Source organism: Callithrix jacchus, chromosome 16 (genome assembly GCF_049354715.1).
Source record: "Callithrix jacchus isolate 240 chromosome 16, calJac240_pri, whole genome shotgun sequence".
Taxonomy (NCBI): Eukaryota; Metazoa; Chordata; class Mammalia; order Primates; family Cebidae; genus Callithrix; species Callithrix jacchus.
Genome location: NC_133517.1, coordinates 19,358,062 through 20,510,918, shown reverse-complemented (window position 1 = coordinate 20,510,918; position 1,152,857 = coordinate 19,358,062). Strand labels below are relative to the sequence as shown.

The 1,152,857-nt window shown below is 36.7% G+C and overlaps 3 protein-coding genes and 2 long non-coding RNA genes across 7 annotated transcripts; 2 read left to right on the top strand and 3 right to left on the bottom strand.

Annotated features, from left to right (window-relative positions):
- Positions 1 to 5,545: 5,545 nt before the first annotated feature.
- BHLHE22 (basic helix-loop-helix family member e22) lies at positions 5,546 to 8,945 on the bottom strand. The gene has a single exon (XM_003734944.6). The coding sequence runs from the start codon at positions 8,348 to 8,350 to the stop codon at positions 7,244 to 7,246; it is 1,107 nt and encodes a 368-aa protein (XP_003734992.1). The 5' UTR covers positions 8,351 to 8,945; the 3' UTR covers positions 5,546 to 7,243.
- Positions 8,946 to 208,305: 199,360 nt separating this feature from the next.
- LOC103788491 (uncharacterized) lies at positions 208,306 to 217,397 on the bottom strand. Its single transcript, XM_078352470.1, has 3 exons — positions 217,317 to 217,397; positions 214,055 to 215,080; positions 208,306 to 213,523 (listed from the first exon to the last, which is right to left on the bottom strand). Exons 1-2 carry the CDS (start codon positions 217,395 to 217,397, stop codon positions 214,271 to 214,273), a joined length of 891 nt encoding a protein of 296 aa, XP_078208596.1. The 3' UTR covers positions 208,306 to 213,523; positions 214,055 to 214,270.
- Positions 217,398 to 218,244: 847 nt separating this feature from the next.
- Positions 218,245 to 716,814, top strand: LOC144579679 (uncharacterized). The gene is made up of 9 exons (XM_078352469.1): positions 218,245 to 218,363; positions 219,227 to 219,374; positions 220,268 to 220,387; positions 220,505 to 221,017; positions 221,100 to 223,235; positions 428,680 to 428,766; positions 438,316 to 438,376; positions 506,540 to 506,619; positions 713,638 to 716,814. The coding sequence occupies exons 1-5, from the start codon at positions 218,245 to 218,247 to the stop codon at positions 222,294 to 222,296; spliced, it is 2,097 nt and encodes a 698-aa protein (XP_078208595.1). The 3' UTR covers positions 222,297 to 223,235; positions 428,680 to 428,766; positions 438,316 to 438,376; positions 506,540 to 506,619; positions 713,638 to 716,814.
- Positions 716,815 to 753,645: 36,831 nt separating this feature from the next.
- LOC118148528 (uncharacterized) lies at positions 753,646 to 779,478 on the top strand. The gene is made up of 3 exons (XR_004735361.2): positions 753,646 to 753,727; positions 778,491 to 778,581; positions 779,297 to 779,478. It is a non-coding gene; the product is annotated as an uncharacterized LOC118148528 (long non-coding RNA).
- Positions 779,479 to 929,855: 150,377 nt separating this feature from the next.
- Positions 929,856 to 1,053,302, bottom strand: LOC108588634 (uncharacterized). 3 transcript variants are annotated; one of them, XR_013528259.1, is made up of 5 exons: positions 1,053,150 to 1,053,302; positions 1,024,820 to 1,024,938; positions 963,108 to 963,291; positions 937,886 to 937,931; positions 929,856 to 930,328 (listed from the first exon to the last, which is right to left on the bottom strand). It is a non-coding gene; the product is annotated as an uncharacterized LOC108588634 (long non-coding RNA). The 3 variants fall into 3 exon arrangements; XR_013528260.1 differs by lacking the exon at positions 963,108 to 963,291; XR_001907561.4 differs by lacking the exons at positions 963,108 to 963,291; positions 1,024,820 to 1,024,938; positions 1,053,150 to 1,053,302 and adding an exon at positions 970,544 to 970,726.
- Positions 1,053,303 to 1,152,857: the final 99,555 nt, after the last annotated feature.

Here is a 1,152,857-nt window from a genome sequence, read left to right as displayed (position 1 = left end):
TCTTAGGACTTAACCAGTTCAAGATTTTAATTAATCCTTGATCTTTGAGAATAATCATCTACATCAACTACTCCATGGGACAACATGCTGTAAATCATAACCCAGTGGCAGAGATAGTTTGAGTATGTGCACTACCCACATCTTCATAGGCCAGATAATTGTTTTGCTTTCAAGAAGGATAATTTTGTGAACTTTTAAGGGAGCTTACTTTGTTGAATAATTACAGAATTTTACTTAAGTTCACTCTCTTAAGAAATCTATACTTTAAAGAGATGTATGCCTGATGCTTCTCCCAAGGAAATGAAAGAAAGTTCTTTAGATGCAGGTATTAGCTGACCCTGCTTTCTGATACAGCTGGTATTGATAGATATCCTTTGTTCTTTCCCAACTCTTCACATTTCTTTTGTGGAGGCCTGATTAGGAAAACCATTTGCTTTCATCAAAATCTTAGATGGAGAGTAGCAGCTCATGCAGCCTGGCATCTGAATTTTGACCATAGCACTACTGCAGAAATTGATTGCACATGGCAAATGTAGCTGTTCTTACTTGATTAGACAACGCATGATTTATTATTTTGACTAGTTAGGTACAAAAACTGAGTCTCTCTCATAATCAGAGATTGTTTATCTCTTTTCAAAAAGTGGATAAGGATATGTAAAGGGGACATCCTTATACCTGGTTCTTCAGTAATTGCCAGGGCAGGATACATGTATAAAATGAGGTTAGGTCATGAAACATTTTTATGTTTAAATTTAAATTCTTGTCTCTATTAACATAGCAGATTTGAGTTGCAACCATCCTCCTAATAAAAAAATGAAATCTTTAAGATTGAGGAAACATTTGTAAATAACGGATCCTTTAAATATCTCTGAACTTTATTCTAAAACCTATGAGGAGAAATAATGATTGCTTTATATAACCACTGATACCATTTTAGCATTTGATGAAGATGTTAATTTATGGTTGGTTAGCAGTTTATGGCTGTCATTAGTTTTTCAGTTTGGCCCACATTAGAAATCTATTTTTCTTTTTTATTTTAATCTTAGACAATTATATAAAGATATGGTTATGTTTTATCTAAAATGTATCATTCTTCTATAGCATTTCAAATTATTCACAGATCATAGTTCTTATATGTGCATATATGAATTTAAAAATACAGCAATAAAATGCTTGAAACAGACCATAAATTTCCTTCATATTTTATTGCATCTCTGAATCAGGTTGAGGAGACAAGGGCAACTGTGGTCTTTGGGAAAGAATTAACTCTTTCCCAAGCTGGGAAGGAGAATGAACACATTGTGCATAATTAAAGCCAATTCCCCATCAAAGCATGGTGGTGACTTGTGAGCCTTGTCATCATATAGGTAGTGGGGTTGGGGGTGGTGAGGACTGATAACTGTCAAATTCTCTTTTGCTCTGCAGTCTAACCTTCCTAACCCATTCATTTCTCTTTCAGAGCTCTCTAATCTATATTTCTGTGCTGCCTAAATTAGAGAAAAGTGGAGAGGAGAAAGAAGGAAAATTCAGACACACACATTTTAGTATACTTGCTAATTCTGCAATAGTTCAGAAACAGTCTCCTGGATTTGTTAAGGCGAGTAATTTAGAAAAATTGGTAGAATTTAACCCAAATCAAACTTCGGGGAAGGCAGCAGTTTCCCTGTAGCATGAGGAGGAAGTGAGGAGCTCTTTGGAGTTTGAAATCTGGGCGCTTTCGTGGATGCCTCGGGGTTGGTGCGGCTGCGGGGTGTCTTACAAGCCTGGCGGCTACGTGCGAACCCACATGTCTGCTGCCATACAGGGGACTCCAGCCACCCTCGAAGGACAGTTTGAGGCAGAGCCCCTGAAGTTCACTTTTTGTTCAATGGAACTTGGAGGTTGAAGGGCCAGGAGTGGCAGGAAACGCTGGTCCAGGGGAAGCCAGGAGAGCAGGGGTGCTGTGGAGATCCGCAGTCCCTCGGGGAGCACAGCGCAAGCAAAACAACTCAATTGGTGCGAGAGATGCGTGAACGTCATTTGGTTTCGCTGCTGGACCTGCTAGAAGGCGGCCTCCTCCCTCCTCCGGTCCTTCAAAGTCCCCAGCATGAACAACTCTCCTTGGTTGGGAAAACGGGCTCCTGGTTATCCCACGCAGCCCTGTTTACTGGAACCTTGGTTTTAAACACCAAAGGATCAGAAGAGGCAGAGATTTGCTGGGCGAAAAAGACTCTCACCTTGAGAATTGTTTCTACTCTTAAACTGAAGTGACTGGCTCCTTATTTTTCTGTGTCCCTCCTTCCATCCACTGTGTCTAAAGTTTGATTTAAAAGGCCGAGTTTAAATAAACCTGCAGCTCATTGGCTTGGCAAATCCAGAGACTTTCGAGTTGTAAAATGCCAATGCAAAGCGCGCAGGAGACGGGCTCATTTACTTTGCCCACACTACAAAAAATGTTAATTAATGTAAAGTTGCTTGGCACGTGGGTGATTTAGTCTTACCTGCATTTTAATCGAAAGAAAACCTATTTGTGTTTCTGATGTTCAGGTTTTGTAATTTAATTTTGTTTAAAGACACCTTTGCGTAGTTGCCCCCTTTCCCTCCACCTTTCCATCTGAATCACATTTTCTTTAAAGGTTTAACTAAGGAGCCTCACCTGACCAGGATTCATCACCTCCTACATTCCATGAACACACTTTCGGGTTTTCACTAGTATCCTTGCTCCGCCCGGCAGGGCCGTCACGATGTGCTGCGAGCTGGGAAGTGAACTCATGATTATTTTTCAAAGTCTGGGAAGTGTATTATCCTTTTTTCTAGTGGTAATTAGTTACCATAGCATCTAATACGTAAATGTGCCCAGAGCACACCATTAACAGTTAAACGGAGGATTCAATTTAACACATGATTATACCTTTCATAAGTCATTACATTGGAAAAGTCAGTGCCACTCATGCTGTAGCAATCGCAAGGTCGGGGCCGCATAGAAAGGTTCAGTTTCTTAATGTTAGACCAAAAGTGCCAGTTCGTGGAGAAGAGAATTCTGTGAGCCTCGGCCCTCCCTATTGGACTGCCGGCTGTAAGGATGGGTGGTGGGTGCGATAGGAGACAGAGGAATTTCAGCATAACACAGGGACTTGGAGGGGTTGCCCAGCTGCGGGGACTGGTGAGGGTATTGCAGAGCGCAGGCGGGTGCGGGCGCGCGCATACTCGCGCACACACACTAATACACCATGGGGAGAAAGAAGGAGGGGTAACTAGAGAGCTCCTCGAAGATGATCAGTTGCTGGTCCTGCAGTGGTAGACGCAAAGCTGACGCTTCTGCTGGTGCCCAGTGTCGAGCTGGCGATGGGAACCTTAGTGAGAATAAAAAGCCAAGTGGGAATCTGGGTTTTTTGCTTAGCATCATCTGTCCACTCTCAGCTCTGAAAGGAACACGAGCAACGGGATCGGACTGGTGGGAATGGGTGTGCCTGACAGAAGCACCCCAAGGCATGGTTTGTGCCAGAGCAAGCTCTGCACCCTGGCACATGCTGTAGTCTTAGGGACCAGGCTGTCTGCCCTGGCCCAGGGACACTTTTGCAAGACCACACTGATTCCCCTGGCGCTCCATCTCCCATTTCCGACATGTTTGCTCCATGCTGGACAGACAGCTGGGGCCAATGGTGTGTGGGCTAACGTTTCAGACTAGGCCAAAACTCAAGGCTCAAACCCCAGAAAGAAAGTGGCCCCAGGGCTTTATCGGGAGTGGAAAGAGTTTTCCTTCAAATCCCTGGCTTCCTTCTCTTAAAACTGCTGCTGAAAACCCTTTAGAAAGGTTGGAGTTAGGGCAGGGAGAATCACCTAAGTAAACCACAGAAAACTCCTCTCCTGTTTCTTTCAGATGTTCCGTGTTTATTGCAGGCTGGCCAATTCCTAGGTCTGGAAAGAGAGTTGATTTGTTTAAGATTATCAAAATGAAAATAAATGTTAATAAACCTAATACATTAAATAATTATGCCTATTTATCTGACATTTGAATTGATCCTCAATATTTCCTATCCCCACCCCCATCCATTCAGTACTAAGATTGCAGGCTGAGTGATGAAAGAGGAGGATTCTCATTTCTTTATTTTTTCCCCTAAAGTTCAAGATGTGTTATTCTGTACAATTTTTAATAATAGTTAAACAGTTCAAAAGCTGCAGAGGAAGTATTTCAAAAAGGCCCTCAAATAATGAGAAATATTAAGTGGTAAATCTTGCAGCAAATGTGTCCCCTACAATATTAATATGCAAAAGGAAAAAAAAATCTGACTGGTGGTGGCTGTGGTTAATTCCTAATCAGAATGATGGACAGCAGGCCCAGAACAATACAAACTAATGGCTGTGTTGCTGATCACTTTACCCCTTGATTAAAGACACCCAATTATGGCGCAGAACAGTGTCGTAATTATGTTTCTTAATCACATCCAGGAGGTTTAATTGCCTTAACGATGTGTTTCATTAAATGAATTTAGGTATTATAGTCGACAGTTTTCATACACAGTTGTTTTCAAATTAACATAATATTAGACATCGTCATGGAAATTGTTTTAATAATCATAATTAGACGCACCCAGGCTTTGTCTGGTAAATGCTGAGAGATGGGTCAGCTCCTGCCTGGGGGCTGCCCTGGTCTCCTCCCTCCTTCTGCCCCCACTCCCAGTCTGGGAGGGCTCCAGCTTCAAGGCCTTTTGCTGTTATGTTTTCTGAAAAGTTACAAGTTCTGATTAATCTTTTTTGATGGCAAGTGGAGCAGAAAATATCCTCCTTCACCCCCCACTAAGTTTGATGGCATTTAGGGATATCTTTATGAGAGGAAGCTATACAGACAATAATGCATTTAGCATACTGGGTACAGAGGGAACATCTCACTTCTGCACCACCACCACCACTACTATCTCTGCAACCTGCGCCACAGTAAAAAAAATCACACCTTCTAATATTCGAGGGCAATGTAGAGGTCAAAATACAAGTTTAGACAGTCATTCTTTAACAGAATCAATGCAAACATGGAAGCTAAAAGTCCGTCTCATCATTAAGCAACACTACTAAGTTCTGATAATCTCTATGGGCAGTATGCTTATATAATTCAAACTAGTTAATTCTTTTTATCACAGAAATGTAGAAAGCCACAATCAAATCAGCACTCAGAGAATTCAAGTCCATTTTTTTCCCTTGGCCTTCAGGCATTTGGAGGTAGAAATTTTGATGACAAACTCTTTAAGAAACTTTACCCTCTTTGACGGGTCCTGGCATGGTTAACAGCACCACACAAGCGGTAAAAGATTTCCAGGGAGAATGTGGCCTTCAAAGTTCATGCCAGTAGCCAGAAACTTTGAATCTCTTCTGGGTTTCACCATTGACCCATTAATCTCTCCTCCTTATAACAAGTAAACAAGTAAACTAGGGCTACTTCTAATTGGGCATCCCTGCAAAAACTTCAGTTCCACCTTCTCTGAAACTCCTTTCTGTTTTGTTACCTTTCAAGCAAAGAGTAACACAGAAGAGAGGTGATTGCTCCTTTCACAAATCACAGCATAATAAAATATTTGATCAAAATATTTTAATAAAGATTCTTTCTGACATAGATACACATACAAATGGTCGTACATAGCTGTCATAGTCTGATTGACCTATTTAATATATATATCATTCTTTACACATCCGAAACCCGCCAACAGATCCATCACAGCTCCCAACTCACCATCCAACCTGACAAACTGAATTTGTATTATCTGCAAGGAGTGGAAAATAGCAGGACTCCATTTTTAAAAAAGATTTTCTTGATTTTCATAGGACGGAAAGGCAGGCAAACAGCCATGCAAAACTAAAACTGAAGAAAGCTCACTTTGGGTAAATAGCTTCTTGTTCTTCCTTAGTTTTATTTCTTTTTAAATTTTATTTTATTTTTTTTAGAAAAATAACCAAGGATTTCACACCATAGGCAAATCAACCCAGTCTTTTAACTTAAATAATTCTCCACAGTTAAAATAACTTATATATGTACATATATATTAAAAGCAATTAAATTAGACCTTTTAAAAATGCACAGCACAGCCTGGAAAAATATTTGCTTAGCATGTTCTTACGTATAGGATCTATTGCTGTGATGTTTTTCCCTTTTGGAATGCAAAGGAGTCCCCTTTCAAAAAAGAGATCAATTCATTCATCAATTAAGAATACACCTTTCCTGTAATTTTTGGACTGAAGCAATTTATTAAAGCTCAATTTAAATACAGGGATGATGCAACTGAAAATATCCAGGTGACCTTTCATAAACCTAAGCAGCTCAGATACATCAATATTTCTCTTCATACTTATTGGCAAATAAACCTTTAAACACTTGGCACACAGTATAAGTAATCTATAAAACAATTTTAGAGGCATTAAAAAAATCTGCACATAAGACCCATGACCTTAACACATGATAAATACTGTTGACGTGGAAGGGTCATTGAAGAATAACAAATAAATACCATAATTGTTAATACATCATTGCAGAATAGAAAGTAACAAGGTGCACATAAATATTTTTAAATGCAATTCTTTCAGCCACAGTCAGTTTTTCTATATCACTCTCGCCAAAACTTTGAGCATTTTCACAGGATTAAAGTTCAGAGACAATAAAAAATACAAGTCTTTCATAGCATCATGTCTCTCTCGCGCGCGCGCTCTCTCTCTCTCTGGGTTTTTCCCCCCTCACTTGAGTCAACATTTCAAGTTTTTCTCCTGGCTCAGAATCAAAATTTATTTTCAAGTGCCCTTTCTGATTTGTCTGAATGAATATTCCATCTCTCATGCTACCCAACCCCTAACTCCTGCTCTCCCCCTCAGCACTAGCCAAATTCACAATTATTAGTAAGATTAGTATTTTGCCTTTGAAACACTCTCCAGGCTTAATAACCAAGCACTACTTCTCAACTTATTTTTCACCTTTAAGGAAGATTCCACTTCCTCGAGGTCTAGGCTGCCAACAAAGTTGCCACTTTCAGAAAAAAAAAAGACATCCATACTCCATCCCAATTCCACCTCCCTCCTCCCTCCCTCCCCACCCCGAAGACCGAGATTCTGGGGATGTCAAAGCTAAAAGTCCCGTTTTGTCTCTGATACTTCTCAGTTCTTGCCTCTGCTTTGTTTGCTCTGCAAGTATTTCACAACTACGAGAGGACCAAAATAAAGGGGGTGGGGAGCAGCTTTTCGCTTTCCTCTAGCTTTTGGGTCGGTCTTGTGTTTTTCGGGGGTGTGTTTAAGGCTTCTCCGTGCACTGTTTGCAGAGGCTGGAGGAGACGCTGTTGAACAGGGCGCACTTCTCCGGGCAGGAGGCGGCCGGGGGCAGCCCGGCGCTGAATGGGTAGCCGGCCGCCTGCTCGTAGGCGCCGAGCGCCGGGTGCAGGGCAGCTGCAGCTGCCGCTGCAGCCGCCGAGCTGGGCAGGGAGGCAGCCGAGATGGCCTGGCCCTGGTTGAGGTAGGCGACTAGGCGCCGCATCTCCTCCAGGGCCTGCGCCTGCATAAGGATGTAGTTCTTGGCGAGCAGCAGCGTGGCGATCTTGGAGAGCTTTCGCACCGAGGGGCTGTGCGCGTAGGGGATCACCGCGCGCAGCTCGTCCAGCGCGTCGTTCAGGTCGTGCATCCGCCGGCGCTCTCGGGCATTGATGTTGAGCCGAAGCGCCTTTTGCTCTTTGGATTTCTTGCTGCTGCTGCTGCCGCCGCCGCCGCCGCCACCGCTGCCGCTGCTACCCCCGCCGCCGCCGCCGCCTCCCAGGCCCCCCGGGGGGACGCTGGCGCCGCCGTGGAGGTGGGCGTTCGAGCAACCCTCGGCCGCCTTCGCGCCGCCGCCTCCTGCGCCCGGGGAGGCCCGCGGGTCGGCTACTCCGGCCCGCAGCACCAGCTCGCAGCGACCGTCGCTGTCGTCGTCGGGGCTCTGCTCGCCGCCGCTGCTCTCGGCCACCGACCCCCGGCTCGCGCTTTCGCCGTATTTCAGGCAAAGGGCGGCCCCGGCCGGCAGGCTGCTCAGGGTAGGGTCGCCCCCAACGCCGGCTGAGCCTACGAGCAGCCCGGGGACACCGCCGCCGCCGCCACTTCCCGCGCCGCCGCCGCCGCCGCCGCCGCCTCCAGGCGGCGGCAGCAGCAGCCCTGCCCCCTCGGGGTCAGCGGGCTCGAAGCAGCCCAGGGGCGACGAGGAGGAGGACGTCGGGCGTTCCCGAGGCGGCGGCGCCAGGGACAAGTCCATGCCCGGGGGCGTGGAGCGGAAAGCAGCTTCCAAGCGCTTGGCGGTGGAGGCGCTCAGGTTCTTGTGCAGGAAGAGGTCGTCTTCGCCCGCGGCCGCCGCGCCGAGGTGCAGCCCGCGCTCCATGGTCCCGCGCCGGCGCGCAGCCCGGGCCGCCGAGCCCGCCGCCGCCGCCGCCGCCGCCTCGGCTCCGGAGTCAGGCGGCCCCACAGACGCGCGCGAGCCGGGCTCCGGAGCTGGTGCGCGCGTCGGTCCTCGTGCTGCCGGCAGCCCTCTCCCCTTCTTTCTTTTTCTTTTTCGCCTTCCCCCGCGCTCGCCGCCTCCTCTTCTTCTTCTTCTTCGTCTCCAGCCGATGGTGCTGGCTGCTGGGGCTCACCATGGGCCGCGGCCCCGCATGGTGGGAGGGTGGGCGCGGAGGGAGTGGAGCCGCCGCCGCCGCCGCCGCCGCTCTGAGCCCAGCCCTGCGCCTCCTCTCCGCACCGTTTATCTTGCTTGGATTCACCTTCAAGAGATTTCCGGACCCATCAACCAGCCGCCGCCACAGACGGGGGAGTCTTTTACATCATTATCTCTGAGTAGGTTATTATGAAGAAGACTCGCCTGTTGGGACAGCGCTTTCTACCCAATCAGGTTAACGTTTTAATTAATAGGATTAAAACGGTAACAAACAATCGCAGGCGCTATCTGGCCGCGAGTCTGAATAGTTTCATTTCCCAGGTCTGAAGACAGGCAGCAGCTAGAGCTTTATAAAAGGCGCCTGCTCCATTATTCTGCCTGCCATCTGTATACACAGCTTAGCGCATATGTTTGCAAGGCGCTGGGTCCTGTTAGTAACCCAACAACTGCCTTTAGCTTGACATGTGTGGCGACTTTCACTCATCAATGAGCACACTAAAAGCCCTACTTAGAGCCGAGGATGTTCTTTGCTCCTTCAGCAAATTGTAGATCGGCGGCGAAGCCTGGGAGTCCTGTGGAAAGCAGACACCCCCACCCACCGCACCCCACCCCCCACTGCCCTTCCCTCGCCACTGCTGTCTCAGCTTGTGCTGAATTACCCTTCCGGGCGAGAATTATACTCCACCCCTGTTCGTAGGATGACTGGGTCTGGATTTGGAGATGGGACTTTCCGAGAGAAGGTGGTGTCCCAGCTGGCTTGCCCAAAATTCGTTCTAGACTTTCAGCTAGTCAGAGAGCAAAGCAGTCGTCCCCCCGAACACTCTGCCTCATTTCCACACCCCCTACTGCCCATTACCTACCCAGATTGGAAAAGAAAGAGAAAGAAAGAAAGATAGAAAGAAAGAAAGAAATAAGAAAGAAAGAGAAAGAAAGAAAGAAAAAATGAAGAGCAAGTGATCATGCATTCATTTTTTTTTTTTTAAGGTGGGGTGGGAGTGATTTCGCAGTGGTCTCCAAACAACTGTTACAGTGATGGTAATTATCAAGTACACGGTTTCCTAAACAACAGAACAAAACTGGTTTCTCAAACTTTCCTTAAGATGAAAATCTGGTTGTTTCAAAAGGGTCAACTTCACCAGGAGTCAAATCCGCTCCCACACCGAGTGAGGCATTTATGCATATTTATTTACCCGGAAGCCATTTAAGGACATCTGGATCAGCCTCGGTTGTTCTAAGAGGGTTCGGGAAGGGAGAATGTGAAAACAAGCGCTCGTCTCCGGATAGGCAATGGTACACGCGGTCCTCTCGATGCTGAGTTCGGTCTCTGGGTACACATGGTATTTAGCAGCTGTTTTTCATTCTTATGACATAAGTAAACACAATATTTCCCAACACCTTCCAATAACTCTTTCTTATATGGCAGAATTACTGGAGACTATGCAATTTTTGGTTTCTCTGGTTTCATTAAAAACCTTTTAATTGTGGCTTTCAGAGCTGGCCCCAGGTGTTGGACTCTTTTCATTACATTTTGCTCTAATGTGATGAAATTCTAATTCTCTTCTTACCATATGGTTAAATTTCCCCACTGAGAATTAGTTGAAAAAGGAGAAATAATCTATTAATCTCTGTAATAGATTCACAAATGAGGTCCGCCACAGAACCTGTTTTTGAATGGTAATCTCAGAACAGTTGGGCACCTTATTTCATAAAGGAAGGGTGAGGGCGACACAGAAATGTCTGTATTTTCACCTGGAAGGGATGAAAAGGGACCTAGCAGTATCTTTCCATAATAGTTCCCTGAGATCCAATCTTCAGGGGACAGAAATGCTATGTAGACGTCGGTTTCCTAAGCAGCTTTGGATGTCCTGGCACCTAAAGATTGAGGAAGATCAGGCGGGTCTGCGGGAGGCTCTTGTGCCTGGGACCGAGACCGGGGATTCTGCAGGCTTGAGCGGTCACACGTGTCTCGTCGGGGACCCCGAGGCTTGTTTACGTGCAGGGCGGCCCTTCGCTCACCGCACCCCTTCCACCGTCGCTTCCCAGGCTTTCGCAGCTGTTAACCTCTCCCTTCAGAAAGCTAAAGACGCGCTGGTGTTACTGTTTTTTCAGTTATCAGCTTTGTTTTCACTGGGATCATAAACAAAGGTTCTCTCTAAACATAGGTGGGTCATAAATGCATGACACTAACTTATCAAAGTCCTTGGGTCACTTTCGGGAGGACGGAGGCTGACACGGTCTTGGCTGGGCAGGGTGGAGACACATCTCGGGATGTCTGACTTATTTCTCCAGCTAGCTTGCCCTTTTTGTGGACTAGCACCTTTCGACGGGCGCCTGGATTCCTGCCGGCCAGACTTGGACTTTTGAAAGGCAAAGGATCGATCATGCCTGGGATTGGTGGGGGGCGCCATGCGAGGCTGTGAGCCGCAGAGCCAGGTTGGCAGAGTAGGGGCGACACTGAGGGAGGCAAAGGCCCTGCCACCTCAGCTAGACCCAAGATCTTCGCAGGACCTTTGCCTGTCGCCCTCATCAGACAACAAACACTTGAGCTCACCTGGTGACCTTCCCCGTCCCCATCTCCACGACCTATCACCACCCTCCACTCCCTGGCCATCCAAACTTCTGGAACAAACTTTTGCACAACTTTAAGTTATTCGGTAGGAGCCAAAATCCACTTCTTTTTGTAATTCAAGAAAGATTTCCCTAGTCTCCCCGGAGGAGGTGACTGCTTAATACTCGCTGAAAACTTTGCTTCGGAAAATGGCCGAAGAATTTATGGAAGCTCTAAATATGGGCCTTATAACAACCGCTGGGGAATGGTCTTTGAGGTTTACGAACTCGTAAACTTTTGCTGATTGCTTCTGGGAAGTTGTCAGACACTTAACACTGCATTTATCTTACAGGGCAATGAAAATACATCTGCCCGGTGTCTCGTTCCTTGCTTTAATCGTCGCCAGCCCTAAGTCACGGCTTCTGCTCCCTCTACTCCACTGGGTGGGATCCCGCCGCCTGGTTTCGGCCGGGCGGAGGGGTGACGTCAGCAGCGCACACAGTGCCCCCTGGCCGCCGGAGCTCGGGAAATCTGTGCGCTCGAACTTGGCTCCGCCAAGAAGGGGGCAAAGATTTCGGGCTCCTGATGGAACTGGCAAGTTGGAAGAGTGGCAAAAGTGAAGCCATCATGAGCTCTTTCGGCTTGCACGGGCAGAAAGGGTGGGAAATCAGGCCACGGCGAAATCTTCTGACTCACAGATGACCTCTTACAATGAAACTACGGAAGGAAAGTCCTCTGACTGCAGTTTCACAGAGGGTCACTGAGTTACCAAAGCAGTTGGGAAACAGAGGCAGGGGACTGCCCCCGTTCTGCCCGCAGCAGGAGTGCGAGGGGCAGCTCGGGAAACTCCGTGGGCCGAGCGGGCAGTGGGCACCGTCCCCGAGGAACACCCAGCTCAGCGCCCCTGGTTCTGGACTGGTTGGCTCTTCGAGGTCGGTTGGCCAAAGCATTCAGAAAGAGAGCATTCTCGGCTGATTGTTGGATACCAAATTATAAACGCCAGAGCATCTTGATAAAGATGAATACCGTTTTGTTACTGCAGGAGGGAATACACCTACTGCTTTGAAAGGATTTTAAACTATTCAGCAAGCAACACAGCATTGAAATTAGTGCATTGAGCTGCAGCCCAAACTAATTTCTAGGTACTATTTAAATTTCTTTATGATTATCTTAATATTTGCTTGAAATTTGAGATAGGAACTCAAATAAAATCAGAACGGAACACAGTCTAAAGAGCAAAGCCAGAAGTTCCTCTTTGTTATTTTTATAGTCCTGATAAATAGTTTATTACTTCACTAGATTGCAAAGCCAGAAGTCCGGATTTGGGTAGCTATGTGTGTTTTCTGAGAAGGAAAATTGTCTCTCTGTGTGTTTCAATTATCTCTTTCAGAACATTCTAAAAAGTAACAACAAAGTTTGGCAAAAATGATAACTTTTGCTTGAGAACAGCTCTGGAAAAGCGAATCCACTGAGAGCTGTGGGAATTCTCCGCCCGCTTCGCTTCCCCAGCAGAGGAGGAATCCGACCTGGAAGATCGCTTCTGGTCCCCAACGCGGACACTCCAGTTGGACCCTCCCCCCCGAAAACTGCCCAGGGGGTGAGGTCTTAGCGCCCTCCACTGCAGGATTCAAGGCGCAGTCCCGGGGCGCGACCCCAGCGCTCCAAGCCTAGCATTCTTGGCAGCTCTCCAGGCCCCACTCGGAGTGCATTGACCTTGAAGTTGCACTTGCTTCGCTCACCCGGAGCTGCCTGGTGGCGCCTGGGTCAGCTTGAAACCCGCGCAGCTGAGGGGCCTGGGTGTGGGGTTCACCATCCTGCGCCCCCGCAGGATTTGGAGCACCGGATCTATTAGGAGGCAGAGAGATTCCAGCTCATCGAGCCCCGGAGGTCAAGACTTTCGGAGTCGTTTTGTCTTCTGTATTTCTTCATCCTCTTCTCCAAGTCCTACAAAGCTCACTGCAGAGAGACTGGGTCTACTTGTGGGGACTCATATCTTCTCAGACATCTTTGATGAGGTCATTTGAGGAGGGCGGCTAGGGTGCCGACTCTGGGGGACTAGCGCGAGCTGGCGTATTCCTGGCGGTGCGCCAAGGGCCCCCAGTCTTGCTATTCCTCCAAGTTGCTTGGCAGTTCTAAAAACTCGACTGCAGAAAACTTGAAACTTGTTCATATAAAGTTCTTTAGAAAAGATTTTCCTTGTTTGTATCTATTTTACAGAAAAGACGTTGGTCCCCACTACTGTTCGGCGACGAGTTAGCCTAAATATGAACAGACCCTGAAGAGAAACCCTGAGCCCCGAGAGGCAGCTTTTTCAGCGCAAGGTGCACAAACTGGTCCCAGAGCCCACCTCGAGGGGCTCACCTGGCTCCTGCCTGTTCTTTTCTCATCTTGGCTACTTGAAGGCCAGGGGATCATACAGTGAGCCAATAACTTGGTGCCTGCATTATCACTGCTGAAACCCCAGAGAATAATGTAGGATATCCGGGTGGAGAAAAAGCAAAACTAGTTCAAAGAGTTTCTGAGGGTTTCATAACCGCCTCGCCTACTTGGGACAACTCCTGCATTCAATTGTCCTCCCTAGGGGCTGTTATGCTTATTTGTGTCATAAACATCTCTCTCCTGGAATCTTATCATCATAGAATATTAATCATTTGAAAAAATTTTAAAGATTAAACTTGTTCTAGCAAAAAAATGGTAAACACTGTTACGAATTGCCTGGCGTGCACGAATGAAGGAAAGAAAGAAACTGAAAATCAGCTTGGCTTTGGGAATTTAAGCTTTGCTATTTAAAACCCACAGCGCCATCTCCTGGTAATAAGGAGAATACAGCGATGGATGACTACTGAAATGCTGACTATGAAATGCTCAAATCAGAGAAATGCTTCAAAAATTATTTCCGTGATAGATTGATGATGATTACAAAACATTATCTGACATGGACATTTGTTATCATTAAAAGTTATCAGACACAATACTGGAAGCTAATTATTTGTAAATAGAACTTTGTATATTTATACATACATGTATTTTATAGATTCAAATACGCTGTTAATTTACGATAAAAATATGAGTATAGAATTTATCATAAATACGTACTTTTATACAACAGTTCTCTTTGTTACTTTTTGTGGATGACGCTACCATATATGGTAGAAAAAGAATAATAGGATGTGGTGGTGTATGGAAACAAGATCTCCTAGTTCCTCATTGCATTTTACTAGTAAATACTTTATACCCATTTGTCTCAGTAACCGCTCACTTTATCTAAGTCTTCTCATCATGCAGTCTTGTGGAATGTCTTATTGTCTTCATGTTAAGACATCATGACAAGAATGTCCTAACATTATTCAGACATTCTGACCCTGAAATATCATCTGAAGTTAAATTATTTTCCAAAAGTGTAATGCACACAATAGAATCATGAATACCTAATACTGTTGTGATTAAAATGTTTCTGAAGTATTTTTTTCAAGCTTTGATCCCTTTTTAAAATAAGACTGAAACACACTAAAACTTAGCGATGATATCCCTATTAAAAAATTTTTCCTCTATGATTCTATACACAGGCCAGCTGCTTGAAATACAAATAAAAGTAGATATGCTTTTTGTAATGTGCAAAATATTATGAATATCCTTCAAAATTGTAGATCAAACAGACAAATGTGTAAACTTCCGTTGAAAGGTTTGGTTTATTTGATTAATTAAAGTGAAGATCTATTCAGCCAAATATTTGGACTCATTTACTCTGTCAATTTAAGAGTTCCTGTTTGAAAGTTGATTATATATGGGAGGAACTAGATAAACAGATGGTTATCTAGAGAGCTTTTCACAGTTCAATTTTGAAATTTAACATGGATAAGTTTGATATCTTCTCAAACATCTTTGATGAGGTCATTTGATCTATTCTAGCAATGCAGTATTATTGCACATCATTAACTTATGTTTAAGAAACAATTTAACTTGGATTTTTATTTTATTTGGCTGAAAACTGTACTGGTTAAGTTGTCCACAAGGGACACACACACACACGTGTATATATATATATATATATATATACATACCTATATATGAGTGTGCTATATTTATACAGTAATAAGCACATCCTGTGAAAAGGAAATCAACAGCTGCAAGGCATCATGACAAGAGTGTCTTAACATACAAATAACATTTCTCTAATGAAGTGTTTCTTCCAATTACCTGAAGGCAGCTATAATTTGCCTCCAAGGCAGACAAACCAGGTTGCCTGTTTATTACAGTGCAGTGCCCACATGGAGAATGGGCACTATCATGTGCGTGGCATGGAGACATTAAAGTTAATCTTAAAAGCAACCTAAGAGCCTTCTAGATGTTAGGTATTTAGAAAAAAAAAAAAAATCTCCCACTCCCTCCATGGATGACAAGTTGAGATTTTCCCAGAAGGATGGTTTTGCAATACATGTACTTAAACATTCTTACTCCCTTGAGTTGTTCTCATATTTTCAAGAACAATGCTCATGGGGTAAAAAGGCCGGGGAGGGAAGAAAGGGAGGATGAAAAGAAGGCAGGCAGAGGAAAGTAAGTATGTAGACTTGAGGCCAAATAATGTGTTTCTTGTATTTAGTGAATGTGGAAAGTATTTGTCTCATAAAGATACAGTATGCTTTTCTTTTATAAAACTTTTTGAGTTATAATTTGTACATATTTCCAAACCTGATTGCACTTCTCTGTGAATTGCCTTCAATGGCTGGAGAAGGTATAGTAGAAATAAAAGCTCCCCAGCAGAGTATGTAATCTTGGGCAATTTCCTTGATTCTATGTGGCCTTGGGAGGAGAATGAGTCTATTAATCACACCTTTCCTGACTACTTCAGGGTACCTCAGGGTGGGAATCAAATGAGACGATGGGAAAGCATTGTGTAAGCACTGAAATGATACGTGAATTTAACATCAACACTTTATTATTATTATTTTCTTTTTGACTTATTTCATCGAAACCAGTTCAGTCACCTTTCGTTATCATTGTTGGTTTGTCATTTATTTACTTTTTCTATCACAACTTTCAAGTATGGGCAGATTTTAGAACATCTTCCCCTGCTTGGGCCGTGTCTGAGGGTCATGGGCATAAGACCCATAGCTGTTTGACTTTTGTTTCCACATCCACCACTGCCTCTCCCTTCTCCGGCTATGAGTATCCCTATTGCTCTTCCTGTGGAGTGCTTGCTCTGCTAAACTGAATGAATGCATTTGTCTCTAGTCTGTTACACAGTGGTCACCATAAGTGTGTATTGACTGAACTAGCTGTGTGTGTACAGAGAAGTGGTCGTGTGGTTGGCTCCAAGTCAGTTCTTATTTGAATGCCTTACTAGGTTTCTATCCTTCACAGCAATCTTCTCTCACAATGCGTTCAGATGTATAGAGTGCACTTTTTAGTCTAGTGACATTTCTTAAATGAATAATGACTTCACTTATTTTTCTTCCTTCCAGATTATTAATACAAAATCTTTGTGAATGCAGATCTATCTATCCCTGATCTTAGTGTGATATTTGTTTCTTCTTCCCTATGGCTAGTTGCATCAATGCTATTATTATTTTTGTTGTTTACGGTCTATCAGGCAGTTTCCAATTCAGATGACAGTGTTCACCTTGAAGAAGCCAATTTGAATTTATTTTTTACGAAAGATTTATGGAGACACTGTATGTCAAAGGTCTAAATTTATTACACATCTTGTCTTCCCTCACCCACTAATTTAGTTATTTTTTTAATCAAGAAAGGTAATCAGGTTTGTCTGAATTATTTTTTCTTTTTAAACCTCAGCTGTTTATTGCCCTCAGTTTGATTATTCTGCAAGTTCTTGAAGATAATTTCTACTTAAATTTTATTATTTTACTAAAATCAAAGTTTAACCAGTTCTATGTAGATTGAGAAACATATTTTAAGTAATGAAACCATACATTACTATTTTTATAGAGACAATTTTTATAGACTTAGAGTGGAAAGTCTTTCTAAGCAGACAAAACCCACGAGGTCACACAGGAAAAAGATGGCACATTTAAGTACACACAAAACAATTAAAATTTCTGTTCTTTGAAGAAAAATACCACAAACAAAGTTGAAGGACAAATGACCAACTGGGGGAGAATAAACACCCCAAACACACAAAGAGTTTATATAAAACTCTGGTGCAAAAACAGAAAAATAATTTAATCTGGCAATTAGCAGAAAAAAATCTAATTGTCCACACAATGGAATAAAAAGATGTTTTAGATCGTTAATGAAAAGAAAATATGAATTAAGGCAGGTTTTTAACTAGGCCAAATTTTAAAAACACATGCTGAATTATAATGAAAATGGTTGCAGTGATTTGGAGTCCAACATCTAAAAATCCACCCTACAGAATGACATGAGTACATATAGATTTATGGATCAGGATTTTCTTAAATGGCAGTAAATATGAAACAACCTAAATGTTCTTCAGTAAGCAAATGATTAAATAAATTATAATGCCTCCATTCCATAAAAAGTTGTAAAAAGAAAATGTGGTTTATCTATAAATGCACTGACCTGGAAAACCATTCCTGATACACAATTTAGTTGAAAAGCAAGATGTGGAATATAACGTGGTCATATTTGGTGTTTTTTACAAAGAAGTGTGTGTCCATTTCTGATGTTCAGGATGTTAAAAATAGGACTTGGTGAGTTCTCTGGTGCCAAGTTTCTGATTTCCTGGGTCTTTTGGTAGGAGGCGTGATCAACTGTGCACACCACCTGGGGGCCAGAAATCTGTATGTCATCTTTGTAAAGGGGACACTGACGGTGGCTGAGCAGATCTCCCACGCTGCTGGCTGGGGAGCCACGCTGATGGCCAGGGTCAGGGAAGGCAAACCAGAGAGCAGAAAGAATATACCTCCAGCACCAAAACCCCACCAGGAAGGCATAGCAGAGAAGAAACGGCACATTTCTTATTTAGTAGATCGTATTGAGATTATAGTAAATAATAAACGGCAGAGGAATGGTTCTGCCATCCCAGGACCTGTTGTAACACAGACAAACAAACCCACTAAAATTGTTTGCCACACCTTCTCCCTATTTTTACTTTTATGGGTGGATACACGTAGAAAAAAAAAGTTACCGAACAATTATTGATAACTTTAGTTCCCTTGGTAACCGGGATTGGAGGACCAAGAGTGAGGATTTTCATAAATTACCGTAAACACTTCCATAACAAAGCAGAGGGATTATGAGCAGCAGATATGTACTGTCTGTTTTGTATAGGTTTTTGTTTATTTGTTTGCTTGTTTTTACAATTAAAGAAGCTTAAAATAAAATATTAAATAAGTAGAAGTGTTAATATTTTCTCTTGGTCCTTTGCTTCATTATTCATTCTCTATTTTAAAATATTGAAAGTAGTTTTCCTAATTTTATATACTTGAACTACACAATTTTATCCCTCATCCTCCAAATTCCACTGCCTAAAATCATTTTCTTTCATGTTATTTGGGTCAGAAATTTGTTTTAAAGTAATCATGACGTTTATGAGCAATTTGTTTTGTTTGGGCTTAACCACTGATATTAGCCTTTCTTTACTAGTTATTACATTTTTGAAGAAAATTTTTAACATTAAAATGCAAGGTGATCATAGAGCAAAATTAGTAACTTTATTGAATTCCAGTAGAGTAACTCGGTTTTTACCTTGTAAATTAAGCCATTTTATGTTAATATTTTAGCATGATCACAGAACTGCTTTTAAATAGCAGACAAATATAGATTATTGTGGAGCAAGAATTCACAGTTTGAGCTTTGACAAAATGATTTTGGCATTTTATTTGACAAAATGATTTTGGCATTTTATTTTACCCCCTTTATCTCTTTATGTGTGCTTGTGTTTTAATTCGCCCATTCCATCTCCTGATTCAAAAGTGAAAGAACAGTGGTTTTTGCTTTCGAGGTTACTAAAATTCACACTTTAATCTTTCAGGGACTGCTATTTTCCAGTCACACTCAGATGCCTGATTGTCAGCTTTATATCTCAGAAAGCATTCCCCGCAATTCAGGTACAGTAAAGTATCTAGCTTCAGCTAGCCTCTGTGAACTATATAACTTTTATAGTCATTATAAAAAATAATTTATTGAAAAAACTTAAACCTTTTCCAACTCAGGTGACTTTTGATTTAAATGTCTGTGATCTTGGTTATGGTAATCAGTTACGGTGGATTTTTTTTTCTGAATTAAGTTTGCTGTTTATATTACAAAGTTTAGAAAATATGAAAGTAACGGCAACTCAAAAATAGCCAGTTAGAAAAAATGAAGAGTCTGTAGTTCACATTTTACTATTACTTGCTTTAGATTCACACTTAATACAAGGCCTGGAGAAATTTCCTATTCTTTGTGTCATATTTTTCCTCTTCTATATATTTTTACTTTATTTAGACTGTTACATAGTAAAGTCTAAAATATAGTAAGCTTTGCTCTGCTATGATTATTTATTAGAAGCATTTTGTTAGGTGAAATTATGAGAAGCAACTTTAGCTATTAACAGTAACATTAGACATTCAGAATAACAATTAATTATTAAAAGATTTTTAGGAGGTTACTTAGAAGTGATGGCTTGGGTAACAAATCTCTGTGAATGCTTAACTGCTTAACCTCTAAAGACATAAACTCTCGATATATTGTGATCTGAATTTGAAGGAGCTGTGCTGACAGTGTTATTTCCTATGCACACCAACGTAGCTGACAAGATCAATGTGTCCCCTGCAACCCTTAGATGCTCCAGCCAGGAATCGCATTTCTTGCTTGCAAGGTGTGTTTCACTACCTGTGGGTTGCTTTGTTACCTAGACTTTGGGCATTAAAAATGAAATCACTTCTTACTCAAATGCAAATGTAAGTAGCACCAAGCTATTTTTATATTTGCCAACTGAGCTATTCTGACTCGGACTGTGGTCAAAGCAATTAAGTCATCTTTCATCTGTGGGTAGTTTGGTGTGCCAAGACCCAGAAATATCATTCGTGTTGATCATGTTACCATTTAAAAAAAAAAACAATTTGCATACTACTTAAGCTCAGAGCAACTCTTCATTTTTTCTTGAGTCGTTCTTTTGTTTTTGTATCATCAAGCTCCTTATATTTTCTAGTTACCATTGCGGAGGTTACAGCTTTTTTTTTCTTTTAAATGCATGGTCTTATTTTTTAATTTTTGAAAGATAGAACGAAACAGAAATAAACATGTTGAAAACAATCTCAGACTAAAGTGAAGAGGGAAGCTTTTCTCTGTTTAGTAAATATAGGCACTTTCTGTGGAACTTGATGCTAATTAAGATATGATAACATGATTCTTCTATATTGAAGTTTTAAAATCAAACTCTTCTGCCTACTTCTAAGAATAATAAAAATCAAGAGAGCAAAACTTATTCAAGGAGAGACTTGAAGAGATCTGAAAATTGCTAACTTATTTAATCGGATATTTTAGATAACTGTATGGAAAAAAAGAATCTCCCATATTAAAAGAAGCCTCAAAAGAGGAAATGTATCACAGAGGCTAACAGATGACAATGTATCTTAGAAACCATTGATTGTTAGTGAGTGTGACTCATAAAAGAGGTGACAGTTTTGTACCACGGATAGGTTTGGGAAGTACAAGAAAAAGCTGAGTGTTCCAGCAATAATTTCTTCAGTCTATTTTTGAAGCGTAACAGTCCTGCAAGGTGAAACTGCTTCAGACCTCATTGTCAGGAGAAAATGTGATGCATCATTTTTATAAGCATGAACAGGGAGTTGAAAACTCACCTGAAGGAGAAGAGTCAGGAAAACTCCTGCCCCTATGAAGCATGTCAGAGTAATTTTGCCACCTAAATTAAGGCAACTGGTGACAAAACCAATTTAAATATTTCTGCAGTGCACCTATCTGTGCTAACTGAATTCTGTTTAGTGCAGTACAATTTAACTCAGTTTGATGAAGAGCAATGCAGTAAATATTCAAGTCATCCACAGGGCTATCTTCCTTTAAACCATGAGTCTAATCTTATTTTGGAAACAGATATATAATTAATGCTTTATTTGTGAATTCAGTTGTTTTTAAATAACAAAAAAAATTTGAGGGTGATGTATTTATCATTGGGAAGCTCCGGATGCTATGGAATTGTGTAATCCAGCTAAAAGCTATTGAAGGGCCATACTACCCTAGATGGTGTCACTGCCACCTAGTGGTAAGTACCTGAATTTGTAGACGTGGTTATAGCTGTAGGCACACTGACTATGTAGTTAATATCATATGATTTTGGTAGCAACAACCATTATATTGGATATAAAAGAAATTTTCTACTAGTGATTGAATGCAGCAACATTTACTTTTTTTCTGTACTTCAAGGAAAGACACTTCCTTTTATCACAATCTCCCATTCTTCCTCTGTGTACATTTCATTGCCCTTATAATTGCATATAGAGTTTACTTTAGAAAAGAGACAGAAAATAATCATAGACTGCTAAGCTTGCACATTTATCTGGAGTTTACAAAGACACTTATTGCAAAATGGGCCATTAAATAGACAAACAGGTACTTCTTAAAATCTCATTTTATAATATAAAAATAGATTTTTATGGATTTTCCATTTGCTTAAATGCATAACGTGATTTCACCACTTCACATCCTTGTAATTATTTAAGATTTTTATGGCTTTATGGTGAATGCCTTTATATATCCTGGCTTTCTCTATTTCATTGATTGTTATCTTTGTTTTTAACACATCTGTAAACACATTTGAAATTTTATACTCATGTTGAGGTTTCATCTTATTTTTATTGAGAATTTAATTTGTGACTGTGTATAATTACACACTTTGTCTTATGCCTTAAAGAGAGAAAACATACTTAAAGTCATATTCCATGAACCCTATACAGGAACACGGATTGCTCCATTACTTGCCTATTCACATTCCAGAGAAGTAGGTGAAATAAGGGAAACAGATTCAGGTGTGATGCTCCAGGGAAAAATCAGAAATAAAGTGCAAAGCTGGCTACGCCTAGCATTTTCTTGCATTTCTATTAGGAACTTTAAGAATTCATGGAACCTGAATTCTGGTTTCATTTTTCTCAATTAAATTGTATGAACCTTAGACAAGTCTTTTAACTTCTCTGAGCTTCAGTTTCTTTTCTTAATTTTTAAAATTTTATTCTATTTTATTTTACCTTAAATTCCAAGACATATGTTTAGAACGTGCATGTTTGTTATGTAGGTATACATGTGCCATGGTGGTCTGCAGCACCTATCAACCCGTCATTTCTGGTTTTTGTTTTTTTGTTTTTTTTGAGATGGAGTCTTACTCTGTAGCCCAGGCTGGAGTGCAGTGGCACAATCTCGGCTCACTGCAACCTCTACCTCCCAGGTCCTGGTTCAAGCAATTCTCCTACCTTAGCCTCCCAATTAGCTGGGATTACAGGCATGAGCCACCATGCCCAACTAATTTTTGTATTTTTTTTTTTTTTTAGTAGAGAAGGGGTTTCACCACGTTGGCCAGTCTGGTCTTGAACTTCTGACCTCGTGATCCGCCCATCTACACCTCCCAAAGTTCTGGGATTAGAGACGTAAGCCACCAGGCCCTGCTGTCTTATTTGCATTAGCTATTTGCCCTAAATCTCTCCCTCTTCTTGCCCCCCAACCCACAACTCTCCCCAGTGTGTTTTGTTCCCCTCCCTGTATCCATGTGTTCTCATTGTTCAACTCCCACTTATGAATGAAAACATGCAGTGTTTGGTTTTCTGTTCCTATGTTAGTTGGCTGAGAATAATGGTTTCCAGAATCATCCATGTCTCTGCAAAGGACTTGAACTCATCCTTTTTTATGGCTGCATAGTATTCTGTGGTCTATATGTGCCACGTTTTCTTTATCCAGTCTGTCATTGATGGCATTTGGGTTGGTTCTAAGCCTTTGCTATTGTGAACAGTGCTGCAATAAGCATATGTGTGCATGTGTCTTTATAGTAGAATGATTTATAATCCTTTGGGTACATACCCAATAATGGGATTGCTGGGTTAAATGGTATTTCTGGTTATAGACCCTCGAGGAATTGTGAGACTGTTTTCCACAGTGGTTGAACTACTTGACACTCCCACCAACAGTGTAAAAGCTTTCCTATTTCTCTACATCCTCTCCAGCATCTGTCATTTCCTGACTTTTTAATAATCACCATTCTAACTGGCATGAGAGGGTATCTCATTTTGGTTTTGATTTGCATTTCTCTGATGACCAGTGATGATGAGCTTTTTTTCATATGTTTATTGGTCACAAAAATGTCTTCTTTTGAGAATTGTCTATTTATATCCTTTGCCCACTTTGATGGGGTTGTTTTGCTCTTGTAAATTTGTTTAAGTTCTTTGTAGACTCTTAATATCATCCCTTTGTCAGCTAGACATATTGCAAAAATTTTCTCCCATTCTGTAGGTTGCCTGTTCACTCTGATGATAGTTTCTTTTGCCGAAGACTCTTTAGTTTAACTAGATTCCATTTGTCAATTTTGGCTTTGGTTGCCATTGTGTTTGGTGTTTTAGTCATGAAGTCTTTGTCCATGCCTATGTCCTGAATGGTATTGCCTAGGTTTTCTTCTAGGGTTTTTAATGGTAAAACCTAAAAGGTTTTATGTTTAAGTGTTTAACCCATCTTGAGTTAACTTTTGTATAAGGTGTAGGGAAAGGCTCCAGTTTCAGTTTTCTGTCTATGGCTAACCAGTTTTTCCAACATCATTATTAAATAGGGAATCCTTTCCCCATTGCTTATTTTTGTCAGGTTTGTCAAAGATCAGATGGTTGTAGATGTGTGGTGTTAGCTCTGAGGCCTCTGTTCTGCTCCATTGGTCTATATATCTGTTTTGGTGCCAGTATCATGCTGTTTTGGTTACTGTAGCCTTGTAGTATAATTTGAAGTCAGGTAGCATGATGCCTCCAGTTTTGCTCTTTTTGCTTAGGATTATCTTGGAGAACTTCCTCAAACTAGCAAGACAGGCTAACATTCAAATTCAGGAAATATAGAGAACACAACAGTGATACTCCTCAATAAGAGCAACCCTAAGACACATAACTGTCAGATTCACTATGTTTGAAATGAAGAAAAAAATGTTAAGAGTAGCCAGACAGAAAGGTAACCTATGAGGGGAAACCCATCAGACTAGCAGAGGATCTCTCTGCAGAAACCCCATAATCCAGAAGAGAGTAGGGTGGGGGTTGAAAAATATTCAACATTTTTAAAGAAAAGAATTTTCAACCCAGAATTTCATATCCAGCCAAACTAAGCTTCATAAGCAAAGGAGAAATAAAATCCTTTAGAGACAAGCAAATGCTGAGAGAGATTTCATCAGCACTAGGCCTGCCTTACACAAGCTCCTGAAGGAAGCACTAAATATGGAAAGGAAAAACTGGTACCAGCCACTGCAAAAACATACCAAATTGTAAAGATCATTGACATTAGGAAGAAATTTCATCAACTAATGAGCAAAATAACCAGCTAGCATCATAATGAAAGGATCAAATTCACACATAACAATATTACCCTTAAATGTAAATGGTCTAAATGCCCCAATTAAAAGACACAGACTGGCAAATTAGATAAATAGTCAAGACCCATGGGTGTGCTATATTCAGGAGACCCATCTCATGTGCAAAGACACACAAAGACTCAAAATAAAGGGATGGAGGATGATTTACTAAGCAAATGGAAAGAAAAAAATTCAGGAGTTACAATCTTAGTCTTTGATAAAACAGACTTCGAAACAACTAAGTTCAAAAAAGACAAAGAAGGGCATTACATAACGGTAAAGGGATCAATGCAACAACTAGTGCTAACTGTTCTAAATATGTATGCACCCAATACAGGAGCACTCAGAATCATAAAGCAAGTTCTTAGAAACCTACAAAGAGACATAGACTCCCACACAGTAATAGTGGGAGATTTTAACACCCCACTGTCAATATTAGACATAGACACATCAATGAGATGGAAAATTAACAAGGATATTCAGGACTTGAACTCAGCTCCAGACCAAGGAGAACTAATAGACATCTACAGAAGTCTCTGCTCCAAATCAACAGAATATATGTTCTTCTCAGCACCACATCACACTTATTCTAAAATTGACCACGTAATTGGAAGTAAAACACTCCTCAGCAAATGCAAGAGATCGGAAATCATAATGCACTCTCAGACCACAGTGCAAGCAAATTAGAACTCAGGATTAAGAAACTCACTCAAAATTGCAGAACTACATGGAAACTGAACTACTTGCTCGTGAATGACTACTGGGTAAATAACAAAATTAAGGCAGAAATAAATAAATTATTTGAAACCAATGAAAACAAAGACACAACATACCAAAATCTCTGGGATGCAGCTAAAGCAATGTTTAAAGGGATATTTATAGCACTAAATGCCCATAAGAGAAAGTGGGAAATATCTACAATCAACACTGTAACATTACCATTTAAAGAAAGAGAGAAGCAAGAACAAACAAATTAAAAAGCTAATAGAAGATAAGAAATAACTAAAATCAGAGCAGAACTGAAGGAGATAGAGACATGAAAAACCCTTCAAAAACTAATGAATCCAGGAGCTGTTTTTTTGAAAAGATTAACAAAATAGTCTGCTAGCCAGACTAATAAAGAAGAAAAGACAGAAGAATAAAATAGGCCCAATGAAAAATGATAAAGGGGATATCACCACTAATCCCACTGAAATACGAACTACCATCAGAGAATATAAACACCTCTATGCAAATAAGCTAGAAAACCTAGAAGAAATGGAGAAATTCCTGGACACATACACCTTCCCAAGACTAAACCAGGAAGAAGTAAAATCCCTGAACAGACCAATAACAAGTTCTGAAATTGAGGCAGATAGCCTACCAACCAAAAAAGCCCAGGACCAGACAGTTTCACAGCCGAATTGTACCAGAGATAAAATGAGGAGCTGGTACCACTCCTTCTGAAACTATTCCAAACAATACAAAAAGAGGGAATCTCCCTAACTCATTTTATGAGGACAGCATTATTCTGATACCAGAACCTTGCAAAGACAACAAAAAAAGAAAATTTTAGGCCAATATCCATGAGGAACATCAATGCAAAACCTCAATAAAATACTGGCAAACCGAATCCACATCGAAAACCTTATCCACCATGATCAAGTTGGCTTCATCCCTGGGATTCGAGGCTGGTTCAACATAAGCATATCAATAAATGTAATCCATCACATAAACAGAACCAATGACAAAAACCACATGACTTTCTCAATAGGTGCAGAAAAGGCCTTAATAAAATTCAACATCCCTTTATGCTAAAAACTCTCAATAAAGTATGTATGATGGAACGTAACTCAAAATAATAAGAGCTATTTGTGACAAACTCACGGCCAATATCATACTGAATTGGCAAAAACTGGAAGCATCCCCTTTGAAAACTGGCACAAGACAAGGATGCCCTCTCTCACTACTCCTATTCAACATAGTATTGGAAGCTCTGGCCAGGACAATCTGCCAAGAGAAATAAATAAAGAATATTCAAATAGAAAGAGAGGAAGTCAAATTGTCTCTGTTTGCAGATAACATGATTGTATATTTAGAAAACTCCATCATCTCAGCCTAAAATCTCCTTAAGTTGATTAAGGAGATTTTCAGCAAAGTCTCAGGATACAAAATCAATGTACAAAAGTCACAAGCATTCCTATACAAAAATAATAGACAAATCATGAGTGAACTCTCATTCACAATTGCTACAAATACCTAGGAATACAACTTACAAGGGATGTGAAGGACCTCTTCAAGGAGAACTACAAACCACTGCTCAAGGAAGTAAGAGAGTACAGAAACAGATGGAAAAACATTCCATGCTCATGGATAGGAAGAATCAATATCATGAAAATGGCCATACTGCCCAAAATAATTTACAGATACAGTGCTATCCCCAGCAAGCTATGATTGACTTTTCTTTTTGCAGAATTAGAAAAAAATACTTTAAATTTTATTTGGAACCAAAAAAGAGCCCATATAGCCAAGACAATCCTAAGCAAAAGGAGCAAAGACTGGAGGCATCATGTTACCTGACTTCAAACTATACTACAAGGCTACAGTAACCAAAAGAGTTAATTAAACTATAAAATGAGCATAGTATTTTCTTACCTGTGAAATTAATATTATCAACTTGAGGGGAATAACAGAATCATTTTGGGTAGTGTTATTAATGCTGTTATTTCTCCATAGGGTGTATCAGAATTTCTAAATGAATGGGTATTGGAGGGTTGTATTTTATGAAAACTGCCCCCAAATATTCCACCTCTCCTCAAACCTCCATCTTCAGCCTAAATAGTGCTTAATATTCTTTCTTCAACATTCCATATTTCCAATTGTTTCCCCTATGGGCTAAGATAATTTTGAATGGAACATGTTTTACTTAGAACAGTTTTCAAACACATGTTACATAGAAGCTAAGAAAAGACATTTCTCAGCCCAGTGGGCCCTCTTAGGAACCTATGGAAACATTCTAATATCCAGCTCTCAAATCTAAGAACAAGCTCTGTATCAAAACACTTTATGATGTGAAAAGCCATGGGTCCTTTGCCAAGAGAAATGATCATATGAAATATGGAAATAATAAGTCTATGTGAGGTTTTTATCATTCATACATGCCATTTTTTTTTTATCATTCATACATGCTGTTTTATCATTCAAAACAGCCATTTTGATTCTTTAAGTCTCTAGGTGGGTTATGGTGATACTGTTTATGCCTTTCAGTGATATTTGACTCTTAAATATCTCTTACTCTCTTTGTGATATAATCTTTTCAACATTATTCTTTTTGCCATTCTTTACTTGAAGATCAAACTCACCCATCTCAGTTTATTCTAGGCAACCTGCTTCTTTGAATAAGAAAAAAAAACTTTAAAATTATCTGTAAATGTCAGCTTTTCAGAAACTCCAAGATATCCTCTGAATTCTAGACGAGTTATTTTCAAAATTGAAAAAAGTTTTTAAAAGTTATTTTTTTCTTTAAGTAATATGAAACATGACAGTAAAATCAGTATTTAAAAACCATGATTTTTGAGTAGTTTTTATCTAGGCTGCCAGGAGGGAAAGCACTGGATGTAGGACACAGAAGATTTAAGTACATCTTTAGTTAAAATATTGATTAGTACCATTCAAATAATAATAAGAGCACATCAGATTAGATGCTTGGGAGACCGGTGTTTTGTTTTGTTTTTTAATACTTCTGAGTTCATGGTACCTAATCAAAATTGACTTTAAAATGATGTCTAAAGCAGGGATAAGTTCAAAAGCATAAATTATTTTTGTTTAAAAATCACAGCACTTTTTTTTTTTTTTTTTTTTTTTTTTGTAGCTGCGTGGTATCCATTACTTGTATCCTGACTTCTTTTGCTGGAATGCCCAGAATTTCTTTCTTAAAGTCCCAAGTGACACCACTGCAAAATAAAAAACTTAGCACCAAGTAATGGAAATATTACTTGAATGGAAACAAGGTATAAATGTTACACAGAAAAATTCATACATGGAGAAAATAGATGGTCTAATATGAAAAATAATTGGTGTTTCTCAGTTTGACAATACAGCAAATAAAAGAGAAATAATTGAAAGATGCCCATTTTTTAAAAAACCCAGCTTCTTGTAACAAACACAAAATCAAATCTGCAGAGTGGAAGAGCCCACCATGTTCCAGAGAAGGTCAATATAGAACAAGCAATCACAATTCACGTCTTAATTAAGTTATCAAACTTTGCAGATCTAAAGAATGAGTCAAGCTTTTCAGCTAAAATGGGATGTCATTTCTAAGTGGGAAGATCATGCTGGCCTTTGATTTCTTCATAGCAATGTTCAATGCCCAAAGATAATAGCATAAAATAGACTTAATTCTGAGACCATGTTTTCGAAGAATATTAAACTCATCCAAACTCTCCATTAAGTGTAAAAGCAGGAGGCCATCATACCCAAACATGAACAAAATTAGCATTGCTGAGTCTTTCTGGAAAAACTAGTTCATGCTGACATTCAGCCAGCCATGTAATGAGTTAAAATAGAGAACCAGGAATGGAGAGAACCTGGTAAAAGAAATTGAGGTGTGTGCCATTTCATTTCAACATAAAGCTAAGATTAAATGTCTATGGGAATTATTTCCATAGAAGAGAATACAAATGTGGTAAATAATGACAGCCCCCAAATAATAGTTAATTAACAAAAAACGAAATGAAAGGCAGAAGGAAGTCTAAGTATGATAACTTTCTTACCCTTAGATATTATTATCAGTGGTATTTAAAAGTGAAAAGTGGTTCTCAGGATGGTCATAATACTAGCAATCTCTAAATGTTTTTCTTTGTGATGTTTTATTAGTTTTGGTCATAAAGAAACATCTAAAACCAAAGTACCTTGTATTTCACTTTGTTTTGTTGTTAAGTAAAAATAAAATTTTTTTTAATATATAGACTAACCCCTACTTTATGGTCATTTATGTGTTTATTATTTATCTGCATTTGTGCATATAGAGATGTCTAGGCTGATATTCACCTGTAATTAATTAGAATAATTTCTAGCTGGTTGGATTTGAAATCTTTCTTGTTTTGACTTGAATATTATAACATTGACATGTATCATTTTATCAAAGCAGTAAATTAATTTTTGAATCAAAGCATAAAATCTAGTATTTTAACTTTAGCTCGCACCACTCCCTTTTCTTGTAATTTTTGGCTTTGAAGCTTTGTTGATTATAAATCTCAAGTGAAGCATCTTAAATATTTTGTTTTTTGGGGGTAGTGAAAAAGCTGGTGCTACTTGACACTCTGAGTGCATAATACGAAGATAGTATTCAAATTAAATATTATAGCAGATGTACCCATACTGTATGTGTAGTTTGCAAATGTTGCTTGTTGTGCATTATGCATATTATGATTTCCTTTGATACCTAAAACTGTGAACTTTTGTTAGAATATGCTTTATTTTAGTTCCAAACTCTTAACTCTATGTTGTTAAAATTGTATATATTAGTATCTGATTTTTGAAAGGAAGCCTCTTCGAGCTTCTGAAGCGAAGTCTGAAAAAGGGTTAAAGCCAACTTATGTAAAAATCATTTGCAATATGAACATGGAAATGGAATTTTAAAATTCAATATAGGTTTTGTGGAAAGGAAAGTATTTTTGGAATATTGGATCGTGATTATTTGACAATAATAAATTGTTTTGACTTTTTGAGTATACCCACTGAAAAATATTAGGGTCTAGTACAGAGCAGGAATGTGCTATTCTTGTCCACCCTCAGTGACATAAGTTCCATTGTTAGCATCATGTTTATATCACTCAAATATTACCCTTGCCAATTATTATAACACTTTAAGCAATCTAGAATGCTGATTACTTTCCCATCTTAGTTGTTTCTTAAGTTTTCCTTTAAATTTTTTTATCTTTCATTTGTCTTTCTTTGCAATATTTTAATTTTATCCTGCTATGAATATTGAAATAGTCGTAGAGAAATTAAATTTAATGCTACATTCACTGATTGTGCAGCTTCAATAATTTAAGCACTGTGCTATGCATAAGTGATACAAAGGTGATCAAGACCTTGTTCTCAGAAAGTTGACAATATAGGAAGTAAGATGTGGGAATCATGTGTAAATTTTGATTTGTCTCCAAAATGAATGCTCTTTCATTGCTTAAGGCAATGGTAGTTTTGAAGTATAATGAGAACATGCGTTTTTAAGTCAGATAGACATAGGTTTGAATCTTTTTTACTTAATAACTGTCAATTGAACTTCAGTTTACCCAAGTTAAAAAAATGGAAATTATACCTTGTGGAATTGTGAGTGGAATAAATGAGAGAAAATTTGTAAAACTAGCCCACTATTGGGCATGTTGTATTCCCTTGATGATAATTAGTTTTCTTCTTCTTCTTCACTTAGCTAAGAGTATCTGCAAGGAGAGTCTCAAATATATTGCCAATAGCTATGAAAAAGCTATCTCTTTTATCCTATTTTTTTTTGCTACATTTCACATCTGTATTCTATATGATGAACTTATATATCTATATTCTTATAGTTTTTTCTTAACTTGGTTTTGCGTATTTTTAACTTTGATTGGATGGACATTAACTCAATATTATTCCCATTTCTTTCCCTTTTCAATTGAAGAATTATTGCCTAAGTTTTCCAAATTTTTTGCAATTCTCCTAGTAGAAATAGCCATTCCTCCCACAGCTTGCAGCCCTACCTCTTCTTGTCTCTTGTTTGAGAGGAAGTAGTGCCTTTTCTGCCTTTAAGGCTAGGCTCTCAACAAATTCTTTGTATCAGGCTCTCTCATTTTCTCAGGGAACTCTTCGAAGTTTCACATAAGACTTGCTCTGCTGTAGCTTTTCCACCAGCATATAAGTATCCACCAGTCACTCCAATCTTAAAACAAAATATAACAAAACCAGACTGTCCTTCATCCTTTCAGCTTCCTCTAGCTACCATCTTATATCTTTCTTTCCCTTTAAAGACAAATTTATTGAAAAAGTATTTTGCATTTCCTTTATCTACTTCAGTTCCCTTTCTGTCCTCAATCCACGCAGTGTGACTTATTCTCCCAATACTTAATGAAAATTGCTTTCTCTAAAGGAAGTTATGACATTCTTGTTTCCAAATCCAAAGCACTGTAAGGGACCTTATCTGACCTCTCTGCTATATTTAAAAATAGGCCATTGTAAAAAAAAAAAAAGAAAGAAAGAAAAAGAAGAAAAAAAATAGACCATTGTCTGTCTCTTCACTCCAGCCATCCTGACCACCTGGTCATATTTTTCTCTCATTTCTCCACTTTGCATAGTTATTCTTCCAACTAGAGCTTTTGCTTTTCCCATCACTCCTTCATTGTATTCTTTTCATAGTCTATAATACTTGTTCATTCTCATAACTGCATGTTTTGCTCAAAAATTTGATTTCCAAAATAAAAAGACATTACTAGTGATAGTAATATATTACTAGGAATGGTAGGTAATGAATAACTCTGAAATATCAGTGGTTTAGCAAATACAACTCTATTTCTCACTAATGCTTGGCTCACTGTGGATGTTGCTAGCTGGGGAGTGTTAATGGGTTTCTTTCTTCAAGTAGAGGTTCTGGGGTTCAGGAGCTTTTCTTTTCTTTTCAAAGTAATCTTCAGCATGTCTGTTCCAGGGTTACTGTGGGAAGGAAAATGATTACAGTGAATGCACAACTGCTTGAAATTACAAATGTTTCACTTGATGTTTTAATTGTCCACCTGGGTCTGAAAATAGCACACATCATATTTCATCAGTCAGACTAGCCACTGGCCTCTTTTGGATGCAAGGTATCTGGAAAATGTAGTTCCTGGCTGTACAGGTGCATACCAGCAGCAACTTAGACTATAGAAGAGGAGCACAGATCTTCAGTGTTAGCCAGCCACAACTTATTGCATTTTTCAACTTTTATTTGACTTTAACAATTCTCAGTAATGATGACATTTACTCTCCCAAAGGGTAATTAAGTGCCCCTTTGTGTATCAGCAGTGATAGCCATTAACATTAATGTTATTGAGATGTTGATGCATTTAATGTTATAATTAGGTACCAGAGAATGTAGCAGATTGTCTAAGGAGAGACCTTGTCTATATCTTTTCTCAAGTAGAACAGCTTCCTAATGTCTCTCTGCCTCATTGATTCACCGCCTTTTTCCAAATCTCATTTGAAAATATGCCCTTCTCTTTGGACTATGCCTCTTGATTTGTTTCTACCTCTGCTTTCTATTATTTAACTTTGTATTGTTTAATTAAATTGGGTTACATTATTGTGTATGGAAGATGCTAATCAAAGGAAGCTATTACACAATATTTAGCATTTGTATTTCACTCGATGTTTTAAAATCACTTTACAGTATCAATTAGTAAATTATCACAACATTCCAGACAGGTAAATTGATTATATCTTTGTTGTTGTTATTTTTGATAAATAGCCCATCTCAGAGGACAAAGAGGTGTACTTTGCTTCACAGATACATGTGTTCTAAACTCCTTCCTCTTGGTCCAATGCTGATAGAAACAGAAGACTTGAAAATGGCTCTGAGACACACAAAAATGTGCTCTTGCACAGAGATGGCAAGACAGAAGCTGATCTCTTGCGCAGAGAGTATATAACAGTGCTGTTATATACTTAATATAAAAGCAATGCAAATTAAATTTCTCCAATATATGCTTCTTATGCTGCAGATTGACAAAATTCCAAGTTCACTACCTTCTCAATTGATAAGACTGTGAGGAAATAGGCACTCTGTTATATATTGTTATTGAGAATGCAAAATGAAACAACTTCTATAGAGAGGAATTTAGTAACAGGTAGCAAAATTACATGTACACTTACCCTTTGCTTAGCAATTTCATGATCTAGGAATATACCTCAGCATGCATTTAGGAATAATATGGTAAAAATATGAAATAATTTATTCACATGAAATGATTTAAAGGTGTTCACTCAGGTATTATTTGTAATAGCAAAAATATAAGAAACTAATGTCTGCCAAGAGAGGACTAGTTGAATAAATTATTATTCATCTGTACAGCTGAACTACACAGAAATAAAAGGCAAATTTATAGAGACAGAAAATCAATTAGTGGGACTGGGGATGGCAAAAATGGATTAACTGTGAAAGGGAATGAGACATCTTATTGGGTGATGAAAATGCCCTAAAATTGGATTAAGATTGTACAACTTAGTAAATTTACTGAAAATCATCCAATTGTATACTTAAAGTGGGTAAAGTTTATGGTATATAAATTATAACACAATAAAACATAAAAGGCTGAGATAGAATGATCTCTTGCATATATTAAGTGAAAAAAGCAAGTAGTAGGATGGTATATAGAGCATATAGATTTTCATTGTTTTTAGATATTTTTAATGAAGAGGGCAAGGAAATATGTATTTCTGAAAAATAAAAACTATCATGAATTCATATTGGCACTTACCATGTAAATTTAACATTAAAGAATTTGTACTTTTTATTTTACACTTTTTAAATAAGAACGTAACATGAAATCTACCCTCTCAGCAGCTTTTAAAAGTAAACAGCATGGTATCGTTTACTATAAGCCCATTATTGCACAGCAGATCTCTAGAAACGTTTGCCTTCCATAATTGAAACTTTATACTCATTAAACAGCAACTTTCCACTTCCCCTTTCCCCCCAGCCCCTGGCAACCACCATTCTACTTTCTTCTTCATTAAGTTTAATCACTTTAGATGCCTCATATATATGTATTCATGTACCATTTGTCCTTCTTTGATCATCTTATTTCACCTTGATGGACTAAATTCAGCATTTCTTATAAGGTAGGTCTAGTGATAATGATCTCCCTTGCTTTTGCTTTTTCTGGGAAAGTCTTCTTCTCCCTCATTTTTAGAGGGGGGTTCTTTGCCAGATACAGTATTCATGGTTGGCAGCTGCTTTTTTCTTTCAGCACATTGAATATATCTTCTTATTCTCTTCTGGCCTGGAGGTTTCTGCTTAAAAAAAAAAATCCACTGACCATCCTATGAACTCCCCTTGTATGTGATGAGCCTATTTTTGTTGTTGTTGTTGTTGCTTTCAAAATTCTGTCTTTGGACTTTTGACAATTTGATTATAATGTGTCTCAGTGTAGATTTCTTAGTATTTATCTTATTTGGTACCTATTGGGTTTCTTGAATCTGGATGTGTATTTCCTTTCCCAGATTTGGGATGTTTTTGGTCGTTACTTCTTTAAATAAACTTGCTGCCACTTTCTCTCTCTTTTCTTCTAGGCATTCCCATAGTATGAGTATTGATCCTCTTGACAGTATTCCCTAAGTTCCTCAGGCTTTTTTTCACTCTTTTGCAGTGTAATATGCTTCCTTTTCAAGGTCAGTTTTTGGAAATTTATTTTGTTCCTTTTATTGGGCCATTTCTTCATTTCTTCATGTTTATTATAACTTTGTTTTGGCATCCACACATTTTTAAAGACTTTCACCTCTCCCAGCTTTTACAGACTAGCCTTGTGCAAGAGAAGATTTCACCAATCAGCCTGGCTAGAGGTTCTGGGAGACTTGCAAGTCTTTTCTGTGGATACATCTTCCTTGGACTTGTACATTTAGATTCTGAATTCGAGGGTTTACTTTTTGTTTTTTAGATGCTTGTAATCTCTTGCTCCCTCTGGTGTTTGTCTGCTGTACCACAGATTTTCTGGGTCACCAGCACACTGCCTGGAAATTTCTTTGTTCTCAGTCGCCTGCAGGCCCCTAGAGTATTCCAGGTCTCGTGTGTGACCTCTGAGAAGAAGAGATGGAAACCAGTTCCTTGGGCAGCCTTGGAAAAAGTTGGAATGCTGGATTCATGTTCCACTCTTCTCTTTCCTTCTGAGGAAGAAGTGACCAACCTGTAGCAACTTCCACCTGTTGCAGGTCCCATGGAGTGGCAGCATGCTGCCCAGACCTTCTGTGCTCAGTGGTTCTCAGTTGTGTAGAGGATGCTGGGTCCTGTTAGCCTCCAAGAATGGCAAGACAGAAGCTGATTTCTTGCACAGAATATTGCATGTACCATCCAGTCTTCTCCTTGTCTCCCAAAGGAACAGCGGGGAGCTGGGGGTTTTCTCATAAATGTATAGCATTTTGGCCAGAGGGAGCAAGTACCCTGAGAGAGTGCCATAAATTTTCCTACTTGCTTGATGTAGTTGGTTTTGTGCTCACCTGAGGTGCAAGAGTTTCTGAACTGTTTTCTGGATTTCTCATGAAGGGAATTGGTCTGTGTGTTACTGCAGAATTGGTGTTTCTGTAGGATCTGGGGCTTCTTGCTCTACCACTTGGTTGACATCACTCTGTTTTACACTTTTATCTCTTTTATTTTACACTAAAGTTCTTTATTTCTTATATTATGATAATGACCTATTATCCTACAATATATGAGTTTTAAAATTATATCATTGATATTATTGCTATTAGAAAGGAATACATTCTCCCTGTATATATGCAAATATACATAAGCAACATGCTCATAACTATACATATGTTTCTGTTAGCCAAAAGAAACACTGGATTGATGAAACAAAACCAAATTAAAATGGTTTTCTATGAGAAAAGGGAAGAAATAGAGTTAAGGAACAGGGAGGGAAATGAGACTATTTTGAATATCTTTATTTTATACCATATCTTTTAACTATAAATAAGTAGACAGAATATCCTTAATTACATATATATTTAAATAAAAATATTAAAAATTGCCTGGGTGCAGTGGCTCATGCCTGTAATCCCAGAACTTTGGGAGGCCAAGGTGGGCAGATCACCTGAGGTCAGGAGTTCAAGACCAGCCTGGCCAACATAGGGAAACTCTGTCTCTACCAAAAAAAAAGAAATACAAAAATCAGCTGGACATGGTGGCACACACCTGTAGTCCCAGCTACTCAGGAGGCTGAGGCATGAGAACTGTTGAAACCCAGGAGATGGAGGTTGCAGTGAGCTGAGTGCTCCACTCCACTCCATCCTGGGTGACAGTGAGAATCTGTCTTAAAAACAAAATAAAATTAAAAAAAATAATTTTATTTGATCTATTTTTTTCCCTTGGTAATTTGGAGGTTTTACTTATTGGAAAGAGAGTTCTTTCAAGGGAACGTTTTTGTCAAGATCAAGAAAATTATGTATTTTTCTTTGGTAAATTACAATGTACATTGGCACAATAAACACTTGGTAACTAATCTATTTCATTTTAGGACTATTGGAAAAAACGTGTTTTATTCTTACAAATCTAGTTGAACCTTCATTTTGTTTCTAAAGCTATAAGGAAGGTTTAGTCTACCAGTTATAGAAATAAAAACCAGTTAGAATTGTAATATAAACATTATTCATATTAGTTTATAAAATAGATTTGAGCTTAGGAAAATTAATGTTGAACAACTAGAATTTTTATTTCAGTTCATTAGGCATAATGATCCCTTGATTTTTCAAAGCTGACTCTGTCTCCTTGATTAACAATGTCAACTTAGGCCTTACAGAAAAAAAATAAGTATCATTTAATTGCTCTGTTTCCAGCTAGGTAAGTTACTTACTAAAATAAATTAATGTTTATATATACCAATGGTAACTTTAAAAATTAAGGTTCTAACTGTTTTCAAAATTCTTGTTGCCATAATTATGCTACTATACAGTACATTAATTTGTTCTATATATATTTAATTTGTATATTAAAATTTCTATATTAAATATTTGCATTTAAAAATTTGTATATTTGTCATTGGTCTGGAAACATACCTCAGGTATATCAGGCCATAACTGGAGTAGCAAATAAAGTTAGTTGATCTGACATATTAGGAACTAACTGATAAACTCATATAAAAGCTAAAAATCCAATATAATCATCAAAGCAATTAAATGACATATATTAGGAAAATAATTTAAAATCTTTGTTTCTAAAAAGGGCATTTTAAAAATAATTATTTTGTAAATTGCTTTGGAAACGTGTGTTGCATAATCATAAAATAAACCTAATTTAAAAAAATCCATGAAAATGGAAATAAATATGCCAATGTTTATATCAGAGAGAGAAGTATTCTTTCAATTGAGTTTAGAATAAAGTAATTTGATTATGCATATTTGCTGGAATATATTTCAAAGGAAAAAAATTGCCAGAAAACCCTAAATTCCACTTAGCAGTCTAATTATCAGTAATGATAGTGGCATCAAGATTGCTTTTTATACTTTGTAAAATAATACTAATAAGTAATTATGTCTATGATGTTAAGAGTTAAGATTTTTGCTCTAAAAAGTGTAAAATGAAATAATTTAAGTAAAAATTTTATAATGTTAACTTTGCTTTGGAAATATCAGTATGAATTTGCTTTTCTCCAAAAACATGTATTTTGTAGTTGTGTTTACTGAAAAAGCTTAAATGCAATGACAATGCAAAAGCAACAAGGACACCTCTCCAGTTTGTAGTCTTTAAATATGATTCTGTACTTAAAGGAACCAGGATACTTTGAGACATGACTAATTACAAGCCTGGAGCAGGAGAAATACAAGACGGAAGCTCAGGTATTGAAAACTGTCAATACCCAAGAATATCTGAGAAACTGTCATAGCTGAAAGGAATCTAAGAAAACATGATAACTAATGCAATATGGTATTTTGGATAGAATCCCTCAATTTAAGATGGACATTAGGTAAAAGCTAAGGAATTACGAATAAAGTATGGACTTCAGTTACTAACAGCTAACATTGGCTCATTGTGACAAATGTACCATACTCATGTGAGATGGTAATAATGGGAAAAAAATGGGTGTGGGTTATACATGGGAATTATGTATTATCTTTGAAATTTTTCTATAAATATAAAACTTCTGAAACTAACATTTACTTTAAAAACTAAATCAATTCTTTGATCTGTCGTACCGTCATTAAGTGGGACAATCAGATGTTGGTTGATTCAGATATCAGACTATATGGAGCTCACAGTAACACCTATGAAGTGTTCTTGTAAAACATACACACACACACATGCTACACTCAAATATAATTTAGCCTGTAGAGCTAATTTCTATTTATAAGAATTATAAAATGGAGGAATAAGTTAAATGACACCCTAAGGAAGTAGACAGCTACGTCTGAAAAATGGAAACTTTTTTTCCTCTTACTGTATATATATATATTTTTATTTGTAATGGTTTACCTTTTTTATTATTATTATACTTTAGGTTCTGGGGTACATGTGCAGATCATGCAGGATTGTTGCATAAGTACATACATGGCAATGTGGTTTGCTGCCTCTATCCCCCCGTCACCTATATCTGGCATTTCTCCCCATGTTATCCCTTCCAACCTCCCAAACCCCCACTGTCCCTCCCCTAGTCACCCCCAACAGACCCCAGTGTATGATGCTCCCCTCCCTGTGTCCATGTGTTCTCATTGTCTTGAATGGTTTTGCCTAGGTTTTCTTCTAGGGTTTTTATGGTGTTAGGTCTTATGTTTAAGTCTTTAATCCATCTGTAGTTAATTTTGGTGTAAGGTGTCAGGAAGGGGTCCAGTTTCTGCTTTTTGCATGTGGCTAGCCAGTTTTCCCAACACAATTTATTAAACAGGGAATCCTTTCCCCATTGCTTGTTTTTGTCAGGTTTATCAAAGATCAGATGGTTGTAGAGGTGTGGCACTGCCTCCAAGGCCTCTGTTCTGTTCCATTGATCTACATCTCTGTTTTGGTACCAGTACCATGCTGTTTTGATTACTGTAGCCTTGTAACAGAGTTTGAAGTCAGGCAGCGTGATGCCTCCAGCTTTGTTCTTTTTGTTTAGGATTGTCTTGGCTATGTGGGCTGCCTTTTTGTTCCATATGAAGTTGAAGGTTGTTTTTTCTAGTTGTGTGAAGAGGGTCATAGGTAGCTTGATGGGGATAGTGCTGAATCTATACATTGCTTTTGGCAGTATGACCATTTTCACGATATTGATTCTTCCTAACCATGAGCATGGAATGTTTTTCCATCTGTTTGTGTCCTCTCTTATTTGCTTGAGCAGTGGTTTGTAGTTCTTCTTGAAGAGGTCCTTCACATCCTTTGTTAGTTGTATCCCTGGGTATTTTGTTTTCTTTGTAGCAATTGTGAATGGCAGTTTGCTCTTGATTTGGCTCTCAGCTAGTCTGTTATTGGTGAATAGAAATGCTTGTGATTTCTGCACATTGATTTTGTATCCTGAGACTTTGCTGAAGTTGCTTATCTGTTTAAGGAGATTTTGTGCTGAGATGATGGGGTCTTCTAAATGAAAACATTTTTAAAGGATCATCAAGCTGGTCTCTGCCACAATTCAATAGCAAAAAGAAAAATAAAAGAGTATGACTTTCTTAGGTTAAAAGAGATCTAAGACACATGAAATCCAAAGAGCGTGTGGGACTTGCTTAGATACTGATTCAAACGAAAAGCTATAAAAAGACACATTTTTAGTCAACATGGTAAATTTGATTATGGTTAAGATAAATGATACCAAAACTTGTTAATTTTGTTAGCTGTGAAAATGTCATTGTGGATTTGTAAGAAAATTATTTCTAGAGATGAACTGTGAATGATATAGGGATGGTATAATGTCAGAAATTTGCTTCAAAATACCTCAGTAAAGAAAAACTGTTAAAATAGAAGCAGGGATAAATAAAGCAAGAGTGGCCAATGCTTGGTAACTCTGGACCCTGGGATCAGTCTATCTGTTATTCTTTTCATTTTTTTTATGTATACCTGAAATTTTTCATAAGATATTTTTAAAAGTGAATATAACGAATATTTCTATTATTTATGCCAAGTGGGAAGGACTTTCTCAAAATTACACCAAGTATAGAAACCATAAAGGAAAAGTTTAAAGATATAACTATGTAGAAATTAAATATTTTTATACTGGGAAAAAAATCAACATAAGCAAAGATTAAAGGTATCTATATTTGGAGAAACTATTTGCAATGGATAGGTAGAAAAATAATATTCTTGATATAACAAGATTGTTTTAAAATGGGAAAAATAACAAATAGAAAAATGGGCAAACTTATGCTTTACTATGTACAAAAAAGAGTTACCAAATAAAGCTACGAGATATTAATTTTTGCCAATAAGAACGATAATGCTGGAAGGGACTGTTAACATTCTCTGAAGGAAGAGTGTGAAAAATAAATGGCACCTGTATAATGCTGGAAGGAATAAATTGTTATTACTTTTTAAACCTGTACTTAAATTTAAATGGGCACATGTTGACTCAGTAATTCTACACCTAGAAATTAATCTTAAAAATTGAAGATGCATACAAATATATATTTAATAGGATGTTTTTGGCATGCTTTTAAACAAAAGTAACATCTTGAAACATCCTCAGCGTCTGAAAGAATGGCAGTGAACACATAAGTTATACATTCATGAATGCAGTATTATGAAGCTATTAAAATTGATTGTGTAGGTCTATATTTATTGACAGATAGTTGCAACAGAGGTGAATAAGCCAGTCTGCTCTGTGATTCTTCAATATGTATTATTAAATTGCCATTCATGCCTACTTCTTTAAGATAATTTTCAGGAGTGAGAGTCTCGGGAAAAAGGGTAAGAATAATTCTGTCTTTTCATTCATATTCCCACAATTTATGTTTCTCAGAGGGACCATTTTTCTGAATACTTGCCAATCTCTAGAATTTTAGCCTCAAAATAAAATCTTTAGCCCAATTTGATGGATGAATAATAGCATCTCATTATTGTTTTAATGTGCATTTTCTTGATTACTAGTGCTTGCACATTTTTCATATGCTGTCGACTAGTTGATTTTAGCTTTTGTGAAGTGTTTTCTCATTCCATTGGTAATCTTTTCTGCTAGCTTTTTGTTTTTCAAATTTGTTTGTGAGAGAATTTTGGTACCTCAATTCTGTTTCTATCGTAAATTGGAAATATTTTTTCCTAAATGTTCCTTATTGCTTTTATTGACAGTGGATCTTTAATATACATAAGTTCTAAGTTTTATGTGATCAAATTTAATAATGTATTTTTAATGGTTTCTGCTTCTGGCACAATCTTTGTAAAGGCCTTCTCCACACATGGTTACATAAATCAGCACTCCTATTTTCTGTTTATATTTTGTGGTTTTATTTTTTATATTTAAATATGTAATTCATATGAAATTTATTTTGGTGCTGTATAATATATGAACTCCTTTAATTTGTCATACAAAGGATTGTAGTTTATTCCAGCACCATTTAGTGAATAATGTAACATTTTCTCAGTGATTGGAAGTTGCAACTTTATCAGGAAATATTAATTTTTAAAGTAGTATTTGTACTCAATGGTTTATAACTTGTAAATGTATTTTCTCCTTCTCCCCTACCCTTACTTTTAGTCCCATTGTTATTCTTAATATCTAAGCAAATTACTTGAGATTAAAAAAAGGAATATGTATACATTTTCGGATATTGTGTTAAGTCTCCGGAGAAATGTGTTCTTAGTATTATTTTGTTACACATAGGCACACACTGCAGTGTGAAAGAAACACAGCAAAGACATCATTTAACTCCAGGTGGAATTATAGAGTTGCTGAAAAAATTTGGACTTACTTAAATTTGAATGCTACCTTGGGTTCTGGGAATGCTTTCCTTTTGGCTGGATGTAAAGGGATTATTTCTATTATGTTCCTTTGGAGTAACATAGAGGACTCATATTTTCTCTTCTCTAGTTGTGAGACATGTACAGTCAAGCCCTAACCAGAAATATCTATTCTCGAAGAAAGAACATATTTGGACATTGTGAGAAAGGCATATGAATAATATTTGCCAGGCACTAATTGAGCAGTTTGAAGATCCCCCCAAGAAAAAATGATGAATAAAAACTTGGAGGAATACAAAATTATGTAATGATATAATTTATCCCTGGCCTCATAATTTTGCCCTTGGAAGAACTATGCCTTGTCTTGGGAATTTCTGCTTTTAACGACTCCGAGGGCACTTTATTTTTCTGGTATGGGAGGCTGGTTTCCATCACCCAGCTCTTTCACTTAAGCAAGAAAGTTAGCAAGGATGATTCATTCCATGATGCTGATGCCAGGGTTGGCGCTGGAAGACGCTTTCTCAGCTGAAATTAAATGATACTTTATGTGTCTTCCCTAAATAGAGAGATTAGAAAGTTATAAAAAAAAGTAGTAGGGAAGCACATTAAATATGTGATAAAGTAAGTGATTTTGTAACTGATTTTATTACTTATGTTCAAGCACTTTTTTCTTACCAGTCTTTGTCAACTATAAATTAAGATAGAAGAAGTTGGATAAGGGGCAACTCAAGCAGTGCAGAATGCTTCAGGGATCACGTTTTTAAGGGTTATTAAACACAATTTGTTTGTGTCAGATTCCAATTTATCTGTATCTTAGCAAATCCTGGGAATGTGAGTCCTGACATCTTGTACATCCTTATTAATTATTCATGCTTGAGATTCTGTACTTGCTTGACCTTAAGGAATATGTACTGTTTACCCCAGTGAGAATCTGGTAGAATATGCTTCCCATTTTGAATGAATGCAGCTGGCCCCTCCTCCCCTTGTCTGGTTTCAGAAACAAATCTCTAGGACCCACATCTTTTCTGCCACTAATTGCTCCTTTGGAAAGAAATTGATAATATTGTGTGGAAGTGACCTTAGAGAGATAATAGTACTATACAGGGACTTTTTAAAGGTATAAAGATTTTAAAATTCAACGTCACAAACCTCAAAGTGTTTTATTGCCAGAAATAAGCATTCTATACACCTGAGTTCTGCAATGATGCTTTTAAATCCCCATCTATTTTCAAGAGTTCTTCCAATGTGCAGAAAAAAATATAACTTCCTTTATTATCTATAGCTGATGTCATCTGGCACGAGAGCTCTCCTCTCTGATGAAGGAGACGTAAGACAGAGGTCAGTTTCAATTTCCTAGAAAAATCTGAGTGGAAAAAACACAAACTGTTTTTCCTATGTGGTCACACCACAACAATCAACAGAGTCTTCTGTGACCATATTAATAGCCATTTCTCCCCATTATTAAGCAATCAATCAATTCTGCAGTGGACTCAGCTGGGTGTTCTTCAATTCAATTCTGACACCATCTACCTGGAAATAGCATCAGATCCCCTAGGTCGAGGTCTCAGTCCCACAGATTATCAGACTTCTGATTGTGAGGTGACTCTTTGGATATGATTGCAGTCATAAGCCCGAGATTGTTTTACCTGTGGTTCTGACTGACTCACTATCAATCGGTTTTTCCACAATCCCCTTGTTGGGTTTGACTAATTTGCTAGAGTGGCTCGTAGAACTCAGGAAAACACTTTCTTTCATAAACTGGTTTATTAAAAAGGATATTGCAAAAGACACTGATGAAGAGATGCATAGGGCGAGGTATGAGGGAAGAGGTGTGGGACCTCCATGACCTTCCTGTGCATGCAACCCTCCAAGAGCCTCCATGTGTTCAGCTAACCCAGAAGCCCTTGGTAGCCCATCTTCTTGGGCTTTTATGGGGACTTTATTGGGTAGCTGTGATTGACCATCATGTAGAAATGTGATTGGGGTTTGATCCAAGATGGCCCTTTAGGAGCAGCTCAGGATTGTAGCTCCCAGAGAAAGTGCAGAGGCTGAGTGGATGCTGCATGTCCACATGGGCCTTTATTGTCCACAGACCAGGAGATCCCAGGCGGATGAGCCCTACGGGTTGCCAGCATGGCTGTTTTGCAGACGCCGCAGCACAGCAGCTCTCCATACAAAATACACTGGTCTGGTTGCACTTTTAAGCTGGCAATTGGTGCTCCGGGAAGGCAGATTTGCCCATTCACCTGATTAAACAGGTCTGAAACAGGGAGACAGGCCAGGAGATTTCTGGGCAGCGCCGTTGTTTCTGCCGGTGCAGTGGGTCGCCGCATGGGAAATCACACAGATACCGGTGCCCTTTCAGTGGGCGACTGGAACACCCAGGAGAAAGTCAACCGTTCAACTTAAAAAAAAAAGGCTCTGAGGCAGGGAGCCAGGTGATATGGCTTGGCGGGTCCCACCCCCACAAAAACAAACAAAACAGCGATTGGAAGCTGGGGGTTGAGAGTTTCACAGCAAGCACAGCTGAACCCAGGATGGTGCAGCTCGGTGGGGGAGGGGTGTCCACCATTACCAAGGCACTCCACCCCTATGAAGGTAGTCCACCATTGCTGAGGCAGCCTGCCGTTGCCGAGGCAACCCACCATAACAGAGAGAGTCTGCCATTACAGAGGTGGGGCACCATCTCCAAGGCAGTTCTAACCACACCCATATAAACAGGACTACAGGGAAGCTCACAGGGCAGCAGGGCGGAGCCAGCAGCAGGGCAGAGACCAAAGCAGCTCAGCAAGGCCTCTACAGGCACACAGTGACTAGGCTGCCTCCTTCCTGGGCAGGGCAGCTCTGAAAAAAAGAAAAAGAAAAAAAAAAAGCAGCACAATGGATACTCATAAATAAAGCCCTAACTCCCAGGGACAGAGCACTTGGGGAAAAAAAGGCAGTTTATGAGTTTGGCTGCAGCAGACTTAAATGTACCTGCCTGGGAGCTCTGAATGAACAATGGAGCTCAAAGCTCAATACCTGAGCTCCTATAAAGAACAGACTGTCTCCTCAAGCAGCTCCCTGACCCCTGTATATCCAAAGAGTCACCTCACAAAATACTGATCAGACTGACATTTGGTGGGCCACATTCTGGGACAAAGATAGCAGAAGAAAAAACTAGTAGCAACCCTTACTGTTCTGCAGCTGCGGCAGGTGATCCCCAGGCAAGCAGGGCCTGGAGTGGACCTCAGCAGTCCTACAGCACAGGGGCCAGACTGTTAGAAGGAAAACTAAGAAACAGAATAACTTCATCATCAACAATCTGGGCGCACATCAGAGACCAAATCGAAAAGTCAGCAACTACTCAGACGACAGGTGGATAAACCCGCAAAGATGGGAAGAAACCAGCACAAAAGGAGGAAAACACCTGAAACCAAAACACTTCTCCTCCTACAAGGGATCATGACTCCTCACTAGCAAGGGAACAAAGCTGAATGGAGAATGAATGTGATGAAATGACAAAATCAGAATTCAGAAGGTGGGTAATGGGAAACTTCTGTGAGCTAAAAGAACATGTTCTAACTCAATGCAAAGAAACTAAGAACCTAGAAAAAAATTTTGAGAAAATGATAACAAGAATGGACAATTTAGAGAGGAATATGAGTGAATTGATGGAGCTGATAAACATAACACGAGAACTTTGTGAAGCATACACAAGTTTCAACAGCCGAATTGACCAAGCAGAAGAAAGAATATCAGAAGTTGAAGATCAGCTCAATGAAATAAAATGAGAAGGCAAGATTAGAGAAAAAAAGTGCAAAAAGGAATGAACAAAGTCTCCAAGAAATGTGGGACTATGTGAAGAGACCTTATCTACGTTTGATAGGTGTACCTGAATGTGATGGAGAGAATGAATCCAAGCTGGAAAATACTCTTCAGGATATTATCCAGGAAAACTTCCCCAACCTAGCAAGGCAGGCCAATATTCAAGTCCAGGAAATACAGAGAACACCACAAAGATATTCTGCAAGAAGAGCAACCCCAAGGCACATAATCGTCAGATTCACCAGGGTTGAAATGAAGGAGAAAATACTAAGGGCAGCCAGAGAGAAAGGTCGGGTTACCCACAAAGGGAGGCCCATCAGACTCACAGCAGGTCTCTCAGCAGAAACCCTACAAGCCAGAAGAGAGTGGGGACCAATATTCAACATCCTTAAAGAAAATAATTTTCAACCCAGAATTTCATATTCAGCCAAACTAAGCTTCATAAATAAGGAACAATAAAATCCTTTGCAAACAAGCAAGTACTCAGAGATTTTGTCACCACCAGGCCTGCTTTACAAGAGCTCTCTGAAAGAGGCACTACACATAGAAAGGAACAACCAGTACCAGCCACCCCAAAACATACCAAATGGTAAAGAGCATCAACAAAATGAAGAATCTGCATCAACTAACGAGCAAAACAGCCAGCTAGCATCAAAATGGCAGGATCAAATTCACACATAACAATATTAACCCTAAATGTAAATGGGCTAAATGCACCAATCAAAAGACACAGACTGGCAAATTGGATAAAAAGCCAAAACCCATCAGTGTGCTGTATCCAGAAAACCCATCTCACATGCAAGGATACACAAAGGCTCAAAATAAAGGAATGGAGGAAGATTTACCAAGCAAATGGAGAGCAAAAAATAGCAGGAGTTGCAATTCTTGTCTCTGATAAAATAGAGTTTAAAGCAACAAAGATCAAAAGAGACAAAGAAGGACATTACATAATGGTCAAAGGATCGATGCAACAAGAAGTGCTAATGATCCTAAATATATACGGACCCAATACAGGAGCACCCAGATATATAAGTCGAGTCCTTAATGACTTACAAAGAGACTTAGACTCCCACACGATAATACTGGGAGACTTTAACACTCCACTGTCAATATTAGACAGATCAACCAGACAGAAAATCAACAAGTATATCCAGGACTTGAACTCAGACCTGGAACAAGCAAGCCTGATAGACATTTACAGAACTCTCCACCCCAAATCCACAGAATATACATTCTTCTCAGCACCACATCACACCTACTCTAAAACTGACCACATAACTGGAAGTAAAGCACTCCTCAGCAAATGCAAAAGAATTGAAATTATAAGAAACAGTTTCTCAGACCATAGTGCAATCAAGGTAGACCTCAGAATTCAGAAACTAACTCAGAACCGCACAGCTTTATGGAAACTGAACAACTGGCACTTGAATGTTGACTGGATAAACAAGGAAATGAAGGCAGAAATAAAGAAGTTCTTTGAAACCAACAAGAACGAAGACAAAACATACCAGAATCTCTGGGACACATTTAAAGCAGTCTCTAGAAGAAAATATATAGCAATAAGTGCCCATATGAGAAGAGTGGAGAGATCCAAAATTGACACCCTATCATCAAAATTGAAAGAGCTAAAGGAGCAAGATTAAAAAAACCTCAAAACCTAGCAGAGGGCAAGAAATAACTAAGATCAGAGCAGAACTGGAGGAGATAGAGACGTGAAAAACTCTTCAAAAAATCAATAAATCCAGGAGCTGTTTTTTTGAAGATCAACAAAATAGACAGACCTCTAGCCAGATTAATAAAAAAAAAAGATAGAGAATAACCAAATAGATGCAATAAAAAATGATAAAGGGAAAATCACCACAGATTCCACAGAAATTCAAACCATCATCAGAGAATATTACAACCAACTCTAATCACATAAACTAGTAAACCTGGAATAAATGGATAAATTACTGGACACTTGCATTCTCCCAAGCCTAAACCAGGAAGAAGTCGAAACCATGAATAGAACAATAACAAGGTCTGAAGTCAAGGCAGCAATTAAGAGCCTACCACACAAAAAATGCCCAGGTCGAGATGGGTTCACAGCTGAATTCTACAAAACACACAAAGAGGAACTGTTACCATGCCTCCTGAAACTATTCCAAATAATCCAAAAAGAGGAAATCCTTCTCAAATCACTTTATGAGACCAACATCATCCTGATACCAAAACCCGGCAGAGACTCAACAAGAAAAGAAAACTTCAGGCCAATATCCATGATGAACATAGATGCAAAAATCTTCAATAAAATAATGACAAACCGATTGCAACAGCACATCAAAAAACTTATTCATCATGATCAAGTAGGATTCATACCGGGGATGCTGGTTCCACATAAGCAAGTCTATAAATGCAATTCACCACATAAACAAAACCAAAAACAAAAACCACATGATTATCTCAATTGACGCAGAGAAGGCCTTTGACAAAATTCAACAGCACTTTATGCTAAAAACTCTCAATAAACTTGGTACTGATGGAAAGTATCTCAAAATAATAAAAGCTATTTATGACAAACCAACAGCCAATATCATACTGAATGGGCAAAAACTGGATGCATTCCCGTTGAAATCTGGCACTAGGCAAGGATACCCTTTCTCACCACTCCTATTCAATATAGTACTGGAAGTTCTAGCCAGAGCAATCAGGCAAGAAAAAGAAATAAAGGGTATTCAAATAGGAAAGGAGGAAGCCAAATTGTCTCTATTTGCAGATGACATGATAGTATACCTAGAAGACCCCATCGTCTCAGCCCAAAAACTCCTGAAACTGATAAGCAACTTCAGCAAAGTCTCAGGATATAAAATCAATGTGCAAAATTCAGAAGCATTCCTATACACAGTAACAGACTTAAAGAGAGCCAAATCAAAGACAAACTGCCATTCACAATTGCTACAAAGAGATTAAAATACCTGGGAATACAACTAACAAGGAATGTAAAGGACCTCTTCAAGGAGAACTACAAGCCACTGCTCAATGAAATAAGAGAGGACACAAACAGATGAAGAAACATTCCATGTTCATGGTTAGGAAGAATCAATGTCGTGAAGATGGCCATACTGGCCAAAGTAATTTACAGATTCAACACTATCCCCATCAAGCTACCAATGACCTTCTTCACAGAAATGGAAAAAACCACCATGAACTTCATATGGAACCAAAAGAGAGCTCGCATAACCAAGTCAATTCTAAGTAAAAATAACATAGCGGGAGGCATCACACTACCAGACTTCAAACTATACTACAAGGCTACAGTAATCAAAACAGCATGGTAGTGGTACCAAAAAAGAGGTATACACCAATGGAACAGAACAGAGGCATTGGAGGCAACACAACATATCTACAACCATACAATCTTTGATAAACCTGACAAAAACAAGCAATGGGGAAAGGATTCCCTGTTTAATAAATGGTGTTGGGAAAACTGGCTAGCCATGTGCAGAAAGCAGAAACTGGACCCCTTCCTGACACCTTACACTAAAATTAACTCCAGATGGATTAAAGACTTAAACATAAGACCTAACACCATAAAAACCCTAGAAGAAAATCTAGGCAAAACCATTCAGGACACAGGAGTAGGCAAGGACTTCATGACCAAAACACAAAAAGCATTGGCAACAAAAGCCAAAATAGACAAATGGGACCTAATGAAACTCCACAGCTTCTGCACGGCAAAAGAAACAGTCACTAGAGTGAATCAGCAAACAACAGAATGGGAAAAGATTTTTGCAGTTTACCCATCTGACAAAGGGCTGATATCCAGAATCTACAAATAACTCAAACAGATTTACAAGAAAAAAACAAACAAGCCCATTCAAACGTGGGCAAAGGATATGAACTGACACTTTACAAAAGAAGACATACATGAGGCCAACAAACATATGAAGAAATGCTCTTCATCACTGGTCATTAGAGAAATGCAAATCAAAACTACATTGAGATACCATCTCATGCCAGTTAGAATGGCGATCATTAAAAAATATGGAGACAACATATGCTGGAGACGATGTGGTGAAATAGGAACACTTTTACACTGCTGGTGGGAGTGTAAATTATTTCCAACATTGTGGAAGACAGTGTGGTGATTCCTCAAGGACCTAGAAATAGAAATTCCATTTGACCCAGCAATCCCATTACTGGGTATATATCCAAAAGATTATAAATCTTTCTACTATAAGGACACAAGCACACGAATGTTCATTGCAGCACTGTTTACAATAGCAAAGACCTGGAATCAACCTAAATGCCCATCGATGATAGACTGGACAGGGAAAATATGGCACATATACACCATGGAATATTATGCAGCAATCGAAAATGATGAGTTCATGTCCTTTATAGGGTCATGGATGAACCTGCAGAACATCATTCTCAGCAAACTGACACAAGAACAGAAAATGAAACACCACATGTTCTCACTCATAGGTGGGTGTTGAACAATGAGAACACATGGACACAGGGAGGGGAGCACTACACACTGGGGTCTGTTGGGGGGAGCAGGGGATGGACAGTGGGGGGTGGGGAGTTGGGGAGAGATAGCATGGGGAGAAATGCCAGATATAGGTGAAGGGGAGGAAGGCAGCAAATCACACTGCCACGTTTGTACCTATGCAACTATCTTGCATGTTCTACACATGTACCCCAAAATCTAAAATGCAATTAAAAAAAATTCAGGTATTAGGGGAGAAAAATCAAAAACAAAAACCTTGTCTTCTAGGAGAGGGATAGCAGGGGGTGGAGAATAGGGGAGGGAGAGCATTAGGAGAAATACCTAATGTAGAAGACAGGGTGATGGAAGCAGCAAACAACCATGGCACGTGTATACCTATGTAACAAACCTGCACGTTCTTTTCATGTACCCCAGAACTTAAACTATAATAATAAAGAAATAAATTTTAAAAAAAAGAAAGAAATGTGATTGGATAAAAAGGGCATGATCCAATACTAATGAAAACCCAGGAACTCTGTCTGTTCAGTATCTTCTTGGTCCGTCTCTGCAGCATTCTTTCCTCCCAGGTATGGAGCAGACCTTCTAAAATGTAGCTCTTATGACCTACAATCAGACAACGTAGGTCTGAGAATTTCTTTATGGCTAGCTCCAGTACCAAAAGGTGGGAGAAGAGTAGAGTCTTGTTTTCTGGAAGAAAAATGAATAGGTGAAAGGAAGGCAGGAGAAAGTCAGAGAGAGAGAGAGAGAGAGAGAGAGAGAGAGAGAGAGAGAGAGAGAGAGAGAGAGAGAGAAGAGAGAGAGAGAGATAAATTCTGTTTCCTGAGGTTTGCTTCTGAGGCCTAAAGCACCCCAACATTATAACAAGAGACTGTCACAACGGCTATGGAAGTTATGAGTCAGGAGTCGTGGACCAAAACATATATAATGTCACAGAAAATATAGTTCGGTTTCCTCCAGTATTTTTTTTGGTAAATATTTAATCAATTTGCAGATACACTCCCTTAAATGAGTGATTCTTCTTTCTTAAAAATTTCCTCCCTCCTCCACTCCACACTGTCTTCCCAAGTTGGTCTGTATGTGCAGAGAAAAGCACAGGTAACTTTGTTGTGGGATGGGGCCAGGTGGCTCTGGTTAGTGTGTTTTTTTCCAAGCAATGGCCTGTGGGTGTTCAGCACCAGTGTTAATGCTAAGATATGGTCCTGTTCTGGTGGATTGAAGGCTATAGTCCCTGCCATAGCTCAGGTCTCAAGGACGGTTATAGTATAGTCTTGTACAATTTGATATTCTTTACTCCAGGGATCTTCCGGTCCCCTGCTTCTCTGAGAATTCTTCACACCACTACACCCACAATCCTTGCGTAGCACAAGCAGACAGCTCAGAGCCGGGTGCTATGTTTCACTTTCCACCAATATCGTGCTCTCTCACCGTAGCCACATTGCATGTGGAACTGAACTAAATGCTTCTAGGCGAAGCTTTCCACTTACTATGCTGTGCCCAAGGGAATCGGAGTGTTCTTAGGTCTCCTGAAACCCATCTGTTCACTCCGTCTTGAGATTATACCACCCACCACACCTAGTGTCTTATTCCCTCATTCAGTGGGAGTCAGAATTAAGGACACTGACACCTAACTTCCTCCTTTTTTTCTTTCTCTTTGTTTCTTTCCTTAATTTCCCTCCCTCCCTCTGTCCCTCCCTCCCTTCCTTCCTCCCTCTCTCTCTCTTTCTTCATTCCTTCTTCCCTCCCCTTCTTTCCTTCTACCTTCCTCTTCCTTCTTCCTTCCTTCCTCTTTCTTTCTTTCTTTCTTTCTTTCTTTCTTTCTTTCTTTCTTTCTTTCTTTTCCTTCCTTCCTTCTTTCTTCTTTCTTTTCTCTCCCTTCCTCGCTCCCTCTTCTCCCTTCCTTCCTTCCCTTCCTCCCTGCTTCCTTTCTTCCATCCTTCCTTCTTCTCTCTCCTCCCTCCCTCTCCCTTATCTCCTTTCTTTCTCTCCTTCCTTCCTCCTTCCTTCTTTCCTTTCTCTCTCTCTCTTTCTCTCTCTTTTCTCTTTCCTTCAGGTGGGGGAGTCTCACTTTGTTGTCTAGCTGAAGTATAGTGGCGTGATTATGGCTTACTGCAGCCTTGACCTCCTGGACTCAAGAAACCCTTCTACCTCAGCTTCCCCACCCACCCCCAATAGTAGGACTACAGGTGCACGCCACCATGCCCAGGTGATATTAAGACATTTTTTGTAGAGATGGAGGTCTCACCATCTTGCCTAGACTGGTCTTGAACTCCTGGGCTCTAGCAATCCTTCTGTCTTGGCCTCCCAAAGTGCTGTGATTATAGGTGTGAATCACTGTGCTTGGTCCTCCACGCTTCTTTAAATTCTTCCATCTCATTCTTCCAGCACCATTACGGCTTTAAAATGATATGATGATAGCTGCTTATGGCAATATAGATATTACTGTGTATATTAGTTACCATGTTCTATTTATTAACTCATCCAGACCTCACAGTAGCCCTGTGAGGCAAATTCTACTATTAATCTGTTTTTACAGATTAGGAAGGTACAAAGAGTTTATTTGCCCTGGTTTGCACAGCTAGTAAGTGGTGGAGACAGAATTTGAATCCAGGAAGTCTGACTTCAGAGGCTAAGTTTTCATCATATGATTTTGTTTCTCATAACTCCTCCTTCCCATCTGGCCAGATTTTATGGTTTGTCTTCTCCTTCTTCCTAGGATGGACTTTCGGGATTCCTGTGTCAGTTAAGATCTATAAAGCAGAGCCTGAGGCTAAACTAATGTGCCAATATTGGATTGGGGAAATGCAATCCCAAGGAAACACAAGAGACTGAGAGAAAATGTAAGAGAGTATATTACTAAGCTTAATGGCAAGCAAATTCCTTGGCCTTTGGGGATATCTTTATGGAGCATAAATGAAGGGACTGTATATCCAGGACTCGGTCTAGGGGTGAGGAAGAAAGAAGCATCTGTCCACTGACTTCCACAACCCATAGGTCAAAGTTGGATCTGTGGAGTTTTTACATGAGTGCCAAGTGAGTCCTGGTGTCCCCTCAAACCTCAGCACAACAGGGATGTGGGGGCATGGGGTGCATTGAGCCTTTAGGTCTGTAGCCACAGTGAAGGCTGGAGACAATTAGCTCCATGATCTATGGAAGAGGGTGAGTTCTACTGGGGGCTTCGCAGATTAGAAAGCAAAGCAAGCTCAGATCTGGAGTGATGAATAAGCAGAATCTAGTACATGCCTCTTTCCCCTTCCCCGTTGTAATAAATGTCAGAAAGAAAGCAGGAAGAAAACAATGTCACCAAAAAGGAAACTTAGGAACTCTTGAAACTATTACATAAGGAAAATACAACACAGAAAAATTGCACAGGACAGGACTCATGCCAAGAGGGTACTTTGCCTTCACATGGGCGGTAGCAATTCAGGGTCCTGCCGACTTCCTAAAAATGTTCCAGTTTTCTCCAGACCACAGAGTTCTGGCCCAGCTAGCTCCTGGCCAATTTCCAAGCTCATACTTCTCTGTAGAGTCTTTATTTCCTGCTCCAGAATTTATCACCTCCCAGGATTGTTGGCCATCTTTGTTTCAGGGAAAGACTGGCCCTAAAAATCCAGGAAAAAAGTCAAATGATCATCTGCCTTCATCAGCTTTCTGAAGTCTGGGTTCCTTGGTCTTTAAAAGATGTGTGGAGCCGAATCCACATCTTATTAAAGTGCAAATATGTTAATTTTATTACATAGTCCACTAAGAAGTAGCCACTGGTCAAAGAGGGTCTATTAACCCACTACTATTAGGTTAAGAAAGAGAGGGGCAACATGGTTGTTCTGTTCCCCTGGTTTTGTTTCTTTGGAGGTAATAAATAAGATAGCCTTTGTCCCTATAGTTGCCCACCTGGGTTCCCTCATATCCACAGTTGTCCTTAAAGACTGATTATTTCTCCCAAATGGTTAGAAGGTATAAAAACTCTCTGATTTCTGTTTTTCTTGAGACAATTTTTAACCATTTTTAGTCTTGCTATTATTTTACTGTCCTTTATGTTTTTGAGACCTCCAGCCATTAGCAAACTATCGGTTAATAGAGTTAATGATTTTCCCCTAAATAATGTGTATAATGTTAAATAAAATAGGAGGGGTTAGTAGTTCCAAAACAATTGATGACACCCAAAGTACCTAATAAGCTTGCTAAACATTGCTGTGTTTCCTCACTACCATAATGCAGTGTTTTATTCCATCTAAGACACCACTGATTGCAGACTCTCCTGATACATACTGCTAAAGAAAAATGGCTGCCAGTGAAACAATGGCATCATCATTCCTCTCACTCAGAATATTCATTTTAGACTTGTTAAAAGAGTTCCCTTCACCTTGATTAGACCCAGATATATTTTTTCATGTATTACTCCATGTGCACACAAGAAAAGAGAATGGAAACAATAAATTGGTAAAAGTACCCCTAAAGCTTCATCACATTATAGAGTCCAGCTATTCTGAATCACTCAATTAAGACAAAGTCATCAAATGGGTGTTAGTGATGCAGCAGTTTGGGAATTCTGCTGTTGCTACTGGAGTTCTCCTGAAGCCACTGAACTCTGCTCTGCAAGTTTCAGGGAACTGAGAAAGTGGCAGTCAGGTCTTGAGTGCCAACTTAGTTTCTGAGCTCTATGGGAATTGCCTAGGTGCTCCTCTTAAAACCAATATGTCTTTTCAATGAATTCATGTTTTCATATTTCTATGAGCAACTTAGCTCATGTTTTGAAGGTAGAAGAAAGGAAAAAAATGCCCCAAATCTAACAGGGCTGCTGGCATTTTGTGTCCTCTAAATGTAAACATGAATGTAATTGTTGTTAAAAAAAATCCCCAGAAGAAAACCTAGGCAATACCACAGAGAACATGGGCATCGACAAAGACTTTATGACTAAAACACCAAAAGCAATGGCAACAAAATCCAAAATTGACAAATGGGATTTAATTAAACTAAAGAACTTCTGCACAGAAAAAGAAACTATTGTCAGAGTGAACAGACAACCTACAGAATGGGGGAAAAGTTTTTGCAATCTATCCCTCTGACACAGGGCTAATATTCAGAATCTACAAAGAACTTATACAAATTTACAAGAAAAAAGCAAACAACTCCATCAAAAAGTGGACGAAGGATGAGAACAGACATTTCTCAAAAGATACATTTATGTGGCCAACAAACATATGAAAAAAAGCTCATCGTCACTTATCATTAGAGAAATGCATATCAAAACCACAATGAGATACCATCTCATGCCAGTTACAATGGCAATCATTAAAAAGTCAGGAAACAACAGATACTAGAGAGGATGTGGAGAAAGTGGAAGGCTTTTACACTGTTGGTGGGAGTGTCAATTAGCTCAACCACTGTGGAAGACAGTGTGGCGATTCCTCAAGGATCTATAACCAGAAATACCATTTGAGCCAGCAATCCTATTACTGGATATATACCCAAAGGATTATAAATTGTTCTACTATAAAGACACATGCACATGTATGTTTATTGCAGCAGTGTTCACAATAGCAAAGACTTGGAACCACCCCAAATGCCCAACAGTGATAGACTGGATAAAAAAAAAAAAAGTGACACACATGGAATACTATGCAGCCACGAAAAAGGATGAGTTCATGTCCTTTGTAGAGACATGGATGAAGCTGGAAACCATCATTTTTAGCAAACTAACACAAGAACAGAAAAACAAACACCACATGTTCTCACTCATAAGTGGGAGCTGAACAATGAGAATACATGGACACAGGGAGGGAAACATCACATAGTGGGGCCTGTTGGAAGGGTAGGGGGCTAGGGAAGGGATGATATTAGGAGACATACATAATGTAGATGATGGTTTGATGGGTGCAGCAAACTATGGCACATGTGTACGTGTGTAGCACACTTGCATGTTCTGCACATGTATCCCAGAACTTAAAGTATAACAAGAAAGAAATAATAAAAATTAAGAAACAGCCAAGAAAATGTTTGCATACCTCATGCCGCCCTGCTCAAAACCCTCCAGACTCAGTTCTTCTTGCCGGCAGAATAGAGTCCATAAAAAAAAGTAATTGTTGATTCCATGAAATGTTGTACACTAATTTTCTCATATTTGTTATATGATATGTTTTATTAGCTTCCGGTTACTGTAATATATTTGTAACCATTATTTAAAATTTTACTGAAGAGACTGTGAAATGGGACTCAGTTTTTTCAACCACGTGTGTCTAAAAGCATTGATGTCTTTTCCTCATTCTTGGCCTTTGTGTTTCTTACTTTCTGCTTAGGTTAAGCAGCTTATTGTCACAGGCCCTTCATTAGAATTATCTGTAGAGTTTTTAGTCTTTTTTTCCAAATTGGTTGGAAGTTGATCTTCTTTTGTTAGCCTTCCTTTCCAATCTCAGGCATAAATTAACCTTTTTAATCCAGTTGTCTCAGTCAGTAATTAAAATCTTAAATCTATTAGCCAGAAATAAAATATAATCAACCCAACTATTTGTCAATGTACAGCTGAAATAACTGTTGGAGGGGTTACCTGTTTCGATTTTCTGCAATCTGTTTCAGTACCACGTAGATTATGCCAGGCAGTAAATTGGGTGTATGATACTTCTTTCTGTTATCTGTGAGGCCTCATAGTTGCTTCTTTTGCTGGCATAAAAATGATTGTGTTGTCTAGCTCTAGCAACTAGGGTTTGAAATCCTGGGCCAATAAGGACATTTGTTAAAATAAAGACTATTTGATGTTTAAAAGATGATTAAACCATTCTGACTTTATTCATTGGAATAGCAAAACAACATAAACAGGTTCTTTCTAAATATATAATATAAAGCAGTTGGTAACATTCAATTAAGGATTGCTGTGTCAATATGTTCCCTAAAATAGTTTCTTACAGCTCTTTTGAGTCTATAACTGTTCAATATTCAGGCAAAGATGCATTAACCCTTAAGAGTTCAGATTTTTATTTTTTAAGAGAATTTCTTATTGTAGCTTAAATAAACACAGCAAGCTGAAATAGCCATATTGTGAAAGATACTTAGTTATTCAAAAGGCTCATCATTCTAATGGTCAGAGATTTATTTTTTCATGTAGCAGTTTTAGGAGTTTTGACTTCCCTCACATCCAGTGAATCCTGTCTAACCCAGGATAAGGAGTCAAAGAGAGGGATCCCAAGTCATAGAGTCTTGTTTTTAGGAGACCTAACTTGACACTCAAAAAGAATAGAAACAGACAAAAGATGATAGTGGAGAAGTAGCTTCTGGGAATCTTCATTCCCAAAATGTTGGCCAGTGATAACTAATGCGTGAAAAAGTAAAGAAACATTACACAAAACTAAAAAGTAGTGGTGATACTGAGTAAAGTAGCATAATATCTTGAAAATATGAATTAATGTCACCTCCAGCCATTTCTCCTCTTTCTCTTTCTTCGCATTCATTGCCTCAGGGAAGAGATGGGGCACTGTCTCAAGCAGGTGGCCAGCCTACATCTACCCCTGTTCTTGTCCTGGACCCTCTTCAATGCCTAGGGTCTTTTCATCAACTGAAAGGCAGCAAGAAAATGTTGAAGAGCAGGTGGAATGGTCGAGGACTCCATCACGAACCCAACCAGAAAAAGGCACTGGGCTTGGGGAGAAGGGAAGACAAAGGAGAAGCAATGAGAATGTTAATAATATGGGTCCTGGTTAGAAGGGCACTGCTGCAAGACTATGGGAGAAAAACCTTGAGACTGGGTTTCCTAGGAGCAGATCTTCCATGGAAGACTCTTGGATGCATGCTTTATGAAGGAAAGGTTTCTGGGAGAGATCAGTGAGGAACTGAGCAAGGTAGGACAAGAACGGGCAGAAAGCCATGCCAGGATTTGATCTCAGGTGAACACCTGCAGAGTCCCAATCCGGCAGAGGAGGGCTGGAGAGTAGGTTAGGTCTCAGAGTTGTCCCGAGCTGAGCCAGTGAGCTGGCCTCTCTTCCCCTCCTACCTGTTTGCCTTTGGACAAGGGCTTTCCTCCACAGAAGTAAACTTCTGAGGACCCAGAAGCCTCCGTTGCCCCAGTGCAACGTTCAGAAGGGCCACGGGTGCTGGTTGTTGGAAACATAACACCATGTGGTATGGGTGTGAAGAGGTGACATTTGTGCAAAAAAATGGTAAAAACAGGATCCAAGTTGTTCTGGATAGAGCACTGACATCATCTGCTACACCCAGAAAATGAGAATAGAGTATCTTAGTCATAAATGTGTGATCTGTGTGTATGTAGCAGTCTGCTATTTTTCAAGGCCTTTCTTGCTACATTATCTTTTCTGAGCTTTGTTACAGACTTAAAAGATACAGTGGCACAGCTTGTGATATTGGTCTCACATATGTGAAAGGTGCAACAGCATCAAGCAAGTTACTCAAATAATGGAAACCTATGTCTTTAACTTTAAATCCAACAGTCTTTCTCTAGTCTGAAGCCATGATCTAGAGAAAATTTTCTGTAATCTTCTGATCCAGATCCAGAACCTGGGGGTTGATACAGAATAGAGCCTAAGCTGTGCTTCCCACCAAGATTCCTTGACTCCCACCTGAGACCTTCTAAATCAGCATCTCTAAGTGTGAAGCCAAGAGTTTCTGTTTGTATGAGCTCTCAGGGAATGCCTGCATAACTCAGGAAGTGCAGTTGTCCAGTCTGGATTTGGGGAACCACTGGTTCAGAGTACACTTTTGAGTTTTAGGCAGGACAGGGTTTAAGTCTTGGTTCTGCCGTTTGCCATCTGTGTGAGTTTAGGTAAGTCAGTGAAATTCTCTCAGCTCCACTTTTATCATGTGCAAAACTGGGCAATGCTAGTACTTACTCAAAGGGTTGTGTTGAGAATTCAATGAGATGATATTGGTAAAGTGCTAAGCCCAGGGGCCTGGATAAAGTCAATTCTAACTGGTGTTATGTACTATGATTTTACTATTATTAATCCACATGCTTTTCTTCAAATTAATTGAACTCAGGTCATCCTTCCTCTTAAAGGCAGTTTCCCCCTCTATGAAACACTGAATGTCAGTGTGGATCACTTTCCAGGACTTGAAAATGATTCAGCAAAGTGAACCTTTTGGTTAATGTTGTTTACTGGAGTGGGATTTGAGCTGTGGCAATTCACACACATACTGGCAGATGGTGGATGGCCTTGGGAGGTTATACCATTTGCTTAGAATACAGGGTTTGAAGTCTCTTTTCACTTGCTATTTCAAAAATGAGTCTCACTTAGAATTTCACTGAAGCAGATGAAAGAGCCTGTAGTTAAAATCCTAGTGAAATAACCACTAGTTTAGTATTTATTTACAGCCTAGACCCCCACCCTGCAGGTACAATCCCAAGTGTACTTAATCTTAAAGCAAATTCTACAGTTCCTTTAGAGTTCCTGATTTGGAGGCATCTAGAAAAATACATTTGAAAATAAGCTTTTGTCTAGCTCCCAGCCCCATGACAAAAATACAAAATGAAAAAAAGAGTTCTCTCTAGTTTGTAAAGCAAACGAGAGAAACACAAAGAGCAGAGGAAGCCAGCTCTGAAGCGGCACCAAATAGAACCATTTCAATAGCTGGGAGATAAGTATAGCATTAATAGAGCTAGAATAAGGGTATTTTCCAGAAAAAATACTCATGCATGGGATAAAAGCTTGCTGACCTTTTATCCTATGCATAAGGGGAAGGAAGCGGAAGTGGTGACTGAGGGGCAGTGGTGACAGGACTGAGATGACAAATAACAGTTCATCTTTGTGCAGACAGAGTAAGAGTAAAGCCCTTTGAACTTCCATCAAGAGCTGTGGGGTTGGACTGTAGGAGGAACTCAGCCCAGAAACACTGAGGGAGCTGCCTTTGCCCAACCAGTAAGGTGAGTGTGCCCAAGAAGGCACATCTGCACATTGCCACTGGTCCTGTTCTCAATGTGTTAGCCTGTGTGAAGTAACCTGCCGAAAACTCGTTATAAAATGTAAGCACCAGGTACAGATGGACAGAGGGAGGACGTAGCTAAGAAGAATAGATCACACCTTTATTGTACATTTCCTACCTGCTGGGACCTTTACATACATTAGGTCACCTAATCCTATGAAGGGGATACATCTATTTTCCCATTTTACAGTGGAAGATACTAACTTTCCAAAGGTCTAACTAGTAAGGATCAAAGCTTACCTTTTATCCTAAGAATTTTCTCCAGGGCCTGTCATCTGAACGTCTAGCTATACTCCCTTATGACAAAGAAATCCCATTCACTGCAAATAAATTGAGGGCCCCTAATGTTGTGGGTAGCAAAGAACAAAGGACAGTAAGCAAACTTATATGCTTCTCTGGTGGAAGTTGCTTGGTTCCTTTGGGGTGACACCACAAGACACTGAGAAGCAGGGGCTTACCTTGTGTAAGCAAATGCAGAGTGGACAGCATTTATACCGTGGCAGTGGAAAGGGCAGAAACTGGGCCCTGCTGTTCAGGCCTGTTCTGCTTATTTAGCCAAGCCACCCTTGTCAGGTCCCTATTGTGTGCCACATGATGTGGTCAGAGATGGGATCGCCTGAAGCTGAATAAACAGTGGCTTCTTGTCATGTGAATCACACCATGTAAGAGAAAAGGCAGACAAACGGATCACAACGCAGCATATTAGTGTTACAATGGTGGTGTAAACCAAGTGCTTAAAGATCACAAAAGACAAATCAAAAGGAAAAGCTCCTAACTCAGAAAGCTGAATGGAGAGAACTGTGTTCATTAAAGGCAATGGCAGAGGAAAAAAAAATACTTTAGACCTTCACTTGACAAATTTCACAGAAATTTAAGAGCTATTTTTTCACAGAAAACTGGAAAAATAGGTAGACATTTGAAAGATTCTCTGGCGTGTGTGTGTGTGTATATATATATATATATTTCACATATATTTATATATAAAGACTTGGAAATAAAGGCTATGTAAAGAATAATTTAAAATGGGAAAAGCATATATAAAGATGTTCTTATAACATCGTTTATAATGGTAAAATATTAGAAACCACTGACATGTCCTACAAAATGGCAATTATTTAAATAAAATGCTTACAGTGAAATAATGTGCGTGTTTTAGGAGAGACTTCTTTTTTCATACTATTAAGCATTTTTTAAGTGCACTGTGCTAGGGATACAGAACTTAGGCAATGGTTTCAATCCTTAAACATCTTACTTAAATATGTACCTAACTCTCCTTGCATGATTGTTTAGCTTTTTAGAATCAGAAAATGTATTTTATCAGACATTTTTCTTGTGGATTATTTTTAGATCAATAAGTTGTTTTTGTTTATGTAAATATATACACAGTGATAACAATCACCCTAATTCTATTAATCCCCTTTGCAATCTCTTCCTCTCAATCCAAGCAACCACTGATCTGATTCTGCCTCTTTCGTTTTGCCTTTTCCCAAATATCACATAAATGGAATCATGTGGAAAAAGTAGGTAGGTTTTGGTGTTTTTCTCCTTTCATATAGTATAATGTGTTTGAGATTTATTCATATTGTTCCATGTATTTTCCCTTCATTCCTCTTTTATTGCTAAATAGTATTCTATACTATAGATGTTCCACAATTTTTTAATCTATCCATGAAGCGTTGAACATTTGAAGTGTTTGTAAATTATGGATAAAGTTGCCAAAAACATTTGCAGACATGTTTTTTGTGGACATATATTTTCATTTCTCTGTTAAATATCTAGGAGTGTGATTGCTGGCCACATAAGTGTATTTAACTTTATAAGAAACTGCCAAGCTGTTGTGTAAAAGAGCTATATGTATCAGTCTGCATTCCAACCAGTGATGTATAAAAGTTCCAGGTGCTTCAAATTCTGGCCAAATCTTGGTGTGTCAATCGTTTTCATTTTAGCTATTCAAGTTGATGTGTAGCATTATGTCATTGCATTAGCAGTCTCTAATACCACCCTGAGGCTCAATAATTTATGAGAAGGATTTGAAAAACTATTATATTCATGATTGTAGTTTATTACAGTAAAGGGATAAAGACTAAAATCAGCAAAAGGAAAAGGCACATAAAATGAAATACAAGAACAACCAGGCACAAGCTTCCAAGTGTCCCTTTTCAGTAGAGTCACTTGGAGACATAATTCTTCTAGTAATGATGTGTGACAACATGCATGAGAGTTTTCAACAAGGGAAGCTCACTTGAGCCTCTGTGTCCAGAGTTTTATTTGGGGTCAGTAACACAGGCACTCTGACTGACAGCTCCTCTGATTCTCATGCTGCATTTCATCCCTACCTCACCAAAACCAGGTGTTCATCATAAATCACATTGTTAGAATAAACTTACTTGGTCAAACTGGTACAGAATCTCAGAATAGTCTGCCTGAAAAGAAATAAGAATAAGAAAACACTATACCAAAGGAAGAAAGGAATTTCTTTGGAATATGCAGGGTTTGAGCAATACAGGGCTCCTGAGTTAACCCTTTCCTGACCACCCATGGTGGTCTTAATTTGCTTTTTTTCACATCCATTAATGTTGGCCATCTTTGTATGTGATTATCTGTCATTCACATATTTTCTTTAGTGAGGTGTCCAAATCTTTGGTCAGTTTTAGACATTTGGCTATTTATATGCAGAAGATTGAAACTAGACCCATACCTTTCACTATACATAAAAGTTAACACAAAATGGATTAAAGATCTAAACATAAGGTCTGAAACTATACAAATTCCAGAAGAAAACCTAGGAAAAACTCTTCTAGACATTGGCCTAGGCAAATAATTTATGACCAAGTCCTCAAAAGCAATGCAAAAAATAAAATAAAATAAAACAATGAAACTTTAAAACCTTCTGCTTTTGAGTAAACAGACAACCTGCAGAATTGGAAAAAATATTTGCAAACCATGCATCCGACAAGGCTAATATTCAGAATCTACAAGGAACATTTTTCAAAAGAAGACATACATGCAGCCAATAAACATATAAAAATGCTTAAAATCACTAATAATCAGAGAAATACAAGTTAAAACCACAATGAGACACCATTTTACTATTATTAAAATGTCTATAAAAAATAGCTGTTGGTGAGGATGCAGAGAAAAGGGAACAGTTATACACTGTTAGTGAGAATATCAACTAGTACAACCTTTATGGATACTGCATGGAGATTTCACAAAGAAAAATCACGTTAGATCCAGCAATCCCACGACTGAGTATATACCCAAAAGGAAAGAAATCATTCTATCAAAAAGATACACTATACTACTGAGTCATAAAAAGAATGAAGCCATGTCTTTTTCAGTAACATGGATAGAACTGGAGGCCATTGTCTTCAGTAAAATAACTCAGAAACGGAAAATCATATGTATAGCATATTCTCACTTATAACAGGGAGCTAAACAATGGGTACATGCGGACATACACAGTGAGATAATAGACACTGAATGCTACAAAAGGTGAGAAGGTAGGAGGGGGTAAAGGTTGAAAAATGACCTACTGGATACCGTGTTCACTATTTGGATGATGGGTGCACCAGAAGCCCAGACTTCACCATGCTGCAATATATGCATGGAAGATACCTGCATTTGTATCTAAATATATAAAAACAAGAAAATAAATACACACAAAAAAGATTTAGCTATTTTTTTAAAATTGAGTTGTAAGAGTTTTTTGTTTTTATAGATTCTGGATAATTATCAGATGTGTATTTTGCAAATCATTTATCATAGTCTGTGGTTTGCCTCTCTCTCTCTCTCTTCTTACCAGGGCTTTCAAAGATCAAAAGATTTTAATTTTGATATAATCAAATTTATTTTTTTATGTGTTCTCCATTTTATGTATTATTCAAAAAAATCTTTTCTAACCCAGAGTCACAAAGGCTTTCTTTTATATATTTATCTTATTTATCATACACTTTGGTTTGTATCAAAACAGGGTTCTGTGCCCAAATGTATTTTCTTCTCCTTTCACCAGGGCAGATGGTTTTTGATTTTATTCTTCTCTCAGAAGCAATTTATTTGCCTTGTAACCTCAGCTTGCTGATGAACTTAAGAAAATTCATGATTTTGTAGATGTGGATTTTTTTCATTTTTATAGTGGGAGTGATGTTCTCTTGCATCTTTCTATATCCTACATTGAAGTAGAACTCTCAAGAGAAATATTTTGATATCTGGGAAAGGTTTTATGATTTTATGATTAAGAGCCATTTCCCAAACTGGAAAATACTAAATATACAAAACTGTATATAAAGTATAATCTCAATATTTATTAACCTCTTAATATGTGTTAGGCCTTTTAGTAGGTACTGATAAGCAAGATTGATGTTGTCTCTTTCTTTGTGAAGAAACTATAATTAACAATTTCCTGCATCCACACTGAAAACATCTGCATATCAGAAAATAACAAAACCAGAATTAAAAATCCAAAAATGATCTTGGGAAAACATTTTCACTAAGTATGACAAAAGTTAATACTGTTGTATAGAAGAACACTTGTAGTATGGTAAATTATAGCAGAATTATAGCAAACACTGGCAGTGCTTCACTCACATTTCCTTGGATCCTTTTCTATTTTTGTCACTGGCTGCTTGTAAGATTTCCTTTCTGAACACTGCTAGTACCTGCATTTCTTTTTTGGAGACTGCTGTTAGCCAACTGAACATGCTTTTACTAGTATCTATGGAGAGTCAGAAATGCCTGGGAATTGATGCCTCAACCCAATCTTTCCAACCCAGGAACAGTCCTTCACCAGGGACCAAGAGACACAGCTCCCTTGTCTTGGATTAGGGCCATTTAGAGATGTGATCTCTATCATCTTCAGACCTCACCTGGAGGTGATGCCAAAGTTATTTTCCATAGAACTTTAGTGGGTGCCACAAACCTGGTCAGCCCCCTTCACCTTCCTGTCCCATTTCTCCACTCCTCTATTAGTTTTCCCCAGGAATACTTCCTAATAAATCGCTTTTGTTCAAGTTCTTATCTCAGGGTCTTCTTCTAGGAGAGCCAATATCAGGCATAAATCAAAACTAAAATATTAAAAGCACAAAGGAAAGAAAAATGAGCTAAGGACATAGACTAGGAATTCATTCAAGAAGAAAATACATCCTTTTTATAAGTCACTTTATTATTGAGTGTATTTGAGGGAAAGGGAGCTTTCCTCTTCATCTGCTGATCCTTTCGTCTTCAGTAATTTCTACATAATGCTTCCACCTCCCCATTTCTCCTAACTCTATTTTGAGTGCTCTTCAGCTGTGTCTCTACCTCCTGAAACTCTGGACATACATTCCTCTTTCAATTCAGTGCTTTCGCTGCAACACTGGCCTTGGTAGGTGGGTAACACTGGAATGCCACCCTTCCATCTCCTTCCCTTTGTACACATGTAACATGGTATGCTGAGTATTCAGGGATTGGTAAAAAGATTTTTATTGTAGAAAAAAACTTTAAAGACAAAATATGACTGCCTCAAAAACCGAAGGGAATCACCATTGTCATATACTCATTAGTCTTGAGGTGCACCTTACTCCAAGAGAGAGTCTGCCCTTTAATTTTACTGTGCAATCTTTATCCAACTTTAGAAAAACTCCATTCACTGCTCTGGGTTTGGTCATCTCCTGGTTCTATCTCCCTCTCCATATCAGGGTAACCCCTGGGATAAAATTTTCCAAAGTATAATTTATCAATCTAACTGATATTAATAACATTTCGTGGTGTATGAAGACTGATGAGGTGGGGTTGGAATATTTGGCAGAGTAATTCAGATGGGAGCTGGTGCTTTCTGCTTGAGTCTTCTTTTTTGGTCCAGCCACAGTGGTGTGAGAGAGCCAACTGTATGCATCTCTTCTCAATTCTTTCTTCAGAACTGCCTTGTTGGTTGCTTGAAATCAGTCATTGTGTAGTGCTTACACCATGGACATCAACAATTGCTACAAATCAGGGCCTTTTTCTACTCCAGAGAGCCAACTGTGAATCATTTACCCACTTAACACTGTCCAGGATATCTCTGGGGGATTGCACTTGTTCCATTTCTTAGCCCAGGTGGTCCATTTGGGGCTGATCATAATTCCCTGGTTGCAAGAGTAGGCACAGTACCACATCCTTCCTGGACTTTGTGATTGATACTAAAATGGGTAGATATTTCAAGACAGACAAACAAAACCCCTCTCTGGGATTTTTACTGAAATGATTGGGAAAGAAGTATCCTCTTCTTTTGAGATTTTGGACACTAAGTTCTCTGAATGATGGAGCTGGTGAGGGCCATGCAGACTGGTACGTAGAGAAAGCCTGCTTGAGAATGAAGCCAGCACAAAGGAAAATAAAGCCTAAACAAAGAAAGAGAAAATGATAGGGTTTGTGATTATCATTTTAATAACTGAATAGAGCCCCTACATTTCAGTTAATTAAGCCAACAATGACTATTATTGCTTCAGCTATTTTGAGTTCAGTTTCTGTTTACATGTGACCGTGTAAATTTTGATTTATATAATTGTGAAGAGAACACACACACACACACACACACACACACACACACACACACACACACCTTTCCAAAGCAGACAATGCTTTTCAGAAAATAAGGAAAATGAGATTTTTTTCTTACAGGCAATGTGGAGCATTACGTTCTTATGCAGTGCAATGTTAATTATAATTTTCTCATCCTTCTGCTTCCAGATCATGCCCAGGGACTTATTAAACAACAGACTCAGAAACCTTTAGTTACTCCAACATGAGGCAGAAATGTGGAAATTAAAGTTTCTCCCCCTCCCCTCTGTGCCCCACTTAGGCCAGATCGAAATGTCAGGCAGTACTCCTTTCTACTGCCTAGGCTCTGGCAAGACAGAAACAATATAGAAGGTAATACCCTCCTGGTCAGAGCAACCTTTTCAAAAGTGGAGGGGTGTTGTTACATTCAATTCAGAATGGACTCTTTTACATTGAAAGAAAATGTTCAAAAAAGTAAACAAATTTCAATAATGTCACTCCAATGTTCCTCAATCACACTAGCAAGCTTTGATAAAAGTTGATACCCAAAGGTAAAAATGCTTTGGTGAAACAGACACTTCTCACAGAAACAGAAGTAGGGCCAACTGGAGCACAAACCCACCGAGAAAGGGGTTGTAGAAAGCATATAGTTGTAGAAACTCATATAGTTCCATTTCCTTCTATTCGGCAATTCCACCTCTGGAAATATATGCTAAATAAATAATCAGAAAGTCAAATGAAAATATATATGCAATGAGATTCTTTGCAGCCATGTTTAGAATACAGAAACGTTGGGGGAAATCCGAAATGCTTAACAATAAATGAATGGTTAATAAATTAGGGCCATGTGTATAATAAAATACCATTTTAAAACATGACATTTTCAAGAAATGTGAAGTCTGATATAATATTTAAGAAAAAGAGAGTATGGTCTCAGATAAAAGTGTAAACACACCTTACAACTCGTCTTGATACAGGTTGAGAACATTCCAATACCTTTATGTTTTTGCATCTGTTAAGACTTCACCCACTTACCCACCTGGTGAGTTCTTATTTTTCCTTCAAAAATCCAGCTCTTTTATTGAAAAGATGGTGACTAAGAAGAGTAAATTATTCCATTTTGGGGAACAGACCACATTTCACCCTACAAACTTAGAAGTGCCTCCTCTTATAGGTGCATTGCACTCTGCAGCCTCCCATCCATTGGCATTAGTATCTTAAGTAGAGAGCATTGCTGTTCTTCTTCTGTCCTGTCCTGATAGGCCTCTGTGAGAATGGCCAGCAGGGACAATGAGGGTACCCTGGCTCCCTTCAGCGAGAGGGACCATTAGTGTGCTGATCTGAGCAGGACTGTCGTAGATTTTATCATTTCAAAAAGACCTTTCTATCATAACTGTGTGATGTTGATACATGTTACAAAATATGGACTTATGCCACTTTTAATGTGTCAGCTATTGGGTGGATTCCATGAATAAAATCAGCCAAGCTTCAAAAATATATATTATCGTCTCTAGAAACCATAAGGAAACCATGGAAATGACTCTTCTGTTACTAACACAGACTGCAGCAGGGGCCCTGTTGCCTCAGGCAATATGAAACCACAGCATGGTGTGACAAGCAAAGAGAAGGTGAATTCTTACCCTATTCTTAGTTGTCTACTAAACAAATGAGCAATGAGATCAATCCAGTCCCCGCGCTTGCTTTCGACAAGATGCCTTCTGCATCAAGGACCTTTTTCTGCTCAAGCTGCCCCATTTTCAGTTACTATACTATTATTGTTGGTATTAGTATTGCCACTGTTTTCTCGATAATTCGTTGCTAATGGCACCAAAGCTTACTTGTTTATTACCATGCCCTTTTCCTAAAAGACTGGTAGCTTTCAAACAAGCCTACCTCTGCCTTTCTGGCTCAGTGTTCTTGGACATATTACTTTACATTTCTGAGGGCCAGTTGGGAAATTTACACAAAAAGTACTGGGGGCAAGAATGAGTTCTGGTTTTTATTTTACTTTAGTTTGGAGATGGGGTTCTGCTGTATCACCCAGACTGGAGAGCAGTGTGCCTATCATAGCTCACTGGAGCTTCAAACTCCTGGCTCAAGAGATCCTCCTACCTTAGCTTCCCAAGTGGCTTAATATAGATGAGAGCCTCTGCATCTGATGAAACTTGATTTTTTTTTCTTTTATTGAGTCTTGGTCTGTCTCCCAGGCTAGAGTGCAGTGGCATGATCTTGGGCTAACTGCAAGTCCTCTGCCTCCTGGGTTCAAGTGATTCTCCTGCCTCAGCCTTCCAAGTAGCTGGGACTGCAGATGTGTGCCACCATGCCCAGCTAATATTTGTAGTTTTAGTAAAGACGGGGTTTCAGCAACTTTGCCAGGCTCGTCTCGAACTCCTGATCTCAGGCAATCTGTCCACCTTGGCCTCCCAAAGTGCTGGGATTACAGGTATGAGCTATTGCACCCAACAGAGACTTGATCTTTTATACAGTCTGTAAGGCTTACGTGAGATACCACATGTGAAGTTTTACATACATATCCCCTATATAGTAAATGCTCAATATATGCTAGTTATTATTAGAGTTGCTATGGTTATTGTTACTATTGGGTAACTATAAGGAGGGAGTAGTCCTTCTCACCCCATAGTCAAAGTAGGTTCTCACTATTGGAATTAGGAAGACAAGGAAATCTCCTTGGAGTAGCTTTTGTGTGGACAGACTTCTAGGGACTTGATAAGACAGTGTCTGAGCTGATGGCTGGCAATAAACTGGGGTTGTGTCTCCACTACAATTTTGGGGAATTAAACATTATCTGGACAGCACTGGGATGTTTTCTAGGAGCTTCTGATCTTGGCTAGTAAGAATATTTTCTTAATATGTCTACCTCACAGAGACATAAGAATGGTGGTACTTGGCAAAATTTTTTAGTGACAAGTCATCAGATTAAGTGACAAGATTCTGAAATACCATGAAATAAGCCAAAGGAATACTTTTATGGTTTTTGTGTTCTTACAGTCCTTATTCTCTCTTTCAATATTTCTTATCTGTGTCTTTCTCCTTCGTTATTCTAGATGCTCTTGAAGGCAGGCAGAGTCTGTTATTCACTCACTCAGTATATACTCCGTAAGTGATCGCAGTTTCAGTTGCTTAGAAGAGTAGTTGGCGTATAATTAGTTTTAAACAAATGTTTGAGGAATAAATGGAAAAACGTATGTAGTTTTATGCCATGTACAGAAAAGAATTGCTATGACCACAGTGTGAGAGCCAAATTTGTAGAGAAGGAATAGACTTCCTCTAGAATGCAGACAGATAGCAAGTAGTTAAAATTGTCATTTAGCAAGTGAATATTGCTTCATTGAGCAAAGACAGTGATGACAGCAGAAAAGGGAAAAGATAAGAGGAAGGGAAAAACAGAATATAAATAAGCACTACATTTAAGGTGAAGGTTGCTTTTTAAAAAAAATTCTTTATTGCATTTTAGGTTTTGGGGTACATGTGCAGAACATGCAAGACAGTTGCATAGGTACACACATGGCAGTGTGTTTTGCTTCCTTTCTCCCCTTCACCCACATTTGGCATTTCTCCCCAGGCTATCCCTCCCCACCTCCCCCTCCCACTGGCCCTCCCCTTTTTCCCCCAGTAGACCCCAGTGTTTAGTACTCCCCTATCTGTGTCCATGTGTTCTCATTTTTCATCACCTGCCTATGAGTGAGAATATGCGGTGTTTCATTTTCTGTTCTTGTGTCAGTTTGCTGAGAATGATGTTCTCCAGATTCATCCATGTCCCTACAAATGACACAAACTCATCATTTCTGATTGCTGCATAATATTCCATAGTGTATATGTGCCACATTTTCCCAATCCAGTCTATCATTGATGGGCATTTTGGTTGATTCCAGGTCTTTGCTATTGTAAACAGTGCTGCAATGAACATTCGTGTGCATGTGTCCTTATAGTAGAACGATTTATAGTGCTTTGGATATATACCCAGTAATGGGATTGCTGAGTCAAATGGAATTTCTATTTCTAAGGCCTTGAGGAATCGCCACACTGTCTTCCACAATGGTTGAACTAATTTACACTCCCACCAACAGTGTAAAAGTGTTCCTTTTTCTCCATATCCTCTCCAGCATCTGTTGTCTCCAGATTTTTTAATGATCGCCATTCTAACTGGCGTGAGATGGTATCTCAATGTGGTTTTGATTTGCATCTCTCTGATGACCAGTGACGGTGAAGGTAGTTTTTAAGCAAGAGGGAGGACTTGAGTTTTGGGAAGATCAGATAGATTTATTTATATTTATAGCATTTTATTGCTTAAATTGGGTGATGGGTGAATGGATTTTCATTATATTTTTCTCTGTATGTTCACATTTTATTAAAAAATAAAAAGACCATTATTGAGGCTTCATTATATTGAAGAGTTTTAATAATATCATAGAAATGTTATAAAATTATAAAATGAGTCACTAAGTTCAGTCAAGTCAACCTCAGTGAAGTCCCTTCTACTTCAACCCATCTTTCAGGCCTCTGATCATCTCGTCATCTCTTCTCAAGGGCTCAGTGATTGTCCTCTAGCTGCCCTGATCTCTAGGTGTGGCTCTTGCCAAGCCATCCCTTTCTCTCCCCAGAGCTTTCCTAAAATATAGATCGTGCAATTTTTCTGCTTTAAAACAGCTTGTGAGAAAAAGTTTAAACTTGACAATGTGACATTCAAAGAACCTCACAGTTTAGCTTTTTTTTTTTTTTTTTTTTGTTTACCTCTATGTGGTCTTTCTCCCATTGTAGAAATTGTGTTGCTGGGGCAATATCCCCCTTGCATCTTCCCCCTGAACCTACCTTGTTCATCAGAACCTCATCAGTCTTTGCTCTAATTCTGTCCATTAAGCTTGTAAATATGAATGCAAAACCAGAGGACTTGACTTTGCTTGTTCTTCCCAAACTGAAGTGATTGTTATTTGAGAGCCTCAGGTAAGTTAGAGAGAAAAATTAAACATAATGATTAATAAGTAAGTAACAATTTATAGGTAAATAAGTAATAAGTAAGCAAGTGTTAGCTATCCCGGTATCCATAGTGCCAAGAATAGTGTTATTTTCTCTTACAGTTATAGAGTTTCAATACAATACTTGTTCAGTGAAAATGGGATGTATGGCAAGTATTTAGATTATAAGAAGTGCATACAATTTTTAAAAAATCAAACGTGCAAAAGCTGAATACTTGATTTATTGTTTTGTTTTTTTCTTACATGTAGATATGTATGATATTTACTTATTTACTTATGAATTATTACATTTAATTTTTGTCTTTAACTTACCTGAGGCTCTCAGATAACAATAACTTCAGTTTGGGAAATGTGGCCAGTAGGTAGAGTGCCAATATAAAAGATACAACACCTATTTACAAATCTTGATTTTAATTGTAATTTTGAAAATAACTTATTTTTTATTAAGTGCTTAAAGTCTTGGAGTTTTAATGGCCTTTCTATTGATTGGGAATAGTCACCTAGCTTTAACTTCAAAATTGAATCTGACTTTTGTTTGCAGCTTTTTGTCCTATATACCTGAAGCCAAGTAGGAAATCTCTATGCATTACCAGTTGTAGAACAGGTTACCATGAGGGATGATTTTGCCTCTTGTGTTCTGTGAATCCCTTGTAGTTATATGTGTGCAAGGAAATAGTCTTACTTTGTTACAAAGGCTGTTGATTTAACAGTCATGGATTGAGCAAGTAAGATCACAGTGTACTCTATGAGCTAAATTAAACTCATCTTTCACCACGCTGTCTCATCCTTCACCCTGCTGTCTCCTCCTTCACCATGCTGTCTCATCCTTCACCCTGCTGTCTCATCCTTCACCATGCTGTCTCATCCTTCATCCTGCTGTCTCATCCCTCACCATGCTGTCTCATCCTTCACCATGCTCTCTCATCCTTCACCATGCTAACTCATCCTTCACCATGCTGTCTCATCCTTCACCATGCTGTCTCATCCTTCACCATGCTGTCTCATCCTTCACCATGTTGACTCATCCTTCACCATGCTGTCTCATCCTTCATCCTGCTGTCTCATCCCTCACCATGCTGTCTCATCCTTCACCATGCTCTTTCATCCTTCACCATGCTGTCTCATCCTTCACCATGCTGTCTCATCCTTCACCATGCTGACTCATCCTTCACCATGCTGTCTCATCCTTCACTATCCTGTCTCATCCTTCACCATGCTGACTCATCCTTCACCATCCTGTCTCATCCTTCACCATGCTGACTCATCCTTCACCATGCTGTCTCATCCTTCACCATGCTGACTCATCCTTCACCATGCTGACTCATCCTTCACCATGCTGTCTCATCCTTCACCATGCTGTCTCATCCTTCACCATGCTGACTCATCCTTCACCATGCTGACTCATCCTTCACTATACTGTCTCATTTTTCACCATGCTGTCTTTAGTAATATCTACTGCTTTAGTTGAGTCCAAACGATGGTAGATATGTTAAGAGAAGTGACAGTTACCAGCTCTCTTGTTTAGTTTCAGAAAACTGCTAGAGAAGCCACTTTCATTCAACTCCAACCCTGAAGTGCCATTTTTATAATTTTTCTTTATTTTTAATGCTTTTATTAATTCTGTCTGTATTACATTTTTTTTTGCTGGAATTAAAGATCTGAGAAAAAGATCAGAGAGGGGAAATGCAATAAGAAAATGTATAAAATAGAAATGAGAAATATATGTGTTTATAAGCAATAGAAAAGGGCTAACACAATGGTGGTTGAAGCCATTGAAATTTCTTTTTCTCAATTCTACCAAGACTCAACACTTACAGATTATTATTTTGTCAATAAAATCCATGTGTTCTAAATGAGAAGAAATGATAGATACACTGGTAGATATTATGGTATATTAGGTTGTCATTCAACAAATATTTACTTCTTACCTTTCCTATTCTCCTACCTCCATGGGATAATTATACTTTCCTCACACTGTTAGTGTTGGGCTTCGCTATGTGATTTCCTTTATTTTAATAATAAAACCTTATTAAGAGTCTGACACTTTACTCTATTTGCAAGCAAACAAATTACTCTACCACAGTGTTGTGGATGCTTGAAGAAGGCATGAGACTCCTATGTCAGAAATAAAAACCTTTATTACTAACAGCAATAATAGTAGCTAGAATATCAGTATTTTCTTGTGTTGGTTCCCCAAGCTCCAGTTCCTACAGGATAATATGGAAAGGGCCACTTGGTTACTGCACTAACAGTGAGTTGCATTATAAGAGAGAAGCTCTGCACTTAGGGAGCCCGAATATTCTATAATGGAAAGTAAGCATGTCTGCTTTTGATTCTGGAGGAAAACCTTATGTCTATCCTCCGAGGCTGTTTGCCATACATCCGTGAAAGGTTGGTCTGAAACAAAGACAGTCAGTGCCTCTGCTCTCAATAGGTGCAGAAATGTGAGTGACCCATGGAGCTTTATCTCCCAACACAATCCTCTGCCAGGAGAAGAGCATTTCCCACGTATCCGCTATCATGTGCATCCAAACCCCATCACGTTACAGCCTGACATAGAGCCACCACAGCTAAATTGGTCCCTAGTTAGCTGAACAGTAGCCAGCATGAAGATATGTAAATGTGGGAATTAATGTTTATGACCTTAAACCACTAAATTTTGGGTAGCTTTTTAATGAAATATTGTTGTAGCAATAACTGAATGATGTAGGAATTGGTAATGGAAATGAGGTGTTGCCATTCAAAACTCCAAGTACTTTGGCTTTGGCTCTGAGACCATTGAGTAATGAACCTGTCACAGGAGGTAGAGAAAGTGGTGATATAAGTTATAAAATGACAAAATATTTTAAAAAACTGTTGCCTGTAGTAACTCAGAAGACAGAAAAATTTACCTAATTACTTACAGCATTTGAGGTGATATTTTTAAATCATGGACAGATATTTATTAATCACAATTAATAAAACGCTGCAGAAAAAGATGAGCTCAATTTGTAAACTGGTCAGTTTGCAAACAGGATTTAGAGAGACTATAGAGAGCCCAGAAATCTCAGGTATGGAAAATAAAGTAACTTGTTATGAAAACAAGGATGTTAATTACAAAGACCAAGTTAATGATGGCTTTAACATTCTTTGTTAAGACATATGAACAATTAATGATTAAAGGGTAGCTTACAGATCCTCTCAGCTGGATGAAAGGGCTTCTAGAAAATTAAAGGCAAGGCCCCTCAGAAGACTAAAATACCCGAAAAGCCCGTAACTAAGTCTAGATGGAGACATGCCTTGGAGAGAATTTTGGGTGTGGCTCTTGGCATTTGTATTTAACTAGAATTTAAGTGCATATGTAGAAAACAAAGCAAGCTTTTGAGAGACCTATATTGGCAAAAGAGCCAGCAGTCTAGACTACAAGACAATAAAACTATTAGAGATGTAACAAAAACCTCTTGCTCTCCAACTTTATATTGTCAGAAATTGAATTTAAATCTCCTGAGCCACCAAGAAGGGCTTATTTTTAAATGCCCCTTAGATATAGTCAAGGAGGATGATGGCAGAGGAAATACCTTCAAGAGGGTCAACCCAAGATGTTTGGAGAAAAATAGGCTGGGAGCCATTCCAAGAGGGCATAAGTTGGGTCTTATAAAAAACCATGGCCATGATTCTTGTTTGTGGGTTCAATATTAGTGGTGGACAAAGCAAATCACCTTGTCTCAACTTACATGATTGTATAGATGCAGATTCCCATTGAGTATTCTTGTGCAGAAAGACTCATTTCCTCCTACGAGGAGTGCCCAAGTATCACTCAGTATTGCTCTTGTTTCTTCTAGCTACACTACAGGATATATATCTCATTTTGCTCCATCTTTGGGGCAACAGCACTTAGCAAGCAATGATCTTAGTTTTCTATTGTTTGGACACCTGATGCCATTTGCTCTTCAAGGCTCCAAAATTGTTATGAACTAGTAACTGTATGTGTTTTCCATTCCTCAGTCTTTATCACTAGGATTATTTATTGCGGATACACTGCCCAAGTTGTACAGTGGTTTATTGGGTGTGTTGGGGCACCATAACTTGTGTTTAGCTCATAGACCACTGTATCACAAAGATACAGAAACTCATGATCTACATCTGGTCTGTATCTAGACCAGATGTAGATCATGAGATTCTGTATTTCGAGTCTGATGCTGTGATTTTATGAATGCAATGAGGGTGAGTGTATTTTGCATATGAAAAGAGAATATTTGAGAACAAAAAGGGTAGATTGCAGTAAATTTTAAAATTGTTAATTAAATATTTACTTTACCACTCTACTTCAATGTGATATATGTATTATTTCCCTTTGACATTGAGCTTGACTCTGTAACTTATATTAGTCAATGAAATATTAGCAAATGTGCTGTATGCAGAGGCTTGAAAGGCATTTGCTCAGTTCAGATTACTCTCTTGCACTTTGGTCATGGCCATGGGAAGACCTGATGGAACAGCTGCGGGCACTCCAAACAAGGCTCCAGTGTCAGATGCATGAAGCAGAGCTGGCTCTACCCACAGACCTGCAGCCTAAAGCAGATCTGCCTCAGCCAGCTTGCAGATAGAGGCATGAGGAAGTCATACAGCAAATGCTTTTCATGATGCAAATGAGATTCTGTGATTGATTGCTTTGCAGCAAAAGCTGGTTTATATTTAAAGACTTATGACACAGAAATTGTTTGCCTCAAGAAGACAATAATGACAATATTATGGATTTGGGGTGATGGAGCAAGGGCAAGAACTGAATCTCAGGCAAATATAGAGTTTCACACAGACAATGAGTGTGCAAGGAAGTCTGTGGCCTTCTGAAACCCACTGTCTCTCCATTTTATAAAACTAAATGACTTTGGTGAATTTCTACCCTATAACATAAATCTTTGTTTCAGGGTTCTTAAAATTAAATACTAGGCATTTGTTTGCAGTATATCCCTGGGAATAGTGAGCAAGAGCAGAATTTGATCTCACTTGGATTGCATTGACTTAGCAGTTGATCACATTTTGCAGAATTCTATTTGCAAGCTTAGAAAATTACCACACACAGTTCACCATATGGCACAACTGACTTTGCTTAAGGGAACTATTGTATTTGAAAAATCAAAAACACTCACTAACTCTTCAAATCTCTCTTTTTTCCCTACTGTCATGGTTTCCATGACTACATTTCACAGCCCCATGTTACGTTTTAAATGTAAACTCTTTCTACAGAAAAACAATATGAAGATTTTCAGACAAGAAAAAAGGAGATGTTTAATGAGCAAATGGTATGTGCTGATTTCCACAACTCTATCTGGGATTGGGTGCAACACAAGTGAGAAATATATTTTTAAAGCATGATTTCTCAAGTTTTTAAGATGGGTCCTATGATAGGCTATAGTTATTGAAGGTATAAAACTTCAATTAGAAGATAAGGCTTGGTGAGAGCAAACTTGTATGTAGTGAATTAGACTTTCATACCTCCCAACAGCCCTTAAATATTTTACTTCCTTCTCTGTGCTATAATTCTTTTATGTTTTGTTTTAAGGTATGCTCTGAGTGTTATCTTTTTGATCTTCCCAGTGTTGATTATTCAACTTATAGACTTCACTGAAAATCTGGAAAAATTTCCTTCAAAGGAAGAAAGAAGAAACCACATATGTATTTCCCTCATGAATTTCCAAGGATTAAGAAAAAGACAGAAAAAAGTGTCTTTTTTTTTTGTATTAGGAAAAGGAATGTTGAATTTGCTTCTATGCTTACCACTCAAGAACATTCTTTAAAGCTGGCCTTTCCTAGTAAACCTTTCATTTTTTAAAGGCAATATGCTGTTTTCAGTTGTATAAGTATTGTTTAGTCCACAAAGTTATTACTGTTCTCAAAATGAATACTAATGAGATTCTGGCCAGTTGCCTTCAGAGTCAAGGATCTTTACTTGTGTATTTTATAGGCTCCAATAAAGTTGGGCCTTATAAAGTTGTTACCAGAAAACTCCAAATATGCCTAACCTTACAAGTATACAACCTGCATAGAAGCTTTCTACTCTTTGTTGTAGAATAACATAATTCTGCTTCAAGAAAAATAACATGACAGGTAGCTTCGATGCAAATAGGCACTTTATTTTCACTTGTATATTTCAATGTTTAACACCTTTTCTTGTTACCAATTAGCATAACTAAAATTGGCCCAACATTAGCAATGCAATCTATACCTGTGCAAAGGAAACTTTTCTAGGTTTTCAGTGAAGTCTAAAAGTTGGGTGACCTGAAAATGCACAGATCACATTAGAAGCTATTCTAGGTGTCTTAAAGTCCTATATCTTTGTCTTCTATTTCTTACTTAAGTGGGGAGGAGGGTGATATGAAGAGAGCCTTATGGCATTTCTAGTTTTTTTTCTCTTCAACTGTTCAAAGCCAAAGTTTCTGATAAAGGTTGAGGGTGGTAACCTGAGGGGGTAGGATCATTATTCTTGCATAAATTGCTGCATCTGTCACACTGTAGCTCTTGCTTGTTTCTCTCCTGCATAATTATAAGTAAGCCAGTTGGCATGCATGTAAAGAAAGAAATTAATGCTGGAGTTCAGTAGGAATTTTATTGGGTTGTGGGGGGCTGCATTTGGGTGTGTGTCTATGACTATTCAAGGATTTTGCAAATAACATGCCTTGTTGTGTAGTTATTTGTGCAAATCTGCATATATGCGTAGGTATAAATGAAATTTGATAAGTAATATTCAATAACTGAATGAAACCCCAAGGAAAACTCAACATTCCAAATCTGAGCAAAAAGTTTGGTCAAACAGATGAGCAAAAAAGAGTATGGATCAAATTGTGAAATGAAAAAGGATTTCAGTGAATGTGGCAAAGTAAAGACCTCCAAAAATGCCAGATATAGGTGAAGGGGAGGAGGGCAGGAAATCACGCTGCCATGTGTGTACCTATGCAACAATCTTGCATGTTCTTCACATGTACCCCAAAGCTTAAAATGCAATTAAAAAAAGAAAGAGAAAAAAAAGACCTCCAAAAATCTTCTCCTTCATAAACACCATGAAAATACTCACAAAAAAAACTCAAAATTAACTTTTTCAGCAATCTAAAGATTTTTAAAGGCTTGCAGAAATCTGCAGTTTAGTTAAGACAAATAAGCTAATCTCTGTAAAAACTGTGAAATATGTGACATTTTAACTTGCCCTGTTCCCATTTCTTTGCCCAGATCTGCAGAAGCCTTAGAAAGAGCAGCTTGCAGTCATAGCTCATTTAATGTGAACAACCTTTTCTCCAGGGGCATTTATCAAAAAAATGAGAGGCAATTGTTTAACATTTTGCCTGCCTAAGGTGGTAGATGACAGCTGGAGGGCAGATAGGCTAACCAAAGAGCTCAAATTCTGGGTAATAAAATGTCTGTAATGAACTCTGAAAAGCTCTGACATATATCTGGAAATCTTGACATTGATGCTTTTAAAAAAAGAAAAAAAAACTTCAGCCAAATTAATTTTAAAGAAGTTTAATTGGGCAACAAACGATTTGTGAATTAAGCAGCCCCCAGAATCACAGCAGATTTAGATAGACTCTAGGGGTCTTACGGTCAGGACAAATTTATAGACAAAAAAGGGGAAGTGATGTACAGAAATTGGAAGTGAGGTACAGAAACAACTGGACTGGTTACAGCTCTACCTTTGACTTATTTGAACACAGTTTGAACACCCAGCAGTGTAGGAATGGTTAAGTATAGCTGCAGAGACTGACCAAGGCTCAACTATTGTTACAGGTGCATACTCTTAAGTTAGGTTTCCAATCTTGACTGCCTATTAAGTTAGATTGCAATTCATCCACAAAAACTTAAATATAGAAGTACAGAGTCCTTCTCAGGCCCTATTGAGTTTGCTTTAACCATGCACATGTGTAGGGCTGCATGCATGTTCAGGACTATGAGTATGCTCAAGAAAGAACTGAGTTTCAGCTCTGGATAACTTCTAGACTTTGCACAAGCAAGAAGTGAAGGCTAAGGCAGAGTTATAAATTTCCTGGCTGAGTGTTGAAAGCATGCCCAACACACATAGAGTATCTTGACAAAGCCTCTACAGGTTCCTTCACAAAAACTTACTGGTTTTGGGCATTTAAAGAATTCTCTATACAATCATTAGCTGACCACTAGGCTAAATGAGCAGAGACGCCAGGGTCACAAATGAGAAAAAATACAGACTTTATAGAATCAGTTCAGAAAAGTCACTAAAACAACCATTGACAACAAGCAGTAACAAAAACAAACCTTGGAGAGGGAGCAGAACCTGACTTTGTGTTTCCATTCTTAAAAAGGACCAGTTTTTGACAAAAATATAAGACATGAATAAACACTAGAAAAAGCAATCAAAACTGTTACATGAGGAAGCCCAGATGTTGAACTTATTAGACAAAGACTTTAAATCAGTCATTTTAAATATGCTTAAAGAACTAAAGGAAACCATATCTAAAGAACTAATGGAAATTAAGAATTCTGTCTCACCAAAAAGAGAATATCAGTAGAGAGACAGAAATGATAAAACTAGAAATGCTACAGATAAACACAATAACTGAAATAAAAAATTTAGCACAGGTGATCAAGAGCAGATTTGAGCAGGCTAAAATCAGAAATAGAGAATGCTACAGGTCAACAGAGATTTTCTAGTCTGAGGTTCAGAAGGAAAAAAGAATGAGGAAAAATGAACAGAATCTCAGAGACTTGTGGAACACCACCAAATGTACCAACATACATATGATGAGAATTCAAGAAGGAGAGGAGAGATAGAAATGGGTAAAATTAATATTTGAAGAAATAATGGCTGTAAACTTCCAAATTTGATAAGAAGCATGAGTCTACATGAATCCATACTCCTGGGCTTGTCTATAAGAAACTTTGTAAAGCTGTAACATATATCTGGAAATCTTGACATTGATGCACATGTGTAGCATTGTGTGCATGTTCAGAACTGTGAGTCTTTGACACATCTGAGCTCAACAAACTCCAAGTAGAATAAATTCAACAACATTAATATCTAGAACACATCATAATCAAACTGTTGAAAACCAAAGACAGAAGATCACAAAAGTAGCAAGAGAGAAATGATTCCTTAAGTATAAGAGATCTTCAATATGATTAACTGCTAGTTTCTCATCAGAAATCACTGAAGCCAGAAGTCAACAGGATAACATATTCAGAGTGCTTTCAATGGTGGTTTCTATATTCAGCAAAATCATGCTGAAACAATGGTGATATAAAGAAATCTGAGATAAAAGCTAAGAGAATCCATTGCTAGCAAACCTGTCCTACAATAAATACTAAAGGAAGTCCTTCAGGCCAAAATGAAAGAATTCTAGACAATAAATCAAATTGGTATTTAGAAATCAAGAGCATTGGTAAAGGTAATACATAAGTATATACAAAAGAGCGTAAGTATAAAGTGCATTTTCTGCTTGTAATAATTTTTTTAAAAATTTCTGATTAACAGATCACTACATAAAGCAGTCATTATAAATCTGTGTCAATGGACATACAGTGTATCACGTTGTAATTTTTATGACGATAAAACCCCAAAAATATGGAGTGAGTAGCGCCATATAGAACAGGTCTTTGTATACTACTGAAATAAAATTAGTGTTGATCTGAACTACACTAGGTTGTTACAAATTAAGATATTAATTTTAATTTCCAGCACAATCTCTAATAAAATAACAAAAATATATAGTAAAATTGACAAGAGAATTAAAAAGATACACTAAAAATATCTATTAACACAAAAAAAGGCAGTAATGGAGCAATAGAAAAAGATAAAGACATAAGACATGCAGAAAACAAAAAGGAAGAGGTAAAATTTACCTTATCAGTGAGTATATTAAAGGAAGAATATTAACTCTTAAAAGACAGAAACTGGCTGAACGAATTTAAGAAACATGATCTAATTTTATGCTGTCTATGAGGGATAGAATTTGATTCAAATGCAAAAATATATTGAAAATGAAAGGATAAAAATATATGCAAACTATAAAAGAAAGCTGGAGTAGGTATATTAATATCAGACAAAAATTTCATATATTAATGTTATATCCTGCAACTTTGCTGCAGAAGTTTACTAGCTCTGATAGTTTTTCGTGGATGCTTTAGAATATTCTATATTTGTGTCACCTGAAAATAGAGATACATGTATATCTTGCCTTACAAACTGGGTACTTTTTATTTCATTTCCTTGCTAATTGTGCCAACTAGACCATAAAAGGCAATGTTGAATAGAAGAGGCAGGGGCAAGCATCCTTGTTTTGTCTCTAATCTTTAATAGAAGGCTTTCAGTTTTTCATCATTATTTGTGATTTTAGCTGTGTGTTTTTCGTAGATTTATTTTGTTAGATTGGGAAAGTTTCCTTCTATTCTTAATTTATTGAGTGTGTTTATCATGAGAGGATGTTGAATTTGGTGAATAGATGTGCTACTGTATTTGTTGAGTGAAATTTGCTGATTTGTGTTTTCTACTTACTAGGCTACAAGAAAAACATTCAGTATGGCAAAAGTTGCATATGCAGGTGCCAGAGACTGAATTGATTTTGCTCCAATAAAGAGATCACATCTTGAAGAACAGTTGCAGTTGAAATCACAATCTTATTAAATTTATAGTCCATTGCTGTTCTCTAAGATTTGTCTATTTCCACATATGCCAAATAAAAAGATAGGACAAAAAGATAGGGCAAATGATAGGACTCACTAGTTCTGCAGTCTACAGGTCTTTAGTGATGACATTAATAAATAAAACTCACCCATGTGGGATGTGGTATTGATTTTGATTTAGAATTTGAAAAAAAAAAATAGAATATTTAATAAAATTTATATTAGCTATTTCTGTCATGATAGGCCTTATCATTGAGTTAGAAAGCTAATATGGTGATTGTGTTTGTTGCTAGGGATATATATTCCAGATTTGCTATCTGTAATAACTTTTCCACTTAGAAACTGGAAAAATAATCTCAAAATAGATTTGTATTCCACTGGGCCTACTGTGAGATGGATTTGGGTCAAAAGTTTATTACTTGACCTCCATTAACTTTCTGCTCCATCCTGCAGACTTCTATCCATGTCATAGGAATTAGTATACGGGTTTGATCTTCTAAGTAAAAATAAAATAGTCATATATATAACTTACATTGGTGGAAAACCCTGGAAGGCAACCAAATATGGAATGTCAAAACTCAATCTAGACTGTTGTGGTAGGTTTAAAAGCTGGAGTTTAAAAGTATGCCTACTGAGAAGATTTCTCTTTTTCAGTTGTTCTGTAATATTCCACATTTCTAAGAATGCCTCTTCCTTATTGTTAATGTAAAGTTCCAAATTGAGGAAAACAAAATTCCCTGACACTGGAGATACCATTGCAAGAATATTTCTCAAAGTTACTAGTCTTCCCTATCATTCAAGAAGGAATCGGAAGAAAAGCTATGATTCTGTAGCTTATGAACTCAACTGAGAACTCTACTAGACTTTAAGACTTCAGTTGTTACTATTATATAAGATTGAGTAGTACTTATGGAGATGACTATCTTTTTCCAGTGCTGGAGCTCCCACAATTAATTAGCCACCACCACAGTTTCATTTTGCCATTCTCATTAAAGGACAGTTATGCTATGTATTGAGTTAAATAAACTCACCTTATTTCTAATATTTAAGTGCTCCTACTTGTCATGTCCCCCTCAAATACTCCAACTCCCTTTAAGCATTCCATGTGTAGGGGATAGCCATGTGATTCTGCTGCTCTCTGTATGCTGTATATTTTCATGTGAAAGGAATGTTTCCTTCCATCTTTTTGGGATATAGCGAGGGGTCACAGGATAAATCTGAAAATTATTTTTTACAAAATCAACTTATTTGAGGTATAATTATATGCAAATCAGATTCATTTATTTTAAGATCAAGGACTTTTGGTGAAACCAGAATATACAACGTTTCCATCTTCCAAGAAAATTTCTTTGTTCCCCATTGCAATCAATCTTACCACTATCTTCCCCAACCCCAGGAAACCACTGATTTTATTTTTGCCAGCATTGATTAGTTTGGTCAGTTTAAGAGTTTCATATAAATAGAGGACTCATGTAATATGTACTCTTGTGCATGGCTTCCCTTTCCATCATGTTTTTAAGATCCAGCAACTTTAGGGATGTTAATAATTTTTTTATTTTGTTTTGTTTTATACACAGTAGTAATCTGTTATGTAAATATACCATTATTAGTTTATCTATTTACCCATTGATGGCATTTAGGATATTTCCAGTCTGAAACTTTAATAAATAAAGTTGTTATGACTATTTATATACATGTATTTTTATGGATTCTTTTTGTGGTTGTCCCACGGAGGGCTTGATCAACTCTATGTAGATAATTGGTTTTAGTATATATCAAGAAGGCACAAAAACTTTTATTTCTCAAACAATGGGACTTTCTTGTGAGAGAAAGGCAAGCAATCAAGCTGGTCCAGAATAGTTTGAGCAAAGGAGGGGCTGGGGTGTGTGTGTGTGTGTGTGTGTGTGTGTGTGTGTGTGTATGAGAGACAGGGAGAGGGAGAGACAGAGGGAGAGGCAGATGGAGGGAGAGGGGAAGAGGCAGAAGAAGGAGGGGTGGAGAGAAAGGTGGGGGGGGAGAGAGAGAGAGAGAGAGAGAGAGAGAGAGAGAGAGAGAGAGAGAGAGAGAGACTTACTGTGTCGTGTAGGCTGGAGTGCAGTGGTGCAATCTCAGTTCACTGCAGCCTTAACCTCTCCAGATCAAGCAATCCTTCCACCTCAGCCTCACAAATACCTGGAACTGCAGTCATGTCCACCACCATGCTTGACTAATTTTTTAATTTTTATTTTGTAGAGATGGCATCTCCCTATATTGCACAGGCTGGGGACTTTGGTTTTATTGTAGTTAGTAGATGGAGTTAAGGTGGGTGTTATCATGAGCTGAGTTTGCATGGTTTAAACCTCTCTAGTGCCAAAGGAAGGGATGCCCATGCTTTATCATTGTCTTGCACAGATATGGGCAGAAGGGAAGGGGCTGGGCTTTAACATTTTCAGTACTGAACAACAAAAATAGACTCTTTATTACTTATGCTTTCATTTCTTTGGGTGAATACTTAGGATTAGAAATGTTCAGTAATACAGTAAGTATATATCTAGCATTTTAGGAAACTGATAACATTCCCACATGACTGCATCATTTATAATTGTACCAGCCATAAATGAGAGATTGCATTTCTTCACATTCTCCCCCAAATGGGCTGTCCTTAGCCTTTTTAATTTTAGCTATTCAAGTAGGTGTGAAAAGGTGTCTTGTGATTTCTATTTTCATTTTCTTGATGACTAATAAAATTAAGAATTTTCAAGTGGTTTTTGGTTTCTTATATACCTCTTTGGTGAAGTATCTGAATATTTTTAAAAATTTTGAGTTGTTTCTTTTATTATTGAGTTTTAAGACTTCTTTTAAGACTTCTGAAGTTGAGGTAGCAATTATTAGCCTACCAACCAAAAAAAGTCCAGGTCTAGATGGGTTCACAGCCGAATTCTACCAGATGTACAAAGAGGAGTTGGTACCTTTCTTCTGAAACTATTCCAAACAATACAGAAAGAGGGAATCCTCCCTAACTCATTTTATGAGACCAACACCATCTTGATACCAAAACCTGGCAGAGAAAGAACTCAAAAGAACATTTTGGGCCAATATCCAAGATGAATATAGATGCAAAAATCTTCAGTAAAATATTGGCAAACCAAATGCAACAGCACATCAAAAAGCATATCTATCATGATCAAGTAGGCTTCATCCTGGGGATGCAAGGCTGGTTCAACATACATAAATCTATAAACAATCCATCACATAAACAGAACCAAAGATAAAAACCAAATGATTATCCCAATAGATGCAGAGAAGGCCTTTGACAAAATTCAACAGCCCTTTATGCTAAAAACTCTTGATAAACTAGGTATTGATGGAATGTATCTCAAAATAATAAAAGCTATTTACAACAAACCCACAGCCAATATCGTACTGAATGGGCAAAAACTGGAAGCATTCCCTTTGAAAACAGGCACAAAGTGCCCTCTCTCACCACTCCTATTTAATATAGCATGGGAAGTTCTAGTCAGAGCAATCAGGCAAGAAAAAGAAATAAAGCGTATTCAGCTAGGAAAAAGTAAAGTCAAATTGTCTCTATTTGCAGATGACATGATTGTAGAAGACTCCATTGTCTTAGTCCAAAATCTCTTTAAGATGATAAGCAACTTCAGCAAAGTCTTAGGATACAAAATCAATGTGCAAAAATCACAAGCATTCCTACACAGCAATAACAGACAAACAGAGCCAAATTATGAGTGAACTCCCATTCACAACTGTTACAAACAGAATAAAATACCTAGAGATACAACTAACAAAGGATGTGAAGGACCTCTTCAAGGAGAACTACAAACCACTGCTCAAGGAAATAAGAGAGAACACAAACAGTTGGAAAACACTCCATGCTCATGGTTAGGAAGAATTAATATCATGAAAATGGCCATAATGCCCAAAGTAATTTATAGATTCAATGCTGTTCCCATCAAGATACCATTGACCTTCTTCATAGAACTGGAGAAAACCACCTTAAACTTCATATGGAACCAAAAGAGAGCCCACATAGCCAAGTCAATTCTAAGCAAAAAGATCAAAGTGGGAGGCATCACACTTCTGGACTTCAAACTATACTACAAGGCTACAGTAATCAAAACAGCATGGTACTGCTACCAAAACAGAGATATAGACCAATGGAACAGAACAGAGGCCTCGGAGGCAACACAACATATCTACAACCATCTGATCTTTGACAAACTTAACAAAAACAAGCCATAGGGAAAGGACTTTCTGTTTAATAAATGGTGTTGGGAAAACTAGCCATGTGCAGAAAATAGAAACTGAACCCCTTCCTGACATCTTACACTAAAATTAACTCCAGATGGATTAAAGACTTAAACATAAGCCCTAACACCATAAAAATCCTGGAAAAGCCATTCAGGACATAGGCATAGGCAAGGACTTCATGACTAAAACACCAAAAGCAATGGCAACAAAAGCCAAGATTGACAAATGGGATCTAATTAAACTAAAGAGCTTCTGCACAGCAAAAAAAAAAAAAAAGAAAAAAAAATTATTCCAGTGAACTGGTAACCAACAGAATGGTAAAAAAAATTTTGCAATCTACCCATCTGACAAAGGGCTAATATCCAGAATCTACAAAGAGCTAAAACAAATGTACAAGAAAAAAACAAACAACCCCATCAAAAAGTGAGTGAAGGATATGAAAAGACACTTTTCAAAAGACGACCTTTATGTGGCCAACAAACATATGAAAAGATGCTCATCATTGCTGGTCATCAGAGAAATACAAATCAAAACCACATTGAGATACCATCTCATGCCAGTTAGAATGGCGATCATTAAAAAATCTGGAGACAACAGATGCTGGAGAGGATGTGGAGAAATAGGAATGCTTTTACACTGTTAGTGGGAGTGTAAATTAGTTTAATCATCGTGGAAGACAGTGTGGTAATTCCTCAAGGGTCTAGAAATAGAAATACCATTTGACCCAGCAATCCCACTACTGGGTATATACCCAGAGGATTATTAATCATTCCATTATAAAGACACATGCACATGTATATTCGTTCCAGTACTGTTTAGAATATCAAAGACTTGGAACCAACCCTAATCCCACATCAATGATAAATGTGGCACATATACACCATGGAATACTATGCAGCCATAAAAAAGGATGAGTTCATGTCCTTTGCAGGGACATGGATAAATTTGGAAATGATCATTCTCAGCAAACTTACACAAGAACAGAAAACTAAACACCACATGCTCCCACTCATAAGTGGGTGTTGAACAATGAGAACAAATGGACATGGCAGGGGAAACATCACACACTGGGATCTGTTCTGGGGTGGAGGGCTAGAGGAGGGACAGCAGGGGGTGCGGAAATTGGGGAGGGATAACATTAGGAGAAATACCTAATGTAGGTGAGAGGGGGATGGATGCAGCAAACCACCATGGCATGTGTATACCTATGTAACAATTCTGCACAATCTATACATGTACCCCAGAACTTAAAGTATAAAATAATAGTATTCAAAGTTGATAAGGATCCAGTGAAATGGCTATATTTTATATATTTCTATGGTTCCATAAATTATTAATATTTATTGAAAGAAGCTTTGCAATATATTTCTATCAAATATTTTTTGATGTTTCAAAATTTTGCTTCACAGGATATGTTCTAAGGGAATAATTTGAGATACTGATAAAGATTTATACAGAATAAGCTGCATATTATAACATTTTCTATAATAGCTCAAAACAAAAATATCTAAATGTTTAACAATATGGTAGACTATGCTATATTCATTGATGGGATATTACGGAGCCATTAAAAAAAGAATTTGAGAAGCGTTTGAAAGTATACCAAAATGTGAATAGTAATTGTATTTTGTGTGATTAGTGATGTATTTTCTTCAATTTTCCTTAATGTCTTACATTTTTGATACTGAACACATAACATTTTGTACTATAATGTTCATATAAAGATCATGTCTTTAAGATAAATATGTCTTCATAATTTATGAGAGTAATAATTTCATTTTAATTGTATTTAAGGAGCTAAAGTTTAAATTCTAAATTACTTGGGGTACAATAAAAATGTCTTAGAGATCATGTGTATAGATATTAAGTTGCTTATTTTATTTAGCAGTTTCTTTTAGATACGTATTATTTTCATAGTAATCTCAAAGATTCTCTGGAAAAAAAAAAGCTAGGTTAAATGTAAGCCACATCCTTAAGCAAGATGTGGTGAGTTTCGCAGCCTGTGTTTCAGAATTGAACTTTATTTCACTGCTTATCAGTTGGGAATTGGCAAAGGGGTGAGATAAAGAGCTTTGTAATTAAGCCTGGGTGCTTCTTAAAATTTGTCCTTTTTTTTTTTTTTTTTTTTTTTTAAGATGGGGTCTTATTCTGTTGCCTGGAGTCTCATTCTGTAGGCTGGAGTGCAGTGGCACGATCATAGCTCCTAGCAGCCTTGACTTCCTGGGCTCAGTTGATTCTCATGCCTCAGCCTCCTGTGTAGCTGGAACTACACACCATTATGCCCTGCTTTTAATTTTTTTTTTTTTTTTGTAGATATTGTGTCCTGCTATGTTGCTCAGGCTGGTCTTGAAGTCCCGCTTCAAGTGATCTTCCTGCATCAGCCACCCATTGCTCTGGCATTACAGTTAGGAGCCACCATGATCAGCCTGTTTTTAATATTTTTAATGTATCAATGAGGATGGTGGAAGATTAAGAATATAGTCAGTAACTTCAAACAAAAGAAATTTTGTGTTTCATTTTGCAAATTGGGACTTGGAGCAGTCTGTTCCTTTGATCTAGGAAATCTCCCTACAGGGAATTGTTTAACTGCAATTGTACAGAATTGCCAGTAGGAAAGTTTTGTCACTGCTCTAAGTGACAAAACTGCTACTCACTCATGATAATCTAACATTTTTTCATTCAGTAAGAAGAATCATATTTCTTCTGCACCCGAGTCCCTTGAGGAAAATGTTTTGTTTTGTTTCTTCTCTACAGATTTAGGGGAAATTTTCTCCCCCCCTTGATGAAATTTCTGTTGTGTTGGAGTAGCTGCCGACCGCCGACCAGGTGCTGAAGCTGAAGGTGCTGACTTTCTGAGAGAATTGATGAGACACTGTGCAGGACAACGTTTTTCAAGGATCCCTGGACTTACTTTGCTAAGGGGTCAGTTCTTCAGATCAAGACATGGAATCCTGGGAGATCTGACATGGCTGTAGGCAGAAGCTAGGCATGCGCAATGGAGAGCACTCATTAAGATTGCACAGGGTGGATCTGTGTGCCTGGAAACGCAGAAGCTCAGAACTCACGTGGTCTTGAGACAACATACATGGAGACTGTCAGAAGGAGCCCAGGACTTCTTGAGGGTGGCTAAGCACCTACACAAGAAGTTGGAGCTTATACTTTTAGCACTAACTGAAATGGGACCTCAGTGGGATACCCAGGCTGGTGAAATCTAACTCAAGCTAGTTTCTTCCACATGGCACTACATTGTGTGAAGTTAGGAAGAGGAATCTTGGTCTGATTTTAAGATCTGAAAAACAGGAAGCAATATGACACCAAAGATAATGCAGTGGCTTCATAAGTAGAGCAGAAAGAGAATCTCATGAGAATGACCTGTCCTATGTGGTCCCACTTACTGCAGTGCGATGATCAAATGCTCTTTTTGAAGGGGTCGCCCTTTACCGCATATTCTTTGTCTTTGTTGTTGGCCTGGTTTTCTTAAAAGAACATTGGATGTGTCAGTTACTAATCCATTACTTCATGGCAGAAACTCTGTATTTCAAAGAAGCAAGACCTCCTGGAATTAGTTGCGTTGAAATTTCTGCATCTATATATTTTTTCAAGGCCTTTATTTTAAAATAAAGAGGGTTGTTATGAAGTTTACTACACACAGCAGAGTGTTACAGTAAGATTAGTTTCCATACATCTATTATCTAATTGGAAAGATGACAAGTGAAAGGTAATGCTGCCTCTGGTATTGTGACAGTTATGCTTTTAATAATTTACAGTTCTTAAAATTAAGGGTGAGTCAGATCAGTAAAGTAAGTATATACAAATATAAAGTGATATGAATAAAACTGTTGCTGTTACTGCAAGTGAACTCACATGGAGGCCACAGAGGCAATTCCGATGTCACATTTATATTCAGAAGAAGGTTGTGTAATTCTTTATACTGTATCATATTCTGAACTCTGGCATGTTAGTCAATGCAAACATGGTGACATGGTGTTAGCCCTCTTGTGAAAATGAGAGATGGTATCTTAAAACATGTGCTTGGTTTCTGTGACAGAGACTGAAAATGGTAGCTTATTCAAGACAGATTTTTTTCCTATTCATGTAAGAAATTTAGATTCATTATAAACCGAGTAGTTCCAGGTGCCTTGTCATTGGTTGTTCTGCTATCCCTAGGGGATTATCCTTTTAACATGGACTAAGATGATCTACAACATACACTCTACATTCAAGCCCTCAGGAAGCGAAAGAAGGGAAGAGAAAGTGAAAGACACATGGTTTCCCTTTAAGGGAACAGCTCAGAAATTGCACACAGCATTTTCCCTCTTAGGCCATTGGCCAGGACTCAGTCCTAATTCCCAGAAGGGTGTGCGACAATTATCCCTATTTTGGGCAGACATTTGCCCAGCCAAAAATTATTTTACCAGGAGGAGAGGAAAATGGATGTTGGAGGACAAGCAGCAACTTCTGCTACAGGCCCCATCCTGACTAATGTGTTCTTCCAGGGCAGATGTGCCTGTATTGTCTTCGTTTCAAAATGAAATCTTTGCATTATATACTATTACAATTAAAAACTCTTTCAGGCCATTGTGAAAGCTTTAAGACATTCTGAATGTGCATGTCTATGTTTCACTGTATTGGTGCTCAAAAAGTTGTTAAGCTGTTTTCACTCTTAGGATAGTTTATGGTTGTGGCAATGATCTTATATAATGGTGGGAACTTATAATGTACATATTTTAGTATTTTATCTACTATGGCCAGCTGCTTCAATTCTACCTTCTATACTTCCTCAGCTCCTCTTTGTTTCTCACTCTCTCTCTTTTTCACACACACATACACTCACACACTCAGATGCCTTCTTGGTTAATGATATTGACTAATACTTAGCTGGCAAGATAGTTTTTTTTGTTTAAATGGTTTCATTTTTAACTTTTGTGGGTACATATTAGGTATATATATTTATGAATTACATGAGATATTTTGGTACAGCCATGCAATGCATAGTAATCACATCATTGAAATTGTGTATTCATTTCCTCAATTATTTATGTTTTTTGTTACAATCCAATTATACTCTTGGTTTTAAAAAAATGTACCAAGTGAAAGATAATGCTGCCACGATATGCTGACGGTTATGTTTTTGATAGTTTATAGTTCTTAAAATTAAATTATTATTGATTGTAGTCCCCCTGTTGTGCTATCAAATAGTTGGTCTTATTTACTCTTTTATTCTTTTGTATCCATTAATCAACCCAGAAATAAGTGAGAACATGTGAAGTTTGTCTTTCTGTGCCTAGCTTATTTCATTTAACATACTAATTTCTAGTTCCATCCATGTTGTTGCAAATGACAGACTCCCATTCTTCATGATGACTAGTATTCCATTGTATATATGTACCATATTTTCTTTATCCATTCATTTGTTGATGGACCCTTCGGTTACTTCCAAATCTTGGCTATTGTGATAGTGCTGCAACAAACATGAGAGGGCAGATATCTCTTTAGTATACTGATTTTCTCTCTTTTGGGTATATACCCAGTGGTGAGATTGCTGGATTGTACGTTAGCTCTACTGTTAGTTTTTTGAGGAACCTCCAAACTGTTCTTCATAGTAGTTGTACTAATTTACACTCCCATCAACAGTGTATGAAGGTTCCCTCCTCTCCATGTCCTCGCTAGCATTTGCTTGACTTTTGGACTAAAGTCATTTTAACTGAGGTGAGATGACATTTCATTGTACTTCTGATTTTCATTTCTCTGATTATCAATGATGTTGAGAATCTTTCCATATGCCTGGTTGTCAATCGTATGTCTACTTTTGAAAAATGTCTATTCAAATATTTTGCCTACAGTAAAACTGGATTATTAGATTTTGCCTATAGAATTGTTCAAGAGGCTTATATATTCTGGTTACTAATCTCTTGTTAGATGGGTAGTTTGCAAGTAGTTTCTCCCATCCTGTGAATTTTGTCTTCACTTTGTTGACTGTTTCCTTTGCTATGCAGAAATTTTTAAATTGATGTGATCCCATTTGTCCATTTTTGCTTTGGTTGCCTGTACTTATGAGATATTATTCAAGAAATGTTTGCCCAGTCCAATGTCCTGGAGAGCATCGTCAATGTTTTCTTGTAGTAGTTTCACAGTTTGAGGTTTTAGATTTAAGTCTTTAATTTATTTTGACTTGATTTTGGTATATGGTGAGAGATAGGGGTCTTGTTTCATTCTTTTACATATGGATATCCAGTTTTTTCAACATCATTTATTGGACAGATGGACAGAGTGTCTTTTCCCCAACATGTGTTCTTGCCACCTTTGTTGAAAATGAGTTCACTATTGGCGTGTGAATTTGTTTTTGGATTCTCTATTCTTTTCCCACAGATCTGTGGGTTTGTTTTTTATGTCAGTACCATGGTATTTCGGTTACTATAATTCTGTAGTATAATTTGAGTTCTAGTAATGTGATTCCACTAGTTTTGTTCTTTTTGCTCATGATAGCTTTGTCTATTCTGGGTGTTTTGTGATTCCATATAAACTTTAGGACTACCTTTTCTATTTCTATGAGGAATGTCATTGGTATTTTCTTAGAGATCATGTTGAATCTGTAGATTGCTTTGGGTGGTATAAACATTTTAACAGTATCTTCCACTTTTTTGTGTGTATCCTCTTAAATTACTTTCATGATGTTTTATGTTTTTCACTGTAGAGACCTTTCACTTACACTTTGGTTAAGTTAATTCTTAGGTATTTTATTTGTGGCTATTGTAAATGTCATTACTCTTTTGATTTCTTTTTCAGGTTGTTCACTGTTGATATAGAAATGCTACTGATTTTTGGTCAAATGGTATTTCTAGTTCTGGATCCTTGAGGTATCACCACACTGTCTTCCACAATGGTTGAACTAATTTACAATCCCAACAGTGTAAAAGCTTTCCTCCCTCTCCACATCTTCTCCAGCATCAGTTGTTTCCTGATTTTTTAATGATCGCCAGTCTAACTTGCATCAGATGGTATCACAATGTGGTTTTAATTTGCATGGTTCTCAATGTGGTTTGGATTTGATTTCTCTAATTACCAGGGATGATGAGCTTTTTTTCATGTTTGTTGGCCACATATATGTCTTCTTTTGAGAAGTGTCTGTTCATATTCTTTGCCCACTTTTTGATGTGATTGTTTGTTTTTTCTTGTAAATTTGTTTAAGTTCTTTGTAGATTCTGGATATTAGCCCTTTGTCAGATGGATAGATTGCAAAGATTTTCTCCCATTCTGTAGGTTGTCTGTTCACTCTGATGATAGTTTCTTTTGCTGTGCAGAAGCTCTTTGGTTTAAATAGATCACATTTGTCAATCTTGGCTTTTGTTGCCATTGATTTGTGTGTCTTAGTCACGAAATCTTTGCCTATGCCTATGCCCTGAATGGTATTGTGTAAGTTTTCTTCTAGGATTTTTGCAGTTTCAAGTTTTATGTTTAAGTTTTGATTCCATCTTGAGTTAATTTTTGCATAAGGTGTAAGGAAGGGATCCAGTTTCAGCTTTCTGCATATGGCTAGCCAGTTTTCCCAACAAAGATACATGCACATGTATGTTTATTGCAGCACTGTTCACAATAGCAAAGACTTGGAACCAACCAAAATGCCCATCAAAGATCGACTGGATAAAGAAAATGTGGCACTTGTATGCCATGGAATACTATGCAGCCACAACAAAGGATGAGTTCATGTCCTTTGCAGGGGCATGGATGAAGCTGGAAACCATCATTCTCAGCAAACTAACACAAGAACAGAAAACCAAACACTGAATGTTCTCACTCATAAGCAGGAGTTGAACAATGAGAACACATGAACACAGGGAGGGAAACATTACACACTGGGGCCTGTCAGGGGGTGAGGGGTAGGGAAGGGATAGCATTAGGAGAAACACCTAATGTAGATGACAGGCTGATGGGGTGCAGCAAACCACTATGGCATGTGTGTACTTATGTATCAAACCTGCACGTTCTGTACATGTACCCCAGAATGTAAAGTGTAATAAAAAAAGAAAAAGATTTAAAATTTAGCCTCCAGTCAGTTAAAAGTTTCATATAAGAATTGCAAGTTAACAAAATGCCTGTAAAACCTCTTAGGTTATATATTAATTATTTTTCTAAATATGTCATTTTTCAAGGTTTTTAGTTAAAAAAACAGAAATGCTAGCAATTTTGGATGTTGATTTTGTATCCTGTAACTTTACCGAATTTATCAGTTTTAATAGTTTTTTGGTAAATAGGCTTTTCCGAATATGAGGTCATATCATCTCCAAACAAAGATAATTTGACTTCTTATTTTCCGACGTGGATGGCCTTTCTTTCTTTCTTTTTGTCTGATTGCTCCAGTGAAAACTTCCAGTACTGTGTTGCCTAAAGTAATGCAGTGGTGTACATTCCTTCTGTGACATTGCTCCTAATACTTAGGGGAGGAGAGGAGGATATTACTTCCAATATCACAGCAGTTGTACACCACATCCCTGTGACATTGCTCCTAATACTTAGGGGAGGAGAGGAGGATATTACTTCCAATATCACAGCAGTTGTACACCACATCCCTGTGACATTGCTCCTAATACTTAGGGGAGGAGAGGAGGATATTACTTCCAATATCACAGCAGTTGTACACCACATCCCTGTGATATTGCTCCTAATATCCAGGAATAGAGAGAAAAATAATACTCCTAATGTCACAGGGGGTGTACACCCCTTTCGTGATATTGTTTCTAATATCCAGGGAAAGAGTAAATCATATTATTTAAAATACTACAGGGGTGTATACCCACCCTGTGATACTGCTTTCAATATCCAGAGAAGGAGAGAACATTACTTTAAATATCACAAGGGGTTTACACCCCCATTTTATATTGTTCCTAATGTTTAGGGAAGTAGAGTTTGATATTACTCTGAATATCACTGGGGATGTATTCCCCCCCCATGATATTGTTCTTAATATACATAGGGAAATACTTCAAATATTGCGAAGGGTGTACACCCACCCCCGTAATATTGTTTCTAATATCCAAAGGGGGAAAGGATGATATTACTCCCAATATCGCAGGGGTGTACACTGCCCTCCCCCCGTGATATTGTCCCTAATATTCAAAGGGGGTGACAATAATATTACTTCCAATATCACAGAGGGTGTATTGATCCTAATATTCAGGAGAAGAGAGGATAATGTTACTCCCAATATCACAAGGAATGTACACCCACTGTGATTTTTTTTCTAATATCCAGAAGTGAATAAATGACCTTTCTTCTAATATCACAGGGGGTGTACAATGCCCTGTGATATTGTTCCAAATATACAAATTGGATTTTGTGTCTGGGAGTTTTGTCCAATGTTGAAAGTAGGGTGCTGATGTCTCCAGCTATGGTTGTATTGGGGTCTATCTCTCTTTAGCTCTAATAATATTTGCTTTATATACATACATACATGCACTGTTGGTTGCATATATATTTACAATCATTATATATTCTTGCCAAAATGACCCATTTATCATTATATGATGACCTTCTTTTTCTCTTGCTACAGTTTTTGTTTTGAAATCTATTTTGTCTGATATAAGTATAGCTACTCCTGCTTGTTTTTGGTGTCCATTGCATGGAATATCTTTTTCCATCTCTTTGTTTTCAATTTTCAGTCTGTGTGTATCTTTATAGGTGAAGTGGGTTTCTTGTAGGCAACAGGTCATTGTGTCCTGCTGGGTTTTTTTTTTTTTTTTTTTTTGCTTAAGTCTGTTTCTTGAGTGAGGCAACAGTAGGACTGTTGCTTTCTTTTATTTTATTGAATTTTAGGTTTTGGGGTACATGTGCAGATCATGCAAGATAGTTGCACAGGTACACACATGGCAGTGTGTTCTGCTGCCTTCCTCCCCTTCACCCACATTTGGCATTTCTCCCCAGGCTATCCCTCCCCAGCTCCACCCCCCCGCTGTCCCTCCCCTATTCCCCCCAATAGACCCCAGGGTGTAGTACTCCCCTCCCTGTGTCCATGTGTTCTCATTTTTCATCACCTGCCTATGAGCGAGAATATGCAGTATTTCATTTTCTGTTCTTGTATCAGTTTGCTGAGAATGATGTTCTCCAGATTCATCCATGTCCCTACAAAGGACACGAACTCATCATGTTTGATGGCTGCATAATATTCCATGGTGTATATGTGCCACATTTTCCCTGTCCAGTCTATCATCAATGGGCATTTGGGTTGATTCCAGGTCTTTGCTATTGTAAACAGTGCTGCAATGAACATTCGTGTGCACGTGTCCTTATAGTAGAACAATTTATAGTCCTTTGAAAATATACCCAGTAATGGGATTGCTGGGTCAAATGGAATTTCTATTTCTAAGGCCTTGAGGAATCGCCACACTGTCTTCCACAATGGTTGAACTAATTTACACTCCCACCAACAGTGTAAAATTGTTCCTATTTCTCCACATCCTCTCCAGCATCTGTTGTCCCCAGATTTTTTAATGATCACCATTCTAACTGGCGTGAGATGGTATCTCAATGTGGTTTTGATTTGCATCTCTCTAATGACCAGTGATGATGAGCATTTTTTCATATGTTTGTTGGCCTCATGTATGTCTTCTTTTGTAAAGTGTCTGTTCATATCCTTTGCCCGTTTTTGAATGGGCTTGTTTTTTTTTTTTCCTGTAAATCTGTTTGAGTTCTTTGTAGATTCTGGATATCAGCCCTTTGTCAGATGGGAAAACTGCAAATTTTTTTTCCCATTCTGTTGGTTGCTGATTCACTCTAGTGACTGTTTCTTTTGCCATTCAGAAGCTGTGGAGTTTGATTAGGTTCCATTTGTCTATTTTGGCTTTTGCTGCCAATGCTTTTGGCGTTTTGGTCATGAAGTCCTTGCCTACTCCTATGTCCTGAATGGTTCTGCCTAGATTTTCTTCTAGGGTTTTTATGGTGCCAGGTCTTATGTTTAAGTCTTTAATCCATCTGGAGTTAAGTTTAGTGTAAGGTGTCAGGAAGGGGTCTGGTTTCTGCTTTCTGCACATGGCTAGCCAGTTTTCCCAACACCATTTATTAAACAGGGAATTCTTTCCTCATTACTTATTTTTGTCAGGTTTATCAAAGATTGTATGGTTCTACATATGTTGTGTTGCCTCCAATGCCTCCTCTGTTCTGTTCCATTGGTCTATATCTCTGTTTTGGTACCAGTACCATGCTGTTTGGATTACTGTAGCCTTGTAGCATAGTTTGAAGTCTGGTAGTGTGATGCCTCCCGCTGTGTTCTTTTTGCTTAGAATTGACTTGGCTATGCAGGCTCTCTTTTGGTTCCATAGGAAGTTCATGGTGGATTTTTCCAGTTATGTGAAGAAGGTCATTGGTAGCTTGATGGGGATAGCATTGATTCTGTAAATTACTTTGGGCAGTGTAGCCATTTTCACAATATTGACTCTTCCTAACCATGAACATGGAATGTTTCTCCATCTGTTTGTGTCCTCTCTTATTTCATTGAGCAGTGGTTTGTAGTTTTCCTTGAAGAGGTCCCTTACGTTCCTTGTAAGTTGTATTCCTAGGTATTTTATTCTTTTTGTAGCAATTGTGAATGGCAGTTCGTTCTTGATTTGGCTCTCTTTAAGTCTGTTACTGGTGTATAGGAATGCTTGTGATTTTTGTACATTGATTTTATATCCTGAGACTTTGCTGAAGTTGCTTATCAGTTTCAGGGGTTTTTGGGCTGAGATGATCGGGCCCTCTAGGTATACCATCATGTCATCTGCAAATAGAGACAATTTGGCTTCCTCCTTTCCTATTTGAATACCCTTTATTTCTTTTTCTTGCCTGATTGCTCTGGCTAGAACTTCCAGTACTATATTGAATAAGAGTGGTGAGAGAGGGCATCCTTGTCTAGTGCCGGATTTCAAAGGGAATGCTTCCAGTTTTTGCCCATTCAGTATGATATTGGCTGTTGGTTTGTCATAAATAGCTTTTATTACTTTGAGATACGTTCCGTTGATACCGAGTTTCTTGAGGGTTTTTAGCATAAAGGGCTGTTGAATTTTGTCAAATGCCTTCTCTGCGTCAATTGAGATAATCATGTGGTTTTTGTTTTTGGTTCTGTTTATGTGGTGAAATTCGCTTATAGACTTGTGTATGTTGAACCAGCTTTGCATCCCCGGGATGAATCCTACTTGATCATGATGGATAAGTCTTTTGATGTGCTGTTGCAATCGGTTTGTCAGTATTTTATTGAAGATTTTTGCATCCATGTTCATCATGGATATTGGCCTGAAGTTTTCTTTTCTTGTTGGGTCTCTGCCGGGTTTTGGTATCAGGATGATAGTGGTCTCATAAAATGATTTGGGAAGGATTCCCTCTTTTTGGATTATTTGGAATGGTTTCAGAAGGAATAGTACCAGCTCCTCTTTGTGTGTCTTGTAGAATTCAGCTGTGAACCCATCTGGACCTGGGCTTTTTTTGTGTGGTAGACTCTTAATTGCTGCCTTGACTTCAGACCTTGTTATTGGTCTATTCATAGTTTCGGCTTCCTCCTGGTTTAGGCTTGGGAGGACACAGGTGTCCAGGAATTTATCCATTTCTTCCAGGTTTACTAGTTTATGTGCATATAGTTGTTTGTAATATTCTCTGATGATGGTTTGAATTTCTGTGGAATCTGTAGTGGTTTCCCCTTTATCATTTGTTATTGCATCTATTTGGTTGTTCTCTCTTTTCTTTTTTATCAGTCTGGCTAGCGGTCTATTTTGTTGATCTTTTCAAAAAACCAGCTCTTGGATTTATTGATTTTTTGAAGGGTTTTTCGTGTCTCTATCTCCTTCAGTTCTGCTCTGATCTTAGTTATTTCTTGTCTTCTGCTTGGTTTTGAGTTTTTTTGATCTTGCTCCTCTAGCTCTTTCAATTTTGATGATAGGGTGTCAATTTTGGATCTCTCCACTCTTCTTATATGGGCACTTATTGCTATATATTTTCCTCTAGAGACTGCTTGAAATGTGTCCCAGAGATTCTGTTATGTTGTGTCTTCATTCTCATTGGTTTCGAAGAACTTCTTTATTTCTGCCTTCATTTCATTGTTTATCCAGTCAACATTCAAGAGCCAGTTGTTCAGTTTCTATGAAGCTGTGCGGTTCTGAGTTAGTTTCTGAATTCTGAGTTCTAGCTTGATTGCACTTTGGCTTGAGAAACTGTTTGTTATGATTTCAGTTGTTTTGCATTTGCTGAGGAGTGCTTTACTTCCAATTATGTGGTCAATTTTAGAGTAGGTGTGATGTGGCACTGAGCAGAATGTATATTCTGTGGATTTGGCATGGAGAGTTCTGTAAATGTCTATCAGCTTTGCTTGTTCCAGGTCTGAGTTCAAGCCCTGGATATCCTTGTTAATTTTCTGTCTAGTTACTCTGTCTAATATTGACAGTGGAGTGTTAAAGTCTTCCACTATTATTGTGTTGGAGTCTAAGTCTTTTTGTAAGTCATTAAGAACTTGCCTTGTATATCTGGGTGCTCCTGTATTGGTTTCATATATATTTAGGATCGTTAGCTCCTCTTGTTGTATCAATGCTTTTACCATTATGTATTGTCCTTCTTTGTCTCTTTTGATCTTTGTTGCTTTAAGGTCAATTTTATCAGAGATGAGAATTGCAACTCCTGCTTTTTTTTGCTGTCCATTTGCTTGGTAAATCTTCCTCCATCCCTTTATTTTAAGCCTTTGTGTATCCTTGCATGTGAGATGGGTTTCCTGGATACAGCACACTGGTGGGTTTTGGCTTTTTATCCAATTTGCCAGTCTGTGTCTTTTGATTGGTGCCTTTAGCCCATTTACATTTAGGGTTGATATGGTTATGTGTGAATTTGATCCTGCCATTTTGATGCTTGCTGGCTGTTTTACCCATTAGTTGAGGCAGATTCTTCATTTTGTTGATGCTCTTTAGCATTTGGTATGTTTTTGGAATGGCTGGTACTGATTGTTCCTTTCTATGTATAGTGCCTCTTTCAGGAGCTCTTGTAAAGCAGGCCTGGTGGTGACAAAATCTCTGAGTACTTGCTTGTTTGCAAAGGATTTTATTTTTCCTTCACTTATGAAGCTCAGTTTGGCTGGATATGAAATTCTGGGTTGAAAGTTCTTTTCTTTAAGGACGTTGAATATTGGCCCCCACTCTCTTCTGGCTTGTAGGGTTTCTGCCGAGAGATCTGCTGTGAGTCTGATGGGCTTCCCTTTGTGGGTAACCCGACCTTTCTCTCTGGCTGCCCTTAGTAATTTCTCCTTTATTTCAACCCTGGTGAATCTGACGATTATGTGCCTTGGGGTTGCTCTTCTTGCGGAATATCTTTGAGGTGTTCTCTGCATTTCCTGGACTTGACTGTTGGTCTGCCTTGCTAGGTTGGGGAAATTTTCCTGAATAATATCCTGAAGAGTATTTTCCAGCTTGGATTCATTCTCTTGGTCACATTCTGTTACACCTATCAAACCTAGGTTAGGTCTCTTCACATAGTCCCACATTTCTTGGAGACTTTCTTCATTCCTTTTTGTGCTTTTTTCTCTAATCTTGGTTTCTCATTTTATTTCATTGAGTTGATATTCAACTTCTGATATTCTTTCTTCTGCTTGGTCAATTCAGCTGTTGGAACTTGTGCATGCTTCGCAAAGTTCTCGTGTTTTATTTTTCAGCTCTTTTAATTCATTCATATTTCTCTCTAAGTTGTCCATTCTTGTTATCATCTCCTCAAATCTTTTTTCAAGGTTCTTAGTTTCTTTGCATTGATTTAGAACATGTTCTTTTAGCTCACAGAAGTTTCTCATTATCCACCTTCTGAAGTCTGATTCCGTCATTTCATCACAGTCATTCTTCATCCAGCTTTGTTCCCTTGCCCGTGAGGAGTTTTGGTCCTTTGTAGGAGGCGAGTTGTTTTGTTTTCAGGTGTTTTCCTTCTTTTTGTGCTGGTTTCTTCCCATCTTTGCGGGTTTATCCACCTGTCGTCTGAGTAGTTGCTGACTTTTCGATTGGGTCTCTGAGTGGGCACCCAGATTGTTGATGATGAAGTATTTCTGTTACTTAGTTTTCCTTCTAACCGTCCAGCCCCTCTGCTGTATGACTGCTGAGGTCCACTCCAGGTCCTGCTTGTCTGGGGTACTCCTGTAGCAGCTGAGTAACAGTGAGGGGTGCTACCATTTTCTTCTTCTGCTATCTTTGTCCCAGAATGATGCCCACCAAATGTCAGTCTGATCAGTCCTTTTTGAGGTGACTCTTCGGATATACAGGGGTCAGGCAACTGCTTGAGGAGGTGGTTTGTACTTTATAGGAGCTCAAGTGCTAAGCTATGAGTTCTGTTGATCATTCAGGGTTGTTAGGCCAGTACGTTTAAGTCTGCTGCAGCAGAACTCATAAAACCTCTTTTTTTCCTCAGATGCTCTGTCTTGGGGAGTTAGAGCTTTCTTTTTGAGTATCCTTGCACCTTTCTGCCCAGCTAGGAGGCAGTCTAGTCATTATTTGCCTGTCAAGGCTCCGCCTTGCTGCCGCAGGCTCCACCCTGTTGGCAGAGTCTCTCTGTTGTGGCAGGTTGCCTCAGCAATGGCAGGCTGCATCAGCAATGGGAATGTACCTCAGTAGGGGCGGTATGCCTCAGTAATGGTGGACACCCCTCCCCCACTGAGCTCCACCATCCTGGGTTCAGCTGTGCCCACAGTGAAACTCTCAACCCTGAGGGGTTTCGAATCACCATTTTGTTTGTCCCTGTGGGGATGGAACCCACCGGCCTGATCACCTGGCTCCCTGCCTCAGAGCCCTCTTTTTTTTTTTTTTAAGTTTAATGGTAGACTCTCTCCCAGGTGCTTCAGTTGGCTGCTGATATGGCACCAGGATCTGTGTGATTTCCCATGCAGCGACCCACTGCACCAGCTCAAACGTCTCTTCCCGGTAATCTCCTGGTCTGGCTCACTGTCCAAGTCCTGTTTAATTAGATGGATATACTAATCTGCCCTCCCAAATATCAGATTGCCGGTTTAATAGGGCATCCAGACCAGTGCGTTCTCCGCAGAGTGCTGCTGCGCGGCGGCGCCGGCCGAAACAGGCCGCACAAGCCTTAACAGCTGCGCTGGCATCCCGTGTCTCTCCTACACCTGGGAATATCCCCGTTCTGTGGGCAACAAAGATCCGTCTGGAAATGCGGATTGAACTCACCCTCTGCGTCTTCACTGAGAGCTGCAATCCTGATTTGTTCCTACTGTGCCATTTTTGCAGTCCGGACTCCTGCTGTTGTTTTTTAATCCATTCAGCCATTCTACGTCTTTTAATTGGAGCATTTAATCCATTTACATTAAGTGTTATTATTGATAAGCAGAAATTTACTCCTGATACTTTGTTATTTTCTGATTGTTTTGCAGTCTCCTCTTCCTTCCTTCCTTTCCTGTCTTCCTTTCAGTGAAGGCAATTTTCTCTGGTGATGTTCTTTAATTTTGCTTTTAATTTTTTGTGTATCTGTTGTATGCTTTTAAATTTGAGGTGACCATGAGTCTTGCAAATACTATCTTATAACCCATTGTTTTAAATTATTGACAAAATTGATTGCATAAACATTCAAAAAGAAAACTAATAAAAGCTCTACACCTTAATTTCATCCCCTTACCTTTAAACTTTTTGTTGTTTCTCTTTATGTCCTATTGTACTGTCTATATCTTGAAAAGTTGTAGTTATTATTCTTTATTGGTTCATTCTTTAGTCTTTCTACATAAGTCAAAAGATGTTTACACAAAACAATTACAGTGTTATATTAATCTGTGTTTTTCTGTGCACTTACTATTACCAGTGTTTTGTACCTTCAAATGATTTCTTCTTAATCATTACATTCTTTTCTTTCAGATTGAAGAACTTCCTTTACCATTTCTTACAGAACAGGTCTGGTGTTTATGAAATCTCTCAGCTTTTGGTTATCTGGGGTGGTCTTCATTTCTCCTTAATGCAGAAATGATAATGTCATTAGATATACTATTCTAGGATTAAAAAAAATTTCCTTCAACACTTTAAATATGTCATGCCACTTGTTTCTGGCCTGTAAGGTTTCCACTATAAAGTCTGCTGCCAGGGGTACTGCAGCACCCTTGTATGTTATTTGTTTCTTTTATCTTGCTGCTTTTAGGATTTTTTCTTCTTTATACTTGACCTTTGAAAGACTAATTATTAAATGCCTTGAGGTAGTCTTCTTTAGGTTAAATATACTTGGTGTTCTATAACCTCCTTGTACTTGAATGTGAATAGCTTTCTTTAGATTTGGAAAGTTCTCTGATATTTTCCCTTTGAATAAGCTTTCTCCTCCTATCTATTTTTCTACCTACACTTTAGAGCCAATAACTCTTAGATTTGCCCATTTGAGGCTATTTTCTATGTATTGTGGGCATGCCTCATTGTTTTGTATTCTTCTTTCTTTTGTCTCCTCTGACCATGAGTTTTCAAATAGGCTGTCTTCAAGCTCATGGATTCTTACTTCTGCTTGATCAACTCTTCTATTAAGAGACTCTGATGCATTTTTCGGGATGTCAATTGCATTTTTCAACTCTAGAATTTTGCTTAATTCTTTTTAAATATTTTAATTTCTCTTTGCTAAATTTATCTGAAAGAATTATGAATTCCTTCTCTGCATTATCTTGGATTTCTTTGAGTTTTCTCAACACAGCTATTTTGAATTCTCTGTCTGAAAAAGTTACATATCTCTGTTTCTCCAGGATTGAACACTGGTGCCTTGGTTGATTTATTGAGTAATATTTTCCTGGATGGTGTTGGTTCTTGTAGATGTTTGTCACTGCCTAGGCATTGAAGATTTAGGTATTTACTTTAGTTTTCACAGTTGAGCTTCTTTATGCCTGTCTCTTTAGTAAGGCTTTTCACGTATTTGACAAGACTTGGTCCCAAAGCCCAGTATTGATATGTTTTTTTGTAGATTTGTAGAGGTACCACCTTGGTGATCTTGGATAATATTTGGAAGAATTCTGTGGAGTACCAGACAGAGGCTCTTTTTCTTTTCTCTTATTTTCTCTCAAACAAATGGAGTATTTCTCTCTATGCTGAGCCACCTGGAACGGGGGGTATGGTGATACAAGCACCCCCGTGTCTACCACCGTTGGAATTGTGATGGGTCAGATCTGAAACCAGCACAGCACTGAGCCTTGGTCAAGGCCCTTTGCTTCAGTGTGATGAGTGCTCCCAGACCCAGTCATGTCCAGAGATGCTGTCTGGGAGCCGGGGATTGGAGTCAAAAATATCAGCAATTTATATGATGTTCTGCTCCACTGGAGCTATGCTGGCACTCAAACCACAATATAAAGTTCACCCTACTCTTCCCTCTCCTTTCTGACAGCAAAGGAGCCTCTCCTTGTGGCCACCACCACAGTCCATGGGGGGGTTCTGCCAGGCTGCCGCCAATGTTCATGTAAAGCCAAGGATCTTTTCCAACAGCTTGTGATGAATGCTGCCATGCCTGGGACTCATCCTTCAGGGCAAGTGGGCTCTCCTTTTGCCCAGGGAAGTTCTAGAAATGCTGTATAAGAGCTCAGGCCTAGACACTGGGACCCCAAGAGCCTGCTTATTGTTCTTCCCCACTGTGGCCAAGCTGGTACCTAGGGTATAAGACAGAGTCTCCATTACTTTTCTCTCTGTTTTTCTTAAGCAGGAGTCTCTTACTATAGCCATCACAGCTGGGAATGTGCTGGGTCACCCCTGAAGTCAGCACATCTCAAAGCCCAAGGCCCGCAGCACAATCCCTGGGTAATGCTGGTGGTTATTCAAGGGAGCCAAGATGTCTTTAGTCAGCAGCTGATGAATCTTACCGGGACTGGGTCCTTCCCTTCAAGGCAGCAGGTTTCCTTTTGGCCTGCAGTGTGCCTATAAATGTCACCTGTGAGCTATGACCTGGAATGGGAATCTCAGGATTCTGCCCAGTGTCCTGTCCTACTGTGCCTGAGATGGTATCCAAGATGCAAGACAAAGTCCTCTTTACTCTTCATTTCCTCCCCTTAAGCAGGAGGAAGGACTCACATTTGTTCCTGTGAGTTGCACTGCTTGAAGTTGGGGGCAGAATAGTGCGAGTACTCCTTTAGCTGCCCCACCTGGTGTCTCCCTATGTCACATGTCACCCTAGTTCACTGGAGCTAAGCCCAGCCTACCACTGGAAGTTGACTAGGAATTGCAGTCCTTGTGTCCTAGACTGCCTTTCAAGTTTACCTAAGACCCTAGAGCACTTCAGCCCATGGTGGAGAGGCTTGCAGAGAAACTCAAATTCTGACCACTGGGATAGGCAATTCTCCTCCAGCTGGGGCTGTTTAAGTGCTCTCTGTGTGCACAGGTGCTGGCTGAGCCCCACATGGCTTTATTCTATGCTGTGACAGGGCAGTGTTAAATGTGCAGGGCTTTATTCTATGCTGTGACAGGGCAGTGTTAAATTCCCCTAGTCACTGTGTTCTCCCTCCCCAAAGTGTACAGATTTTCTCTCCACGCTGCTCAGCTGTTGCTGGAGGATGGAAAAGGGCTGTTGTTAGAGCTTCAGAACTGTCTCTCCTGACCTGCTCAATATCTCTGTCCAGTATATGATCTTAAAACCAGATGCTGTGATTGCTTCCCTGATTTTTAGTTCTTGTGATGGTGCTTTTCTGTGTGCAGATAATTGTTAAAGTTTGATGTCCAGCAGGGGGAATGAATGGTGTAGGCCTCTGTTCCACCAATTTGTTCCTCACTAGAAATAAATAAAATCGGTTTTGATAGTACTTTTCCCCCTTTCTCTGAACTTTGACATTATTTTCTTTAAAGTGTCACAATTAGACTTTCTCTTTATAACCTCTTAGCTTCTCACTCACAGTTGGTACAGCTAATATCAGCCAATTTCTCTTTTGCCAGATTTCCACTTTTCCTGCCTTGCTCACACCCTGAAAAAAAGAGGGCATCTTCACTTTATCTCTTAGGAGTGGAATAACCTCCCATAATATATTGGAGAGCTACGTATGCTTTTTTTTCAAAATTTGAAAACATTTTTCTCATTTGTAATTTAAAAATTCTCCCACACAGTGAAACTGATCACTAGGATGTTATTGATGATTGTCGGAAAGCAGAGAAGGAGAGAGAATTGAGGGCGAGTGCTGTGTTCCTAAAGGGTGGGAGACGCACTTATCTCTACCTACATCTGTATGATTTCTATGTATATGTTATAAATTTGCTATACTTCTTGATGCTGTGACAGTGATTTTACTTGAAATGCTTCATATACTGGGAAAACAGCTGACTTCTAGTAAGTGGCAGAGCGGGGATTTGAGTCCCAGGCTGCTGGGTTTAGGATGGTGGTCATCAAGGAAAGCCAGGAATGTGGTCTAAAGTGGGTCACAGGCAAAACTTACAAAAAAAAAAAGACTTCTGGAGACCCTGGTTTAGGTTTCTGTACTGGGATTCAAATCAGAATAAAAGACTGTAAATGCTCAGATTTCTGGAGGCTCGTCACCCCTTCCTTTTTTTTGCAGAAATGGTCTGTGGATTTCCACGGAGGCACTGCAGTCTGTACTGCTGCAGAGAGGGCCTTAAGCACCAGAGCAGCTGCAGAGGCAAAGGTCCCCCTTTGATTAGCTGAGAGGGAAGTACCCACCTGCTCCAGGTAAGGCAAGAGCTATGTGGAGTGTAGAAATATAAACGTCCTAACACATCCCAGTTGGCTTTGGTAAAGTAGCAAGGTGAACCTGTTAAGAAAGATTATTGTTTATTCCAAGATGGGAGACCTGGCCTCATAACAAAGCTGTGTGGGAGCCAGAGAATGGAATTTCAGGAAATGAAATTTCTATAAGGCTAAAATCTTGACAAGCTCTACCTTCACATAATGTCTCTCCTTTATCCTATTAATATCTCTTTTTCTTTCTTTTTTTTTTTTAGGATTATTATTCTCATTTTAAGGATGAGGAAACCAAGAGCCAGAGAGTTTAAATGTCTTACCAATCCTGTCAGTAAGTAACAGAGGACATGCTTGGCTCTTTTACTGAATGTATTTCATCTTTGAAATTCAGAACTGATGTTGAATGGAGACTCATATGTAGCACAGATTATAACAACAAAAAAATAGGATGACTCAATTATCTACTCCCAGCCCCTTTCCTTCTTCCTCTAATTTCTCTTTCTGATTCTAAATCACAAGCCATAACCGTGTTGCTCAGCACTTGATGTGGTTTGGCTGTTTTGACCCCCTCCTAATCTCATGTTGAAATGTGTTTCCCAGTGTTGGGGATGAGGCTTACAGAGAGGTGTTAGAGTCATGGGGGGAGATCCCTCATGAATGGCTAGGTGCACATGCTATGGTAATAAGTCTAAAATAACTTAAAACTTGTAACTGGATTGTCTGTAGCTCAAAGGATAAATGCCTGAGGGGATGGATACCCCATTCTCCTTGATGTGCTTATTTCACATTGCATGCCTATATCAAAACATTTTATATACTCCATAAATGTATACACCTACTGTGTACCCATAAAAAATGTTTTTTAAAAGTGAGTTCTGTTAGTTCACTGGAGAGCTGGTTGTTTAAAGGAGCCTGACTCCTGCTCTTCTCTCTCTTGCTTCCTTCCTTGCCATGTGACACTGTCTCCCCTTCACCTTCTGCCATGATTGAAAGCTTCCAGAGATCTTCACCAGAAGCAGGTGCTGCAGCCATGCGTCTTGTATAGCCTGAAGAATTATGAACCAAATAAACCTCTTTCCTTTATAAATTATCCAGTCGTAGGTATTTCTCTGCAGCAATGCAAAAATGAACTAACATACCACTCTTGAAGCTGAGGACACAAAATACTTTCAGTTGGGTTCACAAAGCACCGCCTACTGCTTCAGGCTGAACTGGAATTTTCTACATACTCAGCAACTGGGGTGCACTTCCTGAGGAGCCCCAAATTCTACAATTCTGCAAACTCTACAAAACTGCCTCCTCAGTTTCTCTAAGGGTGATGACTGCAGCCCACGTCATAAGCCCACACAAGGGCCATGGTTCGGCAAAGCTCTTTTGATATTTCATTTTATTTTAGCTTGAGATTCACTTTAGGATATTGGTTATATCCGTGTCTCATTTTGTAGTTTAGAGACTTAGAGCTTAGAGAAGTGACTTGTCCAAGGTCACAGAATTGATCAGCAGCAGGGCCAGGATGCAGACCCAGATCTACTTGTCCCCACAGATGCCACTCTTGGTCACCTTGATAGGTGTCAGCTCCACCACTGAGGGCCTTGAGTCACTTGGATGTGCCTTCCACTTCAGCTGAATGATGAGTATCAACTTCATATAAGAGAATATCATGTATATACTGCACAGGGGATACCCACATACCTTGGATATTACTTCGGTTGCCATTAGAAATCCCTGCCCAAGAAGGGAGATTTCTCCTACTATGATTGCACTTTTGTTTATTATTCAGTGTTAGTTCTCTACATAGATATTTACATTATCTTAATTTCTCAACGTATCCTCCACACATTCCTACTCATAATCCATTCTGTTCTTAACTTTCCCTTACTTCTGCCAAACCCTACTTTTTCACCAAAATTTACAGACATAATGTCTCTCAAAGAGGATGGAATTCCTGGGTGATCTTAACCTCTGTTGTACATTTTACAAATCAATCTTTATAACGTCCTTAAATTAATACAGGACCATGTGGAGATAGTGCTCAAAAGAGTTGCAGAGAAGATGCAGTTGAAGGCAGAACTGTTCTTAAAACAATTGAATAAAAGTTACTGAATTGCGTGAGATAAATATATAATCAAATATATAATCAAATACTAACCAAGATTCTTGATCATGGTGACATGCTGATTACTTTAATTTTCATGATTTCTATTCTCTATTCAGCCTATTTACACTTCTTCTTGTCTGCCACTTATTACGTATTAGGTACACAAAGACTCCTAAATGATAAAGTCATAAGTGGGTAAGGAGAATTTTATTTTTTTTTAATTTTGAGAGGAAGTCTCACTCTGTCGCCCAGGCTGGAGTGCAGTGTGGTGTGATCTCAGCTCACTGCAACATCCACCTCCCGGGTTCAAGCAATTCTCTGCCTCAGCCTCCCATGTAGCTGGGATTATAGGCACTCACCACCATACTGAGATAATTTTTGTATTTTTAGTAAAGACGGGGTTTCATCATCTTGGCTGTGCTGGTCTTGAACTCCTGACCTCGTAATCCACCTGCCTCATCCTCCCAAAGTGCTAGGATTACAAGCATAAATCATCACGCCCAACTAGAGAATTTTTTATTAAAACATTTTTTCTCACATACAAAACCCAAACTTCTTGTTGATTAACTGGTAGAGTCAGTGTGTGTGTGTGTGTGTGTGTGAAAAAGAGAGAGATAAAATTTGTAAATGTATTTTACATACAACCTATATAAAATTATGTAAAATATTTGAAACTACATATAAATGTATACTTGCCTGTAAAATATATGTAAAATCATATGTATATGAAATACATATATCATATGTAAAATGTCAATATATATATAATAGCATATATGAGTATATATTTATCTCATATATATGATTTTTACATATATTTTAACATACATATGATTTAAAACTTTTAAACAAATTCAGGGTACTCTTCTAGTCTGAAAGTCTTGGCGCCTCTTCTAAGGGCACTGTTCATCTCCAGAGGGATAATCTGTGTAATCTGATCTCCCTGACATGCTCAGGGATATTCTCCCACTGCTAAAACTAAAGTGTGTCCAGGAGAGGTTCCATCAGGCTCAGGGTGGTGAGGTCTGAGAACAGCCAACAGGTATTTAATAAGTGTTCTTATTGGCAAGCCAGGGCCAAGTATAAACGATCTGGGAACACTTGCGTTCAGTGGGGGTGGTAATAGTGGTCCTCACTTGTACTGTGTTTCCTGAGCTTGAATGTGCACTACTAGACCAACTGCATGTGATCTTTACAAGGACCTGCTCAGGCAGCGTCAGAGGCATTACTGGCTTTATTTTACAGAATGCAGAATCCGATGTCTCCTTAGGTAAATCATGAAGTGACTTGGTCATAATGTAGTGAATAAATGGGAGAACTAGAACTAGAGCTTGGTTTTTGTTTCCTAGTTTACTGCTTTTCTTATTACATTTTACTTTGGCTCCTCTTCCCATCAATTGTTTAACACACCCCCAGGAGAGAGGAGATACATTAAAAGACAAGCCCATTGATATTGTACTAATTTTTTAGATAATGTCTGTGCTACCTTATTTTGCATACTGTAAGTACGGAGCATAGAAAAATTATTTTTCTCTTACATGTCATGGTTTTAAAGTTCTATCCTGGTTGGCAACCTGCTTTAAGCCTCATGTCATTTTACACAGTTGACGTATGAGCCCATCTCTCCTCCTTGTCCTCCCCCCCAACACTTTAGGTAATTGGGTTTATAATAGAAACACTAACTCAACGTTAACTAAAGTGATACTGTCAAGTGATATGATAAGATGGCTGGGTCATGTTTTATGGTAATGGATTCTCTTTGGGCTTCCTTTCCAAGATCATGAGATGGTCCCTCCCTCCTTAAAGGGCAAACAGAAAGTGTGGAAGCCACAGCAGAAGGACCTGTGCCAAGTTATATCTCCATTGTGTCTTCCCTCCCAGCATGGTAAAACAAACAAACACCAAAACGATCTTTTGTTAAAAGAAACCATGAACAGGATATATTAGAAAAAGAATCTCTAGGTAGTGAGATGAGGCCTATAAAATGAATTGTAATTTACTTCCCTATGGGATTGTTTATAATAGTTAGTTGGTCACACTCATGTGAACCTCCTTATTTTAACCCTTAACACTATAGTGTAATAAATCACTTCCTTGGTTTCTCTTACATGTTCTAAGACAGATAACATTTTCAAAAGAAAACAAACAAACAAAAATCATTGGGAAAAAAGAAAACAGTGGGAAGAAATACAAAGAGTATCAGAATAGCAAACCTTACAGAGATTTCTGCTCCTGTCTTAGTAACTTCTAGTGAGGGAAGACTGATACAGTTTTGCAGGTATCAAAGATGAGGCTTTGATCTTTCTAAATAGGTTCCTTATGCCAGGCACCAACTTAAAACTTGACTGTAGCGCTTATTATCTGTGTCACATGTTGCAAGTTACAAAGTCTCAGCTAATAACTTAAAAAAATGAAAATCGGCCCGGCGTGGTGGCTCAAGCCTGTAATCCCAGCACTTTGGGAGGCCGAGGCGGGGGGGATCACGAGGTCAACAGATCGAGACCACCCTGGTCAACATGGTGAAACCCCGTCTCTACTAAAAATTACAAAAAATTAGCTGGGCACGGTGGTGCGTGCCTGTAATCCCAGCTACTCAGGAGGCTGAGGCAGGAGAATTGCCTGAACCCAGGGGGTGGAGGTTGCGGTGAGCCGAGATTGCGCCATTGCACTCCAGCCTGGGTAACAAGAGCGAAACTCCGTCTCAAAAAAAAAAAAAAAAAAAATGAAAATCATAAGTGCACTTACTCCACTGGATTGTTGGGAGAATCAGATGAGAGTAAAGTATTTAACATATTGCCTGGCATAGAATAAATACAGTCACCCTTTGATATCCATGGGGGATTGGTTCCAGGATACCCCATGGGTACCAAAATCCTCAGATGTTTCAGTCTCTTATATAAAATGGTATAGCATTTACATATAAACTATCCACATGCTCCTGTATATTTTAAATCATCACTAGATTACTTATAATATCTAGTATGGTTTAGGGAATAATGATAAGAAAAAGTCTGTACATGTTCAGTGCAAATGCAACCATTCATTTATTTTCCTAATGTTTTTGATCTGTGGTTGGTTGAATCCATGGATGCAGAGTCTATGGATATGGAGGGTCAACTGTACTCATTAAACATCATCTGTAATTATTACCATATATGTTGATTGACAAAACTGAGGCCCTGAGAATACAGTCATATCCTGAGAAAATGCCAGAAAAGAGAGGATTCTAGATTCTCTACCTCTCTCAGGCTAGCACACTTAGCTTTTGCTTTGGGTCAGAGGGATGAGTTCCTTAATACTTACTCTTATAATGCAATGATTTCATCCATCAGCTAAAGCCTCTCCCTTTTAGATACAGTGGAATGGGGATTTGTCTTGTACATTACACATCTTCCTCCATAATTCCCTAAGAAGTCAAAGGACATAGACTCCTCCACCAGCCAGCAGGCCTTGTTTCTAACACATATAGCAATCCTTTTATGTTTAAAATTATGTATTTTCCAAATATGTAATTGGAAATACATAATTCTATTTTGTATTTTTTTATTGTTTTCTAGTAATCACTTAACAGTTTTGTGCATGACATACAGAAACATTTACAATTCTTGGGAAGATTTTAAGAATAATGTAGGAAGTCTATTGGGTTATTACCTGATGAAGCATTTTGAGGAAGAGAATAACTTTTGTGAGCTTCACTTATAAAGTTATATTTCTGGATTTGTTGGATATTCACTTGAGGAGCCTCGCATATTTTTACAGGCCCAAATGTTGGAGACCAAAAGACACTGGCCAGAAAATAGAGCTACGCGTCTTTATAACTGTGCAGAATTTTAGAAAACCACAAGACTATGACTCACACTGCTGCTATGTAGACGTCCAAGCTGTTGGGGTCACTCACTGTGCTTACGGTGTGTGTTTGTTGGATGAGAGTGCTGCAGAATTATTTTTCTGGCTTAAAGTTTTTGGACATATTGTTGAGTGAGAAGCAGGAAGTATTGCAAATTCCTGCTTTTATCTTTATTTTATCAAAACCCTTGTTTTGGTTATTTTGTGATAAGTGCAGAATAGATGTCCCTGGAGGAGACAGCTATGTTCTGAGCAAAGTGCCCTGAGATTTGGGTAAGTGTAAGTGTAATGGTTATAGAGCCCTTCTTCCAAGGAGCATTCTGTTTGCTCATGATAAATGTGGGAAGTAAAAGTCAAGGGGCTCTGTTAGAAATGGCAGGCAGCTGGGTTTTTCCTACAAGCATATTGCTCGACCTGCACAAGGCTGATTGCCCCACTGCTGGGCTGTCTAGATGCCTCCCAGGTGATCGGGTTACTCCTCCTCCACAGAGGTCAGTGTGCATTTGCACACCATCTTTTCAGTCTGAAAAAGGACATGGATGCTTCCAGTGGATTTGCATCTAATCTTAGGAGAAACGTGATTCTTTAAGTAAAATGCTGCCTATCAGGTGTGTACTTCTTAGTACAGTCCAAATGGTCAAGAATTATCTCCAGGTTTTCAAAGGAAAATGTGAGTTCTAACTGAACCCATCTTTAGATGGATCACATGAGATATCTGTTTCCTTCTTTTTCCCTGCACAGATTCTTTGCAAAGTAAAAAAGTCTCTAATGGATTTTGCCCACCCTCGGAAAGAAGGAACTCAATTCAGGCAGAGGCTTTGTGACCATTTTACCTCATGAACCACTCTAGTCGGAACCACACCCCCGCGGCTTGAGTGTGGAATATTCTCTCCTTAGCTGCTCCTGACAGCCCCTCAGAGGAGCAAGTAGTGCAGCAGGAATTATTGATGGAGAAGGGAAGATGGACTTAAGAATCATGTTGTATAGCTTTGCAGTTATATGCCTTTCACTAAAAGCCCAGCAAGGAGATTTAAGGATGGGACCCCAAAGTTTGAGGTTTGAATATAACAACTTGTCCCAGTATAAAATGAGACTGGGAATCTATCTATGATCTATATGGGACTGCAGCTGAATTAGAATGTCATCGTGGGATGGTGACTTGGAGGTGATAGGATGCAACCGTGAATGAGCCACATGCATCCTTAACCCCTCAGTACTGGAGAAAGGAGTTTGGGGATGAGTGGCCTGGGGACAAGACCCAGGAATTTTGGCACCCATTTGTGTCTTGATGGCACAGATAAGAAATCTTATTGTGGCTAAGGTTGCCTGGCGAGTAATTGCCAGGATGGAGTGCTAAGCAAGCAGCCGCTGTGTCAGAGAATCTGACCTTGGGAAGATAATGAGACAAGGAGAATTCAGAACAGATGAAAGCCAAGAGCATCTACTTTATCTACTGACAGCCAGAGAACACCTTCATGCTCAATCAGTTCCTGCTAATGAGACAAGATGGGGCAAGATGGTAAAACAGCAGTAACAGGCAAACTTCTTTTTCAGCTTAATGATCTATAACTTAGTTAGATAAAATTGTCTTTTAGGTCAGGCAGCAACACAAGTCTGAACATTAAAAAATATATATAGAAAAGCAACAGCTGAATCATGTTTTGTTTACTTTGTAAAGGAAGTGATGAGGATGAAGGAAGCCCCTGCATGCTTTGAACACACCATTTCCTGATGGAGTCTTCTAGGCAGACAGCACTTTAATATGGCTGTGCCACGATCAGTGAATTCCTTAAATCATTCTCTTTTACAAATCCTGTCACTAGCTGTTTTTTAACATGCGCCTGACACTTTTAATTAATCAGTGCTTTAGTCTTTCTCTACTGTACTGCAAGTTATTACATGCTTCCTGGAGATGACACTGCAATTTCAATAAAGATTGGAATACCTATCAGCAGGGAAGTGTTTGGATACCTGCTACTTTTTTTGCAGTTGCAGAAATGATGTTCAGGTCAGGAGAAGGGTGACACTGCTTTAGGTACTAAACATACAGTCTCATTTAATTTTTCTGCACACCCTTTGTGGCACTGCTTACTTAGCTTCCGTTATAGATGAGAAATCTGAGCGCTCACAGGAATTACAAAAGTTCTCCGGAGTCTTATGGCTAGTGTGTCATCATTTATCTTCTTATTGCCCAAGTGTCTGTCCTTTTCACTGCACCCTGATAGCTGATTTTTCAAGATAGTCACATGGGAAGGGGTGAAAGGTATGATTCATAAAAACAAAATCACTGTCTTTAAGACATGAGAAAGCTATTTCTGAATGAACTTTTTTTTTTGGTTAAAATATTCAATGTTTTTTTAAAGAGTGTGGTAAAAGATTAGTGTAATGTCATTGGCAAAATTGTTGGTACCCCATCTGGGTTAGAAATTGTTATTGGGTTCTTGGGCAACTGCGGATGATGTTTTATTGATGCTACTGAAGTCTCCAAGTCTGTTCTCTTGCTTTCTGAAGAGGGAGAAGCCTGTATACCACGGCCTTTATTTGCTCTACCTGCATGCACAGATGCACACACATACACATACATACACAGCAGAGGAATCACAAATGAGCAGAAGGCTGCTTTCAGGAGTAACACATGAAGAAGGAACATAGGTAAGTGTCTGGTTCAGCAGCAGGGTGTTGCAGAGTTTAGTTCTGCTGTACATATTCTTGGTGGCCTTAAGAAGTTTATATTATATTGCACCAGTGACATGATATGATACTGGAACGCACAGTGGGCTGTGCCCTGTGGCAGCTGCACCGATTCCCTCAGCCTCTAAAGATTTTGTACGTCCATTGTTTTCCTCTAACCACCTTACCTTACGTTTACCAAGCTCCTCCTTATGTGGCCAATTAGTTATCCTGGTAAGTTTGACCGAAGAAAACTTAGAAATTTTTACAATTGGAATGAAATCTGTTTCTTCTAGACTGTTCCTGAAAATGTTATTTCTGGGAAACTGATGCTTATGTTGACTATCCTACTGCAGTATTCTTTCTAATACCACAGTAATTCAGTTTGTACCATAGTTTTTCAGGTGGTGCTTTGTCAATACTTTACTAATGGCCTTAAAATGATGCTCTATTGCTCTTCTCCCTGCCCACAAACTCATTGTCTTTTCTTTGTTCCTATCATCTCCCGAGAAAGATGATGCTTTCTAAACCAGCCCTCTCAAGAGGTTGCAATGAAGGGACTGATGGTCTTACCTATTTTAGTTTCCACTAAGTTATCGAATTTGGAAAAGTCTCAAAGAGTGTTATTTTCTAGGGCTATTCTGAAACTCAAAATTCTAGTTTTGTTCCCCTTGTACTTTACAATTGAGGAACTCCACAGGAATAAGAGCCAAGTGGCAGAACCTTTTTTCTGCTGTGTGAGTCTACACACACACACACACACACACACACGCCTTCATTTCACTTGTATAACTGTTTCGATTTTGCATTCTGTGCTCCCTCTTCTACTATATCCCTCCAAGCTTTCCAATTTTCATCATCAGAATATAGAGAAAGTAAAGCTAAGTATGTTTCCCACTTCAATTACTAGACAACAGTTTCGCATTTGAAAAACTGCTATGCGAATTGTCAATGCTTTCATTCATTACAACAGTTTGAAATAACATGATTCCACATGTACCAGCACTGCAGTGTTTAAATTTTGTTCTCTGACCTAGTTGTGGTTATTCTTGGAATTGAAGCGGTCTTAGCATTTAGGTGTGGATTGCTAATGACAAATTGAGAGAGTATACAGAAATCTAGGCTTCCTGGAAACCATGCTAGGTCCTTTTTCACTCTGTGCCTCTTATGAGATATTTTTCACCAATTTTGTACCCCAGAGCTTAAAGTACAATAAAAAAAAAAAAAAGAAATAGAAGAACATTAGGCTTCTCAAACCACGCACAGCTAAAAGATTTAAGAGGAACAATTTTAAAATTCTAAGACATGAACTCCCAATAAAATATTTTGGAATGGTCTTAGCATTAGACTTAATTTCTTCCTAAAAATTCCATTATTACAGAAAATAATAATAATAATAATTAGAAATAGAAAATGTCTCTTAATCTAGCCAAAAACTCACTTTATCCTCTCATCCTATTACCTATGGTAGCATTTAAAAATTGTTACAGTTGTGAATCAGATTATATATTGCTGTCATTTCTTCAGACTATGACTGTTTTGAAGGCAAAGGCTGTATTGTTCCAAACTCTTGACCTATTACAGGCCCTTAGTGAGAGTTTATTGAACCAATAATGGAATAAGGTTTATCCCATTGTGTCTGGGGCATGTAGAAGAAAGAACCCTAGGCTGGTAGGCAGTGGCTTTCAGCTGTGGACCTGGTGCTGCAAGTAACTACTCATCTAATCCTCAATAATTTACTTAACTTGTCTTGTCAGTTTCCTCACTGGTATAACAAAGGAGCTGGTGTAGCTGTTCTCTTCTAGATCAATCCTATGGCATGTGTTTCTTAGCGACATTTAAAGTCATCTCCCAGTCACCTATGATAAATGATTCTTTAACAAAAGAAAAGGGCATATAGGAGGAGGCAGGGCTGAGAAGTGCTTCTGACAAATCTAGGGCTGTGGATAAGATTCCAATCCCTATTCCCTGCTTTTACAATTCAGCAGATGGCTTTTTCTTCTAACCACAGTTTCCTTTTCTAAATGATCAAATAATAAAAATATCTTATTTTTTATTCTTTGAATACCTGTCACTAATGTCAGTGGAAGGTGGCTCAAAGTCATGCAGCATGGCTAGCAGAAGGAAGCTAGGTGGGGATTAAAATGTGACTGCTATTCAGATATTGACGGCTAAGCTTTGATTTCAGTAAAGTGATTTTGGCCACCTGGATAAGAGCTATTTTTTAAAATCTCTCTTTTTAATTGCACCTTCTTATGGGCATGATGGATGGTCAGGGTGACAGGCAACATCTGCCCCTGACGGCATGTTATGTTGTCATGCAGAGAGGCAGTGCGGCCCAGTGGACTTCTTGGGGAGGGGCGAGTCAGGGAGCACACGTTCTAACCCCAGCTCTGTCCTTCAAACTTGTGGGATGACCTTATAGAAGACACTTAACTAATCTGTAACTTTGTTTTTTATCATCCATAAACATGGAGGAAATAACTTTTCAGCCTTTAGTAGAAGACTAGCTAATAAATCATTGGAACGTGCTTGGCAATAAAATGCTCTTCAGAAAAGCGGAGAACTAACACCATGCAAATGTACTAGAAATTGCATTAGTCCAGGAAAAGTAAATTTTGCTTCAACTCATATTAGGAGAAATGAATATATTCTTAATAGAACATTTTTGAAATGATGAACCAAAGTTTTAATCAATCTTCCCAGCTCCCTGAACAGAAGAGTCTAGTTGGGGTAAAGGGCACAGCTGGGCACTCAATACAGCTTGAGTTGAGGAATGTGCTCCCTATGTAGCACTGGTGTCTTATTAAAGTTCTAATTCTGCTGGAAAAAAAGGGAGTCTAAACTGGGATACCAGTCCCAAGAAGTCAATCTCAAGACAGGAGGCAGATAGTTTGGGAAGAAGTATGGGAAAAAAGACCTCTAAAGGAGACAGCTCGAGTTGTGGCGAGAGTTCTGGTGTTTTCATCTCTCTTCTGGTATGTCTATGATTCAGTGGATAAAGCTTGAAGTTTCTCAGGCTAAAAAGACTGCTATCTCGATTGTTTAGTTTTTATTTTTAAATCCAGTTAATTATTCCACCTTGAACTTCAGTTTTTAACTTTTTCTCTGCACCAGTGCTAGCTGGCTTCCTTTTCTGCCCACTTCCCCAGTATAAATCCCATCCATCCTTCAAGCTTCCCTTCTCTAGTAGTTTCTCTCAACTGTGGGTCTTTTACCTTTGATGACTTTGGGCTCCAAAGAACCTTCATATTTGATCTTGGCTCCTCTTGCCAATCTTATTCATTCATTCATTCATTTATTTAGAGTCACTATTTTTTAGTCACTATGTTGCCCGGAATGGAGTGCTGTGGCTATTCACAGGCATGTAAACTCTTGGGCACAAGCAATCTTTCCACCTTAGCCTCCAAAGTTGCTAGGACTGCAGGGGTGCTTCACCACACCCAGCTCCATCTTGCTAATCTTGAGTGCAGCTAGCACATACAGCACCTTTGCAGAAATGTCATAAAGGCTCTCCATCCAGGGGAAGAATAAATGACAGAAAGCATTGCCAGCTCTTCCCCAGCCTCCTTTCTTCCCTTCCTTTTCCTCTTTTCCTTTCCATTCACTCTCCGTTTTTAGTGCACAAGCTGTTTGGTCCTATTGGGCCTACATGCAATATTACGATATTTTCTGGTCCTGTCAATGTGTAGCTTTGCAGTGTTCTCTGGGTGCAGATGCTGAAGAGCATCGTTCTAAGACTCAGCTTCCTAAGCTGCCTGAGCCAGGCGTGAAGAACTCACTCAGTAATTCACAGCTGCAGGGCTAAGCTGGCAATCACACATGTTATTGCCATGACCCCTGTCTGCCTATGTCTGTAATCTCTGCTGGTCTTTCTAGTCTACCTGATTGAACTGTGGTTTGGTTATCGTTTTATTCCTCCTAAACATTTTTTTTGCATTATAAAAACAATGCCTGCTCTTGTAGAAATAATTAAAAAAATAAAGAAAGGCATGAAACAGAAAACATAAATCATGCAGACTCCCAAATTCCACCCTTACCAGTATTAGCCCATTGTGTGTGACTTTCTAGTACCTTTTTTAGTGTTGTACACATATCCACAGACACACACACACATACGCAGGCATACACACTTGTCAAATTTGGGATTATCTACAATGTATATTTTATATGTTCTTTTTTTTTTTTACTTAACATGACATTCTCCGTCAAGAATAAATGATATCTTTTATGCTTGTTATTAAATATGACTGGAAAAAGTGATTTTGAATAGCGACTTTGTGTTCTTTTATATAGATATACTAAAAATTGTCCTTAATGTTAGACATTAACATTGTTTCCAACATTTTCACTCTGGTAGGTGAAATAAACAGAAATGAATCTCCAGCCTCTTTTCTTCTCTCCACCTCCATTGCCACCTCCTGACCCAAGTGACTACTGTCTCTCTGTTGCATGACTGTAATGTAGCCCAGTGGTTCAGCCTGGGCTAGAATCTGTCTCTTAAGAATGTGGCCTGGGGGATGTTACTTGGTTTCTCTTTGCCTCAGTTTTCTCATCTGCAAAATGGAATTATCACTGGTAATAGTACCAACTTAAAGAGGTGTTGAAAAAAACAATGATACACTGTACATAAAGCACTTACAATATTGACTGGCATGTGACAAATTCTCATTAAATTCTGTCTTTTCAACAACTTGCTCAGCACTCTAGCCTTAACGTGCTCCATTCTCCTTGTGGTAGCTCATGTTCCATCAATGCACTTAGCCAGCCAAAGTTTACAAATACATGCATGTACACTGAATACATGCAGTATAGCTTCTACTTAGTTTTAACATGGGAGCTCAAGTGCAAATATGGTTGGAAAGGAGATATTCATCTCTCTATTCTTTCTGACAAAAGTATAAAGTATGATTTGAAGCATTTTGTGACCTGCATGAGGTCTTTAAAATGAGGTAGTAGAAACATGGTTTCTGTATTTTTCTGGATATTATGCTATAGATTGTCATAATTTGCCCCCAGACTCATCCCCCATCTCAAACAGAAGTTATTGACAGGTCATTAAGAGTCTGCAGTAATTCACTGTGAACTTTGTGAGAGAAAGCAACACAGAGTTTATTTTATAAATTCTTCAGAACACTAGCTTAACGTCTTTTTCTCTAAACTGTGCTCTCTTTGGTGGTGATAATTATTGCATATATGAGTGGAACTGAATTTGAATCATTTAAGACCTCAGCATTCACAAATGATGCCTAGTGGTGTTTATTTCTAAGATTAATGTTTAGGCAGTAATTCAAATAATGAAGTCTTGTTGTGTTTTAAAGAAATCAACAACCAAGTAACCAGCTTACTTATTACTGGTATGGTATAGAGATGATTCAGTATGGGGATTTTACAAAAATGAGCATTCTCCTACTCAGCTAAGTGGAGTCATAATTGAAGCATTTTGGGATTTATTAAGGTATGATCTTTTGAAGAAGCATTTGTTTAAGCTAGTAAGGTTATGGGAGAAATTTGAGTGAAACTATAAAATGTGGCAATGATGAGAATGCTGTGAAATGAGTCAAATTCATATATAATCGCTTTTGACCCAAATTTATCCAGTTAATGAAGCCTCTTTATCAGGAGTGATCTTGTCTAACTTTCAGCACATTTCTTTCAAGAACTTTTCTTAATCTCTTGTAGTTATGATATCATTCCTTGGGTTTTGAAGAGTTGACAATTTTCTAAAAACAAATCAGACTGTAAAAAAAGGAGGACAATTATGAAAATTAAACATAGCCTATATTTTACTTTTGTAAGGAGCTGTGTGTTTGTGTCTTTGGGTGGGCATGAGGTGTACACTCCAGGAAATGTGGCACAGAGCTATTTTGATGCAGTGCTGATTAGATCATCTTAGAGCAAGAAGAGATAATTTTTAGATTAATAGAGCCAAGCCTTTCATTTTACAAGTGGAAAAACAGCAACAGAGAATTTAAGAAACTACTCCAAAGCCACACCAATTTGTGACCTTGGGTAAATGGGAAAAAAGGGTAGCTTCTTTAAATTTAGATATTGTTAATCAGTTCTGGGGTTTTTTTATTTTAAAAATTTTTCCAAAAAATGAAGAACCATGGCAAAACTTATTCAGATGAGCTGTTTACAATGGTTTCAGACCCATCAGATGTTATGTTTTCCAAGGCAGAAGTTGCCTCTCTTCAAACCACTGCAGCAGAGACTATGTCTCTAATTTGCCTTGACAAGAAATCATAAGAAAAATGGAGAGGAAGTATTACATAAACAGGTAGCTGGATATGAATATTCAAGCTTATTTTCAAATGGATTTTTTTTCTTCCTTTCTTTGCTATATTAGAGGGACTTGAAGTTTCAATCCCCCTGCCATGAGAAAAAAAAATAGTATTAGGTCTATCAGGGATCATTAAAGGGTCATGAAAATCTACTGGGAAAGGGCAAGGAATGGAGCAGAATAAAAGGAAAAGGGAATTAAGTGCTGTAGGCACACTGCCCTGGGGAAGCACTGAGAAAAGTAAGGTTTTACCTTCACCTCCCAGACTAAAAAGAACATTCCCTGGGTTTGGAAGAAGGGCCATGTTGGAGTTTAGCCTGCAAGTCTGTGGTCCTGGGAGCATCAAGTCCTTGATTCCCAACAGTGCCATTCCAGAGGTGGCAAGTTCCAAGAGAAGGAGGAGCTGCAAGTTACACCCTGGTTAACCAACCCAGAGTCTTGACAAATATCCTTCATGACCCGAGAGTGACACTACTGTGTAGAAGTGCACAGAGCTTTCAATCAAGTTCCCATTGTCTGAACCAAAGACTTTTTTAGTGCTCCCATAATCAGGGTCCAGTGAGAAGTTCCACCCACTAGCATCCAGCAACTTACCAGGAAATGCTGTGTCACTGACTGTGGTCAGGCCCTCTCTCAACACTTAGGGGACCCAAACTAAAGAAAGGTGGGATGCTGGATACCTAGAGGAGTTGAGGTGAGGCCTGTAGGGTAGGAAATCTTTTCCTTTGGATTTGGAGAGGCTGATCTGAATTTGCTTAGATACCCTAAGTTGTAGGAGTAGTTAGTGACCTCCCATTGAAAGCAGAGGAATCCCAACCATGTCGAGTCTCAAAAAGTCTAGGATAGATACTGAATGCCTCCTCAAGTCACCTTGGTATCTCATTTTCACTAACACTCAGCACCTGAAATAGTGGCATTTCTCAAACTATGAATAAAGATGAAAAATCTCAGTATTGTATTGCAGTGAGGCAGGCTTTTCTCCAGAACTCCAGCTCTGACTCTGTCCTTGTGCACATCTCTTTTGAGAATCTGCACAAAAGGTTCTGAGCAATGGAATGGAGACACTGTATAAACAAAATAGACCTTTGTCTGACTTGGAGCTCTATCTGCTTCAGTTCTTAGCTTTCCTTCCACCATCCATCAGCTTGGCGATTGCCTAAGGCTTGCCAAGTGGACAGCTTCTAACCTGTGGGCTTCCACAATAGCTACATTCTGGTGAAATAATTTCTAAGCTTTCTGGACATGGTACTTCTCTTGTCTGCAGCAGAAACAGGGTGTGTGAGGTTATAAAGAAACACCTGAAGAAACACCTAGCTAAGTTTCCCATGGCTTTATCAAGTAACAAAAATGACAAGCCTAGGTTAGTGGATGTCCCTATGAATGATATAGAGGTAAAAATACATTTACAAAATATATTCAGAATTTGGGATATTCTTCATATTCTTCAGGGCAACCAATCTTATCTCTGTAAAAAGGGACTGGCATAAAAAAGGAAAGGGGGCAGTTGTAAACTTTAATTAAGAGACATAAAAAACAAAGGTAATCTGTGGACTTTTTCTGATACTGACTCAAACAAACCAACTGGAAAGAGTTGTAGGACAATTGGGGGAATTTGAATATGGTTGAGTATGAGATAATAAGATAATATTAAAAACTTACTCTTAGTTTTATTAGTTATAATGATGATAGTATGTTTCCATAAGAAAATATTTTTATAAATGCTTATAGAAGTATGTGGTGACATCTGATACTTGCTTTAAGCTACTTCCTCAGGTGTAAATATGGAAAAATGTTAATCATTGTTTAATGTAGATAATGGGTATGTGGAAATTCACTCTACCGTTCTATATTAGTCCATTTTCATACTGCTATGAAGAAATACTCAAGACTGGGTAGGTTATAAAGAAAAAGAGGTTTAGTGGACTCGCAGCTCCATGTAGGTGGGGAGGCCTCACAATCATGGCGGAAGATAAATGAGGAGCAAAGGCACATCTTACATGGTGGCAGACAAGAGAGATTGAGAGCTTGAGGAGGGGAACTGCCCTTTATAAAACCGTCATATCTCATGAGACTTATTCACCACCATGAGAACAGCCAGGGAAAACCTATCCCCACAATTCAGTTGCCTCCTACCAAGTTTCCCCCACAACACATGAGGATTATGGGAACTACAATTCAAAATGAAATTGTGGTGGGGACACAGCCAAACCGTATCCCTCCTGCATATTTTACTTCTGTTTTGTAATTAATTTAAAATTTTTATTACTTTTTAAAACATAATCTCTTTAGTTGTTCTTGCCAAATGAATTAAATAATATAGAAATGTTATTTTATTTGATTCCCTTTAGTGCTGCCAGAATTTATCCAAACTTGAAGTAACCATTATTTATTTGTTCATTTATTCAAACAACCCAAACACTTAGTGCCAACCCCACTCAGGAACAGGAAGCTTTTCCTTTCCCACCTTCAGGCTCTGCGGTATGGTAATATTCTTCCCTCTCTGCTGCTGTCATCATTTCCTCTCCTAGATTTTCTTTAGCCTGCACCAAAAACCACATGGGATTTATTCTTATTTCTTTTGAGTGGGGAAAGAGGTGTGACAAAAAAAAATGGTGAACTTCAGAGGTAGTTCTGAATTCAACTTTGGCACTAATGGTTACTTGCTATATGAGTCTTGGGTTCACAGCTTATCCTCTCAGACCCTCATGATGAAATAGAGGCAACACATGCTTAATGCCTGATGTAGTGGATGCTTCTTTCAGCCAACTTGTATTCCATTTATACTCATGTTCCTGCAAATGACACGTGCCAACAGCTTCTTACTGCAAGTATTTGTGAATTTTCCTTTTCTGGACACAGAGAGAAGGTCAGAATTGCCATGGGCTGTGAGGTTAGAACCCTTGGGACAGCGTTCTGCGAGTAGTGAACAGAATTTGGAGAATAAATATCTAACTTCCTTGGCTATGGGGATGGATAAACACTGAAATATGCTCCATACCATCTCACAGAGGTCCCAGTGGGATCAAACTCTAGTTTCATATCAGTAGCCTGCCCATTAACACATCCAGTATCAGTCCCTTTTCTTTCTCTCTCTCACTTCCTACTCACTTTCTATGCACCTGGAATCACCTCCCAAACCACTCATATGTGCCCACATCCTTGTCTTGGGTCTGCTTCTGGGGAACTCATCTAAGACAACTGCTGGTATAGTTTAAATGTTTGTCCATCCAAACACCATGTTGAAATGGGATCCCCTATGTTCGATGTGGGCCTGGTAGGAGGCGTTTGGGTTATGGAGTCATGGGGGCAGACTCCTCATGAATGGCTTGGTGCCATCCCCATGGTAATGAGTGAGGTCTCACTCTATTAGTTCACACAAGAGCTGGTTGTTTAATATCTCTCTCTTTCTTCCTCTCTCATCCCATGACATGCTGGCTCCCACCTTGCCATCCACCATGAATTTAAGCTTCTTAAGACCTCACTAGAAGCTGAGCAGATGCTGATGTCATGTTTGTGCAGCCTGAAGAACTGCACAAGCCAATAAACCACTTTTCTTTATAAATCTCAGGTATAAATACCTGAGGCTTCTTCTCAGTCTCAGATATTTCTTATTAGCAACACAAAACAGACTAATACAAGTGCCATATAGCAGTAACCCAATAAGTGGTAGCCATGAGTACTGCCACTGAAGAAAAACATGCCAACCTTTAATTTGATGATCTGGTGACCCAGCTATAAGAAATAACACTTCATTTACAGTAACACCACAAGAGTGAAGATGAAGCTAAAGCAGATTCTGGTAGGAGATAGACACACACACACGCGCACACACACACACACACACCACCTGAGAGGATCAAGTACTAAAAAAACAAGGAAATGCACTGGCTCTGAAGAAGTAGAAAAGGGGTCAGGTAGAGATATTGGATGTCGATTTTTAAGCCAGACCATAGTTAGGACCTGCACTCTCCATGGGAGGGGATGAATATAATGGTGAGAAATCCAACAGGCAGTTTGTACTCAGGAATTAGATGAATGGGTGGGAAATTTGTCCGTACAACAGGACCAGGTTCAAGGCTGCCAGGCTGGAGTATGGGAAAGACTCTTCTTATGGATAATGACTAGTACTTCCTTCCAAATATCTACAGAATATCAAAATGAATATCTATTTGTATTAGTCTGTTTTCATGCTGCTGATAAAGACATACCTGAAACTGGGCAATTTTCAAAGGAAAGTGGTTTAATGAACTTACAGTTTTACACGGTTGGGAGACCTCACAATCATGGTGGAAAACAAGGAGGAGCAAGTCATGCCTTAAATAGATGGCAACAAGCAAAGAGAGAGCTTGTGCAGGTAAACTCCCACTTTTAAAGACATCAGCTCTCATGAGTTGTATTCACTTATTATGAGAACAGCATGGGAAAGACCCACCCTCATGATTCAATTATCTCCACTGGGTCCTTCATACAACATATAAAAATCATACGAGCTACAAGATGAGATTTAGGTGGGGACACAGAGCCAAACCATATCACTACTGTTTTATTTGCCTTGAACCCATCCCCTCCTCACCTCTGCCATTTTTTCAGGGAAATGCTCCTCTCAACCAGGCAATTTGGGTGGGAACTCAAGTCTTGTACAGATTCCTACTCTTTGAATGGGCAAGAATATTTTCCTGTATTTTTTCCATTTGAAACTAAGGGAACAATGATAGTATCTCTTGGGTAGTGAAGGTGAGTGAATCTGGAAAAAATAAGCCTGGAAGCTAATGGTGACTATGGTCACTGTTGTGTAAAAGAAAGCAGCTCTTTTATAGGAGGAGAGGGGCAGAGGTGACACCTGGAAAAGCAGAGGTGTGCATGTGCTTGTATGTAAGTAGAGAAGGAGAATCTCCTTGGCACTGGAGTTCCTGTTTCCTGACACTCGAGGTTCATTAGAGCTGTCTTTTTTTTTTCTAGTAAATCCTCCCATTTCAATGATACTTCAAACTGGATTCCTGTCTCTTGCAACGTAAAGAAACCAAAATAGCATATTAATTTATCTAAGGATAAATACCTGGTACAGTTAATCTCCTTTAATCCACTTTAGTAAGAACAACTATCATAAGTAGTACAAAATGAGGGGTTGAAATTTTAGAAAAAGTAACATATTAAGAATGCAGGAGTAGGGTTCTGGGCTATAGAGGAAGAGCTGTGCTCATGGAGCAGCAGAGGTGCCTCGTGCATGGGGTTGAATTTACAGGAAGAGTGTGTTGGGGCAATGCAGGAACCCAGCAGTACAGGATCAAGCTTCTACAAGGCAGGAGGCACAAGCTGCTGAAACTCTTTTTGTCTCAGTCAAAATAGCTTCGCTTAGCCTGCAGTTTTTGGTGGTGATGCGTGGGTGGGGAACTTGTGCTGTGAGTAATTAGGAAAGCAGAGGAAGAAGAAAGGTAGAGGAGGCCAACGATGTTTTTAGAATTTTATTGCTAATTATATTTTTAAAAGCCTCAAGGGATAGGCACTATTCTGAATTATTAAGAGACTGGGCTTGTGTTTGTTCTTCTCAAATAATCTATTACTTTCAAGTTCTGATTCATAGTAGATGCCCAACAAATATTCTTTTAGTATTACCTAAAATTATAAGCAAACTTATTTAACTTAAAGTTAACAGATATATTTATGTCACTTCTAAAACTGTAAAAAATTTTGAATAATTCCAATTACCACTCCCCCCAAATGCTATTTACATGAAGGATTTTGGATACAAGTTGATTTGATATTACCTCAAAATTTAGGTGTTGTTATTTTAAACAGCTTATATTTGTTTAGACTTACCACCTATTTTCTCTTTTATGCACTCACTTTACTTTTACATCATAGATGTTCTTTTAGAATAAGTTTACTTCTTGAAATATCTACTGAAGATGTTCTTTTAGTGAAGTAGTTAACATGCTCAGTTTTTATTCTCTGAGAACAACCCCCTTCTCATATTTTTATGGATAGTTTCACTGGGTATAGAATTATAGGTTGCTAGTTTCATTTTTTTTTTCTTAGTGCTTTAAAGAAATTATTCCACTATCTTCTGACTTTAATTCTGTTGTTACTGAAACGTCATCAAAAAGTCAAATTTTTGATAATTGAGAGGTAGTCCATTTTTTCTCTTGGGCTGCTTTAAGATCTTCTTCTTTCTCTTAGCTGTTTTGCAGTATGACTACCATGTGTTTTTGTGTGGATTGTGTACTATTTACTCTGCTTGAGATTTGATTGCTTTCTGAATCAGAGGAGTGGTAGGTACTCTTTTTAAATCCTGGGGAAAATTTCAACCAATGTCTCTCTTTGCCATACTATTATGATTAATCATAAATTATACTTTTTCATTCTACCCTACATGTTTCTCTACCATTATTTCATATTTTCTATATCTGTCTCTTGTTGTTCCATGTAAGAGAAAATACTAAATAATTATATATTATGAACATTGAAATACACTATGATGATTTTGATATTTGCAATTTTTGCCAGTTTGATCCTATAATTTGCTGTTTGTAGTAACTTTCATTCGTGGGTACTTTCTTCATTCATATACTTACTGATTTCTCTTTGTGATATTGTTCCTTGAAAATTTATCTTTAGGATTTTTTTGAAGCCTGAATTCATAATACATTCCTTCAATGAGATTTTTTAAAATTTGCTTTTATCAAGCTTCTGGAGGAAATATTAAAATGGAACACTTTACATTAACTTTTTAACTTGGTGTTTTGATGATTAAAAAGTATCTAATTTTTGCTTAAACCTTAGTGTATACAATCTAGCAGTTAGAAATTTTCAGGTAAAAGTTTTTCCCTGTTATGTCTTTTTTTTTTGAGACAGAGTCTTACTCTGTTGCCCAGGATGGATGGAGTGCAGTGGCATGATCTCAGTTCACTGCAACCTCTGCCTCATGGGTTCAAGTGATTCTCATGCTTAAGCTTCCTGACTAGCTGGGACTATAGGAATGTGCCACGGTGCCAGTCTAATTTTTGTATTTTTAGTAGAGACGAGGTTGCACTATGATGTCCAGGATGGTCTTGAACTCCTGATCAAGTAATCTGCCTGCCTTGGCCTCCCAAAGTGCTGGGATTACAGGCATGAGCCACTATGTTTGGCCCCCTGTTACATGTTAAACAGGAAATGTGGACACAAATGTGCATTTCATTTCCACTGTCTCTCTGGAGAGGTTTATTTCCCTAATTCATGAGAGGGTCTTTAATATAGCCATTTAGTTGTTAGGTATGTTAATCTGTTCTCACACTGCTAATAAAGACATATTTGAGATTGGGTAATTTATAAAGCAAAAGAGGTTTAATGCACTCACAATTCCACATGGCCCACAATCATTGATGGAAGGCGAATGAGGAGCAAAGTCACATCTCACATGGTGGCAGGCAAGATAGCCTGTGCAGGGGAACTCCCTTTATAAAACCATCAGATCTCATGAGGCTTATTCACTATCACAAGAACAGATGTGAAAGGCCTTCCCGCATAATTCAATTACCTTCCACTTGGTTTCTCCCATGACACGAGGCAATTATGGGAGCTGTAATTCAAGATGAGACTTGGGTGGAGACACAACCAAACCATATAATTAGGCTTTATCTTCCATTTCCCACACACTTGCTTAATGAAGAGTCAACCTTCAGCTGCCAGAAATCAGCAAACATCTCCAGAGCAAGCATCAGTTTTAACCTTTACCTATTCCTATGGATTCTGATTTTATCATCTTTTCTGTTGTCAAAGCAAATGCCTAATTGTCTTGTATATGCACAATGTTATCCAGCATTTCCAGATGTGCTGTGCACACACGTAACTCTTCCTACCTAGTCCCTCATATTGCCCAAAACAAAACATAAATGCCTCCTAAAAATTACAAAATTAGGCTGGCCATGTTGACTCATGCCTGAAATCCCAGAACTTGGAGAGGCCAAGGCAGGAGAATGGCTTGAAACCAGTAGACCAGGTTGGACAAAATAGTGAGATCCCGAATCTACAAAAAGTAAAAATAAATTAGCCAAGTGTAGTCCCAGGCAGTCAGAGGCTGAAGTGGATTCCTTGAGCCAAATAATTTTAGGCTCCAGTGATCTATGATTGCCCTGCTGGACTCCAGCCTGGGTGACAGTGAAACCTTTTCTCTAGAAACAAAAAGCTTCACAAAATAAACAAAGAAAAAAGTATCCTTGGCCTGGAATATGCTTTGGAAGAAAAAAATATATCCTTTACCAAGTCTCCTACCTACTGTAAGAGGTAGTGGCAGATGGAAAAACTTTTCTCTTGCAGAGATCCTGGGGAAGGTAGAGGTGAAAAACAGTGAAATAATTTGCTCTGGAATCCTCATCCCTGAAGAAATTTTCATGGGCCCATAGAGGGCTTAAAAAAAAAAACCTGTAGTTTCAACACTCGTACCATTTCTCATTGTTGCAAAAGGTAGTATTCTTAATCTTTGTTGGATACAAACAGGGCTTTGCTTTGGGAAAAGTACAGCCATGAGCCATTTGGCTGTTAAAAGTAAAACAAGATTTTATTTTGAAATTTGGGACAGTTGGCAGATAAGATCCTCTACATAAATAGGATCTTAATTGTGGTGAGGAGAACTGTTATAAGAGATTATTTACTTGAACTGGTTTCTTTTGGCAAATCCTAGACACAGTTGGTCTTGTCCTGGCATTCAGAGAAGAGAGGTAGGTCCTGAGAAGAGGTCTTAAGATATGAGAAGGATCTCAACTATATAGCAACTGGCTGAGTTTAAGGGCAGGAAAGGACTTTATCTAAAAGGGCATGAACAGTAGGCAATGGAGAAATGATATCTGACACCAAACTTTAGGCTTTCCTTTCTTATGTATCAATTTCCCTTTTGTTGTCTTAAAATACTAAGCCAAGTTGTATTAACTATTTAGGATCTGAATGTGTGGTTAAGTGAGAAAGTTAGAAGACATCAGGAAAGAAAATACAGCCACAGTCCAGAGCACAGGGTGATAACTGACAATTAGTATGTGAAATGAACTATCCTTAAGAATTCTTGTAAGTATCTCACAGAAGAGTCTGAATTTCCTGCAGTTATATAAACACAGTTAGGATTATTTTCCTTTGGATTTCGGTGAATCATTGACAGCCCAAGCATGTTTAGGGATACTGATTCAACTGTAGAAGGTGGCTGGTGATAAGAATCAGTGTTGCCAACAAATTATGGTGCTTCATGGGTGGGGAAAAATTATAAATCTTTCTTTTCTTATTATTTTTTTTTTTGAGATGGAGTCTCACTCTGTCAGCCAGGCTGGAGTGGAGTGGCACAATCTTGGCTCACTGCAACCTCTGCCTCCTAGGTTCAAGCAATTCTCTTTTCTCAGCCTCCTGAGTAGCTGGAAATACAGGTGCTTGCCATCACGCCCAGCTAATTTTAGTAGAGACGAGGTTTCACTGTCTTGGTCAGGATGGTGTGCACCTCCTGACTTCGTGATCTGCCTGCCTTGGCCTCCCAGAGGGCTGGGACTGTAGGCATAAGCCACTGCACTCAGCCCAGTTATAAGCATTTCTTGAAAGTAGGAACATTCCTTGGGAAAATATCCACATGGCTCTAGGCAGTACCTGCCACTTCTTTTCTCCGGTAAGGAATAATGTTCTTCGTGGTTTAAATTGAAGATAATAATAGCATTTGTCTCATAAGGTGGTTGTAAAAATTAAATGCATTTATATATGCAAATCAGATATAACAATGCTTGGCACACAGTATGTGCAATATAAGTTTTGGCTAGTTACTATTATTATCATCTAGTTTGCTAGGGGATGGGTGTGGGGAAAAGCTGGAAGTTTCTAAGAATCAGATTCTAGTCCCAATGCAGGGACTGATACATTTGTCAGAAACAGAGGCGGAAATCCTAGGGAATACTCTAGACAAAATGGCCAGGTGATATGGTCTGGCTGTGTCCACACCCAGATCTCATCTTGAATTGTAGCTCCCATAATTCCCATGTGTCATGGGAAGGACCCAGCGGGAGGTAATTGAATCATGGGGGTGGGTCTTTCCCATGCTGCACTTGTGATAGTGAATAAGTCTCATGAAATCTCATGGTTTTATAAAAGGGAGTTTGCCTGCAAATGTTGTCTTGCCTGTCACCATGCCATGTAACTTGTGACTTTACTCCTCATTCGCCTTCTGCCATGAGTGTGAGGCTTCCTTAGCCACATGGAACTGTGAGTCAATCAAATATTTCCTTTATAAATTACTCAGTCTCAAGTATATCTTTATAAGTAGCATGAGAAGAGACTAATATACCAGGGTTAGGAAGAAAATCTGTAACACAGAGACCTGTGACTTCACAGCTACATGGCAAATTTTTGGGGGACAGGCACTGTATCTTCCTACTTTATCCTTAGCACCTACTGAAGAGTCTGGTACTTAGTTGGTTATCAGTAACTGTTGACTGAATGACTGAATGAAATGAACATATAGTTTATTAGTCTGTTCTCTCACTGCTATAAAGAAATACACAAGACTGGGTGATTTATAAAGAGGTTAAATTGACTAACAGTTCAGTATGGTTGGGGAGGCCTCAGGAAACTTAATCATGGCAGAAGGTAAAGCAGAAGCAAACACCTTCTTCACAAGGTGACAGGAGACAGAGTGAGTGCCAGCAGGGGAAATGTCAGACGCTTGTAAAACCATCAGATCTAGTGAGAATTCGCTCACTATCACGAGAACAGCATGGGGGAAACTGCACCATGGTCCAACCACTTCCCCCTGGGTACATTTCACAACATGTGGGGATCATGGGGATTACATTCAAGATGAGATTTGGGTGGGAACACAGCCAAACCATAACATATAGGTTGCAAGGTCTTCCTCCAGGCATAATGGATCCTAAAATAACATAGAAAAATATTTCCACTTATCACTCCTGGTATATGTCTACCTTAGTCTCATAAGATTGCTGTGTTAAGGTTAAAGGCATCCATACCTCCAGGTAACAGCATTTGTGGAAGGTGGCGGAAGCATAAACTCCCCCCTTGCTGACTTTCTTATATATCACTCTCTTTTGGATTTTGGAAATCTCTGCTGTGACGCTTTATTTAATTATTAAATTAAATTTATTTGTTTATTTATTTATTTGAGACAGGGTTTCACTCTGTCACCTAGGCTGGCGTGTAGTGGCACAATCATGGTTCACTACAACCTCCATCCCCCAGGCTCAAGTGATCCTACCACCTCAGCCGCCCAAGTAGCTGGAACTACAGGAACATGCCATTATGCCTGCCTAATTTTTAAAACTTTTCTTTTTTGGAGACAGAATCTTGCTATGTTGCCTCAGCTGTTCTCAGACTCCTGGGCTTAAGCATCCTCCTGCCTTAGCCTCCCAAAGTGCTGGGATTACAGGCATAAACAACCACACCTGGCTGAATCTTACTCTAGGAATAAATTTTTCATTTCTTTTATCAGAAATAAGGTAACTGGGCCAGGTGTGGTGGCTCATGCCTGTAATCCCAGCACTTTGGGAGGCCGAGGCAGCAGGATCATGAGGTAAGGAGTTTGAGACCAGCCTGGCCAATATGGTGAAACCCTGTCTCTACTAAAAATACAAAAACAAAAAACAAAAAAACAAAAAAACCCAGCTGGTTATGGAAGCTCATGCCTTTAGTCCCAGGTACTTAGGAGGCTGAGGCAGAAAAATTATTTGAACCCAGGAGGTGGAGGTTGCAGTGAACTGCACTCCAGCCTGGGCAATAGAGGGAGACTCTGTCTCAAAAAAAAAAAAAAAAAAAGTAAAAAAAAGAAAAATAAGGTAACAACCTGTTTTGGATTAGATGTCACACTAATTTGCTCGGAATAGCCTTAGTTTGTTTGTTATTGATTTGGGATGGATTCTGGTACATCCCTAAAATCTCTTTACATATATGGATATCTCCTCTTTTATTATAAATCATCTTCTTTAGTGAAGAGAGTGCATTCGTTTGGACTCCCAAAACTTGACATAGTTTATTCTTTTTCCAGCCCACAATGATTTCATAGCATTGTATCATTTATGCCTCCTGGGAGTAGGCTTGTCAGTCAAAACTAATTGGGCGAGAAGAAGAACCAGGAGGAAGAGGGCTACTCAAAGTTGATCTCCAAGAAATTTGAAACTGGGACTTAGATACACTTATCAACAGTCTCCGAAAGTCACTCAGAAGTAAAGCTATGTAAATATGTAAGCATACCCACACACACACACACACACACACACACTCTCTCTCTCTCTCACACACACACATACACACACACTCACACACACACACACACTCACTGCTTGGGCTTCTTCAGCATTCAAGTTCTTGGTCCCACTCTCTCACATCCTTCAAATAGTACCAGGTTTGTTTTTGTTACTTGCAACTATATAGGATTTGACTAAGGTGCATTCTGCAATGCTAATATTGAGAACACATTTCTTGCTCTTTTTGACGATGCCCTGTCTTCTTCCTGGCAAGCCCTTGTCAACCTTGATCCTTCTGCAGAAGGATGTAGTGCACTTTCCACTCATCCTCTTCCCTCTACCCTACCTCTTGCAAGTCCTTTTCTGTTTTTGATCTGGCTTGTTCTTTTTAAGGACATCTTCAGTGTATATGTTAACAATCAGTTTCCAACCTTTTGACTTCACCTCTTATGCTGAGCTAGTATTAGGATGCTCGGGACACCAGTGGCTGTGGCTGTGACCTAGGAAGCCTCCCTGCCAGCTTGTAATTTATTTCTTCCCTCTACCTCTTCAAGTTTCTTGGCAGACTTCCTTTTTCTGTTTTAATGTGCCTCTGCTTCAGGACATTTGCTTCTAGCCATAACTGAGTGGCTATATTGGTCTAATCTTCCCACTGAAAATAATTATAAAGGCCTGAGAAGATAAATAAAGCAAGTATTTGAAGGTATCTGGGAGTAACCAACACAGACAAGGACGTGGGGCTATGATTCCTGAGAGAAGGGAAGCAACTGAGGTAAGCATTGCATTCACTCCAAGGTTTATTTTTTCCTGAAAGCATTTTCTAGTTTCAGCTGAAAGCAGCAGTTCCATTGGGCTGTGCAACAGAGGTCCCAATTTAGAATTTCTAAAGTAAATAGGACTGAAGGGGCAAAATCTTTGATGGTAGAAAACCATAGAGAATTGAGCCTAAAAAGATTCATGCTCACAATTTCCCCCTTACACCATGAAGGGAGAAATCCCAAGCAACCCAGGGAAACGGCAACTGAAAACCTAAATAATTGCTTAGTAGATATTTCCATAACTGTGTAATGCTAGAGAGCCAGAGGTTGAGTTCCAATTCCTGCCATGGTGGGTTAGCTCTGGCAAACATACCAGGCTTTCATTAGAGATCCCAAAGGGGCCGCGCCATAGAAATAAGGGCAATATTGAAATAGACTAGACCCCAATAAAGCCTAAAACAACACTTGGCAGGATAAAGGTGATTTGCTGATAATTTATAGACCTGCCAAAGAAAACTCAACCCTCTTTGGAAGAACAAGGCATCATTCTGTGCCCCAGCAATCATTCATATAAAATGAAGGCATTTAACAAAAACTGTCACGCAAATAATATATAAAAAAAGACAAACGACAGAAACAGTCCTGTGGGTGATTCAGATATTAGAGTTATCACATGAATGAAAATAACTACAATTAGTATGGCCAAGAAAATAGAAGAGAAGATGGAGAATTAAAACCTATTTTAAAAAGACAGAAGAAACCTGGAATCTATTTTTAAAAGCCAAATTGAAATTCTTGAATTAAACTATGTAATAACTGAAATGAAGAATCCAATAATAAATCTAATTAGACAATTAAATGTAGAAGAACCAAGGATTAAAAAACTGAAAGTTGGGTCATTACAAAGGAAACAAGGATAGAAAACTCAGTAAAAAGCATAAGATACATATGTGATATGGCAAAAAGGCTAATATACACATTATTGCATTTCCAGAAGTAATATTTAAAGAAATACAAAGAAAACCACACCTGATTACATCAAACTGCCAAAAACCTGGAGACAGAAAGTCTTAAAAGCAGCCAGAGGAAAAAAAAATGCATTATTTTCAAAGTAGCAACAAAAAACTTAGAGCTGACTTTTCTATAGAAATGGTAGAAATTAGGAGATAATGAAATACCTACACCAAAAAAAATTTTAATAAATAAAACTGAAATCATGATTTTCAGATAAATAAAAACAAAATCAGTTGCCAGCAGATTCATACCAGAAAAAATATTTAAACAAAATTTTCAAGTGGGAGAACTGTAATTACATATGGAAAAAAAATGTGCACAAAGGAATGAAGAATACTGAAGACGGTAAATGTGTAGACAAATATAAATGAATATTGATTGTTTAAAACAACAGCAATGTCTTGTGGAGTTCCAGATAGATAGATAGATAGATAGATAGATAGATAGATAGATAGATAGATTTTGAGATATAATGTATGACAAAAATAATACAAAAAGTGGAAAAATAAAGTTAAACTGTGGTAAGGTTCTTGTATTTTTCAAAGGGACTGGTGAAAGTATTCATTGAAGTTAGATGCATAAGTCAATAATTCACATTGTAATTTCAAAGATAATGCCTAGAATGATAACACAAATGTCCAACTAATAAACCAATAAAGTTGCTGTTGGGAAGAATGCCCAGGCCACTGCTGAGATTTACTTGAGGTGGCTGCAGTGTCAAGCCTCAATAACGCTCAGTGAGAAAGACATGCTGTGATGTGGAGAGTCCATATCATTGGTTCATTCTAAAATCATTAATATTTGGAATCATGAGTCATATCTTTTCTCACACAAAGTTCTGCTCATTGGGGAACAACTGTAATTTTCAGTAATATATAGAACAAACAGGATGGGCCCAAAATAGAAAGAAAGATCAGTTGGAAGCTTATTGCAGAAGTCCACGGTAAAGATGCTGAGGCTCTTAATTTGAGGAAACTGGGTGCTCTCTGGTGAGAATGGTCTAGTAGCACCTGGGATGTGAGTCTGAAATTCAGGTGAGACCTACCTTTCCTTATGCTTATTCTGATGTATGGGAAATACTTGGTGCTTTTCCCCACTAAACTCTGAAGCTCCTCTCTCCTTGATCTGCCATCAGGGATAGCTCCAGACAGCCACAAAATGCAGACATTCCCAGGTGAGAATCAGGTACCCGCCTCCAGGGGATCTGGATGAGGTGAGCGGATCACTTGATGTCAGGAGTTTGAGACCAGTCTGGCCAACATGGTAAAATCCCGTCTCTACTAAAAATATAAAAAAAATAGCTGAGTGAAGTGGCATGCACCTGCAATTCCAGCTACTCGGGAGACTGAGGCAGGAGAATTGCTTGAACCCAGGAGGCGAAAGTTGCAGTGAGCTGAGATTGCACCACTGGGTGACAGAGCAAGACTCTGTCTGAAAAAAAGAATACACACACACACACACACACACACACACACACACACACACACAATTCCAGTAAGGCATTGTTACTTGGGTCTCTCTCATTCAGACATGTCTGTGCAGTGTGCCAATTATACAAGCATTCCCCTAGATTTTCCTAATTTGATCATCTGCACTAAGGTAAGACAGTGAAAATTAGAAGGCTGCATTATTGTTCTCCATTTGCAAAGTAATTTAAATTTTCTAATTCATTGTTCACATTTACTAGCCTTTATGATCCTCATCATAACCCGATGAGATAGAAAGAGAAATTATGATTGTTTCCTATATTTCAGATTTGGTTAGCACATTTCAGAATACTAAGAAACATGTGCCAGGTCACACAGAGATAGGACTCCCAAGCGGGCCTGCCACCTGTTGGGAATTCCAGCTAAAGACCAAATGGGAGAAGTGGCTTAAACAATCAATTTGGCTGAATCTAATGTGGCATCATCGCAAAGGTCCCACGATTTCTGTTTCCTCAGTGGTCCTCCAAACCCATACTTACTGGGAGTCAGCTGTATTGCCTCTTTTCATATTTGAGCTCAGGACTGCTATGCGTTTGTAGTTTTGTGTTCTACTGATCACTTTCTCCTGTCCATCCACTGTCACGTCCCTTTGGTAGTAGTTCTTCAATTTTAAAGTTCTGCTGTTTTAAGAAAATATAGTTTTATTGGGTATTTTTCCTCTTGGGTATTTATTCCCAAGGATATTCTTCCTGGGTATTTATTTGGTATTTATTCCTCTTGGGTATTTTTCCTCTTTAAAAGCAATTGCCATTCATTATGGCAATTCAACTTATACTCTCACTCCCTAGATATAACCATTGTTAATATTTTAATGTATGTCACTTTAGTCTTTTTTTCTGCCTATATATTACATTATATTTTACACGTATATATTTCTTACAAATTAGACCATTTTTTGCAACCAAATTTTTGTTAAAAATATATGAACACTTTTCTATGTCATTAAATATTCAATATTATTTTCGTGTTTATAATGATAAAGAAAATACATCATCTTATCTATTGTTGGATCCTTTTCCCCCACTTTTTGCTAGTAAATGATCAAGTTGTGAACATCTTTCCATACAGATCCTTAAATTCTTAACTAGATGAATAATTATCTCATCAGGATACATTTATAGAAGTAACTTTCTGAAGAGAGAGGCAATTTAAAAAATTTTTCATGCAATTGCCAAATAAGTCTCCAGAAAAGTAGTAACAATAATCTTATCTGGTTTATTTGTTAAGTTCTTGCTCTGATATTTTTCTCATTGCAAAGCTCTGCAATGATTCTTATTATTTTCTCCATAAAATAATCAGATGAGAAAAGTGAAGCGGCATTAAAAGGGCAAGTAGAAAAACTTATTCTTCGGTCTCCTGCTTTTGGTTGTCTCTGTGAGACACTCTCCCTAGTTGATGCTACAAGCCACCCTTCAACTTTCTAAGGCCAGTTCTTGATGCTTCATTCAGGGTTGTTTTTTTTTTTTATGTGAAGGCTTATATGAACATGAAGAACAATAAGCTCCAAAGATGTGTTTCTACTTCATGTGGTTTTCCACAGGTCAAGAGCTGCAGTTCTCTGCAGTTGCCACTGAGTGTCAGGCAGGGAATAGTCTATCGCACATGTTTTGATTTTTTTTCCAGACTTGTAGCCTTTTTTACATGGAAATGTTCAATAAGATAGCACATTAAATTAATACTCGGTGAACTTTCTGTTACATTTCTCTTTAGAGCTGGAGAAGAAAACAGCCATCTAATGCTTTCCTTTCAAAATTAAAAAAAATCTTTCTATTCACAAAAAATGTCTGTAGTAAGTCTCATTTCTTCTTTTCCAGTTACTTGGTATTTGAACTACTTTTCAATGATGTCTTGATTGTAGTATTTATATTTGCAAGAAAGATACTATAAAAGATCTCTGGATGAATGCAAATCAAAGTCAGAACACTCCAAATTAATAAAGTAAATTTTGTGAAAATAAATACTAATTCAACTCCAACTATAGATGGGAAGGACTAAACAAAAACTACCCTTCCATCTCACTCAAGGATTCCCTATTAGATCATGTCAAAAATATAGCCTTGTCAAGCAGCCCATAAAATACAAGATTTTAACTTAAACAATTATGGCTCAATATAGCATTGTAATCAACAATTTCATAAACAACATTTTCTAGGACACGTGAGAACCCCAAAGTTATTTCCTGCTGCTTAGAAGTATTTTCTACCTAGATCAACTTCTACTTTCAGTTTGGAGAGGTTCATGAGTATGGAAATTGTGGAGTATTTATTCTTTCACAGACATCCAGAGAAATTAAAACATTTTGACCAAAGAATCAACCAGCCTGTAGAGTTAAATGCATTCTGTGATTACTATTTGACTTTGCAACACACACAGACATATTTTAAGGTTTAGTTTTGTTATTGGTTGAACTGTGTTTACCTGAAGCAGATACACTGAAGTCTTAAACCCTAGTAATTTAGTATGTGACCTTATTGGAAACAGAGTTATCATAGGTATAATGAATTAAGATGAGGTTATTATACTGGAGTAGGGTGAACCCCTATCTGGTATGATTGTGTCCTTATAAGAAGATGGCTGGGTGAAAACAGATGCACACAAGGAGAATACCATGTGAAGACGAAGGCAGAGATTGGAGCTGCAAGCTAAGAAACACCACAGATTGCCAGCAAACCACCAGAAGCTAGGAAGAGGCAAGGAAGGGTTTCCCCTACAAGTTCCAGAGGAAGCATGCTTCTGCTAACACTTTGATTTCAGAATTCCAGCCTCTAGACCTATAAGACAGTAAATCTTTATTATTCTAAGCCACTTAATTTGTGGTACTTTGTTATGGCAACTCTAGGAAACTAATTAAGTTTCTTCAGCACCGTGCAAATTCATTAAATCTGCTTAAAAGTATACCCATTTATGAGTTAGGAAACTAGTTCAAGAGCTTGCTGGGATTAATGATTCACCACGTATCATTAACACAAGTAAACATGTAGTCCATATTTTCCAAATAGCAGTAAATTACATTCTTAATTTGTTTTGTGATGACATAACTTTGTTCTCCCATGGATTGCCATCATACGGTGGTGGGAACCAACAGCCCTGGAGAGTGCTCCAGATGGTGGGGTATCTCTTTAGGGCATGTTTAGGTTTGTCTGTCCACATGGTAGCAAATCTCCGAAGGCAACCAAAGCCTTTGGAAGGCCTTATGAGGCCTTGAGGACTGACATATGTGAGAAGAGCCTAGACCAAATGCAGTGCTAGGATCGTGTCACATGCATGAACCAACGTCTCCAGTGGAGACTTCAACTTAGAAGATGCCCCCTAAATATCTGTTGAATACAATTTAAAAAGATGCTAATTAAAGAGATATTTCATGGAGGTAAAACATTTTAATTAATTTATTCACTAAATATGTATTGATTATTATAAATTTTTTGGCAAAAAAAAAGCATGACACCATTTTAGAACCAAAAAATTGGAGAGAGGGAAGGGATTGTACTGGAATAGCTACACTTCATAACTCAACTTCTGTGTCACGAAAGGCCACCTTTAATCAATAAATACTTGATAATTTGCTGTCTAGAATTAGTTGTGATGTATAATTTAACAGTGGGATTTCATCATTATTTTAGATAAATAGAAATTACAGATATTATTGTATCATTTCATAATGTCATTGTAGTCCACGCATTTTCAAAGTGTTGGTGTTAAAAAACAATTTCAATCAAACTCCATTTCCTGAAGCTTACATTGTAAAATCTTAGCCAGAATTAGTGAGTATATCTTCAACTCTATGGAGTAAAGATAAAATTAAACTACTAATTGTTCCCCTAGTGGGAAGGTCGTAGGTGTGAAAGATCTGAATTTTTTTCAAACAAAGGACCCAGATAAATCCAAATTATTATCTTCATCACAAAAGCAACCATTTATGGAGGATTCACAATATGCACGAATGCACAAATGTGCGTGATACCGGTTTATTTTCACCACAGCCTTCCAAGGTGGTCATAAGGTGAACAGCAAACCCTGAGAGGCTAGTAACTCACCAAGGTCTGCCAGCAGGTGCATGTTACAGCAGAGACGTGAGCAGGCATTTTAACTCTAGAGCTGTGAGCATTTATTGTGTACCTACTGTGTACTGAATGTACCACCATGAACAAGACAGGATGCATGGTGTGGGGGTGGGGGTGGGTTGGAGCTTATTAGTCTAGGAAGTCTTACCATTACGGTATAGATTATTTCCTTCTCTTGAATACTTTTTCTTTCTTTCACTTTGTAAGCTCTCTCTTGTTTCCAATGCATCATCAGCAACTTCATACATTTGGATGATTTACGCAGTTAAAATATCAGGTGCTTTGGGAGCATAATTGTTTGTGGGCCTCTGACTGAGGAGTTGATGGCACTAAACCTTGGATCTAATTTGTTCAGACTACATACAGTTCATTCACAAAGCAAGAAGCACCATCTGACTAATGTTTTGCACATATCATTTCACTTCCAAATGTCAAGTACCATTTTTTTAAAACTGTAAAGTAGTTAAAAACACACTAAAAATCCTTCAAATGTGTTACAGTTGAGGTATTCACATGCACATAAGTTGTGGCAGCATCTTACTCACTTTTCACATGTTTGACAAACATGGTTTTACCAGCAAGTTATAGCTCACTAAAACTGACCTTCATTTTGAAAGGCTCACATGCACATTTCTTCACAATGGGTTTTGTCCAATGTACACAGAGTTATAGAGTTGCTTTTTTCACAATGGGCAGGCAAGAATTCTGCTCTCATTTAGGCCATTTTTAACCCTGAACTTGCCTTCCCATTTCCAATGCTGGTTCCTTATTTTTCATTATGAATTCAAATCTACCTGAGTGAGTGAATCTTCAACTCTTAAAAAGCATTTCAAACCATGGCCAGGGGTGGTGGCTCATGCTTGCAATCCCAGCACTTTGGGAGACTGAGGTGGGTGGATTGCTAGAGCCCAGGAGTTTCAGATCAGCATGGACAACATGGCAAAACACCATCTCTACAAAAATATGCCCAAATTAGCCCAGTGTGGTGGAACATGCTTGTAGTCTCAGCTACTTGGGAGGCTGAGGTGAGAGGATTTCTTGAGCCTAGGAGGCAGAGGTTGCAATAAGCCAAGATCATGCCACTACACTCCAGCCTGGGTGACAGAAAAAATCCTATCTAAAAAACAATAAAAAAATAAAAATTAAAAAAGAAAGACATTTCAAGCCAACTGATGCCCACTTTGTTCATGGAAACAACGTCCCTCTCAATAAAAAGGTTTTGGGTTCCAGCCAAGGCATAACTATATTTTTACTGGAATACCAAATATTGCATTACTGTTGTCCTTGAAACTGGATCTGGTACACAGTTTGTCTGCCAGACCCTCTCTGGGGCATTTACTTCACTTGGTCCAGTGTCATTTCTTTCCCTTGGTCTACCGTCTTTCCTTCCCTAGGGTGGCTTTTCAGATGTGGTTCTCTGCATTAGTAACATGATGATTTTGTATGGTCAGTAGGAAAATACCTAAGTAATTACATTTAAATCTATAGAAATATGCCAGAAAACTTGGTGAGTTTTCTGGAAAACCCCAATTGTGAATGATACCATCATCTTTTTCCAGGATCTGCCCTATTCCCATTGGCGTTCAAACCTCCACCGTGCTTATGTACTTGCACTTGAACCTAGCAACACCTGATTCTTAAAATTTTCTCCCAAGTTAGAGTAGAACTAGAAAAGGGAGTAATTTTTTCATTGAAAATCATAAAAAGAGGGTGGTTAATGAAATCCTTTCGCTCTTAGCATCACTAAATTTAGGACTAAGAACAGCCAATTTTCTAACAATTTAGCACATTTCTTCTTTCAAGTCAAAGAGCACATCTGATCTATCTTTAATGCAAAGCTTCTAATGTAGGGCCAAGCGTGCTCTGGCACTCGCTACCTGTGTCTGCCTGACTGACCACTCCACAACTGTTTGACTGAGGTTGCCAAGAAGGTTTGGCATACTGGTCCTCAATTAACAGATTGGATAGTTGCTAATTATCTGGATGAGGGATTTGGCTCCCTGAGCTTGCCTTTTCCAGCAAACAGGAAGAAAATATTCCACCATAGTGTTCGAAATTATTGGAATTTGTCCCCTAAGGCCTACCATGATGTCACACTGACATTTTCTCACAAGTAACTTTCAAGCTAAATTTGGAGTTTAGAGAATTAATCTGGTGGATAAAATAAAATGGCTTAGTGTTGAAGAATCATGCATCTGAATGATCTCATTGGGATGCAGACTTTAGCAATGCATGCTTTGGTAAATGTTATTTTTAAGATATTTATAATCTTCATGGTGAATTACTGACAATTCATTGGAAGACTTTCTACCAGGTCATTATCCATGACAAGTTATTTGTCTAAACTGGCTTCATTTGCATCCCACTGTACTTCTGATGCCTAACTGAGGGCCCACCCTTATCAGTAATACAAACTAATTTCACATTAGTGCAACAACATTGCAGCACAAACTGTAGAATACAATGCACATAAATAAACATTATACAAAAGTTAACTTAAAATCCCATTTGTTAAAAATTTCTATTGCACATTATTTTTAAAAACATTCAATTGATGGTGTTAATAAGTACAGTGATGAACTGTCCTTTGATGACCAAGAATCTGGTTAAGTTTCAGAGACTCCAATGTAAACATTAATTTTCAACATAGCTTACCAAAGTTTTGTGGGAAGATAAATGATTAGACCCAATGTATATCAATTTCAGCCTCTGAAAGTTTTTGTTTCGCAAAACAGGTGAAAAGAAAATAACAAGAACAATGACAAAAACAAAACAAAATGACAAAAACCAACTTGAATATTAATTATTTAGCTTGAGCATGGTCTACATCCTTACCATGTGACCAAGGACAATTACACCTTTTATGCCTCAATATTCTCATCTGTAAAATGGGGATTACAATAATTGTTTCAATCTCATAGATTTTCTATGAGGATTAAATAAAGTGCTTAGGGTAGTGTGTGCTAATATTAATATATGTTAGCTGTTATTAATTAGAGATATTTCAGTCATTTAATTTACTTATCTATTGAAGTTCTAAACATATATGTGTGGCAGGTTGCCCAATGAAGGGTTTTTAGAAGGTTGCTGGCAATTTCTGTTTCTAGAGGTGAAAATATTATATCTACTAATAATATTGATAAATATTATTATTTGATAAATTGTCAAAGATGAATCTCTTAAACAAATAAGGCTTTTTGGAGACACTGAGTAGCTGTGCTCCTGGTCAACATGTGTTCTTCTTACAGGGGTAAATGGTGCACATCATAGTCTGTGGCTTTCAAGGTGGAAGAAAAAACGATTGCCTTAAAATTTTTAAGATTTAGATTAAAATTCTGGTGTTCCATATGACATAAAAATCCTAGGCTTGGAAAATGTATTTGGGACAATTATTTTTGCCTTCTTTAAGCTCTGCAGGCTGCCTGCAGCTGGTGGGTGGGAAGGAGTGATTGCTAGGGAGAGGACTGTGTCAAGTTTTGGAGCAAATAACTGAGGGAGGTCTGGTCCTGAGGTAGGTGCTAAAGTCTCTCTTGACCTAACACCAGGAGAAATCAGTGCCCAGAACAGTTGTTGTGACTTTGCATGGACATTTGTTCCAGATTTCTCTGAGTGTTTGGTTTTAAGGTAACAACTGGCAGCAATAGCAGTGAAGAATGAGATCCTTTGGTGGCCAACTGAACAGCTGACAGCAGAAGTCCGGAGAGATTCAGTGGCTTGCTAAATTCATCCAGGTAACCTGTGATAAAGGTAGGATCAAAGACCTGGTTTCATGACTTCCTGTCAAACGCTCTTTCAATTTCCTCCCAAGTAATTTTAGAAATTTAGAGAGAACTCTAATGTTGCTATAACTCTTGAGAATGATTTAACTAGATGCTGATGTTGCAAACATTGTCTGTGTACTATGTCTCATTCTTCAATGGTGATGTACGTGCCTCTGGGTAGAAGCTACCTGGTAGAGGGTAGTTTCAGATAAATAAATCGAGAACCATGCTTGACAACATGTGGAATATGTAATATGCTTCTGTCAACTCCTGTTCCCTAGTGATACCACTTCTATTTCTGCATACTGACAAAAGCAGAGGACACCAGAGAAACTTGCTACACAATAAGCCAGTCACCAGATACACAGAAGGACAGTTTGAAGCCTGTCTCTCTATAATTAGGGGAGGCAAAGGTATTTCCAACCTTTTTTTTTTTCTGATCATAAAAATGAGTATCTTCAGCTTTCCCCTCCAGCAAAGACTGTCTGTTAATACCCAAACTACTTTCAGATTTATTGTGACAAGTGCTACAGTACCATGTTCAAGGAAGAATTTTGGGATGCGTGCCTTGAAAACTTTTTTTTTTGTTGCCCATCTGTTTTGCTTGTCGCAATTCCTGTTTGTTTAAGATGTACGTGTGCCAGAAATGTGGAAAGAATGTGTGTAGCGACAAGTGCTATCGAGCCATTTTCACACTGGACTTATGGGAAGCATGTGCTGCCCATCTGTGAAGTTCTCATTTTATGCAAATTTAGAAAATATATTCTTATGTCATGTTGCCTTAATGCCCAGGGGTAGATTGGAACATACACAAGGAGGAGAGAGACAGAGAGGAAATAACTTCACACCCAGTGATGGGATGGACTTGTTATGACAAAAGGAAGGTCTGAGAGGCATGTTATTTGTCAAAAGGTGGAAGGAAATTTTTCTCTCCAAAAGTGTTGCCTACAGTAAAACAAAATGTCTGTCAGATCAATTTTTAATCTATGAATGAGATTGTAAGAGTTCTTCTCTAGAAGCTTTGAATGGTAGAGAGAGAGTACATCCTTAGTTGTGGTTCGTTCTCATCTTCTGGAATATTCTATCAATGGCCTCATATGCTCTGAGTTCCAAAGGAGAACATTTTTAAGGACATCAGTATGTTGTGAGGTCAGGAATTATCGCTAAGGGGTTTTCTCAATGGATCTTTAAGACAATATCTAGGGTCTTAATTATCTCCATGTTTTGCCTTCTCAACATGCATGTCAGCCAAACTCCATGGAAGTAAATAGGGAAAGAAACTGCTCTTGGAAAAAAGCCTTGGGGAGATGGTGGGGTTAGAGAATTCTGACTGCTTTGTGGGTTTTCCTGAGACTGAATCAGGTGGAGAATCTGGTATGTTAAGAGGACTGGTTTCATCAGCATCCCTGTACTCAGAGTGTTGAATGGAAACATCTCTCCTTATGCCTTGTCAACATCATTATTATAAGCACTTGAAATTTATCTCAATCTAGTATCAGTTTTCAAGAAAATAACACAACATAAAGCTGAATATAAACAAAATTTTTATATGGCTGTGACAATCAGGATCCTAAGATGATGAATGGGGTCTTACAGAAGGAGCACAAATGATGGGGTGGGGTTAGTAGCATTCTGGCTGCTCAGAGTTGGTGTCCTAAATTTGAAGCTCTCAGCACAGACCAGGGCAGGAATCATGGGTGTGCGACCTGTGCAGTCACACAGCACCCAAAGCTTAGAATGGTCCCGAATTGACCTTATGCTCTTCTGTCATCTTAAAGTTCTCAACAGTCTTTAAACAGGGCACTCAGCATTTTTGTTTTGCACTGGGCCCCAAAAATTATGTAGCTGGTCTTATTGATGGCAAATACAAGAAAATACAAACTCAAGTAGAGCTTGAGGAGAGTTAGGCTGAAAGGTCAAACCTGAAGAACAGAGAGGAGGACCAGGTGTAACCAAGGGTCTGCTTCCCCCTGACTCCCTCAGCAATACTATGCATCCTCTAATACAGAGTGTGACCTGGAAGTTGCAGCTATGACTTTCCTATGTGGGCTTCTTGGGACCCATCCTCACAATTACAAACTCCTCCTAGTTGCTCCGGGCTGGGCCACTGACCATTGCCTATCTAGCTGCTGGTGATTGCCTGGAGCTCCTCAACACAATCCCCTCTGTTAAATGTTGCCTTCAGACATGAGCTCCAGGAGAGAACCCCACATGGAGAAGACCCCATTTTTCCCTGCCTCCAAGGGATACCTCTTGTCACTCTCCTGCTCCTAACTTGTTTCTCTTGGCTATTAGGTTCCCAATCTCTACTTCTTTCGATTTGTCATCAGAATCTCCTCCCAGAAATGGAAAACTCTATCCCCTCTTGTAAGTATTGTTCTCATTCATGATTTATGCCTCATTTCTATTAGTACATTATTTAAGTCTGAGACATTTAGTCCAAAGAAATTATCTGTGGAATTTCAGCAGAACCGTCGCTGATTTCGCCTCAAGTGAAAGTAAAGTTGAAAGTCCAGGGTGATCTGGGGACCTCCCAAGTAAATCTGCTCAGTGGTTTGAATGTCTAGCTAGTGCATTCTTCCAATAGCCCAGTGAGTAGTTGTTTAACCAAATGTATGTACCTATATACCAAGGACAGACACTACTTCTCAAGACAGTATATTCAAAACTCTTAAGAGTTAAACATTCTGACCACTGACCCATAATTTGCAAGGTGCTTCACTTTAAATGGAGTCTTTTTTTTTGTTTTTGCATAATTGTGTGGTATGTGATTATCTTCTTTCATACATTCAAACATTTCCTCTTTTAACCATTCAGACCATTCCCTTTCAGGCCTACCTGAAATAAAAAAGACTCAGTTTGTCTGTTACTCGGTCCATCCACAAACAAATATTTATTTATTTCTATAGATATTGGGAAAAAGTATGAACATGAAAGTATGAACAAGTCAGACAGATTGTTTCCCTCTAGGAACTTAAATTTCTGAGCTGGAAAGAGGTAATAAACATATTTACAGAAAAATATAAAATAAAATGTCAGGTACATTTAAGTGTTTCACAGATTGTAAAATTTGATAATGCTGTAGCAAGTGATTGGGTTGTGGCTTTAGTTCAAGGGGTCAACAATGGCCACCCAGAGAAAGTGGCATTCGAGTGGAGACCTGAAGGCTGAAAAGGATGTACCGTGTGACAGTAAGGAGCAAAACCATTCAATTGCAAGTGCAAAGATCCTGAGCTAGGATTAGGCTTGGTCAGGATGAAAGACAAAAAGATATGTGTAAAGGGATCCCTGCCAGTGAGATGAGGCAGTGAGGGGAAACTGAGGAGGTCAGCAAGGCATTTAGGAGCCACATTATATAGGTCCTGCTGCGTTGTGAGGAAAAGTTAGGTTGTTATTCCATATGCAATGGGAACTAGTCAGAGGTTTGATGTAAGTAGGTGGCATGATCTATTTAAATGCACCTGCCGGGCCGGGCGCAGTGGCTCAAGCCTGTAATCCCAGCACTTTGGGAGGCCGAGGCGGGTGGATCACCAGGTCAACAGATCGAGACCATCCTGGTCAACATGGTGAAACCCCGTCTCTACTAAAAATTACAAAAAATTAGCTGGGCACGGTGGCGCGTGCCTGTAATCCCAGCTAATCAGGAGGCTGAGGCAGGAGAATTGCCTGAACCCAGGGGGCGGAGGTTGCGGTGAGCCGAGATTGCGCCATTGCACTCCAGCCTGGGTAACAAGAGCGAAACTCCGTCTCAAAATAAATAAATAAATGCACCTGCCCTGGCAGCTGTGTGGAGGATAGACCATGGGGTAGGGAAGGCTAAACAAGGGGTGCAATGACCAGCCAGGAAACTGGAGCCAGGTGGTGGAAACTGGGACTGTGGTTGTAGCTGTGGAAATGATAAAAGGTGATCAGATTTGGGAATCCAGTGTGTTTTGGAACTAAATCCAACAGAACTTGTTGGTGAGGTTGAGGTGACAAGGATCATTTCTAGGGTTGTAACTGAGTAACTGTGGATACTGGTGCTCTTGACCCAGCTGGGGTGGTGGAGGGTGACGGATTGTAAGGGTGGGATGGGATGAGGTATGGAAATTCAAGAGTATTCTGTTTAGGTTATTAAGCTTGAGGTACATATTCCTAAGCCCACAAAGGTATAAAATAGTCAGTCGGATATAACCACCTAGAACTCAGAACACATAGAAGTTGATGAGTACAAGGGTCTCAAAATTGAACTTCTTAATATCTACTCCTTTGCTACACAATGACCCAAATATAGCTTAAAAGTTAACCCTCATAAGAACTCAAATTCTTAACCAAGATCCTCTACTACTTGTTTAGGGAAGAAGAAAGGGGTCACTTTACTCTCTCACCTCCACTTATTTCACTTTTATATGATAAAGAGGTCTCTAAGTGACAGCAGCAAGCTGAGGGATGGCTTGAGGTGGAAGTGAATATGAGGACATAGCCATGCCTGGCTGCATGCCTTTAGTTAACATGGCCTGACTCTTCCATCAGCCTCCTGGGTTTGGCTGAGGATGGACTCGCTGCCTGAGACTGGACCAACCCGCTCAGTGCCTGGCACATCTCAAGAGCTCAGGAAACATCTGGTAAATCAATGGTATGCCCTCAAAAACTCTCTTCTAATTGAACATGGGGTAAGTTACCTATTATCACAAAGAACCTAGGAAGCCCTAGTCATATTCAGAATCTCTGTCTCCATATGTGGAGTGCGTTGCTACTGTTTTTCCTGTTATTCATTATTGATTAGCTGGCATGTGATGCATGCTGTAGTCCAGGGCCGGGTAGGGGGTGGAGCACACTGGTGAAAGAGGAGAAACATTTTCGTTTCTGTGCACTTCTCAATAAGACACTTAAAAATGCATCTTTAGTGAATTTCTGGAGAACCTTCACTGCCTCCCCACAAAGGTGCTGGTTAGGTATGCCTCCATTAAACAGAAAATAAAATGGACAGAAAAAATGGCACTTTTTTTTTGTTCACAGAAGAAATAACGTGTTGATAGAACCAAGTTCGGACTTTATGCAACACAAAATTTCCTAAGTCAAACTTCAGTTTTGCTCCATACCTCAAAATGGCACCACATTCTGTCCATTTAAGCCAGTGTCTTTGGAATAATCCTTGATTTTTTCACTTTTCAACATTTAGTTCACCAACAAATCTCAGCATCTCTCAAATATGTTAATTGCCCTCTATTTCTTCCACCCTTTCTCTACGCTGTCAACATCTTTTGCCTGAGCTTTAGAAAAATTCTCCTATCTGATCTCCTTGTATTAACTTGTGTTCACCATCATCGAATCCATTTTCCACACAACAGTCAGAGTAATCATAATCATCTGTGCCTCAGTTTCCTCGTCTGTAAAATGGGAATACTAATAGTATCTATCTTGAAACTTTCTTGAAACGATTACACAGTATAACAAAAGAAAAGCACTTAGAACAGTACCTGCAATGAACAATGTTGGTTGTTCTTGTTACCGTAATTAAACCCTTAAACAGCCTTCTCATTTTCATCTTGCTATGTCTAATTTCCCATTACAAAAAGAAAGAAAAACTTTTTTAGAATTGATATCTTATCCTGTCATTTCATCTTTTAAAAAAATTATTTATTGAAATTTTGTTTTGTAGAGACAGGGTCTCCCTATGTTGCCTAGGCTGGTCTCAAATCCTGGGCTCAAAGGGATCCTTCCACCTCAGGCCCCCAAGTACTTGGGATTACAGATGTGAGCCATCACACTTGGCTTGACCCTGTCCCTTCAAATACTACCCATTATCTTCAGGATAACCTCGAACTTCTTAGCCCGATGTACAGGGACCCTCATGATCTGCCCCTTGCCTACTCACTTTTTTCTTCTCATCACTTTTTTTCTGAGTTCCTCCCACCTGTCCCCATTCCATGCACATGCATGCACGCACGCGCGCACACGTGCACACACACACACACACACACACACACACCTGCACCTCTCCAAACTCTAACCATATGACACTTCAATGCCAGTTCCAAAAAGGTACAGTATTCTCTCTCAGTCTAGGTCTTTGCAAATATTTTTCCATTTTCCTTAAATGCCTTTCCGTGCTCTTTCTTCCCTCTCCACCATCTACACATACACCAGTATCCTCATTCCCATGGATAACGTCTACCCAGCATTTAGGTCTCCACTTAGTAAGTTCCTGGCCACATCCAGCTTTCCCTGAACCTAGCAAGGCCAAGTTGGGTTTGCCTCTAGTGTGTTCCCATAAAATCCTTTGTGTGCATCTATGACATAACTTATAACAGGATGTGAAAATGGAAATCTTAGCTGAGACCAAGGAAAACAGAAATAGCATCTTAAAGGAGATCTAGAACAGAAACAAAATTTATAACAAGGTAGTTGAAAAATTGTTACCTAACTTTTCAACTCTCTCACCTATATCAATGATTTGAGAGTTAAGAATGAGAGATGAGAGAAGAATTGGGTTTTGTAGAGGGTTATACCGTAAATGCAACCTTCTCCACCTAAAGGAGAAAAGGAGGATGGAAGGGAGAATTTCCAACAAAATTGCCTGTGATGAAGAAGGCATGTGAGTAGATTTCAGAATTTGGAGTCCAGCTCTCATTTTATTACTTGCTGTGTGACTTTGAAAATGTCACTAGAGTTTAAAAGAACAAAGTTGACTTAGAGAATTTCAATGGTCTTTTCAAGCTGTAACATCTACAATTCTATAGTGTAGAAAAGGAGGAGAAATTTATGTCAATGGCTACCCTAACCCAGAGGATTAGATGAAACAGAACAGGTCATTGAGCTTTTTTTGAATTTGGAAGACAGCGAGAGTGGGAATTGAGTTTCCTGGAAGAAAGAGAGGCTTTGAGAACTGATTCTTCAATTCTGAATATATGGTTGCCAAATACAAATGTATGCCTTTCATTTCCCTTAGCAAATCTCTGTTCCAGTTACCCTGTGTGGATTTTCTATCATGAGTGTCTCATCCTCAAGCTGTTTTTTTAAACTGCTAGGAACTCCCCCGTAGCGGACTGAATGATGGCCCTATGATGATATATCCACATCAAAATCCCAGAAATTGTAAATATATGTTATTCATAAAAAGGATCTTTGCAGATATAATAAGGAACTCAAGATGAGATCACCTTGGATCATCTAGGGGGACCCTAAAGTGAATGACAAGTGTCATGATAAGAGGAGAAACATGGAGAAGAGGAGAAGGTCATGTGAAGACAGACGCAGAGGTTACGAAGCCACAAGGTAAGTGATGCCGAGAGCTCCCAGAGCTAAAAGCGGCAAGGAAGGATTCTCCCCCAGAGAGAGTCTTTGGAGATAGCACAGCTCTGCCAACACCTTGATTTTGGATTTCTGGCCTCCAGAACTGTGAGAGAATAAGTTTCCATGGTTAAAGCATCTAGTGTGGAACTTTGCAACAGTAGCCCTGGGTAACTTGTGTGCCCTCTGTGGTATGCTTCTGATTAGAGCTTGCATGGTAACTCATATTTCACTTAACCTCATCAAAGCTCAGCTCTCTGGGGGTGGTATTCCTTAAGGACTCAGCTATGCCATCTGATAAACCAAGGTTCATCTGCACGCCTTGATAACTGTGGAACACGTCTACATTTCTCTAGTGAACTTCCTGCCTGAGGAAAATAATATAATATTGTTCTAATACTCTGAATTTCAGAAGCATTTTAGGAAGATTATCTTATTCCTCCAACATGTCCCATTAGATAAGTTAGGAATATTTTTACCCCCATTCTGCAAATGAGGGAACTGAGCAAAAATAGAATAAGTGATGTACCTCAGGACACCCAAACATAAATGGTCCAGAGAACACTGAAAACTAAGTGCCTTAGTCTGTTCCAGCTACTATAATAAAATGTCATCGATTGGGTGGGGTATAAACAACAGGTATATTTTCCCCCACAGTACTGGAGGCTGGGAAGTCCAAGATTAAGGCACCAGCAGATTTGGTTTCTGGTGAGGACTCACTTCCTCCTGGACAGCTATTTTTCCATGTTAATCTCACAGGTTGAAAGAACCATGGGTCTCTCTCAGGCTCCCTTAATAAGGGCACTAAACACTCTCCTGACCTAACTATGTCCGAAAGCCCACTTTCTCATATCACGTTTGGGGTTAGGATTTCTGCATATGAATTTGGGGGAGACACAAACATTCTGACCACAGCACCACATCGTTGCCTCAGAGGATACTAATCTTCTCTTTGTCACAGGATAAGTGGAGAGATACCTTGAACACAGTAACATAAGAGCACTTCTTAAATCACACTCAAAGGTAACTATCTATTCTAGTCATGTGTAAAGCTGCTTATTCCTGAATAACTAACCCCCTACCAATATTATGAAGGTAACTCCCATCCATTTAAGAGGGAAAGCCACATTTTTTTGTGATGGTCTACGAGATCTAGCCCCATCTCTTACTGCACTCTCTCCAGTCTCACCTCCGTTAGTGCCTCCCCCACTCTCCCTCACTCTACGCCTGCCCTTTCGCCCCTACCCAGCCCCATGTGCTTCTGCTTCCACTGACACCTGCCCGTCATCTGCCTGTGGTATTGGTCCTCAGTTATCCTTGTTGCTGCTGCCCCACTTCCTTTTGGCTTTTGCTCACATAACACCTTCCCAGTGAGGGTCACTCAAACCACTCTAATTAAAATAAAAATCCTGTCTCCCACCCCTTATTCTTTTTTGCTTTCCTGCTTTATTTTTCTTCATACTATTTTGTTATTTTACTAATCCCTGAAGGATGATAAGACCACAAAGGATAAAATTGAAAATTGGAAGGAAAGGACAATTTTATCCAAGAAAACATTATGAACAAAGGAATGGGGGATAAAAGTCCAGGGCTGTCCTGGAGCCAACATAAAAGACCAGCTCTGCACTTTCAAGTTTCTAAGTCATAGGACAAGCACTGTCCAGGGCCTGGGCTTTGCTTCCTGCCTATGAGAGAGTCAGGTGGGTGGAGGCCCCTGGGTTCTGCTCTGGTCATCTACAAAACATAGCCTCAGTGGCAGCCTGGAAATATCCTAACAGCACTTCTAGATGTAAAGAAAATAATGACTTGAGAAGGAATTTTTTTTATGTACAAGGGAAGAAAAAAATGTTGCCAGAGTAGACAATCAGATTTTAAATGTCAGTCTTTCTTCCTGATGTCTTCTTTTATCAACAGGAACTTGGTCTCTGAAATTATTGATGTGACAGGCACAACTCCCCACCCTCCTGCGACAGCTCAGTGTAACTCAGGAGCTGCTGTTGTGCCTTACCCATTCGGCAGAACTCACAGCTTACCCTAAGAAGAGAAAATGGAAAAAAATGTTAAGGCATAAAGTATAGATATTGTAAACCAAAGTCAAGTCACAGTCAAAGTGTTTTTTATTTTTTTAGCACATTTGACTATATATATATATGGGGGTGGAGATATATGTCCCAGAAGTTCAAAATTTTGTTTTCAGGACTTTGACATAAAGTTTAAGGCTGAAAGTTAAACTAAAGTGAAAATAGATGAGTTTCTGCCATCTCTGGTAAGGATCTGGAAAGACAGCACTAACTACTTCTTGATCATGTGTTTGGAGAATAACGAATTGAGCTCTTCCCACTGCCTCATTGCTCTCCCAGTGAGGACAAGTACTTGCTCTGGTCCAGCCGAAGGGGTGGAAGGGCACTAGGCGGGAGTCCAGCAAATCAAATGCCTGATTCAGCATCCTGCACTGGCACCTGCAGGACAGGTGAGTTTGGACTAACCTTTAGCTTCCTCCAGCCTCTGTTTCATCCCCAAATATTACCAACCTTACCTACCTCAAAAAATTACAGTAAGAATCTAATTGTATCACACATATGAAAAAGGCTTAGTATTGCATAACAGCTATGTCAGACTCCCTGTGTTCAAATTTCTGTTTCACCTCATGCTAAATGTGCAAACTTCTGCAAGTTTTTTAAAGTTCACACAACTCAGTGATCTCATCTACAAGGTGAGAATAATAATAGTGCCACCTTCAAAGGCTTGTCATAAGGATTTTTTAAAATCTGCGAAGAGCACCTTGGAATGTGAATGAATAAAACCAATACAAGTCATCAATGCTACAGCAATATGTATGTATTTTGGTAATTAAATAATTGTTATGATTATTTAGAATGAGGTTGGGAATGCAGAGGGTATTGAGGAAGTACTAGTGAATAATTTTACAGCTAACCACCTCCAGGCAAAAAAAACTTCTTAGTGAAGTCTCTACCCACATCAAGGTACAAGCTAGACAGTGGCGGGTCAGATGCGATGTGCTGCTCCAGGAATCACATTGAGGGACAAATGTATAGGAGAGGCATGGCATTGATAAAGTTTGGCACTTCTAGGAATGAAAGTCCTAGAGAACCTTACAAATTTTCTAAAAACTGGGGGCTTTAAGAGAGTAACATATAGCTTCCAATCTATAGGCAGCTATTTTGTTTGATCCCCCCAATAGCTCTATAGATGGGTATCGTTGACTCCATTTATATGTGAGGACACTACCTTAGCCTATGAAAGCAAATTGCTCTGGATTCAAGTTCAGGCCTGACCCTAGAACACATATAACTAATTACTTAGCAGGATAAAGCCATGAGCAACAGCAAAGTCCCTGCCTTTAATGAACTTATCAATGTAGCTGTGAAATTGATACATATTTTAATGGTGAAGTTAAGATAAATGCACAATTGTCCAATCTATTAATAGAAGTCTAATTATAAATAGAGGAAGTTCCTTTTCTAAGGATCAAAGGAAAACGGCCACATGTGGATAGGAATCAGAATAGGCTTTACTGAGAGGAAATCCTTTGAGCTGCTCCTAGTGGAGACCTTTAATTTTACTGGGTTGAGCTAAGGGCGGGGGATGGAGGCGGAATGCCACACCAGAAGCCAGAGACACCTGCACTTTCCCAGCTCTGCCACTTGGTGGCGTGATGAATGGTCACATTAACTGTCAGCCCTTCTGTCTCAGGAGCTGTGCAGGTTAAAGACAGCACAGCTCCAGCGCCTCAGTAAATGGTGCTGGTTTCTCCAGGTCATGGAAAGAGTGATAGAAACAGAAAAGAAAAGTATGTGCCCTAGTTAAGGACTTACACAAGGAGAGAAATAAAATAGAAAAAAAAAAAAAAGAAAATAGTTAAAACAAGAAAGTTTGTCCCTACAAATACATATATGTGAGTATGGGAACTTGAACTCAGACACGTAACGAAACCAGAGACATATTTTATCCATGTCTTGGGGGTGGGCGGGGATGGAGACCACTTTCACTTTCAGGAATAAAAATGACAATTGCTTTGCTAACTGCCTTCTTGTTCCATATCTGGAGACCTTCCAGGACACAAAAAAGAAGTTCCTTCTTCTGTCTTGAAATTCTTTAGTCAGACACCAGCCAACTCTCATGAAACGTGGGGTCTGGTCAAGGAGGCTGATCCCAGAAATGTGGCATATTTCTCACGACCACAGGGCTAAAAAAAAGCACTCCAAAACAAGCGGCAACCCAAAAAAACAACATATTGGCATCCTGCAAAAAAATCTAAGTGTGCTGAAAAAACAACACCATATGGCTGGGTGGGGTGTGACCAAGAGGAATATAGTTATCACGTTCTGAACATTCCGTTTACAGGCTTGAGTGAAAAGAATTTTCTAGGACAGAACATGGAGTAGTCCCAAAGCCTGCCTTTTTTTAAAAGCACAATTGGGGACAGAAAAAGCAAAGAAGGGTTTGTTCCAGGTGAGTTACAGCTGAGAACCAGGAATGGAATCTCACCCTTGACCCAAGAATATGCTGAAAAGCACCAAAGCAGACAAAAGCCTGAGATAAGGCCATGCTCACTGCTTTGTAACCAGAGCGCCGTTGAGATTAAAACAGAGAGAGGAATGGAATGTACTTGAACATGCTCATTATCAACACCAAAGCCACAATATACACTGATAATAGCTCTGGGGCGCCATCATTATGTACCTAGAATCTGGGTTTCCTTTGAACAAAACAGAATCAGCTTCAAGTGCGGTGCTCTGCTGGGGATCCGGCTTATATAACTGTTTCATAACTCAAGGTGAAGTCACACAGCAAGGCTGGAAGAGTACTGGGAAATGAGTTTTCAAACTTTAGAACTTTTGTTGCTTATTTAAACCTTGCCTATTTGTCCACTAGTTACACAAACCAAGAAGAACCTGTGACTGAGCCCCTCTCTGTTGACTGGTACCTATGAGAGCTGTTTATTTTTTTTTAGTAGGAAATGATGGAGAATCTCCTCTGTGTCAGGCCTGGAGTTAGAAGGATATATGAGAAAGATCTCTACCCTCATTGAGCTTCCAGTCTAGGAGGGAAAGAGTTATAGGAACTGAAGATTCCTATATTATATAGAATTTGGGGTTCACAACTTAGTAAGTAAAAGGGTACAGAGAACGCCACCCCAAAATATGCTACTTAGGCATCAGGATTATTTTGAGCTGAAGACATTTGAGATTCAGCAAAAGCAGAAAGAGGCTTTCTCTAAACTCCCCTTACTGCCTGTAAGCAGAGCCTACCAAAAGAAGTCAGATTGTATTTTATTACAGGAGAGGACAACTAAAAGACATTGGTACAAGATGGTCATATCTCCCATCTGTTCTCCTAAGGGCCCACTTATTTTTCCAAAAAGTCATTTGTTTTTCCTGAGTACCCATTTTCCCTACCCTTTTACTTACTAAGTTGTGAACCCCAAATTCTAACCACTTTTTTGAGTTACTCATCACTGAGTGCTCCCAAGTGTATGAGTGAGAGACATGTTAATAAACTTCTGTTTGTTTTTCTCCTAATCTGCCTTTTGTCAGTCTAGTTTGCAGAGCCTCAATCAACGAATCTAAAAGGGAGAGGGGAAAAGATTTCCTTCCCTTACAGAAGCGATGATTAAAACTTAGTGTCATAAACGGGTAGCATGATGACAAGTATCCACTACAACTCCAAGGTACAAGGAAAGGAATGTTCTTTATTTTAAAATGGATCTCATCCTGTTCTTGCCTCCTTTCTCCTACCCCCACCCTAGTTTCTGCTTGGTGGTGGAAAAAGGAAGCCAAATTTGTTCACTCAAACTATTTCATGGTTTTTTGATATATTGATCTCTTTAAGTTAAATTCAGCCTATTTTGGATAAATATTAATTCAAGAAAATTAAGTGTAGTTAGTCCTGGATTTCCTGCCTCTACCCTACCTCTTCTCCTGCCTTCTCTGGGAGATTAGTTATTTTGGAGTGGGGGGAGGGACAGGTGTTTGTAAAGGGTAGTAAGTCAAGTCTCATCTTGTTCTACGTGGGAAGGACTATCTCATGCCTACTTGTGATGTCTCTGCAAATGAGTATCCACACAAGGTATCAAGCGATCACTCCTTTGAACATCACAGGCACAGCTACGGCTGAAGTCTGTAATTCATTTTATCTGTGGTTTTCATGTCCCAGTTACAGTCTTGCCCTGGCCTGGGTCACTTAGCATTTTAGCAGGCCCTGTAGGGGTTGTGAGTCTACCCTGAGGCCTTACTCAGTAGATGCCTTCCTCATCATCCTGATCTACCTCCTCTTGTATAGCACTGTCTTTCTCTGAACATAGAAATTCCTAAAAGGCTTAACACTTGCCTAACCTTCTATGTTGTAGATAAAAACTCAAACAGATTTACAGGAAAAAAACAAACAAGCCCATTCAAAAGTGGGCAAAGGATATGAACAGATACTTTACGAAAGAAGACATATATGAGGCCAACAATCATATGAAAAAATGCTCATCGTCACTGGTCATCAGAGAGCTGCAAATCAAAACCACATTGAGATACCATCTCACGCCAGTTAGAATGGCGATCATTAAAAAATCTGGAGACAACAGATGCTGGAGAGGATGTGGAGAAAAAGGAACACTTTTACACTGTTGGTGGGAGTGTAAATTAGTTCAACCATTGTGGAAGACAGTGTGGCGATTCCTCAAGGCCTTAGAAATAGAAATTCCATTTGACCCAGCAATCCCATTGCTGGGTATATATCCAAAAGTCTGTAAATCGTTCTAATATAAGGACACTTGTACACGAATGTTCATTGCAGCACTGTTTACAATAGCAAAGACCTGGAATCAACCCAAATGCCCATTGATAATAGACTGGATTGGAAAAATGTGGCACATATACACCATGGAATATTATGCAGCAATCAGAAATGATGAGTTTGTGTTGTTTGTAGGGACATGGATGAATCTGGAGAACATCATCCTCAGCAAACTGACACAAGAACAGAAAATGAAACACCGCATATTCTCACTCATAGGTGGGTGATGAAAAATGAGAACACATGGACACAGAAAGGGGAGTACTAAACACTGGGGTCTATTGGGGGGAAAAGGGGAGGGCCAGTGGGAGGGGGAGGTGGGGAGGGATAGCCTGGGGAGAAATGCCAAATGTGGGTGAAGGGGAGAAGAAAAGCAAAGCACACTGCCATGTGTGTACCTACGCAACTGTCTTGCATGCTCTGCTCATGTACCCCAAAACCTAAAATCCAATAAAAATTAAAAAAAAAAAAAAACATCTCTGCCCTGAGTTTGTCCCAAACCCTCTGGTTCTACCTTACTACACACCTTGCAGATCAGCACCAAGGCTAGGGACTGCTCACATATGAACAAGTTTTGCCCCCACTTCCTCTCTTGCTCCTCACTCTCACTGGAAAGGCTTTTACCTTCACCTTTCCGGCTGGACAGGGACTGGTCCTCTGCTGTGTCCTTACTCAGGTGGCACTTTCACTCCATTTCCGCTAGGCAGCATGTCGAGATGGCTACACAACATACACACAAACACATACTAAATTTAAAAAGTGGTAAAATAGACCAGGAGGTATGTAAACAATAAGGTCTCTACAACAGTGCTATGAGAAGACAGACTTTCTGAGGCTGTAAATGTTATTTTTTATGCTTGATTTCTTCATCAAACTAGCATTTGGAGATAGCTGGAACTGAAACCATTTACTATTACTATACAACTTTTTTTTAAAGATAATTATAAAGCAGACTGTCATCTCTAGAATCCCAATGCTTTCAGTTACATAAGACCTCTGAGAGCTTGAACATTGTGACTTGTAGTATTTAATGTGAAAATATTTTTTAAATACAGTGATGAAGAAAGAAAATTTTATTCCAGTTATATTAAATTATGACTGTGTCAAGTTGCAATTTCCAAAGATACCCTTTGGCATATATACTCTTCTTTAATGTCCCCTTGCTACTCCCCATGAAGATGTGAAGTGTGATTCCTTCCTTGAATCTGGGCAGGGCTGCAATTGTTTCCATCAATAGAATGAGGTTGAAGGAAAGTGACTTTGTAGGCAAGGTCATAAGAGGCCGTATATCTTGCACCTTGTCTGTGTGATCACTCATATTTCCTGAGTTCTGTGTAGGATATCCAACTATCGAGAAGCTACTGTGCGGTAATAAAGTCAAATTACATGGAGATGTAGGTACAGGTGCTCTGGTCAGCAGTCTTAGTGTGGGAGTCATCCCAGCCCTGGAACCAGGCATTGAGTGAATGTCTTTCAGACGACTCCAGCCCACAGGCATCACCTCAACCCCAGCCTTTGGGTTTTTCTATCTGAGGTCCAAACTATCTATACTCTTCCCAGTCCTAATTCCTGACCTACAGAATCTGTGAGCTTAAAAAAATAGTTGTTTTAAGCAACTAAATCCCTAAACAAGGCTATGCAGCTTTACTGAACTGCAGCAGTGACTTCACACGTATGTTTGCCTATTGCTATGTTTTCAATACTGTCTCAGTCAAGCGATTAAGGCATCAAACACTCTATTGAATCCAATAGTCAAAAATGAGAATGAACCACTGATTAAGTGTCACCTTTTAAGAAAAGCAGGACAAAATTATACTTCCCATAAATCACAGTATAGACCAAAATTTGGTGCATGAATATTTTGGTAAATTTTGGACAATTTGGTTTTAGGATAACTCAAGTAAAATTACTATAACTAAAAGCTGATGATTCAGGGGAGGGGAGAGGGGATGATAAATAGCATGCTTTTTTTGCCTCAAGTAAAAACCAGCAGAAATTAGTAGAACTAAGAACACACTATGAAACTTATAATGAGGAAAATACATTGGGCAGAACAAAATTTCACTCCATCTTTCTGGATCTGGAGCAGTCTGAGTAAACTACTTGAAAGTTTGACTAATGCCTCCATTAAGTTGAGAAGGCTTACCATGTAGTTTTGGGGGGTGAGGGAAGAAAGAAGGGCCTTTCTTTGGCCTGGGTGGAGCATGTCCTCTGACAAGAGCCCCGGAGACTTTGCACTCCGAAACCATCGATGGTGATAGCAGGGAGAGGTAGGCACATAGGCTCTGTTCCTGTGCTTCTTACCTGTGTTTCACTGGGCATTTTTGTAGACATGAACAGATCAGGAATACATACAGTCTAGGGATTAGGATACAGTAGTTGCTCTCTGATAAATACGAGCCCTATAAGATACCTGGGAAACCAGTTCTGAGCTCAACAGAACTGTTCCAAAGATCTAAGCCAGTTCAGTGCTTGATTAACCCATGCTATGTGAGAGGCAATGGCCATAGCACTGAGAACCAGCAATGAATAAGAAATGCTGTAGGCAGTGTAAATGGATAATTACACTAGAAAGTGATTCCTGTGCATATCTTTATGATAACATTTATTATATTGTGTTGAAATTGTCTACATATGTGTCTGTCTCCTTAACTAGGGAAAACATTCTGTCTAACTCATCTTTCTATCCACAGCATCTAGCATAGATTTTGGCTCAGAGAAGGCATTCAATAGATGCCCTATGAAAATAATTGCACTAGAAGTAGAATAATAGACATAGATGCATCGAAATGGCATGGGAATTCTGCGAGTCAGAAACCTGGGAATTGTCCTGTGCCTCCTTCCTTTCTCTCAACTCTCACATCGACCTGACCACTAAGCTCTGATGTTTCCTTCTCCTAAATCTCTCTAGAATCTGTGCCTTTCTCTCTTTCTTCACTGCTACTGCCTTAAGTAACATGCTGACCGTCTTTCTCCCGCGCTGCTATAGCAGTGTCCTGACCCATCTGATCTTTCACCCTGTCTTGCCTGCCTCCTATTAAGTCACCTTCATGAGAGTGATATTTCTAAAAAACGAATCTAAAAAAGATTTTCCCTTTTGCCTACCAGATCAAGTACAAACCTGCTTAAACAGCATTCAAGGTGCTCCATGTCCTGATACAATTAGATCAGCCACTTCACTTCATTTCCCACACACATTCACATTCCTCCTTACACTTGGTTGCAATGATCCCTTTCACCTTCTGCAATGCTCTTGTAAATCTACATGTCTTTGTACATCCTGCTCTTCAGGTTATCAATCTTCTTCTCTTCAACCTCATCATTAATAAGGCTGGCAGAGTTCTGTATATCCTGCAGGTCACCTCAAGTGGAACTGATCACCATCTTCTTTGTACTGTCACTAGACATTTGCATTCTCTACCATAGCAAGATCATAGCTTCGAGTATAAGACTGTGGCCTCTGATCTGAGGCTGCCTGGGTTTATCCTCCTCCCCTGCCACTTATCAGCGAGGTGATCTTGACCTGCTGCTCAATATCTTGGTACCTTAGTTTCTTCATCTGTGAGACAATTTTTCTGTGTCTTGGCAGGCTGACTTTCACGGGCAGGCCCAATGGCTCACCTTGCCTTTCCAGGATGTCCCAAGTAGGAGACTCTGTTGGACATTTGCCGATGCAGGGAACATCTGCTTCAGGTTTCCTTTCCCAAGGCCACAGCTCTGCAGGAGGCCTTCTCCGCATGTTGCAGTGTTTCTCTCCAGGTTCCATTCCCTTCTGCTGCCTTTCTCAGCCTCTTCCCTTTTGGGCCTTTTCCAATTTCCTGTTGGTTTCTCTTACTCTTTGCCCATACCTTTGTAAACAGCCATCAGACTATCTTCAAAATAGCCATTAGACTATCTTCAACTTTTCCACTGGAGTGGGCCAACTGTTTCTTAACAGGACCCTGACTGATACATCTCCTTAGTGAATTGTGAATCTTTAAAGGCTACAACTCAGACATTCAGTGAATTCCTAGTTACTAGCATTGTGCCTGATACAACACAATAGAAGTTAATTTTACATTTCTGAGTGAATTAATGAGCAAACAAGTGATTAACACTTTAAGGGGAGAGGAGACATTCAGACATTCAGGAAAGGCTTCAAAGAGAAGGTGAAGTATTATGGGGGGGAACATTCCTTGCAAAAAAAAAATAGCATGCACAAAAGTACAAGGCATAACAATGTCTGGGGAACTATAGGTAGTAACTTTTATTGGACCACCAATCACACTGGGCTGTCATACAAGCTTTCTTTGATACAAATAATTCTGCTGCTAGTACAGAGTTTGAAGCCACTGTTGTAGGTAACCTCCTCACTTTATAGATAGGGAAAATGATATTTGGGAAAGGATAGTGTCCAAGTTTACCACAAGCCCTTTGGAGCAGTGTGTTCATTTATGACAGGTAAGTTCAGGTCTCTTAACTCCATCTGCTACCCTGAGTATTCTAAGGTCTGGAAAACCAAAGAATTTGAGGCCTGTGGTGTGAAACACTACAGATCTTGAGGCAAGCACATTAATGGGGCCAAGCTTATTGCTTTGTCAGAAACATTGCTTGCCAAATGGGGTTGGCTTTGTAGGCAAGGGTCTGGGGCACCGTCCTTGGGAGGTTAAGGACATTGCATTGCAACAAACAGGCACAATGAGGCCAAAACCCATTCTTCACGGTTCCCTTTGCCAGCAAGCTGGCTTTGGAGACCAGATTTTCAGGGGTGAGCCAGACAGACGACATGTAAGATGAAGTAATATAGTTCAGTTCTATAGCTCGATGTTAGTGAAGTAGAGCCACAGAAACTTTAGAATCCATTGACCAAATGGCCAGAGAACTCCCTGTAAGAAAGCACCCGCTGACCCTACCTATTTGCAATTATTTTCCTCCATGGGCTTGCTAGTAGTGACTTTAAGAGGGGAACAAAAAAGCAAACTGGAGATCACTAGCAATAGGGTACCAGTGACCATATCTGCCACCGTTGACCTTGTGTAAGTAGAATCTAGCGTATGGCATAGTAGGTGCTTTGGAAAGGTTCACTGAATAAATAACGGAATGGATGAATGAATAAATAACTATCACGTAGCTTTTCTTTTTTCTTTTTTTTGAGATGGAGTTTCACTCTTGTTATCCAGGCTGGAGTGCAATGGCGTGATCTCCGCTCACTGCACCCTCCGCCCCCTGGGTTCAGGCAATTCTCCTGCCCCAGCCTCCAGAGTAGCTGGGATTACAGGCACGCGCCACCATGCCCAGCTAATTTTTTGTAATTTTAGTAGAGATGGGGTTTCACCATGTTGACCAGGATGGTCTCGATCTGTTGACCTCGTGATCCACCCATGTCGGCCTCCCAAAGTGCTGGGATTACAGGCTTGAGCCACCGCGCCTGGCCCTCACATAGCTTTTCTTTGAGCTATTTGGATAATTGGCTATAGTTGTGTTATTTTTGTTGCTATCGCTGTTACAAAAGAAATAAAGTAACTTCTGGTTGATAAGAAGGAACATTTAGAATCATTGTAAGACTGAGATTCAAATGGAAAATTCCACTGTGCTTATGGCATTCAAATATTGACTTTAACATTCTATAGGCATTACCATCCAGAGGCTCAAGCTATAATTAAAACTTTTAATAGTGATAATACAAGCCTCTATCGCTTATCCAAAATGTTTGGGATCAGATCTGTTTGAGAATTTAAAGCTTGGGGATTTTAGAAAAATTAAGTGCATACACCATATATTGCATAGCATCCTCGGTGGCCTCTGAGCTATACACACCATAATCAAACATACTCCTATTTCTGTAGCAAAACGTGCTTACTCACATGAAGTACAATAAATAAGACTGATTGCAGAAATTCAATTCTTGGCAAGTTTCAACACCAAATAATTCTGCTAAAAACTTACAAAAGTTTTGAATTTTCAGAATTCTTGGAATTAAAGGGACTTAAAGGGAAGCTTACAGGGATTATGGGCCTGTAGTAATGATAGCTATATTATTCAATGCTTACTGTGTGTCACGGCTGTGCTAAACACATTACATAATTTATTTTATCTTGATAGGAAACAGGCAGTTATAAACAGACCCACTGAAAGTCCTCCTAGAGAGCTTTTGTAATATGCCATTGACCACATAGCAGGTCATCTGTTAGCCACTCTTCCACCCTTCCCGCTGCTGTATAGGCAAAGAGTCAGAGAAGATTGTTCCATTCAGAGGTAGAAGAGATTGAAGAAGAGGCAGAGACAAGAGAGGAAATGTCTTATTTCTAATGTCTGGTTCTAGGCCTTTCCTGAGGTCCTTCTTCTTTGTTGGGTTGTTTTTTAATTTATTTTTAATTTTTAAATTTTTTTGAGACAGAGTCTTGCTCCATCACCCAGGCTGGAGTACAGTGGCATGATCTCGGCTTACTGCAACCTCCACATCCTGGGTTCAAGCGATTCCCCTGCCTCAGACTCCTGGGCAGCTGGGACTACAGGCGCACATGGCCACATCTGGGTAATTTTTTTTAATTTTAGTAGAGACGGGGTCTTTACCATGTTGGCCAAGATGGTCTTGATCTCCTGACCTCGTGATCTGCCCGCCTCAGCCTCCCAAAGTGTTGAGATTACAGGCATGAGCCACCACGCCAGGCCTTTGTTGGGTTTTAATACATCCCTGTTTCCCTAACAAGCTCTTAATTTTTACCAAGTATAGCTTAAGATCACTTCAAGTTGTCTCCTATTACTTGCAAACAAATAGTCCCAACCAACACCATGTAGTGCAGATGTTATTTATCTTATTTTTCTGTATAAGGGCATTGAGACTCAGAAAAATGAGGTGACATTACCAAAAAAAAAAGGCAAAATCAAACAAAAACTATTGATCAGTAATCAAGCTAGTAACACACCAAGCTTTTCTGCATGGTCAGCTCTTTCTACTACACCATGCTGTTTTTTATTATATAAGAACAAAAAATTTCCAGATGATTGCTAAATGTTTTCTTTGGCTGAAGGTTTTGTGGCACAATATTATAAGCTTATAAAGAATGCTTTTAAAGTAGAACCAGTACACTTAGAAGAATGGCACTTAGAAATATTGAAAAGTTTCATCATACATTGAACTGAAAAAAAAAAAAAAAACACCAAGGTGAATGGGTTGTAATTCTCATAGTTTGTATGTGTTGGACAGGGGTGGGAGGGTAAAGAGAACAGCAGGGTGGGGTCCTTTATCAATGTGAATAATACCCTCTGGGTTGGATGTTGTCAAGGCCATTCCATAATGAATAGTGACAATATTGCCTATTGCTCCTGGAGTGACCATAGATATTCCATGGATACTGTAGGTCTTACCTCCTGTTTGCCAGCATAGATGTTTCTTTTATTTATTTAAGCAATCTTGCACAACATATTACCTAATTCATTATGTGAGAGCATACCACTTAATGGGCAAGTCACAAAACGCACACCTCATTACAGCAGCTGTCTTACAGCCAGAAGAGGTGAACTGCAATGCTAAACATCATATTCTGACACAGGTAGGCTCTAGTTTTCAACATCCTTGAAGAGGGGTAAGGGGTTCATGGTCACCCTTAGAATGAAAACTTTTGCAAAGTGTAAACCCACGTTTGGCAGAAAACGTTTTACCAAAGACTTTGGTTCGAATCCACAGATACTATCTTTTTAGGTGAAGTTTGGTTAAACAAAAATGTACTTGCAGTGCAGTAGTATACAAGCAGAAGTATATTTTGCTACAAGGACTCCGATCTAGGCAGGATTCAGAGTTCAGACCAGATGTGTCTACAAATCAACAGTATGACCTTGACAAGGTACTTAAATTATCTAGGACTCTGTTTCTTCATTTGGAAAATGAACAAAATATATTAAATAATTTAAAAAGTGCCTCTTAATTTCCAAGCTTGGAAAATTTAGAGTATTTGAAGCTCTGTAATTATAAAGAATTTAGTAGGGTCAGTAGAAAAAGCAAGAACATAGACTAAACAAATTATTAAACTCTGGGGATGGGGCAAGTCAGTGAACGTCTCTGAGAATCAATTTTCTCAGATGCAAACTTTTGGAATCATAATATCAAGATCAAAAAGTTACTGTGTGAAGTTAATCATATAATAAATGTTAAAGCGCTGAAAATTTTAAAGAGATTTTACTGTTTACTTGAACGATGCCTCACTTTTGACATTGCCATCTAGTGGCCACTGTAGTAATTACATGATTCTGATTGCTTTACTTCGGCTTCTTAAACCCATCACAAATGCATAGAACAAATGAGGTTTAAGAATGTGCTTTTAACCAGTTCCCCACGGAAGTAAATGCCAATTATAAGATAGATTATTTTATTTAAGTGTGAAAAGGAGAATATCTTATTAGAATATTAGAATGTCTAACTAACCAGCCTTCTTTAAGTAATGTTACCAGATTTCCTTCTGGGGAATTACTTTTCCCCTGATGGCTGCTCACTGGGAATGCAATCCAAGTTGGAATTTTAATCTTAAACAGATTCGCCATAAGACTGAGAAAGGTGAAGGGCTCTGGACATGGCTGCCGAAACGGCTCCTGCTGCTTGCACCAAGTTACTGGTTAGTTCTCATTTGTTGAGCCTGACTCCAGTTTTTGCACCAGGTTTTTAAGGGCTCCCACATATTTTAAATAAAATCTCTATTTTATATATATGAGGCAGATTTTTTTTTTGCAGCCTAAGTGCCCAAACTTGTATATTAAGAGCCAGAGTGTACAAGGCTGTCTTGAGCTACCCTGACAAGATTGACAGCAAAACAGTGGTTATTAGAGCTGCCATTTATCACTGACTATAGGCCATGAACTAGGCTAGAGGTGTATAAGATGCTATTTATTTAATCATCACAATTATCCTTTGAGTTATTATCATAAACCCCATTTTACAGATAATAAAGGTAAAGTTGAAATAAGTGAAGTAACTTGCCTAAGGACACGCAGTTAAAAGAGGCAGAGCCAGGCTAAGCTCCCACTGAGTTTGGTGACCAGCAGGGAGAATAGCGAGACTGCTTCTTTCTGTAACGTGTAACTGGAATCTTGCATTTCTTTGGATGCAGCCTGAGAATATTAGTAGCTAGATCACATTGTGAGCTGAAATGAACTTATTAACTCCAAACTCTTAGGTGTCTTTCACTAAAACGGCAATCAAACACTTTCCTGTCCTTTGGCCTTGCACATTTCTTTCTCCTTAAAAGAGGACTCAGATCACCCATGCAATAGAGAGTAGAAAGAAGAGCTTTCCCCTCTGTCTCTGACTTCTGACTTGTCCTTGGAGTCATTCTCATCCATACTGGCCAGGCCAAACCTGGTCTACAGAAGTGAATGAAACCTAACTTAACACTCTTAATTGAAGCAAAAACTTCCCTTTCTTTAGTTTCTCTTATGGCATGTAAAACAGGGTGAAGTCTTTAAGAAGAATTTGATCATCTGCTAATAGCAAAACCAAACAAAGACAAGAAACCCAGAAGAAGAAATACAAGAATCAGAATGCTTATAAAGTAGTTTTTGGACTTGCTAACTCCTTTAAAAGAGATCCTGTTTTACTCTCCATCCTGCCTGAACATCTATGAGGAATACGATGCTTTTTCATTTTGAGGCATTTTCCTCTTTTCTTTTCACCTGGAGCAGAGATCTTGGTCACAAACATCTTTAGGGGAAAACAGGAAATTCATTCATTTATTCATTTAATAAACATAAATTAAGCCATAATAAATTCCTCAATAATAAATAAAGACCTCAAATCATTTTTGGAACTAGCCACTCTGAAACCTCCTTTGCCTCCACAGCCATTCCCCAATCTTCAGTTGAGCAGCACCTGATACCCAGGAAAGACTGCCATGGTGTGATCCTGCGCCAGTGGCTCTGATCACAGGAGCACAAAGTCAGTGGTGCAGACTTTTCTCCATGCAAAGCCAACTGGTTCCTGTAAGTTAAAACATGACTTCAGGCTCATTAGCACAGGTCTGTGAGTAACTGAGCCAACTGGCCTTCCAGCATTCATGTTGCAGTGAGTGAAGCAATTCGCTCTTGGTCTGAAAAACATGACCGTGACCTCCTCAGGGACCCTGTTCACCTTTCAGAGAAGATCTATGAGCTACTGTAGTCATCTAAGAGCTATGGTATTCCCGGAGCTGCAAGCAATATTGTCACCATTCACTTAGAGCCACCAATGAGTGGGTGACATACCTGGAGGCATTTCTTTACAGTGACAAAGTCTCCACAACCTAAAACCCATTAGCTGACTGCACTTTGTTCTCAGCAGCAGCATGCACGTGTCAGTAATGAACTCAGGGAGGGGCCCAGAGAGTTCGTGCCACTCCTTTAGGTATCTAACTTGCCACAGAGCCTGATAAGAAGAGGCATGCTTTTCTTCTCTCCAGTTTTTAGGACAATAAGCATCAAAAAAAAGAGACCCTACTAAATTAGAAAAATACATTTGCGGCGGGGCGTGGTGGCTCAAGCCTGTAATCCCAGCACTTTGGGAGGCCGAGGCGAGTGGACCACGAGGTCAAGAGATCGAGACCATCCTGGTCAACATGGTGAAACCCCGTCTCTACTAAAAATGCAAAAAAAAAAAAAAAATTAGCTGGGCATGGTGGCGTGTGTCTGTAATCCCAGCTACTCAGGAGGCTGAGGCAGGAGAATTGCCTGAACCCAGGAGACGGAGGTTGCGGTGAGCCGAGGTCGTGCCATTGCACTCCAGCCTGGGTAACAAGAGCGAAACTCCGTCTCAAAAAAAAAAAGAAAAGAAAAAAGAAAAGAAAAGAAAAATACATTTGCTTTTGACTTAATAATTTTTTTTCTTCCTCAAAGGCTTGCACACTTCAAACAACTTAACCAGCTCTTCCTGGGCACATTCTACCTAGAGTAGAACAATGGTTAAGAGCTTCAGCTTCGATCAGATCCTTTTTTAATTGCATGATGTAGAGCAGAAATACTTAACTTCCCTGAGGCCAGTTTTCTCATCATTAAATGCAAACACTGATAGCCCGACCTGTAAGGTGGTTGGAAGTATTTTAGAAAGATTTTATATAGACAAAGTATTTAGCATGGGAACTAATGCCTAGTAAATGCTCAATACATTATTACTATCGTGCAATGAACTAATAAATATACATGTGCCTAGTATAGTTTAGGTGATTAACAAATGTTAGGGCAATATTTGTAAAGTATGAGGCTCCACTCAAATGTAAAATCTGAACATGATTAGCATTTTCCTTAGAGATGCAGCTCTCATTTCAGTCATGGTCCAGTAAGAGATGGGTCAGAAGGAAAATTAGGGCATGAAGCAGATGGCTTTCCCGAGTATATGACCTATTCACTAGTGAAAATCAGCCCAGGCCCTGGTTAACTAAAATCCTTGGGTATTTTCCCCTCAAACCGCCAGCCAGTATTTTCTTCTCATGCTGTCCTTGGTAAAAGATCTGATCTTCCTCAAAACATAGACTGCACCAGGGAAAGTACTGGAAGGAGAAAGTTCCGCTCTGGGCTTTGACCCTTTTTCCCTTTCCCTAGAGTCTTTCCCATTCCTGCTGCCTGCATTCCAATCTGATCCATAGGAACGGATTGGAACTCAAATCTAAATTTGGTCAAAATCCCTTTTCCTTAGTTTTCCTTTGGACACCTGAAAGAGGCTGAACTATTGTTCAAGGAGAACCTGACTGCAATCCAATGACTCTTGGATCCATTACAGTGAAATTTCCTTATTTAAGAATGCTTCTTGATTGTTTTTATTTGTTGTTTTAGGATCCTCTAGTCCGATGCTGTATATGTCAGATAATGAGCAGAGCTCCCAGCTGAAGGGTCTGGGAGGCAGCAAAGTGGGCCAGGGTTCACAAGGAGGCATAGCTAGGGTGAGATAAGTAATTAGGTAGTGCAAGCTCATAATATTTTATTCTATTTGGATACAACTTAATAAACTCTTGAAATTATTTTCAAAGATGCAAAAATGTATGGCATATCAGTCTTCTTCTATTCAGCAGTTCTAAAAGCATGGTTTGTGGATATGTGGGGGGTTCTTAAGACTCCGGGGTTCCCTGAGGCCAAAACAGTTATCATAATAATAGCAAGATGCTATGGGACCTATTTCACTGGGTTGACACTTGCACTAATGGTACAAAAGCAGTAGTTGTTAAAAGTGAGTGAACCAAGGGAATAATTCTGGCTGTACTCTTTTTTTTAATTTTATTTTTTGCCAATTTGTTCTTCAATACCACACACTGGTAGTTGTGGTATTGAAAATGTCAGTTTTACTGAAAGATGCCCTTAATGAAGATGTACAAAGTATCAGTTTTATGAAATGTAGACCTTTGAGGACATGGGACAGCATCTTTACTTGAAAGAATAAGACTGACTATGTATATTCAGACTTGGACATTTGACTGACAATTTTTTTAAAAGCTAACAGAATAAACCTTTTGCTATAAGGAAAACAACTCATAGCATTTGTTTCCACTGCTAAAATTTGAACTTTCCAATGAAAATTTAACATTTTGAAAACTAGAATCTACCACTGTGGGCATGACAACTTCCCAATGCATAAAGACTTTTCTGACGAGCTAGGTAGTGATATTAATAAGTATGACTTTTTGATGTTGTATAATTAAATCTGTGAACATTTGTACAATTTGCATAACTCAGTGAACCAATACTTTTCCAAATAACCGAGCATAATGGTAAAAATGGTTTCAGATTTGGCAATGGGACCACCCTTTAGGAGACTACTTTGCAATGAGTTTTGGTATAGTTTCAAAGAAGAATATCAAAATTGCCTAAAAAAGCTATTAAAATACATTTTTTTTTCTAATTACACATTTGTGTAAGGGTGGACTTTCAACCACGACAACATATCACAACAGATCGATGTGGAAGCAGATGTGAGAATCCAGCTGCCTTCTATTAAGTCAGGCATTAAAGACGTTTGCCAAAAATATAGAACAATACCAAAATTATCACTAAATATGGCTATTTTTATTAAAGAGTATTTGTGCTAACATGTAATGTTTTATGATGCATTTTTAATATATCATAACTTCAGTTTCTTATATGTTATATTTTGACAGATATAACTCACAGAAACAAAAGCTCTGTGGAACCCTCAATAATTTTTAAGAGGATACAAGGGTTCCGAGACCAAAACATTTGAGAGTTAGAGCTCCACTTGTCTATCAAAACCTGAAATCTTAAAAAGTTACGAAATCATTCACCCTTCTTTTAGTATATACTGAGTTCTTACTATCTACTAAGTATTTTGCTGGCCTAAGAGGGGAGATACACTAAAATAATGAGAACGCAATAGAGCAAAGAGATGTGATATGGTTTGGATCTGTGTCCCCACCCAAGGCCCTTGATGAAATGCAATCCCCAGTGCTGAAGGTGGGGTCTATTGGGAAGTGACCGGATCATGGGGTCAATTTCTCATGAATGGCTTAGCACCTTCACTCTTGGTTACTACAGTGAGTGAATTCTCATGAGATCTGGTCATTTAAAAGTATGTGGCTTTTATGCTTCCTGTATAGTCTGCAGAACCAACAGCCAACAAAATCTCTTTTCTTCATAAATTACCCAGTCTCAGGTATTTATTTATATCCGTTTAAGAATGAACAAATACAGATGTGTTCTGGTGCAAGAAAAGCTGAGAGAGAAGGTGTTATGGATAAGGAGACATTCAAACAGTGTTCTTTGTATGAGTAGGAGTTAAACAAGAAGATGGGAAAAAAATTCTGAAATAGGATCTTTTTTTTTTTTAGATAGGTCTCGCTTTTTTTTTTTTTTAAGATGTCTCACTCTGTCACCCAGGTTGTAGTGCAGTGGTGCGATCTCAGCTGACTGCAACTTCCACCTCCCTGGTTCAAGTAATCCCCTGCCTTAGCCTCCCAAGTAGCTGGGATTACAGGTGCACACCATCACCCCTGGCTAATATTTTTTTTATCTAGTAGTGACGAAGTTTCACTATGTTGGCCAGACTGGTCTCGAACTTTTGACCTCAGGCAATCCACAGACCTTGGCTTCCCAAAGTGCTGGGATTAAGGTGTGAGCCACCATGCCTGGCCTTGAAATAGAACCTTTAAAAGCAGAGGTGTGGTGGTGGGGACAGGGCACTTTTAATTTCGGGTAACTGCAAGTCGTTAAGGCTAATTGTAGCAAAATACATATGTACAGGAAATGGGGAAATTGCATTCATTTAGAAAAAGTATATTGCAGAAACCTTTAGTGTCCCATGGCACATCCCCTTGGGTGCACTTCCAGTTTCTGCCACAGCTGGAGTGGTCAGCTTTGCTCAAGCTCAGACCCATCCAGGGCTGGCAGCCCCCACCTCAAATGCGTGGTGCATTTCCCTACTCTCCGCTTTCTGCTTCTAGGCCTTCTCTGGCCCCTAGGAGCCTGCTCTGCCTACCCATAAGTTAGAGGCCACGGAGTACAGGAGCACATGTGCTTCAGTCACCTGTTGGTCTCGTAGACCACTTGAGGAGCCATTGTATTGCTCTTCAAAGGTGCTGGTGGAAACAAAGCCCCATCGTCTACACTGGCAACCTTGCTGGTGCACTTTTCTACAGGCTTTTCCTCCTAACTTGCCTCTCCCTCACTCTCACTTCCTGGGATCACCACCAGAATAAACTGCCTACACAAAGTCATTGCCTCAGTCTCAGAGACAACCAAACACTGTAGGTCTTCCATGTGTAGGCACTGTGCAAATGGCTAAGGATGTAACTAAACAAGCCATGTCACACCCAGCAGCGAAATCTCTACCACGCTGGTAATGTGAATCCATTCAGTGATTTTAGGCAGGATAATCATATAATAAAATCCATTTTTAACTTGCAAAGTGTCATCCATTTCAACAAATGTATATACTGTAATTTGTATACATGAAAAAAAAAAAACACTCATGTATCCTCGACCCAAAGAATGAAATAAGACAAGAGCAAGGCCTTAGAAGATGCGTATGTGCCCCTCTGTAGCACAATCAGATTTTAATTGTTAAAAGATCATTGTGGTGGCAGCATGTCTAATGGATTGGAGGAGGATCCCTGGAGACAATAAACACCCACTCGTATTTCAAGCCTCAGCCTTAGCATCTGTCTTCCGTAAGGTCTTTCCTGATGCCCGGGTCGAACTCCCTCCTTGCTGTCACTGATAAACTACTTTTTACCATGACAATTCAAATCCTTTACAGCACTTATCCGGCTTTGCCTTTTCTGAAAAACAGCTTTATTGAGACATAATTCACATACCACACAAGCCGCACATTTAAAGTGTGAGATTCAGTGGTTTCTATCATATTTACAGATAGGTGCAACTTTTACCAGTCAATTTTAGAACACTTTTAAGAGGGGATAGGGGTCCTATGACCAAAAAGTTTCATCGCCTCCAAAAAAAATCACCACCTTCTACCTCCTCCTTCTCTGCCTATACTCTCAGCCCTAATAACCCCTAACAGACTTCTGTTTATTTCCATATTTTGGACTTTCATAAGAATGGAATTGTATAGTATATGAATCTTAGTTATTGGCTTCTTTTACTTAGTATAATGTTTTCAAAGTTTATCCAAGTTATAGCATGTATAAGTACTTCAGTCCTTTTAATGGCTGAATAATATTCCATTGGATAAATATGCTACATTTGTTTAGCCATTTGTCCCTTGATGGCTATTTAGATTATTTCCACCTTTTGGCTGTTATAAATACTCCTGCCATAAAGATTTATATGCAAGTTTTTGTGTGAACATGTGTGTTTAATTCTCATGTGTATATGCCTGGGAGATAAATTATTGGGTCATATGGTAACCCTATATTTAATCATGTGGGGAAGTACAAGGCTCTTTCCAAAATGGTGATGGCATTTCACATTCCGGCCAGCTGTGTATGAAGCTTCTACATTTCCCCATATCCTTGCCAACAATTGTATTGACTTTTTGAGCCTAGACAGCCCAGTGGGTGGGAAGACTGCCCTTTTCAGATACAACAAAAGCTCCAGAAAAACTGGAATCAAATTTTACTCAACGTTACATTTCCAATGATGAACAATGTGCCTGGGGTGTGGTAGGCACTCCCTGTGTTGAGTGATATAGTGAGAACTGCACAGAGGACAGAAGTTGGAGAGAAGAATGGTGGCAATTGTAAGGGAGAAGCAGAGAAGGATTCTGGGGAAAGCAGGAAGCAGTTGGCTTTGGCAACCAGCAGTGTTAGCGGTAAGGGCGAACATGGGTTCCATTTTGCTCCCATTCTCTTCAATGCTGTGACTGGATGAGACTTCTACGCTACTCCAGCACAGATGTGTGCTTCTAACCGGGCATGAAGACTCCCCTCTAATCCGGGAGTGCAAGGCAGTGTAAGGCACTCACCTCTTTGCCTGAGTTCACTCATCTGCACTATTACCTTCACACAGTTGTGGAACACATGTAGGATATTTGTCATACATTGTTCTGTTTTGATTTTTGACACGTATGCAGTCATAAGACAAGAGGATATTTATCCCCATTTCAGAAAAAAAAGAAACTGAAACTCAAAAACCTCACACCTAAGTAGTGGTGGGGTAAAGTTCCACCGAAGTTTCCTGACCTTGAGTCATGTTTTCTCTCCAACGATGCCCCTGGATGGCCTTTAAAGACGGCTTTTTCTAACTGTATGTAAACTCAGGGCCTTGCAGTAGAAATTGGCCAAAAAATATTGCTCTAAAGCTAAGGAAAGTCCCTGTTAAGTATTGATCTCAAATTAAGTAGCATCTTTTTATGCCTATAGTTTTGGCCTTTCTTAAGTAAAAGGCTTCAATCTGTAATTGTATAATTAAGGAGGAGATCTGTTTGTTGGTTAAGCATGTGGCTTTGCAGCAAGGCAAATACAAGATGTATCTTGAAGATGTTCTCAATTGTGGATTCTATACTTTTGAGAGATGGGCATATTTTGGAGATCTTCCAGGCAAAGGTAATCAGAATAGCAAGGCACATGTAAATAACTTTGCAGGAGGACTAGATAAGGGAACTGATAATTGTTACTCTGGTGAAGAAAAGAGAAACATTAACTATTGCAAAATAATAGAAAAAGACATCTTATAAAGGAGAGGGTTCTGTTATGCTCTAAATAAGACAAAGGTGAACAGGTGATAAATGATAGAGAAGTAGGATTTAGTTATAATAAAAACAGTTTATAATAAATGGAATCTTTTAAAATGAAATAATTGGCTTAGTAGTGTACTGAGCTCTTCATCCACTGACATATTTAAGTAATCAATATCTCCCTGTCCCTATTAGGGATGCCATACCACGTCTTCCCTCTGTGGTAATAGAGCTTCATTACTCAGAGATCTCTCCAAGATCTCAGATTCCCTGACTTTAAGTACAACTTGTCCTTTTGATAACGTCGACTGGGTTTGTATTCTATGTTTCTCAGTATAGCATTTCTCTTGCAAGCTAGCTCTCTCTCCTACCTTTCATCTATTTGTTAAGTTTTCACTTTCCAGTCACTGAGGCTTAAAAAATGAGTTGCCTTTAACTCCTCTGCCATATTCTTCTTCTTTACCCAAATCCACGTGGTCACTACATTCTATCAATTCTATCTCTGCAGTATCTGGTTGTTTCTCTCTTCCATTCCTAGTTCAGTCTTGAAGAAATACAATCTCCCTACTGGTCACCCCACTTCAAGGCTCTCCTGTTTGTTCTTCATCATACTTGCCACATGGATATATGTCATTCGTCTGCTAACTTTCCTAAAACACTACGCTAATAAATACTTTCTTATTTACAAATTTTCATTCAAACCACTGAGTATCAAATAAAGTCTTAGTACTTCCACCCTTCAAACCACTTTTTTAGCCCAATATCCCATTGGTACCAACACTTACTCATGTTTCACATAAACTGGTTACTTATCAGTCTACCATATCTATAATTTTTATCATAAAATCACACTTACCTGTCATTTCTCTCCACTGAAACATCATTTATTTTTCAATGCCTAGGTTACATGGCAGCGCTTTAAAATGTTCTTACATTTTTCTGAGCTCCTAACTTGCTGGGATTCCTTTGCTTCTAGAATCCTATAATTCTTATAAATATTTCTATTACCCTTAGCCTTCTATTGATAAAAGTTGTTCTGTCACTAGGAAATGTCTTTCTCCCACTGATAGTTCCTTGAGAATGAAAACTATGATTTCATCATCTTGTGTTAATGGCCTCTGTTCAATAATTGTTTTATAAGTGTTTAAGAAACTAATCACTGACTAAATAAGTAAACAGATACACAAGTGACTTTAATTACTAATGTCCTTCATAAAAGAAAGCAGTGGTAGGGGAGATGCAGTATGATGGGGACACCTTACTTTTCTTGGATGGCTCTGGTCATCATTTAATTGATCGTTTGGAAAAATCTATGGCACATCAGAGAAACAGGGCAAAAATGTAGATGATTGAGGACAAACTCCTCACTATGCCCAGAGAAACAGTTTCGTGTTTTGTTTTACGAGAAAATTGTCCAGAGTATAATATTCTCATTTTAGAGAAAGGTCATCAAAACTTGACAGCGTTCTTTATTGGACTATGTTAATATCTCCTAAATTGCCCTCCTAACAATAACAACAGCAAAAACATCAAAAAGCAATCTAGTGCCTTAAAAGCGAAGCATCAAGAACCTCGAGTTCCCTTGTCATGGGCTAGAGGTTAGTAAGCATCTTAAGCTGAGAGCCCTCTGCAGAAGGTAGACCCTCTAATGAGAACTGTTTTTATTTTATCCTCATTTTTTTGTAGCACTTACTGCTGACCAAGCAGACTGTGCTGATTTGGGATTGACACTAATGCAAAGTAGCAAAATATAAAGGAAAAAATTTCTGAAGATAAATATGTAAATATAGGCTTGTGTTTTCATTCTAAAGACTAGGAGGAAAAGTGTCTCTGAAGAAGAAAGTCATGCATTTTAAAATTTGGAACTTTAACCGTTCTAGCTCCTGATATTGATGGTGAAATGATTTTGAGTTCCAGATAAGACTTGGGTTGCATCTGACCCAACCTGTCAATTTAAAAAATATATAATATTTTACTTTATATAATTTTCTCAGAGGAGTGAGAACTTTTAATAAATTGTCATTATTTTATGTATAATCTTTAATATAAGAAGGATGGTTCCAGAATTTTTGCTTACTCTAAGTTTTATAAATCGGTATTTAATCTCAATGGAAACACTTTTACCTTCGAGTGTATTTTTAAAAATATGCTTGTCATTTAAAAAATGTCTGCCCTTTTATAACTTTCAGATTACAGCTTAAATATTATAGATATCTGATTACGTTTTTGGCTATCATTCTTTGCAATATTAAAGAAAAGATTTTATCAACTTCTAAGTACATTTTCTGAACCCATCTTTGTTTATCAATTGAACTGGTCACTAGATGGCACCAGCAGCTAAGCTGGTGAACAAAAAATCTTTTTGTTAAACTCTGCACTGCCAACATTTGGCAAGAGTTGTCATTATCATGACTAGGGAGTGTTTATTTTCATGAAAAGCCAATAAAGTTAGAAAGATAATTTTGCTCTCTGACTTTGTTGCACTTATAGGCATATATTTTTAAGCAAAATATTGTCCGGTTTTAATATCCATTATATGTACATAGTCTCTATTTCTTTCAGGCAATTAGAAAACTGACCAATAATCTCCAGCTATAAAAGTCCTTATAGACATTGGGAAATTAGTAGATAAAAATTGTCAAAGTAATTCTAGTCTAAAAGCACACTTAGTGTACTGAATTTGTCAGGTAACTCAGTCTTCCCTTTTCTACTGAAGTGGTTCCTCAATCCTGGAGACGATTTGGATTTTACCTTCTCTTCAGTCTTCTGAGTGATGGTGAGAGAAGAGCGTAAATGTGGCAGGCTATGTTGACATTTAGACATCGTGTGCAGCGTGCACACGATGCACCTCTTCTATTTCCATGCTACCTGTTTTTGCTGTGGACAAAAGGGATCTGATTCATGTAAGAAACTAACGCAAGAGCCTTAGGCTAGAATTAATTATTTCTAGAAATCTATATAGGCCCAAACCTTTGTGTATTAATAAGTTACTTTCCATTTCCCTGAGAGTTTTTGTAATGACATCCAAGGTATTCTGCCTTATCTTAGGGAACTATGTCCACAGGTGAGGTTCATCACTTACCCTATTCATACTTAGAAACTACATGTCAGCATGATTTCCCATTAGAGTCCATCTTGAATACTTTAATTCAGTTAGTTAGATATTCTAATAATGCCATGCCCAATCTTTCCTCTTTGCCTTTGCCTAGACACCTTGTCTCTTCTCTCCACCAATACAAACACAGCCATTGCTTTAAGATCCATCTCCTTGAAACTTGTCACAACTCCCTTATCTGGTATTTTATTTTGTCTTCGTTTTCACAGAACTTAGATTTTATATTAAAATACACAACTCAGCACACTGATTAAAACTTCAGCATGTATGTTACAAGCACCTACTATCTCTAGGTGCTGTACTGAGTGATGAGGACAGAGTGGTGGACAAGAGAGAAATAGCTCCTGCCTCACAGAGCTCAGGGTCTCATAAGAAGACAGATCCTAGAGGTGTAATTTACACAAAGGGTATGATGGGGGAGGTTGAGGGTGTTATGGCTAATCTAGCCTGGAAGTTTATAAAATGCCTCTCTGGGAAAGCTATATAGCAAGCAGAGATTTAAAGGAAGAGTAAAAGGTAGTCAGATACATTGAGATAGCAAAGAAAAAAATAAGTTCCAGGAAGAGAAAACAATATGTGGAATGTCTCAGGGAAATACAGACCATGGCATACCAAGCAATAGAAAAGGTATCAGTATGAGTATAGCATATTGGATTTCTCGGGGGTATTGATTGGAAACAAATAGAATAGGGCAAGTTTAGAGTTTCTCCCAAGCATGGTAGGATGCCTTGGGATTGGCATGATTACTGTTTTGAAGGAAACCTCTGTCTCAAAGCACAGTGAATGAATTGCAGGCAAATGAGTGTTAAGAAGACCAAAGGTAGGTTATTGCAGTGGTCCATGCAGAAGGTGATGGTGGTCTGCATTAATATTTGGGCTGTGGAGACGCTAAGGAGTGAGACGCTAAGAGGGAGAAGAAATAGGATATGGTGACTGCTTGAGTGTGATCATGAGGGAAAAGGACTCAAAACTGACCTTAAAATTATGGCTAGTATAGGACTGGATGAATTGTGTTTTCATTTACTTAAATAGAAGCATGGTTAGGGAAGTAGGTTTGAGGGGGAAAGATGATTAGTTTAGGTTTGCTCTTGGTAATTTAAAAATGCCTAAGAAACATCCAGGTGGAGATGACCTAGTAACAAGTTGGATCTACTGAGATAAATCCCAGGGAAGAAGTCTGGAATGAAGGTACATAATTGGGAATTATCAGCATGTAAGACATAACACTGAGTATTTTAGGGTATCTATAGCCCCTCTGAAATTGTATGCAAGTTGCATGAAATTATATGCCTGTGTGTGTCTGTGAAAATGCTTCCCACTGTTCATTAGAAGCTCAAAAGAAGGAGAGAATCTGAAAACTAAGGACAGAGCTTTGAGGAATAGCAGAATTTAAAAATAAGGCCGGGCATGGCAGCTCACACCTGTAATTCCAGTACTTCGGGAGGCCAATGCAGGTGGATCACCTGAGGTTAGGAGTTTGAGACCAGCATGGCCAATATGGCAAAACCCTTTCTTTACTAAAAATACAAAAATTAGCTGGGTGTGGTGGGGGCACCTGTAATCCCAGCTACTCAGAAGACTTAGGCAGGAGAATCACTTGAACCCTGGAGGCAGAGATTGCAGTGAGCCAAAATTGTACCACTGCCCTCCAGCCTGGGCAATGGAGTGAGAGTTCATCTCAAGAAAAAAAAAAAAAAGATAAGTAGAGGAGGCTGATCTAATAGAGAGGATTGAGACAGGGTCATCAGGGAGATGGGAAGGAAACACCAAGGCAATCAGGAAGACGGTGGGGAGGGCACTCAATGGTGTCAAGTCCTGCAGGGAGATTAGGAAAAAAATTAACACTACAAATTTCCAATAGGGCTTTGCAAAATCGTTCTCATCTTTTGCTTCGGTTAAAGATATTTTAGTGGAGTAGCTGTGACAGGTGATAAGACAGAGACAACTTTCTCAAGGCATCTAGATGTGGTGGACGGAAAGGGCAGGAGAAGAAAGGAGAGTGGAACAAGATAGGGTTTATTTGATTTTGTTTTGTTTTCATTTTTGAGACAGAGTATCCCACTGTCATCCATGCTGGAAGACAGTGGTGTATTAATAGCTCTCTGTAGCCTCAAACTCCTGGACACAAGCAATTCTTTCTCCTCAGCCACCTGAGTAACTAGGACTACAGGCCCGAGACACCATGCCTGGCTTATTTATTTATTTATTTATTATTTTTGTAGAAACGGAGTCTTGCTCTGTTGCCCAGGCTGATTTCGAACTCCTGGTTTCAAGTGATCCTCCCTCTTCGGTATCCCAAAGAGCTAGGATTATAAGCATAGGCCACCATGCCTGGCCAGGATAAGGCTTTTTAAAGATCAGAGATACTTGATCAAATATAAACACTTGAGAAAAAGCCAACAGAGAGGGAGAGGTTGGTAGACAGAGGAGAGAGTAGGGTAATTATTGATCAAGGGAGGTCTCTGGGGGGCTGGCACCCAGAATGCAAAAGGAAGATTGCCTTTACCAAAGAGCAAGGATCCCTCTTCCACTAAAAGTGAAAGAAAAAGGATAGAAACAGATGAGTAGCTATAGCAGCATGAGTTTCCACAGCCGATGACTAGGGAGCAGAGATTTGAATGTAGATAGACTTGTTCCAGATGCTGCCCTTGTAATCAGTATCTCGTGCACTTAGTTCTGAGTGTTGCCTGTCAACTCAGCAAACACTTGTTCCCTAAGCCTGGAATGAAAGCTACCACTGTTTCTGTAGTGTAGGTGTTTCTTCTACTCAGCAGTCCCTGAATTTAACTGTGAAATTTCACCCCAATTCTCAGACCAATTCACCATTTAACTGAAGGAAACTGACTTGTCATTCATTCATTCAACAGGTATTCATTGAGAGCCTGCTCTTTCTTACCTCTAGGGATCAAATTGTCATCCTGAACAAATAAATCCCTGCCTTCTTATCATTATGTAACATAGTGAGAGAAGCCAACATCATCATAGCAATCTCTTCAGTCTCACCAATAATTATAAAGGCGCAATGTGATTATTTCTGTGAAAGAAAAGTACATTGTGCTCTCAAAGCCTCCAACGGGAGGACTGGATTCTGTTTCAGCTTCAAAAATCTCTTCCCTGAAAAAATGACTTTGAGTTGACTAGTCACTGATGGGCTAATCAATATTCACTGGTGAAAGGGAGGAGTGGAGAGATATAATACTTGGCAGAGAGAATAATACTGAGAAGAGGCTACAGCTGTGGGAGCAAGAGAAAGCCACTGTGGACACATGAAGAAGGGTATGGTCTCCGGTGAGACTGAACAGGGAGGAGGCAGCTGGGACATCTAGGGTTCTGGGAGTTGGGTCGAAGAACGGAAAGATTATAAGCAGGGAAAAGGGAGGGGCTGATGGTGCATGATTAGATGAACATTGTCAAAGATGACTCTGTTTAAAAAGATGTTTGGAAGTGAGGCAGAGGTTAGCTAGGAGGCTGGAGTAGCAGTCCAGGTTAGATAATGCTATTCTGATCTAAGGAGCTGGAGAGGGAAAGTATGGATTTGACACATGTTTTTGAGTTAGTGGGAGATGTGAAATGACATAAAAAGAAAGGTGTTTTGAACAACGTGAAGAGTTTTGAGGTAACGTTCAGCTTATAACCTGTTAGTTTCTAGCACAAAGCCAGGGAGATTCATATCAGCCATTCCACTCTGATGACAGAAGGCATTCATAGTGGGCATTTGATCCGACAGTTTACAGACACATTATAGAATGCTCTTCCATTGGAATAGAGCCAGACCCCAGCCTTTCCTATGTGGTATAGATTTGTAAGATATAAAACAACAGCAATAATAGCAGCATTTTCAGTTTATGGGTGAGGAAGAAAACCCAGTAAAGATCAAGTTATGAGAATATTGTCAATCGATCCAGAACTTTATGCAATCTGTAGGCTAATTTAGACATCAGCATTTGATCAGTCTTGTGTAACTAGAATGAAAAAAGGACGAATGTGGGGTATAAAAGTGAATGCCTTAAGACAAAGAAAGTCTGAATATAAGGATCCTAGCTCAGTGTTGTCCAATAGAACTTTCTGCAAAGACAAAAACGCACCATATCGTGCTATTCAACACAATTGGTACTAGCCACATGTCATTACGGAGTAATTTAAAGATGGCTAGCGTGAGTGTGAAGCTAAATTTAAAATTCTTATTGTAATAAATTAAGATTTAAATGTAAATAGTTTCTTCCTCTTTCTTTCTCTCTTTCATTCTTTCTCTCCCTCTTTCTTTTTTTTCTTTCTTCTTTTTTTCTCTCTCTCTAAAAAACAATCAGATCTCATGAGATTTATTCACTACCACAAGAACAGGATGGTGGAATGATTCAATTATCTTCCACTTGATTAAAAAAAATTTAAATATATATAATTACTTGGATTTGACTTAATAATTGGATGTTTTATTTAGATATTCCTTGGGTACACTTTTAGTAAGCTGATACTTATGATGCAGTTGAAAGAGCATTTGACAAGGATTTAGAAGATTACTACTTTTTTATTGTTATGTTTAACCTGAGATTATCGATTTAATGTCTCTAGGATTCAGTTTTTTCTCAGAGTAGGGGAAAATATATAACTCCTTTGGCATAAAAATTTATTGTTTTTTGATATTTGCTTTTATTTTTAGCAAATTGCCTTTAGTGAATTGCAAAACATGTAAGCAATATTAATCACCAACTAAAGAAAAAATGCAAATATCTCCATGTTCAAAATTCATGTAATAATTTGTTGGGAAAGAATGTTCTTAGAGAAAGTCTTGTCAGAAAAAAAGTAACACCAAATTTTTGGGGGGAATTTGGCTAACATTTTATTTTAATACTCTTTTCGAGAGATGCATCATGATAGTTGAAATTTCCATAACCTCATAAACTACTAGCCATCACTTAAGTTATTAGAAGCTTGAATCCACAGATGTTTCCAGTGGAACTTTTTCTACTAGGATTGTAATCAGACTGAGAGTTTATAGTAGAAGGCAGAGTTTTAGAAGACTCTATTCTGAGGCTTTTCCTTTCCTCTTTCCCATTTGGAGCTCCCAGTAACCAGTAAGTAAAGGTTGGTGTACAAGATTAAAACAGTATAAGCAGTTTTTATTCCAATCTGACAAAGCATTTGTGCCAAGCATATGATAGCAGCCTACCCTGAAATTTTCAATGTCATCTTTGAATAAACTGTTATATGTTGGTATATTTTACTGCTTATTTATTGCCATACAATAAACACAAATGACTTTTCTACTCTAGAGGGCCTTCCACAAGTAAGCAGAAACATGACAGTTAAAACTAGAATACTTAACATTTTTAATTACTCTCCTCATATATTCAAATAACTACAATACAACACAAATAAACCATTGATAATACCTAGTGAATTCCTAGGAAAGATAGGAATATAATTGAAAGTTATGGTGGCTGAAAATGAAGATATGTCTTATTTTAAATTGAAAGAGTTTTAAAATCATAATTTGATTCCAAAGTTTTGATTCTTTGCAAATGGTCTGAGATTTGAATGGAATTGCATATAATATTCATTGTATGAATGAACATGTTATCAAGATAGTCATTTATATTTTGTTATTGCTTATTCCTTAAGAAGTTTTCTACCATAAATATTTCCAGGACCTGTTTTTTTCCCCCCCCACATAAAATGCACTGAAGCCACTTTTTTTTCTGGGCTAATTATTGCATAATATTATATGGGATAGTCTGAATTCTAGGAAAAAATGTTAATTTTTTATTATATAATATTTTCTTAACATCTTCAGTGCAAAGAGCATTTTGACTAATAGTTGAGGAATCTAGAAATCAAATTGAACTTTAAAGTGTTTGTCTCTTAATGAGCTAATCCTTGACTAGATGTAGCCAGCTTTCTATTTTTCTACAGACATAAGCAATGTGTTTATTTGAACTCCAAATATATTTTTATCTTTCTAAGTATAGGTCTTTCAAAGTTAACACTTGATAATTTCCATGCCAATAAATCACAACTGTAAGATGCAACATTTCTGGATTTCACTCTACATATGGGTAGACCCAAATATAAATGTATTATAATTTAAAATACCTGTGTGGAAATGCATTTCTGAATATTGAAAAGGCAAAGATAAGCATCTTTTTCAAAAAAATAAAAAAATAAAAAACCAAAAACACCTTGCTTTAAATTTTACTTAAAAAATATATATGATCACAGAAAATATTTCTAAGACACTTAAATTTTCTTTCATTTTGAAAATCATTATAGATTAACAGGAGATTGAAAAAAAATTTACAGGAATGTCCCATGTACCCTTCACCCAGTCAAAAATAAATAAATAAATAAATAAATAAATAAATAAATGTAAATAGTTACTATGGCTAACAGGGGTTTATTAAAGAACAAACATCTAGACAAACACCATGGTAAGAAAAGTACACAAGGCTCCCTTGGCTAAAAGTTTCATTGGTAATGCCAGAGCTGCATTTTCATCATTTATTATTTGGAACACTTAATTCTGTTTAAGTTAACTTAATAATTTTATATTGCAAACTTTCATAATCCATTGCCATACCTAACACATTATAATTGTTTGGAAAGTGTTGAACGGAATGAGTTCTAATAAATGAAAAAATGCCATAAAGTACTTGGCCTTGTGATTGCTAAATACAGACAGTTAATAAATATTAGCTATTATTATTATCATTATTTATAATGTCCAAGTAAACTTATAGTCTGTTTTGTGAAGTTGTGAGTTAACTCATGCTTTAAAAAGAAACATCGGAACTGGCCAGACCACCTCAATACGTTCTGTGCCATAGTTCTGTGTCATTTCCCTTAAAGCTCCAGGAAATCCCTTTTTCCCAGAGAGCACAACCCAATTCCCACTTAAATGAGAACAGCTTCACTGAGAGAGGTGTCTCTGGGCATGATCTCTCTTTGTATTCTCGAATTTGAATTAAATGTTCTACGTGTATAAATAGTACCTTACAATTTTATGTACCAAAGGAAAATAAGAATACTAGCAAGATGAAATTAACTGCCAGCTTCTATTCAACCTGTTAGGATAACAGTAGCACCAGGAATATGGTATCTGGTATCTGAGGGAGCACCCTGAACAGTGCTCAGGAGGGACTGACTGCCTCACGTAGCTTTTCTTTTCTGCTCTTCTAATCTTGTCGATTATAAGTCATAAAATAAATCCATAACCTCTTCCCACGGGCTTCCTGTTATGGCAACGGAAAGGATTCTAGGAAAGTATGCCAAGGAAGCAGATGCCATGTTTTTTAATGGGCTGTAAACAGCAGACTGGACTTGCCTTAAATGAGGTCAGTTGGCAAAGGACTGACAAGAGACCATCATTTCCTGAGCATCTGTCCCTGAGCTGGGACTAGGTGCTAAAAGTTTACTACAGCTAGATAAACTGAGGCCTCACCATTCTGAGTTGGGGGAAGAAACAGAAAATAGTAAGGAAAAGAGTGTTTACCTGAGAAAGATGAAGGAGAGAAGCCAAATTGTCCTCTTCCCTTGGTTTGATTTAGAACTCTCCAAGAATGGCCCTGTGGATATTTTGGACTGAATAATGCTTTGTTGCTGGAGAAGAGGGAGTCTGTCCTGTGCACTGTAGGATATTTAGCAGCATCTCTGGCCTCCATTGATGAGATCCAGTAGTATCACCCCTCCCTCAATTCATGACTATCAAAAGTGTTTCCGTACACTACCAAATGTCTTCTGGGGAAGTGAAACAGCTCCTGGTTGACAACCACTGGTTTATTGAAGTAGTACTGGGAATGTACATGACTTGTGGGCCATGTGCTGAGTAACAGAGATAAAGTGGGGACAGCGTTCAAAAGGACACAGTTCTTCTTAGTCCTTATTTTTAATAAAAGAAAAAATCTCAGAGGCATAGTGAAGACTAAGCAGCAGAGCATATCTTGGAGACAGTTTATATCATTAGGAGTTTCTTCTTACATGGAAAGTAGAGAGAGAAAGAGAGAGAGAGAGAGAGAGAGAGAGAGAGAGAGAGAGAGAGAGAGAGAGAGCAGCCTCTCTCTCTACTTTCTCTACTTTCTGCCCTTAGATCAAGGGCAGAACTGGAGTCTAAAAGACAACAGCCTAGCCATTGCTGAGCCCCAGGTGTGTTTGTTGAGTCTACATAGTAGTCTCTCCTTCAAGCTGTGTTCTGGCTAATTCTGTACAGTTTTCACAGAAGCAGTTCTTCCAATTTGTTCTTCTAGGGCACTCTCCAGACCTGAGGTCATGCAGCAACACTTCCCTTTATTGCTCACCACCAATTCAGCTGATGGCTTCACCTCTACTTTAAAAGTTTACCCTCCCAAGAAAAATAAATCCCTAGGTAACTTTATTATATAGTGTCAGTTACTATATAATATTATACCTCATAACTGCAATGGATAACCATCCCAAAGCTGGGGCTATTTAACTCAAGATTGGAAGGACCATAGTCTTTAAATAAAATATCCAATAAAAAGATTTAGAAAATCTTAGGAAGAAATCTTCTATATTTATTTTTAAATGCAGATGTGTGTGTATATACAAAATATTTTATGTGCAGAAAATTTTAAGTTAAAAAGTTAACAGTAGATAAAATGATTATGACTTTTCTTTCCTTTTCTCCATTGTAGATTCAGAAAATCCTCTTTGCCAAATGCCCAACAAGAAATGAGCAGTTATACAGAACTCATGGTAGAAGGAGTGAAACTGAAGACCTTAGACACTTCTGTCTGATGACTAACTGCCACCAGTCAGAGCTTGGAGAGCTGGATACTTCACCACTCAGGCATAGAAGGTGAAGGCCATGTTTTTATCCTATTAATTGTTTTTTTTTTTTTAAAAAAAGAATTGGTGTTTTTGGATAAATTGAAATCAAAATTTCAGGTCAACAGAAGTCTGAAAATAACAGTAAGAAAAAAATGAAAAAGAATCTCCCACAGAGATATGTTATAAAATTTCCTTCCCTGTGAGTCTTTTAACGCAGGGTGGATGAACAGCTCTCTAGCATTAGGTGAATGGGAGCCTGCCTAAAGGAAGGAAAATGGGTTGGAAAATTGGGGGACTTACTCAGCCAATTTAGGAAATTCTCTGTTTTCTCAATGGTGTGGGTTCTTGGAAGAAAATGAAGAGCATAGGGAAGAATCTTCAAGAGATTGCAAGCTCTGATTAAGTGTACACCTAAAGGGAAACATTAAAGACAGTAAATGTTTTACTGTTTCTTTAAAACAGTAAACAACAATGACAACAACAAATAGGCTGGGCGCTGTGGCTCATGCCTGTAATCCCAGCACTTTGGGAGGCCGAGGTGGGTGGATTACCTGAGGCTGGGAGTTCGAGACCAGCCTAACAACATGGAGAAACCCCGTCTTTACTAAAAATACAAAAAATTAGCTGGGCGTGGTGGAGCATGCCTTGCTTCTTGGGAGTAGGAGAATTGCTTGAACCCAGGAGGCAGAGGTTGCAGTAAGCCAAGATTGCACCATTGCACTCCAGCCTGGGCAACAAGAGCAAAACTCAGCCTCAAAAAAAAAAAAAAGTCTATTCTGAAAGTCCATATTAAATTCTTATTTATAGACACTAATAGATGGTAGGACATGGAGCTGGGGCAAATGAAGGTGCTTAGGAAATGTCTGCTTCTATCAGAAAAGGTGTGATTTGAAATACTATAATTTAATTTTTTTATCGCATTTTAGGTTTTGGGGTACATGTGCAGAGCATGCAATACAGTTGCATAGGTACACACATGGCAGTGTGCTTTGTTTGCTTTCTCCCCTTCACCCACATTTGGCATTTTAACTTAATTTCTTTTATTGCAAATATCTTCCACTGCCTTCTCTAAACTCAGAGCTCCCTCGTATAAACAGGTTTCTGTGCTTGTTACAGTAGAGTTACCTCTGGTCTCAAGGTCTCAAGGGCCCAGGGAGGACAACAAAGCCATCACCAAAACAAAGATACAGTAACCCCCAAATTGCTCATTCTGTTAAATCCCTCCCACCTGATTAAGAAGTCATTGAGGAGTCTCCTTTGTCTTCCTGAAAAGCCATGATGCTTTATGCCTGTGTCATATGGAACGTACTATTTTCTCCTTCATTCCTCATATACTCTTCCCTAATCACTGCATTGGGAGGCTTGAGCTCTAATTTTTCTTTCCCAGAGCTTTAAATTTTTTTCTTTGACCCAGAGTTTATTTGAGATTATAATTCCAGATTAAGGGCCATGACTTCAGTAACCAGATTTAGCAAGTAAAATACTGGATCTCAGTTAAATTTAAATTTTAGGTAAACATTGATCTTTTTGGAGGGAGGTGTAGAATTATGTCCCAAATACTGAATGGGACATACTTCACTAAAGAAAATGTTTCTTGTTGATCTGAAATTCAAATGTAACTGGGCGGCCTGTATTTCACATGGCAAGCCGACCCAACACCTCAGCTGCATTCCAAACGGCCTTTGTTTTTGCCTTCAGTGAATATTTTCAACCTGCCTTTCTGGAAGAGCCCACACCCATCAGGTACAACATTAGTGAGTTAGGGCATAGCTTTTACACTCAAATGGCTCACAGGATCTTTGTCCCTGGTGTTTAAAAAACTTTCAGTGTAAGTATACCAGTCATCCTGCATAGAAGCAGAATCTGATGTAACTCCTTTCTGTTTCCTTCTTAGATAGCTGCATCCATGTTTTAAGTCAATGAAACTAATGCTTCAAATCTGGAATTACTACATTTATTACTAAAACTAAATGTAAATTCTAAATAGAATAGTGATATTTTATCTAAAATTAATAACATAGGAGGACTGAAGTCATTATATCAAAATCCTAAGTAGTAGTAGTTACCTAATTCATTGCTTGATATTTTGCTTTCATATTCTCCTTTTGGTTATAATAGTGGCTTAGCAGCATGATGAATATAAAATCCCCAAAATTTTATATCTATAGTAAAAAAGTACATAGGGATAATGTATAATATTATGAAAATTTTTCTATTGACAAATTATCAACTGAAATAAAAGGAGTCCTTTATTTCATAAACTTTTATATATTTGATTAATTTACATGCCGAGTCTTCTATTGTATATAATAAAATAAGAAATGTCTTATAGTGGGAAGTTTGGAGGTCAAGATAACAGGTTGAGCACATGCATCTAATTCTACTCTCTCTAAACGTTTTTAGCAATAAAGTTAGGGGTTTTAAAAAATCAAGCATAAAGCCCCAAAGATGAGGAAAACAGGGAAGAGAGCAAGAACAAAATACTGGAAGCTGGAAAACAGAAAGACAAGTGGTAACTGACTCAGCAGAGCCTAGAAAACTGAGAGTAGAGAAAATGAAAGACCAACGTAATTTATATCAGAGAATTCTCCAAAGCCCCTGTGATGGTTAATTGTATGTGTCAATTAGACTGAGCTAAGGGATGCCCAAATAGCTGGTACAACATTTTTTCTGGGTGTGTCTGGAAGAGACTAGCATTTAAATTAGGGGGCTGAGACAAGAAGATTCCTCTCACAAATGCAGGTGTTCATTACTTCCCCTTGAGGGCCTAGATAGAACAAAAATGGGGGGGGGGAGTGAATTTTCTCTCTCTTTTAAGGCTGGATATCTATCATCTGTCCTCAGACATCCAAGCATCAGGTTCTTAGGCCTTTGTTCTCTGGGCTTGCACCGGCAGACTTTCCATTCAGTTCTCTGGTCTTTGGGCTCAGACTAAATGTTACCATCAGCTTATCTGGGACTCCAGCTTGCAGATGGTGCATCATGGGTTTCTGAGTCTTCATAATCACGTGAACCAATTCCCATAATAAATTTCTTTTTATGTATCTAAATATATACTGTCGGTTCTGTTTCTCTGAAGAATCTTGACTAATACAGTCTCTGAACCTGTCAGTTCTAGGTATCCAGAGATGATGAAAAGAGACTTAATTAAGATTGGGTAAAAGAGCAATTAGTGTCCTGGAGTCTCATACCGACTTCAAGCCACGGAGAAACTGCATGTCTAGGTCAGCATAAGTTTGTAAGTTGGTTCTTTGGAGAAGGTAAAGTGTGGGTGTGGGAAGGTCTCTGTAGGTGGAACTTTAGGGCTGGGTGCCCTACGAAAAATAAAGAAAATGACTATCTGTATGATGAATAAAAATACTGAAGACCTCTCGTCTCAATCTTTCGCTCTAATCAGTTCCCAAAAACACTACCAGCCTTTTATTTATATGAAATATCGGAAAACTCCTCTCTAGTGACCAGCACAAGGAAACTGTCTAAAGCGCTAATATCAGGAGGTTTTCCAAGAGCAGCCTATGCCGATCACAGTGTAGTTAATATCAAAGTTAATACGCCCAGGTGCTCAGGCCTTTCAGTCACCTTTTTAATTTCCCACTTTTGATAGCAAGTAGAACAGCAAGGATGTCCAGACATTTCCGGAAAGTCTCTACATAAAAGAGAATAAGACATATTCACTGAAGAAAACGAAAACAAACTAAAAACAATTGGAAATAAATACATTATTTTAGGGGAAAAATTAAAATTTTATTGTTAACTACATAAATATAAATCTAACCTATAGTGACAGAAAGCAAATCAGTCATTGTCTGAGACCAGGGTATAGGTGGAGAAGTTGACTGGAAGATGATGGAAATGTTCTATATCTTGATTATGATGGTGGTTACACTGTGGTATACATTCATGAAAACTCATTTAATAATATATTTTAAATGAGTGCATTTTATTGTATGTAAATTATACTTCAATAAAGTTTATTTTTAATCCTTTTGTTAATGACTGACATCCTAAAAAGATAAAAGAAGTCATTGAGTCCATAAAACAAGAATAAGATGCCATCTAAAAGGGATGGTTAAGAAAATAAAAAATGCCTTAAAATTAAAAGTCAAAATGAAAAAATAGAAAGTTGATGAAATCTCCCAGAAAGTAAAGCAAGAAAAAATGAAGCAGAAAAAAATAGACAAAGAAACATTTTAGAAATTCTAGTATCCCAATAATAGAAATTCCAGAAAAAGAATATAGAAAATAAAGATGAACAAATCACCAATAAAATAATTCACAAAAATGTCCTGGGCCTGAAAGACATAAATTGACAGTCTGAAAGTGTCTACCAAGTGTCCAACACAATTTGAGAACTTTGAATAAAAACTGAACTACAACTAAGGTCATCATAGTGAAATTTCAGAATTGTGAGAAGAAAGCAAAATTCTGTAAGGAGAGAGAAAAAAAGTATCAAAAACAAAGTATCTGGGATAAAAATTGTGTTTTATTTCTCAATAATAGTGGAAGCAAGAAAACAATGGAACAAAACATTCAAAATTTTGGACACTACTTCTAGGATATTATTTCTAACCCATTCCAACAGTCAGTATGATAGGTGCCTTTAGAGTTTTCAGATATGCAAGATCTGATTAAAAGCTCCTGTCAACAATTTCTCCAGAAACTAATGAAAGGTATGTGCCAATAAATAAGAGGGAAACAAAGCAAAAGGAATACAAAGGACACAGAAAACAGGATACATAACGCAAAACTTAGTGGAAAAATCATTCCTAGGATAATGGAGAAGAGAGATGCCAGAGTCCCAAGGGTACATGGTACATGGAGAACCAGACAGGCTCCGTAGCACCACCACAAAGCACGTTCATACTCTTTCTTCTTCACCTGAGGCCAAGATTCCTCTATCCTGGGCTTTCTTTGACCGTGTGCTTATGAAGTTTCTGCTCTTCCCTCCTTGCCTTGCTGCCCTACATGCTGGACATTCACATCACTGCACAGAAACGTGATTTAAACCTGTCCTAAGAGATAAGCCCTGGTGGGCTTAGAAACAGAAAATACAAAGAAGCTTGTTTTCCCGGACCAGATTCCTTCCCGATGTCTCAAACCTGACCCACACTTGAGCCCTGTCAGATTTCTACTGCAGTAAACCCTGCATTTCTAGCATTCACCTGGGACCTTGCTCACTGCTCACTGACTTCCTCAGAATGGCTTTCTGTAAATTGTCAGAGCAACAGAAACTAGATTCACACTCTCAGGACAGTTTCCTTTTCTTCTTGAAGCTTCCATCTGATATGATAGTGGCCATATTATCTTTTTCTTACACAGCTGGGTTTGAGCTTGCTACTCACTATTTTAAAAACAAACAGTTTAATGCTTATGAATACATATATAAGGGAGTGATTATAAAGCAGTGATTAACGTAAAGTCAGGATGGTGGTTAAGTGTGAAGGGAAGAACATATTGAGGAGGAATATACAGGAGGCATTCGGGTGCCAGTGATATTCTATTAGTTAACCTGCATAGGAAGTACTGAGCAGTTTATGTATGTTTAAATTGTACTTATACATTCACATATATAATGTCTTTCACAAGTAAACAAGTATTCCGTGGCAAATGTGTTATGCTTTAAGAATGGGGATGAAAATATTAAACTCTGCTTCTCATTTTTCTGAATAGCCAGTGGGTTTCTATGGATGTTGAAGCCTTGGCTAGTGGGATCTCTACAAATCAGGTTTCAGACATTTTATCCTCAAATATATTGACTTGCGACATTGCAAGGAATGTATAACTGATTTAAAATAATAAATGCTCAAGAATACCTTTACTTTTTTTTTAGAGGCTTTCAGGCATTTTGTGACTATTAACAAACTATAGAGTAATTTTATTTTAATTGATCAAGCTACTTTTTTTTAAGTTTCAAATGATAAAACCTCCATTTGTAACTCCCAGTCACTTTTTTCCCCAAAACTCTTTATTGGTTGGTTAGTCTTAGAAATATCTCTAATATTTCACTATTCCTACTTTCCCACACAGTGGAAACTGAAAGAAAAGAGACTTTGAGGTCATTGGAGAACCTCAATTAAACTGTTAACAAGTGAAATAGTAGAAACACATAAGACATTATTAAATGATTGGGTTGAATATTGAAAGGTTAATATAGCCTGTAGAATTGTGAGAAAATGGAGTACCACATCCCTGATGAGAAAAATCAGGATTTATTTGCCTGGTTACTGGATTCATTCAAGTTGCATAGTTATTAAATTTTAAAAATATATTTGTTATAGGATTTTAATAATATTCTAAGGCTAGGGACTATAAATATATTTGAAAATTTCTACTTTGATTAAAGTGCTTTACCACTCAACACAAAGAGATAAACCCTTCATGAAAACAGTGTCCGATCACATGTTATCTCTACTTCCCAATCTGAGGCATAGAGAGCTAATGACAATGTAGTATGAGAACAATCTATTCTAATGTAGCTGTTCATTGTGGATTTCTTGCTTAAAAAGACATTGTTAAGAAGATATTAAATAATGAAATTATTTGAAAGCTCATCTCAAGTCCTTCATAGAATTTCTATAGTTACAGCTCATCAAGAAGGTGACAAGTGTTCAACTCTAAATGAATGCTAAAATCTAACATGCCTTAGATTTCTAGCAGAGTGTGAGCTCTTACTCAATGCTGACTTGCACTTAGAAGTACCAAGAGCTAAGCTCCTCCTTGCACCCAAATTAGAAAAATGCTTTTCCCATTAGCCTGGGATCAAAGACTTATTTTGAAAGGAGTATAAAAACAAAACAAAAAGCAAAATAAAACTATGGAGCTAATTTTCTTGCCACTGTACACGCTGGCATTGAGCAGACCAAAATTAGCTCCAGCTAATTTTCAAGCAGAGGAGGAGTGCTTTTATGCTTCTCTAGACAGTTTGGTTTCATACTTCTTTTTGTGAGCTCCTCCCAAATTTTAAGTTGTCGTTATGTCAGAACTTCTAGAGTGAAAGGAATGGCTATCTCAACAATTGCATGCATGTGGCCTACAATTTTCTCACAATACTGTCAAGGACATTTTCTGGACTCAATCACAAACTCAGCTTCTGGTTGAAAATAGTTGAAAACAAAAGGAAGTGGGTTTGTTGCAGTATTTATTCTTTTGTTTTTTTTTTGAGATTTTTTTCCCTCTAAGATATACTGTGCCCATTATGTTTGCTTTAGTAACTAAGATAGTATCTTTGGTTTCTAGTCTCAGTGCTAACAATTGTATTAGCAATTGTGTATTTTACTTTTATAAATGTGTATTTAAAACATCCAAAAGAGTACAAAAATTAATACAATGCACACTGATGTACCTTTCATTTTGCTTAAATAAACAGCATAATTAGTAGAGTGTGTTTGTGCTCTTTCTGGTTTATCTCACGTTCTCTCTTCTCCCCAAGACAACCACCCTCCAGAATTGCTTTCTGCCATACCCATGCACTCAATTATACTTTCTCTACATGTAGTGTATTCATGAACAATATAATATAGTTTCCCAATGTTTCAGCATTCATGTAAATACTGCATGTATTCTTTTGCAACTTGCTTTTTTATGCATTATGTTTTTGAGATTCATGAGTATTGATATGTATACCTACATTTTATTCATCTTTAATATTGTGTAAATATTTCACAATTTATTTGCCCATATTCCTGTTGCTAGACATTTTTTTCCTACTTTTTCTAGCACAATATCATGTGAGCATTCTTGTACATGTTTCCTCAAGCACATGAACGACAGTTGGGTATACACCTAAATCTGTCCATCAACGTGTACGTCTTAATGAACATTGGAAATTGACAAAGCGTTCTCTGCAGTAGTTGTAGAAATTTACATTCCTAAATTGTGAATTGAAAGTTCTTTCTCCATCAACATCCTTGGCAATATTCTAATGTAAGTCATTGTAAAGTTCACCAATCTGATGGGTAGGCAGTGGTATCTCACTGTGCATATAGTGATTTTCAAAAGCAGGGACTGAGTTACATGAGAATTTTCAAGTGATAATAATTTTGGAATATTTGTAATTCACCATACGTGTTCTCCAACACTGAGTTATCAATATTTCTTTGACACAGCTTAAGATTGGTCCCTAGACGAACTAAATGGAATAAGATAACATTTCAATTTTTTCAACTCTGTCTCCCAGCTAAAGTCTCTAACCTTAACCTTTTGAGGAGTGGTGGGAGGTAGGTGTGTAGTCTCCCCAGAACACTGCCAATGATATCAGACACCCAGGCAATGTGTGTCAGGGGCACCGTAAGTGCTGCTCTTGCTTTCTTTCCACTTACACTAGGCAAATCACCTGCCCATTCTTAGCAGGGATCAGAAAGATGCACATGTGTGCTAGCGCTTCAACTCAGATCTTGTCTTTGAAAGACTGAGACTAGATACAAATAGTTTTTTTAAAAATAATTGCTGCAACTATGGCAACTTTAAATGTGAGTGTAACTTTCATTTTAAATGGAATTAGTCATGTAGAAATATCATCTAGTGTGATCATACATTCACTCAATAAGCATTTTAGAGCAACATACATATAAGCTACCGATGGGGTTCCCAACCTCATGGTAGAGACAGACATACAAATGAATAATACAACACCACGGATCTTTACAAGGGTTAAATAATGTGTTTATTAAATATCCCAGAAACACAAAGAAGTGGAAAAGCAAAATATTGACTAGTTCATAAGAGGATTTCAACCCATGCTCAAACGAAAGAAGAAGAAAAGTCGAGAACAAAATATAAGCTGAATTTGTCTATGAGTTATGATATTTTGCATCAATTACATTTCTGAGTTTAAATTTCAGCCCCAACATTTACTAGATGACCCTGGGAAATTAAGTATACTCTCTAAGTTTCAGTTTCCAATAAAATAAGAAAAAAAATAAGAATATATGCTTCTTGAGGCTATTGTTATGAATGCATATAGTAATAGATACAAAGTGCTTAAAGAATTTACTAGAACATAGTAAATATTAAAGTATTATGTATATATTGTGTTATATATATATAGTGTTATATAACATTTTATAGATAGATAGATAGATAGATAGATAGATAGATAGATAGATTGTGTTATATATATGTATAGTTACTCTAGGGTCACTCAGAAACATTAAATGGAGCAGTGTGAAGTTTCCCTTTATCCCTAATGTCAATGTCATGATTTAATTCTATATTTCTTAATGTCTCCCAAATTATCTAGAAACAAATGATCACATACAGAATCATGGGTTTCAGTCACTCTCAGACTTCCTGGATTTCTGCATCTATTTAAGATTTTGACTTCAGCTGCATCTCTGAATCAGATCTCAAGCCACATTAAACGTCTAATTTTGTTCCTTTTATAGAATGTCAGAACATTTGTCCACCGTGCATCATAGAAGCTTTAATCTCTGCTCTACTTTCTGAGTCTTTTATATCTCATTCTGCCTCTAGGAAGGATATTTTCTCTCTTTTTCTTTAGATATTGTTGAAGCTTTGTGTCTAACTGTTCTAAAAATGCAATATCTTCACAATAGCTTCTTTGGTTTTGAATGCCACTATTGGGGGGGATAGAGGAGATAAATATAGAATATTTCTTTTTCGTGTAGAAGTTTTGAGAGCCTCAACCTTGTGGCAGTTGCCAGCAGTTGACTTTTAGCAAAGCATTTTTTGTGCTTTTATGAAACCTGGAACAGGTGAAACAGCCACTGGCAGCACCCCTATGTGAGCTTTCTCTAACCCTCCCTGTCCGCTCCCCTTCCTGGACATACCGTCACCCTACCTGTGGGACATTGCATGACAGAAGGAAAGCAAGAATAATCTAAATTGTAAAATAAGAAGAGAAAGGCCAGGAAAGAAGGAGTTAGAGGAAAAAGGAGAAGTGGGAGTGGAACGAGATATCAACATTCCCTTAAAATGTGCTCTATGCCTGATATTGGGCCAGATGCTTTTCATACACAATCTCATTTCACTCTCAAACACTATAGAGGAGTTCCATTGTCCCCAGTTAACAGGTGATGAAATTGAGAATCAGTGATATCAAGTAAGCTGTTGAAGCTCATTCAGCTAGAAGGTGATGGGACTAGGAAGTAAGCCCAAGTTTTCAATTAAAACACCCCTATTCTTTTATGTTCTACAAAGAGAAAGAGTCCATGGGTGTGTATCATGCGAGATGGGGAGGGGCTTAGTGGTAATGTGAGGACTCTAAGCAAGGACTTAGGGAGTTCTGTCTTTAAGAAGTAAATGAATATTTTGTAGGTGGGGAAGTTAACGCACACTTAGACATTCTGTAAATATTGTTTCCCAGTTGTTGGCAGGAACTCTGGGGCCCAAAGGATTTGTTTTCTCATAATAAATCAATAATAACAAACAGTTATTATTACTTCAGATTTAACCACAAGCAAAAGAGACACAGAATTATACATGCTGATGAATTCATTGTGAGTCTGAGAAAATTCAGTGAGTGTTCATTGAATGCCTACAATATGCATAAAAAAGTGCTAGGCTCTGATGTAAGTACACAAGCTTACCACATGCATAGGTGCCAGAATGCACCTATGTGCATTAAATTAAATTCTGTAATTCTCAAAATAAAGTAAAATGTGCAGTCTTGGAAGTGTAGCATTGAAGAGATAAAATTTAATCAGGGTGTTGATGGAATGGTAGAGTGTAGGGAGGTGAGAAGAAAGGCATTCCAGGTAGACACTGGAAAAGAAAACAATAGCAAAGTCAGTGGCACAGACCTTGTTTATGCTCTGAAGAGAGAGAGAGACAGGCTTGGAATCACACGGAAAGGATGGCTGTGTGTCATAACTTATGTTTAAAAGTATACCAACTCCCAGACATAGCAACTTTCACTATTTATTTTCTGAGTGTGACTCTGTGATGATGAATCTAGCAGATGCAATTTTCAAATGTACTGTGTATGAAAAATGTACTTCTTTGAAGCAAAGGCTAGTTAGTCATAGGTCAAGCTGTGAGTTTCCTGCAAGCAAGATTGATCTGTAGATTATCAAGTATATACCAAAGAATGTGACTATTGGAAAGCAATGATGGAGGTATTTATTTTGCTGCTGTCTGACGACTCCACAATGAAATTAAATGAAAAGACCAAATACTTACTCCCTGCATGTCTCTGAGTCTCCCTTTCACTCCATTTCAATTCTCTCCAACCCTAAACCGATCCGCAAAAGAGATAAGGAAATCTATGCCTATGGCTGAAAGACATTCTATGTTACTCATTAATATTCCTTTGGGAGAAATATTCAGAGAACCTTCTACAACATAATTATGCTCCAAGGCAACTCAGTTATATTTTTGAGTTCTTATGGAGATAACTATTCATAAGAAACATAGCATTCAGTACCTGATCGGAAGTAAGGGTGATACCTTGCCTCACAAACACAAAAGCCAAGATGCATGGACCCATTATGAATACGCTACTCGGTTTGTCTCTTGGCAAGAAGAGGTTGTTGTGAAGCTTGAACTCAAGCCGGCGAAAAGCTCCAAGTTGGCATGGGATGGGAAGAGGAAAGAGCAGTGGATTTTGCATCAGAAGCCATGAGCTCCAGCTCTGACTCTGCCACTATTGTGTCCCAGAGAGCCACTGTTTCTTACTTTGCATAATGAGAGAATAATACTTCACAGCACAGTTGTGGGGCTCATAACCCTCATGTGTGGGAATGCGGTGAAAACTAGGCAATCCTGCACCTGTAGAATTTCTGGCACTTTTCACCTCTCCCTGATGGACAAATTGCTGACAATTGAATATCAAAAACAGCAGGGTTGAAACTGTTCATGGATTTAGTACCTTATAGAGTTTTAAAACTAGGCTTGTTAGAGGACATTGTGTATGGACTATTATATCATTATTAATTGACTATGAAGCATATTATAGTTACCAGACTGAATTACTTTCAGTCTGAGAATTAATGTCATGTTCACATCTACATTGTTTAGATGTGGGGACTAGTCCAAGATAAAGGATCATAAAAGCACCAGTGTAAGCTGTCAGGCAGAAACTCATAAGAATATGTATTTATCAGCCACATGGAAGCTGGCTTCCTAGTTATTAAATTAATTAGCATTTATCATTGAGTTAAACATGTAAATTAATTTGAATCCTTCAGTGTTCTCATATCTTAATGAAAGTGGGAAGGTAAATAGCAGGAAAGATCATTTTAAAAAATAAAATATTATTTGAGTGTGGGTTATTATTGTTTCTATTATATGATGACAAACTCACATATGATAAACCTTAAACAACTTTATTCAGAGGAATCCACAGTTTCTTTTCAGTCCAGATACTGCGGGTTGTGTTAACTAACTCTGAAAAATTGCTAAATATTTGAAATGAAATACACTTATTTCAACAAGAAGTTATTGCATACTAGCCCTCTATAACAAAGGCTGATAGAGTCTTCTCCTGTAGCTAGAATGATATTTTGAAGTTTTGTTTTATATAGATATTTTACTATACATTAAATCATATAGAATTTATACCTTGATTTATAATCAAATGCTATAGAGGGATATATACAATCTAACAAGACCCAGTTAATTTTAAATCTGCTGATTATAGTCTGATTTATTAAGAACATATTCACACTTCATTAAATAAATGCATTGTTAAAGAATGTCTCCCCAGATAGATCAAAAATCATTTATTAAATTTTATGCACATCTATCTAAATAGAGGCTAGTGCACTTGGAATCAGTGCCGGATTTTCTACACTTTCTCGGCCTTTTGCAGGTGGTATGTTTCTGAATGTTCTTGAGTTTTCCTTACTGTTCTTCGGTGTATCTTGGATGCCCTCAAGGTAGCACAGTTATGATGTCCCGAAGTATTATTGGCCTAGCAGCAGCAGACAACCAGTGTATGTCCCAGGGCAATTGGTCAGAGAGAAAAGGGAAGAAGAAAGTCAGAGCTTCTGTGTTTGATGGTGCCCCTGCTTGTTCAGGAAGCACTATGAAGTGTGTCTATGCTATACTTTAGAGATATTATTTATTTATCTATTAATCAAATACATGTAACATATATTTAGTATACATTTCTCCATTTACTAAATATAGAGGCATCTATATTTTTAGGAGTATCTTATGCTTTTTATTCTTCGTTTCTGATACACATTATTCTTTTTCTTATTGATATACATTATCAGTTATCAAATTAGCACATGAAGAGTACAGAAGTACATTGCAGAATCCTGGATCCCTTTCAGGGCTTTCTTTCAACATCCTTCCACCACAGCTAGAGAAAACTGGATCAGATCAAAACTTCGGAGTTTCTCAGTTCTAACGAGCCTCCCTGACTATGCTAAACTCTCTGTATTCTCACAAAACCAGGTTCTTAGTTCAACAGATGCAGTTGCTATAGAAGGACCAGATACCCCTATGAAGAGTTCTTTCAAGAAGTAGAAACTGACTTTACAGAGGAACCATACACTGGATAAGAGTTGTACCTAAAAACATTTAAGACCCTGCCATCTTTGATGCTCTAGTCTCTTATTTGACTGAGATTACTCTGCTGTCTTACCATAGGTTTTCCCTTTGGATGACTGACCAAGACAAGGACGTTTTTTTGGGAGTGGTTCCAGGGAACTGAAGTGAGGGTAAATTGGTGATGTTTTAAGCTTGATCCTGTTGGAACTCTGAGAAGCTGGGCAGAATGTGTCTCAGTATTATCCACTCAAAGGATGAGGTCGAGTACATGTGTCTTAGGCACGCTGGGCACGCTCTCCTAGGCATCCCAAAGAGGCTTTTATCTACAAAATATCATGAATATTTTGAGAGAAATTGATGATCCCCAGAATTCAGTCTTAGAACAATACTCCTACATGTGGAGTGAAAATGAAGCATTTTCCTCAGTGACTTACTCTACATACACTAGATGATGTTGTATTTCTATTGCTATTAATGTTACTTTTATTATCAGAACTAACTGAACTCTGGAATGTATTTTTGGATAGTAAATTCCATCCTTTCAGTATTAAAATGAGAAAGAGGGGCTCAGAAATACAAGAAAAATTCCAAAATCATACAACAATTCAGAGAAAGCCTCTATTTTTATTTTAAAAGATTCATTGACTTTTTGTTTAAGCCCTGTCCTCCATGCTTCACTGCTTTCAAAACAATACACAAAGCGTTAAACCAAGGTTTTATTTTAGTGACACTGGATTTCTGAGTTCCAAGATTCTTAGGGATGATGTAGTCAGCCACAATATACTGGTGACACTGTTAGCAAGGGGTTACATATTATTGGAGATTATGCAATTATGGCATCTATAAATAGTGGAGCCTCACTGTGTTGGACTTCTTGAAATACCAAAACAGAGTCTCCATTCCAATCTGTACAGAGCATGTAGTATGACCAAGACATTGACCTTTGTTATTTTAAACCAGTGAGATTTGGAGGTTGTTCATAGGATACCAGTTGGTCATATCACAGGATAACAGCCCATTACCTCGAATACATTTTGGGAGCAAAGTAATTATTTTATACTTGTCAAATTAAACTCATCTTTTATTGATGATCTTGTTCAGATAAATCAGGATTTTTTTTCATGTGATCGTATCTAAATATCTGTTAAATTTCCCAGCAACTGACGCTGATATTAATAGTGATTTGTCTCTCTGTGGTGGCTGTGAGAACATACCTCACAGATCTGTAAATAGAGGGCATGTAATTAACCAAGGGACTAAACCAGTGCTGTAAAAATCCATCTTAATATTTGTTCAGAGGAAATGTTTCTTATGAGCTACTTCTAACCTATGACTAACTATGGTAGAGATACTAGAGAAGGCACATTCTTAAAGACCTAGGACTCCTGACGGCCAACTCACGGTCAAGAACCTCCTGGTGACCTCGACAAACCTTCCTTAGACTACATGTTAATCTAAGACCCTCACACCACACCTTCCCTGCCTCTCTTATTAGAGATCAGCCTGCATTGCAGTCTCACAAATATCCCAGATTATATTCTGCTGTGCCTCTATTTTTTCTCACATCGGCATTTTTCCTAATAAACTGAATGTATGCTTAACCCTCTCTTGGCATTGACTTCTTTGAGAACATGGACTTGCGCATTCTGTATACCATAACTAAGATTTCTCCAATTCTTCATTTGGTATTCTCCAATACCAATTCTTTCTGGGTCTGCCTACCTATTGATCAGATTCACTATCTTCGAATTATTAATTTTCTTTACTTTAAAGTCAAAATGTTTAGAGCTAGAAAATGCTTAGAAAGCTGATCCAAGTTTCTCCAAATGTATATCAATTGTGTCTGAACCACCTGAAGTGCTTGTATAAATGTATTAAGACCTGCTGAAACTGAACTTTCAAGGATGAGACCTGAAAACCTAAATTTGTAAACTAGCTCCCCAGGTGATTCTTATTGCACATGATGGAGAGTCACTAATTGAGTTCACATAGAACTACAATTCAGTGGAAGAAATAGTAATTCAAATTAGTCAGCTAATTAAAGTCAAAGTTCAGTCTATAAATCTCCAGCATCCAATGTTAGTACATTATTTGTATATTATACCAATTGCATTGCAAAGCTAGAGAAGTCCTCATCCTCAAAGATTTTGATAAGTTAATAATCAAAACTTACAGGAAACATGTTTAATCTATTTGGTACACATACCACCTGTCATTGCCTGAAAAAGTCTGACAGAGACAGACATCTAGCCACTTTCAAAGATTTGGCTAAGAGGTGACCAACAGTTCTGAGCAATAAACAAGGAAGATATTTAAAACCATTTTCCGTAAAGACATAAATCTAGAAACTTCACAGCTAATACAACTGATTTAAAAAGAACTTGAAATCACATCTGTGGGCATATTTTGGTATAGGCTTTTGAGTGTTTAGTTGATTTGATGTTTATTTTAAACATTTGAAATAATGAGGTCATGAAGAAGTTAGTCTAGTTATTAGGACCAGTTTAATAACTAAAGTAGATTTGTTGTGTACAACTAATCAATCCAACAAAATCAATTAATGATTTCATTGATCTAAGTTTGTTAAATTTCAGTTCCTATACAAAAATAAAAGGGTAAACTGAAAAGAATATTGATAATTGGAAAAAAATTACTCATTAAAATAAAAGAAAGTGAACAAACAGCAAAAAAGAAAAAATAGATGGGGACAAAGCTACAGTGTATTAGAATGTATACATGAAGAATAAGAACCAAATGACAGAGTTTGGATCCGCATTTATGTGGCAAAAATTACATTTGAAATCAAAATCTGTGACATAATAAAAATAAATGCTTATAATCAATAAACACAAAATTGAAAGGGCATTCATGGACTTAGAAAATGTTCATTACTGCAGAAACTTATTGCAATAACAACAGCAGAAGTATGGAGAATAGTCTGAATGAACTAGTCATTTTTAATGATTCTTTATTAATAATCCTCTTGTACCAGGCAATTTCACCAAGTAAATTATCTGATAATAGGAAGATAACTACAAAAGAGATAGGTCCAAGCCACAGCTACAGTTAGTTTTATTTTTTTTTACAACCAGGTTTTAAATGTTAACTATAATCTCTAATATAAATATTCCTTTCCATATACATGTATTTATATATACACATACCACACCCCTCATTCCCTCATCCAACTAAACCAACTTCCTGATGCTTAGTGGGCATTTAAGTATCTGTGCTTTCTGAGTTGAAAAGCTAGGTAAAAATAATCCTTTCATAGAATCAAAGCCCCTTTCTTTAAACATACCAGGTTGTAAAAATCACATATCGAAGAATGCATCCTTGGCGTTCTTGTAGCCAATTTCTATTTATCTGATATTATCAAGACAATGAAAAAACATAACTACTATACCCGAATTCTGGGAATCGAGAGAGTGAAATTGGGCCAAGCATGTCCAGGGAAAAAAGAAATTCTTCAATTTGGAAAACTGACGCTACATACCTCTGGGCAAGGTAACACCTTTCTCTATTTAATGTTTTCATAGCAACCTAAACTTTGTAACCTTTAAATTGACCTTGCCTGAGGTATATAGTCCTTATCACTTTAGCCTGGAACTCCCACTCTTCACAGTAACATTGAGTACTGGGAATTCCTGAGAAGCATTGTGACTGAGTTCAAGTTAAGTATCCTGTCTAAGTTAAGTACGTTGTCACTACCAGGTAGAACATTCAAATCAGTAAGAAATACTTTCCTAAGCCTAGTTTCTTTTTCACCTGTTTTTTCTTCAAATTAACAGAAGAAAGATAATTACCCAGCATATGCTATTTTATAGTCATTCTATTATTTAGACAGCAGTCCCCACTTCTCTGCAGAGGATGCATTCTGTGACCCTAGTGGATGCCTGAAACTGCAGATAGCATTGAATCAGAACATGCTTTGGTTCTTGTCTTCCAACTGCAAATTTAGTGCCTTTTGCATTTTACGTAAGCCTTTATGCACCATGACCGTAACTTTTTCAGTTTGAATACAGACAACGAAACTAGGATAAGTTTACTTTTCTTTATAATTTCAGAAATAGATGATCTATTCTTACTCTAGATATTAGCAACCTCAGTATACAATATTTTTCCTTTCCTTATTAATTTGAGAACTTTCACCTATTCTCTTAAAGGATGTACCTACGGCTTCTCTTGGGCATACCTGAATTCCCGACATCACTACTTTTGATCTTTGTGGCCATTTTAAACAAAACAAGTGTTGCTTGAACATAAGTGATACTGTGTGTTATTACTGTATCTACGGTAGATCTGATCATCAAGATGGCTACTAAGGGACTAAGGGGTAGTAGCTACATATAGCTTGGAGATGCTGGACAAAGGATGATTCACATCCTGGGTGCGATGGAGTTGGGCAGTGCGAGATTTTATTATGCCTCTCAAAACAGCATGAAATTTGAAACTTATAAATAGTCTATTTCTGGAATTTTCCATGTAATATTTTCAGACCAAAGATGACTGCGGGTAACTAAAATCACAGAAAGCAAACCGAGGCTAAGGGGAGACAACTTTACCATGTATAAAATTATATTTAATATGCTTTCCTTTTTTTATGTTTAAAAAGAACTTGATCAGCAAGTAGGAAAGGAAAAAAACAATTCTGCCTTGCCAATCCATGAGTGGAATAGTAAATTACTATTTCGCTCATTTGTTTTTCAACCTTTCCCTGTCCTAAATTCATCAAGATCAAAATTAGGACACATGACAACAAAGAATTCCTTAATGTTTTTCTGCATAATCTACAGGAATATTAAAAACAAAATTGAAGTCAAGCTGCTTCTTCGTTCTTTCTATATGTGTCTTAAATATTTAATTTCTTCTCATTTCATTTTGTTTTGCCTTGGTAGCATTCCACATCTGAACTTTTTTACTTTCCTTGAGATTTGTTCATCAGTGTAAATATTTTCCCTGCAGTTTGTAACTACTAACCTTCTATCTAAAAGACAATCAATTCTGATTTATTGACATCACAATTTTATTCCTTCTTAAAGCACCTTATTTTCAATTCCTACTCAGTCATATTTCTACAATTTATTAGTTACTTAGCAGCAGCTGAGAGAAATCGCAATTTCAACTGAGTCTGAATACAAAAAAGATACACATTGTGCTGAAGCCTGTTCTTTCAAATCTGAGGTCCACGATTAGGGCTTTTTTGTGGTCCACAAATATTAAATTCTGTATTAATTTCATCAATACAGTGCACAATTATTATTATGGTTACTCCCTAAAAGCATCAGTAATTAGTTGCTTGTGTTCTATTAGTGCTTTCCCTAAATATACTGTTTAGATAAATATTACTCCTATGGAAGCGAATGTTTCCATAGGTTTTTCCTAGCTGAAAAAAAAATGGGAAGAGTGTTTCAGTTACAATATGTTACCCTGTACAAATATAAAATAAAGAAAGGGTAAAAACCCTTACATGCAAATTTGAATAACACATATTAGAGCAGGCTTTTTACTTTGGGCAGCATCTATTGGACATCTGAGAAGCTCTTTTAGTTGCTTCTCTTCTTTTTATTTTTTCTTTTTTGTCATTTCTCTCTCTTTTTTTTAAAGAATACATCGAATGGTTTTTAAAACAGGAAAAAGTCATGTTCATGTCTTCCACCCACGAATTTAGTGCATTTTTTCATTTTTAATTTATATTTTATTATATATTTTATTTACCTTGAGGTTCTTTTTAACTGATTATGATAACTATAATACTTATAGCAAAATTATGCCACTCTGTTTATTTTCTCCTGGATAAAATATAAACTTATTTAGAAAGAAATTTAAATTAACTATAAGAAAAAATAAGATTTTTAATTTGTAAAAGTATGCTTAAAATAAAAACATAAAAGTTCTACTATTTCTTCACTTATTGTGCCATAAATTTGTAAATGCATTATTTGGAGAAAGACCTTTCAGAAGACAAATGTACCTATATTTATATGGAACTCGACATAGTTGGTCAAATATTTAACCTGATTTAACATTTAATCAATACATGTTTTTTTAATTATAGCAAATTACAAAATCATACAATTTTAAATTTTACCTTAGTTTTCTCAGCAATCTTATAGCTTAATATTCTTATAGGCATTTTCATTTAAAAGTTAAGATTAAAATAAGTGATTTAGACAACTATTTTGTTCTGACATGATAAAATAAACAGAACTTTATTTTTACAAGATTTATTTAACAACTACATAGTTAATGGAAGCATTGTATTACATCAGCATTGATATATAAAACAACAGTCTTCATGGCAAAAGTGTGTGTTTTAAAATATGCTGCAATCTTAAAATTCATAATGTTGAATTACCACAAAAGTACATTTGTTTTAATCTATATAAACCTTATAACATAAAAATTTAAAAGGGTTTGAACCTTAAAAAAAAAATACTTGTATTTCACTTGGTAATCGATTTTCCCTACTGAAAAACTCCTTTTTAATGCAAATAACCTTTCTTATGGGTTTGCCCATGCTGGTACCATATCTGATTTCTACTCAGAGTGAGTTATTTTCTAAAGAAGTATTTGCAAGCTGAGTGTGTATATACATTTATTGCAAAGATTTTAAGGGCAAAAATAGTGTACATATTAATGTGAAGCAAATTTTTCTTTTTTAAAAAAAATTCACTTTCTTATTTCAAAACTTAAAGTCTGAGCAAAATTTGGGTTAATCGTTGAAACAAAACAACAAAACACATATCAAGACAAATTCTTTTTTAATTATCTTTTTAAAATAATGCAACAACATGTGCTTCATGTCTTTATTATTAGAGCTTAGTTATCTGGAGAAATCAGGACGTTTTCTCCACTCACCTGTTTTGCACAAAGGTTTTTCACTCCAATTTGCAATTTCGTATTTCCATATAAAATTCGAGAAAGGATGGAGAAATATACCAACAGAAATGATCTGAAAACTTCAAAACACTGACTTTTCATTATCCTCCAGAATAGAAGATATCGTCCAAGGAGTGCTCAAAATCAAAATCAGGTGGCCCTTTCAAAAGTGGAATATGATGAGAGCTTTTAAATTTCACAGATTAAACGTTTCTAAGAGCTTAATGTTTCCTCTGCTTATTGCCACTGTGCCATCTGGCTTTTGTAATTGGTGTCCTGCCTCTCTGAGACAGCAGAGGGCGCTCTGGCATTGTTGACACCGGATACCTCCCGGTGCACTGCGCTAGCATCTTGTTCCCAGGAAGGAAACATACTATTTCCCTGGAGGGTTGTCGTTGAGTATCTCAACGGGTCAAGCTGTTCCTAAATTATTCCGAGAAGCTTTAATTTCAGACCCAGATGAAAGTTGAGATTGTCAAAGGACTCCCACGGCACGCCGCGCCGAAGTTCTCCCATTGCGAAGCCTGGGTTGTTTTATTGCAAAACTGCATAGGATTTCTTTCATAGCAGGAAAATTTGTAATGGGCATCAAACTGGATGATTATTTTCCAGAGAAATAGAAAGTACATAGTCTTAAAAATCTAGAAACATCACGGATCAATAGCCACTCGATTTCATCTAGGCAACCGAATTACTAAATTGAGTGTTCCCTTTTTAAGTAGTATTTAAACCTCTCTCATATCATGTATTTCACTTCTACTTCGAAAGTAATTTTAAACTGATCAAGATTTCTGAAGGACGAGTTTATATGGTCCTAAACAGGTAGGATTAGGCTGAGGGGATTAGGTTTGCTTCTGCGAGGTAGTATGAATTCTAATGGAATCAGGCGGGACGATTTTGCAGCCCTGGACCATAGGTGCTTTGTGGACTATGCAAGTTGTGGATGCAGGAAAACAGCGCAATTGGATGAATATTAGAAAGAAAGGCCGGCCATGATAACGTGTAATGCTTTAAACTCATTTCCGCTTCCAACAACTGCCTTTAATTGGCACAAGAGGAATACTCACAACCTTTTAATTTTGTCATGCCAGCAGCCCCTATTTTCCAGTGTGCTTTACCTACCCATTCCCAAAATGGATAAAATTAAAGATAAACCAAAGTAATCGATGAATGTGAAAGACCTGACTTGCAGGGTTCTAAAATTCGAAGACAGATAAAATCCGCCCTGAGGCAGGGGGTGAGCAGACAGCTCTCTGAGGATATTGCACTTGGCCGTTCTATTTCTTGAATCTTAGTATACATCTACGTCCCGTGTGAAAAGAGAGAGAGAGAGAGAAAGAGAGAAGAAGAACTTAATGAACACATCTCTTTTAGGTCATTTCAATGCATGGCCCATTTTTGTATCTGGATCAAAATCGGTGTTGCTGCTCTATTGTCCAATCTGTTATTAATTTTAACAGCCTTTACGTTTGTGAATTTATAGGCAAACCTAAGCAAATGCATAGAAATTTCTTTTGAGAAATAGCCAGCCAGGCTGGCTACGAATTAGTTGATTTCCCGTCTCTCTCTCCCTTGCCATTTTGGTTCATTACTTAGGGAATTAAAATTTGTATTGTTTACATTTAATACTCTCAATATCTAAGAACGATGAAATAGGTTGAGAAATGTAAAGATTTTAAAAAATATATCAATACTGGCCCATCCAACCTTCAATTCCTAGGGCGAATTTTCACTGGATAGGATTTAGTAAACCGCCCTGACTCTTTCCGTCGCGGGCTCTATGAGGATGCGGCTGCGGTCGGGTTTTCCGCAGTGCGGGTTTCAGGCCTCCTGGCCCTCCTGGCCCTCCAGTGCCTCCCGCCGGCTGGGATGCGCCGAGCAGGCTACTGCGCACCCGAGCGGTCTGCAGAGCTCAGCCCTCTGGACCCGTCTAACTAAGACTGCCGAGCTATAAACCTGGCTGAAGGTGGCAGGCTGCATGGGCTTCTGCTCTGTCTCACCTGGTGGGTCTCCGGCCACCCCTTTCTGTTTAAGTCTCGAGGCCCACACTTTCGTCCTTTGCACATCCCTTTGGTGACCAAGTCTGTGCTGAGATCCGCGTCTGAGGACCTTACATTTCTGTTTCAAGGAAGACGACTTAAGAAAGAAGAAGAATAATAAAGCCTTCATTCTCCTCAGTTTCCTTATTGCAATTCTGCCCACGGCAGGATTCAGGTCATTTCAATGCATGGCCTAAATAACTGAAAATGATTTCCCCATATACGTAAACTGAATATTTGTGTGCATTTCTAAGTGAAGACCAAAGAATATCAGGCAAGGGTAGCAACAGCTGGAGGGAACGATTTCAGTAAAATATTGTCTTGCTGAATGTGGACTTTCTCTCTTTTAAATTTTATTTTTCAAATTACCTAATATCCTACTCTTTTGAGTAGGGACGGGAGGGTCCTATGGCTTTTCCAGTCTAATTACGGAGAGGAGGGCCACGGTCAGCACCGCGGACAGCGCCCGGCAGGGAGGGCGCGGCCACTTTGGTGCATCCTCTTAGCGCCTCTCCTTTGTTCGCAGCCCCTGCAGGCCAAGGCAGAACAAAGACATCAAGGCTCGCTTTCCCGGCCTGGATGTTTTTCTTCGGCTCCAAAGCCGTGGTGCAGAACTACTACCTCAACATAGTCCACCTCAATGGCTTTCAAATAAATTAATTTACCGAGTCATTTTACAGTTTCTGACCTGGTCCTTCCCCCTTGTCCCACTCCTTTGACCGACTTGGACATTGCGACAATGCCAAAACAAGAGAGTTATCTTGGCGTTTTAAAGTCAGGCAAGGACGCCTCGAGATTGGGAAGAGAAAGGGAAGTCAAAGGAAAATGGGCGCGGCAGGTGTTCTTCAGATCTTTTCAAAGTTTGGACCGTTCATTTGAGGTTTCTTGCGCAATGTGGTCAAGACGCCATTTAATGTTACACCTCTCTCTTCTGTTTTTTTTTTTTCCCAGGTTGGCCTAGGACTGCAATCACACTACCTGCTCTTGAAAGAACCAGTGCTTTCTAATTGGTTTAACTCTCTAGAATATTTGCACAGACGGGAACTACTGCTCTCCTGACAGCTGTCAATGCAGCTTCCCTAAAATCCCCTTCAGATATTTGCCTGCGGATTTCCGCGGCTCTAACGGAAGTGTAGGAGATTTTCACTTTCGAAAATCAGGTTGCTTCTAGAATCAGTGCAGGGTGGGGGTGGGGGGCATTTATGCGGCAAGGGATGGGTTCATCCTACCACCCTCTAAATTCCCTGCAATTGCTTTTTCCCCTTTCTGACCCTGAGACGCTTTGGTGTCCTTCAAGTGCAGCCGTAGGCTCCGCTCTTGGCATTCACCGCGTGCCTTAATTGTATGACATTAAATCAAGGTCCGCTGTGAACACGGAGGGCAGAGCCTCTGATCTTGATCCGGAAAGTATCAGACCCACTGCGACTACCACACTTCTCTCCCTGCCCATCCCCCTCCCTCCGCTCCGAGTCTCTACCCCAGAGTCATAACTCATAAGCCCAGCTCGTGTCTTCGCTCATCTCTGCCACATCTGCCAGAGCCGCTGTTAATTAGTCTGTTCCATGGAAGTGTAGACGATGCGTGTGTCTGCGTATACATATGCATATATCTCCATGCCATTTACAGCACACGCTGAAAAACATACATATGCCTATAAATCTAGTTTTCAAATGACTGCGTGGATCCAAGTTAATTACCCCTCTGGTACAGATCTAATTTTGTAATCGTGTTATTTTACTGAATGCAATTAACCCAGTTGGTTCGCCCTGAATCCCTTCTAAGGCACTTGTAAGGAAGGAATGGTAGGCTTTTAAGAACCACGCCATTGCATGTTCTCCGTCAGAACCATCGCCAATCATTTTCTGCTGTCGGGGACGAAATCTAGCATATAAAGGGGAAAACAAACATGTGTGATAAACACACAGATATGCCTGGTCTCTGTGTCCTCCAATAATGTTACCGCGGGTTTGGATGGGAGATTTTGGGAAAAGAGAGTCCAAGGGCAGGCTGGGTCATCTTTCTTTGTAATGCGGAAAAATTAACTCAACCGCACCTGCCTAGTCCCGAGAGAGCTGGGCGGCCCATCTGGTCTGGCTACGAGTTTGCTGCGGAGAGAAAAGGCTGCTCACTAAGGCTTCCCCACTGCCCCGGAGCAAGGACCTCGGGTCTGGAAGGGGCTTCGGTTCAGGGCAGCGCAGCGGATTCGCACTCCTCAGCCTGCGGCTGGAGTCGGGGGCTGGAAGCGCCTGGGCCGGGCGGAGGGAGGGCGAGCAGGAAAGAGGAAAGGGTGAGGGAAGTTGACCTCTACGGGCGGAGCCCTCTGCGCAGCGGGCAGGAGGTGGCGGGCGCGACGGCTCTTTTCACGGCGTCCCCTACGGTGTGGTCCGCCCGAGGGAAAGGCCCGCTCCCACTCCAGAGTCCGAGGAAGGGAGAGAGAGCTGAGAGATGGTCTTGCGCAGAGACCCCAGAACGCGCCCCTGAAAAACAGAATCAAAGCTCAGTGTTAGGGAGGCGGGAGAGAGGAGGGGGAGGCTGGTGAGCAGGGACGCGAGGCGGGAGGGAGCACGCGAGGGAGACAAGGTGACGGCAGGACAGGACCCCAGTCTGCCGGTCGCGACCTCCGTCCCCAGGCTTCAGTGGGACGCGGAGGGAACCCCGCGCGCACGGAGCGCGCGGCCCGCAACCCGAGGGGAAGAGGGTGGCGCTGTGGCTATGAGTGCAGGTCCGGGCTGCAGAAGTCCCGAGGAGGAGGCCACGCGCTGCGGACACTGCCGCTTCCAGAGAAGCGACTTCAGGAGCTGGAACCGCGAAAACGCGTCCGCAAATGGTCACTCTGTGCATTCCCAGCCGTTCCCGCATTCCGCACCCCTTTCCCCAGCCTCACCCCCTCCCTTAGACCACACGCCAGACCCGCAGTCTCCAATCCCCACCCCTCTTGGTTTAGGACCCTGCAAACTGCAAGACCGGCAAGAAAATCGAAACAATCGATGGGAGAGAGAATTACATACACACATAGCCCTAGAAATCCGGAGGAGAGAGACCTGCTAGCCCTGCTCAAACCTGCAGAGGACCAAAACGTTTTCAATCGCTGCTCAGCGCGTTCGCGGAGGAAAGAGGAGGCTGAGAGGCTTCCGTGGTATAAGGTGCTTTAAGGTGGGAGGTGGGGGTAGGGAAGGGGTGGGTCGGAGCAGTCCGGTCTTTCCCCCTCGCTTGCTGATCCAGAATTAGGGATTAATGGCTCGCTCCAGCCAAACAAATAAGGCATCTGCCTTCAGCACAAGAGGATTACACGGGCTGCTGACGTCACCAGTCAGACAGATGTTGGCTCCCAAAGTCCTGAGCAGCTCTCTGTGTCCTTGAAACCAAAGAGCCGCAGAAAGCGCGCAGCCCCCAATTGCAGAGCCTGGGCACAGCAGAGGGCAAGCGCTCTGCCCTTGCCGACTACCCGTTGGCGCCAACGCAGTGCCTGCAGGCAGCTCCCTAAGACGTCGAACTTCCAGCCTCTCCAAAGGCTCCCCTAGCCGTCTTGCTGTCAAAATACAGGCTCCCTCAAAACAAGCCAAAGTCACCGTTCTCAGTTGCCTCTCCCTAACATGGAGACAAGCGCCCACAAACCAGTCGACACATCTAGATCCCGCATTTAAGCTCTCGGGCTCCTTTTCACTCACACTCGGTTGGCCAAGTAACAGGAAAATAAGCACTTTAGGCCGGACAGAGCCCACGCTCCAGCTGAGGGACCGCCTCTTAATTATGTGCGCAAGCAGCAAAAGCAGAGCTAATCTGCATCTCCTCTTCTCAACCCCGCAGGCTTCCTTCCCCCCAGGCCAAGGTTTAGGTTTATGCTTAATCTTATCACGAATGCCTTCCTGGACCAATACGCCTTTCAAAACAATGACTCTTTGCCAACCTAAATCAGCGTCCCAACCAGAGCCCTGGCCCACCACTTGGTGAACCACGGGGACCTCACCATGGTCCTGATTAGGACAGGGGAAAATGTCATTGCATATTCTTCTCAAGTACTTTGAATACGTTGTCTAAAAATAAAATGTGTGTGTCTTCAAAATATACATAGCATCTAATTCCAGCAACATGCGCATTCAAAGAACTGCAGTTTCATTTTATAGCCGAATCTGACGAATAAAGATCAAAATTTAATCTTTATAAACTCCAAGGTCCTTTTAAATTAATGTAATTTTAACTTAATTTTAATTATAAGCTATTTTAATTCCTCTAACTTGTATATTGTTTTTGCTTTATATGATTTTCCAGGCCTTTACAGGTCACACTAAAGTCAGGTTATGAAATAAGCCAAAAGATACATCAAACTGGAAATTTAAATGAGCAATTTTCAATATTATGTAATCCACAAATGAAATGGTTTTAAATGAATTTTAATTCTGTAAAGAAGTAAAGGCTATTCAAACAATGTACAAAACAAAATAACCTGATCTCCATCATAGAACCACATTGAACCAATCCTGTGCCCCAAATATAATCAGTATATATGAAAAAACCTGTGACTTTCTTGGAAAAAAAAGTGCTTGCCCACATTGCATATTATAGGGTACAATGCCTACCCAGGAGTAAAAGGAATAGCTGGATTATATCTCCATTCATACTATCCCTGTCTATCAAAGTGGCATTTAATTTTCCCAATTTTATGCATTTAGAAATTCAGTCACTGATAAAAATCAATTTAATTTTCTGTAGTGTCATTCAGCCAATGCCAACCTGAAATAGTAAAATTTCCCTATCCCCATACTGTTTCAAGGTCTTATATAAAACATTCTACATCTAAAACTGATAGATTTAAATTTTATATTTACCAGTACCAAAAGGTGGGCGTTATCTTATTTTAATTGGATAAAGAATATATACTTTTTCTCTTTGAGACAGGGTAAAAACTGAACATACGATTATTGTTTCTTTGAAACTTGGTAGACTAACTTTGAAATGCCACATTTTACCAGTTGAATTCCTTTTAAAAATCATAAAGATTGTTTTTGACTTCCAACATGTTTTGAATGTAAACTTCCACTTAGGTCTCAAAATTTTACTAGAGTCCTTTTTGCTCAGTGATTTAATATTAGTTCGCTGTCCATGGTCTTGATCCACATGAAAGGCTACGCTAGTGTTACCTTTTGAAAAATGAAAGTCACAACGCCTCTGCACAAATGTGACTCCCTAACATTTTAAAATGACATCAAAAGGGGGGAAAAGCTATAGGCTTTAAGTTAACTTCCCTATCCCAGTTGTTTTTAGTTTTCTATATTTGCCACCAAAATGAATGCACAGGAAGCACATAGGGGAACTTTGCATTTCATTGTTTTTGAGCTGGCAAAACCACCACATTTGGTGGTTTAAAAATTATTTAAAGATCCAAATAATTGTAGTAATTAGGAAATAATATCTTTCAACCAAAAATAATATCTTTTCAAAGTATCTTTCAATAAGTTCTGGGGGTTTTCAAAAGTGACAGACATTCTTGTATAGGTATCCTTGTCCACTTTTACATATGGTTTAACAAGTGCAGAACAATTGCAAAAATGACAAATTAAGGGGCAAAAGCCAGACAATGTTTTCAATCATCTCCCTCTTCATATTTACATCACTATATAGAGGCACATAGATCTCTCTCTCTCTCTCTCTCTCTCTCACACACACACACACACACACACACACTAAGAGCATTAAACTAAATCCACCTCTAACACCTTACACTTCTTTTCTAGCAAAGCATATGTTCCAGTGACTAAGATGCAGAATAATTCTTCCATCCAAAATAGCATCCCATCTTCAGTTTAGAAAACAAAAGACTGACTGAGCAGAGTAACATTTAATATCTCCTGGGGTTTCCTCGAGGGGGAGAAAGGAGAAAGGAAAAGAACTATTCCCTCTTTCAAAAACGTAATTGTCTTTCATTTTTTATTTTCTCCTTCAGATTATCAGAAACAACTGTTACGTATATGTATGTATATATGCATATATAAATAGACACTTATTTTCCCAAACCCCAAGAGCCGCTGCTGATCTTTGGAGGACACTGATCCGCACACACCGGGCATATCTGTGCTTTGATATAAGTACCCCAACGGTAAGAAAACAGGCCCTTGCTTTTAAACTGAGGTTGGCACCCACGCCAGGCCATGGGGCCTAGCCTCAGCGATTCTCACCTTCCTGGGCACGAGAAGGCTACTTTCTGAAGAAGTATTTCGAACTTAGGAAAATCCTTGTGCCGGAAGAAAATGGCCTAAACACAATAGGACTCGCCATTTTCTCCTTGTGAAGCACAAAGCGCTTGGCGCTGCCCGCCACACAAAGAAAGCCTGGGCCCGCGGAATTCTTGCACATTTTCAAGAGGCCAAAAGACACCTTCTCAGAAACACAATTTCTCCCTCCTGGGTGCCGTGAGACTCATACTCTCTCCCACCCTCATTCAGTCCTTGTCCCAAGAAGATCCCTTATTTGAGATGGAGATAAAAGACCCACCGAAGGCGAGATGCTAGCGTGAGAGCCAAGTGCGGCAAGAATAAATCCTGAAAACCGAGGGGCCCGGCCCGCTGCTGCCTGGGGCTCCATTTTAGGCCCAGGGTGGGGGAACGCGGATCCCCTCCCTCCCCTTCGGATTCCTCCTTCCAATTCCATTCTGTCTCCCAAGCGCGTCTGGGAGACCCTAGAGCTTAGGGATCTCTGTGACCTGATTTCCATCCATTGCCTGGAACCAACCTTACAGCCCAGAGCTGAGCAGGCGGCTCTCAAGGATGCCCGCGACGCGGGAACTCCTCTACTCACTGCCTCCCGCCGCCCCCCGCCTGCTGCCCCAAGTCATCGCATCAAAGTCAACCAGGATCTTGTTCTGCACGCCCACAACGGGCGAAACACTTCTCCAGCTCACGTGCGAAAAGTACAAGCTTCGAAGAAGCCCCTGTGAACCAAAACACCAAAACACAAGCAACAACCCGACTCACAAAGCGAATACTCCCAGCCCAGCCCGAGACGCAGAGCCCGGCTACCGCAGGAAAGGATGGTACTTACAGCCGGCGTGCGCTCGGGTAATCCGCGTCGCAGCCCGTGCGGTGGGTTAGTTGGCTTTTAAAAAATCACTACACACCTCTACGTATTTGATTTTACACAGCTTCCACCGGTAAGAAGGAATGAAAACAAGAATCTTGTAGCCTAGTGGGAATGGGGGAGGGGGATGGAGATTTTCATTGTCTACGCTCGCCACACGCAGCCCAAGGAAAGACACTCACTGCCGTTTGGAGCTCCTTCTACTTTCTGCTTGAAATTCAGAAGCTTCAACGCAGTAAAGCGGGGGTTTGGTCTCCCTCCCTGCCTCCCTCCCTCTGCGTTCTCTCTCTCTCTCTCTCTCTCTCTCTCTCTCTCTCTCTCTCTCTCTCTCTCTCTCTCTCTCTCTCTCTCTGTCATTTCCTTCTCCCTCCTCTCCTCTCCCCTCCCTCTCTCTTCTGAAGCTCGAAGTCTCCCTCTCTCTCTCTCTCTCTCTCTCTCTCTCTCTCTCTCTCGCTCGCTCTCTCTCTCGCTTTTTTTCAAAAGAGGGCAGGTCGCTTCCTGCATCCCAATGAGTTAAATCAGTCACTTACTTCTCATGCATCAGCAGCCTCTTTAACAACCCGAGGGCTGCAGGCACAAAAGAGCATTTAGCTGCCTCCAATTTGTGTAGAAGGCCTGTCCTTAATTTGTTTTTGGAGTATAATTAAATCATGATTTTCACATAATATAAAAATACCGAATTCTCAACTTTAGTGAAAGAAGTGCTAACGGTAACCTTTGAAAAGAAATCCCTCTTCTTGATGTTCTTATCAAGGGCCTAGAACGTCCCAGAATTGCAGAAGCCTAAGGTCTGGGCCCAAAACTACCTGCCCCTCCCCCCTTTCACACGTCAAGGTCACAGTCATATGATCCCCCATTGCTTTAAAATGGAGCCTTTTTTATCAACCCGTCGCCCTGGAAAGGAATTAAGTCTCTTTTATGGGGTGGGAAGATCTGAAGGATTAAATAAATAAATACATCCTTAACCTGAAATACACACGTCAGCAGAATCAAGCCTGATCAGACATTGGGATGGTGGCATGGGGGGACTCACTGGCCATGTGAGAGTGGTGGTTTTCGTCTCCCCCCTTCACCCCTGGCGAATTTTGAGGTCGCGGGGTTTTGCTTAGGTTTCTTCCGGCGGCTGCGTGGGCCTTCTGGAAGGACACGGCCGGCGCCTTTTTAGCTCCCAGACTAACTGAGGGGTTCTGCTCCCGGACACCGCCCAGTGGTCAGGGGGATCCTGTGTATGACTCCCCCTCCTCTAAAGGGGCTGGGGTACAAAGAGCAACTCTGCCTTCCTGCAGTTTCTCTTTCAGAAAGAACTCTAGGCCTGGCCATTGTTTCTTCTCAATGATGGGGGCCGAGAGTGACAACAGAGAGAGCCCTTCTCTTCTCTACACTCACCACCCACCTCCTCTCTCACCCCTCCCAAGGCCACTGCTGGGGAGAAATTTGGGAATATTTTCTTGCTCCGGTGAGATGCTTGTCTGGAAGATCATGGGATGTAATATCATGAATATCTCTGTTATCACTGTATTTTCTTCACTAGGATTCCGTTAAGTCGTCTGTGGGCTCCCTCACCCCCTCCCATTTTCCAATTCTAACAGCGCTTGTTCAGAAACATTGCACTGCGATGCGAGAGAGGTTAGGACCGCAGGAAACTGCATTTAGTTCCACCGAAAGGGAATGTAACAATATAACTTACCACTTTCCGCCTCTGAATATTCGCTGCTCTACCCTAAATCACCCTGGGGTTTTGAGTAAGGCCAAGTTTCACCTTGAGCATTTATCAAACCGTACTTGGCTGTTGCTTCTACTGCGGGAGGACGCACAGGCCGCCAACACCCACTTGACATCTGCTTGAAATATCCAACAATATCTCCAACGGGGTCGTTTGCGAAAAGCAGAAAACCAAAAATGAAAGAAATTTTTAAAATACAGAAAGAATATAAGTGTGTGTATAACATAATCCCATGATGCTGGGTTTGGGGGCTCGAATTACCTAAGACAAAACATCTCTGCGGTTTGAGTCCAGACCTAAGGCCTCACCACAAGGGTGTTTTATTAGCCGCAAGAGATCACGGTTTTTTTGGAGGCACTACAAGGAATGCGCGTCACTCCGCTGCCCTTTATCTCTCATCGATGATTCTCATTCTATCCGTTTCCAGTTTATTGACCTGGGATGCGGGACTGCTAAAGATCCTCAACGACTTGCCGAGCCTGGGGGAAGCAAAGTCACGCGGTGCGCACTCCGGCCCGCCGCTGGGAAGGTGCGGCTCTCTGCTCTGGTTAGCAGCAGAGTCGGCTCTGTGGGGTGACGACTTCAGACCACCCCGGGTGGGCACTTTACCCAGCATCCTCCCCTCTTCCGACTCTGGCAATGCCAGCTTTGCCTCATCTTCCAGGGCCTTGGAATTTCAGCCTTGTTGGTGGGGAGGCCTTGGGAAAGAACCCAAGCGCTAGGCGAGTTTCCCACGAAAGGGCCGCTTTCTCGCCGGCGGTTTATTCTGAGTCGAGGCCTCAAAGTAAAACAAGAGAGAGAACAGAAGCGAGCACCCCAAAATTCATCAGAGACTTTCACCCCACCCCCACCCCAAACAGATGGCTGGGCCGGGACACCTGCACTTCAGCCAAAGCCTCAGCCTCCCCGCAGCTCTCGGGATGGGGACCACAGAAGCGGGTCCAACAAGGTCACCAGCCACCCTGGGCCTAAATCGCTCATCTCCACCCGACCTCACCCCATCTCCAGCCCTAAGAGCCTTTTCGGACACTTTTTACTTTCGATGCCTGCCTGGCGCCCTACGCCTAGGAAAGTGAGAGGCCGATTCCTTTCTGGCGCCAGGTTTCGAGTTTGCCCTACTCTCAAACCTCCTCCTGCCCAGCGCACCTCGTCGCTCAGGCCTGGAACTTATGAAAATGTAACCCAACTCATTGCCAGAAGTTGTTGCTAATTAGTGGATAATAAACTTCTGTAGCCAGGGCACAAAAGTCTTTTAAAAGTGCAAAGGTGTTCTTTGTTATGGCATCAGAAAAGGGATTAGCATATCAATTGGACTGGGGGGACCGGACAATGAGCCCTCCTCCCCCGGAGCTGCCCTCGGTTCGCCTCCTGCCTCCGCCTCCTCCTCTTTGTGTCCTTCCTCCTCCTCTTCTTCCTCTGGCTGCTGGGAGAGCTGTCAAGGCTGGGTCGGGGAGTTTGGGCGGCAGTCTGGGACTGAGCGGGCAGGCGCAGCGCACGCTTCACGCCGCCCACCGGGCTCCGCGGCCTGCGCGGTGTCCGCGTCCTCGCCCTCGCCCTCGCCCTCGCCCTCGCCCCACGCCCTTCTCTGGGGGCTCAGCCTCTCTAGGCGCCCAGGCGTGAGCCTGGAGAAGGTGAAGCGCGGCGGGTCTGGGCGGCCACAAGGGCGTGGACGAGGCCTGCCCGGGAGGGCGGCCTTGCACGGCCCCACGCGGCGCCCCCTCCCTGCACTCGCGACCCGGGCCCCGCAAGCCCTTCGCCTCCCCCGGGAACGCAAATCCCTAACCGACTCGCACTCTTCTGGCCATCGGGCCCCACCCTCCTCCGGCCTCCACGCCAGACTCTCTGACCTGGTGACCCACGCTTTTTTGCGTTGGGAGGAAGCAAAGACCCTTAAGCCCGGGGCGGCTGCTTCCTTGGGAGCTGCGGGTCGGCTCCGGTGGTCCCGAGGCGAGGGCCCAGCCGAGGCGAGGCGGCTGGAGCGGCAGAGGCCCAAGCAGGGCCCCGCCCCCACCGACACCCCCTGCCCCAAGCCGGCCCTGCGGAAGTCGGCTCCTCAGGCCGAGGCAGAAATTAGAAAGCCTGCCCCGGATCAGGTGCAGGAAAGCAAAGCAGAAATCAGTCTTGGGATGCGGCCCTGGCTGGCAGGGCCTTGGCCCCGATTGCCGCCGCGACCCCTCCCGGCTGCCTCCGCCCTGGAGCGCAGGGCAGAGGCGCTAGTGCCTGCGGGACAACCCCCGGCTCTGGGAGCGAAGGAGCTGGGAAAAGCGCGGAGAAGGAAGGTGGAAGGGGGACACAGGCAGCGACGGAGCTCTCCGCCCGCCCGCGGACGAACCGGACCCGCCACTTCCCAGCCAGCCGCCGCTGGGCCGCGAAGCCCGCGCCACCTAGGCTACCCCAGCGAGGAAACGCGTTCTTTCCTTTTTCTTCTCCCCTCCCCCCTTCCCCTTTCTCCCTAGAGGCAGCTTCTGTCCTCTAAATGCATTTCACAAGAAAAAAAAAAAAAAAAAGGAAATCTCTGGGGCTCTCCTTCCTTTTCCACCCGTCTCGCTTCCTTCTAACACTGGTGTTGGTCGAACAAGTGCCAAACTCACACAAGTTTCCCCGAAAACGAACAGCTTTAAATGCCGTGAGGGAAAATGTCGGGGGAAAAAGTGGAGGTCGGTGTTTCCCTAAATGCAAAACATCAGAGAGGAATCTGAAAAGAGCTTTACTTTCCCTGCGAAATCTCCATTGTTGCTCGGCAAACAATGGGAGCCTGGGCGACTGGAGGGCTGTGCGAATGAATAGGCGATCCGCGGGATGTGTGCGGGTCAGTGCCTGGGGTCCCGGGCCTAAAGCCCCTTTCTCAGCTTGCCACAATAAACCAACGCAAGGTTTAGTCCTTACTGGGTCACCGGCCATCCTCTATTATTCAACACTTCACAACAAAAAACACTTATTAATCAGCGCTGACCAGAGGCCCCTTTTGAAACAAGAGAAGAGGGGAGAGAGAGAGGGAGTGAGAGAGAGAGGGGTGAAAAGAAGATTGAGAAGCCCTGGACAGATCTTTCTAAAGCCAGAGCAACCATGGGGTACTTTCCTCCAGTTGCCAAAGTTTATTTGACACAACAAAGTTTCTAATCAGGCCACGGAGACCTGGATTTCTCCTCATTTGGCTCACTCCTGGTCTCTTTCTCTGAAGATGCTGGAGACTTTGTTGCAAGAAAGGATGGCTTTAGGTCATATTGCTGAGGCCTGATCTTAAAGATCTAATTGCTATTGGAAGAGAATCCTGTTTCCCAACTGGGCCTCCCCTCTGGAGATGCAGCAAGGAAGACCGTCCAACTCTGCTCTGGGCACCCTGTTGATGGATGAGGTGTCAGGCCAGTCGTCATGTGAGGACTGGTTTCCAAATGGTATGAGCAGTAGTCAAATGCTGTACTTATTGGTGATACTGAATGCAATCTGTAGATTTTCTACTTCATGTTGTTTTTGGCCGGATATATGAAAAGACTAAACTTGCTTGCTAGAGTGAAGAGGAACTAACTGATCAAGGATTAAGGGGAAAGGATGTGATGAAATTAGTTTGAGAGAAGAAAATGTGCCATACCACTGAAGTCAGTGGGTTCTTTGCTCAACTTTGGTAATTTTTACAGAGCTAATTCTTTGTCTTTTATTTATCTGGTTATATGATAATTACGAACCCATGCTCAGGCATATATGGACACTACTATACATCAAAGTGAAGTGCTACATACGTCAGCTTTATGGATGAGTTTAATCCATTTAGAGCTCAGCTAGACATTTTTGATGGCAAAATTTTGTCGCTTTTTGATTTGGGGTTGGAAGCCAATATTTCTTGGTGGTTCTGTCTGTTTCACATTACTCAGGTTGTAATTTAGCCAAGTGAGCAAAGCTCTTTTGTAATGGCTGATGTTTACAAGTAACGGAGGCAGCAGATATTGAATCTTGGTTGTCAAAAGATATGAAACAATTATTTTCCTAAAGAACTAGAAATGAATATCAAAGTAGTATTCTTTTAAGTTTAAAATTTCGTTTGTGTACACTTTTGGATTTGTGAGTAACATAACTAACCATTTCACTTGTTATGATTCAAAGAAGCCTTTAAACCCAGAAAATATATGGATGGGGGATTGTGAGTTGAGCAAATTAAGCTGTAGAACTAGATGGCTTGGTAATGAAAGCAAGAATGCAGAATTACTTGGTAGTAAACTACACTGATATTTACCAGAGTTTAGGTAGTAAATGCAAAAATGGGTTGTATAGTTTGGGCTTGGGAAGTGTGTTTGTCTTAGATGCCTTCTATTTAAGATTGGCTTTTTTTTTTTTCTAATGTGGAAAATATTGTGTTACTCAGATTTTGCAGAGCTCAAGGGTTCTTGCAAGGGAGTAATCAAGTGTTATCTGAATTATTTAAAGCCTGGGATTAAAGGCCTTGGAATTGACTGCTGACAAACTCTCAAATGTAGGCAGGGGAAAGTTAAGTATTTTTCTCTCTCTATACTTTGAAAATAATTTGGCCAATTGTGGTTAATTATTTTTAAAGTTTATACATAGGAACAATGAATATTTCTTCTATGAATTGTTTCCCAAATGAGCAAGTAAGATTATTCAGAAAACAAGTAGTTATCTATTTAATACATACCAGTGTGTCACCCAAAATGCACTGTTTTCAAGATTATGCTTTAAAGAACATATTTTCTATGGAGAGCTCTACTGTTTCAGAAAATCATTTAGGGTGTGGATACACACAGTACATTAATTCAACAAATTCATTTGTGGGACACGACAATTTTATGTCATGTTTTTCCTTTTGCTATTTTGATTGACTTCCTGATTTGCTTAAAGGAGGCAACATTTTATTTGTATATATATATATGTGTGTTTGTTTGTAAACTAAAGGTACTTACTAAATGGGACTAGTCTTTCACAGACTATCTCTGGGTAAGTTTTATTAAATAAACAAATAGAGAAAAGTTTTAAAAAATAATATTTAATACATTGAATGTGTATATATATCATTGCACAGTACACCATTCCAACACATTTAAATGCTTTCTTTATTTTCCTTCTTCTTCCTCCTTCTCCTCTTGTGCTTCTTTTCTCTTTCTCTGTTCTTTTCTTTTGCTAAGAAACTAAGTAAATAGCATTGTAATAACATTTCCTTAAATATACCAGTGAATTTGTATGGAAATTGGAATACCTTCCACATTTGTCAAAGGAGAAAGAATAATACATATACATTATGTTCAGCAAATGTTTAAAATAGAGAAATGTTATTTCTTGATATTATTTGCCATGGAGGCATTATTTGTTAAATTTGGTATATCTTGATGAAATAATTGTTATTCTCAAGTACGTTTTTTTCTGGGACGATACATACATGCTTGTATTTTTAAAGAAAATACTTACATCTCTAACAAAAACCTAAAAAATTGACCACAGATTTAGCACATCACAGAAATTACTTCATAGGTATGCAAGTCATGTATATTCTGGATTTTTTTAAAACCTTAAAAAAGCCACCTGGAAAGTCTTATTCGTTTTTTTTTTTTTTTTTTTTTGTGAAAGACACATTTTAATTAATCTCCACTACAAAAGGAAACAAATGTCTTGCTAAAACTTGTGCATCTTTATCCAAATGAAGATTAGATTACAAAGCATATGATTACAAAATGAAAAGTACATAAAATCTGGGGAATTTATTTGGAAAAATTTTAGTTTTTTGCATTTATGTTTCTTCTTGGCAGATACATATATTTCAGACCTTTTTTTACTCTTGACAGGATTTGTCAGATTTGGTTTGAATTTATATGAACATGATCTCACAAAATACAGTAGCAATAGGTTATCATGGAGTGTAAATGTAAACTCTGCTGAATGTTGCCTTAATACACACTACTTTCTTATCTAAAAATAAACTAATGTTGTTTTTCATGATGGAGGGAAGGTAAAAAGGAACTGGTAGAAATTCGACTTGCCCCCTATGATTTGCCTGCTGCCAGAGAATTCTGGTTAGTTGTATAGATCTAAGACTTCTGTGGAGCGACTCGGCCTGGTACTTATTTATTTATAAACCTTCAGCTCACTAGAGACTTAAAGTTATATTTAGAAAACTAGAACTTCATATGATATATGTTTATTTGATTCTTCCATTTAAATACTTCATAATTACACCAAAAGTAATTTTTAATCAAAAAATTTCATTAGTTTTAACATGCATTGCAGTTAAACACCCCTAATGTATTTCTGTGTATACCATAATATGACATCTCATTTTTTTTGGAAACAAAAGAAAATCAAACTTCTGAATGAAACTTTTCCTTCAACATTATTTCCTTAGTTCTTCTTAGGTCAATATTGTCTTCAACTAATTGCATTTTGGTACATATGTTTTGAAGTCTATTTTGGCTTAGACATCAGTTTTTAACCCAGAAAGTCTATCTGCTTATATAACCACTGTGACAAAGCAGAATATTCTAGAGAGTTTTACAAAGGTCCAAAGATATGTGTGTGCACGCACACTAAACTATTTAAATCCCAAAGGTTTGTGGATGTATGTTATAAGTTGAAAGGAAGTGTTCAGCATTGTCATTATGGTAGATTTTTTTTAAATGAAGGTTAAGTTTTTGAAATGCCTACACCATAAAATATACACGATAAAACACATCTGTATTTGGATTTTTAATCTTGGTAATTAGTGATTGAGTCTTTTAGGTTAAAGTAAGTTTCTCTTTCAATTAAAGAGGCTGTTTAGAAATACTGTAAGAAATTAGCTGTGTTGAGGTTATGGCAAGGAACTAAGGTATTTTTGTTTATTTTGTTCTTGTGTTTTTATGGATTAAAATGTAGCTCAATGTCCTTGAACTCTTCTAGTGCCCCTTACGTGTATTATTGCTTTTTGGGAAGTGCTAATAGGAGCAGGGGTGTTGGAGAGGAGGGGGTTAGGCAATAGAGTCTATGGATCAAGTAGAGTTTGGGTGGTAATGCTAATAGTATTGAACCAGTCTCCTTGTGCCAGGAAAGGATTCATTTTCCAAGCTTTTTTTTCTTTCTATTATTCTTCTGCCTCTCCACTCAAGGTGCCTAATAGATCCCATGAAAATTAAGCCCTGGTAAAAATCATTTGTTCTGTACCTGATGGAAAAAGTATTAAGAGGCAGGAGAATGATTCTGGTTTCACATCAGTACTGGCACTTTGGAGTTCATGCTAGTCTGCAGCAACATAATGTTATATTTTATGGATGTGCATGATGTTTTATTTCCCAGTAGTTACATGTACGCTGCAGATGCATGAAGACCATATTGAAAATTAAAGACCTAAAAACAGGAACATTCACTTGAACATATTTTGTAAGAAAAAGACATTAGAGGGGAAAAGTCTTAGCTATGGGGAAGGAAAAAAAATACTCAGCCATGAAAATATATAATTACAATAAATTGCAACTAGCTTTAATGAAACTCCAGTTTTCTGAAGACCACAGTTAACTGAAGTTTAAGTAACTTACTCGTAAGTTACTTATAATTTTATTCATAAGTTACTTATAACTCGGGATATTCATGAATACCCCAAGAGTTTTTCTGGATACTCCAGTTTCTTATGAAAGGCAGCTTTTGGAAAACCAGCCATCTGAGACTCCATTCTATCTCAGCTACTTTTTATCCCAAGGCGGTTCAATGATCCTCTGAGACCTAAAGATAAACAGGTTTGTTTGTACATGTACATCAGCACAGAACCTAGCCATAGCAAGTCATTCCAGTGCCATGTGGGAAGAGTTGAGATTGAGGCTGTGGGGCCTGATCAGAAAAGCTGCTGAGCTTGACATGACAGGTTCCTGGGGCCTTTGTGAAGGCCCTTGCCCTCAGAAGCAGAGCCACAGTTTCTCCAGAGTGGTAGAGTAATGCCAATTTCATGCTTTCGTGCAATCCTGGGTTTGCTAGCATCAATCCTAGTAACTCTAGCTGTGAAGAATATAAGTTTCATGATCAATCTTTCCATTTTTCTCCTGTACCTACTCATCTTTCTGTCCTTTCTTCTGTTTTTTCCTTCTCTTCCTTCTCCTTCTCTTTTCTTCCTTCTTTACTTGAACTGCAGTGGCATTGAATCAGCCCAATGAGCAGATATATATTGATTTGCTTGTTTTGTAAGTTATGCTTTAAAACTGGTCAGGTGAGTGCTTGAAGTTCTGTTTTCTTCTGTTTCTTTCTTTTAAATGTTCTACTCTTCAAAGAAGCTAAATATCTTAGATTAGTGTATTTGTCAATACGAGACTCACTTTGGGGAGTTTGATGGTCAGGCCAGAGGCATGGAGGAGGCCACATTGTAGGTGCGATTTTCCTCTAGGGTGGGCTTAGAGTAACCTAAGGGTTAGTGATCTGAGACATATCTCTGGGACTGCCCAGGCACAACAATATTAAAGATTTAGGAGGAGCTCTCCTTATTTTAGAAGTTCTAGATCTGGAAGATAGGGAATGGGGTTGCTTTTTCTGGATAATTTTATGCTGGTTGTGTCCTCATCCCTTTCTAGTGTGTGGCGTGTGTGTGTGTGTGTGTGTGTGCATGTGTGCATGTGTTTGTGTGTGTATAAGTGTGTATGGAGAGAGAGAAAGAGACAGACAGACAGACAGAGACAGAGAGAACAGACAATGGTAAGTATAGTTATTGAGATAACAGAATGGACCTAGTTTAGAGTTGGAAGGCAAACATAACTCTAAAAATGGTTATCAATGACTTTTGAGAACATTAAAATAAGTCAAACCAATTAGGACAAACGATCATGCAATTTTAAAATGCTTCTTGTTTGAAATTTTACATCTACAGATGGATTAGGGGATTAGGGGTAACTAAAAAGTCTGAATGGCCTGGGAGATAGGAGAATTGCTGGGTTGCAAGGAAAGTTCTCTGGTGTGTTCACTGATCTTTAAATAAGACCAAGGGATGGTGGGAAGAAAAAACAACTGGCATTTTGTTGGATGTACTCTATATGAAATGCTCTACCAGGCTCTGTCACAGACACATTATTTCATATATTCTCACCTGAGTCCTTTAAGATAGGTATTAATTTTTTTAAATTTTATTTTACAAGTGACAATGCTGAAGCTTTGGAGGATTATATAACCTGGCCAAGGTCACATAGCTAACAAATTTTGAAATTATGTCTAGAATTCAAATAAGTTTGTCTCCAAAATCTATATTTTTCTTCAACCAGAAATATCTTACATGATTTATTTTTCTCATAATCACTCATGACAGAAGTATTTAATCACTACGTATCTTCCCAGACTCGTTTTTCTCCAGACTCTTCTCTCTGCAGTTATTTTCTACTTCTGTCATTGGGCAGATGCCTTATGCTTTTTCAAACACTCCTATCCAAAAGCTCTCTCTATTCTTTGGCTCAATTTGCCTGCAATTCCTTCACCAGGACATTGACTCATTGACTTGGGTTGCCTTTTATTCACATGGGTATATGAGCTCATGGGCTTGAAGCCAAACATACGTATATATACATGAATTGGAATTTTGCATTACATTAAACTGTGAAACAGAGAAATTGGGCAAAAGCAGTAGCAATTTTGCTTTTCAGAGATTTAATTTTGGGATGTGATGATGCTTTTTTCTTTTTTTCTAGTTATTTAATATGTATTTTAAGGAAGCTTTTTTGCTATCCTGTTTCACTTCCTAACATGCAATCTAGCCAATTAAATCATGAGTCTGAAACTTCGAGGCCTGGAGTAAGTTCTTTACCGAGGGTAAGCATCATTTAGTAGCATAATTAACTCTTTAAAGCTCTGAAATCACTGTATGTTACTTATTAAATGCTTGATAATTAGTGCTAATTCTCAAAGAAAGGAAAAATGAGAGTATGTTAATAACATCTAACATATTCTATGAAGTTTTCTATATATGGGTATACATCTAGTATATTGAATATAATTATGTTTTAGTTTTCTTATGAGAGTAGTAATCCTTACTTCAAGGAAACTTGTACAACTCTATTAATACTGGCAGAAAAAAGAGAATGATAAATAATAAAAAATGGAAAAATCAAAATGCAAATGCCAGATTAGAAAACATTTAAATTCAAAATTATCTTTATTATTTAGTTCTGAACATTAAATGAATGTTTCTATTTTCCTTCTTATAGTTTCCATTGAAATATTTATTTCAAGATTCTTATATTAAAATCTTTAAATGACTATTACTTATATATGACTATTTCTGAAAAAATAGTGACCTTACTGTAGGGATATAAGTATTTCTTTAATTGAGCTAAAACCTCAGAGGTAATCTAGGGTTAAAAAATTGTAACTTAAAAGTACAGTATTTTGGTGATTTAAATAATTTAGTAAATAATGAAAGAGAATATTTAAATTTAATATAGCAGTTTTTGGTTGGGAATTAACATTGGAGAGCACACTAAGTATTTATTTTAAAAATACAAATAACCTTAGAAATTATGTTTTTGGGTATAAGTTACTGTTTGTAGTGCTGTTGCAAATCAGGCATTGGGGGCTGATTTGGAGCAGTGTGATTCACCATGGGGAACAAAAGAAAGGAAACAATAAGGGCATATACTCATTTGAATTCTTTCAGAAGAGTATTGTAATATTAGTGACCAAAATATGAGACCAATAATCTGAGATTTATTAAAAGCCAAACCTCTGGTGAACCAATATAGCTTTTCAACTTTGACTTAATTTCTTAATCCCAAAATGGAGATAAAACTGCTTACTTGCAAAAGGATAGTGAATGCTAATTAATTAATGGGTCTGAGCACTGCTGATACATCCTCTTTTCTTAATTCATGTTTCAAGGCTACAAACACAGACATGCTTACAATATGGAAGTTCTCTGTTAATACATAATGCATCTCAATGTTTGGGTTGTTCAAAGGCATACCTAGCAGACTCAGATGAGTCACACAGATTTCCTGGAGAGCTTAATAGTAGTTTTAAACTACTCAGCTCAGAATGTAACATTTGATAGAAAACACTGAATTCTACTGGTTTCATTTCTGAGGCTTAAGATGTGTGTGTGTGTGTGGGGGGGCTTATATACACAGTCCCTTTTGCATTTTAGGTAGAAATGTAGAGAAATATATGTAGGAAAATAAACTTCTTAATCATCATGAATCCAAACTAATGCTTGTCTCCAGTTTCTGGTTTGTATGCAATGCCTGAAGGCATGGTAACACCTGCCTAGGCAGTAGCAGGCATGACCCACTTAACCTAATTTTAAGGAATTGTTTCAGGTTTTTTGGGAATTAATTTGTCATAATAGTGTAATCTGCACAGAAATGTAAGTTAGATCATGTGTGGCCTTTCAGAGTGGATGGGCCTCACATGCATATGCTATCATGGAAAAGGTGAAGGGCCAGAAGTCAGGAGTCCCTGTTGTTAGGCCTGGCTTTACCTCTGAAAAATTGAATGAGGCAACGAACAGTGCCAGTTTTCTCAACTGTAAGAAGAGTGCACTGGATTAACATTTTGTGTCCCTACTACTATAACTCAAATCTCTACATTTCCAGGCTCATGCTCTCCCTATTGTTTTACCCTACCGTGTTCAAGTGCTTCTGCAGGAGTCAACTCCGGGCAAACTACATGACAGGGAGTATTGCCTGTGCACTATTCAATAAATACATGTTGTGCACATATTCAATAAATATGAATATTGAGAGCTGTGAACATATTCAATAAATACATGTTGCTTGAAATGCTTCATGATTAATTAGCCATCTAGAGAAAGCCTGTGATGAACGTCGATGACTGAACCTTAATAGTAAAATAGTTAAAATTTATTGAGTACCTCTAATGTGACAGACGCTCTATTTGCAGTTTACATATGATATCTCATTTAAGCAATCATCTAGGAAACATGTCTAAATCCTCTTAGAGAGTTTTGACATTGCGGTATTATCGGCCATTCTTCTTAGGAAATGTCTTTTCTGCTGGCCTTGTTTTGAGCCTCCATCATGATGTAACTTGAAGAAAATAAATGTGAATACTTTGCATCGGAAGAAAACAAGGCTGTTTACCCAAACCTCAAGTTAATGCACTGAATGTACAAGTTGTATCTTGAAAAGCTATAGTCAAGTTTATGCTCGTGGGAGAATCTTCTTCCTCATCATCCATGGTTCCTCCCCTTATCTGAATATTTAAATGGGCATGAAGTACTTTTTCTTTTCTCTGTTTCTTTTTGCAATTCTGCCATGCAAATACCTCAATAATGCATCTTGTCCTCCCTGTTCCTGGCCTAATTGTCTGAATTCAGACATTCATCATCTCTCTTGTGGAATGTTGTAGCAGCCCCCTCCTCGATGGTCTTTCTTTTCATCCTTTCCTAATCTATTCTCTTTTCTTGCTGCCTGAGTGAATTTCCAACACTCAAGCTGATTGTGTTTAAAATTCCTCAGTAGGTCCCCTTGACATCCTAATGAAGTACTGCCCCTTTGCCACCTAGTTCCTACACAGAGGGAGCTGCCCCATTCTTCAGGTATCTGTACACTTTGATATGTACCTTTTTTAGTAAATATATTTTATGCATGTTGCTTCTATTGGTTTGTGAGCTTTCCATAATAAAACTTCTTTGAATCATATCAATGATTCCATATTGTTAAGGGTTGTTGAAGGAATAAAGAATTTGTGGAAACTGAGCTATTTCCTGGTTTCAGGAGAGGAAACATAAAGACCCCTTTTTCTTTCTGTGACAGCCATCTTGGCCAACAACAAAAGGTGAAATAGAACTTTTATTTCCAAGCTTTCATTTCTTTTGGCCCAAGAATATTTCTCTGTGAAGAAGGACAAATCCTATATTGTTAAATAAGCTTTGTAGCTCTGTCTTACCCAGAATTCTATTAGCTTGTTACAAAAGTCATTGTGGTAATGGAATTCTGGGTAATGGCATTACTTTTAATGGCAAAACACTGAAATTACCTTCACAGCAACCTAATGGCATCTCAGAGCATTGTGCCTTTGTTAACTTGTAAGCCAGTGCATACCTTTCTCTAGCTGATTTATTGAGAGTAGGATATAACTAACCAGGTTGATAAAAACAGCTTTAGAATCTTAAAGCACGGAGAGTAGAGTCAAGAACATCGAGCTTCTAATGATGGTTTCATTATCTATTAATCGTGTGAATTTGAATGAACATCTTAGCCAGTGTGACCTTAATTTTCTTTTCTATGCAATGGGGATAATTCCCAGGTTATAGAGCTGTTCTGAGCATTCAGTACCGTGACATGTAAAGCACCTCGTGTAGTGCCTGGCATTAAGCACTCTCATAATAGTAGCCATTGCCATCATTATTATCATTATTATTAGCATTTAATGCCTTGCTGCAATGAAGAGCATCACAGTTCACTAAAATTGTTTTTCTAATTCATTTTCTTATTTAATTCTCATAAAACTCCAACCCTATAATTATAATCCATGAAAAGGGCTGGATTTATTGTCTTAGAATTTCTGATAGGCAACTTACTTGGCTAGGTGACAGTGGACCAGGACCCTGACACAACTGTTTCAGGACTACTTCTCAAAGGTCTGATAGGAGAAACTAAAGTCTTAGGACCAAGGATGATACCCCGAGAGCCACAGCTAACCCCCTGCTCCAGAAAGAAAATGCTTCCAGGGCTGAGCATAAGCTGGTACAAGAAGGCTGCAATAAGTAAGGTAGAGAAAACATTCTTAGGATGACCCAAGAGAAGGTAAGTGGAGGAGTGGGAAGAGAAGGAGCTTCCTTGGAGGTCCTGCAGAACCTTCTCCTATCTCCAAAATAATGGCTTAGCCTGAAGAATGCAAAAGATTCACTTGATTCCTCTTTCTCTCTCACCCTCTATTCATCTTTCACCAAACCCTATCAGCTTTACTTTCAAATGATTTGCCAAATCTGATCACCTTTTTCTATTTTCACCACTATTATCTTGGATGGAACCACCATCATTTCTCTCTTAATCTACTGCAATAGTCTTTAAATTGGTCTCCTAGTTTCTACTCTTGACTTTTCTGCTCCTCCTCTACAGACCTGACAGAGTGAGCTATTAAAATGTAAATCAAATCACATCACTCCACTGCTCAAAAATGCACAAAGATTTCTGTCACACTCAGAATAAATTCCAGAGTCCTTGCAATGACACTCAAAGCCTTACATGATCTACCTACCACCTACCTACCTCTTCCAGTTGCTTTCCTTCTCTTCCTTCCCCACTTGTCCTATTTTGCCACTCTGGCTTTCTTGTTCATGGATTTTGCATATTATGAAACTATTGAATTTTCCCTTTTTAAGTTGGTTTCTAATAAGTTTAGAGCTAAATTTATTATCTATCTCTAGTAAACCTATAATAATATACATTTTTTAAAAATTACCATTATTACTTCTGGTTCAGCTTTCCTTTTCTGCTACTACTGTCTCTCTCTTACTTTTCTTAATTAAAAACTAAAATATAAATCTCATTGTCTTTGCATTGTAAAATCAATATACATGTTTATCAACATAAAATCAGAAAACACAGACAATTGAAAAGTAGAACAATATTCTTATCAAATCCCCCACCCCTCACTAAATCTTCCAGCTATTGTAAAGCTATTTAAACATCTTAACATGAGTTTTGAAAATCCTGGTTTCTGCTTATCTCTTGTTTAATTTCTTAACGCTCCCTCTGGCATGGTTACCTCTGTTCATCCTTCACGTCCTCAGTGGAAACATTAGGAGGCCTTCTCAGGTATTTCATCTATGAGACCTGTATCCTCATAGCACAAGGTGACCCCTCTAGTGCAAGGTGATGCCGTTGTCCCTATTGGAGAGCAGGGATAGTGTCTTTCTCATTCTTTACGATAATCCATATCTTTAGTTTCGTATCTGGCCTAGAGAAACCTCTTAATGAATATTGATGAGTGAGTGAATAAATGAATGGATGAGAAGTTCTTGCCGGAGGAGGGCTTTTGAAAGTCTCTGTCCAAGCTTTATGTTCTACCATAAATGTAGTATGAGAGGGGTGCAGGCAGAAGGTGTAAAAACACTCCACACAGGTGCTCCTTAAGGGGTAATTTTATGGAAATCTTTTATCTTGGAGTATACCCAGTAAAACTTAGGATTGCCAAAGCCCTTCTTTCAATAGGGGAGCTCTTCAGGCATCTGCCCCTTAGTGCTACTTATGGGAACTATTGAGTTTGAGTTCTTGAACATAGTAGAATGAAATAAAAAGAGAACCAGAATGTGACCTTTGTCATTATTCTAATTTTATTGATTCACAGTTTCATTTTGTTGATTTACATAATCAATGGTGTTCTCTCTGTGTCCATAGCTGGGGAGCAAGCACTTTGAGCTTGCAGTAGATATGTAGATACCTTTTCAAGCTCAGTCTCTCATCAGGATGGTGGAGATGTGCTGAAAGCAATCTATTATCTGAATTAATGAAATAGCTTTTATTTGACTCTGCTGTCTTTATAGAGTAGTTAAATCGTTGATTTAGGCAGAAGTGATGGCAAGACTGCTATCTGCAGAGACACAGCAATGTGCAGGGATGGGAGATGCAGGTAGTTTCAGAAAACAGTTATTTTAGACTTCCTAATATTTTATAAAATGGTCCTACTAATCTCTTCATAGGCAGATGGCTTTTATAAAAGGGAATAAGAAAGCAGATCACATGTCATTTAATAATATACAAGGCGTTGGATTTAGAAGCCATAATGATGAAAATGACTGTCATTGTCTCTTCAGTTGGATTTGCTATGGCTACTACATACTGAAAGAGCCTATCAAAGAAGTAGAGATTTGCCTTATTTTTCTTTCTTTCTTTTATAACCCAAAATTGCTACCATTTATGACGTGTTTACCATGAGTCATATAATCTCAAGCTTATAGAACAACTCAATGGTTGGATGTGTTTGTTCCAAATTTGCTGAGGAATAAATTAAGATGAAGCAATATTAAATGACCCAAATCATAAAACTGGTGTTCCAGCTGGAATTCTTTGACTCCAAAGTCCCTGCTCCTACCACAAGAACACCTTAGGTAGAATGGTGGAAATGTCAATGTGGGATCTAAAGTATTTTAAAATGTTTTATTTTAAAATAAGCCATGAGATATTTTTTCTCTGACATGCAAATTTACATTATAAATGTGTGAGTGAGGCTATTATGAAGATGAAAAGTTTGCTTGAAGGTGAAGGCAGGTGCTCTGGTGAGAGGATAAGATGCAATAAACTTTTGAAAATTTTATTGACTCAAAGCTGAAAAAGCTTGTAAGAATAATAAAGATGGAAGTGGAAAGGAAAGAAATGAAGGTGTACTGCAGATCCCTTGAGTCCTATGGTTGATTAAGAAAACAGGAGAAACAAAATAGAGCATATTATAGGGGGCAGACCCTGAAACCAGGGTTGGAAACTGGCCCGGGTGAGTGAATAAATGAATGGATGAGAAGGGAACCAGGAAAGAAGACAGAGAGTCAACAAAGTACATAGGTTACTTTGATTGGTAGAGTGTGATTCAAGTCAGAGAATACATGCCAATCAAGATTCTTAAGGAAATATGAAGTGTGATACTTAGAAAGTCGTTATAGATTCTGCTCCATAAGGCATTTTTCTTCAAAGACTCTAGCAGAGAAATGGCAATAAATACTGAAGCTTTATCTAGGACTAGTTAGTAGAAGTCAGGTGCTATTGACAGGTTTTTCAACCTACTGGCAGTGACAACATTTAGTCTCCAAGAAGCCTTGCTGGCCAAATAGCAGACTCCAAGACAAACTGTCTACAATCTGTGTCCTTTTCTCAAAAAGGTCACATTGCGAAGGGAAATAGGGAAGGTAGAGAAAGAGACAGATGTGTAAGCAGATAAATTACAGATAATGTAGTGAATTATAGATAACACATACATATACGTAGGAAGCACTTTGGAATTAAAACAAGGAGTCTTCACTAACTAACTGAATAGAAACACACCAAAACCATATATGAAATTATGTTTTAGTATAACAAATAAAGTGCTATATAACATTAGTGCAGCATAATTAATTCTTTCTGATGGCTTTAAGGAAAACTTTATTGAAGATGGGATATTTGACAGATCTTGAAGGATGAGCTTTGTTCAAGGCAGAGAATAGTACTATTAAGTACCAAGAACAAGAATAAGAATTTTGTATCTTTATCTTTGCAGAAAATTTCTAGGGATAGAACTATACTCTGTTCAACCAGGAAGAAGCACTCAAACTGTACACTCAATCATCTCCTTCAATTATCATCAAAATGATCTGATGTAAGCAATTGCCCAGCTCCTGTGACACTTAAGTTTATCATGATGGGTTTCTTTGTTGTAGAAGTGCATTTTGTTGTGAGTATCTATGTCTACAGACAAAGCATAAAGGAAACTTTTGGAGCTCTAACTTTTGCAGTGATTATTGGAGAGAATTCTGTGTGTCTCTGGTAGATGACAGTGCCAAATATAATGCGTGTGTCTGCACAGGGGGAGTTATAGGAGGTAGACATAGGCCAACTCCAGTATCCTGGGAAGAGGTTGTGACTCCTTCTATCTGCCTTTGGACTTCTTTTGCCATTTCTGTTCAGGTCTCTGTAGGAGCATTGTTGTGTCATGGCTTTTAGCAGATGGTCTTTGCCAGATCCGCCTCACCAAGAAAACACAGCATTGTATGTGAAGATATTCTGGGCCATACATATATGTATATATGACAGTCACTTCCTGAGATGAATCTTTATCCTTCAAATTATCTTCTGTGATCTAAGTGATAATACAGAACATGTCTAGGTGGCTTACCATTGCTTTTTAACAGCTGCCCTATGGTGAAAAAGTCAAGCACAGTAAGTACCCAAAACTATAGAAATGTCAGCATGTGCTATGCTGATATATTAATTCCAATCATAGTAATTCAGAAACACATATTACATACACACCATATGGGCCTTAAATATTTATGAATGCTAAAAGTCATGAAACAGTTCTTTAATGTAAAAGTTAAATGTATATTACTATACTTTTTATGGACTAAATTTTAGGCATTTAATTTTTAACTTACATACTCTTACTGAAGAGACACTTACAACTTTAAAAAGTCAATTCTTATTGGTTACCTACTCTGAAAAAAAATACTATATTAGATGCTATAAAGTAATGAAAAGGATGTCCAAAATTTGTCAGGTTCTTGACTTGTTCTTCCTACCTTCTATTTTTACCACCCACTGAGTGGTAATTCCTCTTTATAGGATGAGAATTGAAGGGAATAACAGGTAAATCTCTAATCAGTTCACTCTTTGCCTTTTCCGGGTGAAATGACTTATGGGGAAAAGCAGAGCTGGCAGGAAAGAGTAAAGCAATGATTGTAAAGAAGGTGTCCTAGAATTGCGAAAATAACCCACAGAGTTTTTTTGTTTGTTTTGGCTTGTCCTTTATGCTTGGCGTGGTGCTAGAGTGATATAGCATAATTTAGTCTAAAAGCGCTAGGCTAGTAACCCAGAAAACTGGCCTCTAGTAACCCAGAAACCTCTAGCTGTGGCTCTGAGACTAATTGGCTGTTTCTTAGTTTCCTAATTTGTAAATGAGAGACTGATTCGTTTATCCTTATATGTAATGTTAGTCTATTGAGAACTGCAGATCTGTATACAATCTTCAGTTTCTTCTCATATATTCCTGGCATATATGTTCAATTAATGAAGGAGTAAGATGATAGGAAAGGGTTGTAGAAGCTGCCTCCATTGTGCTGTGAGAGCCTGGCACACTTATCTTGTGGATCTGGAAAACTGTGGAATACCCTGGGTTTGAATGCCCCATCCCTCTTTCCAGGCTTAATCACGATCTGTGTTTTTTTTTTCCTGATGCCATCAAGTTCTCTTTCTAAAAGAGGCAAAGTCAGTTTTTCTTGCATATGCATTGGGATAGAAAAAGATGTTGCCATGAGATTTGCCTTGTCATATTATTTATATAGAAATCACCATTTTCCTCTATTTTGAATACCTTCTTATCCATTTCACCATTTTTTCTATCCTGCATTATTCATTGACCCAGTTCTGTGACATACTTTTGTCCATCTTGATAATTTCAGCACTTAGCTTATAGTTTGCCTTTCTTCTTTAATGCCTACAAACATATGTAAAAATTTTGGCTTGATTTTTACATTTTTGATTTTTTTTTCTTAACATTCCCATGTCTTCACCTTCATTTTGTCAATATATAATTATTCCTGTGGAATCTCACCCTTATCTAGAATGGTTTATCTTCTATATCTTAGGATGTTGTAATAATAATGCCACCACCACCATCATCGTCGTTATCAACATCATCGTCATCAGTAGTATTATTTTCAGTGCTCTTTTCCTCATCCATTGTTATAAGTTGAACCTTTAACATTCTCTCACACCAAACAAACTGGTATTCAAGTTTTGTTTTTAAAACTCTCTTCTCCCTAGCTCTGTCTATTTACCTTTGAATTCTTTTGAATTCCTGTCTCCTCTGGGCCCTATGATCAGTAATTAAACTCTGACATTTTGATAGTGCAATAATCTTGCATCTTCTGGATCTTGCAGTGGATCTGCTATGCCAGTCCTGGCATTTAATGAAGTCTGATTGTCTGAGTTCCCAGTACTTGTCCTGCTAGTTAGAGGAGGTCATAAAAGCATACTCACTGAGTCCTATAGAAATATATGCAATCTGTCCCCACCCAGACCTTTCCTGTTCCCTGTGACTTTACATCACATTTGGATGCAGCAGTTCCAATTCATTTCCCTACTCCTGTCCTCTGCCTTGCTCTTACTTCTCTTACACTGAACAGGTAAGCTTTCCTGATTTACTGAGAACATCTGTGGCACTAATCATTTCAACTTCTTTCTCTTCAATTTGGGAAAATCTCTTGCACTTCCACTCATTGTCCTCTTCACTGCTATCCCTTTTTGCTATGATTAATTCCAGCAGCTTGTGCCTGATATTATGGCCACCCAATTCCTTCAGGATCTGTTTCTTATGAGTTTACGTTCCCAGACTTACTGCTTGTTTGTTGCTTGATGTTTGAGTAGGTCTTTGAACTTTGAGGCTCTATTTTCTCATCTGTAAAATAGGAAAATATTATTCATCTCATTTGATTTTCAAAGGATCAAATGAGAGTGGATTCTCATGTATCTTTCTAACTGCTTATTTGTGGTGACAGGTCTTAGCAATTTGAAGGAGAATTGTATTTTTCTTCCCAAATCATTAACCTTTGCTCTAACTAAAACTAGATTCACACCAAGCATCATATTCTAAGTACAAAAGGTGTAAACATATTTATGTCTAAAACAATCAGGGTCGAAGGAGAGTTATTCTGCCATCCCACAGGGATTCCCCCCATCCCGCTTGACAACTGCAGAGCCTCACTTGGTAAGAAAGGTGAGAGCAGTACATTTTGAAAATAAAAGTAAATGGCAACTTGAGTATTAACATGACTTTTAAGAACTCATGAATTTGGTTTCCCTACAAAATAATGGGGTTTGACTGGATAATCTCTAAGGTCATTTGCAGCTTCAGGAATCTGTGATTTTCTGGCCCCGAGTCTGAGCTCCTCTTATAGTATGAAATTTATGGACTGAACTCCCATATCTCCTGAAATATAAGGGAGCAACTCAGGGATGGTACTATTTCATCAGACAAAGAAGAATTTCTTGTTGCAAATGATTGTACTATTAGTTTTGAGAGAAAACTCAATGATCTGCTCAGTGTACAAGGAGCGGTATTGAGTGTTTCCTAGCAGATAGATAGCTGGCAGGCTTAAAATGAGTATTGATGTGTTTACGTGGAGATAAGGATACACGTTAGCTTTTCGCAGAATTCCATTTTCAATTACTCTTGAACTAGTTTGAAAATTCATCGTCTTCATGCCAAACATCTTTTAGTGTGCCACGTATGCTGAGTAGCAGACCCTGACATCTCAACAAGGCTCACATAAGTATACTCAGGCAAAAATTAAATGAAATCAGGGGAGTGCAGGTCTCTGGTACTCAATTGATTCTGGTAGTCAGAATCAAGAATTGTTGCCCATTAGTTGATACATCTGCCTTTCTACTCTTTTTTTTTCTTCTCACTTTTTCACTCCTTTCTCCATACTTTTTTCAATTTCTTTTTGCCTTTTTTTCTTTCACGTAGAATCCATTGTCTTTTCTGAAAAGAATGAGTAATGTCAGTGTACAGTTTTCTCTAGGATTAACTGTTTGCTTCTTAAAAGCAGAGAATATCACAGAGACCTAGGAGAGAGGACGGTCATGAAAGGACATTCAGCTCCCTTCTGTAAGTTTAGGCCACATCGTACTCTACGTAGATGATCTTTTTAGATGAGAAAATTCCATCACCTTTTCTTGTCTCTCTTCCAATATTGACCAATGTTCACTGTCACACATGCTGCAGTATTGAACCTGCTGCTAAATTGTCTTCAACGCTGGCAGCAGTGAATGCTTGGACAAGTATGGGGGGAAAGAAAGCAATAGGAGCTATTGAGGCATGGCCCCAGAAAGGTTCAGTGTTTCTAAATATGACGCTTTATAGGATAGCTGTATGTGTATGCAGCCTAGGATCGAACTGATCCTCTCTAAATATAATAAGCCTATAATTCACAGCTACTCCACATCCTGTGTCGGTCCCATATGTGGCCACAGATGTGAGGTCCTCAATGTAGTTATTTAAACTCAAACAGTTTGTCTAAAGATAGACAGTTTATTTAATAATGTTAGTAAAATTTTGGGAGGTACATTTTTACCAGTTGAAATTATACTTATTTCATATAAATTTATGGATTTTCAGATTGGAATGGGACCTCACACCTCTATTAGATGCTTGATTATCTAATGTCTAGATTGATTATCTAAATGTCTAATGACCATCTACCCTCTATCTGGATATCTCTGGGGGTGGTGTGTACTTGTGAAGTATCTTTCATTTGTAAGGCACTCAAATTACTAAAATGTTCAGTCTTATACGAGGAGATTTAGGCATAACTAAGTATCTATCTCTTCAGGTCTTCTTCATTCAGGATTTACAGTTTGCTTAAAATAAATCACTTCCCTCCACCCCAGTAAAGCAAAGCAAAGCAAAAGTCAACCTGAACATAATTTACAAATCTAAATAGATCAATGGGAAACTAGTGCATTTATTTAATTATTTAGGTTTTTGTAAAAAGGTGATTTGTTCAAGCAGCAACACATACAAAACAAGTGTACTTAATTACACTTTTTCCCCCTTTGGGATGTCCAATCTTTTATTGACTGAGATATTGATGAGCTCAGCTGTTACTTTTTTTCTCATAAGGCTTAGGATCAACATTTAGAATTTTATTTTGTCAAAAACATGATCTTAAATATGTATTTTTTTTTTTGCGACGGACTTTCACTCTTGTTACCCAGGCTGGAGTGCAATGGCGCGATCTCGGCTCACCACAACCTCCGCCTCTGGCATTCAGGCAATTCTCCTGCCTCAGCCTCCTGAGTAGCTGGGATTACAGGCACGTGCCACCGTGCCCAGCTAATTTTTTGTATTTTTAGTAGAGACGGGGTTTCACCATGTTGACAGGATGGTCTTGATCTCTTGACTTTGTGATTCACCCTCCTTGGCCTCCCAAAGTGCTGGGATTACAGGCTTGAGCCACCATGCCCGGCCCAATTTATTTTCATTTTATAAAAACAATCTTTTAATAAAATTGTCTTAAAGCAACAGTGCAAAATAAAACATTCTATTAGCTAAAAGCAAAAGTATTAGCTGAACTAAAAAAGGAATCTATATTTTTATAGATTAATACTATATTTTACCATAGTAAAATACCATATTTTAATACTATAAGATTATTCCTTTTTAGTTTGTTTTTGATATGAAAAACAGGCAAGTGGCAGGAAGGAGACATTTAAATTAAATAGATTGTGGGGGATTAGAGTTAAAGCTGTGGGCATGCAGAATTGTGGTATGGTGAAATATACAACTTCTGACCCTTGGTTTTTCCACACACAAACAATGGGTTGGTAATAATACCTAATACAGAGAATTGTTGAAGGGGTTAGAAACCGTACACACAAATACTTATTAATCAGTAGAGAAGTCATTTTTATGACTCATATGCCTAATCCACAGGTTCATAATGAATCTAAAATTGAGAAGCGCCTCAAGAAAGCTTCTAGAGTAAATGTCTAGATTGTTGTGTCATGAGTTTAGGAGGTAGCTATAGTAGAAAGATCAAGGAATTTGGAGTCTGAAAGGCTTGGTTTTGAGTTCTGGTTATACCTCCTACCAGAAGAGTGACTCTAGGCAAATTATTTATCTCTGTGCACTTACATTTTCTTTTTGTATCACATAAATAAGGTATGTGGAAATGACAGTGCTTAATAAGAACTAGTTTTATTTTTTTTCAATAAGACCGATCTATTAGAGACATTCCTGCAGAGTTGAAAGTGGTTATAACCCAGGGGTAATTTTCCAGTTACTTTCAGAGACCCTGGATTCCAGATTGGTAGGCAAGTTGTGAACCTTTGGCATTATAATATGCTAACAAGGCCCATCTTGTTTTTCAAATGCATATTGTTATTGTTTCATGTGGAAAAAATAAGGCATTGCTTCCCATTTTTCATCAGTTGTCTTATGTCCTGATACATAGACACCCTCCAGAAGATTTTTATAATGTCTTCACTTTAATCTATGGTTTTGCCAAATAGTATTTATTCAAAACTCGTATTTTTTTTCCCACCTTCCCTTTTTCTTACACTGTTGTAAAAATTCCAAAATATAGAAAGAGGAACCTGTAATCTAAATACCTAGGTATGATTATTAGCTCTCCTACTTAACAAGCTGTACAAATTTGGGCAAGTCAGATGTCTAATTTTAGCCTCAGTTTTTTAATGTATAAAATGGGAATAATAATAATAGGTTGATTTTTTTCACCAAATTGTTTTGAGGTCCAAATGAGATGTTGAAGTTGCTGGAAACTGATCTGTGCTACATACTTGTGAAGTTTATCATCTTACCACACCTGACTGAGCCAGGGATAGCAACACCATTGGCATCTCCTGTTAGATTTAGATAGACAGAATCACTGTGCTTTTCAGTACTAGAAGCTCCTCGAGGTGTCAACACCTGGGGATCAGCTGAAGCTACTACTACATAGATCTCCTCTGACTTCGCAGGGAGACTGGTTCACACTGTGGATGACACCTTTAACCATGGCCAGCCATAAGGGAGTCTAGACAATGTAAGTGACTCTGATGACAACAGCACTGCCACTAGATACTCATGGACATAAAGGTGGCAGCAGTAGACACTGGAGACTATTAACTAGAGCAGGGAGAGAGAGAGAGACAAGACTGAAAAACTGCCTATTGGCTACTTAGCTCATTACCTGGGTGATGAGGTCATTCAAGCCCCAAATCTCAGCATCACACAATCAAGCCATGAAACAAACCTGTTAACATGTACCCTTGAATCTGAAAAAAAAAAGCTGAAATTATGTAACAAACAAACAAAACAAAACACTGCCACCAGAAAAAGATCTCAAAATGTATGTGTTTCTTTAGGATCCTCATCATAGATGAGAGGAAATTCATTTATAATATCTAATAATTATAATAACAGCATGCACATTAGTGTGCTTTTATATACTACATTGTTTGCTCTGATCTTCATGTAAAATCCCACAAGGTCCATAAGTCAAGTATTACCTTTATTCCCATCTTATAGATGCTTCAAATTAGACAAGTAAATTTCCCAATGTCACCTAGCTAGTTAGAGGTAAAGGTGGGGCTTAAATCCAGATATTCTGATTCCTGATTTATTTTTCTCACCCACATTAACTTCTTAAGGTGTAATTGGTAATGAACCCCAGTACTGGGAAAATGAAAATAAAGCTGCAGTGGGTTTAGATAATTTGAAAGTTAACCTGAGACCACTTTTGTTCAGCCCTGCACACAGATAAGCAGCCAGTGACCCATGAAAAACTAGTTCTTTTTCATTGAGGTGATCAACAGGATCTCACTTCTTTTAAAATGTTCCTTTGATTTTGGATGATTAGAAAAAAGAGAATATGAAAGGCTAAGAGGAAAAATATAAGCAAGTTCAAAAATCAATAAGGTGTTAAGAAGTTGTGAATTCAAAAATTTAAGGATGTATCTGTCGCTATTTATGCATGGTCTGAATGAGTTGATTTAAGAGAATCGACTGTGCTTGAAACTGTCTTCAGGTGTGAGAGTTTAACTTTTAACAGATGTGGCTAGACACATGTGTCAATCTTTTGCCAAGGTACTGGTTGTTTATAAACAGTAATTTTGTAAACTGGAAATTGTTCGTCTGCCTGTAAACTGACACAGGTGTGGGTTAGGATGCAGTAAAATCTCCTTAGCATAGCAAACCTCAGGGCCCCAACATGCCTTTCCAGCTTCTTCTCCAAAGTCGCATCTACTATGAATCCAACAACACAAGATGCCTACCAGTCCTTGGAGGGGTCACGTTAGATGGTGGGTTGATTTTCCCTTCCCAATCACCACTTTTTAATGTTAGGATATTACTTGTTACCGTTATTACTATTGAGATGTCGATGTCAGGTTAAAGCATTTTATAAACTTTCCACAAAGTTTAGGTCCTTTTAAAAATATGACACTGAGGGGAAAATTTTCTTTCTCCCTTTTTATGTTCACTTGAGATTACTTTTTTTCCCCTGCTATATGGACATGACATATCCACTCACTTGTTGGAATAATTTAAGGCACTTCTGTTTAGAGTAGTGTATTTCTGATTTTATTAGACAAACATTATTCTTTCCCCATTTCTATGTTCTCTTTTTCTTTCAAGAAAACATTTTTCAAGCATACCGTCTCATCATTTAAATAACATTCAATATCTGGAGTTTACTTTTATTTCCATATTTGAGTTCAGGGAAGAAATAAACTAGTCTACAGTTTATAAATAAAACACAGTGTTGAGGCAATGTATAATGTCAGTGCTGAAAACAACATTTATATTGGTACATTTATGAATAATCTATGTATCTGGCTAATTTATTAATTGAAGAAACATAAAATAAAGAAGACTACGTTTTAGCATATGTAGTAAAATATTTCATTAGACTAGAGATAGTTTGGGTATTAAAACTGATAGGTGTTAAGTGCTAGATTTAGAAAGGGATATTAATATAGATACAATTTTGTATTTCTGTTCTTCTATTTGTTCCCAATAGATAGTAGAATCCCCCTGGACTAGACAGATGACAGGAGGGTACAGGAGGGTGGGGAAAGGGGTGGAGATCTGCCCCTGGCACTTAGCCTGCTCATGCACTCCAGAGCGAGATCATCCCCTTCATTGTTCCCCTCCCATTTCAGACATTATATGCCTTCATCTTCCACTCCAATTATTCTGCATTTATTATAATTATCATACATCTTCCCTCTAATTTGTGATGAGTTATATTTACAGATTTTAAAAGATATATTCATATTATGTTCCTGGGATCTACTCATGGTCAAGGTATATTATCTTTTTATATATAGTTTTGGTTTGCTTATATTTTATCTGGGATTTTTACATCTGTACTTATGAATAAATGAGCCTATAATTTTGGAATTTATTTTGGGATGCTAGAATCAAGATTTACTTGCTTTGAAGAATGAATTGGGAAGCATTCCCTTTTCCCTTTCATTTTCTAGAAGTGTATATATAGTTGCGATATTTTTTTTCTCTGAAATGTTGGCAAAACTTGCCTATACAATAATTGGGACCTGGAGCAGAGCTTCTAATTTCACAGTCAATCCTATAGATTATAGTATTTTGTTTTGTTTTATTTCTTTACGTTTGTAAAGTAAATACGGCATCTTTTCTTTATAGAAAACAAAGAACGGGATAGAAAACCTCAACAATCACTCATAAATTACCTATTTTTTTTTTAAAGAAATAACCACCTTTTAAGCCTTTCATTGAAGGTTGGGGTGGAGGAGTTAGATCTACTGGCCTCCTCAATTGTCAGCTCAGTAAGACCTACCCTAACAACATATTTATAATCAGATGCTCCAAATTCAGTTCCCCCATACCCTGCCTTATTTTTATTTATAGCATTTATCATATTCTAACATACTAATGTAATTTATTTGTTATGTTTCTTGTTTGCCTTCTCCCAATAGAATGTAAGACCCCAGAAGTTAAAGATTCTCATGTACTTTATTCATTTTGTTCACTGTTACATTCCTAGCACCTAGAATAGTGCCTGGCACAAAGAGGACACTCATACAATATTTGTTTTATAAATAAGCACTTTTTTGGTACAGATTACCTCTGTCTATTTTTATGTAATAAATTTTTTTCTGTTTGGTTGGTTGGTTAATTTAATTCTGTTTTATAAACTTTCCTGTTCTCATTAACATTTCTGTCCTAAGAGATTGTGCTCAAGGCACTGTTACTCCCAATTATATATCTTAAATTATACTTCTTTACACATCACTATGTGTAGGGAAATATGTATGTGTGTGGCATATATCCCACTTTAAAATATCTGTGTAGCATTTCAATCTATGGTTGTAATATGTAAAAGTATGGCTTATCTGGACTACGAGGAGTTTGTGTCTTATGCCCACTACTGAATTTTCTGACTTGCTGAACATCTAAGGAGCCTAACAATTGTTTTTTAATGATTTCCTTGTTTCAGCACTTTAGTTCTTTGGTAGTCAAGGTTTTACCTTCTTAGTCCCGCCTTTACTTCTTGTCCTTTGCTTCCTGAGACATGTACTCCTTTCATGGGTATAAGTGGAAAAGTGCTGATGATGATCAGGTAATGGGGCAGATACCACTCTGGCTGCTGCAAAGCTGGCAGCTATGCAATAGAGACCTGCCAGCACCATTGTCCTGCTTTATAAGCAGAAGCAGGCAGTGGGTTGTGAGGAAGTCATCCTCCTATGCTCTTTCATAGTGGTCCAGCATGGTTTGGTGAGCACATGAGCTTCTTAATATTGCTTATTGGTCTCTGTATTAATGGCCAGACCATTGATTCTACTTTTCAGGATTGCTGTAATTTTTTTTTTTTCTTAATAGAGACAAGGTCTTTCTCCATCACCCAAGCTGAAGTGCAGTGGCACTGCAACCTTGAACTTCTGGGCTCAAGTGATCCTCTTACCTTAGCCCCTCAAGTAGCTGAGAAAACAGGCATGCTCCACCATGTGCAGCTAATTTTTGAGATTTTTGTTAGAAATGGGGTCCTGCTATGTTTCCCAGGCTGGTCTTGAACTCCTGGCCTCAAGTGATCCTCCCACCTTGGCCTCCCAAAGTGACGAGATAACAGACACAAGGCACAACACCTGGCCAGATGTAATTTTTATCTGTTCACTGCATCCAAGGATTTTTCTAACTGCAAAACTGGTCTGCTCTCTGGCTTTTTAAAGTCACTCCATTGCTCTAAGGATTAAAAAAAAAATGATATTTCTCCAGAAGACCTAAGAAGCCTTGCTTTACTTGTTTCCTCCATGCCTAGGCAGACTTATTTCCCTTCATGCACCACTGCACATTCTATAGTCCAGCCAGGCTGAACTTTTCCACTTAAAAGGTTACCTCTATTTCTTAAAATATGCTGACTCCTCCTTTTCTTACCACCTTTGCTTACTCAATTTTTGATCTTTCCGCTTAGATTGGACTGCTTCTAGGAAGCCTCCCACACTGGCTTTGATCTGGGCGAGGTGCCCTTTTGTAGGCCCCAGCACACTTTTCTACTCCTATCATGACACTTTATATGTATCTCAGTCAGCTTATATTTCCCACTAGAATATTAGATCCTTAAAGGTAAAGATCTTATTTGTCTTGTTCTCCATGGTATCTCCAATGTCTAGTACATTGCCTTTCATATTATGGTGGTGAAATAAATATTTGATGACAGACAAAATGATGTTTATTCCTTTTCTGTGTCAGAAAAAAAAAACACAGAAAAGAGACTTGAAGTAAGAGACCTCAAGCATTCATCATTTTAAACCACAAGAAGCCTGCAGAATAGGGAAGGGCATCTTGCAGCGAGAAGGAGCCCGGACTGTGAGCCTTCAGGCCTTTTTTTGAATGCCTACCCCAACGTTTGCCAGCTGTATGATCTTCAGAAAGTTATTTAACTTCTCTGTGCCTCAGTTCCTGCATCTGTTAATTGGAAATAACATTAATAATATATATAATGGTCATAAGGATTAAATAAGTTAATCTTTGTAAAACATTTAAAACTTGCATGGCACATAGTAAACATATCTTGAGTGTTTGCTTAATAAACAAATAAACCCTCCAGTAGCCTTCTGAATTGAAAGAGTTGCAAAAGACCTAATGATTAGTTTCAGCTGATTTTCAGGACTTTTCACACACCTCAAAATATGGCTGCGTGCACTAACTTGCACTATTTGTTTGTATGCTGTGGTGTTTTATTCCATTGGCAAGAAGAAGTAAGAAGCTCATAGGAGTATTTTTATTCATCATAAGCAGCTGTATTATTTATGGAGTATCCTTATGTTTTTCAAAAACTTACTTCTTGAACTAACCCTTTAATATCTGCTAGGCACCATATCATGATAAATTGTTGTTGTAGTTATTATGTTTTCTTAGTATTTCCTTAACTGCAGTCTATGGCTATGACCATAGATTATATTTTATATTGTAATTTGGGATGATTCTCAGTAGGAAAGTAGCCAAGTTGTATTATGTGATGACATCACAGAATGGTTACTTACAGAGGACTTTGTCAAGAAATTGGCCTATATTGTGGGTTGCAAAAATAGCTCCCTCTATTAGATGTACTCATGTCCGCTGGTTTCCACTACAGCATGGGCAAGAGCAGAGATCAAGGGCAATTAGGACCATCAAGATTGTAGACATTCCTTATATTCCCAATGTATTTCAATACTGAAGTTTTTCTAGAGTATATGAGGCCCTAGCACTGCCATGGAACATACATTTAAATTAAGGTATGTTAGGAGGCCCAAGAAGAATGGAGAAGAACCTTCTACAGAAAATCTATAGGTTTGAGATAACAAATAAGATAAGTTGCAGAATCATATTGAATGGTGATTGAAAGTATCTCAAATCTTATTTAAATTGATTAGAAATACTGGGGAAAGATAGCAATTAACATCATAAATGCACTTTAAAAATCCTTTAAATCATTTATTAATATTTGGTGAATGATACTAACAGGTTTAGTTGTGAAGTGTTCTAGGACCTTGCAACCCAGTGTCAATAGCATAGAGGAGGAACCTGAGATTTGGGTTGACACACACGTGAAACTGGCTTAATTTTGATTTTGTATAAATCAAAGGCAGAATTTAACTCTAATGATGAAAAATAAGAAGTCCAAGATATAGGGGGAAAAGGCATTAACAGATTCACATATGCTTCGTGACCTCTCTTCACCAAATTAGCTTTTTTTAATGAAGCAGGAAATGGTGGTTAAAGTGGAGCTCATTCAGGAGTATAACAGGGAAGATGTCCATACTATGAGACCTGCTCCAAGCTTTATCTAGTCTTCTGTTGAAACACATGTATTTTGGGAGGGAAAAGCTTTTTAGCCATGAGGGTTTTTTTGTTTCCCAGTGTTTGTATTAGATACTTAGGAAACCATGTCAAACATGACCTTACCTTGGAAAAGGTAATACCTTTATAAACCTTTAACACTAGTTATGTATGTGGGCTCTGGAATCAGACAGCTTTGCTTCTAATACAGATTTTGAGCCCGTTACTTAACTGTAACTGGAAATAAAAATAGTAACTCCCCATTGGGTCCCAGTGAAGATTAAATTAAATTTACAGTGTTTGTTATGTAATAAGTCTTCGATAATCATTAATCATTATCATTTTATGGAACATGAGAATAATGTTTCAGAAAACATTTGGACTTCAGCATGCCCAAATATGACATGAGATGGCTGCATCTGAATCTTCTTCATGCGACTTATTGTCTTGGGCAAGTAAAACTACCCAGTGACCTTCCTATTTTCATGTATAAAATGGAGATGAAAATATTCAAGTTGTGGGTTATTGTGAGGGTTAAATGAGATGATGCATATAAAGCACGTGGTTTATAACGTTGTTGTTGCTTTTAGTTCAGTTTTCCAAAGACAACGAAACTAGCTGTGAGCATCGAGCATAAATATTAAGGACAAATTGTATCTGTGGATTTCATCTTCTCTGAGATGAAACCTTACTGTGTGGTTCTGATGAGAATTACTTCGACTTGCAGCTTTCTGCTTTGTGGGGCTTTCAGGCAATGAGTTACTCTCTGGGAGTAATAAAAGCGGCAGAGGAATTCAAAGTGGGATTGGAGGAAATAGAGTATTTGTACAATTGGTTGTTTTCCATATCAGTCTGTGGGCAGTAATTTCAGCTCCCAGTCTCTCCTCTAGGATCTGGTAGGCTTGTATACTTGTCTTGGAAAGATGCTTCAGTACATATGGAGGGGTAGAACTTACTTCTACTATGACCAATTTCTGTGTGTATTAATTTTACTGAAATGGGTTAAAGGCATTATCCCTGATTAGCCTCACTCATTGGTTCTAGAGACCTAAAACAGATTTTAAAGACTGTCACTAAGAGGGGTAAGGTCAAAATGGGATATGGAATTTTTAGTTCTAAGGCACTGAAGAAATTTTTGAGGAGTTAGGCATATTCTTTAGGACATCTTGAGAAATAATTGAAGGGCTCATTTCAAGTTCGCTGACTCCTAGTAGAGGCATGGCCATTTTCAGGCTTCTCTGCCTTTATACATCTCCTCTTCTGTTTGGCAAGATAATATTCAGCCTATTCCTAGGCAACTTTTAAAATAAGTTCATATATAATGCACAATATATAATGTATAATTTAGAGTATGTAATTAGCCTGACCATCTACTTGTGGACTTTTTAAAAGATTCGGTATAGATACCCTTACGATGAAAGCTGAAAGATAGAAAAGAAATTTTTAGGTCAAAAGAAACATGATTAAATGTATAGGCATAGCATTAGAAAAACGCAGCATTGGAGAGAATGAAAATGTGATAAAGAGAAGATGGCAAATGCAACAAGTCTCAAGGAAGGAGAGATAGATAAAGATAGAGGATACTGGGGTGAAGAATTAACATATGTTTCCCTGGTATGGGGGCTTTGGTGGAGTGGATGATGAGCATGTAGAGAACTTTTAACTGGAGAGTCTTTATCTTTTTAGTAAAGTGACAATGTCACCAGCCCAGTGTGGTAGTTGTGGATGGAGGCTTGAGACAATTGGAAAGGGTTTAATGGAGCTGAAATGTAATATGAAATAGGGAAGCAAACAACAATTAAAATAATTCCTGTGCAGTGTGGAAGGTTTGGTTGATATTAGATACTCTATTAATGATTTGTAGTAGGTCCAATGGCATGGTTCTGTGGCTTTCTCTTGTAGCATTAAGTAGGTTGGGGGTAGAAACAGAAAATGATAAAATTGAATGCCTTGTCCACTAGAATATCCATCTCTCAGGTTAGAACAATTCCCCCCCGAGAAAAGGGGCTTTCTTTTTTTCCCTTAACCTCACCTGAGTTTGTCATCTACCAATTCAGCAGTATTTCTTTTTGAGCAGATACAAACCATGATGAGACACAAGAATTGATCATGTAATTTTTTTTTGAGATGGAGTCTTGCTCTGTCATCCAGGCTGGAGGGCAGTGGCACAATTTAGGCTCACTGCAACCTCTGCCTCCCAGGTTCAAGTGATTCTTCTGCCTCAGCTCCCTAGTAGCTGGGATTACAGGTGCATGCCATCATGCTCAACTGATTTTTGTTTTTTTTCAGTAGAGATGGGGGTTCACCATGTTGGCCAGGCTGGTCTTAAACTCCTGACCTCAGATGATCTGCCCACCTCGGCCTCCCTAAGTGCTGGGATTACAGAAGTGAGCCACCACGCCTGGCCAAGAATTTCTTAATATAATTCTTTTTTATCAAAATAAATTCACTAATGAGTGTTTAAGTATTAATGGCTGCCTAGATATAGGAGACATTTCTATTCATTTCTTATATCACTATTGTCTTCCCTGATGGCCTTATATATATATATATATTGCTATAATTTTGCAATATGTCATTAAAAATTATTTATCCTTCATAAGACTGATGGATATTGAAAAATAAAGCTCACTTAGACAACATGATATTATAAACTGCATGCAGCTAATCAGGTTTTAAAACTTTGGAATCTATCAAATGATTCCAATCAAATGAATCTGTTCAGTTCTTGGTATCATGCTTAGCTATAGTAGGCAAAACCTCTGTCTGATTCAAACAATTAAATACCCCAAAATCTTAAATGCAGTCATTATGTTTTTCTTCTTGAATAGGCCAAAGAGATTATATCAATATGAGCTTGGCAGTTGACCCAGCAGGAGTTGGTACTAGGTATTGACCTTTCCAATATATAGAGCTCTATTGACTTTTCTCCATTACTTTGTAAATGTTCAACATGTTATCTGCTTGGAAGCAACATCACCAGTCCTGATAAGCCAGTATCCAGCTGACAGAGGCGGATAGTTCTATTAAAATATGTAGGCTTGGAAACTTTTTGGGCAATGAAACTATTTTGCATGATACTGTAATGGTAGACACATGTCATTGTGTATTTGTCAAAACTCGTATAACACAAAGAATGAAATCTAACGTAAACCTATACATTTTCGTTAATAATAATGTAACAATGTTGGCTTATCAATTGCAACAAGTATGCCACACCAGTTCAAGATACTAACAGTGGAATTTTGTGAGTGTGTTAGAGGCCAAGGGCTGAGGTGTGAGGGGATAGTGGGAACTCTCTGCACTTGATCTGTTCAATCTTTATGTAGACCTAAAACTACTTTAAATATAAAGTTTATTAATTAGAACTGTATGTAGGCTTCCAAAGAGGAGATGACTGTTTATGGCTTAAAGGAGCAGTAGACATTATGATGAATGTTAAATCAAGCAATACGGAAGAAACATAACATGTTAATTTAAACGTTTATGTTACAAGTAAATCATTCTAGTTACCCAGTTATACATGCATTTCAAACAATATCTATACGACGTAATTATGCATGTAAAAATAAATTCCTACATACATATGGAGTATTACCTTTTGTATACACACAGGCACGCATAAGCCTGAGTACTGCTGTACTGAGTCAGAGCCCTGTTCCCAGTTACATTTCTGGCAATAACATCAAATAGTTTTGTGAAAAGGTCAACGTCTGAGATTCAAAATTCCCTTAAAGTTTTCTTACTTTCCGTTAACCTGCTATGTAATTAACTACTATCTTATCAGCAATCTTCTCAATCCTATTTATATTTGACACTCCTCCCAATATGTAATATTTCAGATACTTACACTTACTATAATAGCTTTATGACTTAAAACTATCTCTTTAAAATATTCTCAGGGGTAATATCTTTTCTGGTATTCTGCAAAATTATCTTATTCTTACTTTGTTTCAATCCTCCCCAATTAAAAATATAAAACAACGTATCTGTGTCTTAATTTATATTTTCTCCAAGATCACAGCATTCTAGTTCTTTCTCATCTCTTGAAAGAAAGACCTGATAGTACATGTTATTCTAAGAAAGAGTATGAAGCTACCTAAATTATGTGAGCTCAGGAATTCTAACAAGTTTTATTTCTCTCTAGTGCCTTGCCAATTAACTAAGATCTGTCTGAGATTTCACTGTTAAATACTTACTCCGTCAACTTTATTGTTTGACCATTGTTAAATTTGATTCCTCAGGGAGGAGCATACAGAATGAATGGCTTAGGTTCAGAGGTGTCTAGCTAGAAGAACTATAAATTTACGAAGAGTTTCCTTCAGTAGAAGCTAAAGGACAGGAGACCATGATCTATTACTTCCACACTGCAGAAATGTTGGCCTTAACAGCATGTTATCAGTGCTCAGCAAATAGGCTATAGTGACTCCAACCTTTGTTGTGTTGTACTTGGTTACTTGGTGCCCCGAGTGACTTGAAACCCTTTCCTTTGAAGTTGCACTATTTCCCCTAAAATAACGCCATTCTGAGAGGCAGCCTATGATGATGTAAAGAGCATGAACAGGAAAGGAGGTAAATCTGACTTTCCATTTTGGACCTGCCAATAAGATATGTGTGACCTTAAGTGCATTTCTCATTCTCTCTCGAGCCTCAACTCACACATTTGGAAAACGACAAGAAATAGACTCTTAGGAGGTTGCATTTTTTTTTTTTGTAATGAGGCCATAATAAAAAGATTCAAGGTGCAAGTTCAGTGCATGGTACATTGAAGATACCCAGTATATGGTAGGTGCTTTTGCGAGCCCAAATAAAGTTTACCTGCCACTTTACTGTGCTTTTGATATCTTATAATTTATCCTCAGAGAGTAATTGAACATTAGAAAAAACTGAGTTTTCTTAACTAATTCTGAGGCTTCTGAATATAATCTTTCCTTCAGATCATTTGGAATCATGGAGCAATAAAGTTAGAAAGAAGTTGGAGGAAACCTGTCTTCAGAGCTTTATAATGCACACCAAAAAGCCTGACACCAAAGAGTTTGATATGCCTCGCTGAAGCACCTGCTCTGTACTGCTTCCTTCCACACAGTAAAACCAGGCATTACCTTGCTCTTCTTTAATGCAGAAATAGCATGGTAATGCAGCAAACACAGGCATCTAGTTTCTTTTAATACCATTCCTGCAAGATGTCAAATTTTCTTTCTACTTCTTGTCCATATGGCAGGTTTTACAGAGTTGTAGCAATAATATAGGTAGAGCTCTAAATCTGCCTTTTTACTCTTAATCGCCTGCCTATCATTTTTCTCCATATTATTATATAATCTTTTAAATTCTAATTTTAAAGGCTATGCAATATTTAATTGGTTAAAATATGTAAAAACATTTGTCTATAATTAGAATTTTTTAGTCGTTATTTATACTGCAATGAACATACAGGCAAACAGCCTTTTCTTTCTTATTTCATTAGGATACATTCTGAAATTTAGAAATCCTAGGTCAAAGAATAAGAGCATTTAATGATTCTTAATATGTACTGCCAAAAAAATCATCCTAGAAATACTATGCTAATTTACAATACCACCAACGCTGCACATCAGATTTACTGTAGCCACACCAGTACTGAGTATTGTTTGTTAAAAATATTGTTTGCCAGTTTAATAGGTGTGAAATGGTCTCTCATTGTTTTAACTTGTATTGAGTTGATTGTTAGCATAGTGGAACATTTTTCTGTGTTTGTTTACATGTCAGGTTTTTTTTTGTGTGCGAATTTACTGTTTTAGCCTTTGTTCATTTATCTATTAAGATCTTAAAATAGTCACTCTTTAGGAAATGTTTTCTACGATGGTATAAATGATTTTTATGTTTCCATTTTAAAAGAAAACTCACATTTCTGGTAGGGAATTTACCGTTAAGTTCCAAGACTATCATAATCTGTAAATGTTGTCAAATCAACTGTACGTAAAAAGAGACGCTACAGAATTCCTTTACATGTCAAAGTATGCATACGCACTGTATTTAAAGGTCCTCAGTCTGCAGTATATGAAAATTCAGGTAAGGCAAAACTACTTTATATTTGTTATTGGAGACTTCAGTGCCCTATTTGCATGTTATAGTAAACAACATTATAATAGAAGAAAATACAATTCACAGATTTTATAAACCATTTAAGAAGTTATATTTGTACATCAATATTCAAAAATTTGCACGTACATATATTTGTGTTATACATATCTAAGGGATAAAATACTACGTATACAACAGAATACAATTAACCTTTTCTAAAGTTAAAATCTCTCTATCCCCTCATAGATGCACTCCCAACTTTTGTAATTTTGTTTCTAGATAAATTATTTTTATCCTGATATTGGGGAGTTGAGAGTTAATAGATTGAAAAACTCAGGCTTGATTTTCTTAGCAGATTCAAATACTGATCAATGACAAGATTATATTTAGTTGGGTTTCTAAAAGTTTTAATGAATGTAAACACTAAAACAATCACTGCCTTGAAGGTACTATTATTGACCATCTGGTCCACTTTTTCTATCTTTTCTACCACATCCCCTAAAAGTAGTGTTTGAGCCTATGCTTGAACATTACAGTGACAAGGATGGAGTCCCTTCAGAAGCAGCCCAATATTTGGACAATTCTGGATGTCAGAAAATTCTTTGCTACATTGACCTAAAAGCTGTCTTTTGTATAGTTTGGTTATTAGTCTTGGTTCTACTCTGGAGATTTACAGAACAAGTATAATTCTTCTTTCTCATGACAGGCTTTCAAATATTTGAAGCCAGCTCATGAACAACAACAAACTATAATGTAAAGCACAAAAGAAATCCCATAATTGTAACATAGAGATAGCGCTTGAGGAGCTTCAGTGGGTTTTCAAATCAGTTTAGGAAGTCAAGAGAAGGTGACAATTAAGATAGACTTGGTGAATGGATAAAATGAAATGCCGGATATAGCTGAAGGGGGAATAGCGGCAGCAAACCACCTGGTTATGTGTGCACCTATGCAACAACGCTGCATGACCTGCACATGTACCCCAGAACCTAAAGTACAATTTTAAAAAAAATACAAAAATTAAAAAAGAGAAAAATTTAACAGATTGAGAGAGGTGAGTGTTCCAAGTGGTGTGAACTATGAAAGCAAAGACACGAAGGAAAGCATCAAGGTTGTTCTGGAAACAGTTCAGGTTTGCTGGTGCATAGGAGAAATTTGAACACTTAGAAATGAAGATTGAGGAGATATTATGAAAAGTCTTATGTGCAATAAATGATTTGAAAGTTTTAGAATTCGGAAGTGCCATGTTTGGATCAGAGCTTTAGGATAGTTAATTGACAGCAGAACTAATAGGGCTGTTTTAAAATGTAGAGTAACAGGAGGTAAAGCGATCAATTAGTATTCTCTTACAAAAGTGTAGTCAGGGGGCAATGAAGGCCTGAATATGTGACAGAATTTGGAATAGAGAGGAAGAGCTGGATGTGGAGTAGGATGCCTGTAATTTTGAAACTGATCTAATGCAGGAGGGAGGGAAAAAGGAATGGAAAGGTAACTCTGATATTTCCCTTTTTATAGCTTTGGGAGAATGGTGATGAGAGAAACAGAAATAGGCAAAGGAATAACTCATTGTAAAAGAAAGACAATTAATTGCTTTTGAACAAATAACAAGATGTTTGTATGGGCTATGTGCTGCAAGCATTAAAAACCCGGAAATTCAGTCACTTGAGACAGCATAGCTGAACCTAAAGAACATTATGCTCTGTGAAATAATCCAGGCACAGAGACATGGATGCCATACGATCTCCTTTATATGTGGAATCTAAAAGTTTCAACTCACAGAAGTAGAGAGTAGAATCGTGGTTCCCAGAGGATGAGGGTGTGGTAGGTGGGGAGAGGGGAACTGTTAATCAGAGAGTGCAAAGTTTTTAGACAGGAGGAATAAGCTCTGGTGATCTACTGCACAGCATGGTGACTATAGCTAATCACACAATGTCTTGTGCATTTCAAAATAGCTAATGAAGAGGATTCTTGACATTCTCACCACAACAAAATTACAAATACTTGAGGTGATGGATATGTTCCTTAACCTGATTTGATGTTTCCACAATGTATACATGTAACTAAACATCACACTGAGCCCCATAAATATATACAATTATTTGGCAATTAAAAATAAAGTAAAAAATTACAAAAGAAATAAAGAAGAGTCTTCCCTTGTTTTTCTCCTTCTTTCTCTGCCCCCACCATTCTGGCCCATCCAAATTGCACCCCCGTGAGAGGACTAGAACTAGTTTCACTATGGACTTGAATCCTGGTAGGTCTCCCCAGGATACTCTGGACTCTGAAGTCATCTCTCCTGTCATAGACTCTCATTTCCCCATGTCTCTCTGCAACCTCTCATCTGACCTCATTTCTCGCCCTCCTCATTTCTGAAATGCTTCCACTGGAACTCGTAGTTATTAGTGACCTCTTTCCTTCACCTTCTTCCTTTGACTGAACCTCATTTTCCCTGGGAACATGTTTCTTTATGAACCCTCTCAAGCTTTAGTTATTTTTCTCCCATAACCTTTTACCATCAGGGATGGAGATAGGGAGAGCTTTCTCCTTGCTCCAGCAGCCCATTCTCTCTCCCCTTTCTCAGACTCTCCCAGCTTTAAATCTCATGGCATCAAACCACCCACAACTCCTTCTTGCTGCTATCTTCTGCAAACCCTCCAAGCACTCCTCGTTCCCTGAAAAGTTTATTCGCTTTTAAACTCCTGGCTTATTGGCACTGTTTCTAATTCTACTTCTTGCATAATTCTTGGTAATTTCCCTATCCTTGTAATGCTCCTTCTAATGCCCCTTCTAATGTCCTGGATTTTCAGTTCCTTCTCACCAGTGATTTTGTCTTGCTCTCCTTTTGGGCCACTTGTTCACAGGGCTATGCCCTATACGTTCTAATTATCAACATCTAGCAACTCTCCATAATCTCGGTGTCAAGAAGTATACTCAAGTCTCCATTCTTACTTTCTAGCTTACTTCCTTTCATACCCAGCTCCAACAATCTTTTGGTTCACTGGGGACTTATACTCCATTGATCCTTCTATCACTTTTCCCCACAGCACCTCCCTCTGCTCAGCTCCTCACTTTCTTTCTTGCCCATAGCAACTTCCAGTATCAATTACTACAATCATTCCCTTGCAGATACCCTAAGCTCCCTTGCTCCACTTCTGTTTTGTATACTCACCTGATCAAACCTCAGCTCTAGTTAAAGTCTAATATTCACTTATCTCATGTCTGTATCTCCACTGTTAAATGAGCCAAACAAGAATACACAACCAGGATAACTGGCCTCATTTAATAGTCATGACCACTAACATCAAATGTGATACTAGTCCTACTACTTAGCAATCCTGCTACAATTTCTTTCCATGTTTCTTGTGGACAATTTTTTCTTCCCTTTATCCCCATACCACCGAGACATCCTTCATCATTCTCTCTTAGCAGGGAGCTTTCTAATACACTGAGAAAACAGCGTCAAACAGAAGAGAGTATCCACGATAGAAGAGAGTGCCCGCAAGCTCCCACCACCCATTTTGCCACCTACCTGCAGCTGTGCTCATATACTCAGCTTCTCGTTACTATAAATAAACAATCTGTTCCCACTCTTCCACTTGTATACTAGATTCCATCCCATCTTCCTGACTCAGATTTTTGCCCAAATATTACTTTCTCATTGAGTCCTTCTTTAATAACCTCTTTTATATTTCACTTTCCTTGCTATTCTTTATTCTCTTCCAATTATTCATTGTTTTCTCCATATCATTTGTTACCATGTCACAGAGTGAGTATTGTGATTATTTATTGTCTGTATTACTTTCCTTTCCCTCTGTAATGGAAGCTCCATGATCAGGGAATTTTATGTTTTATTCATCAGTGTCTAAAAGGGTTCCTGGAATAGAGTAACTGCTTAACAAATATTATGGAATGGAAGAATAAACCAATGAGTGACTTTGGTTTTGGGAAGTAAGTTAGATGTAACCGTGGCATAAATGTACGGGATTTTCCAACAGAAAATTGAGAGAAAATTTTAGGGCAATTATATATATTTGAAGTTTATGTACAAAATAAGAATAGAAGTCACAAGAATAAATAAGAATGCAAATAAAGATTTGAGAGAGGAGACACATTTGGCAGGATGTTTTCTGTGGAAGTATAAAAACATCTGTATTCAAAATGATAGCTCTGTTTCCATTACAATCCTATACTTAACGGGGTATGGATGCTTTTATTAAATGCCATTTGTATATGAATATGTACACGTGTATGTAATGGTTTACTAAGCCAAGAAGCATGCTGATGACTTTTGGACATTGAATAACAGAAACTAAATAAAATTATAAGACAGAGAGCTATAGTCACTTATGCTCACAAAGATGAGAAAAAGTTTGTGTCTGCACTCCACAGACTGGCTAGTCAGCCTTAAATCCTGCAAGGTCATTTTTTTGTGATGCTTTTTATATTGAAATGGTCATCCAAATCTTGACCTCCTTAATTTTAGAGTATTGCTTCATTAAATTCCATAATATACAACAAATATTTGATTACTAAAGATATTATGAAATATACTTGTGTATGTGTGTATATATATGTGAGTGTATATATATATATGTGTGTGCATCTATTATATCTACCTAAATATAAATTCAGTTGGTAGTATGTGTCTGACATTTTTAGTGACATTATGCTGAAAAGTCTCCACCAACCAGTGTATTTAGTTTGTTGCTTAATATATCACTTATTTTAAAAGGCCACTTGAACATATACATTTTACAGCTAACTTGCCTATGACTCGACCCCCTTGCATATTGTCTGGCGACGGGTGTGGTTATAGTAATGTTATATACGCATGTAAAGAATTCCATAATAACAATCTAGATTATAGTGGGAACAGAGTCAATTCAAAACTAAAATGTATTCTGATTGTATATCTACACCCAGATATAACATGTATGCCAATCTAAAATGTATGTTCTTTTTTTTTTTTTTTTTTTTGAGACGGAGTTTCGCTCTTGTTACCCAGGCTGGAGTGCAATTGCACGATCTCGGCTCACCGCCACCTCTGCCTCCTGGGTTCAGGCAATTCTCCTCCCTCAGCCTCCTGAGTAGCTGGGATTACAGGCACGCACCACCGTGCCCAGCTAATTTTTTTGTATTTTTAGTAGAGACGGGGTTTCACCATGTTGACCAGGATGATCTCGATCTGTTGACCTCGTGATCCACCCGCCTTGGCCTCCAAAAGTTCTGGGATTACAGGAGTGAGCCACCGCGCCCGGCCGTATGCTCATTTTTAAAACGTTACACATTTTTGTTTGGCTAAACTAATACCAAAGTACAAAATAAAAATAGTAACTGAAATTATGTATCAGGTATGGTATTGCTCATGACAGCAATTTACACGTAATAATTTGTATGTTATAACTTCCTTAAAATTACACAGTTTGAAAGTAAGTGGTAGAGCCAGAATTCAAACTACAGATTTTCTTACTTCAAAAATTCATTTTTTAACCATACATTTTTACCATGCATAAAATTATCAACTTTAGTTTGCGCATATTCATAGTAATTTGTGGAAACTGAAATGCACCTTATTCCTAGTGGCTGGTTCAATTCCAGGTTGATTCTAAGCACTCCAAATCTGAGAATACAGCATGTTGGAGCTGGTAGATGAGAAGAAAGCATACTGGGTTTGCAATGAACTGAGATATCAGATTATATTTATCACCAGGTTCTCAAAGTTTTCTAGAAGGTCAGTTTTGCTTCTGCAGCCATTCTGAAGGTTAGGGTTCATTACCAGGTTTCCCAAAGCCTTACTTCATGCCTTTTTATGACCCCACATATTATGCACCACAGTATTCTGTGTCTAATAAGAACTCAGCCTATAAAGGTTTTGGTTGTTGTTGCAGTTTTTTTTTTTTTAGACAGTTTTCCTCTTGTTACCCAGGCTGGAGTGCAATGGCGCGATCTCGGCTCACTGCAACCTCCGCCTCCTGGGTTCAGGTAATTCTCCTGCCTCAGCCTCCTGAGTAGCTGGGATTACAGGCACGCGCCACCGTGCCCAGCTAATTTTTTGTATTTTTAGTAGAGACGGGGTTTCACCATGTTGACCAGGATGGTCTCGATCTCTTGACCTCGTGACCCACCCGCCTTGGCCTCCAAAAGTGCTGGGATTACAGGCTTGAGCCACCGTGCCCGGCTTGTTGCAGTTCTTTAGTCTGCCTTCAGATATTCTTTCTTTAAAAAAATAAATTTTATTGTGCATTTACATGATGTTATAGGATACACATAGATAGCAAAATCCCAAATATAATAATTTTATTAAATTTAGTCCTCATTTTTAACATTGTATCTAGGCTTGTTCTTCCTATGTATCTGCTCCCATGACCTATATCTCCTCATTTACACTCTCCCAAGGTAGACTTTTAAAATGGTTTCCTTATTTGTATTAGGAGAAAGATGGCCTTTCCTTGGTCATTCAGTGCTACAAAATGGGAAAGTAACAGCTAGCTATTTCAGTTTTTATTTCTAGGTATCTGTCAATTCATCCAAGGATTCTAAAATAAAAAACATAGGTATTTCTTCTGTAAATATCTTATTATAAGGCCAAGACGTTCAAGTGATGAGACAGTCATAAAAAGTATGCAATTTGTGGTGTGCTGATTAAAAATAGTTAAGTGATTACGTATTATGGTGAATCACATCTTCAGTGGGAATTATACCCTAGGCAGAACAGGCCAAGTGAGAATTTCCATAGGACTATTTTAGTATGATTTTGTAGCTCATTTTAGATGCAACAAAGCACTATTATTAATGTTTTAGTAGTTTATGATTGTATTTTACAAGGATTAACTACAGTATTTTATAATGAATGGCCAAAAACATTGTTCTAGTCTTTAAAAACAAGCTCTAATATTTTATGCTTACAATTTTTAAGCATAATGTGAAAATGAGCAAAATCAGTATTAAGACCATATCCCTGAGATAGTCACTATTAGTGTTTTGTTATAGTTCCAATTTTTTTCCCAATGATAAAAATGCACATTTTAATAGCTTTACGTTTGATTTTGATTGTAATTTTATTATATATATGGGAATAATTTTTTCTCAGAGAAGAAACATCTCAAGAAATCAATGGGAAAATAAATTTACTTCAATACTTTTTTTTTTTTAACTGGAAAACTAGTATTATGTTGAATAAGAAACGTATGTCTGTGTGTAAACTAATATATATATATGTGTGTGTGTGTGTGTGTGTATAAGTTTTGTAAGATGTGAGCTAAGCTGAAGATATATCTTAATTCTGTCCACTTCTTTCCCTTTCTGCTGATGTTGCTTTAGTCTAAGCTACTATTATCTCTTGTCTGAAATAATTTCCTAACTTCCTTTTTCTCAATCTTCTATCTTTCAATCTTGTGTCTCTAGAATTTCTTCTTTTCACAGTAGCCAGCAATCTTTAAACACTGAAATTAGACTACACCACTCTTCAAACTCTCTCAGTGGCTTTTTACACTGATAATTAAATCCAAACTCCTCATCTTTTTCTATGAAACTGTATATAATTGGATTCATATTTTTTCTTGGACTAAATTTTGTACTACTTTCTCCTTTATTTACGACCTCCATCCATTCAGATTTCCTACATTTTTTGTCCATTGTATAATCTGTACCTTTCAAGAAATTTTCTCATTTCATCTATACTTTTGAATCAACTCGCATAAAATTACTCATAATGTTTTCTTACTCTTTTAATATTTTTAGAATCTGTAGTGTTTCCTGATATCAGTAATTTATGTTTTCTTTTTGGATGGTTTAATTGAGTTTAAGAGTTTTATTTATTTATTTATTTATTTTCAAAGATCCAACTTTGATTTTGTGGCTTTTCTCTATAGTTTGTGTTGCTTACTTCCTTAATTCCCAGCCTTTTTTCTTTAAAGTTTCTTCTTTCTACACACTATCGGTTTAATTTGCTCTTGTCTTTCAACTTTCCAAGGTGGAAATTTAAACTTTCCTTCTTTTTTACTTTCTGCATATCTATTTTATCAGTTACTGAGAGGAAAACATTAGAATCTTTACCTGAAACTGTGGCTATATATCTCTTCAGTTTTCTCAATTTTAGCTTCATGCATTTTTTTTATTGCATTTTAGGTTTCAGGGTACATGTGCAGAACATGCAAGATATTTGCATAGGTACACAAGTGCCAGTGTGATTTGCTGCCTTCCTCCCCTTCACCCACATTTGGCATTTCTCCCCATGCTATCCCTCCCCAGCACCCCCACCCTGCTGTCCCTCCCCTATTCCTCCAATAGACCCCAGTGTGTAGTGCTCCCTTCCTGGTTATATATATGTGTGTATATATAACCAGGAACATGCTCCACATGTTTTCATTGTTCATCACCCGCCTATGAGTGAGAATATGCGGTATTTCATTTTCTGTTCTTGTGTCAATTTGCTGAGAATGATGTTCTCCAGATTCATCCATGTCCCTACAAACGACACGAACCCATCATTTTTGATTGCTGCATAATATTCCATGATGTATATGTGCCACATTTTCTCAGTCCAGTCTATCATCGATGGGCATCTGGGTTGGTTCCAGGTCTTTGTTATTGTAAACAGTGCTGCAATGAACATTCGTGTGCATGTGTCCTTATAGTAGAATGATTTATAGTCCTTTGGATATATACCCAGTAATGGGATTGCTGGGTCAAATGGAATTTCTATTTCTAGGTCCTTGAGGAATTGCCACACTGTCCTTCACAATGGTTGAACTAATTTACACTCCCCCCAGCAGTGCATTTTAAAGATTTGTCATTAGCTACATAGACATGTAGTCTTGTTATGTATTCTTGATGAATTGTTTCTTTTATCATTATGAAACATCCTTCTTTATCTAGAGTAATATCTCTTTTTTTTGAAGTATGATATCAGTCTTTAATAAAGTCATTGCTACTTTGTCACATTTAGAGTTTGCATGGCATATATTTTTTCCAACTTTCAGTTTCAGTCTATCTGTGTCTCTATAAAGTATCTTTATTTTAGTCAGCATATATTTGGATCTTGTTTTTTATACAGTCAATCTACATTTTATTAAATAATGTAATTATTGATATGTTAGTTTTAAGACTGCCATCTTGCCATTTATTTTCTATGTGTTTCATCTGTCATTTGTTTCTTCTTTCTTCTTTTTTTCTATGCTTTGGAATTAGGTGAATAAATTTAGTATTCAATCCTATCTCTATTATTGGCTTATTGTGTCTTTTTTTTTTTTTTTTTTTCTGAAACCAAGTCGTGCTCAGTCACCCAGGCTGGAGTGCAGTGGCATGATTTTGGCTCATTACAGTCTCCACCTCCTGGGTTCAAGCGATTCTCCTGCCTCAGCCTCCCAAGTAGCTGGGATTACAGGCATGTGCCACCACGCCTGGCTACTTTTTGTATTTTTAGTAGAGACAGGGTTTCACCATGTTGCCCAGGCTAGTCTTGAGCTCCTGGCCTCAAGTGATCTGCCTGCTTCAGCCTCCCAAATTGTTGGGATTACAGGCATGAGCTACCTTGCCTGGTTAATCCTCTATTCTTTTAGTGGTTGTTCTATGACTTATAATATGTGCCTTTAATTTGTCATAGTCTATACTCATCTCTTATACCACTTGTATAACACAAGAACTTTACACAAAATACTTCTATTTGCCCCATCTTGACTTTATATATTTTTTATGTACTTTACCTCTACAAATGTTATGAGCCTGAAAATAAATTGTTATGGCTTTAAATAGTCAAATATCTTAATTTTTAAAAGTACACAATACTAAATTTTTGTATATCCACATATTACCCTTCTTTGCACTCTGCTCAATTGTGCAGATACCAATTTCTATTTGTCATTCTTTTCCTTCAACTCAGATAACTTTCTTTGCTATTATTTGTAGTGCAAGCTTTCTGGTTTCATTCTTTCAGCATTTTATTATTATTATTATTATTTTACTTAAGATGCCTTTCTTGGTGTGTATGTGCAAGATAGTTTGGTTGAAGATAAGTTTTATATTTTTTTCTTTTCATGCATTAAGATTTATCTCCATTGTCGTCTTGCTTGCAATATTTTTTGTTAGAAATTGGCAAGTATTTCATTCTTTTTTATGACTACATAGTATTCTATTATGTGTATGTACTACATTTTCTAGAACCAGGTTATCATTGATGGAGATTTAGGTTGACTCCATGTCTTTGCTATTGTCATTAGGAATATGGACGGAGCTGGAGGCAATTATCCTTAGCAAACTAACACAAGAACTGAAAACCAAATACTGCATATTCTCACCTACAAGTGGAAGCTAAATGAGGAGAACTCATGGACACATAGAGGGGAGAAAAACACACTGGGGCCTATCAGAAGGTGAAGGTTGGGAGGAGGGACAGGATCAGAGAACATAATTAATGAATACTAGGATTAATTCCCAGGTGATGAAATAATCTGTGCAACAAACCCTCATGACACAAGTTTACTTGTGTAACAAACCTGCACTTGTATCCCTGAACTTAAAAGTTTAAAAAATGAAATTGGCATGCATTCTTATCTCTGTTTTCATTTATGCAACGTTTGCTCTTCTTCTGCTTGCTTTGAAGATTTTGGCTTCATTAGTAGATTTTCATAATTTAACTATGATGCTGCTACTCCTGGTTCACTCTGTATTTGTTTGATCAGGATTTGATGAGCTCATTGTATTTGCAGATTTAATTTTTCATCAAATTTGGAAAAAATTTAGCAAATTTCTTGAGGTATTTCTGGTTCCCTCTTTCTGTATCTTCAACTGCATGCATTTTAGACACATTGATATTGCTGTATAGATCATCGAGGCTTTTTTTTTCTTATTTCTTACCATTTTATTTCAGTGTGCTTCAGATGGAAAATTTCTAATATTATGTTTTCAGATTCACTGATCTTTTTCTTCTGCAATGTCTAATCTACCAATCTACCGATTTTTTACATCATATATTGTGTTTTTCAGCTCTAGAAGTTGCATTTGTTTTTTTCCTCTCTTCATTATGGTCATATAGTTCTTTAAGATTGTAAGCATATTTCTGATACCTGTTTTGAAGTTCGTCATTGCTCAGTTCATCATTTCTGTCACATTTGGACATGATTCTATTAACCGATATTGCTTCTTTTTTTTAATTTTAGATTTGGGGCTACATGTGCAGAATTGTTATGTGGATATATTGTATAATGGTGAAGTTTGAACTTCTAGTGAAACTGTCATGCAAATAGCGAACATTGTATCTAATAGGTAGTTTTTCAACCCTCACTCCCCTTTCAAGCTCCTCTCCTTTTTTAGTCCCCAGTGTCTATTATTTCCATCTGCATGTCCATGTGTACCCATTACTTAGCTCCCAGTTATATGTGAGAACATGTGGTATTTGATTTCCTGTTTCTGAGTTATTTCACCTAGAATAATGGCCACCAGCTTCATGCATATTACTGCAAAGGAGACGATTTCATTCTTGTTTAAGGCCGCATAGTATTCCATGATGTACATATACTACATTTTCCCTATCCAATCATCCATTGATGGACGATTGATTAGCTTGATTCCATCACTTTACTATTGTAAATTGTGCTTCATAAACATACCAGTGCATTTGTCTTTTTGATGAAATTTCTTTTCCTTTGGGTAGATATTCCGTAGTGGGATTGCTGAGTCAGATGGTAGTTCTATGTTTTGTTCTTTGCAAAATCTCCATACTGTTTTCCATAGCGATTGAACTAATTTGCACTTTCACCAACAGTGTGTAATGCTTTCTTTTTACTGCACCCTTGCCAAATCTGTAAAATTTTTGGCTTTTTAGTAGCTATTCTGACTGGCATGATGTGGTTTCTCATTGTGGCTTAATTTGCATTTCTCTGATGATTGACTATGTTGAGCAATTTTTCACGTTTGTTGGCAGCTCGTACGTCTTTGCCCACTTTTTAATGGGATTTTTGTTTTTTGTGGATTTGTTTGATATCCTTACAGATTCTGGGTATTTGTCCTTTGTAGGATGCCTAGTTTGCAAGTGTTTTCTTCCATCTGTAGGTTGCCTGTGTAACCTGTTGATTACTTCTTTTGCTGTGCAGAAACTCTTTAGTTAATGAAATCCCATTTGCCTATTTTTTTGTATTGTGCTTGTGCTCTTGAGGTCTTATCCATAAATTCTTTGCCTAGGCCAATGTCCAGAAGAGGTTTTCTTTGAGGATTTTCATAGTTTCAGGTCCTACATTTAAGTTTTAGATTCACCTTGAGTTAATTTTTGTGATTGGTATGAAACAAGTGTCTAGTTTTATTCTTCTGCATATGAATAACCAATTTTTTCAACACCATTTATTGAATAGGGTGTCGTTTCTCCATTGCTGATTTTTGGGCATGAGTTTAAGTTTTTAAATTTTTAATGTATTTTAAGTGTCTAGAGTTTGTTATTTTTCTTTAACAATTATCTTGTATTGGCAGGCAGTTAGCTTGCTTGCAGCCAACTTCATCCTTCTGTGGATCTTAAGAGGCATTTACTCTAGAACTGGTTTAGCCCTATTTCTAATGTGGAATCATTCTCTACTGAGCAGTTCTGCAGAATGCCCTAGACATTGAACAAATACTCTTCACTTGGCTTGTAGGAATGCAAATGTCTCCCTGCTCTATGTGAGCTCTGGAAGTTTTTCAGTCTGTTTCTTTTTGTTTGAAATTTTAAAGTTTTACCCTACACATCAGCAGTTTTGTAGTCAAGGAGGCAAGAGACTCTTATTCAGATCTGGAGCTTTTAAAATATATTTCTCTCTCCTCTCTAGTACTCTTTTTTTTTTTTTTTTTTTGAGACAGAGTTTCACTTTTGTTACCCAGGCTGGAGTGCAATGACGCAATCTTGGCTCACCACAACCTCCGCCTCCTGGGTTCAGGCAATTCTCCTTCCTCAGCCTCCTGAGTAGCTGGAATTACAGGCACACACCACCATGCCCAGCTAATTTTTTATATTGTTAGTAAAGACGGGGTTTCACCATGTTGACCAAGATGGTCTTGATCTCTTGACCTCGTGATCCACCCGCCTTGGCCTCCCAAAGTGCTGGGATTACAGGCATGAGCCACTGTGCCCAGCCTCTAGTACTCTTTTATGCCAAGTCCAGCTACCTCAATCTCCTTGTGCTCAGCTCCTGTTCTTCCTTCCTCCAAACATGGTCTGTAACTTCCAGAAGAGAGTGGAGGCAGTGGAATTGCTTCACTCATTTCCCTTCACTTAGGGATTACAGTCTTGCACTGCCTGTTTCAAGTCAGAGAACAGTTCTCTTCATAGTCTTGACCAGTTTTTAGCTGTTCCATGGAAAAGCAGGTAGCTGTGCTGAAAGTACAAATCAGAAGCAGACTTTCTGCAACCGCTCTGGCCTTTCTTTCTTTATTTTTTTGTTCTTACAAAAAAGAAAATCAAATTATTCTTTGCCTTAAAGGCTTTGTACTTGTTCTTCCTGCTTAGAAGAGTCTTCTTGTGACCCTCTACAAACTCCTCCGTCTCATTTTCTGTCTTTTTAAAGAAGCCTTTGTTGATTACACTATTTAAACTATCATATTAGTTCTTTCTTCTTTTCTTTCATAGAGTTTATAACAATCTATGATTATCTTAAAAACATCTTTTTCATGTGTAATTTCCCCCATTTCCTCAAACCGTGTAAGCTCTATAAGGAAAGGAAACTTGTGGATTGTATTTCTTAGCTTCTGGAACAGTACCTGGCCTGAGACAGCGAACCATCAAACATTTCTTGAATGAAAACATGAATAAAGATAGTATCAAGCCATGTGCTTGAAATTATAATGTAGAGAGACACTAAGCATGTTAGTACCAAAGACCATACATTAGAGTAGGTTGTGTTTATGTGTTCATATAGAATCTTCAAGCATAGTAAAGAGAATTGAATCCATTATGTTCATAAGAAAACATGTGACATTAAATTCTAGATATTTAGCTATGTTTGTTATTGCTCTTTACTGCGTAAATACACTATACACTTATTGGTGGCATTATATGGTCTGTGGGAATTCATTTGAAATAGAGATGCTTAAATAATTTTTCAGCATTAACTTGCATTAGCAAAATATATCATTACTGTAGAGAAAATAATATTTTTATAATGGTGTATGTCAACATTATATACCAGTTTTAAATTTGGTTGACATTTAAGGGACTGGTCTGCTTTAGTATGAAATAACTGTGTTCATGTTACCTGATTTAAATTCTGAAGCAGATCAAAAAACAGCTGACCTAAATAGTCACGCTTTACTTTTTAGTTTTACATTCTCTTAGGTGGATGGTTTTTATTAGTCATCTGCTTCACTGAAATGTAGGTCTGCATTTTCTTGCATTTTTTTAAAAGACCATCGCTGTCCAAGATCTTGGGATATGGTGTTCTCTTACCATTAGAGGTCTACATGATGAAGAGCTAATTCTCTCCCCAGTTGAGGATTGACATTTGAGAACATAGAGGACTTAATGGCAGCTTTAGGGTCTATACTCAGTTATCAGTTCTCTTCTCTTGGAATATGTAGAATAGCTTTTTTTTTTTTATTGTCTTTTTTTTTGAGACGGAGTTTCGCTGTTGTTACCTAGACTGGAGTGCAATGGCACGATCTGGGCTCACTGCAACCTCTGCCTTCTGGGTTCAAGCAATTCTCCTGCCTCAGTCTCCTGAGTAGCTGGGACTACAGGCGCACACCACCATGCCCAGCTAATTTTTGTATTTTTAGTAGAGACGGGGTTTCACCTTGTTGACCAGGATGGTCTCGATTTCTTGACCTTGTGATCCACCCGCCTCGGCCTCCCAAAGTGCTGGGATTATAGGTGTGAGCCACCACACCCGGCCTTTTAAATTGTCTTTAGAACTTTGATAGTGGGTTGTTTATAAACTACTCTTGTTTTTTTTGTACATCAAGTATTGGTAGCTTTTAGTATTTCATTTAAAATCATGCATGCATTTTGATACAAAATGCATGGACATTTAATTTTTTAAATTATACTTTATGATAGTAATATCATCTTAATACATAAACATTCATAAATTCATCTGTGCTATATTGTCATAATTGAGTATATAACTGCAAACGTAAACACCAGTATAATTTACACAGGCAAGAAAATCAACAAAATGATATTATAGCATATACGACTTTTAAATATTTGTTCAAAATATGTTGAGAGCATAACTTCCCTGACCAGATGAGAGCAGTTCAGTATAAATATTTAAAGGTTAAGAAAATCTTTGCTATGTAGTTAGAGGCAGGCATTTATATACTTTGTTATAATTTTTCAGATGTGAAATGGAAGAATCAGTTTTATCCCTCAAAATTTCCTAAACATTATCACCTTCAGGCTTTTATATGAATATTGCCAAGGTGGAAATGGATGTGACTAGTAGCTTTTACATGGGAATAGGGTTGGCCTTCCAGGGCACATTCATCAGCAGTCTAGGAATAACTTTTGTCTATGTCTCTAATTTACTTGGCCTCATTTAGCTGTCTTTACCACTGAGAAATTTTGCTCTCAAGCCCATTCTCTCCAGAGTCTCTGATGATAAATTAGAAATCTTATCACCACAAGTAAGTGGTATCTGGAAATAATTTTGTTGCCCTAAATGTGGTGGGTAGTATTTCCAACTTTTTGCTTATTAAAGGCATCATGGATTTCTGTCAATCTTGTCTCCCAGCTTGACTTTCTTAATAGGTTTAGATCTACTATTGCATTATACTTTCCCTTTCATTTGTTTGAGCTAGCCTTTCTTTTTCTGCAAAAGTAAATATAAAGAGATAATACTTAACTTCTTTTTGGGTGACAAAATACAATTTGAAATATTACACAGAAAGAATATACTACAATAGGGATATAACTCCTTTAGCTATTTTCAGTGCAATGTTTCCACTCATCCTCTGTGGATATCTCCTGCCCCTCTGCATAACAGCCTTCCAGAAAGATTTGTTAAACAAATGAGTGGATTAGTGAATAAATCAACCATTTTAAGATACAAGTAAAATTGTTATAGAAATTGGAATATTTTCCCAGATAATCAAAGCCCAAAACTCAGAAGAATTAGATACCAAGTCCATTATTTTATTAGCATATTTACCAGTAAATATATTTTTAAAATAATGGAAACTCCTTTTTATGACTGATAAGTGCACTCAGACTGAACAATCACTGATGCTTTTTTTTTCATCTAAAAGTCATTGTAAAGGGAGTTGGAACGCCTTTGGTGGGAAAGCGTATGTTGTTCTTTAATTTTTTTAACTAAAGGTCAACCTGTTGTTAACATATTGAAAATAGCTTATTTTCATGGAACAGTTTTTATGTTCAAAAGATTTCAGTAAAAATTTGCTGATAATGAGGGAATTGTTTAGAAGCACCACCATACTGCCTGACCTTTTTAAAGATGTCCTACTTCAGGCACCCACTTTCTTGCAAAGTTTCAAATTCTCTATTTGCTTTTTGTACTTTATTACTTTTTTCCCCCATGAGTTTAAGATGCTTTTCTAAGAGGGAAAAGTGTATCAATAAGTTCTTCAGCATTGCTAAAATTATCAGTGAACATCTTGTCAGACAGTGATGTGTGAATCTGTTTTGTATGCCTCTATCCAAGACCAGGTTTGTTGATAAAGGAAACACTTTCTCGTTTTTAAATCCGAATCCCACCCTGTGTGGAACACATGAGTATAATGCAGAGACTGTGGGAGAGGGTAGCATATAATTTGTTTTCTAGCTTTCTTATTTGTCCACATTTCCTTACACATTTGGTTTAAAACAAAGGACTCTACTATTTGCTCCTAATGTTTGTTGGATGCTGTCAGAGACCCTTTATTTGTTTTAGTTCAGACAGAATTATACCCTAATTCTAAGAATCTCTGAATTAGAAGTGGAGCTTTCTTGTTATGTTCTTTAATGTCCTTTGATCCGGGTTCAGCATGTATCAGCTGCTGCAGCTATCCAAGATAATTTACTTATCCACTAATGCCAGCTATGTAAGAGAAAATAAACCAGGTTTGTATAAAAGGTAGGATTCTAATGTGACCACTAACATTAAGTCACTAATGTGAACCTTTCATTAGCTATTACTTTCAATTAGAGTTCTCAAACAATTAGCTTTTGAGCTACATAATCTTATTTATAGCATATACATTCCCTGATGAGGAAGAAATTACTTTTGGGAAAGCTGAGTCTCAAACTTTTAATTTAGGTACTAAATTCAGATACATTACCTCAGTTGGACTTTCTTCTTGTGGAATTACTAAACGCAATTCTCTTGATCACGTGATCCTCTAGACATCAAGCGCCTCTGAAAAACAGAACTGCTGAAATCCATGGGTACTTAGAGCACACAGGGAGATAAATGCAGCAGAGACCTGCTCTTTGCAAAAAGCATTAATATTTTTCAGATTTTCAAAGCATTCTCAGACTCTCACCTCTCATTAATATTATTTAAGGCCATATAGATGTAGATTCATATTCATATATATATATGTATTTATATATTTGTCAGAAGTTTGTGTTACTGCTTCTTTGGCTTGATATTCTACCATGAAAACTGAGATTGGAATCACTTTAAATGTTATACTGATAGACTTTTCAAAATCTATGATAACATTTATTGTATCTGTCATCACATAGTCCTTTTCAGGATGCCGTATCAAATTCTTTCCAAATAAGACTTGGTCTTTGCCTGCAAAGAGCTTACTATATAAATGTAAAGTTATACAATACATATTAAATATATATTTGTAAGCTTTTTCAAGAAATTTGTAGAGGGTACCTAATATTTTATAGACCCTGGAGAGTCAGTGTGTAAGAAAAGACGAAGTTCTGCCCTGAAGTCCTTTTATTTTCTTGGGGACTTCATTTTGTTGGCTTTCACAAGAAATCCAGTAAACAAGATAATTACAGGTTATGGTAAGTGCTATGGAGAAAATAAGCAAGAATATGTGATAGACAGGCAGAGAATATGTTAGAGGAGTGGGCAGGGAAGAACTCTCAGTGAAAGTGACATTTCATCTGAGATCTCAAGCATGGAAAAGCGCTCATGAGGAAAGAGCAATCATGGCAGAGGGAAGAGCTAGTACAATGGCCCAGAGAGAACAAGCTTGATCTTCTGAGGAACAAATGAATGGCTTTGTGATTGGCGCTCAGTCGAAGAATGAGAGAGAGAGAGGAGATGAAGTTGGTTGAAGAAGCAAAAGTCAGATCATGGAGACCAGGTTGGATTTTATTTTAAAGGCAGTTAGAAGTTGTTGAAACACTTTCAGAAGGGTAATGTGTCTTATTAGACTATAAAGAAGACAGCTCTGCCTGCTGTATGGAGATTAGATTATAAAGGCAGGAGGAGAAAGCAGGAAATACGTTAGGATCCAATTTCAGTTATCCACCCAAGAGAGAGTGGATGGCACCAGGACTAGCGATGAAGAACAATGGGTAGATTTAAGATATGTACAATCAACAGAAATTGATTGTATATATCAAATTTGATAATTGATTGGCTGTAGAGGATATAAGAAATGAAGAAGTGAGGATGATTACTTGATTTTTTGCTTGAACAACTGGGTATCATTTGCCAAAACCGTGAGAAGACTGGGAATATGTAAACTGAAGGAGCATAAACAAATGTACAAAAAGCATACTTGGAACAAGTTGTGGGTTAATAGCAATTATTTTTTCTTTGTTTATATGTTTTATGCATCTGTGTTTAGCAATTATATTAATAATTACGTGAAAAGTCCTAAGTGCTGTATGTAAGCCTAGAAGAGATAGAATGTCTTCAATCGGTCAGTCAGTCAACTGCATTTTTGAATGCTGTTGTATTCTAAACACTCTACTTAATCTGTATAGTAGTAATTCCTGCTCTAAGACAGAAAAATCAATATGCCAAAAGCAATTAAAATATGATGTGATGAGTGTTGTAATGAAGTTATACTTTAAAAACTATGGGAACAGAGAGAAGGAGACAGTCATCCCAGAAGACAGAGCAAGGGCACCTGGAAACAGTGATTATTCTAGTGTTCATATATGTGAGGGGCTGAGGGCTTCCAGGGTGACTGGAGATAGCAGAGGGTCCATGACCTTGTCCTGATAGTGTGTTGGAGAGGGAGGCTGATTCAACTTGTGGGAGTCAAGTACCCATGGTACTGCCACTGCCCCAAAAACAACATCTAAGCTGGGCTTTCAAAGTGAGATGGGAACTTTGCCAAGTAGAAATGAGAAAAAGGCTTTCTAGGGAGAAGAGAGAACATGATATTCAGGACAAAAGGGAGACATGACAAGAAGTGAAGTGGACACGTAGGCTAGAAACAGCCTTGCCTGCTGAACTCAAGAATTCCACCCTTAGCAAAAGACCTGGAACCAACACAAATGCCCATCTATGATAGACTGGACAGGGAAAATGTGGCACATATACACCATGGAATATTATGCAGCCATCAAAAACAATGAGTTCGTGTCCTTTGTAGGGACATGGATGAACCTGGAAACCATCATTCTCAGCAAACTGACACAAGAACAGAAAATCAAACACCGCATGTTCTCACTCATAGGCGGGTGTTGAACAATGAGAACACATGGACACAGGGAGGGGAGCATCACACACTGGGGTCTGTTGGGGGGAAATAGGGGAGGGACAGCAGGGGATGGGGAGTTGGGGAGAGATAGCATGGGGAGAAATACCAGATATAGGTGATGGGGAGGAAGGCAGCACATCACACTGCCATATGTGTACCTATGCAACAACCTTGCATGTTCTTCACATGTACCCCAAAACCTAAAATGCCCATCGGAGCCAGGCAGGCCACATAAATGTCTGAAGCAGCTGGGTATAAGAAAATGAGGATTTAACTGCTTGTATTGCAACAAAGCTAAATCTATGTCCTGGTCCTAGTGCATTGACCTCCATGAAGATAGAAAGCTTTTCTATTTTATTTACTGTTGTGTCTCTATCAACAAGGACAAGCCTGAGTACTTAATAGACAGGCAATAAGACTTGGGAAATGATTGAGTACATAAATTACTGCACTGGATTTTCCTCTCATAGCCCCTGGAAAGTATTCCTTTTGCTGTCAGTGACCCTCAGAATTGCAAAATTCAATGCTATATATTCAGACCTTGTTACTTGACTCCTTCCAAGTGTAAATAAAGTCTTTGTGTTACTTCGTGTTTCATATCAGAAAGTTTCCTCCCCTTGACTACCGAATGCCATATCCCCAGTTTTTTTCCTGTCTCTCGGCCACTCCTGTTAGATCTCATTTCTCTACTTGCCCCTGCTATGCTTTTGTGCCTGACGATCTTCTTCTTGCTTTTATTTATCTTTTTGCCTTACTTCATCAATTCCCATAGTTTTAAGTGCTGCCTATTTACCAATTTGTCTTAAATTTGTGCTCTGCCCAGAATTCTCACCGAAATACTGAAACAAAAATTCTAAAAAGAAAAATTGCCTTATAAACATTTCTACATGGATGCTCCACAGATATGCTCATGTTTATCCCAAACTTCTAATCCTACTGCCAGATTCCTTCTGTATTACTGTCACAACCCACCACTCCACATACTTAAAGAGTCCTCATAAATAACTAATTTGGGGTTAAGCAGTATAGATAAAGAGTGACCAAAACAGGCACATATTTTGACAGACAGGCATTGAGTATATACTAATCAAAATGATTTTTAAATTTCCACTGTGGTAAGGGCTATGAAGCTAAAGGTCAAGGTATTATGGGAGGATATCATGGGGATAATCTGTCTGAATCTGCAGGCCAGAGAAAGCCTTCCTGAGTAAGTAATATTTAGGCTGAGAGGGTTGGTGAGAAGGGGTATAGAGAGATTGTTCGAAGAAGAAAGATCAGTATATGTGAAGATCCTGGGCTGCGGAAAAAGCAGGTGTTTTGTAAAAATAGGGATAACACTGAAGTGGAGGCTGGGAAAACAGCAGAAGTTTTACTTGTCATTTTTAGGAATTTAGGATTTAGTCAAATAGCAATATAAGTCATTAAAGAGTTTTCAGTGGAGAAATGACATAATTTTGTGCCCCCAAAGATGGCACCACCATCGACTCGGTTATTCAAACCAACAGAATGGGAGTCCTGCCCTTCCCCCTGATTTCTCATATCTGACTCTCATATCTTCCATCTCTCATATCCACCTGATCTCTCATATCTGTCATATGAACCAACCTGCATTTCTCCAAGTGGTCTGGCCCTTCTCTCCTCCCTGTCTTGCACTTGTGCCCCATTGTGTCTTGCACAAATGCCCTCCCAGTTCTCCATTTGGGGGATTTATATCTGTTCTTTGTGAGTTTGAACATCATCCAAATTGTCTAAAACTCTCTGTCTCCTCTTGTCTCCAGGCCTGTCTCCAAGTCAGATATTCACTTTCCCATAGTTGTCTGTATGTACTCTACCCCAGTGCTTATCGCATTGTACTAAAATTGTAGATTTGCTTTCCTTTCTGCCCCTCTTGACTGTAGATCTTTCTGAGGTGAAGAACCTCCTTCATTTTTGTTTTTCCAGAGACTAGCACAGTACAATAGTAACTACTTGGTAAATAAGTGTTGAATGAACAGATGTATCAATCAGCAAGACTCCTCTATTATTTTGGTTAGTGCTACACATCTATAAGGAATATTCATTTATGTATATTGGATTTAAATATATATATATATTGGATGCACATTGGAATTATGTATGGATATGCACAAAACAGTTTTGTGTAAAAGGTGTAGACTTGGTAATCATGGACACCTGTGATTCCTCTCTTGCTTCTGTTACTCACCTACCATGCTATTTGTGAGAAGGCAGTTTACTTCTCTAAGCATCAGTTTCGTTAACTACCAAATGGAGATTATAAGTGCTAAGATAGTTTTGTGGATTAAATACAATATCTGTGAATTAACATAGTGCCTGACCTATGGTAGGCTTTTAATAAATGGTAATTCTTTCCTGACTCTTTTCACTTTTCTTTCATCTCCTTCATCCATATTTGCATACTCCTTTCATTTCTTCATCCTTGTAGTTAAGCACTCAAAAAAGAAAAAAAAAGACTCAGCCTTATGGCTACTGATGAGTTCTTTTGAGAAAGATCATACAAAGTGAGAGACTGAACAACTCTGATCATGGGGACTAAGCAGGACCCCTAAATCTTTAAGGGTAGGAAATGGTCAGGAAGACTAGTATTTAGTCATTATCTCATCATATCATAATTTACCTTGTTCACCATAAAAACTTATTTATATTAAAGCATTTAATGTAATTTACTTTATCTCTCATGTTATTCTATAATGTTTCAATATATTAGGATATTTGTGTTTAGTAGAGTTCAATATATTATATTAATGCAGAATTTATTGTTAATCATGTTAATCGAAATATATTATAATTACATATAATGCTAATTATATTACATATATATCCATATTACTGAAAGAGAAAATAGCATGTCAAAGGTGTTAAATTAGTTTTAAGTATGTGTACACATATCATCACTTTATATGTATACATTCGTTGAAATGAAATTGTTTTAAATAGAATCTTTTACCATTCCTCAATAACTATTTCTCAGTTTAGGGCCTTTTCATTATTTTGTATTGATTGCAAAAGTACAAAAAAAACCCCACTAAGTAATTAGTGCTTTATTAGAAATAATTAAATAAGGAAAATTAAATAAGTTTAGAAATGAAAAAGATCAAATTTTTGATTAGTTTCTGAATTCTGGAATGCACTCAGCAAACTATCATACCTTGTACTTTATTCTCAATAAGTAGATTACACTGACATCTCTTAAATTTTCTTTCTTTTCTTTTTTTTTATTGCATTTTAGGTTTTGGGGTACATGTGCGGAACATGCAAGACATTTGCATAGGTACACACATGTCATTGTGTTTTGCTGCCTTCCTCCCCTTCAGCCACATTTGGCATTTCTCCCCAGGTTATCCCTCCCCAGCTTCCCCCACCCCTGCTGTCCCTCCCCTCTTCCCCCCAATAGACCCCAGTGTTTGGTACTCCCTTCCCTGTGTCCATGTGTTCTCATTTTTCATCACCCACCTATGAGTGAGAATATGCAGTATTTCATTTTCTGTTTTTTGTGTCAGTTTGCTGAGAATGATGTTCTTCAGATTCATCCATGTCCCTACAAACGACACAAACTCATCATTTTTGATTGCTGCATAATATTCCATGGTGTATATGTGCCACATTTTCCCAGTCCAGTCTATCATCAATGGGCATTTGGGTTGGTTCCAGTTCTTTGCTATTGTAAACAGTGCTGCAATGAACATTCGTGTGCATGTGTTCTTATATTAGAATGATTTATAGTCCTTTGGATATATACCCAGTAATGGGATTGCTGGGTCAAATGGAATTTCTATTTCTAAGGCCTTGAGGAATTGCACACTGTCTTCCACAATGGCTGAACTAGTTTACACTCCCACCAACAGTGTAAAAGTGTTCCTTTTTCTCCACATCCTCTCCAGCATCTGTTGTCTCCAGATTTTTTAATGATCGCCATTCTAACTGGCGTGAGATGGTATCTCAATGTCATTTCGATTTGCATCTCTCTAATGACCAGTGATGATGAGCATTTTTTCATATGTTTGCTGGCCTCATGTATATCTTCTTTTGTAAAGTGTCTGTTCATATCCTTTGCCCATTTTTGAATGGGCTTGTTTGCTTTTTTCCTGTAAATCTGTTTGAGTTCTTTGTAAATTCTGGATATCAGCCCTTTGTCAGATGGGTAGACTGCAAAAATTTTTTCCCATTCTGTTGGTTGCCGATTCACTCTACTGACTGTTTCTTTTGCCGTGCAGAAGCTGTGGAGTTTGATTAGGTCTGATTTATCTATTTTGGCTTTTGTTGCCAATGCTTTTGGTGTTTTGTTCATGAAATACTTGCCTAATCCTATGTCCTGAATGGTTTTGCCTAGGTTTTCTTCTAGGGTTTTTATGGTGCCAGGTCTTATGTTTAAGTCTTCAATCCATCTGGAGTTAATTTTAGTGTAAGGTGTCAGGAAGGGGTCCGGTTTCTGCTTTCTGCACATGGCTAGCCAGTTTTCCCAACACCATTTATTAAACAGGGAATCCTTTCCCCATTGCTTGTTTTTGTCAGGTTTATCAAAGATTGTATGGTTGTAGATATGTTGTGTTGCCTCCGATGCCTCTGTTTTGTTCCATTGGTCAATATCTCTGTTTTGGTACCAGTACCATGCTGTTTTGATTACTGTAGCCTTGTAGCATAGTTTGAAGTCTGGTAGTGTGAGGCTGTGTTCTTTTTGCTTAGAATTGACTTGGCTATGCGGGCTCCCTTTTGGTTCCATATGAAATTTAAGGTGATTTTTTTCCAGTTCCGAGAAGAAAGTCAATGGTAGCTTGATGGGGATAGCATTGAGTCTGTAAATTACTTAGGGCAGTATGGCCATTTTCACGATAGTGATTCTTTCTAACCATGAACATGGAATGTTTCTCTATCTGTTTGTGTCCTCTCTTATTTCGTTGAGCAGTGGTTTGTAGTTCTCCTTGAAGAGGTCCCTTACATTCCTTGCTAGTTGTATTCCTAGGTATTTTATTCTCTTTGTAGCAATTGTGAATGGCAGTTCATTCTTGATTTGGCTCTCTTTCAGTCTGTTATTTGTGTAGAGAAATGCTTGTGATTTTTGCACATTGATTTTATATCCTGAGACTTTGCTGAAGTTGCTTATCAGTTTCAGGAGTTTTGGGGCTGAGAAGATGGGGTCTTCTAATTATACAATCATGTCGTCTGCAAATAGAGACAATTTGGCTTCCTCCTTTCCTATTTGAATACCCTTTATTTCTTTTTCTTGCCTGATTGCCCTGGCTAGAACTTCCACTATTATATTGAATAGGAGTGGTGAGAGAGGGCATCCTTGTCTAGTGCAAGATTTCAAAGGGAATGCTTCCATTTTTTGCCCATTCAGTATGATATTGGCTGTTGGTTTGTTGTAAATAGCTTTTATTATTTTGAGATATGTTTCATCAATACCGAGATTATTGAGGGTTTTTAGCATAAAGGGCTGTTGTATTTTTTCAAATGCCTTCTCTGCGTCAATTGAGATAATCATGTGGTTTTTGTTTTTGGTTCTGTTTATGTGGTGAATTACGTTTATAGACTTGCGTACATTGAACCAGCCTTGCATCCCTGGGATGAATCCAACTTGATCATGATGGATAAGCTTTTTGGTGTGCTGTTGCAATCAGCTTGCCAGTATTTTATTGAAGATTTTTGCATCTATGTTCATCATGGATATTGGCCTGAAGTTTTCTTTTCTTGTTGGGTCTCTGCCAGGTTTTGGTAACAGGATGATGTTGGTCTTATAAAATGATTTGGGAAGGATTCCCTCTTTTTGGATTATTTGGAATAGTTTCAGAAGGAATGGTACCAGCTCCTCTTTGTGTGTCTGGTAGAATTTGGCTGTGAACCCATCTGGACCTGGGCTGTTTTTGTGTGGTAGGCTCTTAATTGCCGCCTCGACTTCAGACCTTGTTATTGGTCTATTCATAGTTTCGGCTTCCTCCTGGTTTAGGCTGGGGAGGACACAGGTGTCCAGGAATTTATCCATTTCTTCCAGGTTTATTACTTTATGTGCATATAGTTGTTTGTAATATTCTCTGATGATGGTTTGAATTTCTGTGGAGTCTGTGGTAGTTTCCCCTTTATCGTTTTTTTATTGCATCTATTTGGTTGTTCTCTCTTTTCTTTTTTATCAATCTGGCTAGTGGCCTGTCTATTTTGTTGATCTTTTCAAAAAACCAGCTCTTGGATTTATTGATTTTTTGAAGGGTTTTTCGTGTCTCTATCTCCTTCAGTTCTGCTCTGATCTTAGTTATTTCTTGTCTTCTGCTAGGTTTTGAGTTTTTTTGATCTTGCTCCTCTAGCTCTTTCAATTTTGATAATACAGTGTCAATTTTAGATTTCTCCACTCTTCTCATATGGACACTTATTGCTATATATTTTCCTCTAGAGACTGCTTTAAATGTGTCCCAGAGATACTGGTATGTTGTGTCTTTGTTCTCCTTGGTTTCAAAGAACTTCTTTATTTCTGTCTTCATTTCATTGTTTATCCAGTCAACATTCAAGAGCCAGTTGTTCAGTTTCCATGAATCGGTGCGATTCTGGGTTGGTTTCCGAATTCTGAGTTCTAACTTGATTGCACTATGGTCTGAGAGACTGTTTGTTATGATTTCCATTGTTCTGCATTTGCTGAGGAGTGCTTTACTTCCAATTATGTGGTCGGTTTTAGAGTAGGTGTGATGTGGTGCTGAGAAGAATGTATATGCTGTAGATTTTGGGTGGAGAGTTCTGTAAATGTCTATCAGGTTTGCTTGTTCCAGGTCTGAGTTCAAGTCCTGGATATCCTTGTTAATTTTCTGTCTAGTTCATCTGTCCAATATTGACAGTGGAGTGTTAAAGTCTCCCACTGTTACTGTGTGGGAGTCTAAGTCTCTTTGAAAGTCATTAAGAACTTGCCTTATATATCTGGGTGCTCCTGTATTGGGTCCATATATATTTAGGATCGTTAGCTCTTCTTGTATCGATCCTTTTACCATTATGTAATAACCTTCTTTGTCTCTTTTGATCATTGTTGCTTTAAAGTCTATTTTATCAGAGATGAAAATTGCAACTCCTGCATTTTTTTTTTTTTTGCTCTCCATTTGCTTGGTAAATCTTCCTCCATCCCTTTATTTTGAGCTTTTGTGTATCCTTGCATGTGAGATGGGTTTCCTGGATACCACACACTGATGGGTTTTGAATTTTTATCCAATTTGCCAGTCTGTGTCTTTTGATTAGTGCATTTAGCCCATTTACATTTAGGGTTAATATTGTTATGTGTGAATTTGATACTGCCATTTTGATGCTAGCTGGCTGTTTTGCCCATTAGTTGATGAAGATTCTTCATTTTGTTGAGGCTCTTTAGCATTTAGTGTGTTTTTGGAATGGCTGGATCTGGTTGTTCCTTTCTATGTGTAGTGCCTCTTTCAGGAGCTCTTGTAAAGCAGGCCTGGTGGTGACAAAATTTCTGAGTACTTGCTTGTTCGCAAAGGATTTTATTTTTCCTTCACTTACGAAGCTCAATTTGGCTGGATATGAAATTCTCGGTTGAAAGTTCTTTTCTTTAAGGATGTTGAAATTGGCCCCCACTCTCTTCTGGCTTGTAGAGTTTCTGCCAAGAGATCTGCTGTGAGTCTGATGGGCTTCCCTTTGTGGGTGACCCGACCTTTCTCTCTGGCTGCCCTTAGTATTTTCTTTTTTATTTCAACCTTGTTGAATCTGACGATTATGTGCCTTGGGGTTGCTCTTCTTGCGGAATATCTTTGTGGTGTTCTCTGTATTTCCTGGATTTGATTGTTGGCCTGCCTTGCTAGGTTCAGGAAATTTTCCTGGATAATATTCTGTAGAGTATTTTCCAGCTTGAATTCATTCTCTTTGTCCCCTTCTGGTACACCTATCAAATGTAGGTTAGGTCTCTTCACATAGTCCCACATTTCTTGGAGACTTTGTTCATTCCTTTTTGCGTTTTCTTCTCTAATCTTGGTTTCTCATTTTATTTCATTGAGTTGATCTTCGACTTCTGATATCCTTTCTTCTGCTTGGTCAATTCGGCTGTTGAAACTTGTGCATGCTTTGCGAAGTTCTCGTGTTGTGTTTTTCAGCTCTTTCAATTCATTCATATTCCTCTGTAAGTTATCCATTCTTGTTATCATTTCCTCGAATCTTTTTCTTTTCTTTTCTTTTTTTTTTTTTTTTGCCAAAATGACAAAACGATTAGGCTAGATAATAGAAGGGTAGCTTTCTGAAAATCTTTAAATAACCTTGGATTATCTAGAAAATGTATCCCTACATTAATTACTGAGGGTCTGTTTATAATAAATATGTACACACATTCATGTATGAATGCTTACTTGGTCATTATTGTATACTTACTAAATAAAAAGTCTGTGAAAAATAGTTTACACATATTAATAAATTTCACATTCACCAGATATCAATTAATTACATATTATTATTTCCACTTTACAGATAAGTAGATGGAGGCCTGAAATGTTATAGTCACACAGCTACCAGAGTCAAGCCAGTATTAAACAGTATCATAAGTTAATATGACATACTCATTGTCTGTTATGTAAAGCTAGGTTAATGTTGGTTGGGTCTTCCAAAATGCTACTCCACGGGCATAACACACATTGTCAAATAATAAATACATTTAGCCCTCACTTTTCTGAACATTCTGATATAATAATAAAATAATTCTCTGAGATCCCTAATTTCATTTTTGGAAGTAATTTTCTTTTTCTTTTTTTTTGAGAGCTCTATCATGCACCCCTGTAGTTCTCCAAGAAGGGAAAGCAACTGAAATGCATTTTCTTTTCTTTTCTTTTTTTTTTTTTTTTTTGTCTTTAGAATCCCTTGGCCCTCCAGGCTAACCATGTGAGGAAGATGCTTTGCACAGAGATTTGGGTTCCCTAGTGTTCTATTAGGCATGTTTTTCAATTTTTTTTTTTTAATGGATTGGAGGTTTCAGTGGAACGTGAGAATCACAAGGAATCAGGTGTTCAGAGGAATGTATTGAGTAGAGGTGAGGAACTAGGATGTTGAAAAGTAAAAATAGGAGAGAAGGAGAGGAAGAAAGGGGAAGTAAAAGAGGGAGAGAGAACAGGAATATTGCTTCATTCTAAAAATGGGTATTAATAATGGCTGATCAATATTTTGTGTATTTAAAATGGAGAACTCTATAAATATTTATTGAGTTTACTTGTTCCGGATCTGAGTTGAAGTCCTGGATATCCTTATTAATTTTCTGTCTCGTTGAGTCTAAATCTCGTTATGGGTCTTATGTATCTGGGTATTAAGATCTCTTATTGTTACATTGATCCTTTTACCACTGTATCTTTGTTTCTTTGAAATCTGTTTTATCAAATGTGAGAATTGCAACTCCTGCTTTTTGTTTATTTATTTATTTTTGCTCTCCATTTGGTTGGTAAATTTTTCTCCAATCCTTTGTTTTGAGTCTTTGTGTATCTTTGTATATACTGTTAGGTTTTGGCTGTATCTTTTGCCTGGGGGATTTAGTCAATTTAAATTTAGGGTTACTGCCATTTGATGTTAACTGATTATTTTGTAGCTGGCCAAGAAAACATCATTCTGACTGTGACAACTGCAAATCTTCATACTCTGGAGAACCCTGAGCCACTGCTCCGCCTCTGGGACGAGGTGATGCAGGCCATGGTGCAACTGGGAGCAGAGCCCTTCCCTTTGCGTCTGCCACAGAGGACTGTTGCTGACGTGCAGATCTCAGTGGGCTGGATGCATGCAGGGTACCCCATCATGTGCCATCTGGAGTCAGTGCAGGAGCTCATCAATGAGAAGCTCATCAGAACCAAGGGGTTGTGGGGCCCTGTCCAAGAGCTGGGCTGCAACCAGCACTGGCAAGAGTGGGAGTTCCCACCACACACCACCGAGGCCACCTGCAACCTGTGGTGCATGTATGTGCATGAGACAGTGTTGGGCATTCCTTGAAGCCGTGCCAATATTGCTCTGTGGACCCCAGTTCGGGAGAAAAGAGTCAGAATCTTTTTTCAAATCTTTTTTCAAGGTTCTTAGTTTCTTTGCATTGATTTAGAACATGTTCTTTTAGCTCACAGAAGTTTCTCATTACCCACCTTCTGAAGTCTGATTCCATCATTTTGTCACAGTCATTCTCCATCCAGCTTTGTTCCCTTGCTGGTGAGGAGTTTTGGTCCTTTGTAGGAGGCGAGGTGTTTTGATTTCGGGTGTTTTCCTCCTTTTTGTGCTGGTTTCTTCCCATGGATTTATTCACCTGTCATGTGAGTAGTTGCTGACTTTTTGATTGGTTCTCTGAGTGGATGCCCAGATTGTTGATGATGAGGTATTTCTGTTACTTGGTTTTCCTTCTACAAGTCTAGCCCCTCTGCTGTACAACTGCTGAGGTCCACTCCAGGCCCTGCTTGTCTCGGGTACACCTGTAGCAGCTGCAGAATGATGAGGGATGCTACCAGTTTCTTCTTCTGCTATCTTTAACCCAAAATGATGCCTGCCTAATGTCAGTCTGATCAGTCCTGTTTGAGGTGACTCTGGATATACAGGGGTCAGGGAGCTGCTTGAGGAGGTGGTCTGTACTTTATAGGAGCTCAAGTGCTGAGCTGTGAGCTCCATTTTTCATTCAGGGCTGTTAAGCAGGTGCGTTTAAGTCTGCTGCAGCAGAACTCTTAAAACCTCTTTTTTTCCTCAGATCTTCTGTCTCGGGGGGTTGGGGCTTTCTTTATGAGTGTCCATTGCACTATCCTGCCCTGCTAGGAGGCAGTCTAGTCACTATTTGCCTCCAGAGGCTCGGCCCTGATGATGTGGTGTCCGCCCTGTTGCTGCGGGGTCTGCCCTGCAGCTGTGGGCTCTGCCGCAGGCTCCTCCCTGCTGCCACCAGCACTACCCTGCAGCGGAGTCTCTCTGTTATGGTGGGTAGCCTCAGCAACAGCAGACTGCATCAGCAATGGGAGTGTACCTCAGTAGGGGCGGATTGCCTCTGTAATGGCGAATGCCCCTCCCCCACCGAGCTGCACCATCCTGGGTTCAGCTGTGCCTGCAGTGAAACTCTCCACCCAGAGTGTTTTGAATTGCCGTTTTGTTTGTGCCTGTGGGGGTAAAACCCACCAAGCCCACTCGCCTGGCTCCCTGCCTCAGAGCGCCTTTCTTTCTTTCTTTCTTTTTTAAGTTGAATGGATGGCTCTCTCCCAGGTGTTTTGGTCGCCCGCTGTTAGAGCATCGGGATCTGTATGATTTCCCGTGCAGCTAGCCACTGCGCTGGCTCAAACGCCACTTCCCAGGAATCTCCTGGTCTGGCTCACTGTCCAAGTCCCATTTAATCAGATGGATATGCTAATCTGCTCTCCCAAATCTCAGATTGCCAGTTTAGCAGGGCACCCAGGCCAGTGTGTTTTGTGCAGATTGTTGCGGAGTGCCGCTGCGCTGCGGCGCTGGCCAAAGCAGCCACAACAGCCAGAAAGGCTGCGCTTGTGTCTCGTGTCTTTCCTACACCTGGGAATTTCCCCATTCTGTGGGCAACAAAGATCCGTCTGGAAATGCGGCTTTGACTCACCCTCTGAGCATTCACTGAGAGCTGCGATCCTGAGTTGTTCTTACTGCACCATCTTGAATCCTCTCCGTCCATCACTTGTCACATCTCTTAAATTTACTGAAGATATGCTCATTTAAAAGGTTCAGTCTGGTATTTTATTCAAATATGTTATGTAACTCTTGGGGGTTGGGTAGTGACTGATTCCCCAATTACACTTTTACTCATTATAGATCAGAGGGAAGAGATACTGAGTTAGGTCTTAGCGGAATAGAAATAGGTATAGGCCTGAGAAAGTATCCAGTCTGATGGAGAGATCTCAGCATCTTAACATCAAAGGGAGAAGCGAATGATCTCTCAACATGTGGTTTTGCTGGAAGTTTCATGAAGGGGAGCAGAGAAGCATAAAAAGGGATATACAGTAATGTCAGCAGGCATTTGACATTAACGAAGTCAGACTGCAGATGAATAACAAGAATGGGAACAAGGTTCCAGGGTGAAAGGAGTATATTGGCAAGAGCAAAAATGGTCCAAATATGGAGTAGTAGCCAGATTTATTTGTCAAGATAAGAACTCAGCTATGGAGAACTAGAACGAACTCTTAGACTAGGCAAATGTATTAGCATTCTCCCGGGAGAGAGAGGCAATAGGGGACACACACACACACACACACACACACACACACACACATATAAGAAATTGCCTCGTGTGAATATGGAGACTAAGTCCCTTTATCCTCAGCTAGTAAACTAGGGAACCAGGAGAGTTGGTGGCATAGGTCCAATCTGAATTCAAAGGCCTGAACCAGGAGAGTTTATGGATAAGTCCCAGTATGAGGGCAGTAGAAGACCAATGTCCTAGTTCAACCAGTCATGCAGAGACAGAGAGAAAGTGAATTCTTGCTTCCTCTGTCTTTTTGTTCTGTTCAAGCCTCAGCAGGTTGGATGAGACTCACCCACATTAGGAAGGACAGTCTGCTTTATTCAGTTGATCAATTCAAATTCCCATATCATCCAGAAACACCCACACAGACATACCCAGAAACAATGTTTCATCAGATATCTGGACACCCTCTGGCCCAGTCAAGCTGAAAACATAAAAGTAACCATCACAGCAAGTGTGAGTCAGAATTCCAGTATCAAACCAGAAACTCAAACATTAGTTCTAGGTCAAAGAAGTTGACCCAAAGAAGGGGCCCAAGTTCTAGGTCAGAGTAGTAACAAAAGTAACTTTCTGTTGAAGCTGAAGATCTGGTTTGATCTCACAGCTAGGGATAGTCTGAATAATGGAACTTGTCCTAGCTGCTTGGGCAAGTGAAAGGCTGCAAGGCCTGATCGACCACAATTAACATAAGGCTCTAAGTGGTTCTGACTTGACAGAATGGGACTTCAGCAGTAACAGGCCTCCCTGTGACTAGGGGAGGAGTTGAATGTAAGTGATATCAGCATTGACTTTCATTATGATTCACATACCCAATGCAGGGTATATTGAAAATGTCCCTCTGCAAAATTTGCATAGAAGAGATTGAGAGTTTCACTCAGTGGGATTAGTCATGGTATTATTTAGGTTTCAGAATGTTAGCATTCTGTTCTATGCAGGACTTCTGTGTGAGGCAGCCTGTGTGGTAGTGATGATTTTACCTGAAGTGGAGCAACTTTGCACTTAAAGTTGGAAGATAATGTGAAGAACAAGGGTAGTTTGAGGAAGGGTTTAGAAGTGAGTGAGGAGACTAAAGGCAAGAGCAGCACAGATGGATAAGGAAATGCTCATATGGGCTGTGAATATCTGGGACATTAGGGAGCTGCAGAAAAGAAGCTGTTGAATATGAAAAGCAGTTGGGCAGCATTTTGGAAAGGAGAGTTGCTTGATTAAAAAAAACAAGGTAGGAAAATATTACTGAGTTGGAATTGGATGACACTGTAATATTAGCCTGAAGCTAAGATTCTACGCGTCCCTGAGGACTTACAAAGAATAGTATTTTTTGAGGATTTGGTATCAACTCATCAGTCAACTGACTTAAAAATGAAACCTGGATGCATAGCTTTTCAAATGCTTCACTTTTATGACAAGCTGCACCAAGCCCAAATGAATGTCTTTTTATCTACTCTTCAATAGCTCTCTGACCTATAGTCAAGACAAAAGCGTAAGAAAATTTCCTACATGAGAGTAGAGTTGTGAATACTGGTTGACTAAAACTTAGAAACCACATTTTCTAATGTGGCTATTTCCCTAATATTGAAATATAAAAGACAAGTTTCTTGTACACACATAAAAATGTATTCTAGAGTTTTTGTGGTTATATTGCATGTATCTATGAATCAATGGGATCAAGCACATCTCTCTATTTATTAAGGCATTATTCAACAAAGTTGTATTTATAACTGCTATACTTGAGAAGGAGCAGCCAGTGAAAACAACCAGGAAAGAAGACACTGAAGATGGAAAGAAAAAACGTTGACTAGAAACTGAGAATGCTGATGAACCCGACAAGTTAGAATTTATGGGGAAAAAGGGAAGGAATTTAACAAGTCTTATGACTTGATATAAATTGTAGAATGTAGAGACAAGAATATAATGAATTACACATAAAGGTTTGAGTAAAGTTGTCATCTGAGAGGCATTGGGAAGAAGGAGGTAAAGTAGGAAACTTTCTTTCTGATCCCTTTGAAGGTGGATTTTATAGGCAAGACTGTATCAGCCTTAAGTCTAGGGAAAATTTTGCCTGACCACTATACTAATACCCTTTTGAGTACTCTACCTGATTCCCCATCAATTACAAGCTCTTCTGAAGAAAATGTTGAATATTTAATATAGCCATTGCAGATTTCTGCTTCTGGTTATGATGGGGTAATAGGGGCTGAATTCACTTTCTTGCTTTAAGTAATTAAACACATAGGGAAATATAATAAATATAATTGCTAGACATTGGACATCAGGTAAGGAAGTTCAGTAATCCCTTCCCTGAGAGAGAGGAGGAAGTAAGGTGAGCCCTCTGATGATTCCAGCTCGCTGTCTGGAGAGTTCCCAGACATAATGCAAGTGGGAGAACCTACATGGAGCTTAGCAAAATCCTAGAGTTGAAAAAAGAAAATTGGAACATTGAGATGGCCAAAGTAAATTGAGTTTGTGGAGTCTTGGAGGAGGGTGGGGGAGAGGGAGGGAGACAGAGAGGGAGTGAGGGTGTGCAAGAAAGAACAAGAGAGAGAGAAAGAGAGAGAGAGAGAAATGGAAGGAGGAAGGGAAGAAGAGAGAGATATGAAGTGCTATGGGTATCTTCAGAATTCCTTCCATTCTTCTGAGCACTGATCACAGCATACACATGAAGAAATTACCCAAGGCTGGGGAAAGACCCACTTAAAATGGGCTAAGGAAAGAATAACTGTCATTTGCCCAGGAGCAGGAAAACTACCTGTTTCAACTTGCCTTAGTGGGAAACTTATAATTGATGGGGCATCAGGTAGAGTAGTCAAAAGTGTGTTAGTATAGTGGTGAGGCACAATTTGCCCTGGTCTAATGGCTGATACAATCCTGTCTATAAAATCAAGCTTCCAAGGGATCAGGTTATTTCCAACTAACTTAACTGTGACTCATAAGCAAGTTCAAGATTATTTATAGGAATCCAAAATTATCCAGCACCCAAGGATATAGAATTATAAAACATATAGTACTCAGCAAGGTAAAATTCACATGGCATGCAATAAAAAATTGCCAGGTATGCAAAAAGGCAGGAAAATATGACACATCATAAAAGTCAGTAGAGACAGGTCCCAAAATGACAGAAAATAGATTCACTAGACGACATTAAGACACTTACAGCTATATTCCATATGTTAAAGAAAGAAGAGAAACAATTGAACATATTAAGTAGAGACATGGACAATGTAAAAAAATGACTCAAATCAAATCTATAGAAATAAAAAATACATTGTTTGAGACGAGAAACATAATGGATGGTGTCAGTAGCAGGATCAAAACTGTTAGAAGAAAAGACTAGCGAACTTGAAAATAAAGCCAAATAAACTTTCCAAGTGATACATGGAAAAACAAAATGACTTAAAGTGAAGTAACCAATTAACAGTGGAACAATGAAAAGCTGAATAATATATATAAAATTGGAATTTCTGAAAGAAGGGTCAGCAAAATATTTGAAGAAATAATAGCTAAAATTTTTCAAAATTGAGGGAAAATATAAATCCAAGCACAAGACACTTGAAGAAAACTTCATCAAGGCAAATCATAATAAAATTCTTTAAAATCAGTGTTAAAGAAAAATATCTTTAAGAGCCCATAGTGAAAGTACACATATGATACAGAAGAAGAATAAAGGTAAAATTGACATCAGACTTCTTGATAGAAACAATGCAAACAAGGGGTCAGGAAAGATCAACCTTTGAGATAGTGAAAGAAGAACTGTCACTTAAAATAGTTTTTAGAATAAATGTGAAATAAAGTCTTTTTCAGAAAAATAAAAGCTGAAAAATATTAATAGGCATACCTTCATGGAAAGAAATGATAAAAGTCCTCAGTCAAAAGGGAGATAATACCAGATGGAAATCTGGATTTATACAAGTAAATCGAGAGTGTCAGAAATGTTAAATATGTGAGTTAATATAAAACGCTTTTATTATCTTTAAAATCATTTTGAGATAACTGAATATTTAAAATAAAAGTAATGACAAAGTAATAAGACGTTTATAAAATCTTTTTGTGATGATTTTATAGACGTCTTATTACTTTGTAATAAAATATGTGTGAAAAACATTTATGAAACAATAACACAATGATTGTGAGGGCAAAGTGCAAGTGAAGGTAGAGACTGGTCAGTTAAAGATGTATACTATAAACCAAACGCAATTGTTAACACAGACACACAGACACATATACAAATGAGTCGTAGCCAGTAAGCCAACAAAGGGAACAAAGCGTAACGAGGAAATACTGTATTAGTCCAAAAGAATGCAAAATAGAGAAAAAAGTAAACAATAAACAGATGAGATCAGTTGAAAACCTATAGCAGGATGATACATTTAAACACAACACATTGGTAATCACATTAAAATTAAATTGTTTGAACACCTCAACTAAAAGGCAGAGAGTCTCAGAATGGATACAAATCAAAGACCCAACTATGTACTATTTTCAAGAAACCCACTTTAAATACATAGACACAAATAGGTTAAAAGTAAAAAGGTGGAAAGAAATATACTATGCTAACACTAATCAAAGGAAAGCTGATGAGAATTTTAGATGAGACAACCACTTTTGAAAACATTTGGCACTTTCTTAAAAGCTAAATATACAACTGCCATATGATCCAGACATTCCACTACTGGGTATTTTTGCAAGAGAATGAAAGCATATGTCTATACAAAGCCTTATACATGAATATTCTTAGCAGCTAGGTTTCTAATAGCCATAAAGTTGAGAAAAAAATATCTATCAAGAGTTTAACAGATAAATAAATTGTTGGTTATTCACAAAATAAAATACTACTCATCAGTAAAAAGGAATGAGCCATTGATATATGGTACAGCATAACTGAATTGCATAATAATTATGTAAAGTGAAAGAAGGCAGGCATAAGAGAGTACAGACTGGACGAGTCTCTTTATATAAAATTTGAAAATGTAAAATAATGTATAATGGCAGATAAGCAGATAATGCTTGCCTGGGGATAGAGGGAATAAGAGGAAAGGAGTAACAAGGGGTACAAGGAAGCCTTTGGGGGTGCTGGGTATGTCTACTATCTTAATTGTAGTTGATGGTTTCACATGTGCTTATTTACATCAAAAGTTACAAAATAGTACACTTTAACCATGTATAGTTTATTATATGTCAATGGTAGCTAATAAAACGTATTGTGGCAAATGGTTAGGAAAGCTCATTAAACAGATGGAACTCTTACCGGGAAGTGTTCAGAACCCAACTGAGGTTGAAAAGTATGAGCTTATTTTTGCACAAATTTTTACAATTGCATGATTTTTCATCAGTGTTAGAAGTTGAGTTATAGTAATAGGGAATATAAGATTTCAAGAGCCCAGATTAGTTATTTTCAAATTACAACTGACTGTCAAAATAGTAACATCTTCTAATGGGTAAGATAATTCAGATTTCTCTGGATGAAAGCAGTTTTATGAGGTTTATTTACTAATGCACAAGAACTGAAGAAATAACTCACTAAAAGTTACCATGAAAGAGTTAATATACTACATCAATTGTCAAATTTTCTACTATTATGTAGGCACTTGAGAGAATCTGACAATGTATTTTCAACTATTATGATAACATGTTGTATTTAATAAATGTTTTCCAATATAATATTTGCTTTACCAGCTCATTTCATATCTCCCTTGTACTTTTTAATAAATTGGTTGTAGACGAGCTTAAAAACACCGAATAACAATGGATGTTATCCATACAATGGATGTTATCCATACAATGGATGGAGCATTGTATATTTAGTACCTTCTTTGATCTACAGCACTGGAACATAAGTTTTCAGATATGGATTGCAAAAACAAAAAATCCATTTAATTGTTCTTAGTCCTGCCATTTGCATTGTTCATGTGTACAGAACCTTGCAATTCTAGTATTTAGTGTTCAGCAAGGGTAGAGGCTTCTGCTTCTCCTGGAAATGTTGTGATTCACTATAACTCAAAAATACCAGATGGCTGACTATACTCAAACAATAATGTAACAGAGAAAGATGAATCCTGATTTTTAAAAATGATGTTAAGCTTTTGCAAACCTATTTGAGGTTAAGCTCAGGTGATTGAGATTATCATATATATCCTAGACATATAAAAATCATAGAGCATAGACATATCATAGAGCTGTGATATGTATCATAGACATATAAACACAGAATATTGTGATATTTGAATTATGGATCCAGATTGGTCAGTATCTACTGTTGTAAGTCTCTCAGGATATGATTTCAAGTCATCCTTGTGATGTGACCATAACTATGTGTGCATAACTGAAAATAAGTTTAACTGTAAATGAATATAGAATTGCAGTGAAAATCTTCCTTAATTCTTTTAATCAGGCAGAGTCAGGCAACAAGGTACAATGCATTTGTTCAATTAATGAATAAATAAAAGTGGAATTATGAGATCTAGTAATTATAGGCATCCACAGTGTTGTCAGTATTAATGGTATTATTAATGATAGGTCTAGTAAATGTGTTAAAGTGCACATTTGTTTGCATAACCAAGACCAGATTTTTAGTTTGTTTCATGTTGAATAGTGTGAAGCAGGTGACACTCTTAAAGACCTATGGAAGTGCATCTGATTAACTGGTTCTACAGCTAAGAGAAGATTGATAACTTGTTTTCTTCGTTGCTCATTTCCTAAGTGAATATAATTAAATTCATTATATTTCAGTCATAGAGATACTATTTATTCAGATAATGTGTCGAAAGATGCAATTGCATTTTTTTCCTCAAAAATAAATAGCTTCCCAATTTTAAAGTTGTTTCCAAGTGGGTAGAGTGTATGGCATCAGGAATATTTTGGTACCAGCCCCTCCTACTCTCCTTCAAACCTCCCAAGGCCCAAGAGTTTGTGTATCTTGCCTCACTGACACATCATTGTTTATCACCTATTTTTCGGCAAAATCATGATTTTTTTTTGGCCCTGTTTTCCTTCTATTGCATTCTTAAGGCAAATAATTCTCCACTCTGAATTAATGTAAGAATCTGCCTTTTTGATATCTACTCCTAAACTGTTTAATGCTGCTGGAGAAAATGAATTAGATACAGTAACATACAAATTTGTTGTCTCCACCTCACCTTCACCTCTGACACTGAGGAGTATTCCCATCTTTCTTCAATCAGTGTTTACTCTCTCCACTAATGTTACTTTGTGTTAGCATTATTAAAAATTTTTAGCCTCACCAATCCTCGTTTTATCCTCTTCCCTGCCATTCTCACCTCAGCAGATGATCACCGGATCCTGTTCCACAGAAAAAATTAGAGGTCTTTGGGCAAGAATGTCCTCATTCTCTTCCCCCAACCCTCGGCTTTTGTTACTATATAAGGTCTCTCTCTTTTCTGAGTTCCCCTTTTCCCTGTTTTTGGGTTTTTCTTACCTAAATAGGAGGATCTCTGTATTATTAATAATCTCTCTTCCATCTTTCTTCTCTACTAGCTTCTTCTGTTAGCATTAATACAGGTTAAAACGTCTCATATATTAAAAATCTTTATGTTCTTTCCAGCTTTCCTTATCATAGCTGAGCATCCTTTAAATGTCATGTACTCCTGTTATTTTGGGACCTTCATCTTCCTTTCACTCTTCAATATGCTGAATTGTTTTCCAGCCTAACTCTGCCATCAGAACTCCTTCAGAAAAGCCAGTAATGCCTTCTTTGTAGAAAAACCCTGTGGATACCATTCGGGATTAATGTTATTGATCTCTGAGTGACGTTTGGAATTGTAGATCACTTCTTTTTTCTTGAAAAACTTTTCTCTTGGCTCCCTGGACAATTCTCTCTTCTGATTTTCCTCTGACCCCTTTGGATTTTTGAATTAGACTCATTTGCTACTTCCATTTTCTCTGCCTTTCCCTTAAGTGTTTTCCTCAGAGGTGAGGCCAAGGCCCTGTCTTTTACTCACTTTATCATGTTCCCTTAATGACCTTATTCACTGTTTAGCCTTGAAGCACTATTTACTTGCCTATAACTCTTTGCCTATATAATTTATATCTATACCTATATCTGAATATAAGTCTATATCTGGATCTCCCTCGGAGTTTCCATTTGTACCCAGCTGTCTTCTGGAGATCCCCATTTGCATTTCTCATATAAACATCAAACTTAATGTATCTTTAGAAAAATAATGATTTCCCCCCACGTCCCAGTGTGTTTCTTTTCCTGGGATTTCTAACAGTGAAGCACAGCACAGTTTCTAGCCTTGTGCATCATTTTGGACTCTTCTTTCACCATTCCCAGGGACGCATTCAGTCAGTCATCCAGTACTCTGGATATTGCCTCTAAATATCTCTCAAATCATTTAGATTATCTCAGCGCACATCATTCCTTTCCTCCTTCACTCAATACGCTCTCTGTCTCACTTGGATGACTAATTAATCCAACCGAGTCACTCACCTCCAGTTTGCCTTCCTCTAATCCCATCTCTACACTGCAGCCAGAGTAATATTTCTCAGTCAAGTTAAAACATTTTAGTGACTCCACATTGCCTTTAGAATAAAGCTCATGCTTTTTAACACAGCTTATGAGTCCTTCACCATTCATCCCTTGCTTATCACTCCAATTTCATCTCTCACCAATTTGAGCTCTTTCTCTAGGCTCCAGTCTTGCAGCCCTACTTCTGAAGCCTCAACATACCAGGTTCCCTCTCATTTCTGGGACTTCACATATGCTTTTTCCTCTGCCTGGAATATTTTACCAATCCCTTGACTTGAGCTTTTAGTTTTCAGGTTAGACGCCATTTGCAAAAAAAGTCTTTCCTAATAAGTTGAGTCAGATTTAGATTCTATTCTTATATGCTTCCATAACATCCTGTTCTTTCGCCCATTGCAGTATCTATCAGAGCTCATCTATATTTCCCCTATACTGCCAGCTTTTATGGAGTGAGCCATCTTTGTTTTGCAGCTGTATTTCTATCTACTAGAATATACTGGGGCTTATTGAAAGTGCAGGGGAGAAAAGATTACTCACCCAATGCAGGGTTTGTGCCTGAGACACTGACAATAAGAGGAAGGTGAATAAGAAAAAAAATACAAATTTATTTAATAGGTTTTACCTGACACAGGAGTCTTCAGAAATGAAGACCCAAAGAAACAGGGAAAACTGTGTGTTTTTATTGACAGTCATGCAGAAGTATAATTAGAAGACAAAGGCTATGATGCAATGATAATAAACTGGGGGAAACTTGGCAAGGCCTGATTGTTAAGATACTTCGCTGTGTCTCTGTTTTAGAGATAAGGCTCTCCTTTCCTCCAGGTACAGGGTGGGCACCTCTGAAATGAAAGTTTTTTGACCAATTGTAGAGGAAGATCAGAGAATCTGTGCCCTGCTTTAGGGGAGAAGGGCATGGAAAAAGGACAGAGAGAACTTTCTGCTTCTGCTGTCTTCTTAAATGCCAAGGAGTCACGTTTTGGGGCAGTAGGTCCTGAACTTCTTCAAAAGTTTACCCAATGAAATGTTTGTTTTAATAATAAATTAAATTCCTCCCTTTCTATTTATATTGACTGACTTTGTTCATTCGTTTATTACGAAATCTGTTTGTCAGCTGTGGTTCCTTATCTTAACATCTATCTAAGATTGGCTTAAACCCATATGTGTGTGCTACTAAAAATTCAAAGCTGAGCTGGAATTTCTATTAAATTTCTGGTAAGTTTTTGCTCTCATGAGTACTTTATCCCCAGTTCTTATGACTATTAGCTCTTTCCTGCATTAAGTAAGCCAAGATAAGAAACTCAGATCCTTTTGCCATTTCAAAGAGCCTTATATATAATAACGGTGAGTGTGGGAAAGTTTACTGAAACATGGGGTAGGAGGGTTCAGTGCGGGAGATGGAGGGTTTTAGGTTCTCGCAGGTCAAACAGCTTCTCATGGAAGCTGCCACCAGCAGGGGTCGCTGGTAGGCCCACGTCAGCTAGTAGCCCAAGTCACCTTCACTGACTTTCCTACGCTCCTTTCCTCTACTTTGCGCTTTCTCCGTTTCTCTTGTAAAAGCCAAGTTTCTCCTCATCTTGGGCCATTCCTACCCTTTTTGCCTTGGCTCTTGCTGTGTAATCCACACATTCAGGTCTCACTTTTACCTCACTTTATTAAGCTATTTTACCAAGTCAATTCCTTTCTTAAAATAATGTCGTTTCCAGCTTACTGCAATGCTCTTACTCACTCCTTTATTCAACAAATATTTGTTAAAGTGTGTGATGGGCTAGGCACTACGCTAGGTGTGGTGAACGAAGAAGTTAAGAGGGTGGGATCCATATCTTGAAGAGTTCCGTCTGGTGAGGGACACAGATGTGTCCTGAAAAGGTGTACTTATGATGCTAGAAGAGCTCAGGGAAGAGGGTGGCTCCACCAGGCTAGGAATGTAGACCAATGCCAGACTGAGAAGCATGAGCAGTGACTGGACTAGAGAAAAGGTAGTATTTTTAAACTTTTTCAAAAAGATTGGTTATAAAAGACTGGAAGTAGTTGTCGTGGTAATTGAATGGGAAGAGGAGACTGTATGAAAGTGCATTCATGCCATAGCCAGCTCAGAGATTCACAGAGAAAGCTGGTGGATAACCAAGGGCACGGGGACTTAATAAGCTCATCTGTGGGGTTAGCCTCGTAGCAGCACTCAGGAGTGTGGTACAATGTAAATGCTGATAGTCTGGATATGCCATTGTAAACTGAGCTCCCCACTAACTAGAAGCACTCAGGAGTGTGGTACAATGTAAATGCTGATAGTCTGGATATGCCCATTGTAAACTGAGCTCCCCACTAACTAGAAGCACTCAGGAGTGTGGTACAATGTAAATGCTGATAGTCTGGATATGCCCATTGTACACTGAGCTCCCCACTAACTAGAAGATAACTTTGAGCAAGCTGGGTAACTTATGTGACTATATTTTTGCTTTTTAAATGAGGAGGAAGGCATTTACTCTTTTGCAATTTATAATGAAGATTAAGTCAGAGAATATATGTTTATGTTGTTTAAAAGAAATATAAATAAAATACATACATGTAAGCCATTCATCAATATTTAATGAATTTCGCTAGGGTAAAACTTAATGTTCAGAGACTAAAATCTGTAAGGTTTATGAACTCAAAGTTTCAAACCTTAAAAAGATTCCATTAATATGGGCACTGTGATTCACAACTAGATAAACAAATGCAAAATCTTTTATAGCCAATTTTATTTTATATTATATTTGCATGTACTTGGCAATATTTCTAAAGAGATGATGTAACAGAAAAATGAGCCACAGTAAACTTGACTCTGATTTTTTCCAACGTGAGCAGATTGAGGATGACGAGTCCAGGATTCTTAATAGTGATTGTAGTTCCAAGTTTTTGTTCATTCAATATGATGGTGCATTTTGCCTGGAAAGAGTCCCCCCTTTGCATGTGTGTTTTAATCATAAAAGAATGCTTTCAAACTGTGAATCAATTTACAAAACAGCAAACTGTAACATCTCTTGAAGGCTACACACACACAGAAATGAAAACCAAGATCTATAGAAACAATTCTAAGCCATTGGCTGGCTCTGCTTTGAAATTGTTTGGGGAAATATTGCCAAGGTACCTTTAAAACAAAATAGGGTATAGGATAAAAAAATTGAAAAATGTACCAGGACTGATGTAAATCAGTATATAATTCTCAAAAAAATTATCAAATAATAGAGTGGGTTCAGATATTATTTGCTAACAAACTTTTCTCAAATGCAGAATGAATTATCTTCAACTTAAACTTTTGTATAATGTAAAAAAGAGAAAAGCACAAAGAAGAAATCTATTACCTCCCATCTTTTGAAAGTTACTTTCCATATGTTTTATTTTAATGAACAAAATTATAGTGAGTAGAATTTAAATACTGCCTTTTTAAAATTAAATGTTTTGTATAGGTCTGTTATATTTACAAACACAATTTGGGAAACAAAGTTACTTAATACTTTGACTTATTTAGAGTGCTTTTGATGTGTTAATTAATCTTCATTTACTTTAAACAAATCATTCGAAGACAAAATTAAATGATTGAATTCATTAATAAACTTGATCCAGTACTTTATTCAGTCTTACACTTAAAAACAGAGTATGAGATTTACTCTACTATTTTAATTCAAAGTTACCAAAAGTCCAAATGCAAACTGTTTGCTAGTTTCCATTTTAAAAACAAGCATTTAATAGAATTACAAAATTATTACAAAAATGATGCAGTAAGTAGCAGCCAGCCTTATCTGTTCAGAAAGTGTTTGGTTGATTAATTTTATGTAATAATATGATTATTATATAAAACTTTATTTGAAATTTTAGTTTCTGATCTTATGTAAATAGAAATTGAAATATGAGCTAATGCATTTTGATCATGTTGAAAAGTAATCATATGTTAGGCCAACTTCATTTAAGATTAGTTGAATTCTGAAATTATGATCTGTGAAAGTAACTAAGGTCTGTTGATCTGCTCTTGACTCAACTAAAATTACATTGACCTATTTATAGAAATTCTCCCTTCTAAAATAATTTTACTTGAAAAATTAAATGTTTTATAATTAAATGTTATATTTTTAACTTTTTGAAAAGAAAGAATACGTTCAACTAAAAATTATACAACAACTCTATAGTAATAAGTATTCACATATAAACACAGTATTCTCAAGAGGGTATGAGAGGAAAGATGTCTTAAAAATTATGGTGATTTAATTTTATTTTGCCCTAGAATGACATTCTCTTGAGCATTTGTGAAAATGAAGATGAATATGCAGGGATACATTCGGTTGATTTTGTGCCAGATGGCCAGTTGCAGAGGCTGAACTAAGCTGAACTGATTGATTCGTTTTTGCCATATTGCATGCTGGCGCTTACCAGAGTTCACATCATTCAAGTACTAGCATATTTGGTAGATTTGTGGGTTTTTCTTTTTCTTTTTTTGTTATCCATCTTTAAAAACTTTCTTGGGATAACCTCTGCTTTAAAATACACTACTTTTGTTGTTGTTATACCAAATGGTCAGTTCTTCCAAAAAGTTTCATAAATTTAGAAAAAAGTAATTTATACTTTCATTACGCTATTTTATGCTCATCAGTTAAATTACTCATATTGAATGATAAACATTCAAAATTCACAAAAAAGTTACCTCTTCAAATGTTGAGTAGAAATTCATAGAGTATAGTAACTGTTGTTCAAATCAGAAGTACCCAATAACTTTCAAGAGAAAGAGAACACAGTGTCTAACTTCAAGGTGCTGTTTATTAGCATGGAGGAGAAGACAAGTGTCGTTTCTACTTAATACTGGTGTCATAAGTACTTATATACACATACTGGACATAATTATCTAGCAATCTGTAAAAAAGCTAAGTGATTGAGTAGTGAAAACATAAATGACCTGGGTCCAGAGTGGGCTATTTCATTCCAACAACAATAACTTAATACCCTCTTGGGATATTTTTGACAAACCCTCATTCATTGTGGTTCTCTGTTTTGTTCATCAACACTCTTCTTAGTTGAAGGGAGAGACAGAGAAAAGTGTGATAAACACACGAGCCAGGGTGCAGGAGTTGATAGGATCACATGTGTACCTATTCTCTTGCCTTTACTTTTCAAGGTTATTTTAAAGATTACCTTTCAAGGTTACTTTACCTTTCTTATAGGTTAATCCCAAGATCTAGTATTACATGTTTTTAATATAAACTGTTTTATAGTAACTGATAATTTAAGATGGAAACAGTAGCAAAAGGAGTTACCAAAACCCTGAAAAAAGAATCATTAAAGACTACTGATCTAGGGTGAGCATTACTACAATGTATATTTCATTTGCAGCTACACTAAAATCAAAGGAGTAGCTACATTTTCAAAATTTTGGTGTCTTTAAATTTTTAAACGTGCATTACATGGATCACTGTGCAATTAACTGTACATTTAACATAAAGTCCTTTAATTTTTTTCAAGAGTAAGATGTTCTTGGTGCCAAGCCCCCAAACACACTTAAAAAATGGAAAAAACCCACCAAATATCATAACCCTAAAAACTCATAATTTTAAATACTTTGTAACAAAAGGTTTTGACTTCTTTATTGGCAGAAAATTTTTACAATTTTAGGAAAGAAATATAACCTGAAAAAAACCTGCAAAAGAAAACCCTACAAATTTATTTCTAGGCATGCATGAGATATCAAGTTTTAAATTTTTGATTATTCATCTGCTACAGAAATGTTAGAGAAAATTGCAGGAAAAAAACAAAAAGGATTATCTCAAGGTGCACAAGGCCAAATTCTAATCTATTTTAGTTCTCATTTATATGTGTATCAAGATTGTGTAATATCTTCTGTGAATAATGGGTGGCCAAAAAAATTTAATAAGAAAACAGATTTTATTGTAAAAAGAAGACTAAAAATGGCATTACCTTGAAATGAAATTTGACCTGTATTATTTAAGTTGAAAGAGAAAAAACTTGTCAAATTGTTCTGAGAAATTAGTTTTTTTTTTCATCTTCTGAAACTTGTTACTGACTGAATATATAAATTTCCTCTATGCCAAAAATTCCCGTGACATCCATGTTACCTATAGTGATTTGGTGAGTCAAGCAGAGCAGTTAACACTGCAGACTATAGGACTGAAAGAGATTAAAGCAGTGAACCCACAGTACTTTATTGACCGAGGTCCCCACATTAACCTGATCTGATCCTGTAATTACTATGAATAGAATAGGGCTTACAGTTCTCCTTAATAACACTGCAGGCTTTTTTATTCTATAAAGAGATTTTCTATTCATGTTCTTTACTCCTTTCCAGATTTACAGATTTGTAGCAAGGAAGAATGTGTGTGGCTTTGCTGACACACCAGGAAAGAAAGATACCTAATGTTCATGGTCAATAAGGGACATGGTTCAAGACATTCAACACAACACAACACATTCTTTCTAACCTAACTTACTTTAAAGTTTTGTCTCATATTTTCAATTTTCCAATTGCCTTCTGCTCTTTAAAAGTACTAAAAATCACTTTACAAACATTGACTATGAGGGAGATTTAACTTTAAACTTAAGGAATTGTTAAAATACCATAATATTACATGATAACTTTTTTTACCGTGACTCTTAGAGTACATACATTTAAACTTACATTGAAAACCAAAAGCTACTTTAACACAGTCAGAATGATAGAAAGGTCATGTATATTTGTGAGATACAATGCTATAATGGATAATCAGTATTTTCTTTCAATTTTGAAGAACAGGTGCAGCTAGCTGATAAGGCATATTATAAGAATAAAGTAAAACCTAGCTATTAATAATGATGATTTGGGATAATCCAAAATAGTGACATAATCATTTAACTTTTAAAAATGGATTAAAGTCTGTAAGTAGTTAAGAATTAGAAGGTAAATACCAGTTAATGTTAGGAGTTGTAAGTTTAGATTATCAGAAAGTCTTTAAAAACATTAAAGTAAGAATTTGACTTTTACATTAATAGCTTTTAATTTTTATTGAGATTCTGCAAAAATTTGAAAGCACACCTTTGCCATTCAGAAATGATAAATATATTTGTGAATGAAGTGAGTGAGTGCGCATGAGAGTAAAAGCAGAAGGGCTGTTACTCTTGCTGAAAGAAGGAATTCCCATATTAGAGAACTAACTTCACAAGTATTACAGTCGACACCTCAAGTAAAATATATATTTTGTAAGATTTCTGTAATGTTATATTTTTCAAAATAATTTCTGAAGTCTCAATATGGGTCATTCTTTTTTCAAAATAATAAATAAAATAAGACTATTAAGAGAATACACTTTGTTAGTTAAATGTTTTGAATAAGTATTTAAAAATATTGAAGAAAAAAGGCAAGCTACAAAAGAGAGTAATACTTTGACAGCTATGGAAGATTGGATGGATGATATAATTTCATTTCTTTTTAAAGTTTCTGTTTAGAGCAATTAGTGCAAGTAGAAAATATCATTTAATATCAGAATTTTGTTTTAAGATCTTTTATCATAATTTTCCCATCTTCCCAAATAGAAGGATTATTATGAGTCAATTTGATTAGTCTGTCAAAAGCCTCTTTCTTTGTGGTATTTTACTGAGTGCCTGATTAATCTGTATCATGCTTTTAAGAAGTAAGAACTTGAAATTAGGCAGGTGAGTAGTTGGCCAAACAAACTCAGTGTGTTGGTGTTCATTATGAAAGCTATATTGCTTTAACAGTGGCACGTGCATAAAATTTGTTTAACTGTGGAATTCTCTGATGCTATTTTGGTACTTGATGTTTTACTTTATTGAGGGAATATTTATAATGTAACTAATAGTATGAAAATATTTCATGTTTAAAACAACTAAGTTAGCAATTAGTTACTTTAAAAAAGCATATGGATATATTCTATACTTTGTAATAATGTGTACTTGGCAAGAGATTCTTAATGAAACCTCATCTTTTTGGTGGCTATTTTTACCATTAGAATAAAACAGCATTTGGAAACAGTAGGATTGCTTTTATCTGTAGAATTAAAAAGAATCTGAACAGAAAATGGATTCATATCATCTTCTTTTTGGGTACTAAACATAGAAAAAATATATAGCAGTTGATTTATTACAAGTGAGTTGAATTTTCTCTCCTGGTGGGCTTTTCAAACCTTTAGTTGCTGTTCTTATCCTTTCTGTGTGAATACCATTTTTATATCACTTTTTGTTAAAAGGAATTTCCATGAAAGCACCACAAAAAGTAGACTGGAATCTGATTATCTGCTTTCCATGAAAAGTTTGATGGGTTTGGGTCAGTATTCACCTCTGTTCAGATGATTTAATTTACACCAGGCTCTGTAATAAGGAAATTTTTCACAAATGAGTGTGGGCATTATAGTCTTTAGGAACAGAGGGGATTTCTTCTGTCAAACACAAAGGGACAAAATATGACAATAATAGAAAACCATGCTATTTCAATAGACTACAAGTTGGTGAATTTTTATGGTCATAGTAGATAATAATGTAAACATTTTTTTCTCTCCATCTTGGAAAAATTGAGTGGAGAAAGAGGTTAGAGGAGAAAAAGTATTTTTAAAAAATCCCTATATGTACTTACTTTAGGATGCTCAGGTTTAAATTTTTTTTTTAAATCACATAAATTATCTCTAGTTCAAGCCTACTTACCTTATTAAGAAAAAAACTAGAATTTGATAAGGCCATTGAGTTGAGCATCAGAATAAATAATTGTATTTTTAAGTGTAATTATTATTGTATTTTAATGCTATTAATGTAGTTTTTAAACAATAAATTTGTATTTTGTATAATCACTCTCACAGAGACCATTTGAATAATGTTTGGTTGGAATATATACTGTGAGTCATAATAATCTTCACTTAGACCTTAAAGTGATATTGACTATAGACAATGATTTTATCATTTGTTTTAGAAAAAACTGGCAGCTTTTAAACACTCGCTTCTTCACAGGTATAAATATTTTGTTTTAGTAATCTAACACATAATACTCTGCATTTTGCCACAAAGTATAGAAACTTTGCTCTATTGTAACTCAGTACTATTTTTAATTGGTTTATGTTTTTCTATTGCAAAAAATTATACTAAAATTATTTAATTTATATAATTGCACTCAGTAGGAAGTTTAGCAGATTTGACATTAAGGATAATAGAGGAGGGCTATCAGCGAAACTATTTTCTTTCCAAATATAAACTAAAGTAGTGAGATTCATAAGTTTACAGTCAGAGAACAGAGCCTTGTTCTTGTAGTGGATTAGCTTTTGATTTTAAAAATTATTTAAAAAGACATACATTTTTGAATTTTTCTATGTAAGAATACTTTGTATTTTAATTTTATTATAAATTTGTATTTCAGAATTGGCTGTAGGGGACGTATGGAAATGGCAGTTAAATACTCACAGAAAGTTTGTTTCATTCAAAAATTGCTGTAATTTTTCCTTCCTTCCTTCCTTCCTTCCTTCCTTCCTTCCTTCCTTCCTTCCTTCCTTCCTACCTTTTCTTCCTTCTTCTGTTCTTCCCTCCTGCCCCCCTCCTCCTTTCCTCCCTTCCTCCCTTCCTTCCTTCTTTCTTCCTTCCCTTCTTCCTTTGAAACATATATTAACTACATAGGCTGCATGAGGTAAGGTTTTCTTACTTTCATACTGCTACTATTTGTATTCATTATAACATAAATCTGTTGAAAAAGGAAAACGTTTAAAAACATTTATTTCCTCTATGGTAAAAAATCTTATGGCTTCTTTTTAAAAGAAAAATATTAAGCCAGATTAGAAGGAAGAAACATAACACCAGCTGACTATTTTGAATGGTGCAGGTAAAACTAAAAATTGAATTAAAAATGAGGATATAGAACAGCAACAACAAAACACATTAACTGAATTCAGGAAGGCCCTACTGACACATTAGTATTGATTGCTGCTTTGCACAACTTACGCAGCATTAACAGTGGCTTTTGCCATGTTCTAGATAATTCCGCTTTTGGGTTTGATATGCATATTAAGAGGATACGTTGTACATGTGATTTTGGGCAAAATTCAGGGCTGTAGGACAGAAGCAGAGCTTTCATTTTCTAGCTTTTCATCCTGTATTTCTTTCATAGGTCATCAAATACAGGCATGTCAGAATTCTGAGAAACAAAGTAAATGGCTATTTTTTTCTTCCTGAGGTCAGTTGCATTCCTTATATTATTGGAGAACTTTAGTTATTGCAAACTTTTCTGTTGATACACAGTATGTATAATTGTGTGCACACATATGTGTCTAAATTAGCCACAGGTTTCTAAGGAGGCTCTTTAAGAAAGGTTACAGTATATATATGCTGCATATCTATTTGAACAAATCTATTATTAGTAGCTTAGCATATGAAATTTAGACTGTAGTCATGATTTTTGAAAGATTACAAATAGTTGCATCTTACTTAGTACCTTCTCTCTGGGTTGTGTACTTTTCATACATTCACTCCTAAATTCTAAAGAGGTACATCTTTATTTTATAAGAGAAATTAAGGCTCAGATAGGTTAAGTGATTTGCCAAAAGTAATGCAACCAATAAATGTGAGATAGAATTTTAAAACTATGTTCATTTGATACACTCAGCCTCTTTATCCCAGCATTTGGATAAAGATTTAAAGTTTACAAATCACCCTGACATAAAAGATTCCATGCTCATGAGTTGTAATAGAACAAAAATTTCTAAAATGCTTAAAAAGCAAATAAATTTAATGGGATTTAGGGTAGCTCCACACTAGATGGGTTGACAAGTGATAAATGTATATTATTTTACATTTCATAGAAAGTCTTTAAACAGGATGCAAAATCCACATATTATATTCAATGTAAGTGGCCTGTTGGGCATAAGTGTTTCAGATGTAGTCTTCTATTTACAAATCAGAACTAAGCACTAGATAATGTATGACAAATGGGATTAGAAAGGAAATATTAAGGATCCTCTCTTGATTGTTTTGTTCTAAAAAAAGACAGAACTCCATGTGCACATATAAATTGCCAGGAGGACTGAGAATAGGTAGATTGTGAATGTTTTTGAGACTTTTTGAAGTTTGCTTATTTTGTGTGAAACACTTCAGTATATTTATTATAGCACAACTGCATCTTCGGAACATCCAGAAAAAAAAAAAGCAGAAAATTAAAATTATCTTTAAAAAAAAAAAAAAGATCTACCAGTCTATTCCAGAGACTGGAAACTAAACAAAATTGTTTGCATTAATTTTTTTTTTAAAAATCTAGAATTTAATAGTAGTATTAAATAAACTTTAATGTTTGGAGAAAAAAATTCGCTGTATTAGCCTTCGAGGACAAAGGTGTTGTGAATCTCCTTAGTTTTTGTCTGGTCGTTCTATCAGCTGTCAGAAGCTGGGTGGGTTGGAGGAAGGAAATTTAATCACAAAGTATTCAGATACCCCAAATTTTCATTATAAGTCACACAAGTGAAATGGCTAAGAGATCCAGGTACAAAGTATAATAAACTAAATTATTTTAAATGAATTGTAAGATTTCATATTTTCAGTGACAGTAGCAAATGACTGTGCTTTCCTAGCAAGTTATTCAAATTATTAATAGAAAAATGAACACTCCAGGGACAGAGGCTGGGCACAGTTCTTTATCAGAAGGTAATCTTTCCTGGCCAGACATTACATTATCTTTTACCTTTGTAGTGCTCTTGCCAAATATGTTTAATCTAAATTTAATTGTTAAAAAAAATTGGAAGAAATTTACATTGTGGGACATTTAAACAGTTGTTATGGGTTCTTCAAAAATTTCAATGCATAGGAGACACATGCTGAGGAACTGTTCTAGATAAAAGGTGAAGAAAAAGACATATAGCTAAATGCAATGTGTGGTACATAACCTTTGATTGGATTCAGAGTCTTTCCTCTAAAATAAGTTATAAAAGACGTTATCAGGAGAACTGGAGAAATTTTACAAATGGACTTTATAATAGAGAATACTATTGCAACTACATTAAATTTATTGTGTGTGATAATGATATTGCAGTTTATGTAGCAGAATGCCCTGGCTCTTTGGAGGCACATGCTAAAGTGCATAGGGGTGAAATGTCATGATGCTTGTAACTTAAGTTCAAATGGTTCCATGTAAGAAAATATGTTTTAGGTTGAAACATGATTTTGTCAATATTCAACAATTTTGGACTGAGAGAGAGAAAACAAATGTGGCAAAAATGTTAACAACTGTTAAATTAAATGAAGGACATGAGAATGTTTGCTATGCTGTTGCAAATTTCCTATAGCTTTGAAGTGTTTTGAATAAGTTGGAAAAAAAGGTTACATTTATTCCTTACATTAGTGAGCTATAAAAATGATTTAGTTGAAATTGGCATACTGTACTCAATGTACACAGCTAATTCCTATTACTCAAGCCAAATAAAACCTCCTCATTCACAGTCACGGGGTTTAGTGCTCAAATTATCCAAATAATTGCTTTATGGATTCATGTCACTTTTACAGAAAATAGCACTTATGGCTTGTTCATCAGAAAACCATTTTGAAGTGTAGCTTGTAGTTCCAACTATAGGAGTATCCTTGGCTGTATTAATGGGGATATATTCTTACAGAACTCAAAAACTCTAATGTTTTGGTTAGTTTAGCAATGGCAAATATAAATGTTATTCTTACTTTAAAATTCTGCAAACTAAAATGTTTGTTGTTAAAGTATCTTCATTATACAAATTGAAATGTAGTATCTTCCAGATTAACATAAAATGTATTGAGAAATAATCAATATTTAAATAATCCAATAGGATTTTACATTTCATATTATCTAAAAGATCTGGTTTTAAATCCTGGTAAGTAAATTTGCATTTACTTGATTGTGAGTTCTCTGCAAGCTGCAATAAATAGGCCCTAAAGTACCAGTCTACAGGATTGCAGAAGATGCCCCTGGTGTAGGTATCAGGTTGGTATTTGTTTTGTGGTGATCACACTTTTGGATTGGAAGATTGCATGACAAGGAACTATTAGAGTAAAGGGTAAAGAATTCAATTCCTTGATGTCACTTTTCTCGGACAGGCTTTAAAAATAGGTCATTTAATGTTATCTCGATTTGTATATTACAGCAGCACCTGCTAATGCTGCTATGTTTAGGGGTCGATTGGAGCTTTCATTTTCAGGGTTTCTAGACAGTATCTTGATGCTCTAAACCTAAATATGTTTTTATTCAAATGGTCATGAACAAGGTCTGCAGCAAATGCGTATTTCTTATATTATACTGCAATTAAAAAATGAATATTTGCTTTAATATATGCTAAAAGGTGAAAGATGAAAACATGAAATTAACGAAATCATCCTAACATTGGCTAACTCAACATTTGGTTCTTTTAAAAAGGATCTGTGAATTGTGCAATTAGATATCTACTTAAAAATCTATTAAAATGGTAATTACAATTTTTCTGAAATTCTTGTGTGTTTTATTTTAATCATGAACATATTAATGTGCTACCTTTTAGCTAATGTTAAATTTCACCTTTTAAATATGTCTAAGTAAGGCTTTTTAGAATGGGCAATTATGTTTTATTATCATGTGCTATTCTACCAATATAAGGATAATGCCACTAATATTGCATGTATATATCTATACAGAGACAGTTTTCGTATACTAGGATTTCATTCAAGAAATATTTTATCTGACATTTCTGCATGTAAGCCTGTAAGTGATATATAATAAAATAGTAAGAATCAGTTTTGACATAAATATTAAAATCAGTTAGCTGATTTAAATACTGGACACCACCTATGTCTTTCTTAACATTTTACAAAGTTCTGTGTTAACACAGCTGTATTTTGGTAATTCATATAAGTACAGAAATAAATTTGATACATGTTTTATTTTGTGGATTCATAATTATTTTAAAAACTCTCAAAACTGCAAATAAGATGATGACCATTCTATATGGTAGAGCAAAAGTACTGCAATGCCACTAGAATCTGATCAAATATAATAAAACCTGCTTCTTTGCTTGCTTGCCAGTGAGTTTTAATCATATAAATTAAAAAGTGGTTATAGTACCCTTAAGTAAAGTAGTAATTTTTAGTGATAATCTTAGCTTTTTATGAAGAAGTATTGTATCTCCAAATAAGAAATTGGAATATTAGAATAAGAAAAGTAAGCAATTATTATTTTGGGGATGTTAAGCCTATATTTGCAAAAAACATGGGCACCTAATGCTACATTGCAAGTGATTCCTAAGCTAATAATATTCTATCTGTGCATTAAGAGATCCTGTCTTTTATGTATGTAATAAATTTATCAGATATTGTGATGGCAAGGATTCTTGCAGTATTTTGACTCACCAGGGTTAGAAAAAAATTAGTTTGAAAAAACGTGTCTGTAATAGTTTTCCTACCACTGTGCTTGAGTTTTCTTCTTAAGGACTTTGATATTGGGATCACATGCTGCAGTATTTAAGCTTGATGGGATGAGTTAAGGATAGGGGCTTAATATGGCTTAACTGTCATTTCTGCTTACATTTTAAAGACTTGGATCACTGTCATCAGAGCCGTCTTTGTGGTCTTGCCTGAAACAAATGAAAATATTAGATGGAATTTTGGGATGAGATCGTACTTTGCATGTTAGGTTAATTTATATTTTGGCTAAGTTGCTTGTTTTATACAAAGGTTTCTATGGGCATTGATTTTTTTTTCATTCTATTGACATTAAATGAGAAAGCAAAAAAAGAAAAAAAAATTTTCCCGAAAGCCAATGGGTTTCTACGTAAATGAGTTCAGACTTAATTTTAATGGAAGTGAAACATAGTCAATAGAGGCAAATTAAAACCATATAATTTTGTAATCTTAGTTTAGCTATAATTGCAGCAATAAAACAGTGGAAAGAATAATTGTGGAACATATGTTTGTGAGTGACATTATCTAGGTGACTTCCCCTTTACGGCAATGTGCTGTCCTATTTGTTTCCCCTCCCTATGTATTGGAATGACAAACCTGCAAGCCTGGAGTTAATGCTGATTGCAGCAGCTGCTTACACATGGAGTCTCCATAGCAACTGTGAAGGTTGCCATGCAACCATATTCTTTTAGGGACAGTGAAAATGCCCAAAGGCTTACTAAAAATACACGAGGAAAAAATCTGAAATTTTCTTACTACTTTTAGTGGTTATAAAGAACTATGATACAAGTTGAAAGCACAGGTCAAGCGAATAAAAACCCAGCCCTGACCTTTCAAAAATTGCTTGCTGTTGCCTGAAATCTCAAGCTTTATTCACAGAGATGACTTTTGATCGATTGTAAAATTGGTAGCTTATGCCAGGCAGCCCTCTAAGATGGGAAGATTCAGTATGGTGCTATTGGTATTCCTTGTGGGGTTAAAGGTCAGTAGAAAGTCATCAATGCAGTATTGATTGGTGGGGCTGAAAAATGCCCATGTTTACACCTTCTCACTGCTTAGGGTTGTGTACCAAACCTTAAGAAGACTCACGCAGCCTCTGAGCGTGCTCTGGAACAAACCATTCCATCAGCAAATGTGACATCACTTCAGTCAGCTCAGCTGTTTCTGCAGCTTTCTATAAATAGCCAGATAAAAAATTGAAGACTACTTGCAAAGAATTTGGCCAACCAATCTGCTTATTCGAATCATTTAAGATAGTCTAAGATTCTGAGTTTTAAACATCTTCAGTTGATACTGATGTTTTTCAATATAAATCATTATTTTAATAGCAGAATCCTTTTTAGCATACATATAAAATGTGCTGATGTACATGTAATTTTATTATGGCGTGACCCTTTTAAAAAAATTGAACAAACATTTTCCGGGATCTAATGGGGTAGGCTATGTCCTAACATCTGATCATACATGTTCACATACATATAGAGTTCTTGGTATCATCTAATTTACAACTTTAGCAACACAAATTTAGTGAATAAATAAGAATATGTCAGACAAGATGGCTATCATCAAATAATAATACTGTAAGATTAAAAAAATCAGCTGAGGTAATAAAGACATTAATATTTGAAAAGAATAAACAAAGAATGTACATGAATTTTCTTTAATCATATTTCACATGTAATAACTCATATTTTAACATTTTGAATGAAATTTTCTCAGATGGTTGCATAGTTATATTTCAAATGAATCTATTCTTTGAAAAATACTCTGAAATTGAAGACTTTATTAGACTAATAATAGTACACTGTTCTATTATTGAGGCATTTCTCAATTTTCCATAGATTTTGTGCAAGTAAAGATGATAGCAAGTTATGCAGGTCATAGTAACAAAGGATTTTAGTACTTCAAATAGTCAAGACAGACTTCTTTGAAAGCTATTATAGACTGTATCTACAATTTAACAAAAATATGTGGTCAGCTCACTTAATCTAGTTAAAGGAGTACATGAATGCCTTGTTTCCAAGACTTCAAATATCCAGAGTAAACTTAGATGTGAATATAATACGTATGCCTGGAAAACAGAACAAACATTCGTCAGTTTGAAGCATCCTTAAGAACAGTATAGAACACCCATCTAGTAGGAGAAGCTCGTACTACGTACCAGTTAATTTCTTACTATCGTCTTGGGTTTTTTTGTTGTTGTTGCCAGTAGCTTGTGTTTTTAAAATACTTTCATCCACTCCATTAGAAAAGATTATGATGAACAACATAAATTTTATCTAAATCTACTCTTTTCTTAAAATAATAAGCCAGATATACTATTAACATGTTTTTTCTGTTTAGTATTCTTCCTTAATTGATAATTCATAAAGATAATTGCAAATGATGTTCTAAATTAGTGACTGAATTGAAAAATATAGATTTGTTTTTAAATAAATATTTACTTTATTATTTAAGCAGACAACACCTAGAACCAGACATGAAAGTAGTCTGTAGTAGAGTGATCTGAAAGTTTTTTGAAAAATTATTATAAAATTTAATATGCAAAATCTAACAAACATTAGATTTGATACCAAGTTGCATGAACACAACTAATACTCTCCAAAATTTAGAAGATCTTAAATTAACATTATTTAAGCAAACTGTAAACGTGTAGATATAAACTATACAATAAGAAGAATGAATAATCTATAGAGCAGGACTCTAGGCTTATATTCCACAAGGTTTCTATTTCTTAAACTTCATATCTTATGAAATAAATGGAAACATGGCTTAGCATTTGAGCATAAAAAAAAATTAGTATTGTTATATCACTGTCTCCCCCCATTCTGGTATTCAGAAAGCAGGAGAGAAAAGTATGCTAGTTCTATGGTGACTTCTTTCTCACAGTTGTTTGATATGTATTAAAACTACATATTCATATCTCATTTTAATTTGGTTTGATTTGAAATTTGAATCTTTGTCAGGGAGTGGTTTTGGATTTGCATTCCATAGTCTGTTAATAAATTTAAGAATATAGGTAGACTGTTTTCACTAGATTTGATAGGCAAGCATCTTTCTGAATATGTGCAGATCTCTAAAATGTTCTGACTTTTTAAGATTATGATAATTAAAAATTTTTTTGAGGAGCCATCCTAAAATAGTGAGAAGAATTTTGTACAGATTTTATTTGAAAACTGAATAGAATAACAGTGTATAACTATGGCTATACTTTATTTAATTCATCTCAAAATACCTCTACATGTTCATCTTTGCTCATATGTGATACCGTGGCTAAAATTACACTTAATTTTTGAGCATCTGTTCTATGTGCTGTCAAGTTTTTAAAAGTAACCACTTAATAGCTTGGAGAGATAAATTACTAATAACAAGATACAATTGTTTATTAAAATGTAATGAAATACATTTTTTTAAAAATTGTGTAATCCTATTTTAGTTTAATATGTCTCAGGGCATTATCAACAATCTAAAAAAGTCAAACTTGAAAAATACCTTTTTAGCTTTTTTTTTTCTTCTTTAGCACAACCAACCATTAAATCTCACGAGTAATGTTGAAAAGATCTGGTTGTGTGCATAGATTGCTCTTTACCCAGGATGCACTTCCGTCTACAAGATTCTGAATAGAGACACACCTGCTAGCTAGCTGATAACACTCTGGGGTCATTTCATTGAAGAAACTGTCAGCCAGGAGGTACTTAAAATAAAGCCACAGACAAAATCATGACCTACACTGTTGAGAGTAAAAAGGTGTAAAAGCAGAAAGGAAATGTAGATAAATGCACATTCCTTTGTACCAAAACAAAACTTTTACATGTAAATTCAACGGAATAGGAAAGAATGGGGAAGAATGTTTCCCTCTACAGTAGAAACAAATTAGATTGTTCAGCTGCACATTTGGCTCTCCGCCAAAGGAGTCGTGTGCCATGCTTGTTTGCCTACCAGTGCTGCTTAGATTGGCAAATGCCCATGCAGTTTGAAGAGGGCAGGCGGATGACTGGATGCCTGCCAGGAAGTGTGTGGGCCTGATGCCACTGCTGGACTCCATAGCCTGGTAGGAATGAGGAGTACAAAGGCATTCAATAATCTGAATGTCCCTTTGCTTCAAGAGAGTGGTGCCAGGCAGCATTTAATGAGAGATTGCTTTGTTACAAAGTCCTCAACATCAAGTGGGCTGGTGAGCTCATTAACCTGACTGCAGCAAATAAAAAAGGCACACTCAGAAGACTCCCATGATAGCCTACTCAATGGTGTAAGAGCCCTTTTGCTTCCTTTATGGTGATCCATTAGCAAGCAGCAGTGTAAACACCATAAAGCAAGCCAGGTTTCTGATTGTTCAACTAAAGTCTGTTTCCCCTTGGGGATTATACCACCAGTTGATATGGGATTTTTCCTCTTAAGGTTTCTATCTACTATAGAATGACCTTCTTTGCAATGAAGAATTTTGGGGGTTGCTCTCAACGGCATAGCTCCAGTTAAGGAAACATGAACTGTTCAGGTGTCTGAAAGAAGGTAATGATGTAGGACATACAGAGAAACAAACTACAAAGTGGAGTGATCCCAAGGGGAATCTTGCCAGTGCACTTCTGAAGCCCAAAGTGGGGAACACATTACATTACTTTTCTATGTTCCCTTTATTTTTAGCTTTCATGGAGCTTTACATTTATACAAGAGGAAGGCCACCTCTGCAGTTAGGAGATAGTTAGTTCACTGAGCATCTGTCTCTGAGTGCTGCTCTCACTCTCTGGGGATTGCATCACTTTGCAAAGGCTCTCCAGCAAGGATTCATTTCTCCTCCATTTGAAACATATTTGATGGTTGATTGTGCAAAACTTCAACTTGCAGCATCTAAACAGGATGCTGTAAGTTTTTTTTTTTTTTTTAACTGTCGAACTGAAAAGGCAAAGGAAGACCAAAAAGAAAAGACAAACCATTTCAACATTACATCTTTAGAAATCTACAGGCCATCTGTTGCTTTGTTTCGTGTCCAATTACTAATCTGGAGATACCAGACTGGGGGAGTATATGATTTTAGGGAATGGGGTGAGGACCAGAAAGTAAAGAGCCTGCTACTTTCAGGTCACCAGTTCAAATCCAGAACTAGTCACTGATGAGTGTCAGTCATTGTCTTTTGATTGATACTTGATGATCAAAATAAAATGTGTTAATCGTCTTGGTCCCATATTTAGTTGACAAACAACTGTAGTCGTCAAAATTACTATCTATACTTGCAACATAATCTGGACATGGAAGTCATTATTTTTGTTTCCCCAATAATCATTTTGGAAAAAGGATCAAGTTTAACTGTGACGGAACCATGTGTGAGACTGTTCTGGCCCTTTGTTAATATTTAAAAAAATAGAATATGTCAATTTGACTTGTACATATTTCTGAGTGAAGGATGATGCTATGACTAGAGAATTGAATGAACAGAGAAGAAATAATAGAAATGCGATACATTTTAATAACATTGAGTCCATTCATTTGATCATACAAAGCAAAAGTAGCTCTTTACTTTTTCATTTTGTATAAAGTATGAATTATTTTTAATAAAGATTATTGTCTTTATATATGAATGCCTTAAAAATTAATTACTTTTAAACTAATTTAAATCAAATACATATATCTACATGTAGAACAAATAGATATCTATGCATATAGATGCATATAAAGATGTCTACATTTTTATATATAGATAAATGGATAGAAAGGTCAAGTTAATAATATGGATGAGTTTATTTTGAACTGGTGTCCTGTTTCAGTTAAAGTGGGAAGCATATAATGAGAAAAATCCCCTTCGCTGGGATAAGGGAAATGGATTTTTGAAGGTCTGGTTAGATCTCTAGAATGTCAGAAAGGCTTACTAAATATTTTAGAAGTAGATTCCTGGATGGGGAGTTTTTGGAGGGGAGCCACCAAAATTTATTTTTGTCTTGTTCATCTTTGTATTCCTCTTGGTATTTCTTGTAGTGATTTACAAAATATATTTAAAAATTTATTTAATTTATTGTGTAGCGATTTCTAAGCAGGAAGATAGAATCACAGAGTAGAAAAAGCAAGAATTTTGAAGCAATGCAACCCAGGGTTATAATTCCATCTTCTCTTCTCATGAGCTATGCACCCTTGCATGGGTTAGTTGATTTCTCTAAGTCTCAGGTTCTTCACATATAAAATAGACAGGAATGCCTGTCTCATAGGAGATTAAAGGGCTCAGCATCTGAAAAGTAATGTGAATGCTGCTGGTACAGAGTAGGTGGTATTGTTACTGTTATTTTCTAACATTGCTATTTTGAGTTCTTGTTCATTCCTCCATCCTGTTTCTGTTGAGTATCTAACATCCTAGGCTCATTTTGTTAAGCCATGTCCAGTGTTTTCCATATGATACCTTATATTAGAATTATAAAAAAATGATGTCCTATCCCCCACAAAAAGTAACCATCAGATTTGATGCAGACAGCTTATTGATCTACCCTCTCTCACCAAAAGTAGATAGCTGAAAATCTAAGAAAAAAGTAAATCTCCTTTTAAGCTCTACAGCATGCCCCATACAGGAACTAGATATCAATATTCTTTTTATTTTAAAAGCAGTTCAAAATTACATCGACTTTTTTTTTTGTTCTGTATACTACAAAAGTAGGCCAAAGGCAAACATTCCACTAGGAGGCAGCACAATGTTGTGAGAAGGTCCAGGACTTTGAGGTCAGACAGACCTGGGTTCAAATCAGTCCGGTCATTGTGTTACTTGAACCAAGCCTTTTTGCTCCCCACAAGGCTCCTTTTCTTGCATCCAGGGAGTGGGAACAAGGTTTTCTTTGAAGAGTTATGGTGAGGATGCATGAAATAGCAGTGAACAATGCCAGGTGCCCGCAAGGCAATTTTATCAGTAATAGTTGCTTGCCACCTTACTGCTAAAGCTGCAGATTAAGTTGGACTGGAGAGGACTTGGAGAGCTGCCCAACAGCTATGAGAGTGTGTCGTGAAAGGGTGGTAGAAAATGTGGCTTGGCAAATGGCTGGGAATATCAGAGGGCAGCACATTGGAATAGCATGGAGTGGGGGGGAAAAAAGCAAGTGTTTCTTCTTGAATGTAAGCTGAGTCAATAAGCAGCTGCTCAGGCTTGGTTGTGCAATGGAACTTCAGTATGGCTTATCGGGGATGGAAAAATAAGCATAGAAATGAGCTAGTCCAAGAAACCATCCTCTCTTGGTTAGGCTGTTGCTGTAATCTCTGTGCTGGACTCCCTTAATCTATTTTTGCCCCTTTTAAATACCTTCTCCACACTGAAACTGGACTTCTTTCCCCAAACACATATTCTTAATACTGCTTTCTTGACTTTCTTATTCTTATTCTCCTGGCCTGGCTCAGACATCTTTGGAGTATGAAGGGTAGGAGGCACTTTCAAAAGGAGAAATGACCACAATTGCTATAGTCTAAGTCAATGAACAAAAGCCACCAGGTAATTAAATGCCATTGTCTTCCTGTCTAGAGTCTGTTCGTTTAGTGAAAATGAACAAGCTAATGCTCAGCATACACAAAAATTAAAGTCCTCATTGAATTCCTCTATATTTATCATTCAAGTCATACCCCTTTTTGCAATTTGCAATCTTACTTTTTGTCCTCCCTTTATTTAAATTATTTATATCACTACCCCAAATGCCCCTCCATGTGAATTTCACAAGACCACACATTACTTTAGCCCCTGTTTATTAGTTATACTATTGCATATGTGTTTGCTCATTATAATGTTTTTGGCTTGAAGAGTAGATCTTATAACAGAAGTTATCGAGAGTGATGCTGTGCATTTCCTTTTAGATGCAATCTTTTCTCAGTTGGGGCTATCATTTTCTGTCACTGCAAAGGATCTTCCTTTTTTGGCTTACCCTACTAATGCTTTAATATATCTTGTGCACCAAGACACATTCTCCTAAATGCACCAAGTCGGTTATTATAGTTCTGCTCACATTACACAAAAATATTGCCAAACATAAAAAAAAAAGATTGTATTATTACAAACTATCTAAATACATAAGCTTAATTTGGTGTCCTTATTTGTTATAAGGCCCACTAACATACTATAATGCTATTTGTCTCCAAATCTTTTTTTTTTCTGAGAATAACCCATATGCATACTTATTTATTATACAACTATATACTGTCTAGATATAGCTTTCCATGCTTTGTGTGCTAACAGAGGCTCTCAGCCAATACGAGCTAGGGTGACAGTTTGTGGTAGACTTACTCTCTCTGCCAGTGAATGTCAGTGTACCATCCTGTAAATGCTTTCAATTTCAGTCTCTCTTTTGTCATTATTGTATGTTCCTGAAAATATTTTTTACTTGGAATGACTGCCAGAAAAATGTAATGAATTTGCCCACCCCCAGAAAACACAAGCAAGGAATATCTTACCAAGCATAAAAATTAATTTTTGCAAGAGGCTGAAGAAACCTAATGCAATGGTAAGAAAATCCAGGTAAAGATGGCAGGGAATTAAGGACTATGGCTTTGGCATTATAAGGGGCATTAAAAACATCAGTACAGCATGGAAGTACTGACCGCCTATATTTACAAAATATAGTTGCAAACACTGAAAGCTGTAGGTATGCCATGATTTCAGAGGATTGGAAGAGTATGACACAGTGACTTCATCCCTCTCTCTAGATGATGCTGAGAGCATACATTTCTGCAGGGGTGGTTAAGTTATTGCTGATTCAGCCCTCTTGCTTATAAAAATGCATTCCCTATGCTAAATGGGATATGCATGTATCTTTTCTATGCCAAGTTCTTAGACTGATAGACTTTTTTGATCCAGGAAAAAGTTTCTTTTTCAGATAAATGCTACCCATCACCTTCAATGATTCCTCAATCCTCTGATGACAGGCTTTAGGCCATGCATAAATTGTTTCCTGTTTACGTCTCCAGATTTAGATCTTAATTTTTATCCTCAGATTGTGCCGTTTTGAATGTGCCATTCCATCATGTTCTTGTCCTCTCACCTTTTTGCCTGGTGAAATATAATCCTCTGGATCTCCGCTTTAGTAGCCCTGCTGAAGAAAGCCTTCCTTGATCTCCCAGAAGAGGGTAGGCCCTCATGCCAGGCCCCCAGGCAATGTGCCCTGACTGTTAACCTCTTCTTCACTGGCCTGTCAGAGGTTACAGTTCTTGTTTATTTATGGCATGTATTATGATACAATTAGATGACAGCAGGAATTATGTGTGCACCTTTACTCATCATAAACCCTAATGTCTAACACAATATGCTTGGCACATTGTAGACACCCCAATATTATCTGTTAAATAACTGAATGGATTCAAACTCACTTTCCAATTTATCTCCCACCAACCTCCCATTTCCTTATCCTCCTTATCTTCCGGTTATCTTAATGACAATATGATACTCCCCAAACACATCATGTACTTTTGTATTTATCTGCCAATGTTTATCATATTCCTTCAGTATGAAATGCATTTTCTGCTCATTGAAATTGTATTCATAACTTCCATGGCTCATTCTCTGGTACTCATTTCCTCATCTCCCCACTTAAATTAGTTGCTTCTTTCATCTCCTCTCTAAAACTTAGTTGTTTTTTTCTCAGCCCTTCTACCATATACAACATTAAATCATATCTTTCTTTAGCAGTCCCTTTTTTTACTTTCACTGCATTGCATGCTCTCCGTGGGCCAAGACTAGGCAAATGTTCTCTGTTCTTCGCTTGTCTTTCCTAACACTTAGCCATGGACCTTGAACACAGATTACGCACTTTGTAATTTTTTAACTTAGATTGAATTGTAGTTAAAAGCTTATTCCCCCCATCTTTAGGAAGCTGGGCCTTGCTGGAGACGTTTCTAACTCTTTTCCTTGTGGCTGCTCTTTGCAGAGGATTGTACTGGCGGAGAGACCATGTGTAGGGCTCATGGCGGAAGAAGAGGAGAGGCACAGCAGTGTGGGGTCTGCATGGAGAGGGTGCGCTTAGTAGACACAGGGTGGTTTCTGCACAGTCCATGTGGGAATCCCTGGGGGTTGAGACTGACGAAGCGCTAAGCATGTTTTGCTCAGCACTGCTCAAAGCTTTCTGTGAACCATTCTTTCCCCTTCTGGAAAATCTGCAATAAAGGTCTAATTATTCTTCATGCATCTGGAATTGAATTTGTGGGGTTTGAGGTATGGTTGATGATAGGCAGGTCTAGGCTTCAAGACAGTTAGCTTTTTGTAGATTACATATAATGTTAAATGCTGAAAAGACGAGGTAAAAAGGTTAGGAAGGCATATAAATCTACATTTTTTTGTAGGCGTCACAGACACAAGGAGAAAAATCCTTTTAACTCTCTTTACTAAACAATTCATATTATCTTTCTTTTTTTGTCATTTCATTTTTCTTCAATGGTCCCCAAATTATTCAGTCATTAAAAAACTTATCATAATGTTTGATGCAGTCACTGATGCGTTAAGGTCACTCATGGTTTATGGGAAATTACATTGTGTGAAGTGACATCAAGTCTAGTGGGCTAAAGAAAAAAATATACTGATTTTGGGTTAAGGATGTACTTAGGACAGTGGCTGTGATGTCAACACTCACGGCTCACGGAACCTTGCAGATTCTTAAAGAATAAGAATAAAGTTAATTGCTGATGTCAGTTGAATAGGGACATGGAAATAAAGGAAGCTGACTGTTTATGTTTTAAACTGCTCATAGCTTAGTCTTGCTGAAACACAGAATGACAGGATTCTAGGGCTGAAGTCTAGAGGAAATAATTTAACTCTTAGCAGCAAATTTAAACCCAGCAAAGTCAGTCCTGGTAACAAAGATCCCGAGGAAAGAAAACATTACAACTTTTCACTGTGACCAGTTTGTAAAATAATCCTTTTTAGTAAAAAATTAATTTTATGTACAAAATGGGTTCATCAGTAGTAACTATTTTGACCTTAACCTGAAAAATTAGTTGGCAAAAATTAGGAGACATTTAAAATTTCTTTCTCCTGTTGACTTCGGCCTGGCAGTCTCAGTATGCAGGAAATTACCTGTTATTTTTCTAAGAAAATACTTACTGGAGAGGAGCAAGACTCTCTTTCCTCTTGCTCTCAGAGGTAACCAACTCAGCTCTATCTCCCACTTACATCTGGGTAAGTGAAAACAGGACAATCAGACAATGTCATACTTTTGGCATGTTGTGGTTATATTGTTGTGTTCATCTTCCTGTCTCTAAAACAAATAGTGGTATTATGGATACAGTAGTCTAAAAAGTTTGTGTAGTTTTCTCATATATATTGTAAGAAGTAGTAAGAATAGAAAAAAAGTCAAACATGTCCTCTGTTTAATAAAGATATGTTAGAACTCATTTATTAAAGTTATCCAAGGCTTTTCTTCTCCAAACTAAGTAGTCTATTACTTCTAAACCCTTTTTATAGGTTTTATATTGTCATGACTTTCTCAAGTAATAATCAGTCATTCACTATAAGACATTCCATGCTTCCCACCCCCTGCCGATATATACTATTGATCACTGTCTATGTGGAAATAGAGCAGTGAACAAACAACCAGGATCCCTGCCTTCTGGAGCCTGCTTTACACTGACCTAAGTCACTGGGGAACCTGAAAAATGTATCAGACACAATTCCTCCATTCTAAGAAATTTCACTCTAGGGAAGGTAAATATAAAATCAATGTTTATTAAACTTAGGTAACAGGGACTGTGAAATGCACTTTCACAAAACTAATGTCATTTAATCTTCAAATATCCCTTGAAGCTATGTGTTATTTTCTCTACTTTTGTAGCAAAGAAAGCTGAAATTAAGTAAAATTAAGAGACTTCCAAAATATAACATGGGAAGGTGGACGCAGCACTGACCACTGTTTTTTTTTTCTTTTCTTTACTCTAACACCCTTTTTCCTGAAATTACGTACGCAACGTAATGTAAGGCACCATTGCCTCACAGGAGTTGTCCTATAGCAGTGCATTTCAAACTAGAGTGTGCATCTAAATCACCTAAGTACATACATATATACACACATATATCCACATATAGGTACATACGCATATATTTACACATATATGCACTTATACACACACAAATATATGTATATATGTATACACACATCTATATTATATTATATATATATATTATATGTATATTTTATTTCCAGAATCTGATTCAGTAAATCTGGGGAGGAACCCAACATCTTGCAATTCTATAAGGCTCCAAGGTGATGTTAACTAGTGTTGCTGGTTCAAAAGTCACACTTTGGGCAGCAGGGGGCTACAGAAATACTGAAGTTAGAAAAGAGTTCAGGAGTGGGGAATGCCCTATAAAAGCAGTGACATTTGGATGGGCCCTTGATTGACAGGAAGATTTTTCACAAGGCACAAATGAGGAGAAGAAGGTAGAGCGAGCACTTCAGGTGGCAGAAAAGCTGGAGTAAGGGCATGCAGGTCAGAGAAATAAATGTAGTGTGTTGTGGAATGGGTAAGAAGTCTACGATAACAAAAATGTCGGTAATATGTAAGTGCATGGTGTGTAATTAGAAACCAGAATGGCAGTGCCAAGCAGATTACAGAGCTCTTCAGAGTAAGGCTAGGGATTATGAAATGAATTATAAATGCAGAAGGAATCTAGTGGAGCCTTTTGAGTGTTACTTCTTATCTACTTATGATTTGGGTATTAAAAAATCTGTCAATGCTGTGTAGGAGGTGAGGAAAGAATAGTGAGTTGGGATATCTTGCGATGATTTCAATATTTAATAATGAAAACCTAAATTTCAGTGATAACAGGGAAAACACAAAGGAACAGACCAATGGAAATATTGACAATACTTTGCAAGTGTATTAATGCGACAAGCAAGAGTATGGAAAAAGTCAGCAATGAATTTGAAATTTGCCGTCTACATTAATAGCAGAGTAATGCTCCCATTGACAAACTGAGGACACAGATGAATGAACTGGTGAAAGGAAAAATAATATGCCCACTATATATATATAATACTATATATATATGTATAATTATATATATATAATTATATATATATAATTATACATATATATATATATATAATATGCCTCTCTCCACTGGGTCCATTCTTACTGAGACTGTCTTTGGTGCCCCTTCCTTGAAGGTAGACATTTGGATTGACTCCAGAGTGAGGGTTTGTGGTAAATGTGGCAAAATGACATTTGGTAATAAAGATATTATAAGGGAGAAGGATGTCTGTGCTAGATTGGAAGAGACGTGAAACTAGAGGTTTTGAGAGATGAGAAACTGGGAACGAAGCAGAGACTGTAAATTTATTTTGTGTCTTAGTGAATTATGAGCAGGTGAAGTGAAAGTAGGGGGTTGAGAAAATGGGAAGATACAGGGCTGTGACCAGAATACAGGATATCAAAGTAACATATTTCAGAAGTGAAACAGGTCCAAGTGATAAAGTCTAAAGGTGCTGTAGAAGTGTATGGCTGAACTGGGATGGCTGAGGAAGGCCATTTGAGTTTAAAAGTTCCCCAAATTTTGATAATAGATTATTGAATGCATTATTTAAAGGAGTAATATCAACTAGGTTAATGTTCAAAGATAGGATATAGAAAATGTGAGCCAATACCAAACTTGAGGATGTGGCTCTATAATTGGTAGATTATGGTGAGAAAGAAAAGTAGCAGGATGGAGTTAGACTTAAAGAGGAGAGACTTGGAATGGGAGTGTTAAAGTAGAAGTCTTAAGATGGCCACGAGATATGGTTTTTGTAATACAACTTTTTGTGTCTTATATATATTTTTTGGTGAGAGTTGAGGTAGAATAAATGACAAAATAGGGGTCAAATTATATAGGAAAGAAATTTGAGGACTAAGTGGGGACTGGGGTGGAGATGGAAAGGGAACCAGGTGTTGCTGAAGGAAGAAGGTCAAAATTATGTATTATAAACAAATATCAGATAAATGGAAGCATATCTTTAAGTTTGGGGCCAAGAAAAGAGGGAATAGTAGTGGGAGGAGCCAGAGGAGTTATTGTCCTACACCCTAGTGCCTTGGATCCTACCACAAATTTAAAGCTTTTAAATTCCCATGTGACAAAAGTTACCACTATATCTCATCTCATTGATTCTCATAACAACCTTAGGTGACAGACACTATATTTCTATCTTGTAAATGAGCAAGAAACATCTCAAGGAAGGTGAGTAAGAATTTTGGAGATAAGTAGGTCAAGGAATTTTTTGAGGCTACAGTGTGAAAGTATCAGCTCCATGAATGCTGAAGTTGATCAGGGTAATGACTAGAATTTGAGCAGAGAGAGCCCAAATGAAGATCCTTCACAGCTAGTAAGTAGCAGAATCTACCAAAAGGTTAATAACCTTGGACTCAGTAAGACATATCACTTCTGTGATACATGAAGGAAGAGAAAAATCTGTAAATCTGAAGTAAAATAGAAGAGGTTTACTTCAAAGCATAATAACAATGTGAATGACGAAGTGCTTCTGTAGAAGCCATTTGTCATTAGAACAATTTGGAAGATTGACCAGTCCAGTTATTCCAAATATAATGTTGATGCCCACACATCATCTAGATTATGGGTAGGCAGAACTTCTAGTTGTATAAATGGCTTTGGAAGACACTCAGTAAGACACAATTTCTTAACTCTGCTCTTTTGGCATGGAAGTAGCCATAGGTAATACCGAAATGAATGAGCATGGCCATGTTTCAATAAAACTTTATGTCTTTACAAAAGCAGGCAGCAAACTGGATTTTGCCTGTACTATGCAGTTTGCCAACCCTTGATCTAGATCTTGATTTCTCCTTCTAAAGGATGAACTTTCCAACATCATTTTGCTATGGACAAGGAGCATTGAGAGAACTAACTACTCATTGATTCCTGAATTCATTATCTTAATCACTCAATTTTAAATTCTCCCATACCATAGATAAAGGTCTGCCAAAATCATTTTACCTATTTACCTATTCCCCATGCTCATCCCTGGTTTTGTGGTACTGAGGTTGACTTTCTCTTTTCACCATTCTTCTTTTGTTTCTGACATCTGTAAGATGTTGAGATTATTTGAAATAATAATGCTGTTTCTTGGGGTATTAAACATTATACCCAACTTGATGCCATGAATTTAATGAACATGTATTTTATTCTCTGGGTCATTGGCCAGAGAACAGTCGAAATATAGGAAATTTAAACTTTTCTGAAAGATATTAGAAAAAAATGTCTATTGATCCAAAAAGATTTATAAAACTCTTACTTAAAGTCTGAGTGAAGAATGGGTGTGGAAATTCCAAATACTTTCATAAAGAGCTCCTCTCCAATAGACTTAATGCATGTTTCTTCACAGTAATGGATCGTGTTGACGTGACACAACATCATGTATTTAAATGGTGCCATTCTCCGGAGAATGTGTAGCTTAATGCAATGACTCAGATAAAAACAAAGGTCTGTAATTTGAAGAAACTTTCTGGATAATCGCATCATATTCCATCTTAACAAGATATGTCTCTATAGCAGTGTTAAATGTCAATCTAGCATTAAATAAAATAGGGCACTAAGGCATGCTCACCAACTGAGAAATAGAGTTATAACAATTATGAATAACTTTTATCAATTGTTTTCAGTTACTTAAAGTGAGTTTTGCACCTTTGTGATGCTCGTAATTTTTCTTTTGCTTTTTACTCCTGTAGTGCCATGCGTATTCAAATTCCCCTTGCTACATAATGTTCATTAGGTGTAACATTTCATTTTAATGTTCCTCTACAATTTTAAATTATATAAATCTAAAATTAGAGCTATCACTTATTTTTCGTTTAGAAAACCTTTTTCTTGTATTGTACATCATAGTTCCGGCACTCATTCTGGTGTTCTTAATGCTCTGTTACCATCTTACTGTCCTCTGTGTCTTTCAGCACAAGACCTTGTCAAGGTGAGAAAGGAAGGGTGAGAGCAGGTAGACAGGAGAATTGAAAATAGTTATTTTTATTAGCAATCACACTAATATCTACCTAACAGGTATAGGCCAGGTCAGATGGAAGCTGATGCCGGGTGGCATAAATAAGTAGAGAATAGACCACATTTATTTATCTTCTTATTTGTTGCTTCATGATATGTTGAAATCTGATGTTTTCTAACTGTGAATAGTATATTTAATTCACTTTAGGTTGATTTGAATTATACACATGTATGATGGAATCTTTGTTCTTTGAAGCATGTCCAAATTTAGGGTAAATTTTGAGTTTCTCTGTAGAACTTATTTACTTGGGGAAATGAAGCTACTTAGTTCAGGCTAATGAGATTAAAGTCCTGGGTCCAATATCCCTGCATGAGTCAGATAGCTTTGCTTTGTTCTGCAGACACCAAGTGCATCTGTCATCCAGCCAAATACATTTCGAAGTCCCATCACTAAGTAAATCAGGTGTTGAGATAGAGACGAGGCTGTACAAGTTTATTTCCACAGGAAAAACAGCAGAACACACATGTTTTACGGACAGTGGGTTATTAAATAGGCCTTGTATACAAAATACCTGAAAGAATAATATATAAAGACAAATTATTTGAGATATAGGTAAGTTTTCTATTCATTTTATTTGTGATTCTAATGAAACTATGATGGCAACAGAGTAGATGTTAAAAACATGTTGAATCAAATCAAGCTTCTGGCTAAATGTTCCTGAATTAGGCCAAATATGCTGATATGTGCATATCTGTTATTCACATACCTTATGGTTATTATTATTCTGGCTATTATTATTTTCTACTAAAGATAAATCCTCTTCCTCATTTTGACCCTGTCTTCACCCTCAGTTTGGCTTCTAGCCCTCATTTTGTTGTTCTGCGTTCCAATTGCAATGCAACCAATACTCACACCATTTCTTTTTCTTCTTCTTACTTTTTTTTGGAAGTATTCTCTTTGCTTTCCCAGTAAATTCAAACTTTTTATCTCATATTCTAGACTTCCATTTCTTGTTTCTTTCTGCCTCTCCCAGGTCTTGGAGTGTGCTTAGGAATATATGCAGTTAGTCTAATGACTTTCCGTCAAGTGTTTTCTGTAAGATCCTTTTAGTGTGCTATGAAAGTAGAATTATATACATCTAGAATTAGAGCTATCATTTATTTTTATTTAAATAATCTTTCTCTTCTATTTAACATTATAGTTCTCATATCATCTCTAGGGTCTTGTGTCACTAGAAAGATGTTCCTAAATCATCATTAGAATATACCCTAGAGATTACAATTTAAAAAAAATTCTGCATAATCACTACAACATTTATTACACTCCTAACACTTATAAGATACTTATCTGGGCTCCAAGACTCAAACTGCTGTGGTGACTGGAAGACTGTATTAACATGGAGCTTCTAATTTTTCCATAAAGTATTTACAAGGACTTACCCAGTGACTTAACTCTGTAAGTCTTACTTTTCTCATCTGCAAATTTGGGAAAATTGGCCAAATTAGAGATTTTTCATATGTTTTTATAACAAAACCCAGTTTATAACTGAAGTCTTATTTTGTACTGCAATGTAGAGAGCAGATGAAAGCATGGCATCCCCTTTTGAAGAGTGAGGAAGCTCACTGGGCATCACCTGCCCTCTAAGCTCTTCAGGTACTGCCTTGGAACACCGGTTGAAGCAAAATGAGCAGATTCTCAAGGTCTTCTCTAAATCTGGATTTCTAAACATCAGCTGTGGTCTACCGCCATGGCCCCTAGAAACAGGAACTGGAGGTGCTGAATTGAAGTAATGGAATTAACTTGAATTAAGGAGCATCATCCGGATCTCCAGTGCTTTTCCTAACCAACTTCTTTAACAATGAGAATATTCTCTATAGTCACCTGGCTTGTGGCAGTTTATGGGGCTGAAAATTTAATTCCTTGTTTAATCTCATTTACATGACATTAGAGGGGCACATATTTGAGTCCCAGATGATAAATGGTTTAGTGTGTATTTGGCCTTATTTAAACAGGTGTTTTAGAATACGTTTTTAAGAAAAGGAAACAAATGTAACTAATAATGAAACAGCGCAAAGATGAACAGATTTAAGCAAAATTGGTCAACAGCTTACTTAGACAATGGATCATTAAATGAGTATTTTAAATTAATGGGTATTAATAATGATGTTTCCACAAAAATAAATTGACGTTTTAGGAATTATAAAATATTTCCAGGGATAAAATTAGTGTGAGATAAAATTAGTGCCTGATAACATTTTTTCCTAGGCCAAATAAGGATTTAGTAGGTTAAAATTTTAGCAATTTATAATAAGTAAAAACCATATTTACTAAATGTGAATGAAAAATAAGTAGAACACTGGTCTTTGGGGGAAAGCATTTCTCTGGGAGAAAAAAATAGTTGTTTTCCCCACTTTATTTTGAAATTATAGGTGTCGGAATTTTAAAAAGATACATATAGACGTTAAAAAGCGTTATTAATTTTTTGAAATTAAAGTGCAAATATCCCCTTCACTCCCCCTCCTTCAATAGGAAGAAATGAATAATCAAAAAGAAATACAACAAACTTTTGTTTAGTCTGGGAATTGGGAATAGGAAAAACACGGGCAATTAAATTTTACAACTAATTACCAAGACTCATTTTAAGGCAAGTAATTTTAACCTCATCCCCAATTGAAATCCAGAGCTAATAAGGAATTGAAAATCTGACTGGGTTTAATTTCATTTCCATTATTTTTCTTGCACACCCTCTGAAGCTGTGCCCAAATAAAATAGAATAATAGGAATGTCTCTGAAAAAAGTGGATAAGAATGCCTAATGAAGAAATGACTCTGTGGGCCAAAAGGAAGATGGCTGAGATTGATTATAGCCTCTTGCTGTTAATTTGACTAGATTGTCTATAAATGAATTCTTGTGGATGTACTTCCCTGATCTCCTCAAAGTATATAATCCTTTTTAGGCCCTTTCTTTCAGAAGAAAATGCCACGTATTAGGTCTGAAGTTAAAGTCCTGAAGCTTCTGGACCTTTCTATTTGTGGAATCCATGTCCAAACATCTATTTTCCTTGAGGCTTGGTTATGATTTTATGTGTCATGGAGGCATTCAGGCGTCACTGTAACTATTAGTGACAGTAATGATTAGTAATTTTTATAGTGATTAGAACAGATGATATTGTTAGGTCATTAGAAAGAGTTTAAATGTACCACTCTTAATATGTAAATATTTATTTTTAATAAAAACATATACTTTGAAATAATGCCACTGTTCCCACATGAACTTGTTTGTTACTTTTGCTAAGTCTTCATGATCTATGTCTTCAGGGTTTAGGAATGTTTGAGATAAAACAATGGCTGGCTTGATTTTACAACCTTGAGTAAGAAGTTTATGATCCAGACCCAAAAGGTCTTGCATTTTAGAATTGATTTTGTTTTGTTTTGTTTTAATATTAGTACATAAATGTGCTAAATAGAGCCAGACTGTAATGAGGAAGTGTTTAAGACTTTGAACATAAGAAAATATTAATTAATCTTTGAAAGTGTCTTTTGAATCTTCCATGGTGTCCCCTGCAGCCCAGCAAAGGGCCGACTTCTTAAAAAGTTTATGACTCATGCCTGTAATCCCAGCACTTTGGGAGGCCGAGGCGGGTGAATCACGAGGTCAAGAGATTGAGACCATCTTGGTCAACATGGTGAAACCCCGTCTCTACTAAAAATACAAAAAAGTACCTGGGCATGGTGGTGCATGCCTGTAATCCCAGCTACTCAGGAGGCTGAGGCAGGAGAATTGCCTGAACCCAGGAGGTGGAGGTTGTGGTGAGCCGAGATCATGCCATTGCACTCCAGCCTGGGTAACAAGAGCGAAACTCCGTCTCAAAAAAAAAAAAAGTTTATTTGAATTTCTGTAGTGGCTCATACATAGACTTCTACCATTTGGAAAGCAATGGGACACCTATGCAAGATGCTTCTCTGAACTAAAGTGCATTTTGGGATCAACAAGCCCAAAAGGACCAGCAGACCCAGTCATGGAATCACGCAGATTGGTCACAGAAGCATTTCACTTTACAAAGTAAGGAGAGATTAACGTGGATGCATATTAGTGTTACTGCATCACTTTCTTTTTCTACATTTCCTACTTTTCAATAATGAAATCACTGCTCTTGTCTACCTCCTCTGAATCTATTAAGGTAATGACACTGAATGGTAGAAGAATATCTGCTATTTTATTATTTCTTTAATAAAATAGACAATCACAAGTTAGGTATTGGTGAGATTGTAGAAGTTGTGTGGAAATATTTACAAGAGAGGATATTAGCAAGATTTTGTTACAATTTAAGTGGCTGAGGATTCACATGTTCAATCCCTCTAGGCTGATATGAGTGAAATTAATATCCTGCAGTATAAGTAGGTAATGGAGGAATGATTCCAGAAATATTCAAGCCCTAGGAAAAAAATTAAGTGTGTGATGTAAACCCTAATTATTGATTAAGTCCTCTTTTCCCTGTTATAATTAAAAATGTGTTCTTAACTCACTTTTTTTTTCCATGTTGAATTCCCAGGTGCCAAATGTATCTGGCAGACAGTATATGTTTTATACATATTGGCTGAACTCTACTTATTTAATCTGTAGCCCTGTTCCAAGTACAAGGGACAAATTTAAATGTACTGATTTCTGGCATTTGGATGAGGACAGACTTTAACCATGAGGCCCTTCCCATCACTTGCTTCCTCAGCAGCAGAGTGAAGGAGGTTGGGCTCTGTGAGGCTTCCACAGACTCCATCACCAGGCTTTTCTGGAGGCTCTATCTCTATCTTGTCTTAGCTGGGTTTTCTGAAGAACCTTGTAAAATTTCAGTTTTACCATAGATTAAATAAACCAAAATCATGGTTTCTTCTAAATTAGAGCTCGTCTTATGTTTAATACTTTAAGCTTTGCCTCAAAGCTAATAATCTATTTCTAGATATAAACAATCACCTATTACCAAGTTCTGTCATGCACTTTTGTTGAAACAATATGATGAAACATAAAATCTAACCATCTCAAACAAGTCTGAGGATATCTTCGTTGGTATTCACATCTAAAATGTAGATAATTGGTACATTTAACTTTGAAACGTTTGAGAACACAGGTTCATCTAATAAGCTGGAGATCTAACATTGAAGTGGGCACCAATTAATTACCTTGGTGAATGCAGTGTACTCAGTGTTGTTTGTCTTTAATGAACTTTATATCTGCACCTTAAGATAGTATAGCTACACTCATATCTTTATTCACTCAATAAACATCAGGTAAGCATTTTCTAGAAGACAGGCAGTGTGCTGGAAGTTGAAGCTGCCACATCCAGTGAAACATACTCTCTGCCCTGCCCTGAGAATATTTCAGCAGGAGTGGAGGAAGGATATTAGAGTAGATGGAATGGGCTAGGATAAAATTAGATATAGAAGGATAATCAAATATGGCATTGGGGGGATACCAGGAGGCCTTCTGAAGGGAGTATGTGTTGATTAGACAAACAACAGGACAAGGAGACCAGCGGAGATTTGAACAAGTATGTCATCTTTGCAAAGGTTTGCAGGTAATGAAGCTAGAAAAATCGGTGGCAGATAGTCCATTTTGAATCTAAGAAGATTAGCTAAGGCATTACTATCCTAATTGATGTGGGAAGCACCTAATGGGTTTTAAGAAAGGAAGCGTCATGATCAGATTTGTAATTCTTAAAAAATCACTTTGAAAAAAGTATATTGTTGAAAGAAAGACTATGGGGAGAAGAACATAGATGTCAGCCATAATTTAAAGAAAAAAGGAGAGACCATTTAGGGGATGAACAACTGAAGCCTGGAATCTGATTGAAGCCAGATTATTGGGAAAAGACAACAGATAACAGAGATACACAATTTCAATTGCTGGGCTTAAAAGACGTTTCCAATGGAGAGGGGTGGTGAGTTAAAGGGAGGAGCTTATGATAAAGCTAAAGTTTCTGGAATACAGGAGAGGAGACAACTATGAATTTGATACATTAAATTTAAGATGCCTGTAGGTCAGGCATAAAGATGGAGAGATCCAGTAGATGGTTAGGTTAAATGTCCATATGAGGTATCTAAGAGTGCTAAGTTGGACATACAGACTTGTGAGTAGTGAATGGTTTTCAAACCAAGAATGTTTAAGTGAATGAGTGCACCGACTGATAAAGGTAGAAGACTAAGAATGAGTTCTTTGGGAGCAGCCACATTTCAGAGAAAAATGGAGCCGATTTGGTGAACAAATATAAGGGAGTTGTTACTGATGGAAGCGGAAACCAGGAAAGGCAGTTGGCATAGAAGTCAAGGGAGCTAAGAGTTTTACAAAGAAGGGTACAGTCAATAATGCACAGTGCTTCTGAGAAGTAGGGTGTTTAAAAATGGTGTCCATAGTATCTGGTGAAATTGAGTAATCACTGGTAATCTCAGAGAAATCATTTCAATGAGATAGTGGCACTGAATCAAAATTATTGTGTGTTGTTGGAAGACTGAAAGGGAAATAAGTAGCAGTATCAACTTACTAGTAGTATGTTATTAGTGCCATTAACTCTTTAGCCAGAAAGAGATAGGAGAGTTCAGGGGAGCAACCATTATGCAGAATTAGTAAGTACAAGTTACAAGAAAAGCAAGGATGTTTTCAGAGGGAAGACTACTTCATTTGAGCCTTGAAATAGACTATGATCTTTATAAAAAGGAGAAGTAGGCTGGGCGCGGTGGCTCAAGCCTGTAATCCCAGCACTTTGGGAGGCCAAGGTGGGTGGATCACTAGGTCAAGAGATCGAGACCATCCTGGTCAACATGGTGAAACCCTGTCTCTACTAAAAAAATACAAAAAATTAGCTGGGCACGGTGGTGCGTGCCTGTAATCCCAGCTACTCAGGAGGCTGAGGCAGGAGAATTGCCTGAACCCAGGAGGTGGAGGTTGCGGTGAGCTGAGATCACGCCATTCCACTCTAGCCTGGGTAGCAAGAGTGAAACTCTGTCTCAAAAATAAAATAAAATAAAATAAAATGGAGAAGTAGAGGGGATATTACAAATAGTAAGAATGACACTAATGTCTGTGATGCTGAAAACATAATCTCAAACGTTGGCATGCATTGAAATCACCTGGTGGGCTTGTTAAAATACATCCAGAGTTTCTGAATTAGTAAATAAAACTTACGAGAAAACCAAGGAGGTTTTCAGAGAGAAGACTACTCGATTTGAGCCTTGAAATAGACTATGTTCATTATAAAAGGAAAAGCAGAGGGAATATTACATGTTGTAACAATGACAGTAACATGTATGTGATGCTGAAAACATCATCTTAAATGTTGGCATGCATTGAAATCACCTGGTGGGCTTGTTAAAACACATCCAGCGTTTCTGAGTCAGCAGGTCTGGGATGGGCTCCCAGAAATTTTCTTGCTAACGAGTGTGTTGCTCTGGAAACCACAGTCTGAGAACCACTGACTTAGGGTAGACTTGGAGTGGAAATGAGTTATGTGTAAAAGATTATTAGGAGAGAAAGCTGGCAAAAGGAATCCAGTGAGAAAAGAGTTTGCAAATGTGACCAAGATAATATTTTTCCCATAGAAAATGAAAATAAGAATGTTTTTGGGTGATATGATTGAAATTTTACTCTCAGATGTCTCATTTGTTAGTTCCAGAAAGGATTCATTCATTTATACATACATAAATTTATCATATATGTATTTATTGAATACCATGGAAATCATAATCCTAGATAGGGAGAACGTTTAAGAGTAGTTTTTTCTAGGTCAATGGCGACATTCAGAAATCATAGTAAAGACAATGTTATTGAAAAAATAAGGACAGGTTCAAGAGGCATTTTAACAGAAGAAGGAATGAGTCAAATACGAACATAAAGTTTTATAACTGATAGAAGTTTCTACTATTAATAGAAATGTCAACATCAAAAAGATGAACTGACTTCTGGAGAGAATTCCTTCTTTGAACTCCTATGTCACATAGAATTTGACTGGGATCCTGCCAAATTTGAAGTACTCATGGGGCATCCAGGTTAATATGGCCCCACGGTAGCAGAACTGAAGGAAGAAATTAAGCCTATTTTATAGTTGAATCCAAAGAAATGGACAGGTTCACCAAAAGCTTAAAGAGCTGGAGGGATTGTGGATCATATAGTTGTATACCAGAACTTAAGATTACAGACATAAAGCAGTTCCAGGTGTTGACGTATCCCAGGATAAGGCCATGGGAGTGAGTGACTGAAACAGAGTAAGGCAAAAGGCACTGAAATTGAGAATGTCAAAGAAAACCACCTAGGTTTTGGGACAATCTACATAGACTCTTAAATTGCCCAGAAAGAGAGCTGAAAAGAAAGGTGGAGCTGGTTGTTAAAGTCTTCAATGAACTCTGAAAAGTGACTAGGAAGACAGCATATGATAATGATAAGGGGGAATACAATGTATTCACAGTCATGTGATCAGCAAGTGAGACTTTTTTTTAATGAAGGAGGTAATGTGGTATGGTTTGGCTCTGTATCCCCACCCTGATCTCACCTTGAAATTAAACAATCCCCACCTGTCGAGAGTGGGACCAAATGGATATAATTGAATCAAGGAGGTGGTTTCCCCCATGCTGTTCTTGTGATAGTGAGTGAGTTCTCGCGAGATCTGATGGTTTTATAAGGCTCTTCCCCTTTGCTGGGCACTCGTTCTCTCTCCTGCTGCCCTGTGAAGAGAGGTCGTCTGCCATGATTGCGAATTTCCCAAGGTCTCCCCAGCCATGCACAACTGTGAGTAAATAAAACCACTTTCTTTGTAAATTACTCAATCTGGGGTATTTCTTCATAGCAGCATGAGAATGGACTAACACAAGGTTTTTTTGGCTAGAGGCAGCAACAAAATTTCTATCATTTCCCGTGCTACCCCTCACCTTTCAAATTCTTTTCAATATGGGGAGCAGGAGAAAGGCAGCCCTTCAGAGGACCATGAGGGGAGTTAGGTTGAGAGTCCACACAGATAACCCCCCAGAAAACCAGTAGAGCTAGAACCAGGAAATTTGGTAAGAAGCTCGTAGTTGGAGGTGTATGGTAGATTTCTTGGGATAGGGCCTCCACTAAAAGAGTGGGCAAGAAGAGAAGGGGGTATGAATTAGGGAGGATAAAGATCGCATTTAAGTAAATGATTAGTAGACAGGGAATGAGTAAAGGGGAATGCATTTCGAGAGGAGGCCTAATATAACTATTCCTGGTACTTCAGACATGGGAATTTGTTCAAACTGATCTGTTCGTATCACTTTTGGGCTAGATCCACTGCAAAATGTGTTTTGTGTTCTTCAAATGATACAAGGTTGCATCATTTTTTAAAAAAACGTATGCATACTTAAATTCTCTTTAAGATTTTGAATTTTATGTAATGCCATTGCAGAATCTGTCATAGTATAGTGGATTCAGAGTGCTTCTTTATAATTCCAGAAATTTGAATGTAATCTTAGAGACATGAAATTCAACTACAGTGCAGAGATTTACATACTTATTTTTCTGTTACTTCTTTAAGCAACTAGAAAGGTGCAGTCAGCTGACTGGCTGTACTAAAAAGTTGATAATAAAATATATAAACAATCTTCTGAGGTTGTTTTACATAATTCTTTGAGATGGTGTACACATTTTTTTATTCCCCCTTAGTTTACCATCAATATATATTTTTAAAATCAGTCTTACCTTGTGTTTTAGTCCCGTCTCCCAGGTCTCTTTTGTAAAATAGTTGGCAACCAAAAGATGGGTTTACAAAACTTCACTGGTTTTAAAGGTCAACATGTAAATGAACTAATTAGGTCAATGCAAATCACTATAGCACTTTCAGTTACAAACCTCACACCTTTTAAATTCTTTCTGAATTAAATAATGAGCCATATTGTTAACAGAACTAGAATAACATAAAAAAGATATTAAATACTTAAGCTTTCTAGATAAACAGAAAACTAATTTGCAGATATTTTACAATGATAAAATAATGAATAAAATTAGAAGTATAAGATTTGCACAGTAAAATATTTACAAAATGGAAATGTAACCTTAGCACTGAGGAGAACAGGAAATTATAAAACGAAATTGAAAGGAATCAAGGAAATGGAACCAACTCTCCATTTGTCTAAAAAGACATTTCTCTTTTGGCTTTCTAAAAATCTGTTTATTAAAACAACACATGAAAAGACAATAAACTAAACGAAAACCCCAAACAAAACAAAAATTTGTATTGTCTGAAGTATCTCAATTAGAAATTTTGTGATTTAATTGCATTTATATCTATTTATCTTAAATAGCTAAATATATCTATATATTAGCCATATCTACATATATGCCCGCATGTCTATATGTAGATATACCTGAGCTATATATTAAAGATAGCTGATATAACAACTCTGTGTCTTTTCTGCCTCCAGTTTGAGTGACTGTTACATTGTTATCCTGTTATATCTAGTCAGGAATCTCTTAATTACTTAGATTTTTAGAATATTTCCAAGGATAAATATCAAATTTATTTGCAATTTATGGGTAGATTAAAAACCATTTTTAACATTTTTTTTTGCAAAGATTTTTTATGTTTACAAGGTAAATGGAATGGAATAAATAGGATACTAATGCTAATTTCTATTTCTGGAATTACTTATAAGCTATTGAACAAATCCATTCTCTGCCTTATATCAAAACTCAAAATAGGAAACCCCTTTTATTCTCTTTCACTGCTTTGAGCATTTCAAAGACACCAGATGCCTCAGTTCTGAAAATAATAAATACTTACATTTTTTATTTTGATATGCAAATGAATTGATCTTTAAAAAATATAATAAAACTGATGTAATTTACTTCATCGTATCTAATAATATGAGTTCCCTGTAGAAGTTTCGTTTCTTTTAAAATCATAAGTATTTTTATTTTTAAAATAGAGTAACATTTTAAAAAGAATAACAAATGAGAGAGTAACTTATAATGTATTAATTCATGCAACAGCAGCTGCCTCTTTTGCTATTAGAGTGTGCTTATGTTCTCAGTTTGGGTGAGAGAGCTCATGTGAGCACACTTCTCTTGTAAAAGAGACAGCTGCTGCTGCATGTATTAATACATATCAAATGGCTCCAGAGTAAACACAATGCTATAAATTACTTGCCCTCTCTGCTGACGTCATAAACCCTGAGACTGCAAGAGAGTTGATGAGATTCTTTTCCTTTGATGTGACATCATTGCAATAGCAGCAATGGGGAGGGAATTTCATCTTGTTTTTCCTAATTGGCCTCAACAGGTCGTCTGTTATACTATTCACATTCTTCTTAGTTGATTCACAGAAAGGGTATGACTGTCTTATTTTAAAAAGTTCAGTTGGTATATTTTAAGCTTTTCTTCTTTTCCTTTGCTGATAATTTCTCTGGTCCTACGTAGGTGCTAATACAAACAGAATTTCCGATGCCCAATCACAGCTGGCTCATCCTCTGAGAAACTGTGATGCAGAAAGCAAAACAGATTTTTTTTTTAAAAGGAAGCAGTAGGTGAAGTAACTGATGACATTGGGTAAATAATTTAGCAAGACCTTCCTATGTAAGGCAAAGTAATGCAGGCAAGCATGTGCTGTAGCTATGTTATTAGCCATATTAATAGTTTACCTTTATATTGTTTACATATATGAAATATGCTGTTTTTGACACCTGTACAACATTATGCAAGTTTATCATAGTGCTTATATTCACAGGTAATTTAAGAAGCATTTAGACCTTGCAAAAGAATGTTTTTTATTTATTCCTTTACATTAAGAACAAACACATCAAAGCTTAGAATGAAGAAACTTTTTCAGACACTTCATTTTCATTCTTCATTTTAATAAAAACCTCTTTTTGAAGTTCTTTCATCATAGGAAATTTAATAAATATGTTTAATAAAATTAGTAATTACTTAATAAGTCATAAAATTTACTAAAAATAAATTCATCACTTTATAAAAGTGAATACATTTGTTAGTTATTCTGAGGTGTTTGTAGAACTAGATAAAGAAGGTTTTTAGTATCTGACCTCTTTCAGTTAATCAGGATTGGGAGTTATAATTGGCTTAGAGGAAATTTTGTATCCCGGTAACCTCAGGACATTCTAGATACACTAAAGCTTATGGTTCAAGGAGAAACTGTTATTAAAGATAAAAGGAGTATCTGATTTGAAATAGTTTCTACACCTATCTATCCTCCAAAAGTTTTTCTTTTCTTTCTCTTTCCTTTTTTCATTGTTTCTCATTTAAAGCAATGAATAAATGAGAAAACATATCTTTGTTCTAACAGCCTAATTCCAAAGACATTCATCCTAGTAGAGTGTAATGACATTGCAATGTCCTGTGTAAAGACATTGCAATGCAGACCTGTAAATCTATATCTCACATAGGTATGAGACTCCACTGCTAGAGATGAGTGTAGACCCATTTTCTTAGTATCCAGGAGAAACCAATGAATCCCTCACCCTAGTTTCCTTTTGGAAATATTATACAGAAGCTTCCTTAGAGCTAAAAACTTATTAATATTTGAACTCATCAAAATTGCCAGTGTCTTTAAGATTTTAGTATTATTCAAGTGTCGTGAAAGACCATTTCAAATGCTATTTTAATTACATTTAGAGACACAATTCCTTATTCATATTAAGTCAAGGTCAAATAGCAGAAGGAATCATTTCTGATGCTTAGGTTGAGACTCATCTCCTAATCAGAAACGGACTTTAGAAATCATTTCACTCAACCACCTACTTCTCATATGAGTAAACTGAGGTCCAGCAGAGTGAAATAATCTGATTAAAAGGTAAAGCTATTCTTATTGAATATTCTCTTTCATTGTAATTTTTCTTATACCCCCAATATTATTTATTGGAATATACATTTATAATATTTGTTTATTATATAAATATTATAAATATTAATAAATATTTAAAATATTTGTTTTTAAAAAATTAAAAACTATGACAAGCTTAGCCTAGTGTGAATTAAAGAAAGAATGGCCATCAATCTGTGTGCTGGTTGGTTATGTTTTTGTTTTTTCATCATTACTATGCAAGACAAGGGGATGTCCCATCTGCGCAGAGAGACCCTACATAAATAAAGAAGCAGCCCTAACCCTAAAGGAGAATGCCTTCTATTATGAAGATATATTTAATGGTGCCCATTTCTTTAAAAAATTTGGTTAGTAAGTGATTAACTAGCAAACCAATAACAAAATATGACTGTAACTTATCAAAAATAAGAATAACTCACAAAATAATGTATTCAAAAAATTTGTGTTAGAAAATGGAAAAAAAAGTATTTTCAACTGAATCTTCATAAAATACTTCAATTTTTTCAATTGATTATCGAATTGAGAATGTTACCCAAGAAAAGTATTTGATCTCTTTTTAAAAAATAAGAGATCAAATTCTAAGTTCCATATTTATCCATCTGGAAATTTTAAGGACAAGTGAAATGGAGAAAGGGACAGTTTGAGAGCAACCTACAGAACATATAGAAAGGCTATCAAAATTTGTCAGGATAGTCCATGGTAATTTGGATCCACAAACCTTAAAATGTTGTTTTTTTTAAACAGGTGAAAGCAGAATCCCTGGCTCCTGTAGGTGCTAATGGTAGGGTAGAAAAGTTCTGTCCCACCAAAGAGGCAGGCATTATAAGAGAGGATTAAAAAGATTTCTGAGAAAAGGAAGATGTGGGGGTGGGGAATGTCACCCTGCATGGAAAGATAAAAGTCAACAAAAGAGAAAAGAGAGCCTGCCAGCTGTCCCGGTCTGTTTCATGGCCATAGTCTCCCCAGCTGTTCCCTGGAGGCTCTAGTGAGAATCCCCAAAGAGACTGCTTTGCTTTCTCTCAAGAACTCTGTTCACCAAATGCCTGCTTCCTCTCAAAAGGGATAACATTTGGAATAAGAAAACTTGGGCAAGAAGATATATTATGTGCTTTAAGTGGGATTTAGGTGGATTCACCAAGATGTTTGGGAGATTAAAATAAACTGATAGTTATGTGAACAGCCAGTGACCCTGGAAACTCTGTATGTCTGGAAAATTATTTGCATCTCAATAAATTCTCATTATTGTGCATAATACTGTTTTACAGGAATATACTGACACAGTATTTAAAACATTTTTATTTGGGAGTGGAACATTGCCCTTCGTAATTCATTTATCTTGTCACTCAGCAGCAATGTCAATTTGTTAGTAGCTGGTTCCAAGTACAACCAAAATTACTCATTCTAGCAATTTGTAGACAAAAGGAACTGGTGAATATATATGTGAGAAAAAGCAGATGGAACAAAAGCTCTCCTCTTCCCATAAAAGGGCTTAGAAGATGATAAAGTTAGTTTCCTAAAGGTAGATACAGATACTTCTCTATACTAAGGGTAGATCTATAATGCTCTTCTGGGACCACCTATACATTAGCAGCCCTTTTGTTAGCTCTGAGATTATTTAATATTGATTCAACTTCTCCAGAAACCAATATTATAAAGTGCTGAGTTCATCAGGAATTGAATAGTACTTACAATTACTTGTTGTACCTATGTTTAAAGTTGCTTCTATTACAGATTTTGAACTTCAAAATTTATACCACTACATGTGATATAAATGTTTTCAGAAACAAAAATTTGATTGGTCAAAGAGATAAGCATATACTTCTGTTGGTTAAAATGTTTATTTTCTTCCTGGTAATTGAACTATATATAATATGTCATTGTTTAAATGACATAAATTATAGGATCAAAGCAACTTAGTCTGAATGAGAAATTAATCATAACACCCTAAAACAGAAATTCCTTATCTTTAAGTTAAATTTTAAAATGCTCCCTTTACAAGATACTTAGGTCATATTAAGGTGGGTTGTTTTGGTGTCTTATATTTATCCTTATGGTTCTTACAGAAATTCATGGGATTTCATATGGCAAAGCTTTCCTGTATTACCTAGTGAAGATTGGAAGGTCCAAGATTTTCATTTGGCAATTCTCATTTCATAGCTGGGAAAACTGCAGTGCCCAAAAGTTAAGTGAGTTCATCCAAGACATTCAATTACTGAACTTTGTATAGGAGGCCAAGTCTTTAACTCTCAGTCACATTCTGTAATCTAGCCTTGACAATCCTTGGGGAATTTTTTTTCTTGCTCTAGGAAGAAGTAGTTACATACCTTTATTGAAGTCACCCAACTGTGATTTCAAGTTGGCTTCGATTTTGGAGAACTGTGGGTGGCCTTAGAAAGTTACTTTGTGTGTTCCCTTACAAATGGATTTGTTGAACAGCAGTATGGGATTGCAGAAAGATCATGGGATTTAGAGTCAGGTATAGCTGGCTTGGTTAGAATACTGGTTTTGCATTGTATACTTGTGTCGTTGAGGGAAAACTACTGAAATCTACCAAGGCTCTTCCTCAACTGTAAAAACAGAGTAGCCATGCCAGACTCATATTATAAAAGGTATATGATTCACCTGCTACGCTGAATACTTAACTGTTGTTTCTTTCCTTCTCTATTGAAGTTTCCACAGTCAATTCTTAGGTTTCCTCTAGGCTGGGAGTCATTTGGAAGCCACAGGTAAATGTAGTTAACCCAAATTCCAGGGAAAAGGCTATACAATGGCTTCATTTTGGATATCTCCCAGCAGCTTAGCTGACGTATCAACTTTTTTTTTTAAAATTTAAGAATTTTTCTATTGGTTGATTGTATTAACATTACTTTATTAGGACACACACATATTTGACTATTTGTGCCATTAGGAGTAATTGATGAACATTGCCTAGATTCCTTAATTCATTAAGGACTGAAAAGTGAAAGGAGGCTGATTCTCTTATTTCTTCTTTATTTATTAGCCTATCAACTCTTAAATCACTTACTGGTGCATTAAGATTTCATATGTGGCAGTTAAAAACACTACCCCAAGTTACCTTTCTGCTTGGGCTATTTTAAGTGTAGCTGCTTACAGTCCTTTAAATAAAGCCGATCAAAATGCAAACAGTGAGCTGATATCAGTTCCTTTACATGAAAGATAGATGGAGAAAATCACCAGAGGATTATGAAGAGAGTTTTGAATGGGCAGAAGCCATAGTAGCTTACTCTGTACAATTAATTGCACATGTTGTTATTAATATATCTTTCAAATATATGAAGAAAGTGGATATAATTAATAAAATTTAACTTAATAATGCTACAAAGCTTATATAGCATTTTGTCTTTATCTCAGCAGATACAAAAAGAAATTTACTGTCATGTGATGTGTGATCCATGATACTGTCATAGTTTTGTTGTTAGTAGTTATTTTTGTTGAAAAAGTGTGAGATCCTTGGTCAACAAAGAGATATTAGGTCTATGATTTAACGGATGACAGTTTTGAGTGCTGACCTAGCCACTTATAAGCCCTGTGACCTTCCTCAACCTTTCTTCTTTCCTTCCTATACTTTTTTTTCTCATTAGGGGGAATAACAAAATAAGTGTTTCATTCTGATTTGTATCATTAGTATGAATAGTATATGAGAATAGCTTGTTGTTTATAAGTAAATAATCAAAATGGTCTTGGCCAAATACTGAGACAAGCTGTATTTGGGACTGAAAAATTAAACTGAACAAGTTAAATGATTTTGAAAAATTACTTGTGCATTACATTTTAACATTTAGGAGACATTTTAATCAAACACAATGAGCTAGGCTGTTAGATTTGAAGGGTAAATTTAAGGGAATTCTAGCATTTGTAACACATAATTACAGAATAATTATTTCAATTCAAATTGATTTTTCATGCCTGAATCAAACTTTCTTCATCCTTGCACAGGGTCCCCCTTGCTATTTTTCATATGAACACACTGTCCATAGATAGGCCAGATTTTGTCAATGACTTATATCTCAACATAAATATCACTTGTTTACATTTGTATATTGCAGCAAATATGACTTTCCAATGTCTCTACTTAAAAAAGTCTTCAGCAGATATTGATAAAAATAATCAATTTATAGAATTTAAAACTTTCATTGTTTTCTTTATGTGGGTCCTACTAGCATATTATATTTAAATATATATATCTATAAAACTTTGAAAGTTATTAGTTAAAATAAAATGTCATAAATTATGGAAAAAAAGTCTTCACGGCTGAGTATAACCATTATGATCTAATAGTTATTATTTAGAATTTATAGTGCTGGGGCAATTGAGAAATTTTGAGGAATTATTACCCCTTTGACATTCAGACACTGGTGCCTCAAACATCTCAAGTGCTCCCAGCACTTCACTTACATTAACTCAATTAGAACTTGTGACAACTCCCATGAGGCAGATACTTCTTATTATCTCCATCTTACAGAGGAGAACACTTTAGCACAGAATGATTAATAACTTGGCCAAGGACAGACAACTTCTAGGTGATTCAGCCAGGGTTTCATTCAGTTTGGTTGCTGAGTCCATACTTTAAACTGCAGTGTTCCTGTATCTTGAATGCTTATAATTGACCAGATCCTAGGGACTCTAGGTTCATTACTAATGAAAGACTCTATCCCCAGAGTGACCCAGTTGATGAATGGAAAAGCCAAGTGTCTAAGCAATTTCTGAATTAAGAAATAACTTGAATTTAGCCCCTCCCCCACTCCGTGTGTGTGTGTGTGTGTGTGTGTTTGTGTTTAATCATAGCTTTGTGGAGATATCATTCACATGCCATGAAATTTACCCTTTACAAATCTTCAATTTGATGGTTTTTAGGATACTCACAGAGTTGTTCAACGCTTATAGTGACCTAACTTTGGAATATTTTCATCACTCCCTAAAGAAACCCTGTACCCATTAGTAGTCATTCCTATTTCCCCTTCCATCCTGCCACTGACCTACTTTCTGCCTGTATGGATTTGCCTACTCTGGATGGACCATATAAATTAAATCATAACATATGTGTTTCTCTCTCTCCCTCTCTCTCTCTCTGTGTGTGTGTGTGTGGCTGGATTTATTTACTTTAGTATAATACATTCAGGGTTCGTCTATATTGTAACATGTATCAGTACTTCATTTATTTTGATTGTTGAATAGTATTTCATAATATAAATATACTAGCTTTTGTTTACACATTCATCAGTTGGTATTTGAGTTGTTTCCACTTTTTAGCTATTCTGAATAATGCTGCTGTAAGCATTTGTGTACACGTTTTTGTTTGGAAATATGTTTGCATTTCTCTTGGGTGTATACCTAGAAGCAGAATTTCTGGGTCACATGATAACTCCATGTTGAAATTTTTGAGGAATTGTCAAAATGTCCACAGCATCTACATTCCAAGCAGCAATGTCTGAGGGTTCCAATTTCTCTACATTCTTATCAGCACTTGTCATTACTCTTCTTTTTGATTAGACTCAAACTAGCAATGTGAAGGGGTATTGCATTGTGATTTTTGTTGTGTATTTTTCTGATGACAAATGATGTTAAGATTGCTTTACTGTGCTTATTGGCCATTCGTGTGTCTTCTCTCTATTCAAAAAGTCTATTTAAATATTTTACCCATGTTTTAACTGGGTTATTTGTTTGTTTGTTTTTAAACATTGAGTCATGTTCTTTACTTATTCTTATTTTGTTTTCATTGTTTTTTTTTTTTTTTTTTTTAATTTTTTATTGGATTATAGGTTTTGGGGTACATGAGCAGAGCATACTTATTCTTATTTTGATTTGTAATAGTGCCTTCGACTTTATAGTTTATATTAACAATTTCTTGATAATAGCCCTTAGACATGCAAAAGTTTTTAATTAGATAAGGTCAAATTTCTTTCTTTCTTGGTGTGTGCTTTTGTTGTTTTATGTAAGAACAGCAAAAGCACAAGCCAAAAAAAGAAATAGATTGATTGTCTTATTCAAGTTCGCTAAGATTTGCTTCAGTGTTTCCTCCTAGGAGTTTTAGAGTTTAGCTGTAACATTTAAAATGTGTGGGTTTTTTTGAAAATAATAAGTTTCTACATTTTTAATAGAAGCACACATCTTTTAGATCACTTCCATTATCAAAAGTCAAGGATTAGGGTATTCTAATAACTACTTTGTTACAGTGACTTCCTAAATTATTTTAATGTAGTCTTGAATGGAGCTTCAAATTTTTGTGATGTGGTAAGTTTTGCTCTATTTTTATTTTCTAGAAGATAAGAAGGCCACAACTAATTGAAATAAGGCCCATACTTTTGACTGGCTTATAACTGTTTCCCATTGTAAGGTTTTCTGGGTTCTGCATCTGCACTTGCTTTTATTTTATTTTATTTTTGAGACGGAGTTTCGCTGTTATTACCCAGACTGGAGTGGAAATGGCACGATCTCGGCCCACCACAACCTCCGCCTTCTGGGTTCAAGCAATTCTCCTGCCTCACCCTCTTGAGTAGCTGGGTGGCACCCGCCACCATGCCCAGCTACTTTTTGTATTTTTAGTAGAGACGGATTTCACCTCGTTGACCAGGATGGTCTCGATCTCTTGACCTCAGGATCCACCTGCCTCGGCCTCCCAAAGTGCTGGGATTATAGGCGTGAGCCACTGTGCCCAGCCTGCATTTGCTTTTAAACTTTGAGTGAGGTAAACATTAGCAGATGTTTTTGTGATGCCTGTTTCTTGCAGTAGGTATACCTCATGATGCTTGGCATATCGAATGCCACTGGAATCTCTGCAGGTATGTTGTAATACCTGTCACTGTGAGTTGAGGCTTATAGAAAGGTCAACAAATTAGAAAACTAACCATTTTCTCGTGTTTAAATTAAATCCCTTCGAACATATTATTTAGAACATATTATTAGCTGTATGGAGGTGTGTATGTTTCAAAAGCTGTTTTTTTAAAGGGTCAAAATGACCATTCTGACTTAGTTTTGCATTCTCAGGCTTAATTTCTCTTTGTCAGCCTATTTTGGTCATTTGTTCAAACGTTATTTGTTATAAGAACTGGGGAAATGGCATAAGAACTGACTGTGTACTTTGAAGACTAGTGCTTAGGTATAACCCTGACTGATTGGTTGTCCTTTGACATGCAAAATTTTCATCTGTAAAATAATAATTCCCTTTCTTTACCCTGATAACATTATATAAAGAATATATAAATTTAGAATGTCATTGTTTCTAATGATATTTCCTAATGACAGCTTCCTTCTTCAAGCAAATATTTATGTTGTAGTATTAATTCATTTTGTACCCATGCTAATTGCTTTGGAATTTTTATAAAATAGAAAGCATTGTTTATTTTCATAGTTTTAAAATGATGTTAACTTTGATTGTGAGTGTTCTAGTCTGGACCTATAAGATATAATATATTTAGGATGTTGAAAATAATATCAATTTTTTTAATATTACAGAATACCTTAAAATATGACAAGAAATAGATGTAACTTTATGTTCTCTCTCCCACAGTATAGCTCAAATATATGTCTTAGAATTTTGTTTAGTTCTGTTTAAAGCACTTTTTAAATAATAGTCATTCTCTTTTCTTAAGGGAGCATTCTGTAGAATAATAGAAGGGAGTATCAGTGAATTATACTTATTAAGCCTGATATAACATTCATAATCTATATTAAAATATACATTTTTGGAAAGTATTTTTATAAATTTAAAATATTAGTTCTGAAAGCCAATGATTATTCTTAATTTCTATAATTATTTCAGAATTCTTTAGCAATAATGACTTTCTTTACTGAAATACAAAAATAATGATATACGCAATATCAAATCAAGAGTAGTTTTCCTCTTCCTCATCATTTCAGAATAAAGATTTCTACTTTTTTTCTTCTAAAGTCAGAAAATTCAAATGAGGTGCATACAACTTGGTTGCCTCATAATTTGCAATGGAAAGCAGGATTATCTCAATATATTTTTAACCAGGGTGGTAGCAGACATATGAATTTCAGTCTAGAAACCTGCTGTATCTTCCACTATATTCCGTCCGGAATGTATAAAAGTAAGCCTTTTTTTAGTAGCCCCCCCAACCCCCACAGGATGGTAATTGCAATGTACATAAAACCTGTCAAAGCTCCAATTTCCAATATTCTAATGAATATCAAAAGAGTCCAATATTTCTGACTTTGACAAATTGCAGATGAGGTTTTATTCATTAAGAGGGGCTGCTAATGTTTATTTAAATGCAATTTACTGTTGCATTATTGATTAGCTACTGCAAAATTATCTTACAAGGAGCACGTGTGGCAAGAAGATTTCAGGTTGAGAGCGGATTTATCTAGGGAAGGCCTGTAGGCTTGATTTAGGCCCCAGGACATGAGAGTTTTAATTTATCTGGAAAGAAAGGCCTGGTGCAAGGTTTGCTTTGTTTGCATTTAGACAGCAGATGAAAGGGGTTTTGATGCTGAGCTGGGAGAAAATGGCTGCCACTCTTGTTATTCACGCAGAGAATTCAGCAAAAGAAAAAAAATCTATTACTCAGGCAAGATAAAACAAGCCTTTTCTTACCCTCAAATCATTTTTCGAATCAAATATGTGGCTCTTGTTATCTTCCAAAGAAGAAATAAAATTTTTTAAATATTGTCTGTTATCTAAAATCTTTAAAATTTTTTTCATGTTGCATTTATTACTAAATATTCATTTTTCTATTGTGGTTCTATATATATTGGTGGGGTCATTGTGTCTCAAGTATCTTAAGATGGGAATGTAACTTAATAAAGGAACCAATGTGAGACAAATGTTTTAGAGAAAAATGAACAAACAAACCTTTTATATGTTCTTTTTGAAAAGTGGTAACAGAATCAGTATTTAGGTAGAAAGTCTGTTAGACACACTAATAATACATTATTGACTCTGTGAGGTAGATACATTTGCCCTAAAAGGTAAAGCTATTTTGTGCTGATTTATTTAAGCTTAATCACTGTGAATATGTTAATAGGTAAGACAAAGCCATAAGGATTTCACTCGTAATCCTCATGTAACTAATAGCAGCATATTTCTGTGCACATATACAGAAGGATCACAACCAAATCAAAATTTTACTTAAAAAGAAGAAAATGTTAGTTAAAACTGAGAAAATTCATGACGTTTTTAGAGGAATATACTCATTGTATATTAAGAAAACAACATAATTATCTTACAATTTTTTGCCCCAGACAACTGATGGGTTATTCCAAGCAAGTAAAGAGATTTTATTTATTCAACTTCCTCTATATCAAGGGTGGAGAACAAGTTTATATAGATAATCTGAGGACTTATGATTTTTTTATTGTGTGAAACTGAGAAGTATATATGGTGAGAAATGATGCTTAAAAACTCATAACTTCAATATAGTGGAGGTCAACTATCAGTTTGGTGTTCCTAAGAATCCCACAATAGTTATTTTGAATGTATGTCAACCAACCATAAGAATTTGGACAATATCTCAATTGATCAGTAACATATGAAATGAATTTCAATATGCAATAATGTGGTACCTAAATCTGAACTCTGAAATGATATCATTCAGAAGACATTTCAGTTGGCTTATTATTCTGCACAAATACATTTCATAGGCAGCATTCTGTGTTGAAAAAGCAGCAGGAAAGAATTTTCCCTCCATGATTTGGGGCCACAAATGAGAGTGAAAGCAACAAGAATTATGTTTTCCTTTGGGGTTTATACCACTGGAAATACAGTGATGATTACTGAGTATTGGTTCTGACAATCTGAAGGTTAATTACTTACCTAATCTTTGGATCTGCCAGGATAGGATACTGCTATGCATTTGTTTATGGAAGTCTGAAGTATTCACTATTTTTTAAACTTCAACTCACAGTAACAGAACACTATTAACTTCACAAGTCTTTTTCTCCACAGTTCTTAGTTTTGATTTCCTTTTTTAGTTAGCTTTCTCCTCTGTCCTTTCTCAAGGAACCTCTTGCTATTTTCCTCTTCATTGTCAGTTCTTGGCAAACAGCATAGCACTCCAACTCAGAAGAAGAGTAATGGGTCACACCCATAATCCCAGCACTTTGGGAGGCTGAGGCAGGTGGATCACAAAGTCAGAAGTTCCAGACCAGCTTGACCAACATGGTGAAACCCTGTCTCTACTAAAATTACAAAAATTAGCCAGGCATGGTGGTATGCACCTGTAATTCCAGCTACTCAGGATTGCTGAGCCAGGAGAATCACTTGAACCCAGGAGGCAGAAGTTGCAGTGAGCCAAGATCTTGTCACTGAACTCCAGCCTGGGTGACAGAGACTCCATCTCAAAAAAAAAAAAAAAAAAAAGTAAAGCTAGATGTTATATTATCTACTCTGGATACATGAATATGTTGCTCCATTAGAAGCATTTGAAAATTGTGATTTGTCCTTCCAAGATGAAACTTGGTGCAGATTTGGCCTACTAAGCAAAACCATTGGGAACAAAATGTTAATCTTTTTTTCTTTTTGAGAAGGAATCTCAGTCTCACTCTGCTGCCCAGGCTGGAGCCCAGTGGTGTGATCTCAGCTCATTGCAACCTCTACTTCCGGGTTCAATCGATTCTCCTGCCTCAGCCTCCTAGTAGCTGTGATTACAGGCACCTGCCACCATACCTGGTTAATTTTTGTATATTTAGTAGAGAAGTGGTTTCACCATGTTGACAAAGCTGGTCTTGAACTCCTGACCTCAGGTGATCCACCTGCCTTAGCCTCCCAAAGTGCTGGGATTACAGGCATAAACTGCTGTACCCTGCCAAGGTTAATCTTTTTGATAAAAGGGTTGCAGAGGTACCCAGAGTGATAAAAATATTTGAATTCCTTGAGATGATATCATTGTGGGTGATTTACTTTTTCCATTATTATCCTCTATTAATTTATTCAATTAATATGATCACACTCTAGTTTGTATCACATAAAACAATGAAAAGAAAGTAAAATAAAGATTTCTTGCAGGTAAGGGTTTAAAAGTTACATATGTATACAGCAGTCATTACTTGGGTGATAGACTATTGGACTAGAAAGAAACTCAAAACCCACCATTATGCAATACGTACATGTAACAAACCTGCATATGTACCCCCTGAATCTAGAATAAAATAAAATTTAAAAAGAAAACATTAAGATACTATTAATAAAATATGATATTATTGAATGGCAGTAGTTTTATTTAAAAAGAATAAATGTAGTGGTGGGCCATGACTGTGTTATCCAGATTGACATTTCACTTTTTTAAGATCTTTGAAATTTTATATATGAAAATGCTTTAAATGAGAAAAAAATGAAAGGGGAACACCAAAACAAGAATTAAGGGAAAAATTTGGCAGCTGTAAGAAGGATTAATTAATGTGCTCATAGCCCAAAATAAATAAAAAGATGCTAATTGAGAACTAGCAGGTGAATTTAAGAAATAAAATCTATTTGCTCATTGATCAACTGATTTATTGATTCATTGATTTACTTAACATATGTCTACCACTGAGCTCCTACCAGGTGTCAAGACTATACTACAAGCAGGCATCTGCAATAATAGAACATTTATTCTAGGTGAGGAGATGGATGGTGAGTGAACGTCAGGGACTGGGCTGTGAATAGATAATTTTTATAAATCCCTTCCAATGCAATGCTGAAACACCTATTATTTCCCTTTTGTTCTCTCTTGTGCTTATTTCAGCAATAGCTAATCCGTATTTGCCATCATTTGCCATTTATCTATATTTGGATTTCATATGTTTAGATTGATTGGTGACTTTTATGTGCCTAGAACTTGGAGAAATGTTTTGCAGTATTTTTGTGTGTGTGATGTAACCCAAGATTTAGGATGAACACTGGTGATTATCAAACAAAAATCTATAGTAGGAGCTTCTGAGTCAAAAATCTATAGTAGGAGCTGGTTACAAGAGGCTGCGTGGTTAGGGAAAAGCAGGTGATGGGGATATGTTGGTCAAAGGATACATAATTACAGTTAGATAGGAATAAATTTAAGAGATCTATCGCACAGTAGTGTGTCTATAGTTGATGACATCGTATTCTTGAAAAATGTGAAAAGAATGGATAAGTGCTCTCATCACAAAATAATAACTATTTGAGGAAACACATTTGTTAATTAGCTATATTTATTCCATAATGCGTACATACACTGAAATACGTTATACATGATAAAAACATAAATGGTATATGTCAATTAAAAAAATAATGTCTATAGTGACAAAGTTACTTTTCCCATAAGGACGGTGGAGATGTTAAATTGAAAGAAATGGTCACCTTTTTTGAACCAAATAGAATTTTTATGACCTCATGATTTTGAAAATTAAAAAAACGGGTGAAATGGAGACTGTATATTTCACATTTCGTGGCTTGAGCTCATGACTCATGTTTTTACCTCTCTAACTGAATGTGAAGAGATTTCAATACAGTATCTAATACACAATCAGAGCTGTATAGCCAAATCCACAGACTTATTTTCATGTGTCATTGCTCAACTATGTCTAATTTCTTAATATTTGATAAAAAGATTTGGAGAGATGCCCATAGAGATGAAAACATTTGTATTTCTTGAGTTTATATCTTTGATAGTGATTTATTCTAGAATTATTTTCTATGATTTCTATATTTTTATTCAATTAATGTGATAACTATGTTGTTTGTGACATACCGAATGATCATAATGAACTTTCTTATAATTCTCCATCGAAGTGTCTCTTTTTACTTTTCACAATCAGGCCTGTTGCTGTCTTTTCAGAGCCTAGGTCAGGGATACAAATGGAGACCTCCATACCATCTAACCTAATATTTGAAATTTGTAAGTCAAGCTAACAAGTCATAAAACTTTCTATTGTACTTTCTTGGCAAATATGCCTTCATAGGAACTGGAAGACTGGGTTTAAATTTAGAATATTAGACTCCCTCACCAAAAGCATGGAAAAGTAGAACTGTCACCTGCCCCTTGGTCTGCACAGCCTGCTTCCTTTGTGTTCTCTCTGCATCTCCTAAGCACATCCATGTCCACCTTGGGACCTTCTAAGCTCTGTCTAAGCCCATCCTCCTGGATTTCACCAGAGTCACTCCTTGATTATTTCTCAGGTTATTAAGCAGCATTATTCACCTTGACTCAGACATGTACAAATGTCAGCACAGGCCATGGAAGCAGTCTTGGGATTTTACAAAATGGCAATTTCCGAGCATATAATGGTAGAACATATTCTGTAGCTTTAACTGCATGGACTTATCACTCTGTAGAGGAAGTTCAGAGTGAGACCTTTCAAAGCCTTGCCCTGATAGAAGGCTGGCTGTGCAGCATCATTTTTAGACTTCTCATTTTTCTTTCTTTTTTTTTAATTGCATTTTAGGAATTGGGGTACATGTGCAGAACATGCAAGATAGTTGCATAGGTACACACGTGTCAGTGTGATTTGCTGTCTTCCTCCCCTTCACTCACATCTGGCATTTCTCCGCATGCTATTCCTCCCCAGCTCCCTCGACCCATAGTCCCTCCCCATTCCCCCCAATAGACTCCAGAGTGTAGTGCTCCCCTCCCTGTGTCCATGTGTTCTCATTATTCATCACCCACCTATGAGTGAGAATATGTGGTATTTTATTTTCTGTTCTTGTGTCAGTTTGCTGAGAATGATGTTCTCCAGACTCATCCATGTCCCTACAAAGGACATGAACTCATCGTTTTTGATGGCTGCAAATATTCCATGGTGTATATGTGCCACATTTTTCCAGTCCAGTCTCATTGATGGGCATTTGGGTTGGTTCCAGGTCTTTGCTACTGTAAACAGTGCTGCAATGAACATTCGTGTGCATGTGTCCTTATAGTAGAACGATTTGTAGTCCTTGGGATATATACCCAGTAATAGGATTGCTGGGTCAAATGGAATTTCTATTTCTAAGGCCTTGAGGAATCGCCACACTGTCTTCCACAATGGCTGAACTAATTTACACTCCCACCAGCAGTGTAAAAGTGTTCCTATATCTCCACATTCTCTGCAGCATCTGTTGTCTCCAGATTTCTTAATGATCGCCATTCTAACTGGCATGAGATGGTATCTCAATGTAGTTTGGATCTGCATTTCTCTGATTAGCATTTTTTCATATGTTTCTTGGCCTCATGTATGTCTTCTTTTGTAAAGTGTCTGTTCATATCACTTGCCCGTTTTTAAATGGGCTTGTTTGTTTTTTTCCTGTAAATCTGTTTGAGTTCTTTGTAAATTCTGGATATCAGCCCTTTGTCAGATGGGTAAACTGAAAAAATTTTTTCCCATTCTGTTGGTTGCCGATTCACTCTAGTGACTGTTTCTTTTGCCACAGCAGAAGCTGTGGAGTTTGATTAGGTCCCCTTTGTCTATTTTGGCTTTTGCTGCCAATGCTTTTGGTGTTTTGGTCATGAAGTCCTTGCCTACTCCTATGTCCTGAATGGTTTTGCCTAGGTTTTCTTCTAGGGTTTTTATGGTGCCAGGTCTTATGTTTAAGTCTTTAATCCATCTGGAGTTAATTTTAGTGTAAGGGGTCAGGAAGGGGTCCAGTTTCTGCTTTCAGCACATGGCTAGCCAGTTTTCCCAACACCATTTATTAAACAGGGAATCCTTTCCCCATTGCTTGTTTTTGTCAGGTTTATCAAAGATTGTATGGTTCTAGGCATGTTGTGTTGCCTCTGATGCCTCTGTTCTGTTCCATTGGTCTATATCTCTGTTTTGGTACCAGTACCATGCTGTTTTGATTACTGTAGCCTTGTAGTATAGTTTGAAGTCCGGTAGTGTGATGCCTCCTGCTATGTTCTTTTTACTTAGAATTGACTTGGCTATGTGGGCTCTCTTTTGGTTCCATATGAAGTTTAAGGTGATTTTTTTCCAGTTCTGTGAAGAAAGTCAATGGTAGCTTGATGGGGATAGCATTGAGTCTGTAAATTACTTAGGGCAGTATGGCCATTTTCACGATAGTGATTCTTCCTAACCATGAACATGGAATGTTTCTCCATCTGTTTGTGTCCTCTCTTATTTCGTTGAGCAGTGGTTTGTAGTTCTCCTTGAAGAGGTCCCTTACATTCCTTGTTAGTTGTATTCCTAGGTATTTTATTCTCTTTGTAGCAATTGTGAATGGCAGTTCATTCTTGATTTGGCTCTCTTTCAGTCTGTTATTTGTGTAGAGAAATGCTTGTGATTTTTGCACATTGATTTTATATCCTGAGACTTTGCTGAAGTTGCTTTTCAGTTTCAGGAGTTTGGGGGCTGAGAAGATGGGGTCTTCTAGTTATACAATCATGTCGTCTGCAAATAGAGACAATTTGGCTTCCTCCTTTCCTATTTGAATACCCTTTATTTCTTTTTCTTGCCTGATTGCTCTGGCTAGAACTTCCACTATTATATTGAATAGGAGTGGTGAGAGAGGGCATCCTTGTCTAGTGCCAGATTTCAAAGGGAATGCTTCCAGTTTTTGCCCATTTAGTATGATATTGGCTGTTGGTTTGTTGTAAATAGCTTTTATTATTTTGAGATATGTTTCATCAATACCGAGATTATTGAGGGTTTTTAGCATAAAGGGCTGTTGAATTTTGTCAAATGCCTTCTCTGCATCAATTGAGATAATCATGTGGTTTTCGTTTTTGGTTCTGTTTATGTGGTGAATTACGTTTATTGACTTGCATAGGTTGAACCAGCCTTGCATCCCCGGGATGAATCCTACTTGATCATGGTGGATAAGCTTTTTGATGTGCTGTTGAAATAGGCTTGCCAGTTTTTCATTGAAGATTTTTGCATCTTTATTCATCATGGATATTGGCCTGAAGTTTTCTTTTCTTGTTGAGTCTCTGCAGGGTTTTGGTATCAGGAAGTTGTTGGTCTCATAAAGTGATTTGGGAAGGATTCCCTCTTTTTGGATTATTTGAAATAGTTTCAGAAGGAATGGTACCAGCTCCTCTTTGTGTGTCTGGTAGAATTCGGCTGTGAACCCATCTGGACCTGGGCTTTTTTTGTGTGTGGTAGGCTCTTAATTGCTGCCTCAACTTCAGACCTTGCTATTGGTCTATTCATAGTTTCAGCTTCCTCCTGGTTTAGGCTTGGAAGGACACAGGTGTCCAGGAACTTATCCATTTCTTCCAGGTTTACTAGTTTATATGCATAGAGTTGTTTGTAATATTCTCTGATGATGGTTTGAATTTCTGTGGAATCTGTGGTGATTTCCCCTTTATCATTTTTTATTGCATCTATTTGGTTTTTCTCTCTTTTCTTTTTAATCAATCTGGCTAGTAGTCTATTTTATTGATCTTTTCAAAAAACCAGCTCTTGGATTTATTGATTTTTTTTGAAGGGTTTTTTGTGTCTCTATCTTCTTCAGTTCTGCTCTTATCTTCGTTATTTCTTGTCTTCTGCTAGGTTTTGAGTTTTTTTTTAAATCTTGCTCCTCTAGCTCTTTCAATTTTGACATTAGGGTGTCAATTTTGGATCTCTCCACTCCTATCATGTGGGCACTTATAGCTATATATTTTCCTCTAGAGACTGCTTTAAATGTGTCCCAGAGATTCTGGTATGTTGTGTCTGTTCTCATTCGTTTTGAAGAACTTCTATATTTCTGCCTTCATTTCATTGTTTATCCAGTCAACATTCAAGAGCCAGTTTTTCATTTTTTGTGAAGCTGTGCAGTTCTGAGTTCATTTCTGAATTCTGAATTCTAACTTGATTGCACTATGGTCTGAGAGACTGTTTGTTATGATTTCAGTTGATTTACATTTGCTGAGGAGTGCTTTACTTCCAATTATGTGGTCAATTTTAAAGTAGGTTTGATGTGGTGCTGAGAAGAATGTATATTCTGTGGATCTGGGGTGGAGAGTTTTGTAAATGTCTATCAGGTTTGCTTGTTCCAGGTTGGAGTTCAAGCCCTGCATATCCTTGTTAATTTTCTGTCTGGTCAATCTGTCTAATATTGACAGTGGAGTGTTAAAGTCTCCCACTATTATTGTGTGGGAGTCTAAGTCTCTTTGTAAGTCATTAAGAACTTTTCTTATATATCCGGGTGCTCCTGCATTGGGTCCATATTTATTTAGGATTGTTAGCTCTTCTGGTTGTATTGATTGTTTTACCATTATGTAATGTTCTTTTTTGTCTTTTTTGATCTTTGTTGCTTTAAAGTCTATTTTATCAGAGATGAGAATTGCAACTCCTGCATTTTTTTTGCTCTCCATTTGCTTGGTAAATATTCCTCCATCCCTTTATTTTGAGGCTTTGTGTATCCTTGCATGTGAGATGGGTTTCCTGGATACAAAGCACACCAATGGGTTTTGACTTTTTATCCAATTTGCCAGTCTGTGTCTTTTGATTGGTGCATTCAGCCCATTTACATTTAGGGATAATATTGTTATGTGTGAATTTGATCCTGCCATTTTGATGCTTGCTGGCTGTTTTGCTCGTTAGTTGTTGTAGATTATCCATTATGTTGATGCTCTTTAGCATTTAGTGTGATTTTGGAATGGCTGGTACTCGTTGTTCCTTTCTATGTGTAGTGCCTCTTTCAGGAGCTCTTATAAAGCAGGCCTGGTGGTGACAAAATCTCTGAGTACTTGCTTGTTCATAACGGATTTTGTTTTTCCTTCACTTATGAAACTCAGTTTGGCTGGATATGAAATTCTGGGTTGAAAGTTCTTTTCTTTAAGGATGTTGAATATTGGCCCCCGCTCTCTTCTGGCTTGTAGAGTTTCTGCCGAGAGGTCTGCTGTGAGTCTGATGGGCTTCCCTTTGTGGGTGACCTGACCTTTCTCTCTGGCTGCCCTGAGCATTTTCTCCTTCATTTCAACCCTGGTGAATCTGACGATTATGTGCCCTGGGGTTGCTCTTCTTGCGGAATATCTTTGTGGTGTTCTCTGTATTTCGTGGACTTGAATATTGGCCTACCTTGCTAGGTTGGGGAAATTTTCCTGGATAACATCCTGAAGAGTAGTTTCCAGCTTGGATTCATTCTCTTCATCACATTCAGGTACACCTGTCAAACGTAGGTTAGGTCTCTTCACATAGTTTCACATTTCTTGGAGACTTTGTTCATTCCTTTTTGCATTTTTTTCTCTAATCTTGGTTTCTCGTTTTATTTCATTGAGTTGATCTTCGACTTCTGATATCCTTTCCTTTGTTTGGTCAATTCGGTTGTTGAGACTTTGCATGCTTCACAAAGTTCTCGTGTTGTGTTTTTCAGCTCCTTCAATTCACTTTTATTCCTCTCTAAGTTGTCAATTCTTGTTATCATTTCCTCAAATCTTTTTTCAAGGTTCTTAGTTTCTTTGCTTTGAGTTAGAACATGTTCTTTTAGCTCATGGAAGTTTCTCATTACCCACCTTCTGAAGTCTGATTCTCTCATTTCATCACACCCATTCTCCGTCCAGCTTTGCTCCCTTGCTGGTGAGGAGTTGTGGTCCGTTTAGGAGGTGAGGTGTTCTGGTTTCAGGAGTTTTCCTCCTTTATGTGCTGTTTTTTTTTTCCCAACTATGTGGATTTATCCTCCTGTCATCTGAGCAGTTGCTGATTTTCCAATTGGGTCTCATCTGCAGTTTCACTGGAAGCTGCAATCCTGAGTTGGTCCTACAGCGCCATCTTATCTCTCTCCTCAAGCTGGGTCCAGGTCACAGCCAAGTCACCTCTGCACCACGTGGGATGCTTGACTTCTCATTTTTCTACTGCTCAATGACATTTCCTCCAATTTTTAGTTATTTGGTATTATAATTTGCATCACAATAAGCATTCTTGAACATTGTCCTGGTGCTAATGGACAAGGGTTTATATCTACAAATAAAATTGCTGAATCTTAAGGTATGAGCATGTTTTTTTTTTTACTTTAATATATAATTATTTTCCAAAGTGAATGTATCAATTTACATTCCTACCATTATGCCACAACCTTGCAAAAATTTGATAAGCTTTAATTTAGTCAAATCAATGGGTGTGAACCAGAACCATATGTGCATTTTCCTAGTTACTAATGAGATTAAGCACATTTTCAGATGTTCATTGGGCATTTTTCTTTTTGTAACGTGCCTGCTCATGTCTTTTGCCCATTTTCTATTAGGTTGTTTGCATTTTTCTTGATTGATAAGAGGTTTGCAGGGGTAGCATACACATATTGTGGACATACAGAATTGGTTATATATTACACAATATGGCAGATCTAAAGACACACCATTCATGTTTGATCAATTACATTAATGTGCAGGCAGGGCCTGGTCCTGAAGTAGTAAGGGAGAGCCAGTCCCTTAAAAATTCCACAGGAGTACACACAGCTACTACAAAAATCATATACATACTTGGGAAAGTAAACACTATGAGAGCATTTACTGAGCTCTGGGCTTCACCTGAAGTCATTTCTATTGCTTCTTTCTCCTACTCCAATTTTTCTGAGGAAGGGGTGCAGAGAATTTATTTGAAAATGATCCCAGGAAGTACTAGCAATGGAGTGGGGAAATGAAATACAAGGGAGAAATATCATACATTGTACATTAATGGATGAATTAATACCATGAACAACTAGGTCTCAGTTTCACTGAGGAGGATCTCAGAAATCATTTAGAATTTGCCTCAGAATTTTCCCTCCATAGGTAGGGAAGTGGAGTATTTATCCATAGTTTTCTGTCTGATATTTCATTAAAGTTTGTCCTTGCAGCAACATTAAATCTTTCACAGCTAGGCAGCCTTGTCATGAACTGCATAAGTTCTTGTAGCACTAGAGGAAGTTCTCAGAGAAGCACAGAAACACAGGCCCTTAAAGTCAGCATGTGTGTGAAATGGGGTAGACATCAATAGTGACTGTGGGCCTTAGAATTTCTACATTCTGCTTTTCTTCAAAAACAAACAAACAAACAAACAAACAACAACAAAAACCCCATATCTTGTTCATACAATTTTTTTGTCCACAGTTGTGCCTACAGTTGTACTAGGCTCAGTGGGCATTTGTTTAAAACTGTTGTCCACATGTTTTCCTCAGAATCAATGTCTTCTTTGGCTCTAATTTTTTTTCACATAGCACTCAGACACTTATTCATCTGGCTTTAAATTACCCTCCCACCACCCCTATCTGTCTACCTACTGTATACAACATCATGCACAACTACTCATAATATTTCTAGTATTCTCAGAACCATGTCCTTATTCATAGCATTCCCTGAGTCTCTAATATGATTCAAAATTCTTATCCTCCAAGATCCAATTCTGTCATGGAAGTCTTCCCCCTGCTGCTCCTGTCAGAATCCACCATTCGGTATATTCCGGTTATGACTCAATCAACTTGCATGCCTCTATTTAGGCCTACTTACACTCTACTATAGTCAGTTTTCATTATTATTTAAAAATTTTTAATGGACAAACAAATATTATATATATATATATATTATATACAAATGAAGTTTTGAAAATATGCATTTAGACATTGAGGAATGGCTAAATCAAGCTGACTAGCATAGGCATTACCTCTCACCCTTATTTTGTTATGATGAGAACACATAAAATTGATTCTCACCAATTTTCAAGTGTATAATACAAATTATTAACTATAGTCAACAAGTTGTGCAATAAATTCTTGAGTTTATTTCTTCTGTGTAACTGAAATTTTGTATCCTTTGACCAACATTTTCTCAATTAACCCCATCCCACCATACCACACCAGCCCCTGGTAACCACCATTCTACTCTCTGTTTCCGAGTTCTATTCTTTTAGATTCCACATGTAGGTGAGATCATGTAATATTTGTATTTTTGTGCCTGGCACATTTAACATAACATACTTCAGGTTTATCCATGTTGTTGTAAAGGGCAGTATTTAAGGCTGAACAGTAATTATTATGTATGCATACCACATTTAAAAACTCTATTCATCTGTTGATGGAAATTTTAGGCTGATTCCATATCTTGGTCATTGTGAATAGTGCTGCCATGAACATGTGAGTGTAGATATCACTTTGACATACTGATCGAATTTCCCTTGGATTTATACCCAGCAGTGAGATTGCTGTATCATTTGGTCATTCTATTTTTAAATTTTTTAGAAGCCTCCATATTGTTTTCTGTAAATACAATTTACATTCCTGCCAACTGTGTACAACGGTTCCCGTTTCTTCACATCCGTGCCAGCAGTTGTTATTTTTTACCTTTTTGATAATAGCCAATCTAACAGGTGTGATACTTCATTTCGGTTTTAATTTGCATTTCTCTAATGATTAGTAATGTTGAACATTTTTTCATATACATATTGGCCATGTGTATGTCTTCTTTTGAAAAATGTCTATTCAAGTCCTTTGCCATTTTTTAATTGGATTTTTTATTGCTATTGAATTGTTTGAGTTCCTTATACATTTTGCATATTAACCCTTCATCAGATGTATAGCTTGCAAGTATTTTATCCCATTTCACAGATCGTTCCTTCATGCTGTTGATTGTTTCCTTTGCTGTGAAGAAGCAGTTTGTTTGGATGGAATCCCATTTGTCTATTTTTGCTTTTGTTGCCAGTGCTTTTTGGGGTCATAGCCAAAAAAAAAACATTGTCTAGATCAATGACATAGAGTTTTTTTTTTTTTATTTTAGTCTAGCAGTTTTACAGTTTCAGATTTTCCAGTTAAATTTTTGATCCATTTGAGTTTTTGTATACTGTCTCCAGTTTTGGAGGCTTGATTTCTACCTCTGCCTACAATGATGACCTCATCTGGGGGTCAAAGAAGGGCATGAAGTGTGTGCATTGCTGGTATGTGTGCCATAGAATCTGGATGAAGGCAAGGGTGTGTATATATGTAATTAAGTGAGAGTGTGGGGATGAAGGAATGTGAAGCCAGAGACATGTCTACTGAGGCATTGGAAGGCTTCCCAATTAGAACTGTTCAAGTTCTACAAAACTATACTAGCAAAAAAAATTAAGTAATTATGCCTTTCCTAATTTGTCCAAAGATGCTATATGGGCTGTTAGTGGTTGGCTAAGATCATGTATGTATTCTCCAAAAGTTAGATACATAAACGATCTTAGCAGGCCACTAGCAGCCCATATAGCACCTTTGGACATCACTTTTTGGAATTTATCACTTTCTTTATGCTGTTTTAAGAACAAAAATTCTCAATTTAAATGAAGTCAAATTATTCAATCATTCCCTTTGTGGCTTGTGTTTTTTCACCTTGGTTAAAAAATTCTCCTTTACAGTGATGTCATAAAGTTATTTTCCTATATTGTTTCTATTAGTTTTATTGCCTTGTTTATTACATTTACATCTTCAGTGTACCTGGAGTTGAATGTAGCTCTCATTTTTGTGTGAGATATAAGTTAATTGTCCATTTCAATAAAAATATCCACCAAATATTGGAAATACAGTTAAATTTATAAATCAATTTAGAATCTTTGGACTAATCTTCCAATAACTGAACGCATTGTTTATCTTTCCAATTATTTGTCTTCCTTAGTGATCGAAAATATTTTTTAACATTCTCAAATAATTTATTATGAATACTTCGTTAGATTTATTTCTTGATATTTTATACTTTTTGATCATAGAGCAATTTATGTATTTTTTAAATTATATTTTCTAGCTATAAGTTTCTGACATATAGAAATTTGTTGTTTTTTTTAAATTTAGAAATCTGCTAATTTTTCCCATTAATTCTAAATAGTTATCTAAACACTCACATCATCCATATGTAACAGCAAAAAAATAGCCCTGGTTCTTCTTTCTAATTCTTATATATTTAATTTACTTTCTTGCCTACTGCACTGTTAATAATTGTCAGTATAATGTTGCATAGATGTGGTAGAGGCTTTAACCTGTTTCTGATTTTTGCTGCTAAAGTTATACTCCCTAGATTTACTGTAAAGGTTTACTGTACTATAGGTTACTATACTATACCATAAGGCTTACTATATAGATATAGGTCTGGGAGCTAGTATTTATCAAGCTAAGGAAGTGTTATTCTATTCCCAATTTTGCAAGTGGTTTCAAGTTTTTTAAATCATGAAACGAATGTTGGATTCCATCAAATCCTTTTTCTGCATCTACTGAGATGATCATATGAATTCTCTCTAGTAATACATTAATATGATTAATTATATCAATTTATATTTTTAGTATTAAACAACTTTGCATTTCTGAAATGAACCCAGCATAGTAATGGTACATTATCTTTTTATATTGCTTGATTTCTGTTTTTTGGTAATTTGTTTTAGACTTTTACATTTATTTTCATGCGTGAGATTGGTTTTTACTTTCTTCTTTCATACCGATCAGTTTTAGGTATCAAAAATATGCTATTCTTACAGGGAGAAGAAAAATATTCCTGCTTTTTCTCATGAGTATAAACATTCAGGTCTTTTTTTTTCTTATGCAGAGACCCTAAACTACTAATTTAATTTCTTAACTGATTAGGGGCTATTTTTTTTTTATTTTTTCTTGAGCAGGTTTAGTAGGCCAACAATTTGTTCGTGTTTTCTAAATTTTAAATTAATTAACATGTTATTTACAATATTTTTTCTTTTTAAAATTCAATTTATTAACTTACTTTTTAAATATGTAATGTAGTCAACTGGTATATGTCTATTCTCATGACTATTTCCTTTTCATACAGTTGCCAAGTTTCGTAATCACTGCTTTTATTTTTTATTATTCTGTAGACTAGTGCTGAGCAATATGTTACCCACTAGAAACAAGTGGCAAAGTAGTTCATTAATAATTTTAATATTAACTGTATGTTGAAATAGATATGCTGCATTAAAAATACAGTATTAAACTACTTTAGAAAGCTTAAAAATTATACATGAAATCTGTATTTGTGTGTCACATGCTATTTCTATTTGACTATAGTGCTTTAGACATGTAAAGCAAAAAAAAAAAAATGGTTTTTGAGACAAGGTGTTGCCTAGGCTGGTGTGCAGTGGTACGATCATGGCTCATTGCAGCCTTAACCTTCTAGGAACAAGTAATCTTCCTACCTGAGCCTCCTGAGTAGCTGGGACTACAAGTGCACATCACCATGTCTGGCTAATTTTTTATTTATTTTTTATGTTTTTGTAGAGAAAACATCTTCCTTTGTTCCCTAGGCTGGTCTCAAACCCCTGACTTGTAGTGATCCTCCTATCTTGGCTTCCCAAAGGGCTCAGATTACAGGTATAAGCCACTGTTCTCAGCCCAGTTTCCTTTTTTATATTAAAACATATCTGGTAGATTGTTTCACATATGTGCAGATATATAATTTATTTATTTTTACAGCTGCATAAATTTTTATTGTGTGAGTGAACATGCAGGTTTTTTCTAATTTAATGGTATCATAAAAATGTTGCCATGAACTGCCTATTATATAAGTGTATTTTATATGTGTAAGTGTATCCAGAAATACATTCTTAAGAGGGAATTTCTTGGTCACAGGTGGGATTGCCTGTTCCTCAGTACCTCCGTCATTTTTGGCATTTTATCTGAGAGAAGAAACATGGTTTCTCATGTACATTTATGATACATTTCCCATAATGAAGGGAGGTTGTGCATATTTTTATGTTTTACAAAATGTTGTTTCTCTTTTTCAAACTCATAATTATTGTACATATTTATGGAGTACAGGTGATATTTTCATACATGCATACAATGTGTAATGATCAAATCTGAGTAAGTGGGATATACATTAACTCAAACATCATTCTAAATCATTATATATCTGCATATATGTGCTATTTTGAAATATACAGTAATAATTCTAGTTTTCCTACTATTCTGTTGAACACTATAATTTATTCCTTGTATCTAACTATATTTTTAAACCCATTAAGTAACTTCTGTTCATCTCCCCTTTCCATTACCCTTCTCTAGTAACTAATGTGCCTTCTACCTCCATGAGACCAACTATTTTAGCTCCCACATGTGAGTGAAAACATGTCATCAATTTATTTCTGTGCCTGGCTTATTTCACTTAATATAATGTCCTCCAGTTTATCCATGTTGCTGTGACAGGATTTTCTTTTTTTATAGCTGAATAATATTCTACTGTTTGTATATACCACATTTTAAAAATCTGTTCATCTGTTGATGGGCACTCAGGTTGTTCTGTATTTTGGCTATTGTGAATGCAATAAACATGGAAGTGCAGATATTTCTTTGACACTACTGATTTCCTTTCTTCTGGATACATACCAGCAGTGGGATTGGATCATATGGTAATTCTATATTTAGTTTTTGAGGAAATTTCATACTGTTTTTCTTATTGTTTGTACTAATTTACATTTCCACCAATAGCATACGAGAATTCTCTTTTCTCCACATCCTCACCAGCATTTATCTTTTGTGTTTTTGATTATAGCCATTTTAACTGGGGTAAAATGATATCTCATTGTGGTTTTAATTTGCATTTTTCTGATTAGTGATGCTGAACATTTATTTTTGCATATTTCTTGGCCATGCTTATGTCTTCTTTTGAGAAATGTCTGTTCAGATCATTTGCCCACTTTGTAATCAGATTATTATATATATTGAGTTCCATATATATACATATATATACATATATATGGAACTCAATTCAATGGTAAGAAAAGATATATATATTTTTTTATTAAAGATATATATATATATTATTAAAGTCTTTATTAAAATGACCTTGCTCACTCTCATTTTATAATATATATTATAATATATATTTTATAATATATATATTTTATATATTATATTATATCTCATTTTATAATATATATATATATATCCTAGTTATTAATCCCTTGTTGGATGGAAAGTTTGCAAATATTTCCTCCCATTCTGTGGGTTATCTCTTCATTCTGCTAATTGTTTCTTTTGCTGTGCAGCGTCTTTTTAACTTGATATAATCTAATTTATTTCTTTTTATTTCTGTTGCCTGTGCTTTTTGAGATCTTATGCAAAACATCTTTGCTAAATATAACGTTCTGAAGGGTTTCTCCATGTCATTTTATTTTGGATCTTTTATTTGAACATATATTCTGTTGGATCATAGATCTTTTCCTTAGTAATACTGAGAAACAATATGTCACCAAAATTCACTTTGATTGAGGCTGAAAATATATTTTCCAGGTAATTTTGGTTGTTTATGTGATTTATAATTTTTCTTGCCAACAAATATTTTGTTTTTCTTGTAGTAGCATCTACACATATTTTTTTAATAGATTCTGGATTTTGAATCTTTATTAAAATGACCTTGCTCACTCTCATTTTATAAAATTGTTTTTCCATGTTTTGCTGTTTAAAAAAATTATAGAACCTTAATCCATTTAAAATTTATCCTCAGTGTATGATATGGGGTATGAATCAAACCTTATTGTATCTGGATGACCACTCAACACAATTAGCTATGTAATTCGTGTTTTCTTCATAAGTTTGAGATATCATTTTAATCTTTGTCTAAGTTCCAAAATGCACTGGAGCTCTGGATTTCCTCATCTGTTCCTTTGATCTGTCTGTCTGTTCGTAGTTGTGGCCACATAGTTATTGAAATACTATAACTAGTTCTCGCTCATTGTTTTAGTTTTTTTCAGAGTTTGAATTTTTTAAATATAAACGTTACAGTCAGCTTGTCTATTAATAAAACTGTTAGTATTTTTAAAGAATCATATAAAAATGAGAGCATTGGCTTATTGAATCTTTGTATCAATAATTTAAGTATTTTTTCATTTCTTCAAGTTTTTGTGTTTAGTTTGGTTCATTTATGCCATATACTTTTCTTATATTCATTTGTAGATATTGTATTTATTTTCTTACATAGTTTTTATCTCTTCAAAATCCATATTTCTTTTTCTTCCTCATTTCCTATTACTATTTGTTTGTATCATCCCCTCATTTGATTAATCTTTCCAGAGTATTGTCTATCTTATTTTCCCAGATAACTTTGTTGATCTTCTCTATTGTAGTATTGCTTTCCATTTTCTTATTTTTACATTTAACATAATTAGTTGCTTTCTTCTGCATTCTTTGGTTTGATTTGGTTTTTCTTTTTCAGATCTAACAGAGAGTCTTTGCTTATTAATTTTTACTTTTTTCTACAAACACTCATGGCTATGGATAGACTTTAAAGTACCACTTTGTCAGTATTGCATAGGTGCTTATAAGAACATTTGCAAGATAATTTAGTTTAAAATACTGTACACTTATTTATTTGATGTATTCACTACCTATAAGGTGTTTCATAATTTCAAAACTTGTTTTTAATTTCAACTTTTTAAAATTATCTTTTGGTTATTTATTTCTTACTCTATTATATGCATTGTGGTCAGAGAATTTGATTTGTATACTAATTTCCTTAAATATATAAAGATTTAGTTTATGGCCCAGCCTGTGACCAGCTTTCATAAATGTGATACATGTGCCTAATCTGTACATTATCTAGTTTTGGAGAAAAACTGCATGGCCATTAAATAAAGCATACCAATTATTTCATTCAGATATTTTGTTTTCTTTTTATTTTAGCCCCTTGATTTATTAGTTACTTAAAAGTTGTGCTAAAATATTCCAATATGATGAAGGTTTTATCTGTTTCTCCTTAAAATTTTGATCATTTTTACTTTATTATTTTGAGTTTCTTTTAGTAGGTGCATATACACTCAGAAATATATCTTCTCATAAAATGAAACTTGTTCTTGGTTTTTGATCTCTTTATCTTGTTCTTTATTTCTGGTAATATTTTCTGATTTTCACACTGTTTTATTGTTGCTAAAATAGCCTTAACAGTTTTCTTTTGATAAACAATTATTTTAGCAATGATTTATTTTTAACCCTTATATATCTTCATGTTTTACACATGTGTCTTGAAAATGACATGTGACTGTATTTTCAATGATAGTCTTAGTGTATTTGTTCATTAGCCATGGTATTTAGTCCATTGTTTTGAATTAATATTATTTGAATTTATTTGTACAATTTTCTACTTTCTATTTGATCTTTCTCTATATCCCCATTTCTCTTATTTTGCCTTATTTTCCTTTCCTTTTTTTTCCCCAATTTTAGATGGAGTCACCTTCTGTCACCCAGGCTGGAGTGTAGTGGCACAAACTTGGCTCACTGCAACCTTTGCCTCTTGGGTTCAAGTGATTCTCCTGCCTTAGCCTTCCAAGCAGCTAGGATTACAGGCAACCACCACCACGTCTGGCTAAGTTTTGTATTTTTAGTACAGACGGGGTTATACCATATTGGCCAGGCTGTTCTTGAACTCCTGACCTCAAGTAATCTGACCACCTTGGCCTCCCAAAGAGTTGAAATTATAGGCGTGAGCCACTACACCTGGCCTATTTTTCTTCTCACCCAAAATTCCTCTCTAGTAAAGTTCTAAGTTATTGAATCTCTCTTTATGTTTTTCTGAGATTCCTTTAGAAATTTTGGATACATTTTAACAAACTCAAATTACAGAGCTAATACTGCACCCTTTACCTGTTATCACCCCTTTTCTGACAGATGTTAATATTATTTTATGTTTTAGTGCTATCATTTTAGAATTCTATTGAAAACTGTTTTGTAGTTAATGTCAGTTTAAATATATTCACAAATTCACCACTTACTTTCTTTTCCATCCCTCTGTGCATCTCACGCCACTGCCTGGGCCCCTCTCCATCTACTCTAAGTATATACTTATTAATTTCTATTAGCAAGGATTTGCTTTTTGAAAAGTTCTTTTCAGGGATGCCTTTTATTGTTTGTTTAAAAATGTCTATTTTGCCTAATTTTTGAAATACATTTTTGCTGAGTAGAGATTTCTAGGCTTATAATCATTTTGTCATAGCACACTGAAATTATTTGTGTTAGTTTTCTATTGCTGTGTAACTAATTACCACAAATATAGCAGTTTAAACAGCTGCCATAGACTAGGTAAAAGTTCTATAGGCCGAAAGTCTGGCATGGTGAAGTTGATTTCTTTGATAATGGTATGTAAAGGCTAAAATCAGACTGTTGACTAGTTTGAGTTTTACTCTGCATGCTCTGGGAAAAAATTCTGCTTTCAAGCTTATTCTTGTTGACAAAATTCAGTACCCTGAAGTTCTATCTGTTTCCCTGAAGGCTGTCACCTAGGGGCTGCTCTCGGTGCTTAGAGGCTGGCCACATCGCTTGCCGTGTAACATCCCTCACCTTTAAACCAGCGTCAGCATGTCAAATCTCATAGTTCAAGTCTCTGACTTCCTCTGTCTCTGACTTCCAGACAAAGATTTAAAGAGTTATATGATTAGGACAGGCATACCTAGTCTTCCTATTTTAAGGCTAATTTGGGGTCTTAATTACATCTGTTAAATCTCTTCACAGTGATGTTGGATTTACTGGTAGAAAAGTACGTATATCTATACACCTAGAATTCTACCTGTCACATCATTTAGAAGACTTACAGCTTTCGTTTCCTTAAGTCAACTTTCAGTCCAATTCTTGTTTCTTCCATTTTACTTTTTTCTGTGACTATTGTTAAGAACTTGTTTTTACTTTGGAATCCTTTTTCTCTAGATATAAGTTTCCTTTTATATGTACTGTTTGGAATTTGTTGTGTTTCTGGGGTCTGTAACTCAGTGTATTTTTAGCTTTGGAAAGCACTTTGTCATTATCTTGTCAAATGTTACTTCTCTCTTATTCTCTTTTCTATCTCTTTCTGAATGCTGTCTATGTGTTTTTAAACTCTGCTCTCCTTACCCTCCCCATCTCTTAACCTCTCTTTTATATTCTTCATCTCAAATCAGAGATGAAAGCCTGAAAACCAAAGTTCAATTTCACTGAATTTTATGAATTCTTGCTTTTGTCTGGAGTTCATTTCTAATTATTTGTTAATTTCTTGCCATCCATCATTGCATTTAGCAGGTTTTAAATATATATTTTATTCAGAAAATTTTTGTTGTTTCTAGTGGTAGGATTAATAAAAAAATGTAACCTATCTTACTGTCAGAAATAAACGTTCTTGAGAGAGAGAGAGAGAGAGAGAGAGAGACAGAAGAGTGAGAGAGAGAAAGTGCTTGCTGTTAAAAAAAACTGAGAATGGAAACATTTATTGAGTGTTTACTGTGTTCTAAAAACTAGAGATACAATGATTTCTAAGCAAAATACATATGGTTCTTATCTTTACAAGTTCACTAACATAAATGTCAGTCCAGTGAGAAAGCCAGATCAATCAAATAATGAAACAAATAGCTAACTGTTTTCTTTCCCTACTTCCATCGATTAATCTGATGAAGCTTCCCTTACTTTTGTGTTATACTTACTTTTTGTTCTCTTGTCATACACACAGTTCTATACATTTTCAGAACTTGGGACAGATAAAATACAAAGTTCCCCTTACCATGTGTGATCTGCCCTACTTTCTTTTCTAAAAGAGGTCAAAAAGAACTTCAAGAGGACTCTGAAAAAGTTAAAGAAATCCGGGAAATAGTTGACTTTTTGGCTGTGGGAGACTGAGTCAAGGAAATGGAGGTCTTTTCATCCAAAGAGCTGTGTTCATTGGCTGATTGCAGGACTAATGCAATACACCGTGGTACTGGTCATTCATTCACAATGGCTCCAGTATTTGGAGTGTCTGTTCTGATTGGTGGTGTCTTAGCTGTTCAGAATTTCAAGTATTTTTTCCTGACTGATTTTGTGAGCCAGAGATCCTTTTTAGTGCTGCTTTATACCACACCTGCTACCCATCCCCAAAGCCCAGTATTAGCAAAAGAGAACTGCTATAGTTTGGTTGTGGTTTGTGCTCATCAGAACTCCCATTGAAACTTAATCCCCAGCATGGCAGTGTTGGGAAATACCTAGAGGGTGGGGTTTGGGTCATGGAGGTGGATTCTTCATGAATAGATTAGTGATATTCTTAGGGAGTGAGTGAGTTGTTGCTCTCTTGGGAAAAGAGCAGTCCCCCAAAAGAGCGGGTTGTTATCAAGCAAGGATGCACATCTGGCCCTTTGCATTTCCCTGTGACCTATTACCACAATATGAAGCAGCAGGGAAGCTCATGCCAGAAGCCAACGTCATGCCCTTGAACTCCCAAGCCTGCAGAATGATGAGACAAATAAACCTTTTTCTTTATAAATTACTCAGCCTCAGGTATTCTGTCATAACAACACTAAATGAACTAAGACAAAAGCATACCTATTTTCTTCTGTCTGAGAGTGGAGCCTGTAGTGTATGTCAGAATTTGAGTTGATCCTAGCAGCTTTCCTCCCTTTTGGTAAAGGACAGGATTAAACAGGTTATATACCCAACAGTCATTTCTCTTGCTTCAGGAAACAGGGCAGAAAGCTTTATTTACGGATTTGTGCATATGTAAAGCCAGCTTACCTTTGGGTGTTTTTGGATTTGACTTAAACTTTGTGTCAGTTTAGTCCTCGCTGTTTTAATTCTTCCTCCTGGGACTGACCCCTGTTTTCTGGGACATACATTTTCAGACCCTTTTGCTTCACTACTCTTCTGTTCTGGCTCTTCATGGTGACAATCCCTTAACCATCCCTTTCTCCAGCTCAGAGGGTCAAAGTAAATGTTTTTAGGGCCCTCTGTTCTGAGTTTCTGGACTCTATCTTTTGAACCTACTGTTTGCCTTGCTCTCCAGCTTTGTTTTAACTTCAGTGCTTTTATTCAGGCATTCCGTTTTCACTAAGTTTCAGATTTAACTGCTGTATTTATTTCTCTCCTTGTTTACATGCCAAATATTGAAGTGGAAAGATCTTGCTAAGTTAAGAATGTATCTTCTTAAGAGTTCAAGTGGACAGAGTATGTTTTATGAGGAAATTTACCTTTTAGCTTCTAGTCCAATGTACAACATTAGGAAAAAGGCTAATTTATCAACCTTCTGGAAGCTTCTAATTATTTAATGAATGTTAGAAACAACTAGAATATTTTTAAAAATCCTTTTCTAGAAGGCAAATTCCTGAGAAAGTCAAGTTTGCAGGTTTTAAATTTATATTTGCTTAATTTTTAAAATTGTTATCAAGCATAATTAAGTTGCTTGATAATAAAATGAAATTTGGGCATGGCAGGTAAAAGTTTTTCAAAATTATATATTTAACAATGTTCCTGTCTCATAGTTGGGTATGTATCTGTATTTCTATGATATTTCATTATTAAGTAGTTTATGAATGCCACCATCATCCCCCTTTTTTGAGATATTAAAGGTCAGTTTGTAGAAGAAAAATCAATTTTAGAAGAATTAAAGAATATTTTATGGAAAACACTTAGAATATGTCCATTTGGGTAGTGAGGAGGGAGACGTAATAAATGGCTAATATACAATGTTTTAGGAAGTGATAGACCTTCAGAGTAGTACCTTCTAATAAAGTCTTCTCATATAGCCCTGTACCTGAACCAGAATTTCCTGTCCTATTGCAGCTTGGTTATGTAGCTACTGACCAAATACTCGCTAAACTTATACTTTGATAATGCAGTGAATTTTTAGACTATTTTCTCCTATATTAAGCAGAATCCACCTCCTTGTAACTAGGCTCTTAACTAATTTTCTTCTTTCTATTATAAAAATTAGTGATACCAACTGTGTACTAGGTTGTATGTTTAGAGGTATGGGTACAAAAATGAATAAAACACAGCCCCTCTTCTGGAAAGTCTCACAGTCTAGGTGGGGAGATGGATGTGTAAACAAATAATTATGGTAGAGGAAGAAGTGCTAATAGAGGTACTCACAATAGCATCATGTGAGTAGAGTTCTTTGAGCTATTCATCATATAATGTAGATTCCAGGGCCTTTATCATCATAATAAAAGACTCTTCAAGTAAAGGTTGAAGAGATCTTACAAATTGCCTACTTACGTGAGGTGACTATTCTGAGGCATTCAGTTATAGTAAGTATGGCAATAATTAGGAGTCTGCTACAAGGTGGTTTTAGATAGAAATAAGTAGTACAAATTCAATCAATTCTGGATTGTCCATGCACAGACAAGAATATGTATTTGAATGTATAAATATAATTTATAAACAGTAATGCAATTCATTGGCTCTCAGAAATAAGGTAGTAATGATGTTTGCCTATTCAATAGAAGAAATTTCCAAATTCTAACCTCTATTAATATTAATTAATGCATTACTCATGCTCTGTGTTTCAGGATTTTAAAAATGTTTCCAGTTTACATTCCTTTTAATTCTAGTTATTTCTTTTCGTGCTTTGATCTGTGATTTCTAGTTCAGAAGCTTACAGGGATTTATATTGTCTGCTTTATTAAATGGATTGGAATAATAGTACACATTCCATTATTTCTTTCATTTTAAGTAGGTGGTGGTGACAATATTTGGGACCTGAATTCAGTGTGGCTTTTAGAATGTTACTTGATTTATGGTTTGGAGTGCCTTATCTTATGAACAAAAGAAACAAAGAAAGGGCTTCCAAATTGTGCAGATGATTCTCTTTTCACAGAGACTTTTGCTTTGTATAATGTTCTTAACATGAGCTTTCTAAAAGCACTTGTAATTTTATGTGAAACCTCGTGTTAATGTGCATAGGATGTGCATTTTTCCTGAAAGACACTCCAGAGGATTGATCAAACCCTCAAGAGAGGCTGGGTTCCTGCATGAGTTTGCCAATTCCTGCAGTATCTCCTTCCTGCTAGGAAGTCATGCAACCATACCAAATGGCAAAGTTCCCAAAGCCATGAGCATGCTTTATGCCTTATATGCTTCATTATGCCCTATCATTCTTGACATACATAGTAGTATATGTTATTTTTAACATGGATTAATAAAGATCATATTATTAGTTCTTTACTTTATAGTTTCAAAACACTTTCAAATATCATCTAATCCTTAAAACATATGAAAAAAATATTATCCCCATTTTACAGAAGAATAAACAGAAGTTCAAATATATTCAGCTCGTAACTTATAGAACTTAACCACAAGTCAGCTCTTCAGAGCTAAATATTCTTTTCCACATCAAATAGTTATAAAAGTTTTCCTCTGATTAATTTCTGTTTCTTATATAAAGAGAGGGTGCTGGACTTGCTCTACAATAAGGGAAACATCAGCACAATGAACTACAAAATCAAGGAACCTCTTGAGACCTTAGTGTTCTCACATGTAAAATGAGGTAATAAACCTAACCTGCACTCAGGTACCTTCCAGCTCCCACATTCCATGTGTCTCTGTCAAACTTTGGCCCAAAACTTCTTCTCAGGAGAGCAGATCCATTTATTACCTCTGCATGCTACGTGAGTTGGCCTGTTCCCCATCCACCACAGTTATGCCCCAGGCTGCAAGTTGTGTGTTCATAATATTTAAAGGGTTTCTTCCTGTTGTAACAAACCCACCTCGGTTAATCTTACAGAAACTGTTTGTCGTAGCTGACTTTCATTTGTTTTCTCTTCACTCACCTCTTGCCTAGAGAATTGTGTTAATCGTGGTTTCAGTGTCATGATGCCGTTTATGTTCTAAGATGCTGTTGTGGTTTTCTTATATTATCATTTGCTATAGAGTATGTAAATCAGGTTTTTCTAGCCCACAACCTGTGGGCCACGTGCAGCCCAGGATGGCTTTGAATGCGGCCCTACACAAATTTGTAAACTGTCTTAAAACATTATAAGAATTTTTGTGATACTTTTTTTTTAAGCTCATCAGCTATAGTTAGCGTGTTTTATGTGTGGCCCAAGACAATTATTCTTCCATGTGACCCACGGAAGCCAAAAGATTGGACACCCCTGATGTAAATCAGTGTGAGGAGTGTGGAGCTTGGGGACCTCAAGCTTCAGAACAAAAAAAAATACTGTGTAACAAACAATATCAGGAATTAACTTGATTAAGGTTCCAGGCCTTTAGAAGCCTTGAGTCTGAGTGCTATTATTCCTAGATCTGTTTCAGACGCTGCATATCTTGGTGGAAGATGATTGAGTTGGGGATCAGCAGACTTGGTTTTCAGCATAGTCGTGTCACTGGACAAGTCACTCAGTATAGTCTTATCTTTGTCACTTACAAATGGGAAGTTGAATTAGGGAATCTCCAAAAGCCACGCCAGTCAGAAATCGACTGCTTTTTGAACACTTTTATTAATAATTCTTACTATACTATTTTCTCCTCACTCTCCTTATATGTTGTAGGATGAGGTAGCTTTCTAATGTCATTTTAACACTTTAAAATAAGGTATAGTTTTCTCTGATAAATACATAATTTGAAATCTGCAATAAGCATTCTCCTCCACTTTGCCCCAACCTAACCTTCCAAAGTTTTTCTCTGAAATTGTTTGGCTTTTTAATCCTATTTCTTTTATTATCAATTAGTTGAATAAATGGAAATTAAAGCCACAGTTAAAGCCCAAAACGCAGTAAGTCAATATCAGTCCTCTTTACCAAAGGAGGACTGTGTATGCAGGCTGGGTAGTTTTCTCGAGCTCAGGATTAAGTGGTTTCTTCATGGAGATCCCATCACAGATTATGCTTAGCACTCTGTACCACCTGGTGCAATATCCACTCCAGAGCTGAAATCACAGGCTGGATTTTTATGATGATGGGATCACTTGCTATTGAAATATGATTTTGCTCTCCCATTTGCAGCCTGCCACCTGATAAATGCTAGATTATGAGTCAGAATAATAAACATGAAGGTGTTGTGGTAGACCAACATTCTTCCCATTGTCTACTGTTGCATCTGTCATTTTAGGTGTATTCTCCAAGGAAAACAAAATTTGAATGTTTGCCTGTACACTAACAGTTTCTGGAAATGGTAAAGCCTATCCATTTTCTTTTTAAATAAAGGCTTTCTGTAAACGGCTCACATAACCAGTTATTTGGCTTGAAATGGCCTCCTCATGAAAATGCCTGCTTTAATGTCAAGGCAGGGAATAGTGAGGCTTTGCTGGAGTCCCAGTGTCTAGCAGATACACTATAAATTTAATTTCATGGCAAAGTGAAGTCTATTACACAAAATCAGAAAGAACTACCTTCTCAGCAAGGCCATCTCTCTTTTTTTATTGAGTCCTTTTTGTGTAGCTTTTTCCAGCTTTGTCTGCACCTGCCAATAAAAAGGGGCTCTTTGTTTGAGGACAATAATAACAAATTAACCAGCAAACATATTTCCAGTGGTGGGTTGGGGCAGAGATTCAGGAGAGGGTCATGGCTACTACCTGTTTTATTATACCTGCAACCAAGGAGCTTGATCTTGTTAACCATTTTGATTCAACTAAATTTGAATAGTCTTGGTTCCCTTGCTGTCTTAATATATTTGTCAGTGAAACTGGGACATTTTTATACATTTTGCTGCTGTAAAGGCATAAGCCAAGAAAGGAGGAAGATGAGGTGGATTTAAGGACCATAGTGCCTTGAAGGAATCCCGAAGGCTCTCAGAGACAAGTAAAAAATCTTCCAAGTCATCCTGAAAACAATTCTTAATTGATGTTTACTGGTTTGTTGCCATGTAATACAGCACATTAATTAAAGATCTACTTGGTACTTTGAAAAAACAGCTGATGACTTTTTAAGTGGTTGACTTTCCCAGGAATCATTATTTTCATAGGGTCAACAGAAAGTTTTTCTTGGGCAGTTAGAGAAGAATTACATTAATATATAATATGAAAGGGATGAGCTGGAGCTGTCACTATTAATATCTCTGGAACTAAGGGTTTTGAGAGTTATTTGGCTTGAAATGGCTTCCTCATGAAAATGCCTTCAGTTTTCTTTTGAAAATTACCATGGAATACAAGCACTCAGCTTTTCTGGTATATGCAGAGGTGAACTAGACAGTATATTAAATATAAAAATAAAGCAACAACCCCATCACCACATTTTTCCTCTAATTAGTGGAATGATTAGGAGTTTTACTAGGTGTTCCTTCATTGAAGTCTGGTGGTTCAGTTTTAACCCCGATCAATTTCTTATGAATCAATTCTCTATCCGTACCTATGAGGCTGCTGGTGCTTTTCTATGTTTTGTGATGTACAGAAATAATAAATATGGCTCCTTTCCTTAAGAAACTAATGAAACATTCAGCAGACCTCCCATCAATATTTTTTAAAGCAGTATAAATAATCATCATAATTGCAAGCAATATTTATTGAATGTTTGCCAAGTGTCAGGCACACACTATGGGTTGTGCTTTTCCTTAGGTGTCACGTATGATTCTTATAACTACATTTACGGAAGATTTTATGATGTCCATTTTATGAATACAAATCTGGTGCTTGAAATGGTTATGTAGCATGCCCGATGTTATATAATTAATATTGGTTCCCATGTCTTTCTGACTCTAATGTCCATGCAGTTAATTACTACTCTCTTCTTCTTCTCCAACACTATTTGAAATGTAATTAATGTATTTATTGGTCAAAAATATGTTGGCATGGCTATGTTTCACATCTACAGCTAGAATGTAGAGCTAAAAATATTGTTTGGTACTATTTGCCAAACTGTTGTGTGGGGGACAGAACCTGGATGACTGAAAGTGCTAGATGGTCCTTTATGAAGTTGTTTCCTCATTGCTGGAGCCCAATTCATATACAATTTGCTATCACCTTGTTAACAAATACAATGAGAGCTTTGGGAGGCCATTGTCCTGGGCAAAATGTGTCTGTCCGTGTGTATGTATGCATTTTTTGGGAGCAAACATTATGGGCATCTGCTTATCTAAGTCTGCTCTCAGAAACTTTCCCATAGAGCAGAGGTGTATCCATGCACATTGTATTCTAGTAACGATGGTAAGAGAGAGAACTGCTGACACAGCTAGCAACTGCCTTTAACTGTAGAACTTTGGAGCTAAGAGGGACTTCAAAATCATTTAGATAAATTCCACCAGCCATGTTTTGTGGAGGTTAATGGGTATTACCTGGAAAATTATGTGATAAATAAAATTTGTTTGTTTTTAGATACAGGGCTTCTCAGTTTCCTGAATTTTAATATGGAATGCAAACTTTATGACCGATTATAGTAAGTCACATTTTCTAAACTTACATGGCCACAAAGCCAGCTTTCTTTGGGAGCATCTTTAGGAATTATTGCTCTAAGGAACACTTTGAGAAACCTAAATCTATTCCAATAGTTATATCCTAACAGGTGCCATGGTATAATTATTTATCACACCTTCTATTACTTAGTTCTATATCTGTCAGTACTTTAAACACATACATTTTTTAATCTAAAATAGGTAGAAATCATTGTTTTTTCTGAAATAAAATTGAACATATTAAACAAATGAATTAAATAAAAAATTCTTATTAGAATTTGACAGTTGGAAATTTGGCCTCAGTGCATAGTTCAATTGGTATCTGGGCTACTTTTTGGCTCATCATTTAACAAAATATCTGAATTTAAAGGAACTTAAACTGTAGGGATGCATAATTCTTCACATATTAAGAAGTGGGCTGTGGGGTGACTTAGTTGCTACATGAAGTCAGTGAGGACTCAGGCTCTGGCCATGCTTCAGGTTTGTTATCCTCAGTGTGACAGTGATGTTGCGATTCATGGTGGTCCAGGTGGCTGCAGCAGCTCCAAGACTGGCATCCTCGAATGCATAGTCATGTCCAAAAGTATGGCATTAAGCCTCTCTCAGAGCTCTGCACTGCAGACTCCAGCCCCCTTACCTAGCAAACTTCCCTGAAGTTCCATGGGGCCAAACTGATTCACATACTCAGGCCCTAGATGCAGGATGCTGAGAAAGTACATCCATCCTGAGTGCCGGCTCTGCCAGGAAGAAGAACGGTTGTGTTCTTCATGTGCTTTTAGTATTTATATTTAACTACTATTTTGCTATGGCAATGTGCTAGCTTGCTATTGCCTAAAATGTCTTTATTCGTACTTTAAAATGAGATTAAATGCTGAAATACTGTAGAGTGACTTTGTAAATATGGATTTATTGAAGAAAAATGACAATTATAAAAGGAAAGATTATCTGAATATACTTGATTCCTTTAATTATAGTTAAAGGTGGTGTGTGTGTGTGTTTAAATTCACTCAGTTTTAAATCAAAGGTTTCACAACATGACCATAAACCTTAATTTCAAAGAAAGCTATTGTTTGTAGAAAAGAAGTATGAATCTGTCAAATGTTGGCTCTTAAATACTCTTTCTTACCTTCCCCAATTCCAGTTCATGTTCTTCATGTCTTTCATGTTTTATATTCCTAGTCAGCCTCTTGGATTCTATTTTACTCATGATATTCCAGAAAGCTATTGCCTTCTTCTCTTTTTCCCAATCATGAGAGATAAGTGGAGACAGGGAGTGCTGATGATAGGTTCCAACACAGATATAACTGGTTTTGCTGTTGTTGTTTGATTGCTTGTTTTTCTTTAGCTCAGCTTGGAAAATGACATAGATAATTTATGGATGTAAAATTTCAGCACTGCAGGATAGAAGACAGCTCCCTGGTTTCCCCTGTTCTCAACTTCATATACTCTTTTTCAGCTACTTGGCAGTTGAGCCAGAATAGAAAAGGCAGTGTAGCAAGAAGAGTGGTTAAGTATAATCTGAATATGATCAGGGTAGTTTGTGAATCTGATAAGAAGTACACACCATGTGTGGGGCATGTGTGAAATTGCCATAGACTGGGTGCCAGGGGAACCTAAGCTATTTGAGGTGTCTTTTGAAAGAGTGTTGATGATCCCTGAAGGCCTGTGATTCATTTTCAAGTATCTTAATGAGGAGATTTGGAAAGGGAGAGGAAGCACATTTGACAGCAAGTTTATGTAGAATAATGTGATACTTTAATGTATGAATGAAATGAAACTTTATTATTTAAAAAAACCGTTTTTTTCAGGCAACATTTCTTGAGTGTATACTTGTGCCAGGCACTGTGCTTCTTAAATTTGAAATAAATCATAGTCTGTACCCTCTGGGTACCCATGGTCTAGTGGAGGATCCAAGTCTGTAAGCACAAAAATTGTAATAGCAAATGACAAAAGTTTTTCATTGAACTAAAAGTTATTGAACACCTTCTGTGTGTCAGGATTAGAACCGAATATTAGCCATTAGACTTTGCATCAGGGAGATTGTGGTGACCCTGATAAGAACTATTTCAGTGGAATGGTAGATAAGAGCATGAGAGTCATTTGTTCAAGAGAAACTAGAAGGTGGGCGATAGAACTGGTGATTAAAAATGACATTTTTAGGACATTTGTTGTGAAGAGGAGCAGATACATAGTGTGGCAGCTGGAAGATCAAGGGTGAGGTTTTTGTTATTTGCTTCTTAAAGACTGAGAATATTCATCATCTAATATTAGGAGTCTAAATAAAATAGTACAGGAAGATTCAAGAGTGATTTTGAAGACAGATTTCAATAAGAATGACCTCTATATGTGGAAAGGAATGAAAAAGGAATTGAAAACTGTGTTCATATTTCTAGTTTGGGAAACATATAAATAGTACCAATTTAAAACTTTTAAATTTGAGAGAAGAATTTTTCTGACTTGTTCTAAATTTTAATGTATGACAGAAATCTCTGAGAGGATATTTGATGGATGTTAAAGACGGTAATAATAACAGGCATTATGGTGATAGTAACATAGTTAACATTTATTGAGTAATTTCATTGTAGCTTCAATCCACTGTTCAACAGTAGCTTATGTACTATTCTTAACGCTATTTTAGTGATGAGCAGACTAAAGCCTAGGAAGAAAAGGCAGCTTACCAAAGGTATCCGAGTTTGTTAATGTTAAATCCAAGTGTACTAATAAGAAAGTCCAGTTTATTCAAGAAATCCTATTGACTCCAGTAAACATTTGAAGTAGCCAGATTTGTACTGAATGCAGAACCAAGCCTGGAACTTGGGCTTTAACATTCACTCCAGTTTTCTCCATCACTTTTACATCTTCATCAGACAAACTGTAATTGCTTAATCAACTGCAACTGATGTTATCCAAATCCATTCTTTTTCTGGTTCTAGTTTTCTTGTTTCATTTCAGCTCTTACCAGGCCTTAACTAGAGATCCGTGGAATACCTTCAAGTCAGTTCAGTCTATTCTGCTAGTGAGGTTATCTGTGTTTCTAACAAGAACAGAAAGATAAGGTACTAATTTGAGCCTGCATTCTAACGTATGCTTGAACATGCTCACACAAGCACTCACACACCCATGCTACTTGAATTCATTATGAACCACTACCAACAAAGTCTTCCAGGGTACTTAGACTCCTAATTCTTTCCATCTTCTCTGAGTGTTTAGGTTTGCCAGTGTCCCACATCCCATTTTCCCCTAATTCTCTCACATAAAATTCTCATTCCAAAAGTAGGTAAACCCAGGTAGCTTGTGGACATTTTTACTACATATTTCCCACCTAGCATGTATCCCTTGGCTCTATTGCTGTCTTCATGTACTGTACACATAATTTGAGAGGCAGATTGAGGGATTGGATAATTAGGTGATTCTTATACTTTTCAAGTATGTTTTACCTATGGATTCATTTCTTTAACCGGATCTTTTAATATTATGGATATGAGGACAAATAGCTTGTGTAAGAACTGACAGTAGTGGTTAATTCCATGACTGTGGGTTTTAATTTTAACTCTACCACTATAGAGTTATGTGCATGGACATATGCACATATGTCTATGTGACCTTGGCCAAGTTATTTAACATGCCATGAGGAGTGGCATATACTTATACTATTATTTTCTTATGCCTAATGAAATACTTCAAAGTTTAAGGATAATATAGTATATTTGATCAATGTGTTATTTTCCCTAATTATTTTTAATGAGTTAATAATATATAAATACATTGTAAACTGATGTCAAATTTTCTATTCCTGTCATTTTAAAATAATCATCTGGGATGGCATCCACACTGGCAGGACTTTTCTGAAGGAGAATAACAGATCTCACTGCAAATCTAGGAGTATTAGTGTTTTGTTAAAATTTAACTCTTAAGACAAATTATATTCTTGATGGACATGTGTTTTTCAACTGCATATAAATATTGGTAAAGAAAAAAATGGAAGACAAAAAGACAGCCAAGCAGGGAGACACATTTGATATATCAGATTTATCATTTCATTTTGGAGGAATGCAATTATATGGAAGGCAAATGAGAAGAAAAGTGTCAGGAGATGCTAAAAGGTGACATTCACATATGTGTTATACTCATACCTAGCCTTAATTGCCCCATATGTATGAAAGAAAATACCACCCCTGCAACCTCATCATCCTTTAAGATGGATTTTCTTTTTGCAATTCTGCAGAGATGTTCATTTTGATAAGATTCTATTTGTATAAAAAAATCGAGACCTTGGAGAAGGGAGAAAAGAAGAGCACAGAGCATGATTTGCTTCATGTGCTACATACTTCTAAGGATGTCTAGGTCCACTGAAAATAATTACCTTTACTTCTGCTGATCCAGCAGAAAAGAAGGCACATGCCAAAACAATGTCCAGTCTTCTTAGAGGCCATAGTGACATAAAACAGTGGTCATGGAGGCCTTTTGGTTTTAATTTTGATCCTTTTGCAGCATTCAGCACTGTTCATCATTCTTCCTTTTGATGTTTATTCCCCTCAGTCATTTCTAGACCATTCCCTCTCTGAGGTCTTCTTGTTCTACTTAACTGTGAATTGCCAATTTTTCCCAAAGGGCTATGTCCTATGACACTCTGACCATTTCATTCATTCTGTTTATTTCATTCACTCTGTTGCCCAGGTTGGAGTGCCCACCTGGAGTGCAGCAGTGCAATTATAGCTCACTGTAGCCTTGAACTCCTGGGCTTAAGAGATCCTCCACCTCAGCCTCGCAAGTAGCTAGGACCACACACCATGTTGGCAAATTTCTTAGGGTTTTTGTAGAGACTGGGGTCTTGCTATATTGCTCAGGCTGGTCTCAAACTCTTGGCCTCAAATGATCCTCCAGTCTTGACCTCTCGAAGTGCTAAGATTACAGATGTAAGTCACTGCACCTGGCCTCTTTGTTATTCTTTATGCTCTCTCTGAGCGACCTGTAGCAGTCTGGGAAGGTGCACTATCTAAATAGTTTGCATCACTTTGTTGAGCTGAGTTCTATTTATCTGCCTGCTTCATATCCAAATATTAAAATTTATTATTCTGTTCCAGAAACCCACTCTTCCTATATACTTTTTAAAAATGAATGTCTTCCTACAAACACCCTTTTACCCAAGCCTGAAAGATAGAAGTCATATTTGACTCTTCTCTCTTCATTATACATAAGTCATGGCATTCTTCAGATTCACCTTCTCAATATCTTCCTTTTTCTCTTCCATACCCCTGCCACTGTCTTAGTTTTAGTTCTGTAGTGTATTTCTTACCTAGGTCATGCCAACATTGTTCTCTGATCTCTTTATATTAATAAAGAAGTGATCTTCCAATATGCAAAACATGACCATGTTACTCTGCTTAAATCCTGTATTCCTTGAACATTCAGGAAAGAAATTAAGACTTCTGGATTAGTATACTAGTTAATGAATGATCTGTCTCCTGTCCACAGTTCTGATCGTATTTCCCTTCACTTTCCCACACCATCTCTTTGTTCAAACCAAGCTATTTAGGGGCTGTTCTCTGAATATATCATGCCACACTCTCTCTGCTAGAAATGCTGACCCTGCATTTTTCTCTCCTTTATTCCAGGTCATTTTAAAAATCTCAGCTTGTGTTATCTCCTCCTGAAAGCTCATAATGGGCAAGAGTTTTTGAGGTTAGATAGCAAATCTAGTGAGAAAAGTAAGCTTGAAGCAGGTTACTGGTAATTCAACAGACACATATTGAACCTATTATGAAGTTTTAAAATTGAATGACATATGCTTTATGCCTTCAATCAATTTATAGGTCAGTGAAGCTGACAGAGAAGGAAATCAGCAAAAGGCAATGTAACCCTATGGGTATGAACAACACATCTTTGAAGACAGAAATACTTAAGATCAATAACTCTCTATACCTGTTCTCACTGTGTATACTTAGAAAAGTCACTTAAGCTCTTAAATTCTTTTAATCTGTTTATGTCAAAATAAAAATATCTACCTGAAAGGGCTATTGGGATTATTAAAGTAAATGATATTGTGCATATGACTCATATTTTATTTTATATATATATACATATATGTATATTTTATTGCACTTTAGGTTCTGGGGTACATGTGCAGAACACGTTGGATTATTGCATAGGTACATACATGGCAATGTGGTTTGCTGCCTCTGTTCCCCCATCACCCATATCTGGCATTTCTCCCCATGTTATCCCTCCCCAACCTCCCTACCTCACGCTGTCCCTCCCTTATTCCCTGCAACAGACTCCAGTGTGATGCTCCCCTCCCTGTGTCCATGTGTTCTCATTGTTCAACACCTGTCTATGAGTGAGAACATGCAGTGTTTGATTTTCTGTTCTTGTGTCAGTTTGCTGAGAATCATGGTTTCCAGATTTATCCATGTCCCTACCAAGGACATAAACTCATTGCTTTTGTATTGCTGTATAGTATTCTGTGGTGTATATGTGCCACATTTTCCTTGTCCAATCTATCATCGATGGGAATTTCAGTTGGTTCCGGATCTTTGCTATTGTAAACAGCGTCACAATGAACATACGTGTGCATGTGTCTTTATAATAGAACAATTTATCATCCTTTGGATATACACCCAGTAATGGGATTGCTGGGTCAAAAGGAATTTCTATTTCTAGGTCCTTGAGAAATCACCACACTGTCTTCCACAATGGTTAAACTAATTTACATTCCCAGCGGCAGTGTAAAAGTGTTCCTATTTCCCAACATCCTTTCCAGCATCTGTTGTCTCCAGATTTTTTAATGATTGCCATTGTAACCTGCATTTCTCTAATGACCAGTGATGATGGACATTCTTTCATATGTTTGTTGGCCTCCTATATGTCTTCTTTTGAAAAGTGTCTGTTCATATCCTTTGCCACTTTTGAATGGGGTTGTTTGGTTTTTTCTTGTAAATCTGTGTTCTTTATATATTCTGGATATTAGCCCTTTGTCAGATGGGTAGATTGTAAAAATTTTTTCCCATTCTGTTGGTTGCTGGTTTACTCTAATGATTGTTTCTTTTCCTGTACAGAAGCTCTTAAGTTTAACTAGATCCCATTTGTCTATTTTGGCTTTTGTTGCAATGTTTTTGGTGTTTTGGTCATGAAGTCCTTGCCCACGCCTATGTCCTGAATGGTTTTGCCTAGGTTTTCTTCTAGGGTTTTTAAGGTGTTAGGTCTTATGTTTAATTCTTTAATCTGCCTGGAGTTAATTTTAGTGTAAGATGTCAGGAAGGGGTCCAATTTCTGCTTTCTGCACAGGACTAGCCAGTTTTCCTAACACCATTTATTAAACAGGGAATCCATTGCTTGTTTTTGTGAGGTTTGTCAAAGATCAGATAGTTGTAGATGTGTGGCGTTGCCTCTGAGTCCTCTGTTCTGTTCCATTGGTCTATATCTTTGTGTTGGTACCAGTACCATGATGTTTTGATTATTATAATCTTTTAGTATAGTTTGAAGTCAGATAGCATGATGCCTCCAGATTTGTTCTTTTTGCTTAGAATTGTCTTGGCTATGCAGGCTCTCTTTTGGTTTCATATAAAGTTAAAGATGGCTTTTTCCAGTTCTGTGAAGAGGGTCATAGGTAGCTTGATGGGGATAGCATTGAATTTATAAATTACTTTGGGTAGTATGACCATTTTCACAATATTGATTTTTCCTAACCATAAGCATGGAATGTTTCTCCATCTGTTTTTGTCCTCTCTTATTTCTTTGAGAAGTGGTTTGTAGTTCTTGAAGAGGTCCTTTACATCCTTTGTTAGTTGTATTCCTCAGCATCTTATTCTCTTTGTAGCAATTGTGAATGGCAGTTCATTCTTGATTTGGCTCTGTTTTAGTCTGTTATTGGTGTATAGAAATGCTTGTGATTTCTGTACATTGATTTTGTATCCTGAGATTTTGCTGAAGCTGTTTATCAATTTAAGGAGATTTTGGGCTGAGACAATGGGGTCTTGTGAATATACAATCATGTTGTCTGCAGATAGAGACAATTTGACTTCCTCCTTTCCTAATTGAATATCCTTTATTTCTTTTTCTTGCCTGATTTCTCTGGCTGGAACTTTCAATACTATATTGAACAGGTGTGGTGAGATAGGTCATCCTTGTCTAGTGCCAGATTTCAAAGGGAATGCTTCCAGATTTTGCCCATTCAGTATGATATTGACTGTGGGTTTGTCGTAAATAGCTTTTATTATTTTGAGATATGTTCTGTCGATACCTAGTTTATTGAGAATTTTTAGCAAAAAGGGCTGTTGAATTTTGTCGAAGGCCTTCTCTGCATCTATTGAGATAATTATGTGTTTTTTTGTCTTTGATTCTGTTTATGTGGTGGATAACATTTATAGACTTGCTTATGTTGAACCAGCTTTGCATCTACAGGATGAAGCCTACTTGATCGTGATGGATAAGCTTTTTGATGTGCTGTTGCAATCGATTTGCCAGTATTTTATTGAAGATTTTTGCATCTGTGTTTATCATGAATATCAGCTTGAAGTTTTCTCTTTCTTGAGTCTCTGCCAGGTTTTGGTATCAGGATGATGTTGGTCTCATAAAATGATTTGGGAAGGATTCCCTCTTTATGAATTGTTTAGGATAGTTTCAGAAGGAGTGGTACCAGTTTCTCTTTGTACATCTGGTAGAATTAGGCTATGAAGCCATCTGGACTTGGGCTTTTTTTGGTTGGTAGGTTGTTAATTGCTGCCTCAACTTCAGTCCCTGTTATTGGTCTATTCAGGGTTTCAACTTCTTCCTGGTTTAGGCTTGGGAGGGTGCATGTGTTCAGGAATTTATCCATTTCTTCTAGGTTTACTGGTTTATGTGCATAAAGTTGTTTGTAGTAATCTCTAATGGTAGTTTGTATTTCTGTGGAATCGTGGTGATACCCTCTTTATTGTTTTTTATTGCATCTGTTTGATTCTTCTTCCTTTTCTTTTTTATTAATCTGGCTAGTGATCTGTCTATTTTGTTGATCTTTTCAAAAAACAGCTTCTGGATTTACTGATTCTTTGAAGGGTGTTTTTGTGTCTCTAGCTCCTTTAGTTCTGCTCTGATCTTAGTTATTTCTTGTCTTCTGCTAGCTTTTGAGTTTTCTTGATCATGCTCCTCTAGCTCTTTCAATTTTGATGATAGGGTGTCAATTTTAGATCTTTCCTCGCTTCTCATGTGGGCATTTATTGCTATAAATTTCCCTCTAGACACTGCTTTAAATGTGTCCCAGAAATTCTGGTACATTGTGTCTTCATTCTTGTTGATATCAAAGAACATCTTTCAGGAAACCCATGTCATGTGCAGAGACACACATAGGCTCAAAATAAAGAGATGGAGGAAGATTTATCAAGGAAATGGGGAGCAAAAAAAAAAAAAAAAGCAGGAGTTGCAATCCTAAGTCTCTGATAAAATGGACTTTAAACCAACAAAGATCAAAAGAGACAAAGAAGGGCATTACATAATGGTAAAAGGATCCAGGCATCAAGAAAAACTAACAATCATAAATATATACGCACCCAATACAGGAGCACCCAGATACATAAGGCAAGTTCTTAACCACCTACAAAGAGATGTAGACTCCCACACAATAATAGTGGGAGATTTTAACACTCCACTGTCAATATTAGACAGATCAATGAGACAGAAAATTAATGAGGGTATCCAGGACTTGAACTCAGATCTGGCCCAAGTGGACCTAATCTACATCTGCAGAAATCTCCACCCCAAATCCACAGAATATATATTCTTCTCAGCACTGGATTGCCCCTATTCTAAAATTGACCACATAATTGAAGTAAATCACTCCTTAGCAAATGCAAAAGAATGGAAATCATAACAAACAGTCTCTCAGACCACAGGGCAATCAAATTAGAACTCAGAATTAAGAAACTGACTCAGAACCACACAGCTTCATGTTAAGAGTTTTTATCCAGAAAAGATGCTGAACTTTGTCCAATGCTTTTTCTACATCAATTGAGATGATTGTGTGGTTTTTAATCTTTCATTCTATTAATGTATTATATCACATTGATTGTCTTGAATGCCAGAAATAAATTTCAGTTGGTCATGACATAGAAGTTTTGTTTGCAAATATTTTATTGATAATTTTTTTCATCAATGTCCATTAGAGATATTGGCCTATAGCTTTCTTTTCTTGTGGTGTCATTATCTGGCTTAGGTACCAAGACAATGCTTGCTTTGTAAAATATGTTTGAAAGTATTCTCTCTAGCTATATTTTTCTGAAGAATTTAAGAAGCATCAGTATAAGTCCTTTTTGAATGTTTTGTGGAATTAATTTGTCAAGCCGTGTTGCCCCTGGCTTTTCTCTATTAGAAAGTTTTTGGTCTATTTGAGCTCTCTATTCTTCCTGATTCAACCTTGATACATTACATTTCTCTAGAAATTAAACACAAAATTTACCCTACAAAATTTTTCTCTATTTTGGAAAGTAGCTTCACTGGTATATAATTCAAATACCAAACAATTCACCCATTTAAAATGCACAATTCAATAATCTTTAATATATTTGCAGACTTGTGAAGCTATCACCAAAATCAATTTTAGAATATTTTTATTATCTCAAAAATAAATTATACCACTTAGGTATCACCCATTTAGGTCTCCATCTCCTCCAACCCTCAGCAACCACTAATCCACTTTTTGTCTCTGTAAATGTGTTTCTATTGAACATTTGATATAAAAGGAATCATATGATATTAGGTCTTTTGTGATTGGCTTCTTTCATTTATTAGTATAATGTTAATGTTAATGAAACATTAGTAGCCTAATGTTTTCAGGTTCATTCATGTTGTAGCATGTATGAGTACTGAATTCCTTTTTATGTCTGAATAATATTCAGTTGTAAAAACTATCACATTTTGTTTGATCATTCATCAGTTGATGGACACTTGAGTTGTGTACACCTTTCATACATTATGCTGCCATCGATATTTGTATACAGAGTTTTGGGTTAACATATGTTTTCATTTCGCTTGGGTACATGCCTATGAGTGAAATTGCCAGATCATATGGTAACTCATGTTTAACTTTTTGAGACATTACAGACTATTTTCCAAAATGGCTATACTGTTTTACTTTCTTACTATCAACATGTGAGAATTCCAATTTCTCCAAATCCTGTCACCTACTGTTTTCTCATTTCAAAAAATTATAGCTATCATAGTATGTGTGAAGTAGTATGACATTGTGGTTTCACATTGCATTTTCCAGATACCTAATACCTATGGTGGTGTTGCGTCATTCTGGGATTATATAATACTAAATTCCCTCTTGAGTTTTGGGCTTCCTTTTTATTTTCTTTTTTTAACTTTTAAGTTCCAAAGTACATATGCAGGTTTGATAAATAGGTAAACTTGTGTCAGGGGGTTTTCTTGTATAGATAGTTTTGTCACCCAGGTATTAATCCTAGTATCCGTTAGTTATTTTTTCTGATCTTCTTCAACCTATCTCTCACAACTAGGTAGGCCCCAGTGTTTGTTTTTCCCCTCTTTGTGTTCACATTTTCTTATCATTTAGCTCTTACTTACAGGTGAGAACTTGTGGTATTTGGTTTTCTGTTCCTGCATTAGTTCACAAAAGATAACAGCCTCTAGCTCCATCAGTGTTTCCACAAATGACATGATCTCATTCTTTTTTATGGCTGTGTGGTATTCCATAGTGTGTGTACACAGACACATACACACACATATATATACATACCACATTTTCTTTGTCTACCATTGGTGGGCATTTAGGTTGATTTCATGTTTTTGCCATTGTGACTAGTGCTGCAATGAATATATAAAAATGTGTCTTTATGACAGAATGGTTTATATTCTGCTGGGAATATACCCAGTATTCGTAGTTCTGTTTTCAGGTCTTCAAGAATTTCCACACAGCTTTCCATAATGGTTGAACCAGTTAACACTCCCACTAAGAGTGTATAGGTTTTCCCTTTTCTCTACGCCTCACCAACATCTGTTATTTTTTGATGTTTTAGTAATACCCATTCTTACTGGTGAGTGGAGGTTTTAATTTGCATTTTTCTAATAATCAGTGATGTTGAGCTTTTTTATTTTTTATATGCTTTTGGCAACATATATGTCTTCTTTTGAAAAGTATTTATTTCTGTCTTTTGCCCACTTTTTAATGGTATGTTGTTTCTTGTGGATTTGTTTAAGTTCCTTATAGATGCTGCATGCATCTTGTCAGATGCATAGTTTGCAAAATCTTTTTCCCATTCTGTAGGCTGTATATTTGTTCTTTTTATACTTTCTTTTGCTGTGCAAAAACTCTTTGGTTTAATTAGACCCCCATTTGTGAGTTTTTGCTTTTGTTGCAATTGCTTTTGGCATCTTTGTCATGAAATTTTTGCCTGATCCTATGTCAAGAGTGATATTGCCTAGGTTGTCTCCCAGGGTTTTCATAGCTTTGGATATAGTCTTAAATCCATCTTGAGTTAATTTTTGTATATAGTGCAAGGAAAAGGTCCAGTTTCAGTCTTCTGCATATGGCTGGCCGATTATCCAGTAACATTTATTGAACAGGAAATCCTTTCTCAATTGCTGGCTGGTTTTTGTCGGCCTTGTCAAAGATCAGATGATTGTAGGTGGACAGCCTTATTTCTGGACTCTCTAGTTTGTTTCATTGGTCTATGTGACTGTTTTGTACAGTACCATTCTGTTTTGGTTACCACATCCCTGTAGTATAGTTTGAAGTCAGGTAGCATGATGCCTCCAGATTTATTGTTTTTGGTTAGGATTGCCTTGGCTATTCAGGTTTCCTTTTTTTTGTTCTATGTGAATTTTAAAAGCATTTTCTAGTTCTGTGAAGAGTTTCATTTGAAGTTTGGAGGATATAAGCATTGAATATGTAAATTTCTTTGGGCAATATGTCCATTTTAACTATATTCATTCTTTCTAGCCGTGAACATGGATTTTTTTTTTCATTTATTTGTGTCATCTCTGATTTTTTGAAGAGTGTTTTGTAGTTCTCATTGTAGAGGTCTTTCACCTACCTGGTTAGCCATATTCTTAGGTATAGCCATATTCTTAGATGCCAAAAGCCGTATTCTTAGTATGTCTTATTTTTTTTTTTTGTGGCATTTGTGAATGGGATTGCATTCCTGATTTGGCTTTCAGCTTGACTGTTGTTGGTGTATAGAAATACCGGCAATTTTTGTACATTAAATTTGTATTCTGAGACTTCACTAAAGTTATTTATTAACGTGAGGAACTTTTGAGTCAAGACTATAGGGTTTTCTAGATAGAGAATTATGTCATCTAGAAATGAATAGCTTGACTTTGTATTTTCCTGTTTGGATGCCTCTATTTCTTTCTTTTGCCTGATTCCTCTGGGCAGGACTTCCAATATTATATTGAATAGGAGTGGTGAGAGAGGGCATACTTGTCTTGGGCTGGTTTTTGAGGAGAATGCTTCCAGCTTTTGCCCATTCAGTATGATGTTGGCTGTAGGTTTGCCCTAGATGACTCCTTATTTGGGGGTATGTTCCTTCAATATCTAGTTTATTGAGAGTTTTTTTTGACATGAAGCAGTGTTAAATTTTATTGAAAACCTTTTCTCTATATATTGAGATAGTCATGTGATTTTTGGCTTTAGTTCTGTTTATGTGATGAGTCACATTTATTGATTTGCAAATGTCGAACCAACCTTGCATCCCAGGGATAAAGGCTACTTGATTGTAGTGGATAAGCTTTCTGATGTGCTGCTGGATTCAGTTTTCCAGTATTTTGTTGAAGATTTTTATATCAATGTTCATTGTGGATATTGGCCTGAAGTTTTCTTTTTTTTTACTGTGTCTCTGCCAGGTTTTGGTATCAAGATGATGCTAGCCTCATAGAATAAGTTAGGGAGGATTCCCTTATCCTCATGTCTTTGGGATAAATTCAGCAGAAATTGTATTAGATATTTTTTGTACATCTGGTAGATGTGAATCTGTGGGGTCCTGAGCTTTTGTTGGTTGGTTGGCTATTTTTTACTGATTCAATGTGGGAACTTGTTATTGGTCTGTTTAGGGATTCCATTTCTTCCTTGTTCAGTCTTTGGAGGGTGTATGTGTCCAGGAATTTCTAGATTTTCTAGTTTTTGTGCATAGAAGTGTATATGTGTCCAAGAATTTCTAGATTTTCTAGTTTTATAATAGTCTCTGATGTTTGTTTTTATTTCTGTTGGGTCAAGGATAATATTCCCCTTTTCATTTCTATGCAGACTTGTTTGTGTGGATGCTTTGTGGTGTCACTGGTCTGTGTACTTAAGTTCCCTTTTGTCGTGGCTAGTAATGGTCTTTTCTATCCAAATTTAGTGCTTTCTTTAGGAGCTCTTATAAGGCAAGTCTGGTGGTAGCAAATTCCCTCAGTATTTATTTGCTTGTCTGAAAAGAATCTTATTTATCCTTCACTTATGAAGCTTAATTTAGCTGGATATAAAATTACTGGTTAAAATTTCTTTTCTTTAAGAATGTTGAGTATTGGGCCCTAGTCTGTTCTGGCTTGTAGGGTTTCTGCTTACAGGTGTCCTGACCTTTCTTTCTAGCCGCCTTTAACACTTGTTCTTTCATTTTGACGTTGGAGAATCTGATGATTATGTGTCCTGGAATGACCTTCTTGTGAAGTATTTTACTGGAGTTCTCTGCATTTCCTGAATTTGAATGTTGATCTCTCCAGCTAGGTTGGGAAAGTACTCATGGATCATATCCTGAAATATGTTTTGCAGGCCGGGTGAAGTGGCTCACACCTGTAATCCTAGCACTTTGGGAGGCTGAGGTGGGTGAAACACCTGAGGTCAGAAGTTCAAGATCAGCCTGGTCAACATAGTAAAACCCCATCTCTACTAAAAATACAAAAATTAGTTGGGTGTGGTGGCACATGCCTTTAATCCCAGCTACTTGGGAGACTGAGGTAGGGCAATCGCCTGAACCCTGGAAGCAGAAGTTGCCGTGAGCCCAGATCATACTAGTACATTCCAGCCTGGGTGACAGAACGAGACTCTGCTTCCAAAAAAAAAAAAAAAGAGAAAAAGAAAAAACTGTGTTTTGGAATGTGCTTCTATTCTCCCTCTATCTTTCAGTGACACCAGTGAGTTATAGATTTGGTCTTCTTACATCATTTTATATGTTTCAGAGGGTTTGTTTGTTTCTTTTCATTCTTTTTTCTCTATTCTTGTCTGACTGTCTTATTTCAGAAAGCCAATCTTCAAGCTCCATGATTCTCTCCTCAGCTTGGTCTATGCTGCTATTAATACTTGCGTTTGCATTATGGGATTCTTGTAGTGTATTTCTTCAGGTTGATTATATTGCTTTCTATACTAGTTATTTTGTCTGTGGTTTCTGTATTATTTTATTTTGATTAACGTCCTTGGATTGGGTTTCAGCATATTCCTGCATCTTGGTGATCTTCATTCCTATTCATATTCTGAATTTTATTTCTGTTATTTCAGGCATCTCATCCTGGTTCAGAAACCTAGCTGGAAAGCTAGTCCAATCAATTGGAGGAAAGAAGACACTCTGGTTTTTGAGATATCAGAATTCTTGCTCTGGTTCTTTCTCATCTTTGTGGGCTGATGTTCCTTCAATCTTTGAAGTTGCTGTGCTTTGTGTGTGTGTGTGTGTGTGTGTGTGTGTGTGTGTGTATGTGTATTTTATTCTATCTGATTACCCTGAGGGTTTGATTGTGGTATAAGGTAGGTTCAGTTGACTGGCTTCATTTCTGGAAGATTTTAGGGGGCCAAGGCTCACCTTCCAACACTTTGACTGAGCTCACTATCTGGGGGAATGGTATTAGGCCCTTCGTTCTCTGGTTTCTCAAGGTTAAGAACCTACTGTGCTGGGGAGGCCAAGGTGATTTCCTCTGGACTGCTGGTCACAACACTGTGATGGGTTGTGCCAGCCAAAGTGTTTTGTAGGGTGGTGGCAGTGGGATTTATCCCCGTTTGCACTTCCCAGCAGCAGTGGCATCAGCAATGCAGTGGGGTGCATGCCTGTTGGCTATGGCAGGGTGCTAGCAGGTGCCAGGCTGCTGGCCTCTGTGTAGGCGTTCACAGCAGTGGTGGAGGAAGCCCAGATGGGAAGTGGGGCCCACTGGTGACTGTGTGTGCTGTCACACTGGCAGTTGTGTTAACACATGGGTGGAGCACTGGCAGGTACAGGACTGTGTGTACCTTTCATGCATATCACACAGGTGTAGGTGGTCACTCAGGCCGGCAGAGGGTCTACTGTTTTCTATACCTAGTTTTACTCCAACAGCAAATGTTGGCTCAGGGGCTGGACACTGACATGGGTAACACTGAGAAGCTCTGTGGTTCCCACTGCAATGGCTTTACAGTGAGAAGGTGAAGATTGTACTCATGCCAGCAGCAGAGTAGGGCAGGGTGCACACACACACACACACACACACACACACACATATGCTAGTGGGGCAGGAAAGGCAAGTTCCACCTATACACACACGTGTCAGCCAAGCTATGTGGGTGGTGGCTATGGGACTGAAGGAAGCCACAGTGGGAGAAGGAAGTGGGTGGGCTGGGGCTTGTTCCTGGAGCCCACTCTGTTGGAACTCTGTACTAGTCAGGCACAGTCCACCAATGTAAGAGTTATGATGTGGGCCCGTAGAGAACCCAAGGCTGCATTGCATGCAGGTGCAGCCTGGCTGGGGCCCCAGGAGAGGCCAGTAGACCAAGGGAAGCTCAGATCAAACCAGTGCCATCTGATAGGCAAGACCGCCCTGCAGAGTTCAACTAACTCTTCCTTTAGAGCAAAAGTTTCCTGGAAGCAAGTCAAACCTGGGGGAATGGTCATCCCTGACTCTGCTCCACTACAGACACTTCTGTAGCAAACCCTCTGGGTTTCACTTCAACTTGATTGCTGCCCCTACTACTTTTCTAAGCAGCTTTCCCTGCCACCTCAAGTGTCTGTGGTGGTTGAGGGGTCTCCTCCTACTAGGATTCCAGAGGACCACAGCAAGAGCACGTTGTTCCTTGCCAGTGCATCTCACCCATTCCTTAAGAGTCATTATGTACCAGGAATGAGCCCCAATGCATGGTATTTCCATACAGCTTTCACAGCTTTGTCCCGCCGCAGCCTAGCTTGTGTCTTGTTTGTTAGCTCTCAGCGCCTTCCCCCTAAAGATTTGTTAGAGGTATGCCAGTTGTTCCATATCCTCAATTGCTGCTGCTTCACCTGGCTGCATTTAGTCAGCCATCTTTTGAAACTTTTCTTTAGATTACTCAATTTATTGGCACAAAGAATTCTGAAATTACACTTCTTATTTATTTTTGAGGTGTATGTTTTAATATTTCCATTTTCATTTTCATTTTATTTGTGCCTTTCTCTTTTTTTCTTAGTCTCACTGTTTGTTGATTTTAATTTTTCAAAGAAACAGTTATTGATATTATTGATATTTTCTATGACTTTTATATTGTCGATTTGATTTATTTTTATTCCAATATTATTTTCTTCTGGCTGCTAAGTTTGGGTTTAGTTTGTTCTTATTTTCTAACTCTGAGGCATAACATTGTGCTATTTATTTGGGATCATTCTTCTTTTGCAACATAAGAATTCATTTCTATCAACTTCCCTCTTAGTAGTGCTTTTGCTGCAGGACACAGGTTTTGGTCTGCTGTATTTCCATTGTCATTTGTCTCAGAATTTTTATCATTATCATTTGATTTCCTGTGTGACCCATTGGTTGTTCAGGAGCATGTTTTTCAATTCCACGTATTTTGAATTTTCCAAAATTTCTCTTGTTATTTACTACTTTTATACCATTAAGGTTGGAAAGATACTAGATATAATTTTATTATTCTTGAATTTGTTAAGATTTGTTTTGTGGTCTAACACTTGGTCTCTTTTGGAGAATGTTCTATGCTCGTTAGAGAATGATGTATAGTCTGCTGCTGTCGAAATGAACATCCTACATGTTAGTCCTATTTGAGCAAAAGTGCAGTTTAATATCAGTATTTCCTTACAGTTGATCTCTCCACTGTTAAAAGTGAAGAATTAAAATCCTCTAGTATTATTATATAGCTGTCTACTTTTTCCTTCATGTCCATTAATATTTGCTTTTAATATTTAGGTGTTCTGCTTATGAGGTACATATACATTTATAATTACTATGTGCTTTTTCTGATGTGACCCCTTTGTCATTAAGTAATGACTTTCTTTGTTTTTCTAAACAGATTTTGATTTGAAATCTATTTTATCTGATGTAAGTATATAGCCACTCCTGCTCTTATTTGGATACTGTTTGCATGGTGCATCTTTTTCATTCACTTTCAGTCTATGTTTGTACATAAAGCTAAAATGAGTCTCTTATAAAAAGCATACAGTTGGATCTGTTTTTTATTCATTTGGACACTATGTTTTTTTTATTGGACAGTTTAATCCATTTACATTCAAGATTATCAGATAAATAATTATTTACTCCTGCCATTTTGTTAATTATTTTCTGGTTGTTTTGTAGATCTTTATTTCTTTCTTCCTCTTTTCTCATCTATCTCTGTGGCTTTGTAATTTTATATAGTGCTAAGCTTTGATTTCTCTCTCTCTCTCTCTTTCTTTCTTCTTTCTTTTCTTTCTCCCTTCCTTCCTACCTTTCTTTTTCTTTCTAGATGGAGTCTCTGTCACCCAAGCTAGAGTGCAGAGGTACAATTTTGCCTCACCGCAACCTCCACCTGCCAGGTTCATGAGATTCTACTGCCTCAGTCTCCCAAGTAGCTGGGATTACAGGTGTGTGCCACCATGCCCAGCTAATTTTTTTATTTTTAATAGAGATGGGGTTTCACTGTGTTAGACAGGATGGACTTGATCTCTGCCTGCCTAGGCCTCCCAAAGTGCTGAGATAACAGGTGTGAGCCATTGCGCCTGGGTCCTTTCTCTTTTTATTTGTCTATCTGCTGTAGTTTCCTTTTTTTTTTTGGCTTTGTGATTACCACGAGGCTTACATAAAAATTCTTATAGTAGTAATAGACTATTTTAAGCTGACAACTTAACTGAAGTCTCTTATGATATTCTAGGCTTTAATCTTCCCCCACAATTCATATTTTTGCTCTGTCAATTTAGATATTTTTGCATTATGTATTCCCTAACAACTTCTTGTTGGTTATTTTTGACCATTTAAATTTTTAACCTTCATAGTAGGGATTTGAAAGATGTATACACCACCATTACAGTAATAAAGTATTCTGAAATTGACTCTGATTTACCTTTACCAGTGAGTTTTATACCTTCATATTTCTTCATATTTATCATTATCCACTCACTTATGGTTGAAGAACTTTTTTAGGCATTTCTTATACGGCAGGTCCAATGGTAGATTTCCTCATCTTTTTTTTTACTTTTCAGGGAAAATCTTGATTTCTCCTTCATTTCTAAAAGATAGTTTTGTTGGGTATCATATTCTTGAATGGCGGGTTTTGGCACTTTGACTATATTATCCTATTCTCTCCTCTTTTGCAAGATTTCTGCTGAGAAATATCCTGATAGTATAATAGTGATTTATTTCTTTGTCAATTGACTTTTTTTATTGTTTTAAAATTCTCTGTGTCTTTCACCTTTGACTTTTTAATTATAATATGCCTAGGTAAGGATCTTTCTGAGCTGAACCTGTTTGGGAACCTTTGATCTTTATGGATCTGAATATCCATAACTCTAGCAAGACTTTGAAAGTTTTCAGCAATTACTTTGTTAAATAGCTTTTTATTATATTTTGAGACTGAGTCTTGCTCCGTAGCCCAGAATGGTGTTCAGTGGCATGATTTTGGCTCACTGCAACCTCTGCCATTCAGGTTCAAACAGTCCTCCTCTTTCAGCCTCCCAAAAATCAGGCTGGGATTACAGATGTGCACCACCATGCCTGACTAATTTTTGTATTTTTAGTAGAGACAAGGTTATGTCTTGTTGGCCAGGCTGGTCTTGAACTCCTAACCTCAAGTGATCTTCATGCTTTGGCTTCTCAAAATGCTGAGATTACAAGCGTGAGTCACTGTACCTGGCCCAGATTGTTAAATAAGCTTTCTGTGATGTTCTCCAATCTTCTTCCTCTGAATTCCCATAATGTAAAACTTATTTACTTAATGATGTTCCATAAGTCATATAGGTTTTTTTTCAGTCTTTTATATTCTTTTGTTATTTCCCCCCCGTGAGTGGGTTATTTAAAAAAAAAACTTCTCTTCAAGTGCAGAGATGATTTCTTCTGCTTGATGTAGTCTGCTATTGAATTTCTCAATTGCATTTTTTAAAAATGTTATTTGTTGAATTCTTCAACTCCAAGATTTTCATTTGGTTCTTATTTTGTGATATATTTCTTTGTTCAATTTATCATTCAGATCATGAATTTTTCCTGATTTCACGTAATTATCTATTTGTACTCTCTTGTATCTGAGTTTATGAATTTTCATTTTAGGAGAGTCAGTTACTAAAGATTTATTGTGGGTTATTTTTGTGGTATAATGTGCCCTTGCTTTTTCATGTGTTTTTGTTTTGGTGTCTGTGAACCTGGTGGAACTGTGATCTCTTCCAATTTTATAGTGTTGGTTTTGCAGGAAAATATTTTCACCTATAGAGGGGTCATAGGGACTAAGGTGGGCAGGATGTGTTGGCTCTGATTCTGAATGGGTGCAGTAGTATAGTCTCTGTTCAGCTTGGGCCCAGGAGGCAGGGATACACCTATGACTCTGATCCCTTGCTTCTGGGTGCAGTATTGACATGACTCCAAGGAAGAAGCTTTCTTTCAAAGACTCAGGCCTCCAGAAGCAGTCACAGCTGCAATTCGTGTCCCAAAGGCAACAGGGTACAATAGAAACTCAGGCACCCAGGAGAGAGGAACTGCATCAGCAGCTCAGACTCCAGAGGACTGTTCGAAATGCAGGGAAGCTGAGCACTGCTGCTGTTTGGCCCAAATGATAGGGTGATACAGATCAGTGAGAACTCTATTTCCCTACAGGGCAGGGCGCCATATCAGTTCAGGTGCATAGGGGTATGTCTGCTCTACTGGATCAGACTCTGGGTCCCTTCAGGGCGGAGTGCTGTGTGGGCTTAGGTGCAGGGTTGTGGCTCTTCTGCCAGGCAGAGGCTCTTATTCCTGGGGGACATGTCACCAAGTTGTTTCAGACACTAAGGGACACAGCTGCTCTGCCAAGTTAGGTGCATCTTCTCTGTTGTCTCAGTATACCTGGACCCAGGTAGCAGGATGCCATGTGGGCTCTGATGCTGTGATTGCAGCTGTTCACCTTGGCCAAACCTTCAGTTCCCTAGGGGCAGGACACTTGATTGGTTTAGGCACTGAGGAGACATGGATGCTTCTCTGCGCCTAGGCTCTGAGTAGCTGGGGGAGGATAAGGGATATGGATTGTTTACTAGGCAGTTTTTTCTCAGAAGGTAGTGAGCTGCAGCAGCTCAGCTGGGAAATATTATGTCCATTTGGAGATGAAAGGATGCAGTGGCTACTGACTCCTGAAACCTGATGCACTCTAACAGTGGCTCTGGTTTCACAATGACACAGTGCAGTAACAGCTTAGGCCATGGGGGATCGGGCATAAATATGGTCTTCTCTGGAGAAGTACAGCCATGGGAACTCGAGGTAGCTCTTTAAGCTGGGCTCAGAACCTGAGAGAACTGCAGGATTTTCCAGTAGTGAAGACTTCAAGTGTCCATGGGAGTGATGGGGGCCACTGGGTACCTTCTGGTTACCTTTTCCATGCAGGAAGAAGCCCCTTCTGTTTCTGAACTGATCTCCACTTGAGGGATGGGGAGGTAGAGAGGCCAAGTGTTTTCTTCTCTTTGTGGCTATCCTAAATTTCTGTGCTTCACAGGGTTTTAACCATTTTCTTGCCATACTCTAGCCCTCTTCTTTAGTCACTCTTGTCAAAATGTAGCTATTTATTTATAGTTTTGGTTCCCTTTTATCAAAGGAATGAGTGTTAGGCACCTTTAGACTGCCATCTTGCTCTGCTGCAGCCTCCTAAGCTATAATATTTTGAATGTGACTGAAACGGGGGGGGGGTAAATTTGAATGCCAAAGTTGGATTGAATTTTCAACATAAAGAATCATCTCTTGAATTATGTATTATATAATGAAGTGCACTCTTGGTGTAATTAAAGTTCCTTAATTCGCAGATATATGTCACTTTTCACGTCATTGAACACTCAAGGGCCTCTAAATGAACTAAAACTGGAAGGTGGTGATTTTTCCTTGCAACTGTATTTTTACTTAGCTTTTATGGGAAAGCTAATCTGACAAGGTATTTGAAGGACTGCTGTAAATACTAAAACCTGCCTATTGTTGATAAAGGAATTTCAGAAATTATACTAAGCATTTCATAGGGTTGGAAAGGGAAAAATCAGTACTAAATCAACACTTAATAAAAATTGTCTGCTAATTCAGTTTATAAAACTCACAACCCTGGTATTATGATATACCATTTTTAATCATGAAAAAGAATTTGATAACGAAAGTTTTAATTATTCATCAATCATGTAAAACAATGACATATTAATTTCACTTTAAAATGTATAATTCAACATCGCAATTTAATGTTTGTTTTTAGTTAGACCATCTATAAATCAGTTTCGTTTATCCTTTTAATTACAGATTGATCTTTCTAATATCAGCAGGATTGATTTTAAAACCACTGTGAATAATGAGGTAGTTTCATGATAAAATTTAAGGTGAAGTATGGAGATAAGAAAAAGTAATTTCTCCCAAACATATAATTAGACTTTGAAGCACAGTAATCCTAAAAGAGTGACCACTGTGGGGTCTGATAAAGATTTGGATCGCTAAAGTTTCAACAGATTCTTATTTAACTCTACACTTTGCCATAATATTGGAAAACCTTCTTGACAAAATTTCTCAATTGTGAAAAAAAATAGCATCATTCATCATTGTCACCTTCAACTGAGTTTATTTCTGTGTGTGTGTATAGAAATATAGAGATGATAAAAGTACACATTTACTTAGCCAAAGCTTTTTTTGAGTTTTCCTCAAAGCATGCGTTGAATTTATTTATTTTTATTTGAATGTATCTTTATATTTACTCAAGATCCAATGAACACCTGCTGTATGCTAGACATTGAGAGGTGCTAAGAACATCAAGGTCCATATGACTGAGTCATTGCCCTCATTGAGTTTTCCATCTAGTGAGGGAGTCAGACAAAAATAACTTCAAAGCAACAGAGGAGACACTAGGGGAGGAGAAACCAACTTTCCATGAAGTAATGAAAGAGCTCAAGAAGTAGCTTTAAGATGCCTTCTACTGAGTTCTTAAGGATATGTAGAAATTAAATTTAATTTAGGCAGTTTGGGCAAAGAAGGATCAAGGAGGGAATAGCATGTTTGATACAGGGCCTGTTAAAATAGGACATTGTGCTTTATAACTAGAAAGGGCTTGGAAGACCAGCAACTTTATGTTCTTCAATATGTAGATGATGAAATTGAGGATGAGAAAGAGGTAAAATGATTTGCTAAATTTTCTGTCTCCTTACCCCTGGACAACTCCTATTCATTCTTCTGGCCTCAATTTACATCCCATTTTGCTACTAAAACATTCTGGACTACCTTTTGGCTAAGTAGCTGTACCTGCTCTGAACTCTGTAACACCTGCATCCTTTCTTCTTCATAGCATATGTGTTCTTCAGTGTAAGTGAATTCTTGATATGTTTGTCTTCCTGCTACTCTGAAACTTCTGTGAGGGCAGAAATTTAGCATACCATGTCACTCTCTGCTTAACAGATATTTGTTAATTAGTCAATTAATGAAAATCACACTGCTGTCAAAACTTACTTGAATGGTTGGAATAAAATGCATCATTTCCATATGATTCTACGTAAGATAACTTTTCTTAACTGAGTGCTAAAAGTAACAAGAAAGTCAAAATTCTAGTAGTTAAAAGGAGATCTGTTTTATAGTAGATTATGCCTGTGGCTTTCTATCTCTAATTCTAGAATTCTATTGCAAACTGAAATTCAATCATTATGAATCATTCCTTTTACAATAACCCGTGTGGGTGGCAAAAAGAGAACAAAGAAATTAAACACAGGATTTCTGCAGTTAATGTAAACTTGAAAACTAATCTAGGACTATTTGGGGACTCTTTACTATATGAAGAAAGGCTTTCTGAAAGATTTTTAAGAAAATTAATAAAATGTTTTATGAAAATAAAAGTAATTGATAGTTTTTTTAAATCTCTTGTAAAAATGCAATGCCAGAAATAGATTTTTAAATAAAATCTAAAGCCTATTCCTAATAATGGTACTGGAACAATTTTATTTTAGCAAAATAGACAAGTTTACCTTCTCTACTTGTCCCTGAAAGATGAATAGTCCTTGATATTCTATCCTTAATCCTTCCTGGTGAAATCTCTCTTTGTTTCTGTAGGGATGATTAACCAAAAGTATATTTAGCTCCAGTCTCTGAATTTTTTATTTTTTCATGATACCCCAGATGCAGCATGTTTAAAACTGAATTAAAACATTTAACACTTTTTCGTTAAATAAATTTTTGTCCTTTTAAAAACAGTTTCTCCTATTTACACTTCTACTTTTGTAAATGGAATAATCATTCTCACAGTTACAAAACTTTGAAACTTTGAACTAATTCCAGAACACTCGGGTCTCCTTTCCTTACCTAACCTTATTATCAAGCTTTGTTACTTCTTCTGTTGAAACAGAAGAAACATCCTAAGGGTTCTTTCATGTCTGAATATTATGGAATATTCACCATTCTCAGTAAACTGACACAAGAACAAAAAATCGAACACCACATGCTGTCACTCATAGGTGGGTGTAGAACAGTGAGAACACATGGACACAGGGAGGGGAGCATCACACACTGGGGTCTGTTAGGGGAGACTAGTGGAGGGACAGCAGTGGGTAGGGAGGTTGGGGAGGGATAACATGGGGAGAAATGCCAGATATTCTGGGGTGACGGGGGGATGGAGGCAGCAAACCATATTGCCATTTATGGACCTATATAACAATCCTGCACAATCTGTACATGTACCCCAGAACCTAAAGTACAATAAAAAATTATTGAATAATATTAAGTATTATTCAAACCTTTTTTTTTTTCTCCGAGACAGAGTTTTGCTCTTGTTACCCAGGCTGGAGTGCAATAGCGATCCAGCTGATCTCGGCTCACTGCAACCTCCGCCTCCTGGGTTCAGGCAATTCTCCTGCCTCAGCCTCCTGAGTAGCTGGGATTACAGGCACGCGCCACCATGCCCAGCTAATTTTTTGTATTTTTAGTAGAGACGGGGTTTCACCATGTTGACCAGGATGGTCTCGATCTCTTGACCTCATGATCCATCTGCCTCGGCCTCCCAAAGTGCTGGGATTACAGGCGTCAGCCACTGCACCTGGCCTATTCAAACCTTTGACTAGGTTGCTTTCCATCCTGTACACAAATGCCAAATCATTTCTTCAAAAGTGGAATTCTGGTCATGTCACTCTTCCTTTTGCTCTGAAACCTACATTTGCTTCTCTTTGCATGGTAGACATAATAAAATCTCCTAAATAGCATCTCCAGGGACTTTATGAACTGACCATAATGAACTTGCAGCAGCATCTACCACTTCCATCTCTTATAGAGCTTAAATACCAGCCACATTAGTTTATCCAATATTCTCAAATATACTGCGACTCTGCTACCAAGCACTTGCTAATTTAGCTCTTTCTACCTCTATCAGAGTCCGACTCTGTTCATGTTGTTTCTCCTGGGATGTCTTTCTTGGTTGCCCTCAGCCCTTGATAATTGTTATTAAACATCAGATGCCTGCAATGCTGAGAAGGCATTCTACAGAATTTTTTAAAAATCTGCACAATAATACTGTGGCATAGATGATATTTTTTTAAATTTCACATTTTATCAATTTGGAAATATGTGAGCAGTCATGATGTGTGTTACCGAGAATAGAAAACCTTTGCATTCATGATACTTGCTCTGAAATAAAACTTAAGAAAGATCGTATAACTTGGCCAAATTGAGTAAGTGACAGAGCTGAAACTACCAAGGTTTGTCTGGATCCAAATTTTGTCCCCATTTCATTACGGATGGAGGAGTTTGGGCTGTACGTGGAAGTGCTTTTTCTAATTACTCAGCATTTCCCTGTCTGCGTGACCTATCTCCATGGTTCTGATACATTTAAAGTTGTGCATGTCACTGGGGTCTGTAGGGGTGTGGGTAGGGAGAGCATCAGGAAGAATAGCTAGTGAATGCTGGGCTTAATACCTTGGTGATGAGTTAATCTGTGCAGCAAACCAGCATGGCACACATTTACCTATGACAAACCTGTACATGTATCCCAGAACTTAAAAACTGAACAAATAAAACTGTGTGTGTGCTTGGCAGGGAGGGGCAAAGGGTGGATGGGGTGGGGGTTGAGAGATAATTGGGGTGATTGGTAGTGATGATGAAAAATCCAAATATATTTAAAGAGGTTTCTTCTGAGCCAATATGAGTGACTTCTGCCCAGGTTACACACTCTCAGGAAGTCCTGAGAAAGTGTGTCCAAGGCCGGCAGGTTACAGATTGGTTTTATGCATTTCAGGGAGACAGGAATTGCAGGTAAAATAATCAATACATAGACGGTATACATTGATTTGGCCCAAAAAGGCAGGACAATTGGAAGGGGCAGGCGGTTACAAGTCAAAGATAGGTTTTAGGGATCTTTAGTTGGCAATTGGTTGAGGCAGTTAAGCTATTGTCTGAAGGCTTGAAGTCAGTAGAAAGGGATGCCTGAGTTAAAAAGGGGGTTGTGGAGTCTAAGGCTTTTTCTTAAATGCAGATGAATCTTCACAGGTGACAGTGCTCAGAGAGAATAGACGATAAATGTCTCTTTTCAGACTTTAAATGTGTCAGACTCTCAGTTATTCTCTTCTAGATCTGGGAATAGCCTATAAGGGGAGAATTCTGGTTACTTTAATGGAGATTCTCTAGGGAGGCAAATTTTTTCCACAATGGACAATTTGCAGGGACATTTCAATCTGTTGGCCCTATGGCGGGCATTTCAAAATATGTAGAAAAAATGTATTTTGGGGTAACATTATATAGAGGTAATAAAGAGCCATCTGATGGAATTTTATGGTTTGTAGGGCATGTCTCCCCAGGCCTTTTAGGCAGAAGTTTGGGCAAGAGAAAAAAAGTCAGAGTTTAGTCCTCAGGAGACTTAAAAAAATCTTCCCAGATGTTTTTAATGTCATATCCCCCTAGTTGACACCCACTATATTAAAAAAATATATAGCAAAGCTCCTGCATTATTCTCTGTGTAATTGGTTTACATATTCAGCACATATTACCCTGATTATAGTTTTTCTTGCTTCTCTAAGGAGGAAGGAAAGTCACACTGATTGACTGAATACTGATATTTTGCTAGGCACTGTATGAACATTATCTCCCCATTCTCATAACAAGCCCATCAGAAAGACATTTTTATCCTGATTTTACACATAAAAAAACAGAGACCCAGCTGGCAGCAGGCAGAGATGGAATTTGAACCCAATCTGTGTGTTTCCAGAGTCCTCTCCTTTCTATCATGTGGCCTCCTTGTCTATGTGAAAATGGAGACTCCTTAAAGGCAGACTGTATTTTCCCTTTTACCTCCTAAAGCATTTAACACAATGCCTTACACAGAATATGCTCTCAGTATATATTTGTCTAAAAAAGGAAGAACCAGAGCAGACTAGGAAACATTTTTTTGTTCAGAGAAATCAAATAAGCATCAATGTACAAAGTCCTTGAAGAGTAAATAAGCCATTTGAAATTATAATGTCAGACACATTATTACATTTCACAGTTTTTCACAATTTGCACGTTCCTATTGATCCATGAAATAATTTAATTACATAGACTATTGCATTGTGATATAGTTTGGTATTGCCATTTTCTCCAGCATGTTGTTGGATGGAGATAAATTCTTTCTCAGAAAAGAAATATATTACAGAAGAGTCAAATAAAGATGAAAGAACTTGCATTCAGCTCTTCCATCCCCAGGATAGTACTGGCTGCTAGTTCCCTCTAGCATCTTTTAATGATTTTGTCCAGAGCACTTTTAAATATTCCAAGTGAAGGAGCTCCAGTCAATTCTCAGGGAATGCAATGGAGAAATTTAGACATTTAATGGAAAACTGTTCCAGCTATATTCTTTCTTTCTTTTTCTTTCTTTCTCTTTTCTCTTTCTTTCTTTCTTCTTTGTTCTTTCTTTCTCATATTCTAACAGTTGTTCTCACTAGAACTCTGAAGAAAATCAGAACCTCAAAAATGCCTTTCTAATGCATTTTATATTTACCTTTTTATAAATCTAAATCATGGAATAAAGTTAAATTTTCTGTTTATTCTAATTCTTTACCATTATCGAACTTCGGTCTCTTTAGACAAATACAGTTGCTATATGTCCTGTTTTGTGTAGTTTCTAATATTTTAAAAAACATTTTAATATTTAATTTTGTCATCCTTTGAGACACATAGGGCTACATGTTGGGCTTTCTGGTTTGAATTCACAGAAATATGATCAGGTTACTTCAGCAAATGAGGGTTGCAAGGACCAATAGGGAAATAATGACAAGGAAACCATCTTAACTTTGCAGGCACAAGTCAGAGATAACTTAGACATCAAAGATTCTGTAGTTGATTTAATGTGCTTTTGAAAGTACATTTAAAGCAGTTTTTTTTCCTTCTTGATTGTTATGATGAGAGGAGGGTAGACATCTATGGATGCTTGTCCCAGAGTGTCTCTGACTCTGGTTTTACTCTTTTCTGCTCTGAACCTTATGGTTCCCTCTGACTCATGATTTCTATAATTTTATGACTTTTTCTCACCAGATTCTGTGTGTGTGTGTGTGTGTGGTGTGTTTTCTTCAGCCTGTCCTGTTGCCTACGTGTTTCTGTGTACATGAGTGTCAGTCCAGCCTATTTGCATTGATTTCATGTCAAGCATGAATCCTTGACACAGATGTTACAGGGGTGTGTGAGTGAGCGTGGGGTCCAGCCATTGCACTGTCAGATATGTCTTCTGCTGCAGTGGGGTGGGCAGCTTCAGGTGCCAACATGGGCACTGGCTGCCTGTGAAGCTGTGGCCAGACAAGGTGCACCACAAGCAGCTTCATGGCTGGCAGCTGGGAATGTGGTGGCACCTGGAAGCTTGGAGATCCCAGGAATCACAGATCCCCAAAGAGGGTGTAACAGCCATGGCTCAGGAATCTACCAGGTCTGGGCTTCCCAAAATGTCACAGCTCTTACCTCCTCTGCCTGCAACATGGTGAGCAAGGGGCATGTTTCAGTCCTTTTTGTGTTAAGGCTCTTTTAACATTGCCGTTTGGTGGGTCCCAAGTTCTTGTCTTATGACCAGGAAGAATGAAGTACTCAGACAAGTAAAGGGTGAACAAGACAAAGAGGAGCTTTACTGGGCATTAGAACAACTCAGAGGAGACCTGGAGGGGACAGCTCCTTTCTGCAGCCAGGATGTCCCAGCAAAAGTTCAGCTCCTAGCAGAGAGGGTACCCCCTCTCTGCAGCTCATCATCTTGTCGTCTGTCCAGGTCTGGCTGAGCCCAGGTCTTTTATGGGCCTTGGAGAGGAGGAAGTGAGGAAGTGCATGACAATTGGTCCATGGGAAACCATGGGTGGTCCTGGAAAAGGCACCATAAATTCTCACTCTAGTCCACAGGACTGGCAGCCCAGCCCCTTTCTGTGGCTTGAAGGTGGGACTTTACCAGTGACTTGCCCCTTTCCACTCAGAAAACTGTCTGTTTCCTGCCAGCGTCCATGGCAACCAGGCTGCATGCATCAAAGGGCACCTGCAGGCCAGCATCAAGCTGCCCTCAGTCCCCCATCAGCTTTCCTGTGATGCTTGCCAATGCTCAAAGTCCAGAGGGGGCCGAGGCAGCATGGGGGTGGCATGTCAGCACTGCCCCAAGCATGTGCACATCCAGCTGGGTGGTGACAGTGCCCAGGCTCAGTCCCAACCCCACTTTGAGATGAGAGCAGGTATGGGAGCAGGGAGAGACCAGCAGCAGGCACAGACACCCTCAAGCCTGTGAGGGCAGCAGGGGGCTTCCTGGGTCCCCAATAGTGCAGAGTGCTGCAGAGATACTTAAGTTTTGTGGCTGGTAGGGCAGGGTTCCTGCCTGCTCCCTGGAGTGTGGCAGCAACCCCAGCCATGCCTCCTCATAGCTGGAGGTGGGGGCTCTAGGTCCTCAATGGGTCCCTCTCTGCCCAGCCCTCTGTGCCCAACCATGCTGCTCCCCCATCCATGAGCAGCTTGGCCCAACCCATTGTGGTGGCCCTAGGGCAGTGGGCTCCAGTGGGCCTCCCACTTGTCTCTACCTCCAGCTTGCTTTGTGGAGCATGACACCACCCCTGGCTCAATTCTACCTCTTCCCTGTGCTATCCCTGCAGCAGCAGTGAGCAAGAGTGTTGACACAGGATGATATTCCAGAGGAGCAGAGGCTCCAGGCCTGGGAGCAGGTCCAGCCTGGCCATATTAGGGTAGGGGTGGTGCAGTCAGCTGACTGCATCCCCTGTGCCTCAGGGATATGGGGCATAGGGGACCCATCACTGCTATTGCTGCTCCTGCCACCACTGCTCACACCTCCCTGCTGCAGCCTGCATGGTGGCAGTGTTCGTTCCAGATGGCCCACAACTGCCATCACAGAGACCCAAGAATAAAGAGATGTTTTTTCCCACTTATTTTGCCAAATGGGGCTATCAAGTACTCAAAGTATTGCACAACTCCTGTCAAGTAGAGTTTCACATCATTTCAATATGACAAGTATGGGCATGAGAGCTCAGAAAACTTGCCTGATTTGTTCATATCCACTCAGTTGCTGGAAGTTAATTTAAATTTAGCACATATTTTTCCTGAAACTTATATAGTCAATGATCATACAAGGACCTCACTTAGCAAAGCTATACTACTGAAACTGTCATTGCATAACTGTAGCGGAGACAGTGAAAGATACCTGACCCAACCAACTCCAACTTGCTTCTAGCCTCAAGCTGTCCTTGTTCATTCCTGAGTGTAGGCTGAACTAGCTTTGGGAGGAACTTAGTTTATAGTTTATGGTTTAGCCCTTTCCCAAAACAAAGCTCCTTCTTGCCTGGGGACTAGACTACCTTTGTAGAACTAACATTAGCCACAAGATTAGAAATTATGGTTTAGGAGTCATGCCAGCTGGAGGCTACAAGATTCTGATTCCCCCTAAACTGCTCCTAAGAGCAGTGCTTGAGATATTTTGGAGACTCTACCCTTGATGGATCAGCTGACAACACCCAGATGAATAAACTGGCTCATCTGATCTTGTGGCCACCACCCAGGAGCTGACTCAGCTCAAGAAGGCAACTTCGACTCCCTAAGATTTTATCCCTGATAATCAGCACTCCTGGCTCACTGACTTCCCCCAACCCACCAAGTAGTCTTTAAAAACTCTGATCCCCAAATGCTCAGGGAGACTGATTTGAGTAATAATAAAACTCTGGTCTCCTGCACAGCTGGCTGTGTGTGAATTACTCTTTTTCTGTTGGAATTCTCCTGTCTTGATAAATCAACTCTGTCTAGGCAGCGGGCAAGTTATACAACTATGCATATATAGCTTGGCTTAGCTTAATATACTTAGCGTTCCTAATAAGTTATTTATCCTTCTGATCTTCAGTTTCTTTATTTATAAAATCAGAGCCTTATGCGATTGTTTGGAGATTAAATGACATGATGCATATAAAGCCATCAACACAGTGCCAACGGGCTAATAACTTATAGCTATTGTGATTTGTCTCTGTGGTATCTGAAGTATTTGTACATTTGTATCTTATAATTTCCTTCTTTGGCAAAATTATCCACCACTTTAATCTTTTTATCTTCTCAATTATTTTTTCTTTAAAAATGTTCTTCCATTTCTAAAACTTCTTTTAGATTATTAACAGTGAGAAGAAGGTTTAAATGGAGGATAATGATGACAACTAAGATTTACTGAGCAATAATTTGCTAAGAACTTTACTTATATTATGTCACTGAATTTTTTTAAACATCAACTTAAAGTGTTTATTATTTTATCCTTATTTACAGATGAGAAAACTGAGGCTCAGAGAGGTGACATCACAAAGCCTTGTAAGACCTAGGTCTGTCTCACTTTAGCTCCAGAGGTTTTAACCAAGACACTTGCTGACATATTTCTTACTTTTCTTTACCATTTTTGATAATATAATCTATTCCTCAGTAGTCATGGGACCCATAATTACCTAATCACTGTTTCTAATCACTTAGCTACAATAGTTGTTTTAAGATGTGTCTACCTAACCACTTAATGATTCTCTTGGGTTTTTTGCTTTTTGTTTGTGTATGTTTTTATTTTTACACAGATCTAGAAGGCAAATTCCTTATCTCTCTGGCTGCTAAGCTTTGAGGATATTGAACTCCAGATTTCTAAATGTTTGTATTTCTAGTTTCATGTATAAGTCAGTCTGACAATCAATTGACAGCAGAGGAAGTAAAGCAAAGTAAGATAGATGAAACCACCTTTGCAAAAATCATAAGTGAGAAAATTATGACAGTAAAAAAGATCTGATCTAACCAACTCCATCTTCCCTTTAACCTCCAAACTATGCTTGGTCATTCCTGGGTGTGGGCCAAGCTAACTTTGGGAGAAATTTATAGTTTAAGTGATAATATCCCTTCCCAAAACTAAACTGCCTTTGTAAAACTAATGAAAGGCCAGGAGATTAGGATGAGAGAGTCCTGGATTCCACTAATATATAGGTGTAGTTAAGTGATTACCAGCCATTATTCTGGAAGTCAGGAGATTTGCAACTCCCCTAATTATTGCTGCAAATAACATTGAAGCAACACATTTTTCCTGATCCCTTTGTGGGTAGGAACTGGAGTGCATGGGTGGTGGCAGGGGTGAACTCCACTCGCTCAAACCTGCTCTGCTTAACCCCTTGAGGGAGGGAGCACTCAAGTGAGTGGGTGCAGGAGCTGGGGAAAGCCCTTTTAGGTGGCCGCAGGAAGGAATTGTTTATAGCAGCATCTAGGGGGGTGCCTGTGGTCCCTGAACCCCAAGAAAGGGGTGTTACAGTAAGTGCTTTTTTAGCTTTACCATCCACAGATGCCTTAAGTGTTACCAGCTCAGTGGAGAGTCAGTGTGACAGCTTCTTGCACCCACACCCAAGTTCCTCTCCAGCATCCAGGAGTAATGAGGTTGCATGAAGGAATTTGAAGGATGGTGAATGTAGGGAATTTTATTTCCAATGAAAGTGGCTCTCAGTGGGAAAGGGAACTGAAAAAGGGGATGGAGCAGGAAGGTAACCTTCCCTTGGAGTCTAGTGGCTGGACTCCTCTCCGAAGCTGTGCCACCAAGCCATCTCTCTGAAGTTAAGCTGCTTCTCTCTGATGTTCAGCTATAGTCTCTGACATCCAAATGCTTCTCCTTTTCTCTGCTGGCAGAACCTGTGGTTTTTATGGTCACTGGATATGGGGTGGGGCAGGCCATGGGTGGTTTTGGAAAAGGCAACATTTGAGCAGGAAAATAGGAATGTATGTTCTCATTGTGGGCTGCAGTTCCAGGCTTGAGGTGGGGGGGCCCTGCTGGGGACCTGCCCTCTTCTGCCCAGAATTTTCCTGCCTTGTGCCTCTATCAATATCACTTATAGAACCTACTATTGGAATTTTAAGACATCTTTTCAGGCTTTTCCATTTCTGACTGCTGAATGGCCCCACCCAGACCAGCAACTCCTCTGTCATCCCCACCTAGAAGCTGACTCAGTGTATGTGGGCTGCTTTGGACACTACTGTGATTGTATCCCCAACCAACCAGCATTTCCCCTTTCCTAGTCCCCAGCTCACCAAACTATCTTTGAAAAATTCTAGTCCCTGAATTGTAAGGGAGGCTGATTTGAGTAATAAAACTCCAGTCTCTCATTTAGCCAGCTCTGCTGTGTGTATTACTTCTCTATTGTAATTCTCCTGTCTTGATAAATTGGCTTTGTCTGGCAGCAGGCAAGAGGAGCCCACTGGTGGTTACAAGGAGAGTCTTGATGGTTTTGGATACTTGGATCTTATTGTTCCTAAGGCAGCAGTGCCCCTACTTTTAAATGCTTTGTATAGAATTAGATTTATTAAGGCACATCATTCCCGTTCTTTCAAAGCTAGTTCAAGTTCTGTAATTTACCAGCAAAACATTTTGACTAATAAAATAGTTGCCTCCTAAACTAAAAAAAAGCAGAGTGTAAGATTAAACCATTTATAAAATTTAAAAATTACAATAAAAAGAAACAAAAAATAAAATTAGAGACACAGAAAATACTTAATGGGGAGTTTTAAAAATTGCAGTGTAAAAAATGATTGATAATGGTATTAAATTAAATTTATCCTCAAGCCACCTTATTACGTATTTTAAGTTTAGACTAATGGTTTCTCCATTCATAGTGAACTGTCACGTAAGATGATGTGCAAATCGACTGTCACCTATTGTTATAAGAAGTCAAGTCTGCCAGTCATAGGTGGACAGTTTTTCAAATTGTGTTTAAGTAAGGCAAACACCAAACAGTAACCAATCCAGTTGTTTCCGACCTCACTTTATTTTCAGTATGTCATTTTCCTTTTTGTTTGTTCGTGTTTTCTGACCCTGTGGCAACCCTGAAGTCACTCTGAACCTACTCTGATTCTGGGAGCTGCCTGGTTTATGAATCCTTCTTTGCTCAATTTGGCTCTGTTAAATTTAATTTATCTAAAGTTATTCTTTTAATATTAGAATGATTTTAGAAATTAAAAATTTATAATTTTGGAATAAACATGCTTAATTTCATAACAAGGATATTGGTTCATTCCATGGAGATTATGATTGGTATTAAACTTAAAATCTTGTTTATTCATTTGTGTTCATTTACTTATTCATTTACCAGGTATTATTTATATGCCATGGTATCTTGGCTTTTCTGTTAACTAGAATGTAAAAATAAATAAGACATAGTCTCTGCTCTCTTGGAACTCACAAGCCAGTTATGGAAACAGGTAATTATGGTACTATCTCTTAGTCCTACAGAAAAGATAGTAAGGGAGCAATAAGGACTAAAGGATTCTAATGAATGTGAAAGCACTATGTCAAGAGAAGACTTTGTAAGCATGACATGAAAAATAAAAATCATAAGTACAAAGAGGGTTAATAAATTTGACTCTATAAAAATAACAAAATATCAAAAGTAAACAATATTCCATTAAAATGTTTACCACACAAATGGCAGTGTACATAATATAAGGAAAACTCTCAGAAATGATGAAAATCTTACAATAGGCTGGGTGCGGTGGCTCACACCTGTAATCCCAGCATTTTGGGAGGCCGAGGCAGGTGGATCACGAGGTCAAGAGATTGAGACCATCCTAGTCAACATGGTGAAACCCCGTCTCTACTAAAAATACAAAAAATTAACTGGGCATGGTGGCATGTGCCTGTAATCCCAGCTACTCAGGAGGCTGAGGCAGGTGAATTGCCTGAACCCAGGAGGTGGAGGTTGCAGTGAGCTGAGATCACGCTATTGCACTCCAGCCTGGGTAACAAGAGGAAAACTTCGTCTTAAAAAAAAAAAAAAAAAAATCTTACAATAAAATGGGCCAAAGGTGTAAATAAGGCTGTTCAAAAGTCCATGTTACACTGTGCAAATACCAATAAACAGAAAATAAAACATGCTATATCATAGAAAAATACAGATTAAGACCAGAATAAATAATTTTTAAATATTAGATTGGCAAATATTAAAAATATTATTATTATTGATTCTCTATTGGTGAAGATATGAATGTAAAACAAAGTTTCACTTACTTTGAGGCATTGACAGGCTTTTTGGAAGGCAGTTTGGAAAAAGTCTTCAAAAGCAGAACTGTAACTCAGCAAATGTTTTATATTTAACCCAGCATATATTTAAATTAAAAGATGATAATTACGATGCTATATAAATGTATTATAATATAATTACAATATTGGGGCCAACTTTATCTACTAACAGAGAACTAATTAATGCTATGTAAAACAGAGTAGGCACACACATATACATGGGAATGCTTGTGTAGATATGGACTACATGCCTAAATACTGTCTGCAGCCACTTGAGAAGTGGTAGAATAGAAAATCTTAATGTTTACTTAGACACAGCTGCCTGTTTTTGTCCATTTTTTTAAAGAAGGGGGTTGATTTAATTATGTACCAAAAATAATTAAAAATTTACATAAAATTATTAAAAAGAGGATGTACAATGTGACTTTCCTCTGAAGATGTTGTCACTTTAGCTTTCCACTCAGCAAAAAATAGTCATTAAATGAAAAGTGGAGGGTATTCTGTAAAGTGGAGAAAATTTATAGAGATCTGAGAGCGTGGATCATAGGACACAAATGTAGCCCAGGAAACACAGGACAAATAGCAAAAAACCAAACGCCTTAGATCTCAGTGCTCTGAAATTTCCCATAATGCTATTGGTGGTTTATGCGTTCATCACTTTCAAAACTCTAGTTGTTTTGACACATATGTAGTTTTTCTAGGATCTTTGCCCTTAAAAGGTAAAGATATGCTTTATTATTTATATCAATAAAAATAGCAATAGCAAGAATTGTTGTCACATTGAAATTCTACTTCAGTTTTCTATACTATGAAACAGAAGCTTTTGGTTGACAGAAAGAACTAGCTTACCAGGTTGTCTAATCATTCCTTCTTTTTTCTTTTATACCACAGTCCCTATCTATTTCTAAATGACTTAAACAATGGAGTTCCTCTTTCTCTTGTGGAGCCAAACTACCAGATGATAGATTTAATTTCCTGAAAGTGTACATGATATCCAGCTAAAATACACCAGTCTCTAGTTATAACCCTGACTCCTTTATACCTTTGTTTATGATGTTTATAGCTTCTCTGACTATGTATTTTTGGCATTATTTACATATTTTTGAATGCATATTTCATTTTTCTTCTGCTATGTCAAAATTTCTTCATTTAACTAATGAAATTTTCCTTGCTAGTAATTTGGGACTGTAGCATTATGTAACCCATAATAAAATTTCTAGAAAAATTAAATGCTAAATAAATTGTAATTATGCCTAACATCATCAGATTTTTTAAAAGTGATTATAAATCTGATTCCTATACCTAGCATTTTCTCTAGTAATACCTTACTTTTGAAATGGGGTAGTCATTGAATGAAAAGTGTTCTCCACATTCTGGCACATGCTTTAAAATTCACGGCCATTTCTCATACCTTAGAAAGCATTTTGTGGGCTGTGTGAGGGAAAAGTGGGGGATGGGAGGCAGTCTCAATAGGTTCTGCATTAGCTCATTAAATACTAAAATACCATTTCTATTTTACATAATTTAACATAGCAAACTATAAAAAAGGTGAAACTGGCAACCCCTAGGCATGCGTTTTAAAACATCCTCATTTAGATGCTAATTTTGATTCTAAGTGTATGACTGGCTTAAAAAAAGTCATTAACAACAGGCCAGATTACTTAAAAGGGATTATTAGGCAAATATGTGAGGGTGTTCTGATACCAAGTGGCCCCTTTTATGACCAAATCCAACCACCTCAAGTAAAAAGGGATGAAGATGTTTGTTTTAAAATGAAAGTGAAATCACACAATAGGTTTTAAAAAAGAGAAAAGTAGATAATAATCCCCCTAAACATAAAATGTGCAGCTAATAAATAAGGTTACCATTTCCTTAGTGCTAGAGGAATATGAGTTACTGTAACAACTATAGCATTTTCATACATGAGGCATGGTTGGTCAGACACAGCCTTGTGTAATGGTAAAGTGAACTAAAAATAAAACAATCATTTAATAATTTCTTATGCTGGCTTTTGTGTTAGTAAAGTCCCCACCAAGACAGAAAAATTGAAACAAGAAAACAGACAAGAAAGGAAAGTATGTTATCTTCAGCTGAGATTGAACCGATGCCTGGCAAAAATGATGCTATAATAATATTAAAATGAGACCTGTCAGACAAAAGAGATATATGTAAATGTACGATACTGTAAAATAAATGAGTGGTAGAGGATGGGCAGATGGTTGTGTAAGTACATCACAGCCAAGCAGTGCTGAACTGGCCTTAAATATGGTTCCCTGCTAAACACATGTACATTTCTCAGTATAAGGACAAAGGACGTCCGACCAGTGGAGTTAAAACATGCAAACCTATAGAAACAATCATTTTCTCTTTGAAATTATTAGACAATTAATCTTTCTCATCTCATCATTGACGTCTCTGTGTCAGTTTCTTATAGCTTAAAGTTCTCCAAGAAGCTGCTAGATGACAGTAATTCTCCCTTATCTGTGGTTTTACTGTCTACAGATTCAGGTTACTTGTGATGAATCAAACTCTGAAAATATTAATATATTTTGAGAGAAAGAGAAAGACCACATTTACTTAACTTTTATTATAGTATATTGTTATAATTACTCTATTGCATTATTACTCTTGTTAATCTCTTACTGTGCTTAATTTATCAATTAAACTTTATTATAGGTGTGTATGTACAAGAAGAAACAGTAGATACAACGGTGGTGCTATGCATGGTTTCAGGAATTCTCCAAGGGATCTGGAAGGTATATCCCTTGTAGATAAGGGGTGCTACTGCAATTTACTTCAATGGCTTTTTTATTGTGTGATTGCTAATTTTTCAATACTTTTATAGCTCTCACAACAACATAGACAATTTTGGAATAGGAAAAAATAATTTTTTCACTACCCTGCATAGTCCTTATTTGGGACCAACTGCTGTATCAAAAGACAGATTAACAAGAGAAAAACAAACACATTTATTAATGTATATACTTCATGTATCTCCACACACAAACAAAGTAAATCTCAAAGAGGTGACTTCTAATTTAAGCTTAAATACCATCATCTACTGATATAAAGAAAGATGGGTGTATGCAGAACCGGGTTACTAGAAGGTGGCCAGGAAAAGCGCCTTAAACAAGGATACAATTTTTAATGCAGATTTAAGTCAGTGCCTTCTCCATTGATAAGAGTCAGTGGATTTGGAGTCATTCTCTTCCAGGTACAGAGACGGAGATACTCTTACAAATGGAGGATTCCTTTATAAACATACATTTCTCTTACCAAAGGGTAACTTTTGTTTTCAGAGCTTCTCCTGTGTCTGCAGTTTCTCAAAATAATCAGCTCAAAATGAGCCTTAGGCCAAAGAGGCATATTTGGGGATGCCATAATTTTAGTCTTCTATACTCAGATTTGGGGTTTAGCATATTTTTGTGAGGGCTATTTCCTACTCATTTTCCTTTGTAGCTTGCACAGTGCCCTGCCTATTGCTGCTTAATAAGTTCTCATTGAATGCATGGATGGATGGATGGATGGATGGATGAACAGTTTGTGATTTTTTTCTCATCACCATTAAATTTTAAAACAATACTCACCATGATACCCAAGGCACCTTTTATCTTTCCAGATTCTTTTTTATTACTTCAGATCACCCAATAGTCTCTATCCAAAATGGCTGGTTGCTGTTTCCTAAATCCACCCCTCCTCTGTCTATTCATCTGTGTGCCTTGGCCCATGCTGTGAACTCCATCTGGAATATCATTTCCACCCTTTTGTATATCTGCCTCTCAAAATCCTATCTACTTTCAAGTTCCATCATAAACATCAGCTTCTCCATTAAACCTTCCTCTTGACTATTCTGTATCTTTTCTTTCAGCTTTCTACTTTCTATCACTTCTTTCAACAATGATGTCTGCAATATTCTGTTTCATTGCAATCTCACCCTCATTTTAAATTCTCAAGTTGCTTAGTTTTCTTTCTTATTATCCCTCCTTATTTTTTTTCATCTCATCTTGGCTGTTTGATAATTGCAACTGTAATAGGTTCACTGCTGATGCACACAGCAAGTCAATACACCAAGATACCTGGTTGTAGCAGAGAAAGGGGATTAATTCTAGGGTTACAAATGAAGAGATGGGAAGGAACCTTAAATCTTTCTCCCTGAGGAGTTTGGCACTAGAGTTTTTAGGGGTTGTGGAGAAGGCCAAAGTGTAGAGATTGCTGATCATCAAAGAGCACAAGGTGAAGTTATGGGACAGAGAGGTGAGGAAGCTGTATTCTCATGCAGATCTCATTACTCTGTGGGGGTTTTCAAACTGGTTGCTAGAATTTGGGATCTGAAAAAGCATCTTAAACAATCCTTAGACAAAAGACTTATGATTCTAACGTTAGCAATCCTGTCTGTAGGTAGACTGAGGATGCTAATCAATTTTTAGGGTCTATGACCCTAATGTCAGAAATCCTACCTGTAGGAACAATGGAGATGCAAATGGTCAGGATCTATTGCTGTGTGACTTTTGGCAACAAGGAGACGGTCCAAAGTGCAACTTGATTAATGCTTAATTGTGACTATATTTCTGTCCGGAATTTGGCATGTATTATAATTTTTGTCAACCCTATAGAGAGGGTTTTATGATAAACTTTTTAAGGGTAGAAAATGAAGTATGATTTCTGTTGATCTCTCTAATATTGTTTTCCAAACTGCACATTTCAACCCATTGATGGTTTCTAAAATGGATATAGTAAGTTGATCATTTTATATAAACTAGATTATAATAATGTTATTAATTAAAATAGGATAGAAAATATCAGAATGCATCACATTTATTAAGGTTAAATATTGTTTCATGAAATCATTTTTGAGTCATATAAATACATTGCTAAGCATACACTGTGTCATAATATAAAATGCATTTCTTACTGTTTTGTGGAGTGAAAATTTTCAAAATTATTGCCCTACAGCATTTAGCTCAGTTACTTGTACATAATAGTCAAATCAATAATAATTTTTAATAAAAGAATGAATTTCTATGAATATCTTTATTTATTTTTAAATGCCTTATGTATAATTAGTAATGCATATAGATGTTACTGTCAAAATAATACTGATAGCCATTACTTCACTTCAGAAATGGTAAGAAAGTTAACATGGAAAATTCAGTCTGAGAACTGCAGAGAGAAATGCTGTTAAAGTGTAAAATATCTTTACTTTTTAGGGGTACTTTAATGCTTAGCTTTTGGGTTTTTTTTTATTTGAATAGTGTGGTCCATTTCTATTCATTCCTAATGCTTTTTGTTTCTTAATTCTAGTCTCATGAAAGGCTCTAAATAAATGTAGATTTCAATTAAGAGAGGCTAGACTGTTATTTATAATTAACCATCCTAATAGTATGAGATTGTTTACTAGCCAAATGAAATAGAAATGGTGGCTTTTACAATAAATTCAGGGTTGGAGCTTGTTGCAGCATATTTGACTTTCTGTTATGCCAACACAGCTGGAGGCAGATGGTGGAAGTGGTTCCGAGCCGCCTGCCCATGAATAATGGTAGGCAAGGGGAGCTCAGCCCTGCGGGAGGGTTCTGGCTCTGCCACTTTTAGGGAGACTCAGAAATACCTCTTTGTGTTGAGAGTATTGTTACCTCTGAACAGGATAGAGACCCCCTGCTAAAGAGCAGGAAATAGTCAGGAAGCAATGCAGTTTGAAATTAAAGTGATTACTTCACACACAAACACCCACACCCCATACCAGCCAGCACAAGGGCTATGGGCTATGGAGTCAACCTTCCCTTGCTGATTGGGAAGCACTGTGCTCCTTTTTCGTTTTATTTTTTTTCTCTTTTACCTTCCTGGGCGTCATAATCTTCTATCCCTGTTGTTAATTTTGACCAACTTCCAGCACTTGCATAATAATGTTGAGGAAATTGAAGTCTTAGAGCTTAATGTTAACAAACTTTCCCAAGTTGTTAAGAGATTTCTACAGATGTTTATGTGTGAAGAAGGTGACAACACTACACACACATTTATGGGGTATGACTGCTATGATCACTGACAGCTTTGTTTTGAACCTTCACCTCTCCCATCTTTATTTATCACTGTATTTTCTCACTTCCTTTCAGCATTTCCTGCTCATTCATATGCTCATGGATTTGGCAGAATATAGTGGTCTGTAGCATGCTGTGGTCATCACCACTTTGGGCATCACTTCTACACCGTTGTCCTAGGCAACATCTTTCCTTTCCTGTGCCTTCAACAAGGCTGGTGTGACAACCTGGTAGGACTGTGCTGGCCTTTAAAAAATGTTTAAAGGAGTTTAAATTATTTAGTTTGAAGGTTATTATTTACCTTCATTAAAGACTTCAAGTCAATAAGAATTATTTTTTGGAAGATAGTATGCTATCCTCCAGAGAAGAGAGAACAAAAACAATTTTGTCAAAATGTTAGCATCATTTTACCTTAGTCCTACTTCAAAGTATTTGGTTTGGATGATTGCAGATTGTTCTTTGGCACCAAACACATCCCTAAATATCAGCAATGTGACCCAAAACTGTGCTATCCAATACAGTAGTCATTAGTCATGTTTTAATTCTAATTTAAATGAACTGAAATAAAATAAATTGTATTGCTTAATTAAACTAGTCATATGTCAACAGATCAATGTCCTCACGTTGCCAGTGTCTACCCTTTTGGAGAGTGCAGACAGAACATTTCCACTGCTGTAGAAACTGCTTTGGGTAACATTGTTCTAGGGCCTTCTAGCCTTAGCCCTATCCTACAGGATTCCAGGATAGCATGCAGAGCCCCTAAGGCTACTTTAAAGAGTTGTATACTAGCCTCAAATTGTTCACTTGACTTTTTTTTGTTTATTTCTTTCTCCTTTTTTTCTTTTTTTAAATTTGTATTCTTTAGAAGTCAGAAGTCTCCAAAGGCATTTTGTTGAAATCATAGGTAGTGGAGTAGAAAATGATATACTTATTCAGTAAATATTTTTGGAGTCTATAGCTGAGGCCATACAATGTGCTAGGTATTGCAGATGACGTAGCTAGGGAGAAAGATATAATCTCTGCCTGCATGGTGGTAACATTGCAATAAGGGGCGCATACAAAAACAAAATGGGTATATCTCTAAGATGTGTATAGAATCCCAGATTCCCCCCGCTTTTTAATGGAGAATGAAAGAGAAGTCCAGAAGTGCTGAAGGTGAAACAAACCATTTGAATTAGGCCACCAATTGTCTGACGATACATTTAGATTCAGAGGTATCTAATATTTTTATATCAAACTGCAGAGTATCTTTACAACCTAAATACATTGTAGCTTCTGGTACAAAAAAGAAAAACAATAGGAAGGAGCAGATGAAGCTGACGGTGGATAAGGTAAGAGAGCAAGGGAAATTTCTGTTTTAGAGTAGACCTTTGGAATGGATCTTACAAGAGGCTTTCAGAATTCTTCCTGTCACAGGAAAGTGTGAACCGTGTGTTCATTCATTTACTTGGTCATTTTTTTCTATTCAGCATTTTCTGTGTTTGGTAATGTGCCCTAAGAATAAAAGAACTTCAGGATCGATTTAATTTTAATCTGTAGTCATGAGACAGCTGAAATATGCTAGAATTGGATCCAAAAGTTAAATGTCCCACTCACATACTTAAAGAGGTGGGTGATTCCTGTTCCAATATATTTTTATGTTGTTCTTAAGCTTGGAAGAGGCCAGGTGCAGAGGCTCATGCCTGAAATCCCAGCACTTTCAGAGACCGAGACAGGCAGATCACTTGAGGTCAGGGGTTTGAGACCACCATGGCCAAAATAGTGAAACCCTGTCAAAAATTAGCCAGGTCTGTGGTGCATTCCTGTAATCCCAGCTACTCAGGAGGCTGAGACAAGAGAATGTCTTGAATCTGGGAGGGGGAGGTTGCAGTGAGCCGATATCTTGCCACTGCATTCCAGTCTGGGCAACAGAGTGAGTGAGACTGCATCTCAAAAAAAAAAAAAAAAAAAAAATTTGGAAGAAGGCATGTGTGCCCCAAAATGAATATGAATTTGTTTTCATCCTGTATTTGTCTGTTGCAAGTAAGTTTGATTAAACATGGACACTTGCTTGACCCACAGGTGGGGGTTGGGGATTGATTTGGGAGAGCATATTGAATATATTCAAGGCTTTGTCTAAATGAACATTTAGATTGTTCGTGATGGGGTTCAGAATATGCTACCCCAAAATATGGCAGTTTGGTATATTGAATGTTTTTAAATGAAAGAATTTGAGAAAGAGGGTAGAAACAGAAAGTTCACTCTAACATTCACCCACCCTTCTACCGTGAAGCAGGTTAGAAGAAACTCATGTGAGAAGGGCTCTCTGTTTTCTAGAGAAAAGAAGCATCTTTGTGTCCAAAGATGAACAAACACAGAGAAGAAACTGAACAAGCTTTCTAAGTTTCTCCCCATCCATTAGATCATACCGTTTGCCCTGTCATGTTTCTCTATAATTGCCTACTCTTCATCAAACCTACTATAAAATACTCAGATTTATCCATTTCGGGTGGTCTTCATTCCCTTATGAAGACTGCTATGTTCAGGTAAAATTCGTATTATATACATTTGCATGCTTTTATTTTGTTAATCTTTGGTTATTGAGGGGGGGGGCCTCAGTCATGAATCTTAAAATAGGTAAAGGAAAAGATATTTTTTATCCCCTACATTAGATTGCTACATTATTTTCCTGATAACTGAGAGATAAATTGATTATTTGTAGTTTGATAAAGTCTGGTGTTAATGGTACTTCTTTTTAGACAATTCCTCCACCAACTTCTAAATAATTTCTTGAGTAATGATGTTTCTATTCTTCTTGCTAAAATATAGCTCATTCTGCTTATCATATGCTTTGCTGATTTTGTTTCTAATCCCATCACATTGTGTGGCATCCTTAACAAAATCAATCTATTTCACTTATTTTTGTGACTGCTACATAAACGCAGGGATCACACTTGAGGTAACAAAGCTCTGAGCCTTATTTCAATACTGTTTAGTGGGTTACCTGTGTAGTCAGTTGAATGTCCAACCCATATGTCTTATGAGAGAAGGAATCATATTTGTTTGGTCCAGAGATGAGATGGTTCCCATCATCAAGCATATGACTCAAACGTAATTTGCCACTACTACATATGTAAACACACACACACACACACACACACACACACACACACAGTCGGAAGATTGAAAATGGATAAGTTAATCAGCATGTAATCTTGATCTTTTCTCCTACAAATAGCTTACTGGAATTTAAGTAGACGTAATTAGAAGAGTACTGTAGTGTTTACTGAATATTGTATAGACTCCATTCTTCCTTGGTGTATTCTCAAAGAGGTTCTCTGTAGTTATTTTGTCTTCTGTCAAAATATAGGGACAGTGCTGGTGCCAGATTCTGGACACTGAAATGGACTAATGGTTTGAGTTACAGCTTGGGGCTCTTTTAGGTGGGTATTCAACTGGGGATATAATTCTTGCTGGAAGAGCAGATTTTCTGAGTTTGAATCCTGGCTCCACTGCTTTCTAGATTTTTTTGGACTTCAGCAAAGTTACTTAACTTCTCTGTGCTTCAGTTTATATTTGCAGAATAAAGATGATCATCATACCTATCTTACATACATTGTAAAATACTTTAATTATTCCTGGCACACTGAGTGCTCATTTAATTTTAGTAGTTGTTATTATTCTTTCCTTTTCCTAAGATTTTTAGCTCATTGCCAAATATAATATTTACTTAATATTGAAATGAACAAATGAATTAGTAAGTACCTCATTCTGCTTAGAAAAGGTATCTGTGAAATTTTTTTTAAAAACTGCTGATAATAGAAGTATATGGAGAAATGATGTTTGTCAATCCAGCTTTCAATACCCTTTACTCAATGGAAGAAGGAGATGAGAGCAACATGAGTAGCCTTTTGCTTCATAAAATTGGTTACGTTACTGCAATTCATTAATTGTTTCCATGCTGCCACATTTATCTATTATTAAATTGTAGAAAATATATTATTTTTACACTTATTGAATGAAGAAAGTGGGAATTTGCCTGCGAGGGGTAGATAGGAGTGGATGCAAATGTTTATTTTATTAAAATAATTAAAACATGTAGAAAAAAATACTAATAATATTAAAGATAATAGCAATAAACATTTATTGAGTGCTGTGCACTAAATTCACATATATATTATCTCATTTAATCTTTATAAGACCTCTATGATGTAGGAGCTAATATTACCACATTATGATGAAACTAATATTTGAGAAAGTTAAGTACCTCAGTCAGTGTCACACATTAAAAGAGGTGTTTGGACCCTGGTAACCTGATTTCATAATATGAAAGTGTAAAATACTGTCATAGTTCGGAGAAAAAAAAAAAGATCAATTAGTAGTGTAGTGTTAAACCAGCTCTCTTGCAGTAGAGAAAAAAGCAAAAGTTCTGAATTGTTACATATGCCGATTTCCAAGTTGGAAATGCTTCCGCCGTGGACTTTGAGATGCCAGTGTGACATCTACTGGCTCCCAGAATTCCTGAACCTTAACAATCAGCTCTGGCCGCTTCAACACAGTACTGATGGAGAGTACCAGCCCATCAATGTGGCTTAGGGGCTTGCCAACGATGTTCAGCAGTGGCAGTAGTATGAATCAGCAAGTTATCATGATGCACAACAGGGACAACATTTCACTGCAGGCACATGAGAGGAAAGAAAAAAAACCTGGACAGTGCAAAAGAATGATTGTGGTTGGGGCGGGAAAAAAATTGAATTTAAGCTCATTTGGCAGAGAAGACCAGGAGCCAGATGCTGAAAATGATTTGAACTTGGTCTAGGAATTTATGGTATTTAAAAACAAACCAAAAACCTTTCTTATTAAGATAGGAATTTGGTGGCAGAAACACTGGTTATTTACCTTAACTGAGAGAGAAAATAGACAAAACTATAGCTACATTTTCTGTTTCTGTGAATTTATAGGAATTTTTCCACAGAAACATGTCTGAGCTTTGCTGGAAGGTGAATTCGACTTTGAAAATAAAAAGAGAAATTCACTGCTCATTTAGCTGCCTTAAATCATTTCTAGGTTAAGATATTATATATGTATATGCATGCATAAAACATACACGTGTATGTAGAGAGACATATATATGCAATACATGTACATACATAATTAATTCATCTATGAGGTATTAGGTGAAGCATCATTTGGTACATTGAAGTATCCAACTTTACATTTCCAAATCTCCACTAGCCCAGTCTTTCTAATGTTCACCTTCTGGAACCATGCAGGTTGCAAAGTGAATGAAAATTACCTGTCTATGGGTGTTCATCAGACACTGAAGAATACAGTTGGGTTGCAGCAGCTGTTATTTTCTGGCAGAAACCAAATCATTTGGAATGCTGCAGAATGAGAAGCTTCCTGTCAACTGGTGGCACTTACCGCAAGGGAGCAGAGGCCTTTTTATGCCTGCTCTTAATCTGCAAGTCTAGGAATTCATTCATTTTTCTTACTCAGCAATGTCTACTTTCCTCATTAACAAGAAAAATCTATGAACAGATTGACTGTGTTGTTCCTGCAGTGTCTGGAGAGACACGTGTTTGCATATAAGGGTGAGATGGGTGGAATTGGCTCCTTTTTAAGATTTTCCTGTAGTCTTCTGTTTAACCTGAAATAAGAACTTGGTAGTAGGAATGTACAGAAAAGATTATTAGTCTATGCTAGAAGGACAAGATTCTATTATTTCAGAGTAAATTAAAGGTAGCCAGAAATGCTGCCAGACTCTGGCATGATGAAAGGTAGGTGAAAGTTAAGGGAAAGACACAATAGTTTCAATTACTTTGGATCTCATAATGTCAAAGTTGTAAGACTCTTTGTTGCTTAACAAGTAGAATTGGTTTTAAGCCCTTTATACTCAAGTTCTTCTTGATGAAACAGAAATATGAAAAATTGCTTCTTCATGGGACACAGAAGGCTTTGTAAGATACAGTGTAGTTTTCTGTAGTTTTACATGAGGTTCTGCTTTCTACTCTTACACAATACCTGTGCTCCACCTTCATACCTTCACCTATGTTAGGACTTCTGAGAAGCTGAAGTACCAAATACAAGAAAGTCTGAAGAATAATATCACTTGGGTTCACATGGGTCAGTTGTCTTTGAATTGCTTTGTATATCTATCTATCTATCTATCTATCTATCTATCTATCATCTATCTATCTATCTATATCTATCTGAATGTCTTTTTTCTTTAATTGGGTGATAGTTGAATTATAATCTTAGTTTAGTCATTAGAGTTCATGAGCTTCCAAAAAAATCAGCATCTCATACTGTCTTTTCAAGAATGTTTGTGAATTGGCTTCTGAATTTATTCTGTTAACTTTATTACATAAACCAGGGAGCTCATACTCTCATATGCCTATTGGATAACCTGAAGGATGCTTGTATTTGATCAAAGTATTGCTGTGTGTTCATTTATTTTTATTTATTCACTCTCTTTGCAGTGACCAAAATGGAGGAAGCAGCAAGATAACTGCCCTGTTTAGAGACTAGAATTTCGTGGTCTAAAACCAGTTATTTCCCAAGAAAATCTATACAATTCTACTCAGTTACTTTTTACTGAGCACCTATACAGTAATAAACCCAATGATAGATACCATCAAATCCCTGAAGTCTAGGGAGTATAACTTTATTAGTCTGTTTGTGCTGTCCTAACAAAATACCTGAAATGGAATAGCTTTAAAGCAACATTAATTTATTTCCCAACATTCTGCAAAGTCCAAGACCAAGGTGCTGGCAGATTCATCCCTTATGAGGACCCAGGTTCTACTTCCAAGGTGGTAGCTGGAGTATTGTCTTCTCACATGGTGGCAGATGGGCAAAAAGGGGACAAATACCATGTTCTGTCATGGCAGAAGTTATGGAAGGAGCCAAACTCACCTCTTAAGTCCTTTTATAAATTACCAATTGTAATCTATGAGAGCCCTTATGGCCTAATAATTTCCTAAACGTTCCATCTCTTAATACTCTTGCACTGGGGACTGGGTTTAAGTATGAATATTAGAGAGGACACAAACATTCAAACTATAGCATTGACAAACTATTTTTCTTTTAATCAGATAATATGCCTTGTTACTACTTAAAAGTATAAATGGACTTCAAAGGAAATTTATCCTCCTTTTACAAAATGGTATAATTTCTCTAGCTACATAAAACACTTCAAACCTCTCTTCATCTGGTTTATCAATGGATTCTTTAACAAATATCGTGTTAGCTACTATTAATAATTTGCAATTTTTAAAACAGTATTTGAGGATAACTTTTTCTGCATTTTCTATTTTGTTTATTAAAATGACTAATGACTTGCAAGAAAATTTAAAGATTCAATGGCCTCATGTACTGTGATATGTAAAAAGAAACAAACAAAAAATGAAAAAATGGATCCAATGTCTCCATACTGTATAAATAAAAACATTGCTGAAAATTTTTATTTGAATTAAGGTATATTACAGGAGGGTTTTTTTTTTTGGATTCAATTACAAAGCTTTATAGTTTGGATAAAGATCTTAACATTTTCCATTTTTCCACATAAATAATAAAGAATTCTATGGACAGACATTACTAATGTATAAAATGCTGTTGCAAATTTAAAAGAATTGGAGAATTAAATTTTAATATAGTCACATAAGGAGCTATTTGAACCTTCTCACTAAAGTTATTTCTTGTCATAACATGAAAGCTAGAGAAGAAAAATGTGTTCACTTGAGTTGATATTCAGATAAACTCAAAAGATTGCATCCTTTGACTGAAATTAAACAAAAGTGAGAAAGGGGCTCAAGATAGTCTCATTTTGTCCAATCAAAAGTCCTCAACAAAGCAGTATGAAGTCTAAAAATAATGGGCCAGGTTTGCGTCCTATGGGATTGAGTGTACATATATATGATTTAGGACATAAATATTATCCTTTTTAAATAAGGCAGCTCTATGAAAAATTCAGATATTGTTGAAAATTTCACCAACTTTTTTTGTTGTTAACTGGCAATGTGTGAGGCTTTAAGTTTAGTTTGAAGTTTGGTTAATATGAAAAATTATCCATGTACTAAAACTTAATTTTGGTGGGTAAAACACCCCATATCACTTACTGTGTTCATAGTTTTAGGTTTTCAGTTTTCCAGAGTATTTTCAAAAGATAAATAGGATTTCATTAACAAAGACTTTAAATTCCAAATTTTGTAGTTTGGAGTGACAATTTATATACATTTAGACATTATTTTTAACATGCATTGCTGTTCTGAGTCACTCAACAGAAAAGTTTATTTTCTATAGAAAATTACATTTTCTTATATTTATATTGGGCTTTCCACATTTGCAAAATGCCTTCACAGCAATATTTTGACCAATGCCTGTTGCACTTGAATGAAAATATGAATGAATTTATTGTCTCATGTTACTCTGACAACTGGCCTTTGAAATCCAGTTTTATTACTCCTGTATTTCAAAAGAAGAAAGTGAAACTCCAGGGCCACAGGCCTTCCACTGGTTCCCTTGCAAGAACTGAAACTAAAAACTAGGATAATCTTATTCTCATCCCTGTTCTATTTGCTCACATTTTTAATTAATTAAATTGCAACACCATTGTTCTTGTTGTTTTCTATTCCAGACACTACTGTATCATGGATCTCACTGTCAAACATGTTTCAAACTTTTAGAAATGCCCATTTAACTAAAATTTTAGTAAACAAAACTTTTGCTAATTCAGCAAACATGTATTGGGTGTCCGCTATGTGCAAGGTATTGAACAAAATGGGCACAGATCTGCCCTCTTGAGGGTTATACAGGAGAGGGCCAGAGAGTCAAACATTGTAAGCAAATCATTATATTAGCAGGTACTCAATAATGTTCAGGAATAGGCAGCAAGGATGTAGAAAGGTTAGATTGCAAACTTAAAGAAGTAGCCAAAGAAGGTTTCTCTTACAACATGTTTTCTGAATAGAGATTTGAAAACAGTGAGGGAGCAGGCCAAGTTGATGTGTGGGGAACAGGTGTTCTAGAGAGAGAGAAGACATGTGAAGCTTTGGTGCAGGGTGCCCTGACCGGTAGGAGAAGCTGGAAGAGATTAAGATAACTGAAGCAGAAGTGGGGATTGTAGGTGATGAGGTCAGAGGAGAAGGCTTGGGGGAGGACAGTGCAGGGTGGTGGAGGTGACTTGAAGGCCAAAAAAACTGTCACTTTTACTTGTAGTGAGATAAATTGTGTTGAGCATTATTTCTGTTTCAACAGGACTGGTTCACTGTTGTGTTGAGAACAGATTCTGGATGCCATGGTGGAAGCAGGAAGACCAATTTCAAAGATATTGGAATAATTCAGGTGAGAAATGATGATAGTATGGATAAGGATGATAGAAGTAACAATGGTAAGAAGTCAATATATTTTTAGTGTCTCCCTTATGAGATTTGCTCTTGAAATAGATGTGGGGTGTAGGAGAAAACAACAAACCAAAGATAAAGTATTTGGCCTTAGCAACTAATGTTATTGGAGTATCATCAATTGTTATAGAAAAGACTGTGGGAAAAGCAGGTTTGGTAATGAAGGGAGTTTACTTTTACCATGTTTGGTTTAAGAAACCAGTTAGCCATCAAAAGGAAATACATAAATTGTTCGGATGTAACAGTCTGGAGTTTAGGGGACTCTGGATTAGATATATAAATTTGGCAGTTCTCAGGATATACAAACGGTATGTAGTCTGGACATTGGATAGGATTACCTATGGTGTGAGTTTATATAAGGAAGAAGAGACATCCATGAATAGTATTAAACAGGTTTGTTCAGTTGTTTCAAAGAGGGAAGAAATATATTTACTTGCTGATGGGAATAAACCAGTACAGAGGGAATGGTTGTTAACATTTGAGAGAGAGGAAGAATTTCTGGAACAATGTCTTGAATAGGCAAAAGAAATAGGATTTAGTGCAAAGTGAGGTGGGTTGTTTGCAGGTAAAGACAGTTTACAGTAACAAGAAAGGAGAAAGAATTACAGGTGGACAAAGTCATGAGAATTCGGAATGCTTGTATTTTCCTGGTGAAATAGGAGGTAAGGACATGCTGAACATGAAAAGGGGTGGAGAGGAAAGTTGCTGAAGATTTCAGAGGAAAATGTAGAAAATCATTATATGGAGTGAATGCACTTGAGAAAGTCAGTGTGATTATTGGCCAAAAGTAAGAACCTATTTAGATTCTCATAGGCATTAATTTAAAATTATGCTAGTTAGCAGAAATTTTGTGTTTTTTTTCTTTCTTGTGTGGATGTAGACATGTAGGAGTAGAAAATTGTGTTTAAACCGGGACTGATATGGGACAAAATGAAAGTTTGTGTGTCGATGCTGCCTCTGGCAATTCTTGTCCAAAATGGGGAAAGTGAGAACTAGAAATAAAATTATAAGCCTCCCAACTTGCTATCCAAATGTCACAAAGAAAAAAAAAAAAGAAAGTCCCAACTGACTGAACAGATCATCTCCTGGCCAAGGAGACCCCAGAGTAACCCTGAAAACTAAGTTCTCAACCACAACAGAATGAGGGATCAGACAAACCTCATTATACCTCTTCCCTTGCGAACCACAACTAGGCTTTCTTCCGTAAGAGGCTACCAGGAACCAGCTTTTTCAAAAGACTCCACTACTGGCATCAACAGACCACCTGATGCTGCCCATTCTTTTTTTTGCCTGATAAGAGACCACCAACCATGGAGTGGTTCCGGTCAGATTACAGAGGATGTACATGAAAGCTTTTGCATCCTTTGCTTGACCTTTTGATGTCAGAGGGCCAAAAACTCCATCCTAGATATATCATGCTAACTCTACCATTTTTTGATCATGGAGCCCATGGAGAGGCAAAAAGCTTAATTGTATACATGCACATCTGCTTTTCATAAATGTTAACAACTCTTCCTATAGGTTATTGAACATGTATATTTGCCCATGCTGCTAAGCATAAACTTCTATTCCCTTTGCCCCTCCTGCAGGGCCTGCTTTGGCTTCCAGCCAGAAACTGTGCTTCCCATCCTGTCAGAATTGTCACCCTGCAGGCTGCAACCCTTTATTAGAAATGAAGCTCTCCTTTCCAAATTTAAAAATAAAAATAAACCAGGTCTGGGACTTTCTCAAGCTAGTGTAATGATGTAAGGGAGGTGCAAGGGAGTAAAGTATATGGAAGGAATAATTTAAAAGTTTAACCATAGAGTGCAAGTGTACTAAAGAAGAAGATGAAGCCATGACAGAAGGGAAGAGTTCGGTATAGGTGTTCTGATTTATGAGATGGAAGTACCTGTGGGACTGAAGGATTGTTGGAGCCAGTGACCTAAAGAGAATGGACTGAGAATATAGGAAGCAGTGGTCATAAAACAGAAAACTTGGAATAGAGGTTATGGAAAGGTTGAAATTATTGAAAAAATAATTATAAAGTTTAGTGAATGACCAAGAAGTGAGTGACTGAAGTAAGGTAGAGAACAAGGTCATCGGAAGAGAGGAGTTCAAGGAACCAAGAGGCCAGAATATTGGAGGGATCATCTTCATATATACTGAAGTTACTAAGAAGCAAGATGGAAATAGCGCCGAAGAGAAGGACCTGATCCAACAGGTGAGATCTTTAGACAAAAGAGGGAGAGTTGGTAGTTGATTGGTATAGTTTGATGACATGAAATTCAAAGCTGATTTTTTCTTTTTTTTTTTTTGCCAATCAGTTTGAGCTTATGAGGTTGCTCAGGTTAGCCTTGAACTGATGACCTCGCCTTCATGAGCACCATGACCTCCAGCGGGAGCCACTTTGGACCCCAATCAAAGCTGATTATTTTGGGAGAGGAAGAATGGTCAGAGTGCATCAAAAAGGAGCAAGGGTACCCAGACAACCTTAAGTTCAGTATCATGATTGACATAGGAGGCAAAATTGCTGCTATTAGGAGCTGGGAGGTAAAAGGAAACTTAAAAAAGAGAAAGAAGCCATGGGGGATTTACTATGGATGAATATGAGCAAGAAGAGGCACAGTGGAAGAGTAGTTGAAAAAAGCAGGATGAAACCTGAAGAATGGATTACAAAGCCTTGCGAAAGCAGAGTTTAGGAGATCCTTATGGTTCAGGTGGTTTAGGATAATTTTCAAAAGAATATTCAGATTGTACAGTGTTTATGATAAAATTTTCTTGTTACATTCCTGTGTTTAGAGTACCAGAATGCATTCGGTTTTTTCCTCCCTTGAAAAACAATTGGGCCAGCACTTTAGGAGGCCAAGGCAGGTGAATTTCTTGAGTCCAGGAGTTCAAGACTAGCTTGGGCAACATGGCAAAACCTCATCTTTAAAAAAAAAAAATTACAAAAATTAGCCAGGTATGCTATATGCCTGTAGTCCCAGTCACTCAGGGAGCTGAAACCAGAAGATTGCTTGAGCCCAGGAGATTGAGACTTCAGTGAGCTGAGATTGTGCCATTGTACTTCTGCCTGGGTGATGAAGAGAGACTGTTTCAAAAAAACAAGGTGCATAATAGATGTACATAGTTTAGGGATACAGAATACATGGGATAATTTAATGCATTCATATAATTGATGAAGATCAAATTAGTGTACTTAAGATATCCATCACCTTAAATATTTGTCTTTTCTTATGCTAGAAACATCTAAATTATTCATTTCCACCTATTTTAAAATGCACAAGAGATTATTGTAAACTATCATCACCCTACTGATCTATCAAACGCTAGCTCTTATTTCTTCCATCAAACCGTATATTTGACCCCATCAATCAACTTCTCTTTATCACCTCTCTCCCTTCCCCTATAATTTCCAGCCTCTGGTAACCACTGATTTACTCTTTATATTCATGAGATACAATTTTTTAGTTCTCCTGTACAAGTGAGAACATGTGATATTTGTCTTTCTGTGCTTGGCTTATTTCACTTAACATAATGACCCTAAGTTCCATCTGTGTTGCTGAAAATGACAAAATTTTATTTACTTTTATGGCTAAATAATATTTGAACGTGTATATATACACCGCATTTTCTTTATTTGTTTATAGGTACTTAGGCTGATTCCATAATTTGGCTATTGGAATAGTGCTGCAGTAAATGTAGAGGTGCAGATATCTCTTTTATATATTAATTTTCTTTCTTTTGGATATATACCCAATAGTAGAATTACTGATCATATGGTATTTCTTGATGGTTTAAGTCTTTTGAGGAACCTACATCCTTTTATCCATTGTGGCTGTACTAATGCATATTCCCGCCAACAGTGTGTATCTCTATATCCTGGCTATCAACTGTTCTTACCTGTCTTTTTGATAAAAATCATTTTAACTTAGGTGAGATGATATCTCATTATAGTTTTGATTTGCATTTTTCTAATGATTAGTGATGTTAGCATTTTTTCATATACTTCTTGGCCATCTATATTTCTTCTTTCAAGAAATATCTATTCAGATCTTTTTTCCCAGTTTTTAATTGTCTTGTTTATAGGCTATTGAGTTGTTCGAGCTCTGCATGTATTGTGGTTATTAATCCCTTATCAGATGGACAGTTTGCCAGTGTTGTCTCCCATTATGTGGGTTTTCTCTTCACTATGTTGATTGTTTATGTTGCTGAGCAGAAGCGTTTAGTCTGATGGGCATCCGTTTGTTTATTTTCGTTTTGGTTGGCTATGCTTTTAAGATCTTATACAATGATCTTTGCCCAGACCAATGTTTCCAATGTCTTGAAGCATTTCTTTAATGTTTCTTTACAGTAATTTTATAGTTTCCGGTCTTACATTTAAGTCTTTAATCAATTTGGGGTTGATTTTTGTACACAGTGAGAGATGAGGGTCTAGTTTCTTTTCTGCATATAGTTATCCAGTTTTCTCAGTACCATTTATTGAAAAGACTGTCTTTTCCCCATTGTGTGTTTTTGGCACTGTTGTCAAAGTTGAGTTCTCTCTAGATGGATGGATTTCTTTTGAGATTCTCTATTCTCTTTCATTGGTCTGTGTGTCTGTTTTTATGCCAATACCATGTTGATTTGGTTAATATAGCTTTGTAGCAAATTATGATGTCAAGTAATATGATGCTTCCAATTTTCTCCTTTTCGCCCAGCACTACGTCAGCTATTTGAGGTTTTTTTGTATGTCCATATAAATTACAGATTTGTTTTTTTAATTCTGTGAAGAATGTCAGTGGCATTTTGATAGGGATTGCATTGAATTTGAATATTGTTTTGGATAGTATTGCCATTGTAATAATATTAAACCATAGCCATTGTATTGTGACTACATATATATATTTGTGCATGTGTATAAACACATTTTATGAGTCACAGGGCCTCCAGTTCCAGAAATTTAACTCTATTAGGTTGGGTTTGTTTTGTTTTTAATGAACCTAGAAAACATTTATGAAATAAAATTTATTTTATAACATAAGAGAAAAGCCGTATGTAAAAGATAAGTAAAGTAGGCATTAAAAAGCAAGATACTATAGTGTTTAAATGTCAGTAATTTTTAATAAAGAATCTTATTTATTCTGCAAATATTCAATAACTCTTTGTGTAATTAATCATGCAACTTTGTGCAAAATGTTTTATGGCTTACAGCCAGAATGCATGCTTTAAATTTCATATGAAAACTGGCTAGGCCCTGTGACTCATGCCCATAATCCTAGCACTTTGGGAGGCTGAGGCGGGTAGATCACTTGAGGTCAGGAGTTCAAGACCAGCCTGACCAACATGTTGAAATCCTGTCTCTAATAAAAATGCCAAAAAAAAAGTTAGCTGAATGTGGTGGTGAGCACCTGTAATCCTAGCTACTCAGGAGGCTGAGGCAGGAGAATCACTTGAAGCCGGAAGGTGGAGGTTGCAGTGAGCTGAGATTGTGCCATTGGACTCCAGCCTGGTTGATAGAGTGAGACTCCCTCTCAAGCAAACAAGCAAGCAAACAAACAAACAAAATAAATAAATTTTATATGAAAACATACAGAAGTAAATATGTTTTCTCAAAATATACAAAAGTGACATCAATTTTCTATGTACTGTGAGATATTCTAAGGGTAGGAAGAGAAAAGAAAAATTGCTCTATCAGGTGGTTTAACGTTTTATTTTGAAACTATAATGCCAAAAATAAAGACTTCTAACATTTAAAAATGCATTGTATCATGCCTTTCAATATAGCACTTGTAGAGAGCACTCAGTGGCTTACAAATTCTGGTATGTAATGCAATTGCAGTGTTTACTCTATCAGTTCCAGCATCTTTTTATGATCCATAATGTAATAATATGAAAAAACTAGATTACCATCTCCCAAAGTGTGTTCCTGGGAGTACACATCAGAAGTGTTATCAGAAAAGGGGGTTCTAACTAAACAATGCTAATTACTGGAGCGTCCAATACATAACAATTATACATAGTAAATTTTCGAGCATATGAAGCAGTTTCTAGCATGCTTAAATTATTTTGCAGTGGAATCTCTATTTTTTAGAAAACATATTTAACAATGCATACTCTAAGAAGGCTGACCTAAAGAGCAAGTTAAATCCACTTCTGAAATATTGGCATTATTTGTCTTTAACTTTTTCTGGAGTTTTCGCTAGCAGCAATGCTTTTACTTAGCATAGCATAGCTGAAGCCATCCTTTCTGCCTCCTAAGGTCACACTGTTATTTCATCTACTACTAATAACACTAGGCAGCACTGAGGCATTGCTGATTCAAAATTGAAGAAATCAGCTGATGATTCACTCTTTAGGTAAGCAGAACCTACCTGTACAAATAGCTTTACTGGATGGTGTGAGGGCTTCATGAAATAGTATCCTGCAGGTGAGTGAGAGAGGAAGAGCAAGCACGCATATAGCTGATGGATGACTAAACCAAGAGTCTAATCGAGAGAAAGAAATTAGGTCTGCTTTTGCTCCTGGGGAGAGAGAGAGGACTAAATCTGTCATGGGGTTTCAAAAACCTTGAGGCAAGCATTATGAAGCAAAAAGCAAAGCAGGTTATGATTTTTCAGCTTTTGATTTTGGATGCTGAATTGCTAATAATACGTAGAACTGAATATATCTTATGCATGTTTTAATTTTTTAAAAAAATTAATGATTTGATAGCTATTGAGGTTCATAAGAAACATTTCTTTCATATTTAAAAAAAAATTTTAGGTACTTCATTAAGCTGATTGATTATCCTCATCTCTTGGAAAAGTTTCTTCAAAGTTATTCCATGTATTGTAAAACATTACAGCTTTATAAGAGACTGAGTTAAAGAGAGTTTTTTGGTACAGAATGATTAGGCAAGTCAGACTTCATGGTGATGATTTCCTGGAACAAATCATTTAGCATCTACTGACCTAATTTTCTTCATTTGTGAATTGGGGATACTGGGGAGGAAAAAGGAGAGGAATAAAACACAAACAAGGAGAGAATCTTAGGTAATTGTTATCCAGACTCTGCTGTGGCAGAGTCAAAGATAAAAATCTTGTGGTTCTTGCCCTCAAGGGGCTTTCAATAAAATAGGTGGAATCAAATGTGACACAAAAGTAAGAATAGCATGCTATGAAAATCCAGAGAGAGAGGAATAGTTGTATACATGGGAGCTACTTGGGAGGGCTTTCTATAAATATGATATAAATGGCAAGAAATTTGAATGATCAAAAGAGAAAAAGTTTGTACTAAACAAGATGTCTTAATCAGTTTGGGTTGCTATAACAAACGCCATAGATTGGGTGGCTCATAAACAACAGAAATTTATTTCTTACAGTTATGGGGACTGAGAAGTCTAAGATCAAGGTGTCTGGTCCGGGCTGCTTCCTGGTTTCTAGGCAGCTGTCTTCTTGCTGTGTTCTCAACAGAGAGGGCAAAGGACCTCTGCTGAGCCTCTTTTATAAGGGCACTAATACCATTCACAAGGGCTGTCCTCATAATCACATCACCTCCCAAAGGCCCCATCTCCTGATTCCATCACCTTGGGGTTTAGGATTTCAACATGTGACTTTTGCGGGACACAAACCGTACCCCAAGCCCATAGTGCAAGACAGTAGCAATGCTATCTTTCTCCTCTTCTAGCTTGAGACCAAAGTAGCCTGTGATTTGACAGCAAATTTCTCCAACTTTTGCCTTCTACCCTGCACTGAAGATATTTATTATTTTCCATCCTAGATGGCTATCCCATCTGTCTCTACAAAGATTTTCTGTTTCTGCTTAACCTGTTCAGACTGACAATATCCGACTAAACTTTTGGTTGACCTATCATCTCATAATGTTGCTTCTTGTATGATATTGCCTGTTTTTCCACTCTGCCTTGCCTCTGCTTCTATACATCTGGGACACTACTGCTTGCCTGGGATGTGTAATTAGACAAGTGGTCATGGGCTTGAGCAACAAAAAAGATACCAAGAAAATAGAGCTGTCTTCAAGGGAGAACTACTGTTGCATTTGGCCCAGAATAATGGTAGGGAAAAGGTACTAGTCATGTGAAATGAGGCCTGGAAGACAGAAGGGAGCCCTCACATGAAATTTTTGAATGTTCATTTAGCTAAAAAGTCACACTATATTTTTTTGTAAGAAATGGGAGCATTTTTAATATATTTCATCAAGGAAGCAATGTGCTCTATATATTTTTTTATCATGAAGGTTAATTTGGTGGCCATGAATAAAGTGGATTGGCAACAGAAAAGGCTCATATGGTAGTTATTAGAAGTTGATCTAGAGTCATAAAATTAGAGATAAGACAATTTTGGAAATAAATCTGTAAGGTATTATGGGAAATTAAAAATGAGTCTGAGGAAGAGGCAGCACTGATGTAATTCCCAATAACTGCTGGATAATAAGAGGAGTATTTGAGACCCAACAGATAAAACTATTAAAGAGATACTGGGAAATTCATGTGAAGGACATGGTTTAATGACCATAAGAGGTGGTATGAAGTGGTGGGAAGCAGACTAAATTTGGAAAGAGAAGCTGAAGTTTGTATCTCACTGGACAAAATGTAAGTGCTGTGAATCTAATTTGTCTCAGATAATACCTCTCTTGCACTCTGGTTAAATGAATAATATAAAACAGTTATGGCAGTTTCTGCTTTACAAAATTTTGCCTGAAGTTGAATCTCTGGGTGGGAAGGGGCCTTTTAACCTGACTTAGCTAGATCAGCCACCCTGTCTATGCTTAAAAATGTTCTCCAGCTTCTGTACCATGGCCATTCTGCTCAAACATGGACTCCTTCAGAGACAGAAAATGTCACACCTTGCTATATAACTCATTTTGCCTACAGTCTTGTATGGGAACAATTTTGTACATGATAGGAAGTGTCTCCATAAAGACAGTTTATGAAGTGTCAGTTCTCAGAGCTTCCTGCATGAGCACTGTTCCAGGAGCTTAAGGTCCCAGTGAGATTTGTGCTGCCTTGGTCTGTGGAACAGCACAGGAATTTGTGTTTTAGAGAGTTTTCTGAGTGATTCTGATGATGAAGTTCTTTGATAAACATGGTCCCAAAACTTCCCCCACATGTCCTATTTGGCCTCTAAATGTTACATAGAATAAACTTATAATGATTCAAGAAAATTGCTAGTCAGTCTCCAATGACTTTTTCTTCCAAGTATAATGTGAAATTATGTATAAAAGTACTTTGGAAAACCAAAAGAAGCACAAAAATTACTTTAAACGTTATAAGGTAGAAGAAAATTTTGGTGAATCTAGCAATTTCTATCATTACAGTTCATATTTATTAATGGTTTTTATATGCCACATATATTATATACCTTATTCTAACATTCATATTTCATTATTTTACCATTATACATTATTTTACCATTATACAGGAAAGATAAAAGTTATCTTTCCTATGGTCACAAAATGGCACCGACAAATTTTGAAAACTGCATTTCATTGCCTTATTTAAAAACTAATGAGATTTTTAAAAATTTTATAGCCATCCTCAAAGAGTTTAATGAATGTGGTACCACAAGCAAAATGTATGTCCACATTGAAAGGTAAGATGAATTACTTCATCTAGTAGTATTTTTCTGTTGATTAAACTTTTGTTTACATTATTATTATCCTCATGTCATTAGGGGTGCATTAAAACAATAATAGTTTTGCTCCAAAAAAAAAAAAACAAAGTCATTTGTGCTCTCTCCTGGAATATTTTCCTGTGACCTTGGTTCTTTGGAGAATGCTTGTGTGGTGAGCCGGTAGTAATGACATTTGAGGTGATGGGAATGGAATATGAAGAGAGGGACGAGCAGGGCACTGAAGATTCACACTCTGTTTGAAAATTTTGCTGCGATCGAGCTGGGACCACATTATCTACACATAAGTTCGCACCAGTTGATCCTGAATTTACCAGGAGTTGTTTTACATACTGCAAGATTTAGAATGATATATATAAATAATTCTTTTTTTTACAAAGTAAAAAAAAAAGTGTCTGCTTTTTAGTGACTTGAATCAATAACAAATTAGAAAAAGTGACCTGATTTATAATTTTTCAATTCTGAAATATTTCTATTGTGATGATTATTTTTGTGGGGTAAGAGGGAACTGAGACCTAGACCTTCTCAATCCTAGATGCAATTTAAAATCATTTGAAGAAATTCAGTAATTATTCATGCTCAGATTTTACTAAAAACCAATTATAATCAGAGTTCTCAGGTGATTCTAGTGTGTAACAGAGTTGAAAACTACAACATGACTCCAGGTTTGGAGTCAAGCACAAAATTGGATCCAAAATTGGATCCTCCACACTTATTTATGAAAAACAAGAACAACGACAAAACAAAACTAAGCTATAAATATGTATAATCATTAATAGAAGTACTGGCTATTGAGGGTAAACTGCTTTATTCGGATTCACAAAAAAAATTCATAAAATTTATGTAATGAGGAAGCTCTTTTTAGGTATAAATGTGAATGGTTCTCAGAGAAAGAAATGGTGCTCAGATAACTCTTGAGACTCTGAGGATAAAACTGTCATTGAAACTTTACCTGGAACAATCAAACTTTTTACTATCTTCCTAATAATGAATTTGAGTTTATTTGAATCCTTACTCTTAAAAAGTTACAATTTTGTTTATTGCTATAATTTTATTGAAGCTCTGTTTCTAAGCAGACCAATTTCTCATTATAAAGTTTGTAAATTTTCTTGAAGAACTAGATTGTGGATATTTTAATCAAGATAAGTTAGCCTTGTTATTACCCTGAGTCACTTTAATGACCAAAATAAGCTGGAAAACTAAAGGAAAAATAGAAAAGTTACATTACGTATTTGATTGATTCTTTCAGTTCACATTTGTGGGGGTTGTTTTTGTTGTTTTGGATTGTGAAGTTCTGGTCACAATGTATTACTTGTTTAGCTTTGCTTAAAATGAGAGTATTTTTGACATGTCAAAATCAAAATTCATTCTTTTACAAATGGTAGACTGCTTGTAGAAATTGTTTTAGAGTCTTAGTTGAACGTTGAAACTTTAAAAAATATCTCACCAAAGTTTGCTTGAATTGAACTTAAGTGTACTAGCTTTTAGGCAACTGCTCATGTTGTGAACACATCTATCTCAACATGCCAGTTGTATATCATAATGGGCACTGTAAAGACACATGGCCTGGAATTATTTTGGTAATGGGGGGGTCCCAAGGAGTACCTGTGATTGACTGCCCCAAAGCTAAGAACCATCTCCACTGCTGAGAGCATTTACTATGATCCACTCTTTAAGTGGTCACAGCAGGATGCTACGAGACTGAAATGGTGTTTAGATATTCTCTTGCCAAGAGGGATTTCCAGTTTCAGTGTCATTATGAAGACCCTTGGTGTTCCCAGTCTTTTCCTCACTTACATACTTTTACCTCATTCATTTTCGAGGAAAATTGATTTGGTATCATTTGATTTCCAAATTGTTACACTTTGTTCCCATTTTAGTCATATATTACCTCCTCCTCTTCCTCACTTTCTCCTTCAATTTTCCTCCTTTTTTTCTTTCTTTCCTTTCTTCCTTTTTTCTCTTCCTCCCTCCAATTGCTGGCCATAATTAGAATGTGACTCAGTCTAGGAGTATCTATTGAATGACTTAAGTCTACAGTACTGACACTTCCCGGTTGTTAGGGGTTGTTTTGAAGGGCATAAATTGAGCTATTAGTTCAGCATGCTTGAGGTTCTTTTCTTTTTTTTCTGGTGCTTTTATCTAGCTTCTGACTTTCAGATCCCTTTGCATCATTTTGCAAGGTTTTCATAAAGTCATCCCTTTGTGAAAATGTACTGCTTTGTTGAGTATTGTGGAATTTTTATTGATTTGTGGTTCCTTCATCTTGGGACAAAGCCTCAGTTCCCTCAGATGATGTATGTTTTGTGTTAGCATTCCTTTTACTGTTTGCTATGTATGTTCTCTTTGACATTTTGATTTCTCATTTTTCAAGCAAAGGTTTTTATCTTGAATTTTCTGTGTAGTTTCCGACACTTTATGTTTGAATACTTTTCACTGTGGTAAAATTTAAAAAAAAATAAAATTATTAATAGCTCTATTGCTTTTTCCTTAATTGGTACTGTTGGGTAGAGTTTACAAAGCTTGTGACAGGTGACTGGTAGATTTTACAAAGCTTGTGACAGGTGGCTGTGTTTTTCTTTATATGGCTAATGATGAGGATTTGTCTTTTTCTTTTTTTTTTTGAGATGGAGTCTTGCTTGGTCACCCAGGCTGTAGTGCAGTGGCTTGTTCTCAGCTCACTGCAACCTCCGCTTTCTTGTGCCTCAGCCTCCCAAATAGCCGGGATTCCAGGTATCTGCCACCATGCCTGGCTAATTTTTGGATTTTCAGTAGAGACGGGTTTTGCCATGTTGGCCAGGCTGGCTTTGAACTTCTGACCTCAAGTGATCCACCTGACTCAGCATCTCAAACTGCTGAGATTATTGACATGAGCCACCATGCCTGGCCTGAATTTGTCCCTTTCTCTGATACTGCATCTTAGCTACTGAGTTGTTATTAAAGTCAAATGACTTTTCTAACCTTTTCACAAGTTCGTTTTGAATCTTAAATGGTACAATGTGTAATAACTCTTGGATAACTCTAAAGCACTGTGCAAAAGTAAAATACTGCTATTAACTGAAGAAAATACACAAAGATTATTTTATAAATCTTAAGTTTAAGCTTTTAAAAATATTAAAAAGCATAGTGAAACTACTGCATTTGGTACATCAAAAAAAGAGAACTAAATGGTAATTTATTATGACTAGTAATTTCCTATTACGTAGGCATTACCTTCTTCTGCTAAACTGTTTGAGCAAGGTGGTGAATGAGGAAAAGGCATCAGTGTAGGCTATCTCATGTTAGCCTGTAAAGAGAGCATATCAGATGTGGTAGAAAAACAGTAACATTAAAATTAAAAAGTTGAGTTTAAAGCCTAGTTTTTTTACTTTAACAATGAGGAACATTGACACAGAGAAGTGTTTCTCAAAGTTTAACGTGCAGGTGAATTGCCTAGAGATCTTGTTAACATGCGGATTTAGATTCAGTAGGCCCAAAAGTCTCCCAGGAGGTGATTGATGCTGCTGCTTTCCCATGGACCACACTCGAACTAGCAAGAGGCCAGAGCCTTTTATTTGTTTGTGTTCTGTCACACAGTTGACAAGAACTAGCACTCAAATTCCGTATTCTTCATATTATAGTCCATGAAATAGGCATTGACCAATCATAAATTTCTTTCTTTTCTCTTGAAGTATGGATTCTCATCGATAGGCAAAAACAAATTCATAAAGCATTGTCCCTTATCATTTATATTCTGCATGTATGTTGAAATTTGATTTATATAGGGTCCATTTAAAATATAATCTAACCATAACACAAAATATATTCCAGACACAAAAAAATTCTACTTTCACCTTTTGTATGCCGGCGGTTCATTTATAAAACCGTTAATTTTGTAGTAGTTTCTCTCTTTTTAAACTTTTTTATTGGGGTAAAATTCACATAACATAAAATATACAATTTTATCCATTTTAAAGTATACAATTCACAAATGGGTCTGCATGATATGCAGGCACCACCTGTAAGTGAACAGCCTCAGTGCTACAACCCCTTTCTTGAACATTCCTAAAGGACAGTGGTGAAGTAAAATCTTCCCAGTGGGCAGAAATTCAAACAGTGCACCTGGTTGTGCACTTTGCGTGGAAGGATAAATGGCTAGATGTGCAATTATACACTGATTCATGGACTGCAGCCAATGGTTTGTCTGGATGGTCAGGGACTTGGAAGAAACGTAATTAGAAAATTAGTGACAAAGATTTGAAGAAGAGGTATGTGAATGGACCTCTCTGAGTGGTCAGAAACTGAAGATATTTGTATTCCATGTGAGTGCTCACCAATAGGTGACCTCAGCAGAGGAGGATTTTAATAATCAAGTGGATAGGATGACCCCTTCTGTGGACACCACTTAGCCTCTTTTCCCAGCCTCCCTTGTCATTACCCAATGGGCCCATGAACAAAGTGGCCATGGTGGCAGGAATGGAGGTTATGCATGGGCTTAGCAACATGGACTTTCACTCACCAAAGCTGACATGGCTACAGCCAGTGCGGAGTGCCCAATTTGCCAGTATGTGTTCAGAAATTTATCTATTTCCTCTAGATTTCTTACTTTGTTCATATGTAATTGTTGATTATAGTGCCTAAGAATCTTTTGTATTTCTGTGGTATCAATTGCATTGTCTCCATTTATATGTTGTTTAATTGGGTCTTCTCTCTTTTTTCCCTGGTCTAGAAAATGGTTTATCTACTTTGTTTCTCTCTACCAAAAGCCAGCTTTTCATTTTGTAGATCCTTTGTATTTTTTAGTCTCTATTTCATTTAGTTCTGCTTTAATCTTTATTATTTATTCCCTTCTATTAATTTGAGGTTTGGTTTGTTCTTGCTTTTCTAGTTCCTTGGGGTACATTATTAGATTGTTTATTTAAAATCTTTCTTTTTTTTATGTAGGCATTTATTGCTATAGACTTTCCTATTAGTACTGCTTTTCTTGTATTACATAGGTTTTGGTACATTGTGTTTTGCCTTTTTTTTAAGATTTAAAAAAAAATTTCTTTTTAATTACCACCTTGACCTAAAGCTCATTCAGGAGCATGTTGTTTTAATTTTCGTGTATTTGTATAGTTTCCAAAATTCTTCTTGGTATTGATTTCTGCTTTTATTTCATTGTGATCTGAGAAGATACTTGATATAATTTTCATAGTTTTTAATTTGTCAGTATATATTTTGTGTCCTAACATATGGTGTATCTTGAAGAATGTTCTGTGGGCTGATGGAAAGAATGTGTATTCTGTAGCTGTTAAATGAAATGTTCTGTAAACATGTTAGGTCTGTTAGGTTTAATATACAGTATAAATCCAATGTTTCTTTGTTAATTTTCTTTTTAGATGATCTTTCTAATGCTGAGAGTAGGGTGTTGCAGGTCTTAACTATTATTGTATTAGGGTCTATCAATCTCTTTAGATCTACCAAAATTTGCTTTATAAATTTGGTTTTCCACTATTATACATGTCCAGAATTGTTATATCTTTTTGCTGAATTAATTCCTTTAGCATTAGGAAATAACTTTCATTGTCTTTTTTTTTTACTGTATTTGACCAAAATCTATTTTATCTGATATAAGAATAGCTATTCCTGCTTTAACAGTTCAACCTATTTAAAAACAATTAATTACGTTCATTCTCATCTCTACCTCCAGCATGTTCTCTCTTTCTTCCTTCCTTCCTTCCTTCCTTCCTTTCTTTCTTTTCTTCCTTCCTTTCTTTCTTTCTTTCTTTCTTTCTTTCTTTCTTTCTTTCTTTCTTTCTTTCCTTCCTTCTTTCTTTTTCTTTCTTTCTTTTGTCTATTTCTGTCTTTTTCTATTTCAGTATTATCTAACATCCCATCACTCAAAGTAAAAACCTACCAATTAGTCACTTAGTGCATCTAATTTTATGTTTTATGAGAAATATTTTTTCAGTGTTTTCTTCCTGTCTTCACCACCTATGTCTCTTTCTCTTATTTAGTCCCTTCTTGTTTATATCTCCTGCACAACACGGCTGGGACAGCTCTTTCACTGGTTTCCATGCTGCCAGTATTTTCAGTTTTCATACATTCCTCTGCAGCTTTCAGAAAGGCTCATCTGAAATATGAATCTGACCCTGTCACTAACCTGTTAGGATTCTCAGTGACTCCCTGTGCCGTGTAATTTAAGGAATTGCTAATCTTTCAGTGTGCTTATAACCACTTTTCCTCAAATTAAAACTTATTCAGAAAGTCAGAAGAAAATTGAAGTGAGATGCTGCTAGTAAGTGTATATGAACACCCTCATCTAGTTTTTAAAAATGGAACAACTTTATATTATGCTTTAACAGAATTAATTTTAAAAAGCTTGATGGTTCTTCACATGTGAATTTGCATCAAATATTATTAAACCTACTGCAAGCTATAGAAAGGGACCACTGTATATTTAATTTTTCCATATACAATTATAACTCATGTATGCAGTACATTTATCTAAACAAACCTAGTTTCCATTTCTGGAAGTTTATTTTGAACAGCATGATCCAAAACTGACTTTCCACAAGAACAAAGTTACATATGGGAATTATGCTTCTGGAGAACAACCAGAAACTGTGCATATCATGAAATAAGGAAAACAGAAGAAGAAACATTAAAAGGAATTTGGACCTGAGTAACATTTATCAAAGATAGTCGTTAGTAATAAGTCTCATAGAAGAACTAGATGTTTACTGAAGACAATACAACAACAACAAAAAAACATGTGATTTGGTCAGTTGAGTCACTAAGGAAGATTTACACTACTATTCTTAATAAGCTGACCACCAGTGTTCATCTTCCACCCTTTCCATCAAGTCTGCTCTTCCTCAGTCTCCTTTATCACAATAAAATACCTCTACTCTCTATTCAATTGCTCAAGCCAAAAACCTATGAATCATCTGTTAGTACCCTTTCCTTTATCCCCAATATCTATTCCATCGGCAACTACTAAGGGCTCTTCTATAAAAAGATCTTAAATCTATCTACTTATTTTTGTCTCTATCATCTCCTTCTAGTCTTTTCTAGATCTAGTTCTTTCTAGATTTCCTTCTAGATTCTTTAAATCCCTTCCAAACTATGCTTGGTTCCTTTGTTTCAGTCCATTTGCCAACTACCCTATATGTAAAGAAAAATATGATATTTTGAAATGAGTGAAATCATATTTTACTCATATCAAGAAAAAGATGACATTTTAAAATGAGTTAAACCATATTATTTAACTCATCTGTTGAAAATTATCTAAGGTCGCCACCACTTCAATGAAATTCAAACTCCTTGTCACGTCCTACACAGTCCTACATGACATGACCTTGCCTCCCATTTATGACATTGTCACCTACCACTCTTCTCCTCACTTATTTTGTTCTAGGCACACTGTATTTCTGAATGAACCACCATGCCTTTGAGGGAGCAATTTCCTGCCTTGAGAGTATTTGAGTACTGCTTGGTCTACTTTCCTTGTAATTATTTACAATACTGGCTTTGCCTCTTCTTTAGTCTTGTAACCACTTTTTATGGGCTGAACTGTGTTCCCGACAATTTCATATGTTGAATTCCCAACCTCTAGTAAGTCAGAATGTGACTGTGTTAGTCTGCTAGAGCTACTATAACAAAATATTACAGACCGGGTGGCTTGAACAACAGAAATGTATTCTCTCATGATTCTGGAGGATTGAAGTCCAAAGTCAAGGATTAGAGCTTCAACATATGACTTTTTTTGGGGGGGGGGCATAATTCAGTTGATAATAGTGACTGTATTTGGAAATGAGGTGCTTACAGAGGTAATTAAGCTAAAATGAATTCATTAGGGTGGACTTTAACTGAGTATAACTGGTGTCCTTATAAGAAGAGGGGATTAGGAAATAGACACTCATAAAAAGATGAAGATGTGAAGTCCCAGGGAGAAGATGGCCATCTGCAAGTCAAAAAGAGAAACCTAAGAAGATACCAACCCTGTTGATACCTCAATCTTGGACTTCTAGCCTCCAGAATTGTGAGAAAATATATTTCTGTTGTTTAAGCCACTCTGGCTGTGGTACTTTAGTATGGCAGCCCTAAGAAGTTCATGTGGCATCACAGCGAGGCCTTCTCTGATCACTCAAACTAAGCAGAGACCCATTGCTCTCTCTATTGCCCCAACATTGGAATGTCGTTCCATGGCAGCAGGGATCTTGTTACACTGTTCTCTGCTTCCAGTGCTCATAGTATTATGCGCTTTTGAATAATCGGGTGAGGGATGGGCTTATTGACTGAATACCTGGGTGGAGGAATCAGACCACAAACCAAGAAGAAATAGCACATGGGCTAGGTAAATTTTAGAAGGAAACCTTATAAAGCTTGGTGTAAGAAAGAATAATGAGATCATGGAGATGTTAGGTTTTATTTCAAAGGGTTAGTAGGGCTTGAAGATCTCAGTAGAATGTGCATGAGAGGAAAAGTGGCAACAGGACAACTGCAATGACTATGACTACAGAGTCGAACAACCACAACTGTAAAGCTGGAAATACAGTATAGTCGTCTTCCCATGAGATTGTAGCAAATAAGAGGTTATTAGCTCAGGAACTTGATAGGAAAGAGAAACAAGACTCTCAAAAAGCTTTCTAAAAATTTTACTCATACATTCTGGCTGTAAGGAGGTCACATCTCTCTTCTAAATGCAGCCCATCTATCTGTCACATTCCAGATGCTGAGGGCCTTTTACTTTGTGCATGAAGCAAGATGGCCCAAAACCTTGTTTAAATCTTACAATTCTCAGCTCAACTTGCCACACAGTCTTTCTTCATATAGCCCACATACCTGTCAGTGTTTGCTATGACTCTTTACATTTCCCCACTTGACTGCGTGGTGTCTAATTCTTGCCTGAGTTGACTCACACAATCTGCTTATCACAGATTTAATAGCAAGGACTAATGTTCCATTAAATTTATAGAGAGATTGATCTATTCCCAAGTCCTATGGATAGGCTAGAAGATTGGAAAACTATGAAGCTACCAACTAGCACAATATCTAAATAAGAGCTGCCCCAGAAATTGATTTTTTTTAATCAAAGCAGTAAAAGCAATTTGAAAAGCACATATTTGATATTGCACAACTATTACACACATAATCTCTATTTGATCCTATGAATTTATGTTAGATAAAATTTCTAATCTAGTGTAATTCATTGTCCACATGAGCAAAATGAGCAAAACAGTGTTAATATGAGCTAAAGATGGAACCAGATGATATAATAGCATTATTAAAACCTGATTGAACCTGTGTAAATATACTATAGCTTTGAAGATCAAGGTTGTAAATTTTAAATATATATATTATTTAGAGATTAGAATAAATCAAAAGAACCAAGTTCAGTTTCAGTGACTATAATGATATATTCATTAATGGAATTAAAGCTTTCATAGCCAACTTTTATTTCTAAAAACCTTCAATAAATCCTATTCTCTGAATAGTGATAGTGAATTTATCAGTTTTAAACATTGCTTTATTAAATTTTTATAACTCTGTGAGGTGGGCACCATTATTATTATTGTTATTATTATTGAGACAAAGTCTTACTCTGTGGCCCAGGCAGAGGGTAATGGCGCAATCTCTACTCCATGCAACGGCGGGATCTCTGCTCACTGCAACTCTACCTCCTGTGTTCAAGCGATTCTTCTGCCTCAGCCTCCCAAGTAGTAGGTGGTGCACACCATCAGCCCCGGTCGTAGGCACCATTATTATCTTAATTTTGCCCATGAGAAAAATATTTAAATTTTGACCTAAATTCAATCCATAAGTAGTGGAGTTAAGAATTAGATAATAGAAGTTTGATTTCAGAGAAAGTTTCCTTTTTTTTTTTTTTGAGACAAAGTTTTGCTCTTGTTGCCCAGGCTGGAGTGCAATGGCACAGTTTCGGCTCACCACAATCTCTACCTCTCAGGTTCAAGGGATTCTCCTGCCTCAGTCTGCTGAGTAGCTAGGATTACAGGCATTCACCACCATGTCTGGCTAATTTTTCAGTTTTAGTAAAGAAGGGTTTCTCTATGTTGGTCAGACTGATCTTGATCTCCTGACCTCAGGTGATTGCCCACCTCGGCCTCCCAAAGTGCTGGGATTCAGGCGTAAGCCACTGTGCCAGGCCAAGTTTCTTTACTCAGTACATTTACTGAATTAGAAGAAAAACTTCTGGTGTCCACGAATCACTTATACAATTCTAAATCAAAGTTTATTTTCTTTACATGTGCAATTTTAATTTTTGAATGCTATCTTACATATATGCATGTATAATCTATATGCTTTGGACAAAAACGTAATGTAGATAATATCTGCAGCATAGGCAAAGAAACACATATTATAGTATCATGTGTGTATAAAACTTTATCGACTGATTAATTTTTGCCCTGTACCTACTTTGGTTTAATAATTCAAACTTTTCCCTGGCTCTTGACAAAGGTAAATTGAGAAACGGTTTAAGTTCCTGCCTTTAATTGCTGCATGTGTAACGAGATGTTATTTGTTTTGTAGAGTTGATATTCAGACGCAGTTCCATTTCTCTTTTGTTCACATTATTCTGCTTTTCAGAGACAGTCCAAGCTTCACAGTCATGTTTTGATTAAGAGAGTAATGCTTTATTAAATTTTGAATAGAGTCTGTTATCAGTGTGGTGTTATTCTTATTGAAATAGCACCATAATATTCTTCAGCTTCTTTGTGAAAGGAGAGCAAAATGTGATTTCTATCCTTACTTTGATTTCCTAGTTGTTTACAGTGGTTTAAATAATTCTTATTGTGAAAGGCTCCCATTTTAGTTGGAGATGACACTGGGCTGTCTCACTGATTCTATTGTCAATACACTGGAGGTGTGGTCCACCTATTCCAACTTTATTACTTCTTGAGAGATGGAGATATATTTACATGCAATACTGATTTCTACTCTGAATTCTGCAGTGGGTCCAAGATACACAGTGTTATTTCTGAGAGTCAAATGATTAAAGTTTTCCCTTTATCTTCTAATTCGTGCAGTGTTACTTGGTCAGTAAGACACCAGATCTGTGAGGACTTTTTACAAAAGATGCATGAAAAAGCTAGAGTTTGAAATTTATTGCAGTCTCAGATATGCACACCACTCTGAAATGATTCATGCTCACGTGTGTAGTCCTCAGTTACAGTCTGTGACAGGAAGGGGTGGGACTAGATAATTTATAATCTTCCTAACACATGATTTTATGCTGAATAATTTTGTAAATTTAGTCTTCTATGTTGTATTGGCCTCTCTATATACATTGACAACATGCTCATATATTACTTTTACATCTAATATGCTATAAATTGTTGATTTGAGCCTTTTAACCACTTTCTGATGGCAAATGCTTTACATGCATGAAATATGTTGATTCATTCAACTAATGTATATTTACTGGCTATTATGTGCAAAGGACTGTGCTAGATGTATACATCTAGGAAGACTAATGGACAGAAAAGATTCAAGTTGTTTCATGATTGATGAGAATTTGAGAGCAGCTTGTGTCCATAGAACCTAGCAACAACAAAAGAGCAAAATAATCTTTAAACTCTTGGTCTGAACTTCATTATCAGTGGGCTACACTTAGCTGAGATGAACATTTGAATCTTGGTTGTATTGATAATTAATATTGTAGAAGGGATTTTTCTAAAAACTTCCTTGCAAATATACATTAAATAAATGCTGATATAAAATTTTGTGGGACATTATAGTTTTCTATTGCTGGTTGCAATAAAATATCTCAAATTTAGTGGCTTAATACAATAGAAAATTATTTCCCAGATCTGAAGGCCGTAAGTCCGTATTACTGTTTTTAAACAAATCGTACTGATTCATGTAACAGTTATGATAACGAGGCCATCAGGGCTCAGACTACTCCTAAGATGACTACTTGGCAACTGTTGGTCAAATGTAGAATATATTCTTAACAGGTCTTCATCTTCCAGATATCAAATGTATTTATGTATATACTTATGATATTTGGAGTTCAAAACCGATGAACAAAAGATTGCTTCTAAGAGAACTTTGAATTTTAACAAAGGAAAACTACTACTAAAGGAATTAGGCTGATTTTGTTTCATAATAAGTATTATTGTTATTGAGTACTTACTGTCAGGACATATTGTAAGTGCTTTTACATGTATTAATTCATGTAGTCCTCAAAACAGCACAGTGAGTTAGATCCTTTTATAATTTCCACTTTAAGATGAGAGCACTGAGGCTCAGAGGTTAAATACTTGTCCCAAATTACACAGCTAGGAAAAGGCAGAGGTAGGATTTGAGCCCAAGCTCACTGCCGCTAGAGTCTGTGCACTTTCTAGGAAGCTCCAAAAAACGTTTTTAGAGCCCAGTGATCTTTGGGAGGATTCAGTGTATTTATTTTCAGTTTATAGTTGGGGAGCTAACGTCACAGAGAACTCAAAACAACTCCCCCTGCTTGTATTCTTAGATGCTCATTTTAAATTTTAAATGATTTCTCTCTGTTATTAAGCTTTTTTTGTGGGATCATTACTGATTTTAGTCTTTTAGTATATGTTGACTAATATTCTAATATTCTAAAAGACAGCTAAGTAAATGAAAACAAGTATTGTGATTTTAATAATTTTGAACTTTCTGGGTCTCTTGTAATCAGACATGGTGCAAAGTGTTTCTACAAGGTCATGTGACTGACTTTTAGAAAACACTATGGAAACAATCTATTAAAATGAGTTCTCTTCCCATTATGGCCTCACAGTTTATTTATTAGGATTGGTTCAGAATACCAGTTATCTATTCAAATTCAATTTACTCTCAAAACAAAATACCATCTACTTACAAAGCTGAAAAACACACACCAGAGGCTCTGAACATAATTTCAGAAGTTATTTTTTTTTGCAGTGATTTGGGAAAAGCAACACTTCCCCAAAACTGTATCTCCTCTCAAAATGACTATTCTGAAGTCATTTTGCAGAGTAGCTGGTATAATGGATAGCATGCTGTCCTAGTTGGTTTCTCTGTCAGGAATGCTCTTACTTGATCTACTCATGATGGATATAACAATTTTGACTATAGTAGTTTATTTATAATCTTACCTGGAGGAATTTTTGTCTCTGGACATTACAGAATAATTAGGTTTGACTGAGTAAATGAAGTTTGAAATTATTATAGTTATTTACATATAGTATGGAATAAGCCATAAATGATATAGGAGGGTTATGATAACATTTTCAATTTTCCCTCATTAGAAATTGGTGAATTTCTAGCTCCTTCGGCAATCCGAGCTAAGAGAAAGATTCCTGTTCTGGTTCAGACTTCTCTTCTCCAATTGTTCACATCCTCTTAAACACATTCTGAGTGAAGGTTTCTAACTATTCTGCTTTGTTCCGGTTCCTTCCTTTCATCATCATTGAGCTGTCCTTGTTTTCTAATTATGGACTTCTTCAAAACTCATCTCAAGTGCAGAATATTATCATACACTGTACCTCTACTGTACTCTTCAAATTACTTGATCCTGTGCCCTTTTTATTGGGAAATGCTTCTGTTTGAATTTTTGTCCTGCAGTTTTAATCTCTCCATCTGTGTTCATTCCTATGTGCTGTGGTCAGCTCCTGAGATGATTATAAAGAAAGTGTTTTTAATCCATTTACTTCACTAGGAAGAATAAGATACTGACATGCAAGCTGACATCTAAGCACACACTTTCTAAACACATAAATGCATGCACACATGTATGAGAGCTTTAATGGCACCAAATTTCTTGTGTAATACAATTAAGCATCCCTCCTGAACATTTCCACTGCTCAGAAATGTTATTCTTTACCCATTTGAGGTCCAGTGTCATCCAGAGTGTGCCTTTTAGAGGGTGTCCTCCCTTTAATTCATTGCCCGTAGATATTGCCTCAGTTCCCTACCACCTTTAAATCCATCTTAAATTGCTTGGCTGAGCTTTTTTGTAAGCCATTGACTTCGGCAGCAACATTTCTTTAGGTATTACAATCTGGAAGCCCCTTAACTAAAGCTGTAGTACAGAAACCCTTGTAAATCCAGCATTAACTAGGAAAATTTGTCAGGAGGTCTGGTTATGCCACTAGCTGGAAGATTCTGCTCTCTTACAGAGTGCCATGGAGGTATTTTCCTCAGGAAAAATGGCTCATCAGCTTTCAAGAGCGAAAATAACCGATATAATATTGTACCTTTAAAGGATATTAAGCAGGTTCTTCCTGTTTCCTTTTTTGCGTGCAGATAATACCAAATGTGATCATAATACTAAAGGATCTGGATTAAGAAACAATAAATTACAAAATCAAAAATACAAACAATTTGTAAGCATGTGTATATGGAAAATGCATAATATCTATAATCTACATATGAATAATTCATTAAACAACAAGTATTTAAGCTTCTAAAATGCTAAACTCTATTAAAACCTAAAAAGAAAATTGAAAAAATATTGATTTTCCAAATATGAACACAAATTTCTAAATTATTTAATATAATTTCTCTTATGAGCACACAGCTTATTTTGTGTTTTACTCAGCCTGAGTCGTTAAATGAGAAATCTCAAATAAAGTTGCCGGACAATGTTCATTAGAATGGACCGCAAATTCTCATCTGCTAACATTTTAAAATACGGCAGCTCATTTATCTTAGATTAAATTTTTGCACTTCTAAAAATGCTAGGCATTTTATACATGTCTAAAATATTTTTAAATTTCAGTTTGAAGGGATTTAAGCATCCATTCTTTACCATCGTATTATTTTAATCATATAAAGTAATTACTAATGTTAGAAATATGCTTATATAAAACAAGAATAAAAATAGAAAGGCATGAGGAATATTATTCTTAGACTTATTTAATGAACCTGTAAAATAATACAAGGTGTGCAGTTAATGCTCATAGCACAAGGGTTGGTCAAGCATCATTTTATAATGTGAAAATATAATAGAATTCCCTTAATGATGCACTCAACTTACATTTTTATTCCCAAAGAAATAGACCAACAGTTTTTTTCCTACATTTTAAATATACTTAATAAATTCTTGTTGGGCAAACTAAACATGTGTTGACTAGACATTAGCCATTTTGAAGAGATCTAACATGCTGTAATAAAAGACTTTAAACACCTATAGCAGCAGTTTTCCCAAAGATCAAGACAATTACTTTGACATTATGTAAAGAAAATGACCAAATCAGTATAGCTGCTTCAGTAGTAAGTTTCCAGATCAAACAGCTGTTTACAAAGGCATCAGAAAACTTCATCAGATATTTTATTTATATTAGAGTTTAAATGAAACATCTGGCCATACCTGATAGCCAAGTTACAAATGAGCATCACCATTAACCTGATTTTGTATTTAAGACAAAGGCTGAAGCTGGAGAGGAGACTTTGAAAGGTAGCATCAGGTAGCTCTAACTATGGGTAAAGAGTTATTTCTTTTCTAAAATCTGTTTTCTAATTTGGCCTATGCTTATGTCAGATTTGGACTATTACAGATATATCACCAATATATCATAACATGTTCAAAGGGTCTTAAACAAATTCATAAATGTGATTCACGATTAGCAATATATTGTGTTTGTTTATATGCTTTCTTCCATCACATCCACATCTTTAAAATGCTACTTGAAAAATTTATTGTCTGATTTAAGAGAATGCCATGAAGAATGCAAAACCAATAATTTAGTAAGACTTAAAAGTTACTAAATATATAGTATATAGGAAGTTTAAATTTTCACAAAAATAATTCATACGAAATCTATGACACAACTCACAATAAAGTTACTAAATGTTTTAAATATCGAAGAACAAAGATGGTATTTTAAGGTCCAGTAGGATCCATTTTAAGATGATTAATATATTTAAGTGTAACCCTGTCAGAGAAGAGCAGAGTCAATAACAAGGTCTTTGGTTGATTTGTGTAACCTGTGATTTTTGTTTTCTTCTTGCCTTTCACATAATGGAAAACTAGATGTTCACTGGTGATTGCAGGAAAAGACAGGAGGAAAAAAAATGAAAGACATTTGTTTTGACAAACACCCAGAGGAATTTCTGAAGAATCTGCAGTCTTCGTAGGCCCTCTCTTCTCCATGTTTCAGGGCACTTTTAACCACTTCCTGATTGACTCATTCTAGGCTCCAGCTTGTTGTAATTCTGGACTAAAGGTAAAAGGAGCTCATAGTCCTGAGGCAGAAGGTGCAGGAAGATAGTGGGGTGTAGTAGTGAGGGTGGGGGCTGGGAATAAAAAAGTCATTTCGTTATGAAAACCATATATTAAAAGAATAATATTCAAATAATCTTGTCAATTCAGATTTTTAAAAAAATGATCATTGTCAGTTCTGAGTTGCCAAGTATTTGTATGAAATATTTTTGTAACCAGAAAGAGCATTGAAGTATAATTTTTGGAATGATTTGGACCTCATTTGATAAATACAGTAATTCCCTTCTTCCCAGTAATACATATTATTAAGCAGTACTATAAATGCATTTTGATAAACTCAACAGTATTTCCTCATCAGGAGTTATAAGTATAGTTTTATTCCCAATCAAGTATTCAGAACCAAACAAATAATAGATTTTACATATGTCAGGAAAGCAACTCTAAAACAACTACAAACATCGATAATAACACAATATAAAAATATGACGCTACTTCTATAAAAAAGCATAAATGTCCAGTGGACATTACTTATAAAATGGACCCTAATGTTCAGTAAAGTATACATATAAAATTTTAAAACCTCTAATACTTAATAATTTGACTCATAACTAATAATCTTGATAAAACAGTACACATATTAATTTTTTTAAAAAAAACAGTATATATATAATGGCCATTTTGCTTATTCTTTTAAAAATGTAGAAGATATTTTAGAAAGTAATTTTGTTAATTCAAGTTTATCTGGATTGAGACAGAATGTTTGAGCAGATTCTTTTTTTTTCCTCTCAAAAATCTTGGAAGATAACAGAAACATTTCAAATTATTTTAAATTTAGAACTGTCTGAAAGAAACATAGAAAGCAAGCTAATTGATTAAGAAATTTTTTCTTCTTAGAATATTGTAATTAGCCAGTGATAACATCAACAATAATGTCGGATACCTTTTATTTTAGCACTTGTGTTGTGGCAGACATGGAACTGCCTGTTTTCTTTTTTACTTCAATTTACTCTTCCATTGTTTTCTATCTCAGCAAACTACTTGTGTCTGAGTAAACAGTCTTAGATAAAATCCAAGAAAATAGGTTATAGCTGTAAAATGCCTAATTTTAAAGAAAATAAATGTTGGGGGGTCATCAGGAAATTCAAACAGAAGTTCTCAAACCTCTCATCTAGTTTCAAAAGCAGGCATTAAATAAGTACCCCAACTCCCCATGTGGCATTGGAAGAGTAGTTAAAGCCTTTTACCAAACAGTGTTAGTTCCCTTGGAAGTGAGCCATGGCATGCTTTAAAGTGCTTCCATTCCCATACTCTCCATGTGTAATAAATAATCTATCAAAACACATAAGTAACATAAGTTTCTTACTTATCTATGATCTACAGTGAGTTTTTTGTTTGCTGTTTTCTTTTTTGTCAGGGTCTTACTCTGTCGCTCAGGATGGAGTACAGTAGCACCATCTCGGCTCACTATAACCACCGCCTCTCTGGTTCGAGTGATTCTCCAGCCTCAACCTACAATTAGCTGGGATTATAGGCACATACAACCACACCTGGCTAATTTTTGTATTCTTAGTAGAGAAGGGGTTTTGCCATGTTGCCCAGGCTGGTCTCAAATTCCTGGATTAAAGTGATCTGCTGGCCTTGGCTTCCCAAAGTGTTGAGATTACAAGCATGAGCCACTCCACCTGCCCCACAGTGAATGATTTATTTAAGCAGAATCAGGCATCCTCACAGAGAAAAGCAATCACCTACCCCTTTCATCATTTCTGCTAATATTGTACTAATTTATATTAATGAATTGAAAAAATTGATTTCCAGTGGAGTTTTATAATTACAGTATTAGAATATGTTTGTATTAATGGTGATTATTGGTACACTTTCTATCTGCCATTAAATAAATGGAAATCTTGAAATAGTCTTACCACTGTCTAGCAGCAGTAACAATGTTGAAGGCAGAGTTTATATACAAATTCTTTCTGCTTGGAGACAAGCTCCTTTTCTTTTTGGGGTCTCAAGAGTGTCTTGACTCTAAGAAGATTTGTTTTTCTATTTCCTCAGATGGAGGCCAGTTGTGAGTTCTAAATATTCAGACTTACAAATTGGTAGGAAATAGAGATGGAAAATTAAGGCTGATATATCTAGTAAGCAAACCATTCTCTGAAAATAAGTTATTTCAGAAAACATGTGTTAGTCACCTCTATTATGCTATATAAATAGTATTTTAAAACAATAGAATGAAATAGGTGTTTTATTTTCATCATGCTTAGCATTATGCTTGTGTAGCTGCAGGTTTTCTAAAGGCAGAAAGCTTTAAAATAAGTTTGAACATATTTTTCTTTGTTTTTCACCCTGAATCCTTCTTCCCACCTTGTTTTAGAAATAAACACACAAAGAAATATCTATCTATATATTTTTAATATATATTTATATGAACTATATACCATATATAGTATATATATTTAGAGACAGTCTTCACAAATATGGCTCATATATAGAAATTGGTATTTGCAAATAAAGTTTTGGCAGAAATAGTTGTGTGCATGTGCGTGTGTGTGTGTGTGTGTATATTTAAGTATAAGGGTACTGTTTAACAGTTTTGTAAATGGCACCAAAATACAATATGCTGAACAGTTAACAAACAGAGTAATGAGGCAATAAAACTTGATAATTTGGCTAAGAAACAAAGATAAACATATACTCTATGGGATATCATACACAATCACTAGATATTACCGATGTAATATTAAACAAAATTTTATTATAAGATTTGTATTTATCTTTTTAATGACTAATTCTACTTTATTTACACAGCTGTCATCCCTTGAAATGAAAACAAGCATGAGGTATTAGTAAGTCAATAAAAATATTTATGCTATATCCAGAGTCATTAAGTCACAAAAAACTTTGCAGACTCAGTTCTCAAGGGACATCTGTATTAGCAGTAACATAATAATGGTATGTACTAGAAACATTAATTGTTATTATTTAAATTACTAACCACTCATGTGGTATGTTAAATACTTTATGCACATCATCTGATTGAATCCCCCAACAAACCTATTATTTTTTATATTATACATGAGGAAAGTAACATAAATAGTTACATCACTTATCCAAGATCGCACTATTAGGATTATATAATTATTTTACATTACATAAGATGATACAGAATACAAAATAGTTTGATTTTTATTTTTGTCTTGAAAAAAATCTTGTGGTATTATTATCCCATTTTTAAATTTGTGAAAATTGAGGTTTGGAAAATTTAAATGATCTGCTCAATGTCAGTCAGTTGAAAAGGCCAGAGTGAGTGAGGGCCAATTTAGGGCACTGTTGGTGAAATGCAGAAAGATTGCCCTTTCACTAGGAAGACACTGCTATTAAATGACAGCCTACAAACCATTTATACATCATCCTATTTGCTCTTCAGAACCATTCTGTGTGATGAGCTGGTTGTTACAGAAATTCCATTTTGTAGGTGAGAAAACTGACATGCAAGAGACGGTGACTTGCAAGTCACACAGACAGGGTCCCATGTATTCTGCTTTCTAATTCAGTGTTTCTCCATTACACAACATGTCTTCTTTTTAGGAATCAGCAACATGGTTGATATGATAATGAATAAACAAATGAAAGATATAATAAAGTGAGCTTTAGTATGAATGTGTTGTGATTATAGTAATTAATACAGAAATTGAGAGTCTAGGGAGATTCATACAGAATTATAATAACCTATAATTTGCTCCTTGCTTACTTGGCTTCCCAAACATGCTAATCTCAGCAGTCTTTCATTTTTTAAAAAATATTTTTCCCAATTTGGTCTCTAATGGATCTTTGGATTAGGGATAATCTGAAGCCAGTTATGGACAGATGGATATTTCACATCTCTCTTTATTTATATTAATAATTGAGCAGTCTACGTGCAAGCACTGAGAATATACAGAGAAACACAGAAGTATCCATCTTCAAAGAGACCACAATCCCAAAGGGAGTAGTTTCAAACACATTGGTAAAATCGAATGTACTGGAAGTGTAAATAAGGTCTATACAGGAATAGTATAAAAACTATGGTTAGCATAGTCCTAGGTCAAATGCTTCACTGAGAAGACCCTTGTGTGAGTTATTTGAATATGAGTAGCAGTTTGCTAGGTGGTCTGGGGAAGGGATTAGTCTATGAAGAGGCAACCATATGCTTTATGAAGCAGCGTGGCAGTTTAGAAGAACTGCAAGTGATTGTCTGTCTAGGTTATTGGCTGTATGCCTATGTTTGGCAGGAAATGACACTAGAAAGACAAGCAGGGACCGTAGAGCTCTCTGTGCCATGCCAGGTACTTTGAAAGTTATCCAGTAGACAGATAGGCATCAAAATGTTTTGAGCTCAGGAGAGAATTTATCCAAATTACCTTTTGGGAAGATCAGCCTAAAAGCACTATGGATAAGTAATCCAAGAGTGGTGAAATAAAAGGAAGATTTTTGGTAGTTTTATTAGTCTGCTAGGGCTGATATAACAGAATACTACAGACTGGGTGCCTTAAACAAAAATTTATTTTTTCAATATTTTGGAGGCTAATCTAAGATCAAGGTGTTGGCAGGTTTGAGTTTCTCCTGAGGCCTCTCTCCTTTGCTTGCTGATGGCCATCTTCTTGCTTGTCCTCATATGATCTTTTCTCTGTGTATGCATTTTGCTGTGTCTTACCCTCTTCTTATAAGGACACCAATCCTATTGGATTAAAACTCCACCTTTATGACCTCATTTAAACTTTATTACCTCCTTAGTGACCCTACCTCAAAATATGTTCCCAATGATGTTAGGACTTCCACTTATGAATTTGGGAAAAACACAATTAATTTCCTAGTATTTGTCCTGCTAGACCTCCAAAATTCATGTCCTCTTTGCATGCAAGATACACTCACTTCACCTTAAAACAGCACCACAGTCTTACTTGTTTCAGCATCAGCTCTAAGTCCAAAGCCTCATCTAAGTATTAATCTAAATCAGATATAGTAAGACTCAAAGGTATAGTTTATCCTGAGGCAAAATTCCTCTCCAATTGTGAATCCATGAAATCAGACAGGTTATGTACTTCTAAAATACAATGGTAGCACAGGCATAGGATCGACATTCTCATTCCAAAAGGGACAAATGGGAAATAACTGAGGTGTGATGGGTTCCTAAGCAAATGAAAAACCTAACAAGAAAAATTCCATTTGATTTTGAGGCTTGAGAATAATCCTCTGACAACAAGCTCTGTCCCTCAGGCTTACTTGTGCAGCAAGCACTGTTGCTTCCACAGCCATGGGCATTGGCCCACCCCCTGCAATGGCTGTGATTGGCAGCATAACTCCTGGGACACTAATGGGCTGAGCCTTGTGCACTGAAAGGAGGAGGAAACAGCCTTTTTTCCCAGGTTTGTGCATTCTGGGCCTATGGTAGCAGGGCAGTCCTGCTGATTTCTGTATTCTCTTTATTGTTCTTGAATAACAAGGCATTTTCACAGCCTGGTGGCTCTGTTTTTCCAGCCTATAAAATTCTCCTTTATGTAATCCCATCTCTGCCTGCTTTAGTTTAAACTGGTAGTGTTTCAGCTGGTATAATCCCATCTCTATTCTTGGGTTCTGCTGAGATGTTTGATTAAATCCATGAGTATTCTCTTCATGGAGGGATTGTTCAGCCATGCCCCTGATGGTCTCTTCAGAGCACACTTTCTCTTTCCTTGCAATATGGATAGGCTGAGGGTTTTCAAATATTCAAGTTTTGGTTCATTTTCATTTAACAAATCCTTTAATTTATCTGTCTGTTTTCTTGCATTTTACTATAAGCAGTTAAGAGTAACTAAGCTGCACCTTTAACACTTTGTTTAGAAATCTCCTCAGCTAAATATTTAAGTTCCTCCACATTTAACTTCAACTTTTCACAAAATGCTATGATATTTACTAAGATAAAATACTATGATAAAATACCAAGGACTCAGTCAAGTTCTTTGCCACTTTTAAACAGGATCACTTTCCTCCAGTTTCCAATGATGTGTTTCTAATTTCTATCTGATACCTAACCAGAATTATTTTTAATGGTCACAGGCTTACCAACCATCCCATCAAGGCAGTCTAGTCCTTTTCTAACATGTGCCTCAAAACTCCTCCAGCCTCTACCAATTATGTACTTCCAAATTCATTTCCACATTTTTTGGCATATGTTATAGTAGGACCCTTCTTCTTGCTACCAAAATCTGTATTGGTCAGGGTTGTCCAGAGAAACAAAACGAATAGAATGTTTATTTCTTTCACATGATTTTGCAAACTGGCAAGTCTAATTTTGCAGTGTAGGCTGGTAGGTTTGAAATCCAGGGGAGTTGATGGCACAAAGTCTGAAGGCAGCCTACTAAAGAATTCCTTGTAGCTCAGGGAGGCCAGTCTTTTTGTGCTATTCAGATCTTCAACTGGTTGGATGGTGTCACCCATATTAGGGATGGCAATCTTCTTTACCCAAAGTTTACTGATTAAAATGTTAATCTTTTTCAAAACACCCTCCTAGTGGGCACAAACGTAACTATCACAGGAATGTATTGATGAATGTATGTGGGAGATGTTTAGAGTTTGAACTATAGCAGTAATGTTAATATAAAGTCAAGGATGACTCTTCATTTTCAGACTACTGTGACTGGGTAGATGGTGCCATTATAACTAAAATTGAAATGTTTGAAGAGGAAAAAGTTTTTTGAAGATTATAAGAAATTCAGTTTTGAACAGTTTGATTAGGAAGTGACTATGAAACACAAAATAGTAGATCTACCCTAGGGAGAAGAAACTATAATAGAAACATGATTCTTAACTGTGGAAAGCAGTATAAGCTATTTGGGCAAGGTCAAAATTTCACTGAAAGTAGAGAGTGATATAAAAGCAAAAGGTAGGCCTTTGGTGAGTTTAGATTCTAAGGTTGCTGGCAACAGAAACCTATTAGAATAAGTTTAAGCAAAAAGAGAGGAATTGGTATAAGAGTACATGAGCTTCTAATGGAAGCCAAGCATTCTAGGTTAAGATTACATTGAAATTAGCTTTATTTATTGTTTTCTTGTTCATTTATTTCATGTTCAAGATGAGAGAAATTTAAGCTTGTTAATATATTGTTAGGAAGGAGCCAGTGAAAAAGAAAGACTAATATATTTATTTTAGAAAATAAATAGTGACAATAGATCATGAAGAGAATGACATTTAGACTTTAATGTGCATAGAAATCACCTGGGAACCTTTTATGAAATTAATCAGGTGAAGGGTGAGATCTGAGATGCTGTACTTCTGTGGGTGCTACGGTATTGGCAATTCTACTGATCCACAGACTACACCTTGAGTCATGACGATCAGGGCACAGTTGGAAGACTTTTTAATAAACTGTGTACATATTTTTATCTAAAACACAAAGAAACTGCCCAAGAAGGAATCTTGCTTAAAATCTTCTCAACTTCATTCTTAATCTCATGGTAGGTAAGTAATCAAAGATAATTTTGTTTGGAAAATAAGTGATTGTCTTTTTAATAGAGACTTTAATATAAAAATGTTCAAACATGTAGATGACACCCAATACATCCATCAACCAATTTTGATAATTATCAACATTTTGCATTCTTATTTCATTATAGCTTGCCTCACTTCACCTTACTACTATAGTGTTTTTAAAGAGAACCCACATATCCATTATTTTTCTCATGAATACCTAAATATATATCTCTAGCGAAAGCAAATTTAAAAAGTAAACATAGTGTCATGATTGCGAGGCCAGAATTGCTACTTGTCTCAAAAATGTTAGTTCACTTGAATCAGTCTCTTACAAGATTCTTGCATTGTTTATTGTTGATTCGCCTCAAGTATGTTTTAATATATGGCAGTTATTCTTCCCCTACTATCTTTCAAAGCACTCATTTCTTCAAAACTGCAGGTTTTTTTAATAGCATTCTCCCCTACTGTGTTTCAAAGCATTCATTTCTTTCGAAACTGGGTTATTTTATTTTTTATAACATTCTCCATATTCTGGACATGCTTGTGGTATCTTTATGATGTCATTTAACATGCTCTGCTATCCCCCCATGTTTCCTGTAAAAATAATAGTCAATGTAGAGACTGGATTCAATATGGTAAATTATTTGTTTTGGCCACAGTAGCTCATGGATAATGCTCTGTGATTCCTTGCATCACATCACAAGGCATGGAATTTCTTAACATCCCAGTTTGGTCATGTTAATATTAATCAGTGAGTTCAGGTTGTCAGCCTCATCCAACCATTAACTTCTCACATAATGAGTTTAACAGCCATTGATGATTGCAACTTACATAAATCATTTGAATAGAGGTTTCAAATTGGTGATTGTTTTCTAATTGTTCCATTTGTTCTGCATTTATTTGGTATAGAAGCAAGTGTTCTATATTCAAATATTTCAGTCTAGAATGGCAAGATATATATATATGCATATGTGTGTGTATATGCAAATATATATACACATATAGATAAAATAGTTTTATTTATTTAATACTTTTTCGTAATAATTATTGTAACCCTAGTAATTTCCAAAAATGACCACACAGATGCAATTAGCAAAATTGAGTCTGTGGGAAAAATCTATAGAATGAAATTATGCAATTTCTTCAAGTAATAAATTGAAAGCAGTAAAAAGAGAAGGTAGAGAAGAGAGAACCTATAGATTAAATGAATGTCAGTCTTATTTTACCTTTATTTTTGAAAATTTATTATAATATTTGAAAATCAATTTAATTTGTGCCCTGATCAGATATTTGATATTAATGAATTATTCATTTTAAGTATGATAATATTGTGGTTCTTTTTAACAGATATATACTGAGATATTTATGAATGGAATTATATGGTATCTGGGATTTTATTTAAAACAACCTGAAAGAAGATAGAGATAAACAAGATTGCCATGAGTTGATAGTTGATGAAGCTGGTGATACATATGTGTGAATCCATTATGCTATTCTGTCTTTTTTGTATATGGATGAAATTTGTCATAGTGATAATTTTGAAAGACTATCTTGCACTGGAAAATGAAAGAAGCAGTCAAATTAAAGTCATAAGATGCATTTTTCTTTTCATTTGAGATCCTTCAATATTTGCATATATTACTCTGATATTTCAAAATAGCTTTTGTTATGTAATCGACTCCATGTGTGTTTAGTTGTTTCCTGATTTAATCATTTAGTAAGAAGAGGAAAACAACTGGTTTTTGTTTTTTCTTTTTCCAGCAACTCGCAAAATTTATGGTATATAAAGGCGTCTCACCAAATGTGTGTTTAATAAATGGCTGACATTTTCAATACTATTCTCATAGGTAATCAGATTTCCAATAGGGTATCTGCCCTGTGAAAGACCACATGCATATGGCCAAAACCCAAAAGCATTTAATCAACAGAGTTAAAGCAAGTTAGACAATATCAAAAATTCTAAAATCAAAATTTACATGAAATTTCTGAAGCTATTATAACTGTCTCATATCCTAACATATGAAGGCACAACAAATTTATATGTTTTAACTATTATCCTTTTCCTTGGAAATTGTTCATTAGGAATTTTTGCATTTATAAACTGATGGAACATGAGTATATTTTATTAAGAAATCACTGGATTCTTGCAATAATCAGAAGTTGAGAATGAGGACTGATCATTAGTTTCTCTAATGCTCAACTTATTTCATGTTTGTTCTGTCTGCAAAACAACTCTCAGGGCAGATTGGAACTCTAATTAGGGGTCTAGCTTCCCTTTGATGTTGACGGCAACTCTTATTAGTATTAATGTATATGGAAGAGAGAATAGATCTTTAAATAATTTAAAAACAGCTTTGTGTATTATGAATACAGACGTATAAAAGATTTAATGATGTGACTTTTACATATTTATACTATGTGCACATAAACACACACTCCATGTATTGTATATAACTACGACTTGGGGACTAAATGAAGCTCATAAAATCTTGCCATTAATTATGTTGACAGAGAGAATATTCTTTTGTGTTTATCCATTCATTCCTAGAAATGGCTGCAGGTTCTTTTAACAATGATCTGCCTGGTTTTCAAGTCTCAGTCTGTTATAAGAATCCACACTCAGATTTCCATAAGTTGAGGAACACGTATTTTGCAGTCATGCAAATTGAAAGAGAGGTAGCTTCAGCTTATGTCTTTATATGTCAGATGTGTGCACGTATACATTTCTTAGTAAAAATGTTTTACAATAGTTGACATTTTCTCTTTGTGCATGTGTGTGTGTGTTTCTTTCATAAATATTGGGAGCTACAGCTGTAATCCTTCTTTGGGCACAAGTGACCTACAGTGCGATTGTACTGTATTGTATTTGTAAGTCATCAGTGGTGCTTGACATGGCTGTAAGAATAGCTTGTCTGTGACTTCCACGGGGAGAGACACTAGGGTTTTGTTGGTCAGAGGGTGTATTTTTCAGTTATTATGGCACAGCTTCTGTATTTGAATGGTCCAGTTATATTTAACACTCTGATCTTTATGTATGGTTTGCTTAACACCAAAATTATATCTTAAAGAAACTTTCAAAAGCAGAAAGGATAAAAAAATGCTAAGTAAGTGTTCATTCAGGGGCCATAGAAAAAAAGGTAAGAACAAAATTCTTCTGGGGCTTATTCTATTGGTTTAGTTTTAAGGCCAGAGCATTTCAAACTTTCTATATGCATAAATAATTTTTCTCTTTAGAAAATCCTGCCCCTGAAAAGCAACCCTGAAATGGTTTCAGTAAAGCCCCTTTTGAAGGACTCTGCACAGGTCAAGGAATAAACAATGCCAAGGGGCAAGGTCTTTGTTATGCATGAAGCCGCTGGCCATTTCAGAGCAGCTCTGGGTGTCAGGGAACCCAGTTGATGACAGATGGTGTGACTGTCCTTGTGAATTTTTCACCTTAAAATGACAGCCTATGTGGAAATACCCTGTAATCACTGGGGAAAGATACTCTAACAGCCCCTTGATAATTACATAAAGGAAAACAGCTTTTATTTCAGGTATACTCTGGAGTCTTTTGATATTTAGGAAAGCTTAGATGCTTGTGGTAAGAAAGGGGAAAGAAAAAAAATGTCTCCATTCAAAGGGTAGTATTCCCCTACACACGAAACAATAAATGGCACACACACACACAAAGATAATCGATATACTTTTGAACTCTGCCTTTTAAGTGCATATATTGTTTGGTTTCCTGCAAATACCAGCAGAAATGCCCAGGGAGTTTTCCCAGGTATATGCCAGGCCAAATGCATAAAATGAAATTAAGCTGTAAATTGAACTGAGCATCTTGCTTCAAAACTCGTTGTCAATGTATAAGTAAAGGATTAAACATATACATTTCCCCTTATTCATTTGTTCTAACTGAATCCACACAAGAACACAAAGATGGGAGAAAATTTTATAACTCTGGCAGCAATTTTGCATTTTCTTATGCATATTTTTAATTTTTAATATGTGTGTTTGTTTAAAATCATTAAGGAAAGATTGCAAAAATTCTGAGCAACAGTGAGGGGTTTCTAGCTTATATATACACTATAGATTTCCAGTGGCAGTCAGTATCATAAAATTAAGACATATTGAAAATGCTTGGTTAATTCTGAATGCAAACATTGTTTTAGGCTGATTTTAATGAGAAAATCGTAGCTGTCATTTCTTCTTCAAGTTCAGCTTCATGTACTATAATTTGCTCATATAATGCACTGTGGTCTCAAAGTATATGTCAAGGAGTGGAATGAATTCACAACAAAAGAATCAATAGTTCATTATTTTTTGATTCAATTATTTGTATGTCCCTTTAGTAACTTCATTAAAATTAGAGAATTGAAGAATTAAAAAATATTGGGATCAATCCAGTGATTTGTTAGTATATGTTCCTAAATGGGATTTTACTCTAAGCTTTGTGTAGGAAGAATATTAATTTTTTCTTTATAAAATGTGAGACAGTAGCAGTTACTAAGATAGGTGCATTGGTGATGGGGATGAGTGTCTTTCTCACTTATTCCAGGTGGGCCAATTTTATAAATCATGCTCTGCCTTTGTTCATTAGTTACTTTCATCATAAATCCCTGTAATAACTAAAGTCTCCTGTGGTTCACTATTATAATTACATTTCTTGAGATATGGATGGAGTTCAGTTGTATTTTGCAAGTTACCATTATTTTAGGGAAGGTACAAATGGTTGGGTCAATAAACTAAATTTGGAGGATTTGCCTTTTATATCGGCAACCATATTATACAAATGTAAGGAAGAACAAGAAAAAAAGGAAGGAAAGAAGGAAGAAGGGTGAGGGGAAGGGTTAAGAGTGAAGGAAAGAAAGATAAATAAAAGGCTTCCTTATAGATATGGCCAATTGTAGTTCAATATATTAACATTCTAAATTAGCTGTTCTCTCACATATTTTTGTGCATGTGGCCACTTGTAATATTAATTTAACACAAAACAAAATACTATATAATTCTATAACTGCCCTCATAAAGTCCAAACATTATTTTCAGGAGTGATTACCTCACCTTTTTATTTCTATATGCAGAACTGTGGTAACACGACAAAAAAACATTGGGAACTCAAATCTCTGCTACAGTGAGCCTTTTCTGTCTGTAACTCATTACTTATTTTATTTGCAATGGTCTCTATCATTTTTCAACCTTCTATGTCTGTAATGTAGCACATTGCTGCATATGTTACTAATCAGTTTCAATATGTTAAAAAGCTTTTCTGAAAGTTGCTTAGATTGAGGTGTGCTATTTAGATGAATACACACAGGTTTCTTGTGTACAGTACTTCTCAGAACCTTTAATGTGTAGAAGTAAATTGTAGTGTCAAAACTGCAGCTATAATGTGCAGAATTTTTCAAACATAACTGACCATTGAGTTTTCCTCCCCCATTCTGTAAACAGCTCATAGCACTCCTGGTCGAAAAGACATTGTAGAGGGGAATTCTGACATGAGTCAGAGTGCGCCGAAGTCACACAACTGAGATTAGTGGAGAAAGGGACCTAGTAGAGTGGTGGAAACAAGCTTTGTTTCAGGCCAGGACTGAAAGCCGAGTATGATTGCACTCTCTACAAGAACACCTTGCACACAGAAGGAACATGTGTTTGTTAGGTATGACAAAGCTCTAAAATAGGCACCCAGGTGGTTAATCTCTCTAGGCCTATATATTCTCAGATATAGAAGTAGCTAACTCTGTCAGGCTTACTTTATAAGGTTATAATGATCAAATTATGTTTGTAAAAGCACCTGGAAAATAGCAAAGCATGCTAGTCATGTAAGAAATTATTATTGTTCAAGGTAGTCATATAGTGAACAAAAGCACAGCGTCTAACTCCACAGGCTTTTGACCCACTTTTGCAATTAAGATGTGGAAAGTTGGGTAAATTGGGTGACCTTCCTGAGCCTCAATTTCATCATCGATAGAATGGGAATAATAATGTCGACTTCCTAAGTTGTTGAGAAAACCAGATAGAATTACATGTTTTAATGCTCAAATTAAGCAAAAATGACATGCACAATTATTATATTAGGGTTTGTCTTGTCCTGACAACCCCTGGGACACATTAAGAAGATGATAAGGGCCCTTGTCCGAAGGCTTCTGATTTTAGTACTACTGCATTTTTCAGAGGTAACTCAAGGAGGTAATAGTCCTGGTAGGAGGAACTAAGATACTAGAATTAGGGAAGTTAAGAAAACGCTATAACTGTTGGTCTTCAAAATAACCTTGACTCTCTATTAATCCACATTGGGAAATGCTTTAAAAATGGCCAAACGGTCCTATCTGGAATGACTTTAGTGTTGTTCTATTGTTTTGAGAGGAACTCTATTTAATGTTTTTTTTTTAAAGTAGCCTGCATTTCTTACATAACTTTCCCAAAGACTAAAGGAGAAAAATAAATGCTCTTCCAATTAATCACTTAGATGTCATAATGCCAATATTATCTATTTTATGCTTTTGTATTTAAGTTGATAGTATTCTTTTTCATAAGCCTGTGGGAAAGAACGAATGGCACCCTTCGTTACAATATTTGTTGCAAATGGGGAGACGCTTCCTTTACTGTACCAGATTCACATCTTCCTCCCCACTTCCATAGACAAGAACCTGGCCCCAAGCCACAGAAATTGCACATAGGAGAGAGAATATTCGATTTGTTAAACATCCCATAGAAGTGGGAATTTTCAGTCTGATTTTTCTCTAAGGCGGTGTTTTATATTTCAGGTTAAAAATGTACACATCCACAAAACTTGATTAAACGTTTTCCAGTGCAACTAAAAAGGGACAACTAACTCATCAGATTTTTCCACCTCAGGGCCCATTTCCTAGTCCCCTCTACCTAAGAGATCTTCCCCCAAGGCTTTCCCCTTCTCATTACTGTGGTCTGGCGTAAATATCACCACTTCAGAGAGGCTTTCCTTGGCCACTCTCCCTAATCAGCTCCAGCCTCCTGTCCTCCTTTAGCCCTTATTTTATTGATTATATGTTCATTTATCTGATTACATGTTTATTGTTCATTTCCCTACTAAGTCCCCTGTTCCCACATGAAGCTTGGCAAGTGTTCTTAAAACTACCAAATAAAAATACGTACAAATTTAGATGAATCAACCTTTTTTGTGTATTATAGTATGATTATTAATAATTATTGAATATCTGCTATGTGTCAGACACTGTTTTTAGCCCTTTGTATGTAATATTTATTTAAGCCTAACAACAACACTATGAAGTAGATACCACCATTATCCCCATTCTAAAGCTAAAAAAACCCAAAAACAAAACAAAACAACAACAAAAAAACAACAACCGAGGGAGAGAGATGGTAAGTTTACCTGGGTAGTTAGCGGTTGAGCTAGGATTTCTATAAGGAGGGCTGACTCCAGAGCCCAAGATTTTTACCATTATGGTCTCTATTCCTTTTATTATGGTATTATGGATTATATATGTGAAGAAAACGTTCCTTTTCAGTTTTTCTCATCTACTGTAAATCCTGGGATAAAATAGGCTGCCAACCTCTGCTAAAATAGTTTAATAGTATTTTTCAGCTCTTGAGGAGTTCTGTTTTCATTAGTCACTTTAATTTAGTAATAGAAATATCTTCATTGCAATCCTCCATATTTCATCATTTTTACCTATCACCTTATTTGTGAACATGCTTTCTTACTTAATTTAACATTTTTGAATGTGTGTGTAGCATTTGTTAAGAGTCTATCCCAAAGTCTAATAGAATTACCCATGTGGAATGTGATGATTTAGAATTTATGGACTCCTGCTAGAGAGAATGCTTTGGGTGGGGTAGATGCAATTCAATGCTTTTAGACATGTGATAAAGGATTCACTGTGTCTTCTCAATTAATATGTAAAAAAATGCCTGAAGACAATGTTGTAAAAACTAACTTCTCAGTGTTGAAAACTGAAGCTCATTCTAAGAATATGTTTTCCCAGAGCTCAGGCTTGAACGGCCTGGCATTTTAGCCAGAACTTACATACCCACATATCATCACTCAGCCATCTGCTTGCCACCACTAGAAATAATCTGGTTTGTATGACATCACACAAAAACCTAAAGAGTACTATTTGAAGAAATGTATTGCTGTCACTCAGGGATCTATTTCCTAATAGTCAACAAGGCTTAATCTAATAAACTTAACTGTAGTTATATTAGTGGTTCAATTATATTGAACTTTGTGAAGAACTATTCCTTTTATAAGAACTTTATTGATTTATAATGCCTGTTCCAAAAAAGCAACTTCGATTATATGAACTTGAGACATAAAGACACTCCAGTTGTGAGACACAGGTAGGAATTTAAATGCTACTCATATCACTTATTTTGAAGTTACTTAGAAATGATAATAACCATGGATTTGCATGTAAGATTTGAAAAAACACCTCCAAGTACATTTTTGTGTTTAATTTTTATAAAAATATTATTGAGTAAAGACTGTCTTTATTCTCAATTTACAGCTGAAAAATCTGAAGCTCCTAGTAGTTAAAAACTATACAAGTTTATACAGTTGTACACTTATACAACTGTTAAGTGACCAGTTGGGAATTGAACCTAGAGATCCATCTTAACACAGGGTTAAGTTTTCCCCTACCTTAGCTATCTCCCAAAGGGCTTAGCGCTGTACTTGAAAAAGATCACTGGCAACAAAAAGAGTTAAATTCTAGACATTCTAATGCTCAAGTCTATGAATTGGTCATGTAGATTCTGGGGTTAGACATGGTGCCATTGAAATCTATTTTCACTTCATTCTACCTTGTTCATTTAAAGACATGCTATCTAACAGCTAGATTCAGTAAGAATAAAAAATTCTAGAGGATCAAAATCATTGTGCAATGATTTTTCCACTCAGTAGTAGTGTTTTCTTGGACAAATCACTCAGTTTTACTGAGTCTCGGTTTCCTTGTCTGTAACCATGTGGGAGATAATAATATCTCCACATGGGCTTTGCTGAAGACTGACCATAAAAACATGCATAGGACTGCATTAGCAGAGTTAAATTGTTCTACAAATAAATGAGTCTATTTTCCTTATGTTTTTAACCTCTACTTTTCAGCCAGTCATGGAAATATGTTCAGTCTCTAGGTAGGAACAGCCCAAGCCTGGTTACAATCCTATTTTTATAAAATCTCACTACTTTTTATTGAATATTAAGTTTTTTATAAAATCTCACTAAATTTTATAGAACAATATGCAAGATTCTCAGGTAAGTGAGATATTTCCAAATATAAAGAACTCCAAGCTCTATGTAAGTCCTGAGTTGCACTTGATGATTCATATAAAAAAGGAGTGTTAAGGAAGGTCCCCAAAGGTGAGAATTTCCTGAGTATAGAATCTCCAACATCTGTGCATGGTAGGTAGCCATGAACTACTGGTAGACAGCACCCATGAAAGTTTCAGCAAAGCCAGGCATCAATGGATGAAAATGAAGCCTTAAAACTTCTTGCCTCTGGCTTGGAATCTTTAAAATAAGCCTTATGTGAGAACATATATTGAAATCATGACTCTAAATTTAGTAGCTGAACTATTTTTTTTAACTCAGATATAAAGTTAAAAGTGTAATTCATTAGAGCTAAGCTGGTAATAAAATTGTATATAGCTAAATATATTTATACATTTGAATATGTGTATATGTATTATGCATATGCATGTATGTATATATATATATGCATACACATATATATTTAGAAAAAGTATATATATATATATATATATATTTAAAATACTTGCCCAGGATCATAATAGTTATGATCCTGGTTTATGACAGACGTGGGATTCTTCTAATACTTATTCTATAACATCCTACCATATTTTGGAGGTTATAACTGTACATACACATAGATAAATAATTACTCTGTTTTTTAAGCATTTACTAGTTGCTGAATGTCTCCTATGAGACTTCTAATTAGTCTATAAATAGGTGTTTTAGGTTCACTTTGCAAAAAAAAAAAGTGATTTCAAAGGATTAGGTAATTTATTCAAGATTATACAGTTAGTAAAATTATAGTCCTGAAGCCAAGCTGTGATTTCTTTTACCCCAGGTCTTACCAGCATTTCTCTTTTCATTATTTCCTTTTCACTACATTGATGCTCCCAGTTTACCAAATATATAGTAAATCTGACTTGAAAACACGCCTTATTTTCATGAAGTCCTTTGTAACATTAAGGAGGTTACATACTAATACTAATCATGCATGTTGTTTTCTTTCTAACCACATAAAAGTGTTTGATTTATTAATGATATGGTAGGAAAATGACAGAAAAAATTAAAAAACAGGTCAGCAGTTTCTATGTAAACTCTACTGTCTCTTCACTATTTGCTACTTTATAGTAAATCAAATCCATTTTATATAATGAAGCTTGTCTTTATTATCCCATTATGGCTGTCTTAGAAAAGAAATAGTGTGTATGCTTCAGTTTTAGGTCATTTGTAATTATAAAAAGATAGGCAGGAAAACCATGTACTTCCTGTATGCTTTAAAATCTTCTCCCTTGGTTGTTCTGCACGTTTTTACTGTTTTATAAAGAAAGTATTAGAAGCTGTGTTTTTATTGCCTTGCTGCCTTTAATAGTACACACTGTGAAACTAAGCTGGAGACCTGATTGATGCCATTCCTACCTGTCTAGGAAGATAATGATCAAACATCCAGGGGGCTGTTCTCCAGGTGATATGTGCATGGAACTCCCATTAATGTTAATGGGAATCCTGCAGCTAAGCACAGTCACTGGAGACAAGAGGCTGAAGGTGTGGTAGGTCCATTAATACTTATTCTTTTTCATAGCAGCTGGTTGGAATTTAAGTGGTTGGCAGTCCTTTTGAAGCTAATAATCAGACATATTTGAAAAGTGCTGCTTGTGCAAGCTATGTAGATATATTGACAATAAATTCTTTGTATAACATTTATATGCTAACTTTTACTGTACAAAAATAGTTCCTTTAAAATGCTTACATATTTGGAAGAATGTTTTCATAATTAAGCTTTCTAAAAGAGTTTGATTAGAAGTCTATAAAGAATTTTTTAAAAATTATAGTTAATCAAAAAATATAGATATTAATTTAAGAACAAAAAAGTAAAAAGGATGATGACATAAACTGACTTAAGTCTAGACAAGAGCAGACCAGTATCCATACACAGAAAAGATAAAATTTTGTGCCTAGACAAAGTCATATATTTAAATAGTGCAGAGATGAGATGCATGGATGCAATCTATATACACAACTGCAGAAATTAATCCACTAACAAAACACTACATATAAATATATATTCCTTAGTTTATCCTGTAATATTTACTGAAGGGTGAGCGTTATTTTGGACACTTGGGACATTGCATTGACAAAGTTGAGCCTGGGCTTCCTGAAAGTTATAATCTAGGAGAGGTTATAAAAGAGAAAAGAAGCTTAGAAAAATAGTCTTATCCAACCCTGATGTTCTGTGGACAGAAACTCAGACTTAAAGGGCTGCATTAACTTGCCCATTGTAACAAAGCTGGCTGATGGCAGCAGAACTTAAATAGGTACCCACGTTTAACAATGTATTGTATACATGTACTCTGCTCCTGTGACTTCTGCACCTAATACAGTGTTGGATTTACAGTAGATACCTACTAGTAATTTGTTTAATAAAAATACGAGAACTGCTATTTAAAAAGTGTTCTTCATAGAAGCTTCTGTACTGCCTACATATTCTAAACACTGTGAAATCAGAAAACAATGTCTCAGTTCTTCTAAATTTTTTTATAATTGTGTGACTTTCAGTAAAATAAAAATATCTCAATTAACAAATGATTTTATAACATTATAGTGTTTTATCACTTAAGAAATATACAAAAAGGTAATCTGTTTCTGATTATGATGGAGTACAAATGCTTCTACCCAAAACAATGAGAACAACTATGAAAATACAAAAAAAAAAAAAAAAAAAAAGAGAGAGAGAAAGAAAGGAAAATAAACCTAGTTTGAACTAGGGATTTGATTTATAGAAAAGAGATCTGGCTGCCATAAATGGCACTTGGGCAAAGAGATACATGTAACAACAGAAGAAAATTGGGCTAAAATAATAAGGTGTTAAGACTTGAGAATTTGGAAATGGCATTATATAGCTAGAAACAGAAACCAGAGGAAAAATATGCAGAAAATAAAAAAAGATTCATGGGTAATCTAGACATTGGCATTATCAAATATGAACCTTTAATAAAAGTATGATTAATGTGTTAAAATAATTCACAAGATGAATTATTTAATCATGAAACTATAATCTGTAAGAAAAAAATAAATTAATATTGTAGAACTGAGAAATAAGATAGCTAAAAATAAAAACACAATAGATAAATTTAAAAGTAGATAGAGGGCATGAGAAAAAGGAAGGTCCAACATATGTTTATTGGATTCTTGGTAGGGGCAAAAAAAGAAAAGGGTGCATAGGTCATATTTGAAAAAGTAGTGTCTAACATTTTTAAAATATATATAATGACATTAAGCCACAAATTAAGAAATCGTTAAGTACCCATGCTGAAATAATTCAGATAAACATAAGTGAGATTTATTACCACAAATTTGCCAACAAACAAAAACAATATTAAAAATGAGAAAGAAAAAAATACAGATTATCTTGTAAAATACAACAAAAAAGACTGTCAACTGACTTTTCAACAAAAACAATGGAAGCTAGAAGGCACTAATTTAAAATATTTAAGCTATAAACAAAAATAACACCCAGCCTAAATTTCCATAAGAGGACTTATTCTTCAAAGGCATAGGTTTTACAAAAATATTTCCAGAAAAGTTAAAACAGAAAATTTCTACTTACACCAGAAACAATAGAAATAATAAAGAGATCTCATTAGGAAAAAGAGAAATAATCCAAGATGCACATCTGCAATGCTGGAGAAAAGAAAGAGCAATAGAAATAATAAATATATGTGCAAATCTCAATTAATATTGATTGCACAGAGCAATAAAAAGCTTGCATAATTTAAAATGTATATATAATTAAAATAATTGGCAAAAATATGTTAAAAGGTAGAAATGGGCAAATGGAGTCAAATGGAGTTTCAAAAATTATGAAGACTGCCACAAAAAGTTCTAATTTATACTAGATTATATTAAGAGAACGAATGGAAAGCACATTGGTTACCCATTAAATAATGTCAAAAATATGCAACTAAAAAGCCAGCATATGATTAATTCAAATAAAGTTTATGGCAATATAAAATAAAAAATATATATTTCTTTTTATCCCTCCTTCCCTACCTTTTTTCCTTCTTCCTCCCTTCCTTCCTTCCTCCCTTCCTTCCTTCCATTTATTTTTTGACAGAGTCTTGCTCTGTCACCCAGACGGTAGTGCAGTAACACAATCATGGCTCACTGCAGCCTCAATCTCTCAGGCTCAAACAATCCTCCTACCTCAGCCTCCTGAGTAGCTGAATCTACAGGTGAATGCTACCATGCCTGACTAATTTTTTATTTTTTGTACAGATGGGGTCTCAATATCTTTTCCAAGCTGGAAAAAAGTCTATTTCTATAAACTAGCTTAAACAATTAAAAATGAAATGAAAATGCTATTTGTAATAGTATAAAAATATAAAGACCAAGGGGTACATTTATCAAAAGATACATAAGGTCTGTACAACTAAAATTATGAAGCATTTTTAAGAAACTAAATTCATAAATAATGGAGAAGCATACTAAGTTCATGAACTGAGAAATTCTATATTATAATATTGATATTTTCTCCAAAATTTGTGATTTCAACAAAACCTGAATATAAACCCAAGTTGTGGAATAGAAATTAACAAATTGATTATAAAATGTATGTGGCAAGTCAGAGACTAAGAATTAGCAATACAATCTGAAAAAAGAAGGACAAAGGTGCAGGATTTATTTTGACTATTTTGAGATTTCACTAAAAATAGAGTTCTTTTTTTTTTTATTTTATTTTATTTATTTTATTTTTTTTGCCAATCAGTTTGAGCTTCTGAGGTTAGCCTTGAACTGATGACCTCGCCTTCACGAGTGCTATGACCTCCGGCGGGAGCCACTTTGGACCCAAAAATAGAGTTCTTGAAACCAAATAGTTTATCTAATTGAATTTCAAAATTACTTGGACTGGTGACTCCTTTTTTTCCCACCTTTTAAATGAAAATGTCTATAATTAACTTCCTATCCCTGGGCTGCTATTGTATTTTGAGAGCTGATAACTTGCTTTCTAGTTTTGCATGTACAGAGATGGAGAGCAGTTTTGTCCCAGGATAGATTCTACCCAGTTTCATCCTTACCTGATTTAAATAACATTTAAGACTTTTGAGCTGATAAGATTTAGATGACATTTTGAACTTTGAGTTGATGCTATAGTTTGAACTTTGAGTTGAACTGTAATAGGTTGAGACTTTTAGGGATATAGGCATGTGGTGAATGTAATTTGGATTGGGACAGACATGAATTTTTAAGAGTCATACGGCAGGTTGTGATAGGTAAAATAATTCCCCTTTCATGCCTTGTCCCTCCTCCCCTAGCCAATGTGCATGTCCTAATTCCTAGAGACAGTGAATGTGCTACTTTACATGGCAAAGGAAATTTGCAAATGTAATTAAGTTAAGGATTTTGAGATGGGAGATTATTCTGGATTATGAAGGTAGACACAATGTAATGTCAAAATTTTATACAGGATGGACACAGGAGTGACAAAGTCAGAGATGTTGTGATGACAGATGATAGGCCAAAATGATTCTATTGCTGGAGGAAGGGCACAAGTCAAGGCATATGGGTAGCACCTTTACAAACTGAAAAATCCAAGGAAACGAATATCCTGTAGAGACTTCAGAGGGAACACAGCCTTGCCAACACGTTAGGTTTAGCCTAGTAGGACCTATTTCAGACTCTGGTCTCCAGAACTGTAAAAAAAAAAATTCTGTTAAGTCACTAGTTTATGATAATTTGTTACAGCAGTAATAGGAAACCAATACATATGAAAATTGAAAAAAATGTGGCATTATCATAAAGACAATTATAGATCTGTAGAAGACTGTAGAGTCCAGAAATACATAAAATATTGAACAGACCATTGATTTTTGACAAAAGTTTCAGCCTAATTCAATAAGAGAAAGGAGTCTTTCTAACAAATGGCACTTTAAAAACTGGAAGTCAGTATAAAAAATAGGCCTCAACCTCTATTTTATAACATATATAGAATTAATTTGAGATAAATTATAGATCTAAATATAATACTGAGAACTACTCTTGAAAAAGCATAGGAGAATATCTTTGCAACCTTAGACTAGGCAAAGCTTTCATAGGTAGTATACAAAAGCATTAATTTAAAAATGATAAATTAAAATTCATTAAAATTTAAAATTGTCAGAAAAATGAATAGTAAGCAGGAGACCAGGAAAAAAATCCATATACATATTATATCCAGAATATATAGAGAACTAAAACTTAATAATCGGGCCAGACATGGTTGCTCATGCCTATAATCCCAGCACTTTGAGAGGCAAAGGCAGGAGGATGGCTTGCACCCAGGAGTTCAAAACCAGCCTGGGCAACATGATTAAACCCCATCTCTACAAAAATTAGCTTGGCATGGTGGTGTGTGCCTATAGACTCAGCTACTTGGGAGGCTGAGGTGGGAGGATCACTTGAGCCCAGGAAGCTGAGGCTGCAGTGAGCTGTAATCATGTCACTGCACTCCAGCCTGAATGACAGTGAGGCTCTGTCAGAAAACAATAACAACAACAAAAAATAACAGAATGACAACAGAATTTCTTAAATGGGCAAAAGATTGAGCAGGCAGAACAAAGGAAGATGCACTAATGACCAGTGAACACAGAAAATTAATAAGGTTTAGTCAACAGGGAAGTGTAAGTTATAATAAGAATGAGATATCCCTTGTATACCCATTAGCATAGATAAATTAAAACCACTGACAACACCAAATGTTAGCAAGGATGTGAGGCAACTAGAACTTAGCGCTGACTGGAGTATAAAAACTAGATCAACAAATTTGGAAAACAGTGTGAAAATAATTTCACTCTTAGGTATTACACAAAAGAAATAGTAACATATGTGCACTAAAATACTTAAACAGGAATATTCATAGCAGCTTTGTTCATAATAGCAAAAAACAATATGAAACAACCCAAATATTCAGCAACAGACAAATGGATGAGTGAATTGTGGTGTTTTCATCCAGTGAAATACTATTAGCAATTAAAACAGAAACTATTGTTATATAATAATATAGATGAATCTCAAAACCATCATACTGAAAGAGTAAAGACAGGGTACATACAACATGATCCTATTTAAATAAAGCCCTAGAAAAATAAAAATTAGTCTGTAGTGAAAAATAATCAAAGCAGTCGTTGCCTCTTCGTGATGGCAGTTAATTGGAAGTAGCGCAATGTAAATATTCTATATATTGATAGCAAGTGTGGGTTATTCAGGTGTATGCATCAAATTGTACCTATATGATTTGTGAATTATAGATGTGAATTATACTCAAATGAATGTAAAGTAGTTCAAAAATCCATTTAAAAATAGTTTAAAAAACCCACCTCTAATTAAAAGAGAAAGTGTAACAATTGTAATATTTGTACTGGGTCTTGAGGAAAGAAAACTTTTCCAGGTGAGGGCATGATTAGAAAAGATTAAACAGCAGAGCGTAATTCAAAAAGACAGTCAGTTGTACTCCCCCCTCCCCACCCCCATGGCCTACTAGACATTCAATAAACATTGATTGCCTAAGTAAAGGGTATCCAAAAATTACTATTTTTATTATGTAAGTACAAATAAAATTTGAAAAATACAGAAATGTTTGAAGGTAGGAAAAAAGTCATCCATAGTCGAATTCCCTTTTCCTTGCTTAAATTTTACTTTTACATGAATGTAATCACAGTATATATTCAGTTTATAAAGCTGTTTTTCTCGTAATATAATGTTGCAAACATTTAAACATTTTTTACATGTTCATGGTAAATGTCATTTTAATGATTGTATAATGTTCTATTTTTTATTTTAATTTTTATATTGTATACTGACCATTTGTAATTGTATATATTAATAGGATGCAATGCAACATTATGATTCATGAATACCATGTGGAATAATTAAATCGAACTAGTTAACTTATTCTTCACTTCAAATGTTTAACATTTTTTTTTGTGAGAACATTTGAACTTTACTTGCTTAGTGATTTTGAAATGTACAATACTCTATTCACCACACTTTACAATATATCTGAAAAACGAAACAAAACAAATTCTCCCATCTAAGTGAGATTTTGCTGTATTGATTAAATCTTTCAAAATGGATGCTTTCTTTTAGATTTCTACACATTCATCACCTTCTTGTCTTTCAGAGGGATTATTCCTGTTAGTTAGTGATCCTCTTTCTTCCTGATAATTTCTTTTGCATTTAAGTCTATTTTGCTTGATATGTGTATGTAAATATATGTGAGCTACTTTTTGGTTTGTAATTGCCAGGGATATTGTTTTCATCTTCACTTCCAACTCTCTTATAATAAAATGTTTCAGATTAATCTCTTTGTAAATAAGGTAAAAGAGATGTTATGAGTTGAATCTGAAAATATTCCTCCTTAATAATTTTATTATATGATGTTTGACAAATTCAGAAAAGTACATAGATGCATTTATAAATTTCTGTAGATTTGTTTTATATCTGTGTATTATACCTTATTTTCCAAGCATAATAATAAAACAAATTACTTTTATGAACTCATCACCAACGTAAGAGTTTAAATATTAGCAATTCAAAAAGTAAAAATAAAAAAGAGCAAGTGGAAAGTCTATAGCCATGGAGGGAATGAGAGAAAGAATGTGTCAGAGATTAAGTCTTAAAAGGTGGTTTCACATTTAACTATGAAAGACATTGGTATAATGTTCTGAAGTATGGCTCAATTTTAAAGGCATGAGGAATTGTCCCGGGTTCCACACAAAGGCAAACATGATCAGGTTAACATGTAATATTTTGATGATTGCATGAGATGGACTGGAGTAAAAAGAAAGTTGGCAAAATCGTCAGTTAGAAAGCATATGTAATATTTGATGTGGAAGATGTTAAGTGAGTAGAAGTATAAATGAAGACAAATGAATTGCAGTTGAGAAATATTTGAAGGCCAATGTATAGGCCCTGGTGACTACTTAAATAGGAGAGTGAATGACATTTGAAAAACAGGTTTAAGAGTGATCAGCATCTAATTAGTTCTCAAAACCCAAAGAATGGGAAAAATATCTCAAGAAAAGTAAAGAGATAGAGTGCTAAAAGCAATTGTTATCAGGCCTACTGAGAAAGAAGAAAGAGCATGTATAAATAAATTAGGATGAATTGATAGCTGTGTTTTAAAAATTATTTCATATGATGAAAATATTCAACTCATTCTGAAACTGAAATAGTACACTTTATTATTGTAGATAAACTATTGTGTTCATGGAAACTTTGAACTTGAATTTAATTTAAATTAAATCTACAGTAAAGATTGTTGATAACCACAGTCTGAGATTAATATTTATTAGACTGAACTTAGAAGTACTTTGAAGAAGCACATGTGGGAATGCAAGTTGATTTTATGATCAACCCAGTTTTATTTCCCTCAGAAGAGATCATGCAATATACTTCTTTCATGTCAGCCACTGAGCCTGGATTGGCACAAGACTTAGTAAATGTAATATATATTCTTTCATTGATTGATTGATTGATTTTTTTATTTATACAGAAGGGATGTACATAGTTTCAGGGTACCTGTGATAATTTAATACACTAATATAATTTGTAAAGATCAAATCAGGAAACTTGGAATGTTCATCACCTTAAATATTTGTCTTTATGATAGAAACATTCAAATTATTATCTTCAGCTATTTTTAAATGTGCAATACATTGTTGTAAACTATGGTCATCCTACTCATCTATCTAATTGTACATCTTATTTCTTCTATCAAACCTTATATCTGTACCCATTAATCAACTTCTCTTCATTCTCTCCTCTTCCCACCCCTTCCTGTCTCTGGTAGCCACCAATCTACTCTCTGTCTCTCTCATAAGAGAAATGTTTATTGCTCTCACATTTGAATGAGAACATGTAATGTTTATCTGTGCTTGGCTTATTTCACTTAACATAATGGCCTCAAGTTCCATCTAAGTTGCTGGAAATGCCAAGATTTCATTCTTTATGCCAGTAAGAGTCTATTGTATATAGAAACCACATGTTATTTATCCATTCATCCATTGATGGGCACTTAGGTTGATTCCGTATTTTCACTATTGTGAATAGTGCTGCAATAAGCATGGGAGTACATATGTCTTCTCAGTTTATTGAGTTCCTTCCTTTTGTAGACATACCAGTAGCGTAATTGTGAAATTGTATGCCATTTCTATTTTTGGTGTTTTGAGGAACCTCCATACTGTTCTCCTTATTGGCTGTACTAATTTATATTCCCATGAACAGTGTACAAGTGTCCCCCTTTCTCCACATCCTTACCAGCTGCTGCTATTGTCTGTCTTTTTGATAAAAGCCATTATAACAAAGGTGAGATATCTCATTGTGATTTTGATTTGCACTTCTCTGATGATTAGTAATGCTGAACACTTCATAAATCTGTTAGCCATTTCTACTTCTTCTTTTCAGAAATGTCTATTCAGATCTTTTGCCCGTTTTTAATTTGTATTACTTGGTTTTGTTGTTATTATTGGGTTGTCTGAGTTTCTTATATATCTTGGTTACTACTCCATTGTCAGATGGGTAGTTTGCAAATATTTTCTCTCCTTCTGTAGGCAGTATTTATATTTTATTGATTACTTTCTTTGCTGTATAGAAGCTTTTTAGTTTGCTATAAACCTACTTGTCTATTTTTATTTTGGCTGCCTGAGCTTTTGAAGTTTTATGCAGAAAGTCTTTGCCCAGATCAATGTCCTGGGGTGTTTCCCCAATGTTCTCTTGTAGTAGTTTCACATTTTCAAGTATTACATTTAAGTTTATAATCCATTTTGATTTTATTTTTGTATATGGTGACAGATAGGAGTCTAGTGTCATTCTGCATATAGATATCCAGTTTCCTAGGGCCATTTATTGAAGAAACTATCTTTTCCCCCAGTGTATATTCTTCGTCAAAGATTAGTTGGCTGTAATTGTGTGGATTTATATCCGGGTTCTATACTATGTTCCACTGCTTTATGTATCCATTTTTATGCCAGTACCATGCTGATTTGGTTATTGTAGCTTTGCAGTAAATTTTGAAGTCAGGTAGTGCAATGACTCCGGTTTTGTTCTTTTTGCTCAGGATTCCTTTAGCTATTTAGGGTCTTTTGTGGCTCCATATAAATGTTATTTTTTTTCTATTTTTATGAAGACTTTATTAAGGAATTTGGTAGGAATTGCATTGGATTTGTAAATTACTCTGGGCAGTATTGTCATTTTAACAATATTATTCTTCAAATTCATGAACATGAAATATTTTTTCATTTTTCGTGTTCTCTTCAATTTCTTTCTTCAGTGTCTATAGTTTTCCTTATATAGATTTTTCACCTCTTTGGTTAAATTGATTCCTTGGTGTTTTCTAGTTTTCTAGCTATTATAAATGGGGTTGCCTTTTTGATTTCTTGTTTAGATTGTTTCCTGTTGGCCTATATAAATGTTACTTCTTTTTAATGTTGATTTTATATCCTGCCATTTTACTGAATTTTTTATCTAACAGTTTTTTTGGTGGCATCTTTAGGTTTACTTAAGTATAAGCTCATATTATCTGTGAATAAAGCTAATTTGCTTTCTTTGTTTCTAATTTTGATTCGCTTTATTTGTTTTGCCTAATTGCTCTGGAAAAAACTTCTAGTGCTATGTTGAATTAAAGTGCTGGAAGTGGGCATCATTGTCTTGTTCATATCTTAGAGGAAATGCCTAAGATTTTTTCCACTTCAGTGTGATGTTAGCTGTGAATTTGTCATAAATGGCCTTTTTTGAGATACGTTCTTTCTATATGTTGTTTCATGAGGGTTTTTGTTTAAATCACAAAGATATGTTAAAATATTGAATACTTTTTCTGCATTTATTGGGCTGATCGTATGGTTTTTGTTCTTCATTCCATTAATGTGATGTAGTAAATTTATTGACTTGCTTATGGTGAATGTTCTTTACAATTTGTTGTTGGATTTGGTTTGCTAGTATTTTCTTGAGGATTTTGGCATCCATGTTAATCAGTGATATTGGCCTGTAGTTTTCCTTTTTGTTGCTTCCTTGTCTGGTTTTGGCATCAGGACAATTTTGGCCTCATGAATTGAGTTTTAAAGTGTTCTCTTCAACTTTTCTGAAGACTTTGAGTAGAATCAGTACATCTTTATGAATTCAGTAAAATCCATCAATAAAGTCTTTAGGTTCTCAGCTTTTCTTTGAGGGAGAATTTGTATTACAGCTGCAGTCTTGTTGTTATTGATTTATTAAGGTTTTCTATTTATTTGTGGTTGAATCTTCATTGGTTATATGTGTCCAGAAATTTATCTGTTTCTTCTGTATTTTCCAAATTATTGACATCAGGACAATTATGAAAGGATGGTTCATAATATTCTTTAATGATTCTTTGTATGTCTGTTATCTCATTTGTTTTGTCTCTTTTTCCATTTCTGCTTGTATTTGTTTGGGTTTCTCTCCTTTTTTTCCTTAGTCTAACTAAAGCCTAATCGATTTTGTTTATCTATTTAAAATCCAGCCTTCAGTTTCATTAATTTTCTATATTGTTTTTATCTCAGTTTCATTTATTTTAGCTCTTGTATTTAGTATTTATTTTCTTCTATTAACTTTGGTTTTATTTTGTTCTTGCTTTTCTAGTTCCTTTAGGTGCATCATTAGGTTGTTTATTTGAAGTCTTTCTCCTTTGTGGATATAGACATTTATTGCTGTAAAATTTCCTCTTATTACTGCTTTTGCTGTATCCTGTAGATTTTCATATGTTATATTTCCATTTTCATTTGTTTAAATAAATTTTTACATTTTTTCTTAATTTTTTTATTTGTCCGTTTTTTGCTCAGGAGCATGCTGTTTAATTTCTATATGTTTGTGAAGTTGCTGAGGTTCATCTTGTCATTGATTTCTAGTTTTATTCCATTGTAGTCTGACAAGACAGTTGATATGATTTCTTTGTTTATGAATATGTTCAGACTCGCTTTGTGGCATAAGACATAATCTATTCTGCAGGACATTTTATGTGTTGATGAAAAAATTGTCTATTCTGCAGCAGTTAAGTAAAATGTTCTATAGACGTCTGTTAATCCTATGAGGTCTAGTGTGTTGTTTAACTCCAATGTTTCTTTGTTGATTTTCTGTCTACATCATCTGTCCATTACTGAGAGTGGGGTGATAAAGTCCGCTAATATTATTGAATTGCAGTCTATCTCTTTCTTTAAATCTATTTATGTTTGCCTTATATAATTTGGAGCTGCCATGTTGGGTACGTAGATGTTATATTCTCTTGCTGAATTAACCACTTTATCATTGTATAGTAACTTTCTTTGTCTCTTTTTACAGTTTTTGATTTGTAGTCTTTTATCTAAGTATAGCTTCTTCTGTTCTGTTTGTTTGTTTCCAGTTACATGAAATGTCTTTATCCCTTCACATTCAGTCCATGTGTGTCTGTATAGGTGAAGTGGGTTTCTTATATGTACCATACAGTTGGGTCTTGTTTCTTTTTTCATTATGCCACTCTATGCTTTTTATTTGGAGAATTGACTTTACATTTGGTGTGATTATTTATAAGTAAGGACTCACTGCTGACATTTTGTTCCTTGTTTTCTGATTGTTTTGGAACTCCTGTCTTCCTTTTTTTTTTTTTTTTTTTTAACTGTCTTTCTTTGTTAGGTGAGTTTCTCTGGTAGTATGTTTTAATTTACTGTGTGTGTGTGTGTGTGTGTGTGTGTGTGTGTGTGTGTGTGTGAGAGAGAGAGAGAGAGAGAGAGAGAGAGAGAGTCCATTGTAGATTTTTGCAATGTGGTTACCATGTGGCTTATAGAAACATCTTATTTTAAAATAAACAAGTTATTTTAAAGAGATGACAGCTCACATTAGATCACAAAGCAGAGTATGATTAGAGAAAAAAAATTTTAAAAATCCATACTTTACCTCTATCTCTCCTACATTTGACTTTTAGCTATTTCAATTTACTTAATTTTATTTTACCTATCTATTTACAGATTTCTGTATCTACTATTGTTATTGACAAATTTGTCTTTGGGCCTTATAGTCAAAACATTAATTATTTTAATTGCACACCACAATTACAGTATTACAGTATTCTGTATTTTCCCATTTCTTTAATTTACCAGTGGGTTTTATACCATTTTTATATAATTTTATTACCATTTATTATGCTTCATTTTTTTTCAGGTTAAAAACTCCCTTTAGCATTTCTTGTAAGACAGGTCTAGTGGTGATTAATTCTCTCAGCCTTTGTTGTCTTGGAAAGACTATCATCTCTCCTTTTCATTTGAAGAATAACTTTGTTGGATACAGTATTCTTGAATGACAGCTTTTTTTTTCTTTTAGCAATTTGAAAATATTATTTTACTCCCTCCAAGCTTGTACAGTCTCTAGTGAGAAGACAAATTGGAGCTCCTTTATATGTCATATGCTTCTTTTCTCTTGCTGCTTTTAGGATCCTTTCTTGTCTGTCACCTTTGAGATTTTGATGATTATATGCCTTGGAGTAGCTTTATTTGAGTCAAATCTGGTTGGTGTTCTCTGATTGTCCTGTACTTAGATATTTATATCTTTCTCAAACTTTGGGGAAAAAATTGTTATTATTTCTTTGAATAAGGTTTCTAATTCTTGCTTTTGCTCACTGTCCTTTGAACACCAGTAACTCTTAGATTTGGTCTCTTGAGGTTATTTCTATATCTTGTAGGCAATCTTTGTTTCTTTTTATTCATTTTACTTTTTTCTTCTATGACTATATATTTTCAAGTAGCTTGTCTTTGAGATCACTGCTTCTTTCCCCTGTTTGATCCATTCTGCTGTTGAGAGCATCTAATATAGATTTTTTTTAATTCTGGAAATAAATTTCTCATTTCCAAGGTTTTGGTTTGATTTTAAAATTATTATCTTAATTTTTTAGCTAAATGCCCCTGATTAATTTCTGAATTGCTTTTCTCTGTTAGCTTGAAGATCTCTGCATTTTCTTAAAGCTGTAGTTTTGAATTATTGGCCAGAACAACTCTCCTATCACCATCTTATTAGGGTCAGGCACTTTTTTTTTTTTTTTGCTGTTTATGGAGATCATGATTTTCTTCTTGCTCTTGTTTTCTATGGATGTATATCTATGTCATTGCATTGAAAGATTAGTTATTTATTCCACTCTTCTTTGTCAGGTTTGTTTTTATTTTTATTGGGTATATTTGCTTAGAGTTTTCTTATCTCTAGGTCAGTGCCTTCTTTTTCACTCTAGATGGTGTCTTAAGTTCAGGTTTGCCATGGATGTAGTGAACAATCATAGTGCCATCCTTTCCAAATGGAGACTTTTTTCTGGCAGTGTGGAAAGGCTGGCTAGGATTTTGTGCCCAGAGTACCTGTACAACATATTTTCTAGAGAGTGGTGCTACAGAATAGCCACTCTGATTTGTCATCTCTTTTGGCCAACTTATAAAGGAGTGTTTCCAGGGCTTGGGATGGGTATTCTAACTCCCCACTTTGTCTCTGCCAGTCTTTGAAGTCCTTGAAGATATTTCTACCTTAATAAACTTGTGATGCTTCCTCTGGGTTAAGGCAGGGACAGGCCTCCTGCTAGGAACCCAAGATAATGGGGAAGCTCATTGTTTACTTCAATTTTACTTTTTCTAGAGTAGAAACTCTAAATTGTGGGAAAATTTGCTATGCACTTGGGGTTGAGCAGAATGGGATGGTGGAAAGTTATGGGTGTTGAAGTTTGATTTTCTTATCATCTGCTAAGAGTATTTTTAATTTCTCTGTGGTGCTGGGAACTGTTTCATCTTCATATTTAATATTTGTAATACTGCTGGTGACAATCTCAGTGTTGTGTGTTTGTTTCTTTTTTGTTTGTTTGTTTGTTTGTTTCTGTTAGGAAGAGTGAAGCCTGCTTGCTTCTGTGCCACCATGTTGAAACCAGAACCTATATTCCAAATCATATTAGATATTTGGAGTACATCAGGCTAATAGATAAGCTGCATATTAACCCAATGGTATAAAAACTTCAACTTTACTTATTTTTATTCAGACATTATGCTATGAAATAATTTTTTAATTCACCTACCCATTTTAAAATATATCAGTCAGAAAGTCTTGCTTCATTACAAGCTAGAAGTTAGGGAGACAGAGTGACATTTTTTACTATCCTGATGAAGAAATAAATTACCAACTCAATCTTTTTCTGGTGATGCAGTTAGCTGCCTGGAGTCTCAGCAGCTTCATTTCATTTAACATGAAGAAGTACAAAACTGACATACAGAAGGTTTCTGGAGAAACCACTCATAATAATTATTTTTTTAAAAACTTAGTAAAGGTTTTAAACTAAATACAAGACTGTTAAAGAACACTGTTATTTTTCTAAAAAACTACCTTATGTATCATTACAGAAGGCCATAAATTAAATTTAGATTTTCTTCTTTAAAAACACTTTTTGCAACTTTAATCAGAATATACACTTATCTTGTCACTATCAAATGTTTTCACATGATTAAAATATTAATAAATTATGGGATTATTTAAATAAATTTTATTGTGCTATAATTCATATACAATAAACTGAATGCTCCCATTTAAAGTGAACAGTTTGGTGAACCTTAACAAATGTTTATGCCCATGTAACCATCATACTAGTTAAGATATGAAACATTTGTTTATGTCCTTTGTGTTTCTTTTTGGACAGTTACTCCAACCTACCCTAGGTACAAGAGGTCTGATTTCTGTCCTTATAGATTAGTAATATCTGTTGCAGAACTTTGTATAAATGAAAACATATGGTGTATACAAAGTAGTACAGCAAAATCTGCAGGTTATTGGTTCTAGGACCCCTATGGATATCCCTTATATAAAATGGCATAGCAGTTGCATATAACCTATGTACATATTCCCATGTATTTAAGTCACTTCTAGATTTCTTACAATACCTACAATGCTATGCTACAGAAATTATCCTGTATTTTTATAATGCTATATAATGTAATGCTATATAAATTGTTATCCTGTATTTTTATTTGTATTATTTCTATTGTTGTGTTTTTATTTGTTATTGTTTTGGATTTTTTTCTGAATATTCTAAAAGGTTATTATAATATCCAAATGCAAAACATGTGAATTCAGAAGGTCAACTGTATCCCCTTAATCTGTGGCTTTCCTCTGTGTGGTTTTACTTACCTGCAGCAAACTGGTCTGAAAAATTCTGAGAGAGAGGCTCCACATTCACATTATATTTATTACGATATATTATTGTAATTCTTCTGTATTATTATTGATTATTGTTAATATATTACTGTGCCAAATTTATAAATTAAACTTTATTATAAATATGTATGGATAGAGTAAACAGTATTTATAGTCCTGTGTAGCTTAACACTAGGCATACATTCTGAGAAATGTGTCAGGTGATTTTGTCCCTGAGTGAACATCACGGAATGTACTTACACAAACCTAGATGGAATAGGCTACTCACACCTGGGGTTCATGGGATAGTCTGTTACTCCTTGGTCGCAACTCTGTACAACATTTCCCACTACTGAATACTGCAGGCAGTTGTTACAAAATGGTAAGTATCTGTGTATCTAAACATATCCAAACATAGAAAAGGTACTGTAAAAATACTGTGTAACAGATAAAAATGGATATACTAGTATAGGGCACCTACAATAAATGGAGCTTGCAGGGCTGAAAGATTCTCTGAGTATGTCAAGAAGTTAATGGTGAGTGAATGTGAAGGCCTAGGACATTATTCCATGCTATTGTAGGCTTTATAAACACTGTATAGTTGGGATAAAATAAATTGATGAACGTTTTCTTTTTATAATAATAAATTGATCTTAGCTTACTATAACCTTTTTATATTAAAATTTTACATTTTTAAGATTTTTTAACATTGTAAGTTTTGTAGCAACACAGCTCAGAAAAACACACTGTTCAGCTGTACAAAAATATTTTCTTTTTTTATATCCTTATTGTATAAGCATTTCTCAATTTAAAATTTTTTTTAATTTTATTTTTTAAATTGTTAACAGTTTTCTTAAAAACTAATACACAAACACACACAATCAACTTGGCGTGCACGTGGCCAGGACCATCATTATTCTGCCTTCCACTTCTACATCTTATCCCACTGGAAGGTCTTCAGGGACAGTAACACCTATGTTGCTGTCATCTCTTATGATAACAAAACCTTCTTCTGGATACCTTCTGAAAGGCCTGTCTGAGGCTTTTTTATGGTTAACTTTTTTTATAGTAAGTAGAAGGAGTACACTTTAAAATAACATTAAAAAGTAAAGCATAGTAAATACATAAACCAGTCACCTATTATCATTATCAAGTATTATGTATTGTACATAATTGTATGTGCTGAACTTTTATAAGACCGGCAGTAGGTTTGTTTACACCAGCATCACAACAGCGGGTGACTAATGCACTGTACTACACTGTTATGATGGTTACATCATTAGGCAACAGAAAATTTTTCACTCTATTGTAACTTATGAGACCACCATTCCAGGGATATCCACTCTTTTGACTTCCGTGAGCCACAATGGAAGAAGATAGATTGTCTTGGGCCACACATAAAATACACTAATACTAATAACAGCTGATGAGCTAAAAATATTGCAAAAAAAAGTCTCATAGTGTTTTCAGGAAGTTTATGAATTTGTGTTGAGATGCATTCAAAGCTATCGTGGGCCACATGCTGGCTGTGCACCACGGGTTGGACAAGCTTGAATATACAATTTGTTGTTTATTAAAATGTCATTATGTGGCGAATGACTGTACTGCAGAGTGTGGTACTATCCACGGTTTCAGGCATTCACTAGGGGTTCTGGAACATATCCCCAACAGATGGGGGGTGGGACAGGTACTGCACTTTTGTGCCCAGCTTCATTCACTTGGGTTACTTTTCAGATTCATTCATGTTATTTGTGTATCGCAGTTTTCTTTCATGCTGCTGACTAGCATCCTTTTTAATAAATACACCACAGTTTAGATATTTGGGTTTCCAATTTGTGGCTATTACTAATAAAGCTACTGTGAACATTCTCGTCTTAGTCATTTTGTGGTTATAGTTTTCTTTCTCTTGGGGAAAGGTATACAGATATAGTTTTGTTGAATCATATCATATGTGCATGTTTAACATAAGAAACTATCAAACTGTTTTTTGAAGAGGTGATAACATTGAAAACTACCATGAGCAAATTTCTTCAGCAGAGAGTTCCAGTTGTTTCACACTATCACCACTGCTTGGTATTGTTAATTTTTTTTTTTTTTTTTTTTTTTTTGAGACGGAGTTTCGCTCTTGTTACCCAGGCTGGAGTGCAATGGCGTGATCTCGGCTCACCGCAACCTCCGCCTCCTGGGTTCAGGCAATTCTCCTGCCTCAGCCTCCTGAGTAGCTGGGATTACAGGCACGCGCCACCATGCCCAGCTAATTTTTTGTATTTTTAGTAGAGACAGGGTTTCACCATGTTGGCCAGGATGGTCTTGATCTGTTGACCTCGTGATCCACCCGCCTCGGCCTCCCAAAGTGCTGGGATTACAGGCTTGAGCCACCGCGCCCGGCCGGTATTGTTAATTTTTAAAAGTTTTAGGCATTCTGATGGTAATGTAGTGGTAATCCCACTGTCGTTTTTCCTTAATAATTATAACTTATTTCCCCCTAATGATTAATGTGTTGAACCTTTTTTCATGGACTTATTAACCATTTGTGTCTCTTGTGAAGTGTCTGTTTAATACTGTTACACATTTTAATTAAATTTTATCCTTTTATTATCCAGTTGTGTTCTATATATATTCTGGGTGCAAGGTATTGGTTAGATTCCGGCCCCAGCTGGGGTCCCAAACAAATGCAGCCATACAAATAGCCATAGCTATTAAAAAACAGAGTAGAGTAATTGGCCACTTAAGTCCAGCAAACTCATAACATCATGAGATATAATAAATTGTTGCTTAAAAAGCTTTTTGCTAGATATATGTTACATGTACATTACATATGTAATATATACTGTTACTATTTTATTTCAATCCATGTTTTGCCTTTATATCTTCTTGAAAGTGTCCTTTGAAGAGCAGAAGTTTTCATTTTACTATTTTTTCTCCTTTATGGTTAGTATTTTATGTGTCTGTGTGTTTGTGTCTGGATATTTGTGTCTGTGGTTTCTGTTGAAGAAATCTTTGTCCCAAGGTTGCAAAGATTTTCTCCTCTTTTTTTTCCTAGAAGATTTAATCCTTCAGTTCTGTATTTAGTTCTATTATTCATTTTCAGTTTCACTGTGTGTATGATGTGAGATAGGGTTTGATTTTATCAGATTTTTCATGACAGTTGTTTCAGTACTATTTGTTGAAAAGGTTAATTCTTTCTCCACTGTATTGCCTTGAGAATTTTGTTGAAAATCAATGGCTATCATATATGTAGGTCTATTTCTGGATTTTCTATTCTATTCCATTGATCTATATGTCTCTACTTATTCCAATTTTACATTGTCTTGATAATTTTCACTTTATGATAAGTATTAAAAGTTCCTAAAATTATTTATTTTTTCTTTTTCAAAATTATTTTAATGATTTTAGACTTTTGTATTTCCATATTAAAAAATTATAGTTAATGTTTCAGCTTTTACCAGCTGGATTTTTTTAACTGAAATTATATGATGTTTATAGATTATTTTGAAGGTGAATTGATGTCTTATTAATTTTGAGTCTTTCAATCCATAAACAAGGCATATGTCTCTATTTTATAGGCTTTCACTAAAAATAAATTTCTATTCATTTATTCATACTTTCAATACTCAATATTTTCTTTAATTTTACTCAAAGTATTTTGCAATTTTCAGTCCATGTTTTGGATCAAATTTGCATATTTTATGCTCTGAATGCAATTATAAGTGGTATTTAAATTTTAAAAATGTATTTATATTGTCCATTTCCATTGGATTTCTAAAACTGATCAGAATTTGTCACTGTTTATTTAAAAAAATTTGAATTCTTTTCTCCATATCCTAAAACTCTAAGGTCTTTTAATGAACTAAAACATTTTGCCCCATGCAATCTGGCTCCTGCTGTCCTACTGACCTCTTTGCCCCTCATTTACTCTGCACCAGACATGCTGGCCTCCTTTCTCTTATTTAAGCATGCCAAGGACTCTTCTGCCCCAGGGACTTGCTCTTGTTTCTTCCTTGAAATGCACTCCTACCTGCATTCAAACAGGATGCTCACTTTCTATGAGACCTTTCCCAATTCCCTTGCATGCTCCAGGAGCTGCCTGTCCCTTTACTCTGGCTTGATTTTGTTCTGCAACATTTTATAGCATCTCACACTCTCTGCATTTACTTGATTATTTTTCCATTTCCTGTCACTCCCACTATAAGCTCATGAGGGAAAAAACTTCATTTTGTTCACCGCTATATATATATATTTTTAATTTTTTATTGCATTTTAGGATTTGGGGTACCTGTGCAGAACATGCAAGACAGTTGCATAGGTACACACATAGCAGTGTGTTTTGCTTCCTTTCTTCCCTTCACCCACATTTGGCATTTCTCCCCAGGCTATCCCTCCACAGCTCCACCACCCATTGGCCCTCCCCTTTTCCCCCAATAGACCCCAGTGTTTAGAACTCCCCTCCCTGGATCCATGTGTTCTTGTTTTTCATCACCCGCCTATGAGTGAGAATATGCGGTATTTCATTTTCTGTTCTTGTGTCAGTTTGCTGAGAATGATGTTCTCCAGATTCATCCATGTCCCTACAAACGACACAAACTCATCATTTCTGATTGCTGCATAAGATTCCATGGTGTATATGTGCCACGTTTTCCCAATCCATTCTATCATCAATGGGCATTTGGGCTGTTTCCAGGTCTTTGCTATTGTAAACAGTGCTGCAAGGAACATTCGTGTGCATGTGTCCTTATAGTAGAATGATTTATAGTCCTTTTGATATATACCCAGTAATGGGATTGCTGGGTCAAATGGAATTTCTATGTCTAAGGCCTTGAGGAATCGCCACACTGTCTTCCACAATGGTTGAACTAATTTACACTCCCACCAACAGTGTAAAAGTGTTCCTTTTTCTCCACATCCTCTCCAGCATCTGTTGTCTCCAGATTTTTTAATGATCGCCATTCTAACTGGCGTGAGATGGTATCTCAATGTGGTTTTGATTTGCATCTCTCTGATGACCAGTGATGATGAGCATTTTTTCATCATATGATTGTTGGCCTCATATATGTCTTCTTTTGTAAAGTGTCTGTTCATATCCTTTGCCCATTTTTGAATGGGCTTGTTTGTTTTTTTTCTGTAAATCTGTTTGAGTTCTTTGTAAATTCTGGATATCAGCCCTTTGTCAGATGGGTAAACTGCAAAAATTTTTTCCCATTCTGTTGGTTGCCGATTCACTCTAGTGACTGTTTCTTTTGCTGTGCAGAAGCTGTGGAGTTTCATTAGGTTCCATTTGTCTATTTTGGCTTTTGTTGCCAATGCTTTTGGTGTTGCGTTCATGAAGTCCTTGCCTACTCCTATGTCCTGAATGGTTTTGCCTAGATTTCCTTCTAGGGTTTTTAATAGTGCCAGGTCTTATGTTTAAGTCTCTAATCCATCTGGAGTTAATTTTAGTGTAAGGTGTCAGGAAGGGGTCCAGTTTCTGCTTTCTGCACATGGCTAGCCAGTTTTCCCAATACCATTTGTTAAACAGGGAATCCTTTCCCCATTTCTTGTTTTTGTCAGGTTTATCAAAGATTGTATGATTGTAGATATGTTGTATTTCCTCCGGGGCCTCTGTTTTGTTCCATTGGTCTATATCTCTGTTTTGGTACCAGTACCATGCTGTTTTGATTACTGTAGCCTTGTAGTATAGTTTGAAATCCGGTAGTGTGATGCCCCCCGCTGTCAGTTCTTTTAGAATTGACTTGGCTATGTGGGCTCTCTTTTGGTTCCATATGAAGTTCATGGTGGTTTTTTCCAGTTCTGTGAAGAAAGTCAATGGTAGCGTGATGGGGATAGCACTGATTCTGTAAATTACTTTGGGCAGTATAGCCATTTTCACGATATTAATTCTTCCTAACCATGAAAATGGAATGTTTCTCCATTTGTTTGTGTCCTCTCTTATTTTGTTGAGCAGTGGTTTGTAGCTTTCCTTGAAGAGGTCCCTTACGTTCCTTGTGAGTTGTATTCCTAGGTATTTTATTCTTTTTGTAGCAATTGCGAATGGCAGTTCGCTCTTGATTTGGCTTTCTTTAAGTCTGTTATTGGTGTAGAGGAAGGCTTGTGATTTTTGTACATTGGTTTTATATCCTGAGACTTTGCTGAAGTTGCTTATCAGTTTCAGGAGTTTTTGGGCTGAGGCAATGGGGTCTTCTATGTATACTATTATGTTGTCTGCAAATAGAGACAATTTGGCTTCCTCCTTTTCTATTTGAATGCCCTTTATTTCTTTTTCTTGCCTGATTGCTCTGGCTAGAACTTCCAGTACTGTATTGAATAGGAGTGGTGAAAAGGGCATTCTTGTCTAGTGCCAAATTTCAAAGGGAATGCTTCCAGTTTTTGCCCATTCAGTATGATATTGGCTGTTGGTTTGTCATAAATAGCTTTTATTACTTTGAGATACGTTCCATCGATACTGAGTTTATTGAGGGTTTTTAGCATAAAGGGCTGTTGAATTTTGTCAAATGCCTTCTCTGTGTCAATTGAGATAATCATGTGGTTTTTGTTTTTGGTTCTGTTTATGTGGTGAATTCCATTTATAGACTTGCATATGTTGAACCAGCCTTGCATCCCCGGGATGAATCTTACTTGATCATGATGGATAAGTTTTTTGATTCTGTTGCAATTGGCTTGCCAAAATTTTATTGAAGATTTTTGCATCTATGTTCATCATGGATATTGGCCTGAAGTTTTCTTTTCTTGTTGGGTCTCTGCTGGGTTTTGGTATCAGGATGATATTGGTCTCATAAAATCATTTGGGAAGGATTTCCTCTTTTTGGATTATTTGGAATAGTTTCAGAAGGATTGGTACCAGCTACTCTTTGTGTGTCTGGTAGAATTCAGCTGTTAACCCATCTGGACGTCGGCTTTTTTTGTGTGGTAGGCTCTTAATTGCTGCCTTGACTTCTGCCCTTGTTATTGGTCTATTCATAGTTTCAGCTTCCTCCTGGTTTAGGCTTGGGAGGATGCAGGAGTCCAGAAATTTATCCATTTCTTCCAGGTTTACTAGTTTATGTGCATAGAGTTGTTTGTAACATTCTCTGATGATGGTTTGAATTTCTGTGGAATCTGTGGTGATTTCCCCTTTATCATTTTTTATTGCATCTATTTGGTTGTTCTCTCTTTTATTTTTAATCAATCTGGCTAGTGGTCTGTCTATTTTGTAGATCTTTTCAAAAAACCAGCTCTTGGATTTGTTAATTTTTTTGAAGGTTTTTTCATGTCTCTATCTCCTTCAGTTCAGCTCTGATCTTAGTTATTTCTTGTCTTCTGCTGGGTTTTGAATTTTTTTGATCTTGCTCCTCTAGCTCTTTCAATTTTGATGATAGGATGTCAATTTTGGATCTCTCCATTATCCTCATATGGGCACTTATTGCTATATATTTTCCTCCAGAGACTGCTTTAAATGTGTCCCAGAGATTCTGGTATGTTGTGTCTTTTTTCTCATTGGTTTCGAAGAACTTCTTTATTTCTGCCTTCATTTCATTGTTTATCCAGTCAACATCCAAGAGCCAGTTGTTCAGTTTCCATGAAGCTGTGCGATTCTGGGTTGATTTCTGAATTCTGAGTTCTAACTTGATTGCACTGTGGTCTGAGAGACTGTTTGTTATGATTTCAGTTGTTTTGCATTTGCTAAGGAGTGCTTTACTTCCAATTATGTGGTCAATTTTAGAGTAGGTGTGATGTGGTGCTGAGAAGAATGTATATTCTGTGGATTTGGGGTGGAGAGTTCTGTAAATGTCTATCAGGCTTGCTTGTTCCAGGTCTGAGTTCAAGCCCTGGATTTCCTTGTTGATTTTCTGTCTGGTTGATCTGTCTAATATTGACAGTGGAGTGTTAAAGTCTCCCACTATTATTGTGTGAAAGTCTAAGTCTCTTTGTAAGTCATTAAGAACTTGCCTTATATATCTGGGTGCTCCTGTATTGGGACCATATATATTTAGAATCGTTAGCTCTTCTTGTTGTATCAATCCTTTTACCATTATGTAATGGCCTTCTTTGTCTCTTTTGATCTTTGTTGCTTTAAAGTCTATTTTATCAGAGATGAGAATGGCAACTCCTGCTTTTTTTTGCTGTCCATTTGCTTGGTAAATATTCCTCCATCCCTTTATTTTGAGCCTTTGTGTATCCTTGCATGTGAGATGGGTTTCCTGGATACAGCCCACTGTTGGGTTTTGGATTTTTATCCAATTTGCCAGTCTGTGTCTTTTGATTGGTGCATTTAGTCCATTTACATTTAGGGTTAATATTGTTATGTGTGAATTTGATACTGCCATTTTGATGCTTGCTGGCTGTTTTGCTCGTTAGTTGTTGTAGATTATCCATTATGTTGATGCTCTTTAGCATTTAGTGTGATTTTGGAATGGCTGGTACTGGTTGTTCCTTTCTATGTGTAGTGCCTCTTTCAGGAGCTCTTATAAAGCAGGCCTGGTGGTGACAAAATCTCTGAGTACTTGCTTGTTCACAAAGGATTTTATTTTTCCTTCACTTCTGAAGCTCAGTTTGGCTGGATATGAAATTCTGGGTTGAAAGTTCTTTTCTTTAAGGATGTTGAATATTGGCCCCCACTCTCTTCTGGCTTGTAGGGTTTCTGCCGAGAGATCTGCTGTGAGTCTGATGGGCTTCCCTTTGTGGGTGACCTGACCTTTCTCTCTGGCTGCCCTTAGTATTTTCTTTTTTATTTCAACCTTGTTGAATCTGACGATTATGTGCCTTGGGGTTGCTCTTCTTGCGGAATGTCTTTGTGGTGTTCTCTGTATTTCCTGCATTTGAGTGTCGGCCTGTCTTGCTAGGTGGTGGAAATTTTTCTGTATAATATCCTGAAGAGTATTTTCCAGCTTGGATTCATTCTCTTCGTCACATTCTGGTACACCTATCAAATGTAGGTTAGGTCTCTTCACATAGTCCCACATTTCTTGGAGACTTTGTTCATTCCTTTTTGTGCTTTTTTCTCTGATCTTGGTTTCTCGTTTTATTTCATTGAGTTGATTTTTGACTTCTGATATTGTTTCTTCTGCTTGGTCAAGTCAGCTGTTGAAACTTGTGCATGCTTTGCGAATTTCTCGTATTGTGTTTTTCAGCTCCTTTAATTCATTCATATTCCTTTCTAAGTTATCCATTCTTGTTGTCGTTTCCTCGAATCTTTTTTCAAATCATTTTTCAAGGTTCTTAGCTTCTTTGCATTGATTTAAATCATGTTCTTTTAGCTCACAAAAGTTTCTCATTATCCACCTTCTGAAGTCTAATTCCGTCATTTTGTCACAGTCATTCTCCGTCCAGCTTTGTTCCCTTGCTGGTGAGGAGTTTTGGTTGTTTCTAGGAGGTGCGGTGTTCTGGTTTTGGGTGTTTTTCTCCATTTTGTGCTGGTTTCTTCCCATCTTTGTGGATTTATCCACCTGTCATCTGTGTACTTGCTGACTTTTATATTGGGTCTCTGAGTGGACGCCCAGATTGTTGATGATGAAATATTTCTGTTACTTGGTTTTTCTTCTACCAGTCCAGCCCCTCTACTGTATGACTGCTGAGGTCCACTCCAGGCCCTGCTTGTCTGGGGTGCGCCTATAGCAGCTGCAGAACAGTGAGGGATGCTACCAGTTTCTTTTTCTGCTATCTTTGTCCCAGAATGATGCCTGCCAAATGTCAGTCTTTTGGATATAGAGGGGTCAGGAAGCTGCTTGAGGAGACAGTCTGTACTTTATAGGAGCTCAAGTGCTGAGCTGTGAGCCCTGCTGTTCATCCCGGGCTGTTAGGCTGCTATGTTTAATTCTGCTATAGCTGAACTCATAAAAAATCTTTTTTTTTTCTCAGATGCTCTGTCTCGGGGAGGGGGCGGTTGGGGCTTTCCTTGTGAGTGTCCGCCGCTCTGTCCTGCCCAGCCAGGAGGCAGTCCAGTCACTATTTGCCTGCCGAGGCTCTGCCCTGCTGGTGTGAGGTTCGCCCCGTTGCTGCAGGCTCTGCCCTTCTGCTGCGGTCTCCGCCCTGCTGCCATGGGCCACACCCTGTGGCGGAGTCTCTCTGTTGTAGCGGGTTGCCTTGGCAATGGCAGGCTGTGTCAGCCATGGGCATGTTCCTCAGTAAGGGCGGATTGCCTCTGTAATGGCGAACGCCCCTCTCCCATGGAGCTGCACCGTCCTGGGTTCAGCTGTTCCCACACCCAGAGCACTTGGAATCGCCGCTTTGTTTGCCCCACTGTGCTACCCCAAAAGCTGTCTCCCTGGAATCTCCTGGGCTGGCTCACTGTCCAAGTCCTGCTCAGTCTCAAGTTCAGCCCTCTCAAGTCTCAGATTGCTGGTTCAACAGGGCACCCAGACCAGTGCACCTTGTGGGGAGTGCTGTGTAGCACCTCTGCGCTACAGTGCCGGCCGCCGGCTGCACCAACCAAAACCTCTGCCTGGTGTCCCATGTCTCTTTTATGCCTGGGAATTTCCCCGTTCTGTGGGCAACAAAGATCCCTCTGGAAATGTGGCCCTGACTCACCCTCTCCGCGCATTCACCGAGAGCTTCAATCCTGGGTTGTTCTCACTGCGCCATCTTGAGTCCCCTCTACTGCTATATTTATAATAATACCTGGTGTGTTGTAGCTGGCTTTCAATAAGTACTAGAATAAATGGGCTTCATGGACCCAGAAAGGGAATGATTTTAGTGATAGATGCAGAAATCAGACTGCCATAGGTTGCAGAATGGCAAGGCAGTAGAGGAAACGATGGCTAGTGAGGAGAACTCTTTAAAGGGGCTTGTTTGATGAGAGTATCTGAATAAAGTGGCAGCCACTTGGTGAGATAATAGAATAGAAAGTTTTTTCTGCTTAATGCTTTAACTATAGAAGAGACTAAACATATTTATTTGGAAGCCCAGCAAGTTCTCTTAATAAACTAAATCAAATTATCCTAAGTGTCCAAATAAATGGGGAATTTTCATGCAAGTTGGACCAATGGTCTGTAGAGTTATGGACTCCATAACTCTAATATCCAATGCTTGTTATTCTTCTTCCCATTAAAGCGTACTCATCTCTGCTGTCCTTGTGTCAAGAATAGAAGGGTCAGTGCTTCCCCCCGCAACCCCCCAGCCCCCGCTCACAATCATTAACTCATTGTCATCAGCTGAGACCAGGATGGCCAGCATAGTAGAGCCATTGTTCTCAAATGTATTTAGGGACAGGGCAAGCTCAGAAGCTTAGAATGAGGACAATCCATGATGGTATCTCCATTCTGTCTCAGACTAGTCATGCTCCTTAATTGTCTGAGCCTGTGCACTATCTCTAAGTGGGGGATAATAAGACCTTCTCCATATAACTATTAAGAAAATTATTGGAAAATACAGGTAAACCATAAAATTTCTAGTGCCTAAAAGAAGAAGTTCTTTAATTGGTATCCACATATATAACATTTATAAGGCAAACACTAAATTCTGATACATAACGTTCTATCCTCACCCCAAGTTTTCTGTGTGTGTCCTGGGGGACCAGCTTTAATATCTCAATCCTGGCTAACTGAAGCTTTGAGATTATCTGTTTTCTAGACTTCAAGTATATAAAATTGAAAGCATAAGTGAGATACCAATAGCGGATAAATTATTGATTAGACACTGAAATCTATTAAAAGATACAGAATTGGTTTTAATAATAGTAATTTTGATAATATAGCTTTTCTTGCAATGACATCAATAGTTTAAAGAGAGTTTCTTTTTATTAGTACATAATAATTATACACATTTGTGGGGGGTACATGTGATGCTTTGATATACAAATAATGTGTAATAACCAAATTTGGGTAATTAGGATGCACATTACCTCAAACATTTATCATTTCTTGTTTAGAGAACTATTCCAAATCTTCTAATTTAGCTATTTTTAATTATAAAATAAATTATTGCTAACTGTAGTCACCCTATATTGGTATCAAACAGTAGAATATAGTCCTTCTAGCTAACTGTATTTTTGTACCCATTAACCAATCAGACTTTATCCTTCCCTTCCCTATATACTTCTCAGCCTCTGATAATCACCATTCTATTCACTACCTCTATGAGATCATTGATCTTTTCTTTTAGGTTTCACAAATGAGTGAGAACATGTGCTATTTGTCTTTCTGGGCCTGGCCTATTTTATTTAATATAATGTCCTCTAGTTCCCTCAATGTTGTTGTAAATGACAGGATCTCCTTCTGTTTTTATGGCTGAATAATATTCCATTGCATGTGGTTATATATGTGTATACACACACACACACACACACACACACATTCATCTGTTAATGGAACTTGGATTGATTCTATACCTTGGCTATGATGAAGAGAGATGCAATATACATGAGATAAAATGCAGATATCTTTCTGATATACCAATTTCCCTTCTTTTGGATATATACCCAGCAGTGGGATTGCTGAATCATATGGTAGTTCTATTTTTAATGTTTTGAGAAATGTCCCTACTATTTTCCATAGTGGGCACACTAATTTACATTTCTACTAACCATGTATAAGAGTTTCCATTTCTCTGCATCCTTGCTAGGATTTGTTATTTTCTATCTTTTTGATAATAGCCATTTTAACTGGGATGATATGATATTTTGCTGGGGTTTTGATTTGCATTTCCCTGATGATTAGTGATGTTGAGCATTTTTTTCATATGCCTGTTGGCTTTTTGTATGTCTTCTGTTGAGAAATGTTTATTCGGATTTTTACCACTTTGTAATCAGATTATTTGTTTCCTCTTGGTTGACTTTTTTGAGTTCCTTATATATTCTGTTTACTAATCCCTTGTCAGATGGGTAGTTTGCAAATATTTTCTACCATTCTGTAGGTTGTCTCTTCATTTTGTTGATTGTTTTCTTTGCTCTCCAGGAGATTTTTAGCTTAATATAATTACATTTTTAAATGTTTTGATTGACTGTGCTTTTGAGGTCTTACACAGAAAATCTTTGCCCAGACCAATGTCCTGAGCATTTCTCTAATGCTTTCTTCTAGTAGTTTTACAGTTTCAAGTATTACATTTAGGTCTTCAATCCATTTTGATTTTATTTTTGTGTATGATGAGAGATCAGGGTCTGGTTGTATTCTTCTACACATGTGTATTCAGTTTTCCTAGTACCATGTATTGAACAGACTGTTCGTTCCTCCAATGTGTGTTGTTTGGCACCTTTGTCAAAAACGGTTTGGCTGCAAATGTGTGGATTTATTTATAGGTTCTATATTCTGTTCCATCAGTTTATACGTCTGCTTTAATACCAGTACCATGCTGTTTTGGTTCCTCTATGTTTGTAATATACTTTCAAGTCAGGTAATATGATGCCTCCAACTTTGTTCTATTTGCTCAGGATGCTTTAAAAAGACTATTTTTGCAAAGTGTATAAAACAGTACTTATCTTTTTTGTATTGAGATACAGAGAGATACATTTTTTTTTCTTTTGCACACTGAATGGTAAAGCTTGCCTTGCATTTTAGTCCTCTTTAAAGAGTATTATGTTTCAAGCAAGATTTATTAATTTTCAGAATAGTAATTTATATTTTGTCCTACAAAGTGGTCAACATGACTCTGCATTTTTAAATATAATTTGGAGCTAAATTATCTCAATCCTAGGTTCATACTAATAAAATCAATCTAATTAGTTTTTCCCCCATATAAACTAGCTAGATTTGCTTTATTTTCTATCCCAAATTTTACTCCAGTGGCCATTTTGATATTGTATAATATTTTTATACAAAGATGTCTCAACAAGTAAATGTGGCTGTATTAGAGAAATCTATAACCTTTACTCCAAATAATAAATGTGCTTTTGATTTACTGTTGATGACTCAGTCATGTCATCTTCAAGTGTTAATTTTTTGTAGTTTACTATCAGCCTTATCTGCTTCTTCCTGTGGTGTCTTTTTGTAGGCACATGATGATGTGAAGCTCATCTAGGTGATTTACAGGCCAGCTGATGACACCTCTGTGTTCTATGTTCTATTTAAAGACACAGTAAAAAAAAAACTGTTGTGAGAGCTTTGTCTCTTGAGAAATGCCATGACCTATTTACTTTACAAAGCACAAGTCCTAAGATTTCTAGTATGTTGGTGGATTTAAAACTTAGAAAAACTCTTTGTTCTGTTATAAATTCCTTAAATTGTACATCTAAATACTATTTTAGAACATAGCAGAATCCCCGTGGAGTCTCCATTCTGCCCCTCCCCTAGTCACGCAGTTGCCCTCCCTTAGAACACCTGTTATTTTATTTTTCATCCATCTAGAGACACATGGACATATACAAGTATTTACAATAAAATATAAATATATAAATATATATATTGCATTTCTATAACATAAAATCTGGTGTATTACACAGTTGTGTGTCTTACTTTTCCCTCTAATAATACATTTTTTATTTATTTCTATATTAACATGCAAAAAATTTCCTCATTTTTGTTTATAGCTGAATTGTATTGCATTTCCTGGGTATAATTTCAGTAATTGGTTCTCAGTTGGTGAGTACTAGGTTGCTTTCTCTTTGCTTTTAGAAAATATTCTCTGACATGAATATACTTGTATGTTATTTGAATGTGATAAAATTTATGTCTTTCGGTTAAATCCTAATAGCTAGTAGTTGCTAGTTCAAAGAATGATGAGATTGACATTTTGATACATATTACCAAATTGCATTTCATCTAGGTTTCAACAATTTTCACTGCAATCATTTGAGTAAAAGAAGATCTCTTTGTTTTCTGTCCACTTGCCAAATCAGTATGTTACCAAATTCTTAATCTTTATTAAATTGGTAAAGTAAAAATGTCATCTCAGTATAGTTTTAATTTGCATTTCTGCAGTTATGAGCAAAATAACATGTTTTCTACTATTGAACCATTTGTCCATTTTGGTTTTTCTTATCACTTTGAAAGATCAATTTATGTATTAGGAAAATTTGTTATTTTTTATAATGTGAATTTTTTTCTCAAGGTGTCATTTGGCTTTATTTTTCTTTAAGCACAGATTGTTGATTTTTGCATGATCAACTTTATAACTATTTTCCTTTATGGTTCAGTCCTGGCTTTTCTCCGTTGGACACAGTATGCCTTATGGCATAAACTGGTCTTACCTCAATCCCAGGTCATATCATAACTGTTTATAGTTGGAAGATTAGATGCTTGTAAATTGCTACCACGAAAGTTCTTAGAAATCTGCTTTATTCTTAAATCCTTTAAGATTTTTCTTTAGCCTTATTTTAACCTTTAAGATTTTTTTCAAAAAGGAAAGTAAGAAAAACTTTAACCTAATTCTGGTATTATTTATGTAAACTTGCATTTAATGAGGATTAAATAATCTTAACACATATTTGTCAAACAAAACTAGCATCCAAAATGTTGACTTTTCTTTCCCTCTGGGTTGTATTTAACTATATGAAGCAAGCTAATTGCTTTTTGGTAGTATTATAAAAAGATAAATCCATCGGGTAAAATTTTGAAAACACTCCATGAAGGAGTCAACAAATATCACTTAAATTTGTGAATTTTCATATTGCATTAGGTTTTTTGTTTGTTTCTGATATTTTATATAAGACGTTATATTAAAATAAGTAATGTTAACTCCCAAAATAGAATGATTTACAATTCACTTTAGTTTATTTATATAAAGGTAAGAACTTTGCTGTAAGTTTTATTCTTTGTGAATGTAAAACAATATCATGAAGCTTATTTTATGACCAGAAGTGAAAGAAGATAGACTTCAGTAGCAGAGTCACTGTCCTGTGACTGAAGATGAGACAAGAACTGATATGTGAAGGGTCCATGAGAAAAGATATGCTGTATCTTGACACTTAAAGGAAGAGCTTTGAAAATGAAACCTGATATTATAATTTGGTTATCTGGATTGAAGTAAAGAATTCTTTATTGCCCATTTGACTTTATTTTTCCTTGCCAACATTTAAAAGGAAAGGAATTTTGCTCTATTTACTCAGGTAGATAAAATTGAAAAAGACAAATGAATAGAATTTTCATTATCTAAGGTTTGTGGGCTTGTGTCTGCAGGCATGTATAGAAAAGTTATTAAATGAACAAGTATTTTTTAACTAAGATACTAGATTAAATACAAATTCTGAATAAACAAGTTCAGTAGGTCTTTGTGGGCCTAGCTGAGAAAAAAATTGACCAAATCAACCTTCTGAATTCTGAATTAACTGTTCTTGAAAAAAACACTTGCATTTAAAACTCTATGCAGTCTTTGAAGCCAGGCCTTACTCCTAACAATGCAGGCAAAGGGAGGTGAGCTTGTCTACTGACTTACTGCCTGACCTTGGCCAAGTCATGCCACTGATTGTAACTCTGGCCACTTGCAGAATTGAAACAAAGAGACACTATATCCATTCTATTTGGAGGAGGATGTTACATAGCCAGCTCTTAAAACTACTGTAAGCTTGATCTTTCTTAGCACAAATTTCTGGCCCTCTGGAATGAACCTGATGACAGAATATATTTATTTTTGTCAATTTTGTGTGAGCGTGTGTGTCTTCTGTTTGTGGAGACAAAATACTTCACTATATTTAAATTCGTTAACTTTTCCTCATATTGATATTCAGGAGACTGTGAATAAAAAACTAATTTCTCCTCCTCCTTAACAAAATGTGAGTGTCAAGACATTTTTAAAAAATCCACTTTGTTAAAAATGATTTTATTTAAATATCATTCATTAACTCTGTGCAATTGATGTACCTTAACACTTTATTTGCTACTCCAGCCACATTTTTTTTCCCAAAGAAGAGTAAAAATGAATGAATATTCACACTTAACTTTTAGCTTCAGGCTAAAATGTATTATGCACTGTATTTTGGTTTTTAAAAATAATCACCTTGTCATAGTTCAATGGCAAAGTGAAGTCAACTCTGTCAATAGCGACAGTTTGAGGGGGAAGAAAACACTCTTCACCCCTTGAGTATCATTTCATTTGAATGCTCCCGATTTTTTACCTGCTACTTTTTTTGGAACGCCCATGGGACAATATAATGAATTCTAAAATACCATGCACTGAAATCTCATCTTTGCTGACAGCACGTAGCTGACAAGTACTGATGTTCTCGTACATTGTCCCTATTTGAACACTGTATCTTATGTACGTAAAATGCATGTCTAGAAGTTTCCTTTTCAATTCTACAAGCACAGAAAAACCTGGATCCCCATATGTCTAACAATATATTGCATGAATATATTAACACCATCACAACACCAACTGCTTTCATTGTTTTGCTGTAAATGGAAGCACAGTCAGTATATACATCACTCAAGATGTATTTTTCAACATACCCCAAAGGAAAGCAAAAGCATTGATTATAAAATGTTAAGGTAAAAAAGTTAAAATAAAACTCATAGACATTATCTATCACAGAAGATCTTGGCAATTGGATACAACTGACATGATTTTGTGGAAAGGTAACGGTTGCAGAGCAAATTTGGTTTCTATTCTTTTAAAATTTTCTCTCAAACAAAGATTAAAAAGTTGCCATAATTTAGTGTTGATATTTTAGAGGCTAAGCACATTTTAATTTTCCTCTGTCGGAAACAGACTGAATAAATTAAGATTATCCTTCATCATGTGAATACAATTAACCTAAGTTTTTCCTTTAATGTTTTATTTTTTGCCCTGGTCCTTGTGCCCTGTGTGAAGCACACAGAGCTCTCAGGGGTTGGGATGGCCATGACCACTGTCGTCCACGAAGCATGCCCAGCCTTTTCCTTCCCACAGAATATTCTGAGGTCATATGAAATTTGCAGAGACTTTGAGGTTTTCAGAAGAAAAGCTCAATGTGAATTCAAGTGGCAGTCACTGCCAAGACTTAAATATACTGCATCTAAGAAAATCTTTGGTTTGATACTCTTCTCTTAAGTTTCAGGAGAAAAAGTTGAGAAAATTCGTATTATGACAGGAGGCCAAAAGCCAACAGTAGTTCAAAATAGTTGATCCAAGAAAGAAATTGTATTGAGCTGTGGTAAATGAGCAAAGTAAGAATAACTCCAGTGAATTTCATAAAGGTCAAAGATAGCTTTGTAGACAAAAGTACCAACTGCCTGTGTTCTGCAACTCCCCATGAATTTTTTTGTTGTAGGATTCTGAATATGTGGGCCTACTTTTCTAGAAGATTGTAATAAAAGCCACCAAAGCAATTCTGGACCACTGCACAAATTAGTAAGTATATGTATATTATACACACACGGCTTTCTGTAAATGCCAAATAAATACAAGGGAGGGACATTATGTAGATTCTGATTACTTTTAAATCCCATTTACAAACTTATACACTTTCTAGACAGAGTGAGAAAGATATATAGATAGTATGATATTGTCAGTGTGAGAGAGATGAATGAATAAAGAATATTTTTGTTCCGGTTTAAGATGGCCATCAGTTATACATTGTTTGACAACATTCAGTTAGGTGGTGAATTGTAGACTGCTCATTTCTTCACACCATATCTTCTTTTTCTTCCAATAGAGTTTATTAGCATAAGAAACTATTTGTCCTATTTGAGAACAAAGGAAGTGAAAATTATATTTCAGAATGTCCTTTGAATACCCATTCCCTTCTACCTCCTCAACTCTCCTTATGAAGCTCTTTGGGCATATCTCTGCCATGGGACCGACAATACTGATTGGAATTGTGTGTTTAGAAATCTTTTTCTTAGAGGACAAAAACTACTTCTAATGTAGTGTTTGGTAATTAAGTAAGTTCTATTGAATTGAACTGAGCGTTGCCCTTATGCTCAAGAAATATCACTAAGAACCCATTCTCAAAAGGAAGATTGTGAAACTTAAGTAGAGGTTTAGGAGAGCAGGCATTCCTTAAACTATTAGATGAGCAGGGTCTGCATTAATAAATGTGTATCATGAAAACATAATAATATAACTACTGGTAAGACCACATTTGGAATAGTGCCTCTATTTCTAAGCAATACATTTTGGAAAATTGTTAGTGTGTAGTGTACTGAAGAAAGAATCCAAGAAGCTAGAAAAGTTCAACCTGCAGAAGGTTTTGTGGAACAGTATCTTTGTTTCTACTTTGTCAGGGTTTTGGCTTTTTCTTGTTACTGTTTTTTCTTTCTGCCTCCCTCCCTCTCCCCGCTTCCTCCCTTCCTCCCTTCCTCCCTTCCTCCCTTCCTCCCTTCCCCCCTTCCCCCCTTCCCTCCTTTCTCCCTTCCTCCCTTCCTCCCTTCCCCCCTTCCCCCCTTTCTCCCTTCCTCCCTTCCTCCCTTCCCCCTTTCTCCCTTCCCCCCTTCCTCCCTTCCTCCCTTCCCCCTTCCCCCTTCCTCCCTTCCTCCCGTCTTCCTTCTTTCTTCTCTTTTCTTTTCTTTTTTTTTTTGACAGTCTTGCTCTATCCCCCAGAGTGGAATATAGTGGCACAACCTCACACAATCTCAGCTCACTTTAGCTGCAACCTCCTCGGCTCAAGCAATCCTTCTACCCCAGCCTCTTGAGCACCCAGGACTACAGGCATGTGCTGCCACAACTGGTTAATTTTTATATTTTTTGTAGACACAAGGTTTTACCATGTTGCCTAGGCTGGTCTCAAACTCCTGGCCTCAAAGCATTTTTCCCACCTGGCCTCCCAGGCACTGAAATAATAGGTGTGAGCCACTGTGACTGGCTTGATCAGGTTTTATAAAGCAAAATTACATTTTTTTATAACTCAAGATTAAAGAATTAAGAGTGGTTATAGTTAAATACAAACACATTGAGCTGTATGTAAGAAATACATTTTTATTTTTCAGTATTCTCAGTGTTTTAAATAAAAATAGATACAGAATTCCATCTTCCATTATCATTTATCAGTGTAACAATGTCTTCACCAAAGACAATAAAATAGACATAATCTCATAAAGGTGTTTCTTTCATTAATAAATTTATAATAAAATCTCAGGATGTCATCTCCATTTTTTTAAATTTATCTAAGGACTGCATTTGGGAGCTCTTTGGCCTAATTATGTTACTTCCTTCTCTCTCTGAGTCTTTAATTCCATGAATTCAACACAAGGGCAAAAGATAACTGATATTAGTGATTTTATAAAACAATTTTTTAAGTTATTTATAGTTTAAAATGATCTTTAACCCCTTATTAATGGCTAAGCATAACATTATTCTAGAACTGGAAGAGAAATGTAGGGTTAAAAAACAGGTATCACTGGCTTAAAGCTCTGGAGCATGCATCAGATATTTCTTCTCTTTTTATTAGGCTCTATGTAGGTGTCAATGCAAATAATTTGGTAAAATGTACTTTGTGCTTTCTCATCTTCTCTTCAGTCTTTCAATGGGCACACTGATTTCACATATCATGAACTGGAATGGTAGGCTGTCATTTATACAGGAGAATTAGTAAACTCTAGATAAATGCTTTAAAGTCTTAAGAATTGAAGAGTGTAGTCAGTATTTTTCGAATATCCAAAAGCCATTTTCAGCCTCAGAAAGAAGCGCAAAGCTACACAGAGTTAATGTTTCCTTCCACTGGAAAGAAGCTACTGTTATACACAACAGTAACTAAAAGAAAATTTATTTAATTTATTATTTCAATTTACAGAAGTGCATCCACAGAGCAGACCTCAGTGTAACACAGAGTATATATTTCATTTCAGTAAAGAAAGATTAAACTGAATCAATATTTGAAGGACCCAGGCACAGTATGAAGGTCAACAGACTCCAGATCATTCCACCTACCCTGCATATTTGTATATTTGTGTGAATGTGTGAGTATGTGTGCAGTACTCATTGACTTGTGTATTTTAAAAGGACAGTTTTAGGGGTGTTATAATCTGACTGCCCAAGCCTGTCTCTGAAATGCCATGTGTAATCAATCCCTAGTTCCCTCCTCTGTCATCCACGTGTAGCGTGCTTGTTGCTTAAAGCAAATACATTAATTTTAGGGCCTTGTTCTTTACTTTATGGACCAAATAATTTTTACATTCAAAACAACTCATTTAATTCTGGGTTGCAGACTAATGTGGTATGTTGAAACATTGTAAATAAGGTTTGATGTTTCTTTAAAACCTTCCTTTAGGAGAGTGCATGTAACACTCCTTTTTTGTGTTTCCATGAAGTTCTAGGAATTTAAATAGCAGCTATATCAATCAATAATCTTGTTTAACCATCCCAAACTCTTGGTTCTATTATGTACTCAGTCTAACCCTGTTTTTATGTGCACAGTAATATATAATTTCTCACTGGGTCATCACAAAAGCAACACAATAAATCCAGCAGAGAAAGATAAACAGTGTTAATAGAAGATCATCCCAAAGCTACCATGATTTGAACTCCTTGCCAAGTTAAGCAGGATATTGCACAAAATGAGTCTTCTTTAAGGAGAGATGTTCTGAGATCCAACTTAGGTTTATTAAATTCAAGATCAGTCCTAGATCATGGTACTCTTTTTTTATGTCTTTACTTTTCTATTTGTTTCTTCCTTCGGTTTTTTTTTTTTTTTCCAAAAACCTACCATATTTTTTTCCCCCCTTAGACTCAGAATCAGAGTTATACCATAGCACTCAGAAGAGCAGTGCCAAGTACCTAATTGCAATTCTGGGACAAGATCAAAGCTGTCTATGTAAAAGTTAGTGAAAAGCATGAGGTATTTTAAAGGCAGCTTTCCAGGACTCTTTCACGGTATGGCACTGGGGTTCCAAGATAGTCATTCAGAATGGGATTAGAAAAATGAAATTGTCTCCAACTGAAGAGTGTGTGTACTTACTGTCATCTTTATCTTAAAATTCACTTTTTCATATTTGCTGAGGTGTAGCCAAGCTGTTGTATGGAAACCAACCAAAATAATGTGTTGGACTCTTACTAACTAAAAAGACCCCAAATACAATGATTTTATTTCAAACTCATTTCTGTACATTTATTTGGAATAAAAAATTCTAATGAAATTGTTTAAAATATGATTTTAAATTGATATTTCTCTGTTGAGAAGATTTTGTAGAAGATCTACGTCATTTTCTCTTAAGTGTAGGGAATTTTCCAAGATTTGAGGCAAGATTTTTTTATAGCAGATGCTAATCCATGTTTTCAAATAAGTATTTCAGAGAGTTTTTCTTTTCTTTTTCATCCTTAGTAATTTTCTTGGTCTTTTGATTCTAGACCCTAAATCAACTTTTATTCAATCAAAGAAACTGAGGCTGTATAAACAAATGGACTATTAGGTCTGCAAAGCTAAAGGCAAATGGAAAATTAACTAAAAACATGAGGGATTCACTTAGCAGATAAGGTGAAAAGGGAATTTAGGCATTATCAGGAGAAGGTGCAAGACAGCTCTGCTTAAGTGTTGAGTAGGAGCACTCTTCTAATACTGCACAAGTAATTTTGCTTCAGTAAACCGAACAAGACTCTATATGGCAGAGTCGCTTCTGAAGCCTTCACTTGTACGTAAAAATTAAAATCCCAAAGACAATTCTCTTATTTCCATTATTTCTAGATTATAATTTTATATGTAGTAAAGTACATTAAAATACAATTATTTTATTAGATATTAACAATTTTAACTGATTTAGCAAATGCCTAACGTCTTCTCTCTTCCAAGGATACTCTCTTCTTAGATGGAAGTATTAAAGTGGATTATAATATTTTATTTTTCCTATAAAATTATTTTCTATTACCCTTTATTTTACCTATATAATTATTACCAGTGGCTGTTCATTTCTTTGAAGTCATGAATTCATTTAGAAGCCCAATCAATGGTTTAGTTCCTGCCCCAGATGCTCATATACGCACACAATTTTGGAAACAATTCAGTGGGCTTTGTTAAATCCTCATTATTTGTGAATATTTAAAATGCCCCATAACTAGAACTAGATAATGTTGTAGGTGGGGCAACAGTTTACCATGACTAAAGGAGGCTTTCTTTGTACTTTGGAAGTAAAAAATAGCCAACAAGGCACTCAATCCTTGCTGTAATCTTTAGAAATGATGTAACTTTTGGATCTGTAATGAGTGTTCAGAGTTTTGGGGTTACAGCAACTTTAAGAGAAACTTCTTCATTGCCACCCTTTGCTGCAATTATCTGAGAAGTAAGAATAATTATCAATGTACATTCCAAAGGAAATCCAAGTTAATTTCTATTAGTGACAGGATGAGCAATATCATATGTAAACAGAAAAAAAGACTACCTAATTAAAAGATTTCTGAAAGAGATTTCAATTTTCTAAATGTTAGTGCTCATACAAAATAATATGTCTCAATTGAGGCAGTGTATATCATTGCCAAGTTTCTGTCATTTGGCAGGTTGCTCCAACATTTAAATTCAAATATTCAACAGAAAGAACTCTACAGAAAAGGACATCTTTTTTGAGTAAATATAGTCTTACCTGACATTCATATATGAAGAAAATTATTGCTCCACCCCAATTATCATTGGATGGCTAGTTAGTCAATAAATATTGATTGAGTATTTACTATGTGCTAGGCATTAAGGTATGGTATATAATCTTTATCTTAAGGGACTGTTCTCTACTGGAATGGAAGCTAGAATTTAATTTGATAATGTAATATTGGGGCAATATGAGACCAAATCTAGTTCCTCACCTAGGCTCAGGCTTTAGGGAAGATTTATTGACACCGTTATGTCTAAATTTAGATATAAGGATGAGTAGGATGTAAGATGAGCAAGGCAAACGTATTTGGGAAAATGAGAATGGGATTGAAAAAGCTGGTCTGGGCTTTAAGAGAAACATATAACAGGTGTAGAGTCCAGAGAGCTAAAAAATTTGATTTCGAGAAAAAATATGAAACTACTACTGAGATTTAGGCAGAAGAATGACATGAGCTATTCTGAAGTTTAGAAACCTCATTCTGGCTGCCATAGAAAAGAGAAAGATGCCATTTCAAAATTGCAGGTGAAAAATACTGATGTCCTGAATAAAGGGTAGTTAATGGACAAAAGTGGAATATTGAAGAAGAATTAATCAAAGTTGTTAGTTGAATGGTTTTGGAGGGAGATCAAAGAGTAAAACACAATTCTCTGATTTCTGTTTTATGTGACTTGATAAATGGTGCAACAATTTACAATGAGTGACATCAAAGAAAAGATGTTGTATGGAAAGATGAGATTAGATTGAAGTATGATGATTTGGAGTGGAATGTGAAAAGTCCACACAGAGATCCCTAGTTAATCATGAAATATATTAATTTGTTGTTGTGGGAAAGATGTGTGTGTGTGTGTGTGTGTGTGTGTGTGTGTGTGTATGCATATATATAGTTATTATAAATATATAGCTAGATAGGCTGGGCATGGTGGCTCATTCCTGTAATCCAAGCACTTTGGGAGGCAGAGGCAGGCAAATCACCTGAGGTCAGGAGTTCAAGACCAGCCTGGCCAATATGGTGAAACCTCTTCTCTACTAAAAATGCTAAAAAATTAGCCCAGCGTAGTGGTGTGTGCCTCTAATCTCAGCTACTCAGGAGGCTGAGGCAAGGGAATTACTTGAACCCAGGAGGCAGAGGTTGCAGTGAGCTGAGATCATGCCATTGCACTCTAGCCTGGGTGACAGAGTGGGACTCTGTTTCTCTCTGTCTCTCTCTCTCTCTCTTTCTCTCTCTCTCACACACACACACATACACACACACATGCACACACACAATACATATATATAGTGTTTGCATATATATACTTACACATATACACACACATACACATATATATATACATACATAGAGATAGATATAGATGTAGACATAGATAATTGAAGTGATAAAAAAGGATGAGATCAACCAGAAAGAGTGGAGGGAAAGAAAGACAGAGGAAGGAGGGGGGAGAAGGGAAGATGTAGCTAAAATCAGATTCAAGGGTGTAAATCTGCAAGTGCCAACTTTTGAACAAATAGGTAAAAGAAAATAAGTTGAAAAGAGAAGGTTTGGGAGAAGCAGCCAGAAGGGTAAAAAAGAGCTTACTTGGTTGTCCAGATGCTAAAAAAACTTAAAATTTTAAGAAGTTAAGAGTAACTAACAGTGTTAATTGTCTTAATCTGTTTTGCTATAACAAAATACCATAAACTGGTAAGTTATAACAACAGAAATTTATTTCTCACAGTTTAGGAGGCTGGCAAGTCCAAGATCAAGGTATCAGCAGATACACTGTTTGGTGAGGATCCACCTTCTGATTCATAGAATGGTGCCTTTTCACTGTGTTCCCAATGGTAGGAATGGAAAGGCAACTCTCTGGAGCCTTTTTTAGAAGGGCACTAATCCCATTTATGGGGGGGCAGGGTCTTACCTCATGACCTAATCCCCTCTCAAAAGGCCCTTCTAATACCATTGCCTGGGGGTTAGGATTACAACATATACATTTTGGCAGGGGTGGGGCGGGGGGATGGGGGGCTGTGGTTTGGAGGTGGTGATGTATATTTAGACCGTGGCAGCTATATCGTACTGAGACGTCATATTCCAGTTCAGGTAAGAATGAACAGGAATCATTAGATTAATATTAAAAAATTATAAATATCCCTGATAAATAAAAGCTTCTAATGAAAGTGAAAGTGGAAGCCAAAATATCATGAGGAGTAAAAAGTGAGGAATTGAAGGCAGTGAATGGAAAGTACTATCTCAAGCAGGCTGATTGCTAAGTAGAGGGAAATCACTAGAAGAAAGTGTTCATTTAAAAAATATATATCTTCTAACTTGCTCAAAAGAGCTGAACTTTTTTATATACACAAAGCAAAATGCTACCAATTGTGTGTTATTACCAAACTTAAGCCATTTGACATAGCTCTGAGACTTGTTAGGCTTCCTATACATTATTTTCTCACCCTTCTTATGAAAACCAGGAAGTCTGCAATCATTGTGCATACAATTTCGCTCTTATTTTCATGTATAATATCAAATTTCGATATGAGAATCAGACAGATAAAAAGAAGAGAAACACAAACACATATTTTTTTTGAATCAGTTGAGGTTCTCTCTGAATGATGAAATAAGGCATATAAAGAAATGAGAGTGCTTGTTCTCTCTTATTTATTATTTGAAACTGGCTTGAAAGCCTGATCAATTGAGCACTAGTCTTCCAGCCAGCAAAAGGCTCAGAGTAATAAAGTGAGTTCGAATAGGACAAAAGCTCCCAGTTCTTTAGGGTCCAGTAAGCAGCACCATGATTGGATAGGGTGCCTCTCCATCCTAAAGGTCAGCACAGTCTTGCTGTCAGTGCTTTGCTGCAATTACAAAGCACAAAGATTCTCATCATCAGTGTTTTAATCTTTGTTAGTAAAATCTTGGGCTGAATTCTGTACCCAGTGTTGACCTGATGCTTGTAATTGTGTAAGATGATGAGCTAAGAAATTTGTCAAGGTATTATTTCTCATCTTTTAGAAATTCTAATACATTGGCCACCTTGTTGAGTGTGCCATACCCTGATTCTACAGCAGAGAGCTATTTAATATAATTAGGCAAACATTCTTTGATCATTTGAGTTAAAATAAGAGAAGTGATCTAACAGGTTTTAAACGCTATTTTCAGTAACATTAATCAAATTAGAATCTAAATTATGTTTTCTTTTGATTTTCATTAGTTAAATCATTTAATATACATTATTATAATGACATTTGATATCTCTATTTTATTTATTATTATTATTTTCTGATACAGGGTATCACTCTGTCACCCAGGCTGGAGCACAGTGGCACCATCATGGCTCATTGCAGCTTTAACCTTTTGAGCTCAGGTGAACCTACCACCTCAGCCTCCTGAGTAGCTGGAACTACAGGCACATGCCATCACATCCGGCTATTTTTTTTTTTTTTGTAGAGATTGGGTTTTGCCATGTTACTTAGTCTGGTTTTGAATTCCTAGGCTCAAGAAATCCTCCTACCTAAGCCTCCCAAAGTGCTGGGATTACAGAGATACCTATATTTTAATAGCTTGCATTTTTTTTTTGCCAATAATATGGAATGAAGCAGTAGCATATAAATTCTGTACATTTTTACCTGTCTCTTTCCCAGTCCCTATTTATATTATTGGTGTCACAATTTGTATATATTTAATATGGTATAAAAATCAACCAAATATTTATCTATAGTTATTATTTTTTTAAAAATGTATATTCAGGGGTGCTATAGTTATTTTAAGTCATTTTGTCTTTTAACCCTTATATTGTCTTTAAAAGTGATCTGTATCCACCATTTCAGTTTAGAGTATTCTGAATTTGACTATATATTTACCTCCACCAGCACATTTTGTACTTTTATATGTTTTCATATTACTAACTAGTGTCCTTTAATTTCAGCTTGAAGAACTGCCTTTACTAGTTCTTGTAAAACAGGTCCTGTGATGCAAAACTCTTTCAACTTCTCTGGGAAGGTCTTTTATTTCTCCTTCATTGTTGAAGACAGCTTGGCTGGATAAAGTATTCTTGATTGGAAATTTTCTTTGATTTTGCTTTCAGATCTTGGAGTATATCATCTCACTCTCTCCTAGGATGCAAGGTTTCTTTGGAGAAATCCACTGATAAATGTATGAATGTTTCCTTGTATGTGGTATGATGTTTTTCTTTTGCTGCTTTCAAAATTCTCTTTGACTTTGTACAATTTGATTAAGTGCCTTGTGAAGTGCCATTTGGATTAAATCTGTGTGAGAACATTTGAGCTTCATGGATCTGAATATTCCAGTCTTTACCAAGATTTGGGAAGTTTAAGCCATTATTTCTTTAAATACGTTTTCTGACTCTCACTCTCTTCTCTTGATTGGATACTCTAAGGCATGTACTGGTTTACTTGATGATACCCTGTAAGTCCTGTAGGCTTTCTTTACTCTTTTTTATCTTTATATTATTTTCTTCTCTTTATAATTCAAGACATCTGTCTTTGAGGTCACAGTTTCTTCTTCTTAGCTATTGATGTATTTTATTGCATTTGTTTTGTATTAGTTATTGTGTTCTTCAGTTTCAACATTTCTGTCTCATTTTTTGATTTCTATGTCTTTGTCAAACTTCTCAGTCTGTTGCTGTTTTGCCTTATTGAGTTCATTTAGTCATCTATCTGTGTTCTTTTCATCTTGCTGAGCCTTCTTAAAATAATTATTTTAAATTATTTCTCAGACAACTCATAGATTTCCATTATTACTTCAAGGACACTAACTGGAAAATTATTTTTTGGGGTAGCATAATGTTTCTTTGCTTTTTGTTTGCTTGTTGCTAATGGCCTTTTATTTATATCTGTGCATTTGAGAGAACAGTAACATCTTGCAGCCTTTTTGAACTAGATTCAGTTGTCAAAGTCTTTCACCAGTGGGTGGCTATGAGAGTATCAGCTGGTGGGATACAGCAGATCTGCCTTGAGGCAGGGTGCAGCAACATGATCTCTGTGCAGCTCCTTCAGCTGAGCTCAGTATCTGTGACGACTGAAGATATCCTTGGCAGGAAAGACTGTAGGTACCTGCAATGGCATTAGTGGGTATGGATGTTGGAGTCCTCGGTGGTGAGGGCTACTGGGATCCTTTTCTCTTTTCACCCTATGTGGAGAAGTTCTAGCCAAGGGGATTCTTTTTGGTATCACATCTGGGGTATATATGCAGATAACCTACAAAGGTAGGGTCTGAGGCCATGGTGGGATAAGATACAGCAGTGGCATGGGCCTGAGGATGACGGAGTGAGCAGAGAGACCTGGTTACTGGGGGAAAGGCTCAGTGGCAGTGTGGTCCTGGTGATCATGGGATGTAACTATAACTCAGCCTCAGGGGGTAAGTTAGATGACCTCCGTGGCAGCATAATCACAGCTGGGACTTAGATCATAGGGCACAGGAGACAGAGAAGCCCTGCATGTAGCATCTGTATATAAAAGTTACCTGGGTCTTTTCTTAGTTATTATATACTCAAAGTGTTCTTATAAAATACTGTTTTCAATGGTTTTTATAGCAGTTGTCTTAAAAGTATTCTGATGTTGTTATGTCATATAAAATTTTGATGATTTGTTTTTGATTTTGGCCTCATTATCTTTAATACCACCTTCAAAATATGATGAAGTGAAATATATGTGTGTGTATATAGTCATATATTGCTTAACAATGGGGATGTATTCTGAGAAATGTGTTCTTAGGTAATTTTGTCACAGTGTAAACACAACAGAATGTACTGACAAACCTAGATGATAGAGCCGACCACACATCTAGGATGTATGATATAACCTATTGTTTCTAGATTACCAACTGGTATAGTATTTCACTGTACTAAATACTGTTGGCAGTGGTAACAAAAAGGTAAGTATTTGTGTATCTAAATATAAAAAAGTACAGTAAAAATATAGTGTAAAAGATGAAAGAAATGATACACCTACATGGAAAACTTAACCATAAATGGAGCTTACAGGACTGGAAACTGCTCTGGGTAAATTAATGAGTAAGTGGTGAGCAAATGTGAAGGCCTAGGACATTACTGTACACTACTATAGCTTTTATAAACACAATACACTTAGCTTACATTAAATTTATAAAAAAAAATTTTCAATAATAAACTAACGTTCACTTACTCTAACTTTTTATTTTATATACTTTTCACTTTTTAAAACTTTTGAATCTTTTATAATAGTAAATTATGCTTAGCTAAAAGCACAAACAACTGTATAAAAATATTTGCTTTCTTTATATCCTTATTCTATAAGCTTTTTAATTTGTAAATTAATTTTTTTAACTTCTAAACTGTTTTGTTCAGAACTATGATACAAACACACACATCAGCTAGGCCTACACAGTGTCAGAATCATCAATATCACTTTCTTCCCCCTCCATATCATGTTTTGTCCCACTGACAGGTCTTCAGGTGTAATAACAAGCATGGAGCTGTCATCTCCTAGGATAACAATGCCTTCTTCTGGATACCTCCTGAAGGACCTGCTTGAGGCTATTTTTCAGTTACTTTTTGTTGTTTCATAAATACAGGGAAAATATTCTAAAATAATGATGAAAAGTATTGTATAGTAAGTATAAAAATCAGTAACATAATCACTTATTATCATTATCAGCTACTATGTATTGTACATGATTTTATGTGCAGAACTTTTTTATACAACTGGAACAGCAGTAGGTTTGTTTACACCAGCACAGCCACAAACACATGAGTAATATGTTGTGCTGGCTATGAATGGCTCTGAGTAATATGTCATGATGGCTATGATGTGACCTGGTGACAGGAATTTTTCAGCTCTATTATAATCTTATGAGACTACTGTCCTGTATGCAGTCCATCATTGATAGAAATATTGTTATGTGGCACATGACTGTAAGTGTGTACAGACACACACATACTTACACATATATGCACACGGATGTAAATACATATGTGGATGTAAACGCATCCCTTACATACCTACACATATATGTGTGTACATATACATGTTATACACATATATGCTATTATAAAATTCATGTGTGGTTATTCCCTTATAGTTTAACAATGGAAATGTATACATTTTTAAATAATGAAATGCAAGGAGAAGTAAAATAACTGACTTAGAGGTAATTGTTATTTTGGACAATAATTTTTTCTTCTTATGACATCTAACATTAAAATACTTCAAATCTGTCTTGAGATGGCACATAGTTTATATATGTGACTAGCATATTATCTGTTCCTCCTGACGGAAGCATAAAGGAATATCTACATAAATGGATATTAACATCATAATGATCTCCATTGAAGAGAAGTGAGAATTGGCAATTCTGAATTTTATTCTTATGACGATATTACTCTTCTAAGCCCCTTATGATTATAGTTTAGTGTTGAATTTTGTAACAATTTTGATCAAAATAGTGGTAATGACTACATATAAAACTATTGTCCAAAATTTTTGACCAGTTTCAATGAAAATTGTTTGTTCAGAGATATACATGTAGACAATCATCAATGGGATTTCAGTAGAGACATGATTTATTCTCTCTCTTTCTCATGTGTGTGTGTGTGTGTGTGTGTCTTTTAATCCATTAGAAGATTTATTCTGGTCTGCCTGACATAAGGGTGATAGGTTTCTATCTCTTAGTCTAATTAACACCTTTAATCTTTTTTAATGGTTGGGCAGTCTCTCTTTGGTTTTGAGGCATGCTCAAGATAAAAGCATAGGAGGGTGGAGGTTAATCCTTCCTGTACATTATTTCTTAATTTCTGCCACAGAGATTCCCTCTCCATGGTGGCTATTTATTCAGGAACCCTGACAATATAATTTGAGTAAAAGACAACAGACAGTGGGCTTAGAACTATCATTCAGTGCTACTCAGATATTAAATTATAGAGGATGTTATTCATTTAACAAGTGTTAAATGAACACATCCCCAGTATCTTATATGTCTTTTTTATCATTATGCCTAAGAAATGAATCAAATTAATGCTTTTAGAATTTATGTTGGACTCAAGTGGCATTATTCCTTGAAGTATTCTAACAAAATGATAATAAAAGAATGGAAAACAGCCCCAGACCTAATCAAGTATGTTACAAGTAGATACTAGTTTATTGATTATGTCTCATTTTAATTATTAATATGAAGACTATTAAATATCCTATGGTGTATAATAAAAAACACAATAACAGAATTAGGATTTTAAATGTGTTAATATGTCTTCTGTGAAACAAAATGTCTTGATCATTTGGTCCCTTGAAATATTTTACAATTTTCTTTTTAGAATTTTGGAAAAAGACTCACAAATAGTTTGTTTGTGCTAATGGGCTGTCCTTTAGAATCATCAATCAGAATTTTAAGCATTAACAATAGGTTTGTAAGTATTTTGTGACTAAATTGAGCCCCTTCAATAGATGTTTATGACTTAGGATTGTAGCTCAGACAAATATATGAGACCATCTTCAACCAATTTTGCTTTAATTGAACCAATATCCTATCTCTTTAGAATTGTAGTTGAAGAGAAAGTTTTCAAAATGAACTTGTTTTCTTTTAAGAATGGAATTAAAATATTAATATTGTCAATTTGAAAATGACTACTAAAATAAAAAAAATCCTGCATTATATACACATGTACAATTCAGAGGTAAAAAATTCAGAGGTCAAAAGAGTGCTAATCAAACTTTTCAAAATGAGACAAATTCCTTGAGGAAAATCCACATATAGGTAAATTATAAAATAAAACATTTTCAGAAACTTTATTTTTTGGAATCTTTGTTAAAATAAATGTTAAATATTTGTTAAAATAAAACATATGGAACACACTTGCAAAGAAAATGTTATAATCAGCTATGCCTTTACTTCCTGTTATAGGCAATGCTAACATTCTGCATGTAAAGCTAAAGTGACTGTATATTAGTTTGAAAGAGATTTATTTTCTTCTCAAAATATACCTTTTGGATATCTGTGAGGAAAACAAAGAACAAGGAATAATATAAGTCTAATGAATGAGACTGACTATCATTTCTTTGATTTTTCATAAACCTATCTTCCTCAGTAATCAATGATTATTTTTCATTTTCATTTTCTTTATATTTTTTCTGACTATGCAAGTTTTTGCTCATTGTAGAAAATATGTTATGTACAAAATACATCTTGTTAGCACTTCCTCCTCTTCTACTACTCTCCTCATTAGCGATTTGCCTTGACCAGTTAGAAGAGCAGCTCAACTCAGTTTCTTTATCTGAGGAATGAAGATGAAACTGCCTGAAATTGTGTGTGTGAAAACAAAATGTAATGTTTGTAAAGTTTCCAGGACACAGATTGAACTGAGAAAGTGTTAGGGTCTCCCCCATTTTAGAGATCTGCTGTGCAATAGGGAGCTTCACATTACATTATTTATCTACTTGTGTTAGTTATATTGACCTAAATATAATAGAACTACTTTTGGAAATCTGAAAACTATGATACTAACAAGTATTATATTACCTCATCCTAGTGAAGACTCTGTCTTTGCCCCTCTCTCTTCTTTCTTTTTTTTATATTTATTTTAAAACTCTGAATTAAATGCTTTATTATCTTTCCAACTACTTTCCCTTTTCTTTTATAATCACTGGCTTATAGAAACTACAGTAAATTCATCTGCAGTAAAAACCAAATCACGTTGTTACAGTTCTACACAGAGATTAGACAGCACCAGTGGGATACATTTAGGGATGTGGTCCAACTCTATCACAAGAACAACCCACACCTCCTTCCCTTGACTCCTTGTTGTCCTGTGAGGAGCCACAAGACCACGCCCCTACCTTGATATTCTTTTAGATGTGTTCTTTTGGGTTGGCTTCATGGGCCTGAGGCCAGCACAGTGACACAAAAAAGGGTGCCACTCTTGGGGTTTAGTTCACTGCCCTGTAATCTCAAAATTTCTCAGGATTTTGTCCTTGAATTTATATTTTGTAAATGACGTTCTATGTAAATGTCACTGACAATGGAGCACAAGTCAGGGGCTTGGAACCTGGCTCACTTGCATTTTTGGAATGGCTTTCCTGGCCAGCCCCCAGCTCCCTGCTTTCTGCTCCCTGGTGCCCCAAGCCCCAGCTGGCATCCTCACTTTTGCCCCTGCCACATGACTGATGACGCCCTCTGTGTGGGGTGGCCATGGGGTTGAGACCTTCATTTCTCCATTCTCCCTTTGACTTCCTCCAGGGCCCAGGCCAGGACACCCACTGGGTTGGAGTCAGTAGCGCATGCCCAGCTGTGTCTCAGGGCAAGGGCCAGTATGGGCATTGCTGCTGCCATTTCCCTGGGTCATGGAACATTCCCAGGGTCCAGGAACCTGTGTGCCCAGGCATGGAGGTTACAGTCTTTGAGGAGGATATCTGCCTACTCTGTACTGGGTGGTCAGCATGACAAAGAGAGATTCCTTTCTCAGCTTCAGCTAGGTCCAGTGCATCTGTCAGGTGGCTGCCAAGAAAGGTTCCTAGCAGTGGTTGGCCGCATGTGTGCCAGGTTGCAGGAGGAGGCCCCGGTGCCTGTGAGTATCTGCACTATTCTGGCAAGTATTGTTGTGCCAAAAGAGTGCCACCTTAAATAGCAAATAACATGTAAAATATACCATGATAGATCAAGTGAAAAACTGCACAAAAAGGAAGTTTTTCTAATTTAGTACCTGTAATGGCACTTTAATCCTGCTTTTTGAACAAGAAGCCCTCTGTTTTGTTACTCAGCCCCCCAAATTATATTAGGTTCTTCCTGGTCCCTTGTTCTATGAATCTCCTGCATTGACTACCTAAGACTGTTCTCACCTTCTCTTGTTTTCCTGTCCTTCAACTCAATTGATTAGTTTGAACCCCATCCAAATGAAGATGGCCTAATAAACATAATGGCTAGCCACATTATCCTGGGATTTCTGGAGTGAGTCCCAGACGTATGTCTTCACATGCCCTTATGATGCTAATATGCTTGCATGTTTGTTTCCTAAGAAGGAATGTTTTGAGTCAAATGGTAAATGCCAATTTTTACAATAATAGTGCAAAGAGATTTATAAAATAATATTCAAAATATTACCACATATTTCTAATATTGGCCCTACCATGTGATTCCTAAAGATTTGAAGTTTATTATTTTACTCATTAACCAATATATACTGATTTTGCACTAAACACCATGCACTGTTGCTAAGTATTGGGAATGCATTCATTCACTCAACAGATATTTATTTAATATTTACTAGATGCTGGATTCTACTTTAGAGCTAAGGATGTGGTGGTAAATAAAATAATCAATTTCTCTACTCTTGTGGAATACTTATATTTTAGTTGGAAGAGGGGAGACAGACAATAAACAAATATTGTCCAATTTTTGTAAAGTTCAGCAATATTTAGAGGTCTCTAAAATTATTTAAAGTTTTAAATCAACTTTATAGAATTAAGATAATTTTAAGTTAATATTAATGACATAAAAGTAATTCTAGTAATACTATTGAATAAAATAAATATGCTTTATAAAATGATGTACACACACATACACACAAAGCATTTTGTCCTTTTAGTTACTAGAAAATTTAGATTGATTCTTCCAGCATAGGGCATTATTTTCTTCTGTGTATCATTATCAATAGCCAATGGAAACTAAATGACAAATATAATCAGCAAGTCCCAAGTACCTAATGTACATAGCTTAGGAAAAAGCAAAGACCTTTCCATCAAATAGTTCAAGGTTTAATTAATAACCCAAAGAAATATATACAAGGGCCAAATTAGGGGTAGAGAAGCTGAACTGCCATTGGATTTCAAACAAAGTGACGTGGTCAGTGGAAGACAGAGTGAGGAACTGGTCTTGGAGATGTGTCCTGAGATGGCTGGGAGTCGACAATTATGACAAACACAGAGGATATCTGGGTAGAAGAATGGCATGAAGAGAATGGGAGGGACTAGCCTAGGTAAAGGGAATGTCAGTAACTCTAAGGGAAACTAACACTAGCACACTTAGGCAGTTAATGAAAAAAACATGAGTACTGGGTGAAGAATTCTAGACATTAGTTTTAGGTCATGTAAGACATTAAAAGTTTTGAGGATACATGATTAGAAATTAGGCTTTCTAAAGATTAACACAGTAGTAGTCTATTTGGTCGTTTTGCTCACAGAGAAATTAAAGGTGAGGAGATCATTTATAGTGCCACTGAAACTACACAGTTGTAAAATGGCAATGTTCGAATTGGGGTAAGGGCATTGGGTTAGACATTAAACATGGATTGACATGATTTGGGATAGATAATATGGGAGATAGAAGGATGAAAAATGACTAAGATTTCCACCCTGTGTGATGATGAGAAGAATGAAAACTTTCACAAGATTGAAAATAGGTGATGAATTGAAAAACAAAAAACTAAAAAGCAGTAAGTCCTTCTTACCCAATACTGTTAAAAGTTGGGGACCATCATTCTCCTCTTCACTAGCTTCACAACTATGTCAACTCAATACTTGACAATAAGGCTGACAGTTCATTTGCCCTAAGAAGCTGAATAGCATCCACTGTCATTGCAAATAACACCATTTCCTCAGTGAAGGTTGAACTAAATTACTTTAACAAGGCTAAATTAAAAATCAAACAAGTTGATGCATTTAATGTGAGGCACAGAGGACACAAAAGATCATCAAAAATGAGTGGCAATATTGATTGTCATAAACAACCCTTCATGGAGTAAAACAGAATCAGAACTGACCCTTGAAATGCAGTTAGCCTATTCCCAGTATATTTACACATAGTTTATGTGATTTAGAAGAATTACACAAGAATTATTTCTTTCTTGCTATATTTTATTTTTAATGCATTAACCTTTTCTTTCTCATCACAATCTACTTTTCTCTTAAATAATGATAATGGCAATAATAATTCCATCCTAAAGTTTGAAATTTTACGAAAGCCTTTCATTCTAATATTTTAAATGTATGAAGTTGACAAAACATATCTAATGATACTTAGACAAAAATCTTATGGATTTTAAACATGTACAGAGAGATAATTTGGATATTGTGAGGCAGCAAAATTTTTATTGATTCTGCTCAACTTTTACTGTATCTCTATCCATTTTCTAAGGAAGAATGTGCCATTCCCATGTTCTTAATATTTCACAAGTTTGAATACTGTAAAATCATCTAGGGTGGGCTTTTAATTTGGTTGTGTTACAAGGTGTTGGAAAAATTCCTGGTAATATCTGAGATTTATTAAAGTAGACTTTTGTAGACTAAATTATTCTAAATTGGAATATTATAAATATCCAAGGCAGCTTGAAATGAGGTAGAAAAATTCTGTCAGACACTGGGCATAGATAACACATTATTGAATATTTGTTGATTTTTTATTCAAATAAAAAGCTATTTTTAATATTTGTTATTTATCTTGATGGATAATTTCAGCAATTCCCAAAATATTACATGAATGTCATAAGGTTCTAAATAGAATAATTTGCTAGGTTCACCTGTAGTCCCAGCACTTTGTGAGGCCAAAGCAGGAAGATCGCTTGAACCCAGGAGTTCAATACCAGCCTGGGAAAAACCCTATCTCTACAAAAACAGAAAAATTAGTCAGGCCTGGTGGTGCATGCCTGCAGTCCCAGCTACTGTGGAGGTTGAGGTAGGAGAGTCCATTGAGCTTGGAAGGTCAGGGCTGCAGTGTGCTCAGATTGCACCCCTGTGCTCCAGCCTGGGTGACAGAGCAAGACCCTGTCTCAAAAAAGGAAAAAAAAAGAAAAATAATTTAATAATGTATTTTTTATTATGTCAAATAAGCTGTGGAATGTATTGTGCGAACAGCTTAAATGTAAATGAGTACAAATTAAGTTTCTACAAATTCATGTTTGATCCAGACATAGCAGAGTATTATAAAAAACTAGAAATACTTTTGAAGTAAATACAAAAATCTTTTATTTGTATAATCAACATTAAACATGGTAATCATACTTTCCTGCCTAATACCTATAATGAGAATTGCAGTACTGGGTGGGACAAGTTATGGCTAGGAAACAGATTAAGAGTTCTTTTTATATAAAGTTCTTCATATATATATTCTATATTTATATATTGTGAATTATACAACATATTGTATATTACATATTATATATGTAATATATGTTATATGTGATACATAATATATTACATATATAATATATTAATTAGATATAATGTTATATAAAGTAAATTATGTATAGTATAATATACATTGTATAGTATATATAGAATATACAGTATGCATGTGTGTGTGTGTATATATATATATATATATATATATATATATATAGATAGATAGATAGATATGCTGTACATTTAGGATGAAATTCAGTCCTGACATAAAACTTTACATGAATTATATTTCTGTTCTTTTTGTTTTTTGAGACAAAATCTTGCCCTGTCACCCAGACTGGAGGGTAGAGGCACGATCTTGACTCATTGCAACCTCTGCCTCCTTGGGTTCAAGCAATTCTCCTGCCTCAGGCTCCCGAATAGTTGGGATTATGGGTACCCACAACAATGCCCAGCTAATTTTTGTATTTTTTTTTAGTAAAGATGAGATTTCATCCTGTTGGTCAGGCTAGTCTTGAACTCCTGACTTCAAGTGATCCACCCACCTCAGCCTCCTAAAGTGCTGGGATTACAGGCGTGAGCCACCATGCCCAGCCTGTATTCCCATTCTTCAATCTAATATTTCAATAAATTTAAATTTTCCATCCAGATATTTCTGCCTATTATACAACAAACACAACCCCTTTTAGCTCATCGATTACTCTACCCAAGGTTTATCTCTAACACTAGGTTTTGTTATGTCCTTCCTATGCTTCAGAGCTATGTTTATAGAATAAAACTCTATAATGTGATAATCCGAGCTCTTCAGAATCTGACTCTAGCAAGCATTTTATTCTCTTAAGAAATAAATATTAAACCCTCTCACATACTAGAACCTCTGTGGCAGCGAGGTTGGGGAGGAAAAGACTTGGTCCCTGCCCTCCCATAGCTCATGTGGAGCAAACAATTGCAACCCAGCGTGGTCAGCATTTTGTATGTGTGTATGTGTAAAGTTCAACTGTGGTTAGAAGAGTCAGGGACGTTTTCCCAGAGAAAGTGGTAAAAATGGAAAATGACTTTCTGGTAAAGGAAAATGACCTATACAAAGTCTCACAGGCATTACTGAATGTGACATGCTGAGAAAGGCAAGTGGTTCCATGCAATCGGCATATAGAGTTCATTGAGAGCCATGGAGGGAGAGGATGTTAGAGCCTATTACAAGTAGCTTTCTGCTCAAAGGCATGGGGTCTTTATCTACCCTAAGAGGAAACATTAAAAGGTTTTTAAGAAGATATCTAAGAGATTACTTACAGGAAAATAACCCAGGGAGAATATACTGAATAAAATGAGAGCAGTACAGAGGAAGGACAAGAAGTTGAGCAGTGGCCAACATGATACAAAACCAGGACAGAGTGGGGAGATATAATAAAAATAGAGTTGCTGTAATTTCATGACGAGTTGCATAGAGGAATAAGGGAAAAGGAGGAATAAAAGATGACTTCTATGTTTCCGGCTTAGGCAAATGGGTCAATGCTGGTATAATAATCCAAGGAAAAAAAATGAAGAATGGGTAGAAAATCTAGATGAAAGTATGGCAGAGAAAAGTGACAGAGGTTGGTTTGGAGTGCAGTGAGTCTAAAGTCCCAGACTGAGTAGGAATGACCAATAGGCAAGTGGATATAGATGTCTGTAGCTCAGGAGACAATTCAGAAGGTGATTATAAATTAATTCTGGGAATCATTGAGATACAGCCGATATTCAAAGTTGCAGTCACCAGGAGAAATGCCAGACATAGTATGCACTTAAAATAAATAAATTTTTTAAAAAGTGGCTCATAATATTTTAAATGTTCACTTCCAATTTTCTTTTTCAGTTAGATCTATAGGTAAATTTGGTGCATCTCCATAGCTGTTCTTAAATTTCTCTTCTCTCTTCTTACAAAATCCACAATTAATTTGCTTATGTTTTCTGTTAGACAAATTCTCTACTCACAAATGCATTATATCTACTACATGATGTGTTAATGGTTTATAGCTTTTATGTTTAAAAATTCATATGCCAAGTATAATAATAATCATAAGTGATTGTATAATTAGTCACCCATCCTATAATTTCACTTGAGTTGCAGTGCTCTTCGAAGTTGTGCTAATTTTACAAAGCTTACTGTAACTTAAAAACATTGCAGCCTTCAATTTTTTTACTACCAAAAGTTTTATTCAGATGCTCTGCCTAAATTGATTTTATGAATCTATTATTGCTATACATTTGTTATTTATTTATTTAGAAATGGAGTTTTGTTCTTCTATCACAGACTGAAGTATAGTGTCATGATCTTGGCACACTGCAACCTCCAACTCCCTGATTCAAGTGATTCTCTTGTCTCAGCTTCCTGAGTAGCTGGGATTACAGGCACCTGCCATCACACCTAGCTAATTTTTGTCTTTTTAGTAGAGATTGGATATCACCATGTTTTCCAGGCTGGTCTTCAACTCCTGACCTCAGGTGATCTACCTGCCTTAGCCTCCCAAAGTGCTGGGATTACAGGCTTGAGCCACCACACCCAGCCATGTTTGTTATTTTTTAAACTCCCCTAATGTTCACTATAATGTATCAATCTCTATTTCAGCCAACTCCACAATTTAGCTATTTAATTATCAAATTCTAGTTCATAATTTAAATTTGATTGGCATTTAAGAGAAGAAAAAGTCAACACTTTTCCAAAGGTAAATAAAATTCTGATAAATATTCTAACATTTTGCAGAAAGAAAATGTCATAAATAATAGCATGATAAAAAATAATATCCAAATGCAAGGAACCAAAAACATAAATAAATAACTGTGGGTAAAGAAAACTATATTTCTTCCTCCACTAAAACTATCTATTAAACCAAGCAAATCAGAAAACATTTCAATGATTTTTATATGGGTCAACATTCTTTGAGCCATGAATCAAAAGTTTTGCTCTAGTGCTAAGCACTTAAAGTAACTGTAGTGGCAAATGATACTTTCACTGAGTTTTAATCCTTCTCTAGAACTTACAGAAAATCTATTGATTTGTGTGGGTATTGCTCTCAAGAATATCTTTGCATCGTAGGGCTTTGTTTTTACTATGCTTCATTTGCCCGTTATAAAAGGCTACAACTCCATGAACTCAGTTAACTATTGACCATAGGCATTAACATAGAATTTAGAAGGAACAGACAAATGATATCAAATAAGTAAAGCCAGAGCTTGAAACTAAACAAGACTGAGAGAGGAACGCCTTCTATAGGACTTTCTTTTTCTCTATGACATGAAACCATCCTGGTATAAAAAATAGGACTAGACTCAGGGAAGTTGGGCTAACATTGTCTGTTTTATTTATATAAATACTATATATTTGTGACAATTATTTTTGTCTTTTATAATTCATTTAAAATTCTTAGAGCAATGAAGCTATTCTGTATGACACTATAATGGTGATGACATATTATTTATTTGTCAAAACTCACAGAATGTATGACACCAAGATTAAACCCTAATGTCAACTATGAACTTTAGTTAATAATAATGTATTGATATTGGCTCATCAATTGTAACAAACATATCACACTAATGTAAGGTATTAATAATAGGGAAAACTGTGTGTGGAAGGAGAGGGATATATTGGAAATCTCTGCACTTTCTGTTCAGTTTTTTGTAATTCCTCTGGCCAGTTTCCAATTCTGGCTTTGCTGTTAAATACATTAAATATTAAATACTTAGGCAGGTTACTTACTTGTGCTGTAATTTCCTTATTTTTAAAACAGGAATTATTATAGTTCTTACCTCATTGGACTGATGAGAGGATAAAATGTAATCATAAATGCAAAAGGCCGAGCTCACTTCCTTGTGCACAATGTACACTCAGTAAATGCTATTTCTCTCCCTCCTCCAACCCCCCATTTGTATTCTTATTCTTAACACAGTTATTTCATGTCAAGGAATATGGAGTGCATGTGTCATCATTATGAAGACTGCCAGTGACATCAATCATTTTTATTAGACCCCTTCTGATGAACAACATTGAGTTTATTTCTATAGAGAGCGTAGATGACTTTTGAAGTATATAGCAGTGACTTTTCTGGTTCTTGAATCTTTATGGATGTATCTGATCAATTTAGTATAAATTCCTATATATAGAATTGCTGGAGTACCAATTACTTTCAGGATATGTTACTTTCCTGGGCTCTATTTGGCTTGTCCTTGCCTGCTTCTCCAGCCTCACCTCTCAGCCACCCCTCCCACTCCGACGCCACAGTCCAATCAGACTGAATGCTTTCAGTTCCTCCAATGCACCATGCCTCCTTTTCTCCTTGTTGCTTACTTTGCCTAGGACATCATCAGCACACTGTCTCTGTCTCTTTGTTATCAATTTCCTAATTTGGATAGATCCTCTGCTAGACTGAGTTCCATGAAAACAAGAAGCGTATCTGTCTTTTGGGGGTACGTGGTCTCACCTTTGAGACTAATTACTATAATGTGTCTGGTGTTCTACACATTGTCAGCACCCCCTCCTCAAAGCAAATTAAGTTCCTGATTTAATTATCTACATAAAGCAAATGTTGTGAAAATTGCAGTGGCTACACTGTGTATCTCTTACTTACCAGTAAAGCTTCCACGGCCCACTGAGACCCTACAAGTAGCATAGAGCCTCCGGTAATATTTTTGACCCAGAGCAGGATCTTAAATTTGGAAAGCCTAATTCTTGGTGGTACATCTTCATTCCACATGATTTTGCATTAATGCTCTACAAGTTTCTCTTTTTATTTATAAATGCCAATTTTTCCTTCTCTTAAAACAGACTAAGCATTAAAAAGACGATGGTGCGGTTGGTCTTCAAAATGTTCTGTCCCCCTTTCTACATGTGTGGGCTCTGAAAAGTCACAATGACTGTGGCTAAGATGAATTTTATTCCTGTGACAAGCTTGTGTTATATGACAAAGTTGACCTTAAGGAAATTGTGTGAGCCTCACCTAATCACATGAACCCTTTAATAGTGGAGAATTTTCTCTTTCTGGTTTCAAAAGAGAAAATCAAAGGTTCAAAGCCTAAGAAATATTTGGAACACAATTGCTGATGTGTAGTGACATCAATGAAGTATCCATGTGGCAAGGAGTTTTGAAAACCTCTAGGAGCTGAGAGACCATAGCACAAAGCCAGCAGTAAGACAGAAATTCAGGCCTATAATTGCAAGTCACTAAATTCTACTAATAACAACTATGTTCTTGGAATTAGATTTTTCTTAAATTCCTCATAATGAAGACCCAGTTTAGCTGACAGCTCTTTTTTTTCGGCCTTGTTCTATCATAAAAAGAGAATGTCATGCTGGACTTCTAACTTACAGAATCGTGCAGTAATCAAGGATGCTATTTTAAGCTACTCATCTTATTACTACAAGATTTACCAATGGTTATGCAGCAGTAGAATACCAGTGCAGTGGGGATAGGGAGTGAGAGTAGAATTGGAGTGTAAAATGCCCAGGTGTATTTATAGTCAGATGATCATCCTTATGTAAGGCATATGCTGACAATTTGTAGATGACCTAAGTACATTCTGAAGAAATATTTGGTCAGAAGTAAAACCACATAGAGGTGTGATCAGTGGGAGAACACATTTTGAGGATGTTAACTATTTAGGGAGGTCTTGTGTTGGCAGTGAGGGAAAGCATGGCATTTTCAGGATGTTAACTATTTAGGGAGGTCTTGTGTTGGCAGTGAGGGAAAGCATGGCATTTTCAGGCAAGTGGAGAAGGATCTTTCAAGACAGGGTTGTGGAAGGAGACTGGTATGACTGGAGCAGAGGAATCTCAGTAAGAAGGATGCACAGATGCATGTTTCCTATCACAGCTGTAACAAACTGCCACAAGCTCACCTTAAAACCACACATTTATTATTTTATACTTCTGGGTGTCAGAAGTCAAAATTGGCTCACCAGGGCTGCATTTCTTCTGAACTTTCTAAGGGACAACCTGTTTATTTGCCTGCCAGCTTGTAGAGGCCACCCACGTTCCTTAGATGATGGCTCCACATCACCCTGACCTTGGCTTTCTACTTCATCTCCCTTCTCTGACTCCAACTCTCCTTCTTCCCTCTTTCTCTCAGTAGAACACCTGTGATTACATTAGACCCAGCTGGATAATCCAGGATAATCTCTCCATCTGAGGAATTTAATGTATTCACATCTACAGTCTCCTCTGCCATGTGAAGTAATGTATTTGAGGGACTGGAGTATTACCATATGAGCATCCTTGAGAAGCTGTTATTCTGCTTGACACAATGGATAAAATGGGTTGGTTTATTATGGGTTTTAAATGATCAAGTGAAGAGATTAGAGACATTGATACTAGGCAACAAAGTGATTTAATAAAAATGGCATTTTAATAAATTAAATTAATATTGCACCAGATGGATCATTGAAACTGGAAACAGTTTCTGTGGTACATTACTTGTAATCTATATGGAGGTAGTAATCTATATCTATGGCATGAAATAGAAGACAGCATTAAAATACATGCTAGCACTAGATACATCAACTTTGACATAAATAAGAAAATGTGATTTTTTATCATATATAAAAACAGATTTTTGGGCCAGACACAGTGACTCACACCTGTAATCCCAGCACTTTGGGAGGCTGAGGCAGGTGAGTCACCTGAGGTCAGGCATTTGAGACCAGCCTGACCAACATGGTGAAACCCTGTCTCTGCTAAAAATACAAAAATTAGCCAGGTATGGTGGTGTGTGCCCGTAATCCTAGCTACTCATGAGGCTGAGGCAGGAGAATCACTTAGACCTGGGAGGTGGAGGTTGCAGTGAGCTGAGGTCATGCACTGCCCTTCAGCCTGGGTGATGGACCAAGATTCTGTCTCAAAAAACAAGCAAACCAACAACAAAAAATGACAACGGTTTTTTTGAGACATAATTTACCCTTTATGTACTCAATTCATTTAATGTGTACAATTCATTTTTTTTTATTTATCACCAAAATTAGTTTCAGAACATTTCATGACCTATAAAATGAACCTCTGTACCTATTAGCAGTAACTCCTCACTAGTCTCTAACCCTCCAGCCCCAGGTAATCACTGATCTCTTTGACGCCATAGATTTGTATATCCTTGGCATTTAGTTGAAAAGAAATCATGCAATATGGGGGTCTTTTGTGACTCACTTCCTTCACTTGCATAATGTTTTCAATGTTCATATATCTTGTGGCCCAGTCAATACATTCTTTACTTTATTGTTGAGTATACCACAATTTATTTACCCCCTTATCAGTTGGTAGATGTTTTGATCATTTTCATTCTTTGCTATCATAAATAATGCTGTTATAAATATTTGTGTATAGTTTTTGTATGAATATAGGTTTTCATTTCCCTTGGTATACACTTCAGAGTTTAATTGCTAGGTGATATTGTAACTGTATATCTAATATTTAAAGCAACTGCCAGCACGTTTTCCAAAGTTGAAAGCATCTTTATCCATTCCAACCAGTACTGTACAAGGGTTCTAATTTTTCTAACCCTTGCTGATGTTTGTTATAATCTATTTGGTTTTAGCCACCTTAGTGAGTATGAATTGCTATCTCATTGTGGTTTTGATCTGTATTTCACTAGTGACCATTATTAGACATATGTTAATATATTCTTGGCCATTTGTATGTCTTCTTTTGAAAACTATCTATTCAAATATTTGGCCTATTTTGAAATTGTATTATTTATCACTTTAATAATGAATTTTAAAAGTTATACATATATATACCTCTCTATATATCTATATCTGTATAGATATATATACCTCTCTATATATCTATATCTATATAGATATATATACCTCTATATATATTTATATATACCTTTATATGTATATATGGATAGAAATTCTTTATTAGATATATGTGTGTAAATATTTCCCCATTCTATGGGCTATAGTTTTACTGTCCTTGAAACACAAAAGTGTTTAATTTTAATGAAACCAAGTTATTTGTTTTTTTCTTTTCTTGCCTTTGCTTTTGGTTTCAAATCTAAGAGGGCTTTGTGTAACACAGGTTCACAAAGATTGCTCTTACATTTTCTTCATGCAGTTTTCTAGTTTCATCTCTTACATTGAGGCTTATGTTCTATTTTGAGTTAAAAGTTGTATATATTGTGAAAAAGTTCTCTAACTTCATTATTATGAATGTTGATATCCAATTGTCCCAATAGCATTTTCCAAAAACATGACTTATTCACAACTGAATTGTCTTTGTAACTTTATCCAGAATTAATTGTTAATGAGAGATTATTTTTAGACTCACAATTCTATTCCATTGATCCTTATGTCTATCGTTATTCTACTACTATATTGTCTTGATAACTACAGCTTTCAATAAGTTTTGAAATTGAGTCATATGAGTGTTTCAACAATTTTTAATCCATTTCAACATTATTTTACCTATTTGGGCACCTTGAAATTTTATATGAATTATAAAATCAACTTGCCAATTTATAAAAAGATTATTGCTTAGATTTTTAGGTGCTCAATCTGTAGATCAATTTAAAGAGTACTGCCATTTTACCAATATTAAGTCTTTCAATTCATGAACTAAAGATGTCACTGAATTTATTTCAGTGTTCTTTGATTTTTTTCAACCACATTTGTAGTTTTCAGAGTACAGGTTTTGTCCTTATTTGTTTATTTATTTTTATTTTTCATTGATACAAATACTTGTGCATTCTTATGGGATCCATGTGATATTTCGTTACATGCATAGACTTTGTAATGGTCAAGTCAGAGTACTTAGGGTAACCATCACCTTAAGTTTTTAACATTTGTATGTGTTAGGAACATTTAAACTCTTCTCTTCTAGCTATTCTGAAATACACAATAAACAGTTATTAACTCAAGTCACCTGACTCTGCCACTGAACATTAGAACTTATATTTCTATCCAACTTTGTTAATTCTCTTCCTGTTTTATTTCTTTTGATGCTATTAGAAGTAGGACTGTTTCTCTTAATTTTCATTTTTAGATTGTTCATTGCCAGTGTATAAAAATACAATTGACTTTTATACATTTGTTCGAAATCTTAAAATATGCTAAACTCATTTATTCATTAAAGTATTTTTAGTTGATTTCATAGGACTTTCTAGTAAGATTGAGTCATCTGTAAAAATAGTTAATCTTACTTCCTCCTGTCCAATTTGGATGCCAATTATTTCATTTCCTTGCTTAATTGTTCTGGACTGAAAACTTCAGTAAAAAGTTGAATAAATGTGGTGAGAGAAGACACACTTCTCTTATTACTGACCTTAGATGAAATGATTCAATCTTTCACCATTAGCTATAATGTTAGTTTTTCGTAAATGTCTTTGATTAGTTTGAGGAAGTTTCCTTCTATTTCTAGAGTGTTGAATGTCTTTATTAGGAATGGATACTGAATTTTGTCGGATGTTTGTTTCTGAACTATTGAGATGGTTATCTGGTTTTTGTCTTTCTTATGTTGATATAGTACATTATTTAATGGATTTTTGGATGTGAAACCAAATTGCATTTTTGAGATAAACTCCACTTGGTAATATTGTGTAATCCTTTCTATATGTTGTGAAAATCCACTTGGTAGCACAGCCAATTTTTATTGTTCATAGTATTTGTATTTGCAAATTCACCTACTTGTTAAAATGTACTTATAATCTCTAAAACAACACTTGCGCTGTGTTTGTGGTAATTCATGGACATACACTTCACTCTCAGCTGAAGCCTGAAAACGCACTGCTCTGCCTTCTTGTTTCGGCACTCATTCTGCAAACAAATTTCCTTTTTATGTTCTATTTACTTCCTATTTTTTTGTGTATTTTGTGCCTTGTTTGGTGATTTTGCTACTAAAAATACCCTCCCCCAAGATGACTTCTGAAGCGCTCTCTAGGCTGTGATGTGCCTTGTGTAAAAAATACAAAGTTAATAAACTTGGTTCAGGTGTGGGTTTTGGCGTGAACCAAGAGTACAATGTTAATGCATCAATGATATATCTGAGTTAGGTGTCTTTAAACAGAATCATATATAAAGCAAGGCTATATATTGTTCAGTTAATACAAATGTAATCCAGGGGCTCATGGGAATTGAATTCTGTATTTCCTCTAGGGCCAATGGTTTGGTACTCACTAATTCAGTGCACTCAGTGACTTTATAAAGCATAACTTCTCTGAATAACAAGAATACATTGATATTTTTAATTTTTCATATATATTTATTTGATAATTAGTTGGTAGTTTTCAGTTCTTGTGATATTTGGAATCAGGGTAATAGTAGTCTTATATAATGAGTTGTGACTTGCTTCCTCTTGTTAATTTTTTTGGAAAAGTTCGATAGCAATGGCTTTGTAAATAAATGTTTGGTAGAGTTCACCAGAAAAAAACACTATCCTGGGCATTGGTATTGCTCTGTGGAAAGTTTTAAAATTTATAATTGTGCAGAAAAAAGTTAACAAAGCCAGCCTTACTAAGACTCTTAGGAAGCCTGGCTCACAGTTGGCTGGTGTCTGAGAACTAGGATTTTGGAAGGATTCCCCCCATTTCAGAATTGATAGGAGTGGCTCACTGTGCTTTAACGTTTGCACAAACAATGTGATTTATGCTGAATACCTGTTTTTCTTCTAGAAGTCTGGAATTTTGGTACAAGCTAGGCAGTGGCTGCCTACATGACTAACACCTAGATGCTGAGTCTTCATGAGCCTGCATAGCTGGCTGCATTTCACACATATTGTCACAACTAATTGCTGGGGATTTAAGCATGCCCTGTGTGACTCCAGTGAGAGATGATGCTTAGAAGTTTGTAAATTTTTTCCCTGGACTTTGCCCCATGCATCTTTTTCTTTGTTGATTCTTTCATTGTAGAAGTCATAGCTGTGAATATAATTACATACTGAATATTGTGAATCCTCCTAACAAATTTCCCATCCTCAGGGTGGTCTTGGGGATTCACAACACATTAATCTCTTTACTTATTTAGCTATCTTATTTTTTCTTGAGTCAATTTCAGTACTTTGTGTCTTTCCAGGAACTTGTTCATCTACTCAAAATTAACCAATTTCTTGGCATGTAATTATTAATAATATTCCCTTCTAATTCTTGTATTTCTGTAAGGCCAGTAATGATGTCCCCTCTTTCATGTCTGGTTTTAGTAATCTGAGTCTTTTATATTTTTTTCTTAGAAATTCCAAATAAGATTTGTCAATTTTGTTGATCTTTTTCAAAGAATAAATTTATGGTTTCACTTATTTTCTTTACTGTTTTTCTATTTTGTATTTTATTAATTTACACTCTAATCTTCATTATGTTTTCTCTTCTGCTTGTTTTAAGTTTGCTTTTTCAATGTTTTAAGGGGAAGAGTTATGCTATCAATTTGAGATCTTTCTTCTTTTAATATAGAAACTTAACTATAAATATTTTCCCTCAGCACTGCTTTCACTGCATCCGATAAGTTTTGGTATACTGTGTCTTTATTTTAATTAACATCAAATTATTTTAAAATTTTGTTTGTGATTTATTCTTTGACTAATTGGCTGCTTAATAGATTGTCACTTAATTTGTACATTGTTGTTTATTTTTCAAATGTATTTTTGATATTGATTTATGGTTTTATTTCCTGTGGCCAGAACACATATTTTGCTTGATTTCAATTACTCTGAATTTACATAGGCCTCTTTCATGACTAGTGCATATTTTATTTTGAAATTCTTCATGTGTTCCTAAGGAAAGTGTGTATTCTGCCTAGTTGTTCCATTCATAATTAAAGAAGGGTATTGATGGCCTCAGCTATTATTGGTAGATTGTCTATTTCTCCTTTCAGTTCTGTTAGCTTTTTTTCATGTGTTTGGGGCTCAATTATTAGGTACATATATATTTATAATAGTTTTATCTTCTCGATAGATTGATACTTTATAAAATATCACACTTCTCAGTAATAATTTTGTTTTAAAGTCTATTTTGTCTAATATTAGCATAGCCACTTCATCTTTCTTATGGTTGCTGTTTGCATAATATATGTTTTGCCATTATTGTTTTTTATTCAACCTGTTTTTACCTTAGAATCTGAAGCATTGTCTCCTGTAGATGGCATATAGTTAGATGTTCCTTTTTTGTTTATGCAGTCTAACAACCTCTGCCTTTTTACTGTATTGTTTAATCCATTCACTTATAATGTTACTATTAATATATTCAGTTTTATGTCTTTTCTGGTTTCCTTTTGCATCCTATATGTTGTTTTTTCTTTATTTTTTGATTCCTCCCTTACTGCTTTCTTTTGCTTTAAGTTAATATTTTTTAGTGTAATATTTTAATTCTGGTAATGACTTTTTAACATTATTTTTTGGAGTTATTGTTTTAGTGGTTGCTCTAGGACTTACCATACACTTCTTAACATATCAAATCTCCTTCAGATTTGTACTAAGTTAATTTCAGGGAGAGATGGAGATGTTACTTCTATATGACTCTGTTCACTCTTCTCCCTTTTTGCTTTTATTGTTATACATATAACATGCATATTTGTTATAAATCCAGCAATACATTTTTTAAATAATTATTTAAAATAATTTTATGAAGGTGCTGAATGATGAAGAGAGAGAACATACACACATATATAGATTATATATAGAGAATATATATATATATATATATATATATATATATATATATATATATATCCATCTATCTGTCTATAAAGAGAGGTTGTCATATTAGGCTTCTTATTTAACATTTCTGTTACCTCCATTTCTTCCTGTGGATTCAAAGTATATTCTGGTGTCATTTCTTACTTCAGTACAGCTTTTCTCTCATTTGCCTCCTCTGTGGCCAAATATACTACATAACTATATGTTATAGGCACAATAATGGACCTACTTACATATTATATTATACAATTGCCCTTAAAATCAACTATGTGAAGAAGGGAGAAGAAATATTCACTTATATATCTTTAATTATTACATAATTAGCTTTCTCACTGCTCTTGGTTTATGTTGGTATGGATTTGAGTTACTATCTGGTATTACTTGCTTTCAGTCTGAAGCATTTTCTTGATCATTTCTTGGAATATGGGTAGGCTAGCAATGAATGATCTGTTTTCGTTGATGTGGACCTGTCTTTATTTCAACTTCATTTTAGAAAAAAGATTATTGGTTGAGCCTTCCAGCACTTTGAATATGTCATCCCACTACTGCCTTCTGGATTTCATTGTTTCTGTTAAACTTACAAGGTTCCTTTGTATGTGATATTTTTTCTTTTGCTGCTTTCAAATGTTTCTTTTGTCTTTTAATACTTTTACTATGATATTTCTGGGTGTAGATACCCTTATGTTTACTCAGATTCTAAGTTCTTTAAGCTTCTTGAATGTAGATAAAATTTTTCATCAAATTTGGGAAGTTTTCAGCAATTGTTTTTGAAAATATCTTCATGCTCCTTTCTATCTCTCTCCTCCCCATCTTATATCCCCATGATATATATGTTGGTATTCATTGTTTAAATCCTTTTTTTCTCTTTTTATGAAATTGCAGAATTTTTATAAATTTATCTTCAAGTTAATTAATTTTTTGCCAATTTAAATCTCCTGGTGTATTCCTCTAAGGAATTTTAAATTTCAGTCATGTTACTTGTCAACTCCAGAATTTATTTTTGGTTCTTTCTGTATTTCTTTCTCTTTATTGATAGTCCTTATTATCTGGGGCATTGTCATCATACTTGACTTCTTTAAGCATGCTTGCTTTTAGTTCTTTGAACATATTTATAACTTATTTGAAGACTTTGTCTTTTAAGTCTGACATCTGGACCCTCTCCCAGGCAATTTTTGTGGTCTTTTGTTTCTGTGTGCAAGTCATACTTTTCTACTTCTTTGCATGTCTTATAATTTTTGTACTATATCATAACAACTCTATCTATGTGCTGTTACTCCCACATCTCCAGGGCTTTTTATTGTTTTTTTCTTGTCTATTTGTTTGTTTACTATCCTGGACTGAAGTCTATTTCCCCCACAGTGGGAAGTCACTGATGTCACTCTTCAGAGAGTGCAGTGGGGTATGCGCAGTATAACCCTGGAATGACAGTTGTTTTATCAGGGCTCTCCTAAACTGCCTATTACTTGTTCACCTCCAGATACTAGGTCACACTAATTGCCAGCTAATTGTTCTATTATTTTTCACAACGATCTGGAGCATAAGCAGCCCCACAATTCAATTCAGTTTGAGCCCCTTTGCAGGAATAGTTTTGAAGCCAATCTTTGAGGTTTATTCTGACCTTAGAAGAGATCCTCAAAGTTTTCTCTTTTTATAGTTCTCTCTGATAAACTAGCTGACTTATGGTTTAGCTTGTTGCTTTCGTTGGACTACTAGCCTCATCTTACTGTTTACCACCAAAATCTCCTTATTTTTAAGTGACCTTTGGCTTGAACTTTAATTCCCCTATGGGAAATCTTTGGTGCTCTGTGTTATGGCCAACCTCTCTTCCTGGGAAAAATCTCTGAGTGACTACCCCAGAACTGAGGGTGGAGACAGTGGTCTCTTCTCTCTGAATGACGTCCCTGCTTTGTTAGTGAGGTGCTGATCTAGGGACGTAGCCTCTTGTGTTTCCCATCTGCTTCTCCCCAGGTATAATCTTCTTCATACAAAGGTAGAATGAATGTGATAAGGACTCCACTATGGTCAGCCTGCTATATTTGGGACATATCTTCTGCCCTACCAGTGAGGGCTACATAAAGAGTCATTGACCTCTCAGATGCAGTCATCTAAAATTTAGCCTCTGCAACATGGAGATGGGGAGAATGAGAAATGCCAGAGTGGCCTGTTCCTCACAGGGAGATACTATAGCCTTTGACTAGGAGCGCAGAAGTGCTGTCTCCTTGGCCATGTCCTCTCACAGTAAAGCTTCTCTCAATTGGGAGCCTGACCTGCAGAAGGGGACAAAGAGTCAGGTCATGGCTTAAGTGCCACAGACTCACTGTGTTTTACCAGTCCACAAATCTACTGTTACTAGCAGATTTTCTTGATTAAACATTTCTTAATTTGTCTTATGTCCTAGGAAAACATCTAGATATTAAAATGTCTTGTATATAATTTTCACCAATTATTGTTGTTTTGCTATAGAATGGGTCTGCAGAACTTCTTTCACCAAAATTCCAGAAGCAGTTATTCCTCAGTGTTACAAAATTTGAGTTGGCATATTTTTAACTGAAGAAGTATAATATAAGAGAGATTAAACAACACCTGAATAACCTGGGGCAAATTACTTGACCTCAGTCTGATCAACTGTAAAATGAAGCTTACAATTTCTATATTATAATGTATTTCATGAATCAGAATGAGATTATGCATTTAAACATTTAGTATAGTACCTGTCATACTGCAAATACTTTAAAATATTGTTGAGCAGCTCAATAAATGTGGAATACAGTATTTGCCTTCCTGTTAATCATTGCTGCTCAAGATCATTTTCTCTTCTTCTCTTACCATCCTCATTTTGTATTTTATATCATTAGATTGTACGGTGTCACTTTTTGTAGTAGTCATCTTTTTACCACAGCATCTTTATTATTCAATCCTTTAAGATTTTAGGTCCTGTATCACTGTCACTCTCTCTAACATTACTTCAAAAATAATTGTTAGTGACTCCAATATTCATACGGATAAAGTTTCCAGTACTTTGACTCCTCAATTTCTTGACTTCTATTCAGTGATTTTGTCCCCTTCCCTACCTCACCTCTCTTCCATACTTAGTCCCTTGACCTTTAAATTTTCAATAGCAACACTACCAGAATCTTATCTTCAAACAAGCATCTTTCCGAATCTGGCCTCCTACCTTCTGGGTCCCAAGCTTTAGCTTTAATATTCTAATTCGAATATTCCTCAACCCCACCTAGACATAGTTAGCATCCACCTTGCCAGCTTCATACTGTCCCTCATCTCCTTATGCCTTTTATTTCCTCTTTATTTACCATGAATTCCATATTCGATTATTATAAACATTCCCTTACACATATCATCAACTCTCATGCTTCTCTCTTGCTTCATCATATTTTTCTAATGAAACTACAACTTTAGTTAAGTAAATCTTTCTGCTATATCACTGCACCTGTACGGTTCAGGTTGTTTGGGAAAATTAAGAAAAACAGCCGTAAAAACTGGTCTTACTTTATTATCAATAGCTTCAAGTGGGTCTATTCATACAATTACAGTATGTCTTCTTAATCCATTTTCTCTTCCACTCTCTTAGATTTCTTAGATTTTTTTAAGCAATTTCTCCTTGAAAAAGTTTTGTGACCACTGTCATTAATTTATCTTACAGTTCTCTCTTATTGCAATCAGGTTTCCCACCCTGCCCCCGACATTCCATTGGAATTACTTTTCTCTAGATCCCAAAGATATCCATATTGCTAATTTTGATGGCCATATCTCATATTGGCTCAATCTGTAACACTGAACATAGCTGATCCCCTACCCGTTTTAGAGTCACTTTTTTTCTCTCGATGTCTATTATTTCTCTGATGTTTCTGGCTACTTTTTCTCGGGCACTTTGTCAGTTCTACCTCATTCCCCTGAACTCTAATTCTTAGACTGTTTTGCTTTCTACTTATATTGAGAAGAATGGTCCCATAGCAAACGAAGAAGGACATATTTTACTCCCATGGTGATACCATACCCCATTGTGGTTTTAAATATAATTTCTATGCTTATGACATCAAACTTTATATTCTGTAACTAGGATCTTCCTCATATCTTCAAAGTGTAATATATCTAACTGTCATATATCCAGCTGTCTGTTCAATGTGCATTTGCCTATCTCCATTGTAAAGGGTCAGCATGTCTTCACTCCAACTTAAAAGTGTTTCACACTCAGCTATTGATGTGCGCTTCACCTGCTCACTTACATGTATTTTTTGATGGTGACTACATTCTTCCACTTAGTTAGGCCAGAAACTTTGATGTCAATCTTGATTTCTTTTTCTCATATCTGGTCCATCAACCATTTTTTTTGTGTCTAGTCTATCTTCAAAATAAACCCAGAATTCAATCCTATGTGTCTTAACTGCAGCTGCCACAATTCTTCCCCGGCTACCATCATCTTTCTCCTGGATTGTGAAAACATTACTTGAATTGGTCTCATAACTTCTACATTTGCCTCTGTAGCCTGTACTCAATAATATATTTAAAATTTTCAGCCTACCCCCAAATTGTGACATACATCTTCCTTGCTTTGTTTTCTCTTTAGCATTCATTTTCCATCATATTAAATGTTTTACTTTTTTATCATGTTTATTGTCTTCCTTGTCCCTTTGATAGCATTTATACTCTATGAGAAGGGAAACTTGACTTTTTTATCACTACCCTGTCTTCAGTGCTCATAATAATGCCTGGTATATAGCTAGGAGCAGGGCCAGTTCTTCTCTCTCTTTTTTTTTTAATGATTCATGGATTCTTGAATAAATTTGGGGGAATCGAACAAGAGACAGAGTAAGAGATAAAATGTCAGGAAATAAGAATTTTTGAGTCATCAGTATAGAGAAGATGATTAAAACACATGAATGTATACATTTCACAAGAGGAGAAGTTAGAGGAAAGCCAGCAGGTAGACAATGAAGAGAATCACTCAGTTGGTGGGTAGAGTGAAAAAGCAGCCCAGTTAGTGAGAGATATAGATAAAAATTGACAGACAATATCATAGAAACTAAAAATGAGAAGACAAGCTATGTTAAGCAGAGTAGAGAATTTGATCAGGGTCACAATAAAGAAACTCAATTCCATTAGGAAAATTATTCAATTGGAGAGTTTCAGAGCATTGATGGGTCCGTAAATTAGATTATAAAGGTTTAAGAAAGTAAGAGAGAGGTGGTGGGAGCAATGGAGTTTAGAAGTTGGTAGCTTGTTTGAGGAGCACAGCTGTAAAATAATGTCAAATGATAGGAGAAGGATTATAATGGAATAGTAATTTCAAAGTGGAAGACTTCAAGATTTGGAAATTCAAACATACCGAAAAGAGACACAAAAGTTTCTAAAAAGTAAAGTATAAAGAATGAGCACTAGTAGGGGGACCAATTTTCTTTAAAAGAATCGATTCCATCCCAAACCAAGGAGGACAAATTTGACTCCGCAAGCAGATGTCTTGTGTGCATGTGACCTAAAGGGAATGATGAGAAGAGAGTGAACACAGCAAACTCGCGACCAGTGCTCTTAAGAAATTTTTCAGAAATTCACTATGGGAAGAGCATAGATTAGGTTTTACATAACTAACATGAAACTAATATTTATGAATTGCGTTTCAAGTTTTGTGAAGCCCTCTCTTAGAAATTTCAAATATCCAACAAATATGCTTGACTCTGCAAGTGTATCATGATTTAACAGCCAAAGCACAACTAATCTGAAGACTCCAAGATTTCTCAGACAATGAATAGATATTAGTCTCAGGCAACTACTCTGGAAGCATCATTAATAAAGTGGTGGTGTTCTCCTTTCAGGCGAGCCACTTTAGGAAAACTTGGCCTCCGACTGCGCCCAAGGGAGGCTTCCAGTCTGAATATATATAACCTGGGGAAGTGGAATCGCTTGAGAAACCTCTGTTTTGCCACTTGTCTTTCTCCGATCCTGCCCCTTTAACTTCTTGATGCCCCAGGTTTTATAATTGGTACCTTAATTTCCTCCTGGCCTATAGTAAGAGTTTAAAGTGTGGGCAATTTTTATGGCATTTAAAATACCTAAAAATTGAGTACTACTGATATTGTGGATTAACAGGGAGGAATCCTCAGTTTATGTAAAACAAAATTTAATATTGATAATAGTGATGTTAAATCCCATGATTTACCTCCAAAAATATATTAATTCATTTGTGAGTAGTAATTTTCATACAAAATTGAATATTATTTCTGGCTGAGTAGAAAAAAACTGCTCATTGAAGAGGTCAAGAGTAATATTTTGTGTTAAGACTGATGATGGTTTGGTGCTATTCATTCATTGTTCTTGCTATTGTCCTGTTATGTAAATAAGACTGACCTTTTCCCTTCAGTGTGGTTATATTGTAGATTTAATTAAATTTGAACTTGGGGGAAGGGCAGGGAAGCTTATCAGTTTTTAAGAAATTAAAAATTAAATCTTACAATTTAGAGTTATACAGCACTGTAATCTGTTTAAAGTTAAGATATTAAAAGAGGCTTTTAAATCAACCACTGTTGTACCAACAGATTCAAACCATTCCATTAAATAGAACTGTATTTCGTATATAAAATTGTCATATGTCAGCATTGCTGCATAGTATGAAACTGATCAATAAAATGATTTTTACTTAATTGAAGAGAAAAATTTCAGATTTCTGAGTAGGATATAGAAATAGTTTTTAGCTATATTATATGGAATGATCTCAAATAACATGTTAATGCCCATTTTTACATTTAAAGATCACTATTAAAGGCATTTTGGGTTGGGCATGGTGGCTCATGCCTGTAATCCCAGCACTTTGGGAGGCCAAGATAGGCAGATCACCTGAGGTCAGGAGTTTGAGACCAGCCTGACTAATATGGTTAAACTCTGTCTCTACTAAAAATACAAAAATTAGTAGAGCATGGTGGCAGGTTCCTGTAATCCCAACTACTTGGGAAACTGAGGCAGGAGAATAGCTGGAACCTGGAGTTTGCAGTGAGCCAAGATCATGCCACTGCACTCCAGCCTAGGCAGCAGAGCGAGACTCTGCCTCAAAAAAATAAAAATAAAAATAAACAAATAAAGGCATTTTGGTTTTAACTAATTAAAGCTCTATTTGTGTGTGTGTGTGTGTGTGTGTGTGGCACTTTTCCTGAGTCTTTTATCTCATTTATCTATATCCACACTAAGAGTTTTCCACCCAGAAAAGTATATAAATGTAGTTTTTTCCACTTAAACATCAGTGTAGAGGCATCTATGTACAGTATTTGGTACTTATATATTAAGTATAGTTTGTTCATTACTATTTGCCTCCTTTTCTAATTAAAGAATATTTGTGCTTAGGGAAAAGTTATTATTTATAATATTTGAACAATTTAGTTAGGGCATTAGTTAAATCTTATCACAATACAGGGAAGTAATTATGGTAGAATAAAGAAATGTTTATTTTAAAATAGAGATCTTTTTGGCAGTTTTTTTATTTAAAGAAAATGGCTTTAAAATAATTTTAGTTTGGATTAATTTGTGCTGTAGTGTACAGCTGAGAAAGGAGCTTCTGGTTGGGATCAAAAAGTGAGGAATCTATAGCCACTAACAGAAATAATGATCCCCAGTTGAATTTGCCTTAATCTGTACTTTTGTCTATTTTTATAAAACTGAAAAGACAGTTGGACTATCAGTTATGATGCAAATAATGATCAGTATCAAGAGGATATAGCCATTAAAATCTATTGTTTTCAGTTAAAATAAGCTAGAAAGTTATAATCCATGTAATTAGTACTACTTTTCTTTCACCAACAGTTCAATGTCTACAACTGATTTTTCTTTTAAAAACAAGCCTATGTTATTTTTTCACCAATTTAAAAAAATCTCATTTAATGTAAAGAAATAAAATCTATAATTAAAAAATAAAACAACTGCCTATCTATCCCATCCCCACACAGTTGTTCAAATTGACAAGCTGGATTCTGTAAGACCTTATTCCAGCAAATGTAGGACTCTGTGCATTTGTGAATGACCACAAAGTCATACTGACATTTTAGTACTATTTTTATATTGCCTTCTTCATAGATAAAATACGGTATTCTCATAAAAAAAAGAGACCTCGCTGAGTCACATGATTGGTTGCTATAGGGCTTTTCTTTTAAAGACTTATCTGACAATGCACGATAGGAGATTGCATAGATGGTAATCATATTTTTCTCCTTTATAATATAAAACTTGTTTAGTAACATACGTTTTTAAAATGGGGATAGTGGGTCTTGAGCAGTACAGTTTTTCAAAAATTGCCAGAGCATGAGTAATTGTGATTCTCTTTTGGAAAAAGCAATAATATGGCTGCCAGAAGGTTTCTGAAAATGTCTGGTATAAATTCCAGCTTCTGACCACATGACTAAGTCTAAAATGAGCAAGGGAAAAATTTCTTCAGTGTTAACGTTATTTTCTGCTTCAAACAAACTCACCTTGCTGGAGTGTCTCATGTATGAGATTTTACAAACAGGGAAGAATTACAGAGTCCATGGCAACTCGGAGATAAAATGTTCAGACTATGATTTCAATATCTTACAGGCACATACACATGCTTTACTTTTCAACATGCATACGAAATGGCTACATGTAGAAAGCTGTATAACCATGGTGATTGCTGGGATAAATGAATACTGAATGTAAGAATTGTCACTGTGACATGTTTTACACTACCTACATGTTAAAAATCCTTTTCTGCCCATAATTTTCATAACATGCTTAGATAAGCATATGTTGTCCCTCAATTTCTTATAAGAAATGACCCAAGTTAATAGTGCAGCAAGAAATGTATTCATATTTCATTATATAGTTAGGGTGAGCTATCAATGATCCCACACTACATAAAAGAAAAAAGAAATAAGGAGCATAGGGACATTTAATCTGACAGTTCAGCAAAGACAATTAGATATATATGTGTGTGTATATATATAGGATTTTTTCAGAATGTATCATAAATGTCTTTCATGTTCTGTTTTTTAAGGAAAACTTTATCCTAGATGTTCAAAATATTGTTTGAATATTTAATGTAACAGCACCCACCTGATGTTTATAGCTGTATGATTTAAATATTAATACTAATTCAAGTAATGATAACTTACCCAGCACAGTTGTTTTCAAATATGCACAAACTAATTGTCAAATCTGAAGGAAAAACAGGCTTTGGAGATCCTGTATAAATTTTTAAGAACTGATAATTTATTAAAATAGGTGATGCAATGGTGACTTCAACCTTGACTCTTGATGATATATATTTTAGTCTTCACCTATTAGCTAGCTACTTTTATTCCAAATAGCATTCTCTAAAAAGTAAGCATGTTATTTTAATGGCCCACTTCGGCATAAAATGTGCTGTGAAAAGAAATAACTTTTGCATGGCAGCACTACTGTGCTGCACTGAAACCATAACACAGTTTATAAAATAACACAGCAGACTTCATATGCTTGCAGAATTCATGTGCAGTAGAACTGCTCCGTATACCTTTTTCTCATATTCACTGTTTAGCCAAATTACACTATAAAAGTGCCATTTATCAACATTAGTTTGAAATTATACACCACTTTATTTGAAGAAGCAGAGAGAACACAAATAAAAGCTTTGATCAGATTCAGTGTCATTACTTAACAAAATGAAATATCATGGGGATGAGAAGGTTGACCTAGATATCTTGCTTTTGCCAGGGGATTTCTATATAACTCACTTAAGAAGTAAGTCATGAAATGCAGTGCGGTGGTTTTGTGTTTTATAATGTTTTGTTATCTGATATTTCAAGCCGGCCTCTTACCTGCAAAGGTTTTGGGTCAGGTAGACTGTTGTGAGGATTAAAATGCCAAAAAATGTTTGTAAAGCACCCAGTTGCTTAAAACACCATGAGTTTCAATAAATGTTAAGCCCTTTTCCCCTTCATCACTGCAGCTTTATTTTGACTCTTCTAATTGCAATGCCTGTAATATTTGGGTTTAATTCAACTGTTCTACATTTTGTATGAATTCTCCACTTATATGAATGAAGCTTCTGACTGTGAACTGAAGCTCCTCAGTGGACTTTCGTTTCCTGAATAAGAGGAGTCACCTGGGTAAAGACAAATAAGTGATCTTGCTTTCTTCCCCTCCACTTTGGAAGTGATCACTTTGGGAGATTAGCGCCCCCCATCTCCCCACCATGTCTCTCTTTGTTCTATCCAGATCTTTTGTATAAGTCAAACTTATCTCTGGGGGCAGGGGGCTAAGAAAAGATTCATGAAGTTGAACCACAGGCTGTGGGGAAGAAAAGATCTTTCTCAATAGCTGTTCTCAAAGAGCTGAGGTGGATATTGCCTGGTTTCAAATGTCTTAGGCTGTGCTCAGTCCCTCTTATGCACCCACGTTAAACCATCAGGTGTCATCCTTGGGAAGCACTAGGTGGTGGTAGTTCTTTGGTGAGGCTGTGGGTAAATCAATGGAAAATACTTCCTTTAGTACCTATCATAGTCTCTAACAGTTTTTTCTTTATTGTAAGAAAGAAAAAAAAAGAGAAGGAAAGATGATTTATAAGATCTGTACTAGTAAACTAATCTTAATTATTTTTCTTCTTTGCCTTAGTAGAGATAGAAAATAACTGCTTGGATTGAAATGGCAATCTACTTAGGATCAACGGTAGTGTGGTAGCCCAAACAGTGGGCTAAGAGCGAGGCTCCTAAATTCTGGCTTCATCACTGCCCAACGAACTTCATTAAAAGCAAGTTGCAGCTGGGCGTGGTGGCTCAAGTGTGTAATCCCAGCACTTTGGGAGGCCGAGGCGGGTGGATCACGAGGTCAATAGATCGAGACAATCCTGGTCAACATGGTGAAACCCCATCTCTACTAAAAATACAAAAATTAGCTGGGCATGGTGGTGCACGCCTGTAGTCCCAGCTACTCAGGAGGCTGAGGCAGGAGAATTGCTTGAACCCAGGAGGCAGAGGTTGCGGTGAGCCGAGATCATGCCATTGCACTCCAGCCTGGGTAACAAGAGCAAAACTCTGTCTCAAAAAAAAAAAAAAGAAAGAAAGAAAGAAAGAAAAAGCAAGTTGCTAGCATTTTCTGAAACTGTTTTTGGCCTACAAAATGAGGGGAAAAGCATTTTTATTGCCGGGAATAGTGCCTATTGAGTAAAATATGTTAAAGTGGAAGATGAGGTATTATATTAACTCAAAACAACAATCTAGGTTCTTTTAACACTCCTATTATAGAAACTCACATACAGTGTATATACGCTGCATGCATACATACACATACCCACATACACGCACTGGGTGAATATTGTAAGACTGCACTGTACCCTGCTTTTGTTGCAGTGACAATGGTATGTATGGCTGTCTTCCCATGCCATTAAACATTATAGCTTTGGTTTGCATTTTAATATAGTATTTTATAAAACCATATACTGTAACTTAATTAGTCACATATAGATGAGCATGTAAACTGTTTTAAAATTTTCACTTTTATAAATAATGCTGCAATATGTTATTGTCATCTTTTTTTCATTTTGATCATTTATTGTTTATGTGATTTTCTCATACAGAATTTGGATGCAGTCAAATTTATCCACTTCTTTGGTTTCCACTTTTCATGACATGGTTAGAAAAGCTTCCCCTAGACTCAGTTGATAAATATTTTAGGCACTGTTACCCATGAGTAAGTTCAGGATTTCACTAATTCAAAAGGAATTGCTACTATTATGCTCTTGTTGTTACTGTCGTTAAGTGTAAGTAATAAGGTAGAGATCCTTTTTCCCAAACAGCTAGCCATATTTTTAATGTCAAATAACCTATTTTTCCAGTTACTGGAATGCTTTCATATATTACTTAGTTTATTTTGAGATTGTCTATTATATTCATTTGGTTGGCAATGTGTGCAGGTATTGTGAATAAAATCATTACTTATCAATTGCTAACACAGGGATTTGAGGATTGAAAAAGAAAACTCCCCTATGAAAGGAGATAGGAATGTCTGGAAAAGGTAGGCAGGAACAATAATAGAGGGAAAAGATGGAGGATGAAGAAAAATACATACAGATGAATGGCATTGCAATCCCAAAGTGGGTCAGAAGCTGTGTGTGTGTGTGTGTGTGTGTGTGTGTGTGCTGATTTATAGTTCCTCATTCACTATTGTGTTGGATTGTTCCAGCACTTGGATTTAAATGGGGAAGTTACAAAAGTACAAACTGGTATGGGCTTGATGGCACCAAGAAGAGGGTAGTTAGAATGATGACCTATAGGTTGAGGTTGGTTGCAGAAGGACATAAAGCCAGGAGAATAGGGATAGATTAAGAAATGAACTAAGGGTGTCAACAAAATGTAGATGGTGATGAAATGTAAGAGGGTATTAAATGTAACTTAGAGAATCAAAGAACTGAGTAGGTGGAGTTGTGGTCAGAGATGAGGATATTGAAGCTAATGTGACTGTGACAAGTATAATAAATCCAATGCTCTTTTCTTTATGCTGCCTAGTTTTTAAAAAAATTGCATTTTAGGTTTTGGGGTACATGTGAAGAACATGCAAGATAGTTGCATGGGTACACACTTGGTAGTGTGATTTGCTGCCTTCCTCCCCCTCATCTATATCTGGCATTTCTCCCCATGCTATCTCTCCCCAACTCCCCACCCCGCACTGTCCCTCCCCTATTGCCCCTAACTGACCCCAGTGTGTAGTGCTCCCCTCCCTGTGTCCATGTGTTCTCATTGTTCAACACCCGCCTATGAGTGAGAACATGTGGTATTTCATTTTCTGTTCTTGTGTGCTGCCTATTCTTATACAAGAAAATAATCAAAGGGTTGATATACAAGTTGGATAAAATGAGGTGATGGATAACTTTATGGACAGAGAAAGTATAAAATTCTACTATGATGAGGGAGGAAAAGGTTTAGAAGAAAGGAGGGCAAATTTTTAAAAAAATACAGTCTTATTAGGATTGGGAGTGTGAGGCAATAAATTTAATAGAAAAAGAAGAAGGGCAAGCGTTTTGGGAAAAGGGCAAGTGAATCTGATCTAAAATGTGGAGCAGAATCGTTGATGATGTGGCAGGAGGAGAAAGAGAAAATGGTATAAATATTTGAAGGGAGTTCTCCAAGTTCAATTAAATGCTTAGGCAGGTCCCCAAATTAAATTACATGCCAAGAAATCATTGGCAAGCAAAGTGTAGTAATTAAGTGCCACAGGGCTAGGAACGAGGCCGAGCGTTGCCCCATTCTGCCACCTCTTCGTGGCCCTGTTCACCATTCTGTAATGGGAAACTTAGTAAATGAAACAAATAGATCACAGTCCAAAATGGCACAAAAAAGATAACTGAAACCAGATGCTGAGGATAAACACGACTGTGGCCAGAGACGTAGATTCCAAGGGCAGCTCAGCATTGGCCAAATGGGAATTTACACTCTTGCATAAGCAACGTGCCAGGCTCCTGGGGTCCAGCATGAATGAAGGAAGATGCAGTGTTCATGGAGAAAGAAAAGCTGGCTGTAAGTTAATAAGCTCTAAGTGCCCATCAAATAAAGATATGCATGAATTTGTAGCCTGAGTAATAGACAGAGTTTCAAGCTTCTAATACGATTTCTAGCATACAGACACTGGCCATAGCACTATGATACCAAGAGTATAGGCTGAATTGGAATCTCAGATTAGAATGGAAAGAACACAATTTTAAAATCAATTTAAAAATATCTAAGAGATCCCAACAAGGTTCCAACATTAATTCAGTGTCTGAAAACTACGTGTGTGAGTGTGTGTGTGTGTGTGTGTGTGTGTGTAGAGACAGAAAGAGAGTTATTTTATAGTTTATGTGTATTTTGACTTGGTTGTTCTAATGGTGTTTAAATTAGTGGAGATAATCCTACTTCCAAATATATTTCAATATTTTGTATGGGCGGCTTTAAATAGTAGAGTGGCCTTTCCGGTGGAAAGTTGAGAGGCCTTCTAAAACACTTAATTGGCAGAGGAAAGTAACTTGGAGTTATGTAATGCATATTTCAAAATAAGTTTCAAATATCTTACCAAAAAAAATTGACAGGTAAGCAAGGTGATAAATATATTAATTAGTTTGATTTAATTATTTCACATTGTTTACATGTATCAAGACATCACATTGTATCCCATAAATGTATATATAATTATGATTTGTCCATTAAACATAATGTTAACTTTAGGAAGTAGAGGTTCAGAAATTATTTTTATTTATTGTTAAAAACTTACAGAGGATCTAAAGGAAGCCCTTTGTGTCATGATTATAAAATAGATAGTATTTTTATTGAATTCATCTTCTTCAGACCAATTTTTACATTTTTTGGCTCAGTATTCATTAGATTAAGTAGCTCCAGGGGTGTAATCCCTAGTTTAGGGATATGCAAGTGAATCCAGAAAGCTTTCGAATGAACCAAAGAAGAACAACTCCTGGCAGAGCTAGGACCAGAGACCTGCTACTGCTTTAAACATCTATCTAACTTGTCTCCATTTTATGCTTTTTAGACTACTAAAGCCAAAATGGTCACCAGAATATAATCCTTCAATTAAGCAGATTGGAATAATACAAAATAGTAATACAGGATTACTCAATATTTTACAAATCTCACTAAATCATCAATAACATACTAAATTTCAGGTTGTAGCCTCAAGTGTCATTAACCGAACTGCAGAAAAGCAAAGAAAGCAGAAAAGTTTTCCATTTTCATAACTGACAGCAGAGAATACAAGAAATAAATTTTGTATAAAAATTACTTTTGAATGGCATTATGTGTTAGAGAATTTTGCCTAAATAAAGAAATTATCTGTGAAATGGGGATAAAGCCTATAACTGCTTTGCTTCACATGAAGTGAGGATTAATGAATAACCCTGACAGACTGCTCTAAACTGATTGGGGAAGACATGAAAGAGGAATACAGCGTATTGTCAATACACCAGGATTAATGGAGAAAGAGATTTTTGTCCAGGAGGAAATGTTAATTCATTTATAAATTAAGTGGTGAATCCATAAGGTACTTACATGTGTTCTCCATTCGAACCACATCCTAAGTTATCAGGGTAAAGCAGTTTTATTTTATCTCCAGAGAAACAAATAAGAGAGAAATTTAAATTTCAGCATTAGAGATTAAGACTAGATATTTTAAAAACTCATTACTTCACAATCTGCTAATTTATAACTTGTAATAGTACAACCATTAATGGAGTGAGCTTTAACATAAACTTGTCTTTTAAAAAAGACTTCTGAATTAGATTAATAAAGTATACAAAATTGCTCTGTTACTCTGGAAGGAAATATTTATCTTGCTTAAACATTCAGGCTGGTTTTAAGTAGCTTAATAGTACCTACTGGCTACAAATAACAATCTTCCAAATGATTTTCCTAATAATCTATGCATATTTTCAGAATGCCTACTTTACAACATTGTATGTACTAATATTTTTGTTACTGTTTATAATTGAAAGTCATTCAATAGCTTTTCAATTTTTTAATGATAAACTTCAAACTTTATAGTGTTCAAACTTGCATTTCTCCCACGAACTAAGTTTCCCCCTAACATGTCTCATAACTGCTCCCTTTTCTTCCAGCCTTTCTTCGTGGCCTTATTCTAGGCCTTCATGATTTATCACCTGGAATATTGCAACTCTTCTATGTCATTGTATTTCTCTGGCAAAGAGAAATGCTCTCTCTCTCTTTCCCAGTCTCCATCAGCACCCATTGTTGCCATAATTGTCTTTGGAAATGGCATCTGGTATTGCTACCTTATTGTTTAAAATCCTTTAATGATGGCCAATTGCCTGTAGAATAGAGTCTGATACCCTAATTACATCTGTTAAAAGAAAAACTTTAGGCCAATTAAATTTAACAAATTCATTTGGGCAAAGAAATATTCATGAACTAAATGGCACTCAGAACCAGGAGAGAGGTTCAGAAAGCTCCACTCAGCAAAGTTGCCAGGCAGTGTTTATACACAGAAAAAGAAAGTACCTAGAGAAACAGCTTGATTGGTTACAGCTGGGTGTTTACCGTGTAGTGATGCGGTTTGATCAGGTGGCAACCTGTGATTGAATGAATCTCAGCTGCTGTGATTGGCTGAGACTTAGCTATTTATTGCAAGAATATACTCTTTATTAGGCTGCGTTAGAGTGCATCCCTCTACATAGAGATTCAAAGTACGAAGGCAGCTTTGGGCCAAATTTTAACTTCACACATTATATATGATTCTTCATGTCTCAACTTAATATCTTTGCACATCTTCTCCTCCTAGCCCTACATTCCACTCATAAAACCTGCACTCAGGTTTGTACGCTTTTCCTGGATCCCTTCCCCTTCATTTTTCATGCCTCTATGTCTTTTTTTGTGCTGGTCATTCTCCCAGAAAATCCTTTTACTGCTTTCCCAGTCCTTCCTATAATAGGTGAACAGCTATTCAAGCTCTACTATTTATATGATAAATTCCTCAACCATTGCTCTGTATGCACACCTACTAAAATCTGTAAACATATTAATAATAATAAAGATGTCAAATGTTTATTCAATACTTTTACTAAACAATCATGGAATATCTATTTTGGAGTCACTGCGGTCATATGAGAATGACACATATTAGCTCCTTTTCCCAATGCATATCCTCAAGGCTTAGAGAGATTAGGTAACATGTTCAAGGTAATTTAGCTAGTAAGAGAAGCAGCTAAAGTCAGATCATACTCTGATATTGAGTTTTCATTTGTTCTAGGTCTATTTTCCCCTTTTACAAAGGAAGCTCTGAGAATAGAAACAATGTCTTTTTATCATCCTTAGCACCCAGTACAGGTTGTTGAAAGAAATATAAGAATAATCAAATAGTGATATGAGCTACTCAAAGAGGTGGCAATATTATTAGTAATGCAATTGTAAGATTTGACATTATGTTCATCCTTTCTATGTTGAAAAATGAAATGTTTTCCTACTGCACCTATACATTTTCATTGTAATAAAATGCCAAGTACATGTACTCCCTGTTTTTTTTTTTTTTTTCAACTTCCTCTTCTTCGTTGGTAAAATAACTCTTGTTTTGGCAAAGATATAAAGGACCACTTCAAAACAGGCCTCAAAAGTGAATATTAATTAGAATAAGCTAATGACAATTATTTTTTCGTTGCTGGTAATTAGTTTATAAATGACATGTGGTGCAATTCTAGCAGGAAGGACAAGTCTTTCACATTCTGGGAAGGGTTTCTCACTCCTAAGAAGAGGTATAAAAGGAGACCTTCTCTCTTCTGGTCATTTGATGTGCACAGTGATATGTTTCCTGATGTCAGGTTCAAGTCCACATTAGGGTCTAGCCCCAGCCGAGGTCCTAGGGAGTGAGTGGATAGCTGAAAGAACACTCAGTGGGACATAGTTAGGTGAAATATGTCTTTATTCAGCAGCTCTCTCAGCAGCAACTCATTCACACTAGGTCACCTTGTCTTGGCTGCTTGAGCTGGCGGCTCCTACACAGATATGCAGCCAGTTCTTTGACTTCAGGGTCAGCAGCTTAACTTTCTCTCTTTGGGCACAAGCTGGTTCCTGGCTCTGCTGCCCACCTGCCAGACGGTCATTCTTCCTTATAGGGGCCAGTAGCTTTTCTCTCTTTGGGCACCAGTGCCTGCACAAGAGCACCTGTACCATGTAAAGTTGTGTTAATCTGAACCCTGTGCACAGCGTCAGTAGGAGTGGCTCAGAGCCAAGCATGACCTTACACAAGCAGGTTATATAACAAGTAGAGATGTGCGCCTGCACGCCAAACTCCCTGAGTCATGCAGGCCTGATGTCTGCCTTGGCCTATCCTTGACCAAAGCACATCCAGGTACCTTACACCTGGAGCTACTATAAGTGTCTTTGACCACAAAGGGAGTGGGCTTTCTGCTAAGTATGGCAAAGAAGAGAGAAGAAAAGAATCTGAGCTCTTGTTACGGCTGAGATGCTGAACTAGTTAATTTTGGAATTGTTTCATCTCCAGACCTGTTATGATATAATTACTGTTCTTTTCTGTATATATTACTTAATATTTTGTAATTGTTGGCTTTCAGAAGTTTTGTTATAATATGCCTTGGTTGGTGCAGTTTTCTTGGTATTTAACCCACCTGGGGTTCATGGGTGGATATATTTGTTGTTGATATCTGAGTTGTAGTGGATGTATTTCACCAACTTTGGCAGATTCTTGGCTGTTATCTCTTCAAATAGCACACTTTCTTTTAGCACACTTTCTGTCTTCTCTCCTTCTGTAACTCCAATTATTTATGTTACACTGTTTACTATTGTCTCAAAGATGTCAGATAATCTGTTCTATTATTTTCTCTTTGAGTTTTAGTTTGCATAATTTCCATTGACTTGTATTCAAGTTCACTGATTTTTTTCTTTCTTTGTCCTGTGTCCTGATAAATCTATCATTTCTGATATTGTTACTTTGTATTCTACTTTTTTATTTGGCTCTTTTTTATTACTATTATTTTCATAATGTTGATGAAGTCACCTCTCTGTTTACTTATGCAGTCCATTTTTTCTACTTTCCTTTAACACATTCATTAAGATATTTTTAAAGTCCCTGCCTGATAATTTCCATCTTTATTTTATTTCTGGGTCTGCTTCTATTGACGATAGGTCATGTTTACTTTCTTTTTTATATGCCTCATAATCTTTTTATTGCATTCAAGATATATGTTTAAAAGAGCAGTATAAACTGGGGTAAATAATAGTAAAACTCAGAAGAGGGTGGGCTCATTTTTCTCTCAGGCCATTGGGGTGAAAGACTGAGCCAATATAATCTAGACATGTGTTAAGGGTGCTATCTCTTTAGTTTGATTCAATTCACCAATGGCTTTACCTGACTTCATGTCAAAATTAGGACCTTCTTTTCAGCTGATCTGGAGATCGGAGCCCTCAGAGCCTGTAGATACCTCTTTGTGCTTTACAGTCCACTACCAGCTTTCAGTCCATAGGAGATCTCATCATACTTTTAGCGGGCTCCTTGCTAGTAGAGTTGCTGGGTACCCTCTGCTTACCAGCACTGCCCTTAGCTTCCTGTGCCTTGGGAGACTTATTTCCACCTGCTGCTACATGTCCAGTGCAGGAGGGCTGAAGTGGTAGACTTGGTGAAGGCCTGGAGAGCCTGTGAAGAGTTTATCTCATTTCTCTGGCCCTGCCTCCAGATTTGGGAAGCCCTGCATGCCTGGGCATCAGAAGATTATTTCTCCCAGCTCTCCTGGCCCTCCAGCCGCCTCGACAGCCCCTGCTTCCTACTGTGTGGGGATTGGAATTTCCTACCCTGCCCTCAGCCCTCACCAGGCCCTCAGCTCTATTCAGATTTCTGTTGGTACTTAATGAACGCCTATGGGACAGAGTTGACGGGTGGCTGCAGTTTCTGTACGTGGCTATTGTCCACTGGATTCTGTCATGCCTTTTTACAGTGGACTTACAAATTTCTAAAAATTTCAGTGATCTTTTTTAACTCCTGTCCTTCACTCCTCTCTATTCAGCCAAGAATAAAAGTGATTGTGAATTTATGTATTTATGTATTCTCTCCCGGGAATAGCTTGTCATTTTCTAGATTCTTGTTATTTAGGTTTCTTTGCTTCCTCAGCTCTGTGGTGGGTTGGAACAAAAACACCACAGCTATGATTAAATAGGCTTATTCGCATTGTTAAGATAGAAGCAACCCTATCCTGACACTGTCTTTATCCTAAGTGGAAGCAGAAGTCTCTTTAATACACTTTTAATGGAGGTTTCTTGTACTTGCAGCTGAATAGATCCTAATCTAATATATACTACATTTAAAATTATTGTTGGGGATGAGCAAACCACAGATTATCTTAATTATTTTTTGCCGATATATAATGTACCTATGTTTTGTTGTAGAAAATATAGTAAATACAAAAAGGTCACCAAAAGGATAATAAAAATTATCCATAATCACTTTCCTTGAAGATAAATATAAACATTAATATCATTTTTAATACATCTTTTCAAATTTTTCTATTATGTATATCTGATCATAAACTTAAAACAAAATATGTAGGTTTATAAACTTCTTTCTATTTATGTAAGATATACACAGTTTCTGTTAGTAAATATTCTAGAAGCATGAACTTTAATGCTGTATACTAGAAGGAGATTTCAAAGAGTTTGTGGAAAAATGGAATTAAAAGATAAAAATACCATCCTGGGCAATATAGTGAGACTTCATCTCTAAAAAAAAATCAAAAAGTTTGCTGGGCAGGGTGGTGTGCACCTGTGGTCCCAGCTATTTGGGAGGCTGAGTCAGGAGGACTACTTGAGCCCAGGAAGGTCAAAGCTGCTGTGAGCTGTGATTGCACGACTGCACTCCAGCCCAGGTGACAGAATAATACCCTGTATCATATTCATATATCTATCTATCTATATATATATATATATATATATATATATATATCCCTATTTCAAGTACTTTAAGTGTGGAATAAATGGCTGGTATTATCACTTACAAAAGTGTCTTGACCTTGACCTTGATGGAGCTTATATTGAGAAATAAAGATTATGTATAATTTTTATTTCTCAATATAAGCTCCATCAAGGTCAAGACACTTTTGTAAGTGATAATACCAGCCATTTATTCCACACTTAAAGAACTAAGCATTCTGGAAATAAATCATGTCAATTAAACCATGTCAACCAAGTCTTTTTTACATTATTAACTGAAGAAAAATGGGTTCCCTTTAAAGACTTTTTAAGACAAGGAAATGGAAGGAAGACATAAGAAGCTAAATCTGGACTTCAAGGTGGAGGCCTAATAATTTCCCATCAAAGCACTCACAAAATTGCCCTTGTTTGATGAGAGGATTGAGCTAGAGCACTGTTGTGGTGGAGAAGGACCCTTAGTAGAACTTTTCTGGGGGATTTTCTGCTGAAGCTTTGGTAATGTTCTCAAAATACTCTCATAATAAGATGTTATTGTTCTTTGACCCTCCAGAAATGTCTTGAACATCAAAAAACAAACAACATTAAAAAACCACTTTTGCCATGACCTTTGCTTTTGACTGGTCCACTTTGGCTTGGGCTGAAACATTTCCAGCGCTTGGTTGCCATTGCTTTGATAGTGCTTTGTCTTCAGCCTCCTGCTGGTAAAGCCAGGTTTCACCTCCTGTGATAATTCATCGAAGCTATGCTCCAGTATCTTGATTCCACTTGTTAAAAATTTCCATTGAAAGTCCTGCTCTTGTCTGCAGCTGATCTGTGTGCAATGGTTTTGGCAGCCATTGAGTGGCAAGTTTGCTCAACTTTAATTTTTCAGTCGGAATTGTGTAAGCTGACCCAATTGAGATGTCTATGGTGTTGGCTATTGGTTCTGCTGTTTATTCCTGCTCCTCTTCAATTAGGGCACAAACAAGATTAATTTTTTTTTCCTGACAAATTGATTTGGATGGTCTGCTACTGCAGGCTTCATCTAAACATCATCTCTTCTTTTCTTAAAATGAGTAATCTATTCGTAAACTGCAGATTACTTTGGGGCATTGTCCCTATACACTTTTTATAAAGCATCAGTGATTTTGCCATTTTTCAACCCAGGCTTCACCATAAATTTGATGTTTGTTCTTGGTTTAATTTTAGCAGAATTCATGATGCTCTGATACAGGCTTTTTCTGAAACTGGTGTCTTACTCTTCGAAGTGCCTCAAACTAGATTCTGTTCAGACATATTATAACAGTGAATGCAAGTTTATTTTGGTGTAAAAAATGTTGAAATTTATGCATAGTTTTTTACAAAATACACATTTTCTATGAACTTTTTGGAAATTCTTAGTATTTTATATTATTCAAAATCATTTAATTGTATATTGTTGGGCATTCTTAGTTTTTCTAATTTCTCACAATGGCACATACTCTTATTATTATATTTGGGAAAAATGAAATTTGCTGAAGGTCAGACAGCTGGTTAGAGGGCAATCCTGCACTACGTGCAAGCTCAATACCATTGTCCTTCACTCAACCACGTGCTACTTGCAGTGGAGCAACAAGAAGATTACAGGTTAAAGGTAAAAGGAAGGTCAGGGTATTTATTGTGACAGAAATCAGGACCCAGGGTGTAAAGTGTGCAGGACTCAGGAAGAGTCCAAGTTGGAGAACTCAAGAGTCATGCAAGAGATCCGGCTAAGCTTTATGATTAGACCTCTTTAAATATTTCCTGACCAAGCATAAAGTGGATCTAAAGGGTAATCTGCTTATACTCACAGTGCGCATTCACTGACATCATCTGCCTCTCTCGTCCAGGCTCACCTTACAATGCCTACTTCCTTAATAGAGTAAAAACTTAATCTCCTTTCTTCATCCCTGCTCTCAATGCCTTAATTTAGGATGTCACCATATCTATTTTTGATTCCTACAAAAGTATCTTTACTGTATTTTCTGCCTTTGGCTTGGTCCTCATCCAATTTATCTTATCATATCATTTCCCCTGATTTTAATCCTGTAACATCTTTATAAATTTTTATAAAAACTCAAACCCTTTAGCTCAATAAACAAGGCTCTACATGATCTTGTTCCTGCCTAACATTTGAGCTACATAATTTCTCTATATCCAACATAGACCCTTTATCCAGTTACAGTGAACTAGCTTTTCAACACACTTATGATTTATTTCTCTATGCACTTGCCCATTCTGTTTTCTACACCTAGAGTGTTCTCTATCTCCTTCGCAAGATGTTATTCTTGCTAATTTCAACTTGTCTTTGAAACACAGCTTCAGTTTCACTCTGATTGGAAATACTTGATTCCATTAAATTAATAAAGATTCTTTATTCTGCCTTCTCATATATTCTCTTTGAATGCTTATTATAGCACAAATTAAGGTATACCATAATTTCTAGTTTTGTTTGTATAAAAAATGTTTTTATTTTGACTTTATAGTCCCAGGATTTTGCACAGAGTCTGGCTCTCAAAAATTTTATTAATTTTGAATTATAACCAAGGCCAACTACATATGGTTGTGCAGGCTATCTTCTGTCAAGGGGGGTATATCCGGATATATGTATCAGATATGTATGTAAAAGTAAGAATGCACACATACATATTTGAAAGTTATTAAATTTATTTTTAAGAGTTATAATAAAATAGAAGTTGAATAAAATATTTCCTGGTAATTAGGACCTTACTTTTCTATTCAATTATTAATTTCATATGCAATATTGACTTGACCTTAAGAAATCTTTAGTTTTAAAATTTTGGGTTAATCATAACAATTAGTCAAAACTAAGAGTAATTAAGCACAAAATTTTTTATGTAATGAAAATATTGAAAAATGGAAACAATGTTTATGTTTTTTTAAGAAATATATGTGAGAAAATCTTAAAAGTAAATGTAAAAATAAAAGAGTCATTCTCTTTCATTGTAAACTGAGCTATTTTATCCAGGAGTTCAAGTCCTGGAGGAAAGAACTGGTTGTACTCTTCTTGGGAAATCCTCCTTAGAATTGAACTGTGGTGGAACAAGGAACACACATTTAGGAGCTCTTGGCAGAGTACCTCTGATGAGGAAGGGACAGAAAAGTTGGAATAAGGTCAAGGGATTATTTCTGTATCCTTTATTTTAAACCTGTAAATTTCCCTTTGATTTGTCATGTTCATTCATCTTGTTGCATTTCTCAGGCAGAACACTGGGGAACAGCAAAGAGAATTTTATTTATATAAATTAATGTGCTAATTAGCTGCAGTATCATGGCTCTTGGAAAATTGCCATTTCATTTTATTGCCCATTAAAGATTGGATGTCCCAACCCTTGTATGCCTTTAGAAATGAAGAAAAAATCCTACTAAAAATTTCTGCCACCCCAAAGAGAAATGTTAAATTCTGTGTGCCTCATGCTCAGTGTGTGAGTGCTTCTTAGTAGCCTATATTTTACTATCTGTGCTTTTAGCCTAGAATATCTGCTTTTTAGAACAATAGTTCTAGTAAATTTTATCTTTTGCATCTTATTATGTCAATTAATAACCATGTTTATATATACATATATATATATTCTGATGTATCTAGAAAGATTAGTATGTCAATAAACAAATGAATCACATAAAAATTCATAAAATGTGAATCCCAGAGGCTGGAATATTTTAAATTTGGAGATGCCAGTCCATAGGGGATATGTTCCAGAAAGTTGTATTATCATCTGAGATCTACAAGTGGTAAGCTGAACAATTTTTTCTAAATTTTGATGATTGCACAATGAGTGAAATTTACCTTTTTCATGTTTCGGAATATATGTATATATGTTGAGACAGAATATGTATATTACTATATTATATAATATATCATTAATAAAAAATATAAATTATATATTAATATAAGTATTATATTGATATATAATATATTATAATATAATATAATGTATTATATTATATTTTGTATTGTTATTTTTATATATATAATAGAGACAGAGTCTTTCTCTGTTGCCCAGACTGGAATGCAGTAATGTGATCACAGCTCACTGCAGCCTCCACCTCCTGGGCTCAAGTGATCCTCCCACCACAGCCTCCTGAGTATCAGAGACCACAGGCATGTGCCACTACACCTGCTAATTTTTCAAATGTTTTGTGGAGGCAGGTCTTGCTTTGTTGCCCAGTGTCAAACTCCTGAGCTCAAGTGATCCTTCTCCCTTGGCCTCCAAATGTGCTAGACTTACAGGCATGATTCAGTGTACCTAAGTAGAATGATATTTTGGAAATAAATAGTGTCCTAGCACTCTTGGAAGAACTCCAAACTTTTGTACATTCAATCATATACATGTGTGAGATATTCACTACCACCATAAAGAAAACAAACTAACAAATGTGTGTGTGTTGGATATTACTCAATGCTACATTGAATACTAAATTGATAAAAACATACTTTTTGTTTCTGTCTATCCTTTTTACTTTTTTATTTGTCTTGTGTATTAGTCCATTATCGTGCTGCTGATAAAGACATACCCAAGACCGGACAATTTACAAAAAAAAAAAAAAAAGAGGTTTAATGGATTTACAGTTCCACATGACCGGGGAGGCCTTACAATTATGGCAGAAGGCAAGGAGGAGCAAGTCACATTTTACGTGAATGGCAGCAGGCAAAAAGAGAGCTTGTGCAGGGAAACTCTCATTTTTAAAACTATCAGATCTTGTGAGATTCATTCACTAATATGAGAACAGCACAGGAAAGACCTGCCCCCATAATTCAATCATCTCCCACTGGGTTCCTCCCATGACACATGGGAATTGCAGGAGTTACAATTCAAGATGAGATATGGGTGTTCACGCAGCCAAACCACATAATTTGTGTGTGTGTGTGTGTGTGTGTGTGTTTCTGTTTTGTTTGTTTTATGTTTTTTGAGACATGGTCTCACTGTGTCACCCGGTCTAAAGTGCAGTGGCATAAACATGGCTCACTGCAGCCTTGACCTCCTGGGCTCAGGGAATCCTCCCACCTCACCCTCCTTCTTACTTTTAAGATGTAGGAGGGTTTGTTTTATTCTACATATCCTCTGACTGGTTTCTACCAAAATGGGCACAGAACACTCATTTTAAAAGATAAAGAGTTAGCCCATTGAAGTGTAATCAGAAAGTAGCACAGCCCTTCTGCAAAGCACTCTACTCCTGATCTCCTACCCATAGGTATATATCCCAGTGACTGCTGTGAAGGATGTCTTCTCTCTTCATTCTATCTCTTAAAACTTGAAGAAATGCTCCTGTTTTAAAATATCTTGGCTCCTTCTTGTGTTTTCCCAGAACATAAAAGAGCTACAAATTTTAACAATCCTTTTCTATCTTCTCTAAAATGGAAAGAGTACAAAAAAAGTTATGAAAAGGATACAAGATGGAAGAAATGACTGGAAAGTAAAATAGATGAGCATTTCTATAGGGAGAGGGAGTTCTGAGTGAAACCATAGAATGTAAAGGGGTAGGTAGACCTCCTAGAGAGCCTTCTTCCACCCTTCTCCTGCAAAAATAACAAAGATTTAGAAAGAAGAGGCAAAAGTATGAGGTAGCATAATAAGCATTTCATTAGATGGTGTATTATGTGGTCTCAGCTTTGGTCTTGGCCATACTGCAAAAGATTAACTTAAATTCAGGCCAGATTGTTTTATTTCACTGGCATGTCTTCTTTGACCTGTACAGTAAGATAGTTCAAAAATTCCTCAAATCAATTCTAGTTCCATAATTCTGTAACTAAATTTTTATTTTTTAGAGAAGCTATAACCTATTAATAAATCTCTATTTTACAGATCAGCAGTTATAAAACATAATGAAAAACAATAGTGAAAAAAGTTACCTGCAATACTGAATTAAGCAGCTTTCTCTAAAAACATTATATAATAAAAGTAGTCAGATAAGCAAGTAGCTCTGTAATTCCTGTAATTTTTGTATTTAAAATATTGTTAAATTGGATTATGGAGTTCTCAGTTGTTTATAGCTATGTGCAGTGAATGGCATTATTTCCTAGAATACTGTCCAGAGATAAAAAAAATTAAGGAGACATTACCAAAGTGATAAGCAGTAAGCAAGCAGTTTTTTGGAAGCTTTTGCATACCATATTCTGTTTTAAGTCTTTTTACTTAGAAGCCAATCAGATGAAGACTATTTGGGAACATCAGCATTAGCTTACTAAACAATGGCATTTGCATCTTGAATTATTCTATTAGATTCTAACCTTGGCACAGTATAACCCTTTTGCTGAAATATTTATAATTGCTTAGTAACATGGGAAATAAACAATTTATTTCTATTATCTGTGTGCATGTTTTGATACAGAAAAAGCAAACTGTGAATGACTGGGTACTAATAAGATCATGGAATGTCCCCAGCTTGTCATAATGGCTAGTAACAAATATTTGCATCAAGCCTTGGTTATCCAAATATTCCTTATGAAAAGTGGTTGAGTGGGTTTGATTTCTCTAACCTTCCAGAATCATTTTATTCTATTGTTCCTGTGATGGATATGTAGGGTAATGTAGTCCAAAGCCTTCAGGCAATGCACGAATTGAATATTTGCTGTTTGTGTAGCATGTTGTTTCTGAAGTGTCTAATTTGGGAGTAATTTAGTAAATACAATCACCATGAAAGTGGCGATGTTTTCCCCTTGGTTTTTGCATAGGGAGACTTGAAACAGAGTATCCCTCCTCCTAATCATTTATAAGAAAATAGGAAAAATATCATAATACTTGTATTTTTAACAAGAGATAAGAAGCAAAATACAGTTTTGGCAGTAAGATCACCAAGCTTGCAGAGAAAAAAATGGATTTAAATAAATGCATGGAATCAAATTGTGAAATAATAAAACCTAAATATTTATATCAATTTTTATATCACCAGCCAGAAAACCTTTCAGATATTAACCAATATTGCAAACCGTAAATAACATTGATTAAGAAGACGTAATCATAGCACCTTGGGAGGCCAAGACAGCTCAGGAATCTTGGCAAAATGCCGTTTCTTAGAGAAACCCCATGTCTACAAAAAAAATAGAAAAAATAGCTCAGTGGTGTGTACCTGTAGACCCAGCTACTTGGAGTCTGAGGTAGGAGAATTGCTTGAGCCAGGGAGACGGAGGCTGCATTGAGCCAAGATGGCATCACTCCACTCTAGCCTGGGTGACAGGAGTGAAACTCTGTCTCAAAAAATATATATATAAAGAATATATAATAAATATGTATTTATATATAAAGAATATATAATAAATATATTTATTATATAATATAATGTTTATATTTCTATTAATTATAATATATATAATAAATATATATAAAGAAGATCTTTTATATATATATATAAAGATCTTCTCAGCAGAATATATGTGTATTGTCATGGACATTATATGAAAACCTGAGTATAACATCAAAAGACAAAGGCCTCATTTTAAGACAGAACTATTTTAATTTAGTGAAGTAATATTTAAAAGATTCACATAATATTTCTTTCAGCAGGAAAACATTCATTAAAATCTATGTTAATGTTAACGGCATAAACATCATTCCAAATAAGGACGAACACAATGAACATCCTGAAATGATCTCTGGTTCCCTTAAAAAAAATTCGCTGCTCAGTTTGCCCCTGTGGCCGCTTGCCACCCCCATGATCACCACCTGTCCCTCCTCAGCGGTGCCATAGTCCAAGAGGGCTGGAGACAAGGTTACTCTCTCTACCACCTCTACTGATCAAGAGGAAACACAGCCTCAGAAAAGTTTTGAATCAGCTCTAGTTACAAGATTTCAAAGCTTGCCCTATTTTAGTCTTGATTCTTTTTTATTCTCTTGAGAAAAATGTATCTCTGTGTGATCAGAAAAATAAAAATAAAAAGCCTAAATGAGGTCCAAATCTGTTCAGATAATCACCGCATTGGATTAGCTAACTACAAATAGGTCAGGAAAAGCAATTATATATAGATATTTCCATCTGTCCATGGAGCCTGGTGGTGCGTCCTAAGACATACTGGTCTGAATAATTCTTCACACTCCACTGATATCAAAGGCTATGCCCTGAGCAAGGAACTTCACATTTTCAGGTCTTGGTTTTCTCATATACAGAATATGGGGTTAAACTAAATTATTGCAAAATTCCTTCTTGTTCTGAAAATAACATATTGGTAAATCATATAACTTTGATAATGTTTGGAGTATAGAAAATCTGAAGGGGTCAAGCTTTGACTGAAATGTTCAGAAAATTTCTGAGCGCTAGATGTAGTAGAAGTGGTTGAAGACATTTTATTGAAGTTCACTTTGAAGCCTTTAGGGGTGCGAAATGAAACAACGTCAGCAAGGTGTGAATTTTCACAGCAACTTTATAAAGGTTATCCCCAAATAAAATTTGTAGACACCTCCATTTAAGTAAAATAAAGCAAGAGGGAATTAAAAATGGGTGTTAAAATGCTCCATGTATTTATCTTTCAGAATATCCAGATCTGCATATAAGAAATTGGTCCAGGTGAATATATTAGTGGATATGATGGTTCCCTGGCCAGTCAGTGACCTACATAATCTATAGACATCTAACTAATTTAAGTAAATCAGTAAAGTGCTCAAAATTATATATTGGTAAAAATATTATAAGTTTTTTAAAAACTCTGCTCCTACAGTTTATTGAGATGTACTAGTTCCTTCATATTTCAAATATTTTCAAAAAAATAACAATTTCTCCCAACAAGACATAATATTTTAACAACCCATTTTCCTATAATTGGAGGTAGAAGGAAGTGAAGTACTATATCTTAAAATGATTTTATGTGACAATTAAAGTTAGTTTAACTGTACTCTTCAATCTAGGTTTTATTCTAATTTGATATTAACCTCTGAGACCATTCATAAAAGGAAAGTCGGGCCGGGCGCGGTGGCTCAAGCCTGTAATCCCAGCATTTTGGGAGGCCAAGGCAGGTGGATCACGAGGTCAAGAGATCGAAACCATCATGGTCAACATGGTGAAACCCCGTCTCTACTAAAAATACAAAAAATTAGCTGGGCATGGTGGCACATGCCTGTAATTCCAGCTACTCGGAGGCTGAGGCAGGAGAATTGCCTGAACCCAGGAGGCGGAGGTTGCAGTGAGCCAAGATCGTGCCATTGCACTCCAGCCTGGGTAACAAGAGCAAAACTCCGTCTCAAAAAAAAAAAGGAAAGTCATCAAGTTGGCTTATAGTCATTACATTTAAAGTTTTATAATAATATGTTTTGCAAAAGTATATATGTAAAAATAAAACTCCTTGAAACATTTTGGGTGTGCACATCAAATATTGTACACTCAGAATGCTGTCACCTTCACATGGTCATCTTGGGACAATGAGTGAGCATTGATGAAATATTACTGTAAGAAACCTTTTGGAATTATTTTCACAACACGTGACATATTCTTCAAACTATAGGCTACCGTCAAAGGTTGAAAACTTTCGAGGATTATTTTGGTTTTAGAAACAATGGGAATGCATTCACAGACAAGTCTAACATACACATTGAGTAATCCAAGCTGGATAATGCAATTTTGGGGATCTAAAATTGTGATGCTAAGGGAGGAAGACTGACTTTCTTACATGACTAACACAAGAAATAACCAAATAAAGTACTTTATAGGCAAAATCCAGTGAATTGGAACCAAGTATGAATACTCTCTACCTAAGAAATGGCAAAATGTGGGAGCAAATAGGTAGCTGACTGGGCCTCAGACACACAATGTTCTGTTGCTCCAGTTTCTAACTGTGCAGCTCATCATTTTTTCCTTTTCTCTTTTAAGATATAAATGTGGTAAAAGACATACAAAGTACTGCCATAGAATATGAGGACACACAAACGTCTTAGTAGTCCCTGCTATCCATAGTTTTGCTTTTCATAGTTTCAGTCACCTGAGGTAGCATACAATACTTTGAGAGAAAGACTGCATCCACATAACTCTTATTACAGCATATTGTTATAATTGCTCTCTTTTATTATTCTTTTTAATTCCTGACTGTGCCTAATTTATAAATTAAACTTTATTGTATGTAAAGGGAAAAAAATTCATAGTATATACAGGGAGTGGTATCATCCAGTTTCTGGCATCCACATGGGGTCTTGGATAAGATAAGACTACTGTATTTAAAATTAGCATCTTAGTATGCATATACACAAATGAGTACTGTCCTTCAAATAAGCTCTCTTAGAGCCCACACATACAGTTCGCCAATACTACTGTCTTTGTTCAAAACTTGTTTTGAAGTTCTTGTTTTAGAACCATCTTCTGAATCTGTTCATGAATCACACATGAACACTAGTCACATTATTTCACCCAACTTCTCATAATCTTTCTTTTCTTCTTTTCCTTCTTTTCTGTACCCTGATCAAGCCACATCACCTACTTCCTCAATATATTGGTACTGAGTGATGTCATAAGCCCTCCCAATATATCATAATGTAATCTCATTGGAGGTTTGTGAACAGGATGCCCACCAAGGTGGTCAGTTTAAAGAGCAGAGTGGTCGCATAAATGGAATGACTACAGACTCTTAAGGAGATGCCTCTGGATGAAGATGACTTGTTGAAAATGTAAATTTAAGTCTGTTTGTTAGAGATCTCATTACTTTATACTCAAATCTCTTATGCTTTATATAATTCTTAAACCCCAAATCGGGAAACAATTATATGGCACATGAATGGGATCTGCCAGTCAAATTGCTTGTCGCATCTTAGAAGGAAGTGACTAAGTTAAAAGGGGTGTTTTAAAGAGATTGAGTATATTTTAATAGATTAAGATATGAATTTTAAATTCATATGAGTTTTCTTAAAAAGACAAAGATTGTGATTTTTTCAAAGAATCAGTCTCATGTGACAACATGAGCATTTCAAAGAGTGGTTATGTGAAATACAAGGGAAAGAAGGAAAATGGAAGTATGTCTTAAAATGTTCTGAATCTAAGAGGTATGAAAGGTAATTAAATTATCCACAAAATAAAATTTAACTTCCTGGTATGAAGTAAATTGGGAAAGAACGATCTCCCTTTACACCCCCAAGGAAAACATGAAAGAACATCTTTAGTTTTCACTTTCCTTCAAATCTAGTAGTGCTCATTCTTCAATCTGATGATTTGCAGGGAAAAAATTGAAAAATTACTTTTTTTATTAAATGAAGAATGAACACTCTTGTTACTTTACAAAATGAGGGATCCAATAAAACAGATACTCAAGATTAGACCTTCCCTTGTATTGGGGCTGGCCACTTTTTCTTAGCTTTGTGTGCCTGGAACTAATATGATATCAAGTATATCCTAATTTTAAATAAACAAATACATAATATTTTTAGCAAGTAGAGATTAGTTTATCTTTTTCATATTAAAACAAAGAGTCAGGACAGCTGAGAGAGCACATCTTTAAACATATTCATTTTTAAAGTGTCATTTAAATCAACCCTACTCTGCTTTGCAAGCAGGTAAAGTACCATATTTCTAAATATGTACTATGCACTTTAAAAGTAAATTCCACTAAAAATGAGTACAATTAATACTACATTTAGATCTTTAACATGCAAATAGCATTATATTTGTCTTTCTAAATTAATGGTACTGGGATTATTTTATAGTTGAAACGTGATAAACATTTGACACTTGGAATCAGAGCATCAGAGATGACTGTGTGTAATTTTAAATATTTCCTGTGTCTGTAATCATTTTACTTCTCCTTAGGCATTAAACTTTCCTACCCATCATTCTCCTCCCTCAGCGCGCACACACACACACACACACACACACACACACACTCTCTCTCTCTCTCTCTCTCTCTCTCTCTCTCTCTCTCTCTCTAAAATATATCCCCCAGCCTAAATACGATGATCAATTTAGCAAAAATAACTGTTCAATTAAATTTAAAAATTAGTCAAACTGCAAAACCTATCATTACATTTATCTCAAGATATTCCATCCTATTTTTAGCATCAGGTCATTTCTGCCAATTAGAATCATCAGTAAAAGAGCAGAAAAAAGTGATCACATGTCAGAAATGTCTATCGAATAAAAATGGGGAATTCTGTCATATTATCAGTAAAATGTCCCTAAACACTTACAAAACCCTACTGATAAAAGTAGGACCATTGCTTCTCCAGGGAAAATTTTTGATACTGAGAAATTAGGCAAAGAAAAGAAATCTTCATGACACCAGCAACATTATTAAGTATTCTATCCTGTTTACATGCCTTCTTGCACATTTTCCTCATTATTTCATTTAGTAGTTCTGTGACTTTGGTTCTCCATACATTTTAAGGTGAGTGTACATATATCACACACACAAACATCATCTCAGCATACAAAACAACAAGGTTATCTGCAAGAAATATGAATTCATCTGTATATGTCCTTTTTAAATGCCATTTGCAAATGGTCACACTGCACATCTATGGTTTGCTCCCGAATAAATGTAAGATTACAGCATTACATTTTAAAACCTGCAGATTCCTCTTGCTGTAAGCTTTGGCTCCAGCAAATCTCAGCTATTCTCATTACAGGCCTTTCTTACATGCCCCCAAGTGAGGAATGATTTGCAAGCTTTTGGCAAGACAGGTTTTGGAAGCTAAGCTATTTATCTGATAACAATTTTCACTAAACTCAGAGTTCATCTTTATCTTTTGTTCTAAATAACTCACAAAATTGTAAACTATTAAAGTAAGGAAAGAAGGAAAAGAATTCAGTGGCAATCATTATCTTGAAAAAAGTATTAATCATAGTATCTTTCAAATAACAAATATCCTGTTTGTTTCCTGAAAAGTGATTTAACTAATATTTTCATAAGATGGAGGATCATATAATCTTTACAGTTTTGTTTGTAAAGAGCATGCGGTGAAATTCTAACACACTTTGGAACCAAAGTGCAGAATACCAAATTATGTACAATTTATATTGTCAATTTCTATAAAATATAAAATCCTAAGAAAAAAAGACTGGAAGGAAATATTCTAAAGTGTTTCTAGTACTTTCCCATGGTTGTTGAGATTGTAGATATTTTATTTTCTTATCACACATTGTTTTCCTATTTTTTGAATGCTTTGCACAATGGATTAAAAAAGCAAAAAAATTAATTATAAAGATATATTTATTTTTAAAAATTCAGTGGAAACTTTTAAAGTGTATCTGGTATAAAACAGGGCAGGCATGAATAATTTTTAAAAATAGATACACATAAACGTTTAAGTAAATTTATTCTTAACAGATTCAGACAATGGTTTAAAGAGAGATTCAATAATTTGATTGTAGAGTCTCTTAAACTTTTAATTATAAGAAAAATTTTATTAACTAAATACTACCTAGAGGTAAACATATTAATATTTCAGAATAATTCTTATTATACAACACTATTATTATTGTCCTATGATTGTTCTGTTTTCTTCATTTGAATTTTTATAGTATTTAATCAAAAAAATTATTTGTGTTAAAAATAAATAGTTTACATAAAGCTAAAGATAATTTTAAAATACCAAAGTCTTTTTTAGATACTTTAAATGGAAATCTTCAGTTTGCCAGCAGAACTCTCTCGTCTTCAAATTATATTCTATAGTCATAATTCTGAAGTATCATCCAACTATTTGGTAAACAGTTTCAGGGATTTGCTGTTTCAAGCAGATTTCTGTTACTACAAAATGTTGATATGATTAGCAACACTTTGATATTATCATTACAGGGAGCCAAATTTTACATTGATTTAATTTTTGACAGGAAAAAAATTCTGTTTTATAGATCATTGTCATACTTGTTTTCTGATTCTTTTCCATAGACTAACATGGAATTTTAAAAACTTATTAAGTATTGATTATTCTGTTTAAAGGCATATATAGTAATTTAAAACCTTCTTGCCATATTCTATGCAGAAAGTAGATAAAATATTGGTGGAGCAAAGGCAAGTAAAAGTTGTTGGGAGTCCAGTTGTGCATGTGTACTCAGCAATTTTAACATACAAATTTTATTCCATTTAATGGTAAGAAACATTTTCTTTCTTTGCCTAAAGGTCATCTATAATTGAGAACAAGTTAGCCAGAGTCTGGAGGCTGAGTGTGGCTTTGATCTGGGTATCCAGCTTTTCTTGGTGCAAATCATTCTGGGGAGAATGGTAGGAGTCACATCGATGAATTGGTTGTCTTACTAAAGGTTATCAAGGCTCTCTCTTTCCTCTTCCCCAGCCTGCTCTCTGCCCCACTCTTTGTGAGCACCTCTGCATGTCTGTATCACTTTGAATTCATCCTGCAGAAATTGTATTCAGGTATAATACTAAGCTTTAAACCTGCTCTCCTTTATGTATACTTGGTTACCCTGATTTTACTCTGAGATACATGGCATGTATTTTCATTCCTGAACATCTTTATCAAATCATTTAAAAATATGTAGCACATGTTATTTGAATTTGGATAAGTAGAATATTCTCATTTTCAAAAACGGATTTGAATATCATGTTCTATAAATCACTTTATACAAAGGTTTTATTCAAGCATTAGGGCAATAACATTGATCCTATGGATTTTCTCTGGAAATAATAATAGCATTAAATTAGAATAAATCCAGGCAATGTTAAACAAATACATATAGAATCTGGGTACATTTATGGAATTAATTAGAAATATTTTTATTGTGTTTTTACTTGTATAAAAATTATTAATAAAACAGAAAAAAGATTAAAATTATTCTAAATAGCCTTTTACAAATTATTTACACTGCTTTGTACAATTTGAAAACTTGGCAATAATTTTATCAAACATCTTATCAATCTCTGTCAGAGAACTGTTAAACAATCATTTTGAATTACACTGTAACCAATTATTTTTAAATAGAATTTGTCACAATTATAAAATACATTAATCTTTTATCCCATTTGGATAAAAATGTCACCTTTTCCAAAAGCAGTGCTTCTTACGAGTATTTTTGTATGACCAATTTTTGTTCATGTAATTTCGCACTTTTTCTATCAAACAGAAGTATTTTTCAGTGAAGCAATAATATACTTATAACTTCAATCCTCATACCATTTAATCAAATCAATATATTTATAAAAACATTTAAAATGTTGCTCTAACCTTAAAGAAGATGGCAATAGCTATACATTTTTTTTCCAAATAATGTTTTGAAGTTATAAAGTAAATTGTGTTGGAGCAGAATAAATTCTTGTTACAAATGTTTACAGATACTTCTATTTCTTTCTTCTATGATTCAATCTTCTTGAGAAATTTAGTGTAGATACACAAAATATTGTATTTAAAATTATGACTGTAGAAATTTTGTGTTATAAAATGAGTCTTTATTATTGCATATAAAAACAAATGTGTATTTTTTCTATTACATACCATTTGTTGTAAAATAATTCCATTTCATTTAACATACTAATTCTGTAGTGTATTTTAATAATAACAAACCTCTCATTGCCCATATGTTTGCATTGTGTAGATGGTTAAGATAAAACATAACTTAGGTATATGTAAAATGAATTGTGTATATATGTACACATTTTTTGCACTATTTATGGACAATTTCAATATTTTTCTATTTCTCATATGCTATAAATTCATTTTTGGTAGCATCATGATACATCAAAATAAGTTTATTACTTTCAATCAGTTATGTAAAAGCATCTTAGGTACATAGGAAATGATTCCATTTATAAATGGCTATTTGTGCATTATTATATAATCATATATATAATTTTTGTTCTTACCATTTTGAATAACAAATCTTTTAACTTTTAAAAATCTGTAAGTATTAAAATAGCGATTTTTTAATTATGGCAGGATTGTTTCTAAAACATTCTATCTTAGAATTAAACAGAATAGTGCTATTAAATAATATTAAATTTAGCAATGAAAATAAACTTTCATTTTTAAAATTCCCTCAGTTTTAGATTCTCTGATACACCGTGATTTCTTTGGCATGGCACAATTATTAATCACCTTTGCTCATATGTCCTGATCACATATTATATCATATAGTATTAACACTTACTTTCCTGAAAGTATCTAATCCTAAAGCTCACAAACAGAAAAAGCTAATTTTCATGTGCTACTTTATCCCCAAGAAACATAACTCTTAGTTTGTTTGAATATCATTTATAAAGCTAACGATGGTTGTTTTTCCAAACATGTGGTCAATGTGTCCATTTTCATATCATCGTTAGTAATAGAGCAATCTCATTTAGGAGCAGGGCCATTTTGATGTTAAGTGTATCGTCATATAAAAAGAAGCTTGTTACACTCCTCCCTAATAGTGAAGGATCCTTTTATGCAGGCGTTTGCACCTAGAGTTTTCCAATTCTGTAATGCAAACACTGAGGGAGAGGTTAAATACAATGTTGGCTCTGCAATATGTATGCAGAAAAGCCGCACACATTTTGTCTAGCGTTCGTTGAATTTAACCCTGAGTCAACAGACATGTTTTAATGTGAACTGGAACATAAATGGTGCCTACCAAAAGAAAGTAAAGGAGTGTGAAATTTTTATAAAATGTCACAGGTGATAAATGTGTAAGATATCAAAGAAGGGAAATAAGGTGGGGGATGGATGTCCCAAAAGCACTTGGTTGAACGTATATTTCATCATTTTAATTTGGTGACTACACCAAATCACAAGTAGCCAAATTGGAGTTACAACTGTCCACTAACATTTTCTTTTCTACATTCCCGATATGTTCTCTCACTTTCCAACTCTTCTATTTCCAGGCAGTTGTACCATATGAAACTGACAGCAATTGTTCTGATTCATGGTTTAGGAGGAGTAGCTGATTAATCCCATGTCAGCAGTCTTGACCCTACGTGGAAAATAGAACCTTAGAAGGCCCACTCAACAATATATCAGGGAGCAGAGCTGTGTGGCTTGCCTTGCTCTTAAATGTAATGAAAGTTTAGGACAATGCTGAACCAGTGATTTGATGCCCCCCTCCCTTTTTAACCTGTTTCAAAAGAACATTCTGGGTTAGGGGACAGGGAATATACTGGGGAGAGGGAGTGAATGATTATGATTATTTTCTAGGACAAAATCTTATGTTCACAAATCATTTATTTTTTTCCTCCATTAAATGCTTTAAAACATTATTTTTTTTTCTTAAGCATAGTTACTGATTTTAAAAGATTGCTTGTATGTGTTTATTTCAAACCTTTATATTTTCAATCTTTCCTGTTTAATAATTATAGAATGCCCATCTGCGTTTAATGCAGAGCTCTAACTTGTACTTATTATAAAATAATTCCAAATAACTCCAAATTCCAAATCATGTTTCATACAACTTGCTCAATTTTAAAGAGAAATGTACATGCTGTAACTTAAATGCACAAAAGACGGTCTTTGAGGAAACCGTTTTAGCCCTGGAGATCACATTTCTCACAAAAGCCCTAAACTGAGCATGTATTTCTACAATGAATTTGAAGAAAACCTTAGTACTCTGTATTATGTTCTCAGAACTTATGATTAAATAAAGGGATAAAGTGGAATCATATCTTTTTCAAAGAGGACCATGTGCATGAAGGCACTAATGTGCAACTTTTATTTACAACTATAAAGCAGATTGAAATGCCAAGGCAACTTAAAAATCTCTCACATAACGTTAAATCTTAAAGCACAGAATGCTATAAATGGTGGTCACTGAGTATACGTTGAATTTCAGTATTGGGAGCTATGCACAACTAGTAAATGAAAAAAAAAACTACCTGGTATAACTAGATAAAGCTGAAATGTGCTGAAATCTTCCCTTGCAAACTGCATAATAGCACTTCCAATGGTCCCTTTCTGTCACCCTCTGTAACCATCAAGCCCTGACTCTGCTACAGTCAGGTGAATGGTCACAGAGCTCTTAAGGTTGGCTGCATAGAATTCTGACGAAAGACATATCTGTACAATTTTTCCTTGGACAATAATACTTTTGGTATATTTAGATTGTTCTTAAATACATTTGAAGGAAATTATGTAAGATTTTCTTATGCATTCTCCTAAAGGTTTTATTTTGACTGACTCCTTCACTGTGAAAGTGCAGCCCTTTGATCAAGCAACATTTGCATTTCTGTATGGGGTAGGGTTTTATGTTCTTTTCATACACGCTGTCTATAACTACGTGTATCGTGTTGGTTTGTGCTAGTCATCATTTGAAACACTAGGTACCAAGTGTTGCTTTGTGAACAGAATCCATGTGTATTAAGCAGAAGACAATAGAATAGTGCAGCTTAAAATGCAAAATTAATAGGTCTTTTTAATGGAACATACTTTTAAGATGGCTATTTTAAATATGATATACTCAGATACAAAATGAAATATTTTGGTTTTCAAATGCAGCGTCTTCAAATTAGCCTTATATTACTCAAAAAAAGAAAGAAAAAGAACAAATGGAAGGCTTCTCTGCGTTTTTCATCAGAGACAAGCACTCTGCACACATTGTGAGATAGCATTAATAAATAATAAGACAAACTCTGGGTTAAATTCTATTGCTTCAAGAATTCTTAAACATGAAGCTATGGTTTTATAAAAATGTGTTTTTTGAAGGATCAGCAAAAATGCAGAATTGTCAATAAAAATTGAAATAATTTGTACGGGGTGTATGTGTGAGAGAGAGAGAGAGAAAGACAGGATATTTCCAGGTTTCAAGCTTTTTTTTTCAAGGTAACATTTTTTTTTCTTTGCTGCATGAAGGAATTTTATTTTTACCTTCACTCAGAAAGCTGGTAGACAACAATTTTCCTTTTTTTTTCTGGTTTTGATGACATATTTTCATCAAGAGATATCTAAATCCTGTTTGTTTCATTTATCTATGTGTCGATATTAAAACTGCCTGGATCTCAAAGGCATACAAACTCTTTGTTAATAAAGTAGTAAATTAAACAATTGGCATTTTTAAAAAGTCTTCCAGTGAATTTTCTCATTAGCAGCCAACTATTTTGGGTGCTTTCAGGCTTAGAGCTTTAACATTTGGTAAAACTTTTATAAGACAAGATTTGAGTTTATTGAGAAGTATCTTATAAATAGACATTGCATGAAGTCATTCATTTTATCATTTTTAAGGAAAAATATTTCAGTTTTGTATAGTTTTTCTTTAAAGAACAACAGCTTTATTTACTAGGTTTCACATTGCATATTCTTTTCAAAAATATGATATGTTTACATTTTAAAGCATTGTGATAGTCCTCATCAAAAATAAAAGCTAAGCAGAATACAAATTCCATATCTCTCAATCAGAGAGAGTTTAGTTTCTAATGTCAAGAATATATTACTGGAGAGGAGACTTTTTGTGTCTTCACTGGTTTTCTGCTTTTCCTCACCTACTGAGCGAGGCAGCATGTAGTATCTAGGAAGAAGCTTGATATTTCTTAGCTAATATGGTTTGGAAGATGCTGTTTGCAAGCTTATTTGCTTCTGTGTTGTGTTCATAAGCAGGAGAATATAATTCATTTCTGCATATCTGCTAGACTGGACAAATCAAGGTGACAATCCGTGGTTAGCCCTGGCGGGCCTTTTGTCCTACTGCTGCTGTGAATGGAAGTACAATGGAAGCAAAGTGAATATATAACAGTCCAGCTGCCTTGTTGTGACAGCCCAGTCCCACCATTGCAGTGTGTCAGCTCATGTTTGTGTACCGGTAGCCAATCCATAAGATGACAATGCAAATTGTGTGAAAAGTCTTCTATAAGATAACAAATCATGCTGGGGGTTGAGGTATGGGGAGGAGAGGAGAAGGGGAGGTTGGACACATGTCTTAGAAAAATAATGACCCGTAAAAGGTTATATTTTTGGTACAGTGATTACATTCAAATGCAGGACCATCATCCCAATTCTGGCATGTGTCTCAAAGACGCAGGTAGGTGCTTACACTTAAATCGATCATACCATTTCTGTGTGCAGGGTTCTGCATTAATGTTACTTGTAGGGCTGTTTATATTTCATTTACGCTTGCAATTAATCATCTTTACTGTGTTGATGCTACTGGCGTCAGCAGTGTGACTTAATTAAATTTGAAATTATAGTACAGTAAATATAGGCTTCCAACTAGCCAGTCCAAATTAAATGCTGTGGTCTATTTCTTACCCATGGTGTTTTCCAATTTAAGTGTTCATTTGAAAGGTTACATTTCTGACTGAAATCAGATTTCCTTTTTTACAACTTAACTGTTGCTAAACTAGAATAGTTCTCTTTCAACCCATACTTTATTCCTATCTATTATCTCTATTCTCAGTAGATAAATCCAAGTAATCCATATTTATTACATTACCTTTAATATGTATCTGATTAGATGCCTATGGTTCTTTAAGGAATGTTTTCATCCCCTTAAAACCTTTCTCATCTCCCTCTCCTATAGCAGCCCTGAGCTGCGTTAAAAAGGTCTCGCCTCCATTTTGTTTCAGGCTGGTAATCAAGCAATTAGCCCACAAAATGGAGGTCCCCCGCTCTGCTCTATATACCAGCTCTTAGATGGGTGGTTTTACCTGTTTGAAGGCTCAGGCAGAACAGCTTACTGCTGATTTTGTGAAATTGGCCTCTGAAGACTGTTCTTATGATGTAAAATAAATGACTCTTGCTTAGGAGAAACCTTAGGAGTTTGAGACCTTTGCGGTGTTGTCACTAGATCATTATCTTATATGCAAAACGTGCACATTTGTCATCTTCTAGCTCAATGGAGTAGGCATTTAAACTGTTTAGTCGAAAATTCCAACGATAAAGTGCCTAGCTTTAAAACATTGCTAACTTCATTTCCCTAAATGTATATTATTTTGTGTATTACAGTCTTCTTCAAACAATTCATAACATGTCAGCAAGGTATATGAGCAGAAGTGCAGTCACACTCCTATCATGTACACCACACAGGGTTTGAATACTAGAAAATTTGTCATCCGTAAAGTGCAGCACAGGACTTGTGTGTAAAAAGCACAAGCTCTTTTCTTTTCTTTTTTAATGCAGTGCTGCCTTGTCTGCACTTTTTGAAATTGCATATTTATCAGTTCATGAATTATTTATGAGATTGAAAAAGTGGAGGGGTGTGCAGAGAGGATGAGGAAGAAGAGCACACAAAAAAATGTATGCTGAAAATACTTGGGATAGGAGATGCTTTTAATATGAATGTTCTGTTCAAGGATAGCTGGGTTTTGATTTTTTTCTCTATGTTAGATCTATTATTGTACAACTTGGCATTTAAAGAATTGTTTTGTTGTGTTGTCTATTTGATTTCTGGGGAAATTAGGAAGGGTGCACTTTGTTTAGAATTAGGTCAAATGGGGACTAAAATGAACTGAGTATTAAAAAAATTGAAAAGTATATTTAATAAATATTAATCTTTGTCAGCCTCTATTGTTGTCAAAAAAGAGCTGACAGATTGAGGATTAATGAAATGTTTCATAAATTAGAAATGAAACTATCAGCAGAGTGTCCAAAGTAGGAATCAAAGATTGCTCAAGCCAGAGCTTTGGGCCAGTGGTAAAGCCCATTGTAAAATCCAATCTTTTTTCAGCCCATGGGGAAAAAATAAACTCCCCATCTCCACTGGGCTGAGAGTGTATATTTACCTTCTTTCATTAAAGAAGTCAGTGTTTTCTACATATAAAAAGCATTTTGAGACAAAAGCAAAAATAAAATAAGAACAAAATTAGAAATAGTTATAAAACCAAGCAACTCAGTATTCAGTTTCATTAATGAATATACACATTTTTAAAAGTAAAATAAATATATAATCTGAGACTGTAAGCCTTCTATTATCTGCGCACTTTATCGGGGTATGTAGGGGTAGCGGGTGTGTGTGGGGGACAAGAGGAGGTCACTATATTTGGAATTATGCTGTAACTTCCTACTATATTCCACAATGTAACAAAGATGAGCGACTAAATCCCCAAAACTGACCTCACTGTTAAAGAAAGATGAATGGGATGGCCTATAATGATCAATTATTTAAATGATATTTTCTTTTTCTTAATCTCCATGGAATTTCCCACCTAAAGTATGTGTCGCAGGAAGCATGTTAGCCTAAAATAAGTAACAGGGACATGTGATGTACTAAACCTTAAAAAAGGTTAATGTACTAACATTAAAAAATGTTATGTGAAAAAGAAAAATATGCTGAAAAGAAAAATATTTTGTGTATGTGTATTGCATGACCAAAATCTCCAGTTTTGATTCCTGAAATCCTGATTTAGGTATTAGCATGTTAAAAATAAAACAAGAGCTCTTTTAATTCTTCCTCTTACTGTTGTATTCATTGGGATTTATTAACTTTTCCGCATGGCTGTTCCAAACACTCACCTGAAGTACCTTTCTTCCTATCTGCCAGAGATATATAATTTGAAAGTGGGCTAGTAGAGTGTATAAAAATGTTTAGCCTAATCACTCCCTAATGACAGCAACTTATGTCCTTAGTGCAGTCGATTTGTTTCCTGGGTTTTAAAAGTAGATTATTTCCATGGTGCAGGCTTAGTGTAAGCTGTTGAGAAACCACAAGCACTGCACTTCAGCCTGAGTTTGGGACGCTCGCCAAGGGTAATCTGATTAAAAGGGCATTTTTTACAACATGGTGCTGCTTTGAAAATTCTGTGCAGCCTGATAGAGTGGGGGCCAAAAAATTGCTTTTTGAAGATGAACTAGTTTTTTTAAGCAAAATTATAAGCCTGATGTTCTCTTCAACCTAACTGCAATGAATAAACAAAATGTCCTTAGTAACACATCTGTTACCTACCACAAGAAATTTCATGATCTATTTAATGCAGCCTTTTTGCTTGTTTCAGTTGCTTTTGGTCACATGAACTTACATTATGGGTAGATCACTCTTGTTCCATGGAGAAGTATAAACCCAATACGTTTCTGGTTCTAATTTTGTTATTCTGTGACCAACATGTATACGCATTTTGCTCTGTTCTGAGAAATAGTCACTTCTGGTCTTCACTAACTAGTAGTAGTTATGGTTGCTTGAGAAGTTTAGCAGCTGTGCGTTATTAAGAGGTAATTTCGTATCTCAAATTGTGGGTGATTTTAAAAGAAGGAGTTAATACTGATTAAATATGTCATGTTTGCACACATCAGGATGCAATCAAAATAACCTTTCTTGTATCTCTTATTTTACTGAAGTATTTTTATATTCCTCCATGGGAGCTAACTAGGCAAGTACAGATAAATTAGTAAATCTGCTCCCCTTTATCTAACATCCTCCGAGTAGGATGAATAGCAAATGTATGTGAGAAATCATCCATTTAAATAGCATAGGGCTCTTTACACCCAAGTGTTTGTATACACAGCCCACAGAAGAATATTTGGTTTCTGTCATTTCTTCAAACTCACTATCCTAGTGGACCTTACAGGCATTTTGTCTTCATTGGAGGGAACTTTAATGGTTTTCTGCCTCTTCCCCAACCCCAACAAATCAAGGCTTCTCAGAATAACTGAAATATTGTAATGTAATACCATGACAGTTCTGCAAAGAAAAATAAAATATATTTTAATTCCATGAACTATTGGTTCAACAAATGGACCAAAATACTGTGCAAAATGCTATCTATGAATCAGTCTCTGCCCACAGCTGTTCACACTCTTGAGAGAGAGAGTAGGCTGCAGAGGAGCAGGCCTTATATTCAAGCCAGAAACCAATTGCTGAGAGACTTGAGAAGAGGGAGCAGTATTCCTTCTTGAAAGAGGATTGGTATTAGTGAACTCAAGTTCTTAAAAAGGCACTTTTCCCAAGATTGGAATGTGTATAATCCCCAAGTTCACCTTGTTACAATAAGAACTGTCAATGAAAAGACATAGACAATTTCACGTGTGTACTGCACACATTAAGATCCCGTTATTGCTTGGGAAAAGCTTAGTGGTATCCTAAAGCATGTTGGATTCTTTTACATTGTGTGTTTCTAAATTCTGTGGTGTACGTTTCCACAGGGAATAAGTCTCTGACTATGTCGTTCTTAGTAAATATAAAAAATGGTGGCATTTCTTAAAATACACTTTCTAACTTGTGGGAATGTGGAGAGAATGTGCTGAAAATACTCAAGACAAAATAGAAACTCAGAGATACCACACATTAAATTGGGCCTTTCTCCATGACAAACATCTATTGCTTTTCTTTATTAAAGATGACAGTTTTTCTCCAGAGCCATCTTTAACTCCTCGGGAACATTGGTTTAGAATAGTTTGGAAACATGTGATATGGTAAACACAGTTTAATGACAAAATATGGTGTTTCCAAAGAAACCCTTTACAGTCATTAGGTCATGTTTCAGAATAGGTGTGCTGTCCCTTTAGAGCAAAATTCCTATCTGTGCCAATGGTGTTGTCCTTATGGATTCAAAGAGCATTTTTGGTCTTTCTTCCCCCTGAAGAATAGAGAGGGTAATTTGATGCAGGCACATTAATATGAATGGTTTGGAGTTCTATGATTGAAGATTTTTTAATGCTTGCTCCATCGTCAGCTTGTAGGGTAGTATCAATGTTCCAGGGGGCCAATGAGCCAAAGTACATATTTCTGTGACCAGAGAGACAAAGAGAAATGATTTTATTCTGGAGAAGTATAGGTAAAAGTAAAGAGGTGTTTTCCTGCTTTCTCTGTGTTAAGCCTGCAATATTAGAAGCCACCCTTTGAAAACCTTCAAGAAAAAAATTTGTTGCGAGAGGCCATTACTCTCCATATCTGCCTGTATAACCTTTTGTAACACCAGAAATGTTTATGGACCAATTTTATCTTTTGAAGTTCAATGTTCGATTTTTTTTCTTTTAATTTAGGTTTTGGATATCTCTTTAAGATTTTTGGATTTTGTGCCACTTAAAATGAGATATTCATGTCAGGAAGATGTCCTGCTGTTCTAGGAGAGGGAGGGGGATACCATTAAAAAAAAACCTTGATAATCAAGGCCACCTGTGATCCTGGGCAGCTTTCTGGAGCACAAAGGCACCGAGGAAAGCTGTTCTCCGAACCAAAGCAAATTTCTGTGATCCACAAGACACTTCAGCCTCTTCCCACTAAGAAAAAAAGAAAATCATGCTACAGGAGGATCAGCTGCTCTCTGTTCCTTCCTTTAAAAAAGTCGAGGTGGTTGCTATTTAACACAAAGCCCCATGACCTTAGTGCTGTGGCTGCTTTGAAACACCGAGCTATTTAATGATGCAAATTACAAACAGAGGGAAAACATCAGAAGAATCTGTTTGGAAATTAGCTTGTTTGACTGAAGATTAGCTAGCTTAATCGAACTTGCAGGACTCAGATTTTCTCTGCAGAAGCCTGGCTTGGCGCTTTGGTCCATTTGCATTATCTCACCACTCAGTAGAACCCTTAGAAACATCGAAAATTAGACAGGAAAATCTATCTTCTATTTACATGGTTGAAATAACCAAATGACCTCTTGGATTTTTAGTGAGGGCCTTCACGGTTTCCAAAGAAATATTATATTAAATGCTTGAGAAAAGTCAACCCAGAAAATTAAATTATTATTGTATTTACCAGTTCCTGAAATGCTGAATTCAATTATTCTTTGATCCTAAAGAGCTAGGATGAATCATATATGTGTTGATATAGAATTTTATTGTGCTTTAGTTTGAGGACATTGTATGGTAGCAACATGACCCAATTCATGCAGAGAGAATTCTTGTAAACATTGAATCTAATCACAGACTTCAAAGACATACTTAAAACATAGGACTACATTTGAGGCTTATGAATAATTTCAAAGGTCAAAAACTTGTGCCGTGTAGCGAGAATGGAGTTGGATCATCAAGATCTACATTAAAACATTAGTTCTTAAATTAAGGGACTTAACTTTAAAGACATATATTTACTTTCTAAGAGCTATAAACAGGAGTGTAATTTATCTGCATAGATTTAGAAATATTTGTACTTTCATATCTTTTAGATGAATAAAATGACTGTATTTGTTTGTAGTTATTATACCAAAGAAGCAAAATACTAAACCATTTGCCAAACAAATGTTCTCTGTTCAGCCAACAAACAGCTCTGATAGCGAAAAATAACAAATATAAAGAATGATGACACCTAGTAGAGTACATTCCTTAAGTTAAAAATTAATCTGTAAGTGGTAAGAGTATAAATAATTATAAAATAGCCTTATATTCTAAAAATAATATAAAGTTTAACTTGAGAAATGTAGTAGTTCAGAATATAGTTGGAAGCAGTATGACAGAACAGATTCAGTGGAGAGAAATTTACTGCTACACTTCGAGTATCATAATAAAATAATATTGATGGCTTTAGGCAGAATTCATCAAAAGGAAATGATAAATATTTTTATCATTTTTCCATTTTGAAAAGTAGAATATGTCATTATTTGTTATTTATATATACTTTAAATTTTAATGAAAAATTCTGGTAATCTTTTCTGAATTTCTGAGAAAGCTTACAGTTCATAAATATGTCTAATTTAGTTATTGGGGACACTGTAATTTCTAACTTTTACAAGAAAGGTAACATATCTATGCAACTATTTTACAGCAACTGAAAGATTGATATAAAAACTTGGCCTTTGTTAATTTTTTACATAGAATGGTTTTTAGTATGAAATTGCCAATAGTCTTTTACAGAATACCAGTATCAACAGACCAAGTGGGCCATTTATTTAACTGTGCTACTCTAGTCCTTCATAGCTAGAATGATGACAATTCTATTTTTAAGCAATTTTCGCAAACTAAACGATAGATATCACTGGTTAGTATGCTGACAAGTGTTGAATGTAATTCATTGGCTATCACTAAATGCTTACAAAATAACATTTTGCAAATAATGTACAAATTTCATTTGCAAAAAAATGACGCTATCAATATCAGCAGTCTCTATTTAAGTAACACTGAGTATTTTGAGTCATTGTTTACCTTTGATTTCTTGTGATGGAGAGGCAAGATGGCAATGGCCCTCAAAGAAAATAGACTGAAACTGTGATATTAAGTTTCTGGATTTCTTTGAAGTTCACAGTCTAATGTTTGTTGATAGCATATATCAGTGGTTTCTGGTTTCATTCTGTTACAACTATGATAAACATCCAATACAAACAAATCATTTAAAAAAGATAATTCATTATGTCACTGTGAAAGCATGTTCCAGAGATAATAAAATGTTTTCTCTGTCATTCGAGGTCAGTTTTCATAGTGCTACTCAAATTTGATGCTTGGTTCTAAACAGCTTTAATTTTGTAATCTGAACAATTTTCTGAAAATGTTTCACCTCTTGAAGGAAATTACCCAGGATTCATTCTCTTCACCTTCCCCACTGCCTGTCCATGGCTCTGCCTCCCCAGTTTTCTGCATAGGTGAATACATTAGCACCTGGCTCATGTTTAAATGTGTTGCTGTTATCTGATGATTTTAATATATCAGTCTTAAATTTGCTCACCCCTGGGGAATCCTCAGGCTAACACAGTGGCTATGCCAACAGAGAAACTCTAAAGCACAAAATCATTATATTTATGAGGTATGATCTGCCCTGTGAAATTCACATTGGTTGTTATACTTTTGTTATTACTCTATTTAGTTGGCTTTGATTCTTTTTCTACATTTAGTGAGGGAAGCACCTTCACCCATTACTTAAGAGTATTGAATATGTAAGATTTGCTTAGTGACTAAGCTAATTCTGAAGCACAGTGTGTTTACACAAAGAACTGGTTGTAATAGGGTATACATAAAATATATATTGCAATATATAAATATATATTTATATACATATGACAGTATGTTATAAAATACAGTAAATATATATGATATATTTGATATATATATATATATATGCATGGATACTTTTATACCACTCTAGGTGGCAAATAAATGTATTAGGTCATGTCATTTGAAAAAATGTCTTCTGTGAATTAAAATTGCAAATGGTCTATGGGCAGGGTATACATTTAACAATGGAGAAGAAAAATCTTCTCTTAAGAGACCATAATGGTGATTAGCGAATCATCCCCAGAAGGTGGAAAGGAAGGGGGGGTCACTACACCCTGCAGGCCTCACTGCTCTGTGCAAGGAAGCTGTCTTGTCTTCCCTTTGCAGGGAGGTGGTGCGGTTGGAGGGAAGCGGCTTCTTTGCAGCAGAAGCACATCCATCCTGATACCAGACTGTGGACAGCTCCTCCGTGGAGGAATAGCTGATGACCACATAGTCCCTTTTTCCCAGCCCCATCCCCCATCGCCTTGCTCCATTCATAGCAATCTGAGCTCTGAAAGTGGGCTGCAATGTCTGACATTCTGCAGCAGGAGTCTGTGGGAAGAAACTACATTGGGTGCATGTGCAGGGTGGGAGGGCTCAGGCAGACGGGAGAGAGTGGGATGGCAGGGGGCAGATAGGCTTATCTCTTCCCAGTCCTACTCCCTAGATCTCAAGGGTGAGAATAGAGCCACCTATTCAAAAAAGTACATTCTGTGTTAACATATTGCCTTCCTAGACCGAATAGGGCTGTGGACTTGTTGTATCATCGGACCTCACTCATTATCACCTTAGGAGGATTTCATAGGCCAGGACCCTTACTGGGGAGAAAAATCCACACACCCCCTTTTTTTCCTTTGGAGAATTGCTCTTTTTAGAAAGCTTCCACACATTTACTTATTCTTTTCCACCAACAGATCATCCGTGCTTCTGCACTGCTGTGGTCATTTCACAAAAGTAAATATTATTAGCAATGAGAGTTGGAATTTGGAGTTACTTTAACCACAATTAAAATGTATTCTTTCCTTTCTGCAGGAATAATGCAAGTTTAAGAGGCTTATATAAAATGTGCTACAGAATTTAAAAACTAAAGCATTAGTCTGACCATCATCTTCTTTATTTTAAAAACTAAGCATTTAAGTAGTAATTGGCAAAGAAAATACTGTATATTCGACATGTTAGTCAAATAAATTGGGCATGTTAGTTAAATAAATTCTGTATATTCTAAACTTCTAACTTTTTATCATGTGATTTCCTGAGTAATAAGTCTCACTTAGCGTTTTCTCATTTTCTCAGTGTAGGCATCACTTAGACTTATTCAGTGGCAGTGAATACATGGAATGTACACTTACACCCTTCATAAAAAGATCTGATGCGAGGCACACAGCCAGAGAGAACTTCAAGGATTTGGCAAAGGCAAGGATATATCTTAACCTATCCCAAATTCTCATTTTGAACATGTAAAATTTCAGTCACTTAAAAAAAATAAATTTAATTATGTGTAGTTCAGTACTTTCTTCACAGAACTGGTACTAGAAATAGTTTAAGAACAAACTGTTCTAGGTTTTATTTTTACTGGATCTGTAGGTAAGACTGCCAAAACTGTCACTTAAAAATGTTGTTTGCAACCAGATTTTGGAGTCCTCATTTCTGGTTCAGAACTTTGAAATTAGCAGCCAAATGTTTGGATACTTGTTCAGTTGTGCAGATTAAAAAAAAAAAAAGCCCAGGTTGGGCCAAAGCATTCCTGTTTCTAAATGGAAGCAAAAATAAAAATAAAAATTAATAAGAGAGAGGATGGGAGGGAGGGAGAAAGACAGAAAGGACGGGGGAAAAGCAACCTAATGGGAAAAGTTATAAACACTGTGTTTTGACCTACTTTGGAAACTTTTCCTTTCTACCAAATTATATTTGCAAAGGCAAAGTCAGCTTCCTCTCAAGTAACATGATTATTCTTTCATGATACCTTAGCAGTCCAGAAGGAAAAGATTTCTGGGGTCACCTTGACGTTTCCTTTCACTGCAGGCTGCATCCAGGTCCTCCTGGCTTGTGCCATGTGATGCATTATGGCAGGTTCAGATGTTAACGTAGCATCTGTGATTAGAAGGGAAAATCATTGCTTTTATAAACTAGGTTTTGTTGATGCCATTTCTACGTTACTCAGACACAGGCACTAGGCCTACTTTCCCCCCTTCTCAGTGCCTTCCCTCTCCAAATAAAAGAAACAGTACTCTGAACACTTTTTGTTGTTCTCTGGGTTGGTCTGGTTGAGCAAAGATCATCATGCTCTAATTTAGTGTTTTCAAATAAGTGTGCCCTCTGCTGCAGCACTCTATTGAGAGACAACACAGCCCAAGCGGGAGAGTTCAGCATGGCCACTAATAAAACACAAGTGAGGCTTTGTCAGGCCACGAGTGATTACTTGAACAAGTGCCAATGAAGAAACCAAACATTAGAGCTCAGCGCTTCAGACCCTCAAGACAAAGGGCCAATTGACTTTCCTCATTAGTTTTTGTGCCAAACATGTAAACACAGTTTCCTCTCTATCTTTGATGCTCAAAACATGCCAGCTTGTTAACATCTTGGGTGGTACTGTGGTTTATGAGGCTATAAAGACTTTTATATTGGGTTGGATATTTCCTTTCTCTTCTTATTGCAGAGAATAGGCTTATCCTATTTAATTTTTTTTTATGAAAGGAGAGTCTTTAGGGCATTTTTCACTTACTAATGGTCCTATTGATTCAAAAAGAAAATTCAAAAATGTAAAAGAGAGAGGGAGAGGAAAAAGGAAAAAGAGAAAGAAGAAAGAAAAAAGAGAAAGGGAAGAAGGAAAGAAGGATAGAAGGAAGAAAGGGAGGGAGGGAGGGGAAGGGAAGGGAAGGAGGGAAGGAGGGAAGAAGGAATGACTATAAATGAAAAGGAAAAAGATACAGCTCTGATCCTCACTCATTTCAGATGAATGTGTAGTGTAAAATGTCTGTTACAAACATGTCTAAAGCAAGACCTGTAAATAAGTAATTGTGAGAATAAGACTAGCATATAAAGGACTGGTGCAGGAGAACCGGTATCGGTAGCAGAGTCACATTGGAGTTCCACCTTGGGGTGGCTGATACTATACCTCCTTACCAAGCTCTCTTGCTGTTAGAGTCTTAGATCACTTTCTCAGTAGATTTCAGCTGCACCTTTTATTTCCTCTCTCTTCCTGTTCTTTTTCCATTTTCGTGATTCTTTTACACCTGTGCTTACCAATACTTCACGCTCTCTTCCCTTTACTCTTGTGTTCTCTTGAGGTAGCTGTCTAAAGATGCATTGTCATTTTCTTGGCTGCACAGAAACACTTTGCCCAAATTTGTTTTTATAACTAGGCTAAGAGGAGAAAAAGAGCATTGGCTCAGTGGTTGCATAGTCATAATTGTGAGTCCTGCCTCCATGAATCAGCTGTATTAACTTCACACTGAATTATTTTCACCTATGGAATCAGCCAACATGAAATGTAATCATGTATGAAAATGTAGAGGGAACATTAGTTATTACAGATTCTGTGGTTGGCTATTTATCTATCAGTATTAAAAAGCATGCATCTTGTGTTTCAGCAATTCGATTTTTAGGGATTTATTATACAAATATACTCACATATACATATAAAGACTGGCTTTAAAAAATACTGTAGCATTGTTCATAACAACAAAATATTAGAGGAAAAGCCCCCTAAATGACCTTCACTAGGGGCTGGTTAGATAAGTTATGGTACATCCATACATTGGAAAATGATACATCTGTCAAAAAGACTATTGCTATTTTGTAAGCACTGAAGCAAAATTATCCTCAATTTATATTTTTGTGTGAATAAACAAAGTGTAGAACAATGTGTCTAATAAACTAATATTTGTATAAAATTATATATCTCTATATAAACATATATAAACCACATCTGCACCAATATGTGAATATATTTACAGAGTATCTGGAAAAATACAGGTAATTGGTAAGAGAGGTTGACCCAGGGGAGGGGAACTGGACATTCAGGATTAGATCAGAGATGGAGACTTATATCTCACAGTATCATTTTCTGTACTTCTGAATGTCTTATGACAATGTATTCCTTAGTATAATAAAATAAAATGCTTAGTTTTAAAGCATGCCACAGAAGTAACACATACATTCTCTATTAGCTATTAATGGCATAATATGAGTTATTTTGCCTTGTGCTAAGAACTGGCTAGTATAAATTCTGTGGGTCTGGGACTGAATATTTATATGTTTTGTCATGAAAGAAGGAGGGCTTAGGGGCCAAAAGAAAAAGCAAAATTCTAAGCAGAGAAGGCAAGTCTTGAGGGCACAGCAGAGTGGAGACCTGAAGGTAACGTGAGCACTCTGGGCCACTGATGAATTAGGTACTAAGACAATGACGAGGGTTGGAGGGAGAATCCCTGAAGGCAGAGTTGAGATCTCTGAAGCCAAAATGACTTCAATTGGATATGGTGCTAGTCTGGGCTAGAAAACCTTTAAAAATGTTGAAATGTTCTATGAAGTAAAAGGGGTGTCAGGATATCTCTAAGCTTTACAGTAAGTTTAGTATCATGGAAGGTGCATTAGCTGTTTTGGCCACTAGGGTATCATTTAGAATAGTGTTCTATCATTGCAGTCAATGGCCTAGAAACAGATTATTTCAAGTAATGACATCCCAGCGGCCTGGAAGAGTTAATGTGCCTCCTAAGTAACTAACTTACCATTAGGGAGTTATTTAGTCTCTGGGGAAGATAGAATTTGTTCTCACAAAAGCAGAGTAGTTTAGTGGATAACATGGAGAAGTAGACACACTAGAGCTTTTGCTCCATTTTGAGTCATTTGCAGATTTGTTCTGTTATCTTGGTCAACCACTTAATATCTCTTTGTTCTAGCATATCTGTGATTATGGGCACTGTCCTTTAGTTAACTCAAGTCTCAGGTATGATATATAGATTTCTAAAACAGTACTACCATAGGACTTGGAGGAGATCACACTTTAATATAGGAATGGCAACCTGTTATAGAAACCAAAGCCATGTACTGAAACTTACATGATCAGATTATAGTCCTAAGAATGTTATTATCTAGTTGACCTCAGATACATTTCTTCATTTCTCTGGGCTGGGGTGTTCTCATTTGTGAAATGAGAAGATAAGACTTGATGACCTCTAACATGTGTTCTAACTCTAACATTCACAAATTGTAGTCAGATATCTGAGAAACAGTCAAATGAGAAAGTTTATAAAATTTAAAATGAAATTTTCCCATTTTTATTTTATCCCAACCTCCACTATAATTACTTGAGCAATAACATGTACTAAGAATGTAAAATTTAGAGAATGTGCTTGGAGAAAGAAGACAACTATGAAAGGAAAAAAAAGATAGTTTGACATTTTTTTCTCTTTTTTGAAAAATGGAGCATATACTCATGAAAAAAAGCAAAAGAGAAGTTAGAGGGAAAACATATTCAACAGCACAAATGCTATAAATAATCCATAGCCATATTAAAAAAATACAATAATTACATGCAATTAAACCAAGAAGACATCTAGAAGATGTAAAAAAGGAGAAAATTTAAGTTAGCAGAGTTAAAAAAAAAAAAAGATATTATACAGGGGTAATAATTAAGATGCAATGGCAAGAATGAAAGAAAAATACATAATATTAGCAGAATACGAAGCAAATTGGCAATATTATAATAAAAATTTTGCATACAAATTAAGATATTAGAATAAGGAAATTAAAATGTTATATAGGCAAAATGTGATTCATAAAAAAACCTTACCCATGATTATTGAGAGAAAACTTGTATGAAAACATGAACAATTTAAGATTCATAAATGTTTGGAACAGAATCATGACATCATGAAAACATAGTCTGAGGAAAATTACTCCAAAATAAAATTGTCAAAGCTGAAAATAAATTCAGGGAGATTGTTAAACATAAATACATATTGATTATTATGATTAATAATATTCAAATATGTCACATTGCTTTTTCTTCTGCCTATCTGTAATATATGAAAAAATAAAGTCACAAAGTATTTTCAATGAAATTAAAAGAGGAGACATTTTATAGTTCCAAATACTCTACGACTTTATAGATTTTAGAATCTAGCCAATTACTAAGTAAGTGGATAATTAGCATTAAAGTCTTTAAAGATAGAGTTTAGAGGAATTCATTCACCATTTTCTCTTCCAATTAAGGATTAGATTAGATTGTTCAAAAAAATCATAAGTTTTTGTGTGTTACATTTTATGTATTGGGATGAGCACCTTTGAAGACATTATTCTCAGATAAGTGATTGTCTGAAACATTTGTTTCGGCTTCTTAGCAAGCCTATTGCAGATGGAAAAACTACAAGTAAATTTGTGAAAACTTATATAAATAATGAAACTTCATATTCACTGTCTTGTTAGTACCTAACTTTGTGGAATACCACAGCGAAGACAGCTTAGACACAATGCTGTAATTTGTAATAGTCCTCTTGCTTCAAAATAATTATTCTATATAAATCTGAATCTTGGGATTTAAATACTGCAAGTCAGGTTTGTTATATAATTGAATGGATTAAATATATACTAATGCACACCCGAACACACAGAGTAGCACAAGTTAGTGAACAAGTGATCTTTGGGAGCCAAAATAGATGTTACAACGTTTATACATAAAGCATATGGATTTTACTTATATTTTGCCCTCCAAGCCTTTGCTCTGATTCTGCTTATTTTGATGATGTACATTATTATAATTAGTCTGTCTATATTGATATATTTCTATCAACTACCAAGAATGATTAGAGTAAAAGTTATCAGGAGAAAGTGTCTGCTATTGGGAGACAGACTTCTGACAGAGGTTCTTGAAGGCTGTCACACAGAGCAGAGGAAAAGACTATAAAATATAGAATTACAGGCACAAGAACTTGAATAGACGCAGGCCAGAACTAAAGAGTAAAGGAGATAACCTCTCTTTAGAATTCACCAGCTCTTTGGGGGATGTAACATGAACCATTATGGCTATATACAACAATTGATGGAAATAATAACAAGCCTGAATCACAAAGAGCAAAATAAATCATGTAAAGTACACATTATTGACAAATAGTTGAAACCAAAAGAATGCTGCATTTATAGGGGTTAAAATTCAGCTATCCAGAAAATTTGGCTGTATGAAAAAGCTTATCCTCTTAAGTTGACAGGGCTTTTTTCCTTTTCTTTCAGAAAGATTGTTCTCTGAAAGCATCATTTGTGATATATGAGCAAAAGCTCTGCAGCTTGAGGTTGGATCTTAGTTTTACTGGGTAATACATGACAAGTTTATGTTTTTAGTTTCAGACTTTCTCAGATGTGACTGGCAAGAGTAATAATCACCTCGAAGGGATAACAGCTAACTAATGACGATTTTTAAAAATCATATTTATGTTCCAGTCTCTGGGCTAAGGCTTTTATATATCAGTACTCACAACCACTCTGTAAAGTAAGGATCTATTAATATCACTCACAGATTGCAGGTGATGAAACAGAAAAAATATATAGAGATCCTGTAGCTTGTCTAAAGTCATACAGGCATACAGTTGTAGAGCCAGGACTCAAATTCAGGTGTTTTGGCACCAATGTTTTTGCTTTTAATCACTAATCTAATATGTAAATAAGAAATACTTATAAAAATCAGAGTCCTGAGCATAAATTAGGTTCCAATTAGATTCTCTAGACCTTCCATTCACTTTCCACTGAAACTTAATACCAAAACCAAGTAAAATAATTGTATTTTTCTAGTAACTGATCATATATTCATATTAGTGGCTCTCTCTCTTGCTATATCTCACAAAGCTATGCTATAGCTCTACATTGACTGCTTCTACCACTCAATATGAATTCAATGCATGATTCCCATGTGCTAGGCACCCAAGATGTAGAGATGACTTATACACTCTGGTCTTTCAATTGCATGAGGACTGAAGATTGGGCAGCACTATTCAGAACTATTCAGTTTCCCAGTCAACACTCTGCCCTCATAGATAGAAAAGGGATTTTGTCCACGGCCTTTTGTGTTATTTTTTCTGATAAAGTGAATACCTGATTAATATGAACATACAGCTCCAGATCTTATTTTGATCATGACTTTCATATATATTCCAGACTTGTTGCTCTATAGATGAACCACATATGAGCTGTGAGAGTGCATTACTGTAGCACAAGGAACTTCCCTGAAAACAATCTTGGGGAAAAACTAATGGAAAAAGATACACACAAACAATTAGCTTTGGGTAGTGCCTTGGAAGGGTAGGAGATAGAATATAGTACAGCAAGAAGAGTCATCAGTAATCTGATTCTGGAAATTGGTATAATTCACTTAGTGTAGTTTTACTAGAGTCCTCGATCATTTCTCATGTTTTCTTTATGAGAAAGCATTTCTAAGGATCATATACCCAAGTGATTGTGAAAGAAGGAAAGGATAAAAAACCAGAGATATACCATTGAGAATCATATATAAAAATTTGTCTCCTCAAATAAAAGCTATCTCTTTAAAATATATTTATATCTAATTTACATAAATATATGTGTGCATGTATTTTCAAAAATAAATATATACATATATGATTATAAAAGAAATTTGAGCATTTCACATAACATTTGGAAAGGAAAGGAGAGAGAAAAGAAGAATAAATCACCTCTAATTTTAACATCTTAATGAACAAACTTTAGCAATTTGTATATATTTTCTTGTAGGCTTTAGTCTAAGTACATATGTTTTACAAAGTTACAGGGATGCTATACATACAATTTTGTGTCCAGCTTTATTAATAGTTTTTATACATTTTAATAATTTCATACTTAAAATATATTTTAACCTTTGTATAATATATTTTATTTATTCATTTATTCCTTTTTAAAAACTGAATGACAAAACATGGTACTATATTAAGAATGCAAAAATGAATAAAACATGGTGCTTGACCTCAGATACTTTATAGCTTTTTGGGGGAAGAAAATAGGCATATACCAAGAAAGTACCATAGAATTTTAGAGATGCTGTCTTGGTCTGGGCTGCTAAAACAAAAATATCGTAGAATGAGTGGCTTATAAACAACAGAAAATTATTTTTCACAGCTCAAGGGGCTGTAAGTCCAAAATCATGGTGCCGGCATGATCCATTTCCTCTGAAGGCTCTCTTCGGGGATGAGGACTGCTGTCGTCTTCTTGTATACACAAATGGTGGAAAGAAGGTTACCTAGGTCCCTTGGGTACCTACGATGAGCAATATAATTCCATTAATGAGGCAATACTGTTATGACCCAATTACCTTCTAGAGGCCCCACATTCTAATACCATCACACCTTGGGTTAGGATTTTAACACAGGACTTTGCAGGCAGGCACCCAAACATTTGGTACATAGCAGGTGCAATGGTAGATTTAGGTAGGGAGTAGTTTGAAAAGCCAAAAAGGAAACGGTCAATCCCTTTTTGGGGAAAGAGTCCTAAAATTCTTCATTAGGGGAGAATATTTTGAAGGAGAGCTACAAGTTCTTGAGGTTGAAATGCCGGGGGAAGCAACAGAAGTTGAAATTTCAGGCAAAAGAAAAGCAGAGACAAGGAGACTGGGCACATGGGATGTGCACAGCACTGCAAACAGCTCCTTCTCACAGAAGAAGTTGACACTCATTTGAAATAGTGTATCTACCCACCCCAAATAAGCCTGCCAGCTTAAAGGAAGATAATAAAATCTACTGTCTATCTTTTTCTGACCTGTCCACCTCCCTGCGTCTCCACACCCACTTTTGTAGTAATGAAACTGGAGCAACCATCCCTCTACTGCTTTTTGAGGTGATCATTGTATTGTTTGTTCTCTTTACCTTTTAGCAATTTTCTTGCCACATCAATTTGGAGACTGTAATTCCTGCAAAATAGGGCAGAGAGTAGTGCGCAGAGGGGTTTTGCATGTTGAGAGGTCTCATCCCAGATCAGTTAGTCACTGGCTGTGGTGTGGCAACAGGAAGAGTCCAGGTGCTAGGGCATTCTAGTAATGGTGATTTTTTAGAGTAAGAGCTCCAGGCAATAAGAACAGGAGAAGGTTATACCTTGGTGCTAGAGAAGCCACAGGACAAATGCTTACTGATGCTGGAAATTGGTCTAGGAGCAGAATATATCAACCTGCCCTCCAGCTAGCATTATGAAAAGGAGATTTAGTAAGCACTCAAATGAATAGACAATGGACCCGGGATAAACACGACATCGGGATGGATCGCTTCACACTTAAAAAAGAATGAACATCAAGCAACAAACAAAAATAATAGAAGCTCTTAAAACAAAACTAAATCTTCAAAACAAGGGAAAGGGCAGGTATCTTAAAGGCCTCCAGACTAACAGACCTCTAGCAGGAGACAGCAATCCAGGTGACAGAAAGGACAAAAGCCAAACAGTGGAGCATGTCTCTTCTCATCTTCTGAAATTCGGACTGGCTGTGTCAGGGTTTGCACTCAGATAACCTTGGACTAATCACTTAACCTTTCTTTCTTCTTCTTTTTTTTTTTTTGAGACAGAGTCTCACTCTGCACTTAAGATCTACATTTTAAAATGGAGAAACCTGACTAGGAATAGCTAAACCGAGTTCAAGTTTTGATATTTTAAATAAATATCACTCAGGCTGGAGTACAATGGTGTGATCTCGGCTCACAGCAAACTCCGCCTTCCAGGTTCAAGTGATTCTCCTGCCTTAGCCTCCCAAGTAGCTGGGACTACAGGCTCCCGCCACCATGCCTGGCTATTTTTTGTTGTTGTATTTTTAGTAGAGATGGAGTTTCACTGTGTTGATCATGCTGGTCTCGAACTTCTGACCTCCTGATCTGCCCACCTTGGCCTCCCAAAGTGCTGGGATTACAGGCATGAGCCACCACACCTGGCCCACTTAACCTTCCTTAATGTTTTTATCTCATTTGTAAAATGGGAATAATAGTATTATTTTTATCATGAGGGATGTGGATATTAAATGAGGTAGTGAGATGGACAGGAGGCAGCAGCAGAAAAAGGCGGGGTCCCTGGTGAAGCCCCACCCTCAAGCCTGGACTCAAAAAGCCCAAAGTAAGGACATGCATCCTTGATTTCCCATTCGAATGTTGCCTTTCCAAAGCCACCTTGGCTCACTACACCCACCATCCTGTACCCATAGAAACCCCAGGCTCCACTGGCAGCAAAGCGGCAGAGAAGGAGAGAAGAGAAGAAGCACGTGAACATGGAGAGGAGAGGCAGCAGCTGGACTTTGCAGACTACAGTCGGAAAGGAGTTCAGCCAGAAATAGTTGGAGAGAAATTTGGCTGGACAGCAGAACTCCAGGGAAAGAGAAAGGTCACCTTCCTGCTCCAACCCCTTCCAAGTCTCCCTTCCCACTGAGAGCCACTTTTTTCATCAATAAAATCCTCTGCGTTCACCACCCTCCGATTTGTTTGTGTAACCTCATTCTTCCTGGACGCTGGACAAGGACCCAGGTGCGGGTGCAAAAGGCTGTTACGCTGACCTTCCACTGAGCTGTTTACCACTTAAGCTGTCCAGAGATGCCAAAGCTAAAAAACCGCACTGTAACACACACCTTCTGGGATTCCGGGATGTCATGGGCAACCCTAGATGCTGCCACCATGGGCCCGCACAGAATTCTGCTTCTTCCAGTTGCCCAGAAGTGCTCATCCTGGTCTTTTCACCTGCTCTCCTTGATGCTCCCCCTTCCAGAAGGGTTTGAGAGCTTTGAGCTGAGTAAGCAAAACCACCACTTTAAAAGTCCCGTGAAAGGGTCAAGAAAACTACTCATTTCAGTAAGAATGGAAGTTCACGGGACTAAACCTAACACATAATAAACACCAAAACATGTCAATCTTTGTCACTACTTTTTTTTACTTCCTGATTTTTTGAACTTTGCAACTATATATATATATATATATATATATATATATATGCATATATACTTACTGAAATGAGTAGTTTTCTTGACCCTTTCACGGGACTTTAAAGTGGTGGTTTTGCTTACTCAGCTCAAAGCTCTCAAACCCTTCTGGAAGGGGAAGCATCACGGAGAGCAGGTGAAAAGATCAGGATGAGCACTGCACTTCTGGGCAACTGGAAGAAGCAGATATATATATATATATATTTTGAGGCAGAGTTTCATGCTTGTTGCTAGTTTGGAGTGCAGTGGCTGATACCAGCTCACTGCAACCTCTACCTCCAAGGTTCAAGTGATTCTCTTGTCTCAGTCTCCCAGGTAGCTGGGATTACAGGCACTTGCCACCATGCCTAGCTAATGTTTTGTATTTTTAGTAGAGATGGAATTTCACTATGTTGTCCAGACTGGTGTCAAATTCCTGACCTCCGGTAATCCACCCACCTCAGTCTCCCAAAGTGTTGGGATTATAGGCCTGAGCCACTGCCCAGCCCGCAGCAATTTTATGAGTATCCTAGAGCTTCTTTAATATATTCCATGACATAATTATTTAATGTAACTATTCAATTCATGTGGGGTTTATTTTGGTATACAGGGTAAAGTCAGGATCTTAGATATCATTGTCCAGTATTCTAATTACTTTTAAAACACTTTATTAAATATTATTTCTTCCATATTAATATGTTAATTTCATTAGATACCTAGTTCTTACAAAACATAGTGACACCTGTGACATTAATTATTCTGAGCTGTTAAAATGTCTACTCATATGTTACAGTGAAATATTTTAATTATAGTAGCTTTTTAATTTGTTTTATTATTTAGTGATACCAATTCCATTCAAAGCCACTCACAAATACAAAGGCCTGGATTCTAGGTTCAATCTAGGGTGTCAGCTGAATGAAATGGAGTAAAGAATGATTAATTCAAGAAGTCTCATCTCGGACAGAGGCTTTAAAAGGAAAAAAAATAGAAAAGGAGAAAACAAGAAACAAAAAACAGAAAATAGAAAAGAAAAAAAGATAGACTATTCAACCTTTTCACCAACTCATAGGGTTGGATGGAGGAAAGCAGGAACACAGGTAAGAAAGAGAGAGAAGCCATGGGCTAAGAATTAGAGATTTATCCAAGAGGAATTACAAAAGCAAAGAGAGTAGCATAGGCTACTTTTTGTAGCTTTTAAAATAGGAGAATGGAAAGTAGTTAAAAGTGCTAACCAGACCTGACATTGATTTTCCACCATGTTGCCTTTTTTCAAGTTTATTTTTACTTATATTTGTTCATTTTTCCAATTGAATATAATCATCCCAGCTTTTCCACTTAATAGCTCAATTGATTTCGCAGTCACTTAACCTCTCTAACTCTGTTCTCATTTGCAAAATAGGGATAGTAAAGTCAGCCTGTAGGGAACCTTAGATATAAAAACACAAAATCTGGCATGTGGTTATTAAAAGAAAAACAACCAACGTCTAACATGATAGTTCACCTTTTCACTGTTATTATTTATTTTTTGTAACTCTATAGATAAATGATATGAATAATATGATTAGTAGAAAGTGAATAAATAGAAATGCCTTTTCTCTCTAAATCCTTTATCTTTGAGATTGTAATTTCCTGTTCTTTCCTATGCCCATTGTTATTGTCAATCTACATTGCAGGTGGCAGTGGCCAAATTCAGGCCCACTCTGCTGCTAGTTGTTGATAGCCCCTCATTGCTTGCTAGCTCTTGGAATGCTCTTCCAAGCCCTCTTTCCAAGGGCTAGCAAGCAATGTTTCACATGCTTGGATTTACTAATGAATTAACTTGGAGGCTTTTTGGTTAAAGATCTTTCAGGAATGCCAAAACAATAAAACTGAACCTAAGAAACAATTAAAGTTGCCTGAGTCAGAAATCCTAGTTTCTAGTCACTTCATCCTTGAGGAATACACTTTTCAAGTTTCCTCTCTTGGTTTTGTTCTATGGGTCAGAGGCCAGGCTACCCATTTCCCTTCAACATGCCAAGAAGATGCACACTCTTAGAACCTAGCTAGTCTAATGTCTATGGCATCCTACTTTTAACAGCATCATTTTGTTTTTAAAATAACCAAAGAATAATTTCAGTCTTGCTTTCTACAAAGCTATAAGAAGAAAAACCTGCCTCCATAATTTATAGGGGAAGAAACAGATCAATGGGGCTGTGAACAGCTGCATGACGCCACAATGTTAGTGTGATGAGCTACTGTATGTGCAGTGCTGGTTAGTCTTTTTGATGATGGCATTGTCATTACTGATTATAACTTGGAAGGCAAGATTTTATTGAAATCTACCATGCTGCTCACAATGAATGAACCCCAAACCTTTGGTGAATTGAACCCTGGCCAGTGGGGAAATTGAACTGCAAAGCACAGATTTGGCTACAGAGTTCATTATTATAACTTCTGGGTCTACTTCTTATCATGTTCTTTTCAGTGAAAGTACAAGTGCTCTGACAGAGGATACATGCCAAACTCCACTCTTCTCTGTTTAGAAAACAATGCTGCGAAGCATATTTTATAAATAGATTAGAATGGCTACCAATATGCAACAAATGCTGCTCTTCATGTGTTCACAATTTTTCTAATACAGGCTTAGAACTGTGCCAGATCAACACACCAAATGCTTTCCCAACTGCTGACGGGAATAATGCTTTCATTCTGGATCACTTAGTGTGGAGTTTTAGGCCTAACTTTATCTATTAAGTATATTTCAGGGGCCCTGAGATTATATTTTCTTATTCAAGAGCCACTGAACATGGGCTGGTGAAACATCTATAAATTAAAAAATAACATGATAATTATTCATTGATATGAACTGACCAAAACTTTATTGCCATTTTTACTTTTGTCTAAGCCTTTCCATGTATAATGTGAAGAATATAATGCCATTCATAAGCTCAATGAAGTGTTTAACTGATAAGCTAGTTTGTTACTGGTGATAAATGAGGAATAATCTTATTGTGGCTGGGCGTGGTGGCTCATGCCTGTAACCCCAACACTCTGGGAGGCCTAGGTGGGTGGATCACCTGAGGTTAGGAGTTCAAGACCAGCCTGGCTAACATGGTGAAACCTTGTCTCTACTAAAAATATAAAAATTAGCGAGGCATGACGGCAGGTGCCTGTAATCCCAGCTACTCCGGAGACAGGCGGAAGAATTACTTGAACCTGGGAGGCAGAAGTTGCAGTGAGCCAAGATTGTGCCATCGCACTCCAGCCTGGGCAACGGAGTAAGACTCCATTTCAAAGAAAAAGAAAAAAGGTAATCTTGAAAAAAAATGACCAACAGTAAAAAACATAGAAAATATATCATCAAAATGGCCTAAATGACTTAAGAAAGAATATGAGATCATTAAGTCATGCTGGGAAATGTATGCATTTTTTGGCAATACATTTTATGCCATCAAACACTGGCATTTTGTTGAAAGCCTACTTTTTTTTCTATGAAGGGTACACTGCAAACTGATGTCTTTCTACAGCAAGGGCTGTTTTTCAATCTTTTGAGCTCTAATAGAAAAAGCATCCAGGGAAAATAATAGTGTATATGGAAATGTTTTGAGATTGTGTGATTTTTAAAATACATGTGCACTTGTGACTGGCAGATACTTCCTTATCACCACTTTATGGAAGATTATTTTAAATCAAACACTGTAATATTTATTGAGTACCTACTATGTGATGCTCAGTGTGCTACATGCTTTTACTTATCTGATTTGATCTGAATGAACAATAGGACATGTTTATAAGTGAAAAGCCATGAACAAATGTGTCTAATTGTGCCTTTTCAAGATGCAATGGGGCAGTAATATATGTGAGTTCTGAACTAATCAATCACCTTAGAACACAAGGAGAATTTTGATTAGTCCCATGTTCAGAAACCTCTTTCACATTTTGCTAGCTTTACCATATATTGGAATTCCAAATATCATGCTGTTTTTTCCTACCTTTGTTCTTCTGCACTGATAGTTTTTAAAATGAAAGGCTTAATCTGTATTATATAGGATCATTAATTTCTGCATTTTACACTTGAGCAACAGCACTCTGATTATCTGCTGCAATGAAAAGTGAGCAGCCCTGCTTTTGCAGACTTAATTACCTACTGCAGGGCCTTTCTTCTCCCGTTACCACAAACAGTCTGAAAATGGGGTCAAAAGCATGATTAGAAACCAAATTAGCCACTGAATCCAGAAAACAAACATGGAAACTGATCCAATAAGTCACTCTGGTACAGAAATCAGTCTCTATCACACCTGGGTTTATCCGGAGTGTGTCTTAAGTCCATGTTCCCTGAAAGAACAAAGCCACACAGCAAAAACTCTCCAGTGATTTATATAACTGAGAAAGTGAAATCAATTTAACAATAGAAGTAAGGGGTCAGTGTTATGGAGGGTGGTCAGAGTCAGTCTAGATAACAGGGTATTTTAAATAATTGACTCGTAGTTTATATAAATGCAAGAAAAATGCTCTCATAGTTTTTAAAAATAAATCTTCAGATATTAGCTTTAAATGGCAGAAAATAAGTAAGTTGCTGGTTTATAAACAATGTTTATAATAATTAAAATATTAGCATTAGTCTGGTTTCTTCTCAGAGCTGTCCTTTATTTCAGAATTTCATAATATACCGTTTTATGGATGCTTTCTGAATCCTTCACAGTTAATATGGCAAATTTCATGTGTTGAGTATTTTTTCTTAATCACACCCAGGTTCTGAGCACAACACTAAAGTGTCAAGATAATTTGGAGGCATTTTCTAGCTACATGTAAAAGAAGATTTCACATAGAGTTAAGTCTTCCTTTTCAAGAACTTTAGTGAACAATAATAGAATTTTATACCATAAATAAAATGTTGATTGATTTATATTAACAGGAATAATAGTGTTTACTTACAATACTGATAAGAACAGTAACATGATGATCTAATTTAAAAGATTGTGGGGCAAGACAACTGCTGTTTAAAAATATGTATAAAAGGCAATAGGGAAACGAAATGATGAAATATTTAAGGAACATACAGGGAAATGAGTCTATAAAACCAGTTATAAGAGATCATTCAGTTCCATTTGGAATTTGCTTACTTGAATATATTGCACATAATTAAATACAACTAGTCACAGTAGCTAAAGCTTGAAATATCAAATTCAATCCACTTTATTTATAGAATGACTGTTCAGAAAAGAGATTGTTGAACAAGATTTACTTTCAGTAAATAGTCTTGACTAAGTCATCTGCCTATATTTAAAAATCACTGTTATATATTTTAGGTGGCTACGTTTCGGTAACATATAATCCCCACAGTCACTTTGGTTCTAGAATAATTATCTGTAAATTTCCATGCTCATTGCAAAAACTGAGGAAGTACATATGTTTCTTTAGGATAGCTATTCCTTCCCTAGATTTCTTTCCATTTTATTCGTATCTTATCTAAACTCTTTAATCCAGTCACAACCAGAGAAGAAAAAGCTTAAACTTCATGATGAACATAACCAGATCTCCATAACTATGGTAAAGGAAGGGTTGGAATAGTTATATAGTGAATATATGTGAAGCATATGGAAGAGACAGGATTAGCTAGATCACAAATCTTTTCCTTTAAGCAAAATTATTTCATTTTGGGGGAGGGAGAAGCAGTGTGTATACGATTAGAGAGAGATTCTTTTTGTCTGAATTGTCCAATAATTTGATGAATGCTTCCATTTTGTGACTGAAGCCTTAACTAAAGTGAAACCGAAAGCTCACTAAATTAGTTTTGAAACAAACTTAGAGATGGCCTACTATTTTCTGACTCTTCAGCGGATATCAGGCAAATACAATGTCCATTTATTATTGAACTGAGGATATATTCAAGGAGAAAATGATCTCATTGTTATCAGCTCATTTTTCTAGAGCTATTTTCTCTCATTAAGGGACCATTGTCCAGTGAGTATAATTTTGGAGCAGAAGAGCCTTGCGGCCTATTCACGTTGAGCACACCTGTTACCTGCCTATTCATATCTTGAGGAATTGTGACACAAAATTCAACCAGTTGATCAATATTTATTGTCTGCTAAGGCAATTTGTGTGTGGAGCATATAAAAGATCTCAAAGACCTCAAAAAGCTTATAGTCCAATTGAAAATACTTTAAAAAATGGCCATACTCATAAAATACATTCAGTAAAAGTAAGTTGTGCTACCTTAGAATATATGCTTTAGAATCTTACCCTTTCATCATATGGGGAGTGAGGCCTTACACAAATGAGACATTTTTGAGACTCAGTCTTCTTACCTATAAAATGAAGACAGAATAATATAACTCAAAGAGATTTTGTGGAGATTAGAAAGACTGCATTTTTAGCACCTGGCATATAATAGGTGCCAAGAACATAGTTGCTAATTGTGATTATAATTCATTCCTCCCAGCAACCCTGTGTATAAGCACATGATGTATAATACACATGCATGTACTCTAGCAACTTTCTATAAGGTGGTTTGGAAGACAAAGATACAGGCAGAAAACAAATAGAAATTGTAGAAACCTAAACAAGTGGTGCTAAGGAAGTGAGGTGATTATTTGAAAACAGAATTGAAAAGCAAGATTTAGCAGTAAATATAAAGAAAGAACTGAAGAGACTCAGTGGCAGATTGGACATAGGTACAAAGAAAATTGAAATACAAAACATGCAGTATACAACTATGTAAAATGTACAATGTTTGACAATCAACCAAAGATAACCAGGCATACAAAGAAAGGAGAAAATATAGCCTATAATGCAGAAGATAACCACCCAATAGAAACTTCCTTGGAACTGACACACTTGTTATAATTAGGAAGTTCTACATATTTTCCAGACTAAAAGATAAATTGCACATCCAAATACAGCAAGAGAGGAAACAAAATTTAAGAAACACTATTATGTAAAGGAGGTTGCAGTGAGCTGAGATTGCACCATTGCACTCCAGCTAGGATGACAAGGCAAGAATCCATCTAAAACAAACAACAACAACAACAACAACAAAAAACAAGCAGTGCCAAAGTGGCTTTTGCCTCCTGTCGTGATTCTGAGGCCTCCCTAGCCATGTGAAACTGTAAGTCCAATTAAACTTCTTTTACTTCACTGTCTTGGGTACATCTTTATTAGCAGAGTGAAAACAGACAAGTACAGACATATATCAAGAGTGACTTAAAAGTACAGTCATTAGATGATTGGATTGTACAAAGGTATCATATACAGCATTGAGAGATAATACAAACACAAAAATAAGAAGGTAGCATATACAGCATTGAGAGATAATACAAACATAAAAATATGAAAGTTTATGTCAAAGATAGCATTGCAACATAGAATAAAAGAATCATTTCAATGATTCTCAGGTTAAATAGATATCCATGTGGATCAAGCATTAATTTTGATCCCTATCTCACATTGTATACAAAAATTAATTTCAGTTAAGCCAAAACTAAATCTTCTTGAATAAAATATTTATCATCATAATCTATTGTATAGAATATTTTTTCTAAAAATATAATATTCATAAAAGAAAAACAGTAAGTTTGAATATATTAGATTAAAAATTATGTTTTCTGAAAGTGAAAAGTAAATCACAAATTAGCAATTTTCACATACATATCACTAATAAGAGGCTCATATCAAATATAGATAAAGAATCTCAGGTTATTAATAAAAGGTCACACAATAGAATAATAGGCTGAAGATTTTAACTGCCATTTCATTAAAAGGATATCCAAATTATCAGTAAGCATATGAAAAGTTTTCAACTAAAATGTCATCAGAAAAATATAAATTAAAATTACAATATCAATGAACAACTACCAAAATACCTAAAATTAGAATGATGACACAAAAAAGTTGGTGAAGATGTACAGTGACTGTTACTGTTATACAATGGGAGTGGGAACCTGAATTGAGACTAAACCTTCAGGAGACTTTTTGAAATTGTATGTTAAACTTTAACATATGCATACTTTAGAACTTGGCAACTCTAGTCTTTGTTATATATGATAACAGAAATGTGTGAGAGTATTTACCAAGAGACATGTTCAGAAATATATTATACCTAGCAGTATAGTTAGTAATAGAAGAAATTTCAGCAATAGAATAGATTAAATAAATTACAGTCTATTTGTACTGTGGAATAAAACAAGGTAATAAAATGAATGAACTGCAGCCATATGCAACAATATGGCTGAATCTCACAAACATAATACTGAGTAAAGGAAGCAAGCCAAAAAAAAAAAAGGTGTAGGACAGATCTTTGTTGCCCACAGAATGGGGAAATTCCCAGGTATAAAAGAGACGCAGGACACCAGGCAGAGGTTTTGGCTGGTGCAGCCGGCAGCCGGTGCAGTTGGCGGCCGGCGCTGTAGTGCAGCCGCGCTGCACAGTGCTCTGCACAAAGCATACTGGTCCAGGTGCCCTGTTGAACTGGCAATCTGAGACTTGAGAGAGCAGTTTGGCATATCTATCTGACTGAACGGGACTTGGACAGTGAGCCAGGCCAAGAGATTCCAGGAAAATGGCGTTTGGGGTAGCGCAGTGGGACAAACAAAACGGCGATTCCAAATGCTCCAGGTGGAGAGTTTTACTGCAGGCACAGCTGAACTCAGGATGGTGCAGATCGGTGGGAGAGGGACGTCTGCCAATACCGAGGCAATCTGCCCCTACTGAGGTACACGCCCATTGCTGACGCAGCCTGCCGTTGCCGAGGCAACCCACCACAACAGAGAGACTTCGCCACAGGGCATAGCCCGTGGCAGCAGGGCAGAGACTGCAGCAGTGGGGCAGAGCCTGCAGCAACAGGGCGAACCTCACACCAGCAGGGCGGAGCCTCAGCAGGCAAATAGTGACTAGACTGACTCCTAGCTGGGCAGGACAGCGCAACGGACCCTCACAAAGAAAGATCCAACACCCTGAGAGAGAGCATCTGAGAAAAAAAGGGTTTTTTTTAATGAGTTCTGCTGCAGCAGAATTAAACGTAGCAGCCAAACAGCCCTGAATGAACAACAGAGCTCACAGCTCAGCACTTGAGCTCCTATAAAGTACAGACTGTCTCCTCAAGCAGCTCCCTGACCCCTCTATATCCAAAAGACTGACATTTGGCAGGCATCATTCCGAGACAAAGATAGCAGAAAAAGAAACTGGTAGCATCCCTCATGGTTCCGCAGCTGCTATAGGTGCACCCCAGACAAGCAGGGACTGGTGTGGACCTCAGCAGTCATAGAGTGGAGGGGCTAGAATGGTAGAAGGAAAACCAAGTAACAGAAATACTTCATCATCAACAATCTGGGCATCCACTCAGAGACCCAACTGAAAAGTCAGCAACTACTCAGACGACAGGTGGATAAATCCACAAAGATGGGAAGAAACCAGCTCAAAAAAGGAGGAAAACACACAAAACCAGAACACCTCGCCTCCTAGAAAGGACCAAAACTCCTCACCAGCAAGAGAACAAAGCTGGACGGAGAATGGCTGTGATGAAATGACGGAATTAGACTTCAGAAGGTGGATAATGAGAAACTTTTGTGAGCTAAAAGAACATGTTTTAAATCAATGCAAAGAAACTAAGAACCTTGGAAGAAGATTTGAAAAAAGATTCGAGAAAATGATAACAAGAATGGATAACTTAGAAAAGAATATGAATGAATTAAAGGAGCTGAAAAACACAATATGAGAAATTCACGAAGCATGCACAAGTTTCAACAGCCGAATTGACCAAGCAGAAGGAAAAATATCAGAAGTCGAAGATCAACTCAATGAAATAAAACGAGAAACCAAGATCAGAGAAAAAAAGTGCAAAAAGGAATGAACAAAGTCTCCAAGAAATGTGGGACTATGTGAAGAGACCTAACCTACGTTTGATAGGTGTACCAGAATGTGAAGAGAATGAATCCAAGCTGGAAAATACTCTTCAGGACATTATCCAGGAAAATTTTCACGACCTAGCAGGACAGGCCAACACTCAAATGCAGGAAATACAGAGAACCCCACAGAGATATTCTGCAAGAAGAGTAACCCCAAGGCACATAATCATCAAATTCACCAGGGTTGAAATAAAGGAGAATATACTAAGGACAGCCAGGGAGAAAGGTCGGGTCACCCACAAAGGGAAGCCCATCAGACTCACAGCAGATCTCTCGGCAGAAACACTACAAGCCAGAAGAGAGTGGGAGCCAATATTCAACATCCCTAAAAAAAAGAACTTTCAACCCAGAATTTCATATCCAGCAAAACTGAGCTTCATAAGTGAAGGAAAAATAAAATCCTTTGCGAACAAACAAGTACTCAGAGAGTTTGTCACCACCAGGCCTGCTTTACAAGAGCTCCTGAAAGAGGCAGTACACATAGAAAGGAACAACCAGGACCAGCCATTTAAAATCACACTAAATACTAAAGAGCATCAACAAAATGAAGAATCTTCATCAACTAATGGGCAAAACAGCTAGCTAGCATCAAAATGGCAGTATCAAATTCACACATAACAATATTAACCCTAAAAGTAAATGGGCTAAATGCACCAATCAAAAGACCCAGACTGGCAAATTGGATAAAAATCCAAAACCCGTCAGTGTGCTGTATCCAGGAAACCCATCTGACATGCAAGGATACACAAAGACTCAAAATAAAGGGATGGAGGAACATTTACCAAGCAAATGGAGAGTTAAAAAAAAAAAAAAAAAAGCAGGAGTTGTAATTCTCATCTCTGATAAAATAGACTTTGAAGCAACAAAGATAAAAAGAGACAAAGAAGGCCATTACATAATGGTAAAAGGATCGATACAACAAGAAGAGCTAACAATCCTAAACATATATGGACCCAATACAGGAGCACCCAGAAACATAAGGCAAGTTCTTAATGACTTACAAAGAGACTTAGACTCCCACACAATAACAGTGGGAGACTTTAACACTCCACTGTCAATATTAGACAGATCAACCAGACAGAAAATCAACAAGGATATCCAGGGCTTGAACTCAGACCTGGAGCAAGCAAACCTGATAGACATTTACAGAACTCTCCACCCCAAATCCACAGAATATACATTCTTCTCAGCACCACATCACACCTACTATAAAATTGACCACATAATTGGAAGTAACGCACTCCTCAGCAAATGCAAAACAACTGAAATCATAACAAACAGCCTCTCAGACCATAGTGCAATCAAGTTAGAACTCAGAATTCAGAAACCAAGCCAGAACCGCACAACTTCATGGAAACTGAACAGCTGGCTCTTGAATGTTGACAGAATAAACAATGAAATGAAGGCAGAAATAAAGAAGTTCTTCGAAACCAATGAGAATGAAGACAAAACATGCCAGAATCTCTGGAATACATTTAAAGCAGTCTCCAGAGAAAAATATATAGCAATAAGTGCCCATATGAGGAGAATGGAGAAATCCAAAATTGACACCCTATCGTCAAAACTGAAAGAGCTAGAGGAACAAGATCAAAAAAACTCAAAACCCAGCAAAAGACAAGAAATAACTAAGATCAGAGCAGAACTGAAGGAGATAGAGACACGAAAAACCCTTCAAAAAATTTATAAATCCAAGAGCTGTTTTTTTGAAAAGATCAACAAAATAGACAGACCACTAGCCAGATTGATTAAAAAGAAAAGTGAGAACAACCAAATAGATGCAATAAAAAATGATAAAGGGGAAATCACCACAGATTCCCCAGAAATTCAAACCATCATCAGAGAATATTACAAACAACTCTGCACATAAACTAGTAAACCTGGAAGAAATGGATAAATTCCTGGACTCCTGTGTCCTCCCAAGCCTAAACCAGGAGGAAGCTGAAACTATGAATAGACCAATAACAAGGTCAGAAGTCGAGGCAGCAATTAAGAGGCTACCACACAAAAAAGTCCTGGTCCAGATGGGTTCACAACCGAATTCTACCAGACACTAAAAGAGGAGCTGGTACCATTCCTTCTGAAACTATTCCAAATAATCCAAAAAGAGGGAATCCTTCCCAAATCATTTTATGAGAACAATATCATCCTGATACCAAAACCCAGCAGAGACCCAACAAGAAAAGGAAACATCAGGCCAATATCCATGATGAACATAGATGCAAAAATCTTCAATAAAATATTGGCAAGCCGATTGCAACAGCACATCAAAAAACTTATTTATCATGATCAAGTAGGATTCATCCCAGGGATGCAAGGCTGGTTCAACATATGCAAGTCTATAAACATAATTCACCACATAAACAGAACCTAAAACAAAAACCACATGATTATCTCAATTGATGCAGAGAAGGCATTCGACAAAATTCCACAGCCCTTTATGCTAAAAACCCTCAATAAACTTGGTATCAATGGAGCATATATCAAAGTAATAAAAGCTATTTACAACAAACAAACAGCCAATATCATACTGAATGGGCAAAAACTGGAAAGCTATCCCCATCAAGCTACCATTGACTTTCTTCACAGAACTGGAAAAAAACTCCATAAACTTCATATGGAACCAAAAGAGAGCCCGCATAGCCAAGTCAATTCTAAGCAAAAAGAACACAGCGGGAGGCATCCCATACCGGACTTCAAACTATACTACAAGGCTACAGTAATCAAAACAGCATGGTACTGGTACCAAAACAGAGATATAGACCAACGGAAAAGAACAGAGGCATCAGAGGCAACACAACATATCTACAACCATACAATCTTTGATAAACCTGACAAAAACAAGCAATGGGGAATGGATTCCTGTTTAATAAATGGTGTTGGGAAAACTGGCTAGCCATGTGCAGAAAGCAGAAACTGGACCCCTTCCTGACACCTTACACTAAAATTAACTCCAGATGGATTAAAGACTTAAACATAAGACCTGGCACCATAAAAACCCTAGAAGAAAATATAGGCAAAACCATCCATGACATAGGAGTAGGCAAGGACTTATGACCAAAACACCAAAAGCATTGGCAACAAAAGCCAAAATAGACAAATGGGACCTAATGAAACTCCACAGCTTCTGCACGGCAAAAGAAACAGTCACTAGAGTGAATTGGCAACCAACAGAATGGGAAAACATTTTTGCAGTTTACCCATCTGACAAAGGGTTGATATCCAGAATTTACAAAGAATTCAAACAGATTTACAGAAAAAAACAAACAAGCTCATTCAAAAATGGGCAAAGGATATGAACAGACACTTTACAAATGAAGACATATATGAGGCCAACAATCATATGAAAAAATGCTCATCATCACTGGTCATCAGAGAGTTGCAAATCAAAACCACATTGAGATACCATCTCACTCCAGTTAGAATAGTGATTATTAAAATGTCTGGAGACAACAGATGCTGCAGAGGATGTGGAGAAACAGGAACACTTTTACAGTGTTGGTGGGAGTGTAAATTAGTTCAACCATTGTGAAAGACAGTGTGGTGATTCCTCAAGGCCTTAGAAATAGAAATTCCATTTGACCCAGCAATTCCATTACTGGGTATATATCCAAAGGACTATAAATCGTTCTACTATAAGGACACATGCACACGTATATTCATTGCAGCAGTGTTTACAATAGCAAAGACCTGGAATCAACCCAAATGCCCATTGATGATAGACTGGATTGGGAAAATGTGGCACATATACACCATGAAATATTATGCAGCAATCAGAAATGATGAGTTCGTGTCGTTTGTAGGGACATGGATGAATCTGGAGAACATCATTCTCAGCAAACTGACACAAGAACAGAAAATGAAACACCACATATTCTCACTCATATGTGGGTGACGAAAAATGAGAACACATGGACACAGGGAGGGGAGTACTAAACACTGGGTCTATTGGGGGGAAAATGGGAGGGCCAGTGGTGGGGGGAGCTGGGGAGGGATAGCCTGGGGAGAAATGCCAAATGTGGGTGAAGGGGAGAAAGGAAGCAAAACATACTGCTATGTGTGTACCTATGCAACTGTCTTGCATGTTCTGCACATGTACCCCAAAACCTAAAAGGCTATAAAAAATTTAAAAAAATGTAATATAACTTCAATTACGTAAGGTCTAAAACAAGAAAAACAAACTATAGTGTTGTAAGTATAAGAAGAAAAAAACTATTATTCAAGGTCAGAAAAAATCTACCTGAAAGCATCAGAAAGAATAGTACCCAAAGCTCACTTAGGGCCGGTAATAGTTCCCATTCACACCCGTGAGAGTGGAAAAACTCATAATTCCCAAGGAATTAGGCAAAATACTCAGAGCAATCTTTCCTCAATAGTGGGGAATAATTTGCTGTAGACTGACCACTGTTCTAGATTTACCTACTGAGGCATAAAAGCAAGACCTGCAAGAATAAAACTATTTCTGCATCCAAGAACAAAACTCAAGAAGATGTATAGATATTCAAAACTTCTGACACCCAACAAAGTAAAATTCATAATGTCTGGCATCCAGTTAAAGATGATCAGACATACAGAAAAGTAAAACAACCAATAATAAAGAGGATTATTAATGAATTGAAGCTGCCTCACAACTAGCACAGATGTTCAAGTTAGCAGACAATTGCATTAAAACTGTCTCCCAGTTATTATATATTATAACTGTCGTCCATATGGTCAAAAGTTATATAGACAGATATATAAAAAAGATAAAAATATGTTTTCCAGAAATGTAAAATACAATATCTGAGACAAAAATGACACTGGGATGATTTAACAGCAGATTAGATATTGCAAAAAAAATGATTGTTAACTTGAATACATAGCAATGAGAAACCATCCAAATGAAGCAGAATGATAAAGAAAAAATATATTTTTAAAGGAAAAAACAGTGAGCTGTGAGACAACTTCAGGGAGACTAATATAGATATAGTTGCAGTTCTTGAAGAAGGGAGGAGGACAGAAAAAAAAAAAAAAACACTTGAAGGAAAAAGAGCCAAAACCTTTTTTTCCCAAATTTAAGGAAAACTGTTAACCTTAAACTTTCACTGATCCTAAAACACAAGAAGCATAAAGGAAACTACATCAAGATACATAATAATCAACTTGCTCAAAACTAATGATAAACAAAAAAATTTGAAAAGCAGCCCGAAGCGATTTAAATGTTACATGAAGATTAACAAAGATAAGAATAATAGCAAATTTATCTTTGAAATTAATATAAGTAAGAAGATACTGACAAAAAATCTTTAAAGTAGTGTAAGAACAAAACTATATGTATATCGGTTCATCTATGTTGTAGCATGAATCAGTGTTCCATTCCTTTGTAAGGCTGAATGATATTCCATTGTATATTCCATTGCATACCACATTTTGTTTGTGCATTTATCAGCTGATGAACATTTGCATGGATTTCACATTCTGACTATCATGAATAATGCTGCTGTAAACATATGTGTACAAGTTTTTGTGTGACAAATGTTTTCAATTCTCTTATACATAAATTCTTTTGGATATAAACCTAATAATGGAACTGCTAGATAAAAAGCTAATTTTAGGGCCAGGTGCAGTGGCTCAAGCCTGTAATCCCAGGACTTTGGGAGGCCAAGGCGGGTGGATCACAAGGTCAAGAGATTTGAGACCATCCTGGTCAACATGGTGAGACCCCGTCTCTACTAAAAATACAAAAAAATTAGCTGGGCATGGTGGCACGTGCCTGCAATCCCAGCCACTCAGGAGGCTGAGGCAGGAGAATTGCCTGAACCCAGGAGGCAGAAGTTGTGGTGAGCCAAAATCGCACCATTGCACTCCAGCCTGGGTAACAAGAGCGAAACTCCGTCTCCAAAAAAAAAAAAAAAATGCTATATTTACCTGCCCAACTATTTTCCACAGCAGGTTCACCATTTACAACTTTATCAGCAATGTATGAGGGTTGCATTTTTTTTCCATATTCTTGCAAACACTTGCTATTTTCCATTTTGTTGATAATGGCCATCTTAGTGTGTTAGAATTTGTATCTCACTGCAGTTTTGATTTGTGTTTCTGTAATGACTAATAATATGTGGCATCTTTTCATGTGCTTATTATCAATTTGGATGTATTCTTTAGAGAAATGTTTATTCATGTCCTTCATCTATTTTTAAGTTGGGTTGTTTGCCCTTGCATTGTGTAGTCATAAATGTTCTTTACATATTTTGGCTACTAGACCTTTCTCACATATATGAGTTACAAACATGTTGTTTCATTCCGTGAGTTGTCTGCTTACTTATCTGATAGTACTTTGAAGATAAAAGTTTTTGATTTTTATAAAGTCAAATTTATCTGTTCTTTTTTTGTTGTTGTTGCTTGTACCTAAAATTCTCTACCCAGTGGAAACAGCCTTTAGAAGCAAAGATAACATAAAAATATTTTCAGACACAGATTGAAAAAATTTATCACAAGTAGACCAACCTTCTAACAATATTAAAGTAAGTCCTTCAGGCAAAAGGAAAATGACATTATACAGAAATATGAATCTACATTAAAAAAATGAAGAAGAGCAGATATTTTGTTTTCATGTATAAACACACAAGATTCTTTCCTGATAATTTAAATTTTATAAAATTAATGGACCATACAAATAATAATAACAACACTGTATTGTGAGGTTAATGATATATGTACAAGTCAATATCTGACAACAATAGTATAAAGACCAATAGGAAAAATAGAATTGTAATATTTATATACGAAATGATACAAAACATTGCTTGAAGGTAGACTCTGCTAAGTTAATGATGTATTTTGCAACTTTAAAGCAACTACTATAATAACAAAACAGGGCTATAGTTGATAAGCAGTAAAAGTTAATAACATAATAAGAAGGAATGTGCAACTAAGAAGACACGAAAAGAAGAAAAGAGAATTAAGAATAGATGAAACAAATAAAAAGACAAATATAAAGATGATATAATTGATCTAGCCACATGAATACTCACATTAAATGTAAATGGTCTAAACATTACATATAAGTCAGAGATAGCTTAAAGAAGCCAGGTGAACCTATGTACAGCTACCTACAAGAAATGCACTTTAATATAAAGAAATTTATAAGCTAAAAGGAGAAGTATATAAAATATGTGCTATGCTAATGGTATTCAAAAGAAAGATTTAGTGACTATATTAATATTTCAGAAAGTAGACTTCAGTGCAAAAGACATTTTCTAGCAGAAAGAAGGTCACATGAATAATGACAAGGGGGTCAAATAATCAAAAGTACATAAAAATCCCAAATGTGCATGCTTCTAATATTATAGCCTCAAAATATATGAAGTAAAAACTGACAGAGTTAAAAATAGAAACAGTCAAATTCACAATTATTGTCAGAGATTTCAAAATCCTCCTCTCAATAATTCATAGAGCAAGTAACAGAAAATCAGTTAGAATATATAAAATTTGAATGACACTATTAACCAATGTACAGTTATAGAATAATTCACAAAATAGGAGAAAACCTATTTTTTTTGAAGTGCACATAGAATATTTAGTAAGATAAGCCATTTTTAAGTCAAAAACAAGTCTCAGTAAATTTAAAAGGACTGAAATAATACAAATTATGTTCTTCAACTACAATGAAATGAAACTGGAAATGAATAGCTGACATTGGGACATTTACAATTATATACAGATTAAATACCGTCATCTTAAATAACACACGGTATGAGAAAAAATAAAAATAGTAACCAGAAACTTTTTTGAAAGGGAAAACACAACATGTCTGAATTATGGAAATTCCAGTAAAGAAGTAATTTGGGAAAAATTTATAGCTCTAAATGCCTATACTACCAAAAAAAGATGACAAAATTAATCACCATGGTTTTAACCTTTAAAAACTAGAAAATGAACCAATTAGTACTAAAATAAAGAGTACAAAAACATTGAGGTCAGAGTAGAAATTGATGAATTAGAAAACAGAAAAACACTAGAGAAAATAAATAAAACCAAAAGTAGTTCTTCGAGAAGATTAATAAAATTGATAATTTGTTAACCAGACCAATCAGAAGAGCAGAAAGAAATAGAAGGAAGTACAAGTTACCAATATCAAGAATGATAGATAAGAGATCAATTGAGATTCTGCAGATATTAGAAGCTTAAAAAGATGTTATAAAGAGCTTTATGCCTATACATTAGACAGCTTACATAAAATGGACCAATCTTTTGAAAAACAAAAACTACTACAGTTTACTAAAAAAAAAATAGATAAACTGAATAGCCTTATATCTATTAAGAAACTCAATTTTTGTCTTAAAACATTTCCACAGAGAAAACTGTAGGCTAGGAGAGCTTTACTAGTGATATTACATAATATTTAAAGAACAAATTATGTACATTCTATACAATCTCTTTTGGAATGTTGAAGAGGAGAAAATACTTCCCAACTTAACTAGGAGGCAAATATTGCCCTGATTTCAAAATAAGAATATATATTACAATTAAACATAACTTTAGACCAATAATCCTCATGAACATATGTGCAAAAAATGAACAAAATTCTATTTAAAAATTTTTCAGATTAAATACAATAGTATATAAAAGGGATAATACATCATGACCAACTGAAGTTTGTCCCTGGGATGCAAGCTTGGATTTACATTTGAAAATCAATTAGTTTAATTTACCATACTACAAATGAAGAAAGAAAAAAAAAAACATGATTCTTTCAATAGATACAGATAAATTATTTGTAAAAACCTAACACTCATTCATAAAAGCCCTCAGCAAAATAGGAATAGAGAAATCTTTCTCAAACTGATAAATACCCTAAAACTAACCTTATACTTAATGGTGGAGAACCAAATAATGTTTTCCTGAGTTGAAGAACAAAATAAAAATGCCTACTTTCACTTTTTCTTTTCATCATTGTACAAATGTTCTTAGCTAGTATAATTAGACAAGAAAAGAACATAAATCATAAATGCATCTCAATTGAAGCAAAAGTATAGTTGCCTGTTTTGGACAGAAAATGGCATTATCTATGCAGAAGATCCCAGAGAAACTACATAAAAGATACAAGACTTAGTAAGTGAGGCAACGTTGCAAGATCAAGATCAATATATAAGATGCAAAATCAATATATAAGAATCAATTGTGCTTTATAAACTAGAAATGATAATTTGGAAATTAAAAATTTTAAAATAGGGGATTTCCAAGATGGTGCGATAGGAACAACTCAGGATTGCAGCTCTCAGTGAAGGCGCAGAGGGTGAGTCCTAGCTGCATTTTCAGACAGATCTTTGTTGCCTACAGAACGGGGAAATTCCCAGGAGTAGGAGAGACACAGGACGCCAGCACAGCCCTCTCAGCTTGTGCCGCCGATTCGGCTGGCACCACAGTGCAGCGGCACCCCGCACAAAATTTGCTGGTCTGGGTGCCCTGTTAAACCAACAATCTGAGATTTGGGAGGGCAGATTAGCATATCCATCTGATTAAACGGGATTTGGACAGAGAGCCAGACCAGGAGATTCCTGGGAAGAGAGATTTGAGCTGGTGCAGTGGGTCACTGCATGGGAAATCGCACACATCCTGGTGCCCTTCAGCAGGTGACTAAAACACCTGGGAGAGAGTCAACCATTCAACTTTTTTAAAAAAAAGAGAGAGAAAGGGCTCTGAGGCAGGGATCCAGGTAATCAGGCTCGGCGGGTCCCACCCCCACAGGGACAAACAAAACGACGATTTGAAACGCTTGGGGTTGAGAGTTTCACCGCGGGCACAGCTGAATCCAGGATGGTGTAGCTTGGTGGGGGAGTGGCGTGCGCTACTACTGAGGCATTCTGCACCTACTGAGGTACACTCCCATTGCTGATGCAGCCTGCTGTTGCCGAGGCGACCCACCATAACAGAGAGACTCTGCCAACAGGGAGGAGTCTACAACAGCAGGGCAGAGCTCATGAGCAACAGGCCAGAGCCCACAGCAACAGGCGAACCCCACGACAGTAGGGTGGACCGCACGGCAGCAGGGCAGAGCCCACAGCAGCAGGGCAAAGCCCACAGTAACAGAGCGAACCCTGCGGTAGAAGGGCGGAGCCTCGGCAGGCAAATAGGGACTAGACTGCCTCCTAGATGGGCAGGAGAGTGCAACAAATACTCATAAAGAAAGCTCTAACTCCCCGAGACAGAGCATCTGAGGAAAAAAAGGGGATTTATAAGTTCTGCTGCAGCAGACATAAATGCACCTGCCTAACAGCCCTGAATGAACAACGGAGCTCACAGCTCAGTACTTTGAGCTCCTATAAAGTACAGTCCATCAACTCAACCAGCTCCCTGACCCCTGTATATCCAAAGAGTCACCTCAAAAAGGACTGATCAGACTGACATTGGGCGGGCATCATTCTGGGACAAAGATAGCAGAAGAAGAAACTGGTAGCATCACTCACTGTTCCACAGCTGCTACAGGTATACCCCAGACAAACAGGGCCTGGAGTAGACCTCAGCAGTTGTACAGCAGAGGGACTAGACTGTTAGAAGAAAAACAAAGCAACAGAAATACTTCATCATCAACAACCTGGGCTTCCACTCAGAGACCCAATCGAAAAGTCAGCAACTACTCAGACGTCAGGTTGATAAATCCACAAAGATGAGAAGAAACCAGCACAAAAAGGAGGAAAACACTGGAAACTAAAACACCTCGCCTCCTACAAAGGACCAAAACTCCTCACCAACGAGGGAACAAAGCTGGAAGGAGAATGAGTATGACGAAATGACAGAATCAGACTTCAGAAGGTGGATAATGAGAAACTTCCGTGAGCTAAAAGAACATGTTCTAAATCAGTGCAAAGACACTAAAAACCTTGAAAAAAGATTTGAGGAAATGATAACAAGAATGGACAACTTAGAGAGGAATATGAATGAACTGAAGGAGCTGAAAAACACAACACGAGAACTTCGCGAAGCATGCACAAGTTTCAAAAGCCAAAGTGACCAAGCAGAAGAAAAGATATCAGAAGCCGAAGATCAACTCAATGAAATAAAATGAGAAACCAAGATTAGAGAAAAAAGCGCAAAAAGGAATGAACAAAGTCTCCAAGAAATGTGGGACTATGTGAAAAGACCTAACCTACATTTGATAGGTGTACCAGAATGTGATGAAGAGAATGATTCCAAGCTGGAAAATACTCTTCAGGATACTATCCGGGAAAATTTCCCCAACCTAGCAAGGCAGGCCAATATTCAAGTCCAGGAAATACAGAGAACCCCACAAAGATATTCCACAAGAAGAGCAACCCCAAAGCACATAATCGCCAGATACACCAGGGTTGAAATGAAGGAGAAAATACTAAGGGCCGCCAGAGAGAAAGGTCGGGTCACCCACAAAAGGAAGCCCATCAGACTCACAGCAGATCTCTTGGCAGAAACCCTACAAGCAAGAAGAGAGTGGGGGCCAATATTCAACATCCTTAAAGAAAAGAACTTTCAACCCAGAATTTCATATCCAGCAAAACTGAGCTTCATAAGTGAAGGAAAAATAAAATCTTTTGCAAACAAGCAAGTACTCAGAGATTTTGTCACCACCAGGCCTGCTTTTCAAGAGCTCCTGAAAGAGGCACTATACATAAAAAGGAACAACCAGGACCAGCCATTCTAAAAACATACCAAATGCTAAAGAGCATCAACAAAATGAAGAATCTTCATCAACTAACAGGCAAAACAGCCAGCTAGCATCAAAATGGCAGTATCAAATACACACATAACAATATTAACCCTAAATGTAAATGGGCTAAATGCACCAATCAAAAGACACAGACTGGCAAATTGGATAAAAATCCAAAACCCATCAGTGTGCTGTATTCAGGAAACCCATCTCACATGCAAGGATACACAAAGGCTCAAAATAAAGGGATGGAGGAAGATTTACCAAGCAAATGAAGAGCAAAAAATAGCAGGAGTTGCAATTCTCATCTTCGATAAAATAGACTTTAAAGCAACAAAGCTCAAAAGAGGCAAAGAAGGTCATTACATAATGCTAAAAGGATTGATACAAGAAGAGCTAATGAACCTAAATATTTATGGACCCAATACAGGAGCACCCAGATATATAAGGCAAGTTCTTAATGGCTAACAAAGAGACTTAGACTCCCACACAATAATAATGGGAGACTTTAACACTCCACTGTCAATATTAGACAGATCAACCAGACAGAAAATTAACAAGGAAATCCAGGGCTTGAACTCAGACCTGGAACAAGCAAACCTGATAGACATTTACAGAACTCTCCACCTCAAATCCACAGAATATACATTCTTCTCAGCACCACATCACACCTACTCCAAAATCGACCACAGAATTGGAAGTAAAGCACTCCTCAGCAAATGCAAAACAACTGAAATCATAACAAATAGTCTCTCAGACCATAGTGCAATCAAGTTAGAACTCAGAATTCAGAAACTAACTCAGAAACACACAGCTTCATGGAAACTGAGCAGCTGGCTCTTGAATGTTGATTGGATAAACAATGAAATGAAGGCAGAAATAAACAAGTTTTTCGAAACCAATGAGAATGAAGACACAACATACCGGAATCTTTGGGACACATTTAAAGCAGTCTCCAGAGGAAAATATATAGCAATAAGTGCCCACATGAGAAGAGCAGAGAGATCCAAAATTGACACCCTATCATCAAAATTGAGAGAGCTAGAGGAGCAAGATCAAAAAAACTCAAACCCTAGCAGAAGACAAGAAATAACTAAGATCAGAGCAGAACTGAAGGAGATAGAGACACGAAAAACCCTTCAAAAAATCAATAAATCCAAGAGCTGGTTTTTTGAAAAGATCAACAAAATTAACAGACCACTAGCCAGACTGATTAAAAACAAAAGAGAGAACAACCAAATAGATGCAATAAAAAATGATAAAGGGGAAATCACCACAGATTCCACAGAAATTCAAACCATTATCAGAGAATATTACAAACAACTCTATGCACATAAACTAGTAAACCTGGAAGAAATGGATAAATTTCTGGACACCTGTGTCCCCCCAAGCCTAAACCAGGAGGAAGCCAAAACTATGAATAGATCAATAACAAGGTCTGAAGTCGAGGCAGCGATTAAGAGGCTACCACACAAAAAAGCCCAGTTCCAGATGGGTTCACAGCCAAATTCTACTAGACATACAAAGAAGAGCTGGAACCATTCCTTATGAAACTATTCCAAATAATCCAAAAAGAGGGAATCCTTTCCAAATCGTTTTATGAGACTAACATCATCCTGATACCAAAACCTGGCAGAGACCCAACAAGAAAAGAAAACTTCAGGCCAACATCCATGATGAACATAGATGCAAAAATCTTCAATAAAATACTGGCAAACCAATTCCAACAGCACATCAAAAAGCTTATCCATTATGATCAAGTGGGATTCATCCCAGGGATGCAAGGCTGGTTCAAAATACGCAAGTCTATAAACGTAATTCAACACATAAATAGAATCAAAAACAAAAACCACATGATTATCTCAATTGATTCAGAGAAGGCCTTTGACAAAATTCCACAGCCCTTTATGCTAAAAACCCTCAATAAGCTCGGTATTGATGGAACGTATCTCAAAGTAATAAAAGCTATTTATGACAAACCAACAGCCAATATCATACTGAATGGGCAAAAACTGGAAGCATTCCCTTTGAAATCTGGCACTAGACAAGGATGCCCTCTCTCACCACTCCTACTCAATATAGTACTGGAAGTTCTAGCCAAAGCAATCACGCAAGAAAAAGAAAAAAAGGGTATTCAAATAGGAAAGGTGGAAGCCAAATTGTCTCTATTTGCAGACGACATCATAGTATACCTAGAAGACCCCATTGCCTCAGCCCAAAAACTCCTGAAACTGATAAGCAACTTCAGCAAAATCTCAGGATATAAAATCAATGTGCAAAAATCACAAGCATTCCTATACACCAATAACAGACTTAAAGAGAGCCAAATCAGGAATGAACTGCCATTCACAATTGCTACAAAAAGAATAAAATACCTAGGAATAGAACTTACAAGGAACACAAAGGACCTCTTCAAGGAGAACTACAAACCACTGCTCAACGAAATAAGAGAGGACACAAACAGATGGAGAAACATTCCATGTTCATGGTAAGGAAGAATCAACATCATGAAAATGGCTATACTGCCCTAAGTAATTTACAGAATCAATGCTATCCCCATCAAGCTACCATTGACTTTCTTCACAGAACTGGAAAAAAACTCCATAAACTTCATATGGAACCAAAAGAGAGTCCGCATAGCCAAGTCAATTCTAAGCAAAAAGAACACAGCGGGAGGCATCACACTACCGGACTTCAAACTATACTACAAGGCTACAGTAATCAAAACAGCATGGTACTGGTACCAAAACAGAGATATAGACCAATGGAACAGAACAGAGGCATCGGAGGCAACACAGCATATCTACAACCACACAATCTTTGATAAACCTGACAAAAACAAGCAATGGGGACTGGATTCCCTGTTTAATAAATGGTGTTGGGAAAACAGGCTAGCCATGTGCAGAAAGCAGAAACTGGACCCCTTCCTGACACTTTACACCAAAATTAACTTCAGATGGATTAAAGACTTAAACATAAGACCTGGCACCATAAAAACCCTAGAAGAAAATCTAGGCAAAACTATCCAGGACATAGGAGTAGGCAAGGACTTCATGACCAAAACACCAAAAGCATTGGCAACAAAAACCAAAATAGACAAATGGGACCTAATGAAACTCCACAGCTTCTGCACGGCAAAAGAAACAGTCACTAGAGTGAATTGGCAACCAACAGAATGGGAAAACATTTTTGCAGTTTACCCATCTGACAAAGGGTTGATATCCAGAATTCACAAAGAACTCAAACAGATTTACAAAAAAAAAAAAAAAAAGTCCATTCAAAAATGGGCAAAGGATATGAACAGACACTTTACAAATGAAGACATACATGAGGCCAACAAACATATGAAAAAATGCTCATCATCACTGGTCATTAGAGAGATTCAAATCAAAACCACATTGAGATACCATCTCACGCCAGTTAGAATGGCGATCATTAAAAAGTCTGGAGACAACAGATGTGCTGGAGAGGATGGGGAGAAATAGGAACACTTTTACACTGCTGGTGGGAGTTTAAATTAGTTCAACCATTGTGAAAGACAGTGTGGTGATTCCTCAAGGCCTTAGAAATAGAAATTCCATTTGACCCAGCAATCCCATTACTGGGTATATATCCAAAGGACTATAAATCGTTCTACTATAAGGACATGATGCACATGAATGTTCATTGCAGCACTGTTTACAATAGCAAAGACCTGGAACCAACCCAAATGCCTATCAATGATAGACTGGACTGGGAAAATGTGGCACATATACACCATGGAATATTATGCAGCCATCAAAAATGATGAGTTTGTCTCCTTTGTAGGGACATGGATGAATCTGGAGAACATCATTCTCAGCAAACTGACACAAGAACAGAAAATGAAATACAGCATATTCTCACTCATAGGCTGGTGAGGAAAAATGAGAACACATGGACATGGGGAAGGCAGTACTACTCACTGGGGTCTATTGGGGGGAATAGGGGAGGGACAATTGTGGGGGAGCTGGGGTGGGATAGCCTGGGGAGGAATGCCAAATGTGGGTGAAGGGGAGGAAGGCAGCAAAACACACTGCCGTGTGTGTACCTATGCAACTATCTTGCACGTTCTGCACATGTACCCCAAAACCTAAAATGCAATTAATAAAATAAAATAAAAAATAAAATTTAAATATTAAAAATCAAAAATAGGAATGCTTAAGAGAATATCTAATAATACTGTTCAAGGTCTGTACACTGAGATTTAAACACATTGCTGACAATATTTAAAGAAGATCTAAAGAAATTGAGAGCTATATCATATTCATTGATCAAAGGCTCAATATTGTTATGTCAATTCTCCTCAAATCAATATTAAAATTCAATGTAATCTCAACAAATATTCCTACAGACTCCTTTGTAGAAAGGAAACTCTGATACTAAAATTTATGCAGCAATACAAGTCACCTGAAGTAAGTGAAGCAACTTTCAAAAATAAGAAACAAATAGTTGGAAGGCTCACACTACCTGATTTCAAACTTATAATGCTGCATTGTGATATTACAATAATACAACAATCATACAATAGTATTAATTTTAAGAAGGGATCTCCAAGGTAATATCTGGTGCAGCACAAAGACAGACAAATAGATTAATAAAATAGAATAAAGTGTGGAGAAATAAAGCCACCCATTTATGTACAAATAATTTTGAGCAAAGGTCAAAGTGAATTCAGTGGGGATGGATCCTTTTAACAAATATTGCTGGATCTATTGGATCTCCACATGCAAAAACAAAACAATACAAAAAAAACGCGATTTGAACCTCCTACTATATATAACACTGAATGCAAAAAGGATCATGAATCTAATGTAAAACTTAAACATATAAGAATTATGGAAGAAAATAGGTAAAACATTTATAATACTGGATTAGGCAAATTTTCTTTGGTAAGACACCAAAAATCACAATCCTTGATATAAGAAACTGATGGATTGAAGTTAATCAAGATAAAAAAGTTCTCTGAAGGATAGTTAAGGGAATACAGCCATAAATTTGCTCATTAGGAGAAGATATTTATAGAGAGATATCTAATAAAGAATTGTATCTAGAATAGTTAACTCTCAAAGCTCAATGATAAGAAAACAATCAATTTAAAGTGAACAAAACTGTTAAATACATACTTTACCAAAAAAGGCATGTCAAAGAAGCACATGAAAAGATGCTCAACATAATTAGTCATTAAGAAAATTCAACACAGTGAGATTCCACTAGACACCTGTCAGATGACTGAAATTAAAATGATCCAACCATGGCAAGTGTTAGTGAGAATGTGAAGGACCTGGAACTCTCAATATGCTGTTGGGAATGTAAGGTTGTACAACTACTGTGAACAGCAGTTTGGCCATTTCTAAACATTAAACATACATCTACCATATGATCCAGCCATTCTGTTTCTACATACTTACAGAATGAAAATTAAAGTATGTATTCATATGAAGATCTGTACATGAATGTTCATAGCAGTTTTCTTTGTAATAGCCAAAACCTGAAAATGGTATGAAAATATACATGGAAAATAGATAAAATATGGAATTATTTATAAATGCTACAATATTCTCTATTCTAAAAATAATTATGCTAAGTGAAAGAGGCCAGATAAAAATGAATACTTACTCTACTAATTAATTTTTACAAAATTCTAGAAAATACTGTCTAATCATTACTGAAAGCAGGTCATGGGTTGCATAAAATAGGTAAGAATGAGAGCCAGGAGGGATTTCAAAGAGTCAGAAGAAGACTTTTGGAGATAGTAGATATGTTTATTTTTTTATTTTTGTTATGGTTTAGCAGATGTATGCATATGTGAAAACTTATCAAATTGCGCATTTTACTAATTGTAGTTTGTTGTATGCAAATGAAATTTTTTCTAATGTATTTCAATAAAACTGTTGAAAAGTTGACTAACAGCCTACAAGTTGGGTTAAAGAAACAGAACAGTGTAAAATATATGAGATAGTTCTAAAAGAAAGTAAGTAAAACATTTGAGTTTTTAAAAAATTATACAATTTTATGTTAAATACATGTAATAATACAATAATCTTTAATTTTAAAAAGGAATCTCAGAGTTAATAACTGGTACAGTTCAGTAAACTAAAGGCATTACTAGAACATGACTTTAAAATATTTAAATACATTATCCAAAATTAAAATATAACTTTCATAAAATTATGTTTGTCAAGCCATTTGGCATTAAATAAATGAAGGAAATGTTGAGAGGCTGAGGTGGGTGGATCATTTGAGGTCAGGAGTTCAAGACCAGCCTGGCCATCATGACAAACCTTGTCTCTGCTAAACATAAAAAATTACATGTTGTATGGTGCACACTTGCAGTCCCAGATACTCTACTGCGGAGGATGAGGCAGAAGAATCACTTGAACCCAGGAGGTGGAGGTTCAGTGAGTTTAGTTTGTGCCACTGTACTCCAGCCTGGGCAACAGAGCGAGACTTCATCTCCTCCACCCACACAAAAAAAGAAATTCAAAGAGAAACTGGATGAAACTGTCCTAGCTCAGGCTGCTATTATAAAATAACAATCACTCTCTAACCAAATTTGGGTGACTTAAACAACAAACATATTTCACAGCTCTGAATGTTGAAAGTCTGAGATCAAGATGTCTTCAGGGTCCAGTTCTTTGGAAGGGCCCTCTTCCTCATTTATAGACAGCTGTCTTCTGGCTATATTCTCACATTGCGGAAGGGGAGATAGCTAGCTCTCTTGCCTCTTCTTAAAAGGGCATGAATTCCATTTGTAAGACTCTGCTTTCATGAACTAACTACTTTTCAAAGGCCTCGCCTCCAAATAATATCACATTAGTAGTTAGAACTTCAGCCTATGAATTTTGAGGGAGACAGAAACATTCATCCCCTTGCTATTAATTATAATAGTGGATTTTTATATATATTTTTCAGTCTGTGGGAGGGTAAATACACTATAGCCATCATGAAATAAGGAATCAAATGTATGTAATTAATGATGTTGATATAATAAACGTGGATCCAATTCTGTAACATGCCAAATAAAAATACACCTTTTATCTAATTGCTTTGAAACTTGACCATATGTTATGCCCAATAAAACCTCAATAAACTCATAATATAGACATAGTATAAGCCATATTTCCAATGACGAATTAACAAAACTAAAAAATATTTTAACAAGTTGGGAAGAAACAAACCACTCAACATTCTCAAATTTTGACATGTTCTTTTTAGAAACTCTTAGTTCAAAAAGGAAATAATAATTACAATCATATATTTTATTATTTATGTATTCCATAAGCTTTCAATTAATTGTCATTTGATTTTAACAAAGATGCCTAGAAAATTCATTGAGAAAAGGATGGTCAAAAATTACTATAGAGATAATTGAATATGCATAGGCAAAAATTAATTTGGAACTTTATTTCATGCAATACATAAAAGTTAACTCAAAACAAACAGTGCATATAAATGTATATGCTAAACTATGATATTTCTAGAGAACACATAAAATAACATTTTGTGACCTTGGGTTAATCAGTTTTTAGATAAGATACCAAAAGCATGATCTATTTAATTAGTATGATAAAATAAATCAAAACTAAAAATTTTAGAATAAAAAGACCTCATTAAGAAAATGAAAAGACAACACAGATTCAGAGAAAGTATATTTAAAATCATACATCTAGTAAAGAACTACTAAGAATTTATCAATAACTATAAAACCCAACAACAAGAAAAGTAACAATCCTTTCAAAAATGGGCAAAAGATACCAACAGGCATTTTACTAAAGAAGATATCCCATGGCCAATAAGCACATGAAATTATGCTAATATCATTAGTCATTAGGAAAATCTATATTAAAACCATAATGAGTTACCATTACACACCTACTGGAAAGGCTATAATAAAGAAGAGAGGCAATAACAAACATTGGAGAGAATATGTGGAAACTAAAACCCTCTTTTATTGCAAGCAAGAATATAAAATAGTACAGTCTATTTGAAAAATAATCTGGGAATTTCTTAATTATTAAACATATAATAAGACTTAGCATTCCACCCAAGAGAAATAAAAACATATTTCCACAAAAATACAAAAACAATCACAAAAGTATAATAGTGAAAAATTGGAAAGAATCAAAATTTTCATCTTTTAAAAGATTTCTGCCACTTCGAGTGTTTAAAAATTTAATAAAATCTACTCATGTGATTTAAAGCAATGATAAGAAGAGAAAACTCACAAGTAGTTATTTTTAACTGTTATTGTTTTGAAGTTCTATGAGTCATCTAAGAATATATTAAAAATTTAGCAAAGTTTACAAAATATGTAAACATAACTTCTGCTTAACAAGAATTATGGAAATACATAAATCCAGTTTTGTCCCCTCTTTAACTTGCCTGGTAACCACACTGACTTCCTACCTGGTTACTCTAAAGTAAAAGTAATCATCTGATAAGCTACACACATACACACACATTTTAGTGTCTCACTTTTAAACATGAATGTGTATCCAAGAATCCCTAGTGACCTGACAAAAGTCTCTAATAGAAAAACAAGGGCTTCAAAAAATAAACAAATAAAGAAATGCAATGGAAATAGGGATGATAATGGGAGAAAAACAAAACTACATTTTCAAGAAGTAGTGACTATATATTCAGAAAATCATGAGTGTGAAAAAAAAAAGACTCACGAAACAAGAAAAACAAGAAAGAGCTTTTGAAAGTATGATGGCTGAGAAAAAGAACAATCAACAGAAGAATTGTCAGATGCAGGAATATCCCAATAAGTTCACCTAAACATCAGAGGTAATTAAAGGATCACTTGAGGAGGATGTGCCATCTGACATAAAACCATGAACAGAGCAAATGAAGGCTGAAAATCAGAAGTAACGCAAGAATTGTTTCCAGAACTCTAGAATATGACTTCTTATTGAAAGGGTACACCAAATGTTCAAAATAAATAAATGAAGTACCTATAGATACACACACAGTCCAAGACATAGCACCATAACCTTTTAGTACAGTTAAAATTTAAAAAATAAGATCTTTTGCCCTTCAAGAGTGGAGGGAATTGGTCTTACAAAGAATGAAGAAACATAATGGGAATGCATTTCATAACTACAACACTGGAAATTAGAAGAGAGTGGAATGAAGTCATCACAACTCTAAAGGAAATTTGTGTTTGATATAATTTTTGATCCAAACAAACTACTAAATGTGAGCAGAGATTAGCAATTTTAGACAGATAATAGTCCAAAATCTATTTCCCAGAATCCCTTAGGAAGCTATGAGAGCATGAGCTAAAACATAAAAGCAAACAAAGAAAAAGAGAGGTAGCAGGTCCAGGAAAGAAAAATTCCCACACGAGAGAAAATGGAAGGGGAATTCTAGAATGAGAGTTGTGCAGAAAAAGCAGCTAATCCCCACTCCCCAAAAAAAGGACAAATAGCTCCACAGGGATGGGATCACAATTGATAAATCAATTTATATTATTATAAGTAGCTATGCTATTTACAAATGATGTCATATCATTTAAAATTATGGAGGTAAATACCAGAAGGCACAGCTAATAGGATTGTGAATGACTGCCTCTAGGGTTTGAGAGTGGGAGCAAGTGGGAGAAAGGACTGCTGTTTTGCATTATAAGAAAATGTATTTTATGATGTTTAAAAACACACACATGTACCTTTATCACCAAAATAAAACACAGTACCTGGGTGACGAAATAATCTGTAAAACAAGCCCCTGTGACACGACTTTACCTATACAGCAAACCTGCATATGTACCCTTGAACCTAAAGCAAACTATTTTTAATAAAAATAAAAAGAAAAAAAATTAATGTAAGAGCCCCCAAATTAATGTAAGAACCAGTGGACATAGGTTCCATTAATTAGAAATAGAATTTCTAATTAATTTGAAATTAATCAAAAGAACCTGTGTTCATTCATAGAATATATGTCAATATAAAATGTAAGTTACAGCACTGCATTCACAACAATTGTGCATATCTGAACCAAGTCTGCGCTGCACCTCAGTTACTATGTATCTGTGCAAATGAGAGTGCACAGTTCTGGTGTGCATGTGTTCCCACTAACATGGTGGCAGGCAAATCAGACTGCCTGTATTAGTTTTAATAAATCACATTTGGAAACCAATTATTTTGTATTATTTTAACTAGTATTCTAGAAGAAAATCAATTCCTTTAAGAATATATAGGTCTGAGAAAATAATATCATTTTAGATTTATTTTGGAAGATAGTTTTATATGATTTCTGCCTTGTCACAAGTACCAAATATCTTTCCTTGAAAAAAGTTCTGCTTTTAGTCTTCAGTGAAAATAGAGCACTTAGAAGTGCACTGGTGTGTGAAAATCAATTAAAAACACAACCAAAGTTTAGGATTTCTTTTAATTTTGTTCTAATTTTAGATGTGGGTTCAGGTCAATTCTTACTTTATTCCTATCAGTTCATCCATCAGAAATTATAATTACCTTTATTCTAGTCCTTAATTACTTTTACCAATAATCTACATAATATTAAAGATTATTTCAATTGTATTATCAAAAGAAAATGTTTAATTCAGTGATTAGTCAGTAAAGTTGATAATACATTGTTTTCCCTACAGAGAAGGGGCACATGTTCAAGATAATGGGTTTTACCACAAGCAAGGAAGTAAATCCATCGTACATAATATTAAAGTGCTAAAAAACTCAAATTTCATTAAATAGGACATATATATATATGACATATTCTGTCTCTCTCTCTCTCTCTATATATATATATGAGAGAGAGAGAATGTGAAAATTTGATATGCTAAATTATTTGAACATTTAAAATTACATTCTAATGTAATATGTTTTGTAAATACACTCATATTTTATAGTTCATTGTTACTTTTTAAATAAACATCAATGAAATATAATTCAAACATATATCTCTGTTAACACCCCCAAAATTGGAATATAGAACATTCTTTACCCTCCAAATTTATATTATGATGACTGACAGTCAACAACATTCTCACCCACCTCAAGCAAGAACTATTCTGCTTTCTGTCACTGTACATTTATATGTCTGATCTAGAATTTCATACAAACAGAATAATAGAGAAGGTACTCTTTCCATTTCTGACTCCATTGTTCAACATTACTGGTGTTGCTGCATATGTCAATAGTTTACCACTTTTTTTTGCTGAGTATTCCATTATCGATGAATATTTGTGTTCTTCTAAATTTTGTAAATCATAAAATTGTAACAAATATCTTTATATAAATTGTTCTGAGAATTAATGTTTTTAATTTTTGTAAATACCTAGGAGTAATATCACCAGATTATATGGTACTTTTCTAAGAAACTGCCAATCTATTTCCAAAGTGTGTGTGCCATTTTACACTCCCACCACATTGTGCTAATTGAAATAAGCAGTCACAGAAAGACAATGCTACATGATCTCATTTATGTTATAATCTAAGAGTTGAAGTCACAGCAGTAGAGAGCATAGAGTGGTGGTCACAGGGCCTGGAGGGGAGAAGGGGAAGCAGCAGAAGGGAATGAGGAGTTTCTGGGCAAAGGGTACAAAGATTCAGATAGACAAGAAGTTTTGGCATATCTTGTACAGCCAGGTGACTATAATCAATAATAAGTACTAGAGATTTCAAAATAAGAGATTTTAGAAAACTAATTTCAGATATCTCACCATAAAGATGGCAGGTAATTAGGTGATGGATATGTTACTTAGCTTGATGTAATTATTTCCCTTTTTGTGTGTGTGTGTGTGTATGTATACAACAAAACATCACATTGTACTCCATAAATGTATACAATTAAGTGAAAAATAAACTTCATACAGATAAATAAAAAGTCGGACATGCAGAAGAGAATGGATGTTAGTGAGGAAAAAGAGAACAGTGTAAGATTTTCCACATATGTATTTATAGCTGCCTGCTTACTCAAAGGATTCTGATGTATTCATCAATTAAAAATTAACCAGCTAATTTAATCTCACACTTGTTTTTATGAGTTTTTCTTACTACAATTTGGCTGTAAGAATCTGAGTATAATTTTTAATATTATGCAGGAATGGTTGAATTTTTTAAGCATCTATTTTCTTTTTTTCTCTTGTGCTTCCTCAATCCACTCTGTTACTGGCCTCTTTGCAAGCGTGCAGATTTTCCAGGCCATAATGGTAGCACAGATTATGTGAGTGATGAAGAATTTCCCAAAGTGTCTTCCAAACATCCATTGTCCCATTCTGCCTAGATGTATGACACATAAAAAATAATACTTAATAGTTATGATGACTAGCATCAGCACAGGACTTACACAGTGAGGCAGTAGTAATAACTACTTTGTATTAAACACGTGTATGGTGGTTGCTTTGCCTCCATTATCTGTGTTGTGAGGTAAGCACTCAGATTTCTTCTGAGTTTTTGACATCAACACTGTTATGCCACATTTGCATGCTAGTACTGGAGAGGCTGAAGCTAGGACTCAAATTCAGATTTATATTACTCTAGTACCCATGGTCTTTGATTGCACCACATTGGCACCTGCTTTACCTGAGCCTTGTGGATATAACTCAACGCTAGGGAGTTTCTCCATGAGAAACTATGAAGAAAGCTATTAAGCATTGACATTTTTCCAAAATTTTTTTTTCAAGACTTGAAGAGAGAGGTCTTGAGATACAGAGGGACTTCTTCATCATATGCAGTGCATGGAAGGAGAAAACGTGGCGCAGCTCCAATTCACACATTCCATTGTATCTGGGACTGTCCCCTCATTCCTCTTAGACCATTAGCTTCTGACTTCCAATTGCATTTATAGTCAGTATTACATGCTCTCAGATATGGATTGAAATTGTCAGGCAATGGATCATGAATACATCACTAAGAGCTTATACTGCTTCACTAAAATATACTTTACTCTTTCTTGTTAGTAGTCCCTGAGATAAAGCGTTACTTTAATGCCATTTCACTATCTTAAAATAGAAGAAATATATTAGAATATCGACAAAAATGTGTTTCCTTTCCAGATGCGCTACTATGACTTTGGACTAGTCACTAAAAATTCTCCTATAGTCTCTACATTTCAAGTATGAAAATAGTAATAATTCTCCTTTTCCAGCTGAATGATGTGTCTAGGTAAATAGTGATATGAAGAACTAGAAATGTCTTTGATAGAATTTTAAAGAAATAAGTGAATATAGAGAAATCTACCCCAGAAAGTGCAGGATCCGGAGTCTTACCTCTACAAACAATTTGGATTTACAAATTGTATTACAAAGCTATTGGACCCATGAGAGGTAATGGAAGGATAATAATGAGACAAGAAGAGAGATTTAGGAAATTTTTTGTCTGAATAGGGCATGTGAAGATTCTTTGAGGTATCTGGACGTCATTGCTCCATGTTCTCTACTTTCATAGACACTATTCCTTGCTAATTTTATATTTCCCATGGGAGACAAAGGTGGAAACATTGTTGTTATTTAAATATCATATTTTTATTGAATTCATTTAGACCTCCTTGTCTCTACAGTTCCCTCATAACATATGTAATGATGCTTTGCTCTAATGAGGGCTCCCAATGACCCTCTCAAATGTTGCCACTGCCCTGCCTTGACAATGACCACTTGCAGGAGAATATGAATGGCAATTTGTTTTATGGCCACTTTAAATTTGCCCTTCAGATTTTTATCATAAAATGTTAGAAAACTTTATCTTCCAACCATGCATTCCCTTGAACTTTTTAGGCTGTAATTACCAAATTCTGAAAAGGGATCTCTTTCAGTGTCCAGGAACCCTTTTTTACTTAACACAAGTGAGGAGACAAGGCTTGACCACTTATCTGTGGTTCAAGCAAGAAGAGAGGTCTTTTCTCAATGAGTGTCCATTCCTGTCCAGCCAGAGGGAGAGCACAATGGCAACACATCAATGGCTATGAGGGGATATCAATTAGGACTGCTTGATATGTGGTGTAGAGCCTGTGGAGGTGTGGACATCTGCTCTGGATGCCAGCAGCCTGGAGGATGGGATAAAGCTCACCCTAGCATCTCCTGGGTGCTGTGTCTAGGAGCCAGCATTGGCCACCACATGGGCATATGAGAGACCTTGCATGAGCCACAGTAACTCACCTCTAATCAACTCAAACCCAGTGGTTGGCTATGGACCTTCAGTGAGTCAGAGTCCTGAACTGGTCTGGTCGATTTCCCACATAGGTATGAGTCAGTCAATACCAACTTGTAAGCATTAGTTTTGAGGTTTAAGTAAATCCTAGGAAAATAATGCAAGGCTGGCAAAAAGATGACCCTACGAGCATGAGTCCAGGGGACTCTCGGGCCATCTGTTCAACCTTACATGCCAGGTAGAGGAGTCAGAGCATGCAGGAAGGGAACAAATGTGGCCATGCCCTAGGTGAGTCTCAGTCAGGGCATAGAGCACAACAGCAAGATGGGGCACCACTAGCTCTGCGAAGAACCAGCCACATAAGGGGGACTTAGAAAATGTCAAGGTAGGCACTTCCAGAGACCAGGATCCACACAGGATGAGGTCCAGGCTCCATCCACACAGTGCTGGCCAGGACATTCTGGTCACTGCAGGAAGAGTTAGAAACTTGGGAGGAAGGCAACTCTAAATGAGGGGGTCCCCACTGCCCAGGCCTAAGGTGGATACTGCAGACCAAGTCCAAAAGTTGTATAGAGCCAGAACCAAATTACATACACCAAGTAAGCAGGCAAATACCCTCTATTACAGGCCATCAGGCAGCATTCTTAACGGTGACTGAGCACCACTGCTTTTTACTTTCTGTCCTCCCCTTGTAATCTTTCTACTACCTTGAGAGATAGAGCATGGGGAATTCATATAGCAATTCATACCAATAAGAGATATTGTCCTTATATGACAAGTAATTGTGCTGACCACCATGAGGCCCTCTAAGAGAACCTTAAAAATGCCAGTCACAGCCACACTAATGGAGTAGTTTTCAAGAATGAGATATTTGATCTAATTTCAATGCTGTTTGACCTGACCTTTACTTTCTCCCTTTATCTTATACTTAATTTAGTCTGAATCAGGCTTTGTAAATAATACTGGCAGCAACAATGGGAGAAATGAGGTGAAATGGCACTGGAAAGCTGATCTTCGGACTTCTTTTTTGTTGTTAGCATTATAAGATAGGTCCCCCTATAATGTGCTTAATGTAACTATACTATAATGAGATTATTCCCTGGAAGGTACCCCTAAATCGCTGCTTTAAAGTCTAAGCTTTAAATGTACCAGCGCAGTTACCTTTAATCCTAGATTTGTAAAAAGAAAATTAGAATTGTTATTGTTTTGTGGAATATTAATTTTCTATGAGCTTATATAAACTATAAAGATGTGCTTCAGAAATAAACAATAAAGGTAGAAATTAAGGACCTTTCTCAACATGATTTTACTTTTGTTGTCAAGACAATATAAAATCAAGTTCTTCGACAGTTATATGTGTTGCAGTTTTCTCCCAGTTTGTGGCTTTTCCTTTCCCTCTCTCTAAGGTTTCTTTGATGAACAAAAAATGTGTACATTTTAATGTAATCAGAATATATCAATCTTTAAATACTGCACTTCTGTATAGTAAGAAATCATTCTTACCCAGAGATTATAAAGAAATTTTGCTACATCTCATATATATTAAGATATATGTAATATATACTTACATATATAGGGGAAATAGGATAATATTTATATTTAGTATAGACATATACATAAATTATCCTAGATCCTCCTCTTCTCTCTCTCTCCATAGGACATAAAGAAATTAGAATATTAATAAATTAATATTATTATTATATTACTACTTATACATAATATATGATTATATATAATTATTAATATCCTCTCTATAGAATATTTTAAAATTAACATTACAAACATACCTATGTTTAATTATAACATTTAAAATTAATTGTTATATTAACATATGTTTATATAATTCAGCATTTGCTAAATAAACATTAAATGTTTACATAATTAAACATATATATGTTTGATTATAACATATATTATAGATAACATATAGGATAGGAGGAGGAGATAGGATATAAAGGAATTATCCTATCTCCTCCTATAAATATGTTTCAAAAATTTGCCTTCTCACATGAAGTCCTTATTCTTTCTGAAATTAAGTTTGTGACTGATGTGAGGGAGGAATTTATTTCAGTTTTTTTAGAAAATATCCTCTATGTAACCAATTTTCTAAATGCGATTTTGTTGACTTGTCCATTGTTTTCCCCACTGACTTACAGCATAAACTGTATCATGTTTAGTCTTGTTTGATATATGGGTCTGCTACTAGGTTTTCTTTTCTATCATGCTGATCTTTTGATCTATCCTGTACCAACATCACAATACCACAATTACCATAACTTTGTAACAAGTCTCAATTCTGGCAGAGCTGGTTCTCTATTCTCTTATTCTAGAAATGTGCTGTGGAGATGTGCTCTGGAGCTGTGTATTAGGGTTTCCCTCTGTCACAGTGTCATTTGAGTAAGTTACTTAGGTTCTCCAAGCCCCAGTTTGGTATATACAAGACAGGATGAGAAAATAATAGAAATTATTGTGTAGGCTTTCTCTGATTTAATAAATTAATCTGTATAACACTCAGACTGGTTCCTGACAGTAAGTAGCACATACTTAATTATTGCTATATCATTACTATTATTATTATTTACAAGCATCTTCACTGTTAATTTTCAGTTTGCTCATCCATGTAAATTTTAGAAGCAGCTTGACAAGTTCTCTGAAAAATCTTGTGATTATTTGGCATTGTATTGAGTCTATAAAATAAATAGAACGGAAATCTTTATGCTTTTGATTCTCTCTATACATGAACATTGTATGTTTCTCCAGTGATTTGGGTAATATCTTCAAAAAATTATTTAATTTCCTAAATAAAGTGTTAACTTCTCTTATGAATTCTATACAGTCTTAATGTTAAAGTTTTGTATCTTTCTATACAAACCTTGAATCTTATATCCATTTATATTTGTGATGTTTTAGTGATGAGTCTGATATATACTTTCAGTTTAATGTTTTGTTTTGTTTTTTATAGATACTCCCTTTTTTTTACAATAAGGAACTTCCATTACACACTAAGTTCTTTTTTTATTATAAATTATATAAAATTTATCAAATTTTTTCTACATAGTAGATCATATATTGAGAAGATCATATGATTTTCTTTTTTCATCTGTAATGCAGTAAATTTTATTAGTAAATGAATTTTTAACAAAGATTTTCTGATATTGAAACAATCTTGGATTCCTAGAATAAATATATCTTGGTAATGATGTATCATATTGTTTATAGATTGTTAATTTTAATACACTGATAATATTACTAGGATATTACATCATTGTTTACTAGTGAAATTGGCTTCTAAGATTTCTGTCTTATGTTTTGTTCTTCTTAGGTTTGGGAGAGAATTTTGTGCTAGTTCTAATAATGAGTTGGGCAGTTTTTTGTATTTGTCTTTGCTCAGAAAGATTTTATTGAGGCTTTTAATTGTTCAGTTTCTTTTCTTTAAATATATGGTATAAATCACATGTAAACCCATCTGGAACTGGTATTATTTTTGTGGAAAGACTTCTAATTACTGATTGAATGTATCAATTGGGATTTCAGTTTCTTCCTGAGAAAGTTTAATTTATTTTCATCTTTCCAGGAAATTTCTCATTTTATCTCAATTTCCAAATCAATGGGCATATGTTGTCTCAGATATCCTCTTATTCTTTTTAATCTCTTTTCAATCTGTTCCTATAGTCCCTTTTTATCCCTAATATTATTTGCTATTTATTGTTACCTTTTGCATCTTTTCTTAATTAATCTTTATAAAGGTTTTGTTTCAAACATCAAATTTTAGCTTTTTTATCCTCTTGGTTATATCTTTCTTTTCAATTTTATTAACTTCTACCATAATCTCATGTTTCTTTCCTTCTAGTTTCCTTAAGCTTATTTTGTTTTCTCTTCATCTACTTCAGATAAATACTATTGTCATTTAATTTCAGTTGTTTTTCATGTCTAATATAAATATTTAATTTTATAACTTTTTCTGTAAGTACTGTTTTAGCTATATCTCAAATTTTGATATGCAATAAGTTATCATCTTGTTACTTTTTAAATGTTTTATATTCACAGATTATTTAGAAGTGTATATAGATAATAAAGTAGGTCACTCAGACAGGACTACACATGACCCAGACCCTTCAGGATTGGACTGTTGTAGTTTGCCATTGATATTAATAACAGGGCATGGTAAACTAAGAGATACCCTGATGGATCTTCTATATTCTCTGCATGCTTTTTCTTACCTCTGTTGTGAAGTAGTAGATGGATTTCATCTTGATAGTCTGGGTCAGTCACCCCAACACTGTAACTGCCTTCTCAGCCTGTTATTTAAAGGTAGGAGGAGCCCAAAGTGTTCAGGTGGCAATCTGAACTTCCAGATTAAGGCACTTGTTGTGTTTCCTGGTGTCAATGTTCTTCCTCCCTCAACAAAGACCCCCTAGGCCAGCAGAACATAATGTCTCAGGAACAGGAAGCAAAAGTTTTGCTAGTGCATCACTAGGAGTGATGGTGAGTGGTGCCATTTCCACTTCCAGCACTTGATTTGTGAACCAGTCAATCCTGGCTATGGGAGAACCTACCATATGTAGGATGCTGATTCAGAGCATACATGGCCTTCTGAAGAACTTTGCCCCAGCCCTGCAGAGTATTGTCACCTAATTGTCATTGTAATTGTGACTTAAAAGGACATTCCACTGTTCTAGCAATCCAACTATTTCAGAATGATGGGAACATGATAAAACCAGTGAATTTCATGAGCATGAGCTCACTGCCACACTTCTTTAGCAGGTAAGTGAGTGCCTTGGTCAGAGGCAATGCTGTGTGGGATACCGTGGCAATGGATAAGGCATTCAGTGAGTCTACGGATGGTAGTCTTGGCAGAATAGGCAAATCTATATCCAGAGTAATCATCTATTCCAGTGAGGTCAAACCTCTACTTTTTCCATTACCCAAGAGCCATGAGGGAGCTCACTGATCACCCCAAAGAATGGCAATATACTGAGGGCTAAGGGTTGGTCTCTGCTGCTGGCAAATTGGGCACTCAGCAGTGGCTATAACAAGATCAGCCTTGGTGAGTGGAAATCCATGTTGCTGAGCCCATGTGTAACCCCTATCCCTGCCACCACGGCCACTTTGTTCATGGGTGCATTGACCGATGACAAGGGAGGCTGGGGAAGAGGCTGAAAGATGCCACAAAACATGTCATCCTATCCACTTGATTATTAAAACACTCCTCTGCTGAGGTCAGATATTGGTGAGCACTCACATGGGCTACAAGTATATTGACAGTTTTTGATCACCCAGAGAGGTCCATTCACATACCTCTTCTTCAAATTTGTTTGTCACCAATTTTTCAATCATGGTTCTACCAAGTCCCTGATCATCTAGCCAAAAACCATTGGCTATAGCCCATGAATCAGTACATAATCGCACAAATAATCATTTTTTCCTTCCATGCAAAGTGCACATCTGGGTGCACAGCTCAAAGTTCTGCCCACTGGGAAGATTTCCCTTTACCACTGACCTTGAGGGATGTCCTAGAAAGGCGTTGTAGTGCTGCACCTGTTGGCTTTTGGGTGGTGCCTGCATATCATGCAGAACCATCTGTGAACCAGGCCCTAGTCTTTTCTTCTATCAACTGATGATAGGGAACTTTCCATAAGGCCATTGGTGCAGGCTGGGGAGAGAAGGCAGAGCAGCAGGAGTAGAGACATCTGAGCCACTTCCTCATGTAACCTGTGCCTTCAGGACCTGCTCAAGTCCAATCACATATATACCACTTACATTTGCCAATGGAATGCTGCTGTGCATGACCTACTTTATGGTTAGATGGGTCAGAAAACATACAGTTCATGGTAGGCAGTTCAGGTTGCATGGTGACTTCATGACTCATAGTCAAAAGTTCAGTTTTACACCAAAGTCCAGTAACAGGCCAAGAGCTGTCTCTCAAAAAGAGAGCAGTTGTCTTCAGAAGATGGCACAGCCTTACCCCAGTATCCTAGAGGCCTCCACTGTGATTCATCTTTGGGGGACTCCCAAAGGCTACAATCAGCATTCCCATCTGCCACTGACACCTCAAGCACCATTGGATCTGCTGGGTCATATGGCTCAAGTGGCAGAGCAGCTTGCACAGCAGCCTTGACATTTTGCAGAGCCATTTCCTGCTCTGGACCCTACTCAAAACTGGCAGCCTTTTGGGTCACTTGATAAGTGGGCTGGGGTAACAGGCCCAAATGATCAATGTGTTTCCTTCAAAATCCAAATAGAATCACTAGATATCATACCTCTTTATTGGTTGCAGGAGGGGCGAAATGCAGCAACTTATCCTTTACCTTAGAAGAAATATCTCAACAGACCTCACACCAGAGGTGTGGGGCAATGACCAGATTATGAGTCTTGGGAGCCACTAGAACCACTGTATTTCATACCTGAGCTAAAACCACATTTATAACCTGACCTCCATAAGCCCCTACTTTAACTGGAGGATCACATGATGTTTTTGATCCCTTGGAATTAACATCAGCTCAGAGCTTATGTCCAGTAGTCCCTGAAATGACTGATAATTTCCCTTTCCCCAGTGCATAGTTACCCTGGTAAAAGGCCAACAGTCTATGTGGGGAAGGATGAGAGAAAGATTAACAGCATAAATATTTGGTAGCATAATCAGGTCCTTCCTCAAGGGTACTGGCCTCCACTTCATTTAAGGGGTTCTGGGTCTGTAAAATGGCTCAAGTTTGAAAATTAATTGAGAGGCTGTGATTCTCTGTTTTTATAATTCTAATTAGTCTTTTGTCCATTCAACCTAGAAGATTTCTGCTTATATAAATTAAGTAGGAATGCAGTAAGTAGTCTTCCTATCATTTTCACTTCTAGAAACACCATGATTAATTATGCCAGAGCACTACACAAGTCAGACTATTCTTATTGCTGCTCTGCCCTGCTGTCCATTACAGTTGCTATGCCCACCTTGCCTTTGATGGTTGAGTGACACCACTTGGCCTCTGCCACCTTGGGATCCAGTTATTCCCATTATATTTAGATTTTGTAGTTGAATGACTGTGGTTCCCACTGTTAGATCTGACATACAAAGAAGAGCAATTACAAAGCTCTTCAAAGATGCAGGGGCTGCCCTCACAAATCTATTTCACAAGGCATTGGTCAAGGATATATCTTCTGAACCCTCCCTTCGGGTCTGAAGTGATTAATCCACTCCACCATCCCAATCTCCCTAAGCCTTTGGATCCCTTCCTCTCCATTAAACCAAGAGAGATCAGGCATTTTTAGCTTGCTCACAGTAGGACATCTTTTAATCCTTATTTCAGCTAACCAAGCACATAAACTATTAGAAATTTTTTTAACTCCCCAAGCTGCAACATTAAATGCAGAGTTTCTACTTAGTGGGCAAAATCAATAAATTCAACCTGATCCAACTCTGTGTTTCTTCCATCATTATCCCACACTTTTAATATCCATTCCCATGCCTGTTCTCCAGATTTCTGTATATATAAGTTAAAAAACTCAAGCAGCTCTTTTCTAGTATGGTGCACCTCCTCATGGAACATACTCTCAACCTCACCTCTAGGTTTCTACTGGAACTTTAGTTACAGGTTCAGAAGCAAACAGGAGTGTTGGGGATGGCTCCTGCAGAGAATCAATGTTATCTTGCCTGGCAACTGCCTCAGGGGAGGCCAACACTGTTGCTTCAGGCAGCACAGAGTTTATCTACTCAGACAAAGGTGGAAATGCTGATGGCAGCATGTGTTGGGGAGGGGATGTTGCCACCACTAGGGATGGGGAAGCTGTTTCTTCTGGCAAAAAAGTTTGATCAGTGTTTACAAAATCAGTGTCCCCAGCCTCATCAGGGCCCTCCCATACATCCCTTTTCCAAAATGCAGGGTTTCATTCCTTTCCAATCAATGGCCTCATTTTAACAGTAGACACATGGCGATGCTGTGCAGGCACTTTGTGTTGCAGGTCAGCCACTTGCATGATAAGAGATTGTGCCTGTTTTTCCACAATTTTAGCTTTGTTTAAAGGAGACAAGACTTGCTCAAAGCAGTCTTAGTATATTTGAGGCTCAGTATTTGCTTCTGAAGCCAGAAGATAGAATCCCCGAGTTCATAATTTTCTTTCATCAATTTGTCCACTGAACTTAGGAGCAACCAACCAGCTTCATTGTGTTTCTTGGTTCTCCACATATGTTCAAACGTATTACATATAGAGTCACTAAACTCCTTGCCTCTCGCAATAAGTGAATCAAGATTGTCAAATGCATTTATTTTGTATAACTCTCTAAATAGTTCATGCCAAAGACAATCAGTCTTCTCTACATTCTTAGAAGTAGAGTTCTTAGCATTTTGGGGTTCAATCATATTAAGTAGCAAACTCTAGAAACCCTAAAACCAATGAAAGAACTCCATTCTTAATATCCTGTTCCTCTAGAACCAGTCCTGACACCAAAATCTATATTAGTTAGGATTCTCTAGAGAGACAGAACTAATAGGATATTAGCCTATTAAGTATTAACTCACATAATCACAAGGTCTCATAATAGGCCATCTGCAAACTGAGGAGCAAGGAGAGGCCAGCCAAGTCCCAAAGCTGAAGAACTTGAAGTCTGATCTTCAAGGGTAGGAAGCATCCAGCATGAGAGAGAGATGTAGACTGGAGGCTAGGCCAGTCTAGTCTTTTCACATTTTTCTGCCTGCTTTATATTGTATCTATGCTGGTAGCTAGCTGATCATGTGGTACCCACCCAGATTAATGGTGGGTCAGCCTGTCTCAGCACAATGACTCAAATGTTATTCTCCTTTGGCAACACTCTCACAGACACATCCAGGATCAATACTTTGCATTCTTCAATCCAGTCATTTTGGTATTAACCATCACACATCATTATTGACATATTTGGACCCATTATTTTATTTTATTTTTTTTTCTGAGATGGTATTTAACTTCATCACCCAGGCTAGAGTGCAGTGGTGTTATCATGGCTTACTGTAGCCACAACCTTCTGGATTCAGGTGATCCTTTCATCTCAGCCTCCTGAATAGCTGGGACTACAGGCATACCCCACAATGCCTAGCTATTTTTTTTTTTTTTTTTTTTTTTTTTTTTTGTAGAGACCAGGTTTCACTATGTTGCCCAGCCTAGTCTTGACCTTCTGGGCTCAAGCTATCCACCTGCCTTAGGCTTCTCAAAGTGCTGGAATTGCAGACGTGAGCCACTGTACCTGGCCTGGACACATTTCTGTCTTCAAATTGTTTGTTTTTAATTTTTTTTCTCATTTTTTAAATCTTTTTATTCTATTTCTTCATTCTTTGGATTAAGTTTGTTTGCTTGTTTGTTCATTTATTTTTCTTCTAATGCTATTTCTTTTCTTTTTACTGAATTGAAAGCTACATATTCTGTTTATACTTTTATATGGCCATCTTCACAATTTCTACATGCACATTTACCTTAACAATATCTAATATTATTAATATTATGGTTTCTCTTTTCAAATGATACTAGGAAAGCTGATTATTTCTCTCCTGATTTATATGCTGGTAATGTCTATGATTTTAGTTACATATTGTTATTTTTTTGTATATAATCAATGCTTTTTTCTTACTTACCCCTCAATTATTCCTTCATCTTAGATATTCTACTCTCATTTTCTTAAATCATTTAGAAGAAGTTTAGTAGTTTTTATGGGTTGAATTGTGTCTCTCAAAAATATATGTGAAAAATTAAACCACTATTATCTCACATGTAATTGTTAATATAAGGCCATAATGCAGTCAGAAAGTTCTTAGTCCAATATGACTGGTTCCTCATGAGAAGAGGAAACATGATACACACACATACACACACAGAGAGAGATACTCTGTGTTGATGGAGATAGAGATGCACATTATGCAGATACAAGCCAAAAAATGGCAAAGACTACTGACAAACCATCAGGAGCAAGGAAGAGGCAAGGTTCTCCCTTCCAGGTATCAGAAAGAGCATAGCCCTGTGAACACCCTGAATTTTGGATTCTATCCTCCAAACCTCTAAGACAGTGAGTTTCATTGTTTAAAGTCACCTGATCTCTGGTACTTCATTAAAGCAGCCCCAGGAAAATAACACAGTAGTCAGCTATCTCAATTATTGCATGTCTGAAAGTTCCTTTATTATACCCTTATTCTCAAAAGATAGTTTTACTGGGTATAGAATTCTATTTCCTGCTATTTTATTCATATTAAATATGTAATCTTCCTGTCTTCTGACTTCCACTATTGATTAGTCTCCCTTTCATCTAGTTATTATTACATTTAAGCAAATCTATATTTATCTTTTGTATCTATTTAAATTTCTTATTCTTGTTGTTCTTAAATGTCACTGTGATGTGACTAGGTTTGAATCTTTTTATTTATTCAGCATAGAATCCATTGAGCTTTCTATATATTAGGGCTAATATCTACATTAATGTTGAAAAAGTCTCACCAAGTATCTCTGCTTTCCTTCTCTATGCTGTATCTTCTTCTGGAATTTCCATGAGACCTATCCCAGACTTGCTCCTCCAGCTTCTGCATCACCTGAGCTCTCTCACATAGTTCCTTCTTCCTTGTCACTTTTGATGCCATTTAAGTAATTTTTTCACCTCTGCTACCAGCCCAGTTTTCTCTTTTTAGCTCTTTCTAAATTCTTTTTTTTTTTTTTTTGAGATTGAGTTTTGCTCTTGTTACCCAGGCAGGAGTGCAATGGCACAATCTCGGCTCACCGCAACCTCTGCCTCCTGGGTTCAAGCAATTCTCCTGCCTCAGCCTCCTGAGTAGCTGGGATTACAGGTACGTGGCACCATGCCCAGCTAATTTTTTGTATTTTTAGTAGAGACGGGGTTTCACCATGTTGACCAGGATGGTCTCAATCTCTTGACCTCGTAATCCACCTGCCTCAGCCTCCCAAAGTGCTGGGATTACAGGCTTGAGCCACCCTGCCTGGCCTCTAGTTTTGATCATACTATTTGGGTTTTTTTCCTGAGTGTGTAATAGGTTTCATTTTCAAATGCCTTGTTAATTTTTTCAATCAAGTTTTTCTTTGTCATATTTTCATGCCATCTGCTATTACTTACATATATTAAACTGATTATTTTCATATTCCATAACTGTATCCTTTTCATAATTGCTATTTAGTATACTGATAAATATATATGGAGCACCTTCCTTGTACCAGGCACTTTTCTAGGCACTTGGAAAACATTAGCAAAGAATACAATATGAAAGTCCTTGTCTTCATGGAGCTAACAAGCCAGTAGAGGGAGGAAAACAATACATAATTTTATATTAACAGATAATAAGTTCTATAACAGAAAGAAAAAAGCAGAGAAAGCAGGATTGAGAGTTCTGGTAGGGCTTGAGCTGGACTGCAATTTTAGATAAGGTTCTGAGAGAAGAAGTCTTACTGGAAGGACATTAGGAGATCTCACAACTGGTATCTGGGACAAGATAGCTCAAGGTGAAGGAATAGCTACTGAAAAGATCCTAAGCCATGTTTGAGAACAGAAGGCCACCATGGGTGAAGTATAGGGAGCAGGCAGGGAGAGTTGTATGAGATAAAGTCAGAAAAGGACCAGGATTCAGGTCATAGACATATTTGCAATTCTTTCTTAAGAATTCTGCTTTTCATTTTGAGTCAAATACGAAGCCGCTGGAGGGTTTTGAACATTGGAAGACATGATCTGATTCATGTTTTAAAAGTATTCATAGTTGATATTTAGATAATCACCCAAAGAGAGGCAGTGATAGAACTAGATACTTTAGGAGCCTTATAATAATTCAAATAAGAAATAGTGATACCTTAGTGTAGCAAGTGGTAAAAAGTATTTGGATCCTGGTATTTTAGGCTAATGGAAGTGGGCTCTTACATACCAAGAGGAATAAAACATAATTCCAAGATTTTTGGTCTGAGCAACTGAAAGTATGGAGATTCTATAAACAAAGATGGAGAGAGTACTGTGGGTGGAGTGTGTAGAGTATGTAGGGAGGTAGATGATTAGGAAGTTATACACAATGGACTTCGGGGACTCGGAAGAATGGGTGAGACGGGGGTGAGAGATAAAAGACTACAAATAAGGTGTAGTGTATACTGCTTCAATGACTGGTGCACTAAAGTCTCACAATTCACCACTAAAGAAATTACTTATGTAATGAAACACCACCAGTTCCTCAATAACCTATGGAAATAAAAAGATAAAAATAAAGTTTCTGGAAGGAAAAAAAAAGTCCATTTTGAGACTGTCATGATTGCAATTTCTACCTGACATACAAATGGAAATGTTGATTAGGTACTGAATAGCTGGATCCAATTGGATGTTTCTGGAGCTCAGAAAAACGTAGGCTGTGGATGTAATCTTGGAAGTCTTTGGCATATAAAAGGCATTAGAGTCATAAGCCTGAATGAGATTACCAAGGGACTGCATGGGAATCCAAAAGTGAAGATCAAGAAGTGCTCATTTGTGCAACATGAAGAAATTGAAGGGCAGAGAAGGAACCAACAGGGCAGCCTAGGAAGAAGTCATTGAGGCAGAAAGGACTATAGGAGAATGTGTTGTCCTCAAGGGCAAATGCAGAGAGCTTATCAAATGAAAGGAGTGACAAATTGTGTCAAATATCATTGTTATAAATGAAATTCGTTCTTCATTGGATTTTATAATGCAGAAGCAGAGAGAGAGAGAGAGAGAGAGAGAAAGAGAGAGAGAGAGAGAGAGAGAGAGAGAGAGAGAGAGAGAGAGAGAGAGAGAGAACCAGAACTGACAACTTGTTAGAGGAGTTTTGGGTCTAAATGGACAGAGAAATAGAGTATACAGTAAAGAAAATGGAATAAAGAGAATTTATATTTTGTCCTGTGTTTGAGATGAAATAAATGAGAGCATGTTTATTGGGCTAAATAGAAACAGAGAAAAAAGAAAGATGTAGGAGTAGGACAGAGAAGAGGGAGGTTGCTGGAGTACCCTGTAAAGGCTGCATGGGAAGAGATTTAGTATTTTACTGCAATAGGAATGATCAGCTTTAGGTTGGAGCAGGATTAGTTCACTTAAAGCAAAAGATGGGCCTGTAGGTGAAGCTGTGTGATTGTGGGCATTTGGAGAAGTTCTCTTTTGGTGGCAATATTTAAAAAAATAATTTATAAAGTCTGATAACAGGAAATTTAGAGCTGAGAGGATTTCAAGGGGAAGGGAAACATGGTTTGGAAGCAGCACTGAGGAGCAAGGAGAATACCCTTATAATCTTAAGGCACAAAGATTATCAAGGAAAACAACAGCAACCACCACCACATGAGATGACAATGGGGAAGGAGTATTCTCAGGGATCCTGTTGGAGCAAAATTTTAAAGACAAAAGGTCAAGGAAAAGTTAATGATGGAGTAGATTTTGTTAAACACAGATTACGCATTCCAAAAAAGTACAGAATTGAGGCAGGATGGGAGAGGGAGGCCTGGCAGGAAATGTACAGAGAATTACAGAGTTTACAGTGGAGACAGGGAACTTGTGAGTCCAGGGATCCTTGAGATGACTGACAGGGGAGGGCTAATGGAGGAATAAGATTAGTTCTGAGGCCATCAAGGTATGTTGTGGTGGTATGTCTCTGATTATGATAGGGGAGACTGGTGCGTTTGGGAGCCTTCCTCTTGTCACCTGGTAATGTGGTCTGTGAAAGACAGGTATTTGTTACTGGAGAGTGCGGCTGCTGGAGGCACAGACTACCGGCACTGCATAGATGCTGAGGACCCCGGGAACCTTTACTTGACCCTTGGTGAAGGGCAAAATTACATTGTTTATGGTGTTTTTATTTCCACATCTGTCTTAGTAATTCTTTAATATGAACTCATGATACTTGGAGTTTTCTTTGCAGGTATTTGTTTGAGGTCTACTGAAAATGCTTTTCTCTAGAGAGGAATTTCTTTTACTTCTACTAGTTACCTGGTTGTACTAACAATCTGAAAGTAGCATTATTAAAAATTGTTTCATGGTTACTGAGATACACAGTCAGTTTTAATTCCATCCACAAACCTTTATGAGTACAAATTTGTGGTTAGAAAACCTCAGAGAATGTTTTGCTTTTCTTCTGCTCTACTTGGCCAAGCCTGGGAGAGGCAGTGATGCATACTTCCACTCTTTTTAGGTTAGTTTTTTCTAGATCAGCCACTGAGTGTAACCCTTCAGGAGTTTTCATTTTATGCAGTGATGGGCAACTCACCCTCTCTTCCCGCTCAGGCAGCAGGTTCTGTCTCCTGCCTCTGTCAGAGGCTTTCTAAATGCAGGCATCTACAGGCACCAAGTGAGCAAACACTGGCTCCAGTGCTCGCTTGCCCTTCTGGGTTCTCCTGTTCTGCGTTTCTGACCTCCAGGAAATTTCTTTCTTCTATACCAGCTCAGCTATAAACTTAATATTTAATGCACAATATTATTTCTTCATTGATTTTACATGTACTACACCTAAAGACATTGCTCTGAACATCTAGTTTGGTCTGTTGCTAGAACTTAAAATTCCATCTTCTTTATTACAATAAATGTTCTAGACATTAAAAACATAATGGTATATTCAAATAGCAAATACTCATGGCCTGGACTGACCATACAGCTTAAGATAAGAATATATTGCAAATACAGATATTCTCTGATTTCATCTTTCTCCATTTCTTTTTCAGAGCTCACTCCCATCCTGAATTCTGTGTGCTTAATTTCTGTGTGTTTGTCTACTTTTACACTATATGTATTTGTCCATAAACAATATATTGCCATAATTAATTCTTCTAAAAGTTATGCAAAATTTATATACGATGCCTTCCACAACTTTGTTTCACTGTTATAATTTTACCATTTGTCTCCCTACTATTTCATTGTAGGTTTTGACTACGATTTTATTTATTCACTCTCCTCTTAAGCACATGTAGGCTGCTTTCAGTTTCTTAATATTACAAGCAGTATCACTACAAAGTTTCTTATATTCACCCTTTGTTGAATTTTTTCATTTTTCTAGTGTATACATAAAGGTAGAATTCTATCTGCACACTCAATATCACTAGATAAATACAAATTTCTCTCTAAACTGATTTGCACAATTTATACTCCCAGTACTTTTTCACTAGTTTTTTTTTTCCTATTCAGGTTTCCTTTGTTGTGAAGTGTTGCTTAAACTTTTTTAAATTTTCTATTTGGTTGGAATTGTGATGTTGCATTTTAATGTGTATTGTCAAAATTCTTGGGAAAGGCATAACAATTTGCATTCTCACTGGTAATGCATGATGAGATTGCTTGGATGCATCCACTTGAGTAATTAATATCATATTAATTCTTCCTAACCTGGTGAGCAAAACGTGATTTCTCATTGTTGCGTTATTTTCATTACTAGAGAGGGTTATCTTTCTCTACTTTTTTCTTTTGTGAATTACCAGTTTTATAGATAATAAACATTTATCTGATTTGTCTAAACACTAATACTCAAATAATACATATCATGTTGTTAGAAAGAGACAGAAAACAGTGTAGGAAAATACACTACAGATATAAATAGGCTAAATCCAAAAATACAATGAACCATACTTAAACTTCCATTTGATCACAACAAATTAATTTTTTGATGTATCATTGGATTTGTTGTTCAGAATACACACACACACACACACATTCGAACATGTATATATATATATATGGCTTCACTTTTTGACTTTCCATCTGAAATCTGCTGAGCCTGATAGTACAGTGTTGGCTATATTATAGGAAATTTTTTATTAAACATAGAACACTATATTCCTTGGAATTTTTTAGTGCAGATAAAAATGACAAAATTAATTTGAACTGAAATAAATCTAATCTGAATGTACATGATCTTTCCATGATATTTAGAAATCTCTGGTTCAATTTATGATTTCTCTTCTAAATTTTGTAACTTCCAAATACATTTTTGAAGAATTGTACAAAGGAATTTCTTTTCTAAATACCTGAATGGGTGAAAAGAATTTATTTGCAGATTTAAGCTAAAAGTGAAAACTATTTTCTGTCATTATTGACTCTTACACATTTGCAACGCCAAGTAATTAGCCCCTGCATATTGCTTAAATCCCTTTTGATTTAAATATCAAATTAAAAAAGGATAAATGTGTTGGTATATAAAGCTATGCCATAGTCAATATTGCACAGTGTATTTCACTATCACTGATCAGAGATTAAAGCTTATTTCTAGAGGTTAATTATAAATTTTACACCTACAGTTAAAGTGTCAAAATCTGCCTTTTTCAGTCTTGAAGAAAACGAGTCTTTTTCCCCACGGGTACATTGGTCAGGTTTGTCACTACAAAGACTGCTTTCCTTTCCACATCCTGTAAGAATGGAAGAAAAAACAAAAATAGAAGATTAAAAATGAACTTGAAGTGTCTGTATTTCTGTATCTCTTATTATTTTAAGGCTGCTTTGTTATGATACTGAAAATGTCAAAACCTCAATTGAAAAATGTGTAGGTACATAGAGAAAATATGTAAGAAACAAAAATCAGTAAAGATGTCTAAATCTCTTATTTACAATTTATGTAATTCTGCCACTTATAGTAAACTGATAGGCAACAATTAAAACAATAGCATGCTCAGTTTTCTGATGTAACATAAAAGCTGTAGAGAAAGGCAATGCATGAACAAAGAATAAAGCACATTCAAGAAAATAAAAAGTTTAAATGGTAATACCAGACATGGAAGGACAAATATTGTATTATCTCACTTATATATAGAATCGAGGTAAGTCGAACTCATAGAAGTAGAGATTAGAACAGTGGTTACCAAGGGCTGGAGTTGAGGTGGGTGAGCAGATCGGGGAGATAGTTACAAAATTTCAATTAAATCATATTATGCATTATAAATATATATATATATATATTCTGACATTTTATTTGTCAGTTTTTAAAAATAAATAATTTTGAAAGGTAATAATAAAGGAGAAGATTTTAAATGTCAGAAAAATGAAATATAAACAGATTGTGAGGAAAAATGACTTATTGTTAATACAGGGACAAAACAGTCACACCACTTAATACTCTTTCAAAGAGTATCTCTTCGGGAACGTATCTTTAAAATTATATCGAAAATTTATTTTGAATACATCTCAAAACATACAACTTTTTTGAAGGTAGAAATTTATTTCTACTTAATTTGTTAATCTTCAGAAACATAATCCTAGAAGAATGTATTTTGTTTCTATTCTTGGTGCCTATTCTTACATTTTATTTTTGAAAGTATGTATTTTCTAAGGAAAACATAAGTTGATGTTTTTCCAAAGTAAATCTATAGTCATGCATTGCTTGGCAATGGAGATACATTCTGAGAAATGTGCCATTAGACAATTTCATCATTGTGCAAACATCATAGAGTGTACTTACAGAAACCTAGATGATACCTAGGCTATATAGTATAGCCTATAGCTCCTAGGCTAGAAACCTGTACAGCTTGTCACTGTATTGACTATTACAAGCAATTGTGCCAAAATAGTAAGTATTAGTATATCTAAATATAGAAAAGTTACAGTAAAAATGTAGTATTATAATCTTATGGGACCACCATTATGTATACAGTCAACTGAATCATCATTATGTAGCACATGACTATATTAATTTATATAATTTTTGTTAAAAACATTGCATATATTTGTTTTATATTTTAAAAAGAAGTTACTAAGTTACATCTCTGTAAATGGCATTGCTGAATATTGGGTTCTATAATATTTCAGTTAGAATTTTAATTAACTGAATGCATTTTTAATAAAAATAAACAGCTGAATATGTATATGAAAAATGTGAAAATGTTTAAAGTAAAAATTTAATATTATAAAAGCATCAATAACATATTTATTAACATTTAGTGTTTATGAAAATAATTTTAGTGTTTATTAAACTACCTGAATCATATTTCATGCCTTTTTTGAAAAGTGTCAGTATAAAGTGGTTAAGAACTTTTAAAATTTTCCCGGTAAGAGTATGGTGATGGGGAGAAAGGCAGCGTATCACACTGCCATGTGTGTGCCTAAGCAACAGTCTTGCATGTTCTTCACATGTACCCCAAAACCTAAAATGCAATTTTTTAAAAAAAGAGTATTTAAAAAGTAAAACTGTGTATCAGCCATAATTGTTAACATTTTATGAGTTGAAAACATTTCAATTAATATCTGCCCCCACCCCTAAAAAAGGAAAAACTATCTTCATTTCAAACAAACAAAAAAAAATTATTGAAATGTGTAGACTTTGCTTTATAAAAAACTTGCTTTCCTGACATTTTTCACATTTTCAGGAGACAATTAAGAACTTTATCAAGAACTAATTTCTGGCCATAGTATGACATTTGGGTTCAAATTTCAGACAGTTTCTGTGGTTTCCATTGTCTTCTTATCCAGCTCCCCACTAATGGAACTTCTTGAGCTATATGTGCTTGAGAAAATCAGGGATAGCTCTCCACCACTGCCTTTACTGGGAAAGTGAAAACTATTTTGAGCTATATGTGCTTGAGAATCTCTGGGAAAGCTCACCACCACTTTACAAGAGCTTGCTCTCCAGTTGTGTCAAAACTACAAGAATTGTTTTCTGTAGCAGAGAATATCCTGGGAAACCACCAAAGGCACAGAGCTGTTAAGTTCCAGAGAGTACAGAGAGGGTTGCTGCAAGTGTCCATGAGCTGGGATGTCACTGCAGAGAGCCCTAAAGTTCAGCCATATGGAGGCTCTGCAGCAGTCAATGTTCTGTGCCTCACTCTGCCCTTTTAGAGAGTAGAGGATCTCCTTCCCCAGCCTTGGACTTACCCCAGGACATTGGTCCCAAAATAGTTCTCTGAATGCTAATGCTGTGTGTGTGTGTGTGTGTGTGTGTGTGTGTGTGTGTGTGTGTGGCAGAGAAAGAGAGAGAGAGAGAGAGAGAGATGATTTGGCTGTGTCCTCGCTGATTCCCAGATGTTGTGGGAGGAATCTGTTGGGAGGTAATTGAATCATGGGGGCAGGTTTTTCCCATGTTGTTCTCATGATTTTAGTAAGTCGCATGAAAAAAAGGGCAGTTTCTCTGCACAAGCTCTTTTCTCTTGTCTGCTGCTATGTGAAATGTGCCTTTCAACTTCTTCCATATTGTGAGCCCTCCCCAGCCATGTGGAGCTTTAAGTCCAATAAATCTTGATTTTGTAAATTGCCCAGTGTTCAGTACATCTTTATCAGCAGCTTGAGAAGGGATTAAATTGGCACCAGTAGAATGAAGTGCTACTGAAAAGATACTTGAAAATCTTTTCCGAAAATATACCTGGAAGTGACTTTGGAACTGGATAAAGGCAAAGGTTGGAACAGGTTGGAGGGTTCAGAAGAAGGCAGGAAAATGTGGGAAAGTTTGGAACTCCTTAAAGACCTTAATGACTTTAACCAAAATGCTGATAGATATGGACAATGAAATCCAGGCTGAGGTCCTCTCAGAAGGAAATGAGGAACTTACTGGGAACTGGAACAAAGGTGACACCTGTTATGCTTTAGCAAAAAGACTGGCAGCATTTTGCCCCTGCCCTAGAGATTTGTGGAACTTTGAACTTGAGAGAGATGATTTAGGGTATCTGGTGGAAGAAATTTCTAAGTGGTAAAGCATTTAAGTAGTAATTTGAGTGCTGTTAAAGGCATTCAGTTTCATAAGGGAAGTAGAGCATAAAAGTTTGGAAAATTTGCAGCCTGACAACGCAACAGAAAATAAAATCCCATTTTCTGAGGAGAAATTCAAGCCTGCTGCAGAAATTTGCATAAGAAAGGAGGAGCTGAATGTTAATCACCAGGGCAGTGGGGAAAATGTCTCCAGGGCATGTCAGAGACCTTTGCAGCATCCCTTCCCATCATAGGCCTGGAGGTTTTAAAAGAAATGGTTTTGTGGGTTTGGCCCAGGGTCCCTGTGCTGTGTGCAGCCTAGGGACTTGCCCTGCATTTCAGCCACTCTGGCTGTAGCTATAAAGGGCCAACAAAGAGCTCAGACCAAGGCTTCAGAGGGTGCAAGTCTCAAGCCTTGGCAGCTTCAATTGGGTATTGAGCATGCAAGTGCACAGAAGTTCAGAATTAAGGACTGACACCCCTGCCTAGATGTCAGAAGATATGTGGAAACACCTGGATGCCCAGGCAGAAGTTTGTCTCGGGGCAGTGCCCTCATAAAGAACCTCTGCTAGGGCAGTGCAAAAGGGAAATTTGGCATCAGAACCCCCACACAGAGTTCCTACTGGGCACTGCCTAGTGAAGTTGTGAGAAGAGGGCAACCATCCTCCAGACCCAGAATGGTAGATCCACTGGCACCTTGCATTGTGTGCCTAGAAAAGCCACTGCCACTCATGTCCACCTATTAAAGCAACTGGGAGGCATGCTATACATAGCAAAACACAGGAGTGGAGCTCCCCAAGGCCATGGGAGCTCACCACTTGCATCAGCATGACCTAGATATGAGACATGGAATCAAAGGAGATAATTCTGGAACTTTAAGATTTGACTGTCCCACTGAATTTTGGACTTGCATGGAACCTGAAGCCCCTTTGTTATGGCCAATTTCTCCCATTTGGAAGGAGTGTATTTACCCAATTCCTGTACCCCCACTGTATTTAGGAAGTAACTAACTTATTTTTGATTTTACAGGCTCATAGGCAGAAGGGACTTGTCTTGTCTTAGATGAGACTTTGGACTGTGAACTTTTGAGTTAATGGTGAAATGAGTTAAGATTTTGGGGGACAGTTGGGAAGGCATGATTGCTTTTGAAATGTGAGGATATGGAATTTGGGAGGAGATTGGTAGATATGGTTTGGTTGTGTCCCAGCCCAAATCTTGTCTTAAATTCCCATGTGTTATTTGTGGGACCTGGTAGGACATAATTGAATCACGTTGGTATGTCTTTCCAGTGCTGTCCTCATGATTGTGAATAAGTCTCTTGAGATCTGATGGTTTTAAAAAGGGAGTTTCCCCGCACAAGCTCTCTTCTCTTGTCTGCCACCATGTGAGACATGCTTTTTACCTTCTGCCATGATTGTGAGGCTTCCCCAGCCATGTGGAAGTGTAAGTCCAATAAACCTCTGTCTTGTAAATTGCCCAGTCTTGAGTATGTCTTTATAAGCAGCATGAAAAGGGACTAATACAGTGTGTAATTCCTTTAGTATTTTCATTTGCAGAATTTCATTCTCTAGGACTTGGATACGAATTCTTACACTCTAGTCCAGAAGACAAATCTGAATAGCAAAGACACTGTTCATCTTGACAACTAAAGCATTGTAATTATATTGAGCAATGATTGTGTGCTCTCTATTATGTGTCCTATTAAAACAAGTTTTTTCTCCAAGTTTCCCTTCAATTAATTCATTGGCACAATCACTTCATCATTCCTCCAGACATGCATATATGTGTTGATGAATGCTAAAAGCTCTGATTAATTATGCATTTTGAGGCAGTTCTCGTGAAGGACAGTTTGTGAATCTTTTCTATATATCATTGCCAATCACAAAACTGCTTCACTGCATTATCGTGAATCTTATAATTTTCCATTGAAAATACTGTGTGTGTGGATAATTCTCAACACTAATACAACATCAAAGATTACTATATAGATCAAAAAGCCACCAAGGTGTAATGGGGCCCTTATGGGAGATAAGTTATCATGAGACCTATTTATAACAAATACCAAAATCTAAACATGTTCTGTTTAAGCAGGGGGCTATTGGAAGACTAAGATGGTTTATCTATGTAAAGGAAACATTTTATATACTGATTTAAGAGAAGAGATGCTATTGTCAGACAACCTAAAGCAGGATTGAAATCCCAGCTCTATCATTTGCTGAGTTGACATTCTAGCTCTATAATTTACTTGTTCTGTAAAACTTTAGCAAATTATGTAGCCTTTCATTTTTTTACCTGTAAAATGGGAATCATAATATTTCCTCCTCTATACCTTTGTTATGAGAATTAAATGGGTTAGTTTGAAGAAGATGCCAGGGCAAAAGAAAAAGAGGAAAAGGAGAAAGAAAACAACACCAACAAAAACAAACCAAAAAAGCAAACAAGCAAAAACCACACACCACATGCTTGGTATGGGACATGAACATTTTGATGCCAAGTTTTCCTGGAACTATCCAGCGAGCTGCCACTGAAATTAGAAATGAGAATCTACTACTATCATATTTACATTTCCCCCTAGGGGAAGAAATAAAAAGTAGGCCAGTTTCAACAAATAAATGCCCTTTGGAGTTTGGTTCTCTTTTTATAAATGTCCTTAATATTTTCTGACTCACTGTTCTTTCAAACTTTTGTGTTTGTCAAGTCAACACTTCTTTCACATATAGTCAACTATTTCAAGATATTACAGGGTATGAAAAAAATCAACATTAATCAGGGATTTTTTATTTATAAAATAGATTGAGCAAATAAAAATATAAATTAATTTTTGGCAAAAAGTAGGGTAATTTCAGTTTTCACTGAGCATTTAGATTTTTAACAGAAAACTCAGGTTGAAAAAAAATGTGGGCAATAGTTAAATCTCTACCAACGTGTCTATTTGTTTCTGATTCAAGTTTACTCTATAAAGCTCTAAGAAGGTTTGTTGACCATGGTAGCATCCCTATTTCCATCCATTTGATACTCTCTAAATAACGTAATATACTATAATCAGCATTACCTTCTTGAAGGCCATTAGGACCTGGCAAGAGACAAAGTGTTATGTTTCTTTAGGATACACACGTGCATTAGAATTCCACTCCTTCAGTCCATCAATGTATCTATAGCCAAGGCCACAGTGTGGCGATTTCCTATTAATATGTCCTCCCAAACAGACCTCACACATTCAATTTTATGACCTGATGCATTTAGACTCTATGTCTTTTCCAACTCCACCAGGTCAAACCATAAGCCACCAGAAGGCGTAGTTCTTCTAAGACCTGATGTACTCTGAAACCTCAGCTTGAGCTCTTATACACACTTATCTATCCTTTTATCTGCTCTTATATTTATATTTTAAAAGGTAGAATTAATTCTGAATGTTAATATTTTGAATCTTAAAATATGTTATTCATCTACATGTTAAATCTACTGCATTTTTGTTAGCCTGTTATCAGCAAAGATAATCTTTCTTAAAAATATTCTATTTCTCTTATGCCATGACTCTCCCATAAATTGAGAAAGTTAACTAACCTTTCAAGTTGCCTAAAAACCTTTATTCCAACATTTTGGTGAGTTGCATCCTAGAAGATAAAGAAAGACATATTTTGACTAAAAGTCCAACTAGAAATTTTAAGTTGCAAATCTCATGGGAAAATAGTTGATTACGTTTCTCACATTAAGGCCACAAACTTCTTATGCATAAAATCTCATGATTCAAGCTTTCAACTTCAGATAATTGGAAATTGATAGTAACAGGGAATTGAAACTTTTCTGTGAGATTCTTAGTTTCTCCTACTGAAGAATGGACAAACTACAATTTTAAAAAGTTTTATCCTTTCTATTTCAATAATTCTGCTCACAGTGGTCTGTGGGAGAAGATACAGGAAGACTATTCTGAAATGCAAAGTGATGACTACCACAGAGTAATGATTTTCATTTTATATCGTCAGCCCTGGCCACCCTCCCATTGATACAGAGTCATGTTGACTTTTTAACTGACAACAGTTTACAATGGAAGGACCAGTGAATATGTTCTTTCCTTCCACTGACTCAACAGATGACCTTCAAGAGAACCTTCCTACCTACCGAGTCTTGAATGGTTTGCTGCCTCTTTTTTCAAAACAAGAAAAGTAGAACTTCCTTAGAAGCCAAATAGGTGTTATTGAGACCTCACTAGTAAAGTGCTTCAAGCCTAAAGATAAAAGACCTCCTGTGAGGGTAAACAATTACCTTTTCCAAACCAAATCACCAAGACTATGAAACCCTCCACATATCAACTCATTCAGATGTATCTAATTTTATGGAGCGTCTGAGGATGCAGGGTTTTCATTTTTCACTTCCTTGATGCTAAGGAAAGAAAGAAAAAGTTTCAGTCCTTTAAGTACATAGCCATTTATTTCAACATAGTTTAAACGGTTCCCATAGGAAATAAAGGAAAGGGTAAAATTTTTAAAATCATAACTGTTTTAAAACAAGATGAGATTTTTCAGGAAAAGTAGCAGAGAAATCTTAAACCCCCTAACCTTGGTGAAAAAATGTGGAGTTGCTCTTATTTCTATTGGCATTTTAGTGAGCAGACTGTCTTCACTTTAAACTGGAGATCATGATTTGTTTTGAATTTGAGCTAGAAATGAGATAACAAATATTGCCTAAGGCTTTATGGGATGCCTTTTATATCTGAATTAAACAGTCAGAAACTATTGCAAATTCTTTATTATTTTGTTTTTAAGCCCCCAAAATCAAAAGCAATGCATATAGGCAAAGTACATTTAAAAGGTTAATATTATACTACAAGGGCTTCATCTGTATATTTTTCTATATTTCTAAATTTATATAGGAAATGATCAAGACTTTCCCTTGACTATTAAACCCTCATTTAACCAAAAACATAGGTTTGTGCTGTCATAGATTGGCATTTTCAGGACAGGTTGGATTGTGGATATAAACCTTAGTGTTATTAAAGAAAAAAAGTTTTATTTTTTCCTCTTCATGGGAAAAATTTGTGTTAATTATTTCTCTGCACCTGCCTAATGGGGCTGAAGTAATTCGATTGTCATATTGTTGTAGATTGTTGCTTTGTGTAATGTATCACCCCTGCTGTTCCATTAAAAAAATTCTATACTCTTCCATTATTCAGCAAGGCCTAATGATTGCTCCAGCATTTGTACATGCTGCACTGTTATTTTGATTTTAATTGACTTCAGTTTTTTAATTAAGCACATTGGTTTTCACACTGTTGTTGACAAGCTTGGTTTTGTCATTATCCATATTTGCTTCCATGAACATTCCATACCTGTTGACATTTTATTTAGATTCACAATAAATGATAAGAGCAATGTATACTGAAGATTATCATCAACTCTAACATAAATTCATGTCACGTATTATTTATATATACTGGTCTGCAGAATATTTTAAAGGGCCGGTTATTCTGTTCAAAATATATTTTAGCTTACAATTATTAAATTTATACTTTGAAAATTAAAAATAGAAGTTTGACTTCTTTTTAAATGTGAAAGAATCTTTTTAAGGGAAAGGACACATGTTTTATAGCATCAGCAATTATAGTCACATGTAACAAATGTACATGGTGATGTAATGTTGTCTGTGATTAGTGAGACATATAAAATTATGGTTTGTCTATATTTAAAAGTTGGTCATTTATGGCAACTTTTATTTTGAAGGAGAACTGTTTTGTTTTAAATATATATTTTAAAATATGTAAATAATTTATCTAAAATAAATTATTTGAAAATATTGATGTATTATAGATGCTATGTGCCTTTTAGAATGGCATAGCACTCTGAAAGAAAATCACAATGTTCTTGTAAAATGCATTGAACTATCTCTTTTTGAAGGATATCTTGGTCATTTATCACAACATAAAATAATGAAGAAAGGGGTATAGACAGAATAATTTGAGTTTTATTTAGCTGAGAAGCTAGACATTGCTGAACTGAAAAGAAATGAAGGGTTAACAAAATAATGGTAAATTTTAAGATGAGTAAATGTCTTTTTAAAAGCTATATTAAAATGTTTTATGCTTTTCACAATTCTCTGAACACAAAATCTGGTCTAAATATGGTTTGTAAAACTCTATAGATGGTACAGACATACCTTATTATGGAGAAGGTTGACATGAGAACTTTTATTTCCCCTTTGCCATTTGTGTTTTGTTAATGAACATTAATGAATGAATGAATGGGAGGGTGAATGAATGGGACCCATGGGATTCGACTGCCATTTGGTCATTTGAGGGACAGAGGACAAAGATTTAGAAGTGGGCCTTTCTGCCCTTGTTTGGTACAGCCTCATTGCCACTGTTGTGATTGTTGATGAGCCTGCTGCCTGGGATTTATGTTTAACCTCTCCTTATGCCTTGGTGTGCCTGACCCAGCCCTATTAGCATAACTTCCGTTTCCAGTGACAACATGAATAAAAGATGCCTGGTGTGACCTCAGAAAGTGCCAAGATAGTATTGATGTAATGAGCCCAATATCCACTGTTTTATGCATTGCCATACAATAGCAATCTTAATAAAAGGTTAAACAACATTATAATGTGTGTTTCTTTGATGTCTCTCTGACTCACTGACTTCACTTTTTCATTCACTGTTGCTCCTTTGAGAATCACCGATAATCAAAGTTTTTATTTGTTTTGTTTCTGCCATATTGTCAGTCCTTTATTTTGGTGAGCTTAAAACAAAATTAGACAAGCAAATAAAAACAGTTTTGCTTTCAGGGTTTTCTCAATTTAAGTAGATGCTTTTTTTCTTTTGCTTGGCATTGGTTTCTCTTTGACAGCAACCAACATTGTTTATAAACAGTAGAAATTACTGCATATCCTCTTTTTTGAACACTCCATTTTAATATTTAGAAGTCTCCAACTACCAGCTTAAATCCTTGGCTCTTCACATTTTTTCTGGTTGTATATATCTAAAATATAATCTTATAACTGAAAGCTCATCAATACTAACCTTGTATTTCATTTCCCGTTTTTAACTTTATGTATTTTAAAGACCTATTATATATGAAATTCTTAAGTGCAGATGCCTTGATCCAAAAAGTCCAATGAAAAGAACTGCAAATACATACAGAAAAAGATCAAGGAATCCTCTCTTTCTGGAGATTTTTGACTAGGAAAAAAAAACATCAGTCAGTTAAAGTTTTCATCACCCTTCTGTGTAAATAGGCTGTGTAATAGGTAGGAAGAAAAAGGAAGATGGGAACATTGCAAGCACATGTCTTAAGTAATATCACACCTTGCCAACAGCATCCTTTATTATATTTTTCTTTAAAAGCAAAGCACAACTAGACTAATATTCATCCTTTTAACAACCAAGAGAAAATGATGTGCATTTTGTACTCCTTTTACATAGCAAATCACAAGGGCTGTTATAATATTATTCTTTGCTTTCTTGCAAGACCTGTTAGTTAGATGATCTGGAAATATGACAATATGTTAACAACTAACACTGTATGTATCTTTGGACTTTATAGGTAGATTTAAAAACTGTTTAAAAACAAGCAATTGCTAAAGCATCCCACTACTTCAAACTTAAGATATACTGCTTGACACATTGGTTGTGTTATTCTGCGTTGTGAAAGGGTAATGGTGAAGCAGCAAACAGGATACAAATTTTCAAATACCTACCAGGTTGCCTTGATAATATCATGTCTTGTTGGGCATTGCATATCTAATATGAGTATGAATTGACATGATATTATGCTGGTAGACACTACTGTCAAAGATGTGAAATGGTAGTTTGGATGATATATCAACATGCAAAGTTAATTAGATCACATTCATTTGTCTTGGAAGAAAGCAACCCATCCCTTATACCTACGGTCTCTCTAAAAGGATACTTGAAGAATCATAGAAGTGTTATACTCATCTACTGAAGACTCATGGAATATATATTTTTTTAAAGAAAATTGTAACAACACTACTTTATTTTCCTCCCTTCAACATGATCATGACTTCAACCAATGAAGGCAAAGTTTCTTGTATGAGGAAAAGGTGCAGAAAAATGCAAATTCTCCTAATAATAATTATGGTTAAGTTTGATGTTAAAAAATAGAGCAGTAGAGAAAAGCCAGGATTCTAAGACACAGTGTGATATAGACTATTACACTACTTAAAGAGGGATACTTAATGAGGATTACATAGATCTGAACACAGCCTGACAAAACTCAACCTTGAGGTTGCCAGAAAAAAAAAGTCATTGGCTGCTCAAAAAATTGAAGCAGATGTCAGATGCAAGCAGCTGTGGCCTAGGAAATTCAACAAAATTCCAATATTCAAATTGCTTCTCTGTATAAAAACTGCTTGATAGCACAATTTCAGATTTGATCTGGACTGCCAGTGAACCATCTGTGTAAAATGAAAGTAATCTGCTGACACTGTCCGTACAGGTAGGCGTCAGCATCATTTGATTGAAAAAAAGAATGCTGCTAAGATGTTTTCTGGAGTCAGGAAAGTTTTACGGTATAATAATTAGCCCCAGTTGCTAGTGTACTGAATGCCAGAATAAAAAGTGATAAAAAGAGTTTTGCCTTGTTTAAGGATGATTTGAAGAAAGACAAAGAAGAAAGAGAGAAAAAAAACCTTTCATTCTAATTTTAGATTTATAATGAAGAATTCGGGATAGGAATTGAGACTGAGTGAAAATATTGAAAAAATTACATTCCCAGCACCACAAAAAAGAATGATAAATCTGTTAAATCTGAACTTGTGGGAATGATAGAAATGAACAGTAGGTTAACAAGCAAATGGTTAGGCAAATTGTGAGCTTTAAAAATGTAGTATCACAGGCAAAGAAATAATGCCCTGGAGGGTCAGAGAAAGCACTTTTTATTTAATCCAGTGATGTATTAGGTAAAATAAATATATGTAGATGCTGAAAGGTTGCTCACAAATAGGTCAGCTTGTGGCGGAAGTCTTTCATAATTCAAGATACATCAGCCTTGGCAGTAGCTGAGAATAAGAGCGAGCAATCAAAAGTGACCCAAACAATGACACCAGAGTTTCCAGATGGTATAGAAAAAAAGTCTATAATTTATGATTGCCGGTGCAGTAAATAAATCTAAAACAATAGGCGTGGATGGGGAAGCAGTCACAGCTGACCAAAGGAGCAGTTGTAATGCAACCCACAGAAAGCTTGGTGCCAGAAGTAATTGACATAGTCGTCAAATCAATTTCCTAGGGTGCAGACACTCAAGCACTCAATCTGATTCTGTATGCTGCACAACATTTGGATTATACAGCTGCCTCTAATTCAGATAGCCTTAGCTCAATGTGAATCCAATTCAAGGAACTGTCTGGAAGTAAACGGTAATTATTCAGGCTTCCTTTCTGCAGGTTTACCGTTTTCTACTTAAATTACCCTCCTTTGGAATCACATACGTTTCACATTAATTGTTTAACATTTAGCTGATTTTTTTCTCCCCAGTCATTAGCTCAACAACATCCATAGAACCCATTATCTTTCTTCACAGGGCACAAGTGAGATAATGTTTCAGGACAAGAAAGGCACCATATGATGTTCTTCACATTGACTGTGGTATTGGCCACTTGATTGAAAATTGTGTCATTCCCATGTGGAGGAGGATCAATTAATTAATAAATTATTTTTCTGTGTTTTAATTCAGTGCAAGTATTCAAAGATAAATTAAATAATCTTCTCCTGCAAATAATTTTATTGGCACTCATTCTTTTATTTATCCAGTGTTAACAGAATGTCTGCAGCCTACCGGATACCTGATTTGATCTTGATGTATTGAGAGAAGGGACAAAGCTTCTGCCTTTAAAGATCTCACAGCTTAGTGATCTGAGACGGCAGGTAAAGAATTGTGTGAGAAGTAGAGAGAAGGTACAAAGGTCAGGGGAATGCACAGAGAAAGCCCCTAACCCAGCTATGGTTGAGGTGTTATTGGCAGAGCAAGAAGGCACAGATTTTAGATGCCAATATCACCATTGAGAATTAAAAGATGAGGCAAACAATGCCAGGTTGAGAGAGGAATGCTGATATTCCAGGAAGGCCAAACACTAAAAAGAACATGACATTTTCAAATAATCACATATTCTTTAGCACAGCTGGAACATAGGAATTAGCGTGAAGAAAGTGAAGAGTGTTGAGGGGAGTAAAAGGAATAGTTATGGATCAGATGCAAAGGACAAGGACTGTGATGTACTTTTGAGTTTACAGGGCACTTTCCATCACTATATTTGACATGATACTCACAGAAGCTTATAATAACATGTCCCTATTCAAAAATGAACAAAGATCAAGGCTGAAAGAGGTTGAGTCATTTATCCAAAGTCAAAAACCTGGGAATTATGCCTGGGTCTGTCTGCTTTAGAGACCATGGGAGGAATACGGCATTTACTGGCTTCTCAGTTGAGGGGTTTCTATGGTACTCGGCTCAGTCACTCATGACAAGTTTCAGACTTTTAGGTGACAGAAAGGTGGGATGATGGGTCTGATGGCAGTGTACAAGAGGGAGAAGGTGAAGGAGAAAGAGTAAGTGAAATAGCAAGTAGGAGAGGAAGAAGTAAAAATAATGTGTGTTAATTTTAAAATACTACAAAGTCAGTACCTTCTCAGGTATTTGGAAAGAAAGGAGTTCCACAGGGGCTGCAGAGTCAACAGAATTTCTATTATTGCAAAAGATGTTTACAAGAGCGGATTCAAAGGTAATAAATCCCATTATGAATGAGCTATTTGTCTGCTATTAATTTAACATTCTATCTTTAGAAATAGGTGAAGACTGAAGGGCCAGGAAAATGAGATAGTAAGTTGATCGTAGTGCAAGCTGGCTCTGCCATCAAGGGCAGAAATAGAAACCAAAAACAAGGCTATCCACAAAAGCTAAAATTATTAGGGTAGCAGTGAAGACACAAAACTTATAGAAGTTAGAACCAAAAGAAAAAACATTCTGAGAAGCTAATGAAAAAAATAAAATTGAAGAAACAGCATAGCTCACGGAGCAAAAGGGTCTAAATAGTGAAAGGAAACAGTTAAACTGAGAAGAATTTGAAAATGAAAATAAAATAACTAAAGAATTAAATACAAATCATTTTTAATAAAATATGTTTTTGAACATATTTATTAAATAATACTGCCAATTGTAGAAAATAGAGAGTAAAAAATAGTAGAAAAAAGAGGAAAATTACTGCTATTTCCCTAAACAACCACAATTTGTATTTTGATGTACTTCATTCCAGTCTTTTTTAAAATATATTTTTATGTAATTGTGATCATGATGTGGGAATTTCTGTTATATTTTTTCTTCTAGTATTTTATAATAAACATTTGCAATGCTACATAATCAATATTTACAAATAATTCCTTTCAAGCATAGTTTAATGTCATTGGAAAATAGCTTACTGTTACTTATCTCTGAAAATAAATATTTTAGTTAGTGTATATTTTCTAAATGTATAAGATTGTCTATTTGTTGTATTGAAAGATTTTTATAAGCAAAGAAACAACTTTACTCTTAAAAGTAAGAGATATTTAAACATAAATAATATGCCAGGAGCAGCGACTCACACCTGTAATCCCAGTACTTTGGGAAGTCAAGGCAGGCAGATCACCTGAGGTCAGGAGTTCAAGACCAGCCTGACCAACATGAGGAAACCCTGTCTCTACTAAAAGTGCAAAATTAGTGTGGAGGCGCATGCCTGTAATCCCAGCTACTGCGGAAGCTGAGGCAGGAGAATCACTTAAGCCAGTGAGGTGTAAGTTGCAGGGAGCCAAGATTTTGCCACTGCACTCCAGACTGAGCAACAAGAGGAAAACTCCATTTCAAAAATAAACACATAAATAAATTAATTAGATAAACATGAATAATATTTTTAAAAATTTATAAATGACATAAACACAAATTGTGTGCTTAGGTATTTTTTGCTTTGTCCAGTAATTCAAAGAAATAAAGGAAATCTGTTTTTGTTTTTTTTTTTACTTTTCTTGATTTTTATGAAGCCAGTTCAGATGTAGCTTGAAATCCACAGTCCACGTCATCCATGTACATGATTTATGCTTGGCATCAAGCCACTTACTGGGAGAAAAGAGCTATGGGAGAAGGTGAAGATTTCAGTTTGTTAATACAGAAATGTAAGGTCATATAAGTAGAGTTAAAAACACTTCACTCTTCTTTCCAGTTAAATATCTGGGTTCACCATAGCCCTTTGGCATATTTCAGTAGGTATCAGATTCATGTGTACTGACAGCTTTGTTGCAGACGAATTTGTTACTTTATGGTAGATGCACTTATCACATTAATTTTGTCTAGTTCTAAAACAAGTTGAATTTATTATAATTACTGTTTAATAAAGATTGCCAAAATTAACTAAATGTTACCTTTCAATTTCTGTATTAGTTAAATTATTATTTTGAATTATGTTTTAACACAATCTATCAGCCTTGTTTATCTAGCATAAATATAATAATATATCAGAAAAAAAAGAATGACGACACCAACATTTTTAAACAGTGAGGATGAGATGATCTTTTGAATTCCCCAAAGGAGAAAATTTATTGGTAAAATAGTAATTCCTTTACAGTGTTTTCATGAAAATATGATATATGGAGTAGGCCTATTCAAATTTCAGTCATATGCATTTGGAGAAACAATTAGTAGAAAGAAATATGGAACAATTTGATCTATTTGTATTACTAGATTCAAGGTTTCAGATGAAAAGGTTTACTTGAGAAAAAAAAATAAAGGATAGCTTTAAAATGTGCCTGCTTCTAAATGGAATTCTATTGACACAAAATGGTCACTATATTAATTCATGTAACAAAATTTGTTCCTGTTACATGTTATCTTCTGAGTAAACAGAAGTGAACAAAATAAACATACTTTCTGCCTTTTGATTAGAACACACTTTTGATTTTTCAATTTTTTTGTGAAAATGACAAAAAATGTAAAATTCATTATTTCATATATTGCTAAGAAACCATGGGTATAAGCTACACTTTTTGGATACAGGAATATGTATAACAACTTGACTGGGTTGGTTGTAAACAGCGGAGAACTACTGATATTTAGCATTTCATGTGAGAATAAGATAATAATGACCAACAAGAACGCTATACCTGATAACATTCTGACCTCTCATATTACATGTTTAATTGCCTTAGCTGTATTGTTTGATATTTTAAAGCACTGGGAAATCTTTGAAGAAAACATTTCTCTTTGATCCATAGCATTTCCTGCAATACTTGGTAGTTATATTTAGGACTCATCTTTCTGAATTTCAATGTATTTATTCAAACCAAAGAACACATTTTTGAACTAATGTGCCAAATAAAATAGATGTTTGAAAACATCAGTTTATTAATTTCAGTTCATATTACTTATTTCTCTCAAATGAATATCTTAAATTCTAAAGTCATAGGAGCCACGAAACATCTATGAAGTAAATAAGATTAAGATAATCAACCTCAGAATTTTCAGCTAAACATGAAAACAAACTGGATCAGTATTAATGATGGAGATTCTAGACCTACTGGCCCTAAGATATCAAACTTTTTTCTCTTAGTGAAGAAATGTATCATTTATATGTATTTTTTCCAGTAGGTGTGTGTGTATTTTTAAGGAAACCACTCTAAGTAGCTTTTCATGAGTGATGATCGTGGTAGTGCTTTTCTCAAAGCTCATGCTGAGAAACAATTTCTTGTAACTTTTTTTCTGTCCAATTGACATTACACATTTATTTATGTGAGGTAGATGACTAGCCTCTAACCCCCACTGTCAGTTTCTGGTTTCAGACAGCATTACTCAACATGGAGTAGTTACTAAACACGTTTATTGATGCAGCTACCAGGTCTAATTGCCGAACCAGTTCATTATCCTCCTGTTGCTAATAGAGTGTGCTACAAAATACGAATGTGAGAAACTTGTTGATTCATCTATCTTACTCCCTGTTCTTAGGGTGGGGTACCTCAGGACGTTACCACCATTCGGTAATTTGATTTCATTAAAAGTAGCATTGATTTGTTTTACCATGGTTCAAATGTACAATTCAAAAAAGGAATAACGTTTGTCTTTTCTATGTGATAACATAGACACGTCAGTGAGTACTTTAAAAACAAATACATTTGTCTACCATGATCATGGAATTAACACATTGCTTAGGAGAAAATGTACTTTATGTAATAACTCAAGTGATTTATTAACAAACATATTAATGTGAAACTTAATTTCTTTGAAATGAGAAGCCTAACATTTATTTTCCAACTTTTGGGGAACAAGAGGTGACACAATGTGTCTAGAAGAAACCAAGTGTTAAGTCAAAATGTCAATTACAGCAGAAAGAATGAAAACTGTTGAAGATTGATGGCTTTATCTCACACACACATTTTTGCTGAATATCTGCCCACAAAGAAGATGTGGTAGGAACTATGCAAGCTGTTAAGGTAACTGTGGAGAAGACGACAGTGACAAAAGTAAAATGAGAAAGACTTCGCTTATTTAAAAGCAAGTTCACCTTATTTGTCTCTTCATAGAGATGGTGCTTCCCTCTGGAACAGAAGGCAGATTTCTTTCCTGCATAGTTTCGTAAAATAATACATTCCTCTGGGGCCAGTGTTGGAAAAGTCTGTTTGATGAAAGATTTGGGTTTCCTAGATCAGAATTCCTTAGCTGTGATGTAAACCCACTGTATGTGCAATATCTATCACCCTGAAAGGACCTGGGGGATGAGAGGCATCAAACATGAAACTCATGCTGCTGCTGTGTGGTGAATAGCCACGTCCTAGTGATAGTGACAGGAGGTAGCCAAATGCCTATGCAGATAGGGAGGGGTCCCTGGTGAAATTCTACCTCCTAGCAAAGACAGTTTAAAGCCTGAAGGCCAAGCTGCAGGTTAAATCCTCAGACTGGATTTAACTTTTCTTCTTGTTTGTTGCACTTTCCTCTGATTGATCCCCACCCTTCACCTATTTCACATTTACCTGTCCTTCCCTAGTTGGTTTTCTACACAGTCATGCACACCTCTGACTGATGTCTTTGCTCTAGCCCTTTTTGCATACTCACAAACCAGTAAGCACATACTTTCCATTTTAAGTCCACAAAAGGCCCTCTATTCAGCCACCTGAGGGTGAGGGCCTTTCTCGTCTACAGGTAAGGGACCACCCCCTGCGTTCCCTCTCTGCTGAGAGCTGTTCCATCATTCAGTAATATTTTCTTCGCTCTCCTCACCCTTCAACGTCCAGCATATCCTCATTCTTCTTGGGCACAGTACAAGAGCTCAGGAACCACTGAATGCAGGTACAAGCAAGCTGGGGCATGCCAGCATGCCCAAGTGAGGCCTAGGCAGGGGTCGCCAGTGCGGGAAGTCCCTGACTTGCAAAGTGACCTAGAAGAAAAATCCTGCATCACTAGGATGCATAAAAGTGGCAGACTAACTGATTAGGTGTAGCTAGGATAAAATCTCAGATCCTTCACAGTCTTGACACTTCATGTGTAATTTTTTGGGGCAGGGGTTGGGGTTTGTGTAAGTATAACTGCCCATTATCCAAACTGAAGCAATTTCCTAATATTTTCCTAGTATTTTGTATTTGGTTCCTCACCCCACCTTTTTATTCTCTTTCTCTTGTGTACTTTACTGTTTTCACATCTGATGATTAGCACGTTCTGTCCCATCACTCTAAGCTCACTGAGGTCTTTGCTGAGAGCTTTTACTTGACACATCTATGTTCCCACCATGTGTTTTCTGCCTGTGCACTCAACACCAGTTGTAAAGAACTCCACTGGGTTACTGTAGTTTCCCCTCATGAATCAAGAGAGAATGGCTCCATGCTGTCTAAACAGGCTCTACTGGTTTTCCATCAAGGGCCCAAGTGGTCCACGCAGGAGGAAGACCTATCTTCAGGTTGGATTTCAAGTGTTCAAATAGGGCACACAAACAGGGTCATTTGCCTTTCACAGTGTTAGAACTATTTTGTTTTCTTTATATGTAATGACTAAAAAGAACCAAATGTTGCATAGAATATGAATACATAGAACCAAATATTTGGAGGAAATGTACTCATGATAGAAAATATCTGTGTCAGCTGCACAGCAGACTGCAGAAGCCACACTTGAGGACTTTGTCTAAAGGACATCAAGATGTCACCCAAAGGTGATTCACATCAAGTGATTCATATAAAAATGTAATTCTGTGATGTCCTAAAACTGACAATAGAAGCACAAAATCTCAACTAAATTTCAGCTCAGAAAAAATGCTGCCCTCTTGTTCTTTAGTACTTTGTATGGAAATCATGGAGGAGTTTCAAACATCATGCGCCAGTGTGGCGTGATATCAAATTTAGTCAATGTGTTAAATCTCTGCAGAAAATAGGTGGGAGGAAGGATGCAATTTTATTTTGCCAAGTAATTCCTCTGAGCCATGGAAATAAACACTAGCCATGAGTCTGAATATAACCAAGATGGTATTAATCAGAACATTTCATAAGTAATTTTTTAAAAATTATTATTTTAAAAATGGAGTTTTGCTCTGTTGCCCAGGCTGGAGTGCAATGGCATGATCTCGGCTCACTACAACCTCCACCTTTCAGGTTCAAGCGATTCTTGTTCCTCAGTCTCCCCAGTAGCTGGAACTAAAGGCATCTGTATTTGTATTTTTAGTAGAGACAGGGTTTCACCAAGTTGATCAGGCTGGTCTCAAACTCCTGATCTGTCCACCTTGGCCTTCCAGAGAAACAGAATGATAGGCATGACCCCATAAGTAATTTTATATGCTTAAGTAATTCTTTCAGTTTTATTTCTGGCTTTATTTTCCAGAGACTCTGCTGGATTTCCCACAGGCACACATTGTCCATCAGAGTCTTATGGAGTTAATAGATGTCTCAGGAAGACAAAAAATAAAGTGGAGAACATAGAAACCCATAATGTTGTCCTTGAAGTCTGAACTGTGAAACTAAAGAGACCTTAGTATGAGGTTATTTGTGTAGCTTCTAAATTCGCATCCTGTTGTTGTTGCATTCCATTCTGGAGCAAAAAATCATCACATTGGTAAGTTCTAAGATGTTTACAAATGGGAGCAGAGTTAGTTTAAAAAAAAAAGAACAAAGAAAATCTTCTACAAGTTCAATACTTTTCTTAAATTTTCTTCAAAGTCAGATTAATCTAGGTACTTTTATGAATTCATCTTCCCTTCATCCAATACAAGGAACCCCCAGGATTCTCCTAGCATAGGTGCAAAGAGACCACAGTACGGAGAATGAAGGGTTCTCTTTTGGTTTAGCCTTGAAGATTCTGAGAACTTACCCACAGCAGAGAATGCCCTTTTGAATTAGATGTACTGTGTGTTGGATCTGATCTTGACAAATTTCACATCTATAATTTCTCCTTCAAAAGCAACAATTATAATCAGGGTCATGACATTTCCTCCCAACAACATGCAATTGATTCCTCACTTCTGCTTTGTTTTGAAAATGCAGAACAGGCATTCAGGGGCTAAATATCAATACAGTAAAAAATGGAAAGACCTCAAGAAGAACCATTTGCAGCCGACCATGTGCCTGCTCTGAGAACCAGTTACACAGCTCAGCAAATACACGGCATGCACTTGTCTAGAGGAAGATGGGCTGCAAATAAATTATTAAGCTTTTCCTACTGACAGATAGGACATTTTCACATAGACTGCAATGCGTGTCATCACATACAACGAAAGGATAAACAGGCACAAACCAGCTTGAGAAAAATTGATAGTGACTGGTACATCCTCATTCATAACCACTTCTTTCCAGATTAAGAAAGCTTCAAACAGCCATTTCTATAATAATTTTACAGAACCCTTTACAGATCCCCAAAATCACCAAAAAATAAAAATAAAAAACAAACCACATAAGCTCCACCACTGATTAGAAACTAAGAATTTTAATGTGTTGGTTCAAGCAGTTGCTGAATAGCCAACCCAGATTGTATATTAAGGGAGGTGAATGTGTTGGAGCATATAGTTGGCAAGAAGGTAAAAGATTAAAATGTGTTTTCTTGTTATTCTATGCTAAGAACATCTGCTCTTCAATTGTATGAACAATTCTGTTTCTCCTGAGTCACAGATGTCTATCTATCTCTGCCTATGTTAATAAAAGGAGATATTTAAGGCAATCGGTGTGGCAACTTTGATTTAGGAAGGGAAAACAAGAAAGGCTAGTGTAGAAATTAAACCTAAATGAACATTTTATTTTTCTATTTAAATAAAAATAAAATAAAATAAAATCAACTTGTCTGAATGTCTTGTGCATATATAGATTCATGCCAGATTTGCTGGCTAACTGTTGTGGGTTAGATACTGATGTGATAGCTGTTAACTAGTAACTAAGTGGTGAAGAGAATAGCCAAAAAAATAAGAAAAGGAAAAAAGGCATTTAGTGTATTTGTGTGAAAAGGGTGTCAGGGATTGGAAATGCTAGATCACAAAGAAAGTATTGAGAGTCGATCCTTTTGATCAACAGTAGAGAAAGCAATTGAGAGCAATTCTGTGGGCAACCCAACCTTCAACCCAGATCAAGACCACTGAGTTGAATTCATGCTCCATCCTCTGCATTCCCTTTGCTGTAAGGGAGTATGTGGTGAGAAAACACTTTCTCTAATTCACATTAGTATCTAACTCACAACAGTTAGCCGGCAAATATTATATGAATCTGTATATGCACAAGACATTGAGATGAATTGATTTTATTTTTTTAATGCTTGCCTGTGGATGGAGACTTGCTTCTGATTTAATAGTGTAGCTACAAAAGTGGCAGCTTCTGTTGAAATTAACATCACAAGGGAGGAGAAGAGTTATGTAGGTATATCCAGAAAAATCTAAATTCTAGCTAAATATCTCAATGTGACTTCACTATGGCCACTTACCAATTGGGCAAATGTATTAAAGTAAGCGACAGGAGATTGTACATAGAGAGCTTTCCACCTTTACTAGCATCTGATTCTGTACTTTCTCTCTAGAGGATGCAAAAAGGACCTGAAATCCTAACAATATCACAAAGAGACAAATCTTGATAGCCTGAAAGGCCTGTTTACTTCCTGCTCAGTAACTCAGTCAAAAGATGGCTAGGCGAATGTGACTTAGCTCAGTGGGAGAAATGCTGATACTAAAGGCTGAGTCACAGAAGCTCTGTGGGCTAGGACTTTCACTGTGTACTCTGCTGCTCTGAAAGCTGGGTCTCTCTCCAGGAACCCTGTTTGTGGTAGAGTCTGACTGGCAATACCTGGCTTCAGCATGCTGTGACCATCAGAGTCAGGTGATCTTGTAGGTTTTTCTGCTTCTCAGTTAATACATTTTTTCTTCTGAAATCCTATAGTATTTCTGAATCTTGTGGTATTGATATTATCTGTGCATGTCTGGCCTCCTTTGGAGAAGCAACTATATGACAAAATTCACAAAAACTGAACTGATAACTTTGTTCCTAGGCTGCTGTCCTAGACATTCAATCCTGGTCCTAGATTCCACTTGACGGTGATCCCTTTTTACAAACAACTCTTCTAGGACTTTAATTCCAGTCAACCTTGCTTTATTGCAGACACAGGCTGTCTCCCTGTGTTTTTTATTCTACTATTTTAATTTAAAAAAAGCACTTTTCTATGTCAGGTATTCTTCTAGGTGGCTTATGAGTGTTAGTTATGCTAGTTCTCATAACAGTTTTATGGAATAAGCAGTATTATTATTCCCATTTTAAAAATAAGGAAAATAGGCCACAGAGTCAGGTACTTTGTCCACACTCACCTCTCCAGAACTGGCAGAGTCCATCTTGGATCCAGGTTGTCTGGCTCCTTGCTTCCTGTCTGTGTTGTCTCCCACTATGTGATGACACTCTCTACACAATCTTTTCTTTTTTATGTACAAAATATTCTGTGAAAGAAAGTCCTTTCATCCCCCAGTTGCCCAGCTTCAGGTTTCTCTCTCTGGAAGTCACTATTACTGTTGCATCAGATTTATTCCATGTAAATAAGAGTAAATGCAACATATATCCCTTTTTTCCTTCTGTTCGTGGAAGTTTCAGTTTACTAAATGCATCATTTAACATTGTGGTTTTTTTCTTCACTTAATTTTGTACCTCTTTTATATTAGTTTATGAAACACGGCTTTATTCTTTTCAAATGCCTGATAACGTTTTCCCATATATGAGTGTAACAAATTTATTTGACCAATCTTCAATTAAATTGTATAATTAAGTTGTTGCAAATCATTGTCCATGCATAATGCATACATGTCAGGTTACACATCAGTGAATGTTTCAGTGTCATGAATTTCTGAAAATGGAATTCTGAGTTTAAAAATCTCTCTATTTTAAGTTTTTACTGCCAAATAGTCCTTTATAGGGGGCTGTGTTAATTTATGTCTCTTCCAACAATGTGTGAGTGTTTCCACATACCCTTGTCCACAAAGAACGTTTTTGGAGTCTGCCAGTGTGCATTTGGGTCTTTGCCAATCTGAGTTGAAAACAGTATCTCATTGTACTTTTTTTTTTTTTTTGAGACAGAGTTTCGCTCTTGTTACCCAGGCTGGAGTGCAATGGCGCGATCTCGGCTCACCACAACCTCCACCCCCTGGGTTCAGGCAATTCTCCCGCCTCAGCCTCCTGAGTAGCTGGGATTACAGGCACGCACCACCGTGTCCAGCTAATTTTTTGTAATTTTTAGTAGAGACGGGGGTTTCACCATGTTGACCAGGATGATCTCGATCTGTTGACCTCGTGATCCACCCGCCTCGGCCTCCCAAATCTCATTGTACTTTTAATCTCAATTTTTATTTAATTAAGCTAAGAAATATTCCTTCTCCATGAAGCCTTTTTAATATATTATGTACCTTTTCCATTCTTTCATCAGACTTCTTAAAGATTTGCAGGAAACTTTTCCTTGTTAAGGAACAAGCCCTTTGGCATTATGTATATTTTAATTATTCTTTCTCTGATTGGCATTTGCCTTTTGACTTTATTTATTTTGAGTCATAAAGGAATTATTTGTATGTAGTCAATTGAATCAATCATTTGTTCTATTGACTTCAGGGCTTTATTTCTTACTTAGGAAAGCCTTTGCTTTCCTGAAGTTAAAACATTTATCCAATATTTTTCCGGTAATTTATGGTTGCATTTTTGTTTTTACATTTACATGCTTCGTACATCTTATAAGCAAAAAATGGAGCTAAAATCCAGTTTCTTTTTTGTTTATTTTCCCAAACAGCGATCCTGTCCTATTGCTTTTCTACTATTTAAAAAATACTATTGCTTTCCTGTTTTGAAATATGAATTGTGTCATAAATTGCTTTATGTATGAGTCCATTGATATGTTTTCTAATCTGATCCTTTGATTTGTATATTCCTGTGCCAGTGCAAAATTCTTTTAATTGTTACCATTTTTACTACATTTGGATATCTTGTAGGGCAAACCAGATCTCATGGCTCTTTGGAGTGTTTTGGTTGTTATTGCTAGTCCCAGGTTTCTATATGAATTTAAGAATTATCTTGTCAAATTTTTAAAAACGCCAATATTTTTGGTGGTTAAATTCACTTTATATATTAACTTAGGCATGACTGATGTCTGTACGTCAATGTATGATTCCCAATACAATGTATGATTGTAAATACTCTAGGAAAAAAAGATACTTTCCATTGGTTTAAGTTTCCTTCTGGATTTTGTAGTAAAATTTTATACATTAAAAAAATCACAAATATTTCTTTTTACAGTTTGTCCTATTTTACACATTGCCACCACTAAAATTGGAGACTATTCATCCACCATATCTTCAAAGTGGCTGTTGGTTTTGTATATGAAGGCTATTGGTTTCTATATTAATTTATTTTTCTTTTACTTCTTTTTTGTCTGCTAGTGATGTTCTCTAATTTATATTCTGCTGATTGCCATTTCTTCCCTGACATTTTATAACTCTCTTTTGTGCTTTCTGTTATAAACATAGTTACCTTATTATGTTTTTAAATTTCTGGGAAAATATCTGGTCACAACTTTTATAAGTACTGTGGCAAGATTTTTTTTTAAATGTTCTTTGTCACTTATTTTTCTTGCTTTGCTTCTGTGTGTGTGTGTGTGTGTGTGTGTGTGTGTGTGAACTTTCTGTAAATTCTATGCTTTCTATAAGTTTTTTTAAAACTGCTAATCATTGAGGTACATACGTTTTTCCTTGCCAGCATTTTAAAGACATTTGTGTTAGACAAGACCAGTGCCATATAGCAGAGAATAATGGTATAATTTTTGATTTGGCCTTAATTCTATCCTATCCCCAAATTTAGCATTATTAAACTGCTCACAATGTAGAGATTTCCCTGCCTGGCCTCACTGACAGACAGTTACCTGCCAATATGGCTTACCTGTGTGATTCTTAACTTCTATTAGGACCAAACCAAGTCTAGATATGCTTACCAGCTCGTATAGGTCATATTTCTTGCCACAGTGCTATTTCTGTTCTTTTACATCTTTTAGAATAAGTATAATATGAAAGCTTTTCTGTGATTTGCTGCAATGGATATTTACATGTTTTTATGCTCTCAAACTACTATTTAATTATTCACTCCATGTTTTTGGAGTCCTTTCTCTGATTTTATGTTTCAAAATTTTAGCAGTCTCCTAGTTTGTTTAAAGTTCAACAGTGCATTTCAGTGTTTTTTGTTTGTTTGTTTGTCATTTTTCAGTATTTTCCATGAAAAGAGAGTAATGTTAAATTTACTCCACCCTATCTAACATCTTCTAATGAACCGGACATTTAGGAGATTTCTAGAAGTAACACAAACCTTGAAACATTACCACATTAATGTTATTGTTTTGATGACTCAATTGATGAATGAATAGCTATACTTTCTGATAAGTAAAAAGTAATACCTTACATAATAGGCAATGTTGATGAATAGTCATGCTTTATATGAGGCAATGTTACTTTTCTTATTAAATATACTATTCAATTTAAATATGTATCACTATTTATATAGTATAGTGATTTCTTTTTAAACACAACTTTTTCAATTCACTCAATAAATAGTAATGGAGTGTCTACCATATTCTAAGGACTAGGAGACACACAGAATAAGCAAAAATTATTAGTATGTCATTGCTTTTCTTAAAGCACTTACAGGTTATTGGGAAGAGAAACAAAACTAATACAGGATTAGAGAAAAGGGCCACTTGAGGCAACCTGAAGATAAAGGTAAGACTTCCTAACATAGATGAAAGCAGAACTGAGTCTTGAAGAATGAATAACAGTTAACCAGGCAAAGAATCAACAGAAACAGTTTTCCATCAAAAGAAGTCTGTGATCAAAGACATAAAAGCAAGATAACAGCATGCTGTGGCAAATAGGTAGTTTCCATAACCATTTGAAAACCCTGGATATTTGCCTTAGAATTACTATATTAAGTGAGCATCTCTCAAACATTTTTCTACTGTTTTAGTTAAAGAAATTCTTATAAAAATGTGTCTCCTTCACTACAGACCAAAATAATAACAACAATAAAAGTTATTACGTGATTTGAATCTGAATTTTGCTTATTTCCAGAAGCGTTTACTGAGAAGTCATTATCTGCCTGACAATGTGCATGATATAGAAAAGATGTAAAAATAAAAAGACTTCGTTGCTACCCTCAAGAGGTTAAAATTTTCATACTTTAAGTAAAAAAAAAAAAATGAGTCTTTTTTGCTGTCACTGCCAAACTCTTTAATTCCTCTATTCCTGCTGTTTATTGTATCATTTTATTGTTGAAGAAATAATTTGTGTAAGTACTCCTTATATTTTTGTATCTTTTATGGTTTATTTCTCACATGGAAAAGTATGTTTGATATGAATATTAATGTGCATTTCTTAATGCTCTCTTATCCATGACCTAATTTGGCTTTGGCATTTTACTTTCTGAACTTGCAAAATTTAAAAAAATACTTCATGTACATTATTTTGATGTTTATTCTGCTTATTCATATACGGAAAACTAAGCAATTCTTTAACTTCAATACTATCAGCTAATGATTTCCTAAATCTCCCATTTATTCTTAACTTTTTCAATCATTATGGAAAATCAAGGTTAATTTTATCGGCCTTAGAAATTTGTTTTATTTGATATAGAAAAATAATACAAAATTATTGTTCATTCTCTACTATTCTTTTCTTACAATCCAAATACATCTTTTGATATATACTTTATTTACAAGAAAGAATTACAATGCAAAGTGAACTGAAGAAAATATATTAGCATTAGGTATCCGACTTCTGAATTTAATCTTACTTCAGGTGACTTTTTGGGAGACTAACGCTAAGAAAACAACCTCACATCCTGACATGTGGATCAGAACAAAGTTGTCTTCCTGTATGTTTGCCAGATTTACATACTGCAATAGTTTGGAGCAAAAATGAGCATGGTAGCTGATACATGAAGTAGCAATTGGGTCTACATTGATCCCAAGTCTCAAATGCAGGATAGTCCTCAAAAATTATTCGAATGAATTAAATAATACAAAGGAGATCTGAAGGGAGGAAATAACAGTTTGACCCAAATATGGGTGTTAGTTGTCTGTAAGTCATCCAAAAATGCTTAGTTTTCCCAAGAGGAGATGAGCTAAGAGTGTTTTCAGTTAGCTGTACATTTCTGAGGATTAAAACTGCTAATTGATGCTGCAGCATTCTTGAACATGCTAACCAGAAATATGAATGTTTAGCAGATTGAATGCCATGCTTTTGAGGAATTAACTGGCTATTCATTTAGTTTTTAAGCAGTGTTGCAACAAGACTTACATTTGAATTTTTAAAATGATTATGAACTGACTAAAGGCTGAGAATAAACCTGCATTTCTCAACCACTGCCATGGGAAAAGGAAAACCTTAATTACAATGCTTGTCTTTGAATAATATTTCGGTTGTAACAGCACATTTTTTCAAATTTTGCATGATAAGTGCATTAATATTTATTCATATTCTATGACCTTTACATAATTCTCCTGGGTGCTATTTTCCAAACTATGATGTTTGCTCTTTTTTTAAAAGTCTTTAATACTTATCATTTATGCATTTCTAGCTATTCCATATTTTATGAGAGTGTTAGGATTATTTCAGAATGAACTAAAATGAGACATTGACTCCGTCTCCTTTTCACCACTTTTAAAACTTCTGGAGAGAACATATGCTTATTATTAATCATTTTAAAATCAAGATGAATTCAATTGTTACCTTTGGCAGACTTGATTTTAAAACAAATGTCTAACACCAAAGACTACATAGTCAATGATTCCATTTACATAAAATCTGTGAAAGAAAAAAATGTAATGATGGAATTTGATCAATTTTCCCTAGAGGTCTGAGGGTGAAAAAAGGGAAGCACTGCACAAAAGCCCTATAGATGTTTTGGGGTATATAAACATTCTATATCATGATTATAGTGCTGAGTACACAATTTTATATACCTGCCAAATAACCAATAGAGTGACATCAGCAAAAACGGCAGAGTGGGGAACAGAAAATGTCTGTCTCTCCATAACAGCAATGAATAAACTAGCAAAAATTATCATAACTATTTTGGAGCTTTGAAGATTAGATAAAAGCTTGCAGCAACCAGGTAAATACTCAAAGAAAAGGGGGAAAAAAAGCTGAATCCTAGTAAGAAAGCTTGGTGGCATTTTAACTTGCCCTGGTTATGTTCCTCATATCACAGCTCAGAGGGGCCCATAGCTGGTAGAGAAGTCAGTACCAGAGGGGAATCTTATTCCCAAAGAACTGTGGTGATTTTTTGAACCTGTCTGATGGCTCTCTGGAGGACTGGTTCAAAGGGCTTGCTTTACCTTATCTATCTCTGAACACTCCCATTGCTGAGATGGGGCATTTCTTGAAAACATTTAAAGACATTTGTTTCTGCTGCCTAAAACAACTGATAATGGTTGGGGTGAACAAAAGACTAATCAAATACCCAAGAAAAAAGACTGAAGGATGAGAAGCTTAGGATGAAAGGGATGTGAAAAACTCTGACATATTCCTAGAATTCTAGACAGTTATTTGTATGTCTCAGCCTAGACACATGCTCAGTAAAGACCTGAGAAGGCCCTAACTCTATGGATACAAAAGAATACATATTGCATACAACATTGAAGCTAAGTTGATATTTATCTCACCTAGATTACTTAAAAAATAAGATATTAATTATAACCCCAGGCAACCACTAATGGAATAACTCAAAAATATATAGTAAAAAGATCACAAAGGAATTGGCATGAAAAGATGGCAGTAAGGGAAGACTAGGGGAACAAAATCAATGTAAGATATAGCAAATGAGTTTTTATAAGGATGCTAATCTCATTTGTGAAAGCTTCTCCCTCATGACCTAATCACTTCCCAAAGTGCCCTTCTCCAAACACTACCACCTTGGGAGACAGGGTTTAAACATATTAATTTTGGGAAATGCAACCATTCAAACTGTAACATGTACCTAACAATAGAGCCCCAAAATGTATGAAACAAAGCTGACAGAGTGAAGAGCATCAATCAATAGTCAACAAAAATTTAGGGAAACCTCAATATTCCACTCTCAATGGATAGAAAACTTGGACAAATCAAGAAAATGTAGTAATTTAAGAACACAATAAACCAACTAGACTTAGCAACACATAGAGAAAACTCTACCCAAAGACAGGAAAATATATATCCTTCTGAAAAGTACATGAAATAGTGTCTAGGGTCTGTTGGGACAAAAAAAAAATCTCAACTTAAAAAGACTGAAATTATGCATCATGACTTTTTTGACCACATGAAACAAAATTAGAAATCAGTAACAAAAGAAAATCTAGAAAATTCACAAATATAAAGAAATTAAATAGGATACTTTTAAATATGCAATGGGTCAAAGAAGAAATTGTGATAGATATTAGTATGTGCTTTGAAAGGAGAAAAATGAATGCATAACATACCAAAACCTATAGGATATAGCATAGCAGTTCTAAGAGGGATATTTATACTTGTAAATGCCTTTATTTAAAAAGAATAAAGATTCTCAAGTTAATAATCTAAGGTTTCACCTTAAGAAAATAGAAGAAGAAGAGCACAAAACACAAAGCAAGCCAATGAAAAATATAATAAATATTAGAGCAGAGATAAATAAAATTGAGAATAAAAAAACAACAAAGATATTCAATGAAACCAAAAGTTGTTTCTTTGAAAGGTTAAAAAATGACAAATATTTGACAAGACTTATCAAGAAAAATAGGGAAACTTGATTTACTAAATTCAGGAATTAAATTGAGGATGTTACTACCAACCTTACAGAAATGAAATACATAAACCAATATATGCATAAACCAAATTAGGTAACTTAAATGAAACTAAAAAAATTTTTTTAGAAACACAAAAGTACCACAACTGACTCAAGAATAAGTAGGAAATCTGAATGGAGCTATAAAAAGTAAATTTATTGAGTCAATAATCAAAAATCCACCATCACCACCATCAACAATATCAAAAGTCTCAGGACTCAGTGCCTTCACTGATGTATTATACCAAACATTTAAAGAATTCAAATAAATCCCTCTCAAACCCTTCTAAAAAATAAAGAAGAGGTAAAAATTTCTAAACTCATTCTATTATGCCAGTATTGCCCTAATGTCAAAGCCGGACAAAAAGATGACTTATAAATGTGAATGTAAAAATTCTTTTAAAAATACTAGCAAACTAAGTCTGTCAGCAGACAACAAAGATTATACCAAATGGGAATTTACCCAAGGAATTCATCCTAACTTCAACATATGAAACCAATCAATATAATATCCCATACTGGCAGAAAAAGGAAAAACTAAACATGATCACCTCAATTGATAGAGAAAATGACAAGATCCAATGTCCTTTTATTATAAAAAGACTCAGAAAACTCAGAGTAGAAGGGAACTTCCTCAGGCTTGACAGGGCATTTGTTAAAAATTATAAAGCTAATATCCTTCTTAATTGTGAAATACTGAAAGCTATCCCCCTAAGATCAAGAGTAAGACAAAGACATGTACTCTCAACATATGTCTTCAATATTATACAGATGTTTCAGCAAGGGCAATTAGATAAGAAAAAGATCTAACTGTCAGCCAGATTGGATAGGAAAAAATAGAACTCTTTATTCACAGGTACCATGACAATATGTATAAAACTAAAACAAACAAACAAACAAAAAACCCTACAAAAAAACTATTAGATTTATACGTACATTCAGCAAAGTTGCCTGATACAACATCCATACAAGTCAGTTATATTTCTATGCAGTATCAATGATTTATCTGAAAATAAAGTTAAGAAAACAGTTCTCTTTATAAAAGCATCAAAAATACTTAAAATGAGTTAAAACAAGGAAATGCAAGACACATACAATGAAAACTAAAATATTTTTGAAAGATATTAGGGAAACTTAAATAAATGGAAAGACATCCTGTATTCATCATTGAAAGACTTAATATTATTTAGATAGCAATTTAGATAGCAATATACTCCAAATTGACCTATGAATTCAATCCAATTATTATCAAAATTCCATTTTGCAAATATGGACAAGCTAATTCTGTAATTTATACTGAATTGCAACTTTTCCCAAATAGTCAAAATTTTTGAAAAAGTAAAACAATGTTAAAGGACTCACACTGCCTGATTTCAAAACTTAAATTAAAGCTACAATAATTAAAACAGTGTGGTACTGATCTGAGGATAAATAAATAGATCAGTGGACTGGAATTGAGAATCCATAAATAGATCCATATATCTATGGTCAATAGATTTTTGACAAGGGTACCAAGATTATTAAATGAAATGCTGAAAAGAACAATCTTTCCAACAAATAATAGTAGAACAACTCTATGTCCATATTTAAAAGAATAAATTTGGACACCTACTTTACATGATCGTACAAAGTTAACTTAAAATGTGTCAAAGATTTTAAATTAAAAGCTAAATATGTAAAACTCTCAGAAGAAAGCATAAATGAAAATTTTCATGGCCCTGGATTAGGAAACAGTTTTTTATGTATTACCCTAAAAGCAACAGCAAAAAAAAAAAAAAAGAGAGAGAGAGAATGAGATAAATTGGACGTCATTAAAATTAAAAAGTTTGTGCATCAAAGAATACTATGAAGAAAGTGAAAAAAGCCCATGCAATGGGAGAAAATATTTGCTTGTCAAATATCTAATAAGGGTCTAGCATACAGAATATATAAAGGACACTTAATTACAAAAATACAAACAACCCAATTTTAAAATGGGCAAAGAATTTGAATAAATCATTATCCAAAAAAGATATAGAAATGGCAAATTGTGTACGCGGTAAGATGTTTAAAACTATTAGTTATTAGGGAAACAAATTAAAACCACAATGAGATACAACTTCATATCCACTAATATGGCTATATTTCTCAAAAAACTCAGAAATAACAAGTGTCGATGAGGATATAAAGAAATTGGAAACCTCATGCATTACTGGTAGTTATGTAAAATGGCACAGCTACTATGAAAAACAGGTCAGTAGTTCTTCGTAATGTTGAGACACAGAATTACCACATGATTCAACAATTCTTTTTCTGCATATATACCCAAGGGAAATGAAAGCAATTGTCCAGACAAAAACTTGTACACGAATGGTCATGCAGCACTATTTATAATAGCCAAACAGTGGAGTTAATTCAGAAGAATCTGAGAATGAAGATTGACTCAGAAGACTTTATAGTTCTGATAGAATCTGGCCATTATAAATATCCAGAAGGAATTAGATGGTAAATTCAGTAAAATTATGGATTTATGGTTTTTTTAAAAAATCACCAAATTTGGTTTTGCAATACTAAATATTAGGAATCAGATTATAAAAACATAAATTAAAAAAAGTAGCGACTGAGACATTTCAATTAGACTAAGTTCAGTAAAAAACTAAAAAGAACATTAACTTTCCTTGATTTTTAGCAATCATTTATTTTTTTCTATTTTTCCTCTTTTATCCTTAATGATTTATCTATGTTTAAAATTCATTAATTTCTCATTATAATTTAAAATGCATAATTTATATAAATACTAGTTATTGAAGACAGGTGCTTAGAATTATGTAGAGTAATATGATTTTCAAAACCAAATCATATTACTCTACATAATCAGCAACATAGAGAGTTCTGAGAAATAATTAAGCAAAGTCTTTAAGAAATTTACTTAAAAACTGCATATAGTAATGGAGATAATGTTTTTCTATATGGAGAAAAAACTTTACTATCTATGGTAGGATTTTGGGTGGGGGTATTGGATTTAGAAAAATTTAGTATCCTATGGAAAGAGAAAAGTCAAATATCCTATCAGTGTTTGTTCTTAATGTAACTTGAGTAGCATAAGAACAGGACCAGTATACCAGAATCTGGAGAGTGCACTGCCAATTGGATTTTTACACTGAACAGTACTGGTATCAGATTGTTTGTCTGGCAAAGTCTTTTTACATCCTTACCCTTTCTTTCTACCTTTGCCTGTCATCTTTTCTCATTTATCAGATGAAAAATTCATTTTAAACTTACTAACAATAGAAACATGCTGAATTTCATTAGAGGAACTAACTAAATTCTTTCACACCAAGGTGATACTGATGAATACACTTCAAAATATATTTCTACTTGAAGGAATTTGCATTTTATCAGGTAGCAGAAGACCTGCAAAGGGTTGGATCTCTGTCAGGGGTATTTTAAACATTTCCTATATATTGCTTTTAGACTTAGGAATATTTATAAGACCTCTAAGATTTTACCATGTGGGTGTACACCTGCTCTGACCAACTGTAAGGTTAACCCTGTGTCTATTTGGTACTCAGATCTCCCCTTACCACCTGGAATCTTCCTTCCAACAAAGCTCTGTGAGTGAAAATATTCCATCCTCTGCTTCTGTTCTCTTTCTCAATGTAATAGGTTGAGAAGGGCACTGGTGAAGGTTGGGGTTGATATGGAATCCCATCTGCTCTCCTGGATTTCTCTTTCCACTCCACAAGGACTTGTGGATGCAGGCAGACATATTGCTGCCTTAGTTCTTACTGCTCTGTGGCAGATGCCGCAGACTCCAACCACTTGGTGCCCAGAATTTGGCAGTGCCGACAGAAGCACACAGCAGGGATAAGCTGCAAGGGCAAAAGTAGCAACTGCCCTTGTCAGAGGTAGGAAGGGCTTTCTCTTCATATAGAGGAAAACAGAGCAAACCAGGTGGTGAGGCTATGTGTGAAAGCTGAAATGTGCTCTTTGAGCAACCAGCTCCAGAGATACTTTGTCCTTCCTATAGGGGCTAGCATGGACATGTTTATATGCTCTCTAGCATAATATTCAAAATAGAATGTTTTCTTAGCCAGTATTAGCTAGGATAGCTCTAGGTGGGTCACCATAAAGGAAAGATAGAAATAATTATGTATTTGAGAACAGAACTATCAAGTGAGGGGGGCGGGTTTCATTTTTAGATGGACAGTGATAGGAAAGTAGATAAAAGTGTAGAAGGAATGAAAGGCAAGAGGAGTGCTTCAGCGGAGGGCAGTAGAGAAACTGGAGCATTAGCATCAAAGGAGAACACATAGTGTGAGGGGTCAACCATTTGGGAAACTGAAGACAGGGAAGATACTTGCCTTAAAATTAGAAAGCCAAAAGGAGCCCTGAGGAAAGGATATTCCAAAACCAAAACAAATTTTTGTTTTAATTTGAATAATGAATTAAGTAAAAAATTTTTCAAAGTACAAATGAAAAACCAGATAATTTAGAAGGGCAGGTGGAGATAAAAAGAGAGGCAGCAGGACTTAAGGAAAGTTGTATTTTACATCTTCTCCTAAGTTGTTTGTAATTTCATTATTTCTAGTTGGGAAATGACTAGAGAATTGTCATTGCTTATAGTTGTAATCAAGTAGTAATTTATTTCATTTCTAGTGCCTACATTTTGAAACAGACAGGTCCACCCAGAGAGATCTTTCCATCAGTATTTGAAGAGGGCAAATGTCTTCTTGTGCAAGAAAATAGAGCTTATCTAATTTTCTTCTGTCCTGGGGGTACTATCTAACATCTTATATTTACTTTGTAGGAAACAAAATTTCTTTTTTGTTTTTAGATTCACTATTCCCAGAGCTGTGGAAAGATACTGGATATTCAGGCAAGTTGGTGCTGGCTAAATAATACCTGATATTTATCTGCATATCAGCAAATCAGCCAGTTATTTCTGTTCTGAATAATTTAGAAAAACAAAGCTGGCCTATTGCTTTGAATAGTAGCATTTCTTTCAAAAACAGTCTCTCTAGATAAGCCCATATCTCAATGCTGTTTTAAAGCCCATATCTCAATGCTGTCTATAATATAATCAAATTAGTATCTAATCTTGCACTTGAACCTGCACAAAAAGGTTTTTGTAGAAAAGAAGAAAAACAATGCTGGAGAAAACCATACTTCCTGAGCTTTTCAAAGTCTTTTAACCACAACACAGCTGAGATGCTGCTTTCTGACTAATGATCCTTTGTTTCAAACAATTACTAAACTTGTTTTAGTGTGAGTTTGATAATAAAATAAATAAGAACCAAAACCAATGTTGAAACAGATTGCTTGCTAATTCTTCTCTTGGCTGCTCCAATTCTTTAAACCTTGCCTTTGCAAGCATAGAGAAGAGCAAAATAGATTAGACACTGAGAATTGCTAAAGAGACTTGAGGTCACGGACACTCACTATCTCCTTTTACCTAGGAGTACATTGAAGCTTAAAGGGTTAGGTGAATAGCTGTAGGTGGAGAGCTGCTGTTACCAGCTCTCAGGATTATTTTTCTCTGGCTTCCTTGTCCTTTTACTCCTGTCTTTGATATCCTTTCAGCGTACATTTCCCCAATCAAAACACTTGGTACATGGTTTTCTAAGTTCTGGTTTAATTGTCTTTCACTCTTACTAGGCTAAAATCTCCACGAAGGTGGGAAGTAAGATTGCAGGTTCTGAAATACACTATATAGTTAACTTTAAAAAGGTTTTCTCTCTCCTCAACTGCAAGCTCTCTGGAGGTAGTCTATCACTTTCATTCCTCTTACATATCCACACTTACGTCCTCCAGCTCCGAGTATAACATCTTATATGTGGCAGACATGAAGATTTATAAATGAAGGAAAAATCACACTCTACAATTCTTATGGAATGCACATTTGTGTCTCACTAAAATTCATACATTGCAACCTTAATCCCCAATGAGATGGTATTTGGAAACAGGGCCTTTGGAAGGTGAGGGTGGAGGCCTTGAGGGTAGAGGCCTCATGATGCGATTAGTGAGCTTATTAAGTAGTCTCTGGGCTGCCTCGTGCTTATGGAATTTTGGAGGAGAATTTTCTCAAGAAGTGTTTAGTTAAACACTAGTTTCTTGAGATGTTCTCAGAAATAAAAGGGTTCTGAGTTCAAACCATTATGAATATACTGCTTTGTATGCCTTCATTTGGAGATCCCCAAATGTACAATAACATTTATTAACATCTCCAAATCCCCAAGAAACCCATTTGTATCAACTCAGTATTTCAAGACCTTCTTAAACAAGAAGGTTTTTAAAAACATAACGCTTCGTAACATCCTGCAATACCACTTTTTGATAGGCAATACAGAAACACAAACAGAAACCATGAACTGTTCCTAGTTAAATTTTTGAAAGAGAAAGAAAGAACATTAGAAAGTAGCACTTAAGGCCCATTACAATGAACAAATACATATTTTTTAATAATAATTTTTAAAACTCTCATCTCAAAAATTCAAGATTGTTGCTCTCAGACTTGAGTTTAATAAATGCATCTACACAACAATGCTGTCATATACGTCCATTTAACCAGAAAGTCTAACTCTTTTAATTTATCTGGATTTTAAAAGCATTTGCTTGACAGATTTTAGATGAGCAGCTAATCTGTCATTTACAGAAGGGATAGTGATGAAAGGGGGCACTGCTTAATTCATTCATATGCTCTTTTATCTGTTGATTTAATTTATTTAGCTGATTCTTTACTAAAAGTATTGACAGATGGGAAAAATATTCAATCACAATCTTGTAGGTTAAAAAAAAAGATGTTGATATCAGGCTCAGGACAGCAGGAGAAAGCTGGGATGTTTCTGATCCCAGGAGGAAAGGAAAATGTGATTGACTGATGGTTATCTGACCTATTTTATTCTGAATTGTCATGGATGCCACAGTAGTGGTGAAGAGCTTCATGCATGTGACAGGTATTCACCAAAGGCTTTTCTGCACTGCCTGTAATCACAAACACGATTTCTCACCCACATTATTTCTGGGTTGAATTTTTGTTAAGGTTGTGATTATTTTGGAATTTTTTGTTAGGGTTGTGATTAAAGCAAATCAGAAGTCAGAACTGTGAAGATATTTTATATATGGAGGGAAGGTCATTGCATGTTCCCTGGCCTTTAAAGGTTTTTTTTTTTTTTAATGTGCTTTTAATTTTAATTTTTAATTTTTTAAACTTAGTTCTCAGAATTATCGCTTATTGGCCATAAAGCTATCCAGAGAGTTAACAATACACTATTTAAACTATAAAAACTGGTTTTCATTTTTACATTGTTGCTTTTGATGGTTATAAAATTAGGGGTGAAAATATTTGGGATAGTAGTAATAGGATTCAATTTTTATTCGTAAAAAAAACAGTGGTTTGCTTTTTAGTAAAACTGGGGAAAGTGACCCATACTAATAAGTTTTTTTGGTGTGTGGTCTGATTAATCTTTGCTGTAACAAACACTGTAGAAGGGGAAATGTAGGCATGCATGGAAATCAGAAAAATGAAGAGATCAATTTAGATATTTCATAGGTGGAGGTAATCTAAGATTTCACAGCTTTTGTGAAGACTGGTTTTAAATTTTGACTTGTTTCTAAATGAAATTCTTGAAATATTATCCTCCAGTGGGGATTTCTCTCTCTGATATACCTATTTATTGATTTCATGGTCACAAGGTCACAGGTAGAGTAGCTTTTGCACAAGTGCCAAGTATCTCAGAAAAGTTGTCCCAAAGACAAAATTTAACAGGCATATATTCATTTAATAAACATATATTGAGCAAACACTGTTAAAATTCTGGGTGTTAAGCAGTGAACAAATGAAACTTGATTTCTGCTCTCTTGGAGCTTACAGAGTAATGATAGAGATAAAATACAAGCCGATTCAACAAACAGTACATATGTAATGTCTAATTGTGATAATAAGTGAAAGAAGAGCATTTTTGAAGACTAACATAAGAGCTCAAAATCAGATGGAGATGAAGTCAGGGATGTTGCTTGAGGAAGTGGTATTTAAGCTGAAATCAGAAAGATGAATAGAAGATTATTAAGGCAAGAGGTGGTTTGGGGGGTGAGGGTAGAGCCAGAGGAGGGATAAATGTATTTTACACAGAAGGAACAGCACCCATAAAAGGTGATGCAGAAAGTGTGTGAAACTTCTAAGGAAGTAAGAGAATGCCAGTATCACTTGATCTAATGTGCAAAAGAGAGGGTAAGTCAAAATGAGTTTGGAGAAAAAAGCAGTGTCAAATCATCAGGTCTTATATGCCAAGTTATTATGTGGGATTTTAGCCCTAATTGAGTGTTCTTAAATAAGGTGGGGGTTAAAGTTGTATCATTTATGTTTTAAAAAATTAGTGTGGCTATGAAATGAAGAACAGATGGCAGAGTGTTTGCAATGGATGTGGCTAGATTGTAAGCAAAGAGAATACTAAGAAAGTATGGCATTATCCTATGTGAAAAATAACTGTCACTTGGACTAGAGTGGTATCAGTGGGGACAAAGATAATTTACATTTGCCATAATTGTAGAAAAATAATGGAAAGAACTTGATGATTCATTGATTTGGGAACATAAGGAGCAGAGATTTGTCTAGAATAATTATGTGTTTATGGCTTATGCAAAGACTGGATAGAGCTGCCGTTTACTGAGATGAGGACGATCAAGGGTCAATTTGGGGAAGTAATAAGTTTGAGATGTCCATGACACTTGAGCAGATATTCAAATGGCCATTTGCAACATAGAAAAGAAATCTGTGTTGAAGATAAAAGTTTCAGAGGTAACATACATATGTACTTAAAGCTACCAGGAAGATGAGATTACTGAGAGAAAGAGAATAACGGGTAAGAAAAGAAGGTCCAGGACTTGGACAAGGGATATTCGGCATTTTGAGTTTAATGAAGGGAGACACCAGTGCTCTGGGTACTACTGCTGTGTAACAAACTATTCCAAATTAGTGGCATTAAATAATAATAATTGCTCACTAGTATTATGGCACATTGTTCTGGGAGTTGATGGACTCAATGGCTGTTTCTTGGTCAGGGTCTCTTTTGTGATTGCCATCGTCACTGATGAGGCCAGAATAATCTCAGAAACTCGTTTTTGCAGATGGTGTTCAAATAGCTAGAGGCTTGGCTTGGTGAGGCTCCACTGGCTTGTCTTCATCTCAAGGTACTTATTCTTGTACAGCAACTACAGCATAGGCAGACTTCTCACTTAGCAGCCCAGGGCTCCAAAAATATATTTATCAAAAAAGAGAGAGCCAAACTTTAATGACAAAACTTGAAAGCTATATAGGTGGTTTCACTTCTCACTCTATTGGATAGAAATGAATTCCTAAGCCCAATCCACATTTAAAGGGTGGGGACTCAAGTTTCATGTGTTGAGAGGACTGCCAAAGAAGTTGTAAACAAGGTGTAAAATCCCACAATAACGTCAAAAGCACAAGCAACCCAAGCAAAAATGGACAACAGTGACTATATCACGCTAAAAAAAAAAAAAAAAAAAAAAAAACAGAAAAGAAAATAATCAACAAAGTGAAGAGACAACCTACAGAATGGGAGAAAATATTTCAAATGACTTATCTGACAAGAGATTAGTAACCAGAATGCATAAGGAGCTCAAACAACTTAATAGCAAAAAGCCAACTCATTTGATTTAAAAATAGACAGAGTCTAATAAACACGTCTCAAAAGAAGTCATACAATGGCCAACAGGTATATGAAAAAATGCTTATATTGGTAATCATCAGAGAAATGCAGATCAAAACCACAATGAGATATAATCTCATTCCAGTTAAAATTGTTTTTATCAAAAAGGCTCACGCCTGTAATCCCAGCACTTTGGGAGGCCGAGGCAGGCGGATCATGAGGTCAAGAAATTGAGACCGTGGTGAAACCCCGTCTCTACAAAAATATACAAAAATTAGCTGGGCATGGTGGTGCACGCCTGTTGTCCCAGCTATTTGGGAGACTGAGGCAAGAGAATTGCTTGAACGCGGGAGGCGGAGTTTGTGGTGAGCCGAGATCGCACCACTGCATTCCAGCCTGGCGCCTGGCACCTGGTGACAGAACAAGACTCTGTCTCAAAAACATAAAAATTAAAATTAAAAGGCAAAAAGTAAATTCTGGGGAGAATGTGGGAAAAAAAGGAACTTTTGTACCTGTTGATGGGAATGTAAGTTAGTACAGCCACTAAGGAAAATAATATGAAAGTTCCTCAAAAAACTAAAAATAGAACTACTATACGATCCAGTAATCCCATTGCTGGGTACATATCCAAAAAAGATAGGCAAGCAGTGTATCAAAGATGTATCTGCACTCTCATGTTTATCGTAGAGCTATTCACAGTAGTCACGATATGAACCAAACTGTGTCCAACAACAGATAATAAAGAAAATATGGTACATACACACAATAAAATATTATTCAGTCATAAGAAAGAATAAAATCTTGCCACTTGCAACAACATGGACGAAACTGGAGGAAATTATAAGTGAAATAACCTGGACACAGAAAGACGAATATCACATGTTCTCACTCATATATGGGAGCTAAAAAAATTGACCTCGTGGAGATAGAGAGGAGAATGATGGCTGCCAGAGGCTTGGAAGGGTAGTGGAGAAGGGGAGATAAAAATGGGTTGGGTAATGAGTACATGAATACAATCAGATAGTAAGACAGGATGTGGTATTTGATGGCACAATGGGGTGATTATAGTTAATAATTTATTACATATTTTTAGATAGCTAGATGAGTGAATTTAGAATGTTCCCAGCATGAAGGAATGATAAATGTTTGAGATGACATATATTCTAATTATCCTGATTTGATCATTACATATTGTATGCTTATATCGAAATATCACATGTACCCCATATATTGTGTACAACTATTATGTACCCATCACATTTAAACATTAAAAAGTTAAAATGAAAATAAACAACCCCTCTACCACAATAACTTAGAAGGAGAGGAGAATATAATTTTCTGGGAAACAAAGAAATAAGTAGTTTGAGATTTTCTTTGTAAGGCTTTTATTTTAGTAACGTACAGTCTTCACCCTCGTCTTTCTGCTCTTCCCTTTTGTAGTTTTATAGAGAAATTGATCTGTAGCAAACAACCTCTGTTACTTACTTTAATTCATGATTGAGTAGTAAAAAGAAAGAGAATAATATGTGTTTTCAAGAAAAGTCAGTGAGAAGCAGGAGTAATTTAATTTATGAATTTAATATTGTAAACTATTGAGCCAGATCAGGGACAGACGACTCTGGTTTAAAGATTGTCCACAAAGGAATCAACTTGGTGGTGTCAATCATTTTTTTCAAAATGTTTTGATGAAAAGGTAAGGGAACCAAAGTAAAACATTTGATTATGTGTCAGGGTGTGAGTGAGTGAGCACAGCAGAGCCAATCTTCAAGAGGTGCTTCACGCACTTGCTAAACCGAACAAACCAGAAAGAATGTTAGCTTCCAGTGGTGGAGGGCCGGAGGCAGTCAACAAACACTTATGAGGCCCACTGTGAGCAGCCTTCGGACAAAGGCGACAGGGAAGTCATCAACCGCTGTCCCAGCCCAATCCTTGACTTGGTCCCTTCTCAAGTTTTGCTTCATCTAACACTCTACCGTGCCCTCTTCCCTTCACCTTACCATCCTCCCACCATCAAATTTTTATTCTTTTAGTTTAAAAACATTCTGGAGTATTATGTGAAGGCTACTGATGTTAAATAACTAGTTAAGAGTCAAGAAAATGTCCACTATTGAGCCTTCTTTCTTCTGTTTGTCCATCAGGTTCACGCTTCATTATTTTCCACCCTGTCTTGTGTCCCGGGAGACTCACTGTCTAGATTTACATCCATGGTGGGTTTTGTTTTGTTTTTCGTTTTTCTCTATGGCTTCAGGAACAGTGCAAGAGCGCTGAGGTAGGGAGGACGGTGACTGTGGGGTATTATTTTTTCCTGTACCTCCACGCTGTGCTGAGGGCTGGCCACATTCATTGACAGAAAAACCCAGATTCTCTCAAGTCCTCTTCACAGAGCCTTCCCTACCTATCTCTGGGTCCAGCAGCCACTTCTTCCTGCTGCCCCTTCAAACCTAGGATTGCGCTGTGGATTCTCACTGTCATTATTTCAGAAGTGCTGCCATATTACTTGGTGATTTCTTTGAATGCCACCCTCATCTTTGCAAATAGTTCCTTGTTAAATTATCTGTATATTACTTAACCTGAGTGTGTCTGAAATGACTTCTGGGTTTATGGTTCAAAAACTAGAAAGATAAAGATGCCATTTACCATGATGAGGAAGATCAGAGGTTGGCTTTGGAATAGACAATATTAAGTTTAAGATGTCCATGACACTTGAGTAGATGTGCAACTCCCAGTTTCAACTTCTCTTCTGGTTTCACCCTCTAACTGAGAAGGTAAAACCAGAAAGGAAATCTGTGCTGAAGATAAATTTTAGAGCCATCACACAGAAGCGCTATGCCAGAACTGACTCTCATACAAGAGGAGGCCAACAGCACACCTGGGTGGCAGGCACAGATGGAAGGACAGCTGATAAGGTGCTGAATGTAGTCAATGCCACCTCTTTGCCAGGCAGCAGAAGGGCCACATTGTTTGTCACTGTGCAGAGGAGAGGAGAGATGCCAGGTCCAGTGACGGCTTGCAGTGAGGGGTGGCTGTGAGCTGTGATTCAGCTCTGGTGTCCTCTAACATTACTAGGTCCACTTTCTCAGTTGTGTCTGAGTTTTCCCCTGTTCATCCTGCCCTCCCACCTACCCCTTGTCTCCCAACCTTCCTTTCTGTAAACCCTCATTCCCTGGTCCATTTTTCTAGTTACCCCCTGAAGTCTCATTGTGGTTTATCCCCTTCTACTTTCCTTTGGAATCTTCTTTTTCTTGCTATTACTTAATAGACTTTGATGGACCATTAAACTCAAAGTACAAATCATTAGCCACTGAAAAACTCACTCTCCTTCCCAAAGCCTCCCTGGGGAGAAAATACTTACATTTCATCCTTTTAGTGCAGCAAAGAAAGAGGAAAAAAGCAGGGACCCTATCCCACTAAATGCCCTAGAGGAAAATGGAGGATATGATCTGAACCCTTGAGGTTTTACAATCTGATGAAGCTGGAAGAGAGTGATTGGTGACATAAAAATATAAAGCTCACAATGAAATTGTAGCATGACTAAGTTCATGTATAAAAGTCTACCTGGGAAAGAAAATGATAGACATTGAATCAGTTAAACTACGAAGGTTTTACAGAGCAAGAAAATTCTGGATGACAATGGAAGAACAGGAAAAATGTGAATCATAAGAAAAGATAGTATTGGATAAAATAAGGAGTGTTTGAATGCACAAAGAGTATTTTGAATACCCAAGCAGGTTTTCATTGCATAACTGGTGACGAGGAACAGCAGAACCAAGAAATGAAGAAAGTTTAAAGCTGAGGATTTCTAACTCGGGCCCAGGATTTCTTGGTATGATCAGTAACTCCTGCGAAAATTTATCAGGATTTTCAACTTTCCTGTCATGAACCATAGACATAGATACTTTGACTTATCTGACTTCTCATCTTAGGTTTGCAGGAAATCTTATGTTGATAAAAGAGCAAAGATAAGAAAACATGGCAGGCCCTGGACAAATCTGGTCTAAGACATTCAGTCAGGTTCACAGCTAGTCCAAGAAGAAAGAGTTCATTCTCACCAGAAAAGTACCAAGTCAAGAACAGATGGAGCTTCGAAGAATACATACAGAGGACACACTTATTACAAAAAGATAAAGATTTGACTTGCTGATATTTAGTCAATGGTGCTCAGGACAATAGAGGTAGCCCCTCTAGATTGGGAGGATTCTCCTACTGGCAACTGTATTAAATGTTGTTTTTTTGTTTGTTTGTTTGTTTTCTGTTTTGTTTTGTTTCATTTTTCATGCAGCTATCAATATGACATCACAATACTTTTTAAAAAATAAACTACCATAATCAAATTTTAATTTTGAAATTCTGTCATGTCTTCATAAAACATAAGTATCTGACAAATCAACAAGAAATTAAGTAAGAAAAGTGTAATTGGACCATCTCTCTGGTTGAGTGAATTAATCTGTGTGTGGGTGATGTGCATAAAGACTGCAGCCCAAGAGAGGGATGAGATGTGGCCTTGTGCTGACCTAGGCTCCTACGATAGCAGGAAAGCACCGTCATCATTTTTATATTGGAATCCTGTTTACTTTTTTCCTTGTAAAGCAGACACTCATTATGTGAGAGTATTATGTTTTCTTTAGCTCAGAAATAAAATGTAGCTTGAAGAAAACATTTTCTGTTGCAAATGTGATACAAGTTAATTTCTGATTTCTCTATTGAACTACAGATATTAGCAAAGAAAACACATAAAGGAGAAGTCTCTCATCTGTTGGTCAGAGAAAAATGGGAAAGTAAGTAGAGAGTTTAATAAAAACATAAAGGAGAAATTATAAATAAATTAAATTTAAACTGCACTGCACTGCAAATGCACTGAGCAAAGAGGGTACCGATCCTTCACTATCAAATTCAAATGTCCAAGGGCTACATGGACTAGAGTGCCTTCCCAGTTGTTCTAGCTATAAATGAAGAACATATTCATAATACTACACAAAGAAAAATTAATAATAAAAATTGTCTACGACCTCCATAACATCTAAACAAAGTGTAATTGATTACTTCATTAAAAAGTAAATAAATAAATAAAAAGCTTGCAGGAAGGTGTGCCAAGTCTCAAGAAAATGAGTTGTAATATTCTTGGTTGATTACTGCACTTTCTAATATCTTTCTAGTACCATGTATTTCCTTTGTACCACTTGTATAAAAAGTATTCTTCAAGAATTTTAAGGATCAATTGAAATGATGTCCCATGTCATTGGAAGTGAGAGGACAAATTGAGAAAAAATAACCTAAAAAAAAAAAAACCCTCAAAAAAACAAGCACCTATTCATCAGAGGATTAGTGCAGATTGTCTTCTGTGTGGATTCTGGCAGTTGCCAGCCTGTTTAAGTTGTGGCTTTGGTGAAGAAGTGATGTGAACTAAAGACCACAAACACCTTGAGACACTGCATCTGAGAATCCATGGTCAAATAATTTAAATCAAATCTAGATTAAACATGCAAGTCAATAATTTTGCTTGCAAAATTTGTAAAATCTGTAATGCAATAATGTACTACGATCTTCATGGATTGGTCTTCTCATATGCAATAGTACGTTATGATGTCTAAGAAGGGACAAGGTCACACAGCATTTTCTGATCATATTTAAAGACAGGATTCTTTTCTAAAAATGAACCTGGTACTACTAAATGAAGTCTCATACTATTTTTGTTTCACAAAATACATTATAATTTTTCATAGAAAATACATTGGGAAGTTAATAGTATGAAAGCACTATGATCATCAGCAAAAAAATGCATTAAATACATCTTAGAATAACCATGCAGTCCTGGAGTTTACTCTGCTCTACACTAGTCAAGGATCTGGTTTAAACATAAAAAACAAACGTGAAGAAAACATTTCTTTCTGCCTTATCATTTTTACTGAGCAAGTAGAGAAGTGAGGACCCAGAAATAAAGATGGGGTTAGAGAAATTGTGGTCAGAGGTAATTCTAGCATCAAATCCTAGCCCAGAAAATAGTGTACCTGTTTAAATGACAGATAATCTACTATGGAAGATGCAACTTCTGCCCCAAGGAGCTAATAATAAATTTGGGGAGACCTATAAGAAATTCAGCAAATATATTCAGTGGGATAATTTGGCTAAACACAAGGTTCTGAGAAAGGGATCGAGAGAAGACATACACTTGTTTTGGAACAGGTGGGGATTGAGAATTTGCTCAAGGAAGACTTTTCAAATAAGTAGTGATAGAAAAAGCTGAATAGTAAAGGGTGAGAGTGAAGCAGTCAAAACTATTTTGGGAGGAAGGATACTTTATACAGAAGGATTTAAATACTCATACATGGACGTATGGGCAACTAAAGAAGGGCCCAAACCTACTGAGAACCTGGTACTCCAATAGGTCGAAAATCATTATCAAATTATGCTGAGTAAATGAAAAAGATCTATCTAAGAATTAGGTGATGTATTTCAGTTCTAATGTACCTATTGAGTGACTGAATCTAAGTTCATGAAAATACTTGAAACTAGTTACCTTGTCGCTTTACTGATGGTTAATTTATACAACTAGATGACCTTGGAAGCTGACTTCAGATATAACAATAATGTAAAATAAAGCAATATTAATAGTTAATGCTTAATAATGTTTACCGGGCCCTGTTGTTAGAACTTTGCATAAGCTAATGAAGAGGAAACTGAGACCCACAGAATTTAAGTGACTTTCTCAAAGCCTTACAATAGCAAAGACAGAACTGGGATTCCAAATGAGGCCGTCTGGTTTCAGAGGCTGCACTCTTAATCACGGATAAATTGTCTACCAATACAGAAAATAAATATAATAAAAACTATCAGATTTCTATTATTTTCTTTAAGCCATAGCAAACAACAAGAAAGAGAAACAACATAAGTAATCTATTTATAACATATTTAATTCAAAACATTTTTTTAAATACTGAAGAATTATAAGGCTTCATAGTACTAAATAAACAGGCAAATAAATACCTGAAATATATTCGAATCGCTTAAGAAAATGATACTGTGTGGCAATCCAGGTCTATTATTTTTGGAGATTCAAGCCAAGATGCCAGCTATGTTCCACATAGCAGTTGTAGAATTAGGCCAGATGCAGTGGCTCAGGCCTGTAATCCCAGCACTTTGGTAGATCGAGGTGGGTGGATCAGTTGAGGTCAGGAGTTTGAGACCAGCCTGGCCAACATGATAAAACCTTGTATCTACTAATAATATAAAAATTAGCTGGGAGTGGCTGAGGCAGGAGAACTGCTTGAACCCAGGAGGTGGAGGTCATAGTGAGCCGAAATTACGCCATTGCACTGTAGCCTGGGTGACAAGGGTGAAACTCTGCCTCAAAAAAAAAAATTGTAGAATTAGTCAGAGTTGATAGATACACTGGAACAAAGACAGAAAGATAAGCAAATTTTAAATTAACTCTGTGATACAAAATGTTAAATACAACCTACCTTGCAGCCTTATTGCTATGATGTCTTTGAGGTTTGTACCAAAAGATATCTTAGGAGAATCCAGTTATCATAGATCCTTTTTGTTCCTTAGTAACCAAGTCTGCACGCCTGAGTTTCAAAACACATATGTGTGTTTATCAAGCGTGTTATAGTCAAATTTCATTATTTCTAAGACAAGCAGGTAAATACCTTAATCCAATTATTTCAAGTATTCCTTTAAATTAACTTTATTGTTGATACAAATTAGTATATAATTATATATAATTTATTTATATAAAAATTACATACATATGTACATATGTATATAATTATATATGTATATAATTTTATATATTTTAATGGCTAAATATATAATCAAAACCACCATACAACTATATAATGAATAATGAGCCTTGTATTACCTGGTCATCTGTGAGAAGCATCTATCTGTAAAAAAGAATATTTTAAAATTTCAAAAATAGAAATATTTCTTTCTTTTCAAAGAAAGGGCATTTCTGGGGAGACCATTTAGGTGCAAAGAACCTGAGTGTTAAAGAAACTGCACCTTTCTCACTTGCATAGGACAAATTATTTAGCTCTGCTGTGCCTCCATTTTCTCATCTGTAAAATGGAAACAATAGTACTTAGTGAGTAGGGGTTGGGAAGAAAGAGAGAATCAGAAAGAAGAGCTAGTGGATGCTGGGCTTAATACCTGGGTGATGGGATGATCTGTGCAGCAAACCACCGTGGCACACATTTACCTTTGTGACAAACTTGCACATCCTGCATATGTACCTCTGAACTTAAAATAAAAGTTGAAAAAAATCAAAACAAAACTATAGGGTGGAAAGAAGGGGGACAGAACATAAAACATACATTAAAAGTCTAATAAATATATGTTGCTGTATAAAGGAAGTAAATCCTGACACACACTGCAACATGAATGAAACTTGAGGACACTATGCTAAGTAAAAAAAAAAAAGTACTTACTTTGCAACAATCGAAAGACTAAATATAAACATTAGTGGTAAGAACACATTAATCCTATAACATACTTTCTGGCACGCAAACATTGTTCAGTTAAAATTATTATATTACCACTGATGTTATTAAAAGGATTATTAGAATTTATGACCAAATCTCAAAGTCACCCATAAGATGTGTATTTTGACTTTCAGTGATTTACATCATCATTTGAAGAATATATTTTTTACATGAAAATTAGAGAGATATTTGAAGCCAATCCCATTATCCACTTCTGTTACCCATTTTTTTAGAGGGGCATACTGATTCAATTCACAAAATTAATGTTGAGTTCCACTGATGGTTAAGAAAAGAGATCTACTTAAAAAACAAAATGAGTAAGGATGTTTATGAGAGCCATTTGAGGATTTTCAGTTCACCATTGACAGTAAATATGCAGTAGCTTCTTTGTTGTAGATGAAATAAAATAGTCCCTGTTGAGTAATGGAACTTAGTTTCTGTCTTGAAGGAATAATTACAGAATAATAATGGGTTCACTAAGAAATTTATGAGAACAAAATACGTGTCTTTACCATAATACCAAGATATGATAAAATAAAGAAAGCCAATGGACCCATCTCAAAGTCACTTGAGTGTTAATGTCTCCCAAATGTCAAAACAACACGATTTAGTTAAAAAATAGTCAAATACCTTGGCTGTGTATTAACAAAACACATAAAATATATGCTTAAAAGACCAAAGTGTTTATTTTTAACCAGTTTCTTTGAAGTTCTACAAAGAATTTCAAGTCATTACCTTTCTATGTTCCTAGTGCCAGGGCCAGCTTTGCGTCATGAGAACAGTAGTCAGGTAGGTCCCTGTCCTAACAAGGGCCCCGTGATTGAGGTTTAATGCTTTGTGGTTGCCATCTTAAAATTTCTTAATTTTATCTTTGACATTATTTGTGTTTGCAATGAAGTCTTATTGGACAATGGAGTATGTATCACAGGACTGGAGCCTTGGCTCACACATAATTTGCCTCCTTCCTGCCTCCCTGATGTGCATTCTAGACTGCCCACTCCCCCATCCCTGGCACTCTGGGCACTACCTAACCTCTTCCTTGATGCCCCTGCCAGGTGCCTGTGTGTAGAAAGAGTTGGAGTTAGATGTATGGGCTCCTGTGTCTTAGGGTGGAGCATGGTGGCAGCTATCCCAATTCATGGCTGGGAGCACTGTGGCGCATTCACAGGTGACTACTAAACCTCTCACCCACACCTGAAGCAGGTACCAAGCATACCCTGAAAGAGAAGCTATAATTTATTGGAGTGGATGGTCCATTGTGAGCTGTAGCAGTTGTCCTGTGGGAAGGGGAGATGCCTAAGAAGTGGAGTATCCCATTGCCTGAGGGAGCATGACACTAAATAGCAAATGAAATAAACTAGGACAGTCCAAGAGAGTGAAAGAAAAGGATTGTATGTGTTAGTATCTTGAATGGCATTTCCCCCTGCTGTTTGAATAAGAAGTTCCACGTTTTCATTTTTCACTGTGACCTACACATTGTATAATCAGCCCTGCCTACTGCCGATTATGCTGCGCATGCAGTGGATACTCAGTACGTACGAATTTAGTGGATGAGAAATACTCTCTTCACTAAAGATATTGCCGTTGTCAATCTTGACAATTTTCACTTATCAGCTAATAAAAAAATACCTTATATTTCATGATGAATTAGAATGCATCCTGTTAGTTACAAAGGAGAAGAGAGTGCTAATGACTAGTGTCACATTTTTGGCTCATTAGAAAACCTCAACAGAGTTATTACTCTGGTCCTTGTATAAGTCACAGAAAAAAAGCCAAAATTCAGGATTATGTTATGTCCAAATTCAGCACCCTTTACTCTTGTTTCATTGTAAGAGAATTAAGGAGACCAAGGTATGGAGCTCACAACATCTTTTTTTTTTTTTTTCAAATAATTTCATTTCTATCCTGATTTTAAGATTGATTTTTGCATGAGATTTTCTTTGGAAAAAAAAATTTGAAAATCACTCTAGAAGTGGAAGTCTGGAGACCTCTAATTATGGGAAGAGGAAGTGGACATGATTTAATTCATTTCTCCTTACTAAATCCAAAATCCCTAGACATTATATGTATTTAAAAAATAATGAGTACATTAAAAGGTAGAGACAGGAAGGGACCGCCCAGGGACCGTAAGATTCTAGAAATGACACTATGGCTAGTTCTCTGCATTTTCCTTTTGCCTCATATACTCCAGACTTGATATGAAAGAAATTGTCAACTCAAAATGCTACCCTTATAGACCAAAAATAAAAGAAAACAAAATTAAAAAGCCCTAAGTAAAGCCTGTTTCCTATACCCGAAAACCAGTAAAGGGACAGTCTACCAAAACAGGACCCTATTGAACAATAATCATTCTACTGTAGCCAAACACAACAGAAAAAAACTGTGGTCCTACCCCCAATGATACCACCTAAGTCTAAGTTGTTTTCTGAAAACAAACAAACAAACAAAACTGTGGTCCCACCCCCAACTATACCACCTAATTTTAGGGAAGCCTAAAATCCACACTCATGAGGCTGCAACAAGATGCCCCGGTTGCTACCTGGCTGTTATCAGAAAAAGCCAAGTAAGTAGCCACAACTTTCATCCATCTGGTAATAAGCAGTCCCTGCCTCCATCCCTTACCCAATGCCATACAAAACAAAGTGGGAATCTTGAACTTCCATCTCCACTTTGAAATGATGAAATGCCCATCCTCTTCATTGCTGGGGTGCTGTCAGAGGAAGCTCAGTGAGGGGTCAGGACCTTCAGTATCAGCAAGCAGTAATGAGGGTACCCCACTATGGTGTCTGTGGACGCCATGTGGGGAGCTGAAAACCCCACCCTTGCCCAGCAGCAATAAGCCCCCTATATTTTTTGTTTATTTTCTCAACTGTTGTCCAGATTAGGTAATTTGTATCATTCCATCTTCTGTTCCATTGATTTCTCCTTTTTTCTGCTGATTTGAGAAGTCAACAGAAGCTGAATGGCACTAGTGAGATAGCCCTTCCTTTCCTCTAACAAAGCAAGATCATAGAAGACCAGTTAAAAATATTCTTTAAATAGGATCCAAAGTCTCATATAATACAAAAATGTATAATAAAAATATTTCAATAGAAAATCACTTCCATACTTAGATATAAGAAGATCTCAAACATGTAAAACATGGCAATCAATAGATCTCAACACTGAGATGGTAGACATTAGAATGATTTGACACAGATTTTTTTAAGTAGCCATGATACATATGTTTTGTTTTGTTTTGTTTTCTTATTGTTTTATTGCATTTTAGGTTTTGGGGTACATGTGCAGAGCATGCAATACAGTTGCATAGGTACACACATGGCAGTGTGTTCTGTTTGCTTTCACCCCTTCACCCACATTTGGCGTTTCTCCCCAGGCTATCCCTCCCCACCTCCCCCTCCCACTGGCCCTCCCCTTTTCCCCCCAATAGACCCCAGTGTTTAGTACTCCCCTCTCTGTGTCCATGTGTTCTCATTTTTCATCACCTGCCTATGAGTGAGAATATGCGGTGTTTCATTTTCTGTTCTTGTGTCAGTTTGCTGAGAATGATGTTCTCCAGATTCATCCATGTCCCTACAAACGACATGAACTCATCATTTCTGATTGCTGCATAATATTCCATGGTGTATATGTGCCACATTTTCCCAATCCAGTCTATCATCAATGGGCATTTGGGTTGATTCCAGGTCTTTGCTATTGTAAACAGTGCTGCAATAAACATTCGTGTGCATGTGTCCTTATAGTAGAATGATTTATAGTCCTTTGGGTCCCCATCAAGCTACCATTGACTTTCTTCACAGAACTGGAAAAAACCACCATGAACTTCATATGGAACCAAAAGAGAGCCCGCATAGCCAAATCAATTCTAAGCAAAAAGAACACAGCAGGGGGCATCACACTATTGGATTTCAAACTATACTACAAGGCTACAGTACTCAAAACAGCATGGTACTGGTACCAAAACAGAGATATAGACCAATGGAACAGAACAGAGGCACCGGAGGAAACACAACATATCTGCAACTATACAATCTTTGATAAACCTGACAAAAACAAGCAATGGGGAAAGGATTCCCTATTTAACAAATGGTGTTGGGAAAACTGGCTAGCCATGTGCAGAAAGCAGAAACTGGACCCCTTCCTGACACCTTACACTAAAATTAACTCCAGATGGATTAAAGACTTAAACATAAGACCTGGCATGAAAAAAACCCTAGAAGGAAATCTAGGCAAAACCATCCAGGGCATAGGAGTAGGCAAGGACTTCATGATACATATGTTTTAAACAGCAATTATAAACATGCTTGAAACACATTTAAAAAAAAAAAAAAAACAGGAAGCCTCAGCAGGGTTATAGAAAGCCTCAGCAAAGGCATAGAAAATATAAAGCAGAACCAAATGGAAATTTGAGAACTGAAAAATACAATAACTGACATAAAATGCTCAATAGATGTGCCGAGAGCAGAATGTGGGAGACAGAGACAGAAAAGAATTGATGAAATCAATGAAACAGAAGATAGAATGGTATAAATTACCTAATCTGGACAACAGTTGAAAAAATAAACAAAAGAATAAATAAACAAATAACTAGAGCCTCAGAAACATGTAGCATATAACAAAATATATAACATTCCTATCATCAGAGTCCCATAGGAGTGAAGAAGAGCAAGACTGAAAAAGTAATTGAAAGAATAGTAATTGCAAAATCCTAAATTTGACAATAGATATATAGCTACAGATTCAAAAAGCTGAATGAACACTAAACATGATAAAATCTTAAGTATTTATTCCAAGACATGGTATATTTACATTTCTGAAAACTAAAAGCAAGGAAAAATTTGAAAGCAGCTGGAGAAGAAATACTTTATATAGAAAAATAGAAAACAATTTGAATGACACAGAGGATTGAGACCAGAATAATACGGCAAAGTATATTTCAAGAAAAAACAGAACTGTCAAGCTAGAGTTATATACCCAGTAAAAATATCCTTCAGCAATAAATGAAAAATTGACACATTCTCAGATGAAGGAAAACTAAGAGAATTTATTATCTGCAGATCTACCTTCAAAGAATGTCTAAAAGAAGTTCTATGAACATAAGGAAAATGATTTTTTAACTAAAGTAACTTTAGAATATCTGAGGAAAGAACATGATAAACAAAAATATCAGTAAACTGAATGACTTTTTTTTAATGAGGTTTCTAAATAATGCTTGAAAGTTGAAGCAAAAATTATTACTTTGTCTACTGTGTTTCTAAGGATACATAAGGATACATATAGAAAATATTTAAGACAATAATATTGTATACAAATCAAGGTAAAGAGACCTAAAGGGAGTTCAGGTTTCTATATTCTACTCAAATCTCTGTAATGATAACAACAATAAACCTGTGCATTTAGTGGTTGCTATATAAAAAGAGACACTCAAAAACATTATCAGTACAGCAAAATGAAATTTTAATAAATGTACAAGCAACCACAGGAATAAATAAAAGACAAAATCATAAAATAAATAGAAGAAAAAAATCAACAGAAAAAGAAAATAGTTGACTTAAATCTGAACTTAATCATATTAAATTTGAATGACCTAAATAAACCAATTAAAAGACAGAGATTAGAAGAATGGCTAAGAAAACATTACCAAATATATGCTATTTATCATAATCTCACCTCAAATTTGATTACATAGGCAGGTCAAATGGAAAAAATATCATGCAAATTTTCATCCAAAAAAAGGAAGGGTGGCTTTATTACTATCAGATGAAGCAGAGCTCCGAAAAAGAAAATTATCAGAGACACAAAGAGGTACAAGATAGTAATAAAATGGCCAATTTACCAAGAAGACATAGCACTTCTAAACATGTATACACCAACAACAGGGTAGCAAAATATGCAAAGAAAAAGTTGATAGGATAGAAAGGGGAAATAGACAAATCCACAAATATGTACAAAGATTTTAACACCTCTCAACAATTGAGAGGACAGCTAGATAGGAAATCAGCAAGGATATAGAAGAACTCATCAGCACCACCAACCTCTAGGATCTAATCAATATTTATAGTACACTCCACCCAACAGAAGCAGAATGCACATTCTTTTCAAGTTTTCTTGGAACTTACATAAAAATAAATATTAAAAGCTCTGAGAAAAATTGAAAAGGAGAATTTCCTCAAACTGATAAAGCATATCTACAAAAAAACTTACAGACAACTTTACATGTAATGGGGAGAAACAATGTTTTCTCAAAAATAGGGGGAAAGCAAGGTTGTTTGCTCTTACCATTCTTATTCCACATAGTGTTGAAAATTTTAGCCAGTGCAATAAGGTAAGAAAAGCAAAGAAAATGCATACAGATAAGAAGGGAAGAAATAAAGCTGGTCTTATTTTCAGATGACATAATTGTCTTTATAAAAAATCCTCAGGAATTTTTAAAAAATTCATTGAACTCAGAAGTAAAGCTCAGCAAGGTGGCAGGAACCAAGAAAAGCAAAACTTAATTTTATTTTTAAATACTAGCAATGACACAATTAAAATTTAAAAATATAGTACAAGTTAAAACTGCTCTAAGTAAATGCAATTATTTAGGCATAAATCTGGCAAAGCACATATGGGACTTATATGTAGAACACCTGGACAAGGTGATTAAATAAATCAAATAAGACTTAAATGGACAGACATGCTGTATTTATGGCTTGGAAAACTTAGCATATAAAGATGACAATTTGCCCTTAAATTAACATACAGTCTTAACACTAGTATTATCAAAATCCCAGAATGATTTTTTGTAGATATGATGGGCAAAGAAACTAAATAGCTAAAGAATTTTATGAAGAAGGACGAAGAGAAAAGAATAAGTCTCTTTGATTTCTTTACAGTCTCTTTGATTTCTTTATCTTTAATAAAGATAGTGTGGTTTAGCAAAAGGAATGACACATAGATGAATGAAAAAGAGATAAACCAAAAATACACCAACCAAATTTGCCCACCTGAGTTTTGACAATGGAACTAAAGTTCGCCATTTTGACAAGGTGCAAGTTCTCCATTTGACAAAGGCTCAAAAGCAATTTAATGCAGGAAGGATATCCTTTTCAGCAAATGGTGCTAAAGCAATTGTCTATTCATCAAAACAAGAGAGAGAAAAAAAGAGAAAAAGAAATTAGAAGAAAAAGAACCTCAACCAAAGTCTCTCAGTTTACGTGAAAATGTCACTCAAAAATAACTCAATTTAAGTGTCCGTCAACAGATGAATGGATAAAGAAAACTTGATGCATATATATATATATATATATATATGTTATGAAAACTTTATATATATATATATAATGGAGTACTATTCAGCCATTATAAAGAATGAGATTTCATCATTTGAAAAACATGAATGAAACTGGATATCCAGGAGTGAAATAAGCCAGGAGCAGAAGGAAAACATTGCATATTCTCACTTATTTGTGGGATCTAAAAATCAAAACAATTGAACTCATGGAAATAGAGAGTGGAAGGATGACTACAAGGGCTAGGAAGTGTAGTTGGGAGTTGTGGGAGCAGTGAAAGGAACGTAGGGATGGTTAATGGGTACAAAAAAATAGCACAAATGAATAAGGTCTAGTATTTGATAGCACAACAGGGTAACTCTAGTCAGTAATTTATATATTAAAAATAACTAAAAGTATAATTCTTTGTAATACAAAGGATAAATGCTTCAGGGGAAGGATACCCCATATGCCATGATGTGATTATTATGTATTGCATACATATACAAAATATCTCATGTACCCTGTAAATATATATACCTACTATGTATCCAAAATAACTAAAAATTAAAAATAAAAAACTCAATATGCATCACAAAGTTACATGTAGGATATACAACTGTACAACTTTTAGGAAAAAAATGAAAAAGTGTTGGGATCTAGGGCTGGGCAAAAAAATTCTCAGATTTGACACAAAGGGCACACAATACATAAAAGGAAAAAAATCATAAGGTAGACTTTATCAAAATTCAAACTTTTACTATGCAAAATACCCTGTTAAAAGGATGAAGAGATAAGCTACATGGTGGAAGAAAACATCTGTGAACCATATATCTAACAAAGAATAGTACCTAGAATATATAAAGAATTCTCAATTTCTTCAATAAAAAAGCAAACAATCCAATTAAAACATGGATGAAAGATATAAAAAGGCATTTCAGTGAAGAAAGTATACAGATACAAAATATATAATTAGTAGATATTACTAGAAATTATGGAGATGCAAATTAAAACTGCAAATAGATACCATTATACTATCAGAATGGCTAAAATTAAAAAATAGCCACAGCACCAAATGATGGTCAAGATGCAGAGGAACTGGATTACTCCTATTTTACTTGTGGCTACTGGTGGGAATATAAAACAATGGAGTCACTTCAGAAAACAGTTTCACTGTTTCTTATAAAATTAAACATGCACCTAACATACGACCCAGCAATTACACTTTTATACCCAAGAAATGAAGACTTGTGTGCACACAAACAGCTGTACACAAATGTTTATTGTGTAGAACTTATTCATAATAGCCCCAAACTGGAAACAACCCAGTTGTCCTTCAGTGGGCAAATAGTAAACAAACTATGCTACATCTACACCAAGGAATACCATTTAGCTATAGAAGGGACTGAACTATTGATGTAGGCATCTGTTTAGAAGAATCTCCACAGTGTGCTTAATGAAAAAGAAATACAATTCCCAAAGATAAAATAGCTTATGATTCAAGTTATCTCACATTCATGAAAGATAAAGTGGCAGAAACAAAGGAGACGTTTCCAAGGCCTAAGGAGGGGTAAGAGGGAAGGGACTGTGGCTGTAAAAGTGCAACAAGAGGGATCCCTGTAGTGAGGAAATGTTCTGTATCTTGATTGTGTCAGTGTCAGTCTTCTGGGTATTATATGCTATAATTTTGCAAAATGTAGTCATTGGGGGAAATGGGATAATGCTTTATGTTGGAAGTCTCTGTATAATTTCTTATAACTGCATGTGAATCTACAATTCTCTACATGAATTGTTTAATTAAAAAACTCTTAAAAATCATAAATTTACCAACATTTAAGAAGGACTCATAGCAACTACATAAAATAGATTATGCTTTTTAAATAATTTGGTTCATGAATATCTCAAGAACTTTGCAAAGGTAAAAGCTTGCCACCTATACTTTTTATAGGTCCTTTCTGTTTTGAAGGGCATCTAGCAGACTAAAGTGAAAAATGGAGTAACATAATTAGAAAAGCTTTAACAGAAAATCGTAGTGATCGTTAGTATTTTCCAACAAAACAATGGAACTGGAAAGCTTTGTTTCAGTTGAAATCATTACAAAATTGCCATATATAGGAATGTACCAAAATTGGAGTGATAGGAAACCTGAAGAGGACTTCATTGAGTTGTGTGCTATAGTCGTGAAAGTGTTAATACACATTTCTAAAAATCCCAGTCCACATCCTTATGTACTTCCCAGGAACCTTTGCGTTCTAGCTTTTTAATATATGCCTTGGGTGTTTATTAATAGGCACTTTGGAAAATCATTTAGGCCACTGGCTTCCTTCCTCTTAGTGTGGGGAAATAGTAATTTACTAAATAGCAACTCATTAATGTGAAAGAGTTAATGGAAAAGACCGTGTTATGCATTTTGATAATCTACTTCAGTAAATATAACTACATAATGATGATTATTTAGAAATATAAGTAGTAATAGTAAATCTAAATAAAGGCATTATTTATAAAGTTAGGGCCAGTCATATTTTCCCCAGTATTGGTAGGATACAAGTGATTTTTTTCTTTTTTTTTAATGCTAGAGTGTTGGTAATTTAGAATAAAGAAGAAAAATAAATCATTTCTGGGGAAGTCCAAAGACAGAAGCTTGTAATAAGGATGATTATGGCAAGTTCTTGATCCTTGAAACTGTTGTCTGTGTTATCAAGTGATCTACTTTCCCCCTCCTTTTACTTCATTTACAAGGCAAAGCCTTTCAGCCAGTTTGATGGTGGCGAGAGTCCCCTGCTCTTCCTGCAGTCATTTCCAATTGAGGAAGAATATGAAAATGATGCACAGGTGAGGGAGGCATACTATGAGACCGCTTCTTACCTTTCGTTTCCTGGAGCCAATCTGAATGAAGACCAGAGAGACGAGAAAGGGAAGAGAAGCTGCCAAAAACAGACAATAGTAGAAAGAAGTGAGCAGATAAAAGGAACGAGCACCAAGAACATTCTGGGATGAAAATGAGGGAGATTGGAGATTTGTCATTGTCACTGTTGTCATTTTCTGGTGTATTTTAAATCACAGAGCTTTTATAGTGGGAGTATATGTGCTGTTTTATAATAGCGTAAAGAAAATTTTTATTGGATTTTTTTAGTCCATTTATTCCTTAGCAATTAAAAAATTCACAGGCAAAAGTCAAACATGCAAACAAACCCCAAACTCTCTACATGTACAATGGTGAATACTAATTATTTTTCAAGTTTTTTCAGTTGTTATGCTTATATGATTGCTGTGTATTTGCATTTATCATTTTATTAAATACATATTCACTAATTGACATGATATATGATCGTTTTATTTAGGTTTCTTTGCTCCTTGTTTGTACTTTGGGCCTGAAGTTTTAGAGGATGATCTAACAAAAGTGTATTTCAATCTGGAAGAAGTGATCATTGGTCAATAAGTATGACTGACGATTGATAATTAACCAAGGATTAGCCAGGGGATGATTTGTCCTAGAGGATAAAGTTTTAGCCCCTATCATTGTCACTCTATCTCATGTGGGGCTTAGAATCTCATCAAATTTTTCTTTGATGCTTCTGGGCTACCCTTATGCATTTGCTCAGAGTGTGTCTGTCCCAGCCCAGTGATGTCTAACCAGCAGCATTACTGGGTCACTGCACATACTTTTGTGATTAATTCATTTGAAAATAGACTGTCCTTGAATTATGCTAATTTGTGTCATCCATTTCCTGAAGAAATCTTGGTTGACATATCTAGTCAATAATTGGGTGTGAGACCAGCCTCTAAAAAGGGACTCTAGTTGGATACTTTGCAAATACTGGATTTCCAGTGTCTGTGCTCCACTGGTCCCTTGGATTAAAGAAAAACTGGTAGAGATACTTTTCAAGGAAAGGAAAAGGGAAATATTTGCTTCCCTGAAGAATCCTTGGGGAAGGCAGATAGATCTGGCAGGCATTGGCAACATTCTGCATAATGCTCTCTGCCTCAGTCTCTAGGAGGGCCTAGCATGTAGTCCATGCCAGTGTATTCTGTATTCTCAGATCCACTTTTCTTCCTTTTACACCTTGCTTTCTGCATATGAAGGCTGCATCTTGTGGACTGCATCAGCTGACTCTGAATAGGCTAATAGTTACATTCAGCCAATGGAGAGGGGCGGCTTGGCAAGAGAAAGAGGAAAAAGGAATTAGGAACATATTCCTCTGGTTTCCTACATAAAGGGTAACCTCAGGCTGACTACGTCCCTTCATGGAAGGCCACTTCTCTCTGGATTCCTCTTGTATGTAACTATTCTGTATTTCAGTAATTTATTCCATCTGTCATCTCTCAAGAGTAGGTGTGAGACTCAAGAGTAGGGGCAATAAAAGCCCACCTGCTGTTAGCCCTCAGTTTCTCAATCATACCTTGTGAATTCCCTATACCCTGCACATACCTCTGTGATTAATTCAGAGGAAAATAAATTCTCCTTGAATTATGCTAATGTGTGAGTGTCATCTGTTTCCTGTTGAAATCCTCATTGATATATCTAGTCAATAATTAATAGTTAATATTAATTGAATGTTTACTATTCTAAAAGATGCATGGGTACTGACTCATTAAAACATCCCAATAGGAAATATCAAGAGATACTATTATTATCCCTGTTTCACAGCTTAGGAGAGATTAAGCCATATCCCTGGGGTACACAACAAAAAGTGTTGAGATGTGATTTGTACCAGAGCATTCTTCTGTCTCCAGAGTCTGGGCTCTACACAAATGCCCATTCAATGAATGAATGTAGACAGAAATGCCTGGGAATTTCAGTTTTACTGTTCTTTCAAAAGTACTGGGTATGATAATTTATATTTTTAGCTACTTAAATCTATAAAAGTTGCCTCATTTTAATTTGCATTTTGTTGATTAAAGATGAATATTTATTTCCGTATGTTTTCCCTAGTTATTTGTCCTCAAAAGGGATTGTGCTTGTGGTATTTGACTGTTTATCTATTGAGATTTTTTTAATGGTTTTTCTATTTAATGAGCTCTTCATATAATAAAATTTTTCTAATTTTATGCATATTAATTTTTGTATTTTTAGAATGACAAAAATGTATATTTTAATAATCTTATTCATTTAGAGAAAGGTTGTTTTAAGTATATAGTCACTGAAGTATGTTTATTAAACACATAGAAAGAAAAAAATAATAAAACTCTTTTAGAATCATGCCAATCGGAGATAGCCATTGTCCCCAGCTTGAGCTATTTTCATATAGTCTTTGTTTGATGTCCGTGAATGACGTTTTACAGTATGAACTGCTTTGAGACTTTTGAATTTAAAGTACTGTGAATATCTTTTCATTTCTTTACAGTTTTGTGTATGTTATCTGATTTTATTTTTCTTTATAAAATTTGTAGTTAAAATAAAGTGCATGTTCATTGGAAAATATTCAACTAATAAAGAAATGCCCCCCATTGTGACAGCCCACACTATACCTGGGAAATGCTCCTAAAGGCTTGTTGTATGAACACTGGATCTCTTTCTTTGTACATACAAACATATCTACATGTATGTATGCTATAGGCATATTGTTGGCTTAACCAGCCCTCTATTTTTTGATATTTATGCTGTTTCCATTGTTTTACTCTGATATTGAAGCCCAAGGCTCTTGGTAGCTCGTACTTAAGGCCAGTATATTTGAGGGAAAAAAATGAACAAAATGCTCAAATTACAACTTTTTTGTGGGCTATTAAATTAGGAATATGTTTTCTCCTAGGAGTGCTAAAAGAGAAAATAATGAAACAATGAGCCACATCTTTCACAACATACTAATAATAAACTAAGCAAACTAATGAATAACAACAGTGAAGTCCTAATAAAAAGTCTCCCATCAAAGAAAAGCTCAGGACCTGATAGTTTCACTGCTGAGTTCTTCAAAATATTTTAAGGATAACTAATATTATTTCTAATAATAAACTTAGAAATTTGCTTCATAGGAAAATTTTCTTTTATAAGTTATATCTCATTATATGAGTGATGTTTATAATAGAAAGTTTGAATATTAAATATAAGAAATCTGAAGGAAACAGAAATTCTCCATAATTCTTATTACCCAGAGATAGTCACAGGTCTCATTTTAGTGTAAATTCATTTGTAATTTTCTCTCCCTGTGAAAAAAATTACACTTATTACTATGGAATATTCACGGTCAGGAAAAAACAGTTGTAGTGATCAGGTGTTGTGCTCAATGAGCTTGTGTCTTTCTGCCTCCTACTGCATGGCAATGTTTCTCAGAAGGCCCTGATCCCTTCCCAGTCACTGCTTGCTCTCGTTGCTTCCTATTGATTGTGATTACCAATTTCCTTCCATTAAATAACAAGGTGGTTTCCATTACTCAATCCCAAGATATTTAAATGGCCCACTGTGAAGTGTCGGTTTCAATATTGTTTTTCCAAATTACTTTGTAGCTCTCAACATCATTTATTGCATAGTCCTTACCTTTGTCCTTTCTCACTCCTAACGTTCTCACTCCTAGACTCTTTCTAGGCCATAGTCTTCCTTTAATCAATCTGAATAATTTTCACTTTTGGAATTTATTTTTTAGGAAAACCTTCATTTGTTCAAAAAATATTTATTGAGCAGCTGCTCTGTGTCAGTCACGACAGTGATTAAAATGGACAAGGATATAAAGACAAAGAGTACAGTGGGATATGCTATTTTTAGAGTGGTCAGAGATTTCTCTCACAAAGTGAGAGTTGAGCCAAAAACTGAATGAAAGAGGGAGGGAGCTATGTGACTATTTCAGGGAAGATCATTTCAATGAGAAGAAAAAACAAATACAAATCCTGAGATTTGAATAAGACTTATGCCTCTAAAGTGCAGAGACCAATACAGCTAAAGCTCAGCGATGGGGCAGAGGAAGCAGGAGAGGAGGCAGGGATGGGAGCTGGGTCCCTAGAAAACCTTTGACTTTTATTCTGAGGGAGATGAGAAAATATGAAAGGGTTTTGAGCAAGAGAATGAAAATCACTGGCATTTCTTCTGTTATCTTGAAAATACATGCCAAGGGTGGGGGGCAGGGCACAGTGGAAACCGGGACGATAATTAGGAGGTCTTTGCAATAATCCAGGTGAGAGCTTTACAATGTGTGTCAAACATGGGGACTGCTAACTCTTGGGCCGGGATGAGAATTAGCTGTGAACCTCTAAGGGACTAGCATCATAGCTGATTAGTCATTCTTTTCCTTGTGTCCTCAGGTATGTGCTTGGCACTATATTCAAGAAATGCTCACTGCATAATGTCTGTTACTGGAAGTTGGAGAATAATATGGCCAACGTCCCAACCTGCTTGACTTTCAGGCCACAGGTCTCAACTCTCTGCTGGTATCTGTCTAAATGTGGACCCTTCTCCTGAAGAAAATGCCCCACAGAGTTGTCTTATTTTCTGTTCTCCTGGACTTTTCATAAACACTGCTTCTGATATGCCTTTCCTATGGACAGCATTCTACCCTTTTAAAACCAGGATAATACAGCACCAGGTACCATCCACTTGTCTATTCAGCAGATTATTGCTGAGCACTTCATATGTACTGGACATTCTTTCAGGCTCTTGTATCAGTAAGTAAAATAGACAACAATGCCTCCTCCAATGGAGATCACATTCTAGTAGGTGAGAGGCAAAAGTAAAATATACAAAATAAGTAAATGGTATAGCATGCTAGAAGTAGAGAAGTAAATTATCGCCCCTGATTTTTGTTTAGTCCTTAAAACCAGTCTTGTATGTTTCTTCTCACTGTTTTTTTTTTTGCAACTTATATTGCTAAGGGTATGCTTATAGTAACTTTCTAGCACAATCAGAAACTTTACTAATTTTGGGAATTATAATAGCATATATTTATATAGTATTTTATAGTTTACAAATTGCATTCATTCTTAAAAAAGATACTCATTAGACCTCATATTATTGCTGTGGGTTAGATATAATTTTCACATTTTAAAAATAGAGATACTAAAAGAAATTCATAAGATTTTATACAGAAATGTAAGTGACAGATGCAGAAATATAGTCTGACTTCCTGAGAAAAAAATATTCTCGAAAATTATATCTTATGGTGATTTTTAATATATATATTTTTAGCTTTGGGTCATCATCCCACAGATGCAATCAGCATACACATGGTGTCAGCAAATTGTGTCGTTAAGTACATATTAACATGAATTAAAATCAAGGAAAGCAATGCTCACAAGGAGTGTATGATTTGTCACCAACTATAAATATAGGATCAGAAATCTCAGGGTTCACTAGGTCCAATTTATAAACTAAGAATTACTATTTTGTTGTGCATGTGCATATAATTTTTCATAATAAGGCTTTCTATTTATTGATTGATTCTGTGTGTGTGTGTGTGTGTGTTTTTAAGAGACAGGTCTCAAGATGTTGCTCAGACTGGCTTCAAACTCCTGGGCTCAAGCCATCTTTCCACTTCAGCCTCATGAGTAGCTAGGATCACACATGTGTGTGCTACCATACCTGGCTGTGATTATTTTAGTAGCATAATAATGAGAAAAAAATTTGAAACAAGGCAAGAGGGAAGAATATTGCATAGATGAGGGATGGGAAGAAAAAAGGCCCCATTTTCATAATTTTCAAGCAATTGTAAGAGTAGAACTTGAAAGGGTCTGGCTTACTTCAGGTTACCTACACAGTTTCAACTTAGACATCCCTAGAAAGTCAGATGGCTTTCTCCTAGGGTAGAAGGCATCACTCTAGGCTATTAAATCAATCACTGTCAGGAAATCCAGTGTTAATCTAAAGCCTACTTTCCCTCTGCAACATTCTCCATATTTTAAGTCTGGTTCTCGGTAAGTCATTTTTATTTCTAATACAAAACCATGTGTCCTAAGCATGCTCAATATGATGGTGTAAGTGGGCCCTTACTTTTAAACGAACATGCTAGGGGATGGTTTTTCACTGGTTTGAACAGCAAAGACTAAATCTCTAACCTCTCACTTCCATTTTTCACAGAAGGATTAAATAACGCTTTTGGGAAAGAATGCTAAATTATCCCAGTCTTCTCACACAGTGGGTGGCACAGGGCCCGTTCCAGTAGAACATCAAGAAGTGACAGTCACAGTGTAACCAACCAAGAGAAAGCAAAGATGGGGGCTCCTACTGACACCACTATGGTCTCCTGCACATTCCATGTCAGTTTTAACGCCAGTAACTCTCTTTCTTCACATTGCCATACTATCCTAATGGGTCATTTATTGGAGTAATTACCCATCTCCTCCTACTGTGATACTATAGGGAAATGCTTAGCTTTCCAACAGTTACATTTTCTATGCCATATCATATCATAATACAAGTTAATACTCCTTTTGGCTACTGATTTTATTTAAAAAGCAAAATCACTACTTTACAAAGCATTATAGGGAATCATTTAAAAAAAATCTAAACATTCTGTACCAATGCCATAGCAAACAGTGTAAAATAGCCCGATTCTCTGATTCATATGTGGCTGTTAGCTCTGCTGATTATCCACAAAAATGTACATATCTGATGTTTTCTATTGAATTGTGTTGCATAGTTTCACACAACAGCAGAGGGAGACGACTTGGAAATCACAGAAAAGTATAAAACTTTAGAACAACAGCTTAAAGTGTTTAATGTACTATAAACAGCTTCTACTGTTTAAATGTCTGTGAGCAGTGCAATGACAAAGAACAGCAAGGAATAGAAAACTGTGTAGTTTATAATTAGAGCTATTAGGAGTGCTAAAGTGAATATAGAAAGCAGCAACTAAAAGCTAGCTGCTCACCAAACCTTATACAAAGCCTGTACTGGAGGGTGCATCTACACTAGCCCTTTCAAAGGAACCACATTAAAGCACATTTATATCTGCTTGGTGTCAGCATGTAGGCAACAAAATTGCATCATACTCAAAGAATGCTTTCTATTATGTGCAATAACATCTGTATTATACGTCACAATGATGGCCATTATTGTGGTGTCACTGCCACAGCTTTCAACATTAGCACAAGGCGGAAAATGGACTCTTTCTGTATACCTTAAGCTAAAAAATGCTCCATGAAAACTAGGATGTTCATCAGTGAATTCATGTCACTCTCAAATAAATTTTATTTGTCAATAATGCGTAAACATGCCCAATGTATGTCTAAGATTTATTCCTTTTACTTTCGTATTTAAAAGATGTCAAATAACTTCATTTATTCCAAATGAGTTTTTTCATGTTTATAGTGAGCAACTTGGTGTTGTTAATTATACTGTTCCTTGGAGTCTAAGGAGAGCCATGTGTGAAAAGGAGAGAGACGCTTTGCCAGAAACATGTCACATTCTTCATAGTGTCCATAATTCATAGTGTCCGTAATCAAACAAAACAAAACAAACAAACAGAAACCACTGCTCTACAAAAATTGGTGCAGTCTTTGTTTATACCCCAGTTATCTCAACTGCCTTGAAATTACTTCTTCATTCTACTGTATTATAGCATAGAGGGTCTGCAAATGGCAGTGGCAAAATTCATCAATAGGGACGAGTTCAAGGGAAGTATGGTGATAATTTGTTTTGATATTAAAATCCTTAATTGAATACAGCTGAGTTTCCTAAGTAAGACCTTTGTATTTGAAAAGGGCAGGCTTGAAAGTCTATGAATCTTGGCTCCCATCTTATTCCATTACGAACAAGCTGGATGGCTTTGTACGTTGACTCAATATCTCTGAATCTTGGGTTCCTCTTCCATATCCTACTGAAGATTATGCTACTAAACTCAAGGTTTTTATTATATTAAGTAGTAGAATGTGCACACACATATACACACATTAGTATTTGGGTCAATAGATTATATTCATCTCCTCAGCCATGTGTCTTAAGGAATAGTGTTTGTTATTGTCTTTATATTTACCTAAGTCACAACATCAGAAAATTTTCTCTCTCTTCTCAGGAAAATACATAAAGTTCTATTAAGAGAGCTTGAGTAAGTGGACTTCTCTAAGCAGATTTTAGGACTACAGAGTGCAGAGACAGGATGGTAAAGAAGAGTATGTATTTTGTTACTGGGTTTACTTTTCTGCCTTGATTTTTCTTCGACTAGTTGGGTTCTTCCATGGTGTGAAGGAACCTGTAGTCCTGTTATTGCAGCTTATTGTAAAGTTATCCACAGTCTCTTTAACTATTCTGGAACTGATGGCTAAGAGCAGAACTTGGATCTTATCATTCTGTAGGCTTCAGAAGCAGCTCAATGTCACCTTGACCTTGTACCTTTTAACTATCAGGCCTTTGGCTTGGTAATACTACTGTTCCCCTAGCTTCTACTTCCTCTACTGCGTAGCTTCTACTTCCTCTCTTGTAGGTAAATTTCCTTAGGTGTTACTTGTAAATAGCCAGTTCCATTGGGTACTTATCTACAAGAGAGGAGGTAGAAGCTAGGACAGTGAAGGTTGGGGAAGATTAGTGTTATAAATTATTATCAAAGCCAGGACACTTTTGAAAGTGAAAAAAAGTGCTAATAATAATTACATTAATACTAGACACATAAACCAGAACTATCCCAAACAAACAGACATGTGGACACTCTGCATAGACACCATGGGCTCTGATGTGTTAACTACACCATTGCTTCAGTACTTTTCATGAGCCACTAGAGGAATGAAAATGGGTGTAAGACAAGATTTGAATCCTTAGAAAAAAATAATGAATATGAAAGAAATAAAACTTGTAAACTGAAATGTGTTATACAGTCTAATGTGTAGACATGGGCAGTTTGGAAGCAGAGAATCTAGTTTTATAAGAGAAGGCAAGAAGAGAGAAGCAGTTCAGCCAGATCTTGAATTGAGATGAATTGGCAGAGGGATGATTTATACAGATGAGAAAACTTCAACAAAGGTGAAGAGAAATTGTCTTAGTCTTTGCTCAGCTTCTTTGGTGACAATTCTAAATCTTTATCCCTTTTCTCATAGGTATTGTTCCCAATCACTGCTGCCATCCCAATATAAGCATTTGTTGGTAATTTAGGAAGAGAAAAAGTGGGGTGTAAGGAGGGAAATGCCATTCTTATCCTCTCCTTACCTACGTAGATATAATCTGTATCCAGTCTCATTTCCTTTTCAGTTTCATAGAAAATGTCTGTCTCTTAGTTCATAACTCATCTCTGGACTTTTACATCCATTTTCTTCTCATATCTTTCCACATTTATCATATTATTTATTTCACTTCTCCACACTATATTTATCTTTTCTCTCTTTACTTGATCTTTCTGGGTCCTTCTCTGCTGTCTACAAGCATGCCTAAGTATCTCCCCTCTTACATACACACACACACACACACACACACACACACACACACACACACACACACACGTACATACATAGCATCCCTCCACTACCCATGCATTTTATCTGATTAATGTCCTATTTATTTTCATAATTACGCTCCTTAAAGAATATTCAGTAGATCTTCATATTTGTTTCCACAAATTACCTCCATGCAACCTGACCCCATTGCCTACCACACCATAAAAACTGCTCTGGAAAACATCTCTAGTATCACTCTAATGTACACCTAATGGCTAAATCCAAGCCACTCTTCATGTGTTCTTAATTTCTGTGTGGTACTCAACACCACCAACAAACCCTTCTTCTTCTGACATTCATCTCAATTATTTTTCCATGGCTCTCAATCTCCCTTGCTTATTTATTTTCCATCTTGGTTACACAATTCCTATGTCTGCTCAAGTCTTAAGGCTCCCTAGAGTTTTGTCTTTACTCTTTTTATATCTTGTTTTATGCATATTCTTAGAACGATTTTATATTCTCCCTAAGCTTCAGCTACCACCTATATTCTGGTAAGTCCAAAACAAGCTATATCTTCACTGAGTACAAAACCTTTATCTACAATTGTCTCCCATTCTCTCCACCTGGATGTCCAGAGGCAATTCAGGTACAGGATGCTGATTCCCCCTGAGCCCCTCTCCTAGTGAATGGCATAAACTTCTAGTGAGGCAGGTTAACTAGATGTAGGTAATCATTGTTAACATTTTTTCCCTTATTTTTCCAAGTCATTTAATACATCCAACAGCTTCTAAATCTCAGGCATTTCAAGTGTCTGCCAACCCCTACCCACTGGTACCCTCAGTTCCATACCAAAGGTTACTCTGTTTAAAATCCCATAATTTACAGTGTGAAGTCATTAAATAAGCGATCTGCCAGCCCTGTTACTCTTGGATCCATTTCTCATGTATCCTCAGAGATCTCCTTATAATTTCCATGCATACAGATCCAGTTGATAGAATACAGTCCACAGTTTCAGCTGTATTTCCTGAGACTGTGCAACAAATTACCACAAACTTGGTGGCTTAAAAGAACGTAAATATATTCTCTCAGCATTCTGGATGCCAGTAGGCTAAAGCCAGGGTGTTGTCAGGACCGAGGTCCCTGCAGTCTTTATGGGAGGACCTCTTTGGCCTCCACCAGTGGTTGGTGGCTTCAGATGTTAGTTGTGTCACTCCAGTCTCTGTGTCTGTGCTCACATAGCCTTCTCCTCTTCTGTCTGTCAAATCTCTTATTTCTGTCCTTTATAAGGACACTTGTCATTGGTTTTGAGGCCCACCTGGATAATCCAGGATGATCTCTCTCTTTTTTTTTTTAATTATATTTTAAGTCCTGGGGTAAATGTCCAGATCCTGCAGGTTTGTTACATAGATATACACGTGCCATGGTGGTTTGCCGCATTCATCACTCCATCATCTACATTATTTCTCCTAATGTTATCCCTCCCCAATTCCCCCACTCCCTGCTATCCCTCTGCTAGTCCCCCACCCCCGGACAGGCCCCGGTGTGTGATGTTTCCCTCCCTGTGTCCATGTGTTCTCATTGTTCAACACCTATTTATGGTGAGAACATGTGGTGTTTGGTTTTCTGTTCTTGTGTCAGTTTGCTAAGAATGATGGTTTTCAGCTTCATCCATGTCCCTGCAAAGGACATAAACTCACCCTTTTTATGGTTGCATAATATTCCATAGTGTATATGTGCTGCATTTGCTTTATCCAGTCTATCATTGATGGGCATTTGGATTGGTTCCAAGTATTTGCTATTGTAAACAATGCCACAATAAACATACATGTGCATATGTCTTTATAATAGATCTCTTTATAAAAATATCCTTGATTTAACTACATCTGCAATGATCCTTTTTTCAGATAATCACCTGCTCTGGAAGTTAGGAGATAGACATAGCACTTTAGGGGTGCCATTCACCCTCTATACCTGCTTAAGAGAAGAAAATTCAAATTATTGTATAGCATCAAATGCCCTTCATCTAAATATGGACTTTACTGTACCACAAAATATCTTGGATATTATGCTTAGCCTTGACAAACTGCTTGTCATTTCCCATATGTCACTTCCTATTTACTCCTATGGAACTTCGCTTACTGATTCATCTGCCCTGCACTCTCTTCACTATTTTTTGCCTGCTAAATGCAGCGCACCCTTTAGAGTTATTTCAAGCATTATTTCCTTAATGAAACGCTTGCTGAGCCCACCATAACTCCTGTTATCACTGGGCTATCCCTCCATTGTGACATTATTGTAATAATATGTCCTCTTAGTACATTAACATTTTGAAGCTTATATGTAAATGTGTCTGCACGCTCTCACTTTCTATCTCCTTCCCTTACCAGCCTATTTTGTTTCATTTTTTAATTTTACATCTCATGGAGTATATATCTCCAGAGTCTAATATGACGCTTGTTACAAAGTAGGCTTTTAATAAAAGATCATTGAATAACATTGACAACCAAGTACCAAATATGTGCTAGTCATCATGCAGGGAATATATATATATTTGTTGTAATCCTCAAAATAGGACTGAAAGTCAAGTATTCCTGGTCCTACTTTAAAAAAGAAGAACTAAGACTTAGAGGAGTAAATAGCTTGTCCAAGGTCTACAGAGAAAATAATTGCCAAACTTATTCTTTCAGCTGAGATCTATCCAACTTTAACTGATGCTATTTTCAGTTAGGAATATTGATTATCTAAAAATTACCATTAGAAATGTGTGTGATGTATTGAAGTTGGCCAAGTAACCTTTTGATACTATAGAAATCTGAATTGCAGACAGAATAATTTTTTATTCAAAACTATTTTATAAGTTACTTACAATGTGCCAGGTATTATTCTAGCACCAGAGATATAGCTATGAACAAATAAGTCTGAGTCCCTGATCTTGAAGAGTTTGCATTTTAGTGAGAAGAAGAGAACAACTGTAGAAACCGCAGGTAGTGATGAGTTCTCAGGAGAAGAAAATGAATCAAATTAAGGGAACATAAAGTGATGCAGTGGTCTTTTGTTAGAGATCGTCAGCAAAAGCCTCTCTGATCAGTTGCCATTCGAGCCAAGATCTGAATAAAATAGTGGAAATGAACAGCCATAGGGCAAGCTGAGGAAAGACTATTCTGGGCAGGAAACAGCTTGTGCAAAGGTGCTGCATTTGGATGAATTCAAGGAAAGCAAAAACCCTAGACTGAATGGAATGGAGCAATCAGTGCAAAGGGTAGATGAGATCCATCCCAGAGTGAGTGAGTCCTGTCAGCTACTGTAAAGACAGTGGCTTTTATTCTGAGGGAGATAGGAAGCTGGTGAAGGTTATTATTATTATTATTTAAATTTATAAGTAACAGAAATGTATTTCACACAGTCTGGAGGCTGCAAAGTCCAAGATCACATCATTGGCACATTTGGTGTCTGGTGAGGACCCACTTCCTGGTTCATAGACGGTGCCTTCTAGTGCAGCCTCACATGGTAGAAGAAGCTAGATAGCTCTCTCGGATCTCTTTATTAGGACACTAATCCTATTCATGAGGGCTCCCTCATGACCTTAACACCTCTTGTACTAGGCAGGGTTCTCCAGAGAGGCAGAACAAATAGAATTGATTTTTTTTTTGGAGCAGGGGTGTGATTACTATCTGACTTAAGTTTTAAAATGTCAATTAACTGCTGTGTGTTGGGGTGTGAGAGGATGAAGGAAGCTTTCAGATAGTTGGGGCCAATGGTGATGGTGGTTTACAGCCATGGGAGGTAGAGGAAGTAGGAGTAGTTAAGATACACCAAAGCTATAGCCAAGAAAATATTCTGTGAACTTGGGATACTGAACAATCGCCCTAAAGTTTGGGAGTCTTTAATCTATACATGTTATCTAAAGTCATGAGAATGAGTGAGGTTGTCTGTGGTCAACACTCAGTCCTGTGAAACTTCTTGATATCCAATAGAAACACAATAAGAGCCAATATGAGCCACAAATATATTCATAAATTTTCTAGAGGCTTCATTAAATCAACTCAACAGGAAAAAAAGAAATTTATTTTGGAACATATTTTGCTTATAGTGGCATACCCAAAATACTATCCTTTCCACATGCAATTAATATACAACTTTTTAGAAAGATATTTAACTCTGTATCACCAATATATTATCATTTCAACATGTAATCAGTGTAAAATGCAGTCCATCTTTATTGCTTATAGACTCCATATTTGTGAATTCTCCTACTAGATTACATTTATTTGTAAACCTAAAATCAATACTTACAGTGTTTTGTGATCATTCTCAGACATGCACTCTATAGCAAAAATTTAAACTACCTGATGTGTGTATTTCCAGCTATCATCAAACAAGGAGGTGCTCTGCCTTCCTGTTCCAGTTCTCATATGGTGAACAAGTATCCTTTTTGTGGTCTGTTTAGTGCCATATATTTTTGCATTTTTTTGTGTTTTTTTCTTGACAATTTTACTTTGTTTTAAATGTCCCCCAAGGATAGTGTTTGAAGTGCTGACTATCGTTCCTAAAAGTGAGACACTATGATGTATCTTCCAAAGAAAATGGGTATAAGATAAGCTCCATTTAAGCCTGAGTTTCACTGCAGTGGGCTGTGAGGTCAATTTTAAGGAATTGACATTTTGCTAAATAGAAATATACGTGACTCAAAGTTATTTATTAAATTATTGATGGCCAGACACTTACAGGAACCTAACCCTCTGTTTCCCTTGAGAACAATAGTTTAGTATTTGCTAATTCAGTGTTTGTGAGACTTCATAGACTGTTTATACTCTGAATAATGAGAATCAACTGTATATTAATGAGATACTTACATTATTTTTCATACTTAGTGTTCAAAATCTGGTGTATAGTTTAAACTTACAACACATTAATTCAAACTAGCCATGTTTCAAGTGCTCAATTTTCACAAAACTAGTAAGATTTAGAACCATAGATTTAGAACTCAGGTAGAGGAGGGAAAAAATGACAAAGAAGATTAAAAAGGAATGACCAGAGAGTAAGAAAAAGAAAACCAGAAAAGTCTGATTGTATAGAAGAAGGCATGAAAAAAAAATTGCACAAAGGGAAAATTTCATTTACGTGAAAAGGTACAAGTAAGGTGTATGCTTTGGCTGCATGGACTTCTTATTTATCTTAGCAAGTGACGTGTGGCTCAAACTGGTGCCTGGGACCATGTGGAGTCATGATTGGGAGTGAAAAAGGGGGTAAGTGGGTAGAAAACCTTTTTGAGAAGCTTAGTTATGAAAAAAATATTTAGGTGGTGGTTGTATACTTGAAAGGATAATGAATAGAAATTATGAGCATGAACACCTCAAAGTATAGGCAATTGCTGTTGTATTTGAGAAACCAACTAAGATATAACCCTACTAGAGCTTTTTCTTTTCTTCTTCTTCTTTTTTTTTTTTTCTACAACAAAAATGTACCAAATGCCCATTTTCTTCCCCTGGGGGATGAATACAGTCATAACACAAAGCAACCCAAACTTGATAGTTGTACAACTTGCAACATGGAAAATGCGATTGAAATAAAGTCAGCTGTGCTGTGGCAGGGCTTCATCGGGAAGAAAAGAACTCTCTTTTTCCCTCACTGGGATTACAAGGTAACAGCTCCATGTAATAGAACTGAACTTATTCTCAACTTTCCAACTTAGAATTCTGTGCAGAGTGATGAGGATCAAGCAGTTTTTTGAAAACGCTGCCTTTTGGTATTGCTGATTTTTCAGTTTGTGTCATGTTTCATGTTGATGCTTATTATCCTCGCATTAGGCCATTGTGGACCCAAACAGGAAAAATATAAGTGTATGTGGCATAGGTGAATGAATTTATTTGGGTGAACCTGATGTCAGCTGTTACCCCGTCCACCCATGGTTGACTCCATGTAGGCCCTCAGTGAACCAGTATTCAAACTAGGTAGATCCTTGTCAAGTTTATATGTGGCATTAAATAACAATTAACAGATTCATATTTTCAGTGATGATTTTGAGTCCTTCCAGGAGGGTATCACATTGTACCCAGAAAAGTCATTCTCTCTCCCCCTTTCCTCCTTCTTACAGGTTCGAAATCATTTCCATTTTGTTAAGAGACAGACACCTGTTCACATATGTGACATCTTCTAAACTCAGTGTTGACCAATGTTGGTGTCTTTTGGTGACTGATCCTTAGCTTTGAAAGCATGAGGCCTGCCAAAGCTGCTGGCTGCTGGAGGGTCCCTGGACCCTGGGAGGGCCCAGGCACACAGTTTCCTTATGTTATAAACTACTTTGTAAACTTCTTTCCCCAACTTGTTTCCAAATGGGAAACCAAAGAGTTGCATTTACCATGCCATCAGCTCAAACAGCTACTTTCTCCATTTGGAGTGTGAATAGCAAGACATTCCAAGAAAGGAACTACTTTCTGCTTGATAAATAAGAACGCTCTACATTCATTATTTGAAGAAAGAATATAAACAGAAGTTCTTATCATGTCTCAGAAGTAGTTACTGCAAAACAAGCCATGAGAAACAGTATAATTTTTTTAATAGGTAATAGACCCCCAAGAATTCTTCTAAAATATCCATGTTGGTGTGTTTATTTGTTTAGCAATAACAATGCTCTTCTCTTATGGTGGGTAGGGAAATTCTTCTGTAAGATATCCCACTCCTGTTCCCAGTCTTCTTTGGGAGAAGTTTTGAAAAATCTACTCTGGGGCAGAAGACAAGACTTCTGTGCCTCTGTGAACAGGTGTCTGTCTTCTAACGAAATGGAAATGATTTTGAACCTGTGAGAAGGAGGAAAGAGAGAGAGAGAGAATGACTTTTCTGAGTACAATGTAATACTTTCCTGGAGGGACCCGAAATCACCAGTGAAAAATATGAAACCGTTGTTATTAAATGCTGTATATGAACTTGACAAGGACCTATGTAGTCTTTAATACTGGTTCAGCAAGGGCTTACACAGAGTCAACCCACAGTGACAGGGTAACAGCTGACATTGGGTTCACCCAAATAAATTTATTCACCTATACTGCACACTTCTGTTTAAGAAAATATTTGGGATACCTTATATTAAGGGTCACAAATAAAATGTAAAATAAACAAGAATGATCAGCTCTAAAAGGGGAAAATTCAGTGATTTTATTATAATCACAATGAGAAGATTTTTTTTGAATTTCATTTGTACTTCAAGAAAGATAAATGTATTTCTAGTTCCAAGAACATTTTCACCAATAAGTAATCAGATAAAACATGATTTTAATGGGAATATTCTTTTTAGCTCATCTATATGAAGTTGAAGGTCAGAAGGAAGTATAACTCGAGAAAGATAAGTCTACAAAGGGAAAATGAATTTGGTCTGTTTATACCTGCTCATCTGATCTGAGCTACTAATAGAACTTCAAAAATCAGTACTAGAGGGTGCATATCTTTGTCTCATCTATTTCTAGGTCTTCTCAATGTTTTGGTTTGGTTTTTCCTTATTTTATGCTTTTTATATACTCAGTAATTGTCTTGAGGCTTCTATTCAAAAGAAAACACAATGAGAATATTGCATGATACAGTAGAAAGAACCAGATTCTAGGTGTCATTGTAGGTCTGGATTTAGCACTTACTGAATGCATGGTCTTGCCAGAGAATTTAGCCCCTCGAAGGTTAAGTTATATCGATTTTCATTTAGGAACAATATAAGTGCCTGGTTTACTTCCCTATTCCATAAATGTTCAATATATGAGTGTTAAGAAATAAACACCAGTCAAAAGATTCCCTTTTGTATCAACTTCCCTTTGTATGGTTAAAGACACTATCAGGATGAGTTTGAGTACATAAGGGGCTAAAGTGAGATTCATAAATATCTTAAAGAAATACTGAATTTGATGAATATCCTGGAAATTCCATTGTGGAATTAAGAATCCCATAGACTCTACATTAAACCAGTCTGAGTAGAAGAAAGAGATAAAGATACTAAACTTTAGACATTAAGACTTTAGGAGAAAACAATGGGAGAGATTAAGAGAAGTTAAATGGTAGTTGCAGTGGGAAAATAAGAATTCCTATAAATAGAGGAATATTTGAGTTTGCTGTCTATTTGTTCATTCTTTCAAACAACACATATTAATTGGGCTTCTGTGTTATAGACTAGTCTTGGTCAGAAAATGTTGTTATGGCAATTCATGTTTATCACTTAGATGTTTCTAAATGTACAGCATATAACTTGTTGTCATATTTGAATAAACGTGAAGGAATCAGTCAATTCCCCTTGGAGAAGCACTGGTGTAAATATTGACCTCTCCCTACCCCAAATTCTTCTGCAGTTGTTTCCTTTGTCATATTAATGACATCAGAAGTAAACCATAACAAAAATTTTTAGGCTCGTATAAACTAGTACATTACCTTAATCTTTTTTCTACCTGCACTGTCTCTTCATTCTGAGTTTATCCAAAATGGTATATAGTGCCAGCATTAGTTTTTCAGTGAACTTGCTTTTTCAGTTATAGAAAAACTATCTGTGACTCCTGATGGACACGATTCCCTAAGCTTGAAATTTTTGCCAATGACACCTTTCTGCAAATGCAGTGTGCCTACACAAAACAGATGGAATCAAATGCAATTCTGGTTCACTTCCTTTGTGACAGACAAAAAAGTAGGATAGGACACCAAGAACTTCCACCAAACTGGCTATATCATTTTAGAATAAAAATCTGGAGCAATTATTAAAGTTTCCAATAGAGCAAGCCCATTTTAGTGCATGCCAGAATAAAGCCTACCAGTATTTTGAGGCTGAAAGAAAATAAATAAATGGAAAATCTATAAAAGATTATTGAGAGCAGATGGGGTGCGGAAGTCAAAGGATAAGAGCATTAGCAACATTTCAAGGCTCACTAGACATAGCTGGAAGTTGATTACATCATACCATATACCTACACAAATATATGTAGTTTATACAAGTTCATCCAGATTCTTAGTATATATTTAAATTTATGACAGTGTATTTTCTCTTTTCATAAGTTCTTAAACTCTTTCAGATCACTGAAGTATAATTTTGTGCACTGAAGACATATTTATTAAACTGCTAAAACTTCTGAACACACCTGCCTTCTTAGAAACAGTTTACATTCTTTCTTAGTGTTTAATGGATCTAAAAAAGCTCTATACCAAATGCCATATAAAGTTATTTTATTTAGGTGCACTAATTTTTGATGAAAGCTACAATTTCAATTTCAGGTGCTGCCGTATGTGAATTAAATGAGTATTATACATGTCACACCACCTTGAAATTTAATGTTCATGCTTTAGTCACAAGTTTACCATCTCCTTTTGACTCAGAATCAGGTCTTCATGCAGAATCAGCTCTTCCATGTGAGCAGTTAAGAGTGCATTGATGCATTTCAGTGGCAGCAAGAAAAACAACTGAATCAAGAAAGAAAAAAATACACCAATTGATTTTCACACATGGTAGTTATAAGATCTTTCTTACTTTGTGTAATTTCTGTGCAAAGTTTATCATCTTTTAACAATAGCTAAAATATTAATCTTAACACATTAATGATGTTTGGGGCATATCTTAAGAAAGTCAATAAAGTGTTATGAAACTGGCTCAGCATTTCTTTAGAAGCCTACAGTTTCCTCTTTAATGCCGCTGCATTCTGGAGGGGCTTTTTGTCTCATTGTTGAATTTCCACTCTTTTTGCCTTTGCTGAATTTAGTCAGTACCAGCCAGACCTCTAATGATATTTTAATGTTGGGGGGAGTGTTGGCTTAATTCAAATATATTTTCATTTTAAAGTTGTAATGACTAAGTACACCTGCTCACTTAAAAATTAGCACCTAGTTAGGCAGTTTTCAATAGCCTAATCATCTTTTGATTGTCTCTACTTGTATCATAGGCAGTTCACCTGCTCTTCATCTAAACTTAAATGTTTCCTGTTTATGCTTCTGAAAACACTGAAAGATGATAATATTTAGAAAACAAAGAAAACTGAAACCTACATTTAAATACATTATTTATATATAATTATCCTATAATTAAAGTAATTATAGTTTGCAAAAAACTATTTTTTTTAATTTCTTTTAGAGAGTTCTCATGGGATAATCTGTGAACATGTAGAAAGCACACACACACACACACACACACACAAGCTATCAATGTTATCTACACAATAAACAAATGTCACCTCCAGATTTAGGGATTTGAAATCTGTTTTATCTTTTCTGAAACAAAAATATCCGGAAAGCCATAGAGTGAGATAATCCTATAGAAGGGATTACCTAGATTGAACTTTGGGAAATCTTTAATCCTCTATAGTTTCAACAGCAACAATAAGAAAAAGTCACAGTTATACCTTGCTGAGCTATACACTGGTGCTACGGATAGGTGGTCATGTCATATAAATAGTGAGTCTCCAGCATTTCCTATAAGACTAAGTCAGTGTCAGATAAGGCCATGAGACATGAGTGTGCTTGAGGGTGTGCAGAGGCAATGCAGAAATTTCAAAAAGGTCCTGACAAGCACTCACAGTTGGATTTTCATTATCTTCAATGAGAAGGCATATCAGTCAGTTTTTTGCTATATAGTGCCATCCACATTACGGCTTTTTATATGATTTCAAAGTGGACAGCACAGTTTGTGTCCAGTTTTTCATTCTAAATATCCTATTCAATAGTTATTCTTCTTTTCTATACCTTTAAACCAATTTTTTTTTTTAACCACAGTGAGATCACATCACACTTTGGGAGCATTAGCTTGAAAGTGAGTTAATAGATCTGGCTTGCAGACCATCTTCAGAGGCTCTTTTAAAGGAATACTTGGAATTGAATCACAAAAGTTTTATTTTCTCTGTTTTTGATCAAGTTTTGTGGGAAGAAGTGAAAAGCACTCAGAATATTTTCATGCAGTTTTCACAGAGAGATTCTATATTCTTGTCTGCACCTCCATAACCCTCTTTAAATACCTGACTTCAGCTCTGCACGTAAAGACTCATGTTGTCACATTTGTTGGTTTTAAGACTAGGCTGTCACTACTGAAATTAAAGGAAATACGAATGATGAAGAAAGCACTACATAAACAATGATGAAGAAAGCTCTTTGAATTATTCATTTTCAGGAAGCACTAGTGAAACATCCTAGCAACCCCCAACTCCTGGAAAAGAAAGTTCATGGGTCGTCCAATACCTGAAGCCACAGCTGCTGCTGTCATCCATTCCTTGATATATCAACTTCAACAGTTTAGAAATACCAAGAACAGGTGAAAAGGAGAGGTGATGCAGTCAACCTTCAATATTTCAAACTTCAACATTTCCTCAGGTCATGACCCTAAGACGTGAAGTCTTTCCCTGGGGATGAACGTTCTTTGTCAGAGTGTCAACCAAGTGATTAGTAAAGAAGCTGGAGCTTGAAGCATCATGGTCTTTTCCCCTCAGAATATTCTATGTCTTGAACCTCTGGAATCCTGCATTCTGGAAGTTATCCACTGCCTAGACCCTCCAGACTTCTTGGACTTCTTTTCAGGTTAAAGTGCTGAACTCACATTATCTGAAAATAGCCTTCAATCAAATTAGAAATACAAAGAGAGTTCAGCTGATTGGATGTTGTTCATGATGATAATGTCTTAGAACTAACAAATGTAGTTATATTTAGTCAATCCAGTGTAGACTCAAGACTAACACCGAAAAAAGGAAAGGCCATAAATTTGGGCGAATATGTGACAGCTTCTAAAACTTCATAGAGGGGAGACATATACTTCCATCTAGAGTAGCAATAGTTCCATTTTGGTGAGCGTTGTAGGACTAGAGAGATCCTAGGAAGAATAAGTTTAGGGAGAAGGCTGAGTTAAAAAGAAAGGCAACACTGCTTGTCAACTTGAATGCATGAATTGGTTCCAGATCTAGTGGATACACTCTGCAGTGTAACAAAAGAGGGAAGTAAATATTGGGCCTTCATCTGGGCTTAGCTTTCTCTCAATACCTCTCTCACCCAAGAGTATTCTTTTCACTTAACCTTCCCTGAGGTCTTCTTTGCATTAAATATGTTTACCTCAGTCTCTGATAGTTGTGGGCTATTAGTTTCCTTGAAGATTAGGAACAAGCAACCACCAAGAAGATTTTTTTTTTCAAGTAAACATTTATTGGGCACTTAATATGTGTCAGACACTGTTGAGTGTTTTTTAAACGTTACCTTCCTTATTCCTTACAATGGGATTATTGTAAGAGATTATTATTCCCATTTAATGGATAAAAGCTGAGTCTCAGAAAAGTTAGGTAAGTTGCTGAAAGTCACAGAGCTGGAAAATAGAAAAAAATAAGGTTCAACCCCAGGCCTACCTAACTCTATAGCCTACATTGTTCATCCACTTCTCTTAGCCTGTCTTCCATGGTAAACTCAGTTCTGCCTTCTAGTTGTTCCAGCAAGGCACGCTGATGCACACTGATTATACTCTAAAGAGTTTTCTCCAAATGTATCATGGGATCAATTTCAGCAAGAAGCAAAAGTAAAATACTGACAAATGACAGAGAAATTTATTCCCTCAAAATTTCAAATTTAGCGTTTGACAAGGGCAAGAGGAGGAAAGATATTTTTTTTCTTCCCTAAGCTATCAAAAACTCCATCTTCCCTGGCCACACTGAGTCTGGAACACACTATCTTTCCACACTTGAAAAGACTTGATTTTATATTAGACTGAGCCAGGCAGCCCCACTTGAAAATAAAAAAACAACCCTAAATAAAGGTCTAAATTTAAATGTCTACTTGCCTGTTCCTGATTGCTTCTGCCTAACAGAAGTCACTGCTGGTAAATTCTTCTTGCTACCTGAAAGTGACGTCTTCATCTCAAGTCACACATATGTGTGTATATTAATTTACCCATTTTTACCATTTTGGGATTGCATCTAGCACATAGAGTCTTGAATCTTTCTTCCTTATGGGTTTGGATGTGATGACAATCCTGAGTGTGAGCCCATTCATCACAGAGCACCCAGCAGTATCAGTTCCATGCAGTATGTAGGTATTTTCTAATTACAATAATTACAATTCCAGCTCAGAAAGAACTAATTAGAGGTGTGCACTAGAACAACGATCATCTTGAAGACAACAAATATTTCACCATTTTTCTTTCAAGGTGTCTTTGGGTAGAAAATTTGCACTGAGTTTTCTTTCTTGATTTTAGACAGCCCAGAATCCCAATTCTACTTCTCCATTCACATGTCCACCAAATACATGTATAAACCCAGGCTCTTCTTTGTCTGTTCTTTGTCCATGACAGCTAAATGTTTCTTATAGTTCTATATTTGGCTGAGCCACTTAGAAGTCTGTCCCACAGTCTATTTAATCAATCTGACAACAATTCGTCAGCAAGTATTCATCAAACACATACTAAACTGTCAATAGCGCTAGGCTCAGCTATGGGGAAAATAAACAGAACCAAAATAAAAGTAAAATACAAAGCTTCTGTCCAAGTTATTGTCAGTAATTTGTGTGCTTGTGTTACAATTACAAAAAAATGTATATAATTGGCAATATGCCTCTGCTTTTTATCTAACCAATGGCAATTTTACATGTTCAAATTAAATGTTCACATATATAATAATTGTAAGTTATTTTCAATATACATAATTTGAGGCTACAATAGAATGAAGCATTAATTTTAGGTACAAAATAAGTTTAAAATAGGAACTGAAAATCACTTTTGAAATTAGAAGTTATATATATATTGAGACAGAGTTTCACTCTTGTTACCCAGACTAGAGTGCAATGGCGCGATCTCGGCTCACCACAACCTCCGCCTCTTGGGTTCAGCCAATTCTCCTGCCTCAGCCTTCTGAGTAGCTGGGATTACAGGCACACACCACCATGCCCAGCTAATTTTTTGTATCTTTAGTAGAGACGGGGTTTCACCATGTTGACCAAGATGGTCTCGATCTCTTGACCTCGTGATCCACACGCCTCGGCCTCCCAAAGTGTTGGGATTACAGGCTTGAGCCACCGCGCCCAGCCTAGAAGTAATATATTTTAAGTAAGTCAGCTTCTATGGTGGACAGTCATTTTAAATGTCAAGTTTTTAGCTGTTATTCTACTTTATTCCATGCTATCTAATGACTCAAACAGAAAAACTAATGAGCTACAAGTCCTGTGCTTGAGAAATTGAACAATAGGGATAAACTGATGAGTCTCTGTATCACCACACAGCCAAGAACATTAAAAGATAGTTTTCTTCTTCTAAGTTCATGTTAAGCTCAGCAAATAGAAATTGTAATTTGAGTGAATTCCACCAGACATTTATCTACAATATCCAAATGGTTGATTTTTACTATAAGTTAAACAATCCTAAATATTTGAGGATAATGAAGAGGCCCAGAATATGCTACAGTGGCATAAAAATATTTTTAGTAGAAAATGTTTAAGTTTCTGAAATTTCTGCTAATAAGCAGTGTCCCAAAAGAACTTAATCGTCATCATAAACCCTCTCCCTGAGAGCAATTCAACTCTCTTTGCTGAAGAGGAGAGGTCTCCACATCACACCTAAACAGACGTTGTCACAAAACGATCATATCTCCCATCTACTCCCGTAACTGGCTCGTTTGCATTTTCTAAAAGTTACTTGTTTTTGATAGGAGTCCTTCACTCCCAACCTTTCCCTATTAAAATGGTATATAAACCCCAATTTTCTAATCAGCAATTTGATTATCTTTTTTTTTCTGTGAACTCCTGTATGTTCCTTTGTGAATAAAAATCTATCTCTTCTCTTGCTAGTCTGACTTTTGTCAGTTTAATTTACAGGCCTCCAACTATTGAACATAAAAGGGTAGAAGAAGTAACAGTAACATCTATTTTAGTTATGAAAAGCCTTCATGACATCTTACTAATAAACAACTTTCTAAATATTTCTCTCCCTTATTTCCTGTTGCTGTTGGGTCACAGTTGCCTGGCCTAAGGCTAACAGATGATTCTACTGGGCTTCCACATTTAAAAGTTGATAGCCCATCTGTTTTCCTGTCCTCTGGAACTATTTGTCTGATTAAACTCATTGTTTAACAAAACAACTCAGTATGGCACCTCAGAACGGCAGTTGTGTCAGATTGCAATTTACACCTTTAGAAAAGGGTTTAGGAGAACAATATTGTTTTGACACATTCCTTTCACTTTCAAGCCTTCATTCTGATTTATGACTCTGCTCCTTTGTTTTAATCTTGACAATCTGGAGGAGTTTTAAACTGAAAATAAATTTACTGTTCATTTTGTTGTTATAAAACATATAATTTCAAGAGTTGGAGAGGCCCTGAGACACTGCCATTTTATAGTAACTGAGGGACAGACTTGTCAGGGCCTTTTCTAAAAGTACATAGCCAGAGGGTGGCAAAGTCAATTCTAGAACTAAGATCCCCAACCCTTGGGCCTAAAATCTTTTTATGTGACTCCATACTGAAGATCTTATCCCAGTGTGAGTTAACATTTTAAGAAACAAATTGCAAGGCTCACAAAATCTGTTACTTTACATTTATAAATTCTTATTTGGTCAAAGAATGTTATTATTGGCATGTAGATGTCTCACAAGAATGCAATACTTTACGATTTTCTCAACAGACTAATGATGCTAGTAAAATATTTAAAATTATGACAAAATTAACTCTTTAGATTGTGTCTTTAATTGTTCCATGCTGAATTACAAGAATATTTGAATGGCATATGTGGAAAGACTTTCCACCACTTTTGCTTTAGCAAAATATGTTCATTTTTTTCTCCACAAGAAAGTTGTGGAGAGTTCTTCCTCCATATGTTATTTAAATAGAGCAAACCTTAGGTACCTTCTGGCCCAAGGGCAGGAAGCTGGAATGGTTGATTTCTGGAAGTGCTATACACCTTTTATTTATAGAACTGTGCTTGTCTCGGTGTAAATCTTACACTGATAACTATTTCTTGGCTCATGGATGATGAATTTCAACTCACTTTGATTTAGTTGATAAGCAGCTACTCTATGTAAAGAGCAGTGTTCAGTGCCAAAGAAACAGGCTTTTCATTAACTTCAATTGTCTGCAGTTCTTTAATGTGCCTATGCTTTTTCAGTTCTGCACCATTGCTCCCTAAACTCATTCTACCATGGAGCCTTGCTCCAGGCAGCTATATGCCAAGATTTTACCCAGTTTTCAAGGTACATCTTTTGGAAGTAACTATTTTCATTGTTTAGCATAATCTTGTCCCTTCCTAAACTAAATTCATCTTTGTCTAAATGCACATTTTTATTGTACTTCCATCATAACATATTACATACTCTTCTGTACTAAAATTATTTGTGTACATAAATCTCTACAACTTGATTTGGAGGGCCTTGAGGAGAAAAAGAATATATATCTTTTGGTTTTAGTTTCCTACAGTCCCTAATACAATGTCTGCATGGAAGATAATTATAATAAGTGCTGGTTACATAAACAAATGTTTATAATTACTCAGTTGAATGATAAGCTCAGAAAATTCTTGTTTTCCACTGAGAATATTCCTCCAGATATTATTTGTTCTCACATATTATCAGATATTGAGACAAGATTTTCTTCTTGGTCACTTTGCAAACTGGGTACCTCCAGCCAGCAATGCCCCTCCTGGACCTCACATGGGCATGCTGCCTGCTGCAGGAGATGCCACACCCATTCAGCCTACCCAGGCCAAGTCTGGCTTGCATACCAATTTCAGAGTTTTTGTCCCATGCCCAGGAAGAATGAGAATGTGCTGACAATTAAAGAATGAGCAATCAGGAAGTTTTATTGAGTGATGAAACAGCTTTCAGCAGAGAGGGGATGTGGGGGTGGTCCCCCTATCCAAAAGCAGAAAAGTCCCTATAATATGGCTGAGTCTGGAGCTTTTATGGGCTCATAATGAGGGAGAGGCAGGCCATAGGTAATATTGGAAAAGGCAACATTTGTTTGGTTAAAAGGCATTATTCAGAAAGAATCAATCAGGAAAAAGAGGGGAAACAGGAAGAGAAGTTCTTACTCTGGGTTACAGGTTTCATCTGGGACCAGCAGTCCAGTCTTTTAGCCTCAGGCTGTTTTTGGATTGAAGGTGGTGTTTCACCAGGTATCCATCTCTATCTGCCTAGGCATTTGGCTGCCTCCTATTACTATCAATATCTGTACAGACAGATAAAACTCCTTGCCATTTTAAATTTTTATTTATGTCATAATATCTTTATTAAAATCAGTACACATTACACTATGAAGGTACAAAAATAATCAAACATCAGAAGAAGACAATTTATTCAGGAATAAATTCATTGATTATAAGTAAGAAATAAATATACATTTTTGAACACTCCAGGAAAAACGAAGTCTCCAGTTAAAAGGTTTTATTCTATGAATGTCTTCAGCTTCAGCAGATGCCATCTCTTAAAAGTGGAAATATTTGATTCACCAATACTTTACTGGAATGATCTCAGTTGTCAAGTATCACCTGTATACAGCAGTGTTACAGTCATTGTAAAATGATTCAGGGAGTGAATTGAAACTCAGAAATTACTTTCCAGAAAAAGTCACAAAATTCTTTCGCACAATTACAACGTCTTTTTTTCTTCCTATATATAGCCGTATAATGTTAAATCTCACCTTAATAGTTCAAAGCTACCTTCCATAAATTCACACATATCTGTCAACTGTATTTATTTATAAATACTTTATAGCAAACACTGAAAAATATTTTTTTTATTTTCTTATTTAAAAAAGAACAGTAGATAATGCAGTTTCAATTCTCAAATTTAGAAATTCACAAAACAAAATATTCAATAATTTTAATTGGCATTGGAATTTGCAATTTATTTAAACTGCTGCCTTTATGAGCTCTGGCAGTATTCCAAATCTACTAAGTGCTTATTTTGAATCAGGCTACTCATTTCATAAGTGCTACTGATGAACCAAAATAATACTGATATTTTTTACCTTGAAAATGCTTACCTTTTCAAGTTGCAAGAATTGCAGGCTTTCTGTTTTGAGATTATTAAAGCTTTTAAAATCTATAGTATGTTGCTTTTACTAGCGGGTAGGGTAGGGTGGTTTCTCAGATGTGTTTAGATGTCCTGCCATAGCTTGAGTCCTGTTTGACTTTCTGGGTTAACTTAAACGTATATTGAAGTCTTTCCTTTTTCTCAAAGGAAAGGCTCTTCATCTGTCTTATTCTCTATGTGTTTGCTGGGCCTAGCAGAAACTCAAATATATTTGAGAGAGAAATGATGGAATGCCTTCTAGAGGCATGTGTTCAGCAGGATGCCACCAGACTGGATGACATTTTTTAAAAGCTATAAAGAAGCACATGATTTACTTTCTTACTAAATAGCTTTCATCTACTGTGTATTTTTTTCTTTGGCACCCCATGAAGGTTACTAAAATCTGAATACTACATATTTGCCCCTAGACTTGAGCAGATGAAGAGACATCCTGTGGATAACCACCTATGGGGCAGCACAGAGAAAACTTTACAACCTATTAAATCTAAAATTACTTTTTGCACAGCCTGATATACAGAGATATTTTAGTCTCTATCATCACTGCTTGAGACAGGCACATTACATGGAAATAAAATAATAATAATAGCATGTGTTGAATTCCTCTTATAAGTTCCACTCACAGTTAATAAATTATGTATTCTGCACAATAATTTTATAAGTTAGATACTATTATTAGCCACATTTAACAGATGAGGAAACTGTAGCATAAGTTAATTGCAGAGAAAAGGACCAGAGAGGAGAAGATGGCACTATAGGAGCAACTCAGGATTGCAGCTCCCAGTGAAAGTGCAGAGGGTGAGTGGACACTGCATTTCCAGTCAGATCTTTATTGCCCACAGACCAGGAGATTCCGAGGTGTAGGAGCCCCATGAGCCACCAGCACAACTATTTGGGCCGGTGCACCTGTTTTGGCCAGTGCCGCAACGCAGCAGCACTCCGTACAAAATACATTGGTCTGGTTGCCCTGTTAAACCGGCAATGTGAGATTTGGGAAGGCAGATTAGCACATTCATCTGATTAAACTGGACTTAAACTGTAAGCCAGGCCAGGAGAGTTCCAGGCAGCAAGGTTGTTTCAGCTGGCGCAGTGGGCCGCCACATAAGAAATCACACAGATACGGGAGACCTTTCAGCAGGCGACTGAAACACCTGGGAGAGAGTCAACCATTCAACTTAAAAAAAAAAGCGCTATGATGGAGAGAGCCAGGTTATCAGGCTTGGCGGGTCCCACCCCAACAAAAACAAACAAAACAGCAACTGGAAACACTCGAGGTTGAGAGTTTCATGGCAAGCACAGCTGAACCCAGGGTGGTGCAGCTTGGTGGGGGAGGGGCATCTGCCAATACCAAGGTACTCCACCCCTAGGGAGGTAGTCTGCCATTACTGACACAGCCTGCCATTGCCAAGGCAACCTGCCATAACAGAGAGAGTCCACCATTACAGAGGTGGGCCCATTGACACAGCAGTTCTAACCACACCCATATAAACAGGACTACAGGGAATTACACAGGACAGCAGGGCAGATCCCACGACAGCAAGGCGGAGCCCACGGCAACAGGGCAGAGCACATGGAAGTAGGGCAGAGCCCAGAGCAGCTCAGCATAGCCTCTGCAAGCAGGCAGTGACTAGACTGCCTCCTTGCTGGGCAGGACAGTGCAACAGATACTCATAAATAAAGCCTGAACTCCCTGGGACAGAGCACCTGAGGAAAAAAGGGGCTTTATGAGTTCTGCTGCAGCAGACTTAAACATACCTGCCTAGCAGCCCTGAATGAACAATGGAGCTCATTGCTCAGCACCTGAGCTCCTATAAAGTACAGACTGTCTCCTCAAGCAGCTCCCTGACCCCCGTATATACAAAAAGTCACCTCACAAAGGACTGATCAGACTGACATTTGGTGGGCATCATTCTGGGACAAAGATAGCATAAGAAGAGTCTGGTAGCATCCCTCACTGTTCTGCAGCTGCTACAAGTGTTCCCCAGGCAAGCAGGGCCTGGAGTGGACCTCAGCAGTCCTACCGCAGAGGGGCTAGACTGTTAGAAGGAAAATTAGGGAACAGAAATACATCATCATCAACAACCTGGACATCCACTCAGAGATCAAATCAGAAAGTCAGCAACTACTCATATGACAGGTGAATAAACTCACAAAGATGGAAAGAAACCAGTGCAAAAAGGAGGAAAACACCCAAAACTGGAACACCTCACCTCCTACAAGGGACCACAACCCATCACCAGCAAGGGAACAAAGCTGGACGGAGAATGAGTGTGATTAAATGACACAATCAGGCTTCAGAAGGTGGGTAATGAGAAACTTCTGTGAGATAAAAGAACACGTTCTAACACAATGCAAAGAAACTAAGAACCTTGAAAAAAGATTTGAGGAAATGATAACAAGAATGGACAACTTAGAGAGGAATATGCGTGAATTGAAGGAGCCGAAAAACACATACAAGAACTTCAAGAAGCATGCACAAGTCTCAAAAGCCGAACTGACCAAGCAAAAGAAAGGATATCAGAGGTTGAAGATCAACTCAATGAAATAAAACGAGAAACCAAGATTAGAGAAAAAAGTGCAAAAAGGAATGAACAAAGCCTCCAAGAAATGTGGGACTATGTGAAGAGACCTAATCTATGTTTGATAGGCGTCAATGTGATTAAGAGAATGAATCCAAGCTGGAAAATACTCTCCAGGATATTATCCAGGAAAATTTCCCCAACCTAGCAAGGCAGGCCAATATTCAAGTCCAGGAAATACAGAGAACACCACAAAGATATTCCACAAGAAGAGCAACCTCAAGGCACATAATAGTCAGATTCACCAGGGTTAAAATGAAGGAGAAAATGCTAAGGGCAGCTAGAGAGAAAGGTCAGGTCACCCACAAAGGGAAGCCCATCAGACTCACAGCAGATCTCTTGGCAGAAACTCTACAAGCCAAAAGAGGGTGGGGGCCAATATTCAACATCCTTAAAGAAAAGAACTTTCAACCCAGATTTTCATATCTAGCCAAATTGAGCTTCATAAGTGAAGGAAAAATAAAATCCTTTGCGAACAAGCAAGTACTCAGAGAGTTTGTCACCACCAGGCCTGCTTTACAAGAGCTCCTGAAAGAGGCACTACACATAGAAAGGAACAACCAGTACCAGCCACTCCAAAAACATACCAAATGCTAAAGTGCATCAACAAAATGAAGAATCCACATCAACTAATGGGCAAAACAGTCAGCTAGCATCAAAATGGCAGTATCAAATTCACACATAACAATATTAACCCTAAATGTAAATGGACTAAATGCACCAATCAAAAGACACAGACTGGCAAATTGGATAAAAAGCCAAAACCCATCTGTGTGCTGTATCCAGGAATCCATATCACATGCAAGGATACACAAAGGCTCAAAATAAAGGGATGGAGGAAGATTTACCAAGCGAATGGAGTGTGAAAGAAACCGGGAGTTGCAATTCTCATCTCTGATAAAATAGACCTTAAAGCAACAAAAATCAAAAGAGACAAAGAAGGGCATTACATAATGGTAAAAGGATCACTACAACAAGAAGAGCTAATGATCCTAAATATATATGGACCCAATACAGGAGCACCCAGATATATAAGGCAAGTTCTTAATGACTTACAAAGAGTCTTAGACTCCCACACAATAATAGTGGGAGACTTTAACACTCCACTGTCAATATTAGACAGATCAACCAGACAGAAAATTAACAAGGATACCCAGGACTTGAATTCAGACCAGGAGCAAGCAAACCTGATAGACATTTACAAAACTCTCCACCCCAAATCTACAGAATATACATTCTTCTTAGCACCACATCACACCTACTTGAAAATTGACCACATTATTGGAAGTTAATCACTTCTCAGCAAATGCAAAAGAACAGAAATCATAACAGTCTCTCAGACCACAGTGCAATCAAGTTAGAACTCAGTATTCAGAAACTAACTCAGAACCGCACAGCTTCATGGAAACTGAACAACTGGCTCTTGAATGTTGACTGGATAAACAATGAAAGGAAGGCAGAAATAAAGATGTTCTTCGAAACCAATGAGAATGAAGACACAACATACCAGAATCTCTGGGACACATTTAAAGCAGTCTCCAGAGGAAAGTATATAGCAATAAGTGCCCACATGAGAAGAGTAGAAAGACCCAAAATTGACACCCTATCATCAAAATTGAAAGAGCTAGAGGAGCAAGATCAAAAATCTCAAAACCTAGCAGAAGACAAGAAATAACTAAGATCAGAGCAGAACTGAAGGAGATAGAGACACGAAAAACCCTTCAAAAAATCAATAAATCCAAGAGCTGGTTTTTTGAAAAGATCAACAAAATAGACAGACCACTAGCCAGATTGATAAAAAAGAAAAGAGAGAACAACCAAATAGATGCAATAAAAAATGATAAAGGGAAATCACCACAGATTCCACAGAAATTCAAACCATCATCAGAGAATATTACAAACAACTCTATGCACATAAACTAGTAAACCTGGAAGAAATGGATGAATTTCTGGACACCTGTGTCCTCCCAAGCCTAAACCAGGAGGAAGCCAAAACTATGAATAGAACAATAACAAGGTCTGAAGTTGAGGCAGCAATTAAGAGCCTACCACACAAAAAAGCCCAGGTCCAGATGGGTTCACAGCCGAATTCTACCAGACACAGAAAGAGGAACTGTTACCATTCCTTCTGAGACTATTCCAAATAATCCAAAAAGAAGGAATCCTTCCCAAATCATTTTATGAGACCAAGATCATCCTGATACCAAAACCTGTCAGAGACTCAACAAGAAAAGAAAACTTCAGGCCAATATCCATGATGAACATAGAAGCAAAAATCTTCAATAAAATATTGGCAAGCCGATTGCAACAGCACATCAAAAAGCTTATCCAGCATGATCAAGTAGGATTCATCCCTGGGATGCAAGGCTGGTTCAACATACGCAAGTCTATAAATGTAATTCACTACTTAAACAGAACCAAAAACAAAAACCCCATGATTATCTCAATTGATGCAGAGAAGGTCTTTGCCAAAATTCAACAGCACTTTATGCTAAAAACCTTCAATAAACTCGGTATTGATGGAATGTATCACAAAATAAGAAAAGCTATTTATGACAAACCAACAGCCAATATTATACTGAATGTGCAAAAACTGGAAGCATTCCCTTTGAAATCTGGCACTAGACAAGGATGACCTCTGTCACCACTCCTATTCAATATAGTACTGGAAGTTCTAGCCAGAGCAATCAGGCAAGACAAAGAAATAAAGGGTAATCAAATAGGAAAGGAGGAAGCCAAATTGTTTCTATTTGCAGATGACATGATAGTATATCTAGAAGACCTCATCATCTCAGCCCAAAAACTCCTGAAACTGGTAAACAACTTCAGCAAAGTCTCAGGATACAAAATCAACGTGCAAAAATCATAAGCATTCCTATACACCAATAGCAGACTGAAAGAGAGCCAAATCAAGAATGAACTCTCATTCACAATTGCTACAAAGAGAATAAAATACCTAGGAATACAACTAACAAGGAATATAAAGGACCTCTTCAAGGAGAACTCAAACCACTGCTCAATGAAATAAGAGAAGACACAAACAGATGGAGAAAAATTCCATGTTCATGGTTAGGAAGAATCAACACCGTGAAAATGGCCATACTGCCCAAAGTTATTTACAGACTCAGTGCTATCCCCATCGAGCTACCAATGACCTTCTTCACAGAAATGGATAAAACCACCTTAAACTTCATATGGAACCAAAAGAGAGCCTGCATAGCCAAGTCAATTCTAAGCAAAAAGAACACAGCGGAAGGCATCACACTACCTGACTTCAAGCTATACTACAAGGCTACAGTAATCAAAACAGCATGGTACTGGTACCAAAACAGAGATATAGACCAATGGAACAGAACAGAGGCATCAGCAGCAACACAACATATCTACTACCATACAATCTTTGATAAACCTGACAAAAACAAGCCATGGGGAAAGGATTCCCTGTTTAATAAATGGTGTTGGGAAAACTGGCTAGCCATGTGCAGAAAGCAGAAACTGGACCCCTTCCTGACACCTTACACTAAAATTAACTCCAGATGGATTAAAGACTTAAACATAGACCTGGCACCATAAAATCCCTAGAAGAAAATCTAGGCAAAACCATTCAGGACATAGGAATAGGCAAGGACTTCATGACCAAAACACCAAAAGCATTAGCAACAAAAGCCAAAATAGACAAATGGGACCTAATTAAACTCCACAGCTTCGGCATGGCAAAAGAAACAGTCACTAGAGTGAATTGGCAACCAACAGAATGGGAAAAAATTTTTGCAGTTTACCCATCTGACAAAGGGCTGATATCCAGAATTTACAAAGAACTAAAACAGATTTACAAGAAAAAAACATAGAGGCCCATTCAAAAATGGGCAAAGGATATGAACAGACACTTTACAAAAGAAGACATACATGAGGCCAACAAACATAAAAAAATGCTCATTATCGTTGGTCATTAGAGAAATGCAAATAAAAACCACATTGAGATACCATCTCATGACAGTTAGAATGGTGATCATTAAAAAATCTGGAGACAACAGATGCTGGAGAGAATGTGGAGAAATAAGAACACTTTTACATTGCTGGTGAGAGTGTAAATTAGTTCAACCATTGTGGAAGACAGTGTGGCAATATCTCAAGGAGCTAGAAATAGAAATTCCATTTGGCCCAGCAATCCCATTACTGGGTATATATCCAAAGGACTATAAATTGTTCTACTATAAGGGCACATGCACATGAATGTTCATTACAGCACTGTTTACAATAGCAAAGACCTGGAACCAACCCAAATGCCCATCAATGAAAGACTGGACTGGGAAAATGTGGCACATATACACCATGGAATATTATGCAGCCATCAAAAACGATGAGTTTGTGTCCTTTGTAGGGACATGAATGAATCTGGAGAACATCATTCTCAGCAAACTGACACAAGAACAGAAAAAAAAACACATGGACACAGGGAGGGGAGCACTATACACTGGGGTCTGTTGGGGGGAATAGGGGAGGGACAGTAGTGGGGGAGTTGAGGAGGGTTAGCATGGGGAGAAATGCCAGATGTGGGTGAAGGGAAGGAAGGCAGCAAATCACACTGCCACGTGTGTACCTATGCAACTATCTTGCATGTTCTACACATGTACCCCCAAACCTAAAATGCAATAAAAAAAAAAAATTACAGAACCACCACTGGTATATGAGGCTGCCATTGACTGAAATGCCACTATGTGGTATGTGACTGCACCTAATTAACTGTATACTTAAAATTTGCTGAAATAGTATATTTATGTTATGTGATTATCTTATTTGTAGGAATTATAAAAGCTACAACAATAAATATTCTTGTTCATATATTTTTTCACAATTGTCCAATTATAATAAATTCTAAGAAGTAGAAAAAAATTGTAGAGAAAATCGTTTACAAAATCTTAATGCAAATATATATATACATACACACATATAGTTTCTGTATAAACATACATCTATAATTTCTGTATATATGATTTCTATAGATATATACACAAAAACTGTATGTGTATATACAAAAATAATATGCATTAATATTACAATTGTGATAAGTACTACCAAGGATAGTATCAAATATAGTGAAAAGGTATAGCAGGAATCTGAGGATTAAAAAAATCTTCAAGGAATGTCAATTAAGAGTTAATTAGGAAAACAATGGGTATGAAAAAGCAAAGGCAAATATGATGCTGTCTCTGTACTCAAGGATCATATAGGTTAGTCAGGGAGATAAAAAGTAAATAGAAAACATGTATGACTTAAGTATTCTATTAGAGTAGGCAGCCAGCCAGACATAAGCAGGAGAGGGGAGGCCCTTAGAAAAAGAAGATCGGGAAAATATCATACCCCAGCGACCACCCAAAATATGCATGCTGGATATGAACAGAGAGGAGGGAAAATACCTATGCAGGAAGGAATGCCCATTAGGATGCCCAGTAATCATTCACTCTGCAGTTATCATGTCAGAATGTAGCTAGATACATGCTGATAAGGAGAGGAGGAAAAATAAGAAATTCCTAAGGGACACCAGGCATAATTTCTGTCCAACACCAGGGCCACACATGCGCACCAACTAGTAGTAAGGGAAGGTCCTACAAGCCTGGAGTGGGAACTGTATGCGGAAAAAGAGGAGACTTAAGGGAGAATTAGGAAAACTAGACAAAGAAAAAAGGCAGAGGCTTAAGACAGAGGCAGGAACTTCAAGAAAGCCCAACATCGTAAAAACCTAACACAGAACTCTCGGGATATATTTGTATCCAGTCCGTTCAGCAGTTTGCCAGGTTTTATCTTCAAAGTGTACTGTCTCTCTACATAAACCCTATGCTCCCTACTTTCCTTCATAAATTTCCTTTTTTGCCTAAATCTGTTACTTGTCAGAATTATTTCTCCAAGTAAGACTAAGAACTGAGAATTCCTGAACTTCTTGATGACAATTCTGAAGCACTAAGAGCAAGCTGTAAATGGAGAGAAGAGGAAACAATAATTTACACAATGCCTCTGGAATTCAGTTATCTTACTGGCAAAATAAATGATCTTAGGATGATTGTTAAAATTTCTTCCATTTGTAGTATTTTTTTTCCTATTCTCTTATGATGATTCTAACCCTCCTATAAAGCAGATAGGGTATGAAAATTCCCGTTTCTCATAGGAATGCAGAGATACAGTGAACACAAATGACCTGCCCCAGACACATAACAAAGTTCCCGGTGGAATTACATAAAAAAAACTCAATGTATATGCCTTCTCATTCTTTTCTCTTTCTAACTATTAAAAAAATTGCCCATTTTAATCAACAATTTATTATTTGAAAACTAGATAACTCAATGTCAGTTTACATAAATTTAATAACATTCTTATAATAAAAGTCAGATCATTAAAATAATCTGATAAAACAAGATTTACTTTATTCGGACACCTCAAACTATTTACCAGTAATAGGAATTGGGCATATTTTCAGTTTAGATACATTTATTTTCCCAGGACCAGAAATTTGCAAAAAGCATACTTGTAAGAGGGGAATAAAATAATCCTCTTAAAATAGTCAAAAAACCCACAGGTTGGTAGATTGTCCCCCCTTCATGGCAAACCCAAACGTTTTCTTTTCTGCTGGCAGGTCTAGTGAGTACCGACTACCCATGTGCAGCTCTTGCTCCAATCAGGGACGTCCAGGGAAGAGAATACAGTCATGGGTTCTTAGTTTCTGTTTCTGGTTGGGCCAGTGAAGCCCTTTCTTCATCCCTCTTTTCTTTTTTTTTTTTTTTTTTTTTAATTTTTTATTGGATTATAGGTTTTGGGGTACATGAGCAGAGCATGCAAGACAGTTGCGTAGGTACACACATGGCAGTGTGCTTTGCTTTTCTTCTCCCCTTCACCCACATTTGGCATTTCTCCCCAGGCTATCCCTCCCCACCTCCCCCTCCCACTGGCCCTCCTCTTTTCCCCCCAGTAGACCCCAGTGTTTAGTACTCCCCTTTCTGTGTCCATGTGTTCTCATTTTTCATCACCCACTCATCCCTCTTTTCTGCTGATCGGTAGAGACATAAACTAAAAATCATGGCTTTAGTCTGCATTTAAAAGCCTAAATGAAACAAAACAAAACAGAACAACAACAAAATAAGGCAGGTTGGACAAAATTGAATGGCATCCCCTCTCCTCAATTGTATGTTTGATAATGTTTCCCACAGCAACCCAAAACATCTGTGGATTACCTGAGAAAGAAAATTTAATCCTACTCCCCTCAAAAACAAACAAACAAAGCAAGGGAAGATGATGTCACCAACTAGAATGAAAGAGAAGCCCAACTATCTGATAACAAGTATTCAGAAGTATTCTCAAAACCACATTGAATTTACCTGGGATCCATTTAATAGAGCTCCTCAAATAAAAAAATCATTTTTAAAAATGATTTTTAAAAATCACTGCTTAACATATTATTCTTCAAGAAGAATGGATATGCTTCCTAGTGTAATCCTTGGTAAAACACTGGAATAGCCTATCTAAAAAAAGAAAAACACTTTAGAAGTTAGCAGGTTTCTATTCACTATGTGCCACAGTAATATGTACCATTGAATTAGTTAAGCTCAAGACTATATGAGACTTGCAGCGATAAAACTTCAAAACACTACCAAAAAGCTGAAAACGTGTTAACAAAGGAAATATATTTTAAGCAGGAAATATGGACAATAATAAAAATGCTAAAGCCTGCAAATATTTCCCATTGAAGACTGTATCTTTTTAAATAGAAAACATAATTGTTGCTACGACATAAGGTTTTATTTGATGAGATGGGTTTGCTAAAAATTATGTTGTTTCTTTATATCTACAATGGCTTGTTTGGAAGGTTTCTATAAAATTGTACCAGCAATTTTATTTTTAAAGCACGTAAAGTTTATGTTATTCTTTGACAAACATATACTTTTAGCTATTACTTTATTTTCTTATTTCTGTAAAAATTGCAAGTGTTAAATCAGAGAGAATAATAATCTAAATATTAAAAAATTTAGTACTACAAAAAGCTTTAACAGTCACATCGATCCTTCATCTTCTAAGTATCTTGTAAAAAAATAACTACATCATAAGCATTTCCACTTTGAGAATCATTTTTTTCTTTATATAAATAATACAGTGGAAAACACATGATTATAATTTACTCTAGTGAAAAAGAAACAGACCAATTTCAAATTAGTTCCAGAAAATTGCAACAATGTATGTTTGTGTGTATGTGTGTTGGGGTGACAGCGGTGAGAGTTGGGAAGAAGCTGTCAAAGACTCAGAGTTTGTACAGCTACCAGGAATGGCAAATGCAGCACAAGTGGGTCTCATGCACGCGGAAAAGGTGTCAGAAACCCAGGCTATACTCTCTTTTACTTAACACCTATGTGAGCCATTCGTTTTGCTTCTATGCATATGTTATTCATGATTTTTTCTCTGTATTTCTCTATTCTTTTATCCTGCTACCAAACACCTTCCTCTGCTTCTTCATTGGTTTACTCATGGTGCAAATTATCTACTCCGTTTTCCAAGGCCAGCTGGCCTTCTATCTCTAGAATATACCACCAACTGACTTGAATTAAAATTTTGCTTCAATTTCAAAATCCCAAGGAAGGCATTCAAGTGGCCTTTATTTCTTTGTTTAAGCTAAGTCTTAGATTTCGACTACATGCCTATCTTTGGTCCAATCAGACATGCTAAAGAAGGGTTTCTCATTTCACAGGCTCTGGCAGGAATGGCTATAACTGTACTCTTCGACCCACCTCCTATAAATAGAGCCATTAAAAATGAAACATGGGACACTGATGGGCTTTAGGAAAACACAGTGTTTATTTAACAGGTTGTAAGAACTCTCTGAACTCTCCTGGAGAAAGCCCATAGCACTCATCAGATTCTCTAAATGTCCTATTTCTCTACCTCCCTGCCCCTTCCACTGACTTTGAAGAAATTAAGAATCATTTCTTCAAAGAAATCTTCAAGTTTATCCCCATGGTTTTTTTCCCCCAATTGTGCTTTAAGTTATTGGTATCAATTATCAAGGGTCATGAAGCAAATTAACAAAATTATCAAGGAACACACAGAAATTGTAGTCATTTTTGTTGTTGCTGTTTTATCTTCCTTTGACCTATTAACTTTCTGAATAACTGCTCGATGTATCCACTTCTGCACTAACAGTATTGTTGGTAGTAAAGATATGAAGTGAAAATCCACCCAAGAGGGCTTCAGTCAAATAATCAATGAACATTTATTGAATACCTATAATATGCTTAGAACGGTGCTAGGAGCTATAGGGCACAACAGGAAAAAATAAAAAGTCCCAGGGAATGCTACTGGAAATCTTATCATCTCATTAGAGAGACAGAGCATCCATACGTGAAATTGCTGCTGAGCCAGACAACATTATGAAAATGTTAAGCTATTTGTATAGAAAAGATTGAACAAGGTTGAGAGCTTGAAGCTCCCCTCAAGTTCCTCCTCATTTTACATATCAGGGACCCAAGGCCCAGAGATATTAAGAGGTTTATGTTAGTAATTGACAAATACAAAGTGTAAACCAGGACTCTCTCTACTATCAAAATAGTTATTTATCATTACACAAGGAGTTAAAGAATCAAGGTATTAATATGGGCAGAAAAATGAAGAAATAAAGGAACTAGACTTTTAGAAATAGACACCACATACAGATGAGCAAAGAGGAGGGAAAAGGAAGTCCAAGGGCAATCATTTTTAGCAATGACTGGAAATACGAGTGAGTATGGGATGCAATAATGAGATGTGTTGAAGACAGAAGAGAAGGAAGACTCAGCACAGAAGCCTGCTCAAAAGGACATGAGATTCATGTTGGGGAAGAGGCAGGGCATAAAATAATTTTTGAATCAAATATCTGGTTGGAGATTTATAACCAAGGCTGTCACCATTATCATCATGCATGCTTTTTGTTTGGCTCTGGTTTTAGTCTGCCTATGTGTGCTCACACATGTGCACATGCACTGACATGGATCCAGTGATATTGTGCAATGTTGTGAAGGGAAATATGTGTGACTTCCCCGATTTCAATGTGATTGTGTGTGAATTTTGCACAACTAATTCAAACGATGCCACCTCATATGAAATTCAGCTGTATTATTTTCCGGTTTTATTTCATGCTAACACTAAAATTTTCTACCACACATTTGGATTTAATTCACTTCTTTGTTTTTAAACACTAAATTAATATTTCATAAAAGAATAGCTAATTCAAAATCATTAAAGTTTGTTTAAGATGTCCTTCTCTTGAACTGAAACTATACAATAAAGTGTTTTCAATGAAGATTGCAGCAGTACCCTTGCCTGGGGGTAAATATTATAATAAAACCAATCAAAGATATTATAGTTATGAAATCTCCATAAAATTACCTATTTCAGCAATGTTGCATAAAAAATAAATTTTAAATATTTTTAAAAATAGACATTTTGCATTATGTTTATGTTTTTGTAAAGATACTGCTCTTTTTATTCTTTCTCTAAAATTATTGGCCCACAGAAAATAAATACGATGGGGAATATACTGGGTGTTTAAAGTAAGAGTTACCTTGACCACTCTCCAATTCCACTGAAATTAGAGACTGTGAATAATAAACTCACCTTCTGTATTTTACTGACTACTTTGTGGAAAAGGAAAAAATAGAATTCCAATATCTAGAATCTTTGATTATCCCTTCACATATACACTTTCTACTATCTCAGAAGTAATTGGCTGAAATATAATTATTATTCATCATCAATGCTGAAAAATTTAAACAGAAGGGGCAAGAGGTTTTGCCCCTACCACCACCTGAAACCCTCCCAGCACAAATTACTGCCTGATTCTAATTACAGCTTTAACCACTGGCTGCGGATTCTTTCATGGGTGGTGAGGTAATCCAATCAGGTGGATTGGGAGCTCACGTTAAACACACCACATACAGAAATTAAAGTATGACTGATGGGTTTAAAAGCCGTTAATCAACATGTAGGGAAAGCTAATTCAATTCTCTTATGTTCCCCCATTCTAAATCACTGCCCAAAGCTTATTGGAAGTTCTCATTCTTGATTAGAAGGAAATATAGGTGTCAAACTCACTTTTATCTCTTTTCCAACTTTTCAGACTGCTAGTCAGCTGAATTAGGTCTACCTAACTTTTTTATTTTTTTAAATCAGAGACTTTAAGGTAATAGTATATTCACTAGGCATTTTCACAGGTCAAGGCATTCCAGGTTTCATTAATGTGCAGGTCTACATGACAGTTAATCTGCATCCATAATATATTCACTGGAAGATACAGTGGGTTTATTTCTTCAAGTACCTTTTTAACTGATACATTTAGAAGCATGCAAATAGCCAATTATCTTTACCTGAAGACCATTAAAAGTCTATCTGCATCAAGGACAGGCAGCAGTGGCTAAACCACAAGTATAAACTGGCAGCTTATCCAGAGTATAAGTGTGAAGGCTGGGATGAGGCACATGGTAATTAAAAACATTCTCAAAGTCTCCCTGTGAGAAATGTTCTTGGTTTTGGATGGTGCTGTGTATGGGCTTTCAGCCACACATTCTCTTGTGATGCATGTGAGCAAGCCATAATTTGGAGACATCTTAAAAGAATTCAGCAGAAACAAATGTGCTTATATCTTTCTGATCGGCACACTCTCATTTTTCTTAGAACCTAAAATTAATGAGGGTTGGGGGAGTGCCACTGGCTTTGTGATATATACTATGTAAGAATAATTTTAGTTTAGAAAGTTATTTGCTTTGAATTGGATTGCTGATGTTTTTAGAGATTTGCAGCGAGAAGGAAACCCTGGAATGAATGAAAAAGCCATTTTGAGCAACATTCTTTCCTTTTAAGATAGGTTTAGAAACAACAGTTACAACCAAATAGGTTTTGGTTTTAGCAAAGAATCTGTTACATTACAGCAATGTCTGATTTAAGAAAACTCCTGAGGTTCCTCATTACCACTTCCAAAAAATGAACATTTTTACAGATTGACATATACAGAGCAAATACAAGTTTGCTATAATTAGTGATTAGTAATTTATGATCAAAATGTATGGCGTCATAAAGTGTTTTATATGCAGTCATTAGCTTACGCTGTTAAGACAAATTTTCAGTCTCCTGGTTTAGTTTCGATCTCTTAATTATTTCCACAATATTGGATTGAAGCATAAGCTTTAATCATTGCATGGATGCTTAGACTCCTCCTTGTTCCACTTTCCTGCCCTGCATGGACGTCCAGGGCCTACTCCTAACCGCATCCTTGACCTGGACTATTTCATGTGCTGATCTGTTTGGCCCTAACCTTCAGTCATGACGTCAACTCCCCCAATTAATATAAAAATTACCTAACTTTGCACTTGTGATTAAGTGTTATACCCACATTCTACCATAGGCCCACCTAGTCTGTCGTTCTCAGAGCTGGCATGGGCACACTTGATGAATTAGTTTATTCCTTTCACAACAATATGAGAGATTATGGTTGCTGTGTCTATGTTTCTTATGAGATATTGAGAAATTATTACTCATAGCTGGGATGTAAGAGAAAATACATGGCAGAAGATTTTAAAATGTATAGCCAATGATGAAGGTAAAAAAGCACTGGTCTAAGACCTAGGTTTGACATTGTTACCAAAAGCCTCAAATTCTTTCTTAGAAAATGAGGGCTATCCAAGCTTATAATGGCTACTATTGTTCAGTGCTTACTGTGAGCCATGGTTTTCTCATTTTGTATTCAAAACAGTTCTGCAAGGTATATGCCATTTTACAGATAAGGAAACTGGAGCTTAGCAAATAAGCAATAGAGCCTAGCTCCAAACACAGGCATCACGTGCATTCTTAGGCAATATTCTAGACTCCTTCTTAATTACTTTCTATCAGAAGGGATTCTATGATAATCTATCCTCCAGAACATATTCTAGCAGAAAAAAGAAAGTAGGAAAAAGGAAAAAAAACAAGATAAGAGCTATCTGTATCTGTATTTTTCCTGTCTTCTTATTTCAGAGCCGGTGTTTTAGAAAGCAAGAACCACATTATATGTATAACTCTAATTTCTCCAGCATGTCTAAGAATCAGGCCTGCTGTTAACAGTGCTGACACTATGGTAGATCATTGTTGGCTGAGTGAGCATTAGGTTGAAAAAATAACATCTAAGTTTAACTGAGGATGAGAGAATATTGTAGACACACACTAAACTATTAAATGGACAGTTAATTCTTTACAGAATAAAGCCCTGGAAGGAAAGAATGTATGTATTACCATACATAAATATGGGAATATTTAAGAAAAGCCATCAATTTGGATGCTCTGATGGTAAACAGGAATTCTGAGTCAAACTGAAGGAAACAATGTAGGGATTTGTTATTATTGTTTTGTTTTTTGGCTCATGGACCTAAAAATCCAGAAATCAGGCTGACTTCAAGAATGGATTGATCAAAAACTTTTCAAGGTCTAAGTTTCTTCCCTCTCTCCACTGTGTTTATTGTATGGGCTTCTTTCTGTCTGGTTCTCTTCATCTCATTAGGTTGCAGCAAGGACATGATTTGGTTTTAAGGCACCGCACAAAGTACTGAGGTTCTCTCAAATGCATGTGCCTGAAATTTCATGCCCACCACCAAAGCAATCACTTCCTCCAGAATATTCTGTTTGGTTTAGCATAGACCACCTGCTCCACCTAAAGCAGGAACAGAGATACCTTTTCTGGAACCACATCGATTACCAAAAAATAAAAAACGAAAAAGAGAAGGGGTGGGTTTTGGGATAAGTAAATGGAGATGCAAACTGGTACTGAGAATGCAGCCAGACAATGTCAATTAAAGAATCTTCCCGACCATTTGAAGGCCAAGTGTCATCTTCAGGGATTTGGGTGGTATTTATTAACCGAGTTCCCTAGGGGTGACACTTCCACTTGTCTGATTTGGTTCAAAGATGAGTCTTGGACTCTGTCTGAATCTCAAGCAGTGTTCTAGTAGTGGTCTTACAAGATGGATAGTGGAGCAGGCCAGTGGCATGGGCCAGATACAGTCGGGGAGACAGATAACCCGTCGATTGGGAGGTCTCCATCCAGAGATCATTTTCAGAATTTGGGAGACCATTTCCCCTGTCTTACAACTATATTCAATCTGAGTCAGTTATGAGGCATTTCTTTTATAAAGGGAGTTAAATGCTTTTGTAACAGTATGCTTGGTTTAAGGTTTATGAAAGTTGTTGGAACTATGCTGAGGTGGCTTTGTCTCCTGGAAATCCCTTGACCAGAGTTGGAAATCCCCAGCCCAGGTTGCATCATACAGCTAAGTGACACATAGTGTCACCTGAGTGAGATGGGAGTAGGCCTAATGGCTATGATTAATCTTGTAATCACAATATGTCTCTTCAAGCAGACTACACTGAAGAGTTTCCTGTGATGATTGTTCAGGACACCAACAGCCCTTGCACAGATGTCATTGTTGCTATCGTGGTAAGTTGATACTTGGCTTATAGGAAAATGTGCTGGTTGGTTGTATTGTCTTTCTCACACACCTGAATCCACTTTATTTACTAACCGCACATTTTTCTGTGTGAAATACTCCAGGATTTATAATTCCTCCAAAACACAAAATACAACAATTGTAATTTAATTATTCCCAAGCCTTAACTTTACTCTTTAAACATCTTTTCATATCATACATGATTTCAAATTTAAATAACCTAAAGAGGAAGAAAATTTCTAATTCATTCTGAGAAAGATTTCTTTTGACCCTTCTTACTTAAAACTAATACACCTTTTTAATGATCTTAACTCACTCACTATATTTTCAAAGAACATATATGAAATAGGAAGTCAAATATTTCTAGCTACTATTCAGATAATCAGTACTTTTTAGAAAAAAAAGTATCCATTTTTTAGAAGATGTATAATCTTGAAGGTCCTGATCTTTAAGGATGGACCTCACAAAGTCCATGAGCAACCAAAAATTGCTTTCAAATATTTTTGTACATGTGTTTTGTATTACTCAGCTAGAGCTTCCATAACAAAGTTTCATATACTGGGGGACTTCACAAAAATTTATTTTCTCACAGTTCTGGAGGATGGAAGTCTAAGATCAAAGTTTTTGTAGGGTTGGTGTTTTCTGAAGCTGCTTATCTTGGCTTGAGGATGACCATCTTCTCACTGTGTTCACTTTTCTCATGGGCTTTTCTCTGTGCATATCCCTAGTGTCTCTTCCTTTTCTTCTAAGGACTTCAGCCCTACTGGATTGGGAACCCACCCTTAGGAACTCATTCATCCTTAATTACCTCTTTAAAAGTCCTATTTCCTAATACAGTAACATGAGACTGAGGGCTTCAACATATACATTTTTGGTGGAACACTAGTCCATAATATGATTAGTCTTTGTGCCCCACTGAAATCTCATCTGAATCATAATCCCCATGTGTCAATGGAGAGACCATGTAGAGGTAATTGAATCATGAGGGTGGTTTCTCCCATGAGGGTCTCATGATAGTGGGTGAGTTCTCACTAGATCTGATAGTTTTATAAGGGTCTCTGAAAGTGGCTTTGCAAAATTATAACTGAGGAAATTATGACAGTTAAGGAAATCAGACCTAACTGACTCCATCTTGCTTCCAGCTTTTAAGCTGTCCTTGTTCATTCCTGGGCACTGGCCAAACTAACTTTAGGAAGGAATCCAGCTTGTGGTTTGACTCTGAAGCAAAACTGATAACAGCTCTTTTCCCCAAAGACACACTTCTTCCCTTGTGACCAACCTGCCTTTGCAGGACTAACAGATTAGCTATAAGATAAGAAATTACAATTTAGTGTTATGCAGCCTCTCACTCCAAGAGTCTGAACCTCCCCAAATTACTCCTGGAGATAGCATTGCTACTGTAAAACTAAAGATTAGTGCTTGAGATATTTTGTAGACCTTGCACTCAATGGATCAGCTGGCACCACCCAGACTTGTAATCTGCCTCAGCCAATTTTGCTATCCTACCCAAAATATAAGATGCCAAGGATAATTCACTCTGACCCCATATGATTCCATCTCCAACCTGACCAATCAGATCTCCACACCTTCCAAGCCCCCACCCTACAAATTATCTTTAAAAACTCTGATACCTGAATGCTCAGGGAGACTGATTTGAGTAATAACTAAACTCTGGTCTCCTGCACAGTTGGCTGTGCATGAATTACTCTTTCTACATTGCAATTCCTTTGTCTTGATAAATCAGGACTGTCTAGGCAGTGGGCAAGGTGAACCCATGGGTCAGTTACAGCTCTTTCCTCTTCACTTGACACTTCTCCTTCCTGCAACCCTGTGAGGAAGTTACCTTGCTTCTTCTTTGCTTTCCTCTATGACTAAGTTTTCAGAGGCCTCCAAAGCCACGCTAAACTGTGAGTCAATTAAACTTTTTCTTACCCAGTCTCAGGAAGTTCTTTATAGCAGTGTGAAAACAGACTAATACAGTAAATTGGTACCACAAAGAGTGGAGTGCTGCTGTAAAGATACTTGAAAATATGTAAGTGAATTTGGAATTAGGTAACAGGCAGATGTTGGAACAGTTTGGAAGGCCCAGAAGAAGATAGAAAGATTCAGGAAAGTTTGGTACTTTCTAGAGACTTGTTGAATGGTGATAGTGATATGGAAAATAAAATCCATACTGCAGGGGTCTCAGGTAGACATGAGGAATTTGTTGGAAACTGGAATAAAAGTGACTCTTGCTATACTTTAGCGAAGAGACTGATGACATTTTGCCTCCATCCTAGAGATCTGTGGAACTTTGAACTTGAGAGAGATGATTTAGAGTATCTGGTGGAAGAAATTTCAAAGCAGCAAAGCATTCAAGAAGTAACTTGGGTGCTCTTAAAAAACATGCTATTTTATGCATTCACAAAGAGGTGGTTTGGAATTGGAACTTACGTTTAAAAGGGAAGCAGAGCATTAAAGTTAGGGAAATTCCCAGTGTGATGATGTGATAGAAAAGAAAAATCAGTTTTTCTGAGGAGAAATTCAGAAAAGCCTGGTGCATAAATTTGCATAAGTAATGAGGAGCCAAATGTTAATGTCCAAGACAATGAAGAAAACATCCCTAGAGTATGTCAGAGGTTTTCACAGTCGCACCTCCTATCACAAACCTGGAGGCCTAAGAGAAAAAAAACTGGTTTCCTGGGCCAGGCCAAGGGCCTTGCTGTTTTGCACAGACTCATGACTTGATACCCTGCATCCCAGCTCTGGCTAAAGTGACCAACATGCAGCTCAGACCATTGCTTCAGAAGATGCAAGCCCCAAGCCTTGGTGGCTTACACATAATGTTGAGCCTGTGGGAACACAGAAGTCAATTCAGGTTTGGGAACCTTTGGTTAGATTTCAGAGGATGTACAGAAATGCCTAGATGTCCAGGCAGAAGTTTGCTACAGGGGTGGAGCCCTCATAGAGAACCTCTGGTAGGGCAGTGCAAAAGGAAAAATGTAGGGTTAAATACCCCACACAGAGTCCACACTGGGGCACAACCAACTGGAGTTGTGAGAAGAAAACCATGAAACTCCAGACACCAGAATGGTAGATCCACTGACAGTTTGCACCCTGTACCTGGAAAAGCCACAGACACTCAACACCAGCCCATAAAAGCAGCCAGAAGTGGGGTGCTGTTTCCTACAAAGCCACATGGGTGGAGCTTCCTAATACCATGGGAACCCACCTCTTGCATCAGTATGAACTGAATATGAGACATGAAGTCAAAGAAGATAATTTCAGAACTTTAAGATTAAACTGCCCCACCAGATTTCAGATTTGCATGGGGCCTATAGCCCCTTTGTTTTGGCTAATTTCTCCCATTTGGAATGGGTGCATTTACACAGTGGCTGTACCTCAGTTGTATCAAGGAAGTAATTGATTTGCTTTAGCTTGTACTGGCTTATAGGCAGAAGGAACTTGCCTTGTCTCACATGAGACTTTGGATTGGACTTTTGAGTTAATGCTGAAATGAATTAAGGCTTTGGAAGACTATTGGGAAGGCATGACTGGTTTTGAAATGTGAAAGGGACATGAGATTTGGGAGGGGCTAGGGGTGGAATAATAAAGTTAAACTTTGTGTCCCCACCCAACTCTCATCTTGAATTATGTAATTCCCATAATGCCCACGTGTGAAGGAAAAGACCAGGTAGACTCATGAGGGAGGTTTCTCCCATGATGTTCTCATGATAATGAATGTGTTCTTACAAGATATAATGGTTTTATAAGGGGCTCTTTCCCCTTCAGTAAGCACTTCTCCTTTCTGCCACCCTGTGAGAAGGTACCTTGATTCCCCTTCACCTTCTGCCATTATTGTAAATTTCTTGAAGCCTCCCCAGCCATGTTGAACTGAGGCAATTAAAACTCTTTTCTTTATGAATTACTGAGTTTCAGGCAGTTCTTCATAGAAGCATGAAAATGTACTAATACACTTCATAACATATATATTTGGATTTTTTAGAATGGGATTCCATATCATTATTAGATTCTGAAAATAATCTCTGATTACCAAATAGTTTAAAAACCATAGATTGAGACCAAATCTTTCATTTTATACATAAGAAAACAGAAACCCACAGGTATTAAATAGTCTTTGATCATACAGCAACTTTCTAATTAGTGAAGTGAAAACTCATGTCTACCTGATAACTTGTTCAGTGAGTTCCCTGTGGGACTCTGCAGTTTGTATTCACAGCAACTGAAAGCTAATTTAATATATGAATTCACAAGGAATGGGTGTGAATGTAGTGGGGTGGCTAAGCTAAGCCTAAACCGAGATTGCTTGAGTTACAATATGTGAGAGATAATGAAAAAGGAAACTGTTGTTATCAAATACCTGGGGCAGATTTAGGAAGATTTGAAAAAGTAGACAGAATTTTATTTGGGAAAATGGTTTCCAACCAGTTGGTAAAACTATCTCTAAGCCCCTATATAGAGAGAAAAGAGCTAGCTGTAAACAGATGGTAAAAGAACTGTTTGAATAAGGAATCTCATGAGATTTAGGACACAAGCAAAGCAGCTTTAGAGCCCTAGTAATTAGTGAAGTCCTAGAAGCGGGAATTAGGATTCTCTCCATTTCTCTCTGAAATTCAATAACATCATGTGGAGAATCTGCAAGGAGCTCTCCGAGGACAGCAGCAGGCTGGGGAGACCAGGGACCAGAGAGCCAGCATGGTTGCACTTCCCAAATGACTTCCAGTCAGTGGGCTTCACTGAGAACATCAAAATGAAAGAAGGCAATTCATGTGACATATCCTGGCTACTTCCAGAAATAATTAGCATGAATTTAATAGGAGTGCTGATGTTCTATAGTCACCTAGACAGGGGCCACAAGCAAGCCATATTTGGTAATTAAGTTAATATGTGCTTAAACTGGGAATATGAAGTCCAGGGATATTCTCTCTCTCTCTCTCTCTCTCTCTCTCTCTCTCTCTCTCTCTCTCTCTCTCTCTCCATTTATATACACACATATAATTATATATACACACATATATAATTATATATACATATATACACAGATACATGTATAATTTTATATAGAAAGAGAATACATATAGTTTTATATATATATAAAGTATATGTATATATACTTTTCTACTGATGGTACTTTTCAGATGTGGATGAAATTTGTAATGCAATGCAAATTACAATTAAAATGAGCCCCACTTCCATTTGCATATACTGAGAGAAATGTTGTAAACACTAACACTTTATTAATTTCTATTGAATGGTGATAATATATGCCTGTTAAGTTGCTCTTTTTTAGGATTAAAGTATTTTCTTTGGGTGACCTGATTTTCTTCTCCTATTACAAATGATTCACAAGGAAAATTAAAGATGCTAAATAAGGTTTCTTATTTTGTCTGGTTCCCATGATAACACGAGCTGCTGCAATGATGTTGACACACACATGAACTATTCTGTCCTCCCAGTGCCTCGAGTAATTATGTCTTGAATTATTAAGCAGTGAGAACTACAGTTCAATTTCCCAAATAATCTGATCTGTTTGAGAAATGGTGTATGCTAACACATCTGTATCAGTGCAAGAGCCTCCTCATAATTCTGTTCCCTCTGTTTCTGCTCTGCCAAAATCAGAGTGGCCCTCTGGCCACCATCTCTTCAAACTCTACCACTGACCTATGGGAGAATCAGGTATGCAAAAGAGTTGACAAAATCTGGCAAAAGACAGACAACCCCTGCCATAAGATAAAAGATCCCTTTCATATTTGGTTTTCCTGAAGCCTCAAACCCCATGGTCACCTGTATTTGAGTCTTTTTCGCCTCTGAGCTCAGCATGAAGCTTAAGGTTTGCTTGACTCTTAAGCATGGAATAACTATCAAATCATCAAACACTGTCTGATCTTTCCCCTGTTGATGAATTAACAAGGGTTTTTTTTTTTTGCTTGCTTTGTCTATGAAAATCTACCTGATTTCTAAACACTAGGATCCCATCTCATCCTTGTTAAATGACCTCTTTTTATTTCTACCCAAACAAGTCCGTTAGAAAGAAGCTGTCTATAAATAAGTAGCCATTCATAATTTTAAGTTAAACACCTAGACATGGGCCACAAGCAAGCCACATTTGGTAATTAAGAAAGAGTCAACTACACCTCCTGGTTCTAGCTCTCTTTCATTAACTAATGAGAGTTACCAAAACAGCTATTATATTTTGAGGATATACCATCTACCAGCAGGGTCTGGTATTTCCCATATATAATCTCATGTAATCCTCTCTTTCATCATGCTAGGTAGGTATATATAATCTTTTTTTACACATTAAAAAAGTTCTTCATATTTCTTTTATCCTACAAATAATAAGGAAATCAATGTGATTCAATGAATTCACATAAACAATATGTCCATTTAATTACTGTTGGAATTCCTGTTTGTTAATTCAAATAAATCCTTAAAAATTGGAATCTGAGGTTTGGGGAGAAAATGTGGAGAAGCAAGAACTTTCTCCTTAAACTGAAACAGATGCTGCTGGTATAGTCAATTGCTAAGATCAGCCAAAATACATAGAAAGAAACAAAGACATGTGTGTGGGCCTCATCCTTGATATCTTATCATAGTTAGAGGGAAGATGAAGTCTGAAAGGTAACTGGAGGGTTGTGACTATCAGAGACTAACACAAGTTCTGGACTGCTTTGGGATATGTGTTTGAAAGAGGTAGCAAAATAGAGTTGATGTTGTTCAACCTCCTCCACTGCCTCAGAAAATTTGAGTTCCTCTTTTTCTTGTACCTTATCACTGAGGGCTTAGATAATCCTCTTTGAGTTTCTTTTTGTCCTGCCATATGGCCAAAACATCTTTCAAAGCATACAGAAGAGATCATATTTTACCTTACGCCCAGCCAGCCATGTGCTTGAGGTTGAATCACTTACAGCATGCAACACACTCAGGTGGCTACTGTCAGTCTCAGCAGTTGGGTTCTGCCAGGGACAGGGTGTCTGGGAATTCAGAGAACTCCATATGGAATTCAAAGGACTCAGTACAGACAGGCTTCTGCAAAGAAAAACATATTTCCAGCATTCCCTTCTCTTCCTAGAAAACTAACATAAATAGTTTAACTTGTCAGAATTACGGTAACTCATGTAATTTATATAAATCTTATATACCTTCAGTATAATAACAAGTTTAAGAGCAAGCACTTATCAGACTTCACTGCAAATGTATTAAATTGCATCCTTTCAGGATATTTTGGCTTCAGAGCTTGTTGTTTACCTGGCATAGTCACCTTCTGAAAGCCTTTATTATTTATTTTAATGGAAAGAAATGATGGTGATAATGCCATGCTTAGAACTCTAGGGGAGAAAATCAGGCCAGCATTCTGAGCATTGCATGTGGAAAAGGAGTTAAACTGCTAGCTCTGGGAAGAAAGTTAACAGTATTCATTTACTTCAGAAATGACTAGTAAATTTCTTCCTTCATGGAAAGCTCTAGAGGGCAAAACCTATCTAGACTTTCTTCTTCTTATCTTCCAGGTGTTTTAGGCAACAAAGTTTCCAATCAATGAGTCCTGATGAGACCTAAATCCCCATAGATAGACTGGGGAGAATGAATGAGGAAGGTTGGTGTCCAACGCCTCTACTATGAAGATACTTTCTACCCATAATATGGCTTCCACCTATAGACATTGTGAACCCACAATTAGTTTTATCTCTGACTGCTCTAACCAATGATGAATAACCACATCCAATCATATTACAAAGCAAAACTAGCCTTAGAGATTTTGGTTTATGGATGTCTTAATATGAATTCCCCTTGAAATCTCCATTGCTTTCCATTTGAGCTGAAGTTATTTCCAACCATGATTTCCAACAACCTGCAACATAAACTATCCTCATTGCATATTATCTTTCTGGAGTTTAATATTCTGACTTTGAGAAAGTTTTGAGAGGTTAAGAAGAATGAGGTCAGACTGGCTGAAACAGTCATGGATAAAACTGTCAGCTTTGTCGAAAATCAAACAGTACTTAACTGGCTTATGACTTTTAGCTTGTGTAAGAAAACCATTCTGTCATGTAAGACTGAATCCTTGGAGATGGGCTGTACAATGCTATAAAATGGGAATAATTATTGAAGATGCACATGACCAGCTGAATTTGTAATTGGCTAGAAAAACAGCCACTGAACGACTTCAAGCCAAATGTAATAGACGTCATAAGGGACATGCCAATACTACACACAGAAGGAAAAGTTATGTCTACAACCTCCAAGATTTACCACTGTCAAGCTTGGCCCTCATCACAATAAACTTTAGAGAATGGTAGCTGCTAATCCAGTAAACAAAGTTTCAAAGATGTGATGCTTGAAACTATTCTGGCAGTGGCATTTTTTCAGGTATAAGTATAATCTTTGCCACGGAGGTACTCAATATTTATTGAATGAATGAATAAATATCTCTTTTATTATCCTTTAATAAGTTGGGAAATGTAATGCTTCAAAGCATTGCTTAGAAAAGTTTCCTGAAATAGCCTTCACTCTGTATAAAATTTAAATGAAGAAAAACAAAATGTAATGAATTTTTGAAAGTTCTCTACAGTAGAAAACTTCCAGCATGGGCTAAAATCCTTTCAGGCCAGTGTAGAGGTCTTGAGAAGATTATCCAGCATCCCAAGGCCTTATGACTCAGGTAGATCTATGAACATTTTTTAAGGTCAAATAATTCTGGCTTGTGTTCAAGGGAGGCATTTAATAATTCTAAACATTCCATAAAATATTGGGCTCATTTATTCATATAACTCTCATTTTCATAACTTTTAATGTACAGTCTGATTTCATTTTTGCTTTCTGACAAGTTAGTTCTTTAAAAAATTGAAATTATAGATGTTTTCTTCCTTTACACTTAAGGATGATGAGAATAATTTATAAATAATTAATATTTATAAGGAGGATATTTATGTTTCTGAAGAGCCATATTCTTATCTATATACACAGTTGTATAACTCTCATAAAATGTGTGACATCCACAACAATGGCAAAGCTTACTAATTATTTGAACTGGACCATCAACTGCAGGATTCAGTAGACAGCTGTGTATACTTTCTGGTTAAGTCTCAAAGAGTAGAATACTGATGCTCAGTGGGCCTAGTATGATGGCTAATTGTAGATGTCAACTTGAGTGGGTTAACAGATACCCAGATAGCTGATAAACTATTATTTCTGAATGTTCCTATAAGAATGTTTTCAAAAGAGATTGGCATTTGAATCACTGGACAGAGTAAGGAAGATTTGACCTCACCAATGTGGGCAGGCATCATCCAATCCATTGAGAGATATAATAGAACAAAAAAGCAGAGAAAGGGTGAAATCACTCTCTCGCCATCGTTTTTTGGCACTGGGACATTCATCTTCTCTGTGTTCAGGCATCAGAACTCTAGGTTCTCCACCCTTTGAACTCTAGTCCTCATATCAACAGCCCACAGTTTCGCAGGCCTTTAGCTTCAGATTGAAAATTACACTATCAACTCCACTGCTTCTCTGGACTTTAACTCAGGCTGAAATATACCACCAGCTTCCCTGGTTCTTCAGCTTGTTGACAGCATGTTGTATATTGTAGAACTTCTCTGCCTCCATAATTGCATGAGCCACTTCCCACTATAAATCCCCTCTTATATATCTGTATCTAATATGGTTAGGCTTTGTGTTCCCACCCAAATGTCATCTTGAATTGTAATCACCATAATCCCCACATTCCCCATGTGTCAGAGAAGAGACCAGGTGGAGGCAGTTGAATCACGGGGTCAGTGTCCCTAATGGTGTTCTCATGATAGTGAATGAGTTCTCAGGAGAGATGATGGTTTTAAAAGGGGCCCTCCCCACTCACTTGGCACTTCTTTTGCTTGCCGCCTTGTGAAGAAAGTACCTTGCTTCCCCTTCACCTTCTGTCTTGATTGCAAGTTTCTTAAGGCCTCCCCAGCCATGCTGAACTGTAAGCGAATTAAACGTCTTTCCTTTACAAATTACCTAATCATGAACAATTCTTTATAGTAGTATGAAAATGGACTAACATAGTATCCATATCTATATCTCTCCAATATACTGGTTTTTGTTTTTCTGGACAGCCCTGACAAATATAGCCAATTTGTGGGTTGGAAGGGATGGCATTTCAGAAAAATCTTTTGTCTCTCTTTCAGTTTTTCAAATAATAAATTTTGAAAATACTTTAATACAGACAAAAATTAAGATTACCCATAATTGTTTTAGCAAGATATAACCATTAATATTAAAGATTACTTGTCTTGGATGTCTTTCAATCTGTGTATAGGATTACTTGTTTTCCTATAATGTTGCCAGCACCAGGTTTTATAATTTTTAAAGTTTTATCGATCTGTAAAAGGACAAACATCATCTAATTTTAATGTATATTTATTTCAGTACCAGTGTCCACTACTGGCAAGTTTCTCCATGTCCACTATTGGCAAGATTTTCCTTCCCTTGTATGACAGCCTGAATAATGGCTCCATAAATATGTTCATGACCTAATCTCTGGAACTTGGAAATGTTGCTTATAGCAAAAGGGATTCTATGGATGTGAACAAATTAAAGGGTCTGAAATATTGTGGGACTAACATAATCACAACGATCCTAAAAAGAGGAATGCAGAAGGTGTGAGAGTGTGAGGAGGAGGTGATGTGATGATGGAAGTGGAGAGGGGAGGGATGGCCTTTGAAGATAGAGAAGGGAGGTACAAACCAAGGAGACAGGTGGCCACAAGAAGCTAAAAAAGGTAAGAAATTCCCTCAGAGCCTCCAAAAGAAAGTAGCCCTGTCAGTACTTCCACTTCAGCTCACTGAGACTGATTTTGGACTTTGACCTCCATAACTGTAAGAAATACATGTGCTTTGTTTTAAGCCACTACACAGTGATCATTTTTAACAATCTTGTGAAATCCTTTGTTATTGAGATATTTTCCTTATTGACCTGCAAAATATCTGGGTATATAAGGGCAATAACTTTTTTTTGGTAAACAGCTTCAGTAAGGTATTATCAACATACTATAAATAGCACATACTTAAAGTGTACCGTGTGACAAATTTTGACATATGCAAATGTCCACAAAATCATCACTCTATTCAAGATAGTGAAACCAACATCACACCCAAAATGTCCGAGTTCCACTTTGTAATCACTCCTACCTCACTTACCTGCCCACCCTCTTCAGGCAAATACTGGTCTTCCTGTCACTCTAGATTAGTCTGCGTGTGGAAGAGTTGCATGTAGGGAACCATACATAACATACTTTATTTTTCACATTTCTAGTGCCTTCAAATAGTTGTTTTAAAATATTTTTTATTTTTCACATTTCTAGTGCCTTCAAATAGTTGTTTTAAAATATTTTGTCTAGAGTTTAATAATTGTCAACTCCTGGCAAATAGCTGATAACTTGTTATTATTGAAAGCTGACCTGTAGCAGAACTATTATAATAACAATTCCCTGCAGGGTACCTTGTTTGTAATGATAGTGTTATTTTATCCTGAAAACTATGCATGGAAATCAACAAATTTTAGATTTTATTAAAATTTGTGTTTCAGAACTGTATCATCTTAGCAGCATTACAAATATGCAGATTTCAATGCCTACTACCAGTCCAGTCCTCAGGGTAAATTTTTTTTTAACTGTATCTCTATATAGCTAAGAACATACTGGGCAACTCCTATGAGTATTCCAAAAGCACTTTGAACTTATCATGTCCACATTTGACTCATTAGCTTTTCCTCCAAATATTCTCTATCTATCTCAGTTGGTTTCCAAGGCCGTTTATTCACTCATCCATGCTGCAAACCAAGAGGTCATTCTTGCCTCAATCTCCTCCTTTATTATCATATCAAATGCAATTGGGGACTGGAGCAGCCTTATGATAGCCAGGAAAACCTCTGATTGTGTTCTAGGGCTCAGAAGGGGTTATGGAAATCAATGCTTTGTGGCTGGCTCCATACTAAGTCAATGGAAGGAGCTGAAGAAGAAGACTGGATTTATCATGTGGAACAAATTGTGTGATGCAAGTTTTAGAGAAGAAAAAAAATATTAAGCCTGGATTCCCAGGACTAGGAGCAATAGCAAGGAAAAATAGGAAGAGGATTTGGGGAAATACCAGCACTGTAGTATGTCCATGGACCTGAACAAGGGAAGTTCCCCAAGTGGGGAGGATATGGCAATTAGACAAATGAGTACATATAGAGCATCAAGATGCTCTATAATGATATATTAATATATGAATAGTAGCACGGGAGAAATGTGACAAAAAAGAAGGGAAGAAAAACAGTGTTGCTATATTGGAAAGAATTCAATACTTTTTATAATAAGGCAACAAGTTATTAATAGAGGTTTAAATGAAGATATTAACTGGACCATATTTGTTGTTGTTTGGTTTTTATTGATTTTTTAAATGAAAACTATCCTATCCTATGGCAGTTTGTAGGACTGGATGTGGTGGATGGACAAACTAAAGTGTTAAAAATACCATCAGAGGACTCTTGTAATGGTCTATGAGAGAAGATATTGCTGTCTAAACACACTCAGTGGTTTTGAAGTAGAATGAAGAAACCAAGTGAATTTTAGAAATAGTTCTAAAGTAAAATTAAAAGGGGGATAAACATAGGTATTGATGGAGAGAGAAATGAAAGATAAAAATGACTTCAAGTTTTCTGGTTTACATAGTTACTTGATTTAGATCATAGGGTTAAAGATTGCTTCAGACATATTGCAAAGCCTGGTGATGATTTCCAATTAGTAGATGAATCTGAAGACAAGATGAAAATATAGACGTTTATGCTGTCAGTAGCTATCGTCAATAAGAAACTAAATGTTCATCTTCTGTATCAATTCAAGTAAATTAGTAGTGCCTGCCTGAGAGCTGTCCTGGATTTGAATTTACTTCCAGGTTCAGTGAAAAACAATGAACGCTTGGTAATTTCCAAAATGGGTAGAAAGTGGGTGGTAGCAGCATGTATCTCAATTCTAATCATCATTACAGCATTAAGAGTACGAGAAGAGAAAGACATCTAGGACATAATTTTTAAGTTAAATTTTTATTGATAAATTGTAATTTTATATATTTATGGGGTGCAAAGTGATGTTACTATATGTAGATATAGATATATATGTATAGTGTGCAATGGTTGAATCAAGTACCATACCCAGCACCTTAAATACTTGTTTATTACATATGTCTAACTGCAACTTTGTACTTTTTAGCCATTATCTCCTCATTTTCCCTCCTCTCAGCTTCTGGTAACCATCATTCTACTCTCTGCTTCTATGAGTTTGATTTTTAAAAATTTTATTCATATAAGTGAGATTATGCCTAGAGACTGGTTTATTTCACTTAGCACAATTTTCTCCACGCTTATCCATATTGACTCAAATGACAGAATTTCCTTCATTTTGAAGGCTAAATATTCTGTTGCGTAGACATGCCACATTTTCTTTAACCATTCACCCATTAGTTGACACTTATATTGATTATATAACTTGGCTAATGTAAATAATGCTGCAATAAACATGAGAGCACAGCTATCTCTTCAACGTAGTGATTTCATATCCATAGATATATACCCAGAAGTGAGATTGCTAGATCCTGTGGCAGAATTTTTGAAACATCAATATTTAAAATGACTGATAGAGAAGAAATGCAAAATAAAAGGGCAGTAGGAATTAATGTAAAGAGAACAAGAGCAAAGCCAAGGGAAAGAATTCTTTTCTAGAAAAAGAAGTAGCAAAAATCTCAACAATGATGGATGAACTCTTCACTGGATTTTATAGAAGACCATTTATGGCCCTAATAATAGTTTCAGTTCCAGCTCTATAATCTGTGTCTATTCTAATCTTTCCAGGCTTAAGGAAATTTTTTCCTATACATTTTTCTACACAACCTGTCACTGGATCCCTCCAAGACTTCTAAAATTAGCACAGAAAACTGTAGAAAAATAAATTCTAAGTGCTAAATAACTGTATTTCAGTTAAACTTTAGGGATAAAATGTATTTCTCAGTTGATCTTACCAATTGAGAGCAGCCTGATGTTATTAATATTGTATCTTCATATTTGGAGATAATTTTAATGATGTATATATGGTGGATGATATTTACAAATAGCAATAATCAATAACTATTGTGCAATAAACATTGGGCTACAGTAAAACATAGTAAAAAATAAGGTGATTTTTTTTTCCTGCCATTGAGAAGTACACAATGAAACTACATAAAAAAGTTGAAATAAAGGATATTTATAAGGAAACTCATTCATTGGATAACTTTATATAAAGCTGAGATAATAAAATAATTAATAAGCATAAGAAATGTGATTAATGAGAGATTAGATTCTACAATTATTAGTGAACTGTTTTCATGAAAAAAAGGTCTAGGGGATAGTGTGATAGTCAGAGTCAGATCAGGAAGATAAAAACTACTCTAACCACATAAACTAGAATTCAGTGTAGGAAATTGGCTATGCAGGTGATAGTAGAAGATGAGAAGCCAAGCCTACAGAGGGGACATTAGGAAGACAACTCAGGAGAGTAACAGTAGTAGGAAGTGGTTATCTCCAAAGTTGGAGAACTAAATGGGGAGACAGAGTTCCTGGAGTCCAGGAGCCCGGGACCTACACCTGTCTAGATGGAAGGCAAAAGCTGCTTTCAGTACACCATCTGCAGTGGGGCCAGTGTGAAAAGGGAGAAATACTCCCACTTTTTCCCACTCACTCTTCTCTCCATTTTCCACACTCTCCCAGCCGCAGTGCCCCCCCGCCCCCCCGCCCCCGCACCCAGTGCTTGAACATAAAGAAGCCACCTGGTGTAGATACCTGAAAACTGCGACCCACAAGGTATGGCCAATCTGAAATACAGGAGCAGACTGGAAGAAGGGCTAGAAATGGAAGGCAAAGAGGCAAAGACCAACACAGAGCATGTTAAAGAAAAAGTTGGGGTATAAAACTTTGCATATTCAGTTCACATTACATATGCTAGAGAAGTGAGTCTAAATCCTATCAGATTCAATGCTTTCTGAATTAGGACAGTCTAATTACCATAATAAATAGGCCCCATATTTCTGGAATGGTTCAAAAACAATAAAAGTGGGTTACTTGTTCAATTAACAGTACTGCATGAGTGAACAGACTCACAGGGCATTTCTCTTCTGGTCTTGCACAAACACACGTTGATGGAAGCTCTGCAATCAATACCTGCCTTCCTGGGTTGTCCTGGTGGTCTCCAACCCTGTCAGCCAGAAGGGTATATGTGGGAACAGCTTTTATGGGCCAGGTCTCGAAGTATTGCCCATCATTTTTGCATCCCACCATCTAGAACACTGTCCCAAAGCTACCTTCACCTATAAGAGGGGCTGGGAAATAGAATCAACATGTGTGCTTGGAGGGCAAGAAAGAAAGTAAACTTCGATAAGCAGTTAGTAGCCACTGCCCTATCAATGTTTTTTTAGTAGCAAATATGTCATGATGCTCCCTGTATAAAAGAAGTATAATTGAAGAGGATCCAAGATGGCCGATCGCTAACATCTCGGGATTGCAGCTCTCAGAGGAAGCACAGAGAACTAGAGGATGCCACACTTTCAGACAAATTCTGGTTGCTCACGGAGCAGAAGAACCCCAGTGGAGGAGTCACATGGGTCACCAGCGCGACTCTTGTGGCCTGCGCAGTGGTTTCACTGGCACCTAGGTGCGGCAGCTCTCAGAGCAGAGTAAATAGGGCTGGCTCCTCTTCCGACTGAGGTTTGGAGGACCCACACGGGTCCCCAGCATGACTCCTGAGGCTGGCACAGTGGCTGTGACGGTACCTAGGCACGGCAGTTCTCAGCGCAGAGTAAACGAGACTGGTTCCCCTTCTGACCGAGGTTTGGAGCCCCAGGAAGGCAGAGTCACCCATTACGGACACAAGAAGGAAGCCAGACAGGAGAATCCTGGGCAGAAAAGCACCACCAGTCTTAACGCCACCGTTCTGGCCCTGGGAACTAACAACTTTGATGTCCAATCAAGAGACCTAATCTGAAAGTCGGTAATTTCAAAGACGACAGGAGGATAAATTTACAATGATGGGAAGAAACCAGCGTAAAAAGGCTGAGAATACTCAAAATCAGAATGCCTATCCCTCTAAAGATGATCACAGTTCCGCATCAACAATGGAACAAGGCTTGATGGAGAAGGAGCGCATCCCAATGACAGAATTACTCTTCAGGGGATGGATAATAAGAAACTTCTGTGAGTTAAAAGAATATGTTGTAGCCCAACATAAAGAAACTAAGAACTTTGAAAAAGGGTTTGATGAAATCCTATTTAGAATAGACAACTTAGAGAGGAATATAAGTGAATTAATGGAACTGAAGAATACAATACAGGAACTCTGAGAAGTATGCACAGGTTTAAACACTCGAATTATTCAAGCAGAAGAAAGGATATCAGAGGTCTAAGTCCAACTTAATGAAATAAAACAAGAAGACAAGATTAGAGAAAAAAGGATAAAAAGGAATGAGCAAAGTCTCCAAGAAATGTGGGACTACGTGAAAAGACCAAATTTATGTTTGATAGGTGTACCTGAATGCGACGGAGAGAATGAATCCAAGCTGGAAAATACCCTTCAGGATATTATTCAGGAAAATTTTCCTTAACTAGCAAAGCAGGTCAATATTCAACCCCAGGTAATACAGAGAACACCACAAAGATATTCCACAAGAAGAGCAACCCCAAGGCACATAATCGTTAGTTTCACCAGGGTTGAAACGAAGGAGAAAATACTAAGGGCAGCCAGAGAGAAAGGTCAGGTTACCCACAAAGGCAAGCCTATCAGACGTACAGCAGATCTCCCAGCAGAAACTCTACAAGCCAGAAGAGAGTGGGGGCCAATATTCAACATCCTTAAAGAACAGAACCTTCAGCCCAGAATTTCATATCCAGACAAACTAAGCTTCACAACTGAAGGAAAAATAAAATCTTTTATGAACAAGCAAGAACTCAGAGATTTTATTACCACCAGGCCTGCTTTACAAGAGCTTCTGAAAGAAGCATTACACACAGAAAGAAACAAACAGTATTAGCCTTTCTAAAAATATACCAAAAAGTAAAGAGTACCAACATAAAGAAGAATTTACATCAACGAATGGATAAAATAGCCAGTTAACATCAAATGGCAGTAACCCTAAATTTAAATTGACTAAATCCCCCAATCAAAAGACACAGTCAAAACCAAACGGCATGTTACATCCAGACCTGTTTCACATGAAAGGATACACAAAGACTCAAAACAAAGGGATGGAGAAAGATTTACCAACCAAATGGAGAGCAAAAATAAATAAATAAATAAATAAATAAAAAGCAGGAGTTGCAATTCTTGTATCAGATAAAATAGATTTTAAAGCAACAAAGATATAATGGTAAAAGGATCAATGCAACAACAAGAGCTAACGATCCTAACACCCAGCTACATAGAGACTTAGATTCAATGAGACAGAAATTAATAAGGATATCAAGGTCTCGAACTCAGATCCAGAACAAGTAAATTTAATAAATATTTATAGAGCTCTCCACTTCAAATACACAAAATATACATTCTTGTCAATACCACATCACACCTACTCATAGGTTTAAATGAAACATTGATTGGCCATTATTAATACCCTTTTTTTCAGAATAAAGCAATATTTCCGTTCACCCTCCCTCTCTCTTCCTCTTTCTTCCTCTCCTTTACTCATTTTTTCTTTCCTTCTCTCAAAAAAAAAGAAGTATAACTTACATGTATAATTTTAAAAATGAATAATCTATGTTATGAAGGTGACATAAAAGGGAAGTGATAATATTTCAGTATGTGAATGCATTCCAGGGCCACACGAGAAGACATGATAAAGTAGTAAGATGCTTGTAACTAGAGGTAGAATCCCCATGTAAAGACTGATACGGATTATTGTATTAGTGACAAATTTCACAAGTGGAACTCTTACAAGGGACATGATGTTCTGAAATGGTAAACAAGTCTTGGTAAAGCACCAGATAAAAAAAGAGATTTTTCCTTCTATTTATAGAATAGTCACATTCTAGAAATTAAATGTTTTTAAAATGGTTCCAATACACTGTTTATATGTAAAATGGTTTAGATTCTTGAGTTAGATATGTATCTATATATTTTTATAAGCATAATATATAATATTAATGTAATAAATAATTATATAAATTTATGTATTGGTTGGTCCTATTTGAATGTCCAGTGAGACTTCTGAAAATTATAAGGCTGAGGACAATTCTTTGCACAGGACTATCCTGGCTTCCTTCTACTAAACATCCACAGCTCCATTACTATTAATAATATTCCCCAACAAATTTAAAAAATACTCCCTAGTGAAGTGTACTGTCTTCATTGACAACTACTACTGGAGACGATGCCGAACCTACATGCCAGCTGAGGCTTTTCTGCCTCTTGAGATAGAAACATCAATTTCACAGTTCCTAGAAGTTCTTGTACTCCAAGAGTTGATGAGAATTTCCAGGTGTGGGTAGGGGATTGGTGCTTACTTTTTCAGGTCACCTCTGGCTCTAAAGAACGGTTTCTGCTGAATTAGTCCACTTTGCAGGTCATCCTGCAAAGGATGTCCTTTGGCACCATCTCTGTTCCATACCTTTTCAACCTGGAAATGAAATGTCACTGTGTTCTTTAGTTTCTGGAAGAGATTGTCACCCCACCATTTCCCAGAATGCATTTGTTTTTAAGACAGATTTGACTGAAGTTTTGATAAACAACATTGCCAAGATATAAACAACTTTTAATCAACATTTGCATTAGAACTACTGTTTTGAAAAGTTAAACATCTACCCCTCAATGCGTTCTCTTCTTTCTGCTTTTACCAATCTCTAATTTACTAATAATTTCTAATACAGAGCCATATGGGTGTGTAAGTGTGTGTTTGTGTGTGTGTGTGTGTGTGTGTGTGTGTGTGCATACTCATACCCTCACCTTCTATCACGTTTACTCAGACTGGTATTTTCTGATGCTCACTAGTAAGAATATCTACCTTCCTGATATTCCATTAACAGGGGGATTATGTTCAAATCTGCATTTTCATTTGACTCACTGAACAAAGCTGCCAGTTTCTAGAAAGGTGTCCTTCAATTTGAATACCTTAAGGTCAGGCAGACCATGTAAGTGTGTTCAGCTCTAGTGTCCATAACTCAATAGGGCACGATGGTTACTGCGGGGAAGAAAAGGGGAGCACTCTTCATTAACATCCAGAGGTATCAAAACAAAACTGATTTAAAAGTTTTCATTCATCACCAATTTATGTCCCTTGTACTGTAACTTTTGTTTCCTACACATATAAATATAACACTGACTATGGTTGCCATTAATAGTAAAAGTTCATGACACTGGAGAGAACTCTGGCCAGAAGATAAGGAGTCTAGGCCCGATTTAAAAGGGCCTTGAGGCCCGGGGTGCACCCAGGAACGCCTTCTTGGACTTGTGCCTCCGGGAATCACTGGGTTAATGGACTGAGGACAAAGTCCTTTCTGGCTTCCAGAGTCTTAGGAGAATTTATGAAATGTAGGAGTAGTAGTCCGTGAGTAGGTCATGTTATTTTCCAATTCCACCCAGAGAAATAAGTTATAATAACAGTTTATATAGGCTACACCTGTCATCTTAAATGTATTATAGCATCTTTTCAGCTGAAATGCCTCCTGAAATAATAAGAAGTAATTTCAATGTGATATAGGAAAAATGAACCTGAAAAATTGACCTTCAATTTCTAATTTAGAGATGGCTCTCAAGAGCCTTCTTGAAGTGATCTTATCATCTGTAGGTGGACTCTAGGTAGCTATGGGCATTTATCATCCAACTATTGGGAAAAGAAAGGTCTTTAGCTGCATTTCATACCACTCAGTGTGCTGTCACCACAGTTATCAGGCTTAGATCCACAGAGATCATGCGTAGATCCCTCTACCGGCTAGCATCAGAATCAAGACAAATACCCACTTACGAGTATCCTTGGTGCCCTTATCTCTGTGTTTAGGTTTAAATCCTACATAATAGAAGACCAGAAAACAAAAGAATAAAGCCTCCACAAGTCGTTTTTATCCTGTATCCAGGGTTAGGCAACCTGAAAGCACAGTGAGATTGAACAGGTCAGTAGAACACATTTGCTCTTTGTGGGAACCGGTACCCAGGGACCCCAGAGATGCACTTTACCTGGACGGCAGGAGGCCGGGGGCAGCAGGGGAGCAGAACTGTAAGAACTGAGGCTGGAGAAATAGGTCAAGATCATAAACTGGAGCACCAGAAATGCCAGGCTAAGTACATGGTGAACCATTGGGAGTTTTTGAACTTGGACTATTTATAACTAAAACTGTGTTTTAGAAAAAATTAATCTGGAATGGATGTTAGCAATAGATGGACATTTCACATTTATAATATTCTCAGAATAATTGGTTAATTCTGCATTTTGACAGTGTATCTGCTCTTTAATTATGCTTAATTATGTAGGGTTATATTTTAACTGGTATAGTTGTTTCATAAAGAACCAGAGGAACATGTGGTTGAAAGGCTACCACAGTAATTGAAACTCGATCATCAACATGCCACTGATGGCAATTTTTTAAGCTTGCCTGCTAAAATCTGCAAAATTCCAAACTAAACTATTTACCAGTTTAATTGTACTCAACCTATTTTCAAAAAGGATGCAAGTTAGCTTAAATTGGAATACAGCTTTAGCAAAATAACAAAACTATGATTTCTTTCTAAGCATTACTTACATGAAATCTCCCTGAACTACTAGACTCAAGGGACATATCCATGATGTTCAAATACTAGAGCCATAGGGGAAAAATCCATCTTTTATTTGCTAGATAAGAATTAGGTCAAAGAAAACATGCTTTATATTTTAGTTTCAGTTCAGATTTCTTTTAAAAAAACTGGGAATCAAAACCATTTGTGACATATTGGGGACAAACACACATACGCAAACAATGATTTTATTATCCTGCATCATTTCCCCAGGAACAGTCACAGAACACATTACTATCTTGAAAAGGATGAAGTTATTCAGAATTGATCTCTTTAGGCTAATATGAATTGGCATAGTATGTCAGCACAAATCCTATCATTTTGGAAAATCTCAAGATAATAAAATAATTTAACTGTATGTTCTGTGAAATTTACAATGCCATCTCCTCAGTCTTCCAGCATTGCCATGCTTCTTCTAAGCTTTTGTCTCCACATCTCTCCTTCTTCAGCTCTCATTTTCTCTTCCTTTCGATCCATCCCTCTCTCTCTCTTTCTCTCTCTCTTTGCAATCTTTTTAGTCTTTCTGTCTTTGAAATGAGATTGGAGGAGCAGCCAGAAGAAAATACATGGTTCATTTTCTTCTAAATATACTCAAATTTCTATTTAAAATAATAGCTTCCTTCTATAATTGTTTTAGAAGCAGTAAGCTGACTTACAAACCACAGCTAATAACAAAAGCAACTCAATTTAGTTCTTTCTAGTAACTGCCTGAGGCACTGGCTAATGGTGAGAGAAAGCTACAAAAAACATTCCAAAGTGGGGAAAACAGCTTCCATTAAATAGCTTTTGTTAAACCAATGTTTTAAAAGGCATATGCTACAATTATAAGTGGGTTAAGGTTGGGAAGACTTTATAAGAGAAAGAATGGGAAAGAAAGGTCATTCCTCCTTAGCATTCTCACACCCTACACAGGAAGGAATGCTGATCTGAACTGACCAAAGCTAAGAACACTGGGCTCTAGTCACTGTGGGCAGAGCTTTCCAAGGAATTAAGCCTTTCTCAGTGTTTGTAATTTCATAGACTCTTTCTAGAACACATAAAAATACTGATAACACCAAAAAAGAAAACCCGGCTTCCTTGGTAGAACTGGGGCTCCTTCCAGGAAGGCTGACATCTTTTAAATTTTGTAGCATGTAAATGTATGACCAATATAGTTCTAAAACATTTCTACAAACCCTTTGCTACTACCCTCCTTAAGAGATGGTCCTTAGTAGGGCCGGGTGCTGTGGCTCAAGCCTGTAATCCCAGCACTTTGGGAGGCCGAGACGGGTGGATCACGAGGTTAAGAGATCGAGACCATTCTGGTCAACATGGTGAAACCCCGTCTCTACTAAAAATACAAAAAATTAGCTGGACATGGTGGCGCGTGCCTGTAATCCCCGCTACTCGGGAGGTTGAGGCAGGAGAATTGCCTGAACCCAGGAGGTGGAGGTTGCGGTGAGCCGAGATCGCGCCATTGCACTCCAGCCTGGGTAACAAGAGCGAAACTCCGTCTCAAAAAAAAAAAAAAAAAAGAGATGGTCCTTAGTTCACCTCTCCTTAACTGTGGGCTGGACTTAGTGTTTCACTTTTATCAATTAAGATATGACAGAAGGGAGGTCATTTCCAATATTAGGTTGTGAACAGCCTATAGCTTCTGTCTTGGGCATTCTTTCTTTCTGAATAATTCACTGTGGAAAAGCCAGATGTGATATTGTGTAAGACAATAGAGAGGCTCACATGGAGTCAGCTGAAGCTGCCAGAAAGAGCGTGGAAGCAGCTTCTCCAATTCTTTCAAATAATTGTTGCCCTGGTCAACAACCTGACTGCAACCTAGTAAGGAACCCTGAGTGGAAACCAGCCAGTCCCTCCTGGATTCCTGACCTTGAGAAACCTTGAGAAAATAGATGTTTGTTGTTTAAGCTGCTGAGTCTTGGAGAAATTTGTTATACAGCAATAGATGACCAACATAATTACCAATTTTTAAAATATAAATCAGCTAATTAGGAAGTGAGAAGTTGTGGTACATTTGCCTGTATGCACCCTCTTTAGTGTCACTTGCTTTTCCTGTACTTGAGTGGTAGCACAGCTTGGAACTACTCCCAAAGGAAAGATGATATGACCATTTCTTCTTTCTCAGTTCCCTTTCTACTCTCTTTCAGCATTGGAACAGTACAGAAGGAGTGCTCTGAGTTTGATTTCCCTGTCCCAGCCAAGTCATTTCTTGATTGCGCTCCCCTTTGGCTGAGCTTATTTGCACAGAGGGTTATTTGACAAAAGGATGCCTTTTCTGGATCTGAAAAAGACCTGATGATATTTTAGTTTTGTTTCTTTCATTCTATGAATTCAAAAATAAGTTTGTTTTTATTACTGTTCTTTATCTTGCTCAGTGCTCTTCCTACTAATATCTCATCTCAACTAGAGAAGGAAGTAGATTAAACAGGCTTTTAAGTCAAAGTAGAAGCTGTGGCCATCAACACATGCCACTCATATCTCCTGCTGCAGGGAGAGTGGGAACAGATAGCACCAGTGGCTATGTTCTGGATCCATCACTAAACCCATGCTTCTCAAGGCTGCTCTTAATACTAGGCAGGGAGAGCACGATGCGGATGCTAAAGCAGGCCCGCTTCTGTAAAATTGGGGGTCTCTTTCACAGGGGACTCCTCTGACAGGTAACTATGTCTCAAGAACCTCCCATTGGCCTACCCCAAATTTTCCTCAAACTGTCTGAGTCAGACACTCTGCCTTTCCAATCCTCCTTCCGGAAGGGATTTCTTCTTCATAAGGGTAACAGGCCTGCAGATCTGCTCACCTCCTCCCATTCCCTCCACCTTTTCCCCGTTACACAGGCTTTTCCCAGTAACAATCTTGCACATATAATCTTGGAATCTGCTTCTAAGAGAACCCAACTAATGTATCCTCCTTTCATTCTCACACAGTCAGGAGACTGTTTAAGTAAAGGAGCTTTCCACTGTGCCAAATGCTATGTCATGTGAATTAGGTATCATGGTCTGGGGGCCAATAACCTATACCTGATCTCAGCCAAAATGCCACGAGGCGATAAGGGGACCAAACACCTAAATAGTGATTAAGTGTTAATTTGCCTTATTTTGTTCTCTGTGCATATATCTCAATCACGATTTTCACTGCAAAAAGTCTCTGATCAAGAACATTATGTACATAAATGGCTGGATTTCTACTCATTCTCCTTTTTTTTTTTTTTTTCCTTAGTAACAGACTCATTACACACCAGGGCAGAAATACACTCAGCCAAAAGTACAATTACACTTTTCTTGTCTGCCTTGTAGGTATATTAGCCAATGTGTTTGTAGGGGAGGAGAAATCTTTTCTTCTATCCATTCTATATTCATGGCTAAGGCCCCTATACTAAAAGACAGACCAGTAAGAAAAAGGCACACAAATTTACTTAATGTAAGTTTGACATGATGTGGAAGATCAGAAGGCAATGAAGACTTGAAAGAATTGGTAAATTTGTGTATTTTTGTGCTAGGTTTTATAAAGAAGTGGACAGCGGTGCAAACATTGTAGATTTTAGAAAGTATGGTCTAACGGTAATAAACTGGGGAGAGCTCAGCAAGGCCCGTTTACTCAGATTCTTCCCTGGGACCCTGTGTCTTCCGTGATGAGGATGTTCCTTTACTCTGCCTATCAGAAAGTCACCTCTGGCCTGAGGGTCTTATGACCTGCTTGGAGAAACATCAGAAAATCTTTCCTAGGTTTTATTACATGCTTCAGGGGAAAAGGCTACAGGGAAGGAGAGAGTGACCTTCTTGCTTCTGCTGTTTTCTCAAATGTCTCATTACGGGGTGGCTTGTCCTGAACCCCATCATTGTGCAAGGAGAAATCATTACTTTAAGGAAACTTTCATTGGGAGTGTTGAGGCAGCTGGGACACAAGGGACACTTTGGTCATTTATCCCTTCTCTTTCTTTTCTGTCTCTAATGACCATATGACAGCTGGAGTTTGAGAAGCCTTCTTCCAAACATGATTTGATTTTAAGAATAGAATTAAGCCTTGAAATATGGTGAAGACTTCCTTTGTGTGAAAGTAAGTAAATTTCTATCTTGTTAAAGGTACAATTATTTGAGGTCACTGTTACTACCAGTAAAACTTACTCCTAACTGATAGATGGACTCATTCATTAATCTTTGATCAATGACCATCTCTCATTGCCAACTTCTTAATAGCACCCTATTGACCCTAATTGTTGGTATAGTTAAAGGCACCCATTTTCAAAATAACTTACCATTTACAAGCAAAACTAATACAGAAAAATTTGACATTTTGAAAAGCTACATTAGAAAATGGTTAGTCTTATAAAAGATTTTATGTCCCAAAAAGTATTTGCTTTAGCACTTTATTAAGTAAATTCTACTGTGTCTCAAAATTCATTCATATATTATTTAATTCATGATAGATACTGTTGTTGGGGAAAGAAGCAGGAAGCCTACTAGAAAAACTTAACACTAAATTGTGTAAAGTTTTTCACACTGAAGAAGAATGAGAAAAGAAGACGTAGGCTCTGCTAATGATAGGTCTAGTGCAAGGCTGTTATCTCCACAATACGAGCTCTATTCATTTCTCATCTTAATCTATACTAGTTTGTTAGATTCTGCTTGCCATATTACTCGCATACCTGAAATAGAGTCTGCTAGTTACCTACCAAGATCTTTTTTCCCTTTTCCTATGTGTTCATGGTAATAGGGTTAAAGCTTATTTATGGCAATCCAGATAAAGACAATACTTTACACCTTTCTTACAGCTAGGTTTGGACCTGCAATTAATTGACTAGTTTCCTCTGTTTAGAAGAGAACATTTTTTTCTAAACTTCCCTCTATTTTCTGGAAGCTGAAAGAGGACAATGCCAGGACCACATCTGGCATCAACCATATAGAAAAGGGCAAAGTGGAAGGGGATTTGGAAGCTTCTTTAACAACTTTGCAGGTATGGTTTATCTTTGCATTTGTTTAAGCATTAATAATTTCCTTCAATAATGTTTTGTAGCTGTCAGTGTTGAGAACATTTTTCTTAGCTTTTTCGTAAGAATCATTTTTAAATTTAACATTTGTTTATTACTAGTATATAGAAATACTTCCGATATATATATATCAAACTTGCATCTAGCAGCTTTGATAAATTCACTTACTAATTCTAATAGCTTATCTGTAGTGTCTACAGTTTTTTAAATACATTATCAGTTTGCCCTGAATCATATCGCTTTCTTCCTTTCTGGCCCTTTCACATGTTATTTTTTTATCTTGTCTTATCATAAGTAATAAGACTTTTGTATGATAATAAATAGAAGTGCTGTGAAGAAGACTTTCTCATATTCTTAATCAGAATCCAAATTCTGATTAAGTAGGTCTGTAGTGTGACCTGAAATTCTACATTTATTTCTTTTTAAATATGTATGTATGTATGTATGTATGTATGTATGTATGTATGTATGTATGTATTTAGAGATAGAGTCTCGCTGTCACCCAAGCTGGAGTGCAGTGGTGAGATTTCAGCTCACTACAACCTCCACCTTCTGGGTTTAAGCGATTTTCCTGACTCAGCCTCCCAAGTAGCTGGGATTACAGGCATGTGCCACCACTCACAGCTAATTTTTTGGTATTTTTTGTAGAGATGGGGTTTTGCTGTGTTGGCCTCAAGTGATCTATGCGCTTCAGCCTCCCAAAGTGCTGATATTACAGGCATGAGCCACTGCACCCAGCCAAAAGTCTACATTTCCAACAATATTCCAGGTGATGCCGTGTTATCAATCTACAAATCTTATTTTAAGTAGCAAAGGTGCAGTGAATATCCTTGTCTGATTCTCAGTACTGGGGATGGAGCATTCAATGTTGCTGCCATACACAAGGTGTGTTCTAGAGGTTTTTTGCTTCTTTGATTTTGTGGATATCATGTATCAGATTATGGCATTTTTTTGTTTCTAGTTGATTTGTTAAAATTATTGAATATTATAGTTTATCAAATTATTTTGCTACTTTCAATATAATTCTCATTTTTTGTAGTGTTCTGTTAATGTGGTGAATTACAATGATTTTCAAAATTGAATCAACCTTGCATTCCTGAGATCAGTTCAACTAGGGTATGATATAATATTCTGGTTATGTGTTGTTAGATTCAATTTGCTAATATGCGGTTTAAGACTTTTATGTCTATGTTCACCAGTAAAATTGGAAGGTAATTTTCATTTCTTTTAATATGCCTTTCAAGTTGTGGTGTTATGATTATATTGACCTCATAATTTAATTTGGGAAATGGTCCCTTTATTTTTATGTTCTGAAAGGATTTGTGTAAGAATGGTTTATTTCTTCCTTAACCGAAAGAATTTACTGTTATAGCATGTAGGCTTATAATTTTATTTTATTTTTACAAGTTATTAGTAGGGGATTTAATTAGATAGAATATTTTTAGTTTGTGTCATTACCTCTTGTGTCAATTTTGGTAAACTTTGTTTTCCTAGGAAATTTTTCTTTTATTTAAATTTCCAAATTTATTGTCACAAAGTTATTCATAATATTTTCTTATGATCCGAAAAAGTTGTCATGACATCTCTTTTTCATTCCTGTGATTTGGAATCTGTACCTTTTCGTTTTCTTGATAAGCCTTGCCAGATATTAATAAATTTCACCATTTCTTAAAGTAATTGATTTGGTTTATCATTCGTTGTCTCCATTTATTTGTTTTCTATTGTATTCATTTATGGATGTCTTCTTCCTTTTTTTTCCCCTTTGGGTTTCTTTTGCTGTACTTATCCAACTTTTTGAGACAGTATCTAGATTATCAAATTTTTAGTCTTTCTACTCTTCAAATTTAATGCATTTAAAATTACAGATATCCCTCTACCAGTTTAGCTACATCCAATGAATTCTGATGTCTATTTTTATTATTATACATTAAAAATATTTTCTGTTATCTACTGAGAATGCTTCTTTGATACTTGAGTCAATTACTATTTCTAATTTTTCTAATCTTCAACATTTGGGGATTTTTTGATTAACCTTTTTCTATCAGTTTCAATATTAATTCTACTATAATCAGAAATATTCTGATTGACTTTTTATTCTTTGAAAGACGTAGGGATTGGTTTTATGCCTAGCATATCATCAGTTTTGATAAGTGACTCGTATACATATTTACTTCCCTTCTTTCACCACATTTTGTGCTATTGCCATGATTTTGAATTCTGTATATATTTTAAGTTTTATCAAAACACTATTGCTTTTTTGTTTACTCAATATTTATTAATTTTTTCCCATACCTTTATCTTGTTTCTTCATTAATTCCTGCAATGTTATGTCTTTGTCTAGAGTAACTTTTCATCTTCCTGAAACCTTATTTATTTATTTATTTAAATTCAGGTCTTCTGGCAATGAACTTGTGTTTGTCTGCAAATGTCTATATTTAACAGGAACTGTTGAAAGATCATTTTCAAGAGTATGTTATTTTAGATTGTCACCTATTTTCGAACTCTTTAAAATTGTCATTCTATTGCCAGCTGGCTTCTACCACTTCTATGAGAAATTAGCTGTATTTCTTGTTGCTTCTTTGTAGACAATAACATTTTATTCTCCTCTGGTTTTGTTTAATGTTTTGCTTTTTTTTTTTTTTTTTGGAAATTATATGATTAGGTATCCAGAGGTGATTTGTTTGCATTTATCCTACTTGGTGTTCATGTTTCCTCCTGAATTTTTGAGTTAATATTTTAGAACTAATTTTTTCATTATCTTTTAAATATTGTTTCTTCACATTTTCTCTTTCCTGCCCTCCTGAGACTTTAGCTGCACATATGTTAGATTATTTCACAGTTCCAACATATCTCTTATGCTTTTTATAAATTTTCCATCCTTTTTCATCTTTGTTTAAGCCTGAATATTTTCTACCATCATAATTTTAAATTTACAAAACCATTCTTTTGTGTTTAGTCTGGGGTCAAACCCATCTACTCGTTTTTAAATTTTTTATGATATTTTGTGACTCTCTAATTTTCATTTGATTCCTTTTATGGATTTCGGTTCTCCACTGAAATATTTCATTTTGTCATACATTGTTTTTAACACGATAATCTGTTATTGTAAAGTATACGTAAAATAACTCCTGGAAATTTTGGATAGTTTTTTACCTCTTGATTCTGACATATCTGTAAATTCTTTTCTGAATGACAGATGTCATAAAAAAAATTGAAGTGATTCAAGACAATACATTCACTTTATCCTCTGGCAGGCTGCCTGAGTCGAGATGATCATATTAATCTAATCAAGAAATGAATCAACTGAATCGCAATTTTATAGGTCTCTTCCACCTCTGGTTCTACCCTGTGTCCACGCCTGCCCTGATTTCTAGGATTCTTCTTTGATAAGTCCTGAACTCTAGTTAACATGTTCTCAGCACTGGAAGATTGGAATGAATTCAACTCCTTCACAGACTTTTGATTGATTTTGTTGCCTGTCACCTTACACAACATAAAATTTGTCAAATGCATATCTGGGAGCTAAAACTTTTATCTTATGGATATAGAGAATCCAGTGATAGATACTAGAGATTGGAAGGGGTGGATGGAGATGATGGAGGGGACAGGAGCAGTTGGTTATGGATATAAACATACAGTTAGATGGAAGAAGTAAGTTCTAATGTTTGACAGCAGATCCGGGTGACTATCTTTAGCAAAAATAGTGTGTCTGTTTCAGAGTAACTAGGAGAGAGAACTGGAAATAATGTCAACATATAAAAATAATAAACATTCAAGGTGATGAATACCCTGATGACCCTGTCTTGATCATTACACATCCTTTGCATGTAACACTTAAATGTATCCCTGAAACATGTAAATTATTATATATCAATAAAAGGAATAAAAAAACCTGAAGAATTGGGAACAAAATACTGTCAAATGCCGAGGGGGAATGTAAAAGTATCTTGGACTCATTTCTCTGTGCATTCTTTCTCTCAAGGTTATCTTCCTTTATGCTCCAGCCTCAACATTTTTAAAAGCAATTGTCAAATTTTAGTAATATTTAGAAATCCAGACTCTATGTTGGAAAATAAAAAAGTGAGAGCTCTTAATTGCACAGTTAACCAGAAAAATGTGAAAGACCTTTATATTTCTTGTCTCTATAGAGATCTATTTTATGTTATCAAAATTTTATAATTTTATTAAACGACAAATAGGCAGTCTAATTAATATTCAACACTAAACTTAATAAAATCTAACATGCTTAGTTGATCCTACCTTTTAAGCTGACATGACTAGAAACCAACTGGTCAGGCAATAGCCAAAGTCAAAATGGAAAATAAATACACTCGGAGCACTTTCTCTTTTGCATATGCAATAGTCTGTGCTGAGATTTCAAAATGGCTGATTTTGAGTCACTGACAGATAGCATTTTTAAAGTTGGTTGTTTTTATTAGGTGAAGAGTAAAGTTGGCATCCTGTTGAGATGAAATTCAGTGAGGTTTATGGTTGTTCTTTCCATTTCTGGGCTCTTGTCCTATGAGATATTATCCATTTCAAAAAGTTGTGCTATTTCAGCAATTTCTTGTTCAACATTGACAGTTGCCATTTCACAAATATTAGAGAGATTGAAAAGACCTATAAGATCATTAAATCTATCCCCCTGGCACTGTAGGCGAAGCAAGTGAAGCAAAACTATTATTTTTCGTGTGGGTTATATTTGGTAGGGTCGTTTCTAGTAAAAATAATATTGAGTGAACTGGGCGAGGGTGCCTAGACAAGTAAAAAGTTTCTGGCTGGAAGTTTTATTGTTGCTTTTCTTTTTTTATCAGTTTGAATATTATTAATAATTGGGTGCCTATTTTATATCCCAAATGCATATTTTTGTAAAACAAATTGTGAGTTCAGTTTATACTCTTCATTTAAAGCTCACATTCTGGTTAATTTTAGCATTGATTTGATAAGCTAGTTTTGAATGGATTTCCACAACTGATAGTCTTGGAAGTCATTATATCAGTATGTAAAGAAATAAAAAATATGTACACTGTACTATCTTTAATATAATAATTTCATAGATGTTTGCCTTTTTCTAAAGTTTAATGGTGGCAAAGGGTTCTGGTTTGTATTACAGCTAAATATTATTGAAGATCATGAAATTCATTCTTATACATTAATGTTCAACATGAAAATACAGTAAGGAAACATCCATGTACAATTATTCAAATATTAGGGTGTGTATTCTTTATATTTAATTAAAATTAAAATTTAGAAATTTAAGCATTTTATAAGTATCTACTTCACAAAGTATCCATGAATTTATTCTTTGGGTTTAGAAAAACACCCAAAATATTAAATGCCATATTTAAATACAGGAAAGATTTCTTTCTAACCATGTATCCAAAATACTTTTGATTCTTCTTGTTATTAAATACTGTTCGATTAAATCCACCAAAAGTATTTTTCTAGCATAAGCTTTACAATACAAATCGAGCCACATATAAATGAGAAACAATCCCTCAGGAAATATCAAAACATCACCTTTTACAAATAAATTACAAGAAAATAAAAGAGACTACATATCAGCAACTACACTGTCATTAGTAGAAACTAGTTATGAAAGGTTTGTCTTCTAAGAACTCCTGAAATGGGGTGGAGGGTGTGTGCAATTGAAGCTGTTTCTTTGGGTCCCTACTACATTATTTAATTTTGCTTACTGTGTTTGGAAAGCACAATCAAACATTTTATGAAAATTCTTTACCAGCCTTCCAAACTATCGTAGAATAAATTATGGTTCCCACTGTCACTTGCCTGGTGATAGACATATCCTAAAATGTCTATACATTTCTGGTACAAAATAATTCAATATTATATCACTATACTCTCAAAGTGCACTCAGAAAACAGATACTGCAGGCAATCTCAACTCCAAAGACTACCTTACAATACAGTGTGAAGTTTGAAGTTAAGACTAGGCTGTGGCTGCTCATACTCTACTACCAGACAATAAAATGCCATTTGCAAAATTCCACTCCTCTTATTCTGCTTTAACTGTATAACCCAGTGTTATCTGATTAATGGAACAGATATTCATTAGTAAAAGCTAAGTTCTCCTGGCATATATAAAAAATAATATGTATGAAGATTTCTATAAGTACAGAGTCTTTCTGTTGGAAGAGTAATTATGTAAATCCACATATGATATTTTGATATTAATACTGTATCTCTAAAGATTTTTAACAAGATTAGAGACTTTTTTGGCAGAAGATTGACAGTTAATAGGTGAGCAATAGGGTAAACCCATTAGGTCAAAGGAAGAAACCCTTGAGAAAAAAATTTTTTTAAACCTATTCTAATGAGGAGTTGCACACATGGTTTAATCTCTGCAAGGTGGGTTCACTTGCTGTAATAACTTTGGATCCATACTTCCACTTCCCAGGTATTGTGAGAAATGCTCCTTCAGCTGATGTCAGGAGCATGGATTTTTTCTCATAAAGTAAGCATCTTTCGACACTGAGTGTGATTATATGTTAATGCTGTAGCACTTATTTTATATATATATATATCATTGCTCCTAAATGGAAAATATCTCTTTTATGTGATGCTCACCCTCCTCCCTCCCCAAATATGGTCTGTTTCAGGATGAAAAAACTAGCAGTGTTGAATTTATTGAGAATTTTCATGCTGATTTTCAACATATGCCCCCCTCTAAAAAGCGTTCAAGTGTAAATTTGACCACACACCCGTGTCATCTTCACCCTCTGCTCCTCATTCTCTGCTTACTGTGTGGGCATCTCTACTGTAACTATATGCTAGAATCGTAAATCTTTAGGAACTTTGTAGCCCATCTAATCTTATTCTCTCATTTAAAGAAAAACAAAATCCAGGAAGAAGGCTTAACTTGCCCAAGTTATAGTAGGTTGCAGTAAAGTTGCTACTAGACACAAAGTGGTTTGCACTCCCGCCAGTGTTGTGTGACCTGTGGCATGTCTCTGTGCATGAGGAATGGTGCCTTCTCCAGTACTGGTACAACTTCTCCCAGCATAATTGTCAGGGATCACTCTTCCTGTCCTGGAGGTGATGTGGACTTCTTGACCTTTGTATTGCTGCCCAATTGGCTCCTATGCTGCCAACCTGCAAGAAATTCTAGATTTCCCTCTCTGAAAAATGAAAACATACATTTAAAAATGAAAATATTTTAAAAGATGCAAATAAAATATAACTGCAGCAATAACAGCATAATGCTGGCAACTCGTTTTATACATTTAGGATATCACAACTTTGGATGTTAAAATGCTAAATTAGAAATAAAGAATCTAGTTTTAGCCTTCCTTCCAACCACTGTTTAAAGTTTTGGTAAATTTCTTAATACCTCTGTTTCTCATTTGCCTTATCTGTAATTTAAGAGGATTGTACTGGGTGATTCTTAAGGTCCCTTCCAGCAAGAAATGTTTGTGATTCTTTACTATGCAAAGCAAAGTGGAGAACTGAGATAACCACATAACAGTATCAGAGAGTAAACACGTCTCAATATTTTGCTTTTCTTATTCACATATTTAGATAAAAATTACTTTTAAATCCTATGTGACCAGTGAAATCACCTCTGCTTTAACTTTACTCTGTGTGCCAATGGCTGCAGCCAGAAGTCCTTGCTTTCCTCATACCTACTGAATCCAGTGGACCATGTTAAGCAGAATGTTAGCTTGAGCCATGTGAAATTGGCATACACAGCACTGATATTAAAATGGGTCCACATTCCCTGGGGCAGAATCAGATCACCAATGCACACAAATATAAATAAATGGAAAACTTCAAGGCTTGTTTACATTCCAGCTTATATATGAAGGTTTTGCAATTAGGAAAATTTTGCTTGTCAAAACTGGTCATTTAAAATTGGTTCTCACTTGCTCTTCCCTGTGATTTTCTTTTTAACAGTGATTTTTGAGTACCTTCTTCACCAAACATAAGTTTAAGTGTCTCTTCAATTCATTTGCACTTCTACTTCCCCAGCTTTTCCTGTTTTTTTTTTTGTTTTTTTTTTTCTTGTATGTAGCATTAAGTAGTTCTGCTCCAGTTCCCCTGTATTAACCCTGGGGCTGAATTTTACCTTTATATGCACGTACCAACACGTCAGTAGTAGAGTAAACTTTTAGTTAAGTCCTTCAAAGAATATTTGAGCCTATCGTTAGAACAATGCCTGAATCTAAAGAATAATTTGTTCACCATTTTTCACATTTCAAAAATTTTCCGGAGAACAACCAATTTTTAAAACCTTTGCTGTGAAATCCTCTATTTCCCGTTGAGGATAAAATGGAAATAGTTTCCCAATTAAATATTTCCTTTTACTGTATCTCCCATCCCCAAACTAAGTCTTTTTTTCTGTTTTAGTCCAGCAGTGGACAGTGTATTCAAAATAGGAATCAAGTTAATGCCTTACAAGGGTATAGTATCACTCTCTCTTCTCATCTTCTTCCCCTTGTAAAGGAGAAGATGAGATAACCTAGTAAATCCAGGTTGCTTTTCCTAATGCAGTTGTGCTCTATGCTGATGGTTTTGCAGATTTCCCCACAATATCCTTCAAATCTTTTTCTGGGTGTATGTTCTGCATAATTGGCTCCTTGATCCTGTACTTATTAGTTTGTATCTTTATACCTGAACTGCATTTGGCATCCTCTGCCTTAATCACCTGCAATTCAAATCCTTTTCAATCTGATAATATTGCACCTTATTATTTGCTAAGACTTCAATTTTAGTAACACCAGCAAATTCAATGATCTTTTCTTCTCTGCACATGTCCCAAAATATGTAGGTCTTATTCCCAGAACTCTGGAAAGCATTTGATTTCTTACCTCCTTGGAAGCTGAGCTTGCCATATATGACGGCTTTTTGTCTACTACTCTTAAATTAGTTTTCTGCTACAATATGCTATTTTACCTCCCATTCCCTTAGTCTGCTTTAGATAGAAATCTTCGATGTGAAACCTTGTCAAATGCTCCTTGAGAACATTTTTTCTTATCTATCGAGGCAGCGATGCCATCCAAGAGCTCTGGAAGATTAGCTAAATATGGTCCCCCATGTGTGAGTCCTTCTTGACTATCTCCACGCAATCTTGCTAGAATTCTCTACTGACATTCGGAGGAAGCCAAGCAGTCTCTTAAGGTAGACATTGGACACACAAGGCAAGAAATAAGCATTTCTAGTTTTATTCCTGACATGATTAGGGACAGAAGAGTAGAGCCCAGGTTTTCTGGGGCTTATCTAGAGAGGGCTACATGTTGGTGAAGTGGGATTTGTCACACAAGGGTCAGGTGTGGGCAAAGTACAGTTGTGTGCAGCCTAGGAGTTCATGCAGGCACTCACTGTGGCCTGTCCAGGCAGTCTGGGCAGATGAGCTGTGAGACTTTATTAAGCTTTTAGAGTATGGCAACCCTTTTCTTTTCTTTCTTTCCTTTGTTTTTTTTTTTTTTTTTTTTCTTTTTTTGAGGTGGAGTTTACTCTGTCGCTGAGGCTGGAGTGCCATGGCACAATCTGGGCTCACTGCAACCTCCACCTACCAGGTTCAAGCAATTCTCCTGCCTCTGCCTCCTGAGTAGCTGGGATTGCAGGCACGTGCCACCATGCCCAGCTAAGTTATTTATTTATTTTCTTTTTAGTGGAGACAGGGTTTCACTATGTTGGGCAGTCTGGTTTTGAACCCCTGACCTCAAATGATCCACTTGCCTTGGCCTCCCAAAGTGCTGGGATTACAGGCATAAGCCACTGCACCTGGCCAAGCAGACCATACTCTAAACCATTTATAGTCTTTTAACCTAAGAACATTATTTTGTAATAAATATAGACTTGCAGAAAAGTTGTAGAAATAATACAGAGAATTTTCACCTCTCTCTCGCCTTGCTTCTCCTAATGTTAGCATCTTGCATAATCATGGTATGATTATTAAAACTTAGAAATTAAATGGGTATAATATTATTAAACTCTAAAGTATTACATTTTTTGCAAGTTTGTCCCTTCATGTTCTTTTTTCTGCACTAAGTTGTGCTTCATGAATCTTCTCCAATTTGTGACAACTCCTTGTCTTTCTTTATGTGGTCTGTGACAGTCTTGTTGTTTCTCATGATCAGACACACTTTTGAAGAGTACCACTTAGGTATTTTGTAGACTGACATCCAGTGGTTTTCTTTTTCCTTCTGGTGTTATCTCACAATTACCTCAAGACATTATGCACTTTTGGGCAGTAATACCACAGAAATAATGTGACCTTCCCAGTGAAAGGCACATCAAGGAATAATGTTAACCTTAATCATTTGTCAAGATAGTGTCTGTCAGGTTTCTCCAGAGTAGAGTGACTATTTTTCGTATTGTATATAATAAAGATCTTGATGGAGATACTTTGAAGTTATTCAAATGCTGTTTTTCTCCCCAAACTTCTGCACATTAATTTTAGCATCCATCAGTGTAGCTTGCCTACAATTATTATTGCAATGGTTGTGTACTGGTGATTTTCAACTTCCCTCATTTCTTCTACATTTATTAATTGCAATTTTTCTGTTAAAAAATCTCTCTTCCTTTCTTTTTTAAAAAAACAAAGAAACCATTTTCTTTACAGAAAATGGCTTCACCTTAATATAATGCAAGTACCTTCTTTATAAAAGCAAATGAGCTTTCCTTTCTCTTATTCATTTATTTCTTTAATTATTTACATCAGTGTAAACTCATAGATATTTATTTCATTCTGATGATGATGTATAAGAGAGCCTCCAAAATTGAAACAATGTGAAAGTATTGATAATTGTGTAGGAGAATATCAGCAATGTCTATGTAAAAATGTATCAAGGAAAATATGTTTAAATGGGTACTTAGCATACATAGTTTATCTGATGGATAAAACCGTTTACTAGGATTACCCCAATGACAACCAGATTTGCATCAGTGAATTAAAAATTTAAAAAGCACCATCATTCCTGTATCTTACCTGATGAAATGTAGGCTTGGAGGGAGGTGAAAACAGAGATATATAGATTCAGCATCAGAAATGGTTGCGTAGTAATTCTAATAATTCAGGAACAGGGCAGGCAGCAGAGTGTGATATTTGAAGGGCACAAAATGATGCCTACAAGCTGTCTGTGGAGGAAGTCATGTCTTGGGAGTGGGAAGTACTGGCATATAGCAGAGAAAATTGAAACTGATAGGAGGGATGATGAAATAACTCTGCCCAAAGTGCCTTGCTCACCCAAGGCTGTTATTAATAAGTTGCTGACACATAGTCACAGAACTTATTGCTGATGCACCAGACCTTGGTAATCAACAAAACTGAATCCCAGAAGGATAGGACTGAGGGTACTGATGTAAGTCCTGTCCCTGTCATACCTAGCTCGGGACTAGCACAGGCCTGGGCCTACAGGTCTATCTGCCACCATACCCCGTTGCAGGGAGTAGAAGAAGATAAAAGCAGGAGAAGTGAAGCAGTGGCAAGAATGCCTTTATCAAGCAGAGAATCAAAGTTTTAGAGCAATATTTTGCTGACCACATCTATTCATCCATTTTTCCATCTATCCCTTTGCTTCTTCAATAAATATTTACAGAGTACATATTGTATTTCAAAGACTGTGATAAGCTCTGAGAGCTCACTGGTAAACAAGACATGATCCTTGCTCTCCAGAGATATTTATAATCTTCAACTTCCCTCTAAGCCACTGCTTGAAAATTCCTGCCTCCAAATTATACATTCATCAATTCAAAATATTTGTAACCTACATCTATAATGATTTCTAGACCACAATATGTTATAGAGATGTAAAGATAAACGTTGGCAGATTTGTTCTAAAGAACCAGTCTCTTGTTATGTAGAGGTAAGATAAAGTCTCTGGACCTGATACATAAACAAAGTTGTGATGCAGCCTGGTAAGTACTATGATAGAGATTTGCACAAGGTCAGTGACAACAGGTGGAAGAGGTACCTAACTTAGACCAGAATCATCCAAGGATTTTCAATAGCAAAGACATTGCCCCAAGTCCTGGAGGAAGAGTGAAGGTTTTCAAGTTAAGCAAGTATTGAAAGGATTGCAAAAGATTAACCAATTCTGAATGCAAGAGACAGCAAATTGCACTTATTATAGCAAGTCATAGAGTGAGGCGGGATGATAGTGATAGAGCACCTGGGCAGGAGAGAGCTAACTTAGGAAAGTAGAGAAGCAGACAAAAAGCAGATAATGAAGCACCTTGGAAAATCCTCTACAAAGATTAAATTTTATCCTGAAGGGCACCAGAAGCTATTTAGCGGGGGTGGGAGGGGGGAGCAAGAAGAAGAAAAGGTGGCTTGATCTGATCAGGTTTAGATTTGGGGTAATCACTTTGGAGGCAGTGTGAAGAATAGATACATGAGATGTAACACAATAGACAAGATGGCAAGAAAGAAAACCATTAAAATAAATCAGTCAAGAAATAAACAATACGGGGGGCAGTGATGCTGGTAGAAAGGATGGGATGGATTCTGTATGCATGCATGTAGAATATATGGATGTAGTTACTGCATGACTGGGAAAATAGGGTGCCATCTTCACAAAGAAGGAAAACTACAGGTGCAGCAGATATAAGTGAGAAATCGATTTGCACACGATTAATTAGAGGTTCCTATTTTCAAAAATTGGGAAATGCCCAAATAAAAGTCACAATTCTGGGGCTCCGAGAAATCTGAACCTGATATAATAATTTGGGAATCATGTATTCAACAACTAGTCATTTCTCATTTTCTAGATGTCAGGCTGTGTTAGAAATGCCATTGAATGATATGGATCGAGTCCCTGTCATCAACTTGCAAGCTGACATACAGAAGACAGCAAGGCCAGAAAAATAGAAACAATCTTTGTGGTGTCATATAAGAGATTCTTAACTCTTTTTTCTTCTCATCATTTTTTCCCCAGTTTTTCTCAAACTTGCATGTGCATATCAATTGCCTAGGGTTTTATTTTTATTTTTATTTTTGAGACAGGGGTCTCACTCTGTAACCCAGGCTGGTCTTGAGTGCAATAGAATGATCTTGGCTCACTGCAACCTCTGCTTCCCAGGTTCAAGCAATTCTCCTGCCTCAGCCTCCCAAGTAGCTGGGATTACAAGAATGCACCTCCATACCCAGCTAATTTTTGTATTTTTTAAAGAAACAAGGTTTTACCATGTTGGCCAGGCTGATCTCCGACCTCTGACCTCAGCCTCAGCCTTGCAAAGTGCTGGTATTACAGGGGTGAGCCATGGTGCCCGGCCACCTGGGGATCTTAATAATTCGAAGATTCTGATTCCATAGTAGGTCTGAGGTAAGAGCTGAGGTTCTGCATTTCTGACAAATCCTCACATGATGATGACAAAGCTGCTGGTCTGTGGACTCACTGTGAAGAGTGGCTGTTACATTTGAGTCAAAGTAGCTAAGAGACATCATTAGAGAGAAGAGTGTTAGACAGACCAAGAGAGGGAGGTGCTGACCACTGGGACAGAAGGAGGGAATGATGACAGGAAAAGGAGAACCAATTATCCATGAAAGAAGGCTTGTGAGCACCGGCCACACCATTCACCACATGCTATTCATGTAACTTCCACGAATCTGCTCAAATCCAAATTCTACTAATGAATGAGATAAATATTATTAACACACTTTCTTTACTGATTTTTTTTTTTTTTTTTTTTGAGACGGAGTTTCACTCTCTGCCCAAGCTGTAGTGCAATGGCTTGATCTCGGCTCACTGCAACCTCTCTCCCCTGGGTTCAAGCTATTCTCCTGCCTCAGCCTCTTTAGTAGCTAGGATTATAGGCATCTGGCACCACGCCCGACACATTTCTTGTATTTTTAGTAGAGACAGGGTTTCACCATGTTGGCCAGGCTGGTCTGGAACTCCAGATCTCAGCTGATCCACCTGCCTCAACCTCTGAAAGTCCTTGGATTACAGGCATGAGCCACCACGCCCAGCCTGACTTTTTCTTTTAATGTAATATGAGGATCCTAGAGAAGAAGTGTGAAATGGAGTCAGAGCTTCAGTTTGAACCCCATGTCTGTTTTATTGATGTGTTACATGGATGGTGTTTATTTTCTCTCTCCATGGCTCAGTTTCCTATTCTGACAATACCAAGATACTATTTGCTATGGTCTGAATGTTTATGTCCCCCCAAAATTCTCATGTTGATACCTGGTCACCATTGTGATGATGTGAGGAGGTGGGACCTTCGGGCAGTGATTAGGTCATGGAGGCAGAGCATTCAAGGAGGGGACCAGTGCCTTTATAACAGAGTCCAAGGGAGCTCCCGTCCTTTCTGCCATGTGAGGACACAATAAGACGGCTCTGCTCTGTGAAATAGAAAGCGGGCCCTCACCAGCCACCCTGTCTCCCAGCACCCTGATCTTGGACTTCCAGGCTTCAGAACAGTGAGAAACAAATCTGTGTTGTTTATCCATTTATGGCATTTTTGTCACAGCTGCTTGAATGAACTAAAACAGTGCTTCCTTCCTCACAGGGCTCTTTAAAGATCATAGAACTAAGGGACACTAAGGTGCCTATGGCAGGACCTAGAAAAGAATACTTGCTGCTTCTCTTATTTCGCTCATTCTTTCCTTTCTTTAGGGAAAAATCTTTTCTCCATGTGAGAAAGAAGATTCCCGAGACTCTGGGCACATTGAAGTCATGTGCTCACTATTTCTGGGACAGGGAGTCTCTTAAAGTGTGATTCTCAGGCCGATAGCACTGGCATCACGATAAGTGTATTAGAAATGAGATTTCAAGGACGTTAAACTTACCACTGAATCTCTGGGAACGGAGCTTAGGAATCTATGTTACAGCAAGGTTTTTAGGAGATTCTTATGGATGACAAAGTCCAAGAACCACTGCTCTACATGACCCCGGTCCAAATGAGATTCCCTGACTCCAGGATTTGTGGGTTATGTGTGCCCCAGGTGCATGTGTTTCTTGTCAGTCAAGTGAGGATCTGAGTTCCCAAACAGGTCTATGAAAGAAACACTCAACTCCCTCCTCAGCCCCTCAGGCCAGGACTGAGGGCTGGCTAGAACTTCTCCCAAACTCCCAGTCTCAGGTTAATGTTGCTTAATAAAACCACTTTCAGGTGATCTGATCATCACAGTTTTACACACTTATACATAACAAAGATTTCCCTTTATATTTGTAAAACTTCATCAGAGAGGTCTCAGGGTGAAAAATGAACACAGCTAAAGCGGCTGGCCTGGGCTCTAGACCAAAGCTTTGACTCCAATTCTCTTTCTTACTACTTAAAAGAGATTCATAACAATAGCTTCCAGCTTTGATTTTTTCCTAAAAACATCCCTTAACAAATCAATACATTTCATGAACCAGACCACGTCTGATGTTTGTTTTGAAAGCCTGTACAATTTGGGCTCTGTCTTCAGAAAATTCTCTTAGCTCTATGAAAATTACCCTGAGCACATTGTCTTTCTTCTCTTAGTTAGCAAAGGTCTGCTCATGGCTCAGTCAACAACAACAAAAAATAACAATATGTGTCAGAAAAACGGAAAGCTATTTTCTCCCTTAGGCATTGCAGTAAAGCATAATGACATATGGGACAATGGAGAAATCTGCAGAAAGTCCTTCAGAGTTTTAGCCTAGAGACAGGCCCAAATCACTAGCCAGTATTAAAAGTATAATCCTAGACTGCCTTTAAAATATAATTTGCCCCCATAACTGTGATGATCAAAATTTCATTTTAACCAACACACCAAAAATTCAAATGCATAATAGAGAAAATATATAAAGAAAGTGATGACTTAAAATCAATGATTCTCTTTCTCTGTCTCTCTCTCTCTCTGACCCACACAAAAACACACACATGTGCACATATACATGCACACACACACATTAAAAGAAAAAATTACTAATAGTCGTCTCCACACAAGACTAAACTCTATTCCAAACAGTTTTAAGGCAATGGAAAGGAGTGAGAAAACTTGCTCAGAGATCTGTGAAAGCCTACAAGATTCCCTGTGATCGAAGGACTGCTTGTTTCGAAGACTAATGAGACTAATGAGTTCTCACTTCTGCAAGGCTATGGGAACAGCAAATGCCTGGCTCAGTTGGGATAGCTGGTAAAACTTGCTTTTTAGGAAAACAGAGCATTGATACTTTATATAACAGATATCAAATATTGTGTACATATTGTGTGCATGAAATCATGTTTTAGACAATCTTTACATAAGAAAATAACTTTAATGTTTCAAATTTAAAAAGTTAATCATGTGTTTTATCAATTTATATATATATACTTGAAAATGAAAACAGCAAACATTTATATAATGTTTCCCCCTTTAAACTATTTAAAATATTCACACATATTTCATTTTAGAACCTCACAAGTAAATTACATCAGATAGTCATAATATCTACACTTTACATATCAGTATAAAACAAAAATCAATTAAGTGAATTTCACAAGTTTATAAAACAAGCTAGTGTCAGAATCAGGACCATAACACAGGTTGCCTAACCCCAATTTTCAATATGATTATTCATATTGAAACTGATGAACACAATGAAGATATTTGCTGAATATAGCAGCCAGAATTGTTTCCAATCATCCCCAAATATAACTTTGATACTTATAGATAATCCTTAATTTTTGATTTCAATTACATCTTCTATTAGTAGTCTAAAATCAAAATCAGAAATTCAGACAAAAAATACACACACAAAAAAGTAGAATAATCCTAAGGACATTATGCCTCAATATGATAGTTGAACTTAAGGGTAGGTACTAAAACTGAGAAATCACCATCTCAAGCACCATGTGTTCATTCAATTCAACCCAGACTACAAATATCATGTCAAGTACTTCTAGGTGCAGAAAATAAAGTAATTCCACACTGCAAGAAACAACGTAATATTATATGAATATTAGGTTAAAATGAAAGTATGGAATTACATATTTTAAACAAGCTGTAATCACTATTATATGGTGACAATTCGTTTTGCAGTAATTAGTTTATTTTGATAGTTACTAGATTATTGTTATGTGCTTCTAATTTGTTCTTGATGTTTTCTAATGATTCAGTTGAAATAGACAAGTTATTAATATAGACTGACAATGTCAAGTAGAAAAAGTTTATGGCTATACCAAATAGATGTATTTAATTTGAAATATTTAAATTATAAAATATATATATTAGAGCAACCTAATTATTTTGAGAACCAAAAGATTAAATAACTGACAGCTTTGTAAAAAGAATAATAGGCTTCACATGGTCTCTCTCATGGCCAATATTCTGCTGCACTTTTTAAGGAAAACTACAGCTGCCAGAGTTAATTTAATTTAACATAATTTAATTGTTGGATTTGTATTTTGTACACATCATTGAAGGCCCTGAAGCAAGAGTATGTTTTTCTTTAAATGAATCATGTTTTTCTACAGTTTAAAGAAATGATTGGTTTTGAGGACAGTAGCGAACTGCAGAGAACTATCAAAGTATGCAAAATACCATCCAGCAAGGTTCCCTGACACCTACCCACCAAAGAATGCACTAAAACATTAAGAAATCTTTTTCACTTCTTTTACAAAACATAATTTAGTCTCAATTTTCACTAAATACAAGCACCACCTTCACAGAACTTGTAATAGACCTTATATCTTCTTATATAAGGAGTAGACCTTATCCCCCTTCCCTGGCCCAGCTTTCTCCAGCATGCACCCCTGCCCACCCACATGCTTTAAGTCTCTGTGTACAAGAGCATCACATTGTCTCACATATATTGTATGCATTTTATAAATTGTCATTGATATCAATAAAAGCACAATAGTCTCTAATCCCAAACCAGCTAATGGATTTACTTAAGGACATAACAATTTAATGAAAGGAATAATGAAATAGTATTAAAAATTACCTTCTATCCAGCGTAGGTTATGAACAGGTGGGGTGTAACTCTTTTGGATTAATTTGTTTTCAAGTTACAGCATCTCTCTTCCTGCCTCCTTAAAAGCCCTCATTTTAACAGGGGTCCTGGTCTGAATCTCTAGGGGTCTAGAGTAAAAAAAGCAATGCCTGCCCTTGAAAATACTTCCTCCTCTTCCTTTCTGAAGGCAGAATGATATACCTAAAAGCAAATTATTATGTAACAAGGTAGAGTTACAAGACATACTTAAGTTCTTTTAAATACATACATATATATATATATAACATATTTTTCAAATCTAACTGTGTTTTAGGAACTATATACTTAAGCATTCCTGCACACTAGTAAAAGCAGGTATCATTATTATCTGCATTTTACTGATGTGTGATTTTCTGAAAGTTACAATCACACTGCAAGTAAAGACACAGAATGCTTTTGTTGGTCATGATCAACCCTGAGATGGTTTTCAGTGGGATTTTCAGTTGTTGTATCTTGTTCTTTGTGCTGCCTGACTTCTATGTGAACATTCATTTAGAAACCAATGAATATACTTGATTTTCATATACAAAGCTCATGCTGAACTCTGCTCTCATGTTTCCTCTATGACAGGGAAGTTGCTTTGATCTGGCTTTTGCATTCAGCCAAATGCTTTGCCTTTCCCAGGAACATAAGGAAATCATAGCCTGTTTCCTCTGTTACTGTAGGAGACTTGGTTAAAGTTCCTTAGGCCTCTCTGACACTGACCCACACAGCCACTTCTACTTCTCCCATGTCATGATGGTCATAGGATAGAATTCCCAGAAGGTCTAGAAACAAGTTTGATTGTCCATTGTCCAGTAGTAGAATAGGCTTGGTCTATCTTACCCCCAGGTACCCAAATTTAGTAGAATTTCTACTGACAATTCCTCTAGAAGTTGAACAGTGGAATGAAGTGGGCAGGAAGCCTCCTTCTCAAAGAATTTCGTCAGTCACAGTCGCTTGTGGTGGTGCAGGGGAGCTGGCACAGCCTGACTTGTAAAAGCCAATTGTTAGCATCTCTTCCCAACTTCACATTGAGTGCTGGCATGTTGGTGGCTTGAAATCAGCCATGATGAGAGTATTTATACCACAGAATTAAAAACACTACAAATTGCAGCTTTCCACCCTGCCACCCCCTGAGAGTTGATTATTAAACATTTGCCAGCGTTGCTTAAGCTTCTCTTCAAGTTCCTTTTTGCTTCCCCCAACCAGGAAGTGTTTTACTTCTGTTTTTAACTACTTTTCTATGGATAGGGTGAACATGTCAAGATCCATATGTATTCTCAAATCTTCTAGTCTTATAGGTGCTGCAATTCTACTTGGACTATTAGAGACCTTATATTTAGTGTTCTTAATGAGGGAGAGTAAACAGTTTTTAAAAAGTAGGGGAAAACTCTTTTATACTTCACAAATTATATGCATGAAAATAAGATCATGCACACTTGCATGTGAAATATGTCCTAGTACATCCCAATGGACATGGTGTTACCAGAAGGAAGTAGCAGTCACCTGGGTTAAGAAACTCATTACAACAGTCTTTTCTATGGCCTCCAGGGGCTGAAACCAGTGCTTGCTGCTTTGGGATGCTGACCCTAATTAAAATCCTGGTGACAAAAGTCATTAACAAGTCCACTCCCAGAAATATGAAATAGGTGTACATTTCCTATTCATCCTGCTAAATACAACTAAAAACCATGGGCATTATATGTTAAGTAAACAACAGATTCTGGTTAGGGACAAGAGGAAAGGCTAGCTAGGGATCTTAGGAAATGGGAATGACACAATAGTGAGTTCCCTGGGATTTCTCAGACATGGTGCTGAAGTAGTCAGCAACCCAGAAACCTAAAACCCAGACAAAAGAAGCCGCAGTAGGATCCTACTCTGTCTAGTCAAAGGACAAAGAAAGGAGCAGCCGCTAGATGGAAAAACTTTAGGCAATCACTATTCTGCTACAGTAAAACATCACAAAAAAGCAAACAACAAATAAACAAAACCAAATAAGCAAAAACTGAGGCCTCGGCACCACCCATGATAGTAAAGCCTAAGTAGGAAACCCAGACTTCCATTCTCCTGTGGTTGTGACAAGTGGCCCAACACCCCCTCTGAGTTGGTGTCAGAGAAGGCAAAAGAAGTAGCTGGAACTTTCATGCTCACTAGCTGATGAAGAACTTTCATCTTCCTTCACGGTATTAGTGGCGAAGGTAGAGACAATGGGGGATCCTGAATTTCTACACCTTACACTGTGGCTGCCCCCAACATGGTGTCAGTGGTGATCAGTTGGGAAGTCAGACCTTCTGCTCCTGTCCAGCAGCCCAGAAGGACCACAGATCATCCCCCGACCACATGCACACACTCAGGGGTAAATGGAGGCCAGTGAACAACCTGGGCTTCTATTTCTACCTGGCAGTAACAAGGTAGCCTTCTCCTTCCCCTGCTGGAGTGTGTCAAGAAGCCAAAAATGAATAAAATAAAATCCAGAGTCTTGTAAAATAAATACAAGAATATTCAATTTTCAAAAAAATTACTCATTAATACTAAGAAACAAAAAGTTTTCAAAATGAATGAAAAAATGTTTTAATAATCTGACAAAAATTTGGAGCAGCCATGATGACATAATAATGATTCAATGAGAAACTACAAACACATCTGAAACATAAAAAAGAGAGAGAAATACATCCACAATTATAGTTGAAGACTTCAACATTCCTCTCTCAACAACTGAGAGAGAAATAGGCAGAAAATCAGCAAGGATACAAACGAAGTCAAAAACACCATCAGCCAATTTTCATGAATGTCACTTACTTCACATTCATGAAACAATCCACTCAGCAACATCAGAATACACATTCTTTTCAAGTGTCCATCAAACATATACCAAGATAGACCACATCCTGGATCATAAAACAATCCTCAACAGTCTTAAAAGAATTGAAATCACAAAGAGTGGGTTCTGTGACCCAGTGGAAACAAACTAGAAACTAGTCATAGAAAGATAATAGGAAATGCTCAAAACACATGGAAACTAAACAACCCAAAACATCCTGTGGCAACAAAAAAATTATATCAGGTGAAATTGAAAAAAATAATATACTGAACTGAATAAAACTGAAAACACAGTATGGCAAAACTGCTGCAATACAACCACGGCAGTCTAAGGGGAAATTTATCACACTAAATTTATAAATTCAAAACAGAGGAAAATGCTTAATAATCTGAATATCCAACTCAAGAGCCCAGGAAAATAAGAGTAAAATAAACCCAAAGCCAGCAGAATGAAGGAAACAATGAATATAAAATTACAAATTAATGAGATTGAAAGTCAAAAACAATAGTAAAGATAAATAAAACAAAAAGCTAGTTACTTGAAAAGATCAATAAAATTAACAATCTTCTAGCTAGTGTTACCAAAAATATAGAGAAGATACAAATTACAAATATCAAAAATGAAACAGGATATTACTACAAACCTACAGACAGCAAAAAAGATAAGAAAGAAATTCTACAACAATTCTATACACATAAATTTGACAGCCTAGATGAAATGGACCAGTTCTTGATAAAAAACAAAATATATCACAACTTAGCCAACATAAAATATGTAGTTTGAATAGCCATATAACTATTGAATTTGTACTTTAAAATCTCCCCCAAAGGATAACTGTAGACCTATATGGTTTCAATGGAGAATTATATTAAATGTTTAAAGAAAAACTAACACCATTTCTATACAAAGTTTTCCAGAAACCAGAATAGAACAGAACACTTTCCAATTCATTTTAGGAAGCTAGTATTACCCTAATAACAAATTCACCCAAAACAGTACAAAAATAGAAAGCCACAGACAAAGATATCTCATGACACAACAAGCTTTAAATAAAATATCAAAAAGAATTATCAGTACATAAAACCAACCATACACCATGACACAGTTATTTAAGGATATAAGGCTGGTTCAATATTTGAAAGTGAATCAATATAATCTTCCACATTAATAGACTAAAAAAGAAAAATAACATGCCCCATCAGTCAATGAAGAAAAATCATTTGACAAAATTCAATGCCCATTCATGATAGAAACAAAACAAACAAACAAAACTCCCAGGAAAATCCTAATAGAGGGAAACTTCCTCAATTTGATGAAGACCGTCTATAAGAAAACCTATAGTTAGCACTATATTTAATGACAAAAGAGTCAATGCTTTCCTTATAAGATTAGATACAATGCGAATATGTCCTCTCTTATCGCTCTTTTTCAACATAGTGCTGTAACTTACAACCAGTACAAATGGCAAGAAAAGGAAGTGAAATTCATACAGATTAAAAAGGATCAAAGAAAATTGTCCCTATTTGTATGACATGCTTGTCATTGTAGAAAGCCCAAAATATTTTTTAAAATGCCCAGAACTAAAAAATAAATTTAGCGTATTCAAAGGGCATTTAAGAAAATAAAAAACTAATTCTATTTCTATATGCTAGCAATGAAGTCACAGGACAGCAAAACTTAAAATATGGTATCATTTACAACTGCTTAAAAATAAAAATAAAAAACCTGAACGTAAATCTTGTGAAATATGTGTAAGATTTGCATGCTGAAAACTATGCAACATTGTTGAAAGAAATTTTTAAAAGATCTAAGTAAATTGAAAGGCACGTGAATTTATGGGTTGGAAGACTCAACATAGTATGTCAATACTCCCTAAATTGATAGATAGGTTTAATACCATTTCTATCAAAACCCAGCAATATATAGGTACAAAGTTTTCTGAACTGTATATGAAAAGATAAAGAAACTAGAATACAAAAACAATTTTATAAAAGATGAACAGTATCAGCCTACTTGATTTCAAGAGTTACTATATAGCTATGGTAATCAAAACTGTATGGTTCTGGCAGTGGAATACAGGCATAAATCAATGGACTAGAACAGGAAATTCAGAAATAGACTCACCCACGCAAATATGCTCAACGGAGTTTGACAAAGGTGCAAAAGCAATTCATTGCAGGAAAGACAGCCTTTCCAACAAATGGTGCAGGAGCAATTAGACATCCATAGACAAAAAAATAAACCTCAATTTCTGCTTCACGTCTCATTAAAGTATGCAAAATGTAAAACTATAAAACTTTTTGAAAAAGAAACGTGAGAACACTCATTAGGACACAGGGCTAAGTGTGAATTTGTCAATGAAAGTATGATGCGTATAATGAAATATTGACTAGTTGAAAACTTTTTCAGTGAAAGACTGAAGAGGTGATGAAGACAAGCTATGCAGTGGGAGAAAATATTTGCAAACAATGCATCTAATAAAGGATTGGTGTCTAGGGTATATAAGAAATGTCCAAAACTCAGCAGTAAAAACAATCCAACTAGACAAAGTACAAAAGACTTGAAGAGACATTTAACCAAACAATCGTTATGAAAAGATCATAAGGAGGGGGGCCAAGATAGTCAGCTGCAGTCTGTGGTGCTCATGGATAGGAATGAAAGGAGCGAGTGCATGTAGCACCTTTAACTGAAATATCCAGGTACTCACGTTGAGACTGATCAGAGAAACAACTCAACTCACGGAGAATGAAGAAAAGCAGTGTGGGGTGATGGCCTAGTTGGGAGTGACATGAAGCCAAGGGAACCACCACCCCCAGCCAAGGGAAGTGGTGAGTGATTGCACAACCCTGGCAAACCATGCTTCTCCCGTTGATATTTGCAACTCACAGATCAGGAGGTCACCAACGTTAAAGATTTAAGATAGATAAGCCCATGAAGACGAGAAAGAATCAATGGAAAAATGCTGTAGACTCAAAAAGCTAGAGTGCCCCTTTTTTTCCAAATGATGGCAGCACCTCTCCAGCAAGGGCTCAAAATTGGGCTGAAGATGAAATGGCTGAAATGGCAGAAGTAGGCTTCAGAATGTAGATAAAAACAAATTTTGTGAGCTAAAGGAGCATGTTCTAACCCAATGCAAAAAAAGCTGAGAATCATGATAAAGCAGTGCAGAAGCTGACAGCCAAAATTGCCAGTTTAGAGAGGACTATGACCAACTTGATAGAACCGGAAAACACACTACAAGAACTTCACAGTGTAATCACAAGGATTAATAAAAGAATAGACCAAGTGAAGAAAAGCATCTCAGCACCTGAAGATGATCTTTCTGAAATGACACAGGCAGAAAAGAATAGAGAAAAAAATGAATAAAATCAAATTTTTAAAAACTGTAAGAATGTAAGAATATGTAAAGAGGCTGAATCTACAACTGATTGGGGTACTTGAAAGAGATGGGCAGGATGAAACCAATTTGAAAAACATATTTCAGGATGTCACCCAGCAAAATGTTCTGAACCTAGCTAGACAGGCCAACATTCAAATTCAGGTAATGTAGAGAATCCCACACAGTAAGATACTTTATGAGAATATCATCTTTAAGACACATAATCATCAGATTTTCCAAGTTTGACATAAAAGAAAAAATGTTAAGGGCAGCCAGAAAGAAAGGCTAGATCACCTATGAAGGGAAGCCCCTAATTAACATCAGACCTTTCGGTGGAAACACTGCAAGCCAGAAGAGACTGGGGGTCAATATTTAACATTCTTCAAGAAAGGAAGAGAATAAAATAAAGGGTATTCATATGGGAAGAGAGGTAGTCAAACTATCTTTATTTGCAGATGACATGATCCTATGTCTAGAAAACCCCATCGTCTCAGCCCAAAAGCTTTATAAACCGATAAACAACTTCAGGAGAGTCTCACAATCAATGCACAAATATTGCTAGCATTCCTATACACCACCAACAAGCAAGCCAAGAGCAAAATCCCAAATGAACTCCCATTCACAATTCCCACAAAACAAATAAAATACCTGGAATACAGCTAACGAGGGAAGTGAAGGATCTTCTCCTCAAGGTGAACTACAAACCACTGCTCAAAGAAATCAGAGCTGACACAAACAAATGGAAAAACATTTCATGCTCATGGATAGGAAGAATCAATATCATGAAAATGACCAGAGCAATTTATAGATTCAATACTATTCCCATTAAACTACCACTGACATTCTTCACAGAATTAGATAAAATTATTTTAAAACTGCTATGGAACCAATATGAGTGCGAAGAGCCAAGGCAATCCTAAGCAAAAGGAACAAAGCTGGAGGCATCATACTACCAAACTTCAAACTATTCTAAAGGGCCACAGTAACAAAACAACATGGTACTTGTGCAAGAACGTAGACCAGTGGAACCAAATAGAGAACCCAGAAATAAGACAGCATACCTACAACCATCTGGTCTTTGACAAACCTGACAAAAACAAGCAATAGGAAAGAATTCCCTGTTTAATAAATGATCCTGGAAGATCTGGTTTGCTGTATGCCGAAAATTGAAACTGGACCCCTTCCTTAAACCATATACAAAAATCAACTCAAGATGGATTAAATACTTAAATGTAAAACCCCAAACTATAAAATCCTAGAAGAAAACCTAGGCAATACCATCAGGACATAGGCACAGGCAAAGATTTCATGATGAAGTCACCAAAAGCAATTACAACAACAGCAAAAAATTGACAAATGGGATCTAATTAAACTAAGGAGCTTCTGCACAGCAGAAGAAACTATTATCAGAGTAAACAACCTACAGAATGGGAGAAAATTTTTGCAATCTATCCATCTGACAAAGGGCTAATATCCAGAATCTACAAGGAACTTAAGCAAATTTACAAGAAAAAATCAAACAACCCCATCAAAAAGTGGGCATAGGATATGAACAGACACTTCTCAAAATAAGACATTTAGTCAGGCACGGTGGTTTACAGCTGTAATCCCAGCACTTTGGGAAACTGAAGTGGGTGAATAACCTGAGGTCAGGAGTTTGAGACCAACCTAGCCAATATAGTGAAATTTTGTCTCTACTTAAAAAAAAAAAATAGAAACATTAGCCAGGCATGATGGCGGGTGCCTGAAACCCCAGCTACTCAGGAAGCTGAGGCAGAACCCAAGAGGCAGAGTTTGCAGCAGTGAGCTGAGATTGTGCCACTACCCTCCAGCCTGAGTGACAGAACAAGACCATGTCACACACACACACATGCAAAAAAAGGCTTTTATGCTGCCAACAAACATATTTTTAAAAAGTTGAGCTCATCATCACCGGTCATTAGAGAAATGCAAATCAAAACCAAATGAGATATCATCTCGCACAAGTTAGAATGGTGATCATTAAAGTCAGGAAACAACAGATGCTGGTAAGGTTGTGAAGAAAAATGAGCACTTTTACACTGTTGGTGGGAGTGTAAATTAGTTAAACCATTGTGGAAGACAGTGTGATGATTCCTCAAAGATCTAGAGGCAGAAATACCATTTGATGCAGCAATCCCATTACTGTATGCATTGCCAAAAAATATAAATCATTATATTATAAAGATAAATTTATACATATGTTTATTGCAGCACTATTCACAATAGTAAAGACACAGAACCACCTAAATGCCCATCAATGATAGACTGGATGAAGAAAATTTGGTACATATACATCATGGAATACTGTGCAGCCATAAAAAGGAATGCAATCATGTCCTTTGCAGGGACATGGATGGAGCTGGGAGCCCTTATTCTTAGCAAACTAATGCAGGAACAGAAATCCAGATTCCACATGTTCTCACTTGTAAGTGGGCTCTGAATGATGAGAATACATTGGCGCATGACAGGGGTAGCAATACACACTGGGGCCTGTGAGATGGTGAGGGGTAGGAGAGCCTCAGGAAGAATAGCTAATGAGAGTTGGGCTTAATGCTTGGGTGATGGGGATGATCTGTGCAGTAAATTACCATGGGATATGTTTACCCATGCACCAAACCTGCATATCTTGCATATGTACCACTGAACTTAAAATAAAAGAAATAAACAAAAAGAAAAAGATGATCAGTACTACCAGCCAATGGGGAAATGCAAATTAAAACTGTAACAACATATTAGTCCATACTTAACATAATCACTAGTATAAAAAATGTTACAACACCAAAACCTGGTAAGGATGCATAGAAACTGAGTTACTCATGCACTCTTAGAGGGAATGTAAAAATAATGCAGCCACTCTGGAAACAGTTTGGTTATTTCTTAAAAATTTCAACATGCAGCTACTACACAACCTAGCACTTTTACTCCTGGGCACTTAACCTAGAGAAACGACTTGCATTCACACAAATACCTGTATGTAAAGTTTATAGAAGTTTATTTATAAACTATGAATTATTTTAGATCGTCATTTGTAACAGCCCCAAACCAGAAAAAACTCAGATGTCCTTCAATGGGTGAATGATTAATGAGTCAGCACATTCACACCATGAAATACCTTTTAGCAATAAAAAAGCACAGACTATTGATACATGCAACAACCTGAATGAATCTCCAGAGAACCATGCCAAGAAAAAATACTCAATACCCAAAGGTTACATACCATATAATACTATTATGTAACATTATAGAAATGACAAAATTATAGAAATAAAGAATAGATTAGTGGTTACCAAGAGTAAGGAAAGGATGGGGAGGGAAGGGAACAGATGTGGCTAGACAATGACCACCTGAAGGATTTGATGGTGATGAAAATATTCTGCACATTAACTATTTCAGTGACGATGTTTTGATTGGGAGACTGTACTACAGTTTTGTACAATGTTATTACTAAGAGAACCTGGATAAATAATATATAAGCTCTCTCTGTATTCTTTCATATAATTGCATATGAATTTAAAATTACCTCAATATAAAAGAATTTAATTAGCAAGAAAGTCAGATCAAACCAAATTAAGAGAATGGAGGTGCTGCTTGGTCTCCTTAGCTTGCCAATCTATCCTGAGCTTGCTCCTGCATCCTGTAGCAAACACCAGTCTAGAGCAGTTCTGGACACTCTGGCAGTGTTCATGGCGTGATGCTCACACATCTGCTCACAAAGCCTCTCATTCTGTGCTTCATGTCCTTATGATCTGTCTACCTGTTTGTAATTCCAACTCATTTCTTTATACTTACTACTTTAATCCCTTATCTGTCTTCATTTTTTCACTGATTTCCTGGGCATCAGAGTGAGCTTTTTCTTTCTACCTAAATGTGTCCACTGTGTCTCTCTTGCCCTGAAGAGAAGAATCCAGTGCTCCATCTCATAAGTGGAGTTGGATGTTCTGAGGGAAATTACAAATCTTTATTTTTGTAAATTTTCTTCAATATAATCCATAGGTTCAGAAGAAATTGCAAATATTTAAAACAGAATATAGAAATGAATCTAACATGAATTAGGTGTAGATCACCAAGGCACAGTAACTAAAAATTAGAAAGTGAGGTATCTCCTTCCAGCCTGCTGTGAATGAATCCACTCATGTTTTTGGTCAGAAAAATTTTTGAGCATGATAATAAACTATTCCTTGCACCACATTCAGGCTCCTGAATATTTTTTTTTCAAATTATTAATGATCTATATCTATTTAAAACCAACTCCAAACAAACAATTGACAAACATAGATAGAGAATTTTGGACCCTTTCTAATTTTACTTATTAAATACTGCATTTGTTAAAAAGTGCAAATTTCTCATTTTAAAAAGGAAAAAAATGAAACTAATATTCTCACTTTCATTAAATTAACCTTGAGTCATGAATTCAGATATTTCCTAAATTAACATCCTTATCTCCGGCCTGATGTGTATCGCCTACACTGTGGTGCTGAGTCAACGGTAAATATCCTGACTTCATTGGCCTTGTTTAAAACAATAAAAATACACTGAGCAATAGCATCTGTTATCTGATATATGCCAATACCAACAGTGATTCTCACTGGAGAGATCTGAACAAATATCACTGGTTTCAAGAAGTTTTCTTGCTGGCCTATGCTTTATCAGAGAGAAGAGTCAAGGAAGCCTCACTTCTTCCTGCCATGATTTACCTCCAGAGTAGATAAATGTCCCAGCCACAGGTTTCCTTTGTTTCAGGCACAGTTCCAGGCTTATAAATAATTTAAAATGAGAATAAAGAATATGTGCATAAAAAACCACTAGATTTATCCAGTAGTGAAGATGGGCAGACAATAAAGTCAACAGATGTAGCAAATATGTCTTTTATTTTTATACCATGTGTTGTAAAATCTATGAAGGACAAGGCTGGACATCATCTGTCTGTTCTGGGAAAATGCTCACTCTGCACATCTCAGCTGTGCTGAAACATGTTTCTCTGGAAGGAGAATTGGATTATCAAGCCCTTCTTGAGTAGTACCTGATCTCAGAAGCAAAGACTAGTTTGCCCACTCAGCCTGGCTAGAGTGCCTCATGCTCTGTGCACCAGTCTCAGGCCTTCTCTGGGTGGGGATTCACTTCTCCAGACTGTTCAGGTTGCAGGTTCTGTTCTGAACGTACTCTCTAATTATGTTAGATTCCCTAACATTGCAACAAACATATCACTTAATTTACTCTTTAGAGGCAATTGGAAAACCAACTCTTATGGTATAAACAAAGCAAGGAAGAACTGGTGGTTCCTCTTTAAACAGCACTTCCTGGGGCAGGAGAAAGAAAAAATACCTTGATATTCAGAGTCCTGACTTCTGATTTCTGCTGAAATCAGAGGCACTTTTTAAGATAAGTCAAACAATCACCCTGGACTTTCTTCCATCCCTCCCTCCAGTCTTCCCTTTCTTGCCTTTAATTGCATAGAACTTCATTTTCTAGTTTTACAATAATATTTGTAAAAATTTCAAACCATATTTGGGAAGGTTTGCTTTAAATTATTTTCCTCAGCTACCATTTTCAAGCTAAAAAATCTTCATGTTAAAAGATGCTAAAATATTAAATACTTTTCCAAATCCAAAAAGGGAATGCGATTACACAACATTTCAAAGATGCAGCCAGCCTCTGACCATGTTCCACAACAGGGAAACATGTGAGTGGAGAACCAAACAGAAATATTTTAAGAAGAATGCTTGCTGCTAAAATGTCAGCTAAAACCATAATTTCTATGTTCATTGATGTTAACAGAGGGTGCTCTTTCAGAAAAAAAAAAAAAAATTCAAACTATCCTACTGTCCCTGGTTGTTCTACCTCTGCATTTGGAGCCAGTCAAACTTTGCAAGATACTTCAGATTCCTCTTTGTTACTGTTGCCTTTGCACCTGCATTCCTTGTTCCCGTTTTATTCCTAGCATTCTCTTCACACCCAAGAGGTGACTCATTTCAGTGGTAAATGAACAAGAATATGCCCAAGGTTTGAAAATTTTCAAATGAGAGTGTTAAGTGAATGCAGAAGATTATACTTAAAATACCTGTCACAACTCAGGTGGCATCTGTTTCAAGAGCACAAATAATCCAATATTTTGTCGTCTCATCATTCACGGCTCTTTGAGAGAAAACAGAAAGCAGAAACTAAATAAACAAATTTGGTTAGACAAGGGGGACAAACCAGGCTATTTTAAAACCTGAAAATATAATCACCTTACTTGCTTATGTGAAATGCACATGTTTTGACAAAAGATTTAAAGCCTGCATTTTCTGAATTAACATGGTTATCCAAATACCAGTTGATTTAAAGTGAGAATGATAGTGGTGAGAGTGATGATGGCATAGCTACTATGCTATATATAAACTATATGTAAAAAATTACACATTTATACACATATAAAGTTTTTAAGTGATTAGACAGGACTTGTTTAATTTATATAGTTAAAACAACCATATATATTTTGTTAGAGGCCAATGGATGCCTTTGGAAAATTTAAATTATATTAAAAATACAAATAGTACAATTTATCTATTTTCTATTTTTTTCCATTTATATAAGCAAACCAAAGTAGATATGTACATCTTCAAGGTTGCCATGCAAGTTACTGAGATGCATGATTCTATATAATTCCATCACTCCCATACTTATATCAATATTTAGAAATTTGCTCTAGAGAGAGATTGATTTACCATATGTGGTGATAACAACCATTACAAACTCCCAATATTTCACAAACCATGATATAAATTGACTTTACTTCACACTCCTGGATGCCATTAGGCTCCTCCCCTACCAGGGAAATTGTTTCCATGGTAACTGAAAGAGAAAAAGCACAGGGAGGAAAAAAAAGGCACAAAAAGCTAACGAAATGAGATATCTATGGAATAAACAAAATATGGAAAGTGTTGGATGTCATAACACTTTTATTACTTCTAGATACATATACGTCTAAAGATGCTAAGGCCACACTGTTTGACAGATGAGATGTAAAGGAAATTCTTTGCCTGAGGTTGGACTTGTTAAAATGGCCAACAATCAGCAGGGCTGCCTGCTATTTCCCAGCATAGAGGACGCCTTATAAATCCAGCCTGCTGAATCTTTGTATCCACCAACTCTGCAGAGCCAGTGTGGACATGGCCAGAATAATTCAGAGTATGACAGATACTTGGGTTGGAGGCAGAGCTGTTCACAGGGGCACTGAATTACCCTTCGTAAGGTAGCTGCAGTCCTTGTTTCCGCCACACACAGAATTCTCTGGTGGGTGTCGAGTATTAAAATCCATTCCGATCTGTTGGCGCATTGAGGAAGCTCTCGTGAACAAAATATTAGGTTGCACCTGCTTGTATCTTTTTCCTTATGTTGCTGAAGTAAAATATGCAGCTAATATATTTTAATTTTTATTAGATTCCACATATATGTGGCTTTTAGAATGAACTCAGGGGAACACACATTACTTATAAACATATACTTTTTAATCAATTTTTCTTTGTAATTCAAAGTAGATGTCTAATGCATTCACGGAACGATATGGGCTCCCTCTGGGGGGCAATTTTAATACCTGCAATTCCCTAGCTTGTTAATCAAAGACTTTTTAGCCTTGTAGATAATTTATATCTGCTTAATGTTCAAAAGGTTGAAACTGCAGCTATATGAAAAAAAAATCCTTACCTCTGACAAAATCAGAAAAGATAAAAACCTCATAGACTTCCTACAGAAATGAGAAATGGTGGAAATATCCTTTCTTTCTGAGCTGCTTTCTGTGAAAATGTTTTTTACAGCTTAATGAAGAAAATAAAAAGTATTCTTTTTTCCAGAAGACACGATGAAATTGCTTGGCTTAAAATGCAGCAATGTCCAGGATTTCCCATCTCAGAACATGCCTATTTCCAGCAGTTTTGTATTTCAAAAGAATGCCTTTTTTGCTTCATATAAAAATGGTACTGGTCAAAAAATTTCATGGAAAAAATTTACATGCCAGGATTTAGCTTAGGTTTTAGTTTATTCTGCCAGCTCTGAGGCTGTCCTGTTATGTTTATGTGTCACTTTATCATTAAGTTCAGTTTTAGCTGAACAAAGGCCAGGTGATAAGAACAGATTCTGCTACACCCAAGGGAGTGACTTTAGACACAAAACTATAGAGAGGAGGTGTCATGAGTCACAGAAGTAAAGGGGACAGGAAGGCCATGTTCTCTCCAGCTGTGCTTCATCTCCATGGTGTGGCTCTGGCTCTAGCGGGCTCTGGCTGTGTGGGCATTTGCACACATCCAAGCACATTCACTTGGACACATATGCACACACATACATACATATACACATACTTTTTTTTTGAGGTGGAGTTTTGCTATTGGTACCCAGGCTGGAGTGCAATGGTGAGATCTTGGCTCACTGCAACCTCTGCGTCCTGGGTTCAGGCAATTCTCCTGCCTCAGCCTCCTGAGTAGCCGGGATTACAGGCATGCGCCACCATGCCCAGCTAATTTTTTGTATCTTTAGTAGAGACAGGATTTCACCGTGTTGACCTGGATGGTCTGGATCTCTTGACCTCATGATCCACCCGCCTCGGCCTCCCAAAGTGCTGGGATTACAGGCGTGAGCCACCGCACCTGTCCCCACACATACTTTTTAAAATAGGTAAACAGCTAAATTTTAACTAAAAGTTAAATTTAGTTAATCTTTAAGAGGCAGTTCGACAATGGGGAGAAGAAATTGAATTATAGACTCTCATAGATGGAAGAAAGATTTGTTGATTTCCAGTCTAATCTTTTACACAGTGGTAGAATCTCCTATAGCAGCGCTGAATGGGGATAATTCAACCTAGGCTTAGAATTCTGGGCATGGGAATCTCCCTAGCATATGATCCAGCCCAGAGCATCATGGGACAGCTGAAATTATTAGAAAACTCTCCTTTTAATGAAGCTTACATTTGCCTTAAAAAGTATCTACTGTATTATGCTCTGAGACCAAGGAAAATAGAACGATTTTCTTTTCCATGAAGGCTGAAAGTCCTCAAACATGTGTGAACGCAATTGTTCTCTTTCTCTTGAGAAAAACATTCTCCTTTGCCTCATTTGTTCCTCCCACCACAAGACTTCTAGAACCTTATCATCTTGGTTGACATAGTTAAACTCATTTTTGGCATCCAAACTCAATACTATACTCCAGGTATGGTTATAATTTACACAGACAAGAGTACACTGAACTCTGTTTTCATTTCTTATCACATGATGCTTTTATCAGTGCAATCGAAGATCAGGTGGTCTTATTTTCACAGCCAGATCTGCTGTCAGCTCACATTGAACTTGGGTTACCTTAACCCTCCTGGATCTGTATATTGCTTGACTTCTGGCCTTCCCATTCTGCTTTAAGCCAGCTGACTTTCTGAAGCTAACATCAGACCATTATGTTTATCACTGCTACTATTTATCTCAGGGGTTGTAAGCCTTTCTTTTAGCCTGTTAATATCATTTTCAATCTTAGTTCCATTATTTTAGTATTTGCTGTTAATCTTGGATTTTGAGTCATTCACAAAGTTGGATGGGATATGATTTATGACTCAATATAACTCCACAGTAAACTTTTACAGAGGCCCAGATGAAGAAAAGAGCTCTGTGCTGCTTCCAGAAACTTCTTTTGGAGAAATGGAAATCTACACTCTCTGGTGTGAATCCACCTAGCTGTGCTATCAGATCTTATTTCTACACTTCATCCATAAAGGTCAACTATGGAAGAGTTCTGTAAATGCTTTTTGAAACTAAGAACTACTCTGATTCTCTGTTTTATGTGTATATAAAAGGAAAGAAAATGTGATTCGTTTGGTGTGGCCGATATAGCTTGTGTTATTTCCAGTATTCTTTCTTTTTATTCACTCCACAGATTTAATGGACATTTCTTCTTACTAGCATATTTCTATGTTTCAATTATCTCCTTCCATAGAAATTATAATAAGAACCTTATCTGGCATTTTTCTCCCTCATTTGAGACTTTTGCTAATGTAAGAAAATCTCCTGCCAAATGCATTCTTCCTGATCATCATGAAACATTGCCAGTTCCTTACCGAGAACCCGGGTTTCAGGCTCACCACCTATAGTCTAAAAAGCTAAATTATATTATTTAATATTATCTCTTTGGCCTGCTTGAAAGTCACTGTATTCAATAGGATTGAACTGATGATATTACCCACAACCTCAAGTCCTTTAAAACACTTTACTTTTAAATAACTATATTACTTCTTCATGTAAATCTATAGAATTTGGAAAAAGACCAATAGATTTGATGACTCCAGATAAATCCTTTGTCCCTGAGGCTGTGGTTTCTGTGAAGAAATTTAGTATGTCCAAGTAGCTAGGTCGGGACATTGGGTTCTTGGCTGCCTTTCTTTCTATGGTAGGAACTCTCTTCCAGTTGGTCAGCAGCTCAAATGGGATGAAAAGACAAGAGAAGAGATAAAGCAGCATGAGGTAAGAAAACCAGAGTGATTCTGGCTCCTGAATAAGCTGAGAGCTTACCAATTTCTCCACAGCCATGCAAGGCCACAGGCGTGAGGCAAAAGATAGCATGACTCTACCTCTGAGGCTCAGACAATACCTCCAGCTCCATACTGCACCCAGCACCTCCTAATTCAGAATACTTGTCTCTGCTCTGATGCTCCAAATTCAAACCTGATTCTATGTGCCTTGTCTTGGACCATCTAATTAACCCTCTCATATTGGGGCTTTCCTTGTGCTATCAGGTTTGATGATAATTCCACTCTTGAAGTTTTCTCTTAGATACATTATGTAATATTTTGAGGGGACCTTTTCATGCTATGGACATTTTGTGGCTCTGCATGTGAGGAATGAAGAATTCGAGGACAGAGTAATTACTGCTTCATAGGTATTTGTTTAGATGACCTTTTTTTTCAGGACCACAATATACCATGTTACCAAAGTCTATATCAAAATGGTTATTTCAAAACCTTTCTTAGGGCCCTCTGTTCAGCTTCTGACCTCAACTCCATGGAAGTAGGACTACCCTACGTCATTTGACAGACCTTGCACCCAGGCCTAGTACCAGAAATTCAGCTCCGAGTCCCGACTCCTGCTTGCTGAGGAGAGGATGTTTGATAATTGCATGAAGAGCTAGTTTTACACTATCTGACCACTCCCAGTTCCTTTGTTCTTATTATAGAGGTAAGAAAACCAGAATCTTCTTTATGCTGCTCACTATTCCTTTGCCAGCCTACACAAGAACTGAATCTGGGACAACCAACACATGTTGAAAAGATTTGAGGGAGCAGAAACGCTCAAAAATGGAGCCTGACGATACAAATGTAATCGTGGCTTGAGTCTGAGGCATTGCAATATTCCATAGATTTAAACAGTTTATTTTTGTATAAGAGTGCAGTAGCATTCAAGTGGCTAGGAAAGGTATGAGACACTGCCATGCATCAAGGGTGGGCCCCTGCAAGGAAAGAAGCTGTTTCTGTTGAGGTTTACAGTGAGACTAAGCAATAGGAAATGGGGCAGAAGGATATCTGATTCTGTTCCTGAGGGAAGTTAGGATTTTCCTATGCTCTGATCTTCCAGAGTCTTAATGTTGGAATTCCTCCAAACTGCTCGAGACAGTAAAGTGAATATACTTTCCAGGAAGATACTTCTGTGCTTTCATCTACTTCCCCTTGATGACTCACGAATGTGGGTGTCCAACGAAGATCATTTCCTGAGTGACAAGGTGACCAATCTAACTCCCATGCATAACCTCAAATGTGTCTAATATTCAATAGCCCCAGACTAGGATACTTGATTTACCTTCATTTTAGAGACTACTGCTTATGTAAGTAAATAGGGGTTTCCTATATGAGTGAATAGCACCACTACCCATCTACAAGCAGTCAAAAACAGGACTTCTTCATTACTGCCACAACCACACCCAATTCAGCAGCACATGTTAGTAGCACTTCCTCATAAATATTTCCTGTTGCTCTGTAGGATTTCATCACACATGCCGCCTGCAGTTGTCCTACTTATTAATCTGCTTGCTTCTTTACTCAGTTATTATCTTTCTCTTCTACATGTAAGTTCCACGAGAACAGAAACTTGTACGTCTATTTTACCACCATGTCTCTTTGGTTTGAGGTAGGTGCTCAGTAAATACCTGATGAATGTGTGTAAGACAGTGGAATTCACCTCTCCTTTAATTTCTAAATTCTCCTTATTTAAACACATTTAATGGTGCTTTGTGTATATCAATAAAATACAGTTTCCGAGTATTAACAAAATACATACAATCTTAGCTTACAATGACAATAAAGAGAATTAGTGATTCAAATAAGAATTATTTAGTTACTGAAGCTTGTGCACTGACAATTATTGATTTATAATAGGAAATATTTCTAGTCAACATTTTCATGAGAAACTTAATTTTTAATATTCTATAAGACATTATATGAGAGTTCAACTTGATGCAAAGCAGAGTGAGTGGCAAGAGAAATGGCCTTCTCCCTTGGTATTCTTACCTCAGTACCTACTTATAGATATCCCTTGAAGGAACATAAAGTTATATAAAAAATCAATAGAAAATCTTAATAAAATATGATTTATAATCTGGAACACATGATTTAACTGAGAATGAGCTCAAAATCTATATTTGAACAGTTGTGTGCACCGTTCAAATAAAAATCTATGCATAAATCTATAAGCATGTAGATGAAAAACACTCAGTTTGAATATACAGCAGATTGGTACATATAAATATCAGTCAACAAAAGCTCATTCAGATAGAATAAGGAGGTAAAAAGCCAAAAGGCCTGGATGCTAACAAATTACTCATCAACCATTAATTTGCCATGCCTGTAAAAACCAATATAATTAAAAATATAATCACTAGAGTTTACTGAGCAATTACTGTATACTAGGAACTCCATTCAAAGCACTTTACAAAGCATCAGTTCACTTAATTATCAAAACAATCTTATAAGAGAGTGATATACTAAAAACCCTTTAAAACCTAAAACCAAAAGATTTAAGCAAAAACTACTTATTTATTGCACTTTTGGGCTTGCTTGGTAGTTTCTGTCTGGTTTCTCCTCGGGTCACTAGTGCAACTGCAATCTTCTGAAGGATTCACTGAACTGGGAGCTCTAAGATGCTTAACTCATATATCTGACATCTGGCTTCTCTTTCAACAATCTTGGACTTCTTCGCAACATGGTGCTTTTAAGGCAAAAGCAGAATCTGCCAGGTCGTTCACATAACATCAATTACAGTGCATTTTATTTGTCAAAACAAGTCACAGGGTTAGCCCATTTTCAAAGAGATTACCCCTTTTGGACAAGAGGATTAACAAGTCACATTACAGAGATGAGTATATAGTAGGATGGCAAACTAAGTGCACTAGACAATCAACCACAAATAGGTTTTACTGTTACTTGTATTTTACAGATGAGAAACTTAAAATATAGAGAAATATGGTAACTTTCCCAAGGTTACAGCAAGTAAGCAGTGGTGTTGATATTTGAACCCAGGCATCTCATACCTTCAAAACTGCATTGGATGAGGTCGTGAGAGCTGACTCCTGGGACTCCCAAAGACATGAAAAAAAATTTACACTACACACACACACACACACACACACACACACACATACACACGTGCATTTTTGTTTTAATATTAAATCAATTCCAGTGTCTATTTAACTTTAAATGAATAACTTTGTTCATATATGCTTGCTTTTGCAGAACGAGGTCAGTGACACCTAACCCAGAGTTTCAGTGTGAGGATACGTAATTGGAAATAAAAGTAATCACTTGTTTTAAGGCACTTTTACTTTTTATATTTATTTCTCATGCCCCACAATGTTGAAATTCTTTATCAAGAGCTATAATCCACAAAGATTCTTGATACTACACAAATAAACACAAAGATACTACCACAGGCCGGGCGCAGTGGCTCACGCCTGTCATCCCAGCACTTTGGGAGGCCGAGGCGGGTAGATCACGAGGTGAAGAGATCGAGACCATCCTGGTCAACATGGTGAAACCCCGTCTCTACTAAAAATACAAAAAATTAGCTGGGCATAGTGGCGCGTGCCTGTAATCCCAGCTACTTGGGAGGCTGAGGCAGGAGAATTGCCTGAACCCAGGAGGCGGAGGTTGCGGTGAGCCGAGATCGCACCATTGCACTCCAGCCTGGGTAACGAGCGAAACTCCGTCTCAGAACAAAAAAAAAAAGATACTACCACAATGCGTATTCTGAGATAAAATTTTTAGGGGTGACTGTGGTTCACAGAACAAACACTAAACGTAAACGTGGTTACTTTTACATGTGTTCCCTCTGTGGCTTCTTCTTCTCTCCTTCAGGTCACTCTATCCCTCACTTCCATCCTCAATGCTACCGTGGCTCTCCTTCAGCCTGCGAGATCCCTCTGCAGAGCCCCTCTCCCATAGAACACAAGGGTCCAAGACTGTTGATTTATAACCCCATTGTGCCCCATTCCTTAAGCAATGGTCCCATGTCTCTAACCCTTTTTCTTTCTTTTTAAAAAATATTTTTAAAGTAATATTTGGAAGGTTTTTTTAAAAAAACTTTAATGCAGAACATGTAAGTTTGTTACACAGGTGTATGTGTGCATGGTGATTTGCTGCACCTATTGACCCATCCTCTAAGTTCCCTCCCCTCGACCCCCATCCAACAACAGGTCTTGGTGTGTGTTGTTCCCCTTGCTGTGTCCATGTGTTCTCATTTCAAATGCTTTTTCAATATGACCTTGATCAGTTAACCAGCATTTGGGAGATAAATCTGATGAAGAAATTTATTGCACATTAGTTTTCCCAATTTAGAAAAGCCAAAGATGAGGTAGGTTAGGGAGAAGATGATGTTAGTAAAAAGCAAACAAACAAAAACTTCAGAATCAAGAGTAGAATCTGAATGATTTTTGGAATATCATTCAGATATCTTTTACCCTATGTAAAAAGAGAAATTTAGACCAGGCCAGTGGCTGGTATTTAAGAACTGGGAATTTGTAGAACAAACAGAAGGAACAGATTTTGAGAAAGGAGAATGTGCAAGGCCTAAACATCCTTGCAACATCCGAGGTCTTTACTTGGTCTGCAAGGCCCCATGCAGGCTGGCCTGCATCTTACCTCAGACTCATTTCTACCATTCTTGTGGTGCATGCAATCTATCTTGGGTTCCTGCTGTACCTCCAACTCTCAGGTTCTACCTCAGAGCCTTTATACTCTTCCTTCTCTGCCTGGGGTGCTCTCCCCCACATAGCCTCATAACCAGCTCTCTCGTCTCTTCTGAGTGCACTCAGTTGGTACCTTCTCAATGATGCCTCCTTGCTCTTCCTGTTTGGTACTGAAACCTGTACCCCTCTGTCCCCAGCATGGCTGATCTCCCAGTTCTATGTAACTTTCAAGTTTCTTCCATAGCATTTATTACCTTCTCATATATTGTATCTTCATTACATATAGTATTTATTTCCCTACTCTGAAACTTAGGGTGTAAGAAGGAACGAATTTTCATCTGCTGTAATAGGCTCCAAAAAATATTCTCTATTTTTTATCCTTCTCTGTATTAATCTGCTACAGTTGCCATAACAAAATACCACAGACTGCGTGGCTTAAACAACAAATATTTATTTTCTCAGAGTTCTGGAGGCTAAAAGTCCAAGATCAAGGAGCTGGCAGGTTTGTTTTCTCCCAAGACTTCTCTCCTTGGATTGCAGATGGCCATCTTCCTGCTGTGTCCTCAGATGGTCTATTCCTGCAGAGAGGACTGAGGCTGCAGCAATGATCTAGCAAAACATGGCAGAGCTCGTGAGAGAGAGCCTGGCCACAGCTATCTACTATTCCTTTTTTCACAGGCATACATAGGAAGGTGTTTTGAAATTTGCAAAAGCTTATCTTAAAGAAAATAAGAGATTAGACTTGTGAAGACTTTTACTTATGGCTCCAAATCCCTAGCAATAAATCCTTACCAATAAACTATAATCTCCATTAAAAGAGGTCATGAACATAAGCAAAACTCCAGTACCTACCATGACATCTGGCAAAAGCAGACTGTTAATAAATATTTGCAGAATGAATGATTAAATGAATCAAGGGTTATACAGAAAGGTTACAAACAATGAGAGACTCTCAGAAATATGCGGAAAGTATCAGAGAAAGGCAATTTCCTTTCTAAATCTCCAGTTTCATTACTTGAAAGCAACCAATAATTTCTTTCATTTTTAAAGCATCTGTACAGATGCCCAACCAATATGCTGAACCATCAATTAAACTGTACAAAATGCCCACTCTGCAAAGTGTGCCTGCCTCTGACACATGTTCCATTTCAACACTGGCATCACCAAAATAACTAATGTGACTGTTCAATTCTAGGGTCAGCAACTTGCTCTCTCAATTTCTAAATCCCAAGGCAAACAGCTTTGAGATGCCAGAATGAAGAACCCTGAAAAGAAATTGCCAGTTCTTTTGTTACCTTATTAAGTCTGGAATATTCTATTTAATCACATCTTCCTGTAGGAGAAATCAACTATTTGAGGAAAAATACATTCCTCGTATCTGAATGCTGTCTTTCAATAAGTAGCAAAGATCAAAGAGGGTGTGTTTTCTAATCTCTGAACATTAACAATGTTCCTTGTACTGCAAAATGGAATTACTTAGGGATGTTATGGAGACTCCTGTAGTTTTCAGCATATGAATGAAATGTCTTAATACAGAATATGAAATTAATTATAACATATTTAATATCCCTCAAATAAATTGGAAAGAACAAGGTACTTGGCACTTGAACATTTATTTTAAACATTTTACCAAATGCACAGGACCTTGTAATGTATCTGCAATATTTAATAGAGATAAGATATCCTACCCAAGCTGAGCATTTTCTTCTCATGTTTGTAGTTTTTGTTATAAGAAAATTAGACAGTTTCATCACCAGGTGATATCTATTAACCGGTCTCTGGGAAAGGGGAAAAGATGGTTTACTGCTGGATCAGCATGTGGCCTGCCAAGAAAATAAAAGGACACTCATAGTCAGTGATTTTAATCTGTTGGTCAGTGCCCTGATCAGGATGTCAGCTTTCTTTTAAGAAAATGCAGAGGAAAGGTTCACAATACCCAGTACCAAAGTGCATAACTTCTGTTTTATGATTTTGCAGAGAGTAGGACACTCATTGACTGGTGAATTTATTCTCTATGTTTGAAAGATAGCACTTTGATTTATTACCCAAAGAAGACCTCATTTTGTAATTGCCTTATCATTCCAAGAGGATTCCAGTACACAGTTCATCTTTCCCTTCTTTCTGATGTCCCTTATACTTGTGCCTTTTAATCATAGGACACTTGGCCCGAGCATACATTTTCAGAAAATTGAGATACACATTCTATATGGATAAAGGCAACTGTGTCATCTACATTTTCCACGATTCAGCCATGCCCTTTGTTCTTGGACATGATAGAAAATCTGTTTTCACTCTCAATTGGAAAGCCAGCATGGGTTAGACCAGATGGCTGTTGACCTTCAGGCAATAGAGAATGGGAAAGATTCCCAACTGTTCTCATTACTCTGGGCAATGACCTCCTTTGGAGCAACAGCCTCAAGAAGCTGACACCTAAAAAACTTACTCTCTCGTTGAACACTAGACTCTCTGCTGGTTGTTTGTTGAGAAGCTCTAGGTTGCCTAATTGTCATAGGGCCAATGTTTTGTGCCATTGTTATATGCATTACCCTTTATCCATTGAAGGCAAGCTGCTGGGATTGTAAAAGTCTTGATAAGTAAGTGAAGACATTTGAGTTTAGATGTCTGAGAATGTCAGAATTTTTTTTCCCAATTTTTACATTCCTGTGCGTGGGTCACAGCAGACACTCAACATGTGGAGTGGGGACGGGGAAGGGTGTTGAGGGTGTGTTTGGTTGATTGAATGCTTAAAAGATAAATGTACAAAGTGTATTATTCATAAGATAGTTGCAGAAAACATATGCGTAGAGAAACATAACACATTGCAAGCATTGTCTCACTTTCTTTTTCCAATAGTGCGAGTAACTTTTGTTAGACCAAGAGTTTAGAACAACATAACTAGTGAGTAGAAGCGATAGCACTTGATTAAGTCTTACTAATTCTCATGCTCAGATGTTTAACTCACAATGTTCCAAAAGTTCCAGTTACTTCCTCTTTTGTTACCATGGGGAAATGACTAACTAGGGTTAAATTTATAACCCCAAATCATGGAATAATATTCCTGTAAATTTTCTTCAAAAGCCCAATTCTACTCATTCTTCATTTATTTACATACTTTAAGGAAATAAATGGCTACATGTGACTTTTTTCAGTGTACTGGCTACAGAGAATTGAAAGAGCTGATGAAAGCTTGACAGAGATTGGAATAAGAATATTTTTCTCTTCCATTTCTATTGGGTTGCCTTTTCGATCTGATCTGATCTGACATCTCCCCCCAGGACGTCTGAGTGTACAGGGTTATCAGTCCTCTGTCTTTCTCCTATCATCTAGTCCAAGAAAAACTGGTATCTTGCTGGGCTGGGTCTCTAGCTCTCTAGACCGCATATATTAAATGAATAAAACTGAAAGAATTAGGTCACTGGAGCAAGTGTATCCACTTATTCGGCCACAGATGAAGAGAAATCTCAAATGTGCCCTTCATTATACAATGTATCTGAATCCAGTGTTATATCATATATTGGTTGAAATTGCAGACAGAACAGTCCTTTTCACCCACACAGTCACACAAATAGAGCTTCTTGGCAAACTTACATTCACATATAAGATGGCAGTAAATAGAATTTTTTTGTGTGTTGATCTTAATCCACCTCCTTAAACCTTAGTGCCATAATTCTGTCACCTGGATCAGTAAGTAACCATTCTTCAGGAAGCAGAGCAGAATGAGATGAACCTTCCTGATGAAGAAACAAAAAAATCCCACAATCCCAAGTCTCAGTGGACAAAGGGAATGACGGCTCACTGGGCACATTTGTGCTGGTTCACAGGAAGGCAAGCCCCAAGTTAGAATGAGTAAAAATATCCATTTAAGTCTTACACTTATCGTTAGCTCCTCCATAGCAAAACCTTTGCAGGAAGCAAAGACCTTTCTTCCTTGTGCTGTGTCTTAATTCCTGACACTGCTCATCCTTCTAAGTATATCAGTTATCAAGTACTTAACAGTTTAAAGAAGGATTTTTGTATATTTTGCTACACACTCAAAAGACAACCACTATATGTCTTAAAGGTCTTAGTTTTTTATATTAAGAAAAAGTGAAATTGGGCAAAATGTTACTTACTGGATACTTTTGAAAAGACCAAATTTTCAATATATCCTGCATTAAGCAGCATCAAAACAATGTATGAAAACAGTATCTGACAATGACTCGGTAAGTGTGTGTGTGTACATGGTTACAGTATGTTTACGTATCTGCCTATAGTTTTGACTTCATTCAAAAAATTGTTCTGATCTGCTTAGGGATATTTTTACTGGAATTTATATTTATTATTTGGCACTCATTTCATTGTCATCACTTTAAAACTAACACAAGTGAATAATCCTTGTTAGTTTTTGAAGGAAATTAAGCAATCAATAATCATATTTTTTTAAACCCATTTTTGGAAAAGTGTATATCTTGTCGCATTGCTAAAAAAACACCTCACAATTCACAACTCTCACATTCTCATTCCTAAACATGTTTTAAGACTGATTTTTTTTTCCTTTACTGAATAAAGGAGTTGTTTACAATAATGGCTTGCAGCGAAGACAAATACCCTCTTCCCTCTTCTGGCTGTAATCCCATCAAAATTTCATTTGGCTATGGGAAATAATAATAGATTTCAAGAGCCAGCTCTTCCCTATTGGTTTTGACTGCTTAGAATTTTTAGAACAATTTTGAGGCTCCACCTATACAAGGAGGAAAAGTGTTGTTATCAATTAGTTATGTCTGCTTTGAGAGCACACGTGGGGAATTAAATCACAGATGCTATATAGTTGGCATCTGTGCTTTAAGGCTTTTCTTAAAGATAATCACTTTTATTGAGTTGAATCATATGAAAAATAGTTGTATATAGTGATATAAATAGTTTACATTTATTGAATATCATGTTTTAAAGATTTTAAATTTTTTGTTTTTTATATGGCACAAAATATAAGACATGGCAGAAATCTCATCAGTTTAATAACTAACTTTTGTATTGCCTTTTTAAGGTTACAGAGCACACTTTACAGATGTAATCTCATATATGCTCCAACAACACTATGAAATAGGCATTGTATTTCCCCTATTTATATATGTTTGATCTAAGACAGAAAAAAATGCAATACTTTCTCTAAAATATATCCAAAATGAAAATGCATGCTTCACAAAAGTGGCATCGTGAGGTTGTTGAAAACTCAAAGAATCTTAAGAGAGGTATATTCTTTCATCATAAAGCCTCTAAAACAAGTCTGAGAGGATGCTCTTCGGACAACCCAGTGAACAGTTGATACATAATTATTCCACTATATGATCCAACCAAATCAAACAGCTATAGCTCTATACTAAAATAAAACAACACAAAACTAATTTTTGACAATCTGTCTCTTTGCTCTGGAATGTCCCATCCCCAATTTTACAATCTGGCTAGCTCCTACCATAACTCAAGAAAATTCAGGACTTTTGACTGCCTTACCTCTCCCTTCCCACAACTGGAATATATTTTCATCTTCTATACATTGATCAATCAGAAATGTTCTACCACAACCTCACACCAGGAAGCTTTGACTTCTGCCCATCATATTCTTAGTGTTCTCCTAAAAGGAAAAATGGAGTTTTATATTTTATTAGATTACCAGGACCTCACTGGGCCATATGGAATCACCATGCTTTAAAATACCCAAAGAAATGCTTGATGCACGCTTCTGTATCTCTCTTGAAAATTTCTATTTTCTTATTGCCCTGTGGTAAGTGGCGCTCAGAGGGATCTAGTTCCTGGGGGCCAATCAAGGAAGCTTTCTTATCTACTCCATGGAGGTGAATGAGTTATTAGATACAAAGATTCTGCGTTTCTCTTTCTTTTTTTCCCTACACTTTTTCTCTGCTTCCAGAGATTGGCTTCAAAATTCAGAATATGGAGGCCAGGCACAGTGGCTCACTCCTATAATCCCAGCACTTTGGGAGGCCGAGGTGGGTAGATCACAAGATCAATAGATCGAGACCATCCTGATAAACATGGTGAAACCTCATCTCTAATAAAAATACAAAAATTAGCTGGGCATGGTGGTGCACACCTGTAGTCCCAGCTACTCCAGAGGCTGAGGCAGGAGAATTGCTTGAACCCAGGAGGTGGAGGTTGTGGTGAGCCGAGATCGCGCCATTGCACTCCAGCCTGGGTAACAAGAGCAAAACTCAGTCTCAAAAAAAAAAAAAAAAATTCAGAATATGGAATCAAGAGAATGCCTTTACTTGGAGTCCCCACTTAACTTTTTAGGCACAAGAAACACTTTTTAATCCATGTTTAATGGAAACTCTTTATAAAAATATTAAACAGCTGAAAAAGTCACCTTGACACTTACTTCACAAGTGTTGCTTGTGTTAGTAATTCATCTAGGAAAGATTATTGACATGGAAGGTGATGGGCATTCTGGATTTCCTGGCTATGATAGCATCCAATAAGTACAAATCCCCAAGTTTGCCATACTCCTTAGATAGATTTCTGTAATTGTATTTACTAGTTAATCGGAATAAAGTAAAATTTGCAACTAAAAACTCACTAACTTACCACATCTTTTTTCTTAACTTTTCAAGATGTTAGTTATTCGATTTGATTCAATTGGTTATTTGATGTAATAATCTCCTTTCTGTTACCCCATCAACACAATTTAAAGTCAAATTAAAAGTTTTTGAGCTCTCTCTGGTCAGGGCATCTCTGAAAAAACATCAGCAGACCCAGTCAGGAGCTTATAGATAAAACTGCCATCTCCTTGGGGCAGAGCACTGTGGGGAAGGGGCAGCTGTGGGTGCAGCTTCAGCAGACTTAAATGTCCCTGCCTGCTGGCTCTGGGAAGATCTCCCAGCAGAGCATTCAAGCTCTGCTAAGGGTCAGACTGCCTCCTCAAGTGGGTCCCTGAACCCCATGTCTCCTGGGATACCTCCCAGCGAGGGATAACAAAACCCTCATACAAGAGAGCTCCAGCTGGCATCTGGTGGGTGCCTCTCTAGGATGAACCTTCCAGAGGAAGGAACAAGCTGCTGCTTGTTCCTTTCTGTTGATGTTTTGCAGCCTCTGCTGGTGATACTCAGGCAAACAGTTCTGGAGTGGACCTCTAGCAAACTCCAGCAGACCTGCAGCAGAGGGGCCTGCCTCTTAGAAGGAAAGCTAGCAGAAAGGAATAGCATCAACATCAATGAAAATGATAACCATGCAAAACCTCCATTGGAAGGTAACCAACAGAATAGACCAAAGGGAGATAAATCGATGAAGATGGGGATAAAACAGCACAAAATGGCTGAAAATTTCAAAAACCAGAATGCCTCTTTTCCTCCAAAGTATCACAACTATGCATCAGCAATGGAACAAAACTGGATGGAGAATGAGTTAGACAAATTGACAGAAGTAGGCTTTAGAAGGTGGGTAATAACTCCTCCAAGCTAAAGGAACATATTATGACCCAATGCAAGGAAGATAAGAACCTTGAAAAAAGATTGCAGGAATTGCTAACTAGAATATTTAGTTTAGAGAAGAGCATAAATTACCTGATGGAACTGAAAAACATTGCACGAGAATTTCATAAAGCATACACAAGTAACAATAGCAGAATCAATCAAGTGGAAGAAAGGCTATCAGAGATTGAAGATCAACTCAATGAAATAAAGCATGAAGACAAGATAGGAGAAAAAGAATGAAAAGAAATGAACAAGCCTTCAAGAAGTGTGGAACTAGGTAAAAAGGACAAACCTATGTTTGGTTGGTGTACTTGAAAGTGACAAGGAGAATGGAACCAAGTTGGAAAAAACCTTCAGGATATTATCCAGGAGAACTTCCCAACCTAACAAGACAGGCCTTCATTCAAATTCAGGATATACAGAGAACACCACAAAGATACTCCTCAAGAAAAGCAACCTCAAAACACTCAAAACATAATTGTCAGATTCACCAAGATTGCAGTGAAGAAAAACATGTTAAGGGCAGCCAGAGAGAAAGGTCTGGTTACCCACAAAGAGAAACCATCAGACTAACAGAAGATCTCTCTGCAGAAATCCTACAAGCCGGAAGAGAGTGGGGGCCAATATTCAACATTCTTTAAGAAAAGAATTTTCAACCCAGAATTTCATGTCCAGCCAAACTAAGCCTCATAAGCAAAGGACAAATAAAATCTTGTACAGACAAGCAAATGCTGACAGATTTTGTCACCACCAGGCCTGCTTTACAAGAGCTTCTGAAGGAAGCAGTGAACATGGAAAAGAAAAACCAGTACCAGTCACTGCAAAAACATACCACATTGTAAAGACCATTGACACTGAAGAAACTGCATCAACTAATGAACAAAATAACTAGCTAGCATCATAATGACAGGATCAAATTCACACATAACAATATTAACCTTAAACATAAATGGGCTAAATGTCCCAATTAAAAGACTCTGACTGGCAAATTGGATAAAAAGTCAAGACCCATTTGTGTGCTGTATTCAGGAGGCCTATCTCATGTGCAAAGACGCACATCGGCTATAAATATAGGGACAGAGAAATATTTACCAAGCAAATGAAAAGAGAAAAAAAAGTAGGGATTGCATTCCTAGTCTCTGATAAAACAGACTTTAAAACAACAAAGATGAAGAAAGACAAAGAGGGCATTACATAATGGTAAAGGGATCAATGCAGCAAGAAGAGCTAACTATTCTAAAGATATATGCACCCAATACAGGAGCACCCAGATTCGTAAAGCAAGTTCTTAGGGACCTACAAAGAGACCTAGACTCCCACACAATAATAGTGGGAGACTTTAACACCCCACTGTCAATATGAGACAGATTAATGAGACAGAAAATTAAGCATATTCAGTACTTGAGCTCAGCTCTAAACCAAGCAGACCTCATGGACCTCTACAGAACTCTCCACCCCAAATCAACAGAATATACATTCTTCTCAGCACCACGTTGCACTTATTCTAAAATTCACCACATAATGGGAAGTAAAACCCTCCTCAGCAAATGCAAAAAAACGGAAATTATAACAAACAGTTTCTCAGACACAATGCAATCAAATTGGAACTCAAGATTAAGAAACTCACTCAAAACTGTACAGCTATATGAAAACTGAACAACCTGTTCCTGAATGATTGACTACTGGGTAAATAATGAAGTGAAGGCAGAAATAATAATGTTCTTTGAAACCAGTGAAAACAAAGACACAATGTACCAGAATCTCTGGGACACAGCTAAAGCAGTGTTTAGATGGAAATTTATAGCACTAAATGCGACAAGAGAAAGCAGGAAATCTAAAATCAACACCCTGACATCACAATGAAAAGAACTAGAGAAGCAAGAGCAGACAAATTCAAAAGCCAGCAGAGGACAAGAAATAACTAAGATCAGAGCAGAACTGAAGGAGATAGAGACACACACACACACACACAAAACCCTTCAAATAAATCAATGACTTCAGGAACTGGTTTTTTGAAAAGATCAACAAAATAGACTAGCTATTAAATCAACCACTATCTAGACTAATAAAGAAGAAAAGAGAGAAGAAACAAATAGATGCAATTAAAAACTGATAAAGGAGGTATCACCACTGATCCCACTGAAATACAAACTATCATCAGAGGATACTATAAACACCTCTATGCAAATAAACTAGAAAATCTAGAAGAATGGATAAATTCCTGGACCCTCCAAAGTCTAAACCACATAGACTCTCCAAAGTCTAAACCACAAAGAAGTCAAATTCTTGAATAGCCCAATAACAAGTTCTGAAATTGAGGCAGTAATGAATAGCTTACCAAGAAAAAAAGTCTAGAACCAGATGGTTTCACAGAAAAATTCTACCAGAGGTACAAAGAGGAGCTGATATAATTTCTTCTGAAACTATTTCAAACAATAGAAAAAGAGGGATGCCATCCTAATTCATTTTATGAGGCCAGCGTCATCCTGATACCAAAACCTGGCAGAAACACAATGAAACAGGAAAACTTCAGTGCAATATCCCTGATGAACATCGATGCAAAAATCCTCAATAAAATACTGGCAAACCAAATCCACACTCAAAGAGCTTATCCTCCCCAGTCAAGTTGGCTTTAGCCCTGGGATGCAAGGCTGGTTCAACATACACAAATCAGTAAATGTAATCCATCACATAAACAGAACCAATGACAAAAACTGCATGATTATCTCAATAGATGCTGAAAGGGCCTTTCATAAAATTCTACACTACTTCATGCTAAAAACTCTTAATAAACTAGGTCTTGATGGAAAGTATCTCAAAATACTCAGAGCTATTTATGGCAAACCAACAGCCAAATATCATACTGAATGGGCAAAAGCTGGAAGCATTCCCCTTAAAAACCGGCATAAGACAAGGATGCTCTCTCTCACCACTTCTATTCAATATAGTACTAGAAGTTCTGGTCAGGGCAATAAGGCAAGAGAAAGAAAGAAAAAATATTCAAATAGGAAGATAGGAAGCCAAACAGTCTCTGTTTGCAGATGACATACAATTTAGAAAATCCCAGTGTCTCAGCCCAAAATCTCCTTAAGCTGATAAGCAACTTCAGCAAAATTTCAGGATACAAAATCAATGTGCAAAAATCACAAGCCTTCCTATACACTAGTAATAGACAAACATAGAGTCAAATCATTAGTTAACTCCCATTCACAGTTGCTACAAAGAGAATAAAATGCCTAGGAATACAAGTCCGATGTGAAGGATCTCTACGAGAAGAGCTACAAAGCACTGCTCAAGGAAATAAGAGAGGACACAAATGGAAAAACATTCCATGATACTGATACCAAAACAGATATATAGACCAATGGAGCAGAACAGAGGCCTCAGAAATAACACCATACATCTACAACGACCTGATCTTTGACAAATCTGACAAAACAAGCAATGAGAAAAAGATTCCCTATTTAATAAATGTTGTTGGAAAAACTGGCCATCTATCTGCAGAAAACTGAAACTGGACCCCTTCCCTATACCTTAAAAAAAGTTAATTCAAGTTGGATTAAAGACTTAAATATAAGACATAAAACCATAAAAACCCTTAAAGAAAACCTAGGCAACAGCATTCAAGACATAGGCTTGGGCAGAAACTTCATGACTAAAACACCAAAAGCAATGGCAATAACAGGCAAAATTGACAAATGTGATCTAATTAAACTAAAGAGCTTCTTCTCAGCAAAAGAAACTATCATCAGAGTGAACAGGCAACCTACAGAATGGGAGAAAATTTTTGCAATCTATCTATCTTACAAAGAGCTAATATACAGAATCTACAAAGAACTTAAACAAATTTACAAAGAAAACAAACAAACAAACCCATCAAAAAGTGGGTGAAGGATATGAACAGATATTTCTCAAAAGAAGACACAAAGGTGCTTTATGTGGCCCATAAACACATGAAAAAAAGCTCATCATCACTGGCCATTAGAGAAATGCAAGTCAAAACCACATTGAGATGCCATCTCATGACACTTAGAATGGTGATAATTAAAAAGTCAGGAAACAACAGATGCTAGAGAGGATGTGGAGAAATAGGAATACTTTTAAATTTTTGGTGGGAGTGTAAATTACTTCAAACATTGTGGAAGACATTGTGGCAATTCCTCAAGGATCTAGAATCAGAAATACCATTTGACCCACCAATTGCATTACTGGTTATATACCCAAAGGATTATAAACCATCCTACTGTAAAGACACATTCATTCCCACATATGTTTATTGGAGCACTATTCACAATAGCAAAGACTTGGAACCAACCCAAATGCTCATCAATGATAGACTGGATAAAGAAAATGTGGCACATATATACCATGGAATACTAGGCAGCCATAAAAAGGATAAGTTCATGTCCTTTGCTGGGACATGGATGAAGCTGGAAACCATCATTGTCAGCAAAGTAAACACAGGAACAGAAAACCAAACACCGCATGTTCTCACTCATAAGTGGGAATTGGATAATGAAAGCACATGGACACAGGGAGGGGAACATCACACACTGGGGCCTGTTGGGAGTTTGGGGGCTAGAGGAGGCATAGCATTAGAAGACATACCTAATGTAGATAATGGATTGATGGGGGCAGGAAACCACCATGACATGTGTATATCTATGTAACAAACCTGCACATTCTGCACACGTGTCCCAGAACTTAAAGTATAATAAAAACAATAACAACAAACATAAATACTTTTATAGTAAAATAGTTACAAAAAAAGTTTTGAGCCAATTAAATAAAATGTGTAATTCATATTTCCCCTGTTGTTTTGAGACAATGAGGGTATCATCACATGTTCAATGGGAAGGTCATTATACACAACTGTTAGCTCCTCTCATACATTCTGTGTTATTGCTGTTATTATCATGATGTGCAGTAAAACAGTGGTGCTATGGAGGGCTAAGATATCAAATCAGCCCCATCATTATTTATTTTCCTTCTATTACATTTCTCTAGAATTCATCTTTCTTTGCAAAACATATAAACTAGACCAGATAGGATTCACCACACCTTTACCTTGCTTGTTTGCAGATTATTTTTAAGTGACTAGAAAAGCAAAGAACAACATTGTAAGGGAAATATCAAGATTGGGAACATTTACATGTCTGTATAATACATGGCAAACATAGTTTACTATAGATAAATGTAAAATAATAAGCTTTCCAGTAAAGAATATAACATTGGAGACATCTGCTTAATGGAAAGGTGCTGCAGCATTCTGATTAGAATCACATTTGAGAAGTTGCTACAAAATTGTATCCATTTAACCTTTAGCCCAATGTGGAATTGCAGAGAAAGAGGGAGTTAAATTACTAAAAACAAAGTATTGTAAATCAAAAGTCGAAGTTATACAAAGAAAGTATGCATTGGCTCCTAGGAAATATAGAGCATGGGTCACTTTGTTTTTAAATTAAGATATAAAAATAATTGAAAATGGGCCACTTGCTGGGTCCAAAATGACTCAAAATTTCAAAATGAGTTATAGGAAATTGGAAGATAAAGTTATCTGTAGAAATAGTAAAGTAATTCCACTGGAACAAACTGAAAATTAAAGAGACTCAATGTTACAGTAATAGAAAAGTGGGAAAGAAGCGTAAAACTTCACAAAATTACATAAATGTGAATGTGTTTTAAACATCCCTTGAAGCGGGATGATCAGTAAAATAAAAATACAGTTAAATACTTTCCAAGCCAGGAGTACAGAATCCTGAATGGAACAAATCAGACTGTAGTAGGAAATTCAATGGATCCAAATTAACTATTAGTTTTTCAGCTTTTGAAATGATACTGATATATTTTAAGTTAATCCACAGATAAGGTGAGCTGCTTTGCTAACCCCAAGACTACCAGTTGCATGAATAAGGATTTATAAAGGACTGAAAATATTGCAAATTTTACTCAATTTGCATCCAAATAATTAAAATATGAGTTTTGTAAGAACCTGTGTCTCAAAGGGAAATGCTAGATATCCTAATATATGATCAGAAATATTGAACAAAAATTTTTTTTATTCACAAAAATGTGAAAGCTTCCCTAGGCAAAATGTAGGTCATGAGAGTTCCATTGTTGTGTCAGGCTCTATCCTTTCTGTTTTCAGAAAAAGTATGAGTAAATTAATGAATGTATTTAAAGAAAAAAACATACAAATCTTCATCAAAAAATTTAAATTTCTTATTTTATGAATTATGTTTGTAATTTCCTGAGATCTCATTGGAATTCTTGTTCTACCCATTAGTCCTCACATACCGATAAGAATATTTCATATTTATCAAAGCTACAGAACATCTCTAACTACTTAGTAGACTGTTAAACTTCAGCTTTCCCAAAGCGCTTTTCACAATTTTAATAGATTTTCTTTGTTGTCATTGCTGTTTTTTAGATAAATGTCCCTTACCTAAATACATTGTCATTGCTGTCATTGATGACCACAATACAATTGTGTAAACATTGACAAGCAGCCCCCAAACACATACCTACCCACATGTTTTGAAAAAGAGAGCCACAGTGTCTGGATATTTGAAGGAAAAGACAAGAATTCTCTTCAATTTTATTTAAATTGATTCAGTGTTTATTTTTCCAGTGTGTATTTCATACAAGGCAACTTGATTTCTAAAACATGCTCCTAAAAATCCACAAAATGGATAATCCCAACTCAGATAATCAAATATGGGGCAGCTTTCATGTCTTTTGCTATGGGGGTTATCATGTCTTCCCCAGTCTAATAAACATTTCTTCAGAAACACATTGGGGGCTTCTTATCTGGCTCTCATGTCTGTGGGGTTAGTGCTATTGGTGCTGAGGAAATGCCAGTGACATGGGTAACCTATAAAAATTGGTCTTGATATCGTAGTCGAGGCCTGAAATAAAGCTCCCAGTACCTGCAACCCACTTTTTCCAGTTTCTCTTTAGAGTCTGCATGTTCAGAGTGTGGGCTGGAGATGAAGCCTGGGTGAATGAGAGGAGCATTTACAAAGCATCTCCCTGTTTTTCAGACTGAATCCCGAAACAGCTGCTCAATGCTCTTTTATGTTTATTATCTCTCTGAGCGCCTTAATCCTCCCAGCATCTCTATGAGGCAGGCTGTACTATTATCCTCAGCGTACAAATGGGTGAAGTTTGAGAAAATGAATCATCTGTCCCTGCAAAGCTGTTCTTATCTCCTCATGGGTTTCATCAGGGCCACCTGGTATGTGGTTCAGTCTCAGGGGTGGGCCACCCAGTGCCCTGGGAAAGAAGAAGAAATAGGAAAACTTGATATATGTCTTGCTGAAAGAAAATACTGTAAGGGAACTTACTATAGAGTTATCTTTTTCTCCTTCAAAAGTATAACCTTGACTAACTCTTATAGCCCCTCTTTTACCTTGGACATAGAGGTAGTGTAAGAACTCTCACTGATTTTTCTCCTGACATTTTTCTAAGTCCACTCTACAAAGAGAATACTGTAGTCACTATTTAAACCTCCAAACAATTAGCTAGGGATTTGGTAAATAAAATCTAGTTAAGTATTTGTCTCTTCTAAGAACTCATCCCAATTTCTGTGTTTAGTGCTGCCCATTGCTTTTTTTTTCATTCATTTGGCAAATGTTTACCCAGCACATACTGTGTTTCCTACATTGTTTTTCACATAAAGGATCTAAAAAAGAGAAAGGGTTCCTGCACTTATGACACTGATTTTCTATGAAATAAAATAACTAATAACTGTGGTGCAATAAGGTAAACTGCATGATGAAGATAAGCACATGATATCATGAGAATGTAAAGAAATGAAACTAAAACAGAAAAAGGTCAGAGAAAGACTTTCAGTAATTTTGAAGGGTGAGGAAGGAGAATTGGTAAAGAACAAAGTTGTCGGTAAGTTCCTGGGATGTTTTTATGACTAGTGAACATTTATAGAATCCCGAGAGAAGATGAAAGTAGAGGGGAATACAGGAGCCCTGATATGAAATATGAATTTTATCCTGGGGGCAGTCAGTGGAGAGCCATTGAAGGATTTAAAAGGGAGATACATTTGATACAGATCACTCTGACAGCAATGTAAAGAATGGATTGGAAAAGGGAGACCTCATATATTAAGGAATAACTGACACAACTGTGAGAGAATTAGAAACATAAAGTCACTACCATTGAACATGAAAATTATTTGTAAGCTAGAAAATGTGATTTTTCTGCCCTTTTAATAACTATGCAAACCAGTGTTGATAAATGAGTTATCTATTTCAGTCATATCTGATCATACTTCATGTCATATCTTTTCTGCAGGTCAAATGTTGCTACAAAGTTTGAATACACTCTGGCTTCTTAACTTCCTTGTATCTAATTCTAAATGGTATTTATATGTTTACCAAGAAGTATATGTTGCCTTTGAAAAAACACCTGACTTGTAAATAGAGGCAAGAACCAGCAATTCATATAAAGGGAGAAATCTGATAGGAATGTCATTTTGTACCTTGTACATATTCCACCAGATATTGGACATTATTTGCATATTGTTGTACATATTTTTTTTAAAACTCTAAGCCAAGCATGGCGACTCACACCTGTAGTCCCAGCTATAGGAGACTGAAATGGGAAGATCACTTGAGCTCAGTAGTTCAAGACTGAAGTGAGCTGTGATCCTGCCACTGCACTCCAGCCTGGGTGACAAAGCAAGACTCCTTCTCTTCAGAAAGAAAATCTAGTGGCCATAGAATTCAAGCAAAATTTTATATGAAATAAAATGTATTCCAGCCAGTAATGAAGTCCAGACACTGTGTAAAGTATCTTGTTCTCTAGGTTAAAATTGTTTATTTATAAATAGAAATATAGATTCTACATGTGGTCTAATTTTTTAACTCAAGTTAATTAAGGCAATGTCTGACATAATATGTGATCTACATTATGCAGAAGAGCAATTAAGATTCAGAGAGATTAAGTAATTTTCTAAGGGTAACACAGTAAAGAAATGATAAACTTGACTACCATCCATATGCTTGCTTCCACTTCAAACATATTATTTGTAAAGTGCTTTGTGCTCTACAAAATGCTTCCACATGCATTTTATTATTTGGTCCATTCTGTAGATGAGAAAGCTGAATACAGCAGCTGTAAAAGTATTACATCACTTGGATAAAGCTACAGGTATAAGGGCAAAAAGTACTGAGCACAGCACTGAAATCCCATGTTCAGAATAGATTTTGCCTCCTTCCCCCTACATTCTATTCCTCTGGAATATATTTATAGAAAATAAAGATAGGAAGTTACATGAAAGTATACAGAGAGAAAGGGAAAGACAGAGAGCTCAGGCATTGTGATTTTTCTTCCATTGCGATTTATTCTTGAGATGTGCAACCCTACATAAAAGTTTCCTACTGGGGCCGGACGTGGTGGCTCTCGCCTGTAATCCCAGCACTTCGGGAGGCCGAGGCGGGTGGATCACGAGGTCAAGAGATCGAGACCATCCTGGTCAACATTGTGAAACACCGTGTCTACTAAAAATACAAAAAAATTAGCTGGGCATGGTGGCGGGTGCCTGTAATCCCAGCCACTCAAGAGGCTGAGGCAGGAGAATTGCCTGAACCCATGAGGCGGAGGTTGTGGTGAGCTGAGATCGCGCCATTGCACTCCAACCTGGGTAACAAGAGCGAAACTCTGTCTCAAAAAAAAAAAAAAAAGAAAAGAAAAGAAAAGAAAAAAAATAGTTTCCTTCTACGGGTAGTCAATGAGGAGCCCTCTTGTACAGAAAAGCGAAAGTTGAACCCATGAATACAGATAAAAAAAATTTAAAGTGGCTCTCAGTATTTGCCTTTTACATAAACAATTAGAGCTCCATATACATATATGAGTTCACACACACACACACACACACACACACACACACACCATGTGTACCTTCTGTTATTTCTTCTAAAAATACAAAAAGATGTGAAGAATGAAGATTTTTATAAATTCTGTTAAATAATCATATCCTGTAAACATAAGCTATGCAATACTAAGCAATAAAAGCCTTAGGTTTTCTGTTCTTTTTTTGTTTGTCTGTTTTTCAACTCTATACAAGTTCAGCAACATACTAATGACTAAACAAATTTAACCAATTATTTGATGACTTTGAATGACTACATTTTCTAGCAAGCACTAACGGGAAAATGCATTTTAAGTTGAAATAACAGTTGAGAAACAAACAGAAAGCCCTGTAACAATATTGAAGGCATTAACTAGTGTGCTTACACAATAACTTCATCAGTTTATATCTAAACTATTAAAATGAAATGGACATACATGAGTTCTAGTTCTGCTTCTGTCACTTCTTAATTTGTTACCTTAGGCTAGTCTTCTCGGTTTTACCTGTCTACTAAAAAGAAATATTTTTTTTCCAAGTGTATCCCATGAGTTTTTTTGACAATCAATATGATGTACGTTAAAAAGTCTTGAAATCTATGAAATGCCACTGTATAATATGTTATTGCTTTTGTTTACTTATTTAGATTGAACTAATTTTGCTCAATGTGATCTTTTCAAGGGTTAAAAATTTGTCAATGCAGAGTATTTTCATTACATTGATAAAGACCTCATGGGTATAAGTGCATTAATTCAAAAGCAGAGATAAGAAATTGAAAAAAATTAGGAGCAACTTCTTGTTTCTGATAATTATATATGGAAATATGTTCATTTGCCATATATTGTGTTCTTCGCTTTTATAGTTCCTTAGTTGTCTTAATTCTAATGACTTTCAACTCTATACAAGTTCAGCAACATACTCCCATGGACAGATTTGAAATATTTTTGGATTGGCCTCTGAGGTCAACCTTCCAACGCTCCCTGTTTTACCATAACCTCCCTTTCTCTAGCCATCATTTCTCTCATCTGTACCCACCTCTTCTTCAGTGTTACCAAGGTCACCAGTTCCTTGACCTTTTCATTGCTATTTGTTCAGAGTCCTCTTGGTCTGTCTTTAGAATCACTCATCATTACTCTTACTTTTCTTACTCCCCCTTTTTTTTTACTCTCCTGATCCAGCCCATTCCTAGAGTCAGATCCCAACAGAGATCCAGTGCTATGCCCTCAGGTAAACATCACTATATACCCACACAGCTGCTGGACAACATTGTCACACAGATTGATGACACAAACAAATTATATTTTCCAATCTAAGTGGTTCACTGAATTAAGCAAAACTATTTTCAGACTCTGAAGCTGATTGAAATTCATTTTATGTTCATGTATTACTCTATTATAACATGTCTCATATTATGATCCACACAGAGATAGCACTTTTACCTATTCCCTCTCTGCTAATGTCAAAAGATTCATTTCAAAGGCAGCTACCTCCATGTACCTCAAAGAGCTACCACACAACCCTGTCCTCATGCTCCTCTTCAAAAACTTCCCACTGTCCCTGGTTTCTTCAGTCTCTGTCCCTTTGGCTTGCTACCACTCTCTCTGTCTATTAATTAACTATAGAACATCTTCTCTGTCAACAAGACCGTGCCTTGACCCTACATCCAAAAGGCTGATATTCAACTAAGACTGTGGACTTTCACAGAGATCACAACACCAGGGCCCAGCCTGCCTGAAAATGGTGATTGGACGTGTTTATTACAATTACCTATTCATATATCTGTATATCCTACAAGACAGTGAGAAACTTGAGATCAACAACTACAGTTGAAGTTTAAAACATATGTGTTAAAGAAATTTCACAAACTAGTGTTTTATTAGTCAGGGTTTCCTAGAGGGACAGAACTAATAGGATATATAGGATACACACACACACACACACACACACACACACACACACACATGAGTTTATTAAACATTAGTTTACACGATCACAGGTCCCACAATAGGCCATCTGCAAGCTTGAGGAGCAAGGAGAGCCAGTCCAAATCTCAAAACTGAAGAACTTGGAGTCTGATGTTTGAGGGAAGGAAGCATCCAGCACAGGAGAAAGATGTAGACTGGGAGGGTATGCCAGTCTCGCCTTTTCACATTTTTCTGCCTACTTTATATTTGCTGGCAGCTGATTAGATTGTGCCCACCAGATTAAGGGTGGGACTCCCTTCCCCAGCCTACTGACTCAAATCTTAATTTTCTTTGGCAACACCATCATAGACACACCCAGGATCAATACTTTGCATCCTTCAATTCAATCAAGGTAACACAGTATTAACCATCACAAGTGTCTTCCATGGACAACCTGCTTCAAAGTCACCTTGGATTTTTTTAAATGCCATTTCCTGGACCCTACCCAATATCCATCATATTTCTGTCACTGGGATGAGATAGAAACATTTGGACAAGTTTCCTAGGTGGTTCTTATGCACTGTTTGAGAAGCTCTGCTCTCAAGACACATGTATAACAGTGATGAGAAAGTAAATGCATTAGAAGAGCTAAGCAGGCTGTAAAAATGTAGCAGTAAGGGTGGCTTCTGGGTTGACTAAAGAACTCCTACTATTTGGATCTGGAAGATTGTTGACTCCTTAATAAAACAGATTAAGAATTGCTAAACATCTAAATTTTCTGATGCCAGAAACCTGAATTTCTATGCAAAATCTGATTATTTCCATCCAATGGCATATTATTCACAGTTTGCTTAAAAAACTCTTTGACATAAACATGTCTCCAGCCAGATTGTAGTTCTGATTTTAGAGCAGTATAATCGAGTGTAACCAGAAAACGAAAGTATTTGAGGACCAAGCAAGGAAGGAGGGACACTTAATCGAAAGGGTCCAAAAGGAAGGAGAAGTATGAGGAAGAGGTCAAGAGACGAGCGGATAACAAATGAGAGATGGTCAGCAGTGTCAGGTGGCAAGAAGAGGTCAAGTAGGATGAAGACTGAAAACAGACAATTGGCAATTAGGAGGTCATTGGTGACTTTGGGGACAGCACTTTCAGAGTTACAGGGCAGAAGTCAGAGTGTAATGGGCTGAGGATGAGTGGGATTAGAACAGAGAGAGAAACGGCAAGTCTAGATTATTCTTTTCAAACATTTGGCAGTGACATTAAGGAGGCAGATAATGTAGTACATTGGGAGAGTGAAGCAGTACAAACAAAGCTGCTTTTGTAGCTATTGAAATATAGCACAGAAATCTGCACAAATCCCTAGTGTATACATCAGTGAATTCTCCCAGAGCAGACACCCCTTTAACAAAGGTTAAGACAGAACATTAGAATGTCACCAGCACCACAGAATCCTTCCTCACACCCTCTCTGTTATGATTCTGTTCTTCATCACCACCAGAAATTGCTCTTCTGATCTTTAACCTCACAGATTAGTATTGCCTTTTGTAAACTTTGTGCAAACGAAATCATAGAGTATATAACCTTTTGTGTCCGTTTATGTCACTCACAGTAATGTTCATAAGATTCATCCACATTATTGCATGTGTCTAGTGTGTATTTACTTCCATTGCTATATAATATGGATGAATTACAATGTGTTTGGCATTTGGGATTGACTTCTACTTTTTCTGATTGTGAATAGTGCTGCTATATACATTTAGTATGACTTTTATGCACATAGACTATATGCATGTCATTCTCCTGATTATATGTCTATTAGTGGAATTGCTGGGTCATAAGGTAGCATATGTTCAAACAGATAAATATTTTTCCATTTTGAAGTAGTTATACAATTTATATTTATATCTGCATTCTCATCATCAGTGTATGAGAGCTCCTATTGCTCCTTATTCTTCCAGTATTTGGTATTATCTTCCTTAATATTAGTTACCTAGTGTTTTATAGTGTTATTTCATTGTGACTTTAATTTGCATTTTCTTGATGACCAGTCAAGTCAGGCCACTTTCATATGTTTGCTGGCCATTTGGTTATCTTCTCTTTACTAAAGTGCCTACTCAACTCAAGCCTTGGCTCATTTTTTTTTTATTGTGTAATCTGAATTGTTTATTATTGAATTAAAGAAGATTTCTTCATATATTATTTAAATGTACTAAAAAGGCACAAGGGTCCCTTTTTAGTTACATGTGCTGTGTTTCCTCTCACTATGAACATTTATTTTCACTCTTATTGTTGACTTTTGATGAACAAAAGATTTTAATTTAACACCGTCAAATTTGTCAATGTTTTCTTTATGTTTAGTGCTATAAATCCTGTAGTTCTTATAGTAAGTCTTGATGTCTAGTGGAGCATCATTTTCTACCCTGCTTTTCTTTTCTAAATGTATCTTTATTATTCTTGGCCACTGCATTCCAATATAAACTTTAGAACTAAATTATCAACTTACACATTGACGTACATGAGCACTTGTGTGTGCGCACACACACACACACACACACACAAAACCAGCTGTAATTTTAATAAAAATTTTACAGAATTTGTATCAGAATTTTATAGAATTTACTGATAAGTAGCTAAAACCTTAACTTATTAATTAGAAAAAAAGGTTAAAAATCCATGATCTAAGCATGACTAATGAGGAAACATTCAAAGTTTTCCATGTGATATCAGGACCAAAAGAAGTATGACTGCTGCCATCCATCTTTTCAACATTGCAGGGAAGTTTCAGAGAGTTTGGAAAAGCAAGGAAAGACATTATAGGGTAAAAATAATCAGAATATAGGTGAGAATTCATCTATTTTTAATACTAAATCATCTAATCTAGAAACATACACCTCCATCTATTTAGTTCAACATTAGTTTCTATTAGTACATTTTATACCTATCTATGCAGAGCTCTTTCAAAATTTTTGTTAGATTTATTCTAAAAGATTTGGTGTATTTTGATGCTCTGTAAACTATAATTTTTTAAATATTGTTTTCTAGTTGTTAAAACCTTGGTAAAGTCACTTATTAATATTAATAATTAATTTGTAAATTTTGATATTTTATGCATAAACATTCAAGTCATTTAAAAATAACGAGAATTTTCTTTCTTTGCTTCTAATCTTTACCCTATAATGTCTTTCCTTGCTCATTCAAGCTCTCTAAAATTTCCCTAAAATGTTGAAAAGATGATGGCAGCAGTCATACTTCTTTTGGTCCTGACCTCAGGTGGAAAACTTTGAATGTTTCCCCATTAGTTATGCTTAGATTATGGATTTTTAACCTTTCCTCTTTCTAATTAATAAATTTAAGATTTTAGCTACTTATGAAAGCAAGAAGATATGAAAGTCTTGATAGGAAATAACCCACAAACCTTTTTAAATATTCATTCTATTTTCTTATTTAACCCATTAGTGATTATAGACTTGTTTAAATTTTCCAAACATAAAGGGATTTTCTAGTTATCTTACTATTTTCTTTTTGAAATTTCACCATAATCAGAGATTATATTACATATAATTTAAACTATTGGATATATGTAAAGATTTACTATTTACATGGTGCAGTATATGCTTAATATTATAAAATTTTTATGCACATTTGGAAAATATATGGGTTCTTCAGTTTTTGAATAGAATATTCTATGTATGTCATTTAAGTCAACTTTGTTAATTATGTTATTTAAATTTATAGTCATATTAACATTTTTTCTGATCATTCTATCAGAGAGAGAAGTATATTAAAACCTCTTTCTATAATTGCCAATATACCTATTTCTTTTTGTAGTTCTGTTAATTTTTGGGATAATTTGAGGTAACATTATTAGTTAAATGTTACTTTAACATTACTGTATATTTCCAGTGGATCAAACCTTTCGTTATTAGAAAAGTTGACAAGACCTTTCAATTATTTTATACCATTATATTTATTTATATTGCTCAAATACTTCTTATTTTCAACCTTTATTTCTTCCTGTATCTCCAAATATTCATCTTAGATTACTTGTCTTGTGTTTGAAGATTTTTCTTTTCATTGCATCTTTGTGGCAAATTTACCTGGGTTTTTTTAATCTGAAAAGGCTTTAATATTACCTTTATTTTTTAAGAACATATGAATTGCATACAGAATTTGATGCTGACAATTATTATCTTCTAACACATTTAAAATAGCATTTCTTGCCAGATACAGGTGAAGGGGAGAAAGGCAGCAAATAACACTGCCACGTGTGTACCTATGCAACTATCTTGCATGTTCTTCACATATATCCCAAAACCTAAAATGCAATTTAAAAAAAAGATAGCATTTCTTTGTATTTTAGTTTCCTTTTTGTATGTTGGCAAATTGACTATTTTCCTGATACTGACACCTTTCAAACTAATGTATCTTTTCAGTAGGGTTCACAGTGCTTCTTGAATTTGTATCTTGTTTCTTTCCTCAGCTTTAGAAAATCCCCAGTTAATATTTTTTAAATACTTTCTCTATTTTGAGACTTGTATATAAATTATTTTTACTGTATATCTTGTCTTTTATGTTTTCTTTTCTTTTTTTAATCTTTCCATTCTTTTATGTCTCTGTTTCTTTGTGACTGTTTTCTTCTGTTTTGTTTTCTAGTTCTCCAATCCTCTTTTCAACTATGTCTCTTCTGCTGTTATTCCCAACTATTAAATTAATTTTGATTAAGGAAATTCTCAGAGAGTTTTAATTTGTTTCTTACATATTGTTTTCGATTCTATGTACAATTCTCCAATTTTTTCTTTTCCATTATCGTATTAGGCATAATTAGCTTAAAATCTTTGTCAGATAATCTCATTTTCAGGATCTCTTGTGAATAATTTTCAATTATGTTCCCTTTCTTTTAACTTTCATCAAGTTGTTTCATTTCTTCATTTGCCTGATTATTTTTGGTTGAATGCTGATTGTCATCTATGAAAAATAGTAGAAATTATTTAAAGTCTGAAATTATTTTCTTATTCACCACAGCAGATTTATCTCTTTTTCTTTCTTTATGTAATGCTTAATTTTCTTCTTCTTCTTCTTCTTATTATTATTATTATTATTATACTGGGGTACATGTGCAGATCTTGCAGGATTGTTTTACTGATATACATATGCCATAGTGGTTTGCTGCCTCCATCTCCCCCATCACCTATATTAGCTTTTTCTCCTAATGTTATCCTTCCCCAACCTCACACTTCCTTCTATTGCTCCCCTAGCCCCCTACTCCTCAACAGACCCCAGTGTGTAATATTCTCCTCTGTGTGTCCATGTGTTGTCATTGTTCAACACCCACTTATGAGTGAGAACATGTGGTGTTCGGTTTTCTGTTCTTGTGTCAGTTTGCTGAGAATGATTGTTTCCAGTTTCATCCATGTCCCTGCAAAGGACATGAACTCATCTTTTATTATAGCTGCATAGTATTCCATGGTGTATATGTGCCACATTTTCTTTATCCAGTCGATCCTTGATGGGCATTTGGGCTGGTTCTAAGTCTTTGCTATTGTAAACAGTGTCACAATGAACATATGTGTGCATGTGTCTTTATAATAGAACGATTTGTACCCAGAAATGGGATGGCTGGGTCAAATGGTATTTCTATTTCTAGGTCCCTGAGGAATTGCCACACTGTCTTCCACAATGGTTGCACTAATTTACACTCCCACCAACAGTGTAAAAGCATTCCTATTTCTCCACATCCTCTCTGACATCTGTTATCTCCCGATTTTTTTATGATCATTATTCTAACTGGTGTGAGATAGTATCTCAGTGTGGTTTTGATTTGCATTTCTCTAATGACCAGTGAAGATGATCATTTTTTATATGTTTTTTGGCCACATAAACGTCTTCTTCTGAAAAGTGCCTGTTCATATCTTTTGCCCACTTTTTGATAGAGTTGTTTTTTTTTTGTTTGTTTTTTATAAATTTGTTTTGGTTCTTTGTAGATTTAGATGCTTAACTAATATTTAAAGAGATAGCCACATTAGTGATCAAGTTTGGGAATTCTTAGCTAACATCACCAGTTCAATACCAAAATCCTAGAGAGCAAAAATTTTAATGCATTTGGTTTTTGTTGGGTTTTGTTTAAATCTATCACAATCAAGCTTATTACTGAAAATTTTGAGTCAGCATTTGGTATCTTTTGCTAGTTGTATATTTTACAATTGTCCCTTCATCTTGTCAATAATACAGAAAATCTACATGTTGAATAAAAAGAACAAGTATGAACCATTATTTCTTTTCAAACAAAGAAATTAGAATGATTCCTGTTCAAAGATCATATTATAGGAAGCTTATAGGTAGCTTTCCAATCTTTCTTCTTTGAGATTCTATGTGATAGTGAGAACAAGAAATAATCTGACATAAGGCAGTTTTGGTAATAGAATGAAACAATGGCTTTTACCAAGGATCCCTGGAATGAAATGGTAAATAAGTTATATGAGATGAAATGAATTTTACCCATGCTGTAACATTCCATCTACAGCTTCTCTGATGAGAAAAAGAAAAAATATTAGAATACTTTATCATATACTTTAATAGTAATGGAGTTAGTTAAATCAATAGACTAAGTAATGATTATACTTCTATCATTTGCTATAGATGCTATGTAATTTAACTGTTACATTTTTAAATGATCAATTTTCACCTGTCATATACTTGGGACAATTATTTCCTCATTCTGTTGATTTAAAGCTAGAAGAAAAATTTGCTGTAGTAACTTGGGTTCTTTTTTCTTAAAAAAAATAATACAAACTTGGGGGATCAAAAATCAATATTTTACATAGAAATTTTGAGAAAAGGGTAGCAGATTTTATGTCTATATGCACACAAACACATACATGTAGACACATATATACATGCACACACATTCATTCATCCTCCATTTGATGTAAATATAGCACAGAGCCCTGATCTTTCCACTGTGGGAACCTCCAGTGCAGCACAGAACTTACACCTCCCTTAAAGTTACAAAACACAAAATTGTTACTCTATAAATTGTTTATCATGTTTTTGTGGTTATTCAGTTAACTAAAATGTACTTTCAGGTTTTTAAATATAATATCTAGAATATTTAAAATAATTAAGAAAGGAAAAATCTAACAGAACTGAAAAAGAATACATTATTGTTTCTGCCAATTATTAACCCAGCACTTTTCAGTAAAAATATAATGTGAACCACATATGTAATTTTAAATGTTCTAGTAACCACATTAAAAAACAAACATTATAAAGAAAAAAGTGAGACATATTAATAATAAATTTTAATTAGCTCAAGATAGACAAAATATACTTGTTTCAATGTATAGTCAATTAAAAATTTTTGAGCCATCTTGTGTGTTCTTACATATTAGTCTGCTAAATCCAGTGTGTAAATTACCCTATAGGGCCGGGCACAGTGGCTCACACCTGTAATCCCAGCACTTTGGGAGGTCGAGGCGGGTGGATCACGAGGTCAAAAGATCAAGACCATCCTGATCAACATGGTGAAACCCCGTCTCTACTAAAAATACAGAAAATTAGCTGGGCATGGTAGCACATGCCTGTAATCCCAGCTACTCTGGAGGCTGAGGCAGGAGAATTGCCTGAACCCTGGAGGCAGAGGTTGCGGTGAGCCGAGATCAAGCCATTGCACTCCAGCCTGGGTAACGAGAGAAACTCCATCTCAAAAAAAAAAAAAAAAAAAAAAAAATTACCCTACAGTACATCTTACTTTGAACCAGCTTTATTTCAAGTGCTCAAGAGCCACATGAGGTCTGGTCCTATGAAGACTAGTGTTGATTCTCAAATCAACACCTTTCTTAATCTCCCTCCTAATTTTATAACTCATTTTCCCAACAGCTACCATTAATCTCCAAATACACAGAATATATCATAGCTGATTGTAATATTTTTGTCTTCCCTCTCCAAATAAATTGCTTCACCTCTTAGATTCCCTGATTTTGACCAATAGCATTAATAACCACACTCGTATCATTTACAAATTGGAAATCTGAAGGATGTTCTCCACTTTTCCTTCTCCCTCATGCATCTTCATTTTAATGTAAGTCAAAGACATACTGAATTTGCACCTTCTTTTGTTTTCCCAGTGTTTTCACCTTGCTTAAACCTTAAACATGTGTATCTGAATCCTTGAGAACTTCCTAACTCTTCTGGCTATCATCCACCCATCCCAAATTCTTCAGATCACATTACACTGAAGGGAAACTCGTCCCTTGAACGAATTTGCTATTAATTTAAAAAATTGAAATTGAGGCCAGAGGCGGTGGCTTATGCCTGTAATCCCCGCACTTTGGGAGGCTGAGGCAGGCAGATCACCCAAGTCAATAGTTTGAGAACAGCCTGGCCAACATGGTGAAAACCTGTCTCTTCTAAAAATACAAAAACTAGCCAGTGTGGTGGTACATGCCTGTAATCCTGGCTACTTGGGAGGTTGAGGCAAGATAATGCCTGAACCCAGCAGGCAGAGGTTGCAATGAACCTCACACCATTGCACTCCAGCCTGGGCAACAGAGCAAGACTCCGTCTCAAATAAATAAATAAATAAAATTGAATTCTAGTACTCTCTTAAATATGTCCTACAGATTCTTTTAGCTATACTTTTTATTTTTTTTAAGTTGTATTTTATCTGTGTATTAATTGTTATAGCAGCAAATAGTACAATTTTCTTCCTGTTTTAAGGAGCTCAGAGTATAGTGTCTATGGCGTGCCCACACAAAAGAAATTTAAACATATGACCCCAGACTACATTTCCAGTTCCCCTGTTCAAGTAGACACTTTACAAGGTTGAGGAACCAATCTCGAAATCATCATCTTTAGTGATCTAAGACTTTGAACACATATTTTCATCAAAATCACTAGACAGCAAGTCATAGATTTCAAAGTGCATCAAGCTTTTTTCTTAGGTAGGAAATGAACAGTCTATTTGATTACTATACAAAGCTAAGATTCTGTACATAAATATGTAAAAGGAAGAGAAATGGTCTAACTTTAAACAAGAATGTTAAATACTATTTTTGGATTGCATTTTATGTATCAACCATAATAATATTGATGTGTGGTCTCTTATAATCTTATAATTATCTCTTTCCTTATCCATGTATTTCAGTTCCATTTCTGCCCAATTCTAATCCACATTTATTGTATTATTTTCTTACTTGTTTTTACTCCTATGGAAATCTACAAAAAAATACCACTGGGTTATGAGAAATAATATATGTTTTCAGGAACATGTTCCACTTAATAAAATCCACGTGAACCACACTACAAAGCTGAATAACTCTTAAGACACTTTGCCTTATAGAGTAAAATGTACTACTACCTTATGTATGGGCTTATTCAAAAAACCTAAATGAGAAGCATTTCAGAAAATTCAAATATATTGGAATAAGATTAATAAATTGTGTATAATGTCATTTAAATGTATCTTTACCTCAAAAAACACAATCACCAGTCAGGCATTTTGTCTCACACCTATAATTCCAGCACTTTGGGAGGCCGAGGTGGGTAGATCACAAGGTCAGGAGATAGAGACCATCTTGGCCAACATGGTGAAATTTCATCTCTACTAAAAATACAAAAAAAAAAAATTAGCTGGTTGTGGTGGTACACGCCTGTAGTCCCAGCTACTTGGGAGGCTGACGCATGTGAATCTCTTGAACCAGGGAGATGGAGATTCAAGTGAGCTGAGATTATGCCACTGTACTCCAGCCTGTCAACAGAGCGAGACTCCATCTCAAAAAAAAAATTATATATATATATATATATATATATATATGTTATCACATATATGTGTATATAGATATGATCTCCTAGTTTCAGAGCAAGATAAAACTAGTTATAGCTAACAATTAGTTTTGCTTAAAAGAATCCTGGTTGAAACAATACTGAGAGATGCTTGGTTCTTGTTATTGTTATTTCTCTTTTTTTTTTGTCATTGTCTACATAATCATTATTTAATCAAGCAAACAACCAAAATATTATGATAAAAGTTTTCTTTTTCTGATCCTATTTACATTCTTTGGCATTTTATTATGATTGATGCTAACCTGATAAACTAGCTGATATCAGAAAGTTAGAAAGAAGAGACCAAACTCTCATAGAGCCTTTCTGAGGGCTAAGTATCACTGTGCCCAGTACTTTCTGATATTTTTTCCATTTTTAACTCCATGAATATTCTTGGTGCACTAGTCAGGATACATTAACATCTGTAACAAGCAACCACAAAACCTCACTGACTTTAATGTAATAAATAATTATTTCTCACTCACATTGTTATTTAACATACATTGAAAGGGTAGGAATAAAAGAATTACAGTTCCATTGAAGCATTCAGGGACCCATGTTTTTTCTACTTAGTGATTCTGTCATCTCTTGGGGGTGCTTGTTCCTTGATTACTTCCTTTGTATCTGACACAAAGAAACTAAGAGTGGAGAAATGTGCAGGAAGTTTTATGAGCCAGGCTTGGAAATGTTGAACTTCACTTCCAATACTTCATTGGCCAGAATGCAATCACATGATCTTGGAAGTATAGTATTCTTGGATACCAAGGAGGAAAACAAAAAGATTTTTGCATACAAAGATGTATTTATGGCATGTCAGGAAGTCAATATTTTTATTCTCATTTTGTAAAAGAGAGTAAGGGATACTAAGTAGCTTGTCCAAAACCACATAGCTAATAGAGACAATAATAAAATTCAACCCTCAGTTTTATGACCCTAAAGCCATTTCTCTTTCTACAGATTGTTTCAGGTTGATTATTCCTTTCTTAGAACTTCCAAAATAACGGGGTGGCAGTGGCTGCTCTATTTTCACTCGATTACTCTTTTTAGTAACTTATTTGATTGATGTCTTTGAAACAAGCATTCAAGTATGCTTGACACCGTCCTTCTAACCTGTTTAGAGCCGCTGGGCTTTAGAATGTTCCTGTTTATCTCCCTGCTATATGGGAAGTGCCTGTCTGGTCAGGGATACCTTACAGCTCTGCCTGAGACTAGGGTTGGGGGTGGTGAGGAAGTTTTAGGTCATGAATCCAAACCACTTCCTCCAATGAAAATTTTGAGTAATATAATTTATATCTTAATCCTTTTATCTTTATTTTCTCTCCCTAATGGTTCCAAGCTTCTGAGGAGGCAGAATAGAGTATTACTAGCCTTATAGTAATCTACTCTTGTATTTGTTTTTCTCTAGGTAGCAAATTATTAAAGTGCGAAATGAAAGTGAATGTATGTCTGAGGTGAGTAACTCTTTCCAAGAAGGAAATATAGCTTTTGGCAGGTCCGAGATAATTAAAACATAGAGAGTTTTTATATATTACACCATAATTAATGATTTTATTTTTAATTGTGCTATTTGACTTTGAATAACCAGTAATGAGGCAGTACCTTGAAATGGGTGGTAGGTAACAGAAATAAAACCAAGAGGAGTTTTGTCTTAGTTTGGAATGCAAACTAAGACAAAACATACAAGCATAAACTCAGGATGGCTAGGTGACTAATGCAGATCCTTGCCATGAGAAGGGAAGAAACTGAAGCTTGGAGAGGTCGAACTAGGCAAAAAGTTTGTGGCAAGAGAGGAATGAGGACAAGAACCTCCCGAGACTTGGTGCAGTTTTCATTATTTAATTGTCGAAAACAAATCTGTTCTTTGTCAGCAGTATTTCAATCACTTGTACTGAAAGAACGTATCCAACAATGGCAGAGGGTTAATAGTTCGCTTCAGTTAACCCATAAAGTGAATCTAAATGCAATTAAGTAGGACTGGGCTTCAGATTATGTTTTTAGTGGCATCAATATTTTTTAAACGAATATCTCTTTTTTTACAGTGGAAAACAAAGAATTTTAAGTAACACTCCCTATGCCATATTAAGTGCAAAGCTGAGCTAGGAAATGAGCTAAAAGTCTCTATCTCTTATAAGTACAACAGAATAAAATTCATTATAATAGCATTCTAGTTTTGTCACAAAACCATAACAAACCATACTTATCTGAAACATAATGTAACTAATATTTTGCCTAGTAAAAATATGGTAAATTGATTCTAGTAATAGCAACACTATAATAATCATACTGAAAAATACCTGCATGTTACAATACATATATTTATAACACTATTATAATAATTGTAGTTCCACCATAGATTTTTTTTATACAAAAGCTATATTTACTCCAGTAATTGCATTTTTTCTTATGCATAATTATAAATATAAAAGTGTAACTTTTGATGAGATGTATGAAAGCTTCAAATTTATTTTTTACCATCATTAAATAATTTAGAATGAAGAATTATTATTTGAAAAAAGACACAATTTTTTTTCACAACAAATAGATCTACCTGTGTAAGAATAGAAAATTGTCTGTAAGATGTTAAAATAAAAAAACTTAATTATAAAATTTAAACATAAAAAATAGTTTTATGCAGAGGGGAACAGCACACGCTGGGGCTTATGAGAGCGTGAATGGTGGCAGGAGGAAGAGGATTAGGAAAAATCACGAATGGCTACTAAGCTAATTCCTGGGTAATGAGATAATCTGCATAACATGCCCACATGACACACGTCTACCTATGTACTTAAATGTACCTGACATGTACCTCTGAACTTAAAATAAAAATTTAAAAACTTAGTCATTTTAATTTATAGAATACAGAGTAACCTGAAATCACTACGCTTAACAGAAAATAAGTTATTTAATCTATTTTATGTCATCTCCATAAGAAGAGCAGCTTTTCCCTGAGTGATATGCACCTGTACTCTGTCTGCTTCTCCAGCCCTCACGGAAAAATAAGGGGTTCCCAGGAATTTGTAAGAAAAAAAGTTGACCTAAAGGAGCTCATCGACATGCTATGGGGAATGTGACACACTGCTGATCAGCAATGAGCCTGGGAAGAAACCCAAACAGCTTCTTGGTCATGGCTAATCTTAGCTCATTAAGTGTAGACAACTATTAGGAGAATTCAGGTCTAAAAAGCTTAAACAAAAGAAACTTCAGCTTCTACAGAAAGTAAAATTCCTCTCCCTCTGTCCTTCAACTGCAGTGTCCACACTGTGCCACAGACTAGCCTGATGCTCATCAAGTCTGTTTCCATTTCCTGAACATAAATTCTACTTCCCAGCCCACTGATGATTAAGAGGGGGTCACAGGACTGGGCCAAGGGAACATGGGCAGAGCTGGATTTTGCCACTTCTAGGATCATGCCCTTCTGACCTCACTGTGCCATTTCCCTTTTATAGTAAGTAAATGTGTAGCACGACGAGACCAAGACTCTGAGTCTCCTGCTCACAGGAGTGCTTCCCAACCCACACGGGCTATTACCAGACCATGCAGTTCATCCTTACTGCATTACACCACTGAGAATCCAGGGATGTTTGTTATAGTACTTAACTTTTTTTGACATACGAAGCCAAATGCCAGTGACCTATGTTCTGCTTTAACACTACTGGTAGAAGCAGTCACAGAAAACAATTTACTACATTATTTTTTCACTCTTTCCTTCCTCCTTTTCCTTTCTTTTTACTCTCTCTCTCCCTCCATCTTTCCCTCCTTTCCTTTCTTTCTTGCTTCTTCACATTCTTTTTTTGCTTCCTTGTGAATGGAGATAGGTAGGTAGAGATTCTCTGCAATTCTCCCTCATTCCTTATCTTCATGCTTTTTCTTCCTTTCACTTCTCAGTACTATCATTATTGTGTTTTGAATTATATTTGGAATAATACTGTAAATTCAAACATATAATGTTTTGATTGTAAACTACCAAGAACTTCTATCTAATATCTATACAAATCTAGCACAGAGATTTAAGCAATAAAAGGTTTCTATATAAACTGTCTAAATAGCTTAAGGATATATTGCGACGGAGAATTTTCCGTTATTTAATGCTACTTAAAGTAAGGAAGAAAAACACCAGCGATTTTAATTTCGAGCTCTATAATTCCTAAGGCAGAATAAAAGAATTATGTTTCATTATGTTTACAGGATTTTTTTTCCCCTGTGATTTCCTGCCTACTGCTTGTTTTCAGAACTTGCATTGCATTGTTTCCTTCAATTCAGCCTCATGTGCACACCTCCGGCTCTGCAGTTCAAGATGCTCTCTTTTCTTTTTGCAAGAGATGCACATATTCAGCTGCCCATCCCCATATAGCTGCTGTATTTTATGTGAATTGTTTCAGAATAGTCCCACAATTGAAACGGGTTATCTCACTGTCTTCCCATTGCTCTTGTTTTCTTAAATGGAATTCATCTTACCATACTGCTTACAGCCTATTACAAAGTATTATCCAGAACATACAAATATCAATCAGGGACATTCTGCCTTTAATAAATTTCCTCTTAAGAAAAACCTTGATAGAAGAAAAGGCAGTAAAGCCTCAAGTGCAACACAGGTATGTGTATCAGGCTAGGTTATTATTTTTCAAAATTATCTAAAAGGAATACGTTTTTTAATAGAAATTGTTAAACCCAGTTAGCTCTAAACGAAGTTTGAATTTTTTTTATACATTACTAACATACAATAAAATTGGTTTGTAAGTCAGAAGCGTGGGAAGCTCAGCATACAGCTTCATGTCTCTCCTTCCCAACCTGAAGCAAACAGTCTAGGTGATCCTTAAAGTGATCCCTGAGAGCGACACTTCATAGTTTTTGCCACAGTATTAAATGGAGTTGTGATCAATTGATCAGAATTAACCTCAAGCTAAAACCTCCTTGCTATATCTTTATTACAGAATTACTAAATATGGGCTGTAAGATCAGAACAGCCTATGTTCAAATCTCTGTCATTAACTTGTTGCTAAACAAGAGGACATTTGGGGCATTAATAGTAACTCATAGCAGATTGACAACTGGACTCTAGAAGTTAGCCTAGAAAATAGTGTGTGGGCTGACACCCATCTTTCTCTTTATTTTGTTCAGCCTCCTTTAGGACAAGAAGGTGGCCTCAGAGGGTAAAGTCATGTCTAGCTCAGACACCATCTCATGCATTCAGAGACCTGACAGTTTTATCAAGCACATTCCAAATTTCCTCATATCTTTTTAAAACCCCTAATGGAAAAAGTCTTATTTTCATCCACACTTAGAGGAATTGCCAGCACACCTATTGAAGGGTTGCTACACTTCCATCGAGGGAGTTTATATCTGTCCTTCTTATGATACTAAGCAAAATGTGACATACTTGGGGGACTTTTTGAGCTATAGCAAAATATACATACATGTGCAAATGTGCATGCACACATGAAATTTCATGTCCTAGAAGGGCATCTTGCTACATATGTCAGTTACCTAGAACAAAGTCCTGCAAATGATCAGGTATAACATACATGTTATTTCACTTGCCTTTATGGGTGTCTCTATTGTGTATTGCTCCTCAAACTACTCCATACTTTATCACAGGGGCTTGTGGAATGACGTCTCAACCAAACAGTTCTGCTCCACCTAAGATAGATAGTTGATATTCCAGGTTCTTGGGTTTAGACATAGAGATTTCCAGTCACTAGAAATAGGCTTATGAGGAATTGTCTTTTAAATAATTTTTTTCTTAATTATATAAACACAAGGGCCAAATAACTACCTCTAGTATTAAGAGAACAATGGAATAAGAAGGTTCATAAATTTGGTTTTTCAGAATGCCATGAAAAATTTACATAACACACTCAGGAGCTTTCAGACATAAGGAAATCCATTAAGGAGGATATAGATGTTTCACTGAATGCCGAATGTCAAGAAAGAGCAATAACACTCCTAAAATAAAACTACCTTGAGAAAATGAAAGAATCTAGGTTAATGTCCTGCTCTCTCTACAAGTCTAAATTAAGTGTTTTTTGAAGAGAGTTTTTGTATGCTTTTTACTACCATAAATGCCAGGTTTGGGAAGCTTCTACTGACCCAGCCTCTCCACACAGTTGTGGGAGCTTGGGAAACAATAGCAAAGCTTGGAGTGTGTATTAGTCTGCTCTCATGTTGCTAATAAAGGCATACCTAAGACTGGGTAATTTATAAAGGAAAGAGGTTTAATGGACTCACAGTTCCACATGGCAAGGGAGGCCTTGCAATCATAGTAGAAGATGAAGGAAGAGCAAAGGGACTTCTTACATAGCAGCAAACGAGAGTGTGTGCAAGGGAACTCCCATTTATAGAATAATCAGATCTTGTGAGACTTACTCACTATCACAAGAATAGCATGGAAGGGACCCATCCTCATGATTCAGTTACCTCCTACTGGAAACCTCCCACAACACCTGGGAGTTCAAGATGAGATTTGGGTGGGGACACAACCAAACCATATCATTCTTCCCTGGCTCCTCCCAAATTCCATGTCCTTATATTTAAAAACCAATCATGACTTCCCAACAGTCTCTCAAAGTTCTAACTCATTTCAACATTAACTCAAAATTCACAGTCCAAAGTCTCATCTGAGACCAGGAAAGTCCCTTCTGCCTATGATCCTGTAAAATCAGAAGCAAGTTTGTTACTTCTGATACACAATGGGGGTATACGCATTGTGTAAATGTTCCTGCTCCAAATGGGAGAAATTGACCAAGCAAAGAGGCTACTACAGGCCTCATGCAAATAGAAAACCCAGTAGGGCAGTCATTAAATCGTAAAGCTCTAAAATAAACTCCTTTGATTCCATGTCTCACATTCAGATTATGCTGCAAGAGGTGGGATACCATGGCCTCTGCCCCTGTGGTTTTGCAGGGTACAGCCCCACTTTTTCTGTTTTTAGGGGCTGGCTTGAGTGTCTGCATCTTTTCTAGGTGCATGGTGCAAGCTGGTCTGTGGATTTACCCCATTTTGGGGTCTAGAGGATGGTGGCCCTCTCTCATAGCTCCACTCAGCAGTGCCCCAACAGGGACTCTGCAAAAGGGTTCTGACCCCACATTTCCCTTTCATACTGCCTTAGCAGAGGTTCTCCATGAGTGCCCCAACCCTGCAGTAAACTTCTACCTGAACATCCAGGCATTTCCATACACTCTCTAACATTTAGGTGAAGGTTCGTAAACCTCCATTATTTTTGTTTTTGTGGTTTTTTTTTTTTCTTTTTTGAGACAGAGTCTCACTCCATCACCCAGGCTGGAGTGCAGTGGTGCAATCTCGGCTCACTGCAACCTCCACCTTCCAGGTTCAAGTGATTCTCCTGCCTCATTCTCCTGAGAAGCTGGGCTTACAGGTGCATGTCACCATGCCCAGCTAATTTTTGTATTTTCAGAGGTGGAGTTTCACCATGTTGCTCAGGCTGGTTTTGAACTTCTCACCTCAGGTGATCCACCTGCCTCAGCCTCCCAAAGTGCTGGGATTACAGGCATGAGCCACCACTCCCAGCCACAAACTTCAATTCTTGACTTCTGTGTACCCACAGGCTCAATACCACATGGAAACTGCTAAGGCCTGGGGCTTCCATTCCCTGAAGCCATGGCCTGATCTGTACCTGGGCCCCTTTTAGCCATGGCTGGGGCACAGGGCACCAAGTACCAAGACTACACAAAACAGCAAGACCCTGGGCCTGGCCCACAAAACCATTTTTTTCTCCTAGACCTATGTGCCTGTGATGGGAAGGGCTGCTGTGAAAACCTCTGACATGTCCTGGAGACATTTTCCCCATTGTCTTGGCAATTGACATTTGGGTCCTTTTTACTTTTGCAAATGTATGCAGCTGGCTTTAATTTCTCCTCAAAAAATGGGTTTTTCTTTTCTATCACATCATCAGGCTGCAAATTTTCCAAACATTTACGCTCTGCTTTTCTTTTAAACATAAGTTCCAACTTCAAACCATGTATTTGTGAGTACATAAAACTAAACACTTTAGTGTTTAGGACCCAAATCACCTCTTGAGTTCTACGTTGCTTAGAATTTTCTCCTGCCAGATGCCTTAAATTTTCTCTCTCAGATTCAATGTTCCAAAAATCTCTAGGGCAGGTGCAAAATGCCACCAGTCACTGCTGAAACATAGCAAGTGTCACCTTTATTTCTATTCCCAAGAAGTTCCTGGTCTCCATCTGAGATGTGCGGCATTTGGTCAAAAGCATTCAACATGTCTTTAGGAAGTTCCAAACTTTCCTGCATCTTCCTATCCTCTCTGAGCCCTCTAAACTATTTAAACCTCTGCCTGTTACCCAGTTCCACATTTTTGGTTATCTTTACTGCAGCATCCTACTTTACCAGTACCAATTTACTGTATTAGTCTGTTCTCATACTGCTGATAAAGACATACCTGAAACTGGGTAATTTATAAAGGAATGAGGTTTAATGGACTCACAGTTCCACATGGCAGGGGAGGCCTCATAACCATGGTGATAGAAGAAGGAAGAGCAAAGGGACTTCTTACATGGTAGCAGGCAAAAAGAGCTTGTGTGGGGGAACTCCCATTTGTAAAACCATCAAATATCATGAGACTTATTCACTATCATGAGAATAGCAGGGAAAAGACCTGCCCCCATGATTCAATTACCTCCCACTGGGTCCCTCCTATGACACATGGGAATTATGGGAGCTACAATTTAAGATGAGATTTGGGTTGGGACACAGCCAAACTATATCAGAGTGTAACTGGAAAGGGCTGGGATGTGGGCACTTTTGCAGTCCTGGCGGAGACTGAGCATCACTGGCATCTTGGCAGAGTTGATAAGTGTCTCTCCACAAAAGTGATTCCATGTGGGAGCAATGAGCAATGGCAGTACTGCATAATTTTAGGTTCCTCCCGGGCCAGACATTCAAGGCAGGACTTGTGCTTTTAAAGGAGTAAGCCCACAAGGGTTCTTGGGTCATTGGTGCATTGAGACTTCAAGAAGAATATACAGGAATTCCCGGCACAGTGATTTCCTTGCTCAAGAGATGAACTGAAAAAAAGAAAGATAAAGCAAATGTCTATAAATTGTACTGTTGAGGAAAAACATTGGACTTGTTTATATATGCAGTGTCATCAATTTCCCTCCCTATTTCTGGCTATATAATATAGAAAACAAAAGAATCTAATCTATGCTTCCATAAAAGCCTTATTTACTATACTTAGTAAGAAAGAAGCTAAGGAAACCACTGCAAACTCAAATGTGCAAACGAGAATTCGGAGCTACACATATACGGACCTTCAAAATCTGTAACAACAGGTAGAGAGGACTTTGCATTAATGTAATGTAGGCAATCAGATCCAAACCATAATTGTTACACACTAGTTCTCTATAAGGCACTGCATTTGAGACTTTGACCTTGAGAGATGGCATAAAGTATGAAAAGTGTTAATTCAAAGTCTTAGTTTGTGTTGCAGCTTTGCCACTTGCTGGCTTTGTATCTTAATCTCTCTCGCCCTCGCTCTCCTCAATAAGAAGTTGGAAGTAATAATTGGACCTTTCTTCTAGGCTTGATGTGAGCATTGAATGACTGTATTTATTTATTTTTAGAGACAGACTCTCACTCTGTCGCCCAAGCTGGGTTGCAGTGGCTGTTTCATAGCTCACTGCAGCCTTGAACTCCTGTTCTCATATCCTCCTACTTCAGCCTACCAAAGTGCTAGGATTACAGATATGAGTCACCATGCCTAGCCACTAACTTTATTTATTTAAAGCTCTTAGATTGGTGCCTGGCACATTGTAATCATTAGCTTATTATTATTGTTATTGTTACTAACAGTAGCAGTAGTGGTGATAGTAGTTTTGTGTTATGTAGCTTTATGAAGGAAGTAACACTAGACCTTACTTTCAGATAAAAGGGATTATAGACTGAGAGGAATCTGAAGAATGAAAAGGAGAAAACAATTTTCCAAATTAGGACAAGTAATTGAAAGTACCAACATGTTAATTTGAGACAAATAATTAGGAGAAGAAAATTTTTCAAGCAGTTTTATACATTTAATCAGTATGCAAAACAAATTTTTAATTAAATACATAAAGAAAGAACTTTGTAAAACAGAAGTCTATGTTTCATTATGTCTCTATTGGATACCCCTCCTCAGGGTACTAATGTCTTTCTGGATTAAAATATGAGATGTTCACCAAAACAACATACTTTCCACACCTCTGCAGCCACAGAGTAGGAAGATACAGAAAGTTAGCTTATAGCCACCAGTTGTTAATTGTTGAAAAAGACAACAGTAACCACACTTCAAAGAAAGTAAATATGGTATAGTTCGCTATCCTGATTGTATTAAGTAATCATGGGCTCTGGTCTGACTGTAAGAACTATAGTCACAAAAATAAATTGATAAGCTGAAAGAAGTGCTGGTTTTTCTATGGCGTTTGGCACTAAGTTCTTCTTTTGGCATTCTATACAATGACTTTAGACAGAAGTTACAGTGAAAAAAGGGGAATGCAAAAATATTCATTTTTTTGTGTCCTGCAAGAGGTAAACAGGGAAAAAATGTTGTTTTTATTTTTAGGAAGATAGGCATGTACATAGATTTTAGAAGGAAATTTCTTTGCATGTATTTATACTAACAGTTTACAAGGGTGCTCATTTAGTTGTTTTCTGTAACTACTATCAAATTTGGCAGTTCTTTTCTCTCCAGTGCTCTATTCTTTTTGTTTGTTTGTTTGTTTCATTTTGTTTTCTGTTTTTTCAGTGCACGAGAAAAGGGATCCAAATAGCAAAACAATTGCTGGTCAAAAACTAATTTATTACCTGATTTAAAAAATATACATATTTTGAGATCACATAAAAAATTACACAAAGACTTAGTATGTTCCAATTCAGAAGAAACCAAAAAGTATCTAATGATCTTACTGCATTCAGGATACTAGGATTAGTCAATTAATCATTAATTCTTTAACTAGCTCGGACTCTAAAATTGGACCCATTTTTCTTTCTCCATTTTTCCATTGGCACTGTCTGCTAATTTTAAATTTTTCCTTTTTTTGTGTTGAGGGGGAGTGGTTTTCATATAACCTCTCAATGATACAAAAGAGAAACTAGTTTTCAGTTTGGATGAGGTAGTGCTTCAAATTAGTAACTACATTGCATATCAGCAGCTATGCTTGGAAACAAACTCCTGTCAAGTGACCAATGGCACTAACAGAGGGGAAAGAGAAATAAAGGCACATTAAAAAAAAGAAAAAAAGAAAGAAAAAGAGCCAGAGCCTCCTGCAGTGCAGAAAAGAGGGTACTGACAGTGACAGAGAAAATGAAGTTACTATCTCAGTTTTTTTCTTTTTAGATGAGAAATAATATGTATTCATACAACACAACTGCTAAAAGGATCAAGACTCTGCACAGAGTTGTGTTACTGCAATGCATGGTTTAATGCGGTAATATCATAATCCCTTTTATTAGGTCATTTTAAACCAGTCATCACAACAGAATCTTATTGGAACAACTTCTCTACACTGACTATAAGAATACAACGTATTTTTGTTTATACTTTTGTAAGAATTCTTTTTTTATAATTATAAAAGTCATATTTTCACATTGGAGAAAACTGAGAGCTTATAGAAAAGGATGAAGAATAAAGAAACCGATCATAATCTCACAGTGCAGAGATAACCTTTGGCAGCATTTCATCTTGTTTTTCTTACACATTTGTATATATATGTGCATGTTTAATATCAAAATGTATAAAATATCTTGAATGTTTTAAAACTCAATTTTATTACAGAAGTAGTAATTGGTTATTGTAGGAAAACTAGAAAATGAAAGAAAAGCTTTTTAAAAATTGCTAATAATTCTACTATCCATATATTTGGGTATTTTCTTCAAGATTATTTTTAATACATACATGTGATAATACTCTACATTCTGTTTTACATCTTTTTTTTTTTTTTAAGATAGATTCTCATTGTGTCACCAGGGTGGAGGGCAGTGGTGCAATCTCCGCTCACTGCAATCTCTGCCTGCCAAGTTCAAGCGATTCTCCTGCCTCAGCCTCCTGAGTAGCTGAGATTACAGGCACGTGCCACCATGCCCAGGTAATTTTTATTTTAGTTGAGGTGAGTTTTCACCATGTTGGTCAAGGTGGTCTCAATATCCTGACCTCGTGATCCAGTCCTCTTGGCCTCCCAAAGTGCTGGGATTACAGGCATGAGCCACCACGCCTGGCCTTAAGCTACTCTTAATCAAACAATACATCATACATATTTGACCAAGTAACCAATTATATTCCTATAACATATCTGTTTATGGCTAAATAACATTCTACTGAATAGCTATACAATCATTTAGTCAACATAGTATAGGATATTTTCAGTTATATAAATGATCATTTTCTGACAGTTTTTTAATAATAGGTTGTTGTAAATTGAGATGTGTGTATGTGATTGGGAGCAGTATGTGATAGGGGTATCTAGTCTTCAATTAGAGAACCAAGAAATTCGGTTGGTGTTTGGATCTAATTCAGGGAACAATGCTACAGCTGCCTGGCTGCCATTGACTGAGTTTTTAACAGCAGGACTTACTAAATGACAAGTAAAAAAATAGCAACTTTGGTGCACAGCAGCCACCCTCGGCCCAAACAGAAAGGTCTGTATTAGCCCCTTTCTCTTGAACAGCAACACTTTTATTCACTAGGTTCCTCAAGAGAATAGGAGGGGTACTTGGCATTTCATAATCAAACGTCATTTCATAAATGCTCACATGCAAACTCACACTGATCACTGGAATTAATTACTACTCACAGTAACTGTCTGAAATCACTTTCTCTTTCCAAGTTCTGTGAATGTAAAAAAATAAATAGACATAGTACAAGGGGGCTTTCATAAAACAATAGAGGAAATCACAAGCAAAATACTCTTCCTGTTTCTTTTGCTTCCCCATTTAGAAAGGAATTAAAACTAAAATGAGAAACTTAAATGAGAAAACATGTTAAGAATGTTTTCTTCAGAGAGAAAACATATAGAGAGGTTTACTCTTCAAAAGCATCTGGGTGATCTTGACATGAAGCTAAACAATATTTAATCGAACATATCAAAATATTAGTTAATTTTAAATGTATCTTCGAACTGGTCATTAGTGTTCATTAGATGAAGCCCCCGAGGAAGGGGATGTACTTGCGCTCCTGTAACTCTGTAGTATGCGATTTTTACATTTTCTTGCACTTGGTGATTAAGCCAATCAATACTTTCTAATCCAGTAAACAAAAAAATACTAGTTAAATCGAACAATATTATCAAATATGTCATCAGTGTTGATTTAAGTCCCCAGTGATGAGGATTACTGTGTGTAAATATAGGTATGTGCAGAATGTATATAGTATAATTGCTTTTTCCATCTTAAATTCACATATATCTTCCCATTTGAGAGAAAAATGCTGCTCTATCTATAATGCTGCATAAGACTACCACCTCTTCTTTCCATAAACCTGAGGATAAGACAAAGTCTTCACTCTTCCCTGCAGAAATCCTACGGGACGATATTTCTAATACTGACCATTCAACTAAACCAAACTCCCTTTCTTCCAACAAAATCATTTATAAATTCAATCAAAATAATTGAACTAGAATCTTCAAAGGACAACATTTTAAAGTCTTTGTAGGTTTTATAGAACAGAAACAATTTCATTTTAAAGGCAAAAGATGCCGTAAAAGAGAAAATGTAGAAGAATCCTCACAGCAACAGTACTCAACTAAAAATAAGCACAGAGAGTCAGCCATGTGGAAGAGTTTCTACCTTACAAATCCTTAAGGGTTTGAAAAAGAAAGCTTAGAATAATAGCTGTATGTGGTGCAGTGGAGGAAGCAACACAGTGTAAGTTTGGGTTAAGATGTGTCCAGTCAGGTTATTGTTCCTTTCCTCTCTCAGGGAAGCAGGATTCTTGAGCTGTAGAAGAGGGGGGGAAGCTGGTTATATATCTGTGCGGTACTGATGATGCTTATTATTCTTTGTTCCTGATATATAGAGGCACAATGCTGCTAAGAGCCATGGGCTTTAGAACGAGGAGAGCCAGGTTTAAATCCCAGCACATCAACTGTGTGGTCTTGCTTGGTCTTACAGCTCCGAATTTCAGCTTCTTTCCTTGTAATATAAAGATGGTAATGCCTGTCCACCTTTCAGGCAGGTATAAGCAGTAAATGATACAAGAAGAGTGGGAAAAAGCATAGCACAACACCAGGCACCTGCTAGATATTCAACAAATGTTAAGTTTTTTTCCTCCCTTTTAAAAAAACACTTTGAGATTTGGGCATTTCTTAATTTTCTGTATTATCAGACCCAAAGCATTTCCTTTGCTTATTCATGTTTTTTGAAAATCATACTTCACCCTGTTTATCATCACTTGATACATGTTTTCTTGTTTGTTCTCTACTCTCTGCCATTAGAACACCAGCTACAAGGGGGCAGCAGCTTTGTTCATTACCAAATCTTTACCACCAAAAACATGCCTATCACATAGTGAACATTCAAGAGACATTTGTTTAAATAAAGAATAAATGGCTTATAAATTTGTTTCGTTTAAATCTGTTTCAAGTATTTCTTACTAAAATAGTTGGCAACAACACACTCAACTATTCGTAAATAAATATGTACATGAATAGTTATCCTGGTACCTGCTTTTGCAGCTCCATATAAAATTAATAGTGACCTGAGCGTAATCAACATTTAATCAATATTTGTGAAATGTATTAATAATTAGCTTCATATTCAACCAATATATATGCATGAGCATGTCTTGAGATGGCAGAAAAGCATCATTCCTCATTTTGGTACAGAGAAATTAGTGCTTTTTGTGGAGATAAAATACTACAATCATATATTTCCTGATTACATATATTCATAATTTACCATAACAAGTACTGCAGGAGTCTTGTGAAATGCAATAACCTGAAATTGAATTGTCATGCATGCATGTACATAGCCACAAATACAGTGTTGGAAAAGTATAGGTGTGTTATGTGTGAATATGTGTATATGCTTGTTAAGTAGATCCTTGCTGTCTATTTGTTGAATAATTCATTAACATAGTCACATATGTGTATATAAAACAACCTATAAAAATGTTTAGACACTGTGGAATAATATCATAAATGCTGGAGTAAAATGCTATATGCCAAATGTCACTGGAATGAATTATGAAGGAAAATGAATGCCGAAGTTTGATCAAAATATTAGATAAGCCCTGTGAAATAAGCTTAAAAGAAGAAAGGCTGTCTATCATGTTTTTATTTACCATCCTATTAATGTGATTTTTTTAAATTTTTTGCCATAGTTAAGAGAGAGACTGAGGTAGAGAAACAGGGAGGAATGAAAAAGATTTCCTGAAAAAAATTCTTTATAGATTTGTGCTGTCATTCAAAATGAAAACCTATAGGCATGCTCCGCTTAGCTGTGGGTCTTGGAAAACGGGAGACTAGAAACAGGGAGTGAGAAGTCGTGCTTGTAGAGAGAACATGGCCAACCTCCCTCCCCTACACCCCCAGCACTTCAACTCCTGCCAGGCAGGAACTAGAATCTTTTGTAGAACACCATTATAGTATTAGAAAGTAACACAATCATGAAGGAGAGAAGAAAGGCTTGATGTACATCGCCTTGCGACTCTAAAAGGCCCCCTGTGCCGAATATCCGAATATCGCTGCAGTGCGGAGTCGAAGGAAAGACCTGCCCAGCTCAACTGTCAGGCCTAAGAGCAGCTCTGAAGCTGGAGAGGAAAAACATTTCTCCCCCAAAAGCTTTTATTTATTTTACTTTTTAAAGGTAGTACGAGAGATAATGCAGCACATTTGTGTAATTTCATCTTGAAGCTTGAAACTCTCGATCGCTAAGGGCTCTCAGATCTCACACGTGCGTGCGTGCGTGTCTCAGTTCTCATCCCACCCGCTTCAGGGGAGACTCAGGCTGCTCTTGTGAAATGTGCTTGAGAGGTTATCATGGGCATTGGCAGAGGAGGGTAATATTGACAGATAATTCGGACCTGTAAGTGTGCGTGTGAGCGCACACATAAACACACACACACACACCCCAGACACAGGCTTGGAAGCTTCTTCCCTTGCTCTGTTATCTCATATAACTCCAATCCCACATCACCTTATCCCGACCCCCTAATCTTCTTCCCGCCCCCACCCCCACTCCAGAGAACAGACTGGCATCTTCCAAATTGGTCTGTTACTTCCCCAGTAAGGAAAAAGGAAAAATCCAATAAAATAATATCTAATATCCTGCAACACTGACACTGCCTCCCCGACAATATCTTCTTCCCCCGTACACACATATACATGCACACGTCCAATTTCTTGCCCCACCTTCTAATGAAATTCTGGCTGTTTCCTAGGCCTTTGCAGGTGCTAAGGCCCAGTACGTCTGAAATCTACAAGCTGAGGGAAAAATAAATACTAGGTGTGCAAAGGAGCCAGAAGGAACTGTTGCCTTTCCCCAGATCAGAGCCAGGGAGAACATGCACGTAATTCCTTCCCCCATAACAGGGCTGTGAAAATTATCCCTAAAATGGGAAGGTAGAAGATGGGCAAGAAAAGGTTAAAGAAAAATGGACACCCATAAAAAGATTTATAATTTACTTTTTAAATAAATCAGCAAAGGGGGGCCCAATCTGCCATTTACTCCGAGGGCTCTGGGATCCCACACTGAATAATGTGCCAGGGCCCATTTTGATCTGCACTGAAATTAACAATCAGTTCGCCACTTGATGAAATATTATCTTTGTTAGCTTTACCACTAACAAAAATACACTTCCAATTTTTCACATCCACACACTACATCTATTAAAGCAATCTGGGAAATTAGTTTGAGATAAACTGTACAGCAATTTTATTCATAGCTTCCCTGTATCTCACACTGTTAATCTGCATCACAGCTCACTAAATAGTGCCTAATGTTTATTGCATTTAACTGAATGTATACGATTCTGAGGGTACGCCAGGGACCGATTATCATAATTATACATGTTTCTATGGAAACCCACAAGTCTATCAGTTTTGATTCATTATATTGTTATACCTTCTAGCACTTTCTAATTATTAGGTGCCCATAAAAAGTCTCAGTCTTGCTGTTACTATAGAAATGAGCTATAGACAGGCCTCAATTGTTAACCCTTAAAGGACCAAAACATATAGACTCAGACAGCTGGTAAGCTATTCATGAAATTGAAATTGCTAATAATTTTATCTGTTACTTAAATTTATAATTGATTCGCTGTTATTAATTTCTGAAACTCTTTCACTTAGACAACTCATGAATGATTGCCTCAGATTTTATAAAATTACCCCGACTTTGAGGTTTCCTGTCCCTGATATATACCTTCAGGTATGATAAAAAATACACAAAAATTAATGCAACACTGAATCAGTGAGCACGAAGTTCAAAATGAAAAGTCTTTCAGGACCGATTCCTTGTTTCATAGATAAAGACACATTTGCTGGTGTAAACATAGAATTACATGTTAACTGATAAAACAGATAAATCAGAATATAATAGTGAAAACTCAAATACACTGAGAGTCTTTAAATCAAGCATCTAAAATTGCTTCAGAGCAATATGGCTATTTAAGTATAATTTAATATTGCTGCTTAAATTGCAATCTGTAATTTAATATTTTCATTTTACTTTTTCTTCTGCATTCACTAACAGAATCCCGTGAAAATTGAAAGGGACCAAGCAGTTTCATTGTCTCTCTAACCCTCCTGCTATTATAGTTTTCAATTAGAAGTGCCTTTTAATTTAGATCAGGAAAGCTCTCCTAAAGTGACAGCTCGCCCTTCACACTGCATATCTATTTATTTCGGAAGTCAACACACCATTCAATAACCTGAGAACAGCCCTGATTGCTATGCTAATAGTATTCAGAAATATGTCGACACCGATCGAAACAAGTAAACTAAGGCTAATTCATAAAGTGAATAATAAAAGGCAGAGGAAAGCCTTTCATACTTACTACTTCAGCTGGAATCTTAAGCTTACAAATTTAATTTTTTCTCCTCCCTTAGGGAAATGAACGCTATGTGATAACCAAACTGAAATTAGATTTTACCTAATATTACAGCCTAGCCTATTTGATGCGGCTTGTTTTATTATATAAAGCTGCAGTGGGAAGCAGCAGAGACAATGACCGTATATGTTAATGCTTGTGTGAGCTGGGAGATGCTTGCTCCAGCCGCAGCTTTCTTCAGCTCAAAGCTAAATGCATTTTGCTTTTGGAGGTTGGGGGAGGAGAGGGAAAGCCACAGAATTTTAAATGTATGCCCACATTAAAAAACAACAGCACATGTTAGGTAACCATTTTTTTCATATTACAAGCCCAAACCACCAACATCCATAGCAACTCCCCGCCAATTAGGAATAAATCAAATTATATAAGCAACAAAAGATACAGACATTTGCATGTTTAAGTTCAAACTCTGTTTTTTTAAAAAAACAGAGTGGATCAAAGCCTTTTGTCCACAGTTCTTATGTAGCTGTTAGCATTAGAGAAAAGCAGATTTGCTACTAAATAGGAAATTTGAAGTAGATTAGGAGTAAATTGAGTCAGATACTTAAAAAACTTCTTTCATCGGTACATGCATATATTGTTGCATATATTTGTACAGCCTGGAAGTTAATTATATTTATTTCACATTAAAATTAGTTTCCTCCCCATATTCAGATATTGGTTATTCAAAATAATTCAGCTGTATCTACATTTTTTACTTACCCATAAAAATTGAACTAAACTTCTACAATAAACATTGTATTTTTCACCTTGTTTATGCTTCGAGGCCCATAAGTATCAATTAGTTTTTCAACAGGCTTTTTCAAAAATCTCTAGAGCCTATTCACACATTTATAAGTAGGCAAATATATATATAGATTGATAAACTCTAAGAAAATATGTAAGTGTGCAGAAAATACACTACCATTTCTAGATGAGAAAAAGAACTGTATGAGAATTATGCTACTGGGGCCAAAATTTCATACACTTGATATATAAGCCTTAAAAGTGACAGTAAAGCTTCTGAAAGCAAGCATAACCTGGTGTGTGCTTTCACAGAATACCTAAAGATCACTGTTAGGTTAGTGAACCCTTGGGGGTTTATATGGGGGGTCATATGTTAGGGTCGCGAGGGTGATTAGGCAAAGAAAGCAGAGAAAGTAAGGCGTTCAAGCAGCAGGCACATTACCACCTGGGATTTCATTTGTTTCCTAGAGATAGAGTCAAGTTAGGTCCCTGCATGGCAAAACTATGAATTAATTATACTCTGCCCTCACCCAGTGAGCACTAAGTGCTCAAATTTTCTTTTTGGGTGGTGGGGGAAAGATGACTTATCATTCACGGTTGGATGTTAAAATCCCAGAGGAGAGAACCAATAAAAGCAGCTCCTAGTGACAAAAATCTAGTAGCTGTACCATGACTATCCATCAAACTGAAATGTTTTAGGATTCATGTTTATATGCACCACTTTGCCACTGAGGAAAATGTCTACTCAACTAGAGAACATCTAAATTCTTGCTTTTTGATGCTTATAAGAAAGGTGAAAAGACATCAGTTAGTAATGATTTTCTTCAGCAGCAGAAGGGTTCCTTTGAGAAGGCTGGTCAGTGGCACAGGCGGCTCACCACAAGGCAGGCCTTGGCCATTGTTACTAACCCCACAGGTCATTTCTCCAGACCAGCGCTGGCCAGGCCCTGGACAGAGGGGCTGGGCCAGGCTTCTTGAGTGTCAAGGGTGAAGTGAGAAGTTAACGTTGTCTCTGAGGTTTGTTATTCAGGAACCCTTGGGCAATGGGTCTTTTTCCAGTTTAATTACTGGAAATTGGGAAGGAGATAGATGGTTTTCTCCCCTGTTAGGAAATAGCCTAGTGGCTACAGAGTAGAGTCAGATAAAAGAAAATGGATTCTACACCAACTGAAGGAGGGCATTCTGAGAAGAAAAGTACAAGAAGAGAAAGAAGAGAAGATTCAGCTTAGCACCAGCCACAAATAACCACAAATTTCAACCTGCTCAATTCCTTCTAATCCCCTTCTTTGCTGATTTTCTTCCTTGTACATCTAACATAGGCAAAAGTGTGCCTTTTAACTGTCAATTCCCATGTCTATATAAGCACTATGATTTGGGGCAGAACTGGGCTGCAAAAATTAAGAAAATAAAAGAGCTTCTCCCACAATAGATAAAATATGATTGCTATACAAGAAGAGATCAAAGCATTTTAATGTGTTAATTTTTCACAGGTCCTATTATGTGTCATTTTATTAAAATACCATAATGCTTATGCTTGAGTAACACAAAAATCCAAGTACCTTAGTTTTTCCTATTTACATATATAAAGGATATAGTTCTCTCTCTCTCTCTCTCTCTCTCTCTCTTTCTCTCTCTCTTTTAGTCTATCAGTTCATCAGCAAAACACTCATTATTATTCACTCTGAAAAATAGTCATTTCAAGAGGCTAATTAGCAATGCTTACAATTTATATTAGTTTTTATGCTACTTGGAGTTTAAAAGCAAAAAATAGCCAGGATCCACAAATGTTTGTTTATGTCTCACTGATCGGAAGAATTCCTTGGATAGTCCACCTACAGCATATATGGCACACATGTGTTCCCTGCTGGCAAGGGGGTTGCCTTCTGTTCCAGGGACAGTGCATGGTACTCAACCATTAAAGAGACAAGGTGTATTGATCGATAAGTTAAGGAGCTTGACTATTAGTCCATTATTCTGTTGTTAATAGGACGTCATTAACAATATTTTTAATTGGGAGATGTAGATTATGCTTTGAGGAAAAATAACTTGGAAGTCAAGTAACAGAAGCCTAAAATGTGGAAAGCCTTTGGCTTTTGACTATGACACTACTACAGGCAGGAGGTTTATACCACAGTGTTCACAGTGAGAGGAAAAAAGAAACGGGCATAACGAAAGAGAAATAAATTGAACATGCTTTGTGAAGAGACATGATGGATCTAAATAAACAAGGTAAAACCATAAATGGAATGATGATGCATTGTGGAAATACATTTGGGGGGTAAGAAAACTAGCCTGACTTTCAACACATTGTTTGAGATGAAAATAAAATCCAGCAGGTAGTAAGACTGAAGATCCAAAAATTATCTTGAGAGAAGTCATTAATTTTTACTCTCATCGTTGTGCATGTATATTGTTTTGTTTTTCAGATGAGCAAATAGGTGAATGGATATGAATGAATGAAAGAAACTGAACTATAGATGTGCTATGATATTTGACACCACAAGAATGAATAAATTCTACAAGAAAATGTGAAAAGAGAAAAGTGCATAAATAAGAATTGAATCTTATGATTTTTCATCCGTCTATGGTAAGGGAAGGAGTAAAATAAGAAAACAAAAGGAAATGGGAGGAGTCACAACAATGAAAGAAGAAAAAAGACAATAGGATGTCAAAGAAAGATAAAAATGGAATATAGCCTAAGATGGGTATCAAGGCTGATAGGAGTTCATTAAGTGTGTATGCCTGTGTGTGTGTGTGTGTGTGTGTGTGTGTGTGTGTAATATAACAGAAAAATGGTGTACATTTCAAAGAATAAGGGATAATACTGGTGAAAGACAGATTAAATATTCTACTGTGAGAAGCGTTAGTTGATGCAGTAAACCCCAGAGGAGAGGGATAAGGAGGGGAAGTCAGGAGCATCCCAGAAGGAATGTAGAACTGGAAATGGGGGGTGTCTTCTTCTGAAAAGGAAAGAAGAGAAAATAGATGATGATCCAGATATATTTTGAGGTTTGAAGAGGGTATATACCCAAATATGTAAGGAAGGAAGGAGAAGAAATGCATGCCAGATGGTTTCAAACTAGGGGGAAAAAAATGGGTGAATAAAGAAGACTTCAAAGAATCAATTAAATGAGGCCAAAGTTGGAAATCAGGTTTGAAGAGTGACGTGGCAGGGACCTAATATTGCTCATGTGAACAATAGTCACCAGGATTTTTACTCCTTAGTAAAGCTTTCTTCTACAACCCGTGGAAGTCTGTTCAAACGGGAACAGCAAAGCAAACAGAACTTCAGCCAAAAAAAAAAGGAACATATTAAAACTCATTTCAATTAAAAATATAGTTCTTGAGGGTTGACTGCATGCCAGGCACTATATGAGCTATTAACAAGGAAATTTTAATGGACTTCTAGAACCTGGAAGTGTGCAAAAAATAAAACTTTCAAATATTTGTGCTAATTTCTTAAAACTATAAAAACGAACACTCTCCTAAAAGGATGACGCAGGTGGCATGCACCTGACCTCAAATGATCCCTTCATTTTTTTCTATATTAGCTTATTAAAAGAATTCTACATTTCCAACAAAAAAAAAAGGAGAAAAAGAAAATTTAAAAGTGGAGGATCAGAATAACTAAGATTCTGATAATAATAATGCTATTGTGTTACCAAAAGCCAGAGAGATACTGTCTGGGCCTATTACTGGTCTAGTTCCCTTTTTCACTAACCACAGTAGCTGTAGGTTTCCTTTTGACCTGCAACAAAGCATTGAAAGGGCACACACTGAAATGTTATTCTACAATAGTTAACACATATAAAATGCCCACTGTATTATGAACAGTTTCACATCATCTCATTTAATCTATTATGTCAGTAATACCCAAGACAGATACTACTGTCATCTCCATTTTTTACATTTATTTATCTTATTATTGTTTTGAGACAGAGTCTGGCTCTGTTGACCAGGCTGGAGTGCAGTAGCACTATCTTGGCTCACTGCAACCTCCACCTCCCAGGTTCAAGATATTCTCATGCCTCAGCCTCTGAAATAGCTGGGATTACAGGTGTATGCCACTATGCCTGGCTAATTTTTTTATATTTTTAGTAAAGATGGGGTTTCCTGATGTTGTTCATACTGGTCTTGAACTCCTGGCATCAAGTGATCCACCTGCCTCGGCCTCTCAAAGTGCTGGAATTATGGTCGTGAGCCACCATGCCTAGGCTCATCTTCATTTTACAGGTAAAACTGAGGTAAGAAAGGCTATATAACTAACTAAGATGACTAAACCAGTAAGTGGTCAAGCACAGATTCAAATATAGCTTCATCTTTTTTCTAAAGCCTGTAATTTTTCTCCCTAAACTTGTGATGCCCAATCTTGGTTGCAAATTAGAAAAATGTAGAGAAGTTTCAAAACATGTCAACGCCTGGGCCTCATCACAGACCAATTAAACCAGAATGTGTGTACATGTGGAGCTGGGATCTCTATGTTTAATAGTCTAAGTGATCCTAATATGTAATTATCACTCAGCTTCACTTTTTACACAAGCTTCCATATTTCAGTACTCCTTTCTTCCCTCTGGCTTTTATCTGACTTCTTCAAAGTCAGTCTGTTTCTTTTCTTTTTTTTTTTTTTAACAAATGTTTTCTCTGGACAAGAAGAGCAAAATCTATATCTTAGGGATCTTACATTTTAAATTCCTGATTTTCTCATCCATAATTATCAGTATTAGATGAGAGTTTATGATTCTGTGATTAGTATTTATATCTTTTATTTTAAATCTAAGTTGAGTTACATATATATTTATTATAAGCATAATGTTCATTATTCTTGGAAAACACTAATCATACACCCACTATATTTTAAGCACTGTTTAGGAACTAAAGATATGGTGGGGGAAAGAGAGCACAGGCTATTAACAAGTCAAGATTTCAATTCACCCTTTTGAAGTCTAGATTCAGTCCTCTTTCTACTCCCTTACACTGATAGAAAACATATTTATGAACCTAAAATTACTACAGGAAGGTTACTACAATCCTGGGGTTGCCTGGGCAAACATGAAATACATACAGTAAGTATTCTGTAATGGCACAATAGACACCATTTAATTCAAAATATTTTCCTCCTAATCTGTCTATTCTAATTTTCTTCCAACGTACAGCCCGAAATTCCCACTGCTGTTTTAAAATTGACATCAAACATAAAATGATGATGCTTCAGCAGGAATTATTATCACCTGCCAGTTACAAAATACCTATTAAAAGGAACTTAAGCAAATCAGCTTTTTTCTACCAAAAAGTCTAAAGTTAGGTGGCCATTTCCATTGGTTCAGTGGCTCACAGGTTTCAGAGCCAGTGTCTCTGTAATTCTCATAAGCAGTGACAAGATGGCTGCTGCAGCATCATCACGTACATCTGCATCCAAGCAAGATAAAAGAAAAAGGAGTGTCCAGCTGTGTTGTGAAAGCAAATATCTACCGTGAAACTCCAGTTTACTTCTGCTTGTATCAAATGTAAACTGTGCTACATGGTCATACCTAGCTGCAAGACAGACTTAGAAATGGTGTTTTTAGCTTTTTTTGCCTCTTTAGAATTAGACGTAGAATAGCTTAATAATGGCCATTTGGTTAGACAACTTATAGGCTGTAAGTCACACCATCTTTAGGAGTCACACGTACACTTTTGTACTGTACTTGTGAGGAAAGATGAACCCTAATGGTATATAGCTTTATCTTGTCTGTTGACTACTTTATTAAACAAGCTGATTTTTTGTTTGTTTGTTTTTTGTTTTGTTTTGTTTTGTTTTGTTTGGAAAGCACAGAGCTTTCCAGTGAAGGAAACCAGGAATTTTTAGATAAGATGTCAAATGTCAATAGTAGCTCTATGTACTGGAAGCACCAAAAACATTTGAGGATTTCAGCCCCTATTATGGGGAGTAAGGGAGGCAGCTGCTCAGAAGTAAAGGAGCTCCGAAAAAGAGTGCCGCCACTAGATTGTGGAAACATGAGGACACAGTTAGTTTGGAAGTTTGCCCTTTCTCCATGTAAACCCTTTCTAATATGGTAAAATCACTTTGTCTTTTAATGGTTTTATTGAGATATATTTTAAATACCATACAATTCACTTATTTAAAGTGTACATTTCAACGATTTTTTAGCATATTCCCAGACATGTGTAAACATTCCCAGAGCCAATTTTGAAACATTGTCATCATCTCAAAAGAAAACCCTGTACCTTCAAGCTATCGCCTTTATATCCCCCCCAACCCCTCTTAAGGTGGGGGAGATAAAGAGCCCTAAGCACCAGTCTACTTTATATCTCTATAAATTTGACTATTCTGGAGATTTCATATAAATGAAATCATACAATATGTGGCCTTTTGGGTCTAGCTTCTTTCACTTGGTGAAATGTTTTCAAGGTTCATCCTTGTGGTAACACACATCATAGCTTTATTTCTTTTGTGGTTAAATAATATTCCATTATGTGAATACCTATACTTTGTTTATCTGTTCATTAGTTGATGGACATTTGGGTTGTTTCCACCTTTTAGCTATTGTGAATAATGCTGCCATAAACATTTGCATACAAGTTTTTGTGTAGACATATGTTTTTATTTATCTTGGGAATATATCTAAGAATGGAATATATAGGTCATGTGGTAATCTTATAGAATTGCCAGAGTGTTTTCCACAGTGGTTCTACCATTTTACATTTTCATATCCATGTGTAAGAATTCTGATTTATCTGCATCCTCGTCAACAGTTGTTATCTGACATTTTTATTCTACCCAACCTATTGGGTATTAAATGATATCTCACGGTGGCTTTCATTTGCAGTTCTCTGTTTGCTAATGCTGTCAAGTATCTTTACATGTGTTTATTCATCGTTTTTACATATTCTTTGAATAAATATCTATTCAGATCCTTTGACCATTTTTATTTGGGTTATTTGACTTTTTATTAGTGAGTTGTAAGTGTTCTTTATAGATTATCATTACAAGTCTCTTATTAGATATATGATTTTAAAATACTTCCCCCCATTCTTTGGGTTGTCTTTTGACTTTATTTCCAGCTTCCTTTGAAGTACAAACATTTTCCAATTTGAATGATATCCATTTTATCTATTGTTTTTATTTTGTTGTTTACACTTTTGGTGTCATATCCAAAAAAAAAAAAGCATTGCAAAGTCTAAACAAACCACTATAAATAAACTTCTATATTTTATTCTATGAGTTTGATGATTTTGGCTCTTATATTTAGGTTTTTATTTACTTTGGATTAACTTTTGTACATGGTGTGAGGTAAGGGTCTTTTATTTTCATGTTTGTATCCATTTGTTGAAAACACTATTTTTTGCCCATTAAATGGCCTTGCTACCCTTACTGAAAATCAGATGAGTATAGGTATATAAGTTTATTTTTGGACTGATAATTCTATTTCATCACTCTGTATGTCTATCATTGTGTCTGTACCACACTATCTTGATTACTATTGCTTTGTAGTTACATCTTGAAATCGGAAAGTATGAATTCTTCAACTTTTTCAGACAATCTTTTTCAAAGTTGTTTGGCCATTTTGAGTTTCTTGCAATTCCATATGAGTTTTAGTATTGGTCTGCCAATTTCTGTAAGGAAAACAGCTGAAATTCTGATAACCATTGCTTTGTATCTGTAGGTCAATTTGGAGAGCATTGCTATCTTAAAAATATTAAGTCTTCTGATCCATAAACTGTTTCTAATATTGTAAAATACACTTTTACTGTCTCTTTGCCTTTATTTAACCTATTTTCACTTTATCAGTCATGTGTGAAAGAGAAGTACAACAGAAAAATAGAGAATTTAAGAATAGTAGCATGGAGAACAGAACCTTAGTTAAGAAACAGAATATGGTGCCTGTGAGTAAATTGAAGTAGAACAGTCCCCTGTAAGATCAATCTTTTATTGTTTTGGGGAAATCCTAGCAGCCCCATTCCAGTGCCTCATTTGGGGTCATCTCCTTTTTCCACATGCTGCAGACCCTGAGCTCCCTTCCTTTTCACTGCTGTGGCTGCCATGGCAACGGTTCACATAGGCTGGAAGAGAGAAGATGAGGCCTCTCTGGAGCCATCATTAGTGCTACTCTGGCCAGCAGGGGGTGCCAAGAAGGGCAGCCATCTCACCTTCTATTTGTAACTATTCACCCCCCACACACACCCAAGTCCCCTATTCCCAGGTGAAAGCCCAGGACCTGAAACAACTGAGAGGTGGCATGTGTGCTGTTGCAAGAAGGAGACCATGAGCTCTCTGGAGAGGCTTGTAAGAATTTGTGAGGATTTTGCTAGGAATTCATGTCAGAACATGATTTATACGTGATTAACTTGTAGATAGGAAAACTGAACTTTTTATTTTCACTACACAATAATTAATTTTTACATTTACTGCACTAAAAAGATCCATACATGTGAGCTTCTCTCCTCCTGCTGCACGGTGCATTGAATATCCTAGGGGAGGTAATAAACATTTGTCAAGATGAGTTTCAATGCCTTGTCTCTAGATGCTGAAGCAAGGTCTGTTTCCATTTAGGGTACATCAGTGGATCACTGCACCCCCCCACATTCCTTTTCTAGTACAAGATAGTATGAATTTCAAGAGGACACAGGGTGGCTATTTCTCCATTCTATTTCATGTATGCATCAGAATATATTACTTTGTACACATGGGCAGGCAAACAGCTATTAATTAAAATGTGATACCAAATACACGATAGAAGAACTTTGGAGGACAAGGCAGTGGCCTCCTGTCACTCTCCTAGAATAGCATTGGGTGGCTAGTCATGGATTTATAGCTCTGGATTTATATTATGTAGAATAATTTGCACATCTCTTGCTTATGATCTTGAAAGCTCCTAATCTCCTATGACTGGCAGTTTTTACCTTTGCAAATTCTTTGGTATGCAACCGATGCTGCCTGATACACATGGTGACTAAATATTTATCAAATATTCAGACACTTACTCAGCGGATTAATTATTAAACAAGCTTTCACGGAACTCTCTTTCTTTTTGCTACAGCGAATTCTCTGTTGCTCAGTGACATATGTTCTGAGGAGGCAGGGAAATAGCCAACTCAGCAAATTTTATAACTTTCAAGGTTATGCATTTATGTGTGTGAAGGCAAGATGCACACGAAAGCCCATGTCACTAATTTGGCATGCTTAAAAGAGTGTTTCAAAATATAGGTGAACCTTCGAATGGCTTTGACTTATTTGCTTTTTTAGCAAATTTAATTTTTAAAAGTAAATCATTAGTAATGCATTAACTGACATGGAAAAAATCTTCTAACAGATAAAATAATTATTTTTCCTATATAAGATTGTTACAAAATATTCTCCTGTACATAATTTTATTTTCCATATTAAACCCAACACAGTTTCTGTGTTTCCATTTTATAGATAAAGAAGATGAAGTTCTAAGTGGCCAAACAGGCACTGGAATTCTATTTTGTGCAGCATAAAATAGCTATGTTATTAAACAAAAAGGGAAAAAGAGTTGCTAGATAAGTAGAATTCTATTTGAGCAATATTTTTTATAATTCTCTGTACTCTAAAATTATACTATAGACAATTTCTCTCATTTTTGATAGACTTTGCCAAAAATAAGTTACTGTTTCCTTAAACCAGATAAGAAAAAATGGAGGAAGGAGTAAGTACTTTGGATTCATCTAAAGCAGATCTACTATGACATCGCAATAGCCAGAAACAGGATGGGAGGGTCTCCAGTGATCAAGTGATCATATAGTAAACACCAGAATCAGTCGTCCAAAAACTGGTAAGCTTAGAGAGAATTATAGAAATAAGACAGTGAGCAACGGGGGAACTGGGGGTGAGGGGAGGAAATCAACTTCTGTCACTATCTAACTGTGGCAGACTATTAAATAATAAGATTTTTTTGTGTGTCTTTAACATAGAATTTGCACTCCTCTGAAGAATATCAGTTCTTTTACAGAGTTTGACATCTGCCTTCAGTTAAATCTAGGTAATTTTATACATCTCTGATAAGAAGAATAGATCTCAGGCTACCATGTATCATGCATCCAGCATTTTTATATTCAAATCCAATAATAAGGTCATCAAGTATTTTCCCTTAAATAACCTCAACAAATCACTACAGTTAACTTCTAAATGCCCACTCTGTTGCCTTTGCTTAACATTGAAAATCTACCCTTTTTGACAGTCTGCTTTGTCTTGTACAATAAAACTTTAAAAAATATACTCTAAATCACAGTCAATAAAGAATATGAAAATAAGAAACTTTAACATGCTTCGAAATTATTTTTTGTGAAAAAATATTTTAAATATTTTAAATCACACTATTTTCTATACATGTGATAATAATGTCTATTCTAAATAGGTCAAGATATTAGTATTACATAACTGACCAGTCATTAATTATTAATATATTGTTTCAAATAAATAATAATTCATGTTACATTATCAGCAGATGTGTCCATGTTGTAAAACAGGAGTGGCATATTTAATTAGTTGTAAGTTATACAAATGCTTGACATAAACTCTTGAGACTTCAGATGTGAAGATGTTTTGTAAGAAGCTTTGAAATCCACTGGCATACGCCATTCTTTCATTCAAGACAAATATGTGGGAGAATCAGCAGGAGTCCATTCTGGCTTCCAGAGAGTGCCCTGGAGCGGTCCACAGGAAGGTGCTGGAAAAGGCAGCCGCAGATGGTCCAGGTACACAATTATTTCAGCCTGAAATGCAGCAGAATAATCAGACTAGTGTTGAAGTATTGCTACAGTGTACATGACCTAGAAACTGTTTTATGAACGTTGCAGAGACATCCTAGATCTCCTTTGATAATTATTTTTTAAAAAGATGCTTTCTCTAGAAAATAAGAAGATTCAAATACGACAAGGCATCATTTATTTAGTCTTAGAGATATAAATGACATTCCTAATAAGTACTTGGATGAATTGCTAAGTAATTGACATTTTAATCCAGAATATGTAAGTTCTTTATAGAAGAGTAAAAGTTCAGATTCTATGAATTTTTCTAGTTTTTCCAACTCTATATTGGAAAATCAAATGCCATATAAAAAATCAGCAGTTTACCCCCAATAGAATTGCCCTCCAAGTAAACTGAAAGGAGAGGTGTCAAAAGAATTTGTAGTTTTAGCAATATACAAGGACTGACTTTCAGATCCATGGTAAAGGTCAGGTGTAATATTCAAAACAAATTAAAAAGGCAGCCATTCTCTTGGACTCAGAAGATTCCAGCAAATGTTGGGCACCCATGGGCATTGGCTCCAAACATGTTTATTGTGATCACACCCCAGATGATGCTGCAAGCACTATTAAGGACCCTATTCACCACCATCCTTCTTGCATTATGTATGCAGTTATTGTTTTGCATTATGCACTATCTGAAATGATACAAAAACATTTTGCTAAAAAATAAACCACTGGTTTTATGCTTAGCACCAGGATTACAAAATGTGATGTCATGAATTATTCATATCATTCGATTTAATGTAATCATTTTCTCCCCAGCGCTAAGCCTCTGTGAATGGTGTCCTATGCAGCTACTGTTTTGAAGAACTTAATGCCAGGGGGAGAAACACCTGGCTTTAACTGACAGTGAATTAGGCTCATTGTCACTTTGGAAAAAAAATGGCAATTTAATCTTTGATCTTCTGTACATCTTAATTCCAAGGTATATTTATCAGCACTACAGAAGAAACCAACCTTAGGAATTTATAGAATTATTGACCTCAACATTTAGATGTAGACATGTAAAAGTACACACTTACACTTGAAATTTGAACTATAGAATAGAATTCATCTTTGTTACATTCAAAGCAATAATGGGACATATTTCTAATGTGTTTGCTCTAATAGCAAATAGATTTTGATACACGTTTATAATTCATTTAGATCAAATCTTTCACAGTACTGACCTTAGGACAAAGCATGTTGAGAAAGATAAATATATCAATGCAACTTAGCCTACAGATTAAAGTAATTTATCCTCCAGGCAGCCCCAAAATACCAAAATCAAGAGAATAGAGTGCTTCCAAAAGTTTTTAACTCTACAGAGAAAGGACAAACATCAGCTTTAAATTAGTAGAAGCAACTTTTAAAATTCAGAACCCCATTATGATAGCTTATGCTTGATTTTTAATCTACATTTTAAAATGGTGAAGCTGTACTAAGATTTTTTCATTACTCTTAAATTTGAAAATGGCTTATTTGGGGACCAAATATAAGATCCTATTCCTATGACAATAAAAGAGAGTCAGAAAACCTGATTCCTAAGCCAAGTCCCTTTCACTGTGCAGCTCCTGAGTCTTTGAAAAGATACTAATATCCCCTCCTCTGTCAGGCTCAGGATGTTGTAGGAAGACCTAGATGACATACTGGGAGGTAAAACATCAAAACTCTGACGTGATCCTCAAATATGGGGAATCATCATTTAGAATCAAAATCACCTATAGTTCATACATATCTAAAATGGACAGAAGTCTGAGAATGAATATGCAAAGATATTTATGTATATCGATAATAAAGTTAAAAAATCATGTGATAAGAAAAAAGAACAACATAGATATTCAAGAATTAAGTGGTAGTCAAATCTAAATGGAATAACTCACCTACATAAAAACAAGTGAAAGAAAACTTTACACATAGCTCTTGAAAATATCACAATTATATTCCCAGAACAATGTTTATCTTCCACAGCATCCAGCCTCATGTTGTGCACACCATTGGGACTCAGGCACTGCTGCCTGATTGATAATAAGGAGAGTCACTCTGGTCAACCCAACAATAATTGAACATTCATTTTTTATAAGGTCAATGTAAAATCTGTCTACTGCTCCACTCTGATAAAAAATGCATAGAAAGCTTAAAACTCCGTCTTTAACAAATAATAACAAATAGATGATGTTCACCGATTTCCAAAACAGCAAAGAGGTAGTTTAAGGGGAGTGGCAGATGGAGCAAGGAAGCAGGGTGGTAGATGGAAAATACTCCTTAAGATAATGGTTTGTCCAATTTACTTCTAAAATACTCCCTTTTCTACTTAATAGCCTTAGGTAAAGAAAGTTTCTTTTTGCCCTAAATGAAAATTATTAGGTATTTTGTCTATTAATCATAGTAGCATGTTTCAACTAGAGTCTCATTAACATTGTGAACTGGGCCAGAAGACACTGTGTTGCATTATAAGAGCCTCCTTCCTTTCATTTCCAGAGCATCTTGACCTTCTCCAGCAGTGGCATCATGTTCTCCTATCAGGGTTCTTACTACTTCCCAATACGGCTGCCTGGTCTCCCAAGAGCCCAAGAGCCATCAGCACAGGGTGATTCCTGAGGTAGCCTACACGGGAAGCCCCTGGGTTGGGTTTTCATGTGCTCACTCATGCACTCACTCACAATTTTAAAAAATTATCATGAATTCAAATTCAAATAAAAAAAAAAGTTTGTGCTTAAAAAAATATCTGGAGAACTGAGAACCAGACCCAGTGCTTTAAGTCTCTTGGTGAAGCTACAGCCTAATTACTGCCTGCTGTGTGGCGCAGTTAAACACAATCAGTCAGAAAGCCTTAAAGATACAATATCCCTTTTCACAAACTGTCTGCTTGTCAATTCCAAGTCACCCCCCCTGCTTTAAATCAACCAACCACAGAGCTGTTATGAACAGCAACTGATTTTCCATGCAGTGCTGCTAAACAGAATCACACCGTATCCTATTTTTAATGGCCACAGTTTTTCAACTGCATAACAAGAGTTAGCTGAGCACTGCTGAGCTGAACGGTATCAAAAAAATGGGTTCAAGTAGAAATAGCATGGAACCCTTGAAGTGAACAAGTACAGACCCAATTACAAGTGCATTGTGGTGCTCAGTACCAATTACATCCAAATAACAGTGGAGCAAATTTCCCTTTAATAGTTATATTGTAGACATCAACTTCTTTTATTTTTGTTCCTGCAGGATACAGCTTGATATTGAAAAGAAAAAAACTGAATCATAAATAATATTTTATTAACACACAGTCTATTTATGCAGAAAGGTTCTTCTCTGATGTCAATGAAAGAATGTGGTAGCCTGGTCACCAGAGAGGGGTGTTCTGCTTCTTTACAAAGAGTATGTGGTTTGTCAGAAATTTCACTTGGGAAAATCAGATTTTCTTGCTTGTGTATTGCTCGGTAGAAGTAATCTTTTCTCAAACAATATGTTTTTTAGTTATCTGAGCCTTTGGGATGTAAACAGGAAGTTCGATGTTTTTTTAAAGAAACCGTAGCCCCATCTCCAAAGTAATGGGTAAAATTAGTCAGTCAATGAATTGAGGAACCTGCCAGTTGGAACTCCAGGGGTTGACATTTGACAGGTTTCTTAAGGAGCCAGAAGAAGAAAGAAACAGGGAAACAAATGAGATCGGATGGGAGTGGAGGTGATGGGAAAGAAGGCATGCACAGCAAAGTAATCCTCAAAACCTGAAGCAACAACAGGGGGAAAGAAGAGGCCAGGAGACTAGATTAAGCAAAACAGAACCAAGAAAATGCAGCCAATGAATAAGGTTTGTGTTTTGCTGACTATCACAGAATCAGAGAAACAAGGGCCTGGCAAGGTCAGCCTGCATAATCGTGGACCACGCGTGATCGCAGTGGCTGCCCTCACTCTGCTGGAACGATCCAATGGCCAGCTTTCATTTGTTCCTTGGGTATAGCCTTCATTTTTAATTTCTTTTAAACCCATATGGGAACACTAGTAGTTACAAAATGCCACATCTTCCGGAGGCTGACCAATCAGGCTGAAGAAAGGTTGCAAGAAAAAGAAGTTATCTCCAGGCCATTGTCAACATGCTGCCAAGAATGACAGCTTAATGTGAGCAAATAGATCTTTATCTGCCCCTATCTTCTGCCCATTTTCTCTTTATTTGGTACCACGAGATGAAGCACATGGTCCAGTATTTTTCCCTAGCTTTGATCATTTGCTTTTTCCTCTTTTTTTTTTTAATTTTTTATTGGATTTTAGGTTTTGGGGTACATGAGCAGAGCATGCAAGACAGTTGCGTAGGAACACACATGGCAGTGTGCTTTTTCCTCTTTTCTAACTCAGTTTGAGCTTCATCTTGAAACATATAACAAAATACGTTATTTAGGTAGAAGATAAAATTCAAAAGTTTCATTTCAAATGAAAAATAAATGGGAGATGCCACTGATTAAAAATAAGCATTAGAAACCACCAACTCATCTAATGCTCTCATTATAGAGATGAGGAAACTGAGGCCTGAGAACAACATGAATTCTACAATACATTTACCGTCAGAAGGCAGAGGTGTCAGTGGCTACGATGACACCTAGAGCTGATTCGAGGACTCATGGTCGCCGTGGGAATGCTATTTATTGTACATAGTGACTCACAAATCTAGGTTATGTGAACTATAAAAAGCCTGACTCAGAACTCCAGAGAGTAAGGAGCTAATACTATTTGAAATATAGGCCATAGATTGTGATATGATGTTTGTAGAGTTATTTTTCAAGGCAGCATTATGCAAAGCAGCATTCAACATTGTCATACATCTGTTAATGAATATGTGTCATGACATTAACCAAAATTAGCATAGGTACTTCTGAGTATTTTGGTGAGAGAGGGAAGTAGAGGTAGGGCTGAAGTTGGAGGTGTGGGCAGGGGGAGGGACTCAAGCAAATAAAGAAGAGGGAGTGTTGTGGAGGGTGTGGCCTTCTAGAGGCCAGTGAAGGAGGGGAGCTGAGGCCAGGATCCACCAGCAGCCCAGGGCTGAGTTGAAGAGAGCACTGGAGGGTCTGGGAGGAGGACCACGAATCTTTCTTCTGCCACAGCTCAATTTCGATGTCACCCAAAAATGTTAAGTAAGTTTCCCTTTAGGTCCTGCATTTGAATGATTTTAGTTCTTCCTCCCTTACCCCAAATTTCCCTAACATTTACCAATAGCTGACATTCCTTTAGATACTGAGAGTTCAAATGACCTACAATGCAAAAGCCTAGAGAAGGCAATGGTGCCTTAATGGAATTAAAAAATTGTACAAATTCATCAAATGGAAAAGACTGCTGTGTGATCATTTTCTGTTTTGACTAAGGAGAGAATCTGAAAACAGAAGACTACTGACTACCTCATCTAGGGGAAGACAAGGAATAAGTTTTTTTAAAAAGAGGGACATGAAAACACAGAATGAAACCTTCAATGTCCTCATGACTCACAGTGGGGCTGGGGAAGGAGCTAAGCATGAAGTGCATCATACTCTGCAGCTAGAAAAAGGGAGTTTCATTTGTAAATGATTTATGAAGATTTTTGTGAGGGGTGTGTTGTAGATGTTATTGGGAGTTTTATCATTTGTTACTTCTGTTGTTTTTAGCATCATTAGCTTCCTATAAAGAATTTTCTCCCCCAGGGGATTCTATCCCCGTAACTATATTGACTTAATTCTGAAGCACCAGTGCAATTAAAAGGCGGTTCTAATTAATAGGCAATAGAATGGTTGTATGTAAAAGATTTCAGCAGTTTATGCTTGGTGCACTAAACAAATCTGAACAAAGTCACAAAGGCATCAGAGCTCCGTTAGAATTTATCAGCTGAGATGCTTGGAATATTTTTCACACTGGGTAGTCACATAGCTCCCGGCAGTTGGGATTGGACTGAAAAAAAAAAAGGTTGACATATTTTTCTGTACCAGTGGCAATAAAATGGCTTCTCATTTCAGCTGAGAAGTACCAACCACCAGAGCAAAAGCACCTTTACAGCAGGAATTCTACTTCTGACCCACCATGGAAAAACACTGTCTCAAATTTTCCAGCCAGCAGCTGGACTAACTGGGTCTGATGATAGGATTTGGGGTCAGACACTCTGGGTTCCAACCCTGCCTCTGGCCATGAAGAATATGTAGCATCCTGGGTAGGTAAACTGAATCGCTCCACTTTCACGTCCTCATCTGCTAAATGGGGTAATAATGATGCCTTCTTCCTAGGGCTGTGGTAAAGATTGCATGAATAACTCATAATGCATTCCAAATGCTGGCTGGCAGCACAGAGAGCACTCAATGAATTTTGTGCTATGATTATTATCCAGGTCCATCAGTAGACACTGTGATGGGGTATAAAGAAACTACATGATCAAGCACATTCCATACTTCATATCATGATCCAATCTAATAACACATGGTCGGTGGTGGAGAGAATGAGGTTTTGAACTCTCCACTCCCAAATAAATGAAGTTCTGCCATGAACTGCTGTACAAACCATGACAATTCCATGTACTCTTCTATTAATGCCAATGATTTCCAAGCACTTGAACAGAACAGTAGGTTATCCACATAGGCTAAAGGTAGTAAATCTTTCACATTGTATTGTATTACCACTTATGTACTTCTTAAAAACCATTTTATTAAGGTATTATTGACATACAAAAAGCTGTTCATATTTAAATTACACAACTCAGGGATTGTGGAGATGAGTATATACCCATGAAACTGTCATCACTATCTGTGCCGTAAAACAATCACCTCCAAAACTTCCTTTATTTATAATTATTTTTATCATAAGAGTACTTAATATAAGATCCACCCTCTTAGCGAAATTATCAGTATAGTATCCAGTCTTGTTAACTACAGACACTATGCTGTAGATCTCCAGGACTTACTCATCTTGTATAACTTTAAAAAATAACATCTTTGATAGTCTTGTTCCTACATGCAGTCTTTCTATAAACTTGCAATAAAAAGTATTATTAGAAAACTAAAACACTTAATTCCCTACCTATCCCAGGACACCTTAGAAAAGCAACACATTTAATGAGAGTTTTTGGTCTTCTCATGAGTCTAAGAGTAAGAAAGCATGAATTACGGTGGTAAAGATGTGCTGAGGATCATTTTGCTAATCTTGTTGGCTTCCCAGATTCTGAAACCCCTGCCTGTGTTTGGAGAATCCTCCCCTTATTTGTCACAGTGTGCCATTCTCGCAGTCAGAGCATAGGCATGAGTCCTAGCCATACCCAGATCTTGAATGGGAAAAATTGAATACCTGCTCTGCAGCATGCAGGCAGACAACAGCTATGATTCTAGGATAAGCTCCAAGTTCCAAGTTCCAAGTTCCAAATTCTGTAGTGTTGGGCACTATGGAACCCAGTGCCCACTGGCAGTGGTCACTCCACCAGAAGTCCTCTTGAAACATGATTTGGGGCTCCATTCCTGGTCATGTAAACTCTGAGCCTGGTTCTCTGTCCCTGGAAGGGAGTCTGTAACCTACCTGATGCCTTTTTAATGACTATTTTTTTTCTCCATGTATCAGTTGCAATGAGTTTCTGCTACTTATGGCTAAGAACTCCAATTGATACAGTTGCCAAATGGGATCTCTTTCAAGCCAGACATTCATTCATATAGCCTCAGCAGAATTCCCTGGTCACTTCCTGATCAGGGCACATCTGGAAATTGCATTAATCTCTGAGCACCAGGTTTTGAACACAATATTGTCAAGATAGCACTTGATTCCAATGGGGCAAAGCTAGAATAACAGTACTGGAAACAGTACAGATAAAGGAGGTACTGAGGATATTTCTCTAGAGCATTGTTCCCAGGCTGAAATAAAAGAGTAACTGCAAACCTTCCTTTCTTTTGATCATACAACATAGTCTTCAAAAGATCATCTTCCTAGAGTAAATGTCCTCAGGGATTTCAGCATGGAGTAGCAACTTAAGTTAGATTACATCTATCATCGCTTCCCACTCTGAAAAGCTGTGTGTTCTTTGGAAGACCTAAGCTGCAAAACACCATCTACTGTCCGGTAGAAATTACATTTAATCATCAGTGTATTACCATCTGCTATAAAGAAGAAAGGATATTTGACATCACAGGTACATTTTCATATCCATTTGCCAATTTTCCTTTTTTAATTTTTCAAAGTTATGGGGGGACTATTGTACATTGACCATCCAATAGGAACTAAGTCAATATTGCTCTGAATTGAACCGAATTGTGTCCACAGCTCCATTCAGGCAGTGGCATCTTTTCCAATTTCTCAGTTTATCACCCTCACTGGTTCCCTGGTTCTGTGTTCACTTTCTTCTTGACCCTAAGTTCACTGGCACCACTTTAATCACTCAAGTCTTCTTGATCTATCCCCTGCAGACAAGCTCATTTCAGCTTCCTCCTGACCCTAGATCACCAGCTTTCTTTGCCAACTTCCTTTTCTTCCCTTTCATTTCATCTACTCCGGTAACCCGGCAGTCTCCTATGGCTGTCCAATACCTTTCTTAAGGTAAAGGCTGAGGGAACATTTGCTAAATAAATTAATAATTTACTATCTTATGATGACTTTAACACTGATTGGTTTTAAAAATTATTATCTTTTGGATACTTTCTATGTTTTAATAAATGCAATTTTAAACTCTTCTTGATAAGGAAAAAATTATTAGTTTAAGAGCTTTCAAACATTATATTTGTACTGTTTAATTCTGAGTCAAAAAACATGCTTAGAAGTCAGGCTTAGGCCAAGTGCAGTGGCTCATTCCTGTAATCCCAGCACTTTGGGACGTCGAGGAGGGTGGATCACCTGAGGTCGGGAGTTTGGGACCAGCCTGACCAACATGGAGAAGTCTCTACTAAAAATACAAAATTAGCCAGGCATGCTGGCACACCTGTAATCCCAGCTACAGGAGGCTGAGGCAGGAGAATTGCTTGAACCTGGGAAGTGGAGGTTGTAGTGAGCCAAGATCACACCATTTTACTCCAGCCTGGGCAATAAGAGCAAAACTTTGTCTCAAAATAAAAAAGAAGTCAGGTTTAAAGCCTGTCTTGGGTAAACATTCTATTAACTTTGAAAATGATAGCTCATTTTTCAATGCCATTCGTCATAACTTTATCATATTCTTAAAATTATGTGATATAATGGTGATAATTAGCATTGCTGTAGACAAAGCTTCCTTTTATAATATGAAATAAATGTAGAGCTCTGCTGCCTTCATTTAATCTAACTAAGGCCACGTTAACCATTTAAAAAGGTACTGATATTACATATGGGACTTCCCCAACTTTATTTTAAGACTGGATATACTAGTAAGGTGACATGTAAGTCTTTCACTTTAAACATTCCTTCACATTTGAGAAAATAATCCTACTTTCACTTTCTTCACAACTGCCCAACTGTTTGATAAGAGCTGGATTCATCAAAGTGATGATAGCAGGTGGCCTTTCAAAATTTTAACCACTAAAAATGCATTTCTATTAATTTTTATCTTCCTCCAAATATTAATGAATAGTTCCAGTGATAATTAGCAATTTTCCCTAATTACAGAAAATTGGCACTTCACAAATAACAAACTCTGATATTATCTAGTATTGTGCCAGTTTTCCTATTAATTTGGAAATTCAGCAATTATCACCAGAACCATGTAGGTTATAGTATGTCAGATTCTGGGTAAACAACCTAAAACCCCCCGCCTATGCGTTTTGGTGTCAGGGAAAGTTCAATATTGACAATTGAAGAAAAAAAATATATTAGTGACCAACCCATGCCATTGAAGCATTGTGGGAAAGCTTCCCAGGATTATTTCATCCTAGCCCCTGCAGAAGACATCAGGTGCAAAACCTGGAGAGTTTGTCTCATTGTTGATTTGGAGAAAACAACAAAACGTTTAGAAATTTTCTCAAATTAGAAAGGAGCATATATAAAGGTGCTATATGATATCTTGAGTGTATATTGATTTAATTTTCCTTGAAACCCAACAAAATTTAGGAAGACAAAAATTCTTCAGTATCTTTGTTAGTTGAGAAATAATGAACACTTCATGTACTTATCAATTCCTGACATGCAAACATTTTTTGCTGAATGTAAACCAATCTGTATATAAACTCTGTGTTCTTGAGGTGCAGCTTGATGTTAAGAAGTCAGGAGTTGGAGAAATGTACTATTTCTTTGTTAATTTTGGAGTAGTTTAATGATGACCAATCAGAAGACTAGAATTAACTCCTGACAACACTGGGAATCTTAAGATCAATATTATTTTTTAATCTTAATTGTCATGCCACCAGTAGTTTTATTTGAAATGATTCTTCATAAGTTCAACAGTTGAAAGCAAATTCATGATTAGGCCTCTCAACTTTCAGAAGCCTTTGCTGAACTCAGCAGTTCTGAGGCTGAAATTCGGACTGATTTTGCATGCCACCAGAGTAACTGGTTTTTTTAAAATGTGTACAGTTCAGTGCAATGAATCAATCCACCAGAAGTTGAATAAATTTGACAGATTTCTTAATTAAATTGACATGTAGTATGTGTGTCACCCCTTCCCCCAAAAGGAAATATGACTTCAGGAGTGTAAGTTTCTATTAAAATGATAAATAAAACTAGTTTCCAGTAAGACCATTAGGAAATTAAGAACAGGCGGGCGTGGTGGCTCACGTCTGTAATCCAAGCACTTTGGAGGCCAAGGCAGGCGGATCACCTGATGTCGGGAGTTCAGGACCAGCCTGACCAACATGGTGAAATCCTATCTTAATAAAAAAAAAGAAAAGAAGAAATTAAGAACAGATTAAAAGTGAAACTATGACTACATTGAAAAATATCACAATTTATTGCCTATTTTCATGGATAAAAGACAAGAGAAGAAATAGACTTATATTCTAATAAAATAAATTTAAATCACATCAAAACAAAATCTTCAATTTCCAATCTTGGGAGTTAGGAAATAATGAAATGCATCAGACAGAGCTAGATAGTAGAAGATGCTTTTTTTTTCCTTCTGATATTTTTTTCTATCAATCAGAATTTAGAAATAGAGGGATTAGTTTTTGTATCATTCCTCAACGAAAAAAGAAATCTCACAATGATTCTCCATTTATCCTCTGAAGCAAGTCCAGTCCTACAGCATTGATGCCACCTAACTCATTCAAATGTCCCTCCCAATACCCCCTCCACTCTTTCTCTGCCACACACACTGCATCTATACCTTTGGCTTAGATGGTCCTTTCTTCTTTTCTCTACGTAGGCAAATCTCATGTTTTAGCAAGTCTACCTACTAACATTATATAGAATGTATTCTACAAACCAATGCTTTTTCCTTCAATTAGAACAGTTGAACATATTTCCTCTATCTGAATCCTATCAGTATTTACAGCTCCATTTAAAATCCAACCTCTTTATTGAAACTTTCTCTAAAAACTCAAGCAAAAATGACCTCTCCTCCTTGACAATCTCATAATTCCATACACATTGTACCATGTACTCCACATTTGAATTCCATGTTAGAATTTTATTGTTTCACTAACTAGTACCATCTTCTAGTTAGTTTTAGTACATGAGATTTGTCACCCTAATAAGAGTACAGTGTCACTGAGCACAAGAACAAATCATACTTTTTATGTGTGTCACACAAATACCCTAGTAAGTACTTGGCAGAAGAGTGTAATTTAGAGTAAAGCACAGAGATTGGATCAGATACTATTCTAATCATTTATCACTTACCAGATAGTTTTTGTGGTATAAGTTGTTAAATCTCAACTGTAAAAGAGACTGAGCACTTTCTAACCTCATTTATTTGTTGAAGAAACTGAACAAAATAATTCCTATATATTTCTAAGTTTACTGTAGTGTGATAAATAGTAGGAAGCTATTATTATTTTGTCATAATCTGTCTTACATTATAACTTACATTTGTATTATAAATATTTATATTTATATTCTAATCTGAAAACAGATGACTCAATCTGAAGCCTATTTTATTTTTTAAATAAAATACTATAAGCTCTTTTATTTGAAAAAAAAATAGCACTTGAATGGTTTTTCCCCATAAGCCACTTCATTTCTTATGTAACTGCTATTTTTCCTTTTACCTAAGGTGCCTAATCACCCCGATGTGTTTAGAGTAGTGGGAGATGTCAACATATTCTACAAATTTGATCTAACTATAGACAAAAAATAAAGAATACATACATATTTTCTCAAGAAAATGTGAAGCATTTATAATGCTTTATTAAGATTATAAAGCAATACTCAAAAAAATTTACAGAATTATTATCAGACTAACCATATGTTCTGACCCTGATTTTATTAAGTCAATATATTTCAAAACACTATATATTTGGAAATTAAAAGGCAAACAGATATTTCATTAAAAAACTGAGGAGTCAAAGAAGAAGTAATGATGGAAACAAATCAAATTATAATAAATTGTAGTTAAATTTTATTACTAAAAGAAAATAATAAGTGTATGAAAAGTTTTGCCAGATAGTAAAAACAGTATTTACAGGAAATTTTAGAGTTTTAAAATTCTTACTTTGGGAAAGAGAAAAAACTAAAAATTGATAAGTGTCCAATTTTAAAAGTTATAATGTATAACAAAATAAACTCAGACAAATTAAAAAGAAAGACAAATAAAATTAAGGGTACTAATTCATGAATATAAAAAAGATCCTAGAAAATATCAATCAAAACAAAATTTTTAAATGCTAATAAAGTAGAAAAAACATTAGCTAGATTGTTCAAGGGGAGAAAAGATTTTTAAAAATGAATAAACTAAATTAGAATTGAATTGGTGCCAATAAGGCAGAAATTGCAAAGATAATTGTGGGGAACACTCTGGTGTGAGGCCCCTAGGAAACGGGCCTCGCCATACCGTTAGCTTGAGCCCGGGCACAGATCCCTGGTTGGGGGAAGTCAAGCTAAGGGAAAGCAGGAACCAAGAGAGGGACTATGCTATTCAAAATAATTAACAGACATTACTTTATGGATATAAGGACATGGGAGGCATTGGAACTTTCGGTTCCTTATGGTTTATTGCTTCATTGTGTTCATTTTTGGATCCTTGCTACAATAGTTGTAAAATAATAACTTAAGTATTTACAACTGGGCATAACTTACCTTGTGACTTAAGTATTTGCAATTGTTAAGTATTTACAACTGGGCATAACTTACCTTGTGACTTAAATATTCCATTATATTTATCTGATGTAAGAAGACTTGTGATTTTATGGTAAAATTTTGGGTTCCCCTTTATCTCATGGAAATAACTTTTGTGTTTTATGTAAGCAACTCTACTTGTAACGTATATAATCAGACCCTGAGCGCAATAAAGTTGTTGGTAAAGCATAGCTTCTCAACCCTCTAGACCCCTTCTGCCTGTCATCTTTTATCTTCCACACACCCCCCCTATCCAGGTTGGGACCCTCTTGCTGGCCAAGAGCACCCGGCAGATGTGCTGCTCTTCTCAGGGATAATAATCCATAAGAAAAAATTCTGATATGCTTTAGCTAGCAAATTTGAAACTTTTGATGAAATGAACAAAGGCTTAGAAATAGATACATGAAAAGACTTAGAAAGAATGAGAACCCTTGAAAAGTCCTGTAACTATTAAAAAAATTGAAATAGATGTTTAAAAACCTCACACAATAAAAGTACAGACAGTTGTATAAATTAATTCTACCACATTTTAAGGTAGATACTGTCTTCCATAATGTTATATTTTCTTTCAGAAAATAAAGAAAGGGAGAATGCTTCCCAATTCCTAAATGATATTCATGTAACCTAGCCATCAGGTACATTGTATGAGAAATGCAAATTACTCCCAATCCTACTTACCATGCGGATAGTTTATATGAGTGGGTTATCACTGGACACTGTGGTACTTAACAATCAAGAAAGAGAATAACCATGTTATTTTAAATGATTGGTATAACCAATAAAGCTAACAACAGACATTTAAAAAAATGTACCCTCTGATAAGTAAGAAGAGAGTTGATGCACAAGAGAACTTCATGAGCACATTTGAACTGTTTGACCTATAACTGAATGCTAAAATATATATTTTATCAAAAACAAAAGAAGAGAATGTGTGGTTAAGAAATAAAGATTGTGGTGAAATGGGAATATCGTATTTTCAAGAAGAGAAGCAAGGAGTTTCTGAAAGTTTAGATACTGTGTTCTTCCTCCATTGTGAAGCATCCTGTTTCAGGGTTGCCTGGGACAGGCCTGAACATGGAACTAGAACTCATGTACAAGCACTATGTCAGTCAGGGTTCAGAGCTTCAGATCTTTTTTGAAAATTGCAATCCAAGGCATTGCCATAAAATAAGTTGTCTCCTTTCTCCACTTTGTTTTGTGTTTCTTGAATCACTCTAATTATTTGGATAAATGTATACTTTTCTTTCATTTGCTATTATAAATAGCCTTATATATGTAAAGTACCTAAAACATGGTAGACACCCAGTAAATATAACTGTATTTCTCTCCATTTATGCTCTCTAATTCACTGACTGCTTTTCAGTAGAAGAAGTGAGAAGGGAGATAGGATCAAATTGATTTTGTAGGCTGTAGTTGAGCACTGTCATTTCCTTAAAATGAATATTTTTATTACTAGAGCCCATGACAGATATTTGTATTATAGAGTTTTTCTTAATATATAATAAATACTCCATTCTGTTCATATATTCTTAATGAACTAGTATGTTGGAATTATTTCATTATATAAGATAGAAGAAAGCACATTAAATCATTTTTGCGGATACCAAGGTTAAGGAGCACCTAAATAGTTATAACCTACCAAGGCTCAAAATCACCCTAATTAGGACAATTAGGGAAAACAATGTAGAGGAGCTCTGAATTCTTGAATACCTTTGCTCTCTAGCTATTATGGTATGCAATGACAAAAAGAAATCCCTCTGTGATTCTCACATTAATAAAACATTACAGACAGCACTCAATGTCTTTAATTATGTCTTTTTCTGAAAATATTGTTATTATTGCTATTTTCTTAGCTAAAGATAGGTTTTTCCTAGCTCTTTCAGCTAACAACACTTTCTATTTTGCAGGGGATGAGGTAAGTTCAAATAAGCTCTGGGGTAGAAATGATCCCCACAAATATTTTGTAACATCAGAAAGATAACTTCCTTGCCCATTAATCTATAGGGTGCAAAGTCATGTTAATTTAGTTGCTTAAAACAAATTAAAAATAAATGCATCCAAGTAGGCTCAGCCAAGGAAGAAAAAAGTATCATATGTTCAAGCATAATACTGCAGTTCAAAGTGAAACAGTGAATTTTGGAGTCAGTATCCTTTCGTCAGATGAATGAGAATGGATCAAGTGAGACTTTTTTTTTCTAAACTTTTGTTATCGCAGAACATTCAGGTGGGTGTTAAATTATTTTCTGTATTTTGTGACTGTTGTATAACATTGTAGAGCCTCTTATGTAAAGAAAATTCATGAAAATAAAGTTTGAAGTGAGAAATAGCGACATTGAACCCCTCCATCTAAGATTAGTTGGACCAGTGGCCAGAGAAGAGGCTATACAATGTCTAGAGTTCGTTACAGGTTTATGGGTCAAAAAGTTAAGATTTAAAGACAAAATTCCTATGCCTTCAATTACTGAGGTGGTAGCTAAGCAGTGAACAAAAAATCCAGACACTTGGCTGAATATCTCTCATTTTTATCAGGATTTCTGAGAACATTCAGATGTTGAAATTTTATTCTACTTTTCTGTAAATGACAATCGTAGACCTGCTTAATGAAGATGAGAAGCAATGACCTGTGAATGTTTGTGTCTCCCCCAAGTTCTACATGGAAATCCTAACCCACAGTGGAATGGCATTAGGAGAGGGGCCTTGAGGCAGTCATTGCGTAATGAGAGTAGAGCCCTTATGAATGAAATTATTGCCCTTAAAAAAAGGCACCCCAGGGACCTCTCTTGCCCTCTTTCTGTCATGTGAGAATACAATAAGAAAATAGCAGTTTGCAACTCAGAAGAGGGTCCTCACCAGAAATGGACCACGCTGGCACCTTGATCTTGGACGTCAGCTTCCAGAACTGTGAAAAATAAATTCCTGTTGTTTGTTTAAAAAAAAGTTCACTTAAAAGAAATTTGATGCTTGATCATATCCTATTTCCTCCAGCCTATGCACATTTGGCAATGCACAGTAAAGTAGGGTGTCATAGAGCTCTAATCAAGCAGTCGTCAATCTATACCCTTTTCCATCACCATCTAAAGTCTGAGCCTTATGAAAAATAAACATTTAGACTAACTTCGTAAAAAAAAAAGGAACTCAGTGGTCCATAACCTACAAATTATTGTGAGGTAGGAAAATAATAACACTGAGGAAAAAAAAATAAAAATATACTCCCCAGAGGCATTAGCTCTATTCTTGGTTCCCTTCGGTGTCATATGTCATAATTTATAACGTGGAATATCTCTGCTTACACAGAGTTATTTCAATAAAGTTGTTGAAATTCAGATTGTGACCTCACTCCACTACCTTATGGAATTTTTATATTTATGCACTTCTCCACACAGGAGCTTTCTCTGTGGATGGAGTGAATGCTGCCGGTTTACGAAGTCCCAAATGGGTCTTCTTGTGACAAAACCTATTATGCGATCACTACATTTCCATGTCTTTGAGTCCTGGAAACTTTCTGTATTCAGAAGTTCCCTATTATACTTGTACCCACAACTCCTCAAGTCTGTGTTTCTAAAATTACAGTAGATGTACCACCTGGCACATGCAGAATTATGTCAAGGGAATGAGAAACTATGTAGTAAATATGACATCTCCTCCTGGAAAATAAATTTTACTTGAAAATTTTGAGGCAGACAGTTAAGTAATTTGAATGATAATTTAAACATGTTTTATATTTAAATATATATAGTTATATTGTGGAATTGAATGCTAAATGTGTATGAATTGTTAGGCTAAAACCAAAAACTTCAAAGAATTTCAAGGACACGGGTTTTGCATTAGTGAATCAATAAGGACTTTGTATATGTTCATTTTAAATGGCAATGTGTCCAATGTAGTTTAAACACAAAAGGAACAAATTTGCTTGTATAACTGAAAAGCCCGTGGGTGGGACTGGCTTTGGGGTGTGGATTGCCTGGACGTTTTTCTTCCAGTCTTCTCTCCTCCATATTGACTTTGTTATTATAAACAAAAGATAAGTGCCAGAGAGCTCTGCTTCAAACTTCAGAGTAAAAATCAAGAATCATTTTTCTTACAAGTCCCAGGGAAAATAAAAAAGATGCTTTGAGTCTCACTGGCTCCAGCTGTGTCGCTGAACTGTAGCTAGTCAAATAATGGTCTCATTGGCCAACCTCATGCCCACAGGAGAACTTCAACAAAAGTCTATAAATTGATAGTGGAAGGATCTTCCTTCACCCCCAGATAAATTATTGTATATTTCCAGAATAAACGTGAACAATGCCAGGTGGCATGCTTTACACATGTGCATACACACAGGTTCACACACACACGAACATGCATACATGCACACACAGAGCTGTCCTCCTGAGACCACTTACTTCAGCCCATAAACATCCAGCCCTTCCCAGATTGAGTTCTGTTTATCAGCAGTACATAGATGAAAAAATAGAAGAAGCACTGTTTTAACTTTTCCACTAGAACTTAAAAGCTGGTAGAATCTAGCCAGGCTCCCAGGAAATAGGATAGAAATACCTACACAAGAGGCTTCAGGAATGGGCACTGATAGCAAGCATAGAACAGATTTTGATCTATATTTTCTCCCAACTGTTGATTTTGTTTCATACTTTTCCCACCTAATGAGTTCCTGATTGGAGGAAACCTAGCTAACTTAGTCAGAATAGGCAAAGCTGGAGAAATAGTCACAGAACAAGAGGCATTTTGAACCCATCTTCAAGGTTAGTCAAGACAGTTGCAGACAGTATAATGAACCATAGTAATGACACTGCAGAGACCAGTAAAATGCAAGATGATCAATGCTGAGCTCAGAAAGCATCTGATCCTCTGGGTAAACCACACAACTGGGAAATTCCCTGGCAATGGGATGAACTTTGTGTCTCTTACAACTATGCTATTCCACATGCTATAGCGCTACACCACATATTCCAAAGTTTGTTTTTCCCAAAGAGCAGAAATCCTGCTGTGCCTCAAGGGATTATGTTGAGAATATATATTTTTTACAATTCATTTTCTAATTTCTACTTGTTAAAATTGATTAAGAAATACTGTATGCTTTCAGCATCATTTGGTTAGCTGCTAATTGAGCACAATAGATATTAGAGAAAAGGTTAACTGCTGGAGTTTCTAGGAAGAGAAAGGAGCCCCTGAAAAATTCTGGCCACTAAAAATCTTTGCTACTCTCTCTGACACCTTCTATACCCTACAAAATTAAAGGCATTTTTTTCACTTGCTGATTCTTTGAAGAGGCATTGCATATCACTTTTGTTTCTTTCCAACTCCTGTAGACTGAGTGGTATTTCCAGCATTATATTCATTTTATAACACACATATTTTTTCTTCCATACAACTGGCCATGTATCTAATTATTGCTGTAAGCATCAATTTTAAAAGTTAGCTGAACTCTTAAATGTTGTTTTTAAAAATTTATTTTCTTGTAGTTTAATCTTATTTAAACCACTTTAGCTTTAGCTTGTGAAGAAAAAGTCCATAATACTTTAGATCATGATGGCATTCTTAGAACACTCGTTCACCTCACCTTCAACCCAAATTTTGTATAACCAAAATTATATATTTGCAAGTGTAAATTTATAGCAGAGATGGGGCTCTATTTAAAAGGCTGAGAATATTATAAGAAGGGGAAAATGCAATGATGGTATATAAATAAAAACACTTATACATATGGATATACAAAGTCACATGCAAATTTTAACTATAAGCTATTTGAAAAAGGCACACTAAGAACATAATATCAAAACCTGGAAAATAAAGATGTATTAAATAAGTCAGGCAAGTATTTTCTGACAGATAAAATTTGAGGTGACAAGCCTCAAACAGGATAAAGATGAGTATTTCATATTGCCAAATTGTATCATCCATTATAAAGACATCACAGTTTTAAACCTTTATGTACCTTACAGCAGAGCTTAGAAATACATAAAAAGTAAAAACAAAATTACATAAAAGAGTAATAGAAAAATCCACAATAATAGTTAAATATTTTATTACAACTCTTCCAAAACTCGACAAATCCAATAAGGATGCCAAGAACCTGAATTATGTAAGTGATAATGTGATTCATTTTGATATAGGAGAATACAGCAAGTATGTAATTATGGTTGTGTTGTTCTAAATTAAGAATTTTAGTGTATGAAAACAAAGTGTAATGATAAACTCATAGAAAATAGTAAAAAATGAAAATGGCAACTTTGAATTGAAAAAGTATGAAATTGTGACTATTTTCTTAAAACATATGCATTTTCCAGTTTTGTCCACTGATGAGGTCTGAAAGCAACAGAATTCTGTAGCAATGACAGCTCCTATATGAAGATTGTGCTTCATGAATACCAAAGTTCTTTAGAGAACTAGTTGGATACATGCCTGAAGCATAAATCTAGATTTTCCTGCGACATCTTGTTCCAGAAAACAAGAACCCTATCTCACACTAATGGAGTTGTGTCCAAATGTCACAAGAACCAACATGAAGGAAGAGAGGACGCATGATTACCAAAGATGAAGTCTACTTACCGAAATCTGTTGACTAATTTATAATTATACTCAGTAAGAGGAAGTTAAAATCATACAAATACAAATCTTGAAAATCATTTGAAAATAACTATTACGATAGAAGAAATCTAGCAAATAAATGTGGAAGAAAAGATAAAATTTTTAAAACAATTATATTTCAGCCCCTAAACAAATAATTGACTTAGGTAGTGATCACCAATAGATAAAACATTAAATAAAAGCTTGATAGCAAACTTAGCATTGGAAGGATTAGTCTGTCACCACATGAAACCATGATCAGTTTTAACATCCATAAAGTGAAAAGATCATACATTGTATACTTTCTGAAGTTATCCAATATAAAATACATGGATCTACCTATGAAATATTCTTGCCCTCAAAAAGTTAAGTGTAAATCAAATCAAGCTTTTAAGAGCAAATTTCAAATTTATAGAAAATATAAAATATAAAAGAAGATGTTATATGTCATTATGTGGAAGCAATAAACAAATCCAGAATATAGGACATTTTATATAACAGATGAACTAGTTTCTTGAACAAGTTCAATGGCACATAAAAGCAGGGGGAGGAGAAGATGGACTAGGATAGAGTAAATAAACTTAGAATATATAACAATTCAATGCAATATGTGGACTTGGAGATCCTAATAAAAATATGTTAACCATAAAAAGGAATTTCTTGAGACAACTGAAGAATTTGATTTGTACCAGGTACTGGGTAAATCCAAAGATTATTTTTGATTTTGTTAAGTGAGATCATGTCATTGTGGTTATATATTTTTTAAAAACTCAGAGATAACTCTGAAATATGTGGAAGTTAAATGAAGTGTATTATTTGATTTTTTTTAATTCAGCAAAAATAAAATAAAATGGAAGAAAAAAAGATGTAAGAAAATTAAAAATAAATAAATAAAGCAACTTTGGTAAAATCTTTATCCCAACTATTGACTCTAGATGGTGAGTACACATAGTTCATTTTACCAATCTTTTGTGTATGATTGAACATGTTCATAATAATATATTGAAAAGAATGAAGCTTCCCAGACCTAGCAATCATCTTGTTAAAGGTGGCACGAGTAGTTATATGGTGGTATTAAGAAGTCTAGTGTCTAAGAAATAGTAATTATGTGGCTGTATTAGGAAGTCTAGTATTATGTGATTGAGACTTGATGCCTCTGCTTTTTCTCTGTGTAGCCACTTTCCTTCTAATTAGTTAATTCATGCTTAGCTAAATACTTTGGAAATGTAATACAATATATGTGGGGAAGAGATCATGTCTTTAATACAATATAGTTCATCTAAAATACTGCATAAGAGTAACAAAAGCACTCTGCCTGTCATAACTGATTAAATCTGGACAAAATTATGGTTTTAGATACTCAGATTTGACATCAAGAAAGAGTAAAAATACATTATCCATGTATGAAACTCAATAATCTATTTTGTAATCAATAAATTAACTCAAAAAAATTTTTTTTGCTGACTTGATTAAAAAAAATGAAGAGAGAATATTAACAGGCAGCATTAGAAAAAAACGAGACCCAGAGGACACACAAAAAAAGTTCAATTGTAAGAAATACTATAAATATGTAGAAAATTTAAAAGGTTAAAAACTTCAGCAAAATCTATATTACAAAATTGACATTAGAAGAAATAGAAAGCTAAAATAGTTAAATAACCTTAGATTAATTTGAAAAACTAGTAAAACATCTTTATCTTTAAGAAGCACATTGCCCAGGCATTTTTATACAACATCCAGGTTAAATTTAGCCAAAAATGAAAGATTGTTTTATGAACTGTTGAGTTTAAACTGACTTATAATAGCACATGAGAATTGACCATTGATAGTAATTCTGTGACCAATTGATGAAAATTAATCATTTGAAATCAAATATATTGGAATAATGTAAACCATGGAAACTGGTAAATGTTACAAATCAGGGCACCATTTTCTTACAGAGTGTTGGTTTACCAGCACATGACTAGCTTTGTGTTATAAAGAATTATCAATGGCCTTCACTACACAGAATAAAGAAAAATGATCATTACCTCAACAGATGTCAAAAAAGTATAATAAAGATCTCTACCCAATCTTGCTAAATATCCTTAGTAGATATAAATTTAAAAATCTTTCTTGTTTAAATAGCTTATTTTATAAGACTTTGCAAATATTAAGTTTAATAAGCCCCACCAAAACTAGTAATAAAACAATGCATTTATCTATTATCATAATTCTCACTATTTATTAGAGGTCATAGACAGTGCATTAAGAAAACTAAAGAAGAAAGAGAAAGATAAAACTCTTGTATCATTCAGATAATGTAGGATAATTAAATGGTAAAACAGTAACTTCTATAAGGTGGCAAATATAAAATAATAATAGATGTATTTCAATTAGGAAATGGAGTTGAAAAAGTTTGCATTTATAAAATTTTTAAAATGAAGTATCTAGAAATACTTCAAGATACTTAATAAAATTATCCAAGAACTAAATGAAGAAATTATATTTCTTAATCTAAATAAATGAATATATATATACATATATATATGCAGTACAATGTTCTGTGTAAGAAAATACAATACTATTAAATTATAAATTATATTAAAATTACTGAATTATAACTATATTTAATAAATTTGTAATAAGTTTAAGAACCACCTGTATGCTGGGAGTAATTTGCATATGTAAAAGAAAATGTACAAGAACAACTGGGAACTTCCAACAGAGAAAACAGCATGGAAGAATTTACTCTATCACATATCAATATAAACTAATTATAAAATGTGATACTGACATAGGAAAAAGATAAATTCATAAACATAACAAACTAGAAATGACTTTATGTGATATATCTCAACAATTTAGTTTGTGATTGAGAGAGGATTAAAAATAAGCTGAACAATGGCTATCTATTTAGTAAGTATGTTGGGGAAAATTCGTTCTTTATTTGGAATAAAATTGAGCTAGACTCATATCTCCCAAGGTATGCATAAATTAATTCCAGATACATTCAAAAAATAAACAGACAAAACAAAATTATAGAAAGAATGTAATAATACTTAATGTGTTTCTAATCTTGGGGTGAGGAAGGCAGAGACCTAACAACAGGTTCATAGACAGGAAGGCGTGTTCTCAAGCTTCAAAACACTAATCTTTTACAAATTCTAATTCAATGATTAAAGAGAAGGCACAAATACAGAGCATTGCCTTCAAAGGACTATTTAATTCTCTCTACTACTGAGGAAAGGCAAAGCTAAAAATGGAGAATGCTATTAAAATTCTCTTCCATTTTCCAATTACATATCTCTGTGAGGACAGATTTTCTTCTGGTACTTCAACACAACCAACCTATCACAATAGATTAAATGCAGAAGAAGATATGCAAATCCAGTCATCTTTTGCAAAGATTAAAGAGATTTGCAAAAATGTAAAAGAAAAAAAAAAGCTACTTTTTAAAATTAACTCTTTTTGAAAATGAGTTATTTTTCTTAAATGTATATGTGTGTTAACATGTAATGCTGTTTTTCTTATTTTTAAATTTATCAATAAACTCTCTGATTAAAAAAATTCTAATAGAGTAACTATCAATAAATATCTAACCCACATAAATAAAATTATGTTGAGTGTAAGGGGATCATATGACCAGAAAGTTTGAGAACCACTATGCTAAACATTCAAAATAAAAGGAAGAGATTGTCAGTCTGGATAAAAAAGCAAGACCCAACTCTACCCTGCCTATATGATACACCTTTAAATACAACTACCTAGATACATTAATAATAAAATGATTTTAACAGCTATACATTAATCATAAATAAAAAGAAGCTAGAATAGCTATGTCTGTATCAGAGAAAATAGATCTCAGAACAAGGATTAGTACCACATTTAAAGAGGACATTTTATCATGATAAAGGAGTTATTTCATCAAGAAGACATTTACAAAAATACTAAACGTGTTTGTGATGGCAGCAGCAGTCCATCTGGAGTGTCCACTGGCAGAATGCTGGCTGCAGTGGAGGAGGCACAGTTGGAGCTGCATGCTCTCCATGGAGCTGGGAACAGGCAGATGTCCCACCCCCTTCGAAGTTGAAAGGGTGGGAGCCCCACCATCCTGAACACAGCTGCACATGCCCACCCGCAGCTCCAGGTCTGGAATCTCTGCACTCTTCAGGGCCTGGGAAGTTCCCTTCCCCCAAAGCTTGGAAGTACCTGCTCCCACTGCCTGGCCTCTGCTGCTCCTGACACTTGCTTCAATTTCAGAGCATAGTTGTGGCTGAGCCTGGGCACTGTCACTACCTGGCCTACTGTGTGAGTGATCAGGACAGCACTGACATGCCAGCCTCCTGCTCCCCTCCAGACCCACAAGCATGAGAAGGAGGCTGAAGGGAGGCTAAGGAGTGCTCAGCATGGGCCTGTAGGTACCCGTCGACATGAGCAGCTTGGGTGCTGTGGGCACCATGGATGGCAGGTTAATGGAGGCAGGAGGCAAATAGGTTCCTGGATGGAAAGAAGAAACCTCACCTTCAGGCCAGGGACAGCCTGAGGCCTGGGGACTGGTTGCCAGTTCCACAGACTTGAGTGAGAACACATGGTGCTTTTTCCAGCCCATCTATGGCTATCCATGGACCAATCAGCATGCACTTCCTCCCCTCTGAAACCCATAAAACCCCAGACTCAGCCAGACTCAGGCAGACAATGGGGTAACATGCCTGCAGAGAGGAGCTACCCACTGTGGGTCTCCTCTGATCTGTTCTATTGCACAATAAAGCACCTCTTCACCTTCCTCACCCTCTGCTTGTCTGTGTATCTTATTCTTTCTGGATGGGGGACAAGAACTCAAGGATCCCCCTAATGGTGGGGCTGAAAGACCTATAACACAAACAGGGCTAAAATATGCCTCTTGCTTGCCATGTTGCAGGTGACTAGAAGAGAAGAAATGTAGCTCTTCGGGGAGCCCAGACTTAGGAGCTTGCTGAGCCAGACCTGTGACACCCTCCTTGGGGCTCTGTGGTTTCTGGCATCTCCAGGTTTCTGGGTGTCACTGCATTCCAAGTGCCAGCCCTGGAAGCTGCTTGCAGTATGCCTGGTCCAGCCACAGCCTCTCAGGGAGCTGGTGCCTGTGCTGGCACCTGGAGCTGTCTTCTCCTCCACAGCTGGCATGCCTGCCTGTGGTCAGTGACCAGATTTTATGCTCGCTCACTCACACACCCCTCACCATTCCGCACCTGGCTTACCCCTGGCCGGTGTGGAATCCAGGCCAGTAGCATAAGCCAAGTGCAGCCTGCCAGGCTGAGTGGGTGGAACAAGTCCAGTGTGCCCAAGCAAACTCAGGCCAAGGTGCCACCAGCCTCAGAGGTTTCCAGCTGGAAAAGTGACTGGATCTTGTAACATTTGTATCTAATAATAAAGCACCAAAATATAAGAAGCAAAAACTGGTAGAATTGAAAAATAAAATAGACAAATCCAAATTATCCTTGGAGATTTCCACAGAAATCTCCCAACAATTGCTAGAATTGGGAAACACAGAAACAGTAGAGACACTTGAAAACCTTATCAACCAATATTATCTAACTGATATTTATAGAGCAGTCTATCTAACAATAGAGAACCCATACCTTTCAAATGCACATGAAACACCAAAATATTCTGGGCCATAAAACAAGATCCAGTAAATGTAAGGGGGTTACACTCATACAAATGATGTTCTCTAAATGTAACAGGTTTAACCTAGAGATGAATAACAGCAAAATGTATGAAAATTCCTTAAATATTTGAAATTATACAACGTGGTTCAAATAACCTATGTATTACCGAAGAAATCACAAGAGAAATTTTAAAAATATATATTTTGAACTAGGTTCAAATCATAATATCATGTATCAAAACCTGGTAGATGTAGCTGCATAGTTGAATTAGAATAGAAAAAATTGGGCATGTGTTAATGATTTGAGGTTGTGTCTTAAAGAAACTAGTGAAACAAGAATAAATTAAACCCTAAATAAGCAGAGAGTGAAATAATGAAGACAAGAGCATAAATCAATGCACTAGAATAAATGCAAAAAAGTAAAAGAGAAAAATCAAAAGCTGGCTTATTGAAAAGATAAACAACATTAATAAAATTCTAGTGATACTAATCAAGAAAAAAAGTTGGCAGTTTCAGGAATTAAAGAGTGTATTGTTTTGTTTTCATAATACTGATAAATACATACCCGAGTTTGGGGAGAAAAAGAAGACTTACAGTTTCATATGGCTGGGAGGCCTCAGAATCACGGCTGGAGGTGAAAGGCACTTCTTACATCGTGGCAACAAGGGAAAATGAGGGAGATCAAAAGTGGAAACCTAAAACCTTCATATCTTGTGAGACGTATTAACTACCATGAGAATAGGAGAGGAGATCTGCCCCCATAATTCAAATTATTTCCCACTGCGTCCCTCCTACAGAATGTGGGAATTATGGGCATACAATTCAAGGTGAGATTTGGATGGGGACACAAAGCCAAACCATATTATTCCACCCCTGTTCCCTCTAAATCTTATGTTCTCACATTTCAAAACCAATCATGCCTTCCCAGCAGTCCCCCAAAGTTTTAACTCATTTCAGCTTTAACCCAAAAGTCCAAAGTCTCATCTGAGACAAGTAAAGTCCTTTCTGTCTATAAGCCCATAAAATCAAAAGAAAGCTAGTTACTTTTTAGATACAATAAGGGTGCATGTATGAAGTAAATACAGCTATTCCAAATGGGAGAAATGGGCCAAAACAAAGGGGTTATAAGCCCTATGCAAGTCTAAAATCCAGTGGGGCAGTCAAATTTTAAAGCTTCAAAATCATCTCTTTTGACTCCAGGTCTCACATCCAGGTCACTCTGATGCAAGAGGTAGATTCCTATGGTCTTGGGCAGCTCTGTTCCTGTGACTTTGCAGGGTAAAGCCTCCCTCCTGTTTGCTTTCATGGCCTGGTGTTGAGTGAGGCTTTTCCAAGCACACAGTGCAAGCTGTAGGTGGATCTATCATTAGGAATTTTGGAAGACAGTGGCCCTCTTCTCATAGCTCCACTAGGCAGTGCCCCAGTAGGGACTCTGTGTGGGGGCTCCAACCCCACATTTCCCTTCTACGCTGCCCTAGCAGAGGTTCTCCATGACAGCCTGTCACTGCAGAAAACTTTTTCCTGTGCATCCAGGCATTTCCATACATCTTTTGAAATTGAAATGGAGGTTCTCAAACCCCAATTCCTGACTTCTGTGGACTGGCAAGTGCAACACCATGTGGAAGCTGCCAAGGCTTGAGACTTACACACTCTGAAGCCACAGCTTGAGCTCTACATTTGCCCTTTTCAGCCAGAGCTGGAGTGGCTGGTACACAGGGCACCAAGTCTCTAGGCTGCACGCAGCCCACAAAACGACTTTTTTCTCCTAGGCCTCTGGGCCTGCAATGAGAGGAGATGCTGTTAAGGTCTCTGACATGCCTTGGAGACAGTTTCCCCAGTGTCATTTGGCTCCCCCTTACTTATGCAAATTTCTGCAGCTGGATATAATTTCTCTTCAGAAAATGTGATTTTCTTTTCTATGACATTATCTGGCTGCAGCTTTTTCAAACTTTTATGCTCTGCCAGCCTTATAAAACTGAATGCCTTAATAGCATCCAGGTCACATCGAGAATGTTTGGTTGCTTAGAAATTTCTTCCACCAGATACTCTAAATCATCTCTCTCAAGTTTAAAATTCCATAAATCTCTAGGGCAGGGGCAAAATGCCACTCATCTCTATGCTAAAACAACAAAAGTCACCTTTATTACCCAACAAGTTCTCCATTTTCCTCTGAGAGCACCCAGACCTGGACTTTATTCTCCACATTGCTATCAGAATTTTGGGCAAATCTATTCAACAAGTTCCTAGGAAGTTTCAAACCTTCCCACATTTTCCTATCTTCTGAGCCCTCCAAATTGTTCCAACCCCTGCTCGTTACACAGTTCCAGAATTGTTTTCATATTTTCGGGTATCTGTTCAGCAGCAACCCAATTCTGGTACCAATTTACTGTATTAGTTCATTTTCATGTTGCTGATAAAGGTGTACCCGAGACTGGGAAGAAGAGATTGAATTAGACTTACAGTTGTACATGGCTGGGAGGCCTCAAAATCATGCTGGGGGGTGAAAGGCACTTCTTACATGGTGGGAGCAAGTGAAATAAGGGAGATGCAAAAGTGGAATCCCCTGATAAAACCATCAGATCTCATGAGACTTGATCACTACCAAGAGAATAATATGTAGGAAATTGCCACCATGATTCAAATTATCTCTCACCAGGTCCCTCCCACAACACATGGGAATTATGGAATTACAATTCAAGATGAGATTTGGGTGGGAATACAGAGCCAAACCATATCAAGAGGGCAATAATATCACAGATTAATCATATATTTAACAGATAATAAGGAAATATTAAAAACAACTATATAACAAGAAATTTGGCTGCTTCAATGAAATGGAAAATTTTTTAAAAGAAATAAGTTACAGAAGCTAATATGAGCAGTAATAGAAAATTAGAATAGCCTTCTTTTAAAGACATTGAATTTGAAGCTAAACTTCTTTTCTGCAATTAAAATGTCATACTCAGAAGACTTCACTACTAAAGTCTACTAATTATTCAAGGAAGAAATGATATCGATTCTAAACCAATACCTCTAAAAAGTATAAAAGGAGACATATTCTAACATGATACAAAACCAGACAGAACACTTTTTAAAAAGAAACAACTATAGGTTCTTGTATTCATAACAAATATGCAAATATCTTTTAAAAATTTTTAAACTTCCATTCAGCTAAATAAATATATAAAGGAGACATACCCTAAAATGATACAAAACCAGATAAAATATTTATTTTGTAGGCAACAATTAGTCTAGTGATAATTTAATTTTTTTTCTACATATTTTGGAGGAACAGGTGGTGTTTGCATACAAAAGTTCTTTAGAGGTGATTTCTGCGATTTTGGTGCACTCATCACCTGAGCAGTATACACTGTACTCAATTTGTAGTCTTTTCTCCTTCATCCCCTTCCACCCTTTCCCCTAAGTCTTCAAAGTGCATTGTATCATCCCTATGCATTTCCATCCTCATATCTTAGTTCCCACCTATAAGTGAGAACATACAATGTTTTGTTATCCATTCCTGAATTACTTCGCTTAGAACAACACTCCAAGTCAAGTCCATCCATGTCACTGCTAGTGCTATTATTCTGTTCCTTTTTATGGCTAAGTAGTATCCCATTAAACGTATATATACACACCACAATTTTATTATCCACTTGTCGTTTGAATGGCATTTGGCCTGGTTTCATATATTTGCAATTGCAAATTGTGCTGCTATAAACATGTGTGTGCAGGTATCTTTTTCGTATAATGACTTCTTCTGGGTAGATATCCCGTAGTGGGACTGCTGGATCAAATGGTAATTCTATTTTTATTTCTTTAAGGAATCTCCGTATTGTTTTTTTATAGCAGTTGTACTAGTTTAAATTCCCACCAGCAGTATAAAAGTGTTCCTTTTTCACCACATCCCCATCAGCATCTATTATTTTTTGATTTTTAGATTATGGTCATTCTTGCAAGAGCAAAGTTATATCACGTGATGGTTTTTATTTGCATTTCCCTGATGATTAGTGATGTTGAGCATTTTTTCATATGAGCATTGGCCATTTGTATATATTTTTTTGAGAATTGTCTATTCGTGTTCTTAGCCCACTTTGTGATGGGACTGTATCTTTTCTTCTTGCTCATTTGTTTGAGTTCCTCGTAGATTCAGGTTGTTAGTTTTTTATCAGATGTATAGAATGTGAAGATTTTCTCCCACTCTGTGGGTTGTCTGTTTACTCTGCTGATTGTTTGTTGTTGTTGTTGTGCAGAAGCTTTTTAGTTTGATTAAATCCCATCCATTTTCATATTTGTTTTGTTGCATTTGCTTTTGGGTTCTTAGTCGTGAAGTCTTTGCCTATGTAAATGTCTCAAAGTGTTTTTCTGATATTATCTTCTAGAATGTTTATGGTTCAGGTCTTAGATTTAAGCCCTTGACTCATCTTGAGTTGATTTTTGTATAAGGTGAGAGATGATGATCTAATTTCTTTCTTCTACATGTGGCTTGCCAGTTATCCCAGCACCATTTGTTGAATAGAGTGTACTTTCCGCACATTATGTTTTTGTTTGCTTTGTAGAATATTAGTTGACTCTAAATATTTGCCTTTATTTATGGGTTCTCTACTCTGTTCCATTGGTCTATGTGCCTTTTTTATACCAGTACCATGCTGTTTGGGTGACTATGGTCTTATGGTATAGTTTGAAATCAGGTAATATGATGCCTCCAGATTTTTTCTTTTTGCATAGTCTTGCTTTCACTATGTGGGCTCCTTTTTGGTTCCATGTGAATCTTGGGATTTTTTCTAGTTCTGCGGCAAATGATGGCAGTATTTTGATGGAAATTGCATTGAATTTGTAGATTGTTTTTGGTAGTACGGTCATTTTTACAATATTTATTATACCCATCAATGAGCATGGGATGTGTTTCAAATTGTTTGTGTCATCTATGATTTCATTCAACAGGAATAAACTGTAGTTTTCCTTGTAGAGGTCTTTCAACTCCTGAGTTAAGTATATTTTTAAATATTTTATTTTTTCAACTATTATAAAAGAGTTTGAGTTCTTGATCTGATTGCCACCTTGATTGCTGTTGGAGTGCACAGCAGAGCTACTGATTTATGTACATTGATTGTATATCTTGAAATTTTGCTGAACTTATTTATCAGTAGTAGGAGCTTTTTGGAGGAGTCTTTAGGGTTTCTAGGTATACAATCATATCATCAACAAACAGCTACAGTTTGACTTTCTCTTCACTGGTTTGGATGTCCTTTATTTCTTTATCTTGTCTGATTGCTCTAGCTAGGACTTCCAGTACTATTTAGAATAGAAGTGGTAAAAGTGAACATCCTTGTCTTGTTCCAGTTCTCAGGGGGAGTGCTTTTAACTTTTCCCCACTCAGTATTATGTTGGCTGTAGGTTTGTCATAGGTGGCTTTTACTACATTAAGCTATGTCCCTTCTATGCTGATTTTTCTGAGGATAAAACCAGACAAAAGACTTTTTAAAAAGAAACAACTATAGCCTCCTGTACTCATAACATATATGCAAATATCTTCAACAAAAATGTTAAAAGATTTCCACCTAGTTAAATAAATATATAAAGTGTAAAATATGATCATTTTGTTCATCCAATGAACGTGAAGTTGGTTTTACATCTAAAAATCAATGTAATTCACTATATGAACATATTAAAATGAAACCAAAAAATCATATAATCCTCTCAATGAGTGCATAAAACGCATTTGACAAAATTTTATACCCATTCATGGTAGAAATTCTTAGCAAACCAGGAATAGAAAGAAATTTCCTCAAGCTGACAAAGAACATCTACAAAAATCCTACTGCCAACGACAAATTTGATGTTGAAAACATTAAGGCTTTACCACTAAGACTGAGATCAAGGCAAGAATATCTCTCACCACCACTAATTTTAAACCAGGTGAAAATATTTCCTAATTTCTCTTGTGGTTTCTTCTTCTTCTTCTTTTGAGACAGAGTCTTTCTTTGTCACCAAGGCTGGTGCAAATCACACAATCCCAGCTCACTCCATCCTCCACCTCCTGGGTTCAAGCATTTCTTGTGCCTCAGCCTCCTGAATAGGTGGGACTACAGGCTCCTGCCACCATGCCCAGCTAATTTTTGTATTTTTAGTAGAGACAGGACTTTGCCATATTAGCCAGGCTGCTCTTAAACTCCTGACCACAGGCAATTGAGCTGTCTCAGCCTTCCAAAATGCTGGGATTACAGGTATGAGCCACCATGCCTGGTCTTGTGGTTTCTTCTTTAACTATTGAACTGGAGGTCCTACAAAGAACAATAAGGAAAAATAATAAAATTAAACTAATAAAAGACATAGAGATTGGACAGGAAGGAATACAACTGTTTTTAATATGACATAGTTGTCTATCTAGAAAAATCCTAAGTAACTTACAAAAAAGCTAGTAAATGAATGAGTTTAAAAGGTAGATGGATACAAAACCATTTCCATTTGTATGGGCTGATACCAGACAACTGGAAATCAAAATTAAAATGCCTTTCTTAACAACATTTAAAGACATGAAATACTTAGGGCATATTTAACAACAGACACTCAAGAGTTGTACTGAAAAACTACACATTATTGCTTCAAAAAATTAAAGAGGTAGCTCAATGGGGAGAAATGGTATATGCATGGATTAGAAGACTCAATATTGTCAAAACTCCCCAAATTTACGTTGAGCTTCAACAAAACCTTAACCAAAATCCCCGGAGACTTTTGGAATAAAAGCTAATAAATTAATTTTAAAATGTATAGAATTCCAAAAGAAATAGAATATCAAGAAAAATTCTGAAGCAAAACAAAGTTGGATGATTTATACTCTTGATTTCAGGATTTAGAATAAAGCTACTGTATTAAAGCAGTGTGGAGTTGGCATAAGAATGAACATATGAATCAATGAAATAGAAATGAAGAATTGGACACCCACATAATCGATCGATTTTCTACAGTGTGCCAAGCTAAGTCAGGTAATCCAATGGGTATAAAGTAATCATCTACATAAATTGTGCTAGAACAGTTAGATTATACATATGGAAAACAAAATAACCTCAACTCTTACTCAACATCAAATCTATAAATATTCTCAAAGGAGATTATAAACCAAATTAAAAGAGGCAAACCATAAAATGTCTGGAAGCAAACCTAGAGGCAATTTTTGTGATTTTAGGGCACAAAGTATAAAAAAAAAAACCCTATTAAATACTGATTAAATATTATCAAAATTAAAAATGTTCCTCAAAATCAATATAAAATAAAACAAAAGTCAGCCATGGAATAGGAAAAAATATTTGAAAACCATGTATCTGATGAAGAACTTGTAACCAGAACATATAAAATATTTGAAAATACATAATAAATATTTATGAAGACAAATAAACTAATTGTTTAAAATGGGCTTAATAGTTAACAAACACTTCAACAAAGAAGATGTATGAATAGCAAATAAGCACATGTCAAAAATTTTAACCTTATTAAATAGAGAAGTGTAAGTTAATATCACAATGAGATACCATCGCATACCGACTGCAATAGCTAAATTTTAATGTACTGATGATATCCAGTGTTGGAAAGGATGCAGAACAACAGGAACTCTTACACATTGTTGGTAGGAATGCAAAATGCCACAGTCACTTTAGAAATCTATTTGGTAATTTTTATAAAATTAAACCAAGAAATTCTATCATTCAACCCAGAAATTCCACTGCTAAGCATTTAAAGAAAAAAAATAAAAACATATGTCCACAAAAACAACTGCCAAATGTCCATCAATTAATGAAGGAATATATAATTGTTATACTATATATTCATACAAGGGAATACTCTCTAGCTGTAACAAAATAAATTATAGATAGATGCAATTATATGAATGAACATCAAAAGCATTTTTCTAAGTGTAAAAAAAACAGACAAAAAGACTACATATTTTACACTATCATTTATATGAAATTCTATGACAGTTATATTTGCTCCTCAAGCACATTTTCCTGTCTTGAGATGAAATGCACTTTTCCTCTTTACCTGGAAAATTCAACTTATTATTCAGAGTACATCCCTCTTCCAAAATATATCAATCACTTGTTTCTCATGAAACTTGTTGGAAGCTCCAGTTACAGAAATTACATTATTTTTAAGGGTTTTTCCCCTTCTGTGTTCCCTAGTTAATATGAATTTTTCAAGGACAGGGACCCTGTTTCCTTTGCATCTCTAGTGTTCGGCAATGACTAATTCGTGATGGTAGAACCTCAATATATGTTGAACTGAATATGTTTAGTTTTCTCTGCTCAAGAACCCCTTTGGTCAGCATTTCTATAATGAAAAACAACTGAACTATGATTAAGTCATTTCTATTTTAATTTATTAGTATTATATAATTAAATAGAATATTTAAAAGAACCAGGGAATGTCTTATCTTAAGGATGCTTACTAAGATTTTGATATAAACAAATTTTACTTTTTCTATACTGGATGTGAAAATTGATCATACAAATTGGGTCATTCTTGTCACACCCAAGTAAAACAAAGTGGAAAAGCCAGGGATGGAAAGCACTCAGGCAAATAACATTGCTCCAAGAATGAAATTCTCTGCCAGCCTGGCTGCTGAAACTGCCTGCTGTAACCTGAAACTAGGTTTATTTCAAGGCTTCTGAAACAACTTGCTACAATTCTAAGTTTTACCCACCATCCTTACTCACCAATCAGAGCTTTCTGGCTCCCCAAAACTTTGCTAGTCACAACGAACTCTCTTGAAAAACAATACATGACATTTCTCCCTCTTATAAAACCTCCAACCTTCTCTTCGTCTTTTGGATGTACCAAACACCTGTAAGTCTGTGTCTATGCCCCAAATTACAATTCTTGTATTCTAAATAAAATGTTAAATGTAGAGAATTGTCTACATATTTTATTTGACTTTGTCAAATAATATAGTTTTTAGTAAATTTTTCTCTTGGTCATTTGATAGAAAAAAAAAATCAATAGCCTTTTCTTATTTCCCTCCTTCCCTCCCTCCCTCCCTTTTTCCTTCCCTCCCTCCCTTCCTTCCTTCCTTCCTTCCTTCCTTCCTTCCTTCCTTCCTTCCTTCCTTCCTTCCTTCCCAGCATGTGCAACTGAGGGAAAAATGAGATCATATTTAAACAGGCACAAAAAAGATACAGAAATCTATTTAGTGAACACCAAGATTCTGAGAGTTACTATGTGACGAGGCTTGTGATAGTTATATTTTCACAAAACACATTTGACATTGATATTTAAGCAAAATACACTGAAAAGAAATGCTTATAGAAATATGGCATTTCATTTCCATTTTCAAGCAAATTACAAATTCCAAACACTTCTTCAGAAAAGACCAATATGAATTCTTATTCATTTGTTAGATATGATTGCTTTTGAGAAAATAAGCTAAAGGTTTTTGTTTTGGTTTTGTTTGTTAAGATATAAACATGTGCCTACTTATACAGGCATAATTAAGAGAAGAATGCATAGTTAAAAGGACTTTTATAGCTTAATAAAAGATACTTTTATTTAAGTACCTTAAGGTAGAAGTATGATAGAATATAAAGCTAATGACATTTGAAATGACTAAGTCCAAGAAAAAGAAAACAAAAAGAAATCAAAGAAATATTTTACACACACACACCGTCCTTTCAGAAGGAATTTCTTTTAAAGGAAAACATTTCTTTTTTCCTGAAGTATGGTGCAGTGTTTAATTGGATGTGTTGCCTTTCCTGTGTGTTTCTTTTTTTTTTTTTTTTTTTTTTTTTCATTTTAATTGTACTTTAGGTTCTGGGGTACATGTGCAGATCATGTAAGATCGTTGCATAGGTACACATGGCAATGTGGTTTGCTGCCTCCATCCCCCTGTCATCTATATCTGGCATTTCTCCCCATGTTATCCCTCCCCAACCTCTGCACCCCCCTGCCCTTCCCTCCCCTGGCCCCCTCAACAAACCCCAATGTGTAATGCTTCCCTCCCTGTGTCCATGTGTTCTCATTGTTCAACACCCACCTGTGAGTGAGAACATGCAGTGTTTGATTTTCTGTTCTTGTGTCAGTTTGCTGAGAATGATGGTTTCCATATTCATCCATGCCCCTACAAAGGACACAAACTCATCGTTTCTTCTGGCTACATAGTATTCCATGGTGTATGTGTGCCACATTTTCCCCATCCAGTCTATCATCGATGGGCATTTGGGTTGGTTCCAGGTCTTTGCTATTTTAAACAGTGCCACAATTAACATACGTGTGCATGTGTCCTTATAATAGAATTATTTATAGTCTTTTGGCTATAAACCCAGTAATAGGATTGCTGGCTCAAATGGAATTTCTATTTCTAGGTCCTTGAGGAATTACCACACTGTCTTCCACAATGGTTGAACTAATTTACATTCCCACCCACTGCATAAGAGTGTTTCTGTTTCTCCACATCCTCTCCAGCATCGGTTGTCTCCAGATTTTTAAATGATCGCCATTCTAACTAGCATGAGGTGGTATCTCAATGTGGTTTTGATTTGCATTTCTCTAATGACCAGTGATGATGAGCATTTTTTCATGTTTGTTGGTCTCATATATGTCTTCTTTGAAAAGTGTCTGTTTATATCCTCGTGCACTTTTGAATGGGTTTGTTTTTTTCTTGTAAATCTGTTTTAGTTCTTTGTAGATTCTGAATATTAGCCCTTTGTCAAATGGGTAGATTGCAAAAATTTTTTCTAAAGGGAAACTTTTTAATACTGCACACATTTAATGAAGTTAAGTTTTCAGGATAATAATAACCAAGGAAATTTTAAAATATGGGTTGTCCACAAAGTTTGTTTTGCTAAAACTACTCTTCACACAACCCCGGTGTAGTATAGTCTTGGACTGTTCTCATGGGGAGAGTGGTGAGACCATTTTGAAAGGAAAAGGAGTAACGCACCACAATGCTCATGGTCCAATGCAATCAACAGTTTCTTTCACTGCTCCTACCTGCCCCAATTCCTTTCATGGGATGCCTCCTCTTGCCTCCCATGAGCTCAGGAACCTCTCCAGGGAATGCTCCAGAAGCCCTCAGTTCCAGCTTGTCAGTTAAGCATTGCCATCCTTTTGCCTGGACTCTCCTTGCTCTCAGGGACCCGCAGCGTTCTTCTCTCCCTGTCTCCACCCACATCTAGAACACCATTGAATTTTCCCTCTATGCTCCATAATGGGCAAATTTTACCCATTCCATACAATTCAGTTCAAATTCCTGGAACCCAATGCGGGAAAGCCTTCAAGGGCAGTAAGAGCCAATCTGAACTTTGTTGTATGTTACGAGAGCAAGTCTTTGCATTCATCTAACAAGTAGGAAGAGCCCTCTACCTACATGATTAGCCTCAGCTTCCACAGGAAATAACCCAAAGGAAACAAAAATCAGCATATTGGAGTTCTAGATTCAGGCTGGGGAAGATAAAACTAATGTGAAACATAACTGCAAGGAAAAGATCCAAAAGAGAAAGAAATACTGGCAAAGAAGGTCATGCATATTCACATAACTCCTAGAACATTCTCTTTCTCCACCTGAACGATCTGTAAAATCAAATATTCCTAGGTGTGAAAAAAATGTCAAAGTAGCCAGGAGGGCCCTTGAGATGCTTGGATTTTGAGAGGTGTTAACTCCAAAAGCTTGAAGAAACTTCAATTCCTGATGATTCTGCATCCCCTGAGACCTTTGGATTAAAAAGGAGGGAGAGGCTTTTCTTTGGCACTGAGCTCAAGAAATATAGTACATCCCAGCAGCAGCTGGGACGAATGATTAGAACTGACTCTAGTAAAGGTATAGTTAATATTTTAATTCTTTTTTATTCTGCCCCTGCTTATCAGGAGGCAAGATTTCAAGGCAAAAGTCGTATCTATAAATTAAGAAGATAAATTGTTCAGGAACAGTTATAGCGCAGCATCTCTTGGGGCCTCACCTTGTGACAGGGACAATGCTAAGGGCAGTGAGGCACGTTAATAGCCTCCATGCTAAACCCCTGTCAGGAAGTTTGCAGGAGGAAATTATCTCCACCACAAATTATGAAAATGCATAATAACCTAAGTCCTTTTAACGGCTGGGGGAGAGACAGAGTGACAAACTTACAATTCATCAAGTCCCCCAAAAATGTCATAAAGTGTGGAAATAAACAAGTTCATAGTCACCTCAATACAATATAGAATGTTAATTAGTGGCCATTAATCTGGTAATTCTTTGAACTCTTAGACAACCAGCCTCCCAAATGTATGCCTCTCTCTGCAAAATAGCACTTCGAGTTAGAATCCTCATAAATGAGCATGACAGTGACCCAAAAACTTCTAAAATTTACATGAGATAATACAGTTCCTGGCACATAGGAAATGCTAAATAAATGTTATTTTTTCTGTTAATATCTGTTTCCCATCAACCTTACTTTTTCTTTTCACACATGCTGCTTTAAAGCTCCCCAAACTCAAATTTACATGACCTTGATTAATCCCCCAAATTCCTGATTCCATCACATACCAATGTCAGAAAGACCAATCACTGGCTTATTAGAAATAATGACTTCTACAAGCCCTTAACACTGTGGATGTGGGAGATGTGAATCAGCTATAGTTACATTTTATTAGAAATGGAGATGTAAAACACAGATGTAACAGATTTAATAACAAGTCAAGGAATGTCTACCACAGCAACTATTAAATTACATACATCAAAAAGTATAATAGTATAGCATCTATCCATCCATTACTTGCTATTTGAAAGAAATAATTTCTATAGTTGACTTCTGTGCAGTTACTTCTACAGTGACTGCAGGTCTGCTTAAAGTCATTTAAGAGCTCAGAAAAGTCCCATTGATGTGACTGTAAGGCAGGGATTGCACTTAGAATATTATTAAATTGCCTCTAGAATTCAAGTTAGCAACATTTAATCCATTTCTTTTATTTAGCAAATTTTCTCGCACCATGTGCTAGGACAATCAAGACCAATAAGATAGGACACAGGACAGAGCCTGCCTTCAAAGAGCTCCAAGAGACAAACAAGCCAGTGACTTCAATGCCATATTAAATTGAGTAAAATTGAGTGTTGTGACAGAGGAGGAATGCCAGATCCAGCCATCACTGGAGTGAGAAGCCGGGGATGTGACCGCTTATAAGAAGCAGTGTTAAGAGAAGGGTCTTAGACAGTGAGTGATACTACCAAGCAAGAGTGTGGAGCAGAGTTGAATGCCTGAGGTGGAAGGTGGGCAAGAGAGGGACAATCAGCAGGAGGCAGAAAAAGCTGGTCCCAGGGCATGGAGAACCTTGCTTTCTATGTCCTATGAAAGGCACAGAGAGCAAACTATGGTGGGTAGAGAGCTGCCAGGAAACTTGGGCAAAGGAATGCCATGTTTAAAGTTGCCTTCTGGGTAGATGATTCTAGTAATCCATTTAAATAGATGTGCTTCTATATTTAGGAAGTCAGTAGAGCAGCACCAAAAGAGGGTAAAAAAGATCAAATTTAGAAAGATGTAGGCTTGGAGGAGAGGAGATAGGTTGAAAATATATAGCAAGTAAAAAAAATACAGTACTGGGTTATTCATCGTATATGGGAGATAAGGGAGAGAATGAATCCAAGGTGCTCCACTTGAGTGAACAGCAAGGCCAACAATCATGACAGGAATACAGAGTAATTCTCTTAATTAACTTGTTGCCACAGAACATCAGGGAAATTACAGAATATTGATGAAGAGAATGAGCTTTTGAGCCAAAGCAGCTGAGTTCAAGTCCAACCTCCAAAATCTATTTAGAATCTAAGTTAACTTGAGTATGCTCCTCAATCCCTCTATACCAATATACTCACCTATAAATAGGAGGTGACAATAGTAGTGCCCATTTTGTATATATGCTATGATGATTAAGTAAGTGAATATGTTAATATCCTTTGAAGAGTTTCTGGGAAACAGCAAGTAATAAATAACAACATACATCTTTTCAACAGTATAATGAGAAGCACTCCAAGTGAGAAGATAAGCGGTACAAAACCCAATTCCCCAGGGAACACCAGCATTCAAGGACACAGAGAGGAAATGGAACATGAGGCAGATCCTTACTTCCCAAGGAGAAAGGGAAGACAAGCTGAGAGGCATCAGAAAGTCCAAAGGAGGTGAGCATTTCAGGGAGGAGTGAGCAAGTGTCATATGCAGTTGCAAGATTAAGCAAATACAAACAGTAAAGGATTTTTAAAGTAGCAGGTAGGTATACAGCAAAATACAACTTCTCACATTCTATTTTCTCAGATGAGGAATTGTTGTGTTTTAAAATAAAAAATTATGATTACTACTAAGTTACTGTAAGTTCCATTTCTCCAAACCAGTAAAAGGCAAGAGAGCAAATATGTGTTGGGACAATTGGCTCTTTAGGGAAAATAAACAACTAAACTGAATCCTACATCACTCCTCATATCAAATTAAATCTCAGGTGTGTAAAAGATTGATATGGGAACATGAGGCCAAAATATATAACAATAAGTGGAGGAACATTTTTGCAATCTAGAAGTAAAAAGGCACTTTTTCTAAACATGACAAAATATTCAGACACTATAAAGACAATCATTTACAGCTTCTCATAGAAAAACAATTTCATAAAGAAACTTTAAAAAAAGTACAATAAAACTGAAAATAAATTCATGTTAAGATATGCAATCATATGGCTAAGATCTCTAACATGTGTAAAATTTAACAAATTTATAAGAAAAGTCCAAAATTTCAGTAGAAAAATGGACAAAGAACATGAGCGAGCAATTCACAAAAATAAAAAACAAATCAATAATAAATCTGAAAATATTTCAATGTAAATTGAATTCATAAAGCAATTATATCCATTGCTATCTAGATAGGCAAATATTAGCAAGAGAAAAATATCTTCTAAAGTCAAGGCTATTAGAAAAAATAGTCAATAACATTCACTAGTATATACTAGTGAATATATATACTAGTAGTATATATTATTTAAACATTTTAGAGGTCGTTTATCAATGACTATTAAACTTTAATAGCATGTATCTATTAATCCATCTCACAAAATACCTGACCAGTATGCTTTAGAAATGCCAAGGAAATGGGAAATAAGTGAGGAGTGAAAAGTAGTTGCAGACCAGAAAAGCAAAGGAATCACCACTAAATACAAGAACAGCATCAAAATACATGAGAATGAACATTCTACTGAAATCCACAGCTTCATTAATACTAATGTACCAATACTGGTTTCTTAGTTTGGCAACTATGCACAGTTTTTTATATTATCATGCTAATATAATATGTTAATATTAGAAGAAACTGGGTGAAGGGTGTATTATCTTTGCAACTTTTCTGTATATCTAAAATCTATCAAAATTAAACCTTTGTTAAAAAACTAAACTAACCAGTAATTCCATTTGTGAAAAATGTATCCTATAGAAATATTTTAACAGGTAGGAAAATATATATACAAAAATACATACTGCATTTTAATTGTAATAGAAAGAAGTCCAAATGTTGTGGAAAAGGGGATTAACCCATTACTGGGTATATACCCAAAGGATTATAAATTATTCTACTATAAAGACACATGCACACATATGCTTATTGCAGCACTGTTCACAATAGCAAAGACTTGGAACCAACCCAAATGCCCCTCAATGATAAACTAGATAAAGAAAATGTGGTAGATATACACCATGGGATGCTATGTAGCCATAAAAAAGGATGGGTTCATGCCATTTTCAGGGACATGGATGAAGCTGGAAACCATCATTCCCAGCAAAGTAACAAAAGAACAGAAAACCAAACACTGCATGTTCTCACCCCTAAGTGAGAGTTGAACAATGAGAACACATGGACACGAGAAGAGGAACAACACACACTGGGGCTTGTCAAGGGATGGGAGGCTAGAGGGATACCATTAGGAGAAATACCTAATGTAGATGATGGGTTGATGGGTGCAGCGAACCACCATGACACGTGTATAACTGTGTAACAAAACTTCACGTTTTGCACATGTATCTCAGAGTTTAAAGTATAAAAATAAAAAAAGTTAAAAAGAAAAGAGGATTAAATAATTAATGTGAAGCTGTAACTATAAAATGGAACATTATGCATCCATTAGAAAGGATGTGAACTAGAATTATAAATGCTGGCGAGGACGTTATCTATGCTATTTTGTTAAAAGAAAAAAGCAAGTTACTATATAGTGAGATTAGATAGATGATAGATAGATAGATAGATAGATAGATAGATAGATAGATAGATAAATGATGGATAGATAGATAAATGATAGATGGATTGATAGATAGGTATTAATAGATTAGATAGTGATATAGTTTGGATCTGTGTCTCACTCAGTTATCAAGTTGAATTGTAATCCCCAGTGTTGAAGGTGGGGCCTGGTGTGAGGTGACTGGATCACGGGAGTGGAGTTCCACTGAATGGGTTGGCTCATTCCCTGTGTGCTGATAGTGAGTGAGTTATCACAAGATCTGGGCATTGAAATGTCTGTAGCCCCTCCTTACTCTCTCTCTTGCTTCTGCTCCTGTCATGTAAAATGCCTGCTCCTGCTATGCCTTCGCCTATGAGCTCCCCGAAGCCAACCCAGAAGCAAATGCTGCTATGATTCCTGTACAGCCTGTGGAACTGTGAGTGAATTAAACCTATTGTATGTATATATATATACATTGTATATATTGTATGTATATATGTATATATACATTGATAAACCGAATTAAAGTGAATTAAACCTATTGTATGTATATATATATACATTGTATATATTGTATGTATATATATACATTGATAAACCGAATTAAAGTGAATTAAACCTATTGTATGTATATATATACATTGTATATATTGTATGTATATATATATACATTGTATAAACCGAATTAAAGTGAATTAAACCTATTGTATGTATATATATATACATTGTATATATTGTATGTATATATATACATACATTGTATAAACCGAATTGAAGTGAATTAAACCTACTGTATGTATATATATATATACATTGTATATATTGTATGTATATATATATACATTGTATAAACCAAATTAAAGTGAATTAAACCTATTGTATGTATATATATATACATTGTATATATTGTATGTATATATATACACATTGTATATACTGTATGTATATATAGATATACATTGTATAAACCGAATTAAAGTGAATTAAACCTATTGTATGTATATACATACAATATATATACAATTAAACCTATTGTATGTATATATAATACATTGTATATATTGTATGTATATATATACATTGTATATATTGTATGTGTATGTATATATACATTGTATAAACCGAATTAAAGTGAATTAAACCTATTGTATGTATATACATACAATATATATACAATTAAACCTATTGTATGTATATATATATATACATGGTATATATTGTAGGTATATATTATATATATATATATATATAAATTACCAGTCATAGGTATTTCTTTATAGCAGTGCAAAAAATATAGATGCAAATAACATAGATGATAGATAGATACTTATTTCTCACTAAAACATATGTGCATATATGTTTATATAATACATAGAAAAATCTGAAAAAATACATAAAATTGTTTTCTGAGAGGTAGGAAAAGGGATAACTTTCATTTTCCAGGTTTTTCAATATCTATTGTTTGAATTTTTTCCATTGAAGAGCATCCTTTAGTTATCAAAATTGTACAACATATTTCTTTTAAAAATTGGTCTTGCTATGGAAAGAATAATGAACAATTAAAAACTGAAGCATATTGGAAAGTCCCAGTTTGGTCATTGGCTAGTTATATGAGCTTGTGCATGTGGCTTAATTTATTTGGCCCCAGTAACAGGACAAAGTGGGATTTGATGACTTCTTAAGATCTTTCCCATATGTAAAAATTGTTAGTCTATGGTTTTGAAGATTGAGTGGTTCTCCCATTCTAACTGCAAAAATTTAGGTTTGGTGTCACAGTATCTTTGTTAGAGAGTTATAAATGTTATCTTTTAGCAGATAGAGCAGGAGGTATGGGATATTAACAGGCTATATTAACTCATTTACTCAAGGAAGTTCATGAAAGCAACTTGAGACTCATACTCAATTTTTAATGTACATAGCAGGTTTGCTGGAAATACCTTAGGTTACTTGAAATATTTATCTTTTAGAAAATAATTTAACCAAAGGACTGGAAAGCATCAGCCTAAGGGACTACATATACCCTCAGTGGTTAATGGACATTTCCAAGGCACCATGATTTAAACTTTCTTTAAACTCTTTTATGCACTTTAATGAGTTGTTCCTAGTCAACATTGAGCACACTCATTACCAAGGAGAATTCAAACACGTTCTCTCCATTTCTAACAATTATATATTTTTCTAAAATCTATTCAGTTATTGTAGGCAGTGTAGGTTTATCAATTACCTCTCCAAGCTGTCCATTATCTATTTTGAGAGTATAATTTGTTTCCCACATAGAGTATGTGTTAGCAGCATGATGCGTTTTACATTTGTAATTAATTTTGAACTGACAAAGAAGGTAGGAAAAATTCTCCCGTAAATAAAAGTAATGAATGCAAGTATTTAAACAAAAGGTCCTGGTAATTTCCAGCAACTTAAAAAGAAAGAAAAAAACTCAATCTGCTCTTTTAAACTAAAAATACTAAGATATCTTTTGTTCCTGCTTCATGACACGCTGAAGATTTTGAAATTCTAATACTAAAAAGGATAATAAATGACAGGTAGGCACACTACATTGAATCCGTGATAGGAAACTGTTTACTTCTCAATAAAATTAATAATACCAGTTTAACTATACACGACTAATTGGCTAGTTCACACAAAGTTTATCAGAAAAGCATTTCTGCAGACATAAATTCCTACCCATGATGAAACTAAATATTTTGCTACTCATAGCACTCTAAAATGATAGAGAGCTTGAAATTAAATTACACTAAATGCCTTTATATTTATTTGGCATTAAACCTTATTTTCCTTACTGTCATTCTGCCAGCGTGATATCATCGGAGTTGAAGAGGGATGCTAATGCTATTTATATTACACTGCACTGTCCTCTAATTGACCTTGTTTGTGCAATGGAATGGCTGCTTTTCTCAAGCTGCCAGCCCTTTATTGCAGCATTTTGACCATGCACTAGTGGCTCTTTGTGCTGCTGCTGAGTTCAAGAATCAATACTGGATTCCCCACAGCCAATAAAGGCAGCTGACAGCATGAATTAACTGAGTGTGGCCAGTTGCATGGAGGGCCATTGTCTTTAAGGAAAATCTGGATGTGATTACCAGCCTCCATCTCTGGGTGAAGGTTTTAATGCAAAGTGTGAGGTTGCTGTAATTTAATTTTGGCCTGCTGCTCTGACACACTCCCCTTTGCCACTGCTTCATGGAATCCAAGCTATTAATGGCTGCAAACCAAAACACATATGGAGACAAAGGCAAATACTCACCGTCATACAATAGCAGCGATTTCACCTAACTTGACCATTCTTTCCTGATAGCATTCTTATAGCAGATTCTATTTATTCAAGCCAGTCTTCCTGCTATAGGAATAAGTCAAACCAAAGTTAAAAATTAAATGTGCTGTGACCTATACGTAACCGAAGCTTTCGTATGTGGCAGGGTTGAAAAATCTGCACATAACTCATTGCCTTTGATTAGACTATCAGAATTATGGAAAAATGCATTCATACTTCATTGTCTCCCACCTTTTGTAAGATGATTTTCACCCCCTCTACTCCAAGAAAAATATTTTCCCCTGAAACAAAATCAAATTGATCCTATCCAGTCTTTATGTTCTTGATAGCATTTGACATTCAACACTTCCTTCTTCACAAAACATTCACATTTCTTGGGTTCTGGTACCTTTGATCGTGTCTCCTCAGGGTTGGTGTTCCTTGCACTTTATCCTAGGCCTTACTTTTGTCTCACTTTAATTTGCCCTCCTCCATGTAAAACCTCATCCTTTTTCACACCAGCAGTTATTTTTAATTTCTGTGTATTGACTTCCAAAGCTTCATCTCCAGCTCAGACCCACTAATAAGTTTGGCTGGGCTGGGCTTGGTGGCTCACGCCTGTAATCCCAGCATGTTGGGAGGACAAGGCCAGTGGATCATGAGGTCAGGAGTTCAAGATTAGCCTGATCAACATGGTGAAACCCTGTCTCTTCTAAAAATACAAAAATTAGCCAAGCGTGGTGATGGGAACCTGTAATCCCAGCTACTCAGGAGGCTAAGGCAGGAGAATTGCTTGAACCCAGGAGGCAGAGGTTGCAGTGAACCAAGACTGTACCACTGCACTCCAGCCTGGGCCACAGAGCAAGACTCCATCTCAAAAAAAAGCTTGGCTAGCCCATCAGTGTTTTGAGCTCCACATACCTCAAACTGAATACATCATCTCCTGTTGGGTTTTCCACTTCAGTAAATTGCCATCTGTTACATATGCAGACACATGGACCTTACCTTTGAATCATCTCTTTTCTTTACTGTCCATACTTATCAAGTCTTGTTAATCTACTCCTTAATCTCTCCATTTATCCGTCCACTAATCTCCATTATTTTTTCTGCCCTAACACTAGTCAGGCACTCCATGTCTTCTTGCCTTCAAGGCCTTCCTAGCCAGCATACCTGATCCCAGGCTTGGCCCTGCCTCCACCACTGAAATCTCTGCCCTGAAACTAACCTTGTCTTTCTAAAAAGAAAATCTATTCACTTTTCCTTTCTGCTTACAACATTTCAACTACTTCACACTATGACTTTGCCTCTTCAGCTTTGCATTATACAGTGTTTCTCTTTTCCTCCTTGCCAACGGCATATATATATACATATATATATTTGTTCCGCTGTCACTAACTCAGTGATTTTAATACAAGGACACGGACCACAGCAGAGACTTAGTTTGTAACCGGAACTAAGGAAAGCACCTATCAGATACTTGACGGCGATCATGAAGCTCTATGGGGTCGCAGCTACTGCCTGAGCTTCCGCGAGCATGTTAGACAAAAGAAAAATCCACAGAATAACAAACTGGGATTTATGTAAGCCTTTAAAAGGGGAAATGACATGTCATTTCTTTCTTTATCAAAAGACCTATATTTCTGAGAGAATTTTGGTATTGAAAACATCAGTTCTGTTCAAAACAGGCAATGTTCTTCGTTGAAATTAATTCAAGCAGAGTTGTTCGAGGGACAGTGTATTATACACAAATCATTTAACTTGAGCTTTAAAACGATTTTTCATGTCTGAGAATTATCAAGAAGATACCAGTTTGGATCAACACTTTCCATTCACTGGAACGAAACCTGTGGTTTTAAAGGCTGTTATCTTAAATGCAAGCAATTGGGGAGACTCTTAAAGGCACATCATCTGATCTGTTCCTACTCTTACATTTTGTTGCTATCATTTATTTTTTAGAAATATTTTATTATATTTTCAATGTTCCCAAAATGAACATCAGGGCCATAAAAAACAAGAATTAAAATATGTAATTATTACATTCCCACTTCTGGAAAAGCTGAAATGATGATAGTCACGACAAAGCTACCTCAGCTGATTTCTTGACTGTGTAGACATAAGCTAAGAAATAGGTGTGTTCAGCTTCAAATCATCATGTGATGGTCCTCCTTTAATCCCTGAAGCAAAGATGTGTGTTGTTACGCTATCTTTTCTCCCTACCAGTTCTCTCTTTTTGCATCGCATTTTCTTCCCTGGCCAGAGAATCTTCAAGGATTTATGGCTTGGCAGCTCATCATCATTTGAGTGGTCTGTTGAGAATAGAAGAGAGAGGTAAAATGGGAAGCACACACAATTCCCTGTCCTTCTGCCTGCATCTCAAAGTCATAGCTTGGAGGAAGATTCTGAGGTTATCCCCATAGAGCTCAGGTTGTTGCTCATTATAATGTATGATGAGATATTGAGCAGGGGTGAGAGGACCACTTGGTGATGCGCAGATATAGTCACTTTGCCATCAGTAGAAAAGGAAACTGGCCCAAGGAGGAATTACCAAGTGCATATGCAGCAAGCCACATCCTAAGCCCACCCTCTCCTATGCTGTTGGGAGCCTGGGGGTATTGAAATGTGGCAACTAGCTCCTGACGACAGCGCTGGGAAAAGGACGCACACACGAAGGAGACAATGTCTTGCTCTTTTCGTACTCAGAAAGACACCCTTGTGTGGCCATCCCGAAGACTTCAGATTGATTAATTAAACCAATTAAGTATCTTTACCATCAATCTGTCTTACCTAAAACAATTCTTCTGGGTAGCAAGATAATTTTTACCTAGTTTCCTTCATCAAAAGCAACATTCTTCAGGTAAGATGTAACAAAAAATGTATGTCATATGGTCAGCGTATTTTCTACCTTCCTGAAATAACCCCACATTTTTAACAAGAGTGGTAATGGCCCGGTCTCTTAGCCTGCTAAGAGAACAGTGGTACCCCACTTCCTTAACACTGCACGTTTGGATGAGGGGATGGGAGAAATAGAGAGCCATTCATCAAAGTCCTCACTATGGATATGCCTTCAAGACACCCAAACCTGAATCTATGTCTCCCCTTTCTCTTTTTGGAAATGTGCACATTTTTTGTTTATCTTTTCCCCCACTTTTGCCCCCATCCTAAAAGTGATAATTCTATTAATACACCAATTTCACAGCTTTCTGTCTTTCAGTCCAAGCCTCTGAGTCAATCATCTGGCCACAGCAAAAGACCAGGGAGCCGTCTGGTTGTTCTTGATATATGAGAAGCCTACATGGCATCAGCTGGGAAAACTGCAGTCAACATTGGAATAATCAAAAGTGACCACATGCAGTAATAGTCTGTGTGACAGTGAAGAGGGGACACCAGGAGGCAGGTGTTCCATATGACAGAGGATCAATACTCCTGTTGAGGAGATAAGATAGATTCCAAATGGAAAATAAACTCGTGGAGAATACGAACAGGAAGACAAGAGAAGGGGAGGGAAAGTGAGACAAGTCTGCAGGAAACAACAAAGGGAATGTGGGATGTGTGCAAGGCCCACAGCTGACCGGCTGCTGAAAACTGACCGCACGAGAGTGTAGGATAGGACAGTCAATATGAATTTGCTTCCGTGACAAGGAGAAGGGACAATGAGTGCATTCAGAAGTTTGAGCTACACGAATCAGCTAGGATCTTCTACATTCTAATTTAACATGCTTGCAGAGAAATTTCATCATTTGTAAGATGTGTTGACAGCCTCAAAAACTTGGTTTTGTTTAGCTAGGCCTAGTTTTCAGCAACAAAACAAGGACAACCCGTATTTTATTTCTTTTGAAAATACATTTCAATGAAAAGGGAGATGGATAGAGGTAAACCTAATTTGCATTATTTAGTTCAAAAGAAATGTTGCTTTGATGCCACTGTGTGTATTTGCAGCGCTTCCCTTCTCTCTTGGGAGCTGGTATGTATTAACATTCCATTCCTCTTTTTCATTATTGCTATCACATAAATTAAAACACACACGCACACACACACACACACACACACACACACACACAGACACACACACACACAGGATTAGTTGATAAAGCCATAACAGCAACCTTCAATGTGAGAACTTCCTTCAGAAATTCAGTGCTACACATAAATAAAACTATGCAGGCAAATGTTAAATAAAATTTCATTCCATTAAAAAGAAGAAAACGTTGGAATTTCCCGACTCTCTGTTTTTATCATAGGCTCTGTGAATCTGTGCTTTCAAGGTGTCACATTATTCTGTAGTCCGGCCTGGGGATATTTCAGCTTTCATGCAAATGGTGAAACATTGCGTGATCTACAGCATCATCTTGATTTTGTTCTTTTATTCTTTACAAGTGAAGCTCTCAATGCTTTGTTGTTCCTATGCCAGGGGAGTAGCAGAGCATTTCATTTTCCAATGGCTTGTGAAAACATAGAGGGAAGATCTTTCTCCCAACCCCTGAAAGCCTAGGTGGATATTAGAAGTCAAGGACTGTGATCTTCCTAAAGAAACAGCTTTATAAACCTCTAGCTATTCCTTCAATGCAGCAGATGTGTGGGCTGCTGCCAAGCTCCAGCTCACTCTGGAAAACGCTGACATGAGGACTGCAACTCTGCAAGGAACCCAGGAATGTTTGCACAGAGCCCTTAGGGTCGATCAGATGTTCTCCTTGGAGCGCCCTTCCAACTTGTATCTTCCCCTCTGCACCTCCATATTGCTCACATGCTCTTGCTTTCTGGAGCTTGCTTGCTCTGCCTTGATTATGAACTCCATGAGGGCAGGTCTGTGTGTGCCTCTCACAGTGATCACAAAGTCGGAAAGCTACAACTACTTACTGGGTGAATAAATGAAATAAGTAACCTTGAAAAAGCCTCTTAAAAGCCAAATCACTTCCTGAATTTGCCAGGTAGCCCTGTGTCCCTAAAGGAGGACATAAGATTGAGAACAGCCACTTTCCCATGTGCCTAGAATGGAAGAAAAGCCAATGTGCCCACGTTTCCCTGACGCCGGGCTCCTTCATGGCTTCCTGTGAACCATTTGGAGCACTCAGCCTGTGTTTCTCAACACAGCTCTCAGTTGCATGCTGGCCTGTGCTGGTCTTTGTTCCTGACCAGAATTTCTTTGCAGCTAAGGATAAACCGTAGCAGTCATGTGAGCAGCTTGTACATCTCTCATCCTAACCAGTGAGTGCGATGCTGCTTACCAAGCTGAAATCACAGTTGAGCTTTTTCCTCTTGACCCTGTTATTTTAATATTTGGTGTGTAATCAAAAGTAGAGACGATACCTGGATTATTACAGCTCCCCTCACTCCAGTCCTGATATAAATGGCCCGGGGAGACTGTGTGCCCCTCCTACCATTCCCTTCCTCCTGCTTCCCCAGTGACCGCCTGCCCAGCTGAGAATGTGACAATGCTTGATTCATGGCTGAGTCGTTCTAACGAAGAGGGCTTTTGCTGTGGTCTGCACATCTGCTGTATCCTAAGAAGAGCCCACGTTTTATCAAGTCTTTCCCTGAGGAAGATCACAAACCACTTTATGCACAATCATCTCTTCATTCAGCTCCGTCACTTGGGAAGTGAAGACCACAGGGAGCCTTAGATGAAGAGGCTGGAATAACTAACTAAAAATCTGGCTGGTACATTGAGGGTTACTCCGTCCTCCAACAGAACATGCCATATGTTCCTCTGTAAGCACAAGTGACTGAATCCTTGAATTTATTCTTTATCTGAAAGATAGCTAAAATGAGTTGTCAAACACTTTTGGTTCAGTATCATATTCAAGACTTTTTTTTTTTTTTCAAATGCTGTTGGGGTAATTAGGACATTCTTATGTATCTTTAATCTACTTATCTATTGAATAAGTTTTCAAATATAACTGTCAGAGCCAATCAAGGAAGATATCTAATATAAAGATGCCTTCAATCATTAAACTATTCCTTTAATACCCAGAGCACTTAGATAAACATTGTTGTCTGGGGCAGGTGAACAATGGCGACAGTCCTCCCCACGTTGACAAACATGTGAGCATGCATATACACTGATGTGCACACATGTGCATGCACGCAAAAATATTTTTAACTTTCTAAAAATCGCTTCAAACTCTTATTTTATGTCACAGGGTACAGTGTATATAAACTGAAAATAAAGTTCTTTGTGGTTTAATAATGAGTTAAATGAAAAGAATCAGTTTTCTTTTTGCTCAAACCCCAGCCTCTGTTTTTCATCCAGTGTGGGTTTGCAGTGACCTCTGCTTCCCAAAGTCTTAATTATGTAATCTCATTCTCTGTGAACCACCTGTGAGGACCTCACTATGGGGACGCTAAGACTTTGTCAAGCATGTTAAAAAAGGAAACTTATTTTTCACTCCTTTGAGGCTATCAAAGATAACAAAGGAGCGCCTTTCTGTGTTTTAATGTATGATCCTGGAGATAATTCACTTAGCCAGATAATGAAGCTTTTCTGATTTGACTTCTACGTGTGCTTACTGTTCACTTGAACCAAACCACCTGCTGTCATATACAAATTAGTAACATGGGATTTTTTTCTTTCTGTCCCTTAATTCATCAAAACCCATCATGTTTCCTGAAAAAAATAAATATTCTAAAAAAAAAATTTTGGAAAATGTCTGCTTACCTTTTATTGAACAGAGAACGACAAACGACGTAGCATGAACAAGGGCCTTGCAAATGAAAATGTGGCTTTATACTAAGTTATTCACAATCTGGGTAGCAAAATGCACCCCAGATGAAATTTATTTTTTAGAAAAGTAGATATTTAATTCATGCTTTGAACTCACATTATATGAGCATGTCCAGGCACTTTGTCTAGCCACCTGGAAAGGCTTTTGGAGTCCATAAAATTTATTTCCCTTCACTTCTAAACAGCAATTATTTTTCTCATCTATGCCTTTAAAGGGAAAAGGAAACAAATAAACAAAAATAAAAATTACTAAAGCAAGAATGCAACAAATGAGTCTCTAAACAGGAATGGCTATGGAAAGCAACCCTTCACATTTATTTACTTTCTTTTCTTAAGTGGAAAAAAAAAAAGAAAACAAGTTCAAGATATTTTCACTTGAATGCCACAAAATGACTTGCATTCTCAGAATTATCAAAATGATTTTGTGTTCTCAGAAGTATCAAACAATTCATAGAAAATCGACTAACCTGCTAGTAATGATGATCTCAGAGTGAAAAAGTGACAAGTGAGGGGAAACTTTTCTGATTAAAAATGTCAGTGAAGAAGGCCAAGGAGACCAAATGGCCTGTATATCTTACAGCCAGATTTTAAAAATAATAATTTGGCAACCTTGGTCTCCAGAGTTTTGCCTTTCTATTCTAAATGCATTGTATGTATTTCATTTAATCCTCCTTTTTTGTAAGGTTTTAAGTTAAATTTCTGATATAAAACTGCTGAACTGTACAAATGACATTTGTTTGATTAATGTCTCTCACCAGGTAGGGACTCTGTGACCTCTGCATACTTCTGTCAGGTATCATTTAGGTTACAGTTAAATTTGGATTAGGATCAAGGAGAGACACAATTTCACTGTGACGATGAGTCCCATTTGCAGATAATTAGTGTGAACTAATTTTTCATATGTATGGGGTGCCATGATAAAAGGGGGAGAAAGAACAGTGAAAACTCAGAGTAAATTTTATTTCTGAAATAAAATACAGTACATTTTCAATAATTCTCTGTCGTGCTCACCTATTTGACATTTACTTATTTCATTATTTACCATATTGTATGTTATTTAGTGACCCATCTTAAACCAATTTAGATTGTTGTTGGAGAAAACTGGGTTAACAAGTTAGATTACCACAATTATTATTTCTCAAATATAATATATTCAATTAGTAGCTATATAGACAGTTATAGTAAGATTATAGTTATAATCCCTCCTTTACTTGTTAGGAATGTATTTAACTGCAAGTAACAAAGCATTCAACTACAATATTTGAACAAAATAGTTTTTTCCACACAAAACAATACAAGTCAAAATGTAGACTGTTATTGGTGTGTCTTCAACAGCTCCATGATGTCAGTTCCAGCATCTTCATCCATCACCTCATGGTCACAGAAAAGCTGCATAGCTCCAGGTACTACATCTGCATTTAAAGCAAGGAAAGAAGTGAGAAGTGGTAGCCTGACATACCTGGGCGTTTTAATCAGAAACAGAAAAGCTTTTCTGGAAACAATGTTAGTAGACCTCTCAACTTCCATTGGCAGAACTGAGACTGAGAAGACAAAATTATTATCACCATTGGCTTTGACCAATTGTGATCTATATCAGATCAAGGGTGGCAAAGTACATTATCATTCTCAACAAATGTGGGGATCTATTGGAAAGAAAGAAGGGAGAAAGGATGTTGAGTAAGAAATAAAATTGCTTGTCCTACAGTCATAAACATATATCAGTGTTTAACTCACTCATTGCCAAAATCTGCAACCTGACATACAGGCTTCAATCTTCAAATTCAAAGTACTTATCTCACTGACAAGTCAAGCACAACATCTTGGCATGGAAAGAAAGGTGCTTCCTACTGATTTCTGTGGGGTCCTTAATATTTATCATAAGAATTGAGGCTATATGACAGCAAAACTTAATTGATGTTATTTCCTTATTTTTCTACCATCATTTGAAAAGAGCAATAAGGTGCAGATTATTGGCTTTGCTGTATAGTGCCCAGGTCATTGTCAATGGCTGTTAATCGAGTTGACAGAACTTAATGGGAAATTCATAGACACTGCATAAAACAAATCTGGGCTTGCATCAGTTTCTTCTCTACCTTTCTACCTGATCATTGGTAGGTTACTCACCCTCTTTCTTCCTCATTTTTCTTATCTGTACATGAGCATAATCATCCCTAACTTGTACAGAGGCCTCAAGGTTGGAATGGATAAGGTAGATAAGCATTCAGGATGCATCCTGGTGTACTCTTGTGTTTCTCTCACTCAAAATGGAACTTACCATGTGAGCCAACCCAGAGCTAAGGAGAACTCCTGTCTCTCATAGGATTTCAGTGTTTGTTTTCGATATTTTCTGTAAGTGTACAGATAAATCCCTTCATCTCCTATGTTACAAAAACACTTTTCTTTTACTGAGATAAAGAATTGATTGAAACCCTTCCAAGTTTAAATCCATAGTCCTAGAAAGTAGAAAACAGCCTTGACAATTCTTATAATTTAGAGTTTGGAAGTTTATAAAAACATATATCTCAGTTGCCAGAGATGAAGGAGGGGAAGTGAGTTACTGTAAAGGAGAAGGTGAGCAGTTTCTTAAATTGCAGTCATCTTTCCAGGCTGTGTAAGATCTTTCTGTTCTGACATCTTCAGCCCTCATTAAAGCCACCAATTTCTCCCTTCTCTCATCTCTTTCTTTCTCTGAGCTTATTTTATAACCAATCTAATTTATCAGGGTTTAAATAATTTAATATCTCTTATTTGCTTCCTCAGTTTTAAAAATGGGTAATAATAACACCTTTTTCAGTGAATTCTGTGGGTCTAGGAGGGAAATAAATGAGGCAGATAATGTAGGTAAAAGTACCTAGCACAGTCCTGAATTCATTTTCATTTCTTCGTGTGTGTGTGTGTGTGTGTGTGTGTGTGTGTGTGTTTGCTGACTACTTACTCATCATAACTTTTCAGAGTAATTTTCATCATTCTTTGAATAGTTTAGGGGTTGCTATAAATTTCCAACTTTTTTCATTTTATTCATTATAGTCTTTCAGAAATCTTCCCAAGGGATATAAGGTACCAACAGATGCTCTGCCTACACTGAATAAACATTTCTAAACCATTACATTTATTTTTAAAATCTTTTTTTTATCTATCTGTAAAATTTTGTCTACAACAAAGACTGCTAAAGTTAAATCAATGGGGAATAGACTTGATGTGACTTTTGTCTAGAAACATCTCCTGAAAACAGCAAAAGCCACTTCTCTACAGGAAAGTTGTGATGAAAAGACTTTCAGGGCAGAACTGATTCTCATATTAAAAAACTAACACCCTGCATGCACCAGTAATTCCTTCCCAAACATTCATTTTATGATGGGTAGACACAGTCTTAATGGCAAGTTAAAACTATATTTGAGGGATTGTTTTTGAAAATTGGAGGCACATTAGGCATGAATCTCATTTATGTAGAACTAGAGAGAACAGCTATGCTACTTACAAAGCATTAGAACAAAATGCGTATCATAAATAAAATAAAAAGTCAGGCTTGGGGTTTTATGGCTAAATTGATTATGCTGATTTGCGTACCTTTTCTTTCTGGTTCTCAAAAATATTTAAGTAATAAAGTTTTAATTGCTATATGTACCAATTAAGAGTTCTAGGCAAAATCTTTCCAAGCAAATAATAAATGAGTAAAACCTATAAATAAAACGGAAATAGGCTAAAATAGCAATGATAGACTGTATATACAAATGATCACACTGGGGGCTTCCCTGCAGAAGAAAAGAAAAACCCCCCTCCTTTCCCCATCACCACTTTTTTATGCAGCAAGGGAAAAGGCAGCGTTAGCAAACAAAAATTGCTTTTCACTTTGCCAACAAGATAAATAGAATGAAATTTCAATGAAAATGACTGGAAAAATGTACATGATTGATGCTAAATTTGCAAAAATTCCAATGATATGGGTACAGTTTGTCATAAAAATGATGTCAAAATCTTTTTGTTTTGTCAGAAAAATTATGCAAAGAAAAAAAATGCCAGTTTTCCTCCTCCAGCTCTAGTCCTTGCCTATTCTAGAATCTGTTTGCTTTTTGAAGAGACAGGAATATTTTTACTTTAAAATCTTTTATTTCACTAATTACTAAGAACATGTCGCAGACATGTTTCGGTGGGAGCTTTCATGATGATAATGGGCCTGCAGCTGTCCCTCACCGCATCAGGGGTGCACCAAGGGAGAAACCACACATGAAAGCTCCCTGCAAACTTCAAAATGGCCCCAGAATGTTCGTTATCCTTATTAGCTCAACGTTGAGTTAGATGCATTCAAATACTGTTTGTGGAACAGAAAATGGGATTCTAAACTCTGAATCAAAGGGAAATTAGATATCCTCAGAAGTGAGGATGGAAGATAAGAAAAACAAACATGATTTGACTAAGATTTGTAGATTAGGCCTACTCAGTCCTTATCTGTTATAACAACAGTAACTAATTCTTTTATTATAAATCAGAAGAGCACAGACTGTAGTATGTCTGAAACGTCTCTGAATGTCCAGCCCTTGAAATGCAGGAAATCTAGCACAGGAGGTCTATAAACACAATTTCAATAAATGAATGAATGTCTATTAATGAGCCAGGCATAAGACTGGATTCTTTACTTGCAATATCTTATTTAATCCTTACTTTAAAATGTAAAATAGGCTTGACGCTCAATTTTTGGTTAAAAAAAAAATAACCCTGAAACTTGGAAAGGTTCTGGCTAATGTGCCAGGCACTGTTCTAATTATTTGACATAATTGTATCATTTAACTTCCACTTTAATTCCAGCGGGTGAGCTCTAATATCCTCATTAAAAGAAAAGAAAACTCACACAGAAGTAAAACTACTTGCCCAGCAAAGAGGGTCACTAAACAGGATTTTAATCCTCACAGTTCGCCTTAAGAGACCTCACCCCAATGTTAAACCATGCTGCTTGCCCTGTTGCGCACACAGCAAGAATGTGATAGAAACAGGATGCTGTGTTATGTACAACCCTTCTTGACTCTAAAGCATGATTTCTTTCCATTCCATCCCCAGAAGAGCATTTCAAAAAATTTCTAAAACAGAATGTTGGAGCAAAAGAAAGTTGCAGGATTGGGAAATCACTGTAGAAAAAACTGAAGTCGATAAGCTCAGGGGTCAGTTTTGTTAAAAATGCTAAGGGGCCAAACAGGCAAACAGGGTTGAAATGAAGGAAGTTTACCAGACCGAGAAGAGGGTGTGCATTCCATCATTTAGCAGCAGATGACATTGAGTTTGTTAATGCAATTGGTCTAAGAAAGAATTAAGAACAAGAGCAAAACAAATGCTTTACCACTCAATTTATATACCAGTGTAAGCTAAATATATGAAGTTAGAAAGATGCCACGGTTAGAGAAGGAAGTGTGGTTTAATTCTTGTGTAGGAAATATTAGCTATATTTGAAAATCAGGTATAGCATGTCTTGTTTAGTAGGAAAGAGCATGTGATGTTCAGTTTCTTTTAATTTAAAGGCCTTTCTGGAAATCAATTACAATCTTCAGTTGAGCTATAGTGTTGCCTTCCTCTAAAAATAAATAAATACAGACGGCACTAGACCAAAGGTCATTAAAAATATAATCATTTAGTTTTCAAATCAGAAACAAAGTTCTGTTAAAAAATCAAAATCATAACAATGAAATGGACTTCAGAAACACAATTAATTCAGCCTCATGTCTTTAAGCTGTATTTCCTCTAAACTTCTTTGAACTAGTACAACTGCAAAGTCCTTCAGTCAACTAGTCCATTGAATACTGATTGAAACAGTAACATTTGCGAACTATACTATGTGCCAGGTATAGCATTACTTAAAATGAAAACAAGAGGAGTGCAAAACCGCATATATACTTCTTACATGATTCATCTATTACTAAAATTTTACCCAAATGCTTCATTTTCTGTGTGACAGATAGATTAGATAGATAGATAGAAAGATAGATAGACAGACAGACAGACAGACAGACAGACAGACAGATAGATAGATAGATAGATAGATTGATTGATAGATTGATAGATTGATAGATAGATTGATAGATTGATAGATAGATAGATAGATTGATAGATAGATAGATAGATTGATTGATAGATAGATTGATAGACAGATAGATAGATAGATAGATAGATTGATAGATTGATAGATAGATAGATTGATTGATAGATTGATAGATAGATAGATTGATAGATAGATAGATAGATTGATAGATAGATAGATAGATTGATTGATAGATTGATAGATAGATAGATATAGATTGATAGATAGATAGATTGATAGATAGATTGATTGATAGATAGATAGATTGATTGATAGATAGACAGATAGATTGATTGATTGATTGATTGATTGATAGATAGATAGATTGATAGATATATAGATAGATAGATAGATTGATAGATAGATTGATTGATTGATTGATAGATAGATAGATTGATAGATAGATAGATAGATTGATAGATTTATTGATAGATAGATAGATAGATTGATAGATAGATTGATAGATAGATTGATAGATAGATAGATAGATTGATAGATTGACAGATAGATAGATAGATAGATAGATTGATAGATAGATTGATAGATAGATTGATAGATAGATAGATAGAGTGATAGATTGATAGATAGATTGATAGATTGATAGATTGATTGATTGATAGATTGATAGATTGATTGATTGATAGATAGATTGATAGATTGACAGATAGATTGATAGATAGATAGAGTCGGTAAGTCGGTAGGTAAGTCGGTAGGTAAGTCAGTAGGTAAGTCGGTAGGTAAGTAGGTAGATAGGTAGGTGGATTTTCACCACCTTTCTTTGTCTGTTATGACATAGACAAATTTGAAGAAAATAGTCTCTTTTTACCGATTGAGATATTCTTCATTTTGGGTTTGTCTGGTGTTTCCTCATGAATAAATTCAGTTTATGGATTCCAGGCTGGAGTGATATACAAGTGACGTTGTGTCCTCCTCAAGTGTTCATACCTGGAGGCCCATGAAGGCACATACCCTTCATTGGTGATGTTAGTTTGTATCACACAGTCAAGCTTTGTACTATTTCACCATTATATGATTACTCTTAGGTAAAAGCTACATTGTATAGAATTATAAAGAACTACGTAATTTATATGGTTATATTATAAAAACTATGTGCAAAGTCTATAATTATATATAACTATTATATTCGATATATACCTACCACAGAGTTACTATCTGGTCAGTACTACTTTTTCTTTTACAACTGTAAGAAATCTGTAGGGACACACTTTACTGACATGTAAATATCTTGCTCTTTATCAACATTTCTCTCTGGACTGATAATTCTTTTTGAATCCAATCCTTAGTATGAGGCTGCAAAATATCGATTTTCTAACTGCAGTACTTCCTCCATGTTTAACAGCAGGCACTTGGGCTTCTACTGTAGGTAAGAGATCTCCCTTTTCCCACTTATTTATTTATCTCTATTTTTGGCAAGGACTCACAAATTCTTATTTTTTCAATAGTTTATTACTCTAATTGTCTTGGTGCTCAGATTGCTTAGATATGGCCAGTGGGAACCACTTCAAACTGTTTCTGTGTCTGTGTAATATGTCTCATTCTCTCTCTCTCTCTCTCTCTCTCTCTCTCTCTCTCTCTCTCTCTCTCTTTCTCTTTTAGTATTTTCATACTTTCTGGAACAACAAGGTGTTCCAGCCCACCTTGTGTCTACCCTGCCTCAGCCACAGAATCAGCATTTTGTTGAGGAGTCCTAATTCCTTTCTGCAGAGAATAGTATTAGAGACTAGGAGCTAGTTGCTACTACGATAAACTTCATTTTCAGTTGTTTATCATTCCTTAATGTAGATTTTTTTAAAAATTAGAGGTGTCAGGAGTCTTCTACCAATTAGACCTTGAACTCTTTCCCATGTGAGTCAGATTTTAGAGGGACCTTGAAGACGCTGTAGGAGGGTAAAGAAAGAGGAGGTAATAGAGATGGGAAAATAATAAAGAGCTCTCTGAATTCCATTCCTGACTTTTTCAGGAAAACTCTCACCTCTGAACATCAAAAAGTCATTTAATAAGCCCTAAGCTACATGTTTTATGAAGAAATTTCATCCCAGTTTGTTTTTGTTCTGTAATTTTTATTATCATTTCTTAGTGTTTACTCAGGGGAAACTAGTTCTATAAGATTCTCTTTATAAAAAAAAAATAATCCTTACCAAAACCCCCCACATCAAAGCACACATTAGCAAGTTTTAAAGGCACTGATAAATCCTGCATTAGAGACACAACCGGTTAACTTTAATCCAGTATTCCCACGCTTTCTTGAATCTCCCTAGAAACATCTGCCATCAACCTTCAGAGCATTATTTAAAAATGCTAATTTGTATATTTGAAGGTAGTAGTAAATTGCCGTAAGTAATTCTCCTCCATCATTTAATCTTCCACAATCCTCGGAGCATCTCTCTATTACGGCTTTTAGTAAATTGCTGTGTAACCAGTTATTTGCTTATCAAACATTTCTATTTGACAGAAACACCCTAAAAAAACGAAAACAGAAATTTGTTAATTGCCTTTTTTTTTTTTTTTTTGAGACAGGGTCTCACTCCATCCCCCAGGGTGAAGGGCAGTGGTGCAATCATGGCTCACCACAGCCTCAACTCAGGCTCAGGTGATCCTCCTTTCTCAGCCTCCTAAGTAGCTGGGGTTGTAGGCATACACCACGATGCCCGGCTAAAGTTTTTGTATTTTTTTTGAGGCAGGGTTTCACCATGTTTCCTAGGCTTGTCTCAAATACCTGAGCCCAAACAATCCACCCTCCTCTGCCTCCCAAAGTGCTGGGATTACAGGAGTGAGCCACCACACCCAGCCTTATATGCCATTTCTGCTACAGTAGTTAGCATTTAGCAGGCATTCAAAAAATGTGGTTAAATTGAAATAGATAATAAATTCTTTGAAATTTTACCTTAGTTCAGGGGTTGCTCTTCTATCCTTAAAGAACAGGTGCCCAGCTTGGAAAGCAAAGGAAAATAGAAAAATTAGTGCTGAGAGTTCTTTTAATCATTTAGAGCAATGACATTGTAATTGATGGTCATGGCCTCCACCTCCGTCTGGCCCATGACTATATTGAATACAGTGTGCAAAGCAATTTTTTCATCCCTCCCTGTGTCCTTTCATGCCCTTCTAGGTGCTATAGTTTTAGTGGTAAATTAGACAGACAGGATTCCTTATCTCATGCAGCTAAATGTTTTGGTGGTTGAAAATGCAAATAAAAAGGAAATAAGTAAAAAAACAAGCCAGATAAACCTACAGAGCTCTGAGCACTTTGAAGACAATAAAACAACCTAATAAGCTAACAGGTAGAGTGAATGGGGCTAAAAGTTCAAGGATGAGAAGAAGTCAACGCTATGAAAATCTGGGAGCTGAGAATCTCAGAAATGGAGAGCAGCAAGTGCAAAGGCCCTGAGGCAGGAAGTGAGTGGAGAGTGGAGTTCGATAAGTAGCCAATGAAGCACAGGCACCATATGATTTTCAGTCACTGTGCTGCGGGGAGACACTATTCTTTGCAGTCATCTGTGAGAGAGGCATGGGATGAGAGAGTAAATGATAAAGAAAGATCTGAGAGCTATGAACAGCCATAAATAAATTCTGAAAGGTTTTCAAGGGACGTGATTGGTGGTAACGTTCAGGATCTAAGTGAGCAATGCAGTGAGGGAACTGCCGTTGCCTTAGCTGTTTAAGCCTCTAAATCGTTTACTTTTTGCTTTGTGTCTGTGTCTCCTATGAATGTGCTTTCTTCTGGGTTTGCCTCCTCCAACCCACCAGCTGGTGAGGTTCCTCTCTTTTTTTCTATTTTTGTTCTCCCTCTTTTCTCTTTGCCTTGGCTTATTTTTTTCTGTGGGTCTCAGCTTCCCATTTAACATGCCTTTTTCACTCATGTTAATTTATTTGACAAATCTTCACTAAAAAACTTCTGTAGTCAGTAACTCTTCCGAGTACCTGAAGGAGATGCCAAGATAAATTAACTGAAGTGGGCCCTGCCTTCAAGGAACTTGTTGGTTTCTATGGGAGACAGATGAGCACATGATTGCAATACAGTCTGTACTATATAGAGGCATATATTCACTGTTGGCATCTTACCACCATAGCTCTTTCCCTCTTTGCCTTAAGCAATTGTAATATAGCAAGAGTCACTTGATAGCCCTACTTTTGGCTCTCTGTCCTGAAATCTATTTTACATGCTGTCTTAAAAATCAGTCTCCCTGAAACACTACTGTTGTAATTTTCTAAGTCAAAGTTTACCTCCAAAAATGAAACTAAAGGCAATTTGGACCCCTAGATAAGATTCTGGAACAGAAAAAGAGTATATTGGTGAAAAGAAAAGAGAAGAAAGAAAAGAAATAAAAAAGAAAAGAAAGAGAGAGAGAAAGAAAAGAAAGAAAGAAAAAGAGAGAAAAGAGGGAGGGAAGGAAGGAAGGAAAGAAGGAAGGAAGGAAGGAAAGAAGGAAGGAAGGAAGGAAGGAAGGAAGGAAGGAAGGAAGGAAGGAAGGAAGGAAGGAAGGAAGATGTGAAAATCAAAGAGGTCTGCAGATTAGTGAATGCTATGAACAAATGTTCACTTCCTAGCCTTCATTCATTGTCTTATGATTTTATAACATGTAACATAAGGAGAAGCAAGGTGAGAAGTATGCAAGGACACACTGCATAATTTTTGCAACTTTTTCATGTGTCTAATATTTATTGAAAACTGTAGTTAAATATTAACCAAGTAATGTTTTAAAATAAGAAGGAACATTTATCATTTAAAAATGTTCAGGGACAGAAGAAAACAACATGTTGTTTCTAAGAGCATTATTCTTATAGTAGAAAACCTAAAAGAACCCAAAGATCAAACAGAAAAACAGCCAAAAAAGCATTCATAAAATGGAATTCAGTGCAGCAGTAAAAATGAGTGACCTGCATCTTCACCCATCAACGCAGATGGATCTCATCGATAAGCTTAGAGCCAAAGAAGCAAACCAGAGAAATGCATGTGGTGTGAGCTCCTTTGTCTTAAATCCAAGAGCAGGCAAAACTAAGTAAAATACCATGTAGAGACATGTCCATGAGTGGTAGAAATATGAGGAAAAGCCTGAGGTAATAACAAGAGAAGTCAGACTAGGCCACCACTGGTGAAGAAGGTGGACACACAAAACAGAAGGAGCTGTAAGATTCGGGCCATCCTCTTGGCCTGCTGGTGCACATATGCGTATCTGTTTATTATCATTCTTTCTTGTACATAGATATCTTATTATCTGCCTGAATTTGTATTGTGTCTAATGGTGTAAAGTAAATGCATAAATCATGTATCATTCAAAAATAAATGCATGCCCCAATACTAGCAAGCTGTGTGACTATGAGCAAGTTACTTTTCTTGCATATTTCTTACTGATTGCCATGAAGATTAAATAAAATAATGTATAAAAACACTTAATGATGCCTGGTCCATAGTGAACACTCAATAAATTCTAGTGTTAAAAATTTTTCTTTTGATAATAATAAAGAGATAAGAAAGGGGCTTCTCAAGGCAGAGTAAATCCTTTTTTAAAATGCTTTTTGCTCTTATTGTTATTACAGTGTTTGGATTTAGTAAGACAAGATTTCACTGTGTTAGCCATGACAGTCTTGATCTCCTGACGCCGTGATCCACCTGCCTCAGTCTCCCAAAGTTGTGGGATTATAGACGTGAGCCACCACGCCCAACTGATATTTAATTCTTTAGATGATTCCACTACAGGCAGTCAGTGGATCACATTTGGAGAAATAGGTCTCTAAAGCAACATTGTCCCACAGATACAGAATGCAAGTGTTTTTAAATGTAGGGTTTTTTTTATTATTATTATTCAAGCACAGTAAAGCCAACAGATCAGAAGACAATTGTCATTGAAGAGATAGCTTATTATACTCACAGATCCCACAAGGAGAGGCTACATGGGTAAGAGGGGGCTAGTCGGAGGCAGAGGGAGCAAAGGGAAAGTGTGAGCAAGAACCTTCACTGTGGTTTCTGCAGGAAAGTTACTTACTTACTCTGCAGTGAGGTAGACTAAGAGGCTTGGGACTGACTAGTCTGAATAATTATAGCAGGTTCTGGGGCACAGGGACTGTCACTAGCTTTCTAGTACCTGGCCCTGGGGTGATTAGGACAGAGGGATAGAGGTCCAGAGTTTAAGAGCCCAATAAAGAGATGGCTGTGGCTATAGTGGATTGATTGCTATGCACGTGAAAAACGTCTTGGAAGTGAGTCCTTTACTATAGGAATTGGCTAGTTCTGGGAGGGGCAGGGCCCTCAAGGTCCCTGAGCCTTCAAGATGCTACAGCATCAGATACAGAAACTAGAAAATGTGGTTATTATGGCCACCCATTTATGTAACTTTTAATTTTCTAGGAGCATTTTGTCAAAGTATAAAAGTAATTTTAACGAACTATTTTAAGACCATATAAGCAAGATAGTATTGTTTCAACATATAATTGATATTAAAATTGTTGAGATAATTTCTGTTTAAAAAATACATTTTAACACTACATCCTTGAAATCCAGTGTGTATTCTACCCTTAACGCATGTATCAATTTGGATTAGATGAATGTGGCCAGTGCTACTGTTTTGGACGGTGCAGAACTAGAGAGCCATGGAAAAATTCATTGGGGTTGATGGAGACTTCAGAGAAATCTGAGCATCTGTTTGGTGGTGGCAGCCTTGTGGCTCATTAAAGTAATCTCTGTCCTCTCACCCTCCGACCCCGCCCCAGCATATCATCAGCACTGCTCTTGTCTTTTTCCTGCCCCCTCCCCCTTCTCCTCCCCTCATTACCATGTCCCTATTTCCCTGTCATCTCCTCAGTCCCTGGGTCTCCCTATTAGTCGTCTTTCCTGGGTTAGACAAAGGAAAGATGCTACTGTGGCTCTTCTCCAGTTACTATCATAGAAATCACTGTTCCTGGGGAAGGGGCTGCAGAGTGACCTTGGTTGAGAAACGGGTGCTGTGGGAACTTCCTGGAATGGCTTAAGGTGCCAAAAAACAAAGGCGAAAAAATATAATAAGGAGTCCTCGTGTCTAGTGCTGTAAGCACAAGCAATACTCACCCAGCAACAGAGCTTCTTGGTGATTTGGATATAAAGAAAGAAAACATTTGTTTTTGTGGTTGGTATTGCAATCTATACATCAGCTAAAGAATCACAATGTCAATTTATATTATATTAAAGAGCAAAACAAAAATATAAATAGTTGGCTAGTCTGAAGAAATAATAACTTCAAATAATGAGATCGCGTCTGCTTTTTGTTTTAATGTGATACTTCTTTTTTGCCTCTGATCATTTGCACATTTTACCAGCTCTCTTGGTGAGATTTAAGGCAATTCAAGCAGTTTTAATGCCCAAATCAACAATGCCCAAGCCAGAGCCACATGACAAGCTCAGTTCCCCATATAGTGTTCCCTTGGTTCCAAGCTCGTTCGTCCTTGATCTCTATTTTTAAGGTGTAAATCTGGCAAACAGAAAAGTGAGAAATGTGTAGCTTTGTCCTGAGCCAGGAATCCTGTGAATATATCCCAGGCCAGAGAATTCACAGAGCTCAGCACAAACCCTGTGACCTGAGAGATGCTCCCGTCTTCCCTGTGTTTCCCATAAATGTTGACTACTGAACCTCACAGAAAATGCTAGCAGCAGCAACATTTTCCAGGACTGAGAATTTAGGCCTACCTCTTAAAGACTTATAAAAGATTAATAAAAATCTGGCAGCATACGGTAATTAACAATGTAACTTCGGTAGCATGCGGAAAAAAATTCTGGTTTGTATTGTTATTTTCTATCAAGTTACCCCTCGTGAATACCTCTTATAAAATTCCCTGAAAGGACAGGATGAACTTGAACTTTAAATGATCTAGAAATTAATGAATTGCTTTTTCTTATAAAGCGTGGCTTAAACACACACATTGGCTATGTTAAAATGGAAAACAAAACAATATGGCTGAGTTCTCAGCCTCAATTACTCAAGTGACAGAGAACAGGAATCTTTAGAAGATTTCTCAGAAATGGTCCACCTTCAAGATTTCAAGTGAAATCACTAGCCTATTTTCAGAACACAAGTTTGCACTAGCAGAATATCTGTCTGATAAAAGGCCACAACCTAATACAAAGATAATCATTAGGGAGACATTATTATTATTTTGCTAATTAGTAAAAAATCATTGGATTTCCCGTGGCTTCTTCCTGCTGAGCAATCATTTGATCTTGCTTATGTTGACAAACACGCACGTCATCAATTCTGACTCATTTATCATTTGACAGGGACAGTGTTTGCTTCTTCGTGTGTGAAGAAAGGAAAATTTAGGGTAAGCAAACAGGCAACAGGAATCAAGCAATAACTCAAACTCGTTTTCTTTCTTAAAAACAAGTAAATAAAGAGAGAGGTAAATGAATGAAATGGGTGCAATGCCTTGTTTTTTTAAACAAACTGGCTTTTATGTGCTTTGGCCAGTGCTGACATAGATGTCATATTCTTTAAGAAAAAAATAAATCAGAAAGTGGGGAATTTTTGTGTCTTTATTATTGAGAAAGGAAGCATTTGATAGATAACCTTATAAAAGCCTAAAAAATCTTATTAAATAGTTAGAATTTGGGGATGTTCTTCTTTCTGTTTGAATTAATAATATTGAACATGCATTTGGCTAGAGAAAAGACAAAAAAGACCTTCTCCTTGGTTAAAATGTAAGAAAAATGTTACATTCTGTGTAAAACAGACTTTCAAATTCAGTGTGACGATCATTTGAAATTCCAATCAGGCTGCTTAGATTCTGTTGCTAAAAAAAAAAAAAATCAGTAACTAAAATAAGGTGTCTAATAACTACTTTGGGAAAGATACATTTGCTTCCATTGCTTCTGTTGAAGAATACATCAGATGGATTTGGCAAAATTCTGTGGTTTGGGCAGCCCTGGCTGCTTAAGAGGAGCAAATACTTGGTTGACGGATTGTGGAGAAATCAGCATTATGATAAGATGAAGTCTATTGAAGGGTTTCAAGTAAGAGGGCATCTGTATGTGGATAAAATGGCAAGTCAACAGTCAGGAGAGGGGGGAGCCATATATGTTCCAGCTTAGAATAAACTGGGAAGATTAGCCAAATGTTTAAAGTGAAGAGCTGGACTGAGAACCTAATGTTCCTAAACAGCCTACTGGTTCTATGTTCCCTGTGATCTAGGGTGGATTAAAACTTACTTTCTTTATCTGCAAAGTGAAATTGCATTGCCATTTCACCCAAATATGGATATTCAGCTTTAGATGGACCCAGAATTCTTAAAAATGCCAGTGCAGAGGCTCCTCCATGAATACTGAAAACAATCTTAGATCAAAGATTAAATACCTCCTGGTATGTGCGAAACACAAGTCAAGGGAAATTCTCTGTGCCCTTAAGTTTGCTTTTAAAGTGTATCTTCAGTGATACCAATACAATAAATCTCCCTTTATGTAAATTCCTTCTAATTTTACAAAAGTTTGTTCATGAAAGTCACTTGTGAGTATGATTTAGTATTGAGGAAACAGGACCAAGCTGCATTTTTAAAACAACTCCCATCCTGCTCTAAAAAATTAATATTTTACAACTAATTTATGCTATGCAATTGTTAAGTCTGAAGCATTCAGCATTCAATAATTTCAACTTACTTGAATGGCATCCCAACAAATACTAGATTTTTCATGAAACAAGAAAAAATAATAGTTCACAGGTAATTTGCATGGCAATTTTCAAAAGGTTGATATGCTACTGCCCTTTTTCACAGAAATTTTAAAAATGAGATATTTTTCTAATTCATGTGATATTGACATCTGTGGAATCCAGGTGGCCTGGATGTCATGGCTTAAGTTAGAAAATAGTTACTAGCTAAAAAGAAAAATAAAAGTTAAATTACGTTGCTATGTAAACTTCATTTAAAGTGGTTTTTAAGCCATTTTAATAAATGAAAGCAAATTTACCATAATGAAAGATTAAGCAAAAACAAAAAAAAATCCTTCTTCTATTTACATAATTAGATCTCCAGAAGATGCTGAGTATTTAGGTACCACTTACGTGCCATCTTATGTGCTTTCAATTTTTGTTAATGATGAGGGTGAGCTTACCACAGTATTTGTACATGCTTTATTTCTACCCACAAATTTTGCAAGATAAAACAATGCCAAGGTCCTTATCTCCCTACGTGCCTCTCTCGGACACGTTTTTTAGCCCATGTTTTTATAGATAAAATCAACTCCTTAAGAATAAGATGCTTTCTTCAGAATGTTTGACAATTTTACAGAGAAAAATTTATATTTTATTCACTATTTGCCAAAAAATATATAAAATACTTGTTCTCATATTAAATGGATGCATGATATTAGCAAACAGAACATTCAAGGCTTAACTCAAATGATTAAAAACTGTAGCCATCTCATTAATATAGGATTTTAAGGTAATGGCACAACGGCTCATTGGTTCTTTGTGTGAATAATGTGATCAAACGAAAGGGGGAGGGGAGGAAGGCTAAAAGACTATGGAATCATGAGAGCTTATTTCCATTGCCCAAGAGGAAAATATATAGAATAGATTCTCCCCTCCCCTTTCTGTTCTCCATGACAATGATTTTGAAATGTTGAAATACACCTTTTCAGGCTAGTGTTTGTCAATATTGACAGCTGAAGGAAAAAGCAAACAAACAAGATGCTTATTAACCTGGATTATTAACAATAGACCACCTAATTCTTTACCACTTGAAATTATAAAGGTTATTTTGATTTTGATTATAACTGGTGTATGAGTCTCCAGGTATGATGAGAAATAAGAGCCACCATCACATTTGAGTAGCATCTTTGTTCCAAACCTAGGAAATTATTTCACAGACAATACCAAGTAGGTCCCATCACAATCATTTTCCTACTAGGAAATAGCCCATTTTCCAGATCCAAAAGTGAAATCACAGAGAAAAATGATTTCCCAAACAAAAGTAAAAGTGATTTTTTAAATATAACTTCTTACTCATTATTTTTTCCCCAAGTTTTTACACCATTTCTTATCTTTCTCAAGAGTGCTAAAAATCTACACACATGCAGTAGAGGCTTCAAATCATGTTATATGACCACTGAGTTTGTTATGTAAGAGAAAAGAAGCATACCACATTCATTTAAAGTAATAATTTTATGCTTTGTCAGTATGTCATGTACTATCAAGATTATGGACAAATATCCAGATTAGTTTGTTCAGCAATAGGGTATCACTGCTTGCAATACGAGGTTTGGGAGGTTTTGTTTTTTGTTTTTTTGTGTGTGTTTTTTTTTGTATTCCAAATCCTATAAAATAGAGAAAAAAAATAAACAAAAGAAATACAAGAGATATAAAGACACAGTGTATAATCTGAGTTTTTAAAGAGGCAGTTTATAACATAAATATAACAAGTGTTTCTAGAAATATTGGCTCAAAAAAAAACCAAGTTAGTTTTAAGTAGACAATGAAAAAATTAAAAGGCATCATGGCTGACTATATTTCTCCCACTGCAGATGTATTTTTAGGGTTAAGTGGGTAGCTAGAGAGCCTCGTGCAATCTCAGCATTCTGGAAGGCAGTATACTCCAGGCCTTGGGTGGTTCTCCCCATGCTTGATCTATGCCATTGCTTTGCCCTGCCTCCCTGTGTCCAATGTCAAAATCACATGCAGGAAACAAGAAGAAAGCCCTCTGCTTCAGCAGTCTTTGTGAGTGATGGTAACACACCAGGGCAATGGCAAAAGTCCTGGGGAAAGGGTGCTATCTCCCATCACTGGCAATTATCAAAGAGGAGCCCTGAATTCTGCTCTCAATCCCAGTCTCTTGGAAGGAGCTGCTCTGGAGAACAGGGAACAATTTCCTGAATCTTCAGAACATCTTGAGATTTCTATACTATACATTTTTAGCCTTCTTTTCATAAGGTCTAGAAAAATATCAGCTCATATTTATTTCTAGTGAATGTCACAAATGTGTTCTCAGACTAAAAAATATTCTTTTCAAGAGAGGATGCAAAAATCCCAAAGCTGACAGCTAATATTTCTGTTCCATTTTAATTAAATGCCTAAAACCCTAAAGGCATCTGCAGTATTTATTCCAAGAGTTATTTATCTAGATAAACTGTGTATTAGTGTAGGTGAGAGATTATCATTTTATCACATTTTATAAATTATACGTGGCTACATGCCTGCATATCAGAATCTCCATTACCAGCGCACATGGTAGTTGTTAAAGAACAGAAGACAGCACTTTGGTTTTTATAAAACAGTTTTTAGAAATATGCAGTGCCACATTTTATTTACAATATAGGTCAGGTACATAATTCTGCTGTTTAGAGGTGTAGCTGGATAATGATGCTGTATCTCACATACCTAAACAGGCTTACCATTGCAAAAAGAGGGTGTATGCTTAAATTTCATGATAAGGAATTAAATGTATTTTCACACCCTGTACACATTCCTAAAGGCAGATAGTGCTGTGGCCTCCCCTGTAAGCAATGCAGCAGGTGTCTGCATATCTGCATAAGATGCTGCAGTGTGTTGAAGTGCTTGAATCATTTTCAGAACGAGGGCGCATTTTATGATTGGTCCAATTGAACACTGCAGTTGCTTGATATTACATAAAAGGTTGATGTTGAAGCATATGGATTGGATAATAATCAGAGTTGTTCTGACATGGTCTATTTAATAATTCAAAAAGGAAAATTCAAAAATGATTCTGCACAAAACTGCAGCACCCAGTCGACACTTTATTTATACCAATGCTCTTTGTATAGTTTTTGAGCTGTGCAGAATGCCTGTTTGATGTAGTTATTTTTCTAAAACATCAATATTCCAAATCACCATCGGCAAACAATCAGATGCATCACCTGTCATTATGGAAAAGTTGAAATGTTCAGCTTCTTAATACACTAACATAGTGAAAACCAACCTATAGGGAAAACACCTTTATGAATATATCCAAAATGCAACCTAGGATACTGATAAAAGCTGTGTGAATTTGCTTAGTTAACTTGAAAAAGGGGTTTATTGGTAACATGCAGATGTGGTCAGAATGTTTCTATTTAATAGATCCTTCATATTGATTCACTTGAAAAATACAGGGAAAAACAAAAATATGAGTAGTTGAATTAGTAATTGTTAACCTCCACTCAGGTGAGCACCAAGTAAGGCTGTCTCAATTACTTGGAAATAAGAGCCAGATGTTCATGGTTCCCTAAGTTGAGTTTAAATCCTTAAAAGGACTCCAAGGAAAATAACAGCAGGACAAGTTGATGTCCTCATTTCCAACTGCTAGTTCTCCCAACTATGCCTAGGACTTTTACTGGGAGCAGGGGGGTCCTCGACGGTTACCCTTTTGGCTCCCATAGTGACACTGTCCTCTCACTGTCTGTGGACCTCATTTCCCACACCTGTGACATGGAAATCCTGCTGCAATATAGCATAAGCGTCCTGCCTGACTACTCTAACCAAAGAGATGATTCGGATGCCCCTGGGGAGTTTTTAAAATATGCTTTGTAAATACTAAATAGTATTAATAATTCAAGTTATCAAAAGCAAAGCCTATCATTATTGAAGGGCAGAAAAAATATTGCCTTATATTAAACTTGTATACTTATGTTTTTCATCCTGAAAATTAATCACAACCTCCAGCCCCTTCACACACGTGCAAGTTCACATAAAAGCAAAAAGGGTTTTGACACCATGAACTAATGCAGATCACATGTTGCAATAACCATGTGTCATTTTATATGCTGAATTTGCTTCCTAATGTTTTTTCTCATTAAAAAAATTATCTGAAAGATTTTAATCTTGGAGAAAAGCTGCAATCTTTGGTATGTCTTCTATTCTTTTGTACTTCATCCTGGTAAGAATTGATGCATGAAATGCTGACATATAGCTAGTCCCAAAATGAACTCGTTTCAAGAGACATGGCCCTTACCTCTTGGCTGTAATATCAAAATGTATTCATCAAACATCTGGTTGTCAAAGGTATTGTTTTTCATTGTACAAAATAATTTTAAGATCATTTTCTCTTTTCTGTAAATGAACGTAAGCAAGACAGATGACAATCAGTATACAAGGGACTTCTAAACTGGAAACAAAACAAGTGAGTCAATATAAAGATAGTAAAATTAAGATCACACACACTCAAACAGTCTACCTTTCCTGGCCTAAAAGTTCTTGATTCCAATACTCAGAATACTCATAATCCATAGCTAATGTTAGCAGCTACATCCAAGATTTGAGATGAGGCAGTATGAGGTGGAATGCCATTTAACTTTTCCCAGTTATCCTCACTGGAAATAATGAATAAATATATCTAGTTTACATACAGCATGGGTAAGTTTCAAAGCATCCTGTAGGAACTCTCAGTGAAAAAAGGTTGAATCCTGACTTCTGAATAAAAGCAAACACTTTTCCTTCCAAGTTCTTCCCACCATGATAAAACAGTTTCAAGACGCTCCATTACCTCAATGCAAAGTTGGACTTTGATTTTCCGAAGAACACTCTGGGTGGATTTAATAAATAAGAAAGTTAGAGACACGCAGCATTAAAATCAATTAAGTTGGCCTGGGACCTAAAATCATAAGCTCTACCTTTCCCTTCTGATCAAAACCTTTAACTCCTGCAAAAGAGAATATAATCAAGTGGCAAAATGTAAGTTCATAAACCAGGAAAAGACCATTACACCCATATGCAGGAGACCTTTATTCCAGGATCTGGATCCAAATATCTAGATACTAACAGGAGTGACTAATAACATTCTTTACCCCAATCTGTATTGTACCCTGGCCATGCTGAGATCACTTTTAATTTGATCTGTTCATCTCCCAAATGAATTAAACAAAAGCATAAAGGCCTGCACTGGCTTCTTTTATATATGCAATCTAATTTCATCCCAACAAGTACTTTATGAGTTAAGTGTCATTCATCCCATTTTATCGATGATGAGCCTGAAGCCTAGATAAGTTAAATAACCAGCCCAGGGTCAGATGTCTGTTAAAGTGGCAAAGCCGAATTGTAAACCTTGGGCTTTAGAATACAAATTTGATGACTTGTCCCCAGACTAAACCATAGATAATAAATGAGTAATGTACATATCATAAACCTGGGTAACCAGCATCCTCTGGTTATATACAGGACAGTCCACTCAGTTATCTGTAATTATTGATTTTAATAATGATTAATAAGGACAATCATACTGTCAGTTGTGATTCATAGAACTGAGCCCATGACATAAAATATTAATAACAGGAATATAATGGAAGAGATAGGAGTTAGTCATAGGCTTTCTAAACCAACCTCCCCCAAGACAAAAGTCAAAAACATGGAGATTATTTAATGAAACCCCAGTATTTTTCTATAGAAGCCTATCTCAGGGGTGGGGCTATTTTCTCTTCTCCCTAGAATACTTGTGCTATTTGTAGCCTGGCTTCTAAAGGGAGAAATTCTGATATTGTTTATTTCGCCTATAAAGATTCATCTCATCTCTTCCATTTCCAGGCCAAGGAGAAACTTCTGAGCAGGCTATGTGAAATACTTCTCAATCCTCTAGCAACAATGGTACACAGCCTCTAAAAGTAAATTTCAATGTATTCAACACATACACCCTAGAAATTTCAATAAAATATGCTTTTTTAAAAAAACTGAGCAATTTTATATTTATTGGAATATATGACTAACGAAAAAACATTGGTGAATACTTTCACAACTTCAAGCACTATTTTACAAAGTTAATGGAAAGGACAAATTTCGAGTGAGAAGTCCTGGATTCAAGGTCTGCTTTTGCCACTTACTACATATTAGCCTTTAGCAAGCCACTGTCAATGGGCTTATCTTTTTTTTTTTTTTTTTTTTTTAATTTTTTATTGGATTATAGGTTTTGGGGTACATGAGCAGAGCATGCAAGACAGTTGCGTAGGTACACACATGGCAGTGTGCTTTGCTTTTCTTCTCCCCTTCACCCACATTTGGCATTTCTCCCCAGGCTATCCCTCCCCACCTCCCCCTCCCACTGGCCCTCCCCTTTTCCCCCCAATAGACCCCAGTGTTTAGTACTCCCCTCCCTGTGTCCATGTGTTCTCAAGGCTTATCTTTACTATGAGAATGACACCTTTTTCACAGGATTGCTTTGAGGATTTATTAAGGCAATTCACCTGAAAGTGCATTGTAAACTAAAACTCTGCTATGCAATATAAATTATTATCAATATTTCCTAATTTAACACTTTGTAAACTCAGACATTTTTGTAACTATTTCCTCAGGGAAATATCCAATATCTTTTAAAAATGAAATCAAGTACCCTCAAGATAAAAAAATAAAATAAAATGAAGACGTCTTGTCTGACATCTCTTCCCACCTCAATCTAAACTGGAACCCTCTTATACTTCTTGCAATTTATCTCAACAGTACTTAGTGAAGGCTCTGAAAAAAGATTTATGAACTATTGGATTGAGCCTCCACATTTCTAGCCTGCAAGAATCCCGAATATTCCTCAGACTTTATACTAATCCCAGATCAAACAAACATCACAGACTTCCAGTTCCCCTGTGCTATCTTGCTTTAATCTCCCACTGACCTGGGCACTCTGTTCTACTTTCTCCATAGAAGATTCACCCTACCTAGGTTTTCCTAATTTTGAAGAATCACAGAGTCCCCACTTTCTGTGTTTTTCTCTGCCACCCTTCTCCTTCTTTCTATATAGGACAATTAGTGAACCCCTTTTTTGGTTTTCAATGAATGGATTCACCCATACTCAGCAGCTTCAGTATCTCCATTCCCACACATCCCCTAATTTCTTTTTGGTATTTTTCTAAATAATTATGATTTCATTCATAGAATTGAATCATTGTCAATTATTAATTGTCAATTGACTATTGTCAATTATTAATATGACCTGTTCTCTTCTTGTTACATTCATATTTATTTGTGTAGTTATTTCTTGATGGTCTCTCCATCTAGACTCCAGTTCCATGAAAAATCATGTCTGTTTTGCTCATCACCAAATTTCTAGCACCTATATTTAAATGCTCAGTAAACACATGTTGTTTCAAATTAATAAGTATTAATAAGAATGAATAGTATTTAAAGGGATAATAAAAAAGCAGAATATAATGCAGATAATTATAGATTTATACTGATTTTCAATGAAGTTTTCTTTAGGTGCCTGTGTTTAAAAAGTTGTTTCCTGCCCATTTCTACCCTACTTGCAAAAGAAGGAAGAAAAGGAGGAAGAAGAGGGAGAGGAGAAACAAACAAATGATGGTCAATATTTTGATCAGATTAAATCTGTTAATGACATATCTACTATTTTCTTCACAGAATTATTAAATGGCATTTCTAGTTACTGTATTTCGGTAGTCAGTCAATGAATAGACATCTTGATTGATACACATTAATAGCAAAAGACACTGAAAAAATAATAAAACAATTTTTAATGTGCTGGAAATTCTGAAAATATATTCAGATACTTTTATCATTTTGGGTTAAGCTTTAACAACTAGGAATGCTATTTATTGCACTGAATGTGGAATTCAATAAAATCCTTTCTAATCCCTGTTACGTTTTAAAGAGCTTCTCAATTCCTGTTTGGAATTAAATCAAAATCCAGATCGGGTGGTGTATGTCCCTTTTCTATATACAATGAAGAAACATACCAAATGGCACAATAGACTTTAATATTATGGGGAAACGCATCTGCCATTTGGTCTACTTTCATTCTGATGAAATGGTTTGGGGTCAGCGCACAGTTGCAGCTCCTAAATGCAAATCACTGCATGATCCCAGCACATGGAATTACATCAGCGCTTTTGATGAGAGAACAGAATCAATACAGAGGTCAAAAGTGCACAATTGGGAGGAGAGCGGCAATCAGGCACAGGGATTCCCCAAGATTACAATTCCCCTGACGAGATGGCACAGTTGCAAGAGCTTTCTTAATGTGGAAGGGCTACCTACCCGCCACGCAAAGGACTCGCCCGCAGAGGGTTTATCTCTACCCACACTCATCTCTGCGCTGATTTGATTGGATTATGTTGCAAAGTTTGCCAACAAAATGCTGACATATAAGACAAAACTTTCACAAAATCAATACCAAATAATTGCCCAGGCCATGCTAAAAGATAAACTTATCCTGCATATTATGTACGTTCAGTTCTAGAGTGGGTTAGCCATGTAGTCCAGGGAACTAAGCTGTTCTTACTGTGCATAATATACCTTTATATATCAGCAGGCAGCACAAATCATTTCCTTCCCCGCTGCTCAATACCCAGTGATTCCATCTCTTCTATATTCATTTTTTGTACCAGATTGATGCCCTTAAATGCTATGCTGCTGTCAGTTCTTGGATATTCCTTACCTGGCAGCCAAAGGGAGTGCTTACAAATGACTCTCTTGTCCCCACAGTAAATGTCTCACAGTGTTGGTGTAGTTAGATAATTTTAAGAAATAGACCACAATATGTACCATACTGTATTTTCCATAAATTCTGTCCTACAGAATGCACTCCTCAATTTATTTTTATACTGAATGGATCAGTGATGAAGTGAAACAGATATCAACAGCCCTTTGTTATTGCAATGTTACAGTAAAATGATTTCTGTATCGAGCAATAATACAAAGTAAGATTTCAAACCAATTATAAATGTAACATGTATGATTTCTTATATTTCAGTAGCCAGACCTGTTCTATTACATAAATTTAAGCAAGAAGTATAAAATCCCTCACATTCCTAAATCTAATTTTTTCCTCCGCCATTAAGAAGGGAAAAAAATATCTTTTGGGTCATAGCTGTGTGTCTTCTCTATATTGGTTCCAAAAAGTGATTTCAAGCTTAGACAACAAAGCAATGACTTAGGAAAAAGCGGTTCAGTTGCCAAATGTATGAACTCCAAATTCCTACTCCACATACTGGCATTATTATTGTGTTAAGAAAAATAGATAGCTGAAAATATTTTGAAAAAAATAACAGACGTGCCTGTTCAACATTCTGATGCTCAATTCTTGCCAACCTTGTTCATGTCAAAGATATCATATTTCCATTTATAGAAAAATTTACCATATAATATAATTTGAAGATACAGGCATAGAATGGGGTGGGGGAAAAGCCAGGAATAAAGAAAATATGTCAAGGTATTTCAGCATGAAATTGACTTGAACAAGAAAAAATGGTGGGGGTTATAATAGTTGATGCTGAAATGCATATTCTCCTCCTTAAGAATATATTAATTTTACATAATTGTTTCTTTTGCACTTTATGACAGTAACAAAGACCCTGTTAACATTAGTTCAGCTTCATCTTTAATCACGTTAATTCAGTAACGTGTTGTAACTGGAAGATGAAAGCTTCCTGCTTTATTTACATAAATATAAGCAATAAATGAATGAGCAATTCTTGAATTGGACCAAATCAATACACACTATATTGTCACGTTGACCTCACTAGTATTGAGGTCAATAAATGTGCGAATCTGCAGAATAATTTTCCATCAAAACCAGAGTCAAATCTGCAAGACTCCAGGGATGTTTCCACCATTTTTTTATCCACTAGTCTGAGGCTAGCTGATGAATGAGTGACAATGTGAAATAGATGGAATGCCAGTATTTGGAATGCAGAAAAAAGATCAGTCTTGGTGATCCTTTTGGCTGATATCTAGCATATATTGTTGGATACAGCCGATAAGGGTTAGTTAAGATGCTCTTACTCACCAAATAAGTGAGCCGCAAATGGAAACACATACTGACTTTTCAGCTTAGCATACTGATGTGAAGACCAACGATGTAATTTTGGTCTGGAAACCTGGCACACTTAAGACATAGCATCTAAAGCAACTCATTGGAATTTTCCATTTGCCACCAAATTGTGGTTTTCTGCCAGGATATTGCAAACTTGTGAAGAATTCGTGTGTTTCTTGTCCTTATTAATAACTCACGATGCAATCAATTACTTAACATTATCTTGAACTGTGTTAAGAAATTGGACCAGCCTAAGGTTATGGAGAGACAAAAACTACAACAAATCCGGCAGCTTATTGAAAAAGAAAGGCAAGATTACTCTTATGCAACTAAATCAAGATTACTTTTATAGAGCAAATCACAAGCTGCTATCAAAACTAGGCTAACTACAATAACCAAATGAAAGTAAAATAAAATCAACAAATAGGTATCGACTATCTTCAAATTCAGACTATTCATTAAAATAGAGTTTCAGGATCATTTACTCTTTGAAGGCAATTTATCATCTGATAGCAGATTAACAAAATGAGAATACTGGCCAGGTTGAAAAGATTCATGGGAAAACACTCCCCCGCCCCCCAAAAAAAGACAATGCATTAGCAAAGACTGTTTTGCTATCTTATACCTGAGGCAACTTAAAAAAGGGTGCACCTTTGAAAGATAAAAAATTATCCAAATTAAGGGGAAAATATGGTCTCCATTTCTAACTATATAAAACCTAAGAATTAAAGTTCAGTTTCAAAACAAGATGGCATGTGGAAGTGTTCAAACAAAAGTGTTTTCCATGAAACAATTTTTTTAAATATACACTTTTGAACATATGCTTTTAAATGTTCACTGGATATATAAAATATTAAAAAGTTACAGTGAATTGTTAGATAGGATATGGAATTATGATTGCTTTTATTTTTTAGGGTACACATTACAATTATAGAAAAAAGTTTGACATCTGAAATTTGCTTTGAAAGAATCCAGACAGAGAGAAAAATGAGAAGCTGTGTTTATAAAACAAGGATAACCACGAGTTGATAACTGTTAAGGCTGGTTGATGGAGCCTCGAGGGAAGTTCATTATACTCTTCTGTCTACTTGTGTACATGCTTGAATTTTTGTATAATATCATTTGTGTATGTACATATGCATACATTTTAAATATGTATAAATCATAAATATGTTTGTGATTTGTATGTGTGTGTGTACATCTGTTTATATGTATATAATACACATTCATATTGATAAGACCTTGAAGTTTATCTCTACCCAACACTGGACTTCAACTTTTTCTGATGAAAGTCTTAATGTCCGTAATCATTGCTGAGATGTTTTCATGAGTAATTCATTCTATATCCACCATATGTCAGACCTATGTTAGGGGATCACTGAGGAGGCCACTGTCTTCATAGAGCTTACATTCTAGAGGAGGAGACAGACATTTATCAAGCATACAAATGAATAAGCAAAGTAAGTGCAGAATGTGATCAAAGGTTTGAGGAAAATAAACAGAAATAAGATAGAAAGAAGCTACAGAAAGCCACTTGAAGGAAGGTAGTCAGAGTTTCTCTTTATGAAGGTGATACCACAGCCAAGCCCTGAACAGTGAAAACGAGCCACCATTAAGATCTCGGAAAATATGTAAGGCAGCTGGATGAGCTTAAACAATGATCCCAAGATGGAAATAAACATGATATGTTCAAGGAACCAAAGAAAATTTTGTTGGAACATAGTACTGGACTGATCACAACTGGTGATAGATTACATATAAAACATGAGGAAAACAGCATGAAGTTTCATCTTTATTTGACAAATATATCTTTATATTAGTGCTTTATAGATAGATATAGATATATTAATATAGTACTTAATACAAATATATATTCACATCCTACATATGAAATATATATTATACTTTCAAAATATATTTTTAATGCTCAACCTCACCAATCATTAGAAAATGTAATTCAAAACCATAATGAGATATCACCTCACACCAGTCAAAACATCTATTTTTAAAAAGTCAAAAAATAATAGAAGTCGGCAAGGCTGCAGAGAAAAAAGAATGCTTATACACTGTTGTTAGGAATGTAAATTAGTTCAGCCACTGTGGAAAGCGGGTTGGAGAGTTCTCAGAGAACTTAAGACAGAACCCAGCAATCCCTTCCTAGGTACATACCCAAAGGAAAATAAATATATGCACTTGTATGTTCATTGCAGTGCTATTCACAATAGCAAAGACATGCAATCAATCTAGGTGCTCATTCATGGTGGATTGGATAAAGAAATTGTGATACATATATACCATGGAATACTATGTAGCCATGAAAAAGGTCGTGTTCTTTGCAGCAATATGGATGCAGCTGGAGGTCATTATTCTATGCATATTAATGAGAGAAAATGAAATACTAAATACTTGTGCTCGTAAGTGAGAGCTAAACCTTGGGTACACATGGACACAAAGATAGGAACAATAGACAATGAGAACTATTAGAGTGGGGAGAGAGAGATGGTGGCAGGGGCTGAAAATCTACCTATTGGGTACTATGCTTAGTACCTGGTGATGAGACCAGTGATACCCCACAGCATCACACAAAATACCAATGTAACAAACCTGCACATGTGTAATTTGAACCTAAAAGTTAAATAAAATAAAAAACATTTTTATTTTTACAAAGGCAACACAATTTTATTGAAGAAAAGTTGGAAAGCAAGCAAAAAGAGAAAATTAAAATGTAACATCCCTAATCTCATTACCCAGAGAAACTCATAATTACCATATTATTTTTTAAATACATTTCTCCCATAGTTACGTTCAGATTGTGTGTGTGTGTGTATGTATTTATTCATTCTAACTTGATTTATTTCACTTAACAATATGATGTGAATAGCTTTCCATTTAAACTATTCATTACACATTGCATTGTTTGGATAATTTATTTAACGAATTATTCAACATTTGGCATGTAGATTATTTACATTTTCACTATTATAAATAACACTGAGATGAACACTTAGAGAAAACTCTACATATATCCTTAACTACTTCCTTGGTATACAATCTTTAAAGTTAAATGGCTGAGCCAAACACTTGCCTTGCATTGTTCAAGGCAAGTGCTTACTTTTGCTGGAGGAAATATGCTTTGCTAGAAAGATAATTGCCTCCAGTTTCCTCAAAACTTCTTCATGCTATATATCATTCTAGATCTCTCAACTTCTACTGCCTGCTGGCCTGTCTTCACATAAAAATAATTTCCCCAAAATGGCATTTAAGTACAAATTCACAGAAACGAATCTTGATGTTTCTTTTAATAAGATGTACTGAATTCATCCTTCACCTAAAGTAAAAAATGGGGAGAGGCAGAAAGTATTTGTTTTTGTTTCTTTCATCTGGGGACTATGTTTAACCTAAATGATAAACCCTAAGTTAACTTAGTCTCTACCAGTTAGAATTGGAGGATAACTTAGACATTTCTTCATCTTATCCTTCTCTGTTCAATGGAATTCTTCAATGTTCCAGTTAAAAATATAGTCCTCAGAAATGGACCCCACGCTATTTCCCATGATCTGCATATTATTCTAAATAACAATGCCACTGGAAGTTGAAATCGTATTTTATTCTTCCCTAAGATGACAAACAGATTTTCTTACTAGTTTTCCTTCAGTTTTTCTCCTAATAACTTCAAGACTATCTTGTCAAGATTTCTATATCTGGGTCTACAGTACACACACCCTAAGTTCATTGCCTCTTAAATATTTTTGAGACGTTTCTGAATCTTTCTATCTTTAAGCCATGGCTACTGTTGTTTTTTTTTTTTTCTTGCCATTTCCTTTTCTACCCCTACTATTTTTCTTTTGTTAAATGGATGTATTCAGGGCCATGCTTTTTGGGAAGGCAAAATAGATATAAAACTGTGCAAGAAAATAGTGGGCCATCCACTCCCAAGTTTTGTCCAGGACAAGCCCAGAGGAACTTGCCATTATTCACCTTAGATGAAGCAGCCCTAGTATCTACTTAAAAGTAGGGTACACAATGACTTTTAAAAGAAAATAGAACATTTTATTAGGACTAAAGCATCTTAATGTCACTGGGAACAAGCTAATGGGAATCCTCAGGCATGGATGAAAATTTGTATTTATTTACACATCCCACCCTCACAATAGACTATGAGTTCCTCAAAATCAGAGCCTTTGTTTTATTGACTCTTTTTCCCCAGAACTCTTAAAAGTGCCTGGCACAAAGCATTACTAGAAACATTTGTTGAATGGGTGATTAATAAGTAAAAGGATGACTAGATTTTATGGTGCAAATCCTTTTTGTATAGAGTATGAGGATTGATTTTTAAATACGGGATTTCAGGTTAAATTAATATATGTAAAAACCATTTGTCTCTACTTCTATCACAGCACAAGATTCAGCAAAATATATAAACCTTCTACAGTTATTTTTCTTTTTAAAACTCTTTAAATGTACTAACCTATGCTTACTCTTTTGTGCTTATCTAAATATTCTCTATAAAAGTATCAATCATTGTTATACAAAGTTAACTTGTCCAAAATTGCTGTTCTATTGCTTCAACAATTTATTTTGAGGGCCAGGCTCGGTGGCTCAAGCCTGTAATCCCAGCACTTTGGGAGGCCAAGGCAGGGGGATCACGAGGTCAAGAGATCGAGACCATCCTGGTCAACATGGTGAAACCCCGTCTCTACTAAAAAAATACAAAAAGTTAGCTGGGCATGGTGGCATGTGCCTGTAATCCCAGCTACTCAGGAGGCTGAGGCAGGAGAATTGCCTGAACCCAGGAAGCAGAGGTTGTGGTGAGCCGAGATCGTGCCATTGCACTCCAGCCTGGATAACAAGAGTGAAACTCCATCTCAAAAAAAAAAAAAAATTATTTTGAAATTGAAAACATTTTCTCAAATATCATTTGCTATAAGATATTTGACCTGTTAAGCAGAAAATAATTCTTTCTCAATTTCAAGTTGAAGTTTTTTAAATAAATAAGATCAAAAGAATTCCCTATTACTACTTTTTCTCAAAACTCCAGGTCACATTCACAATGAGAACGAAAGTAAATAGTCCAGTGTTCTATTGGAATTATTTGTACAGACTTTTTAAAAGACTTTTAATTATTCGTATAGACTTTGTCTAATTATCTGATGGTTTCTTAAGTAAAAGTGTTACCTTGTTTCAAGGAAAATCCTCTGCAATTCAGAGCAGTTGTTTTGGTTTGTTTTGCTTTGGAAGGTTTTCATCACTTTCTGATTTTAAGTCCATATGCACAAACTTGATCTCTTATCAATTTATACCAAACTATTAATCTCCTCCACCCTTCTCAGTTTACGGAAAGCGCCCTCCAAAATGTCTCTGCTTAGAATGGAGTGTGATATTGCCTTCTCTTGGGAATCTTTGCTCTCAGCCCAGAACTACCCTATTTTCCAACTGTGAAAGCTACTTTGTTTTGCCATTTCAAAGTCAATGCATTTCTCTGTCCCCATTTTAAAATTATGAATGCCATCTCATTTGTAATTCATGTTTCCAAAGTTTCTCAGCCCAAAACTAAAGGATGCAAAAAAGGCATGTCATATCACTCTTTGTAGTTGAAGGTACGACTTTATTATTATGTTTATAAATGTGGCTAACCTTTGAAGTTTGGCCTTCTGTCTTTTGTATGGTTTGCTCCAGATAACTATACAAGAATGTTCATGTCTCTAAATACTGCTGTATGACCTTAGGGAAATCCTGCCCAACCTCTCCTGTCCAGGTCACGAGGAAGACTCCTTTGACTCCTGAAGGAAATGGCAGTCACTGGTTCTTTGTGCTATAGGGGCAGCCATCTATGAGGTTTGCTGATCTTGATAGCACTGCCTCTTTTCTATGATGATAATTGCCTTTGGAGGAGAATCCTCTTTGCCTGCTTCCACTCCACATGCTCCTCCGAAGGGGATGTCATGGTAGAATTTCTACTGCTGGAATTTATACCACTCCTTCAGCAGCTCCTGATAAAGGACTGGGGAACTGGCATATTCCATGCTCACGGCCTTGGCGATTGGTTCAGGAAAGGGCATAAGATCTACAAAAAGGCCAATATGAATTATTTCAGGGACTTTTATTAGAGCTAATGAGTAAGATATGTCTTCTTTTACTGAGGTTGCTAAATGGAGAATGATAACATCCTGGAGCTGCTGGAAGATTTGCTATAATGAGTGGTCACCGGATCAAGAAGGCAAGACAGAGGAAAGATGAACTGAGAGAGAGAAACAGAGATGAAGAGCTGGAGTAGGAGACACAGGAAGACAGAGAGGCAGAGAGAGACCATAAGCTGACTTGCTTCACTGCCTGAATCCTATTCCACTTCTCTACTCACACTGCCGTTATCTGTAAGCAGGTTCATATCGTACACTGCACTGTGAGCCCCTCAAGGGTATCACTCATCCCCATTGGAGTTTTAGATTTTCTTCACATGTCTCTTAATAGGTTCCCCTCAATGAACCACAAAACACATATGCAGTGATTTTATGGCTATTTTAAAAATTTGTCCAGGATGGTATATACCTAATATTATTCTAGATATATAGGAATAAAATTAATTCATTACACACAATGGATGCCAAAGGACATTCAGACTTGATTTGCTCACACACCTTACTCCTTTGAAAAAATTTTAATTATTCACTGTCTTTTCTAATGAGTTTTATACTTTCATACATAAAATATTTTCATTTTCCCCTTGTTAACAGGTCTCATTTCCATAGTCTAGACCCTGGTAGATATATTCAATTGGTTCATCAAATCCTGTATTACAAACACAAACTCATCATACTTTTCCCTGAAAGCGTTCCTCTCTGGATTTCCCAGCTCAGTCAATGTTATCAGAAATGGGCAATCATTTTAGACTACTTCCTTACCCTAAACACCTTAACGGTACTCATTCTTTCAAACGTCCCTGATGTTTCTTAAATACATGCTTCCAATTCAATTTCTATCGCCCGTGCCTGAGTTGAGCTCATTATTTCATGTGTAAACTATTTCAAACATCTTCTAAATATAAACGCTTTTCCCGCTTCCACACTCTATTCCTTCACACCCATCCTTCATAGCACTACGAAGAACTTCTCTTAACTTGTATTCTGATCTCCTCCAACTCTGTCTGAGCCACAGTTAAGATTCAAACCAGGTTTACCTGTTCCAAAACCTACCTACATCTATGTACCATGCTGCAACTCTTGAGTATATTTAGAACAAAAGTTTTCAAACTACTTTTTCAGCTGTGAAGTCTTGCTTTTAAAAGAAAAAAAGAAAAGAAAAATCGTGGGCAAGTCAAAATGGAAAATACAAATTAGAGTCGACCTAGCTAAAACCTGGGGGAACAAAACCCCTAGAAACCATGACTGTCAGTCTCTTTATGACATGCCTACACCTGCACAAGCTATTGTTTGTAAATCACTGACCCATGTTACAGATGAGAAAACTGAGGCCTATCAAGATTCATTGCCCTGCCCTGTCATCATTGCTCACTGGGGCTATCTTTCCACCCTATCAATCTGCCTCCCTAAAAGATCACATACAAACTATGATTTTGAAAAACTTAAAGTGTTCATAAACAAGGGGAAATATTTTTTGATTGAAACTGCTGAAAATGTTTTAATAAAGCAGATAATTATGTGCTAATTTCATATATTCACCCCTTTGATTCATGTGTTTCAGAAGTTGGATTGGCACTTGCCAAATTTTTCTAGAGCCTACATTTCACTATCACTCGTTCTAACTAGAATTTGCTGCTACATCACACCTCTCTGTGTCAGCCTCCTATTTGTGATGAGTTTATTTGGCTTCTGTCTATTTTATTTTACTTCTCATGGGTAAGTATCATTGAAAAAGCAGAATTTGTTCATGGTCTTTATCTCTGTCTCCATTGAATCAGTGTGATTATTTTCACGACTTACCAGAGCTTTATCCAAACAACTAATTCTACTAAGCAGGTTGTATTTCATTGCATAAATTTAAAATGACCAAAAGTTTGCATAAACTACAGTTCCCCATAAGACTTCAAACAAATTATGTGTGTGTATAGAGATCAATTTTTCCACCCTGTCTCTTTGCCGCTTGAAATTCATTTTATATGCAGAGCTGTTCCATGTTGAAAATGATTTCTGTGCACTAAATGGTGATGATGGTACGTGAGACATATAATGCAAATGCTGGACAACTGTGGTCCATGTGGAGGAGAACCTACCAGAAACACAGAACCTGGACAAAAAAAAAAAAGGAAGTGAAGACTGATAAGCCAGGAATATTAGGAACAGGCTGCTTAGGAGGCAGGAATAATGTCCAGGAACCTCAGGCCCAGAGTGAGAGCATGAGTGAGGAAGAAGTTCAAGGTGTGAGGCTGGGTTAGGTTAAGAATGTAAGAGAAATACCTTGGCAATGAAGATGTGATAAGACCTGTCTTTGATATGTAGCCCTCCGTGGGTTGCCAGTGCAGGTTTTGGTCAATATGGATGTCTAGGCATCTGTTTCCTCACCGTCCTTACTCCTCCAAGGCTGTGCTTCTGAAACTGTGGCTTGGGTCAGATGGGACCACTCATTCAGACTTGGCTTTGACTGCAAATTCATAACATTCTTAGGTGAAATTACATTACCAAATGTTATTTTTCTTTCATTAAAATAATGTTTCATTTCAACCTTGGGTTCTGAAGAAATTTTCCAAAATTCTTTCCCTCACCCCCACCACACTCAAAAGCAATTTGGTATATATTCTGTTTCCATTTAAAATGCTATATATCACAGTATCATTTTCCCCTAAAATTGCCTCTAGTGAAAGGTATCTGTCTTCTTCCTTACACTATTAGTTGGAGGACAATTGTAACATATTTTTCCCCATCACCAACATTAGCCATAATACCCCTGGAGTTAAGCATGTAGAAGGTGCTGCAATAAGGAATCCAAAGACTGTCTGCACTTCAGCGTCTTTGGTGTTAGAAACTCCCAAGCAGGAAGCTGCAATCCGAGAGTCTGATTCCTCACAACCCCTCAGAAAAGGCTGGTCACTGAACCTATTTCAAAACTCAATGGGGCAGGAGAGGATTAATTTAGCCTGGGTATTCAGAATAGCCCTTGAATAATGCACTGCTCCATATTTCTTATACAAAATGCTCTCATACCCGGAATTAAACTAAAAACCCACTGAAGGAAAGAAATCCCTTCCCAGTGTTAGCACAACACAGGAAATCAATATATTTCTTTGAATCAAGATTTAAATTAATTCATCTTTTTTTTAAGATCTACCAAAAATTAAATGAAAGAGAAATCCAAGCTATAATTTAATCCAAGAGGAAATCTTCAACTTTTTTTAACCAACAAAAAGAGCATTTCAGAAAGATGCTTGTTACTAATTATATTTTGCTGACATATGCCAATTATATTCAGCAATATTGTTCTCCCAGCCTGTTGGGTCACGTAACAGCCTGAGAGAACAATGATGTTGAATTAACGATTGCAATGAAAGCTTTCAAGAATCTCTTTCTCAATTAGATGCTGACAAATCTACCTGTAAGTCATAAAAAGTTTATGAAATTTAAATAGTGTTATAATGTACATGTACTTCACATAGTTAACACAGCGCTGAGAGATGAAGTCCATGTTTTTACATTCATAACTTTTCTTTTTTTATTTAAGTGACTTAGTAATTGAGGATCTTTTAGTTATTTCATCACATTATGTATATATTCAGTCATCTCTGCAAGTTATTTTAAACTGATGTAGAAAATGTAATTTAACAACTCAATGGCCTTCCAATGGTGTCCCGTTCTTTTATGATAATTGGCACATTGCTAACCTTCAGATATCTTGTGGTGATAGATGCTGAAGAAAAATTAACCACGAAAATACTGCAATTAAACCAAAAGGTAAATGTTTTTAAGCATTCATGACATTCATGATGGAAAAAAAGGAGAATATCTTCATAGTCATTGTACAGACAGACAGGTAGAGATACAGAGCCAGAATTCATGATAAAGGTATCACATAGAAAGTCTTATACACACTAAAAAGGGCTCCAAGGATTTTTCTGGATTTGATGTTGATCTTCCTCTTTCAGTGGTAAGTTCAAAGAGCAATCAAACCTTGAGAGCACAGAGTGACAAAACTCTTAAAGAATACAAGATAATGATCTTAAATCCCTATATTTTAGTCCTTTGACTGATTAATAAACATTATATATGTATGTATTTATATCCAGATGTAAATCGTAAACTCCTTGAAAACAAGAACTGGATTTAGCATGCTCAAGTTACCAACAGCAAAAACTATCATCTTTATTTGAAGTGAGCTTTAGTAATTCTTTGTGGAGAACATTATGGTGGATTTCTAGTACTTGGCCTATATGGTCTAAATTTATTTAACATAAAAATAATGTCTTAGCAAGCCAGATTCTTATCTTCCTTAAAATTTTAACTTGCAATTATTTGTTTAATATTACCAAAATTAACCAGCTTTCGAATATTTTTTATGTAACAAGATATATGTCTTAGACAAAAAATTAGAGTAATATTGTATATAAAATATTCAAAATAGTGTGCGATTCCTTTCTAACACACTCTTGAGTGGCACCAGGAGGAACTGATAATTTAATATGAAGCTTGGGGAAGTCCAGGATAGTGATATTGTTTTTTTTTTCAAATAAGAATTTCTACATGCTTCTCAGTTTGACAAGCTCTTGTAAGTTTTCCTTGAAATTTCGTATTTTAAAAAATTTATTAAAAGTCAAGACCAACAGAGATTTTCTTTCTATAACCATTTCCTAAAAGAGAGATTCTGGTTACCAGTTCAGAAGTTAATTAGAATGTTTATGTGGGTTGTGGGTACCCTACACTTGGTCTCATTTACATGATCTCTCTTTGACGCTGGTAGATAGGAATAGCTTATGGAACTTTACTGGATTTTACATCATGACCTTGACCTCTCAGGTTTTAGAAAAGTGCTTCTTGCCTGTGCAAGGCAGCCATTGTTCCAGCAGTTCTTTCTTTTGGCTTGAGAAGACATGAGGTCCTGAGATACGGTTCCTTCTCTGATCCAGTATCTTTGGCTTTTTCTCCTGAAATTAGCTTGTGCTGACTTCCATATTTGCAATATCATTCATTCTTTTTTACTCTTTCCTATCTCATTCCCTCCCTTTTCCTCTTACATGCACATACACACACGCGCACAAACACGCACACAGAGAAAAATCTATATGTGTCAGACATTCAGCAAGGGAAAGACAAAGGCACTGAGTTAATTACCCATCATTTACTGCTGCTGAGAAGAGCAGATGGCAGCAGACGATATGTAAATGGCAAGGGGCAGTGAATTATTCGATTTTTTTAGATTAATCGTCGATGACAAAGGAAGTGATTACAGGCTGTGACATTTATACAAATGTATAAAGTACATCACACTAAAAAATAGAGCTTAATATTATTATGAGGATGTCAGGCATATGAACACTATTGTCACAATACAAAACAACAAATTTTATAATAACCCCAAAATCTGCTATCTCTTTGCCTTAAAACTTTAGTGAGCCCCAGAATCTGAAAAAAAAAGGATGAACCTAGGTCTATATAGCATGTAATAGCCTCCACAAACCTAACCAAATCCAATAAGATATAAAATATAGGGGATACATCATACAGTAGAACAGTGTTTATTGGAACACAAAGCAAAACCATATTGTTTGCTTACAACAGATCTGGTGCCATATCAGTGAGTAGACTTTAAAACAGAAAAGGTGCTAATAAAATACAGGCAAGAAACAGAAGATAAAATTAAAAGTGATGGTTGGCTGTGGCCCATTTAGATGGTGTGGAGGAAGAAAAAATTAAAAGGGAAAAGAAAAAGGATTATGCTTCTATTACATCAAAATATTACTCTACCATACACACACAGAAAATTACCAGTGACTTTCAAGGTCAAAATGAAGACATTTCTGGCCAAGCTTCCCTTCTATGTAATACACAGATATGTATAAACATGAGCCCAAGAGCACAGACATGTGTCTCACATACACATGCACACACACACACACACACACCCGTCATCCCTTTCCAGGAGGGAAGCACAGTAGCTTGTATTTTCAGTGGCTTTAATAATTAATTGGTACATGAGCAAATCAGATGCTTTCCCTGGAAGATCAGAGAAACTGCCCCATCATCAAAATGTTTTCAACCACCCCGTTATTAAATCTATATGGTGCTAATATTATTAAAAAGAGAGGGAGTCATTGAACTACATGTTTATTCCCTGAAAGCTTTTCAGCCACCGCAGTTCTGAGGCTGCCCTTCTAATGAGAGCTTAGCTCCAAATATCAGCGTAGAGAAAGGGGGAGAATTTAGGGCACATTTATTTATACTCTTCAGAAATACTTTCAAAACATGCAAGGGAAAACATCACCAAAATAACTGCTGAGTACTTCACCATTATGCATTCTTTGTTGACAATAGGGCCACCGGTGCCTGAGACAGAGAGAGAGAGAGAGAGAGAGAGAGAGAGAGAGAGAGAGAGGCAGAGGAGAGGAGAGATCACCGAGTATGATGGGGTGGGAGCTGGAGTGGGGGAGGGGCATTATTAGTCAGCAGCAGCAGCCGCAGCAGCACTAGATAGAGCATTTAAGTATGGCAATCCATTTTGAATGAACGTAGGTTCAGGAATAAAGTGCAGGCAGAACCAATCTGCCCTGAAGAAAAGAAAAGCATAAAATATTGCACAAAGACAGGAGAATTTCCAGGGTGGCTTTAACAGCAACCCAAACTGGCAGGTGCACAAAGCAAACCATTACCTTTGTGTGCTAGTTTTAGAAAATATTATTGTTTTATTCTTATTTTTTTTATATAACCATAAAAGCAATACTCACAGATGTAAATAATACTGACTTGTGCCTTGGCCCAGAATCAATGTACTAGACCCCAAATTCAATGGGGTGTAGTACTTATGACTACTTTTTTAAAAAAAAATTTACCTATAGATACATGTTGTTGACCTTATATAATACTGGGCTTTGATATAGGTATTTGTTATTTTTATCAAAATTGAGTCCTAAATGTGTCTACATTATCTTTACTCAGCACTTCACGTGATTTTCAATGTAATCATCTCTTAAATTAAGAAATTAAAATACTGATGAAGGTTAACTTCCACCTGGACAAAGTTATGAAACTATCTGGACCCCACAACCAAAAATGAGGACAATCGTTTTAGCAAAGGATACTGTTTAGATGTGTTTCATATGCATTCTGTCCTCTGCACTTTCAGTTCCTGGACAAAAGGCACAGTGCTATGTCTTTAAGTTCATCATTGATGAGTAAAAACAAATCAAATAAAATAATTCTCTCTACTTGTAAAGAGGAAAATATTCTGGAAGAATTTACAAGTAAGAATTCCAGAAATACATGTAAAATCTTACAATATGAAAATAGCAACCCTATGAAGCCAAAGTTGTTTGCTGCTACGGAATCTTTATTAGGAAATCCATCAAAAGTCATAATTTATGCTCCAGATAGTTTAAACAAAATGAAATGAAACTTAGAAAAGATATTTTCCCTAAGTAAAATTACGTCAAAAAACAACATTAATGTATGTTTAAAAAATAACTTATAGAACTGTAAATATTTTGGTTTGAATCTTCTTTGGATCTTATTAGAGATCACACTTTCATAATCCATAAAAAAAGGAAACAAAAGACAAGTAGAAATATATAAGAAATGCCAGTCACACTCCATATGAACACCCAGGCTGCAATTGTGTTTGAAGTATTCTGTCTTTGTTAAATGGTTTGCAAGTAAAAAAGTCATTGAAAATGATTTTATAGATAATCAAACCAAATTTTATCTGCTTGATAACAGATCATAGTCGATCATGTTTATATGTTACAAACATACTATTCAAAATGAACAAGAAATTTGTGGACTAATATTGTCAGATCGAAGAATTATATCAAAAGCAAAATTTTAGGTCAAAGCCATTATATCAAAAATAACTATATATTTATTGAAAAAATATGGATTATAAATACCAAATAAATTAATATAGCATTAGTTAAATATATACAATGTACTTGAATATAAATATAATAAAGTACATTTACTAGTATTATGTATTATGATTATATGCATTGCATATTTATATAGTAATGGTTTATCCAGAATAATAAATTATAGTCTGCATTTGTATTCAAGAAGATCTATAAGCAAACATTCTGGTTGTAAATACAAGCATTTATTAAGATGTCAGTGTTTCTAAATGACGCTTAGTATTTTAAAAATGTAATTTTGCAATTTTTAGGTAAGTATATTTTAGAAAATACATCCAAACTTCAAAAATATTTATTTAAATAGAATATTAGTTGTGCCATTAAAGCATCTCTATACCAAATGAAATAAACATTTTCAAATAGACATAATAAGATGGGTTAAAATTTTTAAAATCTGTCTGCTTATCAAATGCTTTGAGCCCATCCATTTTAAAGAACACTGAAAAAAATCAGATATAATGTAGCATTTCTTAAAATCAGGAGATAAAGATCTGGAGTCCAAAAGTAATTTATTGCTTTAGTTTATTATTTACTTTGCTTGAATGTATATATTGTAAGCCTTTACAATCTGAAAATAGAATTTAAAATCTAGGCCTAACATGAAACAGTAAGCTTTGTGGCAGGCATAGGTAACAAAATATATTGCACGTCAGCTTTTCTTATAGTTTGTGTTTTACTTTTTAAATAGTATCACTTCTTTTGTAAAATATTTTAGTAATATTTTGCATTGTGCATGTATGCAAACATATATTTCATGTATTAAATATTTACAATGCATTTTATGTACATAATACATCTGCTTATACCAACACTAAATTATTTGCCAACAGCAAAGATAAAATGTCTCCAAGAAGGGAATGAATGCGGTAGCTCCTTTTTTTCCTTTTAAATGTAACTGAATGAGGTAATATTAATAGCACTTCAAAGAATGGATTATCTCTCATTTGCCTACTTTCTTATTTATAGATGGTAAAATATATTTTGTCTTTTGAAAAGAACATCAACTCAAAGAATTATGAAATTCTGTCTTGTAAGGGTAGATCTTACATTTCATCTTTGGATGATTCTTCCAGTTCAACTCATCTGACTCCATTTTTATCAGTTCTATTTTTAAGTATAATGCAGAATTTACTATAGCAACCTAAACCCAAGCAGTTTTCTCTCTTTCTTGATCTAAATCAAACCCATAGAGCCCTCTGTTGGAAGGATTTCAGATTGCATTGTATTGTTTTTATGTGCCGCACAGAAAATGCAATGCTAACCTTTTTTTTGTTTTTTTTGTTTTTTGTTTTTTGTTTTTTTTTAATTTTAGAAGGCAAAGAACACCAAGTTACGTGGCTTCCCAAAACAGCAGAAAACATTTCATGCCAAAATAATAAAATATATAAGCACATTATATCTTTGCTCCAGAAACTCTAATTCTTGCATTAGTCCTAAGAATGATGTTAAAGTGGCAAATTTTATTGCACGGCATCCAACAGTCGGTAAAACACTGGATGCTGTTTTCACAGAAGGGAATTAATACAGGCATCTTTTGCTTTAACCTGTAAGAGTGATCTAGAGACAGAAAATACACTCATTTGACAAGTTATCATTTAAATGGGTTCCACAAGCTTTTAAAGTGTTAAAATATGCATATATTCATTTACAACAACAATATTTTCCTACATTTCAAAATAAACAATCTAAAAAAGAAGGACTCCTGAACTTTTAAGAGTTACTTGCAAAAATATGAAGCTCTTTTAACAGGTTTTTAATATAAATTGAGAAGGAAGACTGTTGGCATACCAGGGCGCCACCTTTCTTGGGCAGCTCCTTCTTCCCATATGTTGCAAACATCCCCCTGGGTCTCCTGCAGGTTTCTTCCGCGTATCCAGACTCCTATTTGGTCTCAACAGTGGCAGGGTTCTTAACACTTCCCACCATCCTTATGGCTGCCTACCTTAAGCTTCGGCCTCATCTCAGAGAACTGTCTTCACTGACCTCACATAGTCAGTTTGTGGAGGCAGTGCCTCCACAAACACAAACATGACATGTTTCACTTCATCTTTGATAAAAATCTGTGTTGTTCTACATACTAATGGCTATTACTTGTATGCAGGATATAGCTGAGTTCTTGGCTGGGTGAAGAAGCCTCTTTGTTCACATTGAGTAACTAGTGAAGAATACATTTTCTTCATGAATGTTCTCTCTTGGTGCATGAAGCAGACTGCCAGATTTGGAAAACTCTAAAAGATTACCCAACAATTTATAGACTCCTCCATCAGATGAAAATGCATATTTCAATTATATTTTTGGCAAGTTTTGATGGGTCATCCATCCAAAAAAACAGGAAAAGAAAAAAGTACGTGCATGCCAGCTTGTCTTCTCGCAAAGATTCTTAGCTTATATGATATAGATTTAAAAAATAGAACGAATTCACCTCCAAAAAGGCTTTCTTTTTAGCCCCAGGCAAAGGGCATTAGGTCTATTTTTTAAAAGATGCAATTATCCCATATTATGTAAGAAGATATCAGAAAGTAGGCCTTAGAAACCTTCTCTACATGAAAGGAAATGCTGATCTTCTTATTCCTAAGCCAAACAAGAGCTTTTCTTTAGTACTCATCCCAGCATACCTAGTCTCCAATAAACCTAGCTGAAAGTTTATATAATGCATATTTTGAGGGAATGAAAGAGGAAATGTAAGGGAACAAAATTTAGGCAGTGATGAAATAAGCAACAGCCCGCAAGTCAAAATGAGAACAGAATTTGGGAATAAGTTCAAAAAACCAAAATCTTGCTACTTCTGCTTCTGTGTTTTCCTTTTGCCTTAGCTTCATGGGAATCTATACTGGAATAAGTCTTTTGTTTGTTTGCTACAGGCATTTATGTATATTATCTCATTCTGAAAAGGGAAGGAGGAAAGGTCACTGGATAACTGTCAAAAGAGGATTTGCCAGTGGTGAATATGGGCAAAGCCAATCCGAGGTGTTTGAGACAATGAACTAGGAGTAAAGAGGGTCAAAAGAGTGAAAGACATTTCAACAGCAATTCCAAGATGAACCTATTGAATTTGGCATGAAATTTGGAAAGAAGGTCATTTCCCTAAATTTGAATTCACTTTCATGGTCCTTAAGCATTTTCTTCAGTAGCTGCAAGCTAAGGATTCTGGCTATAAGGATAATGGTACTGACAATTCCAACCAAAGAGCCAAAGCTTCGACCCGAATTAACTCAAGTGGTTAGGACACATCTATCAGCTGATTCTCACCACGTATTCTCAAGTTTCTGGGCTCAGAGCGCAAAGACTGGGAAAGATGCACGGCCTGGATGAGCAGATTCACCCCCTTTGTCCCCTTGGTGATGAGAGCAGCATAGCCCGAGCTGGTATTCAGCACAGGCAGGTTACTGCAGCAGTTTGACTTTCCTCAGACTCCTGATACACTTGGATGTGCTGATCTAGGTCTTGCATTCTGAACGGAGGGACCTTCTAGATTAGTCCTCTAGAATGAGTCTCTGGATGTTCTGCATAGAGTGTTCTACTGATTGGGTTTCTTTGGTTGACTTTTAGCATAAGAATCAACTGGAGATAACATTCTATCATCTTTGCACCTGAGTGTCCTCATTTCATAAAACAACATCACCTTTAGAAAATTAAGAAGTAAAAAAAGTCTCTTTGGTGTTATATATTTACGTGTTTATATGTAGAAAGCATTACATGCTAGAAATAATTTGCTTCCCACCATTCCACATTTCTGATCCTAAAATATAAAGCATCCTCATCAACTAAAATGAGTCACCTGTGCTTTTTTTTTTTTTTTTTTTTTTTGAGACGGAGTTTCGCTCTGGCTACCCAGGCTGGAGTGCAATGGCGCGATCTCGGCTCACTGCAATCTCCACCTCCTGGGTTCAGGCAATTCTCCTGCCTCAGCCTCCCGAGCAGCTGGGATTACAGGCACGCACCACTGTGCCCAGCTAATTTTTTGTAATTTTAGTAGAGACGGGGTTTCACCATGTTGACCAAGATGGTCTCGATCTGTTGACCTCGTGATCCACCCGCCTCGGCCTCCCAAAGTGCTGGGATTACAGGCTTGAGCCACCGCGCCCGGCCACCTGTGCTCTTAAAGAAGGTTGTTGCCACGTATATGTACGTACTGTTCTCATTAAAATGTTTTGAGAATAGGAGCTCAGCTGACTGTAATGTCGGAGCATCTGATATTAATTTCTACCTATCTTTGCTGCAGACAACAAATGTGAGCACTTTGACTGGCTATATTATTAATAGAATTCTGGAAATATTCATTTTAACTTTTTGTTTTATTAATGGAAAAAGGAAAAATATTTTCATACATTCCAGTATTTTCTAAAATCAATTTGAGAATTATAATAGTTGCCAAGGTTTCTGCTCTTTCAGTGAAAATAGTTAATAAAATCATTTGGGGAAATAATCAAAACCTTCAAGATGTATAATATGTGAGTTTTCAATAGGCTGAATTTCAGCAAATTATATACAATTTGATAAATTTGATAAAATCAGATAAAAAGAGAGAAAAACTTTTCTGAAAGTTGCACTAAAAACATAACCTTAGAGATTCCTTTATGTGAAAAAAAAGTTTTTTTCTTCTGTTGAGAGAGTAAAAAGGCATTCAATATGAAAACCTAACTTGAACTGGCTACCAGATAAATCTCTAAAAATGAATAAAAGGCATGTCCCAGTGTTATCTAAGTTTGTCTAAGAACATTACTATTTAAACTTCTTTCTTATCTTTGTGAGCTCTAAATTAAAACAAAGCAATAATGTTTCAGGATTCGTGCCCGTCACTAAAATTCACTGATGGAAGAATTCTGCAAAGCCCTATGGATGTTCCCACTCCACTGTTGATAGATGATGGGTTCCTGATGCCCTCACTTTATGGGTCGTATTAATAGTCCTAGATGTCTGGATTAATGTTCATTAGAAACACTACCATGTAGGCACTAAGGTTTTATCCAGTATTTTTACATTCTGTAATTCTCTAAGTCATGGAAAGAACAAATATATCTTTGTCTAGAAAGCTATCAGGAGAATTCTTTCAGTAGCTATGTGAGACCAAGCGTTTAAACTAGGGTAGAATGCACAGAGCCAGTTTTCCTGCCTCTAAACTCTCTCTCCAAGCAATTCTGGTGTTTTGTCAAGTTGATCTCAAGTTTATTCTTCAGTTTACTCCTCTCTTTAAAATTCTCTGTGACACAAGGTCAAGGACATAATCCTTTTTTTTTTTTTTTTTTTTAAGATGGAGTTTCGCTCTTGTTACCCAGGCTGGAGTGCAATGGCGTGATCTCGGCTCACCGCAACCTCCGCCTCCCTGGTTCAGGCAATTCTCCTGCCTCAGCCTCCTGAGTAGCTGGGATTACACGCCACCATGCCCAGCTAATTTTTTGTATTTTTAGTAGAGATGGGGTTTCACCATGTTGACCAGGATGGTCTCGATCTCTTGACCTCGTGATCCCCCACGCCTCAGCCTCCCAAAGCGCTGGGATTACAGGCTTGAGCCACCGCGCCCGGCCACATAATCCTTTACTTGGTATATAAGGTCAGATAAAATGCCAGATAAAGTGTAAGATGGCCACATAAATTTGAATTTCAGATAAAAGACAATTTTATTTTGTGTCAAGTGTGACCATGAAGCATTTGGTTTCATAGACTAAAATATTATTTGTTGTGTATCTGAAACTCACATTTAAGTGGGCATGTAAATTTTTATTTGATAGCTCTGGCAAAGACTCCCAGTCCCAACATCTCTCATCAGCTTCCTCTCCTACTGTTGCAGAACAAACTCTCCACTGTAGCCACAACCGCGGCCTCCATGTTCCTCACATTCCCGCACTTTCCTGATCCCAGTGCTGCTTCTGGGTTCCTTCCGTCCAGGAGGTCTTCCTTTCTTCTACTAAAGCTCTGTTCATCTTGAAGACTGAATTCCAACTGCATCACTTTTATACTTTTTAAAAATCATTCCATAGTCAATTTCCATAACGTATTTTCTTTCACATAAATACAATTGTCTACTGCCTTCTGGCTTATGACCCATAGCTAGTTTTCAACTTCTGTTCAAATCCGGGATTAGGTTTTACCTTTTCTTGTACTTAGATCTCACATTTCATACAGTGTGTAAGCCCCATGTGCTAGGGTTGTTATTTATCTTGTATGCTTGCACACTGACCACAGAAAGCAGAATATAGTTTCAGAAAAAGAAGCAAAAGTGAAAGCTGATGTTACAAAAGGCCTACAGTATGCTGCAAGTCTTAAATGTTATTTATTTCATCCTTATAGCAAACTAACAATATCTTCACTTTACAGCTGAAGAAACCAAAGCTCAGAAGAGTTAAGCAACTTGCCTAAGATAACAGTAATAGAGGCAGGATTTGAACCCAGGCCTGACTTGAGTAAACACGATGCCACCCTCTCCATCAATGCTGTTGTCAGCTATTGCTGCAGGAGCCGCCATTAAGTTTTTAATGTTGGTGTGGAAGTCTCAGGAAATGAAAAATTTAGGCCAGGCAGCTGAGGTCAAGTAGGCAAGTAAGGAAGTTTGTAGGAAGCGCAGATTGCAGCTGGGGCATACTCTGCCACCTTGGGAAAAGCAAGAACAGCTGGGACAGCAGAAGAGACAAACCCACTGCATGGGGTGAAGAAAATTAAGTGGAGCAGGAGTGGAGCTGACTCCACATTTCTTGGTAACTGAATGTTTGCAAGCAAACAGCAGTACAGAGCCAGCCCAGGCAGAGAGGCTGGCCTCACACTTTCTCTGTGGTCTGAGGCAGTGGGGGTCTTGCTGCAGAACACTGTGGCTTGGAGAAAGGAGGAAAGGAGAGAAGCAGCCAGCAAAGCTGAAAGTTGAATTCCCAGCAGAAGCTAGGCATTTGCGTGCCGTAATTGCCAGTAGGTCAGTAGATTCTTAAACAGCATGAAGGCCCTCAAAAGGTCAGTGAACATTTTAAAAATTTCAGTGCACATTTGTGCACCACTGCATGCTTTGCTGTTTTTCAGCTCCAAGCTCCGCAAGGGATAAATGTGATTATTTTAAGGTCTGGAGGCCTCACCCTACCTTATGGAAAATACCATCTACTAAAGAAAGATACTTTCTTTCACTCTTCTAGCCTTTTGGAAGACTTCTCTAGTGATAAATTTCATTTATGCCTCCCTACTGTTCAGAGACCTCTGCAGTCAGCAGGAATGAGATAGCATAGAGGGGCTGGATTTTCTCCCTCTCACGTTTGTGGGTTTATGTCATGGAGACCTATTATTTTAACATATTTTGCATAGTTAAATGTAAAACACTTGGAAGAGAGAACATTCCAGAGAACATTTTACCTGCCCATTTAATAGCATCAGTAGCTAAGACTAAAAAGCAAACTGTGGTCGTCAGGCTAAGCAATGATGCCCCACAATGCCAAAGATATTATTATAAACTCAGGATCAATAGAAATTACAAAGCAGTGTTGCTTTTATTTTTAGCTTTAACCTTTGAGAAAAATCAAGGCTTCAGAATATTGAATTGGATCCGCACATCAGTGATTGCAGACACAGATACAATTAGGGAATCTGGATGCAGCCAAACAATTATAAATCTTTTTAGTAAAGTGCCTTGGTTTCCTATCCACTGTGGATATTCGCACAAATAAAGCATCCCATTGTACAGAGCTTCTTTTGTTTTCACGTATATCAAAGTGCATTTCCAGCTCACATTTATGGAATACTCCATTTTACGTATTAAAAAACTAAACTCAAGCAGTTTATAAACCTTAGATGCTGATTAACCTATTAGTAGTTTAGCCAAGATGAGTGGCCAAAATGGAATTAAATACATGAGGTATTATTAATGTCACAAGATGTAAAATCTGTAAAATTTCAGCCAACTAAAATACCCTCTACAATTGACAAAAGCTTGGTGCATTAGAGACCCCTATTCAGCCATAAGGCTGCAATATCCCTTCTAAGGACCATTTGATTTCTGAAGCACCTGCCATCTGTACCCTATGATCTTGAATCCTTTCCTTCTGAGGTTGCTTTTCTGCTTTCTTGTCACTATTTCCAATGACCCAAAAATTCAAACTTGAAGGATGGATATAGGATATTTTGGAGGTAGGACAAAAGTGAATAAAAGTGATATGAAGCCAAGCTCCTTGGATAAAGATTCAGTTTATCTCTTTCAGAAGCAAGATAAATCCTTCAGACATTTCAAGGGCACACAGATATACCGAAATATGAAATCTTGCTAATAAATGAAAGCAGCTGAATGACCATGCTGGCTGGCAAACAACCACCAGAGGTAAAGTGATTTTCTTTGAGCTAAATTGTGAGTCAGGTGCTCTTGCTCTCTGTCAGCATACACACAGACACAGACACAGACACACACTCACAGAAGCACATGAACACACAGACATACACACACAGACATACACAAACACACAGACCACACACACAGACACACACAATACACAGGCATACACAAACACACAGACCACACAAACACACAGACACGCACACAGGCATTCACAATACACAGGCATACACAAACACACAGACATACACAATACACAGGCATACACAAACACACAGACATACACACAGACATACACAATACACAGACATACACAAACACACAGACCACACAAATGTGCACTCTTGCTGTGTGCACACTACTAAGATCAGATCAAAGAATCGAAGGGTAAGAAAGTTCATTCTTTTGCTCTTACAAGTAAATATATGGTTGTGAATTATAAATATCATAAAAGTTACGTCTGTAGGACTCAGGGGCAAGAAGTCCTACAGAAGACCATACTTGCTTAATATGCTATCTGCATACACATGAAGAGGGTAAAAGTAGGGCCTTTAAGTGAAGATGAAAGGCAGCAGTGTTGTTTATCCTACAGAAGAACAGGTTAAGAGGTGATCTGATTACTAGTTTCAAGTACACAAAGGGCATTTTTATGAAGGTGATGGTGATTGATTGCTCTCCATATTGGCAGAGGACCTGACAGGAAGAAATGGGCCTAAAGATAGAGTTCAGTTAAACATAAAGAAAAAAATGTATTCAACTTCAGGTTGATAAAAGACAAAAATGGTTGGCAGAGAATGTGAAGAGTTCATTCCTGGAGCTCTTTAGAAGAAAATAAACAGTTAATTTTCTGGTGTCTAAAATGAGATGCCTGCTTGAAAGAACCTGCCCAATGACCACTTATTACTTGCTTTAGGTTGATGGATAGGAAATGAGAGTGAAATGTGGAAATGAAATGCTATGGAAATTATATTATAATACCTCCAGTATTTCTGATGCAATTGGTACTCATTTAACAACACCAAAACAATTTCTAGGAGTTTCAACACTGAGCTCAGTTTTGTTACTTGCCTTATCAGCTGCATTTGACATAGCTTATCATCCCACCTACTTGAAATTGACCCTTCCCTGGACTGCTAGAATGCCACTTTTGTGGTTCTCACTTTACTTCACAGGCACTCCTTTTCTACCACCTCAGCATCTAAATGTTGTCATACTCAGGCTCAGTTCTTAGACCTCTTCTCTTCTCTGGCTTTAATCACTTCATAGATTATTCCATCTAGTCTTGTGGCTTCCAATTTCACATTTCACTGACATTTTGAAAATGCTGAAGTTTATATCTCCAGCCTGAACTTCTTCCCTGAACAACAAATTCTTATATCCAACTGTCTATTCTATACTTCCTATTGGATCTCTAACAGAAAGATAGCTAATAAAATTAAGCTCCCAATTTTCTTCCACCTACATCACCAGAGTTGTCCATCTCATCATCTTTGTCATCTCTCTAAATGGCAACTCCCTTTTTGCAGTTGCTCAAGCCCAAGATTTTAGTCATTCTCAAAAACACTTGCTTCCCACTCCACATTTAATCCACAGCCAACTCTGTCAGTTTGACTCTCAAGATATATGTATAATTTAAGCCTGTTCACTGCTATCACCCTGCTTCCATCATTTCTTTCTTCCATTATTACAGTCTTCAATTATCTCTCTGCTTTCACCCTTCTCATCCTATGTAGTACAAGGTGATATTTTAAATAATTTTTAATAAGGGTGACATCAGAAAACGGTGGAATCATTTTCTACCATTATCTCCCCACAGTGCACCTATGTTGATAGGCAGAAGTCCAGTGGAGAAGTACCAGCACACCACTGGAGCAAAAAATCCAAGAATGCACATATTGAAGTGGAAAAAAAAAAGAAAAACCTTTTCACTTGACTCATCACCCTGCTCCAAGGTGACATAGCTCAATGCCAAGAAAGACACCCACATCCTTGACCCAGGAGTCCTTTCACAGGGGAAAGTGAGTGTAGTGAGTCTTTCCTTCCCCCAGTGATACAAGATTTTGCCACAGAAGCCTACCTCTTTCTGGTCTTACCAAAAGTACTAAGGATATTCACATGGCTGAATGGCTAGGAGAAGCTGAGAGCAGAGAACAGAGGCAAGGACTCACAGCAATTAGGACTCAAAACTCACCAAAGGGCTGTCTATCCTACTAAATTCTTGACAGACTCAAGCAAGAGGACTCTCCACAAGGTACTTGAAATTCCTCATCTACAGACTCCCCTATCAACTGACACACAGATGACTCCAATGCTCCATGTATCTCCCCTTCCCCTTCCATGTTCTCTTTATGGCTAGCTCCCTTCGTGTGCCCCCAAGGCATCAAGTGTGAGCATTTGCAGGTGGCTTACAAGCACCTGTGGTCATCAAGTTCAACCCCATAGAATTGAAAGAAGGCACACAAACTCGAACATGTTTGGTCACCTCTTGACTCCATCCCACCAGGGAAAACAAACAGGAGATTGATCATCCAGCTAGGCCTTATAGGATTGAGAGAACCTAAAGAGTTATACTCCAAGAAGAAACAAGAGGTGTGGAGTAGTTACATTCACAGAAACAGTCTGAGAGGGTCTCAGAATCTCTAGTCTGGTTGGCAGGGGAAGGTAGTTCTTTCCCCAAATCAGTCAGTAAAAATTAGAAGTTATTGCTTCTTCAAATCTAAAGACAGCAACATAAGACATCAAAAAACATTAAAAGTCAAGGAATCATGTTTCCATGACACCACCAAAGGAAAACAATAATTTTTCAGTAACTGAACCAACAGAAATGGAGATCTATGAATTGTTTAACAAAGAATTCAAAATACTTGTTTTAAGGAGTTTCATTGAGCTACAAGAGAACAAAAAAACGGACAATTTAACAAAATCAGAAAAATAATACATGAACAGAATTAGTTAAAAATAGAAATCACTTAAATAAAACAAGTTCTGGAGCTGAAGAAAATATAAGTGAAATGAAAATGCAATAAGAAGTTTCAGACTTCATCAAGAAGAAGGCAATCTATGAACTCAAAAACAGATTATTTGAAATTATTCAGTCAGGGGAGAAAAAAATAAAAAATAATAAAGAAAGCTTATAGAGTTTATAGGGCTTCATGGAGGAAAATAACATATGCAGTATGGAGGTTCCAGAGGAGAATACAAAAAGAGAGGGACAGAAAGTTTAATTTAATAAAGAATGGTTTCAAACTTGCTAACCTTGGGAGATATATAAATATCCATGTATATGAAGCTGTAAGACTCCCAAAAATATTCAGTCCAAAGAAACTTTATTTAGACATACTGTAGTCAAATTGTCAAAAACCAAAAAAATATAATTTTGAAAGCAGCAAGAGAAAGACTTTTCATACGTAAGAGAAGCTTCATTAGACTATTAGCAGATTTGTCAGCAGAAACCTTGCAGGCCAAGAGAAAGTAGAATGGTATATTCAAACTGCTGAAAGAAAAATTTGCCACTAAAAATACTTTATCTAGCATGGCTGTTCTTCAGAAATGAAGGAGAGATAAATAGTTTCCAAAACAAACAAAAGTTGAGGAAGTCTGTCACCACTAGACTTGCCTTACAAGAAATTCAAGTTCTTCAAGCTAAATGAAAAATGCAAATTAGTAACATGAAAGTATAAAATTCAGTGATGTGATATTTAGTCAAATTCAGAACACTTTAACACTATAATAGTGGTATTTAAATAATTTTTAACCCTTATAAAGTTTAAAGATAAAAATAATGAAAATAACCATAACTAAACACATTGTTAATGGATGCACAATATAAAATGAATCATGACATCAAAAAGTAAAATGTGGAATAGAGAAAAAAAATATCGTTTTTATATTCAATTGAAGCTAAGTTGCTATCAGTTTAAATTTTACTATAACTATAAGATGTTTTATGTAAACTCACGGTAACAACAGAGAAAAATTCTACAGTAGATACACAAAAGATAAAGAAAAAGGAGTCAAAGCATTCCACTATAGAAAATAAACAGATTACAAAGGAAAATAGCAAGAAGGGAAGAAGGGAACTACAAAACAGAAAACTATTAACAAAATGTAACAGTAAATCATTACCTATCAATAATTACTTTAAATATAAATAAAATAAATTCTCCAATCAAGAGACAGAGAGTAGCTAAATGGACAGAAAACCAAGATCCAACTCTGTGCTTTCTATTAGAGACTTACTTTAGCTAAGGACACACATAGGCTGAAAGTGAAAGAATTGGAAAGATATTCCATGCAAGTAGAAACCAGTTGAGAGCAGGAGTAGTAATATTTCTATCAAGAAAAAGAAATAGCCTTTAATTCTAAAGCTCTCAAGAGATAAAGAAGGTCCACTTATAAAGAAGCATTGAAAGAGGTCAACTTATGAAGAGGGTCTAACATTTGTAAATATATATGCCCTCAACACTGGAACAACTAATTATATAAAGGAAATAATAAGGTATCTGTAGGAAGAAATTAACAGCAAAATAATAATAGTAGGGGATTTCAATAACCTACCTTCAACAATGAATAGGTAATCCAGATAGAAAATCAGTAAGAAAACATTCGATTTGAACTTCCCTTTAGAGAAAATGGACCAAAATACCTATATGGAATATTCCATCCATCAGCAGAAGAATACACATTCTTGTACAGCACATAAGAAACATTCCCCAGAATATATAATATTAAGACAAACTAAGTCTTAATAAACTTAAGAAGATTGAAATTATATCAAGTATATTTTCTGATCATAACAATATGAAATTAGAAATCAGTAACAGGAAGAAAACTGAAAATTTACCAATATATAGAAATAAAATATGTTCCTTTGCAAACAAGGAGTCAAATAGTAAATCAAAAGGAAAATTTAAAAATATTGTAAAACAAATGAATATGGAAGTACATGTCAAAACTCATACAGCAAAAGCATTTCTAAAAGAAAAGCTTATAGCAATAAATGAATACATGAAGAAAAAATATATATCAAATAAATAACTTAAATTTACACCTCAAAGAAGTAGATGAAAAGAACAAACTAGACCCAAAGTGAGCAGACAGAGGAAATAATGAAGAACAGGTTAGAAGTAAATAAAACAGAGATGAGGAAAACAGTAGAAAAGCTCAATGAATGTAAGAGTTTGTTCATTTGAAAAGATAAAGAAAACTGGCAGATCTCTAGCTAAAACTGAGTAAAAAGAGGTAAGACTCAAAAGATCAGAATTTAAAAAGGAGGGATTACAACTGATACCACAGAAATACAGAGAATCATAAGAGAGTAAGGACAATTATGTGCAAACAAATTGGACAACCTAGAAAAAATGGATAAATTTCTAGAAACATATAACCTATCAAGACTGAATCATGAAGAAATAGGAAATCTGAGCAAATTAATAACGAGTAAGGAAATCAAATCAGCAATTAAATATCTGTCAATGAAAAGTCCATGGACAGATTGCTTTACTGTTGAATTCTACCACATATTTAAAGAACAATGAATATCAATTATTTTCAAACTCTTCCCATGAATTGAAGAGGAGGGAACATTTTCAAAATTATTTTAGGAAGTTAGCAATACCTTGATACTAAAGCCAGAAAGTCACAATATAAGAAGATAAATTTATGGGCCAATATCCCTGTTGAACATAAATGCAAAAATTCCCCCAAAATACTAGCAAAGCCAATTCAAGAGTGCATTAAAAAAAATTTTACCCTTTGAGCATGTGGGATTTATTCCTGGGATGAAAGGATGGTTTAATATATGCAAATCCATACAGATAATACACAATACTAACAGAATGAAAGACAAAAAAATATGCTCATCTCAATAGATGTAGAAAAAGCATTTGACAAATTCAATCTTTTATGATAAAAAAACTATTAACACATTAGGTATAGAAAAAACATATTTCAACATAGTAAAGGCCATATATGACAAGCTCACAGCTAACATTATACTCAACGGTGAAAGACTGAAAGCTTTTCCTCTAGGATCAGAAACAAAACAGGATGCCCACTCACCACTTCTATTCAACATAGTACTGGAAGTCCTAGGCAAAGCAATTAGGCAAGAAAAAAAAATAAATGCATCCACATAGAGAAAGAGGAAGCAAAATTTTCTCTGTATGCAGATGACACTATCTTACATACTGAAAATCCTTAAAACTCTGTCAAAAAACTGTTATAACTAATAAACACATTCAGTAAAGTTACAGGATCCAAAATCAACACACATCAACTGTGTTTCTATATTCAATAAATATCTGAAACATATTTTTCTTTAAAAAGTCCCATTTACAACAGCGTCAAAAAGAGTAAGATAACAAAGAATAAATTTAACAAAGCAGGTGAAAGATCTGTACACCGAAAACTGTAAAACATTGATGAAAGAATTTGAAAATGACACAATAAATGGAAAGATGCTCTATGTTCCTGGACTGGAATAATTAAAATTAAGATGTCCATAGTACTCAAAGCAATCAACAGATTGAAGGCAATCTCTGTTAAAATTCCAATGACTTTTTTTTATACAGAAACAAAAAAGTAATCTTAAAAATTGTATGGAAACATAAAATTTACATGGAACCACAAGATAAAAAAGACAGCTAAAGCAATCTTGAGAAAGAACAACGCTACCCTCACTCACCGCCAACAACCTGCCTCATCACAGGCATGCCTGGCCACCACCCTACAGAAATGCTTTGTACCCAAAGTCTTTCACCAGATGAGATCAGTATGTAGGTGTATTATTAGTCTCTTCTTGCATTGCTACAAAGAACTACCAGAGACTTAAACATGAGACTTGAAACCATGTATTCCTAGAAGAAAACATAGGGGAAAAGTTCCTTAGCATTGGTTAGGGTGATGAGTTTTTGCTTATGAAACCAAAGCACAGGAACAAAGTCAAAACTAAACAAGTGGAACTACATTAAATTTAAATGTTTCTGCACAGCAAAGGAAATAATCAATAAAATGAAAAGACAGTCTCCATAATGAGAGATTATTTGTCAATTATGTTTGTGTGTGTGTGTGTGTGTGTGTGTGTGTGTGTGATAAAGGGCATGATATCCAAAATATAGAAGAAACTCGATCACACACACAAAAAAAAAACACACAAGCAAAGGACCTGAATCTTTTCCCAAGAGACATACAAGTAGATAGCAAGTATATCAAAAGGTACTCAACATCAATAATCATCAGAGAAATGCAAATCAAAACCAAAATAAAATATTATTTTATACCTGTTAAGATGGCTATCATCAAAACAAGTCAAAAGATAACAGTGTTGCAGAGGATGTGGAAAATGGAAACCCTTGTACACTGTTGGTAGAAACGTAAATTGGTATAGCTATTATAAAAAGCCGTATGAAGTTTCCTCAAAAAATTAAAAACAGAATTATTACATGATCCAGCAATCCCATTTGTGGGTATATATTCAAAGGAAATGAAATTACTAGCTCATTGACTATGTATGGTGATGTTTGTATTAATAAGTGTGTTTGTGATTATTTCACAGTGTGTGTATATACATATAAGTATATACACATATTATCATCATAATGTGTATCTTGAATATATATTGTTTATCAACTATAACTCAATAGAGCTGAAAATTTTTCAAAAAAAATGTCAAAGAGATATCTAAATTTCCAACCTAATTGCAGCTTTATTCACAATAGCCAAGATACTGAAACAACTGAGGTGCTCACTGATAAATGAATAGATAAGAAAATGTAGTGTGTGTATATGTATACACACATATGCAATGTGATATTATTCAGCCTTAAAAAAGAAGGAAGTCCTGCTGTTTTCTATAACATGGATGAACCTGGAGGACCTTATGCTAAGTTAAATAAGCCCGGACACAGAGAGACAAGTACTGTATGACATTACTTATGTGGAATCTAAGAAAGTTAAAATCAGAAACCAAGTAGAATGTTGGTTACCAAAGGTTATGGGTGGGGAAAATGAGGAAATGTCTGTCAAAGAATACAAACTTTCAATTAAAAATAATTTCTGGGGATCTAATGTACAGCTTAGTAACAGTATTGATTTCAAGTATTAAGTATTATTATAAGTAATACAGTTAATTAGCATGATTGAAGTAATCTGTTCACAAAGAATACTTATGTAGCATTGTATACCTTAGATATACACAATTTTTCTTTTTTAACCATACATCAATAAAGCTTGAAAAAAATTTAATGTGTTGGCTCATATTACCCTTCTGCTGAAATTTTTCACTGCTTTCTAACTCATTCAGAGAAAAATCCACGTCCTTACTTGCTGTTATTTCCAGCAGCTCACAAAGACAGAGGTGATTGGGCCTCTCTAATCTCATATCCTGTTATTCTTTACCTCATTCACCGTCTCCAGGCATGACAGCTTTCTTACTAATCCTTGTTTATGCCAAATATGCTCTTACTTCAGAGCCTTTGCATTTGCCTGGAAATTTCTCAGATATATGTGTGGTTTGCTTCCTTCCTTCAAATCATTGCTAAGAAGACACTTTAGTAGTGAAACCTTCCCTGACAAACCATTATAAAATGGTAATCCCCATTCTAGACCTGTGCCAGAACCCTCCCCCCCTTTTTTTTTGCCCTACTCAGTTATTCTCTATATCTGGGGTGACCATATAATTTACTATCCAAAGAGACACTTATGCAGCAAAAGGAGGCACTATAAATAATTACTATAGGTGACATATAATCTGAGACTTTTCCAGGCAAACCAGGAATATGGTGCATTTTACCTATCCATAGTGCTTATCATGACCTACCATGCTATTTATTTATACATTGGTCTGTTTATTCTTTGAATCTCTTCAATAGAACATAAACTCCAGGAAGTCAGGAATTTTTTGTTCATAACTTTATCTTCAATACCTAAAAGGCAACTGGCCAAAGTAGATGCTGAATAATTTGTTGAATGAATAGATGACTAAATGAATCACTATGTTCTATACTTAACTGAGTCTATCTAAAAATTATAGACAATAATAATTTTTAAAATAAGCCAAATTCTGGAAATGCTTACTAAGTATGTGTCAGGCACTATGATGCCTAATTTATACACATTATTATTTAAAACTTACAACTCTTCTCTTAGCCCCACATTACAGACTGAAAGATGACATTCAAAGAGGCGAATGATCTGCCTATATTTACACAGCTAGAAAGCACTGGAGTTGGTGTTTGAACTCAAGTCCCTTAGACTCTGAGACATTTTCAAAGGTCACATACATGACCTATCACAGCTTCTCTACTTCTAGTCTGTCTCCAGTGAGGTTCCCCTCTGTCCTCAGAGGCATCTTTCTAAGACATGCATACCCACTTAACCTTTAATGCCTTCCTATTGCTTTCCAAAGGAAGCTCAGACTCTTCAGCCTGGCCATCAAAGGCCCTTGTGGTAGAGGGGTCTGACTGGCCCCTCTCATACCTCTCCAGCTGCTGCTTCACCTACAGTGCCCCACACCTGCCTCATCTCATCCAAGAGTCCTAGCAGCTGCAGTTCTTGATGTTCTCACTGTTCCTTGACCAGGATTTGTTTCCACCTTTGCTCCATTGTGGAAGCCCCTCCCCATGGCAGTTTTCTCCCTTCTTTCTTGAATCCATCAAAATCTGGCACTACAGGTACCATAATATTTCTCAGATTCCCCTAATGAAAGTCAAATTCTCTCTCTCCCTAATGCTGAAATACTTAGTTTAACTCGGTGGCTGATTATGCCATGCTTTAATAAAGTTATTTACATGTGATTACTGGAGATTCAGGGAAGATAAATGCCAAGCCTACTTTCTCACTGTATCCTTGCAGGACCTCACATAGCACTTGGATGATAGGAGGGGCTAAAATAGTATTGATTTTGCTGGATGTGTTGTCTATGGATTGTTTAAGAAGCAGTTGGAGATGCAGAACTGAAGCTCAAGATAGAAACTGTAAAACATTCACGTGTAGATGAAAAATACATGTATCAGTGAAACAGAATTTTAAGAAAACGAGTGAGAAAAGCCTTAAGAAAAGCCTCATTTAGAGGCTAGAAGGGTAAAAACTGTGAGTAATTCTGAAAAATGATTTGGTATTCATAATCCTATGTAATATGTAAATATATACAAGATTACATAGAATTGAATGAATAAATTACATAATGACAGAAATTCCCTCCTTTTTTACTGACATGCCTAGGTCTTATTTCTTTGTCTTCATTATTTAATCTTCCCACATAGTTAGATCTCTGAGCAGACCCTTCGAAGCATCTGCGCTCACATATAAGAAAGATGTACACTATTATATGTAGTTCTATATCAGCTTAAGGGGAAAACGATATATTTGTTCAGTGAAATCATTTCTTTAAGCTATTATACAAATTTGCTTGGTTCACACACCTATTTTTGTGGACGAGAGGCTAAATCTGCAACAAATTAAAAATAAAAATTTAAATAAAAGTTTTAAATGTAATTCCATACAAATTGCTTATAAATATTTATAAATATAAAAATAAAATAATGGTGGTCACTAACACATTTGTAGCTTTATATATAGGTTTGGGATAAATTACAAAAATCTTAGAAGTAAATAGATTTTTATTTGCAACTTATCTGCAGATAAAACATGAGAATAATTTTTGAATTGCAAAAAACAGACTGCATAAATCTTCATTGTACCAGATCACTAGACAAAGTTTCCAAGGACAATAAACCACTTTCAGCTTGACTTACACCAATATCTAAACTATAAATTACTGCAGTGATATAAATTATATCACTGGATTAGTCTGTCCTCTTGCAAGGTTACTGTTAAAGTATTGTCCCACTGATTAAGCAAGGTTTAAAGTGGGAAACGTGTGTGTTAGAGCAGGTTGTTAAAAGGTATGTTCAGGTATGAGCAGCCTTCATAGCATTATCATCACAAGCACAGCCAGTGCTTTTCTGGTGTTTCTGTGAAGACCTCATCGCCTGCCTTTTGTTCTATGCCTTGCTTTTATTAGGAAGCCTAAAGCAGCATCTCCCAGGTGTGTTGCCTGTACAAAGGGCATTCATTCTACCAGTGCCCAGGCATTAAAGATAAAGAGACCAAATTACAGTTGGAACTGTATTCATGGTTAAATGAGGCAGAGAGAAGGTGATTCTACTGTGCTTTCTGGGTAATCCTACCATTAATTTCTGAGTTGCTTGTACAGAAGTTCTCTAGCCAAGAGAAAAATAGATCATTGCATTTCTTTGCTTTGAGAAACAATAAGCGGCCCCATGAATGTGTGGCTTCATTCTGTATAGAGGAGAGCCCTTTAAAATGCTGATTTCCCAAGTCAGTGCAACAGTGATGCTATTTAAAAATACACGTATATGGTGGATATTATGGGGCAGGACAGACTACACTTTCACCTACCCGGGAACATTCAACATAGTTTCCACCAGAATGAAAGAGATCAATTAATAACAAAAGCCACCCTGTAGTGAATGCTTACAATAGCCCACCCTCTGTTCTGAGTGCTTTGTATTTATTAACCTATTTAACCCTAATTCTGTTATTATTATCTCCCATTTTACACAAAGGAAAACTGAGACACAGCATGATTATAAAAATGACCCTGGGTTCCACAGTGAATGGCAGAGCTGAGATTCAGAATGCAGATAATCTAACACTACAGCCTACCTCCTTAGCAATTTTACTCCCAAGATATTATGTCTCTTACTTAATTTCATTTTCATTAAAATTCTATATGTTAATCTATAATCCTAGCTATTATTTTCTTTTTAATAAACCATTTACCACCCCACTCCTTCTTACAAGGTTATTTGAATTGTTACCTAGATCTATGGTGAGGCAGCCTGATACTTTTAAAACTTATTTAACTTGTAAAAAGACTGAAAGACACAAAACTTGCCAGCAATCTTCCAGACATCAGAAAAAATGGGTGAAAGAGGTAGAAGAAGAGGAGGAAAAAAATTTTTTTATTGCATTTTAGGTTTTGGGGTACATATGAAGAACATGCAAGATAGTTACATAGGTACACACGTGGCAGTGTGATTTGCTGCCTTCCTCCCCTTTACCCACATCTGGCATTTCTCCCCATGCTATCCCTCCTCAACTCCCCCCCACCACTGTCCCTCCCCTATTCCCCCCAGTAGACACCAGTGTGTAGTGCTCCCCTCCCCGTGTCCATGTGTTCTCATTGTTCATCACCCGCCTAAGGAGAAAAATTCTTAAAGGTGCTAATATTTGTTGACTGACTCAATAAAATTAGGTAAAGATGGTCAAGACCATATTTGCTTTGTAAATTTGCCATTACCAGATTTACAAAGTACCACAGAATGGGTGGCTTAAGCAACAAAAATGTGTTGTCTCTGGAGGTCCAAAGTCCACAATTAAGGTGCCAGCAGGTTTGGCTCCTTCTAAAGGCTGTGAGGGAAGCATCCATTCCTGGCCTCTCTGCCTAGTTTGCAGGTGGCATCTTATCCCTGTCTTTGTTCCCATCATCTTCCCTCTGTGCACATCTCTGTGCCCAACTTTTCATTTTGCAAAAGAACATTGACCATATTGGATTGGGGCTTACCCTAATGACTTTTTTTTAATTTTATTACCCCTGTAATGATTCTATGTCAAAATAAAGTCACATTCCTAGGTACTGAAGATTTGCCATCTACATATGAATTTGGCAGACACAATTCATAAAGAAGTTCACAAGCTACCAAGAGGTAGTAAGCTGGGATTCTAATTCAAGTATATCTGATGCCAGGAGATGTTCTGTGCATTATCATGCTGTCTTACACTTAAAGATCTGTAACAAATTTCCAGATCAATTACTGAGACCCTTAGTAATCAACACGAGGCTCTAAACTGGTAAAAACTTCCAAAAGATTTTTTTTTTTCTGAATGTAGACATCTGTTATTTCTGTCTCTCCAGCATCCCTTTCCTCCCATTGGAAATAGGGCCCTGTTTCCTTCCATTGGGAATCCGCCCTTCCTCCACTATCCATTCTGGAGGGCTGTAAACTTCAGTGCCTCCCCAGAACCCCAGGCACATCATCTTTTAATGAGCACCTTTTTCCTTTGGGTCTGAGGGTTGTGAAAATGTTGACTCCTGATACCCCAAAGGTAATTTCCTCAGCACATGTAGAAACCTGAAATAAACCCCACACATAAAAACAAAGTAGAGAGACGGAGATGGGCAGACAGGCAGAACAGACCAACAGACTAAAGTGCTCTGGTTTTATCTACTCTGAGGTTAAATCTACCCTGACTGCATGAATTGGTTATATGAGTCAATAAATGATTCCTTTCTTTTTTTGTTTTTTTCTCAAATGAGTTTGAGGAATGCGTTACTCACTTGCTATTAATATTGGTTGGAAATGAAGAAACCCTGTATCTTACTTTTAAATATGTAATTGTACCACAGAATTTATAATGCATGAGGTACCATGATATGAGAAATCATACAGTCCGATTTCAGAAACTAAGTGTTTAGAAAGGCCATAAACTCTGTTTTCCATTTGCACCACAATCATTTTGACTCATAATTTCACACAGTAACCCCTGGGGCAAACCATCAAGATGGTTATTTCATCTTAACATGAAAAAGTGAAAATTAATAAAAGTAAATATGTGGCTTACTATCAAACTGCTGTTACTAATGGAGACTTTTTTTAATCTCATCTTTACAAATCATTTTTTAGACCAGAGATGCAAACTATTCTAGATAACATTTTAAATAAAACTATATTGCTTTCTCTGAAATAAAAATTCAGACCACGTTGCCAAATACAATAAAACAAATATTCATTATATAAACATCTTTATTACCTAGTCATATTTTCCCACATTAATCTTAAGCTTATTTACCAGCCTCATGCTTTAAAAATTAGTCTTATAATCCATATCTTAGCAAATAAAATCAGTAATATTTCCTAGAGGAATAGCATCCTCCTCAAAAGCGAAAAGAAAACCAATGGCTAGGAAACACCAACTTCAAAAAGTTAAGATTTCTGAGAAGAAATTGTGTATCTCTAATATAGGAATACTTTATATTATATAATGTGTCACTTATCTTCTCTCAGGTATATTCCTCTTGCCAGTGTCATATTTTTTAAAATTAATAAATTTAATAATATATGCATACTATGTGCAAAATGTTGTCAGAATGTTTTATCCGTTTCAAGGCAGTTTATATTCTAATGATTAAGAGAATACCATTTATCGGTCAAAGGTCATTGACTTTTTTACATTCCTAGAATGACGTATACTGTCAGTGTTCAACAAATATTCATGTAATGGCTACTTTCATTTAATAGATCATCTTTAATAGAAACATACACTGAAGTTCTATAGAATAAATAATTCTAGCATATTATATATACAGATGCTCCTTGACTTCCCATCAGGTTACATCCTGAAAAATCCATCCTACATTGAAAATATTGTAATTCAAAACTTTATTTAATGCAGTGAATGTACCAAGCATCATAGCTTAGCCTAGCCTATGTTAAGCATGATCATAACACCTACAGTAGCCTACAGTTGGGTAAAATCATCTGGCAATACAGTACACACACTGTGGAGTACTGGCCATTCACCCTCATGATTGCATGGCTGACTGGGGGCTACCTAGCATCATGAGATAGTATCATACCATATATTGCTAGCCCAGGAAAGTACCAAAATTTAAAATTCAAAGTATAGTTTCTAATGAATGCATATAATATCGCACCACTGTAAAGACAAAATAATATAATTTGAACTATTGTAAGTAGAGGGCTATTTGTACATAAATGAAGATATAGATATGGATAAATACTGCAGACATGAGCATGGATGCAGACGTGCATGTAAACATAAGCCCAAATATAGACATGCATGTAGACATGTAAATGCAGATACAGAGATATGCTAAATGTCCCAGGTATTTCTAGTTTTCTGCCTGAAATAAACATCTGTTATTTCTGTCTCTTCAACATCTCTTTCCACCCACTGGAAATAGCACTTCATTACCTTCCATTGATAAACTGACTTTCCCTGACCAGACATTCTGGTGGGCTGCAAATCACAGCACCTCCTTCCACAGCAGAAGAAGGGTAGACTTATAATCTCTCAACTGAGGTCTTTCTCTTGTGTCTGAGGGTTGTAAATATCACCAGATGTCACAAATGTAATATCCTTACCACATGAAGAATTCAGAAGCCTGAGGTTTTGCACGATACACAGAAGCCAAGTCAAAAGACTGAAAGATAGATGGACAGGTATAAATATGATAGTGACCCCAGCTTCATTACATTTATCTATTACATCTCCTAGACTGTAGCCAAAACTAGGAAAGATGAGAGAGAGGTGACATTTGCAATTGCCAAAAAAGGCACTTGAGTCTTACATGAAAAAAACAGATTTTTTTCCAAAACCTGAATTCAAGAGTCTTCTGTGAAGAATGGAAGACATTAAACATTGAAATGGAAGACCATAAAATTTTTTTCCCAGAAAATCTTTACATTTAAAAATAGGCCGGGTATGGTGGCTCATGCCTGTAATCCCAGAAATTTGGGAGGCCGAGGTGAGTGAATCCCCTGAAGTCAGGAGTTCAGAAGCATCCTGGCCAACATGGTGAAACCTTGTCTATACTAAAAATACAAAAATGATCTGGGCATAGTGGCGAGTGCCTCTAATCCCAGCTACTCAGGAGGCTGAGGCAAGAGAATTGCTTGAACCTGGGAAGCAGAGGTTGCAATAGCTACCATCTCACCATTGCACTCCAACGTGTGGGAAAAGAGTAAAATTCTGTCTCAAAAAAAAAAAAAGAAGAAAGTCTTTAAATAAAAATAGATTCTGTACTGCACAGGTGATATATGTCTCAATTTTTTCAAGATCTGTTTTTCTCCACTAGGCATTAGAGAAAATAGGGAGCAAGGTGTAAAAACAGAACTTAAAACTGTAAGGATAGGATAGCTGGGGCAAGGCCAGATATGCAGAGGACCTACACACATTTTTTCCTTCAGTGTACTCTCTATGATACTCCGCATTCACACGTATCACACATTTTTGCTATTTCTCCTGAAGGACAATGAGATGTAGGTGCAAATAGCTTAAAAATAAGATGAATGACCATGTGAATATCTACCTTGCAAAACGAGGAAGCAGAATTGATTTTTTAACAACCACAAAAAAAAATCTTTAGCAATTGATATTGGCTAGGTTTAGACAGGAAGGAGAAAAAAACTTAGACAATTCCCACAGACCCTCTGGAAAAACTCAAGTATTCAAGTAATTTAGAAAGAACTCCTATCTGTGGAAAACCCCTAGATAGTCTCTGAAAATAACATACTCATTGAGACTGTGAGCCTTCATTGTATGAATTCAAGGAAATTCAATAAAATGCTGGTGGTTGTGCCTTTTATATCAAATTGAGCCAAATAGAAAAATAATTGCTCAGAGCTCAGTTATTTTATGCAAGCTCATTCTCATCCCTTAACGCTCAGTAAATTGTCCAAGTGGGCAATCAGAATACAATTTAATTTTACCAATAATTCCTGTGGTTTGCTATAGCTTTAAAACATTAAGACATATTAAAGGAATCTAAGGATATATATCTTCAAAATGTTTAAGTATAATATGAGTTATAATTTTCAGTACTTACTATTTTAAAAAAGAATGTTTCTAGTGGCCACACAGTTCTTCAAGGGAGCCATTTACTAACTCCCTCTTCTGCCACATCTATTGATTTATTCCCAGCACACTAGAGAAGAGTTCCTCAATCTGATTCAGTTGACTTTCAGGGGCAATCATCCCTAAACAAACTCCCAACTTCAAACACAAAAATTACCAGAAAGAATAGACTCAGTCTCACAAAGACACCAAGAGTATAGCGTCTGTAAAATACTCACTTATTCCAAAAACCAATAACATTATTTTCACATCATAAAGGGCTGCACTATTAAAAATAAAGAAATTCTTAGAATCAAGAATATTATTTAGGACACAACTTTAAGAACCTTCTTTGTAGATGAGAAACATAGAAATATCCTTCAAATTATAGAGGTCACATAAAAATACCACTTTTAGTGTTACCGTATATGTTGTAGGCTGATTTAGGAACAACGCTCATATTACTGTTTTTCAAATAAATATTCATCTGAAATACTTCAAATGAATGGTTCCAGTCACACGACTATTTTTCAGATAAATATATTTTGCTTATTTTTTATCTCACTACACTGTAAGACGAAAATATGTAGAAGCAGTAAATAAAACTAACTCATTAGATTTTAAAAGGTAGTGTAAAATGTTCCCATCACAGCATCAAAGGCAGAACTAAAATCCCTTAGATAATTATCATAAAATTATTTTACTATGTTAATAAGCTTTCTTTCTTTCTTTTCGTTTCTTTTAGATGGCGTCTCAATCTGCAGCCCAGGCTGGAGTTGAAGTGCAGTGGCGCAATTTCAGCTCACGGCAACCTCCGTCTCCCAGGTCCAGGTTCAAGCATTTCTCCTACCTTAGCCTTCCAAGTAGCCGGGATTAAAAGCATGAGCCACCATGCCCAGTTAATTTTTGTATTTTTTAGTAGTGATGGGGTTTCACCATGTTGGCCAGTCTGCTCCTGAACTCCTGACCTTATGATCCACCTGCCTCAGCCTCCCAAAGTTCTGGGATCACAAGCATGAGCCACCACATCCCTCCAATAAGCTTTCTTTCTAAACAATTTTTAAACCACCTTCTAAAACAAATAGCATCAGAATCATTTTCAAATGTTCACTAAATTTTAACAATACGGTTAAGAATTTAAGAAAGCTTGAATGTTCTTAAATAACTATTAATATTTGAAGGACGGTTTATCTTTACTTTCAGGTCAGACATATTTCAGCTCAAAATATGAACATCAAATGTTGATGCCAGAAATAAACAGATAGCTCCTCTCTTGAAACTCCCTCACTGTCCCTGCTGCAGAGGTCAGAAGTGATGTTACCATTCAGATGGACAGCAGGGCTCTGGATCTGATCTGAAACAGTCCTTTCGACCATTAGGTGGCCAATGCTGAAAATAAATACCAGAGCAATAAGATAAAAGGCAAATCCACCTACTGGCCTCTAAATGCCCTGAATGTACACAGTCGGTCAGCCCACCTCTCCCAGGAGAGCAACCGGCACCGCCTACCACTTCAGAAATCACAACCCCAGATCCCCAGACTTCACAAAAGTAAGCCTCAGGGGGGGTTCCTAGCCACCCATGAATTTATCTCAAAAATTTCCACAAGGACAAATCATTTCACAACACAACACAGAACACCCGCCTCTGAAAGTCTCATTCAATCAAGTCTATCTCCAGATATTAAGTTTAAATAATGGCATAAAATATAGCATAACAGGACTCAAACAAGACAAAAGTCTATTACTATCTCAGGCAAACGAAGCCTGGGCAGTTTGAGACCAGTAAGTGGATTCACCTTCTAGTGTATTGTTCTGCTATTTATTTTCAGCATCGACTTCACCTAATGGTCAGAAAGGGCTGGTTCAGATCAGATGCAGCCCTGATGTCCACATCCTATTCAGGAAGAAAAACATTTTTTAAAAGTTTTAGCCCTAAATCACAAGAACACTTTATGCAAGTCATATGACATTTCTGCTTACATCTTACTGGCCAAAATATAGTCATTTGGTCACACTTACCAAAGAGTCTTAGAAATGTAGTTTTTATTGAAGGTAGCCAATTAAAAATCAGGGAAGTGAACTGATAATTTTTTTTTTAAAGTAGCTAATATTTGGGTAAAATTAGCAGTTTCTCACACTGTCCTCTCCTAAAGCCCTCTGGAATTTAAAAAGTTAGATGGTGTTATCACACAGTCAAATAACAAAAGCCAACTTAGAAAACATAAAGATGAGATAGATAATAAATACAACTTTAGATTTCTCAATTGGACATCACACTACAGTATGAAATTGTCTTTACATTGGACCAGACACAGTGGCTCCTGCCCATAGTTCTAGCACTTTGGGAGGCTGAGCATGAGGATTGCTCGAGCCCAGGAGTTTAAGAACTGCCTGGGCAACATAGGGAGATTCTGTCTCTACAGATAATAAAAAATTAGCTGAGCATGGTGGTACGTGCCTGTAGTCTCAGATACTTGGGAGGCTGAGGTGGGAGGATCAATTGACCCTGGGACATCAAGGGTACAACGAGCCATAATCACACCACTACACTCCAGCCTGGGTGACAGAGAAAGACCGTGTTATCGACTAAAAATCTGTCTTTAAATAAACATAAAATCTGTAAAAATCTATTATGATACTTTATATAACAAAAATTTTTCATGAGTAAAACTCCACTAGGTTTTTGTGAGTAGAATAGATTTCTAAAAATTGTATATTTAAAAAATTAAAGATTATACACTGTTAGAAAAGAGCCAACCAGGACTAGTCTTATAATTGAGAATAAGAAGTTTTTATAGTTTATTGATTTGAATATCAACTTAAGATCTGAGACAGTTAATGACGTTGTGTTTAAGGAGCATTTTTTGTTTTTTTTTTGCATTCCAACATTACAGTTTGGCTTTCACTAAAAAAGCAGACTCTTTAGAAGTCAATCACTTGAGCAAAAATCTGAAACAGAACACAATATTATATTAATGGCTTATGAGAAAATTATTATAATTTTGCCTATTCAGGTATGTTCTCAAATTCACAGTTGAAAAGACTGAGACCAAATTAACATAAGCTAAAATAAAAACATATTAAAATGTTAACCTGGTTGAAATGTTAACACCATCTAAAGTCAGGAGCTTTCTAGATACAATTTTTCACTCAATATTCTAACTATACTTATTTCTGGTAAATACTGTCCTAAGATAAAATTTCTGCTATCCTCCCATTTGTGCCTCGAATCCTCAATCTAATAAACAAATACTCTTAGAAATAAAAATAAAAGAACTCATGGAGGTATATATTTGGAAACTTCGATTTTAAAAAATGACATTTTTGTGTGCATGATAATTTTCTTTTTTTTCTATTTTTTATTTATTTGTATTGCATTTTAGGTTTTGGGGTACATGTGAAGAACATGCAAGATAGTTGCATAGGTACACACATGGCAGTGTGATTTGCTGTCTTCCTCCCCTTCACCTATATCTGGCATTTCTCCCCATGCTATCTCTTCCCAACTCCCCACCCTCCACTGTTCCTCCCCTATTCCCCCCAACAGACCCCAGTGTGTAGTGCTGCCCTTCCTATGTCCATGTGTTCTCATTGTTCAACACCCACCTATGAGTGAAAACATGCGGTATTTCATTTTCTGTTCTTGTGTCAGTTTGCTGAGAATGATGTTCTCCAGGTTCATCCATGTCCCTACAAAGGACATGAACTCATTGTTTTTGATTGCTGCATAAAATTTCATTGTGTATATGTGCCACATTTTTCCTGTCCAGTCTATCATCGATGGGCATTTGGGTTGATTCCAGGTCTTTGCTATTGTAAACAGTGCTGCAATGAACACTCGGGTGCATGTGTCCTTATAGTAGAATGATTTATAATCCTTTGGATATATACCCAGTAATGGGATTGCTGGGTCAAATGGAATTCCTATTTCTAGGTCCTTGAGGAATTGCCACACTGTCTTCCACAATGGTTGAACTAATTTACACTCCCACCAGCAGTGTAAAAGTGTTCCTGTTTCTCCATATCCTCTCCAGCATCTGTTGTCTCCAGATTTTTTAATGATCACCATTCTAACTGGCATGAGATGGTATCTCAATGTAGTTTTGATTTGCATTTCTCTAATAAGTGATGATGAGCATTTTTTCATATGTTTGTTGGCCTCATGTATATCTTCTTTTGTAAAGTGTCTGTTCATATTCTTTGCCCATTTTTGAATGGGCTTGTTTGTTTTTTTCCTGTAAATCTGTTTGAGTTATTTGTAAATTCTGGATATCAGCCCTTTGTCAGATGGGTGAACTGCAAAAATTTTTTCCCATTCTGTTGGTTGCCGATTCACTCTACTGACTGTTTCTTTTGCCGTGCAGAAGCTGTAGAGTTTGATTAGGTCCCATTTGTCTATTTTGGCTTTTGTTGCCAATGCTTTTGGTGTTTTGATCATGAAGTCCTTGCTTACTCCGTTGTCCTAAATGGTTTTGCCTAGATTTTCTTCTAGGGTTTTTATGGTGTTGGGTCTTATGTTTAAGTCTTTAATCCATCTGGAGTTAATTTTAGTGTATGGTGTCAGGAAGGGGTCCAGTTTTTGCTTTCTGCACATAGCTAGCCAGTTTTCCCAACACCATTTATTAAACAGGGAATGCTTTCCCCATTGCTTGTTTTTGTCAGGTTTATCAAAGATCATATGATTGTAGATATGTTGTGTTGCTCCAAGGGCTCTGTTCTGGTCCATTGGTCTATACCTCTGTTTTGGTACAAGTACCATGCTATTTTGATTACTGTAGCTTTGTAGTATAGTTTGAAGTCTGGTAGTGTGATGCCTCCCGCTGTGTTCTATTTGCTTAGAATTGACTTGGCTATGCTGGCTCTCTTTTGGTTCCATATGAAGTTTAAGGTGGTTTTTTTTTTTTCAGTTCTGTGAAGAAGGCCATTGGTAGCTTGATGGGGATAGCGTTGATTCTATAAATTTCTTTTGGCAGTATGGCCATTTTCACAATATTGATTCTTTCTAACCATGAACATGGAATGTTTCTTCATCTGTTTGTGTCCTCTCTTATTTCATTGAGCAGTGGTTTGTAGTTCTCCTTAAAGAGGTCCTTCACATTCCTTGTTAGTTGTGTTTCTAGGTATTTTATTCTCTTTGTAGCGATTGTGAACGGCAGTTTGTTCTTGATTTGGCTCTCTTTCAGTTTGTTAATTATGTATAGGAATGCTTGTGATTTTTGCACATTGATTTTGTATCCTGAGACTTTGCTGAAGTTGCTTATCGGTTTCAGGAGATTTTGGGCTGAGACGATGGGGTCTTGTAGATATACTATCATGTCATCTGCAAATAGAGACAGTTTGGCTTCCTCCTTTCCTATTTGAATACCCTTTATTTCTTGTTCTTGCCTGATTGCTCTGGCTAGAACTTCCAGTACTATATTGAATAGGAGTGGTGAGAGAGGGCATCCTTGTCTGGTGCCGGATTTCAAAGGGAATGCTTCCAGTTTTTGCCCATTCAGTATGATATTGGCTGTTGGTTTGTCGTAAATAGCTTTTATTATTTTAAGATACGTTCCATCAATACCGAGTTTATTGAGGGTTTGTAGCATAACGGGCTGTTGAATTTTGTCAAAGGCCTTCTCTGCATCAATTGAGATAATCCTGTGGTTTTTGTTTTTGGTTTTGTTTATGAGGTGATTACTTTTATAGACTTGCATATGTTGAACCAGCTTTGCTTCCCCGGGATGAATCCTATTTGATCATGGTGGATAAGCTTTTTGATGTGCTGTTGCAGTCAGCTTGTCAGCATTTTATTGAAGATTTTTGCGTCTATGTTCATTATGGATATTGGCCTGAAGTTTTCTTTTCTTGCTGAGTCTCTGCTGGGGTTTGTTATCAGAATGATGTTGGTCTCATAAAATGAATTGGGAAGGATTTCCTCTTTTTGGATTGTTTGGAATAGTTTCAGGAGAAATGGTAACAGTTCCTCTGTGGTCTGGTAGAATTCTGCTGTGAACCCCTCTGGACCTGGACTTTGTTTTGTGTGGTAGGCTCATAATTGCTGCCTCAACTTCAGATCTTGTTATTGGTCTATTCATGGTTTTGACTTCTTCCTGGTTTAGGCTTGGGAGGACGCAAGTGTCCAGGAATTTATGCATTTCTTCCAGGTTTACTAGTTTATGTGCATGTATGACCATGTTTAATTTCTACACTTTGGAAGGGGAAGAACAGAATTCATAGAAGCATTAGGAATCCAACCTCAAGCCAAACTGTAGTCACAGTAGATCAAGACACTGCAAAACAACCTACTCAAAATAGATAACAGGCAAGAATGAGAAGCCACAATGAGCACTCTTTGAGTCCTTCCAATTAAAAGGAGTGCAGGGATTTTAGTGTTGATATCAGTCCTTCAAGCACCAGGATAACTGTGTTGAAAGGATTTAATGTTTTAGTTGTTTGTTTTGTTTCTACATTCCTATTAATCAATGAACACTTCTGGTTAACTGCTGGTAAAGTTGACTCACTCACTCATTTATTCCTCCAACCAATACATAATGAGCATCTATAATTCTAGTCCCCAGGAAAACAACATGAAGGAAACACACTGTCCTTGTCTCTGTGGAAATCAGAGTCTATGTGTGTGTATATGCAAATGTATGCACAATCATTCAAAATATCAGTACATTGACATGAGTATTAACTGTACTATATAAAGGAAATTATAGGAGCTATATCTCCACTAAAACGGCTCTTACTCCAGATTTGGTAATGGTGGTGGTAGGATAGGAGAAAAGGAAGAGCAAAGACTTCACAAAACAAGTGATATCTCATCTGGAACCAGAAAGGTAAATAGAAATAACTGATAAAAAAGAGAAGGAAATAGTGTTTCAGCTTGAATGAAGAGAGAGAATTTGCAATAAACCTATGATCTGGCTTTTCAACTGATCAATAGGACCATTTACCTCAGCTACCGATAGCCAAACAATGCAGGCACTACCTTCATTCATTCAATGGATATTTTCTGAACCACCCTTGCCACCCACTATGCTGGGAACTGTTCTGGGCAGTGGATGAGCAGAAGAAGGAAGAGGAGATGGGATACAAGAGGTTGAAGGGTCAAGTTATACCTGGAAACAAGGTAAGGACTTGCAGCCTCAAAGCATATTCTGTCTCTCAAACATGTTTGTTGACTTTGAAAGCCCCTATGACCTTAAGTCTTATACATTAAACATTTATTTAAGGATAAAAGTATTTTGTGCTATTCCTTAGAGTCATCAGGTCATATCAACATCTCATGCCTCAAGAGGCAGGCTACTGTACTTGTTGAATATGGACTTGGGAGTCATATTGCTTGTTTCAAAACTTCACTCTGCTAGTTATCAGTTATGTGAGAGAAACAAAGGTACTTAACCTCTCTGGAATTCAGTTTTCCCATCTATAAAATGAGAGGAATAATAATCATTTCTACCTCATGCAGTGGTTTGGGAATTAAATGAGTTAATACTTGAGAACAATGAGAAAAGCACTTGAGAACAATGTCTGTTACATTGTCAGCAGTCAGTAAGGGTTGCATATTATTACAGAAAAATTTTCAGAATAATCATACTGGAGTTCAGTTCACTCTATGTTACTCTGCATAATCGCATTCTGTCAGCCTCTGTGCTTTTATATAACCTTAGACAAGTCACTTAAACATCATTAGCCCAAGTTTCCTCCTCTGCAAAGTGGGGGCAATAATACCAGACTCATAAGATTTTCTTGAAGGTTAAATGAAACAGCAGATTGAAGGGCTTGTAGGCTGCAAATTGCTATGCAATTGTTGCTTGTTGTTATTATCTTGCTCTTTTTAACCCTCGTACCCAAATTGGTAAGTGCTTCTCTCCTTAGGAGGAAGACAAAACAGAACACATGCACATGACTTTGACATCATGTTTCCTGTTCTCTAGATAGTATTTAATGGATAAAAATGAATGCATCCTAATTGAGACTGGAAACTAACATGACATCAAGTTGTACATTCAAAAGATTACAGATCTTCCGTGAGGAAGAACACCTGAAGTAACATCTCTTCAGCTTCTGCTTTTGGTAAATACTGCATTCTGTCCTATATGAATTCGAATCTATGTTTTCTCTTCAAGCAGCATTTGGACAACTAAGAAATCTATGTACCAGTAGCTCCTTTTCTAGGGGCTTCACGTGAGCCTCACCTTGGGCCCCACCTGAGTGCCTTTCAAATGCTGCTGTGTCACAAGGCAGCTCTTCTTGCCTTTCCTTTTATAACTCATCCCAGAAAGGGACAAATGAAGAAGAGAGGGTTGGCCTGATGGGCCTGGACATTGACTAAGATTCATTTCACTGCCTCATATATTCTTTGAACATCAATGATGTGTCTGGCATTGTATTAGCCTCTATGAGGTTCACAGAAATGAAACTGGTAAGACCCTAAACCCCAAGGGAATCATAGAAAAACGGACAAAACACAAGTTATTCAAGTCATGATGTAAAATCAGTGCTAAAATAAAAGTGTAAATGAGGAAGTATGGAGGCTCAGGGAGAGTGGTAACTTAGTATGACTAGATGAGTGAGGACAAGGCAATTAAAACATGTTTCTGGCTTCACAGAAGAGATGACATCTCAGGGGAGATATGAAGAATGAGTAGATTTCTCAAGTGGAGAAGGCAACAGGGAAGAATGCCAAATCAAGGAACAAGAGAAATAGTGGCACAGAAATGTGGAGGGGCAGCTTGGTGTTCTCAAAACAGGGAGGAGAACAAGGGGGTTGGGACATGGAATCTGAGATGGGGAACATGAAGGAGGAATAAAATTACAGCTAAGAAATAAGTCAGGCCTGAAACATCAAAAACTGTATAGAAGGTCATAATAAGAAGGCAGGATATTAATTTCTGGGTAAATTTTGGACCACTTGAGTAGATGACATGAACACAGCTCTGCATTTTAAAATCAGAATTCTTTTATTCTGGACAAGAAGGACCATGGATTCATTCTCTTCTAAAGAAGAGTCAGCAATAGCAAATAGGATGCTGTGAGCTTACTAGATTGTCAGATACCTGCAAGCAGGGTGTGCCCAAATGCTGCAGTACAGACACTGCAGAATGAAGGATCTGCTGCAAAACACAAAAATCACACTGCTCACTTTCAAGGTACAGTGTTATTACTCAGAAAACTGCTAGCTTAAAGACACTTGATTAATAGACTACATACTAATACCATTTACTTTCTCTGGTATATGTGTATACGTGTGTACTCAGTCATATTTATAAAGGAAGGCTGTGGTTGCATTTGAGTATTTCATTCCTTCAATTTTGGGTGAAGTATTTGTATAAAATGAAAACAATTAATTTCAAATGCCTCATTCCCCAAAGAGGAAGGCCAGCTTCCTTCAATCAGACCCAAGAAAGTAGGGGCTCCATCACTGCATTTAATAGTTTATATTGTGCTTTCCCCCACCCATCTCACCCCCAAGAAGCTCTGAATTTGCTTGTGATTTCCTGCCATCTATTCCCCAGGATTTCTTCCCAAAGGAGCACATAGAAAGTGGGGCAGAATGATAGGCAAGAAGCAGATTGCTGAACTGGCTCATTCCACAGCTGTCTTTTTTTTTTTTTTTTTTTTTTTTTTTTTAGTAGTTTAGACAAGGGAAAAAAGAAGGCAGCTACAGACTAAACCAATACACAGCTTTTTATAATCCTCTGTCAGACTCTCTTCAAAACAGGCAAAAATTAAGGTCCCAGTGATTTCAATTGAGCCCCAGTTAGATAGGCAGATGCTGCATGATCAATGGTGTTTTAAGCATTCGGCTTTGAATTTAGAGCGTCAGTATAAAGGTTGCCTCTCCCAGTAATCAATGTCATTTTCAAGTTTATCCTATTCATTTTTAAAATATGGAGAGTAGGAATTACTGTAATGCCTGCTTTCCATACTAGGAAACCATGTCCCTAGAAAAGAGCCAGTCGGTGGAAGAACGGTAATTGGCAACTGGTATTTCTAACACAATTTCTTTCCATTTTGTCTTTAAAAAATTCACAAATCCAGAGAAGCAAGTAATCTGCCTGGTCTTAATCCACTACAAGATGAACAAATATTTATTGAGCAGCTACTATTCAGAATTCAGGAAGAAACAACCCAGTATCTTTAAAAGCCACCATATTTCAGGAACTTGTATTCTAGATCAAGAAAGAAAACATAAATTTAGGAAGATACAAGAGATAAATAACTATGTGTGCAGATAAAAATGCCTCCAGAGCCTCCTTTCAGGTTTTCCTGATCACTCACAAGGATTATTTTAGAAGACTCCCTAGCAGTCTCTGGGCTATCAATATGCCTGCACACTGAAACAGAGTGATCTTCCCATAAAACAAAGTAGGGTGTGTTTCTTCCATGTTTTACAATACCTACTGTTTCTCCACTTACTGAAGTTCTGAGGCCAGACTGCTAAGCTTTCTGAGAGTGTGCTTCACAGTCTGACTCCCGTTTATGTCCACAGCTTCATTCCTATATTAGTTTTTGTTGTTGCTGCAACTTGTTACCACAAACTTAGGGTCTTAAAACAACACAAATTTATCACCTTGTCATTTGCTCTGGAGGTGAGAGTCTAAAATGAGTTTCACTGGGATGAAATCAAGGTATCCGAAGGGCTGAGTTCCTTTCTGCAGACTCTAGGGGAGAATTTGTTTCTTTGCCATTTTCAGTTTCTAAAAGCTGCTGCATTCCTTGGCACGTGGTCCCCTTCTCCATCTTCAAAGTCAATAACTACAGTAGAGTCTTCCCCGCACCAAATTATTCTGATGTTGATGCTTCTGCCTCTGTCTTCCACTTCCAAGGCCCGTGAGTATTACATGGGATTCATCTGGCAAGTCCAGCATGTTCTCTACATCTCAAGGCAAGCTGATTAGCAGGCTTCCTTACATCTGCTACCTTCATTCTCGCTTGTCATGTAACATAAGCATATTCACAGTTGCCAGGGATTCGAACACAGACATCTTTGGTGGCCGTTATCTGGCCTACCCTCACCTCCCACTCTTTTCCCTGGTGCCCGCACATTTTTGCCACAGTGAATAGACCCTACTGTTGACACAGCAGATTTTTATATCTCTGTGATTTTCTTGTATACTCCATCTGAAATGCATTTCCTTCTTTCCTTGTCAAACAACCTCATAGTTCCCCTTCAGCAATAATTCTATAATGAAAATTTCCTCACAATTTTTCCAGATGAATCTCTCCTTGAACAGCAATTCAAGTAATTCCACTCTCTTGTAGCACAAGTACTGTGTGCCATAAGAGAAGCTAAGTGGAAGACAGTTTGGAATGGAGGGTTCAGGAAATTCCCTTCTGATTTAGTGACATGTGACCTGAGACCTAAAGGAGTTAGCCAGGCAAAGGAAACACAGCAATAGCAACCAGAGGCACAGAGGCTGATGCAATAGACAAACCACGGGGAGGCCAACAGGAGAGGTGGACCTGGCCAGAGAGTGGCTGAGAGATGAGAAACACAGCTAGACATGTAGGCTGGGGCTGGACCACTTCCAGGAGTTTGCACATTGTTCTGTCATTGATGAGATGTCATCTTCATGGTTTCATGGGACAAATTTAATCCTTTTGGGGTTTTTAAAAATTCACTCTATATCATGTGAACAATGAATCAGAAGTATTCAAATAGGGAGAAGAAATGGTAAGCAAGAGTTATCTGGAGGAAGAGGGTGGGCACAGGATTGAAGCAAGAGACAGAGATATATGAGTGGTCTTTTAGGGCCAGCTTACTAAAGAAACATAGTATAAGATTTCCAGGCCATGTTAAGTACATATTTGAAATGGTATTGATAAAATCGAAGGGAACCCTGTCTTTCCAGCTTATCATTTTCACCAGCAACAATCAACTGCTCAGATGTAGCCACAGGGGAGACAGATGGTTGAATTTATCCTGGTTTGGGGTTTTGCCAAGAAATATTGTGGAAGAAAAATATGGTGTATAAAAACAGGGGCAAAGCAATTGAGGGCTTTTAGAAGGAAGTGATTCTAATTCCACTGAATCTCCACTGGAAAAGAGGCAAGTGGAGCCAGGAGAAAATGTAAAGAAAAATAGACGGTAGAAATCTATGGATTGATGCTGCTAGGATATATTTCAACCAGTGAAGGAAAAACTGATGGAAGAAAATGGGCCATTTCATGTTTTTTTAAGGTTGTGTGGTTCTGATTATGACAAGATCCAGAAGGTGATCGTGGGTGAAGACGGCTGAGATTTAATGTAGAGAAGAATCACTAAGGATAAGCAGTCAAGGAACTGAGAGGTCAGCGTGTGGGAGAGGTAATCTCTGTGGCTGTTTGTGGGATCCAGAACTCATGATAAATGAAGAGTTGGTTACCAGGAGATTAACAGACCCTACAACGAGGAGAGATAAATGGTTTTACCATAGAGTATAAAGTTAAAACAGATAGGATGGAGTCATGTTTTTATAAGATAGATTTCCTAGTCCATTTTTTGTTGCTACAACAAAAATTTATGAAGAACAAGTATTTATTTCTTATTCTGGATGCTGGGAAGTCCAAGACTAAGAGGCCCACATCTGGTGAAGGCCTTCCTAATGCATCATCCCGTGGTGAAAGACAGAAAGTCAACAGAGGGCTAGAAGGATGGAGGAAAAAAGATCCGAATTTGTCCTTTAATTTAAAAGGAATCCACTCCTGAGATAATGATGTTAATTTATTCGTGAGGGTAGAGCCCTCATGGCTCAGTCACCTCTTATCAGGCCTTATTAGGCCTTGTATCTGTTGCATCAGAGATTATGTTTCCAACACATGAATTTTGGGAACACATTCAAACCATAGCTGTGGAGCATAAATAATGAGCTGATTTTGGCAATGGGGATGGAGGAGGACACTGACCTCAAACCCTGATCTTGAGTCGCTATGCTATGTGAAAATAAAAAGTGAATGCCTAAGCAGAAAGCCATGTACTTTTGAAACAGCTGGTTGCCAACTAAGGATTTAGGAGGAAGAGACAACATTCAGAGAAGAATTTGGAAATAGAGCAAATGCTGCATAGCATGGAGCAAGAATTTCTGAAGGAATATAGTGAGATTTAGGGATAAGAAGAGAGACAGGATTGGATTAGATCAGAATTATGGAGCAGGAAGAGGCTACATTTGAATAATAAGGCTTATCTATTTATATGCCTGTCTTTACCACTAGGTAGTGAATGCTGAGCAAGAATTTTGTCTTATTTCTTTCTTTATTTTAGAATAATACTTGACCTATTAGGTTCTCCATAAATGTATGATTTTCAAATGACAAATACAGGGTACAGATGCTCTTTGACATCTGGATAAGCCCATCATAAGTCAAGATATTCAAGATGCAACCTTGTTGTAAGACAAGAAACATACAGAGTAACTATCACTTTTCTACCATCATAAAGTCAAAAAATTTTAGGATGAACCATCATTAATCAGGAAACATCTGTATTAATTGTATGGTATTCAGAGGAAATCATCTCTATAGCTTAAAAAGGCTATGGAAGTAGTGCATATGTGCTGCGTGAGTTTGAGCAAGAATGCAACTAAATTAAATTATATGAGAAAAACGTTTGAGTGAAGAGTATCTAGGACCAGATTTAAAAAAAATTCTATGGTCATTTAGATCTAATTTAAGAAGCAAAGTTATTCAAGACTTAAGCTGAAATTTCTACATATTTGATAAAAGAGGGTGGGAAACACTTAGCAGATGCAAAATCTAAAATCATTTGTCATAGTATCTTCTTCCTTGGAGACTAGGTTAGAAAGACGTGGATGTACTACCTTTCCCAACCTGGAAAGGTTAGGTATAGTACCCTCAGTTTATTTCATCATCACTCCTAAGATCACCAGAAGGTTTATGTCAAAGTGAGTTTCCTTCACCACCAATGAAGTTCAAGATAGTCAATGTCCCTGTGGGGTTATAGCTTCTCTGCTTCCTAAGACCTAACTAACATTTTGCTCATGGCAATTCATAGTGACTCGCTGTTCTCAGGGATGGGTCACATTAAAGATAAAAAAGAAAATGTCACTTGTTCGATTAATACAAGAGAGGAGTGCCAACAGATAATTTGGCAAACTGTTAAATGTCACAGCGATATTACAAAGGGAACTGGCATTAATACTGTGACCTGCAGTTATATAGACTCCGTGAAATGAACCTTCCTTGTGTCCACACAACTCTAAATCGATGTGTCTGCCCTCAAGGTGTTTTCCATCTACTGTGGGAGAAAACCTGAACACAAATAATAATGACAAGCTCTTAAATAGCAAAGTATAGGAAATGGGTGATCTACTATAGTGGGTAAAAAAAAAGACTAAACTCACAATCAAAGGACCTAAGAGCAGCTCTCGCTCTTTGAACTTGGTCTTAACCAATACACACTTGGCATTTCATCTTCAAAATTAAGTGGCTACATGGAATTTCTAAGCTCCCAAGTTCTATTATTTTGAATGTATATCAATAAAGGAAACGATACTTATTCGGAATATTTGGAAAAGCAGAGGTATCAGAGCTACATTGAGCTAGTGGAAAAAAATACATTCAGGAAGGTCCTTAAGAAATGTATTTGAAGAGTAGGGGCTGATTGGAGGGAGCATCGGAAGGGTTCATATGAGAAGTTATGCATAAGCAAAAACGAGAAGCCCCAGAAAACTTGTGTGCAGAAAAATAGGTAGATTTATGTCTGAAGCGATCTGTGCAACCTGAAAAAGAGTGGAAGAGGATTCACATGAAAAACATAACAGACCGTATTATACCTAATTCTGGAGATGTTTATTTAGCGTTTCAGTTGATTTTAGAAGCAATTGGGAGCCACTGTTCATTTTTGAGAAAGGACATGACTCAATGTGAAAACTATCAAGGATGAGAGAATCAGGAGTCCGTTGGAGAATCTCTGAGGCAGGAGAGAGACTCCTTCTTGCATCTGGCCTTGATTGTCTCTATCACCTCCTTCAGTAAGGCAACCTTCCTGGGGGAGTAAACCACAGTGGGAGAAAGTGACTTTGCCCAAGGTCACAGGCTGGGATTCTAGCTTCCTGCCACCTGGACTGCTGCTCTTTTCAAGTAAACCCTGCCCCTGCCACTTTCCTCACTGAGGCTTCCCCCAACCCCTTTGTTTCCACATCTCCAAGAATAGAATGTATCTAAATTTCATGGGTGCTGCATCCTAAGTGATCCAAATAAAGGGTTTGAAAATGTGTGCATATCACAGCTGAAAAGTGTGGTGTATTGCCGGAAATAATAGAAGGAGAAAGGCAAGAAAGGTCCTATCTTCTCTCTTTTCCCCTGGAGCCTAACAGAAAACTAACAGGGAGTTGGGGGAGGAGAGAGGGTGAAGTCTGCAGTTGTCTTTCTGTGCTCAATTAGTATTCTAGCCACACACTGTCCCATCAGGGGAAAATGCTTCCCGCACACACGTGTTCAGGATATCAGTGTGATGGATCTGAGCGAGAGCCTCTCCAAACACAGTGACCATCTGCTAGGCAAAACATAGGGATCTGACAAGCAGAAGCCATTCAGACGCGTTGTTGGGCCACATTATTACATATTTGACAAGGGTAATGAGGGGCTGTCATTAACCTTACATGACAGTTGCTACAATGACACACTAAAGCAAGGACAAAGAGCTGAACTCAGTAAAAAGGCACCTACTTCCCATTTAACCCTGGAATTATGTGACGCCATTATTCCTGACGGAGGCTGGCAGGCCTGGGGTTAATTTCCATTTCTGTGTCTGCTTGTTCTCTTTTTAAAATGTACCCCTCGTATGGCTAAGGAAACTGTTGGGAAGGCACTGCATTATTTATCACAACACACTGCGATAGATGCAAGAACAGAAAGGGTCTCCTGGAGAAATGAACAAACACAGATTTCACAAGCCCCAATGATGGCCTGAAATGAGGCATCTAAACTCTGTCTATGATATTTAAGGCAACCATTACCCAAGTAGAACATTTCTTGGAATTTTCCACTGGATTTTTAACAGATTTCAAGGAATAGGGATGCTTTGGAATGAGTGTATAGTTACTCTGACTTTTTTAGGCCATTGGCAAACCTAGGGAGAACAATGTTCATAGTTTTGACAATGAAACCCTTAGTTCTGGAATCTAATTTTGTGGACTGTATTGCTGGAAAGATTCTAAAGAGCATCCATGCTTTTGCTTTATTTTACAGAAGGGGCAGCCACATCATGAGAGGGTCAGGCATTCCCACACCCATCAGCCCATAGAGCTACATAGGTGGTGGCCGACGGCCCCCGGGATTGTTTGACATCCCATAACCCTGTGTTCTCTCGGCTTCCACTGATCATGCAACTTTCCTTATCAAAAGAAAATGTTCTTTTATTTCCCATCTAATCATTTAAATCTGGCATTCCTCTGAAGAGCATGCCTGCATAAGTGAAGTTTGTAATGCTATCATTCATGACTACTTTTGAAAGCTAGTTTTGCATAATTTGGCCACTCAGTGTTTCTCCTCAGTACCTTCTGCCTGCCTGATGTCATAGAGTCACGAAAATGTTGACAGCCAATCAAGATGCTTTGTTTTATGTGAAGACACTGTAATCAAGATGGCCCAAGCCATACACTTTAGTAGAAAATAAAAAGATCTCTTTTGGGTAAAAACTCTTGAAGCCCACATTTATTTGTACTTGGGTACCACCTGTCTAAATATGACAGTGTCACAATATCACTTTCAAGAGAGTCATTTTCAAGAGTCCAGATATCTATTCATTTTGATCTAGAGTTTGATCTCTCATTTCTGTCGTATGTTCAAAGTAGAAAGACTTGATGACTTAGTTTTCATGCAAGGTGCCTGACTTTTATCTGGCTCACACCTGAGGCAATGCAATTGGTGGGCCTGTGGCTGTGATGGGGGGTCTAGAGCCTTGTTCTCTCACTCAGTTGGCATGAGACAAATGCCAAATTTCTCTTGGCCTAATTTCCTCAGCTGGAGTGAGAGGATTGGAGCCGATAATGCTAAAGGCCACTAGCTCTGTTTTGGCCAATAACTTCCAAGTTCACAGCAAAGGGTTTTGCTGGTTTTCCAGAAAGAATCATCACCTCTTTCTGAATATAATTAGCTCAGCCCATGAATGAGTGTAGATAATCTGGGACCTAGGAACAAAAGAAAATGGGAAGGTCAAAAAGTAAGGGTGCCCCACACCCCTGAGATTCATGTGCATCTCACATAAGAACATACATGCACCAGGAAGTTAATAAGCAAGCTGAGTCAGTCAAATGCATGGAGAGTGGGAGTGGGCAGCTGCAGAACTGGAATATTCCAGCAGAGATAGGCCTGGGGTAGAGGCCAGAGAAAGAAATCACTGTAGAAGGCATTTCTGTGTAATCTCATACTCCTCTTATCTGCTGTGTAGGGCTCAATAAGCCAGCTAGTGAATGTATAAAAATTTTAATATAAAATATACAAAGATCTTAGAAAACCCAAACTTTCTGTTTTTCTACATACCAAAGTTAGTAACAGCAGAGCATCATATCTTCATCAAAAATCACCAGTTAAAAGTAGAAAGATGTTTATGAAAAAGACAAGAAAAGGGGAAAATCCAGAATAAGCCTGTCTTTACATCAAGGAAAGAAAATACTTAGATTTGACCTTGAAAGTTTGTTGCTATGCTAATACCTCCTTAAGCTAACCTGATGGCTACATTCCTGGTAAGGACTTCGACTCACTTAAGTATTATGGTTACCGATTTATCATAATTTCCTTCTGTGGAATTGTGACAGAAGGCTTGCCTACAACTGCAATTTAAAAATCAAGAGAATATCATTTTAAGACACTATGAATTTAAAATCAGAGCTTGATTTAAAATCTGAGATGTATTGGTTATAGTTAAAAGTGTTAATTTTTACTACAAAAAAAAATTGCTTTCACTATCAATTAGTAATTCCATACAGTCAAAACAAAGAAGTGGCAGGTTTAGAACGGGCTAGGATAAAATCTCATTTAGAAAACCAATCCAGCTGAGCCTAACTTTTAATCTATACAGGTGTTTAAGAGTCTCCAACTTAATGTTTTCCTGAACTAAACTGCCAATTTTAAAGTTTTACCTGATGGCCCATAAAACAAAGTAACAATTTTCTATATAAAATATTTATAAAAAAAATTATAATGCCCTAGGACAATATTATAATGAAGTTTACCTAGCACACTTAAATATGTATACATATACACTACACAATTAGACTCACATATTCCAATTACATGTGTTACCTACTGTATATAAACAATTCATGCATTAAAAATCTCTTCACTATATTCCATATGTTAAATGGGACAAACGTTATTCTCATACTTTGCAAGTGTCAAATAAAAACAAATCTGGACTTAGGTAAGGAAGGAATTTATTCCAAAGTCTATTGCAGCTTCAACCATAGCATCTGCAATTGTCTCCAAAGTCAAGCAGAAAGAGAGGAACAAACAAGGATAGCAAGAAATGAGTGTAGGGAAGTGAGTGGACAGATGGCATGATTAGAGAGTTGACCAGGAAACATCCTTCGCTGTGGTCAGTCAGTTGTCAGGGGGTCCTGAAGGGGGGATGATCCACATTCCAAAATTCATTTAGATTCAAGGGCAGGTCAAGGGCCAGGGGCCTGTGCAGAGAGAAGTTTGACTAAGTTTGGTCAAGTAAAGTTGATGTTTATCTTGTCCAGATTGGTCAGAGGAGACAAACACTTCAGCTAATTATTTATAAGGCAAAGATGGAGAATTTAGACAGGCTGTGTCTAGCCTTGTCATAGGTAAACAAGGGTGTTATTTCTTTTTTTTTTTTAATTTATTTTTTATCGCATTTTAGGTTTTGGGGTACATGTGCAGATCATGCAAGATAGTTGCATAGGTACACACATGGCAGTGTGTTTTGCTGCCGTCTTCCCCTTCACCCACATTTGGCATTTCTCCCCATGCTATCCCTCCCCCCTCCCCCCCACTGTCCCTCCCCTATTCCCCCCAGTAGACCCCAGTGGTTAGTACTCCCTTCCCTGTGTCCATGTGTTCTCTTTTTTCACCACCCGCCTATGAGCGAGAATATGCAGTATTTCATTTTCTGTTCTTGTGTCAGTTTGCTGAGAATGATGTTCTCCAAATTCATCCATGTCCCTACAAAGGACACAAACTCATCCTTTCTGATTGCTGCATAATATTCCATGGTGTATATGTGCCACATTTTCCCAATCCAGTCTATCGTGGATGGGCATTTGGGTTTGTTCCAGGTCTTTGCTATTGTAAACAGTGCTGCAATGAACATTTGTGTGCATCATGTCCTTATAGTAGAACAATTTATAGTCCTTTGGATATATACCCAGTAATGGGATTGCTGGGTCAAATGGAATTTCTATTTCTAAGGCCTTTAGGAATCGCCGAACTGTCTTCCACAATGGTTGAACTAATTTACACTCCCACCAACAGTGTAAAAATGTTCCTATTCCTCCACATCCTCTCCAGCATCTGTTGTCTCCAGATTTTTTAATGATCACCATTCTAACTGGCGTGAGATGGTATCTCAATGTGGTTTTGATTTGCATCTCTCTAATGACCAGTGATGATGAGCATTTTTTCATATGTTTGTTGGCCTCATGTATGTCTTCTTTTGAAAAGTATCTGTTCATATTCTTTGCCCATTTTTGAATGGGCTTATTTGATTTTTCCTGTAAATTTGTTTGAGATCTTTGTAAATTCTGGATATCAGCCCTTTGTCAAATGGGTGAACTGCAAAAATTTTTTCCCATTCTGTTGGTTGCCAATTCACTCTAGTGACTGTTTCTTTTTCCGTGCAGAAGCTGTGGAGTTTGATTAGGTCCCATTTGTCTATTTTGGCTTTTGTTGCCAATGCTTTTGGTGTTTTGGTCATGAAGTCCTTGCCTACTCCTATGTCCTGAATGGTTCTGCCTCGATTTTCCTCAAGGGTTTTTATGGTGTTGGGTCTTATATTTAAGTCTGTAATCCATCTGGAGTTAATTTTAGTGTAAGGTGTCAGGAAGGGGTCCAGTTTCTGCTTTCTGCATATGGTTAGCCAGTTATCCCAACACCATTTATTAAACAGGGAGTCCTTTCCCCATTGCTTGTTTTTGTCAGGTTTATCAAATATTGTATGGTTGTAGATATGCTGTTTTGCCTCTGATGCCTCTGTTCTGTTCCATTGGTCTATATCTCTGTTTTGGTACCAGTACCATGCTGTTTTGATTACTGTAGCCTTGTAGTATAGTTTGAAGTCCGGTAGTGTGATGCCTCCAGCTGTGTTCTTTTTGCTTAGAATTGACTTGGCTATGTGGGCTCTCTTTTGGTTCCATATGAAGTTCATGGTGGTTTTTTTCAGTTCTGTGAAGAAAGTCATTGGTAGCTTGATGGGGATAGCATTGAATCTGTAAATTACTTTGGGCAGTATGGCCATTTTCATGATATTGATTATTCCTAACCATGAACCTGGAATGTTTCTCCATCTGTTTGTGTCCTCTCTTTTTTCGTTGAGCCGTGGTTTGTAGTTTTCCTTGAAGAGATCTCTTACATTCACAAAGGTGTTATTTCTTATCTCAACCAAGTCATATGGAGAATGGTGGGCCTTTGCAGTAAGCCTAGAAAAACAAAAGGATGGAGAGATTTTCTTTTTCCCTTTTCATTTTTATCTGTGGTAAAATACACACATGTATCATCTTAACCTCTTGTATGTGCACAGTTTGGTAATATTAAGTATATCTGCAGGGTGATTATTATGCAACCAATCCCCAGAACTCTTTTCCTATTGCAAATCTGAAACTCTACACCAATTAGACAATGGCTTATTTTACTTCACATAATATCTTCAAGGTTCATGCATGTTGTAGTGTCACAGGATCCTTGGGGTGTCACTTCACCAGCTGGAAACCTCTGTGGCCAGGGGCAGCTTCTGCGTGAGTATTGCTTGCATCCACTGGGCTCACTCTGACCACTCAGCCTGGCGGGATGAGCTCAGCTCACACTACCAACCTGGATTCTACATCTGCCAAGGGTGAGCAAGGTGCAGAGCAGTAAGGGGTGTGTGGGTGAAGAAGTTCAGGGTCCAGTCACTGCACATATCCAGGCACACTGGCTGCTGTGGTGGGGCAGGCAACTCCAGGCACCAGCACAGGTGCCAGCTCTAGGCAAGGTTGCAGCTGAACCAGATGTATTGAATGCAGCTTCTGCTGTGGGCACACACCACTGGACAAGAGGAACGCAGTGGCATCTGGAACTGCAGAGCCTCAAAGAGGGTGTCACAGTCCTGGCTTGAGGAGCCCCTAGGTCTGCCATAGTTCTTCTCTCCTCATCACGCACATCATGACAAGTGAGGGAGCATGTTTCAGCCCTGTTTGTGGTACAGCTCTTTTAGTCCTGCCATTCTGCAGGTCCCAAGTTTTTGTCCCATATCCAGGAATAATGAGGTACATGGATGACTGGAGGATGAGCATAAATGACTTACAGTAACCTAAAATTCTCTTTTATAATAGCAAATGTTTTAAACCTTTAGCATATTTGGTAGTCTTCCCAAAATCAAGTTTCAGCTTCAAAATTATCTTTTCTAACCAATAACTTTGAGATGCTACAGAGGGCCCCCGAAGTATCCAAAAGAGAGGTAAACAGGATTATTTGACATGTTCAATTACATGGGATTGTAAAAATAAAAATAAGATTTAATCTTCTTCAGGTTATATTTTAGTGAATAATACTAACATATGTTTTAAACTTGTATGAGATTTCTAAAATTCAAATGTGTGAGTACATACTATGGTTCATAATTAGGGTTATTACGTTACATTATTGTAAACCACAGAAATAACCAAGTTTCTGTGTCAGTTGTGTTTTTGACTGTGGCTACCCTATGACTTTTTGTCATTAACAGACAATTGTCTTATTTTGATCCTCTTCAAAAGAGAGTTTATAATCAGCTATAGGACTTTGACAGATGCTCATTAGTTGTTTTCAAGTATTTGTCTGCATTTTAGACAAACCCTGCTTATTTCTGTGAACCAATCAGTGATCTCTGACTTCAATTCAGAAGAAACAAAAGGGATAGGTAATGTAAGAATCTGGACAATTATCCTGCAAACGCTGCCAGGCGATGGGGGTAAATAGGGTGCCCACAACCCAGAGGTTTCTTTTCTGGGAGAATAAGACCAAGGAATTATCTGCCCCTTTAAAGTTATTTCTTTTTTTTTTAATTTAACTACCTTCACAGAAGATTTAATTCCTTTCAAAAGGGTGAAACAGCTCTAGTCACAACATAGTTTTCAGAATGATTACTTTACTTTACTTCTTATTTCTGTCATATTTGGCACTAGATTTTTTCCTTTACATAGTTAAACTTCCTGTACAATTTGTTTCTTGTCATCAAGAAGCCATCAAACTTCGAGCAGTCATGTAACTGGAGCCTCGGACAATGGTTCCCTTTCTACCAGGGACCCTTAAATAAGCCTCTGAGAAAGAGCATAAAGCCATTTTCCCTAAAACAATGTCCCTTGTGAGCATGAAAAAGTTAAGAGTGGTCATTATCCTTATTCTAATGGTAGCTAAATGTACCTGTTTAACAGGGGGTGTTGATGGCAGTGGTGGCCTGTCTGGAGTGACCCCTGCCAAGATTCTGGCTGCATGTTCCATGGGGCAAGCAGGAACTGGGAACAGTCAGGAGTCCTGTCCCCTTCTGAGGTGGCAGGGTGGGAGCCCCATCCTCCTGAATGTGGCTGCAGTCACCCAGCTGCAGCTGCAAACCCAGGCATCCCTGTACTCTTGGGGTCCCAGGAATACCCTTGCCCCCAAAGGCTCAAAAGTGTCTGCTCCTTTGCCTGGCCTCTCCCCACTCCTGGCATCTGCTCCAATTTTGGAGCAAGGTTGAGGCCAAGCCTGGGTGCTGTTGTGATCCGACTGGGTGTGCACACACTCAGGGCAGCACGGACATGCCAGCCTCATGCCACCTTGGCTCCCTCTGGACTTTGGGCATCAAGAGCATGAAAGGGAGGCTAAGGGGGTGCTGAGTGCAGTGCAGCTTGGGCCTGCAAGGATTCCTCAGCACAAACAGCCTGGGCATTATGGGTACCATGGATGGCAAGCTGAGGATGGCAGGAGGTAGACAGGCTCCTGGGTGAAAAGTGGCAGGTCCCCAGCAAAGCCCCACCTTCAAGCCAGAGATGGCCTGAAGCCTGAGGGCTGGGCTGTCAGTTCCACAGGCAGGAGTGAGAGCTTATCGTGGTTTTTCTGTGCCCACCTATGGCCATCATGGATCAGTCAGCAGGCACTTCCTCCCCTCCAAAGCCCATAAAAACCCAAGATTCAGCCAGACCTGAGCAGATGACGGGTGACCTGTCAGTGGTCAGGAGTTATCCACTCCGGGTCTCTTCTCCACTGAAAGTTATACAGATGTTGGGATGACCTGCCTGCAGAAAGGAGTTACCCATTTTGGGTCTCCCGAGAGCTGTTCTGTCACTCAGTGAAGCTCCTCTTTGCCTTGCTCACCCTCCAGTTGTCTACATACCTCATTCTTCCTGGATGTGGGACTGAAACAGTTGTAACACAGAGCTGAAACACACCATCACACCCCATTCCCTGCTTACCACATTGCAGCCACAAGAAGGAAAGAATAGCTGTGGCCCTTTGGGGAGTCTATACCTAGGGGCTCTCTAAGCCAGGGCTGTGGGCTATGTCACCCTCTTTAGGGACTCTGCAGTTCCTAGGATCTCCAAACTTCTGATGCCACCACATTCCTCTTGTCCAGATGTGGGTGTCCACAGAAGAAGCTCCATGAAGTACTTCTGGTCCAGCTACAGTCTTGCATGGAGCCAGCACCTGGAGCTGCCTGCTCTGCCACAGTAGACAGCGTGCCTGCCTATGCACAGTGGCCAGATCCCATGCTAGCTCACCCACACACCCCTTACTACTCCACGCCTAGCTTGCCCTTGGCAGGTGGGGGGATCCCAGCCAGTATTGTGAGCCAAGTGTAGCCTGTGGATGGAGTGGGCGGAACAAGCCCAGAGGGAGTGAACAATACTTAAGCAGAAGGCTCTGCAGGCCACAGAGGTTTCTAGCTGGTGAAACAACACCCCAAGGATCCCATGTCACCTGGCTTGAAGGTGGGGCTTCACGGGGACTCGCCCCTTTCTGCCCAGGAGCCTGTCTGCCTCCTGCCACCATCTATCATGTCATCCATGGCACCCAGCCTGTTCCTGCTGAGGAATAGGCCTGTGCTGAGCCACCCTCAGCTCCCACTCAGCGTCCCTCCTGTGTGTATCAGTGTGCAAAATCCAGAGGGGGCTGAAGCAGCAGGGGGCAAGCATGTCAGCACTGCCCCAAGTACACGCACACCTGGCTGGGTTGTGACAGTACCCAACCTCAGCCTCAACTTTGTTCCATAGCCAGAGTGGGTGCTGGGAGTGGGGAGAGGACAGGCAATGGGAGCAGGCACTTCTAAGCTGTGGGAGCAGAAGGGCTTCCTGGGCCTCTGAGAGTGCAGAGATGCCTGGGTCTGCAGACATGGCTAAATGGCTGCATCTGTGGCTGAGAAGGCAAGACTCCTGCTCTGCCAACTTGGAAGGGGATGGGGATCCTGCCTGTTCTCAGCCCCCACTGGCTCCATGGAGCACACAGCCCTGACCGCACCTCCCCTGCTGCAGCCAGTGTCTTTGCAGCAGTCTCTTCAGATGTGTCAGAATTTCTTTTTAAGGCTACATATTATTTCATTGTATGTATATACCACATTTTATTTATCCATTCACTCATCAATGAACACATCAGTTGCTTCCACATTTTGCCTGTTATGAATAATGCTGCTATGAACATGGATGCACAAATATTTATTGGAAACTCTGCTTTCAGTTCTTCTGCTATGTACTCAATTCTTTTGAAATTGCTGAATCATATGGTAATTATCTATGTTTAATTTTTTGAGGAACCTCCATAATCTTTTCTGCAGTGCCTAGACCACCAGCAGTGCAGGATGATTCTGCTACAAGCAACCAGAGCCTGACACTACTTAAAACCTTTTAAGAAACTAATACAATACGGAAAAAGAGTCCTCAGTATAGAGCTAGGCTTGATTCAGAATATGGCATGGACAAGTAGGAGTTTCCAGCCAAGGAGCAGCATGAGGCTCCGTGGATGGAAAATTACTAAGAGGAAACATCAAGGGTAAAGGAGATTCCAGATAAACCAATTTGACAGGATTCTTGATAAAATTAGGGTAGGGTAGGTCCAGATATAATGTGAGGGATGGTGGGAGATGAATAATTTAATCAAATATCAAAGGTGATTACATATTGAGGGTGATCAGATATGAAGGAAGGGATTCTTGCTCAACTGACAGTAAAATTCTTGCTAAAACTGATGATACAAAGATGAACACAGAAACCCAAAGTCTAGACCTGCTTGGGAAGAAGATTCAGGGAAATCTACCTAAAGTCTGGTCAAGGAGTTTCACTTTGTCAGCATGTTCACCAGCACAGACATTACTTTCTGTTTTTTTGACAGTAGCCATACTAATAGATGTGAGGTGACATCTCACTGTCGTTTTGATTCTTATTTCCCAGGTGATTAATGACGTTGAATCCTTTTTCAGGGGCTTGTTGCCATTTGTGTATCTTCTTAGGAGAAATGTCGGCTCATGTCTTCTGTCATTTCTTTATTTGGTTGTTTGGTTTTTTCATTGTTGGGTTGTAGGAGTTCTTTACACATCCCAGTTATCAATCCCTTATTAGATATATTATTTGCAAATATTTTCTTTCATTCCACAGCTTGCCTCTTTACTCTGTTGATTGTGTCCTTTGATGTGGTTTGTAATTTTCATGAAGTCTAATTTGTTTCTGCTTTTGTTGCTTATGCTTTTACTGTCATAAGGGCTAGGGGGCTTTTTTAACTGTCACTGACTTCCAGGAGCACAAGGCTCAAGTAAAGTTCAGCAATGTAAAGAATAATGTACATTCTTAACTGTTATCATCAATTATTATTAAAAAATATGTAGCAGAAAATCTGAAACCCCTTACCATAATCTTAATATTCCGAGAGCAGGATGGCATGGTTCACTGCAGTCCAATGTGAAGAATCCAGGAAAGCATGTAGAATGGTTCTCCTGTTATCCAGGGCAAGTCCCTAATGCAATCCAGGCAGAGGATGGCATCTGGGAGGGGAATGAACTAATAGGGCTGGCCTTTCTCCCTCCTGGGTCCTCCTGAGGGGAAGTGGCCTTTCTTTCTCAAATCTGTACTGTCCATGGAGGAATCATAACTGAATCCCGCTTCAGGAAGTCTCCACTTCCCAGGAGTCCTTGTCTTGGCCTCTGTTCCCCACCTCCCACCTCCAGACCCCACCTTCTTCTCTTCTCCTTCCTGGGCCTGCAATTATTTCCTTCCACATGTCCTACCCACATGTATGGAGCTCTAGGGTACTTTCTGTCCTTTCTACAAAGTGCAAAATAAACAAAGTAAAGCCACCCTAACCAAGGACCCAGAGGATACAGTCTGGCAGTGTGTCCACCCAAATTTCATCTTGAATTTTAGCTCCCATAATTCCCATGTGTCATGAGAGAGACCCAGTGGGAGGTAATTGAATCATAAGGGCAGGATTTTCTCATGCTGATCTCGTGAGTGAATAAGTCTCAAGAGATCTGATGATTTCATAAAGGGCAGTTCCCTTTTATATGCTGTCTTGGCTGCTGCCATGTAAGATGTGGCTTTGTTCTTTTGCCTTCTGCCATGATTGTGAGGCCCTCCCAGTCATGTGGAACTGTGAGTTCGTTAAACCTCTTTCCTTTATAAATTATTGTCTCAGGTATTTCTTCATAGCAATATAAAAATGAAATAATACACAGCTCCACAGTATTTCATTGTGACTATCTGAGTTGGTTAACCAGGTACTTACTGATCAACCTTTACACCATTTTCACTCTTTCGTTATTGTGAGGCTATTGTTAACTTCAGACCCACAGTCTTAGAAACACATGAAAATATGTCTGTAGAGTAAATTATTAGAAATAAAATTGTCTTGTCAAAAGTAGATGCATTTAAAACTTGGATAGTATCAAATTGCCCTTGAAAAAACCATCATATCTATTTATCAATTTGTAGTCCTACCAAGTGTATGAGTGTGAATATTGTCCCACCCTTTGTCAACACAGTGTACATTTGTGATCCTCACAAATATTATGTAAAAGGCATCTCCTAGATTTATTTTTATTCTAAGTGAGACAGAGCCAATATATTTATAAAATATTCATACTACTCTCTATGAACTGTTTTCAGCACATTTTAAAATTAGATTCATTACTATCGATTTGAAGGAATTGTTTACATTATTTTTAAAGTTAGGCTTAAAAGTTCTGTGTCACAGATATTACAAATATATTTTTCAGTCTGACTTTCTATAGTCTTTGTTCAGGAACTCTGTTTTTAACTTTATGTAATCATTATTCTATTCTTTAAACTCATAGCTTTTATGTTTTTAAAATCTATTTTAGAAAGAAAAATCATTTTCATTTAATTACTATAACAAATATGTTTCTCTATTTTTTTCTTTCCTTTATTATTTATTTATTTAGAGACAGGGTCTAGCTCTGTCACCCAGATTGGAGTGCACTGATGCAATGATAGCTCACTGCAGGCTCAAATATCTGGGCTCAAGTGATCCTACCTCCTCCTCTTCCAAGTAGCTGAAACTAGAATCAGGAGCCACCATGCCCAGCTAATTTCTTTTAATGTACAGATAGAGTCTTGCTATGTTGCCCAGGCTGGTCTTGAACTCCTAGCCTCAAATAATCCTCCCCACTCCGCTTCCCAAAGTGCTGAGATTACAGGTGTAAGCCACTGCAGACAGCCCCATTTTCTTCAAACATTTTTACAGAATTGTGTACATAAAAGCAGAATGAAAAATAGGTTTAATTTTAACATTTAAATTGTTGACAAATCTGGAATTTGTTTTACGAAAATGAATAAAGTCAAAATCTAGATTTTTTTCTGCCTCAATGGCAACTGATTGAAATCTCAATTGTATCAGCTTCTAAATTGTCTTGTGCATCTATTCTGTATCTCAGTATGGTTCCATGAATCTGACTATTTTATATGATAGTATAAAAACTATTGTATTAATATAGTCTTATATTTGACAGATTTAGCACAACCTCACATTTACTTTCTGCTTAGGAAATCCTATTTCCCTAGGGGGAAAATAAGGGTGAACAGGCAGAGAGCAGATTTTTAGAGCTGTTAACCTGTTCTGCATGATGCTGTAATGGTGAATACGCGTCATTATACATTTGTCCAAACCCATAGAATATACACACCAAGAGTGAGCCTAATATAAACTGTAGACTCTGGATGATAATGATATGTCCATGCAGGTTTATCAATAGCAAATGTCCACTCTGGGGGGAGATGTTGATAACTGTGAAGGCTGAGCATGTGTGAGGGCAGGGAGTACTTGGGAAACCTCTGTACCTTCCCTTCAATTTTGTTCTGAACTTGCAACGGCCCTAAAAAATAATGCCTATTTGTTTAAAGCAACAAAGTATTAGGTATTCTATTTTAATGCCATTAGAGTTTGTTTTTGAAGAAGGCTTATTTGAGAGAAAAAGTAAAAATACTTTATTTCCAGCCAGGTGCAGTGCCTCACACCTGTAATACTAGCACTTTGGGAGGCCAAGGTGGATGGATCACGAAGTTAGGAGATCAAAACCATCCTGGCTAACACAGTGAAACCCCGCCTCTACTAAAAATACAAAAAAAATTAGATGGGTGTGGTGGCATGCACCTGTAATCCCACCGACTCAGGAGGTTGAGGCAGGAGAATCGCTTGAACCCGGGAAGTGGAGGTTGCTGTGAGTGGAGATTGCACCACTGCACTCCAGCCTGGGCAACACAGTGAAACTCCAACTCCAAAAAAAAAAAAAAATCTTATTTCTGCTTTTGTTATTCTTTAATGAATTTTAGATCTAACTTTACAAGTTTCAAAAATAATCCAAAATTAATGTGTTATTATTGTGATTCTACTAAATTTATAAGTTTATTTAGAAACAATATACATCTTTATCATACTGAGTTTTCTTATTCAAGAACAAATTATAACTTACCATTTATTCAAGTTTTGATTTAAATGCCTAGAGTTTTTTAAATTTTTTATAGGGCTGCATATTTCCTGTTAAGTTTATAACCAAGTATTTTGTCTTCACGCATGATAGTATAAGAAGAATATTTTCTTTATATTGTCTCACTTGGTGTCTGGGTTCTGAAAAGCTATTGATTTTTATGCTAAAGGGATATCTAGCCACATTAATAATTTTCTTCATTGTTTCTAATTGAATTTGAGATGATTAACTCAAGCTGTCCAGAACTACAATAACATCATCTATAAGTAATTATAATTTCGACTCTTCATTTGCAATTTTTGTACCTCTGATTCTTTTACCTCTCCAAATTGTGTTAGCTGATACTTCTTTAAAAAAAATCTTAAAAACATCAATACAGGGCATTTGTCTTTTAATAGGCTGCTGGATTCTTTTTTCTAGTATCTTACATCAGACCTTTCAAACAATATTTAAAAGTGAGATTGGTGTATTTTTTTAAATTCTTGACTTATTTCAGATCTTTTTGTTGAGTTAAATCTTTCTTTACAGTGTGTTTTAATGAGTTTAGTCTTATATATTTGTGTTTGCTCCTTAAATATTTATTCACTACAAAGCCATAAAAATACTCATTAATAGTTTTTCTTACAAGTTATAAAATTTCACCTTTCAGATTAAATTTTTTTAATCCATCAAAGGTTGACTTTAACCTTCAGTATGGGCAGGAATCCAAGTTCTTTTTTTTCCTCAAATGGATAACTGATAATTTTACACCATTTATTAAATGGTCTTCTTCCTACTTATTTATGTCGCATGTCCAAGATCCTCATATATAACTAACACAGACCATTTCTTCTAATACAATATTGAACATAATTGGTCACAGTAAGCATCCTGGCTTTGTCCCTAATTTTTAAAAGAGAATGCTTTTAACATAAGTCTATCAAAATCTAACAAAAAAGATTCATCAGAAAATGAGAATAACTATCTCTTCAATGAAAACATATGAATGACAACGAAGCACCTGAAAAGATGATCAGCATCACAAACCATCCAGGAGATATAAATTAATACACAATGACATACCACTGTTCACCCACTAGAATGGCAAGTAACTATTTCACAGATTTCTTAAAAGATGGGTGGATCACTTAGCTCTTGTTATTATTTATATTATTGTAGAAGTTTGGACTTCTATCGAAGATCATAGGAAGAATCCAATAGAGATTTTGGCTGAAATGCAATATGACCACAACTGACTTTTAAAAAGATAACCCAGCAACAATGTAAAGGAGGGATTGAGGTAGAATAATCCTAGGGATGCAGAAGCTGGAGAGAAGGAGCTCTTAGAAACATTCCAAGGGACGGGAAGGAAAGCTTGAACCACGGCAGTGAAAATAGGAAGAATAGATTTAAAAGTTGTCCCTAGAGTAAACTGATAGGGTCCAGGATATAATCACATGTAGGGTGTCAAGACTCCAGAATCAACCTATTAGTAGCAATGCCCTAAAATATTGGATACTGAAATATACATCTCAAAATAGCAAAATTACACAAATCACATAACTCTCATATTTTGGAAAAAATTACTATTGTGATAGAGTGCCAACCAATTTGGAAAAGTCTTTTTAAAAAGTCTCAAATGTTTTTGTTTTGTTTTTTCAAATGATAAACATGATTAAATCTACTAATTTTTTTTATTTCTACTGTGAACTGCATGTGGCCTGTAAGTTACACATTTACAATACAAAATTGACATGTTGGCTCAGAATAAAACACATGAAGGGAAATTACAGGAAATAATTTCTCGGTTTAAACAGAAATGTCATTTGTGTGCAGATACCCTAAAAACAGAATAGAAATTTCATACATTTTGAGCAGAAGGACTAGATTTGTAGTGCATTTAACATATCTTGGCAAGTTGAAAGAAAAATAAAACATCTTCCCTTAAATTTAATCCAAAAGTACATGTGTTTTCATGACCAGTAGCAGAAAAAACAAAAAAAAAAAAAACACATTTTTTTCTTTACCTTGGACTTTACTTCTAGTTCAAAATATTTGTTTCTGCCATATTGAGAAGGATCTTCCAAACTAAAGCAAATCTCTCTGACTCATTGGTCTTTGCCTCTTCTTAATATCTTCTTTGGTTCTGTGTAAACAAATATCACAGTAAAGAAAAAGTTAGAGTTAATATAATTCAGTACATTTTATAAACATTTGCTTGCACAGTCCAATTTGAAATATCTTTGCCCTGATTTATATTCAAAGGCAAAAGCATATTGAATTACAACCAGGGCTGCTTATCAAACTGTGCATCAGATAAGTTTACTTGAACTGCAGCTGCCCGAAGGCCATTACCTAGGGATCATCAGCAAACTTATCCCCAGATAGTTTGCATTTCTATTACTTGATAGCACCTGAATCTTTAGGACCACTGAGCTTCTCCCACCAGGTTTAAGCAAGAATCATGAAACACAAAATATCCTAGGTTAGTCTTCTGGAAACCAGACTTCCACCTTCCTGTAGGGGGGTCAAACTGAGAACCAGATTCCCATGAAAATAATGTGTAAGTGAGGATGTCTCTCCAAGACCAAAAGTGAGCTATTACAGTGAGTGGCGCATCATGTAGGAATGCCTTTGTCTCTCTCATTGACCCACTTTTTACTGTTTAATGCATAATTAATGTTGAGGTCAGAGCTGTCACATTCTCTTACTTCCTGCTTTGCAGCTATTGGTTTTCCCAGTAGCAATTTAAACCAGTACATCAGCTTGAAGTGGTAGCACCTAATTTGGCAAAAGGGAAGATTTCTGCATCTGTGGAAAATAAGGCCTAGAGGCCTAAAAGCTCAACATGCAACAAAAAGACCTGAATTTGACCGGATTTTTAACTTTAGGTTTGATATTTATCTTTTCTAAGGCTCTTCTTATAAATAAAAATTATTATGTCCCCCCCACGATGCACACAGAAATTTTGTGAAAAACAAGTTAAAAACTGTGAAAGTATTTTGAAACTAGTAAAGCTTTTGTAAAAGCAAGAGATGGCATAGAAAGCACTTCTCCAAAAGCAATGGCACCTCTGCACTCATTTTCAGACTTCAGACAAGTAGCGAGACCAACTCTATTGGCACGTAGTTTAAAAGGATCCCTCCATTTAAAAGAAGAGAACCGTAAGGGTGGCTGAACCTTATTTTCTCAGGGCAATTTTTAAAAACTTCATACTATAAAATAACGTGATGGTCGAACAACTTCAAAAAAACCATGTTTGCACAGTTACTCTATAGACACGCTTTTAAACATATATTAAATTTACACATCACAGAATTCTGGATGATCATATTAGAATGAGAAAAATAACTGTTGAGAAAATTCAGTGCAGATCCTTATTTTAAAGTGTTCTCAAAAATTCCAAGGTGTGTGTATGTGTGTATATGCGAGAGAGAGAGAGACAGAGAGATTAAGGAAGAAAGTTTAGGACTACTGAGCTTCCTCTGCTAGTTTAGGTAACATGCTGTTGTCCATCCTTAATTTCTTCTGCCAAACTTTCCAGAGGACTTTTATGTATTAATAGCATTGTTCCATATGTAATGCCCTATATCGGGATCACCTAAGTGAATGAAGTTATACATCCAAGTGTTTTGAGGTCCAAAGAAATAACTGTCCAGGTATTGATTTTATTTGCTAAGGAATTAATTTTGTCCATTTGGAAATTGCCATTATATGATTGCCCACTTTGGGATTTGTCCAGGATAACAGTTGTCACAATTCATCGTCCTGCTCTTGTGAAATCTGCCATCTATTTTGTTAATGAATAAAATAGGTCAAAACCCAGGCATTAGTTCAAATCTACATGCCAAGACTTCCAGTAATTCAGCATATTCTTTATATCCTCACTCAGGACCTTGCTTCTAGAATTCTCATCACCCGGACATGAGAATATCAATCATATTAGCACACATTACTTTGACTATGATAATTTTAGAAAATAAAATTTCCAGGGATCACAGTCTCGTGCTAAACCAGCAAAGCCTAGAAAAGAATGATATTGAGGCACCCAGCGAATCAAGACAGATTAATTGCTGTAGGATTTGACTTGAGTCCTTGTCTTAGTTACACAATTCACTGTATGACCTTTGCAAACCCAGTCTCCATATCTTTCCTAACTGCTTCAGAGAATGAGGAGTATGTCTGAAAGCCCATCATAATCAGTAGAAACCTAACTGTCCACAAGTAACATGGTAAAGGAAGATCACAGTAAAAGGGTTTTGTGCTTGTTGGCATCTATTTGCAATTGTTGCTGTTTTGTTTCTTTTTAAAAAGCACATTAAGAAGTGCTTTTTGTCTGCATGTCTCTAGATGTGATAATTGACCCATATCCCCATTCTTCACACTCTGTATGAACATTGCTCAATGTTTCTTCCCATGCTTTGTGAGAACAACTTTCTGCTATAAATGTGAAAAATAGTGTAGGCTTGGGAGATGGAATGTTGTCTCGATTGGGCTTCCTTGGATGAAGAAGTATTCATCCTGGGCTAGTCAAACAACCAAATGCATAACCACTAGACTGCAGGTCTTGTGTTTTATTTGCAGTTGTGTCTCCAGCATCTACAATAGTACCTGGCAGGGAGAAGGCTACGTTTTTCTGAATTATATTAACACTCTTTTAACTAATGCCATTGGTGCATCCAACTAGAAAGGTCAGGTGTGTTTTGCAAGCACATTTATAAGGCTCATCTCAAGGCTGCTGGCTGCATAACGTCTCAACCCTGCTGAAACTCAGGGGTTCCTAAGCAAACACACCAGCCACTAATCCTTTTGATAAATGTCATATGTAATACATATTTTTGTGTTTTCATATATGTATGCAGCTATACATTATGATTTGATACTTAACGATCCTTAGGCATGTGAAAGGCTGTATGAAATGTCCATAACAGAATATCACAATAACTGGAGAGTCTTAACAACTACTAAATAGAAAGAATTTTTAATTTCAAGCTTTATGGAGATCTTCTTGATTTGAATTTGAGTTTATTTTCCCCATTTCTTTAAAGAAATTGTGCCATAAATATAATGAAGTCTTTCGTGTTTGAGAATCTTATAATGCTTGAATGTCGTTATCCTGAATATTGGCTTTTATTGTATAGCAAAATGAAGAGTTTGGGTTGATTTTGTTTTGATCACAGAATGCACACTAAACATGCTTTTGAGAATAAATCCCTGTTACCAGCTTGTTTTATGGTATTTATCTTTTGCTTTAATACTGAAACTGAAGACTACAGAAAAACAAAATCTTCATTATGGGAAGTTCACTGAAATGATTTTAACAAGTACATGGTTTACTCAGCACACTTTTATAGCTCCATAACAATTTTTGTTTTCTCGGTTCTCTGCTTCCTCGGATTACAAACCACAGGGAAAAAAATATCAGCCTCACCTCTCCCATCTCTGTGTCACTACTTCTTCATTTAGAAGCTTCATGGCTCTCTTATTAAATTAGTATTAAGGTAGCATCTTCACGGCTCTGGAAGGATCAGGGTTCTTTATGAATATCCAAAAAAGACAACATAGCTTAGCTACAGAGTGAAAATTTGAATCTTACCCGAGATATTGCTGCTTTTGAAATACCCTGTGATACCAATGGCATGAACTGTCTGTGTCACCTCTGCCAAATCAGAAGAACAGCACTTACTTTGTTTTTTAATGACAGAGATCGGGTAGGAATATTGTCATTTTTACTTTCAAACTCAGATTAAAGTGTTATTACTATCTCTGTGATTCACTCCAGTGATATCCTTGTTCAAACAGGTATAGGCCAATGAATCCAAAATAATTTATTTAATTGTCCCCTAGGTTGCCTGGAAATTTAGCACCATATCTAATGTGTGACAGCCTCTGTGAGCAATAGTGTGGAGTCTGACTAACTAGGGAATTGGCAGTCTACCTTTGTAGACAAGTGGATTATTCCTTCTCCTGTTCTTAGTGAAATCAGAACCAAAATTCATATCTGGACTGGTAAGCGCAATAGATATAAGAAATTTTCATTAAGAAAAAGTGACAAAAACAATTTCTTTTTTCTCACTACGAACATTCTGGTCCAAGCCCTTATTATGCCGTGTTCAGATGCTCCCAAGCATCCTACCTGGCTGGTGTCCTCACCCGGGTCTCAGACCTCTGGTGTCCATGCTGTAGATCATTTATTCCGGTGGCACTTGTTGAATCCTTGATGAATGTGAGGGAGCTTAGGGATGCAGATATTGTAAGACACAGTCATTGCTTCATGCTGATCATAGACCATAGGGGAAAAAAGAATGTGCTCATATTTCTCACAGTGGATTTTGAAAACAAAGAAGGTAAAAAGAGAATTCCAGGGGAAGGACAAAGTGAGCTAAGGTATTAAGGCAGGAAAGATAGGCCATGTTTGCAAAGAGTGTAGTCACAAGGCCTCAAGCAGCCTATTGGTGGCAGAGAAACCTTGCTCCCACCTGACAGCACCGAGCAATGTCACAGTGCTGGTGCACGACTACACAGTGACAAGAACACAGTGCATTAAATGAACCCAGAGCAGCAGGTCAGGGCTGAGGCACAGTTATCTAACTGGTCAGAACCATTTGCCATAATGTCTAATATTGGCTAGTTAACAAACTACAGCTGGGACTACACAGCTGGGGTATGGGAAATGCCCTACATCTGCCCTGTGAAACTGTAACCAGGGAGTTTAACTTCAAAATGCATTTCAATATTTCTATTCTCTTGAGTTTCAAGGTGTAACCTTGAAGCAAACTATGGAAGCCTTTTCCCTTAGCCTTAAAACAGACTCCACATCTTTCTCACTGTGTATACTCTCTTCACATTTACCTGTGTGCCAGAATCCAAATATGTGCCTTCTTGGAAGTTTCACGGACTAATCTTGAGGCATACAGACCAACCCTTGAGTACCAGCTGCAAAGTACCAGCCATTAGTTCAACGTGGCTCATTAACAACTCAGCTTTCTTGAGATGATATCAGCCCAAGATCCGGGTGGACAGGGACCCACAATAGTCACCAGAATAAGACACACAGACATTGTACTCAGCACAATTCTTGTATGTCTTTCTTATCAAGTTTTTCTTTTTTAAACTCCTGCCTTCCCCGCACCCCAAAAAAAATTGAAGTGGTTGCATTGGATGATAATCTGGCCCCTTCTCCTTTACTAGTTTTGGTTAATAAAGTCACTTTCTTTCTACCAGATCTTGCTCTTGTTAATTGAACTCTGCAAGTAGTGCAGGATTAAACCTGCCTTCAACTGAACCTACATTCAGTTACAAAATCTCAGCTTGGAACACTTAGGGAACTTCATTTCCTGGGAGAGAAGAGAAGAGAAGCAGCTCTGTGGAGTCACCCGGTTGGCCATGATTCTTGTTCTAGTTTGTCTTCCTACACCCTTTTCTGTGGCACATACCCCATTTGCAGAGATTTTTGGAATCGTGTTAATGACCTTGTAGCAAACAGCAAATTGTCCTGATTGACTGTGCTTCTTTCCTGCCCCCAAACCTTCTATACATGCAAAATTAATAGTTTTATTCTTTCCCTTTCCTTAACAGTTTAACCCTTGCTTAAATATGTAGCAATCAGGATTGCTAATTTGTTTATGAGCCTTTTGGTCCCTAATAAAATGAGAGTGCCTCCAGGCCAGGGACCTTGTTCTCTTCATTTCTTTATCCCCAGAGAACAGCACTGGGCCAGACACAGAGCTGCTTCACAACACGTGTTATTAAATATATTGGCAATGGCACAGGTGGGTAGGAGATAGGACTCCACCAGGAATCCTGCAGAAGACTCCACAGTCTCTGCTAAGGCATTTCTGGACCCAAGAAAAGGGATCTCAACTGTTCTTTACATATATTGCCTTATTTGATGTTTCTGTAATGCTTTGAGGGAAGTATCAGTATTATATCCAAGGTACAGACAAAGAATCTGAGCCTCATAAAAATTAAGTAACTTGCCTAAGGTTTCTCATCAAGTGAATGGAGAGTCAAGACTGAAATGCAGCTCTGTGAGACATCAAATCCATGCCTTTAACCATTACTTCATATTTCAACACGAAGAATTTTAATTCATATCATGATGGTGGCAAGCAAGGTGAGTTAATTATCACCACATGCCAATGGGGATATCGTCTATGCAGATCTCACCAAGTATCAGAATTGATGATGTCTCCAGTTATAAATCAGTAAGTCTTAGTTGCATACTTGTTTCCAATTGAAGTCTGACAGCAAGATCATTAGATGGACTCTAAATGCCTCTTCATACAAATTGGTCCCAGGGCAGCAAAGGAAACTCAATTTGTTCCTGCCTCCTTGCACATTTCCCATTGAATATGGCACCTCTGACAAAGCCCGTGGGTTGCATTATGTATCCATATGGAATCATAGCTTCTTATGCAACAGGAACAAAGATATTGAAGTATAAACTTCCAAAGCCTTTGTACTTACCCACCTCCTAAAAAGAATTCTGTGTTTGTACTCCTGTGCTGTTGGGAGAAGGGGAAAAAAACTGAATTGATTGACTAAACAAGGAAGAACAAGATGAGAGAAGCAAGGAAAGTTGGAGGAAGGGGTGTGTAGAAAGTGAGGAAAGGGTCTGAGTGAGAGATAGAGAAGAAAGATTTGGGAAGAATGACTAGCCCATTGAGTGAGATTTCAGTGGAGGTACTGCCTAAAGAGGATATTGAAGCAGCTTTGGTATTGCGTTGAGAAATGTGACCCTTTCAGTTTCCTCAAAGAAAAATTTACCACATTGTTCAAAATTCGGGTGGTGGAATATGTCTTTTGTATGACTCACCACATTAAGATGGGACTTAAGACAGGTATAAGAGTCCACTCTTTACCTGGGTTTCACTTGTTTCTGACAGGAACCTTAGGACTCTCTCTCTCTCTCATATTTTTCTTTAGAGATGCAAGTACTGGTAAGCAGAAAAACTAGTCCAAGTCACACATATAGTCTGCTCTATTATTTGTAAATATGCATGAAGAACCTTGTTTCTAAAGGTGCATAATTCGCAAAATAATACACAAGTCATAATATAAATAATAAGCAAATTACCATTACATTGTGGCAGATTAAATACACTCCACACTCTCCCACAAAACTTTAAAAGTGGTAGAAAATTCCTTTCAAAACATATTTAAATATAGAAATATATTATATTTATATTTATATATAATTTTAATTATGTAAAATAAGTTCTAACTATATAATCATTCATATATTTAAATTATATAAAAAATAAGTGTGTGTGAGACAAGAATGGAAGCTCATAATGACTCAGAAACTGAAAAATAGAAAGAAGATAAAAAGCTGCAAAGAAAAGACATGGCCATATAGGAAAGCTGACTCCCAAGACATGCCAAAAAAAATTCTGCTGCAAAAATACAGGAGCAACCCTGGTGGTGCTCTGTACTCAGAAGAGGTTGAAGCTCAAAGTAAGAAGTGTACCTGATGGGCGAAGAGTTGAATTATTCTTAAGAAAGCAGTCATGTGAGTCAGCTTCAGAACAGATGCTAGGAACAGGCATGGCTGCCTCTAAGCAGAAACTGTGAGTGCCTTAACTTGGGATCAAGAGACAGGACAGAGTCTGGGTGGCGTGGCCACACATGGGAGGCACAAAGGGAGCACATGGCTAGAAGATCCTTACAGCCCTGGAGGCACAGACACTGCCACTTACCAGACCCCCAGAAGAGTACAAGAGATCCAGCTCATTCTCACAAGCCAAATGTACCACAGAGGTACTAGGCAGCCCAAGAGGAAATGCCAAGTACCGTATGGTACCCAACAAGAATGTCAGCATGAGAAATTTTAAAGTGTAAATTTTATATGTAAAGAGAAAAGAAGAAAAGGAAAAGATTGATAAGGTCAGAAGTAAGGTTAACATATAAAAGGAGTGATAAGGGTTTCTCTACTTTTGTTAAATGTGGTTCATGTAACTTTGCAACAACCAACATAAAGTGTATTTGTTTCTCAGGCTACCCTGGTGGTGAATTTTATGTGTCAACTTGACTGGGTTATGGCATGCCCAGATCGCTGGCAAAGCATTATGTTGGAGGATCGAGGTTATCTTTGAGGGTGTCTTCAGAAGAGACTAGCATTTGATTGATCAGACTAAGTAAGGAAGATCCACCCTCACCAATGTGAGTGGACATGATCCAACTTCTGAGGGACTCAAACAGAACAAAAAGGCAGAGGAAAGATGAATTTGTTCTCTCTTCTTGAACTAGAGCATTCATATTCTCCTGTCCACAAACATCAGACCTCCTGGTTCTCTAGCTTTTCAACTCAGAATGAATTATACCACCAGTTTTCTGGTTCTCTAGCTTGCAGACAGCATAACGTGGAACTTCTACCACGGCTGAGTAGCTTAAACAACAGAAATTTAATTTTCTCATAATTCTGGAGGCCAGACGTCCAAGATCAATGTGTTAGCAAGGTTGGTTTTTTTTGAGGCTTCTCTCCCTGGCTTGTAAATGACTCTCTTCTCCCTGTCTTCACACGTTCTTCCTTCTGTGTATGTCTGTGCCCTAATTTTCTCTTCTTATAAGGATAATTATATTGGATTAGGGCCCACCTCAATGACATAATTTTGACTTAATTAAATATTTAAAAATCTTAACTCCAAATATAGCCACATTCTCAGATACCTGGAGTTAAGACTTCCACATAAAATTTTGAGGGGGCATAATTCAGGCTATAACATAGAAGCAGAAGCATGATTAATTATATTATTCTCTATGTCCAAAATTCAAAAACAAATCAGACCCCCAGGAAAAGCAACCTTATTTGTACTATGAAGTACTAAAAAAATACCCTACTTATTCATGGTTTCACTTGCCACAGTTTTAGCTACCCATGGTAAACAAGAGTCTGAAAATACTAAATGGAAAATTCCAGAAAGAAACAATTCATAAGTTTTAAATTCAGTGTCACTCCAAGTAGCATGATGAAATGTTGTTGCACTTAGATTAACTTGCTACTAAGTAGCAAGATGAGCAATTTCTTTAACAATATTCTTATGGCAAACACGATGTATTTCATAGCACTGTTTCTTACAATACTCTTCAATGTAAGCGGATGGCTGTCTTAGTCTGTTGTTTGCTGTTATAACAGAATATTACGGACTAGACAATTTAAAAGGAACAGAAATTTATTTTTTCACTGTTCTGTAGGCTGAGAAGTCCGAGATTAAATCTCCAGCACCTGCTGTGGGCCTTCCTGTCAAATCATCTCATCTCATGGAATGCAAGAAGGCAAAAGAGGACAAGAGCGGCAAACCCACCCTTTTCTGAGGAACCCACTCCCATGATCACAACATGAATTTATTCCTGAGGGTGGTGTCCCCATGACACAAACACCTTCCATGAGGCCCACTTCCCAATACCACTGTATTGAGGATGACGTTTCTAACACATGAATTTTGTGGAACACATTCAAACCATACCAATGACATAATGCCAAGATACAGTTTAATAAAAGCATGTCCACTTACATGATTCTTTGATTTCATCCCAGAATAAATTTTCAAGTATCTGAAAGATAAATTGCTTTCTTGAGACAAAACCTCCATAAATATTTTCCTTATTCTGCATTTCAGAAGTCTTGCTAGACCCAAGCACAGTCTGATCATTGTAGCTGGGTTAATGTATCCTTCTAACATAATTTTCCTTCATGGTAAGAGCAGGTGCTTGTCACCTGTTCTGCTCTCAATAATAGCAGCCCCAAAAACAGGCTTGAGACAACTTGTGTATCTATCAGTATACCATAGTCCCCACTTATTCATGGCTTCACTTTGCACAGTTTTAGCTACCCATGATAAACAAGAGTCTGAAAATACTAAATGGAAAATTCCAGAAACAATTCATAAGTTTTAAATTCAGCGGCACTCCAAGTAGCATGATGAAATGTTGTTGCACCATCTCCTTTAGTCACACCGAAGATGCAAATCATTCCTTTGTCCAGTTTCTCCGTCATGTATGAGCCACCGACCCATTAGTCACTTAGTGGCGTCTGTTATTAGATCACCTATTGGGATATCACAGTGCTTGGGTTTGAATCCCTTTATTTTATCCTTAATGGCCCTCGAGTGCAAAAGTAGTGAAGCCGGCAATTCCGATATGACAAAGAGAACCCAGGCAGTATTTTCCTCAAGTGGAAAGGTGAAAGTTCTCAACTTGTTAAAAAAACATGTATGCTGAGGTTGCTAAGATCTGTGCTAAGAGCAAACCTTCCATTTATGAAATTGTGAAGGAAAAAGAAATTTATGCTACTTTCACTGCTGCAGCCCAAACTGCAAAATTACAGCCACAATACATGATAAGTGCTTAATTAAGATGGAAAAATAATTGAATTTGAGGGCAGAATACATGAACAAGCGCATGTTTCAACTGAGAGCAGTTGGTTTTAATACTATACGGGGTTTCAGGCATCCACTGAGGGCCTTGGAATGTATCCCTTGCAGATAAGGGAAGTCTGCTGTATTATCAATGCCAAAGCAAAGATTGGAATTGTTTTCCCTGGCTATCCTGTACTCCAGTCGTTATCAAACTTGAGCATTGTGCAACACGGCTTGTTTAAGATTTCAGGGCCCTCCCAGAGTTTCTGGGTCAATAGTCCTGGGTGGGACGGGACTCAAGATCTTTTATTTCTCAACGATTTTATATTTTCCTACACTGCACTGCCTTAGTGGCTCCTGATCCACCCTTACTAACTAGTTGTTGGACCATGAGAAAGGTTATGTCCCTTCTTTCAGCCTTGTCTTCTTATCTGTAAGGTGGGGATGCAGGAAGCAGGTATTTAACAGTGTGCCGGGGAGGATTAAAGAGCACGGAGGCAGGCAGAACCTTACTGGGATGCTCATGTCAGTCTTTTCTGCAGTGCACCTGGCTGCTTAGCTTATTGTGTGTGTGTGTGTGTGTGTGTGTGTGTGTGTATTATTCTGTATGTAGCAGAATATTAAAGTAATACCTTTTCTCTCAGTTTTGGCTCAAGTTCAGAAGACTGGGCACAGAGTAATGCTAAGGACCCTCTTCATGACAAGGCAGAATCTAGAATAACTATTGTGAACAGGTAAAGGCATGCCTTCCGGAGCGATTCTGCACAAAATCCCTTTAAGGGTTTTAAAGCCTTGAGTTAAAAGACCAAGAAGTACAGTACCTGTGCAGCAGGAGTATTTCTGAGGATCTGACAAGGTGATCTATATGAGAAAGTATGTGTCCCCATACTTTCCCCATTTAAGTATTCACCAAGATGAGAACACTTCTACTCTAGATCACAACAGTGCAGGCCAAGTAAGACCTCCCAGGGTCTTTGTCTTGACTCTCTCCTCTGGCTCCAATCCTAGGAGAACAAGAGTCAGTCCTGAGAGGAGTTCACAGTAGGACAAAAAGAAGTGCCAGGCAGAGAATCTGAGAAGATTCCAACTGCCCAAAAGTATGGGAACCCACCTCTTGCATAAGCATGACCTGGATGTGAGACATGGAGTCAAGGGATATCATTTTGAAGATTTAAGATTGGATTGCCCTGCTGGATGTTGGACTTCCATGGGGCCTGTAGCCCTTTGTTTTGACAAATTTCTCCCATTTGGAATGGCTGCACTTACCCAATACCTGTACCCTCACTGTATCTAGGAAGTAACTAACTTGCTTTTGATTTTACAGGCTCATAGGTAGAAGGGACTTGCCTTGTCTCTGATGAGGCTTTAAACTGAGGATTTTGAGTTAATGCTGAAATGAGTTGAGACTTTAGGGGACTGCTAGGACTGCACGATTGGTTTTGAAAAGTGAAGATACGAGATTTGGGAGGGCCAGGGACGGAATGATAGGATTTGGCTCTGTGTCCCCACGCAAATCTTATCTTGTAGCTCCCATAATTCTGTGTTGTGAGAGGAACCTGGTGGGAGATGATTCTACCACAGGGGTGAGTCTTTCCCATGCTGTTGTTGTGATAGTGAATGAGTCTCAGGAGATATGATGGTTTTAAAAACAGTAGTTGCCCTGTACAAGCTCTCTTTGCCTGTCCCCATCTACGTAAGATGTGACTTGCTCCTCCTTTCCTTCTGCCATGACTGTGAGGCTTCCCCAGCCAAGTGGAACTGTGAGTTCTTCATTTAACCTCTTTCCTTTGTAAATTGCCCAGTCTCAGGTATTTCTTTATCAGCAGCATGAAAACAGACTAATACATGAGCCCAAGTTCATTCCCCACTGCAGCTTCCTGAGTCTGCAGCACCTCAATCTGGAGGAGGAAAATAGCTTTAACCTCCAGTAAAGTTCTGAGTTGTCATTATAACAATAGACTAGATAATTTTGCTACTAAAATAAGACTTCTTTTGTAATTAGAAATTGCCAGAAGACTTGTTATTACCCTAAAGAATCCAGAAAAGCTAACAGGATTTCATCCAAGGGCAAGAAAGAAACAAACTTGCTAGTTCAATGGAACAGTGGAGACAAAAGTTGCTTTCAGGTTTCACCCTTAATGTTTTGGTCTTCTAAAACGCAGGTACCATTTACATTCATAAGCCGATAAATCTTTCATCACTGAACGGTATTTCTTCATTTTGAGGTTTTCTTTTCTCTCAACATATACCAGGTAAAAGAATGTATATCTCTTGGCGTCACTCTCAAGTAAAAGAGACATAGTCGGTTGAAGCTATTCTAAGCACCTTAAATACAGTGTCTCAAAAATGCATATTCTTCTAGGAACTATCTTGAAATACTATGCAGACATGAGGAAATAAGCAAAATATGTTCTGCTTATAGTTGGTAAATATAAATGGCACATTTTTTTAAAGCTCTAAGAAATTTACCATTTTTCCAGGAAAAAAAATGCTTTGCTGATGATACTGGCTTATCTCCCAAGCCACAGCATTACTTCTTTTGATTAGCCATCAGTTATCCTAAGAGATGTGCATCTCCAAGAAACATCTCAACATTTCAAATATATAAAGCAAAACTTACACTCGCCTTCATCTTTTAAAGCACTTTTTTTTTATTATGTGAGAAATACTGTAGGTAACACCATGAAGAAGTTAAACTATGAAAAGCTAGAATCTGGGCACACTGAATATTTTACAATAAGAATGTTCTTGGAATCTGATCATCACTACATTACTTATTGCTTGAGAATATTCTGAACTGCATTTTTTCTTTTGTTTCTCAAAGAATTTTGGTTGAAAAATCGAATTCTATTTGTTGATTTTAACAAAAAGCATCTGTTGTAGTCCTAGTTCACCTCCAAACTAAGACATACTTGTACAAAACATAACATATGCTTGTCTCATTTTATGTAATTGAAAGCATTGCTCTTCCAGCAAAGAACCATTCACTGGACTTCCAAAATCAGTTCACTGGACTTCTAAGGCAGTCCAACATGATGCACACACATGCAACCAAAAGAAACAAAACAAAACAAAACAGACAACAGTGATTCCTAAACTGAATGTGTGGATTTGGTATAGATTTAATAACTGTGTACTCTATCACCTTGTAGAGCTCACCTCAGCTTTAGATCCAGAGTTTTCTGGTAGTGAAAAACAATTCAAGGAATTCTTACTGCCACAAAGTAAGTAAAAACTACATCTGTAAAGGGCTTTCCATACTTTCTCCATGTAACTGGGACCTAATGCAATGTTCTATGACTACTCACTGTTGTAGCCTAATAAATATCGCAGCCTCTTACATTACAAAGATTATGGTAGGGGTCATAGTGATAAAAATAATAGAATTAAAATCAGAATTCTGGTTACTGGTAATAAATTTTACCTCCAAAAATCCACTGTCATAAGTGCTGAATAACATAAAAAGACATACAAACATGCCAGAGCTCTATTTAAGTTTTGAATGTGACATTGCATGAAAAGGTGATTGTATGGCAGGCAACTCAGGCTCTAATCCTGATTCTGGCATCATCCACCTAGGACTGATTTTTTTTATTTCAACCGAGCTTTAGTGTTAATACTAATGCCTTACCCATTGATCAAAGCTATTGAGAGAATCCAGCCAGTTAAGACATTGTGAAGTGAGGAAGGAAGGAAGGAAGGAGGGAAGGAGGGAAGGAAGGAAGGAAGAAAGGAAGGAAGGAAGGAAGGAAGGAAGGAAGGAAGGAAGGAGGGAAGGAGGGAAGGAGGGAAGGAGGGAAGGAGGGAGGGAGGGAGGGAGGGAGGGAGGGAGGGAAGGAGGGAAGGAGGGAAGGAGGGAAAGAAGGAAGGAGGGAAGGAGGGAGGGAAGGAGGGAAGGAGTGAGGGAAGGAGGGAAGGAGGGAGGGAAGGAGGGAAGGAAGGAAGGAGGGAAAGAGGGAAGGAGGGAAGGAGGGAAGGAAGGAAGGAAGGAAGGAGGGAAGGAGGGAAGGAAGGAAGGAGGGAAGGAAGGAAGGAAGGAAGGAAGGAAGGAAGGAAGGAAGGAAGGAGGGAGGGAGGGAGGGAGGGAGGGAAGGAAGGAAGGAGGGAAGGAGGGAAGGAGGGAAGGAAGAAAGGAGGGAAGGAAGGAAGGAGGGAAGGAGGGAAGGAAGGAAGGAGGGAGGAAAGGAAGGAAGGGAGGAATGTAGAAGGAGGAAAGGAGGGAAGAAAAAAAGGAGAGAGGGAAGGGAGAAAAGAAGGGAGTAAGGGAAGAGGGGAGGGAGAGAAAAGAGGGTGGGAGGGAGGAGGGGGAGGAGAAAAGGAAGGAAGGTGGGAAGGAGGGAAGGAAGAAAGGAGGGAGAGAGGGAAGGGAGGAAGGAAGGGAGGGAGGGAAGAAGAGGCCTTTGGATGCCATCAGACTTGAGTTTGAAACGAGGATGTACCACTTCCAGGTCAAGACTTTGGCCAAGTCATGTGACTTCTCTGTGTCATGATTGCTTTGTCTAAAAAGTGGAGATGGTGATAAGGCAAAGTTTTCAGCATTGTTAAAGGGATTAAATGACATAACATGTCAAATTTTAGTTTTTATAGGTGCTCAGTAACTGGCAGCTGAATTTATTAATCTATGTAAAAATGCTTCAAAAATACAAACTGTTTCGCAAATGCCAGTCATTAACCCCGTGTAATATATTCATGTAATTAGGCAAAGAACTTCACTCAGGATAAAGGCACGGTTACATGGACTCTCCAGGCTACTTCTCTACTCTATCCTTTCCCATAAACTCTTTCGAGAAGGTCCACTTCTTACACGTTTTCTAAATCCATGATTCCTCTTAGTATTGACCACGAAAACAATAACATCTGGCACATATTTAACACCTCCTTTTTTAGACAAAGATAACTATTCATTTAATAAGTCTGTCATTATAAAAAAATATTTTCTCTCTCCAGATGCTTCCCTCACAGGTCTCCAGTTCAGGGAAACCTCATTTCAAAGCCACAATGTTGTTCATGCTGCACTTTGTCTGTATCTGACGTTCACAATCAAATGTTTATTTTTAAAATGAATTATATAGACTTAACCTATATCTCAACCGGAAGCAAAAGCATAAATAATAATAACTTATGAACACTTTTAAGAATTACATCCTGCAGATGATGTTTAGGAGGGTCTGGAAAACACAAGCCTATGCCCTTTTCTGGACTGCCTATTACAGTACAGAGCATCTGCATGTTTCCCTGTGCCGGTAAAACACTGGAAGGGGGCAGCTTTTGTAATAGGATCATTGGCTAAAATGAAGTGAGTCAATCTGATCAATAGAAATTGCACATGCAGCAAAGAGCTCTTAATGGATCTTAATCTCCATTAGGCTGAGTTGGAGGAAGTTATAGGGGAAGCTGCATCACATTTCAGCCATTTATAGTAGCATCGTGGCCCATGAGCAGCTCTCAGGGAACAGGAGTATTCATCCCAGGGTGCGCTGGGACAACCATCAATGGGATGGTAAACTCTTGCATCACTAGTGTCCAGGAAATGCTCTGGGGGATACTCTAGAGAATTGTTTCCAAGGCTTATGAAAATTTTAGCAGGAATTCATGGTGGGTCAACCAGAAGAACATTAGCACATGAAGCTTTTCTGTCATGTGTAATTAAATGTGGTTTAGAATCCCCTACATATGATTTATAAAACCGAAAGGAACAGTTCCAAGTTTTTTTTTTTTCCTACTGGAGACCAAGAAAATGTGTGCTATGGAGAGAACAACAAGGATCAAGTTTTCCATAAGTAGGGTTACTTTGCACATAACACATGAAAATATAAAAATCTAATGTTTGGATCCCTAGAATGTGAAACTAACTGCCTCTCAATTTAATATATAATAGGGAAAGCTCCATGTGGAAATTCAAAAGAAAAGGAAAATTGCACACAATTTAGAAGACTGCCCATTGTACATACACTGGGAAATTATAACACAATATCTCGTAATTAATGCTGATTGAGTACTTTGATTTCAAAAATTGTAAAGCATAATACATGGACATTGCATTATATATTCACACACTCCCCTCACAAAGTTCTTGATGTCAGAGAACAAAATAGAGTAACCAATAGCAGATACTGTCGTTGCTTTTATTTCTTATTCTAAGTAGAACTTTATGATATAGATTCAAAAGTCCAAAATTAATCAAAATAAAACCGCATTGAGCTATGGCACAAACAATTTATCCCCAATGTTTGGGCTACTTGATTGGAAATGTGAGTATTTGCTTCTCTATCACATTGATAATTTCAGAAGTAGATGCATTCCTTTTCTATGATTTTGCAATACATCAACATTGCTTACTTCTGTTATTACAGCAGTTCATCATTACTTATCAAGAAAGTCCATTTTCACGTCTGACTTTTAACTCAATTGTAAGGTATCTGGCACATCGTTAATAAACAAATGAATTGTGAACCCTTGAAAACCAAAATAGACCTTTCCATTGCTTTATGATTTTTGCCTAAGACAACCCTGACAGAAAATGAAGCACAATATATTTCCGTTGAGTAAATGCAAAAACAGTAAGTTAACATACAATAATCCTTCTGTGAGGCATTTTTAAATACTACCTACTTTGTAAAGGTCTGAGAGGCTTTTCGACACATGTCAAAAGATCACCTTGACATGAAAAACTAAAGTAGGAAAAAAAAAGCCAGATTTGTATATTTATCTGGGTCCTTCCACAATAGAAACTAGAATGACATCTATGAACTTTTCAGGTATGCTACTTTATTGTCTTCAGTTATGAATTTTAAAAACTGAGTTATTAATACTTGGATTTTTTTCCAGTAGCAAATACGCTGGGAATGATGAAAAAAAAAGTAGCCAAATATGTATTATTCTTTTTGCAGTTGAACACAGAGAAGTAAGTGCTTTATGCAAATCAAGTACTGATGTCAGAAGAACTAATAATTTACATTTTTAATTATCTTGCTATCATCTAGTAATTGCTTCTACATCCATGGCATTTTGAAACAGAAAATCCTAAGTCAAGTGCCCAGCAAACCATAGAAACTCAATATATATTTTTGAATTAATTAATTAATGGATCTTGTTCCAAAAAAATAATGGAAGGAAATATGCAGCTTCCTTGCAGTACCATAGTACAAACAGTCTCTGATTTCCAGCACATGAAATAGCCTTTCTTTCTGTTTCATAAATATCACTCTGAACTCTTAGGCCATCAGAATGCCTTAACCTGACTCTCAGAACTTACATCTATATATAATCATTTGGAAGTTGAGAGTAGACAAGAGAGAAAGTGTTTTGGTAATAAAATTATTGATGGCATAAAATATTACTAACAATTTTATTTTAAATTGTCTTGTTTATAACAAAAATATGAAGTTTGAATCATGTGAGAATTTTCCAACTCAAGTTAATCTACTCTACATGACTTGATAGTACTTAACTCCTCTGTCTTTTGGGAGAAATATTTCCTATATATCATAGATTGGCTTAAATCAACTTCATTATACCATTACTTGAGAGAGGGGGTAAAAGAATTTGCCAGTGTATATTTTGGTATAATACTGTCTAAAGCCTAGCAAATGTAGATTTTATTTGATATCACCAGAAGAGCCTTTTACCAACAATTTATTTTAACAAAACTTCTTGGAGTGCAATAATTATAATTGACCCCAATGGGAGTTTTGGGGCTCAGCTGTGAGGAGCAACTAAGTGCAGGTTCTGAGACAGTGCATGACTTGTGTGAAAGGAATCTGGAAGTGCTTGTCTCTATCTTCTTATCAATGACTGGACAAGTCACTTTCCTCAGCCATTATGATCTCTGCATTTTGTAAGTTCCAGAAATTGGCCTACCTGGGAGCCTAGAACTCCAACTACTTTAAAATGTCTGATTAGCCACTAATATTGAAAAATATGGGTCAGGCACGGTGGCTTTTCCCTGTAATGCAGCACTTTGGGAGGCTGAGGTCAATGGATCACTTGAGCCCAGGAGTTCGAGACCAGCCTGGGCAACATGGTAAAATCCCATCTCTACTAAAATAAATGAAAATACAAAAAATTGGCCAGCCATGGTGATGTGTACCTGTAGTCCCAGCTATTCAAGAGATTGAGGTGAAAGGATTGCTTGAGCCTGGGAAGTGGAGGCTGCAGAGTAAAATATGATTGCATCATTGCACTATAGCCTGGGTGACTGGAGAGACCGGTCTCAAAAAAAAAAAAAAAAAAAATTAGGAAATATGGCCCCAGGAGAAGGTCTCTTATCGTGAAATCTCTTAAGAGTTTAAGTGAACTCTAATTTTTCAAAATTATGGATTCTGATTAGCTCTAGAGGCCCAATTCTCTTAGGAAAAATGTAAAATAAGAGTTTGCCTTGTCTTCCAAAAAATATTTTATTTATTTAAAACAATAGGCCTATTAGACTACTAGACTTTCTTTTCTAAATAACATAGCAGATTAATTTTAAACGAATTTTAGGACCTCATTTTTTTCCAAAAGCAATAATTTTATTAGGAGTAAGAACATTTTAGGCATAATTTTCTCACTGTGATCAGTTTTGTAGGGTGTTTTATCTTCATAAAATATCAAATCAAAGCAATTTAAGACCATTTATGGAATTCCCCAATCTATCACTGAAGCAATACTGTATATCAGTTATGAACATAGAGACTCTGGAGTCAGGCTGCCCTGATCTGAATCCAGTATTCTCTGTGTACTAGCTGTGTTAATTTCTCTGCTCATCAGTTTCTCCTCCCATAAAGTGAGGATAATAATAAAAAGACATACCTTCTGCATTTAGGGAACATAAGATCAAATGAATTTATGTGTGGGTCTTAACACAATCCCCAGCAAATAATAAGAATTATTTGGAATTTTTAATTGTTATTGGGAACAATAATGCCAATGGATACAAAATCTTGGACTGTCAAGATATTAGAGACTACTGTACCTTGATATTAAAGTTAAAATACATTCAATTAACACATGGACACAGGGAGGGGAGCACTACACACTGGGGTCTGTTGGGAGGAATAGGGGAGGGACAGTGGGGGGTGGGGAGTTGGGGAGAGATAGCATAGGAAGAAATGCCAGATATCGGTGATGGGGAGGAAGGCAGCAAATCACACTGCCACGTGTGTACCTATGCAACTATCTTGCATGTTCTTCACATGTACCCCAAAACCTAAAATGCAATAAAAATTAAAAATAAAATAAAAATACATTCAATTAAAGTAGTCTCATAACACATCTAAATGCCCATATAAATAATGTTAACCACGGTTGTGTCCTGATTCTCTGTCTTATTAATTTTATGTCAAACAACTTGGTATAATTAATAAATAGTTTGAACACCCACTTAGCCATCTCCCCCATGCACATACGATACAAGAGAATATACTTCTTTTTTAAAAAAATTCTGCTGACGTGTTCTCATTCTCACATAAAATTGACCCACTTCTGAGTTACTTTCAGGAATAAAAGCAAATTCATTAAATTGAAAGGCATTTCCCAAATTAAGTGTATTTCAATTAACAGCATCAATTTTAAGTTACTCCATACACAGTGCGTCAGTTCTTTTGAATAGATAAGGAAATGCTTTTTATAGTTAATTTTATTCTGTCCAGCTAGTCAGATGTACTTCTTTCTTGGACAAAATGGCCTGTTGGTAACAAATGCCTTTAAGATTGTTTCATGCTAAAATGAATTCCTTCAGCCTGTATGATACAGAAATCTAGGATCTCTGCCAAGTAACTGTGCAAGTGTGTGGGAGATTTAAAGCTTTTCTTTGGGAAAACCACTACTGTTACTGCAGGTATTTCCACTGCCCCTAACCCTGTTGTACACAGGACCTCTGCCTAGGAGAAAATAAGAACTGGCTACTTAAGCAACCAAACAAAAATATCTGTTTGCTTTCTACACATTTATAACATCAAATATTTGGTCCTAGTTTAACCACAGAAGCACCAAACACCTGCCCAAAGAAAGTGAGCATGATCTAACTGTGAGCTGAAACCTCACAATGGTTGACTTAGAACTGATATTGAAGAGAATATCTAAATGGGCATGCTACCTCTCTACTTGACATTCACTCAATTCCATCCCTATATTAATGCAGATCATCTAAAAGAAAGTTGCTCAGCCCTTGATGATATATTCAATATTCTAATAAATTATAATTTTATGGTATGGCCTAAGCTTTTATAGGTCAAAAACTTTTTTGAATACTGGTGTCACCTTTTGCAAAACCATAATTGAAAAAAAAAAGGTTTTCACATGTTATCTAATGTGCTTTAACAGATTATACGCATAATCAAAGTGTACCTTTAATTTAGTTCTGGAAAAAGTTAATCTCCAATAATCTAATAATGTATGTATTTTCTTTGATCAGACATGAGGGTGTTTCCCTTGTGCTGTAACTGTTAGGAAACAATGATATCGTTCATGTGAATAGCAGTGCGGGGCACAGTAAGCACTCTTATACTCTTGGTTGCTATTATTAGCTGTTATTAATCATTATAATTGTACTTGAAGAGTCAGGTGATTTTCCTTCATCTATTGCTATAGACAGTCTGTATTCTAATTTTATACTTGATTATCCTGTTTTACATTATTTAATTGTATAAGCTACCTCAAAATATGCAAAGTATAAATTGAAATTAAATATTTTAAGTCAAGTAAGAATCCAACATGGTATTTGTGATATGGATAATGGCAAATGAGTTTGTTTTAAACTTACAAATTGGAGCTGATAACAGAAGTATAAGTAAGACTGTGGCTAAGAAGAACAGTAATTTTTCTACCACAATGAGAATATTTGTGCAAATTTAATGTGTACCCACTTGTCTTACTTATAGTTAGACATAGTAAAGCCTCAATAGGTCAAATTAATTGGGAGTTATAGAAAAGGCTAATCTAATGAATGAAAAGTTTAAACTATAGAATACATAATTAAGATAGTATATTACTATTAAAAACATAAAAGCAGAAATTAAGTCAGTCCAAATGGGAGGTGATAACAGTCTGAACTCAGGCCACTCAGGGAATAACAGGCCCAGCTCACAGGAAAGTTCCATTGAGCAGGGCACGGAGGGGCACAGGAGGCTGAGGTCCCTTGCTCTGAACTCTTAGAGGTGACTGCAGGAGGATGCAGTAGCACCGGGCTGCTTGGATCAGAGATGGAGGCATTGCCAGATTGCTAGGGTGGGCAGAGTCTCTATGCAAGCTGGAAACACCCTTTTTAAGACATTATATGAACTATTTATAATTTCGCTTTCTTTGCAGTCACTGTAAATAGTCTTGAAATCACGGAATATTGAAGCAGGAAGGAACCCCATGGACCATAAGGCCAGAACTTTCATTTTGCAGCTGAGGAAAATGAATTTCTGAAAGGTTACCCAAGGCCACACAGCTGGTCGGATAAACAGCCAATGCTTAATTCCAGGGCTTCTCGTATTCAGTTCAATGCTCTATGCCCTGCCATCCTAAGAGAAAGTGACCAAATGCCCCTGTTTGTCTGAGACAATCCTGGTTATAAAATTGAACATCCCATGTCTCTGGAAACACTTTAGTTTTGGCCAAACAAAGGTAATTAGTCACCTTAAAAGAGAAATGAGCTTATATCCATATAACGTTTTTTAAACAGTAGTTTCATGGCGAAAATTCACCGTACAATAGGCCGGCCAAAATAATTTTGGAATAAAGAGCAGCCTTAACATTAACAAGTGATGTCTTTCTGACACTGCAGTCAGAGAGAGGAGTAAGAACCTCTTCATTTTCCAATCTCACCTGTGACTATTATACCTGACATTTGTCCCACATAATGTGATCAGTCCCTACCTTCCCAACCACCACAATATTAGGGCAGCCAGATCAGTGGCAAAATCTACAATGGGCCTCCATTTCCTAAGACCAATTATAATCTGGAAAAATATTCCAAAAGAGAAAGTCAAAGTGGGGTTTAACTCCAGCCAATTTGGCTTCCCACCATTAACCCCACAAAAAGGTGTGGCTTGGCCCAGAGCATACCAAGATAACAAATGTACAAATTTTAGAAAAATTAAAATATCTGCTTCCTGCCAAAAAGGCATCAGAAAGCAGAAAGTATGCTCTTCTGGTCAAACATAGTGGCTCATGTATGTAATGCAAGCACTTTGGGAGGCTGGGGTGAGCCCACGAGTTTGAGGTTGCAGTGAGCATTGGTTGCACCACTGCTGCCCTCCAGCCTGAGAGACAGAGTGAGACCCTGCCTAAAAAAAAAAGAGGGAGTGGGGAGAGAGAGAGGGAGAAAAGTAAGACCTTTTGAGCATCTTAGTTGGAACAAAACAGAAAAGAAAATAAATACAAATTCATTTTGCTTTCCTCGGATACGTGAGGGTAGGCAGAGAAAACATCTAGGAGACAAATGTCCTAGAGCAAGAGGCCATTGTGTAAAGGACTGTGATTCCAACCTATGGTGTGCAGGGGGTTCTTTTGGGGCTTTCCTCCAGCTCAGCTTTGGCCTAGCCCTGACCTTCCCATCAGTTATGCTGGTAGACACTGTCCCTGACAGCCCAGCCTCCTCTTCCTCACAGTTACTATCTTCATCATGCAGCCATGACAGCCATATCTCAGGCAGCCCAGAGGTATTGAAGCCTCAGCTTCCAAACATCACGTGGATGGTGTCAGGGAACTCAATTCCAAGGTAAGCTGCCCTGATCCTGTTGATTAAAACACTTTTAAATGCCTTCTGAGAAGAGAGGCAATGAGGGAAATACCATGGCGCTCTTGTTTCTGTACTCAACACTTCATACAAAAATATTCCTCTTTCTGGGAAGTAAATAGTTTTTTATTCTTTGCAGGTTCTTACCCTTTAATTTTATTTTGAAGGCGCTTATAAAAAAAGCATTTTTTTCAATTCCATTCACACTGGGGAAACAACAATACCTTATTGTATTATTTTATACTTTACTCTTTTGCTTTTTTAAAAGACTCTTTTAGTATAAATGGAGGTAAAAGGTATGGAATAAAGTCTTTTATATAAAAATTGCTTTTCTTAAAAAGTTTATAGTTCTTGACAACATGTTAATAAAGGTGTTCCACATGTGATGTAGCTCCCTGTAAATTTTCTTTTCTGAAAGCTAATGGACCCCTGCAAAACATCAAAGGTGTCGATGAGCCTGGCTAAGAATAACATAAATTATAGCTAATGCACTTTCTGTGGATTGGAAAGATGAAATTATAATTTCAATTGGAAGCTTTCTCTGGCTCCATACCTCCAGATCCTAGTAAATCTCCCATTTGAACATCTGCACCTCTGAGGCTTCTTGATTAAATCAGAGCCCCAGAGGCTACCTGCCTTCCACTGGTTTTTCAGACTGACTTTTCCACTGAGTGCATAATATTTACACTAATATATCCTCAACCCTATTGGTTTAGTTTTATCCTGTTGTTATCGTTGTTTTATTTTGTTTCATTCTAGCAAATTTCTTTGGGAAAAAATGCTAGACTTAAAATGTGAAGACTTGGAAATGAACACCCCTCTACCACTAATTGACTTAAACTTGAGCAATTTCTTAAGCCTCTCTGCATGTTGGTTTCCTAGATAGGAAACTGCAATAATGACACAATTATACAGGTTTATTGGAAAATTACCGTGGCACAGTGAAAGTGCTGACATGCAGTAGATGCTCAGATATTTATGGGGTGCTTCTGAGGAACAATTATCTGGATATCAAATATTTTTTGTGCCAATCACTGTAATAGGAACCTCAAGCAGGACACAACATTAAGATCTTGACCTCAAATAGATTGCAATCTCATAACAGCTAGCCTCCATTGAGCACGTATTATTCAGCACGTGGTACGCTAAGTACTTTAACATGCATTGTCTTAAACCTCATAACAACCCCGTGAGGTCTACATCATTACAGTCATTTTACAGGTGAGAAAAGCGAAGCTTAGAAAAGTTTAATATAATTCCCAATGTCACACAACTAACAAGTGGCAAACCCGGATCGAGAGTACAGGTTTGTCTGTCTTCCTACTGCACTGTATACGATGTAAGCTGAGAAAGCTTCAGGCACACATGCATGCATGTGTACACACACACACACACACACCCCTAACTATATTCCAGATATATATTCCCACTCTTATTCAGGACACAGAGGGTTAAAGAGATGATGACAAAATAGCAAAAACAGCTGGTTCCAAGGTGCTAGTTGCTCTTCTCTGATACCATTTTGTTTGTGCTCTGCAGCTGTACCAGAAAGTTTTTGTTCTTCCAAGAAAATACTAAGCTGAAAAGATAATTGGTATTCAAGACACACATGTTTTCTACTAGCAAATAAGAAGAAAGCACAACAGTATTCTTGAAGGATGCTGATTTTTTTGTGTTTTGCAATTCTGCATTTTCAAAAATGACATCTGTTTTGTGAGTGACTAAAAACTCTGAGGGAAGAATTTGTAAAAGGAAATAAAATTGTGTTTCTGAGCATTTTGCTCCTTACTGCCTTCAAATGATATTTGTTTAGTTGGCCCATTTTTCCAAAAACATTGTCAAGGCAGAAGTTTCCTGTTTCCTGCGCTTATTTATGACAGGTTTGAAATGGTGTTCCAGTGGCAGATATTTTAAAAGTTTCTTCTAGCACTCTTTCCCCATGTATCAAATCATCTTCTCTTTCCAGCACTCAAAAAAACTGTGCCTTCTAGGAGCATAAATGAATTTAATGCATTACATTTATGTTGTGTGTTTCTAGAAAGAACTCAGAAATATTTTACTGTCTTCGCTTTCCTAGGCTGCTCACTTTTTGCCAGTGCATCAACAAATAAAAAAGTTTAAGAGAGCCATTTCTTATTCAGCTCCATGTCTTTGATTTATCACTTCCTATTCCATAAATTTCCTGTCGCTGCTTCACACAAATAAAAAGACGTAGTAATTCATGGAGTTTGTCAGCCAAATTCCAGTTCTGGAGAAGAATAAATATTAAGGAAGGTCATTGGAGGAAGTTCACTCTGCAAATGGTGCAGTGTGAGGCTGGAACCCTCGCCCCTGGCACTATCAAATCTGTACCTGGCCATTCTGAAAGAATACCCTCCTAATTAAGAAAACAACAACACCCACACTCATAGCAGCTTCCAAGTTATAACTGTCAGAATCAACAGTCTTCAGAGTAGGCAGAAAACTCATAGACTACAGGTGTGGGTCTTTATCCTCTTGCTTTTGCCCAGAATTTATGGAGTCAGCCATCACGGAGAAATGAAATATAATGAATCTTTGAGAACTTTCACAAGACAGAAATCCTGTAAGTTGTCCTGACAATTTAGTTCTTATTTATCTAGTACCATAAATCACAAACCTTAAGCCTTGTTTGCTCAATACTTCTTTCTCTAAAAATATATATGTAATTTTCATTGTGATATCTTAGTGAGGCACAGTTCAACTTTCTTTGAGTTTTAGGCATCAACCAGCCAAGTGCACCTGCCTTAGCATTTGCTTCTCTGCACAATTCTTCTGCCCTTTGGTATCCATTGACTTTATGTCTCCTCTTTGGAAACACATAAGCAGAAGGTCCCAGACTGCTTCATATACCAGATGGTGCTGCCATTACAAACCTGGAGAGACCAAAGTCACAGAAGAGGCTACCCAGGGAAAAAAAAAGACCTCATTCTTGACTCACTTTTGGAGTCAAAGTTCTCATTGGCAAAGGCCAACAGAAGGCTATCACCAAACGCTGTTCACAGATTAAGAAATTTAAATACAATTGATAAAAGTACTGCACTTCCCAAAAACTCATAAGCAGAAATTTGGCCATATGTGAAGATCTGTGACTGGAACCTAGACTAGGCATCACTCTACCTTCAGAACAGCTCCTAAGGTGTCCAGTTAGCTTGTTTGCATTACAAGATAACTATGCCAGCTCCCCACAGAGCTGCCCTGCTGAGGAATCCCGGAACTACAAGCTCTGGTATAACCTGAAGGACCTGTTTGTACCAGTGGGGCAGGGCTGCATAATTCAGATTCATTTTGAAGTCACAATTAATCGTAAGAAAAATCGAAAACAGGCACAGTGACTTCATCCATTGTGTCCATGTCATGTCACATACAGCTTCATTCTTTACAGATGTTCCAAGGCCATTTAGGTAAATCCATGGCTTTAAATATTTTCATTTGCTTTTTTTGCTTCCCACTGTTTCCATCCATTTGTTCCATTTGTTAAATAAAATTATTTTCTTATATGTTGCCAGAAATTCCATTTATTTTCTTTCAAGAATTGTCTATTTATTCTTCCTACTTGTATACTGTCACTCTTTTCAATTTACTAATCTTTTTTTTACCTTCCATTTTTATTGTGAACTATGACTGGCATGGTCTCTCCTCCCCTTTTCAAATTTCTGTTTGTTTGTCAATCAATGAGAGCATGTAACGTTGATCAGGTTGGCCTTGAACTCATGGCCTTGCCTCCTCAAGCTCCAGGACAACTGGCCAGAGCCACTGTGGCCCCCCCATCCTTTTCAAATTTCATTGGAACCTCAAGGTCCATTTAGAAATCCCAAATCCTTCACACCTAGCCATCTGAGCTATCATGAGCTGAAGTTGATCTCTTCACCTGGAAAATGTCCATAGCACAGTGGCATACATCTCCAGCATATTATTTTCAACTGGATGTGCTACGGTGAACCAAGTAGAAACCATCTTCCACTAGCAGTAAGCACAGAATTAAAATAGGCATCGTATAAACACTTGTCAAATTAAACACAATTAGCCTGAGAAAGATTAGAGGTATAGATAAGACCAAGAAATCTTCATTTATTCATACATTCATTCAACTGTGTTTATGCAGCATTTAAGCTTAGGAGAAACAAAGACATATGTCATCATCACTGTTCCCTGAAATATCTCGTGGGAAGAATACAAATGTGAACAAATAAATACCTTAATATGTCACTACAGACTCTTTGTAGAAATAATTAAAAGAAGCAGTAGGAGCACAATGGAGAACATGGTCAATTCTACCAGGATTTCAGACTGACTCCCTGAAGGAAGTAAGACTGTAGCTAGGTTTAAAAAAAAAAATGGGTACATGTTCAGCCTAATGGATGGAGAAAAAGGATGAGAGAATGTTCTGGGCAAGAGAGCAATTTGAACAAAGAATGAAATATTAACAATCTGCAAAGATATTAATTCAGTAGGTCTAAGATAGAAACTGGAAATTAGCCTCTTCAGCCAGCATCCCATGGGTAATTCTGATGCAGGTAGACCCAGAATCTCACTTTAAGAAACACTGCTCCACATTCTAGTTTTTAAAGGACTTGCTCAGAAATACATGATTGTAGATAAAATGTCTCATTTGGCTTGGTGAGAAAAAGCAGCCACTTTCATTCAGATAGTACTTTCCTTTACAATCCTATCTGAGTAAACCTTCCAAAATCCTGAATGCAATCATGTTACCTCTTAGCTAATAATCCATCAGTGACAGCCCACTGCCCAGAGAATAACATCCAAGACTTTAGTAGAGCATTTCTAATCTCACATGAACTGACCTTCCCCCGACCCTCTTCTATGTTCTCACTGCTCAAACTCTACCTTCCAATTATGCTAAAATCCATCCTTCTGCTTATTCTTGTTGTTAAGAATATTAAAATTTAAGATATACAGAAAGGGCTTTATTAAATAAGGTTATTATTCTTATAGAAACATAGGATCAATTTAAGTATTAAGAGTGAAATCCCAGAACATTTTCCTTCATCTGTGGAATGTTAAATTGTCTCGCAAATATCATTCAGCCAAAAGAGTTCAAATCTGAAAGAATGTTTACAAATAGAGCATGAAATCATGAGAATGCAAAAGCAAAAAGCATCCCAATGCCCTATTCCTAATAAATATATGTACACACACATATGCCCACACACCCATAGGCATTCATAGGCATACACAGCACACAGCACACACACACACACACACACACACACACACACACACACACATACACACACACAAACAGATGTCTCATACCACTGGAAGGCATCCTGGAATCTGTGCATCACCAAAATATTCAGTGATGAAGACATTTTCTTCCTGGCACATTAGAGAGAGAAACTGAGACCAGACAGCTAGTAAGATAAGACACACTCTCCCTTTAGGAGCACATGCTGCTTTGGCAAACACAAATATCACTCAGTCACATACACATGTACTCAAGCCTGTGCATAATTCTCTTGACAACTCCAACTTATAACATTAGCATATGAATGCTGAGGCTTACAGTGATATTCACCCACCAAATGGAGTTTATAATATAAATGCAATGAAAAGTATCTGAAAGATTACTCTTCACACTGAATTGAGTCTGTCAGAGCTTGTATATGAAATATATGTAATATCTGTATAGAACCCACTGTAAATATATTCTTCCTGCATGTATCCATAGAGGAAAACTGAGATGGTGAGGACAGTACTAAATTCATACTTCCTTCCCAAATAATTCATGAAATAAATGGCTCCAATTTCCTAGGTTTATGTATGTGTATCTCCCCTTGTTTCCAATATTTCATGTGTATTAGTCCAAATGTGATTTTTTCAAGGTCTTTCTGTCTTCATTTTATTTTTGTTAGATATCTTTTTCCTAGCTGCAAAGAATTACTCACAACTCCAGGAAAAAGGTTTTACAAATGTATCCATAATCTACTCAAACAAAACTCGGGAATTATTACTGTATGTGATATGTCTTTCCCAGTAGATTATGTACTTCTTAAAGGGAAAGATATTGATTTATTAATCTTTAAATTTATGTCATCTTTTAAGTCATGTGCCTAAAGAAGCAACAATTTATTATTTCGCATGATTCTGTGGGTCCGTTGGGCGGCCTCTCTCAAGCCTTCGCTAGGGATCATTTTCGTGGCTTCATTCATCTAGAATAGTTGGCAGACTATTAGATTCTGGCTTCACTCAGGTGCTGGCCGTCAGCTAGGGTTGTTTGGTCCTCTTCCACATGGGCTCTTCTCCTCCAGTCAGCTAGACAACCTTCCTACAGCTATCCCAGGGTGAAACTGCAATGCATTGTAGGCACTTGATGAGTGTGTATTGTGAATGAATAAATGGATGAAGTCTACCAGGCTCTGGAAATAAAGTAAGCAACCGGAGAATGAATTCCTGACCTCATGCAATTTATAAAGAATAAATAAACAAGTAGTAAAAGAAAAACGATAGGCAGTTGGTTAGAACTTGCAGAGATAAGGCTTTAAAATCCAGGCACTTTTTTCTTTTAAGAGTTTGTACATTTTAAAATGACTTAATTGTTTATTGGGGTTAAAGGATCCTAACCAGTTTAATCTCAGGGACTAAAGTCAGAGTTGAAGCCCAAGAAGTTGGGGCAGGAGAGGAGATTTTCTGTTGAAGGCGACATGAGCTACAGAAACCAGGGGGATTTACTCAATTTTGAATATGGGAGACACCAAGACAACTGTATGTGTCAGGGTTTGGCAGAAAACAGAAAGCTTGCTAGGCAGGGAACTTGAGGAGAATTTGATGAAGAGATAGTATGTAGCAGTAGGGAAAAAATTTTAAAAAAATTAAAGGAGCTACTTAAATAATCAGAAATAAGCAAAAGCAGGAAGTCATTAATTAGACCTGAAACAACAAGATGAAGAAATGTTTTTTACCAAAGCTAGATGAGAACTGAAGCTGTGGGAAAGGTCACCCTTGAAAAGATACACAGTTGTGGAGGTAGCCACTGCCAGAAGAACAATTCCAAAACACACAAGTGGCAGGGCAACCCAACATTTCCCCCCTGCCCTCTTACCTCCTACCTGCCTTCCATTGGTCAAACCTAAACAGAACCCAATGTATCATGGGTTAGCTGTTTACTGTTAAACAACTACAGAGCACTAGATACAGAAGCAGTTGAAATTTGAGAGTTAAGGAAAACAATGGAATCACTAGTGAATTTATGAGCTTGATATGCCTACAGTTTATCCAATCATGGGTCTCCTATATGTAGTTGAAAATAAGAATCAAGTTCATGAAGGAAAAAATGCAGCTGAAGATAAAGATGTAGAAAGAATCAGTTTGAAAGAGTGAAGAAAAAATGAAATGAGGAGGAAAATAGGAGACGTCACATAAATCTGAGACATGTCAGATGGAGCCCCTTGCCTCTTGGAGACTAGTGCTTACTTGGCATGAGCCCCAGCCCACTCCTCAGCCACTGGAAGTCTGATGATTGCCTCATGATTCCTGCAGAACTCTGGGGACTGATGGAAACTTCACTTGTATCATTCTTATGGTCTGTCTTGTTTCTTCCATACCTCTTTCTGGGCATGCAGCTCAACACTTTCCTCAGTTTCCACAAACACCTACTTATCCCAAATACTTCACTAGCTTTGAAAGAATTTACTCAAGATATATATGTTCACTGGGATGAGAAACATCAGTCTCCTCTATCATCTTTTTCCCTCCACTTCTGCTTTTTATCTCCTCTTTTCAGAGCATATACTCCAACCCAAGTTCCTCTAGGCAGACTAGCTGCTCCTTTCTTCTGAAATCTTAACACCAGCTAAGGGGATGGTGCTTATCTTATACCAAACTCACCAGGCTCTTAGCCTGAGCACTAATATGACCATTCTCTCCAGAAAGCAGACAAGGAGCGATCACATGCTGCCTTCACTATTATAATCCGAGTTCTGTGATTACACAGTTCACTCACTCCTGGTCAAATTCTGTCTCCTAAGATGTAACAAATCTCCAAAGTGAAAATCTAGCAAAACAGTAGTCTTGATAAGAAGCATTAGGCATATTCTCCAAGTGTATCTTATAAATAGTCTAATGCAGTTTCTTTAAAAAAGTATACCTAAGCTACCAGAAAATGTTAGGAATTTGGAAAGGCAAATTAAAAGGCCATGTGCTTCTTAAATTTATTTCCTGAACCCTCAAGTATGTAAATGAAGAAAGAAGTGAAAAACAGCAGGTCAGGTTCCCACTTCTATTGAAATGTGATCACAATTTAACATTCTAGAAAAGGGGCATGCCTGTGATATGCTAACAACTTCAAACAGGAAAATGTGTGAGTTTGCAGACATTGGGAAAAAACTCATTAAAGACTTGAACCTAAAAAGTAAGTTCACTTTGGTCTCTCATGTAAACTAGAGCTTTCCTTATACTTGCTGATTTCCTGTTTTTATATGCTCCAGGAATTCTTCCTATAGTTTGGTCTTATTTTCTCCTTTAAGCCAAGAATTATAATAGTTTTCTTCCTACATATTTCCTTTGTTTCCTTGCTAGTTTCTTTGATTTTTGCTTTTGTCTTTTGAAAAAGAGAGGTGTGATCTCCATAGTCACTGTTTGCTCATTCCCTACACTTTAACGCTCTGCCAATTAGGATTTTAATGGTTTGGAAAACTATGATATCAGATATGATTTTGAAAACCTTACCATCAGGGTAGGAAGGCTGCCTTAGTCACAAAATTTTTAAAAATATCTTATGATTATGGGAAAGAGTGACACAAGAACAGAAAACCAAACACTGCATATTCTCATAAGTGGGTGTTGAACAATGAGAACACGGACACAGGGAGGGTAACATCGCACACTGGAGTCTGTTGCGGGGGGGGGGGGGAGGGGGCGGGGCGCGGCTAGGAGAGGGATAGCAGAGGGTGGGGAGACAGCAGATGGGTAACTTTAGGAGAAGAAATACCTAATGTAGGTGATGGGTGACAGCGAACTACCATGGCATGTGTATACCTATGTAACAATCCTGCAAAATCTGCACATGTACCCCAGAACTTAAAGTATGATTTAAAAAAAAAATGAAAAAAAAAATAGCTAGGCGTTGTGATATGTGCCTGTATTCCCAGCTACTTGGAAAGTTGAGGCCATAGAATCAGGCTTGAACCCAGGAGGCAGAGGTTACAGTGAGCCGAGATCGCGCCACGGTACAATAGCATGGGAGAAAGAGCTAGCCTTCATCTTAAAAAAAATAGAAAACACCATTTCAACAGAATAAACAAAAATCTATATGGTAATCTCAAACTATGCATTAAAAACATTTGACAAAATTAAATTCCAAATAATTATATCAAATTTTAAACAAATTTTTTAAAAAGTTTTAGCAATAAATATAATGTGAAAAATGCGTTTGCAGAAACCCAAAGATCATAACAATGATAAAAGCTGAAAACTTTCTCTATGCAATAAAAAATGAGACAATAAAATGTTCTATCACTGCAGCTGAATGATTGTCTAGAGGAATTAATTCGTAAAACATAGCAAGCAAAAGAAACAAAAACATAACAAGTAAAAAGAGAATAATAAAACTCTAATTAATGAAAAATTATTGTAAATGTAGAAAATCCAAAGAACATACAGATAAACTATAAGAATTCATAAGTAAATTTAATGAAAAGGTCACTGGATAGTTCAATAAATAAAAATCAACCATATTTCTGAATATTAGTAATAAAAATGAAATTTTAAAAGTGATAATTACATCAGCATAAAAATTATCAAACATCTAGCAATAAATTTAATAAAATGTGAGTAAAAATATCTACCGAGAAAACTAAAAAACTTTACTGAGATAAAGACCTTATTAATTGTGGGGTAGACACAGATTGGAAGACTGCTATAACAGAAATGTCAATTTCCTCAAATTAATTCATAGATCTCATGAAACCCCAGTGAAAAACCCAGAGAAATCTTTATTTGGAAATTGACAAGCTGCTTCAAAATCTTCTTGGAAATGCAAAAGCCTAACTATAGCAAAAATATTCTTGAATCAGAGCAAAGTTGGAAGATTTTTATGTTACCATATAGCTAGACTCATTATAAAGCTACAGTAACTAAGCCACTTGTGATAATGGCACAAAGATAGACAAATAGAACAACAGAAAAAAATAGAGAATATATAATTACATCTACCAATATACTACGTACAAAAGTATCTAAATAGAGAGATGTTTTATGTTCATAAATAGAAAGACAATTTATGATAAAATGCCAAAACAATGCAATGAGGAAGATAAGTATTGTCTTTTCAATAAATGATGCTGTGTCAATTTTACATCTATATGGGAGGAAATTAAGATTGGCCTGATCTCAGCTTACCCCTCCAAAATCAATTCCAGGTTAGTAGTTCTAAATGAGAAATGTAATAAGAAAAATATTCCACATGAACACACAAGACATTGTCTTCGTAACACTGAGGTAAGCAAAGTTTTCTGAAACAGGGTACAAAAGATAATAAGACCCATATTGATAAATTTCTTTTTATTTAAAAACTTTATGCATCAAAGGTACCACAAAGAGTGTAAGTAGATGAAGTATATTGTGAAAGAAGATATTTGCCATACAGATACCAAACAAAGGACTCATAATTAGAATATGTAGAGTACTCCTACAAATTATTTTTTAAAATAAGAGGTAACACAATTTATTTAATGTGAAAAACGACAACTCCCATTTTATTTAAAAAGGAGACACAAATGGTTCATTATTAGCAAGAATAAAAACATTAATTTTTTGAGACAGTCTCGCTCCATTGTTCAAGCTGGAGTGTAGTAATGCAATCTTGGCTCCCTGCAAACTCTGCCTCCTAAAATCAATCAACAGTCATGTCTCAGCCTCTCAAGTAGCTAGGATTACTGATATGCCTCACAATGCCTGCTAGTTTTTATATATTCAGTAGAGTTGGGTTTTCGTCATGTTGGTCAGGCTGGTCTCAAATGCCTGGCCTCAAGTGATCTACTTACCTCAGCCTCTCAATTGCTGGGATTATAGGTGTGAGCCACCACACCCAGCCCTGCAAAAAGAAAAATATTAATTAAAACCACATGACTCCTGGAACTAATAAACAATGATAGCAATGTTGCAGGATACAAGGTAGTATACAAAGTCAATTGCTTTCCTAAATACCAGCAAAAAACAAATGGAATTTGAAATTAAAAACACATTAGCATTTATATTACCACTCACAAAAAAATGAAATACTTAGCTTTAAATCTAACAAAATATGTATGAGATCTATATAAGGAAAACTATAAAACTCTGATAAAAGATATATAAAAAGAATGAAATAAATGGATATTCTATGTTCATTAATAGGTAGACAATATTATCAAACTGTTGATTCTTTTTAACTCAAACAATAGATGTTATAAAAGTTCAATCAGGATCTCAGCAAGTTATCTTGCACATATTGGCAAACTGACTTTAATGTTTCTGTGAAGAAGTAAAAGACCCAGAATAGACAACTCAATAATGAATGAGAAGAAAAATGCTGGACGTTACTTGAATTCAAGACTTATTCCAAAGCTACAACAATCAACATTGTTTTATTGGCAAAGGAAGAGACAAATAAATTAATGGAATAGAATAGAGGGCTCAGAAATTCACCAACCAATATTTGGCAAAGAAGCAAAGGCAATACAATGGAGAGAAGACAGTCTTTTCAAAAAATGATCCTGACACCCACATGCAAAAAAAAATAGATCTAGACCCAGATATTGCATTCTTTGCAAAAATTAGTTCAAAATGTAACCAAATATAAAATTTTGAAAGTGTTATATTTCTAGAAAAGCAGAAAAAAAACTTAGATGATCATCAGTATGGTGATGACTTTTTAGGTACAACATCAAAGGCACAATACATAAAAAATAATAATTGATATGGTGAACTCCATTCAAATTAAAAACTTTGCCTCTGTTAAAGACAATGTCAAAGGAATGAGAAGGCAAGACACAGACTGTGAGAAAATATTTATGAAAGAAACATAAGATAAAAGATTTTTAATCAAAATATACAAAGTACTCTTAAAACTCAATAGAAAATGTTACAATCAATTAAAACAAGGGTAAAAAAAATGAATTGACACTTTACCAAAGAAGATATAAAAATAGAAAGTAACCATATAAGATGTTCAACAAATGTCTTTGTGTAATTGCAAATTATAACAACAATGAGATGCCACTACATACCCACTAGGATGGTTAAAATCCAGAACATGGACAACACCAAATGCTGACAAGGATGTGGAACAACAGAAACTCTCTTTCATTGCTGGTGGGAATGCAAAATGTTATAGCCACTTTGTTTTTTACAAAACTAAACATAGTGTTACCATATGATCTAGAAATCATGCTACATGGTATATATGCAAATGAATCCAAAGCTTAAGCATAGCTGTTTATAGCAGCTTTATTCATAATTGCCAAACATTGAAGCAAACAAGATGTCCTTTAGTAGATGAATGAAATAAACTGTGGTATATCTGGACAATGGAATATTATTCAGCACTAAAAAGAAATGAATTATCAAGCTATAAAAAGACTCAGGGGAAACCTAAATGCGTATTCCTAGGTTTTAAAAGCCAATTTTAAAAGACTACATACTGTATGATTCCAACTATATGTGATTCTGGAAAAGGAAAAACTATGCAGACACAAAAGATTAGTGGTTGCCAGTGGTCAGGAAGAGTAGACAGATGAATAAACAGTGATCAGTTGATTTTTAGGGCAGTAAAATTATTCTGTATTACACTACAATGATGAATACATGTTGTTATACATTTCAAAAAATTTATAAAATTTCCAACAAATGAATCCTAATGTACAGTGATAATAACATGTCAGTGTAAGTTCATCTCTTACAATATATGTAAAACTGTGATGCAAGATGCTGACAGTTGTGCAGGTTGTTTACATGTGGGAGCAAGAATTATATGGGAATGCTATGTTTACAGTTCAATGGTGCCATGAATCTAAAACTATTCTAAAAACCAAATTTTATTATTAAAAAAATGAGATGTCAGCAAAAAGTGGCAGTTAAGAACCCGTAAAATTTCTCTTCTCAATAAAATCAATAAAAACTACAAGAAAAAATGGTTGGAATCAACTTTTTCAGAGCTCTGGACATTAATCAGAGACTTGCAGCATAAACAAGGAATATTTATTCCAGGAAAAAAACAGTATATTGATAAGTAAAGTGAGTTTTATTGTATTTTAACTTCTCTGTCTTCATATCTCTCCTCAGTCCTGCTGTAATTTTGAATATCAATAGATCACAATCATGGTAAAAATAAAAAACAGTAGTCTGGTACAGTCCATGGAGGAAGAAGGAAAAAGTTGGAGGCAGTATAACGTTGTATTCCCAAAGAACTGTTACAATTTGTCATCTCTGATGGTTCCCTAGAAGAACCCCCTCACAAAGTTGTCTTAATTTGACCTCACTTGACCAGCCTTTTTGCCAGGAGAATTTTCTAAAAACAAAGACAATTGAATGTTGTGACATCTTAGGTGGTGAATAAGATGCAGCAAACCACAGACTAACAAAAAGATTAAAAGAAAAATCTTGGAAATGAGATGTCAAAAATGGTCTTTGATAAACTCTAACACATCCTTGGGAATCTAGAAGGCTATATGAATATATAGAGCTGTGAATATGCTCAGAACTGTACATAGACTTGGGAAAGAACTGAGAGGGTCCTAAGCTATAGCTGCTGTCTAACCACGAGTTTCTCTGTAAGCAAAAAGTGAGCGCTAAGGAAGAGTTTTAAACTATCTGGCTGAGAGTTCAACATATGCTTCAACCCAAGAAAAGAACCCCTTCAGCAAAGACTGAAAGATACATTGGTTCCAGGCAACTAATGAAATCTCTGTCTAACTGCTAACTGACTACTAAGCTAATTGAACAGAGAATTGTGTCCATACACAAGGAATATAAACTTTACAGAATTAGTTCAGATAAGTCAGTAAACAACAAACAGAAACAACAGTAACAACAACAAGAACAGCAACCAATCACAAGAACAAATTTTGAGGAGGAGGGAAGAATCTGATTTCCAGAGTTACCACATTGTATTTTTTAAATCTCTAGTATTAACAAATAATTATAAGGTGTTTGAAGAAAGAAGAAAATATGTCCCATATGCAGGGGGAGAAAAAGTCAATAGAAACCTTCCAGAGAATACCATATATTGGATTTGGAATAAAAGACTTTAAATCAGCTATTTTAAACATTAAAAAAGAACGATACAACTAAATGAAAGTATGAGAATAATAAGTGACTAAATGTAGGGTATCAATAGATGAAAATAATAGAAGAAAGAACCAAATAGAAATTCTGAAAGGGTGTAATAAATAAAATTTATAAATCACTAGAGCATCTCAACAGATTTGAGCAGGAGAAAGAAGGAATCAGTGAACTTGAAGATAGGTCAATTAAGATTATCCAATATGAGAAACAGAAAGAAAAAAAGGAAGAAAAATAAACAGAGTCTCAGATAACTGTTGGCCATCACCAAGCATAACAACATATGCATAATAGAAGTCACAGAAGGAGAAGAACAACAGAAAGGGTAAAAAATATTTAAAGAAATAAGGACAACATAAACTTCCCAAATTTAATGAACATAAATCTACATATCTAAGAAGCTAAACAAACTCTACGTAGAAAAAACACAAGCAAATTTACAATTAGACATATCATAATCAAACTGTCAAAAGGCAAAAAAATCATCTCAAAAGAGGGGAATAAAAAAGCAATTGATTACATACAAGGAATTCTTAACAAGATCAATAGCTGTTATCTCACCAGAAACCATGGAGGCCACAGAACAGTGGGAACTGTATGCTAAAAGTGTGAAAAGGAAAAGACCGTCAACCAAGCAAAACTTAGTTAACATGAGAGCAAAACTATCTTTCAAAAAATGAAAAAGAAATTTAGATATTCCTAGATAAACAAAAGCTGAAAGAAGCAATTGCTAGCTGACCTACCCTATAAGAAATACTAAGGGCAATCTTTTAGGCTGCTATGAAAAGAGAGACTAAAGAATAATTTAAATCCACATGAAGAAATAGCACCAATAAATGTTTCTAAATAGGTAAATATGAATTACTTTAAATTTAATATTTGTAATATTTTTTTCTATCTGATTTAGAGGACAATTGCATATATCAAAAACCATAAATCTGTGTTTATAGGCATACAGTGTTTAAAGATGAAACTTATTACAATAATAATACAAAGATAGAGGAACAGAACTATTTAATAACATAGAAAAAGACTTCTGTTACTGCATATGTAGGATTGTTTTTCACAAACACCAAGCAGTGGACACCAGCTAAGTTTCCTCAAATTCACTTCCAACACTATCTACCAAGAGATGATGTCAGATCCCACAGGTTGAGGGCTCAGTCCCCAAGACTGATCCCCACGCATGCCAGTCACAAGGGCAGGCCTCCAGAACTTCTGACCACCTGGCTTCAAGTTGGGATTCCCATGACTCCCTCTTGGGGCCAATTAATTCAATCAATTTACAGGAGGAGCTGATAAAACTCAGGGAAACACATTTACTGGTCCATTATGGAAGCTATTGCAAAGGCTACAGATGAAGAGATGAATATGGCAAGGTATGGGGGAAGGGGTGAGGAGTTTCCATCACCTCCCTGAGTGAGCCACCCTCCAGGAATCCTCGTATGTTCAGCTATCCAAAAGCTCTCTGAACTTTGTTCCCTTTTTTTAATTTTTATTTTTATAAAGGCCTCATGACCATCAACATTCCTTCACCTAGGGTATACAGTATAGGGTTGCATCTCTCAGGAGAGGGTCTTAAGACCTCGAGTCCTACCTTAGAGCAGGTAAAAGGAGAGAAGAAAAAACATAGCAGCCTGCCTCTGAGGCCTAACACATCCAACATTGTAACAAAAGACTAAAACAAAGACTATGGGAGTTATGAACCAGGAACCATGATCAAAAACCAATGTATTTCATAGGAACACAAGTAGGAAGAAAATGAATCTGGAACTTCCTGTTATTCCTCAAATAAGTAAATGCTAAAACAACGAACAACTACAAAAACAATGAATGTCTGTTACAAGTGGAAAGGAGTTCCCACTGGCTAAATCTAGGGCAACTTAAACACCAAAATAAATACGATGGAAATTAATTATAGACCACTGAAAACACAGAAATTCAAGTCTGTACTAATAACAAATAGATAACTAACCAACTATTTGAATAAATACATAAATAGTGGAGAAGGGACGGTTCTCACTTACAGTAAAATCCCTAGAGCCAATAGAAAAATATAATGGGAAAGGTGGAGGCAGAAAATCACCATTTAGTGCCATCAGGGTAAAGATCATTTTAAACAAGCATTATGAATGAGGGCAAAATGTAGGGAGGAAATTTGATGAGGACCAAAAAAACATTTGCCTAATCTTAAAGTTTCTCCCACAGACTCTGTAGTTGCAAGAGAAAATAATCATAACCATTCAGTAATAAACTGGAAGAGATCATCAATGATACTTATTTTGATCAAAATTAATAATCACCATTGAGAAACAGATGGGCATCCAACATGTACCTCCAGAAGTTATGTCCTCAGAGGAATACAGCATTTCTTCTGTTCCAACCTGGAATGCATATATTGATTTTAATCATGAGGAAGTGTCAACATCCTGACATGAGAAACGTTGTGTTAAAAGGAAGGAAGTGATACTGAATTCTTGAAAAATGTCAATATCATAAAAATATAATAAAAGCTGTGAAAATCCTTCCCAATTGAGGTGGGTTAAAGAAATAACAGTTATTACATGCAATATCTGATCCTAAATGAGATTCTTAAATAGAAAAAATAAATGAGTAAAAAACATTTTTGAAGCACTTAACAAAATTTAAATATAGACATTAGATTAAATAAAATTATTGCAACAATGTCAGTTTTACTAAAATTGATAACAGTATCAGAGAGAGTGAATGAAGATAAATATTGAAGCAAATGGCATAACACATTAACAATAGGTAAATCTGGTTAAAGGGCATAGAGCGTTATATATACTATTTCTATTGTTGTAATTTATTTCCAAATAAGACGTTTTGAAAATTAAAAATCAAAATTAAGTCTGTAACAGTTGTCCTTACAACATAATTTAAATTAATTAAAGGCCTCCATATTCCAAAAATGTGTTAAATATTCTTTTATTTAATCCTAAGAATGACATTTTCCAAGTAACTGAGCAGGCTTAGGAAAATCTGTTCTTGGTTCTATTTTTCTAAAAATTGTATTAAATTGGCCGGGTGCAGTGGCTCACACCTGTAATCTCAGCACTTTGGGACACTGAGGCAGGCGGATCACCTGAGGTCAGAAGTTGAAGACCAGGCTGGCCAACACCGCAAAAGCCTATCTCTACTGAAAATAGAAAAATTAACTAGGTGTGGTAGGGTGTGTCTGTAATCCCAGCTACTCAGGAGGCTAAAGTAGAAAAACTGTGTCAACCTGGGAGGCAGAGTTTGCAGTAAGGCGTGCCACTGCACTCCAGCCTGGGAGACAGAGCAAGACTCCATCTCAAAAAAAAAAAAAAAAAAAAAATCTCTTAAGTAAACATAAGAAAAATTGATCAAAATTATTTGCATAAAAAAATGTACTGAAAACACATACACACACAAAGGCTTGCAAGTATAGAAAAAGACATATAAGTTTATTTAAGTAATAAATAGTTAAAAATAAATAAAATTTAGAAAACTTTTTCATGGCATAAGACTAGAAGGTATATATGATAACTCATTCATAATTATTCTGATATTCTATAATGCTCAAACAACAGCCTATAAGATAAAATTTAAATTTTATAAACATAAAATTTTGTATTTTGTTTGAATAACCAGTTTCATGTTTAGGAGAGGGGAACTGTATTTGAAATTAGACCTTATAAAACATTTAAAAAGTCAAGTTGGCTGCAAGTTTGTTAGGTACTAATGTTTATTAAACAAACATAGCTGTCACAAAATGCTATGAAAAAGTCTTAGATAGCATTTATAAAGTGTATCAGCTAGATCAAGAAAAGTAAAACTTTCCACTATCACACACCAGAGTTGTTGATTCTGGGAAGGTACATATTAGAAAAGAAAATGACAAACTCTGGAGTAACTACAGAATTAGAGGTCTAGAATCTAGAGCCAATCCTTTTCTTAACTTCTCCCCCTCCTTCTGCCCCTACCCCCCTCCTCCGCCTCCCTCCCCTTCTCCTCCTTCTCTCCTTCTTTCTCCTCCTCCTCCTCCTTCTTCTTCTTGTTCTTCCACTTTTTCTTCTTGGATTACTTTTCTTTTTATTGAATGGCAAGGATTCCTTGTGTATTTTGATACAAATTCTTTTTTTTTAATTTTTTAAAAATTTTTTTATTTCCATACTTTTTTGGTGAAGAGGTGGTATTTAGTTGCATAAATTATTTAGTGATTTGTAAGATTTTGGTGCACCCATCACTGAGAAGTATACACTGAATCCCTTTTAAAAAAAAAATCTCTCCTCCTACAAGGGATCACAACTCTTCACCAGTAAGGGAACAAGGCTGAATGGAGAATGAGTATGAAGAGTAGACAGAATCAGGCTGCAGAAAGTGGGTAATAAGAAATTTCTGTGAGCTAAAAGAACATGTTCTAACCCAATGCAAAGAAACTAAGAACCTTGAAAACAGATTTGATGAAGTGCTAATGAGAATAGACAACTTAGAGAGGAATACACGTGAATTGATGGAGCTGAGAAACACAACACAAGAATTTCATGAAGTATGCACAAGTTTCAACAGCCAAATTGACCAATAAAAAGAAAGGATATCAGAGGTTGAAGATCAACTCAATGAAATAAAACGAGAAGGCAAGATTAGAGAAAAAAGGGTAAAAAGGAATGAACAAAGTCTCCAAGAAATATGGGACTATGTGAAAAGACCTAATCTACATTTGATAGGGGTACCTGAATGTGATGGAGACAATGAATCCAAGCTAGAAAATACTCTTCAGGATATTATCCAGGAAAACTTCTCCAACCTAGCAAGGCAAGCCAATATTCAAGTTCAGGAAATACAGAGAACAGCACAAAGATATTCCTAAAGAAGAGCAACCCCAAGGCACATAATCCTCAGATTCACCAGGGTTGAAATGAAGGGGAAAATGCTAAGGGCAGACAGAGAGAAAGGTTGGGTCACCCACAAAGGGAAGCCCATCAGACTCACAGCAGATCTCTCGGCAGAAACCCTACAAGCCAGAAGAGAGTGGGGGTCAATATTCAACATCCTTAAAGAAAAGAACTTTCAACCCAGAATTTCATATCCAGCCAAACTAAGCTTCATAAGTGAAGGAAAAATAAAATCCTCCGTGAACAAGCAAGTTCTCAGAGATTTCATCACCACCAGGCCTGCTTTACAAGATCTCCTGAAAGAGGCTCTACACATAGAAAGGAACAACCAGTAACAGCCACTTCGAAAACATACCAAATGGTAAAAAGCATCAACATAATGAAGAAACTCCATCAATTAATGGGCAAAACAGCCAGCCAGCATCAAAATGGCAGGATCAAATTCACACATAACAATATTAACCCTAAATGTAAATGGGCTAAATGCACCAATCAAAAAACACAGACTGGCAAATTGGGTAAAAAGCCAAAACCCATTGGTGTGCTGTATCCAGGAAACCCATCTCACAGGCAAGGATACACAAAGGCTCAAAATAAAGAGATGGAGGAAGATTTACCAAGTAAATGGAGAGCAAAAAAGCAGGAGTTGCAGTTCTCATCTCTGATAAAAAAGACTTAAAACCAACAAAGATCAAAAGAGACAAAAAAGGACATTACATAATGGTAAAAGGATCAATGCAACAAGAAGAGCTAATGATCCTAAATATATACACACCCAATACAGGAGCACCCAGATACATAAGGCAAGTTCTAATGACTTACAAAGAGACTCAGACTCCTACACAATAATAGTGGGAAACTTTAACACCACATTGTCAATATTAGACAGATCAACTAGACAGAAAATTAACAAGGATGACCAGGACTTGAACTCAGACCTAGAACAAGCAAGCCTAATAGACATTTACAGAACTCTCCATCCCAAATCCACAGAATATACATTCTTCTCAGCACCACATCACACCTACTCTAAAACTGACCACAAAATTGGAAGTAAATCACTCCTCAGCAAATGCAAAAGAATGAAAATTATAACGAACAGTCTCTCAGACCACAGTGCAATCAAGTTAGAACTCAGAATTCAGAAACTAACTCAGAACCACACAACTTCATGGAAACTGAACAACTGACTCTTGGATGTTGATCACATAAAAAATGAAATGAAGGCAGAAATAAAGATGTTCTTCAAAACCAACAAGAATGAAGACACAACATACCAGCATCTCTGGGACACGTTTAAAGCAGTGTCTAGAGGAAATAAATAGCAATAAATGCCCACATGAGAAGCAAGGAGACATCTAAAATTGACACCCTAATGTCAAAATTGAAAGAGCTAGAGGAGCAAGATCAAAAAAAGGCAAAACCTAGCAGAAGACAATAAATAATTAAGATCAGAGCAGAACTGAAGGAGATAGAGGCACAAAAAAAAACCCTTCAAAAAATCAATAAATCCAAGAGCTGGTTTTTCAAAAATATTAACAAAATAGACAGACCACTAGTCAGATTAATAAAAAAGAAAAGAGAGGATAATCAAATTTATGCAATAAAAAATGATAAAGGGGATACCCCACAGATTCCACAGAAGTGCAAACTATCATCAGAGATTATTACAAAAAACTGTATGCATATAAACTAGTAAACCTGGAAGAAATGAATAAATTCCAGGACACTTGCATCCTCCCAAGCCTAAACCAGGAGGAAGCCGAAACTATGAATAGACCAATAACAAGGTCTGAAGTTGAGGCAGCAATTAAGAGCCTACCACACACAAAAAAAGCCCAGGTCCAGATGGGTTCACAGCAGAATTCTACCAGACATACAAAGAGGAGCTGGTACCATTCCTTCTGAAACTATTCCAAATAATCCAAAAAGAGGGAATCCTTCCCAAATCGTTTTATGAGACCAACATCATCCTGGTACAAAAACCTGGCAGAGACTCAGCAAGGAAAGAAAACTTCAGGCCAATATCCATGATGAACATAGACTCAAAAATCTACAATAAAAAACTGGCAAGCCGATTGCAACAGCACATCAATAAGCTTATCCACCATGATCAAGTAGGATTCATCCCAGGGATGCAAGCCTGGTTCAACATACACAAGTCTATAAATGTAATCCACCACATAAACAGAACCAAAAACAAAAACCACATGATTATCTCAATTGCTGCAGAGAAGGTCTTTGACAGAATTCAACAGCCCTTTATGCTAAAAACCCTCAATAAACTCGGTATTGACGGAACGTATCTCAAAATAATAAAAGCTATTTATGACAAACCAACAGCCAATATCATACGGAATGGGCAAAAACTGGAAGCATTCCCTTTGAAATCTGGCACTAGACAAGGATGCCCTCTCTCAACACTCCTATTCAATATAGTACTGGAAGTTCTAGCCAGAGCAATCAGGCAAGAAAAAGAAATAAAGGGTATTCAAATAGGAAAGGAGGAAGCCAAATTCTCTATTTGCAGATGACATGATATTATATCTAGAAGACCCCAGTGTCTCAGCCCAAAATCTCCTGAAACTGATAAGCAACTTCAGCAAAGTCTCAGGATACAAAATCAATGTGCAAAAATCGCAAGCATTTCTATACACCAATAACAGACTGAAAGAGAGCCAAATCAAGAATGAACTGCCATTCACAATTGCTACAAAGAGAATAAAATACCTAGGAATAAAACTAACAAGGAACATAAGGGACCTCTTCAAGGAGAACTACAAACCACTGCTCAACAAAATAAGAGAGGACACAAACCGATGGAGAAACATTCCATGTTCATGGTTAGGAAGAATCAATATCATGAAAATGGCCAGACTGCCCAAAGTAATTTACAGATTCAACACTACCCCATCAAGCTACCAATGACCTTCTTTTCAGAACTGGAAAAAAACACCTTAAACTTCATATGGAACCCAAGGAGAGCTGACACAGCCAAGTCAATTCTAAGCAAGAACAAAGTGGGAGGCATCACACTACTGGACTTCAAACTATACTACAAGGCTATAGTAATCAAAACAGCATGGTACTGGTACCAAAACAGAGATATACACCAATGGAACAGAACACAGGCATCAGAGGCAACACAACATATCTACAACGATTTGATCTTTGACAAACCTGACAAAAACAAGCAATGGGGAAAGGATTTCCTGTTTAATAAACGATATTGGGAAAACATGCTAGCCATGTACAGAAAACAGAAACTGGACCCCTTCCTGACACCTTACACTAAAATTAACTCCAGAGGGATTAAGTAATTAAACATGAAAACCCTAACACCATAAAAAGCCAAGAAGAAAATCTAGGCAAAACCATTCAGGAAATAGGTGTGGGCAAGAACTTCATGACCAAAACACCAAAAGCATTGGCAACAAAAGCCAAAATACACAAATGGGACCTAATCAAACTCCTCAGCTTTTGCATGGTAAAAGAAACAGTCATTAGAGTGAATTGGCAACAAACAGAATGGGAAAAAAATTTTTGTAGTCCACTCATCTGGCAAAGGGCTGATATCCAGAATTTACAAAGAACTCAAACAGATTTACAAGAAAAAAACAAGCTCATTCAAAAGTGCACAAAGGATATGAACAGACACTTTACAAAAGAAGACATACATGAGGCCAACAGACATATGAAAAAATGCTCATCATCACTGGTCATTAGAGAAATGCAAATCAAAACTACATTGAGTACCATCTTATGCCAGTTAAGGAATGTTCATTGCAGCACTGTTTACAATAGCAAAGACCTGGAACCAACCCAAATGCCCATCGATGATAGACTGGACAGGGAAAATGTAGCACATATACACCATGGAATATTATGCAGCCATCAAAAACGATGAGTTAGTGTCCTTTGTAGGGACATGGATGAACCTGGAAACCATTATTCTCAGCAAACTGACACAGGAACAGAAACTCAAACACCGCATGTTCTCACTCGTAGACGGGTGTTGAACAATGAGAACACAGGGACACAGGGAGGGGAGCATCACACACTGGGGTCTTTTGGGGGGAAATAGGGGAGGGACAGCAGTGTTTGCGGAGTTGGGGAGAGATAGCATGGGGAGAAATGCCAGATATAGGTGAAGGGGAGGAAGGCAGCAAATCATGCTGCCATGTGTGTACCTATGCAACAATCTTGCATGTTCTTCACATGTACCCCAAAACCTAAAAGAAAAAAAAAGGAAGGAAGGAAGGAAGGAAGGAAGGAAGGAAGGAAGGAAGAAAGGAAGGAAGGAAGGAAAGAAAGAAAACTGGGGAAAATGTTCATAGCCTTGAAAAACAAAATCAAGCATCTGCAACGTGCATTGTCTAAGAATATTTGGAGTCAGGTGAACCTGTAGTCCCTGTCTTCAAGGAAAACTGTAGTTTTCTGGCATACTCCTCAACCACACTGTCCTCCTTCAGGCTCTGCCCCCTCACCCCTACTAGCAGGGTCCATCTCAATATAGGTTCTGCTCTTACCCTCTTTCTGCTTAGGCAAATATCAAAGAGTCTAGATGAGGATCAAGTCAACCCATCTGGTGCTGTGGCCATAACTCTTTACAGCCCAGGAATTAGGCTACCTCTAGGTACAGTGATTAAGGCCCTAGAGTTCTTGCCTCTATGGAGTTTCTCTAAGTCTGATGTCTGGCTGTAAATATTTCTGTATTTTGAGAGATTGATTGCTACTCCTAAATTCTAACTCTGTCACTGGAGACTTCTGGGCTGATGTTACAAATCCCCTTGATAATGACCACCTGCTTGGCTCTCTGTTATTACCAGCACAGATTTAGTGTCCTGGAAATCCTCCTATCTATCAGGATACCTCTTAGACCCCTTTGGCACTGGAAGCTTCTCTAGACCATTGCCTACCTAAAACTTTACTCTTTAATTTGTCCCTGGGAACCCAGCCACATATATAAGCCTCTAAGTACCAGTGCCTTCTGTATCAGATCTTTTCTTTGATTAAAAAAAACTGATGCATCATTATACTAATTATTGCAGAACACTAAGAGAGAAGGAGAACAAGGCAAATTTCAATAATGGTTCTAAGGGGTAAAATCAAAGTACTGCACAGTTCTAAAGTAGCTTTCCACTGATTAAGGATTCAAAAGTCATCTAAAAAGGAAGTGATACTTGATCTTCATTTTTCCATAACCCACAAGCACAATAAAGCAACCACACAATCAAGTCTACAGAACAACCAGCTAACAACATGATGACAGGATCAAAAACTCACATATCAATACCAACCCTGAATATAAATGCTCTACTTGAAAGAAATAGAGTGGAAAGCTAAGCACAAAGACAAGCCTCAACTGTCTGCCATCTTCAAGAGACCTGTCTCACATGTAGTGATACTCACAGGCTCAAAGGAAAAAGATGAAGAAAGATCTAGCATGCAAGCAGGCAACAAAAAAGAGCAGAAGTCACACTTCTTATAACAGATAAAACAGACTTATAATCAATAGCAATCAAGAAGGACAAAGAAGGGCGTTGCATAATGATAAAGATTTCAATTCAACATGAACACTTAACTATCCTAAATACACACAAACCCAACATCGAAACACAGATTCACTAAAAACAAATTTGTCTTGACCTACGAAAACACTTAGTCACACAATAATAATGGGAGACTTTTAACACCCCACTGACAATGTTAGACAGATTATTAAGGAAGAAAATTAACAAAGAAATTTTGGACTTAAATTGAACACTAGACCAACTGGACCTAATAGACATCTATACCCAACACCCACAGGATATACATTCTTCTCATCTGCACACAGAACATATTCTAAGGTTAGCCACATTCTCAATCATAAAGCAAGTGTCAACAAATTCAAAGCAATTGAAACATTCAAAGCACATCCTTGAGCAGAGTGAATAAAAGTATAAGTCAATACCAAGAAGATCTCTCAAAACTACACAGATACTTGGAAAGTAAACAACTTACTTCTGTCTTTGATGAACAAGAAAATTAAGGCAGAAATAAAAAAAATCTTTGCAATTAATAAAAAAAGAGACACAACTCATCAAAATCTTTGGGATGGAGCTAAAACAGTGTTAAGAGAAAAGTTTAGGGCACTAAACACATTCATCAAATTAAAAATATCTCAAATTAACAATCTCACACCACACCTAGAGGAAATAGAGAAATAGAGCAAATCAACCCCAAAGCTAGCAGAACAAAAGAAATAACTGCAATCAGAAAGGACTGAATGAAATTGAGATGAAAAATCCATTCACAAGATCCATGAGCCAAGCATGGTGGCTCACAGCACTGGTAATCCCAGCACTTTGGGAGGCTGAGGTGGGTGGATCACTTGAGGTCAGGGGTTCAAGACCAGCCTGGCTGACATGGTAAAACTCTATCTGTACTAAAAAGACAAATAAAATTAGCTAGACATAGTAGTGTGTGCCTGTAGTCTTCACTACTCAGGAGTCTGAGGCAGGAGACTCGCTTGAACCCGGGAGGTAGAGGTTGCAACGAGCTGAGATTGTACCATAGCAGTTTAACCTGGGCAAACATTATAGACTAATGGAACAGAATAGAGAATGCAGAAACAAAACCACACACCTAAATTATCTGTTTAGTCTTGGAAACAGAGTGAGACCCCATTGCAAAAAAAAGAAAAAGAAAAAAAATTTGTGAAAACAAGAGTCAAGAGTTGGTTTCATGAAAAAATAAACGAGGCTGATAGATCACTAGGTAAATTAACAACAACAACAACAACAAAAGATCCAAATAAGCACAATCGGAAAAGACAAAGATGATACTGCAACTGATCTCACAGAAACACAGAAGGTCCTCAGAGACTGTTATGAACGCCTCTGTGCACACAAATCAGGGTATCTAGATGAAATGGATAAATTCATGTCAACACACAACCTCCCAGTATTGAACCAAGAAGAAAGTGAAAACCTGAACAGACCAATAATAAGTTCCAAAATTGAAGCAGTAATAAAAAAACTACCAACCAGGAAAAAAAAAATTAAAAAATTTAAAAAACCCTGGACCAGATGAATTCACAGCTGAATTCTGCCAGACATAAAATTCTTCATGGAAACTATTTCAAAATAACAAGGAGGGGACTCCTCCATAACTTGTTTAACAAAACTAGCATCCCTGTTGAACACAGACAAAAAAGTCAACAAAATACCAGTGAAGTGACTCCAGCAACACATCAGAAAGTTAATTTGCCACAATACAGTAGGCCTTATTTTTGAGATGCAAAGTTGGAACAACATACACAAATTAATAAACATGATTCACTCTATAAACAGAATTAAAAACCATAAAATCATCTTAATAGATGCAGAAAAAGCTTTCAATAAATCCAACATCCTGTCATGAACAAAAAAAAAAAAATATCATCAACAGCCTAGGCATCAAAGGAACAACCTCAAAATAATAAGAGCAATCTATGACAAACCCACAGCCAACATCATACTAAATGAGCAAAAGCTGGAATCATTCCCTTTGAGAACTGGAGCAAGGAAAGGATGCCCACTTTCACCACTTCTATTCAACATAGTATTGTAAGTGCTTGCCAGAGCAATCAGACAAGAGAAAGATATAAAGGCATCCAAATAGAAAAAGAAGTCAAACTCTCTTTGTGTATGATAGCATTCTATACATAGAAAATTCTAAAGACTCTGCCAGAAGTCTCCTAGAACTGATAAGCAGCTTCACTGAAGTTTCAGGATACAGTATCAAATACAAAAATCATTTACATTTCTATACACCAATAATATACTAGCTGAGAACCAAATCAAGGACATCAATCCCATCTACAATTGCCACACACAAAAAAAAGAAGGACTACAGCTAACCAAGGGGGTGAAAGAGCTCTACAGGAAGAACTACAAAACACTTCTCAAAGAAATGATAGACAACACAAATAAATGGAAAAACATTCCATGTTCATGGATTAGAATAATGAATATCATTAAAATTGCCATACTGTCCAAAGCAATTCACAGATTCTATGGTATGTCTGTCAAACTTCTGTCATTTTTCACAAAATGAAAAAATATTATAAAATTCATATAAAACAAAAGAAGAGCCCAACTATCAAAAGTCATCCTAAGCAAATGGAACAAAGACAGAGGCATCACATTACCTGATTTCAAACCACACTATAAAACTACAGTAAACAAAACAGCTTGGTACAAAAACAAATATATAGACTAGTGGAATAGAATAGAGACCACAGAAATAAAACCACACACCTAAATTATCTGATCTTTGGCAAAGTTGATGCTAACAAACAATGGGGAAAGGATTCCCTTTTGAATACATGGTGCTGGAATAAATGGCTAGTCATATGCAGACATAGAGTAAGACCTCAAACTGTAACAATCCTAGAAGAAACCGTTAAGAAATATCACTGTGGATATTGATTTTCTCAAAGAAATTATGGCTAACTCCCCAAAAGAAACTGCAACACAAACAAAAATTGACCATTGGGACCTAAAGCTGTGCACCAAACAAAGGTCTAATATCCACAATCTATAAGGGATTTAAACAAATTGACAAATAAAAAACAAATATCCCCATTGAAAAATGGCCAAAGAACACGAACAGACAATTCTCATAAGAAGACATATCAGTAGCCAAAAAAACATGAAAAAATGCTCATCATCACTAATTATTAGTGAAATGTAAATTAAAACCACAAGATACCATCTCATACCAATTAGAGTGGCAACTATTAAGAAGTCAAAAAACAACAGATATTGGTCAGACTGCAAAGAAAAGAGAATGCTTATACAGTGATGGTGGGAATGTAAATTAGTTCAACCACTGTGAAAACAATTTTAGAGATTTATTTGAAGAACTTAGAACCACCATTCAACCCAGAAATTTCATTCCTGGGTTTACACCCAAAGGAAAATAAATTGCTCTACAAAAGAGACATATGTCATCATATGTTCATCACCATACTATCAACCTAGGTGCCCATCATTGTTGGCTTGGATAAAGAAAATGTGGCACATAGAGTAAGACCTCAAATTGTAACAATCCTAGAAGAAACCCTAAGAAATACCACTGTGGATATTGATTTATGAGGTCATCACATAGAATCAACCTAGGTGCCCATCATTGTTGGCTTGGATAAAGAAAAATGTGGCACATATACACCATGGAATACTACAGTCATAAAAAAGAATGAAATCATATCTTTTGCACAACATGGATGCAGCTGGAGGCCATTATCTTAAGTGAATTGAAGCAGAAACAGAAAATCAAATACTACATGTTCTCACTTACAAGTGGAAGCTAAACACTGAGTGTCCATGGACATAAAGATAGGAACAACAGACACTGGAGACTACTAGAGGGGGGAATGTACGAGGGAACTATAAGCTGAAAAATTACCTACTGGGTACTAGAATCATTTAATGCAAATAATATACATAAATATCTTATATTCATAAGTCCAATTCTGAGAGACAAACTTTAGAAAGCCATTGGTCAAATTAGGAGATGTCCAGGGCACAGTAATTAGGAAGGGGTGAAGAGGCAAAGCAAGTTGTTATTAACTGTATGACAGGATTATCTGTACCCCAAATCTCAGCATCACTCAACATACCCATGTAACAAATCTGCACTTGCACCCTTGAATCTAAAATAAAAGTTGAAATTATCAAAAAAAATAAAGAAGAAATGTGGAAAAGCAAGGCTATGACAGAATACAAATAAAAGTTACAAATAAAAAATTAAATATTCACTCTTCACTAAGTAATAATTATTTATGAAATAATTATTAAATATAATTACTTAATGAGAATGAAAAAAGTCACAAATGCACTTTACAAAGCTGACAAGTACCACAAATACCACAAAATCCAGAAAACCAACATAATATTTATATTAATTTATTATCTGACATACCTGAACCATACAGTTTTCCTACAGTTTTTTGACTACAGACTCTTTAATTACTTATTTATATAACTGATTTTATAACATTTTTCTAGAGCGAACAGAAAAATATTTTATGTTAATCTTGACATGGTTGATCTAAACGTGTTTTTCCTTATTTTTAGTGTAGAGCGTTTCCTTCGATTTCACAACTCATTACATGTAATGTCACTTACATTTTTAAAACTTGTAAAATTTGGAGAAATACCTGTCCAAGTTACTTTCTCATAAAAGATCTACTCACTGCTACACGTGTGTTTCCTAAAAACACAATCTTATAAATTCTATGTTGTGTAAGTGCATCAAAAAAATGTATATGTTGTAACAATTTTATCTACCATATTATCAAGTATATATCTGGTAACAGAGAGCTTCTGTTTTAACTAAGTGTCAATAAGAACAAAATCATTTACTACAGTTGAATAGGAATGATTTAAAGAACTTTCCACAGACCAGCTTTTGCCTCTGGGATCTGCTATATCAAAGCGCAGCCTCAGACCCTGTCATTATGTTTTAATGCTGGTAAGTAGGCCCAGAGAAAAGCAGAAAGATTTCTGGAACTTATTCCTGCACTGAGTGAGCCTGAAATAACTATACATAAATGACTATAAACCACATAATTATCCCACTGAATCCAAACTAAATATATTCCCAACTCAGCTCCATCCTTAGCTCAATTCCAAAAATGTCTACAGCTATTCCCAACATGGGAAAGAAAGCAAAGGTTAAGATAGAGTAGTAAAGTATAGTAAAGTGTCTTGTTTTTGTAAAATTGTTTTACAAAATCTCATTTTTTAAGCAAAATTATATAACCATATAAACACCTTGCTAAAGCCTTCCTAGGGCCTTAAAGGGGCCATGTCAGAGAAGACCTTGAAGCTAGCACTTCATTAGCTTCACAGTAAATACACCCTGGCATCAAGGCATCTCCAAGCAGAGGAAATTGGCAGTTTCATCCTCAACTTTTGGAGTCCCCTGCCCCGTCTAGTAAACTATCGGCTTTATCCATTAGAAGTGTAAACATAAAACAAGAAGGACTCACAGTCCCATTATATTCTTAAGACCAATTCTGAGAATCAAACTTTAGAAAGCCATTTGTTAAAACAGGAGATGTCCAGGGCACAGTAACTAGGAAGACGCAAAAAGGCAAAACATGAATAGTTGTTAGAACTTGAATATTTAAGAGATGTCAGAGACATCAAAGAGATGACCTAGGGAACAAATAAGACCTTTTGCAAAATATAAAAGTAAGTGCCATGCATATAATAAATTAGATTTGTTCTGGATAATTTAGAGCAGAAGAAGAACAGAGACGTGGTTTGAAGACTTAATGCAAAAAATTCACATAAAATATATCATTAATAATGTGTATTTGATTACATGTTCAAATGGTCATATTTTGCATAATTTGTGTTAAATAACACATGAATTTTATGGTGTATTTTATGGTTTTAATTTGGCTTTTAGAAATTTTAAAAATAAATTTTTGGCTTGCATTACATTGCTATTGGACAGCACTGGTAAGGTTTCAGCCCCACTAAGATAATTCCTAAGTCCTCAAAGCCATTACAATTTTACCAAAAGCTGAAGTAGCAAAGCTATTTTATATTTAGGCAGCTTTTACTTGAAATTCTCTTCTCTTAAACTTAATGCTTTTACTGTACCTGTTTCATTGGTGTCACTTGGTTTTTTTTCTTCAATAAGGAAAATGAGCTTCTATAGTGTTCAAAGAATAGCCCAATAAAGATCCATTACCGTCTCTTTACTCAATAGCAGTAGATGGATCATAATGGTATGTCTGACATTAGCAGCTTTATATAGTGATTTTTCTTCCTATCAGCTATTTAATAAAACAAATTTCTATCACAGCATCTTTAAAATGTATAGCTGTCTTCAAAGCCCTATTTTGAACTAAATATGTTATCAATCAAAATATTCATTAAAATTCGATGCAAGCTTACGTGAAGAGAGAGATTAAATCATTGAGGCATCTGGGCCTCTTATTCCACTAATGTGACCTCATTATATCGTAATTTGCTATTATAGAAATTTAATTTTCTGATGCCATAGAATTACAAAGGGGCTTCACATTTGCTAGGTTTTCATCCATCCTAATTGCAAACTTTTTGATCATTTACTGGTTGGGTTCTTGGATATTTTCTTGCTTGGATTTACATTTCTGGCAGACTACAATGTGTAACCTAAGAAAGCAGGACTTCCTGATGCTGGAGATGATTTTAATCTCTAAAGGAGCTTGGAGACAGAGTTCTCTAATAAGATGAGGAAATATTTTGAATTGGTATTTCCTTTAGCCCCCATCAATATATACGTGGATCCTGATGTTGACATGTTCACACTCCATCACTTAATGGAATTCCCTTCCATAGATCTGTGAGGAAGTCAGAAACACAGAGAAGATTGCTTAGATTTCTCTGCTTACCTCACAGAGAGTTGTGAGGATCAAATAAAGTAACATGTCTGGCCAAATAAATAAGTATCAAATAAATCCCCATTCTCTCTCTTTTTTCCCTCCCCAGTGCCTTAATCTAGTCACTTAACCCAACGTGGTACTTGACTTTTTTCTGCCATTTCAGTAGAGCCCAAGAAAAGCCAAAAGGAGAGACAGGACATTCTGAGTGTTAGGAGTCAGAAACCTGGTATTTAAAAACGTTAGTCTATTTTTAATACAAAGATACAATTTCCAAAATATTTCATTTCAGAAGAAAATTCAGAATTACATCTGAAAAACTTGCCACATTTAACTTATACACCTCTATCCAACACTGCTCTCAATTACAACTAAATTGTCAGTCTTCTCATCTCTGGTATTTTTCCCCCTATTAACTTCTATCTTAAAAAAAAAAAAAAAGCCAATGCAGTTGACATGGCAAGGCCAAATTCTGACCAAATCCCAGAATCAAGGAGGCAGACGCACTCCTATTTACAGTGTGGTGGATCATTAATCGAGTGGCTTAGTTCTTAGTGATTAAATAGGGGAAAACTCAGAAAGAACATGAGCTGCCTGTGAGGTCAACAGCCTCTAGCCTCCAGTTACTATAACACTTCTCTTTTATAGCAGATGTTGGCTGTTATAAAAGAGAAGGAACCAGTGATTCCATTTTATGACTCCCGGATTAGATCTGCCATCTCTCTTTTTCTTTCCTCCCTGTGCCAGCTACACTGGCCTTCTTGTTCAACTTCCACAATCAGCTACCCACCCAGCAGGGCCTTTGCATGTTCTCTTCCCCAATGCTAGAATGTTCTTACTCCAGATTCCCATAGGGCTTACTCCTTCACACTCATCAAGCTGTTGCTCAATGATGACCTTTTCAGTAAACCTTTTCCGATGACCCAATTGGAAACTAAAACTTCTTGCCCAGTCCTTTCTATCCATTTCCCTGCTGATCTTCCTGGATGACACCACTCACCATCTGAGAAGCCCCATACTTCACATATTTGTTTGTTACTGTCAGTCTCTCTGGCTTGAATGTGAGGTTCTTGAAGTAGAGACTTTGAGGAGCACTTTTGCTGTCGTGTCTCAAGCACCTACAAAAGTGTACAGAGTGATGATTAAGTAAATGAAGAGAGCATATATTAATGAGCTTTTGGCATTTTGTCGAAGTAATTCAAATAAGAGTTAGCTACACAAAGAACATTTTAAAGTCCATGCAGTACATAGTTTGGGTGACTTGATTTATGTATACATGTCTATTTGTAAATACGAACACACTGCAGTCTAAATTTGTTGGATTGGTTGTTGTGCACATTCCTTAGTTCCAGAAAAAACAAATGGCTCTGAATTCACATTGCCTTCAGCACCACTCCATGAGTAACAGATGACAGACTACTTTCCCGTTGTTTAATGTGAAAGAATGAAAAGAAGAGACATAGAAACAAAAGCCATCTTAGAGTGAAAAGAAATTCCTAAGCTGGTTTGGCGTAGCCGCCATTCACTGCAGCAGGATCACGGAAAAGCAGAGGAATTTCAGACTGCAGTGTGATGAACTGCTGCCAGTCCCACCCCTGCAACAACATCCAGCTCTGAACCCACAAAACTTCAGTTTTCGAAGATTCTATAACCAGCAGAGGAGGGCACTATAAAAAGAAAATCAAATCCCTCAAAGCAAAATCACGACGCTTCTTCTCAGTACCCTTTGGTTTGTCCTTTACTATTATTTGAGATCAAGTCTCAATGTAAAAAGAAAAAAAGAAGTAGACAATTCTTTGCAGATAACTTGCTGTTCAATAATCTGATAATTATTCATTTCAGTTTAAAGCATGCTTGTAAATATCATTTCAAATGAAGCACTGACTTGATTTTTAATCAATGAAACTGGCATTTGTTGAAAAGCCTTTTTGAATAATTACTTTGCATTCCTATTACTAAAGTGGATTTAACAAAAAATCAAAACAAATGATGTTAATTACATCGTATCCTCATTATATATTAATAGGTTCAGAAACCAAACATTGAGTGTCTTATAGAGCCGGTGTAATATTTATATGAAGCTTTGTAATGGAAGCCAGCTTAATTCTAATGCATTCATTTTTGTGCTTTGACCTGTGCTCTGAAACCATGAGTTTGTCTCAGGTAGGGAGACAGGCATCTGGCATTAATGTTTTGAGATCACATCTGAGAACCCAGAATATCACAAGAAGTTGACTTTCTCATGCCAAGAGACATGTGTTGGCTGATTGATTAGTCACCACCTACCTTTAACTCAGACTTATAGTTAAAACATTTCTCCCTTTTTCTTGATAAATTTACAGCAGTAAGCAAAGGAATTCCACCATGTGACTGTGAATTGAGATTTGCTATTGTCTGCATGTCTGCTAATAATTGGGCAGGTACGATCAGGAGCATGAAAATTATGACAGCATCATAGGAAAGGGGATTTCTTCAGGTCTTTATCTCCTGGCTTGAGCATCACTTTTTTTTTTTTTTTTTTTTGAGATGAAGTCTCACTTTGTCATCCAGGCTGGAGTGCAATGGCATGATCTCAGCTCACTGCAACCTCTGCCTCCCAGGTGTAAGCGATTCTCCTGCCTCAGCCTCCCTAGTAGCTGAGATTACAGGTGCCTGCCACCACACCTGTCTAATTTTTGTGTTTTCAATAGAGATGGGCTTTCACCATCTTGGCCAGGCTGGTCTCAAAGTGCTGACCTCAGGTAGTCTGCCCACCTGGGCCTCCCAAAGTGCTGGGATTAAAGACGTGTGTTATCCCTTAGCTCTGGCACCTTAGCTGTGATGGGAAACTAGCAGGTGGTTACCTAGCTGCAGTGCATTTTTAAGTTGCACAATACCTCTGAGCATCAGTTCTCTCATCTACAAATTGGAAATAAAAACCCTAGTTGGTTGTCGTAAAGATTAAATACAGGGTTGTTAGAAAGATTAAATGAACTAATTTATATAAAGTACTAAGCAGAGTTCCTACTATGTACTAGGTGTTAAATAAATATCAGTTATTAGAATTATTATGATAAAAGGCCCCTTCCAAGATCATGTAAATGCAATATGGAAGTCCCATTGTGAAAGTCTAATCGGAGTTACCTGTTCAACCTCTTCCTGCAGTCCACAATATCTCACTTACTTCTGGCTTACTGCAAAACACCAGCAGAAGCAGAACGGACAAATACAGAAAAGTGATTAAATCTGGACGTAGAAGATCTCCATACTGAAATACTCATTATAAACTAAGCAGTGAGACTTCACCAAGGTAGTTAGAATTCAGGCAACAGGGGCACCCTTGACGATGGCATTTGCAACATCTCAATCACCCAGTCAGCAGAAGTTGAATGTGCATGTGCCAAGATCTGTTCTGGGAACTGAAGACTCAGCAGTGAACGAGAAGACAAGTTCCTCTTAGCAAGCTTTTGTCCTAGGAGGGAGAGAAAAATTGGGTGGAATTGAAGGAAGTACAGAGATGATGCAGTGCCCTCCCTCCCAGGATGCCCTCAGCACCTTCTCTGACTCCTCTGTGACCCAATTGTACATATCAGGCAGCATCAAAGAGCCATTTATTTGATTTTATCACATAAATTCTCAATCTCCTCCTCCTCTCCAATCCTACTGACACTACACTCAGCCAGGTCTTTACCCTCACTTGCTTTGGTTACTAGACTAACTCCTAATAGGATCTACCTGCACTGAAATGCCCCTTTCTACTTCATTTAAAAAACTACTCAACTTTCAAAACCCCAATTCACCTGCTCTATGGAGTCATTTTCAGAAACTTTCTCACCTCGAATTCCAACACTGACAAATCTAATTATACTCACTTCATAATTTCTTTTTGTTTTGTTTTATTGTTTTTATGTTTTTATTTATTTTCAGAGATGAGGTCATCTCACTATATTGCTGAGGCTGGACACTGAAATTCCTGAATTCAAGCCATCCTCCCACCTCAGCCTCCCATGTAGCTGGGACTACAGGCACACAATACCATGTCAGGCCACATAATTTATCAATTTGGTTAAGCTTCCAGAATATCACTGCTATACTGTAACTGAATCCATTTATTCATTTGATAAATGGTTATTAAAATTTTTATCCTGGAAGAGGTGCTGTGGTAGGCACTGGAGATGAAAGAGTGAATGAGACAGACTAAGCCCCCACTCAGGGACCCGGCAATTCTACCTCCTCGTCTTGAAGATGGAGGTCAAGTCTTGTTACCTGAGAGCTCTTGGCACGTGGCCTGTGTTGGGGTTTATTGAATTTCAGCCATATCACCATAATTTGAACCAGAGAGAAGAGGAAAAGCAGGCTTTGGCTAGGCCCAGCCCACCAAGTTCAATAACAATATTAGGCAAATCCTCTACATCGCCCAGTGCAGGGGAAGGTCTCTTCTTCCTTTTTCTAAAATGGAGAGGAGACAAATATACGTCCTAGGAGAGTTCTTAGTGTTTGCCCCTTTACCCCACTGTTTTTAAATTATATGTGGAAAAAAGCATCCAGTTCCCTTCATGGCAAGTCAACATTTTTGTAATCTCCATTTTAAGGTAAAATCAGCCATTTTCTATCACCCACAAATATTTTCTTCAACTTTTTTGCCAAAAAAACCTTAGTAATTTGAATAAAACAATTCCTAGATTTTCCCCTCAGGAGAATTGTTATTATCATAGCAAATTATATGAGTGTATAGACTGAGAGATGATAACCAAGATCACAGGACTCAGCAAGGTTTAAAGTTGTGGCTCCTTCAATGTAATGCCTTATAGATAATCAGTGTGACCATCAGACACGAGAAAGAATGGGTGCTGCTGGTAAGGGAGGAGCTATTTTCAGGGATCTTATTATCAATAAGATGACTATTATTTCTAAAATAAGGTGTAATAAAGATGTCTTAGTCAGTTTGCACTGCCCTACCAAAATACTCTAGACGGGGCGGTTTAAACAGCAGAAATGTATTTCACAGGGTTCTAGAGGTTGGAAGCCTGAGATCAAGGATGCAACAGATCTGATGTCTGGTGAGGGCCCTCTTCCCAGTGTGCAGATGGCTGTCTTTCTCCTTGCATCTTTCCTGGTGGAGACAGATAATTGTTCATGTCTCTTCTCATAAGTGTCCTAATCCCATTCGTAAGGGCTCCGTCCTCATAACCTAATTACCACCTAAAGACCCCACCTTCTAATACGATCACATTGTAGTTTTAGGCTTCAACAGATGAATTTGGGTGGAACACAAACAGCAAGCATTATTAAATAAGCATAGGAAATTACAGAAGAACCATATAAAGTAAGAAGTTCAGCCCTAAATAAAACTTCAAAACAGTAAAATAATAATGTCTTACGTTTTCACATATGTCATCTCCTGCCAGACCATCAGTTAAATGAGTACCTGAATGGCTATATGCCTTACCTTGACTGTGCTTTGGCTGATACCATGAACAAATATTGAGGGAATTTATAAAAACTAGGCCTTTGAACTTGCCTCTTCTATTTATTTTAGGATTAATGCCTTCATTTTGTGCATTTATTCAACATTGTTAATATCTATCATGTGCCAACCATTGTATCCTCCCTTGAGGAAGCAGAATTTTTAAAATGATTATCCCTCCCTGTAAGGAGCTTATAGTTTGGACTAAAGACAGACTAGCAAACTCTCATAATCCAGGGTCACATGAACTGTGCCAGAGTTAAGTGCTGAAGACTGGGATCTCTTAAGATAAGCACAGAGTTTGAAGAGGGGACCAGGGAAGGCTTCCTGGGAGAGAAGTGAGCAGCACTAAGGGAAATCCAAAGAGGAGGTACCAGAACAGTGAAGGTACAAAGTCCGAAGAAAGCCTAAAACACTTCAGAGGGTGACACGTTGATATGGGCATCCAGGGGGAAGAAGTGATAGACAGAAGTAAGGGCTGCAGTTCCTGCATCACAGGGTTCCCCTTTATGAGGAGCCTTTGGAGAAGGTCAATTTCAATGTCAGGTAAACACAGGTCTCTCCTGGGCCATGCTGGGAACACAACCAAGTCTGCACACTCCCCTCCGTCAACAGTGCAGAGCAGTATTGGTATGCTCTGTTCAGTACCGTGCCTGTGTCTTAGAACAAAGCAGGCATTCAACAAATTTCAGTTGAATGAATTTTAAGATAAACGTGGGATATTGGCCCTGGTTTCATCTAGTTTTTCAGCATTATGTTTTTATCTGATGTGAGTATTTTTATCTTGAAAAATCTTTGAAGAAAAGTGGATTATAAATAAGTTAGGAAAATGCGTTTTTAAATACATTCTTGCTTTATTCTCACAATTCCATAGGTAAGTAAAAAAAACTACTAAAGTGTCATTTTAAACATAACAAAAGTAAGATCTTGTGACTCTGTCCAAGAAGAAGTAACAAAGACCTGTTTTACCTGACGATCTCCCAGCCAGAAAAACAAAAATTTTTAGACACTGGATATCAGGTAATAAAGGCTATAAATAAATCCCCGAAAGGCAGAAAGCAAATAAAAGGCGATCGCTGTTCAAGGTACTTCCTTGAGAGAGGCTTCCAGGCCATGGAGAAGGGAAGGGGAATCAGGCAGAACCCAGTGGCTCCCTGAGGTAAACAGATGAAGGCGAGAGTCAAGGGAGTAAGTTTGAAGTTTGAAGAACGGAGTACTGGAGAGGAGAGAGTTGTGCAAAGAGAGAACTCCAGTGATCTGCAGAGGGGCTCCCCTGAGTATTCAGCAAAGCACTGATCAGCTCAAGCATGTGAGGAAAGTACGCTAGGCCAGAGGTAGAACCATCTGAGAGGATTAGAGGGAAGATTACCCACAGCTCACACAGGGCCTTCCCATCCACTGTATCCGCATTGCCCCTGGTCAGACTGGAAATCCTCGTGATTCACAGGGCATTAAAGTTCTCTGAAGGGTCTTGCCTCAAAAATGGGGTGAAATTAATGCCGGATTAATTACAGCTCTACACTCACCTAACAAAGCTTAAAAGCAATACTCGAAAGCATCCCACCGAGTTTTAAATAACTTAAAGGCATCCCAGAATAAAGCCCAAGAAGATGTGTGGGACTAAAAACCTACTCAGGACTCAATAAGATAAAACACACACCCTGGCAAAAATTATCAGGCATTAAAAAAAGCTAAAAAATACAATTGATAATGAGGAGAAAAATCAACAATTGAAGTGACCAAGAACTGACGTATGTTAGAGAATTAGCAGACAAGGACAGAAAATCAGTTCTTATAACTCTATTCCATATGTTAAAAAAAAACTAGAGGAATAAAGATATCGAAGATATACAAAAGAAAAGAAAATGATCCAAATCCAGCACCTGGAGGTGAAAACTACAATGTCCGAAATGAAAAATATACTGGGTGAGATTCAGAGCAGATTTGAACGAGTATGAACAGAGCACCAGTGAGGTCCAGAACACCTTCAAATGGCCCACTGGAGGGGTGAGATCAGCCTAATGAAATTGGAGTTCTCAAAGCAGAGGAAAGAGAGGAGGGGACAGAGAAAATATTTAGTTTCAATGAAATCAGCAAGAAACAGGGAGAAAACACCAAGATGTATCTTAAATTGCTAACAGCAATGAAACAAAAACTCAGCACATCCCTAACTTCATCTTCACTATATAAAAAGTATGTCCACTGACAATGGTCAGATTTTATTCATATGTTAAAAGGTTATAGAAATGGATTGTCAAGGAATAGACTGGGAGTGAAAGAAGAAGAAATAACTATCCAGGCATAAAGGCAGAGATGCAACCATGGACTCTTCAATAAAATTTTCTAACACGTCATGCACCACTCAGTGTCACCGTGCTTCTGAGGGCAGTAGGAATGCCCAATGCTGCACAGCATGGAGCCAGAACTTTGGTTCAGGTCACTGTCTCACCTAATTTTTTTAGTCTGCCTTCTTCCTCTCAGCCCTTGATTTTTGACTTCTTGGGATTATTATCCTGGTCAGTGTTTTTCTTCTTATTCATTTTTAGTCACTGGATTTTCTCTTGCTCTGAAAAAAAAAAAATGCCTTGTGTGGAGGGTGGGATATGTGCCATTTCCAAAGCTTGTAAGACAAAAATAATTATCAATTGTATTTCCTTTTGCTCATTTTGTATTTGTAAAGTAGAAATTTCAGCTATTGCTTCATTACTTATCATTCATACACTGGAAAATGCTCATTTACTATTTACCTGATAAGTATCCTTGTTCATTTGTTTTTTTCTTAAGGAATCTTTTCATTTCCTGGTTTGATTTTCCCTCTTTGTTATTTATTATATTTGCATCCTAAATAATAATTAAAAGAACTATTGGTAGAAATCTAAAATGATATTTATTATAAAATTAACTATGCTTTTAGGAGTTTCCCTGCCTGCCCTCCCTCCCCACTCCACATACACCTAAATACTGTTTTCACTGAAGTTAAAATTCTTAAAATATAATATTTTATTCAATTAACCATTACTCTACCCTGTTATACACAAACATCCAGCTAGAGGATATAAAAACAAGTAACATTGACACTTCCCGTAGAGAGTCCACAATCTAGAAGCAGAGTTAGGCAAGGCAAAACTAAAAAAAATTCAGGTCAAACCAAGTGCTTCCTTATCAAGGGCTTCCTTATCAAGGGCTATTTTTCTGAATAGTTGGTTCAGATACAAACAACAACAACAATACAACAAAAACTACGAGTTACAAAATTCTTGTTGTTTGTTCTAAATCAATTCAACATTAGTTGAGGCAGTATTCAGGCCTGGACTCATGAAATCCAACATGAATGTATGATTTTAAATAGTGCTCTTAAAGTTTTAGTCTTAACTAGTATTATTGTATGTAGACATACAACAAAAATACATAAAAATTATTAGGACTATATTAAGCTGATGAAACTTAAACCCTGCTTTAAGTCAGTAGGCCAAGAAAAATGAACATCTTATAGCCTGGAAGTTCTGACATCTGGAAACAAACCTTGCTCTAAGCAGTACAGGTGCTACTTGTGTATCTGCTTATCTTTTTCTAGTTACAAAATAATTGTTAGAAGTGGTTGTTTCTAACAAATGTTATTATACATGCTTATGATACATTATTTATAGTGATGTATAGTATTGACATCGATGTAGCTATGAGCATGCCGGGAAAGACACGACAGTTTGCCGTACAACTCCTTCTTGACCTCCTCACTTTCCTGAAAATTGCAAAGGCAAAATAAATAGCTGTAGTGTTGCACTAACTGAGTATAGAAAAAGAGAAAGATGCCAAGGAGAACTATTAAATTTATTTTATAATTATTTTTTTCTTTCCAACTCTCTGGACCAGCCACAGCCAGATCGATCACACAGAAATCAGAAACTGTGGTTCAGATGACTGAGCAATCAGGGTAGCAGGTCTGCAGGTCCATTTGTCAGACTCAGCTAGACAAGGACAGAGCCTGAAGGAGCTCAGTGGAAGAGTGAGCACGAGTTATGTTCTCTGGCCTTGGTGAAGGAGGTAGAATGTTAAGGGGCAAATGGATGTCTGGGAGCAATGGGAAAAGGGAAGCACCTGAGCCTGGGAAAGGAGCCATGAACAGTGTCCTAAGAGGTGCTGGGGACATTTGAGTGTTATTTCTTGAAGTTAGGAAAAAAAGCTAGTTGCAGAAAAAATAGCTTTATTTCAGTTTCTGAACTGTTTTATAGGTGACTTCCATAGAAAGCATTTTTCCCCTCTGAACAATCTAGCATACATACTCTGAGGATTTTCTCCTTCCTATCCTAACAGCAGTGTTCATCTCCTAACAGTCCTACAGTTAAAAGTGCTCTACTCTGCTTCATCAGCTCTGCCTCCTGTCTTTTCTTTGTTATGAATGCTCTGTCTAGCAAGAGAGAAGATTCTTTCAAGAATTGGCAAAGGGATGGAAGTGAGGGAAGGAAAGAGGGAGATTGGGAGGGGAGGAAAGAGAAGGAGAATGAAAGGATACAGGAAGAAGTGGGAAGGCGTAGTCTATGGTATCTTCATTGGTTTGTTGTTGCCTTTCTTTTTCTAGGCTGGCCTTGCTGATAGCTGTAGCCTAGGTAGGTGGTAGCCTGCTGCTGCTGCTGCTTCGGGCACTCTTCACCATTGTGATGCATTAATGAAGTGGTGCTGCCCCGTCAGACCTCATCAGCAATCTTGTGCAGGCAGAATGAAATCACTCCTATTGACCCCCTGGCATATTTATAGGCTCTCTCTTTCTGCTGAGACTGGTAGTTATCACCTTCCCTTCTCCGTGTTGTGTTTATTCAGCAGCACGCTAAATCACACCCGGGCACAAGTGGAGCATTCATCAGAAACCACGAGCCCCTCTTTCAGTCTGCCAACCCTATCCAATTACTAGGGCTGGAAGATACTGAACAAACCCTTCTGCCAGGCAAGTTCTCTTGTTTTCACCCTCTAAATATAATACCTTCTGAGCTCTACATGCTTCCCCATCCAATCGTCACATTGACTTTGAACTGGCAGAGCACTCATTTAGCCTTCATTGGCTCTGTCTCCAAGATCCCCCTTTTCTTCTTAAACAATGAGAAAGAGACGCTGCACTTCTTTCTGGAGGGGTCGGGGGAGGATATGGGATCCGCTTCCCATACTTCTCTCAGTTTTCTTGGCTACCTCTTCAGATGTGCAAGTTGTACAGTCAAGTTCTTCTGAAGGGCAGCTGCACTCTGGTCCCATGCTGCCCTCTGTCTTTCTGTTTCTTGCTAAAGATGTTACAGATTTCTTTAACAAGTAAGCTGGAAGAAACTTAAAACTACTGGAAAAAAAACGGTCACTTCGATTGAAAGTCCCGAGAACTAGATCCAGACATTCCTTTAAAAGTTGACAGATAATGGTAAATTGTTTAAAAGTATGCATCTCTTGATATATATATATATCATATACATACATATACATATATATGGATATATATTTACATATACATATATATGGATATATATTTATATATACATATAAATTTGTTAGGAATTTTGGGGTTTTACCAATATTTTTACATTTTCTATTTTTCTTAATGCATTCTGTTTTTTAGATTAGAAAAAGCAAAGATAAACAGTATTGGAGGTAATGTGTGGCTTATTACAATGGAATATTTATGATATAGGATTTTTTTAAATTATGACAGAGTTGTATAACAGCAAAAAAACCTACTTGGGAGTCAGAAAATCTGGATTCTTGTCCTAGCTTCTTTGCCTCTAACTAGAATTGTGACCTTGTATGTCATTAATCACTCTGGGCTTTAGCTCCCTTATCTATGGTTCTCTCTAGAGCTAATACATCCATAACTACTAGCAGAGGACTGAACAAAGGCAGCCAGACCAAATGATCATTTGATTAATAACCAAGCTACTTGTGAGACCTGGAACAAAGGTTTATTACTCCCCTTATCCCCAGAGACTAATGCATAATGCTGGTATAGCCACAGGAGATACATACAAAGCATACGGAAGACACCTAGATCAAGCATCAATCAACCTTACAGGGTGTGCTGGTACATAGTTAATGAACTCCAAAAAATTTTTTTAAACTTATTTGTAGCCTTTGCCAATTTCTGTGCTGTAAATATCCTCCACTATGGTAAATTTCAAGCTACCAACTTGATTTCACTGATGGAAGAGCTAGAAAAAACAATGCTGAATAAACTCTTAGGAACTCATACAGGGGCACACCCCGCCTCCTTCCAGAGATCATCTGGGTTTTGGGTGGGGAATGGTAGAATTCCTTTGAGAGTCACAGATATAAGATGAAGATGGTAGACTGCAAAAATGGGGGGCTTATCTTAATAGAGTTACTCTGAATACTTCTCAAAAATGTCATGGCGATATCTCTAACAACATTGAAAAAGGAGTGGGAGGCGTCTTGATGCCTCCAATCTGTCTGGATGCATAATCCAAAGACAGAAGAAAATTTCTTTAAATTTGCACAGTAAATTTAAAATGTAAACTTTGCGTTCTGTGTTGGGGTTATCTGGGATGATTTTAATACAAAAATAATATAAAAATAGTAATGTTTTACAAATTGGAAAAAAAGCTTTTGTATACTTCCAGCATACCAACAGGTAATTCCAATAAAAGACTCTAAAGTCAAGCCACAACTTGAAGAATTTAGAATGTTTTTCCCCATAAAGGAAAGAAGAGAAGGAAGGGAGGAAAGAAGAGAGATGGGAAGGGAGGGAGACAGGCAAAACGAAAACTATGGCATGGAAGGAGACGATTTGAAAAGTAGATGCCACAGCTGGAAAATTCTTGTTATGACTAAGCTCATCATCACCCTCCATGAGAAAAAAGTTTCCAAATTTCTGAGCTCACTGGCTCATTCAAGAACACTTTCTCATTTAAGTTATTGCCTATTTAGGCAAAATTTAAAGATCAACAGAAGAGGTATTATAAAGCCACCAAAATGGTTGTATTAACAGGAGTAAGTTGAGAGACCACAATGATAGTGGGATTCAAAACAGACATACTGAATTGTGACGAGATAAGATTTGATTGAGCAGAAATTAATACCCTAATGGAATGAATATGCTTAGAGAGGGAAAGTGAGCACTAAGCTAGAGGCCTTGCTGTCTCCGTTGGAAAGGAAATATTTTAAATTATTTGTACGAATGAGTCAAAATTTTTCTGAATTGATGTTGGACCTTTCACTTTAACCTCATAAATATTCATGACACATCTGTGAGTATAAAATCTCAAGTGGAACAGAAATTGGTGTAAGAAAAGGGACAGGCACAGGAAGTGTGGTCAAAAATAAGGATAAGATTGTCACCCTAAAGAAGCTAAGGACATAACAAGGGTTGACAAACTGCTATGTAAAGTACAAGGAAGAATGACAGCTATAATAAAAGGTGAAAACATAGTGCTTGAGTAATAAAATCCAGTGGAGAATTAGGAAATGCACTGTCACCTGATTCTATTTCTATTCATACGTTCTCTTTTTTTCTTGTAAGTGGTATATTTTGGTTATGCAGGAATAAGGTAGTCATTTTTATTTCAACCAAATACATCCAGCTTCGCCACATTTTTTTCTTTTCTCAAGTGTCATGTAGCCATGAAGAAAAGAACTTTCTGTCCTACCAGCTAAGTCAAATGGAGTTTACAAATAACCTGCCCTTCTGAAGACCTTGCAGTTCAATTCTTGCTGATGAGCTCACAGAGTTGTGTGGTCTGAGAACTGTTTCATATACTTCCCAGTGCTGAAGTGAAGACTTTGCTTTCAGATTCTTGCCATAAGTCTAGAAATATATACATGGAAAAAATGTTTTTTCTACTGAGGGACATAATCCAGAAATTCACCTTAACAAAAACTGTTAATGTCCTATTGAAATTTTTGTAATTTTAAATAATAAGAACGCAATTCCAGTATTTATTACTCAAAAAAAAAGTAGCATATGAATGCTGCTAAAAACCAAAAATAGAAAACAGCCACCACCTGGTCCACAAGTTGTTTTACCTGGTAATTCTGTACGCTTCACATAATACCACCTATGCCACTTAAAGCCTGACACCTCATAGGAATTTAATAAATTTGATCAGTTAGATGTACAGCTAAACACCTAACTATGTTGAAATTTCAGGCAATGGGATTTTTAGTTTTCTAATGATATTTTCTTGGCACCACAGCTAAGGACCCAATTCCAACCCATCTCAGGATGTAAAGCCGGAGATAGACAGTTTATCACCCCTCTCAAAACTTCCCCTAAGGTAAGGTAGTGATGATTCATAAGTAAAATCCTGTAATACACTGAAACTGTCCTTAAGCACTATATAAGTGTGAGCTTTTATTATAGTCCTTTTCCAAACTGCAACTCTGTAGCTTTCTTTTCCCCTAGTTGTATATTTCCTCAAACATGAACCCTGCTCTAGTTAGGCTACTAATGAAAGATTTGCTTCTATTTCAGGCTTTGCAAACTTTTAAAGAACAAAGTCTAACCATCCAACCAATATTTTAAAGAATGAGCTTTGTGTTAACACTTAAAGACATTTTCCATGTTGACCTCATGAACCCCAAAAGAAGGATGAAAGAAGCGTGGAATTAATGAACGTAGGGAATCTGTAACACTCCAAAACTGTTTAATGCAAAAATGTGATATTTTTGGTAGAAAATTTCCATTGCTTTCAACAGATTTGGGAAGGGACCCAAAAGATGACTAAAAGCATCTGCATTTAAACCAAAATATCATTGACCTTACAATTCAAATAGAGCTTAATGTGGGTATATTCTAATTTTTTTCCTAAAACATACCCCTGATCTTCATGTGGTTGCCAATATTTTATGTTGCATGGAAATTATCATATTTACATATCTTAAATTTTAACTTTTAGTTAAAACACAAACTATTGTCAAACCCTATCCTAAATTCTAATTTTATTTATACTATTTTGGACTTAATACTTACTACCATTTAGAATTCCTATGATATCGCTTTATACTTTAAATGTTTTAGAGAACCATCCCATGAAGATGCAGAGAAATGGCAGGAAAAAACAGGGGCTTTGGCATAAAACAGACATTAGTCTGAATGCATCATTTTCATCTGAATGATGGCTCTGAGGAATTCCTGGGGTAACGTAACACTTCAAATGCATGACCTGCAGACACAGTGGAAATGCAAAGGTGATTTTCTTCCCTTTGCCTTCCCCTTAATGCTCTCTATCCCATAAGAAGTATTATTATTTTGAAAATAGCACTAAGTTAAAATCAGTGTAATCACCTCTATTTTTATTCACTATATTCAGCAGCATAATTTCCATGGAGTAAAAATAACTGGTAAAAGTAAGTAAACAGTCAGATTTTGATATTTCTTTTAAATGCAATAATTTGTTCTATAATGTATTCATGTTCATAAAACCTTAAACTGCACGTAGAAATACTGTTAGAAACAGTTAGTGTATATTACTAAAAAATGATCATACTCTGAGACAATTATTTGTGTGCCCTATGTGAAAATTTTTATACATTCATTTGAAAAATTTTTTACATAAATTTCCTTCTCATCGATTTTTTTTTAGAAATACACACTTGTTATAAAATCACTTTCAAAAATATTTTTAACACTCCAGTGTTGGATAATATACATGGGAAAGAATGCTAGTGATGCAAAGGCTTCATTTGTTGTTTTAAATTTAATCTTACCTCCTCAGAAACAAACTTTTAAATTTGCCTCATGGCTTGTAACTAAAAAGAAAAACTCATTATTTAACAATTAAAAACTCAACAGCTATCACTTCCGTAAGACAAGGAACAAAAATTGGTTTCTAATGACTGCAATGATACAGGTTTTTAGTTAGCCCAAAGGTAGAGTTCAGATGTCTGGTTTCTGATTACACAGACATTAGATTTATTGATGTTAAGAAATAGCTTGTCTGTGTCATTTACATTTAGGGATCTAGTAATAGCATTTTATTGCTACCTAAGACAAGACCTGCACGTGCATGCTTTTCCAATCTTACAATGAATGAGGATCTGAGTTAAGGCACCTGGGGAGCAAAGGAAAGGCTAATAAAGCATCTTATGGGGGTCCTCAAGGGACTAATAACTCCAGGTGGTCTTAGAAATCATGGAGAATATCCCATCAGGAGCTCTTGGGAGGAAGCCAGGGATATGCAGCTGGTACAGCGTTCAAGTCCTCTTCACAAGCCGCCTCAATACAGGCCCTTGTCACTCCTCGGGGCAGCCCTGCAGTGAGCAATAATTACATCACATTCTATAGATTACCTCTTTCCAAGTAATTCTCAAATGTTCCCGTTAAGTTATTTTTTGAAAGCCACAACCAGCTAGGAAGAGACAATGAGAAATGCAACTGGTAAGCAACGGGACTAAATAAATCAGAGGCCACGGAGAACCCCTCACCCATCCCACCCCAATCTTCTCTTTCCTTTCTCTGGCCTTCAGGGACAAAAGGCTTTGGAGGCTTTTAGAAACAAGAATGCAGAAGAACCAAGCAGTAGTCCTACTCAACTCCTACATTCACACGTTGAATTCTGGTTTTGTCCCTTAACGATCGTGTGTCCATTAGGTTATGTTTCTTTAGGTCTCAGCTTTATCGTCAGTGAAACAAAGAAAGACCCACTTTCTAGACTCATGGCTGTTGATATGACTCAATGAGATAAAGCATCGAAGGTGCCTGGACCAAACGCCTGTCCATGGTATTCACCCAAGAACTGATCACTTGAATAGTTAGAAGTGATTGAGTAGCTTATCCCTGCCAGGCACTGTGTCAACATTTTCAACCGTCCTACAGGAAGCATCAAGGGGCTTGTAGTTGTGTCCAAAATTCAGCCTTCAGAATCCACAACATCAAAATGCCTTCCAGTTCTGCCTTTCACTTATTCTTTGACCAGACAATTGTTGAGTACTTTTATCTGCCAAGCTACACATTTGAGTCTGGATATACAAAAACGTAAGAAAATTATCTTCATATTTCACAACTGAATGATAAATGTGTATACAACTTTAAACACTAACTGCAGAAAGGAATCATACAAATAGAGAAAAGATTATTAAAGAGGAACCTTATAAAAATTTTCTCACATGTGGATGTTTTGTTTTAAAATAAATTTACTCCCATGTTTATTATTCTATGCTTTAACACAAAACTCTGTAAGCGTCTATATTTTGCCAGCTCTACAAATGATGTTTACATTGGAACAAAGTGACAAATGACAGACCCAAGGAGTATCAATCAGTCCTAGATACTGTGATGCATCATTTCCAGCATTTCATAAGCTTGATAGGGTCCCTTAATTTTTATGGTAGGATAATGATATGGAACTGGTAATAGGGCAACAACAGGAAGAAAAAGATTCCTCCCACCTCACCCCTGCCAACACCAGCTTTTGAAGACAGTCACTGCTGAGGCCTCACAGTACTGACTCAGGTATCTGTGAAAACGGAAGTAGGAAAAAAAATTGGAGGTGGTACGGCTTTAAGAAAATATAAGGGAGGATTGGGAGAGAGAAACCGCTCTAGCCTTATTCCAGGTCAAAGTCAGTCACTACCTCCATGCCTGCAGAAGGCTATCTGGGCTTCCACGACAGCTTCCCTCAACTCTGCACAAAGGGAAACTAAGGGCTTAGTCCAGAAGTTCAGCTCAACCTCAACTCTGAATATGCTCCTCAGCATGAGTTGATAATGAAGTACATATCTAATAAGTAGCCGGCGCTTAAAATCAAAAAGTACTTCAGCTTTGTTAAATGCTTATGATTGTGCAATATGAATGTTTACTCAGCACACAGCACAGAATTTATTCTCAGGGCAAGGCAATGACCTGCCAGGAGTGACAAGATTTAAACTGTTTCTTAGGCTCAAATACTGTTTGCAAAATGCTTTAGAGACTTCCTTATAAATGTAAGCTGGAAAGCCAAGATAAGCCTTTGTTTATAGCATCTGAAATCTTAGAAAATATTCTAGCCTGTGAATTATGAATTAGCAAGGTTTCATTATTTTTCCTCAAGGAAATGGGAGGCACTGGCCCTGCAGAAAACCCAAACAAGTTCTTGGAACTATGACATTAAAAAGCCTCTCAGTATTTATGGGGCTATATGTGGAAAAAGGTCAAGGCCTTGAAAAAGCACATCATTTAAAAGAAAAAAGCAGAGAGAACATCAGCATTTCCTCTGAAAAGTCTACACTTTTCCCCTGGTAAAGGAGCAATTACCTGCATCACACAAGATGTAGCAATGTTCCACTTGCCCTTCTAGATACAGAAAATAAATATATTTCAATGTGAGGTCTATCTTCAGCATCGTTCCCTGCCCTGTTTAGCACCTTCTGCCATCTCTTAGAGACCCCTAAGTCTATAGTACTATTTTGATGCCTTAAAAGCAGATGTTTTCTCTCATCCCCTTCCTGTCCACACTTTCTTTTGTCCTCATTTCCTATTGCAAACAAGTTCATAATACAGAGGAGAAATCCCTGGACTTGAGATTAGAGGTCCTGAGTTTGAGGGGTTTGAATTCATGGATGGGGTCCAAGCACCAGTATTTTTGAAAACTTCCCAAGCATTCTGATGTGAAGTTAGAGTTGAGAAGTAACTTGCTGTTAACTGATGGTAGTAATACTCAGCTAGAATGTCTCCTAATAAGCAAGTGGATAAACTCCTGCTTTTCATTAATATAAATTTATTGCAATTATAAGGAAGCAGTTTCTAAGGATGAATGTTTGGGCTCTATGGCAAGCTAGTGACAATCCAAATAACATTACCCTATGACATATTATTAATCAAACTATCAAATATCAAAGACAAAAAGAGGATCCTGAAAGTAGCAAGAAAAACAAACACATATAAGGAAGTTTTTGTGAGGCTAGTAGAGGATTTCTCATCAGAGACCTTCCAGGGCAGGAGAAAGTGGGATATATAGTGCCAAAGAAATAAACTTTCAACCAGGAATACTGTATTTAACAAAGCTGTTCTTCAGAGATAAAGACTTTCCCAGCCAGACAAAAACTGAAGAAATTCATCACCACTTGCAGACCTGTCTTACAGGAAATGCTAAGGAAAGTCTTCAAGCTGAAGAAAGGGCATCAATGAGTAACATAAAAGCATCTGAAAGTAGAAAACTCACTGTTAAAAGTAAATACAGTCAGCCTTTTGTGTTTTGTGTTCCTCATTCACAAATTCAACCAAGTGCTGGGCAAAAACACAGTATTCATGTAATTCAGAATCCAGCAATACAGAAGGACAATGTTTTGTACCCATGGGTTCTGCAGAATCACTCCAGGACTTGAGTATCCCTAGATTTTGGAACCCACAGAAGAGTCGTGGAACGAGTTTACTGCAGATACGAAAGGATGACTATATGTAGTCAAATTCAGAATACTTTAATAATGTAATGATGTTATGTAAATCATTTATATCTTTAGTATGGAAGTTAAAAGACAAAACTATTAAAACAGGAATTATTGATAATTTGTTAAGGGATATGCAATATAAAAAGATGTAAATTATGACATTAAAAGTACAAAATGTGAGGAAGAGTGGAGCTGAAGGGTAGAATACTTCTAAAAACAAAGTTAAATTGGTATCTTAGTTTTGTAACCAGGTGACAGGAGCAGGGCTGCGGGGATCCCAAAAATGCTCACTGTTCCTGGATCAGACATGTTTTCCCAGGTGCTGGGGCCTCAGTCACCCAAGAATGGGAGAGGGCCCTGGTGGTGCAGTGAGCTCATTCAAGTAAAAGCTTTGCAGAAAAGCAATTTATTAGAGAGAGAGGAGAGAGACAGAGAAAGAGAGAGAGAGAGAGAGAGAGAGAGAGAGAGAGAGAGAGAGAGAGAGAGAGAGAGAGAGAGAGAGAGGCTTCCATGCTGCTGTGAGAGGGGATCCCAGAGAGGGAAATCCATATAGGTAAAGGATTAGGGGGAATTTAACCCCAGAATTACTCCCATCCCATTCAAGTTCTCATCCAGTGAGAGGAGCTTTTCAAAAACTCCTCTGTTTTGAAAGTGATTGATCTTCATCTCTGACATTGGATTGGTTGCCTGGCCAGCAATTGAAATCTCCTCCCTTGGAGTTTTGGTGGGCTTTCTAAACAAAGAAAGCTCACCTGGGCTGTCTACTTTCCTGTGCCAGGAAAGTTAGACAAAGAACTCTTGGTTTCTAGATGGGGAGGTGGACGGAGACATGGTGCTGGGAAGTTCTTGCCTTTGAAAACACACCCCTATGGACCCAGGAAAGAAGTTAACATAGTCCCTCAATTTCATGTTGCTATAATAGAATAACTGTGACTGGGCCTTTTATAAAGAAAAACGCTTTATTTATCTCATAGTTCTGCAGGCTGGGGAGCTCAAGGTTATGGCTCTGGTTCTGGTGAGGGTTTTTGTGCTACATCATAATATGGTAGAGAAGATAAAGGGTATGTGGACATGTGCAATGAGGAGCATCCTGCTTTTTAACAACCAATTCTTGCAAGTTGAGATGTGGGCCCTGTAGAAGAAGGTGTTTTAGTCATTGGGGCAGATCCCTCATGAATTGCATAGTGCCACTCTAACCATAGTGAATTATTGCTCTGGCAAGACTGAATTAGTTAGAACTATGGCACTATGCGATTCATGAGGGATCTGCCCAATGACTAAATCACCTTCTTCTAAAGGGCTCATCTCTCAACATAACTACACTGGGCATCAAACTTCAACAGGAATTTGGCTGGGAAAAAAAAAAACTCAACCCATATTCAAATTACAGCAGTTGTTATCAACTTAAAAATAACCTGTTATAACTGTAAGATGTTTTTGTAAGCCTCGTGGTAACCACAAAGCAAAAATCTGGAATGTATGCAGTAAAAATAAATAGCAAAGAATCAAAATACAGTACTAGAAAAAAATCACTTAACCACCAAAGAAAAAAAGAGAAGAAGAAAGGAAAAAAAAAAAAGATCTCCAAAACAAATAGAAAATGGGTGAGAAAAGGGCATTAGTAAGTCATTTTCTATCAATAATTTTCTTGAATGTAAATGCATTAAATTCTGCAATTAAATTACATAGAGCTGCTAAGTGAGCTTTTTTTTTTTTTAAATCTCAACTATATGCTGTCTAAAAGATACTCAATTCACTTATAAGGACACATATGGATTGAACAGGAATGAATGGGAAAAAATATTTCAGTCAAATTAAAACCAGAAAAGAACAGGGATAGCTATACTTATATTAGATAAAATGTATCTTAAGTCCAAATCTGTAAAAAGAGAAAAATCAATAATAAAAAAGGCAAACAACCGAATAACAAATGAGCAAAGAATTATAATAGACAATTCACAGGACAAGAATAACGAATGGTTTGTAAACGTACGAAAGGATACATTTTTTATAACAAAAAAGTAAATTAAAATAAGACTTAAATATCTTTTCACAGTTCAGATGGTACAAATCTCAAAGTCTGGCAACACACTTTTGTTGAAAAAGGTATGGGGAACCAGACCCCTCTCATGTGGAGGGCAAATTGAATATCTGTGGTAGACAATTTAGCAGTTGCTGTCAAAATTACGAGCAGAATGTCATTCAACCTGATGGCTTCTCTTCTATAGACATACTTTCACACATATGAAAATATAAACGCACAAAGGTATTCATGCAACATTCTTTATTATAGTAAAATATTGAAAATAACCTAAACGTTTATCAAACAGAGTCCATTTTATTAAGTTATGGCTGAACTATACGTTGGAGTATCTGGATGCTATAAAAGAAGATTGAGGAAGTTTATGTATAATACGTCATGATCTCTGAGGTGACAAATCAAAGTGCAATGCAGCTTATACATTATTGTATTATTTGTATTTTTTAAAAAGCAGAGGGAAAGAGTCACTGCTTTTCCTTGTGACCTGAATTTTTAGTCTCAGAAGAGTCACTATAATGACTGCCAAAATTTTTTATTCAAAATTCCCTGTCCAAATGGATAAGCTGCTAAAATGAATCCACATGCAAGCAGCAACAAGTGTTATGCATGATTCCAGGCAAGAACAGAGTGAGCTTCAATCATTTCTCAGATACTTACCGGGAGGCATTGAGTCTCTGCTGATGTCTAATCAATTTCTATATATTGTCATCATCTTCCCCATTTCCCAGGCAAAAATACCTTCTAAAAGTAGGAAAGAAGAAAATATGTAAGCCTAAAATATATAGAAAAGCTTATACATATGAAGAAAAGTTTGAAGTGATAAAGCATATTGAGAGAGGAGACATCATAAAAAGAACGTATAATTTATAACTGACCCTGTAGAGCAGTGCTTCTCTAACTTTAATGTGCCTACCAAGCAGCAGGGGATCTCAGCAAAATGCAGATTCTGATTGAGTAGGTTTGAATTTGGGTCTGAGATTCTGCATTTCTGACAAACTCTTAGGTGAATTCAATGCTTCTGATATGTAGAATGCATTTTAAAGCACAAACTTTGTTGTCATTGTGTACTGCACGTAATGAACGTAATGAACTCGTGAATGAGCTCACTAAGTGTTAAATATTTAGGTTCTTCATGAAGATATCCTTGATATACAACAACTGGAGAAACACACTGTAGTTTTTTATTTCCTGGGAATATATTATTTTTATTTGAAAAATAATATATTATAAGCTCCGACTATCCCAAAACTTGCGATCCAACAGGTTTTCAGAACTGTGTATATGTGTGTGTGTGTGTGTGTATTCACTTCTGTAGACATAAAATAACTCCGGAAAGGTTTGTAAAAATAAGAAATTTAACATGAGTGGATGAGAACCTTGAGTGGTAGGCATATTTCACTATATTTCCTTTTGTACCTTTTGAATTTAAGTCACGTGACTACATCATTTTTCAGCCATTTAAAATCCTCCCTTCTGAAACCGATGACCTCTTGAAGTAGGACAAAAAAAAAGAAGGACTTATGCAGATCTGAATCTATAGAAAGCTTTGCAAGGAAAAACATGATGCTGAACTGACCTTGGCCAGTTTGCAAGAATTTATACCTACACACCGAAGTTAATAAGTATACAATGGCTACATCCTTAGTAAATGAGAATTTTTTTATTTTTTCAACAATGTTTTTAAAAATATTTATTAAAACTAAATATAAACAGGTTTTTTAAATCACCTCATGAGGAAGAACTTACACTGAGAAGAAACAGTAGCCTATCTACCAACCTCTATTTAGAATGGATCCACAGAGGAAGCCATTTTAAATATTTTCTTCCTGTGATTATGTCTATGCTGACAAGTCTATAAGTAGGTTTATGCACCTAGTTATAGATTTGGAAATTTATACATGAATCATTTACTCTCTGCTATGATAAATGAAGATTTAGTTCACACCATTCCTCACCTCCTCCCACCATCCACCTAAAATATTTATATCACTATGCACTTTAGGTTTTCCATTTTTTACCCTCATAATGGTAAATCATATATTTTCATTGTTATTTCTTATTCCATCAATTGATGCATTATCTCTTGACCCCCCACTCTGTATGATGAGAACATTCTTGCTCTTGCTCTTCCTGTAGCTCACTCTCCACCTTTGGTCCTCCAAATATTGTCATCTGTATTTTACATTGCCAAGGGGATAACATGTATATTCTGTTCTTAATCATAAATACGCAGTCCACATTTCATCTTAAAAGTTGAACATTGATACGATTTGGCTGTGTCCCCACCCAAATCTCAATTTGAATTGTAGTTCTTATAATTCTCACCTGTTGTGGGAGGGGGTCCAGTGGGAGATAATTGAACTACAGGAGCAATTCCCTTATACTGTTCTCATGGTAGTGCATAAGTCTCATGGTGGTTTTATAAGGGGAAACCCCTTTTGTTCAACTCTCATTCCCTTTTTGCCTACATGCCTTTCACCTTCCACCGTTGTTGTGAGGCCTCTCCAGCCATGTGAAACTGTGAGTTCATTAAGCCTCTTTCTCTTTATAAAGTAACAAGTCTCATGTATATCTTTATCAGCAGTGTGAAAACTGACTAATACAAATATTTAAGGCAATGTTACATAACTATGACTGTAAAATTATTGTTCAGTGTGATATAGCCAAATAGTATAATGAATGATTATGTATTATTTCTTATACAGCTTTTTGTTTTTCCTGAAGTTCCTAATTAATTTCTCATCTTTTTTCCATTAACATTTTAGTAACTTTAAGAACTCAGAATTTCCCCCTAATACTCTTGTTTTTCTTCTATAATATTGTCATATTTTTCCCGTCTCTTCCTTCCCAGACTCTTCTATTTTCTGCTGCAATCTGTACCACTGCCTGCTAACACAATTCTTTTCTTCAACTTTTCTTTGTTGCTGTACTGGGTTGTATCCCAGTCTGTCACCTGGTGGGTCTTTTGACTAGAGGGAAAACTCTTGGCCAACACATCCCCCAGCTACTGCAACGAGACATTGCTCAGGCTAACAAGGGATAGGGCTTCTTGAAGGAAAGAATATAAAAAGCCAAACGACCATATTCTGTGCTCTTGCATGCCTCTAGAGTAGCAATCTGCCTTTTTGCGTTCTCTAAAATGATGACTCAAACAAGGCAATTTGGAGATTAATTTTAATTTATTTATTTAACTCATGCCAGTTGTGATTCATTCTGTCTCATATTGAAATATTAAACTTTATTTTTATTTCTGGGATTATTTGGCAGACATGAAATAGAACCACTTTTTTTTTTTACAATAAAGAGTGCTTCACTGTCAAAGAAGTTAAAATATCATGCGTAGACTAATGATTAAGGTTTTACAATATTTTATTAATGTACTTGGATTCCATTTCCTTTATAATGATCTATTCTTTTAGAGTCTTCTTCTTGAGAGGCTGTTAGATGAGGTAGGAAAGAAGGTATATGATTACTCACCAACCAGATTCACTTTTCTCTTTTTGACAAAGTATTATGTCATGGTTATGTACAGCCCTGATTTTATTTAAATATATATGTGACAAATATTCTGCAGAGAAAAAAAACATAAGACTTGAGTAATGTGACTAATTCAGCACACATAATTTGTTAATGCAGTTAGTTTTGATTAGAAGTATGAAATTTTTAGAATTAATGAAATGCTTAAAGATAGTCTAACTTTTACTTTTTTGGTAATGGTTCAATTTACACCAAACCCTAACTTTTTTATGCAGACATGAATATCTTGAAGACATTTAATATCCAAATGGCTTATTTTGTTCATTTCCATCTTAAAACCAAACCTAGGAAATTTAATTTGTCTTCAGAGCTCATCGACCTATCTTTTGCTTCTGCTTAGTGAATGTTTACTAAGTGTGTAGTGTTTATAGTTTCCTCCAATTTACCAAGAACAGTGCTAGATTATCAAGCAAATCAAAATAATTGAAATATATACCTTACTCCAAGCATCTGGTATATACAAAATATGTGAACTATAAGATATAAAAAATGTGCAGATGAATCAAAAAATATTTAAAACAGTTCATGGCAACACACAACATATCTACAACCATACAATCTTTGATAAACCTGACAAAAACAAGCAATGGGGAAAGGATTCCCTGTTTAATAAATGGTGTTGGGAAAACTGGCTAGCCATGTGCAGAAAGCAGAAACTGGACCCCTTCCTGACACCTTACACTAAAATTAACTCCAGATAGATTAAAGACTTAAACATAAGACCTGGCACCATAAAAACCCTAGAAGGAAATCTAGGCAAAACCATTCAGGACATAGAAGTAGGCAAAAACTTCATGACCAAAACACCAAAAGCATTGGCAACAAAAGCCAAAATAGACAAATGGGACCTAATCAAACTCCACAGCTTCTGCACAGCAAAAGAAACAGTCACTAGAGTGAATTGGCAACCAACAGAATGGGAAAAAAATTTTGCAGTTTACCCATCTACAAAGGGCTGATATCCAGAATTTACAAAAAACTCAAACAGATTTACAGGGAAAAAAAAAAAAAAACAAGTCCATTCAAAAATGGGCAAAGGATATGAACAGACACTTTACAAAAGAAGACATACCTGAGGCCAACAAACATATGAAAAAATGCTCATCATCACTGGTCATTAGAAAGAGGCAAATCCAAACCACATTGAGATACCATCTCACGCCAGTTAGAATGGTGATCATTAAAAAATCTGGAGACAACAGATGCTGGAGAGGATGTGGAGAAATAGGAACACTTTTACACAGTTGGTGGGGTGTAAATTAGTTCAACCATTGTGGAAGACAGTGTGGCAATTCCTCAAGGCCTTAGAAATAGAAATTCCATTTGACCCAGCAATCCCATTACTGGGTATATATATCCAAAGGACTATAAATCATTCTACTATAAGGACACATGCACACGAATGTTCATTGCAGCACTGTTTACAATAGCAAAGACCTGGAACCAACCCAAATGCCCATCGATGATAGAATGGATTGGGAAAATGTGGCACATATACACCATGGAATATTATGCAGCCATCAAAAATGATGAGCTCGTGTCCTTTGTAGGGACATAGATGAATCTGGAGAACATCATTCTCAGCAAACTAACACAAGAACAGAAAATGAAATACCACATATTCTCACTCATAGGTGGGTGAGGAAAAACGAGAACACATGGACACAGGGAAGGGGGTACTACACACTGGGGTCTATGGGGGGAACAGGAGAGGGACTGCAGCGGGGAGGTAGTTGGGAAGGGATAGACTGGGGAGAAATACCAAATGTGGGTGAAGTGGAGGAAGGCAGCAAAACACACTGCCATGTGTGTACCTATGCAACTATCTTGCACGTTCTGCACATATACCCCAAAACCTAAAATGCAATAAAAAAACCTGTTAACAAAAAGCAGTTCATAGTCAGCATTACATTGTATGGCACAAATAAGTGTGTGGCACTTAGAGAAAGTTGAAGAAAGAAAAAAAGAGAAACAAGGACTGGAATGCCCATTCGAGGCTTAATGAACAAAGATGTGATGATAGAGTTAATTTGTGGTTATTTTGATGCAAACATTTCAAACCAATTTATTGACTATGAAAGACAAGATTCTCCACTTCATCTGGAGCATTATTTAACTTCTTGCTTATGTTTTCTTTCACCGTGTGTGAGGGCGTAAGATAAAAAGATTAATGCTTGCTTTTGAAAGTTGGCACAAAAGCCAACATTTTTGTGTATGTGTATGATATTGAATTGTGTCTATGATTATAACTAAAAATCATACAGGGAAAACTCTTTGCTCTTTGCAGTAACTTGAACTCAGAAGACATGACCACTTTAGAACATGCATGAAAAGTACCTGATGACCAGCCTAAATTCAAGGAGCTCATCTTCAACATCTGTCTGGATAAGCTTACTTTCAACACCAGGCTCATAGCCAAGAATTTATGATGTAGAAATGTTTCACTTAAAAATAAATATTTCCTGAAAAAAACTAAAAACTCTGAAAAGCAAAAGTATTAAGTTGAACCATATTAAACTGCTAGTTTTGTAGATGAAAGTATCAGAATTTTCTGTGGTGCAATAGAGGATAAGACTTTTCCAACATGATTTTCCTGGAAGCCACTAATTATATATCAGACTTGGCAAAATAAATAAATAAACCTATAAAGGCTACTTTTACTAAAATTTAAGGTTAAGGATAGATACAACATCTTTAAAGCAATCAAAATAGGCAAAACTTTTCTAAATTCTATCAACTTTCTTGAAGAAGAAACTAACTGAAGATGAAATCTCCTTGAAGAAGATTTCTTTGTGGATCTCTTGCATTGATCAAGAATCACTAGCTCAATAAAATGTGTATTTGCTTTTCTGTAGATTGATTCAATAGACAGTGCTTATATTAGACCCTTTTAGATTTTCATATCGGAAATAAGGCTAAGAAGGCAGAGGGAAAAATGTTTTTCAGCCTTGACCCAGAGCTCTTAGGACAAAGAAGAATAATATACTGAGGTCTATTCAGCCTTGGCTTCTCACGGATCATTATGACCAAGATGCCAATTAACACTGAATGTGACAGTGGCTTGTGTGATGTGGACAGCTGGCCACTCAAGTCTACACAAGGACCACCTGCTCATATAACATAGGCCACCAAACAGGCACCAGATGGTGACAACATTTGAATGTTATTACTATAGTCACTTTCACCTCAGCTCCATTTGAACTGGACATTAAGAGAAAGAGCTGAAAATTCACATTTGATTTTTGGAACAATATGGTTCTCTATAAATCTCACATGTATGACTTACTTGAAGCCAAAGAATCATTGCTGGGCATTGGTGGCCCAACAGAAGTTCTACATCATGTGGCAATTAGAAATAATTGGCTTGAGAAGGATATACCTGCTGAGATACCCGTATGGAAAGCTTGGAGAGAAGAAATGAAGAAAAATTAGCTATAGAAAAAGAATGAGGTGACAGATTTGGAAGTAAATAGAAAAGTAAAAAATGTTTTCCAGAAGAAGCAAATGTCAAAGCACGAAAAGGAGCCAAGACATGCCTATTTTTGGCACTGTATTCCAAGTTCTTGAAATTTTCTTCTGGCTATACAGATTGATAAGAAAGAACATTCTAGAAATTTTTAGACATGTTTATTATCCACAAAAAAGGTGTGCTTTTTCAATCAATATGCACTAGATGTTTAAGAGAACATTTGAGTTCAAATTGCTTCCCAAGATTGAACAAAGTGTTCTGTTAAATTGGCTGATATCCAAAGCAAAACAGAATAGTTACCAACTAAAGCTTATTCAACAATTCTTGATACACAGTTTATATTTTGGATGAAGAGGGATCCATGATTATTTCACAGGGAGAAAAAGACTTGATATATCCAAATCCTTAGTAAAGAAAATAACAATTCCAAAAGCCAGGGATGACATGTGAAAAAAACCAACAAATTATATAATAATCACAAGCCCATAAAGATTTTACTAACATAATTTATTCTGCATTATAGACTGATGTGGTCTTTACCCATCTATGAAAAAAAAAAAAGCAGATTCCCATTTCCCTAACACTGTGAGTGAATCTTTTTGAGAACAGCAGCCAGATGTCCAATATGATTTTCTAAATTTTATAATACAACTAACTTAGCAGGTGGCCCTATGTCTCTAAATCAAATTTTTAGAGCTTTGGGGGTCTCTCAGCTAGAAAAAAAGGGATCAGTATGAAAACAGTTCTGAATAAAGCTAGAACAGCAAAAGGAAAGAGTTGGAAAAAATATTGGTGAAATTTGACAAAAGAATTTCTCAGCATTATGTCAAACATGTTTACTGAGCTGCACAATTAATAAAAACTATTCTGTACTAGAGTCCCTAATTATTATTCTACACAGGACAGAACACCTCTTCATTATCCCTTTTTGAATTGATTGTGTACATCAAACAGTCGAGATATAAATAAAATATGCCCGCATGCATAATACCCTCACATTAAAGCTGGAAGCAATTAACCTATGATTTTTCATTAATTAAATTAAAATAACCTTCTAAAAAATGTCTAAAACCATAACAGATTTTTTTAGTGTGTATTTTCCTCCCAATGATGCAGAGAGGCTGTTTACCAGATTTATGACAAATGCTGTTTTTGATTTTATCCCAGGCTCGTCTCTAATTTTCTCCTGAGGTTCCAGTCTCATTTAGCTAAACCCAATTACAACATCAGAGATTTGGGGTTTTCTTTTTTCTGTCTTTAAAAAAATATCTGTTCTTATCAAGATTTTATTATTATTATTAACCTGTCCAAGCACATTCTCCTTGAGCCAGATTCACGTTATGTAAGTGGAGTGCTGAAAATTATTTGGTGAATATGCTGAAAGTAGGCAGTTGAGCCACATAAATGGGACATCAGAAAGAAATAATGGGCCTGAATATGGGGATCCCTCAGCCGAGCTGGAAAGCTCTCCCTACCTCCTCCTTGGGCTCCTTCCAATTCCTCCTTGACTTTTCTGATTCCCAGTCACTACAAGTTTTCATTCTTCCAGTATTCTCCCCTTTAAGAAGTGTTTTTATTTTAAAATAGACATAAAAGGTAATATATATATTCTGAGGAATGTAACATTAATGCTAGAATTACTTCATTTTGCTTTTCTTTAAACTCCCTGAAGGATCTGTTGAAATCCCACTATAGAAAGGGACCACATATTTACAGATTTCTCCCACCTAAAGTCAATTTTCCTTGGTAGACAATTAGGTGTTCAAATTTTTCTTAAACATCATGTATTAGTTGACTTGTCTTTTCTGTATATATTCACTGTCTTTCTCCTATGCAGATAATCTCTTCCTAAAATATTGTATTGCTTCCTTTTTCTTTATTCTCACCACTATGGCCAAATATGGACACTGATTACATTGCCTGTATACCTAAGTTATCCCTCTGACTTGACTCATTGCTTCTAAATATTCTTCTACAACGTGCACTACCTGTACTCTGACAACAAATCTTCCTACAGCCTTATTTTCCCCGTGACCCCCTCCTCATGGACCTACATCAGCATAATAGCAAACATTATCCATTACACATCTGACAAACATTGTCACCTTTCCCATCTCTTTCCTGCTAGGACAGTTCTGAATTTTGTACTCTAGTGCCAGAAGAGATTCTATAATCTTACTCCAAAAAATGGCCCGTCCTGCATTCTATGATGGCCTACACCAGTCAATGGCTAAGGAGTAGGCATTTGACCCAGTTCTGGCCAATAAACTTTACAGGAAAGTCAGTGTGGACTTCCGTCACTGAATAATATGATAACATCTCATAAGGAGAAAAGATCATACTCCCACACCTTTCTCACAGCTTGGAATATTTCTATAAGGGTGTGATGCCTAGTGCTATGCCAGTAGGTAAGAATAGACCAAAAGGACAAAAAACAAACAACTTTGAATTCTTTATGACACCACTGAGTTGCCGAACTAATGCTTCAAGACTTTTTATCAAAGAAGACTCAGAAATGTAAAGTTAATATATTTAACTAAAAAAGATCAAAACAGATTATTTGACTGTAGAAAATGAATCTGCAAAAAGCCTATGTAAAGTATTATTTTTTCACTGTCCCAGGTTTGGGAACTCACTGGCACAGAAGACCATGAATACGCCCAAGACTATGTCATGATCCAACATCATAGAAAACTGATAACATATTACACAGAATGTAATGTCAAGGTACACACTATTTCCAATCCAACAAAGACATCTGAGAAATTTACTAAGCACATATTTAAACAATGAGAATTTGTCGTGTGCATCCTCATACGTCCCTGAAGAAGTACATGCCTGACAGGATACAATGGCATTGGAGAAGCTATTATATAGTCAGTTCTGGGAATCAGATACCTTGATTCTCCAAGGCAGTTTTTACAAGAGCAGGTCAATGTCTTTTGTTTAAACGTTTATTTTAAAGTGATAAGAGAGATTTGAGGAAGGATTTCCTTTTGGTCATAATATCTTGCAATGCTACATTAAGATAAATGCTACTTATACAAAGGTTATCTTTTGATGAAAGGATTTTATAACAAATCTTAAAATGATGCATTAGTTTAATTTTTACTGCAGATCATCAATAGACAATATACTATGCACAAAAAATTACAATGATGCACAAAGAGATATAAAATAATGCTTGAATTTTACAAATCTATACATAAGACGTTTAGGTACTTCAAAGCAGTCAACTTGTAAGTCTATATCCTTATTGTAATATGCTCTAATATACTCTTCATATGCATCCTTGATAGTGGCAAATCCTCAACATTTAAGAATGGAATTATGTTTTTAAAAATGGTCATTACATTTAATGAAATTAATTTTACCTTGCCAAAAGTTTTGTTCTCCTCAAAGCCCTGTAGAACCCGAGTCTCTCTCATACCCTGGGTCCTGCAAGTCAGGCTATACCAGTGTCACATGGGTCACAGGACCCAGATTTCTTGCCATGACTCTTGCACATCAAAGGCCTTATTCCTTCAAATGAGGACTCTGGAACTCTCAAGAGTCCAAGAGCCCAATCCTTTATCATGCATACATTGAAGAGCATTCTTATTGCATGATGTAACTCATGGTCCTAAATCACCAAATTCATGAGATCACTCAGTTCTCTTGACTTCATTTCCAAAGGCTCACCTAATCTAATCTATCTGGTACATCCCGACCTCCCACTATTGCTCTAGTGCTTTTACCCCACGATCTGCAGGGTTCATGCCTACACTTCACAAATGTCCCTGAGAACTCAGGTCTCAATATCCTCAATATATTATTTTCACACATTCTTCTCTTGTGTAACAGGCTTAGCAGCTTCTGGGGATGCCCTTTCAGCATCTAGTTTATAAGGACCATGACATAAAGTGCTGAATATCGCATCAGCCTTTGTGGTCATTCTTTATCTGAAACCCCATAACTTCCTCCAGCAATGACGCTCAGAAATCATTCTTATTCTTATTCATAACATTCATTACATATTATCAGCCAAAACTTATGTAGATACTCCTTAAAAGGTACAAAAGTTTGGAAATAAAAGTACATATGATGGTTCTCATCATTCTCTGACATTAAACTGTAAGGTCAACATGTAAGCCCTTTGTTTCCAAACTTGCATTATATGAATAAATCTAGATAAACATTTTGATTTAGAATTGGTATCCTCTACCTCTCCAAATTCTCATTACTTACTATCCAAATATTCAGTATACAAGATTCAGATGAAGTCATCTGACCTCACTGTTTCAGCTCTTGTCATTCAAATCCAGTACCATATATTAATAGATTAAGGTCTGTCAAGTAATGTTTACTAGTCCAAAATTATAGAGCCATATGGAACACAACGACTCACAAGGTCTGCAAGACTTGATTAAAACAAGACTTAGTATGTTCGCATTTTTAATAAATAATGTGCATATTAGAAATACGTAATGCAGATAATGGGGTGATGGATGCAGCAAACCATCATGACACGTGTATACCTATGTAACAAACCTGCACCTTCTGCACATGTACCCCAGAACTTAAAGCCTAATTAAAAAAAAAGAAAGAAAGAATGTGCATATGAAAGGAGGGTTGGTCATCCATGAGAAAGCACAGATATGGGACAAAGAGTAAACGTGCCTCAATATGTGCCTCCAACGTATCTCAACATGCTCCTCCTAAAAGAGAGGACACTTTAGCAAAAGCTTTAAGTATTTCTGTTCTATTTCAGTACAAAAATTGTTTTTAAATAGAACACTATGCAGATCTATATACAGTACATCCTTCTAGGATATCAGACTCTAGCCATTCATTTTCTTCAAGCTATTTTACAACTCTTTGTAAGTTGAAAAGTGCACAAATGATGTCTTGTCCAGCAGAGTTTTTGTCGGTTTCCTTTCTCTTCAGCAGAAAAACTAGTTTTGCCTCTACTTGCAATTCAATTCCTTTATTCCAAATACATCTGTGCTTTTTGACTTTTCTTTTCAACAGTTATAACATTGGCCATGATACTTCGTTGAATGAGTACAATAAATTCTGTAAAATGTTCATTTTTAAATATTTATATCTGTATGAGTCAGGATTTCAACTTTTTCCTGAAAATTATCTTTCTTAACTATATTAAGGGATTTTAACATGGTGTGAAATACTATTTAACTTAACTAATTTATCTTATTATAATTTGATGGTCAACAAGCATTTATTTGATTTTAATTGGCATTCTATGTTGATCTTCCTTTCAGAAGAGCAGGCAAATGTAAGTGTTTCAGTTCAGTAGCAGTTATATATTTTACTATAAACATCAAAAAACTCAAGTCAAATCTAAATGGTGAGCACACAAAACAGTTTTGAATAAAGATGAAATATGGGCAAATATTGTAGTATAAAGGAAGAGCATGTGTTTTAGAATCAGACCTGAAATCAAATTCTAGCTGTACCAGTTTACGCACTGCGTGACCTTGGGCCAGTCACTTGCTCTCTCAGAATCTGAGTTTACACATCAGCAAATATGGATACTAACACAGGATTATTGGGGGAATTTGCAGTGACATATTTCTAATCAAGATGTCAGCTGAGATCATCTTTTCCTTTTCATGCTGCAACCTCTGGAAGCTTCAGTCCCAAAGGTTCTATTGAGTCCCATTTCCATGGTCATCTCTCCTTCTAAATTATTATTTCTGCTAAATATTTTATCTTTTTCACATCCTGCCTCTTGTATCTTCCTCTTTTCTCTAACCGTGCCACCCCAGAGGAAGCCCAGGCCCTTTTTTATCTGATTTCCCCAAAGCACCAGCACTCACTCAAGCCTTCATGCCTAGTAGACAGTAAGAGAATACTAACAGCTTTAAAGTAAATACTAAAAACATTGAGGGCTGTTTTCTGCTCCCAACCAACTTTCCTACTAAAATGGCTTCCTCTCACACCCAACATTTTCCTCATATCTCCCTCTCTGCTCCAAAACACCAAGATTTTTGTTGCGTTTTTTTTTTTTTTCAAAAATCAGTTTAATTACCTCTTATTTTCACTCCCAAGGACATTCTTGTTATGCCCAGAGAGACTGTTTCTGAGAAGAATTTGGTGGTCAGCATTTAAAGTAATGTTACTTTCTCTTAGCTACATTCCTAAAATTCCTAGAAGAGCAGACATTCCATTAGTAGTAGTTATTATCATTATGTGTTTAGATCCCCAAGGTAATAACCTTGAAATGCTATTCTCACTTGAATATACAAATTCTTTCATGTTTGTTAAAAAACCAGTTCCATTATTTTATGGTTATTCCCTACAAATTACCATTCCAGAGACCATGAAGAATAATTCATTGCTTTTGTTTTTAGAGTGCTGAAAAATAACTCACTATCATTACATTTTTAATTATATCCCAACAAATGGACAGTTTTTTTTTCTTATTTTGCTCCTAAAATTACTTCTTTTCTTGTGTAAAGCATATACTGCTTTGGATTTGAGAAAACCACCCATCTGTGCCTCCTTGTAGGCTGCTGACACCATCCGCATGGCGAGGGTCTGCAATGTGCCCTGGGACTAGAAACAGCACGTTCTACTTGCAGACCTCAAGTATTGGTCAGCAATGGGCACATTACCAAAGTCCATTGAATCATACCAAGTGGGACTAAATTCTAGGACATTAGCAGCCACTTTTAGGAAGGCAGATTATCCAAACTGGAACTCTTATAAAAATCTTATTGTTGTCAAATAATGGGATAATTTGTCTGAGAATAAAACTAATATAGCAGAAGGCTGCACTGAAAGCTTGAGAGAAATCTGATCTTTGTGACATTTACATAAACTGTTCATTAAGCAATATTTGAAGCCAGGCCTATTCCTGGATTTCTCTTGTTGTTACATAGCAGAATAAGCTCCCTTTCTTTTAAGCCACCTTGGATTGAATTTTCTATCCCCCATAACAGAGAATCCTGTGTGGCAGACTCATTTCATCCAAATAGATTTAAATAAATTCAAAGAAATACATACAACGATCCAGATAAAAGTAAACAGAGGCATGGAGGCACACAATTAATAAATGAAAGAAATTAGAAAACATCATTTATAAACCAACTGTTTAAAACTGCATGCAATTAGTTTCCAGGGGAGAGGTCCAAATTCAGGACATTCCTAATGGCTAATTAATTAATAGTTGTGAAATGCATAATGTTCATGAAATTAAATAAAATCAATTGAATAGAAGGGCCCCAGTGTCTTGGTTCAAGAGGGAAAATCTTTAAGAGATTTTCATAGAAGGATATAATATGCAACATGGAAGACAAGGTCCTCAGTGATAGACTCACCAAGAATAGACTAGTGAGCTTCATTTAACTGTTGCTTTGTAATAAAGCTCAACAAAAAGCCAAAGTAATGACACCAAGACACAATTCCATAAGAGCAATTACATGAAAGACCCCAAGACTGTAATCTTATTACACAGCTCTCTGACAGCTAAGAGGCCAGGATTAGACTGTCTCTAGGTCAATGTTTCTCAAACTTTTTAGCAGTAGACATTTTTACTCGTGTGACACTGTGTGTGGAGCTGATCTGTTTGACTCCTGGCTGCAGAGTTCAGAGAACCAACTCATCAACAGACCCATCCTGCCCCTTACAATCGCTCTACGGTGACAGTTCCTGTGGAACACCAGGCCTCTGACAGCTTTTTTTTAAAAAAATATATTATACACCATAAGAGAAGGTAAAAAAAATTAATAAAAAGAATATATTGTCTCCAGATTTTTTAATGATCGCCATTCTAACTGGCGTGAGATGGTATCTCAATGTGGTTTTGAGGATGTGGAGAAAAAGGAACACTTTTACACTGTTGGTGGGAGTGTAAATTAGTTCAACCACTGTGGAAGACAGTGTGGCGATTCCTCAAGGCCTTAGAAATAGAAATTCCATTTGACCCAGCAATCCCATTACTGGGTATATAGCCAAAAGACTATAAATCGTTCTATTATAAGGACACATGCACACGAATGTTCATTGCAGCAATGTTTACAATAGCAAAGACCTGGAATCAACCCAAATGCCCATTGATAATAGACTGGATTGGAAAAATGTGGCACATATACACCATGGAATATTATGCAGCAATCAGAAATGATGAGTTTGTGTCGTTTGTAGGGACATGGATGAATCTGGAAAACATCATCCTCAGCAAACTGACACAAGAACAGAAAATGAAACACCGCATATTCTCACTCATAGGTGGGTGATGAAAAATGAGAACACATGGACACAGAAAGGGGAGTACTAAACAGTGGGGTCTATTGGGGGGAAAAGGGGAGGGCCAGTGGGAGGGGGAGGTGGGGAGGGATAGCCTGGGGAGAAATGCCAAATGTGGGTGAAGGGGAGAAGAAAAGCAAAGCACACTGCCATGTGTGTACCTACGCAACTGTCTTGCATGCTCTGCTCATGTACCCCAAAACCTATAATCCAATAAAAAATTTTAAAAAAAAAAGAATATATTAATTTCCATTCAGAAATATTCCATGAATTGTATTTGTCTACACTTGAGCTGTCAGAATTCAAAGCAGAAAACTCAATTTCAAATTATCTAACATTGAGAAAGGGCAGAACGTACATGTGTTAGTGATCAACTAAGTAGAGAACGGGATTTCATCTTTCACTTCTCCCATACCACAGGAAAACAAATGAGTTCCATCAGGACATGTTCCTGAATATCAGACTATCTGTCTCTGAACAGAGATGCGTAAAGGTAGTACCTGAGAAGGAAAGCCATGGTTTCCTAAGGAAACAGTTCTGGGTTTATCCTGAGGCAAGGACAAGTAAGCAATAAAGATCGGAGAATTCTGTGTCATAGAGTATATCCTAAATCACAATATCTTGTAAACACTTCAAACAATATAGAACCTCTCAGCCTTCACAGTTTGAACAATGTAATTTCTTAGAGAACCCTTAAAAATACATTGGATAAAAATACATCTTCACAACAATAAATGATTTGAGAAAACATAATTGAATATAAGCCAATTAAATGTTGAAAGACATTTGACAAAAATGATCATTTGGGATCTAGATTTGTTAAATGATGCAGATTCATCTTTTAAGACATCTCGATAGCAAAATCAGTTGCAACTTGAGACAGAAAGCTCATATAATTGTTGTAAAGAAAAATATTTATCTTTTGATTCTAAATAGTGTGAATCTATTTACTCCAGAAGCAGTGTTAAGTCATATGATATCAGGAGAACAAAGAAGAAAATATATGCCTATTATCCACCAGCATATTTTCAGTGAGCCTATTAGCAAACCAGGAGTAGGCACCAACTATCTCATTTTGTGGGGATGCTTTAGAATGCAGTTTCTTTGTGAATCTCAGTAATGAGTTCTTTATATTGGTTTTATATGGCTTAGCTTAGAAGTTGAAAACCTACAATCCACAGGCTAGACGCCTAAATAAATATATTTTGAAACACAGCCACACCCATTTGTTTATGTTTTAGCCACGCTTTTTTTATGTTCCAGTGGAAGATCTGAGTGTCTGCAATAGAGACCTTATGAGAATGAGACTAAAATATTTATTCTACACTCCTTTAAGAAAAAGTTTGTCTACTTTTGACTTGGTTAATAATTGGGAACTGCCTCTGGGTCAAAGGCCAATAAAATATCAAAAAATGTTAAGTACTTTTATTCACGAAGTTATGATGTAAAGTCATGGGTGAAAAATGTCAATATTAAATGAGTAAAACCTAAAGCCAAGATGTTCATCATGTAGAATATTGGCCCAAGAAGCACACATTTAAAATCAGTTTGGAAGGAAAGTAACAGCATTCAGCAGACATGCCTGGTTAACCAACGGACTTATAATGAAGGGCAAGGTAGAAGAATACTTTTTAAAAACTGAACAGATTAATCAATGGACTTACCAGGTGACATAGAGAATATCTTGATAAGGATTGAATAATGGGTCTATGACATCTCTGACATAGAATGAAGTCTATTACTTTTTAGAAACTACTAATAATCTACTGGTTACTCTATGAGCCCATCCAGATGGAAAAATACAGTGCCTAGAGTTTGCAAACTAACCATTTAAAAATCCAGGGAGCTGTAAGTCTTCAAGAGGAATTTTACTTTTTTTTGAGATCTTCAATCAGCTATTCCAAGTGAACATCCACTATTTACATTACTAAAATCTGAAAAATATTTGGAGGCTACAAAGTTCAAGCAGTTCTCCTCAAATCAAAGTAACCTCCTTTGTTGTACTTTGTGAAGGTTTACTTAATCCATGTGTTTTCCTCAGGGATGTGAGAGCCAACATTCCCAGGAAAACTCAAGGCTTGGTGTGGATAGGAGAAATAAAAGAGAAAATTTCTGTAGAAGGGCTGAAAAAAGAAAGAATAAGTGAAAACAAAAATAATTGTGCTCTAAATAAGTGGAATAAAAATATTTCTTAGCATAAATGTTACAGACCAAAGTAAACTTTCTCTCATTTAAACCCTGAGAGAACAGAGGTACCTACCTGCCATCTCTGCTTGCCAAGCCAGAAACAAAGCTTGGCAATTGACATGCCTTAACCAGATTCACGAAGCCCAAAACCAACTTTCCATTTGGAGCAGACCTCTGTTGAGGAAAAAGACCTGTGCAATGGCAGAAGAAATCAACACCAATTACCTATAGTAATCAACTCTGTCCCTTATAAGTAATTCTAAAATGAATTGATAAGAAGTTGCTCAGCGTTTGAGAAGTATCAACAATGTGAAAGAAAGCAGAAAAGATAAGGAGACTGAATGAGTTTGAGTAAAACAAGATTATTTGGGGGAATGGAAGACAACTTTTTAAGAAGTCTAATATTAGATAAATTGATTAATTAATGAAAATTATGATACCCCGAAAACCAGACTGCCGTCTATAAAACAAAAAGTATATAAATCAAAAAACAAAAAAAAATTTATAAAGTAAAAATATTATTGGAAAAAATCAATAGAAGTGTTGGGATAAATACTTAAGGTACTCTCCTAACATTTTAGCAAAAAAGACAAACAGATTTTAAAAAACAGAGAAATGTGACTGTCATGTAAGATAAGTTAAAAAAGAAGAAACTACAGGAAAATAATATGAGGGAAGTAATCAAAGCAGTCAAAGAAAATATTTTAGAGCTGAAGAAAATTACTAGAATAAACGGTATCAGAAAGATTATTGAAAAAAATTTATACCTAGACACATTCCAGTAAAATCTAAGAACAAGGATACAGAGAAAATTCTAGAAGCATCTACAAAGAGAAAATGAAAATAACAAATAGTCATACTACTATCACATATTTCATTCAAAATAGTGTATGTTGAAAAGCAATGGAGCAATGTCTTCAAAGTTCCAAGGGGGAGAAATCGACATGACCCTAGAACTCTTCACATAACTAAACTGCTAATAACATGTGAGCACAAAATAAATGCATTTCAGACATGTAAAAACTTTGAAACTTTTTCACAGATATATTTTATGTAAAAAATTACTACAGGAGATAACTGAACAATATTCAAGTCAGTAACTCAACAACACTGACAGCTGAATGCATCACACACACACAAAAGGAAATTAGTGGGAAAATGACAAAATTTTTAAGCCACAGGAACACATTTCTTTTTCTATGGCTGATGGCTTACTGCTCTATTGTTCACTGAATAGTGGGTCCTCAGTGTTTAAAAGTAACCTAAAGACAAAATAGAATTCTTAACTATATTTATAATATTGAAGAAAAACATTAAAACCCTTGAAAATTTATAAATATAAATATAGAAATTTTTCTCACTTTACACAGAGAAAACTGAAAGATAATTATCTGAAGTTAATTAAGAAATAGGTTGAAGGGTAATATTTAAAGTTATGAATGCACAAGAATAAATAGTAGTATATTTATTTAAAATTATGGGAAGGGAGAAAGGTGTAAGGGTGACAGAATTAAGTTAATGTCTCCTTTTGATACTGTGGTGTAAACAGATGTTGTTTAAATTTGCTAAATGCAGAAAGAGACTTAAGATGTAAACCAGAAGAATTAACACCAGAAACTGTGAAAAGTAATTATATCTAAAAAGTGGGACTGCAGTTAGGTAATATCATAGGATATTTTTCATTTCATACTTTTTCATGTTGTTTCAAATTTTTCTATGGGCATACATTGCTATAATAAAGATAATTATTCCAAATGCTAACCAGGATATGGATTTCCAGTACCTCACTCAGGATAGTCACCTATGAGAAACACAACCCCAGAATCTACAGTTATTCTAGCACCTCATTCATCATATTCACCTATAAGAAACACAATCCCAGAATCTACATTTACTCCCAGTTCTGAGTGTCAAACACAAGTCTTACCTCAAGATTTTATTTCATATTTTTAGACGAAATGATACTCTTATAATTTAAATATGATAAGAAGTCAGGCAGGAACTCCTGAGTTCCCTCTTTCTTGTTGCACCCGTAATTTCAGTAATGTAGTTTTTAACTTGCCATTATTCTTGGTCAAGTCGAATATTAGAACTTGTGAAGTGGAAGACACAGTTCCTCTCTTAAGACATTCAGTAGATCCTGGGACACCAAATAATTATCATAAAAATTCAAAAATCTCTCCAACAATTTTGTTCTTTTTAACACTTTTCTCCCAATAGTATAATGAGGAGTACAAATAGGCAACAGGTTGAGGATAATCTGAGAGGAAATTGATCACTTTCTGCCTAGTCCACAGAATCCTTCCTAAGCATGGCAGTAAGCAGAGAAGAGGTCATGATAGTTCTGTTTCTCAGATCACCCCTAGGACTCCATTATGTGCTTTCATTCAGCAGGATCCATTTTTTTTAGTGAAGAATTATTAATTCAGATTAATTCAGTTTACCAAAGTAAAGAGTTTCAGAGACACAATCCTCTCCTCTGCAGTGTGTCCCAGAAGTTGCCCATAGAGCATGCCCCCAATCCAGTCATTTCACTATCCAGATCTCCACCATGGAAAGCCCACAATACATAACAGCTCAGATTACTAATATCAAGTCAGACATCAAGTAGCTTATGTAAACCAAGAGCAACTTCTCCAGGAAAGGCTTCTAGATTTTCCTATGAGACCAAACACCAGGTAGTCCTGAGGATAAATAGGATGGCAGTGGTTCACTCACCATTGTTTAACTCTGCTATTTTGCCCTTAAAACAAAAGGTTTGAAATCATGGGTAAAAAAACATTGTAATTAAAATTGACATAATATTAAAACCTATCAGGAAATCTAATTCATCTAGATCTTTATTTTTGGAACCCCAATGAACCACATTTCAAGAAAGGAATCTTAAGGAGTGGCAATTTTTAAAAAATCTAATCATAAGAATGCAACCGTTCTTTTTAAGATTTGGTGGTTTAAACACTGCAGCTATTGTTGAGTGAGCTGGCCCAAATAAAAAGGCTCCCCAAGTTTATCAAACCCCACATGGGATAATATACAGACGTTTTATGTCATGATACCCAAATTAGAGCGTCTCGTGGTGATTTGTACAGACGCCAAAAGAAAAACCTTCACACAGGAAAAGAGAAGTCAATAAAGGAATAGAATTTGGGTAATAGTTACACACAATAAATATAATTAGTGTATTTATCTAATTGTACTCTTAAGAACTGTGCACTTACTGTATGTAAAGTTTATCTCAATTTAAGAAAAAAAGATAGAAATTGAGTCACCCTGAAGTTCTAAGCCTCCAGGAAGTTGAAAGTATAGAAACTATTGCTTTTACACATAGCTATCCACATATGTACAAGCAGCTCTTAAGGCCAGAGAAGTTAATTCCAAATTTTAGAGCCATAGAGGCTCTACAGATTACACAGAGTTTCAACCAGTGATTAAATCTGGGGTAACAGCATCTGGAGGCTCAGCCTTAGCACTGAGGCGGGTTGGAGGGAAAAATTAAGCCAAAAATAAAAATCCACATTATGAAAATAATAGTAGTAAAACACAACACTCCTGGACTGAGGGAAATAAAATTGAGAGGGGTATGCATGATTAGAAGGAAACCTCCAGAATTCTACTAATTCCAGATTCCTCAAATGGGTACAGCTGGTGACAATCTCAGGGTCACCTGTCATCGCATCACAGTTGACAGAGGATGACCCACAGGAGCAGCCTTGCTGTGCTTGAGGATTACTCTGTACTTCAAATGAGCTTCGGATCAGTTCTTGGACCAAGTCCACCTGGGCCCCTTTCACGAAGGCCGAGCTATCAGAGTCAACCACCACCCTTGCCCCCCGCCCCCGTTCGAATACCCCGTTGTTGGGGTGGATAACTGTATCCAGTGAAAGTCTGTATTGGAATCTGGAGCATCCACCTCCCTCCACCTGCAGCCTGAAGAATTCTGACCCTTCAGTGATTTCCAGAAGCCTCTGGACTCAGCCGTCCCTGAGACGGATCTGCCCTTCGCCGGCCTTGGGGCTGGAGGATGTCCCTTTCCCACGCGCCCAGTGTCCCAGGGAGGCAACAAGGAGCCTGCACCTCAGCCAGGGAGTGACTGTTCTGTGTCGGGGCTGTTAGGGGACAACCCCAGAGTGGCAGCCATCTTCCTCTGGCCTTAAGAGCTGCTTGTACATATGCGGATAGCTATGTATAAAAGCTTCATTTTAAAGAAAAAAAAAAAAAAGAAACTATTGCTTTATTTTCAGGCAGTTGTTACTTTGCACAGTTCCAATATGCATGAATTTCAGTTATCACAGGTTAGTTAAATCACAACAGTTTCCCAACAACACAGTTTAAATTTTACTTACCACAATACGATCTATTAACAGAACAATTGCATGAAGTAGATACAAATATCTATGTAAATAACAGATGCACTGATAATCAGTGAACAATCACAGCATTTGTTTGAAAATCTGTTGGTGACAGGCCGGGGTATCTGAGGTTCAGTTCACACAGTGTGTAGTTGTGTTGCCTCCTGGTCTCTTGGAAAGAAACTCATGTCACATTTCATGAAAACAGATACTCAAAAGAAAGAATTGGCCAACAGAGATGAAAGTGCAATGAAGCAACTAGAAGTGATAACAAAGGAAGTACAATTTAAATCAAACCTACATAGCACATTAGACGTAGCTGACTGGGAATCTTGATGCCACAGCCATTCAAGAGAGTCTAGATATGCAGTAAAATTTAAATCAAACCTACATAGCACATTAGACGTAGCTGACTGGGAATCTTGACGCCACAACCATTCAAGAGCGTCTAGATATGCAGCCAGTGGAATTTAGTGAAGGTGAACAACTTACCAGCATAAATAAGCAAAGCATTTGTGATGAAAAAAGAAAAGAGGAAGATGTCATAGAGAAAGTGATGCCAGGAAAGATCTTCACATTAAAGGAAATCTCAGAAATATTTCACATCAAAAGCACCAAAGACAAACCGCTGAAAGCCAATCCAAACTTAGAAGAGTGTGAGAAGTCACCAAGGAATAGAAAAGATACTCATTCTATATCTTAACTTATATGAGAAGAAGGCAAACACTGTTCAAATCACTTTTTATAAGTTTCTTTACAAATATATAATGGAATTCAGTTCTCAGTGTTTCTGGCATTTTAAATGATGATGTTAGAAATAAATATTAGTTTAGCCGGTTTTTTTTTTTCATTTTGCTATATATTTCCAACCTACATTAAGAGAGTTTTAACGTTTCTAAGAACTGAGGACAATTGTAATTTTTCTCATTAGTTACTATGGTTTATTTTCATGATGGGTTCAGTTTACATGGTCTTTTTATTTTTTTATCTGTCCCACACACTATGCTTAGACTGGATTGTTAGTGAATACTGAAAAGCCATTTTAGAGGGGAGCAGGTTTGTTTGAGAAAAGAACCTCCTGATCATTTGAACCCTCGAAATGAATCATGTGAGAAGTCTAGTAGAAACGTTCACGAAGCTGGGAGAATCTACACTACAGCCCTCAATCTGAATCAGATTGCCTTTTACATTGTCTAATCTTTCCTTTGGAAAACAGTAGGAAGTATTTAAAAAACCCAATCTCAGCTGCTTCCCTTGGGCCCAAGAGCTTCCTCAGGGAGTAGCAGAGCACTGGCTCAAAGGGCAAAAGGATATTTTCTCCCTTCGGTAAGTACTGTCCCTTCTCCCATCACCAACTATTAATTCTACTTCCCCTTCTCCCATCACCAACTATTCATGCCTTCTTTCTGTATCTCATGGTAGCAGTTCTATCCTCTGTCCCAGGCCTTATCTCCTCCTTATCCTCATCTCCAGTGAGACAGAGTTCCATCTGAATAAGAAAGATTACTATCTGCCAGTGGGAGTCAACTAGGCTTCATTTCCCATAATCTGAACTTGCTTCTAAGATGGCTTTTGTAGCAGCACCTACAGATTTTCCTCCAATAATATCTACCAGGAAGCTCAACAATGCTTAAGAACATAATTTGCCAGAACAATACTAGGAGGGTCTTTCCTCCCATATCATCTCCTTTTGCCCTTCCACTCTTGTCATTCATAAAATTTGGATTCTACTTAACTCAAGTCCAAATGTCTAATTCAAGTGGACACAGATTTGATTTTTAAAATGTCTTTAAATTTATTGGATCTCTTTTATAAGCCCTATCGGTTAAGAAATGGATGTGAGGCGGAGGTACGGGGACAGTCAATAACTTAAAACTTCCTTCGGGTAAGTGCTCACTCTTCCCATGTAAAGCGCAAAGATTTCTGTTTCCCTCTTCTGCTCCCTTACAAACCAGTGTTTGAGTGTATGGGGGGGATGTGGCTTGAATGACCTGTCTGAGCAGAGTTAGATGGTCCAAAACTGTGTTTGGTATCTTTCTGCTGCCACGTGGAGCCTCACTGTTAATTTCTAATTTGATGCTGTTAAATCAGATGTGTACCGTAGTTTTCTCTTTCTCTCTCTCTCTCTCTGTCTCTCTCTCTCTCTCTCTCTTTCTCCTTCTCCTCCTTCACACCCTTCCTGCTCTCTTCTCCAGCTGTCTAATTTGAAATCTCTCTCTCTCTCTCTCTCTCTCTCTCTCTCTCTCTCTCTCTCTCTCTCTCTCTCTCTCTCTCTCTCAGGTACTAGTGATCACCCCCAATCATTTGGTCCACTTCAACTCTCCCTAGCTCTGAAGATTCCTTGATTGCTGGATGTGACTTGCAATTAATCTTGACCCTGGTAGCATATTCTGCAATGCTTGACTTCAGGACAACACTCTCCAGAAAGATCTCAAATCTCCTTTGTTGAGAAGGTAGGTCCCATCCAAGACACCAAAGTGGCCAAGATCTAATCTGCTGCCCAATCAAGATGTCAAGTATGCTCTGCTGAAGCCAGCCCCTCTGCTCTCCATATTCTCTGGTCTTATCCAGCACATACCTCCCTCACGGTCTTCAACCCAGAGAAGAGAAACCAGAGCCCTGCCTCCCTTCAGGGATATGCTGTTTGGCATATCCCTGCACCACGTTGGAAATGCTCTGCTCGGGGCTTCTTCTAGGCTCTAGTGCCTAGAGTGTCGCAGACTCACCTAGGGAATCGGGTCACTTGCAGTAGCACTGATGTTTTCTACATACATGTATCTACCTGAAAGTTTCTAAATTGTCACTCTCACATCAAGTGTTAGAACTGATTAAAACCCTAGTGTTTGCTCTACTCTCTCTTATCTGACTTCCTTTTACTTCTCTTCATCTCTCAGGTTAGGCTCAGTTTATTTTTCTACCATAACATTCATCTGCTGGGAGAGCAGGTTTCTTAGCCAAGAATTGCTAAAGGAAATTTTATTTTCTCTACACTCAGGGTAGAAAATAAATGCTGACTGACCACCAGCTTTAGTTCTTAATATGCTAATGCAGTATCTACACAGAGCCTAGATTTCAAAACAGTCTTGTTGCAAATCCTCTTGGATATTAGCTGGTAATTATCAATATCTTCTCTTTATATTCTCATGATAGCAGTCCCTACCTCCATCCCAGGCTCTATCTCTTCTTTATCCTCATCTCCAGTGAGATGGAGGGTTCCATCGGAATAAAAAGGTGAAGTCATGAAAATGCAAAAGAGAAGGGGATATTGATGTGTTTCAAATATTATTCCCTTAATTAAAATAGGTGAGATAATGAGAAACATCCCCACGCCAGGAAGGCACAAACATCCCCGTGCCAGGAGTGTGGCCCTGGAAAGAGTTCCAGCCCAGTAAGTCTCCTGAGAGGACCATGGTTTTGTGTACATAACACTACAAAAAAGGAGAATTCAACTGACGGCATCCAGAGTGCAGTAAAAAAAGAGTTCAAGGTGATCGCCAGGCACCCCTGTTAAGGATGTTTATCTCTGCTGCTTCCACTTTGTCTAGCAGCTATTACATAGCAAATCAAGAGAAAGACTACTTAAAATCTTTAAAATGTTTGAAATTAAAATTAAAATTTAAGAGTTACATATAAAAAAATAGAGGCTAAAAAGTAAGTTAAAAACTTGAAAAAAATAATCAAAACTTTAAAATAGACCAACAGAAATTTGCAAAAATAATTTGTCACGCTGACCTGTATCACCTATATTCCCCCTTCAAAGCTTAAAGACGTTCTCCCCCAGCTCCAGTGGGGAGCTGATTTCTGCTGACTTCTCAGGTAATTTCCCCCACTGAAGAGAGTCAATCCACCCTGAGACAGCTGCCTTCACTGTGGGAACATAAATCATTGTGGGAAATAAAGGCCAGAACCTGTTATGCCAACTGGAGAAAGCCCTAATCAACCATTCTAGCTTCAGAGCTCCCAAGAGTATGACAAGTTCTTGATAAGATAGATGAGCTTCAGGCAATGCAATATTTAGGGATCCTTTAATAAAATTTGTAGGAGTACAATGTCTACGACATTTTGGAAAATGCCCACGAAGAAAATAAATTATCACATCCCACGATATCCACCACAAAGAAGAAAGCACTATGGAAGGTAAAACTATTTATGTTCTAGAGGCAACGTGTTGCACCTGAGAATACTGCTCCCAATACCAGGTAGCACACAGAAGGCTGCCAACTTTGAGAGAGACTTAGAGCAAGGGAGGATTCTATTTTGAGCAGGTTTTCGGCCCAAGTGCTAGCAGCCCTGATGTTTGAACCATGCAGTGCATCCATAGCAGCCATATCCTACAATGCTAGAGGTATCAGTTTTGGGAAAGGATACTGCGTGGAATTTATGAAAAGCCCCAATGGGAGAATTACAACACAGACCTCTAGGGATCTAGAGCAAGGCCATGCAATCTTCAGCAGAGAATGATGGGTTATAGCAATCCACTGTAAAACGCAAGTGGTATCACCAGGATTAAGCATAAGCAGGAGAGAAGAGACAAAGCAGGCTGCACGAGCAGGTAACCTGGAGGCCCATGTGCCCCATTGTTGCACCTGTGCCCCTTCCTTTACTAACACATATGGTTACATTTGTGGGAAGATCCAAAAATCAAGAAGAAGAAAATAAAAAGTGCTGTTAATGAATAGGTGAGCTTGGTATTTGGGTTTGTTAAAGTGAACTAAAAATGGCCTGAGAAGGACTCCATACTTCTATATTTGAGTCCTTATGGATAAACTATAACCTAACTTAATAAGTAGACAAGATTGCAAACCTACCTTACGAGAATGTGCCCATAATAATAGTGAGGTTGGCCGATTCCAGGAGCCGATTTCAACTATTCATACACTGTTGAGTTTTTAAACTGTATTCAAATAAGACAAATGTCAGCCTGCAACCAACCCCGTTGTTCCTCGGTCTTACTTCCCATTTCTGTACGTCACATCTCTTTTTGTGTTTATAAATTTGTTCTGACCATGAGGCATCCCTAGAATCTTTCTGAATCTGCTGTGGTTCTGAGGGCTGCCCAATTCGCAAATCATTCATTGCCCAATTAAACGCCTTTAAATTTGTCCGCTGAAATTTTTCTTTTAACATAACATTGTTTAGAAAGCTAAGATTTCTCTCTATCAATGAGTAAAACTTTTTCTTTTGCAAAAGTTTTCAGCCATTATTTTGGCTAAATGAATATTTATCGTTACCTGGAATTCTTTTTTTTTTTTGAGACGGAGTTTCGCTCTTGTTACCCATGCTGGAGTGCAATGGCGCGATCTCGGCTCACCGCAACCTCCGCCTCCTGGGTTCAGGCAATTCTCCTGCCTCAGCCTCCTGAGTGGCTGGGATTATAGGCACGTGCCACCACGCCCAGCTAATTTTTTGTATTTTTAGTAGAGATGGGGTTTCACCCTGTTGACCAGGATGGTCTTGATCGGTGGTGCTGGGATTACAGGCTTGAGCCACGGCACCCAGCCTTACCTGGAATTCTGTTTCATAATATCAAGTGTTTTTAACCTTTAATATATTTGTATGCTTCCCAAAATCAAATTTCAGCTTCCGTATTATCTTTTTCTTTTTTTCATCTCTTTATAGAAAACATAATTTATATGAAAGGGCTTTACAAATAAGTATTTTTTTATCTGTTTTTATTTCAATAGGTTTTTGGAGAACAGGTGATATTTGGTTACATGAATAAGTTCTATAGTGGTAATTTCTGAAGTTTAGGGGTACCATCACCCAAGCAGGGTACACTGCACCCAATACATAGTATTTTATCCTTCACCACCTCCCACCCTTTCCCTTGAGTCTCCAAAGTTTATTGTATCATTCTTATGCCTTTGAGTTCTTATAGCTTAGTTCCCACCTGTGAATGAAAATATACGATGCTTGATTTGTTAATTCACTTAGAATGATGGTCCCCAGTTCCATCGAGGTTGCTGCAAATGCCATTATTTTGGTCCTTTGTATAGCTGAGTAGTATTTTATGGTGTGTGTATATATATATATATATACACACACACACACATATATATATATAATGTGAGATATGTTTTATGGTGTGTGTGTGTATATATATATATATATATATATATATATATATAGTGAGATATAAATTCCATTATACATATATACATATATATATGTATATTACATTTTTTTACATATGTCATTTTTTTATCCACTAGTTGACTGATGGGCATTTGGGCTGGTTTCATATTTTTGCAATTGCAAAATGTGCTGCTATAATACGTGTGCAAATATCCCTTTCATATGATTACTCTTCCTCTGGATAGATGCTCAGGAGTGGGATTGCTGGATCAGATGGTAGCGCTATGGAGATTAAGCAATCTCCACACTGTCTTCCACGGGGGTCGTACTAGTTTATATTCCCACCAACAATGTAAAAGTGTTCCCTTTTCGCCACATCCATGCCAACATCAATTATTATGTTATTTTTTAATATGGCCATTCTTGAGAAGTAAGGTTGTACTGCATTGTGGTTTTGATGTGCATTTCTCTACTAATTAGTGTTCAGCATTTTTCCACATGCTTCTTGACCATGTGCATATCTTCTTTTGAGAATTGTATATTCATGTCCTTAACAAACTTTTGATGGGATTTTTTTTCTTCTTGCTGATTTGTTTAAGTTCCTTGCAGATTCTGAACATTAGTCCTTTGTCAGATGTATAGACTGGGAAGGTTTTCTCCCATTCTGTTTGTTGGCTGTTTACTGATTGTTGTCTGTTTGTTGATAATTTCTTTTACTGTGCAGAAGCTTTTTAATTTAATTAAGTCCCATCTATTTATCTTGGTTTTTGCTGCATTTGCTTTTGGGTTCTTGATCATGAAGTCTTTGCCTAAGCCAGTGTCTATAGGGTTTTTCAAATGTTATCTTCTAGAATTTTTATGGTTTCAGGTCTTAAATTTAAGCCTTTTGTCTACCTTGAGTTAATTTTTGCACAAGGTGAGAGATGAGAATTCAGTTTCATTCTTCTACAAGTGGCTTGCCAATTATCCTAGCACAACTCATTGGACACGGCATCCTTTCCCCACTTTATGTTGTTGGTTTCTCAAAGATCAGTTGACAATATTTGGTTTTATTTCTGGGTTCTCTATTCTTGTTCCATTGGTCTATATGCCTATTTTTGTACCGGTACCATGCTATTTTGGTGACTAGAGAAAAGAACCAAAAGGGGGAAATTGTTAAAGTGAACTAAAAATGGCCTGAGAAGGATGCCATAATTCTATATTTGAGTCCTTGTGGATAAACTGTAACCTAACTTAATAGGTAGACAAGATTAAAACCCCAACTTAGGAGCATGCTCCTCTAACAACAGCTGAGTCTTCACCAATCCAAGCAGCCGTACTTCAAACACTCATACATTGCTGAGTGTTTAAACTGTTCAAATAAGGCAAACATCAACCTGTAACCAATACAACTGTTTCTGTACCTCATTTCTGATTTCTTTATGCCACTTCCTTTTTTATAAACTTGTTCTGACCATGAGGTATCCCTGGAGCCTGTCTAAATCTGCTGTGATTCTGAGGGCTGCCCAATTTGTGAATCATTCGTTGCTCAATTAAACACCTTTAAATTTAACTGAGATGAAGTTTATCCTTTAACAAGTCCAAGCTGAAAATGAACAGCAGCTGTCCTATACACTTACTTGAACTTTAAAGTTCCCTTGAAGGACAGTGCTAAGGAGGCTTATTTTCAGGTGGTGTAGTTGGTCAACCACTTCGAGTAGAAGAAAAAGTGGCCTGAAGTTAGCTCAGCATTTCTAAGAATTCATGGTCATTTGCAAATGCTTCAGCTGATTGGTCAAGTGCCTAGAAAGAAGCCTATCAGAACATCATGGGCTACAAAACTAGAATAGAGGCATGGGGTGAACCAAACAGGAGGCATGAAGTGGGAAGATCTAAATATTACATGTTAACATCACTAGAGAATATCCACCATGGAAGATCCACCAAAAAGCCAACTGGACATAAAGACTCAGCAAATTGACACGAGTCAGCCTCTGACACAAGGGGTGTATGAATGGAACAGCTGTGGAGGCAGAGATGGATGCTATTATTAGGCTCAAGGTCATTGGCTCCCACTTTTCAAGGCTAATCTAGATTTTGCAGCTGCTGTGTGTCTAGCCTGCCAGCAATAGATGCCAAGGCAGAGGCCCAACCATACCTTGAAAAGAACAACTAGTCACAAGGGTATCGAGTTGACTCTATTCGACCCCTTCTGTTCTAGAAGGTATTTAAGCAGGAATTGCCATATATTCTGGATATGGCTCAGTCTTTCCTTCCTACAGAGCCTCAGCTGAGGACTTTGAGATTGTTTGTTTCACCAACACAACAACTCACATGACATCACATCAGAGAAAGGAACCTGCTTGTCATCAAAGGACACATGACATTATATCCCCTGTACCTATCCCACGCTACCCCTCCCCGAAGCTACCTGCTTAACTAATAGAGCAATAAAAAAGCCTATTAAAGGCTCAGCTGGGGCACCAAATCAGAGATGATATCCAGTAAGGACAGTGCCATCCTCCAGAACACACTATAGACACTAAAACAAGAACCATTGTACGGTGCTCTATCTCTGTTAAGAATATATGGGCTGGGCATGGTGGCTCACTCCTGTAATTCCAGCACCTTGGGTGGCTGAGGAGGGCAGATCACGAGGTCAAGAGATGGAAACCATGCTGGCCAACATGGTGAAACACCATCTCTACTAAAAATACAAAAATTAGCTGGGCATGGTGACATGTGCCTGTAGTCCCAGCTACTCAGGAGGCTGAGGCAGGAGAATCAGTTAAACCAGAGAGGTGGAGGTTACAATGAGCTGAGATGATACCACTGCACTCCAGCCTGGTGTCAGAGCACGACTCTATCTCAAAAACAAAAAGAATATATGAGTCTTGGAACCAAGGGGTAGAAGCAGGAATGGTCATGCTTACCATCATTCCCAGGGGCCACTTGGAAAATTTATGCTTCCTATCATCTTAACCCTTGAGCTCCATGCACTTAGAGGTCCTGGTTCCCAAAGAGATCAAACTTCTATGTAGGACACAGGAAGAGAATTTTAAGCTGCTGCCGCCATCTCACTTCAGGCCCCTTGAGTCAAATGGACAGCAAGCAAGCAAGAATTGCCATCTTGGCAGAGGCAGTTGACTTAATGGTCATGGAAACCAGGAGCTAACATCCCTCAGAGAAAGGGTCTGTGACCTCCACGAGGTCAACCAATAAACCACCAGTCGTAAAAGTGGAAAGTTAGCAGAATCTAGAACAGATCATAAAGGAAAGAAATGAGTATTGGCTGTGGACTCAAGACCATATGTCTCAACAGGACCACTACCTTTTCTTCTAAGTTTTTATAATTTCTCCCAAGAAAAGAGACAATCAATCTCCCAGAGGAGCTGCATCAAGAACATAAATGAGCCTAGTAGATATGACAGTACTAGGGGTAGACAACCTTGAGTACTGTGTTATGAGCCACCCAGATCCCACACTGAGGACTAGAGGGCTCGTTCCCCTAGCTTTGGGGATGGTTGTTGATGAACAGCTCCCAGCTCTGGGCCCTCTAGGAGGAACTGCCTCAGTTGAAGAGACACGTGCCCAAGGGCTTCCCAGAGTAGCCTGAATTCCATAACTCACAGGTATGGAAGGTTTGAAGACCCAGCCACCCCAACTTGGGGCAACTCCAAAGGGTCATCCCAAATCCTCTTCTAATCTCCTTTTTGGTGATTGGTGCCCAGACATAAACCTGAAAGCTGTCTTCTAGGCCTTCCTCTCCCAACCCCCAATATTCAGTGAGTGATTTCCACGCCCCAAACCCTATACCAAGTGCTTTGCCCACATAGCCTCCTTTTCACTTCTCCTGAGACAGTGACTGATATTATTTCCACTTTATAGATAAGGGTAATCCAGTTTGGAGATGTGAAGTAAGTTTTCGAGGCCACACAGCCAGTAAGTGAAGGAAAGATTTACTTCTATCCACCCTAGAATCCACACTCAGCCAATTCCCTGGATAGTATCTCCACTTATTTGTGCTTCCATTTTCCTTGGTTTCAGCTGCCTATGGTCAAATACCATCTGAAAATATTAAATACAAAATTCTAGAAGTAAATAATTTATAAATTTTGAGTTGTGTACTATATGAGCACCATGATGAAATCTCATGCCTTCTCATTTTATCCTGCCTGGGACATGAATCAGCTCTTTGTCCAGCATCTCCGTATTGTAGATGCTATCTGCCCAGTAGTCATTTATAATTCATCTTGGTTATAAGACTGAACAAACATAGTATATATAGGATTCAGTATCATGCCTGGCTTCAGACATTTGCTGGGGAGTCTTGAAATATAGCCCCCACAGATAAGGAAGGACTACGGTACTATTTTTTTGCATTAGAAAAGCCAACGTGTCCCTATTTTTAATTTTGCAACCTCACCCAGCTATTTTTAGAGAGTAATATTAATTATCCAAAGGCAACTAAAAAAGAAATTCTGCTTGCTACAAGGAACAGAGAGGTTCAGTCAAGTTACCTCATGCATAGTTAACCTGGTATGTATGGTAACTAGCAATGGAGACAGGGAACTCTCAGTGTCTAGGGACAGACATGCAGACAGCCTCTTGGAGAAGGGAACCAATTTAGGGACAAAATGGATGTTTACGATCCAAGCAGCTCCAAAAACCAGCTTATCTCGATGCTTTCCAGCTGTACTTTATGTTCACTGCACCAATGTTCATCAGTTGGCATGGCTCAGCTGTCTCTCTCTCTTCTTCTTCTTGGGTATATCTTCCCACATATGCTTCTACTACTGAGTCCCTCTCCTCTAGATCAAATTATTGAGGGTGATTGCCTGCCCTTGGGGAAGTTCCAGTTCAATAAAATGTGGCTACGATTAAGGGAATAGAGGGAACTGGACACCAGAGGTACAGGAAATGCCAGATATGCCCAAAGACCTCCTGGGAAAGGAGCCCTCAGCAGATGATGGAAAGTAGGAGGAAGGCCGAGAACAAGGCAGGTCTTCTGAAGTTTGACCGTGTGGAAGATACATCAGGGACCGAGCTCATAGTGAGCTCTTTACCACTAGAGTAAGGCTTTTCCTCACCCACTACAAGAAATTCGATTTCTCCTTTTCTATCCTTAATGGTTGCTACAGTTTCAAAGCATGATGTAGATAGGCCAGAACTTCAAATGTGTTTCTTACGTAGGCTTAGAAATGTGACTGCTAAAAGGAGCCATGGAGTTGCAAACTCTAGCATTGGCCTCTATGGGAAATAAGGCATTATGAAACCATCTGTTTTCTCTACAGATTTCACTAAATACAATTAATATTAGAGGAATTCTATGATCAGATTATTGTTTTAGAAGGATAATTCCAACAATGGGGGTAATGTGATGTAGCAGGGAGAGGGAGGAAAGAGGAGTTAAGATGCCTTTCAATCGTTTAGATGAGAGAAGGTGAGGGTCTTACTAAAAAAAGGCGATGCATTAAGCACGCTGCCAAGGTATTTATGGTCGGGAAAAATTAAGATGCCGATGACAATGAGGTGAGGTGGAGGGGCTGGCAGGAGTAAGATGGAATTGACAAATTTAGGGATTTGAGCAGCTTTAGTTAAGGCAGGAAGTACAAGTGGAGCAGAGGATGGATGTTTTGGGGGAAAGGATTATGTATGACACATCTGATTTCAAACACATTGCATTTTAGTTTTCTTCAAGTGATTCATGTGGAACTTTCCAAAAGGACATGAAAATCTGGATCTGGAGCTTAGAATACAGGTTGGAACTGGCCATATACATTTGGCAACACATGGTCTCTTCTAGCCTTTCCACTTTGAATATTACTTTCAATAAAGAAAGCAAGCCAATGAGAATGTGCATGTCTGTCTTTCTGTGATCATCTGTCTCTAAAATAGAAGTTAACTCCTTTCTCTTCAGTCTTAAGAAATACTGAATTGCAGAGGAAAAAGAAAAAGCCAATCCCAAAAGATTACATACTGAATGATTTCATTTGTGTGACATTTTTGAAAAGGCAAGAAAATATAAAATTTTGGCAACGGGGTACGGATGAATGGCTTCCGGGCCTCTTGAGAGGGCACTGAAGAAAAGCAGTAATGGTGCTGAGAGGGCTAAATGAAGGAATTCCATGGTGATAGAACTGCTGGGTACCTTGATTGTAGTGGTGACCCCAGGAACCTTCACATGTGGTAAAATTATATATAACTAAACACACACACATCAGTGCAAGAAAAATTGAAAAAATCAAAATTAAGATTGTTGGGCTGTATTAATGTTTATATCCTGGTTTTGGTATTATAACATAGTTTTCTGGTTTATTATATTGTAACATAATCTTCAAGAAGTTACCATTAGGGGAAATTCAGTAAAAGGTATACTGGATCTCTATTATAATTTCTTACAATTGCATGTGAATTTAAAAATTATCTCAAAATCAGTTAAATTTTTTTTAATTTTGAGGCAAAATAATTTGTAAGTAAAAAAGTGTGTTTCCTCCCATTTGTTTTTTCCTTACCATTTCTCAGTTTACTTCCCTGATTCAGGCAATGTTTGTGGCTAGCTTGTCGAGACAATAAGGTTTGAAGAGAAAGGAATATCCCACAGGTCAGAATAATTTTCCCTCATTGTGATAGAGTGGGGTGAGAGTTGAGAAAGGAAGAGAGATTGAAGAAACCTTAGATGGCATGAGACAATTGGGACAGAAATAAGTGATATGTCAGCAAAGGTTCTTGTTACTGTGACACATTGCTTGAGGAACCAGGAGTTAAATGAACCAGGATCATGAGGTGTGGTCCACAGACTACCTGACCTTCTATAAGGGGAGCACAACCCAGCCTTATCCTAGGCTAGCTACCCTAACCAGTGGCTGATGAGAGCATCCCTTGGTCAGCAGCCAGCACTATTAACAAGCAAAAGGGCTTACTGCTCAGTGCCCATAGAAACCAATACTATGGTACCAGTTTCCGAGAACATAAAGGCCTTATTGTGAGATTGACCAGCATGAAAACAGAAGGTGAAGCCCAAATACATCACTCTTATCTGGGGTTTGGGGCAAGTTTTATGGGTTAGGGAATTTTTATGGGTTAACCTGTATAAGTTGCTATACAGATGCACTGACAGAGCAGGTTTTGATTGGAAGAACTTCAAAGACTGTTTATGGTAAGGTATGGGGAGGGCTCTTCTCACCAGACATTCTTAGAAAACAGACTCTATGTTTTTAAAAGAGGTCAAAGTTTCCTGTGGATACTCTTACAGCTAAATTTACAGCTTTTTAGATCTGTGCCTGCAAAATAACTGGGCATTCTGTTATCAACTGAATATGACCAGATAAGACTGATCCAGTGGTTATAGCACCTTATCCAGTGACTACACAAAGTAATGCTTATCCATAACTTGGTATTTTCTTGTCCCTGTCCCAATTATCGCTACAAAGTTCCAGCATCTTTATAAACCCAAACAAAAGAGATGAATCCTGGAAGTCCAGTGAATAGTGGTACTTGAAGGAGATGTTCTTCTATCTATATATTTAGGGACTGATGCTTAACAGGGCCAGCTTGGCCACCAGCCTTCCCAGCCTCCTTGAACTGGTTCGGCCTAGCTTTAGTTTCTTTCTGTTTCTCAAGCAGTCATCTTATGCCTGTGGAAATTCTAGATTTTAGTTTTTCTATAATCTTTTAAGCCCGTTTTGTTATTTACGTCTAATTTTGAAAGCAATATTAGTGGATCTTACAACATTAGAGATCAGCAGAGAACATTTTATGAAGCTACATTTATTTTTATATCTCTACATTTTCTAGTGCACTGGGGTTATATTTTGTTTTCTGAATTTTTATGATTAGAGGGTCTACCTATCTTAAGTCACATTCTCCCCCATAAACACCTGCCAATCAACTATACTTTTCTTTGAATTTGTTTTGATTTTGGGTTTTTTTTTTCAACAAAAATCCATATGTCTGATTATTCTGGGAATTATCTTATATTTTTCTTATTACAAAATCAGAGATGTCTTCCATTACTTCTGCATCACAAGCGAGTTCTTTACTGGTAAGAATTAGCTCCAATGTTCTACATATTACAACTTCTCTCTTCTTGGAGAATAAAGTCTCATCAAAGCAATTGAAGAGTTTATCAAAGCCCTGCTTTTAGCAAAATAAGGCTTCCAGCAGATGTCTGGATAGTCGGAGTTTCTTATCACAACCAGATCATATTCCTGCACCTGTTTTATAATCTGTATGAGGAATGCATCCTTCCCTCCTCTCGCTGTCCAGTCATCCAAAGTAGTGACATCACATCTGTTTCCTTCTCAATTTACCCTCAACCAGATGTTCTCCACTGTGTTTCCAAAATCAGTTCATTAACTTTTTCTGGAAGAAACTTCTTAAAGACAGAAATACTTTCCAATTATTTATATTAAATGCATTTCTTTTACCTGTTTATCTTTTACCTCTTTAATGTCACTTTCATTGCCATTTACGGTATTGGTGATTTTTATTAGCATATGTGTATCCATTTGTGGTAAATTCTTCAGTTATTTCATGACTCCATGCAATAGCATACAGGTGCCTGTAATCACAGATGCTAATCCTGATCTTCCTATCTGCTTCTCATTCTGAATGTAACTAAGTCCTTTCTTGTCTAAAAGGGAAAGCTATATTACAACAGTAATTCTTGATGATATCAAAACTGTATAAAGTTCTCTGGGGATATTCTTCTCCTTTATCCTCAATTTTTACCATTTAGAGACCTTTTCTAACAGGTCAGTGAGACTCTTGTTAAATATTTTTTTGTCTGTAAGTTGCCCAGTGAGTCATTATGGACTGAGTTATAAGTGCTAAGAAAAATCATTCTTATATGAATCATTGTTCAACTTGTTTGGCAGTCAAGATGCAAATTCAAATAAGAAAGAAAATTCTCCCATTGCTCTTTGTGGCTCTAAGCAACTAATTCTGAAAGGAAAAATTGCATTATGTGGGTGAAGTGAATTTTTGAATAAAAATGTTTTCATTTTTTTTAGTTCCTCTCCCCGTTTTTCATTTTGAGACATGTTTTATGAGATGAGTAACATCACTGTACAAGCTTCTCACAGATGTTAATGATCCAGAATAATATTTTTAAGTGTAATCTCTTAGTATAATACACTTAGCTCCCTCATATTACTACAAAAGATACCCCTCCACTCCAAACCTTCTAGTTTAATGATGGCTTCCAGAACACAGGTGATTAGTGGAGTTTTGGTTATTTATATACTTGCTTTAAACAATGTCAGACAAACAAACAAACAAAAAAGTCTTTTCTGTTAGTACTGAGTCCCATAACGAATGTTTCATTCACTCCTGTGATGCAGCAATGGGGGGCTGTTCTAAAATAAGAACATTGCTGATCCAGATACAGAACTGTTTGTTTCCAGAAAGGAGAGGCCCCCTGGTGGCCAATGTTTTCCTAAGACAGTTCTGGTCACAACGACATGATGGGGAAGTTAGCAGCTCAAATAAACCAAGCCTACTGCGGCCAGTGCATAAAGCCTTAGCTGTGCCAGTCCCCTATTCTCAAGGAATATATGGCCAAAGCACAGCAGGAAAGAACAACAGAAAATAGGAATGGGCAGAGAATAGAAATACTGTAAATATAACTTAAAATGAAATGAATGAACGGCAAGGAAAACGTCAAAATCAACCGTGTGGTGCACGATAAAGAATGTAACTGTAGGAAATAGAAAAGTTGCAAGAGATTAATGGCAAAAAGGAAAAAAATAAAGAGTGCAAAAATACCACGGTCACCAAAGACATAGTTTCCCCTGATATTTCAAGCCTAAGATGGAAAAAATAACACAAGAATGGGCTTCCTGGGTCCTTAATGGCTCAGGATGGTAGGAGATAAACTAAGTCAAGAAAGGTAGTTTCAGTGAGAGAGGGGCAGGAGCACAGCCGTCCAAACCAGAAGATCCAAAGACATATGGTGCACATTGGCTTGGTGTAGAGGAACTCCAGTCTCCATAGAAATTCAGTCCCTGCGGTGGGACAAAGCAATAGAATGTTGCAAACAGAAGTGAGGCCAGGGGTCTAAGAACTCTGTTCACTCATTTCATGACACCAAGCAGCAAGTGTAATGGAAGGAAAATGCTCTGTCCATATTCAGAGAGGACTAGTCAAGAGATCAGCCCTCAAAACAGGACAATAGTTCTAATGGAGAAGTAGAATATGAGTCAAGAATTGAGAGATGAGCAATATACTTTAGTGTTAGGGAAGAATGCATACATGCCTAGAGCCCCTTAGGCACACTACAAAGAAGATGACCTGAAAAGTGACTGCTTACAGGCTCTACCTATAGGCGATATGAAAATTCCCTCAGCCTAGTGAGCCTGTAAAGTGAAGATGAATGAGATGGGTTAGGTGAGAGTCATCTGAGTCTGTAAGACCCTTGCAACAAGAGTGTGAAGGTGATTAAAGAGGACAGAAAGGGAGCAAGTTTGGCAAAAAGGAAACAATACATTAGGGTGAAAAGATCAAGCCAGTGACCAAACTCTCTACAAGTAGAAGAGCCTTGTCAGTTTCTCTTACAAATTTATTATCTTTACTCCAACTCATATTTCCATATTGTTTCATTAATATACATGGGAAAACTGGTAAAATCAGAAAGTAGTTATTCCTTTTGTAAGAAAATCACTACTTGTTTAAAATTCCAGATAAGAAGCCAAAATAGATATTGTTTACCTCAAAGATTACCAAATAAGGGGTCATCTACTTTCTATGACAGTGACTTGGGAGACTCAAACCGTCCTTCATTCTGAGGATGCTGAAAAAACTGAATCCAAGAACTAGCAAGATACTAAGCAATTGCCAGGTGGTGACCCAGCATGCTAAGAGCACAGCAAGGTGAGAAAGGCACTCAAGGCCACTTTTGTTGATTCAAAGAGGAGCCTGAGGGATTGTGTTGACCTTTGGTAAACTTCTAGGACTAAAGGTGAAAAGTCAAGGTCTTGATCTGCCAGGATGGCAACCTTGGTAAATAACCTCCAAACTTACTTTGAGCCAAGGCTCTTTAAAACTGTATCCAAGTAGTAAATGTTAACAGATTAAAATCAGCATTGAAAGAGTTTTAGAATGTCTTCTTTCATCTGGATAGCCCAGGATATTTCATTCCTCAAACATGGATTAAGGTTATCTTGAAAGGCCAGCACATCCAGGCACCTGACAACAAATAAAATTCACCTAAGGAGGAAGATAGCCTCATCCTTGTCCTCAAATTAGCTCTACAAATAATTTTTTAAACACAATGTCCAGCACAGAAAGGCAACCATACAGACAACACAAACACAAAGATACAAGTAAACGGAAACATACCCACAGAAACAAAGGAAAATGAAATGATCGACAAGAACTGGAGATATTGGAAATAACCAGTGCATGCTATACAATAACTAGGTTTTCTGTGGTTAAGAAAGAGTAAACGACAAGCTTTAGTGAGAGTATTTTTAACAGTAGATGAATGTAACAGCAGACTAGATCCAGGTGAAAAGATAATTAGTACTTTTGATGGTACGTGAGAAAAAAAATCCACAATTTAGTATAGAGACAAAAGAAGAAAAACTACAGAAAAGATGGTAAGAGATCCCAAATATAGTAAAAGCTTTCTAATAAATGTTTAAATGAAGTCTGTGATGGTTAGTTTTATGTGTCAGCATGGCTAGACTATAGTACCCAGTGACTCAAGCAAACACTAGATCTTGTTGGGAAGGTGTTTTGTAGTTGTGGGTAACATCTACAATCAGTTGACTGTGAGTAAAGAAGATTATTATCAATAATGTGGGGGATCTCATCTAATCAGTTGAAAAACTCTGAAAGCAAAACTGAGATTTCCTTGAGGAAAAAAAAATTCTGCCTCAAGACTGTAGCATCGACTCCTACCTGATAATGCCCAGACTGCTGGCCGGCCTTAAATATTTCAAACTTGTCAATTCTGACAATTGCATGAGCAAATTCCTTGAAATAAATTTCTCCCTTTCTCTCTCTGTATAAATATAGTAAACATATATGAAGTTAATGTTAATTATTATTGATTATGTAAAGTAATGTTACTGAGATTTAACATATATTTTGAGAGAGAATGAAATTTACCATATAAATGACAAAAGCTACACAAGTGAACTAAGATTCCTGCATTATCTAGGAGAAGAGTATAAATTTTGACTAAATTGGAGTTTGATAAGTCACAGAGACTTGCTAATTTCTAGGAATAATCACTAAAAGAACAGAAAAAATATATAGATTTCTAAATTAATAAGGTAAAGAAAATTGAATTATTAAAGTACTCAATTCAAGTGAAATAAGAAAAAATTCAGAGAAAAAGCAGATCAAATAAAACACAGAGAGGCAACTGGTAGAATTAAGCTAAATATATAATTAGATTATAAAGTTCCAACTAAAAGACAAACCCTGTTAGCCTTTTTTTAAAAAAAAACTAAAATTCATGCATTAAAAGAGATATTTTAAAAAAAGACAAAAGCATTTAAAGCAAAAGAATATATCAATGTATGTTATTCAAACATAAACCACTAAGAAACTGATGTAGCATATAAACACCACACAAAATAAAACTTAAGAAAAAAGGCACTAGGAAAGAAAAAGAAACTCCTTCATAAGGATAAAATGTCCAATTCACCAGGAAGATGTAATTCTAAATCACACTCACCTAATAATATAGCTCCAAAACAAAACACGACAGAAATGCCCAGAGAAATTAATCCACAGTTACAATACAGAATTGTAACACACCTCCCTTAGTATTTGAAAGAAGCAGCAGACAAAAATCAGTAGAGGCTGGGCATGGTGGCTCACACCTGTAATCCCAACACTTTGGGAGGCAGAGGCTGGCCAGTCTGGCCAACATGGTCTCTTTAGCAGAGACCAAACCCTGTCTCTACTAAAAATCCAAAAAATTAACTGGATGTGGTGGCATGCCTGTAATCCCAGCTACTTAAGAGTCTGGGACAGGAGAATCGCTTGAACCCAGGAGGCAGAGGTTGCGGTGAGCTGAGATTGCACAATTGCACACCAGCCTGGGTGACAGAGTGAGACTCCATATAAAGAAAAAAACATAGTAAAGATAAAGCAGATTTAAAGAATATAATTAACAAATCTGAAATCAGTGACATGTAAAACAATCAGACTCAATAACTGCAGAATATACTTCCTTTTCAAAAATGAATGAACTTATTTTAGCAATAACAATATATATATCAAAAAGAATGTCTCAACAAATTTAAAAGAACTGAAATCTCAGAGTATATTTTCTGATTACAATGTAATTGTGCTAGAAATTGATAATCACAAGATAACTCTTAAAAATTCCCAATATGGTTAAATCTGAGAAATAATACATCCAACTAACCAATAGATCAAAGAAGAAATCAGAAAGATAGAAAGTTTTTGAACTCATGAATACAAAATTAGTATTTATTATGGAAGTGAGAATACACAGGATTTAGAAGAAAAAAACATATACTTAAATGCATATATTAAAAAGATGAAAGGCCTGAAATTTAATGAGCTAAGATTCCAGATCAATACGTTAGGGAAAAAAAAAAAAAAAAGAGTGAATTAAGGCCTGGCGTGGTGGCTCATGCCTGTAATTCTAGCACTTTGGGAGGCCAAGGCAGGCAGATCACCTGAGGTCAGGAGTTCAAGACCAGTCTGACCAACAAAGAGAAACCGTGTCTCTACTAAAAATACAAAAATTAGCCCGGCATGTTGATGCATGCCTGTAATCCCAGCTACTTGGGAGGCTGAGGTAGGAGAATCACCTGAACCCAGGAGGCAGAGGTTGAGGTGAGCCGAGATCCTGCCATTGCACTCCAGCCTGAACAACAAGAGTGAGACTCCATCTTAAAAAAGAAAAAAAAAATGTGAATTAAATCCAGTGAATGGAAAATTAGGAAATAATAAAGGCATGACTATAAAATGTAACAAAAAAATACAAATGAGAACCAAAAAAAGCTTCATTTATAAGTGCTTTGAGAGACTGATCAAGGACAGGAAAGAAAAAGCACAAGTGGGCCGGGCACAGTGGCTCACGCCTGTAATCCCAGCACCTTGGGAGGCCGAGGCGGGTGGATCACGAGGTCAAGAGATCGAGACCATCCTGGTGAACATGGTGAAAGCCTGACTCTACTAAAAATACAAAAAATTAGCTGGGCATGGTGGCGCGTGCCTGTAATCCCAGCTACTCAAGAGGCTGAGGCCGGAGAATTGCTTGAACCCAGGAGGCGGAGGTTGCAGTGGGCCGAGATCACGCCATTGCACTCCAGCCTGGGTAACAAGAGCAAAACCCCATCTCAAAAAAAAGGAAGAAAGAAAGAAAGAAAGAAAGAAAGAAAGAAAGAAAGAAAGAAAGAAAGAAAGAAAGAAAGAAGGAAGGAAGGAAGGAAGGAAGGAAGGAAGGAAGGAAGGAAGGAAGGAAGGAGCGCAAGTAATCAATATCAGGGAAGAAAAGGAAAAATGCTGCAGTAGCTTCAGATATCAAAGATGGCGATAGGAGGAAAACACAAATAACATTATACAAAAAAAAAGGAAACATAGTAGAAATAGAAAAATTATTAGAAAAACATAACTTAGAAAGCTGACATAAAAATAAATAGAATTTAAAACATGCCCACAAAGAAACAGCAGGCCTAGAAAGCTTTACTAATGAGTTGTTCTAAATATTTAAAAAAGAAAGAACACCAATCTTACAAGAAATCTTCCAGAGATCAGAAAAAGAGGATACATTTCAAGATAACCTTGGTACAAAACTTGAAGCAAAAAAAAAAAAAAAAAAAAAGTGTCAGGCCAATCTCACTTATGAAGAGAGATTCAAATATCCCAAATAAAACATTATCAAATTAAATCCAGCTATACATAGAACTAATACAATGTGACCAACTTTGATTTGCTCCAGGAATTCCAAGTTGTTTTAACATTAGAAAATCAATTGATGTAATTCAGCACATTTACTGAATATTATGATGACCTGGGCAGAGGCAGGAAAGATAACTGACAAAAGTCAGCATCCTGTGGAGATAAATATTAGCAAACGACCTAGAAAATCAAGCATTATATTTAATGGTGAAACATTAAACATTTCTTTCTGAGACTGGGAATGGACAAAGATGACATCATTACTTCTATTCACATCATACTGAAGGCCCCAGGCATTACAGTAAGGCAAAAACAGAATGAAAGGTAAAAGGATTTTAAAAAAAGGAAACCAAACTGTCAACACTCACAAATCATGTAGGCATATATAGAAAAATCTAAAAGATCCCATTAATCATTTGAATTAATGAAGATGCAGCAAGTTTACCTGATTCAAAAATTATTACACAGCAATGAACTGTGCTGACAGAGTTCTATTTCTTTACTTGGGTAGTGGCTATATGCACACTGGCTTTGTAATTGTTGCTTATACTGTATTTGCATTGTGCATTTTTTTTATTAACTCTTATGCGTTGCCAGGACCCTGAAGGTGGCATACTCTTCCTGACAGGACCTACCAGCTTGACGGAGAGGCAAGTGCATAAGGCAGTGCTCTCTGAAAAGTAGCAGTACTTACATGTGAATGCTGAAAACCTCGCTTAATGGATACTTTTGATGTAACTCCATTTATACTCACAATTTTGGCTCCATTCCATTCTTGTTTTACTGTTTAAGTTTCTCTTTAAAGCAACAATTTTCTTTATATCATTTACAATAGACCCCACAAAACTATGACAGAAGCTGTTTTTCTATCAAAGCATACTATTTCTCTTCTAGAGATGTCACCTTGAAACAGACATTTACTTAACAATTCTACGTTACTAGCTTTCATTCAAAGATACTTGTATATTTTACCTCACCCTGCTGCACTGATCTATCTACAGCCTTTCCTCGAAGAAAAGGGTCACTCAGAAAGATTTGATAAAAACCTGTATAACAAGTCATTGTCAATAAAACTGAAATGTTTTCTTAAAGGCAAAGTATAACAATTTCTTTTATCCTCTGGTCAATAGATAAAAATAAGTTGGATACCAACTTATGGGTATAAGCCAGTACTTCCTTCATCAGTACTTCCTTCATTGATTGTTAGTTGCTTTGAATATTGTTAAAAATATATATATATATGTATAATATCCACTGGAAGCCCAAAGAGCCATTAGCAGAGGACAGCAGTCATAGCATCATCATCATTGAGCCTAAACGCAGAATAGAAAAGCAATATCAAACCTCATGTAGGGATACAGTTTAGAACTCTGGCAAAATGCCCATGTTCCTAGGGCACCTGTTTCCTCTTACAAAAACATCATGTGCTGTAAATGCCTGAACCACCTTTCATCTAAAATATACCATCCACTACTGCACGGTTATTGTATGTTCATTAGACATTGAAAACACAAACACTGACATTCTTTGCCTTACCTGTGATGGCATAAGAAAGCGTAAATGAGTCTGTCAAGTAACAAAAGGATTTTGTTAAATATTCCAAAACTAATCTGTTATTATTCTGCTTGTCAAGAGAAAAAAAAATCAGAAAACACAAATTCATATCATTTTCTGTTAACCAACTAAAAATAGAGGGTAAAATGTAATTCCACTAGAAAAATGAATAAGTACTTGAAAACCATCACATTCTATAAAGGTCTAGCTTTTGGAAACTGTAACCCTGTCATTAAATTATTTCCACAAATCCATTCACACAGTCATGTGCTGAGTCTAAGAGGAGGAGGAAAGATCATTTTTTCCCCCAAATTTGGTATCCAGCTTTCTAAAAAAAGACAAAGGCACATTTTATCATCCTGGAAAAAGTGACTTCAGTGAAGCAGATAAAGTGTCTAATAAGGTCTAATTATCTCATGTTGTGATTCTTTTTAAATCACTTTTAACCTCAGGAAGAATTTTAATTATCTTGTATAATAAAGTCTTTCCTTATTTCACCCCCTGTAGGAGAAAAACATATTAAACCTTATTTTTGTCAAAAGATAAGAGCAGTATTAAGTTTAAATTGATGTCATTATAAAATATTTGATATCAGGATTACAAATTTCAACTTCAGTAATTATTCGATTGGTCACAAAAGGGTATCATTCCACTGCCAACTCCTAGCAAGAGGCCATCAGAGTTATCAGCATGCATGCGATACACCCGGGACAGTGGGGGGAAGAGAAAAATGTGTTCTTTCTATTCCAGTAGAGTCTTGTGAATCCAAGGTTAAATTATTGAAGCAGTTTGGGAGGTACTTTTTAATATGATTTTCAAAAAGTTTTCTCCTCATTATCAACTCTTTAATAAACACTTCAAAGTTTCTGTGAGCTTCTCCATTGGGAAAAATATTAATTCATGAGCCTTCTTCCCAAACATACGCTCATTTCTCTCACTGGGATTCAAGAACTCAAGGAGGAAATGTTATGCAAGTGTCTGCATATAGAAAGACAAAGTTTTCCTTCCTCTTTTTTCTCATCTCTCCTACAAAGGCATTCCCTTCATGTCTAGCACGTAACTTCCATCTTGCAGTAGGATTCTGGCATGAGGTGCAGCCTCTCCTACTCGGCAAGGGTCTCTGACACAAGGTACTAATCTATCCTTCTCCTCTTCATTCCTGATCTATATAAAATAACAAAAATAGCATAGACTAGGTGCTAGGAGTCGTAAGAAGCACTTTCCAATACATTCATTTCATTTAATCTTCATGGCTCTACCCCCATTTCCTAAAGAAGAAGCTAATCCTTCGAAATGTTCAGTGGCCGCCCCAAGGTGATACAGTTGGCAGATGGTGAGATTTGAGTGCATTTCTAAAGTTTGAAGACAGAACCCATTCACTTAACTTCCACAACAATTCCACAGTTTTTTATTCTGACAGAAAGGAAGTAACTGTTTTCACACCTTATAGAAGTACACCATTTGGATATGCATGATGCCATGAAGAGGATGGCATCTTTTATATATACCTGTCTTGATGTCATTCACTTTGACTCTTGCCATAGAACTGCATGTTGGTGAAACTTTAAAGCAGATCACTGGCATGAGTTAATACTCATGCTACAGAAGGATTAAATAGGTGCAGGATTTCATTGCACCACATTTTATTTCAGAGAGCTCAAATTATCACAGTAAAAGTCTTTGTATTATTCTGCCAAATCAGAATAAATACAGTGTGTAGGGGACCGGTAGGAAGATAGTTTCATGCATTTAAGGACCCAGGTGGTCATAGGCTCTAACATCGTGCAAGGTAATTGTAGATGCCAATCTGCAGCCTGGAGCCCTGGAAAGAGTGGAGGACTGCAGGGGAGGGTTTGCTGGGTCAAGTGAAGAAGTGCCAAGAAAGAAAACAGCAAAGACTAAGTAAACAGCTAGCCAGTCTGTTACTTTAGGTACACAGAGTAATACAAAGGAGATGCAATGATTTAAAATTTGAAGTTAGTTATGGGTACTTCTATGGCATGCACTAAAATTTCATTTTCTTTTTGTTTAATGTGATTCTTTTTTACTGTCTCTCAAATTGACTGCTGTTAATTTGTGTGTTGGTAAGTCCCTTTAAATCCTCTCTAGGGGAAAATGGTGGGTAGGCTATATACTTAGTTAATGAATATCCTGTGGGACCAAATAATCATGCTAATATTTGCTAATATTTATACATCATATATTATGTGCCAAGTACTATTCTAAGTATTTTACGAATACTGACTCATTCACTACAACCATATAGTATTCGTCTATTATTCATTCATAAATAAAGCTGCTTTAAACTATGTTATATAGTTTTTATAGGAATGTTAAACCATTGATTCATGATCTTTTTTGAACTATTAATTTAATGAAGAAACTCTTTTTTTTTATTATCAATCAATGAAAAAGTAAACTTCAGCCAAGCTCACCTATATAAACAGTTAAAACGCAGATTGAAGGGCATCTTTTCCAGAGTTAATGATTCAGTAGGTCTGGGATGGGGCCAAGAATTTTGTTGCTCCAAGTGAAATTAATGCCATTGATATAGATGAAGCAAAAGGACAGTATGGAAAGGCATGATAAAACTCTAAAAGATGTTAACCCTTGGATTCTTAGGGAAATGCAAGAGAATAGGTTACAAGAGCGAATACAATTCTGATTTTTATCAGAACCATGGAAACAGTGTCATTGGTTATTCATTAAAATATGACTTCCAAGGCCATGCATGGTGGCTCACCCTTGTAATCCCAGCACTTTGGGAGGTGGAGGCAGGCAGATCACAAGGTCAGGAGTTCGAGACCAGCCTGGCCAAGATGGTGAAACCCTGTCTCAACTAAAAACACAAAAAAATTAGCCGGGTGTGGTGGCACGGGGCTGTAGTCCCAGTTACTCGGGAGGCTGAGGCAGAAGAATTGCCCGAACCCAGGAGGCAGAGGTTGCAGTGAGTGAAGATCGTGCCACTGCACTCCAGCCTGGGCAACAGAGTGAGACTCCATCTCAAAAAAAAAAAAAAAAGGAATATGGTTTCCAAAAGTCATGGAAGCAGACAAGGCTGCAGCAGAATGACACCATATTGAGTTAGTCCATTTCCACAGAGTAAAGAGATGCTCTGTTCTGCTAGTGAGTTTGGTGAGACTTCCAAATCCCTTCTGAAAAGAAAACTTCGGGGGTTTTAAGGCAGCCTGATATTTAGAGCCACCTTGTAATGGAGAAATGAAAGAGCATACAGGAAGAGATCTCACAGGCCAGGAGAGAAGGATATCAAGAAAATCAAGAGAGATGGACTCTCTAAAAACAAGAAGGAGGAGCACACTCCCCAGCCAACTGTCATAGCCTACATGGGGTACACAAAAGCAGAAGAAGAACACCATCCCTCAACTCTGGACCGCGTCTGACTTTGTAATTTGAGAACAGGGCAGAACATGACAATATGATGGATGCCCTATTCCTCTTCCTCCCTGGATAATATTGCTTAGGATCTCTACAGTGCCAGAGGCAATTTCAGGGGCTCTGCCGAACATGATTGTATCTGGGGCCTTTTAAGTTCCAACTGTGAGATCAGTCTGTAGGACATTTTTCTAAAATGAATTGTTACATGTTTTGATCTCTGCTCCCAACTCTCACTGCCTTTGCTAGATTGGCTATTTTAAATCCCTACTTTAACCATGAATGAGCAATAGGTTCTTTCATGCAGGGAAAGACTGCTATTGTTATATCCGCAACTGATCTTTCCTATTTCTCCAAGATTGGGTTGGCTGGAAAAGGGATCACCTTCCCTCTCTTCTTCTTTCCTTCCACTGGAGAAGCAGTGAGAATACCCACGTGTCACTGACAGCCAAAAGGCCTTGTGTACTATGGGAGTTCAAACATGTACAATTCCACTTAGGAAAGGGAATCGCTCTCTGAGTATCATTAAGCCATTAAGCATTTTTTATTATAAAGGAGGAAAGGCAGGACACGAGCTGGGAGAGAGCAAGGAGGAATTAGCCCATCCTAGCAATTCTGCCACTATTAGTTCATTTAATCATTCAGGAAAGCTTTATTAGAAATCTCTCTATACCATCACATTGCTGAACTCTGAAGTAGATGGGGAAAAACAGGTGAACAGATCATTCTCCTATATACATTATATTTCAGCAGGAAGACCAGATATTAAGCAACTAAATTCATTATTAACTAACTGTAATATCAATAAGGGCTGTGAAGCACCACAACAGTCCCAGAGCTGGTCTGGTCATGGGATCAGGGAAAGCTTCCCTTGATGAACTCACATAAGCAAGTCCTGAAAGATAAGTTGAGGTCTCTGATAAGAGGGTTTCAAGTAGGAAAAAGACCTGTGGGAAGGCTCAAAGGTGGGAGCGTATACTGTACACTAGAGGAACTAGCAGAGGACTGCTGGAAAGGTGGTGAAGAGGACATAACATTCAGCAAGAGCTGGCATGCCTGGACAGTCCATGTGGGGCAACTGTCGCCATGACAACAAATGAATGTGAAAAGTTCTCCAAGCATCAAGGACTTTGTCTAGAATAATCAAAGAGCTGTCATCCAATCCATCTTTTTGAATCCAAAGCATCTAGGGTACAGCCCAGCAGAAGAAGGTGCTCAATGAATGTAAGTTGAATAATGAACAAATTAATCAAAAACGTAAGCATGTGTATAAAATCTATCTTTCACACATTGGAGTCTGCTTTGGTCCATTTACTGCAATATTTCAAAATCATGTAAGTATCTGAGTTCCTTGAATTTGAAAAGACAGCCCAAAATAATTACTGTATTCTGAACCACTGTGCTCTCAACTTAATTCCTACTGCAGCCCGTGCACCCTCACCCAGTCTTTTTGGTTTTCTGTCCAGATAAAATTAGGAGTACTTTTAAAAGGCATATTGGAGCTTTAATATCATATCAAATACTTGAAAATTTCATTAACAAGATCCAGAAGAGATGGCAGTATCAGAAGCAGCTGAAAACAATATAGACAATGAAATGAAAGACCTTCTCATTGAAGAGGTCCTTTACATCCTTTGCTAGTTGTATTCCTAGGTATTTTATTCTCTTTGTAGCAATTGTGAATGGGAGTTCACTCATGATTTGGCTCTCTGTTAGTCTGTTATTGGTGTATAGAAATACTTGTGATTTCTGCTCATTGATTTACTGTGGAAGATAGTGTGGCACTTCCTCAAGGACCTAGAAATAGAAATTCCATTTGACCCAGCAATCCCATTACTGGGTATATACCCAAAGGATTATAAATTATTCTATTTTAAAGACACGTGCACACGTATGTTCATAGCAGCACTGTTTACAACAGCAAAGACCTGGAACCAACCCAAATGCCCATCAACGATAGACTGCACAAGGAAAATGTGGCACATATACATCATGGAATACTATGCAGCCATAAAAAATAATGAGTCTGTGTCCTTTGTAGGGACATGAATGAATCTGGAAACCATCATTCTCAGCAAACTGACACAAGAATAAAAAATCAAACACCATGTTTTGACTCATAGGAGGGTGTTGAACAGTGAGAACACATGGACACAGGGAGGGAAGCATCACACACTGGGGTCTGTTGGGTGGGGAGCCAAGGGAGAAACAGCTGGTGGTGGGGAGTTTGGGGAGGGATAACATGGGGAGAAATGACAGATGTAGGTGACAGGGGAATGGAGGCAGCAAACCACATTGCCATGTGTGTACCTATGCAATAATCCTGCATGATCTGCACATGTACCCCAGAACCTAAAGTACAATTTAAAAAAAATTTTTTAAATACCTTCTCACTACAACATTCTTTCACTCTTCACACATTTTTCTCTTCCATTGCCATCTCTGAATGCATTTAGCCAAAACTTGAAAAATTAAAATAACTTTTTAGACAGTAGATGCCTTTTCTTTTTCTTTTTTCTTTCTTTTTTTTTTTTTTTTGAGATGGAGTTTTGCTCTTGTTACCCAAGCTGGAGTGCAATGGCATGATCTCGGCTCACTGCAACCTCCGCCTCCTGGGTTCAGGCAATTCTCCTGCCTCAGCCTCCTGAGTAGCTGGGATTATAGGCACGCACCACCGTGCCCAGCTAATTTTTTGTATTTTTAGTAGAGACGGAGTTTCACCATGTTGACCAGGATGGTCTCGATTTCTTGACCTCGTGATCCACTCGCCTTGGCCTCCCAAAGTGCTGGGATTACAGGCGTGAGCCACCGCACCCAGCCAGTAGATGCCTTTTCATTCATTCAAATTGCATTCATGTTTTTATTAATCTGTTCTTATCTATTGAGTTACTACCATATATGGGGCACTGTGCTAAATACTGGAGATGCAAAGATGAAGGCAACATGTTCTTTACTGTCGAGAGCATTAGGAGAAGTACATAGACAGTAAGTGTTAACATTTCTCAGGTAGAGAAGCTGGCTTTGGGGACAGTGGAAACACCAAAGAAGGAACAGTCAGTTCTGTCTTGGGTGGGACAGTGGGGAACCTGCTGCGCTGAGGAAGATCCAGGCAGGAAAAGCTCACAGAAGAACTGACATCTTCCTGAATCTTGAACATATCCACCAAACAAACAAGGGACAGAGAGAGGCAGCATTCCAGGCAAAGGAAACAACAGAGCAAATGCATAGAGATGTGAGGTAGCTTGCAAAGTTCAAAGAGCCCATGTTTGGTACAGAAGAGCACAAGTTCCAAGATAGAGCAGGAATGAGTCTGGTCATGGACATATATCAATGGGAGGGTAGCTATTGAAGGACGCTAAGCCGGGAAATAATAAAGTCAAGAATTCTCTTTGAAAAAAATGAATAACAGGGTTAAAAAATTGCTTAGAAGGAATTTAAGACTAGCAGCAGTTTTCTAGTTGGTAGTAGAAACTGATGAAGGTAGAACTGATGGAATTAAGATGGCTTCCTGAAAACCCACGTCTAAAATCAGAGGAGAGTTTTTATTTTCCTATTAACATATCAGTACCTTCGTACAAAATTGTACAAAGCTAGAGTTGGCTCGAGTTAGATGGCACTTAACCCAGTACCCTAAGTTTGCCAAAGAGTTGAGACCCAGAGAAGGTAAGAGCTGAAGCACTAAGCAGGGCAGAGCATCCCCAGGTGTCCTCAGTCTGGTCATTACTCCTCTCCCTTCAACCTTCCCCAGTGTATTAATCAATTAATGTTCCACTATCAAATAGCACCACTAGGATGCTATTTCAAGGAACTAAGCAAAAATTATTCACAATGCAAAGCACTTAATTTTGTATTTTTTTGCACTTGTATGTTTACATATTACATTGTGCCAGCCTAAAAATTTTTTTTAAACTGCCAACAAAGCTACTCTATGTGAGATGCAGAGAACTATAACCATTGTGAAGGAAAACAATCATTAACATTTATAACTGTAATTCACATTCCTCTTTAGCCTCCTCAGTGTGGTCACTCCAAGGGAGTCTCTTCCTCTTTGAAAACTATAGGCCTATGTTTGCAACCTAGCTCTGCCACTTGTTAGCTGGGTGATCTTTGTCAAGTCACTTAACCTCTCTATGCTTCAGTAAAATAGATGCAATAATAAAACCTATCTGATGAAGTTATGGAAGTCTTAAATGTGTGAATGCACTAAAGCAGGTTCAGCACATACAGTGCTAACAAGATACAGTGAAAATGGTTCAACTAGCCACGAGGTATATGAAATAGGAAGCTAAAATTGACAAGGTCAATCTTTTGTTGTATGTCACCAAAGAGATTTATCTACAGTTGTTCGCAACCTTCCACAGTCTGTTAAGTTGCTTTATATGATCAAGTTAGATTTAAATGAGGTGATTCTCCTACTCTCCCCTTTTGCAATTATTTTCTTCTGGCTTTCTGACTTTTCAAGTATTATATTTTCTCATTAAAGAAATAATGATGTTCTATCATGCCACTAAACTTACTGAAAACATCGCAAACCCTGTGGAATATTTGCCAGTGATGCAGCTGAAGTTCTCCAAATAATAAGAAATCCACTCCTGCTTTTCTTGATCCTGTAGTCAAATGCTAATGTTTAGTCTTCCAACAATACGTACCCTCTCATTCAACAATAAACACATACTAGGGACATAGTATGTGGTGAACCTTCTGTTAAGTATGAGCAATGTGGAGACATTACCCATACTCAAGGGGATCACCATGATACAGGGGGTTTATTCACTGCACCCTATCCATAGAGAATGAAACCAACCCGGCCCCCATAGAGCATCAGGTCTAGTGAGGGAGACAGATAATAAATAGGGAAAGAAAGAAGCACACAAGTTCAAACTGAGAAGAGGCT

Excerpts from the sequence above, each read along its gene's own strand:
- LOC144579679 (XM_078352469.1), top strand. The coding sequence starts at position 218,245 with ATGGAGATTTTCATTGTCTACGCTCGCCACACGCAGCCCAAGGAAAGA. Across the intron at positions 220,388-220,504 it reads AGGTGCGGCTCTCTGCTCTG|GGCCTTGGAATTTCAGCCTT; the intron begins GTTAGCAGCAGA and ends CTCATCTTCCAG. Across the intron at positions 221,018-221,099 it reads GGCCTGGAACTTATGAAAAT|TGCAAAGGTGTTCTTTGTTA; the intron begins GTAACCCAACTC and ends GTCTTTTAAAAG.
- LOC103788491 (XM_078352470.1), bottom strand. The coding sequence starts at position 217,397 with ATGTGCAAGAATTCCGCGGGCCCAGGCTTTCTTTGTGTGGCGGGCAGC. Across the intron at positions 215,081-217,316 it reads TGCTTCACAAGGAGAAAATG|ACAACGTATTCAAAGTACTT; the intron begins GCGAGTCCTATT and ends TTTTATTTTTAG.
- BHLHE22 (XM_003734944.6), bottom strand. The coding sequence starts at position 8,350 with ATGGAGCGCGGGCTGCACCTCGGCGCGGCGGCCGCGGGCGAAGACGAC.